Source organism: Calliphora vicina, chromosome 5 (assembly GCF_958450345.1).
Source record: "Calliphora vicina chromosome 5, idCalVici1.1, whole genome shotgun sequence".
In the NCBI taxonomy this organism is placed as follows: domain Eukaryota; kingdom Metazoa; phylum Arthropoda; class Insecta; order Diptera; family Calliphoridae; genus Calliphora; species Calliphora vicina.
Window position 1 is genome coordinate 76,675,042 of NC_088784.1, and position 1,020,423 is coordinate 77,695,464.

Genomic DNA, 1,020,423 nt, shown 5'->3' on the forward strand with positions numbered 1-1,020,423 from the left:
CAGCAATATGAAAAGCCTCAGGAGACTTGTTAGTAGTAATATCAAATATGTATGCCCCCCATTGCATAAATAGCTACAAAATACAAAAAAAAAACGAAAAGAAAAAGCGGCGTGTCCCACCACAAGATCTAGAAGCGCTATCTGAAGCTGTCAGAAAATATGTAGGTGCGGCTGGACTTAGTGTCTGCCTGCGATATGACCAAGGCAGAGTCAAAAGAGGGGAGACCTGTAGATTCTAAGGGGTCTTGTACTGCATTCATCTATATTTACACACGAGAAATGGTTTATTCCTTTAAAAATCATTAAATTCAACCAAATCTTTTACATTCCGAAGTTATTCTAGTTTGAAGGAGTCAGAATTTTTTTTTTTTTTTTTTTAAATCATAATATTCAACGAAATGTTTGTAACATTCCCGAGATATTCCAGTTTTCCCTTTTAAACTCATTCATTTTAATTATATTTATGTATCGCTGTATTGCTAACATAGTGATGGATTTATAATAATGCTAAAATTAAAGCTAAATAAAACCTTAACGATATAATTTCATTAAACCATAATTTTTCTCAAAAAAAGAAATACAAATTGATTAAATAATTATAAAAAAACGAGTCATTCCATGTCTGTATATATTTTTAAAAACTTTTATATTTTAATACTGTTTTAATTTCCAAACTTTTTTATATAAGTAAATTATAATTTATGTATTTTAATACCTAAAGCCAAAAATGTATGTAAATCATTAAAACAAACAAAATAAATAAATTGCAAACAATTTTACAAACCTATTATAAAATACATATAGAAATATATTCCATAAAAATCATTATGAATTTTATAAAAATTTGTTTTTATTTATAAAAAAAGCGTAATGTAAAATTTGAAAAAAACAACATTAACATTTACCACCCCCGCATTATGATCACATAACAACGACAGTGGTAAAAGGTTAACAAACAAATACAATAAAACTATTTACATTAAAATAAAGCAAATCATAATCACTTAAATTACAGTTAAGTTATGTGGACTAATTTTAAAATATTTACAATTTACAGGTTCGCTTTCATAAATGGTTTCAAGTATTTATGGAATGATACATTAACTGGTTCCTTATTGAGTGGACTCTTCTTGGCAGCCTCAAACATTTTCTCATACACATTACCATCCCAGCCACCCAATGCTGAATCTAGAATACGGTCATCTATACCAAAGGCATCCACTAAAGCCACCGCATTGGGACGCAATCGTCGTAGGCAGTTTTGCAAACGTAATTCTAATTGACCCACCTCTTTGTCCGTAAAGTTAATAAACTGTTGTGTGTTAATTATAGAAAAAAAACATGATGTGTAAGTGTTTTGTTTAATATAAATAATAAAACTTTTTAAATATCTTACCCGCAAGAAATCACCAATGCGATTTAAACAAGCATCCACTAAATATAATTCCAAAACTGTTTTCAAAACATCACCCAAGGCCGGTGATACTTGTGTGGCTAGATTTTGCAATTCAAATAATGCGGAGGAGGCTAAGAAGGAGCGGCCATGAAGCTAAATGTATAAGGAATTAAAAAAGAAAATCAATAAATAATTTTAGTATTTTATTTGTGAAAATTTAAAAACTAAAATAGTAAACGATTTTAATGGTGAAGCAAAACACTATCTGTGATTCAATTAATAAATCAGCAGTTTAAAAATTTTTATATAAAAATTTGAACATGAGATTGAATAAAATTTACTTATTTTATCAAATTTGGGAGGAAGACCTTATAAAACTACTTCAAGAAAAGATAATTTAATAGCAAGAGAGTTTAAGAAAATGAAAATTAATAGTTAAATTTGCCACAGGACAAAAGAGGCTGGTATCTTATTTCTAAAAAACCATGCTGCCAAGAACGTACAATTTGTCGAAGAACATTTAAACTTGTCAAGGCAGAAATGGAATACTGTTTTCTATTCGGATGAATCCAAATACAATTTAAGAGGCAGTGATGGGTGAACATTTGTATGGCGGCCGAAGGGATAGAGACTGGACCCCAAGTACAAAAAAAAGACAGTGAAGTTTGGCGGTGAAAAAATTATGGAGGAAATATCATAAAATTCACTATTACTGAAATCTGATACATATTGTTACGAAGTTACACTAACGATTTCAATTTTACGGTCTGTAACGGCTGCTTGCAACATTTATCATATTTATAAACATTTTCATCAGTAGAAACTTCAATTTATAAACAATGTTGAAAACATTAACTATTAAAGCTGCTAAAAGTTCTAGAAATAGAACATTAAGATAATTCATGAAACTATTAGAAGATGACACTGTGTATATACATAGTAGCAGCGGGTAACAGCCATTCAGCGTATTGTAGGCGCTGCTAGACTTAATATCAACTATATTACTAGTGTGTAATATAGGTGAGAGTGACTATTTAAATAAATAAAGAGTTGTTATAATTTTAAACTACTAAACTGCTTTTATTTGCAATTAAAAGATTTAGTTTTATTATTATGTATTTAGGAAATAAACCACCGTTTTTAAAAGGTAAAAACGTAAGAATATCCTTTTTAAACGATGTATCTATACGCTGAGAAAAATATGTTCCAATTACCACAAACACACTTCTAGGATTGTAACAGAGTTACATGTAAAATTGTAGATCGTAAAATACGGACTCAAAATTATACCACGATGGAAGCTTTATCAGATACGGTTGTAAGGGAATGTAGAAACATTTCAAAGGAGACGATTGATTCTTTAATTGGTTCAATGCATCGTCGCTGTAAAGTAGCAATAAAAAACAAGTAAGAGCTATATTCGGCTGTGCCGAATCTTATATACCCTTCACCAATTTATACTTCAAAATACAAATTTTAAATATTTTTAGGTAAACAACATTTTTTTTTCCAAAGTTGTTTTTTTAATTTTTTGGAAAACAAATTTTTCGAATTATTTAAAAGTTTTTAAATTTAAAATTTTTTTTTTTAAATTTTTTGTTTTGTTGAAAAAAAAAAATTCGGGTTAAAAAATATTTTTTCCGATTTTGACCCATTGTAGGTCCAACTTACGTCGTTGCAAAGGTCTTTGAAATATCTATCATTAAATATCCATATTGTCTATATTAATGATTTAGTAATCCAGATATAGTTCAAAAATCGTTGTTGTCCTGGTTTTTTTCTCATATCTCAGCCATTTGTGAACCGATTTTGCTGATTTTAAATAGGAAACTTCTCGAAAGTATGTCTGACAGAATTATTGAAGATTTGGATCCCGCAGACATCTGGGGTCTTCAGAAAATTGATTTCAACAGACAGACGGACATGCGGACAGACGGACATGGCTTAATCGACTCCGATATCTATAAGGATCCAGAATATATATACTTTATAGGGTCGGAAAATTATAATTTGTAAATTACAAACGGAATCTGTTCTGTTCTGTAAATGAGCGATTTTCAAAAACAAATAGCTTAACAATTTATGTTCTACAAATCGCACAATTTTATACATTATAGAACACCAAAATATGTGAATTCGTTAAAAAATTAAATCGTTACTCGAATTCGGTTTAACTATTTGAATTGCAGCAAAATCAAATTTATGCCGTAAGCAACCCATTCAAAGTTCCTGAACTTAGAACTTATAATCTCTGGTTATAGTTTTTCGTAACGATATACTTCCAATTAATATAAAGTTTGTAATATCGTCACGATAATAAATAAACAGAGATTGAGAAATTGGGGACTACTCTGTTTAAATTATGTCAACATATTTTACTTACATCAGCAGCTTGAGTCAATTCAATGCCGCACAAATTGGCTGTAACTTCAGGACCATAACCCTGTCTACGACGTTCTTCCATGCGTTCATAAGCAATACGAACTTTACTAAAATAGTAAAAAAATATTAAATAAAGTATATTCTAAAACATAATTGCACAATATTTTCCAACTTACTTGGCTGCCACAAATTGGAAGGCCTTAACAATCGATTCTAATGAGCCATCGAAATTAATAAATTCTGTTTGGTTAATCGCCTCCTGTATATACTCCACTGTAGGCACCAGTTTAGCACCCTCCAAAGCTTGACCATAAACCTTTACCAAGTAACGGGCTGTTTGCAGCAACATAACAGTGTTTTCACCCTCATAGGTGCACACAGCTGTAGCCATGCCATAAAGTGTAGGAAAATTGGAACAATCCATAAAACCATGCCCACCACAAGACAAGCGGCTTGTCTCAACACCCGCGGCAGCATCAGCACTACAAATAGCCTTTAGACAACAAGACAGGGCATGCATTTCCGGTAAACGTTCCAGTTCACCCTTTTCAATTTCGTGTGAAATTTGATTGTACATATTCCAAATGTTATCGCCATTAGTCTTAAATACAATAGCTTTGGCGATTTGGGGAAATACTTTAAGTTGCTGGGTGGTATGCTCCATAATCTGAGGTTCCGGCAGATTGGGATCGATGGGACTTTGACGGCGTACAGCCGAGTAACGGCAGGCAATGGTGGAGGCCTTAGCTAAGGCCATGGCAGCATCACGTATAAGAACTACACGCACAAACATCATAGTACCATAGGTGAGCACAGAGTTCTTGGGTGCCACATACGTGCCATTGGGCAAAACTTGTTGATTTTTCATTAGCATGTTGTTCAAGGGGACGCGTACATTCTTGAAACCCAAATATCCATTATTAACCGATTTCATGCTTAATTTGGTGCCAATTTCACCAATATCAATGCCCGGCATAGGCATGTGGGTCTCCTCATCACGCACCTGCACAATAAATGGTGCTAGACCTCGAAATTCGCCCTGAGTATGAAGCTGAGCAACAACAACAGCATAATTGGCAGTATGACCCACTAAAGAAACAAAAAATAAGCTAAGATGTTCCAACAGAAATCTAATCATATTTTTATTAATAACTTACAGCCTCCCGGCCACCATTTGTATGAAGTTATTGTAGGAGAATTCAATACAAACTCCTGTGTTTTGGCATCATATTCAGCTCTCGTTTCCAGACCACGCAAAAATGTACCATGACCCAATTCCGTTTGAGCATATGTACCAATTATTGAACAATCCCAGGCTTTACTTAGCCACTCGACCTGTTGTTCTATGGTACCCTGGCCCATTATTGTGGGCACAAACATCACAAAATGTAAACTCATGGGATTGCCTTCTTTTAGTAAAGCCGTACCCAGAGAACCTCCCAAAATAGCACTAAAATTTTAAGTGTTAAATAAGACAAATTAAATTGTGTTTAGTTGGAGTAGCGTAAAATGGTCACATACTTGTAAGTATCAACACTGTCTTCTCCATTGTCGCGCAATTCACGGATTATTTCAGCAATTCTAACAGCCTTGCGAACACTGTGTTCATACAATTGTTTGTGAGACATATACGAAATCGGTAAGTCATCTTTTAGTTCTGGATCGTCAAGAAACCGCTTTTCTATATGATAAAAATTAAGAAATAAAATAAATAAAGGGAGTTAGTAATAGTCGTATTGTTGTTTTTACGGCTATGTTTCTATCCAGAATTAATACATTATTCACATAGAGATTTCGCGAATTCTCGGTGATTTACTACAAAATAATAATTTAAGTTGATAAATTATAATGTGTGTGAAGATAAATTTAAATTTATTTAGCACAGACATAAACCACATATTTTAGCTCAGCCCATTTTGCAGTTAACAGAGCACGGTTAATCACTTAACAGTAGGGTATTCAATTAATCGGGTTTCTGGTTTAATCGGTTAATCGAGCAAATAATTAATCGAGGTTTAGATTTATTCGGTTAATAATCGGTTAATTTAAAATTATTCGATTAACCGAATAATTTCTATTGGGTTAAATACAGATTAGAAAGATATTAACATCTACTATTTATATTTTTTAAATCGCATGATTTGTTGAAAATTTATTTAAGAAATAGTAAAATGTCATAAAATATTCAAAGACGTTTTTCTCGAAACGATTTTTTTTTAATTATGACGTTGTTGCAGCAAATGAGCGATGTGTGAGTTTTTTTTAGGGTTTTAGTGAGATCTTCTGAAATAATATTTTATAAAAAGAATATAATTTAAACGGTTTTTTTTCTTTAGATTTAATAAAACTTTTCTTTGGAAAAAAACTCTCTCGCTGATTGTATATGTTGGAGAAATCAAACGCATGATAAAGAATATTCCTTTTTGGATTGTTTTAGATTTTGATTAATTTAATAGTTTCGTTTAGTTATTTTAAAATGCTAATTTCCAAAACAAAATTTCGTCTATACATGTAAATACAAACAAATTTTCAAAGACATGTAAATTAAATATGTCAGTTGTTATACATACTCACTAATCATGTTTATTGGATGTTCAAAAATATTTAATTTGAAATTTGTATTTGATTTGTATTATTGAAATTTAAAGTGCAAAAAAAAGGAATTTCGGTTAATCGGTTAATCGACACAAATTAATCGGTTTGTTTGTTATTTGAAAATCGGCAATTTTAAATTATTCGAACAGTTAACCGTCCAAAATTAATCGGTTAACCGATTACCGGTTAATCGATTGAATACCCTACTTAACAGTCATAATACTTGAATTATAATAAACAAATTTATATCTAAAATATCTGAAATAATTTCAGAATAAGAAAAAAATGGAAAAAAACTATCCATCTGAAATAATACATGGATATTTGAACCCATCGTAATATCAGGATTCCAATAAATTTGAGTTTTTTGAAAAAATAAATCTGGAGAGGCTTTTTGGCCATTATGGAAAATAGGAAAGGGCTCGGATATGACACTATATAGAAATGGTATCCCACTACCACAGTTCCATTAAGTGACCCTAGGACTATCATTTCTATATAGTGTCATATCCGATCCTTTTTCCTAATTTCCATAGTGGCCATTATTATTTATGCTGGATTATTATTAGACTACCTGACCCAGATCGAGCTCCATTTCTTGATTAAACGCTTATTGGCCAAGCTAAAAGCTTGGCCAATAAGCGAAAATGAGTTTTTATATAAAAAATCGATTTTTGGCCAGAAATATGAGTGATCACAGATCGAGATCCTTTTTTTGATTAAACGCTTATTGGCCAAGTTATTAGCGAGAAATATGAGTGATCACAGATCGAGCTCCATTTCTTGATTAAACGCTTATTGGCCAAGTTATTAGCGAATTTAGATATTTTGACTTTTTATATAAAAAAATAGATTTTTGGCCAGAAATATCAGTGATCACAGATCGAGCTCCTTTTCTTGATTAAACGCTATTGGCCAAGCTAAAAGCGAATTTAGATATTTTGAGTTTTTATATAAAAAATCGATTTTTGGCCAGAAATATGAGTGATCACAGATCGAGCTCCATTTCTTGATTAAACGCTTATTGGCCAAGTTATTAGCGAATTTAGAATGTAGACAACACTGAAATACATACTTTTAATTAGATTTTTAAAGTTTAGGCAATCCCCTTATATAAAAAATGTGTTTGCATCCTCTAAATTAATTTTTTTGTATGACACCGAATGACTAATTTTATTTTCTATGTAATTTTATTTCAATTAATATTTTCTCGTGATCTCGTTTTCGAATTTTAATTAATAATTTTAGTTTTATATTTTAATAAAGCATTTAATAATAAAAGAATTTCACGTTCAAGCGTGTAAAACACAGGTTTATATTGTACAATTTTTCCTTCAGTAAAAACTTAAATTGGATAACTACGAACACTTAAACAAAAAATTAGCCAAATCGGTGTAGCCGTTTTCCGATTTTAGATAAATCGAAAAAAGTGGGCGTGGTAAATTTTTCTTTTCATAACAAAATTGTCTAAATCGGTCCTTCCGTTCGTAACTGATGTAATTACCAACGAACGACATTTGATTTTTATTTATATAGAAGAAGATTGTATTATCTTAGATGACAACTAGATAGGTAACTGAGAGCCAAAAACCTAAGTCTGTTGTCAAAAACTTAATTCATGAGAATGTATTGCATGTATTTTGTTATTGTATCACCCGTATGTGTGAAAAGAGAGTACTTTTTTCCATTGCTATTTCCCTCTCCTTCGGCTCTATGTATATTTCTCTATGAAAATTACTGTCATAGCGATTTGAAAGCGAATAGATGCTATGCGATTCTTATCAACCGTCAACTGCATAATTCATTTATCTGTTTGGTAAGTGATCGCGTTGTTTTGCCAGACGTACTTCTTGAGTTGGAAAATTAGGTCTATTATTAGGAATTCTTCGCCTGGAAAAAAGTTATCTAAACACTTTCTCAATCTTTCTGTTCTTGTTATAGTTTACAAACGAGAGCTTATAAGGATCAACGAAGTCTCATGGCTTTTTTATAGCGACCAAAATGAGAATGTTGTCCAAGTTCAATACAGTTTGGGTTTGCCAATTGGGTAGACAATGAAAATAATTTGGAAACTTAAATATATTGCAGTTACTCTAGTAGGGAATTCTTTATTGATAGTAGGAAAGTCGGATCGTTTGGCAATTGGTAATACCAACTCTCATGATGATAACTAGCTCTGATGTTGTTGACGAGCGGTACCTTATTCCATTACTCCAGTATCTATCGAAATGAACCTATAGATGAGATATGATGAAAGCGCTTCCTACACCATGATCTCTATCTTTATCCCTCCGAACTATGTAAAAATTCCCAGAAGATGAGAGTGAGTAATCGCTAGAAATATTCGCTAAGGTTTACAAGAAAAAGAAAATAATTAAATAGAAATAATAATTCTTTTGGTTCTAATGTAAATTTTAAAGAAGATTTTAAGTTATTTTAAAATGTATGACGTATTCGCACACAAAGTTTCCAAATCAAATAGTAAATGACAGAGATTCAATGTCTCTCTCTATTAGTTCTGAGTTTATTATTCATATTTAAGTGGCTTTCATTAAAAAAAAATAAACAATTTTCATTGTTTTCCTGCTTATTTTGTAGACGCTGTGACGAAATGTTGAAGTTGTTCGATTCAATTGAATCATTCATGATTTAAACATTAAGAGCTAGTTTCTGGGATAGAGATAATCTACATTCTTCGCTTAAACCTAAATTAAACTAAAAATTGTGTTTCTCACTTATTGTTTATATGCTATATAATCTAGGTTTAACTGAGCATCATTGGTGAGTTAAACCTAAGTATAAAATGCCAAAGCACAAACAGATGGAAAATAAAATAAACAATTCAGCACAGCAGCTCTTTGTTTTTATATGCTTTATTAACATCAATATAATTTTTAATATACATTTTATATACTTTTATGTCGCTTTTTCTTTTAGAAAGTTAAAATTTACAAAAAAAGTTATGTAACGCGGTTGCTTTTTCTTATAAATGTATAGTATTGCCATATTTATATGAAAAAATTTGAAGAATAAACATGTGATTTGACTGAAAAGTATGGCAATGGTAACAAAATTAATCCACTAGTGAGAAACACAATCATTGGTTAAATTCCGGCAAAATATGTTTCAGGATTAATATAACAGCGTGTTAAGCTGAGTTTAACTGACAAGTAAGAAACTAGCTCTAAGTGTCATTGTTGTTCATATAGGATTAATATTATTGTACAAGAGATATATACGATATTTACATACTTCCAATCATTTTTGTAGGGTATATAGAATAGAGAAACATAGAGCGGAAACTAGAAAAAAACTCAAACAAAAATATTACTAAAAATTATCACACATACGAGTGTTGTTTTTGTTTTCACATAGTTTTTTCTACTAATACATTCCCACCACTTAGGTTTCTGACAACTGAGTTAAGTCTTTAACAGGAGAGTTTCCGCTCTATGTATATTCTCTATGGTATATAGTATAGTATGATTTTAATTATAATTTTGTTATGAAATTGTGAATTTTATTGTTTGCTTTCTTAATAGAATTGCATGCATTATAGAATAAATTAACTCAGATATGGCCTTGTTTATAAATATTTAAAAAAAAAACATTTATAATGGTTCAGTGAACTTTGTACTATAGTAGATAAATAATGATGGAAAATGCTGATTCATTCATCTACTTTCATAATTTCAAATGAAGCTATACATTTGCAATTAAAACACAGCCATTTGTATTTTTTTCTATTCAGTACTACTAGTGTTTGTTTCGAAATGTGAATTAAAATTTTAAAAATGTTTTATTTGTTTAAACTTTGCACCGTTTTGAAGTGCTACTATTTAAATAAGATTAACTGACCATGATTTAGCCTTATCATTTATATATAGTAAGTATGTATGTATATTAGGTCTGCGTAACGAAAAATTGTCTTGAAAGGGTCTAGTTTTGGATTTCCGGATTTCTTCGCGGCTCTCCTGGAATGTTGTTATAGACATTCTACAGACAAATTATTGTTCTAACCAGATATAAAACATTGTAATTGATGAAAAATAGTTATATGTACGATTTCTGTCTCTGGTTCACATTTTCCTCAATAAATTTTAGATATTACAGAACAAAATTACGCCCATTCAACACAGATTAATTTTTTAAGGGCTGGTCTAATGTACATACTTATGTACTAAGCCACCATAGACTTTTATTATTTGCTATAATAAATATATTTTCAGTAGATTCGTTAGCTATAGTGCAAAACAATTAAGTATTGTTTGCGGGGAGTTTTGATACGATTATCACTGATAATCCACATACAATTATCAATACTTTACATTATAAATACATTTGTATTTGTAGTTACGTGAGGAATTTATTGTAGATAACTTTTTAATTTTATATTGTTTTTTTAATTGTTTAGCTTTTGTATTTTCTGTTGTCGTTCTAGCATCAGCTTATATAGCTCGAAATGACCTTTGTGGTCAGTAAATTTTTATTTCATTACTTAAGTATTTGCATTTATTAGGTAATTTTATAATTTTAATGCATTTTTTTCTTCTTTTATTTGTAACTCATTTATGCTAGTCACTTCTAGCTGACCTTTGTATGATGATGTCTTTAATCGCTAAGTTAATTTGTAGTAAATGCAACATCTTAAATAACCTTTAATTTTAATTAAAAATAAAATAGAGTTCTATATTTGATTATGTCGAATGTTATACAGTGACTAACAATACAATGGAAACTTTTTTGAAAACTATTTTCCGGTTATTTAAATTTTTGTTTTTACTACATATTAACATAGCTATTAAAGATATCATCATTCAAAGGCCAACTAGAAGTGTCTGGCATAAATGAGTTACAAACAAAAGATTAAAAAACAAAACAGTTTTCAAAAAACATGACCATTTACCAATTACAATGGGCTTTATGGTCTCAGAGTGGAAGGGCATATTTCTGAGATAAATTCAGATTTACTAGATTTTCTATTAAAGTTAACAAAAATACATTTATAGAATGCAATTGTATATCATTGCAATGCTGCAATGGAAATTTTCAAACTTTTTTTTACCGTCATTTCAAAATTAATTTTATTTGGAGAATTTATTTCTGTAATTTATTTTGTCGCTAACAATATAGAAATAAAAAGTTATGTCTAACGATTAAAGATATTCTTTAAATAGTTATTAAAAATGTCTAGAGTCAAGATTAGCGAAATTTTTTTTAATAAATACCGAAATGAATAATGGACAAAATTCATTGCAAATTTGCCTCGGGGCTTTAAAAAATTTTGGAAATTAACAAAACCCTGTAAAGACAATAAAATTTCACTAACTGACCTTCATGTGATGTTTTAAAAACTGGAGTTGAAAAGGCAAATTTCTTTAAATAATTTTTCACCTAGGGACACAGATGTCTCAAGATTCATTTATGATCTTAACAACAATATTCTTATTTTTCTTGACATCGCAAAAGCCTTCGATTCTAGTTTTTAAACTTAATACCTTCAATTATCCAACGTACCTGCAAAAAAATATATAGAGTTTTTATATGCTGCCAAGTGATAGACAAATACATGCGGGTCTGCAACAAACGTCGGTATTATAATCTACACTTTAATATGTTTTTATTTCTAATATTACTGTTCAAAGGAAACAAACGCAATAATCAAAAAAATGGAATATAGTTCTAAAATTTCCCTCAAATACTTTGATAAATGGAAAATAATTGTAAAAAACAAGCTATTATATTTATATATAATAGGTTGCTATAACCTAGTGCCCTTTATGCCCTATTCAACGGAAGATCTAAACATAACTTAAAAAACAAGATTCTTATTTACAAAATGTGTATTCAGCCAATTGTGCTTTCATAAAGATTCTAAATCTTATACTAGAAAATTGCAGATAATACAGAATAAAAATCTGAATTTCTGATATTATACTGATTTACAAAGCTTTGATAAATTTAAAAGCAGTTTATGAATAATCGGGGTTGTCATAAAATCCAATCATTGTTGGAATCGGTTTTGAAAACGAAGAAAACGTACATTTGACTTATGAAATCCAATGTAATAAGCAGGGAAACCAGAAATATGCTCTAAAAAAGGGGTTTACGCGCTTTAAATATGCAGTAAAAACTCTAAAATATGCTCTTAAAATTTAAAAAATATGCTCTTAAAAATACAAACTTTTATATAATTTTTAACCAAAAAATATACTTTTATTTAAAAAAAATCAATAGCGGTATTCACAATGTAGAGTACTTGGCCTGGCAATGTAGTAAAAGAGCACAATAAAGTAACATAAATCGATGTCTATTGGATCTGAAAACATTTTTATACATAGAAAATGTTCTTTCGACATCAACTGATGTTATAGGAGCAAATTTAAAAGACAATATTTCTTTAACACTTAGAACGGTTTGAATTAGAACTAAAATTTGATATTTAGATGACGCTATTATTAAAATAGTGCTTGTTTTATATTAAAACAAGTAAGAGAGCTATATTCGGATGTGCCAATCTTATATACCCTTCACCAAATTATTCTTCAAAATAAAAAATTTAAATATTTTTAGCTGAACAAAATTTTTTTTTTCAGTTTTTTAATTTTTTGGAAAAAAAATGTTCGAATTGTTTTTTTTAAATTTTAAAAAAAAAATTTGTTTTAAAAATTTTTTTTTTTTGATGAAAAGCCATATATTTTTCAATTTTGAATTTTAAACAAAGCAAGTAAAAACCTGTAACACAATACCGAAAAATAAGTAAGACAAAATTTGTTTGATAAAGTCAAAATATCCTATTAAACAGTAAAATATGCTCTAAAAACGCAAAAATATGACATAAATATGCTCTTAAAACAAATATATGCAAAAATATGCATTTAAGGGTAAAATATGCAAAAATATGCACTAACAAATCGATGCCAAAATTCTTAAATAGTTCTGAAACGTTTAAATATCTTATACATGTGCTCATTAGACTCACCAGAAAAAACATGCATTTGCATATTTTGGTTTCCCTGGTAATAACAAAGAAAATAATAAATTTGCTAAATAACCTTTGTAATTAAAGAGTTATATGTATTTAGTGTCTGTTTTTAAAATTTCTTATAACATTTGAGGCATCTTCAAAAATACCTATACGTTCCAGAAAACTGGCTTGAAATAATCAAAACGGCTCGAACAAGGCAACCATAATACGAATGAGTCCAACATAAAATTTCGATTAGTAACACCAAGGTGGAGTGGTAGAACGTTCAGTGGCTATGATTCCATAAAATTCATCAAATTCAAATTGTTTACAAGTGTTCTAACAATCAGTGTTAAAAAATACTACTTTTCCTTAATACTGTTATATTAGTAGTTTCTTTATTTAATTATTTAGGTGTTAATTGTTGTAATACTTTTAAGAAAATCTTCAAAATATTGTAAAATAATTAGTATTTTACAAAGGTTTCAATAAAGATATTAATTAAAATTACAAAAAAAAAACTAAATATAAATGTTGATTGCTGGGTAAAAATTTAAATTACTGGTTAATTATGCAAAAATGTCAACTTCCAATACGAATTTTATTTCCTGTGAAAGTGGTTTGAACAATAAGAGCTAGTTTTAGTTTCAAATACATAATAAAAATTCCGCATTATAAGTCAACCAAAAAAATATAATTACCATAACACTAAAACAGTAAATAATAATAAAGATGCTATTATTATTAAAGTAATTATGCCTAAGCTTTTAGTTAAAACAATAGTTTAAATGTTGCACAAACATTAAAATAATTTTATTAAAATCATAAAAAATAGGGTCAAGTATATGAAGCAAATAAAATTTTAAAAATAAATAGAAAAATCACAAAAAAATATTTCGCAATATTAGAAAAAAATTACTAATAACAATTGCATTTTGTAATGCAAAAACCATAGGCTAACTAACAATCGTAGAAATCTACACCCATAACTTACCCAATGATTTGCGCTCTTCGTATTTTTTCTGTCCACCACACCACCACAATGTGAATTCCTCGGTATTGAATGAGGCACTATTGCGCTCTTTTTGCAAGTCGGGATTAACTTTTGTGGTCATTATTATTTTTATTTTATTTTTTTTTTGCACTTTTTCACACTTTTGTTTGTTTTAGAATTAAAAGCTGCTGCCAATCTCTTGCTAGTATGACTGGTAGCAATTACTTAGCTGTACTAACTAAACACAAATATGTTTAAATGTCTAAAATAAATAAAATAAAACAAGTTATTGCAAGCTGCTAGTTGTTTGGCTAAAAACAATCTTAAAACTGAACCAGCTAAGGCAATTATTACTAATATTACTGACAATTATTTATTTTTTTAATATAGACCTTTGACTACTGGTCCCCACAAGTTGTTTTGTTGTTGCTGTTTGTTTTGTTAAATGAAAAATTAGAACATTTTTGTTTGTTATTGATCGAAAAAAAAGTCTTATCAGTATAGTATACTACTTTATTGGAAATACGAAAATTCTTATCATAATTTACGAATAATCAACTGAACACATTTGTTTCGGTGAATGTAAGACATTCGAATTATGTGCGCATATTTGTCTTGTAAAAAATATGAAGTTATTACATAAAAAAAAACTTGTTTAATTAATTTAATAATATTACTACTATCCGATATATTCTTGAATAAGCTTTTTTTAATACACGACAGACTACTACTGGAAGATGTATGATGTTATTTTTTTTGTATAAACAAAGGCGAATGAGGTATGAAAACAGAAAGCTAAAAAAAAACAATTACAGCTGTTTGTAAGGAATTGAAACTGGCAATGCCATTTAAACAGCTGGCAAGATTACAGCGGTTGATTTGTTATCATACAAATAAATGCAAATCAGGGATAACAATTGTGGCCTTTTCAACACTTCAAAAGTACTCAGTTATTCCAAAATTGATTTTAAAAAGATTTGGAGCATAGAGAAATACTCATAAAGCGGTAACTAGAAAAAAATCTAACAAAAAATTTACTCTACAAAATCACCCCCATGGGGCGTTTGGTTTACACATATGTTTTTGACAAGTGGGTTAGGTATTTTACAGGAGAGTTTCCTAACTATGGTATAAATAAAGTTCCGTTATTCTGCCCAAGTTATTTTTTATGTTAAGAAATAAAAATTACGCATGGAGCCGGGGGTAAAGATTGGAAAATAAGATTATTAAATTTAATTCTCATTTTAGTACAATTTGAACAAAAAGTACTTTTGTGGAAATTTTAAAAATCGGCGTTATCATCCCTGATGTAAACAATAATAAAAAAAGAAAATAAACATGGAATATCAGTTTCTTTCATCATCCGATTTAAAAAGTAAAATAAATAATTGTTTGAATATTATACGTAAATATGATTGGCTTATAAATTCCTACGTGTCAGTAAGTTATAAAAATATCCAATTAAGATTCGTTAATATTTTGTTCTTTTAGGATTTCTATGTGGATGATCATTGGTCTAAATTGCCAACATTATGGCGGGATTGTTTTCAAGATTTGCCGCCGGATCATTTAAGTTATTTGTTGGATACCAGCAATGCAGATGTGCAAGATGTTTGCAGAGTATGGCTCTTAAGTTTGCTGGCACTAAAAAAGGCTTTTAAGGAATTGTGTGTTAAACGCCAACAAAACTGTGAGGTAAATTTGAATTAGGTGTTTGTGGAACTCAATTACATCCCTAAATTACTAAAATCTTAAATATCTCCAAAAATAATTATTCGATCCCAAGTGTATTGATACGATTTAAAAGAGTTTGAGATGTAATTATATTTGGAAAACTGTCTGTCTTTATTTCAAACCTCAAAATTATCAAAAATCAGTGTTGATTATTTTTTCTGAGTAGCCGGAATTTGGCTGGGAATATCAAAAAGCTTGGTATGCCAAAAAGCAGGGCTTAATTATTTTAATCTGTATAACTCTATATATAATGTATAAAATGGAGCATAAAGAATTTGTCTACCATTAGTCTTAGAATCTGAAACACTATTAATTGAAAAATAAGTTCTACAAGTTTTGTAATAAATTCCCAAAATTTAAGGCGAAGTGTTTGCCAACAAGTGACCAGAATTGATTTTGAATAAATTGAGAATAAAAATGCAAAAATCAATGAATGATTAGAAACTCATCATAGAAAAACTTCAAAATTAATCTTAATTTCAGCATGTCCTACCTCGTAGTTCCCTACTCGATCATCCCAAACTAAAACATATATTCATTAAAGGTGTCAAACCCAAAAAGCGACATGAGTTGGAATATATGGCGGCCTTGTGTAAAAAGATTTGCACAGAAAATCCAGTAGATTTTGTTATTGACTTTGGTGCCGGTTTAGGTCATTTAGCCAGAGTTTTAGGCTATGCCTACAACATCAAGGTCTGTGGCTTAGAAATGCAAACCAAACTCAATGGAAATGCCTATGATATGGATAGAAATATGGAAAAACTCATAGAGAAATATTTGCCCGCAACAGAAAATGTGCAATATCAAAGTCCAACACATGTAGATCTTTGTCTAACCGCCCAAATGACAAGAGAACAATTTTTGGCTATTATAGAAAAGGCTTTAGGTCTCACAAATGAAGACTATACATTTGGTATAATAGGTTTACATCCCTGTGGCGACTTGGGAGCCATTTTAATGCGTATGTTTTTGCAATGTAAACAAGCAAAATTTTTAAATTTTGTTGGTTGTTGCTATCAAAAATTAAGCACAATTGAAGGACGACTGGGAGCGGAAAAAAAGCCAACACAACAATTTTATGGTTATCCCTTAAGTGAATATTTAAAAACGAGTTCGTGTGATGTGCGTTTAAGTTATGAGGCTAGAGAAATTTCCTGTCATGCCACGGAATTGTACAATGAACGTTTATCTCAAAAAGATTATGACTATTTGAAAGTGCATTCATTTCGGGCAGCTGCTGAAAGAATAATTGTTAAGCATTATCCTTGTTTGAAACATTCGGGTTTGAAAAATGTTAAACATATACCAGATATGAAATTTGAAGAGTGAGTAGAAGTAAATTAAATGATTTCGAAAATTGCTTAGTTTTTACGGTTTTTTTGTTTGTTTTTAGTTATTTTTATAGAGCTGTTAAAGGCTTACCTGTGGAACATCTAACTGAGAATGATTTAAATACTTCAGTAACTTGTAAAGATCTTTTAAATTGGAAAAATATTTTGATTTTTTATACATTGCGTTTATTTTTTGCTCCCTTAATTGAAAGTGTTGTACTGTATGATCGTTTGCTGTATTTACTGGAAAATGGTTAGTATCTTTTACAATTATTTCGTTTATAAATTTAATGTCTTGTTTATTTTACTATAGACTGTGTTGTACAAATAAATCCCATATTTGATCCTAGGCTGTCGCCCAGAAATCATATTACAACAGCTGTGAAGAAAAGCTAAAAATATGTTTGTAACAATTATTGTTAATTGTTTAAAATTGTAATTTATATTGAATGTGTTACTCAGGTTTGTAATTGAGTATATGGAACATTTTTTCAAGAATTTGTGGCAATAAAATAAAGTATGAATTTAAGAAAAAAAAAAACATTTTTTTATTTCAAAATTGTTTATAGCATCAATGTTTGAAGTTTCTTTTTTGCGAAAAATATTATAAAAGGAATTCAGGAATTTCTTTATAAATTGTCCTCTTCAATTTCCAATATTCAGATTCATTGTGATGACCAAATATGTTGCTAATTGAATGATTCCATTATATCAAGGTTGGCTAGAGTTACCGCTAAGCTAGTGTTACCCATAAAATACTTTTTCAGCTCAACTCAACCTTCGGCCACCATTTAAATGTTCTCCCACCACTAGCTCTTAAATTGTTCTAGTGATGACGAAATGATTCGATTTAGGTGAAACATGTATGATTTTTACATTAGCGTGTCATTGGAGATCATGTGTTTATGTAAGTATTTAAATATATGGCTTTTCCATTGAATGATTGCATAGAACCAATGCAGCAAGTTCAAGGAATTAACTAAGTTTTTTTCAATGGTGAAATTTTTCATAATTTCAAATTTAAATAAGTAATAATGACTCACAAAAATTGTATTGTTTCTGAAATTCGACAAATAACTAAAGACAAAGGGACTTTCGATCACTGTAGATGAGTGTTCCGATAGCTCCCTATAAATATATAAATACTAGCTGTCCCGGCAAACGTTGTTCTGCCATAGCTCACACAAAGTTTGAAGACTCCCACAATAATAGTATTCTAGATATGTAATAATAAATTTTTACTTTGTATGGGAGGTGCCATGCCCATTGTTACGATATAGATCAATTGTGAATCTAAACCATTCAGGTACCCACTCAAACACACACAACAAATTTCACCGAAATCAGCCCAGCCGTTAAGGGAGAGTTCAGTTACTAACACACGTACAGAAGAATTATTAATTAATTCTTTATATATAAAGAAGATTACTGCAAAAAGTTACAATTCTAAAAACAAATCTTTAAAAATTTTTAACTTAGGACTTGAACCAATGAAAATAAAAGGTACGGAATAAAATATTTCTTATTTAGCTGGCGAAATATTAGAAGAATCGCAATTAATAATCAAAATATTAACTTAGATTAAAGTGGAGTTGAATGTGATTTTGAAACGGTCGTCGAAAGTGATATTGGGGATGACATTTATAATGATTACATTGAAATAGATGAAGGCCATGATCTTAAAATATATTTATATAAGTGATGTTATTAACCGCGTACGTAAGTGTATCAAAATATTTAATAAATCGAATGATAAACACAAATATTGCAAACTAACGTTTTGTTGCAAGAAAAGCATGGAGTTCGTCTTATACATGATTTTGAATATCGTTGTACATCTTTGTCTAACATGGTAATAAACTTTTTGCGTATTTGTAAATGCGTCAATCATGCACTGCCTGACTTCAAATTAGCCACGTTCACTGACAATGATATCAAACTTTGGACAGATTCCCTTTATTGTGTAATTCCCCAAGACCACTTTATTAAGCAAAGATTCGGTAACGTTGATAGAGCTTGATGTATAATACAATTTGTTATAAATAATTTAGAAATAGTGAATATGTAATTAATTTATGTGCTGTTTTTCTATAGCGAACGAGTGCTTTGAGTGGACGTTTAACATGTATTTTGTTTTTGTTACAATAACAAAACACATGTTAAATTTCCACTCAAAGTACTCGTTCGCTATAGAAAAACAGCACATTACTAAAGAATTAGTTACTCAATTTAAAACCCGAATTAATGAACGACATAAAAAAGTTCTTAATACGTTTATAGTGTACTTGAATTCAGGATCATGTCCAACTAGCTCAAATTTGTTAAAGCATATATCCAAAACGGAAACTAAAGGGTTTGCTAGTTAATTGTTTTGTAGATTGTTCGGGAATTTATCTGATCAGAATATTTCTGATGAAAATTTAATGATGGATTTTGTTTTCGAATGTTTTTTTAACATTATGAATACTTGAATTGTTAACTTTAACGTTATTTTTTGTTTTTCTTTAACAATAAAATATTAAAAACCGACATCAAAACTTTATTCTTTACTTTTTTAAAAAAAAAAATTAAATTATTCGAATAATTCGATTAATTTTAAACGTGTGATCGAATTATTCGAATAAGTTAAAATCTTTTATTCGTTTTATTCGAACAAGAGAAAAATCGAATAATTCGAATACCCTAATATCTAATGATAGATATTTTAAAGTCCATTGAAACGATGTACAGTGGTGGCCAGGAATTTAAGACAAAAATTGTTTGCTAAATTCCATGTAATTGTCAATTATTTTTTCAAATATTTCCACAAATATGTATGCATGAGGACTGTTTTAACACACAAGTGTGTTTTATTCGACTGTGTCAATTCAAATATAACGATTTTAAGGGCTGATTTAAAAGTAGCATAATGCTTTCAAATAACAGTGCTGTAATAGCAAACTGTAACATATCTGTGGGCATTATTAAATAAAAGCTTTCAGTTGATTTGATCGTTAGTTGGCAACACTGTATTCGAATTCGAATATTCAGTTAAAGAACATTGTAGAAAGTACACCACAGATGGCGTATGTATTAGTAAGATCTAGAATATTCGAATTTTGACAGTTAAAGAACAATCTAGAATGCAGATGGCAGTGTTATAAATAGTGGCAGAGGTTGCAGTCGTGAGGGAGTTTATCAGAGACGCTTTTCGAATAAACATCAACTGAGTGCCTTAAAGTGTGTTGTGTTTTTCAAGTAAATTCGTGTACATTATAAAATGTGTCTGTATTTCTGAGAATTTATAAACGTGTATAAAAAACATTGAGTGGCTATTTAATTCTGTGGTTGTTGTACATTTTGAATAAATAAAGAGTTGTTACAATTTTTAAACTACTAAGCGGCTTTTATTTGCAATCAAAAGTATCCGGTTTATTTAAAGGAAATAAACCAAACGTTTTGAAAAGGTTAAAACGTAACAATATTCACCATGAACCAGTGATGTTCAAAAATAAAAATGAAGATGTATTGGTGAGAGAGCTACCCAGCAAACTAATGTCAAACACTTAAAATATTAACAAAATGAAGAAAGTTTAGATTTAGAATGTTTGTCAAATAAAACCAATTTATTAAATGAATGTAATTTAAATATTAAGGAAATGAAAAAAATATACATTGTAAGTCCGAAATTCTCTTAAATTTTGTATTTATTTTTGACTTTGTTTTATTGTGTTCAATTGTAATTGAAACGCGTGTGTTTGCTATGCTTCAAACAAAAACAACCAACAACAAAGCTTAATAATTTTCTGAAAAAAATTGCGATAGTCCGTCACATGTGGTTTCTTCGCATTCTCAGCGATGAATGAACAAAAGTTTTTAAAAGAGCATAACAAATGTGTGTAAATTTTTCAAACAATTGTTGTATGGCGTGAACATCACTGCCATGAACACATAAAATTTTTCTACAACTTCACAGAAAAAAGTTTCAACATAAATAGTATGATTTGATTTCATTGATTTCAATTCATAACATTTATAAATAATTTCTTATGCTGGGTATACACGTTACGATAAGTCGTACGATAAATCGTATAAGTATGAAATTAGTAACGTGTATCATGTTGTCGTACTAACGAAGTATGAAAATCAAAAATTTTTGATTTTTGTGATATTTTTTTTATTTTATTTTTTTTTTTCAAAGGAAATAATACGATTTGTAGTAACGTCTATCACAAAACCGTACTTCTACTCATACTACGATTAGTACGAAAATTAGTATCGTGTATACCCAGCATTAAATATTAAGATTTTTTCATATTTTATGTTTTCAAATTAAATCTAGAAGGCTTGAAAAATATAATTTCATTTTCATTTATATTTTTTTGTTTTTGAAAAATGTTTGAAATTTTCCTTGGAAAATATTTTATTTATTTTTATGATTTTCAGCCACAAAATGAGCAAATATACGCGAAATTGATTAAATTTTTTTAAGGGGATGATATGCTTAATGTTTATGGATATTTTATTATGTTCAATGATATTTTTTAAGTTTCAGATATTGTTGATTCATCTTAAAATATTGGCCAATATATGGCTACTAAACAAATATTTTTACATTAATTCATTAGATAATCCAATTATAATGCAATTTATTATAAAATATTATTAAATTTATGAAAAAAAGCAAAAATTTCCGTCATGAACAATTTTATAATATTTATGAACATGTTCTTAAACTGAATGAAAAAAGTTTGGGAAAAAAAAGTCAAGTTCGATTAATAATATTTATTACAAAATTCATTCCAAATATGAATTTCTTTTTTCTGTGTTGACCAACAATTTTTTTTTAAATAAACATATTTTCTCACATTTATAGCATTATCATTTTATTATTATAAAATATTCGGACCAAATTTCGTATTTTTAGTTCCATTAGTTTCGGTCATATCATGTTATTAACAGCGGATGTTCGCTGAGGTGGGTCAACGTATTTCCACATATCTTTGTCCATATATGTTTTACCGATTTTTCCAAACATTTTTCAGAAACTAGAAACATTAATAATAAATTTCATACCCTCTTAGAGGTCCTTTTATTTTGGCTCTATCGCACTTAAAATTCAGTTGATGAAAAAAATTCAAGTATTTGGCTTAAATTGGTGGCCACCACTGTATATAAAAATATTTTTTACCAAACATTTTTTTTCGCTAATAAATAAATTTTTTTTTTAAAAACTTAAAAAAAAACTTGGAAAGAAATTTAAAAATATTCGACAATTTTTTTTTTAATTTTTGAAAAAAAATTTAATTTTTGAAAATTTTAAATTTGTATTTTAAAGTATAATTTGATGAAGGGTATATACGATTCGGCACAGCCGAATATAGCTCTCTTAATTCTTTTATAACTATTTCTATTGTTACGTTTTACCTTTTAAAAACGGTGGTAATTTTTATTGTAAATAATTGTTACTTAAAAATTTGTGAAAATGTCATTCACTTTGAACAATTTCTAAATTTTTTTGCTGTGTGCTGATTTATGACAAAATTAAGAACATGCATTAATTTTATCTTTCATCTTATTTGCATATTAAAAAATAAAAACAAAGAAATATGTATATTATCTATAAATATCTTTAAATAATAAACATATGAGAAAGCAATGAGATTATGCATACAAAAATATTTATTAAAGAAATAAAAAAACACAATATTTAACTTTTTATAGATATTGCAATATCTAAATACAGGCAGTTGTTGCTGTTCTCTTTTACTTTCACTTTAACATTTTCTAAGATTAATTATAATAACCTTTAGCAGCAGCACCCTTAACAATTGCCTGAACAGCAGCAAAAGCTTCCTGAGCTGTAGGCAAAATCTCTTCGGCTGGTAGAATAAACATGTCTTGGCTATCGGGTGGACCACGCAATTCAAAAGTATAGGCAATGGGTATTTTTTGCACGCCATAAACCCAGTCTATACTGCTGCCACTGGAGGGATAAATAGTTTCAATTTTACTGCCACTGGTATAATGTTGACCGGTCAATTCCTTTATAGCATTCGAGGCCGCTTGACCCAATTCCTTTAAGTCATCGTAATTGTGAGCATGCTCCTTGGTGTAACCATAGGGGAACATAATCATTTGCGAATATGAATGTAAGGATAAATAGGTTTTAATTTGTTCTTTTCCCACATTATCCTCCACAAATTTCATTAGACGTTGTGTTTCCAACTCAGAGCCAGCCGTTGGTCCTGAAAAATCATAACGACTGGGATCACTACTGCTGCCCGTGGAATTCCAGTGATCAGGATAATTACGATTTAGATCAACTCCTCGACTGATACCAAATAATTGACGATTCTTACGCCACATACGATCGTGTTCAAAGGTGAATTTATAACCATCTGGATTAATACTGGGGAATATAATCCAATTGTAGGTTTTGGCCAAACTTTGTACACTCTCATCGTTTGAGGTTAATAGTGAGTTGATTATGAAAGTAGCCGTAGCGGGAGCTATCCATTCTCGAGCATGTATGCCCGCTTCTATGAATATGGCTTTATTAGCGGGATTATGGGAAATTTTAACACCTTTAATGGGAAAGCCTTGTGTACTATTGCCCATATCGAGTAGTGTTACTACGTTGGGATATTTCACCACTAACGATTGCAACCATTCGTAAATTGTTTCCAGATGATAGTAGTGATGCCAATCGAATTTTAAAAGATCTGTGCCAATGGGTAAAACGGAAGCATAGTTTTTGTCGATTTTCTCTTGGAAATTGTAGGTCTGAAAAGAGGGAATTAATTTTAAAATTAAAAAAAAGGTAGGTAGCACTTTAAATCATCTCACCAATATACGATGTTTGACCTGATAGTGCTCAAGTAAATCAGCCAAGTCCGCCACTCTATGGGCAGCAACTAAAATTGACAATTTCTGTCCCACCTCACGAGCATGACCTATAAACGACAAGCTATCACTTTGCTCCTCTAGTTTTTGAAAAAGCTCCACATGCTGTTGTGTTGCCAATTCCACATTATAAATACGATAATGATCGTAACGTGATCGATTCTTAAAGGGTTCCGTACAATGATCCTCATTGCTGCATAAAGCACTAGAACTGCTAACCGTTTTTTGTTCCGACATTTTAATAAACCCTGTAAACCAGAATACTACAGTTAAAATACTAAATATATTCCAAAAATCATTTGCCATTATATATGTACGTACAAATAATACTCCGAATGCTCTTTCTTTTTGTATTTTTTCAAAATTGAGTTAAACAAATATGTTGTTTTTTTAATCCAGCCGGTGAGTTAAAATGAGTTTCTTTTTATCTATGAGTACAATATTAAATGAAATAGAAAAGATCTTAAAAATTTGTATCTTAAATAGAACTTTATTGTTTTTATTTTCAATGATTATTGCTTTTGTTTTCTGCTGGATTGAGTATATGAGGAAGAGTATTTTGTGAATAGAATGTTTATAGGGGATAGAGCTGCACAAAGACTATTACTGAATGTTCTTAGAAGATTTATAAAATTCTTTTGGTTTGATTTTGTGTTGTCTTATTAAAGGCATTTTCACACGGCAATACTCATTATTAATATTTGTCAAAATTGTAATACAATTTCATTATCTAAACTAAAATTTGATTACATTTTCATATAATACAAATGATTTGTTTGATTTACGTTCATAAAATTTGTTAAAACAATTTAATTTTTTTTTTATTTTCTTATAAAATTAATGTGCTGTTTTTCGATAGCGAACGTGTGCTTTGAGTGGAAATTTAACATGTGTTTTGTTATTGTAACAAAAACAAAATACATGTAAAACGTCCACTCAAAGCAATCGTTCGCTATCGAAAAACAGCACATAAAATTTGCAGAAAAATATCAATAGGTGTGTTCGCGTACTTTCCAGTAACTTTATTTTAGAGAGTAAAAATAAATTAAAAAAGTACGCGAACAACAATTTGTAAAAATAAGTTGTATTTTATTATAAATCAATTTAAAACGTTTGTTTTGTGTTATTTTACTTCTTTTCTTTGGAAAACTTGTATATTGTATTTATTTTCAATATTTTTGTTTTGTTTACATTTGCAACAATATGTTCTAAAGATATTTTTTATGTTGATATTTTTTATTGGACAAAAAATGTCCAGTAAAAAATATTGTTACGAAGTTGTACTTGAATTCAAATATAACGATTTTAAGGGCTGATTTAAAAGTAGCATAATGCTTTCAAATAACAGTGCTGTAATAGCAAACTGTAACATATCTGTGGGCATTATTAAATAAAAGCTTTCAGTTGATTTGATCGTAAGTTGGCAACGCTGTATTCGAATTCGAATATTCAGTTAAAGAACATTGTAGAAAGTACACCACAGATGGCGTATGTATTAGTAAGATCTAGAATATTCGAATTTTGACAGTTAAAGAACAATTTAGAGTGCAGATGGCAGTGTTATAAATAGTGGCAGAGGTTGCAGTCGTGAGTGAGTTTATCAGAGACGCTATTTGAATAAACCTCAACTGAGTGCCTTAAAGTGTGCTGTATTTTTCAAGTGAATTCGTATACATTATAAAGTATCTGTATTTCTGAGAAGTTATAAACGTGTATAAAAAAAACATTGAGTGACTATTTAATTCTGTTGTTGTACATTTTAAATAAATAAAGAGTTGTTACAATTTTCAAACTACTAAACGGCTTTTATTTGCAATCAAAAGTATCCGGTTTATTTAAAGGAAATAAACCAAACGTTTTGAAAAGGTTAAAACGTAACAATATCATGTTCTCTATCTACGAACTGTCACTTTTAACACTCTCTTGCTCTCTCATTACAAGTTTTTTAAAGTAAACAAACGGAATCCCGTAACTTCCAGTGATAATTTCTACAAATTATTACAAATTATCAAGTACGCGAACACAACTAATATCAAACAACGAAATAGTTTGAATATTATAGTATAAACAATAAATTAATTTTTCAAAGTAATTTCTGAACAATCTGAAAGGATTTAATAATAATTGTCGTCTGAAAATAACTTAACCGAGACCATATGTTATCGGCGTAAATGTTGTTGTTTTGCTTTTCCTATCCGAAGACTTTGTTTTGATGGGTTTTGCATTATTTTCATTTTGTTTTACCGTTTCTTCTTCCATATGAATGGAAGAATCAAAATACAAACTAAAATAAATTGATAGCGTATGCAAATAATTTTAACCCATAATCAGTTCAAAGACACAATCCAGGCTGTCAAATTGGCACACTACTAAATAGCTCTCATTGTTTAGAAATGTAGCGGAAATGTTATTATTGAAACATGTTTCGAAAATGTCGAATTTTGTGCCAACAAAGCTTTTCTTCTTTAATATGAAAAAATTGCCGCTTATGGTTAGGTGCGGAACCAGAGGGGGGTGAAATAGGAAAATAAAATATTTTTTAAAATTTTTGATGTTTTATATTTCTTTTTAATGGCTCTTATGATTTAAAATTAATGCAGAAAAGATTAAGAATTTTTTTTTCACGGTTTTATGTTATTTTTGGAACCAAGCATTTTGTAAAATTTTTACGTCTAGCAACAAATGGGGCAAGAACGTGCAGCTGGAAATGTTTGCATTAGGTAAAGGAATAATATAAGAACTTATTTCGAAAATATTGTAAATATAGAAATTAAGTTTTTTTCTTTTTGCTTTTCTTAATAAATAGATCTATCAATAGAATCAAAAATAATGACGATCCGTTACATAGTTTTCGATACATTGTTTTACCTAAAAATGGTCTGTTGAAAATTGAAAATCAGCCAACTTTGAATGGCTATATCTTCTGAACCAAAAATCTGATTGTAATAAGAGTAGCATATCGTTGGGCAATTTACTGTAAAATAGGTTTATTCAATATTTTTTAGGGGCACATGAAATTTTGGATTTTTGCAACCTCACTTCTACGAGCGCCACAGTGCGTCGATGCTTTTAACCAATGCAATTGTCTCCTTTGAAATATCTTGTCATTCCCTTATAATCGCATCTGATAAAGCCTCCTTCGTGGTATCATTTTGAGTCCATATTTTAGATCTTTAATTTCCCATAGGTTTTCAGTGGGATTGAAATCTGGCGATATTGCGAGCCACTTTAAAATACGAGGAAAATAAGTCTCAAACTAGGGACTTATTTTCCTCAGCTGTGAATCTGTATTCGATTCCAGTCATAGTACATTTTTATACCCTACACCACCATAGTGTGGAGGGTATTATGCGTTTGTGCAGATGTTTGTAACGCCCAAAAATATTAGTCTAACACCCACCTTAAAGTATACTGATCGACTTAGAATCACTTTCTGAGTCGATTAAACGATGTCCGTTTGTCTGGTTGGCTGGCTGTCTGTCCATGTAAACCTTGTGCGCAGAGTACAGGTCGCAATTTTGAAGATATTTCGATTAAATTTGGTACATATTATTTTTTCGGCTCAATGACGAAGCTTATTGAAACTGGCTGAAATCGGTCCATTATTTCACCTAGCCCCCATACAAATGTCCTTCCGAAATTGGACTTTATCGGTCATAAATGTTTAATTTATAAATGTATCTCCACAAATTACAAAATTGATGTCACCAAATTTTGTTACGATCGGTCCATAATTAGTCATAGCTCCCATATAGACCCGCTTCCGAAAATCACTTTAACGTGCATAAATCGCTTAAAAATGTTGGTATACTCACAAAATTCAACATAATAAACTTTCATATAGACATACATCACACGACCTAATTTCATGGTGATCGGTCCATAATTGGTCATAGCCCCCATATAAGGCCCACTTCCAAAAATCACTCAAAAATATAAATTATTGAAATTTTAAAAGAAATATGGTCGGGATTGACCTACCATACTTTCTTACTTGTTTGATATTAATTGAACCCATACCTTCCCCTGAAAATTGTCACAGACAAACTTAACGTTATTATTTGTGTACTTAGGGTTCAGTCACTTTCCCTTTGGCCGTCTTACAAAGGTTCTCCCATAACTGTCTCTTAAATTGTAGTTGGCTTCGTCCGAAAAGAGAACAGTATTAAATTTCTGTCTCGACCAGTTTAAATGCTCTTCGGCAAATTATATACAGGCAGTACGGTTTTTTTTTTAGAAATGAGTGTTTTTTTCGCAGCCTGATAGCATCCAAGACCAGTTTCTGTTGCCCTCTGACTAACAGTTCTAGAATTAATTACCTATTTCAGATTATTGATAACCTCCCGGGAGTAATTTGGTAGTTTCCTGTCAGACAGTGTAACCCCGATGTTCTAAATCTCTGGTTATTTTTTATCGTGACGATATTCTGACAGTCCTTATACAAAAATTATATTAATTGGAAGTATATCGTTACGAAAAACCATAACCAGAGATCGCGAAAATGGGGATAAATATACTAGCTTAATCGTTTATTTATTATGATTCAATAAATAATGTTTTACTGTTTTTTTCTTTTCTAGATAAATTTAACATTTTGTTTATTTCCTTTAAATTGTTCAAATAAAATGCATTTTTGATACCTATACAGGATTCATATTACCTCTGACTTTAAAATAATACTAAAAATATCAATTATTGTTAATAATTACTATTAATATGGGTTAATTTATGCGAAATTTACTGTTCATTAGAATGACCCTAAAAAGTCGCAGATTGTTCCAAATGAAATTAGTTTTAAAATCAAATAATGCAAATAAGGGAGCTATATTAGGCTATGCCGAATCTTAAATAAACTTCACCAAAATATACTTTAAGCTAAAGATTGAAAATATTTTGTGGTGAAATTGTGTTGCTGAAATAATTTTGTTATTGAAAAAATATGGTTGAAACACAAATTTATCAAAAGTCGTGGCAGTCGTAGTTTATATCTTAACTATTTCTGAGCCGATTTTCTCGATTTGAAATAGAAATCGAAGCGGGACTATATATTGAAGTATTAATGAAGTATGTAAGTTATTTGGGGGCTATGGAAAGTAGATTTCAACATACAGACGGATAGACGGACATTTTATATCGACCCTAAATGCCGCAATATTGGGTCACATTCGTACTTGTTCTTTCGTTTTTATACACTATATAAAGTTCGTTATATTTTCTAAGTAGATTAATATTAGCTGATCATTTTTGTTAGATATTAATGGCTCTATGATGAGTTTTCTTGAGTTTTTTTGCAGGTATATTTTATGATTCATATTTTATTAAGAGTAATATTTCATTCCAAATATAATTCATTTACTTGAGTAAGTAAGAAATCATATCAGAATTATATAATACGTTTTTGTACTAAGTGACTTTTACGATACCGCTTTGGTAATTTATGGCCGCGTCTTCCAAATACGAACGACATATTCCGAGGCATCCACGATCTATCCTGTTCCTTATTTTTGATTTTATAAACTTCGATTATTTCGGTAACGGAGTTTTAGAGGTAACAGTAGTCGAGCTGAAAGAGTATTTTAGGAATAATGGTTGCCTAGCGGTAACGGCCGTCAAACTTGTTTAAAACATTTCAAAGTAGAATGCGCAAGATTGATACACCAATGTATTGGGTATAGTTCCGGTTTGGTTGCTATTTTAAATCTAAAATCAGCCCACAAATGGCTGAGATATGAGTTATAAAACCTCGGGATTTGTTGATATATTTTTCGGCACAGCCGAATATATTACTTTTACATGTTTTTACCTACACTCACCCATCTTTATTATAAAATTTATCAGCTCGTATAAATTATATTTTATCTTATTTATTTAAAATTAAAAAAAAAATGGAGAACAATAAAATCCATTTATCTAAAAATCTCTTACAATATAAAGTTAACAATGGAAATAAATGAGATTAAACATACCACAACATTTATAAAACAAAAAATAAACAACATTTAAATGTTTTAAAATATTGTATTATTATTTAGTTAGTTAGCTAGTTAGTTGGATTATTCATTTGAAATATCCCTTAGCTGCGCCACCCTCAACAATGGCCTGGATGGCAACAAAAGCTTCCTGAGCTGTAGGCAAAATCTCTTCGGCTGGCAGAATAAACATGTCTTGGCTATCGGGTGGACCGCGCAATTCAAAAGTGTAAGCAATGGGTATTTTATGAACAGCATAAGCCCAGTCCATACTACCGCCACTGGAGGGATAAATAGTTTCAATTAAACTGCCACTAGTATAATCACGACCAGACAACGACTTTATGGCACTTGCAGCAGATTGACCCAACTCTTTCAAGTCATCGTAATTGTATGCACGATCCTTGGTGTAACCATAAGGGAACATAATCATTTGCGAATAGGAATGTAAGGCAATATAGGTTTTAATTTGTTCCTTTTTGGCATTTTTCTCGATAAATTTCATTAGACATTGTGTTTCCAACTCAGAACCAGCTGACGGTCCCGAGAAATCATAACGACAGGGGTCACTACTGCTGCCCGTGGAATTCCAGTGATCAGGATAATTACGATTTAAATCAACTCCCCGACAGGTGCCAAATATTTGACGATTCTTACGCCACATACGATCATGTTCGAAAGTGAACTTATAACCATCCGGATTAACACTGGGAAAGATAATCCAATTGTAGTTTTTAGCCAAATTTTGTACAGTTACATCATTAGATGTTAGCAGTGTGTTAATTAGGTAAGTAGCGGCAGCTGGAGCTATCCATTCACGGGCATGTATTCCCGATTCTATGAATATGGCTTTATTAGCGGGATTATGGGAAATTTTAACACCTTTAATGGGAAAGCCTTGTGTACTATTACCCATATCGAGTAGTGTTACTACGTTGGGATATTTCGCCACTAACGATTGCAACCATTCGTAAATGGTTTCCAGATGATAGTAGTGATGCCAATCGAATTTTGAAAGATCTGTGCCGATGGGTAAAACGGAAGCATAGTTTTTGTCGATTTTCTCTTGGAAATTGTAGGTCTGAAAGAAGGAAATTAAACAGAGAAATTTCATATTGTTAAAAAGTTTAAAATAAATAAGTAAAGGTTAAGTTAAAACAGTGATCCAATGAGGTACTATTATGTACCTCATTGGATTGTAACCACTTGATTACAACCCTAGAGATTTCTTTGAGGTCATTGTCGTACTGAAAACTTCAAAATAGGGGAATATTTCCCTCAGCTTATAGATACATAACATTTTTTTTTGATATGAACAGCGGCCCTTCCTTGCATTGAAAAAACAGCCCCACATTATTATATTACCACCGCCAAACTTGAACTTGGGGTACAATCTATTTTACTTTTGTATACCCTTCACCTTCGCGAGAAGGGTATATATAAGTTTGTCATTCCGTTTGTAATTTCCACAATATCATTTTCCGACCGTATAAGGTATATATATTCTGGATCCTTATAGATAGCGGAGTCGATTAAGCCATGTCCGTCCGTCTATCTGTTGAAATCAATTTTCTTAAGACCCCAGATATCTTCGGGATCCAAATCTTCAATAATTCTGTCAGACATGCTTTCGAGAAGTTTCCTATTTAAAATAGCAAATTCGGTCCACCAATGGCTTAGATATGAGGAAAAAACCAGGACAACCTCGATTTTTGACCTATATCTGGATTACTAAGCCATTGATATAGACAATATGGATAGCTAATGATAGATATTTTAAAGACCTTTGCAACGACGTATGTATATAAATTTAAAAAAACTAAACATTATTTTTTAAAATTTAAAAAAAAAAATTTTAAATAATTCAAAAATTTTTTTTAATATTTTAAAATAATTCGAAAAAATAGGTCAAAATTTGTAACTGATTTTTAAACCTATTTTCGTAGCCCGAATATGCTGTGATTTGTCATTCATGCATATTCGAAATCAAATTCGAAAATTAGAAGTTATGTTCGAAAAATTTTTAAAACTCTTTAAATAATCTCTAAATCATGAGGATTCTTAAAAAAATGTTAGCTTGAGGCCAATTTCTTACATTTGCAATCTCAAACTTAAAAATATTTGAAAAAGTTAAAAATGTACATGAATTTAGAAGTATTTTCAATATAGTACAATATCGGAATAGAATACACAGATATGAATAGGCTGGTCAAATGGTTGTGGTTTCGAAAAAGGGCAAATATATACCACACTCGTATTGTAGAATGTCAAAATAACCATACGATTCGATATTATTTTTTTCATATCTGTGAAATATTCAAGGAACTCTAAAAAGAAGGAAATAAAATAATAATAAAAAACATTTGTAATAAAAGTTTTTATTTAAATGCTCTTAAAGAAGTATTTTATCTCTCATTTAATTCAAATTACTTATAACATTATAAAGATTGAGCCGCAAAAAACTTATACTTATATTAAGTTAAATAAAACTTAAACCGTTCAATAAAAAAATTCTCAAAAATACTTGAATTTTTTATTAAAATATTGTTCAAATTCATTAAACATTAAAGTATTGGTATATTACTCGGTATTTATAATTTATCCACCTTTTTGGGCGAGGTGGCCCACTTACGCTTAAAATCAGACATGTTTCTGTGTTCTTTAATTCTGTTTTAAAAGAGCCCAATCCCAATAAGCATTTTTACTGGCATTCAAGTTGAAAATAAGTGTAATTCAAGCCTTGAATTTCAATAGCATACTGCAGTAAAAAGGAAACATAAATTCAAGCCATATGTTTTTTTATTTGAAAAATATTTAATTTTTTCAAATATTTTTCAAGTTTAAAACATTATAACATTTGCATTCAAGTCAAATTCCAACAAAATGTTCAAGTGCTTGAATTTTTTGGGCTTTGTTGTTTATTAGGGTACCTTTCTACAGGCCGAAGTTCTGGATTTGCCTCCCGTGGTACAAAATTGACATTATGGTTTGAGTACCACTCAAGGGATTTTTTCCATAGTGGCATGATGACAAATCGGGCCAGAAGGCTGATTTAATATTTCTGTGTTTATCGTACCTGATGCCACAAATGATTGGTTTCTTTTGCCATAACTGCAAATGGCTTGCCACACAAGAAAATTCTTGGAGAATTTTGTTTGTTTTTTGTCCGGTATTGTTCTAGAACATTACCTCGTCCATCAGCTACACAAAAATCTTGACGCGGAAGTTGTGAAAAGTCTGCCATTACATAAGTTTCATAATCCATCACACAACAGGTGTATTTTTATACCCTTCACCATGAGAGTGGCAAGGGTATATGTATATAAGTTTCTCATTCCATTTGTAATTTCTACATTTTTCATTTGTATATATGTATATTCTGGATCGTTATAGATAGCGAAGTCGATATAGCCATGTCCGTCTTTCCGTCTGTATGTTGAAATTAACTTTCCGTAGCCCCCAAATAGTAATAAACCGGGACGACCTCAATTTTTGGCATATTTTTGACCTATGGCATATTTTTGACCTGGATTACAAAATCATTAATATAGACAATATGAGTATCTAATGATAGATCGTCCATTGCAACGATTTATATAAGGCTATATTAAGACCTACAATGGGTCAAAATCGGGAAAATATTTTTTAACCCTATTTTTTTTTAACCAAGGGAGGGAATGTAAGAAAAGATAAACTCACTGTTTATTGTTGGAGTTTTGTTTAAGGTTTGATATTTTTACAAATAAAGCTTGAGTGTCTGTAATTCTCATTCACTCTATGGCTTGATTTGTATAATATCTTTAGTTTTTCTAAAGCCTTTTGGGAAAAGGTTTCCTGATGATCTGGCCTAAGCAACCAGTGAAATGCGCATAGGAACTAGCTAATCCCCCAACAATAAATGTCAGTGAATTTATCAATAATTGGGAAATTTAGCACAATTCTTACTATGACAAAAAATTTTTTTTCATAAATACTTTTTCCAAAAAATTAAAAAAAACAATTTCGAAAAAAAAACTTAAAAAACAAATTTGAAAAACAATTTAAAAAAAAAAATTAATTTTGTTTACCTAAAATATTTAAAAAAATGTATTTTAAAGTATAATTTGGTGAAGGGTATATAAGATTCGGCACAGCCGAATATAGCCCTCATACTTGTTTTTATAAAATTTGACCTAAATTTGTTTGCTGGTTCTTTTGCTTATAACTTCTTTACCGCATTGCGATCTGGAACTTTCTGAACTTTATACGACTTCAACTCAGCAATAGCTTTGGCTCTGCGCACAAAATAATCAGAGCATTTAATTTTTTAAGTTGCTTTTCTGATTGATGTGTTCGGTGCTCTTCGAAAGAGCTGTTTGACTGTTTTGCCTTACTAATATCTGTTAGACCAGTTTTTCTTCTAGAATCTAGATACTGGGTTTCTTTTAATGTTTAAGTCTTCCTTATACTGTTTAATTGCTTTGGAAACAATGAAACCTTAAAATCTTTTGCTGTTTTTAAGTCCATATTGGATTTTTTTGAAAAGTTTTAAATATTTTTTCACCTACTTTTTTTTGAAAAATTAATGATTTGGAAAAAATAATATCTGACATATTTTAAAAGGCTAACGTGATTAAAAAATAATGATTTGATGGACCAAGTATAATTTTTGGCTGGAATAGTGTGTATAAGTTTTTTTTTACTCACTCTTTATTAGTTTTTTCTAAAATGTTTAACCAATATCTATACCAAAGAACTTCACTTTTGTTTTAATATAAAAAACTTTGTCAAATTAAAAATTTAAATGCAGAATTATTGAATATTTTTGGAATTTTCAAATTACACGGATTCTGAGGAACGTAAAATGAAATCGATCGGAATAAAAATTACGGAACAAAATGAGTGATAGGCCTGATGAACTGATTACTTCTAGGAAATCTGGCTTATAAACTGAGATATAGTGAGAGCTTGTTTATTAGCTTTTACACGTACACATGAATATTATTGTAAGGCGTTATTACAATGAAATCTTGTAATCTGATATACATAATAAATTATTTTTTAGCACTTAAATGAATACACGAGAAAAATTGTAAAGTGTCATTAAAAATAATCAGGGAGCAGCTAATGCATATCAATCTTAACTTAGCTATAGGCCCGTCACCTGTTGCTTGTACATATAGTTTTCACTAACAACGATTTATCGCTGGTTATATTAGTGATGGTCTTTTTCAAATAAAATTTGGATTAGGCTTAGTAATAGCCAGATTACACAGTGCAATTTTGCAAAATTTTAAGATACTACGGCAGCTTATAACATTTATTTATACCCATCATCAAGATGAATCTGTGTATGTTTAAATGTTTTATCAGCACCAAAACCTTATCGTCAAAATGATTTATTAAATAATATCTCTTTTAATTGTAAAATGTTATGTTAACAATTACAAAATTTTTAAATTACATTTCCTATAAATTTAGCACTTTAAATCAACTCACCAATATACGATGTTTGATCTGATAATGCTCGAGCAAATCAGCCAAGTCAGCAACTCTATGGGCAGCAACTAAAATCGTCAATTTCTGTCCCACCTCACGGGCATGACCCATAAACGACATACTATCACTTTGTTGCTCCAGTTTCTTGAACAGATCTACATGTTGTTCTGTGGCCAATTCCACATTATAGACACGATAATGATCGTAACGTGATTGATCCTTAAAGGGTTCCGTACAACGATCTTCTTTGGTACAAAACGCACTAGAGCTGCTTACTGACTTTGACTCCGACATGGTTACGAACACAATGAACCAGAGTACTGGTAAAATATTAAATTTATTCCAACAATCGTTTGCCATTATGTTGATGATACAAGTAATTCTCCGGATAGGCACTCTTTGTTTGTTTGTTTTTTTTATTTTCTCAGTATTTTATTTTAAAAATGAGTTAAACAAATAGTTTTTTTTATCCACTATTACTAGTTTGAGTTGAAATTTATTTCTTTATCTACGAGTAGGTACAATAAAAAAATAAAACTCACATATTAAATAATAGAATTATGTACCTACGATGTGTTTTTGTAGTTCTCTTTATTATCTTTTGGAGTGAGGGTACGTACGAAAAAGTATCGTATGAATAGTGAGTGTTTATAGGGGATAGAAGTGCCCACAAATGAATGTGTTTAGAATATTTGAAAACAAAATATTAATTTATTTAAAAAAAATGTTTGTATCTGTTTTTTGACAACTTGTTGTTAGATTGTTTCACAAACCGAGACCATATGTTATCTGTTTTGTGTTATTGCGGTGGTTATTGTTATTGAGTCTCATAAATGAATTGCTTTCTTTATCAGTTCCTTATACCCAGACTTTGTTTTGATGAGTCTACATTATTTTATTATTTATATTTTACACCGGTTCTTCTATACGAATGGAAGTATCAAAATAGAATAAGAAACTAATTGATTGCGCATGTACAATAATATTAACCTTTAAACGATGTTGTTCATCTTATTGGTTTATTGATTGGATTTTGAAAGAAAAGTGAGCCGTACAAATTATAATGAATCAATCCATTCGAAAGTACTTAGTGTTTTCATACGAATTTGTTCGGTTTACTTTTCTTCCGACTTCATTCCATAAATTGGACCATTTTTTACTGCAACTCGCTGTTAATATTTATATACACAGTGCCATCTTCTAGTAGTTTCATGAATTATCTAACGGACAAAACTAGAATATACTTATAAACAATGTTAATAACAGCGTGTTTTCAAATTTCAGAATTTTTTGATCATGACATTGGGATTTATTGAGATCATAATAGGGAATAAAAATATGAAAAAATTATGTCAATACCTCTTACAGTTTTTCCGTACCTGCGATTTAAATTCAGCGATTTTCAAGAAAAACAAATTTTTTGTCCATATTTTGGCGAATGAGCCCAATTTCCTTACTGTTATAAATTTTAAGTAAAACCTATTCATAATATTATAGTCCTGGTAATTTTTAATATGGTCTGAAATTTTTACTAAAATCGGAAAAAGTTAACCTTAAAATCGTGAAGGTCAAACGTAAAATTTTTCAATATTTGGAATTTCTATTGAAAAGATAGCGAAATGTTATATATTTTGGACCGATTTTAATGAAACTACCACTATTTTATAAAAAAAAGCCTAAAAAAACGTTGGACCAACATTTCACAACTTAAAATACTTCTCTTATTATTTTTTTATTCGAAAAACTGTACTGGTTTTTATCATAATTTAGTATTAAAAAATTCCCGGGATTGAACATAGATATTTTTTTTATTATTTCCCGGGAATTGAAAATGTCCGGGAAATTAGAAACTCCAGTCCGAACAAAGTTTTTTTTTTTTATATATTTTGATTCAAAACAAATTACCAGCTCAAACTGCTTTGCTCATTTTTTAAAATTTTAGTCTCCTCTTTTAGTAACTTTCGTGTTTTAAATGTTTTAAAATGTCAGACAGACGGATATTTTGTTATCTGAATACAACATAAGCTAAAGTCACACTAACAAATTTAGTACCAATCGGTCCTTAATTTATAATAGCTACCCTATAAGGACCGCTCCAGATAATATCATAAATGAGCATTAATATCAGATATAAATATGGGGGATTTCACGTCAAGTGAACCAACTTTTAAAATCGATGTCTTCCGATCGGTATGAAATTTACACCAAGAAATTTAGACCTATTGGATAGTAATTCAGACACAATTTTTCAACAAGATCGGTCCAGAACTCTCTGAGTTAGAGGGGGTCAAAATTTTACATTTTGGCCAAACATGTGATTTTTCTCATCCATGTAACTTATTACCTATTGTTCTTAGCAAAATGTGTTCCAAATAGTTTAGATAGCTATTTCTTCAATCTTTCAAAAAAAATATTAAAAAAAAAAAATTTTTAATATTTTTTTTCCGAAATCAAAAACTTTTTTAACTTTTTTTTCAAAATGGGCCCTTTTTTTCTTAAAATAAAGCTTAGATATTTTCCTTGAAGACCTATTTGGTCGCTTAGTGGGATGAGAGTGGGATATCTTTCAAAATAAATGTTTTGTAACTCAAAACATGCAATTTTTGACTTTTTTTGCAAAATCAAAAACTTTTTTAACTTTTTTTTCAAAATGGGCCCTTTTTTTTCTTAAAATAAAGCTTAGATATTTTCCTATCAGACCTATTTGGTGGCTAAGTGGGATGCGAGTGAGATATCTTTCAAAATAAATGTTTTGTAACTCAAAACATGCAATTTTTCACTTTTTTTTCAAAATCGAACTTTTTTTTCCAAAATGGGGCCTTTTTTTAATTTTTTTGCTCAAAAGAAAGCTTGTGTCTAGTCCTTTAAGATCTATTTGGTCGCTTAGTGGGATGCGAGTGGGATATATAGCAAAATTAATTTTTTGTAACTCAAGATATACAATTTTTTATTTTTTTTTTTGGCAAAATCGAATGGTGAATTTAAATAACAATTGTAATAACTGTCCCTTTATTAGAAGCCGATGCGGTACTTGCTATTCATATCCGATATTCGACCCTTCACCTTCGTGAGAAGGGTATATATAAGTTTGTCATTCCGTTTGTAATTTCCACAATATAATTTTCCGACCCTATAAAGTATATCGCTACCTTAATATAGAAAGGCCCTAACTAACATTTTCATTACTTTAGAGGAGAAGAAAATAACTTAATAAAATTTAAAGTTCTGTAGTTGCAATTTTTTTTTTAACACAGACTTTTATGAAGGTCTTCAACCAATTTAATGTTGTGACATTTAATTTTATTTTATTAATGGTGTATTACGGGATTATCTATCGAAGTATGCAAAAACTGAAATACAAGGAAAAAGACAGGACAACATTTTTTTCCTATTTTTTACTAATGCCCAGTTACTTACAGAGTAAAAATATTTGGTAAGTTTTATCCGTAGATATTGATTTGAAATTAATGTAAGTTACCTTTTAGGTAAATTTATCTACCGTATTATACACCCTAGATATCTATTTGTTGAAATTACGGGCATAAGTCATTAATACAGACAATATGAGTATCTAATCATTAGATTCTAATGATAGATATTACAAAGACCTTTGCAACGACGTATATAAGTAATTTGGATCTACAATGGGTCAAAATCGGAAAATATATTTTAAATATTTTCAGTTTAACAAAATTTATTTTTTTTGGAGTTTTTTAATTTTTGTAAAAAAAATTTTTTTCGAATTGTTTTTTCAATTTTTTTTTTTTAATTTAAAAATTTTTTTTTTGTTTTTTCAATTTTTTTTTTTAATATTTAGCGAAAAAAACTTTTGGTGAAAAAAAAAGTTCGGGTTAAAAAATATTTTTTCCGATTTTGATCCATACATCATAACATAAGGTCTTTGAAATATCTATCATTAGATATACATATTGTCTATATTAATGACTTAGTAATCCAGATATAGGTCAAAAATTGAAGTTGTCCTGGTTTTTTCCGCATATCTCAGCCATTTGTGGACCGATTTTAAATAGCAAACTTCTCGAAAGCATGTCTGACAGAATTATTGAAGATTTGGATCCCAAAAATATCTGTGGTCCTCAGAAAATTGATTTCAACAGACAGACGGACATGGCTTAATCGACTCCGCTATATACATATAAGAATCCAGAATATATACATATACTTTATAGGGTCGGAAATGAAAAATATAGAAATTACAAACGGAATGACAAACTTATACATATATACCCTTCTCACAAAGGTGAAGTGTATAAAAATATTGAAAAAACTAAAAAAATTAAATTTTTAAAAAACAAAATATTTTAAAATTTAAAAAAAATTTAAAAAAACAATTCGAAAAAATTATAAAAACAACTTTGGAAAAAAAAAAAATTTTATTTACCTAAAAATATTTAAAATTTTTATTTTAAAGTATAATTTGGTGAAGGGTATATAAGATTCGGCAAAAACGAATATTGTGCTCTCTTACTTGTTTAAATTACAATCTATCTATCATACAATCTTGTAGCAGTCTAATACTTCATTAATGATTTTTATATCTTGTTTACACAATATTTATGCAAATGCCTTAAGAAAATTTCTCTTAAAATCTTTAAAAATCTTGACCTAACCTATTTTTTTCTAAGAGCAATTAAAAATAATATACATATATCTCTTAAGTTAAAAACACAAAGCTTTTTTCATTTAACTCATAAACATAAAAGTTCTTATCAAATTCAATAAGTCCACAAAAGATAAGCAAATTTAAAAAAACAAATATACTTTTAAATATATATGATCGCTCTAAGAGAGCGTTAACAATTTCAAATTTAGTTATTTTTTAGCAGTAGTTGCAAAAACACCTAAAAACAATTTATAATAAATATTATTTGAAAAGATTTTATAAACGAAAATAAGTATGAGTATTGTACCAAAAACTGTTAATCCTGATTTGCAAAAGGAACGCCAAAATGCTACATTCAATGTGGAGGATTTCGCATTGTGGTGGCATGGAGATGCAGAGCAATTAAAATTTAAACGAGAATTGGGTGAGTGAGAAATGTTTTGAAATCTCTAACAATATTTTATTTGTAAATAAACAAAAGTTTTGCTCAATATTGACTTGAATGTAGATCGTTAAAAGATCATATATTTTAAAAATATAAAATTTAGATACATTTTATAACTGATAACTGTTATCGATATCGAAAGTTATTCTAAAAAATTCTATTGTTGTTATTATAATAATATAACTTTAGATTAAAAACCTAATTTAATTTAACTTAATTTCCATTTTCATTATAAAAAATCCTAAGGGGGATGGGTGTTAAATAAAACGGTTTGATAGAAAACCAAACGATAACATAAACAAATAAAAAAATAAACAAAATTGTCAACTCATTTTAGCAGGGTGCAAATAACAAAGTCCATATAAATGCAAATAATATTTCATTAAACTCTATTCTCTCTTGTCTAGAAACTTACATGCTAAATGATAGAAATGAGGATGCATCTACGGTGCACTACAAGTCACACGAAGATATTTACAACACAGCAGTGGAAGATGCCATTAAAGCTGCCCAGAAATTGCGTAAATTGCAAGAGCAACGAAATCCTGGTGGCAAGGATATATGGCCGTAAGTTAATTATTATGATATACCCATTTTTATACCCTTCACCTTCGTGAGAAGGTCTGTCTGTCTGTCTGTCTGTTGAAATCAATTTTCTGAAGAACCCAGATATCTTCGGGATCCAAATCTACAATAATTCTGTCAGACATGCTTTCGAGAAGTTTCCTATTTAAAATCAGCAAAATCGGTCCACAAATGGCTGAGATATAAGGAAAAAACCAGGACAACCTCGATTTTTGACCTATTTTTGAACAATATCTTGATTACTAAGTCATTAATATAGACAATATGGATATCTAATGATAGATATTTCAAAGACCTTTGCAACGACGTATATAAGACCATAGTAAGTTGGACCTACAATGGGTCAAAATCGGAAAAAAAAATTTTTAACCCGAATATTTTGTTAACAAAAAAAATTTTTTTTTAAAATTTAAAAAAAAAAAAATTTAGATAAAAATTCGAAAAAAAAATTTCCAAAAAATTAAAAAAACTTGGGAAAATCAAATTTTGTTTACCTAAAAATATTTAAACTTTGTATTTTGAAGTATAATTTGGTGAAGGGTATATAAGATTCGGCACAGCCGAATATAGCTCTGTTATTTGTTAATATTAAAATTCCATAACCATTTCTTGTAGTGGCAAATATGGTGCTCCTGAATGCTGGGGATCTATGCCCGCTGGCAATCCTTTCACCGTACAATTTGCCATGTTAGTTGATGCCATACGCAAACAGGGTACGGACGAACAGTTTGAGAAATTTGGCAAAAGGGCAGAAAATTTTGAAATTTGTGCCACTTATGCTCAAACCGAATTGGGTCATGGCACCTTTTTACGTGGCTTACAGACACGCGCCGATTTTGATCGTGATACCGATGAATTTGTTTTGAATACCCCCACATTGACTGCATATAAATGGTGGCCTGGAGGATGTAAGTATGAGAAATTATATCCTATTATTTTTAAACAGGGATTGGAAATATAGGCGAGAGATCGGAAACAACTAGAATCCATTTTAAAAACGGACAGAAAACAGCTATTTTCGGATCTGACATCTTCGATTTTAATGAAAATGCGTGGTAAATTTTTACGGTCCACGATCTTAGATATTTTTTACACCGAATATTGATCATTAACCTTTTGGAACTAAACAATTTTATTCACACAATTTTAAGGACAATATCTTTGGCTTTAAAATGGAGTCAAAAATTATGATGGTCTTTGAGTAGTTTCAAAGTAATGGACAATTATGTGTATGTATATAATTTTAGACAATTTTAACAAATTTGTAAATTTTCAAATCGCGATATTTGAACATCGGAATGAGTTTCCATGAAAAAGTCACTGATATGAGAAACATATTAGATACATTATGTATGTTGTAAATTTCATTAAAATCGGAAATGGTAAATCCGACTGCTATCCTCATTCACATGGATCTTTCCTATATTAAAAATATCTGCTCTATTTACTGACCTATTTCTGGATTACTAAGTCATTAATATAGACAATATGGACAAATTTCCGAACATTATAGTGTAAATAGCAAAGTTTTTTTTGCTTCGAAAATGTCGAATTTTGTACCAACAAAGCGTCATATGCGGGAAGTTTTGCTTTACTTCTTTAATTTGAAAAAAAGTGCCAACTGAAGAACACCCATTGATCACCAAAGCTTATGTTGAATGGGTTTCCTGGGTTTCACCTGAAGTTGTGATTTTTACACGGAAGACAAATATCGTCCAGGCCAGCCAAAAAAGTTTTAAGATTAAGAATTGGAGGCATTACTACGTGAAGATTATTGTAAATCTCAACAAGAGCTTGCAAAATCATTGGGAGCTACTGAAGCAGCAGAATTCATCCAAAAGCAGAGAAATTGGGTACCATACGAATTGAAGCCGAGAGACGATTTTGCATGTCCGAAATGATGCTTGAACGCAATTAATGAAAATAATGTTTGCGATGAAACCCAAAGAGTAAGAGATCGTATGTGAAGCCCGACCAACCAGCCGAATCGACACAAAAGCCAAATATCCATGGCGCTAAGGTAATACTCTGTATTTGGTGGGACCAAAAGTGTCCCATCTATTATGAGCTGTTGAATTATAGCCAGACCATCACAAGGAACCTGTACCGAACGCAACTGATTCGTTTGAAGCGAGCATTGGCCGAATAACGCCCAGAATATGCGGCCAGATATGAAACCTTAGTATTCCACCATGACAACTATTTAGAAAGAATTGGTTGGGAAGTTTTGCCACACCCGCTTTATAGTCCAGACCTTGCCCCGTCCTACTACTATTTTTTCGATCAATGCAGAGCGCTCTCTCTGGGTCTCAAAAGATGAGCAGTTCTTTTGGCGCGTAATACATATGTTGCCAGAAAGATGGGAAAATGTCATAGCTAATAATGTCCAATAGGTTAGGTTCCATGGGTAGCCACACTTCAAGCAGCTGGGTCCATTCAAAACTGATCCCGTTGTGAAACCCAAGGGGTAAACAGCTTGGTATTAATTATACGTCCGTTGTTTCCAGGCTAAACCAACCAGATTCTCTGATGAAAGAGTAGATTCGTCTAAGACTCATCCTTGATAGCTCATCTAAGCATGAAAGGAAGGGTAATCCAAGGATGCGTTCCCTCAGGTTTATCAGAGCCGGACATTGGCAGAATAGGTGTGACACCGTCTCATCTTCTTCTTCATTGTGGCAGCTTCTACAGTAGTCATTATAACGTAGGCCCAATCTCCTAGCATGTGTCCCAATTATACAGCGTCCCGTAATGAAGGAGACAATTAGCCTTATTTGCTCACGACGAAATTCCATAAGTAGATTCGTCCTGCTGGCATCATATACAGGCCAAGTAGACCTCGTTATAACACAGGTAGACTCATTGGTCCACCTGCTTTGTGCAGATTCATAAAGTATCTGCTGAACAGCCATCTTGCATTTAACAAGGGAGATACCAGAAAAGGGGTCGATCTCATCATCATTCATCAACGCACCCCTTTTGGCCAGTTCGTCTGCTATGCAATTACCCTGATTTCCATCATGGCCAGGGACCCATATAAGCGTTATAATGTCACATACTTTTAATAAATTTATATTGTTCAAATGTTCTACCCAATACATTCATCATTGAGTCTCTTCAATAAAGATGCCTCGCTCTTATTATGGAACTATCAGTTAAGTTACACATTCTATTTTAATTCGAGGAGAGAATCATTCCGAAATTAAGGAAAGATTTGGAATACAGTAATCAATATGGTCAGGGGGGATAGGTTGGATCCGACATATGTCGCTTTAAATGTTGATTCCATCTGCCAACAGTACTGAGTCTGATTGCAGTGCATGTTGCCAGTTGTTTCGTCAGAAGATCAACTGATAATATCGCCTCAGTAGGAGTTTTTCGCATAGCTGCCGCAATAAGAAGTGCATTTTAAATAATTTAAAATGCTTGTTTCTATTTGGCGTACTTGGATATCAAATTATTTAAAAATTCGTGTAAAATAATGAATCTAGAAAAATTATAATCTACTAATGGCAGGAAAATATCAAACGCCCAAACATTTCATAGCGATAAATCCAAAAATGTCACAAATCCTGAGATATAAATAGTGCAATAATTTAGACATTTTCTGAAAGAATATGTAACCATTGTAAAAATGTTGGCAAATAATTACGTTTCTCCCTGAGGTTAGATTATCAGGCAGCCATCTAGTAGATGCAGGAAATTAACACCTCACTTGGGTCCATACAGTAGGTCCCTTTGTGTTACCTGAAAATAGAGAAGTAAAGAGGGCCAGATAGTGATGAAAAGAGAAGAGGAAAGTCAGCTAGAGTAAATGTGTAGAAGAAATATAGAGGAAGATGTCAGATGAGGAGAAATAAGGAGATTTGACGGATACTAGGTCTTCTCGAGAAGAAAGCATTTGGAGTGAGTAGCCAATTTCTTTCTTAATAAAGGTGTGGATGTCCTAGAAACCTGATACGTAGATCTCCAAATGCCGCGGCATTAGGATATACTGGAGTGACAGCCGATTTTTTTTTTAGATTTCAAAGAGTGCCGGGTGGAATATTGTGACACTAGGCCTAAAAGTTAAATGCTGAAAATTTGAGCCAAATCGGACATCGATTTCTGGACGATTTTATGTCAATACCACTTACAGTTTTTCCGTACCAGCGATTTAAATTTTGCGATTTTCAAGAAAAACTAATTTTTGTCCATATTTTGGCGAATGAGCCCAATTTCCTTACAGTTATAAATTTTAAATAAACCCTATTCATAATATTATAGTCCTGGTAATTTTAAATTTGGTCTGAAAGTTTTACTAAAATCAGAAAACGTTAACCTTTAAATCGTGAAGGTCAAAGGTCAAATTTTTCAATATTTGTAATTTCAAATGAAAAGATGGCGAAGTGTTATATATTTTGGGCCGATTTTATTATAAACTGTTTTATTTAGTCAATTCAAAATAAAGCAAATTCTAATATATTTCCTCTAATTTATAGTGGGCCATTCTTCCAACTATTGTTTGGTGGTGGCCAATTTATACATCGACAATGATCCCAAAGGTATGGCCATGTTTATGGTTCAATTGCGTGACGAAGACACCCATATGCCTTTGCCGGGCATCGATGTGGGTGATATTGGCAAGAAATTGGGTTTCTTTGGTGTTAATAACGGTTATTTGGGTTTGAAAAACGTGCGCATTCCTCGTACAAATATGCTGATGCGCAATGTTCAAGTTAATCGTGATGGTAGCTACGTTAAAAATCCTGTAACAGTATTGGCCTATTTCTCTATGGTCCTAGTAAGATGTATTATAGCGCGTAATAATGCCTTAGTGTTGTCGATGGCAGCTACCATTGCCACTAGATATTCGGCGGTAAGAAGACAAAGTCCCATTAATAACAAGTAAGTGGAAAAAGTTTGAAAATATTTTGGTTTAATTTTTGAGCATTTTCTTATGTTTAGTGAACCAGAACCCCAAATTATAGATCATGTGACACAACAAATGAAATTATTCCCGGAAATTGCCTCAAGTATTGCTTACAAATTGGCTGCTACGAAATTGTGGTCTTTGTATGATCAAACCTCGGCCGGTATTGAACTTGGTGAATATTCACATTTGCCCGAAATGCATGCTTTAGCCTGTTCCATGAAAGTATTGTGTTCTAGTGATTCGGCTAGTGGTGTAGAACGTTTGCGTTTAGCCTGTGGTGGACATGGTTATTTGACTTCCTCCAATTTGGGTAATTTATATGTGGCTGCTACAGCTGCTTGCACGTATGAGGGCGAAAATACGGTTTTGTTATTGCAAGTGGGTAGATTTTTAATGAAATCTTATCGTCAGGCTTTAGCTGGTGAGCCCTTGTCACCTACGGTGGCATATCTGAGAGATTCATTAAGAAATTCTGATTTTGGTGAATGGTCGGGTTCTTGGCAGAATATGGTTAAAGCTTTGCAATTCACAGCAGCCAAGTAAGTTTACTTTGATTATAAACAAATAATTTGATAACACATTTTTGCATTTTTCCAGTAAAACTCGAATTGCTTTTGAGAATTACTCAGAACGTTTGAAATCGGGAGAAACTGAGGGTGAGGCGGCTAACAATACCGGCCTTGAATATACCCAAGCTGCAGAGGTAACTTATTTGATTTAAGCTATTAAATCTCAAAATTAGTTTATAATTTCTCTTATTCTGCTAGTTACATGGCCGCTCTTTTGTTATTGCCAACTTTTTGGAAGAAGTCACTGGACCCAGTGGCAAATTACGCAATCCAGCTTTTAATAAAGTTTTAGAAGATCTTTTAGAATTGTATTTGTTACACATTACTTTGAAACACATGAATGATATATTGAGAGTAAGTTTTTTGTTTTAAATTCTCTCTTTTCCCTAATTCTATTAAAATCTCAACTTTCTAGTTTATTAAAATCTCCAATGCTGATTTACGCTCTTTGCAAAGCCGCCTGGAGCAGGCCTTAAAATCTTTAAGACCTAATGCAGTGGCCATTTGTGATGGTTTTGATTATCACGACAATAGCTTAAAATCCACCTTGGGCTCCTATGATGGCAACGTTTATGAACGTCTCTTTGAGGCTGCCAAAAAGAGTCCTCTGAATAATGAATCCGTACCAAAGTCTTTCCACACACATTTGAAGCCATTTATGAAATCAAAAATGTAAAGATTACATTGTAGACATTAATATGTTTTTAATTAATTTAAGAAATATTTGGAAAATTTGTGATCAATACGTTTAATTGTTAATTTTGTAAAAATAATGCACTTTATCATTTCAAGTTGAAATTGATAAAAATATAAATTGATATTGGAAAAAAGAAATGAAATGATTTAAAAACGACCGATTTCATTGATTTTACGAATAATATTTTGAACCAATATCATAATATTTCCTAGCAAAATCAAGTCCAGAGGCAAATAGTAAATAATAATTCTAATCGAACCTATTTTGTATGCCCCAATATGTTCTGAAGTATTTTGCATAGAAAATTTTTAGCCCCGGTCTTTATACCCAAAAATCTAAAATAACCCTTTTTTTGGGACTTTGAAAAGTTTTTTAGGAATCTCAATAGTAAACCTTTATATCTTTTCTAATAATCTAAAAATGTATACCCTTCGCCATGAGTGGCAAGGGTATATATAAGTTTATCATTCCGTTTGTAATTTCTACATTTTTCATTTGCGACCCCACAAAGTATATATATTCTGGATCGTTATAGATAGCGAAGTCGTATAGCCATGTCCGTCCGTATGTTGAAATAAACTTTTCTTAGCCCCTAAATAACTTACATACATCAATATGTCCACAAATGGCTGAGATATAAGGAAAAAACCGGGAAAACCTCGATTTTTGGCCTATTTTTGATCTATATCTGGATTACTAAGTCATTAATATAGACAATATTGATATCTAATGATAGATAATTTAAAGTCCATTGCAACGATATAAAGCTATAGTAAGTTGGACCTACAATGGGTCAAAATCGGGAAAAATATTATTTAACCCGAATTTTTTTTTCATCAAAAATTTTTTTGTCATGAATTATTTTTCTAAAAAAAAATTTATAAAAAAATTTAAAAAAAAAAATTTCCAAAAGAAAAAGTTTTAAAAAAATTTAAAAAAACTTTCATAAAAAAAATTTCTAAAAAAAAATTTAAATTTTGTTACCTAAAAATATTTTAAAAAAGTATAATTTGGTGAACGATATCTAAGATTCGGCACAGCCGAAGGGTATATATAAGTTTGTCATTCCGTTTGTAATTTCCACAATATAATTTTCCGATCCTATAAAGTATATATGTATATTCTGGATCCTTATAGATAGCAGAGTCGATTAAGCCATTTCCGTCTCTCTGTCTGTCTGTTGAAATCAACTTTCCGCAGCCCCCAAATAACTTACATACACGATTATTTCAAATCGAGAAAATCGGTTCACAAATGTCTGAGATATAAGGAAAAAACCAGGACAACCTCGATTTTTGACCTATATCTGGATTACTAAGTCATTAATATAGACAATATGGATATCTAATGATAGATATTTCAAATACCTTTGCAACGACAAATATTTTTTAACCTGAATTTTTTTTTTCATCAAAAGTTTTTTTTTCGCTAATATTAAAAAAAAAAATTGAAAAAAAAAATATTTATAAAAAAAAACAATTCGAAAAAATTTTTTTCCAAAAAATTAAAAAAAAACAACTTTATAAAAGCAATTTTTTTTGTTTACCTAAAAATATTTATTTTGAAGTATAATTTGGTGAAGGGTATATACACATCTGCTCAAAATAATAGATACACCAAAATTTATTTTTTAAAAACGAAAAAAAACAAGTAAGAAAGTATGGTCGGTCAAGCCCGACCATATAATACCCTACACCAAGTAAATGAGTAAAAATATTTTTCTTTTAAAATATCAATAATTTATATTTTTGAGTGATTTTTCGAAGGGGCCTTATATGGGAGCTATGATCAATTATGGACCGATCACCATAAAATTAGGTCGTGTGATTTATGTCTATATGAAAGTTATTTATGTTGAATTTTGTGTGTATACCAACATTTTTAAGTGATTTATGCACATTAAAGTGATTTTCGGAAGCGGGTCTATATGGGAGCTATGACTAATTATGGACCGATCGTAACAAAATTTGGTGACATGAATTTTGTATATATAAAACTTATTTGGAGCGAAATTTGTGTAGATACATAGATAAATTAAGCATTTATTACCGATAAAGTCCAATTTCGAGGGGACATTTGTATGGGGGCTAGGTGAAATAATGGACCGATTTCAGCCAGTTTCAATAGGCTTGGTCCTTGGGCCGAAAAAGTAATATGTACCAAATTTGATCGAAATATCTTCAAAATTGCGACCTGTACTCTGCGCACAAGGTTTACATGGACAGCCAGCCAGCCAGCCAGCCAGCCAGCCAGCCAGCCAGCCAGCCAACCAGACGGACGGACGGACGGACGGACATCGTTTAATCGACTCAGAAAGTGATTCTAAGTCGATCGGTATACTTTAAGGTGGGTGTTAGACTAATATTTTTGGGCGTTACAAACATCTGCACAAACGCATAATACCCTCCCCACTATGGTGGTGTAGGGTATAATAATGGTATATTGTAAAATTATAAAAAAAATTCAGTCGATTTTTATTTATAGTTAAAAGGAGAGTAAAAAACAAAAACAAAATATTTCATAATTAATAATAAATATTATAAAGTAAATTAAATTTCTTAAATTTCGAAAAATTTGGTGCTCATAATAATAGGTACATTTTTAAAAATTCTTATTAAACAAAAGCTAATAAATTTTATCTTAAAAAAATTAGTTTATTATTAAAGTAAAGCTAGTATCCAGTATATCCACCTTTGTTTTGTAAAACTTTCTCCACTCTTCTGGGCATACTGGATATCAAGTTCTGACACTTCTCCAATGGAATCTCGTACCATATTTTTTGCGTTTTCTCCCATAAATCGTCTTTATTTTTGAAAACTTCCTTCGAAAGCCTTATCTTTAATTCACTCCACAAGTTTTCTATTGGGTTTAAATCAGGGGATTGGCTGGGCCAGCTTAAAACAGGTACGTTATTCTCCAAGAACCAGTTTTTAACTAATCTTGAACTATGTTTTGGGTCGTTGTCCTGCTGGAATGTCCATATTAATGGCATATTTTCCGATGCATATGGAAGCATTACGTTTTCCAATATGTCTCTATACCCACTAGCATTCATGGTATCTTCTATTCGGAATATCGGACCAACACCATTCCATGAAAAGCAACCCCAAACCGTTATGTTTCCCCCGCCATGTTTTACCGTCCTTTTTGTAAATTTAACGTGGAATTCTTTTCCTTTTGGTCGGCGTACATTTCTTTGGCAGTCGTTTCCAAACAAATTTATTTTTGTTTCGTCGCTCCATAAAATATTTCTCCATTTTTTTTCGCCTTCACACCCGGACCATTGTAAGTGCTCTTTAGCAAATTCTAATCTTGTCTTGATATTTTTTTGGCGCATTAGTGGCACTTTTCTGGCAATTCTTCCCGGCAATTTAGCTTGTAAAAGACGACGACGAACTGTTTGTGGACTGATTTCGTTACATAGCTCCGCAGAAATAGCTTTCGATGATATGAAAGGGTCTTTTTTAACCATAAGGACGATCCGCCTATCTGTTTCTGGACTGGTTTTCTTTGGTCTACCGCGAGTTTCTCTTTTTTGTTTTTTAGACAAAGCATTTTGGACAAAATGTAAAGATCTTCCTATGCTCTTTGCTATTTCCCGTAATGATTTTCCTTGATTTCTCATCGTTTGAACAATTTTTTTCTCATCTTCGGTACAAGATGATTTCGTCCCATTTTCTTCAAAAGAGTCCTATTTTTTATAAAATTGTTGCTAAAATTTAAATTATACTTACTGTTTCACGTAAATAGGAACAAAAAATTGCACAAAAAAAAAATTTTATATAAACAAATTACAAATTACTGATGTGTATCTATTTTTATGAGCAAATAATTTTTTGTAATTCAAATAAATTCGTTTTTAAAAATCAACATGAAAGCAAATAGTTGCCAGATTTTTGACTGACATGACATTGCCAGATAGAAATTTTAATAATATGATGTATTCTTAACGCTTGCGAGGAAATTTTCAATGTTACCGCCATTTAAATTTTTTCCAATTAGGTGTATCTATTATTTTGAGCAGATGTGTAGCTTTCTTACTTGTTCAATATTAATTTTGATTTCTCAAAATCAATTGGTTTTAACTCAAAATTAATTTGCTATTCTGAATTTCAATTAGTATCTTCTCAATTTTAATTTGGATTTCTTATTATACCCTACACCACCATAGTGGTGAGGGTATAATGCGTTTGTGCAGATGTTTGTAACGCCCAAAAAGATTAGTCTAACACCACCTTAAAGTATACCGATCGACTTAGAATCACTTTCTAGTCGATTAAACGATGTCCGTATGGCTGGTCGGCTGGCTGGCTGTCCATGTGCGTACAGGTCGCAGTTTTGAAGATATTTCGATAAAATTTGGTACTTATTATTTTTTCGGCCCAAGGACCAAGCCTATTGAAAATGGCTGAAATCGGTACATTATTTCACCTAGCCCCCATTCAAATGTCCTTCCGAAATTGGACTTTATCGGTCATAAATGTTTAATTTATATATGTATTTCACAAATTCCGCTCCAAATAAGTTTTATATATACACAATTCATGTCACCAAATTTTGTTACGATCGGTCCATAATTAGTCATAGCTCCCATATAGACCCGCTTCCAAAAATCACTTTAACGTGCATAAATCGCTTAAAAATGTTGGTATACACTTAAAATTCAACATAGTTAACTTTCATATAGACATAAATCACACGACCCAATTTCATGATGATCGGTCCATAATTGGTCATAGCTCCCATATAAAGCCCACTTCCGAAAATCACTCAAAAATATAAATTATTGAAATTTTAAAAGAAAAATGCTTTTGCTCTTTTACTTAGTGTGGGGTATTATATTGTCGGGCTTGACCGACCATACTTTCTTACTTGTTTTTATTAGATTTTCCTCAATAATAACTTGCATTTCTGAATTACATTTTGTAATTTCTCAATATTAAAATGGTTTTCTAATCTTCCATTTTTGATTATCTCAATTTCAAATTGAAATAGTGTAGCTTAAAATTTTTCGTTTAGAAAATTCCGAATAGTTTTAAATATTTTACGCTATTCTTGAAATTACAAATGTATTGATATAGGTCAATAAGCTTCTGTACACCATTTGCAATTGTATATCAGAAATTTCCAACTGAATTTCAGAAATGTTCAATTATTTTTTAGAAATTTGTAATTGTAGTTCAGAATTTTGCAAATGTATTTTAGAAATTTTCCATTATATTTCAGAATTTTCCACTTATATTTCAGAGATTTCTAATTGTATTTCAGAAAATTCTAATAGAAATACAAAGGAATATTTCTGAAATACAAAAATAAATTTCTGAAATACAATTGGAAGAAAGTGTTTAAGTATGTATATCGAGGGCCTATATTCAAAACCCTGTTTTCAAAAAACTGTTTTTTTTCGCATATTACTTGAGTTATTAAAATTCGGTAATCTACAATATTTTTAAAAGCAACTACTGAATTTCACATATAATTGGTTTTTAAAATTTTGCATTATTGTGGACTTTATGATAGATAGAGGGTTTTGATTTTCAAAAATATTCAATGTGTATGTACGAAATGATCAGATAGAGGGTTTTGCACTTTAATAAAAATTAATTATATTGATTTCATTTATGCCTTCTGTCAGTTTTTAACGTGATTTATTTAAGATAGCATCTAATAATACAATATTAAACAAAAAATTATAGAAACAATTTTTTTATTTAGCTTTTGTAAATTTTTTGGAATTTTGTTTCAAGAAATTATTTAAAAAAAAATATTTAAAAATAAATTTTTTTGAAAAGATAGAGAGTTTTGCAGTCAAGAAAATTATTTGTGTAAGATAGAGAAATAACAAAAATGCAAATAAAACAGGTAAAAAAACACCTTTGTTATAAAATTCACACCATATATGAGGGCTATTTTACTGAACATTTTACCATCAAAATGTCATTTTCGTGAAAATCAAAGATAGAGGGTTTTGAATATAATCCCTCGATATATAATTTAAAAATTCTTAAATACAAATTGAAAATGGAACATTCTGAAATATAATTGAAAATTTCAATTGGAAATGCTGTCGATCACTTGGTGTGTAAATTAAATTACAAATTTTTTTGTAGGTCGTTCGATTTATACGTACAAGTGCAAAATTTTGAACTTTAAACCCTTTGCGTCACAGTTTTAGAGAGAGTATTTTACTTTTACATGCAACTTAAAAAGTAAACATTAATAATAACTTTTTAAAACTACCTACGAATCAGGCGAGAAATGTTTATTAACAATTTTCTCTCTAAGAGTCAATCGTTTAAACTTTAAAGATTTTACTTTATCTTGTTTTAATTTCTCATATTTGTAGCTAATATAGATTTGCTACCTTTGAAAACCGGTCTTGAATGTTTTCCAAATTCAATTGTTATAAAAATAGCTCTTTTTTAAAGAGATTTTTTTATTGAAAAAAGTTTATTTTTTAAAGAGTTTATTAAGGAATGTTATTCTCTTTATAATACATATGAACATTGTATTTCGTTGTGATAACAAAGTTTTGCATAGTCATACTAGTAAATCGAACAGTGTTTTTGGTTAATCAAAAATTTGTTGAAAATTTCATTGGACTTTGAAACATAGAAAACAAGCCCCTATCTGTGTTGCATTAAATAAAAAAAACATAGAAACAAGCCCCCATAAATTTGGAACAGTTGAATATATTTTATCTATGCTGCAATAACGGCTTAAAAAATTGCTACGATCATATCAGAACCATGTTTATTCTCTGCGTGCACTTTCGATCGGAATAGAAAGAATTCTGTGACATTCGATTATAGAGCCGCATAAAACACTGTGCTAAAAAACACAATAAGCGTGTGTACATTTTAATATTTAGAGATAAACAAACGAAAACATTTACAAAACACACGTATAAAAGCTTTTTCAAAAAATGAGCATTAATTAGTCGACTATTTGAAATCGTGAAGAGAGGAAGTGTTTAAAAAAATATATTCGCAAACAAAAATATTTTAATTTGAAAATATTACAGAAAATAATATTAATAAATCTTCTTTTAATATAAAAATCTTCAAAAAAATGCCCTCACAAATATCGATTGTTCCCAAAACCATAAATCCCGATATTGCCAAAGAACGTCAACAGGCCACGATCAGTAGTGAAGAAATCGCTCAATGGTTTTATGGCGGTTCAGACAAATTAAAAACAAAACGTGAACTTGGTAAATAATTTAAAAAAACATAAACAAATATTATGCACTAAATGCATTTACTTAATAATTATGTATAAAAATATACCTATAATTAGATAATTAGAGTTCAAAGTTTAATCAAATGAAACAAAAAAAATTTGTGAAAAAGATAAAAATGAATAAAAACTAAACCTTTGATATGGTATGGCTGGCATGAGCAAAAACTTATCAATTTTTGGTTGATTTCGTACTGATATTAATAATTGACATACATAATTATTTATTTATTTTTATATAGACTTTATTAGTTAGATATCGTGTGTTGCAGTCGGTAAAGCCCGCTTATCAGATAATGTTTTTCTTGTTGTAAACAACAATTTGAAAAAAAATACAACATTGAAATTTGTATTTCGTTAGGCTATAATGACTATATTCAAATTTACTGTACAGTAAATTTAAATATAGCCATTACATTGCAATGCAATGACAGTTTTTCAACTGCATTAAAAATAGTTTAGATATTTCAGAAAAATTTAACACAATCACCATAATGTATCAGTAAAATATATATAGGGTATTCGACTTATTCGATTTTTCTCTTGTTCGAATAAAACGAATAATTCGAATAAGAGATTTTAACTTGTTCGAATAATTCGATCACGCGTTTAAAATTAATCGAATTATTCGAATAATTAAATTTTTTTTAAAAAGTAAAGGAAAACAAAAAATAACGTTAAAGTTAAAAATTCAAGTACTGATAAAGTTAAAAAAACATTCAAAAACAATGTCCATTATTAAATTTTCATCAGAAATATTTTGATCAGATTCCCTCCCGAAAAATCTAGAAAACAATTGACTAGCAAACATTTTAGTTTCCGTTTTGTAGCTATGCTTTAAAATATTTGAGCCAGTTGGACATGATCCTGAATTCAAATACAATATAAACGTATTAAGAACTTTTTTATGTCGTTCATTAATTCGGGTTTTAAATTGAGTAACTAATTCTTTAGTAAATTAATCATTCACTATTTCTAAATTATTTATAACAAATTGTATTATACATAGAGATGCTAATCGGGACTGGTTTTTGAAAATCCCGGGGTTCAGGATTTGGTAAAGAATCCCGAAATCCCGACCCGGGGTTTCGGGATTTTCGAAAAATCTAAAATCCCGAAAATTATAAGAAAGAAACGTACATAATTATGTCTTTACAATTGAAAGTAAATTTTTTATTTAGCAATTAATTTTTATTAGGCACTAAAAAGCATAAAATACTTGCATAAGTACATTATATAAGAATAAATAATAATAAAGTATGTACATTAGAGTTAATTTCAAAAATTTGATTTGCGGGTATCATAATTTTCCTGAAGGTTTTTGCGTAAATAAAAATAATGGCGTTCTTTTTTTTTGAAAATTTTCACTACTTGTGTTTGCTCAACATTTTTCTGTAGACCAAAAACAATTGAAGATATTGCAAACATGATTTCACCAGTCGATTCTGCATCAAAAATTAATACAATTGATGTTTTTCGAATCCTTAAAAATAGTTCCAAAAACCCACACATCTTATAAAAAAAAATTTTAGTTTTTTGAAAATATTCAAAAAAAAAATGGACGCTTTATTTTTATTTACACAAAAACCTTCAGAAAAATTATGATACTCGAAAAACAAATGAAGTGACCTGGTCACAAACGAACTCTAATGTACATACGGTAAAAAACAGTACCTTATCTTTTAGCCTTTTAGCAATCGAAATATGTATTTTCATTTTGTTCGAGATCATCATCTGAGATAAAATCAGTTTCATTTGGATAGGATTTAAATTGAGTTTTGTTAAACAACTTACAAGAAAAGGGGAAATCCCAAAAACCCCGGGATTTTCAGGAACGGGATTTCCCGTTTAGCATCTCTAATTATACATCAAGCTCTATCAACGTTGCCGAATCTTTGCTTAATAAAGTGGTCTTGGGGAATTACATAATAAAGGGAATCTGTCCTAAGTTTGATATCATTGTCAGTGAACGTGGCAAATTTGAAGTCAGGCAGTGCATGATTGACGCATTTACAAATACGCAAAAAGTTTATTACCATGTTAGACAAAGATGTTCAACGTTGGTCAAAATCATGTATAAGACGAGCAACAAAACGTTAGTTTGCAATATATGTGTTTATCATTCGATTTATGAAATATTTTGCAACACTTACGTACGCGGTTAATAACATCACTTATATACATATGGGGCATTTCATGTCAAGTGAACCAACTTTTGAAATCGATGTCTTCCGATCGGGATGAAATTTGCACCAAGGTTAGCTCTATTGGATAGTAACTCAGACACAATTTTTCAACAACATCGGTCGAGAACTCTCTGAGTTATAGGGGGTAAAATTTTGACAATTTGGTCAAACAGGGGTTTTTTCTTATCCATGTAACTTATTACCTATTGTTCTTAGCAAAATGTGTCCCAAATAGTATAGATAGCTATTTCTTCGATCTTTCGAAAAAAAATATTTAAAAAAAAAAATAAAAAATTTTTAATATTTTTTTTCCGAAATCAAAAACTTTTTTGACTTTTTTTTAAAATGGGTCCTTTTTTTTTTTTTTTTTTTTTTTCTTAAAATAAAGTTTAGATATTTTCCTTGAACACCTACTTGGTCGCTTAGTGGGATGCGAGTGGGATATCTATCAAAATAAATATTTTGTAACTCAAAACATAAAATTTTTGACTTTTTTTGCAAAATCAAAAACTTTGTTGACTTTTTTTTTTCAAAATGGACCCTTTTTTAATCTTTTTTTTAGGTCAAACAAAAGCTTAGATATTATCCTTGAAGACCCTTTTGGTCGCTTAGTGGGATGCGAGTGGGATATCTATCAAAATAAATATTTTTTAACTCATGACTTACAATTTTGGACTTTTTTTTTTGCAAATACGATTTTTTTTCCAAATGGGCCCTTTTTTTAAAATTTTTTTTGTAGACAAAAGAAAGCTTAGGTCCATTCCTTTAATATATTTTTAGTCCCTTAGTGGGATGCGAGTGGGATATCTATCAAAATAAATATTTTGTAACGCAAGCTAACCTTGGTGCAAATTTCATCCCGATCGGAAGACATCGATTTCAAAAGTTGGTTCACTTGACATGAAATGCCCCATATATTTTAAGATCATGGCCTTCATCTATTTCAATGTAATCAATATAAATGTCATCCTTAATATCACTTTCGACGGCCGTTTCAAAATCACATTCTCCATCACATTCAACTCCACTTTATTCTAAGTTAAAATTTTGATTATTAATTGCGATTCTTCTAATATTTCGCCAGCTAAATAACAAATATTTTATTCCGTACCTTTTATTTTCATTGGTTCAAGTCTTAAGTTAAATATTTTGAAATATTTGTTTTTAGAATTGTAACTTCTTGCAGTAATATTTATATATTTATAGAAGGAGCTATCGGAACACTCATCTACAGTGATCGAAAGTCCCTTTGTCTTTAGTTATTTGTCGAATTTCAGAAACAATACACATTTTGTGAGTCATTATTACTTAGTTAAAATTGAAATTATGAAAAATTTTAAGCAATTTTGTAAATTTAAATATATGTATATGAACATTTATTCGTTTTATTCGATTATTCTACATAAAATTGTTCGAATTATTCGTTATTCGAAAATGACCATTTTTAAATTGTTCGAATAATTATTCGTAAGAAATTATTCGATTAAGCGAACGATCATTAGTCGAATGAATACCCTAGTAAAATAGCTGTATGTATTTTACTACACAAAAACGTACGTTTTTATACCCTACTGCACCATAGTGGAGGGTGCTGAACCGAAAATCAACATTTTAAATTAACCGGTTCGCAAAAAACCGAGCTTTCGAAGAAAAACCGGTTTTTCGGTTAACCGGTTTACCAATCTGGTCAGGATCACTTTCTGAGTCGATTTAACGATGTCCGCCCGTCCGTCTGTCCGTCCATGTAAACCTTGTAATCAAACTACAGATCGCAATTTCAAAGATAATTCGACAAAATTTGGTACAAGCTTTTCTATTGTCCCAAGGACGAAGCCTATTGAATTTGGATACAAACGGTCGATTATATAAGTCGAACTCGTCTCGCCAAATTTTGTGATGATCGGTAAACAATTAATAATAGCTGCCATATAGAACCACTTCCGAAAATCACTTTAACTAGCATAAATCTCTTAAAAATATTGGAATTCTAATAAAACTCAACCCAAATAATTCATATATATACAAAAGCTATGTCACTAAATTTTATGACCATCGGCCCACTTCCGAAAATCATTTTAATGAGTATCGATTTTTTAAAAATTTTGGTATTCAAATAAAATTCAACACAAATAGGTTTCATATATACAGAAGTCATGCCACCTAATTTTATTGCGATTGATCCATAATTATATTGGTGTAGGGTATCATATGGTCGCGCTTGACCGACTATACATTCTTAATTGTTTTTAATATAAATGGTTTTCCAATAGGCACTTCCGAACTTTGACGGTTGATAGAAGCTACATCTGTCAAATCGGCTGTAATTAATTCAGTTGGTTCTGCTAAATCGCCATGGACGAATAGCGAATTGAAAAATTGATTTATCAAAATGAACCTAATTTTCATTTAATTTCTGGATGAATTGGTATGTATGTCAACAAACAAAATTGTCAAATTTGGGACAATACCAAACCAATTAACATGAGATCCAAGAGCTTCCAAAGCTTCCTGAAAAAGTCACTAGTTGATATGGATATTGCCCATCTGCGTTCTCGCGCCATATTTCCTTTAAGAACGAAGTTGGGCAGGTCAACATCTTTTGGTCTGAATTGGATGATATTGTGGTTTCAACTTCACGGCGATGTGTGCCACACAACTTATGTCATATTAGATATTCTGCACGAGCGATTTGAGGGCATGGTTATCACAGAAACCAGAAATCTCAATCCATTCCTTTTATGAAAATCATGCACTGTTCACACCTACACAACAACTTTTTTACATGATTACAAGTTATTCCACAATATTATGACCACTGTAATTAAAAAATTCGGGTTAACAAGTATTTTTTCAGATTTTGACCCATTGTAGGTCCAACTTACTATGGTCTTATATACGTCGTTGCAAAGTTCTTTGAAATATCTATCATTAGATATCCATATTGTCTATATTAATGACTTCGTAATCCAGATATATGTCAAAAATCGAGGTTGTCCTGGTTTTTTCCACATATCTCAGCCATTTGTGGACCGATTTTGCTGATTTTAAATAGGGAACTTCTCGAAAGCATGTCTGACAGAATTATTGAAAATTTGGATCCCGAAGATATCTGGGGTCTTCAGAAAATTGATTTGAACAGACAGACAGACGGACATGGCTTAATCGACTCCGATATCTATAAGGATCCAGAATATATATACTTTATAGGGTCGGAAAATTATGTATATTGTGGAAATTACAAACGGAATGACAAACTTACATATACCATTCTCACGAAGGTGAAGGATAAAGAACTCAAAAATGCAAAATTTTCATTAAATAAAAATTTAATATAAACCGGTTAACCGGTTTTTTTGAAGACAAAAACCGAAAATGCTTAACTGGTTTTTTAAAAGACAATAATCAAAACCGGTTTTATCAAAAACACACTTTTTCGGTTAAACCGGAAACCGGTTTTTTAAATTTGCAGGTTTTTAGACACTCTAATATTATGGTTGTCACAATTATTAAAATTTCTGCAGTGACAATAATATGATTGAATGATTTGTAGTCATATCAAAACAAAATGGCTGTGATCATATTAGAAACATGTTTTTTCTCAACGTGCATATAGTTTTTAGTTTACGATTTGCACATCATTTAACAGTTCAAAGGTTAAATGAATTAATTCAACAATTAATGAATTTATTAAATCTTCGTTTTAATCTGGTATATTGTTAAACTTATTGGATGAATCTAATTATAATTCAAAGCCAATCAGTTTAATTCATTCATTCCGTTGGTTACACATCGAAATATTTATCACAAAAGTATATACATGAGGGATTTCATGTCAAGTGAACCAACTTTTGAAATCGATGTCTTCCGATCGGGATGCACCAAGGTTAGCTCTATTGGATAGTAACTCAGACACAATTTTTCAACAACATCGGTCGAGAACTCTCTGAGTTATAGGGGGTAAAATTTTGACAATTTGGTCAAACAGGGGTTTTTTCTTATCCATGTAACTTATTACCTATTGTTCTTAGCAAAATGTGTCCCAAATAGTATAGATAGCTATTTCTTCGATCTTTCGAAAAAAAATATTTAAAAAAAAAAATAAAAAATTTTTAATATTTTTTTTCCGAAATCAAAAACTTTTTTGACTTTTTTTTAAAATGGGTCTTTTTTTTTTTTTTTTCTTAAAATAAAGTTTAGATATTTTCCTTGAACACCTACTTGGTCGCTTAGTGGGATGCGAGTGGGATATCTATCAAAATAAATATTTTGTAACTCAAAACATAAAATTTTTGACTTTTTTTGCAAAATGAAAAACTTTGTTGACTTTTTCATTTTCAAAATGGGCCCTTTTTTAAAATTTTTTTTTTAAGCAAAAGAAAGCTTAGGTCCATTCCTTTTAGATATTTTAGGTCCCTTAGTGGGATACGAGTGGGATATCTATCAAAATAAATATTTTGTAACTCAAGATATACAATTTTTGATTTTTTGGCAAAAAGGAAAAAAGGGCCCATTTGGAAAAAAAATCGTATTTGCAAAAAAAAAAGTCAAAAATTGTAAGTCTTGAGTTAAAAAATATTTATTTTGATAGATATCCCACTCGCATCCCACTAAGCGACCAAAAGGGTCTTCAAGGATAATATCTAAGCTTTTGTTTGACCTAAAAAAAAAGATTAAAAAAGGGTCCATTTTGAAAAAAAGTCAACAAAGTTTTTGATTTTGCAAAAAAAGTCAAAAATTTTATGTTTTAAGTTACAAAATATTTATTTTGATAGATATCCCACTCGCATCCCACTAAGCGACCAAGTAGGTGTTCAAGGAAAATATCTAAACTTTATTTTAAGAAAAAAAAAAAAAAAAAAAAAAAAAAAGGACCCATTTTAAAAAAAAGTCAAAAAAGTTTTTTATTTCGGAAAAAAAATATTAAAAATTTTTTATTTTTTTTTTTCGAAAGATCGAAGAAATAGCTATCTATACTATTTGGGACACATTTTGCTAAGAACAATAGGTAATAAGTTACATGGATAAGAAAAAACCCCTGTTTGACCAAATTGTCAAAATTTTACCCCCTATAACTCAGAGAGTTCTCGACCGATGTTGTTGAAAAATTGTGTCTGAGTTACTATCCAATAGAGCTAACCTTGGTGCAAATTTCATCCCGATCGGAAGACATCGATTTCAAAAGTTGGTTCACTTGACATGAAATGCCCCACATATATTCTGGGTCCCTATGAAATTCTAAGACGATCTAGATATGTCCGTCCATCTGTTTGTCTGTTGAAAACACAATAGGGTCCAAACGAAAGAATAAGGTTGATAAGGTTTGTTTCTCCCACCACCGATAGCAGACGCCGAAAAAGTTCTACCGCGTAAAACAAGAGTCGTTCTGCACAACTAAGATCAGGATGGAGCAACACTCTAAATGCCTTCTGGTCCCGCATAGACTGTGCCGTCCTCAATGGAATTGAAAATGATTCATGATTCCCCTAGCCCCCCCGGAATCTTGTTTGAATCCTGATAAAATTTTGCACAAATTGGTTCTAAGTAATCTGAAATTATACAGTAAAGTATGTCCCTAGACTCCATACAAGGTCCCCCTCAAAAATAGACTTGAACATTCATAACTAATTGACTTATAATAATTAATTTCAAAATGAAAATGGACTTAAACTAGTTTTATATGAACCTAAATTTGACTATCAATTTTTGTGAGGATCGGTCCATAATTGATATTTTATTATGACATATTGATGGTGGGTATATAAGCGAATATATCACTCTTACTTTTTGTGTTTGTTATAGCAGAGAGAATAGAACATGAGTTTTGCATGTTAATAAACAAAAAATTCCGATCTATTTGGAACACGAATAAATTAGTGCATATTTTTAGGTTTATATTTTTGTGTTCATGTAAACCTTGTATATAAAATATACTAGAAAATTACAAGAGATTCGGTAGATAAGAAGTTAGTGATCGTCTATAGAAATCTTTGGTGGCGTAACTACACGTATTTTAAGCAGAGCTTTGAATTAATAAATTCAATTTGAGCTTAATTCACTAAAATGTTAATTCGAAATTAAAAGATTTTAATGATTCAATAAGGAATTAATTCTATAAAGAATGAATTCTCAAAGGAATGAATTCAAGACATTAGAAGTACAACTGAATTAAGCACACCTGTTGCTCACCAAAGCTTGTGGTGAATGTGTTTCATCGGTTTCATGTGCGAGAGAAATGAATGAATGGTTCAGAAGTGGTGATTTTGACACGGAAGACGAAGATATCCCAGGCCAGCCGAAACAGTTTGAAGACCCAGAATTTATTACCCCATGAAGATTGTTATAAAACTCAACAAGAGTTTGCAAAATCATTTCAAAACTTTTGAGAGCAGCAAGATTCATCTAAAACCATGGTAGGCGTTCATATTGTTGAGGTTACGATGATTCAGTTTCTTGATTTTGTATATAAAACATGTTTAAACGCAATAAAAGAAAATAATTTTTGAACCTAATTATTACTTGCGATGAAATATTTATCCATTACGATAACCCGAAGCGTAAGAGATCGTATGTAAAGCTCGACCAACATGTCGAATAGACACCAATGCCAAATATTTATGTCGTTAAGGTAATTCTCTGTAGTTAATAGGAGCAAAAGGGTCATATCTATTATGAGCTGCTGAAATCTGGCCAGACCATCAAATTTCAATCAGACTTTCATAAGAATATTCTTAAGAGACGATCATAAAATATAGTAAGTCTTTGCTCAATAAAACAACTGAAAATATTGATAGTCAATACGATGCGTTAAAGCTGTCTTTACACTTCCTGAGTTGATTGTTTAAAATATATTATATAAGCTTTCAAAATCCACCGAGTTCAAATTCAGCTTTACTCTACACCTGTAAACCATTTCAGTTTTGTACAATTCAGATGGCAATTTGTAACTATATAACAAACTTCTCTTGGTACAAATACAATGATTCAGACAGTTCTTGTTCGAGTTATATCAAGTGCACCTGAATTGTTGAATAATTCTTATCGTAATTAATTTATTTTGCTATTAGTTTTTGCTAATTAATTTCGTTAAGTCATGTTTCCAATACATATATGTATAAGTATATAATTGATACTAAGGGAAGGTCCACACAAAACTGGAAATCATTAATGATTCTAGTAAACGGAACAAGTTTCTTTTCACAAATGATATAATTCGACTTAATCCAATAAGTACCAAAGCCGCAAAATTCAAGCACTTGAACATTTTATTGGAATTTGACTTGAATGCAAATTTAATAAGGTTTGAAAAATATTTGCAAAAATTAAATATTTTCAAACAAAAACAAGTAAGAGAGCTATATTCGGCTGTGCCGAATCTTATATACCCTTCACCAAATTATACTTTAAAATAAATTTTTTTAGGTAAACAAAATTTAATTTTTTTTTAATTGTTTTTCAAAATTTTTTTTTTTCGAAATTGTTTTTTAATTTTTTTTAAAAACTTTTTTCCAAATTTTTTAAAAAAATGTTTTCTTTTTAGTTTTTAAATTTTTGTTTAGAAAAAAAATAGTTTGATGAAAAAAAATTCGGGTTAAAAAATATTTTTCCCGATTTTGACCCATTGTAGGTCCAACTTAATTTACCCTTATCTACATCGTTGCAATGGACTTTGAAATACCTATCATTAGATATCCATATTGTCTATATTAATGACTTAGTAATCCAGATATAGATCAAAAATCGAGGTTGTCCCGGTTTTTTGCTCATGTCTCCGTTATTTTGCTGATTTTAAATAGCAAACTTCTCGAAAGCATGTCTGACAGAATTATTGAAGATTTGGATCCCGAAAATATCTGGGGTCTTCAGAAAATTGATTTCAACAGACAGACAGACGGACATGGCTTAATCGACTCCGCTATCTATAAGGATCCAGAATATATGTATATACTTTATAGGGTCGGAAATGAAAAATGTAGAAATTACAAACGGAATGACAAACTTATATATACCCTTCTCACGAAGGTGAAGGGTATAAACATATGGCTTGTATTAATGTTTCCTTTTTACTGGAGAATGCTATTGAAATGAAGTGTAATACAACTGTAATTCAAGGCTTGAATTACACTTGCATTCAACTTGAATTCCAGTAAAAATGGTTATTGAGAAGTTAGATGACATTAAAATTCAACCAATAAAAATGTGTAAGAACTGCATATACCAGCTGTTGGTCCAAATTTTTATTAGTAACTACACCATTTCCAATTGTATTCCAATTAAAGTTCAGAAATGTCCAATTATATTTCAGAATTTTCCAATTATATTTCAGAAATTTCCAATTATATTTCAGAATTTTCTAATTGAATTTCAGAATATTTCAATTATATTTCAGAATTTTCCATTTATATTTCAGAAATTTCTAATTGTATTTCAGAAATTTGCATTTGTATTTCCGAATTTTTAATTTATACTTAAAAAGTTTCTAATTGTATTTCAGAATTTTCCAATTGTATTTCAGAAATTTCAATTTGTATTTCAGAAAATTGTAATAGCGTTACCAATGCAAATTTCTGAAATACAAATAGAAATTTCTGAAAAACAATTGGAAAATTCTGAAATACAATTAGAAATTTTTTAAGTATAAATTAAAAATTCTGAAATACAAATGGAAATTTCTGAAATACAATTGGAAAATTCTGAAATGCAATTGGAAATTTCTGAAATATAATTACAAATTTCTGAAATATAACTTGAAAATTCTGAAATATAAATGGGAAATTCTAAAATATATGTAATTCGAAATTTCTGAACTTCAATTGGAATATTCTAAAATATAATTGGAATTTTCTGAAATATACATGGAAAATTCTGATATAATTGGAAATTTCTGAACTTCAATTGGAATATTCTGAAATATAATTAGAAAATTCTAAAATACAATTGGAAATGGTGTAGTGATGAATATGGCATCATGAATATTTACCATTTAAAGAAAAATATCAAAAAGTTTTGTATATTTTCTTAATATTCATAAAATAATCTTTATTTAATAATTAAATGTTTGATTAGAGTGTGTTGATTAAAGTAAACAGTTATTTACGATGTTTTTTTTTATAATAAAACCAAATATAAGCCATAAAATTGAATAGTCCGTCCCGGCCGCATCGTCAAATTTCTGTTGAAATAATAAAGCTTAATTAAATCTAAATGATTTGATAAAATTTATTTCTATTATTGTTACTTGTAGATATTGAAAATATGCAATATTTGTCATACAGATAAAATTAATATCAAATCGGCTGGGGTCTTAAATACCCTACAATTTAGAGAAATATTAAAAAAGAGGTTATCATGTTTTATTGCTCATGTTTAAGACATTTATGGAACTATTTTGTATTGTATATATTGATACAAGATATGGATCCGTAATATATCTGGGTCCTTTGGAAAGCTGAAATGTCAACAAAAATACAATACAATGACCCAGAATGTATATTTTTATAGGGTCTCAAAACCAATACAGTCTTGCAGATTTGGGAATTTGACCTTAAAGTTTGAGATTTTTAAATACTTTTGGGGATATTTTAAATTATTTTATTTCATGGAGATAAATTCCTATATAATTAATTTCGGCTCTTCTAATTTTTAATGTAATTATCATCTCTTATAGAACATATTCTCTTCGACGATCTCGAAAAGGGTTATGGACTCAAACATGAATACCTCGATCATGTGGGCGTTTATAATCGTGCTGTTGAACAAGTGACTACCACAGCTAAAAAATTACGTAAACTACAAAAAGAAAGAAATCCTGGAGGAGATGATATCTGGCCGTAAGTTTCCAATTCACTCACAAGAAAATATTTGAATTCTTATTTCTTCTCTTATGTATTTTAGAAAAATGTTATATGGTTTGGCCAGTCATGGTCTATTTCCTGCCAACAGTCCCGTTTCCACACACATTACCATGTTTGTGGATGTCATAAAAGGTCAGGGAACTCCAGAACAAGTAGAGAAATGGGGTAAAGCGGCCGAAAATTGTAATATTATTGGCACCTATGCTCAAACCGAATTGGCACATGGCACCAATGTCAGAGGTATACAAACCCGGGCAGATTATGATCGTAAAACCGAAGAGTTTGTGTTGAATACACCCTGTTTGCAGGCCTACAAATGGTGGCCAGGAGGATGTAAGTATAATAAATTTAACTCAAAACTGTTTGAGTTCTTAGTGTCCTCAATATTCGAATTAATTACTACTTTATGTTGTTTCAGTGGGCCATACTGCCAATCACGCCATGGTTGTAGCTCAACTTTACATTGACGGCCAGCACAAAGGTATACAAATGTTTATTGTTCAACTTCGTGACTTGGAGACCCACATGCCCATGCCCGGCATTGATATTGGTGAGATTGGCAAAAAGGTTGGCATGGCTGCCGTAAATCAAGGTTTTTTGGGTCTAAAAAATGTTTGCATTCCTCGCACGAACATGTTAATGAAAAATGCCAAAGTAATGCCAGATGGTTCATTTCAACAAAGTCCTGCCTCGAAATTGTCCTACATGACCATGGTCTATACTAGATGTTTAATTGTAAATTTGGATACGTCTTATCTATTGGAGGCCGCCACCATAGCTACTCGTTATGCGGCTGTGAGAAGACAAAGTCCCATCAATCCTGAGTAAGTAAAAATTTAATAACATTTGAAGTTCAAAGAGTTGTTAGTTCTTAATGATATTTTATAAACATTTGAAGTTCTAGTTCTTAACATAATGGTTTATAAAAGTATGGTCCTACTGAACATTTTCTATAAAATAATATTATACTAAATATGTTTTATAGAAAAAACTGTAATACTTATATTTTCTACAGAATATAAAGTTATACTGAAGACTTTCTATATAAAATACTGTTAAGCTGAAGATTTTCTATAAAAAAACATTGTTATACTGAAGTTTTTAATAGAAAATACAGATATACTAAAGATTTTCTATAGCAAATACTGTTATACTGAAGATTTTCTATAGGAAATACAGTTATATTAATGATTTTATATACAAAATACTGTTATACGGAAAATTTTCTATAAAAATTACTGTTATGTTGATGATTTTCTATAGAAACAACAGTTATACTAAAGATTTTCTAAAGCAAATACTGTTATACTAATCTTCTATAGATAGTACTGTTATACTGAAGATTTTCTATAGATAATACTGATATACTGAAGATTTTATATAGAAAAAACTGTTATACTGAAGACTTTCTATATAAAATACTGTTATACTAAAGATTATATATGGAAAATACTGTTCGTCTAGACTTTCTATAGATAGTACGGTTATACTAAAGATTTTCTATAGATAATACTGTTCTACTGAAGGTTTTATATAGAAAATACTGTTATACTATATAAAATACTGTTATACTAAAGATTTTATATAAAAAATATTGTTATACTGAAAACTTTCTATAGATAGTACTGTTATACTGACTTTTATATAAAGATTTTATATAGAAAATACTGTTATACTGAAGATTTTCCATAGATAATACAGTTATACTGAAGGTTTTATATAAAAAGTACTGTTATACTAAAGATTTTTTATATAAAAATATTCTGTTATACTGAAGATTTTCTATAGATTTTTATATAGAAAATACTATTGTACTGAAGATTTTATGTATATAATATTGTTATACTGAAAACTTTCTATAGATAGTACTGTTATACTGACGGTTTTCTATATTAAATACTGTTATATAAAGATTTTCTATAGAAAATACTGTTATACTGAAGATTTTCCATAGATAATAATATTATACTGAAGGTTTTATATAGAAAATACTGTTATACTGAAGATTTTCTATATTAAATACTGTTATACTAAAGATTTTATATCTAAAATACTGTTATACTGAAGATTATCTATATAAAATACTGTTATACTAATAATTTTATGTAGAAAATATTGTTATACTGAAGACTTTCTATAGATAGTAATGTTATACTGAAGATTTTCAATTGATAATACTGTTATACTGAAGGTTTTATATAAAAAATACTGTTATATTGAATATTTTCAATATAAAATACTGTTAGACTAAAGATTTTATATAAGAAATATTGTTATACTAAAAACTTTCTATAGAATACTGTTATACTAAAAAATACTGTTAAAATTAAGACATTCTATATAAAATACTGTTATATTGAAGATTGTCTACAGAAAATTCTGTTATACGGAAGATTTTCTATAATATTTACTGATATATTTATACATTTCTATAGAAACAACAGTTATACTGAATACTTTCTATGGAAAATACTGTTATACTGAATATTTTCTTTATCAAACACTTATAAACACTAGATATTCATAGAAAATACTGGTATACTTGAGATTTTCTATAGAAATTAATGTTATATTGAAGATTTTCTAAAAAAAATTCTGTTATACGGAAGATTTCTGCAATATTGATTATTTTCGATAGAAAATACTGTTATACTGAATATTTTCTATGGAAAATTCAGTTATACTGTATATTTTCTTTATCAGATAATGTTGAGCACGAGGTTTTCTATATAAATCACTGTTATACAAGATTTTCGGTTGAAAATAATTTATATCTCAGCCATTTGTGGACCGATTTTCTCGATTTTAAATAGCAACCGAGCCGGAAGAATTCGGAGATATTGATGTATGAATCGTGTATGTGAGTTATTTGGGTGCTTCGGAAGGTTGATTTTAACAGACAGACAGACGGACATTCTCACGAAGGTGAAAGCTATAATAACCAGTGTTTAAAAAACTAGACTACAAGTAGCAGTAGCAACGAAAAAACACAAGTAGTCTAGTTAAAAAATTAATAAAAACTCGGAGTCAATAATTACTACTACTACTGCTACCTTCACATTTTGGTAGCAGTACTAATAAAAGAAAAATTTAAAAGTAGCAGAGTAATTTATTTTCTATTGCTACCTTAAAAAAGAAAAAGTTTTGATGTAGCAGTCATTAGTTTTTTATTAATTCTGCTGCTTTTAAAATTTAGTAGTAATAGAAGTAGCAGTTGAGGTAGTAGAAGAAGTAGCAGTTGAAGTAGCAGCTAAGTAGCAGTTGAGGTAGCAATAAAATAAGTCAAAAATAAAAATCTTCAGTCAAAAAAGTATATTATGTGTTGTTGTTGTGAATGTATATTTGTGTAAGTTGGTCGTGTTGTAAACAAAAGTTCGGCTTTTTTGTTATACACACAGAAAACACGATCTTTCTGTTAGCAACACGAACAACTGAGACTAATAAAATCGAATAATTCTTTCAAACTCTCTCAAAACAAAAACAACACACAGTGTTTAATTCTGTCAATTTTGGTGTTATGACTGAAGATTTTCTTTTTTGACTACTTTTATTGCTACCTTAACTGCTGCATCAACTGCTACTTTACTGCTACCTTAAAAATTAAAACTCGATATAGAGCAGTAGCAATGATTTGTATTTTTATGCTACTACTCCATTTACAATTTATGTTTTATTACTACTGCTCTGTTAAGAGTTTTATATTTTGAAGGTTGTTTTAAAAAAAACAAGAAAACGAAAAAAGACAAATGCTACTGCTACCGCTACATACACTTTTTTGAAGCAGTAGTTGTAGCAACAGTTAAAAATTTGTTAGTTATCGTAGCTTTTTAAACACTGATAATAACACATAATATTGGGACATTAAAAACAGTAAGAAAAAATCGTACATAATATATAAATGTCTCTACAAAATACGTTGAATTTACCTACACCTTTGTGTAGGCGGAGATGGAAGGGTTATTAGTCTAAATGAATTTGTAATTTTGCCCATAAAATACTGAAAATAGTTTAAAAGTATTAAATTTGTCGCGGGAGTACTACGGTGCTTTGGAATATAAAATGGTATCAAGCAAAGTACGGTAGTATCAACTTTTTCATTCCAGCTTTTAAAAAATTTTGTCAAAGAATCGTGCCACTCTATAAAAATATGAATTTCAATCATTTATTAAAAAATATATTCTTATTTCCAGTGACCCTGAACCCCAAATTATGGATCATGTGACGCAACAATTGAAATTATTTCCCGAAATTGCTACCGGTTTGGCATATCACATGTCGGCCGAATACATGTGGGAATTGTACAATCAAACTGTGGAAGAAATCAATAACGGCAAATATACCCGTTTACCCGAAATGCATGCCCTGTCATGTGCCCTCAAAGTCCTGTGTACTACCGATGCCTGTGCAGGTATTGAACGTTTGCGTTTGTCTTGTGGAGGTCATGGTTTTTTGACAGCAGCCAATATTGGCAACATTTATGGCAATGCTGTGGCTGCCTATACATATGAGGGAGAAAACACAGTACTTTTATTGCAGATTGCTAGATTCTTAGTAAAATCCTGGTCGTACTTAACTGAAGGCAAACCCATGCTGCTAAGTGTTGAGTATTTAAGACAAGGCTTACAAACGGACTCCTTCCCCAAGTGGAATAATTCATGGGAATGTATTGTCAATGCTTTGCAATATACTGCAGCACAGTGAGTATTATAAGTGAAATTTTAATAGCTATTAAACCTAGACTAAACATATTTTCTAATATAGTAAAACCCGATTGGCTTTTGAAAGTCTGTCGCGTAAAATGATGGCCGGACAAACACAACCAGAAGCTTTCAATAACAGTGGCATAGCACTTATACAAGCAGCAGAGGTATCTACATAGTTTAACAATCATTATTATTGATTTTAAAATAAAAATATTTTATTTTTATCAGCTCCATGGTCGCCAGTTTGTAGCCGCCACATTTTTACAACAAATTACTGGGCCCAAAACTGCCCATCTTTCAAAGAATGCCAAATCATTTTTAGAAGCTTTATTGGAACTATTTTTAGTACAGACAGCCTTGAAACATATGAACGATATTTTACGCTTCATTAATATCACCGAACAGGATTTGCAATCCTTGCAAGAACGCTTGGAATTGGCTTTACAGAAGATACGACCCAATGCTGTGGCTTTCACCGATGGTTTCGATTTCCCTGATGGTGTTTTGAACTCGGTATTGGGCTCATATGATGGCAATGTCTATGAACGTCTATTTGAATCGGCAAAAATGAGTCCTTTGAATCATAAACCTGTACCTGATTCATTTGAAAAGCATTTAAAACCATTTATGAAATCAAATTTGTAAAAAGCATTTTGTTGTTTGTTAATTATTTATTTGTAAATATAAAATGTACTTTTTTAATAAACAAAATTATATTAAAGATATAATAATGGTTGAATAAAGTGTCTCTGGGTTTTATTCTCTCATAAAACAATTATCAACTGAAATGGGTTTCGTTTATATCGAAAACTTTCGTTCGAATGAGTTTACATTTGTAGAAAACAAAGCATCAATTCAAAAGTATATATATTTTGGAGCCTATAGATAGCGGGGACATTTAGAGATGTCTGTCTGTCCGCGTGTTGTTTAAAATAGATTTTCAGAAGCCTTCATATCTACCTAACAATATTTCAGATAATTTTTAGTATTGAAAATCAGTAATATCGGCCCATAAATGGTCTAGTAACGTTTTCGTTTTAAAAGCGAACTTACATATTTTCATCGAATCGAATTTTATTATCGAGTAAAATTCGTTTTACTATCGAGTGAACAAACCTGTTTCAATATTGTGATTTTCAGAACATCAATTTGGTTTTGAAAATCTCTTCTTTTTGAAATCAGTCGAATCTGAACTATTATTCTGAGACGATTCCTTGTCTCAATCGATCCATAAGCGTTTGAGTTAAATGTTTTTATATCGTATTTAATAAAAATTAATACAAATTTTACCTCTAATAAAGTATATAAATATTTGTGAGTGTAAGTAATAAAAATTACCAATTCGCGATAAATTTCACTTTCAATCTGAAAATTAAATTCGTCGACATCAATTTGTGCAATGAGATCGGTAAACTGGCAGAAAGCGACGGGAAATTGAATACTGCCGGTCGAAATGTCAACGTGTTTCCACAAAACGGACGACTTCAAACATGCATTAAGTTCATCGGATGTCGTTGACCGTGGAATCACTGATAATGTTTGCCAAATATCACCTGCCAACAGAATCAGTTTGCTCTGCTGCATAATGTTGACCATCGCACTGTTCTTGGACATGTTGCACTATTTTCATTGTTCCGTAAAAAACGTTTATGGACTATTACAAACATTTAAAAAAAATTATAGAAATCGGTTCAGGCGTTCATCGATTTTAAATATATCAAAAAGTAGGCGTGGTCATTTTGTTTTTTCTAAAAACTTAAATTGAATTACGACGAACATTAAAAAATTTCTTTACGTAAAAACTTATGACGAACATTTAACAAAAAAAAAAAATTAGGTAAATCATTGCAGCCGCCCCAAGTGATGCGAATACCTACGAACGAAATTTGATTTTTATTTACATATGGTTAATTTCATATCATCGTACGTGGCAATAAGAGTATCTGAAAAATAATTTGGTCTTTATGTTCCATTCAGAGGGTACTATATTTTAAAATAATAAAAAGTTCTTTCGAAATATTGTTGTCCAAAATATTGAGCGAAATAAGGGTATATCGTACGTGACATAAAACGGAACTCATTTTGAGGTACATGTAGAAATATGTTTTCTTTTAATTTCTTACGCTAAACGAAATATTTTTCCTTTACAATCCGTCATATATAAATAAAAACAATCTTTGGATGATTTTATAATAAATAAAATTTAATATCGTACGTGACATACCGTACGAGACAGATTTTTCTCTTATAATAAAACAATATATATTCTGTAAATATATGTATACAAAAACTAAAAAAAATTAATAGAAAATATACATTCGGTTTCAATAAACAATTTGGCAATAACAAAAAAAAACAATCTAATTAGGAGCCTAGTTTTCGCCGTAATTTTAGCCTAAAACACCTAAAACATTAAAAATTTAAATATAATCAGTTTAAACTATTACTTTTGTCTTTAAAATGTTGTAATATGATCTAAATACTTTCACATAGTAACATTTTATTATTTTCTTCTATTCGAATCATATTGAAAAAAAGTTTCAAGGGTTTTTGTTTTTTCAGTCATATATAGATTACAAACATTTAAACAAAATTAGACAAATCGGTTCAGACATTCATCGATTTTAGATATATCAAAGAAGTCAATTTATTTTTCCTAAAAACATAAATTGGATTACTCCGTACATAAACAAGTAAACTTTACCAAATTATACTTTAAACAAAAACTTTTAAATATTTAAAATTTTTTTTTTTTTGGAACAAGAATTTATGACAATAAAATTTTTTGATGAAAAAAAATTCGGGTAAAAAATATTTTCCCGATACATCGTTGCAATGGACTTTGAAATATCTTTCATTAGACAATATGGATGTCTATATTAATGACTTAGTAATCCAGATATAGATAAAAAAATAGGCGAAAAATCGAGGTTGTCCCGGTTTTTCCTTATATCTCACCATTTGTGGGCCGATTTTGTCGATTTTAAAAAGCAATCGAACCGGGTCTATAGCGGATAAATACATATTGATTATATTGTATAAATCATGTACATATGTAAGATATATTATTATATTAAGGGTTACGGAAAGTTGATTTCAACATACAGATGGACATGATAAAGCCATGTCCTTCTTCGCTATCTATAACGATCTAGAATATATATACTTTGTGGGGTCGCAAATGAAAAATGTAGAAATTACAAACGGATTGACAAACTTATATATACCCTTCTCACGAAGCTGAAGGGTAACAAAAATTAGACAAATCGGTCCAGCTGTTCTCCGATTTTATATAAATTAAAAAAGTGGTCGTGGTCAATTTTTCTTTTCATAAGAACCGAAATTGGGTTATGACGAACATTTAAACAAAAAAGGATCTGCCAAATGGATGCAGTCGTTCTCAAGTGATGCGAATGTATACCCTAAATCTTAAAAAATATATTTTTTTAAAATACTATTGTAAAAATATGATTAAATAGTTATTTTGTAGCATCGTGTTATAATTCCAGTCCAAGGTATTTATAGGAAATTCAGGTTTTTAAATTTAAAAACTCTTTGTAGAAAAACGAATTTTCTTATCAGCAAAATTCGAATTATTGCAATTTTTAAGAGAACACAAAGGCAAAAATTATATATTAGAAGAGGTAATTTTTATATATAATTGTTTGGGTATGAGCGATACAAATTTTATTGCGTACTATATCTTGACTATCCATGTTCTTTACTCTCTCATATAAACAGTTTATTGTGTGGCAAAACATTAAAACAACTTAAGTGGAAAATCAATGTTTTTAAATAAAAAACTGTTTCATTTGTAACACAAAAATATAAGGGAAATTATAAAGACATTATAACTTCTGGATAATTACACTAGTTTACAAATCAAACATTTTTGTTTGCTCATGGAATGAAACTTATATTTTCGAGAAGAGCTAGGGACGCTAATTGACCATTTTTTGTTTCCCTTCTATACGTCCAAATTTTGAGATATATGGGTTTTTATTTTTCCCCTGACCTGAGTACTACTAATGCATACTGTAGTGTACCGAATTGTGGTAATTAGGTATTCACATCGTTTTTGGGTACATAACACTCTGGCGAAGCTACTAGATACTTTCAGAGTTGTATTCTTTTGACAAATTCCAAAAAAAATTAACGGGAAAAAAATAAATACTGTTTAAAAGTACATCTTTCCTGTAGATAAACGTTAATAAATCGCTATTAAATACAAAACTCTAAAGTAAAACCTATTTTAAAATGTCTTCTGGAAAGTGTAAAATAAACCCAGACCATTTTTGTTTTATTTGCGGAAAAATTATTCAGTCAAATCAAGGTTTTCCTATAACACAAACACTGCAAAATGCTTATTTACATTAAAAAATTTCGTAAAAGCTTTAGATAAGACAAAACCAGCATTTCAATATTTATGCAGCGTGTTCCCAAGTCTTTCCGAGGCTAAACTAAAAGAAGGCATATTTGTGGGTCGTCAAATAAGAAACATTTTGGTTGATACCAAATTTGAGTGTCTATTAACCGACGTTGAAAATGCAGCATGGAATTCTTTTAAACTTGTTGTTCAAGAATTTTTGGGGAATAAGAAAAGTCAAAATTACAGAGATAATGTTGTGAATTTATTACATAATTTTGAACTGATGGGTGTAAATATATCCCTCAAAATTCACTTTTTACATTCTCATGTGGATTTTTTCCCGGAAAACCTCGGACACATGAGTGACGAACATGGAGAGCGTTTCCATCAAGATTTGAAGATTTTCGAGAGGAATTATCAAGGTTTTTGGGATCAGAATATGCTAGGAGACTACTGTTGCAGTGTCGTGAGGGAGACAAATGAAAATAATTATAAAAATAGAACTAAAACACTTCACTTTTAATTTTTTTGTACTAATTTAATGTAAATTTTTATATGTTTCGTTTTTAAGAAATATCTCAAAAGTTTGACGTCCAGGATTTTTTTAAATATTTTTTCTGAAGTTAGAATACCTAATTACACAAATCCCCATATGTTTCAATTCATGAGCAAAAACCTTGTAAACTAGTGTTATTTAAGATTGAAAAATTTACAGCCCTTTAGTATTATGTAAATTGACTTAAGTGGACATAAGTTGTTATGCGAAATGGCCACAGATTTAATTAATGCATATATAATACAAATGCGATCTTGTTTGTATGTTTGTTTTTGCAATACTACGATCGAGTAGTAGTATTCAGAAAGCTTTTATTGTTTTGCAATAGTAAACAACAATTAAAGAGAGTTTTAAATAAATTGTTTATTTTTTATAAACATCGATTAGTTGTAAATGAGACGTCGTCTCGACAAGTATATTTTTTTGTTTTCCCATTGTGCGTGTGGATCTGTATAAAATTAATAGCAATATATAATATTTATTGAAATTTCTTAGGATTTAATAAAAAAAAGAAAGAAAATAAAACAATTATATTAAATAAAAATGCATAAAATCACTATACCGAAAACAATTAATCCCGACATAGATATAGAACGTAAAAATGCCAGTTTTAATACGGAAGAATTTGCGGCTTGGTTTTATGGCAACAAGAGGACTTTAGAAATGAAGAGATTAATTGGTAAGTGATGCACAAAATTCACTTAATTAAAAAGAGATTTTGCTGCATAATTGTATTTCAGACAAATGTTCAAAAACCTTTGTATTTGTATTATTCACAAAGAAGACATACATATCTACTTAGTAATCCCAATGTTAAAGCATTTTTTTAGTTCTGAATATTTCAAGTTCACTGAACTTAACTTTGATCTTTGCTCATAAAAACGCGCAATAGTGAGAGTGAACTTTAATGAATGGAATCAAGAAGTTTTAGTGGGCAAGTAAGGGAATTTGTTAGCTTAAAATAAGTATGTATTTTCATGATAGCTTTTTGTAGACATTAATAAAATGTATTCACTTTTTACAATTTATAAAAATAGTTTTTTTTTTGTTTGGAATTTCTGCAAAAAATAAACAATAAGCATAAGATCAGAGTGCAATTGCGAAATATTTCATTGAATAAAATGGAATAATATTCTGTTTTGTACAAATACCTCCATAAATATAACATGACAATTTATTATCACACAGAGAAAACAGATTCGTGATAGCAACCGAATTTGTTGCCAATCGAATGATTCGGTTGCACATATAGAATTTTTCGATTCTATCAACAGAAAATCAGTTGATAAAGAAGAATTTCGGTTGAAGCAACCAAACTTTTGTTACCCCTTCTAAAATATTGTAGCCACAATTGTAAAATTCGGTTACTAAGGTAGAATCATTCGATTGGCAACAAATTTGGTTGCTATCATGAATCTGTTTTCTCTGTGCAATAATATAAGGCCTGTTTCACGATGTCGAAAGAAAAATGAGTCCAACAAATTTGTATGAAAACTATTCGAGAGAATTTAAAAAAAACTGAGTGATTTTCATACAAATATGATCGACTCATTTTTATTTCGACATCGTGAAACAGGCCATATTATTTCCAAAATACAATTTTTTTAGACCTTCATTAGGTAATTCAGAGCACTTGAATAAGAGTGCAATAGAAATTATTATAATCGATAAAGTTTTCCTCAATTTTACTAAAATATTTTCACATCCAAATAAAAACATACCTTCACCTGAATCGCACAAGTCCAACGACTTATCCTCCCTATGAAATTTGTATTTATTGCTGACAAATGAGCAATTTGTCAAATCAAATTGATTTGATCTCTTAACCATTTCCATTAAAGTATTTATTATAAATTAGTTCCTTATTAAATTATTCAATGTTTATACAATTCAAATGCATTCAAAATTAACTTACTAAAATGTATTGAATCATTCAATTTGACTTCAATTCAAATCTAATAAAAATTAACTTTATTTATTAGAAAAACACAAGTTGCAAAAAAATATTTCAATTCAATTTTGAATAAGTTGAATAAATTTAATTCCATTCAATAATGAATAAAACCTTTGAAGCTTTTATTAATAATGGTTTTATGGAATGAATTATTATACCATTCACCTTCGTGAGAAGGGTATATATAAGTTTGTCATTCCGTTTGTAATTCCCACAATCGGCTTAATCGACTCCGCTATCTATAAGGATCCAGAATATATGTATATACTTTATACCAATTAGGAATAAAATTTATTTTCCCGATCTTACCCCTTTTTGGTACTTTTTTGTCCACATTGACATGACGCAAATTTTATTGTAATACATTTTAGTATCATAGTGGGATCTCATAATAAGAAATTCCTTAGTCTAGTCAATTTATACAATAGAAAAACAATTTAGTGGCTTTAAAAGATACGTGGGATGTCAAAAAAAGTACCAAAGATTCGAATCTCAAAATAGTACCAAAATCCTATCTGCGCATATTTTAAGTATATAAATACATATGTATGTATTGAATTTTATATTCAAATTTCGAATTTAATATTCAAAATTCCAAAAAATCCCTTCTTAGTGGATCTACATAGGGAGAGGGGAACCTATAGTCCAAATACTTTATGACGTTTGGGCTGGTTGATCTTAAATTAGTCAGACAGTAACGTTACTGTTTAATATACATAAGTAGAACAACTTACCTAGAACAACTCAATGACAGAAGGTCGAATATTTAATTTTTATAGTTTTTATTCTGAAAATATAATTACATAGTAATCCCTAATATAGTCTTTAGAATTTGATTACTAAATGCACTTGCAAACAATGAAATATATTTTATAACTGAAATAAGTCTTATCAGGTCTTTTTTTAGGGGGGACATTAATTAAAAATCAGTATTAAAATAGGCAAATTATCAATGTTTTAATTACCAATTGGTCTATTAATAATTTGTTGAATTTGTTGATTAATTGAATTAATACAAAACAAAATATTTATACAGTGGACATTTAATTAATTCTTATGCATTTTTCTTACGTATGCCAATTGTTTGTTTCACATTAAAAACATCAAATTTAATTTATAAGTAAGCGAGCTATGTATATTCAGCTGTGCCGAATTTTATATACCCTTCACCAAATTATACTTAAAAATAAAAATTTTAAATATTTTTAAGTAAACAAAATTTATTTGTTTTTTTAATTTTTTGGAAAACAAATTTTTTCGAATTGTTTTATTAAATTTAAAATTTTTTTTTTAAATTTAATTTTTTTTTAAATTTAAAATTTTTTTTTTAAATATTTAGCGAAAAAAAGTTTAGAAAAAAAATGTTGACCCATTGTAGGTCCAACTTACTATGGTTTATATACGTCGTTGCAAAAGTCTTTGAAATATCTATCATTAGATATACATATTGTCTATATTAATGATTTAGTAATCCAGATTGTATGTAGGTAATATCTCAGCCATTTGTGGACCGATTTTCTCGATTTTAAATAGCAACTGAGCCGGAAGAATTCTGGAGATATTGATGTAATCGTGTATGTAGTTGGTTGGGGTCTTCGGAAAGTTGATTTCAACATACAGGCAGACAGACAGACGGACATGGCTTAATCGACTCCGCTATCTATAAGGATCCAGAATATATATACTTTATAGGGTCGGAAAATTATATTATGGAAATTACAAACGGAATGTCAAACTTATACAGTGAGGCCTCGATTATTATCCGTGAAAGAAAAATAAAATATTTTTGGAACGATTAAAATGTTTTGGCATCGATTAACCGTAATTACCTATATTATCCGGCATTATACATATCGAGCCCTTTGCTCCAAATTATCGTAAGCGACATTTTTAAAATTTTTGTTTTATTGCAGAAATTAAAATTTTATGGACCGACTGATGTTTTAGCATTCTCAGAATATCAAAATTGTTAATAACATCTTTTTTGGTATTTCAAGGCTTGACAAGGAAACATACGACTTTGCTAAATCTGTGTTCACAACCACAAAAGTTGTATCATACAACTTACAACTACGTTGTGAATTGGACAAATGTTTATATTTTACAGTAAACAAATTTTATCGTAAGCGACACACAGTGGTATAGAAAAAAAGAGGGAAATAAATCTGTAACTTCTACATGGTTAGATTGGTTTGAATGAAATTTCACATGTGCAAAGAAGAAGTGCTGTCGAGTTTTTGTTTTGAACGTGGACCTCATGGGCCCACCAGGGGGGCGACCAAGGGCACTCAAAGTAGGAAACCTCGGGTATGTTAAATTTTTAAACCGATATTATCCTTGGTTTGAGTTCCGATTTCAAAAAAATTATACATGTAGAATCTTCTCATCGAGCACTACAAAAATCCTCGTCGTACCTATCAATTATCTATTATAGCTTAGGAGATATTCGAAAAACACCTATTTTTTATGTAAAATAAAATTTTAGGGCAAAAATTCTGAAATCGCTTATTCGATATCAAAATATAGTAACCGATTATAGGTGGCTCAATATGTTTATTATAACCCCGACACTGGTATGGATATTATAGCCAAAAAACTAAAAATTACCATTTTTGGAATTTTTCAACACTTTGTTGGGAATTGCGGGATAGCTGATAATAAATTTCAAAATTCGTTTTTATTTTTCCATTTTAAATAGAAAAATCTACATAACTGTGAAATTTCATTAAAAACTATTTATAAATAAAAATTTAATATCAATTCGAAAAATTTTTATCTATGCAAAAATTCAATAAAAAAACATTTTTTGTCATATTTTTCTATAAAGTATTCCATGAATTTTTAATTGTCAAAAGTTATCAATATTTTTGAAAAATAGACAAATAGCTTGAACGAAATTATATTATATCGCATCATAACATTTTAAATTCTATGTATAAATTTCAAAATAATCGAAAAAACCTTCTCCTGTAAAATTTGTGTTTTGTCGCTTACGATAATTTGGCGCTAAGGGCTCGATATTTACACGTGTTTAATTTTGAGAAGTGCGGATTGTTAGTGTTAGAAATCGAACAACTTTAAAGACTGCTGATGAACCAAAAGTAGATTTTGTATTTTATGAATGGTTCCGGAAGGAACGATTTAAAGGAACTCCATTTTCTGGATTAACAGTGAATGAAATCCTAAAATATTCCACTCAAAAATAAACAAAAAAGCGACATAGTATTCACAAACTATATGTATTATAAAACTACTCAAAATTGTTACTCCCGACCCGGGGTTTCGGGATTTTCGGGAAATCTAAAATCCCGAAAATTATAAGAAAGAAACGTACATACATAATTATGGTCCTAATTTTGTAAATCACTTCACAAAGCGATATTTATATGGAAAGCAAAAACAAAATTTCAAAAATTTTAAAAATTTGTTTTTGTTTTATATACAAATTCTTAAAAGAACAAACGCACCAAAATTCAAACGTTGATTTGCCTTTCATAATTTGAAAATTTTGTATATAAAACAAAAACAAATTTTTAAAATTTTTGAAATTTTGTTTTTGCTTTCCATATAAATATCACTTTGGTGACGTGATTTACAAAATTAGGGCCTAAAAATCATATTATTGCATCTATGGTTTCGTCTGTCATTCTGGAACGAATGACAGACGAAACATATGCTGCTGCCGAAAAACATCTTTCATATTGGCAAAACCGTTTGCAAATGCTTATAACAAATCTGCAAGTATTTTCCTCTTGTTCCTTCAGAAATAAAGTGATCTATTTCTTTTGCAAGTTGCAAATCTACATTATAACTTGGTTTCGTTATTGCTATTTGGTTTTTTTACATTTATTAATAATATCTTTTAGCCTTTGAGCAATCGAAATATTTTCATTTTGGTCGAGCTCCTCATCTGAGATAAAATCAATTTCGTTGAAGAGGATTTAAGTTGAGTTTTGTTAGATAACTTACAAAAAAGGGTGTAGAATTGATTTTCTAGAGCCCCACTCTAGGAAAACCAAAAATATCGTTTTCCTTTATTAACTATGTTGTAGCAGGAGTTGAGCTTAACAACTTTGCTGAACAGCACTTTGCGATATTCGGGCATGTAGAATGTCAAAATGCATAAAAAAGGCACACAAAAATGACAATTTCCCCTATTTATTAATGAAAAACAGGATTTGGAAAATCCCGGGATTTAAAATTAAAAAATTTTCGGGAACGGGATTCCCCGTTTGGCATCTCTAGTTGTGAACAAAGTGCTAAGAATGTATTAGTATAAAAATCTATGCGAAAACAAAAACATCACTCGTGTGTGTGATTATTTTGAGTAATCACACACACGACCTTCGTGAGAAAGGTATATATAAGTTTGTCATTCCGTTTATAATTTTCCGACCCTATAAAGTATATATTCTGGATCCTTATAGATAGCGTAGTCGATTAAGCCATGTCCGTCCGTCTGTCTGTTGAAATCAATTTTCTGAAGACCCCAGATATATTCAGGATCCAAATCTTTAATAATTCTGTCAGAAATGCTTTCGAGAAGTTTCCTATTTAAATTCAGCAAAATCGGTCCACGAATGGTTGAGATATGAGGAAAAACCAGGACAACCTCGATTTTTGACCTACAGTGAGCCTCAAAAGTGAGTAAACACCAAAAATTATTTGAATTTTTTAAGATAATGAAAATCCTAAAATCTATCCATCAATTCAAATTTAAAAGTTTCGGTTTCTAGGAGATTGAGTTGAAAAATAGATTCGGTTAGGAAAAAAAATATTTAAGTCGGAATATAATGATTTTTATGATCTTAAAACAATCAAAAAATTCACTGTTGTATACTCACTTCTGAGGATGTGTGTATATCTGGATTCTAAGTCATTAATATAGACAATATGGATAGATATTTCAAAGACCTTTGCAACGACGTATATAAGACCATAGTAAGTTGGACCTACAATGAGTCAAAATCGAAAGAAATATTTTTTTACCCAATTTTTTTTCACCAAAAAAAAAAAAAATTACAAAAAACAAAAAAATTTTTTTAAAAATTTAAAAAAAAATTTTAAATTTAAAAAATTTAAAAAAAAAACAATTGGAAAAATTTTTTTTTACAAAAAATGAAAAAAACTACTTTGAAAAAAATAAATTTTGTTTACCTAAAAATATTTAAAATTTGTAATTTGAAGTATAATTTGGTAAAGGGTAAGAAGATTCGGCACAGCCAAATATAGCTCTCATACTTGTTTTTTTTTTTTAGTTTCCGCTCTATATGTATTTCTCTAAGCTTTCAATAGTATTGCTGTGGGATATCTTATCAGTATTTTAAAGTTGACTCAAGTTTTCCCTATTTGCTTTTTTAAATTAGGAATAATTTTTCTTTATATATTAGTTGCTGATTTTTCCTTGGTCCATGTGTCTTGAGTATTAATAATAATATAATGCAAAATTAATCTTTCAGAGGAGGAGCTTTATCAAGATTTAGACGATTCATTGGATCATGAGTTTGCGTCCTATGAAGATATGGCTACCATGGCCGTAAAACACGCCGTGCATGCATCTAAAAAATTACGTGAATTACAGAATCGTCTGAATCCAGGTGGTTCCGAAATTTATCCGTAAGTTCACATTTAATTGAATATAGTATAACTTTTTCATTTTTATTTTATTATTTTCCATTTAGTTTGCTAACGAGTGGTCCGGTGGGCGGGGCATTAATGCCAGCCGGTAATCCTTTGGCGGTGCACATTGTTATGTTTACTCGTGCCTTAAAAGGTCAGGGTACTAAGGAACAATATGAAATGTTTGGTCATCGTGCGGATAATTGTGAAATTCTTGGTACTTATGCTCAAACGGAGTTGGGTCATGGTACTTATTTGCGTGGTTTGGAAACCAGGGCGGATTATGATCACCAAACGCAGGAATTTATATTGAATACACCCACCTTGACTTCATACAAATGGTGGCCGGGCGGATGTAAGTATTTCATAATTAATCTGAATTTATTTAAGAATTTCTTAAAAGTTTTCTGTTTCCTTTGTGAAGTGGGTCATGTTTGTAATTATTGCATTGTTGTGGCTCAATTATATATTGATGGCGTGAGCAAGGGCATTCAAATGTTTGTGCTGCAAGTGCGTGATGAAGACAGCCATATGCCTATGCCGGGGGTACATATTGGTGAGATTGGCAAGAAAATTGGGGTGAATGGCATTAATAATGGATTTTTGGGTTTGAAAAATGTGCGAGTTCCTCGACTGAATATGTTGATGAAAAATCAACAGGTCTTACCAGATGGCAGCTTTGTAAAGAGTTCTGATTCTAAGCTGTCCTATTTTCCCATGGTCTATGTGCGTTGCATGGTCGCTTTGGCTAATGCATTCACATTAGCCCAAGCTGCCACTATTGCTACACGTTATTCGGTGGTGAGACGTCAAAGTCCCATTGAGGAAAAGTAAGTGTGGAGTCTTCCAAATTTGTTTCTCTTTTTAAGTTGTTATATATTCTAGCGAACCGGAACCTAAAATTCTGGAACATTTGACCCAACAAATGAAAGTTTTACCCGAAATAGCTACTGCTGTTGCCTATCGCCTGGCTGCTGGCAGTTTACTAAGACTGTATGAGCAAACCTCCCAGGATATAGCTGAACAGGATTTCTCTCGTTTGCCCGAATTACATGCTTTGGCTTGTATTCTTAAAGTTTCTTGTTCGTATGATTCTGCTTACGGCATTGAACGTATGCGTCAGGGTTGTGGAGGACATGGCTACTTGACTGCCGCTAATATGGGTAATTTATTTACACTTGCCACAGCTGCCTGCACCTACGAGGGAGAAAACACGGTGCTGTACTTACAGGTCGGCAAGATTTTAATAAAATCTTGGTCGGATGTTTTGGCTGGCAAGAAACTGATGCCCACCTTGTCATATTTATCGGAAGGTGCCAATTGGCATAGTTTTCCGAAATGGCTGGGTTCATGGAGTTGTTTAGTGAAAGCTTTGCAATATGCCTGTGTTGGGTGAGTATTCAGATAATGTTTTCAATGTTCAATTTTATAATTAAATTTTCTTTACTTAGAACCACTCGCATTGCTCATAGAAACTATAATGCACGTCTTGGAGAGGGCCTAAGTCAGCCCAACGCTTTTAATAATACAGCATTGGTCATGACGAGAGCAGCAGAATTACATGGTCGTGCTTTTGTGTCCAGTAACTTTCACGAATCAGTCGTCAATGATGAAGCTAAGAATAAACGTTCACCAGAGTTTCAAAAAGTCTTGGAAAATCTCTTGGAATTATATTTACTACATACATTTTTCCGGCATTTAGGAGATATTTTAAGAGTGAGTATTTCAGAGCATGTGCTACCACCCCCTGACTATATTTGACAAATATTTATCTCATCATTTAATGACGTTTGTAGTCAGGACAAAGCTCTGACAATTTTGTCAAAAATATCATTTAATTGAGCATATTTTCTCTCGACAACCATGAAATCTATCATGACAAAAATTTATCAAGTATAGACATGGGGTTATTGTTAGATAATTAAATAACAAATAATCTGTTTTCTATTTAGTTTGTGCCACTTGGCGAAAATGAAATTGATTCGTTACAAGCTCGTTTAGAAAAAGCTTTAAAGACCCTGAGACCCGATGCTGTAGCCCTTGTAGACGGCTTCGATTTTCATGATCGTGTCTTAAGCTCTGCTTTGGGCTCCTACGATGGCCATGTTTATGAACGTTTGTTTGAGGCCGCCCTTAAGCATCCTTTGAATCAGACACCTGTTCCGAAATTTTTCGATTTACACTTAAAACCGTTTATGAGAGAAAATGCTTTGGCTGCCAAGAGCTCGAAGTTGTAATGTTGAGAAATGTGATTTTACATATTTGATTATACTCATTCTTAGAGATAATTATAAGTTATTATATTTTAGATTGTGATGATACTCATTGGTACTTATTTAAGGTATTGTTTATATAATTGTATTGTTTTTTATAATTGTAATAAATTGTGTCAAGTTTACAAAAAAAAATAAAATGTTTGTTTGATATTTGGTGTTAAATACGATTTCTCGAATGGCTATTATTTTACAATTTCGAATTTCATAATCTTCATACTCAAAAATTCGGGATTTTTTCGTTGTGATGGTCTGGTCAGATTTCAGCAGCTCAATTGCTGATTGCGTAACTCCCAAGTTCTTGTTGAGTTTTACAGCAATCTTCATGGAGTAATGCCTCCAATTCTCGGTCTTTAAACTTTTTTGGCTGGCCTGGGCGATCTTTGTTTTTGGTGTCAAAATCACCACTTCTGAACCGCACAAACCATCTTTCGCTCGTTGAAACAAATGGAACACATTCACCATAAGCTTTGGAGAGTAATCGGTGTGCTGTGGCTATCCTGGCCGATCTTTGTCTTCCATGCCATTGTTCGCACAAACCATCTCTCGAATATTAAAACTTCATTAACTTTTTCAAATTAAACAAGTAAAGCGAAACTTCCCTCATATGACTATACGTTGGTACAAATTAAAAATAAAAACCGCGTTCAAAAGAGACTCCATCTATTGAAAATGTAACTAGTCCGATTTTAATAATATTGCCCAAGCCTATAGATTGAGCTCATTTTCCGTAAAATCTGAGAATTTACAAAGTTACACGGTGCTACGATGGAAAAAAACTAGCAAAACGGCCTAGCGTGGGTTATAGGTCTTGCTGAGTACACTACAAATTATCTCTAAAAATTTCAGAAACACCCTCAAATTCAGAAGTTATTCTGAAAAAACGGTTTTCAGTAATGTTCGTCGACTTATCGACCTGTAGCTTAGTCAGTTTTTGTCCGACTTTAAATTGTTTAACGGGTTTGGAAAGAAAACTGATTACGCTTTAAAATGACGTGCATTTTTTGATACATTTTAGAGTTATAAGTATTGTTTTTGTTAAGAATATCTAAAAGAAAAACAAAATTTATCAACTTTTTTGATTTTAGTCGCTTTTCATTGCTTATTTTGATATGAAAGTTTATAAAAATTTATACCAACATATATAGAAAATTTAGTTCTTAACAAACATGGTTTTAATTATTCAAATCGGATGAAAATTCTAAAAGTTATTCTACTTTTAATTAACACCATTTTTAGTATTTTCTCCCCCAGCGCATATAAATAAAAATAAACAAAAAAATATTTGTAAAATTTTGAATTTACAAGGTAAATTTTTTCGAACTTTTTTAAAAAAAAGTTTAATATCTTTTGCAAATATAAACCGATTTTAACAAGTAATATTTCATTTTTTCCCGTATAAAGATGTCTTTAAAACACTGTGCAAAAAAGAATAGGTTTTCATAGAAAAAAATTAAATTAACTATTGTTGAATATGAAAAATTACGAAAAAAATAAAAAATAAAGAGAAACTTTTTATAAAAACTTACGCAATTTTTGATATACATTTTGTGCATACATTTTATGAAAGCTTAATTCTTTGTCTATCCATAAGTGTTTAAAATTTTGAAATAGGTCTAAAAATGTGCGAGTTAGAGATACTAAAAACAGTTTTTTCAAAATATCTCAAAATTTTAAGGGTGTTTCAAAATTTTTGAAAACGATTTTAGTATGTCCTCAAGTTCTGACAAAAAGTCTCATTTTGTAGCAGAGTGTTATTAGCGATTTAAGATATTTGAGTTTTTTATACTATTTCACCAAATAATACTTTAATTAATTTTTTTTTCCATTTTTATACCCTTCACCTTCGTGAGAAGGGTATATATAAGTTTGTCATTCCGTTTGTAATTTCTACATTTTTCATTTCCGACCCTATAAAGTATATATATTCTGGATCCTTATAGATAGAGGAGTCGATTAAGCCATGTCCGTCTGTCTGTCTGTCTGTTGAAATCAATTTTCTGAAGACCCCAGATATCTTCGGGATCCAAATCTTCAATAATTCTGTCAGACATGCTTTCGAGAATTTTGCTATTTAAAATCAGCAAAATCGGTCCACAAATGGCTGAGATATGAGGAAAAAACCAAGACAACCTCGATTTTTGACTTATATCTGGTATACTAAGACATTAATATAGACAATATGGATATCTAATGATAGATATTTCAAAGACATCTGCAACGACGTATATAAGACCATAGTAAGTAGGACCTACAACGGGTCAAAATCGGAAAAAAAATTTTAACCCGAATTTTTTTTCACAAAAAAAAATTTAAAAAACAAAAAAAAAATTTAATAAAAAAAAATAAAATAACAATCGAAAATTTTTTTTTTCCAAAAAATGAAAAAAACAACTGGAAAAAAATTTAATTTTGTTTACCTAAAAATATTTAAAATTTTGAAGTATAATTTGGTGAAGGGTATATAAGATTCGGCACAGCCAAATATAGCAAGCACTCTTTTAAATTTAAAATAAATAATTTTGTTTTGGAATTCATTAGTGAAAAAAAAGATGACAAAAATATTGTTTTTGGTGAAAAAAATGCGAGTTAAAAATATTTTTCCCATTATTTGGGGGCTACGGAAAGTTATTTTCAATATACAGACGGACATGGATATATCGACCCCGCTATTTATAACGATCCAGAATATACCTATTGTGGGGTTGCCACTAATAGTGAAGGGTATAAGCGTTGAATGGAGGAATGGCAATAGGAAAAAAATATGCTTGCTTGTGCTATTTATCTCTTATAATTTCCGAATTATAGGCATTTGAAAATTGTAATTTAAAAATTTTGCCATACTTTGGGCCGCTTTTTTAAAAATATAGGGCATACTTTTAGACCGAATAGACTCTAATTTCTTTTGTTAGTTAGACAACTAAATTACCACCATATAAGAAAATATGGATCCAAAAATAAACGATTTAAAAATTCAAAAAATAGTAGATTTTTTATTAAAGAAACTTTCTCTAAGAACAATTTCTTTGTAAGACCAAAAATTAACTTATCTAAAGTTCGGAATAAATGTGGATCAAATTGATCCTAATGCTTGTAATCCTATTAAAATGTTGATACAAATTTTAGTTTTAGAAACTCAATAAATCAGCCCAATTATGAAAAAAAATTCGCCGGGAGTTTTTCTCTTTTCGTTTTTATACCCTTCAGCTTCGTGAGAAGGGTATATATAAGTTTGTCATTCCGTTTGTAATTTCTACATTTTTCATTTCCGACCCTATAAAGTATATATATTCTGGATCCTTATAGATAGCGGAGTCGATTAAGCCATGTCCGTCTGTCTGTCTGTCTGTCTGTCCGTCTGTCTGTCTGTCTGTCTGTTGAAATCAGTTTTCTGAAGACCCCAGATATCTTCGGGATCCAAATCTTCAATAATTCTGTCAGACATGCTTTCGAGAATTTTGCTATTTAAAATCAGCAAAATCGGTCCACAAATGGCTGAGATATGAGGAAAAAACCAAGACAACCTCGATTTTTGACCTATTTTTTACCTATATCTGGATTACTAAGACATTAATATAGACAATATGGATATCTAATGATAGATATTTCAAAGACATTTGCAACGACGTATATAAGACCATAGAAAGTTGGACCTACAATGGGTCAAAATCGGGAAAAAAATTTTGAACCAGATTTTTTTTTTTTTTAAAAAAAAAATTTTAAAATTTAAAAAAAAAAAATTTTTAAATTTAAAAAAAAAAAAAAAATTTAAATTTAAAAAAAAAAAATTTTAAATTTAAAAAAAAAAATTTAAATAACAAACAAAAAAAAATTTTTTTTTTTTCAAAAAATTTAAAAAACAACTGTAAAAAAAATTAAATTTTGTTTACCTAAAAATATTTAAAATTTTGAAGTATAATTTGGTGAAGGGTATTTAAGATTCGGCACAGCCGAATATAGCACTATTACTTGTTTTAATATAGAAATTGAATAGGATCAAGTTAGAACGGTATATTCGGCTTTGCCGAATCTTAAATACCCTACACCTGCATACATATTTTTTAGGTTGATATATATGGGAGCTATAACCAATTATAGGCCGATCATCAATTAGGTATAGCGAGTTTGGGTATAGCGATATTTATGCTAATTTAAGTGATTTTCGGAAGTGAACTTTATATGGGGGCCGATCCACAAAAAATTTAGTGTTGTGATTTCTTTTAGCACGAAACTTATTTTTGCTGAATTTTGTATGGATACTGCAATTCTGAAGGCATTTATAGATCATAGAACCATATTTCGGGAAGAAATTTGTATGGGGGCTAGGAGAAATCATGAACCGATTCTTACAATTTTCACCAGAGTTAGTCCTTTTATTATAAAAATAACGTGTGTAAAGTTTTATGGTATTATCTGCAATATATTTACACAAATAACCAAAAATATGTGAAAATTGTCAATTTTGTTTTAGGTTGTATCACATTTTGGTTCATTGCTATGGTTCTACTGAACCGATTTTGCTGATTTTCAATACCAAACTGCTTAGGATAATAATAAACATATTTTTTGCAAGTCTACCAATTTTGTTTACGTATTTGGGACGTGAGCGTGTTTTACACAGACGGACAGACAGACGGACATGGCTCAATCGACTTAGAATTTCATAAGGATCAAGATGGGTCTCAGATGAATATTTCTCAATGTTACACACGGAATGACAAACTTATATATACCCTAATTCACCACTTGTGGTGGTGGAGGGTATAAAAATGAGAAAAGGGAAAAAATTCCCTGGGATAATTGGGCTGTGTAATAAAATCTTTATTTATTAACAAAACTCAATGAAATTTTCAACGTTTGTCATTCTAAACAACAAAGTGTAAAAAAAACCTGTCAAAAGGTCAAAGGGATACCCCGAAATTCCTAAAAATTGGAGCGAAAATCGAAAAAATTGTATTTTTTACAATTTTGCCCATAGGGTCCATATTTCCTTGGGGGCTGGGAAAATACTTTGGGGATAAATAGAACATGTGGCCCAAAGTTGAAATTTTGATAGAAAATAGGTAAAATTCCGAAAAGCGTAGGGGCGACATATTAGAAAAATAGGACATGTTTTGTATACCAAAATCTTCTCAGTAAAGATAACTCAAAGAAAGTTTTTTTTGTAATAAAAAAAGAGTTAAGTCATCTTTTCGCCCAAAAAGCACCTATTTTTTGAATTTTTAAATTCAAAATCGTTTTGAATTTTTGGATCCATAATCGATATTGCTCTGAAATCTTTTATAATTTAGTTGTCTAACTAACAAAATAAATTCGATTCCATTCGGTCTAAAATTACGACCTATATTTTAAAAAAGCGGACCAAAAAATAGCAAAGCGGATAAGTCCCATAAACGGACACTTTTTTCAGTCCCAAAAAAATTATTTGGAACTATTTTCTACTCTCAATAGCGGACACCTCTCAAAACCGGACAAATTTGTCAGTCCCTTAGGTGTCCGCATTCCAAAAATATAAAAATCTTTGAAACAAAAAAATGGCACTTGTGTAATGGGTCGATTTAATACCATTTAGGAAACTGACAACGCAACTGAAGTTCGGTTGCCATCCATAATCCACCCATAAAAATTTTACATGTTGAATGTACTCTGTTTTGAGCCCCCATAGCGCCGCTCTTGGAGCATACCGATCGGAATAGAAAATTTGAAATTCCAGATTTATTTCCAAAATAAAAACTTTCTAAAACACAGTGGAACGGTTGGAAGAAGCAAATTCCTTTTCAAGAAGATTGTGTTGAATTATAAACATATTGTGAGATTAAAAAAATAAAGCTAGCATTAATAGTTTCCATAGTTATTTGTGATATTTTTTAGCATGCTATCAAAAACTGTTGCGAATTGTTTTCCCAATTAAGTGAGATTAGTTTAATACATTCATTAGCTAATTAATTAAATAAAACGCTATTGAAGTTATTTTATAGTTTTTTATTATTTTTTTATTCATACATTTTGCTGTTTTTTTTAGAGTTTTTATATGATTTTTTCTGGTTGTGTTTTTTTTTTCTTTATATAATAATCATAATAATTATATTTTATAGCAAATTAAAACCAATTGAATTTTTTTTTCTGGTTCAGTACATTCATATAAACTGTTTTCTTGTTGTTTTTTTGTTTAAAGTATTTTTAATATTTTGTTGGTTGTTGATGATGTTTAATTTTAGTTGTAAAACTAATTTATAATAATTATTATTAATTTTTTTGTTTTTGGAAAATCATACAAAGGTTTTGCTTATGTTTTTTATTTCAATTCTTTTTTTATTTGGGAGCAAAAAATAGAGACCAACAAAAACAAAGTAATAGAAATTAAAAAAAAAATTTTATTATTTATATAAGTAAATACAAATATTTATAAATGAATATAAAATATTGGTTTGATGTTTTTATATTTATTAAAAAAAGAATAGAAAAAAATAAATATAAAAGTTTAATTAAATATTAATTTAAGGTTGTTCTTTTTTTTGTGGAATATAAATTTATATTTAATTAAATTTTCAATTAATTGCTTACAAATGACAGATTTCTTCCTTTTTTTTGCGGTTAATCTCCTACTCTCTCTTTATTGTTATGTCAAATTTGTAGAGAGTTTTAACATTTTAATTTAAACACAAATATAAACTTAAATTTTATTTCTTTTTTGTTATATAAAATTGTTTATTAAGGATTTCTTTTTTCTCTTCTTTTTTAAATATTTTTATTTAGTATGGCTTTTGTTTTAGTGTGTTTTTTTGTTATTATAATATTATTTATTTATTTATATATATATAATTAGGTTTTTATGTTTAATAACAGAACAAAAAACAGTATTTGGCTATGAGAATTTTTAACAAAAAAAAGGGAATTAAAATTATTGTTTAATCTTTTGTAAAAAAAGTAAAAGATGCCATTTGTTGAAACATTAGCTGCCGTGTTTGGTGTGTGGTTTAGTTTGACTGTTTGTTCATTTTATTTTTATTTTTTTTTCAGAAAAAAAGCTGCATTTTTATTATATTTTCCATTTAACAATAATTAGGAAAACAATTTTATAATTAAATCAAGTAAAATGTAAACAAATTAAATTAAAATAGAAGGCATGATTATGTTTTAAGGTTTTGATTATAGGGTGACATAAAATATTGCAACAAAGATTATTTATTTTCATTTATTTATTTAGTTTTGTTTATATTTATACTTTAAGGGATTTATTTTGTATATTTCTAAAGGGCTTTTTGAAATAAATTGCAACAATTTCAATAAAAATTTAAAGAAATATTAAAGAATGTCAATTTTCAATTAATTCTGTTGGTCTTGACGAGGCCTCAATTTCATGTCCGCATATTAATTTATTCATGTGGACAATTCTTGTCCATGTTATGTTCTTGTTCAAACAACGTTATCAGACAAATTCTTCTTCCCACTATGTCTTAAATCAAACGTAATTTTCTCATTTAAAACAACATAATTTTTAAAAATTACAAAGAAAACTATGAACATGAACATCGACACGTTTTCCCCACACCAAAGAACATGAACAAATTTGTGCTATGTTCTGCCGTTTTGTTTTTGTCAAGATGTGGGGGGGGGGGGATAATTTATAGTTTCATAATGAAAATTCTATTAAGTCAAGTTCAATAATACTAGCAAAAGCATGCATAAGTTCCAAATTTGTCTAATCAAATAATAGAAAATGTCACTCCATATTTAGACCCTGATTCAGAAACACTATCAAATAACAATTTTCAAAATAGTTATTTAAAAACTGAGTGAATTTCATACAAACATTTTTGTTAAAAATTGTTTTCCGTTATTTCTGTATCTGACCCTAACCCCTGTTTATAATTGACAAATATTTATCATAACATTTAAGGACGTTTGTTGTCAAGACAAAGTTGTCTGAGCAAAAGCACTAACAATTTGATCATAACAAAGCAATAATACTAATAAGTGGAGAGACCTGATAATTTTTTATCTGGACAACCATTTTGACGTTTATCAGGATGAAAATGTATCAGGTATAGACAGGGGGTTATCCATAGTTGACAATTAGATAACCAATAACCTAAATATGTTGTCAAAAACATAATTCAAGTATTGTCATCGTTGCCTATTGAAAATTGTATTTTTTCAAACCACGACCATTGAAAAGTGTTGGAATTGAAACTTTTTCAACTTCTCTGCTTACTTTTTAACCTGCTCTCATATGCCAAATATCAGCTGGTTGACAATAGCATTAAAATGTCATAGCTAACAGCTGAGTTCGTCCTGCTGATATTTAATAAAATCTCAAAGAAAGTGAGAGGATATCTCAGGTTTTTTTGTATGCCCACAGATTATACCCCTGTGGCGCAGAGCTGTAAATTAATCATTAATTTTTTAATTAATTCGCGAATTATTCACACAAAAAAATTAATTGAATGAAATTGTAATCAATTCAAACGAATTAGGCAGAAATGAATTTCAATTCATTTCCAATTGAAATGAATTTGTCAAAGTGAATTGCAATACATTTCCAGTTCATTTTAAGAATTCATTTGAATTGTAAATGAATTGCAACTCATTTCTGCCTAATTCGTTTGAATTGATTCAAATTGCATTCAATTCTTTTTTGTTGTGAAAAGAAATAATTCATAATTTAGCTAATTCGTAACGAATTAAAATTTAAAAAAGAATGATTCATTTACAGCTCTGTTGTGGTGAGCGGATGTGTTGACAGTATTAATTGAATTGGGTCTTAAAATATAACGTTGCCAATTAAATAAATTCTAGTGTGGCCAATTACAATTTGAAATGGTGTACATCTTGCCAGTTTTCAGTTTTTAAGAAAATAGTTTCCCTACTCAAAATTTCAATATTTCATATTTTTTTCGATTTTCTGATTAATTATGAACAATTCTGAGTAAAAACTAAAATTTCATATTGAAATTGAGAAAATACAAATTAATATTGAGAAAATGCAATTTGAAATTCAGAATAGCCAATTAATATTGAGAAAAAGCGAATTGAAATTAAGATATCCCATTAAATGTTGATAAAAAATTCAGAAAATCTAAATCAATATTCGAAAAATGAAAATTTTGTTGAGAAAATTTGAATTGATATTGAGAAATAATAAATTTCTATTAGGTTTCAAATTCATACTCGTGTATAGAATTTATAAGAAAAAAATTATTTAAAAAATTTTATTTCTCGATTATAATTTTTATTTTCTCAATTTAAAGTTGTTTTTTCCTAGTATTTGTATCGATTTCTCATTTTCAATTTTCTTGATATAAACTTCAAGTTGTATATTTTAGTATTAAGTAGTTGTTTTCTCAATAAATACAAATTGAAATCAAGAAATTCAAGTTAATGTTAAGAAAATATAAATTTAAATTCAGAATAACAAATTAGTATTGAGAAAAAGCGAATTGAATTTATGATATCCAATTAAATATTGATAAAAATTCAGAAATCGAAATTAATATTCAGAAAATGAAAATTTAAATTGAGAAAATACAACATGATGTTGAGAAAATTTAAATTAATACTGAGAAATAATAAATTTCTATTGGATTTTAAATTCATAATGGTAGTATATACTCAATACTGGAATTCAAGTTGAAAGCAAATGTAAGTCAATTATAATCAAGCAATTGAATTAGAGTTGTAATACACTTTATTTCAATAATATTCTCTTTTTTGTTTGAAAAATTTTAAATTTTCTCAATTATTTTTCAAATTTCAAGTTAAATTTAAACAAAATGTTCATGTGCTTGAATTTTTGGTTCTGTTTGGGTATTTTATAAGAAAAAATTAGTTTAAAAATGTCATCGAAAGTTTTAATTTATCGATTACAATTTTTATTTTACTCAATTTCAATTGTTTTCTTTCTTAATATTAACTTGCTAATCTTAATTTCAATTTCTATTTACTTAAGATTAAATTGGATTTCTCATATTCTATTTCATTTTTTCCAATATTAATTTGGATTTCTGAATTTCAACTTTAAAAGGTGTAATACGGGAATAAACCAAAACGCTGGTCACTTTTCCAAAAGCATGTGCTGTTTAAAGCCATGACATACGATATCATTTTAAAACTCACTAATGAGACCGTAACATATTAAAATGCAATCGTCTACAGTGGCCTTTAAAGGACCTTTAGACGAACACATTTTACATACATATGGACAGTAACAATAATAAAATTAACTGCGGTTGAGAACAGTTTTTTTTTTTGGAAATTTTTAAAAAATAAAAAGAATTAAATCTAAATCTTTTATAATTTACTGTTTCAAAAGTGTAGCTTAAAATGTGATCGTCTAAAGTTAGTATAAAACTATAGTTATTTCATTATTTATAACAAAAAAAATTAAATTTTTGAAAATTTTTCAAAATATTAAGTTTTTTTTCTGAATTTATCATATTATGGAAACACTCATTTTATGTTCAGCAATACTAAAGACTTTAAATTTTGTTGTTCATTTTATGTTCAGCAATACTAAAGACTTTAAATTTTTTGGATATTTGAAAAAACCCAAAAACTAGCTACAATTTTGAAATGCATAAACCTTTAAAAACACTGATAACAAACGAAATTTATTCAGTAAACGATTTTCAATAATTTTCAGGTAATAAAACCTTTAAGAGCTAGTTGTTAGTTAAACGTAGCTAAACAAGCTGTTAAGTTAAATATGAGACAAATATAGCCGGGGTTTATAAAATGATTGTTTTTCTCTCTACTGGTTTACAAACTGCCTACTTTGTCTTACTTTTCAGTCAAATTATAAATGAATTCCTCAAATGCTTTCATATAAATATGGCAATACTTTAAATTTTATGAAAGAAAAAGTGAAAACAAAGTGAATAAAATGAATATTACAAATTCATTAGGATTAAGCAAATAAAAACCAATTTTGCTGAATTGTTTATTTTATTTTTTCAGCTGTTTGTGTTCTGAGAGTTCTAAATTAGGTTTAACTTGCAAATGATACTCAGTTAAACCTAGATATTAAGCTAGGTTTAAACAGACAATGTAGATCATCTTTATCCCTAAAACTATATATAGTGACAGAAAAAGTTTCCAAATTTGTCTATAAAATTTCGAAACAAAATTAATATTTAAAAATTATAAGCTGACTTTGTATTTAAACTTTAATATTTTCATTTAAATTGTTGCAATTTATTCCCATTTTTTTTTCTACATAATTTTACTTGGTTTAATATATTTGTTTGTTTGGGTTTTTTTCTTCTAAAAATTTTACAAAATCAATTTAATTCATTTTAGTATTTTTATTTGTTCTTTTGTTTATGTAAGTAATGATATAATTTCTTTTCTTTTTAATTGTTAGTTTTCAAAATGTCTATATAAAGTGTTTTGCATAGAAAAAGGAGGGGTTTAGGAAAAAAGAGGTTCCAAATTTTTTTATATTCATATACTTTTCTTAAGGTTGTTTTTTTTTTTGTTTAAGAACTAATAGTTTTGTTTTTCAATATTTTTCTCAGCTTACAATACTTGTTTTTTTATATCATTTTTATATATATATATCTTTATATATGAATTACACTAAATATTACATTTATTTTTTTTTGTTTATACTTATATAATATATAATTATGTTATATAATTACTTTTTTTTATAATTTTTTCCTTTTTTTGTTTTTATTTTAATATTTAAACTTATAATTGATTTTTTTCGAGTGTGTGTTTAGTAGTTTAGTTTTTTTGTATTATTATTATTATTAATAGACAAAATATATATAAAAAAAGTATAGAATATAATGAAAAATAAATTGTAAATTTAATTATTGTTTACAATTACATACATGTTTAAAATAAAAAATTAGAAAATTTTGAGTTTTAGTTTTTCATAATAGATTTGAGAAATTTTTGTTTTATCAAAGTTTCCTACCCATATTCATAAACTGTTTTTAAATTTATCTAAGTTTTATAAAACAAATTTTGTTTTATAAAACTTTTATAAATTTATTAAAGCTTTTGAATATAGGAATTTTAAAAATAAATTTCTATGGACATTTTTTTTTTAGGATAATAAAATTTGCCATTATGATTAAGTTTAAATTATACAATTTCGTTTGTAATTTGTTTTTGGAAAGCCTAATTAGGTAACTTAATAAATTTCAAGAAAATTTAGTTTTTGAAATGTTTTAATATTCAGAACTTTCAGACAATCCAGCTTTATTCGAGAAATCTTACATCAAGATTATCAAACATTAACACTGATCTGCCAAATAATTTCTATAAACCTTAAGTGAATTTGTGTAACTTAAAAGTCTTGTTTAAATTTGTTGAAACTTCATAAAAGTTGGTCAAAATTATTCACACTTTTGACACATTTAGCAAGATATAAATGTGATCGTGTAAATGTGCTTTTAAAGACTCTTTAGATGAACATATTTTACTGCAATTTGGAGAGCAATAACAACTAAATTATAACCGCTTTTATGAAAATTAAAAATAATGTATATATTTGCATGATAATTATTCATAAAAGTTGACAACTTGCCCCTTTAGACCAACAAGTGTGTTACACAACAGAATATTAAAATGCGATCGTGTAAACGGTCTTTTAGAGGCCGTTTAGACGAACACATTTTACTGCAATTTGGTTGGTAAGAAAATTAATCCAGCTATTACTTATTCTATCTTGAAGTAAAAAAAAACAAATTTTTGTTAATACTGCAAATTTTTGGATGTATTTTCAAATTAAAAAAATTGGCTTTCGAAGTTCTTAAACAGGCCTCTCAGTTACATACACTTAAAACGCTATTTTTCTGGAAAAAGATTTAAGTAGACCCTATTATTTAGTATTACAATGGGTATATATTGCAGATAAATTTAGTACCAAATTAAAGATTTGACCAATAGTATAAAGAGACTTTGGATATATGTCCAATATTTCGGGAGACTTATAAATATTTTAATTCCAATTATATTTTAAAACAAATTGGACAATTTTTCAGTATATATAAACTATCACCCCTATCGGCAATAACATGTGACATTTTGTTCCCATGAAATATCCATTTCCCTCGAAGGGAAAATTGTTACCGAGATATTCCCATGAACTTTTCATTCACAATAGTTAATTTTGTTCGTAGCAGCTGCTTATTGTTTACAAAATTCCATCTAAAAATTTCAGAGCAAGGGAATTTTTTCACGTGAACAAAGTTGATGAACGAAAAAAGGAAAATGGAAAATATTTCATGTGATATATTGATTCGCAATAGGGGTGTATATTCTAAAAAGAGGGCGGAAAAAGTACCAAATCTTTTGCCAGAAAAGAAAACTGCCTTTAGCGAATACTTTTTAGTTTGCAAAACAGTGTAATTCATTAATAATTCCTAAAATAAGTTTTCTAATAACTAAATAAAGTTTAAGAAAAACAAAATCTGTGGACTTTTGTCTAAACAACTTAAGTGAATTTTTCACTTAAAACTGTTGAATTGAATTTTACAAAGCTTACGAAATGATTTAAGAACAAATAATAAAAAAAATATCGATCAAATCAATTCTCTCGTTTTTACGCTCTGCTGAAAAATTTGAAAATTTCACTTAAGTTGTTTTGTTCAAAGGCCACAGAAATATTTTTTGTCGAAATTTTAAATGAAAATTCAAAATATTTATGTGATATGGTCAAGTGAGAAAAGGAATAAAGTTGAATGTAAAAGATATTTATAACGAAAATTTTGATTATTTTTTTATTATAAAGATGTCTTTGTCATATAAAGTTCAGAATATAGTAGACAGTATAAATTTGTTATTCAGTGGCACTTCCTGTCTTTCTTAATTATTTGTTCAAATGTTAAATGTCTTTGTTTAGAGTTCCATAAAAACCCTGTATTATTTTGGTACTAAGACAATACTAATGACAAACTGCTGATTTTGTCTATCTGACATTTGATGAAATGTTTGAGAAATGCTGACGGGTCAGTAGAAAGTGAAAATTATGCTTTTTTTTATATTGCAGCAGTGTCATATTTTTTTATAACACTGAAACATTAGGTCTTTTCAATAACAAAAATGTATTAAAAATTAGTAGAAATTTAAAATTTTTTTTTTTCAAAATCTTGATTTTTTTTTTAATTTCTAATAGTTTTTGTTTAATAAACAAAGCTATTGTTCTAGTAATTTGCATTTTGAATAATTTTCAAAGTTTTTGATACGAATATTACGAATTATTTCAAATTGTTAAAAAATGTTCTTCAAAAATTTTGAATATTTTTTAATAGTTTTAGGTTATTAAACAATTTAATGTACTTATTATTATTAGTACATTAAGTGTGCTAATAATTATTTTTCAAAATTTATATTCGAAATACATAGGCTGACTTCATAAACGCATTTTTCAAAGCAACACTGCCATGCATAGTGTTCATAAACGTAATAGATTTTGTTTTGGCAATGTCGCAAGTTCATTATTGTATGGCAATGCTTTTCCATGCGCAACATCTGTCAAATTTTTGAACTATTTTTATTTATGATTCTTTACTTAACATTTATGCGTTCATGAATGTCACAAAGTATTGCTTTGCCTTGTAATTGCATTATTGCGTTTATGAAGTCAGCCATACTTTCAAATTATCAAAAATTTTCCCTGATTTTCAAACATTATGTTGGATATTTTAGATGCCTAATGATTGTTTACTTTACGCCCATATAAAAACTCTGATATATCTCATAATCCTGTGATATATCTGATTGGTCAAATATTAGCCGGTGATAACCTAAGATTATTTTCATACTGCTGCCAACCTAATGACAGTTGTTCAAATATTTAGGCAGGCCAAAGTTGTCATAATAATTTGGAAAACAACATCAAATACCTAAAATGTCCAACAAAGAGAAAGCCAGAATCTAGGAAAAAATCACAATATTTATTTCAGGTTTTCAATACATAAAATTTTGGAATTTAAATGAAACAATTGCCCAATTCACAATTGGTGTCGTAGTGTCGTATCGTTGTTTGTATCGTTGTTGTTTTTTTATTAATGTTTTGCTTTTGTTTCGTAGAATTAGTTTGAAAAATATTTATGACATACAATGCTACAACACTACGACATCAATTGTGAATTGGGCAAATATTTTGAAAAATCAAATCATTTCTATTAAACCTTTAAAAAATTAATGAAAATATTCCATAACAAAAACTAAATTTTCTTTGCTTTCCATAAAATACATAATTTTTTTCTCTACAAAAATTTTGTTAAATTAATAAATGTTAATAATAATTTATAGATATAAGTGATAATGTTTTAATATTTTCGAAAATATACATATTTATCATGTATGTAAGTAAATAAGTATTTGTATAGAAAAATTATATATAAATGTTTTTTTTTTTTTTTGAGGGGGAGGGAAAGAAAAAAAGAGTTTTACTTCATGTTCATGATGCTGCTAATAAATTTGCTTTACTTTAATTAAATACATAATTAAATTTAATTAATTTGTTTTTGTTTTTTTTTTGTTTAAATCATTGCTGTTTAAAGCAGTGTTTGTTGTAAAAAAGATTTGTGTTTTCATTATTTCAGTTTTTTTTCTGTATAAAGTGTGAGAGTGATGTTGGTTTTCCTTTATTTAAAATCCATTTTCTGTAATTATTTTTGTTATTTTATTATTTTTTTGTTATATTGTTTTTGTTTATTTGTGTTGTTTAGTTTTTTTTTTTATTTTATTTGTATTAAATTCATTTAATAACGTCGTTCTGCATTATCTCAGGCATAAAATTCTCGATTTGTTGCATTTTTCGCATAGGAATTCATAGCAGGTGATCGTTTGGGTTCATCGAGAGCATATGAACCTTCATCCTTTTTTCTCATGCGATAAACAATGAACATGACAACCAAAATGGCGCACAATAGACCAACAACAGCGCCGCCAATAACAGCTATTTAAAAAAATAAATTAAAGAAAAAAATTACATTAATATTAATTAAATAATTATGTGCATACATTGATTGGTATTAAAAAAAAAACGATTATGCCTTAAGCTAGATTGACTACCTCCATCCATTGTTGTATTTATACTGGAATAAACACAATATCTGTGTCGTTGCAGCTAATCAATTAATAATACTATGCTTTAATTTAATAAAATAAATTAATATAGGTTGTGGACCTGGTTGAGTAATTCTTTGTACCTTTAAAATCTGAAGTTTGCGTAAAACAAGTAAATGAGCTATATTCGGCTGTACCGAATCATATATATCCTTCACCAAAGTATACCGATGTGTTCAATCGGTTTCAACGTGCGGGAGATGCAGTTCAGAAATGGATGATTTTGACACGGAAGACAAAGATCGAAGATCAAGAATTGGAGGCATTACTTCATGAAGATTGTTGTAAAAATCAGCAAGAGCTTGTAAAATCATTGAGATCAACTCAAGCAGCAATTTCAAAACGTTCAGCAGGATTCATCCAAAAGCAGGGAAATTGGGTACCATACGAATTGAAGCCGAGAGACCTTGACCATTGTATGTCGGAAATGCTGTTTCAACGCAACGCTACTTGCGATGAAAAATGCACCCATTACGATAACCCGAAATGTAAGATATCGTATGTGAAGCCCGGCCAACCAGTCGAATCGACACCAAAGCCAAATATCCATGCGCTAAGGTAATTCTCTGTATTTGGTGGGACTAAAAGGATAATATCTATTATCAGCTGCTGAAATCTGGCCAGACCATCACAGGAAACCTGTACCGAACACAACTGATTCGTTTGAAGCGAGCATTGGCCGAAGAATGCTCAGAATGTGCGGCCAGACATGAAATATTCCATCATGATAACGCTATGCCACCTATTGAAATACATGTTAAAAACTTTTTAGAAAGAAGTGGTTAGGAAGCTTTGCCTGACTACTATTTATTTCAATCGAAGCAGAACACTCTCTATGGCATAGGCTTCACTTTGGAAGAGAGTATCCGAAATTGGCTTGATTCGTTCTCAGCCTCAAGACATGAGCAGTTCCTTGGGCTCGAAATCCATATGTTGCCAGAAAGATGGAAAAAGGTGATGGATGGACAATACTTTGAATGCATTTATATTGTACAAATGTTTCAATCCATGGTTATTTGGCATAAATGAGGCTGAATTTCATTGATGTAGCGTTGAATTTCGGCCATCAATGTTGTGGACATTGTGCAAATTCTTTGGCCAAATTACCGCATTCGAAATCGAGCAAGACATTTAGTAATTTTACTATAATTTAGCAATCGAAATTATTTTTCGATTCGATCACTAATGCGGTAATTCGACCGTTAATCAGCGAAACAAAAGATTATACGATCAGGAAATGTCAATTTACAAAGTCTTCAAGGTGTTTCAAGTCTTTAAGAATGATTATGCTCGAAATATCAGCATCCACTTGCTGATATTCCAATAGTCCATTCAATGAACTTTCTTCGCTTGTATGTTGTGTCAATTGAACTTTGTAAGCATGGAGAAGCTCCAGGAATTATTGCTCAGGGAGTTGAACCAATATTCTCACGCACTGCTTCAATATTTTTATCTGAAGTGTTAGTTATCAGACGGCCAGTTGGTTTAGCATCACCAATTGATCCAATCTCCCAGAAATGTGCCATTACCATCTTCACTGTTGGCGACATTAAATCAATTTTCCGACCATATTTGGTACGAAGTTTTAGAATTGTAGCCACCAAACTTTCATTATAAAAATATATTTCTCTGTCTTTGCTAATAAAATGTCAGCTGTCAAATTGCTTTTTTTTTGTTTGGCAACTCTTTACTGCACAAATGACAGCAAATTCAAATCTTGTGTGAATTTTGGAACTTTTTTTTGATACAAATTCCAAATTTTTGAGGTATTTTCATAATTACAAAAGCGGGATGAAGAAGTACTCAACCAGATTTATAAACTAAACTAATTCACTTGGATATATTTACAATATTTTGTAGCACAGTTTAATTATAAAAATTTATTTTAGGCAACTGAAGCATAGAAATAAGAAAAATCCAATTAACCGTATAAGTATTTTGATTGAAATGATGTACTTTTACTTGTAATTATCGTTTTGTATTAAACATTAAATTTAAATAAAAACTACAATTAGCACGTTTGCCCACAAAGCTGTCAATAAATACTTCTTAATAAACACTTGATAAGCTGCCCCAAAAAAATTTTACAAAGTATAAGTAAATATTAGAGAAATATTTTAATTTTATCACAATTTCATTTGTAATTGTTTTTAAAATAATTTTTTATTTAAACACTGAGTATGTACTACATATTATGTATCAAACAAAATACTATGTAATACTGATTTCAATCAGCAAACATTTCCAAATGACTCAAACATTTTGAAATCTACGTAGACCGCAAGAAACCACCACAATTAAATATACATATAATAACACTTGGATTTGTTATTTTGAATTATTTTCCTATATGTAGGGGAAGTTTTTATTAAAAGAGGATTGAAGAATTTATTTAAAATTAATTAGAAATTCAAATCTATAGAAATAAAAGAGTAGGATACTTTCTCAGGTAGAAAAGTACTTGTTTGTATTCAAAAGTACTAATATTCGTCCCTAGTCCCAAAATAACTTGAACATTCATAATTGTCAAATTCGTCACTTTTTTCTGTCAATCGGGGCACCCGGCGGATTAACCGAATTCAAGTAAGCTGAATCCAGTGGTACTAGCTGATGCTGTAGCATCTCATGCGGGGCACCCGACGGGTACAGTTTTTTCAACTATCACAGTGTAGTGGTATAGTGATGAAATTGGACGTAAACAAGTTTTATGTGAACCTAAATCTTTCTATCAACTATTGTGAGGATCGGTCCATAATTGACCCCTATATCCAAAACTGGAAACTTTAAATAAAATGTTTGACCTCCAAACGTTTCTAACAATTGATATTTAGATGACACATAACAATTTTAGACCTGGGAAAGCATCGAAAATCAAAATAAGAACATCCCAACAGTCTATAAAAATCTTGTGATCAAAGTACTGGTCACTATTTTAAAGATCATTCTATAAAATTTGGCACTGTCATTAATTATGATCGGTTCATATTTACATCTAGCCATCACAGCAATAATCTCTTGAAATCGACTTTATGAATATTTATCCATTACTTATGTGCATTTTAAAATGCATCCCAAACTCCTCCCACACCTATGAAAGTACTGAGGGGGGCTATGAAACCTTATACAAATAAAATAAAATAATAAAAAACATAAAATAATTTTTTAAATTTAAAATAATTTTACATACCCGCTAAAATGCCTGGTTGAGCAAAGAAGCTCGCCGTTCTATCGTCATCGTTGGCGTTCATGATTAAAACCTCGTTGCCTGTGGTCTGTTCGATTATTTTAGTATCTGGTGGCAAACTGTTGATGCTGTTCGTATCCAAATCGTGTATATTTGTGCCTCCTTGATTATTAATGCCACCAGCTGTTTTTATTTCATTTCATTCCATTTTGATTTTATTTTATTTTATTACATTTGAAATTCATACAACACAGCAAACCGCAAAAAATAGCGAATGATGCCAAACGTAGAGAGAGAGAGAATGAGAGTTTGAAAGAGCAAGAGAAGAAAATATTACGGTAAGTTTGTTTTATTCTTATTTCTTATATTATAAAGACAAATACATACATAGTACATACATATTTTATTACTCATTACAATAATAGAAAACAATAAATATGAAAATATATAATAATAAATGAAGAAAAGAAAAACATAAAAAATAACAAAAAACAACAAGAAATTAATGTTAGTATGAGTGATGATTACTTCTTACGATATTTTAAGAAAATTAAAATTATATTTATAAAGAAATTAAATCAGAAATAAAAATAAATCCAAATAAACAGAGACATAGAGAGAGACAGAGAGTGTGCTGTACTTGTTGTTAATTTTATGGTTATTTTGATATTAAATATTTTTCTTAAATTAAATTTTTATTTACTTTTTGTTAGAAGCACACAACCATAGTTAGAGAGTGAGACGACAATACAGTTTGATTTAAACAATAAAATATAAAGTGAGCTTCAGGGCGCTTGCTAAATTTATGTTTTATTTCAATATAAAATCCTTAAACCATTATAATATTGTAAGATTTTAAATAAACAATGAATTTACATTATAAATGCAAAATATTCACAATTTAATGTGATTTTAAGCCATTAAATTTTCCTTAAATGATAATATTTTGTGATTATATTTAAATGTATATTTGAAATATTCATTTGGCAATTGATATGTATATCATAATTTCAATTGCCAAATTGTATAACTTCTTAAAAAATTGCTTTAAAACCATATTGAATAATTAAGTTTTTCTTCAATTGAAATCTATTACAAAAAGGCTTAAGCCAATTTTTATACCCTTCTCCATGAGTGGCTATTTAAAATCGACAAAATCGGCAATTGGCTGAGATATAAGGAAATAATCAGGACAACCTCGATTTTTGGCCTATTTTTGATCTATATCTGGATTCCTAAGTCATTAATATAGACAATATGGATATTTAATGATAGATATTTCGAAGTCCATTCCAAAGATGTATATAAAGCTATAGTAAGTTGGACCTACAATGGGTCAGATCGGAAAAAATATTTTTTAAACCGAATCTTTTGGATACTCTGTTCTGAATTGAAGCGTATCCCAGAGAGACCGTTCTGCATCAATCGAAACAAATAGTAATCGGACGGGCACGGTCTGGACTATGAAGCAAAACTTCCCAACTGGTTCATTCTAAATACTGTTACGAATTTTGCAGTAGCGATTCGAATTAAACAGTCTGTAACGACTACTTGCAACACTCATCATGTTTATAAATATGTCCATCAGTAGAAGCTTCTACTTATCAACAATTATAGTTATTCGAGTATTCTTGGGGTTGTCATAGAATCCAATCATTGTCGGAATCGGTTTTGAAAACGACGGAAAAAGGACATTGGTCTCGTGAAATTGAAAGTTATTGGTTTTATATTCGATCTAGAATTAAATTCCTTATCGATTAACAAAAAATTACATTGAATTTCATAAGTCAAATGTACCTTTTTTGTCGTTTTCAAAACCGATTCCGACAATTATTGGATTCTATGACAACCCCGTCTAGTTTTATCCGTTAATAACAATCGAAGCTACTCGCATGAAGATGGCACTGTCTATAAATAGTGGCTGCGGTTGCAGTAGTGAGTGAGTTTATTATAGGCGCTGTTAGAGTTAACATCTACAGCATTCTTGTACATTATAAAGTGTAATTTAAAAACACATAGTGACGATTTAAACTTGCTGTTGTTGTACATTTGAATAAATAAAGAGTTGTTACAATTTTAAACTACTAAACTGCTTTTATTTCCAATCAAAAATATCCGGTTTATTTAAAGGAAATAAACCATCTTTTTTAAAAGGTAAAAACGTAACAATACTTTTTAACAGGCGTTGTTATTAAGGAATATTAAGGTTTCATGTCTGGCTTCATAATTTGGATATTTTTCGGGCAATGCTCGCTTCAATCGAATCAGTTGCCTTCGGTACAGGTTCCCTGTGATGGTCCGGTCAGATTTTACCATCTCATAATAGATAAGACCCTTTCACATGCACCAAATATAGAGAATTTGACTTTGGATACAGGATATTTCACTTTGGTGTCGATTCGGCTGTTTGGCCGGGCTTTACATACGATCTCTTACGCTTAGGGTTATTGTATTGGATACATTTTTCATCACAAGTAATAATTCAGTGTAAAAATTATTTTCTTTTATAGCGTTCAATCATCATTTCGGACATACAAAATCGAATTTCAAGGTCTCTCCACCAAAATCAAGGTGCCCAATTTCCGTGATTTTGGATGAATGCTGCTTGAGTAGCTCCCAATGATTTTGCAAGCTCTTGTTGAGTTTTTCAACAATCTTCATGGAGTAATGCCTCCAATTCTTGCTCTTCAAACTTATTTGGATGGCCTGGGCGATCATTGTCTTCCGTGTCAAAATCACGACTTCGCATAAACCATCTCTTGCAAGTTGAAACAAATGGAACACATTCACGATAAGCTTTGGTGAGCAATCGGTTTGCTTTAGCGTTAGATACTTTTTTTTTTTAAATTAAAGAAGTAAAGCAAAACTTCTCGCATATGACGCTTTGATATGTACTCTTTAAAATGTACTATAAGTTATTTAAAACAAAAACAGCGTTCAAAATATTGTAAATCCCGCATTTTTAAATCATACAACCAATAACAACGATGATTTGCAATGTAAACATTCAGTGCATTAGCTATATATCTCATCTTTATAATACATATTTCCATTTAATTCTGATAAAACTTTAAAAGGTTCGCCTTATTTTTTTTTGTTTGGCCAATAAGTTGTCACTATAAATTATCTGTACTTTATACTTTCAAACTGTTTTGTTTATTGTTGTCAATTTAAAAAATAGAAAGAACAAAGAATTATGGTCCAATAAATTGTTTATTGGCTGCAAGAAGAAAAAAAAAATACATAACTATAATCGATTTATACATTTGACATCTGAGTTACTTCATTCAGTCTTTAAAAGTACCAAAATAAAAGTTCAGAGAAAAAAAGGAAGAAACACGAAGGAGACACTAGAAATAAAATCGGTTGTCATATTTTATTATCATTTATATGACAATATTTTCAGGATAGTTTATGTTTATTGCAGTTTTCTTTATGTTTATTAGGGTGGTCCTTATATTGGGCTTTAACGAGCTCTAAATAATAGAACTCCTCCCTATAAAAACGAAAAGTTGAAAATTTTATTTTCAAAGTTTCAAGTTTTGGGTTAAATTACGAATTTTTCCACAAAAAATCCAACTGAAAATAGCTTATGTATTTCATTTCCCTAGATGTTTCAATATAAAAATGTTCTGACATCGTTTACCTATTATAACTTGATACAAATACCTTTGAAAAGCAAAGGAATTAAGCCTATGAATTAATTCATTAACGGAACTGTGCATAGATAAAATTTAAACAATGTCAGAAAAGTCTATGGCCAAATTAAATACAAAAACTATTTTTAATCGGAATTTCTATTCAATTTTAATTTTTAAAATTTGTTAAATTGTTTGTAACCTCCAAACGTTATCCCATTTTGCTCCAATTTTCAGCATACGATTTTTAGACAACGTAGAATAATTTTAGACCTTGGAACAATATGAGGACCATCCTAATATAAACACAAGTTATGTATGTATAAAATAAATAGTATTTATATGTTTTTCTTTTAGTTTTTATAAAAGGAAAAACTTTTTTTTTTGTTAAATATTTTGGGGTTTGTTTATGTTGTATTGTACAAAAAGAAGGAAAAGAAAATATAAATAGAAACAAGAAACTAATATTATTTATGCTGAATGAGCAGATGTCCTTAATGTCCTAACAAGCTTATATTTATCATTCAAAGAAATTGAAGTAAACAGAAAAACTGAATTCATAGTTATGAATGAATATAGTATTGCTATTCACAGGTGATGCAAACTGTTTCAAATTTCTATAGTCAAAATATGACAAAATATACACATCGTTGTCCTCTAGACTGAAAAAGGGTCCATGAAAAGTTTTTATTTATTAATTTCTATATACATATATTCCCTCTCTACTGATATCTGTGATGATTCCGAAGCTATTACACAAAGGTTCGAATGAATTAATTCTTAATTCAATTTTAGAAATCAAAATAAATTTCATATCTTAACCATTCCCTTAAAGAATTCATTGTGAATTAATTCATAGGCTTAATTCCTTTGCACTTTAAATGTTTTGAATTCAATCCTTTGAGAATTCATTCTTTATAGAATTAATTCCTTGTTGAAACATATAAAAAAAACATATTTAATGATTTAACAATTTTATTTTCAATTGATTTTGTAAATGATACAAAACAAAATGAAAACTGAATGAAAAAAATTAAAATTTTCTTAGATTTGAATTAAAAGAATTCAAAGCTTGAATGAATTCTGTTATGAATTAATTCTATATGAATTAATTCAACGATGAAGGAATTCTATTTATATAAAAGACGCTGTGCTGAATCTTATATACCCTTATACATATATTCACCAAATTATACTTCAAAATACAAATTTTTAGGTAAACAAAATTATTTTTTTTCCAAAGTATTTTTTTCCATTTTTTGGGAAAAAATTGTTTTCGAATTGTTATTTTAATTTTTTTTTAAATTTAAAATTTTTTTTTTTTAAATTTTAAAAAAAAAAATTTATTTTTTAATATTTTTTTTTGGTGAAAAAAAATTCGGGTTATACGTCGTTGCAAAGGTCCATATTATCTATATTAATGACTTAGTAATCCCGACATAGGTTAAAAATAGGTAAAAAATTGAGGTTATCCTTGTTTTTTTCCTCATATCTCAGCCATTTGTGGACCGATTTTGCTGATTTTAAATAGGAAACTTCTCGAAAGCATGGCTGACAGAATTATTGAAGATTTGGATCTCGAAGATATCTGGGGTCTTCAGAAAATTGATTTCAACAGACAGACATGGCTTACTCGACTCCGTTATCTATAAGGATCCAGAATATATATACTTTATAGGGTCGGAAAATGATATTGTGGAAATTACAAACGGAATGACAAACTTATATATCCATCTCACGAAGGTGAAGGGTATACAAATACGATGGTGGAACAACATTTCCGCGGCTTTTTGAATCTCCCGGTAGTTGGCTCCTATCAACATTGAACAAGCTGTGTCATTTAGTTTGTGTTTGACAGCCATTAATAGAAGACTACCTCGTGACTTGAGAAGAAATTGGAAAAAAAGTGAATTTTGTCTGCTCATTAAATATTCACCCTTATCGCGAATCAATATTTCCCATGAAATATGTTCACTTTTCCCATTTTTCGTTCATAAACTTTGTTCACGTGAAAAAATTCCCCATGTTGTGAAATTTTTAGATGAAATTTTGTAAACAATAAATAGCTGTTACGAACAAAATCAACTATTGTGAATGAAAAGTTTAGGGGAATATCACGATAGGGGTGATTTTTTTTTTGCGGAAAAAATCATCACTCAAATAAAGGCTAAGCTTGGTAAATACTATGGGAACTCTGCACCATCAATTTCAATGGTAAAAAAGTGGTTTACTGAATTTCGTTGTGGCCGTACAAGCACGGAAGATGCCGAACGTTGTGGACGCTCAGTTGAGGTCTCTACACCCGAAACAATTGAAAAATATCGTAAAGTATTGGCCGATCGGACATTAAAAGTGCGAGAGATTGTGGAAGCTATATGTACCTCTCATGGTTCAGTGAGAAAGCTTTCCGCAAGATGGCTGGCACGTTTGCTCACAGTCGGATGCAAAATTCCATGAATTAGGCTGCGAAATGCTTGATCTTCCTGCCTTTTCTCCAGATTTAGCCACAAGTGACGAGTGATTTCTTGTTTCTAAACCTGAAGTAATGTCTCTGCGGAAAGACATTTGACTCCAACGATGAAATCAGCTCACAAATACCAACTTTGTTGACCTCGACAAGCACGGAAGATGCCGAACGATTAGCCGGATTTAGCCACGACTGATTTCTTGTTTCTAAATCTGAAGAAATGTTTCAGCGAAAACGATGAAATCATCTCACAAACAAATACCTATTTTGATGACCTCGATAAATCTTATATTTTAGAAGGGATAAAAAATTGGAGAAACGTTAAAAAAATGCATAGAGCTCAAAGGAGACTATGTTGAAAAATAAAATAATTTTTTTTATCCAAAAACCTGTGTTTCATTCAAAAAGGCAATGACATTTTGACCCTAGTTGCAAAACACATAAATATTTTGCTAGCAAGTTGGCTAATTTATGTTTAAACATCTTTATTTTATTGTTTTTAAACCTTGTAATCTGGACCTGTGAATACCCCCAATGTTTTTATATATATTTTTGAAAATCCCAAAAAATTTGTTTATTTTTTGTTTTTTTTTGGGGGGGGGGGGTTGGTAGTTAGATGTTTTGCGGATATGTTTTCAGAAGAAACAAAAAATAATACAATCATTTCATAATGACAATAAGAAATGTATTGAAGTGAAGTAGATTTTAAGTAAAATAAATTGCATACTATGTAAGTACTTGAAAACTTTATACATCAAGCCAGTCACTGGAAGACCAGCAATTTTCTCTTCTTTCTTAAAGTAAAGTACTTAAGACAATTATTTATGTTTATAGTACTTTTTCAGTTCATTTAATAGGATTTAAATAATATTAAAGGGAAATATGTAAATGTAAATATTAAACAAATATGTATTCTTAAGAATAAATGAGATAAGATGTCGGGCTGCAGTTTTATTTGTAAAAATCTGCCAATAAAAATCATTTCGATGTATTTTAATGAAAAATTAAAAATATTAAAAAAAAATTTACCTTTGATCCCGGAGGATAAAGGCCAACAATTCTCATAAAACTTTTCAAAATTTCCAAAAATGGATTATTTACCTGGAGAAATCTGTTTTTTTTTTCACCATTTTTCGAATTTAGTGCCGATTTTCCACTTTATTTTAAAAAAATTTAAAAAAATGTTTGCTGAAGAAATACACACAGATTTCTCATGGTTTTTGAATTTCCCGGTTCTTAACTGAAAGGGCGACACTGCTCATGTCAACAGGCATCTGTCACTTGACTCCTGCCAAAATTTGAACATGCTGTTTAGGAAAAAAGTGAATTTCGTCTGCTCATTTAGATTTTTTTTTGTGGAAAAAACCATCACTCAAATAAAGGCTAAGCTTGATAAATACTGTGGGAACTCTGCACCATCAATTTCAATGGTAAAAAAGTGTTTTACTGAATTTCGTTGTGGCCGTACAAGCACGGAAGATGTTGAGGTCTATACACCCGAAAAAATTAAAAAAAAACACGATGTTGGCTGATCTGAGATTGAATGTGCATTGGCAGTGGTTTCAATTTTGAATGATCACTTGGGTATGAGTAAGATGGCTGCCGCGTTTGCTCACAATCGGGTGTACAAAAGGGTACACACATGTGCAGTTTCCATGAGAAAAATCTATTAATTAGGCTATGAAATGTTCCCTTTTCCGCCCTATTCTCCGAATTTTGCACCGATTGACAATTTCTTGTTTCCAAACCTGAATAAATGTCTTGCCGGAAAGTGATTTGACTCCAACGATAAAATCATCTCACAAAAAATACCTATTTTGATGACCTCGACAAATCTTATTTTTTGGAAGGGATAAAAAAAGTTCAAAGTTTACTATGTTGAAAAATAAAATAATTTTTCATTAAAAAAGGGACGAACTTTTAGACCCACCCACAAATCTATATATGTTTCACGTCATGAACAAAAACCTTGTAAGCCCTTCACCATTTAAGGGTAAGGGTATACATTAGACTGGGTCGATTTGTATGAACGATCAAAAAGTAAAAAATCGTATAGCAGAAAAGCAATCTACTTAAAATTCTAAGAAAGTTTCCTCAAGAAACCATAGGTCTAAAATCAAATCCTATCCACCTGCATGTATGTTGAAATCAACTTTCCGAAGCCTCCAAATAATTTACACTCATGATTCATACATCAATATATAAGCTACGGTCCCGGTTAGGTTGCTATTTAAATTCGGGAAAAATTAGCTCACAAATGACTGAGATATTAGCAAACATCCTCGGCTACCTCTATGTTTGAACTATTTTTATACGCTTCACCATGAGTGGCAAGGGTATATATAAGTTTGTCATTCCGTTTGTAATTTCTACATTTTTCATTTGTAACCCTACAAAGTATATTCTGGATCGTTATAGATAGCGAAGTCGATATAGCCATGTCCGTCTGTCCGTCTGTATTTGAAATTAACTTTCCGGAGCCCCAAAACTAACTTAAAAACATGATTGATACATCAATAAATCGGGAATTCTCCGGGCTCGGTTTCTACTAAAAGAAAATCGGCCAGTGATATAAGGATAAAACCGGGACAACCTCGATATTTGGCCTATTTTTGATCTATATCTGGATTACTACGTCATTAATATATAAAATATGGATATCTAAAGATAGATATTTCAAAGTCCATTGCAACGATGTATACAAGTTGGACCTACAATGGGTCAAAATCGGGAAACAATTTTTTAAACCGATTTTTTTTTTTTACCTAAAAAATTTATTTATCATAATTTTTTTTTTCACAAATTTAAAAAAAAATTATTGTTCAAAATTTAAAAAAATTTTTTTTTTCAAAAATTAAAAAAAAAATTGAAAAAAAATTTTAAAGAAAATTATATAATTAAAGTATAAAGTATAATTTGGTGAAGGGTTTATAAGATTCTGGGTTACTAAGTCATTAATATAGACAATATGGATATCTAATGACAGATATTTCAATGATCTCTCCAATGATGTATATAATCAAAGTAATTCGGATCTACAATGGGTCAAAATGGGAAAAAACTTATTTAAACCAAAAAATATTTTCTTAAGTTCACTTTGCCGAATATACAACTTTTACTCCCATGTAACACATTATAAACATGTGTTGTTGGCTCTCACCATTTCTTGTTTAAAGATCAACAAACCATAGCATAATTTAAGGCTGTATAAATAATAATTATATGTATGGATGTGTATTAGTGTGGCACTTTGCGATATTCACGAACATTTAGATATTATTTTGTTTGGTATCAAATTATAATGGGTTATCGATGTCTGAAATTTTTTTTATTTAAATATCTAACAATAACTAATTTTAAATTATTTTTTTCAAAATTATATTTTTAGTTTTTGTTTAAATGTTCAAACTCTAAACGTTATCCGATTTTGTTAAAATTTTTAGCATTCGATTTTAAGATAATGGAAAACAATTTTAGACCTTCGAGGCATTGAAAATTTAAAACCCACCCTAATGCGTATGTATCCATATATGGACTATGTGTAAATCACTTTGGTTTGTTTTTAATTACAACATTTAATTATTTGCAGCATCAAGTAATTATCTTTAAGTATTTAGCAAACAACAATGACCAGCTCAGAGATACACACACACACACAAACTAAATATTAGATATCATTAATTAGATCAGGTTTAAATGCACATAAACCCCAAAACAAAGTATTGAAACAAGTAAGTAACTAAAATGCATGCACGCACATGATTAGTAAATATTTGCCAGTACAAGTTGTTTGAATATTCCGTTGACATTAACAATTTTTAACTAATGGAATCTAGATACAGTTTGAATAAATGTATGTAGATATGCTTAGAGTTATATTGCTTTAAATCAATATTATACTCATATTTGTATTTAACAAATACTATCAGCACCATCATCATTAACACAAGTACATAATATGTGGATATGTTTCTTTAGAACAAAGAGAATTCATTAGGATATATGTACATAGTTTATAAGAGGCTCTTAAGGCTTAAGGAATAATTTATTTAAGTTGTGAACAGGCTGATAGTTGGACATAAATGATTATGAGGGAAGTATAATTTATATTTGATAGTTTTTTTTCAAAGGATTTAAGTATGAAACATAAAACGGTTCTGTAATTTAATTTAATTTCTTTAATAATATTTAAACTTTAAATTAGTGATTAAAAAAATAAAACTTTATTTTAAATATTGCTTAAAATAAATCTTTAAACTGTTTCATTTTTCATTTAAGCGAGTCATATTATGAATTCTGACTTGCACTTGCCTGATTTGCTTTGCACAAAGCAAGCAGCCACACGGGTTTCAGTTTGCTGGCTCGCGTTTGCAATTACCACGATTGCTGACAAATCAACATTCAGTATGCACAATTATTTAACAAACAGCGATGTTGCTGTACTATAAAGGATTGGCCTAGTTTTTTTTTTCTTTCTTTCTTGTACACCACTACGGTATTTTCTATCTTTTATTTATATTTATATGCCATGAACTGGTGAAACTTAAACATGGAGATTAATACCATAAAAAAAACTCACTGTTGGGGGAAAAAAGCTACGTTAACGGCAGAGCTGTAAATGAATCATTCTTTTTTGATTTTAATTCATTATGAATTAGCTAAATTTTGAATTAATTCATTGAATTGGAAAAATGAATTGAATGAAATTTGAATCAATTCAAACGAATTAGGCAGAAATGAATTTCAATTCATTTTCAATTCAAATGAATTTGTAAAAATGAGTTGCAATTCATTTACAATTCATTTGAATTGAATTGATTTTGAATTAATTCAAATGAATTAGAAAAAAGAATTAGCAATTCAAATGAATGATTCAAAAATGAGTTGCAATCAATCAAATTCAAGAGCAGATCTCTAGGGGGAATGAAAGATTTCTCCTACCAAAATGAAAATATCCAGTACAAAAATTGAAAAGCCTTGTCCTGTATACGCGCCTGATCAATGAAAACATGGTGTTTGGAGTTTATTTCTTCAAGAAGAACTGATTTTTATTTTGAAATACACTGAACGACAAAACATATTTAATATTCAAGAAGCAATTAATAATTTTTGAAATTTTGTGACCCACGACCACCCAACAACAAACTTTTTGCTAATATTTATATTATATTTATTTCAAAAAAATAAAACTATCTTCCAAAAATAATCAAAAATCAGGAAAAATAACAATGTATGTAGTTCAAAACACAATTGAGTTTCATAAATAAGGCTAATTAGATTTAATTAGAATGCATCATTCACCTTAAACAACAATAGCTTTTCAAAATTATCATCTGAAAGAAATCCACGTTTAGGGATGTTTAGAATAGAGGCGTACGAAAATAATCTTTCAACACCAGCTGACGATGGTAACGGCGCATTATATTTAAAGGAAGACTTTTTAACCGTCGATTAATTATACTGCATACTTAATGACATTGAAGAATCTGCTAAATATGCTGCGAATTTCGCGTCGGAGTTGGAAATGAATTGCTAATTTTTTTTCTAATTCGTTTGAATTAATTCAAAATCAATTCAATTCAAATGAATTGTAAATGAATTGAATTAATTCAAAATCAATTCAATTCATTTGAATTGGAAACGAATTGCAATTCATTTTTACCAAATTCATTTGAATTAATTCAAAATCAATTCAATTCATTTGAATTGAAAACGAATTGCAATTCATTTTTACCAAATTCATTTGAATTGACTCAAATTTCATTCAATTCATTTTTTTGTGTGAATGATTCGCGAATTAATTCAAAAATGATTGATTCATTTACAGCTCTGGTTAACGGAAACCACTAGAACCAATAAAACCCCACTGTATACATTTTAAAATATAACACTTAACAATTTATTATGTATAATACTAGGGTGGTACTTATTTTGAACTTCCTCGATATTACTAAGGTATAAATAGCTAAATCGGATAACGTTTAATTTGAAGATTCACGTTTTGGGTCAAAGTACATACGAATATTAAACCAGTAAGAGTGCTATATTCGGCTGTGCCGAATCTTATACACCCTTCACCAAATTATACTTAATAATATTTTTATTTAAACAAAATTAAATTTTTTTTAATTGTTTTTTTTTTAAATTTTTTTTTCCAAATTTTTTTTAAAAAAAGTTTTTTCCTATTTTTTTTCTAAATTTTTTTAATTTTTAAAAAAAAAAATTTTCGAAAAAGAATTTATGAAAAAAAAAATTTTTTTGATGAAAAAAAATTCGGGTTAAAAAATATTTTTCCCGATTTTGACCCATTGTAGGTCCAACTTACTATATACATCAAGCCTTATATACATCGTTGCAATGGACTTTGAAATATCTATCATTAGATATCCATATTGTCTATACTAATCCAGATATTGATCAAAAATAGGGGAAAAAATTGAGGTTGTCCCGATATCTCAGCCATTTGTTGGCCGATTTTGTTTATTTTATTTAGCAACCGAGAGGGAAGAATTCCCGATATACTGATGTATGAATCATGTATGTAAGTTATTGGGGGCTTCGGAAAGTTTATTTCAACATACAGACGAACGGACATGGATTAACGACTTCGCTATCTATAACGATCCAGAATATATATACTTTGTGTATTCGCAAATGAAAAATGTAGAAATTACAAACGGAATGACAAACTTATATATATCCTTGCCACTCATGGCGAAGGGTATAAAAAAAACCATTAAAAAAGGTTTTGTATTTCATTTAGCTGTAGATAATTTAACTTTAAAATATTACTTGATAACAACGAAAATCATAAAATTATATAAATATTGGAGACTCGCACCAACAGCGATTGTACATTGTAGGCAAACAGTGAAGACAATAACCACAGATCGCAATTTAAAACCATAGGCTAAAATGAAATATCTCAAATCCCAAATTTTATATTTTTAAAATTCATTTTCAACGAAATTTCAATAAATTAAAAAAAAATGTTTCGATTCTAATAAATGCTAAATGAGGATTAAAAAATGCAAATTTTAACGATTGTATATGAATCTATAAGAGAGTAATCATTCAACATCACCCATCCCAAACGCCAAAAGGTAGAGAGACAGAGAAATTCGAATTTTTAATAAAATAATGTTTTTCTATAAATTGACATAAATATATGAATATTTTATTATGACCTCTCATTACGATACTAAAATTTGTTGAAATAAAATTTGTATTATATCAAATGGGGTAAAAACGAAATTATCAAGCCAAGTTTGATAACAAGGTGTTATTTGAACCTCGAGTGTGAAGGTGTACAATGTACATAAATCCAATTCAAATCAAATCACTCATATTTTACACCAACAATCAATTTTTAATATAAACAAGTAAGAGAGCTATATTCAGCTGTGCCGAATATTATATACCCTTCACTTTTTTAAATTATTGTTTCCACATTTTTAATTAATTTTTTTTTTTTAATTTAAATTTTTTTTTTTGAAAAAGAATTTATGACAATCATTTTTTTTTTGATGAAAAAAAAATGACTATATCTATCATTGAAGGCTATCTACTGGGTATATGACTTAAAAATGCGAGATTTTTTAAAATTTTTAGCGTTCATTTTGAAACATTTGTACAATCAAAATTTATTCAAAGTATTGGCCATCGTTAGCTATGACCCTTTCCCATCTTTTCCGGCAACACATATGGATTCGGAGGCAAAAGAACTGCTCTTCTTTTGAGGCCAAGAATATCGGATACTCAGTTCCAAAGAGAAGCGTATCCCAGATACAGCATTCTGCAAAGATCGAAACAAATAGTAGTCGGATCGGGCACGGTCTGGTCTATAAAGCAGGCGAGGCTATAAAACGGGTGAGGCAAAACTTCGGATACTCTGTTTCCAAAGTGAAGCGTATCCCAGAGAGAGCGTTCTGCATCGATCGAAAAAATATTAGTAAGACGGAGCACGGTCTATAAAGCGGATGAGGCAAAACTTACCAACCATTTCATTCTAAATACTTTTTGCCGAGAATATTCTGGGAGTTTTTCGGACAATGATCGCTTAAATCGAATCAGTAGAGGTTCCGTAGATGTTCCCTGTGATGGCCTTCAGCTGCTTAGAACACATAGGACCCTTTTACTATCACCAAAATACCGAGAATTACTTTAGAGCCATGTATATTTGGCTTTGGTATCGATTCGGCTGGTCGTACGATCTCGTATGATTCGGGTTATTGTAATGTATGTATTTTTCATCACAAATAATAACTTGGTGCAAAAATGATTTTCTTTTATAGTGTTCAAGCATCAATTCGGGACATGCAAAATCGTCTTTCAAAGTCTCTCGGCTTCAATTCGTATGGTAACAAATTTCCCTGGTTTTGGATGCTCGCAAACATTTTGAAATTGCTGCTTGAGTAGCTTCCAATGATTTTGCAAGCTCTTGTTGAGTTTTACAACAATCTTCATGGAGTAATTCCTCCAATTCTTGGTTTTCAAACTTTTTTGGCTGACCTGGGCGATCCTCGTCTTTTGAATCCAATGGAACACATATACCATAAGCTTTGGTGAGCAATCAGAGCGCTTCAGCAGAATTTTGTTTGATATTAAAGAAGTGTTGGTATCAAATTCCACATTTTCGAAGCAAAAAAAACTTTGTTGTTTACAATATTGAATAACTAAGCGAGAATAAATGACAGATATGTACCTTTCAAAATGATATATAAGTTATTAAAAACAAAAAACCGCGTTCAAAAGATACGCCATCTATTGTAAATCCCAAATTTTTAAGTCATCACAAAAAATGTCCGCAAAATAGAGTAACAGGGAAATTGGTACTTTTTCTCCTTATGGCAGATTTTTAATATTTTCTTTTATTAAACTTATCGATATAAAAGTTAGCTGATGTGCATCAGAATGAAGTTAGAATCAAATACAGGGAGAACTAATGCTACTTTTTGAATATTCTAATGGTATTTTTAGAATTTTTTATAATAATGGACCTAGGATGGTTCGGAGTTAATGAGCATACAAAGGTGGTAATTATTGGTACTTTTTTTTCTTTATTCTTCTTTGCAGTCTAAAAAGGAAGATCAGATCAATGGGTGCTTCGAAGTTTTTATTTGACATCATAACGGTTTTTAGATTTGTCATTAGAAAATCCTTGGCAAATATTTTTACACTTTTGATGGCTTCTTTTCTCTCTAGGAATCTTGATAACTCTCTGGGAAACATATTAAATTATCCAAGAGATCTATGGATTTTCATCGATCAGCGATTCTTCAGCCTTTTTATGGGCTCAAAATAAACTTTCTATGCCATCAAAAATATCCACAGATGGTCACTAATCCCTTATACATACGCCGAAAATCAAATAGTCCAAAACAAGAGCCAGTCTAATATTTATATATGCAGGTATACATACATGATAGAGAGTTTCTTTTAAGCCATAGACGAAGATTATTTTTAAATTAAAAAGGGGAATAATATATTGTCGCTCTGATGGACTTATGAAACATTATATTTATTTATACATGTATATGAAAACATTAACTTTATTAGCTATTTAAGGTATTTATAGACGGCAATACTGAGTATTAACACTTTTCAAATTTAAAATATTATTGAAATCATTCGGTATTTCAAGAAATCGTTTCGAAAAAACATTAATTACGATAGTATTACAAATATTTTATAATATTTTTCTGCAAACTTTATTTTTATTTTATTGACATTTTTGTTTTCCTTAAGCTGGCCACCGTGTGTGATTTGTTCGCCTTATTTGTGTTTGAAAATTTTCAATTACTTGTGATTTTGTTCGCGCACAGCCCCATTAACAAGTAACAAGACGTCGACCACGAACAAATCATACTCACAAATCAACCGTGTGTGGCCAGCTTTATTTGTATTTATAAATACATACCCGATACATATGAAAATAAAAAGTTTTTGAATTGTTTTAAACAAATTTAATACAAATTTTGTTTAGACGAAGAAATTGTATTATGATACTTGAGTTATTGACCTTTAGAATTATTAAAAAAATAATTAAATTCAAAAGTTTAACATTTTTTAATCATTTTAAATGCTAGAGCATTATTTGTTAGTTACCATTGCTTTTAGTTGTTTAAATTTTGAATGTTTCTCAAAACTAACATAATATAATTTGCATAGCTGCATGGCATCAATTCCACACAATTTTTAATGCATATTTTCAGGCGCACATTTCAATGTTAACTAAACACATTCACTCATACAGAAGGTTGCTACTACGTTAAATGTTTGTTGTTGCCTTTCCAGGCCGCTTATTTATGGTGGCTAAACTGTAATCACAGTTTAAATCTCCTAAATTGCTAAGCACAGCATATTTAGTTGAACAAAAAAAAAATAGCTTTCACAGACACAAAACCAATAATGATGCAACTAAACTCACAAAAAAAGGTTTTTTTTTTGGCATTTAAGCAAAATTCTAGTTGAACTACTGACCAAACTCATGATGGAGGTAATGTTAGAACTAGGAAGTCTATGGTAAATGATATAAAAACTATTTTCATTTTCCAATTGTAAGACATTGCACCGTGGTGCTGGAACTCTAACAAAATGGTAATAAATAAGTATTGTGGGTGCGATTTGAACAAATTCTTAACGAAAGTTACTCAGTGGTTAAACATTTTTAATAAATACTAGTTCTTCAAGTTTCTCCAAAACACATACACCTGCCTGTTCTTATTTATTTGCAAACAAAATATCTAAATTTGTACTGCATACCTTTGGGAGCCTTTTTATTACAGTTGACTGGACTCAAAAAAAAATCCGAATTTTAAATTTCCAATCGAATACAAAAAAAATCAGCCAAATCGCTCCAGCCGTTCCCATGTGATGACATTACATACATGGACCATTTCATTTTTATATATATAGATAGAAGATGTATCTGTTGCGATTGGAATAGTAGTTGTAGTTGTGAATGGACTAAATTATTAATGAAAGTTGCTCAGTGATTTAAAAAAAAAATATTTTGGAAAGAAATCGGTGGCTCGTTTACAAATTTGTTTTTTTTAATTTTTTGGAAAAACAATTTTTTCGAATTGTTTTTTAAAATATTTCTTTTTTAAATTAAAAAAATTTTTTTTCTTTTTTCTTAATATTTTGCGAAAAAAAACATCGGAAAGTTGATTTCAACCGACAGACGAAGATGGCATAATCGACTCTGCTATCTATAAGGATCCAGAATATTTATACTAGGGTGGCCCTTAATAAACGAAAGTTGGATTTTGGCCATTCTCACCCTCCAGTTTGGGGAACATTAGTAAAAAATCATCCTGAAAAAATTTTAAGTAAATCGGTTGGGGATAAGACGTGCCGCAAGCCCTCTGAAGTTTTGATATGCATTTACAAGGGGAAAAAATGCATTTTTTTTCAGTTTTTGTAAAAATTTTGCCATTAAAAAATTACTTTTGCAATTTAATTTAAAAGAATCGAAATGTGTACGCAATTGTCCTTCTAATGAGACATAAAAACAGAAATTGGTCAAAAAATGTTAAAGTTATTAAAAATTCGCCAGGTCATTAACGTGTCTCAGGCAACTAGAATAAGGTAGGAACACAATTAACATATTTTGATAAATATTAAAATTAAAGCTCATTTTTACTTAAAATAAGTCCATATTTACTTGTATATGAGTTTTTGTCTTCGTAGGATGCCGCTAACCTATTCTTAAGTATGAACAAAAAAATAAATTTTTTTTAACGGCAGTTTCAAAACTCCATTTTCAAATTTTTAAAAATTTTGTTAAACAAATTTCAGAATTATTTGATCATCTCATTGGGATTTATTAAGAATATAATAGGGAATAAAAATGTGAAAAAATTATGAAAATATCTCGTATAGTTTTTCCGTACCTGCGATTTAAATTTTGAAATTTTCGAGAAAAACCAATTATTTGGCAATTTTTAGGCGAATGAGCTCTATTTCCTTACTCTTATGAATTTTAAGCAAAACTTATATATTATAGTCCAGATAATTCTAAATATACTCTGGAACTTTTAATAAAATCGGAAAACGATAACCCTTAAATCGTGAAGGTCAAAGGTCAAATATTTCAATATTTGGAATAGTAGGGTATAAAAATACGGTTACATGATTGAGTTATCTCTTTCCAAATTTTGTCTAGATCGGACCCACTATGGATTAGAGAACACACTTATATTACATTCTTTGTTTAAATTGAATTCAATCTTGTATGTACTCGTATATTTTCCAAACACAAAGAAGATTAATTTCAAATTTTGTTTTGCCATCAAGATTTGTTGTTACGCCTCAGATTACAATTATGCTTATTGTGAAATCTCCTAATATAAGCAACAAATTACCACAGAGTTTATTTAGTATGTAAAATCTATAATAACTGAAATTGGTTTATTTATCGTTTTGTTTTTTGATTTTAAAACAAACTAGAATTGTTTTTAACTCAATGTATTTAGATTTAAGCCGGATTAAACATAAACATCCATATTCATAATATAAACAAATTTTGTTTTATAAACCTTTTAAAAATTTAAAATTTTATTATGAATAAGTCCCAACTAAAATTTTGATAATTGAATTTTGTATTTAATTTTTTAGTTTTCATATTACAAATGCGGTTTTATTTGAAATGTTTAAATGGTTTTGTTCAAAAATAATTTTTATTTTGGTACATAAAATAATTCTCAAGGAGAAAATTACTCAAAATAATAAGGGTTTTCCAATAAAGATTTCTGAACTTTGACAGTTGACAGCGACTTCCGAACTGTGACAGGTTCAAATTATAAAATTGTTTTATCAAAGTTCCCACTAAGAAATTCTTCTGAGATTTTCTTAGAGTTATGGAGTAAAATCCGTTATCGATTTTGTCTATCAAAAACCAGTTCGAATAGCCGGTTTTTTGAATAATTCGAAAACTGATATGACAACTCTAATATCTAGCCTTTAATAGCTTAAGAAATCTTGACTTTTTTTTTGGAAATTCTTAACAAAACTAAGAAAAAATCTTCAAAATTTCGTTCTCCTAATCATTCTCAATAACTGCAGTCAATAACCACTTAAAAACAAGCTGTTGTTTTCCCAAATTCTTTTTATATTCAAATCAAATGAAAACCTTTTTTCTCTCTCGCAATTTTGTTTACGACTTAAAATAACTTAAAAGAATTCGAGTGAACAGAAGGGAGAACAACTGGCATAACAATTTTTAAACAACGACAAAAACTGACAAAGAAACAAGACAAGAAAACAACATGACAAAAAAAAAAAATAAACACTGAACTGATTAACTTTTGCTGAAGCAAGATTCAACACAAGGATTTTCATTAGGAAACAATTTTATGGCGGCGTACCTCATGATGTGCAGAAAATTAAGGGGAGTGACTGGCTGACAAAAAAACAAAAGTGCTATATATGACTGTGCTGAATTTTAGATACCCTTCACAACAGTAGTGACGATCCTGGTATACCCACCATCAATATGTGAAAATAAAATTATTGTCTGATAAAAAAAAAGTGCCGCTGAAGCACACCAATTGCTCACCAAAGCTTATGGTAAATGTGTTTCATCGGTTTCAATGTGAGAGAGGTGTTTTGTGCTGTTCAGAAGACAAAGATTGCCCAGGTCAGCCAAAAAAGTTTGAAGACCAAGAATTGGAGGCTTTACTCCATGAAGAATGTAGTCAAATTCAGCAAGGACTTGCAAAATCGTTGGAAGATACTCAAGCATCAATTTCAAATCGTTTGCGAGCAGCAGGATTCATCCAAAAGCCGAGAGATCTTGTAATACGATTTTGCATGATCGAAATGATACTTGAAAGTTATAAAAGAAAATTACACTGTGTATAATTTTTTGAGTCATGGAAATATATATACAGACACCACTACGTGATAAAAGACCCTTGTCTCCTAGTTTTGCCCAAAGTCATGCCCTTTTTTTATGGGCCCCCAAAGATTTGGGGTCCTGGTGTCATTTTTGCAAAACAGTGATCATTTTCTCAGTCACATATCTTGCAAACAGTTCCGAATTTTGATTTACTCTCTGAGGAAATGTTGTAGTCCTTGTCATAAAGAACAAAAATTGTGAACTTATAAAATCAAAAAAACTTATCCTCAAGATCAAAATCGCAAAAATCTATTTTTTTTTACCTTTTTTCCCCTATTTAGGGCCATAGGTAGCATACCGTTCAAAATTCAAGGAAACAATCAACTACAAAAATGTAGCTAAGATCTCAATAAACAACTTTCTAGAACATATGAACTTCTTAGGAATGATTCTTAATACCGTTTAGGTAGGTCAATATAAGTTAGTGAGAAAAAATAATTCCTTTATTAAATTATTATAAACTAAAGCATACTTTTAGGCAGCTTTAAAAAAAATGTATTTCTAAATTTAAATTTTTAAGTTTTTTGCGATTTTGATCTTGAAGATGAAGTTTTTTTGGTTTTATATTTTCACAATTTTTGTTCTTTATGACAAGGGTTACAATTTTGCCTGACAGAGTAAAATTCCGAACTTTTTGCAAGATACGAGCCAGAGAAAATAATCACTTTTTTGCAAAAAATTACACCGACGACCCAAATCCATAAAAAGAGTGCATGACTTTGGGCAAAACTGGGAGACAAGAGTCTTTTTTTTGGTATTTTATCACGTACTGGTGTCCGTATATGGTTATATTTCCATGACTTAAAAAATTAAACACTGGGTAATAAACAAAAGCAGTAGATTTTTTTGTTTATTTTCAGTTATTTGGACCGATATTACACATTTTAAGTAACAAAATTCTCAAAGTTATATCTGATGCATTAATAACATAATATGTTAATGTTAGTATCATAATAATACAATTATATTCTTCATGTTTATATGAATATGATAGAAATTACCAACGAAATGACAAACTTATTTATAACCTTGCTTCACATGGTGAAGGCTATAATAAGGCGAAGTGAAAAGAAGTAACTGGGTATAAAGAAAGTCATGAATGCATGCAATGTTACATAAAATATTCTTCATGATGAAATGGCAGTAACGGATGACAATGAATATGATATCGACGTCATCATAAAAGTCATTGAGTGGCAGATTTTTTATTTTTTTTTCATTCTTTCCTGTTTTGTTATGTTTTACCAAGAATATCCTTGAAATTAACATACTATAATTTCAAAGACTCGCGAATACATTATGTATATGAGAACGTAAATATGCAACTATAGAGAAATTCCAACTAAGTATGTAACTTTAAGTTAAATTTTGTAAAGGAATTATTCAAAACAAGCTAGGGTAAATTGAATAAATTATAATGTATGTAACAAACAGCCCAAGGAGAATAAGGGCATATTTTTTAAAACAGATTCATACATATCATTTAAACTTTTTGGATTTTCAATGCTCCCAAGTTCTTAAAAACAAATGCTGGAAATTTGAGCAAAATCGGTTAACGATTACAATATAATCAAGTAAGAGAGCTATATTCGGTTGTGCCGAATCTTATATACCCCTCACCAAATTATACTTTAAAATAAAAATTGTAAATATTTTTTGGTAAACAAAATTTAATTTTTTTCCAGTTGTTTTTTTCAAAATTGTTTTTTAAATTTTTTTTTAATTTCTAAATTTTTTAAATTTAAAATGTTTTTTTTAAAAATTTAATTTTTTTTTTTTAATATTTTGTGAAAAAAAATAATTTTTGGTGAAAATTTTTTTTTTATATTTAGGAAAAAATTTTTTTTCACTAAATATTAAAAAAAAAAAATTTTTTTTCACCCGAATTTTTTTATTCGGGTTAAAAAATATTTTTTCCGATTTTTACCCATAATAGGTCCAACTTAATATTGTCTTATATACGTCGTTGCACAGGTCTTTCTATCTATCATGGTTTGTCCTGGGTTTTTCCTTATATCTCCGCCATTTGTGGACCGATTTTCTCGATTTTAAATAGCAACCGAGCCGGAAGAATTTCGGAGATATTGATGTAAGAATCCTGTATGTAAGTTATTTAGGGGCTTCGGAAAGTTGATTTCAACACAAAGACGGACAGAACGACATGGCTATATCGACTCCGCTATCTATAACGATCCCGAATATATATACTTTGTGGGGTCGCAAATGAAAAATGTAGAAATTACAAATGGAATGACAAACTTATATATACACAGAGAAAACAGATTCGTAATGGCAACCGAATTTGTTGTCAATCGAATGATTCGAATGCACACATTCAATTTTTCTGTTTTAGCAACTGAAAATCAGTTAATAAGGAAGAATTTCGGTTGAAACAACCAACCTTTTGTTACCAGTTTAAAATTTTATAGCCACAACTGTAAAATTCGGTCACCAAGGCAGAATCATTCGATTGGCAACAAATTCGGTTGTTACTACGAATCTGTTTACTCTGAGTACCCTTGCAACTCATTGTGAAGGGTATAAAAATCGATTATTTAGAGCAAATTAAGAGATTATTAACTCTAGACTGGATTACTTGGGAATTAAAAAGTAAGCAATTGACTTAATTTTGCTTTCCAAAGAATTACTCAGAAAATCACTTAATAGTTCCTTTAAATTAGTAAAGATTATTTGCTATTTCGTTTAAGTGAGAGCTTAGTTAACCACACCCATCATCACCATCATTATGCACAAATTCTTCTCTATAATTTTAAATTCCGTTGCAACAACAGCATTCTTACTTAATTATATTTTTCCGACAATTTCTATTAGTAATAAAATGACTTGTAAATATATAAGTAATATAAAAATAAGCATTTTTTTCATGGTATTTTGTTAAGCAAAATTCAATGAAATTTTGCACAATTTACTTTGGAACTCCTAGAAGTATGCTGTGTCATATTTAGTGCGTAAAATATATAAATGTTTTCTTGTAAGTTTCTTGTGTTAAATGTGCCATGAATAACAAAGAAGAGCAAACAAAAATTATTTAAAATCTAGCAGAGTAAATTCACTGTAAACAAAAATTAAAAAAAAAATAAAACTAAATCTTTTAGGCCTTAAAATAGACAAAAAACTTTAAATGCTTACAAAAAAAAAAAAAAAATCAGGCGACATATTTTTAATAAGTTATGCCAATTAAATTTGCCTAAAAATAGGCTAATATAAAATTAGTTAGCATTAGTTCAATTTATAGTAATAATTTGTAGAAATAATTTAAATGTTTATGAATTCATAACTTTAATTTAATTTAAATTATTTATTTATTGTTTTTTTTTTATTTTTTAAATAAAATAACTAAATGTTTATTATATTAAATAACTGCTTCTCCTCATTAAGTAGTTTATTTGTTTGCTTGTTTGTTTGTTTGTTATCCAAACATTAAAAACACTTTATGCTAATGTGTATTATTGGTTAAACATCTAAAAATATGCAATTAAATTTGCAAAATGTCCATTATTTGTCGGCAAAACTAAATATTGCAAATTCAATTAGTTGTATAAATACATGTGTGTGTATTTTTGTGGGTTTTATACTTTATATTAGGTAAATATTATTAAATATTATTATTATATTGTTTAAAATAAACAATATGAGGAGAGCAAATAGAAAAAATAACACAAACAAAATATTTCTAAATGAATATTAAAATTCATTAAAATGCCATTTAAATTAAAAATCATTTAAGTTTTTATTATGCCAGATGCAAATATGTGGGTAAAACCGCAATATTATGGGCATTCATTCATAAGAGTTTGTTTATAGTTTTGAACAAAAATTTATTTCATATAAAAAAAATAAAAATTTAAACTACTTTTTAAGAGAGTTTCAAAACAGTTTATTCAAATAGTAGTCGTACGGAACAAGGTCCGGACTATAAAGCGGGTGAGGCACAACATCCCAACCACATTATTCTAAATACTTTTGAACAGGTATTGCAACATGTGGCCGAGCGTTGCACAGTGGCGAAATTTGAGTTTTTTTGTTGCAAAAATCATAACTTTTGAACCAAATAAAATAATCCAAAAGGCATATGATTGATAACACAAAGGAACAAAATTGACATTTTGGTTTGGTGCCGCGGAAAATGTTTTTGATAAAACATGTATGGGACATTTCATAGTCAATACTATCTTTAGTTGTTTTTGAGCTGCTCTTGTTTTTAAGATATCGCGGTTTTAATTTTTTTGGTTATTCTGTATTTTTTCTCTTTTTGTTTGATTATTTCATAAATGGAGACTAAAATTAAAAACGCATTTTTGTACTGGTATTCTACACAAAATTATCTTTTCTTTGACATCAATTTTGTTTATCTAAGTTTCAGGATATATTGGTGATATTGATGTTGAAAATTCACCTTTTTCAGTTTCATCCTTATAAAGGGAAAAGGGTTCAACATTTTTTCACTATATATAATAAAAACATATCAATAAACTAATTTATATAAAAATATTGAAAATTCGCTGAAAATATACTAAACTATTTGGCGAATAACTCAAAGTTTTACGATATTTTTTATATGTATTTCGTATTAAAACAATTATACAAATGTTCGTAACTTGAATGTTTTACACTTTTTTTTTTGATAAATATAATTCCTCTTGTTATATTATTCCATTATGGCTAGTAAGATGAGATGCTGTGTTAAAGATCCTAATATGTTTTGTTACTTTTGTGACGAATATATATTAAAAGATCAGCGAAAATCAATTACATACACTGTTCTCCAATTGTATTTTGCTTACTTTGGTATTCAAATTCGTAACTTAGACAATTCCTGGATATATAATGAAGAAATACATCATTTTTTTTCTATAAAATACTAGTATTTTTAATACAAATTTTAAGATATTTTCACCAAAAACGCTGTAAATCAGGTAAATACAAAATTGTTTTTTAGGATGTAAAATTTCGTGATATTATCTAAATATTTCATTAAATTTTTAACTAATTTTTCATTTTAATTAAAAACTATGTTCTCTATAATGCCTTGAATGTGCAGTGCTAAATTTGTATTTAAAATTTTCATAACGTAAAATTTTATTAAGGATAATGGTGAAAAAGTCAAATTTCAACATTCCTTAAAGATCAAACAAATATGCCAAAACATCCATTAGAATTATTGTACTCAAAAGAAGCATATGTTTATGTAGACCAGTCTCATGCTAAAAAAATTTCACATTCTTAGCTGCATTACCCAAAATTTTTAAGAAAAACGCAAAAAAAATAGGATATTCAATGAAAATATAAAAAACGCGATATTTCGAAAACTCGAGCTGACTGGAAAAAAACAAGTATGACATGAGGGTTCATCAACTTGTACAAAACTTAGTTCAAATCTCGGGCACCAAAATCTCTGTTCCGCAGTGTAATTGATCAACCTATGAAATCAGTACTTATTTGGAAAGTGTTTCGCCTTTTAGGTGATGACTACTTATGGGTTAGCAAAGTTAAAAGGTATATCTAATGGGTTGTCACGGTTATATATCACAAATAGCCTAAAAATTCAAGAAAACTAATTTTTCGAACCATGTCTTTTTTCAAAATTTTACCTCTAGGAAAAGGGCACGACGGGCAGCTGGAAATTTTTGCATTGGATAAAGGAATAATCAAAGAACTTGTTTTGAAAATATGGCAAATGTGGAAATTTATAGTTTTTTTTTTTATTTCCTATTAAAGTTGAGAAATATTGAAAAAATTAATAGTTGGTAAATATCGATTTACCTGGACAAATACAATGCAAACAGTACAATTTTCATTTTTATTCTTTTCTTAATAAATAGATCTATCAATAGAATTAAAAATAATGCCGATCCGTTACATAGTTTTTGAGATTCTGTATCTGAAAGTGGACCAAATTTCCTAAAAATTATCTGTTTTTTTGAACACTGAAAATCAGTCAACTTTGAAGGGCTATATCTTCTGAACCAAAAATCGGATTATAATCAGAGTAGCATATTTTAAATCGTTGGACAGTTTTCTGTAAAATATGTTTATTCAATATTTTTTATGGGCACATGAAATTTTTGATTTTTGCAACCTCTATTCTGGGCGTTTTTTGGCCAATACTCGCTCAATTGCGTTCGGTACAGGTTTCCTGTGATGATCTGGCCAGATTTCAGCAGCTCATAATGGATAGGATCCTTTTGGTCCCACCAAATACAGAGTATTATCTCAGCGCCATGGATATTTGACTTTGGTTTCGATTCGGCAAGTTAGCCGGGCTTCACATACGATCTCTTACGCTTCGGGTTATCGTAATGGATCCTTTTTTCATCGCAAGTAATGATTAGGTACAATTTCTTTTATAGCGTTCAAGCAGCATTTCAAGGTCTCTCGGCTTCAAATTCGTATGGTACCCAATTTCCCTGCGTTTGAAAGAAATTAGAAATCGCAAACGTTTTGAAATTGCTGCTTGAGTTGCTCCCAATGATTTAGCAAGATCTTGTTGAGTTTTACAACAATCTTCATGGAGTAATGCTTCCAATTCTTGGTCTTCAAACTTTTTCGGCTGGCCTGAGCGATCTTTGTGCTCCGTGTCAAAATCACCACTTCTGAACCACAAAAACCATCTATCGCATGTTGAAGCGGATGGAACACATTCACCATAACCTATGGTGAGCATTCGGTATACTTCAGCGGCACTTTTTTTCAAATTAAAGAACTAAAGATAAACTTCCCGCATATGACGATTCGTTAGTACAAAATTCGACATTTTCGTAGCAAAAAAAAAACTTTGCTGTTGACATTATAATGTTCAATAACCAAGTGAAAATAAATGACAGATATGTACCCTTCAAAATGACATATAAGCTTTTAAAAACGAAAACCGCGTTCAAATGATATGCCATCTATTGTAAATCCCGCCTTTTTAAGTTATGCGGTCAATAATTTTAAAGGAAAACTTAAATTATCTAAAAGTTGATCAATTTGCGGCAACAGATCGCTTCTCAGTCCTATTCAAACATGGCCAATTTTGAAGAAAAATTTCAAATTTAATTAAACATTTCTAGTAATATCTTAATTCAAAATCTCTTCGTATAATTAATGATTTTTTAGTATTGTTTTTGGAGAACCCAAATGGAGTGCAAAAAGTAAAAAAAATATTGATGGAAACCTAACAATAAAATGATGGTAATTAAAAATTTTAAAATACTATTTCAAAAATATAATTTTCGTAATATTATGTTTGTTTTAATGCAAGTAGCCTTAACAGCTGTTTAAAACGTTTTAATTTTAATAAAAAACTCAGTTAAAATACACATTACCCTTAAAAAAATTGCTTTAATTCTTAAGTAGTAATGATTAGTGAAAAAATATATTAAAAATAAAGCATTTAATTAGAAAATTATACAAATATTAGGATATAAACAGTGAGAACACAACCCTTAACCTCGAAATTAAAAACAATGGCAAATAGAACATAAACAAAAACAAACATTGAATTTAGAGTAGTAGAACAAATATGAAATAGAACAATGAAGAGAAAAACCAAACTAAAAACTCCATTTTAGTTTGTTTTGCTGTTTTCGTTGTTGTTGCTGTTGTTAAACACATGTAAAACAGCACACTCAATAAACAATGAACGCCCATACACACACAAAAGTACTCTTACTAAATAAGCACATGTATGTTTGTTTGTTTATTAAATAATAAAAACAACAATAAAAAAAGAGATAATGAAAGAAAATAACATGTTGAGAGAATATGAGCGTATGTAAATAACTGTAACTATAACAATAACAATGGATTGAGATGTGAAAAGTTTGTAAAAAAAAGTAGTAACAACAAATAAACATGGAGGAATGAATGAATACGAACAGAAAATGGTCGAGCAAAATTAATGAATGAATGAATGATTGAAGACTGTATGAATATGATTCAATGAAGGATAGATAGAATTATGATAATGATGAAAACATTCTGTGATACATTATGAGTATGTAAATATTTGTGAATAGACAAATACCAGTGAGTGAGTGTAAAGATTGTGATGGGTTTTTGATGTTTAAAAATCTTAAAAATTACATTTTGTGTATGTAAAGTGTAATTTATTAATATTGTTCAGCAAAGGTGAGATAATATAAAGGGCCCATTTACTATATTCGCATGAAGACAGGGATAGATACATTATATAGTTATACAAAAAGGTGGTTTTGGGTCCAAAATATGTGATCAGTGTGATGCTTTTAGTATTTCGAGGGTGTCCAAAAAGTGTAGTTTAAAATAATTATTTAAAAATTATAAAATAATAATAAAATTTGGGGCGTGGGATACAAAAATAAATTCTTAAAAATGGTGTCTATAAAATAAAATTTGTTTTTAAAACTACCAAATAAAATAATTTAAAGCTAATATAATACAAATTAAGAGCCAATAAATTATATAAATTAAACAAATAAAATTAACTACTACAAATCATGCCAATTACTGAAGGAAAACAAATAGAAATCAATAATTAAAAACAGAATTTGAAATATAAAATTTTAGAATTAAAAGTGGAATTAAACTCGGGAAACTTTAGCCTGATCTATCTATAACTATTTCTCTGTATTTTCATTTTTATAAATGAAAAACTGAGTTTAAAGATTTATTTCCTATAGAATACCTCTCTGAAGATTAAAAAGTGCAATATTCTTGAAGGACTTAGTTTTGAAGTGGCATATTTTTTAATCTAATTCAGATATTGACTTGAATTTTTTTTGTAACACCAAAAATTAACTAATCTACACAAAAAAAAAATTTGTTCGGAATAAATGTGGATCAAATTGTTGTTAATATTTGAAATCCTATTCAAATTTTAATAAAAACTCATTGGAATTTTTAAGGTTTTTTAAATTTGTGTGAAGAAACTTGTCAAAATTTCAAAGGGAATCTCGCAATTCCAAAAAATTGGAGCGAAAATCCCAAAAATGGTATTTTTTGCAATTTCGCCCATAAGGTTCACATTTCCTTCGGAGCTGGGAAAATGCTTTGGGGATAAATAGGAAAAACATGAAGGTTTCCAAAGCTGATCTCCGTTTTCTGATACCGGCTTTGGAATATTAGAAAAAGTGGCCCAAATTTTGATAAAAAAATAGGTTAAATCCCGAAGGTCGTAGGGGCGACATATGCGATAAATAGGACATGTTTTTTATACCAAAATCTTCTCCGTAAAGATAGCTTACAGAAAAACATAAAATTGTTATATGTTCTTAAAGAAATTTTTTTTTTTAATAAAAAAGAGTTAAACCTTTTCGCCCAAAAAACCGAAAAAAAATTTACTATTTTTTGAATTTTTATATTAAAAATCATTTATTTTTGGATTCGTAATTGATATTACTCTGAAATCTTTTGTAACTAACAAAGAAATCGAGTCTATTCAGTTCAAAATTACGCCCTATATTTAAAAAAAACGGATCAAGGTATGGCAAAATTTTTAAATTTAAATTTTCAAAAATTGCCTATAACTCGGAAATTGTAAAGGATAGCACACGTAAGCATATTTTTTAAGACCTAGCCGAGAGCTTTTCAAAAATATCGGATGGGGCAAAAAATTGAACGTGTTTACATGTCGAAGGAACCCTACTTTGAGCCCCCATAACGCCGCCCCTGGAGAATTTGTAGGGCCCTTTATAATAACTTAAACTCGAATACTCCTTGGCTACACCCACTTCAAATTTTATCCCAATCGGACCAGCCATTTAGAAATGCCAGATTTATTTCCAAAAAATGTTTGATTCTGCCCCACTGTGGAATGGCAAAATCTTAACCTTTTCAAATTCTGTTTTCAATTACACTACGAACAAAACAATACAAGGAAACGAAAGCAAATAAGAATAGAAATAATAACAAAACAAGCGGCCAAGCAAAATAAAATTAAATAAAAAGAGCCAAAGAAATTAAAAAAAACAGAGACAGATAAAGAAAGAGATAGAGAGACAGTAAAAAAAATATAACTGAAATACACTGACGTCGTTTCTCGGTAGTAGACGAAGAAGATGATGATGACGATCCAGTGCTAGATTCATCGGTAATATCGGTATAAATTTCAGTGCCATCTTCGGAATGTGTTTTGTGTACATCATCAACGTCATCATGATCATCATCCTCGTTGTCATCATCATCACCATCATCATCATCGTGATCAATTGGTTGATTGTGATCGAAATGCTCCTCTTCTTCGAAATCATCACTGTCACCATCATGGGTATTGGAGTGATCATGGTCGGTTTTAGGAGGAGTGGCTGAATTGAAGATGCCATGATCATATTTAGTGATATCAGGTAATTCATCACCCGTATCTTCATCTACATCGCCGGTATGATCGTCGTCGTCATTGTCGTTGCCACGATCAATGAGACCGCCATCACCGCTGCCAGCTAAAATGCCACCCTCCTCTTCCTCCTCAATATTGAAATCTTCATCATCGTGATGGTGAATAGGGGGTGGTGGTGGCACAATTTTGCCATGATTTTCTTGCTGATTGTTGTTTTTGTCTGGGAAATAGGGAACAATATGGGAGGTGGTGTTTTGGTGGTGTTGTATAGAAGGTGTATGTTGTTGGAATGTGTGATTGTTGTTGTTGTGAGGGGCAATAGTTGTTGTAGTGGTAGTGATAGTGTCGTTTTGTGTGGTAGGAAATGAAATAGAGGAATTGAATTGTTTTTTATGATTATTTGTTTCTAAAATGATATTTTGTTTTTTTTTTAAATGATTGTTTTGAATTTGATTGAGATGATGAAAATAATATGTAATATAAAAAAAAACGTTAAATTAAAATCAAATAATAAAAAATTCTTTTATAAAATAAGTTGAACCAAAACAAAAAAAAGAAGAAAACCCAAAAATACTTAAATTTATAAAATAAAATTTGGGTGTTTTAGAGCAACAAACCAAATTGTAGTATGGCTTATTTGACAGATAGAGAGATATAGAGATAAAGAGTTAATAATAGAGACACATGAGAAATGATTAAAAATGTTTTACCGATTGTATTAAGGCCAGTGTTACCACTTGTTGCCGAACTACCACCGGAACTGATGAAGCCTGTATTCCCTTGATTATTATTATTATTGATGCCGCTATTTGATGATGTTTGATGGATATTGTTTTGATTTTGATTATTTCTACTTGTGGTTATGAAATCGTTGTCATCAATATTCTTATTTATATTTGATTTACCCGTTTGGTGTTTATGCGTATTGTGACGATAATCACTGTCAGAGTCCTCGTCATCGGGACCAAAGCCGGAACCAGAAAAATCGTGATCTTTTTCTAAATCATCGTGTATCTACAAAGGAAAAAAAGAGAAAATAAAAATTAGTTTAAGTAAAGGACAAAAAGGATTTCTGTTGTTGTTGTTATTAACCTAAATTTTTATTAAGCCATTAGTAGTTAGCAACCACATGGTTGCACTGGCAACATTTGCTAGTGTTAATTGCCTCATAAATCTAAAGGCCATAAAAGCAACCCATTCATTTGCTGCCAGCCCGTCAGCCAAACCCACCAACCAACTTGCATATGTACATTCTCATTTTGTTTAGAGCCACCAACCAAACCTTCTCCCAAAACACAAAATCATACTAGAATTTCTTATTTTATGGGCAACTGGATGCAGGGATATAGACAGTGTTTAAATTTTTTGTAATACCTATGCATTAGGGTGGCACTTATTTTGCAATTTTGGGATTTTCGATGACCAAAAGGTCTAAATCATATACTGAAAATTTGAGGAAAATTGGATAACCTTTAGATGTTGGATATTTTATTTGAAGTTTCGGGTTTTAAGCAGAGACCGAAAATAGATGTGAAACAGTAGATGCCGTATCTTTTGAATGCGGGTTTTGTTTATAATAACTTATATGTGATTTTGAAGGATTTATTCTCACTTAGTTATTGAACACAGTAGTGCAGAATCAAATTTTTTTTGGAAATAAATCTGGCAAAAACAAAATTTTTTGATATTTTCTATTGAATTTTGAGTTTTGAATTTGATTATTTTGACAATTGAATATACAATTTTCGTTATTGGTTGAATTTCAAATACAAAAATTATTGAATAGATAATTTTCGTAATTTAAACACAAAAAATAACAAAAATGTGTTTTCAATTACGAAAATTATCTATTCAATAATTTTTGTATTTGAAATTCAACCAAAAACGAAAATTGTATATTCAATTGTCAAAATAATTAAATTCAAAACTCAAAATTCAATAGCTAGTATCAAAAAATTTAGTTTTTGAGCAAATGAATACTTGATTTAATTATGAAATAATTGAAACCAGTTCAATATGTGACAAATATTTGAATTGAAACGGTTTAAGAAATAGTTTTTTCTGTGTAAACACGTGACTGTTTTTGTTTCCCATAATATTTCAAAGTTTTTTTTTAAACGTTTTTGGAAAGCGCTCAGCTAAGTCATGCTAGCATGTGCTATTTATCTTTCGAGTTATAGGCATTTCAAAATTTAAATTTTAAAATTTTGCCATACCTTGGTCCGCTTTTTAAAATATAGGTCGTACTTTTGGCCCGAATGAACACGAATTTTTTTGTTAGTTAGACAACTAAATTACCAATAATATACAAAAGATTTCAGAGCAATATCAACTATGGATCCAAAAATAAACGATTTTTAATTAAAAACAAGTAAAAAAGTATGGTCGGTCAAGCCCGACCATATAATACCCTACACTAAGTAAAAAGCAAAAACATTTTTCTTTTAAAATTTCAATAATTTATATTTTTGAGTGATTTTCGGAAGTGGGCCTTATATGGGAGATATGACCAATTATGGACCGATTACCATGAAATTAGGTCGTGTGATTTATGTCTATATTAAAGTTAACTATGTTGAATTTTGTGTGTATACCAACATTTTTAAGCGATTTATGCACGTTAAAGTGATGACTATTTATGGACCGATCGTAACAAAATTTGGTGACATGAATTTTGAATATATAAAACTTATTTGGAGCCAAATTTGTGGAGATACATATATAAATTAAACATTTATGACCGATAAAGTCCGATTTCGGAAGGACATTTGTGTGGGGGCTAGGTGAAATAATGGACCGATTTAAGCCAGTTTCAATAGGCTTCCTCCTTGGACCGAAAAAATAATATACACCAAATTTGATCGAAATATCTTCAAAATTGCGATACTCTGTACTCTGCGCACAAGGTTTACATGGACAGACAGCCGACCATCCAGCCAGCCAGCCAGACGGACGGACATCGTTTAATCGACTCAGAAAGTGATTCTAAGTCGATCGGTATACTTTAAGGTGGGTGTTAGAGTAATATTTTTGGGCGTTACAAACATCTGCACAAACGCGTTTTACCTTCCCAACTATGGTGGTGTAGGGTATAAATAGTAGATTTTTGCTGTTTTTTAGGCGAAAAAGTTTTTGACCTATTTTTTTCATCAAAATTTTAACTTTGGGTCACAAGTTCCAAAATCCCAAAACTGGGATCAGAAAACGGAAAGCAGCTTTGGAAACCTTGGTGTGTTCTCTATTTATCCCCACAGTATTTTCCCAGCCCAGAATAAAATGTGGACCCTGAGGGCAAAATTGTAAAAAATTAAATTTTTGGGATTTTCGCTCCAATTTTTAGGAATTTCGGGGTATCCCTTTGACCTTTTGACAATTTTTTTATACCTTGTTATTTAGAATGACAAATATAAAAAACGTTCAAAATTTCATTGAATTTTATAATAAAGTTTCTAAAACTAAAATTTGTATTAAAATTTTAATAGGATTGCAAATATTAGGAACAATTTGATCCACATTTATTCGTAACAAATTTTTTTTTGGGTAGATAAGTTGAAAATTCAAGTCAATATCTTAATTACATTAAAAAATATTTTTTTTCCATTACCCCACTTGGGGGCATTTGGCTTCCACAAAGCATCTCCATCTTATACGAATTGTTGAAGTAGTGGTTTTTTTCGCGTATTTCCTCATGTAGATTGCACTGTCCTTCCTAATTATTGGAGTATCGTGCGTCTTTTGTACGGTGTTGGCATTAAATCGATTGTTATTGTTTGTATCAGTTTAAACGGATGTTGTTCCGGCTAAGTAGATGATAGCGGGTCTTCGGATACATGTATGATGTTGCCATAGGGATTTAATCGATTGTTATTATTGCCTTGTGTCAGTTTCGTTAATCGTTAATCAACGACAGATGGCAGCACCATTATCTTAGCTGGATCAACAACCGATTAACATTAAAAAATATGCCACTTTAAAACTCCGTACTTCAAAAATATTGCACTTCTGGTTTCAACGTGCGGTTCAGAAGTTGTGATTTTGATACGGAAAACAAAGACCGCCCAGGCCAGCCAAAAAAGTTTGAAGACCAAAAATCGGAGGCATAAATCCATGAAGATTGTTGTCAAACTCAACAAGAATCATTGAAGCTACTCCAGCAGCAATTTCAAAACATATGCGAGCATCCAAAAGCAGGGACATTTGGGTAGCATACGAATTGAAGCCGAGAGACCTTTAAAGACGATTTCTTAAGTCCGAAATTATGCTTGAACGCTATAAATGTATCCGAAATTGGCTTGATTCGTACTTGGACTCAAAAGATGAGCAGTTCTTTTGGCTCAGAATTCATATGATGGGAAAAGTTAATAGCTAACAATGGCCAATACTTTGAATAAATTTATGTTGTACAAATAATTCAAAGTAGAAGCAACAAAGTTGAAAAAATCCCCTTATTTTTAAGTCATACACTCAATAATCAGTCAAGTAGTTTGGAAATATTTCGATTTTGATTATTTAAGGATTTACTTTAGATCAGAACGGTTACTTGTTAATCATTAATTCTCAGAACAAAAGTAGTAAGCCTCGTATTTTACTAATTAATATATTATCCTAGCACTTGACTATAATTTCCCTAGAAACCACTGTAACTAACAATTCATTGCCATTAGCAGCAGCAGTAGTTTCAACACCTTCTCTAGCCAAACCAAGCATTTCAAAACCATTTGTGTACTCATTTGTGGAATAAAAAGAAAAAAACTAAAGCAACACTGCAGTGAACAACAATTAGGCAACGTTGCTAAACATGATTTTAATGGCTTAAAACAAATGTTGCACTGACATTTGACTTGATGGCCAGAGAAGGAGTAAAATCCAACAAAAAAAAAACAATACTTTATAAGGCAAAATATTTTAAAAGGTATTAGTATTTTTCTGATAAAAAAATAGCTGAAATTCAGCTAGTTATTCCTACAAAAGCTTAATGTATAGGTCTACAGGAGCGTCTTTAGATTAAGTATTTGAAAGGGGGAAAAGTGTTTTTTAGCTGTTTCCACCCAATTTTCTTTGGCATCTAAAATATGTGTTTAAAAAATTAAATTTGATTTTTTCTCCTCTTTTAGGACCCGCACCTGTTGCCTTAACTAAACTAATCTAGAGCATACATTAAGGGTTGGCATACTGAATTGAAAAAGAAAACAAAATAAGCCATGAAGTAAAGTTTTGCTACCTTGATATTGAAACAATTGAAACATTGTTGTAAATCAATTGAAAAAATGAACCACTACTAAAAAAGAGTTTTGAGAGAGCAAATGAATTCATTCGTGCGTGGTTTGGTGTTAAAATGGCGTGAAACGAATATCCATTATACACTTTTAGGCGTATTTTTTATACTTAGAGCAGCATTGTACATATTTTTTGTTAGTTTAAATATCTTAAACAAAAGCACGTGCTATTTAAAAAGCAGCTTAAGTAGAGATTATTTTAAAATCGTTTTTAAGTTTTTATCAGGAAAAAAAAATCTTAAAAAAAGTAAGTGTACTACAAAAAGCAATCGTGAGTAGTAGGTTCCTTGTATGTATATTACACCAAAATGCCTATATTACTGCTTTTATTTTACCATAAAGGCAAAATAATGGCCTTTTCAATGTTTTTTTTTTGTTCAGCTGAAACATTTCTATAGAGTTGAGTTTTATTGTTTCGAAGTTTTCAAGCCTCGAAATTATGTTGTGTTGTTTTTGTTCGCCATGTTTTTTTTTGTTTTTTAATTTTTACTCTAAAATATTATTGTTTGTTGTTGTTGTTTCTTCTTCTGTTTGTTTTTCTATAACAATCGAGGTTAAGGCAACAACAATTGTTCTCATTTTTATTGTTCATTGTATGTATGCAGGGTTTTGTGTTGTTGTTTTATTATTGCAAAGAACAAAACACTACACTCGCACACAAGAAAAACCGCCTAAAAGTATGCAGCATATGTGTATTGTTTATATGAAATTTAAAACTCTAGGTTTATTTTCTATTTTATTGTTAAGTGTAATGCGTACTTTTCTTCATAATGATGCTATTTTTTTTCTCTCATTAATTGTATAGAAATTTGCCAGTTATTGATTCCTATTCTTTTGTTTTTTTTATATTGGTTTTCATGAAGTGCTTCAGGGCTGTTTAATGTCGAGCCATTTGTTTTGGTAAATTTTGAAAAATCTTTGTTCTTTTTTATTGTTTTACTAAAGCTTGAGGGGGTTTTCAAATCATAATTAAATTACAATAGAATTAATTGGGTCAATAAGAAAAAAGTTGTAAGAAAAATTATTGAAAATTTAAATAAAAGACTTTAAACATACATACAACTTCCGAACTACTAGGACGAAGTGAATAACAATTGTAGGAAAAGGTTAGAAATGTTTCCAATATAAGCCTGAATATCTATGGCGCTAAGGTAATTTTCTGTATTTTGTGGGAGCAAAAGGATCCCATCTATTATGAGCTTCTGAAATCTGAGCAGACCATCACAGGCCCATAGTATGCGGCCAGACATGAAACCGTAATATTCCATGACAACGCTCGGCCACAGGTTGCAATATCTGTTAAGAAGTATTTAAATTGAAGTGGTTGAGAAGTTTTACTTCACCCGCTTTATAGTCCAGACCGTGTCCAGTCCGACTACTATTTTTTTCGATCGATGCAGAACGCTTTTTTCAGAACAGATTATCGGAAATTGGCTTGATTCGTTCTTGGTATCAAAAGATGATCAATCGTAGGAATTTAAATAGTTAAATTTTAGCTTCAATCGTAGGTCTTTATAAAGATTAATTTTAGCTTCAATCGTAGGTATTTATATAGTTAAATTTTAGCTTCAATCGTAGGTCTTTATAAAAATCAATTTCAGCTTGAATCGTAGAGGTTTGTAATGATCAATTTTAGCTTGTATCGTAGGTCTTTATAAAGATCAAATTTAGCTTCAATCGTAGGTCTTTATAAAGATTAATTTTAGCTTCAATCGTAGGTCTTTATAAAGTTCATGTTTAGATTCAATCATAGGTCTTTAGAAAGATCAATTTTAGCTTCAATCGTAGGTCTTTATAAAGATCAATTTTAGCTTCAATCGTACTTCTTTATAATGATAAATATTAGCTTCAATCGTAGGTCTTTATAAAGATCAATTTTAGCATCAATCGTAGGTCTTTATAAAGTTCAATTTTAGCTTCAATCATAGGTCTTTATAAAAATCAATTTTAGCTTCAATCGTGGGTCTTTATAAAAACTAATTTTAGCTTCAATCGTAGGTCTTTATAAAGATCAATTTTAGCTTTTGTCGTAGGTCTTTATAAAGATAAATTTAAGCTTCAATCGTAGGTCTTTATAAAGATAAATTTTGGCTTGAATCAGAGGTCTTTATAACGATCAATTTTAGTTTCAATCGTAGGTCTTTATAAAGATCAATTTTAGCTTCAATCATAGTTCTTTATAAAAATACATTTTAGCTTGAATCATAGGTCTTTATAACGATCAATTTTAGCTTCAATCGTAGGTTTTTATAAAGTTCATGTTTAGATTCAATCATAGGTCTTTATAAAGATCAATTTTAGCTTCAATCGTAGGTCTTTATAAAGATAAATTTTAGCTTGAATCATAGGTCTTTATAACGATCAATTTTAGCTTCAATCGTAGGTCTTCCTAAAGATCAATTTTAGCTTCAATCGTACAAAATGCTACAAATTTTAAAAAATCCTGCATTATTAAGTCAAATTAAAAAACTAACTGCGACATTTCAACCTTTAGTTTCGTTCAAGCAATTGGGAAAATTTGTTTAAAATGTAAAATAGGACCTTGTTATCCTTTAGTCTGGCTAATCAATTTTGAGTCCTAAAACAACAATTTTCAAAATGGTAACATCAAATAAATCAAATTACATTTTTAAGCGAAATACTAAAATCACGTTACTTTTTTTTATTAAAGTCCTTGGAGATGTCCTACGAACAAACAATGAAACTTTTGCTTTAGCAATTACAGAGAAATAAAGCAAATAATAGACTTTTTCAACACTTTTTTTCTTGTTACACTTAACAGTGTAGTCATGGCATTTTTAAGCCTCCAATAGACACACACACATTGCTACACATTTTGACTCTTTTTGAAAAAATCCTTGCAACATGTCATTATAATATGCTACACGAGTAGTTTTTGTGTTGAATTAACAAACAAAGCAAGTTAGTGGATGTGTGTAGCGTTTGTGTGTGTTTGTCAGTAATATTTGTTTAAAATTCTTAGTCGTGTTTGTTACTTTTTGAACTTGAGTTTGAGTTTCTATTTAAAACTTTTAATGAGCTCTTGCTACTCAAATATTGTGCGAAAACAAAACTTATTTATTAGATACATACATATATATTTTCCACCAACCCTTATTTATGGGATTTTTAAGTTACAAACATTTGTTGGCATAAAACAAATGAAGAAAGAGTTAAACGAAAAGTTTTGGTTGTTTTAAAGATTTTTCGTTAATGCGAAAAATAAATTTAAATAAATTCAAAGCAGTTTCAAATATAGATAGAGATAATGTTTATATATATAATATAAAGCATGATTTTAGGAGTTTTTAAAGGATTTGAATAATGCAAATCAAATAAGGGGATCAATGGGAAATAAAAGCTTCCTACGTACCTTATTGGAAAGCTTAAAATACGTAAAGAATTTATTAAAAATTTCACATATTAACACATATTTTTGAAGGTCGAGATTATTTCCCCTATACAATTTTGTATGCTCCTGTACTTGCAAAAAATAGAATGTTTCTACAAAAGTTGTGATTTTTTTTTGTTGTTATTTCCGAAACTCAATCACCTAAACCAACCTTGCAAATACCACAAGAAAAATATAATATAAATACCAAAGAATTGGACAACAAGAAAAAAACAAACACAAACTCATAATATGTTGAGGTTTTCTGATGTTGTTCCAATGTTAATAGAATATAAGCAGGTTGTGTTTTTATTTTTGGTTTGTTGCTGATGTTGGGTTGCCTTGCAAAAAATCAATAAACACAAAAACCGCACCCAATTTCAGCATGACCATGATAAATATTTATTTATTTATTATCTCTTCTTTTACGTTTTAAATCATGTTTAATGTTTTAGTAGATATTGATTGTTGTAGTTGTTTTTAGTTATTGGTTTAAATTAAATCAGATTTATTTTTAAATACCCCTAAAAGTATGCCACACATTGCGTGTGTGGTTAAGGATTTATTAAATGTGAAGTTATTTCTCTCATTTCTATATTACTTATTACCTATTTGGTGAATTTAACCAATGGATTTAGAAATTTCAATAATTAATGTAAATAGTGCTGTAACGAGATATATGCTTAATCTGTAAATGATAACACTGTGCTACATTAAAAGTAATTAAAATAATTACTACATTTGATACATGCCATGAGTTTTTTTTTCTAGTGATTTCATGTACTTAAGGCACCCTAAAGCAGTTATTTATAGGAAATTTATTAATAAAAATTTCTTAAAATTTCTCACTAAAATGATTAAAGTTTCTACTGAAGTCTAATTTAATAATTTATTTGCCTATTTGCATAAAATTCAATTTTTATTTATTTTTTTTTTATGGAAATCTGTAATATTTATTTTAATTTAACATTCCATAAAACCACAACAAATGAAAACAAATAATAAACAATTTAAATAATATAATAAACTACCATTAAATGCATTTAATATTAGTTTAAACAATGTTATTTAATATTCAATAAAATAATTTAAATATTTATAAGCAATTTAATAGTAGTATTATTATTGCTGTAAATTGAAACTAGGATTAAACCAAATTAACAATTTGTAAAGGGTATATTCGCATAATAAGGTTTAAGAGTAATTTAAGCCTAAAAATAGACTAATAAAATGAATGTGGATTTTTTGATGAAGAAAAAAAAGAAAGGAATTAAAAATGAGGGATTTTTTTATTATTTTTATTTAGCGTTGATTATGAAAAGAATAAAAGTATTGGCTGGCTATGACCTTTTCCAATCTTGATGAACCAAAAGAACTTCTAATATTTTGAGGCCAAGAATGAATCAAACCAATATCAAATACTCTGTTCCAAAATCAAGCATATCCCAGAGTGAGCGTTGTGCATCGATCAAAACAAATAGTAGTCAGACGGGGCAAGGTCTGGACTATAAAGCGGGTAAGGCAAAATTTAGCAACCACATCATGTTAAATACGGCTGCCTTTTTTGGCCGCATATTCTGGGCATTTTTCGGCAAATGCTCACTTCAAAAGGTTCCACGTGATGAACTGGTCAGACGTCAGCAGGTCATAATAGATAGGACCATTTTGGTTCCACCAAATACAGAGAACTAAGTTAACGCCATATATATTTGGCATAGGTCTTTAAAAAGTTCATGTTTAGATTCAATCATAGGTCTTTATAAAGATAAATTTTAGCTTCAATCACAGGCCTTTATAAAGATCAATTTTTGCTTTAATCGCAGGCTTTTATAAAGACAAATTTTTGCTTCAATCGTAGTTCAATTTTAGCTCCAATCGTAGGTCTTTATAATAATCAATTTTTGCTTCAATCGCAGGCCTTTATAAAGATCAATTTTAGCTTCAATCGTAGGTCGATATAAAGATTAATTTTAGCATCAATCGTAAGTTTTTACAAAGATAAGTTTTAGCTTCACAGGCCTTTATAAAGATCAATTTCATAGGTCTTTATAGAGATAAATTTTAGCTTCAATCGTAGGTCTTTATAAAGATCAATTTTAGTTTCAATCGTAGGTCTTTATAAAGATCAATTTTAGCTCCAATCGTAGGTCTTTATAAAGATCAATTTTAGCTTTAATCGTAGGTCTTCATAAAGATCAATTTTAGCTTCAATCGTAGGTCGATATAAAGATTAATTTTAGCATCAATCGTAAGTATTTACAAAGATAAGTTTTAGCTTCACAGGCCTTTATAAAGATCAATTTTATAGGTCTTTATAGAGATCAATTTTAGCTTCAATCGTAGGTCTTTATAAAGATCAATTTTAGCTTCAATCGTTGGTCTTTATAAAGATCAATTTTAGCTTCAATCGTAGGTCTTTACAAAGATTAATTTTAGCATCAATCGTAGGTCTTTACAAAGATAAGTTTTATCTTCAATTGCAGGCCTTTATAAAGATCAATTTTAGCTTCAATCGTAGGTCTTTATAAAGATCAATTTTAGCTTCAATCGTAGGTCTTTACAAAGATTAATTTTAGCATCAATCGTAGGTCTTTACAAAGATTAATTTTAGCATCAATCGTAGGTCTTTACAAAGATAAGTTTTAGCTTCGCAGGCCTTTATAAAGATCAATTTCATAGGTCTTTATAAAGATACATTTTAGCTTCAATCTCAGGCCTTTGTAAAGATCTATTTTGGCATCAATCGTAGGTCTTCATAAAGATAAATTTTTGCTTCAATCGCAGGCATTTATAAAGATAATTTTTTGCTTCAATGGAAGGTCTTTATAAAGATCAATTTTTGCTTCAATCGAAGGACTTTATATCGTTCTATTCTAGCTTCAATCACTGGTATTTATAAAAAAAATGTTAGCTTTAATTATAGGACTTTTTAAAGATCAATTTTAGCTTCAATCGTAAGTCTTTATAAAGATTAATTTTGGCATCAATCGTAGGTCTTTGTAAATATAAGTTTTAGCATCAATCGTAGGTCTTTATAAAGCTCCAGTTTAGCTTCAATCTTAGGCCGTTATAAAGCTCAATTTTAGCTTCAATCGTAGGTCTTTATAAAGTTCAAGTTTAGCTTTAATTATAGGATTTTTTAAAGATGAATTTTAGCTTCAATCGTAAGTCTTTATAAAGTTCAAGTTTAGCTTTAATTATAGGACTTTTTAAAGATGAATTTTAGCTTCAATCGTAAGTCTTTATAAAGATTAATTTTGGCATCAATCGTAGGTCTTTATAAAGATAAGTTTTAGCATCAATCGTAGGTCTTTATATAGCTCCAGTTTAGCTTCAATCTTAGGCCGTTATAAAGCTCAATTTTAGCTTCAATCGTAGGTCTTTATAAAGTTCAAGTTTAGCTTTAATTATAGGACTTTTTAAAGATCAATTTTAGCTTCAATAGTAAGCCTTTATAAAGATACAGTTTTGCTTCAATCTTAGGCCGTTATAAAGTTAAATTTTAGCTTCAATAGTAGGTCTTTATAAAGTTCAAGTTTAGCTTCAATCATAGGGCTTTATAAAAATTAATTTTAGCTTCAATCGCAGGCCTTTATAAATATCAATTTTAGCATCGATCTTAGATCTTTATAAAGATAAATTTTAGCTTCAATCGCTGGCCTTTATAAAGATAAATTTTAGCTTTAATTGTATCTCTTTATTCAGTTAAATTTTATGTTCAATCGTAGGTCTTTATATAGTTCTATTTTAGCTTCACCTTAGGTATTTATAATGATAAATTTTAGATTTAATCGCAGGATTAAATTTAGATCAATTTCAGCTTCAATCGTAGCTAGACCATCCAAGTTTAATTAACTCAGAATTTCATTAGAATATATCAATATTTATCTACTTAATTTATGACAAATTTCTATGAATCTCTATATACTCATTCCTCTATTACTGCTGATGCGTCGTTGTATTAAAAATAAAAATAATCATTTCAATATTTCAACCGCAATTAATAGAAAATCAAACTGAAAAACAACATTAATGATAAATAACAAAATCAATTCTTTAGTTTTTTACTGATTTCTTTTTCTATTTTCTGCACTTTATAAAATATTTACAAAACATTTCTGTGAACATTTCTGAAAAAAAAATTATGATGATGATGGTGATGTTGGCTCAGTAGTTGTTGCTGTTAAAGAAACATTATACACAAACAAGTGAAAAACCTCAATATTCCAATAATTGTTGAATTTTATGCAGGAAATAAAATATAATGCTTGCCACAAAAAATATAGTTTGAAATATTTAAATGATGGCAAGACTCTCTGAGGATTTTGTATATTATATTATATTTTTTTGCATAAAAGTAGAAAAATATTATGAAAATATAAATACAAATATATAAACAAGAGCTTGCAATTAATAAAAAAAAGTGTTCGTTTTATACAGTTTGCTAGCTGAGGGTTTATATTAAGAGCCGTTCAATAAATTTTAGTTTTTTTTTCTGTTGAATATTCGCTTAAAATACTTAACAACGATTGAGATTTTATGAAATCATTACTATGGTTAAAAGTTGCATTTTATATGTATTTTAAATATAATTAAGAGGTCATGTTTTTTTTTTCATTGGAATTATTGAAATTATGTTATAATAATCCAAATATAATGATGATGAAATAATTAAAAATCTTAACAATAAGTTTTTAATGCAAATTTCTCATGAAATCACAACGTATGATTGCTGTTAATTGAAATAATATTAATCATACGCCATCATTTAAAAAAATAATTAATGAAGCTATTACATACTTTATTTCTGCGAGTATTTATTCTATAGAAATTTGTAGGTTTTTAACAAAGCACTGTATGAATTTTATGTTAGCGAAACATTTTCACCAGAAATTAACTTATCAATAGATTTTTTACAGAAATTTTGAGTTACTGATACATTTTCTATTGAAGTTGTATGTTATCAATAAATTTGCCACAGAAATTTTATGTTATTGAGAAATTTTCTATAGATATTTTGTGTGTATGACTTAAAAATGTAGAATTTACAATAGATGACGTATCTTTTGAACGCGGTTTTTGTTTTTAATAACTTATATGTTATTTTGAAGGGTACATATCTGTCATTATTGAACATTATAGTGTAAAAAGCTAAGTTTTTTTTTGCTTCGAAAATTTCGAATTTTGTACCAACAAAGCGTCATATGCGGGAAGTTTTGCTTTACTTTTTTAATTTGTTGAATGTGTTCCATCGCGTTCGACATGCGAGAGATGGTTCGTTCGGTTCAGAAGTTTGTGATTTTGATACGGAAGACCAAGAATTGTAGGCATTACTCCATGAAAATTGTTGTCAAACTCAACAAGAGCTTGCAAAATCATTGGGAGCTTCTCACCAAAACGTTTGCAAGCAAGAGGATTCATCCAAAAGCAGGGAAATTGTGTACCATACGAATTGAAGCTGAGAGACCTTGAAAGACAATTTTGCATGTTGCTTGAACGTTATAAAAAATAATAATTTTTGCACCGAATCATTACTAGCGATAAAAAATGGATCCATTACGATAACTTGAAGCGTAAGAGATCGTTCGTGAAGCCCAGCCAACCAGCCGAATTGAGCAAAATATCCATGGCGCTAAGGTAATGCTATGTATTTGATGGGACAAAGAAGGTGCTATGAACTGCTGAAATCTGGCCAAACCATCACAGGGAACCTGAACTGATTCGTTTGATGCACGCTTTGGCCGAAAACGCCCAGAATATGCGGCCAGTCATGAAACCGCAATATTCCATCATGACAACACTCGACCACATGATGCAACACCAGTTAAAAAGTATTTAGAATGAAGTGGTTGGGAAGATTTGTCTTCCTCGCTTTATAGTCCAGACCTTGCTCCGTCCGACTACTATTTGTTTCGAACGAAGCAGAACGCTCTCTCTGGAATACGTTTCACCTTGGAATAGAGTATCCGATGTTGGCTTGATTCGTTCTTGGCCTCAAAAGATGAGCAGTTATTTTCGCTCAGACATATGGATGTTGCCAGAAAGATGGCAAATCAAAATCCAGCATTTTTAAGCCACACACCCAATAGGTTTTCTATACATTTATTATAGAAATTTTACTAATTTTCCTAAAAACATGAATGTTTGCACGATTTAAGAAACTTTTGTTTATCAATTATTTATTTTTGCTGAAAATTCTATTAAATGAATTAAATACCCCCCCCTGTACAACGTATGAGTGATATGAATTAATTACATGCAAGTCATTATTAATAATACGTCTGTGTATTACTATTGTATTTAGCTGTTAAATGATTAATATTAAGATAACGAGTAAATTAGTCGCATTAATAAATAATAGCAAAAACTAAAATCTACATACAAGTTTCTGGGGACTAAGTGTACATTACAATAACAAAAATACAATTTCATTAACCTAATTAAAATATTCTCACGTGTTTTGGAATGTAGTTTTTTTTAGAATATTAATTTGTATGACAAAACACAATAAAATAAAAAAGGTATCATGAAGAAAAAACTACAACGAGGGGTGTTTGGTAAACAATTTTATAAAATAACAAAGTTTTATTTATTGAAAAGCAAAGCAATGAAGTAAAAAACACTTTAGTGACGTTAGATAAGGCATCAAGATTTCCATTCTCTTGGATTCATAAAACAACTCTCGTATACATTTACATTAAAAACAAATTAAAAACTGTTACAAATTCAGTTTTTGCAGTGTGGAAATTTATATGAATTCCATTTTGTACTACATATTTTATTAAAAAAAAATCTACGCAATTTTGTGCACATAAAACCAACATACATCCATAAATATTTTTATAAAGATATACTTTATTTAATATTAAATCATTTTATCAACGTTTCACAGACTACTAGTCAAAGGGTCCTGGTTTTATATTTTTTTGCCACACACAAGAGTATTCTGAAAAACGTTCAAATACACACAAAAGTAATTCACCGCACTGCCTCCTTGTGGTATGCTATGCAAATTTATTTTGCAACGAGACATTTTTTTGTTATTGTTGTTGTTGTTGCTGGTGTTGTAAATAATAAAGGAAACTACATATATGTATGCAAGGAAGAGAGAGAGATATACCGGGGATTGTAAAGGAAAACCCATAAACTAGAACGTGCTTTAAAAAAAATTATAAAAAAAAACAAAATAGTTGCTATAATTTACTGGCTTTTATATGTATTTAACTTTTTTCACCAACTTAATTTTACATGTTAAAATGTTTTTTGTATAAGCTGTTTTTGCCAGCCAAAGTTAACAAACATTTTGTTTTTTTGCAGGGCACTTTATTATTGTGGTAAAACGAAGGCGAAAAAAAACATATCTTTCGAATTCATTCGAAATTGGTAAACAGAAAACTGATTTTAATTGCATATTAAATTTTTAAATTATTCGTTTTGTTTACTGTTAGTAATTGAAAGTACTGCAGAATAAGGTTTTAGTAAATAATACAAGTAGATTTTATTTAAGTTAAAATATACAATAAACATTTCCATTGAAAATTGATATTTTAACCCTCTAACCGGTCAATTTTATTTCGAGGTAAAAAAATATACCAGGTAATAGTTTGAATAAAAAAAAAATATGTAGGAATAAAAAAAAACAAAAGACAAGTGCACGTTCACATTTATCACAATAAGTAAATTTTTTGTCTCTTTACACATATTTACCGTTATAACGGGAGAAATAAGCAAATAAAGCAGCATTACATACATTTAACATACCCCGCCTGAAGGCAGCTTTGCCGGTTAGAGGGTTAAATTTTTGTTGAACTTCCATAAGGAATAATTATTTAATAATTTCAAAGAATACATCAATATTTTATATCATTAGCAGCGTTTCAATATGTATTTTCATAAGCAGTGGGACAAATATTTTTTAAGGATAAATAATTTAGAAAGAAAATGAAAAAGAAACACCCACAATCCAAAGAAATTGAAAAATTTTCTATTGAAATTCTGTTATCGACAATTATTTTAAAAATTTTTTGTTATCGAATATTTTTAAGAAAAAATTTCTGTAGAAATTTATTTTCAATAGTAATTTTATGTTATCGGAAAATTTTCTATAGAAATTTTATGTTATCGAAATTTTTTCTATGTTATCGAAAACTTTTCTATAGAAAATCTGTTATCGAAATTTTTTTTAATAGATATTTTATGTTATCGAAAAATTTTCTATTGAAATTTTATGTTATCGAAAATTTTTCTATAGAAATGTAATGCTATTAATAAATTTTTTATAAGAATTTTTTGTTATTGAAAAATTTTCTATAGAAATTTTATGTTATCGATTATTTTCCGATAGAAATTTTATGTTATCTAAACATTTTATACAAAAATTCTGTTATAGAACAATTTTCCATAGAAATTTTTTATTATCAAAAATTATTTTAATAGAAATTTTAAGTTTTCGATTATTTTCCGATAGAAATTTTATGTTATCGAAAAATTTTTTATAGTAATTTTATGTTATCGAAATTTTTTCGATAGAAGTTTTATGTTATCAAAAAATTTTCTATAAAAATTTTGTTATCGAAAAATGTTCAATAGTTATGTTATGTCATCGAAACATTTTCTATAGAAATTTTATGTTATCGAAATTTTTTTATGTTATCGAAAACTTTTGCATAGAAAATCTGTTATCGAAAAAAATTTTTAATAGAAATTTTATGTTAACGAAAAATTTTCTATTGAAATTTTATGTTATCGAAAATTTTTCTATAGAAATGTAATGCTATTAATAATTTTTTTATAAGAATTTTTTGTTATCGAAAAATTTTCTATAGAAACTTTATGTTATCGATTATTTTCGATAGAAATTTTATACAAAAAATTCTGTTATAGAACAATTTTCCATAGAAAAATTATTTTAATAGAAATTTTAAGTTATCGAAAATTTTTAAATATAAATTTTATGTTATCGAAAAATTTTCTATAGTAATTTTATGTTATCGAAATTTTTTCGATAGAAGTTTTATGTTATCGATAAATTTTCTATAAAAATTTTGTTATCGAAAAATGTTCAATAGTTATTTTATGTCATCGGAACATTTTCTATAGAAATTTTAAGTTATCGAAATTTTTCTATGTTATCGAAAACTTTTGTATAGAAAATCTGTTATCGAACAAATTTTTTAATAGAAATTTTATGTTAACGAAAAATTTCCTATTGAAATTTTATGTTATCGAAAATTTTTCTATAGAAATGTAATGCTATTAATAAATTTTTTATAAGAATTTTTTGTTATCGAAAAATTTTCTATAGAAACTTTATGTTATCGATTATTTTCGATAGAAATTTTATACAAAAAATTCTGTTATAGAACAATTTTCAATAGAAATTTTTTGTTATCAAAAATTATTTTAATAGAAATTTTAAGTTATCGAAAATTTTCTATAGAAATTTTATGTTATTGAAATTTTTCTAAGAAATTTTATGTTATCGAAAAATTTTCTACAAAATTTTAAGTTATCGAAACATTTTCTATAGAAATTTATGTTTTCGACATTTTTTCTATAGAAATGTAATGTTATTAATAAATTCTCTATAGACATTTTTTGTTATCGAAAATTTTCAATAGTAATTTTATGTCGAAAAATTATCTATAGAAATGTTTTGTTAACGAAATTTTTTTTTAATACAAATTTTGTTATCGAAAAACTTTCAATACTAATTTTATGTTATCGAAAAATTTTCTTTAGACATTTTTTTGTTATCGAAAAATTTTCTATATAAATTTTATACTATCGAATTTTTTCCTATAGAAATTTTGTTGTCGAAAAATTTTCTATAAATATTCTGTATTTGATATTTTCTAAGAAATTTATTGTTATCGAAAATTTTTTTAACAGAAAATTTATGTTGTCGACAAATTTTCTACAGAAATTTTAAGTTATCGAATTTTTTTTCTATAGAAATTTTATGTTATCGAAATTGTTCCTATAGAATGGTAGTGTTATTAAAAAATTTTCTGTAGAAATTTTATGTTATCGAAAATTTCTAAATAGAAATTTTGTTTTTGAAAAATTTTCTATAGAAATTTTATGTTATCGATATTTGTTCTATAGAAATTTTATGTTGTTTGAAAAATTTTCTATAGAAATTTTGTTATCGAAAAATTTTCTAAAGACAATTCTTGTTATCGGAAATTTTTTTAATAGAAATTATATGATATCGAAAAATTTTATGTTATCAAAATTTTTTATATTGAATAATTTTTTATAGAAATTTATGTTATCGATAAATTTTCTATGGAAAGTTTGTGATCGATAAATTTTCTTATAAATATTTTATGATAAATACTTTATGATACCGAAAAATTAAACTATAATGTTATCGATAAATTGTCCAAAACTTTAATTTTATCGATAAATTTCCTATAGAAATTTTATGTTATCGGTAAATTCTTTATATAAATTTTATTTTATTGATAAATACTCTATATTCATTCTTTTTTTACTAAATAAATAAATAAAAAAAAATAAATTCTATACACAGAAAAAAAAAATTCATAATTGGAATGAATTTTGTAATAAATATTATTAATCGAACTTGACTTTTTTTTCCCAAACTTTTTTCATTCAAAATAAGAACATGTTCATAAATATTATAAAATTGTTCATGACGGAAATTTTTGCTTGTTTTGCATAAATTTAATAATATTTTATAACAAATTGCATTACAATTCAATTTTCTGATGAATTAATTCAAAACTATTTGCATAATAGCCATATATAGCCAAAATTTTAAGATGAAAATCAACAATATCTAAAACTTAAAAAATATCAATATACATAATAAAATATCCATAAACATTAAGCATATCATCCCCTTAAAAAAAATGTAATCAATTTCGCGCATTATTGCTCATTTTGTAGCTGAAAATCATAAAAAATTTTCCAAGGAAAATTTCAAAAATTGTTCAACATAAAAATATAAATGAAATTGATATTTTATTTTTCAAGCCTTCTAGATTTAATTTGAAAACATAAAATATGAAAAAATCTTAATATTTAAGAAATTATTTATAAATGTTATGAATTGAAATTAATGAAATCAAATCATAATATTTATGTTGAAACTTTTTTCTGTGTAGAAATTTTTTGTTATCGATAAATTTTCTATAGTATGTTCTATGTTAGAAAATTAATTCTTTATTCTCTTCAAAAAAAAAAATCGAAAATTGATGTATTATATTTCAATTATAACTAAGAATGAAACAAATTTAAGGAATAATTTAATTTCCGCTAAAACTGTTTTTATTTGGCTGCTTTAGGCCCCATTTCCTGCAAACTAAGTATGTGTAAGTGTATATAAAAAAACTAAAAGAGTGTGTGTGTTAGTATAAATTATTTTTGGCAAATTCTCAATTTTTTACCATTTAGCACACAAATGTTGCAATTTTTCTACTTAAGAATAACAAAAAAAATAAAAACCAGCAAATTTCATTTAACTTATGTAGACATTTGTTATTAACAGACATAATTTTATTTAACCAAAAAAATATAACTTTGAATATAAAACATTGTTGTTTGTTTTATTTGTTGGTTGGTGTTGATTATAGAAAAAAGAAAAAACAAAAGAAAAACAAACAAAAAGGAAAGAAAATTCAGCTCTGCGAATTTTTTGGAGAAAAACCAAAGTGAAACACATGATTTTCTACAATCATTTATTAAAACTTTTGGCTTTTCTTGCGGGTTTTTTTTGTACGTTTGCTGTTTTGCCACTCATTTTATATTATTGTTGTTGTTGTTGGTTTCATCAGCATTTTATAATAATCATAAAAAAAAACTTATTTATTTTTTGCTTGCCCATAAATTTATGTTAAATTTATGACAAGAAAACGAGAAATAAAATAAAGTTAGTTTTTATTTGAACAAATGTCACAAAAATCTCAACCAACAAAAACACTCGAAAAAACAGAATATGTATTTGAAAGGAAGGCTGTGATAAAAAAAAACAAGGGAAATGTTAACGCATGAAAATGTGCAAAAAAAAAGAGTGGTAAGAGAAAAAATTAAGCCCTATAACAAAACAAAAAAAGATCCAAATAGAACAAAGTGTACATAAATTTGTTAAATAAAGTACGTGCTTGTATAAGTAATTTTATATTTTTTTGCTTTTAACAGCAACAAAAATAAGCCACATACGTGGCAGTAAAACAACAAAACTTTTTCGCGTTGTGTTGTGTGAAAACAATTTAAATTTTTATTCTTGAACACTCGTATAGAGATTTTAATCAAAATGCTGAAACCAGGAAATTGTATACTTCTCTTCGAAAAATATGGAAAACTAACAGCCAAAAATCGATCTACATTTTGGCAACATGATCTCTGACAGGTGGCACCAAACACATGGCAATCAATGTATGAATACAATTTTTGGAATTTCAGGCGATTTAGCTCTAAGTGACTGCTCTTCATAATCTTGCGAATTTATACATTTATATATACATTTCTTCGACTATTATCTCAAGGTTGAGATTTTCACTTGCTTTTCTTTTATTCTATCGGTAAACTTTCTATAGAAAATTTATGTTATCGACAAATTTTCTATAGACAATTTATGTTATCGACAAATTTTCTATAGACAATTTATGTTATCGACAAATTTTCTATAGAAAATTTATGTTATCGATAAATTTTCTATAGAAAATTTATGTTATCGACAAATTTTCTATAGAAAATTTATGTTATCGACAAATTTTCTATAGAAAATTTATGTTATCGACAAATTTTCTATAGAAAATTTATGTTATCGACAAATTTTCTATAGAAAATTTATGTTATCGACAAATTTTCTATAGAAAATTTATGTTATCGATAAATTTTCTATAGAAAATTTATGTTATCGATAAATTTTCTATAGAAAATTTATGTTATCGATAAATTTTCTATAGAAAATTTATGTTATCGATAAATTTTCTATAGAAAATTTATGTTATCGATAAATTTTCTATAGAAAATTTATGTTATCGATAAATTTTCTATAGAAAATTTATGTTATCGACAAATTTTCTATAGAATTTTTATGTTATCGACAAATTTTCTATAGAAAATTTATGTTATCGACAAATTTTCTATAGAAACTTTATGTTATCGACTAATTTTCTATAGAAAATTTATGTTATCGACAAATTTTCTATAGAAAATTTATAACAATTTGTCGATAACATAAATTTTCTATTCAAAATAATGTTGCCCTAAAACCCCGAACATATGCTACATGTTTCACCCTAAATGTTATCAACGGGTTAGAAAGGCAGCACAGCTGTCGTTGATGTTTTTGAAGTTCATTTTTTATTAAAAGTGTTAAAATGAAAGCAAAAATATAGTTCTGGAATATTTAGAATCTACATAAAAGAAAATTGCATAAATGGCAATGATTTTTGTTCGTTTTGTTCTTTGAAGAAAATGCTTAAAAAAAACAAAGTAAACTAACTTATTATACTGTGATTCAGCTTTTCAATTCCATATTCAAGAACAAACTTTATGAATTGGTATCTTATTTTTTTAAAAAAAAAACTTTTTTTTGGAGGTGGCCATAGAAAAAGACATACTAATGTCTATAAATAAAATAAAGGTAAAAGAGCCTAAAAGAGATGGTAAAACAGCTGCTGCAATGATTTTCCTATTTTATTTTAAGATTTTTTCCTTTAACCGTGTTTTTTTCGTTTAGCAGATACCAACCAATTAATATCATATTCAGTTTTTGTTTAAGGAATTCTGTATTTTATGTTTATGATGATGATTAGTGAGTGCGATTTAAGAGAAGTGTGCTGTCTTTTATTTATGCTTATGAGGGCAATATTTTTTTTATTTGCTGTCATCTTTATGGTTTCAATTTATTCGTTTGTTTTTATATCTTCAGGTGTTGTGTCATTGGTTATTTGTAGATGACTGTGGGGTAATAAAATGTATTTAAATACACCTTTTTATATACAAATATAAATGCTATAAATACTTATGTGTGTAACAGGAAGTGCTCACTATCATTTATAGACTCACATTTATACAAATTATAAATCATATATATTTTTTTGTCTCTTTCCAACATTCTGGGACATATGTTTGAAAAAAAATATTAATAAATTATTTTAGCCTGTAGTTTAATTTATTATACAAAAACCCAAAAGAGGAAAACAAGCATTAAATGCAGACATTTCAGCCCAGTTTCCTTTAAAATATAATAGTTTGTACATGTGTATTAAATAGAGCGTATGAGTGTTATTTAATTATACGGAAATGTGTAATTAATATAACTCATACGCCACCATGCAGATAACTGTATTATTATACTCATGCACGAGCAAAGCATTAAATAATATGTGTATTTTTTTATATTATTATTATTACTGGTGTGAAACAATTAAAAACTGATTTAGAGATAAATTTATGCAATACACCATTATAGCTACATTTCCTGCAAACACAATTTCATACAATTACTCATATAACACATACAAATTTAACAACTATAATCATTGTGAGTGCCGCAATAGAGTTGGCCATTTAATTTTATGGGCCATGATTTTAGAGTCTAAAGTTTAACATAATTTTAGGGATAATTAAATAAAATACATACATAATTTATGAACTGAAAAACAAAATAATCAAAATATATATTAAAAATTACAGTTATTTTTGTGAAAAGTCAGCCAATAATTTAAAGTTTTTCTAATAGCGGATTTGAAAATTAGTTTATTGTTATGAAAGTAGTTTTTCCTGCTGAAAACTATAAATTAGATAGTTTTATTTATTCAAATTTTACTTTCATTGCGTAAACTATTCGCACTTAAGTAAATCATAAAATCTGCTACTGGGAACATCTTGACATTATGCAAAGGCTTAAGTGAAATGGTACAGTTTAATTCAGTTGGTAGGGTCACTCATTTCAGAAGGAAACACTATGAGCGCAAAACTATTTCTGTCTGTTGATGCATCTCACATATATTAGTGTTTGTTTTGCTTTCATACTATTTTTTTAACTAACAAATTCTCTTCCAATACAATTTCAACAACAGGTTTATGTTTTTCATTTTTTTAATATCACAATTTCCTCTCTATGTCTTCTTCTATAGTTGTGATTCTAAAGTCAACATATTGTTACTTCCTTCCTAATGTTTTCCAACATATATATACGAATTCTATGTTTTTGAATAACAAAAATAAAAATAAAACAGAATTTAAAAAATTGTTTTCTCATCAAAAAAAAAAAAACAACAAATATCATCTACAAAAATATTTCATTATACAAATGAACAAAACAGAAACTTAATTAAAAACTTTATATTAGACTTTTTTTTCTCTCTGCGAAATCTAGAAAAAACAAGCAAACAAACAAACAGACAGACAAACAGGAAATGAAATTGTATTTTAGATAAATTTGATGAGTTTTTTGTTTAATTGTGGTTCCAAAGAAACTTTAGGTAGATATGCATTCAGTTAATTTCTTTAAGTGGGAAAAAAGGTATTGAAATGAAAATAAAAAAAAAATAATTGAAAATGAATAACATAGAAAATGCAATAAAGCGGCCGGGAAGAATCTTTAAGCTTTTCGCGAAGGTATGAACTCTAATAAATACTTGGATGTGAATCTCTTTATTTTCGGTTTGTTATGTTGGACGTAAGCGGGTTTTAAACAGGTCTGTACTCTTAACTCTTTGCGGTTTAGTGGTCACTAGTAGGGTGGTTAGTAAACTAACCACCTCCTCCACAAAAACCATTGGAATGGGGTGGTTTTTTATTTATTTTTTCTTACTTTTTATAATAAACTAACCTTGATTAAAGTAAAAATGAAATTGTTTTGATGCTAAAGGCCTGAAAGAGTTAAAGGCCTTGTCATAACCCTTGACTATCTGCCATCACCAAATACACTTCATTTGAAAGTTCCAAATTTAAAACAAAATATTTATTTCCACACAAACAAAAACGTATCATCACATCATGTTATTTTTATAGCAAAATATATAGTTTCAACTTTATTTATTTCATTATTTTGTTTCAACTTCTATTTGAAATACAAACAACTTTGCTTGTTTAAGTATTTGTCATGCGAATGAAAACTGTTAGATCATACTTATATCCAAGTATTTTCATAGTAATTTTAAAACTATTGACATGTAACATATGTAACAGGGAATAGGAAATAATAGATGTTTGTAAGTGACTCAACAACAATATCATCATCGTTAGAAAAACACATTGTCACACTATTATTATTATTAGAGAGACAGCACAAAGAGCTTAAAGTTATGATGATAAATTAATCGAAGATTCTACAGAGAATGGCCAACAGAAAAGCTACAGTAATTCTAGATTGAAAAAACTCTACACATCTATAGTCTTCTGTTCTTTCACTTCTCTTAGTTCATTATAAATGAATTATTTTTGTGCATATTTCCTTTAACAGTGGCCATCATCTGTTGTCATTTTCCAGCATACTTGGTCTTAGTTAATACTGTCTGAGTGCAAATGACATTTTCTTTGTTATTCGCACAGATAATGGTGGGTGGTGGTGATGGCTGACTGGCTGGCTGGTACTGAATACGGACCAACAAATGAACACTTTTCCTTTACAACTAATTGTTTTCATGTTAAAATCAAAGTCAGTATTCAAAAGATGAAAATCAGGCCAGCCAGCCAATACAGAATAAATAAATAAATATCAAGTGTGATTCAAAACAAATAGTTTTGTCTATAAATAAAACGAAAGTATTTGTAGTTACGATATTCAAGTAGAAATGTTTGCAAATGAAATGTATGTTAAATGGGTTTCTTTGTACAAAAATTCATTGTACTCTATACTCAAGGTAAAATCTTATTTAAGAGAATACAGACAATGAAATATTGTTTTGATGTTCTATTTACAGTGTATGACAGTGCAATGGAAACTTTTTATTGGAAACTATATTTCGTAGTTAAAGTTTTCAAAAACATGACCTTTTATCAAATACAAGTGTATTTCTAAGTTATTAATGTTCAAGTATAAACAAAAGTTTCCAACAAAGCGTCATATGCGGGAAGTTTTGCTTTACTTCTTTAATTTGAAAAAAAGTGTACAACGAGTGCTCATCAAAGCTTATGGTTAATGTGTTCCATCAGTTTTAAAGTAGAGAAATGGTTTGTTCGTTTTAGAAGTGGTAATTTTGACACTGAAATCAAAGATCGCCCAGGCCAGCCAAAAAAGATTGAAGACCAAGAATTGGAAGCATTACTCCATGAAGATTCTTGTCGAACTCAATTCATTGGGAGCTACTCAAGAAGCAATTACAAATTTGTAAAAAATACAAATTTCATAAGAATTTTTTGTGGATTTTGACAAATTTAATAAATATTTCGGAAAAGTTTCCATTGAATTGTCAACCACTGTACATTTTCTTGACATATTTTAAGATTGAAATTTTAGCTTTTCTTTATTTATTACAAAAGTTAAGCACATTTAGACTTATTACAATAAAAGTAACAGCGTATAGAAAACAAGTAAGAGAGCTATATTCGGCTGTGCCGAATCTTATATACACTTCACCAAATTATATTTCTAAATAAAAATTTAAAATATTTTTAGGTAAACAACATTTATGTTTTTTCCAATGTTGTTTTTTTAATTTTTTGGAAAAAATTTTTTCGAATTGTTTTTTAAAATAAAATTTTTTTTTTTAAATTTAAAACATTTTTTATTTTAAGTTTTGAATTTTTTTTAATATTTAGCGAAAAAAAAATGTTGGTGAAAAAAAATTCGGGTTAAAAATATTTTTTCCAATTTTGACTCATTGTAGGTCCAACTTACTATTATGGTCTTATATACGGCGTTGCAGAGGTCTTTGAAATATCTATCATTAACTATCTATATTGTCTATATTAATGACTTAGTAATCCAGACATAGGTGAAATTAGGTCAAAAATCGAATTTGTCCTGGTTTTTTGCTTATATATCAGCCATTTGTGGACCGATTTTTTCGATTTTAAATAGCAACCAAGGCCGAAGAATTCCGGAGATATTGATGTATGAATCGTGTATAGTTATTTGGGGGCTTCGGAAAGTTGATTTCAACAGACAGACAGACGGACATGGCTTAATCGTCTCGGCTATCTATAACGATCCAGAATATTAATCGGAAAATTATATTGTGGAAATTACAAACGGAATGACAAACTTATATATATCCATCTCACGAAGGTGAAGGGTATAAAAAGAGGGAAATAAATCTGTAACTGCTAAACGGTTATTTCAGTTTGAATGAAATTTCACACGTGCAAAGAGGAAGCGTTGTCGAGTTTAAGTTATGAAGTTATGAATTTGGACCTCCAGGGGCACGGGCAGGGGTGCCCAAAGTAGGACACCTCGGGTATGTTACATTTTTAAAAAGATCCTATTTCTTTGTTTGTGTTCCGATTTCAAAAAAATTACATACGTAGGATCTCCTTGTCAAGCACTATAAATTATCTCCTATAGCTTGGAAGATGTTCGCATTTGAAAATTAAAGATTCAAAATTTTTAACCACCCTACTCCAGTTTTTTGATAACAGCGGGTCCAAATATTTCCTGGTTTATGTGTGAAATAAAAAAATAATTGTTTAAAAATAATGACTGATTCCAAAGTTATATGCATTTGATTTTTTTTTGTTTTTAAGTTATCTCAGAAAATTTCTAAGAATAAGGAATTTATATTTTCTGAAAAGCTAACTTTACATGAAATATTTTAAATGAAAAAAAAGTTTAAAATTTTTGATTCCGAAGGGACTAGGTCCATCCAAAAAAACCTATTTTTAAAGTAAAATTCTACTTTTGGGCAAAAATTTTCATATCGCATAGTCGATATCAAAACATAGTAAACCATTTTAGATGGTCCAATATGTTGTTAATTATTTAGTAGAGGGTTCCGATAACTATGACCCTGGTGTGGATATTATAAGCAAAAAACTAAAAAAATTTAATTTGAGATTTTTTGCGATTTTTTTTGAGAATTGTGGGATTCCTGATAACAAATTTCAAAATTTGTTTTTATTTTTCTATTTACAATAGAAAAATCTACATAACTTTAAAGTTTCTTAAAAAATATTCATAAATAACAAGTAAGAAAATATGGTCGGTCAAGCCCGACCATATAATACCCTACACTAAGTAAAAGAACAAAAACATTTTTCTTTTAAAATTTCAATATATAATTTATATATTTGAGTGATTTTCGGAAGTGGCCCTTAACATAGTAAACTTTCATATAGACATAAATCACACGACCTAATTTCATGGTGATCGGTCCATAATTGGTCATAGACCCCATTCACCATGAAATTAGGTCGTGTGATTTATGTCTATATGAAAGTTTACTATGTTGAATTTTGTGAGTATACCAACATTTTTAAGCGATTTATGCACGTTAAAGTGATTTTCGGAAGCGGGTCTATATGGGAGCTATGACTAATTATGGACCGATCGTAACACAATTTGGTGACATGAATTTCGTATATATAAAACTTATTTGGAGCGAAATTTGTGGAGATACATATATAAATTAAACATTTATGACCGATAAAGTCCAATTTCGGAAGGACATTTGTATTTGGGCTAGGTGAAATAATGGACCGATTTCAGCCAGTTTCAATATTTTTGGTCCTTGGGCCCAAAAAATAATAATAATACCAAATTTGATCGAAATATCTTCAAAATTGCGACCTGTACTCTGCGCACAAGGTTTACATGGACAGCCAGCTAGCCAGCCGACCAGCCAGACGGACGGACATCGTTTAGTCGACTCAGAAAGTCAGATTCTAAGTCCATCGGTATACTTTAAGGTGGGTGTTAGACTAATATTTTTGGGCGTTACAAACATCTGCACAAACGCATTATAGCCTCCCCACTATGGTGGTGTAGGGTATAATCAATGGATAACATTTAAGTTTCATTTTAGCAAAAAATTGATAATTTGCTAAGGCTCATATCTTGCAAACAGTTCGGAATTTTGATTTACTCTCTGAGGCAAAGTTGTAGCCCTTGTCATAAAGAACATAAATTGTTAACATATAAAATGAAAAAAAAAACTTCATGTTCAAGATCAAAATCGCAAAAAACTTTAAAAAATTCGAAATTAATTTTTTTAAAGCTGTCCAAAACACTTAATTACTTTAGTTTTTACTAATTTATATTGACCTACCTAAACGATGTTAAGAATCATTTCTAGGAAGTTCATATGTTCTAGAAACTTGTTTAGATCTTAGGTACATTTTTGTAGTTGATTGTTTCCTTGAATTATGAACGGTTTGCTACCTATGCACCTGAACAGGGGAAAAAAAGTAAAAAATCTAAGTTTTTAATGTTTTTTGCGAATTTGATCTTGAAGATGACGTTTTTTTGATTTTATATGTTTACAAGGGCTACAACTATGCCTCAGAGGGTATATCAAAATTCCAAACTGTTTGCAAGATATGAGCCTGAGAAAATGATCACTTTTTTGCAAAAAAAACACCGAAGCCCCAAATCTTTGGTCTTTTATCACGTAGTGGTGTCCGTATATGGTTATTTTTTTCTGGTTGCACAGTGTAACTCATTGATAAGAGTAGTTAGGTCTCACAGAAACCGTTAAGCTTCTGAAAAGAACTTTTTTCGGTGCAGATGTATGGAATTTCGTTTTCGGTGACGATTACGGTGTATGCGGAAACGTAGCATTATCAGTTACCACAGAATATACTCATTCAAATGACTAGAAAATAAACACGTATATGAGAAGCAAGTAATTACAAGACTACTTCTAAGTAATGCATTCAATAACTACTAAGATGAATTAGTTATTGAAAAGAAATTTATTGAATAACTGCAAGTAATTACAAAGTTTATGCTGAGTTTCTTGCATATAAAGTATTAGAAAAGTTTTAAGGAAAGAACCACACAAATAACTAGTTCTTTGTCAGTTTTTTTCTTATTAAAATCTAAAGTTTGCACAAAATTTAACAAAATTGAACATTCTTTAAAACATTTTCAAATCCCTTATTCTCAATTCACAATTACTAGCTTCAAGTCGTTAGCCCTTTAAGATGCCCAATCCTAGTAAAATATAGAAAAAAAATAAAAGAAATCTTGTCTTTCAACTGAACAGAAATGTGTCTTTCAAAGCTAAAGTGCAATCCTGGGTGTGTTTTTTCAACTAACAAGCATATTTTACAAATATATTTATACACTTCCATGAATGCAAGTACTTAAAAAAATACATATGGGTACAACCATATAGACTGGTTTATTCATCTTTCAAAGATTTAAGTTAACTAAGGTTAAAGGTTATTATCTGTATAAAACCCAGAATAATTAATTTCAAATAGTTTTAAAGCATTAAGTAGCTATTACCTCCTCTGCACTGTTATTACAAAGTTTGACCTTTTCCAAATAAAGTTATTTTTAATGTCGTTAGAAAATAGTTTTTAACTTTATTTAAGTTTTCCTTTCTTACAAAATTTTATCGCCTTCTAAGATCTTAAAATATTGAATTATAATTGTTCATCAATTTAAAAATGGAAACACCAATATACAGCGTGTGCACTGCAGCATGTTTTGTTTGTTAAAAAAAAATGTTTAACAAACCATAATGTAACATTTTGTAAAACTACAAAAAAAAAAAAATACTTTTAAATGCAAAAAAAAAAAAGAAATAAAGTAAAATTATGGGAAGTAAGAGGAGCCGGAGATAGAGAACAAATAAAACAGCTTGTTAATATCCAGTTGAAAACCACATTATTTCCCTTGTGTAGAAATGTTATGTGTGTCATGTCTGTCTATATATGCACAAGGATGTAAATTGCACATAATCTGTAAGAGTGTTTGCTATTTCCTGTGACTTGGCCAATGATGTCAAATGACGTGTTTTTTTTTGTTGGTTTTTAGCTAACATTAAAAAGAAACATGTTAAACGGGTTGTGAATATTTTATTTGAAAATAATGTTGAAATAAAAAGTAGTTAATGTTATTATTCAAACACAACTTAGTGATTACATAGCATTAATGATTAGTTTAATAGCTAATGTCTACTTAAGGATCTTCCAATAGAGATTTCCGAACTTTGTTAGGGGATAGTGGCCATATTGTTGAAGCTACAGTTTAGTGGTCACTTTACTAACCACCTTTTCCAAAGTCATTAAAACATACTTTATTGATATCTATTGGCATTTTACTAAACAATTACATTTTTTGAAGTCATCGTTTATGTTTTTTTGCAAAATTTTGCAGTCCGGGTGATCTGGTTAGAGCACGAGCGATTTGAGAGCATGGTCCAGCTCACGTGGAGGTGATGTAAACTGTCCACCGAGATTGTTCGATTTGACCACGTTAGGCTTTTTCTTGTGGGATTTTCTTAAGTCTCAGGTCTGTGTGATTAAGCCACATAATACAGCGGTCCTCAAAGCCACCATAGCTCATGCCATCAGTCAAATTTAGCCCGATTTATGAGCCTGAGTCATGGAAAATTGGACATATCGGATGCGTGAAACCCAGCGAAGACTCAACGGACATTTGTACGATGTTATACTCCATACATAAAAGCATCGATAGACCTTTCTAACTCATAAAAAATGTCGATGATATATAAATACACACTTTGCTTTATTTAAATTCAAACATAGAAAGCGCTTAATGAAACAACCTTTACATACTGCCATTACACAAGCATTATTTTGATAAATATAGTTCAGTAATTGTTGTTTATAATCTGTTAGTTAATAAATATATTAAATTTCTTAAATTTTAACTTTTTATAAAGATTTAGCAATAAATTTCAATCTTAAAAAGCACCACAGTTCAGCCTTTAATTAAACATACCCACAAGTATTTTTCACCCCTTGAAAACTAAAGCATACATTAAGGCTTGAGGAAAAATTTCATCAACTTCAACACCAAAGCAATTGCTTTGTAATTTTAGGTTAAAAAGGGTAGCAATAAATATAAACAAAAAACATCAAATAAAATTTCAGAATTTTATTACGTATTTGTTCGCTTTTGTTTCATTATTATTATTTTGGCAATAAATATTAAAAACTTTTGCTATTAATATTTATTTACTTCAAATTAAAAAAAAATATATATATATTGTGGTACAAAAACCAACAAAGAAAAACACAAAGCTGGTTTATTTGATACAAATACTTACATAATATCCCCCCCCCCCCCAAAAAAAAATGTAGCAATAAAAAACTTAAACAAAATTTGATTACATTTGGTACGAGTTTCTATTTTATTTATTTTTTTTATTTTACATAACAAATTTCCTAATGTCCTACATATTTGTCTGCGGAAAAAACAATATTGATGTAACATTTCAAAAAGGGAAATAAAATGAATTTTACACATTGGAGGTTTTATAAAATAAAAAAAAGAATTTGTTTTATATGAATTTATTTTATAACAATATACAGCTATATAGCAGCAGTTTGTGGTGATCATCTGTAGTGGTTTTCCATACAAATTCAAATTGTATCAACAAGGCTGTTTGTTTTGTATTTATTTGATTTAGGCGATTCTAGTTTGTTTTTTTTTTGCACAGAAAGAAATTAGAGTGATCCTTACATTGGATTTTTCAATGCAGCCAAAGTTTAAAATTAATTTTAGGTACCATCGAAAAAGTCCTATAAAAGAATACAGCCTTTAATAACTTGATTTTTTTAATAATAATCTATAATTTGACCACCGTACGTACATCTTAGTAACAAATTATTGGGCAGAAATGAATTTTTGGTTCGATCATATTTCTAATCTGTTTATGCAACGATCGAAAAAAAGTGGTAATAAACCTGATATTTCTAAACTATTGATCCGATTGCAAAATGATGTATAAATACACCGTGGAGGACATATGCTTTAAGAAAATTAAATTGGTGACCATCCTGTTAGCATATAAGATGAGATTCCGGGTGTGAAAGTTGGACACATCGGGTTAGGAGAGCTTGCGAAAGAAATTTGATTCTGAGTCGATCGCTAAGTTGGATGATAGACTGATATTTTTGGGCATAACAAACATCTGGTTGGTATAAATACTAATAATAACACAGGTCAACAGCAAAAAAGGGCATGACTATCCCCTATATAGATTTGATACATCATAGCTACCTAAGCACTGTGGTTCCAAATCAAAATCTAGGTGGACAAAATTATTTGGCGATCTTTTTATATAGAATTGGTATCTCCGATTCCAAAAAAAATCTTTAAAAGATCAATATAAACTAGATATATAAAAATCAATAATACAAAGACATTCCCCAGAAGTTTCTTTAAATGATGTATATAGTCATTGGACGGGCTTCGACGGTCTTTTGTTTTTTGGCAAGCTATATAACATTCTTAGAAAAAAAATATCAGTATATTTGAGAACCAAGTTTAAAGAACTATAACAGGAAAATGGAGAGGCCCATAAATATAAGATATACATTTATTAAGAGCCTATATCAATGTTTATCTATGTTTTGAAGTTTGAATTTCTATATGGTAAAACCATTGAGATATATCTAATTTAGTAAAACAGTAAAATATTAAAAAAAATTAACGAAAATATGATTCAAAATTTGTTGAACTTCTGGCGCTTCTGTCGAGAAAACGAAATGTCCAATTGAAAAACCCATTTGTATTGGAGGAGAGCAGATTGTCAGCTTCCGGAAAAACTTAGTTTTTCCAAATTCTGAAGATACCGATTTTCATAATTTTGTCCACCTAGATTTTGATTTTATAGAATTTTTTTGAAAAAAATTTTTAAGTAAAATTATAAATTTTGTTAGACGTTTCTCCACATAATTAATGATAACTCAAAAATGGTTAGTCCGAATCATTTTCACAATTGGAAATTTTTCATGTGTGTTTTGTTATTGTAACAAAAACCAAACGCATGCAAAATTACCACTCAAAGTACACGCTTGCATATACAATTTTGTGAAAATGAGCGAATTCACTTAATTGTGAATAAATTCAAAAAGAATAAATCGATTTTTATGATCGATATCTCATTTTGTTGCTAGTATATGTGGCTTTGTGATAAAGTAATAAATCTGAACAATTGCTGGCGTTTTAAATTTTTCGTGATTTTTTTAAAACAAAAAAAATCTATTTTCACATAAAAAATATATTATTTGCTTCAATTTGTTATTAGAACTTCGAAACTACTGAGCCAATTGAAACGCAATATATATGTGAAAATTTATACATTGCATGGGAAAAATGTTTTCAAAATTCAATTAATCGAAAGAAAAACATTAACTACTTAATTTTATGTTTATCAAATAAAAAACTAAAATTTTGTGAAAATGAGCGAATTCACTTAATTGTTAAGAAATTCGAAAAGAATCAATCGATATTTATGATCGATATCACATTTTGTTGCTATTATATGTGGATTTGCGATAAAGCAATAAACTTTAAAAATTTCTGACGTTTTCGATTTTTCATGAGTCTTAAAAAAAAAAATTCGCGTTCTTCAAGTAAAAAATATATGTTTTGCTTCAATTTGTTATTATAACTCCGAAACTACTGAGCCGGTTGAAAAGCAATATATAAAAGAAAATTTGTACACAGCATGGGGAAAATGTTTGCAAAATTCAAACAATCGAAAGTACAACATTAACTACTCAATTTTATGTATATCCAACAAAAAACTAAAATTTTGTGAAAATGAGCGAATTCACTTAATTATGAATAAATTCGAAAATAATCCATAGATTTTTTGGATCGATATCTCATTTTGTTGCTATTATATGTCGATTTGGGATAAAGCAATAAACTTGAACAATCTCTGCCGTTTTCGATTTTTCATGATTTTTTTAAAACAAAAAAATTAGCTATTTTCATGTAAAAAATATATTTTTTGCTTCAATTTGTTATTATAACTCCGAAACAACTGAGCCGATTGAAATGCAATATATAAATGGATTAAAGGTTATGTAAATCTCAACTTTTCTATGTTTCTTTGAAATAAATATGATCAAATTCTGAAAAACTAACCTAATGTTTCTTTAGTCTCACTAAATAAAACAAACATTTAAAAAATGATATTTTAAATGAAATAGTTTTTAGTGCCAACCCTAGAGTTTATATTGTGTATTTAGAAGCAGTAATAACACTAAAATCCTTTTAAAACATGCAAAAATACAAAGATATTCATGTGTTTTTGTAGTTTGTTTTACTCGTTTGAAATTGAGTAACCATACCTGCGGTCCTTGGAACTAGTTCCGACAAAAAAATTTACTATCCAACAACGTTTTAGCAAGGCTCTCTCTCAAGTGGCCTCATTAAAATTGAGAAAATTCCCAAAGAATTTTAGAATTTCAAATCTAAATTGAGAAAATTCTATATTAAATACACATATGTAGATCGGAAACTCTCCTGTCAAAGACCTAACTCAGTTTTCAAAAAATCTAAATGAAAACAAAAACAACACTAGAAAAACTATGTGAAAACAAAAACAACACTCGTATGCGTGATTATTTTGATTAATTTTTTAGTTTGAGATTGTTTCTAGTTTCCGCTCTATGTACATTTCTCCATGATATTGAGAATTTATATATTAAAATGAGAAAATTTCTAAAATATTAGGAATATAGAGAAACATAGAGAAAAAACTCAAACAATAAAATTACTCAAAATAATCACGCATACGAGTGTTGTTTTTGTTTTCACATAGTTTTTCTACTAATACATTCTCACTACTTAGGTTTCTGACAACTGAGTTGGGTCTATGACATGAGGGTTTCAGCTCAATGTCTGTTCTCTATGATTAGGAATTTCAAATTGAGAAAAATAAAAATTAAATTGAGAATTTGTTATTATATATACCTTAAGCTATTTGTCGGTCTAGAGCAGCGAAATGCAAACTCACACCACTACAGTTTTTAGATCTTGTAGTTGTATGAGTTGAGAATTATTCTCTGGCAAAAACAAAAACAAATAGCTGAAATAATGAAATAAACAAACATAAAAGCGTAACACAACCTACTTCTATCAATGCTCATGCGAGACTGACTGTTTTTATACAATGTGTGTGCTTGCGTACATGTGAAAATAAAAACAAGAGAGCTCATTTGAGAGCTCACTGCAGCTCGCTGGTCTAGAGTCTAGACATTTTGTTGGCGAAAGGTAATGCAGAGAAAACCAATTGATACTCTTAGCATAACTTAAGATTACCAAAGTAACTAATAATAATAAAGAAGACATTTCCCAGTAGCTTTGTAACTAGTGCGAAGTTGACAATTATCACTTTTAAAACTACAAGGACGTTGTTGACATTTGTGTTCCACATTAACAAATTCGTAGGAAGAGGTGGGAAAGGGAGGAAAGTATAGAGAGATCCATTGCGTATGTGCCTTGCCTTGTTTTCCTGTGTGTATTGTGGTGCATTTATACATTTGTATTGTTGTTTTTTCTTACTCTTTTTTTTGGGGGGGGGGGTAGTTATGGGGTCCTGTTCGTGCTTATTGCATACTATGTGAGCCCTTTCAATAGCGGTTGGTTTATGTTTAACGTATTTTGTGAACATTAAAGCCGAATAAAAACAGAAAAACCACGGACTATTGTCAAAATACTGTGTGGCATGTGTGTATACAAGAGTTTCACCACAATACAATCAATGATAAATGCAAGGACAAATATAGGAACAGGTTTTTGATTTAATAGTGAGTTTCTTTTTTAACTAGTTTAGATGACTTATTTGTCAAATTGATTAACGGCACATTTGAAGCTAACATATTTAGATTTAAAATATATGCATTTTTAAAAGACATTTTCTTAAAAACTAAATATTGACTCAACTAAACAACTTCACCTGATTTTCCAATAGTTTGGTTAAAAAGATTTCTAACAAGAAACAAGTCAAAGTTGCTCAACAAAGCATGCTTTATGAATCAGGCCTTTAAAGTGTAAAATCCAAATAGATTATTAGGGGCGGATTAATATGAAAATTCTTGTTTTTTTCAATTTTGTGAAAATGAGCGAATTCACTTAATTGTGAATAAATTCGAAAAGAATTAATCGATTTTTATGATTGATATCTCATTTTGTTCCTATTTTATGTGGCTTTGTGATAAATTAATAAATCTGAACAATTTCTGCCGTTTTCGATTTTTCATGAGTTTTTTAAAACAAAAAAATTGGCTATTTTCACGTAAAAATTAAGTTTTTTACTTCAATTTGTTATTATAACTCCGAAACTCATGAGCCGATTGAAACCACTATATATGTGAAAATTGGTACATAGCATGGGGAAAATGTTTTTAAAATTCAATCATTCGAAAGATGAACATTAACTACACAATTTTATTTATATCAAACAAAAAACTAAAATTTTGTAAAAATGAGCGAATTCACTTAATTGTGAATAAAATTTAAAAGTATCAACCGATTTTTATGATCGATATCTCATTTTGTTCCTATTACGTGTGGCTTTGTGATAAATTAATAAATCTGAACAATTTCTGCCTTTTTCGATTTTTCATGATTTTTTTAAAAAAAAAAAAAATATATTTTCACGTAAAAATTATATTATTTGCTTCAATTTGTTATTAGAACTCCGAAACTACTGAGCAGATTAAAACGCAATATATATTTGAAAATATGTACATAGCATGGGGAAAATGTTTTTAAAATTCAATCAATCGAAAGAAGAACACTAACTACTCAATTCTATGTATATCAATCAAAAAACAAAAATTTTGTGAAAATGAGCGAATTCGCTTAATTGTGAATAAAATAGAAAAGAAACAATAAATCTTTATGATCCATATCTCATTTTATTCCTATTACATGTGGATTTGCGATAAAGCAATAAACCTGAACAATTTCTGCGATTTTCGATTTTGTATGAGTTTTTTAATATAAAAAAATTGCTATCTTCACGTAAAAAATATGTTTTTTACTTCAATTTGTTATTATAACTCCGAAACGTATGAGCCTATTGAAACGCAATATATAAACGGATTAAAGGTTATGTAAATCTCAACTTTTCTAAGTTTATTTTAATAACATCGGACTAACCCTTTTTGAGTTATCATTAATTACAAATGTGGAGAAACGTCTAACAAAATTTATAATTTTACTTAAAAATTTTTTAAAAAAAAAATTTATCCATAAAATTGAAAAATTTTACCATTTTTGTACTTAGGTGGCCTGATGTATCAAATCTTTATAGTGGTTTGTCAAGCCTTTTTTTACTGTTGACCTGTGTTATCTATCTGAATCACACAATTTGCTGTAAAATGGCATTGATTTGTTGTGGCATATTTTTGCATATTTTACTTTAAAATGCATATTTATATGCATATTATCCCAATTTTATGATTTTTATGAATAAACATATGAGTTTTAGTGTCAATGGGCCGCCATGACCGCTTATGTCTCTAAAAATTGAGAATTTAAACAATTATTAATCTCAAGTTATTAGAATTAATATTATAACCATCGTTTTCTCAGTAGATAATTTTAAAACTTTAGCAATTTAAATGTTAGTATAATTTAAAGATTCATATCTGCTGGGAAGTCTTTTGTGTAATTTTTGGACATTGGGCGATCTATTGTTAATTATTTTATGTTTCTGCACAAAAATATAAGGGCATTTTTTTAAATTATTAGGTTATATTTTGATTTTTTTGATGCATATTTTGAGCGCATATTTTACAATAATAAATGCATGAAAATCCACTCTCTATAGATTATCTATGACAACAAATTTTTATATTTAATATTTAAATATCTATGGGGAAATTAAATACAAAATAAAATTTTAATTGGATTTTTTCAACTTTTAATTTTTTGGAAAATATTGCCTACTTTGACTCAAAACTTGAAATTAAATGTGGAAATTTTTAACTTTATATGATATGATTTTGCTCAGATTTTCAGCATTCAGTCGTTAGATGACGGAAAACAATTTTAGACCTTAAGAGCATCGAAAGTCGAAAAATATTGTATCAAAATAGGGGCCACTCTAATATATATAAAACAAGTAAGAGAGCTATATTCGGCTGTGCCGAATCTTATATACCCTTCACCAAATTATACTTTAAAATAAATTTTTTTAAATATTTTTAGGTAAACAAAATTTAATTGTTTTTCAAAATTTTTTTTTTCGAAATTGTATTTTAATTTTTTTTAAAAAAAGTTTTTTTCAAATTTTTTTTTTTAAATTTTTATAAAATATTTTTTTAAAAATTTATGACAAAAAAAATTTTTTGATGAAAAAAAAATTCGGGTCAAAAAATATTTTTCCCGATTTTGACCCATTGTAGGTCCAACTTATTATAGCCTTATCTACATCGTTGCAATGGACTTTGAAATATCTATCATTAGATATCCATATTGTCTATATTAATGACTTAGTAATCCAGATATAGATTAAAAATAGGTCAAAAATCGAGGTTGTCCCGGTTTTTTGCTCATATCTCCGTTATTTATGGACCGATTTTGCTGATTTTAAATAGCAAACTTCTCGAAAGCATGTCTGACAGAATTATTGAAGATTTGGATCCCGAAGATATTTGGCGGCTTCAGAAAGTTGATTTCAACAGACAGATAAAAATTGCTATAACGACAGAATATATGGGGTCATACATTACAAACGGAATGACAATCTTATATTTACCCTTACGACTCATGATGAAGGGTATACAAATGGTTCCATTTCGGTTATTTACTTTCCTTTTTTGGGCTCCAAACTGGGCCATTTTAATTATCAAGAGAGAATTTCCTGTTTTAATATTTCCTTGTTAGTATGTGTAAATGTACAGGTGTGTGTGTGTGTGTGCTACACATTATTGTGTGCATATTGTATTCTGAAATGTTGAGTTTATTGTGTCACTTGTCCTGCCAGTTTTTCCACCCGTCCCTCCTCCCCTATTCACCTACCACACTTTTCATATTCCTTTGTGGCTTTAGGTACTTTTTCGTACTATTTTTGTTGTTGTTGTTGTTTGCATTAAATTTTGTGGTTGTTTGTATAAATTTTAATGCCGTTTAAGTGACACGAGTGTCAGGTTTATGAATGTTTTTCTATCAACATATTTTGTCACTGCTGTATTTTGTGGGTTGTTTGCATTGTAAAGATTGTGCATGTTTTTTAATTGTTGTGTGTGGATTCCGAAAAAAAATTAGATTTTTTTTGGAATTTTACCTTAATTGCTTAAGGTTTAATGCTATTAAATTGCAGGCCATACAAGCATTAAGTTTGAATTTCAAAATTTATATTTGGAATTTTGAAATATTAATTAATGCATACTCTCCTATACAAACTTTAAAATTTATCAAGGAGTTGTGAAATGAATTTTGTTTTTGATTAAATAATTAAATTTTGTTCTATCATTTGTGTTTTTGCTTTTCTATAATTTGTTTTAATCTGTTTTGTTGAGTTTTTCTAAATCGTTATTGTTTAATTTGATGTTAATATGACGTACAACATGCGTAAACATCTTGACTTTGATGCCACATTTCTAACAAATGCTCTACACAACCATGGAATAGTTTTTTTTTTATATATTTTTTATACTTGTGTTGAACTTAACTCACACACGCCTTCAACTTTAAAAGAATTGAACACAACTATTAGGGGTATCTTTTAGGGGCCAGGAAGAATATAAATAAACATTTTCAAGCGATTACACATTAAACATTTTTCTAATTTTTCCCAACCTCATCACATCAATACCCATCGTTGAATATATTCCTACAAAATTTTGTCCACGGGACATTCAATTATAATATAAGACATTTTTAATGTACCACCCTAATACTCATTGCATTGTAATGTGACGTCAATGGTGTTTTAAGTAATTTAAAATACAAAACTATAATCCTTGAATATATTTCGTACATATATTTAGCTTTAAATTTCATAACATTTATTACAATACATACATATACTATGCAGTAGTAAATATCATGTCCAACATATGTAAAGAACATATAATAAAATTCATTTCAAAACGAAAATGTAACAGAATAAATCATACAAATATACAGAATAGAGAACTTAGAGCAGAGATACAAATACAGTGGGTTGAAATTACATATTAATAATATAATGTTAGCTCAGTGTGCAAACGTGTTAAGTCCGTTTTCACAAAATTTTACAGGAGAAACAAATATTTTTGAAATCTCTTAAGACAGTTTTATTACTTACTAGCTGAGCCGATTCGCTTCGACACACCAATTAGAAGAAAGAAGTACCATTACCTCTCCCTTTGAAATTCCCACTCATTCAAGATAACATGTCCATAATTTCATGTTTATATTGCTTTATTGTAATGTGGATTCAAACTCATTCGAAACGTATCTTTAGATTAAAGAAAAATAAACCCAAAGACTCACATTTTGCATTCTCAATTCGCATCGCCAATGCTTAATTTCATATTTCTAGGTCCATTATTATAGAAAATACAAAAAGTACCATTAAGAGGAAAAAAGGTACCACTAAAGTCACTTTTTGTGAATTCTAATTTCATGATTGTAGGTCCATTATTATAAAATATCCAAAAAGTACTATTAGTTGGAAAAAAGTACCTGTAAGTACCTACATTGTAGATAGGGTTTTTATCCCGGGAATTCCCGATACAAATTTCCCGGGAATTTTGCTAATTTTTCACTACCCGATTCCCGGGATTTTTAGTCGGGAATCTCGGGAATTAAAAACTGACGAAAATACATTGAAAACAAGTTAGAACTCTTTTTTTTCACCAAAAAACAGTGAAAAGTTTTTTACAGCTTTTTGCTTATATCTTGGCAATAATATACCTACTATTATTATTTATTTGGGGTTTATCGTATGAAAAGTTAAAAAGAGAATTCATTATTTATAGAATTTATTTCTATTGAATCATTCTAATTTCTTTAAATTTCTTCTTCAAATCCATAACAAATAGCTTCAAGAATTTATTAAATGATTAATTTTTTTAATTTTCAATTGTAAATGATTTGATTTAACAAAAATTCAATCATTCAAAGTTTGAATAAATTCGGTTATTAATTAACTTTAAAATTAATTTGGAATGAATCTAAAAAATTAAATATTAGGAATGGATTTATTGAATGAAAGGCTTACATTTTTTAATTACGGATTAAGATTTTAGTGAATTAAGCTCAAATTTTATTAATTAATTCGAAACTCTGATATTTAATAATTATAACACTAAGATTTTATATGAAATTTGGCTATAATATTCCTAATTTACAGTATCATTATATATTTCGGGAATGGGCGGTACCCGGGAATCAAAAAAGGTCGGGAAATTAAAAACCCTAATTCTTACTAAGTCTTACTAAGTCAAAATCATGTGTGTCTAATTCAAAAAGTACTATTTAAAGAACGAAAAAGTAGCATTATTTCTCCCTCTTTGGTAATTTAATATCATTAAGCGCTCTATCCTTGATTCTTGCTTTACTCAGAACTAGATTAGCCAACTATTATGTATAAGTAAAAGTAAGTTAAATAATTTAATATAATAAAAAAAGTACCATCAGCAGAAAAAGTACCAATTTAGCTTTTTCCTCTGGAATTTTCAAAGTAATCCATTTCGGCAAAATTTTTTTGTTAAAGATATGACTCAAATCTGTGTTCATGTGCTCAAGAAATGATATGTTTCGAAAAAGTACCAAACTGTTTACCCGGATTTGGTCCAATCTACACCTGAAGTTTGGTATTTAAGTAAATAAATAATACAATTTAAAATATATTTTTATTTATATTGTTTTAAAAGATATGGTGCCAATAAAGTACCAAAACATAGTTTTTACCCATTTTCTCCTCTAAGGTTTCGAATTTTAAAAAAGTACCAAGTACTTGTCTGCTATTTTTTTAAGTAGATATATATGCATTTTAAATGTTTTGGGTATCTGTGTTAGTTTAAAAGATATAAGGTTACCGAATTTAAACGTTTCTACCCCTTAAACTTCCCCTCTTAGTTGATTGACATAGGTAAAGAGGAACCTATAGTCCAAATTTCATGGCTCTACCTTTTGCAGTTTGAGCTGGGCGATGTTGATGAAATTTTGCGAAAATTAATGGAAAATATGTTAAAAAGATCACGTATGTGCGATGCTGAAAATTACCATCACTTACAGGATAAAATTGTTCAAAACTAATCGCAAATTATTCCTCAATAATATAATAATAATCCATTTAAACTATATAGCTCAATCTCAATAGATTTGTAAAATAGGCTAACGTTATACACACATTTTTCAATACAAAAAAAAAACTGTTATACAAAACATTTTCTATTCAGAAAACTATTTTACACAAACATTTCTATATTATATACTGTTATACACAAAACTTTCTATAGACAAAACTGTTATACGCAAATTTAATTCAAACAATACTGATATACCCAAACTTTACTATAGGGAAAACTGTTATACACAAACTTTTCTATAGAAAATACAGATTTACACAACATTTTTTACAGCAAATACTGTTATACATTAAATTTCCAGTGGAGAAATCTGTTATACATAAACTTTTCTATAGAAAATACTGTTATACACAACATTTCCTATAGAAAATAGTGTTATATACAAAATTAATGGTATAATGTTATCTTCTACAGAAAATACTGACATAGGACGGAAACAAATATTTTCGATAAGGCATCGGAATAGAACGCAGGCTCCTTTGTTAGAACGCAGACTCCTTTGTTCAAGAAAAATTGTTGGTTCAATAACACTGTGTGTAATTTTTTGAGTTATGGAAATATAACCATATACGAACACCACTACGTGATAAAAGACCAAAAAAAAAAGACCCATGTCTCCCAGTTTTGCCCAAAGTCAAGCACTTTTTATGTCCCCAAAAAAGCATACTTTTAGGCAGATTTGAAGAAATTTATTTCTGAATTAATTTCGAATTTTTTAAAGTTTTCTGCGACTTTGATCTTGAAGATGAAGTTGTTTTGATTTTATATGTTCACAATTTTTGTTCTTTATGGCAAGGGCTACAATTTTCCTCAGAGAGTAAATCAAAATTCCGAACTGTTTACAAAAGTGAGAAAATTATCACTTTTTTGGAAAAATGACGCCCAAATTTTTGGGGCCTCATAAAAAAAAGTGCATGAGTTTGGGTAAAACTGGGAGACACTGGTCTTTTTTTTTGGTCTTTTATCGCTTAGTGGTGTCTGGTAATCTGTGTAATCTGTGTACTTAAACATTACTACAAGACCAATATTGTAAAAATTAAATATGGGGTAAAAAAGTTATACACAATTAAAATTGAGCGAGTTTACAAAAATGTAAACTTTGAACCTCGATAAAAAAAACAAACTAAAATGAATTTAGAAATTCTGGAGAACGTTTTTAAGGCTTTGGAAAACAAGTATACCAAGTATTAGATATAGAATTTAAAAATTTATTTCTTTCGTTTTGTCTTTATACACACAATTTTAAAGAATTTAGATGGTCCTTCGGTCCCACTGCAATTCGAAAAAAACAAAAAATAAACTCTGCATTATAAAATACATGTTCATTGTTAGTGGTACAACAACATCAGCAACACTGCCATAGCAATTGCTAAAGTTATTGTTATGTTACAATATATTGCCAGAGTTTTTGTTCAACTAAATCCCTAAAGACCTGCAATACAAAATGCATTATAACACAAATAGCAACAGCTACAGCCAGTACTACAACTACCAAATGCAAGTACTTTCTCATCTGTAGATGGTTGGTTGTAAATATATTAAATATAAAATAATATTCATAAAACAAAAACAGATTGAACGTATGTATGAGCAAAAAAGTATGCAACACATTTTTAAAACATGTGACAACAGAGTACATTCATTCATACATAGTTTATGTAAGAGGTTTTCATATGAGTATGTACTTAGGGCAGTAAACAATACAACAAAATACAACATTAAAATTTCTCATAAATATTTTATTTTTATATGTATTAAGAAATGGAATTTTTAATTATTTTACTTAACAATTAACAATAATAATATTTAAAAATGAATTTGTTAACTTACCCCACCACGTCCGGAACCATCAAGGCCTTCATCATCAATGTAAATTTCATCTCTCGGTGATAGACTCGATGATACTGTTGAGGCTGGTGAAGGTTTAGAATTCTAGAAAAAAGAAACAAAAACGAACAAATCGATTTTAATTGTTAACATAGATTTAAATTTTGTATAAACAATAACATATATTAAAACGCCCCAAAGTAGACCTTACTATTTATATGTTAGGTTTTGTTAATATAAAATATAATTAAACGCTGCAAAGTAGACCTTACTATTAGTTTGTTATGTTTTGCAATAAAAGTATGCTTTAGTTTTATTATTTTTAAAATAATAAAACAGCTGGTAATCCTGAAACTAGGCTATAGTTTTTAGCACTGTAACTATACTAAATAGAGATGACTTGGACGCACTTGGATCTCATGTGGATTGCTATCCTCTGAAATTCGTAGCCATTCATCCTGAAACGGACCTCATCGCAGAAGATTTTTTTATGATGAAACAGAGTATCCATTTTGATAAAACAATTTTATCATTTGTACGTCCATGGTGATTTGGCAAAACAAACTGAATAAGACGCTAATTCGACAAATGTAGCTTCAACAATATTAACGCTATCAAATGTTCAAGGTGAGAAGTACCTTTTGGAAGACCCTTTACCTTAAAACCAATAACCAAACTCTACAGTGCATTCATAATTGTCATATTTCCTAAAATTTATTTACAAACTCAATTAATTGAAAAATCTAATTTAATTTTAAAAACAAATTGCTAAAAATACAATTCAAAGAAGAAAATCTATTTTTATAAAATAAATTTTATTATGTATTTCACTCAATATTTGCTTTACCAGAAACTAAACAATGCATTTTTTTTAATATTTCTTTTCATAAATACAAATCCATATTAGTTTGTAATCCAATTATTTTCATTTTTTGCAATTTTAAGTAAATAAAAGATTATTCTTATTTTTTTTAGACATCCTAAAAGTAGGCCATATCTATTGAATTATTGAATGCCACAAAATATTTGTTTCTTAAAAATACTACTACATAAATTGGGTATTTTCATATAGTTGAACAAAAAAAGGCTTAAAGAATTTAATATAAAAAGCCTGAAAGTAGGCAATAAATAGATTTATTTTTTAATTTATAAAAATAGGCAATTTTATGGGTATAAAAGGTACATTGGTATATTTATGTGCACATTAAGGTAAATTTTAATAACTCCTACAACTTTTTCAAGTATTATGGAAAATATTTATTAGTAAACAATAATATTTTCTAATTATACAAGAAATGCATAAACTAAAAATTGAAAATCTTTGTTTAGGATTTAAAACAGTTTAGTATTTTTTTTAATTAAAAACTATACTATATATAAATGGAATATTATGAAAATTGAGATTTTAAGACAATACACTGTTTGTGTAAAAATTTAAATATGTAAATAGATAAGAAAATACTGTTAATTTCCAAAGGATTTTAGTTGTGTAAAATTAAACTGCCTACAATATTGTTACGTTTTAACCTTTTCAAAATGTTGGTTTATTTAATTTAAATAAACCGGATACTTTTGATTGCAAATAAAAGCCGTTTAGTAGTTTGAAAATGGTAACAACTCTTTATTTATTCAAATGTACAACAACAGAATTAAATAGTAACTCAATGTTTTTTATACACGTTTGTAAATTCGCAGAAATAAAGACACAATTTACTTGAAAAACACAACACACTTTAAGGCACTCAGTTGATGTTTATTCGAAAAGCGTCTCTGATAAACTGACTCACGACTGCAAACTCTGCCACTATTTATAACACTGCATTACCTTCTAGAAAGCTTTATTTCTACAATGGTCTTTAACTGAATATTCGAATTCGAATATACACGGTCGCAGCAAACTGCATTGCCAACTTACGATCAATGGTCAACTGAAAGCTTTTATTTAATAATGCCCACAGATATGTTACAGTTTGCTATTACAGCACTGTTATTTGAAAGCATTATAATACTTTTAAATCAGCCCTTAAAATCGTTATATTTGAATTCAAGTACAATTTCGTAACAATATGTTATAAGAAACCTTATCAAAAAAAATATTTAAAAGAGACTTAGTCTATTTCTTTCTAAGCAATCGTTATGCCTTTACAAAATTCTTTAAACTTCGTTTGCTTCAATCAAGCTAATTATTGGCGCTTCATCTCAATCAAACATTATGTATATAATACCAGTTGATAAATGATGATTATGTGAGAAACTTCAATGTGATTTAAACAAATAAAAGATACAGCAGATGGAAAAAGACTAAGCTAAATTAGACTGCAGTCAAATTTGTTAAAATTTACACAGAAAATTGGACTGAATGGATTTTGATAACCCATTTTCCCAATACAATTGTTTTTCTCAAATAAACAATATCCCATCTTTCAGTTTTGTTTTTACCCAACATGTTTTAACAATAAAATTTATAATTCTAGAGGGAATTACATTTAAAATTCACAATTTTTCGTTTTTTTCCGAAGCTGTCTAATGTTTCCTACTGAGTAATCAAGCATTTTCAATTTTATTCATATTAAAAGGAAAAAAAATATTGCATACATTTAGGCTTATTCATAAAATGTATGGCACATAAGCAAATAAATAAAATATGTATGTACAAATAAACAAACAAACAAATAAACAAGCAAACAAGCCTACAAACAAAATGTTTAAACATAAAATACAAACAAAATCAATACATATAAAAAATATACTAAATATGCCCGGCAGTTTTAAATGTAGCAAGTGTCAACTTTACTGATAAGAGAGGTTATTCATAACTCGATGCGAAAGGAAACTCTTTCCTATTACATTGAAAATATTAAGCATACAAACTGGATTTACAAACAGATTATTGTTACTATTTACATTGTAGTGCCCTTTCCATCACTTTTAACCAAAAAATCGCTAGTTCGAAATCTATATTAAGTGGCTGATAACACTCTGTGTAATTTTTTGAGTCATGGAAATATAACCATATAAGGACACCACTTCATATATTGCAAACAGTTCAGAATTTTGATTTGCTCTCTGAGGAAAAATTGTAGCCCTTGTCATAAAGAAAAATTGTGAACATATAAAATCAAAACAAGTATCAAAGTATGGTCGGTCAAGCCCGACCATATAATACCCTACACTAAGTAAATGAGCAAAATCATTTTTCTTTTAAAATTTCAATAATTTATTTTCGTGAATGAATTTCGGAAGAGTGCTATGATGGGAGCTATGACTAATTATGGACCGATCGCCATGAAATTATATCATGTTATTTATGTCTATATGAAAGTTATTCGTGTTTAATTTTATGTGTATACCAAAATTTTTAAGAGATTTATGCTCGTTAAAGTGATTTTCGGAAATGGGCCTTATATGGGAGCTATGACTAATTATGAACCGATCGCCATGAAATTTTGTTGTGTTATTTATGTCTATATTGAAGTTATTTATGTTGAATTTTATGTGTATACCAACATTTTTAGGTGATTTATGCACGTTAAAGTGATTTTCGGAAGCGGGTCTATATGGGAGCTATGACTAATTATGGACCGATCATAATAAAATTTGGTGACATGAATTTCGTATATATAAAACTTATTTGGAGCAAAATTTGTTTAGATACCTATATAAATTAAACATTTATGACCTATCAAGTCCAATTTCGTTAGGACATTTGTATGGGGGCTAGGTGAAATAATGGACCGATTTTTGCCAATTTCAATAGGCTCCGTCCTTAGGCCAAAACAATTATATGTACCAAATTTTATCCAAATATTTTCAAAATTGCGACCTGTACTCTGCGCACAAGGTTTACATGGACAGTCAGACGACCAGCCAGCCATTCAATTTTTTTTCGTGTTGCGTGTAATAAAATCATTGCTATTTAGTTGAGTGTCATTTTAACCCCAACAGCCATTAAGGGTTAATTTCCATTTTTGTGCTGTTATTATAAATACTGGACTTCATGTTATATTTTTCTAAAGTTTCAAAATCAAAATCAGTCCAAAAATATTAACATTTCGCTACCTTGCCATTAGAAATTCCAAATATTGAAAAATTTGACCTTCGACCTTCACGATTTAAGGTTTAACGTTTTCCAATTTTAGTAAAACTTTCATACAATATTTAAAATTACCTGGACTATAATATTCTGAATAGTTTTTACTTAAAATTCATAACAGTAAGGAAATTGATTTCATTCGCCAAAATATGGCCATATAATTTGTTTTTTTAAAATTAAATTTTAAAAGTAATTTTTAAATGGCAAAATTTTTACAAAAACTAAAAAAAAAAAATAAAAACAATTTTCAAACTTTTTTTTATTAAGGGCCCCCTGGTGTACAAGTTAAAAGCTGTACAAAGTTTCCCTAGCCAGAGGTGACTGACTTTGTCTTTAAAGCCTATGTCCTCCTCTACTATTCGTTCATACATCTTTTGGCAATCGGGCCAGTAGTTTAGAAGATTCAGATTTATTAAAACGACCCCACTGGACATAATACCCTTCTCACTATGGTGGTGTAGCCTTCTATTTTGTTTGTAAATTCGATCAAATTACCACCACTCACTAGTTATTTCATCAGTATGATTTCAGAGTATAAAACTCTCGTAATGATCACGTCCATGTTCAGCTGTTAAAGGTACCTTGAAAACCGCAGGGTATTTGTACATACGTTTAAACCGTAAACCGTATGCTTATATTTGTGAGTGAGTTGAAGTGTTTGTGTATGGTTTTATTTGTTTAAAAAATAAACATATTGACATGAAACATTAAATGACACATACAATGTTCACAACATCTCATTTTATACTCTAACGGCATTCACATGTCGTTTCTATATAAAATTTATACATACATTCATAGTAAGCAGCATATTTTTAGGGGTATACACACACGTGCTTTCTATACATATGTAATTGTATTGGAAATTGTGCCTATAACGAGTATAAAATTTATACAATTTCTATAGCCAGCCAGCATTATTTATACTTGTACATGTGTATTTTGTTTTTGTTTTCCTCTATACATACATACATACATACTTACATATGTATGTATAAATTTATATTTATATGTGTCATTTATGGTATTTGCAAATGTAATGAGATTGACAGGATATTAAAAAATATAAAAAAAAAATTAAAGCTACAACTTTTGTTATCAACAGTCTATTATTAAAAATGTATGTCTAAAAGTGGCTGTATACATACATACATATATTAATTTTAATATTTTTATTTCAAAATTGTCGTTTTAAATTCTGGTAATTGTAATTTAAGTTTTTTGTTTTTTTTTCAATAACATAAAATCTAATTATACATTTTTTATTTAATTTTATGCCAGAAATTTCATTACAAACCTTTTGCAATACTAAACCACATCATTTTGTTAATGTTGCCTAAAAGTATGCTTTAATTTTCATAATGCATAAAAAGGTCCTTTAAAACATTAAAAATTAAACAATTTTGAGCCCATAAAACCAACCACTTAACTCAGTCAAGTCACTCACTTACCCCACACCAACTTTGCACTCATATTTAATGTTTTCTTTAAGTTAAAACCTTAAGCTCTTTTTGAGTTTAGGGTAGAAAAACATTTTTCAACTCTAACTATTAACAATTATTTTGTGTGCTTTATTCTTCTAAATGTTGTTTTTTCAACCAACAATTAAGTATAATTATGAAAATTTCTTTAATTTTCTATTTTAAATCCTTAAAATATTATAATTTCTTAAGGGTCAAAGTATTTTTATATGTTGCTTTATCTTTTCTAGCTATTAAGTGACCAAAACGTAAATTCTATACAAATTCTAGATAATTTTTAATTAGTTTAAAGAGAATATTATTTAATCAGCTTATTTTTAACATTCATACGAAATTCTATATGACACGGAGCTGCAAAAAATTTAATAAAATTCTAAACGAATGAATACGTAAACAATTTTTTATTTGTATAATTCACAAGAATTTCCTTTTATTATACCCTACATCCACCATCGTGAGAAGGTTACAATGCATACATTTGTGCTGATTAGGGTTTTTATCTAGGGAATTCCCGGTACAAATCTCCAGGGAATTTGCCAATTTTTCACTACACGATTCTCGGGATTTTTAGTCGGGAATCCCGGGAATTAAAAACTGACGAAAATACATAAAAATCAAGTTAGAACTCTATTTTTTTTCACCAAAAAACAGTAAAAAGTTTTTTTACAGGTTTTTGGCTTATATCGGCAATAATAGACCGCTTATTATTATTTATTTGGGGTTTTTCGTATGAAAATTTAAAAAGTGAATTCATTATTTATAGAATTTATTTCTTATTGAATCATTCTAATTTCTTTAAATTTCTTCTTCAAATCCATAACAAAATAGCTTCAAAAATTTATTAAATTATTAAATTTTTCTTCAATTCAAATCTAGTACAAAAAGGCTTAAGACAATTTTTTCAATTAATTTTGTAAATCATTTGATTTAACAAAAATTTAATAATTCAAAGTTTGAATAAATTCTGTTATTAATAAACTTTAAATTTAATTTAGTTCAAACAAAATTAATTATACCATACTTCCTTACTTGTTTTTTTTCAAATTTGTATTTTCCATTTTTTGGAAAAAAAAATTTTAAAATTTGTTTGTTTTGAATTTAATTGTTATTTTTAAATTTTAATATAATTTTTTTTTGTTTTTTAATGTTTTTTTGGTGAAAAAAAAAAATTCGGGTTAATAAATATTTTTTCCGATTTTGACCCACTGTAGGTCCAACTTACTATGGTCTTATACACGTCATTGCAAAGGTCTTTGAAATATCTATCATTTGAGTTAGTAATCCAGATATAGGTCAAAAATAGGTCAAAAATCGAGGTTGTCCTGGTTTTTTCCTCATATCTCAGCCATTTGCTTTTATTTTGATTATGCTGATTTTAAATAGGAAATTTCTCGAAAGCATGTCGACTCCGCTATCTATAACGATCCAGAATATATATACTTTATAGGGTCGGAAAATTATATTGTAGGAATTACAAATGGAATGACATACTTATATAAACCCTTCTCACGAAGGTGAAGGGTATAAAAATGTTCAGATATTTGGCTTTTGTCAGTAGCTCCCAATGATCTGGCCTGGCGATCGTTGTCAAAATCACCACTACTGAACCGCACAAACCATATCTAACAAGTTGAAACCGATGAAACATATTCACCATAAGCTTTGGTGAACAGTCGTTGTAATTCACCGTCACTTTTTTTAAAATCTTCTCAATTTGGAATGTTGAAAAGGATGAATTGTTGTTGAAATTTCACAAAAAATAGAAATTAAAATATTTCTAAACCACTGTATGCTAAGATATTACACAACTACAACCAATAAACCTCAATATTCATAACTATTATATAGTAAGTATTATAATACAGCAAAAGAATTTACACAGGCAACAAGGAAAAAATTCTAGAAATTTTAGACAAGAAAAGTTTATTAACATTTCAAAAACCTGGCAACAAAAAGGAGTAACATAAGCCGTACAAAGCTGAAAGCTGCAACAACAGTAATAGCAACACAACCACCAACAATTTTTACCACCATAGTCAAATGCCTTTTGTTTAAGAACTCTTTGAACAAAATTGCATCCCAGAAAAAAAACTACTACTACAAAACAAAAAAAAATAAAAAAAATGTAGAAAAAATATAAAACTTTTTTTTTTATAAAACAAAAAACTCTTGGATGGAATAAAGAAAAGATACACACAGTTAAAAAGCTTACGGTTATTCACACCTTCTAGTTTTAGTACGAGTAGTTGCTGTTGTTCTTGTTAACCATGGCAGTAGATCTTTTTACAAGTTTTTTTTGTTTTTGATTTTTTTTCTTTCTACAAGTAAATAAACATTATAAAACTACTGCCAGTACTAATACTAGAACAATAAACACACACATACTAATACTCTTTTTGCAAACCTGCAGACCTGGGAACTAGATAGATCCTTTATTTTGAGAGTAAGAACTAGTTACCCACCAATCTAAAGGATATTCCAATAGGGATTTTTTAACATTAACAGTTGTTAGAAGCCATATTGTTGAAGCTACATTTGTCGAATAAGCTTTCATTTATTCAGTGTTTTTTGCCAAATCACCATGGACGGATATAGAGTTCTACATTACGTGCAAATGATAAAATTGATTTACAACAAGTAAGTGAGCTATATTCGGCTGTGCCGAATCTTATATACCCTTCACCAAATTATACTTCAAAATACAAATTTTAAATATTTTTAGGTAAACAAAATTTTTTTTTTTAATTTTTTTGGAAATTTTTTTTTTTCATTGTTATTTTAAATTTTATTTTTTTTTTTAAATTTTAAGAAAATTTTTTTGTTTTTTAAATTTTTTTGGGTGAAAAAAAAATTCGGATTAAATTTTTTTCCGTTTTTGACCCATTGTAGGTCCAACTTACAATGGTATTATATACGTCGTTGCAAAGGTCTTTGAAATATCTACCATTAGATATCCATATTGTCTACATTAATGACTTAGTAATCCAGATATACGTAGGTCAAAAATCGAGGTTGGGCTGGTTTTTTCCTCATATCTCAGCCATATGTGGACCGATTTTGCTGATTTTAAATAGGAAACTTCTCGAAAGCATGTCTGACAGAATTATTGATGATTTGGATTCCGAAGATATCTAGGGTCTTCAGAAAATTGATTTCAACAGACAGACAGACAAAATACAAATTTTAAATATTTTTAGGTAAACAAAATTTTTTTTCTCATTTTTGGAAACAATTTTTTTCAAATTGTTATTTAAATTTTTTTTTTAAATTTTAAAGAAAAATGTTTTATTTTTGAAATTTTTTTTGGTGAAAAAAAAAAAATTCGGATTAAATTTTTTTTCCGTTTTTGACCCATTGTAGGTCCAACTTACAATGGTATTATATACGTCGTTGCAAAGGTCTTTGAAATATCTATCATTAGATATCCATATTGTCTACATTAATGACTTAGTAATCCAGATATAGGTCGGTCAAAAATAGGTCAAAAATCGAGGTTATCCTGGTTTTTTCCTCATATCCCCAATTTGTGGACCGATTTTGCTGATTTTAAATAGAAAACTTCTCGAAAGCATGTCTGACAGAATTTTTGAAGATTTGGATCCTGGAAATATCTGGAGTCTTCAGAAAATTGATTTCAACAGACAGACGGACATGGCTTAATCGACTCCGCTATCTATAAGGATCCAGAATATATATACTTTATAGGGTCGGAAAATTATATTGTGGAAATTACAAACGATATAACAAACTTATATACATATACCCTTCTCACGAAGGTGAAGGGTATAAAAATAGAGTTCTGTGCTCTTCAGCGATGTCGAATTTGAGACGATACCAATCCACATGATATCCAAGACCGCACAATTCATCCCGAAAAAGTCACTGTTTTGTGTTGGTTTTGGGCTGGCGTCGTCATTGGTCCATATTTCTTTGATAACGATGTTGTCCAGGCCATCACTGTCATAGGTCGATCATTACCAACTTCTTTCGGCCTGAATTTGATGATATGAACACCAACTACATGTGGATGGAACAGGACGACGCTACGGGCCTCACTGCTCATGCCATATTGCATTCTGCACGATCGAGGGCATGGCCATCTCATGTGGAGGTGATGGGAAATGGCCACAGAAGTCGTGCGATTTGATCCCGTGGAGTTTTCTTAAGTCGCAGGTCTATGCGAATAAGTCACAAACCACAGCGGCCCACAGAGGGACGCCTTCATACATTTTTTTCCCAAAACTATAAGGAGTGGTCGTAGAGCGCTGAAATTTGGCACCGAGAATTATATGGACTAAATTAAGAAACAATTAAATTTTATCAAAATCGTCCACGCCCAACGGCCACAATTCAAATTAATTTTTTCGCATAAAATTTTTATATCCTAGCAAAAATCTAGAAATTTGGTACATACATTTCAATAAAATTGGACACGCCCACCGCCCACGAAACTCAGACATAGATAAGAATTTTTTGGATTTTTTTATAATTCGAAAAAAAATTTAAAGTTTTCATCCTGTATAAACCACTGAAAATATAAGTAAATTTTTGTTTAACACCCTTGCATGGACTTTACTTCAATTTTTTAAAAATAAAATAAAAATTTTCTTAAAACTATAAGCGTACATTTCATCCTTAAACATCCCTCTGTGCGGCACTCAAATCCAATATAACCCATTGCCATCGATTAAATTCAGCCTGATTTATGTAAAAAAAAGTCATGGAAAATTGGACATTTCGGAGGACATTTTCACAATGTTATATTTCATACATAAAGGCATATTTTCAAACAATAGAGATAGTAAATCAACAAAACTATTCACTACTACTACACTACTTTAAAGTATACCAGTGTATTCTAAGGTAACTAGTATGCAGCATTAGAGCTACAAAACAAAGTCATCAATTGTAACCTTTAAAACAGCCGGGCAGTTACCGTGTAACGCGTTGTAGTGCTAATGATGGTGGTGGTGTAAACAAAAAAAAGTATGAAAACTAGTAAAACTTTAAACAAAATACCACATTTCCTCAACTGCATTATGTATTTTCTCTCTGTTTTGTTTCTCTTTATGCTGTTTTGTTGTTCGTTACTTCGTTTACTCTTCTTACCTTTTTGCCTTGTTGCTGCTGTTCATGTCTGGGGCTTGTAATAGAAATCTACACAAAAACACAGTTTGTTTTTCTTTTTTTTTTCCAATTTTCTTGTTTGTCGTAATTTTCTCTCTTTTTTAATTTTTTTTGTTAAGTTTATTTTTAGCATTGAATGATAGCAACAATATTTACATACACTCGCACTCACCTACTCAAAAGCCACTATATGGAAAGTAATTATATTTGGAGAATAACCGTACCCGTACTTCTTGCATACAAAACCACCAAACTCAAACATTTCTGTATACAACAACTACCTGTATAGGTGGCATATTAAATGAATTATAATGTTGAGAAATTGATTAGAGATGTAAATTTATATAAAGTTTTCGTTTCACTTCACTTTTCAAATCGATAACGAAATTACTGCAACAGGATTTGCAAAGTTTTCGAAACACCAAGTAAATTTCAGGTTGTAGCTTAAAATTGTGTTATAAAAAATATACTTTTAGGGCAGGCGCGGATCCAGGGCAATGAAAAAATCAAATTACCCGCCTCCAAACCGAAAAGTTTTAATATACAAAAGGAAAACATAAAAATATTAAATAAATTTTGATTTATTTCCCTCCCCAAATGGTTGACCAGGATCCGCCCCTGTTATAGGGTGTTACTACAATTCTGATTATCCTTCCCTAGTCTTTAATTACATCAACTCATTCTCACAATATTTTTCATGTTCATGGTAATTTTCAGCCGTACAGCAATACCATTACACTTGCCACAATACTTACATATACATCGGATATAAATATTTATTTAAATCCGACAGTTTTAACAGTGGCATTAAATCCCACTCAGACAGTATTTTTCAGTAATATCTAGACTGCAATTCTTACGTTTTTAGTTATAAGACTCCTATGGCTTTTTTATAATGCGGAAAGGTCTCTAGATTGCTTTACACATTCCAGGTTATCTAACGTAGAGTCAGTTGCCACTTTTGTGGGTATAAGTAATCTATAGAGTAATCTGTCCCCAAATGTCTGAGAAGTAAACAAAAAACGGTGGCTGATTTTTGACATTTATTTCGATTACTAAATCATGTACATGGACAATTCGTGGACCCCCTGTGGAAGTGTTTGTAAAAATAGCAAATTTGTCAGTATTTTTAATTTTTTCACAATTATTTTTTCTATTATGCATTAAAAACATAACAATCTTATTATACCCTACACCTTCGTGAGAAGGGTATATATAAGTTTGTCATTCCGTTTGTAATTTTCACAATATAATTTTCCGACCCTATAAAGTATATATATTCTGGATCCTTATAGATAACGGAGTCGATTAATCCATGTCCGTTTGTCTGTCTGTTGAAATCAATTTTGTGAAGGCCCCAGTCTTCGGGATCCAAATTTTCAATAATTCTGTCAGACATGCTTTCGAGTAATTTCCTTTTTAAAATCAGCAAAATCGGTCCACAAATGGCTGAGATATGAGGAAAAACCAGGACAACCTCGATTTTTGACCTACTTTTGACTGTCTGTCTGTCCGTCTGTTTGTTGAATTCAATTTTCTGAAGACCCCAGATATCTTGGGTATCCAAATCTTCAATAATTCTGTCAGACATGCCTTCGAGAAATTTCCTTTTTAAAATCAGCAAAATCGGCCCACAAATGGCTGACATATGAGGAAAAAACCAGGACAACCTTGATTTTTGACCTATTTTTGACCAATATCTGGATTAATAAGCCATTAATATAGACAATATGGATATTTAATGATAGATATTTCAAAGACTTTGCAACGACGTAAATAGGACCATAGTAAATTGGACCTACAATGGGTCAAAATCGGAAAAAAATATTTTGTAACCCGAATTATTTTTTCACCAAAAAAAATAATTTTTTTTTTAAAGTTTAAAAAAAAAATTCCAAAATTTAAAAAAAAAAAATTTTAAATTTAAAAATAACAATTCGAAAAAAAAAATTTTTCAAACAATTAAAAAAACAACTGGAAAAATAAAATAAATTTTGTTTAACTAAAAATATTTAAAATTTGTATTTTGAAGTATAATTTGGTGAAGGGTATATAAAATTCGGCACAGCTCTCTTACTTGTTAAATTTCAAAGATTATTATGATACCTTAAACAGATATGATTTTATCAGCATTCAAATCCAAAAAATAACAAGTAAGAAAGTATGGTCGGTCAAGCCCGACCATATAATACCCTACACCAAGTAAATGAGTAAAAATATTTTTCTTTTAAAATATCAATAATTTATATTTTTGAGTGATTTTTCGAAGGGGCCTTATATGGGAGCTACGGCCAATTATGGACCGATCACCATAAAATTAGGTCGTGTGATTTATGTCTATATGAAAGTTATTTATGTTGAATTTTGTGTGTATACCAAAATTTTTAAGCGATTTATGCACGTTAAAGTGATTTTCGGAAGCGGGTCTATATGGGAGCTATGACTAATTATGGACCGATCGTAACAAAATTTGGTGACATGAATTTTGTATATATAAAACTTATTTGGAGCGAAATCTGTGTAGATACATAGATAAATTAAACATTTATTACCGATAAAGTCCAATTTCGAGGGAACATTTCTATGGGGGCTAGGTGAAATAATAAACCGATTTCAGCCAGTTTCAATTGGTCCTTGGGTCGAAAAAGTAATATGTACCAAATTTGATCGAAATATCTTCAAAATTGCGACCTGTACTCTGCGCACAAGGTTTACATGGACAGCCAGTCAGCCAGCCAGCCAGCCAGCCAACCAGACGGACGGACGGACGGACGGACGGACATCGTTTAATCGACTCAGAAAGTGATTCTAAGTCGATCGGTATACTTTAAGGTGGGTGTTAGACTAATATTTTTGGGCGTTACAAACATCTGCACAAACGCATAATACCCTCCCCACTATGGTGGTGTAGGGTATAAAAATATGTATCATAATACAAATTTCTCAAATATGTATTATTTTCACCGCGCTCAATTGTATGCTAACAAAATTGTATGTTTTTTTTTGATTTTATATGTTCTTTGTGACAAGGGCTACAACTTTGCCTCAGAGAGTAAATCAAAATTCCGAACTGTTTGCAAGATATCAGCCTGAGAAAATGATCAGTTTTATGCAAAATTGACACCGATGCTCCAAATCTTTGGGGGCCCATGAAAAAATTTGGGCAAAAATTTCAAAATTGTTTATGAAAATTAAAAAAAATTAGAATTTTTTTAATTTTTTCGAATTTTTTTTTTAATTTTATTTTTAAAAAAAATTATGAATATATAAATATATAAATATTTTTTACAATTTTTGGGCAAAAATTCAAAATTGTTTATGAAAATTTAAATTTTTTTTTTTAATTTTAAAATTTTTTTTAATTTTATTATTGAAAAAAAAAATTTATAAAAAAAAAAATTTTTGGTAAAAAAAAAATTCGGGTTAAAAATTATTTTTCCCGATTTTGATCCATTCTAAGTCCAAACTACTATAACCTTATATACATCGTTGCAATGGACTTTGAAATATCTATCAGTTGATTTCCATATTGTATATATTAATGACTTAGTAATCCAGTTATCCCGGTTTTTTCCTTAGATCTCGGCCATATGTGGGCCGATTTTCTCGATTTTAAATAGCAACCCATCCGGTAGAATTCCCGATATATTGATGTATCAATCATGTTTGTAAGTTATTTGGAGGCTACGGAAAGTTGATTTCAACATACAGACGGACAGACGGATATGGCTATCGCTATCTATAACGATCCAGAAATCCAGAATGTATATACTTTGTGGGGTCGCAAATGAAAAATGTAAAAATTACAAACGGAATGACAAACTTATATATAACCTTGTTACTCAATTTTTGGTAAAAATTTTGACTTTCGTTATTTTTCACGACTAGGAGGATTAAGATAATGCCAAACAACTTTTTACTTATTTTGAAATTTATTGGAAATAAGACGATATTTTTAGAACAAATATATAGACATCCTTTACCACAAATATTTGCGAAAAACAAAATAATCTCAAGGTTTAAAAACGAAACGAGTTACAAGTTTTTCTAACCAAACCCGAGTTTTTTTTTAATTTCCATCCTCTAAGCTTTCGATATTAATTATAAAATTAACGAAATACTTATTTTATTTTCAAATATACAGGCTGCAGTCCCTTACTATTCAAAGTTTATGTGGAGACTATGACGGCTTATGTCATCTCGTTATCTTGCTTTTCTCTGGCAAAGCTATATACTGGTTCTGGCGTTTACACCGGACTGCTCAATGGTTTCATTGGGACACATTTGGTCAATTCATAATGTCCTAATATATCACGACTCGGCAGCTCGGCTTAACCGACTCTTAAGCATTCTTCTGGTTGGTTACGATAACACAATAAACATAGCATACAGAGTAGTATTATTTTAGGACATTTTTTGCTTGAAAAACAATAAAAACCATTGTGAAATATTAGGACATTATGACAATATGACATGATAAGAGACCTTGTGAATTGACCAATTGTATATGATTGTCGCAAATCAGACGTCGAAAACAAAGAATTTGTGAACATTATAGCAAATTTATGATCGAATTGGTAACTGAATCTTCAGTAAAATTCAGCTAGTTGATATATAAGCAAATAATGACTTCTTTTTAAACTGCATGGCATATTTTTTATGTAGTTATCCTTCATGTGGTGGTGTTAAAATGATGTTGATTTTGTTTTACTCATTTTTCTTCCAGTGGTTTTACACCAAAACCAAAAAAACGAAGAAAAAAAAACTAGAGAGAAAATAATTTTGAATTTTTTCGCCATTCAAGGATCTTTTTTTTGCTGCTGTCTAATTTTATTTCTTGATAAAATGCCAAAAACATATTTGTTTGTATTATATAATAAAAGTTAGAATGAATGGAGCTAAAGAAAATTAATATAGAAAAGAGAGGAGAAGAAAAAGTAGATAAACCGAATTATAATGCGGTTTTTCAGGCCACACAAAATGTTGAAAATTTGTTAAGCCTTAAAGATATGCTTTAATTTTTTATTATAGGTAAATCCTTAATATAGGCAATGTTATTTTTAGTTTTAGGCTGTATATAAGCACATAATATACAAACAGAAATGAAAACTAAATATTATTTAAAGCCCTAAAGTAGTGCTATAAATAACGCTGTAAATAAATCTTTTTAAAAAAAAAATTAAATGTACATATAACATATTTTAAATATTTCATTTTTAATTATAACCTCAAACTATATATGTATAATAATATTAACAATTGCGATAATAAACATGCTTTGTATTATTTATTATACAACTTCCAATGAATAATAAATAAAACAATATTGGTCATGTTTTATGTATGCATGTGATGGCGATGATGAAAATTAATGAATACATTTTTTTTTTAAACAATATGTTTACAATGAAAAATATTATAGCAACACGAACAACAGCAGCTCATACTTTATTTGCTTATATTCTTTTTGGGCCTTCAATTTGGTAGCTGTTCCCATTTCTTTTCTTTTTTGCACATTTATCTCATCCTCAATTTGTTTTCTTTAAATGAGTAGTAGATCTCAAACGAATTTTTGAAATTGCTTTTTTATTTATTCTTTTCTACTTTCTTATAAACAATAAAACAAATCTATAGCATACTTTACAGCTTGTTGGTTAGCAAGTATGTATAGAAAATTGTATTGCCTAGTTTAAGGATTTAAGCTAAAAGCTATAGCGTGGAAATTCCTAGACTATCAAACGAAATACTTGCTATATATGTATAAATGATGAACAACGACAACAATGCTTTTCAGTGGTGGGGTGTGATGTTCGAATGCCAGAAATCATGTTGTCATCTTTTGTAACGAGAAATTGAACTGTTTGTGTCACGTTTTCTTTGACTAATAAAAATTTGTTTGTTATTTCTGTTTGTTGTTTTATTTATTTTCTCAAAAGTTTTTATTTATTTTTTTTTTTATTTTATTTAGAGCATAGAATTTTCGTATTGCTTTGGTCTGTGTGTATTTGACAGTTTTCCTTTCGTCTGTTAGTTGGTTGCTTTTTTTTGGAAAAATAAAAACTTGAATAGCTGTGTACCAAATAAAAGGTTAGAAGAAGAAAAAAAAAGAACTTTAAATAGTTCACAAAATGATGCGGACGTGTATTTTCCGAAATATTACTCTAAAATGCATAAAAGTATGCTAAAAGTTTTATTTATATAGAAATATATGTTATTTTTTTGTATGTCAGTCAGTTGATTTAAGGTCTTTTGACGTGCTGTAATTTGAGTTGAAAATATTTATTATATTTCGTTAGAAATTGGGTTGAAAATTTTATTCAAATTGATAGAATTGAGAACAAAGGGGAGCTATATATTAATGTTTGTATGTGTTTTAGCTTTCAGATGTACATATGTCTTCAGATATAAGATGTCTTTAGCAATAGTAAACCCCCATCCGACAGTGTTTTTGAGTCATTACCATATTGCAGGAACTTTATATAAGTCAAAACAGATGGCTTATTCGGCCAGAAGTATTAGGCAAAATTTATTAGACTTTAATATTTTGAACCAGAAAATAAATGTTGTTGAATTTTGACCCCAAGTTTATAAAATTGTTCATTTAAATTTTTTGTTTTTGAAAATCTGTTATTAAATGTTTTAAAGTTCATTCAAAAAAACTTTAAAAAACTAGATTTTTTACCTTTTTTCCCCAGTTTAGGTCCATATGTAGCAAACCGTTTAAAATTCAAGGAAACAATCAACTACAAAAATGTACCTAAGATCTCAATAAACAACTTTCTAGAACATATGAACTTCCTAGGAATGATTCTTCACACAGTTTAGGTAGGTCAGTATAATTTAGTAAGTAAAAACTAAAGGAATTAAGTGTTTTGGGCCATAAACTATTAAATTATTATAAACTAAAGCCTATTTTTAGGCAGCTTTAAACAAATTTAATTCGATTTTGATCTTGAAGATGAAGTTTTTTTTGATTGACAATTTTTGTTTTTCTGAGAAAATTATCACTTTTTTGCAAAAATCACATCGATGCCCCAAATCTTTGGGGCCCATAAAAAAAAGTGCATGACATTGGTCTTTTATCATGTACATGTATTTTCATGACTTAAAAAATTACACACAGTGATATTCTCCTAAAGTTTTATCAAATTCTGCCAATAAATATATAATAAATCGTTACAATTTTATGAAAAATCCCAAATATTCAAACATAGTAGCATTGACCCGCTGTTAAAAGGATTAAAGTTTACCAATTTCAGTAAAGTACTCTTTGAATTAGAATTTATTGTATTAAATCTAAGCAGCAGTATAACATGTTTTTATACCCTACACCACCATAGTGGGAGGGTATAATGCGTTTGTGAAGATGTTTGTAACGCCCAAAAATATTAGTCACCCACCTTAAAGTATACCGATCGACTTAGAATCACTTTCTGAGTCGATTAAACGATGTCCGTCCGTCCGTCTGGTCGGCTGGCTGGCTGTCCATGTAAACCTTGTGCGCAGAGTACAGGTCGCAATTTTGAAGATATTTCGATGAAATTTGGGACATATTATTTTTTCGGCCTATTGAAACTGGCTGAAATCGGTCCATTATTTCACCTAGCCCCCATACAAATGTCCTTCCGAAATTGGAATTTATCGGTCATAAATGTTTATTTTATATATGTATCTCCACATATTCCGCTCCAAATAAGTTTTATATACACAAAATTCATGTCACCAAATTTTGTTACGATCGGTCCATAATTAGTTATAGCTCCCATATATGCCCGCTTCCGAAAATCACTTTAACGTGCATAAATCGCTTAAAAACGTTGGTATACACACAAAATTCAACACAGTTAACTTTAATATAGACATAAATCACACAACCTAATTTCATGGTGATCGGTCCATAATTGGTCATAGCCTCCATATAAGGCCCACTTCCGAAAATCACTCAAAAATATAAATTATTGAAATTTTAAAAGAAAAAGGCTTTTGCTCTTTTAATTAGTGTAGGTTATTATATGGTCGGGCTTGACCGACCATACTTTCTTACTTGTTTTTTGTTGAAATCTTCAAATTTCTTATAATAAACGCAGTAACTTTTTTCGTGAGCCAGTTTAATGTGCTGCATACATATAGGAATTATTTTATCCCTAAAAGCAAACTTTAAAATTTATGAATACATGTAGCAAACATATAAGTATGTACAAGGTTTTTATTTTTATTTTTCTTTATCTTTGTTTTTACTATTTCTCAGAATGACTGCATAATTGTAACAAATATTTTACAAAATACTACCAGCTCATTCTGTGAACATCAAATGTCCTTTCAGTTATACAAATTATATGCATACATACAGTATTGGAAAAAATAATAAAATAATCTAAATAAAATGTTGTAAACTCTTTTGGCAGCCACAGGATATAACATTTTTACTATTATTCTTTAAAAGTTATATCGAAAAAATAAAAGTTTGGCATTGTAATATGTCACCAAAATAATATGCAATTCTTGTATGAAATTAAATTAAGAAAATGTTTGAATCTGATGAAAATCTTGTTTACCTAAAATATACCAAAAATATTCGTATTATAATAAATTTCTTTATTAATCCTTAAGTTGATTAATAAAAACTAGGATCGCCTGGTGGCCGAAATTCGACCACTTTTAAAACGTTTTTTTACCACTTTTATGGAAATAATTTTAAAATATTTTTTTTATATTTAGCCCAATTATGAATAAAAAATTCTGCGGGAGTTTGTTCCCCGGGAGTTTTTTCTCATTGAATTTGAATAGGAAAAATGAGAAAAGGAAATTTTTATTCATAATTGGGCTGATTGTGCACATCTAGAGAAAAAAACCTTTTAAACCATATATGTTTCATCGATATTGGTGGACAGTAACATACTTAAAAGTGTACCACAAAAAAACGTGTGGCCTATTTATATATAAGAAAGAAGATTTTGAAATTTTCGAGTAGTCCCTATAATTTTTTTCTACACTGCTTCTGCATACTTTAACTATCGAAAGAGAATGAAGACAAACATGTACCGAAATACCTACACAAAAATTGTGTAGAATAAAAAAGTACGAGTACTACATATATTGAATACCCTGACTTTGATTATTATTGATGTAGATTTTATAGAACAAGTGCATTTACATTCATATACATACAAATATAAAAGTACAAGAACTTGTACAAATTTCTGTAATGTAGATTACATTGAAAACTATGTATATTAACACAGTTAGATATTCAAACAATATTGAGCAAAACAAAAGGTATTTATTTGAAATTTGAACAACAGAACAACATTTACGAATCGTGGACATTTATTTCCCCAAATTCGCGATCTGTTCGCTGCCTAAAAGTATGCTTTAGTTTATAATAAAAAAACACTTAATTCCTTTAGTTTTTTCTTAATAACTTATATTGACATACCTAAACGGTGTTAAGAATCATTCCTAGGAAATTCATATGTTCTAGAAAGTTGTTTATTGAGATCTTAGGTACATTTCTTTAGTTAATTGCTTCCTTGAATTTTAAACGGTTTGCCTGAACAGGGCAAAAAAGGTAAAACAAATCGATTTTTTTAAAGTTTTTTTGTGATTTTGATCCTTACTATTTTTCCTTCACTGTAGTTATTGTATGTTTTAGACAACATCCCAGTTATACATAAATGATAAATAGATACTGACAAATATACCGGTAAAGCCGATTGTAGGTACCCTTCACAAAAAAAAATATTCTAATTTAAAACTAGTTTTTTTGTATTAAAAAATTTATCTGTTTTTTGATTATATTAGAAAACATTTCTCAGTTGGTTATGTACAGTAAGTAGTAACCGAGATATAAGCAAATATATGTAAAAAAAAATTATGGATTTTATTGATTTGACAAAAATTCTCATGACCCTACACCGACATCATTATATCGACTTCCCTACATATAAAGAAAACAAAAGTTGTGGATGTTTCCAATTCAAAAATTTTGATTCTAGCGTCAATATTTGGAGAGCTGGATCAATAATAATGTCCTTTTTAAAGGCAATTATGATTTTTTAATATTTTTCGCAACAATTTTGCAAAAATGCTTTTTGGAATGTTGATTTCAACAGACTGATGGATAACGTTAAATTGATTCGCCTATAACTCAGAAATGTATGGACCTATATTAATGATTTTCAATATGAAAACTATCGAAAGCATAACCATTAGATTGATGCCACATACAGGTCCTTAAGTAGTCTAAGTTCTTCGGAATATTGATTTCAACAGACAACTGTATAACGTTAAGTAGATTAGCCTATCTTAAGGCTCTAAAAGATATATTTTATATAATAACTATTATAGCAATTACAAACGGAATGACTAACTTATATTTATATATAAACTCATCACCATAGTGAAGGGTATACAAAAAAAAATAATATAAGATGAAATGAATAGACGTATCAATGAATGAATAGATGGATGCATAAAATAATAAAACTTATGTACAATTTATGTATGTAGTTGTAGTTGTTATTGAACTGTTTGTATTTGTGTTCACAGCAACAATTCAAAATATGAACAGAAACTTAGATACAAATACATACTGTAAAACTTTAATGGAGTTTTGAATAACAAATGAAGGTGAATCAATTCGTTGGTACTATAGAGAAAGAAATACTATGTAGTTTATTTTTTGTTTTTCTCCCTTTAACTTTTCCGTTTGATCTAGTGGAAATAATAAACTCAATGTTATTTATAACAACATATTTTAAATTAATTATATACACGTAAATTTACACAAAGATGAAGCATAAGGGAAATCAATTTGATTTAAATATGAAATTTAATAAGAATTTTTAACAATCTTTAAAGTAGTGATGAAAAAAATATTTTTTATATGTATTAAAGGCAAATTTATTAACTAATATAGATAGATTACGTCGAAACCAAACCAAAACTAACTTTCGTAGTAATACGAAAATTACCTGATATTTTTAAAACTATTATCAATTTTCGAAATAATTTAATGCAGTAAATTTTAGAATATGATTCAACGAATCAGTTTAAAGGTATACTTTTAGGAGGAGTTAAATTCAATACATAAATCTATACTTTTCGAATTGCGTTAGTCTGGACTATAAGAAATTTATTGTTTGTCGCAATCATTATAATTAAATGAATTTAAGGCCATTACAGTGGCTTTATTTTAATATATTTATTTAAATTATTTAAGCACACAAATAAGTAGAAGTACCAGCAATATATTTGTTTTAAATTAAAGCAAAAAAAAATAATCTTAAAGCATTGTCTAAAGCGCTGTTACTGGTAAGAAAGAAACTGAAGTATACTTTTGGGGTTTAAATAGTATATAGCATACTTTTGGGGTTTTTCCTTAAAAAAAAATAAAAGGAAAAACAAAACAAAGCCTACTTTTGGGGTTGCCATAAAAAACCTTTAATTTATACCTTAAATACCCACATAAATACTTTTACAACTACAGCAGACCGTTGGGATAAAAATGTAAACAGGCAAAAACAAAAATACAACATTTGTTAAATAAATTTGTTAATTTATTGTTTTATATTGCATATATGTATGGAGCACATATTAATTTGTTGTTTTTACATAATACTAACCAATTTAATTAGAAAACTTTTTCTCTAGCGATTAGTTGATTCTTTTCTAGGGGCACATAAAAATGACGCTGCAAAATTGTATGGAATATAGAGTAATAAGAATAAGTAAGAGTGTTATATTCGGCTTTGTCGAATCTGGAATACCCACCACCAACACATATTTTGCTAATATAGAGGTTATATGGGGGATAGGGTCAATTATAGACCGCAGCTGACAAAAGCTGGTAAAAAGATTTAGGTTCATATTGAACTTAGTTATGTCCAATTTGATCACGATATTAATCATTATAAGACAATTACGGATGGTCAAGTCATTTTCTGAGGGGGCCTTGTATGGGGACTAGGGACAAATGCCGCCCGATTTTCGCCATACTTTACAATATAGTTTCAAAGTACTTGGAACTAATTTGTACAAAATTTGATCAGGATTGCCGTATAATTAACATGTTTATGTCTTGGGGGACATTTGTATGGGGGCTAAGTGAAATGTTGGACCGATATTTCGCATTCACAATACCAAACAAACCTTATCAACAGAGAGTATTTGTGAGAAATGTTAGTCAGCTTATTTCCCTTGACCCCTATTGTGTTTTCAACAGACAGCCTGACGATATAGATTGTCTTAGAATCTTATAGGTCCCCAGATTTTATATAAATACTAATGTGGGGCCTATGATTTGTTACAAACGGAATGACAATATCAATATACTTCCTATCTATTTTGATGGTGCGTGAAAATTCTGTTTAATCATTAGAGTAAAGTATGTATTACAATAAGTATAAACTAATTTATGGTCAAATTTGTGGCTTTAATAAATTTAATACGAAATTTGTTGTATTTATGTTATTATTATTATTGTACTACTTGCTTGATACTGCTTATAATTCCGGAGTGTGGAAAATATCTACAATTTGCATCACAATTATATAGTACATACCTGCAAAGAAAAGATAAGAAACAAATTAGTTTTAATTACAATAAAATACAATAATTGTATTGTAATAGACTGCAACACAATTTTAAGGATAACAAAAATACTTCAATTTGTGGCTCTCCGTAGAATTTTGGCTCTAATTATACCCTTCACTATGAATATTGTTACGAAATAGCACTATCAATTTGAATTTAAACCTTTAACATGAGTTTCCAAATCCAACAGCTTTTATATAAACTGGATACTTGGCAGCACAGTGCTGCCAAAATTAACTGTTAAAGCTGCTAACATAAACATTAAGGCTGTCGAAAGCTCTAGAAATTGAGGCTTCTAGTTTTGTCCCTTTGATAAATCATGAAGCTTCCAGAATATGGCACTGTGTACATTAATAGGTACAGCAAGTTACAGTCAGTTTAGTTTTATCATAGGCGCTGTTAAAGTAAACATCAACTGTATTACCTGTGTATTATTGTACATTATAAAACGGGTTTTTTAAATGTGTAATATAACTGCCTGTTGTACGATGTCAAAAGAAAAATGAGTCGACAAAATTTGTATGAAAAACACTCAGTTTTAAAAATTCTTTCGAATAGTTTTCATACAAATTTGTTCGAATCATTTTTCTTTCGTGAAATTAAGTGTGTGTTAAATAGTTAAATAGTTACTATTTTAATTGTTGTATAAATTTAAATTAATAAAAACGTTGTTCCAAATTTCAAACTACTAACCCTCTAGCCCGCAAACTTTAAAAAGATAAAAAAAAAGTTGTGGAATAATTTTTTTAGGGTTATTATGACTCAATAAACTCAGAACAGCCATCAGAAACTAATTTGCAAATTAAGTTTAGGAACCAGGTGCAAAAAGGTGAAGTGTGCCTCAGGGAATTGTTGCTGGTTTGGGTGTAAAAAAACAATAATTATGATACGATTTTATTGAAAAATTAATAAAATATATTTCGAATAGATCGGGCTACTAAAAGTTAGTAAAACTTTGATTTAAAAAAAAAATACACCCAAAATTTCACGTGCTATAATTGTTACATCACACTATGTGTCCAAAATTGCGCAAAAATTATTTCCAAAGAAACTAGCATCATAAAACTTTGTGTAATGACCCCTGCTGCTAAAATAAGCATTTTTAAAAAATTGGCAATAACCCCCTCCCCCTCTAATCTGATAACCCCCACCCCACCATCTTACCAGACATTTTCATCTTAAAAAAGTTGCCATTAACCCCCTTCCTCAGTTTTCTTATAACCCCACTCCAACTTACCAACAATTAAAAAAAATTTTATTCTTACAGCACTATCTAGAAATAGCATTTCTTCGTTTGTTTGGCGTTTTCTTGGGGCTCCGCTATAAGTAAATTTTGTGTATGTCTTTGACATTCTCGTTATAAAAGTTGCTTAATTGATCTATCCATGCTTCGGGACAAGTAGTTACAAAAAATTGTAGTATGTTTCTAGAAAAAAGAAAATTATTTGCTTCGGTGGAAGTAGTTGCAAACAATTTTAGTATGGAATAAAGCCTGACCTTCCCACAAATAACCACATATGTATCATTTCTTGGGCAAATGCAGGCAACTTAAGTTCTACACTACAGGAGACGAACACCTTTTTCACAACTTCACAAAAAACATGTCTAATAAAAGCACGAAATTTTACACATAATATAAATATTTAGTAAAATATTTTTAGTTTTTTTTAAGTACACACCTCCGGCATTGTAATCCATTTTCGTAAAATCTTAGTTATAAAAATTTTTTTACAAAAAATCACTTTTTCCTTAATGGAATTTTTTTACTTTTTTCAACTTGAAATATTTATTTAAAAAATGTAAACTTTCAAAGCTGTTTATATATAAACTGAGTGGCCAATTGGCATACATTTTTGGCATTTATGTCACTAAAGTCACAGTTAAATTTTTTAAAAAAAAATTAGAATTAGTTTTTGAGATAATTGGTGTGTTGTAATGCAAGCCTTCAGGCACTCTTGCGGGTTAGAGGGTTAAGAATACATATGTTTGTATATGTGTGTTATGATATCTACTATATTGGACTTTTTCGAGTTTAGGTGCACTTGAAATATAATGTGTAACCTCTAAACGTGACAGAGAACAATTTTGGACCTTGGAAGCATCAACATCGACAAAGTCGAAAGTAAGGACCACCCTAGTACACACATGTAAGGTAATAATAATGTGCTTAGTTCATTTAGAATTAGCATTAGTTTATACACATGTACGCATATGTGTATGTATGGATGTGTAATGAATATTAGTGTGGCCCCGTTTGTAGGGAGTGAAAATTAAGGTGTCGATGTTTCCAACTAAAATGATAGTTTCGTTTGATAATTGATTCAAACATTTTGTTCTAGTTTAAGTATTTGATACAGCATTGAAATCCCCTTTCAAAGGCCCAACTAATATTACCAATATGTCATGTGTCTTTTGAGATAAATATGTAAAAAACCTTAAACAAGGACCTATTTATCCTATGATCCAGCTCATCAAATACTAAACTCAGTACAAACATTTTTAGAAACGATATCTTAAAATGAATTCAACTTTTATTTTAGTGGGGAACATTCACGACATTTTTATGAGGGGCCACATTATTATATTTCTGCATTTGTTTCTGTAACAAGTTCTTAAATATAAAACAAGTCCTTTTTCTACAACTTTTAGCTTTCTGTTTTATCTGTAATAATTTACCACTTTTTTGTTTGTTTGTTTGTTGTTATTTATTTTTGTATTTGTTTCAAAAGCTTTAAGTATTAATGAAAATAACAAGCTAAATAAAACACACCCAAAAACCTATTATACACACGTTTAAAGACACAGTCATACACATATGGGCAATTCCACTAGAATCGCTGCCACGACTGAAAAAAAAACCCTTGAAACTTTTTTTCAAGATGATTTGAATAGAAGAAAATAATAATATGTTACTATGTGAAAGTATTTAGATCATATTATATTTTAAAGACAAAAATAATAGCGAAAACTAGGCTCCCAATTAGCGTGTAGTATGAAATGAATTTGATTCTGATTGTTTTTTTGCTATTGTCAAATTGTTTATTGAAACCGAATGTATATTTTCTATTCATTTTTTTAGTTTTTATATACATGTATTTACAGAATAAATATTGTTTTATTATAAGAGAAAAATCTGTCACGTACGGTATGTCACGTACGATATTAAATTTTATTTATTATAAAATCATCCAAAGATTGTTTTTATTTGAATATGACGGATTGTAAAGGAAAAATATTTCGTTTAGTGTAAGAAATTAAAAGAAAACCTAACGCCTCTCACGATTCGAATATTTTCGCATGTATCTACATGTACCTCAAAATGAGTTCCGTTTTATGTCACGTAAGATATACCCTTACTTCGCTCAATATTTTGGACAACAATATTTCGAAAGAACTTTTTATTATTTTAAAATATAGTACCCTCTGAATGGATGATAAAGACCAAATTATTTTTCAGATACTCTTATTTTTGCAAAATCTATTCCACTCTATAGGCGTACAAATGTCACGTACGATGATATGGAATTGCCCATATATGTATGTAAAATTAAAGGAACATAAATATGATCACTACATATACTTATATAAGCAATAATATTACGTATAACCCAGCAAATACAAAGTGTTTTTTAAGTTTAGTATTTACATATGTAAGAACTTTATTATGACTACTAAATACCATTTACATTACTTAGAAGTAGTTAAGTAATGACTTATAAGTTTTACATTGAAATATAGCAAATTTCAGCAGTAAATTTTTACAAAAATTCATGGCTATACTTCTTAGCATACGAAAATATGCCTGTATTACAACTAATTTGAGTTATAATATAATAATGCCTAAGTGTAAGTAATGGAGAGGTAGTATGTAAAAATATGAACAACACTTGTGTTGGAATAATTTCATAATTTCTTTATTTTATTGAATAAACTAATATTCATAAGAATTTAATTTCAAATAATTTTTAATTTGAAAACAACTCCGCATGTTTGATGGGTATACAAGCAAGAGCAGCGGTAACTATTAGTGTTGTATGAGGGTGTATAAGATAATTCAGTATAAGACACGTATTCCCAATATACCAGCAGTAAAAACAAGATGGAGTAGAACCAAAAAAAAATAAAAAAATACCACACTAAACGAAACAAACCAATATGCTTTTAGTTTATTAAAGTTTATTTGTATTTAATGTTAATATTACACAATATGTGTGTGCAATATCCCTACAGAAAAATGAAGTAAAGTGAAAAAGGTCATAAAAGGCTAAAGTGAAATATTGTATAGAAAGTTTTGATCTAGTGTTTGGAGGAAATAAAATGCAGTAGAAAACTTTTCATGCGAATTCATATTCAATATATTAATTTAAAGAGTTTCTTGTCAACTGTGAAACGTATCGGACGTTTGTAAAAAAGCTCAGCAAAATTTTTTAAAATTATTTGAATTTATTTGTCAAAAAAAAATAAATTAAATAAAAATTTTTTCTCAAAAATTAAATTTCAAATTGTTTACCGAAAATTAACATTTGAAACATTTGTTGTATCTGTAATTGATCAACTACTATGGAAAGGGATCCATTACTTTCCCAGTCAGGAGGAAGACCTCCCAATAATTCCAAGAAGTCATTATCAATTGCTAATAAAGGGGCATCAACAATTCATAATTGCGCAATAAATGCAAGTCCACCTGACTCCCAATCAAAAGGACAATCTTCAAAAAAATTAAAAGATGCAGTAAAAAATATAGATGACGTTAAAAATTCCGAGCTTGGAAAGCAGTTTTTCGACGCAGTATTTGCAATGCAGTCAAAAGAAATAAATGATGATTGTCAAGAGCTTTTTGAATCTAGCAACAACAACAATATCAAGATTTTAGAAAATATTACAATCCATAATATACAATTTGAAGAACAAACATGTATGGAACATGAAACTCTTTCAATTTCCTCAATAGAAGATGAATTCAAAATTGTCCAAAACAAAAAACGAAAAATTCAAGGTGACGTAAATATTGATTTGTCAAAATGTAAATTTAAAAACTTAAATAATATAGATGATAATGTTAATCGTATAAATAAGTATTCACTACTAGGTGATTTAAATATTGAGGCCGAAAGGCCAATTAATAACAACATTTCAGAACCTAATGACCAACAAATTAACAATACTTCCCAAACTAAAGTTCCGACCACGAACATATATTGTCCTCCTATTTTTCTAGAGAATGTTAATGTTAAATCTCTGATTGACCAACTAAATTCCAAAAACGTTGAATTTAAGATTAAGAACCAATCTAAAAACAAAAGTAAATTATACTTCAAGGATTCTTCTGCTCATTCAGAAATGATGCTTCTATTAAAGGAAAAGGAAATTCCATCATACACATACACACCTAAGGAATATAAACGTCAGAGTGTAGTTTGTAGAGGTCTTTTTTATAAGACTGATATTTGTGACATTAAATCGGAAATTGATAAAATTGTTCCAGATACGGTTGATTCTGTTTCAAAGTTTTCTACGGAATACTCCCGGAAACAGGGAATCGATACTGGTCTATTTTTGGTAATCCTTAAACCGAATCGGAAAGTTAATGAGTTACTCGGCATAAAGTATATTCTTAATCAGGTAGTATCATGGGAACGACCAAAGTCTAATAAGAAAGTACCACAATGTTGGAGGTGCCAAAAATGGGGTCATTATTCAAGAAATTGTAGTCGTCCATTTTCTTGTGTGAAATGTCATGATAAGCACGCACCTGGTGAATGCTCTATTGTGCCAGAAAGTAATGTTTTACCATACTGTGTGAATTGTAACGAGAATGGTCATACATCCAATTACAGAGGCTGTCCCGCTTACAAGAAATATCTTACTTTTAGGAAGAAATCGTATCAGGAAACTAAGAATAGGAATATATCTGCTGCTGGCAATGTCGCAATGGCACTGAATCCATCTAATAATGTGGTTGCAAATAAATCATTTGCCAGTATGTTCAATGTTTTGAGTGAAGTTTCTACGCAGAACAAACCCGAAAAGCCTCCTTTAATTCAGGAATTTATGAAACTTGCAAAAATGCTATGTGCACCAGACCCCTTGACTTTGGAAGATAAGATTAATAATTTTATGAGGAATTACAAGTCAATGACAAGAGATCAAGCTAGGAAAGAATGCTTGAGTTTAATTAATGAAATTCAAAATGTCTATGGTCCGTAATTTTCTAAATTTAGTAACTTTTAATGTTGGTTCTCTTATCCATATTGGTAGGAAAATTGAACTGAACAGATTATTAAATCAATCTAACATTGAAATTGCTTTTTTACAAGAATTGCATTTGTCTTCGGACACAAATGTATATTTTGATAACTATATTGTTTTGAAGGACAACAGCTCATTAGGTGTTGGTATTGCTCTTAAAAATTCGATCTCTTTTTCAAGGGTTAGTATTCCTAATCTTCAGTTTCCAAATTTATTTGTGGAATTAAATGTTTGTGTAAATGGTAGTGTTAAGAAAATTCTCTGTGGTTCAATATATTTGAAATGCAATTGTAATCGTCAAGTTATATGTGGGGGTCTATCTACGATTTTGAATGTTTCAAACAGTTATGATGGACTGATACTAGGTGGGGACTTAAATGCAAAACACAATTCATGGGGTGATACCAATAACAATTTCAATGGTGAAGTGTTATCGACTTGGCTCCAAGATGAATCCATTTCGGTAGTAAGAATTTGTGATTCATATCCCACTTACCCTGGTGGATCCTCTCATTTGGACCATTTTATAGTGAGCACTAATATTATTGATAGTTCTCAACCGAATTTTGAAACGTCAACACTTCCTACCTTTTCGGATCACATTCCGTTAAAACTTCAAATATCTTTATCAGATTTTAATTATATTTTTAAAGCCCCCGATAATTTTATTTCTTTTAATGACACTAATTGGAACACATTCAAAATTGACTTAAGTAACACATTATTAAATCACTTCCCACCAGTGAATAAAAATTTATCAAATAGGGAAATAGATTGTTTTGTAGATGAATTTAATAACTCCGTAAATTTTATGACAGAAGTCCATTCAAGGAAGGTCGATAATAAGAATCGAAAATACGTTGTATCGAATAAAGTAAAAAACTTGTTGAGAATTAAGTATAACTGGCAAAAGGATTTGAAGAGGATTTTTCAAAGAACCTTGAACAGGAGAAATTCTGAATATCTCCTTATTTCTAAACAAATTGATCTAATTAAAATTATTATAAAAGAGCAAATTGAAATAGAGCAGGTCAATTTGTTTAATGAGAGATTGAAGGAAATTAAACCTGGCCCATGGGCTTATAAGCAAATTTTTCAGATGATCGGAAATAGAAAACGTTCTTGTGTTAAAAAAGTATCAGTAAACGGTGTCGAAATAACACAATTAAATCAGAAAATAGATGTCTTAAAGGATCACTTTACCCGTGTGTATCAAAGTTCCCCACCGAACAGGAATATTTCGGAAATTAATGAAACTATCAATGACAAAATTTCACAAGTCCCAAATAGTGTAAACTTTGATGATGACAGAACGGCATTGAATAATCATTGCAACATAAAATTGACAAATTTGAATGCTATTTTGGAAATCTCCAAATTAGTAAATAATAAAAAGTCGAGCGGTTTGGACAATATATCAAATTATTTAATTAGAAAATTCCCGATTAAGGCCTTAGAGTATCTTACCATACTGTTCAATAATTGCTTAAATAATTGTTATTTTCCAAATGCTTGGAAAATTGCAAAAATTATTCCAATTCCGAAACAGCAGGATAATAACGATATTAACAACTTTAGACCAATTTCATTACTTTCTAATCTGGGAAAGTTATTTGAGAGAGTTATACGAGATAAGATGAATACAGGTTTAAATAGAGAGTATATTCCTCAAAGTCAGTTTGGCTTTAAAAAGGGTAATTCTACGGTACATGCTCTTTTAAAATTCCACACTGATGTAGTACAAAATTTGAGGAAAGGTCAATGCACTGTCGCAGTGTCACTTGACATTGAAAAAGCATTTGATAAGGCATACCAAAATGGCATACTATACAAAATGATTAAAATAGGCTTTGATGCCTCGATAGTCAAACTTTTCCGTAGCTTTTTCGATGACAGGAGATTCTGCGTACAGATTGACAATGTTTCATCTTCTCAGGGTGATGTTTCTTGTGGCGTTCCGCAGGGCTCTGTGTTGGCACCTCATTTGTATAATATATTTATATATGATTTTCCCCATGAATTTGGTAATTCCAAAGGTATACTATATGCCGACGACTCATTACTTTACGCACACAATGAGTCACCTCAAATTGCACTCCAAAATGTTTCTGCACACCTTAAACATGTTGATGAATTTTATTCTCATTGGGGAATAAAAATAAACGCTTCGAAAAGTAATGCAATATGTTTAAGAAATGCTTCCGGAAAGTGTAAATATACTGTTGTGCCGGAGAGCAAGAATTTAAAATTAATATTAAATGGATCTGAAATTTTGTTTAAGGATAACATAAAATACCTCGGAGTAAACTTTAATAAACTTTTAAAATTTAACAAACATGTCGTTTATAATTTGGAGAAGGCTAATCGTGTCAAAGGTGCCTTTTCAAGACTGTTTAATAGTAGGTATTTACCAATTAGGACTAAATTACTTTTATATAAAGTAAGTATAAGACCAATTCTTTTATATGCATTTCCAATATGGTTTAGCATATCAAAGACAATGATGAGGAAAATGGAAATATTTGAACGTCATATTATACGAAAATGTATAGAGAAAAATTTTAAGACTTATAATAGAAGATTTTCTAACAAATTTATTTATGAAGAAGCCAAAATATCTCCAATTCCCTTTTATGCTCTCGATTTGACAAATCGTTTTGTTGACAGACTGTCATGTTTTGAAGGCAGTATAATGCAGGATCTTTTGATAAACGAACAAGGATTTAGTTGGTCAAACACTAATTATCTTTCCACGTTTGGAATTTTACAACAACCATTAAATCATTTTCCTGGTCCAAACTTCTATTCACACACAACTCCCGGTATACACAGGGGTTAAATATTTTATTAATTTTTTATGTTTAGTATAATTTCATTATTTTTTTTTGGTTCTAGTTTTAAGATTTTTTAGTTTTAATTAGTTTTAAAATTTAGCTTTTAAGTTTTTTTAGTATTAAGTTTAATTAAAAGTAGATATAACTCTACTAGGATAGCTAAATGCCGGGAGCAAGCATTGTTTTCTTCAAAATTAACATTTAATTTTACATATAATTAATTTTTCTCAAATATTGATAAGCTAGTCGCATTACCAATTGAATACTCATGTAATTAAAATAATACGTTATAGTTTTAAGTTTTCTTATAATATTTAATGTTTGTAAATCTTGAAATATGAAAAAAGAAGTCTCAATAAAGTTAACTAACTAACTAACTATATTAATTTAAACTGCTATAAAAATATTTTCAAGAATTTTTTTTATTTAAATATTAATGTTTTGAAATTATTGGGTTAAAAATGCGGGATTTACAAAAGATGGGGTATCTTTTGAATGAGATTTTTGTTTTTAATCTATCAATTATTCTCACTTAGTTATTATAGTGTTAATATGTCGAATTTTGTGCCAACAAAACGCCATATGCGGGAAGTTTTGCTTCACTTCTTTAATTAAAAAAAAATTCGCTTATGTGAATGTGTTCTATCAGTTTTAACGTGCGAGAGATGGTTTCTGCGGTTCAGAAGTGCTGATTTTGATACATAGATCGTCCAGGCCAGCCAAAAAAGTTTGAAGACCACGAATTGGAGGCATTACTCCAAGAAGATTGTTGTCAAACTCAATAAGAGCTTGCAAAATCATTGGGAGCTACTCAAGCAGTAATATCAAAATGTTTGCAAGCAGCAGGACTAATCCAAAAGCAAGGAAATCGAGTACCATACGAATTGAAGCTTGAACGCCATAAAAGATAATCATTTTTGCATCGAATCAGTACTTGCGATGAAAAGTGGATCCATTACGATAACCCGAAGCTGAAGAGATCGTATGTGAAGGCCGACCAACCAGCCAAAGCGACACCAAAGCCAAATATCCATGGCGCTAAGGTAATGATCTGCATTTGTAGGTACCGAACGCAACTAATTGGTTTTAAGCGAGCATTGGCCGAAAAAATTCCAGAATATGCTGCCAGAAATGAATCCGTAACATTCCATTATGACACCTCTCGGCCGCATGTTGCAATACCTGTTAAAAGTGGTTGGGAAGTTTTGCCTCATCCGCCTTATAGTCAAGACCTTGCCCCGTCCGACTACTATTTGTTTTCATCGATCCAAAACGCTCTCTCTCTTAATTGGCTTGATTCGTTCTTAGCCTCAAAAGATGAGCAATTCTTTTGGATCGGAATCCATATGTTGCCAATACTGTCAATAAATTTATATTGTACAAAATGTTTCAAAACAAAAGCTAAAAATTTACAAAAAAAATCCTGCATATTTAAGTCATACACCCAATAGAATTTATTAGAAAATAAGTTTCAAAGATGAAATTTATGTTTTCATACCCTACACCACCATTGTGGGGAGGGTATAATGCGTTTGTGCAGATGTTTGTAACGCCCACCTTAAAGTATACCGATCGACTTAGAATCACTTTCTGAGTCGATTAAACGATGTCCGTCCGTCTGGTCGGCTGGCTGGCTGTCCATGTAAACCTTGTGCGCAGAGTATAGGTCGCAATTTTGAAGATATCTCGATGAAATTTGGTACATATTATTTTTTCGGCTCAAGGACCTATTGAGCCGAAACTGGCTGAAATCGGTCCACTATTTCACCTAGCCCCCATACAAATGTCCTCCCGAAATTGGACTTTATCGGTCATAAATGTTTAATTTATAAATGTATCTCCACAAATTCCGCTCCAAATAAGTTTTATATACACAAAATTCATGTCACCAAATTTTGTTACGATCGGTCCATAATTAGTCATAGCTCCCATATAGACCCGCTTCCTAAAATCACTTTAACGTGCATAAATCGCTTAAAAATTTTGGTATACACACAAAATTCAACATAGATAACTTTAATATTGACATAAATCACACGACCTAATTTCATGGTGATCGGTCCATAATTGGTCATAGCCCCCATAAAAGCCCACTTCCGAAAATCACTCAAAAATATAAATTATTGAAATTTTAAAAGAAAAATGTTTTTGCTCTTGTACTAAGTGTAGGGTATTATAAGGTCGGGCTTGACCGACCATACTTCCTTACTTGTTTTAATTGTTTACATATCAATAATAGGTAAATATTGTAAAGTATGGTTATCATAAATTTGTTTAAATGGTGAATAAAACTGCAGATAATTTCAATTATTTACACAATGTCAATAATAAGTAAATGATGTAAACAATGGAAAAACAATGAAATGGAAGTCTTTTATATAAAAATAATTTAAAAAAATAAGACTGAATGATAAAAACAATGATTTTATAAATTGTTTACACAATGTCAACAATAGGTAAATAATGTAAAGTAATGTAATTAAGTTTTAAGCAAAAAACTAAATGTTTAAATTAAGTTATAATAAAGAAACTAGAGCTTTTTTTAATTATTTACATAATGTCAACAATAGGTAATGAATCAAAAGTTTGACTTTTAGGTAAAATGTATGAAAACATAAGACTTAATGATGAAACTACAGAATATCTCAATTGTTTACACAAAGTAAATAATTGGCATATAATGTAAAGTTTGACATTTACAGATAATATTTCAGCTAGCAGTAACAAAAATTAGTTTTAATGATGAAACAAACCACAAATTATTTCAATTATTTATGAAATGTCAACAATAGGTAAATAGTGTAAAGTACAAGTTGTATGTAACATTTCTGAAAAATGTATTTATAATTTACAGTTTAAATTAAGAAACTAAAGGTTTCTTCAATTGTTTACACAATGTCAACAATGGGTAAATAATGTAAAGTATGCCTTTTATGTAGAAATTAACAGCAAATAAGTTTCAATTAAGCAACTAATGATCTTATCAATTGTTTACATAATGTCAACAATAGGTAAATAATGTAAAAAATTATTATCTATGTAATATATTTTTTTTTAAATAGATCGAAATATAAATTTCAATAACAAAATGCTTAATGATGATTTAATTTTTTTTACACAATGTCAACAATGGGTAAATAATGTAAAGTTGTAGCCACTTAGATATGTTTAAGAGCAATTAACCTATTTATATAAAATTTCATAACTTAATATTTATGTGTTCTAAACCAAGAACTGATTAAAGTAATTTCATAATAACCTTTTTAATAAATAATGTGGAAATAATGACATTAATTGTTTGGCCTCAAAAAAAAACTTATTACAACTTTAACTTCTAAATCATCCCTTAAAGCTACGATGTATATATAGTAAATAGTAAAATATGTAAATAATTAGACTGAAATTGACTATTTAGTCCTTTCAATCTAGACATCTTTTGTATATACAAAGAAAAAAATAATTTACATCCTCTTCAAATTTTAACAATAAACTAACTTCGGCAGAAGAAAATTGCAATTCGCCTAAAGATGAATAACAACAACAGAAGCAACAACAAAACGTGTTAAGTTTATGGAGTTTCCTTAGTTTTTTTTATAGCAAAACAGATTTACACAACTCTCCTAAATATTTCGCTTGTATTTTAGGATTTGTGTAAGTGAGCTTTTGTATGTAGTATGTAGAAGTGTAAGTTTGTGTGTTAAAAAGAAATAAAAGTGTCAAGAAGGTAAAGAAAACTGCTACATAAGGCAGCCAGAAAGCAAAAGTTAGTTGACCCAGAAGAATAAAGAAAATATGTATATGTATGTCAGTAGCTATAGAATATTAACCCAACTCTTTATGCCTTTTTTCTTATTTTTTATATTTTTATTAACATTTTTTTCGTTTAAATAAAAGTAAACCATTTCCAATTGTATATCAAAAATTTCTGTAATAAAAGTTTCTGAAATATATTTAAAAATTTCTGTAATACAAAAGGAAATTTGTGAAATATAATTGTAAATTTTCTGAAAAGCATTTGGAAACGGTGTAGAGGACGTAAAAAAGGGAACACACAAAAAGGATTATTATAAATATTTAAGTATTTTGACAATTTGACACATAAGCCACAAAAAGCTGTAACATTGTTTACAGTGACATTAAAAATATTAAACAATATTAATGGTTATATTTGTTGTACATACATACATATTAAATAATTTGAAAATTTATATTTTAAATAAAAAATATGACTAATGTACAACAGTTTTATACATAAATTTAAGTATTATTGTTAAGGTTCCATTGAGAAATACCTAATCATTTTAAATTATACATTTTGCAGTTAATAACTGTAGATGTATATGATTGATTAGTTTTTGGGCAAAATTTAGTAAATACTACTTATGTACTTATTGAAAATACATAGTTTAGTTGCCTACTTATGAGCTTAGTATTGTAGAATATTTGTATTTACATTGCAAGTATTTGCTATTAAATGTACTATAATAGACACGTAAATGGAAAATTATCATTAGTAATTAGACAGTAAGTAGTACAATTATATAATTACATACCTACGTATACATTAGGATTGTTCAAACATAAGGAGTTGGAAATATTTCCAGCAATGTTTAAAATTAAATTTGAGTTTTCATGATAAATCCAAAGATTTTCTCTATTATTTACACAATGTAAAGTATGGCTTTGCAATATCTATCATTAACTGTGTTTCAATGATAAAACTAAACCTCTGTTAAATTATTCACTTTATATTAACAATGTGTAAATAAGTCTGAAAATAAATCAATGATTAAACTAATAATTTTCTCAATAAATGTAAAAACGTTTGGTAAGTAAGATTTTTGAAAAAACAAATTAAGTTTTAATCAAGAAACTAAAGGATTTTTCAATTGTTTACACAATGTCATCAATAGGTAAATAGTGTAAACTACAATTTGTATGTAACAATTTTGAGGAGTATATCACAAATTAAGTTTAAAGCAAGAACTAAAGTTTTTTTCAATTGTTTACACAATGTCAACAATAGGTAAATAGTGTAAAATACAACTTGTATGTAACATTTTTCTAAAATCAATCACATATTAGGTTTCAATCAAGAAACTCAAGGTTTTTTCAATTGTTTACACAATGTAAACAATAGGTAAATAGTGTAAACTACAACTTGTATGTAACAATTTTGAGGAATATATCACAAATTAAGTTTAAATCAAGAAACAAAAGTTTTTTCAATTGTTTACACAATGTCAACAATAGGTAAATAGTGTAAAGTACAATTTGAATGTAACAATTTTGAGGAATATATCACAAATAAAGTTTGAATCAAGAACTAAAGTTTTTTTCAATTGTTTACACAATGTCAACAATAGGTAAATAATGTAAAATATTGCTTTTATGTTAGATTTGTAAATATTTGCAAAAAAACTAGTTTCAGTGATGGAATTTAAATTTTTTCCAATTCTTTACACAATGTCAACAATAGGTAAATAATGTAAAATTTGACTTATATGTATTTTTTATATAAATTTAACAACAATGTGGTTTCAATAATAAAATATAAGATTTTTTTCAGTTGTTTACACCATGTCAACAATTGGTAAAAAATGTAAAGTATTGCTTTTATGTAAGATTTTCGCAGTGTTTGTGAACAAATTGTTATCAATGTTGTAATTTAAGATTTTTTTTTCAATTCTTTACACAATGGCAACAATAGGTAAATAATGTAAAATATGGATTTTATGCATTTTTCATATAAATTTATAATTATAATGTGGTTTCAATAATGAAACATGAGATTTTTTTAGTTGTTTACACAATGTCAACAATGGGTAAATAATGTAAATTATTGCTTTTTTGTATAATTTTTGCAATATTTGTACACAAATTAGTTTTAGTGATGAAATTTTATTTTTTTCCAATTGTTTACACAATGTAAACAATAGGTAAATAATGTAAATTAATGCTTTTATGTATAATTTTTGCAATATTTGTACACAAATTAGTTTCAATGATGTAATTTAAGATTTTTGCAATTCTTTACACAATGTCAACAATAAGTAAATAATGTAAATTAATGCTTTTTTGTAAAATTTTTGCAATATTTGTACACAAATTAGTTTTAGTGCTGAAATTGTATTTTTTTCCAATTGTTTACACAATGTCAACAATAGGTAAATAATGTAAATTAATGCTTTTATGTATAATTTTTGCAATATTTGTACACAAATTAGTTTCAGTGATGGAATTTAAATTTTTTCCAATTCTTTACACAATGTCAACAATAGGTAAATAATGTAAGATATGACTTATATGTATTTTTTATATAAATTTAACACCAATGTAGTGCCAATAATAAAACATACGATCTTTTCAGTTGTTTACACTATGTCAACAATAGGTTAAATATGTAAATTATTGCATTTATGTTAGATTTTTGCAATATTGTGAACAAATTAGTTTCAGTGATGAAATTTAAGATTTGTTTAATTCTTTACACATTGTCAACAATAGGTAAATAATGTAAAATATGGCTTTTATGTTTTTTTTATATAAATTTATCATCAATGTGGATACAATAATGAAACTTACGATTTTTTCTGTTGTTTACACAATACCAACAATAGGTAAATAATGTAAAGTATTGCTTTTATGCAAGATTTTTGCAATATTTGAGAACAAATTAGATTCAATGATGCAATTTAAGATTTTTTATTTTTTACACAATGTTTACAATAGGTAAATAATGTAAAGTATTAAATATTTTCTTAAGATTTAATGAATAAAATATAAATTTTACAATTATTTACACAATTCCAGCAATATGTAAGTAAAGTATTGCTTTTATATAAAGTACTTACAATATTCAAAACTAATAATAAAATATTTTAATTTAAAATTTATGATTTTTATTTATTGTTTACTTTTGAAAGGTAAATAATGTCATAAATCTTGACTTTTTAAGAAATTAGAAAATTGTTTCTTTTAAAACATGTCAACAATTAAGAGGAGTCATGTAAAGAAATGAAAAGTAATACCAAATTGCAAAAAAATATTATTTAATTATTTATCTCTCATCAACAATATGTAGGTAAATGTGAAAGGTTTATTTATCAAAATATTTATTTTAAATTTTGTTATAAATTAAAACTAATTGTTGACAAATAGTTTACTAAGCTTTTTATAAGTTCCCCTTCTACAATTATTTGCTTTATGACATTTTTTTAATGTATTTTTATTATCTTTAATAAAAATGTTTCAGTTTTATTGAAATATCTTTAGTAAAACATGTATGCAGTCTTTATTCAATTTCAGAAATTGTCCCTGGCATACAACAATTTATATGTGTATCGATACAAATAAATTCTTTATAATAATTTACTAAGAGTCATGTTGCTAGGGAAAGATTACATATGTAGCCTTTATTTCACCAGACAAATGTTCATTATTGTAGACAAATCATAGCAAGGTCTACCTAAGGGCGACAGTCTTTTATATTGGCTTTTACTGAAAAAGAATCTTTTAAAAAAACCCAGCCAGTCAGCCAGCCACCTTTATGTTGTAATAATCGGTTTTACAAAAGAATTTTCACCAATAAAATTCATCAAAAATTCACCAAATAACAATATACCAGGCAATAGAGCAAAAAATAAACAAAAAGAAACGTAAAGGAAAACTTAAAAACAACATTAATTTACAGAATTTAAGCGTTCACAGTAAATGCCACTGTAATTGAGGCGGTATTTTTGGGGAAATTGAAAGGTTGGTTAAGTGAAAGAAAACAGCAACAGCATAACAAGCCATCATAACAAACACTGGAAAACTTTTCAAAAGAATCTGAAAAGCAAAATAAAAAAAAGAAATGAAACCAAACTAAGAGTACACAGAACGATAAAAATACACACCCACAAAATCAAGGTGGAAACGGAAACCTTGAAATCCTCAGTATGGGTGGTGTGTTGCGTACAATATGTATGACATTTACGTCTAGAGAACTACATTATTTGTTGTTGTAGTTTATTAGAAACGTGTCTAGAATTTTTGAGGAAAAAATGCCAAAACGAATAAACTGGACATGCCGGGTTTTTTTTCAAGACCACAAGGCCTTATTTCTTCATAACCTACATTGTACAAAAGATGTGTGTAAAGTAATTTAAGAAGTTTTATTCTTCCATTTTTGTTTGCGTGTGGGTTAAAGGTCAGGCCAAGGAAAAATTTGATTCTTGTTTGCACTCAATTGAAATTTAAATTAGATTTATACAGATTGCTGGGCAAAAAACAAAAGAAGAAAAATCTGTGGCATTTTTTTTACAGATTTTAATTACAGTTTGTTAAAAATCTTAATTAAAAACGACTCAGGCATATTATTGTACTTCAATTTCACTCACTCACTATTCGTAATAAAGGTAGATGACATGTTTTTTTTGTAAATTTACTTATTTGAGTTCTAGCACAATATTATTAATTAATTAATTAATTAATGGGTTTCAAATTTACACAGCAAATATATAAAAGTTAATTTTAAACCTTTCTCAAATGTCAAACGTTTGACAAACACATGATCGACTTCTCAATAAAATGGAGAATTTATTATAAAAAGCATTTATGTATATAAAATTTCTCTAAACCTTGGGAATCAATGATAAATCAAATTTGTTACATTATTTACACAATGTCAACAATAATGTCAATAATGTAAAGTTTTTAATAATTTGATCACAAATTTAGTTCCAGTGATAAAAATAGAGGAATTTTTCATTTGATTACACAATGTAAAAAATAGGTAAATAATGTAAAGTAGCGCTTTTATGTAGTATTTTTGTAAAATAGATCACAAATTAAGTTTTAATAATGATAATAACGATTTGTACAATTGTTTACACAATGTCAACAATAGGTAAATAATGTAGAATATGGCTTTTCTGTATTTTTTATATAAATTTATCACAATTTTGGTTTTAATAATGAAACATAAGATTTTTTCAGTTATTTACACAATGTCAACAATAGGTAAATCATGTTAAGTATTGCTTTTATGTAAAATGTTTGCAATATTTGTAAACAAATTAGTTTCAGTGATGTAATTTAAGATTTTTTCAATTCTTTACACAATGTCGACAATAGGTAAATAATGACTTTTATGTATTTTTATGTAAATTTATCACAAATTTAGTTTCAATAATGAAACGTAATGTCAACAATAGGTAAATAATGTAAAGTATTGCTTTTATGTAAATTTTTTGTAATATTTGTGAACAAATTAGTTTCAGTGATGTAATTTATGATTTTTTTCAATTCTATACACAATGCCAACGATAGGTAAATAATGTAGAATATGGTTTTTATATATTTTTTTATATAAATTTAACACAATTTTAGTTTTAATAATGAAACATTAGATTTTTTCAGTTGTTTACACAATGTCAACAATAGGTAAATCATGTAAAGTATTGATTTTATGTACAATATTTGAAAACAAATTAGTTTCAGTGATGTAATTTAAGATTTTTTCAATTCTTTACACTATGTCGACAATAGGTAAATAATGTAAAATAGTACTTTCATGTAATATTGCTATAAAATGTAACAAAAATTAAGTTTTAATACTAATTATAAAGATTTTTGCAATTGTTTACACAATGTCAACAATAGGTAAATCATGTAAAGTATTGCTTTTATGTACAATTTTTGCAATATTTGTAAACAAATTAGTTTCAGTGATGTAATTTAAGATTTTTTAATTCTTTACACAATGTTAACAATAGGTAAATAATGTAAAGTAGGGCTTTTATTTATTTTTTTATATAAATTTGTCACAATTTAAGTTTTGATAATGAAACTTTAGATTTTTTCAGTTGTTTACACAATGTCAACTATTGCAAAATAATGTAAAATATTGCTTCTATGTAAGATTTTTGCAATATTTGTGAACAAAAAGTTGTTTCAATGATGTAATTTTAGTTTTTTTTTAATTGTTTACATAATGTCAACATAGGTAAATAGTGTAAAAAATTGTTTTACGTATTTTTTATATACATATAACACAATTTAAGTTTTAGTACTGAAACATTAGATTTGTTCAATTGTTTACACAATGTCAATAATAGGTAATTAATGTAAAGTATTGCTCTTATGAATGTTTTTGTAATATTTGTGAACAAATTAGTTTTAGTGATGTTATTTAAGATTTTTCAATTCTTTACACAATGTCAACAATAGGCAAATAATGTAAACTATTGCTTTTATGTAAGATTTTTGCAATGTTTGTTAAATGAACTAAATTAAGATTTGTTCAATTGTTTACACAATGTCAACAATAGGTAAATAATGTAAAATATGGATTTTATGTAGTTTTTATATAAATTTATCACAGATTTAGTTTCAATAATGAAACATTAGATTTATTCAATTATTTACACAATGTCAACAATAGGCAAATAATGTAAACTATTGCTTTTATGTAAGATTTTTGCAATGTTTGTGAAAATGTTTGTTAAATGAAGATTTTTTCAATTCTTTACACAATGTCAACAATAGGTAAATAATGTAAAATATGGCTTTTATGTATATTTAACACAAATTTAGTTTAGATAATTCAACATTCATTTGTTTACACAATGTCAACAATAGGTAAATAATGTAAAGTTTTGCTTTTATGTATAATTTTGCCATTGTTTGAAAAAATTAGTTTCAATGATGTAATTTTAGTTTTTTTCAATTGTTTACTTAATGTAAACAATAGGTAAATAATGTAAAATAGGGCTTTTATGTAACTTTGCTGTAAAATTTAACACAAATTATGATTAAATAATAATAATAAAGATTTCTACAATTGTTTACACAATGTCAGTATTAGGTAAATAATGTAAATTATGTTTCTAAGGTAATGCTTTTTATTTGATGGGACCTAAAAGGTCCTATCTATCAATTATGAGCAGCTGAAATCTGACTAGACCATTACAGGGAACCTGTACCGAACACAACACATTCGTTTGAAGCGAGCATTTGCCGAAAAACTCCCAGATTATGCAGCCAGACATGAAATCGTAAAATTCGTCATGATGGAATACCACATGTTGATACTTGTTAAAAACTATTTAGAATGAAGTGGTTGGGAAGTTTTGCCTCACCCTCCTTATAGTCCAGACCTTGCCCAGTCCAACTACTATTTGTTTCGATTGATGCCGAACGCTCTATTTGGGATACACTTCAATTCAGAACAGAAATTGACTTAATTCGTTATTGGCCTCAAAAGATGAGCAGTTCTTTTGGCTCGGCATCAATATGTTGCCAGAAAGATGGGAAAAGGTAATAGCTAACAATTGCCAATACTTTAATTAAATTGATATTGTACTGAACTGGCTAAGAAATTTATTTTAACTCGTTCGATATATCTTTTAAATTCGCAGTTTCGCAAGAGAGAAAGAAGTTAATTTTTTTTCAAAAATAAACTAAAGTTTTATTTTACATTATCAATTTTTTAGCTTCATACTAACATATCGGATCCATACTAATGTAGACAATTACAAACGGAACGAAAAACTTATTTCATCATAATAATATTGAAAAAGTCAAATGTGGAAAAACCATGAAATAATAAATTTCATACTTAATTTATATTAAAAACTTTTTCTACAAGATTTTGTTTATTTTTCTTTTAATAACTTACCAAACTCACTTACTCCTAAATGTATACAATGAAAAATAATTACATTCTCATGCTGAAAACACGCATACATACATATATGTATATTTCCTTAAGTATTACGCACTAAATATAAAAAAAATAGCTGTGGAAATTTGTTAAAATATCTTAAGTCTAGTTAAAGTAGGCAAATGAAACTGTCAATTAAAAAGTTATGAAGAAAAATCTGAGATTTTGAAAGGGAAAAATATAAAAATTTAATCATTTAAATTTACCTTTATAAAATTATCACAAATATTTTCCAAAATTTAGAGCATAACAATTTATGTTAATGCAACTTACGTTGTTTTAATGTATTGCCACAAATAAATACTCATTTAATTTAATATATATGTATGTGTATAAATGCAAGTAAATAATAACAAGTATCAAACCGAAATAAACACCCCCTAGATGTAGGCAACATTTAAATGAAATTTTCTTAAATAAAGTGTGTAAAAAAAAGAAGTATGCAATACAAATAAATGTCAGATATGTATATATGTAAATCAGAGATGGAAAATATTGCACAATTGTACTTTTTAAGAATTTTTCAGCTCAAAATAAAACCATAATTGTTACATTTATGAAAAACCCTCATAGAACTCTAACAACTTCAAAGTATAGTTTAATTTTTTTTATACCCTTCACCATGAGTGGCCACAAAGTATATATGTATATTCTGAATCGTTATAGATAGCGGAGTCGATATAGCCATGTCCGTCTGTCCGTCTGTGTGTTGAAATCTACTTTCTGAAGCCCCCAAATAACTTACATACACGAATGATACATCAATATTTCCGAAATTCTTCCGACTCGGTTGCTATTTAAAATCGAGAAAATCGGTCCACAAATGGCTGAGATATAAGAAAAAACCAGGACAACCTCGATTTTTGACCCATATCTGGATTACTAAATCATTAATATAGACAATATGGATATCTAATGATAGATATTTCAAAGACCTGTGCAACGACGTATATAAGACCATAGTAAGTTGGACCTACAATGGGTTAAAATCGGAAAAAATATATTTTAACCAGAATTTTTTTTTTAACCAAAATTTTTTTTTAACTAAATATTAAAAGAAAAAAAATTAAAAAACTAAAAAAAATTTTAAAATTTAAAAAAAAATTTAAAAAACAATTTCGAAAAAACAACTGGAAAAAAATTAAATTTTGTTTAAATAAGTAGTACTTTCAACCTAACAAAGAGTCTAGAACCTTTTCAAAATCCCTGTTTTCCATGTCCGATCTACCATACATACATATGTAGTCAGTCGTCTGTGTCAGCATGAATGTGTTTGTTGTAACAGCATATGTCTATCATTATGACAAATTAAACAGAAAAATATATAAATATATCACTCAAATAATAAATTAAAAAAGGAAATACATACCTATAATAATATTTTATGCAAATTTAAATAAGGTTTATTGATAAAATATTAATATTTAAAAATATGAAAATATATAAACATTAAATAATACACAACATAATAATGATTTAAAGCCCTATTAATTGTCTCCTAAAAATAGGCAGGCTTTATCTCATTAAAAACATTATTATAAGTATCATAATACCTATTTGAATAGAGATTTTGATAAAATATGTATTTTAATTTAAGGTTTTTAACATGTTTATTTATATTTCAACGCCCTTAATTATAATACAACACAATTTAAGTGAAAAATATTTAAAATAATAAACATGTGTAGGCAGATGTAAAATAAGACATGTATACAAACAATTTGCTAAATTAAAGGAAATTTACTAGATAATCCTGAAAAAAAACAGCAGGCAAACACAATCTTAATGACTTTAGGGTAAAAATTAAATGCTCCATGTATGTAATGTCATCACGTGAGAACGGCTGGAGCGATTTGGATAATTTTTTTTTATTCTGATCGAAATTTTCAGGAGATGGTTTGTAAAGAAAAAAATCAAAAATTCCGGGTAGAACTCGAAAAAAATTTTGTTTGGTCCAGTCAACTGTAATAAAAAAGCTCCCTAAAGTATGCAGTACAAATTTAGATATTTTATTTGCAAATAAATAAGAACAGGAAGGTGAAATTTGAAGAACTAACATTAGTAAATGCTACAAGGGCGAAGCCGGGGCGGTCAACTAGTTTATAATATACTTAAAGGTTTTTTTATTTAATTTATTGAAAACTGAAAAATTACTTAAAAATTTTCCATATTTTTATTATGAAATTCTGGTTTTAGAAACTGTTTAACAATAAAAGTTTTTGCCAAAAGATTTTTTCAACCGCAATATGCTTTTTTCTAAAGTTTCGACATGCTTATATACAGAAATCAACTTATTACCCCTAAAAAAAATAGACAAAACAACAAAAAGAAAAACCTAGCAAAACTACTACACATACCCCATAAAGTATGCAGCATTAAATGAAAAACTCAACCAAACTACTACTACTCATACACCATAAAGTATGCAGCAGCAAATATGTAAATAAAATATTTCCGTTATTTAATGAAATGATGATGACGACGAACGAAGCCAAGCCAAGCCAAGACAAGACATGGCAAGACGGAGACTTAGAAAAAAAAATACTGAAACTGAAGCTTTACTGCAGTTAGAACATTTACATAATTTTATGACATTTCCGATTTGTTTAAATGTTACAAGGAAGTTAAAAAAAAACAACAACACAACACTGCTACACCAAACGGAAACTCAATGAAGCGTTGGTTTAGTTGGAGTGCTGTGGTGGTGGTACACATCAAATATTTGACTGTGAAGGGGAGAGAATTTTTGTTTTAATTATTTCTACTCTAAAGATAAATTTAGAGATTTTTTTTTATTTTTAACAAAGTTAGGTTTTTGTAAATATTAATTAAATGGGTATGTTGAATAAGGTGCAATAACTTAAATTGGCTTATTTTTAATTATGAAATTTACTTTAATACTTCAACTAAAATTATTTTTTTATTATACTCTTCACCGTTTGTAATTATTTCATTTGCGACCCCACAAAATATATCAGCCCAATTATGAATAAAAAATTCCCCGGGAGTTTTTTCCCATTGAATTTGAATGGGCAAAATGAGAAAGGAAAAAACTCCGAGGGAATTTTTATTCATAATTGGGCTGTATATATTCTGGATCGTTAAAAATAGCGAAGACGATCTGCATGTTGAAATCAACTTTCCTTAGCCCCCAAATTATCCGCTATAGACCCGGTTCGTTTACTATTTAAAGTCGAGAAAATCGGTCCACAAATGGCTGAGATATAAGGAAAAAATCAGGACAATCTCGATTTTTGGCCTATTTTTGATCTATATGTATTTGGATTACTAAGTCATTATTATAGACAATATAGATATGTAATGATAGATATTTCAAAGTCCTTTGTAACGACGTATAAAAGGCCATAGTAAGTTGGACCTACAATGGGTCAAAATTGGGAACAATATTTTTTAATTAGAACTTTTTTTTTTTTTTAACAAAAAAATTTTTTGTCACTAATAAATTAAAAAATTTAAATTTAAAAAAAAAATGAAAAAAATAAAAAAAAAAATTTGAAAAAAATAAAACAAAAATTTTAAAAAATGTCGTTTTAAAACTGACGGCATATCACAAGCTGTTTCTTTGGTCCTTTAACAAAAACATAACTATTTATGAGTAATTGTGTAGATTATAAACCAGACATTACTAAACTACTTCTAAGTAATGCAAATGGTATGTCGCTAATAGTACAAATGTTTGTTATTTTTTTGTTGAAACTAGTTAAACAAAGAATTTAGTTTAAGTTTAATTTTTATTGAGAATTTTAACAAATGATTTTGCAAACAATTACTTAAAGGCTCAGCAATCTAATCCAACAATATAAACGTCTTAACAAAAGTTAATCTACCATCTGTTAAAAGTTAATCTAAATCTGTTGAACATTTTCCAGCTAATAAATAAACTTTAAGAGCCAAGAAATGAAGCAAGGAAATTCAATTTCCCAACAACATAAACATAAACATGCTAAATGTGCTGATAAGTAATCTTTTATAAATTTCACTTCCTAAAATTTTATAAATTTTATTTACTTTTTTAAATTAAAAAAAAAAACTATAACAAAAACTAAAAAAAAAAACAAACAGCTTTAGCTTGATATTAAAATGATGCAGCAGCAACCAGCACAAGCAAAAATTTAATAATATACAAGTATTTGAGCATAAAAATATCGTTTTATTCTCACAAAAAAAAAAAGGAAAAAAGAAAAGAAAAGCACAGCATTTAGGTAAATATTTAGAGGAAAAATAATCTCGCTAGAAAAATAAAATGGCATTTTATACATTTTATTTTATATTATTTTGGCTTCAGTTTATATAACAATTTGCCAAGAAAGCATCATGCACACACACACTTGCCATGAACTCTTACACACACTCATACACATTCATACTTCGAATGTGTTACAAAATGCATAAATGTGTGTGTGAGTTTTTAAATGAAACCCAAAATATAAAAAAAAGAAACAGTTTTCTATACATTTGTAAATAATTTAAAATTGTGTCCTAGTTTGTATTTTTTTTTGCTCCTGGTTTTTTTGAAAAGTAATAAACATTTATTTCTATCAAATGTATTTTAAACGTTCATTCCTCACTAACCAACACAAATGAACAAAAACTGTTTAAATTGTAAAACAAAATTCATTGCATACTTTTGGTTATAAATATGATTACAATGTGTTTTTTTTTTGTAGCACAATTTTAAGGCTGAAGTTTAAATTTAATGACTTTTTTGTTCATTGTAATCAATATTGTAATGTTAATGATTCAAAAATATATAGAAATATATACATTAGGGTGGTCCCGTTCGCTTTGAGGAAAAATAAGGTGTTGATGTTTCCGGCTAAAATTAAAATTTAGAAGCCATAACAAACTTTCTAAAAAAGTTTGTTATGGCTTCAGTAGTTGGTGATTTTGTTCATATTTCTTGCAAGGGAAACATATAAAATATTGTTATCATGTGAAAGGTGCTTCAAATTTCATATCTTAACTCTCGAGCAATTCAAAAAATATTTTTTTAAATATTTTTTAAATGATTACATTATAAACATCAAGGGCCAAATTGCCGCATTCGTGATCGAATGAACTATCGTATCGAAAAATAATTTCGATATCGTAATTATAACAAAATGTACTAAATTTCATGCTCGATATCGAATTCCGTAATCTTAAATAAGGAAATTACGATAGATTTTACTCGATAATTCGGTCCCAGATAAATTCACCTAAATGGGGTTTTTCAGTTTTTCTAAATTCAATCTAATTTAATTTGCATATTTTGAAATCTATTTTCTTTCGGATCTGATGTTAACTATATCGATGGTTTAATATAAAAAAGGCGTACCTTTTTTTATAACTTCATTAAAATAAAAAAAAACAATTTTAAATGAGAAATAAAATGTGATGTCTCTTCTTATTAAAAACTAGTTGACCGCCCCGGTAGCATTTACTAATGTTAGTTCTTCAAGTTTCTCCAACCCACATACACCTGCCTGTTCTTATTTATTTGCAAATAAAATATATAAATTTGTACTGCATACTTTAGGGAGCTTTTTTATTACAGTTGAATGGATTCAAAAAAAAAAATTCCGAGTTTTACCCGGAATTTTTGAATTTTTTTTTTCTTTACAAACCATCTCCTAAAAATTTGGAATCGAATAGAAAAAAAAATCAGCTAAATCGCTCCAGCCGTTCTCGCGTGATGCCATTACATACATGCACCATTTCATTTTTATATATATAGATTGCATTAAAACTTGTTTGTGTCTAAAATTGTATGGATTTTATTACGTTTATTCCTTCTCCTGTAAATTAACAAAAAATCGAGTTACGCCTTTTTTATATTACGCCATCGATATAAGCTTAATTTCATAATGTAGGGATACCACTATTTTTTAGATATTTGTGCATTATAGAGCCATATTCCGGAAAGTATGGGTGGCTGCTAGTAGACATTATGGACCAATTCTTACCATTGTCCGCAAAATTGTAGGAATAACGTGTTCAAGTAATTTTCTTAGGGTGACCAGGAATATATGTTGCTCGATTTTTATCATACTTTAAAGTGTAATTTCAGAGTACTTAGAACTAATATGTGAAACATTTTATCAGGATTGCCGCATAATCAATAGTAATACGGGGGGATCATGGACCGATATTGCTCATTTTCAATACCAAACAAACCTTATCAACAGAGAGTATTTGTGGAAAATGTCAGCCAACTGGATTATTTCGTGTTTTCAACAGGCAGATAGATGGACGAACATTGCTATATCGTCTTAGAATTTAACGAGGACCCACAAATATGCTAGGTTCTATCGTCTCCTTTGAAATATTCCTTCGAGGAAGCTTAATCCTTATTTTACGATCTAAATTTCTCATAGGTTTGCTATGGGATTGTGATCTGGCGATGGCCACTGCAAAACACGTAATTAAAACCTAATTTATTATCAAGTAATACTCCAAGATCAAGGAATACCTCAACTTTATCATGTTGATGATCATTAATCGAGTATCTACAGAATACTGGACTTCATGTGTAGAATGTCATTTGTTTTTACTTATTTAATTTAAAAAAAATGCCACTAAAGCACACCGCTTGCTCACCGAAGCTTATGGTGAATGTGTTTCATCGGTTTCAACGTGCGGAAGATGGTTTGTGCGGTTCATGTGATGATTTTGACATGTAAGATAAAGATCGACCAGGCCAGCCAAAAACCGTTTGAAGACCAAGAATTGGAGGCATTACTCCATTAAGATTATTGTCAAACTCAACAAGAGCTTTCAAAATTATTGGGAGCTACTCAGTCAGCAACGTTTAGAAGTATCAGGATGCATCCAAAAGCATGGAAATTGGGTACCACTCGAATTGAAGTCAATAAACCTTGAAAGACGATTTTGCGTGTCCGAAATGATGCTTGAACGCTATAAAAGAAAATAATTTTTGCACAAAATGGATCCATTACAATAACCTGAAGCGTAAAATATCATAATTGAAGCCGAATCGACAGAAAAGCCAAATATCCATGGCGCTAAGCTAAAGGTTGGACCAAAAAGGTCCTATCTATTATGAGCTGCTGAAATCTGACCAGACCATCACAGGGAACCTGTACCGAATGCAAATGATTCGTTTGAAGCGAGCATTGTCGAAAAATGCCCAGAATATGCGGCCAGACATGAAACCTTAATATTCCATTATGACAACGTCGCATGGTGCAATACCTGTTAAAAAGCTATTTAGAATGAAGTGATTGGGAAGTTTTGCCTCACCCACTATGTAGTCCAGACCGTGCCCTGTCCGACTACTATTTGTTTCGATCGATGTAGAACACTCTCTCTGGGATATGCTTCACCTTGGAACAGAGTAGACGATATTGACTTGATTCGTTGTTGGGCTAGGAATCCATATGTTGGCAGGAAGATGGGAAAATGTTATAGCCACCAAAGTCTTTAGTTTGAGTAAATTTATATTGTTCAAATGTTTCCAAATAAAATCCAAAAATTTGAAAAATACCGCATTTTTAAGTCATACACCCAAAATTTATTTAAATTTTTTTTCGTTTTTGAAATATTTATTAAAAACTAGTTGAATGTTAGTTCTTCAAGTTTCTCCAACCCAAATACACCTGTCTGTTCTTATCTAAAGATATCTAAATTTGTACTGCATACTTTAGGGGATTTTGTATTACAGTTGACTGTAATACCGAGTTTTATCTGGAATTTTTGATTTTTTTTCTTTACATCCATCCAACCATCTCCTGAAAATTTCGAATCGAATAAAAAAAACAGCAACTACTCCAGGACAAGACAATATAATAGCAAGAGAGTTTAAGAAATTTCCAAAAATTAATCCCTGGAAGGTTGTCAATAATCTAAAATGAAAATTAGTTATCGAACTGAGACAAATGAGACAGGTCTTGGTTGCTACCGACCCTCAAAAAACATCTTATTTCTTTGAAATCAACCGTAATAATTCAATTTGTCAAAGTACTTACATTCAAACTGGTATAGACAGTAATGGAAAAGTGTTGTTTTTGGATGAATCCAAATAAAATTCAATAGGCAGTGATGGAAAATCTTTTGTAAGACAGTCGAAGGGAAAGAGAATGAACCCAAAGAATATAAAAAACCAAGTCAAGTTTGGCGGTGGCATTAATTTGGTATGGGGCTGTTTCTCAGACAATATTATGGGTCATACTTTGACTGGAATCGGACACAGATCCATTTTAAACGATGTTATGTATCCACACGCTGTGGAAAATATAACCGACTGGTTACAATTCAATGAGGTACGTGTTTTGAAATGGCCTGCCCAATCGCTAGATCTCAATCCCTTAGAAAACCTATGGAACAATTGAGATGACAAAATATTCAAATTTAGTCAAAATCATACCACGAAGGCAGCTTTATTAGATGCGGTTTTAAGGAATGACAAACTATTTCAAAGCACACAACTGATTATTTGAATGGATCCTCGCATTGTCGGTGTGAACTAATAAAACACGGAGTTTCCATTGTTTTGTGCACAGACAGATTCGTAGTAGCAATCGAATTTGTCGCCAACCGAAGACACATAGATTTTTTCGGTTCTACCAACAAAGTCAGTTGATAAAGAAGAACTTCTGTTGAAGCAACCAAACTTTTGTTACTCGTTCTAAAATTCTGTAGCCACAATTGTAAAATTCGATCACTAGGGCAGACTCATTCGATTGGCTACAAATTCGGTTGCTAATATGAATCTGTTTTTTTTGTGTAGTTTTTAGTTTAGTTTTTTTTTCTTATTGTTCTTAGTTTTGACCTATTAATTGAATGTTTGGAAAAGTTTTCATTATATTCCTAGTTATTTTCCAGTTTCATACAAATTTGTTGAAATTGAGAAGATATAAAAACTTTTATATTCTTTTATAGCGCTCAAGCATAATTTCGGACATGTACCATGGATATTTGGATTTGGTGTCGTTTTGGTTGGTTGGCCGGGCTTCATGTACGATCTCTTACGCTTTGGATTATTGTAATGGATCCATTTTTCATCGCAAGTACTGATTCGGTGGAAAAATGATTTTCAATCATCTTTCGGAAATGCAAAATCGTCTTTCAATGTCTCTTGGTATGGTACCTAATTTCCCTGCTTTTGGATGAATCCTGCTCCTCGCAAACATTTTGAAATTGCTGCCTTAGTAGCTCCCAATGGGTTTTGCAAGCTCTTGTTGAGTTTGACAACAATCTTCATGGAGTAATGCCTCCAATTCTTGGTTTTCATAATTTTGTTCAGCTGGCCTGGGCGATCTTTGTCTTCCGTTTCAAAATTCCTACTCTTGAAGCACACAAACCATCTCTCCCACGTTGAAACCGAAGAAACGCATTCAATATAAGCTTTGATGAGCAATGAGTGTACTTCAGCGGCACCTTTTTTAAAATTAAAGAAATAAAGCAAAACTTCCCGCATATGACGATGGCACAAAATTCGATATTTTCAAAGATTCTATAACTAACTGGAAATGACAAACAAAAACCGCGTTCAAAAGATACGCCATCTGCAGTGAAACCCCATTTTACATCCAATACTAAAAGGTTTCCATAAATATTTTGGTAATATTTACATTTATCGTCAAAACAAATTCTTCACAAAAGTCTTTGTTATGTAGTAGAGGAACAAAAAAAAAACTGCCCCTAAATTAAATATTCAGTTTGTTTAAAAAGCTCTTTGACACCATTTTCTTTTCAACAGTGAGAGCAATAGATGAAGAAAACAATTACAAAAGAAATTTTAATTGTCACTGGCAAAACTTTGTCAAAAATTTAGTTGAGGCAATTGAGTGCTATTAATGCTTAACAGTTCGCTGGTCAAACAATTCTAAAAAAAAACAACAATACAAAGACATTTTAACAATCCTTTGCACAAGATTTATTTAAAAGAGAATGATTAAATTTGTTGAATTCAATTGTTGAATATTTAAACGTTTGTCTTTTGACTTTATTTCTTTTTATTAATATGACATTGTCTTTAGCAGCAAACTTTTTCTCTTTATGGACACAATTAAAATGTTTGGAAGCTCTTTAATTGTTACGAAAATTAACAAATAGTCAGAGTTTGTCAAATAGTCAGCCAGTTAGACGACTGCCAGTGAGTTTGATTGGTAGATATTTGTGTGTCATTTAGCTAAAGGGCATTTTGCAACAACTACAATACAAATGGAGAACTAGAACAACGTGCTCAATTGAAACTTGTTCAAACTGAACAAACGACATGATTCTTTTTATATCTCCTACTTTGCTTTTTTTTTCTGTTGCTTCTTCTTAAGTTCTACGTTCTTCTAGTTATATTTCATTTTACTTTCTATATTTTGTAAAGTCATGTCGATTCAATATGGACAAGAGTTGGACAAAAAACAATATAACAAAAGAAAAAAATAGTTTAGAATGACTGAAAGTAGAACATGGAATAAAGAATGAAACAATTAAGCATGAAAGCTAATAAAGCAAAAAAAAAAGAAAATATTAGCATATGGGCTTATTACAAAAATTGTACACAATTTAAAGCCTATTTGTAGGCTGAATATTAAAATGTCTGCAATTTAAAGCCTATATGTAGGCTGCACATTAAAATGTCTGTAATTTAAAGCCTATTTGTAGGCTCAACTTTTAAACTGCTTTCATTTAAATACCTTTAATCAGTCGCCATAATTCATTTAAAGCATTTAAAAAGATAAACAATTTATTATTTAACATAAACACCCAAGCACGCACACTCTGCATTTCAACACATAAACATTTGTGTATTATCTGAAAAACCAACACATTTTCAAACAAAACACCCTAAACACTTTAACACGCTCCTACTCACACACAGAAACAAATACACAAATACTCATACAAAAATCATTCAGTCGTACACATGCATAGCGTATAAATATGTTTTTTTGGAAAATCACTGTACCTTTTAAGGCTGAAAAACAAAGTTTTAAACTTTTCACAAATCTGTATTTTTAATTATTTATTTATAAACGAAAAAGTCCTTATTTTTTTAATCCTTCAACCACATAAATATTGTCTATTTTTTTTGGAATTTTTACACAATTGTATAGTATTTTGATTTATTACTTTATTTTTTTTGTCTAAAAATTTCCTTTTTCTGTTGTATTCAAGTAACACTCACGACGACCTTTTGGTTCAATGATAAGATTCAAACTGACACGAAAACACATTAGGACAACCACTACACATGAATATAGATATATAAAGTTTGTTTATACACATGCTGCAAATACATTGCCATAATACACATTCCTATACATTAGGGTAGCCCCGTTTGTATGGAGGAAAAATTAGGTGACGATGTTAACAACTAAAATGAAAGTTTAGTTTGTTGGAGGAGACCATTTCTCAAAATTTTTATTGGGTATAAATTTGAGAAATCGGGATTTACAATAGATGGCGTATCTTTTGAACTCGATTTTTGTTTTTAATAATTCACATGTCATTTTGAAGGGTACATATCTGTCATTTATTCTCACTTAGTTATTGAACATTATAGTGTAAATAACAAGGTATATTTTTGCTTCGAAAATGTCGAATATTGTGCCATCAAAGCGTCATATGCGGGAAGTTTTGCTTTAATTCACAGAGGAAACAGATTCGTGGTAGCAACCGAATTTGTAGCCAACACATTGCAACACGAAAAAATATAACCATAAACGGACACCAATACGTGATAAAAGACCAACAAAAAAAATTGAATTTTTGAAAGTTTTTTGCGATTTTGACCTTGAAGAAACGTGATAAAAGACCAACAAAAAAATTGAATTTTTGAAAGTTTTTTGCGATTTTGACCTTGAAGAAGTTTGATTTTATATGTTCATAATTTTTGTTCTTTATAACAAGGGCTACAACTTTGCCTCAGAGAGTAAATTAAAATTCCGAACTGTTTGCAAGATATGAACCTGAGAAAATTATCACATTTTTGTATAAATGACACTGAGGGCCCAAATTTTTGGGGACCCATTAAAAAAGTGCATGACTTTGGGCAAAACTGGCAGACACGGGTCTTTTCTTTTGGTCTTTTATAACGAAGGGGTAACAAAAATTTGGTTGCTTCAACAAAAATTCATCTTTATCAACTGATTTTCTGTGGATAGAACCAAAAAATTGTATATGTGCAACCGAATGGCAACAAATTCGGTTGCTATTTCGGTTGATACTTTGCACTTCAAAAAAGTTCCGCTGAAGCACACCGATTATTGACCATGGTGAATGTGGTCCCTAGGTTTCAACTTGCGAGAGAACTTCGGTAGTGAAGTGGTGATTTTGATACGGAAGACAAAGATCGACCAGGCCAGCCAAAAAAGTTTGAAGACCAAGAATTGAAGGCATTACTCCACAAAGATGGTTGTCAAACTCAACAAGAGCTTTCAAAATTATTGGGAGCTACTCAATCAGCAAATTTAAAATTTTGGGAGCAGCTGGATTCACCCAAAAGCAGGGAAATTGGCAAGCATACGTATTGAAGCCGAGATACCTTGTATGACGATTTTGGATGTCCGAAATGATGTTTGAACGCTATAAAAGAAAATCATTTCCCATGCCTATCGATGCCATTATTTATGGAATATAACATCGTGTAAATGTACGCCGTGGATTCGCTGGGTTGCTCCCATCCGAAATGACCAATTTTCCATGATTTTGGCTGATTGATGACCATGCCATCAAATCGCTTGTGCAGAATGTCGACTCGCTGGGTTGGGCGAATTCGAAATATCCAGTTTTCCATGACTTTGGCGCATAAATCAGGCTGAATTTGACCCATGGTATGGTTTATGTTGGCTTTGAGGGCCGCTGTGGTGGGTGAATTATTCTCATAGACCTGCTACTTAAGAAAACCCCACAAGCAAAACTCTAACGGGGTCAAATCGCACAATATCGATGGCCAGTTTACATCACCTCCATGTGAAATGACCATGCCCTCAAATCGCTCGTACAGAATGTCGAATGAGGCAAGTAGCGCCGTCTTGTTGAAACAACATGTCGTTGATGACCATATCATCAAATTCATCAATATATGTTGGTAATCGTAACCAATATTTATAAATTTATCCACTTTTTCTGGAAATCCTCCAACTAAAGATTTTATAGCTGCACCTGTTACCTTTTTGGACGAGGTGATTCACTTATGCTTAAAATTGGACAGGTCCTGGAATACCTTTCCTGTGTTCTCCAATTCCCAATACCTTTCCACAGGCCGAACTTCTGGACAGTAGGATGGATTTTTATTTTAAGAAAAATCCGTTTTTGTATACTCTTTAATATATATTTCTGTGTTTATGGTGCCTGATGTCACAAATGATTGGCTTCTTTTGCCACAACTGCTAATGGCTGGCCACACTAGAAACCGCTTGGGGAATTTTTTTTTGCTTTTTGTCCGGTGTTATTCTTGAACATTACCCCGTCCATCAGCTACATAAAAATCTTGACCCGGAAGTTGTTAAAAGTCTGCCTGTATATAAGTTTCATCATTTATCACACAACAGGTGTATTTTTTATAAAATTTTACCTCAATTTTTTTCGCTCAATCGTTCTTTTGCTTCTAAGTTCTTTAACGCATTGCAATCTGGAACTTTTTGAGCCAGCATTAGCTTTGCTCACAAAAGAGTCAGAGCATTTAACTTTACGACCTGCTTTTCTGATAGAAGTGTTCGGTGCTCTTCGTAAGAGTTGTTCGACTTCTTTTGCCTTACCTTACTTCTTTTTTTCTTACTGATCCAGATTTTCTTTCAATGTTCAAGTCTTCCTTATACTGTTTAATGGCTTTTGAAATAGTGTGACGATGAACCTTCAGATATTTTGCTATTTTTTTTAAAGTCCATATTGGATTTTTCCGGCGACCATAGAAAAGATAATATCTGACATATTTTTAAATGCTAACGTGATTAAAAAAATAATAATTTGTTGTACCAAAGATAGGTTTTGACTGGAAGAGTGTGTTTAAGTTTTTTCTGACTCACTCTTTAATTACTATAAATAATTTCATGTCAAAATTTAAAAAAATAAAAAGTTTGCAAAAAACTACAAAAGTTCGAATATTTTTGGACTTACAAAAACATTTCTAATACATCTTTGAAAGATCCTTGCTAAAAACGTTTTACATGATATCAAAATTCCATGTTTGCTTTAAGAGAAATATGAAAAAAATCATTAAAACCTTAAAAAACGAAATTTTTATCCTTTGATCCAGCTCACTAAATACAGAACTCAGGACAAACATTTTGAGCATCGGTATCTTATAATGAATTAAAGTTAAACCATTATTTTAGTTAGGAACATCCACAACTTTTTTTTTGAGGCCACCCTATTATACATACATACTTCTAGGGAGAGTTTACACAAACATACACACACACAATCCTAGAAAAGAGAGTCTCAATTGTACCAAAACAAAAAGTTTTGTACAAAAAAAAAAGAAAAACATAAAACTTTAATCAAACGTCATAAGATGCTGCAGTGTTACAAAATACAAACTCATGTCAACAACAACAAAATTTAAGCTTCCACCAAAGCAGCAACAACAACAAAAAAATGTCGCAATAATTTAGTTTGATTGTGTTGCCTAACAAATGTGCGCAGCAATGCTTTTATAATTGAGCTTTTTTTACTATTGTTTTAGCATAAAGGGAGAGGATGCGACAGAGAGAGCATAAAGCTAAAATAGAGAGCATACAAAGGATATGGAGAGCAAAATAAGAATTAAAACTTTGAGGTAGGACAATGTGACAGCAGTGTTTATGGTTACCACATAGGTTTAATTGAAAGCTTTAAACTTTGGTAAAAGCTTTTACAAAGGAAGATATTTAAAAGAGTGAAATGCTTCACAGAACAACGTGTTTTCATTGTTGATCAATATTCCAAAAATAACGAAATATTGGCGTTCACAGTTTGTAAATTTCGTACAAGATATGATTTTTATAATGATTTAACTTCGTCGACAAGAAATTGGTTCACAAATCTGTTTAAATTTAAATATGGAAGAAGTACATCAGAGTATTAGTAAAAGTCCCTGAACATCAATTCGGCATTGTTGACAAGAATTGCATATTTGACAAATGAATCCCAGGGAAAAGGGATTCAGGATTCAGGGAGATTGAAAAGCACGTTGAAAAACACATATCAATATCGAAGCAAAAAATGTGAGTATTGCTGAAAGCTAGGACCAATCAATTAGGTGTCATGGTTATGAACGCAAAATTTCAAGAATATCTCTACAGCTCTCTCTGCTACAAAGTTCAGTTGACTGAAGAACTTAAGCCTACTGACCAGGAACAGCGAAGAAAGTTCGTTGAATGAATTATTGACCATCAATAAGTGTCTGCTTATTTTTGAAATGAAATGAAAAATATCCATAAGCTGTTTTTTATAATCTTTTCGAATTCTCAAAAACCTAACCTGATTTTATTTCCGAATATATTAAATTTTAGTGTGTCTTCAATATTTTCTGCAGGATTTTTTCAATCGCTGAAGAAAAAGCTAAACATTAAGTTTCCTGGGTTCAAAGAATAATCTTAAAAACACATAACATTCAGACCGAAGTTTTCATTCAATCTCCACCTCAAACAAATAGATGTTTAAAACAACGCTAAATCAAACTTGATCAACATACTCATACTACCAATCCTGATCCCGAATCACTGATCTCTTTTGGGTGTAAGGACTACAAAATTTGAGAGTAACATTAGAACTGAGCGCAACTGTAGTTCTCAAAGTTCCAGGAGAAATGAGATCCTTTCCTATATTGTCACATCTTCCCACCAAGTCACAAATAGGAGCAGATCAACGGTGTAACCATATGTTTAGACTAGGGTATTCACTCGACTAATGATCGTTCAACAATTTAAAAATGCCCATTTTCGAATAACGAATAATTCGAACAATTTTATGTAGAATAATCGAATAAAACGAATAAATGTTCATATACAGTACGAGACACAAATGTGTAAATAAATTTGGAAATATCTATAATTTGAATTTTTATGCTCAACATTTACCAATCTGACAATATTTTTTACACAACATGAAGATCATGATTAGTGAAGTATAGCAATACAAAAAAATTAATTTCAAGTAATGGCATTTAAATACCAGGATATCAAAAAGTTAAAAACTGAATTACACAATTTTGTCGCATTTTCTTTAAAGTTAAATAAACTTGTTATTATTATTTAGAAAAAGAACAATTTTAATCAATTTCATTAATGACAGTTAGTTAAAACATGTTACTAGTTAACAATTTACAATTCTTTAAGGAATATTGAATATGAAGAAGATTATCACCGAAGTTGCAAATTCTGTTACCGAGCAGCTGAAAAATGGTATCTCCCATCGAAAAATATCCACCAAATTCAATATTTCTTTTAAACTGTTGAGAACATAGCGAATATATTTGGCTTTTCCAGCACCAATTTGTGGACGGAATTCAATTCTATTGTTAAAAGATGGTCTCACTGTATAACGTCTAGTTGCATCAGGAGAAGAAAATAGTCCCCGTGAGGTACAACCAAAACTATCTTCATGCTACCAAATTAAGATTTCAAAACGTGCATCTCTTAGAGAAATCAAAAGATGTGGTTTTTATGCAATAAAGATTGTTAAAAAACCTCGTTTAACTGAAAGACACAAGTCTCTTCGACTAACATTTGTAAATTTTTTTAAGAAATGGACCTTTGATGATTGGGAAAAAGTTATCTGTACAGATGAATCGAAAATTAACCATTTTAGAACTGATGGACCAAAATATGACTACCAAAAACGAAATGCGCCATTAAAAGACCGTGATTTTATGACGACTATGAAATATGGTGGTGGAATATTGCCATTTTGTGGTTGTTTTTCTGCGAAAGGTGTAGGAAAACTCCATAAAATTGGTAGTAATATGAATGCAGAAATGTATATAGACATTATCAAGACAACATATGTGGATAGTCTGAATGATTGGCTTGGACAAATTGAAAACACTGTGATACTACAAGATAACGACAACAAACATAAGTCTAAAAAGACGCTTAATTTTTTAAAAACCGCCAAAATTACATTGCTAGATTGACTCCCACAATCTCAGAATTTAAATCCGATTGAGAATTTGGTGCGAATTCTAAAACGTCGCGTTTATAATTATCAAAATGCATTTAGAAACACAACTCAGCTCTAGGAGCGCTCCCATGATATCTAGGGATCTATAATGCAAGAAGAGTGTCGCAAACTGGTGGAGAGTATGCCCTCCAGAATTCAGGCTGCCATTGACGCGAAAGCAGGTTATTCGAAGTACTAAAAAAGTTACTTTAGTAATCTGCGCCAAAAGTGTGTAAATGGGTTGCAGTTATTTTTTTAGATTACTGGAGTATAATTAAGGAAATATTTTATTTATTTAGTCCTAAAATATCCTTAATAAATATTGTTTAAAAAAACACAAAACGTTTCTTTATAAACATTGCACTTTAAAAATGGTGTCACAAAGTGTAAATATATGACCATCATTTACACATTTTTGTCTTACACTGTATGTTTAAATTGCTTAAAATTTTTCATAATTTCAAATTTAAATAAGTAATAATGACTCACAAATATTGTATTGTTTCTGAAATTCAACAAATAACTAAAGAAAAAGGGACTTTCGATCACTGTAGATGTGTGTTCCGATAGCTCCTTCTATAAATATATAAATATTACTGCAAGAAGTTACAATTCTAAAAACAAATCTTTCAAAATGTTTAACTTAAGACTTGAACCAATGAAAATAAAAGGTACGGAATAAAATATTTGTTATTTAGGTGGCGAAATATTAGAAGAATCGCAAATAATAATCAAAATATTAACTTAGATTAAAGTGGAGTAGAATGTGATTTTGAAACGGTCGTCGAAAGTGATATTGAGGATGACATTTATAATGATTACATTGAAATAGATAAAGGCCATGATCTTAAAATATATGTATATAAGTGATGTTATTAACCGCGTACATAAGTGTTGCAAAATATTTAATAAATCGAATGATAAACACAAATATTGCAAACTAACGTTTTGTTGCAAGAAAAGCATGGAGTTCGTCTTATACATGATTTTGAACATTGTTGAACATCTTTGTCTAACGTGGTAATAAACATTTTGAGTATTTGTAAATGCGTCAATCATGCACTGCCTGACTTCAAATTAGCCACGTTCACTGACAATGATATCAAAATTTGGACAGATTCCCTTTATTGTGCAATTCCCCAAGACCACTTTATTAAGCAAAGATTCGGCAACGTTGATAAAGCTTGATGTATAATACAATTTGTTATAAGTAATTTAGAAATAGTGAATATTTAATTTACTAAAGAATTAGTTACTCAATTTAAAACCCGAATTAATGAACGACATAAAAACGTTATTAGTACGTTTATATTGTATTTGAATTCAGGATCATGACCAACTAGCTCGAATTTTTTAAAGCATAGCTCCAAAACGGATCAGAATATTTCTGTTTAAAATTTAATGATGGACTTTGTTTTCGAATGTTCTTTAACATTATCCATACATGAATTGTTAACTTTAACGTTATTTTTTGTTTTTCTTTAACAATAATATATTAAAAAAACCGACATCAAAACTTCATTCATTACTTTTTTAAAAAAAATTTAAATTATTCGAATAATTCGATTAATTTTAAACGTGTGATTGAATTATTCGAACAAGTTAAAATCTCTTATTCGATTTATTCGTTTTATTCGAACAAGAGAAAGATCGAATAATTCGAATACCCTAATAAGTACCATCTGGTCCAGGTGCTTTTAATGGGTTTAATTAAAATCCGAAGATCCAAAGATACCAGACTTCGATTACTGTTAAAAATTAAAGGTGACCTTATAAAAGGTGGTTGGTGTTGAATTTAAAGCCATGGTGATGGGAAGTGAGTATCTGAGCATAAGTTTTCAGGGGTTATCTGGTGAGTGAGTGTATGTTCCGTCCTGAACCTGGTATATAGTCTTCTGTAGCCAAAAGAAATTTGTAAATTTTATGGGAGTAGTAGTTTTGTCACTACCTAAAATTAGAAAAAAATAAATTTCTCACTCACTCCTTATATGTAAACCAATGTTGCAATACACATATTTTATAACTTCACATTTCAAAAATTTCATATGGAGAAAACCGCCCAAATTATTTTGTAACTAAATGTACATCGAGGTCAAAAACCTTTTATTGCAATTTCAATAACATGTTACAACTTCGTTTATTATTTAAAGGAAAATTAGTTGATTCACAAATTTTGCCTTAACATTTAGTCGAGTCAAAGAAATATATTTTAGTTAGTTTTCTTTCTACTCCAAAGTTTTTCAACACTTTCCAAATTAATATAAAAGAAAGCTTTAGAACTTAAGCCTTATCCTGATATAAACTGAAAATATAAATATGTTGCTATAAATATTTACGGTTTGTTGCTGAAGTTTTAAAAAAGCTTTTACTGGTTGTAAACTATGTGGAAGGTTGAGAAAAGCTGTTTGTTTTTTACTTTTGTACAAGTAGTATACTATACATAAAAAGCTTTTATTATCCTGGTAGCTTTCATTTGATACAAATTTATAGAAACTACTTCACAGATGGCGTTGTTTAATGAAAAATACGTTTAATAAATAGAATTAACATTTTATCACAAACCAAAAAAAAAAATATAATAAATAAGCATATTTTAACCTCTGACCTAAAAGATTGTTCCGTAATTAAAAGCTGTTTGAAATTACAAATTCCAACAATTATATTTAAGCATCGAATTATTAGTAATGCTTCCCCTTGGTTAAAATAATTTACATAGAAAGACTTAAGGGTTTTTCACTGTTCTAGTGATAGGTATCAAAGTTAACCATCTGGAAGGGGGGGAAAAGCTTTTAACAGTAGCTTTTTAAAATGTGAGGTTTTGAATCGGTTAAAAAATAGGAATACAGTACAGTAGTTAACTTTAACAGTTTAATATATGAGGAGCCGCAGAACAAAAGGTACTTTTTCGAATTTTTTACAAATTGATTTTTTTGGTATATTCATAATATTTGGGTTGAAATCATCTAGAAAAAATCAATTTCCCAAAATTTTTAAATTTTCAAAAAAGTACCTTTTTTTCTGCGGCTCCTTATATATTCCCTATTTATAAGGATCAAAAATATATAGACATAGTTTATGAATATTATAGATTGATACTAAGGAAATTGCAAACAAAATGACAAATTTATATGCATATGCGGTGAAGGGTATACAAATCAATTTCTTTAACAATTATTTCTTTTAGCACTCAAGCCCCTAAACTGTATCTTACTGCCCAACTCTCCATAATTACAACCAACATACATTTATTCTAATTGCAAGATAAATGTCCATAAACTGCTATACAAAATTCCATATGTCACCACTCATACCCAATAACTGCTGGAGATGTCTTCTTTTTACTGTATGATTTATTGAGCATGAGTTGTGAAAATATTTACTTGATGCATTTGTTGAAGCTTATGCAGCCCTGATAGCTTGCTGGTAGTAGTAGTAGCCTTTTAAGAAAAAACTTAATTTTTTTTCTATAATTTTGTTTGAAAAATTTTCTTTGAAATGCTGTATTTAGTACCTGTATACTTTTTTGCACAAAATAAATACAATCTATCTACTATACTCTATTCTACTTTACTTTGCTGGTTCATTGCACAAAATATAAAACCAAAATAATGAAAAGTAAAAAAAAAACTGCAAAAAAAAACAGAGCTGATGAGAAAGATAAGTTCATGTGATACAGGGAAAAAAGAAATAGCTACAAAAATCAGAGGTTCCCTAACTATTTAAAGGAATAAACCATTAATTAGTTCGAAGAAAATTAAGATTTCTTTGTCCAAGGAAAGAAATTCAGAGGCTGGAGGGATCTCGGCACTATACATCATCGAAAATGAGACTGATTAAACAATGACTGTAACATGTGGTTTCAACGTGTCAAACAGCCTGTGAAATAATTCGTTTCAGTAATGAGAAGTGGGGATTCACCAATGTATTGAAAGAGGAAATTCAGCCTTCTTTCTGCAAAATTACCATGTAAGCACACCATTTGCTCACCAAAGCTTATAGTGCATGTGTTCCATCGGTTTCATTGTGAGATATGGTTTGTGCGGTTCAGAAGTGGTGATTTTGACACGGAAGACAACGCTATAAAAGAAAATAATTTTTGCACCGAATCATTACTTGCGATGAAAAATGGATCCATCACAATAACCCGAAGCGTAATGTTCGATGTGTTACAAATGGAATAATAAAATCAATATAAAAAGTGAAGTGTTGAATCCATGGTTTGAAGTTGTAGAGGTAAGCTAAGTCCCTAAAAAGTACTAATAAGTCGCCATCATACTGCTTCTAAACTGCATTATTTTATCATTATAAATTATATGAAATAAGCAAGTAAAAAACTGCATAAAAAGCTTTCAGAGATATTGAAACCGAGGATTTTGGAAAGTTTTTTATTTCTCCAGTAAAATTTGTGAAAAGTGACTTGGCTAGTTGGCACACTAAGCTAAGGAATTACGGTTATTTTCTATTAAGGTGAGCGGTACATAAGAGTCGAATTTATTACTCTGGCTAGTTTGTTTTATACCCTCCTTCACCTTCGTGAGAAGGGTATATATAAGTTTGTCATTCATTCCGTTTGTAATTTCTATATTTTTCATTTCCGACCCTATAAAGTATATATATTAAGCCATGTCCGTCTGTTAAAATCAACTTTCCGAAGCCCCCAAATAACTTCCATACACGATTCATACATCAATATCTCCGGAATACTTCCGGTTCCGCCAACAAATGGCTGAGATATAAGGAAAAAACCAGGACAACCTCGATTTTTGACCTATTTTTTACCTATATCTGGATTAATAAGTTTGCAATGAAGTATATAAGACCATGAAGTTGGACCTACAAAGGGCCAAAATCGGAAAAAAAAAATTTTTAACCCGAATTTTTTTTTTCACCAAAAGTTTTTTTTCGCTAATTATTAAAAAAAAATTGAAAAAACAAACACAAAAATTTAAAAAAAAAAATTTTATATTTAAAACAAATTTTAAAAAAAAATCCAAAACATTTTTTTTTCCCAAAAATGAAAAAAACAACTTTGAAAAAAAAAATAAATTTTAATAAAAAAATTTTTTTTATATTTAAAAAATATTTAAAATTTTTATTTTGAAGTATAATTTGGTGAAGGGTATATAAGATTCGCCACAGCCGAATATAGCTCTCTTACTTGTTTATTCTTATTTCTGTCCTTCATTACTGTAATAGATCTTGCAAATACATTTAGTTTGAAAGTATGTCCAAGTCCAAAGAGTGCAAAAAGAGGATAAAATTGTTTGGCTGAAATTTAATTAACAATTTATTTACAACTACTTAGATATTCACTTGGCACAGGCCTGGCTAAAATTCCAATAAGGCTTTAACTAGAGTATCCAAAACCGAAACTGGTTAATCGGTTTTTTCATCTTTGTAAACTCCACCGTTTCGGTTTTTTGACCAACCGGTTTTTGTAAGATGGTTAACCGGTTTTAATGAAATATATTTTTTAAAGCTTGAATGAGCTTTTATGAAAAACTTTGATACCATTTTTAAAAATATTGATTTATTTTATAGAAAAATTGTAGCATTTGACAACATTTCGTTAAAGGTATAAAATAATTGCATAAAGAAATCAAAAATGATAAATTTCCATTAAATAAAATTTTAATATAAACCGGTTAACCGTTGTTTTTGTAAAATTGCCGGTTTTTTGGACACTCTAGCTTTAACCCAAATCGATATTAAATATCACCTATTGATTGCAATGAAAACAAATCTGCCAAATTAATAGCAAAAGTTTTAGACTCTCTTCAGTAGAAAATAAAGTTTATTACTGGTTTAGTTAGATATTGCTCCACAAAGCTTTATGTACATATGTATGTAGGTGTATACATTTGTAAAAATGTCCGTCCTTATAGTCATCATCTATGTATCTAACCAAACAAACCATTCATCTGTCTGTCAGTCATTCCGTCAGTTGGTACAATATATGTATATATGAATGTATGACGGTATGAGTTGATGTTATTTTGACAAATGATTTGTCAAACAATGTGAACTTTATACATTACATTTGTGAAATAGAAAAACCAAACCAAATATTCATTTCTACACTCTCATACACCTGAACATGAAATGTTTTGTAGTAGTACGTGATGATACGGTAAATAACAAAAAAAAAAAGAAAATTATGTACAAATACTGATACAATCACTCTCTCTCTCTCTACGTTATCACAAATACAAACGTACTTACATCCATATGTGTATATTAGGGTGGTTCTTATTTTAAACTTTTTGAATTTTCAAAGCTCCCAAGGACTAAAATTGTTCCATCTAAGAACCAAAGTAACAATATTTCAAAACCTATAAACGTTAACCAATTTTGGTGAAATTTTCTGATCTTAGTTTTAAGATGCCTGAAACACCCTAATGTTCATTCATATGTGCTCATCCTCACACTTTATACCAAACTCCAACTGTTGTTTTGCGGTTCAAATTGTAGAGACTGTAACTGATGGTTTGATAACTTTGTTTTTTTTTTCTCTCTCTTTTTGCTTTGTAATAAGAAATTTAAGAAATATTTAATATTTATGTACATACAATAAATCAAAAAAAAAAAAGTAAAATATAAATAAAATTTCCTCATTTTAAAATTAATTTTCTTGGCCAAATTAAGATTTGTTGAAATATAATTAAATTCATTGCTTTTTGCCTTTTTTTCACATTTAGTTTTATTAATTTTATTTCTGCAGCCCACATAAATTCATTAGAAAACTCTAAACGCCCAGGCAGGCAAGCAAAAATCAACTGAAAATATTAAAGGCAATAACAACAACTGACATTTTATATGACCCTCATCTATATTTTGACGCCTCGAGACAAATAAACAGCGCAAAGGCAGAAAAAATAAATAAAAGCAAACTGAACTGAAGAAAAAAAAATAATAATAAGAATAATAATAAATATAGATGGAAACAAAATGTAATTTACCATAAACGCATAAAATGGCTGGGACTCTTGAGAGGCGTTTGAAAAATGTATCTATTGAATGTTGGGAAGGTATGCCAGCCAAAATAGTCAATAAGATATATCAATAATATCTTTTTAGTTTAATTTTAGTGTCATTATTACTGTTGAAAATAATAATAATGAATATTAAATATCGTCTGAATAATGTGATACTTAAGTACTTAAGGACTGAGATTGAAAAAATCTTCACATACATAAATGTTAATCAAAATTAAACCACTAAACTTACAGTTTTGATTTTTTTATTTAATTGAGATTATTATTACAATTTACAAAAACAAATTATTTTTATAGTTCTAATCACTACTGATGAATTTTTTAACCTTTTCCGGAAACCCTTCCATTAAGGTTTTTATAGTGCTTTCTGTCACTTTGTTCGAACAGGTAGTCCAACTCCGTTTACAATCTACGACACTTTTTGACACCTTTTTGTGCTCTTTAATTCTCTTTTTAACAATATCTCAATATCTCTGCACTGGCCTTAGCTACAGGCATTTTGGAGGGTTTGCCTCTCTTCCTACAAATTGTTCTTGTACCACTCAAGACCTTGCCTACCATAGTATCAGGATGCCAAATCATGCCAAAAATAAGTGAACACATTAAGAAGTCTTATGAATGGAATCATAATTTTTTGTAAACATGCCTTTATGTAAATTTCGGTATTTATAGAGCCCTTTGTAACAAATGTTTGACTTCTGTTGCAGCAACTGCATATTGGGAACTTTTTGGGAAAATTTTCTACTTTTGGGTCCTAAACCTTTCTACAAAATTCCCTCGAAGAGCATCAGAAATATAAAAATATTGACCCGGAAGCTGCGAACTGAACATACGTTTCGTCATCTATTATGCAGCAGGTATATTTTTCGCATACAATTTTATTTCAATGTTTGTGCTTTTTCTTTGGCCTCTAAATTTATAGCAGAGTTCCTGTAAGGAACTTTTTGAGCCTTATATGTTTTTAAACATTGGCTTTAACTTTTCGTACCAAATGGTCCGAGTACTGAGCTAGTTGGGTTAGCTTTCCCACAGGAAGGTTTAAGGTTTTCTATCAACGGACAAGTTCTCCCAATACTGTTTAATAACATTGTAATCAGTTTGACGGTAGACCTTTGATTACACTGTCCAACAGCATTTTTGGAACAGAATATCGACCCTATAATTCTGAAAGGGCATGTTGAGTAGATAATTTTTGTAGAATAAACTTATAGTCCAGCTGGTCTGAATTTTTTTTACAGTGGGTCAAAGTTTTCATTTTTTGATCGAAGGGAGCAGTATACTAACTGAAAAAAATGTTGTAAGTTAATGTCTAAGAGAATTCTTAATGTCAGAGTTATATTGTGGAATTTCATGGGGATCATTTTTGTGGAAGATCTTAACCCTTTAGCTCCTCTCTTTAGGGGTTAATTTGACCCTTTTTTGAGAAAATCAAATAAAGTTTTTTCAAAAAGGACACTTAAGGATTAAAATATTCGAAATATTTTTTGAGTCCAGTCAACTGTAATAAAAAAGCGCCTAAAGTATGCAGTACAAATTTAAATATTTTATTTGCAAATAAATAAGAACAGGCAGGGTTGGAGAAACTTGACGAACTAACATTAGTAAATGGTACCGGGCGAAGCCGGGGCGGTCAACTAGTATTTAATAATTTTAGGAAGCACTTTTTTCTCGTCACTAATTTTAATCAGAATAAGAAAAAATTATCATAATTGACATTAAACATAATAACTGACATATTTTTCCAAATGAACTTGATAAAAAAAAATAATCAAATAATACTTGTGTTAAATGTTTCAAGGAAAAACGTATGTTAAGGTTTTTTCGATCTCAGTCCTTACTTGTGGGGACTTCGAAAAACGATATACGAAATTACAAACATCTAAAAGGATGAATGAAAAAACAAGTAAGAAAGTATAGTCGGTACAACTCCACCACCATATAATACTTTACAATGAGGAAATTATTAAAAACCTTTCCTTTTTAAAATTTCAATAATTTATTTTCGTGAGTGATTTTCGGAAGTGGGCCTTGTAGGAGAGCTATGACCACTTATGGCCCGATCCTTATGAACTTAGGTAGCGTGAGTTTCTTCTATATGTAACTTATTTGTGTTGAATTTTTTATGTATACCGAAATTTTTAAGAGTTTTATGATAGTTGAAGTAATTTTCAGAAGTGGGCCTTATTTGAGGGCAATGGTCAATTATGTATCGATTCGCACAAAATTCGTAGGTGTGATTTGTTAGTATATAAAATTTATTTGTAGATTTGTGTGGATATCTATAAAGAATTTATGTGCGATATAGTCCTACTTCGGGAGGAGGTAAGGGGGCTAGGAGAAATAATGGACATATTTTTACCAGGTTCAATTGTTCTTGTGCCAAATTTTATTCAAATAGCTTTAAAATTGCAACCTGACCTTTGCGCACAAGTTTAAATGGACAGCTAGCCAGCCAGCCAACCAAAAATACAGGCGGACATTATTAAATCTAATCAGAAAGATTCTGAGTTGATCGGTATACTATAAGATGGGTGTCATACTTATATTGTTGGGGGTTACAAACATCAGCATAATAACCTCCCCACTATTGGTGTTGTAGCGTATAAAAACAAAGAAATAATTAAGGTCTTGGGTAATTTTTGAGATACCGTTTTATATAACCGTTTTTGACCTAGTAACCTATTCGTATACATATTACTTATGTTAGGTACTTATCTGTGAAATATTCAAGTCAATAAATTTACCTGAAAAGAGATAAAGTTATAAAGAAATTAGCAATGAGTTTTTTTGATAATCGTAATTTTGTTACACGCAGAGAAAAAATATAATTGGGCATGGTTACTGTAACCATTTAAATAGTGTTACAAGATTTTTAACAATATTATAGTCTATTATCTAGTCACTATTTACATGATTGTGGTAACCATAATATGGTTAATTTATGATTCACATGATCGTATCAACTATATATATAGTTACAGTAAACATATATATGTTTGTGGCAACCATATTTATCATGAATAATTTGATCACAATATGTTGTTCTCAGATTATGATAAGCTTTAAGCCGAGATCAACATAATATGATAAGTCCTTCATCATATGAATGGTTGTCACAAACATATATTTGTATACTGTAACCATATATATGGTTGATACAATCATGTGGTTACCACAATCATGTAAATGGTTACTGTGACTATAATATAGTTAAAAAACTTGTAACAATATTGAAATGGTTACAGTAACCATGCCCAACTATATTTTTTCTCTGCGTGTAGAAACTAATAAATTGTATTTTTGGTTAAATGATTCATGTTATTCTGTATTATTTATTCAAAATTTAATAAATAAAATAAATAATGGTAAACATTCAGCTTGAATGTAGCACGTAAATCCAGTAAGTTATAGCATCTTTTGTAAAATATGTATGACTTAAAAATGCGAATTATTTTTTTTTAAATTTTTAGCTTTAACATGCCCACGGCACTCATCGCAAAATGCCAATAAATGCAAATATAACAGATATTTCTATTTAAAAACTTTGAAAGCTTTTTAAAATAATTTAAGTGCGTTTTTAAGCAACTGTTATATGAGTTTTTGAAATGCAAAATCAAATATATTTGCATTTATTGGCATTTTTGCGATGAGTGCCGTGGGTATGTTTGTGCATTAGAGGGTTAATTTTTCATCATTTGTATAATATAAATTTATTCAAATCTTTCTGGTAACATATGAATTCCGAGCCAAAAGAATTGCCAATCTTTTGGGGCCATGAACGAATAAAGCCAATTTCGGGTACTCTATCCCAATATGAAGTCCCACGGGGCACGGTCTGAACTATAAAGCTGGTGAAGCAAAACTCCATATGACGCTTTTTTGCAACAGAATTCGACACTTTCAAAGCAAAAAAAGTGAGCTAAGTGAGAATAAAAGATACGTTATATATTGCAAATCCTGCATTTTTAAGTCACATACCCAATAACATAGTGTAATTAAAATTAATATTAAGAAAACATAACTTGAAATTGAGAAAATAAAAATTTATGTCGAGAAATTACAAAATTGTACACAGAAAAAATTATATTTCAATTCAAACATTTATCACATTTTGAACTGGTTTCAATTATTTTATAATTGAATCAAGTATTCATGTGCTCAAAACAAAATTTTCTGATATTTTCTATTGAATTTTGAGTTTTGAATTTGATAATTTTGACAATTGAATATACAATATTCGTTATTGGTTGAACTTTAAATACAAAAATTATTGAATAAATTATTTTCGTAATTGAAAACACAAAAAATAACAAAAATGTGTTTTCAATTACGAAAATAATTTATTCAATAATTTTTGTATTTAAAGTTCGACCAGTAACGAAAATTGTATATTCAATTGTCAAAATTATCAAATTCAAAACTCAAAATTCAATAGAAAATATCAGAAAATTTTGTTTTTGAGCACATGAATACTTGATTCAATTATAAAATAATTGAAACCAGTTCAACATGTGATATATATTTGAATTGAAACGGTTTAGGAAATAGTTTTTTCTGTGTATGTTATTATTTAAATAATTTTGTTATGAGTATAGATGCAAGTTTGTTTAAATCTAATAGAACTTTATTATTTCTGCATATTACTTAAGGTTTTCTCAACATCATCATTTTGATATTAATTTTTTGAATATTGATTTTTTTCTCAATATAAAATTGGATTTGTTAATTTTAATTTGTATTTTCTCAATTTTAATTGGGGTTTTCTCAATATTAACTGGCTTCTATTTTCCCAGTATTAATTTGGATATCTTATCATCAATTTGTATTTTCTCAATATTAATTTGGATTTCAACATGAAATGGTGTATTGCATTCGTAGCTTCAATGCTTCAGAGCCAACAAATTCAAAAACCAATTTAGTACAAGAGTTACATTTCATTTCAATTATTTATTCTTGGAATATATCTGGTATTTCATAATGAAAGGATTTCTAGAATATATTCATGTTTAATCAAAGTATTAGTGTAAATAAGAAAATACATTTTATAAATCAAGGTTGAGTAATAAGAAAATTTAAATTGGAATATAAATTAGAAAACAATTAGAAATTAATGTTTGTTAGAGTTCTTCGCGGAATGTTTCCATGGAGTGTTTATACGGAGCTCTAGAGTACCGCAAATCCATTGTATTAGTGTATCAGGAATTTTTTTTATACCCTTCACCTTCGTGAGAAGGGTGTATATAAGTTTATCATTCCGTTTGTAATTTCTACATTTTTCATTTCCAACTAGAGTTGTCAAATATTCGACATATTCTAAAAACCGGTTTTCGAATAATTCGAATAATTCGGTTTTCGGTTTTTTCTATCAAAAACCGGTTCGAATATCAAATTTAAGAATTGAGTGGCTTGTAATTTCTACATTTTTCATTTGCGACCCCACAATGTATATATATTCTGGATCGTTATAGATAGCGAAGTCGATATTGCCATGTCCGTCTGTCTGCCTGTATGTTGAAACCAACTTTCCGTGGCCCCCAAATAACTTACATACGTGATTCATACATCAATATATCGGGAATTCTTCAGGCTCGGTTGCTATTTAAAATCGAAAAAATCGGTCCACAAATGTCTGATATATAATTAAAAAACCAGGACAACCTCGATTTTTTACCTATATCTGGATTACTAAGTCATTAATATAGACAATATGGATATCTTATGATAGATATTTCAAAGACCTGTGCAGCGACGTAAATAAGACTATAGTAAGTTGGACCTACGATGGGTCAAAATTGGAAAAAAATATTTTTTAACCCGAATTTTTTTGTAATAAATTATTTTTCCCCAAAAAAGATTTTTTAAAAATAAAAAATTTAAAAAAAATTTTGAAAAATCTTTTTCAAAAAAAAAATATTTTTAAGTATAATTTGGTGAAGGGTTTATAAGATTCGGCACAGCCGAATAGAGCTATCTTACTTAAAATTCATTTTAAAAAATATTCGATTTTGTCGAATAATTCGAGACAAAAAACCGGTTTTTCGAATAATTCGAAAACCGTCCTTTTGTAAAAACCGGTTTAAAAAAACCGGAAAATTGGAAAAACACGGTTTTTCAAATAATTCGAAAACCGGTTTGACAGCTCTATTTCAAACTCTATAAAGTATATACATATATTCTGGATCTTTATAGATAGCGGAGTCGACTAAGCCATGTCCATCTGTCTGTCTGTTGAAATCAACTTTCCGAAGCCCCCAAATAACTTACACGATTCATACATATATCCAGGACAACCTCGATTTTTGAAATTTTTTTTACCTATATCTGGATTACTAAGTCATTAAGATAGACAATATGGATATCTAATGATAGATATTTCGAAGACCTTTGCAATGACGTATATAAGACCATACATAGTAAGTTGGACCTACAATGGGATAAAATCGGAAAAAATATTTTTTAACCCGAATTCTTTTTTTCACCAAAAGTTTTTTTTCGCTAAATATTAAAAAAAAATTGAAAAAACAAAAAAAAAATTTATATTTAAAATATTTCAAAAAAAACAAGTCGAAATTGAGAAAAAATGAAAAAACAACTTTGAAAAAAAAAATTAATTTTGTTTATCTAAAAAAATTTAAAATTTGTATTTTGAAGTATGATTTGGTGAAGGGTATATAAGATTCGAATATAGCTCTCTTACTTGTTTAATATTAAAGGCGTTCAAACAATATATAAAAATTATTTTAAACTACAACCAATAGGATTCCTTCTTCGTTGAAAAATATAAAAAAAAATATGTATATTTACTAAGGATGTTATTTTGTGTATTTATTTTATCATCATCTTTATCATCTTGAGAAAACATTCACATCTTTAAGTATATAAAATGTTAAAAATTATATATTGTACATACAAACATTTGTATTAACTAGTAACATTATTACAAAATACCCCAGCAACCCTTGGAGCTAGTTTTAGCTAAAAAATAAAACAAACAGCCTTAGTTACCTACCAAGCTACTTACAAGGATTTTAGCTGGCAAATTTAACTAAAGCATGGAAGAAAATCATTTACTAGTGAATGGTGGTCACTTGATGGCATGTAGCAAAATAACTCTGCATTACTTTACAAAGTTAACCAGCACAGCAATCGTAAAAATATTGTTACGAAATTGCAATATCAATTTCCATTTAACGGTCTGTAACGGCTGCTTGCAACATTCTTCCATCGTAAAAAACTAGCAGACTACTCAATGTTATTAACATCTATATATATAAAAATTAAATGGTCTATGTATGTAATGGCATCACGTGAGAACGGCTGGAGCGATTTGGCAGATTTTTTTTATTCGATTCGAAATTAAAAAATTCCGGATAAAACTCGGAATTTTTTTTTTGAGTCCAGTCAACTGTAATAAAAAAGCTCCCTAAAGTATGCAGTAGAAATTTAGATATTTTATTTGCAAATAAATAAGAACAGGCAGGTGTATGTGGGTTGGAGAAACTTGAAGAACTAACATTAGTAAATGCTACCGGGCATTTAAATATGACAACATTAAATGTAAAACAGCTTTAAAACCTCTGGATGATGACTGTAGAAATAAAAAGTCCGGAATTTGCTAGAAGATGGCGCTGTGTATATAAATAGTAACAGCGATTTGCTGAGGAGTCAGTATATCGTAAGCACTGCTTTAGATAACATCCAACGTATTACCAGTGTGTAATACAAGTCTGTAAATTGTTGTGTAAATTTTAATTTTTTAAATTTAAAAGAATTCGCTTTATTTAAAGGAAATAAACCACCTTTTTTAAAAGGTAGAAACTTAACAATATGGAGTCTTATCTAAGAGCAATACATGTAGCTAGTGCAGAGTAGACAATTGTTACCTTTGAAATTGCCGGGTTATTTCTATACATCTAAAAGCATTCAAGTGTATGTGGGTGTGTTGTATTTGCGTAATGTGTAAACTACACAAGATATTTAGTATATAAACAGACAAATTTACATGCGAATGAAAGGGAATTTGAAACATTATTTATTTTCTAGACATAAGCAGTGGCGTGTAATATTTCAGATGGGGATTGTAGTGTATTGTTTTCTTAACGGAACCAAACAGCTAATAGATTTTGTTATGTGTTAAGTATCTAGCAAAAACTTAGTAATGACTTATAATTAATAACTTACTTTTCAATGTCTACTACAATACATACCAACTGCATTACTTAGAAGTAGTCTTATAATGACTTTTTTATTATCTGTTATATAACAGCTTATTTTCTAGGCATTTGCATGAGCAGATTCTATTTTTACTGAGAGACCTAACTATCAATGATTATGACAAGGCATTACTTGTAACTAGTAACTAAGTAAGATATATTTATAAGCGGTTGTGCTAAATAATTGCCTGTAATATATCACCGTGTTAAAATAATGAGTTAAAATACTGTTGCAATGAAGTGTCAAAAGTTAGCATTTTAACTAATTAATGAAAGTTGTACTGCATATAGCAGTTCTCTCCCAAAATATTACAATATTTAAGGAAGATATTCCCAACTTATTACGTTTTTCCTATGACCACCCTCTATCAAAACTAGTTAGCTACGCTTATGCTTGAGTATTTAGATTTAGTTGCGTGTCCCTTCTTAATTATTATTTTAACAGCATTTTTTTTTGGTATACAAAACGAGTCTATGAAAATATAATTAAAAATGAGGAAAACATACTTAAGACTTCACTTATGACAACAAAATCTTTGTATTTATTAAGTGGATGGGTGCGAGGTGTTGAAAATTAACTTGAAATGATAATGAAAAACATTTCAAAACTAATCGCTGATGTAGCACAGTGGTAATGATTGAAAAAATAAACAATGGTAATAAGTATTCATTGGTCCTAAAGAAAAATATTGAAAATAAAAATAGAGAAAGGTTTTGTAATCTTGTCCATAATAAACTGTTAGTAAACACAAAATTCTCAAAAAGAAAGATTTTCACTCAAAGCTATTTTCAAAAAAACAGTATTTTCTAAGATTTTTCTACAAACTGTATTAACTAAGACTTTTTCAAAAAAGTTTTTAAAAACATTTTTCAAAAAAGCTGTAATTTATAAAAACAAAATTAAATTAATATTAAAAGCAGATTTTTGAAATCAAAACATTTTAAAAAAACTCCCAAAATTAACACGATAAAGTAATAAATTTCTGCCGTTTTCGATTTTTCATGATTTTTCTAAAACAAAAAAATTTGATATTTTCACGTAAAAAATATATTTTTGCTTCAATATTTTTGCTTCAACTCGGAAACTAATAAGTCGATTGAAACGCAATATATATGTGAAAATTTGTACATAGCATGCATAGCATTGTACATGAAAGCAGAACATTACCAACTCAATCTTATGTATATCAAACAAAAAACTAAAATTTTGTGAAAAGAAGCGAATTCACTTAATTGTGAATAAATTCGAAAATTATCAATGGATTTTTATGATCGATATCTCATTTTGTTGCTATTATATGTGGATTTCCAATAAAGCAATAAATCTGAAAAATTTCTGCCGTTTTCGATTTTTCATGATTTTTTTAAAACAAAAAAATTTGCTATTTTCACTTTAAAAATATATTTTTTGCTTCAATTTGTTATTATAACTCCGAAACTATTGAGCCGAAATATGCAATATATAGGTGAACATTTGTACATAGCATAGGGAAAATGCTTTCAAAATTCAATCAAACGAAAGAAGAACATTAACTACTCAATTTTGTGTATATCAATCAAAATTTTGTGAAAATGAGCGAATTCACTTAATTGTGAATAAATTCGAAAACAATCAATCGATTTTTATGATCGATATCTCATTTTGTTCCTATATATGTGACTTTGCAATAAAATAATAAACCTGAACAATTTCTGCCGTTTTCGATTTTTCATGATTTTTTTAAAACAAAAAAAATTGCTATTTTCATGTAAAAAATATATTTTTTGCATCAAGTTTTAATTATAACTCCGAAATTCCTGAGCCAATTAAAAAGCAATATATAAGCGAATTAAAGATTATGTAAATTTCAATTCTAAGTTTATTAACTCAATATCGGACAAACCGTTGTTGAGTTATCATTAAAATTTTTTTACAAAAAATCTCTCCATACAATTGAAAAATTTTACCATTTTTGTTCTTAGGTAGCCCTGATGCATCAAATCTATAAATTCGTTATTCTAGCCTTTTTTTGCTTAAATGATGCCTTTATTCTACCTCTTAGGGTAGTCAGGATCAAGATTTCAGATATGTAAGACTGAAGATGTCACATCAGTTTCACGAGTTGACATCATCGCAAACAAATTACCCACATTACGTACAAAATATTCAAGAACAAAAAAAAAAATACAAAAAAAGGATAACATTATAAAAATGATGATTATGACAAGCTAACCAGGATAAATATGAATACGAGTTAAACACACACCCACCCGCATCATAAAATACATCCTTTGTGGAGTTAAAGGAAATAAACGGGCATTAAAAATACACAGAAAATTACGACAAAATAAAATTGTTTAAGAAAATGACAAGAGCAAAAATAACATAGAAAATCGAAAGAATGGAATGAGGAAACAAGACAACATTATTAAGGCATCTTTAGACATGGAAATAACAACAAACAGGACAAATTATTAGAGGGCTACATTTCCGTTTCAAGAGCATTTATGTACTTAACTGTTTTCCTTTACTTTTTTTTTTTGTTTCATTGTTGCTTTCCAGTAATTAGTTGAAATGTAGGGAAAAGCAGGAACAAGGACAACAAACAACAAGTACATGACTCAAACTTCTTTTTAAAATAAATGCTAAGCTTACAAAAAAAAAGGGGTTTCTACAATAAAATGTACTATGTACTGAGATAAAAGGGTAAGGCGAATATTGCTCCTTTAATTCTTTGCAGTTTAGTGGTCACTTTACTAACCACCTTCTCTATAGTCTTTAAAATATAATTTATTAGCATTTTTCTAAACAATTACATTTTTTGAAGTCATCGTTTGTGTGTTTTTTTGCAAAACTTTGCCGTTACAGTGCTCTGGTTAGATAAATATATTAATTTGTAAATAAAAATAAGCACAGAGTGTTTATTACTTTTATCATAATTATTTTTAATGCCAACCGCCTCGGTGGTTAGTAAACTAACCACCCCACTCCACAAAAAACCTTAAAATGCAATGCATTAGAAACCCTTAAGAATCGTTGAATCAAGATCCATAATCTACCAAGCTGATATATTTAATTCATCCTGATACGATTCATATTCATGCTGCCATAAAAGCTAACGTACCTACCCACACTGTGTGTTAAAAAGCTGTCTGTGTCAAATAATATTGAACTACATGCTTGTATTTCACCTCCTTTGTCACACATGTATAAATATCCTTTATTGCTACACTACACTCTGCCTGGCTAAATAAGAACAAAATGTGTGTAAACCCAAATTTGAAAATCAACAGCACACACAAACTACTTTTTTTCTGGCCTAAAAATTGAATTTCTCACTTTGAAATCAAATGGGTTTAAAAAATAAACTACATATTCTCCCAAATTGGCTCAAAGGAACAGAGAAGAACATACAAACAAAAAAAAATAAATAAAATCCAATACATGAGCAACATGAATATTTATTGGAACAAATGGAAAGGCATTTCCGGTTGTGAGCCAGCCGGGTGTGTGTAAATCACTCATATGTCTGTGTATTAGGGTGGCTGTTATTTAGCAATTTTTGTATAAAATTGTTCTTTGTCATCTAAAGACCAAATGCTGGAAATTTAAGCAAAATATTTTAACGTTTATACAATGTCTGTCTGTCTGTCTGTCTGTCTGTCTGTCTGTCTGTCTGTCTGTCTGTCTGTCTGTCTGTCTGTCTGTCTGTCTGTCTGTCTCTCTGACTGTCTGTTAAAATCAACTTTCCAAAGATCCTAAATAATTTACATACATGATTGATACATCAATATATCCTCTATAGTCCAACTCAGATTGCTAGTCAAAATCGAGCCAAAAATGAGGAGCTGCAGAACAAAAGGTACTTTTTCGAATTTTTTTCCAAATTGATTTTTTGGTATTTTTATAATATTTGGGTTGAAATCTTTTAGAAAAAATTCAATTTCCCAAAATTTTTAAATTTTCAAAAAGTACCTTTTGTTCTGCGGCTCCTCAAATGACTGAGATATAAGCAAAAACCCGCGACTAATGGTTATTCTTTATTCATTTATATTTACATGTTCTGTAATCTATGGAATTTGATATAGAAGTAGACTTTGGTTGGTTTTCAATCAAAAATTGATAAAAAAATATAAAAAAAAAATAATAAAAATCTGTGATAGTAACAAATATGTTGGCTTTTTTTGTTAAAATCAACTTTTCTATAATCAAGAACATTTTCAATTCCGAGAAAATAAGTGTCACCAACCAATTAAAAAAAAAACATTCACTACATTGATGTTTGTATACATATGTATGTATGCAAAGTGAGGCAGAATTTGGAAATAAATCTGGCATTTCTAAACGGCTGATACCATCGGGATAAAATTTTACGTGGACGTAGCCAAGTATTTGAGTTTAAGTTAAACAAAATTCAAATCAATATCTCGATTAGATTATAAAATATGCCACATTTAAAACTCAGTGCTTCAAAAATATTGCACTTTTTCATATATTTTTTTTTTAATTTTCTTAATAGTCAATGATTCTGACTTAGTCATATTTTACACTAAAATATGCAAAAGTACAATATTGTTACGAAATTCTACTTGGATTCAAATATAACGATTTTAACGGCTGATTTAAAAGTAGCCTAATGCTTTCAAATAACAGTGCTGTAATAGCAAACTGTAACATATCTGGGGGCATTATTAACATTGAATAAAAGCTTTCAGTTGTCCACTGATCGTAAGTTGGCAACGCTGTTTGCTGCGACCGTATATTCGAATTCGAATATTCAGTTAAAGAACATTGTAGAAAGTACACCACAGATGGTGTATGTATTAGAAACCTCTAGACAGTTAAAGAAAAATCTAGAGTGCAGATGGCAGTGTTATAAATAGTGGCAGAGGTTGCAGTCGTTAGTCTGTTTATCAGAGACGCTATTCAAATAAACATCAACTGAGTGCCTTAAAGTGTGCTGTGTTTTTGAATTCGTGTACATTATAAAGTGTCTTTATTTCTGCTAATTTATAAACGTGTATAAAAACACTGAGTGACTATTTAATTCTGTGGTTGTTGTACATTTTAAATAAATAAAGAGTTGTTACAATTTTCAAACTACTAAACGTCTTTTATTTGCAATCAAAAGTATCCGGTTTATTTAAAGGAAATAAACCAAGCGTTTTGAAAAGGTTAAAACGTAACAATATTTTTGAAGGACTGAGTTTTATTTTTATATATTTTTGAATCTAATTGAAATATTGACTTGAAAATTAACTTATCTAAACATAATAAAAATATTTCGGAGAAAATGTGGATCAAATTGTTCCTAATATTTGCAATCCTATTAAAATTTTGATACAAATTTTAATTTTAGAAACTTTATTTATTAACAAAACTCAATGAAATTTTCAACGTTTTTTAAATTTGTTATTCTAAACAACAAAACAAAATGTCAAAGGGAATTCCGCAATTGCTAAAAATTGGAGCGAAAATCCCCAAAATGGTATTTTTTACAATTTTACCTATAGGATCCACATTTCCCTCGGGTGCTGGGAAAATGCTTTGGTGATAAATAGCGAACACATCAAGGTTAATAAAGCTGCTTTCCGTTTTCTGATCCCAGCTTTGGGATTTTAGAAAATGTGGCCCAAAATTTAAATTTTGATAAAAAATAAGTCAAATTCTGAAGAGCGTAGGGGCGACATATAAGAAAAATAGGATATGTTTTTTATACCAAAATCTTCTTCGTAAAGATAAGTTATAGAAAATCATAAAATTGTTAAATGTTCTTTAAGGAAAGTTTTTTTTAATAAAAAAAGTGCAAAAATCTACTATTTTTTGAATTTTTATATTTAAAATTGTTTGTTTTTGCATCCATAATTGATATTGCTCTGAAATCTTCAGTATATTAATGGTAATTTAGTTATCTAATTAACCAAAAAAAAATCGAGTTCACTCGGAACAAAAGTACGTCATATATTTTTAACAAAGCGGATCAATTTTAAAATTTCAATTTTGAAATGCCTATAACTCGGAAATTATAAGAGATAAATAGCACACGCAACATGTTTTTTCAAGACCTAGGCGAGCACTTTCCAAAAATATATAGATCTTTGAATCGGATTAGAAGCAAAAAATAGCACGTGTTTAAAAATGTTACATGTCGAAGGTACCCTACTTTCAGGCCCCACAGCGCCGCCACTGAAGCAGTTTTAGGGCACATTTTTATACCTTTCACCTTCGTGAGAAGGGTATATATAAGTTTGCCATTCCGTTTCTAATTTCTACATTTTTCATTTCCGACCCTATAAAGTATATATATTCTGGACCCTTATAGATAGCGGAGTCGATTAAGCCATGTCCGTCTGTCTGTCTGTTGAAATCAATTTTCTGATGACCCCAGATATCTTCAGGATCCAAATATTCAATAATTCTGTCAGACATGCTTTCGAGAAATTTCCTATTTAAAATCAGCAAAATCGGTCCACAAATGGCTGAGATATGAGGAAAAAACCAGGACAACCTCTATTTTTAAACTATTTTTGAACTATATCTGAATTACTAAGTCATTAAAATAGACAATATGGATATCTAATGATAGATATTTCAAAGATCTTTGCAATGATGTATATAAAACTATAATAAGTTGGACCTACAATTGCTCAAAATCGGAAAAATATTTTTAACCCAATTTTTTTTTCACCAAAAGTTTTTTTCGCTAAATAATAAAAAAAAAAATGGAAAAACAAAAAAACAATTTTTAAATTTAAACAAAAAAATTTTCAAATTTAAAAAAAAACAATTCCAAAATTTTTTTTCCAAAAAATTAAAAATTAAAAAAAAAATAAAAAAACTTTTACCTGAAAATATTTAAAATTTTTATTTTGAAGTATAATTTTATGAAGGGTATATAAGATTCGGCACAGCCGAATATAGCTCTCTTACTTGTTATAACTTAAACTCGAATACTCCTTGGCTACGCCCACGTCAAATTTTATCCCGATCGGAATTTAGAAATGCCAGATTTATTTCCAACTATTAAGGCATAATTGACTTTCCAATAGATTACTTTTGTTGTGTGAAATAAATACTTTCTAAAGTGCAGTAGCAAAAAAAATATTAAAATAGCTACACCCTAGATTACTAAGCGATACTAAACTGACAATTGACTTCACGATACAATACCTAGGATATATAAAGTAACCAATTGTGTTCTATTTGCATTACTAAGAGCACACATTTGTCAAATAACCCAAAAATATATAAATTAAAGACATTAGTGAACTAGAAAGGTCCATGTATCGTGTTCATTTGACCTCTTTATTAATTTGTTATAGTTTTAATTTTTTTTTCAATTTAATATTAATTAAATATTACACATAAAAACATATTTAAAGTGAACTATAAAAATTATTTTATCAATAATCCTATTGATGAAAATCTCAATAAAATAAAGTAGGATTTTTGTTTGTAATTAACCCATTTAAAGCAGCTAGTAAAATTTTGAATTCATTGGAAATTGAAGAAAAATAGATTTAAAAAGTTTAAAAGAGAAACGTATAGATAATTATAAAATAGGTCTAAGTTGTCCAATAGTACATTAAAAAGTTTGCGAATTGTTTCAAATAAAGGAAAACCTCGGCTCGGAAACCAATTTAAATGATCTCGACATAAACCCATAGCTTTAAAAACATTGTCCAAATTACATTTTTAAATTAAACAAGTAAGAGTGTTATATTCAGCTGTGCCGAGTCTTGTTTACCCACCATCAACATAATTTTCTGATATAGGGGTTATATTATGGACCGATCCACATAAAAGTGATCGGACCTCAATATTTCAGCGAGCTAGCTCCTCTTGTGTAGGCTCTATCATGTTTTCAATAGACAGACAGACGGACGTTCATAGCTAGATTGTCTTAGAACCTTATGAGGACCCAGAATAAATAACACGGTGCTACGAAGGAAAAAAAACTTGGAAAACGACATAGCGTGGGTTATAGGTCTTGCTGAGTACATTACTAATTGTGTCTAAAAATTTCAAAAGCACCCTCAAATTCAGAAGTTATTCTAAAAAAACCGTTTTCATTGATGTTCGTCGACCTATCGACCTGTAGCTTAGTCAGTTTTGTCCGACATTAAATTTTTTTAACTAGTTTGGAAAGAAAACTATTTACGCATTAAAATGTCGAGCAGTTTTTGTTAAGAATATCTAAATTTATCAACTTTATTGATTTTAGTCGCTTTTCATTGCTTATTCTGATATGAAAGCTTATACAAATTTATACCAATATATAAAGAAAAATTAGTTCTTAACAAAATATGGTTCAAATTATTCAAATCGGATGTAAATTGTAAAAGTTATTCAACTTTTCATAAACACCTTTTTAGTATTTAAAAAACAAAAAAACTATTAAAAACAAATAAGAAAGTATGGTCGGTCAAGCCCGACCATATAATACCCTACACTAAGTAAAAGAGCAAAAACATTTTTCTTTTAAAATTTCAATAATTTATATTTTTGAGTGATTTTCGGAAGTGGGCCTTATATGGGGGCTATGACCAATTATGGACCGATCACCATGAAATTAGGTCGTGTGATTTATGTCTATATGAAAGTTTACTATGTTGAATTTTGTGAGTATACCAACATTTTTAAGCGATTTATGCACGTTAAAGTGATTTTCGGAAGCGGGTCTATATGGGAGCTATGACTAATTATGGACCGATCGTAACAAAATTTGGTAACATGAATTTTGTGTATATAAAACTTATTTGGAGCGGAGTTTGTGGAGATACATATATAAATTAAACATTTATGACTGATAAAGTCCAATTTCGGGAGGACATTTGTATGGGGGCTAGGTGAAATAATGGACCGATTTCAGCCAGTTTCAATAGGCTTGGTCCTTGAGCCGAAAAAATAATATGTACCAAATTTCATCGAAATATCTTCAAAATTGCGACCTGTACTCTGCGCACAAGGTTTACATGGACAGCCAGCCAGCCGACCGACCAGACGGACGGACGGACGGACATCGTTTAATCGACTCAGAAAGTGATTCTAAGTCGATCGGTATACTTTAAGGTGGGTGTTAGACTAATATTTTTGGGCGTTACAAACATCAGCATAAACGCATTATACCCTCCCTACTATGGTGGTGTAGGGTATAAAAATATTTGTACAATCTTTAATTTACACGGTAAATTTTTTCGAACTTTTTTCGAAATAGTTCAATAACTTTTGCAAATATAAACCGATTTTAATAATTAATGTCTCATTTTTTGTCTATATAAAATTGTCTTTAAAACACTGTGCAAAACGAAATAGGTTTTCATAGAAAAAAATTAAAATAACTATTGTTGAATTTTAAAAATAACGAAAAAAAATAAAAAGTAAAGCGAAACTTTTTATAAAAACTTACACCATTTTTTGGAATATACATTTTATGCACACATCTTAAGAAAGATTAATTCTTCACCTATCCATAGTAGTTTCAAATTTTGAATTCGGTATAAAAGTGTGTGAGTTAGAGGTACTAAAGTACCACCACCTACCCTAAAACAGGTGGTATTTATTTTTTTAATTTAAAATTACTTATTATCACTCAGTATTGTATGATGGCATCAAAATAATTGTGTTTGACCATCATGTAAATAATTATCAATTTCAATTAAAATAAATCATATTATTTATTGTAAAAAAACAACCCAGTAAAACAAAAGATAAACAAATAGGAGTGATATATTCAGCTGTAGCGAATCTGATATACCCTTCACCAAAGTAAACTAAAGCCAACCAGACGGACGGACGGACATCGTTTAATCGACTCAGAAAGTGATTGTAAGTCGATCGGTATACTTTAAGGTGGGTGTTAGACTAATATTTTTGGGCGTTACAAACATCTGCACAAACGCATAATACCCTCCCCACTATGATGGTGTAGGGTATAAAAATTCCTATTTAAAAGGAAATAGCTATAATGCCAATTAATATTTGAAATTTTTGCTGGGAAACTTGTGCTAATTGTTAATAATTAAGTACATGCTAAATATTTTACTCTTGTTTAATGCAAAAACCATATGAATTAATAACAAAAATTATTTTCATAACTAATAAATAAATTTTAAATATAAAATAAGAAATAAATTATTAATTGATTTCAATTTATTTTACAATGAGATTTACAAATGATTAACATACATTATTTTTATTATTATTATTTTATTCAATAAAAGAGAGCAGTCGTTAAACCAACTGCCCTTTTAAATTTAATATTAAAATAATATATTGTGACCTTAATTTGCCAAAATTGGTAATTTTATTAGTTTAAATAAATTATTCGGAGTTATAATAACAAATTGAAGCAAAAAATATATTTTTTATTTGAAAATATATAATTTTTTTGTTTTTAAAAAATCATGCAAAATCGAAAACGCTAGAAATTGTTCAAATTTATTGCTTTATCACAAAGCCACATGTAATAGGAACAAAATGGGATACCGATCATAAAAATCAATGGATACTTTTCGAATTTATTCACAATTAAGTGAATTCGCTTATTTTCACAAAATTTTCGTTTATTGTTTGATATACATAACAAAGTAGTTAATGTTCTTCTTTCGAATGATTGAATTTTGAAAACATTTTTCCCATGCTATGTACAAATTTTCGCCTATATATTGCGTTTCAAACAGCTCAGTAGTTTCGGAGTTATAATAACAAATTGAAGCAAAAAATAAATTTTTTATTAGAAAATATTAAATTTTTTTTGTTTTTAAAAAATCATGAAAAATCGATAACGGCAGAAATTGTTCAAATTTATTGCTTTATCAAAAAGCCACATGTAGTAGCAACAAAATGAGATATCGATCATAAAAATCGATTGAGGCTTTTCGAATTTATTCACAATTAAGTGAATTCGCTTATTTTCACAAAATGTTATGTGCTTACAAGCGTGTACTTTGTGTGGAAATTTTACATGTGAAAAGCGCTCTTTATTTATTAACAAAACTCAATGAAATTTTCAATGTTTTTTAAATTTGCCATTCTAAATAACAAAGTATAAAAAAAACTTGTCAAAAGGTCAATGGGAATTCCGCAATTCGTTAAAATTGCAGCGAAAATCTTAAAAATGGTATTTTTTTAAATTTTGCCCATAGAGTCCACATTTCGTTCGGCGCTGGGAAAATACTTTAGGAATAAATAGGCAACACATCAGTGTTTCCAAAACTGCTTTCTGTTTTCTGATCTCAGCTTTGGAATTTTAGAACATGTGGCCCAAAGTTGAAATTTTGATAAAAAATAAGTAAAATTCTAAAGGGCGTAGGGGCGACATATTCGAAACATTTTACATATTTTTTATACCAAACTGTTCTGCGTAAAAATAACTTACAGAAAAACTTAAAATTGTTATATGTTCTTAAAGAGTGTTTTTTTTTTATAAAAAAGAACAGCAAAAATCTACTATTTTTTTAATTTTAATATTGAAAATCGTTTATTTGAGGATCCATAATTGGTATTGTTTTGAAATATTTTGTATATTAATGGTAATTTAGTTGTATAACTAACAAAAAAAATCGAGTCCATTCGCTCCAAAAGTATACCCTATATTTTTAAAAATGCGGACCAAGATATTGCAAAATTTTTAAATTTTCAAATTCTTTTAACTCGGAAATTACACTTTCCGATATAAAAATTTTGAAATCGGATGAAAAACAAAAAAATGGTACATGTTTAAAAATGTTCCATGTCGAAGGTTCCCTACTTTCAGCCACCATATTGCCGTCCCTGAAGCATTTGTAAATGCTGAAAATTAAATGAAATTTTTGAAATGAAAGTTGATTTCAACAGATAGACCACGGCTATATTGACTCCGCTATCTATAACGATCCAGAATACATATATACTTTATGGAATAGCAAATATTAAATGTGGAACCTACAAACGGAATGACGAACTTGTATATAAAATTGATTTTTTAGCGGATATATAAATTTCGTTTGTAAAATTCTGCTTCAGAATTTAGTTATTTTTTCTAAACACCTTTCATTTGAATCCTGAGTTAACCATTAAGTTTTTAAGAATTTCCCACAAACTAACAACTAAATGATGCTTTGTAAAAAGTATATAGAGTTTTGTTGGTGGAAATTTCTAAATAAATTTCTATTTTAATAAAGTCACACAAGTTTTAAAATGCTTGCAGTGATTTATTTTTTTATATTCTTTCAGTCTTGAAAATAGTACAAACAAAAAAGAAGATATTTTTTATTATATTTCCCAGCTACATTACAATTGTAAAATGTCTTAATTTTCCTTTATTTTTTTGCCAGCAATTTTTTTGGTGGAAATTGTTACAACTGACACACTCTTAAAATTATAGCTGATTTATTGTATAATTTTTTTTTGGTAATGTCTGCTGAATGGTCGCTCTATAATTTTTCCGTTGCCACCAATGAATGGGTGGGAATGATGATGGTGGTTTGCTGATTGTTGCCGGCATGGGGGGGGGGAGATGTCAGCATGATGGTACATAAAAGCTAATACTAAATGATTTACAATTTCCATTATAAATGAAAAACGCGTTTTATGTTATTAGATGTATATTCTCGTTCTATTCCTTTGTGTAGGTTTTACTATATTATTCCTTTTTTTCACTCTCATATATATATTTTCGTTAGTTTTTCTTTTTACATTTTTGTTTTATGTTCGTAGTATATTTTGGGGAATTGCTGGGTAAATAATGACTTTAACTAAGAAATAGACCAACAACAAAAAAACTGTGAAATAGACATAATGAATATGAAAAGAAAGTTTGACCAAAATTCACTGCTGGAATTCCTAATTCAACAAATGTTTCAAAAAATAAAGAGAGAAAAAAACTAAATTAATAATAAAAAAAAAACGCACTACATAGAAAAATATTTATTGGAAAAGGCAAACAAGAATAATTGCTTAGAATGTTTAAAGGTGCCAGCAGCAAATGGGTGTTACTTTTTCTATTTTATATTACAAATAAAATTGCTTAAAAATTATCAAGTTCATCAATTACGATTAAAGGAGTGGCTGGCTGGCTGCTTGGCTGACCACTCAGCTCAGCTCAAGTAGGGCAACATTTGTTGAAATTTTATTAAATATTTTATTATTGTTTTTTGTTTTCTTGATTTCCACACTGAATTTATGACCTGAAATAATTAAAATTTATATGCCAGCAAGAGTAATCAAAGAAATTGTGGTTTTGTGTAAAGAGAACAAAAGAAATGTAATATAAAATAGTGGTATTGAAAAAGAGCTTCTCATTCAGTGAACCATATGATTTATGTATATAACAGTTGAAAATTAACTTCCAAAGAAGTCTAAAAGAAATAAAAGAAAAATCTAATTGCCAGCAACACATTTTAGCTATTATTCTTATATTTAATCGAAAGAATTTTAAAGTCTTTTTAAACCACTACACAATTTTGATTTATTGTACAAATATGGTCGAAATTTTAAATTCTATGGAAGGTGTTTTTTTAATTTTTAAAAAACTAAAATTTTGTGAAAATGAGCGAATTCACTTAATTGTGCATAAATTCGAAAAGAATCTATCGATTTTTATGATCGATATCTCATTTTGTTCCTATTCTATGTAGCTTTGCGATAAAGTAATAAATCTGAACAATTTCTGCCGCTATCGATTTTTTATGATTTTTTTAAAACAAAAAATTTTATATTTTCACATAAAAAATATATTTTATTCTTAAATTTGTTATTATAACTCCGAAACTACTGAGACGATTGAAACGCAATATATATGTGAAAAATTGTATATAGCATGGGGAAAATGTTTTCAAAATTCAATCAATCGAAAGAAGAACATTAACACTCAATTTTATGTATATCAAACAAAAAACAAAAATTTTGTGAAAATGAGCGAATTCACTTAATTGTGAATACATTCGAAAAGAGTTCATCGATTTTCACGATCGATATCTCGTTTTGTTCCAATTACATGTGGCGTTGCGAAAATGCAATAAATCAGAACAATTTCTGCTATTTTCGATTTTTTAAGATTTTTTTAAAAACAAAAAATTTTTTATTTTCATGTAAAAAATTTACTTTTTGCTTCAATTTGTTATTATAACTCCGAAACTATTGAGCCGATTGAAAAGTAATATATAAAAGAAAGTTTGTACACAGCATGGGGAAAATGTTTTCAAAATTCAATCAATCGAAAGGAGAACATTAACTTGTTAATTTTATGTATGTCAAACAAAAAACTAAAATTTTGTGAAAATGAGCGAATTCACTTAATTGTGAATAAATTCGAAAAGAATCAATTGATTTTTATGATCGATATCTCATTTTGTTCCTATTACATGTAGCTTTGCGATAAAGTAATAAATCTTTAAAATGTTTGCCATTTTCGATTTTTCATGATTTTTTTAAAAAAGAAAAATTTTCTATTTTCACATAACAAATAAATTTTTTGCTTCAATTTGTTATTATAACTCCGAAACTATGAGCCGATTGAAAAGTAATATATAAAAAAAAATTTGTACACAGCATGGGGAAAATGTTTTCAAAATTCAAACAATCGAAAGTAGAACATTAACTACTCAGATTTATGTAAATCAAACAAAAAACTAAAATTTTGTGAAAATGAGCGAATTCACTTAATTGTGAATAAATTCGAAAATAATCAATTGATTTTTATGATCGATATCTCATTTAGTTGCTATTATATGTGGCTTTGCGATAAAGCAATAAATCTGAACAATTTCAGACGTTTTTGATTTTTCATGATTTTTTTAAAACAAAAAAAATTTGTTATTTTCACGTAAAAAATATTTTTTTTTCTTAAATTTGTTATTATAACTCCGAAACTACTGAGACGATTGAAACGCAATATATATGTAAAAAATTGTATATAGCATGGGGAAAATGTTTTCAAAATTCAATCAATCGAAAGGAGAACATTAACTTGTTAATTTTATGTATATCAAACAAAAAACTAAAATTTTGTGAAAATGAGCGAACTCACTTAATTGTGCATAAATTCGAAAAGAATCAATCGATTTTTATGATCGATATCTCATTTTGTTCCTATTACATGTAGCTTTATAATAAAATAATAAATCTTAAACATTTCTGCCGTTTTTGATTTTTCATGATTTTTTTAAAAACGAAATATTTGCTATCTCACATAACAAATAAATTTTTTGCTCCAATTTGTTATTATAACTCCGAAACTATTGAGCCGATTGAAAAGTAATATATAAAAGAAAGTTTGCACACAGCATGGGGAAAATGTTTGTAAAATTCAAACAATCGAAAGTAGAATATTAACTATTCAATTTTATGTAAATCAAACAAAAAACTAAAATTTAGTGAAAATGAGCGAATTCACTTAATTGTGAATAAATTCAAAAAGAATAAATCGATATTTATGGTTGATATTTTATTTTGCTCCTATTTTGTGTGGCTTTGCGACAAAGTAATAAATATGAAAAATTTCTGTGGTCTTCGATTTTTCATTATTTTTTTAAAACAAAAAATTAGCTATTTTCTCATAAAAAATGTATTTTTTTCTTAAATTTGTTATTTTAACTCCGAAACTACTGAGCCGATTGAAAAGTAATATATATGAAAATTTCTATATAGTGCGGGGAAAATGTTTTTAAAATTCAAGCATTCGAAAGTAGAACACTAATTACACAATTGTATGTATATCAAACAAAAAACAAAAATTTTTGTGAAAATGAGCGAATTCACTTAATTGTGAATATATTCGAAAAGAATCAATCGCTTTTTATAAACGATATCTTATTTTGTTCCTATTACATGTGGCTTTGCGATAAGGTAATAAATCTAAACAATATTTGCGTATTCGATTTTTCATTATTTTTTTAAATCAAAAAAATTAGCTATTTTCACATAAAAAATATATTTTTCACTTCAATTTGTTATTATAACTCCGAAACTATTGAGCCGATTAAAATGCAATATATATGTGAAAATTTGTACATAGCATAGGGAAAATGCTTTCAAAATTCAATCAATCGAAAGAAGAACATTAACACTCAATTTTTTGTATATCAAACGAAAAACTAAAATTTTGTGAAAATGAGCGAATTCACTTAATTGTGAATAAATTCGAAAAGAATCAAATGATTTTTATGATCTATATCTCATTTTGTTGCTATTATATGTGGCTTTGCGATAAAGCAATAAATCTGAACAATTTCAGACGTTTTTGATTTTTCATGATTTTTTTAAAACAAAAAAAATTTGTTATTTCCACTTAAAAAAATATATTTTTTTCTTAAATTTGTTATTATAACTCCGAAACTACTGAGACGATTGAAACGCAATATATATATGAAAATTGGTACATAGCATGGGGAAAATGTGTTCAAAATTCAATCAATCGAAAAGAGAACATTAACTAACCTCAATTTTATGTATATCAAACAAAAAACTAAAATTTTGTGAAAATGAGCGAATTGACTTAATTGTGAATATATTCGAAAAGAATCAATCGATTTTTATGAACGATATCTTATTCTGTTCCTATTATATGTGGCTTTGCGATAAAGCAATAAATCTGGACAATTTCAGACGTTTTTAATTTTTCATGATTTTTTTAAAACAAAAATAATTTTCTATTTTCACTTAAAAAATATATTTGTTGCTTTAGTTTGTTATTATAACTCCGAAACTACTGAGCCGATTGAAGAGCAATATATAAACGGAAGCTTATGTAGATATCAACCTTTCTAAATTTATTTTAATAAAATTGGTCTAACCCTTTTTGAGTTATCATTATTTATGTGGAGAAACGTCTAAAAAAAATTATAGTTTTACATAAAAACCTCTCCATAGAACTTAAAATTTGGACCATATTTGTACACCTGGAAGCAGCCTTGTGTTATTCGAATAATCGAGTAAAAATTTTTTTGTATTCGAATGAATAACATTTTTTAATTAAGAATAAAAAAAAAATATTCGATCAATAGCTGTCTGTTAATCACAATTGTCGATTAAACTCAAATAAATTTATTTTCAAGTTAAAATTAAGGAAAAATAGTTTGTATAAACAAAACCTTGGAAGCAAATCTATAGAAACAAGATCAATATCGGAAATTTTATTGTAGTTTTCAATCGTTTTTGGTCAGAGCATTATGAAGCTCATTTAAAAACTAAAACCTTCAATGGTTTTAAATGTTTTTTATTAAATTATTCCAATGATATTCATTATTCGTTCGAATTATCGAAGAAATTTTAAAAATTAATACTTTTTTATTCGATTAAAATAAAACTCGAATAATTGACAACCCTATTAAATACAGAAAACTCTTTACATTAGCATTTTAACCCATTAAATGGTAGTAAAAATGTTTATTGAAATAACAGGAAAAGTTTTAAATGACTTGTGTCCTTTTTAAATTGAACCCAAATTTGAGAACTTAAATATTTCAAATTATGTAATGGAAATTATTTTTTAATCAATTTAAAGAACAGCAAACTCATTATAAAACACTTTAAATTAAACTTAGTTTTGGAAAAAAAAAACTTAACAAAAAATTAATAAATTGTTGGAGAAAAAAATCTTAATAGTTTCCGTTGAAAACAGCACAAAGTTTGCTAACATTTATATATGAAATTAACACCCATCAAAAAAGCAATATAAAAATACATATTTTCATATGTATTATAAAGAACATTCTGTTATAAAAACTTTTTTGTTAGCAATAACAATAACAAAACAAAAGATAAAGTTTCTTTATAAGTCTTCACATATTTTCACTCTTTTTTTTGGGCCAACAAAAATATATGTATATGTATATAAGACAACATTAAACATTAGTATGCTTGTCATTTATCAATGAAAGTTATTAATGATTTTAGGAAATTTTCAACAAAACAACTAAGAAAATGAAAATATATATTTTGTTTTTCCTCTTTAAGGACAGGAGGGGAGGGGGGCGGAGGAGGTTATGAGAAAGATCATAAATGTTAATAACTTAAAAAATGTTTCACAAGATGTTACATATAATCTTTTACTTCCTTTTATTAGTTAGTTTCGCAATATATACATTCATATGTATGAAAGGAATACAGACAGATATTAAGCAAGACAGAGCACAGCAGTCGGAAGCAGACTAAACTAAAGATGAAATATCTTTAATTGTATGTATGAGCATTAGGGTGGGTCAATTTATTTCATATTAAGATAGAATTTCTCAAAATTTATACTCTAATTTAATCACAAACATTTAACAAGAGCTACTGAAATAAGGCATTAATGTGATGGAACTGAATTTCCACGATACATTTTATGTGTCATCAGAACAAATTTCTGGCTCGTTTCATACCTCGGAAAAGCTCTAGCGATGTAGAGGACGAAGCGATGTAGTGGCGAAGGATCTGGCATTAGCGTTCTCAATACGTTTTTTCGGATAAAGTCACCTATTTTAGCTCTTGGCGATCAGGGAGGTAATGATATTCATGAGAGCACTGGCATCTTCGTGGACAGCAAATGCGGTAATTATGTCACTGAAGTCCTACACAACATCTACTTTAGTCATGCAGTATGTGTAAGGAAAAACTGTCAAGGCTAGGTAGTCTATCTGATATTAACCTTGCCTTATATCCAATATATGTCGATCATTAAAAGAGAAATCTTCAGGCACTGCCTGCAGATGGCTGTCAATAGATGGAACATCATGGAAACATGTAGAACCCTGCAGTACTTGGTGACTGTCCCGAACTAATAATAGCTACGTGACTAGTTATATTAACACATGCATTCAATTTTAAAAATCATCACATTCCTTAATACCCGTAATATATAACGTATGTTTGATATTTAATTGACTTGTTAATTAAATGTTAAGTATACGCTATCATTATTGGAGATTTGACTCATATAAAATGTATAGCATACCTCTCGGCTTCAATAAAGCCAGCCATACACAACGTATGATTAATATTTAATACAAAATATTAAACATACGTAAAGTGGATGTCAATAAATTAATTCAATGTAGGATTGAAATCTCTAAATTCAGACTCAAACAAATATTGTGAACATTTCATGGAATTTTTGCAGCAGTAGTAATAGAACTTAAATTAAAAAAAAACTAAAAACTTCTGTCTGACAGTGGGGCAGAATCAAAATTTTTCAAAACGGCTGGTCCGATCGGAATAAAATTCGACGTGGGAGTAGCCTAGGAGTATTCGAGTTTAATATTCAAATGGGCTCTACAAATGCTCCAGTGGCGGCGCTATGGGGGCTCGAAGTAGGATACCTTCGACATGTAAAATGTTTAAACAGGTGCCATATTTTAACGTATCGAAACAAAAAAAAATTGTTTGGAATAAATGTGGATCAAATTGTTCCTAATATTTGCAATCCTTTTTAAATTTTGATACAAATTTTAGTTTCAGAAACTCAAAAAAAGTGTAATATGTAATAAAATCTTTATTTATTTATTAAGAAAACTCAAAGAAATTTTTCACGTTTTTTAAATGTGTAATTCTAAATAACAAAGTGTAAAAAAACAAGTAATAGAGCTATATTCGGTTGTGCCGAATCTTATATACTCTTCACCAAATTATACTTCAAAATAAAAATAAATATTTTTAGGTAAACAAAAAATTTTTTTTTTTGATTTTTTTAATTTTTTGGAAAATTTTTTTTTTTAATTTTTTTTTGTTTTTTAATATTTAACGAAAAAAAACTTTTGGTGAAAAAAAAAAATTCGGGTAAAAAAATATGTTTTCCGATTTTGACCCATTGTAGGTCCAACTTACTATGGTGTTATATACGTCGTTGCTAAGGTCTTCGAAATATCTATCATTAGATATCCATATTGTCTATATTAATGACATAGTAATCCAGATAAATATGAAAAATAGGTCAAAAATCAAGGTTGTCCTGGGTTTTTCCTCATATCTCAGCCATTTGTGGACCGATTTTGCTGATTTTAAATATCAAACTTCTCGAAAGCATTTCTGACAGAATTATTGAAGATTTGGATTACGAAGATATCTGGGGTCTTCAAATTGATTTCAACAGACAGACGGACATACAGACAGACGGACATACAGACAGACGGACATGGATTAATCGACTCCGCTATCTATAAGGATCCAGAATATATATACTTTATAGGGTCGGAAATGAAAAATGTAGAAATTACAAACGGAATGACAAACTTATATATACCCTTCTCACGAAGGTGAAGGGTATAAAAAATATCAAAAGGAACCCCGCAACTCCTAAAAAATTGGAAAGAAAATCTCAAACATTTTTCTTTTTTAATTCTGCCCTTAGGCTCTTCACTTACTTCGGGGCTGGGAAAATACTTTAAGGATAAATAGGGAACACATCAAGGTTTCCAAAGCTGTTTTCTCATCCCACCTTTGGGATTTTAGAATATGTGGCTTAAAGCTGAAATTTTGATAAAAAAATAGTTCAAATTCCGAAGGGTGTATGGGCGAATTATTCGAAAAATAGGACATATTTTTTATACCAAAATGTTCTCCATAAAGATATCTTAAAGAAAAACATAAAATTGTTATATGTTCTTTTTTTAATAAAAAAAAGTGAACAAAAAACAGCAAAAATCTACTATTTTTTGAATTTTTAAATTGAAAATCGTTTATTTTTGAATTCATAATTGATATTGCTCTGACATCGTTTGTATAGTATTGCAAATTTAGTTGTCTAACTAACATTTGAGTCCATTCGGTGCAAAAGTACGCCATATATTTTTAAAAAAGCGGACCAAAGTATGGCAGAATTTTTAAATTTCAATTTTGAAATTATAAGAGATAAATAGCACTAGACAATGTTGTTTCAATATCTAGCCAAGCGCTTTCCAAAAATATAAAAACCTTTGAAATCGTATGTGAAACTTTGAGCAATCATAGCGTCGCACAGTGGGTTGAATCGCATCCAAAGTGATGCTTAACTCAGGCAATAATGTTAGATTTTTTCTATATATTTTTTTTAAAGATTATGCCTTATTAAGTAAACAAAAAATATAAACAATTTTTAATACAAAATTTTATAAAAAAAAATTCACAAAAGATCAAATTTTCAACAAAATCGGTCAAGAACTCTCTGAGTTAGAGGGGTTCCAAGTTTGACACTTTTTTTTTCTCATCCCGAGTAACCTCACTTTGAGGCCTTGACGTTCCAGCGCGTATTAGTGATTTGACTCCAAATTCAAAAATAAACTCAGCTACACCTCTTCTATACCCATGGGTAATTTTATTAAAATCGGACAATACGTTTAGATTTTACAGATTTATTTCCATTTTGTAGCTCGAGTCTTTTAATAAAATCTTAATTTAAAGAAAGGCGCGCAAACATGCGCAAAATTTTTTTTGTTAAAATAAAAGCCTAATGCCAGTAATTTCAACAAATAGATATCTCTCAGTGCTAAGTTACTTATGGAGTAAAAATATTTGGTAATTTTTACCCTTAGATATTGATTTGAAATTAATGTCAAGTTACCTTTTAGGTAACTTTATCTGCTGTTTATTTTATACCGTAGATATCTAATTGTTGAAATTACGAGCATAAATGTTGTACTTTTTTTTATTATATAGTTTAAAAACAAACAACTACAAACATATTTAACAAAACAAAAATTAAAAATACTCTAAATTTGGAACATTTAGAAAAAAAAAATACTTTTCTAAATAAAAGATTATTTTTCATATACACAAATATCTGAAGTTATAAAAAGTTAGCTTTTATATGTTTTAAACAACAAAAATTATTTTAATTGTGTTTAAATTTTTATTACTTTATCTAAAAATACGAAAAACTTATCCACTTTGACAGTATACTGCAGAAAAACTATTCAATTTAGAATGACGATTTTAGCTATTAGTGATGTAGAATTTTGTCTACTTTTACCGGGTACCAAATTTAAAAAATAAATACTAATTCTAAAAAATCAAATAAGCGGCACTTTGACCATGATTCAACCCAACGTGCGTCGCCTATGGAGCATTTGTAGGGTCCATTTTAATAACTTAGACTCGAATACTCAAATTTTATCCCGATCAAACCAGCCGCTTAGAAATGCCAGATTTATTAAAAAAAAAATTGATTCTGCCCCAGCGTTTCTCTATAGTTTAGTTTATAGTCTCCACTATAGTTAGTATAGACTCTATCTCGTCAATAGTCTGGTCATCAGTCTCTTATATAGGCACTTTTATAGTCGGTTCTACAGTCACACTAATACTAATCAGTAATGCCTGTCCAAACTTTGATTTTATTTGGTAAAATTAACTGACAACTTGTTTTGGAGCCGACCTAATAATGTACAAGCAGCAAAGCAACAAAATCTGGTAGATAAAACTTTCTTATAACAAGAAAATTTGTAATAAAGCATTGAGGATAAGGAAACAGCAACACAGCCACAACATCTTAAACCAGAACAGGATTCAAGGTAAAATAACATGTTGATAACACAGGATGATAAAATCCAATATAAAGGTATAAAATACCAAATACTAGGAAGATACTAAAATGGAACAAAATACAAAATTAAGCTGCTATACGTTTTGACTGAGTTTTACAGAAAATCGAATAAAACTAAAAAATCTGTATTAGCAATCGAATATTCAAAATAATAATCATTTTGCTTAGTTTATTTTTTAGATTTTTATTTATGCACTGCATTGTTTGCCTCACCATTTTATTATTTTAATGTGTATGCTTAGATTATTTCCTTCTAAACATAACAACTAATTATATTTATATTTTACTAGTTGTCCCACCCGGCTTCGCCCGGTAGCATTTACTAATGTTGGTTCTTCAAGTTTCTCCAACCCACATACACCTGCCTGTTCTTATTTATTTGCAAAAAAAATATCTAAATTTGTACTGCATACTTTAGGGAGCGTTTTTATTAGTTTACTGGACTCAAAAAAAATTTCCGAATTTTACCCGGAATTTTTTAAAAAAATTACACGGAAAAATTTTCTTATTGTTATTTTAATTTTTTTTTTTAATTTTAAATTTTTTTTTGTTTTTTCAATTTTTTTTGGTGAAAAAAAAAAATTCGGGTTCAAAATCTTTTTTCCGATTTTGACCCATTGTAGGTCCAACTTACTATGGTCTTATATACGTCGTTGGAAATGTCTTCGAAATATCTATCATTAGATATCCATATTGTCTATGTTAATGTCTTAGTAATCAAGATATAGGTAAAAAATTGGTTAAAAATCGAGGTTGTCCTGGTTTTTTCCTCATATCTCAGCCATTTGTGGGCCGATTTTGCTGATTTTAAATAGCAAACTTCTCGAAAGTATGTCTGAGAGAATTATTGAAGATTTGGATCCCGAAGATATCTGGGGTCTTCAGAAAATTGATTTCAACAGACAGACAGACATGGCTTAATCGACTCCGCTATCTATAAGGATCCAGATGTAGAGGATAAAATGTAGAATTTACAAACGGAATGACAAACTTATATATAACCTTGCCACTCATGGTGAAGGGTATAAAAATTAGCCAAATCGCTCTAGCCGTTCTCACGTGATGGCATTACATACATGGACCATTTCATTTTTATATATATATAGATTTTGCTTCTACTTTTTGCACTAAATTTCAAATAACTTTGTTTATATCATCGTTTTTGTGTGTATGCTTAGATTTTTTCGTTCACTGTAAGATTTTCTTTTACATTTTTGTTTTAACACACAAGTGGTTGTGTTTACACTCACATGACCAAAATGAATAAAATAAATGAATTGCTGTTGGCTTGCAAGACCTTTACAAGAATTCTCACTCGTATAATAAGTAAAAACATGTTAAAGTTTCATGGCTTTTTCTTGTTAGCGTTTGATTCTGTATATTGTAGATAAGTATTTTGTTTTTCTTTTATTTTGTATGTCTGTAGAACCTGAGAAAAAAGGTTTTGTGTTGTGATGTCTTGTTAAAAATTAAAAGGAAAAAGGTCGATAAGAAATTTAGCAAAAGGTAAAAGTTAACTTTTGAAAAGCCCTATACTTTGAAGAAACTAAAACTAAAAATTAGCAAACTGATACTTTTTTCCTATAAAAACTACAAGAATTTTCAGAGCTATTAAAATGTTTTGTAACACAAACTGATTTTTAAATTTGTGTTGGGTCTGTAGGGTAACACAGACAAACCCCAAATAAAAATTAAAACATTTTCTATTAAGAAAATGTTTCTTATACCAAGTTTAACGAAATATTTTCTTGTTCGTTTGTGTGTAAATTTTGCTGCCTTTTTGTTGCTTTTGTATTTTACCTTTTTTTATGGCAAAGTTTTGTTTGATTTTCAGATCACATACATAATTACCAGGTTTTAAGTTTGGAAATATAATCTCTTAACAAGAGCAACAATATCAGCATACATACCTGTAAAGAAAGCAAAAAAGGAAAGATAAAATATTAAAAAAAATTATAAAAGTAAATTCATATGTATTTTTATTTTTTTAATGAGAAACGACTATTCAAGTGTAACAAGGAAAATGTTCTACACCTTTTCAAGTTGAAATTGAGAAAATAAAAAAAATTATATTGAACAAAAGCAAACTGATATTAAATTTTTATTAATATGGAGAAAAAAACAAATTAAATATGAGAAAACCAATTTAAAAAAAACAATTTCTCAACACTAATTTGAATTTCTCAATATCAATTTGTTTTTTCTCAATATCATTTCCAAATGGTGTAGTTAAAAAAGCCATTTTGCCCTGTAGCTATAAAATTAAAACATATCCTTAACAATAACATAAGAACTTGGCAATGACATTGTATTATTGACAAACCGCCATTGTAATGACTACTACTTACCCTCTGCATTACAAAGGACTAGGTTAGTAATGGCTTATGTTAACAGGTAATTGAATTAAATAGAAAACAAAGTTTTTAACTTGAGATTGTTATATTTTTTATTGAATTATAAGGGACACAGGATAGCATAACACATTGGACAAAAGACAGGCACAGCTATGCTGGCACATTAGCAATCTTTTGTCGAGATTTTCAACGATTTCTTGAATTTCCTCCTTGGTTGTGGGCTTCTGGACATAGAACTTAGTGTTAGTGTTAGAGTAACTGCATAAAATAAAATCCAATATTGTCAAATTACACGTTCAAGGCCGACATTTTTGATCACCGAAACGATGTCTCATTTAGTTATTGAATTGTTTCACAAGCTGTATGGAATGTGGCACGGTATTGTTGAAATCAACAATATATTGTTAAAATTAATATCATACAATTTAGGCAATGTCTTGATTTCGAGCACCAGTAATAATATACGCTTGACCTGCTCCATCCCAAAATCCCCACTCATCAGTGACTCACAATGTATGCATTTATTTTTCAACAATCGCAATCAGCAATATTAACAAGAAAGAAAGTATGGTCGGTCAAGTCCGACCATATAATACCCTACACTAAGTAAAAGAGCAAAAACATTTTTCTTTTAAAATTTCAATAATTTATATTTTTGAGTGATTTTCGGAAGTGGGCCTTATATGGGAGCTATGACCAATTATGGACCGATCACAATGAAATTAGGTCCTGTGATTTATGTCTACATGGAAGTTTACTATGTTGAATTTTGTGAGTATACCAACATGTTTAAGAGATTTATGCACGTTAGAGTGATTTTCGGAAGCGGGTCTATATGGGAGCTATGACTAATTATGGACCGATCGTAACAAAATTTGGTGACATGAATTTTGTATATATAAAACTTATTTGCAGCGCAATTTGTGGAGATACATTTATAAATTAAACATTTATGACAGATAAAGTCCAATTTCGGAAGGACATTTGTATGGGGGCTAGGTGAAATAATGGAGTGATTTCAGCTAGTTTCAATAGGCTTGGTTCTTGGGCCGAAAAAATAGTATGTACCAAATTTGATCGAAATATCTTCAAAATTGGTTCACATGGACAGCCAGCCAACCAGACGGACGCACGGACATCGTTTAATCGTTTACCGATCGACTTAGAGTGATTCTAAGTCGATCGGTATACTTTAAGGTGGGTGTTAGACTAATATTTTTGGACGTTACAAACGCATAACACCCTCCCCACTATGGTGGTGTAGGGTATAAAAATGTACAAGTATAGCAAGGTGAAAATGTGCTTCATCGCTTAGGGAGAGCTTGCTCCAACTGTGGTAGCCAAACGATCTTTTATGTAGACTAAATTGAGCTCAATTAAAGTTCTTCTTTATCTAATCCAAGTTGAGCTTTATTTACACAAAATTGAGCTTCAATTTTAGGCGTATGCAGTTTTACTTGAGCTTCGATCAAATTCTAACTTGAGCTTCAACTGTATTACTTTCTCCAGTTTAATTTGAACATCGATCGTATGTTTTTTTCTAGCCTAATTTGAGCTTCAATCACAGATTTTTATTCACTCAAAATTGAGCTTCAATCGCAGGTCTTTATTCACTAAAAATTGAGCTTAAATCGCAGGTCTTTTTCTAATCTAAGTTGAGCTACGATCGTTGGTCTTTATGTACACAAAGTTGAGCTTCAATCGTTGGCCTTTATGAGGAAAAAGTTGTGCTTCAATATTAGGCCTTTATGCAGATAAATCTGAGCCTCAATCGTAAATCTTAATTTATTAAATGTTGGGCTTCATCGAGTCTAATTTGACTTTTAATCGTAGACAATCATAGGTTTTTATGTTGAGCTTCGATCGTTGGCCTTTAGGTGGACAAAGATGAGCTGTAATCGTAAAATTTTCTCTAGGCTAATTTGAACATCGATCGTAGGTCTTTCTCTAGCCTAATTAGAGCTTCAATCAAAGGCTTTTATTCTTTATTTATTTATTATTAACGTTCACTCAAAATTGAGCTTCAATCGCAGGTCTTTATTTACACAAAATTGAGCTTCAATCGCGGGTATTTTTCTATTCTAAGTGAATAGCTTAAGCTACGATCGTAGATCTTTATGTTCACAAAGTTGAACTTCAATCGTTGCCCTTTATGAGGACAAAGTTGTGCTTCAATATTAGGCCTTTATGTAGATAAAGCTGAGCCTCAATCGTAAACCTTAATGTATAAAAAGTTGGGCTTCATCGAGTCTAATTTGACCTTTGATCATAGGCCTTTATGTGGACAAAGTTGAGCTGCAATCGTAAGATTTTCTCTAGGCTAATTTGAATATCGATCGTAGGTCTTTCTCTAGCCTAATTTGAGCTTCAATCACAGGTTTTTATTTAACCAAAATTAAGCTTCCATCGCAGATCTTTAGTTACACAAAATTAATCTTCAATCGCAGGTCTTTCTCTAGTCAAAATTGAGCTTCAATCGCTGGTCTTAATGCACACAAAGTTGGAATATAATCGTTCACCTTAATGTCGACAAAGTTGAGCTTCAATAAGGCCTTTAAGTAGGCAAAGCTAAGCCTCAATCGTAAGCCTTTATGAATACAAAGTTAGTTTCCATCAAGTCTAATTTGACCTATTTAGAAGAAATTAAGCTTCAATCATAGGCCTCAAGGTAGTAGAAATTGAGCTTTAATGGTGTGTCAAAATGTAGTAGAAATTAAGCTTCAATCATAGGTCTTAATGTAGTATAAATTGAGCTTCGATCGTAGGTCTTCATGTAGTAGAAATTAAACTTCAATCATAGGCCTTAATGTAATCGAAATTGTGGTTCAATCGTGGGTCGTGGGTCGTGGGTCTTAATGTAGCAGAAATTGAACTTCCATCGTAGTATAAATTGAGTTTCATTTGTACACAGAGAAAACAGATTCGTGATAACAACCGAATTTGTTGCTAATCGAATGATTCTATTTTCGTGACCGAATTTTACAGTTGTGGCTACAATATTTGGGAATGGGTAACTAATGTTTGGTTGCCTCAACTGAAATTCTTCTTTATCAACTGACTTTCTGTTGTTTGAACTGAAAAATGCTGTGTGCAACCGAATCATTCGATTGGCAACAAATTCGGTTGCTATCACGAATCTGTTTTCTCTGTGTAGGCCTTAATGTAGTACAAATTGAGTATTTTTCGTGGATCTTAATGTAGTATAAATTGAGATTCGATCGTAGGTCTCAATATAGTAGAAATTAAACTTCAATCATAGGCATTAATGTAGTAGAAATTGAGCTTCAATCATGGGTCTTAATGTAGTAGAAATTGAGCTTCAATCGTGGGTCTTAATGTAGTAGAAATTGAGCTTCAATCGTGGGTCTTAATGTAGCAGAAATTGAGCTTCAATCTTAAGTGTTAATGTAGTAGAAATTGAGCTTCAATCGTGAGTCTTAATGTAGTAGAAATTGAGCTTCAATAGTGGGTCTTAATGTAGTAGAAATTAAGCTTCAATTGTGGGTCTTAATGTAGTAGAAATTGAGCTTCTATCGTGGGTCTTAATGTAGTAGAAATTGAGCTTCAATCAAAGGCCTTAATGTAGTAGAAATTGAGCATCAATCGTGGGTCTTAATGTAGTATAGATTGAGCTTCAATCGTGGGTCTTAATGTAGTAGAAATTGAGCTTCTATCGTGGGTCTTAATGTAGTAGAAATTAATCTTCCATCAAAAGGTCTTAATGTAGTAGAAATTAATCTTCCATCAAAAGGTCTTAATGTAGTAGAAATTAATCTTCCATCAAAAGGTCTTAATGTAGTAGAAATTAAGCTTAATGTAGTAGAAATTGAGCTTCAATCACGGGTCTTAATGTAGTAGAAATTAAGCTTAAATCGTGGAACTTAATGTAGTAGAAATTAAGCTTAATGTAGTAGAAATTGAGCTTCAATCACGGGTCTTAATGTAGTAGAAATTAAGCTTAAATCGTGGATCTTAATGTAGTAGAAATTTAGCCTGAATCGCAGGTCTGTATGTTGTCCAAATTGATTGTCAATCATGGTTGTTTATAAGTTCTAAATTGAGTTTCCATACCAGCTATTTAGAAGGTCTAAATTGAGTTTCCTTCGCAGCTGTTTTTGAGGTCCAAATTGAGCTTTAGTCATTGGTTTTTAAGGTCCATCAGAGACGTTGGTCTTTATTTGGTAGCATTAATTTTGCCTTCAATTTTTCATATAATAAAATGGCTTTATAAGAAAGATTTATTTGATTTTAGCAAATTCAAAACTTGTGTCAGTTTTGGGTCAAGCTTTATATCAAATTATAATCCAAGACATTACTAAACTAATTCTTAGTAATGCACATGGTAAATAGAAATCAATTATAATCAATTATATCAAAACATTGTAAATATTTGTCTTAGAAATTTAAATCGTACTTTAGAACAATATTTAAAATAAAGAAGTTTAACATATTTATCAAACTATTCAACCACTTTCTTTATCTAACAATCTCTCTTTGCAGCAGTTTGTCACAACATCGTTATTAATAATTAAGAACTGGCAGCAGTTACTTACATTGCCACAGTATAAAACAAAAATAAAACTACTTGCAACAATGTTGATAAAAAAATAAATAAAATAAAATAAAACAGGAAAGCAATACGACGCTTAACATGTTGAAATAGAAAAACTACGCAAAACTTTGTGTACACTCTGAGAAGAAAAAAATGAAATATTTATATGCAACATAATGTTGCATTAAACCAAACATTATCTGTTTTAACTATTTAGCTAATGTTTACACAAAAAAAACAACTAAACTAAGATAAAGATAAAGAAACAACAACTTGCCATAGATAAGCTAAAAGAAACATGCAACGTTAAGGTCCAGCAGAGTTTTACTTTACAGCAAGTGTAAAAGTTGCAAGTTGGCAAACACTTTGTAGAAAATTAATTATTAAAATCTTGTTCTTGCTGCACATACTACATACAACGGCAAGAAATTAAGAAACTAAAACCAACTGGAAGGGCACAGCAAAAAAAAAAGAAAAACAGGCAAACACACTCTTAGAAAAACTTAAATCACAGGAAATGTTGCAACAAATCCAAATTAACATTAACAGCATTTGAACACAGTTGTAAGTTGAAGCAACAACCTACCGAAGAATTGGAAAAAAAAACTAGTGAACTTCTAATGTATCTGTTGTCCATCCATACCCGCAAGTTGAGTAACTTTCACAGTGTTGCAGCAACTACTGCTACTAAGTAAAGGTGCTGAGCTCTATAAAAACAAAAGTTGCAATTACAGTCAATGAGTAGCAAGAAAAATAAATGAATGAACGAAAAGGAAAATGAAAAGAATTAACTGAACTAAAGAAGAAAAAAACAAATTAAAAATGTATAATATGTAGTTTCATAACTTTTACTTTAGGTTTGAAGATGGTCAGAAATTAGAAGGTTTATTATTAACTACTTGGTTTACAACTTGTAAGTATTTTTGGTAGCCAAAGTAAAAGCTAAATGATTAAGGAGCAAAAACTTAATAATTTTCTTTTCTATTGGCTGTATGACTTAAAAATGCAGGATTTCTTAAAGTTGTTAGCTTTTATTTTGAAAATAGCCATTGTTAGATATGACCTTTTCCCAATATATCGATTCAGACACAAAATAATGAATCAAGCCAACATTGAGTACTCTGTTCCAAAGTGAAGCGTATCCCAGAGAGAGCGTTCTGCATTGATCGACACAAATAAGGAGAGAGATCGAAAAAATCTTAACATACATAAATGTTAATAAACAAGAAACCACTAAACCTACAGTTTTGATTTTTTTTATTATTTGTTTAAAATTATTATTACAACTTACAAAAAATATTATTTTTATAGTTCTAATCAATAGTGATGAATTTATGAACCTTTTCCGGAAACCCTTCCATTAAGGTTTTTATAGTACTTTCTGCCACTTTGTTCGAACAGGTAGTCCATCCCCGTTTACCACACTTTTGGACACCTTTTTTGTGCTCTTCAATTCTCTTTTAACAAGAGCCAAATATCTCTCCACTGGCCTTAGTTCCAGACATTTGGGGCGATTTGCCTTTCTTGGTAAAAATATCACATTATTGTTCTTGTACCACTCAAGACCTTACTTAACATAGTGACAGGATGCCAAATCAGGCCAAAAAGAAGTGGACATATTAAGAAGTTTTATTATGAATGGAATCATCCTCTTTTGTAAACATTTCTTGATGTAAATTTTGGTATTAATAGAGCCCTTTAAAACAAATGTTTGGCTTCTTTTCCGGAACTGCATATTGTCACAAAGTATACAGAGATGTCAAATTTGACGTTTCAAAAATTCAAAATCAGATGATAGGGCAGTTCTCTTAAAAAGGGATACCAAATATTTTGTACTACAATATCAGTGGTGTGTTAAAACAAAACGCTATACACAACGCGAATATGGTAGACAAAGTAATGTAATCAAAACAAACAAATAAACAAAACAAAACGATGAAAAGGGCAGTTTATAAAGAAAGAGACAAATAGAAAACGAGATTATTTTCTGTCTCGTGACGCCTCTGTATACTTTGTGATATTGTTTGCTATACCAAGAACTTTTTGGAAAAATTTTCTGCTTTTGGGTCCTAAACTTTTCTATAACATTCCCTCGAGCATCAGCAACACAAAAATATTGATCCGGAAGCTGCGAAAAATCTTCCAGAACAGACTCTTAATCATATTTTTTTTTTATAAAATTTGACTTAAATTTTCGGTGTCTGTATTTCGCCTCTAAATTTTTAGCAGAAACTATCAGAAACTTTTTGAGCCTTCTATGTTTTTAAACCTGAATTGGCTTTAACTTTACGTACCAAATAGTCCGAGTACTGAGCTAACTGGGCTGATTTCCAACCGAATATGTTGAGATCTCTTTTGAAAATCTTTTCTATTTATTAGCTTTAGAAACATCATGTGGACCATTACTTCTACCTGAGCTAGGTTTTCTAGTCTCTAGTTCTCCCGATACTGTTTAATAACATTGGAATCAGTTTGACGGCAGACCTTTGATTGTTTGACCGACTTTTTATAGGACCAAGTTGGGTTTTATTGAATATATTTTATAACTTTAGTCCACACTTTTTTCTCGTCACTCGTTTTAATCAGAATAACATTAAATGAACATAATTGATATTAAACTTAATAACTCACATACTTTTCAAAGGTAACTTAATCCAAAATCAAATAATACTTGGGTTAAAGGTTTTTAGGAAAAACGTGTGTTAAGGTTTTTTCGATCTTACTCCTTAGTAGTCGGACAGGGCAAAGTATTGAGTATGATATGGGTTAGGCAAAACTTCACAACCACTTCATTCTAAATAAGTTTTAATAGGTATTGCAACATGTGGCCGACCTTTGTCATGATTGAATATTAGGGTTTCATGAATGGCGTTTTTCGGCTAATTCTCTCTTCAAACGGATCAGTTGCGTTCGGATGGTCTGTCCAGATTTAAGCAGATCATTATAGATAGGACCCTTTTGCTCCCACCAAATACAGAGACTTACCTTAGAGCCCTGGATATTTGGCTTTGGTGTCGATTCGACTGGTTTGCCGCCCTTCACGTACGATCCATTTTTCATCGCAAATAATGACTCAGTGTAAAAATGATTTTCTTTTTAGCGTCAAGCATCATTTCGAACAAGCAAAATAGTCTTTCAAATTCTTTCGGCTTCAATTCATATGGTACCCAATTCCCATGCTTTTGGATGAATCGTGCTGCTCGCAAACGTTTTGTAATAGCTGCTGGAGTGGTTCCAAATGATTTTGCAAGCTCTTGTTCAGTTTGACAAAAATCTTCTTGAAGATCAATTCTTGGTATTCAAACTTTTTTGGCTGGTCTGAGAGATATTTGTCTTCAGGGTCAAAAATTCTACTTCTTAAACGCACAAACCATCTCTCGCACGTTGAAATCGATGAAACACATTCACAATAAGGTTTGGTGAGCAATCGGTGTGCATCAGCGGCACATTTTTTCAAATTAAAGAATTAACGAAAAACTTCCCGCATATGACGCTTTGTTGGCACAAAATTCAACATTTTTGAAGCAAAAAAAACTTTGTTGTTTGCATTATAATGTTCAATAACTAAGTGAGAATAAATGATAGATATGTACCCTTCAAAATAACTTTTAAATTATTAAAAACAAAAACCGTGTTTAAAAGATACGTCATCTATTGTAAATCCCGCACTTTTAAATATGTTTTAAGTTATTTGAAATGAAACAAGTAAGAGAGCTATATTCGGCTTTGCCGAATCTTAGATATCCTTCACCAAATTATAGTTAAAAATATTTTTTTTTAAATATTTTTAGGTAAACAAAATGAAATTTTTTTATAAAAATTTTTTCTTTCGAAATTGTTTTTTTAATTTTGTTAAAAAAAGTTTTTTCCAATTTTTTTAAATTTTTTTTTTTGGAAAAATAATTTATGACAAAAAATTCGGATTAAAAATTATCTTTCTTGATTTTGGGGCATTGTAGGTTCAACTTACTTTAGCTTTATATACATCGTTGCAATTGACTTTAAAATATCTATCATTAAATATCCATATTGTCTATATTAATGACTTAGTAATCCAGATATAGATCAAAAATAGGCCAAAAATCGAGGTTGTCTCGGTTATTTCCTTATATATCAGCCATTTGTGGGCCGATTTGGTCGATTTCCCGATATATTGGTGTATGAATCATGTGTGTAAGTTCTTTGAGGGCTACGGAAAGTTGATTTCAACATACAGACGGGCATGGCTATATCGACTTCTCTATCAATAACGATCCAGAATATATATACTTTGTGGGGTCGCAAATGAAAAATGTAGAAATTACAAACGGAATGACAAACTTATTTATATATAACCTTGCCACACATGGTGAAGGGTATAAAAAAGTCGAATTTCCTTAGTTTAACATTGATATTTATAAATTGGAATTAATTATCCAGTAAAAATAGTAAAATGATGTACTTTAAACAGCATGTTAAAAAATCACATTGAAAATATAAAAACAGTTGCTAAAATCCACACAGAAAAAATTATATTTCAATTCAAAGATTTATCACATTTTGAACTGGTTTAAATTATTTTATAATTTAATCAAGTATGCATGTGCTCAAAAACAAAATTTTCTGATATTTTCTATTGAATTTTGAGTTTTGAATTTGATAATTTTGACAATTGAATATACATTTTTCGTGATTGGTTGAACTTTAAATACAAACATTGAATAGATAATTTTCGTAATTGAAAACACAAAAAATAACAAAAATGTGTTTTCAATTACAAAAATTATCTATTCAATAATTTTTGTATTTGAAGTATATATTTGATTCAATTATAGAATAATTGAAACCAGTTCAATATGTGACAAATATTTGAATTGAAACGGTTTAAGAAATAGTTTTTTCTGTGCAGGTAGCAGTGGTTTTTTGTTCATATTTCTGCCACTTTTGCTGAATTCGATTTGGTCGAAATTCAATATCATGAGTCTTCTGAAAGTTGATTTCATACGGACATCGATAATCAACATCCCAATATATTTGTAAGTAAATAATAGCTTTTGAAAATGAAGGCTACATGATGAAATTTGTATGAAATTTGGCCTATTTCTCAAACATTTGGTAATCAAGAAAAATGTCTTATATTATTGGCAAACAAAATTAATTATTAAGAAAAATGTATGTTACCCTCATTTTTTCAATGCAACTTCATCATACTTTTCTTGTTTTTCCCATAAAAACTATTAGCAAGAACAAAATGTAAATAAATAAAAACTTTTTTATTTATGTTAAAAATAAAATATCTACTTAAAAATACACATTACTGGTTGGGTTGGGTTGATTGTGATGTGAAATTTTTCACTCGAAATGAAATTGTTACTTACTTTTAGTTGTAGCAAAATAATACAACTTGCAACACAGATAAAACTGTAATTTAGTTAAATGTAAGTAAATTATCAACTGTTGGTTGATTGCAGAGCTGCGCACAAATTAATTTTGTTTCAAATGTCATAAATATATGTATGTAAGAATTAATACTTTTGTATGGATGTAGACTTAAGAAAATGTTTTAATAAAGTTTCATTAAGATCTATTTAAAAAATAGAAATGCCTTTAATCTCATTTCTTAGATATAATACTTTTTGTTTTTTATTTTTAAAAGGGTGTTTCATTAAGTGCTTTCTTATCTATAAATTTAAATAATAAAAAATGTGAGTTTTTTTGTGAAATTTTTCATTTGAATGAAAGGCCTATCGTGACATATGTATGAAATATAACATGGTGCAAATATCAGCCGCGGCATCCGAAATTTGTGATTTTCCATGACTCTGAATTTGACTGATGGCATCGGTTATGTTGGCTTTAAGGGTCGCTGCCATTTGTGGCTTATTGACATAGAATGAAGAAAAGCCCACAAGAAAAATTGTAATGATGTCAAATCGCACGATCTCAGCCAGTTCATATCGCCTCCACGTGAGATGACCATGCCCCAAAATGCTCTTGCAGAATGCCCAATGTGACATGAGCTGTGTGGTACGTGGCGCCGTCCTGTTGAAACCACATGTCGTTGGAGTCCATATCAGCCAATTCAAGTCAACAGAAGTTGGTAATGATCGATCTAAAGCGCTTACTGTTGAAAGCGAAGGCCCCGCTCGGAAAGAAATATGGACTGATGACGCCTCCAGCTAAAAAATTCATACCAAACAATGACTTTTTCGGGATGCATTGGACGCTCTTAGATCTCCTGTGGATTGGTATCGTCCCAAATTGTTAACTGACCCATTCCTCCTGAAGTGGGCCTCATCGTAAAATGTACGAAGTGCCCGGAACGTTGCCCGAACTATTTGAATATTTGTACGTGTTGTTTAGCCCTATATCCGTCCATGGAGATTTAGCAAAACAAACTAAATAAATGACAGCCAAATCGAACATAATTCGGCTCCCTATTGGAAGACCCAGAACTCCCTATTGGAAGACCCTTTTTTTTGTAAACTTAACCCTTTGACTGTTAACATTAAAATAATTAACTGCTTTTATAGAGGATGATTCTGTTTTTAAAATAATTTAATTAATTTAAGTGCTTCAAACAATAAACACAATTAAAACAGTTACAAAAGGTGGCGCTTATTTTGTACTTTTTGGATTTTCGGGGTCTAAAAATAAAATGCAGACGATTTTAGCAAAGTTTGAAGTTTCACAGTGTCTTCAATTGTTTCTCAATAAATTCCTCCGCAATATCTTACGATCTTGCCTCTAACAATAGCCAACAACTAACTTTGGGTGGAGGCAAATCAGCAGCCTATTGAAACGGAAATAAGAAAGCGGAAATGAAGTTGGATAGGTCACACCCTCCGCAAACCAGAGTAGAACCCGCAGGGAAGCAGACAGGTTGGGAGACCAGATCATACTTGGAAGCGACAACTAACAACAGAACTTTCGAAATTACGGATGAAGTGAAACGAAGTCAAGTATCGACTCTCCCTCCCTTTCGTGGTAAATACAAAAAACATTTGAATGTTTTTGCATACTTTTAGGGGCTGGTTGTTTTAAGATAACAAATGTTAATTAAAACTTGTGAAAAAAGAAAATTTTGACAAGGAAGGAGAGGCAGATGCAAGTCTCTTACAATTTTAAAGTGTTTTTCTCAAGATTTGCTAATAATAGTTATTAAAATTGTCAATAGGCTTGGAATGATATTGGAATTCATTTCCCTTTAAGCCTGGTTTGTAAGTGATATTTTGCTATTTCAAATTTGCTTAATATTATATTAAATACATCTTCCTTTCTCTTTGCTAAACAACTTAAAAACTAGATTTTCCTACAATTTCCTTTTATACAATAGAAAGAGAAAAAAAAAAGAAACACAAACAAATAGAAAAATAGCAACATAGAAAATTGATATGATAATGCTATTGTCATGATATATGATCTCAAGATAACAAATTTAATCTTTCTATTACTAAACCCTGACAAGACAAACAAAATAGCAACAAAAAAGCAAAAAAAATAAAAACTTGTCAAAATAAGTTAAGAATATTGTTTTTTCCTTAGATTTCAAAAATAAAAAATTAAAAAGAAAATACAGCAAAATGTACAACACAAACCCACTTATTTTGTCAACAAAGTAGTTGGCAACAAATATTCAACTTTCAACTCAAGCAACAAAAATATCACAAAACTTTATGCAACACAAAAAATCATATACATATACACAAACAACCACAAACAATTTTTGTTGAACTCAGCAAAAGTAAATGATTTGTAGCAATTTGCAACAAGAACAAAATAAAAATGTACAAAACAAAAAAAACTATGAAAATAATAAAATATGTAGAATATACTACATTCTTTAGGAGCAAAAATATACATATTTTTTTTCTGTACAATATAAAACCATAAACTTTACATACTGCTGAAATGCATGGCAGTAAAAATACATGAAATAAAAACCAAAAACTAAAACTATTTTTAAAGTTGCCATCAAAATTCGAATAGTCAAAAATTCAAATGTCTAGTAGGGTGGCACAATTTGTACTACTAAAATCATATGAAGAAAGATCTATTAAAGGAGCGTAGAGCGGCGTAAGAGCTATGTCACCAAAATCCCTTTCATTTCCCAAATAATTACTTCATTTTGGTACTTTTTTTGTCAAACTATGTAACTTTTAACCCTTTAATGCATATTGTTACCAATTGTCTACAATCCAGTTCCACTTAATTTTAGACGAATATGAGCTTGATACTAATTCAGATTCTAATTCCGAAAAATCAAATGGAGTACGAAAATTATCAGCTAAAGAAATTCTAAAGCAAACTAAATCTAAAGGAAATATAATAAATAAAAATCAACTAAATATTTGATACTTCATAGAAAAATAAAAGTAAAAATCATGCATTTAAGAGTTAAATTATTAAACTTCGAAATACATTTTAAATCATATTCATCATCAAATACATATTTGGTACTTTTTGGAAATTCAAACTTTAAAGGGTTAAAACTTGAATCTAGTTTTGGTACTTTTTTATAAAATACTAGACTCTATACATTACCATAGATGTTTAAATACCTTATACTACGGTATTGAAATTTAATTAAACGGGGTAGAACAAGTAAGAAAGTATGGTCGGTCAAGCCCGACCATATAATACCCTAAACTAAGTAAAAGAGCAAAAACATTTTTCTTTTAATATTTAAATAATTTATATTTTTTAGTGATTTTCGGAAGTGGACCTTATATGGGGGCTATGACCAATTATGGACCGATCACTATGAAATTAGGTCGTGTGATTTATGTCTATATGAAAGTTTACTATGTTGAATTTTGTGAGTATACCAAAATTTTTAAGCGATTTATGCACGTTAAAGTGATTTTCGGAAGCGGGTCTATATGGGGAGATATGACTGATTATGGACCGATCGTAACAAAATTTGATGAAATGAATTTTGTATATATAGAACTTATTTGGAGCGGAATTTGTGGAGATACATTTATAAATTAAACATTTATGACCGATAAAGTCCAATTTCGGAAGAACATTTGTATGGGGGCTAGGTGAAATAATGGACCGATTTCAGCCAATAGGCTTGGTCCTTGGGCCGAAAAAATAACATGTACTGAATTTGATCGAAATATCTTCAAAATTGCGACCTGTACTCTGCGCACAAGGTTTACATGGACAGCCAGCCAACCAGACGGACGGGCGGACGGACATCGTTTAATCGACTCAGTCGATCGGTATACTTTAAGGTGGGTGATAGACTAATATTTTTGGGCGTTTCAAACATCTGCACAAACGCATAATACCCTCCCCACTATGGTGGTGTAGGCTATAAAATAAAGTACAAAAAGGGTAAAAATGGGAAAATGCATTTCATTTAAAATGATTCGGTCAATTTGGATACAATTTGTAATATTGATTATTTCAATCACAAAAACTTCAACTTGGCTGTCAATTATGAAATTTAATGAATTTAGCTGTCATCCATTGACTTATAACTATGGAATGTTACACGTAGTGAAAATTTATCATAAAACAAGTAAGAGAGCTATATTTGGCTGTGTCAAATATTATATACCGTTTATTGCGTTGTTTTTCAATTTATTTGTGAAACAAATTTCAAAATTTAATTAAAAATTTTTTGTAATTTATTGCGAAAAAATATTTTATGCCAAAATTTTTTTTTTTAATTTCGTTTTTCAATTTATTTGTGAAACAAATTTCATAACAAAAAATTTTTTACTAACCAATAAACGCCAATGCAAAAGTCTTTGAAATATATATCATTAAATATTCATATTGTCTATATTAATGAATTAGTAATCCAGATATACATAGATAATAAATAGGTAAAAAATCGAGGTTGTCCTGGTTTTTTCCTTATATCTCAACCATTTGTCTTGATTTTAATGGCAACCGAGCCGGGAGAATTCCCGATATATTGATGTATGAATCATGTATTGTAAATTATTTGTGGGCTACGGGAAGTTGATTTAAACATACAGACGGTCAGACGGACATCGCTTTAGCGACTCTGCTATTTATAATTCTGTAATTTCGAAACGGATAGTCTGATTAAAATAAAATTGCTCTTGGATGAGGTATAGTTGAGATTAGGTTTTGAATTTGGACTTTAAAAATCAAAAGGAATGAGGCTCAAGGAGGCACGGAAAATTAAAAATTATGTTCTCGATCCGATTTACGAGAAATTAGTTTCTCGTAAACATATTTCAACAAATGAATTCAGCTACAAAATAACTGCTCATCTTTTGAAGCCAATATGGAATACTCTGTTCCAAAGTGAAGCTTACCCCAGACAGAACGTTCTGCATCGATTAAAACAAATAGTATTCATACTCGGCAAGGTCTGGACTATAAAGCTGGTGATACAAAACTTCCCAACCACTTCCTTCTAAATACTTTTTAATAGGTATTACAACATGTGGCCGAGCGTTGTCATGATGGAATATTACAGTTTCATGTCTGGCCGCATATTCTTGGCATTTTTCGGAAAATGCTCGCTTCAAACAAATCAGTGGCGTTCGCTAGAGGTTCCCTGTGATGGTCTGGCTAGATTTCAGCAGATTATAATAGATAGGACCCATTTGCTCCCACCAAATACAGAGCATAACCTTAGGGCCATGGATATTTTTATTTGGTGTTGATTCTGCTGGTTATCCAGGCGTCACATACAATCACTTACGCTTCAGGTTATCCCAATGGATCCATTTTTCATCGCAAGTAATTATTCGGAGCAAAAATTATTTTCGTTTTAGCGTTCAAGCAACATTTCAGACATACAAAATCGTCTTTCAAGGTCTCTCAGCTTCAATTCGTATGGTACCCCATTTTCCTGCTTTAGGATGAATCCTGCTACTTGTAAACGTTTTGAAATTGCTGCTTCAGTAGCTCCCAATGATTTTGCAAGCTCTTGTTGAGTTTGACAACAATCTCCATGGAGTAATGCCTCCAATTCTTGGTTTTCAAACTTTTTTGGCTGGTCTGGACTATATTTGTCTCTGTCAAAATCACCAGCACAAACCAACTCTCGCACGTTCAAACCGAAGCAATCGGTGTGATTCAGCGGTTAAACTTCTAGCATATGTCGCTTTGTTGGTACAAAATTCGACATTGTACCCTTCAAAATGACATTTAAGTTATTAAAAACAAAAACCGCGTTCAAAAGAAACGCCATCTATTGTAAATCCCGCATTTTAAGTCATGCACAATAATATAGTTCCATTTTCTAAAAATTCGATACTTAACAAGTAAAAGAGCTATATTCGGCTGTGCAGAATCGTATATACCCTTTACCAAATTATACTTAAAAACACAAATTTTAAATATTTTTAGGTAAATAAAATTTATTTTTTTTTCCAAAGTTGTTTTTCTAATTTTTTGGAAAAAAAAATTTTTTCGATTGTTATTTTCAAATTTTTTTTTTAAATTTTAAAAATATTTTTTTTTGTTTTTTAAATTTTTTTTGGTGAAAAAAAAAATTGGTGTTAAAATTTTTTTCTCCGATTTTGACCCATTGTCCAACTTACTATGTATGGTCTTATATACATCGTTGCAAAGGGCTTTGAAATATCTATCATTAGATATCCAAATTGTCTATATTAATGACTTTGTAATCCAGATATAGGTCAAAAATCGAGGTTATCCTGGTTTTTTTCTCATATCTTAGCCATTTGTGGACCGATTTTGCTGATTTTAAATAGGAAACTTCTCGAAAGCATGTCTGACAGAATTATTGAAGATTTGGATCCTGAAGATATCTGGGGTCTTCAGAAAATTGATTTCCACAGACAGATAGACAGAAGGACATGGCTTGACACCGCTATTTATGAGGATCCAGAATATATATACTTTATAGGGTCGGAAAATTATATTGTGGAAATTACAAACGGAATGACAAACTTATATATACCCTTCTCACGAAGGTGAAGGGTATAAAAATTAACTGTAATATTAACATACAATGTTTGGAGAGATAAAAAAGGAAATATATCACTTATTTACTTACTTAGAAGTGGTTTGGTAATACATATGTGTCTCTACATAGTTATGTATGTCATGTTAAAAATTTAATATTATACCAACACATGACTTTTAGTAAATTTATATACATATGTATTTAAATTTCATATACACAACCGTACTGCTTGAATTTGCACAGACTTTTATAACTTTTCTTTAATTTTCCCCTAAAAGTATGTGTGTTTTTTTAAGTAATGTTAGTTTGTTAAAATTTTTGGTTAGAAGTGTAAACAGATATTTTAACCTCAAAAACTTATATCAGCAAACATGAATATAGACTGCAGTTTTAAAAGTAACAATTGCCACTATGTTACTTGTACACTACACTAGTTACCTTAAACTCGTTACCTTACATAAAATTTTGTGAAAATGAGCGAATTCACTTAATTGTGAATAAATTCGAAAAAAAATCCATCGATTTTTATGATTAATATCTCTTTTTGTTCCCATTACATGTGACTTTGTAATAAAATAATAAGACTGAACAATTTCTGCCGTTTTCGATTTTTCATGATTTTTTTTTTTAAAACAAAAAAAATTTGCTATTTTCACGTAAAAAATATATTTTTTGCTTAAATTTTTAATTATAACTACGAAACTACTGAGCCGATTGAAACGCAATATATACGTGAATATTTTTACATAACATGGGGAAAATGTTTTCAAAATTAAATCAATTGAAAGATGAATATTAACTTGTTAATTTTATGTATATCAAACAAAAAACTAAATTTTTTTGAAAATGAGCGAATTCACTTAATTGTGAATAAATTCGAAAAAAATCCATAGATTTTTATGATCGATATCTTATTTTGTTCCAATTAGAAGTGGCTTTGCTATAAATCAATAAACCTGAACAATTTCTGACGTTTTCGATTTTTCATGATTATTTTAAAACAAAAAAAATTGCTATTTTCCCGAAAAAAATATATTTTTTGCTTAAATTTTTTATTATAACTCCGAAACTACTGAGCCGATTGAAACGCAATATATACGTGAAAACTTGTACATAGCATGGGGAAAATGTTTTCAAAATTAAATCAATCGAAAGTAGAACATTAACTACTCAATTTTATATATATCAAATAAAAAACTAAAATTTTGTGAAAATGAGCGAATTCACTTAATTGTGAATAAATTCGAAAATAATCTATAGATATCTATGATCTATATGTAATTTTTTTGCTATTATATGTGGCTTGGCGATAAAGTAATAAACCTGCACATTTTCTGTCGTTTTCGATTTTTCATGAATTTTTTAAAACAAAAAATTAGCTATTTTCACGTAAAAAATATATTTTATGCTTCAATTTCTTATTATAACTAGGAAATTACTGAGCCGATTGAAATGCAATATATAAACGGATTAAAGGTTACGTAAATCTCAACTTTTCTAAGTTAATTTTAATAACATCGGACTAACTATTTAAAAATTAAAAAAAAATCTATCCATAGATATGAAAAATGTAAATTTGCTTATTTTCAATACCAAATGATTTCAGCTAGCCCCCATTCAAATGTCCCCCCGGAGTATGTTTGAGCAGTCATAATTATGCTGATAAAATTTTCATTTCCTGATAAAAAAAGTACTCTGAAATTATACTGTAAAGTATGGCGAAAAGCGAGCAACATTTGTCCTTAGACCCCATGGAAGGTCACCCTCAGAAAATTATTTGAACATTCTTATAATAATTAATATCGTCATGAAATTGGACATAAACAAGTTTTGTATGAACCTAAACTTTTCTGAGCATCGGTCCATAATTGATCCAACTTCCCATATAATCCCTATATCAGAAAAACATTTTATTGTTACATATTGATGTTGGCTACACAGGATTATAACACTCTTACTTGTTATATTTATATTCCTGGCTATACTCACTTCAACTGTAACATCAGAATGTGTGTAAGAGAGAGAGAGAGAAATAGAAAAATAAACTTCAAACTAAAATTTTAAATTAACTTTATGCTAAAACAAAAAGCTGAAAAGGCCAATTGAAACATTGTGATGTACGAGTATTTGCATATTTGTAGTTTCTATTGTATTTATTTATTTTTTGTTTTTTTGTTTTTTTGCCCAAATAACAAAACGTCACTTAAAATTTCCATTTTTACTTACATATTTTTTAAGAATATTAAATATATGATGCCAGAAAAGAATAGAGAACACAAAAATCATAGAATATTGTTTTTCAGACACCCAAAAACAATAGATAAATATTAGAGCAAGCATACACACACACATTGTTTAGCTAAAAGGAAACATGAGGCAACACATGTTGAAGTTTTGCTTTTCAATTGTAAATTTAATAAATCAAAATTCTATAAAATTGAATTTCATGTAAAAGGATGCCAAAATGAATTTAGACAAGAGAGAGAAGTGACTGTGGATATGTGTTTGTTACAATACATATTGAATGGTATGTAGGATTAAATGTGGTTCTTGCAGCAAAACTATATAGCGAAAATATGAGTAAAACTATACACCAGTGGAGTATAAGTAAAAAACATTATTTAAAGCTATTAGCACGCTGTTACAGCATTTTAAAATTTTATAAATAAAACATTTTAAATCGTCTTTTATAAATATGTTAACGATACACAGTGGTTTAAAAACTTTTTGGAGATATTGTTACGAAATTTCTCATGGTTTGAGCTGAGGTGTTTTCGAGTTGATTTACGTTTGTTCAGCTTCCTAGCGCTAAAGGAGGAAAATACGTAGCCCCTCAAAGTTGGTCACCTCGGGTCTCAAATTTTTTAAAAAAATCGCCAAAATCCATTTATGATCCGAATGAGCTGAAATTTTGAATATAAATAGACCTTGAGAAGATCTGAGAAGAATGCGCTTATAAGTGTAGGTTATCTCTATTAGTTGAAGAGATATTCAGGTTTATTGATTTATTTATTTTAATTTTTGCTCGATCTTTTTATGGTTTTTTAAATATGGCGGGGCTACAGAGGGTCGTAAAATATCAGCCATATTAACGATAAAATTCTAAATAAAATAAAAACAACTTGCTAACAGTTATCTCTTCCCTATAAAAAGTTATACGCATCCAAAGTTGGAACTTGTAAAAAGGGCCGTATTTTTTACGTTTTTCCCAATTTTTTTTTCTTTTGTAGAAAAAAAAATTCTTCGGGACTATATAGAATTTTTATATGATCCGGAATGATAACTTTATGCAAAAGCGTGTAAAGAAAAATTTGGCTCACTTAAGCGGACATATCACCCCCAGTCCTGTCCAAACTTGGACAATTTAAAAAAAAAAATTTCGATTTGAGTAAAAAATTCTAAAAAGGCAAAGAACCGATACACGAAAAAGCTCAATATTTGTATAACCCCATATGTTTTTTAAATACCTACTAAGAATATTTACTATCACACGGTAAATAACGTCACAGTAGGCACTTTTCTAAAAAAAACTCAGTTTTTGGAACACATTTTCCCCGTTTTAGGAATTTCAGTATTTGAAAATAAAAAATTTCAAAAATTCTAATGCCATTGATTTAAGGACATTTGAGTCTATATTGGTTCCAAATTTTGTTATGATATCTTTAATTGTTAAAATTTTACATTAATTCAAATTTTATATTTTTATTCGTGGAAAATCACCATATGATATTTTTTTTAGTTTTTAAGGTAAATGAAGTCCCAAAATTTTATAAAATTATTTAATTTTACTAAAATATCAATCTAAAGGTCCTAAGGTTTTCAACAATATCAAATACTTATATAAAAAGCCTTTATTTAGTCCTCAGAAGTTCCACAAACCTTGCCCCCTTTGAAAAATTTGTACGTTTTTCGACCCTACGTAGGCCCGCCATATCTAAAAAAACCATAAAAAGATCGAGCAAAATTAAAAAAAAATAAACCTGAATATATCTTCAACTAAGAGAGATAACCTACACTTGCAAGGGTATTTGTTGTAGATCTCAAGGACTATTTCTATTTAAAATAGAAAAATAAAAACAAATTTTGAAATTTATTATCAGCAATCTCACAATTCCCAAAAAAGTGTTGAAAAATCTCAAAAATGTGAATTCATAGTTTTTTGGCTATAATATCCATACCAAGGTCGGAGTTATCGGATCGCTTTACCAAATAATTAAAAACATATTGGGCCATCGAAAAGCGGTTACTATATTTTGATAACGAATATGCGATTTGAGAATTTTTGCCCTAAAGTTGAATTTTACATAAAAAATTTAAATTTTTTGAATGGACCTGGTCCCCTCGGTATCAACAATTTTCAATTTTTTTTTTTCATTTAAAATATTTGATGAAAAGTTAGCTTTTCATAAAGTATAAATTTCTTATACATCCTCTTAGAAATTTTTAGCTTAAATAACTAACTTAAAAAGAAAAAAGTAAGAAAGTATACAGCAAAAACATTTTTCTTTTAAAATTTCAATAATTTATATTTATTGAGTGATTTTCGGAAGTGGGCCTTATATGGGGTCTATGACCACTTATGGACCGATCACCATGAAATTAGGTCGTGTGATTTATGTCTATATGAAAGTTTACTATGTTGAATTTTGTGAGTATACCAACATTTTTAAGCGATTTATGCACGTTAAAGTGATTTTCGGAAGCGGGTCTATATGGGAGCTATGACTAATTATGGACCGATCGTAACAAAATTTGGTGACATGAATTTTGTATACATAAAACTTATTTGGAGCGTAATTTGTGGAGATACATTTATAAATTAAACATTTATGACCGATAATGTCCAATTTCGGAAGGACATTTGTATGGGGGCTAGGTGAAATAATGGAGCGATTTCAGCCAGTTTCAATAGGCTTGGTCCTTGGGCCGAAAAAATAATATTTACTAAATTTGATCGAAATATCTTCAAAATTGCGACTTGTACTCTGCGCACAAGGTTTACATGGACAGCCAGCCAACCAGACGGACGGACGGACGGACGGACGGACGGACATCGTTTAATCGACTCAGAAAGTGATTCTAAGATCCGTATACTTAAAGGTGGGTGTTAGACTAATATTTTTGAGCGTTACAAACATCTGCACAAACGCATAATACCCTCCCCACTATGGTGGTGTAGGGTATAAAAAAAGGATTTTTTTCCCCAAAAAATTTGCAAAAAATCGCTTTTTTAAATTTTTTAAATTCGAATGCATTTGGACTTAGTCATTATTTTTAAACAATTCCTTTTCTATTTGACACATACATGTGTTGTTACTCCAATAAATTAAAATTGAAGAAAATCGGGAAATATTTGTATCCGCTGTTATCAAAAAACTGGAGTAAGGTGGGTAAAAATGTTGAAAATTTAATTTTCAAAAGCGAATATCTCCTAAGCTATAAGAGATAATTGATAGCTACGACGATGTCTTTTGTAGTGCTCGATGAGGAGATTTTATATGTGTATAGACGAAGAAATAAGATCGTTTTAAAAATGTAACATACCGGAGGTGTCCTACTTTGAGGACCCTGGGTAACGCCCTGGAGGGCCCATGAGATCCATGTTCAAAACATAAACTCGACAACACTTCTTCTCTGCGCACAACACATTTCATTCATGGTGACATCAGCGGAACTTATTTTTTAAAAAATAAAGCTGGAGCTCGCGTTACGTGCAATGGAGATCATTACCGCAACACGATCCCAGAGAAACCGATCTGCTTCGATCGAAACAAATAGAAGTCGGAGTATGTAGTCGGGGAGGCTAAACTTCCCAACCACTTCATTCTAAATAGTTTTTAACAGGTATTGCAACATGTGGCCGAGCGTTGTTATGATCGAATATTACGGTTTCATGTCTGATTGCATATTCTGAGCGTTGTTTTGGGCCAAGGTTCGCTTCAATCGAATCAGCTGCATTCGGTACTGGTTCCCTGTGATAGTCTGGCCAAATTCCAGCAGCTCATAATAGATAGGATCCTTTTGCTCTCACAAAATACAGAGAACTACCTTAACGCCATGGATATTTGGCTTTGGTGTCGATTCGGCTGGTCTCACAAAATACACAGAACTACCTTAACGCCATTGATATTTGGCTTTCGTGTCGATTCGGCTGGTTGACCGGGTCTCTTATTGTAATGGATCTATTTTTCATCACAATTAATGACTCAGTGCAAAACTGATTTTCTTATTTATTTCGGAAATGCAAAATCGCCTTTCAAGGTCTCTTCTCTTCATTTCCTATGGTACCCCATTTCCCAGCTTTTGGATGAAACCTGCTGCTTGCAAACATTTTGAAATTGCTGATTGAGTAGCTCCCCATGATTTTGCAAGTTCTTGTTGAGTTTCACAACAATCTTCATGGAGTAATGCCTCCACTTCTTGGTCTTCAAACTTGTTTGGCTGATCTGGCCGATCTTTGTCACAATTCATTGCCTCAGCGAATCGAAGTCTCATGAAAAAAATTAATCATTCCTTTACCGCTCTGCACAGTATGCGTGTATGTAGTTATTTATAGAAAATTAGTTGACTGTGAACTACTCTCCTTTTGTGTATTACATTTTAACAGGAAATAAAATGTGTAATAAATTTTTGTAAAAGTGAGAGGAGATGCCGAGTTCTTGGAAAGACAGCAAATAGTAAACAAAAAAGGAACATTATGATTTTTGTACCCAGCATAAAGTCAGAAGATGTACAAGTTCTCATTGTAAATATTGCTTTTGTTACACGTTTTTTTTAAATATTTTTGTTTAGGAAGGGGAAGACTTGAGTGGAATGTACTGAACCATGTTGGTTGAGTAGTTGGCCTTTAAACTACTACAACAAGTTAGAAGTATGAAATTTTACAAGCAACTAAAAACTAATCTGCATACAATCTCACTTGCTGTATGATTTTGAGTAGTTCAGCAACAAGATTTGCTGTGTTGTTTTTCATCATCATCATCACCATCACGTCAGCATGATCATCCTGGTGCGGCTCTACAACTATAAGTTGTTGAATTTTTGGGGTTTTGGGTTGCTTGCAAGTAAGTAGGTTTTCCTTTCCTGCTCATCTTGAGTTGGTTGTATATTTTGTTTAAGTTAGTTGCATAATAATGTATGCAACATTTGCAAATATATGTAATTTTATTTATTTATATTTTTATTTTTTTTTGCAATAAGACAAAATTGCAATATTTAGTTGTTTTTGTAGCAGTACATCTAACTAAAGTAGTACAAGTGCAAGTTAAGCAATATTCCAAGTTATTTTGCCAACACACTCTCCTCCTTAACCTCTTTGCCAAAAAATACAACATAAAGAAGAAAAAAAACTTTTTTTTTTAAACTACAACTTTTACCTTCAGATTTATGTTGCCATAGCAAGGGAAGGTCAGGTTAAAATAAAAATATATTTTTTTAAATGAGTTGCAAATTGTAATATTGCTAAAGTTCTGGGAAATATTTAAATAAATACAAAACGTTAAATTAAAGTGCAAAAGTGCTAAGTCCGTTTTCACAAATTTTATAGCAGACCAACTTTATAAAATTTTTTGTTTTAAATAGTTTTTAGGATTTATAGTGATAAACAGAAAACAGTTTAGAAGTTGTGCGATTTATTAGTCCTTTTTTGGGACTTAGTTCATTTCATTAATACCATTAGCTCAGTGAGCAAATGAGCTAAGTGCACTTTTTATGAAACTTGAGATTTCAATACAATACGTTAGAATAAGCAAAAATAATACACAATTTGCTTAAAAAACTTTAGCAATTATTTAGTTTTTTCTCGTTGTTATACTGTGATGTGCAAACGTGCTAAGTCCATTTGTGGTATGCAAAAGTGTTAAGTCAATCAACTACGTTATTTAATATAAGAGCGACAAATTTGTTACAATTATTAGTTTTAAAGAAATACTAGATCATTTTAAAATGTATGTGTCATCATTGTTTGTTGCTGTATTGCCTTTTGAGGTCATCAAGTATTTGTATTTTTATTATAATACTAGTTGACCGCCCGGTAGCTATTTACTAATGTTAGTTCTTCAAGTTTCTCCAACCCACATACACCTGCCTGTTCTTATTTATATCTAAATTTTTACTGCATACTTTAGGGGGCTTTTTTATTACAGTTGACTGGACTCAAAAAATATTTAATTTTTTTTTCTTTTACAAACCATCTCCTGAAAATTTCGAATCGAATAAAAAACAAGTAAGAAAGTATGGTCGGTCAAGCCCGACCATATAATACCCTACACTAAGTAAAAGAGCAAAAACATTTTTCTTTTAAAATTTCAATAATTTATATTCGTGAGTGATTTTCGGAAGGGGGCCTTATATGGGAGCTATGACCAATTATGGACCGATCACCATGAAATTAGGTCGTGTGATTTATGTCTATATTAAAGTTAACTATGTTGAATTTTGTGAGTATACCAACAATTTTAAGCGATTTATGCACGTTAAAGTGATTTTCGGAAGCGGGTCTATATGGGAGCTATGACTAATTATGGACCGATCGTGACAAAATTTGGTGAAATGAATTTTGTATATATAAAACTTATTTGGAGCGCAATTTGTGGAGATACATTTATAAATTAAACATTTATGACCGATAAATTCCAATTTCGGAAGGACATTTGTATGGGGGCTAGGTGAAATAATGGACCGATTTCAGCCAGTTTCAATAGGCTTGGTCCTTGTGCCGAAAAAATAATATGTAGCAAATTTCATCGAAATATCTTCAAAATTGCTACCTTTACTCTGCGCACAAGGTTTACATGGACAGCCAGCCATCCAGCCAGACGGACGGACATCGTTTAATCGACTCAGAAAGTGATTCTAAGTCGATCGGTATACTTTAAGGTGGGTGTTAGACTAATATTTTTGGGCGTTACAAACATCTGCACAAACGCATAATACCCTCCCCACTATGGTGGTGTAGGGTATAAAAATCAGCCAAATCGCTCCAGCCGTTCTCACGTGATGACATTACATACATGAACCATTTCACTTGTATATATATAGAAGATAATATAAAAGGTCTTCCAATAGGATCTTCCGAACAGCTGCCAGTTGATAGCGGCCATATTGTTGAAGCAACATGTCTGTCATTTATTCAGTTTGTTTTGCCAAATCACCAAGGACGGCTATAGCGATCTCTGCGAGTTGTTAAGTTTTCAATAATTAATTTTAAAGTAAAAACCATAAGGTAGACATGTTATACATATATCTGTGGATATAGGATTTTGTATATTTTTCAAAAATATATAAAACTTTTAACTATAAAAAAATTCATGAAATACTTTTTTGAAAAATATGACAAAAAAAAACCATTTCATTGAGTTTTTGCAAAGATATAAATTTTTCAAATTGAAATAAAATTTTTATTTATGAATATTTATACCCTACACCACCATAGTGGGGAGGGTAATATGCGTTTGTGTAGATGTTTGTAACGCCCAAAAATATTAGTCTAACACCCACTTTAAAGTATACCGATCGACTTAGAATCAATTTCTGAGTCGATTAAACGATGTCCTTCCGTCCGTCTAGCTGGCTGTCCATGTAAACCTTGTGCGCAGAGTACAGGTCGCAATTTTGAAGATATTTCGATCAAATTTGATACATATTCTTTTTTCGGCCCAAGGACCAAGCCTATTGAAACTGGCTGAAATCGGTCCATGATTTCACCTAGCCACCATACAAATGTCCTTCCGAAATTGGACTTTATCGGTCATAAATGTTTAATTTATAAATGTATCTCCACAAATTGCGCTCCAAATAAGTTTTATATATACAAAATTCATGTCACCAAATTTTGTTACGGTCGGTTTATAATTAGTCATAGCTCCCATATAGACCCGCTTCCGAAAATCACTTTAACGTGCATAAATCGCTTAAAAATGTTGGTATACTCACAAAATTCAACATAGTAAACTTGCATATAGACATAAATCACACGACCTAATTTCATGGTGATCGGTCCATAATTGGCCATAGCCCCCATATAAGACCCACTTCCGAAAATCACTCAAAAATATAAATTATTGTAATTTTAAAAGAAAAATGTTTTTGCTCTTTTACTTAGTGTAGGGTAAGTCGGGCTTGACCGACCATACTTTCTTTTTTATTTTGAATCAAATTTTACAGTTATGTATATAGACTTTACTATTGAAAATGAAAAACTAAAAACAAATTTTGAAATTTATTAACAGGAATGTGATGTGATGTGAAATGTGATTTTTTAGTTTTTTGGCTATAATATCCATACCAGGGGCGGGGTTAACGGAACCCATTACAAAATAATTAAGAACATATTTGGTCATCTAAAGTGGGTTACTATATTTTAATATCTACTGTGCGATTTGAGAATTTTTGCCCTAATTTTTTTTTTTTTTTTTTTTAAATAGTCGTTTTTTGGATGGACCTGGTCCCCACGGTATCAACAACTTTCGAATTTTTTTTCATTTAAAATATTTTATGTAATATTAGCTTTTTAGAAAATATAAATTTCTTATACATCATCTTAGAAATTTTTTGCGATAACTTAAAAAGAATAAAAGTACTTTTTACCCATAAACTAGCTTTTAAATTTTTTTTTAATAAAACTGCCTATAACTTTGAAGTCGGTCATGATTATTAAACAATTCTTTTTCTGTTTATTATATACAATTATTGTCAGTCCAATAAAATAAAAATGGAGATAGTTGGAAAATATTTGGACCCGCTATTATCAAAAAACAGGAGTAGGATGGGTAAAAATGTTGAAAATTTAATTTTAAAATGAGAATATCTCCTAAGCTATAAGAGATAATTGATAGCTACGACAAGGAGATTCTTTATATGTAATTTTTTGGAAATCGGAACCCAAACGAAGAAATAGGATCTTTTTAAAAATGTAACATACCCGAGGTGTCCTAATTTGGGGACTCCTGGCCGCACAGCTGGTGAAACCATGAAGTTCAAACTCAAAACTTAAACTCGACAACACTTCCTCTCTGTGCACATCCAATTTCATTGAAATCGGACTATGCATCTAGAAGTTACAGATTTATTTCCCTCTATTTTTTTTCTATACCACTGTGCAATGTTATATTCCATACATGATGGCATCGATAGGCTTTTCAAACGAACACACAATTTCGATGACTACTCCGGCATTTAAAAATCAAGTGCTGAAAATTTTAGCTAAACGTTTAGAGGTATGGGCATTTCCACGGTCGCGAACGTGACATTCGTACGCCTTTGAAGTGATAGATTTAAAGAAAACTGAAGATTTTTTTTCACCTTCATGAGAAGGGTATATATAAGTTTGTCATTCTGTTTGTAATTTCTACATTTTTCATTTCCGACCCTATAAAGTACATATATTCTGGATCCTTATATATATCGTAGTCGATTACGCCATGTCCGTCTGTTTGTCTGTCTGTCTGTTGAAATCAATATTCTGAAGACCCCGGATCGGGATCCAAATCTTCAATAATTCTGTCAGACATGCTTTCGAGAAGTTTGCTATTTAAAATCAGCAAAATCGGTCCACAAATGGCTCAGATATGAGGAAATAACCAGGACAACCTCGATTTTTTACCTATTTTTTACCTATATCTGGATTATTAAGTCATTAATATAGACAATATGGATATCTAATGATAGATATTTCAAAGTCCATTGCAACGATGTATATAAAGTAATAGTAAGTTGGACCTACCCATTGTAGAAATATTTTTTAACACGATTTTTTTCCAAATTTTTTTTTTTTTTAAAATTAAAAAAAAAAATTAAATAAAAATTCAAAACAATTTGGAAAAAAAATTTTATAAAAAATTAAAAAAAAAATTACTTGTGTTATTGGAAATTGGAAAACGTTTAGAGGTATGGGTATATGTGCATTTCCACGGTCCCGTACGTGACATTCGACGCCTTTAAAGTGAAAGATTTTAAGAAACTCGTTTTCGACTGTTAATGTTAAAAGCAGCAAATTTGAACATGTGTTAAAGAATTTTTTTTTAATTAAAATGAAATATTGCAGCTTACAATTGAGAGTTGTATTGTTGAAATGTTTGCATTGGTTTTTGTTTTACAACTTTTAGTGCGATTTCTCACGCGACATATTTTTTGTCATGTTCGTAATACCAATCGCGAATGAGAAACACTTTGAATATCAATATAAAATGTTTAGTATATTTATTATTTAGCTCTTGGAGTACTGATAACAAACGATGATTTAGATACCTGAACGCGACATTAGAATATTAACAAATGGAAATTTTACCGTTAAACGAACTTTAATTTTTTTTAAACCAATAACACCTTAGTTATTCGGACCGACAATGGCTAAATTTTGTAGAAAAACTATTTCAATAGACATTATGCAAATTCTGCCACTGTCAAGCAAACATTCTTAAAGTAATTCTATTGAAAGCAATTTGCCCATCAAAAACAATTTATTTAAAAACTTTCTCTGTTAGCTTAGCAGCTGGTGAAATTTGTTACTTTTTTGTTGCCACTACTTTTAAGTTTTTTCGTTAATCCTGCCGCAGAAAGCAAGAAAACAAACAAACGAAAACTAAAATTTTAATTTTCTAAAATAAAAAAACCCTCAACACCACAAATTCTATTTAAAATGTACTTTCCAAACAGACTCAAAAAGAAATGAATTAAATTATTTTACGAACAAAAAAAAAACCACAGTCAAATCCTGTGAATTTGAAAGGGACCCAGCCAGAGATAGAGGATGAAAGGAACCACTCTAACTAGTTTTTTTTAAACAGCCATAGCCAAAACTAAACAAATACTTATGTATGTACCCGTAGTAGTACTAGCAATTTTACTTAGCAATTGCGAAAATTGTCAACAGAAAATGCTTTCCAAGAAAATACACACATTTATAGTTATTATTTTTTGTTTTTATTATAAACAAGTAAAATGCATTTGGCTTAATGCCCGACAAGAAAACTAACAACAACAGCAAAAAAACACATTTAAAAAACCAAAAATATAAACAAATCTTTGGTTTTTTGTTAAAAAAAAGTTTTTTCTTTTTCCATATAAAAGTTATAAAAAGTGTATTCTACAGAAATTAACAAATAAAACAAACAAATAGTTAGTTTAAATAGCAGTTAGAAAGTGGAAAAGGATTTATTCATATGACAGAAAGGGAAAGTAGATAGACTTTGGTACAAGATTTTACTAAAAATCTATTCAAAATTTAAAATAGTTAAGATTTACTTATTACAAATTATTAAAAACTACGAATGACACTATTAACGTGAAACTAATAATTCAAAAATCTGCCCGAACTTCTCTTCATACCGACTAGCAATACTGACAGCTAAATGTATTGCACAATAGGGGGAACAGATGTGCTAAAATTTTGAATTGGGATAGGGGCGGAGTCATAAGGCCCCAATGCCCCAAAAGTGCTTCCTAAAATTATTAAATATTTCCAACAAAACCCAACTTGGTCCTACAAAAAGTTGGCCAAGCATACAAAGGTCTGCCGTTAAACTGATTCCAATGCACAGTGGGGCAGAATCAAAATTTTTTGGAAATAAATCTGGCATTTCTAAATGGTTGGTCTGATCGAGATAAAATTTGATGTGGGCGTAGCCAAGGTGTATTCGAGTTAAAGTTATTAAAATGGGCCCCACAAATGCTCCAGGGGCGGCGCTATTGGGGCTCAAAGTAAGGTACCTTCGACATGTAAAATTTTTAAATACGTGTTTCCCATTTTGTGTCCGATTTCAAAAACTTTTATATTTTTGGAAAACGCTCGGCTAGGTCTTGAAAAAACATGCTTGCGTATGCTATTTATCTCTTATAATTTCCCAATTATAGGCATTTCAAAATTTAAATTTTTAAAATTTTGCCGGAACTTGGTCCGCTTTTTTAAAAATATAGGTCATACTTTTGGCCGAAAGGACTCCAATTGTTTTTGTTAGCTAGACAACTAAATTACAAATAACATACAAAAGATTTTAGAGCAATCTATTAAGGATACAAAAATAAACGATTTTAAATTTAAATATTCAAAAAAGTAGTTGATTTTTGCTGTTTTTTGGTCGAAAAGGTGACATAACTCTTTATTTTTTTAAAAATAAACTTTCTTTAAGAACATATAACAATTTTATATGTTTCTGTAAGGTATCTTTACAGAGAACATTTTGGTATAAAAAAACATGTCCTATTTTTCGAACAAGTCGGCCCTACGCCCTTTGGAAATTGACCTATTTTTTATCAAAATTTCAACTTTGGGCCACATGTTCTAAAATCCCAAAGCTGGGATCAGAAAACGGAAAGCAGCTTTGGAAACCCTGATGTGCTCCCTATTTATCTCCAAAGTATTATCCCAGCCCCAAAGAAAATGTGGACCCTATTGGCAAAATTGTAAAAAATACCATTATTGGGATTCTCTCTAATTTTTAGGAATGGCGGGATTTCCTTTGAACTTTTGAAATTTTTTTTTAAACTTTGTTATTTAAAATGACAAATATAAAAAATGTTGAAAATTTTGTTGAGTTTGGTTAAGAAAAAAGATTTTATTACATATTAAATATTTATTGAGTTTCTAAAACTAAAATTTGTATCAAAATTTTAATAGGATTGCAAATATTAAGAACAATTAGATCCAGATTTATTTCGAACAAATGTTTTTCATTAGATAAGTTAATTTTTGGTCTCACAAAAGAAAAATCAAGTCAATATCTCAATTAGATTCAAAAATATGCCACTTTAAATCTCCGTCCTTCAAAAATATTGCACTTTTTCATAATAAAAAAATTTTATAAATTTTCTTAATATTTTATTCAACAAAAAGTCAATGGTTTTGATATTTTATATTAAAATCACCGTTTAGAAATGTCAGATTTATTTCCAAACAAATTTTGATTCTGCCCCACTGTGCAATGTTATTAAATAGTATCAGGAAAACTTGTCATCTGATTCATGTAGAAAATCTGAATCATGTAGAAGAAATGGTCGTCCACATTTTCAAAAGAGCTACCAACACATACGATATGAAATCATCCCGGTTAGCTCAGTACTCGAACTATTTGGTACGAAAAGTTAAAGCCAATGCAGGTTTAAAACAAGACTCCAAAAGTTCCTGAACTCTGCTAAAAATTTAGAGGCTAAAAATTTAGACAGAGCTCGGAAATTGAAGTCAAATTTTATTCCAAAAATATACCTGCTGCATAATAGATGGCAAAACGTATGTTTTGGGAAATTTCTCGCAGCTTCCGTGTCAATATTATTATTTTGCCGATACTCGAGGGAATGTTGTAGACAAGTTTAGGACCCAAAAGCAGCCAAACATTTGTTACAAAGGGCTCTATAAATACCGAAATTTACATCAATGAATGTTTACAAAAAATGATGCTTCCATTCATAAGACTTCTTAATGTCTTCATTTATTTTTGGCATGATTTGGCATCCTGTCAAACTATGGTAAGCAAGCTCTTGAGTGGTACAAGAACAATAATATGGTATTTGTACCAAGAGAGGCAAATCCTCCAAACTTCCTGGAGCTAAGGTCAGAGGAGAGATATTGGGCTCTTGTTAAAAGAGAATTGAAGAGCACAAAAAAGGTGCCCAAAAGTGTGGTAGATTTAAAAACGGAGATGGACTACCGACCTGTTCGAACAAAGTGACAGAAAGCTCTATAAAAACCTTAATGGAAACGGTTCCGGAAAAGGTTCATAAGTTCATCACTATTGATTGGAACTATAAAAATAATATATTTTTGTAAGTTGTAATAATAATTTCAATCAAATAAAAAAAAATAAAAACTTTAAGTTTAAGGGTTTCATTTTTATTAACATTTATGTATGTTAAGATTTTTTCGATCTCAGTCCTTAATATTTAATACATATAAAACGTTATGTACATTGTCCCAATCAAATAAACATTTGCTAAACATACATAGTGCTTATGTTTATTTCATCAAATAGCAAAATGTGATAGTGATTGGCATTTGATTATTCCGGTAACACTAGAGCTCCTTATTTTGTTCTACATATCGTCAGCTACAAAGCAAAACAACATAAACGAATCTCTGACATAAACAGAATTTTTTCTATTGGGTATATGACTTAAAAATTCATAAAATTTTTAACTTTTATTTTGAAACACTTGTACAATATAAATTTATTAAAAGTATTGGCCATTGTTAGCCATCTTTAGCAACATATGGATTCCGAACCAAAAGAACTGCATATCTTAAGAGGCCAAGAACGAAGCATGCCACTATCGAATACTTCTGTTTCAAAGTGTAAAAAGTATTTGGACGGGGCAAGGTCTTGACTATAAAACGGGTGTGGCAAAACTTCATTATAAATAGTTTTTAACAGGTACTGCATAATGTGACCAAGCATTGTCATGATGGAATATAATGTATCATGTCTGGACGCATATTCTGTACGTTTTTCGGCCAATTCTCCCTTCAAACGAATCATTTCCGTTCGTTATAGGTTCCCTGTGATCTAGCCAGGCCATTTCAGCAGCTCATAATAGATAGGACCCTTTTGGTTACACCAAATAAAAAGCATTACCTTAGTGCTATGGATATTTGCCTATAATGTCGGTTGGTTGGTCGGGCATCACATACGTACGCTTCGGATTATCGTAATGGGTCCATTTTTCATCGCAAGTAATGATTCGATGATCATTTAGATCATTCAAAATCGTCTTTCAAGGTGGATTGACTTCAATTCGTATGGTATCCAATTTCCCTGCTTTTGTTTGGAAATTGCTGCTTGAGTATCTTCATGGAGTAAAGCCATGCTCTAAATTTGTAGCAGAGCTCCTGTCAAGAACTTTTTTAGCCTTGTATTTTTTTAAACCTGCATTAGCTTTAATTTTTCGTACCAAATTGTCCGATTACTGAGCTAATCGGACTGCTTTCCTACCGCATGTGTTGGTAGCTCTTTTGAAAAATCCCTTCTATTTATTAGCTTTATGAACATCATATGCATCATTCCTTTTACCTGAACTAGGTTTTCTATCAACGGACAAATTTTGTTATTAAACAGAATATTGGAATCAGTTTGACGGCAGACCTTTGATAGTTTGGCCAACTTTTTGTAGGACCAAGTTGGATTTTGTTGAAAATAAAAAAGGATAAAAAAAAATAAATCAAATAATACTTGGGTTAAAAGTTTTAAAGAAAAATGTGTGTTAAGGTTTTTTCGATTTCAGTCTTTATAATGTTTAATAAATAAGTGAGAATAAATGACAGATATGTACCCTTCAAAATGACATTATGTTATTAAAATCAAAACCCGCATTCAAAAGACACACTATCTGTTGTAAATCCCGCATTTTCGATTTAAGATTTTACTTTTTTATAGTTTAATTATTCATCATTATCAATCAAACTTTCGGCTAAGATATTTTTTTTGTTTTATTATTTTGCATTTTATGCGACGATATTCATTTGTAGAAAGTTCACTTTAGTTACTTATGTTTATTAGGATGGAACTTATTTGGCACTTTTTGGATTTTCGATGCTCTCTAGGTCTAAAAATTTCCTTAAGGTTTTTTATTTTGCTTCGAAAAAGTTGAGTTTTGTACCAACAAAGCGTCATATGCGGGAAGTTTTACTTTACTTCTTTAGTTTGAAAAAAAGTGACGCTGAAGCACAACAATTGCTCACCAAAGCTAATGCTGAATTCCATGGGTTTCAGTGTATGAGAGATGGTTTGTGCGTTTCAGAAGTGGTATTTCGACACGGAAGACAAAGATCGCCTAGGCCAGCCAAAAACAGTTTGAAGACCAAGAATTGTATGCATTGCTCCATGAAGATTGTTGTCAAACTCAACAAGGGCTTGCAAAATCATTGGGAGGTACTCATAAAGCAATTTCAAAACGTTTGCAAGCAGCAGGATTCATCGAAAATCATTGGTTACCATACGAATTGAAGCTGGGAGACCTTGAACGACGATTCAGTATGTCGAAAATGCTGCATGAACGCTCGGTTTGCACCGAATCATTACTTGCGATAAAAGAAAAATTTAACCATTAGGATAACATGAAGCCTAACCTGAAGCCTATATGAAGCCTGCACAACCAGCCGAATGGACACCAAAGCAAAATATCCATGGCGCTAAAGTAATGCTCTGTATTTGGTTGCAGCAAAAGGGTCCGTTATTATGAACTGCTGCAATCTGACCATATCATCTCAGGGAACCTGTGCCGAACGCAACTGATTCGTTTGAAGCGAGCAACATGTCTGGGTACATGAAATACAAAAACAAGTTTTATTACGAATTTTTGTTCAAGTTGAACGTTAACCGATTTTGTTAAAATGTTCAGTATTTGGTTTTCAGATGACGGAGCATCGAAAATCCAAAATAAATTCTACCCTAATGTTTAATGTAGTACGGATGAATCTTTGTGCATTTCCCAGTAAAAATGCAAATAAATAAAATGAAATATTTTTTAATATCAAGTTAAAATAGTTTTGCCATTATTTGACACGTGATTTTTGGAATTCTGGAAGACAGCAATAGCGCAAAAGAAAAATATTAATAAGAATATTTTTAGAATAAATTCAGTATGTGAAAAGGAGCTATACAAATAAAACTAATAATAAATTGTATTAAATTTGTGTACTTAAGCATTTAGAGAAATGCAATATCACAGAAATGTCATGTCATAGTTTACGGTAGAGCACAGAAGATGACAATCATACATTTCAGGGGCCGAATTTAAGAGGAAATTAAAAAAATACTAAAAAATATATTTCAAGTGTTGTGTTTATTGCAAATACTTATTATGTGTGTTTTTTAAGTCAACTTTAAAACAGGGTTATTTTTTTCAATAATAAATATTAATAAAACAATCAAAGGATTTACAAGCAAATGAAAAAATATTGATCATAACTGACCATTTAATTACGGCCAAAAGAGTCAGCAATAACATGCATATGGTTAAATGAAAAAAAAAAACATATGTGGGTTATTTTATTGTTGACTTTAATCTCTTTGGTCTTTTACTCTGGCAGATTCCATATGCCACATTTGCAATTTTATTTTTAATGTTTTTCCGTAAAAAAAATATGTATATATTTTGTAGTTGTAAACATTAGTTTGTTCTTGTTTAATTAAGAGGGCCCCTCAAAAAAATATTGTAAGTTTACACCATTTTATAATTGTATTTCATCCAAATGTTTGGTATTTGGGTATCGATTTTCCTTCTATAGATGCCTTCTATATCCTCACAGGACTAACATATTGAGTTAAAATGCCAATGTAAGGAGATTGCAAATAAAAAGTGTAACATGTGAAAAGTTTACGGTTAATTTTTATACTTGGGTGATTCAAACGGTCTGCTATTAGGTAGTATTGTCACAAATTCTTGTCGTGCTACAAACAAAAAAAAGTGTTATTTTATGACAAACCAATAAACATAGTTCAAAAAGTCTAATTGGTTTATAACTTTTTTTGTTTGAAACACAACAAAAAATTGTTTAAACTAAAAAAATATTTTAGGACATTATGACAATACGACCTAATAGGAGACCGTTTGAATCCCCCAACTATCTATATATATATGTATATAAAATAGTAACGTTACTGACTGACTGACTGATTCATCATCGCACAGCCCAAACGACTGAAGCTAGAATCGTGAAATTTTAACTGTGGGTTCCTCCCTACCCAAAACGATCCACTAAGAAGGGATTTTTGGAAATTCGAACGTTTATGGGGTAAAACGGGTAAATCCGGTAACCTTATATCTTCAAAACTAATAAAGATACAAAAAAACTTAAAATTGCATGTTACTCGATTTAAAAAATAAGCTGACAGGAGTTTCATACTTTTTCGAAATTCGAACCTTTTAGGGGAGAAAACGGGTAAAAACTGTATTTTGGTACTTTTTTTGGCACCCTATGTATCTTTTAAACCAATAAACGTAGAAACAAATTTTAAATCGTATTCTTTACTTATCAAAAAATAAAAATATAAGTTTGGTACTTTTTGGAAATTCGATCCCTTAAGGGATAAAAATTGTTTTTATTTTTGGTACTTTTTCATAAAATATGTTTTACTATAATTTGATATAGACATACGAATATTTTATTATGAGCTCCCACCACAATACAGAACATTATATGAAGGGGATAAAATTGGGAAAATAACATTTTATTGGTACTTTTTTTAAAACATATTTATTCTTGGGCACATTAACACAGATTTTAATCGTTTGAGACATGTCTGTAGCATAAACATTTTTTGCAAAAATGTAATATTTTTAAATTTCAAACTTCATGGAGGAAAAGGGAAATTGGTACTTTTGTTCTAATTGTAACTTTTTAATATTTTAAATTATTTCACTTATCCACATTAAAAGTAACTGATATATATCTAAGTGAAGTTAGTGTTAGAAATAGGGGATTGTATTTATGTAGGTACCAAAATGTGAGAACTGAACTATAGGTACTTTTTTATTCTTCTAATGGTACTTTTTGAATTTTCTATAACAATGGACTTAGAAACATGAAATTAAGCATATATGGTCCTAAGTGAGTTAGAATTCTAGGGGGAGACTTTATGGTACTTTTTCTTTATTCGAATGGTACTTTTTGTAATTTCTTCACCAATGAACCTTATATGAACCCGGAATCCACAAATGCCAGCTTTTTGGTACCTTTTCTATATTCTAATGGTACTTTTTGAATTTTCTATAATAATGGACCTAGAAATATGAAATTAAGCACGTATGCTAAGTAAGTGACAATTCTAGGGGGAGACTTTTTGGTACTTTTTATTTATTCGAATGGTACTTTTTGTAATTTTTTTCACCAATAAACCTAGAAACATGAAATTAAACATATATGGTCCTAAGTGAGTTTGGATTCTAGGGGTAGACTTTTTAACACTTTTTCATTAATCTAATGATACTTTTTGAAATTTCTATAACAATGGACTTAGAATCATGATTTCTTCAAAAACCTTAAAATTTCAAATTCACAAAAGGTGACTTTAGTGCAGTGGTGTTCAAAAATAAAAATGAAGATGTATTGGTGAGAGAGCTACCCAGCAAACATAATATCAAAAACTTAAAATAATAACAAAATGAAGAAAATTTAGATTTAGAATTTTTGTCAAATAAAAGCAATTTATTAAATGAATATAATTTAAATTTTAAGGAAATGAAAGAATATACATTATACGACCGAAATACTCTCAAATTTTTTATTTATTTTTAACTTTGTTTTTTTTGTGTTCAATTCTAATTGAAACGCGTGCGAGTGTTTGCTATGCTTCATCCAAAAACCAACCAACAACAATGCTTATTGAATTTCTCAAAAAATGAGACGTTTATTATGCTCTTTAAAAGAGCGTAACAAATGTGTTTAAATTTTTTAAACAATTGTTGTATGGGATGAACATCACTGCTTTAGTGGTAACGTTCTTTTGCATTTTCTATAATAATGGGGGACTTAATAGTTCTATTTCTATAGACCTTTCTTCTAATTGGGGTGGCGAAGAGCACCCCACAGCTAGTCAGATATATTTCTAATATTAATTATGAGTTTTTCATTATCTATTCAAAATATCCCTAAAAATAAGCAAATTGCTAAGTATTCCTTCAATTTTCTAGTTCAAAATGTCCCTTTTTTATTTAAAATATTTTATTTAAAATCACTAATTTAATTTTAGTTTTAAAATTTATAAAATTTTCCAAAGGCCATCCTAATGTACCTCAATATGTTTGTATCGTTTTGTTGCGGCCAGCCAACCCAAAAAGTATGCCACAGTAATTTTATTTTATTTACGTTTACAATTTTTTTACCAACAAACAAACAAAAACAAAATGTAATTTTGTTGGCATTTGCTGTGTGTGTGTGTAAGTATTTTGTTGGGCCATTTTAATGAGCTTAAACAAAGTCATGACCCTGTAGTTCCCCAGCAGTTAAGCAATTGGGCAATGTATTCCTTATATACAGTAATTGGTCACTAATGTCTGATCACTTGGCTGACACCACTTTATATATTTTGGCACATTTGACACGTATGTAGTGCAGAGAGAAGTCAGTTGGTTACTTTATACATCCCATGTAATCTAGATTGAAGTTAATTGTCACTGAACTGTCTCTAAGTAATCTAGAGTGTAGTCACTTTAAACATTTATTAGTATTGCACTTTTTTGTGACCCTTATAGACAGTAATTGTCACTAATGTCTTATCATTTGGCTGACTTCAATATATATTTTGGGTCATTTGACACGAATTTGCTCTTTTTAGTACAGAGAGAAGACACTTGGTTACTTTATATATCCCAGGTAATCAAGCCTGAAGTCAATTGTCACTCAAGTGGCTCTAGGTAACCTAAAGTGTAGTCACTTTAAATGTTTATTTCGTACTGCTCTTTACAACTTGTGTTGATGTAATTCTCATCCAATTTATTTTCTTTTTGCTTATCTATACTGAAATCTCAAGTAATCCAGCGTAAAGTCAATTTTTTCTTAAGTGTCTCTAATTAACCTAAAGTGTAGTCACTTTAAACCTTTATTTTGTACTGCTCTTAAGAAAGTAGTTATTTTACCCACTAGAAGTAATCTATTGGAGAGTTGTCAGAGGAAGGTTCTTTTACAAGCAATCGGTTATTGGACTGTCTATGAGGTGTCTTTTTAACCGACTATTGACCTCAAATAGTCAGCTAAAAAGACACCTCATAGACAGTCCAATAACCGATTGCTTTTAAACAAACCTTACATGTTAAAATAACTAGTTATGTAGCTGATCAAGTACCCAGTTAGGTAGCTAGTAAGATAACTGACTCTATGTAACGGGTATGTGAATCAAATGCGTTGACTACTTTGGACCAGCTATCGGACAGTCTCAATCTAAAAGAGTCAATTAATCCCTTATTTAATACTTGTACGTATCGAAATAACTAGTCACGTAGCTAGTTATGTAACTATAGTTGTCACCTTAAATGATAAGTGAAACCAATAGTTCGGGACGGTTTCCTAGAACTGCTGGTAGATAATTTCACCACTGCTAACATCTTCAGCGATATCACGAGTTACTTTAACAAGTGGCTGTCATTGAAAATGGCAATTGACTCCATTGGGGTCAGTAATATCACCAGTGCGATATAACATGTAACTTTAACAAGTGACAGTCATTGAAGGTGCCAATAGACCCCCTTGGGACAGTGATTTCGCCAGTTCTAAGTAATGTTGTAGTGGTTAAAGTGCTTGCCTACAAAACCAAGCACCCTAGGTTCGATCCCTGGCAGATGACGAAATATTTTCATCATGGTTTTCGAGTTTTTAAAATTAACCCCCCTTTAAGCAATCCATCCAAGAAGACCCCTGACCCCCCTACCCCTGGAAAAGAGGATAACATCATGATAAAGGTCAGGCAGCTCGCCACCACCCCCTGGGAAAAAAGGTAGGAATCAAAGAATTAAATTATCAAGGTTCCGCACCACTACACCAAATACACAGAGGGCGTTGTTTCTAGGCAACGACAGATGGCAGCAGCATTATCCTAGACCAGCTACAGCAGACCAATCATCTACTTAGTTGGAACAACAACCGATTAACGAAACTGACAGAAGGCAAAAATAACAATAGGCTGGATCTTATGGCAACATCCTGGACCCGCTAGAGCAGACCAATCACCTACTTAGCAGGAACAACAACCGTTTAACGAAACTGATACAAAAATAACAACAGTCTGGTTCTAATGGTAACATCGTACATGAGTGCAATCTTACATGGGAAATATGCGAAAAAACAACTGCAAACAAATCGTATAAGATGGAAGATGCTTTGTGGAAGCCAAATGCTCCCAAGAGGTTTAATGGAGAAAAAAAAAGTAATCAATGAATTCAATGGTCACTAGATAACTTCTCATAGCTATGGAGACACAGCTATCACCAGTCCTAAGACATCAACGAATTCAAAGGACACAGCATTGAATTCAACGGACACAGCATTGATTTAAGGGTCCATTGCCTCATGCTGAACTAGCGGGTACACATTTTGCAAGTGTCAATGTAAACCCAATACTAAGTTATTTGGCTGACTGCAATTTAAATATTTTTGTCCATTTGAAGCATTGTTGTGTCCTTGGTAATGCTAAGGACAATTGGTTAATTTACACTTAAAGTAAACTATCACGTTAGTATGCCTAAAGAATTTACAAAGTAATCAGTTTGAATATTGTAAAGTCAAGTGACATTTCTCTTTAGTGATAAAAAGTGCCAATTTAATCATTCCTACGCCAACTTCGAGATAAAGTGTAAAACCGAACTATCCTAGCTAGAAAATCTATCTGACATCAGCCTAGTTTAGGTTCCTGCGCCTAGACACTGGCAATTAGCTCAACAAAAACTTGGTAATGACTTGCATTCACTCAATAACTTACTTTTCAATGTGTATTACATACCGTCTGCATTACTTGGAAGCAGTCGTATGCTGACTTATTTACTTATTATGACTAAAAAATGAGGGATTTTTTTAAATTTTTTAGCTTTTATTTTGAAACATTTGTACAATAAAAAGTATTGGCTATTGTTAGCTATAACCTTTTCCCATCTTTCTGGCAACATATGGATTCCGAGCCAAAAGAACTGCTCATCTTTTGAGGCCAATCACGAATCAAGCCAATGTGGAATAATCTGTTTCAAAGTGTATCTCAGAGAGCGCATTCTGGCAGCGATCGAAACAAATAGTAGTCGGAAGGGGCAAGGTGAGGACTATATAGGGGTGAGGCAAAACTTTTCAACTACTTCATTCTAAATTGTTTTAACCAGGTATTGCATAATGTGGCCGATCGTTGTCATGATTGAATATTACAGTTTCATGTCTAGTCGCAAATTCTAGGCGTTTTCCAAATGTTCTCTTCAAACGAATTTGTGTTCGGTGCAGGTTCCTTGTCTGTCCAGATTTTAGTAGCTCATAATAAATTTGGTGTCGATTTGTCTGCTTGACCGGGCTTCATATTCGATCTATTATGCTTCGGGCTATCTAATGGATCCATTTTTCATCACAAGAAATTATTCGGTGCAAAAATGATTTTCTTCAAGCATAATTTCGGACATACAAAATTGTATTTCAAGGTCTCTCGGCTTTAATTCGTATGGTACCCAATTTCCCTGATTTTGGATGAATCCTGCTGCTCGCATAAGTTTTGAAATTGATGCTTGATTATTGCCCAATGTTTTTGCAAGCTCTTGCTGAGTTTTACAACGATCTTCATGAAGAAATGCCTCCGATTCTTGGTCTACCAACTTTTTTAGCTGGCCTGGGCGATGTTTGTCTTCCGAGTCAAAATCACCACTTCAGAATCGCACATTGAAACCACTGGAACACATTCACCATAAGCTTTGGCGAGGAATCGGTGTGCGTCAGCGGCACTTTTTTTCAAATTAAAGAAATGACGCTTTGTTGGCACAAAATTCAACTTTTTCGAAGCAAAAAAAAAACCTTTGTTTACACTACAATGTTCAATAACTAAGTGAGAACTAATGACAAATGTCTGGGTCTTCATTTTCTAAGTTATGGATTTATGAATGGACATATACTGGACGATCTGAATTATCGTGAACCAGACCACCTGTTAGCGATAGTTTGGATCTAGTATTTCTTACACTAGGATACAGTCTTGATCTAGTTTCACCGATTATCATCGATCGCATCTGCTCGATTGCTTGTAAACAGCGAACTAACACTTAAAACAAGCAAACCGAATCGGATACTAACTCAGAGGAACCAATCAGAAGCTGGTTCTGTAATGGTTCCCTTACAATTTTAATAATATGGGGCATTTCATGTCAAGTGAACCAACTTTTGAAATCGATGTCTTCCGATCGGGATGAAATTTGCACCAAGGTTAGCTCTATTGGATAGTAACTCAGACACAATTTTTCAACAACATCGGTCGAGAACTCTCTGAGTTATAGGGGGTAAAATTTTGACAATTTGGTCAAACAGGGGTTTGTTCTTATCCATGTAACTTATTACCTATTGTTCTTAGCAAAATGTGTCCCAAATAGTATAGATAGCTATTTCTTCGATCTTTCGAAAAAAAATATTTAAAAAAAAAAATAAAAAATTTTTAATATTTTTTTTCCGAAATCAAAAACTTTTTTGACTTTTTTTTAAAATACGCCCCTTTTTTTTTTTTTTTTTTTCTTAAAATAAAGTTTAGATATTTTCCTTGAACACCTACTTGGTCGCTTAGTGGGATGCGAGTGGGATATCTATCAAAATAAATATTTTGTAACTCAAAACATAAAATTTTTGACTTTTTTTGCAAAATCAAAAACTTTGTTGACTTTTTTTTTTCAAAATGGACCCTTTTTTAATCTTTTTTTTTAGGTCAAACAAAAGCTTAGATATTATCCTTGAAGACCCTTTTGGTCGCTTAGTGGGATGCGAGTGGGATATCTATCAAAATAAATATTTTTTAACTCAAGACTTACAATTTTTGACTTTTTTTTTTGCAAATACGATTTTTTTTCCAAATGGGCCCTTTTTTTAAAATTTTTTTTGTAGTCAAAAGAAAGCTTAGGTCCATTCCTTTAAGATATTTTTAGTCCCTTAGTGGGATGCGAGTAGGATATCTATCAAAATAAATATTTTGTAACGCAAGACATACAATTTTTTAATTTTTTTTTGCAAAATCAAAATTTTTTTCCAATATGGGCCCTTTTTTAATTTTTTTTTTTTGCTCAAAAGAAAGCCTAGGTCCATTCCTTTAAGATATTTTTAGTCCCTTAGTGGGATGCGAGTGGGATATCTATCAAAATAAATGTTTTAACACAAAAATTGTATGTCTTGAGTTACAAAACATTTATTTTGATATATATCCCACTCGCATCCCACTAAGCGATCAAAACCATCTTAAAGGAATAGGCCTAAGCTTTCTTTATAGCAAAAAAAAAAATTACAAAAAGGGCCCATTTTAAAAAAAAGTCAAAAAAGTTTTTGATTTCGCCAAAAAATCAAAAATTGTATATCTTGAGTTACAAAATATTTATTTTGATAGATATCCCACTCGTATCCCACTAAGGGACCTAAAATATCTTAAAGGAATGGACCTAAGCTTTCTTTTGACTAAAAAAAAATTTTTAAAAAAGGGCCCATTTTGAAAAAAAATTCGAATTTGCAAAAAAAAGTCAATAATTGAATGTCTTGAGTTACAACATTTTTATTTTAATAGATATCCTACTCACATCTTCCTTAGTGACAAAATAGGTCTTAAAGGAAAAGACCTAAGCTTTCTTTTGAGCAAAAAAAAATTTTTAAAAAAAAGTCCCATATTGGAAAAAAATTTCGATTTTGGAAAAAAAATTAAAAAATTGTTACAAAATATTTATTTTGATAGATATCCCACTCGCATCCCACTAAGGGACTAAAAATATCTTAAAGGAATGGAGCTAGGCTTTCTTTTGAGCAAAAAAAAAAAATTAAAAAAGGGCCCATATTGGAAAAAATTTTGATTTTGCAAAAAAAAATTAAAAAATTGTATGTCTTGCGTTACAAAATATTTATTTTGATAGATATCCTACTCGCATCCCACTAAGGGACTAAAAATATCTTAAAGGAATGGACCTAAGCTTTCTTTTGACTAAAAAAAAAATTTTAAAAAAAGGGCCCATTTGGAAAAAAAATCGTATTTGCAAAAAAAAAGTCAAAAATTGTAAGTCTTGAGTTAAAAAATATTTATTTTGATAGATATCCCACTCGCATCCCACTAAGCGACCAAAAGGGTCTTCAAGGATAATATCTAAGCTTTTGTTTGACCTAAAAAAAAAGATTAAAAAAGGGTCCATTTTGAAAAAAAAAAGTCAACAAAGTTTTTGATTTTGCAAAAAAAGTCAAAAATTTTATGTTTTGAGTTACAAAATATTTATTTTGATAGATATCCCACTCGCATCCCACTAAGCGACCAAGTAGGTGTTCAAGGAAAATATCTAAACTTTATTTTAAGAAAAAAAAAAAAAAAAAAAAAGGCGTATTTTAAAAAAAAGCCAAAAAAGTTTTTGATTTCGGAAAAAAAATATTAAAAATTTTTTATTTTTTTTTTAAATATTTTTTTTCGAAAGATCGAAGAAATAGCTATCTATACTATTTGGGACACATTTTGCTAAGAACAATAGGTAATAAGTTACATGGATAAGAAAAAACCCCTGTTTGACCAAATTGTCAAAATTTTACCCCCTATAACTCAGAGAGTTCTCGACCGATGTTGTTGAAAAATTGTGTCTGAGTTACTATCCAATAGAGCTAACCTTGGTGCAAATTTCATCCCGATCGGAAGACATCGATTTCAAAAGTTGGTTCACTTGACATGAAATCCCCCATATACCAAACTATACACAGAGAAAACAGATTCGTGATAGCAACCGAATTTGTTGCCAATCGAATGATTCTACCTTAGTAACCGAATTTTACAGTTGTGGCTAAAAAATTTTAGAAGGGCTAACTAAAGTTTGGCTGCATAAACCGAAATTCTTCTTATCAACTAACTTTCTGTTGGCAGAACCGAAAAATTCTTCTACATGTTTTATTTTTTTGGACATCACCCTAATGTACATGAGCCGCTGTGAATTATTGGCAATAACCATTTCTTTTGGTCGATGTACTCGTTTTTATGATGAATAATTACTTTCATATTTATTGAAATTCCTTTTACATTTTGATGATTTTATCGTTAAGCTTGTGGGTTTTAAGGTTTTTAACTTTATTGATAGAGATTTTCAGGGAAATTTGCCAGTGTAAAATACCAAAAAAAACTCAGTTTTACTGATCGTACTAGTATGCTATAATTCTGAGAATGACGAGTTAATAAAAATAACTTCCAAAGGCTTATTTCTACATTTGAAATGATGAAAATGTGGTACACAGGATGTTGATTTTTTTTTTATTCCAGGGTTTTAAAATCTCTCTCATTGAAGGATAAATAAGAAACTACGAGTATCTCTGGAAATTTAAGGCAAACTAGTCAGAATAATAAATGTAATAAACAAAATTGAATTATTAGATTAGCATACTTTCTAGAGCTTTATAACTGAGTTCATTACACGAGTACAGTTTGATATACCTTAGCCAAGTAGTTTACATGATAATAACAAAGATATATTGATTATTTCAACCTTTAACAAAACCATAACTGATGATGAACTCAATTACCTCACGCAGTCTCCAACATTTTCAAAGAAAATCAAAGAAAAACATTAATGAAATAATAATATAAAAGATTTCATTCGTTACAATATTAACAAGAGATTGTGGCCTATTTATAAATATGACTCGCTTGTCTTTCCCTCTCAAGTAAATAATTTTATTTTAAGCAACACACTTGTTTCCACCCACCATTTTCCTTAATCTGTAGTATGGTTGTCTGAAGTAACCAGACTTTTAACTGAACACGAACAAGATGCTGAGAAACAGAAAATAAAAAACAGAATGAAAAAACAAGAATTTGCTAAAGAGTTTCTGTGTTCAAGCTTATTGACAATCAATGCAGTTTTATTTTCTTTAGCGAAAGCTGAATGGATTTTTCATGTCCAAAAATTAATGGACAGAAATGATGCAATACACATCTTTCTTTATAGGTAAATTGGTTTTTATTATTTTTTCAATTAAGACTGCCCATAAAAAGCGAAGGTAAATGGTGTTGCACTTCGAAAGGCACCTGTTTGAAGAGTTTAGTAGATCAAGAGAATAATTATAACAATTGTAAGCAAGAACAAATTGCAATTGATCATTTATCAAGTATCTGAAGTGATCAAAAAAAGGATCTTCTTATGTGCTCCCAATAAATATGTATATCACGCCACGTTAAAGTGTATAATGTATTCAAAAGTGTATAATGTATTCAAACTAACTCTCACCCCTCATCGCGAATCAAAATTGCATATGAAATATGTTTCTTTTTCCAATTATTTGTTCATCTGCTTTGTTCAAGTGAAAAAATTTCCCATGTTGTGAAACTTTTGGATGGAATTTTGTAAACTGTTACGAACAAACTCAACAATTGTGAATGAAAAGTTCATGGGAATATCACGATAGGGAAATGGATATTTCATGGGAACATAAATTTCACATGTTATTGCCGATAGGGGTGTCTGTGTCAGTTCCGTTTACTCTAAATTTCTACAAATGATCATCGACTTTGTATAATTCTCTCAGATGTATACACGAAATACTGGCTATTAACATTAAAATATTATAGAGGAAAATATATAAATAATGCAAACGTCGACAGAGTACAAAAATTTAAATATCTCGGGGTCACAATTAATGAAAAATGGGACAGTTCAAAGGAAATACGATGCTGAATTGAAATAGCGAGAGATGCATTTTTCAAATACCAGAAAGTACTCTGCAGTCATGACATCAATATTGAGACGAAGTTGCGCTTCATTAAAACACATATATGGTCACTTCTTCTATATGCTTCAGAGGTATGGACAATAAAAGCCGTAGATGTAAGGAAACTGGAAGCTTTTAAAATGTGGATTTATCGCCGTATCCTAAAAATTCCCTGGACACACCTAATTCAACTGTTCTTATAAGGATAAAACGAGAAAGAGAACTTATACAAACAATAAAGAGAAGAAAAACATCATACTTGGGTCATATCATGAGAAACCCGAAATATAAACATCTTCAATCCATAATTCGAGGTAATATTGAAGGAAGACTCTACAGAGGAAGAAAAGAAACAACATGGCTTGATAACATACACATGCAGACTGGTATCCGAGATGTGGGAAATCTTTTGAGCAAAAATATTTAAAATTATTATAAAATACAATAAAAAAAATGATCTAATTGTAAAGGTCGCTAACATTCGGAAAACGAATATGCAAATAAAGAAGAAGAGAGGAAAATACACGAATCAAGCCAAATATTATAGAGAAGTAGAAGTATCACACTTGTGATCCTATTTTAACACCTAGCCTTATTCCGACATGAAGACGTGTTAAGCTGGGCCTTAATTTGCACTTTTTGTACCCTTCATTAAAACATATGGCTGGTATATTGATTTTGTAATTCCGTTTGTAACATTTCGAAATATTGGTCGTAGAACCAAAAAGCATATATATTCTGGATCCTCATAAGATTCTAAGGCGATCTAGCTATGTCTGTTTTCTGGCTGAAAATATCCAGAAATACTCTCTGTTGATAAGTTTTGTTAATTGGTATTGAAAATGGGCAATATCGGTCCATGATTTCAACTAGCTCCCCCCGGAAAAGTCATAAATATGTGAATTATGAGGCAATCATGACAAAATTTTGCACAAGTTACTTCTAAGTACTATGAAATTATACTGTAAAATATGGAAAAATTGGACAAAAATTTTCCCAAGTCCGCATACAAGAAAATGACTTGAATATTTATAATTGTCTTATAATAAGAAATATCGTGATGAAATTGGACATAAACAAGCTTTATATTGGGTGTATGACTTTAAAATAAGGGATTTAGAGTAGATGACGTATATTTTAAACACGGTTTTTGTTTTTAATAACTTATATGTCATTTTTAAGGGTTATTTATTCTCACTTAGTTATTGAACATTATAGTGTAAACAACAATGTTTTTTTTGCTTTGAAAATGTCGAATTTTGTACCAACATAGCGTCATATGTGGGAAGTGTGGCTTTAATTCTTTAATTTGAAAATAAGTAACGCTATTGTTCACCGAAGCTTATGGTGAATGTGTTTCATCGATTTCAACGTGCGAGAGATGATTTGTGCATTTCAGAAGTGGTAATTTTGACACGGAACACAAAGATTGACCAAAACATTTTAAGATTAACAATTGAAGGCATTACTCCATGAAAATTGTTGTCAAATTCAACAAGAGCTTGCAAAATCATTGATAGCTACTCAAGCAGTTTCAAAACGTTTGCGAGCACCAGGATTTATCCAAAAGCAGGGAAATTCTGTACCATACGAATTAAAGCCGAGAGACATTGAAAAATTATTTTGAATGTTCGAAGTGATGCATGAACGCTACACAGAGAAAACAGATTCGTGATAGCAACCGAATTTGTTGCTAATCGAATGAATCCACCTTAGTGATCGAATTTTACAGTTGTGGTAACAAAACATTAGAAGAATGAACAAAAGTTTGGTTGCTTCAACCGGAATTCTTCTTTATCAACTGACTTTCTGTTGATGGAACCGAAAAATTCTATGAGTGCAACCGAATCATTTGATTGGCAACAAATTGGGTTGCTATTACGAATCTGTTTTCTCTGTATACAAAAGAAAATCATCATGAAACCGTAATATTCCATCATGGAAACGATAGGTAGCTGTTGCAATACCTGTTAAAAACTATTTATAATGAAGTGGTTGGGAAGTTTCGAGTCTTTTAGTCCAGGTCTTGTCCCGTCCTACTACAATTTGTTTCGATCGATGCATAACGCTCTATCTGGGATACGCTTCACTTTAGAACAGAGTATCCGAAATTGACTTGATTTGTTCTTGGCCTCAAAAGATGAGCAGTTCTTTTGGCTCGCAAACCATATGGGTAATTCCACGAGAATGACAACCACGACTGAAAAACTTTTTTCAAGATGATCAGAATAGGAGAAAACACTAAAATTGTACTATGTGAAGGTATTTAGAGCTTATTACAACATTTTAAGAGCAAAAATAATAGTTTAAACTGACTATATTTAATTTGTTAATTTAATTAGTATGATTAAGGCTAAGAGTGTAGCGAAAATTAACATGTAGTATGAAATTAATTGTACTCTGATTGTTTTTTTGCTATTATCACCTTGTTTTTTGTAACCAAATACATATATATTGTTTTACTATAAGAGAAAAATCTGTTGCGTACGATATGTCACGTACGATATTAAATTTTATTTATTATAAAAATCATCCAAAGATTGGATTTTAGAGGAAAAATGTTCGGTTTAGTGTAAGAAATTAATAGAAAAAATAACGACTCTCGCGATTCATAAATTTTATCATATTTTTATATGTACCGCAAAATTACTTCCGTTTTATGTCACGTGCGATATACCCTAATTTCGCTCGATATTTTGGACATTAATGTTTACTATTTTTTTACCTCTGAATGGAACATAAGGACCAAATTATTTTTCAGATACTCTTATTTTTGCGAAATCCATTCCACTCCATATTCGTACAAGTGTCACGTACGATGACATGGAATTGTCAATATAATGGTGGGTATACATGATTCTGCACAGCCGAATATAATACTTTTGTTTGTATTTTTTGTTTTAAATATTGCTACTTTGACCCAAAACCCGAATTTTCAAATAAAAAAGATGATGTAGAATAATTGTAGACCAATTTTTTTGCAAAATAATGTATATACAAGTACTTGTATATCTGATAAAACACTATTCGCCCACTTCTAAATAATGCAATCGTTAGGTAGTAGTCATTGAAAAATTATGTTATTAAGTAATTGCAAGTTTTTGCTACTTTAAAATTAAATTCTTCAAAAATAACTCGATACAGTATTTATATTTATGTGAGTTTATATTTTTTTGTTGTTCAATATTAAGCATTATAGCAATAACGAGCATAATAATAGCTTGTTTACCTGATACCATTTATGTGGGTAAGTTTGACATAAATACAGCAGATTCCCAGCAAAAAAAAAATCTGCCAAAGGATCAAAAACCTTTAGGTTGTCCTATGCGGGTAGAGCTCAAGAGTTAAGTTATTTTTAAGAAAGATATTATTTTTGCCTTGAAGTGATGAAAATGTGAGACGCTAAGAAGTACTTCTTAATTTTCTTTTTTAATGGGTTTCATTTTAACATACAGGCATTTGAAAGTGTATTGTAGCAATCATATATATGATAGCAGTAATTATGTACATGTTTGTGACAATCATTTGTATGATGAAGGATTTACCATACTATATTGTTCTCGACTTATGGATATCATAATCAAGAACAAACTATTATGATATAATAATTCACAATGAACATCATTGTCATAAACATATATTTATTCACTACATTCATATATATGATTGCGACAATCATGATAATCTTAACTTTATCATATTATGTTTACCGCAATCATGGACATAATTACAGTCACCATAATATTGTTAAAAAAAACTGAAGAATTGCAACGATGTAGTTATGTTATTTTTAAGAAAATAAATGTTTGCCTTGAAGTGATAAAAATGTGATACGCTAAGAAGTACTTCTTAATTTTCCTATTTTTTGCTGGGTTTCATTTTAACATACACGCTTTGTTAAGTGTAAACTTTAATGTATTTAAATTTTTAAAACACCAATATTATTTAATTAATATGTATTAACAACAGACAAGAGCATTAAATAACATAAATATGTATATAAAACCGAAATACCAAGGTTTATAGATTAAATACACATATTATGTATTTTTTTACTCCCAACTTTGTATACATTTTAATATGTTTGTACTATATAATAGACGGTAATAAATTTATAATTATAATAAACTTTATTATAAATGTTTAATAATAATTAAAAACCGAGCGATAAAACCTTGTTTAACAAATTTTAACGGATTTTTAATATGTTTATACGAGGATAGCAATGAAAATTGCAGTCAGATTAAAGAATAAAATTCATTGAGAAATTATAAACATAAGTTGATAAATATAAGTTACTATATCGAGTTATATTGTAAAAATTCGAAGTAGAGATTTTAAAATTAATAAAAAAACACATAAAAATATATTTGTCAATATCCTAAAAATTAAACGTACTATCACCGGTAAATTTTTAATTAAGTATTTGAGAAATTTTCCAAATTTTTTTCAGGAAATTTCCAAAGAAATTTTAAAATTTTCTCGGTTTTAATAAATGCTAAATGAGGATTAAGAAGAGAGCTATATTCGGCTGTGCCGAATCTTATATACCCTTCACCTAATTATATTTAAAAATAATTTTTTTTTTTGAATACTTTTATTTAAACAAAATTCAAATTTTTTTTTAAAAAATTGTGTTTTAAAAAGTTTTTTGAAATTTTTTTTGGAATTTTTTTTTTTAATTTTTTTTTAGATTTTAAAGAAAAATTTTTGGAATAAAATTTATGACAAAAAAAATGTTTGATGAAAAAAAAATTCGGGTTAAAAAATATTTTTCCCTATTTTGACCCATTGTAGGTCCATCTTACTATAGCCTTATATACATCGTTGCAATGGACTGAAATATCTATCATTAGATATCCATATTGTCTATAGTAATGACTTAGTAATCCAGATATATGTAGATCAAAAATAGGGCAAAAATCTAGGTTTTCCTGCTTTTTTATCTCAGCCATTTGTGGGCCGATTTTGTCGATTTTAAATGACAACGGAGCCAGAAGAATTCCCGATATATTGATATATGAAGCTTGTATGTAAGTAATTTGGGGGCTACGGAAAGTTGATTTCAACATACAGTCGGACAGATGGACATGGCTATATCGACTTCGCTATCTATAACAATCCAGAATATATATACTTTGTGGGGTCGCAAATGAAAAATGTAGAAATTAAAACCGGAATGACAAACTATGAGTGGTAAGTGTATAAACACGCAAATTTTGGGTAGGGATATATATAAAATTGACTGAAAAAATTTTTTTTTAACGAAATTTCAAAATACATATTAAATGAGAATTACAGTGCAAAATTTAAACGTTTGTACCTATTATTACCTACTTATTAGAAAATAGGCTACGAAATGTGTTTTTAAGAAATAATTTCAAACAGGTCCGTCCCCATTTTAAGCCATAATAGTATCAAATCAAAATTTCGGTTTAAAAAAAAATTAGAAAATATAAAATCTGGTTAATCGATGTGAGAATTATAAAACCTAATTTTGCAAAATTTTTTTTTTTTTAAAAAATATTGCTATTTTTACACAAAACGCGAAACTTGAGATTTAAACCAATACCAAATGCCTAGTTTCGATTGAAATCTCTGTTCTGTATTTAGACAAATTAAAAATATTTCAACTGCTTTTCCGAAGAAGTATAACGCAACTTTCGACAATGGGCCGATTTCGGGAAAAGTAACAATTTTTTTAAGAAAGTCTGGAGTCATAAAATAGTTTTCCAAATGATAGAGTGATTAATCTCTTAAAACTTTAAAAGCATATAAAATTTTATGAAAATGAACGAATTCACTTAATTGTGAATAAATTCGAAAAGAATCCATCGATTTTTATGATCGATATTTTGTTGCTAAAACATGTGGTTTTGCGATAAAGCAATAAACCTGAACAATTTATGCAGTTTTCGATTTTTCATGATTTTCTTAAAACAAAAAAATTTCCTATTTTCACATAAAAAATATATTTTTTGCTTAAATTTGTTTTTATAACTCCGAAACTACTGAGCCGATTGAAACGCAATATATATGTAAAAATGTGTACATATCAGGGGAAAATGTTTTTAAAATTCAATCATTCGAAAGTAGACCATTAACTACTCAATTTTATGTATATCAAACAAAAAAGGAAAATGTTGTGAAAATGAGCGAATTCACTTAATTGTGAATAAATTCGATAAGAATCAAACAACTTTTATGATTTATATCTCATTTTGTTGCTATTATATGTGGCTTTGCGATAAAGCTATAAACCTGTACAATTTCTACTGTTTTGGATTTTTCATGATTTTTTTTAAAACAAAAAAATTTGCTATTTTCACATAAAAAATATATTTTTTACTTTAATTTGTTATTATAACTCCGAAACTACTGAGCCAATTAAAACGCAATATATAAACGGATTAAAGGTAAATCTCAGCTTTTCTAAGTTTACTTTAATAATATCGGATTAACCGTTATAGTGTTATAATTCATTATGTGGAGAAACGTCTAAAAAAATACACAATTTAACTTAATTTTTTTAAAAAAAAAAAACTCTCCATAGAATTTAAAATTTGGACCATATTTGTACTACTGGAATCACTATACATCAAAATAGGTTTAAAAAGCCTCTAAAATTTTTTCGATTTTGTTGTTGCCCTGTGTTATTTATTGACAATAAAATATTTTTCTAATATAGGGTTTATATGGGGGGCCCTATCGTGTCTTCAACAGACAGATAGACTGGCGAAAAGATAGACGCATATAGCTAGATTCTTTTAGAATCTTATGATGACCCAGAATATATAAAAGGACGTAACCACACATAAATTCAAAATCAAGTATTTGACTGTTTATGGTTCTATTTATCAAAGTACATGCTGACGACCCCTGCGATCAAAAATGATAACTTTATTAAAGAAATTCAAAAGCAAAAAAAATTACCAAGAATATTTTTTGATTTTATAACGTTTTTTGCTTCTCCTCCTGTAAAAAAAAAAACTAAAAGTTTTTTTTTGCATTTAAGGTGACGATATATACTAATGTGGACAAATATTTTAATGTGTTACAAACGGAATAATAAAATCAATATACCCTCATCTTATTTGATGGAGGGTATAAAAATATGGCCGCTATCAACTGACAAAATTCCGAAATCCTTATTGGAAGACCCTTTAGAATCACAAATGTTTATTTGAATTTGTTAACAAGTGCTGTTAACACACACACATACGTGCCAATGGCAAATGTCAAAAGTTGAGTACAATTTTCACAGCATCAATAGAACACAAATAAACATAGTGTGAGTGTTTGACTGACTGTCTGACTTACATATTTAATCAGATTTGTTTACTTTTCCAGACTGTTGCTCATCTTTTTTTTAAAACTGTTTCAATAGCTAGTTAAACATTAATTTGAGAAACAAAATATCTATAATAGGCCTTAATTATGCCTAGAATTGTTTTCTATTCGACAAACCGGGAAAAAAGCTTTACCATCACTAAGCGCTAGAGAAATTACTAGTGAAAGGTGGTGTAAAGGGTAGCAGTTGCCTGTTAAAACAAGTAAGGAAGTATGGTCGGTCAAGCCAGACCATATAATACCCTACAGTAAGTAAAAGAGCAAAAACATTTTTCTTTTAAAATTTCAATAATTTATATTTTTGAGTGATTTTCGGAACTGGGCCTTATATGGGAGCTATTACCACTTATGGACCGATCACCATGAAATTAGGTCGTGTGATTTATGTCTATATGAAAGTTATTTATGTTGAATTTTGTGGGTATACCAACATTTTTAAGAGATTTATGCACGTTAAAGTGATTTTCGGAAGCGTTTCTATATGGGAGCTATAACTAATTATGGACCGATCGTAACAAAATTTGGTGACATGAATTTTGTGTATATAAAACTTATTTGGAGCGGAATTTGTGGAGATACATATATAAATTAAACATTTATGATCGATAAAGTCCAATTTCGGTAGGATATTTGTATGGGAGCTAGGTGAAATAATGGACCGATTTCAGCCAGTTTCAATAGACTTGGTCCTCTGCGCACAAGCTTTACATGGACAGCCTGCCAGCCAGCCAGCCGACCAGACGGACGGACATCGTCCGTCCGATCTAAGTCGATCGGTATACTTTAAGGTGGGTGTTAGACTAATATGTTTGGGCGTTACAAACATCTGCACAAACGCATTATACCCTCCCCACTATGGTGGTGTAGGGTATAAATACTGCGAGAGAGTAGCTAAGTAGCTGCTAAAACTGCAGGGTATTCTTTAAAGATGTCAGCATAATATATTTCTTGTTTATCATGTACCATAACAACTGATTTTTCCTTATTTTTTTATTTGTTTTTTAAAATAATACTTTTCTTGAGTGTAACAACTTCAAATAAAAAGTTATGGCACGATTTATGTTATGCAGTAGTTTAAATAATATAAAACTAAAGAACACTTGTGATTTTTTGATTTATATGATTGATTTTGTTTTGCCAAAATGTACGTGAAATAACTTATTTGAAACGTCTTGGAAATAAGTAGTAAATTTCATTTTTTTCAAAAGCACATGCTTAGAAATTCTGTTATTATACCTCTTACCATTAGTGTAAATAAAATTGCCAATTCGTTTTTCGCCAATTTGTAATTTTTACAATATTTATTGGGAATTCTAAACAATCTGGATCTTTATATTTGGTATATGACTTAAAGATAAGGGATTTACAAAATGCATTTCTGATATTAAAGAAACATAGCCAAATAAGCTAATATTCTGTTGAAGTTTTTTTAAAATTAATTTTTAAATACTTGTTTTACTTACAAAAGAAAATATTCCAAAACAAAATTGTTTCACTTTAAGCAAAACTTACCTGCAAAGAAAAAGAAAATAATATTACTTAGTAGAGTTTAACAATATACTGGTTTTTTAGCTTAAAAATAAATAAAATTAAAAAATTTATTTAAAATTTCAATGAAGAAATTAAATCCTTGAAAAAAGTACCAAAAAAATCCCAAAAATTTAATAAAATATTTTACTCTGCCTAAAACTAGGTTTTAGTTATTTTGCTCTAGTCATCCCTAAACTATGCTCTACAATTTTAAAATTGTAAATACATAGACAATAGCAATTTGGTGTTTAATTCTAGATGAGTTTCTTTATGTTGAACATTTCAATTATTAATATTTTTTTTTTGGCACATTTAGCATTTCATTTTTACTCAAACTAGTTTGATTTGCAATTGTTATGCAGTAATAGATTTTTTGATTTATATATGCTTCCATTGTTCATTGCATTTCAATTACAATTTCAATGTGTTTATACTGCAACAATTCTACGATTCAGGTAATAATTCAATGGAATTATTTTTGTAAATGTTTTAGATGGATTTTTGCGGTTGCCAGCCAAGTGATTTGGATATTTTGAAAACTTTTATAGAAAACTTAACTTAAAAAATTGCAAAAATTCATAAATTTATTTTCTTTAAACATAAAATTTAATTTTTAAAACGTTTGAAAGAAATTTGACTTAAAAATGCGGAATTTTGAAGACTACATATCTGTCAATTATTCTCACTTAGTTACAATGTGTATAAAAAGTCATGGAAATATAACCATATACGGACCCACTACGTGATAAAAGACCAAAAAATAAAACCCTTGTCTCCCAGATTTGCCCAAAGTTATGCACTTTTTTTGGGGCCTAGCTGTCATTTTTGCAAAAAGTGATCATTTTCTAGGGCTCATATAAAAGTTGTAGCCCTTGTCATAAAGAACAAAAATTGTGAACATATAAAATCAAAAAAACTTCATCTTCAAGATGAAAATCGCAAAAAAACTTTAAAAAAATTGGAAATAAATTTAGAAATTCATTTTTTTAAAGCTGCCTAAAAGTATGCTTTAGTTTTTAATAATTCAATTTAATTTTCTTCATTTTCTTACTAACTTATACCTAAACGGTGTTAAGAATCATTCCTAGACAGTTCATATGTTCCAGAAAGTTGTTTACTGAGATCTTAGGTTAATTTTTGTAGTTGATTGTTCCCCTGAATTTTGAACGCTTTGCTACCTATGGACCTGAATAGGAGAAAAAGGTTTTTTTTGCGATTTTGATCTTGAAAATTAAGTTTTTTTGATTTTATATGTTCACAATTTTTGTTCTTTATGACAAGGACTACAACTTTGCCTCAGATAGTAAATCAAAATTCCGAACTGTTTGCAAGATATGAGTAGAAGATTATTTTAACCAGCCGAATCGACACCAAAGCCAAATAACCATGGTAAGGTAATTCTCTATATTTGGTGGGAGCAAAAGGGTTTTATCTATTATGAGCTTTTGAAATTTTATAGGGAACCTGTACCTAACACAACTGAGTCGTTTGAAGCGAGCATAGGCCGCAAAATGCCCAGAATATAAAATAGTAGTTTTTTAATGATTTTTTTTTTCAAAAGAAAATGTATCAAATTTTAATGTATTTTAAACAATGTCAGGCGGCTTTTATTGATTTTTGTAGAAAAAGTATAACAATTTCGGTTTTCCCAAAAAAGTAGTAAAAAAGTACTTTTTAAAAAAAGTAGTATTTTAATGAATTAACACAAATTTCTTATTAAAATTAACTTGTTATCATTGTAAATATTAAACTTTTTTGCATAAGTAGGGAAAATACTACTTTTTGTAAAAAAAGTACTATTGTCTTAAAGTTTATTTCAGGTAGCTTTTAAAGTTTTTTATAGAAAAATTCTAATAAATTCGGGTTTAAAAAAGAAGTAGTAAAAAAGTACTTTTTAAAAAAAATTAGTATTTCAATGAATTAACATAAAATGTTTATTAAAATTAACCTATTATCATGATAAATATTAAACTTTTTTTTATAAGTACAATAATTTTTGTAAAAAAAGTACTTTTGCCTTAAAATTTTATTTTTAAAAAAAAAATTATAAAAAATTCGGTTTTCAAAAAAAGTAGTAAAAAAGTACTTTTTTAAAAAAATTAGTATTTCAATTAATTAACATAAATTTCTTATTAAAATAAAAACTTTTTCGAAAAATACTACTATTTTTAAAAAATAGTACTAATGCCTTAAACAATTATTTCATGCTGCTTTTACAGTTTTTTTGGTAGAAAAAAGATGAAAAATTCGGTTTTCAAAAATAGTAGTAAAAAAGTACTTTTTCAAAAAATTAGTATTTCAATGAATTAACAAAAATTTCTTATTAAAATTAACTTGTTATCATGGTAAATAAAAGCTATTTTCGAAAAATACTACTAATTTTAAAAAATAGTACTATTGCCTTAAAAGTTTAAAACAGCCAATTTTTTGTAGAAAAATAATAAAAAAATCGGTTTTCAAAAAAGTACTTTTTTAAAAAATTAGCATTTCAATGAATTAACATTAATTTCTTATTAAAATTAACTTATCATGGTCAATAAAAACTTTTTCGGAAAATACTACTATTTTAAAAAAAAGTACTATGCCTTAAATAATTATTTCAGGCTGCTTTTACAGTTTTTTGTAAAAAAAGATAAAAAATTCGGTTTTCAAAAAAAGTAGTAAAAAAGTACTTTTCAAAAAAATCTGTATTTCAATGAATTAACATAAATTTCTTATTAATATTAAATTGTTATCATGGTAATTATTAAACTTTATTGTATAACAACAATACTTTTACGGAAAATACTACTTTTTGTAAAAACAAGTACTATTATGAAAAAGTCGGTTTTCAAAAATAGTAGTAAAAAAGTACATTTTAAAAAATTATATTAAAAATAAATTACTTATTAAAATTAACTTGTTTTCATTGTAAATAATAATTTTTCGTAAAATACTACTATTTTTTTAAAAAAAAAAAAATATTTCAGGCTGCTTTTACAGTTTTTTTGGTGGAAAAATGATGAAAAATTCGGTTTTTAAAAATGTAGTAAAAAAGTACTTTTTAAAAAATTAGTATTTCAATGAATTAACGTACTATGAATACTACTATTTTTGTAAATGTACTATAGCCTTTAAAAAAATATTTCAGGTTGCTTTTACAGTTTTTTTTGTGGAAAAATTATGAAAAATACGTTTTTCAAAAAAAAGTAGTAAAAAAGTACTTTTTTAAAAAAGTAGTATTTTAATGAATTACTGTAAATTTCTTTTAAAATAACCCTGTTTTGTATAAATACAATACTTTTTTTCGGAAAATACTATTTTTTGTGAAAAAAGTACTATTGCCTTAAAAGTTTATTATGAAATTAATGTAAGAGAAATAAAATGTTGTTATTTTATAGCAAGTTTTCTTTAAATAAAATTGAATTTGTTATAAATAGTGCAGCTATTGTTTTTGTTGCCTTTTCATATTTATTAGTCCATCAAAGACTCAATTTATTTTGGTTGACTGGCTGGCTTTTTGAACAGCACTTAAAATGTCCATTAAGTTTTACAATAAATATATATATACTTTGCAGGATCCTACAACATGCAGCCATATTTAGTTATTAAAAACTAAGGAATTTAATAAATAATAAAAAATATGAATTTCCTTGAAATCAAATAATGAAAATAAAAATTGTTTACACAAATTTACTAGTAAATTTATTATGTTTTAAAAACGACATTTAATTAAATTAACAATTGATTTTACACAAAAATTGTATTGTTAAACATTACTAGGAATTAGGGAGGGAAATGCATAAATAATTTAAAATTTTATTCTAAAATGGACAAATAAGAATTATTCAAATTTGCCATAATTATAACAACATTTATGCATAAATTAATAAATCATTACAAAGTTTTACTAATTGCTGGTGATTTTAAAGTTAATAATATTTAAATTTCAGTAATAAATGGAATATTCAAAAACTACTATTGAACTGTATGGTGGCTGTTTGAAATCTTTAAAGAAACCATAACAACCTTTACGCGATCTTAAGATATTTGATGACATAAATATAATACGTATGTACATAATACAAAACACCAGGACATCTGGAGCATAAAAAAGGATTCAATAGATATTTTCCTTAATTTCTGGTTGTTTTTTTTATTTCTTTGTTTGTTTGTTATTATTCGCTTTTCTTGGTATGCGTTTGATATCAATACATATAAAATTTCATAAATCAACATTATGACAATGTTTACTGATATGGAAAGCAAAAAAATGAAAAGGAAAATGGAAAATAAGGATAAAAAAACTATATATACACATAAATATGAGCTCAAGAATATAGACTACAGGACAAAATGAAAAAAAAGGAGACATGAAATGGAAATTTTTTTTCTGCTCCCTGTTTTGAAACCAAAAGTAAACACCAGGGATACAAATATTAAAGTAAAACTGAATACACAGACAGATACATAAACTCACGCATTCACACTTATACTCACACACACACACATCATATTCATTTCTTCCTTTGCTTTGTTGTGAAAGTTTCCTTTTTTACAATATTTAAACATAAAGGAAATATACACCGTTGTATGTATGTATGTATATATCAATAAATATGAAAGTGTGAGAAGCATAAAAACACAACAAAAATGTAATTTCATGGAATATGAATTTAAAAAGGAAAAACTAAGATATATGCATAAAATAGAATTAAATAATAAATATTATAATTATGGCTAAAATATATAACAAATAAAGAAAGACTAACAAAATAGCAGGTTTTTCCTTATTTTTCTTAAAAAGTACTTTTTAAAAAAATAGTACTTTTTGCAAATATTTGTTTTTTATTCAAAGTTTGATTTAAATTTTGTTACTTTTAATAAATTAAATTATGAAATCTACATTAACAAAAAGTTACTAAAAAGTACTTTATTGAAAAATTATTAATTAAATACTTTCTTAAAGTTTTCAAAAATCAAATCTAATGAATATTTAATATATTTCGCTCTATTTACAGCTTAGTGCAGAAAAATAATAAAAAACATGATTTAAAAAAAAAATAGTAAAAAAGTACTTTTTTAAAAATAGCATTTTTATGAACTAAACTCAATTTCTGTGCATCTTGCTGAATGAAATTTTAATTCACAATTTAATTTTGGAAAAGTTACAAAGATATAGTATTATTTTAAATATTGTAACAACAATTTTTCGCATAATTTTCTCACAAAAGTTTGGGTTTTAAATAAAATCAACTTGAAATTATTATTAAATTTTTACTGTAAATTTAGCAAAATAAATTTTTCTACTTTTTGTAAAAAAGGGATTAAATTAAAATAGTGCCTTTGTAAGCAATTCCTGTAGTGACAATTATTTTAAAACACATTAGTTCAATGTGAAAAAAACGACTATCACATAACATGTCCAATTAAAACAAAAAGCTGAAAATTTACCAATGAAATTTAAACAAATTTGTTAAAAATAGTAGTTAATTTTAATACAATTTAATGACCAAATATGTATATAAAAAATTGGAGTTTTTAGCTATAAAAATATATCAAAAGTTGTTTTAATAAGATAATCTCTCAAACATTTACTATTGCCTTCCTTGGTGATGCCTAAATGTAGGCAATGCTTTTTATAAGCTTGACTTTATGCTTGAATGTATCCTATTCAATGTTTTCTTTAAAGTTTTAGTAACTTTTCCTTAAAGAAAAACTTAATAACTTCAAATTGTAAAGAAAAATAAATAATAAAACAAATTATCAAAACAAAATATGCAAAAAAGAAAGGCATAGAAGAAAAACTAACAATATCCATAAAAGTACTTTTTTTTCATGGTGGCCTCAGCAAAAAATAACAGCAAATAAGTTAACAAAAAATTATAGGAAATTCAGCTCTTTGTAAAATAATAAATATTTATACAAAATACTCAAGAGTTTAAAATGAACGCCACAAAAAAATAAACTACATAAATATGGATGTTTGCTTATTAAGTAAAGAAAAATCCCAAACAAGTAAAGAAAAAAAATCCCCCAAAAAAAAACACAATAAATTAACCAACTAAAAGGAAGTAATGAATGTGAAAATATGAAAGACTTAATTAAAGTTGGGTCAGGTAGATTTTATATTTAATCCGCACTTTCATTAAGACAGGGGAAATGGGAAAAAAGAAAACACTTTTGAATTTCAAAAATCCAAAATCCAAATAACAATTCTAGTAACTAGAGAATTATCCACAAATGACTATCTTAAATAAAATCTTAAAATTACATTTAATTATTTATTAATATAAATATGTAATTCACTTAAAGAAACAACCTATTTAAAAAAAAACAGTTGCCTTTAACAGTTTTATTAAGAACTATATAAAGGAAATTAAAAGGAAATGAATTCTTTTAGCTTTTCCTAAGATAGGCAATGAATTGTTTATACATAAAAGTAAACTAAAAATAAATCGAAAGAACCTTTCCCTTACTGCAATAAAAGTTTAAAAATAATTATTTATATTGAGTTAGATAATTAGGCCTCTTACTTTGTATTCAGACTTTTTCTATTTTTAGTGAGAAAAAGGATTGAATTAAATTCATAGTATTCGATGTTAAGATGCTTAAAGCTCAGGCATACAGAGGAGATTCTTAACCTTGACTAAAAACAGTAAAAACAGATTGTTATTTATTAAACTATTTACATCGGCATTAAACTAAGTATAACTTAATGATTGTCTATCCCCGCAAGGTTATCCTTAGGAGAGGATAACGGGAGTAACGACCAGCAGACCCTAGACCCTAGAGAGGATACTGCCCTTAATTAGGGATCCATCCACAAGGATACCCTTTAGAGATGCGTAGTCGGAAGAGTGATGATTTCGTGGATCCCTAGTCAAAACAAGAAGAAAATCCAGACGTGACGGTATCCAAATTGGATGGTCACCTGGTCACCGTCTGTTTCCAGATTAGGAGCGGCTGAAACAATACTTGGCGGATAGGTTAAAAACGCAAACCCCCAGAATCAAAAATATGGATAACAGAAATCCAATGTTACCCAGTACCGCCCAGTAGTGGGCGTGAAAACTGTCTCTCAGTCGACGAGATCATACTACTATAACTCGATAGTTACAGCTACAAGCAACAAAATCAATAAGGAGCATTGGAACATTGAGAATCCTTTTCGAAGAAACTCCAGAGTTGCAAGGTTACCACCCACAATGCCAAACGTTTCATCAGGGTCAGTTCTTGGTTGCTCCAATAGTGTAGACGATAGTACGCAGGACTATCAATATGAGGTTGCGGGTTCGATTCCCGCCAGAGACTCTGGGTGTATCTGCAGATGAGCAAAACGCCTCGAAATTTGTTTTTGAAAAAACAAACAAAACAAAAAAGTCGGCCACAGCCAAAAGAAAACATAAGTGAGATTGATAGTGTACCAGAAAACCCCAGTTTAAATTATTAAACCAATACATGGAAAGCAGAGAAACGCAGGAAAAAAAAACTCGAAAGAGAAAGGAGAGGAAAGTTGCAGTGATCATTTCCGCTAAAGGAGAAGCATCCTATGCCGATATATTGAAGATCATTAAATCGAATCCAAATCTGAAAGACCTACTAGAATGCGTGTCTCGTATAAGGAGAACACTAAAAGGAGATAATTTCCGCTTAAAGAGAAGCATCCTATGCCGATTTGTTGAAGATCATTAAATCAAACCCAAATCTGAAAGCCCTAGGAAAATGCATGTCTCTTATAAAAAGAACTCTAAAAGGAGATAGGCGTTTCCGAAATAAAGGAATTGGACATCAAGAGTCTCAGAAAGTGGCACTCAGACTCAGAGCTGAGTCGAAAAGCTCTCGAAAAAGGGAAAGTCAAAATCAGATGGGTGGTATGGCAACTAAGGGAAAAACTACTGTTAAAGAAATGCTTCGGATGGTTGAAGAATGCGTGTCTCGTATAAGAAGAACACTGAAAGGAGATATCCTGTTGGAAATTCAGAACTATAATATGAGAAAAAAATTTAAAAAAAAACAGAACATTTGGAAAAATTGGTGAGGCAGCAGGCAAACATTAGAAACCACAGGCAGGACACAATAATTGAATGTAGAGATATTGATGATATTACCACAAAATCCGCTCTTAATAACCAGCTAGAGGTTTCCGAAATAAAGGAATCGGATATAAAGAGTATCAGAAGTGTTTATGGTGGCACTCAGTTTGTAAATATTAGATTATTAGATTAGCAGAGCTCTGTCGAAAAGCTTTCGAAACCGGGAAAGTCAGAATCGGTTGGGTGGTATTCCGACTAAGGGAAAAGCTACAGCTAAAGAATTGCTTCAGATGCTTGGAATTTGGGCAAATTTCCAAATCGAATTGCAGAGTTAGTGGACATATAGCAAGGGACTGCACTTGGAAACTAGAATGTATGTTCTGTAACCAAGAGGAAAACGTGGATACAGACCACGCAGAAGATGTCCTGTTTTTTAAACAGGCACTTAACAGAAAGCGAATAAGCGATTAGTACAACTAAATCTCAACTATTGTCAGGCGAAACAGGATCTACTCTCGCATATTATCTACGAAACTCGTGTTGATGTTGCCATTATTAGTGAGCAGTATAGAGACATGAACAATACTCTATGGGTGAAGAACTCAACTGGTAAAGTGGTTATTTGGGCATGCGCAAACAGAGCAATAGAGGAGATATCTGAAAGAACAGAAGACGGATTCATAACCGCTAAAATTAGAGGCATACATATCTACAAATGCTATGATGATCCAAGCACAACAATTGTGCAGTTCGAGCAGAGAGGCTCGGATCATCACAATCCCAAAATTATATCAGGTGACTTCAACGCGTGGGCTGTTGAACGGGGAAGCCGAAATACTAACACTATATTGATTCTACTCGAGACTTTTTCCGGTCGAAACCTAGTACTGCCAAATAATGGTAATACACCAACATTCAGTGCGAGAGGAAGGAGATCTGCCATTCATGAGTAGTTGCTTGGCAAGAGATATGGAACAATACACCCGCAGTGATCACCCAACTATTATATTATCAATTACTAACATAGATTGCACCAATTTCCACAGAGAGAGATTTAACAAGGAAGCATTCATTCAGGATTTCGTTATCAATTCGGATCTAAATGGTACAGTTTCGGAGACGACAAAGCAGGTTTCAACAAAACTTAAAAGAGCATGTGATACTGCAATGACAAAATAATCATCCGCCGAACTACTGGTGGAATTCGGAAATCAGGAATATCCGGGCGGGGTGAGAGAGTCAGAACGAACGAACCCAACGATTTAGAAACCGACCAGAATTCGACGAAATGTGTCGTGAATACCAATATGGAAGAGGTGAATAATAAATAATCGCATAATAATTAATCATTATTAGGCTACAGCTATATTGCTAGGTATTAGCAAGTCATTATCGAGTTTTTGCTGGAATGCTAAACATTTAGAGCTAAGACAAGATTTTATTTCCCTATTTTTATGACAGGATTTTCCAATCTAACACAAGAAGAGCCGTATTATGGCTAGAATGTTATTAAAAACAAAAACATTGAATGAAATACAGTAGTGGCAGCAGCTAAAGTACGTGATTTGGATATCGCGACTACTTTCGGCTCCTTTTTAAGCATATGCTTACAGAAGGTATAGATGTACATGAAAGTACGCCCCTAAATGTATACTACAAATATATGTAGTTGAAACAATTTTTATATCAATGTTAATAAATACGAATGTATTTATGTCTAATGCTACGTGCTATGGATATGTTTTTTTTGCGATTTTATCCAGTCTATAGTGAATGTTATCAACGTTGGCTGCCATGCTACCACTAAGATGCCAAAGGGCATTTTTCACTATTAAATATTAGTACAAAATACAGAATCAAAACGAAAAGAAGGAAACTACATTGGAAAACATAAAAAAAAATATATATATATTTTTAAAATGCCACACAAAATGCAACATTTTGTTGTTTGTACAAAAACAAATACAAATGCATAGCTCAACAGTACGTGCATTGGGTGAGATAAAAAAATAAATCCTTTGAAACAAAAGTCGAAGTCGAAGTCGAAATCTCTTTTTACTAAACCGAAGTAATTTCAGTAGATAAAATGTATTTCTTTCTTTTTTTTTCCCCGAACTGTTTCAGAAACAAATAAAATATCAGCTACTACTTGCAATTTTCTGGGTCAACAAACTCCCAGCCATGTGTGGAGTTTTTGAATGGAAAGCGGAAAAACAAAAGCAAAAAAAAAACACAGAAAAGAACACATCAAGAAGAGCAAATAATGATTCCTGTGGGAATGATGATAAACATTGTTTTTGTTCTAGTCTTTGTTGGAGAGATAGCATTTTTTATGCACCATTCATTTGTTCATTCATAGAAATCTACCATATTCGCCATTGTGCAAATAAACAGAAGATGAAAAGATTTACAATTTGCATTTTTTTACTTAAATAACTATCTTCTTGGGTTGGATTTTATATTTCGATTGAAATAGGGTTTTAAAATTTTAAATTATATTTAGACAATGTTAGTACTAAATAAATCATATCCAGTATGTTCCCTGTTTATACTATGTCTTGACATCGCTTATTTTATATCATGTACCAATGCATAGCTTGATATAAATCTGTCTGTCAGTCTGTCTTGATTGAAACATATCACGATTTATGTTTTTATTTTCATTATTTCATTAAGTTGTACAAATATACGATCTGAATCTATAAATATGACCGATATTTAGTTTTGCAAAATTAAAATATAATTTATATTACAGATGCATATAAAAAATGGAATTACTGCCTAATTACTCCTATTATATTGATTGTAGCGATTGAAATATTTAAAGTAAACCAACTTTTAAACTTTTAATACACATATCCATGCAAATGGAGTTTTCTGTATTTAGAAAAACAAACTGCATATAATAACTACTCGTACAACTAACCAAATACTAATCGATACATTTGCCACAAACAAAATATCTAATTCACAAACTGCAATCACCCTTTAATTACAATAGAGTATTACTGCAGAGCTTAGAGTTCGTGGTATTTAAAACTCACGCTCACCTATATATAAAATTACACTCTCATCTACACTTCATAATATTTATAAAATTTTAAATTGGTTTTACAAAAATATAGAAATTAATATTATTACAATTACTCAAAATGCACACATTCAGTTCAAGATAAAAGCCAAATACCAAACAAACACACTTAGTTACTGGTACCGAAACACTGCCCAAAACCAACACTTAGTAAAACTGCAATACAGGAAAATATTGACATAACCATGGCATGCCATTGGTGCGGTGGTTACGATACGTGTAATTGTAAATATAAACCACAAACATACACTCATTTGGAAACACATATGGTTATTAATATTAAAAATACTGCAAATGTAATATACATCAGGACTTCTATAACATTAGTTAATCAATAGGCTAGACATAGACTAGACATAGACTAGACATAGACTAGACATAGACTAGACATAGACTAGACATAGACTAGACATAGACTAGACATAGACTAGACATAGACTAGACATAGACTAGACATAGACTAGACATAGACTAGACATAGACTAGACATAGACTAGACATAGACTAGACATAGACTAGACATAGACTAGACATAGACTAGACATAGACTAGACATAGACTAGACATAGACTAGACATAGACTAGACATAGACTAGACATAGACTAGACATAGACTAGACATAGACTAGACATAGACTAGACATAGACTAGACATAGACTAGACATAGACTAGACATAGACTAGACATAGACTAGACATAGACTAGACATAGACTAGACATAGACTAGACATAGACTAGACATAGACTAGACATAGACTAGACATAGACTAGACATAGACTAGACATAGACTAGACATAGACTAGACATAGACTAGACATAGACTAGACATAGACTAGACATAGACTAGACATAGACTAGACATAGACTAGACATAGACTAGACATAGACTAGACATAGACTAGACATAGACTAGACATAGACTAGACATAGACTAGACATAGACTAGACATAGACTAGACATAGACTAGACATAGACTAGACATAGACTAGACATAGACTAGACATAGACTAGACATAGACTAGACATAGACTAGACATAGACTAGACATAGACTAGACATAGACTAGACATAGACTAGACATAGACTAGACATAGACTAGACATAGACTAGACATAGACTAGACATAGACTAGACATAGACTAGACATAGACTAGACATAGACTAGACATAGACTAGACATAGACTAGACATAGACTAGACATAGACTAGACATAGACTAGACATAGACTAGACATAGACTAGACATAGACTAGACATAGACTAGACATAGACTAGACATAGACTAGACATAGACTAGACATAGACTAGACATAGACTAGACATAGACTAGACATAGACTAGACATAGACTAGACATAGACTAGACATAGACTAGACATAGACTAGACATAGACTAGACATAGACTAGACATAGACTAGACATAGACTAGACATAGACTAGACATAGACTAGACATAGACTAGACATAGACTAGACATAGACTAGACATAGACTAGACATAGACTAGACATAGACTAGACATAGACTAGACATAGACTAGACATAGACTAGACATAGACTAGACATAGACTAGACATAGACTAGACATAGACTAGACATAGACTAGACATAGACTAGACATAGACTAGACATAGACTAGACATAGACTAGACATAGACTAGACATAGACTAGACATAGACTAGACATAGACTAGACATAGACTAGACATAGACTAGACATAGACTAGACATAGACTAGACATAGACTAGACATAGACTAGACATAGACTAGACATAGACTAGACATAGACTAGACATAGACTAGACATAGACTAGACATAGACTAGACATAGACTAGACATAGACTAGACATAGACTAGACATAGACTAGACATAGACTAGACATAGACTAGACATAGACTAGACATAGACTAGACATAGACTAGACATAGACTAGACATAGACTAGACATAGACTAGACATAGACTAGACATAGACTAGACATAGACTAGACATAGACTAGACATAGACTAGACATAGACTAGACATAGACTAGACATAGACTAGACATAGACTAGACATAGACTAGACATAGACTAGACATAGACTAGACATAGACTAGACATAGACTAGACATAGACTAGACATAGACTAGACATAGACTAGACATAGACTAGACATAGACTAGACATAGACTAGACATAGACTAGACATAGACTAGACATAGACTAGACATAGACTAGACATAGACTAGACATAGACTAGACATAGACTAGACATAGACTAGACATAGACTAGACATAGACTAGACATAGACTAGACATAGACTAGACATAGACTAGACATAGACTAGACATAGACTAGACATAGACTAGACATAGACTAGACATAGACTAGACATAGACTAGACATAGACTAGACATAGACTAGACATAGACTAGACATAGACTAGACATAGACTAGACATAGACTAGACATAGACTAGACATAGACTAGACATAGACATAGACTAGACATAGACATAGACTAGACATAGACATAGACTAAATATAGTGCAAAATATTTATATTTATTTCTTTTTTTAACTACAATTTAAAATGTTTCTATATTTATGTGTATAGTACAGTTTTTGCTAGGTTACAGTTCCTTTTCCCACATACAAAATAAATATTTTGTAGCATACATAGAGGCGTCACAAAAAAAAAAATGGAAAAAAAACATTCTATAACAACATTTTATTGGCCAACTAAACGTATCATTTCTTTTGGCGCCTAAAAACTATTTTTACCTCATATTACTCTAGCACACCAACATCAGGATTGGTGTAAAATTGAAACTATTTTTGTAATATATTTTGTCAAAAAAGTGGAAAAAGAAAGTTTTGTTTTTTTTCTATATTTTTTGCCACTCTAAACATTCACGTATGTGAAGGCACTTACACGTACATGTGAGTTGTCAGACGACGACAGCAAAGTTTTGTTTGACAAAACTTTAGGTGTATAAAACTATGTCAAGTTAAGGAAAAATGTTGTGTTCTTTTTTGATAGAAGATTATTTTTTATTATATGTTTTGTTTTACACAATATATAACCCTTTTGGAGAGGGGTTGTTTTTCTGGAAAACTATAGAAGTAGCAGCTTCGTGATGCCGAAAAATATGCTTTAGTTTTTATATATAATAAATATTTGTGGTCATGTTGTTGTTTGTAATTTTAGCTATTAGGATTAGTGGCGTCAGCATAGTTTTAGGTTTTGTTTTGCTGTTGTTGCTGGTCACCAGTAAGTAACATGACCCTCATTTAGATGATTGATGATTGCTGCTGTGTTTTGTCTATAACCACATAAAATTACATAATTATGCTGACATTTTCAAAATGTTAAATAAACTAAAAACACAACAACTACTCTAACTACTACTGCTAATATAAAGTATTGTGTTGTATTGTAATTGTAATTGAGAAAATGGCTATGCGAGCATGATTGTGCGTGCTTGCGTGTGTTTATGTTCCTGATTTGTTTATGTCGTTGTTTGTCATCATCAGCCATTGTAAACAATCAATACTTGAGTAGATTAGTGTGTGTATGTGCGTTTTTATGTACATTAGGGTGGTGCGGTTTGTTTGGTATTTTGCAAATAAGTAAACTTTAGTTTGAGTTGGAAAGGTTGTTAATATTTGTTGGGTGAGCCAGCCCTAATGTACACATGTGGTCAACATTAAGTGTAGAGTTAATATTGTATTCTTAATACAGTTTTGAGGTTTTATAATTGCAGAACAATGAAAACATGACTATGCTTTTAAAATTTGAAGTATTAATAATGCGATAAAAAGAAAAAAGTCTATAGTTATCAGGGCCTCGTGGTTGCGCTTTATTTTCCAATTAAACAAATCGCAAATCTTACAAATGTAGAATTTTGTTCCGGCCAAATCAAACAAAACTCTTTTAATGAAATCGTGTGCTATGGCAATTCGCCATCGAGACCATACGAAATGATGTTATATTATCATTTGTTTGCCAGAACATTGGAAATACATGGCTCATTTTCCAACCAGAAAATAAAAGCTCTCACAGGTCATACAAGTGATATTTTGAGCTGCTTAATCAGAATGTTAAAAACACTTACCATAGCAGTATTTCATTTATAAATACTTCATATAGCAAGCAACTTACCTGGAAATAAAAAAAGAAAAGAATAATTAAAAACTCGTTAAATGTATACAAATGTGATTAACATTTAAATATCAATGATATTGTATTAATTTTCAATTATAAAGCTTATTTTTTGCATTAGGATGGCCCTTATATACGATTGATCCCACTGCACAATGGAGCAGAATCAAAATTTTTTGAAATTAAATCTGGCATTTCTAAACCGCTGCACAGTGGTATGAGAATAAAAAAGAGGAAAATAAATCTGTAACTTCTAAACCCTTACGCCGATTTGAATGAAATTTCACATGCGCAAAGAGGAAGTGTAGTCGAGTTTAAGTTTTGAATTTGAACCTCATGACCCCACCCGGAGCGGGATCAGGGGTTCCCAAAGTAGGACACCTCGGGTATGTTAAATTTTTAATGTGATCCTATTTCTTCGTTTGTGTTTCGATTTAATAAAATTACACGTACAGAATCTCCTCGTCGAGCACTACATGAAACTACATACACTACATAAAAAAGCTATCAATTATCTCTTATAGCTTAGGAGATATTCGCATTTAATTTTCAACATTTTTACCCACCCTACACAAGTTTTTTGGTGACCGCGGTTCCAAATATTCTCCGATATTATCCATTTTTCTTTTATAGGATTAACAATAGATCTATATATCAAATAAAGAAAGAAGTGTTTAAAAATCATGACTGAGTCCATAGTTACATGCATTTGAATATAAAAAATTAAAAAAGGTGATTTTTCGCAATTTTTTTGGGAAAAAAGTACTTTTATTCTTTTTAAGTTATCTAAAAATTTTCTAAGAGGATGTATAATGAATTTGTACTTTATGAAAAGCTAACTTTACGCCAAATATTTTAAATGAAAAAAACATTTATAATTTTTGATAGCGACGGGATCAGGTCCATTCAAAAAATGCCTATTTTTTATGTAAAATTCAACTTTAGGGCCAAAATTCTCAAATCGCATACTCGATATCAAAATGTAGTAACCTATTTTAGATGGCCCAATATGTTCTTAATCATTTTGAAAAGGGTTCCGATAACCCCTTCCGTGGTATGGATATTATAGTCAAAAAACGAAAAAATCCCATTTTTGGGATTTTTCAAGATTTTTTTGGGAATTGCGGGATTGCTGATTACAAATTTCAAAATTTGTTTTCATTTTTCCATTTTCAATAAAAAGATCTATATAAGTGTAAAATTTCATTGCAAAATATTCATAAATAAAAATTTTATTTCAATTTAAAAAATTTGTATCTATGCCAAAACTCATTAAAAAGCATTTTTTGTCATATTTTTCAAAAAAGTATTCCATGAATTTGTTCATTGTCAAAAGCTATATACATTATTGGAAAGTAGACAAAATCTTCTATCCATTGATATATAACATGTCTACATTATGTTTTTTACGTGGCAAATTAATTAGGGAAAACCTAACAACTCGCTGAGAATTTACCTAGCACTGTTATTTACATTCATAAATATGGTGTTATGTAAGCAACATGCTTTTTTATGAATTTCTATGTTAGGTAAATTATCTGCGAGTTGTTAAGTTTTCCCTAATTTATTTGACACGTTGAAAATTTCATTGAGTTTTGTTAATAAATAAAGATTTTATTACATATTACATATTTATTGAGTTTCTAAAACTAAAATTTGTATCAAAATTGCAAATATTAGGAACAATTTGATCCACTTGTATTCCGTGCTAATTTTTTTTGTTTAGATAAGTTAATTTTTGATCTTACAAAAAAAATTTCAAGTCAATATCTCAATTAGATTCATAAATATGCCACTTTTTAAAACTCCCTCCTTAAAGAAAGTATGCACATTCATACCAAAAAATTTTTATAAATTTTCGAATCCATTCGGTCCAAAAGTACGGCCTATATTTTTGAAAAAGCGGCAAAATTTTTAAATTTCGATTTTCAAATGCCTATAACTTGAAAATTTTAAGAGATAAATTCCACACGTTAGCATGTTTTTTCAAGAGCTTTCCAAAAATGAAATCGGATAGGAAACAAAAAAATGGCACGTGTTTAAGTTTTACATGTTGAATGTACCCTACTTTGAGCATCTGTAGGGTTAATTTTAATAACTTAAGCTCGAATACTCCTTGTCTACGCCGATGTCAAATTTTATCCCGATCTCACCATCCGTTTAGAAATGCCAGATTTATTTCCAAAAAATGTTGATTCTTCCCCATTGTGCACTGTGTGATGGAGAACAATTTTAAATCTTGGGAGCATAGAAAATCGAAAAAGTGCAAAATAAGAGCCAGCCTAGTGATATTTGAAACAAATATGAATTGAAATCTGACCTTCACTCTTATCTCCATCTAATATTGTACAAACTAATACAACAAAACATTGCTTAAAACATTTCATTTAATTTTCATTTCATTTAATCATACATTTATGGCTTAATAGTTAAACAATTTGTTTGCTCTTTCTCTTCTATTTAAATATTTAGTTTAGTATAGCATACATTTATGGGCATATTAGTTATAATCAATTGTATAGCATATTGTATGGCTTAAATTAAATTCTCTCAAAATGTTGGTGAAAATTAAATTATTATTTGTTTTCCTTAAAATTCTTTAACATATTAATTTAAATTTTATACCATAGTTGAAATAATTATTATAATTTTATAGAACTTTGTAATGTATTTGAAACATTTGCTGTTTTAGACACATGAATACACAAAAATATCTAGAGATATTTACTTAAACATACAGACAAACGAAAATAATTGCTAACCCACAAATATTTTGAAATAAAAACAATTAAAAATATTTCATTAAAATCTCACAAGATGTAGGCGTAAAAGATATTTATTTTAAGGGTGAATGGAGGTAAGAGGAAGTGTAACATCACAAGAATAAATATATAATTGAAAATTACTTAAATTAAATTCTGATTGTGCTGTTATGAGGGCAATCTGGCAAGAAATATTTATATATAGGGACGATACGAAAAATTTTGATTAACAAAAATGTCTTTGTGGAATTCGTTGATATAAATAATCGATTATTTGCGGCCCCTGGGATTTATAAGTTCCTACCAGTGATCTATATACAATAACCTTTTCAGCCTAACCCTCTGAAAACATTTTTCTTCAAAGTCTACAGCCCTGTGTATTTGTTTAATTTCCACAATGTTAACAGGCGATCAAATTAACTGAAGCCTATTATTAATTTGCAAAACGTTAGGCTTCTTTACTATAACTTCAATAAATTTCATTGATATTTAAATTTATTTATATTTAATATTTATAATTTGTAATAGTGTATCAATTTAATAATAATTTCCAAATAGTGTTTAAACTTCTTAATACTTAATTAATATAAGAACAGCATGTGAAAATTCTTAGAAATCATAGAAAATTAATGTGTATTAATGTAATAATACATATTTATAATTAATATTCTAATTTCTATAGAATTATTTATTAAGTTTCCTCCCATACCTTGTATTATAAATTCTTAGCAAGTTGTAGTCAAGTGCTATATTAAGATTACATTAATACAAAGCATACTTTTAGGGCTCTCTTAATACATAGTAAGCAAATAAATAGCTAGCATACTTTTAAGGTATGTATAAGGAGAAAACTTAATAAATTAGGAATATTTTCCAGCAACAGCAAAAAGTAATTTGTTAACATTTTCAAAATAAATAGGAGACAAAACTAATCGTTGCTAGTAAGAGGATATAATGTAGACTTCTTAATACAAATCTTATTAAATCAAACATAATTTACACATCTATAGTTATGGCAAATATGATAAATATTTGATGAAGAAAACAAATCACAGTTTTATTATACCCTTCACCTTCGTCAGACGGTAGTATATATAAGTTTGTCATTCCGTTTGTAATTTCCACAATATAATTTTCTGACCCTATAAAGTATATATATTCTGGATCCTTATAGATAGCGGAGTCGATTAAGCCATGTCTGTCTATATTTCTGTCTGTCTGTTGAAATCAATTTTCTGAAGACCCCAGATATCTTCGGGATCCAAATCTTCAATAATTCTGTCAGACATGCTTTCGAGAAGTTTCCTATTTAAAATCAGCAAAATCGGTCCACTAATGGCTGAGATATGAGGAAAAAACCAGGACAACCTCGATTTTTGACCTATTTTTGGATATTTAATGATAGATATTTCAATTACCTTTACAGCGACGCATATAAGACCATAGTAAGTTGGACCTACAATGGGTCAAAATCGGAAAAAATAGTTTTTAACCCGATTTTTTTCACCAACAAAAAATTAAAAACAAAAATTTTTTTTTAATATTTAAAAAAAAAAATTTAAATAATTCGAAAAAAAAATTAAAAAAAAATAAATTTTGTTTATTTAAAAATATTTAAAATTTGTATTTTGAAGTATAATTTGGTGAAGGGTATATACGATTCGGCACAGCCGAATATAGCTCTCTTACTTGTTTGATTTGTTAATGTTTGCTTTTGCAATATTCTTGTAAGAGCGATTAGGCTTTTGTGAGTAAATATCTGTTCACAGCCAGCAAAATCGCTTAATACATGACTGAATTATGAGCAACGAATTAGGTTCTCATAAAAATGTTAAATTTGTTGTTTAAAGAAAAGTTGTAGAAGAATTTCGTAATCAAAATCAGTGGAATTTTTAAGAAATTTTTTCTTCAAATGAAAATTCCCATCAAAAACCTGGTAATGACAAGTCATTACTGATTAATGTTACTGTATTGTCTAATACAAGCCACTTATATTACTTAGAAAGGCCCATACCTTCGAGTTTAGATAGAATCTTGTTCAGGTTGATGATGTTGTGTACTCATAGAATCAACTTTCTGTGTACATATTACTTTCATGGGCCAAGTAGAATGGTTTGTTCCTTAATCCGACGAATACCGAAAAGGTACTGGTTGTAAGAAAATATAAAATTCCTGACTTCAGGCCTCCTAAATTGGATGGAATTAATCTGGAATTTTCGACAGAAGCAAAATATATTGGTGTAGTTTTAGATTCTAGACAGAGATATCAATGAGTCATACAGACTCCCGCACCAATGCAGCGTCTTTCAGGCAGAGATCTTAGTGATCTGGAAAGCCACGAACTTGATAAGGGCACACGCTACAACGGGGTCTGAAGTGACAATTTATATTGATAGTAACACGACAATTAGGACATCGAGCTATAGAAGCATTATTAGAACTACAGAATCAGGTTGTGTTGGATACTAGGGCACTGTACAAAATAGCTCATAAATAAGATAGGGTTCAGATCTGGATTATAGTAAATAGCAATGACCGAGTGGTAAAATCCCACGTATGTAACTTTTGTAGGTTAATCTTCGAAATATACCGTGACTCTACAAATAAATCCTGGAACAGTAGGAAGGATTACAGAGAGTCAAAGGCTATCTGACCCATAGAGGATGCAAAAGCAACCAAAAATACTAATTGGTTTGGATAAGAGAAGTCTCAGATCATTAGTAGGCGTTATAACTGGTCACTGCTCCATTGAAGCCTTCATCGGTAAATGCAATAGTAGAACACAGAACTTTTGTAGGATGTGGTAGAAAGAATAGAACACATTTTGTGTATTTGTCCTAGATTGCAGGGTCTCATGGCTAGGAAATAGATTCCAAGATGAACTTGCTAGATATGATATGGTCAAGCTTCTAGGATTTATCAGAGGAAGAGGCTAGCTATTTCGAATGACAGTCCCCCGGGCTATACTTATTTTCGTTCCTTTGGACCCGGATTTCATTTTATTTTTGTCTCATTAGGACTATGCTGAAGGGTATCATAATGGATCTTCGACTGGAAGTGTATTTTTTGGTAGACACGTCTTCTAATCATAGGAAAGCTTTGAGAAAAAAAAGATAGGGTCACAAACGTCATAATCAAAACACACCTCATTCTCTCAGGTTATCTCCCAGTGACTAGCTTGTCTTAAGATCACTGAGGCGATGAGGTCTACTCTTCAAACCAGTCTGGAGACTATGCTGCAAATATTCTCCTTTGATATATGCGCTAGAAACACTTCTGCTAATTCGGATCCAAGACTCAAAAAGTCAGGCGGACTGAAGCATGACCATACTGAACATGGCTCCAGAAGAATGAACCGCAAACGCTGTAATTCGGCAACATAGGATCTCACTCTACTCTAACGCTTCACTCTACTCTAACGCTTCAAGAAATGTTACTGGTTTTAGTGTTTTTCTGTTGATCTTGATATTTGGTTATCTCTCAGACTGCACGTTTTGCAAGCGGAAATTGTTCGCCATAGTTTCGACTGAGCAACGTGGAAAGTCTTGTAGCAATCAAAGCTTGTAGGAAACCTTTGAGAAAAGAAAGGGTCACTAAACGTATATTGTACACAGCGGTTAAAATCAAAACACACTTCATTCTAAATACAATGTGAAGTGACTAGTCTGTCTCTGAGGTCTACTTCTCAAATCAGTCTGGAGACGACGCTGAACATACTTCCCTTCCCTAGATATATTCGTTAGCAACACTTCTGTTAAGTCGGATCTAAGACTCAAAAATTCAAGAGGACTGAAGCATAACCGTACTGAACATGGCACCAGAAGAATATACCGCAAACGCTGAAATTCGGCAACATGAGATCTCACTCTACTCCAATGCTTCAAGGAAGAAACAGGTAACTTGTTCGAGTATTTTCTGTTAATCTTGACCTTCAGTTATATCTCAAACTGCAAGTCGAAATTGTTCGCCATAGTTTCTAATGCGAACAGGAAATCAATCTATAGTTGACGACCATGGATATCGACGACGTTGAAAGTCTTGCAGCAATCAAGGCTCTCAGTTCCCACGTGCTGAAGTTGAAATATCTAATGGATTGTAGACATTCCCTAACCCAGCATGGACACCATTATGTACATGAGGCCATCAGTGGGTTCTTGATCGGGTTCGTTCTTGATCGAATCTGTGACATAAAGTCACATTTACATGCGCTTTTGTTTGACATACCGAACATGATAGATGAATGGATATTCAAAGACTCGGCACACCGGAGGTCTTCAATTGGAACTTGTAGGATAACCAGTATGCTTTAGCCCTCTCTGACAAGAGGAAGGACTATGACTCTTTTGGCTCTAAGTGGGGGGTTGGTCAGACTTTTTATTTGTATAGTTTATCCACGTAATAACTAATACAGAAGTTAGAAGAGGATGAAGAGCTGCAAGAACTGGTGCAACACCGATCTACTAGACCTCAGACTTCCCAATCTTGACAGGCTAAGATATCATGATCTGGGCTGTATCAGGGCAGTGTCGCTGACGGATCTAATTAGCTACGTGAAGAACACTAGAAAGTTCTCTCGCGATCCACACTTGCGTTCATTCTAAGCAGGGTGATTTTATTTGATTTCTCCGTTTCAATTAAGAGAAATGGGCCTAAAGGCTTCCGAGTGTAATTGATAAATGGAAGCGACCCTAACCACCACAGAGTTCCAAAGAATTCCGACAACACTTGACTTCTTTGTCTACTAATTACTTTTAAAATAAACCGTAGTTTGCAGGACCATGTTTATTTTTACTTTGTCTCACATTCCGACATTATTTTTATTTCGCTCAATCACCAATTGATTCCTTTTCTGGCACAAAAACCGTCATCTAGTACATTTAACGATAAGTAAATTTATGTGCTTTTTTGTATTCTTTCGACTTTAAATGCCTATATTTTGATTGACAATTCAATACTGAGAAATCCACCAACATTTTTGTTTTCCCCAAGAAACCAACTAAATTTCTTTACACAGAATTTTGGAAAAATCATGATAATGATCTTTAGAAAATGTTTGCGTTTATTTCACAAAGGATATGTGTGTATTTGACTGTCTACAAGTACTTCTACCTTGTGACATGTCACTGCAAAACATGCAATCCCACAACTGACCCATCTTCTATTGTTTTATGTTGTATGGCTGACTTTAGCAGCTGGAACAAAAATAATCACATACCTATGTGTTTGTATGAAGTTTTGTTAGGAAGATCCCAGCAGTTGTAGGAGACTATCCCGAACTAGTGATTTTAATACGTTACATAACTAGCTACGTGACTAGTTATTTTGATCCTATTTGATTACCAGGAGAACGTCGGATATCTGGTCCAAAGTAGTCATCGTATTGGATTCATATACTGGTTACATAGTGGCAGTTACCTTACTAGCTACCTATCTGGTTACTTGATCAGTTACATAACTAGTTATTTTAACATGCATGAATGCAAATTTATCTCTAATAGTCAGTTAAAAAGAAATGTCCTAGACAGTCCAATAACTGATTCCTTGGAAACAAACCATCCTCTTACATCTATCCAATAGATTACTTTTGATAGGTAAAATAATTACTTTCTAAAATGCTTTACAAAATAAACGATTAAAGTGACTTCACTTTAGGTTACTTAGAGACTCTAAAGTGACAATTGACTTCACGCTGGATTACATTAGATTTCAGTTTACATAAGCAAAAAGAAAATAAACTGTATGAGAATTACATAACGATGCCTTAATATAAAAAGGCCCTAACTGGTGTTTTTTTTTTGTAAGTCCAGATTTTTGTTTATTTCGTTAAATGGTCCGATCATATATCACAATTAGCCAAACAAATCTGGACTTAAAAAACAAAAGTAACAGTATAAATGCGGGAATTTTGTGTGTAGAAAAACTATGAATAAATCAGTTTGGAGAGTTTGTAATTTTTTGCCTCTTTTTTTTAATTCTCAGTATTTCAAATATTTGCACCAGCCAAATTGTTTGTGCCTAGAATTCCATAGAACAGAGAATATGACTATAGGGCTGACTCATCAACCTAACAGATTGTAGCGGCTCTATTTCTCCCATTTAACTATAAAACAGAGTTAACCCAAAAGAGACATGCTTTAAATGAGAATGTATTGATTTAAAAACAAGTAAGAGAGCTAATTCGGCTGTGCGGAATCTTATATACTCTTCACCAAATTATACTTCAAAATACAAATTTTAAATATTTTTAGGAAAACAAAATAATTTTTTTTTCAAACTAGTTTTATTCATTTTTTGAAAAAAAAAATTTATTGAATTATTTTAAATTTTTTCTTTAAATTTTAAATTTTAAAAACAAATTTTTGGTTTTTTAAATTTTTTTTGGTGAAAAAAAAATCGGGTTAAAAAATATTTTTATACGTCTTTGCAAAGGTCTTTGAAATATCTATCATTAGATATCCATATTGTCTATATTTTTGACATAGTAATCCAGATATATGTCAAAAAGAGGTAAAAAATTGAGGTTGTACTGGTTTTTTCCTCATATCTCTGCCATTTGTGGACCGATTTTGCTGATTTTAAATAGGAAACTTCTCGAAAGCATGTCTGACAGAATTATTGAAGATTTGGATCCCGAATATATCTGGGGTCTTCAGAAAACTGATTTCAACAGACAGACAGACGGACATGGTTTAATCGACTTCGCTATCTATAAAGATCCAGAATATATATATATGTACTTTATAGGGTCGGGAATTTATATTGTAGAAATTACAAACGGAATGACAAACTTATATATAACCTTCACACGAAGGTCAAGGTATAAAAAAAATTGAAATGAAAATTTAAAGCAGTCTTTTTATACCCTTCACCTTCGTGAGAAGGGTATATATAAGTTTGCCTTATAAATAGCGGAGTCGACTAAGCCATGTCCGTCTGTCTGTATATCCGTCTGTTTGTTGAAATCAATTTTCTGAAGACCCCAGATATCTTCGGGATCCAAATCTTTAATAATTCTATTATTATATTTAAAATCAGCAAAATCGCTGAGATATGAGTAAAAAACAATGACAACCTCGATTTTTGACCTATACTGAGTCATTAAAATATACAATATAGATATCTAATGATAGATATTTTAAAGACGTTTGCAACGACTTTTGGACCTACAATGGGTTAAAACCGGAAAACATATTTTTTAAATCGAATTTTTTTCACAAAAAAAAAATTTAAAAAACAAAAAATTTTTTTTTTTTTAAATTTAAAAAAAATTAAATTTAAAAAACAAAAAAATTTTAAAATTAAAAAAAAAAAAAATTAAAAATTCGAAAAAAACAGCTTTGGAAATAAAAATAATTTTTGTTTACCTAAAAATATTTAAAATTTATATTTTGAAGTATAATTTGGTGAAGGGTATATAAGATTCGGCACAGCCGAATATAGCTGTCTTACTTGTTTATAAAGCGATGAAAATCTGCTTAGTTGCATGCTATCGTACAGATCCGCCTTATGAATTTCATAGAAAAATATCGGAACTTTTCATTTTAATTAGTTTTTAACTCTTTTTTGAGAGCTTTAAAGCCGATTAAAGTTCGTGCTCCCTGTCTGTGTTTAGTGGTCATTGTTCTAAACTTTGCATGTAGGCGTGGATATGTTTGTGTTTTACAAAAGTTTTTCAGGTGTAACATTTTTACTAAAACCTTAAGTCACAAAATACCCCATGTAGGTTTTATAAAATGAACTATAAATACTCAGATACACACCTATAGTATGTTGTATCCATTTCCAAATACAATTGCTCCTATATTACGGTGACCCTTATTTTAAACTATTTGGATATTCGATGCTCCAAAATCCTATAATTGGCAAAATTGGAAAACGCTTAGAGGTTGCACAGGAGCCTGAATATATATACGACCCAGCAAAAAATGGTGCTTCCTCGGAAGCAGGTTTGTAAGCCACTTCGCATGAAAGATTACATGATTTTTATGTGGGATTCCTCGCGTAGAGGCTCTGCATAAGGAATCCAAAATAAGCATATTTCACAGCTTAAAATTAACCTGATTTCATCGAATTATATATGTGCAAACAATTGTGCACATAGATTTTAGAGCTGCTGAGAAGCAATAAAATCTTACAGACCCAGTGATTGCCTAAAAAGAAGCACTGATTTTTTTTAAGTTCTTCACCACCTATACGAATTGCTTAATGTATGCCTTCCAAAATCATTTTTGTAAGGCAATAATTTTAGAATGCAATTAATGCAGCAGTAGAAGATGCAGTAATCATATTTATTGCTTCCAAATCCAGAATATTTTTTGCTGGGGAATGTGGATATAAAAACTCGTATCTATATATATAAAAATTAAATGGTCCGTGTATGTAATGGCATCATGTGAGAACGGCTGGAGCGATTTGGCTGATTTTTTATTCGATTCGAAATTCAAAAATTCGTGGTAAAAATCGGATTTTTTTTTTGGAGTCCAGTCAACTGTAATAAAAAAAGCTCCCTAAAGATGCAGTACAAATTTAGATATTTTATTTGCAAATAAATAAGAACAGGCAGGTGTATGTGGCTTGGAGAAACTTGAAGAACTAACATTAGTAAATGCCACCGGGCGAAGCCAGGGCGGTCAACAAGTTTTAAATAAAATGTGCAACCTCTAAACGTTATCCAATATTGCTCTTATTTTCAGCATTTAATTTTTAGATGATGAAGAACAATTCTATGGATTTTTGACAAAACGACTTAAGTGTAATTTTAAAATTATCAGGGGAACGCAAAACTGTTGAATTGATCGATAATTATTTTATTATTTGACCTGAAAGAATTTCGAGAGCTATGTATAATTCATTGAGACAAATAATAAAGTTCTTCAAGAACAAATAATAAAATAATTATCAATCAATTCAACATTTCTGCTTTACTAAATTTACACTTAAGTTGCTTTGTCAAAAGTCCACAGAATTTATAACTTATGATCGTAGAATAACCAAAAACTTCACAATAAGAACCACCCTAATACCCAAACTCTATATAAAACATTCACCACAAATAAAATAAAAAAAAATTTGGAATAATAAAAAAAAAATAAAGAACAATTTTAAACATGACCCAGGTACGAAATAGTCATGATGCTGTAAGTCCAACCAACTTACAACTGACTGCTGAGTTATAATAGTGGGAAAAAAGCTATTCCATACATATTATCTTTACAAATACCACATAGATAAAGTCAAATACATTCACTCCATTCGCATACAAACACAGATTTTCATATCCCGTTTAGATTATAAGGGAATGCTGAAAAACAAGTATAAAAATTGCACAATCATGTACGCTCTCTGGCACACACATTTGTACTTTTAACATAAAGAGCAGCAGCATTTTAAATGAATGCTCATTGTTGGCAACAGATGCTACCAGATGACTCTTGTATGGTTTATTTAAAATCGTTGTATTGTGGTTTTTCCTCTTTTTTTTCTTTTTTCTTTTTGGGTGGAGGAGTGGGCTTTTCTCCACCCTGTTTTAACACTCTCCCGTAGTTTTCGTTTATATCTTTTGACGCTGTATCATTTGATAATGGCAAATTTAATACAATTGTCAGTTGTAGTTGTGTATATAATCGTGCTGATGAGCAGGAGGATGATGATGATAATGGTAATGAAGTACAAATGTAGGTGGTTGTTAGTGGTGGTGGCAGGCAAATGTGGCTTCGATGAAATTGTACACTCAAAGAAATTTGTAGCTTTTATTAGCATGAATGGCAAGTAAACATACAGTGGTTAATAATATAATAGAAACATTTCCAAATATTCAATTACTAGGTCAAAGGAAAAAAAAAAATTCCATATTTTAGTGACCCTTGAATTTTTGTTCACAGCGCACAGTGGAATGAGAAAAAAAAAGATGGAAATAAATCTGTAACTTCTAAACCCTTAGTCCAATTAGAATGAAATTTCACATGCGCAAAGAGGAAGTGTTGTCGAGTTTAACTTTTGAATTTCGACCTCAGGACCCCACCACGAGCGGGACCAGGGGTCCCTAAAGTAAGACACCTCGGCTATGTTCAATTTTAAAAATTATCCTATTTCTTCGTTTGTGTTCCGATTTCAAAAATCTTCTCATCGAGCACTACATAAAACCTCGTCGTAGCTATCAATTATCTTTTATAGCTTCGGAGATATTCGCATTTGAAAATTAAATTTTCAACATTTTTACCCACCCTACTCCAGTTTTTTGATGACCGCGAGTCCAAATATTTCCCGATTTTATCCACTTTTTTTTATAGGATTAACAACAGATGTATATATCAAATAATGAACGAATTGGTTAAAAATCATGACTGAGTCCAAAGTTACATGCATTTGAATTAAAAAGGCTATTTTTCACTATTTTTTGGGGAAAAAAGTACTTTTAATCTTTTTAAGTTATCTAAAAAATTTCTAAAAGGATGTATAATGAATTTGTACTTTTTGAAAATCTAACCTTACATCAAATATTTTAAATGAAAAAAAAAATTATAATTTTTGATACCGAGGGGACCAAAAAAATTTTTTATGTAAAATTCAACTTTACAGCAAAAATTCTCAAATCGCATAGTTGATATCAAATTATCATAATCTATTTTAGATGGCCCAATATGTTTTTAATTATTTTGTAAAGGGTTCCGATAACCCCGCCCCTAGTATGGATATTATAGTTAAAAAACAAAAAAAATCACATTTTTGAAATTTTTAAATACTTTTTTGGGAATTGCGGGATTCCTGATTACAAATTTCAAAATTTGTTTTCATTTTTCCATTTTCAATAAAAAAATCTATATAAGTGTAAAATTTCATTATAAAATATTCATAAATAAAAATTTTATTTCAATTTGAAAAAATTTTATTTATGCCAAAACTCATTAAAAAGCATTTTTTGTCATATTTTTCACAAAAGTATTCCATGAATTTGTTCATTTTCAAAAGTTATATACATTATTGGAAAGTAGATAAAATCCTCTATCCAATGATATATAAGATGTCTACCTTATGTTTTTTACGTGACAAATTAATTAGGGAAAACTTGACACGGAAGACACCGAATCATTACTTGCGATATAAAATGGATCCATTACGATAACCCGAAGCGTAAGAGATCGTATATGAAGCCCGAAGCCGAATCGACACCAAAGCCAAATATCCATGGGGCTAAAGTAATTCTCTGTATTTGGTGGGAGCAAAATGGTCCTATCTGTTATGAGCTGCTGAAATCTGACCAGATCACAGGGAACCTATAGCGATGCGGCCAGATATGAAACCGTAAAATCAATTCATGACAATGCTAGGCCACATGTTGCAATACATGTTAAAAAGTATTTAGAATAAAGTGGTTGAGAAGCTTTGCCTCACCCGTTTTATAGTCCAGACCTTGACCTGTTCGACTACTATTTAATTCGATCGAAGAAGAATGCTCTCTCTGGGATACGCTTAACTTTGGAACAGAGTATTCGATATTGGCTTGATTCATTTTTGGCCTCAAAAGATGAGCAGTTCTTTTGGCTTGGAATCCATATGTAAACAGAAAGAACTGCTAATTTTTTGAGGCCAAGAACGCATCAAGCCAATATCGGATACTTTGTTCCACAGTGCACAGTGGTTTAGAAGAAAACACATTTTTTATTTTTTTTTTGGAAATAATTCGGTATCTTGGGAACTATTGGAGATATTGCTAGGAAATTTCACATAGTTTGAGCTGAGGTGTTTTCGAGTTGATTTACGTTTCCTAGCGATAATGGGGGCCAGTGCGTAGCTCCTCAAAGTTGGTCAAAGTCGGGTCTAAAATTTTTTTAAAAAAATCTCCAAAAATCCATTTATGATCCGAATGAGCTTAAATTTTAAATATAAATAGTACTTGTGTTGGCTATCTCCATTAGTTGAAGAGATATTCAGGTTTATTGATTTATTCATTTTAATTTTGCTCGATCTTTTTATGGTTTTTTAGATATGGCGGACCTATGGAGGCTCGAAATTTATTTTTAAGATTTCAGCTATATTGACAATAAAATTCTAAATAAAATAAAAACAACTTGCTAACAGTTATCTCTTCCCTATAAAAAGTTATACGCATCCAAAGTTGGAACTTGTAAAATGGACTGTATTTTTTAAGTTTTTTCCCAAAAAAGCGCATATATTTTTTCTTTTTTAGAAACAAATTTTCTTCGGGACTATATAGAATTTTTATATGATTCGGAAAGATAACATAATGCAAAAGCGAGTAAAGAAAAATTTGACTCACTTAAGCGGACCTAGCACCCCCCCAGACCTATCCAAACTTGGGAAATTTAAAAAAAAAAAATTCGGTTCAAAGCCCTGATCTAAGAAGAAGCTTTATATTTGTATAATCCTATATATTTCTTAAATATTTACAAAGTCTTTTTACTATCACATGGTAAATAACGTGACAGTAGACACTTTTCTAAAAAAACTTAGTTTTTGGAACACATTTTCCCCGTTTTAGGAATTTCGTTATTTGAAATTAAAAAATGTCTAAAATTCGAATGCCATTGATTTAAGGACATCTTAGTCTACATTGGTTAAAAATTTTGTTATGATATCTTTAACTGTTAAAATTTTACATTATTTCAAATTGTATATTTTTATTCGTTGAAAATCACCATATTATTTTTTTTTAGTTTTTAAGTTAAATGAAGTCCCAAAACTTTATAATGGTCTTATATACATCGTTGCAAAGGTCATTGAAATATCTATCATAAGATATCCATATTGTCTATATTAATGACTTAGTCCAGATATAATTCAAAAATAGGTCAAAAATCGAGATTGTCCTGGTTTTTTCCTTATATCTCAGTCATTTGTGGACCGATTTTCTCGATTTTAAATAGCGACCGAGCCGGAAGAATTTCGGAGATATTGATGCATGAATCGTGTATGTAAGTTATTTGGGGGCTTCAGAAAGTTGATTTCAACACACAGACGGACAGACGGACATGGCTATATCGATTCCGCTATCTATAACGATCCAGAATATATATACTTTATGGGGAAATTACAAATGGAATGACAAACTTATATGTATATACCCTTGCACTCATGGTGAAGGGTATAAAAATTACCCAAATAACGGTGCCTAATAATTCAAATTACGAAGGTGGGTCAAAAAAATTAGTGCATTTTTGAATGAAACACTGGTTTTGGGATAAAAAATTATTTTATTTTTTCATATAGTCGGCTTTATGGTATGCCTTCCAAAAAGTATGATTTATCGAGGTCAATTCTCTTTCCGCCGAGACATTTCTTTAAGTTTCGAAAAAAGAAATAGTCACTTGGGGCTAAATCCGGGGAAGAGGGAGCATTTCGTAGACTAATCCAGTGATTTTTGCCATGATTGTTAAAACCGCGGCAGCTATCTTGCAGAAAGATTTCTCACACCCAGATGATCATTCATAATTGAAACCACTGAGATATGAGAGATGCCTATGGCTTTCACAATCTCTCGCACTTTCAATATCCTATCGAGAATTGTTTCGGGTGTAGAGACATCAACAGGGTATCCAGAACGTTCGGGCATCTACCGTGCTTGTACGGAAATTCAGAAAACCACATTTTTACCATTTAAATTGATGGTGCTGAGTTCCCATAGTATTTATCAAGCTTAGCACAGGTTTGAGTGATGCTGATGCTGACAAAATTCACTTCTTTCCAATTTCCCCTCAAGTCACGAGGTAGTTTGCTTCATTGGCTGTCGAACACGAACTAAATGACGCAGCTTGTTCAAATTTTGATTGGATTCAACCGAAAGATGCCTGTTTAAAGGAGCAGTGTTCTCCTATCAGTTAAAAGCCGGGTAATTCAGTTACCATTACTGTTTATCCGTTTCGTATCGGTAGCCAACTTTGTGTTTTAGTCTTCTTTCCCGCATAGTTTTGATTAAACTAGAATGCTTAAAAACGCTGAAATTCACTATGTAGCTTAGAAATATATCTTTATAAACTTTGATTTCAGTTACAAACATCTATCAATTTTTTGTTGAGAGGCCACCCTAATATCGTGTTTGTATATTGAATGCTAGCTAGTGACTGTAGCATATAATTTACGACTTATTGAGTAAATTTTAAAATTGCACTTGTTCATTGTCGACATTAACTGCAACTGATTGTATAGAAGGTTTATTTCACCAAAGCTCTCTTGTTTCACCAACTTTTATACTTATTTTTTTTTTCCTCCCCACAAATACTGTTTCAATGGCCAGAGCATAGTGTGTTTGATTTTGACTTTCGATGGTCAACGGAAATGACTAGAAAATTTGATTAAAACATTAATGATTTTGCCACGGTTTACCATCACCACCACCCACCATTATTGGGAGAGACTTTGCTTTGTAGTGTTTTTGGTAGATGCTCCTAAAAGTATGCTATGTAATTATTTAAAGCTAAATGTGAAAATATGGTGAAGATAAATTAACTATTATACTAAAATAGCTAATTTATTGTAATAAATTACATAATCTAATTAAACTATTAAATGATTTTTAAATATCCTAAGAGAAAGAGAACTATCAACTAGTCACGTGACTAGTTAAATAGTGATAGGGACGGTATCCACACCATTTCAATTTAAAATTGATAAATTACTAAATTGATATTGATAAAATCTCAATTTAGCAATTTGAAATCAAGAAATCCGAATTAATATTGATAAATAATAATTTAAATTAAAGTAGGAGAGCTACAAGTAAGAGAGCTATATTCGGCTGTGCCGAATCTTATATACCCTTCACCAAATTATATTTCAAAATAAAAATTTTAAATATTTATAGGTAAACGAAATTATTTTTTTTTTCCAAAGTTGTTTTTTTAATTTTTTGGAAATTTTTTTTTTGAATTGTTTTTTTAAAATTTAAAAATTTTTTTTTTTTGTTTTTTAAATTTTTTTTTTAAAAAAATTAGCAAAAAAAAAAACTTTTGGTAAAAAAAAATATTCGGGTTAAAAAATATTTTTTCCGAATTTTAAATATTTTTAAGTAGATAAACAAAATAATTTTTTTTTTCAGTTATTTTAAAATTTTGGAAAAAAAATTTTCGAATTATTTTTTAAAAATTAAAAAAAAAAAAATTTTTGTTTTTTCAATTTTTTTTTTATATTTAGCGAAAAAAAAACTGAATTGTTTTTTAAAAATTTAAAAATTTTTTTTTAAAAAAAATTAGCAAAAAAAAAAACTTTTGGTGGAAAAAATATTCGGGTTAAAAAATTTTTTTCTGAATTTTAAATATTTTTATGTAGATAAACAAAAAAAATTTTTTTTCAAAGTTTTTTTAAAAGTTTGAAAAAAAAATTTTCGAATTATTTTTTATAAATTTTCAAAAATTAAGAAAATTTTGTTTTGTATTTTCAATTTTTTTTATATTTAGCGAAAAAAAAAACTTTTGGTGGAAAAAAATATTCGGGTTTAAAAAACATTTTTTCCGATTTTGACCCATTATAGGTCCAACTTACTATGGTTTTATATACGTCGTTGCAAAGGTCTTTGAAATATCTATCATTAGATATCATCCATATTGTCTATATTAATGACTTAGTCCAGATATAATTCAAAAATAGGTCAAAAATCGAGATTGTCCTGGTTTTTTCCTTATATCTCAGCCATTTGTGGACCGATTTTCTCGATTTTAAATAGCAACCGAACCGGAAGAATTCCGGAGATATTGATGTATGAATCGAGTATGTAAGTTATTTGAGGGCTTCGGGAAGTTGATTTCAACAGACAGACGGACATGGCTTAATCGACTCCCTATCTATGATCCAGAATAGGGTCGGAAAATTATATTGTAAAAATTACAAACGGAATGACAAACTTATATATAACCTTCTCACGAAGGTGAAAGGTATAAATAAAAAGCAAATTAATATTGTTACGATTTTGCTTTAGCTATTTGATTTTAAAGGTCAGTAACGACTGCCTGCAAAATTCATCATGTTTATAAACATGTCCATCAGTAAAAGCCTCTACTTATCAACAATGTTGATAGCATGCAGTGATTAGTATTGTTTCTAAGTATAGCAACTCTAAATGTTTAAGCTCTAGAATTCGAGTATTCTAGTTTTGTCCCTTAAGATTATTGTAGAGATAGAGCTTTCAAGAAGCATCTAGATGGTAATGCTGCGTATATAAATTGGTAGTGAGAACATCAACCAGTCAGTCTAATTTGAAGCATGAAGACACATTAATTGCCTTAAAGTGTGCTGTATAAGTTGTGAGTTAGTTTATCATAGGCGCTGTTAGAGTTAACATCAACTGCATTATTGTACATTTTATACTACTAAACTGCCTTTATTTGCAATCTAAAGTATCCGGTTTATTTAAAAGAAATTAACCACCCTTTTTAAAAGGTAAAAACCTAACAATATGGAGAAAAAAACAAACTGAAATTGAGAACTCAATTAAGTTTTTATTTTATAAATATCAATTATCATTTTCTGAATATTAATTTCGATTGCTCATTTTTAATTTGTTTTTATCACAATATTAAACATGTTTATTCCCCTAGTTGATGATATAAATTTGAAAAAAAATGAAAAACTTTATTTTAAACCACTAAAAATCTATACAATAGGGAGTTTCATATTAAACAATACATAGCTAAATACATAAATGTATTATATAAATTGTTCTCTATCATTTAATTTAAGTTTTAATAAAAACTGCTGCACACAACAAGTGCAATAAGGAGAAAAACAATCATGTATGTAGAAATAAGTAAAGAAAAAAACTATAAAGCAATATTATAATTTACAACCATGGCAACCATGTAACCAGATGCAAACTGTAATGAGAGTGAAAATACAAAATTACACATACACATGAAAACACATTAGGATGGTCCCTATTTTCAATTAATGTAAAATTTTAACGGTTATAGACATCACAAACAAAGTTTAGAACTAATGTAGATCAAAATGTCCTTAAATCAATGGCATTATAATTTTTGACATTTCTTGTTTTCAAATACCGAAATTCCTAAAACTGAGTTCTTTTAGAAAAGTGCCTACTGTGACGCTATTTACCTTGTGATAGTAAACAAAACTGTGTAAGTGTTTAAACAACATATAGGGTTATACAAATATGGAGCTTTTTCGAGTATAGGTCCTTTTATTTTTTAGAATTTTTTATTCAAACCAAATTTTTTTTTTTAAATTGTCAAAGTTTGGAAGTCATAAATAAATTCTCTTTCCGGTTCATATAAAAATTGTGTATAGTCCCGAAGAAATTTTTTTTCTACAAATGAAAAAATATAGGGACTTCTTTGGGAAGAAACGTAAAAAATGGGGCCAAATTTGGATGTAACTTTTTATAGCGACAAAATAAATGTTAGCAAGTTGGTTTTATTATACCCTTCACCTTCATGAGAAGGGTATATACAAGTTTGTCATTCCGTTTGTAATTTCCGCAATATAATTTTCCGACCCTATAAAGTATATATATTCTGGATCCTCATTGATAACGGAGTCGATTAAGCAATGTCCGTCTGTCTGTCCATCTGTCTGTTGAAATCAACTTTCCGAAGCCCCCAAATTCTTCCGGTTTCTATTTAAAATAGAAAAAATCGGTCCACAAATGGCTGAGATATAAAGACATAATTTTTTCCTTATATCTCAGCCATTTGTGGACCGATGTTTTCATAGTAAGTTTGACCAACGATGGGTCCAAATCGGAAAAAATATTTTTTAACCCGAATTTTTTTTTCACCGAAAGTTTTTTTTTTGCTAAAAATTTTAAAATTTAAAAAATTTTTAAAAAAACAATTCGAAAATTTTTTTCCCAAAAAATGAAAAAAATTAGTTTGGAAAAAAAATAAATTTAGTTTACCTAAAAATTAATTTTAAATTTAAAATTTTTATTTTGAAGTATAATTTGGTGAAGGGTATATAAATTTCGGCTCAGCCGAATATAGCTCCCTACTTGTTTTATTTAGAATTTTATCACCAATATAGCTGATATTTGAAAAAAAAAATGCGACCCTCCGTAGGCCTGCCATATCTAGAAATCCTAAAATATATCGATCAAATTTAAAAAAAAAAATAAATCCAAATATCTCTTCAATTAATAGAGACAACCTATTTTTTGTAGATCTTCTCAAGGAGTATTTATATTTTAAATTTCAGCTCATTCGAATCATAAATGGATTTTTGACGTTTTTTTTTTAAAAAAATTTGACAACCAAGGTGACCAACTTTGAGAGGCCACGAACTGGGCCCCCTAAACACTAGGAAGTTGAACAACTGTAAATCAACTCGAAAACACCTCAGCTCTAACCATGTGAAATAATATCTCCAACAGTTCCTGAGATGCCGACTTGTTTCCAAAAAAAAAAAAACTTCTCTAAGCCACTGTGCACATTGGGGTAGATCAACATTGTTATACCCTTCACCATGAGTGGCAATCGTATATATAAGTTTGTCATTCCGTTTGTAATTTCTACAAAGTATATATATTCTGGATCGTTATAGATAGCGGAGTCGATATAGCCATGTCCGTCTGTCCATCTGTGTGTTGAAATCAACTTTCCGAAGCCACCAAATAACTTACATATACGATTCATAAATCAATATATCCGAAATTCTTCCGGCTTGGTTACTATTTAAAATCGAGAAAATCAGTCCACAAATGGCTGAGATATGAGGAAAAAACCAGGTCAACCTCGATTTTTAACTTTTTCACCTATATCTGGATTACTAAGTCATTAATATAGACAATATGGATATCTAATGATAGATATTTCAAAGACCTTTGCAATGAAGTATATAAGACCATATTTTTTAACCCGAATTTTTTTACCAAACATTTTTTTTTTTATATTAAAAAAATAATTTAAAAAACAATTTCGAAAAAAACAACTTTGCAAAAAAAATTTAATTTTGTTTATATTAAAATATTTAAAATTTTTATTTTAAAGTATAATTTGCATGTTTGGAAATAAATCTGGAATTTTTAAACGGCTGTCCGATCGGAATAAAATTTGACGTGGGAGTATATCAATCAGATTCAAAAATATGCCACTTTAAAACTCCGTCCTTCAAAAATATTGCACTTTTTATATATTTTTTGAAGACCTAGCCGAGCGCTTTCCAAAAATTAAAAAAAATCTTTGAAAGCGGATGGGAAACAAATGGCACGTGTTTAAAAATTTTCCTTGTCGAAGGTACCCTACTTTGAGCTCTTATAGCGCCGCCCTGGAACATTTGTAGGACGCATTTTAATAACTTAAACTTGAATACTCCTTGGCTAAGTCCACATCATTGGACCTGCCTTTTAGAAACGACAGATTTATTCCAAAATACTAAAATATACGAGGTTGGGTCAATAAGTCTGCGACTTTTTGAATTTCCCGGCTCTTAACTGCTCCTGTCAACAGGTATCTATCAATGGACTCCAGTTAAACTTTGAACAAGCTGCGTCATTTAGTTTATGTTTGACAGCAATTAATAGCATTATTTTTTGCAATTTCAATGGTAAAAAAGTGGTTTACTAAATTTCGTTGTGATCGTGCACGAACGGAAAATGTCGATCATTCTGGACGCGCAATTGAGATCTCTACACCCGATACAATTGGAAAAAATGTGTTGGTCGATTGGAGATTGAAAGTGCGAGAGATTGTAGATGGCTGCGTTTGCTCACAATCGGTTTCACAAAAGTGTACACACATGTGCGGTTACTATGGCAAAAATCAATGAATTAGGCTACGAAATGCTCCCTATTCTCCAGATTTAGCGCCGAGTAACTATTTGTTGTTTCCAAACCTGAACAAATGTCTCTGCAGAAAGAGATTTGACTACAACGATGAAATCATATATCAAACAAATACCTGGATTAAATTTTTTGTTGGAAAATATTGCTCTTGTGAACCAAATCTCAAAACTTCGAACAAAATATGCAACCTCTAAACGTTATCCGATTATTGCTGAAAATCCCAAAAGTTCAAAATAAGGGCCACCTTAATATAAATATAATATATACTGTGTATATGAGTGTGTGTATGTATATTTAAACAAGTTTAATGGAAAAAAATAAGCAAAAACGTACAAATAAACAAATGAACGTGCTAAAATGTTCAATATAAGCACAACAGCAAACACCACATATACAAACAATATGCTAAATACGGTACCCAGTAGTCCATGGAACTAGTTTTCCATTTCCTTGGGTCACTAAAAACCATCACTAGTTACACAATAACCTACTTGCAGGTCTTAAAACCGGCCAAAGAGAAACAGTCGAACAGGTGCATTGTTTCTTCATTTAATAGCCAAATTTTTAAAATTTGAGTCAAAACCCATAACCATAGAGAAATACACATAGAGCACAAACTACCAAAATTACTACACAGAGAAAACAGATTCGTGATAGCAACCGAATTTGTTGCCAATCGAATGATTCGGTTGCACACATACCATTTTTCGGTTCTAACAACAGAAAGTCAGTTGAGGCAACCAATATTTAGTTACCCATTCCAAAATATTGTAGCCACAACTGTAAAATTCGGTCACTAAGATCATTCGATTAGCAACAAATTCGATTGCTACCACGAAAGTGTTTTCTCTATGTAGAAATAATAATCACACATACGAGTGTTATTTCATATAGTTTTTATTTTACTAATATATTCTCAGCCCTTACGTTTTTGACAACTGAGTTAGGTCTGTGAAAGTAGAATTTCCGATCTATGGGTATTTATTAATGCGGAAAACTTGCATTTTCCTTTCGTTTTTCCTGGTAGACTTAATTTTTGTGGGAATTTTTAATCACCCCTATCGGCAATAACATGTGAAATTTTGTTCCCATGAAATATTCATTTCCCTCGAAGGGAAAATTGCTATCGGGAATATCATGATGAACTTTACATTCACAATAGTTGATTTTGTTCGTAACAGCTGTTTATTGTTTACAAAATTCCATCTAAAAATTTCACAACAAGGGGAATTTTTTTCACGTGAACAAAGTTGATGAACGAAAAAAGGAAAAGGGAAAATATTTCATGTGAAATGTTGATTTGCGATAGGGGTGAATGTGTCTCAAATTTATCAGAGTTAGAGCCAGTTTTTGACTTCGTATTTAAATATGAAATATATTTAAGTTCTATTTAAATACGAAAATGAGTTTCTCAGTGCTTTTTTAAATGATACTTAAATGGCCAACGTTGGCCATTTAAATTCTATTTAAGTTTCATAAACTACCATATGTTTTTGACAGCTGACTTTTGTTGTTTAGTTTTTTTTTTCGACTCTATTGTAGTGAAAAAAAACCAAACAGCAGCGCGCTGCAGCGTTTTGCTAAAAAAAAGCGTCTTGCAAAAACTACAATTCCGATGCGGGGCAATTGGAGCTTCTTTTGTGCATTTTCCTACCAATAGCTGTTTTAAGCAAAACTATCGATAATTTTTTGATATTTAGTTGTGCTGCCATACTTTTATCTTATTTAAATATGACAAATTATGTAGCACTGAAAAACTCAAACTGTATTTAAATACAACTTAATTTTAAGTAAAAATTAAGTAAATACGTATTTAAATAACAAGTCAAAAACTGGGCATTAGGCTATTATAACAAGTATTAGTATGTCTCTATTTGTATGATAAAAGAAAATACTAAACTGAAACCCATACAAAATTAACATCCAAAGAAGAGAAAGTAAATTTCCTATTTAAAAGCTTAACGTGAAAATCCTGCAATTTTTTTTTGAATTCACCCTATTGTTTATGTATGTATCATTGCTTGGTATTTTGTTGTTGTTATGTTTTATGCTTACGTTTTTGTTAGCATATATTTAGGGGCTAATTAAAATGTTGCGTTGGTTTTTAATACTAAAAAATATTTAAACAAAAACACTCTCACACACACACAGTACATTGAGACTGGGGAAAAAAAAGAGAAAGCATTAGTGATAGTAAGAGCAAAAGTATGTTTTAAAAACTGTTGAGTTTATATGCAAAATTTAGATGACGACGAACGTGTTCGTTCACCACATTAAATACTTTAATTAGCATTCTTAGTTTTTGTTTTGGTTTAAATGAATCATAGACGACATACATACGTATGTATGTATGTAATTTAAGGAGGTCCTAATTTTTGTCCTATTGATGTAAATACTTATAGATTTTCTCGATCACTGCCTTTTAGTGAAATAACAAGTTACAATTTTAAAACATCATAGATATAATCTTTTGAAATTAATTTTAAAATTATTTATTTTTGAAGGATATGAGTTCTACCTTTTAAATATAAAAGGATCTGTTAAAAAGTCGAAAGTCATGTTTTCACAAAAATATGTATAACTCAATAATTTTTTAATAAAAAATAATTTTTTTTTAAATATTTTTATTAAAACAAAATTAATTTTTTTTTAAATTGATTTTAAATTTTTTAAAATTAATTTTAAATTTTTTAATTTTTTTTTTTTTTTTTGGAAAAAGAATTTAGGACAAAAAAAAATTTTAATGAAAAAAAAATCGGGTTAAAAAATATTTTTTCCGATTTCTTCTATACATACATCGTTGTAATGGAATTTGAAATATCTATCATTAGAAGATATCCATAGAGTGTCCCTTAGAATTAAATTTTTTGAAATGTTGGAACGGTACCCGCTGAAAACTTTCGTAATGAACTAAAATACCACCAAAAAATTGTTAGCTTGTTCTAAGAAGGCCGACTTTCGATTTAATTTTGAGGTGCATTTACAATGGGAAAAAATGCATATTTTTCAGTTTTTTTTTAATTTTTGCCATAAAATAATTACTTTAGCAATTTAATTTAAAAGAATCGAAATGTGTACGTAATTGTCGTTCTAATAAGATATAAAAGACAAAAATTGGTTAAAAAATGTTAAAGTTATTAAAAAATCGCCAGGCCATTTTACGTGTCTCAGGCCACTAGAACAAGAAATGTAGGAAAAAAATTAACATATTTTGAGAAATATTAAAACAAAAGTTTATTCTTACTTAAAATATATCCATATTTACTTGCATATGAGTTTTTAACTTCATAGGATACAGTTAACCTATTCGAAGGTATAAAAAAATATTTTTTTTAACGGAGTTTCAAAACTCCAATTTCAAAGTTTTAAAAATTTTGTTAAACAAATTGCAGAATTTTTTGATCATCACATGGGGATTTATTGACAATATAATAGGGAATAAAAATATGAAAAAATTATGAAAATATCTCTTATAGTTTTTCCGTACGTGCGATTTAAATTTTGAGATTTTCGAGAAAAACCAATTATTTGGCAATTTTCCTTACTGTTATAAATTTCAACTAAAACCTTTTCAGAATATTATAATCCAGATAATTCAAAATATACTCTGAAAGCTTTACTAAAATTGGAAAACCTTACACCTTAAATCGTGAAGGTCAAAGGTGAAATTGTTCAATATTTTGAATTTCTAATTTAAAGAGCGAAATGTTGTATATTTTTGGGCCGATTTTGATGAAACTTAACAAAAATATAAGACAAAGCCTAGTATTTACAAAAACAGTAGACAAATTAAAATTAACCCTATACAGAACTTGGGCTTAAAATGAACCAAAACTTCTAAAACCATAACAAATTATGATTTTAAATTGCAAAAGTAATTTTTTAATGGCAAAATTTTTACAAAAACTAAAAAAAATAATTTTTTCCCCTTGTAAATGCATCTCAAAACTTCAGAGGGCTTGCGGCAAGTCTTAATCTCAACCGATTTACCTAAAATTTTTTCAGGATGATTTTTTTACTAATGTTCACCAAACTGGGGGGTGAGAATGGCCAAAATCCAACTTTCGTTTATTAAGGGCCACCCTAATGTATATAAGAAATGGGGAAAAATATTTTTTAACCCGATTTTTTTTCCATTAAATTTTTTTTTGTCATAAATTCTTTTTCCAAAAATTAAAAAAAGTTTTAAAAAAATTTTTTTTTTTTTCAAATTGTTTTTTTCCAAAAGGTTGTCCCGGTTTTTCCTAAAATCTCAGCCATTTGTGTGCCGATTTTGTCGATTTTAAATAGCAACCGAGTCGGAAGAATTCCCGATATATTGTTGTCTGAATCATGTATGTAAGTTATTTGGGGGCTACGGAAAGTTGATTTCAACATACAGACGGACATTGCTATATCGACTTCGCTATCTATAACGATCCATAATATACTTCGTGGGGTCGCAAATGAAAAATGTAGAAATTACAAACGGAATGATGAATTTATAGATACCCTTGCCACTCATGGCGAAGGGTATAAAAAAAATTCAAAAGTCGACTTTTTAAAAATCTAAAAAATCGCATTAAAGAAGTCAAGAATTTAGTCTCCTTACTAATTTTGCGAAGAGTATGCAACATAATTTGAGGAATTTAACTATTATTGATACAAATATTTATTGAATGTTCAGCCTTTTTATTACAATCGATCATAGTGCAATGTGTAAAAACTATGACAACTAAATATTAAAATAATTTTTTATAAATGTTCAAAAATTACCATTTTTATAATAATTAACTTTTTGAAATTATATTAAAACAGCTAAAAAAAAACAATGCCAAAGTTTAATAATTACAATTTTATAAAATGTATATAGAAAACATGTTTAATTCTTGCTGGTTTTATTTTTTTGTTCAGCGTTTTGTTTTTTTCGATTACTTTTGCAAACAATGGCAATTTAGTACGTGACAAAATGGGAATTTTTTATGTTGCAACCAAAAAAATTAAATAAAATACTAAAATAAAACAGTTATTTAACAATGTTTGTTATTCCACAAAGGAGTATACATACATATAAATACATATGTGTGTTTGTAAAACCATAAAACACATACATAAATACTGCAAAAAACCCCAGCAGTTCTGAGTTGATTACTAAAGAAGTAAAAATAGAAGTTTAGATGGCAATTTTCACCATTTGGTTGAGTCCAATTTAAAAATTGGATCACTGCACAATTGGTTATAATCGGTTTTCTTCAGCTGCACTTTTTTTAAAATTAAAGAAATAAAGCAAAACTTCCCGCATATGACGCTTTGTAGGCACAAAATTCGACATTTTCGAAGCAAAAAAAAACTTTGTTGTTACTAAGTGAGAATAATGACAGATATGTACTCTTCAAAATTTCATATAAATTATTTTAAAAACAAGTAAGAGAGCTACATATATTCGGCTGTGCCGGATCTTAAATACCCTTCACCAAATTATGCTTCAAAATACAAATTTTAAATATTTTTAGGTAAACAAAATTTATTTTTTTTTCTAAAGTTGTTTTTTTTTTCATTTTTGGGGAAACATTTTTTTGTCGAATTGTTGATTTTTAAATTTTAAATTTTTTCGAAAAAAATTTTTTTTTTCAATTTTTTTTTAGATTTTTTTTTTTTGGTGAAAAAAAAATTCGGGATTAAAAATATTTTTTCCGATTTTGCAAAGGTCTTTGAAATATCTATCATTAGATATCCATATTGTCTATATTAATGGCTTAGTAATCCAGACATAGGTCAAAAATCAAGGTTATCCTGGTTTTTTCCTCATATCTCAGCCATTTGAGGACCGATTTTGCTGATTTTAAATAGGAAACTTCTCGAAAGCATGTCTGACAGAATTATTGCAGATTTGGATCCCGAAGATATCTGGGGTCTTCAGAAAATTGATTTCAACAGACAGACGGACATGGCTTAATCGACTCCGCTATCTACAAGGTGGCGCAAAAGTAAACTTCCGATGTTTTTTGGCTGTAACTAAAAAAAAAATTAAAAACTTTGATTCTTCTTGTGGATTATTTTTATTTGGTCTTTTAAATTCTTTTACATCAAGTCGAGCATATGATGTCATGTAAATGGCCGCCGCCACAGTTGATTGTCATTTCAGCCCTTTTTATGGCATTTTCCATCACTTTGGTCAAATCTTCCGGCGATAGATCCTCACATTCTTGACGGATATTGTCTTTAAGAGCTGCAAGAGTCTGAGGCTTGTTGACATAAACTCGCGACTTCAAAAAGCCCCACAAAAAGAAGTCTGGAGCGGTGAAATCAGGCGATCTTGCTGGCCAGTGCAAATCGCCAAAACGGGAGATTAGGCGCCCGGGAAATGCATCCTTCAGCATATGGGTAGTGACACGTGCAGTCACGTGCAATCCCAATTCATCAAGTTGCGGCAAAAAGAACTCGTTGATCATTGCTCTGTAGCGCTCATCATTCACAGTAACCGTTGACTCCTCCGGCGAAAACAGCACACCATACAGTGACTTTGAGCGGGTGTAATGGCTCTTCGTGGGTTACATGCGGATTTTCAGTGCCCCAGAAGCGTAAATTTGGCTTATTTACGTACCAGCTAAGATGGAAATGGGCCTCATCACTCATGATTATTTTTGATGAAAAATCATCTTCCTCTTGGTGGTGATTAAGGATGGCTTGAGCGTATGTTAGACGCGATTGGCGGTCAGCAGCTAACAGCTGATGCACCGTCTGGAATTTGTACGGAAACATCTTCAAATCTTGTACCAAAATTCGCTGTAAAGACCGTCGACTGATACCCATTTGCGTGGCACGTCGTCTGGTCGATGTCGACGGCGCTTCCATGACATCCTCGGCTACAGCAGCAATATTAACTGCAGAAAGGCTACTCCGGGGTCTGCCACGCCTGGCAGCATCTCGTGTTGTGCCAGTCTCTTCGAGGCGAGCGGCTAAACGTCGCAGTGTTTCACCAGTAGGCGTTGGACGGGCAGGAAATTATTGGTCAATTAAATAGTCAGCAATATTCCGCGTTCTGGAGCAGTGTAGCGTAACATTGTTTATTAACGTGTATTTCGCATGTGTTTACTACACAAATGTCAAAACAGAACTGACATTAAAGGCCAATCGCAAAATTTATAGCATTTTCTGATAGGAGGATTACTTTTGCGCCACCTGTTATAGGGTCGAAAAATTATATTGTGGAAATTACAAACGGAATGACAAACTTATATATGTATAACCCTCTCACGAAGGTGAAGGGTATAAAAACCCGCTTTCAAAAGATACGCCATCCATTGTAAATCCAGAATTTTTAAGTCATATACTCAATATTTAAGGACTAACTACTTTACTCACCACTAGTATTATGAGGCCAAGGAAATTTTCATAATGACTTTAAAAAACAATTCGGAATAATAGTTTAGAGACTAGTTATTTTACATACCCCTAGTAATCTAAAGTCGAGCCATCGTATTTGATTAACACTTAGTAGAAAGGAGTGAAGTCGACTTTGAATAATTTGATGTTAATTTAATAGCTAGTCGCAGTTAGGTAGCATTGACTTCTATGGACCAGCTATCAAATAGACCTCTTGTAATCTATGTAGTGTCCCTAAATGATAGGTAAAATCATTAGTTCTGGACACTCATCCAGAACTGTTGGGATCTCAATGCATGTATGAAAGTGTATGCACGTGACGTATACATGAATGTGTAAGGTGGTAGTGGTTTGTTGCACAATGTGCTAAAACGTATTAATGTGCAAGTGTTACCGCAAAAATTCATTTTCAACATATTGTATGTAGATCTGTAGTTCGTCTGTCCGTCCGTCCGTCCGTCTGTCTGTCTGTCCGTCCCTCCATCGTTTTGGTCTATTTTTAGTTATAAACATTTTGTTGCTGTTGCTTTATTTTAAATTAAATATTGGCGAAATAATTTTATTTAAAAACAAACTGAAATTACATTAAATATTTGCTAAATGCTTACATTTGAAAATTAAACAATAAGCAGCATTATTTGTTAAACAAAAATTATTTTACTACTCAAAAACTATTCAAAAATTTGATAAAGTGTATAATAATAGTACTCGTAGCAAAATTAAATTATTTGAAAAACTACATTTCAACACTAATAAAAACTAATTTTGTTAAAAAGTATTGTGTTTTTTTACTATTTCAAGGAGTGTGGATCGATTTAGTAAGAACCAGAGACCGAAAATAACGGGTTCAATTTCATTTGAATGGTAAATTCTCATTCGCAGCCATTTAAAAATAATTTTTTGTGATATATCACTGAGAGAATGATTTATTCGAGAAAATTTTAGGTTTGGGGTTGAGAGAAACACAAACATTATGACAATATGACCAAATAGTAGACCGTGTGAATACCCCAATTGTTATTAAATAACATCTTCAGCTATGAGGCTCATTTCTGACTGAACGGGTATGGAAACAAGCTGAATTGTCGATTTTGAACAGATCACAATTCTCATGAGACTCAATTACATCCCGAAAAAATTACTGTTCGAAGACGCCATCGTTCATTTGTCTTTAAATGCGAAACCGGTGTGCCAAAATCACCGTGAATGGCGAACTCTACAGTCAAATAATTCGGGATTTTTTCATTCCTCATGTTATTGCAAATCATTTTGGGAAGAAATGGTTCCAAAAATTGTTTAATGCGATCTTGAAACTAAGGATTTATCCTAAAAATTGGAAAATTTCTCAAATAATAATGATACCAAAACCGGGTAAAGATTTAACCCTACCATCTTCTTATAGACATATTAGCCTACTCCCTTGTTTGTTGAAGCTATTCGAGAAAATATCCCAAGAAAATATCATACCTTTTTTGAATGACGGAAATATTATCCCAGTTCAGCAATTCGGTTTTCCTGAACATCATAACAGCATTGAACAGGTCAATCATTTAATTGAAGAGATTAGAAAATCAGATATTCATCAAAATTAAGCCTTGATTCATCCTGTATTAGACCGTTTTAAAACCAATTTCAACGTATGGAATTCAATTATGAGGAATGTCTAGCAACATCATACACAGTGAAACCAATCTATAATTATTAGGAAAATTACACGGACTTGGAAATGTCATTGGTAAAGGAATCTATTTTATAACTTCAAAGCCATTTCAACCCACTGGCAAGACTTCGTGTGCAGAGCCAAACCCGATCAAATCTCCGTAGAGCAGATCTACCACCCCGATGAGTGTCATTTGTCCATTAGAGAGCAACTAGTTTTAATTTTATTTATAAATATTGAAATTACACTTTTTATGACCTTGTGAACAAAATTATTATTTTAAATTAACAACGAACTTACCACTAAAAACATAAAGGATTTGATTAAACCATTTTATTAATGTTTAAAAGACATACCTGAAAGTAAAAAGAATTTTATATATTAAGAAACAGCTCAAAATTTTAAAAAAAAAAGTAAGAGAGTTATATTCGGCTGTACCCTTCACCAAATTATAGTTCAAAATACAAATTTTATATATTTTTAGGTAAATAAATGTTTAAAAATTTTGTCTAAAAAAATTTATTAGTAAAAAAAAAATTATGACAAAAATTTTGTTGGAAAAAAAATTCGGGTTAAAAAATATTTTTCCAGATTTTAACCCACTGTAGGTCCAACTTACTATAGCCTTATATACATCGTTGCAATGGACTTTGAAATATCTATCATTAAATATCCATATTGTCTACATTAATGACTTAGTAATCCAGATATACATAGATAAAAAATAGGCCAAAAATCGAGGTTGCCCCGATTTTTCCTTATATCTCAGACATTTGTGATGCGATTTTCTCGATTTTAAATAGCAACCGAGACGGGAGAATTCCCGAGTTATTGATGTATCAATCATGTTTGTAAGTTATTTGGGGGGTACGGAAGGGGTACTATTTTGATGATGGGTATTAAACTTACAATAGTTTCATACATAAATGACAACTAGATAGGTAGCTGAGAACAAAAAACCTAATTCATGAGAATGTTTAGCCCATGATACAATAATTGTAGAAGGTAGAATCACTAGGGAGAGTTTTCAATATTTAGCCCTATAAAGTCAAATTTTGATTTTGATTTTTTTCATATTTTTTTTATATTTTCTTTTGTTTGACGTTACAAGAATTGTATAATTGAGAATTTATTTTCTACTGAGTGTACCTTATATTGTTGTGTCATGGTTTAGCCTGTATTTTGTTATGGTATCACACATATGTGTGTAAAGAGAGCAATTTTGTTTAATTTTTTTCATTGATATTTCTCCCTCCTTCCGTTACAAGTATTTATTGAATGGTTTCATATTTCTAATCTTCATATTACTAATCAATAGAGACTCTATATAATTTCAACTATTTTCATGAAATTTATAGTTTTTGATATTTCCTACCATTTAACAATATTTTTATAATTTTTATAAAATTTTAAAGTTTTTTTATAGAAATTTCTTGCAAAAAAAAAACTTTTTCCAATCAAATCCATCATCACTCATATTTTTGATTATTATTTCAAATAAATGTATGGGAAAAAAACAACATTCTGTCACTGGCACATGTGTGTCTTTATTATTTGAAATTTTTTTTATATCGTAAATTGCATGTGCTCTTTCCCTCTTTCGCTCCCTAAACTCTAAAAAGCATTTTGAGGGCTGTAAAATACAAAATATGTAGTTATGGCACCCTGGCATTTTGTTGTTCAAACAAAAGAAAATGAAAAATAAATAACTTAAATAGAATAAAGTAATTGGAAATAAAGAAAAAAAAATAAAAATTCATTTATGTAGACTACATTCATACATAGAAAGGGAATATAGGGAATACTTAGGAAAACTAAAAAAAATTCACAGTCGACACTGTAGTCGAGGCAATACTAGACGTTATAGTCGAATTTATAGTCAGCGCTAAAGTTGGCTCTACAGTCGATTATATAGTCTATACTATTATCGTCTCTATAGTCAAGAATAGACTACACTATAATCGATAATAGTAGAGACTAAAGTCGCCTCAATACTAAACAGTAGATGACACTATAATAGACGAGACTATAGTAATCGCTATAGTCAGCAATATACGACACCATAGTCAACCTTATAGTCGTCTCTACTATAGTCAACAATAGACGACACTATAGGCGACAAAAAACGAGACTATAGTCGCCTTTATCAGCAATATACGACACTATAGTCGACGTTATAGCAGACTCTATAATCGAAGCAATAGTAAACGATATTGTCGATAATATAGTCGTATAGACGAGACTATATTCGTCTATATAGCATTCTCTATAGTCAATTACGTCAATAGACGAGACTATATTCGTCTATATAGCATTCTCTATAGTCAATTACAAATGACGCTATAGTCGAATGGGACCATAGCCATCACTACAATTGACTATAGAAAGAATAGATGACAATAGACAAGACAAGTCAGCAATACCGTCGAAAATAGTCGAAAATAGTCAAAAATATTCGACCTTATAGTCGACACAATAGTCGTTGCTATAGTCAACACTATACGACCAAATAATGTACCATATAGTTGTATCTATAGTCGACGCTATAGTAGAATCTATAGTAGACGCTATAGTAGAATCTATAGTCGTCGCTATAGTCAACAATATACAACGCTATAGTCGTGGCTATAATCAACAATACGGTCGACAATAGTCAGAAAGACAGTAGACAATATTCAAGAATATTCCACCTTATAGTCGACACAATAGTTGTTGCTATAGTCAACAATAGACGCTGTAGTCGAAAAACTATGGACGATAATATACAAGACTATAGTCGTCTCTTTAGTCAACAATAGATGACAATATACGAAATAGACGACGCTGTTGATGACAACATAGTCTTCTCTATATTCGGTTGAATATTTGAATTATTGTCGACAATATAGTCGCCTCTATAGTCGACAATAGACGAAGCTATATTCGTCGTATCTATAGTCAAAAATAGAAGAGACTATAGTCGTCGCTATAGACAACAATAGATTAGACTATTTCGACTCTATAGTCAACAATAGACGAGCCTATAGTAGCCTCTAATTCGATAATATAGTCGTCGCTATAAGCTGCAATATTCGTTGCTATAGTCTACGCTATAGACAATACTATAGTCTCTATATTGGATAATATAGTCGTATCTATAGGCAACAATAGAAGAGACTATAGTAGCCTCTAATTCGATAATATAGTCGTCGCTATAAGCTGCAATATTCGTTGCTATAGTCTACGCTATAGACAATACTATAGTCTCTATATTGGATAATATAGTCGTATCTATAGGCAACAATAGAAGAGACTATAGTCATCTCCATAGACAACAAAAGATTAGACAATGTCGACTCTACTATAGTCAACAATATAGCGGGCTATAGTAGCTTCTATAGTCGATACTATAGTCGTCGCTATAGACGACACTATAGTCGTCTAAATTTTTTATCTTTATAATCAACAGTAGACGAAGCTATGGTCGAAACTATAGTCATTTAAATATTCGATATTTATAGTCAACAACAGACAATACCTATAGTCGACAGTAGTCACCAATAGTCGACAATATATATTCGTCTATATAGTCAACAATATACGAGATTATAATCATTTCTATAGTCAACAATAGACGAGAATACAGTATCCTCTATTGTAAATAATAGACGATACTATGGTCGTGTCTATAGTCATCAAATGACTTGACTATAGTCGTTTCTATAGTCAAAAATAATCGAGACTGCTGACGTCAATATACAACACTATAGTTATTTCTATACTCGATACTGTAGTCGTCTCTATAGCCAACAACAGAAGAGACTATAGTCATTAATATATGAGACTATAGTCGTCTCTATAAACAACAATAGATTAGACTATGTCGACTCTATAGTCAACAATTGACGAGACTATAGTCGCCTCTGTAGGCTGCACTATAGTCGTCTAAATATTCGATCTTTTTAGTCAACAATAGACAATAACAGTAGTCAACAATAGTCGACACTATATTCGTCAATATAGTCAACAATATACGAGATTATAGTCATTTCTATAGTCAACAATAGACGAGAATATAGTCTTTTTTATTGTAAATAATAGATGATATTATGGTCTTGTCTATAATCATAAAATGACGTGACTATAGTCGTTTCTATAGTCAAAAATATTCGAGACTCTTGACGTCAATAGACAAGACTATAGTTATTTCAATACTCGATATTATAGTCGTCTCCATAGTCCACAATAGAAGCGACTATAGTTATTAATATATGAGACTACAGTCGTCTCTATAGACAACAAAAGATTAGACTCTATAGTCAATAATAGACGAGACTATAGTCGTCGCAATAGGCTACGCTATAGTTGACTAAATATTCGACCTTTATAGTCAGCAATAGACAGTAACTATGGTCGACAGTAGTCAACAATAGTCTACACTATATTCGTCTATATAGTCAACAATATACAAGATTATAGTCATCTCTATAGTCAACATTAGATGAGAATACCAGTCTCCTCTATTGTAAATAATAGACGATGGTCGTGTCTATAGTCAACAAATGATGTGATTATAGTCGTTTCTATAGTCAAAAATAATCGAGGCTATTGACGACAATAGACAAGACTGTAATTGTCTCTATACAGTCAACAATAGAATACACCTTAGTCGACCTTATACAGGACTTAAGTCGTATACAGTCAAAATAGATGAGATTGACACTAGTAATGCTATAGCATAGTTTGTAGTCGACGCTATGCTATTTAGCTATTTCTATAGCCACAAATTTATTTACTAAATCTTCAGATATTTCCATAGCAGTAAATCATTGCTATAGCTATTTATATAGCTATCGAAATATTTAAATAATTATTAGCTTTTTCTATAGCTAGAAATAGAGCCAGTTTAAATTTACAAAATCCTTCATGTTCAAAACGAAGATATACTTAAAATCATTGCCAAACCATCCTTACAAAACTAGGAACTTAAAAAAATCACTCCTTTCCTATCTCACAGAAATAACTAGTTACATGTAAGGATTAAATAATCAATTGATCGTTAGAACTTACGTTCGGCATAAAACTAAAATCGATTTGATTACCACGGAACTGGTGACATTCTTACTTCGTTTAAAGCTATAGCCAACTACAAGAGGAGCTGCATATAATTGTGAAAAACAGCATAATCATCAACGGGATTAATACAGCTTAAACCTAAAAGAAATATTCTTATATTTTGATTGATATTCATTGAAACGGAAGTTTTGAAACATTAAAACTTTCCTAGTCAACTTGCATAGCAGCACCCACTACCAACAACTACAGCTGCTGCTGTTGTTACTCATATTCAAACAGCTCATACATTCATGTAAACTCTAGTGCATCCGCACAAACATGTGTTGAATTCTTTTTCAATAATAATTCAAAATGCATAACGACGAGTAGTAACCTCATACTACATGGTTTACTCGTAACAATGAATATTCTTTCCCATATAAATTCTCACACACATCCTCTTACGCATCCAGTTGTATAAAAATTATGACAGTTTTTATTTGCTAACTAGTCTTTTCATATGGCTCTGCTCGACATCTCAATCTGTTGACAATGTTTGTGGGTTTTTTCTTTTTTTTTGTTTCATATCGCTCTATTTCCATTTGTGTGAATGTTTTAGTTGCTTGTGATTGTCAGTCAGAGTTTTATATGATTTTAATGTAATTTTTGGATTCTGAAAATATTTCAATCAAAGTCATCAACTTTATATTGTCACAAATGGCTACAAACTATAAATTTCCCAATGGAATTTTACTTTGATGTGATATAGCATTAGAAATAGCTAAAGGATTCTAGAGCTATAGAAAAAAGCTTGCTGTTTATTGAAGTTTCCTTTAACTATGTATATAAATAGTTATAATAATATTATAGCTGAGGATTTTGTAAAGAAATTTGTTGGTAAGGAAATAGCTAAATACTATAGTGTCGACTATAGTCATTGACTTGACTATAGTCTCGTCTATTTTGATTATACAGACAACTATAGTTAACTATAGAGAGGGCTTTAGAATATAGTCTACTATAGTGACGTCCATTATCGACTATAGAGTAAACTATAGCGACGACAATGGCCCTAGTCGACTATAAAAGTCGTCGACTATAGCGTCTAGTTAGACTATTTGCTGACTATTCATGATAGTCGATACTTTAGTACTATGGAAGCGACTATAGTGTTGACTATAGAGTCGACATAGCGTCGTTTATTGTTGACTATAGCGACGACAATATTATAGAATATAGAGGCGACTATATTGTCGGCAACAGAGTCGTATATTGCTGACTATAGAGTCGACTATAGTCTCGTCAATTGGTAACTATAGCTACGACTATAGTGTCGACTATAGCATCGTCTATTGTTGACTATAGAATCTACTGTAGCGTCGTTTATTGTTGACTATTTTTTCGACCATAGCACTATTTTACTACTATTGTCTTCTATTGTTGACTATAGTGTTAGCATTTTAAGCCATTAAATATATAAAAATGATTGCTGGAGTATCTCCTTGTTTTGAACATGATTTCAATCATTTTTAAAATTTAATAATTCTGAAATTAAATTTACTTTAATTTAGAAAATTAAAAATTCGGAATTTACAATAGATGGCGTATTTTTTGAACGCGGTTTTCGGAATTTTGATTTATTCTCTGAGGCAAAGTTGTAGCTCTTGTCATAAAGAACAAAAATTGTGAACATATGAAATCAAGAAAAATTCATCTTCAAGATCAAAATTCAAAAAAAAACTTTAAAAAATTCGTTTTTTTACATTTTTCCCCTGTTCATGCCCATAGGCAGCAAAACCGTTCAAAATTCAAGGAAACAATCAACTACAAAAATGTACCTAAGATCTCAATAAATAACTTTATAGAACATATGAACTTCCTAGGAATGAGTCTTAACAACGTTTAGGTAGGTCAATATAAGTTAGTAAGAAAAAACTAAAGAAATTAAGTGTTTTGGGCCATAAACTAAAGCATACTTTTAGGCAGCTTAAAAAAAATTTAATTCGCAGTTTTTAAAGTTTTTTGCGATTTTGATCTTGAAGATGAAGTTTTTTTGATTTTATATGTTCACAATTTTTGTTCTTTATGACAAGGGCTACAACTTTGCCTCAGAGTAAATCAAAATTGCCTCAAAGAGTAAATTAAAATTCCGAATTGTTTGCAAGATATGAGCCAGAGAAAATTATCACTTTTTTGCAAAAATTACATCGAGGCCTCAAATCTTTGGGGGCCCATAAAAAAAGTGCATGACTTTGGGCAAAACTGGGAGAGACGCGGGCATTTTATTTTGGTCTTTTATCACGTAGTGCTGTCCGTTTATGGTTATATTTCCATATATGCCAACAAAGCCTCATATGCGGGAAGTTTTGCTTTACTTCTTTAATTTTAAAAAAAGTGCCGATGAAGCACAGCTGTATGGTGAGGACAGAGTTCGCCCAGGCCAGCCAAAAAAGTTTGAAGACCAAGAATTGGAGGCATTATTCCATTAAGAATGTTGTAAAACTCAACAAGAGCTGGAAAAATTATTGGGAGCTACTCAAGCCGCAATTTCAAAACGTTTGCGAGGAAATTGGGTACAATATTGCGAATTGCAGCCGAGAGACCTTGAAATACGATTTTGTATGTCCGAAATGATGTTTAAACGCTATAAGAGAAAATCATTTTAGCACCGAATCATTACTTGCGATGAAAATTAGATCCATTACGATAACCCGAAGCGTAAGAGATCGTTTGTGAAGATCGGTCAACCAGCCGAATCGACTAAAAAGCCAAATATCCAAGGCGCTAAGATAATTCTCTATATTTGGTGGTAGCAAAATAGTCCTATCTATTATGAGCTGTTGAAATCTGAAAAGACCATTACAGGGAACATGTACCGAAAGCATTTGATTCGTTTGATGACAGCATTTGCCGAAAAACGCCCAGAATATGCGGCCAGACATGAAATTGTAAGATTCCATAATTGCAACAATACTTCTTAAAAACTATTTAGAATGAAGTGGTTGGGAATATTTGCCTCACCCACTTTATACTACAGACTGTGCCGCGTCCGACTACTATTTGTTTCGATCGCTGCAGAACTTTCTCTCTCTGGAATACGCTTCACTTCATAACAGAATATCCGAAATTGGCTTGATTCGTTAATGGTCTTAAACGATGAATAGTTCTTTTGACTCGGATTCCATATGTTGCCAAGAAAATGGGAAAACAATGGCTAATAATAAATTTATATTGTACAAATATTTCAAAATAATAGCTAAAATTTTAAAAATTTACGCATTTTAATTCATACACCAATACAATTGTTTAAACATTTTTTATTCTGAAATGTATTTGTATAATTCTATTATGTCTTTGACTTTTTGTAATTATGAAATTTATTTATCCCAGAAATGGTAACTTAAAATTCCCAGATTTTTAATAAACATGCAACAAGTTTAATTTTACAACCAAGTGGTTGAATTATATTTTTAATCAAATAATAATTTAATGTAAAATTTAATCAACTTAAGCAAATTAAATATGTTGTTTATTTAGTTATTAAAATGTATGTAGATGTAGATGTGTGGATTTGTATTTGTATTTTAGATACTCATACACAAAATAAACTTTTAAGCTGGATGGCGCAAGTACAGCACGTACTTAAAAATGTGTATGAAACAAATAATCACAACAAAAATAATGCTCTGGCACTAAACTAAATTAAACATTAATTACAGAGAACAGCATACAAAAAAACAAAAAATAAAGAGACACACACAAATAGAAAGAGAGAAAGGACACCAAAAAAAAAACCAGAGAAAAAAGCAACAAGGCAAATGAATTGACTTTAGTTACATTTGCATATTAAAGCTACTAAAGCCAACAACGGTCATATACATACTAAGTATGTGTATATGTTATTAGGGTGGTCCTTATTTGGGACTTTTTGAATATTCGAGGCTCCCAACGTTATTATTAGCAGCAAATGCTGAAAATTTCAGCAAAATCGAATAACATGTAGAGGTTCCATATTTCATTTAAAGTTTTGAATTATTGAAAAAGTTCAATTAAAGATAGTGTTTGTATTTAATTTACCCATAGATGTTTAAGTATAAAAAATTTAAAATAAGGACCACCTTAAGGTTTATACTACACCTCGTACAGTTACATTTATAGGATTATAAATACTAACACACACTCACTGACTCACACACATAAAATATAATCACATATTGTACATTCATTCATTCACAATACATCCTCGCTCATACATTTATTCATTTATGGCAACCAAATAACAGAACAAAATAAAAAATACACTCGCATAAAAATACAAGGATGCTGTTTCCTTAATGCCATTAGGTGCGTCTGAATGTAAGGGTAACGACTATTAGTGAGGCCCCAAAACAGAATTACAATAGTTACAACTCTATCAAGCATGAATACTGAAAAGTATTTAATTCATGACCTAAGTATAAATATTTTTGAGACAAATCCAACAGATATTAAAAATTTCTAACTTTTTATTTTTTTAAAATTTCGTTTATTTGAAACCAAAACAGCAAATGTGAGAAAAATCTAAATTAACTAAATTTTAAATATTTTTTTGTGCCACCCCAATGTGCATCAAATATTAAAAAAAATATAATACTAAAATAATACATAATTTATTTAAATGTGAATGTATGTTTGTGTTCATACTCATACACTTAATTTGTAAAATTTTAATCATGTTAGCAGAATGTTCATCTCGTATGCATGAGAACACATTAGGGTGGCCCTTAAACTGGACTTTTTCTATAGAAAAAATGTCTCTTTACTAGAGACTTTTTCTATAGAAAAATTGTCTCTTTAAAAGAGACTTTTTCTATAGAAAAATTGTCTCTTTAAAAGAGACTTTTTCTATAGAAAAATTGTCTCTTTAAAAGAGACTTTTTCTATAGAAAAATTGTCTCTTTAAAAGAGACTTTTTCTATAGAAAAATTGTCTCTTTAAAAGAGACTTTTTCTATAGAAAAATTGTCTCTTTAAAAGAGACTTTTTCCATAGAAAAATTGTCTCTTTAAAAGAGACTTTTTCCATAGGAAAAGTGTCTCCTTATAAGAGACTTTTTCTATAGAAAAAGTGTCTCCTTATAAGAGACTTTTTCTATAGAAGTGTCTCCTTATAAGAGACTTTTTCTATAGAAGTGACTTTTTCTATAGAAGTGTCTCCTTATAAGAGACTTTTTCTATAGAAAAAGTGTCTCCTTATAAGAGACTATAGAAAAAGTTCTATAGAAAAAGTGTCTCATTATAAGAGACGTTTTCTATAGAAAGAGTGTCTCCTTACAATAGACTTTTTCTATAGAAAAAGCGTCTCCTTATAAGAGACTTTTTCTATAGAAAAAGTGTCTCCTTATAAGAGACTATAGAAAAAGTTCTATAGAAAAAGTATCTCCTTATAAGAGACTTTTTCTATAGAAAAACTGTCTCTTTCGTAGAGACTTTTTCTATAGAAAAACTGTCTCTTTCGTAGAGACTTTTTCTATAGAAAAACTGTCTCTTTCGTAGAGACTTTTTCTATAGAAAAACTGTCTCTTTCGTAGAGACTTTTTCTATAGAAAAACTGTCTCTTTACTAGAGACATTTTCTATAGAAAAACTGTCTCTTTTCTAGAGACATTTTCTATGGAAAAACTGACTCTTTACTACAGACATTTTCTATGGAAAAATTGTCTCTTTACTAGAGACATTTTCTATGGAAAAACTGTCTCTTTACTAGAGACATTTTCTATGGAAAAACTGTCTCTTTACTAGAGACTTTTTCTATAGAAAAACTGTCTCTTTACTAGAGACATTTTCTATAGAAAAACTGTCTCTTTACTAGACATTTTCTATAGAAAAACTGTCTCTTTACTAGAGACAGTTTTTCTATAGAAAAATGTCTCTACCAAAGAGACAGTTTTTCTATAGAAAAATGTCTCTACCAAAGAGACAGTTTTTCTATAGAAAAATGTCTCTACCAAAGAGACAGTTTTTCTATAGAAAAATGTCTCTACCAAAGAGACAGTTTTTCTGTAGAAAAATGCTCTACTAAAGAGACACTTTTTCTAGAGAAAAAGTCCTCTACTAAAGAGAAAATATTTCTATAGAAAAAGTCTCTTTTAAAGAGACAATTTTTCCATAGAAAATGTCTCTAGTAAAGAGACAGTTTTTCCATAGAAAAAGAGACAGTTTTTCCATAGAAAAACTGTCTCTTTGGTAGAGACATTTTTCTATAGAAAAACTGTCTCTTTGGTAGAGACATTTTTCTATAGAAAAACTGTCTCTTTGGTAGAGACATTTTTCTATAGAAAAACTGTCTCTTTGGTAGAGACATTTTTCTATAGAAAAACTGTCTCTTTGGTAGAGACATTTTTCTATAGAAAAACTGTCTCTTTGGTAGAGACATTTTTCTATAGAAAAACTGTCTCTTTGGTAGAGACATTTTTCTATAGAAAAACTGTCTCTTTGGTAGAGATATTTTTCTATAGAAAAACTGTCTCTTTGGTAGGGACATTTTTCTATAGAAAAACTGTCTCTTTGGTAGAGACATTTTTCTATAGAAAAACTGTCTCTTTGGTAGAGACATTTTTCTATAGAAAAACTGTCTCTTTGGTAGAGACATTTTTCTATAGAAAAACTGTCTCTTTGGTAGAGACATTTTTCTATAGAAAAACTGTCTCTTTGGTAGAGACATTTTTCTGTCTCTTTGGTAGAGACATTTTTCTATAGAAAAACTGTCTCTTTGGTAGAGACATTTTTCTATAGAAAAACTGTCTTTAGTAGAGAGTTTTTCTATAGAAAAATTGTCTCTTTAGTATAGAGTTTTTCTATAACAAAATTGTCTCTTTAGTAGAGAGTTTTTCTATAGCAAAATTGTCTCTTTAGTAGAGAGTTTTTCTATAGAAAAAATTGTTCCTTTAGTAGAGTTTTTCTATTGAAAAAGTGTCTCTTTAGTAGATAGTTTTTCTATAGAAAAAGTGTCTCTTTAGTAGATAGTTTTTCTATAGAAAAAGTGTCTCTTTACTAGAGACTTTTTGTATAGAAAAAGTGTCTCCATATAAGGGACTTTTTCTATAGAAAAAGGGTCTCCTTATATCCTTATGAGAGACTTTTTCTATAGAAAAACTATCTCCTTATGAGAGACTTTTTCTATAGAAAAACTCTCTCCTTATGAGAGACTTTTTCTATAGAAAAACTCTCTCCTTATGAGAGACTTTTTCTATAGAGACTTTTTCTATAGTCTGTAGATAAAGTTTCTCCTTTACTGAGAATCTTTTTCTAGAAAAAGTGTCTCCTTTACAAAAACATTTTCTCTAGAAATACTGTCTCCTTGGCTGAGACGTTTTCTATACAAAATGTGTCTCATTTGCTAAAGCTGTAGTTTTTTTTTTGCACACAATCTAGGAGCTGTCTACTGTGCATATTTGAGAATTATGTTGCTGTTAAATGTATGTGTGCAAGGGGTGTGTGAGAGTTAAACAAAAATATGGCAAATTGTAACTCTATGCTCTGCAGAGCTCTGTTAGTACAAATATGTACAACATTAGAAAGGAGAAAAAAAAAACAAATAATATTTATTAAAGCCTAAAAGTATGCCACTAGGAACATTTTAGAGAGACAGTTCGTTTTTCATAATAATTAATTCATTAAAGCCATTTGATGTCAAGTTGTAAACACTAGCATAACTCCCATATTTTCTGAAATTGAAAATGGTAATTTTTGCCACCAAAAAACTTTTAGCTAAAAAACAAAAAGTTAAATAACTTAAACTTAATTGAGATGTTTAAGCTGGCCACACTGTAGATTACTAGGGGTTAGTAAAGCGACAGTTGACTCTATACTCGTTTATTTGAAATAGTTAAAGAAGAATTACGTATGATACAGAAAAGATAAAGAGGATTAAGCCAAGGAATTCAAGTGAAAAGTACTTGAAAATCTAATATTTAATTTTTCAAATGAATGGGTGTAGGATGTTTAGAAACGACACAACATTGTTTAATTTTTTAATCTCAAATTATATTAAATTTTCCTACTAGCATTAAAATATAGCTGTCTCTCTGTGTCTTTTGTTTGGTATAAAAATTCATATTTAAAGAATTAAAATAATAAATACTGAATAATCCAAAGTTTGTGCAGTTAAAGAGGACACTAAATTAAATAAACTTATTAAATAAATTTTAATTCCTAACTATTGCATGCAACAATTTTAGCAATTATTTAATAGTTTTGTCATACAAAACACACAAACATAAAAAAGTTTTGTGTTAATTTTAATTATTTATTAAGAAATTTACTAGTAGGATTTAAAAAAGTGTGACTTGCAGCCATTAGCATTAACTATAGGTCTTAATTGAAAATATTCTCAGTTAAAAATTCAATCAAACTTAATTTTATGGTTTAATAAAACTTATAGTTCGTTATGGGCGAACAAGCAAGGAAGATGCCGAACTTTCTGGATGCCCAGTTAAGGTCTCTACACCCGAAACAATTGAACAAATTCACGATATCGTGTTGGCCGATCGGAGATTGAAAATCCGGGAGATTGTTGAAGCCATAGGCAGCTCACAAAGATCAGTGGTATAAATTTTGAACTATCACTTGGGTATGAGCAAGCTTTCCCAAGATCGACCACAAACTTGTACAAATATAGACAGATTTCAAGGTGCAAGTGGGAAATTTCAGTTCGATTGATCCCACTGTGCTTTGTTTAGACTTTTGGGATTTCCTTGGTATTCAAAATATTTAGCCAGTGATTACAATACTCTTTTTTTTAGCATGTCACTTCTATTGTGTTTTGGTAATTGTGGTTTTTTAGCTAAAGTATTTTTATATACAAATTGTTATTGTTATTTCGCTTAGTTTTTCTTTTATTTTTGTTTTTTTGCACATAGTTTTTATTTTCAGTTTAATTTTTATTTATACGAGTGTGTAATTTATATTTATTTGTGGTTGTTGCCTGAAATTGTTTACAAAATGTTTACAAATAGAATAATGGGAAAAAATACATTCAAAATACAAATACAATATATCGCGCTCATTTGCAACTAGAGGGTCATAACTCCAAAGGTGAATAATTTAAGTGAATTTTATTATCCTTTAAATTGAGTAAAAATATTGTTATGTTTCTGAATTTTTAGCAATAAAATATATTGCTCTTTAACAGCGAAAATAGCGTAAATTTTAGTTAAAATAAAAACCCAAATTTTAAGTTATAACGTTTTTATCGCAACTGATTTATTTACATCCAACAAACAGTATGTGGTCTGAGGCTTTTTCTAATAACACAATACATATTTGTAAAATAGTTGCAATATAATAAATATATAAGCGTTTTTTTTTATTTTAGTTTTTAAATATACAAAGAATTTCAGCATTATCAAAAAAAATCCTACTCTTTCATGTTTTAAAATACATAAAATGTTGCATATTTAAAGGCTTATAATAACCCAAAAATTTAACATCAAATAAAAAACCAAAGTATACTTTTTATAAATACAAAACTGTTGCCTACTTAAAGGCTTTCAACACTATACTAACAAAGGAGAACAGGAAATCTGTAATAATATGAAATTCCATTAAAAAGGCTTGAAAAACAAAATAATCGGAAATAAGAGCCAATCAATTAGATTGTGTAAAATAAAATAGAAACTTTAAGTCTTCCAACGAAATAGTTAGATTTTGGTAAAATGTATTTTTGTATTTTTTATAGAAATTTCTAAAAATTTAAATAAAGCAAAAATTTTGTTATAAATACTCCTGTTGAATAGGTATAAATCAATTAAAAATATTTTTGCCATACTCAATATTCTAAAAAAATAAAATTATATTCACTTACATTAGGGTGGTGCTTAAATTGGACTTTTTAGGTTTCAGCTACTTGCCAGATCTCATCTCAAAAGTGTTTCCTCTTTGTTAGAGACTTTTTCTCTAGAAAATTGTGTTTTTGTAGGAGAATTTTTCTACAGAAAAAGTGTCTCTTTCAAGGAGACTTATTCTATAGAAAAAGTGTCTCTTTCATGGAGATTTTTTCTATAAAAAAATTGTCTCTTTCATGGAGACTTTTTGTATAGAAAAAGTGTCCCTTTCATGGAAACTTTTTCTATAGAAAAAGTATATCTTTCATGGATACTTTTTCTGTAGAAAAAGCATATCTTTCATGGATACTTTTTCTATAGAAAAAGTGTCTCTTTCATGGAGACTTTTTCTATAGAAAAAGTATATCTTTCATGGATACTTTTTCTATAGAAAAAGTGCCTCTTTCATGGAGACTTTTTCTATAGAAAAAGTGTCTCTTTCATGGAGACTTTTTCTATAGAAAAAGTATCTCTTTCATGGAGACTTTTTCTATAGAAAAAGTATCTCTTTCATGGAGACTTTTTCTATAGAAAAAGTATCTCTTTCATGGAGACTTTTTCTATAGAAAAAGTATCTCTTTCATGGAGACTTTTTCTATAGAAAAAGTGTCTCTTTCATGGAGACTTTTTCTATAGAAAAAGTGTCTCTTTCATTGAGACTTTTTCTATAGAAAAAGTGTCTCTTTCATGGAGACTTTTTCTATAGAAAAAGTGTCTCTTTCATTGAGACTTTTTCTATAGAAAAAGTGTCTCTTTCATTGAGACTTTTTCTATAGAAAAAGTGTCTCTTTCATTGAGACTTTTTCTATAGAAAAAGTGTCTCTTTCATGGAGATTTTTTCTGTAGAAAAAGTGTCTCTTTCATGGAGATTTTTTCTGCAGAAAAAGTGTCTCTTTCATGGTGACTTTTTCTGTAGAAAAAGTGTCTCTTTCATGGAGACTTTTTCTATAGAAAAAGTGTCTCTTTCATGAAGACTTTTTCTATAGAAAAAGTGTCTCTTTCATGGAGACTTTTTCTATAGAAAAAGTGTCTCTTTCATGGAGACTTTTTCTATAGAAAAAGTGTCTTTTTCATGGAGACTTTCTCTATAGAAAAAGTGTCTCTTTCATGGAGACTTTTTCTATAGAAAAAGTATCTCTTTCATGGAGACTTTTTCTATAGAAAAAGTATCTCTTTCATGGAGACTTTTTCTATAGAAAACGCATCTCCTTTGTTAACACTTTGTCTACAGACTCTATAAAAATATTTATCTTTTTCTATAGAAAAAGAACCGTCCTAATGAACACTCAATCGATATTTTTCTAGTTTAATCTAAAAGCTTAAGTGCATACTATATTAAACTAAAAACAAATGATTTAAAATAATAAAGAGAAAAACTATCTAAACCTACATATGTGATAAATATCAGCAACAAAAAAAAATACACACCAGCATCCACAGCAACTAGACAAAAACCAAATTATAAATAAATATTTGTAAATTTTATGCAAATTCCTATAACTAACTTAGCAAGAAAACAATAATACTACATCTATTAAAATATTGCAATTAGGTTGCGCAAAATCGGATCAGTATTGGGGAAAAAGTATCTCTGTTAGAGACATTTTATATATAGGAAAAGTGTCTCTATTAGAGACATTTTATCTAGAGAAAAAGTATCTCTATCAGAGTGACTTTTTCTATAGAAAAAGTGTCTCGGTTAGAGGCATTTTATTTATAGAAAAAGAGCCCCTACTAGTGTGAATTTACCTATAGAAAAGGTGTATCTGCTAAAGATACTTTGTCTATAGAAAAAGTGTCTGTGCTAGAGTGACTTTATCTATAGAAAATGTATCTATGCTGGAGAGACTTTATCTATAGAAAAAGTGTCTCTGCTAGAGAGACTTTATCTATAGAAAAAGTGCCCCTACTAGAGTTACTTTACCTATAAAAAAAAGTGTATCTGCTAAAGATACTTTGTCTATAGAAAAAGTGTCTGTGCTAGAGTGACTTTATCTATAGCAAAAATGTCTCTTATAGAAACTTTACCTATAGAAAAAGTGTCTCTGCTAGAGAGACTTTCAATAGAAAAAGTGTATCTGCTAAAGAGACTTTATCTGTTAGTGTCTCTGTTAGAGACAGAAAAAGTATACCCTTTATTTGAGACTTTTTCTAAATTTTATTTACTGTCAGTGCCCCCAACACAATCACAGTAAAGGTTTATTACTTATCTGCAATAGTGTTTGTGGTCATATGTATATTTTATTTTGTTGTTGCGGTAGAGCATGAATGAATAAATAAAATTGCAACAATAAAGAGTAACAATCACTAATACAACTAGAATTAATCTCACAAAGGAAGGGACAGTAGCTTACAATGGGATACGTTTACTACATATACAAATTTTTCTTAAAGAAAAAAAATTTTTTCTAACTAGCAAAGCAGTCTCATGAAAAGAAAAACATAAATATTTAACTTAATAAAAAAAACCCACTTTTTGCCCGCCACTGTACGTACACTTTAGGCAAAATCACTTGCTTTTTCTTTTTTTTTTTTGTACATATTAGAAAAAAAGTTATTTGTTCTAATTTTTTGTTGCTATTGCTTTGTTAGCTGTGGTGGTACTAGCCAGGAGGAGTGTAAATGTGATTGTATTTGTATGTGTATATGGATTTGTGAGAGTATATTTGTTTGCATACGTTTGTTGTGTGATTATATACACATTTTTATCTTGGCAAATAAATATTTGCATAAATTTATATTCAGATATTTACAAAAATAAAAAAACAAAAACATATTTCCTTTCAACATTGTTCAGATGCAAATTATATCTCTTTTTGTTTTTGGTATTAGTTACAAAGTAAATAATTAAAATTGATAGATTTTTAAGAATTATAAACAATAAGCATAATAAATATTCCAGGAAAATGAAGCCTTAAAATAGGCTATGGATTTCAGAAACTATATAAACAAACACCACAACAAAATTCAATACAAAATATTTAATTAAAACCTGCAATAAATTAAAATCTTTTAAAATTTTCTCTCAATATCGATTATGTTTTTATTACATTTTTGCAAGCTCTCAAACTAGTTACATAATTAAGTGTAATTTTGCTGTAATAAATAACATACAAAAAGGTTTTTCTTTAAATCTAGACTAAACTCTTAAAATTAAATATAAAACTGAAAGAGACCAAAAAATTTTAGCCAAAATTAATTGTATTCCTTTGTTTTCTAAAAATGTTTAACAGCCAGCTGTCATTTAAAACAATAGTTAGTCAATGCTCCAATGGTGATGCTGATGATGGCATTAGTTGGAAAGAATTTAAAAAACTAACAATGGTGTTTCATTGTTAATAGGAGGACAATAGCTGCTAAAGGACAATATCTACCGCCAATCGTCACATTTATATAAAAAGGCATTTTGTAGAAATAAGTTCTACTAGAGAGGAAACACTATTTCAATGGAAAAAGTCTTTCTAGAGGAGACACTTTTTCTATAGAAAATTCTGTTTAAAGACGTGGCTTTTGTATGGAAAAAGTCTGTCTAAAGACGTGAATTTTTCTATAGAAAAAGTCTGTCCAAAGACGTGACTTTTTCTATGGAAAAAGTCTGTCTAAAGATGTGACTTTTTCTATGGAAAAAGTCTGTCTAAAGATGTGACTTTTTCTATGAAAAAGTCTGTCTAAAGTCGTGACTTTTTCTATGGAAAAAGTCTGTCTAAAGACGTGACATTTTCTATAGAAAAAGTCTGTCCAATGACGTGACATTTTCTATAGAAAAAGTCTGTCCAAAGACGTGACTTTTTCTATAGAAAAATTCTGTTTAAAGACGTGACTTTTTCTATAGAAAAAGTCTGTTTAAAGACGTGACTTTTTCTATAGAATAAGTCTGTTTAAAGACGTGACTTTTTCTATAGAAAAAGTCTGTTTAAAGACGTGACTTTTTCTATAGAAAAAGTCTGTTTAAAGACGTGACTTTTTCTATAGAAAAAGTCTGTTTAAAGACGTGACTTTTTCTATAGAAAAAGTCTGTTTAAAGACGTGACTTTTTCTATAGAAAAAGTCTGTTTAAAGACGTGACTTTTTCTATAGAAAAAGTCTGTTTAAAGACGTGACTTTTTCTATAGAAAAAGTCTGTTTAAAGACGTGACTTTTTCTATAGAAAAAGTCTGTTTAAAGACGTGACTTTTTCTATAGAAAAAGTCTGTTTAAAGACGTGACTTTTTCTATAGAAAAAGTCTGTCCAAAGACATGAATTTTTCTATAGAAAAAGTCTGTCCAAAGACATGAATTTTTCTATAGAAAAAGTCTGTCCAAAGACGTGAATTTTTCTATGGAAAAAGTCTGTCTAAAGACGTGAATTTTTCTATAGAAAAAGTCTGTCTAAAGACGTGACTTTTTCTATAGAAAAAGTCTGTCCAAAGACGTGAATTTTTCTATAGAAAAAGTCTGTCCAAAGACGTGAATTTTTCTATAGAAAAAGTCTGTCCAAAGACGTGAATTTTTCTATAGAAAAAGTCTGTCCAAAGACGTGAATTTTTCTTTAGAAAAAGTCTGTCCAAAGACGTGAATTTTTCTATAGAAAAAGTCTGTCCAAAGACGTGAATTTTTCTATAGAAAAAGTCTGTCCAAAGACGTGAATTTTTCTATAGAAAAAGTCTGTCCAAAGACGTGAATCTTTCTATAGAAAAAGTCTGTCCAAAGACGTGAATTTTTCTATAGAAAAAGTCTGTCCAAAGACGTGAATTTTTCTATAGAAAAAGTCTGTCCAAAGACGTGAATTTTTCTATAGAAAAAGTCTGTCCAAAGACGTGAATTTTTCTATAGAAAAAGTCTGTCCAAAGACGTGAATTTTTCTATAGAAAAAGTCTGTCCAAAGACGTGAATTTTTCTATAGAAAAAGTCTGTCCAAAGACGTGAATTTTTCTATAGAAAAAGTCTGTCCAAAGACGTGAATTTTTCTATAGAAAAAGTCTGTCCAAAGACGTGAATTTTTCTATAGAAAAAGTCTGTCCAAAGACGTGAATTTTTCTATAGAAAAAGTCTGTCCAAAGACGTGAATTTTTCTATAGAAAAAGTCTGTCCAAAGACGTGAATTTTTCTATAGAAAAAGTCTGTCCAAAGACGTGAATTTTTCTATAGAAAAAGTCTGTCCAAAGACGTGAATTTTTCTATAGAAAAAGTCTGTCCAAAGACGTGAATTTTTCTATAGAAAAAGTCTGTCCAAAGACGTGAATTTTTCTATAGAAAAAGTCTGTCCAAAGACGTGAATTTTTCTATAGAAAAAGTCTGTCCAAAGACGTGAATTTTTCTATAGAAAAAGTCTGTCCAAAGATGTGAATTTTTCTATAGAAAAAGTCTGTCCAAAGACGTGAATTTTTCTATAGAAAAAGTCTGTCCAAAGACGTGAATTTTTCTATAGAAAAAGTCTGTCCAAAGACGTGAATTTTTCTATAGAAAAAGTCTGTCCAAAGACGTGAATTTTTCTATAGAAAAAGTCTGTCCAAAGACGTGAATTTTTCTATAGAAAAAGTCTGTCCAAAGACGTGAATTTTTCTAAAGAAAAAGTCTGTCCAAAGACGTGAATTTTTCTATAGAAAAAGTCTGTCCAAAGACGTGAATTTTTCTATAGAAAAAGTCTGTCCAAAGACGTGAATTTTTCTATAGAAAAAGTCTGTCCAAAGACGTGAATTTTTCTATAGGAAAAGTCTGTCCAAAGACGTGACTTTTTCTATGGAAAAAGTCTGTCTAAAGACGTGACTTTTTCTATGGAAAAATTCTGTCTAAAGACGTGACTTTTTCTATGGAAAAAGTCTGTCCAAAGACGTGACTTTTCTGTGGAAAAATTATGTCTAAAGACGATACCTTTTCTATGGAAAAAGTCTCCCTCACGGAGACGCTTTTTGTAAGGACTATAAGTAAAGTCTCAGCCTAAGAGACACATTTTCTCTGGAAATACCCTCACCCACAGTCTATTGCTATAGAAATCTTAAAAAGTCTGCCAGCATCAATAAATGTGTTTATTTGCTGGTTTTGTTCACCACATTTGTGTTTAAATCAAAGAAATCTTTAAAAAAGTTTTTTATTTTTTTTTTGAAAACAAGAAACGAAAACAAAAAAATTACATTTAATACTGCTTCTGTGTGTCTGTTGGCCAAATGATAAGAAAAATAAATTAAATGAAGACAAAAAAAAGCAGCGAAATATAAAATAAGAGAAAATAAAAACGAAAATTTTTCAATTTGAGTGGAAAAAAGCCAGCGTCACTGAGACAAACGAAAAAGTAATTTAAATTTTCATTGAAACTGGAGCAATAAAAGAAAAGAAAACATTTAAATTCGTATTTATAGGCAACTGTTTAAATTTAAAGAGTAAACATATGTTTATTGAAGTTTTTCTTTGTGGTTAGAAGTGCTAATTGATCTTAAATTAGTTTTGGTATTTTTGCTCATTCGCCACTTTCCAAAATGTAATTATGTTGTGTAATAAATTTTCTCGTTTTATGTCACCAAACGAAATGACTGTGGCTAAAACTAATTGCGGCAAAGACCGTGTCATAATTGTCTTCCGTTCGCTAATTTCAAAACTGTGCGCCAAAAGATGATATTAAAACAAAAAACAAAAAAAGAACGGGAACGGGAATGTATAAAACAGAAAGTACTAAAGAAGAAACAGAAATTATTATTTTCATATCCGTTTTCCGTTTTAATAATTAGAGTGCGCTGCTTGACAAATTACACTGGCATGCGGACATAAATATATTTACATGTTTTTTTAGTGTAGATGTTTAATAATGCGGTTATGTGTTTAAATTCTACGAATATTTTTCCAACTGGTCACATATTCCTTACTTACACAAGAAAACCATTAAACGAGTTCAAGCTAAAGATTTTATAAATTCCCTTGTTAAATGTAGGACTTCACTACTGTTTTTCGTCTGTTAACTGAAAAATATAAAGTTAAGAGTGAATGCGAGCTTGTGTTCTAATATGATTTAAGTGTTTGCGTGTTCCATATACATGCGTTATCTCATCTCTTCAGTTACATTATCAGACTCTTCATAAATTGAAGAGTCAAACATTTAAATATGTATAAGCGAGTGTTCACAATTTACCCACCATTTAAGAGTTTGAGTGAGAGTGTTATTGCATTAAATTATGAAAAATTTCAGGACTTCAATTGATATAAAATTCATTGTTTATTGATGTTTGACTTTATAGATTTTATATTCTTGTTATATTTTTTTTTTTCATTTTAGTTCCCCATTGACCCAATATCCTGCCTATGAATATTTTTGTCTCTCTCCACTCATCCGTCAGTCATAATTGCTTGTGATGTGATAAAAAACTTTATTTTTTTTAATTTTTATTTAGATTTCAGTTCATCGAAATGTTTGATGATGGTTAAAAGCTTTCGTGTGGAAATGTTGTGACCATCACAAAGTGATTTGCTGTTAAATGTGTTAATTTCATTATAAAGTTGAAAATTTTCGCCCAAAAATATATTTGTCAGTCAGTTTTGTTTGATGTGTGACACTGTGATGGGGCACAATAATTGTATTAATTTTATGGAATTCATTTAAACCAAAAATAGATGTAAAATTTTAAACTATATAAGAGATACTTATTCCACAGAAAAACTGCCTCTTTATTACTATAGGACTTTTTCTATAGAGAAACTGTCTATTTAAGAGATACTTTTTCTATAGAAAAACTGTCTCTTTACTAGAGACTTTTTCTATCGAAAAACTGTCTCTTTACTAGAGACTTTAACTTTAGAAATACTGTCTCTTAACAGAGACTTTTTCTATAGAAAAACTGTCTCTTTAAAGAGAGACTTTTTCTATAGAAAAACTGTCTCTTTAAATAGAGACTTTTTCTATAGAAAAACTGTCTCTTTAAAGAGAGACTTTTTCTATAGAAAAACTGTCTTTTTTTATAGAAAAACTGTCTCTTTAAGAGAGGCATTTTCTATAGAAAAACTGTCTCTTTAAGCGAGGCTTTTTCTATAGAAAAACTGTCTCTTTAAGAGAGACTTTTTCTATAGAAAAACTGTCTCTTTAAGAGAGACTTTTTCTATAGAAAAACTGTATCTTTAAGAGAGACTTTTTCTATAGAAAAACTGTCTCTTTAAGAGAGACTTTTTCTATAGAAAAACTGTCTCTTTAAGAGAGACTTTTTCTATAGAAAAACTGTCTCTTTAAGAGAGACTTTTTCTATAGAAAAACTGTCTCTTTAAGAGAGACTTTTTCTATAGAAAAACTGTCTCTTTAAGAGAGACTTTTTCTATAGAAAAACTGTCTCTTTAAGAGAGACTTTTTCTATAGAAAAACTGTCTCTTTAAGAGAGACTTTTTCTATAGAAAAACTGTCTCTTTAAGAGAGACTTTTTCTATAGAAAAACTGTCTCTTTAAGAGAGACTTTTTCTATAGAAAAACTGTCTCTTTAAGAGAGACTTTTTCTATAGAAAAACTGTCTCTTTAAGAGAGACTTTTTCTATAGAAAAACTGTCTCTTTACTAGAGACTTTTTCTATAGAAAAACTGTCTCTTTAAGAGAGACTTTTTCTTTTTAAAGAGAGACTTTTTCTATAGAAAATCTATATCCTTAAGATAGACAACTTTATAGAAAAACTGTCTCCTTTAAGAAAGACTTCAACTGCTTTTCTTACATTTAAAAGTTTTATCTGAAATCTAAAACAGAATGTCCTAAGTATTTTTAATTTATTGTTAAAACATTTTCCTTCTATTTACCTTGGTATATTTTTTAAATATGTTAATTGAAAGGGCTTATTCTTTATATTTAAGCTTAATTTATACCTGAAGTTTAAACCCCTATCATAAATTACGTTAAAATATCTCTGCATTTCCACCAGTATTATTATGTCTCATTAAAGTTCTCTGTTCTAGTTAAAACCTTAAGTTTTTAACTACTTTTTATTCTGCATTATTTTTTTTTTTTCTTCTTTATTTTTGACTTTATCTGTTTAAGAGTTGTTATACTTTTCATCTGATCCCATGTATTCAAACTACTTATATATTTTGTTCTATTTAACTGAAAATAAACACAGGGATACTGAGCAAAGGTGAACAAAAAAAAAGTACATTTCAGACAGTTTCATTTAAAAATATTCCCGAAGCTGCTGCTGGTTGTTTTTTTCTTACTCTTTTACCTTCATTCATTTATTTCAGTTTTTATGCATACTTATCCTTTAGTTAAACTTTAGTTTACTTACACGTTATATAAAAACATAGAGAACAGCACAGGTGGGTGGGTTGTTGCAAGTTGGACTAAAAACAACAAAAATAACGAACCAAACGATAACAAAATATTTACCTGAAAAGAAACCAAAAAAAGGAGAGAGTATAAGAAAAAATCAAATTAAAGTTTTACTCTTGTTGTTAGCAGCAACTGCTGCTACTGCAGGTTGCTCTCTAAACTATAGTATTGAATAAAAAGAAAACATTTTACAGTTTTTTTATCAGTTAAATATTCAAAAAAATACATATACATACGTATATGTATATATGCTCTGTGTAAATCTCCATACTGCCACCAGCCCACAAAGAATATTAAACAACTTAAAAACAACTAAAAGAAAAACGCAAAACATGCACTTAAAGGCAATAACCAAAAAAAATATACAATCAAAAAAAGAGAATCCAAAAAAACGATTGCCTACTTTAAGGCCGTTAGAATTGTTACAAACCAAAACAACAAAAAACCCTGTTACAAAAAACGGAAGGTCTATGAATGAGAATGAATGCTGCTGGTGAGCTCGTCGTACAACTGCTATAAACTAAACTGAAAAAAAAAGTAAAACAAAATACAAATATATTGTAAAATCCTTTTTACAAATATGGCGTAAAGCCAACTATTTTATTATCTATAGATAGTTTTACCCACACAGACACATGTTTCTTTCTACATACATACATTTGTATATGTATGTATTAAACTACAACAACAAAATACCATTATATGTGTTTGAATATGTAACTATTTGCTTTAAGTTTTATACTTAAACAAAAACCAACAAAAAATTAGTTTTAAAAAGGGAAAATTCGATAAAAAAAAATACAAAAAATAATGGATTTTTATCATAATTTGTTTGTGTTAAAGTAGGGTACAGATGTGATTAAATAGATCTAAGGTTATGTTGGGCTCAGTTGGTTGTTATCTTTTTGTATTTGAAAATTAAATTTTTCAATGTAGTATTGAAATTTGTCCACCTTCCTGTTTAGCTTAGAACATTACAAAGTTTATGGTTCTAGCTTCTTATATGAATACCCTAAAAGGTATGGATGTAAAACTATCTAAATTATAAACAATAAATGGAATTTTGTCCAACAAGGACAACGGTTACAAATTCCCATCTATGGCCACAAAAACTGCATATTTTTTCAACCTTTTTATTGAACAATCTCAAACAAATTTAAGAATTCATCTTTAGGGTTTTATTTTTATTCTCGTTTGAGAATACACATTTTCCATAGTGAATTTTTCCATAGAAAAACTGTATCTTGAAGAGAGAATTTTTCTACAGAAAAACTGCCTCTAGAAGAAAGAATTTTTCTACAGAAAAACTGTCTCCGGAAGAGAGACCCTTTCTATAGAAAAACTGTCTCCTTAAGAGAGACTTTACATAGAGTGAGACCATACATAGACTTGGAGAGACTTTTTCTATGGAAAAACTGTCTCCTTAAGAGAGACTTTTTCTATAGAAAAACTGTATCCTTAAGAGAGACTTTTTCTATAGAAAAACTGTCTCCTTAAGAGAGACTTTTTCTATAGAAAAACTGTCTCCTTAAGAGAGACTTTTTCTATAGAAAAACTGTCTCCTTAAGAGAGACTTTTTCTATAGAAAAACTGTCTCCTTAAGAGAGACTTTTTCTATAGAAAAACTGTCTCCTTAAGAGAGACTTTTTCTATAGAAAAACTGTCTCCTTAAGAGAGACTTTTTCTATAGAAAAACTGTCTCCTTAAGAGAGACTTTTTCTATAGAAAACTGTCTCCTTAAGAGAGACTTTTTCTATAGAAAAACTGTCTCCTTAAGAGAGACTTTTTCTATAGAAAAACTGTCTCCTTAAGAGAGACTTTTTCTATAGAAAAACTGTCTCCTTAAGAGAGACTTTTTCTATAGAAAAACTGTCTCCTTAAGACAGACTTTTTCTATAGAAAAACTGTCTCCTTAAGACAGACTTTTTCTATAGAAAAACTGTCTCTGTAAGAGAGAATTTTTCTATAGAAAAACTGTCTCTGTAAGAGAGAATTTTTCTATAGAAAAACTGTCTCTGTAAGAGAGAATTTTTCTATAGAAAAACTGTCTCTGTAAGAGAGAATTTTTCTATAGAAAAACTGTCTCTGTAAGAGAGAATTTTTCTATAGAAAAACTGTCTCTGTAAGAGAGAATTTTTCTATAGAAAAACTGTCTCTGTAAGAGAGAATTTTTCTATAGAAAAACTGTCTCTGTAAGAGAGAATTTTTCTATAGAAAAACTGTCTCTGTAAGAGAGAATTTTTCTATAGAAAAACTGTCTCTGTAAGAGAGAATTTTTCTATAGAAAAACTGTCTCTTTAAGAGAAAATTTTTCTATAGAAAAACTGTCTCTTTAAGAGAGAATTTTTCTATAGAAAAACTGACTCTTAAAGAGAAAATTTTTCTATAGAAAAACTGACTCTTAAAGAGAAAATTTTTCTATAGAAAACCTGCTCTTAAAGAGAGAATTTTTCTATAGAAAACCTGCTCTTAAAGAGAGAATTTTTCTATAGAAACCCTGCTCTTAAAGAGAGAATTTTTCTATAGAAAACCTGCTCTTAAAGATCTTAGGATTTTTTTCATAAAAACTCTGCCTCCATTGGAGAGGCTTTTTCTATTGAAACCTATAAAGAGACTGTCTCTTTTAGGTAGCGTTTTTCTATAAAAAAAAATATCTTACAAGTCTTTTTAAAGTTTAAACAATTTTACAACATTTTAAATTCTATGTAACACTATATACTTTACTTTATTGGCCAAATGTTATAGCAAATTCGTTAAAGCCGTTTATATCATGCTCACAATCCTCTCAGTTACAAGCAATCAGTGGCAGGGTACAAAGAAAAAGCAAAACTAAATAAAACTACTAAGCGCCTGATAACATACTTTTTATTTTGATACAACAACAAAAAAAAATAGGAAACAGCATAGAAAGCGCAGATAGATATGCAGTACATTTGCACAAACCTATTAACAGTAGAGTAAACACCATGGGCTGGTTTTGGTGAGTTAGAAATTACAAATTTTATGTTTAATTTTTATTATTTCAATTCTCGCAATCGTTAGTAAATTCAGGAAATTGCTCAATTTTGTTTCGAATACTAAACAGTGTGTAAAGTTTTAAAATCATTTATTTTGCTCCATTGTGCATTAGTTTCCAATATTGTGTTGTGGAAGCACAAAAGCTGTAGTAGTTTTTCACATATTTTCTTGCATCAAATAGTTATAAGCAAAACTAAACAGCTTAAATGTAAAACCAATGTAATGTTTACAATTTCTTTTTTTCTCACTCTCTATACATTTATTTTGCAATTGCTTCCTTCACACATGTTTGTTCATTTAAAATGGAAAAAAAAATGAGAAAAACTTTTTGTAAAAATCCAAGCAAGAGTTTTTTTTTGCGGCTGTCATGAATCGTAAATACCTTTCCTGGCAGTAGAGACTGTATGTCTATATATCTGTTGTTATATTATGGATTCATTAGAGAGAACTGACGTTTCCATTATGGAACAGGAATTCGTTTAGTAGGTAACTGCTTTGGATTGGCTGGCGCAGCTCTATTTTCCTAGAATTTAATGATGGCTTTTGACTGCTTTCTCACGTATATCTGGAACGATATTTCTGCTTAAGTCTCGATCTTTTGGGGAATATTGGCATAATATAGTTGTTTGTCAAATATTTGTCAATTCATAGCATCGAGTTGGTCACTTGTCTTCCTGAGAACTGACCCTAAAGTAGCATTCAAATTGCAAATCTCGGTTTTTGTCATGACATTGCAAAGTTCTTGCTGGGTTATTTTTAAGCTAGTGTACTAGAGTACTGTTTGCTGGGTTTCTTTGGCAACTATAATTTTATTTAAAAAAAAAAACTTTTCAACCCTATGATGATGATTATGATGTATTTTATTTGTATTTAGAATAAAAATAAATTGAAATCACTACCATGATGATTTATTTAAATACAGACAAATATTTTTTTTTTGCTTTTTCTCTTATTGACAAGTAGAGATTTTTGTGGCAAAGGAAATGGGGAAAAAAATGTACAAAAAAAAACTGAAAATAAATCAATAATTTTATATTGCAGAAGAAAAAAAATGGAAACAAATTAAAGATATATTGAAAATGTCTAGTTTATGAAATGAAATCTATTTAAACAAGTAAGAGAGCTATATTCGGCTGTGCCGATTCTTATTTACCCTTCACCAAATTATACTTCGAAATAAAAATTTTAAATATTTTTAGGTAAACTAAATTTTTTTTCTTCCATAGTTTTCATTTCCGACCCTATAAAGTATATATATTCTGGATCCTTATAGATAGCGGAGTCGATTAAGCCATGTCCGTCTGTCTGTCTGTTGAAATCAATTTTCTGAAGACCCCAGATATCTTCGGGATCCAAATCTTCAATAATTCTGTCAGACATGCTTTCGAGAAGTTTGCTATTTAAAATCAGCAAAACCGGTCCATAAATAACGGAGATATGACTAAAAAACCGGGACAACCTCGATTTTTGACCTATTTTTGATCTATATCTGGATTACTAAGTCATTAATATAGACAATATGGATATCTAATGATAGATATTTCGAAGTCCATTGCAACGATATAGATTAGGCTATAGTAAGTTGGACCTACAATGGGTCAAAATCGGAAAAAATATTTTTCATCAAAAAATTTTTATTGTCTTACATTTTTTCCAAAAAAAAAAAAATTAAAAAAAAAAATTTTTTAAAAATTTTGAAAAAAAAATTTTTTAAAAAAATTAAAAAACAATTTAAAAAAAAAAATTTGAAAAACAATTCAAAAAAAATTAAATTTCGTTGACCTAAAAATATTTAAAAAAATTTATTTTAAAGTATAATTTGGTGAAGGGTATATAAGATTCGGCACAGCCGAATATAGCTCTCATCATGATTTTTAATTTTTTGGAAAAAAAAATTTCGAATTGTTCAGGTTCAACTTATTATGATCTTATATAAGTCGTTGCAAAGGTCTATCATTCATTCTATCTATCATTAGATATCCATATTGTCTATATTAATGACTCAGTAATCCAGATATAGATCAAAAATAGGGCAAAATTCGAGGTTGTCCTGGTTTTTTCCTTATATCTCAGCAATTTGTGGACCGATTTTCTCGATTTTAAATAACAACCGACCCGGAAGATTCCGGAGATATTGATGTATGAATCGTGTATGTAAGTTATTTGGGGGCTTCGGAAAGTTGATTTCAACAGACAGACAGATGGACGGACATGGCTTAATCCACTCCACTATCTATTAGGATCCAGAATATACGTATATACTTTATAGGGTCGGAAAATTATATTGTGGAAATTACGAAGGTGAAGAGTATAAAATAGTAAATAATAGGTGTATGACTTAAAAATGCGGGACTTTTTCTAAAGTTTAGCTTTTATTTTGATACATTTGTACAATATTAATTTATTCAAAGTATTGGCCATTGTCAGCTATGACCTTTTCCCATCTTTCTGGCAACATATGGATTGCGAGCCAATAGAACTGCTTATCTTTTGAGGCCAAGAACGAATCAAGCCAATTTCGGATACTCTGTTCCAAAGTGAACCGTATCCCAGAGAGGGCGTTCTACATCGATCGAAACAAATAGTAGTCGGACGGGCCAAGGTCTGGACTATAAAGCCGGTGAGGCAAAACTTCCCAACCACTTCATTCTAAATACTTTTTAACAGATATTGCAACATGTAGCAGAATCGAAATTTTTTGGAAATAAATCTAGCATTTCTAAACGCCTGGTCCGATCAGGACCTTGGCGTAGCCAAGGAGTATTCGAGTTTAAGTTATTAAAATGGGCCCTACATATGCTCCAGGGGCGACGCTATGGGGGCTCAATGTAAGGTACCTTCGACATGTAAAATTTTTAAAAACGTGCCATTTCTTTGTTCTCATCCGATTTCAAAGAATTTTATATTTTTGGAAAGCGCTCGGCTAGGTCGTGTGCTATTTATCTCTTATAATTTCCTAGTTATAGGCATTTCAAAATTGAAATTTTAAAATTTTGCCATATCTTGGTCCGCATTTTTAAAAATATAGGGCGCACTTTTGGACCGCCCTATATTTTAGTTAGACAACTAAATTACCAACAACATACAAAAGATTTCAGAGCAATATCAATTACGAATCCAAAAATAACCATTTTCAATTTAAAAATTCAAAAAATAGTATATTTTTGCTGTTATTTGGAAACAAAAAGGTGACTTAACTCTTTTTTGATTAAAAAAAAAAACTTTCTTTAAGACCATATAACAATTTTATGTTTTTCTGTAAGTTATCTTTACGTAGAATATTTTGATATAAAAAATATGTTCCATTCTTCAAATATGTCGCCCCTACGTCCTTCGGAAATTGACCTATGTTTTTTATCAAAATTTCAACATTGGGCCACATGTTCTAAAATCCCAAAGCTGGGATCAGAAAACCGAAAGCAGCTTTGGAAACCTTGATATGTTCCTTATTTATCCCCAAAGCATTTTCCCAGCCCCTAAGGAAATGTGAATCATATGGGCAAAATTGTAAAAAATATAATTTTTGGGAATTTCGCTTTAATTTTTAGGAATTGCGGGATTCCCTTTGACCTTTTGACAAGTTTTTTTACAATTTGTTATTTAGAATAACAAATTTAAAAAACGTTGAAATTTTCATTTAGTTTTGTTAATAAATTACGATTTTATTACATATTACATATTTATTGAGTTTCTAAAACTAAAATTTGTATCAAAATTTTAATAGGATTGCAAATATTAGGACCAATTTGATCCACATTTATTTCGAACTTATTTTTTTGTTTAGATAAGTTAATTTTTGGTCCTACAAAAAAAATTCAAATCATTATCTCAATTAGATTCAAAAATATACCACTTTTTTGACAACAATCTTCGTGAACTTCAAACTTTTTTGGCTGGCCTGGGCGATATTTCTCTTCCGCGTCAAAAATCACCACTTCTGAACCTAACAAACCATCTCTCGGACGTTGAAACCGATGCTACATATTCACCATAAGCTTAAGTGAGCAATCGATGTGCTTCAGCGTCACTTTTTTTATACCCTACACCACCATAGTGGGGAGGGTATAATGCGTTTGTGGAGATGTTTGTAACGACCAAAAATATTGGTCTAACACCCACCTTAAAGTATACCAATCGACTTAGAATCACTTTATGCTGGCTGTCCATGTAAACCTTTTGCGCAGAGTACAGGTCGCAATTTTGAAGATATTTCGATCAAATTTGGTAGGTATAATTTTTTCGGCCCAAGGACGAAGCCTATTGAAACTGGCTGAAATCGGTCCATAATTTCACCTAGCCCCCATACAAATGTCCTCTCGAAATTGGACTTTATCGGTCATAAATGTTTAATTTATATATGTATCTACACAAATTTCACTCCAAATACGTCGCATATATACAAAATTCGTGTCACCAAATTTTGTTACGATCGGTCCGTAATTAGTCATAGCTCCCATATAGACCCGCTTCCGAAAATCAGTTAAACGTGCATAAATCTCCTAAAAATGTTGGTATATACAAAAAATTCAACATAAATAACTTTCATTAAGACATAAATCACACTACCTAATTTCATGGTGATCGGTCCATAATTGGTCATAGCCCCCATATAAGGCCCAGTTCCGAAAATCACTCAAAAATATAAATTATTGAAATTTTAAAAGAAAAATGTTTTTGCTCTTTAACTTAGTGTAGGGTATTATATGGTCGGGCTGATCGACCATACTTTCTTACTTGTTTTAAATTAAAGAAGTAAAGCAAAACTTCCCGCATATGACGCTTTGTTGGCACAAAATTCGACATTTTCGAAGCAAACAATATGTTGTTGTTTACACTATAAATGTTCAAGAACTAAGTAAGAATAAATGACAGATATGTACCCTTTAAAATGACATATAAGTTGTTAAAGACCAAAACCTCGTTCAAAAGATACGCCACCTAATACAAATCCCTCATTTTTTAGTTGAGTTTTCCATCGAAAAACTTTAAATATTTGTATAATTTTAAAATTTAATTGTTAACAGTCATATATTGTCTGCCTAGTTTATCTTCATTTACCAACATTTTCCTTATAATTATATAATTTCTAAGAATTTGTGCTAGGGATCCATCAGTGCCATTGCAAAATTTTCTCTTGTTTTTTGTCTACAACATGTATGATAGAAATTCATATTTTGCTTACATTGTATGTACTTTAAACAAGTAAAGAAAAGTTTCATCTTTTATAATAAACAATCCATCACTTAGAGTGAAACAATTTATTATCTTTGCCTTCAATCTTGTCTCCAAATGGGAGTGTGTGCAGGCAGCAACACTTTATCTTTATATCAATACATACCCTAAATATAGTATTTACTGTGTGAAATCGATAAATATTACAATAGCAAACAATAGCACATACTAAACAACACAAGAAGCTTCTTCTTTACCACATTCATACATTATTAGGGTGGCTCTTACTTAGCACTCTAGGAGGATTTTCGATGCTCCCAGGATCTAAACCCAAATGCTTAAAATTTTAGTAAAATCGGATAGAAGTTGGACATTCTAGTTGTAGATAGAAGAGTAGATATGCCCATCCATCCGCCTGTCTGTTGAAATCAACTTTCCGTAGCCTCCAAATCACTTACATGCATTATTGATACATCAATATATCCGCTAAAGTCCAATTTAGAATCAAGAAAATCGGCCAACAAATGTCTGAGATATTAGATAAAAAACTTCAGGTTTTTTAACGAAATAATTTTAACAACTTTAAGACCAAAATCAAAATTTCCTCGAAATCCTCAAATTTCAAATAGGTCTCCACGCTAACCCACAATAACTACAACCGTTAAAATTTACATTTTTAATTCTCGTTAAGCATTTATTAGAAATGAAAATAATTTTTTAATTTTTGGAAATTTTGTTACAAAAAAAATTTCTAAATGTAAAATTTGCAATATCTTGGAAGGATAAAAAGAGCCGCCCTACTACATATGTTGCTAAAGTACATACAGAATAATACAAATTGTATAGACATTCATCTTACATCAATTTATTCACTTCATCGTTCATTCACTCACTCGTTCATTCATTCATACATAAATAAATAAACACCCAGCCACCACCCAAGATACAAGATGGAAACATTTTCTTTGAAATTCATTTAGTAAATTTGGTAGAAACTAATGTATTGCCATTACCACCCACCAGTATCAATACATTATTATGCTACACTAACTACAACAATACGAGAAACATCAGTGAGAAGTACAGCAGCAATAATATTTAGAACAACATATTAACTTCATCTTTCTTTGCTGCCTAAAAGTATGTGGGTAAAAAACTATTGTCTTAAATTAAACACAAACAAATACTAACAAACACCCCAGTAGTTCTGGCTAAATAGGCCCTGACTAATGATTTCACTTATCGTTGGGGTCACCACTAATTATTTATGTGACTAGATATTTTTAATATTACAAAAACTAAACTCCGGAGTATATCACTCTTAGTAAAAATAGACTCTCTAGTAGATAACTATTTTCTAAAGTTTACAACAAAAAAATGTAAACTAGCTACACTCTAGATTACTAAGAGACACTAAAGTGACAATTGACTTCACCTTAGATTATCTGGGATGTATAAAGTAACCAATTGAATTCTATTTGAGTTACAAAGATCCAGTAGTCTATTTCTGGTGAGAAATATTTGGCTAAAACAGAAAAAGTTTAAACTGACCACACTCTAGATTACTAAGAGACACTAAAGTGACAATTGACTTCACCTTAGATTACCTGGGATGTATAAAGTAACCAATTGACTTCCATTTAAAATACAAAGATCGCATTGATCACAAATGATCAAATGAAAAACAAGTAAGAAAGTATGGTCGGTCAAGCCCGACCATATAATACCCTACACCAAGTAAATGAGTAAAAATATTTTTCTTTTAAAATATCAATAATTTATATTTTTGAGTGATTTTTGGAAGTGGGCCTTATATGGGAGCTATGACCAATTATGGACCGATCACCACAAAATTAGGTCGTGTGATTTATGTCTATATTAAAGTTAACTATGTTGAATTTTGTGTGTATACCAACATTTTTAAGCGATTTATGCACTTTAAAGTGATTTTCGGAAGCGGGTCTATATGGGAGCTATGACTAATTATGGACCGATCGTAACAAAATTTGGTGACATGAATTTTGTATATATAAAACTTATTTGGAGCGAAATTTGTGTAGATACATAGATAAATTAAACATTTATGACCGATAAAGTCCAATTTCGAGGGGACATTTGTATGGGGGCTAGGTGAAATAATGGACCGATTTCAGCCAGTTTCAATAGGCTTGGTCCTTGGGCCGAAAAAGTAATATGTACCAAATTTGATCGAAATATCTTCAAAATTGCGATCTGTACTCTGCGCACAAGGTTTACATGGACAGCCAGCCAGCCAGCCAGCCAGCCAACCAGACGGACGGACGGACGGACGGACGGACGGACGGACATCGTTTAATCGACTCAGAAAGTGATTCTAAGTCGATCGGTATACTTTAAGGTGGGTGTTAGACTAATATTTTTGGGCGTTACAAACATCTGCACAAACGCATAATACCCTCCCCACTATGGTGGTGTAGGGTATAATAATAAATTGGAATCAGCCAAGTAATTAGACATTGGAGTAAATTACTGTCCAAAAGGGACAGTCTAAACTTGTTGTTTAACCTTCAAGTTTGATAATTACACTGACTTTTTTAGAAAGTATTTTTACTAATGTCTACAGTTCTTTGACTTGACTTCAATTTATATATTTTTTTGCCATTTTACTCTTATGTGTTCTCTGTAAGACACACAGCAGTTAAGTGGCTACTTTAGACACCCCAGGTAATCTATTGTAGAGTCAATTGTTATCAAAAATTACTGTCTAAAATGGATAAATTACTACTGTTAAAAATATTGAATATCTTTCAGTTTTGAAAGATATCCTTTTTAAAAAAATATTTCAAAGTCCGTTGCAACGATGTAGTATATAAGGCTAAAGTAAGTTGGACTTTTAATGGGTCAAAATCGGAAAAAATATTTTTTAACCCGATTTTTTGTTTTCATAATTTTTTTTTTTTTGGAATAAATTCATTTTCCAAAAAAAAAAAAAATTTAAAAATCTTTATTAAAAAAAATTAAAAAAAAATTTTTAAAACTATTTCAAAAAAAATTTTAATTCTGTTTAAATAAAAATATTTAAAATTTCTTTTTTGTTTTCATAAAATTTTTTTTTTGGAATAAATTCTTTTCAAAAAAAAAAAAAAAATTTTAAAATCTTTATTAAAAAAAAATTTTGAAAACTATTTCAAAAAAAAATTTAATTTTGTTTAAATAAAAATATTTAAAATTTTTTTTTGTTTTCATAAAAATTTTTTTTTTGATGAAAAAAAAAAAAAATTTAAAAATCTTTATTAAAAAAAATTTGAAAACTATTTCAAAAAAAATTTTAATTTTGTTTAAATAAAAATATTTAAAATTTTTAAGTATAATTTGGTGAAGCTCTCTAAAGCACCGAAAACGAAATTCCATACATTTGCACCGAAAAAGGTTCTTTTCAGAAATCGGCAACGAAAATTGGGAACGAAACGGCACCGATCAGTACCGAAAAACCTGTCATTTGGGGCCGGAACGAAAACAACTTCAAGTAGGTTGTTTTCGGTGATGTAGGAACGAAATTATTTGAATTATTTTTTTATTTCAAATTTAAAGAAAATCAAAATGAATAAAAGAAATAAATTTTCTTTATTGGAAAAGGAAAAAATAATAGATTTTGTGAAAAATTATGAAATCCTATTTAATGTGCGACATCCAAAATTAAAAAATAATTTCGTTTCTCTTTTATGCCGAAACGCATCCAACTGAAATGAAAACAATTCAGAAACAAGACGAACACCAACGTTTTACAGTTTCAGTTTTCGTTATCGGCTACGGTTACGGTGTATACGGAAAACCAGCTTTACTTGTTTACCAACAAATCGTCATATGCCGGAAGTTTTGCTTTACTTCTTTAATTTGAAACAAAAGCTCCGTTGAAGCACACCGATTGCTCACCAAAGCTTATGGTGAATGTGTTTCATCGATGTCAAAGTGCGAGAAATGGTTTGTGCGGTTTAGAAGTGATTATTTTGAGATGAAAGACAAACATCGATCAGGCCAGCCAAAAAAGTTTGAAGAACAAGAATTGGAGGCATTACTTCATGAAGATTGTTGTAAAACTCAACAAGAGCTTTTAAAATTATTGGGAGCTACACAAGCAGCAATTTCAAAATATTTACGAGCAAAGGATTCATCCCAAACCAGGGGAATTTGGTACCATACGAATTGAAGCCCAAAGGCCTTGACACACGATTATGCATGTCCGAAATTATGCTTGAACGCTATAAAAGAAAATGGTTTTTGCACCGAATCACCGACAATATCCTGAAGCGTAAGAGATCGTATGTGAAGCCCGGCCAACCAGCCGAATCGACACCAAAGCCAAATATCCATGGTGCTAAGGTAATGCTCTGAATTTGGTGGGAGCAAAAGGATCTTATATATTATGAGCTCCGAAAATCTGGCCAGACCATCACAGGTAACCTGTACCGAACGCAACTGATTTGTTCGAAGCAAGTGTTGGCCGAAAAAGCCAATAATATGCGGCCAGGCATGAAACTGTAGTATTCCATAATGACAAAGCTAGGCGACATGTTGCAATACCTGTTAAAAACTATTTAGAAAGAAGTGGTTGGGAAGTTATGCTCACACTTATAGTCCAAGCCTTGCCCCGCTTGACTATTTTTTGTTTCGATCGATGTCGAACGCTCTCTCTTTGACACGCTTCACTTCAGAACAGAGTATCCGATATAGGCTTGATTCGTTATTGGCCTCAAAAGATGAGCTGTTCTTTTGGCTCGGTATCCATATGTTGCCAGAAATATGGGAAAAGGTCATAGCTAACAATTGCCAATACAAATAAATTTATATTGTACTAATGTTTCAATATAAAAATAATTTAAAAAAAAAATCCCGCATTTTTAAGTCAGCCCAATAGCAAGTTACAAAATGCCGATGATTAGATGATAGCATGATACAGAATGACTGCAGCAAGCAATAACTTGCCACATATTGACTAAACAAGCTATAAATGCTAAATATTGACCATACGATGTTAAAGCCTGCTAAAGATTGACTATTTTAAGATATAGCATGTTAAGGATGGGCTGTATGAAGCTTTAGCATGCAAACGATTTACTATATCAGGGTGTCACATACCAAAAATCGTCTGTAGCAAACTATTTCATGCTAAAAATGGAATATAGCAAGCTATAGCATCTTAAATTTTGACTATAGCAAGCTATAGCATCTTGAACATTGTCTATAGCATGCTATAGCATCTTAAAGATTGACTATAACTAGCTACATTGACTATAGCTAAATATAGCATCTTATACATTGACTATAGCTAGCAATATCATCTTAAAGATTGACTATAGTAAGCTATGCCATTTTTAAGATTTACTATAGCAAGCTATAACATCTTGAACATTGTCTATAGCATGCTATAGCATCTTAAATATTGACTATAACTAGCTACATTGACTATAGCTAAATATAGCATCTTGATCATTGTCTATAGCATGCTATAGCATATTAAAGATTGACTATTACTATCTACATTGACTATAGCTAAATATAGCATCTTAAATATTTACTATATCTAGTTATAGCATCTTAAAGATATAGCAAGCTATAGCATCTTAAACATTGACTATAGCATGCCATAGCATCTTAAAGATTGACTATAGTATGCTATGGCATTTTTAAGATTTACTATAGCTAGCTATAGCATCTTAAATATCGACTATAACTAGCTATAGCATCTTATACATTGACTATAGCTAAATATAGCACCTTATACATTGATTATATCTAGCTATAGCATCTTAAACATTTACTATAGCATATTAAATATATACTATAGCTGGCTATAGCATCTTAAAAATTTACTATATCTAGCTATAGCATCTTAAAGATTGACTAGCTATAGCATCCTATACATTGACTATATATCAAGCTATAGCATCTTAAATATTGACTATAGCCAGCTATAGCATTTAAAGATTTACTATAACTAGCTATAGCATCTTAGAGGTTGTCTAAAGCTAGCTATAGCATCTTAAAAATTAACTATAGCTAGCTAGAACTATATCCAACTAAAGCATACTAAAAATTAACTATAGAAATAATCTAACAAAGTCTCGATTTCTAACTTCATTGATAAATTCTTCAATAAACTTGCCACTTTTGGCATAAAAAGACTATTGTTTAGTTATAAAATAAATAAGTTATGAATATCATTAAACACTTTTAGAAATTGCATCTTTCTAATAACAAATTTAGTACAATTTTTAATACTTTTAACAACCTTTTTTGTTTAGTTGTTTTAGTTCAGAAATTCAATTGTCTAACCCCCAGCACTAATCTAGGAATTTCAAATCATATCAATCTAAACATCACCAGCATCATTAATATAATGGCACAGTGGGACTAACTGGAAAATTTTTTTTATAGTAAAGCTCTTGAATATTGTAAAAAAAAGGAAGACAATTTGTTTAAATGGAAAGATGTTTGCATCTTTCAAAGAAGGCTAAAAAATATAGGCAAAATATTAACTATTGTATGTTTTCAAGTTAAAGCAAGCTAAATATTGTTCATAGCATGATTAATAGTAACTATAGCAGAGTCTCTGGCGGGAATCGAACCCGTAACCTTCAGATTAATACTTCAGCATATTATCTTCTGGTCTATCGGGGCACTATTGACTGTAGCATCCAATTTCTGCCGAATTTGATTTAGATTTTATAAAATCAACACACATTCATAGAAAACTACAAAATTATGATGGTTTATAGAGCAAACCAAATAAATATTGTCTATCAAATTAAAGCATGTTAAATATTGTTCTAAGCATGCTTAATATTGGCTATAGCCAGCTATATTGACCATAGAAATTCTAGCAAGCTGAATGTTGACTATAGCTAGCTATTATAGCTTGCAAATTATTGTAAACAGCATGCAATTGAATATAGCTAACTATAGCAAGTCGGTTATTGTCTATAGCAAAATATATCATTCTAATTATTTATTATAGTGAACCATAGCATGCTTAAGTTTTAATATATCATGATAGTTGTATACTATAGCCAGTTATAGCATGCAAAATATTGAGCTATAACTAGCATTTCCTTTAAATATTACTTCGTACCACTGTCTATGTTATATATTGTATGTATATGTCTGACAATGATGTTTCGTAATCAAAATATAATATTGTTAATGTTCATCATTACAAATCATTGACCAGATTTAAGTGTTCATACATTCACACAGATGATATGTACGATTACAACTAAAGAGAAGTTTGGTTCTTTCACCCTGCGAAAGATGAGACTCTAAACATAAATACACAATATTAAGAAGGGTTGGTAAAGGATGACTGGGGCTGGACTAAAATAGTATAAGATAAATTTTCTCAACTTAAAATAATGATTTTGATAATTTTCGATAATAAAGTCAGGGTGAGTGAGTTAGAGTGTGTGTGTGTTTTTAAGGGCAAATGTTCTTTATAAATATTTCATCTTAAAGATACAGACATGTTTTGTGTGCTAAAACTCAAAACCACTTGAATTTTATACTTAAAGTATATTTGATTTCCAGTTTAGTTATATTTAGTGGAAGTTTTTGTAAGTCATTTCTGGGCTAAAGCTATGATCTCTTAAGCGGGGGGTGGTCATTATTTTTAGTTAAGTGTTCAGTTAGTGTTAAGGAGTCGTAGGGTTGGCCTGGCTTCTGATTTAAATTTACTGAGTTTTTGATTGTTAATGTGGCGTGCAAACATCAATGGATTTTGCTTTGTTTTTGTTTAATGTTTTAGAAACTATTTTGGCCTAAATGTAGGTATTAAATTTGAAATTATTTGCTAAATCTTATATTTATAGAAGAACTAAGACTATAGTCAGCTATAGTATGTATAACAAGAGCATAATAAGCTAAAGCATGTCTAAAATTTAATATTTCAAACTATGGCATGATTTTAACTGAATATATTAGGCTATAGCATGCTAAATATTACCTATAACAAGATATAGCACACTATAGAAGGACTTTATCCAACCACTTTATTCTAAAGATTGATTTCAGCAAGCTTTATTAAGCAAATGATTGACTATAATAAGCAATTATTTGATTACTATTGAATATAGCAAGTTATAGCAAGCTAAATATTCTCTATAGCAAGCTATAACATGCTAAGGATGTAAAATAGCTAGCGAAAAAAATGCTGATGTTTGTCTATAGTTATACATAGTTCTAACATGAGAGCAAATCTTAAACTTTGCCAAAGATTATCTCAAGCAAGCTAAAACATAGTCAATAAGCCATTTTGATGGAATTCAAGCGGAAAACAAGTGTAATTCCAGCCTTGAATCCAGTGTGAAGCTGTGGAATTATAGTTTTATTATAATTTATATCAATAGCATTATCCAGTAAAAAGGAAACATAAAATCAAGCCACGTGTTTTTTGTTTCAGAAATATTTAAATATTTAAACTAGCATTCAAGTCTAATTCCAAGAAAATTTTCAAGTGCTTGAATTTTTTCGTCTATAGCAAGCTAAAACATAGCCAATAATCATTTTTGCTGGAATTCAAGTTGAAAACAAGTGTAATTCCAGTCTTGAATCCAGTGTCAAGCTGTGGAATTATAGTTTTATTATAATTTATATCAATAGCATTTTGCAGTAAAGAGGAAACATAAAATCAAGCCACATATTTTTTGTTTAAAAAATATTTAAACTTGCATTCCAGTCTAATTCCATGAAAATGTTCAAAAGCTTGAATTTTTAGGTCTGCAGTGCTTACTGGGTAATAATGTTTGACTATATCAATTCACAGCCTGCTAAGTAATCACTATCAAGCTACAGCATGTTTAGGATTGGCTGTAGGAAGCTATAGCTTACAAATGATTTACTATAGCTGGGTGTGGACTTACTAAAATACGACTATATCCAGGTAAATAGCTGAAGATTGACTATTTCAAGGTATGGCATTAAGATTGACTACAGCTACCTATAAAATGCTATATTAAGCTAAAGCATGCTAAACATTGACTATATGAAGTCATAAAATGCTAAAGATGGACATATCATGTAACAACATGCAGGTGAATGAATATAACAAGTTATAGCATAATCGAGATTGACTGTAATAAGGTAAGCTTGACTACAGCAAGCTATGACATGCTAAAGATTGACTATAGCAAGTTATTCCTTGCCAACCATTGACTATTGGAACTCATAACATGTTAAAGATGACTAAAACAAGTTACAGCACATTTTGATTGACTACAGTAAGCTATAACATGCTAAAGGCTGACTATAGCATACTAATGATTTGCTATAGCAAACTATTGCATGCCAAACACTGCCAGTAGCGCGATGTTTCGTACTAGGGATTGATTATATCCAACTATAGTATTTTTAAGATTATCTAAAGCTAGTTACAGAAAGCTAAATACTAAATTTAAATAGCATGTTAAAAACACGCTGGACAATATATTTAGCAAGCTTCAGTGCTAAAATTATGCTATAGGCCAACTAAAGCAAGTTAATACATGCTAAATATTGAATATAGAAAGCTAAAGCATTTCAATGATTTACTATAGCAGGCTGTAGCATACTAAAGGCTGACTATAGCTATTACATGCTTAGGATTGACTATAACATTCTATTGCATGCTAAAGAACGACTATATTAAACTACAACATGGCAAATCTTGACTATACATGCTAAATATTGAATATAGCAAGTTGTAGCATCTTAAAGGTTGACTATAGCCAGCTATTACAAACTGAGGATTGACTATAACATTATATTGCATGATAAAGAACGACTATATGAAACTACAACATAGCAAATATTGTCTATAACAAGCAATAGCATCTTAGAGATTAACTTAACTAGACATAGTCCTTTATATCAAACAAAATCATGGTAAATATTGCCAATAGAAAGCTATAGGTAGGTATTGTTTGATAAATGCTGACTATAGCACATTAACGATTGACAACAGAAAGCTATAGCATGTTAAATAGCAACTATATGAAACAATAACATGGGAAATGTTGACTATAACAAACTATAGCATCTTAAAGATTAACAGAAGCTAGCTATATCATGGTGAAGCACGAATCCTGGTAAAAAATGTGGAGGGGGGAAATAAAGTAAAATTTATATAAAATTTTTCGTTTTTTATATTAAAACTTTTCGGTTCTTTCCTGGATCATGGTAAAGGGCTATATCAAACTAAATCATGGTAAATATTGCTAATACAAAACTATAGCAAGCTACTGTTTGATAAATACTGACTATATCATATTAATGATTGACTATAGAAAGCTATAGCATGCTAAATATCAACTACTATCTATAGCATTCCTAAAATATCCTACAGCTACAGCTTAAATTTCATAAATTTATGCAATTAAATTTTAAAACAAAATGTTTCAGGCCTTGGGAAACTCCAGTTGTAAATTTCATTATAAAAGAGCCAACTAAAATATACTAAAGTTTTTTGTTTTGTTTTCTTTTTTTTTCGCAGGAAATTCCATTAAATGTATGCCAACTGAAATGTGTCATGTGCCAACAAAACAAGAGGTCATAAACTACATTCTAGAGCAAAAAACAAAAAAAAAATCAATACCAAACGGAAACCCCCATAAAACAGGGAAAACCTACAAAACCTACAAATTATTAAAAAGGAAAACAAATTTAATAAAAATAAAATAAAATTCTTTAATAAATTATTTACAATAAATTTCTAAAAAATGAAAAACTACCAATTAAACATGTAATTATAACTGAATATTTATTGTAACAAAATATTTGTTTAAAAAAAAAATAAAATAAAACTAATCATTAAAATTCTTTTATAATAAACTTTGCCATAGTTTAGTTTAAAACAAAATTAAATATTGTACATACATACAATATATAAAGTAAATTTGCATTTTACATGTCTAAATTGCATTTTAGTTGCAATATTTTCTTTTTTTATACCCTTCACCTTCGTGAGAAGGGTATATATAAGTTTGTCATTCCGTTTGTAATTTCTACATTTTTCATTTCCGACCCTATAAAGTATATATATTCTGGATCCTTATAGATAGCGGAGTCGATTAAGCCATGTCCGTCTGTCTGTCTGTCTGTCTGTCTGTCTGTCTGTCTGTCTGTCTGTCTGTCTGTCTGTCTGTCTGTCCGTCTGTCTGTCTGTCTGTCTGTTGAAATCAGTTTTCTGAAGACCCCAGATATCTTCGGGATCCAAATCTTCAATAATTCTGTCAGACATGCTTTCGAGAATTTTGCTATTTAAAATCAGCAAAATCGGTCCACAAATGGCTGAGATATGAGGAAAAAACCAAGACAACCTCGATTTTTTACCTATTTTTTACCTGTATCTGGATTACTAAGACATTAATATAGACAATATGGATATCTAATGATAGATATTTTAAAGACATTTGCAACGACGTATATAAGTAAGTTGGACCTACAATGGGTCAAAATCGGGAAACAAATTTTGAACCCGAATTTTTTTTTAAAAAAAAAAAAATTGAAAAAACAAAAAAAAAATTTTTTAAATTTAAAAAAAAAAAATTTTTTAAATTAAAAAAAAAAAAATTTTAAAATTAAAAAAAAAAAAATTTTAAAATTTTAAATAACAATCGAAAAATTTTGTTTTACAAAAAATTCAAAAAACAACTGCAAAAAAAATTAAATTTTGTTTACCTAAAAATATTTAAAATTTTGAAGTATAATTTGGTGAAGGGTATATAAGATTCGGCACAGCCGAATATAGCACTCTTACTTGTTTATTTTGCTTTTGTTGCAAGTGATGTTTGATTTCATGTTAAATACTTTATTATGCCACCATGATTGCTACTTTCCCTCGACTCCTTCCTCCTGGCCTATGGCTGTATGGAGCACTAAAACTTTTAGATTACAAATTTTCTTAAAGAGAATTTTACAATTTCTGTTTTAGTTTTAGTTTCATGCTCGTTCAACGACTTCAACTGCAAGTCTTCTATATATTTTTGTAAGGCTGCAGTGTGTGCGTGTGATTTTTAAAAGTTATAACGTCTTTCAGCGCATCTAGCGACAAGTTGAGTACGAAGGACCAACAAGAAATTCAAGGCAAATAAGTTTTAGAAAATAAGAAGTTTTATTTGGAAATATGAATTTCATGACATGAACTTGAAGCATAAACAAACTTGATTTTCTATTATTCTTGAAGAGAATAATACAGAGATTTCATGAAATCTTTAAAATGTTCTAAATTTTCTTTCATCAGCTATAGATTTCAATAGTTTTCTAGAGAATTATATAGAAAAGTTTAGCAGGCTGGTGATTTGTATGAGATATTTGTAAAGTTAATATCTATCACAGACTTTTTAGAAAAAAATTGACTATAACAAAACTATAGTATGCTTGACAAGAGACTATAGTAATTCATAACATGCTTAAAATAAGCTATAGCTTGTTAATGATTTACTATAGTAGGCTCTAGTATGCTAAAACTTGACTATAGCTAACAATTTCATTCTATAGGACTATAACAAACTACAACTTGTTAAAGATTGACTATAGCAAGCTATAGTATCTTAAGATTGAATATAAAATGCTTAAGAAGCTCTATATAAAACTACAACAAGCTACAGATGAACTACACAAAGCTATAGCATGCTACAGTTTTACTATAGCAAGCTACGTCAAGCTTATGATTTACTGTAGTTGACTGTAGCAAGCTAAAGGTTGAATAGAGCAAGCTATTGCAATCTAAAGTACTATAACAAACTACAGCATGCTACATATTAACTATAGCAATTGACATTTACAACTAAGTAAAGCTATACTATAGCAAACTAAACAACATGCTACAGATTTACTACAACAAGCTATATCATGCTACAACTTGACTATAGCAAGCTATGATATGATTACTATAGCAGGCTGTAGCATACTGAAAGTTGAAAACAATCTTTAGCATTGTACAAATTGATAATAACAAATTATAGAATGCTAAAAATGAACTATAAAAGCTATTTCATGCTACTGATTGTCTACAATATGCTAACGATTAGCCAAAGCATGATAAATATTGTCAATGAAAAGTTAAACGGGGACAATATAAAACTACAACATGAACAAATTGGCTATATCATGCTAAAGCTTGACTTTAGAAGATTTCAGCATGTTCAAAGCTAGCCTCTATATTCTAAAGAAGTATGTCAAACTACAACTTGCTAAAGATTAACTACAAAATGTCAAAGAAGGTCTATACAAAATAACATGTTACAGACCTGCTATAGAAAGCTATTGATTATAGCTGGTTGTTGTACGCTAAACATGCTAAAAATTTACTATAAATAGCTATAGAATCTATAAAATGTTTAAAAATACGGTATTTATAACAGATGGCGTATCTTTTGCACTCAGTTTTTGATTTTAATAACTTTTATGTCATTTTAAAGGGTACATGTCTGGCATTTATTCTCACTTAGTTTTTGAACATTATAGTTTAAACAACAAAGTTTTTTTTTGCTTCAAAATCAACCAATTTTGTACCAACAAAGCGTCATACGCAGGAAGTTTTGCTTTACTACTTTAATTTTAAAAAAAGTGCCGCTGAACACACCGATTGTTGACCAAAGATTATGGTGAATGTGTTTCAATGCGCGAGAGATGGTTTGTGGGAGAGATGGTTCGCATAGGCCAGCCAAAGACCAAGAATTGGAGACATTACTCCATGAAGATTTTTTTTAAAACTCAACAAGAGCTTGCAAAATTATTGGGAGCTACTTAAGCAGCAATTTCAAAACTTTTTCGAGCAGCAGAATTCATCCAAAGGCAGAGAAATTGGGTACCATACGAATTGAAGATGATAGACCTTGAAAGACGAGTTTGCACGTCAGAAATAATGCATGAACGCTATAAAAAAAGTATTTTTTTCCACCGAATCATTACTTGCGATGAAAAATGGATCCATTACGATAACTCGAAGCATAAGAGATCGTATGTGAAGCTCGGCCAAACAGCCGAATCGATTACTAAAATTCGACCAGACCATCACAGGGAACATGTACCGAATGCAGCTATTTGAAGCGAGAATTGACCGAAAAACGCCCAGAATATACAGCCAGACATGAAACCGTAATGTTCCATCATGACATCGCTCGGCCACATATTACAATACCTGTTAAAAAGTATTTAGAATGAAGTGTTTGGGAAGTTTTGCCTCACCCGCCTTATAGTCCAGACCTTGACCCATCCGAATACTATTTGTTTCGATCGATGCAGAACGCTCTCTCTGGTATACTCTGATTTGAGTTAATTTCCATTTTTGCACTGTTATTGTAAATTTTAGACCTTAAGGTATGCTCTTCGCAAGTTTCATTAAAATCGGCCCACAAATTTATAATATTTCACTATATTTCATTTAGAAATTCCAAACGGTTAAGGGTTAACGTTGTCCGATTTTAGTAAAACTCTCAGAGAGTATTTTTAATTATCTGACTTTTAATATTCTGTATAGGTTTTACTTAAAATTCATAACAGTAAGGAAATTGGAATCATTCGCTAAAATATGGCCAAAAAAATTGTTTTTGCCGAAAATTGCAAAATTTAAATCGCAGGTACGGAAAAACTATAGGAGGTATTGTCATAATTTCTTCATGTTTTTATTCCCTATTATGTTCTCAATAAATCATAATGTGATGATTAAATAATTCTGAAATTTGTTTAACAAAAATTTTTAAAAATTTTAAAATGGAGATTTAAAACTGCCGTTAAAATTAAAATTAAATTTTTTTGGTCATACCTGCGAATAAGTTAGCGGTATGCTATGAAGACAAAAACTCATACACAAGAAAATATGGATATATTTTAAGTAAAAATAAGCTTTTATTTTAATATATCTCAAAATATCTTAATTTTGTTCCTACATTTCTTGTTCTAGTGACCTGACAATTTTTTAATAACTTTTTTGACCAATTTTTGTCTTTTATATCTTAATGGAACGACAATTACGTACACATTTCGATTCTATTAAATTAAATTGCAAAAGTAATTATTTAATGGCAACATTTTTAAAAAACTGAAAAAAAATTGCATTTTCCCACATGTAAATGCACATCAAAACTTCAGCGTCGTTGCGGCATCAGTTAACGTTATCCTATCATCATAATATTTTACACAACGTATTTCTACAATACATAGAACTATTCTGTCAAAATTCGCACTCTAATGGCTAATATCTTGAAGAAATTTATATTGTTCAAATGTTTCAAAAACAAGTAGCTGAGAGAGCTATATTCGGCTGTGCCGAATCTTATATACCTTTCACCACATTATACTTTATAATACAAATTTTTAATATTTTTTTCAAAATTTAAAAAAAAAAATTTTTTATTTAAAAATTTTAAATTTATTAGTGAAAAAAAATGTATGACAAAAAAATTTTTTTGGTAAAAAAAAAAATTCGGGTTAAAAAATATTTTTTTCCCGATTTTGACCCATTTTAGGTCCAACTTACTATGGTCTTATATATACATCGTGGCAATGGACTTTGAAATATCTATCACTAGATATCCATATTGCCTATACTAATGACTTAGTAATCCAGATATAGGTAAAATCAAGTAAGAAAGAAAACAAGCTATTTTCGACTGTGCCGAATCTTATATACCCACCCTTCACCAAATTATACTTCAAAATACAAATTTTAAATATTTTTAGGTAAACAAATTTTTTTTGTTTCCAAAGTTGTTTTTTTAATTTTTTGGAAAATTTTTTTTTTTTCAAATTGTTATTTAAATTTTAAAATTTTTTTTTTAAATTAAAAATTTTTTTTTTTAAATTTGAAATAAAATTTTTTGGTTTTTTATTTTTTTTTTCGTGAAAAAAAAATTCGGGTTAAAATTTTTTTTTCCGATTTTGACCCATTATAGGTCCAACTTACTATGGTCTTATATACGTCGAGGTCTTTGAAATATCTATCATTAGATATCCATATTGTCTATATTAATGACTTAGTAATCCAAATCAAAAATAGGTTAAAAATCGAGGATGTCCTGCTTTTTTCGACATATCTCAGCCATTTGTGGACCGATTTTGCTGATTTTAAATAGGAAAATTCTCGAAAGCATGTATGACAGAATTATTGAAGATTTGGATCCCGAAGATATCTGGGGTCTTCAGAAAATTGATTTCAACAGACAGACAGACGGACATGGCTTAATCGACTCCGCTATCTATAAGGATCCAGAATATATATACTTTATAGGATCAGAAAATTATATTGTGGAAATTAGAAACGGAAAGACAAACTTATATATACCCTTCTCACGAAAGTGAAGGGTATACAAATAGACCAAAAATCGAGGTTGTCCCAGTTTTTTCCTCATATCTCAGCCATTTGTGAGCCGATTTTGTCGATTTTAAATAGCAACTGAGCCGGAAGAATTCCCGATATATTGTTTTATCAATCATGTTTGTAAGTTATTTGGGGGTTACGAAAAGTTGATTTCAACATACAGATGGACAGACGGACAGTCGACTTCACTATCTATAACGATTCTGAATATACATATATACTTTGGGGGGTCGCAAATGAAAAATGTAGAAATTACAAATTTATGTATAATACAAATAATGGGGATTTTTTAATCCCCATTATTTGTATTAGTTACATTTTAAAAATTTTGTTTAATTCTTAATAAAATAAGCTATTTTGCTAATAAATTGCTTTTTCAGTGACAAGATTCGATTACTTTTTCGGAGCACTGTATTATTTATTTAATTAAATAATTTTACTTTTCCTCAAGCTCATTACGTTGCTTTCAATGCTAATCAATTGTGTTGTCTCTAAACTCGAGGTACGACATTATTTGTTCCCCCTTATTTTAAAAAAATCCAGCTTAATGCGAAACATTAAGGTAAAATAATTGGGTGAAAGCTAAAAAAAAAAATGTAAGAAAACAACAGTATAAAGTAATTTCGATAAAGCTTAAAATGGCTGCACACATTTTGTCGTCTTTTTCTAGTCATTATCCCACACAACACAGGAAAACAGGAAAACATTGGCAAGAACTGTGGGACAGATTAAAACAAAACATTACATTACAAAAGTGCTTCCAAAGAAGCTAAAAAAGAAGTACGATCTAATACTATGCATGAACCGTAATATGGCTACAGGAAACAAATTTGAAATTTAATTTCAACTATAGCAGACTAAAAGGAATTTGCCAAGCAAAACAATAGATGTAAGTCTCGTGCAACTACATATGGATCAAATTCGAAAAAAGAGCCACATCCATTCCATCAGTTGCTGGTTTCTCACAACTTTTTAGTTAAAAAGATCATGCTGTTTACATTATTTAAGTAATTTAAAACCTTATCTTTGCAGTTTTCTATGAAATTGAAGTGTCTAATTCCTGTGTGCTGTGCCACTGTCTCTCTTTATGCTCATTAGCGTTTTGCCACTAAGTATTTAAGTGAGCTCCTGTTTTAAGTATAAAATAAACCATAAAACTTGAATTACTAAACACCAAAGCGCACACACACGTTTCAAAAACGAAACAGATAATCTAGATACTAAAAAAAATCTAGAAGCGAAAAAGAGGGATACAATAAATACCAACATTAAACAACAATACAGAGGAGTCAGCAAACCAGTAAAATGGCAAGAAAAGATAAACATACAAACATCTATACATATAATATTGAATTTCGATTAGAATATTTTTGAGAACAGATACAAAAAAAAAAAAAAAACACATTATCAACCAAAAACAGCACAACAGCAACTATAGCAACAGTAACATGAAAATTCTTAATATTTCCTACTCGCAATTTTCACACCTTCCCAAAGTGTACAAGGAAAATGAAAAAAGAAAAACATTGAAAACAAATTTAAACAATTTTCTGCCAACAGCTAGAAAAATAAAAAGAAATGGCAACTATTTAGTGTGACAGCAAATAGGGTTGGCAAACAGGTGAGAAAAAGATAAAATTCAAATTGATGCTGATTCGTTTTACTTTTGCAATAGTGTTGCCTTAACATCCAATACATATAAATACCAAGCATTAGGGGGCTCAGAAAGATAGGTGGTTATTGAATCAATTTCAGATTAAAATTTTGTTCATACTTGATATCCTGCAGCTTGCTCTCTAGCCGCAGCAGGGTGAATTTTCTGAGAACTGAACACCTATGAATTTATAACCCTTACTTAAGCACTATTGAGAATGATATCTTATGAAGTACACTTTCATTTTGGTTATGAAAAAAAACCACGTTATTTAGCCGCCAACAAACGCGCTCATCCTAATGTATTTAAATAAGATTTTGTGTAAATTATAAGTCTAATTATTATTTTAGTTAAAGCTAATTTTTTTAATAAAGTATTTAAACAATCAATAATTAAAATGATTGAAATATCCAGAAAAATTGTAAAGGTGTATAAGAAATGCGAAAGGCAAAACAAGGTATGAATTATAGATACAAATTAAATAAATATTAATCATACGTCACCAAACGTTTACGCCTGAAAATAACGATAGATATTTAAATTGCAAATCACACAGTACGTATGAGTGTTATTAATTAAATAAATATTAAGCATACGTCACCACAATAGACGTCACACAGTGGTATGAGAAAAAAAAAAAGAGGGAGATAAATCTGTAACTTCTAAAGCCTTAGTCCGATTTGAACGAAATTTCACGTGCGCAAAGGGGAAGTGTTGTTGAGTTTAAGTTTTGAACGTGGACTTCATGAGCTGGGCCAGAGCTGGGCCAGAGGTCCCTAAAGTAGGACACCTCGAGTATGTTAAATTTCCTATTTCTTCGTTTGAGTTTTCAAAATTCTTAGCGAGTTGTTAAATTTTCCCTAATTAATTTGCCACATAAAAAACATAAGGTGGACATGTTATATATCAATGGATAGAGGATTTTGTCTACTTTCCAATAATGTATATAACTTTTGACAATTAAACAATTCATGGAATACTTTACATGGAATTATGACAAAAAATGCTTTTTATTGAATTTTGCATAGATACAAATTTTTCAAATTGAAATAAAATTTTTATTTATGAATATTTTTTAATGAAATATTACACTTATATTTTTTTATTGAAAATGGAAAAATAAAAATAAATTTTGAAATTTGTAATCAGGAATCCCGCAATTCCCAAAAAAGTATTGAAAAATTCCAAAAATGGGATATTTTCGTTTTTTGGCTATAATATCCATACCAGGGGCGGGGTTATCGGAACCCTTTACAAAATAATTAAGAACATATTGGGCCATCTAAAATGGCTTACTATATTTTGATATCGACTATGCGATTTGAGAATTTTTGCCCTAAATTTGAATTTTATAGAAAAAAATAGACGTTTTTTAAATGGACCTGGTCCCCTCGGTATCAAACATTATACAGTTTTTTTCATTTAGAATATTTGATGTAAAGTTAGCTTTTCAATAAGTACAAATTCATTATACATCCTTTTAGAAATTTTTTAGATAAGTTAAAAAGAATAAAAGTACTTTTTTCTCAAAAAAAATAGCGAAAAATCGCCTTTTTCAATTTTTGCAATGTAACTTTGGACCTAGTTATGATTTTTAAACCATTCAATCTTTATTTGATATATAGATATAGAAAATGGAGAAAATCGGGAAATATTTGGAACCGCGGTCATCAAAAAACTGGAGTAGGGTGGGTAAAAATGTTGAAAATTTAAATTTCAAATGCGAATATCTCCTAAGCTATAAGAGATAATTGATAGCTACGATGATAGGATAATTTTTAAAATTGACTATACCCGAGGTGTCCTACTTTGGGGACTTCTGGCCCAGCTCCTGGTAAGCTCATGACGTCCAGATTCAAAACTTAAACTCGACAACACTTCCCCTTTTGCGGGTGTGAAATTTTATTCAATCCAATCTAACCATATAGAAGTTACAGATTTGTTTCCCTCTTTTTTTCTATACCAATGTGTGTCGCTTACGATAAAATTAGTTTACTGTGAAATATAAACATTGACTTACGATAAAATCTTACCCCCTATATTTTTGATGTTATTAACAATTTTGATATTCTGAGAACCCTAAAACATCAGTCGGTCCATAAAATTTTAATTTCTGCAATAAAACAAAAATTTTAAAAATGTCGCTTATGGGCTCGATATATAAATACCAAGTATTAGGGGGCTCAGAACCAATTTCAGATTAAAAAGTTGTTCATATTTGCACGCAGAGAAAAAATAAATGCAGTTGATTGCTGTAACCATTTCAAAATTTTTACAATTTTTAAAACCTTATTATGGTCACTGTAATTATGTATATGATTGTACATATGTATGTTATTTGGGGACTACGGAAAGTTGATTTCAACATACAGACGGACGGACTTGACTATATCGACTTCGCTATCTATAACGATCCAGAATATATATACTTTGTGTAGAAATTACAAACGAAGTGAAAAACTTACATACACCATTGTCACCCATGATGAAGGGTGGTATAAAAGGTATAAATAATTTTTGGTTAAAATCAAAACCATCTTGAAGAGACATTCTAATATTTTTCGCATTGAAATAGGTCTAGGTTTCGCTGAAATTGGCATTTGAATTGATGGCCTCTAAAAAACCACTTTTGTTTTTACCGCTGGCGAACCTTGATTTTTTGCAATTATCTTAAAAACGAAAAATTTAACAAAATCAATCTTAGCCTTAATTATAGGGCCACCTAAGAATTATAAGTCAAGTCTATTGTCGAAATAAAATTGTTTAATTTTGAAATTTGTTTCACTTGAAATGGGTTCGTTTTTTTTTACCTTTGACCTTCACGATTTAAGGGTTAACGTTTTCCGATTTTAGTAAAAGTTTCAGAGTATATTTAGAATTATCTGGACTATAATATTCTGAATAAGTTTTGCTTAAAATTCATAAGAGTAAGGAAATAGAGCCCATTCGCCAAAAAATTTCCAAATAATTGGTTTTTCTCGAAAATTTCAAAATTTAAATCACAGGTACGGAAAAACTATAAGAGATATTTTCATAACTTTTTCACATTTTTATTCCCTATTATATTCTTAATAAATCCCAATGAGATGATCAAAAAAATTTGAAATTTGTTTAACAAAATTTTTAAAAATTTGAAAATGGAGTTTTGAAACTGCCGTTAAAAAATTTTTATTTTTTTGTTCATACCTAAGAATAGATTAACGGTATCCTACGAAGACAAAAACTCATATACAAGTAAATATGGGCATATTTTAAGTAAAAATGAGCTTTTATTTTAATATTTATCAAAATATATTAATTTTGTTCCTACCTTTCTTGTTCTAGTTGCCTGAGACACGTTATTGGCCTGGCGAATTTTTAATAACTTTAACATTTTTTGACCAATTTCTGTTGTTTATGTCTCATTAGAACGACAATTACGTACACATTTCGATTCTTTTAAATTAAATTGCAAAAGTAATTCTTTAATGGCAAAATTTTTACAAAAACTGAAAAAAATGCCTTTTTTCTCCTTGTAAATGCATCTCAAAACTTCAGAGGGCTTGCGGCTTAACCCCAACCGATTTACCTCAAATTTTTTCAGGATGATTTTTTTACTAATGTTCACCAAACTGGGGGGTGAGAATGGCCAAAATCCAACTTTCGTTAATTAAGGGCCACCCTAATATACATATATAGTATGTCTTTAGGCGGTAAAATGTATTAGGCATTTAATAAATTCTCTCCAATTGCAGATTTTAAATTTAGCGCATTTTCCGGTTAATTACTCTACATGTTGATTTATTGAAGAAAATTATTTGCCTAAACGTTTTTAAAATTTTCATTTCCAAAGTTTGGTATATATATTTCCAAGAAGATATAAGGAGAAATGAAATCAATGGCGTTTTCTTTTCTGACATAAATGTTGCCTTCATTCTGCCTTTTAACCTTTTTTGGGTTCTTTTCTTTAAACAAATGTAGTTTTGTAAGCTTATAACGTCTTCTTTTCAAATAATGTTGCCCGATAATATGCTTCATGTTTTATCCTCAATTTTATCAAAGTATTAAAAAGGCAGCTAGTTCTTGTTATCGTTTTTAAGTTTATTTTGTGTTAAATGAAATAGTGATGGTATTTTTTGATTAGAATATTTTGAAGCTACATAAAAGAAAATTGCATAAATGGCAATGATTTTTATTATTTTGCGATTGTTAACCTTTTATAAATGGTACAAAATACGTTGGCAACATTTTGTGACGGAAAAGAAAACGCCAGAAGACATTCACTCGATTCTTATTATGCTGAACCCACATGATGAACATGAGGACTTTCGCATGGCGAGAAAAATCAAGACTCAAAGACTAAGTAAGTAGTCATATTAGATACTTACCATAACCAAAGTTAATAAACGTTGTATGCATTTCATATTTCAGATATTTGATTGTACATACCTGCAAGAAAAAACAGAAAGATAAAAATGTGATTAATTTAAAATTATAAATAACAGAAGTTTAAAAAAGGTTTCCGATTTAAATAAGTTTAATAAGTTTGACATTTGGGCAATGTTCAGGATGTATAATTTGGAAAGCATCATTCGATTTTAACGACCTTTGCAACACCATAGTAAGTCGGACCCACAATGGTTCAAAATCGGGAAAAAAATTTTTTAATTATCTTTGAATTTTTTATCACCAATAAATTAAAAAAAAAAAATTTTGAAAACTTAATCTTTTTTTCTACAAATATTTTTAATTTTTAAAGTTTAATTTGGTGATTTGTATATAAGAATCGACACAGCTTACTTGTTTTCAACTAAAACTTTATTTCGCCAATTTTTCTTTTTTCAAAATTTCGTTTTTACCAAACATTTTATATTCTACTAAAATTTTATTTAAATTTGTTTTCTTTAACAATTTTGAGACAAATTTTGAATGTTTATATATTTTTATTATGCGAAAATAACACGCAGGTGTTGGTTGTCACTGGGCTAAAAATATAGAAAGAAATAAGAGCTTGGAATACATATTTCTGATGGTTTTTAATACGAGTATAAAATACAATTTAACAAATCTACATGAGCTTACCCAGCGGTTCTGGGGTGACGGTCGCTGAACTCACAACAAAAACGGTGCAAGAATATGAAAATTTAATAAACAATTTTTTAACTTACGTAAAATAAATAGTGGCTAAAGTAAAGGGTGATTCATTTAAAGAAATCCCTGATATTTAGTTTTTAAAGATATATTCATTCAAATGTTGGCCGAGATTACGCTGTAGATGGTCCATTCGGAAGGTCCAATTTTCAATCATACTTTCCAGCATTGCTACCGGAATCTCGCGAATAACGCGAGTAATGGTGGCCATTAAGTCTTGAATTTTAGCTGATTTATTAACATAACACCATCGAAATCCAGAGATGTGATATCACACGTTCTAGACGGCCAATTGACAGGTCTGGAACGCGAAATAAGCAGCCCAAATCCCACTCTCATCCCACTAAGCGACAAAATAGGTCTTAAAGGATAAGACCTAAGCTTTCTTCTGAGCAAAAAAAAATTAAAAATGGAAAAAAAAATCGATTTTGCAAAAAACATAAAAAAATTGTATGTCTTGCGTTACAAAATATTTATTTTGATAGATATCCCACTCGCATCCCACTAAGCGACAAAAAATATCTTAAAGGAATGGACCTATGCTTTCTTTTGAGCAAAAAAAAATAAAAAAGAGCCCATATTGGAAAAAAATTTCGAATTGGCAAAAAAATCTAAAAAATTGTATTTCTTGAGTTATAAAATATTTATTTTGATAGATAGCCCACTAGCATCCCACTAAGGGACTAACAATATCTTAAAGGAATTGACCTAAGCTTTCTTTTGACTAAAAAAAAAAATTATAAAAAAGGGCCCATTTAAAAAATTGGAATTTGCAAAAACAAAGTCAAGAATTGTAAGTTTTGAGTTAAAAAAAATATTTATTTTGATAGATATCCTACTCGCATTCTACTAAGCGACCTAAAGCGTCTTCAAGGAAAATATCTAAGCTTTTGTTTGAGCTAAAAGAAAAAAGAAGGGTCCATTTTGAAAAAAGTCAACAAAGTTTTGATTTTGCGAAAAAAGTCAAAAATTTTATGTTTTGAATTACAAAATATTTATTTTGGTAGATATCCCACTCGCATCCCACTAAGCGAACAAATAGGTGTTCAAGGAAAATATCTAAGCTTTATTTTAAGAAAAAAAAGGCCCATTTTAAAAAAAAAGTAAAAAAGTTTTTGATTTCGGAAAAAAAATATTAAAAAATTTTTATTTTTTTTTTAATATTTTTTTTCGAAAGATTGAATAAAGAGCTATCTAAACTATTTGGGACACATTTTGCTAAAAACAATAGGTAATAAGTTACATGGATAAGAAAAAACACCTGCTTGACCAAAATGTCAAACTTTGACCCCCTCTAACTCGGAGAGTTCTCGACCGATCTTGTTGAAAAATTGTGTCTGAGTTACTATCCAATAGAACTAACCTTGGTGCATCCCGATCGGAAGTCATCGATTTCAAAAGTTGGTTCACATGACATGAAATTCCCCATATATATAAGAAAACTGACTACACTTTAGATAACTTAGCGACAATTGACTCTACCCTAGATTACCTGAGATGGGTAAAGTAACCAATTGGTTTTAATTTGTTTTGCATTACCTGACAATTAAGTGTATACAAATTTAAGTCAGTTAATAGATTTTTGGTTATTATTCGAACTTTTTATTTTATATAATTTGTAAGTAAATTTTAATTAGGTTTAAGTTAATTTTTATTATAATTTATTTGTAATAATTCAAAGAATATCACTGAATACTAAAATTTTAGACAATTTAAGTTAGTTATTAAGTAGACATTAGAGAAAAATAAGACATAAAAGTAAGACATTGTCGCCATCACAATTGAAGGGTACCTAGTTACAACTGTAATAAGTGTAAAAGTGTGTATTACATGTGTTAAACTAATACAGATTCCAAACACGTGCCTGTAAATGTAGATACCTTAACTAAAAGGGGACCATATTAACAATAACAGGCAGTTGTTTCTTCCTCAAACAAATCTATACAATTATGTATATAATTCTCTTATTTTAAAGTATATTAGATGAGTACATTTTACATATTAAAACATCAGCAACAAAATAGTTTTAAGCTTCTTTATTTATCTTATATATGCTGTCAAGTCTATAAGAAAACAAAGAAGTTTATTGGTCCCACTGTAACTTAAAGAAGTCTCTGCAGAGACAGTTATTAAGCCAGCTAGAAATACACAATGTTACATAAGTCTTAAAATGTAGGTACGAATGTATTAGCAAAGGTTTTAAATGTGTTGTACGAATAATCGTTAGTTAGCTCACATCTTCATTAATGTCATTGCATGAGTGTAAATGTAATGTAAATATGTGTAATTACGTATTTATGTTTACAAGTGTAAGACCTGGGTCTGTGTTTGTGTTTACAACATATGAAATGAGTTTTTCTTGACAGACTTTCCACCTTAATAATTAATGTATGTAACATTAGGTAGGCCCTAATTTTGCGCTTTTTATATTGCTCCCAAATTCAGAAATTTATATCCTTCGGGGCAGTATCGGTCTAGGTGAAATAATACCAAGTAAACCTTATTATTTTGTCGTTGAAAAAATGATAACCTTTGAACCAAATGAGATAATAACAAGTAAGAGAGCTATATTCGTAAGAGAGCTATTTTTGTTAAAATGTTTGTTACAATAACAAAACACATTAAAATTTACACTCAAATTACACGCTTGTACGCACATACAATTTTCTGAAAATAAGCGAATTCACTTAATTATGAATAAATTCGAAAATAATCCATCGATTTTTATGATCGATATCTCATTTTGTTCCTATTACATGTGGCTATGCGATAAAGCAATAAATCTAAACAATTTCTGCCGTTTTCGATTTTTCATGATTTTTTTTAAAACAAAAAAATTTTAATTTTCATGTAAAAAATATATTTTTTTGCTTGAATTTGTTATTAGAACTACGAAACTACTGAGCCGATTGAAACGCAATATATATGTGAAAATTTGTACATAGCATGGGGAAAATGTTTTTAATATACAATCAATCGAAAGAAGAACATTAACTTGTTAATTTTATGTATATCAAACAAAAAAATAAAATTTTGTGAAACTGAGCAAATTCACTTAATTGTGAATAAATTCGAAAAAAACCAATCGATTTTTATGATCAATATCTTATTTTGTTGCTATTATATGTGGCTTTGCGAGAAACAATTTCTGACGTTTTCGATTTTTCATGATTTTTTTTTAAGCAAAAAAATTGGATATTTTTACATAAAAAATATATTTTTTGCTTCAATATGTTATTATAACTCCGAAACTACTGAGCAGATTGAAAAGCAATATATATGTAAAATTTGTACATAGCATGGGGAAAATGTTTTCAAAATTCAATCAATCGAAAGAAGAACATTAACTTGTTTTTTATGTATATCAAACAAAAAACTAATATTTTGAGAAACTGAGCAAATTCACTTAATTGCGAATAAATTCGAAAATAATCCATCGATTTTTATGATCAATATCTCATTTTGTTGCCATTATATGTGGCTTTGCGAGAAAACAATAAATCTGAACAATTTCTGCAGTTTTCGATTTTTCATGATTTTTTTAAAATAAAAAAGTTGGATATTTTTACATAAAAAATATATTTTTTGCTTGAATTTTTTATTATAACTCCGAAACTACTGAGCCGATTGAAACGCAATATATATGTGAAAATTTGTACATAGCATGGGGAAAATGCTTTCAATATTCAATCAATCGAAAGAAGAACATTAACTTGTTTTTTATGTATATCAAACAAAAAACTAATATTTTGAGAAACTGAGCGAATTCACTTAATTGCGAATAAATTCGAAAATAATCCATCGTTTATTACATGTGGCTATGCGATAAAACAATAAATCTAAATAAATCTGCCGTTTTCGATTTTTCATGATTTTTTTAAAACAAAAAAAAATTGGATATTTTTACATAAAAAATATATTTTTTGCTTCAATTTGTTATATAACTCCGAAACTACTGAGCCGATTAAAAAGCAATATATATGTAAACATTTGTGCATAGCATGGGGAAAATGTTTTCAAAATTCAATCAATCGAAAGAAGAACATTAACTTGTTAATTTTATGTATATCAAACAAAAAAATAAAATTTTGGGAAACTGAGCGAATTCACTTAATTTTAAATAAATTCGAAAAGAATCAATCGATTTTTATGATCGATATCTCGTTTTGTTGCTATTATATGTGGCTTTGCGAGAAAGCAATAAATCTGAACAATTTCTTACGTTTTCGATTTTTTATGATTTTTTTAAAAAAAAAAAATTAGCTATTTTCACGTAAAAAATATATTTTTTTTTGCTTGAATTTGTTATTATTTGTACATAGCATGGGGAAAATGTTTTCAATATTCAATCAATCGAAAGAAGAACATGAACTTGTTAATTTTATGTATATCAAACAAAAAACTAAAATTTTGTGAAACTGAGCGAATTCACTTAATTGTGAATAAATTCGAACAGAATCAGTCGATTTTTATGGTCGATATCTCATTTTGTTGCTATTATATGTGGCTTTGCAAGAAATCAATAAATCTGAAAAATTTCGCACGTTTTCGATTTTTTATGATTTTTTTAAAACAAAAAAATGCTATTTTCATGTAAAAAATATATTTTTCTGCTTGAATTTGCTATGGGGGGGGGAAATGTTTTCAAAATTCAATCAATTGAAAGTAGCACATTAACTATTCAATTTTATGTAAATCAAACAAAAAACTAAAATTTTGTGAAACTGAGCGAATTCACTTAATTGTGAATAAATTCCAAAAAAAAACCAATCGATTTGTATGATCGATATCTCATTTTGTTCCTATTACATGCGGCTTTGCGATTAAGTAATAAATCTAAACAAATTCTGCCTTTTTCGATTTTTCATGATTTTTTTAAAACAAACAAATTTTTTATTTTCACCTAAAAAATATATTTTTTGCTTCAATTTATTATATAACTCCGAAATTGCTGAGCCGATTAAAACGCAATATATAAATGGATTAAAGGTTATGTAAATTTAAACTTTTCTAAGTTAATTTTAATAACATCAAACTAACCATTTTTGAGTTATCATAAATTATGTGTAGAAAAGTCTAAAAAAAATCACAATTATTTTTACAAAAAAAATTAAAAAAAAAAACTTCTCCATAGAATATAAAATTTGGACCACATTTGTACTACTAGAACCACAATACATCAAAATTGTGTATTGGTTTAAAAAGCCTCTAAAACTTTTTCGATTTTGTTGCCCCATGAAATGAGTCCTTGAAAAGGTTTCTACTCTTTTAGATGCCTAGTTATGGTTGAAATTTGGGGAACAATCCATTCTATGGGTAGGAAAATAAAATATTTTTTACAATTTTTGATTTTTTATGTTTTTTTTAAAGGCTTTTATTATACCAGAATAGATAAAAATTTTTTTTTTAATTTATTTTTTAATTTATTTTTAAATTTTTTTGTAAAATATTCCAGAAAAAATGTAAAATTTTTTTTTAATTTATTTTTAAATTTTTTTAAATATTGCTTACAATCCGTAAAAGAAGGTATATATAATGAGTTATATGTCATAAATTGCCCAAAAATGCATGAAAACACATTTTTGTAATCATGTCTTTTTACAAAATTTCACCTCTAGCTAAAAATGGGCAAGGACCGGCTGCTGGAAATTTTTGCATTAGGTAAAGGAATAATCAATGAACTTATTTTGAAAATATGGCAAATATAGAAATTGATAGTTTATTTTAATTTCCCTCAAGTTGAGAAATATTGAAAAAATGGATAGTTGGTAAATATCGATTTACCTGGACAAACACAAAGCAAATAGTACAATTTTCTTTTTTATTCTTTTCTCAATAAATAGATCTATCAACAGAATCAAAAATAATGGCGATCCGTTATATAGTTTTCGAGATATTGTATCTGAAAGCGGACAAAATTAAATAAAAATGTTGTGTTTTTTTTTAAACACTGAAAATCAGTCAACTTTGAATGGCTATATCTTCTGAACCAAAAATCTGATTGTAATAATAGTAGCATATTTTAAATCGATAATTTCCTGTGAAATAGCTTTATTCAATATTTTTTACGGCCACATAAAATTTTTGATTTTTACAACTTCACTTGTTCTACGGGCGCAACTGTTATCCGAAGAGAACACCAATTTTCATAAAACATTATTATCATTCTCACATGTTATTGATAGATAGTATATCCATGCATGGTGATTTGGCAAGACAAACTGAATAAATGCCAGCCATTTCGACAAATGTAGCTTCAATAATATGAACGCTATCAACTGTCAAAATTGGAAGACCCTTTATTTATTTGCAACGTATAAATGATGTTATAGAAATTTGTCTGCCACAGGTTTATTTATAATTTTAAAACGAAAATTCCTTTTAATATAACCTTTCTTAACAAATAATTTTTTTGTTAAAAAATCCCAATTTTTCATTTATTAATTCATAATAAAAACACAACACTATGTATTTTTAAAATAAGTTTACATTTCTTTCACACCTTGCTTTATTTCAAAAATAAAAATTTGTAGAATTTTGTTTTTTTTTTAATTAAAAAACAGTTTGCTTACAATAATATTAAAATGTAGGTACTGACAAAGAATTTATTAAATTAAATTGTATTCATAAAATAACAGCCACACAGCGTATGAGCATTATTTTCATTTAAAATTCTCATAAATAAAACACACTCATACGCCACCAAGCTTTAGACAGGGAGGGGGGATTGAATTGTATTTAATTTAGATCTATTTTGAGATTAAATTTTACATTGCAATAAATTCTTTTGAAATTTATTTTTTGTTACTTTGCTTGGTTGCTTAATAAATATGTTTCAACACAAAAAAAGAAACACTTTGCTTTTTGCCATTAATTTCAGGTAGAGGAACATACAAACAAACAGCCACCCCCTACATCTGCCTTTAGAAATTGTTTAAATAATCATACATGTGTGTGCTTGCTTGCAGGTATAGCTTTAGATTGTTTCTGATTTTAATAAGCTTTTCAAACCACTACACAATTTTAATGTATTGTGGTTCCAGTAGTACAAATTTGATCTCAATTTTAAATTCTATGGAGTTTTTTTTAAAAGAAATTTTAAGTAAAATTATAAATTTGTTTAGATGTTTCTCCAAATAATTAATGATAACTCAAAAAGTTTTTGTGCGATGTTATTAAAATTAACATAAAAAGTTTAGATTTACACAACCTTTAATCCGCGTTTCAATCGATTCAGTTGTTTCGGAGTTATTATAACAAATTGAAGCAAAAAATATATTTTTTATGTGAAAATAGAACATTTTTTGTTTTAAAAAAATCATGAAAAATCGAAAACGACAAACATTATTCAGATTTATTACTGTATCGCAAAGCCACATATAATAGGAAAAAAATGAGATATCGATCATAAAAATCCATTGATTCCTTTTGAATTTATTCACAATTAAGTGAATTCGCTCAATTTCACAAAATTTTAACTTTTTGTATGATATACATAAAATTAACAAGTTATTGTTCGTCTTTCGATTGATTGAATTTTAAAAACATTTTCCCCATGCTATGTACAAATGTTCATATATATATTGCGTTTCAATCGGCTCAGTAGTTTCAGATTTATAATAGCAAATTGAAGCAAAAAATATATTTTACAAAAAAAATATAAAAAAATTTTGTTTTAAAAAAATCATTAAAAATCGAAAATGGCATAAATTTTTTAGATTTATTACATTATCGCAAAGCCACATGTAATAGGAGCAAAATCAGATATCGATCATAAAAATCGATTGGTTTTTTTCGAATTTATTCACAATTAAGTGAATTCGCTCAATTTCACAAAATTTTAACTTTTTGTTTGATATACATAAAATTGAGTAGTTAATGTTCTACTTTCGATTGATTGCATTTTAAAAACATTTTCCTCATGCTATGTACAAATTTTCACATATACATACATATATTGCGCTTCAATCGGCTCAGTAGTTTCGGAGTTATAATAACAAATTGAAGCAAAACATATATTTTTTATGTGAAAATAGCTAATTTTTTTGTTTAAAAAAAATCATGAAAAATCGAAAACGGCAAATATTGTTCAGATTTATTACTTTATCGCAAAGCCACATGTAATAGGAACAAAATCAGATATCGATCATAAAAATCGATTGATTCTTTTCGAATTTATTCACAATTAAGTGAATTCGCTCAATTTCACAAAATTTTAGATTTTTGTTTGATATACATAAAATTAACAAGTTAATGTTCTTCTTTCGATTGATTGAATTTTGAAAACATTTTCCCTATGCTATGTACAGATCACCTATATATTGGGTTTCAATTGGCTCTGTAGTTTCGGAGTTATAATAGCAAATTGAAGCAAAAAATATATTTTTTACATGAAAATAGCAAACTTTTTTGGTATAAAAAAATCATGAAAAATCGAAAATGACAAAAAAATTTCAGATTTATTGCTTTATCACAAAGCCACATATAATAGCAACAAAATGAGATATTGCATAAAAATTTATTGATTTTTTTCGAATTTATTTAAAATTAATTGAATTCGCTCATTTACTTGTAGCTTCTTGAAACAAGAATCCCAGTATGTGTGACTTGCTTAAAAGTTCGCAACAAAATTCCTCTTGTTAGAAACAATTGAAATTCTATTATTATCATTAATTAAAATATAAAATCACTTTTAATTCATAGATATATTTCCGCATAGTTTTTAAAATAAATATAATTTGTATAGTTTATTTTTCTCCATTTTTCTGTTTACAATGAATGCATTTTTTTTGTATTGAATGGCGTCAGTGCACAAATTACATTATTTATTGTATAATTTATTTGCAACATACTGAAAATATTGATTTAATGCGTAAATTTTTATTGTCCCACGAATTAATTGATACTTTAGACAATGCAAAAATGATAGAAAGAAAGAAAAATAAAAGCGGCAAAAATATATTTTAAAAAGTAAGAAATTACAAATGAATGTGGAATGTTGTCATACAATTTATGAGTTGTTGATTTCTTCTCAGACTTGTAATAAAAAAATTCCATTTAAAAATATATATTTCAATATAAAAATAAATGTGGTTGATTAAAATCACTAAACAATTGTAAACGAGGGTAGCAAATGTAAGAGGGATATATTTGATACATTCTTTTGATGAAATCATGAACCGATATTGGCCATTTTCAATACCAAACAAACCTAATCAACAGAGAGTATTTGTGGAAAATTTCTGTTAGCTAGCTCCTTTCGTTTGGGCCCTATCGTGTTTTAAACTGACATACAAACGGACGGATATAGCTACATCGTCTTAGAATCTTATGAGGAGCCAGACAGACGGACGGACATAGCTAGATCATTTTAGCTTAATTTTCTCAATATTTGGTTGTAGTCTTTCGTAACGATTAATCAACAGAGAGTATTTGTGGAAAATTTCAGCCAGGGCAAGCTGTTTTAAACAGACAGACAAACGGACGGACATAGCTACATCGTCTTAGAATCTTATGAGGACCCAGACAAACGGACGGGCATAGCTAGATCATTTTAGCTTCATTTTCTCAATATCTGGTTATTGTTTTTCGTAATGATTAATCAACAGAGAGTATTTGTGGAAAATTTCTGTCAGCTCCTTTCGTTTGGGCCCTATCGTGTTTTAAACTGACATACAAACGGACGGATATAGCTACATCGTCTTAGTATCTTATGAGGACCCAGACAGACAGAAGGACGGACATAGCTAGATCATTTCAGCTTCATTATCTCAATCTCTGGTTATTGTTTTTCGTAACGATTAATCAACAGAGAGTATTTGTGGACAATTTCAGTTAGCTAGCTATTTTCGTTTGGGCTCTATCGTGTTTTAAAGAGACATACATACATCGTCTTATGAGAACCCAGACAGACAGATAGACGGACGGACATATTTAGATCATTTTAGCTTCATTTTCTCAATCTCTTTAAATTTTCAGTTCAAATTAAGTTTACTTGAAAATTATTTTGAAAATTAATAGAAGCCTCGTATTTTGTTGGTGGAAAAATATCTGTCGACTCGCCAGCAATTAACAATTTAGACTACATTGTTATTCACAAAATATGAAATTATTTCATATTAAAACCAAACACAATTGAAGCCGTTCGGTTTCTTTGTAATGTTTTAAAGCAAAAAAAAACATAAATAATAATTGAAAAACTTTGAGTATGTGTGAAACTTTAGAACACTCACATACAAACCTATATATTAATTAATTGTTTTTCAAAATTTTTTTTATAAATTTATGATTTTCTTTTTTAGTGTCTAGAAGTACATACAAATGTATAAATGAATGATCATGGCCAGGCACAATTGGCCGTGTCAGTGAGTATTTATTGGTTGTACAAATCAATTAAAAAAATACATATATGAGGCATTTCATGTCAAGTGAACCAACCAACTTTTGAAATCGATGTCTTCCGATCGGGATGAAATTTGCACCAAGGTAGTGGATAGTAATTCAGATACAATTTTTCAACAAGATCAGTCGAGAACTCTCTAAGTTAGAGGGGTCCATTTTGAAAAAAAATTTCAGCAAAGTTTTTGATTTAAAAAAAAAACTCAAAATTTGTATGTTTTGAGTTACAAAACATTTATTTTGATAGATACCAAACTCGCATCCCACTAAGCGATCAAATAGGTCTTCAAGGGAAATATCTAAGCATTATTTTAAAAAAAGATCAAAAAAGTTTTTGATTTCGGAAAAAAAATATTAAACATTTTTTTATTTTTTTTTAAATAAATTTTTCGAAAGATTGAAGAAAGAGCTATCTAAACTATTTGGGACATATTTTTCTAAGAACAATAAGTAATAAGTTACATGGATGAGAAAAATTACATGTTTGGCCAAAATGTCAAATTTTGACCCCCTCTAACTCCGACAGTTCTTGACCGATCTTGTTGAAAAATTGTGTCTGAATTACCAATAGAACGATTTCAAAAGTTGGTTCACTTGCCATAAAATGCCCCATATATTTATTCTTCCTTTTACATGGGTTTAATTATTCATGCTATTGAAATATTTTTGATGTTGTAAATATGAAAAAGCTTTTTGTTTGCTAAAATATATTGTATATACATAAGGTTGTGCCTTAGATTGGACTATTCCAATTTTCGTTGCTACCAATGTCTAAAATTGTACTCCGTCATCTAAAAATTAAATGCTGAACATTTTAGCAAAATCGTATATTCGGGCAACATATTGAAATATTGGTTGTCGAACCAAAAAGTATATACATTCTGGGTCTTCATAAGCTTCTAAGACGATCTAGCTATGTTTATCCGTCTGTCTGTCTCTCTGTTGAAAACACGATAGGTCCCTAACGAAAGAATAACATTTTCCTCAAATAACTTACTTACGTATTTAACTAGCAGAGAAAAAATACAAATCGTTTTACAGAGCTTATTTTGAAGTTAACAGTGCACTGTTAGGCATTTAACAGCACACAGTGGGGCAGAATCGAATTTTTTTGGAAATAAATGCGGCATTTCTAAACGGCTGGTCCGAGCGGGATAAAATTTGAATTGTTGGCTACGCCCAACTTATAAAAATTTTTTAGTATAAAAAAGTGCAATTTTTTTGAAGGACGGAGTTTTAAAGTGGCATATTTTTTGAATATAATTGAGATATTGCCTTGAAATTTTTTTGTAAGACCAAAAATTAACTTATCTAAACAAAAAAAATATAGCTCGGAATGAATGTGGATCAAATTGTTCCTAATATTTGCAATCCTATTAAAATTTTGATATAAATTTTAGTTTTAGAAACTCAATGAATATGTAATATATAATAAAATCTTTATTTATTAACGAAACTCAATGAAATTTTCAGCGGTTTTTAAGTTTGTCATTCTCAATAACAAGGTGTATAAAAACTTGTCAAAAGGTCAAAGGGAATCCCGCAATTCCTAAAAAATGGAGCAAAAATTCCAAAAATGGTATTTTTTACATTTTTGCCTATAGGGTCCACATTTCCTTCGGGGCTGGGAAACACTTTAAGGATGAATAGGGAACACATCAGGGTTTTCAAAACTGCTTTCCGTTTTCTGATCCCTGCTTTGGGATTTTAGAACATGTGGCCCAAAGTTGAAATTTCGATAAAAAAAAAATAGGTCAATTTCTAAAGGACGTAGAGCCGACATGTTCGAAAAATATGATATGTTTTTATACCAAAATGTTCTCCGTAAAGAATCTTTATAGAAAAACATAAAATTGTTATACGTTCTTAAATAAAGTTGTTTTTTAATAAAAAAAAGAGTTAAGTCACCTTTTTGTCCAAAAAACAGCAAAAATATACTATTTTTTGAATTTTTAAATTGAAAATCGGTTATTTTTGGATTCGTAATTGATATTGCTCTGAAATCTTTTGTATGTTATTGGTAATTTAGTTGTCTAACTAACAAAAATAATTCGAGTCCATTCGGTCCAAAAGTGCGCCCTATATTTTTAAAAAAGCGAACCAAGGTATGCCAAAATTTTAAAATTTCAATTTTGAAATGCCTATAACTAGGAAATTATAAGAGATAAATAGCACACGTAAGTTTTTTCAAGACCTAGCCGAGCACTTTCCAAAAATTCTTTGAAATCGGATTGGAAACAAAAAAATGGCACCTGTTTAAAAATTTTTTATGTTTCTTTTTAAAGGCTTTTATGATTTAAAATTATTACAGAAAAAATTAAAAAAAAAATTTTTTTTTTGAAAAAAAAAAAATTTGGTTGGTTTTTCACGGTCATATGTCATTTTGGAAACCATGTATTTTTTCAAAATTTTACCTCTAGCAAAAAATGGGGCAAGAACGGGCAGCTGGAAATATTTGCATTAGTTAAAAGAGTAATCAAAGAACTTATTTTGAAAAAATGGCAAATATAGAAATTGATAGTTTTTTTTTATTTTCCATCAAAGTTGAGAAATATTGAAAAAATGGATAGTTGGTAAATATCGATATACCTGGATAAATACAAAGCAAATACTACAATTTTTGTTTATTCTTTTCTTAATAAATATATCTATCAAAAGAATCAAAACTAATGACGATCAGTTACATAATTTTCGATATATTGTATCTGAAAGCGGAACAAATTACCTAAAAATTGTCTGTTTTTTTGAAAACTTTTTTTTAAATTTAAAAAATTTTTTCCAAAAAATGAAAAAAACTACTTTGGAAAAAAAACAAAAATTTTGTTTACCTAAAAATATTTAAAATTTTTATTTTAAAGTATAATTTGGTGAAAACTATATAAGATTCGTCACAGCCGAATATAATTATTTTACTTGCTACAAATCATTAAATTCAAAATGTATAAATTCATGTTTAAAATGTTTGTGATAAATTTATGTAATAAACAAATCAATTTTTAAACAAAAATGCCAAAGCTTTGTGTGGCATTTTTTGCCAAATATTTGCCTTAATTAAATATAAAAATTGAATTTGAATTCTTTATTATGAGGGAATTTAATAAAAAAAAAAACATTACTATTTTGATTGTTAGTTATTTCTAGTTAAATGAAAGAAAAATGCTTTTGAATAAAATATGAAAAAAACAAATAGTTTAAAATTTAATAAACAAAAAATATTGTACTCCTGTGATACCATTTATATAAAACATTTTGTCTGTTTTTAACATTTTTGAATAGTTGTCTGTCTGTTTATCGTGTTTATCATTTCATAAAAAAAAGTTTACACTGCAAAAAAATATTCACCCCTACTGGCAACAACTTGTGCAATTTTGTTCTCATGAACTTTTCATTCACAATAGTTAATTTTGTTCGTAACAGCTGTTTATTGTTTACAAAATTCCATTTAAATATTTCGCAATATGAGGATTTTTTTCCCGTAAACAAAGTTAAAGGAAACATCTTTCATGTGAAATATTAATTCAAGATAAGGGTGATTAAATAAATATTTTTGAATTTATTTAAGAAGATCCAGAAAAAGAAAATTATTGAGGCTCATAGGTTTTCCAAAAAGGTTTCCCTAGTTTTATCACTCACTCAGTCACTCTAACACAATGTTTTTCAAATATTCACTTCAATTTTATTTAATATACATGTCTTATTTCTCTCACTGTTGCATTGCCCGAGTTAATATGTTGGTTTAAAACCAAATACAAAGTAGCAAAAAAGCAAAAGAGAAACATATTTACTGAACAGCACGCGACAATAGAGACAAATAAATCTATTTTTATGGCACTTTAAGTTACAACAACTGTCTGTAACAATTGCCAAAAGGGCATGTGACATATATGGACTTTGGGTAACAACAACAACAAAAACAACCACATCAGCCATAACAACAACAACAAAAGACAACAATGTATTCAACACAAAAAAAAAATAACATAAAACATACAAAAATAGAAACAAAATGAAATAATACTTGCAACTGCAACAACAATCAAGTTAAAATAAAAATAAAAAAACAAAAAAAAACACTTCAAGGCATCTACTACAAACACATGCAAAATTTATGAATACAAAAACACAAACACACCTCTACCTCCACCCATACTTGTACAGAAAATAGCCCAGCAGTTCTGGTTGACTGACCCAGACTACTGATGTAACCTATCATGTAGGACCTCCCTAAATACCGATTTAACTAAGTGACCACTTAATTTAACCTGATGGTGTCCTAGAGGAAAGTCAATTAATTGATTTTTAATATATTACAAAGACTTAAGTCAATTGTCACTTTATTGTCTCTTAGTAATCTAGAGTGTAGTCATTAGAAACTTTTTTCCATGCTGATCTTTAGAATGTAGTTATTTTACCACCAAGTAATCCGGAGGGTGGTAATTGAGGTAAAATAACTAAATTCTAAAGATCAGCATGGAAAAAAGTTTCTAATGACTACACTCTAGATTACTAAGAGACAATAAAGTGACAATTGACTTCAGGCTGGATTACCTGAAATGTATTGAAAGTAACATAGCAAATACTGCACAGTGGGGGCAGAATCAACATTTTTTGGAAATAAATCTGGCATTTCTAAACGGTTCATCCCATCCTTATAAAATTTGACATGGGCGTTGACAAGGAGAAGTCGAGTTTAAGTTATTAAAATGGGCCCTAGAAATAATCCAGGGGCGGCGCTATGGCGGCTCAAAGTAGGGTACCTTCGACATGTAAAATTTATAAAAACACGTGCAATATTTTTGTTTCCCATCCGATTTCAAAGATTTTTATAGTTTTGAAAAGCGCTCAGCTCGGTCTTTTAAAAACCTATCTCTTATAATTTCCGAGTTATAGGCATTTCAAAATTGAAATTTTAAAATTTTGTCATACCTTGGTCCGATTTTTTAAAAATATAGTTTGAACTTTTGTAACGAATGAACTCGATTTTTTTTTTGTTGGTTAGACAACTAAATTACGAATGACATACAAAAGATTTCAGAACAATATCAATTATGAATCCAAAAATAAACGATTTTCAATTTAAGTATTCAAAAAATAATTGATTTTTGCTGTTTTTTGGGGCGAAAAGGTGACTTAACTCTATTTATACCCTACACCACCATAGTGAGGAGGGTATAATGCATTTGTGCAGATGATTGTAACGCCCAAATATATTGGTCTAACACCCACCTTAAAGTATACCGATCGACTTAGAATCACTTTCGACTAAACGATGTCCGTCTGTCCGTCTGTCCATGTAAACCTTGTGCGCAAAGTACAGGTCTCAATTTTGAAGATATTTAGACAAAATTTGGTACATATAGTTTTTTCGGCCAAAGAATCAAGCCTATTGAAACTGACTGAAATCAGTCCATTATTTCACCTAGCCCCCATACAAATGTCCTTCCGAAATTGGATTTTATCGGTCATAAATGTTTAATTTATATAAGTATCTCCACAAATTTCGCTCCAAATAACTTTTATATATTCGAAATTCATGTCACCAAATTTTGTTACGATCGGTCCATAATTAGTCATAGCTCCCATATAGACCCGCTTCCAAAAATCACTTTAAAGTCCTTAAATCCCACAAATTTCGCTCCAAATAAGTTTTATATATTCGAAATTCGTGTCACCAAATTTTGTTACGATCGGTCCATAATTAGTCATAGCTCCAATATAGACCCGCTTCCAAAAATCACTTTAAAGTGCATAAATCTCTTAAAAATATTGTTATACACACAAAATTCACCATAAATAACTTTCATATAGACATAAATCACATGACCTAATTGCATGGTGATCGGTCCATAATTGGTCATAGCTCCCATATAAGGCCCACTTCCGAAAATCATTCACGAATATAAATTATTGTCATTTTAAAAGAAAAATGTTTTTGCTCATTTACTTGGTGTAGGGTATTATATGGTCGGGCTTGACCAACCAAAGCTGAGAACAAAAAAACGGAAAGCAGCTTTGGAAACCCTGATGTGTTCCCTATTTATCCCTAAAGTATTTTCCCAGCCCCGAAGGAAATGTGGATCCCATGCACAAAATTGTAAAAATACCAGTTTTGGGATTTTTGCTTCAATATTTAGGAATTACGAGATTCCCTTTGACCCTTTGAAAAGGTTTTTTACATTTTGTTATTTAGAATAATAATTTTAAAAAACGTTGAAAATTTCATTGAGTTTTGTTAATAAATAAAGATTTTATTACATATTACATATTTATTGAGTTGCTAAAACTAAAATTTGTATCAAAATTTGAATAGGATTTTAAATATTAGGAACAATTTGATTCACATTAATTCCGAGTTATATTTTTTTGTTTAGATAAGTTAATTTTTGTTCTAACAAAAAAAATCAAGGCAATATCTCAATTATATTCAAAAATGTGCCACTTTAAAACTCCATCCTTCAGAAATATTGCACTTTTTCATACCAAAAAAATTGATTTAAAAATCACTAGTTCGGGACAGTCACCCAGAATTGATGGATAGTTGCAAGGCTGCAATGTTATACACAAATATGTATTCTGGTATTATGGCAAAACACATACATTTGGGTGGTACTAGTTTTGGACTTTAAGGATATCACAGGTCAACAGCAAAAAAAGGCTTCTCTAACCACTATATAGATTTGATGCATCATGGTTACCGCCGATATTAGTCCGATATTATTGAAGTAAAGTTAGAAATGTTGAAATTTACATAACCTTTAATCTGTTTATATATTTCTTTTTAATCAGCTCAGTAGTTTCGGAGTTATAATAACAAATTAAAGCAAAAAATATATTTTTTATGTGAAAATAAAAAATTTTTGTGTTTTAAAAAACTCATGAAAAATCGAAAAGGGCAGAAATTGTTCAGATTTATTACTTTATCGCAAAGCCCCATATAATAGCAACAAAATTTGATAACGAAGATAAAAATCGATTGATTCTTTTTGAATTTATTCACAATTAAGTGAATTCGCTCATTTTCACAAAATTTTAGTTTTTTGTTTGATATACCTAAAATTAACAAGTTAATGTTCTTTTTTCGATTGATTGAATGTTGAGAACATTTTCCCCATGCTATGTACAAATTTCTACATATATATTGCGTTTTAATCGGCTCAGTAGTTTCGGAGTTATAATAACAAATTGAAGCAAAAAATATATTTTTTATGCAAAAATATCCAATTTTTGTGTTTTAAAAAAATCATGAAAAATCGAAAACTGCAGAAATTGTTTAGACTTATTGCTTTATCGCAAAGCCACATGTAATAGGAACAAAAATAGATATCGATCATAAAAATCGATGGATTATTTTCGAATTTATTCACAATTAAGTGAATTCGCTTATTTTCAGAAAATTGTATGTGCGTACAAGCGTGTACTTTGAGTGTAAATTTTAAATGTGTTTTGTTATTGTAACAAAAATTTTAACAAAATTAATTCGCGAATCATTCACACAAAAAAAAATTAATTGAATGAAATTTGAGTCAATTCAAATGAATTTGTCAAAGTGAATTGCAATTGTAACATCTTAAATCAAAAAAGTTCAAAATAAGTCCCAACCTAATATACAATACTGGTGTAAACTTGATATTTTTTTGCGTTTAAGAGAGTTTTATGAAAAAGGAAAACACAAACACTGCAACACAATAAGGTAAACACATTCATTCACACTTGCACATAAGCTCCTTTACAAAGTGAGCGAAAACTTGTGTGTGAATGTGTGTGTGTATTTGCATGAGTACATGAGTGGGTGAGTGAAAACATGTGTAGGTGTATTAGGGTAACTCAATTGTGTGAAAACAATAAAAAATAAAGAGAAACCAAACTAAAATGAAAGTTTAGAATGTTGAATATTAGACAACATTGACAATTTTAAAATATATTCATTTGTCTTTCTATTAGGTTGGATAACCACCCTAGTGTTTGGGTATGAGTGCATGACCTTAGGTTATATTGCATACTTCAGAGCGACTAACAAAATATTCTCTTTTACTTTGGCATGTGTTTGGTTAAGTTGCTTGATGGTTGAATAATAAATGGTCGTCATACATATTTATATTTATTTATTTAAATTTTCTATGTTTGTAAAGCATATATTAGGGAGGCAGCACGTAAAATTAGGTGCTTAGGGTGGCATACATACCAGGTGAGTTATTTGAATTTAAAACATATTATTTATTTTAAAAACTCCCACCAAATTCAGAGACAACCTTAGCGCATCCATGGCGCTTGACTTTGGATTCGATTCGGCCCGGCTTCAAATACGTTCTCTTACGCTTCGGGTTATCGTAATGGATCCCTTTTTAATCGCAAATAATGATTCGGTGCCAAAATTATTTTCTTTTGTATTGTTCAAGCATTATTTTGAACAAGCGTTTTGAAATTAATACTTGGTTAAGCTCCCAATGAGTTTTCCAACTCTTGTTGAGTTGTACAACAATCTCCAATTCTTGGTCTTCAAACTTTTTTGGCTGCCCTAGGCGATCTATGTCTTCCATCAAAACCACAATTCTGAACCGCAGAAAACATGTCTTGAATGTTGAAACCGATGGAAAACATTCATCAAAAGCATTCGTGAACAATCTGTTTACTTCAGCGGCACTGTTTTTCAAATTAAAGAAGTAAAGCAATTCGTTGATACAAAATTTTAAATTTTCGAAGCAAAAAAAAACTTCGTTGTTTAATAACTAAGTGAGAATAAATTTTGGTGAAAAAAAAAATTGTAAAAAACAATTCGGCAGTGCCGAATCTTATATACCCTTCACCAAATTATACTTAAAAATTATTTTTTTATTATTTCCACATTGTTTTTTAATTTTATTAAAAACAGTTTTTTCCAATTTTTTTAAAATTTTTTTTAATTTTTAAAAAATTTGTTTTGGAAAAATATTTATGACAAAAAAATTATTTGACGAAAAAAAAATTCGGGTTAAAAAATATTTTTTCCGATTTTGACCCATTGTAGGTCCAACTTACTATAGCCATTTCTGTGCCGATTTTGTCGATTTTAAATAGCAACCGAGCCGGAAGAATTCCCGGTTCATGCATGATTGATGCATGAATCATGTATGTAAGTTATTTGGGTCTTCGGAAAGTTGATTTCAACATACAGACGGACATGGATTTATCGACGATCCAGAATATATATACTATGTGGGGTCGCAAATGAAAAATGTAGAAATTACAAACGGAATGACAAAATTATATATACCCTTGCCACTCATGGCGAAGGGTATAATAAAACTGCCAACAAAAAGTTAGATAAAGCTGGTTCGTGTCGTTCTCATTTAAATTAAAAAAAATATATTTTATATAATTTTTTTTATCTTTATATCCTTCACTATGAGTAGCAAGGGTATATGTCCGTTTGTATATTGAAAACAACTTTCCGAAGGCCAAAAGTAACTTATGATTGATTGATGGTATGTTGAAATCAACTTTCCGAAGGCCCAAAATAACTTATATACATGATTCATCGTCAATATACCAGAAATGCTTCCGGCTCGGTTGCTTTTTAAAATCGACAAAATCGGCACATAAATGGCTGAGATATTATGAAAAAACCGGGAAAACCTCGATTTTTGGCCTATTTTTGATCTATATCTGTATAACTATGGATATAGACAATATGGATATCTAATGTTAGATATTTCAAAGGCCATTGAAACGATGTATATAAGGCTATAGTAAGTTGAAACTACAATGGGTCAAAATCGGGAAAAATATATTTTAACCGAATTTTTTTTCAAAAATTCTTTTTCCAAGAAAATTTTTTTTTTACATTTAAAAAAAAATTCCAAAAAACTTTTTTTAAAAAAATTAAGCAATTTGGAAAAAAAATTTAAAAACTATTTAAAAAAATGTTAATTTTGTTTAAATTAAAATATTTAAAAAAAAAATTGCAAAAAACTTTATTTAAAAAAATTAAAAAACAATTTGGAAAAAATTTTGTTTAAATTAAAATATTTCAAAGAAAATATTTTTTAGTATAATTTGGTGAAGGGTATATAAGATTCGGCACAGCCGAATATAGCTCTATTACTTGTTGATGTTCGTTTTGTGTAAAAAGCCGATTAATGTTCGTTAATTAATCTAGAATGTAGTTTACAGTTCTTTTTATAAAGTTCAATTTCGAAAGTATGTAGTTATTTTACCTAACAGTAGTAATATATTATATCGACTAGTTACTATACGCATCCCAGGTAATGTATCATAGAGTCAGTTGTCACTGCCTAAGTTAATTTTATTGTTAATATAATTACATCAGTTTCCCAAAATCATTTAACATTTTTAGGACCTTTGTAAAGATATAATAAATCAACTGGATACTTTACACGTCCCTGGTAATCTATTGAAACGTTAAATTCAACTTCAATGTCCCTAAATAAGCTATTGTGTAGTCAGTTCAATGTTTTTTTATATAATACTTTAGGCAATAGTCATCTTTATACATCTGGAGTTCAATTTGTTATATGTCTCTTTAAAATGAAGTAAAGTGGAATTTCGACAACTTTTGTTTTGTCGTGTTCAACATGTGTACGCAATTGCAAACATAACAATCGATGATGGCCTACAGTAACAGAAAACAGTGTTATTGTTTTTATTAAAACTACTGCTACACCACACTGCTCTCTATTATTATTATTGTATTAATATTATGAAAACATTATGTGAACACATACGCGCCCTTTTGTATGCAACAAATATTGTTACTCTATAAACGGATGTTACAGTTTCTATTTTATCGTAACTATCAACATGAATGAGAAACAGTTATATATAAATGTGTTAGTATGCGTCTGTGTGTCTAACAGAGTGTATTAGTGAGAGTAACAAAATGCTGTTTTGCTAGAAAATAATTATGAATCGTAAACTTAGTATGGAAATTGAACGCATGATGCATGTATGCCCATGAATATGTATTTAAAACTGACCACTATGACAGTGTGCCCCCAGCTCCCTGCTGGTTTGTGTAAGAAAATGCAGTATGTCTGATACAGACACAAATACGTATCTATAAATATATAGGATTGTATGTTTCGCCTTTAGGAGCAAATGATTGTTAAAAATCGTCAAAGCAAATAAATATTTTAACGGAAAAATGTGTCTCAGGAAGACACTTTTCCATAGAAAATGTGTCTCAGGAAGACACTTTTCCATAGAAAATGAAGACACTTTTCCATAGAAAATGTGTCTCAGGAAGACACTTTTCCATAGAAAATGTGTCTCAGGAAGACACTTTTCCATAGAAAATGTGTCTCAGGAAGACACTTTTCCATAGAAAATGTGTCTCAGGAAGACACTTTTCCATAGAAAATGTGTCTCAGGAAGACACTTTTCCATAGAAAATGTGTCTCAGGAAGACACTTTTCCATAGAAAATGTGTCTCAGGAAGACACTTTTCCATAGAAAATGTGTCTCAGGAAGACACTTTTCCATAGAAAATGTGTCTCAGGAAGACACTTTTCCATAGAAAATGTGTCTCAGGAAGACACTTTTCCATAGAAAATGTGTCTCAGGAAGACACTTTTCCATAGAAAATGTGTCTCAGGAAGACACTTTTCCATAGAAAATGTGTCTCAGGAAGACACTTTTCCATAGAAAATGTGTCTCAGGAAGACACTTTTCCATAGAAAATGTGTCTCAGGAAGACACTTTTCCATAGAAAATGTGTCTCAGGAAGACACTTTTCCATAGAAAATGTGTCTCAGGAAGACACTTTTCCATAGAAAATGTGTCTCAGGAAGACACTTTTCCATAGAAAATGTGTCTCAAGAAGACACTTTTCCATAGAAAATGTGTCTCAAGAAGACACTTTTCTATAGAAAATGTGTCTCAAGAAGACACTTTTCTATAGAAAATGTGTCTCAAGAAGACACTTTTCTATAGAAAATGTGTCTCAAGAAGACACTTTTCTATAGAAAATGTGTCTCAAGAAGACACTTTTCTATAGAAAATGTGTCTCAAGAAGACACTTTTCTATAGAAAATGTGTCTCAAGAAGACACTTTTCTATAGAAAATGTGTCTCAAGAAGACACTTTTCTATAGAAAATGTGTCTCAAGAAGACACTTTTCTATAGAAATGTGTCTCTGGTAGACTATTTTCTACAGAAATGTATCTCTGGTAGACACTGTCACAAACACCAATCCCAAAACACATGTATTTATTCTACAGTGTTACTCAAAATCAAAAGGAAAAAAAATAACCAAAAATAAGCTTTAATACCAAAGGAACACTCGTCATAGTTATAGTTTAATAACAACAAATAACATTGATAAGCCTTAAAAATATAAAACTATAAAGTAATTTTGTTTCTTTTTTTGTTCTCAAAAAATACAAAATCACATTGAGAATAAATATTTTGTTCTATATAGAACTTTTTGCCCACCAACATCAACATGAATGTAAATATTTGTTAGTTGTAGTGGATTTTTATCCCGCTCTCCACCGACCGTACAACTATTATTATAAATTTTTATGAGAGAACATGCAAGAAAATAAAAAAAAAAACAAGTATATAAATAATAAAAAAACTATATAAACTGCAATAAAATGCATAAAATTTCAAGTATCACAAAAGCCTGTAACAGAACAACGAACGAATGAAATATAAAAAAAAAATGAAGAATAAAAATAAACTGAAATAAGGTCAACAATCGTAAATGTTTTTTAACACATACATATAACAGAATTACACATACACACACACACTAAAATAGTATAAGAAGAGCAACAAAAACAAAATAAAAAAAAATCCAAAAAAGTTTTGCATAAAAGTTAATCTTAAGAATGTTAAACAACGGAAAATGGGAAACAAAAATGACAAGTTTTTACGGAGAAAAGGAAAAACTCTGAATATGCATGGCATACTTTAAGGCGATGAAAATTTAAATAAACCATTGTATACTTTAAGAAGTTTAGTGCTTGTTATTAATGGAATTTAAGAGAGTGGAGAGTGTACAAGAGACACAAAATACGCAAAAATAAATATTTTTGCAAGGAATTTAACAATCACCACAGCTGTTCTAGAAGAAGAGGAATCAAAATATGTAGAGCTCTTACAAGTAGTAAGATTTATTGGAGTTTTTTTTTGGATATTTTTAAAATTGTTAGCTGTAAGTAATTAAGAAAACTAATAAAGACACATTCGTTTACCTTTCGGTTATAGATTAAAATTTTAACAAATTTGTGGTAAATACCTGCAATGAAAAGAGAAAGAAAATTCAATTAATTTAGATAAACTATATAAAAATATTTAACGTTTAAGTTTTAATTTTTTTTTTTTTGGAAAGTTGACCAAAAAATGGTATAACTAATGACATTCCTAAAATTAGATTTATACAAATTGCAACATTAAAATCTCATCATTGATGTTGCTCCCTATTTATACACATTCAGTACAAATATATGCATCGAAAAGACTCTTTTCTATAGAAATCGGTTTCTGTAAGATACTTTTCGGTAGAAATTTGGTTTTGGAAGATTTTTTCTATAGAAATCTGTTTCTGGAAGACACTTTTCTACAGAAATATGTCTCAAGAAGACATTTTCTACAGAAATATGTCTCAAGAAGACATTTTTTATAGAAATATGTCTCAAGACATTTTTCTATAGAAAATTGTCTCAAGAAGACATTTTTCTATAGAAATATGTCTCAAGAAGACATTTTTCTATAGAAATATGTCTCAAGAAGACATTTTTCTATAGAAATATGTCTCAAGAAGACACTTTTCTATAGAAATATGTCTCAAGAAGACACTTTTCTATAGAAATATGTCTCAAGAAGACACTTTTCTATAGAAATATGTCTCAAGAAGACACTTTTCTATAGAAATATGTCTCAAGAAGACATTTTTCTATAGAAATATGTCTCAAGAAGACATTTTTCTATAGAAATATGTCTCAAGAAGACATTTTTCTATAGAAATATGTCTCAAGAAGACATTTTTCTATAGAAATATGTCTCAAGAAGACATTTTTCTATAGAAATATGTCTCAAGAAGACATTTTTCTATAGAAATATGTCTCAAGAAGACATTTTTCTATAGAAATATGTCTCAAGAAGACATTTTTCTATAGAAATATGTCTCAAGAAGACATTTTTCTATAGAAATATGTCTCAAGAAGACATTTTTCTATAGAAATATGTCTCAAGAAGACATTTTTCTATAGAAATATGTCTCAAGAAGACATTTTTCTATAGAAATATGTCTCAAGAAGACATTTTTCTATAGAAATATGTCTCAAGAAGACATTTTTCTATAGAAATATGTCTCAAGAAGACATCTTTCTATAGAAATATGTCTCAAGAAGACATTTTTCTATAGAAATATGTCTCAAGAAGACACTTTTCTATAGAAATATGTCTCAAGAAGACACTTTTCTATAGAAATATGTCTCAAGAAGACACTTTTCTATAGAAATATGTCTCGAGAAGACACTTTTCTATAGAAATATGTCTCAAGAAGACACTTTTCTATAGAAATATGTATCAAGAAGACACTTTTCTATAGAAATATGTCTCAAGAAGACACTTTTCTATAGAAATATGCCTCAAGAAGACACTTTTCTATAGAAATATGTCTCAAGAAGACACTTTTCTATAGAAATATGTCTCAAGAAGACACTTTTCTATAGAAATATGTCTCAAGAAGACACTTTTCTATAGAAATATGTCTCAAGAAGACACTTTTCTATAGAAATATGTCTCAAGAAGACACTTTTCTATAGAAATATGTCTCAAGAAGACACTTTTCTATAGAAATATGTCTCAAGAAGACACTTTTCTATAGAAATATGTCTCAAGAAGACACTTTTCTATAGAAATATGTCTCAAGAAGACACTTTTCTATAGAAATATGTCTCAAGAAGACACTTTTCTATAGAAATATGTCTCAAGAAGACACTTTTCTATAGAAATATGTCTCAAGAAGACACTTTTCTATAGAAATATGTCTCAAGAAGACACTTTTCTATAGAAATATGTCTCAAGAAGACACTTTTCTATAGAAATATGTCTCAAGAAGACACTTTTCTATAGAAATATGTCTCAAGAAGACACTTTTCTATAGAAATATGTCTCAAGAAGACACTTTTCTATAGAAATATGTCTCAAGAAGACACTTTTCTATAAAAATCTGTTTCTGAAAGACACTTTTCTTAATAGTAAATGCTGTCAACTATTAGAACTTTTTTAAGCCTTTTTTAAGTAATTTTGTATCACTTTCAAAATATGTACAAATTATGACGTTTTCAAACACTTTCTCAAACTTTTTAAAAGTTTAAATCGTAAATCACCAAACAATGTTTTAAGTGTAACATTTATTATTGAATGTGTTATTATAAAAACAATAATAAAACACCATAACACACAGCCGTGTCAGTTATATTGACAGCTTGGTAGCAAAATTCCTTAAAAAACTTAAAAGGAAGCTGTGTCGAATCTTAAATACCCTTCACCTTAGAAAATTGCAAAAGAAAACAACAAAAAAATAATTTTATAGAAAATACATTTGCTGAATGTATTTTCTAAAAACAATTTTACAAAAAATCGGGAGAGTCGTGATTTCATTTATTATATCTCAGCCGATTTTGTTGATTTTGAATACCAAAATTATCGAATGTATATCTGAAATATTGATACACAATTTGTATGCTTCAGTTAGCTGGAACCTTTCGAAAGTTGATTTCAACTAACATACGAACATCGTTTTATCAATTTCCTTTTACTTTAAAGGATATATGACTAACTGTGCCCATGAGTGGTACAGTTAGTCAAGAGTGTTATAGAAAATCGCATGAAACTCTGCTTTAACAACAATTTAACGGTGCCACAACAATGTCAGCCTAAAAATTCTATATAAAATACACTTAATAAATTCCTTGAGGGCAGTCTGCTGCCATTCAATGATGGCAAATAAACCAACCCTTTTCGTGTCTTTTACTTTCCCACCCAAAGGAAGACAGTAAAAGTAAAAGAAAAACTCATCAGAAGCAGCTTCATCATAACTGGCTACTAACTGCTATGTGGCGCTAAATGTTTGTGTGGCAAGTAAGTGAAAAAAAATGTCACAAAACTTTTTGTTGCTGTTGCTTTGAAACTCATATACACACACACACTAAACCTAACAGACATGACATTGTCATTTAGTCATTCAGTCATTCATTGTTCATGTTTATGACTTTTGATGATGATAATGCGTTTTCCTTTTGCTCCTCTGTCCCGGTTTCTTGGCTTTCGTTCCCTCTTAATTTTCCTGTCACTTTCTGCTTCGTCGTCATTGTAGTGAAAAATTACTCTCAAGTGGTATAACATCATATTATTATGGCTCATATACTATAAACTTTACCTTCAAGTAAAACTAACTATTATAAATAATTTCTTATTTCTTTTTTCATATTTTTTTTTTTATCCTTCTTCTTCGAATAATAAAGAAAAGAAGACCACAAATATATAGAATGAGGCACAACCAACAATGTCAAACATGCTAAGAAGCTGTTTGGTGGAGTAAAGAATGAAAATATTATTAAGACTTAAATGTGGTAAGTTGTGTTGTGCCAGTCAGTCATTTATTCATTCATTCATAATCACTGACCATGAAAACTTAGACATTTGGCTTGTAAGTTGAAGAAACAATGTGCATACAATTTCAAAGAAAAATTGTAAAATTATAAAAGTGCGAGTGAAATGAAATCAAGGAGAATGTTGCCCTGGCTGTGGAAAATACTTTTCGCTAGAAATGTATTTGTGGAAGACATTTTTCTATAGAAATGTGTCTCAAGAAGACACTTTTCTATAGAAATGTGTCTCAAGAAGACACTTTTCTATAGAAATGTGTCTCAAGAAGACACTTTTCTATAGAAATGTGTCTCCAGGAAGACTTTTTTCTATAGAAATGTGACACTTTTTCTATATAAAAATGTGTCGCCAGGAAGACACTTTTTCTATATAGAAAATTGTGTCGCCAGGAAGACACTTTTTCTATATAGAAAATTGTGTCGCCAGGAAGACACTTTTTCTATATAGAAAATTGTGTCGCCAGGAAGACACTTTTTCTATATAGAAAATTGTGTCGCCAGGAAGACACTTTTTCTATATAGAAAATTGTGTCGCCAGGAAGACACTTTTTCTATATAGAAAATTGTGTCGCCAGGAAGACACTTTTTCTATATAGAAAATTGTGTCGCCAGGAAGACACTTTTTCTATATAGAAAATTGTGTCGCCAGGAAGACACTTTTTCTATATAGAAAATTGTGTCGCCAGGAAGACACTTTTTCTATATAGAAAATTGTGTCGCCAGGAAGACACTTTTTCTATATAGAAAATTGTGTCGCCAGGAAGACACTTTTTCTATATAGAAAATTGTGTCGCCAGGAAGACACTTTTTCTATATAGAAAATTGTGTCGCCAGGAAGACACTTTTTCTATATAGAAAATTGTGTCGCCAGGAAGACACTTTTTCTATATAGAAAATTGTGTCGCCAGGAAGACACTTTTTCTATATAGAAAATTGTGTCGCCAGGAAGACACTTTTTCTATATAGAAAATTGTGTCGCCAGGAAGAAAAAAGTGTCTTCCTGGCGACACAGAAAAATATGTCTCAAGAAGAAATTTTTCTATAGAAATATGTTTCAAGAAGACACTTTTCTATAGAAATATGTCTCAAGAAGCACTTTTCTATAGAAATATGTCTCAAGAAGACACTTTTCTATAGAAATATGTCTCAAGAAGACACTTTTCTATAGAAATATGACTCAAGAAGACACTTTTCTATAGAAATATGTCTCAAGAAGACACTTTTCTATAGAAATATGTCTCAAGAAGACACTTTTCTATAGAAATATGTCTCAAGAAGCACTTTTCTATAGAAATATGTCTCAAGAAGACACTTTTCTATAGAAATATGTCTCAAGAAGACACTTTTCTATAGAAATATGTCTCAAGAAGACACTTTTCTATAGAAATATGACTCAAGAAGACACTTTTCTATAGAAATATGTCTCAAGAAGACACTTTTCTATAGAAATATGTCTCAAGAAGACACTTTTCTATAGAAATATGTCTCAAGAAGACACTTTTCTATAGAAATATGACTCAAGAAGACACTTTTCTATAGAAATATGTCTCAAGAAGACACTTTTCTATAGAAATATGTCTCAAGAAGACACTTTTCTATAGAAATATGTCTCAAGAAGCACTTTTCTATAGAAATATGTCTCAAGAAGACACTTTTCTATAGAAATATGTCTCAAGAAGACACTTTTCTATAGAAATATGTCTCAAGAAGACACTTTTCTATAGAAATATGACTCAAGAAGACACTTTTCTATAGAAATATGTCTCAAGAAGACACTTTTCTATAGAAATATGTCTCAAGAAGACACTTTTCTATAGAAATATGTCTCAAGAAGACACTTTTCTATAGAAATATGACTCAAGAAGACACTTTTCTATAGAAATATATCTCAAGAAGACACTTTTCTATAGAAATATGTCTCAAGAAGCACTTTTCTATAGAAATATGTCTCAAGAAGACATTTTTCTATAGAAATATGTCTCAAGAAGATACTTTTCTATAGAAATATGTCTGAAGAAGACACTTTTCTATAGAAATATGTCTCAAGAAGACACTTTTCTATAGAAATATGTCTCAAGAAGACACTTTTCTATAGAAATATGTCTCAAGAAGACACTTTTCTATAGAAATATGTCTCAAGAAGACACTTTTCTATAGAAATATGTCTCAAGAAGCACTTTTCTATAGAAATATGTCTCAAGAAGACACTTTTCTATAGAAATATGTCTGAAGAAGACACTTTTCTATAGAAATATGACTCAAGAAGACACTTTTCTATAGAAATATGTCTCAAGAAGACATTTTTCTATAGAAATATGTCTCAAGAAGACATTTTTCTATAGAAATATGTCTCAAGAAGACATTTTTCTATAGAAATATGTCTCAAGAAGACATTTTTCTATAGAAATATGTCTCAAGAAGACATTTTTCTATAGAAATATGTCTCAAGAAGACATTTTTCTATAGAAATATGTCTCAAGAAGACATTTTTCTATAGAAATATGTCTCAAGAAGACATTTTTCTATAGAAATATGTCTCAAGAAGACATTTTTCTATAGAAATATGTCTCAAGAAGACATTTTTCTATAGAAATATGTCTCAAGAAGACATTTTTCTATAGAAATATGTCTCAAGAAGACATTTTTCTATAGAAATATGTCTCAAGAAGACATTTTTCTATAGAAATATGTCTCAAGAAGACATTTTTCTATAGAAATATGTCTCAAGAAGACATTTTTCTATAGAAATATGTCTCAAGAAGACATTTTTCTATAGAAATATGTCTCAAGAAGACATTTTTCTATAGAAATATGTCTCAAGAAGACATTTTTCTATAGAAATGTGTCTCAAGAAGACATTTTTCTATAGAAATATGTCTCAAGAAGACATTTTTCTATAGAAATATGTCTCAAGAAGACATTTTTCTATAGAAATATGTCTCAAGAAGACATTTTTCTATAGAAATATGTCTCAAGAAGACATTTTTCTATAGAAATATGTCTCAAGAAGACATTTTTCTATAGAAATATGTCTCAAGAAGACATTTTTCTATAGAAATATGTCTCAAGAAGACATTTTTCTATAGAAATATGTCTCAAGAAGACATTTTTCTATAGAAATATGTCTCAAGAAGACATTTTTCTATAGAAATATGTCTCAAGAAGACATTTTTCTATAGAAATATGTCTCAAGAAGACATTTTTCTATAGAAATATGTCTCAAGAAGACATTTTTCTATAGAAATGTGTCTCAAGAAGACATTTTTCTATAGAAATATGTCTCAAGAAGACATTTTTCTATAGAAATATGTCTCAAGAAGACATTTTTCTATAGAAATATGTCTCAAGAAGACATTTTTCTATAGAAATATGTCTCAAGAAGACATTTTTCTATTGAAATATGTCTCAAGAAGACATTTTTCTATAGAAATATGTCTCAAGAAGACATTTTTCTATAGAAATATGTCTCAAGAAGACACTTTTCTATAGAAATATGTCTCAAGAAGACACTTTTCTATAGAAATATGTCTCAAGAAGACACTTTTCTATAGAAATATGTCTCAAGAAGCACTTTTCTATAGAAATATGTCTCAAGAAGACACTTTTCTATAGAAATATGTCTGAAGAAGACACTTTTCTATAGAAATATGACTCAAGAAGACACTTTTCTATAGAAATATGTCTCAAGAAGACATTTTTCTATAGAAATATGTCTCAAGAAGACATTTTTCTATAGAAATATGTCTCAAGAAGACATTTTTCTATAGAAATATGTCTCAAGAAGACATTTTTCTATAGAAATATGTCTCAAGAAGACATTTTTCTATAGAAATATGTCTCAAGAAGACATTTTTCTATAGAAATATGTCTCAAGAAGACATTTTTCTATAGAAATATGTCTCAAGAAGACATTTTTCTATAGAAATATGTCTCAAGAAGACATTTTTCTATAGAAATATGTCTCAAGAAGACATTTTTCTATAGAAATATGTCTCAAGAAGACATTTTTCTATAGAAATATGTCTCAAGAAGACATTTTTCTATAGAAATATGTCTCAAGAAGACATTTTTCTATAGAAATATGTCTCAAGAAGACATTTTTCTATAGAAATATGTCTCAAGAAGACATTTTTCTATAGAAATATGTCTCAAGAAGACATTTTTCTATAGAAATATGTCTCAAGAAGACATTTTTCTATAGAAATATGTCTCAAGAAGACATTTTTCTATAGAAATATGTCTCAAGAAGACATTTTTCTATAGAAATATGTCTCAAGAAGACATTTTTCTATAGAAATATGTCTCAAGAAGACATTTTTCTATAGAAATGTGTCTCAAGAAGACATTTTTCTATAGAAATATGTCTCAAGAAGACATTTTTCTATAGAAATATGTCTCAAGAAGACATTTTTCTATAGAAATATGTCTCAAGAAGACATTTTTCTATAGAAATATGTCTCAAGAAGACATTTTTCTATAGAAATATGTCTCAAGAAGACATTTTTCTATAGAAATATGTCTCAAGAAGACATTTTTCTATAGAAATATGTCTCAAGAAGACATTTTTCTATAGAAATATGTCTCAAGAAGACATTTTTCTATAGAAATATGTCTCAAGAAGACATTTTTCTATAGAAATATGTCTCAAGAAGACATTTTTCTATAGAAATATGTCTCAAGAAGACATTTTTCTATAGAAATATGTCTCAAGAAGACATTTTTCTATAGAAATATGTCTCAAGAAGACATTTTTCTATAGAAATATGTCTCAAGAAGACATTTTTCTATAGAAATATGTCTCAAGAAGACATTTTTCTATAGAAATATGTCTCAAGAAGACATTTTTCTATAGAAATATGTCTCAAGAAGACATTTTTCTATAGAAATATGTCTCAAGAAGACATTTTTCTATAGAAATATGTCTCAAGAAGACATTTTTCTATAGAAATATGTCTCAAGAAGACATTTTTCTATAGAAATATGTCTCAAGAAGACATTTTTCTATAGAAATATGTCTCAAGAAGACATTTTTCTATAGAAATATGTCTCAAGAAGACATTTTTCTATAGAAATATGTCTCAAGAAGACATTTTTCTATAGAAATATGTCTCAAGAAGACATTTTTCTATAGAAATATGTCTCAAGAAGACATTTTTCTATAGAAATATGTCTCAAGAAGACATTTTTCTATAGAAATATGTCTCAAGAAGACATTTTTCTATAGAAATATGTCTCAAGAAGACATTTTTCTATAGAAATATGTCTCAAGAAGACATTTTTCTATAGAAATATGTCTCAAGAAGACATTTTTCTATAGAAATATGTCTCAAGAAGACATTTTTCTATAGAAATATGTCTCAAGAAGACATTTTTCTATAGAAATATGTCTCAAGAAGACATTTTTCTATAGAAATATGTCTCAAGAAGACATTTTTCTATAGAAATATGTCTCAAGAAGACATTTTTCTATAGAAATATGTCTCAAGAAGACATTTTTCTATAGAAATATGTCTCAAGAAGACATTTTTCTATAGAAATATGTCTCAAGAAGACATTTTTCTATAGAAATATGTCTCAAGAAGACATTTTTCTATAGAAATATGTCTCAAGAAGACATTTTTCTATAGAAATATGTCTCAAGAAGACATTTTTCTATAGAAATATGTCTCAAGAAGACATTTTTCTATAGAAATATGTCTCAAGAAGACATTTTTCTATAGAAATATGTCTCAAGAAGACATTTTTCTATAGAAATATGTCTCAAGAAGACATTTTTCTATAGAAATATGTCTCAAGAAGACATTTTTCTATAGAAATATGTCTCAAGAAGACATTTTTCTATAGAAATATGTCTCAAGAAGACATTTTTCTATAGAAATATGTCTCAAGAAGACATTTTTCTATAGAAATATGTCTCAAGAAGACATTTTTCTATAGAAATATGTCTCAAGAAGACATTTTTCTATAGAAATATGTCTCAAGAAGACATTTTTCTATAGAAATATGTCTCAAGAAGACATTTTTCTATAGAAATATGTCTCAAGAAGACATTTTTCTATAGAAATATGTCTCAAGAAGACATTTTTCTATAGAAATGTGTCTCAGGAAAACACTTTTGTGGATAAATATGTCTCACGAAGACACTTTTAGCATTGCAAATATCTTGTAAACCCATGAATTTCCCTTAGCTAAACTTCCCCGCCTAATCAGTGGCAAACAAATATTGTATATCTAACAACCACATTAAATTTTCTTAACGGACACATAGAGACGACAAAAAACAACCAGCTCCAAACATCCCCCAGCCCTTCATCCTTATAAACACCTTTCCCCAGTGCACACTAATTTTCTGCTTTAGTGCTAAAGGAAATGAGAGTGAAAATCTTCACAAGCAAAAAAAATAACGAATTTATTTTTTTTATTCTTCTTGTCGTTTTTGGCATTTTATACTTAACTTTACAACACAAACGCTTGTTTCAAACAACATCTTTGCATTAAAAAAAAAAATTGAAAAACACAAAAACGTAACACAGAAGGGTTAATGAGTGGCAAATGAGTTTAACGCTAATGTACCTTAAATAATGAGGTTTTTCCCCAAACACGTTACACATTTTTAGTTCTTGTTTCAGTTTTTAAGTATTTGAGTGAACACAACCAAAAAAATAAAACAGAGAAACACGAAAATAATATGAAAATTATGTTTTTCAAAATGCAATTTACAATGTTACAAAATAAATAGATTTAATACATGCAATTCACATGTAGTGCTCATACAAAGAGGTTAGCTTTAAATATTCAGTGATTTAATGTGAATAATTTTGGCTGGAAATTGAGGAAAACACAAAAAAGCCACATCAACAACATGTAACTAAATACTACAGGAGGTATTTGTTTGTAACATGGCTTATAAATAGTAAAAAAGGTTCATGTTCGAAACCTAGCTGCCAAAATATGCTAAATCTACGAATGTAGTTTATTAAAATTTTAGAATAATCAACTCAAGTTAGAGTTTAGTTACTTTTGTTATTAGTTTCTAAAAAATTTGTTTATTTTGGTAATTCGTGTGCCTTTTTTCAGCTTAAACTTGAATTCTTAGAGTTTAAACTAAGTTTAACCTACCTTGATTTGAGTTTAGGGAATTGTATGCATTTTAAACATTATGCTTACAAAACAACTATTATTTCCTCATTTCTTTAGAAAATAAAAATTTAGATGAGTTTAAGCTTCGTTTAACGAGTTTTCTGTGCTTGTTTGAGTTAAAACTAGGTTTTACTAAACTTATTTAAAGGTTTGTTATTCCAAGTTTTATTTTTTTATTAATTTTAATACATAATAAACATAATTGCATGATTTCTTAATATCATAGTTTAAGAACAAAATAATTTAATCTTACTAGGTTTTTTCTATGAATTTATCAGTAACATTAAAGTTGTAAATTTTGCACATTAAGCCCCATTTTTACGACGTCTAGTTATAGCTTAACTTTAAGTTTTACTGTCTGTCAAAAAAATTCTGGTATGAAAATTGTTAGTATAGCTTTAGGTTAAAAAATAACTGGACATTTTGAAAAATCGAAATCTTACTAAAACATAATTTAAACTTAGTTTATCTGTACTGAAATCGAGTTTAACTAATTTCCTTGTTAGTTTATAAAATAGTATGATATTCTTGTAATTTCTGTGGTTTAATTTTAGTTTAAACTTTAATTCTCACAGCTTAAACAAAGTTTAACCCAGCTTGGTTAACGTTTATAAATTTATATGAATTTGAATATTTAAAATTACCCAAAAGAAATATAATTTTCTGTGTTCCTTCAAAAATAATAATAAAGTTCAGTTTGCATTGTTTTTTTGGTTTAATAGTAGACTTGAACAAAGATTATTCCATGATGTGTTATTCCAACAATTTAAACTTAGCTTATCTATAGTTTAATCCAATTTAATTTCCTTTGTTATTATGATTTTATATTTTGGTTATTTTATTTAGCTAAAACTTGAATTCTCACAGTTTAAACTAAGTTTAACCAAGCTTTATTTGAGGTTATGAAATTGTATGAATTTTAAACATAAAACAAATAATATTGCGTGTTAAAACATGGATTTGTCATGCTAGATTTACACATACATTATTTCATGATAAATTATTTCTCAAATATTGCCTTAGAGTTGTTTAAACTTAGTTTATCTATAGTTTAAGCAAGTTTAATTTCTTTCATTATTAGTTTAAAATTTAATTAGATATTCTTGTAACTTTGCTGCTTTTATTTTAGCTTAAACTTGAATTATCACAGTTTAAACTAAGTTTAAAAAAGCTTAATTTAAGTTTATGAAATTATATGACCATTAATGTTTAAAATTATTAAAAAAATATAATTTCAGAAATTCCTTCAAAAATAATAATTTTCAAGAGTTTAAGCTTCGCTTAACATCGAGTTTTCATTATTTTCATCAAAAATAATATTTTGTAAGTGTTTAATCTTCATTTAATGTTGATTATCATTCTAAAGAACTATAATTTTAGCCTTTCCTTCAAAAATTATAATTTTGAAGAGCTTAAGCTTCGCTTAACTACGAGTTTTAATTTTTTTCTACAAAAATAATATTTTACAAGAGTTTAAGCTTCATTTAACTACGAGTAATCATTGATTACTTGCGTTAAAACTAGGTTTTACCAAAGATTATTTCATAAGTTATTACAAAAATACTTTAATAAAAATATTTACTCTAAATTTATCCAAATTTTATGTCAGTTTAAGTACTTTCAATAATAGTGAATAATTAGATTTGATATTCTTGTAATTTTGCTGCTTTTGGTTAAGCTTAAACCTGAATTCTCACAGTTTAAACTGAGCTTAACTAAGCTAGCTTTAAGTTTATGAAATTATAACAACTTTAATGTTTAAAATTACCTTAAATAAATAACATTGTCACAATGTTTTTTAGGTTAAACAAAGTTTATTTACCGATAAGTTATTCCAATAGTTTAAACTTAGCTTATCTATAGTTTAATCAAGTTTAATAACTTTTGTTATTAGCTAATAATAAAACTTTAAATTCTTGTAATTTGTTTGCTCTTATTTCAGCTTAAACCTTAATTTTCACAGTTTAAACTTAGTTTAACAAAGCTTGGCTTAATCATAAGAATTTTATGTTTAAACTGTTCCAAATGAAACATTATTTTTTACTTCCTCCAAAAACAATAATTTAGATGAGTTTAAGCTTCGTCTAGCTAGCAGTTTTAGTTATCAAATTTAACCATGGTTTATCTTTATTTCAAAACAGTTTAATTACTTCTGTTTTTCGTTTATAATAAAATTTTATATTCTTGTAATTTGTATGCTTTTCGTTTAGCTTAAACTTGAATTCTCACAATTTAAACTGAGATTAACGAAACTTGATTTAAATTTATGAAATTATTTGACTATTAATGTTTAAAATGATTCAAAAGAAATATAATTTCCAACTTTCCTTCAAAAATATAATTTAGATGAGTTTAAGCTTCGTTTAACCAGGATTGTTTGCTCATTGTTATCGTTTATAAAGTTATATGATTTCCAATGTTTAAAATTAAATATAGTTTCCTACTTTCCTTCTAAAATAATAATTTCTTTATGTTTAAGCTCCGTTTAACTAGGACTTTTCACTGTTTGTAGTTGTTTAGCTAAGATTATCTTAAAAGTGTTGAAACAGAATAATTCAAACTTAGTTTAACTATAGTTTAAGCAAGTTTAATTACTTTGGTCATAAGTTTATAATAAAATGTTATATTCCTGTATTACATCTGATTTTATTTTAGTTTAAACTTCAATTCTTTCAGCTTAAACTAAGCTTGTTTAAAGTTTATGAAATTCTATGAATTTTAATATTTAAAATGACCTAAATTATTCATTTGACTTAATGTTTGCCTATTTTATCAATGAGGTAAACCTGTCTCGTTAAATCGTTAAGTTTAAAGTTGTAATAAAACTTATTTAGCAAAAATGGAAAACAAAACCTGGACAATTTACTATTGCAGTTTGCACACAGAACAATCATAAAACTATTTATATAATAACGTATATGTGGAGCAAAACAAAAAAAAATACGAAAAAATAGCCAACATATTAGTTTTGCTTGGCTAAACAAAAATCCAATGAATTTGACTTGTTAAAATTAAAAAAAAAAACACAAACAAAAACAAAAACTATAACAACAGGAAAACAGCAGGGTAGAGAGGGTTTGTACATACCTACAGCATGTATAAACCACAATATAACATGCAAATAAAAATACTCAGCAAAAACACAAAATCAGGAATCATGTAAAACCCTAATTACAAGCACAACATACACACAAACAAACAAATACCACAATATAAAAAAAACCTTTAACCAAAACCAAACGGAAGGCAAATTATAAGCCTAAAAACATGCACTATTAATTTTGCGCGCACTTCTTAGTGCTGAGTGCATTTAGGCGTGGGCCTTAATATAACTGAGGATTTTTTAAAACATTACTTTATTCCATAGTGTTAAGTTTTTTCTTTATATTAAATCAATTTACCCTGTTTTACACAATTAATTACATGCGTTTTTGTATTTATTTTTTTATATTAATTTATCGTTTAATGTCAATAATTTACAATATTGTGTGTTTTTTTTTCAAGAATTTATGGAATTTTATTGCAATTTTGTGGTTTTAAATCATAAAATAATATATACGAATTGACATTTATTTAAAATTTAAACATTTTATCATAAACTAAATGGTATTTAATTATTGTTTTATTTCATATTTTATTTTAAATTTGTTCATTTAAAATTATCTAAATTTTTTTTTTAAATTTCTATTCTATTGCGAATTCATTGAAAGCAAATTGAAATATATACATTACGATTTAATAATACTAATAATGTAACAAATAATTTCAAATAAAAATCACTGAAAATAATGCTGTCAATGAAAGTTTAATAACCTTTATTCAAGCTAAATAGTCTAATGGTAATATTTATTAATTATTGTTATTAGTTTAAAATAAAATGTTATATTCTGGCAATTAATCTGCTTTTATTTTAGTTTAAACTTGAATTCTCACAGCTTAAGCTAAGTTTAACCCAGCTTGATTTAAGTTTATGCAATTATATGAATTCCAATGTTTAAAATTACCCAAAATAAAAATAATTTCATTCTTTCCTTCAAAAATATTAATTTAACTATCAATTTAACCTTAGTTTATCTATATTTTAATGCAGTTTAATTATTTTTGTTATTGGTTTATAAAACAACTTTATATTCTTGTAATATGCCTACTTAAATTTTAGCTTAAACTTGTAATTTCACAGTTTAAACTTAGATTAACTAAACTTGATTTAAGTTTATGAAATTATATCACTAATAATGATTAAAATGATTTCAAAGAAAAATAATTTTCTACTTTCCTTCAAAGATAATAATTTCGATGAGTTTAAGCTTCGTTTAACCAGGATTTTTGATTTTCGAATTTAACCATGGATTATCTCTATTGCAAAACATTTTAATTTCTTTTGTTCTTTCGTTTATAATACAATTTTATATTTTTGTAATTTGTCTGCTTTTCTTTTAGCTTAAACTTGAATTCTCATAGTTTAAACTAAGATTAACGAAACTTGATTTAGGTTTATGAAATTATATGACTATTAATGCCTAAAGTGATTAAAAAGAAATATAATTTCCTCTTTTCCTTCACAAATAATAAATTAACTATCAGGTTTTTGTTGTGCTAAAAATAAAAATGTTGAAATAGAAGCACTTAACCATGGTTTATCTATATTTTAATTTAGTTTAATTATTTTTGTTATTGGTTTATAATACAACTTTATATTCTTGTAATATGCCTACTTAAATTTAAGCTTAAACTTGCAATTTTACAGTTTAAACTTAGATTAACTAAGCCTTGATTTAATTTTATAAAATTGTGTGAATTTTAATAATTAAAATGACACAAAAGAAATATAATTTCCTGCTATCCAACAAAAATAATAATTTAGATGAGTTTAAGCTACGTTTAACCAGGTGTTTTCATTTTCGAATTTAACCACGGATTATCTCTATTGCAAAACATTTTAATTTCTTTTGTTCATTCGTTTATAATACAATTTTTCTTTTAGCTTAAACTTGAATTCACACAGTTTAAACTAAGATTAACGAAACTTTATTTAGGTTTATGAAATTATATGACTTTTAATGTTTAAAATTATTCAAATGAAATATAATTTCCTACTTTCCTTCACAAATAATAATTTAACTATCAGTTTTTTGTTGTGTTAAAAATAAAAAATGTAGAAATAGAAGGATTTAACCATGGTTTATTTATATTTTAATGAAGTTTAATTATTTTTGTTATTGGTTTATAATACAACTTTATATTCTTGTAATATGCCTACTTAAATTTAAGCTTAAACTTGCAATTTTACAGTTTAAACTTAGATTAACTAAGCTTGATTTAATTTTATAACATTGTATGAATTTTAATAACACAAAAGAAATATAATTTCCTACTTTCCATTAAAAATAATAATTTAGATGAGTTTAAGCTTCGCTTAACCAGGATTTTTGATTTTCGAATTTAACCATGGATTATATCTATTGCAAAACATTTTATTTTCTTTTGTTCTTTCGTTTATAATACAATTTTATATTTTTGTAATTTGTCTGCTTTTCTTTTAGCTTAAACTTGAATTCTCATAGTTTAAACTAAGATTAACGAAACTTGATTTAGGTTTATGAAATTATATGACTATTAATGCCTAAAGTGATTAAAAGGAAATATAATTTTCTCCTTTCCTTCACAAATAATAATTTAACTATCAGTTTTTTGTTGTGTTAAAAATAAAAATGTTGAAATAGAAGCACTTAAACCATGGTTAAGTATATATTTTAATTTAGTTTAATTATTTTTGTTATTGGTTTATAATACAACTTTATATTCTTGTAATATGCCTACTTAAATTTGAGCTTAAACTTGTAATTTCACAGTTTAAACTGAGATTAACTAATTTTGATTTAATTTTTTTTACATTGTATGAATTTTAATAATTAAAATGACACAAAAGAAATATAATTTCCTACTTTCCATCAAAAATAATAATTTAGATGAGTTTAAGCTTTGTTTAACCAGTAGTTTAACCATTGTTTATCTCTATTTCAATACAGTTTAATTACTTCTGTTATTCGTTTATAATACAATTTTATATTCTTGTAATTTTTATGCTTTGCTTTTAGCTTAAACTTGAATTCTCATAGTTTAAACTAAGATTAACGAAACTTGATTTAAGTTTATGAATTTTAATGTTTAAAATCACCGAAAAGAAATATAAATTGCGCCTTTCCCTTAAAAATATATGTTAGATGAGTTTAAGCTTCCATTTACTGCAAGTTTACGTTGTTTGATTGCATTGAAGTTAAGTTTTACGAAGCTACTCTTAAACAAAGATTATTTCAGGGTAAAATATTACATAATTATTGAAGCAGATTAATTTAAACTTAGTTTATTTATATTCTAATGCAGTTTAGTTATATATAAATTAAGTTTATATTAAAATAAAAATATCTTTTAAGTTTTCTGCTTTTATTTTAGCTTAACCATTAATTATTACAGTTTAAACTAAGTTTAAGCAAGCTTGATTTAAGTTTAATCTATTGTATGATTTTTAAATAATAAACGATACTAAAACAAATGTAATTCCCTTCTTTTTTTTAAATTACAAATTTTGATAAGTTTAAACTTCGTTTAACTACAAGTTTAGTTTAGCTTATTTGTGTTAAGACAAGGTTTAAACATGCTACACTTACACAGAGATTACTTTATGATTTGTTTATTCCAAAAACTTTAGTACTGAAAAGTTTAAACTAAGTTTAACTATATTTTAATGCAGTTTAGTTATTGTTGTTTTAAGTTTATAATTAAATTTTAAATTCTTGTGATTTTCCATAGTTTGTTTTAGTTTAAACTTGACTTTTAACAGTTTAAACTAAGTTTAAACCAACTCATTTAAAGCTTAGGAATATGTGTGCTTATTAAACATTAAACAAATATAATTTATTATCTGGAGCTAAATTTAAACTTTGTTTAATTAAGGTTTTAACCTTCCTTAAATCAATTAAACCTTAGTTTAACCACATTTGTATTTAGATAGTTATAATATGCTCTTGAATTCTTCTAAAATTTTGGTTTATTTGTGTTCATACATTGAAATTATTTTTATTATTTTAAGATCTATATTTTGTGGTAGAAAATATTAGATTTTCTTAATTGTAAAGATGTCACTCTAACTACCTCTGTTCTCTTATATATAGTGAAGAAATGTTCATTATATTAGTTTTTTTTACATTGAGATGACATTTCCAATAACTTTATGTCTAATAAAGGCTGTTTAATGTCTTTAAGCCCCAACACCTTGATTGCAAATCCTGCTCCATCAAATAACAGACAACATTTTTCTTCGATTTATTTAATTTTAAGCAAAACCTGATTTCAGTACATCATTTCTCTTTACCATATCTGAAGACTGTAAGGGGCTGGCAATGGGGCACGTATGTAAATGTTGTAACTTCCAACCAATATATAATTTATTGTTGCCAATTTGCTGCTACTTTAAGTAAAGAATGACACGCAAATTGCTTTTATCGATCGTCACAACTAAAAACAGAATAATAACAAAAAAATACCAAAGAAGAAAGAGAAAAAAAATGAGGAACTACAAACCATCCAACAATCATCAAAAAGAAAAACCCATGAATAAGTACAAAATGAGTGGTTGAGGTACTTGAACGTTTGAATTTTTCATTACTGGTGTTTTTTTTTTTTGTTCTCAACCGTTTTGAGGAAATGTTAAATAGACAAAAAAGCAAAAGAAAAAAGAAATGAAATTTGTGTAACAAATTCTGCATATTGATTTTGTTAGTTCTTTCGATTTTCTTTTCAACACTTGCAATAATATTTGTGTATTCACTGACACACTCTCACAACATTTACGGACACATGAAAGTCGCAAGAAATTGCGAGAGAGGAAGTGTAGGAAAGAAAACAAATTGAGGGAAATTCCAGCAGAAGTTTGACAAAAATTGTCAATAAAATGACAACATAAAATATGCTATGCTACCGCCAGACAAAAGTTCGTTAACATGGGAATTTTATTTAACGCTTCGTCTTAAGACCACAGTGGAATCAAGTCAATGATTGTTGTTAACGTTTTCACAGAAACAATCAGACATGTTGACGTGTTAAAGAAGAAAAAGGTTTTAACGAGAAAATTATGAAGAAATTCAAAGACTGTTAAAATGATCAAAATGTCTTATAGATTAGCAGATTCAAGCGAAAAGCAAACTTTTTGTTACTTGACAAGGTTAAACTTTGTTTTAGCTCACTCAAACACACTAAAGTTTTAGTTAAACGAAGCTTAAATATATCTAAATTTTGTAATTTTTCTCTAATTATTATTTAAAACTCATACAATTACCTAAACTTAATAAAGCTGGCTTAAACTAAGTTTAAACTGTAAGATTAAGCTAAACTAAATGCACAAAAATTGCAAGATTTATAAATTTGACTATAAACTAAACACGAACCTAATTAAACTACTTAAATAGATAGATAAACCAAGTTTAACTACTGCTGTAATAAAATGTTTTTAACAACAGATAATTACATAATATTTTGTTTAAATAATAAGAAGCCAAGTTTAAGCTTCAACATGTAATAAGACAGAAAGAAAAATAGTTAAACTACATTAAAACATAGACAAACTAAAATATTTAAATAAAAAACTTAGTTTAAACTAAGTTTAAGCTAAACTAATAGCAGGAACTGTTCTACTGCATACAATTGTTTTATAAACCAACAACAAAAATAATTAATCTGTAATAAATCATAGTTAAACTAAGTTTAAATTCAGCTGTATTCGTATTTTAAAACAATGAAACATAAAATTATGTATGTTTACGATTGGTTTCAATTTTAAACCTAATACCAAAAGTTAAACTCAAAATCTACATAGTTAAACTAAGTTTAAACGGTAAAAAAATAAGTTTAAGCCAAAATCAAAGTTAAATAATAAAAAAACTTAACGATTTTCTTCAAAACTGAAAACAAAAATCACTTAACTACAATTTAATTTCTAGTTAAACTAAGTTTAGCAATAGAAAATGTTTTTCACTTGTACAGGAGCCACAGAATCCTTATACAGAAGCCGTAAAATAAATTTAATGATAAATATTATAAATCCATAAATCAAGTCTCCCTTTCCTTTAATTTTTCACATTTAATTAATTGTAAAATGCCAAAAAAAAAAGGAAACAAAGAAAAACTTCCCATTCAATCATTATTATAAATTTACATTTAATAGCAGGTTTTTCCCAGTAATTAAGTGCTGGGAGTAGGCAGGGGTTTTCCACTGAATAATTTTAAGATTGATGTGAAAGAAGTTATTTATTTATTTATCTATTGACTAATTTATTTATATTTTTGTTTAATGTGGATCAATTTATTTCAAAATTTGATTAAGGGATTTAAAAATGTTCACTAATTACAGCCGACATTCATTAAATGATGAGGGTTTATGCTTTTTACAATAATATACAAATTTGCATTTATAAGGAATATCCATTAGTAAATTTGTAATGTAGGGGAGAAGTGGTTCAATAAAAAAATAACGTTTTGCTTTAACTTGGCAAACGATTTTAAAATCATTTTAAACTGTAATAAACAATATTTCCTATAAAATCGTAGACAGGATTAAAAACTTAACCAAAAAGATAAAAGCAAAACCGCTCAAAATGCACATAGTTAAATAAGAAAACAATGAATGGTATTGGTTTAATCCCAGTTTAATATATGCAACTAATATACATCCTTATTAATAAATTAAGCCTGGTTAAACATAGATTAAACTGCAGCTAATGTAAATGCTTAAACTTAAATTAAGCTTGGTTAAACTGCAAAAAAATTTAGTTTATAAAATGTCCCAAAAAACCGTGTATAGAAATTAAAAAATAATTCAAAGATAAAAGCAATACAAATTAATTTAAAAAACAAAGAGTTAAACTAAGCTTAATCCCTTATAATATATATTTTTACACAAAAAATCATTGAATTATATTTATTTTAGTTCGTTTTAAAATTTGCAGCTAATGTAAATGCTTAAACTTAAATTAAGCTTGGTTAAACTAAGTTTAAACTGCAAAAAATTAAGTTTAAGTAAAATTTCCTAAAAAATCATGGATATAAATAAAAACCTCATCCAAAAATAAAAGCAAAAATAAATAAACTAAAAAAATAGTCAGTTAAACTAAGCTTAATCCCTCACAATATACATTGTTACCCAAAAAATTATTTTATTATCTTTATTTTAGGTCGGTTAAACATTTGCATTTAATGTAAATGCTTAAACTTAAATTAAAGTTGGTTAAACTAAGTTTAAACAAAAACAATAAAAGTTCAAGTAAAATTTCCAAAAGAATCACAAACAGAATTAAAAACATAACCCAAAGATAAATGAAAAAATAAATAAACTAACTAAACAATGAGTTAAAGTAAGCTTAATCCCTCATAATATACATTGTTACCGAAATAATCACTGAATTATATTTATTTTTGTACGGCTTAAAATTTGCAGCTAATGTAAATGCTTAAACTTGAATAAATCTTAGTTAAACTAAGCTTTCCAAAAACTCATGGATAGAAATAAAAATTCAACCTAAATATAATAGCAAAAATAAATAATCTAAAAAAACAGTGAGTTAAACTAAGCTTAATCCCTCATAATATACATTGTTACCGAAATAATCATTGAATTATGTTTATTTTTGCACGGCTTAAAATTTGCAGCTAATGTAAGTGCTTAAACTTGAATTAAGCTTGTTTAAACTAAGTTTAAACTGCAAAAAATTATGTTTAAGTAAAATTTTCTAAAGAATCATGGATATAAATAAAAATTCAACCTGAATATAATAGCAAAAATAAATAATCTAAAAAAACAGTGAGTTAAACTAAGCTTAATCCCTCACAATATACATTGTTACCCAAAAAATCATTGAATTATATATATTTTAGCTCGGTTTAAATTTTTTAGCTAATGTAAATGCTTAAACTTGAATTAAGCTTGGTTAAACTAAGTTTAAACTGCAAAAAATTATGTTTAAGTAAAATTTTCTAAAGAATCATGGATATAAATAAAAATTCAACCTGAATATAATAGCAAAAATAAATAATCTAAAAAAACAGTGAGTTAAACTAAGCTTAATCCCTCATGATATACATTGTTACCCAAAAAATCATTGAATTATATTTATTTTAGATCGGTTTAAAATTGTTAGCTAATAAAAATGCTTAAACTTAAATTAAGCCAGGTTAAACTAAGTTTAAACTGCAAAAAATTAAGTTTAAGTAAAATTTCCTAAGGAATCATGGATAGTAATAAAAATTTTACCCAAAAATAAAAGCAAAAATTAATAAACTAAAAAAACAATGAGTTAAACTAAGCTTAAACTCCAATAACGTATATTGTTAGCCAAAAAATAATTGAATTATATTTATTTTAACTCGGTTTTCAATCTACTACTAATATAAATGCTTAAACTGTATTTAAGCCTAGTTAAACTAAGCTTAAACTGCAAAAAACTAAGTTTAAGTAATATAACCTAAAAAACCACAGAAATAATAAAAAAATTAAACATAAGCTGAGAGAAAAATATAAATAAACAACAATGACAAAAGTTAAACTATGCTTAATCGCTTATGATATACTTTGTTAAATTAAAAACCTTTGAATGATATCTGTTTTACCTCGGTTTTCAATTTTCAACTAATTTAAATGCTTAAACTGAAATTAAGCCTGGTTAAACTAAGCTTAAACTGCAAAAAACTAAGTTTAAGCAATATAACCTAATAAATAATAGAATTAATAAAAAAACTTAACCATAAACTGAGAAAAAATAAATAAACAACAATGACAAAAGTTAAACTAAGCTTAATCGCTCATGATTGTACTTTGTTAAACTAAAAAACTTTGAGTGATATTTGTTTTAGCTTGGATTACAAATTTCTGCTAATATAAATGCTTAAACTTAAATTAAGCCTGGTTAAACTAAGCTTAAACTACAAAATTCCAAGTTTAATTAAAATTTCTTAAAGAATCATAAACAGAATTAAAAATATAACCCAAATATAAATTCAAAAATAAATAAACTAAACAAATAAAGAGTTAAACTAAGCTTAATGACTGATAATTTACTAAGTTGAACTAAAGAAATTATTGAGTAATATTTGTTTCAGCTGTTTGTGTCTTCAGAATTCTCACACTACCTGCAGTTCTTTTGAACAAAATCCTTAAGTTTCTCAACATCTATTGATTAATTTATGACTTTTTTTAATATTTTCTTTAATTTTTGTTTATATTTATAAGTTATTTTCTTTAAGGTTTCGTTAATAGTTAAACCTAAAAACTGTCTTGTTAGTTTCTACACTGGCAATTTAAGTTTGTCTCTATTACCAGTTCTTTTAGAATTTAGTTCTCAAGTATATTTAACCTTGATGCCAAAGTTTAGTTTATGTCTTCTCTATTAAACAACTAAATTTCATTTGAAAACTGTTTCATATACATAACATAAACAAAAGAAACAATACTACTTATTAAATGAAATACCTCTCTGTTGTAAGACTTCATTCACTGTGTGTTTGAAGATTTAATTGTGAACATGTATAGATGTCCTTTTGTATGTTTAATAAAGGACATTCATGTAGTTTAGTGTATTATTATTGTACAAGTTTTGTATTGTAACATTTTCTTGGTTTTGTTCGATTGGTCTTAGTGAAGTTCCGTTTTCACCCTCCATATACATATGGATGGATGTACAAATATTTTAAATGATTGCCCCCTTGCTGTATTGTTTTTATTTATTTAAGCTGAAATCGTTAGTATTTGTAATCCCCAAAAACATGCTACAATTCAACATCTTCGTAATTTACATGCATGAGAAATAAATACGTACTAACTAACACATAATCGCCATACACTTAAAACAGGAAACAAAAATAAACTAAGAGGATTATGCTAAAGTCCTTTTTGCCATGGTGTCTCAACATATTCTCACACTTAAATAAATCAACATACATACATATGCATGTATGTATGTAAGTGTCTAGTTGAATGTACAAATGTTTTCTTTCCAATGACGGAATCCGCAAACACACTCATACCTACTTAGGCACAAACAAGTGGAAATAGAAATCTTAATGTGAATGCAGACACTTACACATGAATAGACCAACTTACAACTTAGTGAAAATATTATTGATTTCTAAGGACATTATGCATTACGCACTTTTTTTAGCTAGTTAATCAAACAGACCACTTCTACAACTATGAAAATAAAACAAAAACGAAACTATTTGTTTTTGTAAAATATAGAAAAAATTAAAAACACAAAATGCCTACTAGAACACAATTTTTTAAACCAAAACTTTAGTTTTGTTTAACTAATTTAACTATAATTTAAACTAGTTTAAATATTTGTTTATTTACTTTGTTTCTAATTTTTTATTCTCTATAAAACTAATTGTAAATCTATACTTAATCTTTGTTATTCCAAGCTTAAGCTGAGTTTAACTAAGCTTAATTAAAGTTTAAGTCTTTATATTAGTTGAAAAATTTTTACTGAGCTATAACAAATATTTTTCAATCACTTTCAGAATAAAAAAATTTATTATGAATCTTTAAGCTTGGTTTAACTTTTTGTTAATATAGTTTATTTATTTTTACTTCTAGTTTGTGTTTAAGTTTTTTATTATTTTAATAATAATATATAAAATTTTACTTAAACTTAATTTTTAGGAGTTTAAGCTTAGTTTAACCAGGCTTAACTTTAGTTTAAGTATCAATATTATTGGCAAATTTCCAACTAGTAAAAAACATATATCATTCAATGATTTTAACAATAAAAGTTTTCAATAAGAAAGTTTAAGCTTAGCTTAACTTGTTGTTAATAAAGTTTATTTATTTTTACTTCTAGTTTGTGCTTCGGTTTTCTTTCCCTTTAATAATTATCTATGAACTTTTACTTAAACTTAGATTTTTGTAGTTTAAGCTTGGTTTAAACTGACTTAATTTTAGTTTAAGGCTCTATATTAGTTGCAAATTTTAAGCTGGGCTAAAACATGTATCAATCAATTATTTTTAGTGTACAAAATTTTCCTTATGAGCGTTTAAGCTTGGTTTAACTTTTCGTTAATAAAGTTTATTTATTTTTACTCCCAGTTTGTGCTAAAGTTTTTTATTCTTTTATTAATTTTCTATGAACTTTTACTTAAACTTAAGTTTTCCTAGTTTAAGCTTAGTTTAACCAGGCTTAATTTTAGTTTAAGTATCTATATCAGTTGCAAATTTTAAACATGGTAAAAACATATGAATGCTATCAATGATTTTCAGAATAAAAATTTTTATTATGAATTTTTAAACTTAGTTTAACTTGTTGTTAATAAAGTTTATTTATTTTTGCTACTAGCTTGTGCCTAAGCTTTTTATATTGTAACAGATTCTTTACGAAATTTTACTTAAACTTAATTTTTTGCAGTTTAAGCTTAGTTTAACTAGGCTTAATTTAAGTTTAGGAATTTATTTTAGTTGCACATTTTAATTTGAGCAAAAACAAATAATATTCAGTTGTTATCAGAATAAAAGTTTTTATCATGAAAGTTTAAGCTTAGTTTAACTTTTCGTTAATAAAGTTTATTTATTTTTGCTTCCAGCTTGTGCCTAAGCTTTTTATTTTAAAACTGATTCTTTAGGAAAATTAACTTAAACTTAATTTTTTGCAGTTTAAGCTTAGTTTAACTAGGCTTAATTTAAGTTTAGGAATTTATTTTAGTTGCACATTTTAATTTGAGCAAAAACAAATAATATTCAGTTGTTATCAGAATAAAAGTTTTTATCATGAAAGTTTAAGCTTAGTTTAACTTTTCGTTAATAAAGTTTATTTATTTTTGCTTCCAGCTTCTGCCTAAGCTTTTTATTTTAAAACTGATTCTTTAGGAAAATTAACTTAAACTTAATTTTTTGCAGTTTAAGCTTGGTTTAACTAGGCTTAATTTAAGTTTAGTTATTTATTTAAGTTGCACATTTTAATTTGAGCAAAAACAAATAACATTCACTCATTTTCAGAATAAAAGTTTTTATCATGAAAGTTTAAGCTTAGTTTAACTTTTCGTTAATAAAGTTAATTTATTTTTACTACTATCTTGTACCTAAGCTTTTTATTTTAAAACTGATTCTTTAGGAAATTTAACTTAAACTTAATTTTGTGCAGTTTAAGCTTGGTTTAACCAGGCTTAATTTAAGTTTAAGACTCTATATTAGTTGCAAATTTTAAGCTAGGCTAAAACATATAGCATTCAATGATTTTTAGTGTAAAAATTTACAATATGAGCGTTTAAGCTTAGTTTATCTATCCATTAAAGTAGTTTATTTATATTTGTTATTTTAATGGATTTTGCTGTTATTTTGTGATTAACTTTTGTCTATTTGATTAAGTTATATCTTTTACCAGAAAAATCTTGACCTAATCTTGAGTTTAATTGCCAAAGTAACCTATAATTAATCATATTAAACTGATTTTGAATAGTCAACAAAATATAAAGCTTTTACAAAATCATAAATTTGATCCCTTTAACAAAACTTTTAAGAGTTTCTTTGAAAATATTACAGTTTAATTAATTATTCATTTGAAACTTTTATTCAATATCCCTTTAACAGCAGGTGAGTTGCCTCTTGTCAGGAAAAAGTAACAACAAAATAACGAACTCAAGCAAGTTCAATACGTTTCCTTAAAACAATAAAAAAGATTCTGGCAAAAAAAAAACAAAGCAAAATCATAAATTATCAAATGTCAACGCAAGGACATTAATGGTCTAATTTGTTATTTTAATATGTTTCCGATGACGATGACAAAGACAGAGATAAACAAAAAGGACCAAAAACTTGCAAATCAATAAATAACCCCAGCAAAAGCAGTAAAGGACCCACAGAGAGAAAATCATCAACAACGAAAGTCCATAATAATAATTTTTTGAATAGTAAATGAGAAAAAGACAAGATAAAATGACAGAGCAAAATTGGTGGCATGATTAAATATTATTGCAATATATGTGTTGCACATACCCATCAAGCCACAGAAAATGTTACAAGGGGAAAATCTTAACAATGTTGCAATTTGATGGTGTCATGTTTTGAACTTAAATTTCGATTTCACTCTTACTTACATTCTCTTAACATCCACCCACATGAATCCTTTTAAATGAACAGAATCAAATTCCGCACAATACAAAATACAGTTTACAATAGATGTATGGGACACACACATAATATTCGTATACGAGATGATAGTTTAGAAATAATGGATTCGAAATTGTGCTTTTTTTGTTGTTGTTACTTTACAGCTATTAGGTTGATAAAATAGTTATTTCGAGGGGACATTCATTTTGAAAGTTTAATTCATTTTACTTCCATTTTGTATTTAAATATTTAATTCCTTTAGGGATTCTTTTTGTCTAGTTGCTTAAACATTAGTTTCTGTAGTTTAAACTCAGCTTAACCAGGCTCAATTTGAGTTAAGGTATATTTAATAGTTTTTATCTTTAAAAGGGACTTAAATAAATATCGTTTAATGATAATGAAATATAAAACTTACCAGATTGCATAAATCCTAGTAATTAATATTTCAATAGAGTTTAACTCAAATTTAACTTAAGTTTAGCTGCTTTTGCAGTAATCTTATGTCTAAATTTGTAATGCTTTTAGGGATTCTTGTTGTCTAATTGCCTAAGCTTTGATTTTTGCAGTTTAAACTTAGTTTAACCAAGGTTAATTCGAGTTTAGTCATATTTTATAGTTTAAAACTTTAATCTGAGTTTAAATAAATATGATTCAGTGGAAATTCTTATTCAGCTAAGTTTAAACATTGGTATAATGAAGTTTTTTATGTAAGTTTACTTGGTTTAGCTCTCAATTTCTATATATTTATATGTTCTATTCCTTTAGCCATCCTTTCTTCTAGTTTTAGACTTTGATTTTAGCATTTAAACTTAGCTGAACCATTCTAAATTCGAGTTTAGGTATATTACATAGTTTTTAACTTTAAACTTAAACCAATTTAAATAGAGTTTAACTCTTGTTTATTTAATTTAAGTTTAATTTGTTCAGTTTTCATTAAAAATGTTAAAAAGTTTGAGAACTTAAACATTATTTTAGTATTTTGGTTTAGGCTTTGATTTTCACAGTTTAAACTTAACTTAACCAGCCCTTTAAATAAATAGTTCCTCCTTTTCTTCAAAAATAATAATTCACATCAGTTTAAGCTGCATTTAACTAAGAGTTTTCATTACTAGTTTGCATTAAAACTATGCTAGACTTAAACAAAGAATTGTTCAGGGTAAGTTATTCTAAAAATTTTGAAACTGAAGAATTTAAACTAAGTTTATCTCTATTCTAAACAAATTTTGTAACTTTTGCTATTTGTTGATAATAGCACTTTATATTCTAGCAATTTGTCTGCATTTATTTTAGCTTAAACTTGAATTTAAAGAGTTTAAACTAAGTTTAAAGGCTTGTTTAAAGTTTATGAAATTATATGAATTTCAATGTTTAAAATGACCAAAAAGAAATATAATTTACTCACTTCCTTCAAAATTAATAATTTAGATGAGTGAAAGCAAAACTAGAATCAAACAGATAATATTTCATCACATTAAAAATGTTGAAACAGAACAATTTAACCATGGTTTAGCTACATGTTAATGCAGTTTAATTAATTTTGTTATTGGTTTATAATAAACTTGTTTATTGTGGTAAAATCCCTACTAAAATTTTAGCTTAAACTTATATTTACTTAGTTTAAACTTAGATTAACTAAGCTTGATTTACTTTTATAAAATTGCATAAATATTAATGTTTAAAATGACACAAAAGAAATATAATTTTTTACTGTCCTTCAAAAATTAAAATTTCGATGAGTTTAACCTTGATTGGAGTTTTCGTTTTTGAATTTATCCATGGTTTATCTCTATTGCAAAACAGTTAAATTACTTTTGTTGTTAGTTTATAAAAACATTTTATATTCTTGTAATTTGTCTGCATATCTTTTAGCTTAAACTTGAATTCTTACAGTTTAAACTAAGATTAACCAAGCTTAATTTAAGTTTAAACAAGTAAGAGTGCTATATTCGGCTATGCCGAATCTTATATACCCTTCACCTTTGTTGTGGATGCATTATTATTTTTTATAATTAGTATATAGGTATGTATGTACATTGCCCACTTTCAGCGTACAGCATCCTAAATTTATCAAGAACACAAAAAACAACAACAACGCCAAACGAAACAAAACACCAAAAGAAAAAACAAAATACGCAAGGCAATGAAACCAACACACATCCAAACATACGTTTAATTGTATAAAAAACAACAACAACGCCAAAAGAAACAAAATACGCAAAGCATGCACATTCAAACATACGATTTGTTGATTTTTTGTAAAAAAAAACCAACACACAACCAAACAAAAGTTTAGTTGTATAAAAAACAACAACAACGCCAAAAGAAACAAAACACAAAAAAAACAAAATACGCAAAGCATGCTCATTCAAACAGACGATTTGTTGATTTTTTGTAAAAAAAACCAACACACAACCAAACAAAAGTTTAGTTGTATAAAAAACAACAACAACGCCAAAAGAAACAAAACACAAAAAAACAAAATACGCAAAGCTTGCCCATCCAACCATACGTTTTGTTGTTTTTTTGTCAAAGCATGCAATACATTGTGTTTTTTGATGAAATTTTCAGAGGTTGTCTCGGATTTTTGCTCATATCTCCGTTATTTATGGACGGATTTTGCTGATTTTAAATAGCAAAATTCTCGAAAGTATGTCTGACAGAATTGTTGAAGATTTGGATCCCGGAGATATCTGGGGCCTTCAGAAAATTGATTTCAACAGACAGACAGACAGACAGACAGACGGACAGACAGACGGACATGGCTTAATCGACTCCGCTATCTATAAGGATCCAGAATATATATACTTTATAGGGTCGGAAATGAAAAATGTAGAAATTACAAACGGAATGACAAACTTATATATACCCTTCTCACGAAGCTGAAGGGTATAAAAACTATATGAATATAAATGTTTAATTTAATATTGCATGAATATGAAACATAACTTCCTCCTTAAAACTTAAAAACTAATAATTCACAGGAGTTTAAGTTTCGTTTAACTAGGAGTTTTCATTGTTTGTTTGCATTAACACTAGGTTTTATCATGATAGACATAGGTTTTTTATTAAAAGTTATTCCAAAAATGTTGAATCAGAAAAATTTAAACTTAGTTTATCTATATTTTAATGCAGTTTAATTACTTTTGTTATTAGTTTACAATAAAATGTTATATTCTAGTAATTTATCAGCTTTGATTTTAGCTTAAACTTGAATTCTCACAGTTTAAACTAAGATTAAGTAAACTTGATCTAAATCTATGAAATTATATGAATTTTTATGTTAAAATTAACCAAAAGAAACATGATTTTCTCCCTTCATTCAAAAATAATAAATAAATAGCTCCATAATAAGGTAAGTTTTCAATGTTTAATCTAAGTTTAGTTATTGAGTTTAAGGAAGTTTAAATATATATGCTTTTAGCGTTTTGGATTAATTTTATTATTTTTACTAAAGAATTAATAAACAATAAAGTTTGGAGTTAATTAAGCTTTGATTTTTGCAGTCTAAACTTGGCTTAACCAGGCTCAATTCGAGTTTAAACTACGTTTTATTATAGGTTTAAGCAAGTTTAAATATAATTGCTTTTAACGTTTAAGTTTTATTTCACAATCTAAAAAAATCATTTTTTTTTCAAAAACTTTTTTACAATTTAAACTAGGTTTAAGTAAAAAAACATGAGTTTAAGTAAAGGTAATACTTCAAAACTTTAAACTAAACAAAAACTAAAAATATTTCAATAATTTTAGGATTTAAACTAAGTTTAATTATTAATTAAAGAAAGTTTAATTACTTTAGCTTTTGGGGTTTAGTTATATTTTACTACTTTAACGATTCACTTTGTTTTTATTACTTAAACTTATTATTTCGCAGTTTAAACTAAGCTTAACTAAAACTTAAAAAAACAGGAGTTTAAGTACAGATAATACTTTAAAACTCTAAGCTAAACAAAAACTAAAAATAATTTAAAAATTTTAGAGTTTAAATTAAGTTTAATTATTAAGTTATCTTTTAGTACTTCAACGATTCAATTTCTTTTTATTACTTAAACTTATTATTTCTCAGTTTAAACTAAGCTTAACTAAAACTTAAAAAAACAGGAGTTTATGTAAAGATAATACTTCAAAACTTTAAGCTAAACAAAAATTAAAAATATTTTAATAATTTTAGGGTTTAAACTAAGTTTAATTATTAATTAAAGAAAGCTTAACTACTTTTGCCTTTGGAGTTTAATTTATCTTTTACTACTTTAACGATTCAATTTGTTTTTATTACTTAAACTTATTATTTCTCAGTTTAAACTAAGCTTAACTAAAACTTCAAAAAAACAGGAGTTTAAGAAAAGATAATACTTAAAAACTTTAAACTAAACAAAAACTAAAAATATTTTAATAATTTTAGGGTTTAAACTAAGTTTAATTATTAATTAAAGAAAGTTTAATTACTTCAGCTATTGGATTTTAAGTTATCTTTTACTACTTTAACCACTCAATTTGTTTTTATTACTTAAACTTATTATTTTACAGTTTAAACTAAGCTTAACTAAAACTTAAAAAAAACAGGAGTTTAAGAAAAGATAATACTTTAAAACTCTAAGCTAAACAAAAACTAAAAATAATTTAATAATTTTAGAGTTTAAACTAAGTAAGTTTAATTTTTAATTAAAGAATGTTTAATTACTTCAGCTCTTGGTGTTTAAGTTATCTTTAACGATTCAATTTGTTTTTATTACTTAAACTTATTATTTCTCAGTTTAAACTAAGTTTAACTAAAACTTAACAACTTAAGCTAATTTCTGTGTAAATATTAAGGAAAAGTTTGTTGCCCCTGATGCTCAATAACATTATAGAGATGTGGCACAATAAGTCTTTATGCTTGTTGTTGGCTATCTTGTCACTTGATTCACTCATTCTTTTAGAATGTGTCAAATCATGTTTTGTTTATGTGTTTTTTGTTTTTGTTCTTATGAATGTTGCAGCTAGCTACACTGTGTGTATTAAGTCCTTTTTTTAGATGGCGTCTGTAGGTTTGTGCATGCAACTAACCAATGACCACTGACCGTATATAACAAGTTGGGAAAATTTATATGCATATTCAGGGTATCACTTCTTTCATTTAACCAAATAGACACAAACATTGCTACAGTTTTTCGTGTCAGAAGTGCTGCTGGTTGTTTGTATTTTTTTTTTGTTATTGTGTGTCGTTTTTAACCTGCTACATCTAAACAAGACACCTACCCCCACCCTCCCTAGAACAACATCCTTCTTTTATTTTGAGTCTCATTTTAAAAATATTGTCATGTCTCACAATTTACACAATTGACCTTAACTCTTCCATGTCCTGCCCTGCCCTGCCATACCGCACAGCACCGTAACTTAGCACAATACTTTCTTCAGGCTTTTGTTGCCATTGTTAGGATGCGTTGCTGCTGGTAGCTGCTGCTATCGTTGCAAGTTTAGTCGTATGTTTGCGTAGCAGTCATTTGTCATTGTCTTGTTTGGGGTGGTGGTTATTTTTCCTGTGTGTCTGTCTGTCTTGTCTGTTTTTAACTTGTCGTAGCTGCTGTTGCTCTTCTTGTTGCTGTTCGTTCATGTTGCAGCTACTGCTGTTGTTTCTGCTTTTTTTTGTTACTGATTTAATGCACATTTAAATAGCGTGACACAATGCCAACGTTCAACGATAAAGCACCGAGAAATAGACAATTTATAATTAGTGAAAAATGTTTGAGTAAAAAAAAATACTAAGGCTAAAATTGGCCTAAGGGGGGAAGAGATAAATAAAAAGGGAGAGGGTGGACAACATAGAGCAAAAAATAGCTCAATATTTTATGTCACTCTAGCAAAAAGTTGCAAAAAAACACAGGGTAAGAGATGGGAAAAATGTTTAAATACCAGAGTTTAAACTAAGTTTATCTCTATTCTAAACCAGTTTTATAGCTTTTGTTATTCGTTTATAATAAAATTGTATATTCTAGCTATTTATGTGATTTTGTTTCAGCTTAAACTTGAATTTCCATAGTTTAAACTATGATTAAGAAAGCTTTATTTCAGTTTATGAAATGATATGAATGTTTTAAATTGCACAGAAGCAATAACTTTCAAAGTAATAATTTATATGAGTTTAAACTTCGTTTAACTAGGAGTTTAATTAACATGAGTTTAAGCTTCGTTTAATTGGATGTTTTAATTTTTTGTTGGCTTTAAAACTAGGTTTTATCATGCTAGACTTAAACAAAGTTTTTTTATGATAAGTTATTCCAAAAATGTTGAAACTGAATAATTTAAACTTAGTTTAAATCTATTCTAAACCAGTTTAATATCTTTTGTTATTAGTTTACAATAAAATGTTTTACTCTAATAATTTTGCTGCTTTTATTTTAGCTTAACCTTGAATTCTCACAGTTTAAACTAAGTTTAACCAAGCCTGATTTGAGTTTATGAAATTATATGAATTTTAATGTTTTAATTTAACTAAAATAAATCTATTTTCATAGAAAATTTAGAAGAGTTTAAGCTTCGTTTAACAACTCCTCCAAAAATAATAATTAACATGCGTTTAAGTTTTTATTGTTTGATGGCTTTAAAACTAGGTTTTATCGTGCTAGACTTAAACAAAGGTTTTTTGATGATTTGTTATTCCAAAAATGTTTTAAATTAAATATATTTTAATAATTATATTGAAACATAAGAAATCTATTTTCATACTTTCCTTAAAAAATAATAATTAACATGAGTTTAAGCTTCGTTTAATTAGGAGTTTTAATTGTTTGTTGGCTTTAAACTAGGTTTTGCTATGCTATACTTAAACAAAGATTATTTTGTGATAAATTACTCCAAAAATTTTAAAAAAGAAAAATTTAAACTTAGTTTATCTCCTTTCTAAACCAGTTTTATAACTTTTTTTATTAGTTTACAATAAAATATTATATTCTAGTAATTTTACTGATTTTATTTTAGCTTAAACTTGAATTCTCGCAGTTTAAACTAAGTTTAACCAAGCTTGAATTGAGTTTATGAAATTATATGAACTTTAAGGTTTAAAATGAATCAAAAGAAATTTAATTTTCTTATTTTCCTTCAAAAATAATAATAGAAAATTTAGAAGAGTTTAAGCTTTGTTTAACTACTCTTCAATTAAGCTTCATTTAGTTAGGATTTTTCATTATTTGTTGGTATTAAAACTAGATTATACCATGGTATTCCAAAAATTTTGAAACAAAATATTTTAAAATGAGATTATCTCTATTCTAAACCAGTTTAATAACTTTTAGTTATTAGTTTACAATAAAATATTATATTATATTCTAGTTATTTTACTGCTTTTATTTTAGCTTAAACTTGAATTCTCACAGTTTAAACTATGGTTAACCATGCCTGATTTGTGTTTATGAAATTATATGAATTTTATTGTGTCAAATGAACCAAAAGAAATCTAATTTTCTACTTTCCTTCAAAAATAATAATTTCGATGAGTTTAAGCTTCGTTTAACTAAGCGTTTCCGTTATTGAAACTAGAAAAATTTATTATTTATTATTATTAGTTTAGATATTAGTCTATAATAATCTTGTATTTTCTTGCAATTTATCTGCTTTTATTTAAGCTTAAACTTGAATTCTCACAGTTTAATCTAAGGTTAACTACGCTTGATTTGAGTTTATGAAATTATAGGAATTTTAATGAAACAGAAAAATTTAAACTCAAATCAGTTTAATTATGTTTGTGTTTAGTTTACAATAAAATATTATATTCTAGTAATTTGTCTATTTTAGTTAATGCTTAAACTTGTATTCTTATATTTTAAACAGAGATTAACCATGATACAAAAAGTATCTAAACTTTATTTATATTTTAAAGCAGTTTATTATTTTACAATAAAATTGTATATTCTAGCAATTTTCCTGATTTTATTTTAGCTTAAACTTGAATTCCCACAGTTGAAACTAAGTTTAACCAAGCTTGATTTGAGTTTAAGTAATTAAATGAATTTTAATGTTTAAATTGAACCAAAAGAAATCTAATTTCCTATTTTCCTTAAAAAATAATAACTTAAATGAGTTTAAGCTTCGTTTAACTAAGAGTTTTCCTTAGTTTTTTACTATTTTTAATAAAACCAAAACTGAATGGAATACAAGCTCCTTAAAAATGCAGAATCTTAAATTTTTCAAACCCTATAGTTAATCTTCTAACACTGAAATGGATAAATTGATAAAAAAAAATGGAGTCCGACAGCTATTTGCAAACAAATTTCAAATACATTGTGAAACTTTTTCAAATGGCTAATGATTTTATACAAATTGAAGCTCGATTTCCCGACTAGGGCTGATGGTCACAAAATTTCCAGACTCTATCTGTATACACCTTTCGCCTGCAGTTTCCATTGCAATCCCACTACATAATTCATTATTAACTGTTTGTAATAAACACACCCAAAACTTCACAGTGCTTTTTTTTATTTGTTTGTTAAATGAAACAAAGAGTCCTTTAAAAATAAACAACATTTTAACGTAGACGAAGACAAATTAAACAGAAAACCAAACATATTTTTTTTCCATAAAATAATACAGCATACAGACACAGTGTCCAGTCGTGTAACAAAATAACGATTGATTTTGTTTTTATTCATTATCCTTGAGCTATAAATAATCAAAATGTAAGTGTAGTTGTTAAATGAACACAATACAACGCACAGTACCCAGTAGTTTTATTAGAGACTGCCAATTGATTGTCCCACAGATTAGTTTTGGTGGGCAAAATACTATTTTCTAAACAGTAATACTTCACTTTAGATTACCTGGGATGTATAAAGTATCCAAGCACACTTACTGTCAATTGACCCTCCAATAGATTATTTCTAATGGGCAAAATAATTATATTCAAATAAGGTGAAAGTGACTACACTCTAGATTACTTAGAGACATTAAAGTGACAATTGACTTCAATTTGTATTACCTGGGATGTATAAAGTAGCCATTTGACTTATTTAGGTCTGTTATTGTAAGAGTTGTCTACAATTCAAGCACACTTACTGGCTACTGACTCTCCAATAGATTACTTCTGAGGGGCAAAATAACTATAGTCAAAACTGTAGTACAACAGAGTTGAAAGTGACTAAACTCTAGATTACTTAGAGATATTAAAGTGACAACTGACTTCACTTTAGATTACCTGGGATGTATAAAGTAACCAATCGTCTTATTTAAGTCTGTTATTGCAAGATTTGACTCCAATTCAAGCACACTTTCTGGCAATTTACTTCTGATAGAAAAAATAACTATATTCTAAACTGTAGTTCAAAAAAGATGAAAGTGACTACACTCTAGATTACTTTGAGACACTAATGAGACAATTGACTGCACTTTAGATTACCTGAGATGTACAAAGTAGCCAATTGACTAATTTAAGTTAAGACTCTTCAATAGATTACTTCTAATGGTTAAAATAACTATATTCAAAAAAGGTGAAATTGACTACACTCTAGATTACTTAGAGACACTAAAGTGACTCTCCAACAGATTACTTCGGATGGGCAAAATAACTATATTCAAAACAATAGTACAAAATAGTAGAAAGTGATTACAGACACTAAAGTGACAATTGACTTCACTTTAGATTACCTGGGATGTATAAAGTAAGCAATGGCCCACAAATCTATAAATTGCAATCAGCCAAGTAATTAAACATTAGGGATACATTAAGTACTAGTAAAACTGCTGGGAAATATGTTTGCATAAGAATACTTGTACTGTTATATGCTCGACCAATGACATTTATGATAAATTATCCAGTTTACACTTTATTTTTTACATCAATAAAATATTAATTGATTTTAATTTTTCTATTTTATTTTCATGATGTTTTCATTTTTTTTTTTAGTTTGTTTTTAAAACCAATTGCATTTAAAAGTCAATAGCAAAATGTTTATTTATTATTTTTACAAGGAAATTTGATTTAATGCCACACAGAGTGAATTTTAAATACACATAAATAATTGTAATTGCGAAAGACAACACAACACAATTAGAATTTAATGAAAATTTATTTAAATGATATATTTAAATGGTAAATGATAAAAATACACAAATATTTACTATTGGTATTATTAAAAAAAACAGGCTTTATTACAGATTTAAATAATTTAAAAGTTACTAAAAGTTTGAGGTTATATTGAAAAATTATATCTTAAAAGATTTGTAGAATTTTTATCTGCTTGGAAAGCTTAAGCTGTTAACTTTAATTAAAGAAAATCTAAATTTAATTTATAAGAGAATTAAATAAAGTTTTTAAGTTTTCAAATATAAGAAAGCAGCTTATGAAATAGTGAAATTTAAGTCAGTGGTAGGCAGGAAGGGAACATTGAAATAACATTTTCTAGACTTATTCCTCTGTTGTAATTTTAGCTGATTGATGATGATAAATTTTTATTACTTACTGCATAATTTTTATGAACTTTGTTGATATTCCTTCGTTGCCCCTGGTGGCTGTGAATGCCTACCACTGGTTTAACTGTTAGAGTAGCTTTTTGAGTAGTTTGGGATATTTTTTTATATTAGACATTCAGCTACCAAACAAAAATATCTTTATAAAATAATTCAATTTATATTTGTTTAAAAATCCCTTAAATTTCCCTAACAATCGCCTTCTAAAACATCCTCAATTTCTCATTTAATTTACTTTCTAAGTTTTTTTTTTAAAAAAAATAATATTATTTTCCTTCATACACAAAAACGAAAATAAAATTTATTTGTTTGTTTTACTCATCTATGTAGTATTTTAATTTATTTTGTATTGTTTTAAATGGGGATTTGTGTTGTGCAACATTTATTTCGTATTTCATTTTATTTGGAACAAAATGGAAACATACAAATGAAATGAATTCTAGTTTATTTTTTTTATTGTATTGTAGTAAATCGCAATAACAACAACAACAACAAAGTATTTGCCATATTATGTTGTCACTGTAACCTATTTCTCTTACTAGTTTTTTTTTTTTTTTTGTATTGTTCTTTGTTGCATGAAAGCTTTTTTCTGGTCTCAACAGTTGCAACATGTTCACAAAGAAATCAAGTGTGAATAGATGTTTGTGCGGCAATGAGAAATTGTAGCGAGGATTTTAAAGCAATATAAGCGATTTTATCTAATAAAGGATCTAATAATTGACCCCTAAAAGTAGGCAACAAGTACTTAACTCAACCAACCAGATACCAGCTACAAAAAAGAGGTTCTTAGTTGTTGATTCATTCTCAGAAAACTCACGTATAAGTTACATAGAGACAGTCCACTAACCGCTTTCTTGTAAACAACACATTCTACAGTGGGACAAATCTTCCATATACCCAGCTGTTAACTCTCTAATGCTTAAGCATGCCTCAAGGCACTCATCGAAAAATGCCAATAAATGCTCCTACGAGGAGGTTTTGTGCTCGATGAGAAGATTCTATATTTGTAATCGGAAAACAGAAGAAGTAATAAGATCGTTTTAAAAATGTAACATACCCGAGGTGTCCTACTTTGAGGACCCTTGGTCGCGCCCCTGGTGGGCACATGAGGGCCACGTTCAAAACTTAAACTCGACAACACTTCTTCTTTGCGCATGTTAAATTTCATTTAAACCAATTTAACCATTTAGAAGTTATAGATTTATTTCCCTCGTTTTTAGAAAATGTCGCTTACGATAATTTCGCGCTAAGGGCTCGATATGCTTAGACTTGAAATAATCCTTAACTAAATGAAAATTGTATTGATGACCAACAATTTTTCTTACCGAGAATTGACAGTAAGGAGTGCATCGTTTTCTTAATATCTGCTGCCAGTTCATGGATGTCCAATGAAAATAGAGTCGAAATATTTTACAAAAAAATTTAATGTTTTAAAGTGACTACACTTTACATTATTTAGAGACACTAAAGTGACAATTGACTTCATGTTAGATTACCTGGGAGGTATAAAGTAGAAACAAACTTGAATTTTTACAACAAATTGGCTGATTTCAATTAAGGATATTTTAGTGAAATATCTCCTTTTTCCTTGTTATTAGGGTTTGCACAAGACCTTCATTTATAATTTCGCTTATTGGTTTGGTTAGATTTTCTTTATTTCCCACATCAGTTTTAAGGATTTTAAAAGACCTAAGTTATACTAATCTATAGTTTTGCCCTAAAAAAAACGCCAAATTATCCTTTTATGTCTGTGCACAAGTTAAAACATTTATTTTTTTTTAAAAAAAAAAGCAACACAATACCTTTCAACTATTTTTGGTATTTATTTTCTTCATTTACAACAATCGCGTTAGTTTAGAAAAAAACAACTTATTTAGTTTGTTTTTTTTTTTGTTTAAATAATATTTGAACAAAAGCTATGGTACAATGACTTATTTTCTATGTTTTTGTCCTTTCTCTCTCTCTCTATGTTTCGCCTGCCCTCCATCCATCCATGCTTTTTACACTTCTTCATTACAATGTTCTAATTCCGATTTTGTAAAATAGTTGTAGTTATAGTGGTTTTATACTCAAGTGTATTTACATGTGCATAAAACTATAAATGTATAAATGTCTGTATAATAGGCTGGAACTTATTTTGCACTTTTTGGATTTTCCATTCGAAAATTTCAAATTTTGTACCAACAAAGCGTCATATGCAGGAAGTTTTGCTTTACGCAACTGATTCGTTTGAAACGAGCATATCGGTAATATTTCATATTAAAAAATTTAATATGTTGGAGATAATCGAAAATCAAAAAAGTGAAAAATCAGGTCCACCCAAATGTACCTAAATATGTACGAATAATTGTATGTCTGTTCATATGTCTGTTATATAAGTGTTTATGGCTATATTTTTCTGTACATTTTCAATGATTTTATTTAATACTCTGTGCCTCGTACTCGTATAAACATAGTTTTTGTACATTGGATTTTTTGAAAATTATAATAGGCTGTGTACATAGAACAAACGACAACAACAACAACAAAACGAGTCCTTGTAATGTGAAAATTGGTTACAATAAACGATCAAAACAAAACAATTCTAAATAAACAACAACAACTACTACAACTATAACTACAACTATAGCTTCACTACTACTGAGTACATTTTACTGTTATATTACAATTACCCTGCTGCGCCTAAAAGTATGCTAAATACATACATTTTTCATTGTTATTAAATCAATGATAAGAATAGTATTTAAAATTGGCAAAAAAAAAATGGAACGCTAAATAAAAACACGGGTAAACAGGATTTGTTACAACATTTAGAGCAAAATGGCTTTTTATAATTTTAATTAAAAGTCGCTATTGTATGTTATAATTATGTAAATGTAAAAAAGACAAAACCAGATTATTTTGTTTTAAAATTGCTAAAATTATTGTTACTACATTACCGTATTTAGTGTATTAGTTTTGTAGATTTATCAAAATGATACATACCTGCAAAGAAAAAAAGGAAAAATAAATATTAAAATTAATATGAAATTTAAAACAATTAAAAATAGTAAAATTTCAAAAATATCGCAAATTTTATTGCGAGTTCCCTTTATACTAAACCTTCCACAAGATGAAAGTAAAAAATACGTGTAGAAACGGGAAAATATATTTCACTCAAGAGTATTATACCAATTTTTATCAAAATTTAAATATTAGCTCCTTCAGTCAAGCAAAAATTAACTATTAGGTTGTTATTTGGAAGTCGAAAGCAAAGGAGATAGGTCAAACTCCGGATAATCAGTTTGGTACTTTTTTAAAAAAATAATTTTCTAGAGCCAAAGAAAGGTTGTCACATAAACATTCGCCAAAATGGATTATTCTGTAAATTCTAAGAGGTACGAATCAAGCATAGATGGCTAAAGTGGTACTTTATCTGTGCTAAGGTAACAAAAAATTTAGTCCTTATGGTACTTTTTTATTTCTTCTAATGGAACTATTAAAATGCTTTATGATGAGTTAAAAAACTTGAAATTAAACACATTTCATTCTAAATATGTGTGAAGTCACAAAAGATAGACTATAATAACGAACTTAGAAACGTGATATTAATCACATGTGGTTCTGAGTGAGTGGGAATCTACAAAAGTAAACTCTATGGTACTTTTTATACCCTTTACCTTCGTGAGAAGGGTATACATAGAAGTATAAGTTTGTCATTCAATATAATTTTCCGACCCTATAAAGTATATGGGGGATTTCATGTCAAGTGAACCAACTTTTGAAATCGATGTCTTCCGATCGGGATGAAATTTGCACCAAGGTTAGCTCTATTGGATAGTAACTCAGACACAATTTTTCAACAACATCGGTCGAGAACTCTCTGAGTTATAGGGGGTAAAATTTTGACAATTTGGTCAAACAGGGGTTTTTTCTTATCCATGTAACTTATTACCTATTGTTCTTAGCAAAATGTGTTCCAAATAGTATAGATAGCTATTTCTTCGATCTTTCGAAAAAAAATATTTAAAAAAAAAAAATAAAAAATTTTTAATATTTTTTTTCCGAAATCAAAAACTTTTTTGACTTTTTTTTAAAATACGCTATTTTTTTTTATTTTTTTTTTTTCTTAAAATAAAGTTTAGATATTTTCCTTGAACACCTACTTGGTCGCTTAGTGGGATGCGAGTGGGATATCTATCAAAATAAATATTTTGTAACTCAAAACATAAATTTTTTGACTTTTTTTGCAAAATCAAAAACTTTGTTGACTTTTTTTTTCAAAATGGACCCTTTTTTAATCTTTTTTTTTAGGTCAAACAAAAGCTTAGATATTATCCTTGAAGACCCTTTTGGTCGCTTAGTGGGATGCGAGTAGGATATCTATCAAAATAAATATTTTTTAACTCAAGACTTACAATTTTTGACTTTTTTTTTTGCAAATACGATTTTTTTTCCAAATGGGCCCTTTTTTTAAAATTTTTTTTGTAGTCAAAAGAAAGCTTAGGTCCATTCCTTTAAGATATTTTTAGTCCCTTAGTGGGATGCGAGTAGGATATCTATCAAAATAAATATTTTGTAACGCAAGACATACAATTTTTTAATTTTTTTTTGCAAAATCAAAATTTTTTTCCAATATGGGCCCTTTTTTAATTTTTTTTTTTGCTCAAAAGAAAGCCTAGGTCCATTCCTTTAAGATATTTTTAGTCCCTTAGTGGGATGCGAGTGGGATATCTATCAAAATAAATATTTTGTAACGCAAGACATACAATTTTTTAATTTTTTTTTGCAAAATCGAAATTTTTTTCCAATATGGGACTTTTTTTTTTAAATTTTTTTTGCTCAAAAGAAAGCTTAGGTCTTTTCCTTTAAGACCTATTTTGTCACTTAGGAAGATGTGAGTAGGATATCTATTAAAATAAAAATGTTGTAACTCAAGACATTCAATTATTGACTTTTTTTTTGCAAATTCGAATTTTTTTTCAAAATGGGCCCTTTTTTAAAAATTTTTTTTTAGTCAAAAGAAAGCTTAGGTCCATTCCTTTAAGATATTTTAGGTCCCTTAGTGGGATACGAGTGGGATATCTATCAAAATAAATATTTTGTAACTCAAGATATACAATTTTTGATTTTTTGGCAAAATCAAAAACTTTTTTGACTTTTTTTTAAAATGGGCCCTTTTTGTAATTTTTTTTTTTGCTATAAAGAAAGCTTAGGCCTATTCCTTTAAGATGGTTTTGATCGCTTAGTGGGATGCGAGTGGGATATATATCAAAATAAATGTTTTGTAACTCAAGACATACAATTTTTGTGTTAAAACATTTATTTTGATAGATATCCCACTCGCATCCCACTAAGGGACTAAAAATATCTTAAAGGAATGGACCTAGGCTTTCTTTTGAGCAAAAAAAAAAAATTAAAAAAGGGCCCATATTGGAAAAAAATTTTGATTTTGCAAAAAAAAATTAAAAAATTGTATGTCTTGCGTTACAAAATATTTATTTTGATAGATATCCTACTCGCATCCCACTAAGGGACTAAAAATATCTTAAAGGAATGGACCTAAGCTTTCTTTTGACTACAAAAAAAATTTTAAAAAAAGGGCCCATTTGGAAAAAAAATCGTATTTGCAAAAAAAAAAGTCAAAAATTGTAAGTCTTGAGTTAAAAAATATTTATTTTGATAGATATCCCACTCGCATCCCACTAAGCGACCAAAAGGGTCTTCAAGGATAATATCTAAGCTTTTGTTTGACCTAAAAAAAAAGATTAAAAAAGGGTCCATTTTGAAAAAAAAAGTCAACAAAGTTTTTGATTTTGCAAAAAAAGTCAAAAATTTTATGTTTTGAGTTACAAAATATTTATTTTGATAGATATCCCACTCGCATCCCACTAAGCGACCAAGTAGGTGTTCAAGGAAAATATCTAAACTTTATTTTAAGAAAAAAAAAAAATAAAAAAAATAGCGTATTTTAAAAAAAAGTCAAAAAAGTTTTTGATTTCGGAAAAAAAATATTAAAAATTTTTTATTTTTTTTTTTAAATATTTTTTTTCGAAAGATCGAAGAAATAGCTATCTATACTATTTGGAACACATTTTGCTAAGAACAATAGGTAATAAGTTACATGGATAAGAAAAAACCCCTGTTTGACCAAATTGTCAAAATTTTACCCCCTATAACTCAGAGAGTTCTCGACCGATGTTGTTGAAAAATTGTGTCTGAGTTACTATCCAATAGAGCTAACCTTGGTGCAAATTTCATCCCGATCGGAAGACATCGATTTCAAAAGTTGGTTCACTTGACATGAAATCCCCCATATATATTCTGGATGCTTATAGAGTCGATTAAGCCATGTCCGTCTGTATGTTGAAATCAACAAACTTACATACACGATTCATACATCAATATATCGGGAATTCTTCCGGCTCGGTTACTATTTAAAATCGACAAAATCGGCCCACAAATGGCTGAGATATAAGGAAAAAATCGGGACAACCTCGATTTTTGGCCTATTTTTGATCTATATCTGGATTACTAAGTCATTAATATAGACAATATGGATATCTAATGATAGACATTTCAAAGTCCATTGCAACGATGTGTATAAGGCTATAGTAAATTGGACCTACAATGGTTCATAATTGGGAAAAATATTTTTTAACCCGAATTTTTTTTTCACCAAAAAATTTTTTTTAAAAAGTTTTTTTCCAATTTTTTTTTAATTTTTTCAAAAATTCTTTTTCCAAGAAAAACTTTTTTAAAATTTAAAAAAAAAAAATCAAAAAATTAGAAAAAAAATAGTAAGAGAGCTATATTCGGATATGCCGAATCTTATATACCCTTCTATACAAATACAAATTTTAAATATTTTTAGATAAAAAAAAAATTTTTTTTTTAAATTTTTTGGAAAAAAAATTTTCGAATTGTTATTTTAAAATTTTTTTTTTTTAAATTTGAAAATTTTTTTTTGGGTTTTTTAATTATATTTTTTTGGTGGAAAAAAAATTCTGGTTAAAAAATATTTTTTCAGATTTTGACCCATTGTAGGTCCAACTTACTATGGTCTTATATACGTCGTCGCAAAGGTCTTTGAAATATCTATCATTAGATATCCATATTGTCTATATTAATGACTTAGTAATCCAGATATAGGTCAAAAATCGAGGTTGTCCTGGTTTTTTCTTAAATATCAGACATTTGTGGACCGATTATGCTGATTTTAAATAGGAAACTTCTAGAAAGCATGTCTGACAGAATTATTGAAGATTTGGATCCCGAAGATATCTGGGGTCTTCAGAAAATTTATTTTAACAGACAGACAGACGGACATGGCTTAATCAACTCCGCTATCTATAAGGATCCAGAATATATATACTTTATAGGGTCGGAAAATTATATTGTAGAAATTACAAACGGAATGACAAACTTATATATACCCTTATCACGAAGGTGAAGGGAAAATTGGAAAAAAAACTTTGGAAAAAAAATTTAAAAATATTTAAAAAATTTTAATTTTGTTTAAATAAAAATATTTTAAAGTATAATTTGGTGAAGGGTATATAAGATTCGGCACAGCCGAATATAGCTCTTTTACTTGTTGTCTATGTAAAAATGCTAAAAAATCGAGACAGTTGTAGTTGTGGTTTTTTGATCATATCTCAGCTATTTATGTATTGATTTGTCTGATTTTCAATACTATAATTCTCGAGCGTATATCTGACATACTAGTCGTAATTGTTTGATCATATCTTAGTCATATATGGAGTGATTTTGCTGATTTTCAATACTCAAATTCTCGAAAGTATATCTAACATATTGATGCATGATTTAGGTCCCTCAACTAACTAGAGCCAGAGAAAATTTCATTTAAACGAACTCACGATCAAATGAAGATCGTTATATCAACTTCTTTATTTAAAAGGATCCATAATACATATACTTCTTTAAAGGGCATTTAGAAATTTCACAGGAAAATAACACATAAAAACCCTTATTTCACTCAAGCCAAAGAGTAGTATGTTCAAATAACAACTGAAATTTAAATTGAAAATGACAGGCTAAATATAAAATAAAACAAACATGAAACAAGAATTACGAACAAGTAACAATTCAGTCAGTATGCAAGTTTAATAAAGAATTTATGAAGGTCTAAACTAAAAATAATACTAGAAAACAAGAATGGAAAATGTTTTTTTTTTTTTAAAAGAGTCCAATGATGATGATGTGATGGCTGGTTTGGCTGCTGATGAACTCAAACTGATAAAAAAAAAATTATTATTAATGAATGTTACAGTTTGCTGGCGGCACTTGAAAGTTGCTTCTTTCTACTTCAGTTCAGTTATGAAAAATTAAGGCAGCAAAATACAAGTTTTTTTTTTTAATAGAAGAAAAAGTTGTTTAAAATTAAGATAAATTGCAAATAATTAATACAAATTTTGAAGGATAAATTTACATTACTTAGAAAAAGGGTTGAAATGACAATTGACTCTACAATAGACTACTTTTGGTAGGTAAAATACCTACTATCTAAAGTGCAGTATAAAACAAGTAAGAAAGTATGGTCGGTCAAGTCCGAACATATAAAACCCTACACTAAGTAAAAGAGCAAAAACATTTTTCTTTTTAAATTTCAATAATTTATATTTTTGAGTGATTTTCGGAAGTGGGCCTTATATGGGGGCTATGACCAATTATGGACCGATCGCCATGAAATTAGGTGAATTTTGAATTTTGTGTGTATACCAACATTTTTAAGAGATTTATGCATGTTAAAGTGATTTTCGGAAGCGGGTCTATATGGGAGCTATGACTAATTATGGACCGATCGTAACAAAATTTGGTGACATGAATTTTGTATATATAAAACTTATTTGGAGCGTAATTTGTGGAGATACATTTATAAATTAAACATTTATGAGCGATAAAGTCCAATTTCGGAAGGACATTCGTATGAGGGCTAGGTGAAATAATGGACCGATTTCAGCCAGTTTCAATAGGCTTGGTCCTTGAGCCGAAAAAATAGTATGTACCAAATTTGATCGAAATATCTTCAAAATTGCTACCTGTACTCTGCGCATGGACATCCAGCCAGCCAGACGGACGGACATCGTCTAATCGACTCAGAAAGTGATTCTAAGTCGATCGTTATACTTTAAGGTGGGTGTTAGACTAATATTTTTGGGCGTTAAAAACATCTGCACAAACGCATTATACCTATACCTATACTATGGTGGTGTAGGGTATAAAAAGTTTAAAGTGGCTACACTCTAGATTACTTAGAGTCACTAAAGTGGCAATTGATTGACTTTGCTAGATTATATAGGATTCCGTTATGGGCAAATAAGGCTAATTGTTTCTACCATTACAGGAGACTGTCTGCTTGGAAAACATGCTAGGAGAATGGGTTTAGGGCGCTAAGGTAATTCCCTGTATTTGGTGGGTCCAATAGAGTCCTATCTATTATGAGCTGCTGAAGTCTGGCCAGACCATCACAGTATTGGCCGAAAAACACCCAGAATATCATGAAAACATTTCTCAAAATTAAATCTACATTTCCCTAAATTTTGTAAAATAAAACTTTTATTATTTAATAGATAAAGTAATTAAACTTTTTTAACATACGATGAAAATATATTTGCATATTTTTTAGCAAACTCTGACAGTTTGCAAACTTCTTTCTGTTTTAAAACATTTCATTTATTTTTTAGAAAAAATTCCGTTACAACTTTAAGGTTTAAATTTATTTGTGCATTGACCCCTGCTACAAAATGCAAAAAGTAATTAAGTTATTTAGAAAAACATTTCATTTAAATTTAATAAAAATTTGTACATTTTTTTTTAAAGGCTTAGAAGAAAAAAACAATAATTTTAGACTGTGTCTATTAAATTTCATAAACACACTTTTAAATATTTAATAAATTTTATTTAATAATTTAATTTTAAATTTCTAGTGTGTAATTTTTTTTTTTGTTTTCTTTTTTTCTGTGCGCAGCAGCAGATTTACAATACAAGTAATTTGCATAAATTTCATTAGGAGAAAAATAGCAAAAAAAAAATAGTTAAATTGTTTAAATTTCAATGAGTTATTGTTATGCATATTATATGTATGTATAAACATTTTTTTATTTAAGTATATAAATATGTATATTTGTAGTAGATGTGTATTAGGGTGGCACTTATTTTAAGGTTTTGGTATTTTAGCTATTTGCGGTTGAGTGGTCACTTTACTAACCACCTTTTCTATAGTCTCTAAAAACATAGTTTAATGGCGTCTATTGCCATTTTGCCAAACAATTATATTTTTTGAAGTCGCCGTTTATAATTTTTTTCAAAACTTTGATGGCTGGATGCTCTGGTTAGTTATTTTTAATGCCAACCGCCACGGTGGTTAGTAAACTAACCACTTCACTCCTCAAAAAACCTTGGAATGAGGTAGTTTTTTCATGTTTTGATTTACTTTTTCTTACTTTTTATAATAAACTAAGAACTAAAGTAAAAATGCAATTGTTTTGAATCATCATAATATTAATAGGCAAGTCGATTTCATTAGACCCCTTTTACTCTCACATTATACATTTAATTTGGGCAAGAAATATACCATTTTAAGGGGATTTATTCACAGAAGTGCAGAATATATATTTTATTGAAATCGGTTCAGTTTTTTTAGGAGTTATAAGCGTTTAAAGATGTTACTAACACATATGCAAAAACGTGTACATGTGAACCTTAAGCTAAAAAGTAAGCAAAGCATTGCGTGTTTGTTCAATTTGTTGTTGAAACAATTAAACAGTATTGATTTCGCTCTGTTTTAAGTGAGAGTTGTTATAGAAAACAAAGAAGACGAATTAAGTAATTTAAATTCGCTTTAATAAATATATTTTGAATGTGTTTTTTTTATTTTCTAACTCCCATATGCATAAACAATTTTTAAATTTATCAAAGGTTTATAAAACAAAATTTGTTTTATAAACCTTTGACAAATTTAAAAAACTGTTTATGCATATGGGGGTAAATATGTAATTGTAGATAAGTAAATAGTTATTTTATAATTGTGACGATTTTCAACGGTTTACCACTGCATGAAGTTTAATGAAAAATGGGACGGGTCGGAAAAAATGGTGAGTCGCCTCCCATACAAAGTAAATAGTTATTTCTAAATATTTTTTTAAAAATATAATTGCAAGATTCTTCAAACTTAGTCTAAATGGCTCTTTTAAAAATGTTCATAGTTTCGCTGATATTGTTCGGGATTGGAATAGTGGGCGTGGCACACCCTATACAAAGTATATAATTAATTTCGAATATCTGTAGAACTATAATTGTAAAAGTGTTTAAACTTTTAGCGAATTAATTTCTTATTACTGTGCGGAGTTTAGCTGAATATAGACGGAATTAGATTAGTGGGCATAGCACCCAAAATGGGAGAGGTCGGAAAAGGATGTGAGTCACCACCTCCCATACAAAGTAATAATTGCAAGGTTCTTCAAACTTTGTCCGCATAGCTCTCTTACCATTTTACACAGAATGGCTGAAAATGGTCGGGATTGCATTAGTGGTTATGGCGCAAAGTAAATAATTAATTTTGAATATCTGGTGAACTATAATTCTAAAAGAATTTAAACTCTGTATCAATCAATTTATTACCATTCTAAGGAGGTTAGCTACAGGGATCAGGAATTTATTCCTGATCCCTGTTCGAAGTTTAGCTAACAATGATCGGCTTAGTAGTAATGACCCCTCCCTTATAAAGGAAAGTTAAAGTAAAGCTTGATATTTGCATAAAAGGTTTAAAAATGGGTGGGATCAGAGGAGTGGAGTGGTATCTCCCATACAAAATTATTTAGTTATTTTCGACTATCAAGTGAACTGTAATTGAGAGATTCTCAAATTTTGTATGTGTTATTTTCGTATTTCCATTCATATTTTTTTAATTTTACTAGGGTAGGGGTAGCGAAGTGCACCGGGTTATGCTAGTTTAAACTTATACACAAAAAAGCGTGGCTGAAAGAGTTAAATTATCCCATTATCTAGAATTGTTCCAAATACTGAAAATTTGAGCAAAATCGGATAACGTTTAGAGATTGCAGATTTTAGTTGAAATTTCGAGTTTTTATAGTTCAAAATATCTTTCGTACGAAATTCCAAAAAAACTTAAATCGTAGACCCACATTAATATACATATGTATATTATGGATCCTCTTAAGATTCTAATACTTTTTAGTTATGTCCGTCTGTCTGTCTGTTAACAACATGTTAACAACGAAAGGAGACAGGTAGCTGGTTGAAATTTTCCACAACTACTCTCTGTTGATGAGATTTATATGGTATTGAAAAAGACAATACATGATTTCACCTACCCTCCATTTTTTTTTTAAATTTCAAAAATAAAAAATTTAAATTTAAAAAAAAATTATAAAATTTAAAAAATTTAAAATAACAATTCGATAAAAAAAAAATTTCCAAAAAATTAAAAAAAAATTATTTTGAAAAATTTTGTTTAACTAAAAATATTTAAAATTTGTATTTTAAAGTATAATTTGGTGAAGGGTATATACGATTCGGCACAGCTCACATCTCAATATAGCTCTCTTACTTGTTTATTCTCACTTAGTTATTGAACATTATCGAGTAAAAAACAGAGTTTTTTTTGCTTCGAAAAAGTCGAATTTTGTGCCAACAAAGCGTCATATGCGGGAAGTTTTGCTTTATTTCTTTAATTTGAAAAAAGAAGTGCCGGTGAAGCTCACCGATTGCTCACCAAAGCTTAGGGTGAATGTGTTTCATTGGTTTCAACGTGCGAGAGATGGTTTGTTTGTTTCAAAAGTGGTGATTTTGACAAAGATCATCCAGACCAGCCAAAAAAGTTTGAAGATCAAGAATTGTTGGCATTACTCCATGAAGATTGTTGTAAAACTCAACAAGAGCTAGCAAAATCGTTGGGAGCTACTCAAGCAGAATTTCAAAACGTTTGCGAACAGCTGGATTCCATGTGTTCCATCGGTTTCAGAATGCGAGAGACGGTTTGTGCGTTTCAAAAGTGGTAATTTTGACAAATATTGCCCAGACAAGCGAAAAAAGCTTAAAGTCCAAGAATTGGAGGCATTACTCCATGAAGATTGTTGTCAAACTCAACAACAGTTTGCAAAATCATTGGCAGCTACTCAATCAGCAATTTCAAAACGTTTGTGAGCAGCAGGATTCATCTAAAAACAGGGAAACTGGGTACCATACAAATTGAAGCCAAGAGACCTTGAAATACGATCTTGCCGATGCTAGAATTTTATAAAAGGAAATCATTTTTACACCGAATCATTACGATGAAAAATGTATCCATTACGATAACCCGAAGCGTAAGAGATCGTATGTGAAGCCCGGCCAACCAGCCGAATCGACACCAAAGCAAAATATCAATGGCGCTAAGGTAATTCTCTGTATTTGATGAGAACAAGAGGGTCCTATCTATTATGTGCTGCTGAAAGCTGGCCAGATTAACACGGGGAACATGTGCCGAACGCAACTGATTCGTTTGAAGCGATCATTGGCCCAAAAACGTCCTGAATATGCGGCAAGACATGACACCGTAATATTCCATCATGACAACACTAGGCCACATGAGACAATACCTGTTAAAAAGAATTTAGAATGAAGAGGTTGGGAAGTTTTACCTCATCCGCCTTATAGTCCAGACCTTGCCTCGTTCGACTACTATTTGTTTCGATCGATGCAGAAGACTCTCTCTGGGATACGTTTCAGTTTGTAGCAGAGTATCCAATATTGGCTCAATTAGTTCTTGGCTTTAAAAGAAGATCAGTTCTTTTGGCTCGGAATCCATATGTTGTTAGAAAGAATGGCCAATACTCTGAATAAATTTATAATGAACAAATTTTTCAAAATAAAAGTTAAAACTTTTAAAAATATCCATAATTTTTTAAGTATGAACCTAAATCTTTTGCCCAACTTTTGTGAGGATCAATCCACAATTTAAAAATATTTTATAGTCAAATATTGATGATGGCCATCCTAATATATTAAAATGCTTTTTTATTATTATTTCTTTTTTTTTTGTTATTTTGTTACAAATTACTAAATGACTGACTAAATGGATGAATGAATGTCAAACAAAAAAAAAAAACTCAAATAAAACTGAACAAATGACTGACTGAGTAAATGAAAGAGTAAAAATAATAATAAAAAAAAAATGACAAACAAAAAATAAATCCAATAAAAAACTAAATTTTAGTCAATTAATGAATGATGGTCATTGGGTTTTGTGAAGAGCCTGAATGAACTTCATTTCATAGCCTCGTTACATACAATTCCAATCTTTTAATATAAAATATTTTGGAGGATGGGGAGGGAGGTGTGTAATAATAATTTTAGAAGCAAATTATACATTTCCAGCTTATAAGTTCGTTTTCTTAAAGGCGAATAATTGTGAAAAAGCTAATACATCAACAATGTTTCAGTGTTTGATGAGGATTTTGCTATGAAGGTATCATTGGTCCATACTTCTTCGAAAATGAGGCTGGTCAAGCAGTGATATCAGAGTTCCTTCTGCCTAAATTGGATTGTGGTGGGTAAAAAAATAACTATTTTCTAAAGTGTAGAACAAAAAAAGTTGAAAGTGACTACACTTTAGATTACTTAGAGACACTAAAGTGACAATTGACTTCACTTTAGATTACCAATGACATAAAAGGTAGCCAATTGTGTTCTCTTTGCATTAAAAACAGTAAATGTGTGTCTTAAAATGAGACAAAAATATATTAATTAAAGTCAGCCAAGTAATTAGTTATTTGTGAAAACTACTAACTACTACATTGACTACTTAGGTAGTCATTATGGAACAGCTGACTTAAAATATCCATTTAAAGGTAGATTGTTAAAATAATCATTGTATTTTATGTCATTTTTAGCTAATGCTAGTTTTAGCTGACATTAAATTTTCTATTTTATTTCTATTGCTTGTGTTTATTATTATTGTAAGTTTTTTTTACTTTCTCCGTCTTTTCATTTTCCGTTTAACTTAGTTAAATAGAGCTTTTAAGCTTCATAATCGTATGGTTTACAATCCAATTAAGCTGAGCACATAATTATAATTAAAACTTAATTGTAAAATCTTAAGCACAATAAGAAAATAAGAAAATAATGTATCATTATTATTTTATTTTATATTTAAGTATATGGTACATGTGCATGTTAAAATGTGTATGGCAGTGATATTTAATCCTTGTTAAAGAACTTTTTTTTTGCTGCAGTTCCTTAACAAGGATTAAATATCACTAACATACAATGGATGAATTAAAATTTTAATAATAAAATTTTAAACAAAATTAACTAAACAGCAAAAAATTAGGTAATGATTTGCTATTACATTTCAATGAATACTACCTACCGCCTGCATTACCTACAACTACACAAATAATGACTTATGTATTAGCTGGCAAATAAGTGCTTATTTTAAGGAAACTTACAAAAGCTCTAAATACTTATACAAATAATCTTAACATGACTTAAAAATTCTAAATTTTTCTTAAAATTTTTAGTTTTTCTTTTGAAACATTTGTACATCATTAATATATTCAAAGTATTGGCCATTGTTAGCTATTACTTTTTCCCATCTTTCTGGCAACATATGGATTCCGGAATCAAGCAAATTTCGGAGACTCTGTTCCACATGAAGCGTATCCCAGAGAGAGCGTTCTACATCGATCGAAACAAATAGTAGCCGGACTGTGCAAGATCTGAACTATAAGGCGGGTGAGGCAAAACTTCCCAATCACTACTTTCTAAATACTTTTTAAGAGGTCAGCGAACATTGTCATGATAGCTTATTACGGTTTCATGTCCGGCCTCATATCTGGGCGTTTTTCGGCCAATGCTCGCTTAAAACGAATATGTTGCGTTCGGTAAAGGTTCCCTGTGACTGGTCAGATTTCCGCAGCTGATAATAGATATGAATCTTTTGCTCCCACCAAATACAGAGCATTACTTTAGAGAAATGAATATTTAGGTTTTTGTGTCGATTCGGCTGGTTGGTCGGGCTTCATATACGATCTCTTACGCTTCGAGTTATCGTAATGGATCCATTTTTCATCCCAAGTAATGATTCGGTGAAAAAATGATTTTATTTTGTATCGTTCAAGCAGCATTTCGGACATGCAAACTCGTCTTTGAAGGTCTCTCGACTTCAATTCGTATGGTACCCAATTTCCCTTCTTTTGGAAGAATCCTGCTGTGAAAGTTTTGCAATTGCTGCTTGAGTAGCTTCCAAAGATTTGTCAAGCTCTTGTTGAGTTTGACAACAATCTTCATGGAATAATGCCTCAAATTCTTGGTCTTTAAACTTGTTTGGCTGGCCTAATCGATCTTTGTCTTTCGTGTCAAAATTACCACATCTGAACCGAACCAAACCCCCTCTCGCACGATGAAACCGATGAAGCACATTCACCATAAGCTTTGGTAAGCAATCGGTGTGCTTCAGCGGCACTTTTATTCAATTTAAAGAAGTAAAGCAAAACTTCCCGCATATGACGCTTTGTTGCTACAAAATTCGACATTTTCGAAGCAAAAATAACTTTATTGTTTACACTACAATGTTCAATAACTAAATGAGAAGAAATGACAGATATGTACCCCTCATCTATTGTAAATCCTGCATTTTTAAGTCATACACCCAACAATTATTAAACCATAAATAATAAAATTGTATAAAAGTAAAGACAAAACTAAACTGTCTTCTTACTGAGTGTAGCCTGCTCTCAATAATACAATTATTTTGTATTTGAAATGAAAAATTACTAATAATTCCAGTGATAATCCGCAAATAAGACATACAGTAAATGAAATAATTAATTTCTTAAATCTTCCATGAAAAATAATAAATATTTACCCACATTATTCTTAATCAATTTTGAAATTTATCACAGGTTTATGAAATAAATATTTAAATACAAAATTTGTTTTATAAACCATAAAACTCAATTTATAAATTGATTATGAATACGACCTTTAATATTAAAGAATTATTTAAAGAATATAGCAAATACCACAATTTAAGTATTTAATTTAAAAAGTTAAATAAAAGGTATTCCCAAATTCAGATAATATATGAATATACAGCCTTTAAAATAGTAAATTAAAAAACAAAACAGTTTGACAGCTGACAGTTTTGGGTTAAAGGAGCAAACGAGAGAATTCCCGTTGGCATTGTTGAACTATAAGTGTTATCAGAATAATGAAAGTTTGTATTTTTGTATATTGCTTTAACTTCATGAACTGTGAAGAGAGTAATTGGAAGATTTCGAAATTTCGAACGGAATATGGCAGGAATGTTTATTGAACTTTCTCAACTGAAGAAAGTAATTGAAATATTAAGGAAGATTGGATCAATTGGTGTTGCTGAACACACTTGTAGTTCAAAACCATGTCGTTCAAATATTAAGTGAAAGCTCAGGAACATCAAATCAAGCTCTCTCCACTGACTAAGGATCTAGGTGTCCATGATTACAAAGTTCAATTGACATAAGAATAACACATTTTCATAGCTGAACAATATTTCAGAAATAATAACAATTCGGCGGCCACATCTCGAAAATTTCGTACCAAATATGGTCGGAATATTGATTTAATTTCGTCAACTGTGCAGAGACTACTTGAAAAATTCAAGGAGATTGGATCAATTGCAAATGCTAAACATACTGGTCATACAAAACCAAGCCAAGTGCTGGAGAGTGTTGGTGAAAGTTAAGAAACATCAAATCGGCATTGTAGCCGGGAAATGCTCTCTCTACTCACTGAAGATCCCATGCTTACAAAGTTCTATTGACACAAGAACAACTAGTTTTCTATCATGAACAATATTTCAAAAGTACAGATGGTTCAGCGGCCCCAGTTGGAAAATTTCATACTCAATAGGGTTGGAATATTAATATAACTTCGTCAACTATAAAGAGAGTTGCTAAACACACTGGTCATCCGAAAAACAAGACGATCAAATGTCTACATCGAAGCTTGAGAGTGTTTGTGAAAGTCCTGGAACTGTAATTCGTCAAGGTGGATACAAATTTCTAGAAGCATCTACACACTTAAGATCTGACTCTCCATGCTTACAAAGTTCAATTGACACAAGAACAATGCATTTTCAGTGCTGAACAATGTTTAAAAAAGAGTGGAAGTTTTGAGGACACAATTCGAAAATTTGGTTGGAATATTGATTGAACTTCCTCAACTGAGGAAAGTAATTGAATTTTATTAAGGGAGATTGGATCAATTGGTGTTGCTAACCACACCGTCTAATGTCAATATCGAAGCAGTGCATGAGAATGTTGGTGAAACTCAAGGAACATCAACGAGGAATAGAGATTAAATTTCCACATCAATATGTGTTGCTAAACAAGCCAATCAAATTTCAATACCGAAGCCTTGCGTGAGTCCAGGAACATGAATTCCGCATGGATAATACACATTTCTAAATGCTTTCCACATCGTCTACTCACTGAATATCTGCATCTCCATGCTTACAAAATTCAATTGACACAACAACGCATTTTCAGTGCTGAACAATGTTTAAAAAATAGTTGAAGTTTTGAGTTGGAATATTGAATGAACTTCCTCAACTGAGGAGAGTAATTGAAATATTAATGTGTGTGAAGATAAATTCGTATTTAACTAGTAGAGACACAAACCACATTTTGTAACAGAGCTTATTTTGCAGTTAACAGTGCACTGTTATGCATTTAACATAGATAGTATTTAAGAGGTAGTATATTTAGGAGGCTAATACAGGAGAATGGAACCAAGTCCATGACCAAAACTATATTGAAGTGGTACTCCATGAGGTCTGTAATAATGAAATATCTAAAATATTTATAGAATTACCAAATTTGGATGTCTGTTTCGAAAACAAATTCTTTAGAGGATCATTGGTAAAAATGGCCATTTTTGGAATGGTACACGTAACTCACTATATAGGTTTGGTAGTCCAAGGGGTGCCTAATGATGCACTAGTAGTGGGATAGCTGAACTAATTTTGGGATTTGAGAAAATTGACTTTCAAAAAAATATGAGTTTTGAAAAAATTCTTTAGAGGATCATTGGTAAAAATGGCCATTTTTGGAATGGTACACGTAACACACTATATACGTTTGGTAGTCCAAGGGGTGCCTAATGATGCACTAGTAGTGGGATAGCTGAACTAATTTTGGGATTTGAGAAAATTGACTTTCAAAAAAATATTTTTGAAAAAATTCTTTAGAGGATCATTGGTAAAAATGGCCATTTTTGGAATGGTACACGTAACACACTATATATGTTTGGTAGTCCAAGAGGTCTCTAATGATGCACTAGTAGTGGGATAGCTGAACTAATTTTGGGATTTGAGAAAATTGACTTTCAAAAAAATATGAGTTTTGAAAAAATTCTTTAGAGGATCATTGGTAAAAATGGCCATTTTTGGAATGGTACACGTAACACACTATATATGTTTGGTAGTCCAAGAGGTCTCTAATGATGCACTAGTAGTGGGATAGCTGAACTAATTTTGGGATTTGAGAAAATTGACTTTCAAAAAAATATGAGTTTTGAAAAAATTCTTTAGAGGATCATTGGTAAAAATGGCCATTTTTGGAATGGTACACGTAACACACTATATATGTTTGGTAGTCCAAGAGGTCTCTAATGATGCACTAGTAGTGGGATAGCTGAACTAATTTTGGGATTTGAGAAAATTGACTTTCAAAAAAATATGAGTTTTGAAAAAATTCTTTAGAGGATCATTGGTAAAAATGGCCATTTTTGGAATGGTACACGTAACACACTATATACGTTTGGTAGTCCAAGAGGTCTCTAATGATGCACTAGTAGTGGGATAGCTGAACTAATTTTGGGATTTGAGAAAATTGACTTTCAAAAAAATATGATTTTTGAAAAAATTCTTTAGAGGATCATTAGTAAAAATGACCATTTTTGGAATGGTACACGTAACACACTATATACGTTTGGTAGTCCAAGGGGTCTCTAATGATGCACAAGTAGTGGGATAGCTGAACTAATTTTGGGATTTGAGAAAATTGACTTTCAAAAAAATATTATTTTTGAAAAAATTCTTTAGAGGATCATTAGTAAAAATTACCATTTTTGGAATGGTACACGTAACACACTATATACGTTTGGTAGTCCAAGGGGTGCCTAATGATGCACTAGTAGTGGGATAGCTGAACTAATTTTGGGATTTGAGAAAATTGACTTTCAAAAAAATATTATTTTTGAAAAAATTCTTTAGAGGATCATTGGTAAAAATGGCCATTTTTGGAATGGTACACGTAACACACTATATACGTTTGGTAGTCCAAGAGGTCTCTAATGATGCACTAGTAGTGGGATAGCTGAACTAATTTTGGGATTTGAGAAAATTGACTTTCAAAAAAATATGAGTTTTTAAAAAATTCTTTAGAGGATCATTGGTAAAAATGGCCATTTTTGGAATGGTACACGTAATACACTATATACGTTTGGTAGTCCAAGGGGTTCCTAATTATGCACTATTAGTGGGATAGCTGAACTAATTTTGGGATTTGAGAAAATTGACTTTCAAAAAAATATGATTTTGAAAAATTCTTTGGAGGATCGTAAGTAAAAATGGCCATTTTTGGAATGGTACACGTAACACACTACATAGGTTTGGTAGTCCAAGGGGTGCCTAATGATGCACTATTAGTGGGATAGCTGAACTAATTTTGGGATTTGAGAAAATTGACTTTCAAAAAAATATTATTTTTGAAAAAATTCTTTAGAGGATCATTGGTAAAAATGGCCATTTTTGGAATGGTACACGTAACACACTATATATGTTTGGTAGTCCAAGAGGTCTCTAATGATGCACTAGTAGTGGGATAGCTGAACTAATTTTGTGATTTGAGAAAATTGACTTTCAAAAAAATATTATTTTTGAAAAAATTCTTTAGAGGATCATTGGTAAAAATGGCCATTTTTGGAATGGTACGCGTAACACACTATATACGTTTGGTAGTCCAAGGGGTGCCTAATGATGCACTAGTAGTGGGATAGCTGAACTAATTTTGGGATTTGAGAAAATTGACTTTCAAAAAAATATGAGTTTTGAAAAAATTCTTTAGAGGATCATTGGTAAAAATGGCCATTTTTGGAATGGTACACGTAACACACTATATATGTTTGGTAGTCCAAGAGGTCTCTAATGATGCACTAGTAGTGGGATAGCTGAACTAATTTTGGGATTTGAGAAAATTGACTTTCAAAAAAATATGAGTTTTGAAAAAATTCTTTAGAGGATCATTGGTAAAAATGGCCATTTTTGGAATGGTACACGTAACACACTATATATGTTTGGTAGTCTAAGAGGTCTCTAATGATGCACTAGTAGTGGGATAGCTGAACTAATTTTGGGATTTGAGAAAATTGACTTTCAAAAAAATATGAGTTTTGAAAAAATTCTTTAGAGGATCATTGGTAAAAATGGCCATTTTTGGAATGGTACACGTAACACACTATATACGTTTGGTAGTCCAAGGGGTGCCTAATGATGCACTAGTAGTGGGATAGCTGAACTAATTTTGGGATTTGAGAAAATTGACTTTCAAAAAAATATGAGTTTTGAAAAAATTCTTTAGAGGATCATTGGTAAAAATGGCCATTTTTGGAATGGTACACGTAACACACTATATATGTTTGGTAGTCCAAGAGGTCTCTAATGATGCACTAGTAGTGGGATAGCTGAACTAATTTTGGGATTTGAGAAAATTGACTTTCAAAAAAATATTATTTTTGAAAAAATTCTTTAGAGGATCATTGGTAAAAATGGCCATTTTTGGAATGGTACACGTAACACACTATATACGTTTGGTAGTCCAATAGGTCTCTAATGATGCACTAGTAGTGGGATAGCTGAACTAATTTTGGGATTTGAGAAAATTGACTTTCAAAAAAATATTATTTTTGAAAAAATTCTTTAGAGGATCATTCTTAAAAATGGCCATTTTTGGAATGGTACACGTAACACACTATATATGTTTGGTAGTCCAAGAGGTCTCTAATGAAGAATTTTTTCAAAAATAATATTTTTTTGAAAGTCAATTTTCTCAAATCCCAAAATTAGTTCAGCTATCCCACTACTAGTGCATCATTAGAGACCCCTTGGACTACCAAACGTATATAGTGTGTTACGTGTACCATTCCAAAAATGGCCATTTTTACCAATGATCCTCTAAAGAATTTCTTCAAAATCATATTTTTTTGAAAGTCAATTTTCTCAAATCCCAAAATTAGTTCAGCTATCCCACTACTAGTGCATCATTAGAGACCTCTTGGACTACCAAACATATATAGTGTGTTACGTGTACCATTCCAAAAATGGCCATTTTTACTTACGATCCTCCAAAGAATTTTTCAAAATCATATTTTTTTGAAAGTCAATTTTCTCAAATCCCAAAATTAGTTCAGCTATCCCACTAATAGTGTATCATTAGAGACCTCTTGGACTACCAAACATATATAGTGTGTTACGTGTACCATTCCAAAAACGTATATAGTGTGTTACGTGTACCATTCCAAAAATGGCCATTTTTACCAATGATCCTCTAAAGAATTTTTTCAAAAATAATATTTATTTGAAAGTCAATTTTCTCAAATCCCAAAATTAGTTCAGCTATCCCACTACTAGTGCATCATTAGGCACCCCTTGGACTACCAAACGTATATAGTGTGTTACGTGTACCATTCCAAAAATGGCCATTTTTACCAATGATCCTCTAAAGAATTTTTTCAAAAATAATATTTTTTTGAAAGTCAATTTTCTCAAATCACAAAATTAGTTCAGCTATCCCACTACTAGTGCATCATTAGAGACCTCTTGGACTACCAAACATATATAGTGTGTTACGTGTACCATTCCAAAAATGGCCATTTTTACCAATGATCCTCTAAAGAATTTTTTCAAAAATAATATTTTTTTGAAAGTCAATTTTCTCAAATCCCAAAATTAGTTCAGCTATCCCACTACTAGTGCATCATTAGGCACCCCTTGGACTACCAAACGTATATAGTGTATTACGTGTACCATTCCAAAAATGGCCATTTTTACTAATGATCCTCCAAAGAATTTTTCAAAATCATATTTTTTGAAAGTCAATTTTCTCAAATCCCAAAATTAGTTCAGCTATCCCACTACTAGTGCATCATTAGAGACCTCTTGGACTACCAAACGTATATAGTGTGTTACGTGTACCATTCCAAAAATGGCCATTTTTACCAATGATCCTCTAAAGAATTTTTTCAAAACTCATATTTTTTTGAAAGTCAATTTTCTCAAATCCCAAAATTAGTTCAGCTATCCCACTACTAGTGCATCATTAGAGACCTCTTGGACTACCAAACGTATATAGTGTGTTACGTGTACCATTCCAAAAATGGCCATTTTTACCAATGATCCTCTAAAGAATTTTTTCAAAGCTCATATTTTTTTGAAAGTCAATTTTTTCAAATCACAAAATTAGTTCAGCTATCCCACTAATAGTGCATCATTAGGCACCCCTTGGACTACCAAACGTATATAGTGTGTTACGTGTACCATTCCAAAAATGGCCATTTTTACTTACGATCCTCCAAAGAATTTTTCAAAATCATATTTTTCTGAAAGTCAATTTTCTCAAATCCCAAAATTAGTTCAGCTATCCCACTAATAGTGCATCATTAGGCACCCCTTGGACTACCAAACGTATATTGTGTGTTACGTGTACCATTCCAAAAATTGCCATTTTTACTAATGATCCTCTAAAGAATTTTTTCAAAAATCATATTTTTTTGAAAGTCAATTTTCTCAAATCCCAAAATTAGTTCAGCTATCCCACTAATAGTGCATCATTAGGCACCCCTTGGACTACCAAACCTATATAGTGTGTTACGTGTACCATTCCAAAAATGGCCATTTTTACCAATGATCCTCTAAAGAATTTGTTTTCGAAACAGACATCCAAATTTGGTAATTCTATAAATATTTTAGATATTTCATTATTACAGACCTCATGGAGTACCACTTCAATATAGTTTTGGTCATGGACTTGGTTCCATTCTCCTGTATTAGCCTCCTAAATATACTACCTCTTAAATACTATCTATGTTAAATGCATAACAGTGCACTGTTAACTGCAAAATAAGCTCTGTTACAAAATGTGGTTTGTGTCTCTACTAGTTAAATACGAATTTATCTTCACACACATGAAATATTAAGGGAGATTGGATCAATTGGTGTTGCTAAACACATTTGTAATCCATAACCATGACGTTCAAATGTCAATATCGAAGCAGTGCATGAGAGTGTTGGTGAAACTCCAGGAATATTGATTAAATTTCCTCAATTGTGAAGAGAGTAATTGAAAAATTCCGGGAGATTGGATCAATTTGTGTTGCAAAAACAAGCCGATCAAATTTCAATATCCAAGCCGTGAGTGAGTCCAGGAACATGAATTCCGCATGGATAATACACATTTCTAAATGCTTTCTACAGCGTCTACTCACTGAAGCTCTTCATCTCAATGCTTACAAAATTCAATTGACACAACAACGCATTTTCAGTGCTGAACAATGTTTAAAAAATAGTGGAAGTTTTGAGTTGGAATATTGAATGAACTTCCTCAACTGAGGAGAGTAATTGAAATATTAAGGGAGATTGGATCAATTGGTGTTGCTAAACACATTTGTAATCCATAACCATGACGTTCAAATGTCAATATCGAAGCAGTGCATGAGAGTGTTGGTGAAACTCCAGGAATATTGATTAAATTTCCTCAATTGTGAAGAGAGTAATTGAAAAATTCTTGGAGATTGGATCAATTTGTGTTGCAAAAATAAGCCATTGGAATTTGAATATCCAAGTGAGTGAGTCCAGAAACATGAATTCCGCATTGTGAATATAATTTGAGAGTGTTGGTGAAACTCCAGGAACATCAACAAGGAATATTGATTAAATTTCCTCAATTGTGAAGAGATTAACTGAAAAATTCCGGGAGTTTGAATCAATTTGTGTAGACATACTGGTTGTCCAAAAATAAGCCATTCTAATTTCAATATCGAAGCCTTGCGTGAGTTCTGGGACATGAATTCCGCATCGTGGATACAAATATCTAAAAGCTTTCTACAGCGTCTACTCACTGAAGATCTGCGCATCCATGCTTTCAAAGTTCAAATGACTCAAGAACTGAAGACCAATGATCATGGAGAGAGTTTGTGAATGTGTTATTAAACAGCTGAATTTTCTAGCAAAATCATTGTAAGCGATTTTCATCAACAAAGTTGTCGCATTTATGGTTCAGAGAATTCAAACAAATGCATCCACAATGTGTCGCTGTTTGGTACGGATTTTTGGCTGGAGACATGATTAAATCTTACATCTTCAAAAATGAGACGGATCCAGCAGTGACTAACTTTGTTTCTGATATGTACGGATGTGGACGATATGTGGTTTTCACTTTGATGACTTTGTTAATTGTCAGCGTCTACTCACTGAAAATCTGCGCATTCACGTTTTCAAAGTTCAAATTACTCAAGAACTGAAGAATAATGATCATGGAGAGAGTTCGTTGAATGTGTTATTAAACCGATGATTTTTCTAGCAAAACCTTTTTACCCCATTTTCATCGTCATAGTTGCCTCATTTGGGATTCAGGGAACCCACATGTATTGTTGAAAAACAACGTGTCATTTTTTGGTGAGGATTTTGGACTGGAGGCATCATTGGAACATACTTCTTCGAAAATGAGGTTGCTCAAGCACTGACTGTTACTTGTGTTCGATATTTTTACATGATAACAGAGTCCTTTTTGCTTTATTTGGATGATATTGTTGTGGACAACAATGTTGGTGCCACATACTATGAGATATTTCGTGGCCCTGTACTCTTTAATTTCGGAGATCATAATTGGTCCCCTAGATCGTGCAATATAACATCTTTGGGTTTATTTCTATGGGAATATTTGAAGTCAAAGGTGTATGCAATAAGCCTACAATCACCCAGAGTTGAAGGAGGAAATTCAACTATGTTTTAGCGAAAATTTCTACATGTGTATAAGCCAGCAAATACCTATTCTGTGAACTTTTCTTATTAAGTTCCAATTTTTGGGGTAATATTCCAATAAATTGCAACAATATTTTTTAAACTCATCTTTTTTCAAATACAAAACAGAAATAACCTTTCAATATACACTTACATGTGACTTTACTCACAGCTTACATAAGTAAACATTACTCCATTACTCCAGCAACTTGCAACACAATATTGCCATGACACTAAATTAAAGCTAAACTAGTGGCAGATGATCTGAGACACGTGTCAGTGTCAGTGGTTTAAGCAGTAAATAGAGTCATGCCTCAATAATCCTGTTATAGCATATAAATACTACTTATAAGTAACGCTCTTATACTCACTCCTTCTCTTCCATTCTCCTAAATCTTGAAGCAACTATTACTTATGACAACGACTAGGATACGTTTATAGCAGTAAAATACTGTCGTTTAAATTCGTCATTCAAAAATCATTTATCGCTTTAATTTTAACTAAATCATCCTTAACAAAATGATAATTTATTTATTATACCTCTACTGGCAAACACAATGAGTTAAATGCTAAAATACAGAGAGAGAGAGGGAGACACTTATTACAAGGGGAACCACAAGAGGCAAAGGACCACAGATGAAAAGAGACAGGCAACTAATCATTTAATAGCAAAAAAAACAGGAGGAAAAACACACACATATTGAGGTTAAAGGATAAAAACAAAAACCTCATTTACTTGTGAAATAAAGGACAAAAAAAAGTAATGAAAACAAGTAAGAGAGCTATAGTCGGTCATGGTGAATATTGCCAAATAGGTTGAATAAAAAAAATTTTATTTTTTTGAAAAAAGTATATATTTGGCATTAATAGTAAAAAAGGAATACAAAATGTCACGAGGGCTGATTGCAGAATACTTAGCCAAGCATAGAGAGAAAGCTAGCTTCTTACCTATCGATTACCAGGACATCTTGACACTGTTTCATTATGTGGCATTGATAGCGTGTAGGTGTAAAGTAAATTGTTAAATCATTGTAAATAAAGATCCTGAATATTAATAGCTATATAGTTTATAACAATGGTAGGCACAGGGAGAACACCGCACATGGATTTCAATTTGTAATCCGACCAGCTATTGATTGTACATTTTGCTGATTATTTTAAAATTTATATGATCTTCGTTGTTATTCGTATTGTTTACAGATCAAGCGATCAAGTTCGTCCCTGGTTAACTCTGTGTGGCAATCACTGATTTGTGGTGTCTGTAATAAATATATAAATTCCAAACTAAATGAAGAATTTATAAAATGATGAAGGGTATGAAAAGGAAACATAATGCAGTTGCATATTTTACAGACGACAGTTAATCAGGTCAACTAGGTAAGAAAGAGCTTTAAAGGAATTCATTTTTAATAATTTGTGAGTAACTTAAATCTTGAAAGAGATTGTTAAGCAAATACACCGCATAAACATAAATGAAAAGGTTATAAATCACAAGTTCAAGGAAGACAATTCTGATCAACCAAATTAGAGAGTACAGGACCAGGAAATTGACCATGTCATCCACAACGATATCATTGAAATGCTTCCAGCCCGTAAAAGTGACACAATGTGGATGCATTTGTTTTTCGACAATCAAATGTGGATTCTCTGAATTCCAAATGAGGTAATTTTGACAATTAACAAAGTCATCAAGGTGAAAATCACTTATCATCCACAGTATATGTTATTTAGTCAGAATGAAAGTTAGTCAATGCTGGACCCGTCTCATTTTTGAAGAAGTATGATTTAATGATGCCTCCAGCCCAAAATCCGCTCCAAACAGTGACTCATCGTGGATGCATTTGTTTTGCCCCAATCACATTTGAATTCTCTGAACCCCAAATTCGTCAACTTTGACGATGAAAATCACTTAAAATGATTTTGCTAGAAAAATCAGCTGTTTAATAAGACATTCAACGAACTCTCTCCATGATCATTGGTCTTCAGTCCTTCAGGCATTTGAACTTTGAAAGCATGAATGCTTAAATCTTCAGTGAGTATATGCCGTAGAAAGTTTTTAGAAATTTGAATACACGACGGGGAATTCATATTCCTGGACTCACACAAGCCTTCGACGACTACCAGTATATTTAGCAACACAAACTGATCCAATCTCCCTGAATTTTTCAATTACTCTCTTCACAGTGGAGGAAATTTAATCAATATTCCAATCATATTTGGTACGCAATTTTCGAGATGTGGCTGCCGAATTTTCATTATTTTTGAAATATTGTTCAGCAATGAAAATGAGTTGTTCTTATGTCAATTTGACTTTGTAATCATGGACACGCAGGAATTTGGTGAGTAGAGAGGCCTTTTTTGCAATTCCTGATTACGAACACTCTTTGATATTCCAGGAGTTTCACGAACACTCTCACGCACTGCTTCGATATTTACATTTGAACGGCCTGGTTTTGGACTTCAAGTGTGTTTAGCAACATCAATTGATCCAATCTCCCTTAATATTGCAATTACTCTCTTCAATTGAGGAAGTTCAATCAACATTCCGACCATATTTTGTACGAAATTGTCGAATAGTATCCACCAATATCCTCTCTTCACAGTTGATTTTCATTATTTTAGAAATATTGTTCAGCAACGAAAATACGTTGTCCTTGTTTCAATTGAACTTTGTAATCATGGAATCGCAGATCTTTAGTGAGTAGAGAAGGCCTTTTTTGCAATTCACTCTTTGATATTCCTGGAGTTCCACCAACACTCTCACGCACAGTTACGATATTGATATTTGAACGGCATGGTTTTGTACTACAAGTCTGTTTAGCATAGGGTTGCCAGACGGCCTGGAATGGCCTGGATTGTCCAGTTTTTTTGTGACTTGTCCAGTTTCCAGCTAAAACACAATTTGTCCAGTTATAAAATAATTTCTTTCATTTTGCAAAATATTTTTTTTATTAATTATATTTTTTATTAATTAATATTTTGTACAGAAAAAATTTGTACAGTTATACAATTGTGACTGCAAATGTATAGTCAGTTGTATTTTTTCCTTACAGTGATTAGTACCTAGCGAGCAACCGACCGATTAATATATCCTTGGTCAGCAGTAAAGAGGTAAAAATACCTCTTCAAAACGCTTGTCGAAAAGTCACATGGTAATTTGTTATAATGATGATGAAGAAAATATGGATGAAGGTGTGTGTGTCAGAGGCATATTTTTATTTTTTTAATTTTGAAATTTAAGTTTGGTTGGTGGAGTTAAAAACTCTCAAATTGCCAGATTATCCCACGTTGATTTTTGTTTCCAGTCGAACCTGGATCATTAAATCTTGTATTAAAAAGTTAGGTTATGAAAACCCAAAATCAATTGCATGTGGACAATGCAAACTTCGAAGCAACTGTAACGCGGTACAGTTAGATGACGCCAAACATTATCCAATGCGAAAAACTCTCGAAGGCAGCGAAAAAGGGACGGCAAGATTGCCCTTAAGCGATAATGGCAATGACGCGCGCTCTTTCTCCACCCAGAGCTGAGTTACGACTGTATTTGTATTTTATGTATAACGTAATGTATGAATTTAGCCCTAGAAAATGATTACTTTACTATTATAAAACTGTACAGTGAGTAATCTTTTGAATTGCCTTAAAAATCGGTTAAAATATGGAAGAAAAGTTGTATCTATTTTAAAAAAGATTTCATCTCTCGAAACAAAACCTTTACAATTAGAAACAAATCAATTTTTAAAAAATGATATTGCGTACTTAGAGCAATGATATGGTTTCGGAGACGAATCACTTTACAACAAAATTAATTTTTAAATTTAAAACAATCCATTTTATCGTGGTATAACTTATCAAAGCTTCCAAAGTTTTAGAAATCTTCTTCTATATAAATAAAAATCAAATGTCGTTCGTTGGTAATTGCATCAGTTGAGAACGGCCGAACCGATTTTGAAAATTTTTTTTTAAATGCTGGTCACAGTCCAACTTAGGTTTTTACAGAATGAAAAATTGACCACGCCCACCTTTACGCCCATTTTTATCGATTTATCTAAAATCGGAAAACGGCTACACTGATTTGGCTAATTTTTTGTTCAAATGTTCGTAGTTATCCAATTTAAGTTTTTACTGAAGGAAAAATTTACCACGCCCACTTTTTCGATTTATCTAAAACCGGAAAACGGCTGCACCTATTTGTCTAATTTGTTTTTAAATGTTCGCAATAGTCCACAAAAGATTTTTACGATCTGTGATCACTCAAATTTCTGAGCAAAAATCGATCTTTTATATAAAAACTCAAAATATCTAAATTCGCTAATAACTTGGCCAATAAGCATTTAATTAAGAAAAGGAGCTCGATCTGTGATCACTCATATTTCTGACCAAAAATTGATTTTTTATATAAAAACTCAAAATATCTGACTTGGTCAATAAGCGTTTAATCAAGAAAAGAAGATCGATCGAAGAGCGCTTAATCGAGAAAACGAGCTCGATCTGTTATCACTCATATTTCTGACCAAAAATCGATTTTTAATTTAAAAATTCAAAGTATCTAAATTTGCTAATAACTTGGCCAATAAGCGTTTAATCAAGAAAATGAGCTCGATCTGTGATCACTTATATTTCTAACCAAAAATAGATTTTTAGTTTAAAAACTCAAAATATCTAAATTCGCTAATAACTTGACCAATAAGCGTTTAATCGAGAAAACGAACTCAATCTGTGATCACTCATAATTCTGGCCAGAAATCGATTTTTCATATAAAAACTCAAAATATCTAAATTCTCTAATAACTTGGCCAATAAGCGTTTAATCAAGAAAAGGAGCTCGATCTGTGATCACTTATATTTCTAACCAAAAATCGATTTTTAATTTAAAAACTGAAAATATCTAAATTCGCTAATAACTTAGCCAATAAGCGTTTAATCGAGAAAAAGAGCAATTTTAACAAATTTTGAAATTTTCAAATCGCGATATTTTTGAAGTGCAAAGGGTTTCCGATGATTGATTTTATTAATCCTTTGGAACTATAATATGTGTGGTAATTTTGATTAAAATCGAAGATGACAAATCCAAAAATAGCAGTTTTCTGTCCACTATTGATATTGAATCAAAATTTTAAAATTTGGATTACAATAAAACTAGAAATATATTCTATAAAAAAGTACACTTTTCTTTTATGATATGCGTCTTACGTTATTTTGAATTAATGTTTTCTAAAACCAAAATAACGTATCACCAATATAAATTTGTATGACAAAAATAAAATCTTAAATAAAAAAGGAGTTTTTAAAGATACTTATTTATATTAAAAAAATGTACTTATTAAATTTTCATAAAGATTGCCTAAAAAAATTCTATTGCACTTGATGATATTTTAGTTTCAATTTTGGTTATAACTTGGATATTTTTGATAGTAAAAGTTTAAAATTTTGTACACATATGTAATATGATGTAGTAAATCGTAATCAATAATAAAATCAACTTCGAATTTTTTGATGATACGCTGTTTTGCATTTTAGGTGACGATATGTATGTAGGACTGAATTTAACATTTCTTTATTTTTTATTTATTTTTTTTTAATAAAAAACTTAACTTAAATTTAACTTTTTTGAACTATAAGTGCATTTTTAAATTGTCCAGTTATTTTTTAAAAATCCAGGTAAATTTTTCTTATGGTCCAGTTATTTGACTTTTGTTATCTGGCAACCCTAGTTTAGCAACTCCAATTGATCCAATCTGTCTTAATATTTCCATTACTCTCTTCAGTTAAGGAAGCTCAATCAATATTCCTACAATATTTTGTACAAAATTTTCGAATAGTGTCCGCCAAACTTCCATTATTCAGTCCATGTGTCAATTTAGCTTTGTAATCATGAACACGAAGATATTTAGTGAGTAGACACTATCGAATGCTTCTAGAAATTTGTATCCACTATGTCGAATTGATGTTCCAGGACTTTCAGAAACACTATTACCCCCGGCTTCGATATGGACATTTCAATTACATTTGACGAAGTTAGCTCAATATTCCAACCCTTTTTAGTACAAAATCATCCAAATGTGGTTGCTAAACTATCATTACTTCAATATTGACATTTAACGTCATCAGTAATTGATACAGAATTTTGCAATGACTCTCTTTACAATTGATCTTTAGAGAGTAGATTAGGCTTTTTTGCAATTCCTGACCACGAAGCCTCTTGGATATTCCTTGACTTTAAACAACACTCTCACGGACTGCTTCGATATTGACATTTGAACGGCATGGTTTTGGACTACAAGTGTTTAGCAACACCAATTGATCCAATCTTCCTTAATATTTCCATTACTATCTTCAGTTAAGGAAGTTCAATCAATATTCCAACCATATTTTGTAAGAAATTGTCGAATAGTGTCAGCCAAACTTCCATTATTCAGCACTGAAAATGTGATATTCTTGTGTCAATTGAATTTTTTAATCAATGCAGATATTCAGTGAGTAGACAATGTAGAAAACCTTTTTGTATCCACGATGCCAAATTGATGTTCCTGGACTTTCACCAATACTCTCACCCCGGCCTCGATATGGACATTTCAATTACTCTCTTTACAATTGACGAAGTTAAATCTAAATATTCCATCCCCGTTTAGTAAGAAATTTTTCAAATGTGGCCGATAAACTATCATTACTTTTGAAATATTGTTCAGTTATCTTCAGTGTGCCCATGACAATTAATTTTCCAGGACTTTCACCAATATTCTCACGCTTCGATATAAACATTTGAACGGCTTGTTTTTGGACGACCAGTGTGTTTAGCAACTCTCTTTACAGTTGACGAAGTAAAATCAATATTCCAACTCTATTGTGTACAACATTTTACAACTGAGGAGCACTAAACTATCTTTACTTTTGAAATAATTTCATGATTGTTCTTCTGTCAATAGAACTTTGTAAGCATGGGATCTTCAGTGAGTAGAGAGAGCTTCCTTTTTTGTTGGTGAAAGGCCAGGAATTGCCTTTCACCAACACTCTCACCCACGGTTGTTAGGCAACCAGTGTGTTTAGCATCAGTAGTTGATCCAATCTCCTAGAATTTTTCAATTACACTCTTCACTTGATGTTCCTGGACTTTCAGCAACACTCTACCCCACGGCTACGACATTGACATTTGAGCGGTTTGTTGTTAGGCTGCCACTGTGTTTAGCATCAGTAATTCCAATCCAATCTCCCAGAATATTTCAATTACTCGCTTCACATTTGACGAAGTTAAAGCAATATTTCGTTCATATATGAAACATTGTTCAACAATGCTAAATTTTTAATACCTCTAAACTGTCAGTTGTCAAACTGTTTATTTTGTTGGTAGGCAAAACTTTACTGCACATTTGGAGGAAAATATTGCAAGAGGTTTGGAATATCCATCCTTAACAAGTTAGTTATTCCACAAATAGCTTCCACAATATTCATGGATTCTTATAGATATCAGAGTCTGTGGAACTCAACTTTCTGAAGCCCATAAATAACTTGCTAAAAAAAATGATCCATCAATATATCGGGTGTGGTTCCAATTAAGTTGCTATTGAAAATCGCTCCATAAATGTGGGAGGATTTTTTTTTATTATAAAAATTGTTTCACCAACAAAATCAATAGATCCGTAGGAATTTTAAGGATGACGGCTTATTGAAATATAACTGTGACTTCAGAAAACCCATTAAGAAGTTTTGCACGATTTTATTTGCCAATTCAGGTCAAACAGATCATGCTGAATGTCCAACAGATCATGCAGAATGTCCATTTTGGAGTTCGTTGTGTAACTCGTGCTGTAACGAGAACCACATATCGTTGATATTTAAATCGCTAAATAGTTTGCTTAGGAGGGAACTTTATAAATATTCAGCAAGTGGTTATAATAGGCCACCTGAGTTCGTTGTGTAACTTGTACTGTGATCAGAACCACATGACGTTGATATTTACATCTTTAAATTGTTTGTCTAGGAGGGAACTTTATGAATATTCAGCAAGTGGTTATCATAAGCCACCTAAGTTCTGTATCATTTAACGGCCATTAGTCCAACAAATTCTATACCATAACCAATGGCAAATGAATGTCGCTTTCTGTCACAGTTACCTCCAAGGATAACCTGTTCATTTCCCGGATGTCCTCACGTCCTGGAACCCCTATTAAATCGACAAAATTGAATTTAAATTTCCATGAAAAAATCTAGCAATCATTTGCTGCTTAGTAAATTGTTGAACTAACTTTAAAATAATATTGTGATTAGAATAGCAGCATGTTACTCCTTTAAATCCCCATCTACGTTTGTAAAATAATTTATGTATATGATGATGGCAGTTACTTGTTCCTCAGATTGCAAATGTTCTGTGGCCGGCAACTAGGGGTTGTGTAAATCTAAAAACAAAACTTTTTGCTCTCAATTTTTTATTTTTTTTTTGCATGTTTTAAAGTTTATTTTTAAAATTCACTAACTAACTTGTTAGTTTATTGTTTTAAATCTAATTTTTATGTTCAAATTACTTCATGTGAGTGTGTGTTTTCTATTTTTTTTTCGTTCTACCCTACATTTTACTATAATTTTTTTTTTTTAGTCAACAACCTTTTCCATTTTTATACGAGTTTTATTTCATGTATTTTATTATTTTTTTTTGCTGTTCACACTGACCTACAAAACCAATTATGACATTATTAGCAGCCAGCAAGTAGCTGCTTGAGTGTGTGACATTTGAAAACAAAATTATAGCTGTGTTTAAAAACTTCTATAAATCCCTGTGTAATGCTGCTCTTTAAACAAACACAACTGTTGCCTGTTATAAGAAAGCATGTGTTTTAGGCACGTGATCATTGGCTGGCCAGTTGGATGGTTGTAGGTTGGACAGGAAGGGGGGAGGGAGGTTTGGTTTTTAATACGAGTCTGTGTATACATCATCACCATCTTCTCTAAGTACGTTTTATGACATTTCTTTTTTATGTTTGTCAGTCGTCAACCTTTGTCATAAATAAGTCGCACAAAGAGTTGGCATTTTTGTGTTTTCCATGAAACTAAAAAAAAACACAGCATTTCTTCTTACTCTAGCTTAGCAAACGTGTCATTTCAAAGACTTGAAAAAAAGTCGAAAAAAAACTGTTGAAGACTCCACCGTGTATATAAAAACATGACAAAGTATGTTGTATATCCGGTTGCTTTTTATTTTCTTTTACTTTTTTGAGAAAGTAAAAGTGTTGTTTACATGTCTGTCAGTCATAATTTATATTTTTGGAGGAAATAGAAATCTTTGTTGGTTGAGTAATTTTATATGTTTTGAACAAAATTTTGGGCAACTTTAAAAAGAATATAAAATTTTATTAAACAAGTAAGAGAGCTATATTCGGCTGTGCAGAATCTTATATACCCTTCACCAAGTTATACTTCAAAATACAAATTTTAAATATTTTTAGGTAAACTAAATTTTTTTTTTTCAAAATTGTTTTTTTCATTTTTTGGAAAAAAAAAATTTTCGAATTGTTATTTTAAAATTCAGTTTTCTTAAATTTTAAAATTTTTTTTTTTAAATTTTAAATTTTCTTTTTTGTTTTTAAATTTTTTTTTCTTGCTGAAAAAAAAATTCGGGTTAAAAAATAATTTTTCCTATTTTGACCCATTGTAGGTCCAACTTACTATGGTCTTATATACGTCGTTGCAAATTTCTTTGAAACATCTATCATTAGATATCCATATTGTCTATATTAATGACTTAGTAATCCAGATATAGATCAAATACCGAGGTTGTCCTGGTTTTTTCCTCATATCTCAGCCATTTGTGGACCGATTTTGATGATTTTAAATAGGAAACTTCTCGAAAGTATGTCTGACAGAATTATTGAAGATTTGTATCCCGAATATATGTGGGGTCTTCAGAAAATTGATTTCAACAGACAGACAGACGGACATGGCTTAATCGACTCCGCTATCTATAAGGATCCAGAATATATATACAAACTTACAAAGGTGAAGGGTATAAAAATAAAGGGAATAGCAAGTTAATGGGGGCTATTCCTGTTCTCACTTTCACCATTCACCGTATTTTTGGAAGCATAATTAGAACAATATTACGTATTTTCCTCAGATTTTCTAATTATAAATGTTTACATGTGATTTTTTAAACTTAATTATATAATTTTCGAAACTTTATTTAAATAAATATTGTTGTAATTATGCTTTTAAAAATAGGGTGAATGGTGAAACTGAGAACAGGAATAGCCATGATTACTTAAATTAAAGAACGTTTTAGTACAAATAATTTCAAACCCAAAAATACCTCAGCTTAAAATGCTTTGTAGAGACTACTATATACCGTTTACATTACCTAGAAGTAGTTGAATAATTACAAACCCAGAAATAGCTGTAATACTGATATATCATTACATATTAACAGGCATTGTAAAGATTCTATAAGCAGCTAAGCCACAACATTACAGGCTTTTATTTTAAAAATGCGGGATTAACAACTGATGAAGTATTGTTTGAAATCGGTTTTGGTTTTTAATAACTTTTATGTAATTTTGAAGGGAACACATCTCTCATTTGAACATTATAGTGTAAACAACTACGTTTTTTTTTTTGCTTCGAAAATGTAGAATTTTGTGCCAACAAAGCGTCATATGCGGGAAGTTTTGCTTTACTTCTTTAATTTGAAAAATAGAGCCGCTGAGGCACAGCGATTGCTCTCCAAAGCTTATAGAGAATGTGTTTCATCGGTTTCAGCGACATATGGTTTCTTAGGTCAAGAAGTGGTGATTTTGACACGGAAGTCATAGATCGCCCAGGCCAGCCAGGCTTTACTCCATGAAGATTGTTGTCAAACTCAACAAGAGTTTGCAAAATCATTGGGAGCTACTCAAGCATCAATTTAAAAACGTTTGCGAGCGGCAGGATTCATCGAAAATCAAGGAAATTGGGTACCTTACGAATTGAAGCCGAGAGATCTTGAAAGACGATTTTGTATGTCCGAAATGATGCTTGAAGGATATAAAAGAAAATCATTTTTGCACCGAATCATTCACCCCTATCGTGAAAAACATGTGAAATTTATGTTTCAATGAAATATCCATTTCCCTCGAAGGGAAAATTGCCATCGTGATATTCCCATAAACTTTTCATTCACAATAGTTGAATTTGTTCGTAACAGCTATTTATTGTTTACAAAATGTTTCACGTGAAAAAATTCCCCATGTTGTGAACTTTTTCGATGGAATTTTGTAAACAATAAACAGCTGTTACAAACAAATTCAACTATTGTGAATGCAAAGTTCAAGGGAATATCATGATAGCAATTTTCCCTTCGGGGGAATGGATATTTCACGGGAGATCGTATGCGAAGCCCGGCCAACCAACCGAATCGACACCAAAGACAAATATCCAAAGCGCTAAGGTAATTCTCTGTATTTGGTGAGAGCAAAAGGGTCATATCTATTATGAGCTGCTGAAATCCAGAACGGACCATCACAGAGAACCTGTATCGAACACAACTGATTCGTTTGAAACGAGCATTTGCCGAAAAAATTGAAACCATAATATTCCATCATGACAATGCTCGGCCAAATGTTGCAACGTCTGTCAAAAAGTATTTCGAATGAAGTGATTGGTAAGTTTTGCGTTACCCGCTTTATAGTCCCGACCGTGCACCGTGCCCTGACTACTATTTGTTTCGATCGATGAAGAACGGTTTCTCTGGGATACGCTTCAGTTTTTTTTTAAAACAAACACAAACTGCGAAGCGTTTTGCTTGTCTGCAGATACACCCAGAGTCTCTGACGGGAATCGAACTCGCAACCCTCAGATTAATAGTCCAGCACACTATCGACTGGTCTATCGGGGCACTTTGAAACAGAGTATGCGATAGTGGCTTGAATCGTTCTTGACCTCAAAATATGAACAGTTCTTTTGGGTCGGAATCCATATCTTGCCAGAAAGATGGGAAAAGATCACCGTCTACGGCGAACGTTATACTATGGAGGATTTGGAGGACATGTGGTTCTAGCAGGTCAACGCTACGTGCCACACACCGAACGTTGCAATAGACACTCTGCTTGAATGATTTCAGGGCATGGTTATATCTCTCGTAGTTGACTTGATCTTGACTCAAGATCGTGCAATTTAACCGCGCTGAAATTTAGCTTGTCGGGTTTTCTGAAGTAGTAAGCCTATACCAATAAGACTTAATCCAAGGATGCTCTCAAAGCCATCATAACCCACTACATCGCTAAAATTTTCAACCAGATCTATGCAATAGAGTTATTTAAGTTTGGAACATAAGGATCCATGCCACCACTATGCAGCAGAGTCATTGAAATTTGGAACTCTCGGATCCAGCCATGCTAACATTGGATAAATGCTAATATTAAAAGTCTAAGGTGTTTATATATTGAATGAGATTTACCAGGCAGCAATGCTTTCCCAAAAAGTTTATTTATGTTGTAGATCATGGGACGGCGGCATCATTGGTCCACACTTCTAGGACAACAACGTTGGTTTGTCGTTCACCGTCAACCTCGAGCTCCACAAATCACTTGAAACTAATTTGTATTACATGGACATTTGGTTCCAGGACGAAACTACGTGTCACACAGCAAACGCCACAATTGACCATGCCCATTTGGGACAGCACACTTCTAGGTCAACGACGATGGTGAGGCCATCACCGTCCACGGCGAGCGCTAAAAATCACTAAAAACTAATTTATTGTACACCGAATCGAACAGTTTGTAGGACATTTGTATCTAGCGAACGCCTCTATTGACCATGCCCTCAACTCCTTTGGGGCACGGATATGCATCTTGGTGAGCTCCACACTTTGGTGTTCTGCTTCGAGAGGAAATATGGTCGAAACCAGGGCTCCTGAGGTGCACGGACCTCTTTCCTGGTGAGAATTTATTTTTTTTAAATCGTTAAGATCGTTGGTTAAAGTACTGATTTTTGAGCTAATGGCAGACTTCGGAACACCAATTGCATCTTCTAAGTGCTATTGCTGAGTACAACAGAGCCATTGAAAGTAGCAGATAGGAACTAGCGCTGTGCTCAGGAAATGTATTGGGGTAGTAGCATTCGTGATGTACTGGTCGTTGGGCATGGTTCTCGGTCGAGGTCTGAAGAGTGTATTATAGTACGCACACTCTGACTTTTATCGGCCGGGAACTTTTGAAGTCAGAGCCCATACATCGGACTGGTTTACCAGGCCGGATGTTGCTGCTCTGATAATTATCCTGGGCTTGTTAGTTGATTAGCTAGCTATGGATGGCAGGGATTAGATAGCCCGAGCTCTCGAGCAAGGGGTTTGTTCATTGATCGGTGCAATCCTTGTACAAGAATTTGCCAATTGAGTGTTCTTTGCAAGGCTCTCAATGTCGGTGAAAGACGCATTGCCCGTGTGGTCTAGACATATGCGGCAGGTGCCCACGACCATGCCCTCAAATCATTTATGGAGAAGATTTGAAGTCATGGTTATCTCTCGCGTAGGTGATTTGATCTTAATTCCACCAAGATCATGCGCTCTTGGATCCAAGCCATCATGCGAAACTGCGGCGGACATTTCAACAAGCCATATTTCAAATAAACAAAGAATTTCATTAATACCTCACTCATAGCCCTTTACTAGTTATTTTTTCGTCATCATTCAAACCACTGTTCTCTAGTTTATCTCATCTATTTCATTTGAAAAGCCTTTATTGGTTTTTTGCTGCCACAAAAATACTTCATTAAGATTTAAACGCAATTATAGACACATCAAACCACCACTATTTTCATTTTCATCATCATAATCATCAGCTGCACCCTCATCAATGCCATCACTTTAAAGTCAATCAAACACCCTGTATATACATACATCTAATATCCTGTAAATTGGGGAGTGTGTTGTTGTTTTCACCCTGCAGTTTGAAGGCTAAGTCTGCTTTTACACAGGGCAAGTTTACTTGAAGCAAGTCTCTTCTATTCCCTTTTAAACTTGCTCGTCTATTTACACACAGCAAGTCTGTGTTCAATTTTATATGTCAAAACCTAATAGACGCCATAGTGAAAATGAGAAAACAAAAGAGAATTTAAGAGACTTGCCAGTACAAGCAAGTGTGTACCCCTCTTCTTTCTTCTTGCCTCTCTCTCCTATAAACTCAAGACTTGCGCAAGAAAACTTGCCCTGTGTAAAAGCAGACTAAGGAATAAAATGCGCAGGTTAAATTCTCCTAGAGTCCTGGCTGACTGTCCTGAACACCCTTCATAGATTGCTAAAAAAAACTGCCTGATAGCTGGTCCAAAATATTCATTATAATTCGCATATCAGTTAAATACGTAATTATGGTAACTAATAGTTATCTAATTGGCTACAAAGAGACAGTCTAGTAGCCTGTTCGCTGTAGCTATCTCATTTTTAGTTCCATAGAGACAGTTCAATGCCCGGATTCTTGTAAACAACCCATCCTTCGACTATTATTTACTTACCCGACTACTTTGAGACACTAAAGTGGCAATTAGATTCACGCTAGATTACTTAGGATATATAAAGTAACCAATTGATATCTATTTGCGTTATCAAGACCATATAGCTGGCAATTGATTGCTGATTGGTAAAATTACTACTCTCAAAGAGTAGTGCAAAAAGTTGTTTAAAGTGTCGACATTCTAGATTACTTAGAGATACTAAAGTGACACTTGACTTCATGCTACATTACTAGGATATATAAAGTAACCAATTGCCTTCACTTTGCATTACCAAGAGCACCCAACAATATAAAAATTGGAATCAGCCAAGTATTTAGCTCTTAATGAACATAACTGACTCCTTTTAGAACTGATGGGTAGTGAAGGTTGAAATGTAACCATTACATTTCCCAATACCGAAGTTCCACGGGCTAGAGGGTTCCTGTTTATCCCTTTTTACACACATTGTACCTGATTTGTGTAGCTGTCTGTGTTTGACTTGAAATTTTCTCTGTTTTTTTTTTGTTTGAACACAAACGTTGCTGAAAACCTTTTTCATTTAAAGTTTCCAAATAAAAATCTTTAGAGTCCCATTCTGGCAACATTTACGTTAAGTTGAGTAGTTGTTTTTCTTTTATTTTGATACAAGCCATATAGTTGCAGCCAAAAGTGAAGGACGACAGCATTGAGAGAAGAGAGAAAAAAAATTAATCAGCGGAAAATATATACATTTTGTTCACATTTCACAAAGCCAAAAAGAAAAATTACTGAGAGAAAAAAAACTGTTGATTTTTTAATACAAAACGTCAAGCAAAAAAAAAGGGGAGAAAAACAAAGATTGAAAAAAAAACCGAAAGCCATGGATAAAGGTTGAAAACTTTTGAATTTATACACAAAGGAAACAACCGACTACCAAATACGCAGCAGGATGTTGTTTGACTGAGGCAAAAAAAGGAACAGCCCCTCCTTCCTAACCCATACACACATCCAGCTACACATATTAAAACTCACATACATTAAATTTAGCGCTGGGTGCTTACAAACATTCCCGCCTTTTTAAATTCATAAATTTATAAGAAAAAAATCCTTAATAAATTTGAAAATAAAAGGAAGTTGATTTTTTTAAACTCTTACTGCCCTACTGTGCCAACGATTAATAAGGAACTTTTTTTTAAGCCTTCTTCCAGGAAACATTAAGTTGAAAAATTATTTTGATGAGAAACGTCGATTTTCTTTGACCAAAAGCAGCAACTATTGCGGTTGAATTATTCTTTAATCTTATAAAATACTTGATTTACTCTATTAAAAAGCAGAGAAAAGCAGCTGTAGATGGAATGAAGCATAAAACAAACATAATATAATTGAATCGAAGCTTAAGCATAGATATAGAACAGTGATCGGCACTCATAGCCACCAGGTGCCGAACATGAGCAAACATGAGAACATAAGAATAGTTAAATGAGAAACACAAATCACCATCAGTTTACAGTTGGGAAATAAAGCATGTTTCATATTCTCTATAAGCCGACCACTGTTGTAGAATATAAAAGCTTTTAATAAGAAATCTAAGAATAAACTAAGGAGTGCGCCATAGAAATCTAACAGAAAAGAAGTCGGTCCCACGACAATTGGATCTTCGCTCCAGAATGACACGAGTCTTAATCGGCCAAAGATTGTCAACTCAGCGACAGCTGTATTATCCAATTTTTTCCCCATGAAAAAACTTTCGGAAATAGTGAAACAATTGAATAAAATATGACTGGAGTAAGTGACTTAGTAATCGAAATATTGGTAAAAAAAATCGAGGTAGTCATGGTATTTTGCTTCAATCTGAGCCATTTTTGTGCTGATTTTGCCACTTTTAAATAGCAACTAGGGCTATATAGACTCCGCTGTCTCGCATGCTCACCCATCAAACAGTGCCCTGTCAATGCAGCTACAAAAATGATCGTAGACGATCATTAGACCCTCATATAGAGGCCATATAATTCTCTATGTCACCATCTAGTTCTAGCAGACCCCTAATGTTTCCCTTGTATATAAAGGGTCTTCCAATAGGGACTTCCGAACTTTGACAGTTGATAGCTCCCATATTGTTGATGCTACATTTGTTGAATTGGCTCTCATTTATTCAGTGTGTTTTGCCAAATCTCCATAGACGGATAATCCGATCAACAACACGTGCGAATGATACTACAAATTGGGATTTTATCAAATTGGGTGATCTGTTTTACGATGAGTCTGGATAAATGAGTAAGTCAAAAAACAAAATTTTCCAATTTAGGAAGATATCAATCCACATGAGATACAAGAACGTCCAATGCATCCCGAAAAAGTCATTGTTTGGATGTGGATTTTGGGCTGACGGCGTCATCGGTCCATATTTCATAGAGAACGGGTATGGCCAGGCCATCGCTAAAATTTTCAACCAGATCTATGCAATAGAGTTTTTAAGTTTGGAGCTTTTGGATCCATGCCACAACCATACAGCAAAGTCATTGAAATTTGGAGCTCTCGGATCCAGCCATGCGATGCAGCGAAAACATTAATATCAAAATAAGTGTTCGTTAGTGCTAACATTGGATAAATGCTAATATTAAAAGGCTAAAATGTTTGTATATTGAATGAGATTTACCAGACAGCAATGCTTTCGCAAAGTTCATTTAGATGTTGCAGATCTTGCGGCGGCGAAATCATTGGTCTACACTTCTATGCCAACAACGTTGGTTAGTCCATCACCGTCAACCGTGAGCTCCACAAATCACTTGAAACTAATTTATTTGGCTACCAATTGAACAGTATGGTCATTTGGTTCTAGGACGACACTACGTGTCAAACAGCGAACGCAGCAATTGGGCGAAGGTGTCTGCATTCTGAATTTGGAATACGAATGTTATTTCGACTCCCAAATGGATGTAGTATTCTTCAGGGCAAGGTATCGGTCATTAGGAGAGCGACCGACACCTTGGGCTCAGATATTACAGGATATCTGGTAGGAATATTCGTATATACAGTGACAGTAAAGCTGCAATCAAATCCCTGATAGATGTTTATACAACATCAAGTATAGTCCAGGAATGTCGGGCATCCTTAAATGAGATGGCAAGACATGCAACAGTTGTACTCACTTGGGTACGTAAACACAGGCATAATGAAGGCAATTGAATTGCTGATAACTTGGCGAAAAGAGCAGAATCGATGTCGGAAGATGAGATAGAATTCCTATGTGATATTCCGCTGTCGACATGTAAACAATGGATAAATATTGGATACTACGAACTTGCCCAAACAAGGTGGGGTAATGAATCCACTTGTGCTATTACGAGGATGATATGGCCTGCGTTGAACTATCTACATCGCTTACGTCTTTGTAATATGCTGGCAATGATCACCGGGCATTGCACTTTCGTTACCCATGCCGCAAGACTTGAGCTGCATCTCTATGATTTCTGCAGGAGTTGTAAAACAGAGGAGGAGGAAGAGACCATTTAACACTTATTTTGCAATTATCAGGCACTGGATGATCTGCGTGCCAGGTTTTTAGGGGAACGCTTCTTTAGCAACCTCTCCGAATTATCTGAGAAGGAATTAAGGTGTATAGATGCCTTTATTAGGAAAAGCAGGTGGTTACTAAGACCAGATAGGGTCCCTATCTGTAGCATGATGATCTGCGGTCTGGTCTTTGGTGATCTCACAGATATTTTTATGTATAAGCAAGCTTTACAACATAAATATTTAGGAATATAAGAAATTTATTTCGGCAAGTTAAATTCGCAAATTTAAAAGCATGTTTTGTTTTCATACAAAAATTAAATTCCTTCGAATTCTGTCATTCTGTTTACAAACTTAAAAGCTCATAATCTCTGGAGGATTTAGCAGCATCAAAAACAAACTAATTCGTTACCAAAAAATAAAAAAAAATTATTAAGAAGTAAAACTTTATCTTACCATTCCCCTGCCCCATAAACTGCCAAACTTAATAAAAATTTGCATAAATAATTTTGCAAACTTTAAAATTTCCACCAAATTTTGCACAAAAGCTTTTGTGAAAACATGCTTACACACTGTGATGGCTTAGTAAGAATACTTGTACTTATTTGAATAGAATTTAATTTCGCAAAATAAAATGATTAAATATTTTATCATTAATACTAGTGTACTTAGTTTGCTGTGCTGTTTCCATTTTTGCCCAATACATTATTAACGAGGTGTTAAAAATTGCATACAACCAACACGAAACCCAAACACAATCTCAACTTACAACATTTACCTATCGTCAAAAACTTTGCCCCCTAACTCCCCAAATAAAAAGGTATGCGTTACTCTTAAATATCACAAGATATTTTCCACAGATACTGGCAATCACTTGCACCTCCCAACATCAATCTGCAAAAGAGTAAACGTGAATATTTTAAAACTTTGAAGACGGGCTTGTATCAGGGGTGCTGCTGCTATTCATATGTGTGATTACAATTCATAGAAGTAAGAAAAAATGAACAGCTGGCTGGCTGGCTGGCTGACTAACTGAATGACTGATGATGAGTGTACCAAACATTTTGCGAATCATTGTAGTGCAAAGTGTTTTCATGGTTCCATACAACTCGTACGAATATCTACTGTACGTGGTTTTCGCAATAACAATGTAGCACACAGAAAAAAAAATAAAGAACAACAGAAAACTCCATCAACTCACATTCAGTGTTCATTCTTAATACTCGTGCCTAGACTATGGAAAATGTAAATTTGTTTGAACTTTTGCCTGTACAACAATGTTAAAGTGCTTATGTGGCAGGAAGTAGTACCTTAGGCTCCTATAGTTAGAAAAGCATAATAAGCTTTTAATATAGTCGAAATATGGCAGAAGCTTCTTTGGTTTTGATTAGTTTTAAATACATTTTGCTAAAACCTAAAAGCTTTTTGTTAAAAACTAAGCTTAAATGTTTTAATTTAGTTCCTTAACATTAAGCTTAAAAGCTCCTTTTAAATATTGCTAAAAATTAAGCTTAAAAGCTTTTATTTAAATCCTTAAAATTAAGCTTAAAGTTAAGCTTAAAATATCCATTTAAATATTGCTAAAAAAACGAAGCTTAAAGCTTTTATTTAGTTCCTTAAAATGAAGCTTAAAAGCTCCCTTTAAAGCTGCTATTTGGTTCCTTAAAATTAAGCTTGAAAGCTCCCTTTACATATTGCTAAAACCTAATCTTTAAAATTAAGCTTAAAAGCTCCTTTTAAATATTGCTAAAAATTAAGCTTAAACGCTTTTACTTAAATTCTTAATCTAAGCTTAAAAACTTTTATTTAGTTCCTTAAAATTAAGCTTAAAAGCTCCCTTAAAGCTTCTAAAAACTAAGCTTGAAAGCTTTTATTTGGTTCCTTAATATATTCCTTAAAATTAAGCTTGAAAGCTCCCTTTATATAGTCCTTTAAAATATTTATTTAAATTAAGCTTAAAAGCTCGTTTTAAATATTGCTAATAACTAAGCTTAAATGGTTTTATTTAGTTCCTTAAAAGAAGCTTAAAAGCTCCCTTTAAATATGGCTAAAAATTAAGCTGAAAAGCTTTTATTTAGTTACTTAAAATCAAGCTTAAAAGCTCCTTTTAAATATGATTGAAAAGCTTTTATTTAGCTCCTTAAAATTAAGCTTAAAATCTCTCTTTAAATATTGCTAAAAACTAAGCTTTAAAGCTTTTATTAAGTTCCTTAAAACGAAGCTTAAAAGCTCCCTTTAAATATGACTGAAATGCTTTTATTTAACTCCTTAAAATATTCCTTAAAACGAATCTTAAAAGCTCCCTTTAAATATTGCTAAAACCTAAGCTTTAAAGCTTTTATTAAGTTCCTTAAAAAGCTCCCTTTAAATATATCTGAAAGGCTTTTAATTAGTTCCTTAAAATATTCCTTAAAATGAAGCTTAAAAGCTCCCTTCACATATTGTTAAAAATTAAGCTTAAAAGCTTTTATTTAGTTCCTTACAACAAAGCTTAAACGCTGCCTTTAAATATATCTGAAAGGCTTTTATTTAGTTCCTTAAAATATACCTTAAAATTAAGCTTAAAATATAACTAAACATTAAGCTTAAAAGCGTTTATTTAATTCCTTAAAATAAAGCTTAAAAGCTCCCTTTAAATATTTCTAATAACTAAGCTTAATACCTTTTAAATATTGCTAAAAATTAAGCTTAAAAGCTTTTATGTAGTTCCTTAAAACATTCCTTAAAATTAAGCTTAAAAGCTTATTCTTTATACATTTGTAACTTCATTTTAGAATAAGCTATTTACAAGATAACTTTTGATTTCAATACAATGGAGATTTTATGAATCAAGACTTAAAAAACTAGCTTTTAGAAATAGCATATAACTTAAGTTTTTTTTTAAAAAAAAGCTCTTTCAGTAAAAATTTACTAAAAACTTTTAAAAACCTTAAAATTCAAAATAAATGTTGTGAAAACGGAACAAGAGTTTTGAACCTATATATTCGAAATTCTTATTTTTTTTTTGTTAAATCTTTTTAAAGCTTTTGGCCCTTTCATCAGACAAAAGGTTTACTCTCTTTGTCTCTTGCTACTCGTTAATATATTTTGTTGTATGTGTACCTCGTACAATGTAATTTTTTTTTCTTCTTTATTTCTTTCTTCTTTTATTCCCTCTCAAATTGTTGTTTACATTTGGATTTCCTGTGGAAAAGAACCAAAAAAATGTTGCGATGAATTTTTGTTTATTTGCAACAGCAACATCAGCAGCGCCAATAGCAGCAACAACAACACGTAACGTTTTGGTTTAACTGTTGTTACTGCCACAATTTTGTTGTATGAAGCATGTGTATGTAGTTGCAGTAGCTGTTGTTTTTTTTTTTTGGCAAATTTTATTCACATTTATTTCGTCAATATAAAATGAAAACAGTAGCGGTAGAGAGAAAAGGGTACAATTTTATAATTTCCAGAATATTTATATCCAAATTAAAAAAAATCTATAAATTCACAAAAAAAAATCGCCAAAACCGTTAATTTCATAAAAATTTTCATAAAGACATGATTAACAAAAAAATCGCTAATATTACAAAAATCACTAATTTCAAAAGCGTTAAAATAATTTGTTAAAAAAACGTATATCATGGATAATTTTACAGAAATCGCCAAAACGGCTCATTTTTTAAAAAAACTGCCAATTTCATAGAAATTCTCAAATTTTACAATAAATTTAATTATACAAAATAAAATCAATAATATCACAAAAAAATCACCAAATTAAAAAAATCGCTAAAACCGCTAGTATAATAAAAATTGCCCAGTTTACCAAATATTAAATATTTATACAATAAACACATATAATAAGCCAAATTTAAAAAAAAAACTACAAATTCACCGAAAAATCGCTATCTTAAAAAATCGCCAAAACCGATAATGATTAACAAAAAAATTGCTAATATTACTAAAATCACTAATTTCAAAAGCGCTTAAATAACTTGTTGAAAAAACGCATATCATAGATAATTTGACAAAAATCGCCAAAACCGCTTATTTTTAAAAAACTGCTAATTTCATATAAAATTCACAAATTTTACAAGAAATTTAATTATACAAAATACAATCGATAATTTCACAAAAAATCACCAAATTAAAAAAATAGCTAAAAACGCTAGTTTAATAAAAATTGGCCAAATATTAAAAAGTTATACAATACAATAACACATAAATACATATAATAAGCCAAATTTAAAAAAAAAATTATAAATTCACCAAAAAATCGCTATCTAAAAAAATCGCCAAAACCGATAATTTCATAAAAATTTAAAAAAAAATCACTAAATGCAAATTAAAACATGGTTAACAAAAAAATCGCTAATATTACAGAAACCACCAATTTAAAAAGCGCCAATTCAACAAAAAAAATAAAATGTTAAAAAACGCATATCGTAGATAATTGACAAAAATCGCTAACTTTTCATATAAAATTCACAAATTTTGCAACAAATTTAATTAAACAAAATAAAATCGATAATTTCACAAAAAATCATCAAATTACAAAAATTGCTAAAACCGCTAGTATAATAAAAATTGGCCAGTTTATCTTAAAAAAATCGCCAAAACCGTTAATTCATAAAAATTGGAAATTTTAAAAAAAAATCACTAAATGCTAAAAACACATGATTAACCAAAAAAAACCCAAATTTTACAAAAATCAATTATTAAAAAAGGTTATTTACTAAATAAAAAAACGAATATCATCGCTAACTTCAAAAATCCCCAAAACCGCAAATTTCATAAAAATTCGAAGATTTTACAAAAAATCACGTAATAATGTGATAGAAAACATGATAATAAAAATAAAATTGCTATTAACACCAAAAACAGTAATTCAAAAAAACGCTAATTTAAAAAAATACTTGTTTTAGCAACGAAAAATTATTCTTTTAACAAGTAAAAATTAGATAAATTTGTAAAGGAGCTCTTATTTTTACCAATAAAAAAATGTAAAAGTTTTTCCAAAAATCGCACAAAAAAAAATAACTTTTCAAAAAATCGCTATTTTAACAATTTAAAAAAAAATACCAATTTGTCAAAAAACAAGTAAGAAAATTTATTTTCTTTTCCAAAATTGTTTTTTTAATTTTTTGGGAAAATTTTTTTTTCGAATTTTTAGTTTTAAAAAATAATTTTTTAGCTTTTTAAATTTTTCGAAATTTAAAATTTTTTTTTTAATTTAAAAAAAAAATTTTTTAAATTTTATAATTTTTTTTTAAATTTTATAATTTTTCTCTTTAAATTTAAAAAAAAATTTTTTGGGGAAAAAGTTTATAAAACTTAAAAAAAAAATTTTAAAAACGGAAATTTTTTTTTAAATTAAAAAATAATTAAAGCATTTTAGTTCTTAAATTTTTTTCTTTATATTTTATTAATTTCTTTTTAAATTTTTCGAATTTTAAATTTTTTTTTTTTTTGTGAAAATAGTTGGACCTACAGTAGGTCAAAATCGAAAAAAAATATTTTTTAACCCGAATTTTTTTTTTTTCACCAAAAAAAAAATTTAAAAACCAAAACAATTTTTTTTTAAATTTAAAAAAAAAATTTTAAAATTTAAGATAAATTTTAAAAACTATAAAATTTTTTTTTAAATTTTAACAAAAAAAAAATTAAGTATTTTAGTTTTTAAAATTTTTCGATTTTTTTTTTAAATTTAAAAAAAAAATTTTAGTTTTTAAAATTTTATGAATTTTTTTTAAATTTAAAAAAAAAATTGTTTTGTTTTTTAATTTTTTATTTTTTTGGTGAAAAAAAAATTCGTGTTAAAAAATATTTTTTCCGATTTTGACCCATTGAAGGTCCAACTTACTATGGTCTTATATACGTCGTTGCAAAGGTCTTTGAAATATCTATCATTAGATATCCTATTGTTTATATTAATGACTTAGTAATCCAGATATATGTAGGTCAAAAATCGAGGTTCTCCTGGTTTTTTCCTCATATCTCAGCCATTTGTAGATCGATTTTGCTGATTTTAAATAGGAAACTTTCCGAAAGCATGTCTGACAGAATTATTAAAGATTTGGATCCCGAAGATATCTGGGGTCTTCAGAAAATTGATTTCAACAAACAGACGGACAGACAGACACGCGGACAAATCTAATATTTGTATGAATCAAATCTAATATTTGGCCTAATCCAAGACTTATAGTAAATCTTTTAAAATTTAAGACTTAGCTCTTTAATAAGATGATTCCTAACTTAGATTTCCCATTTCCTCTCCCCCCTTTAAAACGCCACTGTTCCAAACAAATATTCCTTGTTTCAGTCATTCATTCATTCGTTTGGTATTTGTTTTTCCAACTACTCACGGGATTTAAAATATTCTCTGTGGGTAGATGATTATTATTGTATGAGCCATATTTGGCAGGGTATGTAAAAGTATGTATGTAGTCACGTTCCTACAAATCCACACATTAACATACAAACCCATGCAAACAACATGAAAAACGATTTACCGGGAATTTTCGAAAATTCAAAAAATAAAGTGAAAAAAAAAGTGGAAGTGAAATATTCACAGGTTTTATAGCTAAATTTCGTTTTTGTTTCATTTTGTGAAAGTTTAGTTGTATGAGAATGTTGAACAACTAAAAAAAAAAAAAAAAACTCATATAAATTTCAAATTACTTAAGCGTCAATGGATTTTAATTTTTAGTTATAAAATGCAAATATTGTGTTTCTTTTTTTTTCTGATTAATTTTATATATGGTTGGTTGGTTGGTTATTTTTGAGGGAGGCAGAAAGAACTTTTTCCCAAAACTGCTCATATAAGACCAATTTTGTTGAGAAATTTCTTGTAATAAAAATAAAATAAAAAATATTATTACAACTTCCTTTTGCCATTAACCATGACCATTTAAGCAACATCAGCGTAAAGAAAACAACGTTTATTTTTTTTTAACAGGTTGTCGTTTAATTTTTGTGATTTAAATGTCTGTTTTTAAGTCCCATGGACTTATTGTCCATGTTTGTGGTGAGTTGGGTTTTTGCGCTAAAGGGCTTTTTAATTTAACTTTTCTACTTACAGGCACACATACATGCACACACAGAAAAGTAAACACAATCACACGTTTACATCTTCTTCTTAGCAACTCCATTTTGGGTTGACAAATTGCTTATTAGGCTGGCCCTTAGTTGTGACTTTTTCAATACTCTCAACAACTAAAATTCTTCTCCGTCCACTAAAAACTAAATGGACGACTGTTTTATCGCCAAATTCGGTTCAACGATGAGGCTCGTTCGTTAATAAACAAAGTTGGCAAATATGGAGTGAGAACACTATACAAGATTTAGAGATTCCATTACTTCTAGAAAAAAGCACCGTTTGGTGAGATTTATATGCTGGAGGCATCATCGGACCTTATTTCTTCAAAAATTAAGCCGGAGCTTGCTTTACGATTAATGGAGAACATTATCGCACCATGATCAATGATTTTTTGTTTGAAAATATGGATGATATTGTTGCGGACGAGATGTAGTTTCAACAGGATGGCTTTACATGCCGCAACCATCGATTTATTGAAATCATTATTTGGCGATAAATTGATTTCGAGAAATGGACCTGTCGATTGGCCTCCAAGGTCAAGCCATTTAACACCTTGTTATTGCTGATAAACCGGCCGAAATTGTTCGTGTTCTTCGTGGCCCAAAATTTGTCTTCCAGAATGCGCTTCCTCAAGCAGCGATGGTCACATGCCCGAAATCATTTCCAAATATTAATGCCACACAGAGAAAGAAGATTCGTAGTAGCAACCGAAATTGTAGCCAATCGAATGATTCTGACTTAGTGACCGAATTTTACAGTTGTAGCTACTAAATTTTAGAAGGAGTAACAAAGGTTTGGTTGCTACAACCGAACCTTCTTTATCAACTGATTTTCTTACAACCGAAAATTTCATTCGATTGGCAACAAATTCGGTTGCTACTACGTATCTGTTGTCTCTGTGCATGTATTGATCTTTCTAATTATGGATGTAGGACTTAAAAATGATGTATTTACAATAGAGGGTGTATCTTTTGCACCCGTCTTTTGTATTTCATAACTTTTGTGTAGTTTTGAAGGGTACATATCTGTCATTTAATCTCACTTAGTTATTTAACATTATAATGTAAACAACAGAGTTTGTTTTGCTTCGAAAATGTCGAATTTTGTACCAACATGGCGTCATATGCGGGAAGTTTTGCTATAATTAGAAAAGAAATGCCACCAAAGCTCAACGATTACTCTCCAAAGCTTATGATGAATGTGTTCCTTCGGTTTCAACGTGCAAGAGATGGTTTGTTCGGTTCAGAAGTTTGTGATTTTGACACAGAAGACAAAGATCGCTTAGGCCAGCCAAAAACCGCCGAATACCAATAATTGCAAGCATTACTCCAAGAAGATTGTTGTAAAACTCAACAAGAGATTGCAAAATCATTGGTAGCTACTCAAGCAGCAATTTCAAAACGTTTGCGGGAAGCAGGATTCATCCTAAAGCACGGAAAATGGGTACCATACGAATTGAAGACGAAAGACGATTTTGCATGACTGAAATCATGCTTGAACGCTATAAAAGAAAATAATTTTCGCACCTAATCATTACTTGCGATGAAAAATGGATCCATTACGATAACCTGAAGTGTAAGAGATTGTATGTGAAGCCCAGCCAATCAGCCGATTGCAAAGCCAAATAATCATGGCGTTAAGGAAATGCTCTGTATTTGGTGGAAGTCAAAGGGGTGGTATCTATTATGAGCTACTGAAATCTGACCATACCATCACACGGAACCTGTACCGAACGCCAATGATTCGTTAAAGGCGAGCATTGGCCGAAAAATGCCCAGAATATTTGGCCAGACATGAAACCGTAACATTACATCATGACAATGCTAGGCTACATGTTGGAATATCTGTCAAAAACTATTTAGAAAGAAGTGCTTGGGAAATTTTGACTCACCCGCTTTATAGTACAAACATTGCCCCGTCCGATTACTATTTTGTTTCGATCGATGCAGAATGCACTCTCTGGGATACGATTCACTTTGAAACAGAGTATCCGAAATTGGCTTGGTTCGTTCTCGACCTCAAAAGATGAGCAGTTCGTTTGGCTCGGAATCCATATGTTGCCAGAAAGGTGAGAAAAGGTCATAGCCAACAATGGCCAATAATTTCAATAATTTTATATTTATTTTTAAGTCATACATCCAAAAATTTGACCCAAAACACGAAACTTTAAATAAAATGAGCAATCTCTAATTTTTATCAAATTTCCACCAGCATGAAAAATTGCAAAAGTGCAAAATAAGGGCCACCCAATTGCCCATACAACTAATGAGTAATTTACAGTCGGTAGCTAAGATTACTGTTTCGAACATGTTGTAACTCTTGCGATTTCAAACTCACTAAAATGTTAATAATCAGGACAAGAATGAATTAGGGTGACACTTATTTATGACACATACTCTTAAGCAATTTGGATAACAGATTGCTTTAAAATTATAGAGGAGTGTCTTTACTTTCAGATAATTAAACAAGTAACCTAAGCATTTGGATACAGTAAAAGTTGATTATTTCAGCTGTGAAAAACCTTTAAGAGCTGAGAAACAGTTTTGATAAACATTTATTTTTTTGTAACGGTTGAAAGCTTTAAAGCATTGATGCCCATTTCATTGCTCACTTGTGCAAGCTAACCACACACACAAATTCTTATTCTCTTTTAGTCGTCACTGAGACAGCGACGAATGCACATGCTAAGTAGGTGGGGTGTATTGCTATTTTTTTCCTGACCACTGAAAGAAATATTTGGATCTTTTTTTTAGTTCCCTAAACTTTTCTTTCAGTGAAGTTCACTTTTGCTCACCCATACAACTGTAGTTTTAACTTTGGGCATCCCTGTTTTAAAGAAACATTATCATTATCACTAATCCACGTTGCCATTGAACAATCTGATCCCCTGATTTTATAAACCAAGACTTTTATGAAATTTTTATGAAGAATACTAGTAAAATCTAGCATTTAATTCCAAATGTAGCTAAAGGAAAAGTCCCTTTTAATATCAAATTCCCAGTTATTTCCCAGAAAAATAAATGTAATTAGTACCACTCTAATAACCACTACACCATGTTTGTTGTACGTCCATCCGTCCGTCTGTGTGCCCATCAGTACCCGTGTATATATTTATATTTATGTACGTTAAACACTAGGCAGGCAAGTCATGTAAGAAGAAGAGTGAGCAGTTCATGTTTTTGCCATATTAAACATACTAACAAAAAAAAACAAAAGCAACAACTACAGAATTATACACACATATCAGCGATGGAAAATTAAGTACTATTGCTCATTTCACAGCAATTTCTGTAGTTAGATTTATAAGCAGAAGTGCAAAAAATGCAAACTTTTTGCATTTTTCTCCTGGGATAAAATGTTGCATTTTTTCTGCCCTCTTTATTGAAAATGGCGTATATGTGAGAAGGGTGTTTGCTTTGTATGACATTTTGTTATAGTTTTAAGCCATTGAAATAACAAATAAAATCATTTCAGTTCACATTATCCATCCCTGACGTAGACCCACTTACACTCCCCAAAAAAAAACGAAAACAAAAACAAAGTCTAAAAAAACTCTCCAAGTACTTATGTTCGTTTAATGACGAAGTATAGATTTTCATACAAGTACTCCTCATCTCAGAGTTTATATACAAGTTTGTATATGTATGTATGGATGGATGGAATGTATGTTTTTTTTTGCAAAAGAAAACAAAAACAACAACATGAATATATGTTGTTGTGGAGGTATGTTGTGTTTTGTGTCACAATATTTACACGATGCCAATGGTCATTAAACTTTGAGGTGACTTAATGGTGAAAAAATGTTGAGGAGTGAGTAACAAATTATTAAAAAATTACAAAATATAAATTAAAATTCACAAAATAACACACACAGTAGAGTAAACAGAGTAAAGAAAATTAATTGTTAAGAAGAGAAAGATGAAGAAAAAATTTATAAAATTAAAGACAAAAAAGGGAAAAATTATAGTAATTAATACTTTAAATAAGAGAAAATAAATTATGGCTGAAGGAGAAAAAGAGCTGAGAAAGAATTAAGAAGAAGAATTTTAATAAGGCGGTTAATTAAAAATTTTTATGAGGACATGTCTTTGATATTGAATGACAAGTCTCATTGACATGTATTAAGTATTTTATAGATTTCCTAAGCTATTAATTATTTATGTGCATTGTTGGAACTTTAATTAGGGGAGGATTTTTTTGGTGCTTTTAAACATTTTTCAGACTTACTTACCATTTATATAATAATATATGTATTTGCTTTAAAATTATTACATGAACATACCTGCAATGAAATAAAAAATAGATTTTAGTAAATTTTCAATAAATTAGAATTTTGAATTATTTGCAAAAATACTTGAATTTTCTCTAAAATCTTTGTTTCATAGGGTGTGCTACTAAGATTTTTCCACAGAAAAATTAAATTTGTAAATAAAATCTTTATTTTACAGGGTGTGCTACCAAAATTTCTATGAAATAAAGCATATTTTTGAGAAAGCATTTATTTTATAGGGTGTGCTACTAAAATTTCATGGCAAATATATAAAAATTTAAAATAATATCATTAGTTTTCAGGGTGTGCTAGCAACATTTCTGTGAAATTAAGTATATTTTTAAGATTTTAGGTTTTTTATAGGTTGTGCTACTAAGATTTATTTGAAAAAATACCTAAATTCTCTCTAAAATCATTCTTTTACCAGGTGTGCTACCAAAATTTCTTTAAACTAAAGCTTATTTATGAGAAATCTTTTGTTTTATAGGGTGTGCTACTAATATTTCATTAAAATAAAATACATTTTTAAGAAATTGTTTGTTTCATAGGGTATGCTACTAAGATTTATTTACAAAAATACTTAATTTTTCTCTAAAATCTTTGTTTCACAAGGTGTGCTACTAAAATTTCTTTAAAATAAAGCATATTTTTTAGAAATATTTTATTTTATAGGGTGTGCTACTAATATTTCTTTAAAATAAAATACATTTTTAAGAAATTGTTTACTGCATAGGGTGTGCTACTAGATTTATTTGCAAAAATACTTGAATTTTCTCTAAAATCTTTGTTTCACAAGGTGTGCTACCAAAATTTCTTTAAATTAAAACATATTTTGGAGAAATCTTTTGTTTTAGAGGGTGTGCTACTAATATTTCTTTAAAATGAAATACATTTTTAAGAAATTGTTTGTTTCATAGGGTGTGCTACTAAGATTTATTTACAAAAAGACTAAATTTTTCTTTAAAATCTTTGTTTCACAAGGTGTGCTAGCAAAATTTCTTTAAATTTAAGCATATTTTTGAGAAATCTTTTGTTTTATAAGGTGTGCTACTAAAATTTCATGGCAAATATATAAAAATTTAAAATAATATCATTATTTTTCATGGTGTGCTAGAAATATTTCTTTGAAATTAAGTATACTTTTAAGATTTTATGTGTTTCATAGGGTGTGCTACTAAGATTTAATTGCAAAAAGACTTAATTTGTATCTAAAATCTATATTTCACGAGGTTTGCTACCAAAAGTTCTTTAAATTAAAGCTTATTTTTGAGAAATTTTTCGTTTCATAGGGTGTGCTGCTAATATTTCTTTAAAATAAAATAAATTTTTAAGTGATTGTTTGTTTCATAGGGTGTGCTACTAAATTTTATTAGCAAAAATACAACATTTTTCTCTAAAATCTTGTTTTACAAGGTGTGCTACCAATTTTTTTTTTAATTTAATACATATTTGTGAGAAATCTTTTATTTTAAGGGGTGTGCTACTAATATTTCTTTAAAATAAAATACATTTTCAAGAAATCTTTAATTTCATAGGGTGTGCTACTAAGATTTATTTGCAAAAATACTTGATTTTTGAGAAATCTTTTATTTCATAGGGTGTGCTAGTAATATTTCTTTAAAATAAAATAAATTTTGAAGAAATTGTTTGTTTCATAGGGTGTGCTACTAAGATTTAGTTGCAAAAACGCTTAAATTTTCTGTAAAAATTTTTGATTAACAAAATTTCTTTAAATTAAAGCTTATTTATGAGAAATCTTTTGTTTTATAGGGTGTGCTACTAATATTTCTTTAAAATAAAATACATTTTTAAGAAATTGTTTGTTTCATAGGGTGTGCTACTAAGATTTATTAGCAAAAATACTTGAATTTTCTCCAAAATCTTTGTTTCACAAGGTGTGCTACCAAAATTTCTATAAATTAAAGCTTATTTATGAGAAATCTTTTATTTTATGGGGTGTGCTACTAATATTTCTTTAAAATAAAATACATTTTTAAGAAATCTTTAATTTCATAGGGTGTGCTACTAAGATTTATTTACAAAAATACTTAATTTCTCTCCAAAATCTTTGTTTCACAAGGTGTGCTACAAAAATTTCATTAAATTAAAACATATTTTTGATAAATCTTTCATTTCATAGGGTGTGCTACTAATATTTCTTTAAAATAAAATAAATTTTTAAGAATTTATTTGTTTTATAGGGGGTGCTACTAAGATTTAGTTGCAAAAACGCTTAAATTTTCTGTAAAAATTTTCGTTTAACAAGGTGTGCTACCAAAATTTCTTTAAATTAAAGCTTATTTATGAGAAATCTTTTGTTTTATAGGGTGTGCTACTTATATTTCATTAAAATAAAATACATTTTTAAGAAATTGTTTGTTTCATAGGGTATGCTACTAAGATTTATTTACAAAAATACTTAATTTTTCTCTAAAATCTTTGTTTTACAAGGTATGTTACCAAAATTTCTTAAAATAAAGCTTATTTTTGAGAAATCTTTTGTTTTATAGGGTGTGCTACTAAGATTTCTTAAAAATAAAATACATTTTTAAGAAATCTTTAATTTCATAGGGTGTGCTACTAAGATTTATTTGCAAAAATACTTGAATTTTCTCTAAAATCTTTGTTTCACAAGGTGTGCTACCAAAATTTCTATAAATTAAAGCTTATTTATGAGAAATCTTTTATTTTATGGGGTGTGCTACTAATATTTCTTTAAAATAAAATACATTTTTAAGAAATCTTTAATTTCATAGGGTGTGCTACTAAGATTTATTTGCAAAAATACTTGAATTTTCTCCAAAATCTTTGTTTCACAAGGTGTGCTACCAAAATTTCTTTAAATTAAAACATATTTTTGAGAAATCTTTTGTTTTAGAGGGTGTGCTACTAATATTTCTTTAAAATAAAATAAATTTTTAAGAATTTATTTGTTTTATAGGGTGTGCTACTAAGATTTAGTTGCAAAAACGCTTAAATTTTCTGTAAAAATTTTTGTTTAACAAGGTGTGCTACCAAAATTTCTTTAATTTAAAGCCTATTTTTGAGAAATCTTTTATTTTATAGGGTGTGCTACTAATATTTTTTTAAAATAAACTAGATTTTTAAGAAATTGTTTGTTCTATAGGGTGTGCTACTAAGATTTTTCCCCAGAAAAATTTAATTGGTAAATAAAATCTTTGTTTCACAAGGTGTCCTACCAAAATTTCTATAAAAAAAACATTGTAAAGAAAAGTTTTATTTTATAGGGTGTGCTACTAATATTTCTTTAAAATAAACTAGATTTTTAAGAAATTGTTTGTTTCGTAGGGTGTGCTACTAAGATTTTTTTGCAAAATAGCAAAATTTATCAATAAAATCTTTGTTTTACAGGGTGTGCTACCAAAATTTCTATAAAAAACTATATTTTAAAGAATAGTTTTATTTTATAGGGTGTGCTACCAAGATTTCCTTGCAATAATAAGAAAATTATTTATAAAATATTAATTTTACAGGGTGTGCTACCAAATTTTCATTAAAATAAATTGTATAAAGCACAAACTATTTGATTTGTAGGGTGTGCTACTAAGATTTCTTTAACAGAATCTGCGTAATAAAATATTTTCCTTAAACAATAATTAAAAATTTTAATTTTATTTAAATAACGAACAAAGATTTAAGTTTCTATCTCTATTTCAAACCGCTTTCTTTGTGCCTTTAATAAGCTTTGTTAAACAAAATTATGGAATTTTTAAATATTTCATTAAAAAACCATTGAACTTTTTTTTGTTTGCAAACAACTGCAGTTTTAGGTAAAAAACATTATTTTAAATATTTATACAACAAAAATCGCAATCTCACAATAATTGTGTTTGCGTGTCATTTATTTATTTATTAGTGTAATTTTTCTCTTTGTCAAGCTGACACTTAGAGCCACAATTTTAAATCACTTTCTTATCAGTAAAAAAAACCAATTTAAAAGTTTAATGTACCTGCTATGTAATCATGCCACAGTATTAAAGGTCACTAAGATTTTTCTCAGAAATTTTATACATAATTTAAATGCGTTTCAATTGAATTCAATTATTTGAGATTTTTAAAACACATGACAAATTGCCGTTAAATGCCTTAAATATTAATGTTAATAAACTTTTAATTGTTTTTCAAAAATTCTTTATCAAGTCATCATTTAGAAAACAATTTTCAAATGTCATAGATTATCTCACATTTAGATGCAGACTGGGAAAATACAGTGTGTGTCATTTATTAGAACTTTGTTTTAATTGCTTTGTATATTTATTAATTTAAAATTTTCTAAACATAGTCTGCTCTGTGACAATCAGCCGCCAATCATTATTGGCTGCATTTAAAAAAAAAACAAACGCCCCCAATTTCCGTTAAATCTTGTTTTATGACTGTTAATTTTCAAGCCACACAAAAAAAAACTGAAAATCTATTAAGGCGCAAAAAAATTAACAAATTGTGCGGTATTTATCACTAGATAATTGTGCCACTTTTGTAAATACACATGTATGTATGGACTTGTACAAGTATCTGGTTAAATAAATGAATGTTTGAGGTTGAGTGCATGTGTTACAAATAGATGTCTGTCTGCAATAGACAAGTCAAAAAGACGAATATCAATGATTTACAAAACACAGATCATGGTTTCTGGTAGATATTTAAGTATGAAATACTGGCATATTACACTTTAAAATTACTAAAACTTCTAAATATATAAACCATTTATTTTATAAAGAGATTTTACAGGGTGTGCTACCAATAATTTTTAAAATTGATATTAAAAAAATTAATATCTTTAAGAAAAATTACTTTTTCCAAAAAAATGTTCATGTTATAGGGTGTGCTACTTAGATTTTCTAGCCAAATTTTAAATATTATATAAACAATCTTTATTTTACTTGGTGTGCTACTAAATATTGCTTCTGCTTCTAAAGAAAACTTTTTTCCTTAGGGTGTGCTATTAAGATTTCTGGGCTAAATATTAAAAATTATTAAGAAAATCATCTTATTAAATTTAAATCAACCTGTAGCAAGAGGATTTCTTTCCTAGAAATTTAAGATACTTTAAAAAAAAACGGTAGCACACCCTATAAAAGTAAATGAAACTGTTAAATTTTCATTTCACTTATTTAATAAAAAGGTTGATTATTATTTGACATTAGTTTTACAGGGTGTGCTACTTATAGTTTTCCTAATTTTAGTGAAAAATATTGGAAAAATATTTTTTAAGAAAAAATTAAATAAATTTAGACATTTCAATGAGAATGTTTAATTAATTAAGTGTTCGGCTAAGATTTTTAAGTAACATCTCGTAAGTAAATCAGGTGTGTTCGTAAATGCAGTAAATTTGTGCATCATGATGACACGACCTGCAAACTTTTGCAACATATAACTTAATGATGCATTGGTTGCACAAATTTGCGGCATCACTGCCAACAATTTGCATTAAGAAACGTTTGACGTAAAGCAATAATCGCAAATATGCTTTTTCGAACGCTAAACTTTTAATTTGCTGCAGTGATGCAATCATACTGAATTTACGAACACACCCATCATCAACTGAAATTTCCAAATAGGTTATTTTTAAGAAATATTTTTATTTTATAGGGTGTGCTACTAACTTTCTCGGCAAAAATAAGAAAAATAAAAAAAAAAATATTTTACAAGGTGTGAGAGTATTTTGGAGGGTGTGCTACTAAGATTTATATGCAAAAATAGGAAAATTATTCGTAAAACCTTTGTTTTACAAGGTGTGCTACCAAAATTTTGATGAAATTCAGTATATTTTGAAGAATCTGTTTGTTTTATAGGGTGTGCTACTAAGATTTCTCGGCAGAAATAAGAAAATTATTAATAAAAACTTTATTTTACAATGTGTGCTACCCAAAATTTCTGAAAAAGAAAGTATATTTTGAACAAATATTTTATTTTGCCGGGTGTGCTACTAAGATTTCTCGGCAGAAATATGAAAATTATTAATAAAAACTTGATTTTGTTGGAGTAGTACCAAAATTTCTGTAAAATAATCTTTATTTTGAAGAAACTTAGTGTTTTACAGGGTGTGCTATCAAGAATTCTCTGCAAAAATAAGAAAATTATTCATAAAGTCTTTGATTTACAAGGTGTGCTACCAAAATTTTTATGAAATTAAGTATATTTTGAATAATGTTTTTGTTTTACAGGGTGTGCTACTAAGATTTCTCTGCAAAGCTAAGAAAACTATTAATAAAAACTGTATTTTACAAGGTGTGCTACCAAAATTTCTTAAAAATAAAGCATATGTTCAACAAATATTTTGTTTTACAGGGTGTGCTAGTGAGATTTCTCCGCATAAATAAGAAAATTATTAATAAGAACATGATTTTACAAAGTGCAGCACCAAAATTACTGAAAAATAATATTAATTTTTATGAAACTTAGTGTCTTAGAGAGTGTGCTACCAAGATTTTTCTGCAAAAATAAGAAACTTATTCATAAAGTCTTTGATTTACAAGGTGTGCTACAAATTTTTTTATGAAATTAAGTATATTTTGAATAATGTTTTTGTTTTACAGGGTGTGCTACTAAGATTTCTCGGCAAAACTAAGAAAACTATTAATAAAAACTTTATTTTACAAGGTGTGCTACAAAAATTTTCTAAAAATAGTATTTATTTTCAAGAAACTTAGTGTCTTACAGGGTGTGCTACTAACATTTCTCGGCAGAAATAATAAAATTATTACTAAAAACTTAATTTTACAAGATGTAGTGCTAAAATTTCTGAAAAATAATGTTTATTTTCAAGAAACTTAGTGTCTTACAGGGTGTGCTACAAAGATTTCTCTGAAAAAATAAGAAAAATATTCATAAAATCTTTGTTCTACAAGGTGTGCTACCAACATTTTTATGAAATTAAGTACATATTGAACAAATATTTTGTTCTACAGGGTGTGCTACAAAGATTTCTGGGCAGAAATAAGAAAATTATTAATAAAAACTTTATTTTACAAGGTGTGCTACCAAAATTTCTTCAAAATAATTTTTATTTTAAAGAAACTTAATGTTTCACAAGGTGTGCTACCAAGATTTCTCTGCAAAAATAAGAAAATTATTCATAAAGTCTTTGATTTACATGGTGTGCTACCAAAATTTGTATGAAATTATGTATATTTTGAAGAAACTTTTTGTTTTACAGGGTGTGCTAGAGAGTTTTCTTGACAAAAATAAGAAAACTATTTATAAAAACTGAATTTTATAAGGTGTGCTACAAAACTATCTTTAAAATATAGTATATTTGAAAGAAAGGTCTTCTTTTACAGGGTGTGCTACTAAGATTTCTAGCAAATATATGGAAATTAAAAAAAAAACTTTAGTTAACAAGGTGTGCTACTAAAATTTCTTGAAAATAATATATACGGTCAACAAATATTTTATACTGACAATTCTGGATAAAAATTAAAAAAACTATTAATAAAATCATAATTTGCTAAGGTGTGCTATCTAAGTTTCTTAAAAATAAAGTATATTTTAAAGAAAAATTTTGTTTTAAAGGGTGTGCTACTAAGATTTTAGAAAATTATTTAAAAAATCTTTAGATTTCAAAGCAAGCCACCAAAAATTGCTTAAAATGTAAAATAAATTTCGAAGAAATTTATCGTTTAATAGAAAATTATTCATAAAAGCTACCAAAATGTTTTAAAATGAGAGTATATTTTAAGGAAAAGTGTTGTTTTACAGGCTGTGCTACTAAGACTTCTCTAAATTATTTACAAAATCTTTAGTTTTCAAGGTGTGCTACCAAAATTTCTTAAAAATAAAGTATATTTCTATGAAATTTTTCATTTTATAGGGCGTGCTTCTACTATCTTATAGCTGTTATTTTTTTATTTTAAACATTTTTATATAATTACTATCTGTATCAACTATATTTGTTTCTTTCCAAAGAAAAACGTGTTCATTTTATTGTATAATAATATGAGTATGTAGAACAACAAAGAATTTATTTGATTACAACAGTATTTATTTCAACACGTTTAAATTTTATTTGTACCTCAAAACAATTCAGCTTTTATACTTTTTATATGAATCTTGTTTTTTTTATCTATTTATTATATAAGTTATAGTTCAATTTTAAATGATGATTATATACATAATGACAAATAAACTGAATTTCTAATGAGTTTTAAATGAGTCATAGTTAACTTCAAGCTGTCGTGTGAATTGATATTTTGCTTTGTTGTGCATTTTATAAATTAAACAAAAATCAAATTAAAAAATACATATAAGTTTATGTATCTAATATGGTAAGGGTTAAACAAATTGTGACTTGACAACAACTAGGAAATGGTCAGCTTATTTTATATTTTGATATTTTTTTATAAAAACGTTATTAAATGGTGTCCTAAAAAAAGTATGTATATTTTGAAAGAAGATTTTGTTTTAGAGGGTGTGCTACTAAGATTTCTCTGTCAAAATATGAATGTTATAAACAAAATCTTTGTTTTACAAAGTGTGCTACCAAATTTTCATTCCAATAAGGCATATTTTGAAGAAATTTTTTTATTTTTAAAATGTGTAAAATTTGCCTGCAAATATCAGAAAATTATTAATAAATTCTTGGTTTTAGAGGGTGTGCTACTAAAAATGCTCTGCAGAAAAAAGAAAATTATGAACAAAATCTTCGTTTTACAAGGTGTGCTACCAAACTATAATTAAAAAAGTTTTATTTTGAAGAAAAGTTTTATTCTATAGGGTGTGCTACTGTGATTTCTCTGTTAAAATAAGAAAATTATTAATAAAATATTTATTTTACAAGGTGTGCTACCATAATTTCTTAAAATTAAGTATATTTTGAAAGAAAGTTTTATTTTATAGGGTGTGCTACTAAGATTTCTCTGTAAAAACAAGAAAATTATGAATAAAATCTTTATTTCACAAGGCGTGCTACTAAAATTTTCCAATAAAGCATATTTTGAAGAAGGTTTTTACTTTTTAGAGTGTTCTACTAAAAATTTTCTGCAAATATCAGAAAATTATTAATAAATTCTTTGTTTCAGAGGGTGTGCTACTAAAATTTCTTTGCAGAAATAAGAGAATTATGAAAAAAATCTTCCTTATTTTTAAAATGTGTAAAATTTGCCTGCAAATATCAGAAAATTATTAATAAATTCTTGGTTTTAGAGGGTGTGCTACTAAAAATGCTCTGCAGAAAAAAGAAAATTATGAACAAAATCTTCGTTTTACAAGGTGTGCTACCAAAATTTAATTGAGAAAAGTTTTATTTTGTAGGGTGTGCTATTACGATTTCATTGCTTATATAAGAAAATTATTAATAAAATATTTATTTTACAAGGTGTGCTACCAAAATTTCATAAAAATGAAGTATATTTTTCAAGAAAGTTTTGTTTTATAGGGTGTGCTACTAATATTTCTCTGCAGAAATAAGAAAATTATGGAAAATATCTTCGTATTACAATGTGTGCTACAAAAATTTAAATGAGAAAAGTTTTTTTTTAAAGATTTTTTTATTTTATAGGGTGTGCTAATATTTCTCTGCAGAAATAAGAAAATTATGGAAAATATCTTCGTATTACAAGGTGTGCTACAAAAATTTAAATGAGAAAAGTTTTTTTTTAAAGATTTTTTTATTATAATTTCTCTGCTTAAATAAGACAATTATTAATGAAATGTTTAAATTTGTTACTTTTTAGAGTGTGTTACTAAAAATATTCTGCAAATATCTGAAAATTATTAATAAATTATTTGTTTAAGAGGGTGTGCTACCAAAATATATATCGAATAAAGATTATTTTGAAGACATTTTTTATTTTTTAAAATGTGTTACTATAAATTGTCTCCAAATGTAATGAAATTATTAATAAATTCTTTGTTTTAGAGGGTGTGCTACCTCTTCAAATAAAGCTTATTTTGAAGAAATTTTATATTTTATTGGGTGTGCTACTAATATTTCTCTGCAGAAATAAGAAAATTATGGAAAAAATCTTCGTATTACAAGGTGTGCTACCAAAATTTAAGTCAAAAAGGCTGTTTTTTTTAAGAAAAGTTTTATTTTATAGGGTGTGCTACTACGATTTTTCTGCTTCAATAAGAAAATTATTAAAAAAAAATCTTTATTTTACATGTTGTGCTACTTTGATATTTTGAAAGAAAGTGTTGTTTTAAGATTTCTCTGCAGAAATAAGAAAATTATTAATAAAATCCTTGTTTTACAGGGTGTGTACCACAAATTTTTAAAATTAAATATATGATGAAGAAAAGTTATGTTTTATAGGGTGTGCTAGCAGGATTTCATAGCAAAATATTTAAAATTTTGTACAAAATCTTTAGTTTGCAAGGTGTGCTACCAATTGTTTTTTAAGTTAAAGTTTATTTTTAATATTGTTTTTGTTTTATAGGGTGTGTTGCCAGGATTTCTTAACAGAATTGTTAAAATTGTGTACAAAATCTTTAGTTTACAAGGTGTGCTACCAAAAATTTTTTAAAATTAAACTTTATTTTTAAGAAAAGCTTTGTTTTATAGGGTGTGCTACCAAGATTTCTTAACAAAATTCTGGAAAATTAAAGAAACTCTTTGTGTGCTACCAAAATTTTTTTTAAACAAAGTTTATTTTTAAGATAGTTTTTGTTGTATAGGGTGTGCTAGCAGGATTTCTTAGCAGAATTGTTAAAATTGTCTACAAAATCTTTAGTTTTCAAGGTGTGCTACCAAAATTTTTTAAATTAAAGTTTATTTTTAATATTGTTTTTGTTATATAGGGTGTGCTAGCAGGATTTCTTAGTAGAATTGTTAAAATTGTGTACAAAATCTTTAATTTACAAGGTGAGCTACCAAGTTTTTTTTAAATTAAAGTTTATTTTTAAGATTGTTTTTGTTTAATAGGGTGTGCTACCAAGATTTCTTAGTAAAATTCTGCAAAATTTTAATAAAATTTTTAGTGCAGAAGGTTTGCTACAAAACTTCATTTTAAATGAAATGTACTTTAAAGAAAATACTTATTTATTGGTTGTCCTGCAGAGATTTTATATGAAAATTGTGTACAAAATCATTAATATACAAGGTGTGCTACCAAAAATGTTTCAAAATAAAATATATTTTCAAGAAAAGCTTTGTTTTATAGGGTGTGCTACCAAGATTTCTTAGCAAAACAATGAAAATTGTGAATAAAATATTTAGTTTACAAGGTGTGCTACCTAAATTTCTCTCAAATAAAGTATATTTTTTGAAATGCTTCGTATTTACAGGGTGTGCTACCAAGATTTCTTAGCGAAATATGGAAAATTGTAAATAAAATCTGTAGTTTACAAAATGAGCTACCAAAATTTCGTTAAATAATGTTAATTTTTTTTGCATTTATAGGGTATGCTTCCAAGATTTTTTAATAAAAATCAGCAAAATTTTAATAAAATCTTTAATTTACAAGGTATGCTACAAAAATTTCTTTCAAACAAAGTTTATTTTTAAGCAATATTTTATTTTATAGGTTGTGCTACTAATATTCATATGCATTTCCTTAAATTACGTATTTTATATATTTGTTTCTTAAAGTAAAACGTCAGTCTTATTGTTTTAAGTTCATTAAACCTTCAATGCTGCCGATGATGATGATGGTATTGAAAGCAAGCTAAAAAAAAATCTTTTCTTTTTGGCTCAAGAAATTTTACAATGTGTTTTTCTTTTTTTTTGTTCTGCTTTTCATTTATTGCACGTACGTATTATTGATTTTAATTTTGAGAAAATATTAAAACGGAAACAACAAACAAAACGAACAAACTTTTTCTCAATAAAGTTTGTATATAAAAAAAAGAAAAAAAAACAATAAAGAAGAAGAAAAGTTATGTACTATAACTACAAGTACATACAATTTACAAACATACAACATTTTTCATAGACCGTTAATCATAAAAAAGAATAAAAAAAATTATTAAATAAAGAATAGCAACTAAAACAATTTACATACGAGTAAGCAAAAATAAGTATTTAAACAAGAAAAAAAACACAACAACAATAATAATAATTGTTGTTTTAAATATGAAACTTTAGCCAAATGCAAATCATATAAATACACAAACAAACACACATATTGGTTTTTCATTTATTTGTTTTTGTTGTTATCATTGTTATTATTGCTATTTTTGCAGATTATTTTTGTTTTTCTTTTCTTTTTGCATACAAACGTAAATCATACGATTGATTTCTTGTTTTGTTGCCGTTATTATTGTGAGCAAGACTAGGGCAGAAAGAGAGATAGAGAAAGAGGACAGGCAAAGAGAGTTGGATGATTTTCAGGGATACCAAATCATTGCATTTCATCAATACAAAATAGGAGATTAAGAAAACTCTTTAAAAATGCAATAACTTTTAAACTATAATCTTACTACATTTGTTATATTGCTAGACAAGGAGTTGGACTAACATATTATTATCTTAAAAACTATCTAAATCAAATAAAGAACTTTCCAGTATTAAGCAAATTTAAGAACTTAAATATTAAAACCAAAAAAAAAACTGTTAAAGAAAATTAATTAGAGTTAGAAAAATATTTCAACAAAAGATTTACCAGCCTAATAAATATTTTTGTACTATTTTTGTATAACTATATGCAGAAATTCCTGTTAAAAAATGCATTATTTAGCACATCAAAAAATAAACAAAACTGACCAAGTTAAATAACAAAAAAAAAACTATTTGTGAATAAATACGATTTCAATATTTATTTGATTCGGTTTTCAATAAAAAAAAAAATATAAAACAACAATAGTATTACTAACAACTGAATATATATTTAATTAAAAATTATCATTGATTTAGAAACACTATTGTTTTATTGGAAAATACTGTAATTAATATGCTTAACAAAATGTGGTTTTAATTATTTTATAGATTAATTAGAATTTATGTATATTATAATTCATATTCATAAACAGTTTTTAAATTTATTAAATTAATAAAGAAACTTAATAAAAAAATAATAATGAATTTTATAACACTTTGTTTAAATATTTATTTAAATAAACAAAGCTACAGTGCGTAAAATATTACAATATTACCTCATTATTATATTGTTTGGGGTTGTTTGCTCTTATAAAAGATATTTAGATCAAATACGCATTTTTTGTTCAATGATTAAACAATTTTTTTGATGGAAAAAATTTTACAAACTAAATTTTTTCATTTCAATCAAAATTTTTTTTAAGCAATTTTTTTATTTTTTAAAGTGTGCTATTAAAATTTTTCTGCAAATACCAGAAAATTATTAATAAATTCTATGTTTTAGAGGGTGTGCTACTAAAATTTCTCTGCAGAAATAAGAAAATTATGTTAAAAATCTTCGTTTTACAAGATGTGTCACCAAAATTTAATTGTGAAAATTTTATTTTGAAGAAAAGTTTTATTTTATAGGATGTGCTACTACAATTTCTCAGCTTAAATAAGAAAATTATTAATAGAAGAAATATGTTACTAAAAATATTCTGCTAATATCATAAAATTATTAATAATTTCTTTGTTTTAGAGGGTGTGCTACCAAAATGTATCTCAAATAAAGCTTATTTTGAAGAAATTTTATATTTTATTGGGTGTGCTACTAAGATTTCACTGCAGAAATAAGAAAATTATATAAAAAAAAATCTTTTTACAAGGTGTCCTACCAAAATTTAATTGAGAAAAGTTAAGTTTGAAGAAAAGTTTGAAAAATTTCATTCCAATAAAGAATTTTTTGAAGAAATTTTTTATTTTTTAAAGTTTACTTTTAAAATTTGTCTGCAGATATGAAAAAATTATTAATAAATTCTTTGTTTTAGAGGGTGTGCTACCAAAATGTATCTCAAATAAAGAAAAATTTAATATTTTATTGGGTGTGCTAATAATATTTCTCTGCAGAAATAAGAAAATTATGGGAAAAATCTTCGTATTACAAGGTGTGCTACCAAAATTTCATTGAGAAAAGTTTAGTTTTGAAGAAAAGTTTTATTTTATAGGGTGTGCTACCAGGATTTCTTAGCAAAAATGTTAAAATTGTGTACAAAATCTTTAATTTACAAGGTGTGCTGCCGAAATTTCTTTAAAATAAAGTTAATTTTTATGATTGTTTTTGTTTTAAAGGGTGTGCTACCAGGATTTCTTATCAAAATTGATAAAATTGTGTACAAAATCTTTAGTTTACAAGGTGTGCTACCAAAATTTGTTTAAATTACAGTTTATTTTTAAGGTTGTTTTTGTTTTAAAGGGTGTGCTAGCAAGATTTCTTAATAAAATTCTGCAAAATTTTAAGAAAATCTTAAATTTACAAGATGTGCCACCAAATCCTTATTTCCATTTTTTTAGGAGAAAATCAAATTGATGAAAAATAGGTTAAAAAATCGAGAGTATTTGTGAAAAATTTCAGCCAGCTAGACAGACGAATGGACATAGCTAGATCGTCTTAGAATCTTATGAGGACCCAGAATATACATATATATACTAATGTAGATCTCCGACAAATATTTTGGTGTCTTACAAACGGAATAACGAAATCAATATACCCTCCATCTTTTTTGAATAAATTTTGCGTTAAAAATATTTTAATATTATTCATAGTTTACAAAAAAAAAAAAAAACAACAACTAATAACTATGACTCTAACCTGGGAAAGTACAAAGTCAAGAGTATGAATGAAATTGTAAAACAATTACTAATACATGCTTTAACTTTAATACAGACATCGAACTAGCCAGTAGTTTTAATAGTGGCATTGGTTTGCTTTTAGACTGAATTCTGTTTATAAAATCTAGTTGACATATATGAAGTATTTCACATAAAAATACAAGTCAATTGGTTACTTTATACATCCCTAGTAATCTAAAGTGAAGTCAATTGTCACTTTAGTGTCTCTTAGTAATCTAGAGAGTTTTCATATTCAGTTTTTTTGTTTTGTACGATAACTACATATATATAACCGGTAACTTTGGACCCGCTATCAGACATTCTCTATCAGTAATCTAAGTACGATCAACTAACTTAAGCCTAGGACACCCAGTTGTGTTACCACGATGACGCTATATTATGGGAAACTCAGAACTGCTGGGTAGCTACATACACTCTCTAGCTGTTTCATTCATAGGCAACAGTTTTGTTGTTATTGTTATTTTACTTGTAGTTTATTTTATTTAATTTAATATTAACTTCATAATTACGGAAATAACCATAAATTAAGAAATTAACAGAAACAAAAAAAATAACAAAATAACAAAACAACAATAACACACATTTAATGTTAAAAGGTAAAGCGGATATTAGAAATATTTGTGCATAAATTATGATTCTAAACGAATGTGTACGAAACAATTGTACGTTAAAGAATGTGCGTTACAGTGGGGCAGGAGTAAAAGAAATAAAGTGGAATTGTGGGAAGTACTGAAATTTCAGTAACCCACCGCGGAGGACGACCACGGTCGACAATGCATAGAATGGACAATTTAATAATCCAGCAGGCAAAGAAAGATTCGTTTAAAACTTCGCCAAAGATTAAATCAGGTATTCAATTACCAATTTCTACTCGAACAATCCGTAGGCAACTCGTCGAAGCATCCCTACATTCACGCCGCCCAGCAAAATAACCTCTTATATCTAAACGTAATCAAAAAATACGTTTGAAGTTTGCTAAAGACCATTTAAATTATTCAAAAAACAAATGGAGGACTGTCTTATTTAGCGACGGATCCAAATTTAATATCATTGGCAGTGTTATGTAAGACGACCAGTAAACAAGCGGCTTCAAGCTCGATACTGCAAAAAGTCGGTGAAATATGTAGGAGGCAACGTAATGGTATGGAGTTGTTTTTCTGGTTGGTCCATTGCACAGAATTAACGGAATAATGGATTGATCTAAATATAGCGACATCTTGGAAAGGGTAATGTTTCCAGAGGATAATATGCGGCTGCAATGGGTTTTTCAGCATGATAACGACCCAAGCTCTCTTCAGAAGCTGTTAAATCGTTGTTAGCACATGAAAGAGTTTTGCAAATTGAATAGCCACAACAATCACCAGATCTCCACCACATTGAGAACCTTTGGGAAATCGCAAATCAAAGAATCTATAGCTAACATTGCTCTCATTCAGATATTATGATCAAAGATTGGTAGATGCTTGGAACGCAATTTCAGGAAATTTTATTGTCAAATTTATAGCTTCATTGCCTTGCCGATGTCAGACCATCATTGAAAATAAACGATTCGCCACGAAATATTTAATTTTATAGACATAAATGTTTTTAATCTGTCATTTATTCTCATTTAGTTATTGAATTTTGTACAGCCCAATTATGTATAAAAAATTCCCCGGGAGTTTGTTCCCCGGGAGTTTTGGGAAAAGGAAAAATCTCCCGGGGAATTTTTATTCATAATTGGGCTGATAGTGTAAACAATGTTTTCTTTTGCTTCGAAAATGTCAAATTTTGTGCGGGAAGTTTTGCTTTACTGCTTTAATTTGAAAAACGTGCCTCTGAACCACTCCGATTGCTCACCAAAGCTTATGGTGAATCGGTTTCGGTGATGGTTTGTGCGGTTTAGATTTTGACGCGGAAGACAAATATCGCCCAGGCCAGATTGGAGGCATTACTCCATGAAGATTGTTGTAAAACTCAACAAGAGCTTGCATAATTCAAATGCAGGAAGTTTGGGTACCATACGAATTGAAGCCGAAGGACCTTGAGATACGATTTTGAATGTCCGAAATGATGCTTGAACGCTATAAAAGAAAATCATTTTTGCACCGAATCATTACTTGCGATGGAAAATAGATCCATTTCGATAACCCGAAGCGTAAGATATCGTATGTGAAGCCCGGCCAACCAGCCGAATAGACTCCAATGCCAAATATCCATGGTGCTAGGAAAATGCTCTGTATTTGGTGGGAGCAAATGTCCTAACTATTATGAGCTGCTGAAATCTGAACACAACTAATTCGTTTAAAGCGAGCATTGGCCGAAAACCGCTAAGAATATGCGTCCACACATGAAACCTGCATATTCCATCATGACAACGATCGGCTACATGTTGCAATACCTGTTAAGACGTATTTAGAATGAAGTGGTTGGGAAGTTTTGCCTCATCCGCCTTATAGTATAGACTTTGCCTCGTCCAACAACTATTTGTTTCGGTCGATGTAGAGCGATCGCTCTTGGATACGCTTCACTCCAGAACAGAGTATTCGAAATTCGCTTAATTCGTTCTTGGCCTAAAGCTAAAAATTTAAAAAAATTCCGAACTATAAATTAAGTCATACACCCAATACGCCTGGTGGGTCAAATAACAACTTTCTAAAGTTCAGTGCATTAAAGTGACTAACCGCTAGATTACCACAAAACTACTGGGGGATTACTGGGGGATCCCAACGAAATTTGGCCTCCAAATCCCAAATGATAACCGGCTAGGTAAGAGCAAAAATACGTTTTTATGGTGTGAGACCTTACAAATGGCAACAGACGTATTTTTACTCATTATTCTTTACAAAATTTCACCAATTATTGTAGAAGTTGTATATAAACGACGTTGACCAAGCCAATACCTTTAAGGAAGAGCGCTATATGTCGCTAATTTCCAACTTTTGGCCTTAATTGCATGATATGGACACCAGTTTTTCTTTGGAGCACTCCTTAAATTAGTTAAGTCTTGAAGTCTAAATGTTTACCCATGTCAGTTGAAGCTCAACTTCTAAAGCTCCACTGTGCTTGAACACAACCTTAATCAAATAATATCGAAAACTCCACACTGTACAATCGAACAGCCAACCAGCCATTGGCTAAAAATGTTCGTTCGGTTGGTTGATAGTTTGATGGCTAAACAACAGCAGCAGCCCAAAAGAGAAATGTTGAAACGAAAATTGAAGAAAAAAAACCATACAGTTAATTATACAAAACAATACTTTTTTCCATGGATCGGGTTTTTCCCCATTTTCCAAATAAACAACGAGGCATCAAACAGAATTTGTTTATTAACTGGTTAAAAAAAACCCAAACCACGCACACAGAATATTCTGGCAGTAGAGATTTTTAATTGATGGCATTTTGATGAGAAATTCCAGCGCATTTTTAATTTTGTATTGGTCTATCTTTCATTTACTCCCAATTTATTAATTCTATTAGTTTTTGGGATTTCTCTTGCCTCTTCTGTCTTATCATATGTGATAAATGTTTTAATTTTTGTTTTTCGTTTTTTTTTTCAAGATAAATTCTTCTATTTTGAGATTACCTTTGATGTGGGTTCATTGTTTATGTTTCATGGTTTTTTTTTTTGGAAATTTCGGATGTGTTTTTTGTTTCCAACTCCCTGGAAAACTAATATTTATTTTGTGTTTAGTTTTAATGGGGCAATTTGGTGGCTGGTAAAATAAATAAACACCTCTTACTCTATATTTACACTATAAACTATAAAAATAATCTGAAACAAATATTTCAAACGCCTACAACAAATAGTCTTGAGTTAAATACCAAAATGAAGGCTGTAAACAAATTTTATCGGTTTGAGGCATGATTTACATCATTAACAGTTTGTAGAGAGACAGTTGTTAAGAATTGTTTAATTATAGAAGTTTATAACTAAATTCCGACCGATACACTTCTGTACTCGCAACCTGGCTACATCACTTATAGTTTACTTTATTTGTCTCGATCATAGACTTATTGGGAATACCGAATCTGTTTGAAGTTTCTGCACTTAATTCTTATCATTCTATGATACAGATCTCCTCTCTCCCTCTTTCTTCGCACATCTTCCTCTTAACTTTTTCAATCTTCCCCTTCTTTCTTTTTTCTTTTCTATATGTCCCTCTTTTTCTGACTTTCAACTTTCAGGTAACACAAATATAACAATATAGCTTTGGACCCACGTGAGCTGCTCTTCTTTTCTTAACTTCGCGGCTGCCTGCAAACCTTACCTATGATACAGATTTCGTATAATATAAAGAGTGTTTCGCGAATGGGTTCTATTGATTTTTTACCATTTTATTGCGGTGTAACCGCGGATGGAAAGGCTAATTTCTAATGCGTTTATTGGCGTCTCTATGAATGTCGTTCAAAGCTGTCATATACTAGCGGCGATCAAATGGATCCTGCACATACCACTATATGATCTGTTTGTATTTTCGTAGGTCCTGTCTGACATACCTCTGGGGAGACTCCAACTGTGTGATGTCGAAGTTTGGATGACTCCTCTGGTGACATCCCAAACGGAAGTGTTGCGTGAACATGACGTTATGTTCCTTGACCGGTAGAGCCTTAGTTTCCTCGTGAACTGTTGCGTCAACATGACGTTATGATCCCCTCTGGGGAGACTCCAACTGTGTTATGTCGAAATTTGGATCACTTCTTCGATGACATCCCAAACGGAACAGTTTCGTCAACATGACGTTATGATCCTTGACCGGTAGAACCTTAGTATCCTCGTGAAGGTGGTATTCGGAGGTAACTTGAAGGCTGCCTGTGACGGTCCTTAAGGTCCTTAAGCTTTGGATATTTCTCCATTGACTATCACTCAATTGGATGACTCCTCCGGTGACATCCCAAACGCAACTGTTGCGTCAACATGACGGTATGATCCTTGACCGGTAGAACCTTAGTTTCCTCGTGAAGGTGATGTTCGGTAATAACTTAAAGGCTGCCTGTGACTTTCCTTAAGGTCCTTAAGCTTTGGATATTTCTCCATTGAGTATCACTCAACGAAGGCGACTACACTGGGCAGTATAGTTGGCCACTGAACGACCAATCGTCTTGTAGGTAACTAGCTAGGTTTCTTTGTCCATACCCCAAGTACTGCCTTGAAGACCTTGTTCGTATTTGCTGTGCTGAGGAGTTAAGAAGGCTATCAAAAGTGACACCCAAGATTTTCGGGTTGTTCACCATGATGCCTAAGTTGAGTTTTATCTCCTTCATCCAGGTGGTGAAGAGTGTTACTGATGACTTCGTTGGTGATAACTGCCGGTTACGTGCAGTGAAGAAATTTTGGATTTTATTGAGATAACTATTTACAATACCGCAAAGCTCATCAACGTTGTGACCTGTTACCAATAACGTTCAGTTGTCCGCATAGGTGATTACCTCCACACCCTGTGGGAGCACTGGGAGTTTAGAGGTAGAATTTAAACAGGAGCGGCGAAAGGACCCCTCCCTGAGGGACTCTTTGTTTAACTCTACGGAGTTTTGAACATTTGCGCCTAACTCCACGAACGAATGCCTGCCACTCAGCTAGTTCTCTAACCATCTCTTCGTGTTGTTGGGCATTGTGGACTGCAGGATGTAATGGATAAGTGTGGCATGGATAACAGTGTCGAAGGTATTCGACAGGTCTAGTACCACTAGGACAGTCCGTTCACAAGGCCCCTGCAGATTTAAGAATTGAATGACTATGGAGTATAATGCTGTAGTGTTTCTGTGCATTTTACGGAATACATGCTGGTGACGAGCTGGTGGGAGTTGATGGGTCAGCTGGGGGAGGAGAATATTGTACGATTGTCCCTCGCTCGCGACATTTCCAGGTTTTAATAACGGGCTAAACTCGCCCCATTTCCCAGGCATTGGGTATTATTACTGTGGATCTTACGGAATCCATGCTGGTGACGAGCTGCTGAAAGAGGAGAAGAGCTTCGAGTGTCTTCGTTGCGATATTTCAAGGTTTTAATAACGGGATCACTCGACCCATTTTCCAGGCATTGGGTATTATTACGCTCCTTATTGACAGGTTAAAAACCGTTGTCAGGTACTAGACTGGTAGGGACTCGCCAAGGTCTTTTATCATTAGCATGGAAATTCCGTCAGGTCCTATTGCCTTTAAAGGCTTAGCTGTAAATGTGATCAGAGACAGTTGTGGAGGAAAAAAATAGGTTTGATATCCCACTAAATTTGGATGATTGCAATATCAAGACATACATTTTATTATAACCACCTCTGTAGTACCTGAAATTTGTAATATTGGTAGAGTTATAACAATTCAAAAGATTAAATATCCAAAGGATACGTCAGATTTTAGGCCAATAGTATTCTCGAAAGCTTTGCAAGTTATTTTAAGGCAGCAGATAAATGGTGGATTATTTAGATACGTCAAGGAGGATAAACGATATTCAATCCGGATTTAGGAAAGGGTATAACACTAATGCAGTGTTATTTGATATTACTGAGACCGTTACAATAAATTTGGGTAATGGGATGTGAGTGCTTTGATATTTCCTGATTTTCGGAAAGCATCAGGCACAGATCCAGAGGGGTGAAAAAAGAAGAAATTTCCCCCCAAAACCGGAAAGTTGTAATATTAAAAAGGAGAAAAAGATGTTACTTCGATTAAGCCAAGTCCGTCTGTCTGTCCGTCTGTTGAAATCAATTTTCTGAAGACTCCAGATATCTTCGGGATCCAAATCTTCTATAATTCTGTCAAATATGCTTTCGAAAAGTTTCCTATTTAAAATCAGCAAAATCGATCCACAAATGGCTAAGATATGAGGAAAAAACCAGGACAACCTTGATTTTTTACCTATTTTGGACTTATATCTGGATTACTAAGAGATTAATATAGATAATATGGATATCTAATGATAGATATTTCAATCATTTCAGATAATACCATAATAAGTTGGACCTAAAATGGGTCAAAATCGGAAAAAATATTTTTTAACCCGAATTTTTTTTTCACCAAAAATAAATTAAAAAAAACAAAAAAAAATTAAATTTAAAAAAAAAATTTTTTAAATTTAAAACAAAATTAATATTTAAACAAGTAAGAGTGCTATATTCGGCTATGCCGAATCTTATATACCCTTCACCTTTGTTGTGGATGCATTATTATTTTTTATAATTAGTATATATGTACCTATGTACATTGCCCACTTTCAGCGTACAGCATCCTAAATTTATCAAGAAAACAAAAAACAACAACAACGCCAAACGAAACAAAACACCAAAAGAAAAAACAAAAACAAAATACGCAAGACAATGAAACCAACACACATCCAAACATACGTTTAATTGTTTAAAAAACAACAACAACGACAAAAGAAACAAAATACGCAAAGCATGCACATTCAAACATACGATTTGTTGTTTTTTTGTCAAAAAAACCAACACACAACCAAACTAAACTTTAGTTGTATAAAAAACAACAACAACGCCAAAAGAAACAAAACACAAAAAAAAACAAAATACACAAAGCTTGCACATCCAAGCATACGTTTTGTTGTTTTTTTGTCAAAGCATGCAATAGGGTGAATGCACCAGTAGTCGGCAGTTTAACTTTTTTTCAGTTTTTAAAGTGATACCATTATGAGTGCGAACATGGTATTGGGATGTAAATGGGTTATTTTTGTTTAGTAATTTGTATAGTTTTAGACTCAATTAATTCTTTTCAAGCTGTTTTTATTAAATTTGAGCAATTTACGTTTTTTTGAAAAAACACGATTTGTACCCGAAGTCGGCACCCTTGATCCTAATGTCGGCAATTTGTGACCCAATTGTCGGCATAGCATTTTTTATTAAGAAAAGAATAAAATCTTAAAAGAATTCAAGTTATTTTTTATTTAAAATATCAGCCATTTAAATAAATACTAATAAAAAACATAAATTAGTGCATTTGAGGTGAAACCACTGTGGGCAAATATCATATCCTACGTTTTTAGACCATCATCCTCAGGATCTGTGTCCAAATCCTCTTCACATGTGCCCCTAACTCGTTTTATCTTCCTTTTTTAATTTGTTTTGGTTTATTTTATTTTTCTATTATGGTCACTGTAATTGTATATGTTTGCGGTAACCATTTATGTTTATTTTATGTTTAAGTTACCATTCACATCATTGTAGCAATCATATATACATATGATTGTAGTAAATATTTATGTGTTTGTGGCAACCATGTTTATGACAACATATTGTGTTGTTCTAGGATTATGGTTATCATATCCTGAGATCAACATATTATGATAAATCATTATCATGAAAATGATTGCCATAAATATATATTTATTTACAATCATGTTAATAGTAACGTAAATATATTATGGTTACCGCAATCATATACAATATCCCAGTGACCATATTATTAAAAAACTTTGAAAAAATTTGAAATGTACAACTACAACTTGTTGGGATTGGACTTGAACAGTTAAAAGGCTGAAACCAAGTATTTGAATAATTATTTGATAAAGTTGGAGATGAGTAGTGAACAGGTTTCAACGTTTCATTGTGATTTTCTGCAGCTAAAGTTGGCGATACTACCATATTTTCAACTTTTCCTTGTTAATTATGAACGTGCCTGCCTCTATGGTAAGATTACTCACAATTTCAATAGTTTGATAATTTATTTTTAAGTTATTGTTCTCTTCGATAATGTCATCGGAATCAATTCTACGCTCATATTAGGAGCTAGTCGGTTGACTATTTCAAAAGCTAGATCCAAATCCGTTTCTTTTCTCATTTTCAGGCCGATCACCTACTAATAACTCCAACTGATTTAGTAAAGAGCCTGTTTATTAAGGTACCTTACATGATTATTTTAGAGAGAACAGTTTAAAAACCCCTTTATACCATTTCTTTCCGGGTAGATCATATACAAATGGTGTGGTTTGCTGCTCTTCCTTCACGATTGATTGAACCGTGTTAAGTTAATCCTCACTTTCTTTGGAATTAGATAACACTGTTTGCGGCCCCATTCTCATAGGACCTTCGGAACCGTATAATTTGTCCTATATTTTTGAACGCGGAACTCCATATTGTTTACTGGCACCTAATACAGAAATCGGGCCTTCTCTCGCATAGAAAATATTTTAAGGCTTTTTCAGGATATTGGTGCATGGGTTTTTTTTTCTGGAGTGTCCATATTTGGAATTCTAAGATGTTAGAATTAATAATACCTACTGAATCTCTAAATATTACTCTGTTTAACGATCTCCAGTCAAATAAAAAGCTGCTGCCGAGTTCAGGATGCTTGGTCTCCTATACTCGGCAGTTCTTAAAATGCTCAATTAAAACTGTGCCGACTATTGGGTAAACTCATTTCAAAGTCATTTTCTCCAAATCTATTGTCAAGAGAGATGAGTAATAAACAAATTTGTAGAATTTGAGCTTAATACAAAAAATTAGCAATTTTCCTGAAGTCGGCATCACTATGCCGACTATTGAAAATCATAGAAATTTTTGTTCCTAATGACGGCATCAATTAAAATAACCAAAAAAAATATATTTTGTGAAAACTTTCATATTGTAGGTAATATTTAAACAAAGTTTTATCTGTTAACACCACTCTGGTAAAAATATTACTTAAATTGATATGGTTACTAACTTGTTTTAGTTGGTCTTGCCACTAAAAAATTTCTTAAAAAACAGGCACTTCCGCACCAGTTGAAAGATGGTCACTTAATGAGGACAAAAATAGATGAAAATACTCATCTCACCCAAATTTAAACATTACATAAAGATAAATGAGTGTATGTTTAATTAAAGTTAAATCTTACTTTTGTATAAAATTATCGTTATTCTTATTTATTAAGCTTTTAAGTAAAAAATGCCGACTACTGGGTCATGCCGACTATAGGAGCGTTTACCCTACATTGTGTTTTTTGATGAAATTTTCAGAGGTTGTCTCGGATTTTTACTCATATCTCCGTTATTTATGGACGGATTTTGCTGATTTTAAATAGCAAAATTCTCGAAAGTATGTCTGACAGAATTGTTGAAGATTTGGATCCCGAAGATATCTGGGGTCTTCAGAAAATTGATTTCAACAGACAGACAGACGGACAGACAGACAGACAGACAGACAGACAGACAGACAGACAGACAGACAGACAGACAGACAGACAGACAGACAGACAGACAGACAGACAGACAGACAGACAGACAGACAGACAGACAGACAGACAGACAGACAGACAGACAGACAGACAGACAGACAGACAGACAGACAGACAGACAGACAGACAGACAGACAGACAGACAGACAGACAGACAGACAGACAGACAGACAGACAGACAGACAGACAGACAGACAGACAGACAGACAGACAGACAGACAGACAGACAGACAGACAGACAGACAGACAGACAGACAGACAGACAGACAGACAGACAGACAGACAGACAGACAGACAGACAGACAGACAGACAGACAGACAGACAGACAGACAGACAGACAGACAGACAGACAGACAGACAGACAGACAGACAGACAGACAGACAGACAGACAGACAGACAGACAGACAGACAGACAGACAGACAGACGGACATGGCTTAATCGACTCCGCTATCTATAAGGATCCAGAATATATATACTTTATAGGGTCGGAAATGAAAAATGTAGAAATTACAAACGGAATGACAAACTTATATATACCCTTCTCACGAAGCTGAAGGGTATAATAACAATTTGAAAAAAAATGTTTGCAAAAAAATTAAAAAAACAACTTAGGAAAAAAAATTTTTGTTTTCCTAAAAATATTTAAAATTTTTATTTTTAATTATAATTTGGTGAAGGGTATATAAGATTCGGCACAGCCGAATATAGCTCTCTTACTTGTATTGTACTAATTTCGTTTATAAAAATTTTGAAAGCAAAAAACTTGGTATTTATTACAAAGTCATAAGAAAATGTTTTTCTTTTTTCTCAAAATTACTCTACCTAACCCAACTAATCACACACTACATGTATACTTAATTAATTAATGACAGAATTCATTGAAATATCCCTACTTTACACAATTAAAAACCAGCAATAATTGATTTCTGTGAAAAAACAATAATAACCAAAAACCCTCTATTCTTACCCCCATGACAACAAAATGACTTTAGTGTTTTACTTTACTCTCTTGTTATCGGTTAAATCAACATGTTTGGTTAATGAAAATAACCTTGAAAATGTAAACAAAAAGACAACAACAATAACAACTATAACAAATAAATACTATATTACATTAAAACACTAAACAACAAGACAATAATAACATCAAGTTAATTACAACAATGAAGAAGAACAAAAAACACTTATACTAAATAAATGAATTTTGAACTCTAGTATAAACAAAAAGAGCAGGGAAATATCAAACGAAAACCGGGTAAAGAGAAGAAAAGTGTATAATAAACAAGAAACCCCTTTTGAGAAGAAGTTTAATAAAGCAAAAAGAAAAATAACAAAAGAAGAGCCGCCATATTGAGACAACTTGAACAACAACAACAACCACTACAACAACATAGTGCACTCGTAATACAATAGCAATGTTAAAGAGGGAAGAGTGGGAAGATGGAGATGGGAAGAGAACTAAAGCAAATTAAACATAATGATGATGTGAGGGCCAGAGACAAGATCAAGATGAAAATGATATAAATAAATAATAAAGTAAAATAACAATAAAGTGTTAAGAAATAATATAAACAAAGTGTAATTAGAGAAACAATATGTATTTTTGAGAAGCAGAGAAGGAAAGTTATATAAAATGTTGTGTATTTGCCGCCACCAAATAAACTAAAGAAGTAAAAACATACATATCCACGCTTTTAACCAAAAATAATACGTCATTCTATAATATTTAAATGACTTTTCATGCCAATCTCCAAACTCTGACTGGACACTCACGCACAACTCAAATGAGAAGAAACTGTAGACAGAAATGCGCAAAAAAAAAGAAATAAAGAAATTATGTAGATAAACACAACAAATTGTTTGTTTTACTCATCAGTTTTTAAGAAAACACACAACAAATGAGGCGAGTAATAATAAAAATATGATACATACTTGGAGCCATAAATCCATTATTATTATTATTTCAATAACAAGAAGATAATATGGTTGAATAAATAAAATTTAAATCCAAGAAATAAAACAATATTTAAAAGACAAGACATCAGCATTGTTATTTTATACTCGACGTCATTTCATCCACCAACGTCTTTAATAAAAATAATAAAGATGAAGGCAGAGCTGTGGACATCAGTATTGCCAGAATCATCATATCCTTTAAAACAGTGGTCGGCGCTCATAGCCACCAAGGGCCAAACAAGATCTTTTATTCACCTCGGAGTATAAATAAATGCTGGTTCACACACGTCAAGTTTACTTGAGCAAGTCATGAGGGTACAGAAGAGAGAGGAAGAAAAATAAGATAATCTTTCCAATCTCCTCTCCTTCTATAAACTCAAGACTTGACCAAGTAAACTTGACGTGTGTAAACCAGCACTAACAAGCACCTCTTTAGGAAATTGGCCAAACACCTCCAAAATCTTGAGTTACGGGTACAAAATCTGTAAGGTCTCGATATCGAATCATATGAACCGTAATGGGAGAGCTATTTGGTGGCTTATGGTCTTAATACTACCGATAAATTGCAAATGCAGTCCTTAAATTTACTGTAACAAGTTAAATTCACGAATGAAGTACAAGGTGGCGCAAAAGTAATCCTCCTATCAGAAAATGCTATAAATTTTGCGATTGGCCCCTAATGTCAGTTCTGTTTTGACATTTGTGTAGTAAACACATGCGAAATACACGTTAATAAACAATGTTACGCTACACTGCTCCAGAACGCGGAATATTGCTGACTATTTATTTGACCAATAATCGGTCGGTGACTTTGGCACAACGTGAATTTCGTCGCAGATGTCCTGGACGTCCAACGCCTACGTAAATAAGCAAAATTAACGCTTCTGGGGCACTGAAAATCCGCGTGTAACCCACGAAGAGCCATTACACCCGCTCAAAGTCACTGTATGGTGTGCTGTTTTCGCTGGAGGAGTCATCGGACCTTTTTTCTTCGAAGACGTCGCGGGCCAAACGGTTACTGTGAATGGTGAGCGCTACAGATCAATCATCAACGAGTTCTTTTTGCCGCAACTTGATGAATTGGGATTGGAAAACATGTGGTTCCAACAGGACGGTGCAACGGCACCCACTGCACGTGCCACAACCGATATGCTGAAGGATGCATTTCCCGGCCGCCTAATCTCCCGTTTTGGCGATTTGCACTGGCCAGCAAGATAGCCTGATTTGACCGCTCCAGACTTCTTTTTGTGGGGCTTTTTGAAGTCGCAGGTTTATGTCAACAAGCCTCAGACTCTTGCAGCTCTTAAAGAAAATATCCGTCAAGAATGTGAGGACCTATCGCTGGAAGTTTTGGCCAAAGGAAAATGCTATAAAAAGGGCTCAAATGACAATCAACTGAGGCGGCGGCCATTTACATGACATCATATTCTCGACTTGATGTAAAAAAAATTAAAAGACCAAATAAAAATAATCCACAAGAAGAATCAAAGTTTTTAATTTTTTTTTTTAATTACAGCCAAAAAACATCGGAAGTTTACTTTTGCGCCACCTTTTATAAGATCAGTTCAGTGAGATTTCCCAATCACGAAGTTTAGGCTTAGTTTCGTCGCAACATTACCAAAAGCGATCGGATGGTATCTAAGAAACACAATATCCTACCCCCTTGAAAGCGTAATAAATTGCAGAGCCCAAATATGGCTTCCTAATTTGAATCCGAGTTTGTTTGCCACTGGGGAAACAAACTCGGATTCAAATTAGGAAACTTTCTTTTCCCTAGAATAGTTATAAGTAAATGTTCTTGTAACAAAGATTCGTCGAGCACTCTGTTGACCAATGCCACGATCTAAATTCATACGATAATAAGACTCTGAGCAAAGTCTGACTTCTGACAACACAGGAATTCTTACACCCATTAACGTTCTCCTCAAACATTCCCTAGAATGCCTGAACGATTGAAGGATATTTCACAGATTCCACAAGTAAAGTTGAGCCTGTTTGGATCCCTCTGTGAACCATACCTGCTTCGACTCCTCATGCCAACAAGTTTAATTTGTTGCTGTTCGGCATAAGACGCTCAAAGCTCCTAAACAATACCGAGACCGGTAGACTATAGTCTTGTACTCTGATGCATGTACCTCACCAAGTCAACGACTTGAATTCCTGCAATCTCATATATCCTAATTGCAGTATGCTAGCCACATCCTTTACCAAGACGTATAAAGGTGAAATGAGCAAAATATCGCCCATGGCAAATGTAGAACAGGTTCGTATAGCCCCAGTGATGGATATAGAAATGAGGCGATAAGCTTTATTCAGTGATCCCCTGTTCTTTTGCAGATGAACGCAACATTTGCCTTTCATATTCATTCAGTTATAGACCAATCATGTCGGAGATTGGAGCAATGAGGCAAAACCTGAATGATTTCCTTAATCGGGACTTTGTGATAATCTCTGAATGTGTAAATATTGTGAATCAGAATACATTGTGATGTCCGCTTTTCTAAACACATTTTTCAAGTGTCAAAAGAAGTATTCAAGTGTGTCGATTTTCTGAAACGAGGAGATCACTCCATCTGATCTTCTCACTTTTTGCACCAGCTGTATATATCCGACAGAAAATGGAATACAAATTCCTGTCTATTTTGGAGCTTCTCGACCGCGTACAGCAGAGGTCGAAGGTGATTATTGGCAATGTGGGCTGCGTTTCACTGTTCTAACGATACTACAATGAAATGTCTTTTGATGAAATTATGAAACTTGTTCCTGATTCCTGTTTTTCATTCCTTTGTGGTAAATGTGGCTAGGGAACCGCACAACACACTACAGGGTGTTGTAATGAGTTGTGCACAGCCGTACTGTCCGTATGTGGAACAAACTTCCCGCTAAAGTCTTTCCTGTAATTTTCAATGTAGTAAAGTTCCCTCCCATAATCTATTTTCCTAGTTCCAACTCAATGCTTTGAATGAGTGGGGTTCATCCCCTGAGTGCTGGTCCAAGAAGAAAAAAATTGGAAATTAGTTCTCGAACTGCTAGCCATAGTTCTAAAAATCCGTACTGCAGGTCGATACAGATGGAATACTGTTCTCTTCCAAATAAAATTTAAGAGGCGTGATGGGAGAACATTTGTAAGACCGTCGATGGTCAAGAGACTGGACCCTAAGTACAAAACTAAGGAAGTCAAGATAGCGGTGACAATATCTGGATGTGGAGGTTTTTTTCAGGGCTAGACATGGGTCCATTTCATATCATAAAATATATTATGACTAGAATCAGATAAAGATGCATTTTAAATGATGTTATACATAAATATATCCATATGCTTAGGAAAATCTGTCCCAAGCTTGGAGATTCCAGCATGACAATGATCCCAAACACACCACTAGGGTTGTAAACGATGAGGTTACATACGTGTTTTGAAGTTACCAGCTCTCAATCCCATAGAAAACCTATGGAAACTGTTGATCCCAAAATACGGTCTCAAAAATATACCATGAAGAGGCTTTAGCAGATGCTTTTATGAGGGAATGCCAAAATATTAATACATCGTCTATGTGGTAATAAAAAACAAGGGATATGCAACAAAATACTGGGCCACTAAAAGGGCCAGACTATTTTTGTAAAATTTAAACCTAAGTTTCCATGGTCATTAATCAAATACATATTTTTGGATTTTGACTTAAGCTGGCCACACACGGAATGATATGTTCGCCTTATTTGTGATTGAAAATTTTTAATTACTTCTGGTTTTGTTCGCGCACAGCCCCATTAACAAGTAAGACGTCGAACACGAACAAATTGCACTCACAAATCATCCGTGTGTGGCCAGTTTTAGATATTAATAGTATATTAGAAATAGTTTCCATTGCTTTTTCACACTGTTGTTGTATTTTATATCGTTCAATCGTTTGGGTCATAGCACTAGATTATAGCACGTTATATTAAATGTTTAATTAAAGTTTTTCCTGTTTACAAAAAATATGGCAGCACCAAATGACCATAAACAAAAATCGAAAAACAAACGATTAAAAAAATCAACCTACAACTTGCAAAAAAAAAAAACAAGGCACATAACGACAACAAACAGTGAATGGGGCAAATGAGAATAATAATGAAAACAACAAAAAACAGACTTTCAATGAGTTGAAAAAGTTTGGCGAACGAAGAAAATAAAAATAACAGCACAACAACAGCAAACATCATTTAATAAAATATACACACAATGAAGTTTACACATAAAAAGACAAACCATATATACAAACATGTACATATGTACATCTGTAAATGCAGCAGCACATGTAGCGAAAAACATTTTTACACCAACCATACAAACAACCTACACACTCGCTCACACACATTGAATGGAGTATACAAACATTTGAGAGTAACAAACAGAGAACAAAAAAATAAAACAACAACATAAATATGAAATATGGCAACATGGCAGACAATGTTGATTATTGACATTACTTTAGTGCTGCCACCCCAACATGAAGACACTCATACACAACAACAAACAACTTCACTCATTTAAACAAGAAAATAAACTCAACTGTAGGTATCTCAAAACAATGAGGAACAGAAAGAACAAAACTCATAAACAAAATCCACTGAGAATGAACATTACTCTTTGGTAAAGTTTGTACTCCAATGTAAAGAGAAAACCTCCAACAATGTTCTAGACAACACATTATTACAATGTAAATGAAATTTTAAAAAAGAAGAAAAAAATTGTTTTCATACAATGAAATAAATTGTTGTAAAGCATGTACAGAGAAATCATCAGGGCTGTCAGATGTTGCGATTTCTCGCCAAACGTTGAAATGAAAATTTGGGTTTAGCGACACTAATTTTTGTAAAAATAAAAAAAAACTGATTACAATTTCTTCTTTATTTGCCAAATTTAATCTGTTTTAAATCCGATTGCTCACCGAAGCTTATGGTGAATGTGTTTCATCGGTTTTAACGTGCGAGAAATGGTTTGTTTGGTTCAGAAGTGGTTATTTTGACACAGAAGACAAAGCCTACCCAGCACAGCCATAAAAAGAGCCATTACTCCATGAAGATTGTTGTCAAACTCAATAAGAGCTTGCCAAATCATTGGGAGCTACTCACGCAGCAATTTCAAAGCGTTTGCGAACAGCAGGATTCATCCAAAAGCAGGGAAATTGGGTACCATACGAATTGAAGCCGAGAGATCTTGAAAGACGATTTGCATGTCCGAAATAATGCTTGAACTCATTAAAAGAAAATCATTTTTGCACCGAAACACTACTTACGATGAAAAATGGATCCATTAAAAATAATCTGAAGCGTTAGAGATCGTATGTAAAGCTCGGCCAATCTGCCGAATCGATACCAAAGCCAAATATCCATAGCGCTAAGGTAATGCTATGTATTTGGTGGCACCAAAAGGGTCCTATTTACAAGCTGGGACAGAAGTAATTACCCTATTGAAAACTCCAACAACTTTTGCAAGTGGCGCCAAATGTAAATTCATTTTGATATTTGTGAAGTAAACAAATGCAGAATACAATTCGACAAGTCATGAAACGGTTTACTCCGCAAGAACGCGAAATAATAGTTTCCATTTCTTTGCGCAACAATTCGTCGATTGTGTGAATTTCGTCGCAGATTTCCTGGCACTGCGTCGTTTGGCCACTCGCCTTGAAGAAACTGGAACAATACAAGATCTTCCCAAGGCTGGCCGACCACCGAGGAATCCGAGTTCTGTTCAGAATATCGCTGCTGTTGCTCAAGATGTCGGAGAGGAGCCCGGAACATCGATCAGACGACGTGCCACGCAATTGGGCATTAGCCGACGGTCCCTACGCATAATTTTGGTGAAAGTGCATCAGCTGTTGACCGCCAAACGCGTCTATCCATCCTGAATCTCAACGAAAAGGTGTATGATTTCTCATCGAAAATTATCATGAGCCTCATCTCATTTCCATCCTAGCGGTTACGTGAAGAAACAAAATAATCGTTTCAGGGGCACCGAAAATCACCCACGAAGAGCCTTTACACCCGTTCAAAGTTACTGCTTGGTGTGCTGTATACGCTAGGCTGCTTGGTGTGCTGGGAACGCCATGGGCAACACGCCGATTGTGGACGGCGCGCGCTACAGTTTCATGATTACCGAATTTTTTTCTTCCTCAATTCAATGAAGAGGACGGCGCATACTGCTCGAGCCACAACCGATATTCTGAAGGAAGCATGATTACTTTTGCCCCACCTTGTCTTATGAGCTGCTGAAATCTGACCAGACCATCATTGGGAACCCGCGTTAGAGATCGTATTGCAATACCTGTTAAAAAGTATTTAGATGTAGTTGGGAAGTTTTACCTCAACCGCCTATTTGTTTCCATCGATGCTCTCTCTCTGGGATACTTCAGAGCAGAGTATCGGAAATCGGCAGAAAGATGGGAAAAAGTCATAGCTAACAGTGACCAATACTTTCAATAAATTTATATTCCTGACATTAACACAAACTATTATCCATTTCTTATTTAATTGTTAATATTTGTTTGAAAACTATATTTCACTGCAGTTACCTATAAACAGCGTCTATCAAAACCATATATTTTTTTCCCAAAACACCTCCACATTTTAAACTGGTTTTCTTCTACACTTTTTATACCTATACCAAATTGAATGAGTATTTAAAATTTTCAACAACCATCATCAATCTACTAATATCGTTAAGTCAATTTTAGTTGTTGGCCATATCATTTTTCATTTAATGTTCTTAACATACATACGTATGCTTGCACACATAAAAACTCAAAACTTATTAGATTTTCTTTTATTCCATTGAATCGTGTGTGAGTGTATGTTTTTCTTTTATGCTTTCATTTTCCCTCCTGTCAGTTTTTCGTGCTCGCAAAACATCTGTTTCAACTTGGAAATTAATAGCCGTTCGTTTGTATGTGTGTGTTTGAGTTGTTGTTTTTAATTTTCCTTTTCAGTATCATAAAATCCAATTTAAAACTCTCTTACATCCCCTTTCACACCCTCATCATCATCAGCACTCTCACTCTCATCATGCCAGGCATAATATTAATGGAAATGTTACAAAGAGTTTTTCAAAAATTGTGAATTACAACTTTTTCAAACACCCAACACTATATGCAGACATGTTTGTTTTTCGTGCAAAATTTACTATTAACCCGCAAGCCAACCAGCCAGCCAACCAGACAGTCAGCCAGAAAGCAAGCAAGCAAAGTGGTTAAGTGTGTTGCCATATCAAAGTGAATAAAGCGGTCAACTTTATTGAAATATTTACAGTCTATAATGTTAAAATTAGTCTTGAGTTTTTAAACTAGCTGAAATATCAATTCAAAACTTTTTCCTGCACTATCCAATCTGGCTGAAACATTTACACATTGCCACAAAGTCCTGGAAACATAATAACTATGATCATGCCAACATTTCGGGTGTCATTAATATGGATCTTCCTGTTGATTACACTACACCTAAATACCTTTTCACATTCAGTTTTTACGACAAATATACCGGATAGACTATGAAAACCTCCTTCAATTTCCAGAGAATATAATCGAAATATTGACTGACAAATCAAAATCACATGAAAGGGTAAGAACGAGTAGAGGGGCGCTTCGATGTCGCATACCCATTCCGGATATACACATATGTCATTTCGTTATGTTCTGCTCGCTCATGAAAGTGTTATTCTCCATATCCACAAGCCTATTGATTTAGGAGTGGCCTAGGTTAAAAACTTAATTCCGTCAATATAATTTCTATGTGATTTTCAATTTGTATTCCTAAGATATTCCAAGTCTCAAGCTCTGAATGTCCAGTTAAGTGTTGGTGTATTTAGCAAAATCTCCTTTGTATTTGCATGGTTTGGGTTTCCCCATAGATTTTCAATCGTTCTACCGACTGTAGAGTTTTGTCAGTTTCTGACATGCTCACTTATTTCCCATTCTTTAAGCTCGTTCTTTAACTTTGGGAAGGGTTTCCCTTTTTATAGGGTGATCTCATAATGTTTATCAGCCTATTCGTTTCCTTTAATGCTGTGATTATCTGGGACTTCGCGAGATATTCGCAATTTGAGTAAGAATTTATTTTATTCTTACATTGAAGAGGTTGTACGCGGTATCCATTCGGTCCACTTGAATTTGAGACTGTCCCTCAGGCTACCGGATTGTGGTAGCGTAATTCAAGCCCAATCGATGTCTATAGTATTAGCCGAGGAATAAATTTAGTATCAAGAGATATGGGGCAGGGATATTCACAAAAAAAAAATGTGTTTATACCTCCGAAAAGTGTCTAGGAATGGCGGGTGTCTCTGAGGTACTCATTGGTTATATTTGTATGAGTTCCTGAACATGAAAACATTGTTGGAGACTGCAGGACTGACGTAGTTTTGAATATAGGATTTAAATGAGTTGATCCGTCTAACGATAGGTAAACAACCAATTTCACATAGTTTATCTCATTGCAAAGGAAATATGGGTGAAATACAAAATTTTAATACATACGAGAATAATTTACCAGGCTGTTGCAATGTCGAGGAGACTACTGATCATCTTTTATGTCATTGTCCGCCATTTTTCATTGTATCACGAGGATGGCTGGTGGAATACGTTACGGATCCAAGTGATCTACGTTTCAGAAGGCTAATTGATAATCTAGCCTATTTCATTAGTGTATTTACATGGTTGCCGCTCTATGATGTCAAGGTTAGAGAAGCAGAGGAGAATACTGAGCATCTACTATGTAATTGCCCGGCATTTGGAGTCTTCACACGAAGAATGTTTCATCAACAAAAACTTATTGTTAAGACGAGAGACAAGTCTTTGGGCTTGGATCATGCTTAGAGAGACAAGGGTTCATTAGATCAAGAACTGATCAAGATGGAGTGATCTATGCTTCAGGCGGCTAGTATATCCCTTTATATGACCGTCTCTCTAAGGATGACTTGGGTAGAGAAGATGAGACTACTGAACAGACAAGAGAGAAAAGTCTTGTAAATTGGATTATCCTTAGAGAGACAAGGGTTCATTAGATCAATAGCTTATCAAGCTGGAGAGAGATGACTTGGTTGGAGTCCACACCTTCATTAGATCAACATGGTGGCTGGAGAGTGACAGTCGTTCCCACGACAGTTATATCTTCGCTACGTAAAACCCCTTCTCACTCCACCGAAGAGTGTAAACTTAGCAATAACTATATCCACCGGAGGTTTTTTTTCCCCAAAGAGGAATTTCGAGAGCAGAAGAGCTGTTGTAACGGAGTAACGATGACCTACGATTTGGACGCAAGTGTGCCACGCTTCAGGCGGCAACCAATTAAACCTACCTATATTGTAACAGTTTGTATATATTTCGATTTTGGATATTTCAACCTTTAGTATTTGGTAAACTTTAAATATTTCGTATATAACGCACTCCTTACATCCTTCAAACGATATGTTTTCTAGCGCAGTTCCACCACTCCTCAATTCACAAAACACCGAAACCAGTAGAATATCTCTCTATTTAAAACTACTTTAGTCTATACGCTACGTTCATTTACTATTAAGAGCATTCCAATTTATTTTAGTAAAATCTTCTTATCGGTTTGATAATTAATTAAATCCCAAATGGATTGCAACAAAAGTCCTTTGATAAACTTTTTATTAAATTTCTGATAAAAATTCTTCAATATACTCGAACTTGATCTATTTTTTATTAGAATTATCGCCTTTATCTCCTTCAAAATAGATCGTAGTGTTTCTAATTCTCCAGCTACGTATTGTATATCTCGATTGCAAGCGTTCTAGATATCGAATTGTGAATTTTCGTTTATTCGATACATTAAATCTCGTCCCATATTGGAGCTGCCTGGCTTTAAAGAAAACGATTTTGTAAAATTATTGGCATTACTCTAATGTCGTTGCTGTAACAGTTCCACTGATATTAAGACTGGAGAAAAAACGTTGGCCGAGTAAAACTAAAATTGTTCCGAAGTTTAGTTCAAATTCACGTGGTAACGATCAGTATTTCTTTAATCTCAATTGCTCACTTTATGTCAATAATCACTCATTCTTTTAAATATTAGAATTCCACAATCTCCGTATCGTGTATCCATAACTACGATAAAATTAATGGAATACATAACACTGTGATTTAATATTAACACTTATAACTATCTACAATTATTGGAAAGATAAGATAAAAGTAGTCGTCATTAAAATGGGTGTTTATGGTTGTAGGTCAATAATCTTTTACTGCTTGTAAGTAATTGTTATAATCAATCAATTTAGGTTTAAACAATTTAGAAACATTAACGTTTGAACAAGCGTCCAATGGCTTGCAAACCAAAGTAATTACGATAAATATTAAGATAAAAGGAAAACGAGGAATAATTTTTCAAATACATTATTTATACAAGCACATAATATAGCCACAGATAACGTGGGAATAGTGGTAGTATGTTGTTAATGTTTAGAAGATATGAAACATAAAAAAATATCTAGTTTTTTAAGTTGAGACAGATATTGGCAGTTGGATATGAGAGTTGTGAGAAATGTCTGTGATAAAGACTGTGTTCCTAACCAATTAGGTTATTATGATTTTAAATAAAAGTCTTCGAAATATCCTTAACTGGAGATCTTGGATATTCAGCCTTAATAAAATCGATTCAGAATCCCACCCTCTTTATCTTTAGTTTTTCGTTTTAATCCTTAGACTTATCACTTGTTAAACAAACCAAAAAATAAACGTCTAACCAGCATTCCATTTGATTAGTTTCATTAGAAATTTCTTTTGCGTAGTTTAATCTCTTGTGTGCCGCCCTCACAACTCAACCTAGTTTGCAATATACTTAAAACAAATCTCTAAATCAACATTTAGACTTTTTCCATTTCACTTCCATACAAAATCGATTAGTGTCATTCAAGTCGTCACAATCTTGTGACAGACTTAAAAGTAAACCTACACAGCATAGAAAAGAAAAGAAAATGAGAAAAATAACACAAGTTTCGATAAACTAATACAATTTGAAACATCAATAATGCAAACACATCATATTTGGTTTATACTTTCCACAAATACCAGTTACAACAGCAGTAACTGCAGCAGCAGCAACAACAAGAATGACACCAGCAATAGGAAAACTTTAATACTTTTCCGAAAAAAGTCTCTATGACGGTCTGACCAAATACCGGACACAAAGCCGAACAGACAGTGTTGCAGAGACAGACACAGGCCATAATTTTTGTTTGTCTGCAGCATATAAATTTTGCAAATATAAACATTCACTCGCACTACTCATACGTACGAGCACTTCAACTTGGCAATGTCTCCATCCGTATTTTCCATTCATGTCAACGAATCAGTAGAATGAGGAGAAACAAAACAAATAAATGCATATACTTAATATGAAAGTGTGTAAGTACAAGATATGTACGAGGGTTTGTCCGGATGTGCTAAGGAGTGAAATATTTTTAAATGTCAAAGAACCTAAACAATGCTGAGGACTTCAGGCTTTATTTTGATCAAAGATCGATCAAACCGGGACAATAGTTTACCATGTTGTTGCCCCTTCCAAGTTTACGATCCACGTCTGATGATCTTGATAATAAGTTCGATCATACCCACCTTATTATAATATCATGGCTGAATCGTTTAGCTCCCGAACGCATCTTCATACGCCTCAACATGATATCAAGGACTTCATTTAATTTATTTATCTTTCTACGAAAGCTTAGGACGACCTTTGACTCTTCTTCTGTCGGAAGGAGTGAAATATTTTTAAATTTCAAAGAACCTAAACTATTTTGAGCCATCCAAGCTTTCTTTTTATCAAAGATCGTTCAAAAAGGGACAAAAGGTTACCATATTGTTTCCCTTTCCAAGTTTACAATCCACGTCTGATGATCTTGATAAGCCAACAACTCCTTACAACAAGGTCGATCATATTCACCTTATTATAATATCATGGCTGAATCGTTTAGCTTCCGAACGCTTCTTAATACCTCTCTATTAGCCAACTAGTTTAGGTTATATGATATCATCGTTAAGTTCCAAAAGATTAGGACGATCATTGACTCTTCTTTTGTCGAAAGACAAATGAAATCTTAGGAAGATCACTGATTTTTTCTTTGTCGGAGAAATTGTTAATTCGAGTAATCATTCGTTTTAAAATAGTTCTTGAAAGCTTTATCAATCCTTGTTAGATAGAATGAATGAATTTAGTTACGAATCTCCCAATTACGATTTCAGACTTTAGTAAATTGTTTTTCTGCCACAATTTATATGTTTAAATTTCTAAAACTCTTCTTTGGAATATCGAGAAGACAACTTCCTTTCCTTTCTTTTCCATTCTGCAATTACTGAAGTAGCTAAATAGTTTTCTCATGATGATTAAATCTTAAAGGCTCTTAAATATTCTAAATATTCGATTAAGACGTCAGCCACAGTATAATCTTTTGGAATATTCAACGTTATCGCGGTTGGCGTATGCGTTTAACGCATTCGACAGTTTCGTATTAGATTAAGGATTAAATGCAACCTGTTTCTTTAATCTAGAACGCCAACCACTATAAGGGTTACTGTGTGCATTTCTAAATGATAATGATTCCTCCTGTTTTGTCTAGAAGGACAATCCATAATATTGCGAAGAAGAATCATGAATGACCAAATAATTAAAACGATTGGCCTTGGAACGCCAATTCCATTAGGAAACAGAGGTATTTCGGGTCAAGGAACACAACGCCATGATCACAACAATGTTACTTCTGGGATGTCATTGAAAGAGCCACAACTTCTTATCCTAAAAATCTCAGGACAGATCATCAAATTTACGAAGTATGTATATGATCAGCTCAATCTAGGATGATCTGGCCTGTTTTGTCTAGGAAGACAATCCATACTATTGCGAAGAAGAATCAAGTATGACCAACGAATTAAAACGATTGGCATTGTCCTTGCAACCCCAATTTCATCAGGAAACAGAGGTATTTCGGGTCAAGGAACACAACAAAATTACTTTTGGGATGTCACCGGAGAAGCCATAACAACTTCTCCTCCTAAAAATGTTAGGACAGCTCAATCTAGGATGATCCCACCTGTTTTGTCTAGAAAGACAATCCATACTATTGCCAAGAAGAATCAATTATGACCAAAGAATTAAAATGATTGGCATTGTCCTTGGAACCCCAATTTCAGCAAGAAGTATCGCATCAAGAACAAGAGTAGTTTTGGCAGAACTGAGTTATAGATGTAGCAAATGCGACAATTCCTATCGGTTTCGCATAGACCCTTCTATTCCTAACGATCATGGTTTTCACGATATCCTTGTCGATCCTGCAGATTACAACACATCCATTTCATTTTGATCCCACAAAATTTAGCACTTATTCTAAGAGTTCACCCAGATCCCTAGGCAATATTAGCCAGATTTGTATGAAATAATCAGAGCAATCCAAAACAATTTGGAGTTGAATTGAGAACTCTTCTCCATGATTTAGCAAAGAAATCAAGTAAATTTAAAATAAATTGGGTTACAGGTCATGATTACATCCGGGAAAATGAAATCGCTAATAAATGCGCAACTAACGCGTCCTCCTTGGATGTAACTATTGCGCAAAGATAAATTCATGAATAGGTGATGATATAGACGGAACTCAGATGGTTTAATATCACCACTTGTACAATATCCAGAATGCTCTGGCCCTCTCTGGCAAATAAAAAGACCAAGACTCTCATGACTCTTGATAGGAATTAGATCAGGCTTCTTACGGGTATAATTACTGACACTGTATGATTGGATATATGTCGAATTACTGTGATGTTATAACTATTGTATAATTCGTTTAGATGAGGAAGAGGAAGTATCGGTACAACACCTCCTATGTGGCTGCCCCGATTTAGTAGAGCGAAAATAATAAGCTTGGTACAGGTCTCTTTCATGATCTGGACTGTCTCAGAAGTGTATCACTGACGAATCTGATCAAATTTGTCAGAAATACTGGTTGGTTCTCAAGGAGACTACAGGATTCACAAAGTCGTCCGGATTAGGTAGGGCGATTATTATTTGTTCGTGTGTAACTCACAGTATACGTAAACATTTCGAAGGAGAGCACGGTCGGTCACACGGACAAGGACTGTAATCTCTAATTTGCGATCCACCCATGTATTTAGGGCAGGCCAGCCTGATTTGGCAATTTATCTTCCTCAAAAATTATCTATTAGTTTCTTCGCATGACCCTCGTATAAATATTGTCTCTCTTTCAATACATTCTCACACTCTTTTAAAGTAAATGTAGACCAGACAGTAAAATGAAATAAAATCAAAGCACATACCAAGCCAAAGTAAAGTAATTGATGCCGGTTTATGATATTGCCAAATTAGACATAAGAACAATAATAACAACAACAACATCAGCAATAGCAGTAGCAGCAGCAATAATAAATACTACAACAGCAAAGAAAAAAAAAACAAAATGAGACAACTAAATATAACAAACTGCAATATCATCCAAATGGTTGTCGACATATAATGGACAACTTTTATGCTACAACGATTTCTTTGGGGTCATTAAGTGTCCAACACTTAAAAACAAAAGTCCAAAGAATAGAAAGACAACAATTTGGATGTTCTTTGTGTCGTTTTTTTAGGGTTCTTTTTTGGGTCTTATGCTGTTATTAAATGTAGTTGTGTAATAAAAAAACATAAAAACAAAATTGTAACACATGTTGTTATCATCAATATTTTGCCAGGCTGTTGTGTAGTTGCCATTGTTGTAGTGTTTGCGGTTGTTGAAAATACAATACAACACAATTTTTATAAAAAAAACTTGACCAACTCTTTATTCTAGTATTCGTATGTATTCCTTTTTTGTTTACCAGCAGCAGTGTTAAAGTTTGCCTTAATATTATTTTCCATTAAATCTAACTTTCTCTCTTTTTTTCTATCATGTTTTTGTACGGCTGCATTCTTAAAAGTCTATTTAATGACTATGCTTTAATATGGTAGATAGGATACTCATTTGGTAGGAACACAAGGTAAATATTGAAGCAAGATGATTGGGAGAAGTGCACGTATCACCAGCAAATATCGAGATGATAAGACTATCGCACAGATCGTTGGTTCGAGATCAACATATCTCTAAATTCGGGGTCTGATATATATGACTCCATTAGTCTATGCGTGCTTCGTAGCAATGCATTTGATATTGTGTTTTTTTAAATTTTAGTTAACGTATTTATTGTACACGTAAATACGCCACTCCCATTGGAGCTTCTAGCAACAATGTTTGATAATATATGTATATTAAACGAAAATAATTCTATAGTGTTTGAATAAAACTTCTAAATCTTATCCTATCTTGGTCAAGATGTCTGAGTTGTATCCATGAGAACCCCTTGGTTCTAAACTCTACTTCCAACGATCTTCTCCAGGTTATTCTTGGACGATCACGATTCCTACGTCCCTGAGGATTTCACTGTAAACATGAATTGGCTATATCCGTGTTGTCCTTTCTTAGGGTGTGACCAATCTACTGCCATTTTCTTCGACGGATTTCTGTTTCTATTGTTATTGAGTTGCACCTTTGGAGCAGATCTTGGTTACTTATACGTCGCGGCCAGAACATTTTTAGGATCCGCCTTAAACATTTGTTCACAAATACTTGTAGTCTCTAAGAGATTGAGTTTGTAACCTTCCAGGTTTCACCGCCGTATAGCAAGTGTTTCTTTTGATATATGGGAAGACTGCCATAACTCTGCAAAGAGAAGCGTATGTATGGCGAGCTTTATTAATTCGGCTTTTACCTAGATAACTAAACTCAGTGACTTTCTCAATGGTATCACCATTAGCAGATACTGGAGAGTTGTTGTTGGTCGAAATTCCCATATATGTTGTCTTACGTAAGTTAATCCTTACCCCAACTTTGAGGCAATTTTCATATAATTTCTTCATCTTATTCTGAATGCCAACAAGTGACTGTGGAATGTTGTCCGTAGTCCAAGCTTCATATGTTAAACGCAATATGTAGTGAACCAGTTCTGGGGTGTATTTGAACAGATCTGATTTGATATTGTGTATTAGCTATTTGTCGAACTTTTGAGCGATATCCAAATAGCTAGCAGAGAAGTAATTTTTATTTTCAAAAGATTTTTTTATCTCTTCAGTTAATCGATTACCTGCCTCAATGTTGTTAAGAACATGCTCTGATATACAATAATTTGTTGTCACTCTCTTCTAAGCTTTCTCTTTTCAAGAAGTAATCGTTCAATTTGCACTAATTACTTGAAATTATTGACTCATTAGTTCATCTCAATCTCACACAGAATATTTGGATTTGTAGGGATATAGGCGAATATTACTTATGTCATACTTGTCCAACGCTTGAGCGATATCCATACACCTAGCAGAGCTTTTTCTTACGAATTTCTTATCTCTTCAGTTAATCGATTGTCTGGCTGAATGGTACCATTTTCACGGACAGCATCAGATCTACTTCTAAGTTTGCTGCTGTTCAATTGAAAATCTGCATCATTGGATTTGGGAGAATTTGGACGTTTGAGTGATTCAGAGCCGAAGTAAATTATGACTCAACCTCACACTGAATATTTGGATTTGTAGCGATATAGGCGAATATTACTGGAGAATGGAATCAAATCCTACCTCCTACTTATATCAAACTTGTCGCACGCCTAAGCGGTATCCAAAAAGCTAGCAGAGCACTAATTTTTTTAACTGCAAACGATTTTCTTATCTCTTCAGTTATTCGATTGTCCGACTCAATGATTCCATTATGTTCACAGACAGCATCAGATCTACTTCTAAGCTTTGGAAATCTGGATTTGGGCGAATTTGGACCTTTGAATGATTCAGAGCCGAAGTAAGTAATGACTCAACCTCAATCTTATGGCTACTGATAGATTTCCTGTATTTAAACTAATTTATTGTCTAAGACGGAAGATTTGGTGTGTGTTAGTTAGTTCCATTACCTCCATCCTAGGAGTACTTGTTCTGTTTCAGCTTACTTTCACCAAGAGTATCGATCAATATTAATAACCTGTTTATACAACCACAGTTTTCTGTGTTGTCCGCTTCTTAACATAAAAACGATTGCTCTGACATCCACATATTCTCCTAATTAACACTCCAGTTAAAAATGATGCTTCCTGCCTGAAGAAATTTTGCGATTTACATTTGGCTAGAAAAGAGCGTTTCATAAATTCTTCCTAAAATCACTCATTGGCAAGAGATTTGATGCTATTGATGAAAGTAAACATCAGAAAACTTTACACAAAATGAGTTATGTTTGAAAGTTCTTCTCAGCCTGCCCTCATACACAATGTGGTTACGGCTATGTCAAATGGATTAATAGCTTTTATTTTGTTTTTCTTATAAACTCATTACAGTGTTCCCAAAAAAAAAAAGAATTCGTTGCATGGTTTGTTGGTTAGAGTATGAAGTTTAGTGTTAAGATTCATTTAAAACACCCACTCAATATATTTAGTTAGTTTGTATTTATAGCTTGTGGCATTTAACTGCCCACAATTTTTCTTTTATCCGTATTTCTTTGGCTCAATAACTCATTTTCTTTTGTATTTAAGTACTTACTCATTTCATTCTATGCTCCATGTTTTCTTTGCGCCTCTCTGTTTCTCTTGCTTTATTATTTACTCCTTTTTGTTTGAGTTGTTTATAGTTATTTTTGTTGCTCTTACAAATATTGTTTTTCTTTTGCATTACAATGTAGATTTTGGTTTTGTGCGTTTTCCTGTTTTCTAATGAAAAATCAGCTTAAACGAATTGAAACTTGGTAGCAAATTAGCCATAATTTACTGTTGGTTCAGTGGTTGAGCACATTCTGTAAGCTGGTTCAAAGTGGTTGCATTTAAATGAAGTTTCCAAATATCTGTCCATAGTTTAATAATAACTGATAAACTTTGTATAGTCTATTGTATAAATCAGCATTTGAGACCCGATCATCATTACAGTTATACAAGGCCAAATCAACCATTCAATGAATTAAACTTTGAACCAATATTTACTACTGTAGAGGGTTTTTAATTAAGAATATATTCAAATAGAGTAATTGGCAGATTTCCAAATACTCTAACAATCTTAGTAGATGAAATATATAGAGGAAGTAGTTTACATTATGTAGGAATCATTAAATTTTAATGATTTTAATGTTGGATTTTATTATGATGGATAAGAGTTTCGGATGAAGCTCTTATATCCGAAGCTCTTATATATTTTTATGACTAAAATTCAAATAATTTAATGATCTTATAGGTATTTCTTTTAAGTTTCCTTCAAAGACGATCAATTGAAAACAAAAATTATTTCTGATCTGCATCTCGCCATTGCCTCTTCAAAACTCTCTGATCGATCTGACCGAATCGAAACGGGTTTTAGTGGTTGTTGTTGTAGCAGCATAAACAATTTTTCAATATTCAATCAGGTTGTCCTGTGGGTTCTGCATGTGGTTCAAGTCCAAGAAATTGTGCTACTTCAACAGGATGAGTCTATAAATCCATAGGACGTAGTGAAGTAGGGTTGGCTGAACAGTTGAATGTGTGGAGGGTGTCATGAGGGCATAAGTTAAGGACGGCACGGTCTATGCGGGACCAAAAGGCATTAATGCTATTGCTCCATCCTGATCTAAGTTGTGCCAGAACGACTCTTGGTTTACGCGGCAGAATCTTCTCGGCGTCTGCTATCGGTGGTGGGCGACCTCCAAGTACGACATTCATACATTATCCTGCTACCGCGAAATTGATGGCGTCCCTGTGAATGTCGTTCAAAGCTGTCATATACGAACGGCGATCAAATGGACCCTGCACATACCTCTGTATGCTCTCCTCGTGTTTCCGTAGGTCCTGTCTGACACGCCTCGGGGGATACTCCAACTGTATATTTTAGTGGTGACGGTATTTGCTGTTATTTCGGTTTCGATTAGCGGTAACGGTAATTGAAATCTGACTTAAATTTTAATTATAATAACTTAAAATAAGCTTTTGGTTACGAGATGTTATTAAGCTCTCATTAGGATCTTAATACAGTATCCATAATTCTAAGCTGTTAGAATTCAATAACAATTTCCTTATGTAGCTAGATCGATTTGAATATTACAGTTATCTTAAATTCCATTACAACGGCATATTATTTGAATTTGACATTGATACGTTGCTAGGATTAAGCCACCTACAAACATTTTATTACTTTTTAATTTTATGTAAAATTCTAACACTTAAACTATCAGGCTATTCCCCTTTCCTTCCTCATAAAAATTCTCATAGATGACTATCAATAGTGTATTGAATATATATTGTAGTTAATACTTCTTGGTATTTTGTTGCTTCAAACCATCTATCCATCCATCCATCGTTTAATTGTTGTTCTGTATTTATTTATTATTCATTATGTTTGATTTTTTAATATGCAATGTGCGTAAAATTCCATTAATATTTTTTTTATTATATTTCTCTCTCTCTCTTCCTCTCTCTCTCAACTAACTTTAAACGTCCAGTGTAGGAAGATAAAAGAAGTAGATAGAAGAAAATTACAAAAGTTTTGTTGCACTTAATGTCTGCCGTTGTTGTCTTGATGGTGTGTGGTTTTGCATGCATTTGTTGTTTGAGCGTGCTGTGTCCACAGACAGCACATTTTGGTTCCATCCGTTTTTAAATGTCGTTGGTTCTATCTGTTCCTTCGTCCGTCCGTCCGACCATCCGTTTCACACACCATCTAACCGCGTTTACTATGCACTACGTTTCTGTTTTTGTTTATGCTTTTGTGTTCGTGTCAAGATGTTATCAATTTTGTTATTGTACTCGAAGTGTGGCTCTCTCTCTCTGTCTTTCACTCTATTTTGCTAACACCTTTTCTCAATAGGTGTATGTGTGAAAGTGTTACGATTATGTTGTGTATTGCAGTTACAATAGTGTCATCAACATTTCGGTTTTGTCGTAGTCAATTGTTTCCTTCTTTTGCTGCATCTCTTCCGATGGTCATTACATTTAATGTATTTTGCTTTTTTTTCTACATTCTTTGTTGATTTCAGTGGAATAAACAAAAGAACGTAAATATTCGCACGCACAAGACTATGAGTTTAATCTGAAAAGTTATTTGCAAAATCAAATGTTTTTGCTCTTTTCAGAGATTGAAAAAATTATGGGATTCTTATTGATCCACATACACTTATCTTTAATTTCGTTTTACAGCCTTTCTCATAATAGGTCAATACTACAGGCGAATGGTCAAACGATATATCAAATGATATTTCCGTATACTTATATTGAGTTTCGATTTAGGTTAGGTTTCATGGGCGGCCACTCGTCAAGCAGCTAAATTGGGTCCATTCAAAACTGGGTACATTGTGATACCCAAGGGGTAAACAGCAGGGTATTTGTAATACTTCCATTGTTTCCGAGTTAAACCAACCAGATTCCCTGATGAAGGAGTAGATTCGTCTAAGATTCATCCTTGATAGCTCATCCAAGCATTTTAAGAATCGGGATCCGAGGATGCGTTCCCTCAGGTTTGTCAGAGCCGGGTAATGGCAGAAAAGGTAAGACACAGTCTCCTCCTCATCTTCACTATGGCAACTTCTACAGTAGTCGTTGTATCGTAGAACCAGATTTTCGGCATGTGTTCCAATTATACAGTGTCCTGTAATTAAAGAGACAATTATGCTTATTTGCTCACGAAGGAATTCCATAAGTATTTTCGTCCTGCTGGCGTCATATACATGCCAGGTCGACCTCGTTGTAGCACAGGAATGTTCATTGGACCACATTTAATATAGGATTTACATTTCTAGATATGGTAAAGTCTAGATCTTTCCTAGGATCCGTATCCGCTTTAAAAAGTTAATATGACTTGATATTTGTCTGTGTGTTCCCGTGCTACGATAATCCGAATATTATGATGTTAAACTGTTTTACAGGACTGACTATCCTAAATCCTTTTGGTAAATGCTTTTTAAAAGAGTTCGCTTGTGAACTTGTTGAATATAGTTGAGATGGCTAACAGCTTAATAATAACAATTTTAGGAAGTCAATCGCATGATTATCCGCAAACAAATGTATTTTCCCTTAACTAGTTCCGTGTCTGCGTGTTCCCTTGCTGCGTTAATCCAAAATATTTTGTTGTTAAACTGTTTCAGAGGACTGACTATCCTAAATCCTTTTGATAAATAATAAACATTTTTGGATGTCAATCGCATGATTACCTGTAAACAAATGAATGTTCCCTTGCTGCGGTAATCAGAAAATTGTGTTATTGAATTGAGTCAGCGGATTGACTGTCTGTATTCAAACAGTAACATTATCTATGAGATCATGTAGCTGTCATTCCAGTTGATTCTACGTGGTACCTTTTGATTAATTCTTTTGGAAAGACTGGAGACAGTTGAGATTGTGTTGAAATTTTACAGCGGATTGAATGTCTGTATTCAAACAGTAACATTATCTATGAGATCCTGTAGCTGTCATTCCAATTGGTACCTGTACCTGGTACCTTTCGATAAATTCTTTTTGTAAGACTTTTTGGAGACAGTTGAGATGGCTAACATCTTAATAGTTAGTAAACATTTTTAGAAGTCAACCGCATGATCAGCTGCTCATGACTGAGTGTTCCCTTGCTGCGGAAGATTGTGTTGTTGAACTTTTTCAGTGGGATCGTGCAGTTGGTGATTTCAACAAGCTTTCTGTTTGTAATCCTGCCGTGAATAGAAGAAGATAGAATGGGCAACATTCAGGACGTCAATTCGTTTTGGTATACTAATAAATCCATTATTTTTTAAAAGACCAAAAAGTGAACTTATTGAAGTTAGTGAACAAAATTTGGAAAAACCACCGCATGATCACCTGCTCATGATTGAATGTTCCCTTACTGCTGTTCCCAACAGATTGTGTTGTTGAACGGTTTCAGTGAATTGACTATCCGTATTCAAATCATAACATTTCTATAAGACTCTGTAGCAATAATTTGTACCTTCTGGTCCATCAAATTCGAAAAGCTTTCTGTTTGTAAACCTGAAAGCCAATACATGTTCCTATAAGGAGCATAGGGCCGTAACTAGTTCGTTCCATTCGGATCTGTAGTATGCAATGGTTTGCGTTCCCCTCCAGCTTTAACGAACTCTCGTCAATTCCACCTCAATCTGCCGCTTCCATGTATGAGCAGGTCGTCATCTACGCCTGCTTCCTTGGGGATTCCTTTCGAATCATTATCACCTTTACGAAGTGTGTGAACTATCCACTTCCATTTTCGTTTAAATATTTCTGTTTGTATTGGAACTTGTTAAGTTGTTTTCCAAAGACCGTAACTTTCTTCACGGCATCGTGCAGTTGTCATTCCAGGTGTTACACTGCTACAAAAGTCAAAAGATCGAATGGACATCTTTCAGGACGTCTAAGTGAACTTAAGGGAGATATTTGACTAGCATAATTGAAGAAGACCACACTGAAGCAGTGTAATTGACCAATCGCAATTTGTCTCTATCCTTCTTATGTCAAGAGCTGCTGGAGTTTGAGAACCTTGTTTCTACTTCCCAATTTGTTCGTGATTACAATTGCAGAAACTGTTTAGAATAGATTCCTGGTTAAATGTTCAAGGTTGGTTAATGATAAATAAGGTCATGATGCCAGTTTAATGTGAGTTAGATGTATTATTCCTGTCTTAAACTTAAATAGAAAAATGTATTATGAAATAATACTATAACTGCTTCCTATAAATTTCACAATTGTTATCAATTACAACAAAGCTAGGATAGTCAAGATCAATATTTGTTGAACTCAAATTTCTTTCATTCCTTGCAAATCCTTCCCTCCTAACCTCGTATGTACGACGAGTAGTGCGACAGAGTAAAGAGAACGAACTTGGTTAGCAATTTACTCATCCTCTGTATTGAACTGATAACGTTATTGAATTGTGTTTAAGGTTTTTTGTTTTTGTTTTTTTGCTTTCAACGTTGTCGGCGGCATTGTCAATAATAAACTTTTATTGTTAGTGTTTTTTATTGTTTCTGTTTGCTGTCAATGTTGCAAACGATGGGTTTTATTAACGGTTTTTCCCATTTCTTTTATCTCATTTAAACTATAATTAAAATTTAATTAAGCAATAATTGATGAATATTACACAGATAGGAATGCACAGCTTTGTGTGAAACACACAACGTTGAGTTTAGAGTAAATATTAATGTACGTTTTCTTTTCAGTTTAATTGAATGGAGAGCTTGTGCTGGGTTTTAAGAACTTTGTACAGCCCCGACCAATATAGTTATGGTCAGTAGTTTTATATTAAGGATTTGCTGATACTGTCATAGCCTCTTCAGCATTCAATGACCATTCGCGCTTAGTTTAAAAGCCTCATTCTAGAACATGGCTGATCTGATCTAGATTCGTAATTCCGGATATTATCCCCACCGTGTACTTGGGATGAATGCGTGGGATACTGATGGAGAAATAGATGATACCTTAGTGCTGTTGGATTCATGTTCCGAAAACACTGAGCTTTATCTCCAAAGTGATAAACAACAAGAGAGGACGGCCAGATGGAACCAAATCCATCTAAACGAACAGCAGGTACACTTTGAATTCGTCATTGCACTAGGCTGAATCAAATCAACTTTGAGCTTTAATTTTTCTGACAACGAACTGTATCAGGGCTAATAGGGTGATATTTTGTAAAGGAACTGTGCCCAATCTTAAAGTTTTCTTAGTTTCGAGTTTTAAATTTTCAAAGTTTTTGGGAACTGTTTCCGAACTGCAATTCACATTTGAAGTTTATTTGATAATAACTTTTATGAATAGTTAAAAATAATGGAAAATAATTTAGCTGAATTGTTGAGAAAGCTTTTATTCTCAAACTAGAGGGTCGTCCAATAGAGACTTTCGAACTTTGACTGTTGGTAGCGACCATATTGTTGAAGCTACATCTGAAGAATTCACTGTCATTTAGTCAGTTTGTTTTGCCAAAGAACCATCTGAGAAGAGGACCATTTCTGTATAAAATGAAACAAAATTTATGGATTTTTGGACGATACCCATACACATGAGATCCAAGAGCGTCCAATGCATCCCGAAAAAGTCACTATTTAGAAGAATTGATTGTCATTTATTCAGTTTGTTTTGCCAAAGAACCATCTGAGACGAGGCCAATTTCTGGATAAAATGAAACAAAAGTTATGGATTTTTTGACGAACCCATACACATGAGATCCAAGAGCGTCCAATGCATCCCAAAAAAGTCACTATTTAGTGTGGGTTTTGGGAGACGGAGAGCAACGTTGGCCAGGCCATCATTGTTATATAACGGCAAGCGCTATAGGTCGATGAATACCAAGATCTTTTGGCCTGAATTGGATGATATTGTTACGAGTTCATTCATCATGTCTATAAACATGTCCATCAGGAGAATCTTTTACTTATCAACAATGTTGATAGCACGCAGTTATTAGCATTGTTTGTAAGTATGGCAACACTAAACGTTTAAGCTGCTAAAAGCTCCAGAATTCGATTAATCTAGTTTTGTCCGTTAACAACTTTCATGAATCTGCTCGAAGGGAGATGGCGCTATGTATAAATAATGGATTAGGCTGCAGTAGTTTAGTTAGTTTATCATAGGCTCTGTTAGGGTTAACATCAACTGCATTATTGTACGAGCAATTTGAGGACACTGCAATCTTACGTGGATGTGATGTCAACTCGCGCGACTTGACCCCTTGTGGGGTTTTCTTAAGTCTCAGGTCTATGCGAATGAGCCACAAATCACAGCGGCCCTCAAACCCATAACCCATGACATCGGTAAAATTCATTCTTATTGATTGGCCAGAGTCATGGAAAATTTAAGATTTAGGACGCCAACCACCCAGCGAAGCAGCGGTGAATTAATAATGGGAGTGATAGGCCTTCCAATAGAATTAAAAAGGTCGATCACTCACACTTTGTTTTATTTAAATTGAAAGGTTTCATATCGTCCCTTTATTTTTAATTAATAAAAAATTTTATTTCAAATCATTTTCAATTTCAGATCAAACCTCCGTATCTTAGCTGGTTATGAACAAAATGTTGGTTGGGGAAACCAGTCGGTAGTAATTGAGTATTAGGGAGGCAAAAACTCGAATAAAAAAAAAGGAAAACAGAAAAATAGAAATGAAAACAAAAACAAAAACAAACTTACCTCATCTATAGCACTAGCAGTTACTATTAATAATCCAAATAGTACAGCAGTCCATAGCCATTTGTTAAGGCCATAAAAGGATGATGATGTTGATGATAATGATGATGGCAACGATGACGATGATATACCGTTATGGTATTGCATTTGACAGCGTTGTGGACGATGACACTTGGTCATCATTTTAGTAGTAGTTGTGTTGTTGGTTTTTGCTGCTGCTGAAGAAACTGACGACGACGACGATGTAGAAGTGGCAGTTGTGGTTGACAACATGTTTATTTCTTTCGTATAATAATAGTAATTTTGTATAATTTTTTTTTGTTTATATATATTCCAGATATATAGACAATATAATAATACTAACTTTATAATATATTGTTTTGCTATATATTTATAATATAAATGATCTCAAATGTAGTTAAAATAAATTGCCAATGTTGAAATTTTTTTTGTATTACAGAGAGAAAAACACTTTTCGTTAAATGATTTTTAAACGATTTTAATTATTATTATCATCTGTATTTTCTATTTCATTTATTTCTCGTATTATCTTCGTTTGTTACTTTTTTTCTCACGTAATTTTTAGCTGAAATTAAAAAAGATTAAAATGATTGGATATTAGAAATATTTATGGTATTTTTTTGTTTGTTTTTTGTTTTTTTCTATAAGAATTTTTTATAGAATTTTAAGCTCATGTTAAGAATTTTAATTTGTAATATTGTCTATATTTGAACATACATTAAGCTTTTGTTAAAAAAATAAAAATGGTATAGGTACATTTATGAGTTTTTTTTTAAATAATTTCAAAATTATATTTACTGATGATGTAGTTATTACACAGTGCTACAAAACTAAGACTAAAAATTATACTAAATTACTGAATTTGAGTGTATGACTTAAAAAAAAAGTTTGAAGAGCAAGAATTGGAGGCATTTCTCCATGAAGATTGTTGTCCAACTCAACAAGAGCTTGCAAAATCATTGGGAGCTACTCAAGAAGCAATGTCAAAACGATTGCGAGTAACAGGTTTCATCCAAAAGCAGGGAAATTGGGTACCAAAAGAATTGAAGCCCAGAGACCTTGTAAGACGATTTTGCAAAAAAGGTATATATAAGTTTGTCATTCCGTTTGTAATTTCCGCAATATAATTTTCGGACCCTATGAAGTACATATATTCTGGATCCTTATAGATAGCGGAGTCGATTAAGTCCTGTCCGTCTGTCTGTCTGTTGAAATCAATTTTCTGAAGACCCCAGTTATCTTCGGTATCCAAATCTTTAATAATTCTGTCAGGCATGATTTCGAGAAGTTTGCTATTTAAAATTAGCAAAATCGGTCCACAAATTGCTGAGATATGAGGAAAAAACCAGGACAACCTTGATTTTTTACCTATTTTTGACCTATATCTAGATTACTAAGTCATTAATATACATAATATGGATATCTAATGATAGATATTTCAAAGACCTTTGCAATGACGATTTTTTACCTATTTTTGACCTATATCTAGATTACTAAGTCATTAATATACATAATATGGATATCTAATGATAGATATTTCAAAGACCTTTGTAATGACGTATATAATGGGTCAAATCGGAAAAATATTTTTTAACCCGATTTTTTTCACCAAAAGTTTTTTTCGCTAAATGTTAAAAAAATTGAAAAAAACAAAAAAAAAATTTTTAAATTTAAAAAAAAATTTAAATTTAAAAAATAATTTCAAAAAAAAATTCGAAAAATTTATTTTTCCAGGAAATATTTAAAATTTTTATTTCGAAGTATAATTTGGTGAAGGGTATATAAGATTCGGCTCAGCCAAATATACCTCTCTTACTTGTTAATACTCATTAAGTTTTTATTATAATCGTACATTTTTTTTGGAAATCTCGTTTAAAAACAATTTTAAAAATGTAAAATTTGGGTTTTGAGATGATATCCATGAAATTTTATGATTTTTTATTGGCTTCAAATTATAATTTGTTTTCGATGTCTGAAAAGATTTATGTTTTATAGTTAAACAGCTATGAATAATAAAATACAAAAGCGATTTTTAATTGGAACATTTAATTTTTTACATTTTTTGAAAATAGTAAAAAATGATTTTTAAATAAAATATTTTTAATTTTTCTTTTTTTTTAATATTTCCACTTTGACCCAAACTTGGAATTTTAAATAAAATGTTAAACAATTTTACTCAAATTTTCAGCATTTGATTTTTGACTATTGAAACTCGATAAAGCTTAAAATTCAGGCCTCTCACGCTAATATACATATATTTTAAACATTAGTTCCTAAATTTGTTAATGCTTTAATTTTAATCCTTTTAAAAACTCCCAAAAATATCATCACTTTCTTTATTTACAATTTAAACTCGATATGGCAACTCTTTGAATACACCACACTCTTTAATTTAACTCAATACTAAAACAAAAACAAATACAATGAGTATTTAACAGCCATACTAAACGAACTTTGCATTTACAAATTCTAATTGAATGTTTTTGTTGTTGTTGCTTTCATTATAATAATGACAAAGTAAAAAAATAAATAAAGAAAACAACAAAACACACACATCCACACATTAAACTAGACACTAAAATATAAAGAGAACAAGCAAGAACAACAAAACAATACAGAAAAGATGAGTTTAAAAAAAATGGTTAATAATGATTATAAATGTTGTTGTTGTTATTTTATTTGGTATATACGAGTGTACAAAACGAGTTAAGGAAACAAAAACAACATAAAGCAGCATAGAAAACAAACAAAATAACAACAAGAACAACAACACTAAACATACTAAAATTAAAGCAAATTAAATGGTGGAATAAAAATCAATGTCGGCAATAAATTAAAATATTGCTAAATTAACATTTTGTGTTCAAAAATCACATTTTATTAATAATAATTAAGGCAAATATTATGCTAAAGAATTTCTATACAGAGATAGTGCATGCATTTGCAGCTATAACTTTTCTGATTTTGTTATTTATAAATATAAAAATACCTACCTTTTTTTAATAAAGAACTGCCAAGTAGTTAGTAGTTGTGGTTTTGCTACTTTTAGTTATACACAATTTTATTTCTTTAATTTCGTTTAATACAATTTAGATATTTACTTTTTTATTATTATCATCGAATTATTCTAGTTGCGGCAAAATTATTATTACGACGAACAAATGAAATTATTTATTTTGTCGGCACACAACGCGTCAAGTTAATTTTTATTTTTTGGTACGTAAAACGAAAGTTGTAAAATAAGAGCTGGACTTGTTTGTTTTTGCTGTGTTTTTAAACTATTTTAAAAAAAAATACACTTTTTTATAAAAAAAAATGAACACGACCGGTATTTTTACCCAATTTTTTCTTTTATTTATTTTTCAAAATAACAAAAACACTGACTGTATGTAATTTTTTTTGTAATTTGCTTTTTTGTCTCGTGTTTACATCGATTTTGAGAAAAGGGTACAGCCGATTAAGACATACATACACACACAGTAACAATTTATGCGTGCGAGTTTATTTTTTTCCAATTTTCCTCTTCTTTTATTTTTCTATACACATAAAAAAACAACACATACTTTTTATTTAATTTACGCTCAACACATACACTTTCGTACGCACTTTTTTGTATTGGAACTCTTTAAAAAAAAACACCACTTCACTCGCTATTTTTTATTTATTTATTTTTCCAACTTAACTTCTTTTTTCTTTTGTATACGAAAGATGAGTTGTAATTTTTAAATCAAATGTAATTTTTATTGAATTGACTGACTGACAATCAGACAGACAAATAAATAAAATGAATTAAATAAAACACACAACTTTTTTTAAGCCGTCACTACTAGTTGGTGGTATAGACAGAGATTTTGTGTGGGTATAATTCCGCTGTATGTATTTATGATGTTAGTTATACACACTGTTGTTGTTGTTTTTTTCTTTTTTTATTATTTCCTTTTTGTGTATAATTTGTTTCTTTTTTTTCTTATTTCACACCGACAACGTTCGACGTTCTTCCGTTAAACGTTAACTGACGATCCGTTCGACTCAACTTGTTCGCAAGCACTCATCTTATTTGCCGTAAATTCTGTTTTGTATTCTATTTGGGGGTTCTTGTGTTTTGTTGTTGTTGTTTTGCATTGTCTTCTTTGTTTACATGTTTCATCGTAATGTTTTGTGTCTGTTTCTCCAGTAGTAACTCATTTTGCCTGTATTGTGTGGATACTGGAATTATGAGTGAAAGAGAGAATAATAAGTTACTCTTTTTAATTTTTAAAAGAGTAAGTTTTATTTGGGACTGGGTGGCCAGATTGCTTTTATTGTCATCTTTAATTATTCTAAAATTAATTTAATTTCGAATTTCACCTCCTAGCGTATTCAATCAAAGAACCGTAGTAATAAAAAACCGTAAGCACCATTGCCTACTTTTAGGGTGACAAATTTGCATATGTATTAAAATTATTCCTTGAAAATTTTGACATAACGTAGTGTGTGGTGAATTTTTAAAAATTCTCCACGATTTTTATTCACCAAACACTTCATTTTCCACACGAGTGACCAAACAAATTTTTGAGCGGCCAGGGGGAAGGAATTTTTCTCCCAGCCGTGGGTCGTCTGTCTGTGATCAGTCGTGTGGTGACTAAAAATCGTGGTGAATAAGATTTGTGGTGATTTTTAAAAAATTCACCACGATTTTAGTGTGGTGAATAAAATTCATGGTGAATTTCTAGAATCTAAGTTTATTCACCACAATTTTTAGTGTGGTGAATAAAATTCTATTTCACCAAACTTGTTTCGTTCACCACACGAGCGACCAAACAAATTTTTTAGCCGCCAGTGGAAATTTTTAGCCGCCTGGGTGAATTTTTCCACCGGCCGTTGTCCGACACGAGTGGTCAGTCAGTTTGTCCGCTCGTGTGGTGACTTAAAATCGTTGTGTATAAGATTCGTTGTGAATTTCTAAAAATTCAACAATATTTTCTATTCACCACACTAAAAATCGTGGTGAATAAGATCCGTGGTGAATTTCTAAAAGTTCACCACTATTTTATATTCACCATACTAAAAACCGTGGTGATTGTTTTAAAATTCACCACAATTTTTTTCCACCTCACGAACGATACAAATTTTTGAGCGGGATTTATTTTTTAATTCGTTTTGTCATCACTAAAACAGTTTTTTTTGTCATCAATAATTTATTCAAGCCAGAGATGGAAAAGTTGATATGATACCACTTTTTTGGTTATTTTTTTACATTAGTTTTTTATTTTACTTACCAATTGGGACCGGAGAAACGCGACGCAAACCGAATGTATTTGCCATACATTTGTATTGATTTTCATTTAATTGGTTCCAAGATTTATTTATTTTAGCTGAAAAAATTTATTTTTCAATAAAGAAAAATATAAAATATTTAATATGAAATAAAAACGACGCAACTTCGAAACGATCCCGGTCGTTATAGTATTTTTCGTACGATATAGGCATATAAATTTGTTTATATTATTATTTTTATTTTCAACAAAAATTTTTTTTCACATTTCTCTACAATTTTATTTTTGTCACCAATTATTTTTACCAAATTTAGTTTTTTTTCTTTTATAAATTGGTAGTTATTCGAACGAACTGAAAATAGTCAGTCACTCGCTGTATATATATAATACATATTTATTTCTCTCAGTGTTCTCCTATTGTTAAGTTAAATTGGGAACGATAACAATAGAGATCATAATTTCAAATATCATCCCTAATGTTTTTGTAAACAAACAAAAAACAAACACACTACCAACAAAATAAACTATATTTTACACCCAGTAAATTGTTTATAAATTATTATTATTGTTGTATTTGAAATATAAATAAAAACAAATATATAAGAATGGATTTAAATGAAAAAGTTGAACAATTGGTGCAAATAACAACGGCTCTAAAAAATGAAGTAAACGAATTGAAAGGCAATGATTTAAACACAAAACTTGATGAATTGCAATGGGAAAAGGAGGCATTGAAAAATGATATTATTGATTTGAGGCGTAAGGAAAACATTTTTAAATCACTTACAACTAATGCATATTAATACTAGTTTATTTATTTTTTTTAATCAAGATTCCTTAATGCAACAGAATGCAAAAATTCTGTCTTTGGTAAGGAACCAAAATGATAAATTGGTCGAAAGCATAGAATCGGATAAGTTGGTACCCCATATTATGTTCAGTAAGAAAATTTCAGAGCATGTAAAAAAGTTTCCTATTAAATCTATAAAAGATTTAGATGCATTAGAAAAATCTATTAATGACAGCAATCTTAATGAACTGGTAAGCTTTTGTAGTAATTTCCTAGATGATTTTGTAAAACAATATTACTTTTTGTAGGTGGCCGCTGTTCAACAGTTGCTAACACCTCATGGTATTGTAAAAAATATGATTGCTGTTATGTCCACCGAGTGCATTGTCAGTTGCAATGTCGATGGTCATCACTATAAGCGGCGTTTGTTAAATTATACCAAATTCATGGATTTACTTTTCCGTAAGTTGATTGCTGTTTTTTAATAATTTACTTACAAGTTTTAGTGTTTTGATTTGTTTTATCATTGTTAGGAGCTGCATATTATGATGGCTATAGCCAAAAAACATTTTTAGATGAGGTTCGTCGGGGCTTGAAAATGGTAAAAAATCGCCATAACAAAAACGTATTCCGCAATAAGCAGGTGCAGCGCCAGGAGGTAGAACAAGCCGAATATGAAGAAGAACAAGAAGAAGAAGAGGTGACTCAATTTGAGGAAATTGATGAACAGGAATTTATAAAAGAGGAAATATTATGTGATTGAAAATCTTTTTTGTATAAATTTATTAGTATTTTTGTTTTAAGTTTCATAATTTTTAATAAAGAACACTAGATTTTTTTTATCGAAGGAAGGGTTTTTGAATGGTCTTAACAAATTTTAAGTTATTCAAAAATTCATTTAAAGTCTCTCGGGTTCAATGCGTATGGTACCCAATTTCCCTGCTTTTGGGGGGAATATTATATATTTCATGTCTGGCCGCATATTATGGGCGTTTTTCGACAAAAGCTCGCAGCAAACGAATCAGTAGCGTTCGGTACAGGTTCCCTGTGATGTTCTGGTCAGATTTCAGCAGCTCATAATAGAAAGGAACTTTTCGCTCCCACCAAATACAGAAAATTAACTTAGCGACATGGATGTCGATTTGGCTGGTTGGCCAGACTTCACATACGATCTCTTAGGCTTCGAGTTATTCAGCCCAATTATGAATACAAATTCCCCGGCAGTTTTTCTCCTTTTCTCATTTTTCCTATTCAAATTCAATGGGAAAAAACTCCCGGGGAACAAACTCCCGCGGAATTTTTTATTCATAATTGGGTTGATTGTAAATAATGAATCGGTGCAAAAAACATTTCCCGCAATGACGCTTTGTTGGCACAAACTTCGACATTTTCGAAGCAAAAGAAAACTTTGTTTACACTAACTAGGTGAGAATAAATGACAGATATTTACCCTTCAAAATGACATATGTATTCGCCATCATTTTATATATCAATTTCTAAATTATATGTATATAAATTGCGAATTATTGAACGTTTTTAAAAGAATTCTGTAATCTTAGATTGTATTTTTTTAAAGAAGATTTTACAATAAATGATTCTATTTTTCCGAAGCCACATCGTCCAAAATATCACCATCACTCAAGATTCCATGACAAATAAGTTCGTCATCAAAGTGGACTTTAGAACAAATTTGAAAAAAAACCTGCAAGTGAATAGGACTGTTTTGGCTTACATCCGTTTTTGGCCTATAAGCGGAATGACAGGACAAACATTAACGATATTCATAAAGATTGTCAAAAAAGAAACAAAAATCACAATCAACTGATGATCAGTAACAAAAATTTCATATTTTCGTTTTGCCAATTACAATATTATTTTTTGTAACTAAATTATATTTTTTTCGTTAAACGTCGTAATTGTTACTTAAAAAACTATTTTTTTGTACAAATATTTACATTAATTTACATTAGTTACATTCAGTAACTAAAAACTAATACGAATTATTACAAATTGTTTATAATTTTGTCCGTTTTTGCAGAAAATATATAAAAAATTTTAACAATTCGCAATAGTTTTTTGTTTTTAAACAGACCTCGTCTGTTCAATAATTGAAATAAAGTGTAATTCAACACAAATTCAATTGCTTGACTATAATACAAGGCTTGAATTACACTTGCTTTCAACTTGAATTCCAGTAAAAATATAAAATAAATTCATAATTAACCAACTAATCAAAATATATTTCTTCCGTTTTCACAAGAATACTTTGTTCGCCATCATTTTGCTCCTGTTGTTCCCTTTCTTGTTCCTCTCGTAATAATTGTTTTTGTCTAGCCCTACAATTGTTTTTATGACAACGATTTTTAACCACTCTTAGGGAACGTCTTAAGTCGTCTAAAAACATTTTGGAAGTATAATTGTCATCTTTTCGACTGGCCACTGGAAATATTTATATAAATTAATTTGAATTTACAACATTTTATTACAAAAATACTTACAAAATAAAACATCTATAGTTTTGGGAAAATTTAATAATCTTGTTTTACTGTGATGTCCATCCACATTCGATTCCATGATTATACTATCGGACAAAACATTAACGACATTTTTCATAAGACCCTGAGGTGACAGCAGGCTTTGGATTATACTGACCTGCAATTAAAAATAATGATCAGCAATAAACTATTTTTAAATTAAAAAAACTTTTTAAAATAAAATTTTGTATGGAAATTTTGCTGTAAAACATTTAGGGTATTCATTTAAAAAAAAAAATGGAAAATTACACTCTGATTTTTTTACACTTTTAAAAAACAAGAAAAAAATCAAAAAAAATTTGTATTTTTTTTTGTGGAATTTTGTTCGTTTTTTTATGTAAAAGTGTAGAAAAAATCATAGTGTAATTTTTCATTTTTTTGAAATTATTTAAATTTAAAGTTTTTTATGAATATACGAAAGTATGTATAGAGCAAAAGTTCGAATGAATTAATTTTTAAATCTGATTAAATTGTATTAGATTTGAATTAACAAAAATAGTACCATTCAATGAATGAAGGAATTTTTCGAAAACGAAAATGTTCATAATTAATTGTGTGCTAAATATGTACATTGTAATTCGAAACGATTTCCGTTCGAATCGAATTAGGGTAAAATTAATTCCAAAGATAGGTATTATTATTTTTTTGTAACTGAATATCTCTAAAAAATAATAGATCCATATAAATGATGACCACTTACAATATGAGTTTTATTTTCTTCATTGATCTCCAATTCGAATTTTTTCAAATCGTCAACATTCTCCAAAGGAAATCGTCTCGAGAACTCAGATATTTTCTTGCCATAGTAAACGAGTGGTACTGCTGACCGTTCCGCTTCAATATTTTCATCCAGCATGCCAGTTTGTTTTGACAATAAACTTATAATCAGTTCATTCTGTTGCATTAATATTTCTATACCATAGAGAAAAATTGAACAAAACCATTTTTAAAACAAATATGTCAGTTACCTTTTAAATCTTTAACTTCTTTACGCAAATTTCTAGTTTCATTTTTTAATTTTTCAATTCTTTCATTTACACTGCTCATAATTTTTGTTTATTTTCGCTTATTGGCCACTTGTATGTATACTAAAACTAGTTCTGTTTTCTTTCTGCTTGTCAGCATGAAATGTCTCACAGTGGGGAATACATTATATGACAGCAGATAATAGGCCTTTATACATGTAAGTACAAAAGAGATAGAATACAATTGGTCAGCAGGTGGTTTAAGCTAGATTTGTCATCTCTATTAGTTATCGATATGTGTTAACTATACACTGCAAAAAAGGATGTTTAAGAAATTATGCTTGTATGAAGAAACATATAAATGATATTTGCTGCCCGATTTCATTGTAATTTTATTAAAATTAATATAAAAATCATTGACATTCAAAGCAATAGACATAATTCACGTGTAAGTATAGTAATTTAAGCAATTTATATACAAAATTCAAACAAATGGACCAACTGCATAGACCCATGTGAGCTATGATACATCGAAATTAGTTTAATGGGATTTCAAAAGTTCTTTGAGTAAATTTAAATTACTAATAATTGTTATTATTCAGTAATAATAATTATTATTATTTAAACGAAATGTATTGTTGGGGGGACAAGCTAATTTCTTTCAGTATATTGATAAACAGTAACGAGCGATAACGATAGAGATTACAGCTCAAAAAAAAAAACATCTATTTTTGTAAACAAACCAAATTGCCACCACTAACGAAGGAAAATGTAAACACCAGAGAATCGATGCCTTAATAAATGACATTTCTTGCAATAAATACATCATATATGTATTAAGGTTTTTATAATAAAACGCAAAAAAACTTGATTAAATTCCAAAAAAATAATAGTTATTTGCTCAATTAAACAAATATAATGGATTTAAATGCAACGGTTGAACAGTTGGTGAAAATAACGTCAGCCCTTAAGAATGAAGTCAACGAACTAAAAGGAAATGATTTAAATTGCAGACTAGATGAACTGGAAGAGGAAAAGGAGGCATTAAAAGATGATATTATTGATTTGAGGCGTAAGTAAAATTTGATTCACATTAATTAAATTAATTTCAAAATTGTTATTTCTTATTTTAGACTCCTTAATGCAACAGAATGAGAAGATTTTATCGTTAATTAGAAAGCAAAATGATAAATTAGTAGAGACCATTGAAGCGGATAAACTAGCTCCTCAATTGGTATTTAGTAGGAAAATTTCGGGATATTCACAATTATTTCCCATTAAATCTCTAAAGGAATTGGATGAATTGGAGCAATTAATAAATGATAACAATGTTAATGAACTAGTAAGTTGTTTTCAAATCATATTTTTGGGAACACATCTAATAATAAATTTACTATTTCAGGTGGCCGTTGTCCATCAATTGCTAGAACCTCATGGCATTATCAAGAATATTGTTTCCATTCTGTCTATCGGGTGCATTATGGAATGTAATGTTGATGGTCATCACAACAAGAGACGTTTATTAAATAGCCAGAAATTTATGGATTTACTTTATCGTAAGCTTGTTTGTTGGTTGGGGTTACTTTTAAAAGTTTCTACATTCTACTTTGTATTATTTGTTTACAGAAGCTGCCCATTATGATGGCTATAGTCATAAAATGTTTTTGGAGCAAGTTCGTCGTGGTTTTAAAATGGTAAAAAATCGCTATAATAAAAATTTATGTCGTCACCGTCAGATGGAGCGCCAACGTCAGGAACAAGTTCAAATTGAAATGCATGAAATAGAAGATATAATAGACATAATGCCCGAAGAGTTTATAAAAACAGAAACTATTATTTGATTGAATTAGTTATTTTTTTTTTAGAAATAAGTTCTATTTTTAAGTAATAAGTTATTTTTTAAAGAAGAAAATAAAATTTTAGTTATTGAATTTAGTTTGTAACATTTTCCTGGAGAGTTACTTCCTAATTCGAAAGGACATCTTTTTATGAATAAAAATTCCACGGGAGTTTTTCCCCTTTTATCATTTTTCCTATTCAAATTCAATGGAAAAAAACTTTCGGGGAACAAACTCCAGCGGAATTTTTTATTCATATTGATGAATGTGTTTAGCACACATTTTCGGATTGAGTTACGCAGTAACCGACCTGAAGTTATTTAAAATTACTTACAAAATAACTTACTTTTTTGGAATAGTACCTCAAAACAATCATGAAACAATGCTAATTAATAGATTTCAAAATCATAAATTAATTGGGGGATTCAAACGGTCTGCTATTAGGTCATAATATATTATGATAGTTCAAACAAATATTTATAAAATACCCATATTTAAAATGCTAATCATTTATTTCAGTATATATGTATATTTTCAGTAATATAACCTTAAATTGTATTTACAAGCTATTTGTACAAATAATATTTACACAAAAAATTATGAATGCAATTCATATTAAACTATTCAAAATCATCTTCTTCCGTTTTTATTATATATTCTTCAACCGTTTGCTGCAACTCTGCCTGTTCCTGTTGCAGTCTCAATTTTTGTCTAGCCTGACAATTGTTTTTATGTATACGATTTTTAACCATACGCAGTGCACGTCTTAAATCATTTAGAAACATTTGCGATGTATAGTCCTCATTATCTTTACGGCTGGACACTGTAGGGAAATTAAGTTAACTTCTTTTAAATTTCATATTTATAAAATACTTACTAAATAGAATATCAATAGTTTTAGGAAAATTCAATAATCTTTTCTTATTGTGATAGCCATCCACATTGACAGCCATGATTAAATTTTCCGACAACACATTTGAGATACTTTTCGAAAGTCCTTTGGGCGATAGCAAGGCTTGGATAATATTGATCTATAGGAAAATGTTAAAAAAAATAAAGATCAGTATTATTCAGATCAGAATTCATTCTTTTTAGAATCACTTCCTTATTGGATTAAACTACAACCAATCTGAATGATGAACAAATATTTTCATTCAATTTGTATTAGAATCATTCATAGGTTGAATGAATTTTAATATGAATTAATCCATTATGATTTGATTCACAATAAGTGAAACACATTCAAGTGAAAGTCTTTGAATGAAGCTAATGTTATGTTGGGAATGGTTTTATTAGATTTAACGATATTTTAGAGGTAACGGTAGCTGAGCGGAAATGTTATTTTGAGGACTAACGGTAGTCAAACTTCAAAAATAACTTAAATTTATAAAAAACTTGTCAAAATATCCCCCATTTAATCCCCAATTCTATCTTAAATTTATAACAAATAACATTTCTTTGGAAGACACTAAAAAAATAACATTATGATCGTACTTACGACATGATTTTCATTTTCCTCATTTATCTCCCCTTCAAACTTTTGCAAATCTTCAAAATTTTCCAAAGGAAAACGTCTCGAGTACTCGGATATTTTCTTGCCATAGAATACGTGCGGTAATGTACGGTCCGCTTCTATGGTTTCATCCAGTATACCCGTTTGTTTCGATAATAAACTTATTATCAACTCATTTTGTTGCAGCAAAGTCTCTGAAATACCAAACATTAATTAGTAAATTCTATTTATCACTTTTGTTTAGTTAATAAATAAATGAAGTACATACCTTTCAAATCTTTAACTTCTTTTCGCAAATCTTTAGTTTCCCTTTTTAATTTTTCAATTCTATCATTTACACTACACATTGTAAATTATTTTTGTACGTATTTTGTTTTTATTTTTTTTCACTTTGTGTATTTTGCTTTGTCACTGCTTCTTTGCACATGAAAACGTGTTGTGTGGTTGCTTACGCATCAGCCAAATGTCTCATAATGTAGAATACATTATTTGACAACTACTACTAGGTATAGTCATGTAAGGAGAAAAGAGATGGAAGGCGATAAGTCTTCTATTTCTTTGTCATCTTTAGAAGTTATCGTTCGATAACTGTTTACAATTTTTGAACTTCGATAGCTTATAGAAGAATATCCACTAGAAGCGAATATATGAAAATAAAATATTAAATATGTTTCAAAAATTTAACTTGTAAATAACATAATGGACATAGGGTAGAACTAGAGGCACAATTCCCAAATTTTATGGCTGACACAACAACAAAATACATTGATTTTCATGTATTTTGTTGGTGCAATACTTAGGTTTTTTGTCTCTCAGTAACGCTTCTATGTATATTTTATTCTATAATTATGGTGTTTTTGGTTATTAAAAAAATACATACTACATACATACTTATCTTAAATGTTTCCCAACTGCAAAAGGTCCCAATTTGATTAGACATTTTTGTTAGAGAATTTAATTTCGGCAACATTTCCTTATTTGACTCCACAACCTTTACCAAGGGATTCCCCTCAAAATTATATTTTCTTAATAAACCATAAAGTAATTTTTATTGTTTATATTTATATTTATACAGCCTGTGGTGCCTTTTCTATATGAGAAAAAAATCTTTTCTTATCAGTTTTTGTTTGTGGATTTTTTTCTTATTGCGGTATTTTACCCTCTACGAATGGTTCTGTTATTAAATCATTCGAATGCCTATTGTAGATTTGTATAAAAGCTGGATGTTAGCTCATATTAAGACACAGTTTCGTTTTACAATTCAGAAGCTTAAGTAAAAAATACAATTAATAATATCAACATGAAATTCGCTGCTATTTTTGGAGTAATTTTGGCTTTGTTTGCCTTCATTGGCGGTTTTACAACAGCAACAGCATCCCGTGATGCCCGCCCTGTACAACCCAGATTTAATCCACCTCCACCAAAACGTGAACGTCCAATTATCTATGATGCTCCTATTAGAAGACCAGGACCAAAAACTATGTACGCCTAAGATAATAATGTAGAATAAATAAAATAAATTGAAAATATTGAAACATTTTTGTTTTTTTAACTAATTACTAGCAAGTACAAGTAAAATTTACGGGTTTCCATTAAGTTTATTATCACAACTCAGTAATATAAGCCCGAAAAAGATAAAATAACGTTATTTATGAGTACAAAAATAATCAGAAATTATCAAAGAAATTTCGAAAATGGGAGCACTTTTATATTAGCTTCTCAATATGTTGCTATACATATTGATTGAAATAATTTTGTGATGCGATTTGCGGTAGATGTGTAATTCATAGCAATTGAGTTTTGAATCTAGTTTTGAAACGTTTTTAAATTATAGACAAAAATTCTAGTGTATTTCTGGTGTCATTGTCAATGAACACGTCAATAGTTCGGTTTTTTAATAGGTATAGGAATAGAGTATCAAAATCTCTTAAATATTAAATAAGACGTATTGCATTTATTACTTTGTGAATTCATTTTTAATAAATTAAATTTTACTTCAATTCAAATCTACTACAAATTAGATTTGAATATTATTTCAAATATTTTGTAAATGATAGAAAAGCATTATTACAATTTGTCTAAGATTTGTAAATTAACAATTTTTTGTTTTTCTCACACAGGCCTTTAAGGCCTTATTCATAATACATTTTTAAATTTATTACAGGTTTATAAATCGAATTTTGTATGGAAATTTTGTTTTATAAACCTTTTATAAAATTGAAAATTGATTATAAATAAGGGGGTAAGCCTTTTTGTAATAGGTTTGAATTTATGAAAAAATTAATCATTCAATACATTTTTAATGCTATTTTGTAAAGGATTAGAATTCAAGACAATTTTAATGATTCAATAAGGAATTTATTCTATACAGAGTGAATTCTGAAAGGAATGAATTCAATACATTTGAAGTACAATAGAATTAAGCCTATGAATTAATTAATGGAATGGTTAAGATGTACACAGCCCAATTATGAATAAAAATTTCCCGGGAGTTTTTCCCTTTTCCCATTTTTCTATTCAAATTCAATGGGGAAAAAACTTCCGGGTAACAAACTCCCGCGCAATTTTTTATTCATAATTGGGCTGACAATTTAATTTTAAATGTTGAATTAATAACTTTTGCATACAATAAATAGTTTTGGCCGCTATAAGGGAATTTATTTGCTAATAAAATTATGAAAGTATAAATGTAGAAATTTTTCTGTTACGGCTGATAAATGTTAATTATTTAAATCTTAATTCATCTTTGTCAACCGATTTTCTGTTGCTAGCATCGTAAAAATCTTTGCACTTAATTGAAATTTTTATTGCCAACAAATCACAACTAATCTGTTTTATTTGTGTGGAAATAACACTGTAGTTTTACGAAATCTTATAAAGAAATTTACCCTTGTACTTCAAACTAATAGATAGTAAAATTCTAGATTTTTTGCATATATGTAATTAAAAGAACACACAAATTATTAAAATAAAAGATGTATTAATGATCTTGATTTATGACGAATTTAGGAAAAATGTATATAAACATCGCCACATTAATTCCTATTTGAAAGGATTAGTGAATGAAATTAATGTACCAATATACTTACAATAGTTTAATTATTGAAGATTTTCTGGCGGAAAAAGTTTTTAACATTTAAAGACCAAATTTTGATACCCACTTACTTCTCTATCTAATAGTACGCCAATCTAGTTTACCAATTTGTGATTGACTTCCATAAGGTTAACCGAACACCAAATACTGTCAACTGCATAAACAATTATTTATATAAAAAATGTATTTAAAAGCATTTAATTACAGTTTAAAATAAGCAATCAAATATTTATTGCATTTATTACAACATATGACCAGCACAAAGCTTGTCTAAGAATTTACAGAAATCTTTTAGTACATTTTAGTCAGATTTTTTCCACTCTAGCTGCTCATCTCGACTAGTTGTGCGACAGAATGTTGAACATTTATTGCTGCCACAAGTTTCACACGGATACCAACATCCGGGACACTTTGCGATTAAGCAGTCGCATGCATCAATTTCTCCTTGTTTTTTGCTTGTCAACCATTCGAAACTCTCATCCTTTACATCTTTGGTACTCTTACCGGGTGGTCGTCCTCTTCGTTTAGTTTCTTTCTTTTTGGAATTGTTCATATTTTTGAGTATAAATTATTAAATTTTGCAGCACGGCCAAAGCACACAGTTGAAGAATTTTGTAATTAAAAAAAACGTTAAGAATTTGTTTGTTTACAAATTCACTATGCAGAGTTGCATTCGTTTAAAATAAGCCGTTATGTAAGGGTTGCCAATTCGAAATGAAAAAATTGTCATAATGGCAAAATTATGGGAAATACATACATAAATATTTTTCGAAAGGAATTTATATAAATTTTAACTAGAAAATATTAATATTTTTCATGAATTCGGCTTATTTTTAACTCAATTACTTATTCAGTAGTCATTTGTATTATCTTTTTTCTGATATTACAAATGACTTTGTTTTAATGATTCTGTTTTTTTTTTTAAAGAAAAATTATTATGCGAAACCGGAAAACTCTTTCCGGCTGGCCAAAGTCCGCCAAATTCAGAAAAAAAATATTTATAAATTAAATTGATATCAACACATTTGATTGATATTGAATAAATATTTTAGGTGGAGAAATTGGTCTCGAAATTTGGTCTTTAATGAAAACATACTACAGTTGGTATGTTAATTTGATTCATTATTACCCTTTCTGATTCCATTTAGACATGAAGATTAGAGAATTCAAAAACCGGAAACCAACACCAACCGAATACCAATATGTCAAAATTTTAAATGTTCAAAGAATTTAATTTGAAAATGATAAAATTCTTTTAATAAAGTTGAAAACAAAATTTCTTTCGTGACGAATTGAATGTGAGTTATTTTTTTTACTTTAAGAATAACTGGCAAGCTGTTAAAGCTATATGCCGGGATATTCCACTGTTAGCCGGTCTTAACGTATAAGAGGGTACTATGAAATTTTGATTTCAAGTAATAACGGTGCTTATTCAGTAATGAATTTTGTATGGTCCTCCACCAGATTTTTCATAAAAATGTTTTCCACCTGAATTTCTTCAATTGAGTTTTGAATGGTCCTTCAGCAGGTTCCTCTTCACAAAACACTTATTTATATTAACTATGTCTTCTCATAACCTCAAATCGAGGTTATAATAAAACGAACACAATTGGCCTGACCGTCCTTAAGTTCTTCAAAACAGATTTGTTCTACCACTGGTGCTAACATTTTATAAAAACATGGGGTAAGGAGTTCCTAAAAAGAGTACGGTAGCCCTTCGGCTTGTAAAATTACAAATGCAACACTGTTCATTTCTGAAATCACTTTGGGAAATTTATTAACGGTTATTAGCAAAAAAAAATAAATAACAGTAACAAATATTTTATATAAAACGTAATACTTTATTTAAATATTAAGGACAATAAAAAAAAACCCATAAAAATGTATAACTTAAATTAAAGAACTTTGTGACCACTGATGCACCTCTGTCGGCAGGGCCTGATAACGTTGTACGGCCTGATTTATCTGGCTATAGGTCAATGCCAACTTGTGCATTTCAAACTCCTTTTGAACTTTGCAAGTTGTAGACGTCAGTGGTAGCAGCAATTCTACATTGCGTAAATGTTCGAAAGCTTTTAAGACTACTGATCTTTCTACGCCCTGCATTGTCGTCGACACTTTGGCAAATTTTGTAAATCTTGAGAAAATTATTTCGAAATTAAAAGCATCTCTATCATAAATTTCCGAATGATGTTTTATGGCTATAATTAAACATAATTCTAAAACGGATAGGCCACACAAAAGTTCAACCTTATCATCGGACTCGTAAGATGCTGTAAGTTGAGCTATTTGTTCTGGCGTTATTTGATTTTCTATATTGGCATCTGGCTTTATTTTGGCCACTAAACGAAAGATAAATGTTTTAAGCAGCGATTCGCTTACATCAAAATCAAACATGGCTTGCAGAGATTTGTTGACTGTGGCATGTTTTAGTAAACTTTGCACATATTTATTCCAAGATTCACTGATCTTTTTGTTGAATTTATATTTGGCTGGATTAAAGTGATTGCGATGAAAAGTCATTTCCTGGGAATTAAAATTCTTTAGGGTGGCCACTCTTTCAGCTTGTTCCTTAAGATCTTTATCACTGGGTATCGTTAAAAGATCGACAAACAGTTTCATATATGCATCAAATTGTTCAGCATTTGGAAATAAAAACACTTGACGATGTGAAAATCTTGATTTAACACGTTTCTCCAACAATTCTATAACATCCAAGCGACAAGTAACACCCAACACACAAATTGGAGCTTGAGCACTTTGTGAGACATCAAAAAGATTGTACAGCAATGTTTGATTGTGGTGGGCACAAAACAAATCAAATTCTTCCAGAATAAAAACAACACTTTTGGACTTTCTGTTGCCTGCCTTAAGACAAGCCAATAAAAAGGCTAAATTTTCTGCAAAAGAACCAAAAACTTTGCCGTCTGTAGCATTTTCCAATTGCATTTGTACGGTGGCCGATTTCAAAGCCAATCTATCATCAGTATGAAGATTACCATCTAAATGAACAATTAAGGTATTCGAAATGAAATCTTTATTTTTCATTAAATCGCCTAAAACAGCATTAATGAGCTAAAATTATAATTAAATCTTTAAAAATTATACAATCTAAAATATTTAACCATTCATTACTTACAGTAGTTTTGCCTGATCCTCGCGGTCCTATTAAAAGCAAGGAGTTGGATTCCCCCATTTCGGCTGTGCGCTGCAACAATTGTCTGATATTTTCTCGTTCATTTTCATGCCCACGAAAAGTTGTATAGTCTTTCTGTAATCGTTCTTTAAGAAACTTACGTATTTTTAACAATTCTTCACTATGATCCGGCATTGTATTTTATTATTTTAATTGAAAATTTATGTTTTTTTATATTAAGATGAATGCTTTTTTGTTTTGTTTACATCAATATTGTTTAGAATGAACAGCTGCACTTTAAACAAACCCGCCAAATATAGTGATGACATTCTAAACAATAACAGTTATCGATTAAAACCATACGAGTTGCCAATAACATTTTATAACAAGTAAGACAGCTATATTCGGCTGTGCCGAACTTTATAACCCTTCACATGAGCATACTTTAAGATAAATATAGAAAATATTTTGTTTAGTGAAAACTAATTATATTATTGAAAAATATATGGGTAAAAAATGTTGTTTATTTTGGGTGAAAAAAAACTCGTTTAAAAAATATTTTTTCCGATTTTGACCAATTTTCGGTCCGAATTACTACGTCGTTGGCAAGGTCATTGTATTCGTTGTATCATTATATTCTCATTGGCTAAATTAATGATTTAATAATCCAGATATACATATATAAAAAATAGGTAAAAACCCAGCCATATGTAGTCCGATTTTCCCGATTTTTTAAATAGCAACCTAAGATGGACTATTTCGGATATATTAATGTATCAATCAAGTATGTGAGTTATTTGTGGACTTCGAAAAGTTGATTTCAACATACAACTATAATGATCCAGAATATGGTCGACTTTTTTGGTCGGAAAAAAGTCAAACTACCCAAAATTGTCGGAAGTCGACTAAAAGAGTCGACAAACATCGACTTTTGTTGTAGTATTTTATAAAATTCTCAGCAATAATAGAAAAATCGATTTTTTGGTTTCCACTTCAGAACCCTTATAACGTAATCTATTTCGATTATTCGAAAGAACACAAATGGGCATCCGTAGTAGATAATTAATAAAAAATGTCGTAAAGTCGAATTTATTTTATGCAAATGTCAAAAAGACAATTTATTTTTGCAAATATTGAACCCCACTCGGAACCTAAAATACGGTCATTACTAAAACCACAGAGGTTCGTGGTCCTTCGTTGTTTAATTTTGTTTATACAAATTTATTTCTTTCTTCCAAAGATTTTCATCCTCACTTTTTCCTATCCTCCTCTCTTCTATCTTTTTCATTCTCTCACCACAATTTCTCTTCTCCACCCTCCACATTTTTTTCCACAGTAACTCACTCACTATCACTGACAGATAATGTGAATGTGGGGATGTAGCTCAGTGGTAGAGCGCTCGCTTTGCATGTGAGAGGCCCCGGGTTCAATCCCCGGCATCTCCAATTAATTTTTTTAATGACAAAAGGGTTATTATTTTTAATAAAAATAATAATTTTTTAATTGTTAATTTAATTAACAATTACATAATTCGTTTTTAAAGCTAGAAGTCAATTTTATCACATATTTTATTTATTGTAATATATTTTTTAAAAATTTTGATAGAAAGAACAAAATGTTTTCTTGGCCGATATACAAGTACATTAATCAATCAACACTTAATATTATTAACAAACTTGATTCAGAATTCCGATGCACCGGACGAAATCGTTTTACCACTATTGGAAAAGGATAAACAAATTTAATATAAAATGGCTGTTTGTTTGTAATTTCCAAAATAATTTACGAACATGAATGTTTTTGATTATTCAAAATATCAGGGTTGGTCTCCATTAGTCGCTCTTCTCTTTTTTTTTGTTTTTTTCCATAGAAATATTATTTAAAAATAAAAAGAATACGGGACTTCTTAACAAGTACTAATGTAGTAGTTGGCAACGCTGGCTAAACAAATTGTATTTTTTTATACGTTTGACAGGGAATACAAATATGGGGATGTAGCTCAGTGGTAGAGCGCTCGCTTTGCATGTGAGAGGCCCCGGGTTCAATCCCCGGCATCTCCAATTAAATTTTTTTAATCATTTACATTTTATTATTTATTTACAAAAATATTTAGTTATATAAATAGAGCTAATTAGTAAACATTTTATTTACATTGGTAGGATCAACAATATTAGATAGAATATGTCTCCAAATAAATGGACCAGAATAAACGAAACCCAGATTTTGGGTTCTAGTAATATTTTTTAGATCACATTCAAAATTTAACTTCTAATAAAAAACTTCTACAACTGTGAGTATGTACTAAGAACAAATAAAAAATTGAGTGAACTTTTTTCCGACTCTTGGTGAATGGACTTAAAAATTATCCTTTTATTATTTAAAGTAATAATTTATAGTAACTTGATTGACATTGATAGCTTTTAATTAAATTTTGGCAAAAATTGTTTAATGGGGATGTAGCTCAGTGGTAGAGCGCTCGCTTTGCATGTGAGAGGCCCCGGGTTCAATCCCCGGCATCTCCAAAATTCTTTTTACATTGTTTTAACTTAGATCGGAGCAGTTTTATTCGTTTTTTTTTTGGGAAATTTATAACCGAAGAAGAAGGAAATTGTGAAAATTATTTATTTGAATACTTGCTTCTTGGTGTTCAAATTTTGTTAAGGATTTGGTTAATGTAAGTTTGCAGGATCAAAATATAGGGGATGTAGCTCAGTGGTAGAGCGCTCGCTTTGCATGTGAGAGGCCCCGGGTTCAATCCCCGGCATCTCCAAGAATTATTTTTCCATTCTTTACATTTTTTTTTTGAAGAAGTTTTATTTATTTTATGATAAAATAAATTTATTTAACTAATTAGGAAAGAATCTGTGCTATTAATCTTGATATTAAATAAAAAATATGGGAAAGGTATAAAACTAAAATTTGGCAGGATCCAAAAAAAGGGGATGTAGCTCAGTGGTAGAGCGCTCGCTTTGCATGTGAGAGGCCCCGGGTTCAATCCCCGGCATCTCCAAATAATTTTTTTTAGAAATTACATTTTGAATTCAGTAAGTTCATTCGACTCACGTTTAAAAATATGAAATAATTTTACAAGATATGTTAATTTTGTCCTTGCCCATGCTATTTGAATAATTACAACACAAAAACATGACTTTTATAATGTCGGAACCAATTTTTGGAAACGCTCTCACTATTGAGTTGGTTGTCCTTGTTTACTTAGATATTTAGTCAAACTAAAAACTGGCGGATATAAAAATAAATTTTAGTCTCAATAAAATTAACTATAACGTTTTGGAAAAAAACCTCTTTTATATCCGAAATTTTGCATATCTCCAATTCAAAAGCCTGCCTTTATAGAACATTTTTCTTTAAAGGTTTTGCACGATATTTCAACTACATATTAACAACCGGGTTTTAAAAACTCCGTTATTAGATTTTTTGCAGAAAAGTTAAATATACAAAAATTTGTGTTAACATGATGAAACTGTATTTTAGCAACTAATAATTTATGGGGATGTAGCTCAGTGGTAGAGCGCTCGCTTTGCATGTGAGAGGCCCCGGGTTCAATCCCCGGCATCTCCAATCGAATTTTTTTGATCGGTAACTATGTATTCCAAACAATTAAATTGCGAATTTCGACGGTCCCCCCCCCTCTAGAATTGCTAAATATATCTGGAAAATACTAGCATGTTGTTAGTTTAACTGGTGGTGCAGAGGCACTGACGTTTAGAGATTTATATGCCTCTTTTAGCTTGTGCCAAAATGTTGCCATTAAGTATTTATTTTTTCATTTTAATTGAAAAAAAAAAAAACATAATGTCAACGCAATTATCATTTTAGCGAGATTAAAATTGGTTAAAAACGGCCGTTAATGTGCCACAGACCACTAGAAAGCGAAATGTAGGAAAAGCATATTTGTACTTTAAATATACATTTCGTATTTCTTATACGAGTTTTTGTCTTCGTTAACGAAGACTGGCAGGTATGGCCAGAAAAGTTTGATTTTAAGTCTTTAACAGCAGTATCAAAACTCGAATTAAAAAAAATTCTTAAACAAATTTTAGAATTTTTACATATCTGAGGAAAGGAAAATAAAAAAAAAATATGTCAATACCTATCATAGTTTAGCCGCACCTGCGATTTGAATTCAGTGGTCACAAATAAACAATAAATTCTTTTAAAGAACTGTGTGTAAACTAAAATCTGTGTAATTAATGTACATCTATAAATATGTATAATTCATTTTATGGAGTAGTAAATGATTTTGTTTTAAATCAATTGCTTATTTATTATTGCTTAATTTTCCTGTTTTATTGCATTATTATCTATATTATCTATACATTTCGCAAATATAATTTGCAACAAATGTTGTGTATATTGGCAACACTATTGTTAACCACACAATCGATAACAATATCAGCTAACAAAGTTGCCAACTTATTTATATACAGCAATAGCCAATCGTCATCAACAGGGGATGTAGCTCAGTGGTAGAGCGCTCGCTTTGCATGTGAGAGGCCCCGGGTTCAATCCCCGGCATCTCCAATTAGATTTTTTTACATTTTTATTTTTTTTTTAATTTTATTAAAAGTTCATTGAACTCTTTATTTTTTCCATAAATTGGCACAGTTATATTTCTTTCATTTATTTTTATATGCAAAACACATAAGCAAGCTCGCTGTTGATTTCACTCATTCATATTGTAGTTGTGTTGTTAACAAAATGCACTTTGTATTTTTGACTTTTTTTTTTATTATGAGGGGCTTTTGCCAAAAATAAATGACCACTTAAAAGGTGCAGTCTTTTTTATGGCATCATGTGAACAATACCACCAACCACAAATAATCATTTAATATTGTCAATAAATAAAAAGAAAAAAAGGTATATTTTTCTGGTTAATCTATGTCACTTTTAATACGTAAAATCTCCTTTTTGTGATTCTTTTTATTTGCACAATAAGGTACATAATAAACAAACCAAAAAGGCCCGTAAGTTTTTGATGTCAAAAATGTTAACTGACATGTAGGTATTGCAGCAGTATTGTTGTTTGTTATTGTTGTATGTTTGTAGTTTTGTTTACATTTCACTTGTTGCCATTTTGTTTGTTTTTCTTCTTCTTCTGCTTTTACGACAACTGCTGTCTTGAATGGTTGACAAATAAAGATATTTCAGATGAATGTATGGAAATTTAAATAATTTTTAATTTACACAATTAACATGATTCATTTTTTTTATACAAAACATATGTTAATTTGTTCATTAATAAATTTAGCTTGAACAAAAAAAAAAGTTTGAAATCCGCTAAAACCTTTTTAAATTAGTGAAAAATCTGGGTAAGAGTTATGCTGTTGACAGAATTGTGACGCCAGTTTATTTAACCATCTGAATACGTATACGTTGTTAGTTAAAATATTTATTAGTTTTTGTTTTCGCTTAATTAATAACATTCATTACTCAGCAAAAATAGTCCAAGTTTTAAAATTTTGAAGGCAGTGTTGGCGGAACTTCTTTAGCTAAAAATTTAAACAATTTTCAAAATTCATATACAAAAATGCTAAAATGCTTATTTTGTATAGACATTTTAATAAATTTTGGAGAGTTTTAATTAAGAGATCTTCACGATCTGGAATGTCACGGAGTTCATAAAAAAGCACACGTCACTGAGCTGGGGCTGAATTACCGCATTCGATATAGAGTAAAACTGATCGTAATTTTCTTATTTGAGATTATGGCATTCGATATCGAGTAGGAAATTTAGTACATTTTATTAAAATTCCGATTTCGAAATACTTTTTCGATAAGATAGCTCATTCGATCATGAATGAGGTAATTCGGCCTCTGGTGTTGCTCATTGTAAATTGCGTAGCATACTAGGTTTTATCAGGGGAATAGGTTGGCTATTTAAAGGATATTCTACGAAACTTTAACCATTTTTACCCTCTTTACGGAGATTTTTCCTTCTTTCCACTCTCTGCATATTTGACACTGCATTACCGATCACGGCTTTACCAAACGTGAAGCTAACTACTGATAGGTGAAATTGATTACTGTCATTACTTTGACTAGTACGCAGCATCATCCGATGGTCACCTATACCTGTTTAAATGGTGCTAAAAATGAGCTTTGAACTTTTGAATCTTTTTCGGCTTTTATTCGGTGTTTTCGCTTTAAAATATTTTTACCCTATAAGGAAATATTTATTAAAACGTAGAGTCAAATTTAAGTGGCCATATTTGCTAAAGATGTTGTTAAAAATATCGTATTTCATTAACTTTTTTTATGTAAAGTTTATTTACGTAAAAGTCCAGAGAACACTTCTCCAAAGAAAGAAATGAAATTAAAAAAAAATTAACGAACGAACGAAAAAAACAAATCTTGGGGAATTCCAATTTCACATTCAAATGTGATTTTATGAATATTTAAATTTTATTTAAAATATTTTTGTTATATGTATTTTTATATGTGGCTCTTTGTAATTTTTTGTATTATTTAATGAATTTTTAATGATGTTTTGTTTTGTTAACAAAACAAGAAAAAAAAAATATTTGGATATTTTTGTTTTATGTAAGAAAACAAAGAAGAAAAAAACAATAATATTCGTAACCAGAGTCCAGTTTTTTTATTTTGTATCCAAATTTTATTTCAAGAGGAATTTTGTGGATTTATGGAACTTTGATAATGCCGACTTAATATGTGTATAATTGATTCTATTTGTTTATTTTTATTTATATTGTGTTGTTAAATAAAATTTGTCAAAATCGTTAAAAACAAAACCAGTTAGGTTTAAAATATACAAGTTATTTTTTGCTTCTTCAAATCTGTCGCGATCGTTTGGCGACGAACAACACTTTCTTTAAAAGGAAATTAAAGAAGGAATATTTTGAAATATTTGTTTTTAAAATAGTGTAGATTTTAAGATGAATAGCGTATAAATGCGTAATTAATTGCTTTTATTTATTAGTAAGATTTAAATTTACGTAGATTGGAGATCTTAAGCTCTAGAAATTATAAATATTAATGAAACCAATTGAAGTTGAAACGTGTTATGGTGTATTTATTACTACTGTTCGCTAGATGATTTAATTAGTAGCCGTTTTAAAATTGCCTGTTTGTAGGGATTATGACAATAAATAAATTTAACATTTATATGAATTTTATAGTTGAATAAAAGCACTTTCGATGTATTGGATTATGTAAAGTTTATGATATTGTCGTGAATTTGCCTGAGATATTTGAGAGATCATTCTAGTAATACCTACACAAACATATGATCGTGTAAATGGTGTTCCAATAGGGACCATGCAAAGTTTTATATAAATCCGATTGAATCTCAACATTACCCAAATTCCACATTAATGTATTAAGCAGTAAGATCGTTCTAGGAAAATTATATGGTATTCTAATAAGGACTCGCCTATACCTCTAATATAACCATACTAAGTTTTATTAAAAGTGTCCGTTATGAAATTACAGACTTATTTGAATTCTTTTAATTTCCGCATTGTGTAGCCTTAAATCCCAGGAGCGTAACATCCATTCGACGGGTCCATATTTCGAGAAAATAAGTTTGAAGACCAAGAAATGAAGGCATTACTCCATGAAGATTGTTGTCAAACAAGAGTTTGAAAAATAATTGGGAGATACTTAAGCAGCAATTTCAAAACTATTGCGAGCAGCGGGATTCATCCAAAAATAGGGAAATTGGATATCATACGATTGAAGCCGAGAGACCTTGAAATTTTGCATGTCCGAAATGACGCTTGAACGCTATAAAACAAAATCATTTTTGCACCGAATCATTACTTGCGATGAAAAATGGATCCATTACGATAACCCGAAGCATAAAATATCGTATATGAGGACCGCTAACCAGCCGAATCGAAACCAAAGCATAATATCCATGGCGCTAAGGTATTGCTCTGTTTTTGGGGGGAGCAAAATCTATTATATGCTGCTGAAATCTGGTCAGATCATCACAGGGAACCTGTACCGAACTCAACTGATTCGTTTGAAGCGAGCATTTGCCGAAATACGGCCAGACATGAAACCGTAATATTCCATCATAACAACTCTCGGGCACATGTTGCAATACCTTTTAAAAACTATTTAGAATGAAGTGGTTGGGAAGTTTTACCTCACCTGCCTTATAGTCCAGACCTTGCCCTGTCCGACTACGATTTGTTTCCATCGATGCAGAACGCTCTCTCTGGAATACGCTTCACTTTGGAACAAAGTATCCGATTGATTCGTTCTTGGCCTCAAAAGATGAGCAGTTCTTTTGGCTCGGCATCCATTTGGGAATGCCGATGGGAAAAGCTAACTATGACCAATACTAACAATGATGACCCAAGGGAAATAGACTGAACCCCAGGTACACAAATAATACAGTCAAGTTTGATGTGGGCCTGTTCTTCAGTGCAAGCTTTCATATCATAGAAAATACCATGACTCGAATCATATACAGATCGATGTTAAACGATATGTATCCATACGCTGAGGAAAACAAGAACATAGAGATTCCAGCACGACAATGACCTCGAATACTCATCTGGTGCAGGTGTTTTGAAGCGATCAATCCAATCTATAGATCTTAATCTCATATAAAACATAACATGTTTGCACACTCAGCTAATACGACATCAAAATTTTACCACGAATGAAGTTTTATCAGATGCGGTTATAAAGGAATGGCAAATTATTTCAAAGGAGACGATGGAATCTTTAATTGGTTTAATGCATCGTCGCTGTGAAGCAGTAATAAACAAGTAAGAAAGTATGGTCGGTCCTGAAGTTTCCATTGAATTGCCAACCACTCTATAATAAATGTATATTAATTAGAAATAACTCTCTGTTATAACATTATCAGGAAAACTTGAAATCGATTACAATCTCATCTATAATAATTATTATAATTAAATATTGATATTTTATTCATTTCATATGTAAATAACACCGGTAACATCATTCAATCGTCGCAATAATTCATTGAAAATTATTCTGAAAAAACATGTCTACACCAGCAACAACAACATCGCTCTGTCTAATGCACATTTCACTTTACATCACTTCTATCTACTAGGCCGACAACAAAAACAACAAAAATTCCACATAGTATTGACAGCACAACAACAACTACCACATGAATAGCTAACAAAAAAGTCTAGAAAACTTGACTTTGAACTGCGGACAAATAAAAAAAAACAACAACAAATAAATAAATAAATTTTAAAAATGTACAATTTGTTTTGTAGACATCGCATATTTTTTGTTGCAATTTCTATGTACAACAAGTATGACTAGTTTTGAGTAGAAAAAATGTCGATAAAACTGAAAAATATATCTGAAAAATTAATTTTTCTAAATTAACTTTCGCTCTCCTAAATCTCTCTTTGTGTGTGTCTCTCTCTCATGGTTGTCATCACTACGGCAAACTCAATTAAATCGTAGCTTAAACTTAAGCCACTAGTTATGGTTAGTGAAGGGAAGATTATAGTGGCCGCTACAGGCGATAACTATCAAATATTTAGTTAAATTTAAAAAAGGACCATTCAAAGTTGTTTAATAAAAAAAATCCTTTTTCCATTTAACGTAAATTTAAAATTTTTAGCAGATTTTAATTATTAAATACTTAAAAAAGATTATTTGAAAAGTGGTTATTGACTATTTCGATTGAAGCTAAAATTGAACTATAGAAAGACCTAGGAATGAAGCTTAAATTGAACTATATAAAGTCCTAGGTTTAAAGCTTAAATTGAACCAAATGGTTTTCAATAAGAGCGCTACAAAAGTTTTTTTTAAATAAAACTGACGATGAACCCAATTTTCCACGGTTTTCAAGCATAAATCGGCCGATACTGCTGCAATTTCAAGTTCGATATTCGTACGAAGTTCATCAATCGTCGATGGCTTGTTGGCATAGACCATAGACTTGACGTAGCCCCATAGGAAATAGTCTAACGGCGTCAAATCGCACGACCGATACGGCCAATCAACTGGACCATTTCGTGAGATAACACGTTCTCCAAACTTGGTTTCCAATAAATTGATTGTGACATTCGCTGTGTGGCTTGTGGCGCCGTCCTGTTGGAACCACGTGTCCTCCAAGTCCATATCATTCAATTGGGGCCATTGAACGGTAGCGATTCCCATTCACAGTAACGTGCCGGTCTTGATCATCACGACCCAATGACGCCGCCGGTCCATAAACCGGATCAAACCGTAATTTTTTCGGGATGCAATGATGACTCATGAAGTACGTGTGGATTGCTGGATTGCTTATTGACGAAGCCATTCAGCCAGAAATGAGCCTCATCGCTGAAGATGATTTTTCGATGAAAATCCGAATCCCACTGACTCCGAATTTCGGTAGTAAATTTTAATAATTTCGACTCGTTGTTGTCTCGTATATCTTTCCATCATGAAATGGCAAACCTTACTGAAGAGAAATGTCAAAAGAGCGGCAAAAAATATGGCGTCTTTTTCTGTCCCTATCGGTCTATTTTTGTAGCGTCCCTGTTGAAAAACCTTTTATATAAATACCTACGATTAAAGCTTTAATTTAACTACATAAAGATCTACGATTGAAGCTTTAACTGAACTACATAAAGACCTACGATTGAAGCTTAAAATTAATTATATAAAATGAACAAATTTTGTATTAAAACAAAACGAAATATTATTAGAAAAAACGCCTGTCGCTTGTATTGTGGTCAAACAAGTACGAGCTTATAAACAAAACAAAATACTAAGAGAACAACAGAGAGTGAGTACACAGGGGATTAGCAAGTGAGCCATCTTCATAGTGGCGAGCACAGAAGATTGGCTTAAAAACAGGCCTGTTACTAAAACTCAACACTAAACTAAACAAGTGTGTTTGTGAGGGGAAGAAGAGGATCGCAAATTTGTGTGTGTCGGAGAATAGTCGAGACTATAAATAAAAGTTTAAAATAACGCGAAGATTCATAATGAATTGAGTCTTCTTCATTAAAAGTTGACAGGCTACACACAGTAAACAAAAAATAAATTTTTAATTAAAAGAATTTAAAAGCAAATTAAATGGAATATAAATTATAATTTTACAAAAAAAGTTTGGATTAAATTGCAAGTAAAACAAAGTTTAAAAATACTTGATTCAGTAAATTTAGTGAAGTGAAAAATTCGATCGTGACTAAATAGAGGTGATTGATAGCGAAACAATTTGTATGGTTTTTTTTTAGCGAAATTAACCAAGTGAGAAATTATTGAAAATAACAGCAACAAATTAAAAAAAATAATCACTTATTACAACAAATTATAACGATTATTAGTTTTTATTTAACTAACGGAACTAATTTAATAAACAAAAAAAGATTAAAAATAAATAAAATTTTGATAAAAATCTTTACAAGACAACAAATACTTACAATTAAAATTGTTTATATTTATTTATTTTTTTTTGAACAAACGTTGTTATTTTATCTTTTCGTAAAAAGAAAAACACAAAAAGAAAGTTAATTGTTGTAGTTTTTTTTCGAATATTAACAAAACTAAAAGCATCTTTTATTGTACGTAAAAAGCTTAAAAAAAACAGCAACAAAATAAAACAAATTTAAAAACCAAACAAACCCCACGAAAAAAGAAAAAAAAGTTCATTCCATCACTATGGCTCGTCTTCTGCAATTTAATGTAGCGAAAGTTTTATTAGCATGTTGTATATTCCTAAGTGTTCACACCAACATGCAGTCCACGAACGCCTCTTCCATACCAATTTGGGAATTTTTAACACGTAATGAAAAGGTGAGTACAAAATATTGAGATATTTCTTTTATTATCATCTTATTTTTATTGTGTTATTAGTTGTAAGAGTTTAAACTTTTTGTACTTTTTGGCGTTGCCTCTTTTGTTTTTTTTTTTTGTTTAACAAAATGATAAATTGTTTTTAATTTTTGTTTGTAAGCATCTTGAAAATATTTTGTATTTTTTAAACTTGTTTTTTACATAAACAAAACCACAGAGAAAAATAAATTCCAGTTATAATTTCGTCGCCGACTGGTTGGTTGATTGTACACATGTTATGTATTTATTTAATTTTTTTATTTTTTAAATTTAACGTAAAATATGTTTTCCCCAAATGATGGTTAAAATTCCTAAAGAAATATATCCAGGATTTTATAGCTTAATGCTTTTTCAGGTTTTTTTAATTTTAAAAAAACATTAGATACTTGGGGTCCAGTCTCTTTCCCTTCGACCGTCTTACGTTCTTCCATCATTCGGAAGTTCTTCCATCACTGCCTCTAAAATTGTAATATTTGGATTCACATGAAAAGAGAACAGTATTAAATTTGTATTTTTTGTATTAAATCTGTCACGATCAGTTTAAATGTTCTTTGACAAATTGTCGCGATATTAAACAAGACCAGCTTTCTAGAAATTATTTCCAATTTTAGATTATTGACAACCTTCCGGGGAGTTATTTTTGGAAATTTCTTATTCCTTCCAAAAATTAAGATTTGTCGAGGTATTTGTTTGTAAGATGATTTCATCGTTGGAGTCAAATCTCTTTCCGCCGAGCCTCTGGACTAAATCCGGAGAATAGGGCGAATGAGGGAGCAATTGGCCTAATTCATGGATTTGTATCTTGGAAACTGCACATGTGAGCAACCTTGTATTGTCCTGCAGCAAAAGAATATTTTTTCCTGTCCAAATTTTTTTTCAATCCTCATTAAATCGACCTAATAAGTTGATATAATATTCGCCATACAATGTGAGCAACCTTGTATTGTCCTGCAGCAAAAGAATATTTTTTCCTGTCCAAATGCGATCGTTTTTTTTCAATCCTCATTAAATCGACCTAATAAGTTGGTATAATATTCGCCATTGATCGGTTTACCCTTTTAAAGGTACTCAATGTGGCTTATAAAGCGTGCATGCCGAAAAACGGTCTCAATAACTTTTTTGACTGACACACCCACTTTGACCTTTTTTGGCACCGATTCATCTCGAGAAACCCACTGCTTTGACTGTTGTTTGGTCTCTGCTGTGTTTTTGTTGATCTATGTTTCGTCCAGGGTTACGAACTCATCTATATTGCGGTTGAACAACGACAATGACTCCTGCGAAGTTGTCACATGATTGGATTTTTTATCGATTGTGTGCAAACGAGGCACCCATCTTGCGAAAAGCTTTCTAATACCCAAGTGATCATTCAAAATTGAAACCACTGAACCATGTGATATGCCTATGGCTTTCACAACGGCCTCAACAACGTTCGGCACCTTCTGTGATTGTACCGCCACAACGAAATTCATTAGACCACTTTTTTACCATTGAAATTGATGGTGCAGAGTTCCCATAGTATTTATCAAGCTTAATAATGCTTAATGAGCAAACGAAATTCACCTTTTTCCATTTTCTCCTCAAGTTTCGCTGTAGTCTGCTGTTAATGGCTATAAAACTCAATCTAAATGACGCTGCTTATTTAAATTTTGACAGGAGTCAATTGAGAGATGATTGTTGACAGGAGCAGTGTTGCCCTTTCAGTTAAGAGGCGGGAAATTCAAAAAGTCACGTACTTAAATACGCTAAAATTTACTAGATTTTCATAGTAAATTAGAATTTATGTTAGAAATATACAGTATTTGTATTAGGTAAAAGGTCATGTTATTTTGAAAACTAAAATGATGGAATATTGTTTTCAAAGAAAAGTTTTCATTGAATTGTCACTTACTGTATAATGTAAAAGCCTATTCAATGACGTAAAACACTATTTAAATTTATAAAATTTCAAAAATAGAATGGAACACTGTGTTCTTCAATTTGTTATTTTACCTATCATTGGGATCACCACTAGTTACAGAATTATTTTAGCATTTGTGAGTCTTAGGCGGAAATCAATTGAACCTCCATCAATTTCAAATTCTGAATTACAAAACGACACTTAGTGACAATTAACTTTCAATAGACTATTGAAAGAATTAAATTCTATATTCCCTCTATTTCTTAAAGACACTAAAGTGACATTTGACATCACAATAGATTATCAGGGATGTATAAAGTAACCTATTTGGAAAATCCCATAAAATTTAATACCCACAACATATACAAGGTTCTAGAAATAAAATTCTATATTAACAAAAACAAAATATACAAATTCTCTATAAATTCAAAGCCAAAATGACATGACAAAACACATAAAACGTAACTCGATTTGATTGACCTTTAAACGAAAAATATAAAACATACAAATGTACAATAAAGTTATTAACAATATCATTATGCGTTTTAACATAATTCTCTATAAATAAATAGACAAAAAGCTAAAAAGAATATTATTTTAAATAAAATAAAAATCACAAATTTGCAACATAATGATGAGCAAACGATTGCTGAGAATTGTTAAAAAATAAAATGCAAATTAGTAAATAATACTTGATAAGCCGGTAATATTGAATTGAATAAAAAAATAGAAATGAAAAAAAATAAAAAATCAAACATTATTTATGAATGTCTAACAAGTTTTTACAGTTCATTTTTAAGTTTAAACAAAATCATGCTGCTGCTTTTAATTGTGTGTGAAATCCTAGAAGAATTCGAATTTAAACTATAACAATACCTATCTATATATTATGAAAATAATAGAGAAAACAAATTAAAACAAAAAATTCACCTTCATCTAATATATAAATATAAGTAAATATTTATTTTTATATCCCCAACATTTTAAGAAACAACCTTCTTAAAACACTACTCTCAACCAAATCAAGGCTTTTATTTTAAATTTTGAACAATATTGATAAAACGATAGCTACATAAATATGATTGTTGTTGTTTATACTTCAAATTTCAATTTGTTTAAAATTCTTTTCATTATTTAAACAATAACTTATAATATACTTTTTTTGAATATTCATATGAGTATATATAAAAAATATATAACAACAAATATGCAAATTTCCTTTTTGAAGAAAGAAATTCTAACAATTAATAATGACCGCTGGCGCCAATTTAGATTTAATTTTAACTTGTAAATTCGTCTATAGCTTTTAAAGCGTGAATATTTCTGCCAATATCAATCACTTAGTCATTTGAGCTAATTTTTTTTGCTTTTTGTTTGTTTGTTTTGGTTTTATTGTTGTTCAGCAATTATTTTATTTATTTAATTAACAATTTCAGTTATTTATTTTATTTAACAATTTATGTTATATTTATTTAACATTGTTTCAATTTTTGTTAAAACGAACCAAACAAAATTCTACTTATTTTATTTAAACAATGAATGTCAAGGTTTTTTTGCAATAAATACAAACATTTCATTAAGCTTTATTAAATCTAATAGAATTTAATGTATTTTTCTAAAACTTCTAAACGATTTTCATTAAAAAAAAAAACATGTTACAGAATGAAATTTTCAACAAGTTTTTTCACAAGAACTGTCTTACCGATATTATTACTGTTTTTCCTCCACACACTGTTTTGCCTTCACAACAAAAACATGCCACTACTTTTTTTTACAGGATATGTAAATGTAAACAAAACCATATATTAGGTTTACGTACATAAATACATCCCACTGTGGACTTTATTTTGAAACATTTTTATTACAATATAAATTTATTCAAAGTATTGGCCATTGTTAGCTATGACTGTTTCCCATATTTCTGGCAACTTATGGATTCCGCGCCAAAAGAAGGGGCTAAGAACAAATCAAGCCAATATCGGATAGTCTGTTCCAAAGTGAAGCGTACCCCAGAGAGAGCGTTCTGCATCGATCGAAACAATTAGTAGTCGAACAAGACAAGGTCTGGACTATAATGCGGGTGAGGCAAAACTTCCCTACCACTTCATTCTAAATACTTTTTAACGGGTATTGCACCATGTGGCCGAGCGTCGTCATGATTGAATATTAAGGTTTCATATCTGGCCGCATATTCTGGGCATTTTTCGGCCAATGCTCGCTTCAAACGAATCAGTTGCATTCGGTACAGGTTCCCTGTGATGGTCTGGTCAGATTTCAGCAGCTTATAATAGAGAGAACGCTTTTGCTCCCACCAAATACAGAGAATTACTTTAGCGCCTTGGATAATTGTCTTTGGTGTCGATTCGACTGGGTGGCTGGGCTTCACATTCTATCTCTTATGCTTCGGATTATTGTAATGGATCCATTTTTCATCGCAAGTAATGAAACGGTGGAAAAATTATTTTCTTTTATAGCGATCAAGCAACGTTTCGGACAAGCAAAATCGTTTTTATCTCGTCATTAATTCATATGGTACCCAATTTCCCTGTTTTTGGATGAATCCTGATGCTCGCAAACATTTTGAAATTGGTAATTGAGTAGCTCCCAATGATTTTGCAAGCTCTTATTGAGCTAACAATCTTCATGGAGTAATTCCTCCAATTCTTGGTCTTGCTGTCCAGGGCGAATTTTGGTTTAGCTGGCCTGGGCGCATGTTGTCTTCCTGAACCGCACAAATCGCACATTGAAACCGATGAAACACATTCACCATAAGTTTTGGTGAGCAATGGGTGTGCTTCAGCTTCACTATTTTTCAAATTAAAGAAGTGGAGCAAAACTTCGCGCATAAGATGTTTTGTTGGCACAAAATACGACATTTTCGAACCAAAAAAAACTGTTGTTTACACTATAATGTTCAATAAGTCCCCTTTTATAATGCAGAAATTGAAAGGCAGACATTTTTCTCATTCTCTTTTGAACTAACCTAAACCTGTTACCTCTTCAACCCCTCGCCAACAAACTTCGTCTGTCTGCCTTTCAATTTCTGTATTGTAAAAGGGGACTAACTAAGTGAGAATAAATGACGGCATTACTCGCATGTTTGGTAATGCCGTAGTCGGCAATGCAGTAACCCAAAATATTTTACAAAACGTCAAGATTCAGTTAATTTCCTGAATTTTAGAAGTTACATAATTATTTATTATTATTTTTTCCAGTTCCCGCACTGTGCATCGTATGTTTTTATTATATTTAATTTTTACTACTTTTTTGACATAAACTTATTCAAATTGTATATAAAACCAGCTTTTCATCAAAGAAACTATACATTTTAAAATTTTACAAAGTGGCCGTGGCTAAAATTTAAGATAAATGTGACTTTTACTGCTTAGTTTGTTCTAAATTTTATAATTTCTTGAGATTTGTATAATTTTTGTAAAACCTAAATCCTAATACTAAAATACAAATCCATTACGCTTGTTTTTTGCCCTTCTGGGTTAAGATTTAAAAATACCCAATTGAGCGTTATATTATAAATTTGCTTAATGTAATTAATACTTTAAAATATCTTATAATTTTGTTCAAATGGTTTGTTTTTAATCCAACTACTTAATGCAATAAGCCAAATTGTGCTGATCCAATATAATTTAAAACATTATAATCACACAATACAAGGAAATCGTGTTGGTACTAAAAATTTGTTTATATTTTATTGTTCCGACTAAAACCTGTAAATAAAACAAATAGTGGAACAAAACATTTGTTGAATGCAATTTTTCAATAATTTAGAAAGCAAAGTTTTATTTTAAATCAAATTGCTTTATATTTTATTTGTTTCATTGACAATACTCAATATTTATTAATACACGAGTTTATTGTATTAAAAAAAACCATAGAATTATTTAAAATCCAGAAATTTTACTTTTTATGCAAGTTTCATAAAAATTTTATAATAAAAAAAAATTTAACAAGTTTTTTTAAAAAACACACACTCATGCAAAATTCTGTCATTGAATTAAAACACAAAAATAATAATTAATTTTTTTAATACAATACATTTTAGACATTTTTTTATACTTTGATAAAAATAGAAATTTAAATTTAATAAAAGTCATGTTAAGCTCTATCAATTTATGTTTTTGCATTTATTGCTTTTTTTTAATAACTATTAAACTGTAATTACAAGTTTTAGTTAATTCACTATGCGGATATAAATTATTATATCCTAAAATAGTTAGTTATATAAATATAAAAACAAATAATTATTTATAAATATTACACAGAGCTGTGTTGCGAAAACCAAAACAAACTAAGTTAAATTATGCGATTTGCATACAACAAACGTTTTTATTTATCGTCGACTGTAGGTCTGTACTTATTTGTGAATGTGTTTATGTGGAAAAAGATTAAAAACAAAAACAAATTTTTATTGTTTGTTTCATGATAAAACAATTTTGTGTAATGTTTAATAGTTGTAGATGATTTTTTTTTCATTATTTTGTAAATATAACGGAAATAATGAATAATGAAATTCTGCACTATTTGTGCGAAGATTTTAAAATATTTAAAACAGCTGGTGTTGAGAAAACATACCTAGCTAGATGTTTGGACATGAGATACTTAAAATTAAATCTTAATAAAAGCAATCTAGATCTTCATTATCATTTCTTCTATAGGCGAATGAATGGTTGGCAAATATTTGCGGTAATGCAGTACTAGACGCGTTGCCAATGATTTGTTTAGGTTTGCCACATTAAACCATGTTCGTTTGATCGAACAGTAAACGTTTTGTTTATATTTTTCTATCAATATTTAAACAATCAAGTGATCCTTGTCAAATTATCAAAATTTTGTTTATTATTTAACCCTATTTTAATATTTTTCCTTATTTACTGTTAAATGTCTTAAATTTTTGTGTTTTCCAACAAACTCTGACTATTTTTTGCCACTCTTGGTATTATTTACAAGTACTACAAGTATCTCTAAAAGGAAATTAAACAAAGTCTGATAAAAATAAGCAAAAAAATATAAAAAAACTATGATAATTTGTACTTAACAAACTGTAGCAAATAAATCTGCACTTAATTTACAGATTTGAAACAACGAAGCAAATCAAAGCAAACAAACAAATATTTAAACAAATGAATCTACAAACAAAAAAAAAAACTCTAAAAAGAAACAGCTATCAAATTAGCAGAGCATAACAATTGATTAAATAGAGGGCGTTTTTTATAGAGGCGGATAACTTTAAATTGAAATAAAATAGAGAAAAACGTTTTTAATATTCATCCAATTGGATTTATTAATTAGATAATTTTATGGCATTAATGTTTTTATATGATTTCGGGCATGCGGCTAGCGTCTACATGACGTAACCTGGTTCCAATTTTCACACACCCTTCGCAGAAAATAGGGCTGTATTTCGGCAATAAAGCGTCGAATATTCGCTTCCAAGTGGTCGAATCAAAGAGAAAACAATCGAATGGCTTCAAATCACATGAACGAGGGAGGTGGTGATTTATCAGGTCCATTTCTTGAAATTATCTTTCCCTCAGTAAATTTATTGTATCGCACGCTGTGTGCAATTTTTATCACCCCAACTTTCAAAATTGGGCTTTATATATTAATTTTAAAGACAAATTACCTAGTAAATTTGCAAACGATCTGGGGAAAAATTAAACAATTTAAAGTTACACAAATATTTTGTGGTCAACAATAAGTGTACTGTTATTAACATATTATTAATCATTTTAAATTTAATAAAAAAAACCCCAACACATAAGATTTAATGTTGTAAAAATACACTACCGGTCAATAACCTGTTACTTTGCTTTAAGTCATCATAACAAACATTACACCAAATACTTGTTAAGCGGCCTAGTTTCAAAAGTTTTCAAAATGTATACGATGATTTAGTCAAATTTCTTTATCATTGAGTAGCTGTCATTTGCACTTAACATTTTGTACAATGTAATTTAAGTGCAAATTAAGGCCTTGCTGTATCACATTCATAATCAAAATATCGCATAGAAAGTATCAAAAATCGTAAAAAACAATTAAGCTTTTATTTGTTGAAAGAAACAAAAAAATAACAATAAATGAAACCAAATAAAAAAATATAACAGCGCTATTGACCCAATGTTGCTGACACTCTCTCAAATGACAAAGACAAACCAACAAAACAAAAAACTATATAATTATAACCTGTCTTACGTAAATAAAATAAATAAATATTGGTTAACATAATCATCGTTAACGGTTGCATTTAAAACCTGATATGTCACCCCAGTTATTTTTTTTTCTTTGACGACCCAGTGTTGGCCAAAAAAAAACAAATAAAAATTTAACAATAAAATAAGGGGCTTTTTCATTTTTTTTAACAGTTTCTTTTATTGAAAACTATTTAAAAATCACAAAACATTTTAAGAGCTAAAATTCAATACATTCATACATTATTTTATTTAAGGAAATTTATTTTAATCTATTTTTAATTTTAAATTCAGAACAAATATTCTTTTAAACATTAAAATGTTTGAAATAAACTATTTTTACATTTATTACTTTTGGAAATCATGTCAGTAATCTCACAACTGCAGTTATAAAACTTTTAAGGATCATTTAAATGCACTTACAACTTGGTAATCTCTTTCAAAAGTACATATAATGTGGTAACTCTTACAAAATGCTGGTTATTTACCGTGATTTCTCTTTCTGCACTGCCATGCCATTATCTAATCTCACTCTTATTTCAAGGGTAAAACTGTGCTCTTTGTTATTATTAACATATTGATAACGGTAGATAATAGTAATGTCAATTTAATGCTTTTTTGCAAGGCAACAAATTTTTTACTTCAAAAATAACAACTATATCGAGTTTTGCTTCAAAAAGGAGGATATTTTAAACTTTTTTCTAAAAAAACAAACATGAATTAACACTAAATGAGGCCATTCGTGGGATAAATAGTTTAAATATATTGCAGAATGATTTAAGAACGATTTCAATGATATTAAACAATTTTAAAGATATAAATTTACCTATTCTTGTAACTGTTAATCGAATTATAAAGATTACAATTTATTATTGAAACTATAAAAAAACTGTCCATAATAAAAACATAAAATAATCATGTAAAATTAAATTTTTGTAGCTATATTTCGGTTTAATCGGCACAGAGACGATATTTTTCAGAAAATTTTTCACTAAATATAATTTGGCAGCCCTACTTCTTGTATTTAATATTTAGAAATAGAAAGAATCAAGGCTTTTCTTTACTTGTTAACCTTAAACATTTAAACAAACATGGTTTTGCATAAATAAAACTGAAACAAATATAAATAAGAAATGAATCCTTGGTTTGCAATTAGTAGTATAGACATGTGACTTTGTTTTTGGCATATTTTAATGCATTTATTTTAAATTTTAACACTATTGGTAGCAGAATTTGTAGAATACAAAAATAAAAAAAAAAATTATTTTATTGGTAGCAAATTTACAGCCTGTTCCACGATGTCGAAAGAAAAATTTAAAATTCTTTCAAATAGTTTTCATACAAATTTGTTCGAATCATTTTTCTTTCGACATCGTGAAACAGGCCTTTAATGTAAAATTGGTTTAAATTTAAGAGCTTTTTAAGGCAAACTGGGTGACAGAAAGAAAACTGAAGTCATCGTGAGTGAATTTAATTTGAAATATATTTCAAGCGCTAGATTGACACACTTCACTTAGGAGGCTTAAGTTTTGAAATATAAGACTTTCATCTTCCCAACCAATAACCCACAAATGTCTGAGATATAAGGAAAAACAAGTAAGAGAGCTATATTCGGCTGTGCCGAATCTTATATACCCTTCACAAAATTATACTTAAAAAACAAAAATTTAAATATTTTTAAGTGAAAAACATTTTTGTTTTCAGTTTTTTTAATTTTTTGAAAAAAAATTTTTAAAATTTTTTTTTAAATTAAAATTTTTTTTTTTTAAATTTAAATTTTTTTTTTTTGTTTTTATACCCTTCACCTTCCTGAGAAGGGTATATATAAGTTTGTCATTCCGTTTGTAATTTCTACATTTTTCATTTCCGACCCTATAAAGTATATATATTCTGGATCCTTATAGATAGCGGAATCGATTAAGCCGTCTGTCTGTCTGTTGAAATCAGTTTTCTGAAGACCCCAGATATCTTCGGGATCCAAATCTTCAATAATTCTGTCAGACATGCTTTCGAGAATTTTGCTATTTAAAATCAGCAAAATCGGTCCACAAATGGCTGAGATATGAGGAAAAAACCAAGACAACCTCGATTTTTGACCTATTTTTTTACCTATATCTGGATTACTAAGACATTAATATAGACAATATGGATACATTTGCAACGACGTATATAAGACCATAGTAAGTTGGACCTACAATGGGTCAAAATCGGGAAAAAAATTTTGAACCCGATTTTTTTTTTTTTTTAAAAATTGAAAAAACAAAAAAAAAATTTTAAATTTAAAAAAAAAAAATTTTAAAATTTAAAAAAAAAAAAATTTTTTAAATTTAAAAAAAAAAATTTTAAATTTAAAAAAAAAAATTTTAAATAACAATCGAAAAATTTTTTTTTCCAAAAAATTCAAAAAACAACTGGAAAAAAAATTAAATTTTGTTTACCTAAAAATATTTAAAATTTTGAAGTATAATTTGGTGAAGGGTATATAAGATTCGGCACAGCCGAATATAGCACTCTTACTTGTTTAATTTTTTTTTGTTGAAAACAAAATCGGGTTAAAAAATATTTTTTCGATTTTGACCCATTGTAGGTCCAACTTACTATGGTCTTATATACATACGTCGTTGCAAAGGTCTTTGAAATATATATCATTAGATATCCATATTGTCTATATTAATGACTTAGTAATCCAGATATAGGTCAAAAATAGGTAAAAAATCGAGATTGTCCTGGTTTTTTCCTCATATCTCAGCCATTTGTGGACCGATTTTGCTGATTTTAAATAGCAAACTTCTCGAAAGCATGTCTGACAGAATTATTGAAGATTTGGATCCCGAAGATTTCAGGGGTCTTCAGAAAATTGATTTCAACAGACAGACGGACAGACAGACGGACATGGCTTAATCGACTCTGCTATCTATAAGGATCCAGAATATATATACTTTATAGGGTCGGAAATAAAAAATGTAGAAATTACAAACGGAATGACAAACTTATATATACCCTTCTCACGAAAGTGAAGGGTATAACAAGGCAACCTCGATTTTTGATCTATATCTGGATTACTAAGTCATTAATATAGACAATATGGATATCTAATAGATATTGCAAAGACCTTTCAATCAACGTACATATATAACGCCATAGTAAGTCGAACTTAGAATGGATCAAAATCGGGAATAATATTTTTTAACCCTAATGTTTTTTTCACCAAAATTTTTCTTTCACTAATATAATATGTAAATTTAAAAAAAAATTATTAAAAATTTAAAAAAAAAATTAAAAAGTAAATTTGAAATGGCAAACAAATTGTTTTGCCATACAATTTTTTTCCACTAATAAATTAAAAATAAAAGTTTTTTAAACAAAAATGGTAAAAAAAAAAATATTTTTTTTTATAAATTTAATTGATTCTTTGGAAAGTTTCCATTGTATTGACAACCATTATAAAATCACACTAACCACACTAAAAAAAAAGAATTAACGTAACGTAACGTAATATTAATGGCACAGTGAATATAATTCCTGCCAATCCTCTTAAACATTGCGGAGAAAAACTAAAGTTCTAGCTAACAATAAAATATTTGTAGTACCAAAACAAATTTAATTAATTTATTTAAACATCGTTGTTTAATTGTATTATTTTCTCTTTATTCCAAGTTCATTCACATTTCCGAATTTGTTTAATTATCACAATATTCTTTTATGATTTCCACTGTAAAAATTAAATGATTTAATTATTTCCATATAAATTATTGAGTAAAATACTTCAATGGTGTGAGTACCAACTTACTATTTATTTGATCATTCAAGCGATTAAAACTCGTAAATAATTATGATGATGAATCAGTGACACATTCAGACAGACAGCCAGTCAGCCATCTCTATACAATCCACAATATTGTCTGCCGTAATCTTTATAGTTATATCTTGTTTTATTTAAATTTTAAAACATGATGTTTATTTATTAATTTTTTTGCTCATACACTTTGCATATAAGAAAAATTAATTAAAGTGAAATATTATTTAAGAAGCAAAAACAAAACACCTTATTTACTGATTTTAATTTTTTCCAGTTTTGTTTTTATGATTTGTTGATTCATAAAGTTAATTATTATTGTTATTTACAAAAAAATAAATAAATAATATTTATTTTTTAAAAAATCGGTATTCTTTTTAAATGTTTTTTATATGACAATATAAAAAAGAATTTCTGTGACTTTTTCTGGGTGGAATAATGTCAAGGATTGTTAAGGGTTTTAGATTTAATGGTTTTTAAGGTGTGTAATTTTTTTAAAATTAAATTAGTTTTACAATGACATTCGCTGAACGTGTTAAAACATTTTATGTTTTATCACAAAACACATGCAATACATACCGTGTGACAGTGAGCAGAATGTGTCTGTCTTCGAAACTGTATTTTATAAGCAGTGTTGTCTACTAAGCGCGTATCGTATTAGATTTAGCGGCTATAAACATACTAATTTACTATTATTATTATTTAGAGCTTTTTTGAATAAAACTCCTTAAAATATGGTCTAAATATAATTGTTGTCGTTAAATTGCTAAGACGAGGCTTCAGCTGTGAAATCCAGTGGCAAAAGACTGCCAGGAAATGGAATCTTACATTTCACGAACGCTACTGAGAAAATTGTAGATAATTCGAAAAACACGTCTCCGATAGAGTAAAATAGTGTTGATTAGTAATTGTTTGATTACAAATAAATTTACTTTATCTCGTTCTTAAAACACCGGCCATCACCTGTATATACGAGTACTTTTTATTTATTTATTTTATTTTTTGTTATTTACTTAAATACTTATCGATTACTAAATATTTGTTGTGCATATTTTTAATAAAAAATTGTCACGTATTCAGTAAATTCAAACATTATTTTTTTTTTGGTATTTCAGTTATTACCAATTGTTTTTTTGTAGGCAAATTTTGCACCTTTTTGATTACTATTTTATTTTGCGTTTAAGACTTTCGATTAAAACAAATAAAATTCATAAATTTTAACAGAAATAAACCGTTGCATTTTATAGCTATTGTATAGTTCAGTGTATTGTTGGGCTAATGGTTACTGTTTGTATTACTAGACCTTGTTTGTCACAAAAAAATTACTCGACCTAGATCAAATTTTTTAGGAATTAAATTTAAATTAATTTATTGGATTTTTTTTCAATGTATACTGCTGGCACATGTCCGTTTAATAGGTAGGTTTGGTAATGTCTTTGTGATAACTGTAGTATTTACTGTTATGGAAACGGTCTTTCATTATGGTGGTCAAAGATGAAATGTTTGAATATTTGGGATTTTTCAATAAAATACTGTGAAATTAATTAATATCTCAATTCATTTGAATTTTAAAAATGACGTAAGATCTGGACGATAGATCTTTTAGGTCGGGCTGGAATAGAGTATCCATTACCATAGTCCTAAACCCAGAAAGAACAGGGTAAAGACACAGTTTTCTACTCGTCTTCGTCACGTCAACTTCTATAGAAGTAATTGGAATAGGAATATTCATTCTCCTAGTATGGGCACCAATTAAATAGTGTCTTGTCAACACAGATATCATGATCAGTTGCCGATCCCGTGAGAGCACTACTAAACCCAGAAAGAACAGGGTAAAGACACAGTTTTCTACTCGTCTTCGTCACGTCAACTTCTATAGAAGTCATTGGAATAGGAATATTCATTCTCCTAGTATGGGCACCAATTAAATAGTGTCCTGTCAACACAGCTATCATGATCCGTTGCCGATCCCGTGAGAGCACTAGCTATGGTAGTCATATACAGCCTTCAATAACAATTATACTATCTGGTCTGAATAGATTCAAAAAAGTTCACGCTGTACAAGGAACTTACAACATGAAAGCGGATCCAATCAAATACTTGATCTAGTCATCTTGTAAACAAATGTTCCCCCATCACTGCCTCTTAATTTGTATTTGGAGTCATTTAAATAGAGAACAAAATTCCATTTCTGGCTCGACCAGTTTAATTGCTGTTTGACAAATTGTATACGAGCAGAAATAAGGACTTTTTTCGCGGGCTCTCTGTACGATAACTAATTTTCATGGGAGTAATTTCAGAATTTCTTAAACTTTCTTGCCATTAAATTGTGTTGTTTTGGAGAAGTTTTACGAGATCTTCCTCCAAAATGTTGAGTTTTTACGGACCTGTCTTACGTTTTTTTGATATATGTCATTTTGAAGGGTACATATCTGTCATTTATTCTCACTTAGTTATTGAACATTATAGTGTCAACAACAAAGTTTTTTTTGCTTCGAAAATGTCGAATTTTGTAACAACAAAGCGTCATATGCGGGAAGTTTTGCTTTACTTCTTTAATTTAAACAAGTAAAAGAGGTATATTCCGCTGTGCCGAATCTTATATACCCTTCACCATATTATACTTCAAAATAAAAATTTTAAATATTTTTAGGTAAACAAAAATTTTTTTTTAATATTTAGCGAAAAAAAAGAATTCGGTTTAAACAAGATTGTTTCCGATTTTGACCCATTGTAGGTCCAACTTACTATGGTCTTAAATACGCCGTTGCAAAGGTTTTTGAAATATCTATCATTAGATATCCATATTGTCTATATTAATGACTTAGTAATCCAGATATTGGTTAAAAATAGGTCAAAATCGAGGTTGTCCTGGTTTTTTCTTTATATCTCCGCCATTTGTAGACCGATTTTCTCGATTTTAAATAGCAACCGAGCCGGAAGAATTCCGGAGATATTGATGTATGAATCATGTATGTAAGTTATTTGGGGGCTTCGGAAAGTTGATTTCAACAGACAGACGGACATGGCTTAATCGACTCCGCTATCTATAAGGATCCAGAATATATATACTTTATAAGGTCGGAAAATTATATTGTGGAAATTACAAACGGAATGGCTAACTTATACATATATACCCTTCTCATTACGTGCCGCTGAAGCACACCATAGCTTATAGTGAATGTGTTCCATCGGTTTCAACGTGAGAGAGGAGGTTTGTGCGGTTCAAGGGTGGTGATTTTGACACGGAAGACAAAGATCGCCTAGGTCATCCAAACAAGTTTGAAGACCAAGAATTCGAGGATTAGAGATTACTCCATGAAAATAGTTGTAAAACTCAACAAGATATTGCAACGTCATTAGGAGCTACTCAATTTCAAAATATTTGTAATTGTAATTTGTAATAATCCAAAAGAAGAGAAATTGGGTACCATACGAATTGAAGCTGAAAGACCTTGAAAGAATATAATTTTTGGACCGAATCGTTACTTGCGATGTAAAATAGATCCATTTCGATAATGCGAAGCGTAAGAGATCGTAAGTGAAGCCCGGCCAACCAGCCGAATCGACACCAAAGCCAAATTCCCATGGAGCTAAGGTAATGTTCTGTATTTGGTGGGAGCAAAAAGGATCCTATTTTTTATGAGCTGCTAATTGGATGCATTACTCCAAGAAGATTGTGGTAAAACTCAACAAGAACTTGCAAAATCATGGGGAGCTACTCAAGCAACAATTTCGAAACGTTTGCGAGCAGCAGGATTTATTCAAAAGCAGGGAAATTGGGTACCATACGAATTGAAGGCAAGATACCATGACAAACAATTTTGCATGTCCCAAAATTATGCTTAAACGCTATAAAAGAAAATCATTTTTGCACCGAATCATTACTTGCGATGAAAAATGGATCCATTACAATAACCCGAAGCGTAAAAGATCGTATGTGAAGTCTGGCCAACCAGCCGAATCGACATTAAAGCCAAATATCCATAGCGCTAAGGTAATATATTATGAGCTGCTGAAATCTGACCAAACAATCACAGGGAACCTGTAACGAATGCAACTGATTCGTTTGAAGCGAGCATTGGCCAGACATGAAAAAGTAATATTCCATCATGACAACGATCGACCACACGTAAATACCTGTTAAAAATAAAGTGTCTTAGAATAAAGTGGTTGGGAAGTTTTGCCTCATCCGCTTTATAGTCCAGACCGTTCCCCGTCCAACTACTATTTGTTTCGATCGATGCAGAATGCTCTCTCCAAAACTGTTTTGATTCGTTCTTGGCCTCAAAAGATGAGCAGTTATTTTGGCTCGGACTCCATATATATTGAATAAATTTATATTGTACAAATGTTTCAAAATAAAAGCTAAAAATTTTAAAAAAATCCGGCAGTTTTAAGTCATATACCCAATACTGTCACTCATTGTATGATATGTAAATGAAAAGTTCGTGACATATTTCCAAAATGTTCATTAAAATGTCTTAAAAATAAGGAAAAATATAATATAAATTTTGCCTTTTTATAGAATTTATATCCGCAAATAAAATTTATAGCTACATATGAATTTACTTACATATATCACAAAAATAAATAAAAAAATACCCATTCAATAAAATGTTTTTCTACTCATAATGATATTGGTTGGCCCAGACACGTATTCATACAAAATTCTGCAATACGTTTTTTTCAGTATAATTTAACGAGTACGATTGATAAATGGATTCTTAAATACGTATGTGTTTACTTCAAACAAGTAGTAGATAATGCAATAAATTTGTACAAAAACACCAACCAACAAGCGATTAATACAAATTGTTGGAAAAACACACACAGACGATAATAAAATTTCCAAAAAAAAAGCAGTAGCACCTAAATATGCACTATTTATGGTTCAGTAGCTTTCCAAGCCCCAATTGTCTTGACTTGACTTACGTAGACAATCATTTCAACGCATTTCGTATACTATAGAGTTGTTCTTTTTAAATATGCTAGAGCGTTAACGTTACTCCACCACCAAACACATCATGCCATTATACTCTAACATGACTTTCAATTCAAATTTGTATGCTGTACTGTACACTGGCAGCAGAGCGTGTTATTTGCGTAGATTGTGGCTTTGTACACCATTTCCAAAACGTTTGAGGGGGCGGATGAGTATTTTGCAATGTTGTAAACAAAAAACCATTTAAATCCCAAATAGTAAATGGTGTACAAGATTTCTATATCATCGGAGTCATCAAAATCCCCCCAAAAAAGTAAAAATATTGCACAAAAAGAATACAAACATAATAAAAAAACAAGTAAGAGACCTATATTCGGCTGTGCCGAATCTTATATACCCTTCACCAGATTACACTTTAAAATACAAATTTTAAATATTTTTAGATAAACAAACATTTTTTTTACAGTTTTTTTTTCAATTTTTGGAAAACAAATTTTCGAATTGTTATTTTAAATTAATTTTTTTTTTGTTTTTTAAAAATTTACAAATTTTTTTTTTGGTTTTTTAAATTTTTTTTTATGAAAACTAAAAAATTCGGGTTGAATTTTTTTTGCGATTGTATATCCAACTTTCTATGGTCTTATATACGTCGTTGCAAAGATCTTTGAAATATCTATCATTAGATATCCATATTGTCTATATTAATGACTTAGTAATCCAGATATAGGTCAAAAATCGAGGTGTCCTGGTTTTTTCCACATATCTCAGCCATTTGTGGACCGATTTCGCTGATTTTACATAGGAATCTTCTTCGGAAAATTATATTGTGGAAATTACAAACGGAATGACAAGCCGATTTTCTTGATTTTAAATAGCTTGGACTATTGAGGATATATTGACGTATGATTCATGTGTGTAAGTTATTTTGGGGGCTTCGGAAAGTTGATTTTAACAGACAGAATTTGACAGACAGACAAATATATATATACTTTAAGAGAAATGAAATATATAAAAATTACAAACGGAATAACAAACTTAGATATGTATTATCTTACAACTTATGGTGAAGGGTATTAAAATAGGTTTTTTTTGTCTTAAAAATATTAAAGAGTTTTGCAAAATACCAAAAAAAAAAAATAATGATGACACATTTCTTTAGCAGACGTAATTTTTTGAATGTTTTTATTTAGCGTCTTGTTTATTTTTTCGGGGTATTTTCTAAAAGCAAAAACACACATGAAGCTGGAATATTAAATTAGCTTATTTTGAAACTATGACGTTTATAACAACACAAAATTAACATAATTATACATAAACATTTATAACAAAATCTTAGATATGTATAAACAAAACAGTTTTGTTAATTTTTCATAATCACATGTTATTTAATCAAATGTCTAGAGATGGCTTCAAAATAAAAAAATCCATATAAAATTCTCAACTGTAAAACAGGTGATTAAATTAAATATTTAACAGCTATAATTAAAAGAAAAGTTTGGCGTAATATTTCCTCCATAAATGTTTTATATTATATGATAATTCCCCGGGAATATTGTCAGTTTTATAGCCACATCAAATTTATCTCATAAATTTTAACTTAATAACCTAATACGATAATATAAAATTATTTGCAATAATTTGAAATTCCCGCCATTAATTTAAAACAAAAACAAGCCATAAATATTAATTTACATTGTTTGAGAATGAATTAAGTTGTTTTTATTTTTAATTCAAACTTAAGTTGATAATGTTTTTCTCATGAAATTTAAATTATTTTAAAATGTAAAGTGTTTTACAACAAGTTAGAGAAAGTGATTTACAAAATAACACCCTTAATGTTTAATCCAATAATTGTTTAATAATTATTCCATGTCTAGCAAATGATTTGAAATATATTTTAATGCAATTATTTTCCCTTTTTCCATTTCAGATGTCTTATTTGTATTCCACATTTGCCCAATTAGTGAGTGTGCACTGTAAAGCTACCACAGCCACATCTAACATACCAGTTAATCAATGTAAACGTGATCTATTGAGTTATGGTTATGAAAAACTACAAACCTTTAACGATGCCCAATTGGATGCCTTTGATCCTTATCAAAGGGGCGCCAGTCAATTAAGTAAGTTAATATAAATTGTTGGCCAGCCTTGAAAATTAATTTTCGCAGAAACACTTTGTTCTTTCTTTCTACGAAGTCTTTATTTATTACAAATTTTATATATTTTTAAAAAGAAGACATAATTTCCTACATTTTAATATATAAAACATCTAACTTATAAGTTCCTCTAGCCAAATTAATGGATTCAAAATCATCCACATACAGGAAATCTGTTGAATCTTGTCGTTTTGTAAAATAATTTGGGTTACTGCATTACCGACTACGGCATTACCAAACATGCAAGAATAGTACAAGATGAAGCGATGTAGGTATTTTGATGCCATTAATGAGACAAGTGGAAATGATTTGATAAATCAAAAAATAAATGGAAGACTTTTTGATAAGACAAAAATGTTTTCAGTTGAAATGAAAATTTTGTACTATGCGATAAAATATTTATTTTTTTAAAGTTTTTAAATGAAATTTTGCAGTTATTTAGAAATTTTAGCTGAGAGTGATATACAGCAAAAATACTTACAAAAACTTATAAAAAATCCCAATTTTTTTTTTAATTTTATTTTGAAGCCTTTGTACAATATAAATTAATTCAAAGTATTGGCTATTGTTAGCTATGACCTTTTCCCATAGATATAGATTTCCAGAGAGAACGTTCAGCATCGATCGAAAAAATAAAGTAGTCGGACGGGGCAAGGTCTGGACTATAAGGCGTGTGAGGCAAAATTTCACAACCATTTCATTCTAAATAGTTTTTAACATGAATTGCAAAATGTGGTCAAGCGATGTCATGATGGAATATTACGGTTTCATGTCTTCAAACGAATCAGTTGCATTCGGTACAGGGAACCTGTACTGCACAGTGGGGGATCTGAAAAAAAAGTGGAAATAAATCTTTAACTTCTAAACGAATAGCCCGATTTTAATAAAATTTCCCATGGCTATAGAGGAGGTGTCGATAAGTTTAAGTTTTGAATTTGGGCTTAAACAACCAAGGGGGCCGAGTCACAATGCCCCAAATTGGGGCACCTCGGGTATATCAAAAATTAAAAATGATGCCAAATTTTTGTTTGCGATCCGATTTGAAAGATTTTTATATATATAGAATGTACTAGACGAGATCTACAAAAAACATTGCTTTAGCCATATATTATCTCTTATAGTTTACGAGTTATTCGCATTTGAAAAGTAAAATTTTATTTTTTTTGCCTACCTTGGTCTGCCATTTTGCTAATAACGGATCCAATTCTTTCCCGATTTTCTTGAAGTATCTTTTTTTGATACTTAAGAAAGAATTGTTAAAAAATATCTACTGAGTCAAAAGTTATGTGCATTCAAACTTAAAAAAAATAAAAAAGTCGTTTTTTCGCCATTTTTTTCGAAAAAAGTACCTACATTAATTTTAAATTATACAGAAAATGAGAAAAAAATAAATAATGTGTTTATATTTTTCTGAAAGATAACATTTCGGGAAATATTATAAAAGCAAAATAATATCAAAATTCGTATTATTGCGTGGTCCAGAGCCTTCCGAAGTAGACCTATTTTTTATGTAAATTTCAACTTTAGACAACATATTCTAAAATCGCATAGCTGCTTTCAAAAAATTAAGACCAGTTTTGTATGTCCTGTTCTTCAATATCATGCAAAGGGATTTCATAGCCCCGAGCTTGGTACCTTCAATAGATCCAAAAATCAAAAAAAATCCCAATTTTGGGATTTTTGGAAAGTTTTTTGGGAATTATAAATATCTTTTTCACTTTTGGATTTGCATCGAACGTTTCTATATAAGTGTAAAATTTCATTAAAAACGATTCATAAACAAAACTTTTATTGCATTTTAAAATTTAAAATTTTCCAAAAAAAATCAGCTATAATTTTTTATTCGCATATTTTTAAAAAAAGTCTTCAATAATTTTTTTAATTCTTAAAAATTTTGTACATTTTTGAAAAGAGGACATAATTTCCTACACGCTGATATATAATATGTATATCTTTTCTTTTCCGCTAGTCAAATTTATGAACCCTTTTGCTCCTAACATTACCTTAGCGCCATGGATATTTGGCTTTGGTGTCAATTCGGCTGGTTGACCGGACTTCACGTACGATCTCTTACGCTTCAGGTTATCGTAATCGATCCATTTTCAGCGCAAGTGATGTTTCGGTGCAAAAATTATTTTCTTTTATAACGTTCAAGCATCATTTCAAAATCGTCTTTCAAGGTCTCTCGGATTCAATTCGTATGGTACCCTATTTCCCAGCTTTTAAATAAATCCAGCTGCTCGCAAACATTTTGAAATTGCTGCTAGAGTAGCTTCCAATGATTTTGCAAGTTCTTGTTGAATTTGACAACAATCTTCATCGAGTAATGCCTTCAATTCTGGTCTTCCATGTCAAATTCACAACTTCTGAACCGAACAAACCGTAACTCGAACGTTGAAACCGATGGAACGCATTCACCTTAAGCTTTGGTGAGCAATCGTTAAGCTTCAGCGTCACTTTTCTTCAAATTAAAGAGGTAAAGCAAAACTTCCTGCATATGCATATGAATTGGCACAAAATTCAACACTTTCGATTTTGAAAATTTGATTCAGTATCGATTTATAAGCAATTATTTTTCTTTTTAACTTATGAATTTGTTGCTAGTATGTACTAAGGAGTTAAGACAACGAATTAATTCATTATTAATTCTTTAATGTAATGGTTAAGGGATACAATTTAATTTGATTTTGAAAATTTAATTAAGAATTGTTTCCAACTTTTGAATACAATTGGGGGATTCAAACGGTCTCCTTTTTTAGTTTAAACAAATTTTTGTTGGGTTTCAAACAAAAGAGTTATAAACTAATAAGACTTTTTGAACTATGTTTATTGGTTTGTCATAAAATAACCCTTTTTTTGTTTGCAGCACAACGAGAATTTGTTTAAACTAAAAAAAAATTTTACGACATTATGACAATACGACATAATAGCAGACCGTTTGAATCCCTCAAATGTATTTCAACTACTTTTATCCATCCATTTTTGACACATATTAGACACCAAAATGGCACTAAATTTAAAAAATTTTAAATCCCATCGTGTTCCTTTTCAATCCCATAGATTTGAAAAGGAAGCTAAAAAAAATACAAATTTCATAAGAATTTGTTATTATATTGGAAAAGATTCCATTCCTGGTCAATGTATATTAGAAATTTTGGACACATTTTTTTTTAACCAACTTTTCGATTGTTTTTCTAATTTTTAAATCTTTTCCATTTATTTTCCAGTTTGGACCTCCATTATGAGAGATCATCCCAGCTCGACTTTGGTAACAACACGTAAACCCTTGCCCACACCACCGGCAACCTCAATTGTCATCATGACCCACCAGCAGCAGCCTAGTGCCACAAAAACTAAATTTATCGATAGCACAACATCCTCCCATCAATATCCAAAAAATCCGATGTTTGACAGCAGTGAACATAAACATCATTATGCCATGGATATGGACATAGCATATGGACAACCCAGCATGGCCCACAATCCCCAGATTGATGTGTTTGATGTGAGTGCCCATAAAACATATTTGACTGGACCCTCGGTGGTGCGTGTTAAACCTGATGGTTCTCCCGTCGAAGAAGATCAACACAGGCCATTGGCTAAAGATGACGATTTGGAATCATATGGCTCAGTGACATTTGGCCGCAACGATGACATTAAAGTAAATACAAATGCAAATCAACAGAAACATCGCAAAATTGCCACCATTAATGCTTTGAAACAGCAATATCTGGCAAATTTGGCCAGACAACAGCAGGAGTTATTGCCACCTTACGAGGATGCCAGACGTCGACGTCGCCGTCATCAACCCATTGCCTACCACCATTACAGCAATATTCGTGTGTAATTAATTAACAAATGAATTGTCTGCTTTTTTGAAGAAGTGAAATATGTCTGAGAGATTTAACTAAATAATTAACCCCTGAAACTTAGTTAAATTATCAAATACATATGTATGTACATATGATTTGGATAAAATAATATGTTTTCTACTCTTTAGCTTTATTTGTAAATTATTGTAAGTTTTAGTTTTAAATTTATTTATATGTTTGGCTTAATTTGTATATTTTTACGAGTGCATGAGTTATTTTGTTTGGCTGTGTATTTGAATGTCTGTGAATGATTTGAATCTACTAGTAATTAATTTTAAAAACATTTTAATTTGTAATTTTCTTAGTTATAATTTAAACGTTTTATTTACATCATATTTTCTTTTTTTATTTTGCAAACTCATGGAATTATTTACATACATTTTTGTTTTAATTTTTTCTATTTAATTATTTTATTATATAAAAAAAAACATTTTTGCATATTATTGAAACAAAAAAAAAAACATTTAATTAACTTTTATTTATTGTGTGCTTTAATTTAAGATTTTATTATTGTATTTACCCCTAAATACGAGTATGTATAGTTAAGTTTGTAAAGAGTTTTTTACGAATGAAATAAATCACTTGAAAAATATATATTTTATAAGAGTTTGTATTTTCCCAGCAAAAATTTGGAGAATTTTTGTAATGACAACTAATTATTTCATGCATTCTTTTGTAAGGAGTGGTGGTTACCCAGCACATTATTTTATTTACTAGAATAAGTACTTATTTTTATACAGGCTGGTAATGAACTTTTGCATTTAGCACAGCTATCTAGTGTGTTTGACTGGAAAACGGGAGGTTAGTGGTTCGCCACCTGTCAAAGCCATTAATTTTTTTGTTCATATCATATTCATTTATATGTTGATGTTAAAACTATTGTTAACTTCCAATAAAATAACTCGTACATGGAGCAGTGAGTTAGCAGCTTGACTATCAAACACAAGCAAATAATGTGACTGTTCGATTCCCACACAAGGCAATATTTTTTGTGTTTTTTTTTTAAGCTACATATTCTTGTTGTGAATTTACTACTTATTTCTCAACTGATTGTAAGTACATTTGTAAGCTTGACCCCTGAATTTTTTAAAAATCTCGAACAACGGTAATTAGTGATTCAGTCAAATAATAAGTAGTTATCGCTTTGCTCCAATTATACTTGCTGGCTTACTAGGTAAGTAAAGTTTTTGCTGGGTTGTAGTTCTGTCTATAACTTTTCTATTTATATAGTATACTAGCTGACCCGGTTCTAGGTTCATTATTATAGAAAATTCAAAAAAGTACCATTAGAATAAAGAAAAAGTACCAAAATGCTTAATTTCATGTTTCTAAGTCCATTATTATAGAAAATTAAAAAAAGTATAAGTGTAAATGAAGTATCCGCTTTAATTTTCACTCACTTAGGACAATATACGCTTAATTTCATATTTCTAGGTCCATTACTATAGAAAATTCAAAAAGTACCATTAGAATATATAAAAAGTACCAAAAAAACCCACACTTGTGCATTCCCACTCACTCCGGTCCATATATGCTTTATTTCATGTTTCTAGATTCATTGGTGAAGAAATTACAAAAAGTACCATACGAATAAATAAAAAGTACCAAAAAGTCTCCCCCTAGAATTCTCACTCACTTAGGACCATATATGCTTAATTTCATGTTTCTAAGTCCATTGTTATAAAAAATTCAAAAAGTACCATTAGAAAATTAAAAAGTACCTATAGTTCAGTTCTCACATTTTGGTATCTAAATATAATCCTCTATTTCTATCAACTTCACTCAGATACATATCAGCTAACTTTAATGTCGATAAGTGAAATAATTTAAAATATTAAAAAAGTACAATTAGGAGAAAAGTACCAATTTCCCTTTTCCTCCTTGAACAGTTTGAAATTTAAAAATATTCCATTTTGCAAAAATTGTTTATGCTACAGACATGTATCAAATGATTAAAATCTGTGTTAATGTGCCCAAGAATAAATATGTTTTAAAAAAGTACCAAACTGTTTATCCGAATTTGGCCCAATATACACCTTGGCACTCGAGTTCCAAATAACAACCTGTTAGTTAATTTTTCTATGAATCCAGGAACCAATGTTAAAAAAAAAGTTATCAAAATTGACTTAATAATTGGCAATAAAATTGATTTTCCCGATTTTATCCCCTTTTTTGTATCTTTTTTATCCCCATTGCGGTGGTAAAATTTTATTCAAGTAAATTCCTATATGGTGGTGGGAGCTCTTAATAAAATATTCGTATGTCTATGTCAAATTATAGAAAAACATATTTTATGAAAAAGTACCAAAAATAAATACAATTTTTATCCCTTAAGGGTTCGAATTTCCAAAAAGTACCAAACTTATATTTTTTGTTTTTTGATAAGTAAAGAATACGATTTTGTTTCTATGTTTATTGGTTTAAAATATAATAGGCTGCCAAAAAAGTACCAAAATACAGTTTTTACCCGTTTTCTCCCCTAAAAGGTTCGAATTTCTAAAAAGTACGAAACACCTGTCAGCTTATTTGTTAAATGGAGTAACATGCACTTTTAAGTTTTTTTGTATCTTTATTAGTTTTGAAGATATAAGGTTACCGAATTTACCCTTTTTTACACCTTAAACGTTCAAATTTCCAAAAATCCCTTCTTAGTGGATCGTTGTGGGGAGGGAGGAACCCAAAGTTAAAATTTCATGATTCTAGCTTCAGTCGTTTGGGCTGTGCGATGATGAATCTGTCAGTCATTCAGTCAGTCAGTAACGTTACTCTTTTATATATATAGATTGGAATTCAAGATTTTTAACGTTTTTATACCCTCTACCACCAAAATTGATGAATTAGGCTTTCAACACATAGTATACTACAGCAAGCTACATTGCTACACAACTACAAAGGCCGTTGGCAGCAATCGTCGCTCTGTAGCTAACTTATTATAATGAAAGCGATAACAAAATCGTAACCAGCTGACATTGACGTTTGTCATTTCGATACATTTTGTTCATTGTCACCTACGAAAATAGAAATTAGCAAGAGACCAATACCATTCCCCATGCCAAAGTTCTGGGCAGTTGGGCGGATTTACCTTCCGTGGTACAAAATTGACATTATTGTTTCGATACTACTCATGTGTGGAAGCACTCTGTTCTGTTTTAAGAAAGGTGAAAGGGTCCTACATATACTGTTTAATCATTTTGGAAACAGTGTGACGAGGAATCTTCAGGTCTTTTGATATTTTTTTGAAAGTTCACATTGATTTTTTTTTTAAATTTTAAACGAAATCACAGTTGAAAATTACTCTTTATTTTTTTATATTGTTAATAACTTCGTAAATACTGGAAAATGATCTCAATCTGTGTTCACTCATATTTTATATCAAAAACCGATTTTTAGTATAAAACACTTAAATATCTTGTAGATAAATCCGGGTAAACAGTTTGGTACATTTTATACCCTTCACCTTCGTGAGAAGGGTTTATATAAGTTTGTCATTCCGTAATTTCTACATTTTCCATTTCCGACCCTATAAAGTATATATATTCTGGATCCTTATAGATAGCATAGTCGATTAAGCCATGTACGTTTGTCTGTCGGTCTGTCTGTTGAAATCAACTTTCCGAAGCCCCCAAATAACTTACATATACGATTCATACATCAATATCTCCGGAATTCTTCAGACTCAGTTGATATTTAAAATCGAGAAAATCGGTCCACAAATGGCTGAGAACCTGGACAACCTCGATTTTTGACCTATATCTGGATTACTAAGTCATTAATATAGACAATATGGATATGTAATGACAAATATTTCAAAGATATTGCAACGACGTATATAAGACCATAGTTGGGCCTACAATGGATAAAAATCTGAAAAAATAGCCCGATTTTTTTTTTCACCAACAAATTTTTTTCGCTAAATATTACAAAAAAAAACAAAAAAAAATTTTAAAATTTAAAAAATACAAAATTTTAAATTCAAAAAAAAAAAACTTTTAAAAAACAATTCAAAAAAAAAACGACTGGAAAAAAATTTATTTTGTTTACCTAAAAATATTTAAAATTTTTATTTTGAAGTATAATTTGGTGAAGGCTATATAAGATTCGGCACAGCCGAATATAGCACTCTTACTTGTTCGACATTATAAAAGTTTATAGATTATTTGTTATTGTTTGATCACTTGGCTGACTCCAATTTATATATTTTGGGTTATTTAACACGTCTGTGCCCTTTGTAGAGCAGTGAGAAGTCAATTGGTTACTTTATACATCCCAGGAATATAGCGTGAAGACAATTATCACTTAAATGTCTCTAAGTAATCTAAAGTATAGTTACTGTAAACGTTTATTTTGTACTGTACTTTAGGAAGCAGTTGATTTACCCAACAGAAGTAATCTATTGGAGAGTTGTCGGCTGAAGGTTTATTAATAAGGAATCGGTTGTTGGACTGTCTATAAGATGTCTCTTTAACTGACTAGTTGAGGTCAATTAGTACCCGTACATGTTAAAATAACTAATTATTTAGCTGATAAAGTAACCAGTTAGGTATCTAGTAAGGTAATTGACTCTACGTAACCGGAATGTGAATCCAATGCGTTGTCTACTTCGGTCTCATTGTAATCCATAAGGGTCAATTGACCCCCCACTTAGGACATGGACGTATTAAAATAACTAGTCACGTAACTAGTTGTCATCCTAAATGATGGGTAAAAATCACTAGTTCGGAACAGTCTCCTAGAACTGCAGAGTACATATTCAATAGTCATATGTACTCGTATATATACATGTATTATGCATCATCTTAACAACAATTATTTTTTTGTATATAAATTATACAATAATTATAAATTATACCAGCAAAAAAGGCCTGACATTATTTTTTTCTTATTGCTTTTTTTAAATAAATTACAATTTAGTACAGTCAGAAAATCGAATTTGAAATTGCGTTTGAAAATTTTAATTGAGCGTTAGGTTTTTTTTTTTTTTGCAATAATGAAATTGAATATTAATTATATACATAAGTGAAATGAAATATAATTAAATTATTTAATTGAACAAAAAATTAAATATTTTTGAAAATAATAAAGAAATATATGAAAATTTCATTAATACTTATTTAAATTAATTGTTAACGTTAATTGCATGACGTTATCGATAAAGTTTTTCGCAAGCTTAGTGTGCAAACAAGCTAAGTCCCTGAAATAAAGATAAATAATAACAGTTTAGATGAATTGGTGTGGCGTCTTGTAAGTCCTTACTTGGGACCTATGTCAATTAACTCTGTAAAATATGTCAGATATTATCTTCTCTAGATCATTAATTTTCAACTGTTATTTCGATTTGGCATCATGCCACTATGGAAAGGAGGCCCTTGAGGCAAATTATCCAATTATCCAGAACTTCGGCCTGCGGAAAAGTATTGGGCTCTTGTAAAAAATAATTAAAAAACACAGGACATGTCCGATTTTAAGCGTAAGTGGACCACCTCGTCCAAAAATGTAACGGAAGCAACTATAAAATATTTAATGGGAGAATTTCCGGAAAAACAACATAAATTTATAAATACTCTTTGAGACTTAGCTCGTTTGCATACCACAAAATGGACTTAGTACTTTTGTATACCACAGTAAACATCGAAATAAAACGAAATAACGTTTTTTTTCTTATCAAACAGTATAATCTAACTTATTCTAAAGTTATGTTTTATAATCCCAATATTCATAAAAACTGGACTTAGAACGTTTAAACCCTAAGCTAAAGTTTTGTTTATAAAAATATGTTTTTAAGGCAAATATCATGAGCGATTTTTGGAATTTTCGAGAGAATTTTAAAAATTGGTTTTTCGAATATCGTATAACTGGATTTTTGCTGTCAAAACTTGTACAAACATAAATTTGTTTATTTTCAAAAATATATGACCGAGTAAATAATCAGCTTAAAATGTTTAAATGTTGAATTTGAAAATAAATTGCCAAACGATAAAAAAACAAATCTCACTGTGTTAATTATTGAATATTTGCTTTTTTATATACATTTTAAATCTCTAAATTAATTAAGTAATTAATGGTATTTTTCGCAAACAAAAACTAAAACAAATTACAAATTTTATTCTGTAAGGCATCAAAAAGGACAAGGTCAGATTTTGTTCAACATCATCTTTTTAATTATATATGTATTTGGATATTTATAAAATGATTAGACTTGTTACCAAAATAATCCAAATTAGCGTTACCATTATTTGTAACCGTTTTTAATTGTAACACGTATTGGATTAAAGAGTTCGTCCGAACTATATAAATAGTTAAGGTAGAATTTTCCATTTGTATTTCAGAAACTTCTAATTGTATTTCAGAAATTTCTAATTGTATTTCTCACTAAGTTTTATCTGGAAATTCAAACTACACCATTTCCAATTGTATTTCAGAATTTTCCATTTATTTTCCAGAAATTTTTATTTGAATTCCAGATTTTTCTATTTGTATTTCAGAAAATTCCATTGGTATTCTGAAATTCAATTAGAAAATTAGGAAATATAATTGGAAATTTCTGAAATTCTGTTAGAATATTCGAATTTCTGAAATTAAATTGGACATTTCTGAAATACAACTGGAAATTATGTAGTTTGAATTTCCACATATAACTTAGTCGAAACACTTTAATCATTAAATAAATGGATAAACATTATTGAATTTTGACGGAATATTTGAAAAATTGTACTTAAATTTAGTTTTAAAAAATTTACCGGGAATTCTCGTTATTGAACAGACTTATTTAATATTTCCCTTGAATCGAACAAGGTAGGGAAATTAGGAACCCTAGTAATTTTTCAGCCCAAGGAAACTGGCTAAAATTGGTCCACTATTTCACCTATCCCCCATACAAATGTACTCCCGAAATTGGACTTTATCGGTCTATACATTTAAATTATATAGGTATCTACATTTATATTCGCTATAAATAAGTTTTATATATACGGAATTCATGTCACCAAATTTTATTATTATCGGTCCATAATTGGTCATAGCTCCCATATAAACCCATTTCCGAAAATCACCCACGAATATAAATTATTGAAATTTTAAAAGAAAAATGTTTTTGCTTATTTACTTAGTGTAGGGTATTATATGGTCGGGTTTGACCGACCATACTTTCTTACTTGTTTTAATTATTTTTTGTTAAATCTTATTACTTGATGTATAAATGATATTAGCTACACTACTGTTAACTATTTTCAATTATAGAAAAGCATCATCATATATTAAAGTTATTTGTTGCGAAAACAAATGATAAGAAATTGAGATAATGCAGTGTATTTTTGTTTTCATAATAACGGAACAGTTTTATTTTTGAAATTTCACTCTATGAGGTAATGCAGTAAATACAATAATGCAGTAAAGTGTGTTGGCATGCACACAGTGCTGCCACAACTCTGCAGTTGTCACATACCAATACAAATTAAAATTTAAAATTGTTTATTTAAATTAATAAAAATTAAGTTCTATATCATTTAAGGTATTTATAGACGGCAATACTGAGTATTAATATTTGTCAAAAACTCAAGTATCATAATACAATTTCATCGTCTAAACAAAATTTGTATTAGATTTTCAAAAAATACAAACGATTTTTTTGATTTACGGTCGGTATTCAAAATTTGTTTAAAACAATTCAAACAATTTTCATATGTATCGGGTATGTATTTATAAAAACAAATAAGGCAAATAAAAATGTCAAGAAAATATAAAATAAAAATAAAATTTTCAGAAAAATATCAATCAACAAAGAAATATTGTAATTGTAATACTATCGTGTAAACAATAAATGTTTTTTCGAAGCGATTTTTTGAAATACCGACTGATTTTAATAATACTTTAAATTTGAAAAGTGTTAATACTCAGTATTGCCGTCTATAAATACCTTTAGCAATTATGTACTATTAAAATTTTCTCAATACTTAAAATATTAAGAGGTATTTTGGGAACTTTCCCAATTTTCAGATTGGGAATTCAATCAGATAAATCATAAACTGAAAATGCACTAAAAAAGCAACATTGCAAATATTCTTTTGTTGTAGAAGGATTCTACGGATTTATTATTTATATAAAATTAACAGGTTATTTACAATTATTTGTAAATTGTGTTAATATATGAAAACAATTATGTATGTAGATATTTTATGTACAATTAGACTTGCCACCTTTTGAAATTTCCAAAACGGGACACCACTAAATGATCAGAGAACGATGGAAAAAAACATGGAAAATGACCTAGCGTGGGTTATAGGACTTGCTGAGTACACTACAAATTGTGTCAAAAAATTTCAGAAACACCTTCAAATTCAGAAGTTATTCTGAAAAAACCGTTTACAGTGATGTTTTTCAACTTATCGATCTGTAACTCAGTCAGTTTTTGTTCAATTTTTATTTTTTTTTAACGTGTTGGGAAAAAAATCATATTACGCTTCAAAATGACATGCATTTATTGATACATTTGTAAGTTATAAGTATTGTTTTTGTTACGAACTTTTTTGATTTGAGTCGCTTTTCATTGCTTATTTTGATATGAAAGCTTATAAAAATTTATATCAATGTATAAAGAAAAGTTCTTAATAAAACTCTAAAACTGGTCTGTCCCGTCGAAAACGGGACGGTTGGCAAGTCTATGTACAATACTTACATTTTGTGATATTTTATGCTGATTATAAAACTCCTGCAATTCAGCGCCATTATTTTGCCACAATACATTATTGAAATAGTTTAAAACATTTTTTGAACTTCACTTATACTTAAACATTGTTTAATTTTATTTATTGTTTAGTATTTATTATTTTAGGATGCACACTTTTGTAATTAAATTATATGAATGTTTATTTCTATTTGTAATAGATTAGCACAATATGTATTTTAAATAAAAAACAATCATTAGTCAGCTGTTCTTGTTTACTACCCATCAGAGATGGGATTTGTAGCACAATTGTGCAATTTTTGCCACTTCGCATTTGATGAAATTCAAACCCAAGGCGAATTCATGCAAGGTGGTGTCAGTTCTACAAAAACAACGATTGGTCTTAACAAATGTCCAAAAATCGAAAGGAAAAATATAACAAATAAGTATTTAAACTTAATATAGTGTACTTAATTGAATAGTGAGGGCTTTAATTATTTATGTAAACAATAAATATTTTGTTAATAAGCTTAGAATATGTAGATATTTAAATATAAAAACAAGCTTTGACAGTTATTAGAACCAAAAAGCGAAAAAATATCAACTGTTTGACTGTCTCCACCTTGTATAAATTCGCCTTGTTCAAATCATTACTCCACCTCAGAACACATTTAAAAAGGTGACTGCGATGAAACAGCTGATTATTTTTTTATTCAGTTTGAACTGTCAATTCACTTGTGGTTGTTGTCGCAAATAATACAACAAACCCAAAAGCAAAAACAACAACAGGCAACTTTGACAGTTCACTTACCTTTTAACAAAAACACAGTACCTGTTGTTTTTGTATTTGTTGTAGTGATGCAGTCACCTTTCTAAGTGACTCCACCTTATATGAATTCGCCTTTCTATCAAATTTGAAAGTTGGGGTCTAAACAGCTGATAATCAGCTAGGCTAACGAGTACACCAAGGTGCATTTAATAAGGTGCCATCGGCAGCACAGCTGATTATAGAAATAACTCGCACAAATGTCAAACTACATATATAAAAAATATTCGCCCGTACGTCCGTATGTCAAACTCTATATATAAAAAATAAGTGAATTCGCCTGTATTTATTTCAATTCGCCACTGCTGTCACCTTGTTAAATACGCCTTGGAGTACACCTTTTATAAATACCTTGAACAAAACAAACAAGGCGAATTCATATAAGGTGACCTCATCCCTACAACAAGTACAACAATACAAAAACAACATACATTTTGTTTTTGCTTTCTTGCCCAATCTGTCAAAAAAACAGCTGTGTATAAAGCAAGGCGAATTTAATAATAAACTGGAATTTAACAACAAACCAGTGAAAGATTTATATTTATTTTTATTTATTGTTTTATTTCTTGTGGAGAATGGTAATATTATAGATGAAGAGTTCAAACGCGTGGTGAACAAAAGAAATTTAATACTGGAAGCCAAAAAGTGTTTGTGGCGAGAGATTTACTCGGCAAATTTCACTCCACTTCTTCCGACTTAGTTCATCTTTAGGTACGCGGAACAAAGTTCCACTTCCCTTTGGATATTTAAATTTACAATAAGTTCACACACGCATATTTTAAAATTGATTTTATTATTATTAATATCACTTTTTAAACTTTATGCTTTTTCTCACTTTTTAAATTTTTTGGCGCGCACTAGAAAGTAAACAACAAGCCAACAATTTTGACAGTTTGGGCAAAACAGCTGATGATCAGCTGGGCTAATGAGGTCACCTTATATGAATTCGCCTTGAAAACAAACTTCATGTAAAAGACTACACTGTTGCCAGATTTGACGATTTTTCTAAATGGATTTTTAAGAAATTGTGGGATGAATGCCCAATGCTATGTAAATTTTAAATAAATTATCCATATTATATAAAAACAATTAAGTGTGCTATATTCAGCTGTACCGAATTTTAAATACCCTTCACTAAAGAAAAAACAAATTTGATGGAAAAAAATTGTGAAAAATGGAGGTATCGCTACTTTTTTGGTAAGAAAAATTTTGGCCGAAAAATAAAAATTTTGAAAAAAATTGTAATATAAATTTTTATAAAAAAAATTGAAATTATCTCAACTATATGTGGATTTTAGACAAACGGACATGGCTATATAGACTCTATAACGATCCAGAATATAGTGCACACATATTATTGTCAAGACAAATTTGCCTGAGCTGAAGCGTTAACAATTTTGTCATTACCAATTGTCTAAATATTTACCATGGCAATTAATAATACTAATAAATGGATACAAGACTTGATAATTTTGTATCTTGAAAACATATTTTGGATTTATTAATTGTTCAAAAATTGTGTTGATGATTTTGAAATTTTTTTTCTCAAAATTTTAATTTTGTTTATTGATTTCATATGGCATCACTGCACTACAGTGAAAAACACAACAGAAAAAGTTCAACAAAACAGTTGATAAAATCAATTCGCAGCGAACGGTTGTACAACAAATACAAAGTTAAAAAAAGCTTTAATAAAAAATCAAACGCAATAAATAGTTGTTATTTATTATTGAAACTGTCTAAACAAATTTGTGCTTAATAACAGAAAGATAAAAAAAGAAATTTTTTAGTAAATCTTAAATTGTTTTATGGAAAATAAGACTTAAAAGTGTGAGTAGACATTTAAAATCCACGAAGAACCAAGCAATACCTAATACATTTATTTTTTTGTGTATAAATAATATTTATAAAGAAAAAAGCCGGTTCGTACATATATACAATAAGAAATACATATTGTTTGTATATAAATATATATACAGTATATATTTATTATTTAAGTATATAGATATGTATTACATTCAATAAGAAAAAATTATATATGCACTTATTATACAGATATTTGTAAAGTGAAAAGCAAACAATTTGTTTGAAGATAAAACATTAAGTTGTTATAAATTAAAGCTTAATATGGACCTTATAATTGATTGTTACAACAACTATGCGTTAATTTATTATTTAAACTGAATATTTATTAAAAATATTCCATTCTCTGTTTGAGCGCCCTTTTATGGCCAGCCCTTTCATGAGAAAACCACGTGTTAATTTTTAATTTTCTAGAAATTTCATAAACATTTTTAAAACTACTAAAAAACTAACTACATATATGTATATTTTAATAGTTCTCCATGGTTTCATTATATTGTTATTGTAATGTTCGTTTTTGATATTTCTGGTTAGGCACGTATACCACCACGTTGTTTTTTTTCTTGGATTATTATTTATTTTTCTTTTCAATATTTCTCTACCTTCTCTTACGCACACACATAATCATCCGTACTCTCTGTCCCTTTCTCTATGTTTACACTTTTTCCCTATCAGCTGTTTGCCGGCTGGAGTAGATGCTCCCTCAATTGTATACAAAACCCAAAGAATAACAAATAACCCAAGAGTGTACGGTCGAATATAAGATAAAATAAAATATATTTTAAATTGTAGAACTGCGCAATTTTTTTTTTTAATTTAAAGTTGTAAATTCTCCCAAAAGTTGAGAAGTTTAAAAATAATTTATTGTACTACGTTGAAAATTATGATATAACAGATTCAAAATCGATGTTCAGTTTCCTGCCATAGGTACGTATAGTGGGCACAAAATGTGGAATAACATGTCTCATTTATCTGGTTTTAAATAAATACATAGTTATGTATATATTTCATATTTATGTACTTAAAAAAAAAGAAAATCTTTGTATACTATTTTCTTAAACCAGTCAAATATTGTTGACCATAAAGCGCTTTTTTAATATAATTTAGGCGGGCAAAATATTTAAAATTAACAAATATCGAATAAGTTCTTTTTGGCATCGAAATTAAAAAAAAAAATTGGGGTATTCAAACGGTCTGATAAATAAATAAAATTATTTGTTGTTGTTTTTTAAACAAGATTTAATGGAATATAAATATTGAGACAAAACGGCTGGCAGATGTAATTAAACACCGTTTGAAGTTAAAGGTTCGAAAGAATTCTTAATTGAATATTCAAAATCAAATATTTTCTCTTCAAGCATTCCCAAAGAATAACACTATTCCAGTAATGTATCTGCCGTGTGTGGCCAGCTTAAGTCTGTTGTCAAAAACCTAACTCTTGCAACAACAAAATACATGCTAGTCAATCTATTTCGTTGATGTATCAAACATATGATTTGTTGTATTTTTGTTTCACAAATCGGAGTGTCTCGTCTCTATGTATAATTTCTATGACAAAATAGCTTAATACAATTTATTGAATGATAAATACCATAGATTAATACACATAGATCGGAAACTCTACAAAAACCTAAGTGGTGAGAATGTATTAGTAAAAAATATGTGAATACAAAAACAACACTCGTACGTGTGATTATTTTGAGTAATTTTTTGTTTCAGTTTTTTTTCTTGTTTCCACTCTATGTTTCACAAAAAGAAGTCCGGAGCAGTCACATTAGGCGAACGTGGAGGCCAATCAACATCACCATTTCAAAATTTCACGTAACTTTCTCATCGTCACAGTAATCGATGATTGATTTTGATAAAATGTTTTAACGATTAAAACACGTTGGTTTATCGAATATTATTCCATTATAAATTTGCCACGTGTCTACTTCACGGCTACTAAAAACACCCTGTACTTCGGGCTCTTTCACTTCGGCCGTCATACAAATGTTCTGCCATCATTGCCACTTAAATTGTATTTGGATTCATCCGAAAATACAACACCATTACCTTTCAGTATCCACCAGTTTAAATGTTCTTTGCCACATTGTATAGTCGTAGGCTCACTGGGCGATAGCAACCAATACTAGATTTTTGATTATTTATAACATCCCGGGGAGTAATTTTGTGGAATTTATTAAGGTCTCTTGCTATTAAATTATCTTGTCTTACTCCCAAACGTTGAGTTTTTAAAAATTTGTTTATAATTTTTGAAAGTGCTGATCTAGTATCAAAAATGTGGCTTATATGAAGTACAACATTGTCTAAAATGAACAACATCCATCCAACGACACGACAATGTAAAATTTATTGGATTTTCACCAAAATTTTAACTATTTCAGGTTAGTTATTTGTGGGGTTTAATTCTTATAATTTTCCTTCACCTTCTCGAAGGTAAGACGAATATAGTCTGATATTTTCTGGGTGCTTAACAAATTTGAAGTACTGTTATCCATTTTATAATATGGGAGTGTATTAACAAACATATATCAACATTTTAGGGGCCCATAACTTTTTAAATTAAGGGAGAGTCTGCGAATATTTATTTAAAACCGCTTTATTTGTCAACACTTTATATAAAATCAATGTTGTTGGATTTTGCACCAACATACTACAGAAAAGAGTGTTTGTCATACTCCATCATCGCTGACAACTTGTTTTTCTGTTTGCTAGCTTTTTAATACCATCCAGCATAGCCTATTTGTGGCATGTAGCAAAACATGTACATATACAAGATACATACAGTTTGTAAGTAGATATTTTTATGCACATCCATCCATAATCTTTGCTCAAGTACCACAACGAGTCAAGCAACCAACCAACATGTTTCTTTAACTGCAAAATTTCTATGTGGAAACAAATAATAGTTTCCATCACATCGAAATGCATACTCAACATAAAAAGTTGGAAAAAATTTGTTGGTACGTTCGTCTGTATGAAAGCGTTTCTGTGTGTGTATGTGTGTAGGTGCCCCTGTTAATGTAGAAAATAGCAAATGCAGAAAAGTTTATTGACTTTTTGACCTCTAAAACCACTTTAAAGAATACAACAAAAAAAAATCATGCATACACTCGTTGTATAATGTAATGCTGTTGTTGTATGTTGCCTTGCGCTATTGCAATCAAGTTTTACAGTAAAATTTCATGAAAAACGAATCAAATAACGATTTAAGAAATTAAATATACATATACCTATGTTTTTAAACGATTTTTTTGTTTATTACATATTTAGAATATGTTAATTTATGTTTAACTACTTTAAAGATTTCCAGTTGTGTATATTTTTACTTGTTTTGCAATTGGCCAAAGATGTCAGCAGTTTGGCAAAATATCGAGAATTTTTATAACCACAATTTTAATGCCAATTGAGGATTAATAATATAAAAGTCCAAACATAAATTGTAATGAATCTGTTTGTAGGACTCTCTTATAATAGCAGACAATCGAAATGTGGAGCATTTTTTAATAACCAAATTTTTAGTGAAATATACATAAGGCGGAAACTCTCATGTCAAAGACCTAACTCAGTTGTCAAAAACCTAAGTGGTGAGAATGTATTAGTAAAAAAAAAAACAATGTATAAACAAAAACAACAGTCGTATGTGTAACATTTTTAATTTTTTTTTAATTTTTTGTTTGAGTTTTTTTTCTAGTTTTCCCTCTATGTATATTTTCTCTATGGACCTAACTCAGTTGTCAAAAACATATATTTTGTTAATTTATTAGTAAAAAAAACTATGTGAAAACAAAAACAACACTCGTATGTGTGATTAATTTTAGTAATTTTTTTGTTTGAGTATTTTCTAGTTTCAAAAAAGCTATTTTATCACATTTTTGTACGTATCTTCTCATATCTAATCTGCATTTCATAGAGAGCTTAACATTAATTAATTAAATTTAAGCCTAATTCACTAAAATCTTAATTCAGAATTAAAAAATATTAAGAATTCATTGCCTAAAACCATTTACAAATGACTAAAACTCACAAAGCAACTTTAGTTCGGTTGCCATCCATAATCGACCCATAATTATTTGGATTCATTAAGAGGATTTTATTCGAATAGAATTCATTCATTGTTAAATTAGTTCATAATGGAATTAAGTCCTAATAAAATTCATTAATGTGCTGTTTTTCTATAGCCAACGAGCGCTTTGAGTGGAAGTTTTACATGTATTTTGTTTTTGTTACAATAAGAAAACACATGTTAAATTTCCACTCAAAATACTCGTTCGCTATAGAAAAACAGCACATAAATTTTCGAACGATTAAATTGTTAATTTAAATCAAATCAAAATTAAAATATTTTTTCTTCATTCAATTTTGTTTTCCTTTTAATCATTTACAAAATGAATTGAAAACTAGTAATAGAGCTATGTATATTCGACTGTTCCAAATCTTATATATGTACCCTTCTCAAAAGTATACTTTAATTTGAATATTGAAAACAATTTCTTGGTGAAACAAAATTTTTATTAAAAAATAGTTGGTAAAATTTTTTTTTTTTTTAATTTTGAATATTGAATACAATTTTTGGGTGAAACAAAATTTTTATTAAAAAAATAGTTGGTAAAATTTTTTTTTGGTGAATCGAATTTTAGGCGAAAAATTTAAAAAAAATTTATTTTCTTGAAAAAAATATTTGTTCCTATTTTGGTCCGAATTCATTAAACTGATTGTCAAACTTTTTTATATGCAGCTCAACCATTTGGTAGAAAATACATATATACAATTTGTCTTCATTCTATTTGTAATGGATTTGAATTTTAGACAAATTTAATCAATACATTTTTTTAATGGATTTGAATTAAAGAAAAATTTTAAGATTCAGTAAGAAATTAATTCTTTAATGAATGAATTCTCAAAGGATTGAATTCAATTCGTTTGAAGAACTATGGAATTAAGACAACAAATTAATTCATGCTGAATGCATTAATGGAGTGGTAAAGAGCTAAAATTTAATTTGATTCTGAAAATTTAATTAAGAATTAATTCTTTCGAATTTTTGATATGAGCTCTTCTTGAAATTATTTTCCAAAATTTGTTATTCTTATTATTTTCAAATCTATTGTTTTCGATAAGGTTTTTTAAATTGCTAATAATAACTTCAAAACTCTTCCAATTCCATGCATGCACTTTAGTATTTATATTTTATGTACTTGTGTTGTTATTAAACAAATTCAAATTATTTGTCCTTTAATGGAATTTTTCCGTTGATATAATTGTTTTAATATTTTATCGATAAAATAATTGGTCATGTGTTTAATATAAAATATTTTCATTATACAATGTGTATCTATGTTTGTGTATATGAATAAAGTATATAACAAACACCTGTAATAGATAAGATTTAAAAGAAATAAAAAAAAAAAAAAAAAAAAAACAACCTCTACCCTAAATGTACTAATAATAAAATGTAAACCCTAGAGCTTTTTTTCTTACCTCCCTCCCCCTTTTGTTTTGTTTTAAATTTATCTTAGTTACTCCCAGTAGAATTTTTTTTAGTACATTTTATCGACTAAATTGTTTATAGCGACTACTATATAGTACATTTGTATAAGTGGATGGATGTAATTTGTAATAATACCCCTACTTTTGTAATCGTCCTACACACTCGTTGATAATAATACCCAACTAATCAGTTTGTTTGTTATTTTTTATATTTACATTTTTTATGTATGTATGTTATTTATTTTTTATTATTAATATTTTATAGTTTTTTATATATTTTTACTCTTATGTACTCTCATTTATGTATACCATTAATTTACAGCAATAATTTTACTCTCATCTAAATTTATATGAATACAGTTTAGTGAATATTTCTAGCATGATTGAATATATTGTTATAGGGATGACCTTTGGTTAGTTTTCAAACACTTGATCTCTAAAAATTAGAGGACGACAGCAGAAGTTCGAAAAAATGTTTAATTCAATTTTCAAAATCAAATTAATTTTTTTTCTCTTAAGCATTCAATTAAATAATTCTTTATTTATATTGTTATATTTTTACATTTTAATAAAAAGGGTGGTTTATTTCCTTTAAATAAACCCTATACTTTCGATTGCAAATAAAAGCAGTTTAGTAGTTTAAAAAATGTAACAACTATTTATTTATTCAAATTAACACAACAATTTGTGCTCGACTGCAACCGCTGCCACTATTTATACACATCTTCCTTCCAGTAGCTTCATGTAAGTTTTATTTACATAATGATCAACTCAAAGCATTTATTCAATGTTGTATGTTCCACAGCTATGTTAATAATGTCCACAGTTATGTTAACTGCTGGCCGGTAAACAACATTGTCCACAATTAGAAGTGTCCAGAAATAGAAATGTTGAGCAACATGATGTAACTGAAATATTTTTAAGAATCATACGGGAAATATTTTGTTCAAAAATGATTGAAATTTTTTTATGATTTGCAGCTACAAAATGAGAAAATATGCGCGAAATTTACTGCATTTTTTTAAGAGAATTACACATCTGCTCAAAATAATAGATACACCAAAATTTATTTTTTAAAAACGAAAAAAAATAATGGTATATTGTAAAATTATAAAAAAAATTCAGTCGATTTTTATTTATAGTTAAAAGGAGAGTAAAAAACAAAAACAAAATATTTCATAATTAATAATAAATATTATAAAGTAAATTAAATTTCTTAAATTTCGAAAAATTTGGTGCTCATAATAATAGATATATTTTTAAAAATTCTTATTAAACAAAAGCTAATAAATTTTATCTTAAAAAAATTAGTTTATTATTAAGTTAAGCTAGTATCCAGTATATCCACCTTTGTTTTGTAAAACTTTCTCCACTCTTCTGGGCATACTGGATATCAAGTTCTGACACTTCTCCAATGGAATCTCGTACCATATTTTTTGCGTTTTCTCCCATAAATCGTCTTTATTTTTGAAAACTTCCTTCGAAAGCCTTATCTTTAATTCACTCTACAAGTTTTCTATTGGGTTTTAATCAGGGGATTGGCTGGGCCAGCTTAAAACAGGTACGTTATTCTCCAAGAACCAGTTTTTAACTAATCTTGAACTATGTTTTGGGTCGTTGTCCTGCTGGAATGTCCATATTAATGGCATATTTTCCGATGCATATGGAAGCATTACGTTTTCCAATATGTCTCTATACCCACTAGCATTCATGGTATCTTCTATTCGGAATATCGGACCAACACCATTCCATGAAAAGCAACCCCAAACCATTATGTTTCCCCCGCCATGTTTTACCGTCTTTTTTGTAAATTTAACGTGGAATTCTTTTCCTTTTGGTCGGCGTACATTTCTTTGGCAGTCGTTTCCAAACAAATTTATTTTTGTTTCGTCGCTCCATAAAATATTTCTCCATTTTTGTTCGCCTTCACACCCGGACCATTGTAAGTGCTCTTCAGCAAATTCTAATCTTGTCTTGATATTTTTTTGGCGCATTAGTGGCACTTTTCTGGCAATTCTTCCCGGCAATTTAGCTTGTAAAAGACGACGACGAACTGTTTGTGGACTGATTTCGTTACATAGCTCCGCAGAAATAGCTTTCGATGATATGAAAGGGTCTTTTTTAACCATAAGGACGATCAGCCTATCTGTTTCTGGACTGGTTTTCTTTGGTCTACCGCGAGTTTCTCTTTTTTGTTTTTTAGATAAAGCATTTTGGACAAAATGTAAAGATCTTCCTATGCTCTTTGCTATTTCCCGTAATGATTTTCCTTGATTTCTCATCGTTTGAACAATTTTTTTCTCATCTTCGGTACAATGATGATTTCGTCCCATTTTCTTCAAAAGAGTCCTATTTTTTATAAAATTGTTTCCTGTTTCACGTAAATAGGAACAAAAAATTGCACAAAAAAAAATTGTATATAAACAAATTACAAATTACTGATGTGTATCTATTTTTATGAGCAAATAATTTTTTGTAATTCAAATAAATTCGTTTTTAAAAATCAACATGAAAGCAAATAGTTGCCAGATTTTTGACTGACATGACATTGCCAGATAGAAATTTTAATAATATGATGTATTCTTAACGCTTGCGAGGAAATTTTCAATGTTACCGCCATTTAAATTTTTTCCAATTAGGTGTATCTATTATTTTGAGCAGATGTGTATATGCTTTTATGTTAATGGATGTTTAATGATATTTTTTACGTTTCAGATTTTGTTAATTCATCTTGAAAGATTTGATTATACAAACTAGTGAATGGTACGAAAAGCTAATAATCGATTTTCGACTTTTCGATCAACCATTTGCATTACGATTTTTACAGTCGATTAATCGAACCCAATAATCGATTTTTTAATAATCGACCTGCATTTTTGGAAACTATAGCAAATGACTCATATACGCTATAACTACGGATTAAAATCATATTTTGGAAGAGTATTATAACTCATTTATGTTGAGGTGCTCATTTTATAAACTGTAACGGCAAACATTTGACAACAATTTTATGGAAAAAATTTCGTAGCACTTTTTATAAAAATTTCTTAAGGTTGAAAAAATTTCCCATTAAAAAATGAGGTCCTCCGTGAATATTTTCCGATGTCAGCTGAAGATTAATATATTGCAAATTTTAATGTCAATTCTAAAAATTCTATTTCGATTAATCGTTATCAAAAATCGATTTCAGCATAAAAATCGGAGTATATAATCGATCACGAAATAAACGTTTTTAGACCCTGAAAATCGACCATAATCGTAATCGATTTACCATTCACTAATACAAACATTTTTGAACTAAATCAGTCGGTAATTCAACTATTAAAAGTTTGGGAAAAAAGCCATGTTCGATTAATAATAGTTATTAAAAAATTCATTCCAATTATGAATTTCTATTTTTTGTGTATTCAAGCGTGTAGAATTAATTTTTTTGAAAATCAATTCTTTATAGAATTAATTCCTTATTGAATCATTCAAGTTTTCTTTAACTGAAATCCATTACAAAATAGCTTAATACAATTTAATGATTAATTAAATTTTTTCCATTCAAACTTATTACAATAAAGCTTAAGACAACCCTTCAAATGTTGAATGAATTTTATTATGAATTAATTCAACAATGATTGGATTCTATTGAAGTAAAATCCTTTGAATGATGAATTTCTTATATTGGGAGTGGTTAAATGGAATTAATAGCTGAATTAAGATTTTAGTGAGTTAAGCTTAAATTGAATTAATAAATTCGAAGCTCTGGTCGAAAAATATTGGGCTGTGCCGAATCTTATATACCCTTCACAAAAGTAGAATTTATGATAATGACGAAAAACTATTTTTTGGTGAAAAGAATTGTTTTGTAAAAAAATTTCGATTAAAAAAAATTCAGGTTAAATTATAATTTTTCCGATTATGACCCATTGTCGGTCCGAATTTCTATGGATTATATACGTTGTTGAAAAAGTATTTGAAAAATCTACCATTATATATTTTTCCGAATTTAAATAGGAATCGAACCGGGACTAGAGCATTTATATTGATGTTTCAATTTATGTAAGTTATTTGAGGATTTCGGAAAGTTAATTTCAACAGACAGACATAAAAGAAAACAAAAAGTTGGCCAGTTGGAATTCCTTATTAGTTTAGATTATAAAAAAAATCAGTTTTTAGCGCTGCTACAAATTTCAACCGCTGTGTGTAGGGGCAAGGAGGGCGGTAAAACGACTACCACAGTATATGAATATAAAAGTCAAAACAAAATGAGGACAAATGTTGATGATTCTCTCTCTATTAAGTATTGTTGTGTTTTTTTTTTTTGTTTGTTATTTTCTTTTTTTTTATTATTATTATTGTTTTGTTTTGCTTCGTAATACTTTCTTAATTTGTACTCGGTTCTATTGCTGCTATGTAAAACTTGTCGTTTGCCGTTCATTTTGTGGTCTGTGGCGGATTCTTGCCGGTAAATTTGTGCTGAGATCTAAATATTCAAAACGTATTCATTATAGATACATTGGTCAAACAATAAACAACAAAACTAGAGTAAAAAACAACTAAAACTAAACTAAAAAAAAAACTTTGAAAACAACGTGTATTTTCATAAAAAATTGCGTAAGTTGTTTTTTTTTATATTTGTTATAAAGAATGCCATAAAATTTAAATATTTTTTAGTTTTGTATGTATGTATAAATTATTACGCATTTAAACAATAAACAAATAGTTATTAAAAATACATGAATTTTAAATATCAGCTACATAAATAATTGAGAATTTGAAATATTACCTTAAAATCATGTGTTATTTATTTCGTTTACGTACCTACATACATATTTAATTAAACGCAAATAAATAAATAAATTTGCCTTTCAATTGCGTTTTTAGAATAGAAAATTTGTTGATAACAAAATAATAAAAAATAAAAAAATGTAGCATCAAATGGTCTACATAAGTGTGTGTACCAAATACCAAATGTTTATAAAATATGTAGGTTTAGAAAATTAGAAAATTGTTCTACTTAAGTTACGATTTCTTTAAAATTTTAATAACATGTAACTTTAGCTTGAAATTATTAAAATCAATTCAATATTATTTGCTATTACATATTAATTTCATTAGTTTTTAATACGCTGTTTTTTTTGTAGTAACAATTAGCAGGTAAACTAAATTTTATTAAAACTTTTTTTTAAGCCAAAAACATTTGCTGAAAATTTGTAAAAATAATTAGCACTCGTACTCGTGTGAATTAATGTACTCAAATTTTGTATTTGTTTCGATTAGAAAAATCAGTTTATTATTACCCAATTTTGTTTACTTTTTTTGTTTTGGTTTCTTATCAATACTTATTATTTCAATGACATATAAGCCGCCGGCTATTTGATAAGAAATTAGTGGAACCCCTTGTGCAGAGTATATTGAAAAAGACAAGAGTAATGAAGTGCCATTAAAAACATGTTTTATTTTTCTAATCTACAGTATAATAGAATATTGTACCGTATTCGCTTAATACGAACTTTATTAACACTACCATAGATTACAAATAACTTCTCCACATATTCAAATTATCCAAAGTACCACTTGCAGTGAGTGACAATAAATAAATCAAACATCATAAAAGATACTCAGCCCTATCGGCAATAACATGTGAAATTTTGTTCCCATGAAATATCCATTTCCCTCGAAGGGAAAATTGCTATCGGGAATATCACTATTGACTTTACATTCACAATAGTTGATTTTGTTCGTAGCAGCTGTTTATTGTTTACAAAATTCCATCTAAAAATTTCACAACAAGGGGAATTTTTTCACGTGAACAAAGTTGATGAACGAAAAAAGGAAAAGGGAAAATATTTCATGTGAAATATTGATTCGCGATAGGGGTGACTATGAATATATTCGAATCCGATCCATTTTAAACGATGTTATGCCCTTAGTTTGAAGATTAGCACGACAATTTGCTTGCAACTCAATAAGATCTCAATCTCATAAGAAACGGTGGTAAAAGAAAAAACTAGTTGAGATATAGGTTTTCAGGACACATTATGAATTACGTTATGTTTTGTCATAATACTTTAAAAAACTATTTGGAAAATCTGGCCTTTAGTTATTTCAATATCTTAACAAAAGAAAAGTACTAATATTTGTATATTTATTTTTTTGATCATTTTTCTATTTGCATCGGTAACAATTTGTTATATTTTACCTCAGGTGGAAATGAAAGGATGAGAAGTGGATTTTTTTTGAAGGAAATAAATCCATTATCTATAAGATAATAGATAAAATCCGGTCTGTTTCGCTACCAGTATCGTAATGAAATAAAAAGTTTACAGTAAAAAAAAAAATATATGTAAAATGAGAGAGCTATTCGAACAAAGTATGAAATAACTGTTTACTTTGTATGGGAGGTGACTCAACCCCTGTACCGATCCGTCTCACTTTTGGTTAAACTTCATGCACTGATAAGAAATTGATTTGTATTAAGTTTGAAGACTGTCACATTTATAGTTCTGCAGGTATTCGAAAATAACCAAAATGTATGGTGCCACGCCCATTTTTCCAATTCCGCCCATTTTCAGCCAAAAAGCGGACAATGGTACCGAAGTAAATTTGTTTTGCGGCTTTCACAATAATAGATCACCAGATATTCCATAATTAATATTTAATTTTTATGGGAAGAGCCACGCCCACTTTAAAAATAAAAAGTATCCTATTGTTCCAGATATGAAGGAATATACGGTACAAATTTCAAGCGGATCGGAATATAGACGAGAGTTTGTAGATTATTTTAAAATAATAACTAATAGGTAATTGCGTAATTCGATTGCATTCGCCAGTGCCGAATCTTATATACCCTTCACCAAATTATACTTCAAAATACAAATTTTAAATATTTTTAGGTAAACAAAATTTAAAAAAAAAAATTTTTCAAAATTGTTTTTGAAAATTTAAAAAAAAAATCCAAATTTTTTTAAAAAAAAAAAAAATAAAAATCCAAAATAGTTTTTTTTTAATTTTTCAAAAAAAAAAATTTGTAAAACTTATTAGTGAAAAAAAATTATGACAAAAAATTTAGTTTGGTAAAAAAAATTCCGGTTAAAAAATATTTTTCCCGATTTTGACCCATTGTAGGTCCAAATTACTATAGCCTTATATACATTTTTGCAATGGACTTTGAAATATCTATCATTAGATATCCATATTGCCTATATTAATGACTTAGTAATCCAGATATACAGATCCAGATATACATATGTATATAAAAAAAATAGGCAAAAAATCGAAAATCGATTTTAAATAGCAACAGAACCGGAAGATTCCCGATATATTGATGTATCAATCATGTTTGTCGACATGGCTATATCGACTTCGCTATCTATAACGATCCAGAATTTATATACTTTATGGGGTCGCAAATGAAAAATGTAGAAATTACAAACGGAATGACAAACTTATAGATACCCTTGCCACTCATGGTGAAGGGTATAAAATTTGCGAACATCGGTATATTAAATCACATTTTTGCCACATACGTTAAATGGGCCAGAAAGTTTGTGTACAAATTAAACCTAAATTTCCATAGTAAATAATTGATAATTACTGTTGAAAAATGATTTTTGTTGATAAGGTTCGGTATGACCTTCAATAGTTTTTGTTATATTTGAATGCTTAACAGTAAGAAAAAATGGAGGGAAGTCCAAAGTGATTGAAATATTGTTACCGTTAAAATAACTTTACTTTTTAACTGTTTCAAATAAGTCTTCTTTAAAAGTAACAACAAATTGTAATAAAACAGCTGCGTAATAAAATACGATTAGTATTAAAATTTTTCTTAATTTTTCCATTTCATCTTTCTTAAAAAGTGTGTGCCAAAGATCTTTGAAATACAAACATTCTATTTCATCATTTAATTTATTAATATTTCACCCAAAGAATAACATTTCACCAAACAATGACGTAGAAATTTACTATTGGTTAATTTTTTTTTTTTTTTGTTTAAATGTTTATTTTCATTATCAAAAACACTTCAATGACAAATTAGCCGGCTAATCACAATAATACGTACATACATAATTATGTAGAACAATATGATAAGCGAGCAGGTGGAATACCTTTTTAAATAGTTTAAGATAAAATAACAAACACAAATATTTGTTTAAATTTAATTAATTTAAGCAAAAAAATGTAAACGGAAGATTATTAATCATATTTACATATTTTTTTTTTTAAATTTTTACAGATAACAATAGTTGAACTAATTGAGCAATTAAAACAAGACATTATCTAAAATTGTGTGGCGTGCCTGTAGAAATTTCAAATTCTATTTGACAAAACATTTTTCCATAAAAATCAAAAACTACAAACACAACTATCCTGTCAGGACTATTGTGGATAATTGAAGACAGCGCAATTTTAAAATAAAAACATTTATCATCATTTGTTTAAAACAATTATCAAACTGCATACGCAAATTGCGTCATGTCCGCAACTTCGACTAGTACTACACCACATCATCATACCGCAAATCCTAAACTACAACAACAGAGACAATCAGCATCATCCTACAATCAGCAGCAACAGCAACAACATCCCGACATAACAAAAGAAGAATTCGAACGGATATCGGAGGCTCTTAAAAAGGAAGAATTTCGTAAATTATTCCTTGATTATATAGAAGAGATCCAAGATCCGGAGAATCGTAAACGCTATGAAGAGGAAATCAAACAAATTGAAGCTGAACGTGGTGTTGATGTAGTTTTCATACATCCACAACCGGGTTTCGTCATTAAAACATCTCAGGATGGCAACCAGAAATGTTTCATCAACTGTGCCAAGAGTGAACATGTAGCAAAGCCTACAAATGAAATATGTTCGGATCCTAAGACGGGCTCACGTGGCCTGAGTTGGTCCATACCAATGGCTCAGGCACCGCCGCGTGATGATCTGGATAATAATAAGAAACGTTGTCGGGTATACGATGTTGTCTTCCATCCGGATGCCTTGTATTTGGCCGAACGTAATACATCATTTCATAAGTGCCTTGTAGATACAGCGCTGGATGCTGTTGAGAGAGAATATAAGGTGGGTAAAAATATTCTATATTGTTCTTAAAATTAATCAGACATCAATAATTTATTTGTAGGACTTTAATAATGTTTTAATATATTCAAATTTCTAAAATTACATTTCTTAATTGTCCACCCTTTATAGGTCAACTTAGATCGCGTTAACATCAAATTTCCCAAACTAGAATTCAAGGGTATTGCTCGACCAACTGTGATACGTAAATTGGCTAAAGATCCACCAGCCGAATGCGAAGAACCGCATCCCCTTGAAAATATTTATCCAGCTAAACCGTCGGACAATGCTGGCATACCCAAAGTGCTGCCGATGAAAACGATCGACTGTAGTACATCAACAAATAAATCATCTGATTATAGCACCCCAAAGTACACATTAAAACATCGCCATGATGTTGATCTCACTGAATACACACATGAATTAGATGCTAAATTACATGTCTCCACACCGCGTGAACTTGTTGTAGACATTGAATTGCCCCTATTAAATTCAAGCAACGAATGCCAATTGGATGTTACTGAGAAGGCAGTGTTCTTGTTAAGTGAACGTGCCGGCGCTAAATATCGCTTGAATATAGATTTACCGTTTAAGGTGAACGATAAGGAGGGTTCGGCTAAATTTGATGTAGACACGAGACGTTTGGTTATAACGCTGCCCGTGATACGAGCGAGTGTAGAAAAGCAAAGGCAAATGCATGAGAGCCTGCTACACTTGAGTCGTGAAGATAGTGGTGTCGAGAGTGATATGCGCGATGAATTGTTATCGAGTAATAGTGAATCGCCCGTAGAGGAAATCAGTTCAACAAATATGGAACATACATTGAACAAGGCTAGTGAAGAAATTTCCCTGAAACAAGAAGAAGAGGGTAAGTGTTAAAATATTCCATTGTAAAATTAAATCTTTAGGCAATGTCTAACTAGAATATTTTCATTTGAAATAATTTAGCAGCGGCAGAACAACATTTTCTACAATCAAATATTGATTACCAATTACCTGCCAAATTCGATTGTAATGTTTTGGACAATACCATGTCCTGGGTATTGCATGTACGCAACGTGCAGGAGGATTCACTGCAAATAAAACGTAGTGATAATATGCTACATTTGAAATTCATATCCCTCGGCAGTGGTTATTATCCCACACATTATTCATTTTATATACAGCTGTCCCCCGAGGATAAAGAGGCTAAAATCTTAGATGCCGATGCGGAAGCATGGGAAAATAATGTCGTTTTAAATCTACACTTGAATACAAATGTCGAGCGTTTGTCTAGCTATCTAGCTGGTTTAGATAGTGATCAATTACAGGAGTATGTAATACAGGAAAAGTTTAAGGTGGCTCATAAGTCCAGACAAAGGCAAAAGGAACAGTCTTTGGACATTTCAATAGAACGTTCGGAATGTGAAAAAACCGTGGAAATTGAAATAAAATCACGACCTGTCGAAATGTCTACTTGTAATGCCAATACTACAGAGGATGAAGAGGAATGTAATGTTGTGGGCCAGGGTGGTGAAGCTTCCTCAAATCAGCAGAATCAAAAGAAAGTTAATAAAAAACAAAAACGTAAAAATAAAAAACGTCGTTCCCTGTCCGAGTCCGCTTGTGACGATATAAAAGCATATCAACAGCAGCAACAACAACAACAGCAACAACAGCTGCAACAAAATTTAATAACCACTCCAGTGTCCGAAGCTAACGAAACCGAACACGATGAAAATGCTGATGATGCCGATGACGATGAAGAGGATTCTTCACCCGAACGCACCGAGAAATCTAACAAATCTCTACATGCCACTTCACTGTCTATGAATGTACCCTTAGCTAATAGCTGTAATAATAATAATTCCAACAACTCGATTATTGCTCAGCAACGCAAACAGCGAAGCTTCTCGGAATCTCGTGACAGCGCTATAAGCTTTAGCGCCGGTAGTTCATCGTACAAAGGTATTCTCAAGCATTACAGTCGTTACGAGCCGAGACCTTCAATATCTGATTCCTGCGATTCCATTGATGAATACTCATCATCAGCCTACTCGACTTCAGTCGATGGCATGACCAGTGCTTTCAATTCATTGCGTTTTTCACAATCGTTTAGTGATATACCGGAGGAGAATGTCGTTGGTCTGTCAGAAAGTTGCAAGAAGACGGTACGTTTCAGTGAGGTCATCAAGAAGCAGGTGTTTAGGTAAGTGATTGTAGATTTTTACTATAACAAAATGTTTTTATTGCAAAACAAACAAAAAAATTATTTTTTCATAAAAAAATTTAGCTGGAAAATGTTTTTTGTGTGAAGAATTTTTTGGGTGAAAAAAGTACATACTTTAGTGACATTTTTGTTATAACCTTCACCATATCCTTCTGTCTGTTGAAATCAAAAAGTCCCACAATGACTTACAAACATGATTGATACATCAATATGTCGGGTATTGACCTGTTTCGGTTGCTATTAAAAATCTAGAAAATGGCACAAAAAAATAGAACCATTTTTTTAAAAGTAAAATTTTTAATAAAGTACATTTTATAAGAAACAACCAATTTGAAGAATGTACAATTTTTAAAAATATATCATTTTAAGAAAGTACTATTTTAGAAAAAGTATCTTTTTGAAAAAAGTACCAATTTCAGAAAAGTACCATTTTAAAAAGTATAAGACGAAACCAATTTGTTGAAAGTAAAATTTTTAAGAAATTATGTACCATTTTTAAGAAAGTATCATTTCAAGAAAGTACAATTCCGTTTTTAATTTTTAGAAATTTACTTTAAAAAATACTCAAAATTGTATGTGTTTTTGGCATATTTAAAATTAATTTTTTGATTTGTTTTAAAATAAATCACTTAATTTTAAATTGATTTAAACAACGAACAAATTATGTTTAAATCTTTACAGATTAGACTCCAGCATCTTGGGACAACGTAAAAAGAATCAAAAACGTCGTGATCGCAAACAACGAGCTCTGCAGCGACGTCTCAGCGAAGGAGATTCGGCTGATTATGAAGACAATAAGGTAAATTGCCATTTTAATATGTATAATAAATTGTTATTTGAATAAATTAAAGGCCAGCTGAAAGAAAAATTTAATTTAAAATGTGTTAAACAGAAATTTGACTTATGTTCATTTGTTTTCATCTAAATTAACCAGTTGTTTTAAATTACCAAGAAAATTGTAAATGTATCGTACAATTGTATGAAAATAATGGGATCCATCACTAACGATACACAAACTTACGTAGTGACGCAGTATCAAATGACAGATTTAACTTTTTTTTTGCGTAAATTTTTTTTATTGCTACTTTTTGTTATTGTTTATGATTGAAAATTGTGTATGTTTATTTATTTTTTTCTTAAACAAAAATATGCAAATAAACAAAACAAGGAAATTATGGCACTATGCCAACATACTATGCTCTGCTAAACTAAACAGCCGGCCAGCTTAACAACCAACTGCCAATGGCAATTGAGGATGGTATTATTATTTTTTATTTTGTAATTATAATATACATATTGGCTTTGTTTTCAAATGTACTCTACATAGTATCTTTTTTTGTTTATTATTTATATTTCTTTTTGGTTAATTTGTTTGTTATTCATGATATATTTTTTTTGTTATTTTCATTCGTTATTATTTAATCGATTACAGCATTTAATTGCTGTAGGTTAGGTACACGATTATTTTATGTAAATGCTATAAATAGTTCTTGCTGTATTCTTTTTTGAATTCGAACACAATTTTATAGCTAAGAAAGGTGGTTTTAAATAATATGTATGTAACAGAAATAATCAACTAAGTCTAAAAGAAAGCAATGTACTCAGTACAACCCAGAAACTATAAGGAACAAATATATATACAGGCCTGTCACAGAATTCCATTCCGATCGAAAGTGGAATTAATTCCGTTGTTTGCTTCTTCAGAAATACTAAAACGAAAATTTCTTTCGGAAAGAAACCACTTTCAAGTTTCAAAGTGGAATTGATATTTCTTTGTAATTATTTGTTTTTCTAAAATTTTTAATCAGTTTCTGTAGCAAAAACTTCACTTTTGCTTTAATATAAAAAACACTGTTAAAAATAAAATCAGAAATACAGAATTAATTATTATTTTTGGAATTAATAAATTGTACGGAATCTGAAGAACATAAAACGAAATCAATCGGAATTGTAACTACGGAATTAAAACCATTCCGAACAAAATATGTGACAGGCCTGATAGTTACTGATTGTCTATTAATTTGGAATTCTGGATTTCAATTTGTTTTTTCTCACTTTCAATTAGAAAAGTAGTAGTGAGCTACTAGTTCTCTTCAAAAATATTATTCTTCTAATGAACAGCTTCTAATTAATTAATTCAATTTTAGCTTAATTCACTAAATTTTTAAATCTATATTTTTAATGCTATTCCGAAAATCGAATTTTTCAGCTTCATTCAAAGGCTTTTACTTAAATAGAATTCATTCATCGCTAAATTAATTGATAATAGAATTAATAAATAACATAAAGTGTTTGTTAATTCAAATCTAATACAAATTGTATTAAAATAATTTTTCTTCGTTCAATTTGTTTCTGGAAATAAATTGGAAAAAATTGGTTTAAAAGATTGAATTCTTAAATGAATGGATTCAATACATTTGGAGAGTTAAGTAATTAAGACAACGAATTATTTCAAGCTGAATGTTTTAATGGAATGGTTAAGAGAATATATTAAATTTGATTTTGAAAATTGAATTAAGAATTAATTCCTTCGTACTTTTAATCTGAAGTACTTTTATTCATAGAGATTTCTGAGAACTAGTTAGTAAAAACTTCTTGGAACCTGTTTTTTCATAAAGTGTAATTTTATAATAAAGTACAATTTTTAATTCGTACCATATTCAATAAAGTATTATTTTGATAAGGTTCAAATATTAAAGTCCCAGTTTTAAAAAAGTACTATTTTTATACCCTTCACCTTTGTGAGAAGTGATATATAAGTTTGTCATTCCGTTTGTAATTTCCACAATATAATTTTCCGACCCTATAAAGTCTATATATGTCCGTCTGTCTGTTGAAATTCACTTTCCGAAGCCCCAAACTAACGTACATACACGATTCATACATCAATATCTCCGGAATTCTTCCGGCTTGGTTGCTATTTAAAATCGGTCTACAAATGGCTCAGATATAAGGAAAAACCCAGGACAACCTCGATTTTTGACCTACATATATCTGGATTACTAAGAGCTAGTTTCTTACTTGTCAGTTAAACTCAGCTTAACACGCTGTTATATTAATCCTGAAACATATTTTGCCGGAATTTAACCAATGATTGTGTTTCTCACTAGTGGATTAATTTTGTTAGCATTGCCATACTTTTCAGTCAAATCACATGTTTATTCTTCAAATTTTTTCATATAAATATGGCAATACTATACATTTTATAAGAAAAAGCAACCGCGTTACATAACTTTTTTTGTAAATTTTAACTTTCTAAAAGAAAAAGCGACATAAAAGTATATAAAATGTATATTAAAAATTATATTGATGTTAATAAAGCAAATAAAAACAAAGAGCTGCTGTGCTGAATTGTTTATTTTATTTATTATTATTTTATACTCACCAATTATGATCAGTTAAACCTAGATTATATAGCATATAAACAATAAGTGAGAAACACAATTTTTAGTTTAATTTAGGTTTAAGCGAAGAATGTAGATTATCTCTATCCCAGAAACTAGCTCTAAGTCATTAATATAGACAATATGGATATCTAATGATAGATATTTCAAAGACCTTTGCAACAACGTATATAAAACCATAGTAAGTTGGACCTACAATGAGTCAAAATCGGAAAAAATATTTTTTAATCCGAATTATTTTTTCACCAAAAGTTTTTTTTTCGCTAAATATTAAGGCCCTAATTTTGTAAATCACGTCACAAAGTGATATTTATATGGAAAGCAAAAACAAAATTTAAAAAATTTGAAAAATTGGTTTTTGTTTTATATACAAATTCATAACAGAACAAACGCACCAAAATTCAAGCGTTGGTTTGCATTTCATAATTTGAAAAATTTGTATATAAAACAAAAACAAATTTTTTAAATTTTGTTTGTGCTTTCCATATAAATATCACTTTGGTGGCGTGATTTTACAAAATTTAAAAACAAAAAAAAATTTTAAATTTAAAAGAAATTTTTTTATTAAAATTAAAAAAAAAACAATTCGAAAAACTTTTTTTACAAAAAATTATAAAAAAAAATTTTGTTTACCTAAAAATATTTAAAATTTTTATTTTGAAGTATAATTTGGTGAAGGGTATATAAGATTCGGCACAGTCGACTATAGCTCTCTTACTTGTTTAATATAGTACAGTTTTTAATAAAGTACCATTTTTTAAAATGTACCAGTTTTATTTTTAAAAAGTACCATTTTTGATAAAATTACCATTTTCAATTTTTAAAAAAGTACAATTTTTTAAAAAAGTACAGTTTTTAATAAAGTACCATTTTTATCTTCACCATGACTGGCAAAAAACAATTTTTATAAATTTAAAAAAAAAGAAAAACACAATTTTGAAAAAAAATTAAATTTTGTTTATCTAAAAATATTTAAAATTTTTATTTTAAAGTATAATTTGGTGCATATTATATAAGATAGCTAGCTCTCTTACTTGTTTAAAATAGTACCATTATATAAAATAAGTACAATTTTTGATTAACTAACATTTTTAATAAAGTACTATTTTTATAAATTTTCATTTTTAAAAAGTACAATTTTTGAAAATACCATTTTTAATAAAGTATCAATTTTAATAAAATTTTTCCAAAGGTATATTTTTTTTCAAGATTTTCCCTTTATTTTTTAAAATCCTAACATTTCAAAGTTTATAAAACGTCTATTTTCTTTTATTCTTTTTAGCCCATGGCACCACTACCAACCACTTCACCAAGTGCTCAATATCTCAAATCGAAAAATAACCAACAAAATGTGGCCAACAATTGCAAAAATGTCAACTCCAATAAACATAAAACAACTGATAAAAAATCGAATAAATTACGTGCCAGATTGGAATCAGAATCTTCATCAGATGTGGATAATCATAAAAATTCAATGATGTTTGAAATGGACATGTAACCACCACAACAACTACAACATTCTCATATAAATATAATAATAAAAGAAACAAAAATTAAATGAAATCAAAACAGATTTAAAAATCTTCAATCATACATACCCACCACACCATTAAAATCATCACAACAATTACCACAAACAAACAAAAAACGCATATTTTTTCATAAACCATATAGAAACATAATAAACAACATTTAATTGTTTTAGATGATAAAATATGTATTAATTAAATGTAATTTTTAATTGTTATAGTAGTAGGGTAATATGTAGTTTTCTAGTAACATTCGAAATTTCGAATAATTAAATATTGCCTTAAAAAAACATACATACATTTTAAAACTCATGAAAATGAATATTATAAATTCAATACAAGCATGCTTATTATTATTATTATCATCATCATTATTATATTATTATTACTATCCATATAAATTGGCCTTAAGTTGAACAAATTTTATAAAGATTTTTTTAACCCAAAATTATATTATAATATTATTAATTTCTCGTTATGAAATACATATTTGTGAATTTACAATAAATTCTAAAAATTAAAATACACAAAAAGACTTATATATTTTAAATTGTTATGTTACTGCTTTGGAAAAATTATAAATTTAAATTTTGTTAACTTTTTATTTCTTTTGTTTTAATTATAAATATTTTTATTTTAAATTGTATGTAAAAAAAAACACTTTGTATTGCATTAATAATTGAAGAATTTGAAATCAATCTTGCATGCTGTGTAATATTAAGTTACTGCCTCTCCTTTTATAATTATATATATAAAAATATGTTTATGTAATATGTATTTAGAATTTAGTTTGCCACCACAAATATATGTATTTGGCTTTACATTGAGCTAAACATTTATATTATAAAACTATTTTCATTCATTTATTATTTACTATATTTCCTTATGTTTTATTTTTATATAACACATTCATGTCATAAAAAATTAACACATTTTGGAATTATTTCCTTATATAATTGTGCATGTTATTATACAGCAAGAGAACTTTTTTTTCTTATTAATAAGTTACTACACATACATTGTATATGATTTTCTTTTATTATTGTCAAATAAATACAAAAAAAAATTATAAAAAAATTAAAGATATGTATTTGTTTTGCATTATGCACTTTGTCCAATGTTTTTTATCCCTTCCAAAAAATAAGATTTGTCGAGTTCATCAAAATAGGTATTTTTTTGTGAGATGATTTCATCTTTGGAGTCAAATCTCTTTCCACCCAAACAATTCTTCACGATTGGAAACAAGAAATAGTCACTCGGCGCTAAATCCGGAGAATAGAGCGGAAGAGGGAGCATTTTGTAGCCTAATTTATGAATTTTTGCCATGAAACTGCGCATGTGTGTATCCGAAGTTATCATTCAAAATTGAAACCACTGAGCCATGTGAGATGCCTATGGCTTCCACAATCTCTCGCACTTTCAATCTCCGATTGGCCAACATCATATCTTTTTTTCAATTGTTTCGGGTGTAGAGACCTCGACTGGGCGTCTAGATTGTTCGACATCTTCCGTGCTTTTACGGACACAACGAAATTCAGTAAACCACTTTTTATACCATTCACCTTCGTGAGAAGGGTATATATAAGTTTGACATTCCGTTTGTAATTTCCACAATACTATTTTCCGACCCTATAAATATGTATATATTCTGGATCCTTATAGATAGCGGAGTCGATTAAGCCATGCCCATCTGTCTGTTGAAATCTGATGAAACTTTCCGAAGTCCCTAAATTACTTACATACACGATTCATACATCATATCTCCGGAATTCTTCCGGCTCGGTTGCTATTTAAAATCGAGAAAACCAGGACAAACTCGATTTTTTATCAAAAAGGGAAAATGATTTTTTAACCCGATTTTTTTTTCACCAAAAGTTTTTTTTCGCTAAATATGAAAAAACAAAAAAATTTTTTCAAAATTTAAAAAAAAAATTTAAAAATTAAAAAAAAAATTAAATTTAAAAAAACAGTTTGAAAATTTTTTTTTCCAAAAAATTAAAAAAAAACTGGAAAAAAAAATAATTTTGTTTACCTAAACATATTTAAAATTTTTATTTTGAAGTATAATTTGGTGAAGGGTATATAATGGGTCGATTATGGATGGCAACCGAACTTCAGTTGCGTTGTCAGTTGCCTAAATGGTATTACATATGGCATCTGGCAGCATTGTTTTTTGTTGTTAAATTGGTGATTGCCCTCTGGCAACGCAATTGAAGTTCGGTTGCCATCCATAATCGACACATAAGATTCGGCATAGCCGAATATAGCTCCCTTACTTGTTTACCATTGAAATTGATGGTGCCGTGGGAACTCTATCAAGCTTAACCTTTATTTAAGTGATGGATTTTTTGCCGCAAAAAATAATGCATAATGAGCATACGAAATTGACTTTTTTTCCAATTTCCATCATGTCACGAGGTAGTCTGTTTTCAATGGCTGTCAAACACAAAAGCAGCTTGTTCAAATTTTGACAGGAGTTCATAAAGTCGAGAACTTTTTGACCCACCCTTTTATAAGGAGTTAAATACTTCGAGATTTAAATTTTTGTACATTATTTTAATTGATTCGAGACGAATGGAGTGATGGGTAGATTTTTAATAGTGGCCGAGAGCTTAAACTGACAAAGATTGATGGTTAATAACAGACAGAAAACGTCTCTGGAGACATCCTTTTAGTAGTAACTTATTGGGTACGTTAGAATTTAAGATGCACAAAGCTTTAATAACTAAAAAAAATAATTGTTGGTTTTGAGTCAGAATGATCCAAATTTTAAGTTAGCGAACAACATCTCGCAATTAAAGAGTGAAAGGAATATGTATTTTTTTGTGTCTCTCTGGATGCTCTGATAAAAAGATCACGTACATTAACTTATCTCAGTTTCAAGCACATTATTAGGAGATTGAAAGATTACTGACGCAGCAGTTTGTATATAATATAGTACATATTCGATGAAATCATTAGGTCGATTTAGTGTAGTGGTATAGAAATTGACCACAAAAATTTTATTGAAATTAATCGTGTAATATATTGAATGCATACATTGTTATCTACTTAATTTTTTAACTACATTTTATGTAATATCTAATACTTATTATTTAATTTGTACATTATCATTACTGCAATACTTTTCAATAACAAATTCTTTAATTCATGCACTAATTTTTAAAAATATACACCATATTTTATATTACTAAACATAAATTGAATTAAAATCTTGCCTCCACTAAATTCCTAAAATGCATAATCTGCTGCAAATCCCGACGTTTAACTTCCAATACATACAATACGGGACAATCCAGAGAACCACATTTTAGATCTCCCACCCGACCACAGCAGGCCTGACATATGTGTTGTGTGGAAAGATAAGAACGTTCAATTTTAGAAATTTTCGATTGTAATACAATCATGGAACGCGTTGAATTCTGACTACATTCCATACAAATACCCTGTTTCGTTTGGCGGCCGCAATCAACAATACAATTTGTGGTGGAGAAAAATTGGGAAATGGTACTTTTCTTAGATTTGGAATTGGGACAGGAAATAATCTCATTGGCAGTGGAGAGAGCAGGTGTTAGCAGAATTTTACGCGGTAAATTGGCAAACCTTAAAGAAAAGAAAATACAATTTAAAATTATACTAAAACATTAAAGGGCATGCAAATGAAAACTTACCACTCATTGACATCAGCTCCAATTAGCAAAAGACAACGATTTAAAGGCGGTATTATGGCTTTCGTTATATAATAAACGGCATTGATTTTTAGGCCCTCATCGGCCAATACATCATGTGGATGACGCACCATACGTATTAAAGGCACACCCGGTGGTCCATTTGTTATAATAAATGGCACTCGTTCACCGCGGCGAGGTATGCGGCGTGGATCAGTTTGTATCCATTTTCTAAAAAAATTTCAAATAATTTATTGTTGTTGATTTTGAGGGAGAGAAACTTTTTTCTTACCTAGTTAACTCTAAGGCGGGTACACACGCCGTTGGTCGATAACCATTGATACCTCTAAACTCCTTAGCAAATATTAAATCTTGTAGATTTGCCCGACCAGATAATAGTTTGGTAAATTGTCTACAAACATAATGTTTCACTTGACTGACATCGGCAGTTTCGAAAAGAATACGCAATACTTTTTCTAACATCTAAAAAATAGAAATAGATTATGGTAAAGTTATGTATTCATCAAAGTAAAATTTGAATAAAATATCATGTAGAAGTAGGAGTGATAACTGGTCAATTGGAGCCTTCATTGGTAAATGGGAAATTTTAATCTTTGTTGTCAAATCTCTTTCCCCCGTGGCACTTCTTCAGGTTTGGTAACAAGAAATAGTCACTCGGGGTTAAATCCGGAGAATAGGGAGGAAGAGGGAGTATTTTGTAGCCTAATTCATGGATTTTTGCCATGGAAACTGCACATTTGTGTACCCTCACCGGAAAACCCGGCAGCCATCTTACGGAAAGCTTTCTTATACCTAAGCCTATGGCTTCCACAATCTCTCGCACTTTCAATCTCCGTTCGGCCAACACCATTGTGATATTTTTGAATTGCTTCGGTTGTAGAGATAGGGCATCCAGAACGTTCGTTCCGTGCTTGTAATTTTTAATCATTGAAATTGATGGTACAGAGTTCCCGTGCTTGTAATTTTTAATCATTGAAATTGATGGTACAGAGTTCCCGTAGTAATTATCAAGCTTAGCCTTTATTTGAGTATGCAGACGAAACTCACCTTTTTCCAATTTCTCCTCAATTCACGAGGTATAATGCTATCAATGGCTGTTAAACTCAAACTACATGACGCAGCTTGTTCAAATTTTGACAAGAGTCAACTGACAGATGCCTGAATTTAACACTCTTCTACCCACCGGATCAAAGTTGGCATAATTCGAAATATTGGAGCTTAAGAGCAATGCAATTTATTGTTGGGGGATTTTGAACTATGAATTCTATTATGCGAAACAGGAATTCCAAATTATTTGCATCATTCCCTACTTTTTATAGTAAGGAGTTTAATAAGTGATAACCTAATTTCATATTATAGTAGATTAATGTTGAGATGCCATGGAAGTTTGCGGGGTCAAAATAAAAGAAATTGTTTTTGAATGGATCTCTTTATATGGATTTTGTATTGTGGATAACAGGCAACAGAAGCATATTCTGAATTTTATCTCACAAGTGACGTGAATAATCATTAAATTCTTTTCCCATCGCTTGATGAAACCTAATACTCCTATGGCGTTATAAATAGTCTGCGAAATGCTTTATTAAAATATTTAAGAATTCCGACCAATAAATGTCGAATGCTTCGTAGCTTACTAGTAAAAAGCCACATTCGAATAAGCACTCACTCGTTTACAAATGCGAGAATTAGTCTTCTGGAAAACATGAGTAATTTATTTCGGTGATAAATTTGACAAATTTTTCTTTTTTAATTTCCGGGAAAGTTTTTCCGGTATGAACTTCAACCTAATAACCTCCTAAAAAATAATAACTTTCTAAGCAGTCTGCCCTTAAATTATGAATAATGTGCCAAATAAACTAATTCAAAACTATAAACATACCTTAGCTACAACAGGACAGCCATCTCTTCTAACAGTTTCAATACCCTTGGCTTCATAAACGGGTTCCTTCTGATCTGCAGTCTCATACATATAACCAACATAACGTTTTTTGGTCTATAAAACAATAAAAATATTCCATCATCAGCATTGTACGCAGTAAAATTGTTGCTAAAATATGTATACCTGTAATATGCAAGGCTGATAGACTTTCTCTAGTTTCAATTTAACCGGATGAGGATTTTGTTTTGTTACAGCCTCAGCAATTTCCTCGCCAATACGAAATGCTTCGTCACGATTGCGTCCTGGAACTAAAACAAACATTGAATCCGTATCACCATAGACCACTTTAACATTCCACTTGTCATTGGTTTCCACCATTTTAATGGCACGCTCTAGAGTCTCACGACCCTTGGAAACTACAGTATCACCCACTTCAACAGCCGGCATACGACCACTAAAGTTGGCCGCCGTATAACCATATGTAACATTGGCCATAAGTTTTAAGCCCAGCTGGCGAGAATGCAAGATTCGCTGTAAGGCTGAATTAGATTTGTGCAGTTTCATGGATTGTTTAACCATTTGGCGGGTATCCAGAATTTCCGTTAGCATACGTGGTAAAATACCCTCACGTACCGAAGATTTGACAAAGACCACGCCACAGGGTGATATGGTAATGAGATCACGATCAACCAATTTACGTAGCATAGCAGGAGAGACGCGTAGTTGAGAGGCACCAAACTCAAATGGTATTGATCTAGTATTTAAACAATATAATAATACATTTTGCTTTACATTTTATAAATACTTACTGTCCCAAATGTTCTACTCTTCCCAGACAGGTTGAGAAACAATAGTTGTATGCTATTATCATACTCGGATATAAACTTTGAAAATCCAATACTATCAAAGGATCAGCATAAAAACGTGACTGAGGTTCCATAATTAGGGCCAAATATTCGGGCGCCCTCATATGTGCTCTCTGCTGGACGCTGGGCGATAAAGGTACTAAATTTTTAGGTTTAGCAATTCTGAATAATATATGGTTTAATTAATATATAACTTTCAATTGTTTCGTGAACATTTCCATTACCTTAACATCATACTTTCCACCCGAAATTGCGATCCTCGGGAGAGAACTTCATAAAATTGTATACCTATTAATTTTGCCATTTCACTTGTTCTTCCTATTAAATCTAACTGATCTAATAGTGCTAATGTGCCCCGTACTCTCTCCAAATAATACTCAATAACAATCCAGCGAGAACAGGGAGATGAGAACCATTCAGTTAAGGTTCGATAATTATGCCACGGGCAACGTTTGTGCATAATGTGATACATGACATTTTCAAAAGTGTAGGAGGTCAAGGCAATTTCAGAACGTAACAAACGCCAGACATCTAGTAATATACGTCCACAAAGTTTCATCTAGTTTGTAGTGGGAAATATTAATTAAATACTTGATTTTCTTAGGAAAATGTGTTTTAGAATTTTAAACTAAGCATTTGGGAATTGTGTGTCGATTTTTCAGAAATTACAGTTTTTTATTTGTGTGAAATTTTGAGTTAACACGTGATCAGTCTCTTTTTGGTCACAGAGTCGGTTGTCGAAATGAAGAAAACATACGCAATAATTGAGAATAACAATTTGAATAAAACTACATTCTAATTTTATTCACTTACCTCCACATCCAAGTCCGTAAATGACTCACGATCTTCGTCAACAAATTCTCTCATTTTCTGCGTTGGAACTCTAGACAACAGCGGTGCTATATTCAAACACAAATACTTGGCACGCTCGATAACAAAACCCCACGAAGACATTTCTATTTCATAGCCCGCATAAATATCAGGATCCCAACGTGAGCACAAACCCAATAGAGCCTCTAAAGCCTCAACTTCTGTTTGGACTACGGTAACCTCAATGTCTTTATCAATGCCATGAATGCGACCCTCCTTGGCCACAATGTCACGAGAATCGTGTACCATTATATAGCCACAAGCTTTGCGGGGTAGTTTTTTCTCAATATCCATATGATCGTTGGGTATACTATTTTCTATGGCGTAGAATAAGCAACGAATCTCGTCTAGTTCTGGATTGGGAAATAAATCATCTCGTGTGGCCACAAATACTTCCAAAGTGACAATCGTAAGATAGTTGAACTTGAAGTTAAGAGGAAATTAAATGTTAATTCTAAAGAAGAAAACAAAGAGTAAGTTCGTAAATGCAGTAACAGAACATCACTGCCACAGTGATATACAAATAAGATGCATTTACGAATGTTTGTAAAATATACCTCTACATCTGCCTTGGCCTGTTGTAAATTCTCTAAAGCCACTTTAAAACCGAAAGAATTGTTTATGGTAGAATTCTCTGATAAACCACTAATAGTTACATCAGTTTCCTTTAAGTGACGCATGAAAGATGAACGCTCCAACTCAGCTAAGGCAGTTTGACTGGTCACACTTGTTTCACTACCCTGAGTATTAGGCACAATACTCTCTTGACTGTCTTTACTCTCTTTAACATTAGCTAGCTCTTGTGAGCTTTCTTTGGAAGCAGATTGAGTTTCCTTTTCAAAAGCTTCTTTAAGTTGTTTATTCAGTGAAACACGTCTCAAAACTCTACAATTGTTACGTTTTCTTAAGGAAATATCACGTTTTAAGGGGATTTTTTCTAAATGTCTGCTTACAGGAGTAAAACTTTGTTTAAGCTCTTCCTTCATGTTCCGCTCATATGCCACAGGTGTTCCTGGTGTTAGAGGCGTTAGCGTAAGGCTTCTTGAAGAACAATCTAAACTATTATCAGCATCCTCACTGTCAGCATCTCCATCACCAGCATTCAACATCATAGTTACTTTTTGTCGACGAATCTTAATTGGACTGTCTTCTTCAGGGTTTTTCGTTTTTAATTCCTCCAGTTCGTCTTCTTTATTTTTTAACAACTCTCTAGCCTTTAACCATAACTTAACTTCTTGCCTAGTGGGAGCTTGCATTTTGGGTGTAATGGTTACGGATTTCTGATTGGCAAAATATTCTCGTATCCGCTGTGAGTTACGATATTTATTCAACATTTCTATGCCACCGAGTTTCATCAGTTTTTCACGTCTCCAAGCCGTTAAACCCTTAGCATCTGAACCCAAAATACTTTGAAATTCTTCTACATCATTCAGTTTATTACCAGGTATCTGAAGTATAGTAAAACCCAGCTCCTTATGTTTGGTTATATCATCCGGATTACTGTAGAAAGGCCGTTGAAATTCATATTCTGGTAATTGAAATTTACGGCAACCTTTTATGACTTCTTCCCGGCTGGGAGGCAAATCTAGCGGGGTTAAAATTAGTTTTGATTCTGCTGTTTTGGGCGAATGGTTACTCGAAGAAGATAGTGCAATAATGCTCTCAGATTGCAAAGAATTTGACCTAGAGGGAGTTTTTGATTTATGTAATTCAGCATTGGTTAAGAATATAGGACTGGAATTCTGGGAAAATAATACTGGACTTTGTAAACATATTGATTTACCAGAGAACCGTTTAAATGTTTGGTGTTTATCATTTTGTAATGGCGGCGTTTCTGTAATTTCTTCATCAGAACTTTCTTTGGTTTGAGAGTTAGAAAAAATATCGAATGATGGAGTTTTTGTTATATTTTCAGTGGTCAGTTCATTGCTGGTGGAGTTCTGTTCAAATTGTAAATGTAGTTTTAATGCATTTTGTAAATTTTCCAAATTTTGTGAAATTGGTGGAATATTATTTGTTGGATTTTTTTGAAATTCTATTTTGTTTTGAGAAATTTCATTATTTTCTTCAATTGGGGAAGCTTCAAATGAAGTTGCCCTTGCTAAACTTTCATTGGCTGTTATATGATTTGTAGCAGACACAGCTTTTGCAGTTTCTGTTTGGAATTCTAACTTTAAAGTACATTTAGAATTATCTACTTTGCTTGAAACTGTATCATTTGTTTCTGTTTCTGTTTCCATTTTATCTTTTGATTTATCCTGAGGATTTAGAATCTGTATGCAGTTTTCTTCTAATTGCAAATTAATTTTTAGGTCATCTTTTAATGTTTCTAATTTTTCGATATTTTTTTCTTTATTCGAATTTTCGAAATTGTTTCCTCCACTTTTAATTTCATTTTGTCTCTTTTTGTATCCTTCCGTTTGTGGTAGTTTTCTTAATTTCACTTTACATTTTTTCAATTTTAAATGATTTGTAACTTCTTTAGAGTTCGATGTAGTTACTTCAGTATTTTCTATAACATTATCAAATTTGGATGAATTAACCGTTGATGTAGTATTGGAGCTTGAATTAGTTTTAGTTATCTTTCTACGTTTTGCCGAACTAGAGACTATAAAACTACGCCTTAGTCTTTTTAAATTTGGTGTTTTTCGTAAATTATTCATGGGCAATTCAGCTTCATTATCAGAATCTATAATTTCTTCTTCGGATGTAATTTCTTCCAAGTTTTCGGAGTTGTTTACAGAAGTTTCAATAATTGTACTTGCAGTTTCTTTTGAATTTTCTTGTAATACCACTTTCAAGTCCGGCTTTTCAATGGTTTTAGAATTTTGTATTTCTTTTCTAGACGTTTTCAAATGTCTTTCATTATATGTTGTTAGCTTTTTAACTTGTAAATTATTTGGTAGTTCAACATCATTGTTTTCAATTCCAGCAGTTTGAACATTTATTTCTTTTCTCCTAGACGGTTTTAGCTTTTTTAAATTTTCTTGTTTTTTATTACTACTTATTGTTGCAGCTTCAACCATTTCCTTTTTCTTTTGTGCTTCATTTGAATCTTCATCGAGTTCATTTATTTCGTTATCTTTATTATCAAAACTGTATACTTTAAGCAATTTTTCATTTGTTCTGCGTGGTGTTAAGGCACATGTGACATGGGTTTTATCTAAATTAACCAATCTTTTTGAACGTCTTCGGCTGGAGCTGCAAAATAGTTTGAGAAGTTTAGAATAGAAGATTAGACACATCAAAATATTTGTCGTAGACCCACATTAGTATACATATATATTCTGGGTCCTCATAAGATTCTAAGACGAACTAGCAATGTCCGTCCGCCTGTCTCTTTAAAACACGATAGGACCCAAACGAAAAATTTAAGCCAACTAAATTTTTGACAAATACTCTTTGTTGATAAGGTATTAAAAATGGACAATAGGTTCATGATTTCACCTAGCCCCCACACAAATGTTTCCCGGAATACTGGGTTTTGAATTAGCCCCTTGATATTCTATTTATTTATTGTATGTATCTTCAATTTCTTAAAAAACTAACAATAAGTATTTTATATCTTAAATATAATAAATATTATTTAAGTCCAGTCTGTACCAGGAAAAAACAGCTTGGGTACAATCCGAAGAGAACAATTTTTCGGCTCTCATCGGTGTACGAAGACTTATTGGCTAACACTAGCTAAATAATACAATCCGAAGAGATAAATCATTCAGCTCTAGGTCGGCTAACGACTAATTATGAGAAAATAACAGCTATGGGTTTAATGGTTTAATGCGGCTAATGCTCGCTTCAAACGAGCTTTCAAACGAGCTTTAGCCGCTTTAAACCATTAAACCCATAGCTGTTATTTTCTCATAATTAGTCGTTAGTCTGGCCAGATTTCAGCAGCACATAATAGATAGTACCCTTTTGGTCCCACCAAATACAGAACATTACATTAGCGCCATTGATATTTGGCTTACGTCGATTCGATTGGTTGGACGGGCTTTCCATACGATCCGTTACGGTTCAGGTTATCGTAATGGATCCATTTTCCATCGTAAGTAATGATTCGGTGTAAAAATGATTTGCTTTTATAGCACTCTTACTAGTTCAGTTTTATTATATTATTTATAAGTTTGTAATTCCGTTTTTAATTTCCATAATATAATTTTCCGACCCTATAAAGTATATATATTCTGGATCCTTATAGATAGCGTAGTCGATTAATTCATGTCCGTCTGTCTGTCTGTTGAAATCAACTTTCCGAAGCCCCCAAATAACTTACATACACGATACATTAATATCTCCGGAATTCTTTCGGCTCGTTTGCTATTTAAAATCGAGAAAACCAGGACAACATCGATTTTTGACCTATATCTGGATTACTATGTCATTAATATAGACTATATGGATATCTAGTAAGTTGGACCTGCAATTGGTCAAAAACGGAAAAAATATTTTTTAACCCGATTTTTTTTCACCAAAAGTTTTTTTTCGCAGTTTAAAAAAAAAAAGAAAATCGGTTCACAAATGTCTAAGATATAAGGAATAAACCAGGACAACCTCGATTTTTGACATATATCTGGATTACTAAGTCATTAATACAGACAATATGGATATCTAATGATAGATATTTCAAAGACCTTTGCAACGACGTATATAAGACCAATAAGTTGGACCTACAATGGGTCAAAATCGATTTTTTTTCACCAAAAGTTTTTTTTCGCAGTTTAAAAAAAAAAGAAAATCGGTTCACAAATGTCTAAGATATAAGGAATAAACCAGGACAACCTCGATTTTTGACATATATCTGGATTACTAAGTCATTAATACAGACAATATGGATATCTAATGATAGATATTTCAAAGACCTTTGCAACGACGTATATAAGACCAATAAGTTGGACCTACAATGGGTCAAAATCGGAAAAAATATTTTTTAACCCGAATTTTTTTTTCTCCAAAAGTTTTTTTTTTCGCTAAATATTAAAAAAAAAATTGAAAAATAAAAGTTTTAAATTTAAAAAAAAAATAATTTTTTAAAATTTAAAAATTTAAATTTTAAAAAATCCATTCGAAATTTTTTTTTTACATAAAATTAAAAAAAACAAATTTGAAAAAAAATGTTGTTAACCTAAAAATATTTTAATTTTTATTTTGAAGTATAATTTGGTGAAGGGTATATAAGATTCGGCACAGCCGAATATAGCTCTTTTATTTGTTTTTGTTTTGCTTTTAAACTAATTATAACAAAAATTGTTTTAAGCATAGATTTGAATTGAAGAAAACTTGAATCATTAAATAAATTTTATTAAGCTAATTTGTAATGGATTTGAATTAAGGAATATTTAAATGATTAATTTAAACAAATATATCCAAAAACTTTACCTGGTACTTGCAGTCACCGGAATAACATGATCTTCTACATCAGTATCAACCGATATACTTTTACGACGTATATCGGATAAAGCCAGTTTTTTACGTAAAGAGAATATTGGTCTGCAAAAAATAAAAAATAGACAAATAAACTATGTATTCTTCAAAATAATTGAAAAAACATACAAACTGTTTCGATCCCCTGTAGAATGTTTCAGTGGAGTAGTGTCATCTGAATTGTTAACTGATGAGGCTGTAAAAAAAATTTAAATATGAAAGCTTTGTATATTCTTAACAATCATATGTACCCACTTTTACCCGTTGAACGATTAATAGAAACTAGAGGCAAAGAAGCATATTTATGACCAGTTTTAGGCGTTCGGGGAGAACGACAGGGAGAACCCATTGTTAAACGTCTATTTTTGGGAGTAGTGGGCGTGCTTGGCGAAGTTTTTGCTACCACAGTTTTTGCAGCTTTTGTGGGAGTTCTTAACAGATCATCGGCTCCATCTACTTGAGGTACATCTTCTAGATGTGATTTATGATTTGGCGAAGGAGGTTCTCTTTGTGACTGTGTTAGTTTTAGTATCAAATCATCTAAGTTTTCTAAAGCTATAGAAAAGTCATGTATATTATCATCATTTTCTTGATCTTCTTCAGAATCTGTATCTGCGGGGGGTTTATGCATAGCAGCGGCAGTGGTTTCTTTATCCAATTCTTGGGGTGATATAGCAACTTGTAAAAAAATATATTATTGATGTTTTATTTAATGTATGTCTAATGAAACTATTTTTCTAACTTACAATTTTTGTGAGTTTGTGACAAAGGTGCTAAACTGCTATCCAAATCAATTTTATCTTCGTTGCTTTCCTCCAATTGTTGCAAAATATCTAATAATTCCATGTCCTCTTCGCGCACTTTATACATGATTTTGAAATTAATATATTTATATCAAACATATTTTTAATAATTAATCATTTTTCTTTTACTTACATGTTACATTCATGGGCACATGTTGCGGCTCCGCTTGTTGATTTTGTCCTTGTGTTAAACTCAATACTAATTCTTCATCTACTATAGTATCTTCAAGAAAAACACTCTCATCTTCCGGCACGGTTTGCGTTTCTGGCTCTTTTGTCTCATTTGAGTTTATCATGAGACTTTGTTCAAAGATACTAGTATTGCTTAAATGATTGGGTACAACGGAGGCATTAATTAAATTATCATTTTGTGTACATTCTTCTGGATATACGGAATTTTGTAAAATTTTCGTTAAATTAAATGTACGTTTCTGCTGTTTGTTTAAACTTATATTGCTGGGATTGAGTGTAATATTTGAAATATTGCTTGAATTAAGAGTTTGATTAGATATTTGTGTTGACTCCAGCATTGTGGTTTCCATTGCTAATAGTTTACTTAATAAGGCAGTACGGTAGAATATTTCACTTTCCGTGGGCTGTACATCGGGTCGTTCTTGGGTAGATGGTATTTCAAGTGGGGGTATCTGTAAAATATTTGGTATAATAATAAATTAGCTTTCATTTGTTATAATATAACGTTACTGACTGATTTAATATCGCACAACCCAAAAGCGATGATTTGATATTTATTTGTTTTTAAATACATGGTTGCGAATGAGTAATACTAATTTGTTATAACAAGTATACTCACAAAGGTTGGTTACCGATTTGAATCGGTTAAAATGTTTAAGTTAGTTCGGACTAGAATGACTGATTATTTACAAATAATATCAAAAAATCTTGAAAATATAATTGAATTTTTTGTTTTTTAAATAATCATAACTATAAGAAAACGAAATGATTATTTTTAATTTAAAATGATTTATAAAATAACGGTAATGGTTTGTTTTTAGAGGTAACCGTAGTTCTGATCATATCGGCGTACGCATTTCAACGCTAACGGTAATAGTATCGGTATTTTAGAGGTAACGGTAGTCGATCTGAAATATTATTTTAGGAATAACTACAGCTTCAGACGTTAATTCTTTATTTGCCCCAAAAAAAAACGTCTGTACCAATTTTGGTATGAATATTCACGATACTAACACAAGTATAAATAATTCATATCATCCAGAGGATTAAATAATTTTGTACATCTTTTACACTATTTTTCTTTATTTTCTTCTCCAAAAACACTTACCGCATTTAACTTCTCTTCATCGTCTTCCATTGTTTTAGCTAGTTTTTGCCTCCTCAAACGTTCATCATTCCAAATCGATTCAATGCCGGGATTTGTATGTGTTGTATTCGTTTTAGCAATTAGTTGAAAACGATTTAGAATAAAATTTGAACCAATATCAACTTCTAGCGAGCTGCAGGATAATTTCTTAACTACGTTAAAATCCAAAATTTGTGATTCCTGGAGATTTTTGAAAGGAATCTCTTCGGCGGCGCTACAACGACGAAATTTTACAATTTCCAAGGGAACGTGTAAAAAACTCATGCCATACAAATTAAAATCAATCATGAATTGTAAAATATAGGGCACATGTGCTTCATGAGGATGAAAGTTTTTATTTAAAATCGCACCGTTTTGTAAAAGATTTGCGGCTCGTCGCACAAATCGTGGATTAAACATGTAGATTTTAAGGAATTGATGTTCAGAGCGATGGTATCCATAAAATGGTCTGCAATAATGTAAGATTAGGAAATACAAGTTATTAAATACCAACAATTAAATTCAATAATACTTACATTCCTTTAACCAATTGTACTTTAAAAACATGCTGAGACGAAGAACTTCCTTGGCTAAGAGAAATATTGATGGCCTTATCTAAATTAATTGCAATTTGATAAATGGCCTTATTTAAGGATTCAAAATCCTTTTGATCGTATGGTATATAAAAGTAAGGAAATACACCATGAACATGCATGCAGGTTTTTTGGCCCTGAGCATTGGAACCAAATATGCGTATAACTGGTACCTTTTAATAAATGAAACATTTAAAAATATTTAACAGGCTTGCAGCTTTAGTTATATTAGTCCAGACTTACCCTTTTAATTTCTTTGCCTCGAAATTCTGAATAACATGCATCTAATCCTGGCACCGGCTTTTCCATATAAAAATCTGCTATAACTACACGCAAGGAAAATATTCCTTCTGCACTAGACATTTTATTGCTTTCGATTTCGTTCAAATTATTACATGGTATTAAAAAAAACTAACACAATAAACGCTTATTGTGAAATAAATATAATTATCTAAATGTTGTAAATGACATTGCGCCATAAAACAAAAATAACAAAAAAAACATTGAACATATCAGCTGTTGAATGTAAACAAAACAACACATTAGAGATGAGAAATTTTCGATAACATTGAAATGATAAATAAACGAGGGTTGTTACAATTTCTTATGAGCAAAACAATGTAAACATAGCTTTTTTAATACATTTCATACATTCATAAGTTATTTTAGCTGTTTTGGGAAAAAAATGTATTGTTACGTTTTTACCTTTTAAAAACGGTTGTTTAATTCCCTTAAAATTTTGTAACAACTCTTTGTTTATTTAAATTTACACAACATTTTAAATAGTCACTCTCTTTTAATACACAGACTTATGTTACGCACTTTAAAAACACACTGGTAATGTAGAAGAATACAATGGTAATACAGTTAATGTTTATTCTAACCACAGATTATGAAATTCAACTAAACTGACTGCAACCTGCTACCACTATTTATATACACAGTACCATCTTCAAGCTGTTTCATGAATTATCTTAACGGACAAAACAAGAATATTCTATTTCTAGAGTTTCAATGTTTCACACTCTACCTCTTCAACCCCTCGCCGTCAAACTTCTTATGTCTATCTTTCAATTTCTACATTGTAAAAGGGGACTTAATGTTGCAAAAAAGGTAACAAATCAAGATCCCGGTCGCAGGGTCTTCAAAATCAGGGGTGTATCGAACAAAAACATGGAGAAAAAAGGCACCATGATGTCTTATGAAGACATATACTTCCTATCCGGTATTCCGTTATTAGTAGCTTTAACTATGATCTGTGTGAACTCACTTGTATGATTACCAGAATGATATGTCATCGACTAAACCGAGGGTGGACAACATATCTCCCTGTAAATTGCAAATTTAGCCCTATAATGACTTCTGTAGAAGCTGTGAGAATGGAGAGGAGGATGAGACCATTATTCATAATCTTTGTCTCTGCCCGGCATTAGGAGATCTACGCATTAGGTTTGCATCAACGCCTTTATAAGGAATAGCAATTGGCTACTCACGCCAAACACGGTAATCTCCTTGGGGTGCCTAGCATTCATCAAATGACTGGAGTCTACTAATATGCATCATACTCCTCGTCTGACCACTTCTTCTATATTTCTTCAACATCTTTACTCTATCTGACTTTACTCTTCTCTTCTCACCCCTATCTGGCCTTCTCTATTGCTCCATTTTCAGGTAACACAAAGAGACTTACTGTATGGACCCAAGTGAGCTGTTCTTTCCTGCCCCGATTAGACAGACGGCTGCCTGATAACATAACCTAACTTAACAAAAACACTTTTTCTGTATATCAAAATTTTCATAATTTTCATAAGTCAATAAACTGTACTATATTATATATCATATGAAAGGTATTTTGAAGCACTATTTAATAATAACCAGAGAATTTATTAAATATAGGAGAAATTTAGTATTATAAATAATTACCTTAAAATCCCATAACTCATAAACTAAGAGAATAGGAAAAAATTTCACATTTTATGATTATAATTAAAAGATTTATCAACACACCAACAAAATATTATAATGCATGCTGTTGTCATGATCTTGCTTTATGTCGAACATTTTCTCTCAAATAATTTTAAAATATACAGGCCTGTCACAGAATTACATTCCGATCGAAAGTGGAGTTAATTCTGTATTTTGCTTCTTCAGAAGAAGTATAACGAAAATTTCTTTCGGAATGAAACCACTTTCAGTTTCAAAGTGAAATTTATATTTTTTGTTTTTATATTAATTCTGTTTAATAAAAAATATTTTTAATTAATTAAATTTTACTTAAAAAAATAATCTACTTACCTCTTTAACACTTTTGCAATAATCACACAGATACAAAATATTGTTAGGATTTATTTTTTATATTTTTTTTATTGATTTTCTTTCATTTTTCTTAACATTTCAATAGATTTCAAATGTTTTATGAATTTGTAATTTGAATAATTTGTTAATTTGAAATTCATATTAAAATGCTTAATTATATTTAATTTGTTTTTTTTTGTTATTATTATAAACTTTAGGAAAGTAAAAAATTATTTTGTTTTTAAGAGTTATTAATGAAATAAAGAATGTGAAAAAAAATGTTAAAGAAGATGATATTAAATTAATTAAAATGATTAACATATACATAAATAGATTATTTAAGTCAAGTTTTGTTTGGAAAATATTGTTAGAGTATTATTTTATTATAGCTTAAACACTTATTAAACAGGTTTTGAATAAAATTCGCGAATTTTATTTGATCTCTTGTAAGTTTTACAGTGTTTAAGTATGCAGTAGTTTGTTTGAAAATAAGTTTTTATTTAATTATTAGTTTTGTTTCGAATTTTTAATTTATAATGCTTTAATTTTTTGGGTTTTAAGTAGTGCTTAATTAATTTTTTTTATATTCTTTCTCTTGCTTAGAAAATTTGTAAGAATTACATACTATCAATTTAAATTATTAATAAATTTTACAAAGTGCACATTTTTTTTTGGTTTGTTTATTTGTTAATATATGTTTTTTTTATTATGTTAAATCTGGTGTGAAATTTATTGTTGTTTTTTTCATAATAAAAATTATTAATGATTTTCTTATTTGGATTGTTATGCCTTTATTCATAATTGAAAATAAACTCCGAACAACCAGTGTCTTTTTGCACACTTGTTCAGAATTTATTTATTTTGTTATCAATATGGCTGTTAATTTATTAGGCGTCTTAATAGAGTTATGTTCTGATAGAATCTGAAATTTATTTGATGTATGTGGTTTTAAGATGATTTGTTTTTAATCATAATGGGCTTTTTATTAAAAAAGGAGTGAGTTCTCTTTCTCATGGTCATACTGATAACATTATATATCGATCTTGATTCCATTTGAATAACCTGATCATTGATTATTACTGTTCAGACAACTGCTATTAAAATTATACTGAACGGGTACTACAAATTCCAGTTTTTTAGCTTATCTCGTTTTTTTATCGATTTTAAATAGCAATATAAGTAGGAATATTGCAGATATATTGCTGTATCAATCATGAATGTAAGATATTTGAGGTCTTCGACTCTCTTATCTATAACGAACTTATGTTGAAGGGTATAAAAAAGTTTAAAGACGTCTGAGTGTTTTAAAAGATTTCCCTTTGTTTTCTAAATCAGCTAATGTAAATATACATCCTGAACGTGTATCTAGTATTCTACACTGAAAAGATCTCAAATCTTTAAACATGGATAATTCGATGAAAATATACTAAAATATATTCAAATATTTAGAAAGTTGCCGCGCTATTATTTCATATAATTTCTAGTTTCAATACATTTGTTAATGCCTAAAACATCACTCCAGTTTTCAAGTTATTATTTTATTTAGGTTGTCTTGTAAAATATTGTTCATAAATATTAAAATAAATATAAAAATTAGTAATTTCTTTTATAAAATTCATCCACTGTTTCTGTAACACGGCGGTCTAAGATGTGCAACTTAATTGCAAACTTAAACATATATGTTACAGAAAGCTGTACTAAATCTGATTTTGTGGTTTCTTTATTAATATTAAATTGTTTCCTTTTGGTTTTTTTTTAAATATAAATTATGTATTTTGTTTTAAAAATAGTTATGTAGAAGTCACTTTATAACACATTCATATAATGAGAAATATTTTGTTGTTAACTAAATGTTATAGTAAAAAGAAAATATTTTTACTAAATATTAAATTTTTTTTGTAAGAAAACGAATATCTTTTATTAAAAGGTCTAAGTCAAAGTAAAAAAATTATATGCTTTTTTATATTAAATGTTACAATTACTTTGAGTTTCAAAAGAGTAAAATGTTAATTTGTTTTTAATTATTATTAATTAAATCTGTGAGAAAATTTAATAATGCTAATTTGTATGTCTTGTCGTTCACTTACCATTTTTCATGTTTTTTAAGTTATTTCATTAGGAGGAAAAATAGTACGTAAACGAACAGACCAAATTGCTTGTAATAATCTTATTTTCAAAACTTTTCACCAATACTAAAGATATTTAAATTGCACTACAGCGTCAATATAATATTGCTGAATATTTATCGTACTGATCTTGATAAACTCAATAGACTTACTTTGATGCATCTGACCACAATGAGTTTTATATCATGTTCGATGACTTAGAAAAAGTGAGCTAATTTTTGTAATGCTTTGAAAATTTAAATCTTTTTGAATTTGTATAAATTTGAAGCTGATACGAAATATCATTGAATAGTTTTCAGTGAAATCTCAGTCATTTCTTAAAAGATGCCAAAAAGTAAAAATATCAGATTGAGCAACATGCCATGTATTTTCATCGAAAACATAGACTACATAGCTTAAAATGTGCCAAGAGCTACGACTTATTTAATTTTAGCTTAATTCCATTAAATCTTAATTCAGAATTAAAAAATATCAGCAATTAAAAAATAACAGCCCAATAAAACATATTCATTAGTTTTATTCAAGTTTTCATTTAAATTGAATTCATTCATTGCTGTATTAATTCATAATAAATATCATTCATCCTTTGAAAATATACTCAGCCTGTCTATACTGATCCTACATCCCCCCAAATGTAATGTGATATTATAGATAGGTATATAAGGATTATAGACCTATAAGCCTTGCCTCCTTCCTACTTAAGACTTTGATCGCTTTTATCCTCTTCTCAACAAGCCTATACGAAGGGTGAATCTGTTTAGACGGCTTCACTTGTATTGAATTTTGGAAATACAAAATGTGGCTTTCCTTGACATTGAGGTCAAGCTTTGGTGGAACTCGGTTTGGACCGACCGACTGTTGGTTTTATAAAGAGTTTGCTATTGAATTGTGGAACTTGGTTATAAATAGCCTGCTAACGAAAATGGACTCATAATGCTTCTCATAATGCTTCTTAGAACGACACGTATCTAGACATCATATCTCAGAGAATGGATTCCGCATTGAGAACTGTCCTGGAAAAACGGAACCGGTATTGTTCTCAAATACATGATTTAAAAATTTCTTATTCCACTCCTAAATGGATAAGAGATTATTCTGTCATGACGGTACTATAAGTTTATATCAATAGGTATAAGATGGGGTATTAGTTCTGGTAACGTTAATTGTCTATTTGTGGCGGTTGTTAAACCTATAGCTATGTACGGGGTCATTGTCTGGTGGCATCCACTGGATAGGGTCATAAATCGCCCAACCCTTCATATGAAGGGAACTATGGGGACAACACCTACCAAGGCGTTCTTTAACATGCTGGGTTGGTTGCCAGTTGCTCTTCTGGCCAAGCAACTTGCAACATGTAGAAATTTGGAATCAACATAGGATGTTAGAAATCCTTCCTATCTCCGCTAATAATATCGATTACTGTATACTTAATCTCGATTTCGAAAGGAAATATGGTTCTTTCATATCTGACTGTCTGTACTCTCTTCCTAGGTGGGACCAGTTTGAGTATCTTCACTAACGATCCCAAAAGGGGAACATCTTAATTGAGGTGTTCGGAATCATGATTCTTCAGAGAGTATCAGCTATCAAAAGGGCTGTAAATTTATACCGACAGACTGGCTGCTATTAAATTAAATAAAACGAATACGTACTGTAGGAGGTCCGTTTTTTTCAGGATATGACCTGTGAACAGCTTCTTCTTCATATCTCCCTCCTCCAACTCGCTCGTATTTGGCCTTTAATAAATTTCGTTAATTCCACTGCTTTTCGTTTTACAGAATATGTTCTACATAATTAAATATGCCAGCATTAGCGAGTACAATTAGTCGCATTTTTCGAAAAGTTTTGTAAATAAGATCGTACATGTGTTTTTTTATTCTTCTTTTTTTCTCCTTTTGTTTTTGTCTCTTTATGAACTATAATTATTATTATTATTTTTTATTAGGCAAATATTGGAGTTATTTATTTATTTAGTTTTATTTAATTAATTTATCATTTGTTTCATTTCATTATTTTCTTTCTAATGTATGTATATGTAATTCTGTAAAATGTTATAATGCATTAGTTCGTTTATTGCTGATAGTTTTTGTTTTATAACGTATTAGAATTATATTTCTTTATGGATTTTTTTCTTTATTTTAAAGTAAATTACTGCAATGTTTTTGTTTGTATTAAGCTTTTTTTATTTTTGTTTTTATTTAATAAACATTTGTTTTGTATATTTTCTTTTAGGAAATTATTACAAAGACTTTAACAAACTTAATAATATATAAAAAATGAAAAAAATTAAATTAAAAAAAATATGGATTAAACAAAATAAATATGTATAGGTTTTTTATAAAAACACAATCAAATAAAAATTGAAGAAACGTAAATTCCAGTTAAAAAATATGTATGTATGTAAGTGTGAGTTTGTATAATAAAAATTAAATTAAAAAGTTTAAGAGAAACCGAAATTTAAATATGCAGTAGTTTATTAGTTAATAAATTAAAGAGTTATTTTCTGTGTTTTTTTGTTTTTAATTAACGAGGATGGAGATTTGTAAAATTCTTGTATTTGTTTCGTTTTTTTGTTTTGTTTTTGTATTTAACTTTAAATATTCTTTAAATATAAATTTTTTTAAGATTTTCTTTCTTGTTTTTTCCCTTAGCAAAAAATTTACAATTAAAAATATATAAATATTAGTTAAGTATATTAATTAAAGGGAAAAAAGGATAGAGACTGATGGAAAGAGGGTTTATTGAAAGGCAGAGCTGGAGTTGTTGTTTAGGGGAAAAGGAGTGGTGGTGGTGTGACGTGAAGTGAATTATTTAACGTTGTGATTTAGGTTTCATTCAAGTGAACAGGGAGGGATGAGGGATTATATGAAGGGAGACACAAATGTACGTTTTTAGACGTCAACAACCATTTTTTTGTGAATATCTGTGTTACCGACCACCGAACAAAATTCATCGAATGAAATTTTACCATCTTCATCTTTGTCGGCAAAACAAATTGTTTTATCTACGATTTGTTGTAATTGTGTATCTTTAAGATTATTGCCTACCATCATTTTTAACACCTAAAAAGAAAAAAAGTAATGAAACATAAAATAAATTATTTAAAATATTTGTAGAAATTTGTAATCAATTCATTAAGATATAAAACAAGTTCTCTCAGCCTCAATTCCATTCAGCCTCAAATGGTACAAAATTTCCCTGCTTTTGGATGAATTCTGCTGCTTGCAAACGTTTTGAAATTGCTGATTGAGTAGCTCCCAATGATTTTGAAAGCTCTTGTTGAGTTTTAAAACAATCTTCATGGAGTAATGCCCCCAATTTTTGATTTTCAAACTTTTTTTGGCTGCGCTGGGCGATCTTTGCGAGACTATCTATATATATAAAAATTAAATGGTCCATGTATGTAATGTCATCACGTGAGAACGGCTGGAGCGATTTGGCTGATTTTTTTTTTATTCGATTCGAAATTTTGAGGAGATGGTTTGTAAACTGTAATAAAAAAGCTCCCTAAAGTATGCAGTACAAATTTACATATTTTATTTGCAAATAAATAAGAACAGGCTGGTGTGCGTGGGTTGGAGAAACTTGAAGAACTAACATTAGTAAATGCTACCGGGCGAAGCCGGGGCGATCAACTAGTAGTGGATATATTTATGGAAACGGGGGTAGTATTTTCATTAACTAAAAAATAAAATTGTCGACCCTTTTAGTGACTCAGTAATTTTTGGATATAATGCATCACAGCGATTATGTTTTGAACTAATTAAAGAGACAACATGTCTAAGATTAACGTGGGTACATCCCTTGACGGATTAACCTCACGGTGGTCCTAGTACTGTATAGAATCAATGCGTCTATCACCGCCATTTAGTGATTTGCAAGCAACACACAATTGACTACACAGATAAATGTACAAACTCCTTGCTCGAGAGCTCGGACTATCTAATCCCTGCCATCATAGCTAGTTATCAACCAGCTCACTTGGGTCCATTAAATTGGTACCTTTGTGTTACCCTAAGGATCATGCTCAGGGCCTCAAGAGGTCCTTCACATGTCAGAACTGGGTTCAATGCCGAACCAACCTGACCCATTAGAGGGTTAAGAATGGCCAAACACATATGAAAATGGCCAGCTTAAAGAAAATTTAATTTAGTATGAAATCTTCCAACAATTCAAAAATCTATCTTCCCCTATTATGAACGATCCTATTAACGTCTGTTATCTCCGTCAAAAGTATATAAGTGTTTCCTGTAAGTATATGCGATAGAATTGAATAAATCATTGCCCTCTAAATATTCTAATAAATTTGTAATATTCGGCTTAAGTCTACTATTGCGTTGTCTGGTTTGTGCATTTGCATATAAATACGTTCTAATTTGACAAATATGTCGTACGTTTTTACGTTCATATGACGCAATTATGTTCCTACAGCAAGCCTAATTAATTATTTCTGAAAATAAAACCTTTTGACGAACATTGAGATGTAGTACAATAAAAACTTACTTGGAATAGTTCACCATTTGATATGTAGCCATCATTATCCATATCATAAATACGAAATGCAAAACGTAGTTTTGATAGTTTATCACCTTTAACACTAAATTGTGATACACCTTGTATGAATTCCTTAAAGTCTACTTCGCCATTACCATCCGCATCGAAAATATCAATGACACGCTGCACTAGAGGATTCTGTTGCAATTCTGGCAATGACATAAACTCATCAACACTCAAGGCACCAGAATTATCTAAATCGAGTTTACGAAAACGTTTACCCAATCGACGTATCTCATCGGCATCGACTAGAAACAAGAAAAAACAATTTATTTAAATTTAATATTTTGTGATTTTTGTCCAACTTTATGATTTTAACATATAAAATTAATTTATTTAAATAATATAATAAACAAAGATAAATTGAATACAAAAACAAATTTTGTTGGCCAATAATTAAAAATATTATTCATCTTATACATATTTGTTATCTTAAGCAAATGTAGCATTAATGAAAACAATTGTCAAAACTCTTTGACAACTTGCAAAATAAAAAAAAATCTAAATTTGTTGAACTGAGTAATCTTTGAACAACAATCACTGAATGTGCTAGACAAAATATACAATATAGTAGACAAAATAGCTTAGGGTATATATATGTGGGATAGACAATATGATATTTTTCAAATTACTTATACACTGCATATCTATTGAATAGGGACATATTAAAAAAAAATTTCAATTTTTTAACATTTTTAAAAGATTTTGAATTTGCTCACACTTGTTTCAGATAAATACTTTCGGTAACATTTATCTACATTAACATCATTTGTCGTAGGTCTAAATTTCAGACTGTTTCTACATATCAAGTTGGAAATTGAGCTCAAATTTATATAATTCAATCCTTATTCGATATGGCTCAAAATTAGTGTCTGCAGTAATAATAATAATAGAAATAAAACAATAATAAAAAATGATTTTACAGAAAGGCCAGAAACAGTTGCATTTCAGAAAAGACTTGTTAACAGCATAAAATATGTTACATAAATTTGGTATTTGGCTTGGCTTTCTGCTTATTGTAGGGTGGAATAATTCGTACATTAACTTTATTTAACTGAAAAATCACAAATAATATTAGATAAAATCCTTTATGAAATGTTTGTTTGTTGTATGAATTCCTCTTCATATCATGAATATAGAATGTTACTGAATCTTTCTATTTCAAATACCAAACAAATACTATACTTAATTAGTAGACAATTTTTTTGCCTAAATATATTCATATAAAAACAAATAATACAAGAATAAAGAAAAATATCATAAAGAGACAATAAATAATATTTCTACAGTAAAAGAAAATCAAAACCAATGCCAAGGTACAATATACTTAAGCATATCTAATACATTTACATACAGTGGTTAACAATACAATAGGACAAAATCAAAAAAAAAAATTTACGAAATTTTAATTTTTTTTATTTTATTAATATACACATTTATTTTACTTATATTATCAAAAATATTATGAGATGAAAATTGAAACTAATTTTTGTAAAAAAAATTTTTTTGGTGAAAAACATAAATTGGATATAATAATTGGGTAAAATAAATTTTTTGTGAAAATAAATTCGGGTTAAAAAATATTTTTCACAATTTTGACCCTTGTCAGTCTGAATTACTAAAACTGTTTGATTTTTAGTATACAAATTTATACTCGTTTTTATATTGATACGAAGGTGTGTCAATAAGTTCGCGATTTTTTTAATTTCCCGGCTCTTAACTGACAGGGTAACACTGCTCCTGTCAACAGGCATCTGTCAGTTGACTCCTGTCAACTTAGTTTGTGTATGACAGACATTGTTATGAGACTACCTTCGTCTGATCACTTAGCATTATTTTTTGCGGAAGAAACTCAAATAAATGCAAAGCTTGATAAATACTATGGTAACTCTGCACCATCAATTTCAATGGTAAACAAGTAAGAGAGCTATATTCGGCTGTGCCGAATCGTATATACCCTTCACCAAATTATACTTCAAAATAAAAATTTTAAATATTTTTAGGTAAACAAAATTAATTTTTTGGAAAAAAAATTTTCGAATTGTTTTTTTTAATATTTAGCGAAAAAAAACTTTTGGTGAAAAAAAATTCCGGTTAAAAAATATTTTTTTCGAGTTTGACCCATTGTAGACTCAACTTACTATGGTCTTATATACGTCGTTGCAAAGGTCTTTGAAATATCTATCATTAGATATACATATTGTCTATATTAATGAATTAGTAATCCAATCGAGGTTGTCCGAGGTATACCCTTCTCACAATAGTGAAAGGTATAAAAAGTGGTTTACTGAATTTCGTTGAGGCCGTACAAGCACAGAAGATGGATACCCAGTTGAAGTCTCTAAGCCCGCAACAATTGAAAAAATCACGATATGAAATTTTTTAGAGCAAAAAAATACTTTTTTCCCAAAAAATTAACAAAACCATTATTTTTAAACAACTCTATTTTTATTTGACACATTCATTTGTTTTTAGTCCCACAAAGGAAAAATGGAGAAAATCATAAAGTATTTGGACTTGCTGTTATCAAAAAACTGGAGAAGAGGGTGGGTAAAAATTTTGAAAATTTAATTTTTAAATGCAAATATCTCCTAAGCTATAAGAGACACATACGACGAGGTTTTTTGAACCACAAACGAAGATATAGCATCGTTTTAAAAATTTAACATACAGGTGTCCTACTTTGGGAAATCCTGTCCTCTGGTGGGCCCATTAGGTCCAAATTCAAAACTTAAACTCGACAGCACTTCCTCTTTGCGCATTAAGTTTATAAGTTAAATTTATTTATTTCCCTTTTTTGCTATACCACTGCGCAATGTTATTAACATTGTTTATAAGTATGACAACATTAACTGTTAAAGCTGCTAACATTAACATTGAAGCTGTTAAAAACTCTAGAAATATAAATAAAATATTCTAGTTTTGTCCGTTAAGATAATTCACGAAACTACTAGAACATGGCCGTCAGTCAATTTATCATATTGTATTCTTGAATATTTTAAAGTGTGTATTAAAAGAGAGTGACCATTTAAATGTGTTGTGTAAATTTAAATAAATAAAGATTTGTTATTTGCAATTAAAACAATACGGTTTACTTAAAGTAAATAGACCACAGTATTTAAAATATAAAAACGTAACAATATATGTATATTTGAGAATAGGTCATCTTTTTGAAAACTGAAATTGCGAAATATAGTTTTCAATTAAAGTTTCCATTATATTGTCACTCACTGTATGTATATTTTTTTTTATACACTATACATGATCTTACTACATACATACTCACTTAAACTATTTATTCTACAAACTAAAGAACATAGGCATATAATTTAAAATATTTTAAATATTTCAATGGTTCGCTGTTTACAAATAAATGCACAAATGTCAAAAACTTGTTACAAGAAAGAGCAAACATATGAAATAAGAATTTACAAACGTTTAAAAATGACGGCGACTTTATGTTATAAAATGTATAGCGCCACTTTTACGTCTATTTGAAATATATTAATGTTAAATACATTTGAATATCTTCTTTATATATATAATTCTTCTGTACGTGTGTTAGTAACTGAACTCCTCCTTAACGGCTGGGCCGATTTCGATGAAATTTGTTGTGTGTGTTTGAGTGGGTTCCTGGATGGTTTAGATTCACAATTGACCTATATAGGAACAATGGGCATGGCACATCCCATACAAAGTAAAAATTTATTATTGTATATCTGGAGTACTATTATAGTGGGGGTCTTCATACTTTGTGTGGCAGAACAACGTTTGCCGGGACAGCTAGTTACATATAAATATATGAATATGTAAAAAGAAAGGCAATGAAATAATATGGTTTTATTATTAACACGTTTGTGATTTATTTTGAAATTGTCATAAGACCAAATTATAATAACAAGAGTGTTATTTTCGGCTCCGCCAAATCTTTTATACATTTTGTATAACAACATGTATCTAGTTATATTACTAAAAAATATCAGAGGTAAATTTCCTTTACTATCTAATTCATGCACTGACTACGACATAAGTTTGATCCAAAACTTATGTCGTAGTCAGTGTTGCCAAAACTAAATTAGGATAAAGTGCTAGATTTTTTTGGGAAAAAAGTGCTAGAAATAATAAAAAAGGGCTAAAGAAATTTAATATTTTTTAATTTTTCCCAAAAATAAATTTTTTGAACTAATATTCAAAAATTCATTCTTAAAACTTCTGAAACCACGAATTATGAATATTTATTAGTTCCACAACTAATTCTATAAGGCATTCTTATAGTCAGTACTTGTTCTAGGTTGGCTTTGACTTTCTTAGAAATCATTCGAGAATTAGTTCGCATAGTGTATTCTAACTTATTTAAAGCAAATAAATAAATTGTTTTAACTTTGACCGACTTGGATGTACAAAAAAAAATTTATAAGTAAAGAGTGTCTCAGTAAGAATGCACTTTTGCTATTTAAAATCGAGAAAATCGGCCCACAAATGAAAAAAACAAAAAAAAAAATTCAAATTTAAAAAAAAAATCAAATTTAAAAAAAATTTAAATTAAAATAAAAATTATATTATATTTTCGTTCTTTTTTTAAATTTAATAATCTGAAAAATATGCAAGAATTTTTATTTTCTTTGCATACTTGTTTATAATTGTAAATTTATTTAAGCATAAAAAATTATATTAAAATACTTACAGTTGGAGCACATCTCCATTGGCAGAGAGGTTTCATTTCCCTGTAAATAAAAAAAATAGAATATATTTAAAAAATTGTTCAACCTATATTTTAATACATTATCTTAATTAATTAATTTTGATTAATATTATAAAGACTTAAATACTATAGTATAACTATAACTGTAACAAGAAAGAGCGACATATCCTTATAATATACTCTTCATCTTAGTTACTTTAACAGAAACGTTTTTTGGTGAAATTCGCATTGCTTGAAAAAAATTTGGTGAAACTTTGTTAAAAAATAAATTTCATTTTTAACAAATATTTTTATTTCATAAAAAGGAAATCGAGTTTAAGGTCTTTGAAATACATTTAATTTGAATGCCCTTCATTATGAGTGGTGAGGGTATATAGTATATTCTCTCTTTGCGGTCACCTCTGTAAAGCGGACACGTCAAATAAATAATCCTGATTTTTTCAGTCCCAAAAAAGTCGGGATTATTTACTATTCCCATAAGCGGATAAATTTGTCAATCCCTTAGGTGTCCGCTTATGAGAGAGTGCACTGTATATAAGTTTGTCATTTCGATTGTAATTTCATTTCATTTTGTATTTGCGACCCCATAAAGACTATTTAGCCATGACCGCCTGTATGTTGAAATCAACTTTCCGAATCCACCAAATAATTTACATACATGATTGAGATACATCAATATATCCGCTATAGTCTCGGTTAGGTTGCTATTTGAATTCGAATCTTATTACCTGACTTTTTGACTTATTTTTATACTCTTCACCACGAGTGGTAAGGATTATTATTTAAAATCAAGAAAATAGTCCCACAAATGGCTGAGGTATAATAAAAAAATCCGAAAATACTTTGATTTTTTTTTACAAATTTTCACACAAATTTGTTTCCCCCAAAATTTAATTTACCACAAATTGTTTTTAATATTTTTCTTAAAGTATACTTTGGAGAAGGGTATATAAGATTCAGCACAACCAAATCCTGCACTCTTGTTGTATTTATACCTGAATTACAATATACAGTCGCGAACAAGATAATAGCAGTACCACGAAATTTTGAAATATTTTTTTACTTTTTTCACAGTGTACTGTATTTGACATACAAAAGATAGTGGACGTCGAATATATTAACTACAGCCTGAACTTCCAAATAAAACCGTTTAGACCCGCCAGTTCACAAAATATTGCGATATTTGCTTGTAAACCAGTCGGCATTCAGCGTATTCCAAACAAGTACCACTATGTATTTTTGTTAATAGTGGCTTTTTCCTTGGACTTCTTTCTGTGAAGTTTGCATTTAGAAATCATCTCCTTACTGTCATATTAATAACTTCTAAATTTCATTTGGTTTTTATTAGCTTGACAGATTAAATGGATTGCATTTGATGATTCTGACGATATTTCGATCGTCCTGAGGTGCAGTTTTCCGTTTGCAGTTCCTATTTTCTATTTTTTTCTTTCTATTCAATAGCGTTTGATATAAAGTTGAATATATGGAAAAGATTTTCCTTATTTTTTTAACTTTAAAATTAATTTTCGCTAAGCAATGGTGCTATGTATTGCGCAACCCACTAAAACAGGAATTATATAAAAAAGAACTTTATTTAACATTAAAAATACAATAAATTCAGCATATTTAACCAAATTTTACTTTAATCTTAAAAAATATTTGACTTCTTTAAAGAAAAAAAAAAAAGAAAAAAATGAATTCAATAATCCGGCACTGCTATTTCAATGTTAATAAAAATTGTCATATATAACAGCCTTTATTTCCGAAATTATCATTATTTTTACAAAAAGAATATCTCACAAAAAATGTACAGGCTTGACCGATTATGGGTATAAACTAAATTTTAAGTTTAAAATTTTTAAAGACGTTGTACGCCGTTTCAAAAAAAATTCTTAGTGGTACTGCTATTTTCTTGTTCATAACTGTAGATATCAAACCATAGACTTTTCAAAGACCTTTCTTGAAATTCGGATCGACAATGGGTGAAAATCGGAAAAAATATATTTTTAACCGTATTTTTTCACCAATTAAGATTCGGCGCAGCCAAATATAGAACTCTTACTTGTTTTAAAATATTTCTTATTTGAATAAATTCTAATAAGAATGAAAATAAGTTATCAAGAATTAAACACTTCAACTATACCATTTTAAATTGTATTTCAAAGTTTGCAACTATATCAGAAATTTCCAGTGTAGGAAGACAAACGGAGCTACTAAGCATAATGAAAATATTTGAGCAACTAACTAGGTATTTATTCAATAAGGGAAAGTTAACAGATCGCTTTAATTTTCTTAAATACAAAGATAAATTTAACCATCTGAATTTGAATGGTTCAGCCATAATTACGAATTTTATTTGCTTTTACATATTCCCATAATCAAGAATGTTTCGATGATAATAAGATTTTTGTCTTCGGTAGAATGTATGCCCCATACAGCAAAATATTTTCAACTCAACAGTTATCGATTGTTTCTCTAGAGAAAAAAATTGGAATAACAAAATATTTAAGATTTTGTTAAATTCTATTTTATCTTAGATTAGCTAAAATAAGTTATTGAAAGGCTGTATTTGTTAAATATGTACACATAGAGGTATTTTATGTTTCAGAACTTTTAAAACGTTATCATAAAACATTTCAGCTGTTAAAACAATATTTATCACAAATGTTTATGAACAAAATAATACTCCCTTAAAAAACAAGTGAAAAAAAGGGAATATTAAAAAACAAGCATGACCAAACATACTAACTAGTACTTGTATAGCATCATTCATAGCAAAAAAGAAAATTCATTCATTCATTCAATAAAACATTTGGGTAGTTTTACAGTGAATATAAAATTAAAAGAAACGACCTCCTTCGCTTGTTCTATACGTACATAGTACATACTTGTATACTCATATGTATGTCTGTACATATATTTATGTACGTACATATATGTATGTATAAGTATGCTAATAAATGTTGATATTGTTATTATTGAAGTGGGAGGGCGGCGCAGGCAGAGTTGAATAAAAGAAAGAGTATAAACAAATAAGTTTATCTAGTATATTTATTTTAGCTGCTGCAGCAACACACTTTGATGATATTACAAGAATACAAAATTTTGTGATTATGAAGAAAAATACTCTAACAAGAAAATAAATTTTAATTCGTATATTTTAATGAAAATTAGACATCACATAGTTTAGTGGTCTCCAAGGTAAAAATAAAAGCGAATTAAAATGTCAGTCACAGCCGTTTATGTTATACCCTATAGGTAATTTTTTACTTAAAAGCTTCGAAAAAAGAAGATTTATCCCAGATATGCCGAAGGCTTGAGCTTGATCATTTTAAAAGTTCTTTTATATTATTTTGGAAGCAAATGAGAAATAAAAAACAGTGCAATTATTGTTTTTTAAAAATTTATTGAAAAAAGTGTTTTTTTAAGTCGTCCTATATATAGGGCATTGGAGTCACAACAAAAAAAAAATCAATAATGAAACATTCATGCATATAACAATCAAGCTACTCTTCATAAATATAAATTCCAAAAAAATATAGTATTTATTCACTTGTAAATGTACAAAATGTTACTTTCCGTACAAACGAGATATGTCCATAATGACTGAATATGGGCATTATGAAAATATCACAAATTAAAAATTCAATAACTCAAAAATAGTAGCAAAAAATAATGCGATCACACAATCTCCCATGAGGTATTGGTGAGTACTAAGTATGTGAACAAAAAAAAACAAGTAAACAAGAACTTCATGTAGTACAGTCGGCATATCTGGGTTAATAAATTTATCTTAAAAAAATTTTTTGAAAAAAATGTTGGTGACAAATTTTATTTTGGTGGAAAAAAAAATGTGGATGAAACAAATTTATTGGTGAAACGAATTAGGGTTTCCCGATTTTGACTTATTATCGGTGCTAATTTCGTTATATACAACGTTGGAAAGATCTTTTAAATTTCTATCATTTGATATCCACATTGTCAATGTAACTTAGTAAAGTCGTGGTTTTTGGTTTATATCTCAGCAATTTATGGACTGATTTCCTTAAAGTCGCAATTTAACGGGGATTAAAGCGGATAAATTAATGTATCAATCATGTATGTACGTTGTTTCGAAAGTTGATAGCAACATGAAAACGGACAGACGGGCATGGCTTATCGACTCCGCTATCTATAACGATCCAGACTAGATATAGTCATTTTCACACAAAGGTCCAGAGTGACCAAAAATAAAAATGTTCATAAAAAAATTTATATTTTTAAAATTTTTATTAAAAAAATATTAATTTTGGTTTAAAAAATTTTTTAAATCAAAATTTAGTGGATTTAACTAAAAAAAAGTAGTGCATAGTGCATCAACCTAAAAAATTTTATTTTCAAAGTGTGTCATGTTCGGGATAGTAAGTGTTTCTGGCTTAAAACCAAAACCAAGATAAACATTTCAATGGGAGAACTCTCAATTGATAGCTACATTATTCCATTTAAATTTTAAACAAATTCTTTAATAAATAATGTTCCAATTTAATAATTATTTAATTTTCCTTGAGGTAGTCGATAACGAGTTCTATTGTTGTCACGTTCGGGATACCTAATTTATTGATAATATATTGGAAACAACTAATAGACAAAACCAATCTTTGCACAATAAACATATATTTTTTCACTTGGCACGTTGGGACATATACTTTTTGCGGTATCAAATGAAAAATTACAAACTTTATACTATAAGGGAATAAAAAGTTCTGAACAGGAATGAAACAAACAACATTGTAAAATTCTTTGCAAGTAATTGCATATTACTGGACATCAAAATAAATAACTTATAACTTTTATTATTGGTTACATATTTTTTACATATTTTCGAAAAATAGTTTGTTTTAAAAACACTTATCTTTAAAGTAACAAATTTTATTATATCCATGAATATTTAATTTAAATATAAGGAAAATAAACCTTATCAGATGAGCGAAAGAGTTTAAAAGTGTACATTAATCATATGCATAACTAAAGTTATTTTGTAAGGACAGGTCTAATGTCATACATACATACAGAAAAAAGTCATGGACATGAAATGAATGGAAAAAAATGTGTTCCAATTTAAAGGATTTTAACAAAATATCATGGTTTCTAAACTTGTTTTGTTAGTAGCTATTTTAAACTAAAATAATTCAATGCCTCTAGGTAGGGTACAAAGACAAAAAAATATGTAGTCATAAACACATAAAATATGCTAATTCAAAAATAGGCCATAAAAAGGTTAAGACATAAGATGGCTCAGCTAATTGCTATTTGGGTAGGCTATAAGACAGGCTAAAAGGCCAAGAATGTCTAGCTCAATTTGGCTGATAAAACTCAATTCGTTTGGGGATATGAAAAAATAATGCAAAAATAGTCGTCATCGTCGCATATACTGTGGCAATATAGAGTTTTATTCTTTTTTTGGTTCATGCGTAGGGGGAGGAAAAAAAGAAGACTGAAATTGTTGGCAGCACCATTATACAGGTGGCAATAGTGGTTGTATTTTTTAATTTATATTATTTTTCGTGGCCCAAATTTTTTGTAGCCAACAAATTCCTATACGTAACGAATCATATGGGAACAAATTACCAATAACAATATAAATTAACACAATCTAAAAAAAAATGAAATTTTCACAAAAATTATTTACCATTTTGTTTTGTTTTTAAGTACTGTTGCGTTTATAAAGAAATTTGTAGAAAAAAAAAATAACCAGATATATTTTTGGCTTTTTTCTCTTTTTTAAATTATTTTCACAAAATATACGCAAAAATCTGCGCTAAATTTCAACACCACTGAAAGAGAACACTTTTTTTACTTTTGCTTTACTTCTTAATTTTCTATATTTCACTTTTTTTACACTTTAATTATAGCTATTTAATATAAAAAATATATATTATTTAAATGAATATAGCAACTGCAAAAGTTGCCCGTTATTAAGGAATTGAATTTTGTATTTATATAGAATTTATATTCGAATTGGATTTTTTCTTTTTTGGTAATGCACAAAATTTCCTTCTTTTTGGTATGTCTTTTTTTATTCCGTTGTTCGATATACACAAAAATGGCGATAAGAATTCAGAGTCGCTAATAAATACAACGGCGTCACTTTTATTGGCATATTTTTCATTGACACAATGTCACTTGCATTCACAATACTCATTTAGCTTATTGTGATTGAAATATTCTGCAGAATTTATTGCCAACACACATCAGTGATGATAGCTAAATTTATTGATACTAGGGTTCGGGAAAAATTTCCCAGGAACATTTATTTAGAAATCATCGGGGAATTTCTTTATAAGTTTCCTTTTTAAACTCCCAGTATTATTTCCTCACAGATAAAATACATTCGTTGTGGTATGTTGCCAATCGAAGGAAGAATTCATATTTTCTGTAAAAATATAGAAGTACACTTCCACTCGGAGACCCATAGGATTCATTGTGATACCCTTTAAAAATATAACCCGGTGTGAACTTGATGTGAAGAAAAGAAACGATAATGATAAAATGATAAACATAAAGATAAATAAAGTTAAAACTAGGATTCACGGAGTCCAGTTACCTAAAAATAGCCAGCCTCTTCCCCTGATGAAGATAATATCAGCAATATCCCCCAATTCATCAAGGAATCTTTCCCTAGCCATTTTTGTCTGAGACCCTGTAGTCTAGGACAATTACACAGAATATGTTCCATTGTTTCTAGTTCCTCAATATCCTCTCACAACTTACTACAGAAGTCCTGTGTGACCATATCCCATTTACCAATGAAGGCTCCAATTGAGAAGTGCCTGGTTATCACTCCTATTAAATATCTGAGACTTTTACTATCCAACTTAATTAGTATTCTGGTTGCCTTTGCTTCCAACTCCTACTACACCAGGATTGGTTCTTAAAGTCCCGGAATTTTTAGAAGAACCTATCTATATTTGTTTTATAAATCTTTAGTAAATTTAAAAACAGATTATGAATAAGGTCTGTAGACTTAAAAGTCCAAGAACTCCAAAAAATATATTAAAATACAAACTGTTGTCACGATCTTGAATTATACTACCTCTCATGTGTAAATGCAGAATTAATTTAGAGTTTTCAAAACAATTTTTTAAGCGGATTGGAAATTATTGTTGTTACTGACCCAAAGGAGTGACAAAAAATTTTATTGTCTAAGTATGTCGATAGACAAAAATATATAAAATTTAAAATAAATAATTTTATTATACACCCTATTTTAGTAGAGAAAAAATTATTTTAAAAATCAATAAATTTCAAAAGAAACTCGCAGAATTGGCATCACATGTTAACATTTCTTTGTGGATTTTTTGCAAATAAAGAAGAAGCATTTGACTGATTATTCGTAAAGAATTTTTTGTTAAACAACAACGATTTTTTGCACTAAATTTAAGCATAAAAAAACTCAACTATAGACTTCATTTTTAATTAATATTAATAACAAGTGATAAAGACAATAATTTTGCTAATCAATTAATAATTTAAGAACAAAGCAAATGGCTTCACCAAGTTCCCAAATGACCGACAATGGCAATACAACACAAACACCTACGCAGACAAACAACACCTTGATGAGCTATGGCGGTGTCACCAGTTCTTCGACCACAATATTTACCACCACTATGCCAGAAATTGATATGCAAGAGGAAGTAAAACCTTTAAAAAAGACTTTTAATTTGGAGGAAATTGAAAAATTGCCCTATGAGATTCATCGATATTCTTCATTTTCAACTAATTATGTGCCAGAGTAAGTGCATCAAAAGCTGCTTAAAAATCGGTGCTAAAAAAACATGAAAAAAAGGAATTTTTTTTGTGTAATTTGCATAACTTTAGCGTTTTTTTTTCTCTTTTGTAGAATAAATTTTGTGCAGCCTTGATTTACAGCTATTCTGTAAGCAAGGTTGCCAATATAGCCATTTTCCGGCTAGATCTTGCGATTTTATTTTCATTTAGCCATAAAAAAATGGCTAGATTTAATCTAGCCGGAAGATTTAGCCATTTTATTTTGTCCTATCCTTTTTTATTTTAAACTTTTCTTGGTATAAATCAAGATCAGCGAAACAGCTTGCATTTTTATAATTTCTTTGGTGTTGATAGCTCTCATAATTAGAAGCACAAAAACGTTAATATTTTTGCCTGCTCTCTCTTAGTTTAAGAGTTATATTAATTTAAAGTCAATACATATAATAGTACATTTCTCATATATTTGGAAAACAAACTGATCGTTATGGGTATCATTGAATAGTGCTTCACAATACCTTTAATATGATATATAATATGGTACAGTTTATTAATATTGTGAACCAAAAATTCCTTTTTGATGACAGTACTTCAGAAAATTTTGATATACAGAAAAAGTGATTTTAGCGAAGCCGGTGTTCGATACGCCCCAGAGTTAAAAGTCCCTTCACCCGGCCGAAGGCCCGCAATACAGTAAATGTGAATATTAACAGAAAAAAAATTATGATAATATAAACTGTTACGGGGATCTTGATTTGTTCCCCTTTCTTGAAATTTTTTAAAAAATATATCAATATTTTTAATCAAATGACAAAGAAATAGTCTTTTTTAAAAAATTCTTACGTAGTGGATTTGATGAGAACAGACTGCGTAATTGTACCAAAGCAAACACAGCAGTCATATTCAAAAATCAATTTTGCATTTATTTAATGGATCCGATTTTGTTTATAAGTGCCCAGAAATTTGTTTAATTTATCAATTTATATTGATATTACAATTTTTTAATCTGCTAAGAAATGTAATATTTTATATACATACTAGTGAAGTCGATCTCACTAAATAAAAAGACAATATTTATGAATTTGTATTCAGTCATTTTGGGTTTTAGCCATTTCTAGCCATTTTTAATTCTAAATCCAGCCATTTTCTGAGCTGAAGAGTTGGCAACCTTGTCTGTATGTCTGTCTGTCTGCTGCTGCTTCTGTTTGATTTCTTGTCTTGTATTTAAAAAAAAAACAAGTATGCAAAGTATTTAATAAAATATAACAAACATATAAGCAAAAAAGAGAGAAGCAAAGCAAAAAGTTATAAAAATAAACAACAACGACAGAACTTAGTACACAATTATTGTTTTTTATTATTATTTTTTTTATTGTTTATGTTTATCATAGATTAATGAAAAGGGGGTTTCACTTAATAATTATTTTGTTAACACCCATTCGTATGAAAATATTAATATTCGAAATTATTGTCTATAATTTGTTGTATATTTAAATTCAGGAATTACTTTTTTGGTAATTTGTTGTAAAATTAATAACGTTCGTCTGTACGATTGAAAATCAAGATCTAAATCAGGGACAGAAAATAAAGATTATTCTTTAAATTTCAAAAAAAAGAATAAAATAAAATAAAAATTCAACCACTAGAACTTGGAATTTGACTGTAATGCAATTAGACAAAACGGGAAAAGTAGTCCTAATTATTTTTATATTTATGTATATATATTTTTCTCTATAGAAATATACTAGTAGACTGTCCTACTGATCAGTCATCTCGCTGGTCAGCATTTAATAATAATCCACCTCAATACTTAACATTGAAACTACGAAGACCTGCCATTGTTCGTAAAATAAAATTTGGTAAATTTGAGAAATCGCATGTTTGCAATATTAAGAAGTTTCGCATCTATGGCGGTTTGGATGAAGAGCGTGTGGTTTTATTACTAGAAGGGTAAGCATCAATTAAGTAATATAATTCAAATGATTTTCTTTTAATTATTTTCTTTACTGCTATAGGGGTTTACGTAACGATCATATACCAGAAACATTTAGTTTGCGTAGTGATATTACTAACAATTTACCCATAATGTATTTGAAAATTGTTCCACTATTATCTTGGGGTCCCACATTTAACTATAGCATTTGGTACATTGAACTATTGGGACAAGATGATCCCATGTACACTAGTGTTTGTTTAAGGGATTATAATAAGGTATAAAAGTTTTGTAATTATTTACATTATGTGTTGTTTTTTAATAATGTATATTTGACAGTTGCGAGAAGTTGAAATTATACGTTTATGTTTAAAACATTTTCGTCAGCAAGGTTATGAAACAGCTTTCAAAGCTTTACAAGAACAAACCAATGTGCGACTAGAACATCCACTGATTACAGAGCTGCACGAATGCTTGGTAATTAATGGAGATTTTGATAAGGCTGAACAATTTATCACTGATTGCGTTGATGAGGGTTTAATGGATGATTATTTAAATCGTCAGGATTATAAACATGCTTGGCGTTTACAGCATGCCCAAGGAAATAGTCAGCCAGGTAATTGTAAACACTTTTCTGTTTGTACAATATTTACCCCTATATTCATAAAAAAAATTAAAATTTAAACGTTTTAAAGCAAAATTTCCATACAAAATTTGATATTAAAATATATGTTTTTAATTTATATGTATGTAATTTTAGGAAATCGAGGTGGCCATCAATTGGTTATGGATTCCCAAAAACGTCTTATTTACTTGTATGGCGGTTGGAATGGCTTCCAAGATCTAAGTGATTTATGGGTTTTCGATATACGCAACAACTGTTGGTCTCAGCTCTTCGAAAATACTGAACAATATAACGGACCCACACCAAGATCTTGCCATAAAATGGTTTTCGATCCTGTCAGCAAAAATATTTTCATGCTGGGTCGTTATCTGGACAATTCCATACGTACAACCGAATACATCAAAAGTGATTTCTTTTTGTACGATACAAGAGCCCGCACTTGGTTGCAAATTTGTGATGACACTAGCCAAGTGGGTGGACCGCAACTGATGTACGACCATCAAATGTGTATTGATGTCGATAAGCGTACAATTTATGTGTTTGGTGGTAAAATATTAACGCCACGCAGTGTTAGCGCTTCAACATCAAGTGAACCGGAGTATTCGGGGCTATTTTCTTATCATATTGCTACCAATACTTGGAGTCAGATTTTAGTTGATTGTCATCATCCAACTGCATCACAGCCTGAAGTCTTGTCCATAAAATCGCGCATCACTCATTGTATGGTATTTCATAATGTAAGTAAAATAAGTAAAGTTTTACAGGAAAAAAACAAATTATCCTAAAAATTAAAATAAACTGCCAACATTTTTTTTACCTAAATTAATACTAACAGTTTTCATACAAAAATTATTTAAACAGACATTATTACTTTCGGTTAACAAATAACCAGACTTTTACAATTCTTTTTATTAATTTATTTTTCTTTTTAGAGCAAATTTAAATTCGAATTTTCGAACATCATAAAAAGCTTATTCTGAAACTACTTTGATAATATGTACTTTAAAATACATAAACATTTTGTTTTTTTTTTAATTTTAAAACTAAAATATTTTTTTAAGAACTCTCATGATTATAGATTATTTTAACAACTTTAAAAAATGTTCGAACATAAGTTCGAATTTGATTCGGAATTTCGAACATAAAAATTAATTTTCACCAGGTGTCCGCATTAATGTCAAATATCCGTTTAAAATCTTTTTTAAATTACCATAAAATACTTTTACATTAATAAATTACTTCACCTCACTCCATACAATTTTTTGAAAAACAAAAACAATTTATTCGAAAAGTGTCTCAAAAAGTGATGAAGTCATTTACAAAATAACTACTTTATTTGTATGTGTGTATTTTTTTCAATAAAATTCTTTTATTTATAGAAAAAACGTAAGCTTTACATTTATGGTGGCCAACGTGGCAAGGAAGACATACACGATTTCATTACCTACGATGTGGATAATCAGACATTGGAATTTTTAAATAGAAATCCTAATGGTGGTCAAACTGCGGGAACTGTTACTACTACATCAGTGGGTGGTTCCAATGGAAACCTCACAGCAAATACAGATAGAAAACATGAACCATCACCAGTAGCTCTAAGGGCCACAATTGATTGTGAACGTAATGAAATCTATATATTTTCAGTAAGTTTATTCTTCTTACTTGTCCAATCGTTTTCCATAATGAAAAATAATTAATAAATTCGTTACACGGCAGTAAATTTCTTTATTAGCACTATTACTTATTTTCATTTATTTATTTTAGAGTTTAAGCAAAATAAAAGACCGCAGAGATGTTCCCAATACACCAGATGCCTCAAATTCATTTTGGGTTTATTCATTGGATTCTCATAGCTGGTCTCGAATTTATTCGTGCCGTTACAATTATACCAACTCGACGGCAACTGATGATGAAAACAATAAAGACAATATGTTAGAGCCTTGTCCCCGCTATGCCCATCAATTGGTTTATGATGATATTGCTAAGCTTCACTATCTATTTGGGGGTAATCCGGGTAGATCAACAACGCCACAATTACGTTTGGATGATTTTTGGATTTTAGAATTGGAAAAGTAAGAATCAAATACAAATTGCTATAAATATGTATTAATAATGTTTGTAATTTATTATTAATTTATTATTAATACAGACCTAAACGTGATGAAATTTTAAGACATTGTCGTTTTTTGTTGCGTAAATTACACTATGAGGAAATGGCCAAATCGGATCCCTATAAAGCCATGCAATATTTACGTCAGCACATAGCCGAGGTCATTGATCATAACAATAAAGAACAATTACAAAATGTTAGTAATATAAACTATATTTTATTTTAAACAAAGTAATTTTAAAATGTTTGTTTAATAGTTTCATAGATTAGCATCGCTGCTGTTTAAAATTGATGATGATGTGGAAATTGAACAGGCTGCTATGGAAAGAATACCTATAGGTGCTGGGAAAACTTTAGCCGAATCTAGTTCTGATATTACTTCATCTTCGGCCAATGAAGAAGGTATGATTTAATTATCTTTCATAATATTAATTTATTACATCATTGTAAAATGTTTAGATGTTTATAAAAAATGTGCAGATGCTGGCAGTGATCACACTCAACCGATTGAAGATTTGTCTTTGGAATCCTGTGAAAGTTGCACAACATCTTCGGGAGTTTCCGAAGCTGACTCTTCCTATACAGCTTATCGCAAATCGGGTGGCAAACGTTCACGTAATGATTATATTTATGATTTACGTTCACGTCGCTCTTTTCTATTTAATAAACTTGTTCAATTGATGCCTACGAATATGGTACAACCGGAACGTAATCTTAGTGATTTTGCTACAATGTAAATTCATAATTTTATTATCTTTTTAACAGCTAGCTAGCTGCTTTATCCTCTTTATAATACTTGAAAAGACTTTAATATGTAATTTTTAAATACTGATAATTGTGTACACCTTATTTTTGTTTGTGTTGGCGGCATTGTTTAGACATTTTCATATATAAATTTTTTTATTTCCTATATTAAGGCCCCATTTTTACGATGTCTGGCTATATGTAAACTTGAAGTTATACTGTCTGTTAAATTTATTTGTATTATGAAAATTGTCAGTTTAACTTTCGGTTAACAAATAATTAGACATTGTGAAAATGGGGGTAAAAGTTATTAGTCATGATTTTTTAATTCATAATTTTTACAGCTTTTTATTTTTCAGTTTTACTTTATTAAATAAAAAAAATGTATTTTAAGTTTTAGTATCAGTATGAATTTGTGTGATATTTAACGAAATGGAAATGAAATTGGCAAACATCATTTGTATCATTGTTATGACTTTGTCTATTTCTATGTTTACTTTTTTTGTATTTGAAAATTAGTTAAAATTTAATTAAAAATTCAAAAATGTCCAACATTGTTAATTAACTTTAAGTAGAATATTTATGTAATAAAAAAACATGTTTTTCATATTTTAGTATAAATTTGTTGTCATTTATTTGTGCTGCAAACTACTCTCAGATCAAGGGGTATTCAAAAAGGTGGTATGTATCTGGATTATTGTTACAAATATACAGAAAATATATTTCGAAATAAATAATCACTTTGTTGTCACTTTATTGAATTCCCCTTGACTCAGAAAGGATCCGCACCTGCTGCCACCTTGTTAAAATCATGGTTTTGTAGTTGATTTGTCTGTCTGTTGAAATCAACTTCATCAATACATATGTCGGATATAGTCCGACATTTCACCAACATTTTTTTAAACAAATTTTTTTCACCAACATTTTTTTTACCAAATATTGCTTTCAATATTTATCTAAAAGTATACTTTCATGAAGGGTATATACAAGATTCGGAATAGTCGAATATAGTCGCCTTTTTTATTTTCATTGTTATTACTTGAAAATTTGTTTAACATTTTTTTTTGCTAAAAAATGTTATTAGTGACAAAAAATGTATTAGAAAATAATTTTATGGTCAAAAAATCGTTTTAAAAATATTTTTACTGATTTTGACCCATTGTAGGTCCGAGTTACTATTGTGTTATATACACATCTGCTTAAAATAATAGATACACCTAATTGGAAAAAATTTAAATGGCGGTAACATTGAAAATTTCCTCGCAAGCGTTAAGAATACATCATATTATTAAAATTTCTATCTGGCAATGTCACGTCAGTCAAAAATCTGGCAACTATTTGCTTTCATGTTGATTTTTAAAAACGAATTTATTTGAATTACAAAAAATTATTTGCTCATAAAAATAGATACACATCAGTAATTTGTAATTTGTTTATATACAATTTTTTTTTTGTGCAATTTTTTGTTCCTATTTACGTGAAACAGTAAGTATAATTTAAATTTTAGCAACAATTTTATAAAAAATAGGACTCTTTTGAAGAAAATGGGACGAAATCATCATTGTACCGAAGATGAGAAAAAAATTGTTCAAACGATGAGAAATCAAGGAAAATCATTACGGGAAATAGCAAAGAGCATAGGAAGATCTTTACATTTTGTCCAAAATGCTTTATCTAAAAAACAAAAAAGAGAAACTCGCGGTAGACCAAAGAAAACCAGTCCAGAAACAGATAGGCGGATCGTCCTTATGGTTAAAAAAGACCCTTTCATATCATCGAAAGCTATTTCTGCGGAGCTATGTAACGAAATCAGTCCACAAACAGTTCGTCGTCGTCTTTTACAAGCTAAATTGCCGGGAAGAATTGCCAGAAAAGTGCCACTAATGCGCCAAAAAAATATCAAGACAAGATTAGAATTTGCTAAAGAGCACTTACAATGGTCCGGGTGTGAAGGCGAAAAAAAATGGAGAAATATTTTATGGAGCGACGAAACAAAAATAAATTTGTTTGGAAACGACTGCCAAAGAAATGTACGCCGACCAAAAGGAAAAGAATTCCACGTTAAATTTACAAAAAAGACGGTAAAACATGGCGGGGGAAACATAATGGTTTGGGGTTGCTTTTCATGGAATGGTGTTGGTCCGATATTCCGAATAGAAGATACCATGAATGCTAGTGGGTATAGAGACATATTGGAAAACGTAATGCTTCCATATGCATCGGAAAATATGCCATTAATATGGACATTCCAGCAGGACAACGACCCAAAACATAGTTCAAGATTAGTTAAAAACTGGTTCTTGGAGAATAACGTACCTGTTTTAAGCTGGCCCAGCCAATCCCATGGTTTAAACCCAATAGAAAACTTGTGGAGTGAATTAAAGATAAGGCTTTCGAAGGAAGTTTTCAAAAATAAAGACGATTTATGGGAGAAAACGCAAAAAATATGGTACGAGATTCCATTGGAGAAGTGTCAGAACTTGATATCCAGTATGCCCAGAAGAGTGGAGAAAGTTTTACAAAACAAAGGTGGATATACTGGATACTAGCTTTACTTTAATAATAAACTATTTTTTTTAAGATAAAATTTATTAGCTTTTGTTTAATAAGAATTTTTAAAAATGTATCTATTATTATGAGCACCAAATTTTTCGAAATTTAAGAAATTTAATTTACTTTATAATATTTATTATTAATTATGAAATATTTTGTTTTTGTTTTTTACTCTCCTTTTAACTATAAATAAAAATCGACTGAATTTTTTTTATAATTTTACAATATACCATTATTTTTTTTCGTTTTTAAAAAATAAATTTTGGTGTATCTATTATTTTGAGCAGATGTGTACGTCGGTGGAAAGGTCTTTGAAATTTCTATAGTGTATATATTATTGACTTAGTAATCCAGATATATGTAGATCAAAAATAGGAGAATATCAACTCCCCTATCTATAACGATCAAGAATATATATCCTTTATGGCGTGGCAAATGAAAAATGGAGAAATTACAAACGGAATCCCTTACTTATTTATATACCATTGCCACCCATTGTGTCGTTTTCCGTGCCCTGACATTTTGCAAGTAATCATGTTATCATTTCTGCATGAATGAAATCTTGTCAGACGAAGAAGAAGAATATATAAACGGGAGTGCATTTCTCTCAAAAAAATCATAATTTTATGATAATTGTGTTAAAAAAGTAATTATTTAATAATAAAACAATAATAAAGTGCACACCCAGCGATAATTACATAAAGTTTTAGCATAATAAAGCTATTTAAATTTCGATAAAGCCAGTTATAAGATCACTAAAAAAATCCAGACGAAAACATTAGTATTCCCAATTACATTTATTGTAACTACTACTCCCTCGCAATTGTATACCCAGTTCATATACATAAAATGATTGTGGGTGTTTTCTGTAAATGTAATTAAAAAAAAGAAAACGGAAACAGCAAGTGTTGCAACATAGTTAGTTGTAGTGAAGAATTTTATGGTTTTAATAGTTTTGTGTAAAAGGGCATGAATGTGTTTCGCCAGCAGTGTTGTTGAAGCGCATAAAAAGCTATTTATAGCAAACGCGGGTGGTGGCAATATCAACAGTGGCAGCGGTAGCAGTGCAGCAGCCAATGAGAAGCGGGACTCCTTGAGTGGCATTAAAGGTATACGCAACGATAAGCGTGGAAGTTTAAGTGGCAGTGGTGGCAGCAATAGTAATAGTCTGAAAAATTCTAAAATGTCTCGTAGCAAAACACGTATACAAACGGAAGTCTGCGGAGATTGTGGAGCTACAGGTAATTATTATAAGCAAACACCTATTTCATTAATAAATATGTATGTACACATTTTTACACAGATCCCTCGTGGGCCTCTATAAATCGCGGCATTTTATTATGCTCCGACTGTTGCTCAGTACATCGCAGCTTGGGTAGACACATATCCATAGTGAAATCTTTACGTCAGGGTACATGGGAACCTTCTGTATTGAATTTTGTCAATTCTTTAAATGCTCACGGTGCCAACAGTGTATGGGAACATCATTTACTAGATGGAACTACTTCATCGGGTCCTAAGGGCATACCGCGTATACGCAAACCCTCCCCAAAAGACCCTTTACATCCCAACAAATCAGACTTCATCAATGCCAAACATGTACAATTGGCTTTTGTCTTAAAGCCTAATTTCCAAGATACTGACGATGACATCACTGGTGCTAATTTAGAACATGAATTAAGCAAACAACTACATGCCAGTGTACGTACCAGTAACTTAGAGACATCTTTACGTCTGTTGGTGCAAGGTGCTGATCCAAATTTCTTCCATGAGGAGAAACGTTCGACACCTTTACATGTGGCTGCTAAATTTGGACAGGCTTCACAAATTGAACTGTTAATTGTTTATGGAGCCGATATAAATGCCATTGATGGCAATGGCTTAACACCGCTTGAGGTTGCCAAAGCCAATAATCATACGTTAATTGCTGAACGTTTATTAGATGGCATGTATGAGGTCAGCGATCGTATTATAATGTTTTTGGGTGGCAAGAAACCAGACCATACGGTAAGTTAATTAACTACTATACTCTAACAATGAGTCATGTGTATGTATTTTACATTTTAAAATAATTGCAAATCAAATATGCCTAATCACTGAGTGTAAAGATTGGCGTAAATATTTTTTTGGAATTAATAGTGTTTTGTTGCTGTTATTGCAAATTCTTTTAAAATGTATAAACCTTTAGAATAAATTACGCCAATAGTTATGATAACAATTTCATTTTTAAGTAAATAAATTAAAGAGAACAAGTTCTTTCAAAATCAATATAATATTTAAATAGTCGTTAGTAGCAAATTGGTCTAAAATTCAAATAAAATTGGTACTAAATTGCACCAAATTGGTCAATATTTTCGATTACATTTCAATTGAATTTTATTTTTAATTTAATAAATAAACATTTAAATTGAAAATCATAATATTTAAATAGACTGGCCGCCATCTAATTATACCCGACTCAAATACCGCTGAAATAAGTGAACAATTGAAAATAGCTCGAGGGCGTTTACAATTAGTGCCCAATAAAATGTTCGAAGAGCTTGTAATGGATCTATACGATGAAGTTGATCGTAGAGAAAATGAGGCCAGTAAGTAGAAATCACTACTAAAGAATTAAGAAAAATATAACAAATAACACTAAATATTTCAATAACTTTCAGTATGGGCTACATCCACCATGAATGGTGAAAATGTTGCAGTGCCATTTTTACCAGCAAATCCATTTTTAAGTGCCACACGTAATCAGGTATGGAAAACAATCACTATTTTTCTTTGTAAATAAAAAAATGCAATTGCAAGCAAATTAATTTAATTTTCATGCACAATTGCTGTGAAATTTTCAAATACAAATTGATTCATTTAATTTAGGGTCGTCAAAAGCTGGCACGTTTTACTCGTGCTGAATTTAATGGCTTGCTAACGGATGTTTTAATTGATGCACGTCGACGTCAAAATATGGCGAACTTACGTCCTCTAGATGGCCCGCACACATCGTCGTCATCATCTGCCATGGCTAATAATAACAATAACGCTTCTGGTTTTTATAATATTAATAATTTAACAACATCTGGTATGGCTGGCAACAGTGATTATCATGATCCAAATCTATCGGATGATGAACCAATTTATGATCCAGTAGCTGATGATGATTATGAACCAATGCCGCCTATAGCACAGCAGGTAAATTTAATGCGTCAAAAGATCTTAAAACTCAATAACAGTTTTGGTTAATAACAACACATTGTAGTAAATTTATAATCAATCGTAACTATTATACTCTTTCAACTGCTAACTGCAATTCATACATATGTATGTCTAATTATGGTATAAACTATAATATTTTATATTTAAAGCTCAACAATTTTTAACATTTTAATGAATCTAGTAATTTATAGTTTAAGAATGTTTTTTTTTTGAAAAAAAATCTGAGCTGTGTGCTTTGTTTTTTGCTTTTAATGTTATATGAAACATTTTTATAGTTTTAGTTCATTTTTAGATAAAACCTTTACATACTTTCAATTGGATTTAGTAAAACAAAACAAAAAAAATGATAGCAATTTAAAAATATATTTATTATAATCATAATCACAACACATGCATATTTACACACCCACAAGAGTGCAATGTTACAACTGACTTTGTGTGCACAGACTTGAACATGAATTAATAGTGATTTAGTGACACTGAACGCGGCATTCCGTAATGGTCGAATCGTCTAAAAGAATTTGCTTAGCGGTCAATAAAAAATCTTCAGTATGGCGTTGTTATTTAAAAATTGTTTATGCAATTTGTCGCTATAAAAAAGATCTCAAACTCACCAGAGATTAATTTAAGTTTTACTTGTTTTTTTTTTTTTTACGGACTCTATAATAATGATTAATTTATGTGTGTGTGAATTGAAAAAAACCCCTCATCACAATCGATTGGTTCTCAAATGGGTAGTGGATGATAGACGTATAAAGGTTCGTTGGAAATTCAGGTTTTAACTAAAGAATTACTATAATTTTTAGATGGATATGAATGGAAATCATTGAATAATATTACCTTTTGCAATTAAAAATTGTGTAATATTGTACTTTCATAATAAATTAAATTGTTCAAAATTCACAACAAATTACAAACGGAATGACAAACTTATATATATCCTAACCACTCATGGTGAAATTTTTTAAGCTAAACAAGTTTTTATCATACAAATTTATTGGTGAACAATGTTTTGTATAAAAAATATTTTTTTCGTTGAAAATATTTAATCGCCTTGGAAAGGTCTTTGAAATACCACTCATTTGATATTGTTTATTCACCGTTTTTTATTGGGTGTATGGCGTATCTTTTGAACGCGGTTTTTGTTTTGTTACGTCATTTTAAAGGGTACATATCTGCCATTTATTTACACTTAGTTATTCAACATTATAGTGTAAACAACAATTTTTTTTTGTTCGAATATGTATTTCGAATTTTCCTATGCGGGAAGTTTTGCTTTACTTCTGTAATTTGAAAAAAAGTGTCGCTGAAGAACTCGGATTGCTCACCAAAGCTTATAGTGAATGTCTTCCATTGTTTTCAACGTGCGACAGATGGTTTGTTCGATTCAGAAGTGGTGATTTTGACACGGAAGACAAAGATCGTCCAGGCCAGCCTAAATAGTATGAAGAATAATAACACTGTCCAACAAATTGAGAATTTTTGATTGGAACAGAATAGCGATTCTATAATTCTGAAATTTGGTCTGAATTTTTTTTTACAGTGGGACAAAGTTTTAATTTTTTGATACTATCTGAAAAATTTTTGTAAGTTAATGTCTGAAAGAATTCTTATTGTCAGAGTTATATTGTGGAATTTTATCGGGATCATTTTTGTGGAAGATCTTAACCCTCTAGCTCCTCTCTTTAGCGGTCAATTTGTCCATTTTTTCGAGAAAATTAAAAAAAGGTCCTTTCAAAAAGGACATTTAAGGATCAAAATATTCTACGAAAATTTTTGCCGGAAAATTTCAGTGGGGGTCACTAAAGATACAAATAAAGCTCTTTACGCTTTGTCTCACATTTTTTAAAAAAAAAATATCCAAAAATTTAAGTAGATCCGAATGATCTGAAATTTAAAATATAAATAGTCCTTACGAAGATATACAAAAAACATGCATACATATGTAAGTTATCTCTTTTAATTCAAGAGATATTTAGGTTTTTTTTAATTCTGTTCGATCATTTTTTGATTTTTTAGATATGAAGAGTCGAATTTTTTTTTAAATATCAGCTATTCGATCAAAAATTAAAACTTTTTTTAAAAAAAATGTAAAAAATTCAGACCAGCTGGACAATAAGTTTATTCTACAAAAAATGATCTACTCAACATGCCATTTCAGAATTATAGGGTCGCTATTCTGTTCCAAAAATGCTGTTGGACTGTGTAATTAGTGAAGATTGCTGTTAAACTCAACAATAATTTGCAAAATCATTGTTATATACTCAAGCAACAATTACTAAACGTTTTCGAGCAGCACGATTCATCCAAAAACTGGAAAATTGAAGCCGAGAGACCTTGAAAGGTAATGCCCAGAATATGCGGCCAGATATGAAACCGTAATATTCCAGTTATTGGGAAATTATTCCTCACTCGCTTTATAGTTCAGATCGTGCCCGTCAGACTACTATTTGTTTCGATCTAAGCAGAACGCTCTCTCTCTGGGATACTCTTCATTTTGGAACAGAGTATCCGATATTGGCTTGATTCGTTCATGGTCTCATAAGATGGACAGTTCTTATGGCTCGGAAACCATATACATATTGCTAGAATAAATTTATGTGGTACAACTGTTTTAAAATAAAAGCTAAAAATTGTAAAAAAATCCCACAATAATAAATTGCTGATTTATTAATTGGTAATTTATCACAGATAGCTTTTCGCTTCAATTTAATATTACTTTTTAATAGAAATCCTAGTAAATTAGAAGTTATCAGGTCATGTTTTTGAAAACTGAAATTACGGAATATAGTTTTCAAAAAAGTTTCCATTGTATTATCACTAGTGGTCGGATTTATATGCAAATGTATGTTTTTTCTCGAACGTCCAAATACAATGTAGACTAACTATCTATCCGAATTGCACATTTTGCTGCAAAATGGCATCGATTTGTTAGTGCATATTTTGTTATATTTTACTTCAAAATGCATATTATGCAAATTTTTAATAAAAATATAATTTTTTGTTGTTAATTTTGTTGAAAAATGTTTCAACTAAATTTTTTTTGTCGAATTTGTTATAGAAATAGCTGTAAATTTTATCGACTAACTTCTTTCGACATCCAGAAACTGGCATTAATTTCTTCATTTCTCTATCAGTAATTGAAAATTATCATTTCAAAACATTTTTCTTCAAAAAAGTTTAGTTTTTTTAAGTATCAAAAATTCATTAAATGTGTCGAAAACATTCATATTTGTTTTCATTGCAAATTCGATTTATAAGAAATTTCGTTATCGAAAGATTTAGTAACTTCACCTACACAGTAACTGCTCCTGACAGTCATTTCCAAGCTGTTCTACTAGACTGTCGTAAACTAGTGATTTTGGATAACTTAGAGACAAATGCACTACACAATTAAAGTTTAAAGTCCCTACACTATAGATTACATAGATACACTTAAGTGACAATTGTCTTTATGCTAGATTACATGGGATGTATAAAGTAACCAATTGACTTCTCTCTGCATTACAAATAGCACATCAAATGACCCAAAATATATGAATTGGAGTCAGCCAAGTGATGAGACATTATTAACAATTTCCGTCTGCAAGGGATACATTTACTAATTGCTTAATTGCTGGGTTATTACGAGATAAAAATTAAGGTTGGGTGCTACTTTACAGCATGATCAAAATATTGATGATTTTAAAAGGAAAGTCACAATATAAAAGCTCTATGGCTTTAAACAAGTATTCATACCAAGATATTACATCTAATATAGATATTTATTTTTTTTCAGAAGAAAAGTTATTTTAAAAATAGTTTTAGAACTTTAATTGTTTAATTCCTGGTATAATTTAAAGAGTTCTAACTGCTGGCAACAGTGTTGTGTATTTTTTGGACATTTCGAATTCCATACTTAATTATTTTATGTTTCTGCACAAAAATATAAGTGCATATTTTTTAAATTTTTAGGTCATATTTTGATTTTTTTGAAGCATATTTTAGGCGCATATTTTCCAATAATATAAATTCATAATTATCACCAAATTATCACCAAATGCCTGATGCTAGAGGCATATAATTTGGACTCAAGGTTACCCTCTTTCCATATAGAAACAATAAGAATGGACTTTTGGAAATTTTATATCTTTTAAATTAATATACATAGATACAAAAAAAAAAATAATTTTTGTATTCATCCATTTAACAAAGAGCAGAGACTGGTGCGTGGTACGTTTTTATACCCTTCACCTTCGTGAGAAGGGTATATATAAGTTTGTCATTCCGTTTGTAATTTCTACATTTTTCATTTCCGACCCTATAAAGTATATACATATATTCTGGATCCTTATAGATAGCGGAGTCGATTAAGCCATGTCCGTCTGTCTGTCCGTCTGTCTGTCTGTTGAAATCAATTTTCTGAAGACCCCAGATATCTTCGGGATCCAAATCTTCAATAATTCTGTCAGACATGCTTTCGAGAAGTTTGCTATTTAAAATCAGCAAAATCGGTCCATAAATAACGGAGATATGAGCAAAAAACCGGGACAACCTCGATTTTTGACCTATTTTTGATCTATATCTGGATTACTAAGTCATTAATATAGACAATATGGATATCTAATGATAGATATTTCAAAGTCCATTGCAACGATGTAGATAAGGCTATAGTAAGTTGGACCTACAATGGGTCAAAATCAAAATTTTAAAAAAAATTTTTTTTAAAAAATTTGGAAAAAAAATTTTAAAAAAAAATTAAAAAAAAAAAAATTTGAAAAACAATTAAAAAAAATAAAATGTTGTTTACCTAAAAATATTTAAACAAATTTATTTTAAAGTATAATTTGGTGAAGGGTATATAAGATTCGGCACAGCCGAATATAGCTCTCTTACTTGTTAAAACTCGAGTTTATCTAGTAGTTAAACGTTTTGCGCTTTAAACAAGTCAAGAGTGTGTGAAAATGTTGAAATATCACAGTCATTTGTAACGTTGTAATCTGTTATAACTATTTCTAGAATTTATAATTGAAATCATACAATACATTAATATAATTATAACTAGAGATGTGTAGTGAAACATTTTTTTATAAAAATAAAATTAAAACTTTTCTATTTCTTAATATGATATGTATTTTAACTGAAATTCTTTTTGATAATGTAATAAATATAGAATAGTAGTTGTAAGTCAATTAACAATAAAAAGCTTTTACACCTACAGAAAGAATAAAAAAAAACACAAATTTATTTAAATAGTAATTACCACTTTTAGTTAAACTAGTATTATATATTTTTATTTATTTTTTTATTTTTATAATTTTTTTTATTATTATTATTTTTGTTTCTATTTGTTGTTTTATTTTAAGGCTATTGTACATCAATCAGCCAAACCACACGATGAAATGACAAATTATGAAATGCAGACTTTACGTAAACAAATCAATGATTACGTTACCGAAATCAATCAATTAAAGAATGTTGTACAAAAGTTATCCAGTGAAAATACCGAATTGAAATCAAAATTTTCCACCGCTCAACAGCCATCGAAATCAGCATCAAATAACAGTGTTTATGATGAACCATTGTGAGGAATTTTATTATTTGTTTTCTTTGTTTGCATTTAATTTATATTTTGTTTTATTTTTTTCATTTTTATTTTTATTTTGCAATATTGTCAATTTTAACTTAAGGCGTATTGAAAACACTGAAAATGATCATGAACCCCATTCTTTGCCTGAAGGCTTAAACACAAGTTTAGGTACGAACAACAGCAATACAGGTCAAACTCAGGGGACGGGGGCAGCATCAGCATCGTCCTCTTCATCGGCTACGAACTCACAACAATCGACCATTAAACGACCAGCCAGTATGTATGAACGACGTCTTCAGCCCAGTCTAACGAAAACAAATGCAGACACACGTAATACCACCTCTATGTATCAAATGGCCGCGGACAAATCATTTACCGAGGAAGTTAATCAAAAGACAGACATTGTAACGCATCGCCTTAAGGAGTTGATACATTCAATGCAGGATCCCAACAATCGCGAAACCTTAGTACCCTGTGCTGAACGCATACGAGCCGCTGTCTTGGAATTAATCAATGTTTTTACTACACCGGTTAGTGCAGCAGATACACTTTTATTACTTTAACATTTTCATATATTTTTACTAATTAATTTCTTACTACTTTCAGAATAACTGCAATGAAACTATACGGGAAACGTTAATGCAATTAACGCGTAATAACATTTTAATACAACATAGTTGTGAAAATTTACGCAATTCATTCGATACGAATGATAAAGCCGCCATTGAGAAATATACAAAAGATGTACGTGAATGTGCGTATTATATTGCCAGTGCCACAAAAACTTTAGTTTTACAATTGGAATGAGTTGTATGTATGTAATATATAGTATAGTATAACACTAGTACATACTATAGCTATTTACAACAAATTTCTTAACAACAATCCCATTATAATTTTTTTTAGCATTTAATAATACATAAATTTTAACATTTATTTTAAAATTGATTACGTTTTTCGTCAATCTGTATTAATAATCAGTTTTTTTAAATGTTTTAAAGAATATCGAAATATAAAAATCGAAAAGTAAAAAAAGAAACCGAAAAAAGCATTAACATGTTCTTCCAACAATAACAATTTTAATATGCCTTAAATAAATGAAATAATTTATATAAAATTATAAAAAAGGAAGTTTGTTTAATATTAAAAAAGAAGGCATGTATTTAATTGGAGTTCTACAGGAACTAAACAATTTTTTAGAATTTTCATGGACCTCAACATTGCCATTTGAACACGAATTTTGTTTTTTATAATTTATCAGGCCTGTCACACATTTTATTCAGAATGGTTTAATTCCGTAGTTTTTATACCGATCGATTTCGTTTTAGGTTCTTCATATTCCGTGTAACATATTAATTAAAAAAATATTTAACAGTTCTGTTTCTGATTATAATTCTACGTTTTTAATATTAAAACAAAAGTGAAGTTTTTGGTACAGAAATTGATTAACATTTTTAGAAAAACAAATAAATACAAAGAAATATTAATTCCACTTTGGAAGTGGTTTCATTCCGAAAGAAGCAAAATGCGGAATTAATTCCATTTTCGATCCGAATGGAATTTTGTAACAGACCTGTATATGTCATTTTCAAGGGCACATATTTATCATTTATTCTCACTTAGTTATTGAACATTATAGTTTAAACAAAGAAGTTTTTTTGCTTCGAAAATGTCGAATTTGTGCCAACGAATCATCATATGCGGGAAGTTTTGCTTTACTTCTTTAATTTGAAAAAAGTGCCGCTGAAGCACAGCGATTGCTCACCAAAGCTTATGTTGAATGTGTTCCATCAGTTTCAACGTTCGAGAGGTGGTTTGTGCCTTTCAGGAGTGGTGATTTTGACACGGAAGAAAAAGATCGCCCAGGTCAGCCAAAAAAGTTTGAAGAACAAGAATTGGAGACATTCACCCTTATCGTGGTTGGCGTAAACGTCTTACGCCAACGACTGTTTCGTATTAGATTAAAGATAAAATGCAAACTGTGTCTTTAATCTAGTACGAAACTGTCGTAGGGGTATGACGTTTACGCCAACCACGATAAGGGTGATTACTGCATGAAGATTGTTGTAAAACTCAAAAAGATTGGGAGCTACTCAAGCAGCAATTTCAAAACGTTAGCGAGCAGCAGATTTCATCCAAAAGCAGAATAATTGGGTACCTTGCGAATTGAAGCCGAGAGACCTTGAAAGACTATTGTTATGCATGTTTTAAATGATGCTTGAACGCTAAAAAAAATAATTTTTGCACTGAATCATTATTTGCGATGAAAAATGGATTCATTACAATAACCAAGAATGTAAGAGATGGTATGTGAAGCCAACCAGCCAAATCCACGCCAAAGCCAAATAACCATGGAGCTAAGGTAATTGTGGAAGCAAAAGGGTCCTGTCTATTTTGAGCTGCTGAAAGCTGAATATGCGTCCAGACATGAAACCGTAATATTCCACCATGACAACGCTCGGCCACATGTTGCAATACCTGTTAAAAAGTATTTAAAATGAAGTGGTTGGGAAGTTTTGTCTCACCCGTTTTATAGTCCAGACCATGCCCCGTCCGCGTACTATTTGTTTTGATCGATCGAGAGCGTTCTGCTCTCTGGGATACGCTTCACTTTGGAACAGAGTATCTGCAATTGGCTTGATTCGTTCTTGGCCTTAATAGATAACAATGGCCAATTCAAAATAAATGCTAAAAATTTAAAAAAATCCCTCATTTTTAAGTCAAACACCCAATACATTACAAATAAATTCAAACTCAAGAAAATTTTTAATTTCGAAATTGGATTGAATTGAAATTGAATTTAATTTCGAATTTTCGAACATAGGATGTGTGAGAATGTCGAGGAGATTGAAACTACTGACCATTTCCTTGCCGAAGTCTACAACGACAGGAATAAATGAGGGATATATAAGCAAAGTCAGCAAACTCCTTTTTTCGTGAATTTATCTAATGCAATCTATGAAATTAGTCAATTGAACAGTTACCTTTGCTCTCATTATTGTCATTTTCCAAAATGGCATTACAGATGGCAACTGGAAGCTATAATTTTCTGATGCCAAATTGGTAACCAGAAATTTGTGTTTGCCTTCTGACAACTCAACTGAAGTTCGATTGCCATCTATAAGTTTTGAAAAACGTTTTGTTTTTAATTTCAAAAAGGCTGAATTAATGCAAAGTGAAATATTTTTAACTACCTATTTGATTGTATATATGTCGATCGGAAACTCTACAGTCAATGACCTAACTCAGTTGTCAAAAGTGGTGAGGTGAGAATTATAAAAAATTCCCGGGAGTTTTTTCCCTTTTCTTTTTTTTAACGTAGAATTTGAAAAGGAAAAAATGAGAAAAGGGATTTTTTTTCATAATTGGGCTGTTAGTAAAAAACTATCAGTCCAATAATGAATCCCTTCTCCCATTTTCAACATTGAATTTGAATAAGAATAATGGGAAAAGGGAAAGAAAAAAATCGATGTCATTGTACAGCAAAATGTGTAATTCCGATATTTATAATCACCCTTATCGTGGTTGGCTGACGTCTTACGCCTACGACAGTTTAGTACTAGATTAAAGTTTGCATTTTATCTTTAATCTAGTACGAAACTGTCGTAGGCGTAGTGAATATTTGGACCTTCGAAAATAAAACAAGAATTTACATATAAATCCGCCTCCTACCTATTAAAAAACTCCTAGCGATTTTTTTTTATAATTGAGCTTTTAGGAAAAAAGCTATCAGTCCATTTATGAATCCCTTCTCCCATTTTCAACATTGAATTTGAATAGGAATAATTAGAATAGGGAAACAAAGCAAATCGATGTCATCGTACAGCAAAATGTGTAATTCGGATAGATAATTAGCCTTTATGCTATTTGGATATTCGAGAAGAAACATGCATTTGTACATAAATCCGCCTCCTACCTATTATCAATTAATTAAATGAAACACCATAGATTTTAACTAAAAATATCTGTTAGCAGATATAGGATTTTATTTTTATTTATTCGAATATTTGTTCTTTAGTTTTTTTTTAAATTTATTAAAGAACTATTTATTTATGTTGTTTATTAGCTTGTCTTTAATATCGTCTTAAACATTGTATCTGTTATTATATATTGTATGTATACGAGGGTTACAGTTATATACTAAATTTTAATACGATTGAGTATATTATATATATGTATTTATGTTATGTTATTTATGTATGTATATAAGTGAAATTTCTCTAATAATAAATCAAAAAAAAAATTAAAAAAAATATTTAATAATTCAGTGCTAAAAATTCTTTTCAAAATGTGCATTGCAAATATTTAAAATAATTTTTTTTTTCTTTATAACAATCATTGTTGTTACATCATTCTTCATCATTCATTCCTACAGTTGATGTTTTAATATTTTGTATAAATAATTTTGTTGTATTTAAAGCTTTTCTTTTAAAACTAAGATGTATTTTTTTTGTTAGGTTTTTAGTTTTTAATATCATTTTAATTAGCAAATAGTTTGCATGGAATTAGCAGTATTATTTGAAAAGTATGTTTGCATTTACATAATCGCAAATAGTCTTGAGGAAATTAGGAACTTTTTTCTATAGTTGACTTTGGAAAATTAGTCCAAATTTAACCTTATAATATATAAATGTTAAATTAATGGTTAAAAAAACAATTGTGCCCAGAACGTTCATATAAAGGGCCTCATCGCTGAATATGATTTTCTGAAGAAAATTAGGGTAAGTTTCCAACTGCTTAATAGCCCATTCAGCGGACTGACGTAGTTGTATATGGTCATGCGTGGTGATTTGACAGATTAGCTTCAACAATATGATTGCTATCAAGTGACAAAGTTCGGAAGTCCTTATTGGAAGACCCTTTAATATGTATTTAAAGGAAAAATGATTAAACAATTTTCAGATTTTAAATAAAATTTAAATTAAAATTTTTAAATTCCATTTTGTAAATTTAAAATACAAAAATACTAAAAATGTATGCTGAAATTCTATGCAAAACTATAGCTTTTAGTTTAGTTTATAAATTTATAATTTCTCTAAATTATATTAGTGTTAGTATTTATAATAAAAAAGGCATAGTTATTTTTTTTTTTCAAGTTATAAATAAATTCTGGTTTTCTATAACAATAATTATAAATTAAAACAAATAAAAAACAACAAAAGAAAGTACATTAACAACCACAGTGACAGACATTTATATATGTATATTCGAAATAAAATTATTAAAGAAATGCTATTTTAAAATTTAAATTCATTCAATTTGCGCGTTTTTTTTTTGGTTTGTTAATTTTGAGTTTATAAATTCTATATTTTCATTTGTCATATTTTTTGTTTTATGTTCATTTTAGTTTATACGAGGAGTAGTAGTATCGGTTAATTAAGTGTTAATGGAATTAAATTTTATTTTACACATTTATTCGAATTAAATCTATTCATCATCAGCTTCGGTGATAGTGGAGTTTTTAATCGAAGTCTCCTTTTTCATGAGTAGTTGGTTATAATGCTGGAAATAAATATAAATATATAATAGTTAAATTTTGGTTTTAAACAAATATGCTGTAAAATTGATTGAATGTAAAATATCGAATCATAGAGGACGAAATAGGCTTTAAGAAATATAAGGTGTCAAAGTCGACTAGCTCTGGTTAGGAATAATTTGAATTTTAATGCTCTATTCATGGACATTTGAAAATGTTTTCTTTCAAATCGAATTACACAATAACCCCTCCTGATTTCAATGAAAAAAAACTTTGTTATAAAACAAATGGAAAGGTAAAGAATTCCAAGTATCAGTTTAAATTCTGAAACTTTAGTTTTTTGCCTTGACTTTATTTTGTTTTTCGTAAATATCTTTGATAATTGTTTTCGCCAGCAATTCCTAGTTTTCCTCAATATATATTAATGCAGTATACCATGTGTTGCAGTATACTTCCACTTGTCATTAAGTTCTAAATTAAACATAAAGAGTCGTAAATACTTCTTTTCGGCTAGATATCCATCTATCTTTCAAGTGTGTACTTCGCTATCCTACATCTTTCTACTTGGTAAGAATCCACCCTTCAAGCACTCTGCTCAGAGTGTTTAAACATCTCTTCCAATTTATTCTGCGTTTAGCTTTCAGCTAAACAATAATGGTTTTCCAAATATTTTTCTAAAAACACCCTCTTAAAAAAGAGATAAAAGTTGTTGCGTATGCAGACGATGTGGTGATACTTGTATCAGGATTGTTTCCGTATGTGATGATAGTATGTCCATGATTTTAGGGTTTCTCAACAATTTGGGCACGGAAAGTGGTCTTGTGGCAAATCCAAGCAAAATAGATCAAAGACAAAAACCAGGGGATTACTGCGTAACTCAATCCGAAAACGAAAGTGTTAGAAAATGTGTGCAAAATACATTGTAATTCGAAAAGATTTCCTTTCGAATCGAATTAGGGAGTAACCCCCCAGGATTCCGGGCTTCAGACTTCCGCGGTGGAAATCTGCGAAATCCCCCTTTCAAATAATGCGAAATATCTAGGTATTATCCGGGACTCTAAACTATCATGGAAACTGAATATTCAACACAGGGTTAAGAGGGCAACGTCGGCCTTACACCTGTCGTAAGATGTTTGGTAAAAAATGGGGACTTAGTCCCACCATAGTTAAATGGATGTATACGGATATAGTACGTCCAATTCTTACTAGAAAAAACTATGTCGGGGACCAACTCTATAGAGTCCAGAGATCAGCTTGCATTGGCAAACTAAGAAGGATATTGTTACGAAGTTGCATTAACGATTTGAATTTAACTGTCTGTAACGGCTGCTTGCAACATTCAGCATGTTTATAAACATTTCCATCAGTAAAAACTTCCACTTATGAACATTAACATTAGCTGTTAAAAGCTCTAGATAAAGGTAAAAATGTAACAATATATACAGACGGTTCTGAAATGAGCTTTGGTGTTGCTTCTGGTTCTGATGTTTTCTGTGACGAACTTGGGATAGCGAGACAGACGAATTAGCGAATAAAATTGATCATAATTTTCTTATTTGAGATTATGGCATTCGATATCGAGCAAGAAATTTTGTACATTTTATCATAATTTCGATATCGAAATTATTTTTCGATACGATAGCTCATTCGATCACGAATGCGATAATTTGGCGCCTGCTTTGGATATCTCCAATGCTCAACTTAGATACATGTAGGGTGGCCAAGTTAATGAGGTTCTCTTTAACGAAAAACGAACTATGGAACTGATAATTCGTAATAGAAGGGATATATCAAGGTTGCTGAAAGTATTAAAGAGGTATTTGATGATAAGCAAGCATGAAACTGCCCCTTAACGACCATTGTCGTAGCTGTAAGGATAGTGTAAAGGAGGAAACGAAGGTGAAAAACTTCTCTGCGAATGCCCAGCCTTGAGTGTTAAAAGGCACAGTTTTCTGGACAGCTATATATTAACCAATATTGGTGAGATGTCTGGGATTATTTTAAGCTTACCTCGGGATTTTGTATGCGTATTATTCTATGCTGTATTTTGGGAGCCAATTGACAACTGGCCTGTTCTAAATCATCTAAGGAAGCACGACGTAACATCTAAATAAAAAAAAAACAAATATTTGTAAATATTGCAAAAATAAATGAAATGTCCTCTTACTTTTGAGCAATTCGTGTTGGATAGATCTATTGATTTGGCTTGATGGCCGGCCGATAATTTGCGTATGGGCGAGGGGCCATCCAATTCTAAATTATCTAACATTTGGACCATACTGTGACGGCGGGACAGTGTGACCAAGGACTGTCGATGCTTAGTGTGATGGCCACCTTTGCCGGTACGTAGATTGATTGCTTTAAAATGATTTTGTACTGTTAAACCAAGTTCAGGGCAGGAGTCATCATCCATCTAAGAATAATAAACAAATAATTACATCATATTTACTAACAATTGCATTTCAAAACCTACCAATACTTTAGCATCCTTAAACATAGTGAAGCCATCACAGCCATTATAAATATAACTTTTAATACAGATTTTATATGTCTGTTGCATATTTAAATACTCATCGCCCACTTGCACCAATTGAGAATCGATTCTTTGACCGGGCGGTTTAGTGGGATCAAAGGCAAATATAACGCCAGATACCTAATATTAAAGTTAACAATTATATATGTAAATATTTTTCTATTAGCAAATAAAATCTTACCTGAGGAAATCTTCCTTCAAGTTTTGGATAACTCGATACCGAATTCTCTAAAGCTTCATACAAGCATTTGCCCGTTACTTCTATTAGTATTAATGGATCTCTCATCGGTATTATATTCACCAAATCTTTCATGGTAAATGGACCCGGTGGATGTATTTGATCTGATCTAAATGTACCCGAATTAATTATAACAACATCGGCACCCGTAGCAGCCAGCACTACATCACACACCCAATCACCCAGATTCGTTTCTTGTGTACGAATGGCCGAAAAACGACCATCCAGTTCTACACCAAAGTTTCCCAAAACCTCAGTCATTTTAGCCTCTATTACCTCGGAATATTTAGCCAATTCAGTTTTCAGTTCAACATCTTCCTCATATTTCGCTGTAACATCTACGGCTTGGACATCAATTTTAATACGACCATTCTCATCTCGATCCTTGCCGATAACGATTTTCGAAAATTGTCGAAAATCTGTACCCGATTTTATGATATTTATACCATTCACCACTTTAATTTCGTAAACATGATCGTGACCACCCAAAATGAGATCAATGCCGGGACAATTTTCCGCTAAATTTACATCGTTCGGCGTACGCATGTGAGTGAGAGCGATAATTAATTCACAGCCTTCGTTTCTTAATTCAGTGGATAATTTGTTGCCTGCTTCTACATAATCTATGTATGTGACTTCTTTAGGATCTATGGTTGGTAAGGTTTCAAGCCATTCACGTTCCACTAGACCGATGAGACCAATTGAGATTTGATTATGAAATATAAAATGTGAGATCTTGCCACCACCGAGTGGTCGACCCGTTTCATTGTCCACGACATTCGACATGAGCCACGGGAAGGGGGTCTTTTTTATTAGCTCCACTAATACGTCGAGACCATGATCTGGAAAAGAGGAATAAAATTCATTTATTTTTATTTAATTAAATTTGTTAAAAGTGCCCTTATTATAGGGAAATGTTGATGTAGATGTTTTGAAAATAGTTAAGAGCAAATGGCTGAAAAATAATGGTTAATAAATATAGAATTTCTTAAGTTCTGGTCACACATTTACATTTACACAAATTTAAAAACAGCTGATCTTTATGAAACTTTGTAAAAGGTTTTTAGATTAATTATTTAAGATCTCATTGCTCTTTGAAGGAAATGAAGGGGCTCACTATTATATTTACGTAACAAAAGATGTGCTGATGTAGCTAGATGCCTATATGACGAGACGTGGAAAATTATTAATGAAAGGAAGAAACTTAAACCAGCACAAAAGGAAGAAACTTAAACCAGCACAAAGGCAACACCTTTGAGGAGGGGCTAATCGTGTAGTAAAGTGCAAACCGCATAACGTGTGCAGAACTTATTTGTCATATAATAAAATACATCTGGATGTCAGAGAGCAGCCCTGACGAGCTTAAAGAACACATTCGATTGTAGTTCCGATAGAACAGTAAAACGCAGCTCACATTGCGTCGGTATCCAGTTGGATACCCTACTGTCACCAATAATCAATTTCGCCCTCTCCTGTACGCGGTCGAGAAGCTCCAAAATCGACTTTGAAAACATGGGAGTTGTATTCCATTTTCGGTTCGTAATCCGAGACACTTGAATGCTTCTTTCGACACTTGAAAAATGTATTAAGACCAACGGACATCACATTGTATTTTCAAGACCAAAACATCAAGAACGTCCGATTTCACAATATTTACACCATCCATAAATACAGATGAAGCAACATAGTCTGTCGTTCATTTTTGTGTCAACATTAGGGTTTTTAATTTCCCGACGTTTTTTGATTCCCGGGAATCGGGAAATTTTTTTCTACATTCCCGGGTACCCGGCTATTCCCGAAATATATAATGATACTGTAATTTAGGAATATTATAGCCAAATTTCATATAAAAACTTAGTGTTATAATTATTAAATATCAGAGCTTCGAATTAATAAAATTTGAGCTTTATTCACTAAAATCTTAATCCGTAATTAAAATATGTCAGCATTTTCATTACATAAATCCATTCCTAATATTTAATTTTTTAAATTCATTCCAAAGCCTTTGTTTAAACTGAATTAATTTTAAAGTTAATTAATAACAGAATATATTCAAACTTTGAATGATTAAATTTTTGTTAAATCAAATCATTTACAAAATTAATTGAAAAAATTGACTTAAACCTTTTTTTACTAGATTTTAATTGAAGAACAATTTAATCATTTAATAAATTCTTGAAGCTATTTTGTTATGGATTTGAAGAAGAAATTTAAATAAATTAGAATGATTCAATAAGAAATAAATTCTATAAATAACGAATTCTCATTTTAAATGTTCATACGAAAAACCCCAAATAAATAATAATAATAAGCGGTCTATTATTGCCAAGATATATGCAAAAAACTGTAAAAAAAACTTTTCACTGTTTTTTGGTGAAAAAAACAGAGTTCAATCTTGTTTTCTATGTAATTCCGTTAGTTTTTAATTCCCGGGATTCCCGACTAAAAATACCGGGAATCGGGTATTGAAAAATTGGCAAAATTCCGGGGAAATTTGTACCGGGAATTCCCGGGATAAAAACCCTAGTCAACATACAACACTGAGTCTTGCGAGCGTTGAAATCGACCCTATTCGCATTACCCCATTCAGAGATTGTCACAAGGTCCGGATTAAGGGAATCATTCATGTTTTGCCTCATTGCTTGGTTTATAACTGAATAAATATGAATGGCAAATGTTGCTGTCATCTGCAAAAGAAATTTGACGTAGAAGGTCCTTTATAAAAACAAGTAAGAGAGCTATATTCGGCTGTGCCGAATCTTATATACCCTTCACCAAATTATACTTCAAAATACAAATTTTAAATATTTTTAGGTAAACAAAATTTTTTTTTTCCAGTTGTTTTTTTAATTTTTTGGAAAATTTTTTTTTTCGAATTGTTTTTTTTAATTTTTATTTTTTCAATATAAAAATATTTATCGAAAAAAAACTTGGTGAATAAAAATTCGGGTTTAAAAATATTTTTTTCGATTTTGACCCATTTTAGGTCCAACATATCTTATACGTTGTTGCAAAGGTCTTTTAAATATCTGTCATTATATATCCTTATTGTCCATATTAATGACTTAGTCAAAAATCGAGGTTGTCTTGGTTTTTTCCTTATATCTCAGCCATTTGTGGACCGATTTTCTCCATTTTAAATAGAACCGAGCCGGAAGAATTCCGGAGATATTGATGCATGAATCGTGTATGTAAGTTATTTGGGGGCTTCGGATATATGATTTCAACGCCGCTATCTATAAGGATCCAGAATATACTTTATAGGTTCGGAAAATTATATTGTAGAAATTACAAACGGAATGACAAACTTATATATGTATACCCTTCTCTCGAAGGTGAAGGGTATAATAAGAAATATATATATTTTATAGGGTCGAAAAATTATATTGTGGAAATTACAAACGGAATGACAAACTAATATATACCCTTCTAAAGAAAGTGAACTTTATAAATATATCGATGGACAGATTAGAATGGAGGAAGTTTGTTGAGTACCTAGCTTCTTATAGGAACGAAGGTAATATATATGTATATTTAAGATTTCTATAGCTTGGAGCAGTTGGTCCCTAAATAAAAATTTAATATTTCATATGTAATTTTATTTAACTCACCAAAATCATGATTACCAAAAACCGCACAATGTGTACCAACCGCATTCAGTACCGGCACCATTTGTTCACCCTGGGTAAAAGTACTTACTGCCAATAAACGAAAAATCACATTTAAAATTTGTATTTCCAACTCTTTTAGTCTAAATTAAAAATGAAATTGTACTTACACATGCTGGGCGAAAAGATATCACCACTAAACAGTACCAAAGGATCCTCATCTTGAAATGTTTTAATGGCTGTACAAAATCGAGCCGCACCACCAATGGGTTCCACTTCTGTGGTCACATCTACATTATACACATCGTTGTAATGTAAAATACACAAGGGTTTATCATTCTTATCCGACATTTTCAAAAGTATTTTCGATTTTTCCAATTGCGTTATAACCGAAGTGGAACGATGATAGCCGGCAGTAAAATTATCTTTACGACCACGAGCCCGAGGACTTTGGGGCTGGCTGAGAGAGTGGCGTGTATGCGGTATAAGATCCTGATTTGATAACGATTTTGTATCGTAGGCGGATTCTTGTTTACGGTAAGATGCGTGTGCGATGTAATACGTTTCTTCCAAATCAAAACTGGGGGTAAAATTTGGATTTGTGTTATGTATTTGTGAGACAGCTCGTTTGCCAGCTTCGCGCACTTCAATGGAGGCCTATGAAATAGAAGAGAGGGTTTATTAAATATTTATGTACTATGTATTACAATGTTCATTTTGATCTTTATGCGATTTACTAAGCTTTTTACAACATCGACAACATTGACATCGATCTAGTCTAGAACAAAAATTATAATAAAAATAAGGAACAAGCTAAAGAAATGTTGGCAAATTTTCAATTAAATAAAATATGTAATTAAAAATTTTGAAAAACATACTAATTTTAAGGAATTTATTTTCGAGAAATAAAAAAAAATAATTCAAGTGAGTCAAAAAATCCAATTTCAACTACAAGTACATATAAAGAAAATGTGATTGTGATTTTTATTTATTGAAAAATTACAGTAATTTTTAAAAGTGCAACTCTTGAATACACATCTAACATAAACATAGAATGACAATTAATTAGATGCGAAACTTTTTTTTAACAAAATTTTCAAACACATCTAATTCAAAGTGAACTTTTCTATTTCTTTGTACTCAAAGGTTCGGAAGAATTAATTCTGAATTTAATTTTTAATATCAAATTAAATGTATTCTTTTAATCATTCCATTAAAGCATTCACCAGGAATTAATTCTTTGTCTTAAATCCTGAATACTTCAAAAGTATTGAATTCATTCCTTTGAGAATTAATTCTCTATAGAATAACCTTCTTAATGAATCATTAAATTTTCTGTAATTCAAAGTAATTTTTTTCAATTAATTTTGTAATTGTTTAAAAACAAAACCAAAACATATTGAATTGAGAAACAATATTTTAATTAAATTTGGATTAGATTTGAATCGAAGATTCGAGAGATTAAATTCTTAATTCCATTTTCGAAATAAAAATAATTTTGATCTCTTAACCATTTCGTTAATGAATTCATTATGAATTAATTCAAAGGCTAAATTCCGTTGTATTTCAAATTTATTGAATTTATTCCTTTGAGAATTTATTCTCTATTAGAATTACTTCCTTATTGAATCATTTAAGTTTTCTGTAATTCAAAGCCATTAAAAATGTATTGAATGATTGAATTTTTCAATTCAAATCTATTACAAAAGGGCTTAATTGGTTTATTCAAATAATTTTGTAAATGATTAAAAACAAAACGAAAACAAATTGAATTAAGAAACAATATTTAAATTTAATTTGATTTGATTAATTCTTAATTTCATTTTCGAAATCATAATAAATATTATCTCTTAACCATTTTGTTTATGAATTCATTATGAATTAATTCATTGACTTAATTCCTTTGTACTTCTTTGAATTCATTCCTTATAAAAATAATTCTTCATTTTAATTCTTCAAATTTTCTTGAATTCAAATCCATTACTAAATAACTTTACAAGATTTGAATTAACAAAAACTGAATCATTCTAAGTTTCAGTTATGAATGAATTCTATTTAAATAAAAGCCTTTGAATAGAGCTAAAGAATAAGATGTTGGGAATGGATTGAATTACGATTTTAGTGCAATAATTAACAACATTTTAATCATTCAAACGTTGAATGAATTCCGTTACAAATTAATTCCATTATGAATTGATGAATGAATTCTTTTCAAATAAAACCATGTTAAAAATTCTGAAATTTTTTATTTCTGAATTAAGATATTAGTGAATTAAGCTCAAATTGATTAAAATAATTCGAAGCTCTGGAATTAAAAATAGATGAGGAATTTCAAATTTAAAAAAAGTATAAAAATTAGAATAGTGACCTTTCGAATACAGATAATTATACAAATATTTAAGTGGTTTTGATATTTAAACAAAACTTTAACAAAATAAATATTCAAATTGTTTAACATTAAAGGTTCTGTATTTAAATTTTACACGTTTTTTAACCATTTGCTGGAAGCTTAACTCTTAATAACCCCCTGTCTATACCTAATAAATTTTTATCATGATAAACGTCAAAATGGTTGTCAAAATAAAATATTATCTGGTATAGTCTCCATTTATTAGTATTATTGCTTCGTTATGACAAAATTGTTAGTGCTTTTGCTTAGACAACTTTGTCTTGACAACAAACTTCATTAATTGTTATGATACATATTTGTCAAGTATAGACAGGGAGTAATATGTTATTGCAAAATTGGTACTGAATGAAACAGTTGTTAAAAGGTTTTGAATTTTAAATAAATATTTCTAAATATAATTCAAAATGTTGCTTTGAAATTATTACAGTATTATCCATATTTACAATTTTAGTTAAAACTGAGATAAAAACAATAAATTAAATTGGAATTTTGAATTTTGAATTCGAAAATGATTTTTTCACATATAAAATTCAATTTGGATTAACAGATCATAAACCTAACCCAATTTTCTAGCAAACATTCTGAAATATTTTGTTACATTAAACAAATTAAACACAAAACATGTATTCTACGATCACTTTACTAAGTACACACAAATAATAAATACAAATCAAAATTAAAACCAATTTTTAAATAATTACAACATTTAGATTGAATTTTTTGAATACTTAATTAACAATAAACAACAATCACAGAACAGAAAACAATAAAAACAAAAATTAAAAGAAAAATTAATTTAGTTTTTGAACCTGTTTTAACCATCCAACCACATTACGTAGTCCTTTTGTGACTTCTGTTGCTTCATTTAGAGCCGTCGAACTGTGTTCAACGATATCACCCAATTTTGTTCTCAATTGTCCCGATTGTGATGAAATATCGGCCATGATTAAACTGCTATATATGAATTTGGTCAATGGAAAATTTGTTTTGTTGATATACATATTATGTATTTATATTTTTTGTTTTGTAATTGAAAGAAAATTAATAAATTATAGAAAATTTTGTTAAATGGAAACTGAATACAAAAGGCAACATAAATTAAAATTTAACTGGTTAGATGCAAAATAATATAATAAACCAAAGGATTTGCTATTGAACTAAAATGGTAACTTTAAATTTAAAATTATAATTTGGGGATATTAGATCAGTAGTAATGGGTAGGTAGTAAGATTGAAATTTATTTTAAAATAAAAAAAAATAAGGAACATTTTTACCAAGTTTAAGAGTTTGATTCAGAACCACAATTTCAACATTATTGTACAAAAAACCACTCAAAAATAAATTGTTTTTTGGTGTTTTTCTGAATTAGGCTATAAGTAGTTTAAATAATTTATTTTGCATTTTTCCTTTGAATTGGATGAATTAAATTAGGCATCGATTTATATAATTAAGTACAATTAACAGGCATTGTTTTGGTGTTATTTTTCTTATTCCTACGTTTAATCAAAGCTATCAAAAACTCAAATTGCTGAAATAGAATTATTCAGTGTGAAGTGTGATAAAAATAAAAATTGCTGTAAGAAAAACATGATAATTTGAATTGGTACTTAAAAATCAAGTTGAATTTCCTATATATTTGCATTATCATTAGTTAGACATTTAATTTATTCTGGAAAATCATCGAAAATATCATGATATAAATGTATATCTTTCACCAATGAAAAAAACGTTGACAAATCAATAAACATTCATTGGTTCTAGGGTTGTTAATTGGGAAATTCTCGGGAAATTTCTGGAATTTCTTTATATGTTTTCTTTACAGATAAAACAGATTCTTTGTGAATTGTTGCCAATCGAATGATTCGATTATATCTATAGATTTGTTGGATACTAGCAACAGAAAATCATTTGCTATAGAATAACTACGATTTAAATAACCGAATTTTTGTTAGCCCAACTAAATTTTTCCAGTCAAAACTAATGAAAAATTTGGTCATTTGACTGGATCATTTGATTAGCAAAAAAATCGTTTATCACAATCAAAACTATTTTCTTTAAGTGACAAAAACAGATATTTTTTATTTAAACCAGAAGTTCGACTTGATACAAATAGAAACTTAAATTCTTAAAGAAATTTTTAAGATGCTTAACGTTATATATAGAGAAAATAATAACAATAATAGTCATAGAGAAAATATACATAGAGCGGAAACTAGAAAAATACTCAAGCAAAAAAATTACTTAAACAATTTGCTCTACAAGTGTTGTTTTTCACATAGTTTCTTTTTACTTATACATTCTCACCACTTAGGTTTTTGATAACTGAGTTAGGTCTTTGACAGAAGAGTTTCCGATCTATGTGTATTAATCTATGAATAAAGTTTTAAATTTGTTTATATACATTCTGAATTGAAAAAAACAAAAATAATAACGTATTTTTTTAGATTTAATTTAGTCAGAACTCTTAAATCTTTCAAAAAAACGTTTGGCTTAATTTAGTTTAGTTTGGAAATTGTGTATACAATGTGCACTTCCACTCGGAGACCTTGGGGTTCATTGTGATTCCTTTCAATAGATATACACAGTGAGGAGAAATTATGAATAAAAGAATAGTCCAAAACTGCCTGGTAAAAAGAAAAAGAAAGAAAGATTTCGTTACGGATTTGGAATCGCTGTAGACGTCCATTAAATTGCCACTACTACTGTATCTACATCCCCACACACTCTACAGAAATCCTGTGTGCCATTATCCCATTCACCCTTGAAGGCTCCAATTGAGCAATGACCGGTTATCACTCCTACTAGAATCCTGAGATTATACCTATTAAACTCTATCAGTGTTCTGGTTGCGTTGGCATTCAGTTTTGACAACAATGCCCTGGACACTTTGCAATTCGTCCTACTGCTCCAGAATTGATTTGTATAGTCATGGTTCCATAGTATCATGATCTAGATCAGAACCATGTCTAGCCAGTTCATCTGCTACCTCATGTCCCTGTATGTTGCAGTGCCCTGGTACCCAACACAATCTTACTGAGTAGTGTACCAATAACTCCTCGAGAGCTCTCCTACAGTCCTCCACTAGTCTGGAGTGAATTACATGACATTCCAGAGCCTTTAGTGCCGCTTTCCAGAACGCGAAGATCTCTGCCTGGAAGACGCTGCGCTCGTTAGAGAGTCTATATGAGCGCTTGATATTATTGTCGACCAAATAAACTCCGGCCCCTGTACCAGAGTACATCTTGGTACATTCTCTCTCTTCATTCCCGTTAATTTTGAAATTTTCGAATTTTTTTTTATACAAAATTATTTTATTTTTCAACATAGTTTCCTTTGAACTACGTTTTTTTATCCCTTCAAAAAATTAGATTTCTCGAGGGCATCATAATATGTATGTATTTTTTTGTGATTCAAGAATTTTTATTATGGAAACTGCATATGTGTATAACCCTTGTGCACCCGATTGTTAGCAAAACGCAAGTTTTCTCATATCCAAGTTATCATTCAAAATTTAAACCAATCTGAGATGCCCCAATCTCTCGCACTTTCAATCTTCGATCGTCCAACACCATATCGTTATTTTTTCAATTGTTTCGGGTATAGAGACAGACCGATCGGCTACTTCCGTGCTTGCACGGCCACAACGAAATTCAGTAAACCACATTTTTACCCTTGAAATTGATGGTGCAGAGTTCCCATAGTATTTATTAAGCTAAGCCTTTATTTGAGTGATGGTATTTTTCCGCAAAAAAAAAAGTTTAATGAGCAGACGAAATTCACTTTTTTCCTATTTCTCCTCAAGTCACGAGGTAGTTTGCTATCAATGGCTGTCAAACACAAACTAAATAACGTAGCTTGTACAAATTTTGAAAGGAGTCAACTGACAGATGCCTGTTGACTGGAACAGTGTTGTTCCAAAAGTTGCGGACTTATTGACCCACCTTCGTACTTTTATTAAAACGTTCTGCCTAATTAAATTTGGAAAAATGCGAAATTTTGATTTTAAGAATTATCTAATTCTCGGGAATGAACAGATTTTTACATACATGATTAATACATCAATATCTCCTTAATTCTTCCGGCTATGTTGCTATTTAAAAATCGAGAAAATCGGTCCACAAATGTCTGAGATATAAGGAAAAATACAGGACAACTTCGATTTTTGGCCTATATCTGGATTGGTAAGTCATTAATATAGACAATATGGATATCTAATGATAAATATTTCAAAGATCTTTGCAACGGCGTATATAAAACCATAGTAAGTTGGACCAACAATGGGTCAAAATCGGAAAAAATATTTTTTAAACCGAATTGAAAAACAATTTCCAGAAAATGAAAAAAAAACAACTTTGGAAAACAAAATAATTTTTGTTTACCTAAAAGCATTTAAAATTTTTATTTTGAAGTATAATTTGGTGAAGGGTATATAAGATTCGGCACAGAAGAATATAGCTCTCTTACTTGTTGATAACTATGATTATTGATTGTAACAATTCAAAGACTCCTGAAGATGAAAGTGATTACAGAGTTTAAAAAATTAACGTTATGCATTACGATTTAACTACGAATGGATCTAACCAGTTATATTTTAATTTACAGCAAACTTATCACTATTTAAATAAATAGTTTCTCAAATCATATTTGTTTTACGGTAATTAATAAGATAAATGTAAATAAAAATGTATTGTAGCTGACAATTAACAACTTAAATTAATAAATGTGCTATATTCGTTTTAGATAATGATGAAACTTAGGATCATCTTCTAATTTTGTTAATCGGAAAGACAAATACTCGGAATTTGAATTGAATAAAAAACTGGAATTACACAAAATGAATGCTTTTCAGTTTGTTTCTATTTTCAGAATTTATTATGTTCTTAAATGTTTGTTAAAATTACTTACAATTTTTTTTCGATTCTGAACTATTAATTGAATATTTGGAAAAGTTTCCATTGTGTTATCAACCAATGTATATGAATCAATATAACTGAATATAGCACATATTTGGAAAATCAATACTTAGTATTAGAAGCAAATTTTTTTATGATTTGAGAGATTATATTAGTTCAACAGACTTACATCAACAAGTTTCTCATTTTTAAATTATGTATTATAAAATATTAAATTTTAAAATAGTTTAGCAACAATATTTAAAAATATATCATATTTTTTTATAATTAAAAACACAAGAAACACTTTCTTTAAAGGTTTTCTTTTTCTAAAAATAAAAATAGTAATGTAAATATATTTTTAAAAATATAGGATTTAAAATAAAAAATTACACACAAAAAACCTTGACATTGGTTAAATATGTAGTCTACACACTGACATTGAATTTTGATTGTTTTTGTTCATTGATAGAGTGAATTTTTCTTTAAAAGAAAATCGCACCCGCATTTCAGTGTATTTTAAAAGATTATTTTTCAAATTCATTGTAAAACATTGAAAAGAGCAAAAACCTTTAACAAATTGTTACAATAATATACGAATGTATTAAGTAATTTATTAACGCCAGCCAATAACAATAAATTAACGATAACAAATGTTTATTTTTAAATAAAAATACGCGTATTTTTTTCCTTTAAACAATTATAACCGATAACCCCTTATATGTAGGTTTTTATTTTGTATTTTGTGTAATAATAACAATAATACGAGAATTAAAGAATTGTAATTTTTAAACGCAATCGATGAATTTCAACGATTTGCTGAATGTTTGTGGCTTAATATTGATATTTTTTTTCGTTTTATCTGATAAGTATTTCACATTAATAATGATCAACCACACTCGACCGAATTTAAATAAAAATGTTTTTAGATTATTTCTAACATTTTATATGAATTCACTTTGTGTATTCACTTCGTCAAAAAAATCAAAACAATAACAACGAAATGTCTGAAACATTATTTATGTAAATGAGAATTTTGTCATTGTACAAAACAACAGCAACAACAACAACAACACATTTTTGGCATCAACAAATTAAATGCTAAAATGCAATAAAATTTGTTTATAAAGGGTGTTTTTTTTAAGCCCGTTAGATTTTACGAAAGGGTTAACTGTCAAACAAACTGTTATATTGCGCTCACTTTTTGACATTTATGATATACTCTGGCAAATCATTGCCTTGGTCTCCACATAACAATTTTTATTGCTAAGCTCAAGCAAAAACAGCACAGCGATTGCCTATTGCTTTAGGTGGAGAAAACGGTTGTCACAAATACAAAATTTTCAACCCGAGAAGTTGTATGAAAAACTTTGTGTTTTTACTTTTGGTATTTAAATAATTTAAATGTGTATGCATTAGAGTGCTCCAAAAAAATAAAATTGCGAATTTTGACCGTCCCCCCCTCTAGAATTGTTCTATGTATTGTAGAAACACATTGTGTAAAATATTAGGATGATAGGATAACGTTAACTGGTGGCGCAACGACGCTGAAGTTTTGAGGTGCATTTACAAGGGGAAAATATGCAATTTTTTCAGTTTTTGTAAAAATTTTGCCATTAAGTAATGACTTTTACAATTTAATTTAAAAGAATCAAAATGTACACGTAATTGTCGTTATAATAAGATATAAAAGACAAAAATTGGTGAAAAAATGTTAAAGTTATTAAAAAATCGCCAGGCCATTAACGTGTCTCAGGCCACTAGAACAAGAAATTTATGAACAAAATTAACATATTTTGAGAAATATTAAAATAAAAGCTTATTTTTACTTAAAATATATCCATATTTACTTGTATATGAGTTTTTGTCCTCGTAGGATACCGTTAACCTATTCGCAGGTATGACCAAAAAAATTAAATTTTTTTAACGGCAGTTTCAAAACTCTAATTTCAAATTTTTAAAAATTTTGTTAAACAAATTTCAGAATTTTTTGATCATCACATGGGGATTTATTGACAACATAATAGGGAATAAAAATGTGAAAAAAGTATGTCTATACCTCCTATAGTTTTTCCGTACCTGCGATATAAATTTTGCGATTTTCGAGAAAAACTAATTTTTTGGCCATATTTTGGGGAATGACCAGAATTTCCTTACTGTAATGATTTTTAAGTAAAAGCTATTCAGAATAATATAGTCCAGGTAATTTTAAATATAGTCTGAAAGTTTTACTAAAATCGGAAAACTTTAACCCTTAAATCGTGAATGTCAAAGGTCAATTTTTTCAATATTTGGAATTTCTCATGGAAAGATAGCGAAATATTATATATTTTTGGGCCGATTTTGATGAAACTTACGAAAAATATAAAATGAAGTCTAGTATTCACAATAACAGTACAAAAATGGAAATTAACCCTTAATAGCACTTGGGGTCCAAATGACCCTCAACTTTTAAAATCACGAAAAACACATTCATTTTGACCCCAAGTACTCTTAAGGGTTAATTTCCATTTTTGTACTGTTATTGTGAATACTAGACTTCATTTTATATTTTTCTTAAGTTTCATCAAAATCGGCCCAAAAATATATAATATTTCGCTATCTTTCCATGAGAAATTCCAAATATTGAAAAAATTGACCTTTGACCTTCACGATTTAAGGGTTAAAGTTTTCCGATTTTAGTAAAACTTTCAGACTATATTTAAAATTACCTGGACTATATTATTCTGAATAGCTTTTACATAAAAATCGTTGCAGTAAGGAAATTCTGGTCATTCCCCAAAATATGGCCAAAAAATTAGTTTTTCTCGAAAATCGCAAAATTTATATCGCAGGTACGGAAAAACTATAGGAGGTATAGACATACTTTTTTCACATTTTTATTCCCTATTATGTTGTCAATAAATCCCCATGTGATGATCAAAAAATTCTGAAATTTGTTTAACAAAATTTTTAAAAATTTGAAATTAGAGTTTTGAAACTGCCGTTAAAAAAATTTAATTTTTTTGGTCATACCTGCGAATAGGTTAACGGTATCCTACGAGGACAAAAACTCATATACAAGTAAATATGGATATATTTTAAGTAAAAATAAGCTTTTATTTTAATATTTCTCAAAATATGTTAATTTTGTTCATAAATTTCTTGTTCTAGTGGCCTGAGACACGTTAATGGCCTGGCGATTTTTTAATAACTTTAACATTTTTTCACCAATTTTTGTCTTTTATATCTTATTAGAACGACAATTATATGTACATTTCAATTATTTTAAATTAAATTGTAAAAGTCATTATTTAATGGCAAAATTTTTACAAAAACTGAAAAAATTGCATATTTTCCCCTTGTAAATGCACCTCAAAACTTCAGCGTCGTTGCGCCACCAGTTAACGTTATCCTATCATCCTAATATTTTACACAACGTGTTTCTACAATACATAGAACAATTCTAGAGGGGGGGACGGCCTGTACCTAGAAAGTTTTTTTCGTCCATACAATCTTGGAGCACTCTAGTATGCATTAATCACACCGAATCATATAATGAAGACATTTTGCATTAATGACAGCTTAATGCTTAGCAGTAATTGCCTAACCCGACAATGGTGACCTATATGTGCCGATTTACACCATGATTTGTACGACGTCGTTTTTTCTTAATTCTCGTTTGAAGTTGCTTTTACTCCACCTCTCTTATCAACAAACTCAAAAAATCAAGAGAATTAAGAAAAAAAAACGTCGTAAAAATCCGGGGGTCGATTCTGATTCTGTGAAACGGTGAAATGAAAAGTTTTTCATAGAGTCTCTGATTCTCGTTTAGTGAAAAAATTATAAATAAATTCAAATGTTTTCATATGAAAAGAACAAGTTGAACAAAAACAAGTAAGAGAGCTATCTTACATAAACTTCACCAAATTATACTTCAAAATAAAAATTTTAAATTTATTTTTTTTTGGAATTTTTTAAATTTAAATTTTATTTTTTTTTAATATTTAGAGAAAAAAAATTTTGGTGAAAAAAAAAAAAATTCGGGTTAAAATTTTTTACGATTTTGACCCATTGTAGGTCCAACTTACTATGGTGTTATATACGTCGTTGCAAAGGTCTTTGAAATATCTATCATTAGATATCCATATTGTCTATTAGTAATCCAAAAATCAGCCATTTGTGGACCGATTTTCTCGATTTTAAATAGCAACTGAGCCGGAGGATATTCCGGAGATATTGATGTATGAATCGTGTATGTAAGTTTTTTGGGGGCTTCGGAAAGTTGATTTCAACAGACAGACGGACAGACATACAGGCGGACATGGCTTAATCGACTCGGCTATCTATAAGGAACCAGAATATATAGATATACTTTATAGGGTCGGAAAATTATATTGTGGAAATTACGGATTGACAAACTTATATATACCCCTCTCACGAAGGTGAAGTGTATAAAAATTTAAAGACCGGGAATTGCAATTTGTGTAATTGTGAAATGATAATATGAAAGTTCTTATGAAAACGAAAAGTTTTTTTTTTCATTTCACCGTTTCACAGAACCAGAATCGATCAAATTTATTCTCCGTTATTGCTTTTAAAAAATTTCATGAATTTTAAAATTGATGCATTAAACACATTCAAGACAACAGGCTACACGACTACACGAACACAAATTCTGCTGGTTACAGTTGTAGTCGTGTGGCAGCTACTGAATTATTTTAAAGACGACAGCTACAAAGTAAACAGCTGATTAATAATTCAGTGGTGCCACTTTAATAAAAAATAACCGTACAAAATTCCAAAGTAATTAAGACTGAAACAATTATTTTGAGTAAAAATATATATATGGTTATAATTAATTATGTACCTGTTATTAATTTATTTCAATATGGTTATCAGAAACTTCTCTTAATTAAGTAAAAAAATATATTTTTTTAAGCACTAATTTGATTTACATTTGTTTATTATATTAGCAACACTATTTCTGTTTTGTAGCTGACAAAAATAGAAATTAGCCTAATTCGGCTACATCGGCATGAGTAGTCGTGTGGCCGTGTAGCTGTGCTGTCGTTAAAATAATCGTCTCCATATAAACGTGTGCATTTTATTTTTGACAGATTGAAGTTGGTAGCCTGCTGTCTTGAATGTGTTTAATGCATGAAGGAAAATATCTTAAATTGATTAATAATCTTTGTTTTATTGTCAAAAAAATTAAATTTAAAAAAAAGTTAACTATTTGTGCATTAGACCGGGGTCACCATTTATGAATGTAAAATTTGGTCTACACATCGCAATTGCGGTCTACACATCGCAAATTTTATGGAAGCAAATCCAAATTGAAAATTGCGGCTATAAATATTGCTATGTGGAGATCTAGGATTATGAATAGATTAAGACTTGAACAACATTACCAAATTATTAAAATTTACTTTGAAAATCAGTTGTCCAGATGTGGTTTCAACTGGATGTGCCACACGTTGACCTTATCATTGATTTATTGCAATTAAAATTTGGCGAAAACTTAATTTCGAGAAATGGGCCTCCAAGGTCATGTAATTTGACACCTCTCGATTATTCCCTGTGGAGCCACGTGAAGTCACGATATATTAAGCTGATAAACATTATTCGTGTTATTCGAGACATTCGGCCAGCAATGCTCGAAAAAGTGGCCCAAAAGCACTTCGTCAAAAACAGATTTTAGTTACTATTTGAAAATGCCCGAAATCATTTTCAAATAGTAACCCCCTGTCTATACTTGACAAATAATTATCATAACAATTAATGACATTTGTTGTCAAGACAAAATTGTCTTAGCAAAAGCACTAACAATTTTGTCATAACGAAGCAATAATACTAATAAATGGAGACTATACCTGATAATTTTTTATCTTGACAACCATTTTGATGTTTATCATGACTTTGATTAAAATTAACATTTTTATGTTATTTTTTACAATTTCAAGTTCTATCGGGCTAAGAAATACACCCTTTTTTTAAATGAAGAAAATAAAATATACGACTATATTAGATGAGAGCAATAGATTATGTACTTAAACAAATTTAAATTTTATAATAGAAATATTGTTTTTACTCATACAACAATAAAATAAACATTATTGTTATTGTATTATTCAACAAATGCTAATAAAAAATATACCTATTAAAGCAATAATTGTCTGGTGTTAAAAGTAGCACCAAATAATTAGTTCGAGTTTTTGTTATGCTAACACTGTGCTGCTAAATAAAGAGAGTAGGAAAAGCAGAGGTTCAAAATTCGAAACTAGTTGATCGACCCACTGTTGTCAAGTTAATACATGTTAAAAAATTTAATTTGAAATTTTCGATGTTTTTATGTAGATATAAACTTAATATATTTTCTCGAGTGTATTTTCATTTAACCTAATTTTCTAACAAATAATTAACAATATTCTCTCATTTTACATGAATATGAGAAATAAATAAAATATCAATCTCATCTGTATATAGATTGTACAGATGTACATACATATATACAATATATTTATGTATACAGTGTGATAAGTTATACTGAATACTGAAATACATCAAGTATAGAGTTAATAATTTCCCAGAATTTTTCAATTCCCCGGGAAATATTTAAAAAATCTGTCCAATCTCTGCATTTATACCCTTTCGTTTTTAATTTCTACATTAATATTCATAAAGTATTTAAATGTCAATCTGTCTGTTGAAATAAATTTTCCGAAGTCGCCAAATAACTTTTATACATGACTGATACATCAATATATCCGCTAAAGTCCAACTTAGGTTGCTAACTAATATCGTGAAAGTGTGCCCACATATGGCTGAGCAAACAGATATAGACATAGCTATAGGGGAGAAGATATAACCATGTCTGTCTGTCCGTCTGTATGTTGATACATGATTCATACATCAATATATCCGCTATAGGCCCGGTTCGGTTGCTATTTAAAATCGGCCCATAAATGGATTAGATATAAGAAAAAAACCTCGATAACATGGATTTTTTACCTATTTTTGATGTATATCTGGATTACTAAGTCTATGGTTATCCAATGATAGATATTTCAAAGATCTTTGCAACGACTTATGTATATAACGCCATAGACGTCGGACCTACAATGGGTCAAATTTAATAAAAATATTTTTTCACCAAAAAAAAATTTTTGTTTTCATTCCATTTTTTTTCTAATAAATTTAAAAAAAATTTTGAAATTTTTTTTTTTTTTTTAAAAAAATTTGTAATGAATATTAAAGAAAAAAAATATTTTTTACCTAAAAATATTTAAAATATAATTTCTAAGTATGTATATAATATAGCTCAACAAACATTTTATTCATCAAAATTTCCGCCGAATGTCCAAAATCTAGTGACTGAAACTATTACCACAAATTTCAAATTAATAAAAAAACAATTAAGAGTGCTATATTCGATTGTGCCGAATCTTATATACCCTTCACCAAATTATACTTCAAAATAAAAATTTTAAATATTTTTAGGTAAACAAAATTTATATTTTTTTCAAAGTTGTTTTTTTCATTTTTCAGAAAAAATTTTTTTTTTGTTTTTTTTTTAAATTTTTTTTGGTTTTTTTAAATTTTTGTTTTTAATATTTAGCGAAAAAAAACTTTTGGTGAAAAAAATTCAGGTTAAAAAAATATTTTTTCCGATTTTGACCCATTGTAGGTCCAACTTACTATGGTCTTATATACGTCGTTGCAAAGGTCTTTGAAATATCTATTATTAGATATCCATATTGTTTATATTAATAACTTAATAATCCAGATATATGTATGTCAAAAATAGATAAAAAATCGAGGTAGTCCTGGTTTTTTTCCTTATATCACAGCCATTTGTGACCGATTTTCTCGATTTTAAATAGCAAATGAGCCGGAAGAATTCTGGAGATATTGATGTATGAATCGTGTATGTAAGTTATTTTGGGGCTTCGGAATGTTGATTTCAACAGACAGACAGACGGACATGGCTTAATCGACTCCGCTATCTATAAGAATCCTGAATATATTACTTTATATTGTGGAAATTACAAACATTTATATAAAGCAAAAATTTATTGCATCTGTATAAATAATTACACAGTTAATTTAATATATTAAATTTACAAAACGATGGTCACATGTTTACAATGCGGAACTAAAAAATGTTTGAGATAATAATGCCAAACGATTCCTCTATCACAAATATGTTGTTAGGCATCATTATCTTATCTTGGAAAAAACAATTGTTAGTTACGAGGCTTCAATGTATAATCATCAATATGTAATAAGTAGTATTTATTAAAACATAGAAGATTTTATGAATAAAATACCATATAATCTTATTATTATGTTATTTTAGCTTGCTGAAGAAATTAAATGTAATTAATTCTATCAATAGAAGAGGATTTAAACTATTAGAATATTGTTTGTACTTCATCACATCGGGTGCAGACAATCGAAAATAAAAATTAATATTAAACTTTGGATTAGATTCAATGCCAGTCAAAGAGTATCTAAATGGTATGAATTTCCAGCCATCTAGGTCAACAGCTAATAAGAACCCTGAAGAACCAGTTACATAACTGGCTCTCTTTCCCATGGGTATATTTTATTTTAGTCACACTGTTTGTAAAATAATTTTCAAAAATAATAAATATGTACATTTTAAAAAATGTTTAACATTGAGCCGATGATCATGACTAAAATTCACACACTATGGTCAAGGTTGTTTATTATTTGGCTTAAAATTTGGGAAATGTTGAAAAATTGTAATATTTAAGTTACAACATGTGAGAAAGGACAGTAAGGGCATATGTTATAATTAGGGTTCCTAATCGATAAAAATTACACCGGATTTTATTATAAGCATTCTTCTTAAAATCACAGTATTATTTTTGCACAGATAAAACAGATTCGTTGTGATTTGTTAACAATCGAATGATACGATTATATCCATAGATTTTGTCGATATTAGCAACCTCAACTAAAGTCGAACGGTGCACGGTTTGGACTACAAAGCGGGTGAGTTAAAACTACCCAACCACTGCATTCTAAATAGTTTTTAACAGGTATTGCAACATGCGTTGTCATGATGGAATACTACGGTCGTCTCAAAAGATCAGCAGTTCTTTTGGCTCGGAATCTATATATTGCCAGAAAGATAAAAGGTCATAGCTTACAATGACCAATACTTTGAATAAATTTATATTGTGAAAATATTTCAAATTAAAAGCTAACAAGTAAAAGAGCTATATTAGGCTGTACTGAATCTTATATACACTTCACCAAATTATACTTCAAAATAAAAATTGTAATTATTTTTAGGTAAACTAAATTTTTTCTCCAGTTTTTTTAATATTTTTTTAAAATTTTTTTTTCTAATATTTAGCGAAAAAAAAAATTCGGGTTAAAATTTTCTGTTTTTTCAATTTTTTTTTAATATTTCGGGTTAAAAAAAATTTTGACCCATTGTAGGTCCAACTTATTATCGTCTTATATACGTCGTTGCAAAGGTCTTTGAAATATCTATCACTAGATATCCATATTGTCTATATTAATGACTTAGTAATCCAGATATAGGTCAAAAATCGAGGTTGTTCTGGTTTTTTCCATATATCTCAGCCAATTGTGAACCGATTTTCTCGATTTTAAAGAGCAACCGAGCCGGAAGAATTCCGGAGATATTGCTGTATGCATCATGTAAGTTATTTGGGGGCTTCGGAAAGAGACAGACGAACATGGCTTAATCGACTCCGCTATCTATAAGGATCCAGAATATATATACTTTATAGAGTCGGAAAATTATATTGTGGAAATTACAAACTTATATATACCCTTCTCACGAAGGTGAAGGGTATAAAAATAGTGCCGCTGATGCATACCGATTGCTATCCGAAGCTTATGGCTAATGTGTTTCATCGGTTTCAACGTGCGTTTCAGATGTAATTTTGACACGGAAGACAAAGATCGCCCAGGCCAGTCAAAAAGGTTTGAAGACCTAGAAGATTGCTGTCAAATTCAACAAGAGCTTGCAAAATCATTGGGAGCTATGAGTAAATTTGATAAAGAAGGGCTATATATTATATGAGCAAAATACTCGAAAATCAAATTTTAAGAGATGTTATTTTTTAAATTGCAATGTGAAGCATTGGAGGCAACTACAACTAAAAAATTGAACCACAAAATAACACAAAAAACAACAATTTCGAGCAAAGGTATTCTCAACAGAAAATAGTTATTGCAACTATTGTAAAGTAAACCACAAAATGGATAAGAGGTGCTTCCAAAAAACAAAATGCCAACAATGCGGCAAAATGCGTAACAAACTTTTACATATCAATGTTTTAAAATTAACAGGAACAGCAGCCAATAATACTGTTAATTCCATGAGTACACATTCAACAGCGAATGTGTTACCTTCTACGAATATGGCGAATATGTAGTTCTAAGAGCTTTAATAGACCATTGTTCTCAGGTAACAGTTGTTTTTTTAATTTTATGGAAAAAAATTGTTTTGTTTTTTTTTAAATTTAAATTTTTGTTTTTAATTTTAAAAATTTGTTGGTTTTTCGTTTTTTTTAAAAATATTCAGCGAAAAAAAAATCGGGTTAAAATTTTTTTCCGATTTTGACACATTGTAGGTCCAATTTATATACGTCGTTGCAAAGGTCTTTGAAATATCTATCATTAGATATCCATATTGTCTATATAAATGATTTAGTAATTCAGATATAGTTCAAAAATCGAGGTTTTCCTGGTTTTTTCTTATATCTCAGCTATTTGTGGACCGATTTTAAATAGCAACCGAGCCGTAAGAATTCCGGAGATATTGATGTATGAATCGTGTATGTAAGTTATTTGGGGGCTTCGGAAAGTTGACCTTAATCGACTCCGCTATCTATAAGGATCCAGAATATATATACTTTATAGGATCAGACAATTATATTGTGGAAATTACAAACGGAATGACAAACTTATATATACCCTTCTTACGAAGGTGAAGGGTATAAAAATTTAAAAAAATCCCGCATTTTCCAGTCATACACCCAATATTTCCCGGAAATGGAAAAAGTCCGGGAAATTAAGAACCCTATTCACAATGCAGTGCAATAATTCATGTGAACATGAGGAATAATAATATAAATAATAGAAGGAAAATACATTATGTTAGAATGTATTTATTTGCTACACTAATTAACACTGTGCTACAAGTATAAACATTTAATTTAATACTAGTAACTAAGAGTAGTTTGCACAGTTTCTTTATTTATTGCATACAATGTATTACAATTTTCAATTACATATACGTATAAGAGTGTTCATCATCGATTTCAATTAAATTGTAGTAATAATAAAAGACTTATTTATAATAAAATCTAATCAATAGTTCAAATGAGGTTTTATTTATAAACAAACCAATACATACCACTTATATAGACAATTAGTATGTGTGTGTACACAAGTATGGCTACTAGTTGCTAGTTAATTACACCGTTGCCCTTGCAAATTAACCAAATCTGCAACACCTACACGATCCTGTTTCCATGAGTACAATAATTAACTTATTCATATATAGCAAAGATTTAAATACGAGAAGAAAACCTAAATTTATAAATACGCCACAAAATTTCACATGATATTGTATATTTTCACTAAAACTTCAGGACACTAATAAAATAAATTTAAAAGATGATAATACGTTTCATCTTGTGATAAACTACTAAGAATTTGCTGACTTATTAAATTGATTATAGCTTAAATTAACTTAATAAAATCTACAATGAATATGTATGCTCAAATTTCAATGTCTACTTAATTTAATTTTCGAAATTTCAATTGAAAATGGTGTTTAGTGCGAAAAGTGGTCGGTAGCCTTTGATTGTGTGTAGTTATTTTTTTTTATTATTATTAGTTTATTCACTTTATTCACTCTCCATTCAGTTAGTTCTTCATTCATTCATTTATAAAACTCATTTTAAATAATATTGTATGCAAGCAATGTGAATTGCCAAGTAAACAATAAATAAACAAAATAACTAAATAAATAATAATAGTATTACGAGTATTAAGAAAGGAATAAATGAATGACAATGCAATGGACACTAAATGAATTTATACATTAGGGTCAATCATATTTATGTATACTATACATATATGGGAAATTATTTAAGTGCAAAGAAATTATTCAATAAAGTGTTATTTAAATAAGTTTTTATTTGTGTACTCAATATGCTGCACAAGTAAAAATTTTGAAGGGTACATATCTGTCATTATACCCTTCACCTTAGTGAGAAGGGTATATATAAGTTTGTTATTCCGTTTGTAATTTCCACAATATAATTTTCCGACCCTATAAAGTATATATATTCTGAATCCTTATAGATAGCGGAGTCGATTAAGCCATGTCCGTCTGTCTGTCTGTTGAAATCAATTTTCTGAAGACCCCAGATATCTTCGAGATCCAAATCTTCAATAATTCTGTCAGACATGTTTTCGCGAAGTTTCCTATTTAAAACAAGTAAGAAAGTATGGTCGGTCAAGCCCGACCATATAATACCCTACACTAATTAAAAGAGCAAAAACATTTTTCTTTTAAAATTTCAATAATTTATATATTTGAGTGATTTTCGGAAGTGGGCCTTATATGGGGGCTATGACCAATTATGGACCGATCACCATGAAATTAGGTCGTGTGATTTGTGTCTATATGAAAGTTTACTATGTTGAATTTTGTGAGTATACCAACATTTTTAAGCGATTTATGCACGTTAAAGTGATTTTCGGAAGCGGGTCTATATGGGAGCTATGACTAATTATGGGACCGATCATAACATAATTTGGTGACATGAATTTTGTATATATAAAACTTATTTGGAGCGCAATTTGTGGAGATACATATATAAATTAAACATTTATGACCGATAAAGTCCAATTTCGGAAGGACATTTGTATGGGGGCTAGGTGAAATAATGGACCGATTTCAGCCAGTTTCAATAGGCTTGGTCCTTGGGCCGAAAAAATAATGTGTACCAAATTTTATCGAAATATCTTCAAAATTGCGACCTGTACTCTGCGCACAAAGTTTACATGGACAGCCAGCCAGCCGACCAGACGGACGGACGGACGGACGGACTCAGAAAGTGATTCTTAAGGTGGGTGTTAGACTAATATTTTTGGGTGTTACAAACATCTGCACAAACGCATAATATCCTCCCCACTATGGTGGTGTAGGGTATAATTAGCAATGAGATATGAAGAAAAAACCAGGACAACCTCGATTTTTTACCTATTTTTGACCTATATCTGGATTACTAAGTCATTATACCCTACACCACCATAGTGGGGAGAGTATTATGCGTTTGTGCAGATGTTTGTAACGCCCAAAAATATTAATCTAACACCCACCTTAAAGTATACCGATCGTCTTAGAATCACTTTCTGGGTCGATTAAGCGATGTCCGTCCGTCCGTCTGGTTGGCTGGCTGGCTGGCTGTCCATGTAAACCTTGTGCGCAGAGTACAGGTCGCAATTTTGAAGATATTTCGATCAAATTTGGTACATATTATTTTTTCGGCTCAAGGACCAAGCCTATTGAAACCGGCTGAAATCGGTCCACTATTTCACCTAGCCCCCATACGAATGTCCTCCCGAAATTGGACTTTATCGGTCATAAATGTTTAATTTATATATGTATGTATCTCCACAAATTCCGCTCCAAATAACTTTTATATAAACAAAATTCATGTCACCAAATTTTGTTACGATCTGTCCATAATTAGTCATAGCTCCCATATAGACCCGCTTCCGAAAATCACTTTAAGTGCATAAATCGCTTAAAAATGTTGGTAAACACACAAAATTCAACATAGTTAACTTTAATATAGACATAAATCACACGACTTAATTTCATGGTGATCGGTCCATAATTGGTCATAGCCCCCATATAAGGCCCACTTCCGAAAATCACTCAAAAATATAAATTATTGAAATTTTAAAAGAAAATTTTTTTTGCTCTATTACTTAGTGTAGGGTATTATATGGTCGGGCTTGACCGACCATACTTCCTTACTTGTTAACATAGATGGATATCTAATGATAAATATATAAGACCATAGTAAGTTGGGCCTATAATGAGTCAAAATCGGAAAAAATATTTTTTAAACTAATTTTTTTTCTTTAAAAAAAAATTTTAAAAACAAATTTTTTTTTTAAATTTAAAAAAAAAAAATTAAATTTAATAAAAAAAAAATTTTAAATTTAAAAAATAACAATTCGAAATTTTTTTTTACAAAAAATGAAAAAAACAACTGGAAAAAAAAATAAATTTTGTTTACCTAAAAATATTTAAAATTTTTATTTTGAAGTATAATTTGGTGAAGGGTATATAAGGTTCAAAGAATGGTGCAAAGACGGGAAATTTTTGCATTAGGTAAAGGAATAATCAAGGAACTTATTTTGAAAATATGGCAAATATAGAAATTTATAGTTTTTTTATTTTCCATCAAAGTTGAGAAATATTGAAAAAATGGATAGTTGGTAAATATCGATTTACCTGGACAAATACAAAGCAAACAGTACACTTTTATTTTATTCTTTTCTTTATAAATAGATCTATCAACATAATCAAAAAGAACGAATGAAAATCGGTCAACTTTGAAAGGCCATATCTTCTGAACCAAATCGTTGGACAGTTTCCTGGAAAATAGGTTTATTAAATATTTTTAGGGTCACATGAAATTGAATAGCAACCGAACCAGGACTATACGCATATATTGATGTAACAATCATGTATTTAAGTTAAATGGGGGCTTCGGAGAGTTGATTTCAACAGACAGACGGACATGGCTATAACGATCAAGAAAATATACATTTTCTTACGTGTTTTAAACTGCAACTGATCAACAAATACCTATCTATATATTTCCAAATATTACAAACAAAAGCATTAAAAAACTAAACTTGTGTAAATAATATCATCATCATCATCACGTGCAAGCGAGGCAAGGGAAACCAATATAAAGTATCAGTTTAACAGAAACTTGTTCGAAAGCAATTTAATAAAATTAAATTAAATCTAATTGCTTTAAATAAAATGTTTGTATGTACGTAATAATTACAATATCATCACGTTTTTAATTAATTCAGTTAGAAACACATTTTTACTTATGTCATTTGCACATATTGATGCACATACATATTGACATTTGATGAAACAGGAACGAGTTAGTTATTTATTAAACAATATTTTAATTCAATTTGTTAATAAATAAACGTGTAATTGTATTAAAAATGTTTTGACATGTCATGTGTGGACGTTGTTAAATAGACATAGAGCGGAAACTGGCCTGTCAAAAACGTAAGTAGTGAGAATGTTTTAGTGAAAAAATAAAATTATAAACAGAAAAAACATATTCGCATGTGTGATTTGTTTATAATTTGTTTGTTTGTTTTAGATTTTTTTTTAAGTTTCCGCTTTATGTTTTTCAATGGTTAGTATCATAATTAAGTTAATTAAATGTGATTCAGATACATACATAATAATTATATCCCAGCAGTACTGGGTCCGAACTAGTGTTATAACCTATCATTTAAGGTCACATGTTAGTGTCTTAGGCAAAAATCCAAAACAAAACAAGTAAGAAAGTATGGTCGGTCAAGCCCGACCATATAATACCCTACACTAAGTAAAAGAGCAAAAAAAAATTTTCTTTTAAATTTTCAATAATTTATATTTTTGAGTGATTTTCGTAAGTGGGGTTATATGGGGGCTATGACCAATTATGGACCGATCACCATGAAATTTATGTCTATATTAAAGTTAACTATGTTGAATTTTGTGTGTTTACCAACATTTTTAAGCGATTTATGCACGTTAAAGTGATTTTCGGAAGAGGGTCTATATGGGAGCTATGACTAATTATGGACCGATCGTAACAAAATTTGGTGACATGAATTTTGTGTATATAAAACTTATTTGGAGCGGAATTTGTGGAGATACATATATAAATTAAACATTTATGACCGATAAAGTCCAATTTCGGGAGGACATTTGTATGGGGGCTAGGTGAAATAGTGGACCGATTTCAGCCAGTTTCAATAGGCTTGGTCCTTGGTCCGACTCAGAAAGTGATTCTAAGTCGATCGGTATACTTTAAGGTGGGTGTTAGACTAATATTTTTGGGCGTTACAAACATCTGCACAAACGCATAATACCCTCCCCACTATGGTGGTGTAGGGTATAAAAAGATTAAATTCCGAATTACAAAAGGACACTTAATGATAATAGACTCTTCAATAGATTACTTCTGGTTTATAAAGAGCCGTATAAAAAGATATTGAAAGTGACTACACTTTAGATTAATTAGAGACACTAAAGTGACAATTGATTTCACGTTAGATTATCTAAGATATATTGGGTACTATAAAAATACATATATGGATTTCAAGCCAAAAGAACTGCTCATCTTTTGTGGCCAAGAACGAATCAAACCAATATTGGATACTTTTTTCAAAGTGAAGCGTATCCCAGAGAGAGCGTTCTGTATTGATCGAAACAAATAGTAGTCGGATGGTGCACGTATATTCTGGATTCTTATAGATAGCGGACAACCTCGATTTTTGACCAATATCTGGATTCCTAAGTCATTAATATAGACAATATGGATATCTAATGATAAATATTTCAAAGACCTTTGCAACAAAGTATATAAGTTGGACCAACAATGGGTCAAAATCAGAAACAAAAATTTTAAATTTAAAAAAATTAAAAAAAAAAAATTTTAAATTTAAAAAAAAAAATTTTAAGAAAACAAAACTTTTTTTCTAAAAAATGAAAAAAAAAACAATTTTGGAAAAAAAATTGTTTCCCTAAAAAAATTTAAAATTTTATTTTGAAGAATAATTTGGTGAAGGGTATATAAGATTCGACACAGCCGAATGTAGCTCTCTTACTTGTTATATATAAGTTTATCATTCCGTTTGTAATTTCCACAATATAATTTTCCGACCCTACAAAGTATATATATTCTGGATCCTTATAGATAGCGGAGTCGATTAAGCTGTCAGACATGCTTTCGAGAAGTTTCCTATTTAAAATCATCAAAATCGGTCCACAAATGGCTGAGATATGAGGAAAAAACCAGGACAACCTCGATTTTTGACCTATATCTGGATTACGAAGTCATTAATATAGACCATATGGATATATAATGATAGATATTTGAAAGACCTTTGAAACGACGTATATAACACCATAGTAAGTTTGACCTACAATAGGTCTAAATCCGAAAAAATATTTTTTAACCCGAATTCACCAAAAAAAAAAAATTAAAAAACCAAATTTTTGTTTTAAAAATTTAAAAAAAAAATTTAAAATTTAAAAAAATAAACAATTTTAAAATTTAAAATAATTCGAAAAAAATTTTTTTACAAAAAATGAAAAAAAAAAATTTGGAAAAAAAAGAAATTTTGTTTACTTAAAAATATTTAAAATTTTTATTTTGAAGTATAATAAGGGTGAGGGGAATATAGCTCTCTTACTTGTTTATTTTTTAAATTAAAGGAATAAATCAAAACTTCCCGTATATAACGATTCGTTGGTATAAAACTAATTGAGAATAAATGACGGATATGTCATTTTGTGTCTGTAAAATTTTAGTTGGGGTAACAAAAATTCGGTTAATTAAATCGTAAGTCTTCTGTGTCAACTGAGAAACAATTTTGTACGGTTGATTGATTAGCTAGCTGACTTTCTTGTATGATTTATCTTAAAAAATTGTAAATATTAAATTTCTCGTTTCCCTAAATAAATTGTGCTCAATTTGTTTGTTCAAAATTTTATTTCCGTTTAATTTGTGAGCAAATAAACAAAATAGACCCCACACCAGCCCACAATGATACAAAAATAACATTGTTAATGTTTATTGTGTGTATTGTTAAATATTTATAGAAACTAAAAGAAATAAATTGTTAAATCAAAGTTGTAAACATTGGCAAATATTTATTTATAAAGAGGAGGGACTGGTACCATAATTTAACTGTCACGTTGAAACACAGATAAACAAACATTCATTCACTCATTTATTCAGATACAAATGTTTTAAGGACATTATTTAAGTGACTGTATTGTAGGTTGGTTGGTGGAGTGGTGCTAGTGCATTTTATACGATGACATGGATGATGGCCAAGAGTACTTATGTACTCAGATACTACACCCTTAAGTTTTGATGTTTAAGGTTGGTTAAACAATAAAACCTTGACGTCATGTAATAAACTAAATAATTTATGGCATTTTTTACGAAATAATGATAGATGTGTTGTGAATTTATGTATGTATTTTTATTTAGTCTTATTTCGTTAAACAAATTAGTCTTTTGTCGTAAAATTATAGACGACAAGATATGAGAATGAAGAACTTGTGTAGACATTAGGGTTTCTAATTTGCAAACATTTTATTTCGGGAAATTTTCTGGAATTTCTTTATACGATTTCTTTTTAATGTTTTAGTCTTATTTCTTAACAGATAATACAGTTTCGTTGTGATTTATTGCCAATCGAATGATTCGATTATATTCATAGATTTTTTTCAATACTGAGTATCTTACGAATGTCCAACAAAGATACAAAGGGACATAGAATTTGAAAGAAGGTAATTTTGTACTAATTAAAGATGAAAATACTCATCCAGCTAGTTGGCCGCTGGCGAGAGTTGCAGAAAAGTATCCATTAGTATGTACAGATACGAATGATGAGAATTCGTCACCGGTAAAAAGCCACTATACGAAGATGAAGGAGTCAGAGAAGAAGAATTCATATTAGTTACAAATGATGCCGATGGTATTGATGTTAATGAAACCAGTTAAGACGCTATCAATTAACAAAACCAATCTATTGGCAAACACGGCGCTTTATCTCGACAAGGTTGGACAACTAAACACTATAAATTCGAAGTGGAATATTGTAGTATACTACGACTTATCCCTGCATTACCAAGAGCTTGAAAGGATGGGCAAACTGATGGTGAAAATAAGAGAAGAGTGTCAAAAATTAAGTTTATTTAAGGATTCCTGTAAAATGGTGATGACAGTGATGGAGAGGATATATAAACGTTAGCAAACCCCGGATGAAAAGAGCACCATTTGAGTTTGTGGGTTCTATTTACAATGTCCTTTTTGGAATGATAGACGCAGACGATCGAGAGCAGATGGAGGAAAATATGAAAAATATTTTCAGTAATCAAGAAGGTTTGAATAAATTAATGTCCTACAAACATTCAATAAGACAACATAGGTAGAATTGGTAGAATCCATAAGGAAATCCATTATGGATGAAATAAGGGAAGAAATGGGTTTGATGATGCAGAATTTCCTGCATCAATTAAAACTAATTCATTGGGAAAGTGCTCCAAGAGAGTCATCAAGTGCTCCAAGAGAGCCATCAAGTGCTCCAAGAGAGCGGGAAAGTGCTCCAAGAGAGCAGAAGGAAATATATTATGAAGAAGCCGGCATAACGAAGAAGTTGACGGCGAGAATAGAATTGTAGTTAATCTACCTATTAAAAAGGGTTAAAAAATTAAATCGGAGACTCCAGAAAACAGGCTCTAGCAAGAATTCTTTCACTGGAAAGGAAACTAGGAGCAAATCCAAAGTTGAAGAAAGAAAGAGAAGGTAAATATTATTTACCGCACCAAGCAGTTCTTAGAGAAGATGTTGAGAAAATGTTACAAGTTAAAGTTGACCAAAACAGCAACATATTTTATGGAGAGAAAGCAAGAATGAGATAATTAAAGAATATAAATTAACCACGGTAACATATGGAACTGCCTCTGCATCGTCCTCGGCTATATTTTCATAAAATATGTTGATATTTCTCGATACATTTAACTACAATTCTATTGTAGCCGTCTACTTCGGTGGTTTCAATGGAGAGGTCTAAACTTAGTTTAGAGATCGTAACTGCTACTAAAACTTTTCTAGGATTCTCCTTTTTATGTATGACACCAGATAAAATCCATCCAAAGATTGTGAGCCAAAATACCATCTTTTTTATATATGCCATCTTCAGTTATGTTGGTTATGATATCCATTACAATCACGATATCAATTCGATCTGATTTATTTAATGATGGATCTGCTAATCCATTCGTTAATATGGAATTTAAACGAATGGTCATGTTGTGCTCCAGTCAGTTGTGGTAATATCAGCGCATCTGTTTCGCTTAAAAATCGAGGTTTCATTGTTAATCTGGTTACTGTAACCAGTTACAAGATTTTTAACAATATTATAGTCACAGTAACTATTTACATGATTGTGGTAACCATAATATGGTTAATTTATGATTCACATGATTGTATCAACCATATATATGGTTACAGTAAACAAATATATGTGTGTGGCAACCATATTTATGATGAATAATTTTATCATAATATGTTGTTCTCAGATGATGATAAGCCTTAAGCCGAAAGCAACATAATATAATAAGTCCTTCATCATATGAATGGTTGTCACAAACATATATTTGTTTATTGTAACCATATATATGGTTGATATAATCATGTGAATCGTAAACTAACCATATTATGGTTAACACAATCATGTAAATGGTTACTGTGACTATAATATTGTTAAAAAACTTGTAATAATATTGAAATGGTTACAGTAACCATGTCCAACTATATTTTTTCTCTGCGTGTAGTATTTCGGTACTGCACTTAATTCCCGGAAGCGCCAATGCTTCCTCTTACACTGTTGTTACCTGGGAACAATGGTCTATTAAAGCTCTTAGAACTACATATTCGCCATGCAAAGACTGCACTTTCACTTGGGCCGTAGAAAGTAACACATTCGCTGTTGAATGTGTACTCATGGAATTAAATGGAATTAACAGTATTATTGGCTGCTGTTCCTGTTAATTTTAAAACTTGATATGTAAAAGTTTGTTATACATTTTGACGCATTGTTGGCATTTCGTTTTGTGGAAGCATCTCTCTTATCCATCTTGTGGTTTAGGCAGATGTTAAACATTTTTCCTCCACGCACCCAGGAATTCCGATTATGCCATGAATTTTGTACATTCTAGGATTTTATGGCCGCTTACTTTACAATAGTTGCAATAACTATTTTCTGTTGAGAATACCTTTGCTCGAAATTGTTGTTTTTTGTGGTTATTTTGTGCTTGAATTTTTTAGTTATGCAATTTAATAAATTGCATAACGTCTCTTAAAATTTGAATTTCTTTTGATTTTCGAGTATTTTGCTAGTATAATATGAGCCCTTCTTTATCAAGTTTTCTTATAATTATTCTTGCGAGTATTGGGTCATCATTCTGCTTTTGGATGAATCCTGCTGCTCAAAAACATTTTGAAATTGCTGACTGAGTAGCTCCCAATGATTTTGCAAGCTCTTGAATTTAACAACAATCTTCTTGGGGTAATGTCCCGATTCTTGGTCTTCCAACCTTTTTGACTGGTCTGGGCGATCTTTGTCTTCAGTGTCAAAATTACATCTGAAACTCTCGCATGTTGAAACCGATGAAACACGTTAACCATAAGCTTCGGTGAGCAATCGGTATGCTTCAGCGGCCCTATTTTTCAAATTAAAGATGTAAAGCAAAACTTCCCACATATGACGCTTTATTGGCACGAAAGTTTCGTCCCCTTAATAAAACAATAGTGTATAATTTGTCTGTCATTTCGAAATAATTGAGTTTAAAATTTTTGTGTTAGTAGACATCTAGAACAAAAGTAATATTTCAATCGATCTTTTGACCCACTTTGTGGAAGTAGAATTTCACCAATTCTACTAGTTTCGAAGCAGAAAAGAAAATTTGTTGTTTAAAGTATAAAGTTCAGTAACTAAGTCAGAATAAATGACTGATACGTACCCTTCAAAATGACATATAAGTTATTAGTAACAAAAACCACGTTCAAATCATACATAAATCCCTAATTTTCAGGGACTTATGGAAAAAGTCAGCGAATTTAGAAACCCTTGTCTAGTATGTCTACTACATGTGCATTAGGGAGATTACACCTAAAAGGATTTCTAAGTACTCACTTAATAAATCGATGAACTTTTGATAAAAGAGCTTTCCCTGAGATTTAAGTTTTTTCTTCATCGTTTATTTATTTGCACTGCTGCTTCTAAGAAGCGCCAGCAACATTATCTTTTATAATATTGTCTTCTCTAAAGGTCTTTGGGTGGATTTTATGACAAAGTCTCTTAAGTTGTTTTCTGTTAACTTCTTTTGACAACAGGTTGAGTGACAAACTCTTATATTGTTGCGATTCAATCCGGTATCGATCGTCCATCAAAAACTTTGGCAACTGGGGTTTTTATAACCAAAAGTTTGTGTAAATTTTTTTAAGAATTTAAATATTTTAATATTTGTTTAATATAAATTAAACTAGACAAAAATTTCATATTTGCAAAAATTGTAAATAGTTGTAGCCCTACTACCCATGTTTTATGCATGAGTTTGAATAATAATTTAAAATTTTCATTTTCTAAGAATAGCATGAATAGAAACTTATTTTACACACATACTATACACAATATTAGCAATTTGCAATGAAAAGAAATTATTCAAAATTAAAGGATACATTGTGAATTGTAATGTTAACAAAAAATGTAAAGTCAGTAAATCCTTTTCTAACCCCCTTATTGACTTGCAAACATGCATAAATTTAAGGACATTTGGTTGTGAATAAATAAATAAATAATATTTATAAAAGAGAATTTATTTATGTAATAATATCATGTTATATATGGATATTTTCAATGTTATAATAAATATATTGAATAATTAACAATATTTAATTTTTATATAAAAAGTAAATTCATATTAGGCTTGCAAGATCAAGTTTTGTTGGTTAAACTTGGCTTAATATACTGTTAAGATATATTTAATGAGTTGACAGTTCTAAGATTGTTGGAACAACCAAGTAAGTGTCTTAAATACATTTATCTATGTAAATACTAGGGTATTCGAATTATTAGATTTTTCTCTTGTTCGAATAAAACGAATAAGAGATTTTAACTTGTTCGAATAATTCGATCACACGTTTAAAATTAATCGAATTATTCGAATAATTTAATTTTTTTAAAAAAAAGTAAAGTATGAAGTTTTACTGTTAAAGAAAAACAAAAAATAACGTTAAAGTTAACAATTCAAGTATTGATTATGTTAAAAAACATTCGAAAACAAAGGCCATCATTAAATTTTCAACAGAAATATTCTGATCAGATTAACTCCCGAACAATCTACAAAATAATTTACTAGCAAACTCTGTAGTTTATATTTTACAGCTATGCTTTAAAAAATTTGAGCTAGTTGGACATGATCCTGAATTCAAATACAATATAAACGTATTAAGAACTTTTTTATATCGTTCATTATTTCGGGTTTTAAATTGAGTAACTAATTCTTTAGTAAATTAATTATTCACTATTTCTAAATTATTTATAAAAAATTGTATTATACATCAAGCACTATCAACGTTGCCGAATCTTTGCTTAACAAAGTGGTCTGGGGAATTACATAATAAAGGGAATCTGTCCAAAGTTTGATATCATTGTCAGTGAACGTGGTTAATTTGAAGTCAGGAAGTGCATGATTGACGCATTTACAAATACGCAAAAAGTTTATTACCATGTTAGACAAAGATGTTCAACGATGTTCAAAATCATGTATAAGACGAACTCCAATATTTGTGTTTATCATTCGATTTATTAAATATTTTGCAACACTTACGTTTCATCTATTTCAATGTAATCATTATAAATGTCATCCTCAATATCACTTTCGACGACCGTTTCAAAATCACATTCTCCATCACATTCAACTCCACTTTAATCTAAGTTAATATTTTGATTATTAATTGCGATTCTTCTAATATTTCGCCAGCTAAATAACCAATATTTTATTCCGTACCTTTTATTTTCATTGGTTCAAGTTCAAAGTTAAAAGTTTTGAAATATTTGTATTTAGAATTGTAACCTCTTGCAGTAATATTTATATATTTATAGAAGTAGCTATCGGAACACTCATCTACAGTGATCGCAAGTCCCTTTGTCGTTATTCGAAAATGGCCATTCTTAAATTGATCGAATAATTATTCGTTAGAAATTATTCGATTAATCGAACGATCATTAGTCGAATGAATACCCTAGTAAATACTCCAGCTATATTAGCTTTAATGTGTTAATATACAGAAATACAAAAACACTTTTAGCTCTCCTGTAATAACTCTCACTTTTATAACATTTATTCCTGCGAACATTTTTACTTTCATTTCAGACAATTGCAGTGATGTCAAATTATAACACTGGTATGAATTTATTCAATTATTTAAAGTTCATTTAAGAGAAATTTATCATTAACATAACCGCTATTTTTAACACAAATTTAGTTGAGTTTGTTTACTCTTAGAAATATTATGTAAAAATACGATAAAGGACCCTTTAGGGGTTTCTATGTCAATAAATATAGAAAATTCATAAAGTACCATTAGAGGAATGAACAAGTACCATTTGTTGTCTCTTTATGCTACCTTAAACATATTAGCTAACTTTTAGCTTTTATTTTGAAACATTTGTACAATATAAATTCATTCAAAGTATTGGTCACTGTTAGCTATGACCTTTTCCCATCTTTCTGGCAACATAAGGATTCCGAGACAAAAGAACTGCTCATCTCTTGAGGCCATGAACAAATCAAGTCAATATCGGATACTTTGTTCCAAAGTGAAACGTATCCCAGAGATAGCGTTCTGTATCTATCGAAACAATTAGTAGTCGGCTTTTGTGAAACACTTCATTTTAAATACTTTTTAACAGGTATTGCTAGATGTGACCGATAGTTGTCACAGTGGAATATTACGGTTTCATGTCTGGCCGCATAGTCTGGTTAGATTTCATCAGCTCATAATAGATAGGACCCTTTCGGTCCTACCAAATACAGAGCATTACCTTAGCGCCATGGATATTTGGCTTTGGTGTTGATTCGGCTGGTTGGCCGAGCTTCACATACGATCTCTTACGCTTCGGATATCTTTATGGATCAATTTTTCATCACAAGTGATTCGGTGCGAAAATTATTTTCTTTTATAGCATTGAAGCATAATTTCGGAAATGCAATATCGTCTTTCAAGGTCTCTCGGCTTCAATTCGTATGGTACCCAATTTCCTTGCTGTTGGATGAATCCTGCTGTTCGTAAACGTTTTGAAATTGCTGCTTGATGAGCTCGCAATAATTTTGTAAGCTCTTGTTGAGTTTGACAATAACCTTCATGTAGTAATGCCTCCAATTCTTGGTCTTCAAACCTTTTTGGCTGGCCTGAACCGAACAAACCATCTCTCGCACAATTCACCATAAGCTTCGGTGAGCAATCGGTTATGCTTCAGCGGCACTCGTTTTCATATTAAAGAAGTAAAGCAAAACTTCCCGCAAATGACGCTATATTGGTACAAAATTCGACATTTTCGAAGCAAAAAAAAACTAAGTCTGCTTTTACACAGGGCAAGTTTTCTTGCGCAAGTCTAGAGTTTATAGGAGAGAGAGGCAAGAAGAAGAAGCAAGTGCACCCCTCACACTTGCTTGTAAGTTTCTTCAATTCTCTTTTGTTTTCTCATTTTCACTATGGCGTCTATTAGGTTTTGACATATAAAATTGAACACAGACTTGCTGTGTGTAAACAGACGAGCAAGTTTAAAAGGGAATCGAAGAGAGAATTTAAGTAAGAATAAATGATGCAATCTATTGCAAATTCCGTATTTTTAAGTATACGCTCATTAAAAATGTACCATAGGAGAAAAAGTATTAATGGTACTTCTCTTTTGAAGGCTCGTCAAAGTTTGAAATATCAAAATCTCCCTTTTGACGAATTTTTTGTATCTCAAAGGTTTCAAGTCTGTATTTATTTTCTCATTAAAAACATATGTTTAAAAAAAGTACCAAACTCTTTACCCCGATATGGCCCAATCTGACTTTTCATACTCGAAACAACAAACTGTTAGTTAATTTTTGTATGTCTGGAGGAACCAATGTTTAAAATTATATCAAAATTGGATTTATAATTTCGAATAAAATGTATTTTCTTGTTATTTTCCCTTCTTGGTACTTTTTTCTTTACAAATTTTATTCAAATAAATTTTAATATCACATTTATATGTCAATTTATAGAAAAACATTTTTTATGCAAAAAGTACCAAAAAGTTTAAGGTTTGAATTTCCAAAAAGTACCAAATTTACATATGTAAATAAAAAATACAATATAAAATTTATTAATATTTTTATTGGTTTATAAAATGTACCAAAACCTAGTTTTTACCCGTTTTCTCCCCTAAAGTGTTCAAATTTAAAAAAAAGTACCAAACCGTCTAATAATATTTTAAATATTTTTGGTATCTTTATTAGTTTAGAAGATATAAGGTTTTTGTTTGAAAAATATTAAATTTTTCAAATATTTTTCAAGTTTAAAACATAATTACATTTGCATTCAAGTCAAATGTTCATGTGCTTGAATTTTTGGGGCTTTGGTGCCCTGAAGGAAACCTGGGGACAAGTGTCTCCAAGTCACCAGTTTTGTCGACTATTTTGGTGACTTTTTAGCGACATTGTCAACGAAGACAACTCTTCCATCTGTTATGAATTCATACCATTTCGTTTTTTAATTTGTTTAATACAACGTCAAATGTTAACAAAATATGCAGTTTCATTATTTACATCTACTTCAGAAAAGTACCAAAAGTGTAGATTAGAATTACTAAAATGTACTAGTGAATAAGTACCTAGTCAATAGTAATATCGTCAGTAGTAGACTTCCAATGACACGCACATGTTAAATGTCTATAGTAAATAGCATTGTCTGGGGTAAAATAAGTCACTAGTACTGGTGACTGTGTCAATAGTAAGTCAGTATAGTTTCACTATTGACACTTCCTGCAGGGTGCTTATTGGGTACATTTATTTTCAAATACACATATAGTTTAAGATTAATAAAAATCTCAGTATTACTCGTAGTATTTCCTTAGTTAACTTTATCTCCACTTTCTGAGAATTTAAATTTTCCAAAAATTAGAAATTCAAAACTTCTTATCCTCCAAAAAAAATAACAATGTTAATTTCATTTCAATTCATTGAAAAACAACCCGACCTAATGTGTGGTCTAGTTAACAGGAAAAATAATCAGCAGGTAAATTGTTGGTGCCGCACGTTTGACAAATCAGCCGTAAATAATTAATAACCTAACAGAAAATAAGGACACAACTTTATCTTATATTCCTTAACACATACACAACTTGCATTAAGTGAAAATATTCATTCCCACCTTCAGGATACATTCAATTTATAGCTGAACGTTGTCGCATAACAACATTTAACTCAATCGAGTCCGCACTAAATCCACCAACAAGTTATGTACAATATAGAAGAGAAATAACAGCAAGGAATAAGCAAAAAAATAAAGTAAAAAAAGAAGGATTACAAAAGGACAAAATGGGAATTCTAAATAATAAACGGCTTTAATAACAGGAAAATACTCGTACTACTTATTACTTTCTACTCCTCTATAAGTGTGCAAGTGTCTATTGAAGGGGTGAAAAATAAAAATTACAAATTATTTCAAATGAAAATAAAACAAGTAAGAGACCTATATTCGGCTGTGACGAATCTTATATACATACCTTTCACCAAATTATACTTCTTAAAACTAATTTTAAATATTTTTAGGTAAACAAAATTTTTTTTTTAAAATTTAAAATTTTTTTTTTGTTTTTTCTATTAATTTTTTTTTTTAATATTTAGCAAAAAAAACTTTGGTGAAAAAAAAATTCGGGTTAATAAATATTTTTTCCGATTTTGACCCATTGTAGGTCCAACTTACTATGTGGTCTTATATACATCATTGCAAAGGTCTTTGAAATATCTATCATTAGATATCCATTTTGTCTATATTAATGACTTAGTAATTAAGATATAGGTAAAAAAACAGGTCAAAACTCGAGGTTGTCCTGGTTTTTTCCTTATATCTGAGCCATTTGTGGACCGATTTTCTCGATTTTAAATAGCAACCGAGCCTGAAGAATTCCGGAGATATTGATGTATGAAATGTATGTAAGTTATTTGGGGGCTTCGGAAAGTTGATTTCAACAGACAGACGGACATGGCTTAATCGACTCTACTATCTATAAGGATCCAGAATATATATACTTTATAGGGTCGGAAAATTATATTGTGGAAATTACAAACGGAATGACCAAATTATATATAACCTTCTCACGACGGTGAAGGATATAAAAATGTACATTGTGGGTCATAAATGTACCATAATTTTGTTTAGTATTTATTTTAGACCAAGATTTCATTCATGGAATTGACCGGATGCACCATTTCCCAAAACCTTTCGTCGGTTAATAATTCGATATATTGTGAATGATTGGAGATATCTTAACGAAATTTTACGTAGTACGAGCTGAATTGTTTCTGTTGTCGACTTGTATTTACATGTCCTTTTATTGGGTGTATGACTTAAAAGTGCGGGATTTACATAGATTGCGTATATTTTTAATAACTTATATGTCATTTTGAATGGCACATGTCCGTCATTTATTCTCACTTAGTTCTTCAACATTATAGTGTAAACAACAAAGTATTTTTATGCTTCGAAAATATCAAATTTTGAACCAACAAAGCGTCATATGCAAGAAATTTTACTTTACTTATTTAATTTGTGCCGCTGAAGCACAACGATTGCTCACCAAAGCTTATGGTGAATGTGATCCAAAGACAAAGATCGCCCAGGCCAGCCAAAAACGTTTGAAGACCTCCATAAAGATTGTTGTCAAGCTCACAAGAACTTGCAGAATTATTGGGACGTTTGCAAGCAGCAGGATTCATCCAAAAGCAGGGAAATTGGGTACCATACGAATTGAAAATGATTGACCTTGAAAGACGATTTTATATCTCTGAAATGCTGCTTGAACACTATAAAAGAAAATCATTACTTGGAATGAAAAATGTATCCATTACGACAACCCGAAGCGCAAGAGATCGTATATGAAGCCCGGCCAACCAGCCGAATCTAAACAGTAAAACTAAATATCCATGACGCTAAGGTAATGATCTGTATTTGGTGGGAGCAAAAGGGTCCTATCTATTATAAGCTGCTGAAATCTGGGCAGACCACAACAGGGAACATGTACCGAATGCAACTGATTCGTTTGAAACGAGCATTGGCCGAAAAAGCCCAGAATATGAAGCCAGACATGAAACCGCAATACTCTATCATGACAACACTCGATCACATGTTGCAATACCTGGGCGGTTACTGCAGTACTGAAAATGTTCGAAAATGTGTGCTAAATACATTGTAATTCTAAAAGATTTCCTTTCGAATCGTAGTAGGGAGTAACTCCCCTGTTAAAAAGTAGATAGAATGAAGTGGTTTGAAAGTTTTGCCTCATCAGCTTTATAGTCAAGACCGTGTACCGTCCGTCTACGATTTGTTTCGATCGATGCAGAACGATCTCTCTGGGATACGCTTCACCTTAGAACAGAGTATCCGAAATTGGCTTGATTCGTTCTTCGTCTCAAAAGCTGAGCAGTTTTTTTGGCTCGGAATCCATTTTTGTCAGAAAGATGGGAAAAGGTAATAGCTAACAATGGCCAATACTTTGAATAAATCTATATTGTACAAATGTTTCAAAATAAAATCTAAAAATATTGTAAAAGTTCCGCATAAATCATACATCCAATAGTTTCCAAAAAAATATCCCTTGTATTGACACTAAATATATTTCTCTTCCCATAAGATACAATAGTTGCATCAAAATGTACTATATAAGTAGATCATAGTGATCTGGTGCATAGAGAAACATAGAGCGGAAACTAGAAAAAAAACTCAAATTATTCAAAATAATTTTTTTGTTTTCACATAGTTTTTTCTACTAAGGAGTGAGATCGAAAAATTCTTAACATACATATATGTTTATAAAAAAGAAACCACTAAACTTACAGCTTTAATTTTTTTTTTATTTGATTGAAATTATTATTACAATTTACAAAAAAAATTATTTTTATAGTTTTAATCACTAGTGATGAAATTTTGAACCTTTTTCGGAAACCCTTCCATTAACGTTTTTATAGTGCTTTCTGTCACTTTGCTCGAACATGTAGTCCATCTCCGTTTAAAATCTACCACACTTTTGGACACCTTTTTTGTACTCTTCAATTCTCTTTTAACAAGAGCCCAATATCTCTCCACTGGCCTTAGCTCCGGGCAGTTTGGAGGATTTGCCTCTCTTGGTACAAATACCACATTATTGTTCTTGTACCACTCAAGGGCTTGTTTGCCATAGTGACAGGATGCCAAGTCAGGCCAAAAATAAGTGGACACATTATGAAGTCTTATGAATGGAAGCAGCCTTTTTTGTAAACATTCCTTGATGTAAATTTCGGTATTTATAGAGCCCGTTGTAACAAATGAGTGGCTTCTTTTGCCGCAACTGCATATTGCTTGCCATACCAAGAACTTTCTGGGAAATTTTGTCTGCTTTTGGGTCCTAAACTTTTCTTCAACATTCCCTCGAGCATCAGCAACATAAAATTTTTGACCTGGAAGTTGCGAAAAATCTGCCAGAACATACGTTTCGTCATCCATTATGCAGCAAGAATATTTTTTTATAAAACTTGACTTCAATTTCCGTGCTCTGTTTTTGGCCTCTAAATTTTTAGTAGCGTTCCTGTCAGGAACTTTTTGAGCCTTGTATGTTTTTAAACCTGCATTAGCTTTAACTTTTCGTACCAAATAGTCCGAGCACTGAGCTAACCGGGCTGCTTTCCTACCGGATGTGTTGGGAGCTCTTTTGAAAATGCGTTCTATTTTTTTGGCTTTAGAAACATCATGTGGACCATTCCTTCTACCTGAACCAGGTTTTCTATCAACTGACAAGTTCTCCCGGTACTGTTTAATAACATTGGAAACAGTTTGACGGCAGACCTTTGTATGCTTGGCCAACTTTTTGTAAGACCAAGTTGGGTTTTGTTGAAAATATTTAATAATTTCAGTACGCACTTTTTTCTGGTCACTCATTTTAATCAGATTAACAAAAAAATTAATATAATTGACATTACACATAATAACTGACATGTTTTTCAAAGGTAACTTGATCAAAAAAAAATTCAAATAATACTTGGGTTAAAAAATGTAATGAAAAACGTGTGTTAAGAATTTTTCGATCTCACTCCTTAATACATTCTCACCACTTAGGTTTCAGACAACTGAGTTAGGTCTTTGACAGGAGAGTTTCTGCTCTATGTCTATTCTCTATGATCTGGTGCTCCACAAAACATTAGAAATTTACAAACTACGATATTTTAGTACCTTCGACTATTTTCAACAGGTATTTACTTATTTATATAAACATTTTTTGGAATATTTTTATTTAAAACACTAAACCATAGAGAAACATAGAGCGGAAACTAGAAAAAAACTCAAACAAAAAAAAAAAATTACTCAAAATAATCACACATACGAGTGTTGTTTTTGTATTCACATAGTTTTTTCTACTAATACATTCTCACCACTTAGGTTTCTGACAAATGAGTTAGGTCTTTGACAGCAGAGTTTCCGCTCTATGTCTATTCTCTATTCACTAAACTTTGAACTAAAAAAAGTTTAAACGATTATCCTTGATTTACCAAATAAGTCTATTTCAATGACAAAGTACTTGACATGTTTGAATTGTACCAAAAAAATAAGAAAGTACCAATTAAAGTAACAATTTGCTCATGCCCAGCCATCTAGAGTGGAGTATAGGCAGCAATGTCCTTGAAAATATAAGCAGTAGGTTAAATGCAAACCATTACTGCTGCTACACTCTCTTATTTGTTGCTGTTGTTGGTGTTGTTTCTGCTGTCAAAAGAAGATGATGATAAGACAACAGGACAAGTGCGAATTCGTGTAAAAAAATGTTGAACTCAAAATGGAAATTATCAATTACAGTTTGTTGTTGGGTAGTGAGGAGGGGGGGTGGGGGTTTATAAAAAGGGAAAACTTCAAATGAAAAAATAACATAAAATATTCTTATAAAAAGTAAAGAAATATAGAAAAGAACATAAAACGGAATTTAATTTTATTACAAAACAATCAAGCATGTACTTACCTCCACTTAAACGCAACAATGTTGTTGGGGACAATTTGGAAATATTTAATTGTATTTGAATTGTGAAAACAGGATATTTATGATTTTCTATGAATAAAAGGAAAATCAATCAATTAAATAAATGGATAACACAAAAACTGCATATATTAAAGGATTTTAAAAAAGGTTATACACACAAATATATAATTTAATTAACAATAATTAATATATTTCAGAAACACACTTCTTTTGCTCACATAATCTATATATTATTTATATTATTATCCTTTAGTTATTACAAAAGGATGTTTTACATATACATATATTTATTTTTCTTCTTTTCCTTTTTTTTTTGTTAAATACATATAAAGTATACCAACAAATTCATATATAGTGAATGCCAAACAGAAAAATATATCCAACAAATTCGCATAAACTCAAGCCAAATAAACCTGGCTGGCTGGCTGACTTTACAAAATTTTCACCGCATACCCTCTCAAATTAGCACCTTATTTCTGTGTCTTTCTTTCTTTGGGTTTTCTATTCTAGAATATAAAAGTGCGTTTGTGTCTCTAACCGTGTTTAAGTGTAAGAGATATTCGTACCGCAAGGTTTTTAAGGAATATTTTTAGCCGCTTTTAAATTCCCCAGAACATCTAAACGGTTTGAATGTTAAAACAGAACTAAATAAATATTTTCTGTAAAATTGAGTTGTTACGACGAGTTGTTGTTTGTAGTCAGGGATGAAATGAAAATGAGATTTTTTTTAGTGTTTGGGGTACTAAAAGCAAAGGGTACTTTGCTGGTGGTACTAAAGATGCTGGTGCAGTACTTTTAAGTACTGATAAGAACTTTCTGCTAGTAAAACTAAAATTGTTTACTTCTGGTAGAATTTTTAAAGGAAGTCGTACTCAAATCTTTTATTAAGTTTAAAAAATTTATATATTTTAAGCCAGAAATTAATAAAGTTAAGAAACAAACAAGTAAGAGTATAATATAATACGAATGGGCAAATGACTTAAAAATGCCATTTATTCTCACTTAATTACACTGCCCAACAGCATTTTTGGAACAGACTAGCGACCCTATAATTCTGAAAGGGCATGTTGAGTATATCATTTTTGTAGAATCAACTAATAGTCCTGGTTGGTCTGAATATTTTTTTACAGTGGGTCAAAGTTTTAATTTTTTGATCGAAGGTAGCATTATACTAACTGAAAAAAAAAGTTGTAAGTTAATATCTGAGAGAATTCTTATTGTCAGAGTTATATTGTGGAATTTTATGGGGATCATTTTTGTGGAAGATCTCCTCTCTTTAGGGGTCAATTTGACTCCTTTTTCGAGAAAACCGAAAAAGTCCTTTCAAAAAGGACATTTAAGGATTAAAATATTCTACGAAATTTTTTACATAAGTTGTAAATAAAGCCATTTACGCTTAATTAGCAAAATTACACGCCATATCGGGTCCAATCCAAATATGATCCGAATGAGTTGAAATTAAAAATATAAATAGTCTTTAAGGAGATCTACAAAAAATATGCATACATATGTAAGTTATCTCTTTTAGTTCAAGAGATATTTAGATTTATTTATTTAGTTTTTTTAATTCTGCTCCATCTTTTTTTGGTTTTTTAGATATGGCGGGCCTACGGAGGTTCGATTTTTTTTTTTAAAATATCATCTATATTTGCAATAAAATTTCGAATACAATAAAAGTAACATGCTGACAGTTATCTCATCCTTATAAAAAGTTACACGCATCTAAAGTTGGAACATGAAAAAATGGCAGGAATTTGAAAACATATGCAGAAGCTTATGGTGAATTTGAACTATCGGTTTCAAAGTCCGAGAGATGGTTTGTGCGGTTCAGAAGTGGAGATTTTGACACGGAAGACAAAGATCGCCCATACCAGCGAAATATGTTTAAGAAAACATCTTAACATTTGTGGAACTCTGTCGAAAATTTTTGGTTCTAGAATGAGAAACTAAGATCGCCCAGGCCGGCCAAGAATTGGAGGCATTACTCCAATTCACAGGGAACCTGTACCGAACACAACAGATTCGTTTGAAGCGAGCTTTGAACGAAAAAAGCCTAGAATATGCGACCAGACATGAAACCGTAATATTCCACTATGACAACGATCGGCCACATCTAGCAATACCTTTTAAAACTGTGTTTAGAATGAAGTGGTTGGGGAAAACTCCATTAAGATTATAGTCTAACTCAACCAGAACTAGCATTGAGAGATACTCAAGCAGCAATTTCAAAATGTTTTCCAGCAGCAGGATTCATCCAAAAGCATAGAAATTGGGTGCCATACGAATTGAAGATGAGAGACCTTGAAAAACGAATTTTCATGTCCGAACGGTATAAAAGAAAATCATTTGAGCACCGTATCATCATAACCCGAAGCGTAAGAGATTGTCAGTCCAATTATGAATAAAAATTCCCCGGGAATTTTTTGAATTGATCGAAATCTGTGCCAGAACATCACAGGGTACCTGTACCGAACACAACTCATTCGTTTGCGGAACTGTTATACTCCATCATGACAACACTCGGCAACATGTTGCAATACCTGTTAAAAACTATTTAAAATGAGGTTGTTGGGGAGTTTTTGGGGGTTCCATCGGTTTCAACGTGTGATAGTGTTTTTTTCGGTTCAGAAGTGGAGATTTTGACACGGAAGACAAAATCGCCCAGGTCAGCCTAAAAAGTTTGAAGATCAAGAATTGTAGGCATTATTATATGAAAATTGTTGTCTTGCAAAATTATTGGGAGCTACTCAAGCAGAAATTTCAAAATTTTTTCGAGCAGTAGGGACATTGGGTACCATAAGAATTGAAGCCGAGAGACTTTTAAAAGCGATTTTGCATGTCCAAAATAATGCTTGAACGATATAAAAGAAAATCATTTTTGCACCGAATCATTACTTGTGAAATGGATCCATTACGATAACCCGAAGTTTAAGAGATCGTATGTGAAGATCGGCTAACTGGCCGAATCGACAACAAAGCCAAATATCCATGGTAATTCTCAAAAAGGTGTTTCTATTATAAACAGCTGAAATCTAACCAGACCATCACAGGAACCTGTACCGAACACAACTTATCCGTCTGAAGTGATCATTGGCCGAAAAACGACCAGATTATCCGGCCAGACATGAAACTGTAATATTCCATCATGACAACGCTCGGCCACATGTTGCAATATCTGTTAAAAAGTATTTTGAATGAAATGGATGGGAAGTTTTACCTCACCCGCTTTATAGTCCAGAACTTGCACCGTCCGAATACTATTTATTGCGATCGATGCAGAACACTCTCTCTGTGATACTTTTCACTTTGAAACAGAGCATCCGATATTGGCTTGATTCGTTGATGCAGTTATATTGGCTCGGAATCCATATGTTGCCAGAAAGATGAAAACAATTATATTTTCATCTTTCTGACAACATATGGATTCCGAGCCAATGGCCAATACTTTGAATTTGAAAATTATATTGTACAAATGATTCAAAATAAAATCTAACAATTTAAAAAAACCCTTAAAAAACCTTCGTGAGAAGGGTATATATAAGTTTGTCATTCCGTTTGTAATTTCCACAATATCATTTTCGACCCTATAAAGTATATATATTCTGGAACCTTATAGATAGCGGAGTCGATTAAGCCATGTCCATCTGTCTGTCTGTTGAAATCAATTTTCTGAAGAACCCAGATATCTTCGGGATCCAAATCTTTAATAATTCTGTCAGACATGCTTTCGAGAAGTTTCCTATTTAAAATCAGCAAAATCGGTCCACAAATGTGAAAAAACCAGGACAACCTCGATTTTTGACCTACATATATCTGGATTACTAAGTCATTAATAAAGACAATATGGATATCTAATGATACACATTTCAGAGACCTTTGCAACGACGTATATAAGGCCATAGTAAGTTGGACCTACAAAGGGTCAAAAAAATAAATTTTGTTTACCTAAAAATATTTAAAATTTGTATTTTGAAGTACAATTTGGTGAAGTGTATATAATATTCGGCACAGCCGAATATAGCTCTCTTACTTGTTAATCCTAAATTAATAAATTGATATAAACGTGCACCCTAATTCAAGCAATTGTAGAAAATAGTGATTTTTTAAAAAAAATTATCTTTAAATAACAAAAATTTCGCAATTTCAAAATAATTGTTTTTATTATTCATTAAAAACAGAACAAATCTGTTTAATTTCAAAAATTATTACGATTCCTTAAACGGACATTTATTTATGAGCTTACAAATCCAACAAAATACTTATGTCCGTAATTTCAACAAATAGATATCTATCAGTGCTTAGTTTATGGAGTAAATATGTATATTTGGTAATTTTAACCCATAGGATATTGATTTGAAATTTATGTGACTTACCTTTTTAGTGTATTTTGTACCGTAGATATCTATTTGTTGAAATTACGGTCATTAATTCAACTACCGTACCTAGCCTTTCTCTATGTTTCATTCAATAAACAAACTTGTGTTATCTAGAATTAATATTTTTGTTTGCCGTGCCTGCACTTTTTATATGGAAACTCATAATGGGTGTGGATGGAAATCGTAACAGAAGTCACTAAAAATATTTATAGATGACCAAGTTCAGTTTGCATATTTTGTAGCAAAATATTCCAAAAAATTCGAAAATGAAGATTTTGTGATTTTTCTGAACATTTTTGACTTTGAGAATTATGAAACGTGTCAGCAATTTTATTGAGTAAGATGTAAAAATATTATGAGCACCCCTAGATAACTTAACGCTTACAACAATGTCCAGCCCAGTTATGAATTAAAATACTCGCGGATGTTACTATTGAAGAGATTCGAGCCGAAACAATCGAAAATGTTCTGAAAATTGGGTTGATGGGATGATGTACTGCAGAGCCAGTCTGGTAGTCATATTATTGATATTGTGTTCCATTCTTAAGGTCTTCCAGAAAATGTTTAAAAGTGATTTTCAAAATGCGGGATTTTTTAAATGTTTTAGCCATAGAGAATAGACATAGAGCGGAAACTCTCCTGTCAAAGACCTAACTCAGTTGTCAGAAACCTAAGTGGTGAGAATGTATTAGTAGAAAAAACTATGTGGAAACATAAACAACACTCGTATGTGTGATTATTTTGAGTAAATTTTTTGTTTGAGTTTTTTTCTAGTTTCCGCTCTATGTTCTCTATGGTTTTATCTTTTATTTTGAAACATTTGTACAATATAAATTTATTCAAAGTATTGGCCATTGTTAGCTATGACCTTTTCCCATCTTTCTGACAACATATGGATTTCGAGGCAAAAGAACTGCTCATCCTTTGAGGCCAAGAACGAATCTACCCCATATCGAATACTCTGTTTGAATTGCAGCGTATCCCAGAGTGAGCGGTCTGCATCGACTATAAGGCGGGTGAGGCAAAACTTCCCAGCCACTTCTTTCTAAATAGTTTTTAACAGGTATTGCAACATGTGACCGAGCGTTGTCATGATTTAATATTACGGTTTCATATCTGGCTGTTTTTCGGCAAATTCTCACTTCAAACGAATCTATTACTTTCGGTACAGGTTCCCTGTGAGGCTCTGGCTAGATTTCGGTAGCTCATAATAGATAGGACCCTTTTGCCAACCACCAAATACAGAGCATTACCTTAGCGCCATGGATATTTGGTTTTGGTATCGATTCGGCTGGTTGGCCGGGCTTCACGTACGATCTTTTACGCTTCGGGTTATCGTAATGCATCCATTTTTCATCGCCAGTAATCATTCGGTGAAAAATTATTTTCTTTTAGTGTTCAAGCATCATTTCTTCCAAATTCTCTCGGCTTCAATTCGTATGGTACCCAATTTCCCAGCTTTGGATGAATCCTGCTGCTCGCAAACGTTTTGAAATTGCTGCTTGAGTAGCTCCCAATGATTTTGCAAGCTCTTGTTGAGTTTTACAACAATCTTCATGGAGTAATGCCTCCAATTCTTGCCGTTCAAACTTTTTTGGCCGGCCTGGGCGATCTTATTTTCTCATTCTAGAACCAGAAAGTTTAGACAGAGTTCCACAAATGTTCAGATGCTTTCTTAGTTTTGCATCTGAACATTTGTAAATTTTTAGGAAAATAAAATCTAATAAGAATAAAAGTACCTTTGTCCTATTTAAAGTACCAAATATGTAACACTTCCATGACATTTACTGCTGTCAGTCTGAAAGAGTATGTGCGTGCCATCACCAACTAGTGAGGTAGGTATCAATATCGTACCAGTCATATCATACTAAAGTCTACTACATGCGCACTATAACCCCCATCATAAAATCATGACCATTTTTTTTTTCGTTTCGTTTTTTAATTCACAGTGTGGTTTTTGCGTGCAAAATGAAAATGCTATTTTGACAGTAAATTGAAATAGTAGCAGAAAAGAGAATATAAATAAAAGAACTTAAATTCACACATTATGTATGATAATTTACCCCAGTTTGTTGGTCACAGTCAAGTGTAGCCAAACAATGAGTGTTTCTACTTTAACAATATCTAAATAAAACTTAATGATTTTAAAATTTTGGTTTAAAAAAAAATCCCCAAAAAAAAAAGTCGTGTCTCTTAAATAAAAGATGATTTCATCATACCATTTATTATAATATGAAGGTACTTTAGTTGTTTAATGCATTCATATTAATTTATTATAATCCTTTTATTAAATGAATTTAACAAAAAAGAATTAAATTAAATCATACTTAGGGGAGTATTTAACAGCAGACATTTTTGTGGAGATTCGAAAAAAGAAAAAAATACCTCCTTTAGTTCATTCGTTCTTTTAGGTCCTTTGCTTATTAGGAATCGACAGCATCATTTTTAATCAACCCATTTTTCTTACTCACTGTACTAACTTTTAAAAATAACACAAATTAATTGAATAAAGTTTTGTTTGAAGTTGTGTCCACATGACCTAGTTTTATTAGAAAAAACTCACCGGAAACTCCTCAAGCTCTGAAATATTGTACAAATAACTTTGATGATCTTAAAAGACTTCAAAATAAAATTAGAAGCTAATTATCAATTAAATACCACGCCCAATTTAATGAGGTTCAAAATGCTAAATTCATCTCTACATTTTATAAATTACCGGTACTACCAAACACTTATTGTTAATGTTATGTTAATATCCACTGTTACGCCCACTTTCAGGTGAATAGGTAATACTTAGTAGTAGCCCTCTTGCTACCACTTTCGTTTAATGCGTAATATGTTAAATGTCAAAGGTTACAGTTTGAGATTACACAGAAAAAAACACAATCTAAATTTAAGGTTATTATTTTGCCGAAATCATACTTAAACAAGTAAGAAAGTATGGTCGGTCAAGCCCGACCATATAATACCCTACACCAAGTAAATGAGCAAAAAAATTTTTCTTTTAAAATTTCAATCTATATACATGTACCGAATGAACTCAAAAACGGCTGGACCGATTTTAATGAAATTTTTAGCGGATCTTCAGAATAGCCTGGCGGGTAACACTGTATTGAATTTGATCCCGCTTCCCAAGTACGAAGTTCCTTCAAATTTATTTCACAGGAAATTAAGCTACAGAAGCCGAACGCTATCAACGAACATGCGTGTGCATTTGCTGCAATATCCTTCTGCCGAAACTTTCTCAAAGCAATTGTCGGACATCGGAAATGGTAAATTTCCAATTGATCCCTCCACAAATGAGATTTCATTCCCGGACTTCTGCCAAATGGAAATGAATATTCAAGAAGTTGTCGACAAAGTATTCCCAAGTCTTACAACCAACAACAACAATTCGGATTGGCTGTTGGAACATGCAATTTTGGCACCAACAAATTATGATGTTAACAAGCTCAATAAGCAAATACAATTGAAACTGCCTGGTGAAACAATAAAATACAAATAGATTGACACAGTAATGAACGAAGAACAAGCCGTCGATTATCCTACTGAATTTTTGAATTCATTGGAACCAGCCGGAATGCCACCATATGTATTAACACTTTGTCCGACACTGTATATTAAAATCGAGATGCACTATAAAACAGATGTTTTCTAAGGGCCAGCAACGCGGACCGGACCGGGTTCAGCTAGTAATTTATATTTTTGAGTGATTTTCCGAAGTGGGCCTTATATGGGGTCTATGACCAATTATGGACCGATCACCATGAAATTAGGTCGTGTGATTTATGTCTATATGAAAGTTTACTATGTTGAATTTTGTGAGTATACCAACATTTTTAAGCGATTTATGCACGTTAAAGTGATTTTCGGAAACGGGTCTATATGGGAGCTATGACTAATTATGGACCGATCGTAACAAAATTTGGTCACATGAATTTTGTATATATAAAACTTATTTGGAGCGCAATTTGTGGAGATACATTTATAAATTAATCATTTATGACCGATAAAGTCCAATTTCGGAAGGACGTTTGTATGGGGGCTAGGAGAAATAATGGACCGATTTCAGCCATTTTCAATAGGCTTGGTCCTTGGGCCGAAAAAATAATATGTACCAAATTTGATCGAAATATCTTCAAAATTGCGACATGTACTCTGCGCACAAAGTTTACATGAATCAGACCAACGGACGGACATCGTTTAATCGACTCAGAAAGTGATTCTAATTCGATCGGTATACCTTAAGGTGGATGTTAGACTAATATTTTTGGGCGTTACAAACATCTGCACAAACGCATTATACCCTCCCCACTATGGTGGTGTAGGGTATAAAAATTACTTAAAATAATTATGCATATGATGATTTTGTTTTCTCATATTTTTATACCCTTCGCCCTCTTCTGCTCTTCAATTCTATTTTAACAAGATCCCAATATCTCTCCATATTGTTTGCCATGTCAAGAACTTTTTGGGAAAATTTTCTGCTTTTGGGTCCTAAACTTTTATACAACAAGCATCAGAAACATAAAAATATTGACCCGGAAGCTGTGAAAAATTTTCCAGCATATACGTTTCGTCATCCATTATATTTTTTTGTATAAAATTTGATTTCAATTTCCGTGCTCTGTCTTTGGCCTCTAAATTTTTAGCAGAGATTTTTGTCAGGAACTTTTTGAACCTTGCATGCTTTTAAACCTTCATTGGATTTTACTTTTCGTACCAAATAGTCCAAATACTGAGCTAACGGGACTGTTTTCCTAATGGATGTGTTGGGAGCTCTTTTGAAAATGTGGACTATTCCTTCTACCTGAACCAGGTTTTCTATTAACGGACAAGTTCTCCCGATACTGTTTAATACGATTGGAATCAGTTTGACGTTTGACCTTTGATTGTATGGCAAACTTTTTGTAGGACCAAGTTGGGTTTTGTTGAAAATATTTAATAATTTTAGTACACACTATTTTCTGGTCACTCATTTTAATCAGATTAACAACAAATAAACGTAATTGATATTATACATAATAACTGACACGATTTACAAAGGTAACTTGATCAAAAAAAAAAGTCAAGTAATACTTGGGTTAAAAGTTTTAATGAAAAACGTGTGTTAAGGTTTTTTCGATATCAGTCCTTAGTCTGCTTTAAACTCTATGCAATTGGTTCAACGTTTCTCCAATTTGTTTATCCTTTCCAAAAAAAAAATAAGATTTGTTAAGGTCATCCAAATTGGTATGTTTTTTGAGATGATTTCATCGTTGGAGTCAAATTTCTTTCCGCTTAGACATTTCCGAGGAATAGAACGGAAGAGAGAACATTTCGTAGCCTAATTCATGGATATTTGCCAAGGAATCTGCACATGTGTGTACCCTTTTGTGCACCCGATTGTGAGCAAACGCGACAGACATCTTGTGGAAAGCTTTCTCATACCCAAGAGATCATTCTAAATTGAAACCACTGAGACATGTGAGATGCCTTTGACTTCCACAGTCTCTAGCACTTTCAATCGGTCAACACCATATCGTGATTTTTTTTCAATTGTTTCGGTTGTAGAAACCTCAACTGGGCATCCACAACATTCGGCAACAACGAAATTCAGTAAATTACTTTTTTACCATTGAAATTGATGGTGCAGAGTTCTCATAGTATTAATCAAACTTAGCATTTATTGGAGTGATGATTTTTTTCCGCAAAAAAACTAATGCTTAATGAGCACACGAAATTTGTCAAACTTTATACTAAAATAACATGGCTTAAGATTGAGCATGCATAAAATTAAAATTCACTTTTTTTCCAATTTCTCCTCAAGTGACGAGATAGTCTGTTATCAATGGATGTCAAACACAAACCAAATGACGCAGTCTGTTCAAATGTTGACAGCAGTAAACTGACAGATGCCTGTTGACAGGAGCAGTTTTGGACTTTCAGTTAAGATACGGGAAATTCAAAAAGTCGCAGACGTATTGACCCTTGCATATTAATTATTAGAGAATAAAGCAGTTTTATTTTTTAGCTCGAGAGGCAATAACAACATTTTCAAACCATTATGAAATATTAGGACATTATGACATGATATGAGACCTTGTAATTTGACCATATATAGTATCACCAGGGCAACCAAAAATATGCAATATAGAGTTAGTTATTTATCCGTTTCAGAAAATTTTAATTTTGGTATCGATTTGTTAGTGCATATGCATTTTTGCATATTTAGCTTTTTATAGCATATTTTACTAATAACGGGATATTTTGGTTGCATTGCAATTTTTATACCCTTCACCTTCGTGAGAAGTTTGTCATTCCATTTGTAATTTCCACAATATAATTTTCCGACCCTATAAAGTATATATATTCTGGATCCTTATAGATAGCGGAGTCGATTAAGCCATGCCCGTCTGTCTGTCCGTCTGTTGAAATCAATTTTCTGAAGACCCCAGATATCTTCGGGATCCAAATCTTAAATAATTCTATCAGACATGCTTTCGAGAAATTTCCTATTTAAAATCAACATAATCGGTCCACAAATGGCAGAGATATGAGGAGAAAACCAGGACAGCCTCGATTTTTGACCTATATCTGGATTACTAAGTCATTAATATAGACAATATGGATATCTAATGATAGATATATCAAAGACCTTTGCAGCGACGTATATAAGACCATAGTAAGTTGGACCTACAATGGGTCAAAATAAAAAAAATATTTTTTAACTCGAATTTTTTTTCACTCAAAAAAAAATTTTAAAAACAAAAATTTTTTTTAAAATTTAAAACAAAAAGTTTCAAAATAACAATTGGGAAAATTTTTTTCCAAAAAATTAAAAAAAAAAATTTTGGAAGAAAAAAATAAATTTTGTTTATAATTTGGTGAAGGGTATATAAGATTCGACACAGCCGAATATAGCTCTCTTACTTGATTTTTCTATAAATGAGGGATGTTTTAAAATTTTTAGCTTTTATTTTGAAACATTTGTACAATATATTATCGCACAACCAGTTCAAAAGTGACACAACTCAAAACTAAAATTTTTCAGAAAAATATACAGATACCAATTGAAACATAATGAAAGGCATAATTGTTAACAACAGTTATAAACCCGAAAAATTAATTTTAAGTTGAGTAAAGTGACCTTTCCCATCATTCTGGCAACATATGGATTACGAACCAGATTTTCAGTATCTCATAATAGATAGAACACTTTTTTTTGGTCCCACCAAATAGAGATTTCTCATAAATGTCTGAGAAATAATCAAAAGACCATGACTACCTCAATTTTTTTGGAAATATTTATGATTTTTATCTCGAATAAAAAAAACTATAAAAATATGAAACTTTTAAAAACTTTCAGAACTTTGAACTTTAAAAAATAATAGAACATTGTTAAGGTCAATTTGGTGGGCTTTTATCATACATATGTATGAATTTAGAATAAACTTCATACATATAGTATTATTATGTGTATCATTTCAAAATCGTTCATACTTAATAAAAACACACACTTATTTCTATTTATGTTGTTTAATGATTTCTAAAACTTGCGAAAAAATGTCTATATTTTTATGAAAATATTTTCGTTCATCGTAGCGTAGGCGGCATAATTAGATACAACATCATATATATGTATTTGTTATTTTATATACATAGTACATTTATGTATATGTAGATACATATTTTATAAATTTTTTGATAGAAAAACATTCGACAAGTGCGCCATTTAAAACTTGTCACACTTTAATAATAATAAAGTAAAAACTTATACTCTGTCACAAAAATGAAACAAACCATATACGTTTTTGTCTGGTTATTCGATTATATTTCAATATGTACTATTAAGGACTGAGATCGAAAAAACCTTAACACAAGTTTTTCATTAAAACTTTTAACCCAAGTATTATTTGATTTTTTTTTTTATCAAGTTAGCTTTGTAAAGCATGTCAGTTATTATGTTTAATGTCAATTATGTTCATTTGTTGCTAATCTGATTAAAATGAGAGACGAGAAAAAAAATGCGTACTAAAATTATTAAATATTTTCAACAAAACCCAACTTGATCCTACAAAAAGTTGGCCAAACAATCAAAGGTCTGCCGTTAAACTGTTTCCAATGTTATTAAACAGTATCGGGAGAACTTGTCCGTTGATAGAAAACCTGGTTCAGGTAGAAGGAATGGTCCACATGATGTTTCTAAAGCCAATAAATAGAAAGCATTTTCACAAGAGCTCCCAATACATCCGGTAGGAAAGCAGTCCGGTTAGCTCAGTACTTTGACTATTTGGTACAAAAATTTAAAGTCAATGCAGGTTTAAAAACATACAAGGCTCAAAAAGTTTCTGACTGGAATTCTGCTTAAAATTTAGAGGCTAAAGACAGAACACGGAGACTGAAGTCAAATTTTATACAAACAAGTAAGAGAGCTATATTCGGCTGTGCCGAATCTTATATACCCTTCACCAAATTATAAATTTTTTTTAAAATTTTCGAATTGTTTTTTTATTTTTTAATTTTTTTTTTTTTAAATTTTAATATTTTTTTTAAATTAAAAAAAAATTTTTGTTTTTTAAATTTTGTTTTGGTGAAAAAAAATACGGGTTAAAAAATATTTTTTCCGATTTTGAACCATTGTAGGTCCAACTTATATACGTCGTTGCAAAGGTCTTTGAAATATCTATCATTAGATATCCATATTGTCTATATTAATGACTTAGTAATCCAGATATAGGTCAAAAATCGTGGTTGTCCTGGTGTTTTCCTCATATCTCCGCCATTTGTGGACCGATTTTGCTGATTTTAAATAAGAAACTTCTCGAAAGCATGTCTGACAGAATTATTGAAGATTTGGATCCCGAAGATATCTGGGGTCTTCAGAAAATTGATTTCAACAGACAGACAGACGGACATGGCTTAATCGACTCCGCTATCAATAATCATCCATAATATATATACTTTATAGGGTCGGAAAATTGCTTTTCAGAAGTTTCCTATTTAAAATCATCATCGGTCAATCGGTCCACAAATGGCTGAGATATGAGGAAAAAACCAGGACAATCTCGATTTTTGACCTACAGTGGTTGACAAAACAATAAAAACTTTTCCAAATATTTCATTAGTGGCCTAAAATCTGAAATAATTTTTTAAAAAATTTTAACATTTTTGTAGTATTTTATTTGAATACTTTTATTAACTTAATTTAACAAAAAACAAAGGACATAATTAATTAATTAAATTCTAATAATGAGAAAACAAAATTAAAAGATTTCTTTATTACGGCTTTGGCAAAACAATGGAAACTTAGGTATTATTTTAACAAATATGGTCTAAACTTTGCAAATACTCAATATTTTGTTGGGTATCCCTTATTTTTTATAACTGCTACACATCGACGATGCATTAAACCAATTATAGAGTCAATGGTCTCCTTTGAAATATTTTGCCATTCCCTTATAACCGCCTCCGATAAATCTTCCTTCCTGGTGTAGTTTTGGGTCCTTATTTTACGTTGGATTGTAACCACTCGGTTACAGCCCTAGAGGTGTGTTTCGGGTCGTTGTCGTGTTGGAATCTCCAAACTAGGAGCATATTTTCCTCAGTGTATGGATACATAACATCGTTTAATATGGTTCTGTATCCTATACCTGTCATGGTCTCTTTTATAATATGAATTGGGCCCATACCTTGCCCTGAAAAACATCCCCATACCATAATATTGCAACCGCCAAACTTTACAGTCTTATTTGTGTACTTTGGATCTAATCTTTTTCCCTTTGGTCGTCTTACAAATGTTCTCCCATCACTGCCTCTTAAATAGTATTTGGATTCGTCGGAAAAGAGGACAGTATTACATTTCTGTATCGACCAGTTTAAATGATCCCTGGCAAATTGTAGACGAGCAGAACGGTTCTTTTTAGAAATGAGTGGGTTTTTCACAGGATGATAGCAACCAAGACCAGCCTCATTTGCCCTGCGACTAACTGTTCTGGTAATTATTTCTAATTTTAGGCTATTAACAACCTCTCGAGGAGTTATTTTTGGGAATTTCTTCAACTCTCTCGCTATTAAATTATCTTGTCTAGGAGTAGTCTTACGAGGTCTTCCACCTAAATGTTGAGTTTTTACAGAACCGGTCTCACGAAATTTCCTTATAATTTTTGAAACTGCTGATTTATTTATTGAATATTTGTCACAGATACTTTTTTGTTTTAAACCAAGTCTTCACAAATCTTAACTTTAGCCAGTTTCGTTAACTTTGAAAAAAAGCAATTATGCGAAAATTGTGAAAAATTATTTTCGTTTTACACTTCTTTCTTGCAGACGTTTAAAAGTTTCCATTGTTTTGTCAATAGCGAAATAGTGAATATTTTTAATTTTGCTTCCTTTTTTCAGAATATAATTAATTATGTTGTTTGTTTTTCGGTTAATTTATATAAATAAAACTATACAAGTAAAATAATAAAAAAAACATTTTTATTTAAAAAAATATTTTAATTTTGGGCTACATATGGAATATTTGGAAAAGTTTCCATTGTTTTGTCAACCACTGTATGTATGTTAAGATTTGTTCGATCTCAGTCCTTAAGTGGATTCGAGATCGTAAGTGAAGCCTAGCCAACCAGCCGAATCGACACCAAGGCCAAATATCCATAGAGCTATGTATATCTGTCTGTAAGATCATTACATGAAATTCTCGTGTGCTCTCCTGAAAAGTTGTTAAAAACACATAATCATTTTTGTAGGCGCAGCGACGGTATAGTGAAGATTGAAGGGTATGATGAAGGGTATAAAAGCGAAGTCAATTTGAATTAGATGAAAGTTTAAGCCACCTTTTAAACATGTATCTCTGAACATGTGTTAAACCAAAAAATGTCAAGTCATGCTATGTTTTCAAACATTAAATTGAAATAAGCGCTTTCCCCGGTATGTCAGGACTTTGATATCGGTGAAAGAACTTAATAAGACCAGAGCAGGCATATGAGCACATATCTGCAATTTATTCAATTCGACGATCTGCGACATTTAGAGTAATATGTGGTAAAGGAAACCATCAAGAACATATCTTAATCTTTCAAATAAAACCAACTTAGATTTGCCAACCCTTTACCCTATACATACTTACAGCTTAGTACCAATTGAAATTCCCAACTAGAGGTAATACAAAATTTTGTGCTACAAATTACTTTTTGCTTTATTCTTTAACACTATTCTTTCAGCAGAACAACGAACTAAAAAACAAAAACGAATAACTGATAATCGCTTAACAAGTAAGTGATTAGTAGGGCAACCATTCCACCAATGTACCTGTATATAGTTACTTTCTCGGATTACAAAGAATTTAAAAACACATACAATAGTATGTGTTTTGAGCAAGAAGATTTACGTGGTTAAGTGAGAATACCTCTTAATTTTGTTTAACACAGTGGGACAGAAGATAAGTTGATACAATAGCAGTGTGTACTTTTTACACCATTAAAAGTATCAGGTTTTTTATTTCTCACTCACCAATTGGAATTAAAAACGATTTAGAAGAATCAACAAGTTTTTTTTTTTGTTTTGTAAGTATTTCTAACTTTTTAATCATAATATTTTTAACACTTTGTTTTAACAGTTTTAATTTACTAATTTGAAATTGACTCATACCATTTTGGTAATAACGACTTTAGAAATTCTATGTTCTCATAAAATACATATTTAGTTGGGTGACATTGAAAAAATAGTAACAAATAGTTTTGCTTTGTAGTGTTTCCGCATAAACATCCATTCAAACAAACATAAATCCATAAAATATTTGAACAAAAGCACTTTTTATACCCTTCACCTTCGTGAGAAGGGTATTTAAGATTATCATTCCGTTTGTAATTTCCACAATATAATTTTTCGACCCTATAAAGTATATATATTCTGGATCCTTATAGATAGCGGTGTCGATTAAGCCATGTCCGTCTGTCTGTCTGTCCGTCTGTCACTCTGTTGAAATCAATTTTCTGAAGACCCCAGATATCTTCGGGATCCAAATCTTCAATAATTCTGTCATACATGCTTTCGAGAAGTTTGCTATTTAAAATCAGCAAAATCGGTCCATAAATAACGGAGCAAATATGAGCAAAAAACCGGGACAACCTCGATTTTTGTCCTATTTTTGATCTATATCTGGATTACTAAGTCATTAATATAGACAATATGGATATCTAATGATAGATATTTCAAAGTCCATTGCAACGATGTAGATAAGGCTATATATAGTAAGTTGGACCTACAATGGGTCAAAATCGGGAAAAATATTTTTTAACCCGAATTTTTTTTTCATCAAAAAATTTTTTTGTCATACATTTCTTTTTCCAAAAAAAAAAATTTTTAAAAAATTTGTCAAAAAAAACTTTTTTTAAAAAAATTAAAAAACAATTTCAAAAAAAAAAAAATTTGAAAAACAATTAAAAAAAAATAAATTTTGTTTACCTAAAAATATTAAAAATTTGTATTTTGAAGTATAATTTCGTGAAGGGTATATAAGATTCGGCACAGACGAATATAGTTCTCTTACTTGTTTTTTCTATAGTTGACATAATATGCTGTCTGCCAAAGTGGGTGCTGTCAATCATAAAGATTTTAAATTTGCATAATTTTAAGCAAAACTGATTATAGGTATGTATTATTAGTATTAGGTATTATTCAGATTTTTGCAAATGACCTTCGCTTTTAGACAATATTCTGTAGTTATAATATTGAAGTAAAAAAATCTCTTAATTTAAGACAATATTCCGAGTAGGTCATGAACTGAGCAAAAAGATGTCCTTGAGACAAACTCATTTTATGGTATCTATATTTAGCATACCCTCTTTCTTCCGTTTAGTGTACTGCCTCGTAAAACTATTCCAAGACAAGATAATTAAATAGCAAAAGAGTTTAATAAATTCACAAAAATTAGGTTATCAGGTTTGGCGATGGAAATATTATGTTGCGTGCAAGATATGGGTCCAGTTCATATCATAAAATATGCTATGAATGGAATCGGATACACATCCATTTTAAAAAAATTGTAAATATCCAAACTCTGATCGAAATATGCCTCTAGTTTGGAGATTCCAGCACGACAATAATACCAAACACTCTTTTTGGGTTGTAACCGATGAGCTACATGTTTTGAATTGGCCTGATCAATCGCTAGATCTCAATCTAGAAAACCCATGGGAAATTGTAGATCGCAAATACGGGGAAGGAAGCATTAACAGATGCGGTTATAAGGGAATGGCAAAATATTTCAAACGAGATGATTGAATCTTTAATTAATACACCGTAGCTCCAACAAAGATCCAACAAAATACTGAGTCACTAAAAGGGTCAAATTGGTTTTAATTTTTTGATTTCAGATATGTGATTTGTGAAAATTTGGCTTAAATTTTTAATTTACATCAAAAATAGGTTTAATTTCTCTGGCTCAGTGAAATGCGCATAGGAACTAGCTTATCCCCCAACAATAAATTTCAGTGAATTTATCAAATTAAAAAATTGGGAATTTAGCATAAAACAATTTTACTAAACAACAATTTTTAAATTTTTTACCATTTCAAATATTCCATATAAAGAGTGAGCCTGAAAAAACTTATACACACTATTCCAGCCACAACTTATACTTCATCCAACAAATTATTATTTGTTTAATAACGTTAGCTTTTAAAAATATGTCAGATATTCAGCCCCCATATTTTATTCATGATTGGACTGAATATCTTTTCTAAATCATTAATCATTAAACTGTTATTTCGGTCAAAATGGGCAAAGAAAAAAAGAACGTGAAAAAATAGTTGAAACTTTTCAAAAAAAGTAAATATGGACTTTCAAAAAATAACAAAAGGTCAGAAGGTTCATTGTCACACTGTTTCAAAGTCCTTTAAACAGTATAAGGAAGACTTGAACATTGAAGGAAAACCTGAATCAGGAAGAAAAAAAGGTCTAACAGATATTGGTAAGGCAAAATAATTTGAACGACTCTTTCGAAGAGCACCAACACTTCTATCAGAAAAGCAGCTCGTAAAGTTAAATGCACTGATTTTTTTTGTGCGCAGAGCCAAAACCAATGCCATGGAAAAAAGGTCCTTGAGTAGTATTCAAACAATAATGTCAATTTTGTACCACGGAAGGCAAATTTACTGTGGAAAGGTATTCGGCTCTTGTAAAAAAAGAATTAACAGGACACAGGAAAGGTATCCGATTTAAGTCATAGTATATTTTATGATATGAATGAATGAATTGGACCAATAACTTGCACTGAAAAAGAGCCCCACACCATAATATTGTCACAGCCAAACTTTAAAGGTACGAAATCCAAGAAAAGTACCTTATTAAGCAAAAAATAAAAAAGACGGTTATTATTCGCCAATCAACACCTCCGTCGGGAAAATTGGAAAAATGTACTGTGGTCGCATGAAACCAAAATTAATCTATTTGGGTCTGATAGTGTGGAGGTTCCATACTGATTTTGGGTTGTTTCTCGTCATCTCGTACCATTTGCCGTAGATGAAATGCCTCTTGTCTGGGAGTTTATACATATGGTTTCAAGAGAACAACTTGTCCTAAATTGGCACTCCCAGTCTCCAGACTGAAACCCCATTAGGTATTTGTGAGGGATTCTTAAAAAATAGGCAATATAAGAGTAAAAACAAAGACGATATGTGACAAAAAGTCTAGGAAGTGTGGTATTCTATACCCACGGAAATCTGGATCCTTATAGATTGAGCCATGTCCGTCTGTATGCCTGTATGTCTGTCCGTCTGTCTGAAATCAACTTTCCGAAGCCCCCATATAACTTATATACACGATTCATACATCAATATCTCCGGAATTCCTCCGGCTCGGTTGCTATTTAAAATCGATCCACAAATGGCTGAGATATAAGGAAAAAACCAGGACAACCTCGATTACTAAGTCATTAATATAGACAATATGGATATCTAATGATAGATATTTCAAAGACCTTTGCAACGATGTATATAAGACCATACATAGTAAGTTGGATCTACAATGGGTCAAAATCGGAAAAAATATTTTTTAACCCGAATTTTTTTTCGCTATATATTAAAAAAAACAAAATTAAATAAAAAAAACAAAAAAAAAATTTAAATTTAAAAAACAAAATTTTTAAAATTAAAAAAAAACAATTCGAAAATTTTTTTCCAAAAAATGAAAAAACCAACTTTGGAAACAAAAATTAAATATTTAAAATTTTTAATTTGAAGTATAATTTGATGAAGCGTATATAAGACTCGGCACAGCCGAATATAGCTCTCTTACTTGTTTAGAATTTAAATATTTTGTTGTAAATTCATATATAAGTATATATATTGAAATAAATTTGAACAGATTTTTCCCTCATTCAGCATTTCAATACATACGTTTGAGTGGTATTCCTCCAAAATTTTGTCCTATGGGACGCTCTAATGTTTTATATCTAGGTATGTAGACTTTGGTTTTTAAAGAATTCCATTCATATTCATTTAACTAATAAGTTTAATTTAATTAATTTTAATAATTAAAAATTTTACTTATTTGTGCTTTAATTGCTACAATACCGGCACATTTTTCAATTAATCCCAACTACCGGAAAATAAAAAAGCTGGCAAAATTATGAGAATGGGGAAAATTTTGTCCAAAAATACTGATGCAAATGCTTTCAAATTACTTGACCTAAATTTTGTTTTTTAAATTAATAAATTAAAATTAAAAAATAAATAATAAAAAATAAAATTGATTTTCTTACTGTGTACGTAAATATTTCAAAGCCACTGTTTTCTTATTTTTTTTGTTAATATAAAATTAAGTTTTTTCGAGGAGTAGTGATGAGTGTGTAAATAAAGTGTAGAGACAACAATTTTTATTTTACAACAACTACAAACACTTTTTTTGTTTGCTTTTTATTGATTGAAATAATGCAAAAAAATATAAAAAAAAACTGAATACACTTTTTCGGGCTTCTTACTTCAATTGTTTTATTATTTAACTAAAATAATACAAGTAATTAAACTTTCACTTGATTCAATAAAACCGACCACACAATTATTAATTTTTTAACTATTTCAAGCCCACAATACATATTTGTATTGCTTTACCTTACAAACAACCAAAACAAATGGGAAATAAAAATTTATGAATCATTTAATTATTTTTTTTTTATTTATTATTACAACTTCACTTGCCTTTTTTAATTTCTGCACTTTGTTTTACTAATTTTTCAGATTTTCTAAAGGTTTTTATGTGAATTTTATATTAGTATATATGTATTTCACAAGAACTTTCTGTCATTAAAATATTTTTATGTTTGAAGCAAGAACAATAAGAATAATAATAAAAATCACTCGAGATTTAATGTCTGCCGCTATTTTAATGTTTTCGAACAGATGAAAAACGCACGTATATATTCACCGTAGTATAGTTGTGGAATAACTAAAATTAATTTTTGTTGAGGCATTTGTTATTTTTCTTTTTGTTTTCTCTGCTTTTGTTTCTTCTGCTTTTTGCAAAGTCAACGTGTGGTTGTTGTTACAGCAAACACAATTATACGGAAAATCCATATAAAAAAAACAAGTTGTTTAAAATTGAGAGCGAGAGAGAGAAAATGTAAATAATGTACAGGGCTGGAAAATTTAGTAATATGATACTTTTTGTCAAAGGAAAATATCTCGGAATTCCAACACTATTTGTCCTATTTGCACTTTAGGACAAATTGTTTTACATTAAGTTATGTGATTTAACTAATAATAATAATTCAGCTAGAGAATCAAACACTGTTTAAAATAGGATAATATTTTGACCATATGTTAATAATTAAATTCAGGATGAAATTACAGGATAACAGCAAATATCGTTACCGGTACCAAACTTTTCCATGACAATTGGATCTCAGTTCTGGAACGACCCGAATCATATTCGACCAAAGATTGTCAACTCAGCGACAACTGTACAAACCCAAAGTTTTTTCCCCAGGAAAGAACAATCGGCCACAGTCGAGCTGTTATTACAACAATAACCGCTACTGAAATAATCCCAATTAACCGTTTTGTATTGATAGCCTACCTTGATTTTTACTGGACATTCAAATACTAGTTTCTAACCGGGAAAAATTTCCAGTTAAAATATAACTTGTAAAGAAATATGAATTGGTTTTCCCATATTCTATTTATCAATAATGGTGAGTTAAATTATGATATTTACAATAGATTTTGGACAATGAAGATTATTGATAACGCCATTCGCAGGCTAGAAAATACATTCCAATTTGTCAATTGTTTAAATAACATTTTCAATGTACTATTTTTTTGAATTACTGCAGAGTAAAATTGAACTCAACTCAATTTTAATTAACAAATTAAAAGTTCGAAATAATTTTTAGTAATTAACATCTCAATTTGTCATCCCTGATGTAGTATAAGAGATAATTTTAGTACAACAAAAGAGCGTCAATGAAAAACTCAAAATGTTCGTACCAAAATTATATAGACAAAAGTACCTAGTGATGGGCACTGTCTGAGCTAGATAGCCATTGATTTCTTATAGGAAATCTTGAGCTAGCTAGCTATTGATTTCTTATAGGAAATCTTAAGCTAGCTAGCCATTGATTTTGTATAGAAAATCTTCAGCTAGCTATTGATTTCTTATAGGAAATCTTGAGCTAGCTAGCTAGCCATTGATTTCGTATAGGAAATCTTAAGCTAGCTAGCTAGCCAATGATTTCGTATAGGAAATCTTAAGCTAGCTAGCTAGCCATTGATTTCGATTAGGAAATCTTGAGCTAGCTAGCTAGCCATTGATTTCGTATAGGAAATCTTGAGCTAGCTAGCCAGCCATTGATTTCTTATAGGAAATCTTGAGAGAGCTAGCTAGCCATTGATTTCTTATAGGAAATCTTGAGCTAGCTAGTCATTGATTTCTTATAGGAAATCTTGGAGATAGCTAAATAGAGATTAATTTCTTATAAGACTTTTATAAAATTGCATAATGCTATTATTAAGCCCACATATAATTAATGCAGACTTCTCTACTACGTTGTGTTTTTTATTGAGTACAAAAATTAATAACTTTTTAAAGTAGAAGGTTGTTATTGTTGTCAAAACTTGACCATTTTCAGCCATATTTTTGCTCACACACACCCATAACTGTAATTGTACAATATTAATATGCATAATAATTATATTTATTATTGATTATAACATAATACATATTCATGGGAATGTCTACATATTCACAACTACGCAAAACACATAGACGCATATTTTAAAAAGAAATGTAAAAATAGTATTACAAATATTAAAGTAAACAACTTACTGCGTTGATATTATATTGCGCATTTGTCTAACAGCCGTTACTAAACGCGGCTCACAGCCAGCACTTAGTGAAAGATAGTTTTCGGGTGATGCTTTTAGCAACGTCAATATTTGGGTAAGAGATGTGTTGAGGGTTAAACCAAGTTCATCGACAACACTCGCCAGATATTCAATGTCAACAGACAATTGTTTTGAGGCCGAACTTGTAAGGGATTTGATTTGCAGAATTTGTGATTGATACAAAACACAGCAATGAGCCACTACTAGTGATAGTAAAATATCAGCACTAGGTATGGGTTGGGAATATTTGATGTGACACATTTCTAAAGCCTGCTTGAGAAGCGTTGAAGGTGACAGCAATAAGGGTTCCAAATGTTGTGGCAATGTTAGCAAATACTGACCAATTTGTGTAATGCTTTCTTGCGGAGCGAAACTAAAGGCTGGCATATCCTGAACATGCCCCTGCGACAATTCAGTGGGCGGTTGTATTTCCGAGAGATGTGAGTCCAAAGGTTGCAATAGTATATTGAGTGTTATATCATGAGTTTCAACAAAATGAGTTTTCAAAGCATCGTATATATGGGCAAATATGCCCACTGAAGTACTGTTTGCATCTTGATTCGTTTCTAAACGTTTTTGTTGAAATTCTGCGATTGAGTTTAAAATACGTTGCTGTTCTGCTACCTCAAATGTTTGATACACATTTATATTTAACAATTGATTTTCCTTTAATTTATGCTCCAATGTTGTCATGCGTTCCTGTAAAGTTTTCTCAAATTTTTGTAATTTTTGCTGGAAATCAGCCAGACATTCCAACAGGGCCAGCGTGTATTGCAACATGGACCAATTACTGTCACTGTTGGTGTTATTTGCTGAATTTCCCAGATTAAGAGAAAGTTGTCTTTGTGTTTTGGAGAATTGTTCCATTAAACGTTTAAATATGCCACCCAATAAATTGATTAGCTTGCAGAGGGCCAAATCACTGGTAATATTCGAACATCTGTTAAGTGATTCGTGTAGCCAACTGAAAAGTTTGCTTGTAATATCCTTCAAATGACGCACTGCATCACTGGCATGTGGCTGGGTGGTCAAAACACGATCAACCTGAGTAGATAATTGTGTCTCCTCGAGGCGTGGATATTGTTGTATGAATTTATGGAAATACTCGTAAATGGAAATACCCAATTGTTGTTTCAAGTCTTTGGTTAAATTAATCGAAGACTGCTCCATGTGGGCATTCAGTTGCAGTACAAAATTATGATTAGCCTGAGCAAATTGTTGCAGTAAATCCAAACGTTCATTGCAGGTTTTTAGTAATTGTAAGATGTGATTATCACGCGACGGCTGTAGAGCTGGCAAGAGTTCAGTGAGCAAAACAAATGGTTGTTGTTGGGCCTCTTCATCATCGAATACCTGAGAACACCATTTCACTTGACGTTGACAGTTTTCCACCAATTGATCATAGAACAGCGTAAGAAAATGCTGTTGTTGTCCTGACGCTTCGGAAGCTTGCAATTCCAAGGTTTGTTTCCATTGCTGCTGCAATGTAGTTTTCTGCACAGCTCGGTAGTATTGTAACAGCTGTGGTTTTCTTTGAATTGCCGTAAATATGCCAACATAACGTTGAGCTTGCTCTATACTGCCTTCAGCAAAGCTTTGTACAACATTTGGTGAGGCTAATGCTTCGAGACGATTTTTGAAGTCTTCAACTTGAGATTGTCGATCAGAATGGCCGGGCAATTGCTCTTGCGCTTGTAGACTCTTTTGTAAAGCTGATATTTTGTCGCAGACACTCTGAAAGAATGAATATTAAAAATTTGTATATTATATATCAATGATTGCTGAATCTTTTATACTCTTCACCAAAGTATACCTTTGAGACAAAGAATGAAACCAAGTTTTGAAAAAAGAAATTGCTAAAAAAAAATTTGGGTGAAAAATTTACAAAATTTTTTCACCAAAAAAGAAATTATTTTTTTTTGAAGAAACAAAAATTTGGTTAAAAAAATTCCGGTTAAAAAAATATTTTTCCCGATTTTGACCCATGTATGGCTATCTATCATTATAAACCCATTTGTGTATGTTAATGACTTAGTAATGGAGATATATATCAAAAATAAGTCGAAAAACACATTTATGGGCCGATTTTGCCGAATTTAAATAGCAATAAAACCAAAGCGGAAAAACTGATGTATTAAACATATACATATGCAAGTTATTTTGAAGCTTTGGAAAGTTGATATCAAACGACAGAACGACACATCTATATATGACGATCCGATAAAATAAATAATTTAAGCAATATGCACTCTGAAATGAAGCTTTATTGCAAATAACCACTATGTACATTTGAAAAATGCTGACATTAAACGTATTGATTTTCTTATATGCACTATTAACTTTAACAAATTCTTACCTTCAAATCGTTCCTCTCAAAACTATCCTCCAGTTCTGCTATCAAATTACCCCAACCATCTGATTCTTGTAACGATTCCTTTGCCGTCTGCAGCTTCGTTTGCATGGTATTCAATCGCTCCAGAGTAGCCATACATTCACCAGTCTCCTCTTGTACAGCGGCTACTTCTTGACGCATTATCAACATACGCTGCTGCAACTCCTTGACATCGTTGTGAAGATTTTTAGCATCTTTAACCACTCTCGGCATACTGGCCACCAGCTGTTGGCTACTCTCTTCAATGGCATAGTTTACTTGCTGTACGTACAATTGTAATTTGGATACATAGTTGTTAATAAATTCCACAGCTACTTCCGAATCGCCGGTAGCATTCGATTTTGTCTCTTCGCCGAATTTTTTGAAATTATTATTTATCCAATCGACCGGATCGAATTTGTCTTCGGATAAAGCAGAAATATCCATTATGTTTATTTTAAAGAAGGAAAATTAAAACATTTAAATGAAAACTCTGCAAAACTAAATTGATGATGTTGACGGTTTGTTTTTATTTTTTTTTGTTCTTCTTCTAAGTACACAGACGTCATCAACAGCTGGCTGAAGCAGTGTTGCATTAACAGAAAGTACTGAAAAAAAGTTGTCAATACTGTTAAAAAGTTGTTAAATCCTAGACATCAACCGGTTGTTGCCTTGGCTAAGTTGAGAACTTCGAATTGACAATAGTATTGCCATTTTAACTTCATTGAAACTAATTGGAATTTAGCCAAGATTCGAAAAAATTAATTCTTAATTCCATTTTCGAAATCAAAATAAATTTTCCATTCCGTTCATGAATTAATTCATATGTAAGGAATCAATTTCTTTGAGAATTCATTCTTTATAGAATAATACTATATTGTATCATTAAAATTTTCTTTTTTTTAAATTCATTTTGTAAATGTTTCAAATCTTAACAAAAACAAAATGAAGAAAAAATATTTTAATTCAACTTGTATTAGATCTGAATTAACTAAAATTGTGTAAATGGCAAAACTTAATGAAGAAACAAAACTTAATGATGAAAAAATATTTTATTTCAATTTGTATTAGATGTGAATTAACAAAAATTAATTGAATTCTGTTTAAATAAAAGCCTTTGAATGAAGCTTCATGTTGGGAATGGAATTACTGAATGGATGGCTGACATTTTTTAATTCCGAATTAAGATTTTTGTGAATTATTTTATTAATTAAATTAATTAATTCGAATTTTGGAATTAGTTTTCTAAATTCAAGCACAGTCGAATATTGCTGGATATATTCCTAACATTTTTGAATAACTTTTCAAATCAACACTTTAATTTTTAAGTTTGTTTATTGGATAAAAACTATTAATTTTTTTTTTAAATCACAATTCTTTTAAGGTTACAAATTTCTCAGATTTTTTACAAGTTGACGAGTAACATAGATCATCTGAGGCTATTTTTGATGTTGTTGTATGTTTTGGTTCAAATTTAACACAATGACTCAGTTTGCGGGTAAAATTTAAACAAATAGATTCCTAGAAATGAAAAATGTTTATTAACAATTTCGAAAACGAAAAAGAATGAGATGTATTTATTATTTTTATTTAGTAAATTGTTTAAACTTTAATTTTGATACTTTTAAATTCATTTATATCACATTTATGTCTAAATTCTTTTAAATTATTAGCTGTTTATCGCTTTACTTTAATAAATACCTGTAAGGATTTTGATGGTTTATTGACTTTAGTTTTATATTTTCCAAACAAATCTCGTATAAACTCAGATGGTTTTGCAATCTGAAGCTAAAAAAAGAAAAACAATATAACGAAGAAGTACAATAAAATTTCGTCTATTAAGTCTTAATTCATAATGAATTCATTAAAGGAATGATTAGGAAATAAAATTTATTTTGATTTCGAAAATGGAACTAAGAATTAATTCTTTCGAATCTTTGATTATAAACGATTTATGTATATTCATTCAATAACTCACCCTCGGTATAGGATATGAAGTTGGTCGCTCTGCTTGATTGCGATATTCATCTTGTAGTAAAGAAACTTTGCATACATCATTCTCCCACATACCCTTTTGCACTTGACCCGTCTGCACATGATAAAAAGTTCCTTCACCCGACTTCAAGCCTCTAGTAAAATAACCCTCATAACGATTACCGTTTGCTGCAATAAATTAAACTGTAATTCCACTACTTCATTTGCTTATAAATTTCACTCTATCACCATAAAACATTACACCTAGACCATGATAAGCATCAGCTTGCCATTCGCCCATATAAATATCAGCATTTTTATACCACTCTATACCCAAACCATGACGTCGATTTTTTTTCCACCAGCCATAATACACACCATCCTCATAGAATTGTTTACCCTCGCCCGATTTCATGTCATCACACCATTCTCCCATGTATATACGCTGCATGGTGCCATCTTTCAAGCGACGTCTCATCATACCGTTACCATGACGTTTACCGTTGCACCATTGACCATCATAAATTAAATGGTCCTTCGTCTCTTTGACACCGAAATGATGATGTCGTGAATTTAACCAATAGCCATGATATGTTCCCCCGCCCGGATAATAGAACGTTTGTCGCCATCCAGTACTTTCAGCTTTAGTATGATTCTTCAGTTCAAACGAACGATAGCAATGATTATTCATAACTAACCGTTAATTTTTTTTGGATTTTTGTAGGTGGTTAAAAAATTTTTCAAATGAGAAATGTATAAGTGACAAATGTTGTTTTAGTTTTCTTTTTATATTGAAATAGAATATTACAGGGTCGTTACTTTTTGGGGGAGGAAATTATAATCATATTTATACCCTACAAACATCATCGTGGGGAGAGTATATTGAGTTAGTGATGATGTTTGTAACGTTATTATTTGCAGGGTGATACTGGATTTTGCTAGAATATGGCGCTGTATATACATATATGTAAATAGTAACAGCTATTTTCTGCTTGACTTAACAGCAAGCTGTATTACCAGTGTGTTTTTAAAGTGCGTAATATAAGAGTGTGTATTAAAAAAGAGTGACTATTTAAATTGTTGTTGTGTAAATTTGAGTAAATAAAGAGTTGTTAAAATTTTTAAACTAATTGGAGCTTTTATTTGCAATTTAAAGGTATATCCTATATATGGACAAAAAACAAAAACATTTTCGTTGAAAAACATTTTAGGTCTACAGCCCTCCATTTTGTACCCCTTCGCCAAAGTGATGTACGATAACCTCGAACAAAAATTCTTAATTTTAAATGAAAAATGTTTTTGCTCATATACATGGTGTAGGGTATTATAGGGTCGGTATTGACCCACTATACTTTCTCACTTCTTTTATTTAAAGAAAGTCTGTTTGTTTATTGTGTTTTCTTTTTTTTTATAACTACGTTTGTGAACGTCCTCCTTTCCATCACATGCATGTTTGCACTGATAAAATATGACAGCTACATATTGTCACCAGTCACGAAAGCGTTTACAGTGTTACATTTACTTTCCTTTAAGGAATCTAATTGTAAGTAGGTTTTCTAAAGGGTATTGCAATAAGTTATACCAATTACAAATTAAGAGTATTACATCAGCTAGTGTACATTAAATATCGAAAATTGATAGCTTGTTGCGAAAGTTTTATTCCAATGACTTCTGTATTAACAGATAAAAATTGTTAAGTTTTTACCTTTTAAAAAAGGTTGGTTTATTTCCTTTAAACAAAAAGCCGATTCTTATAAATTCCATATATAAATGCCAAGTAGTTTTAAAATTGTAACAACTCTTTATTTATTCAAATTTACACAACAGTTCACAGATTTTACTTATCATTTAGGGTGAGAAATAGTTACATAACTAGCTACGTAACTAGTTATTTTAATTGGATTCACATACAGGTTACATATAGTCCGTCATCTTATTAGCTACTTAACTGGTTATTTGAACAGTTAAATAACTAGTTATTTCAACATGTATGGATGCTAATTGACCTCAAATAATCAGTTAGAAAGACATTTCATAGACAGTCCAATAGCCGTTTGCTTGTCAACAAAACTTCCTCCGACAACTCTATAATAGATTACTTGTGGTGGGTAAAATAACTACTCTTTAAAGTGCAGTATAAAATGAACGTTTTAAGTGACTACACTCTAGATTACTTAGAGACAATTGATTTCACGCTAGGTTACAAAGGATGTCAGTATACTTAAGCAAAAAGAAAATAAATTACTCAGAAAAACGTGGAGTACAAAATAAACATATAAATTGGCTACATTCTAGAATTGACATCTCTGCACTAAAATGAGCACATACGTGTCAAGTCAGCCACATGGTCAGAAATTAGGGACAATTACTGTCTATAAGGGAAACATTGACAACTTTTTTCACTGCTGGGTTTAAATACGCACACTTAAAAAAACACACTGTGCTTACGATAAACTAACTGTTAAAGATGAAAACTTATAAAGAAATTCACGCAATTTCCCGAAAATTTCTCGGAATTTAAAAAAAACACTCGGGAAAAATTTACAAGAATACAATTGTAATACAGTTGATGTTCTGGCTGCGTGGTGTAGTGCTTAAAGTGCTTGCCTACAAAACCAAACATCCTAGGATTGATCCCTGCCAGAGGACGAAAAATGTATATCATGGTTTTCGAGGTTTTAAAAAAATTAATTCCCCTCTAAACAATCTATTCGGACCAGCACTTCCCTGGAAAAGAGGATAACACCATGGCAAAGATCAGGAAGCCCACCACCTCCTGGAAAAATAAATTAGGAATCAAAGATTAGCAAGGAAAGATTAATGAAACTGATACAAGGCAAAAATAACAATAGACTGGATCTAATGGCAAACATCGTACATGGAAACGCACGATACTCCAATAACTAGGACAGTGCAATCTTACATGGGAAATACGCGAAAACAACTGCAACAAATCGTATAAGCTGAAGATGCTTTATGGAAGCCAAATACTCCCAAGAGTTGAAATGGAGGAAAAAAACAATTGATGTTAACTCTTAACAGCGACTAAGATATATACCACTCTCACAATTTTCTTTTACTATTTATTTACGCAGCGTCATCATCTAGAAGTCTCGTGAATAATATAGCGTACAAATCTCGAATGTTCTATTTCCACAATGATCATCTAGAGCTTTTAAAGATGCTTCATAGTTAATGTTGTCATACTTATAAACAATGTTAATAACATTGTGTTATCAACATTGTTGATAAATAGAAGATTCTACCAATACAAATGTTGATAAACATAATGAATGTTGCAAGCAGCCATTACAGACCGTTAAATCCAAATTGATAAAGGAGCTAACTTTTTATATATTCTAAATTTCTCGGCTGAGTTTATAAACTGTTTAACTAATCTCTGCTCATATTATTATACCCTTCACCTTCGTGAGAGTCGATTAAGCCATGTCCGTCTGTCTGTCTTCTGAAAACAATTTTCTGAAGACCGCAGATATCTTCGGGATCCAAATTTTTAATAATTCTGTCAGACATGCTTTCGAGAATTTTCCTATTTAAAATCACCAAAATCGTTCCACAAATAGCTGAGATATGAGGAAAAAACCTGGACAATCTCGATTTTTGACCTATATCTGGATTACTAAGTCATTAATATAGACAATATGGATATCTAATGATAGATATTTCAAAGATCTTTGCAACGACGTATATAAGACAATAGTAGTTGGAGCTACAATGGGTCAATTTCTTTTAACCCGATTTTTTTTTCACTAAAAAAAAATTTTAAAAACTAATTTTTTTAAAATTTAAAAAAAAAATTTTAAATTAGAAAATTTAAAAAAAAAAATTTTAAATAACAATTCGAAAATTTTTTTTTCCAAAAAATCAAAAAAACAACTTTGGAAAAAAAAATTTTTGTTTACCTCAAAATATTTAAAATTTTTATTTTGAAGTTAATTTGGTGAATGGTATATAAGATTCGGCACAGCTGAATATAGCTCTCTTACTTGTTTTTAAATCCTCTTGCTAAAATATGGTCACTTCAATCGTTATCAATACATTTTAAATGGGTACTTTTTCAAACACACAAACTTATTTATTTACATTTTATATAGTATGCATACATAATTATTAGTATAATCAATATTTACAAATTCATATTAAAAGATCACAGACTATTTACCACATCAAACATGAGGATGCAAATAAAATTCGGTTTAGTTTTATATTTGCTCTATAATTTTGTAAATGCAATACAATCTTTGGATTTAAATGAAGCAAGTATTTAGTTAATGCGATTAATATTCTACTAATTTCTATATAAACATTTTTTTTAAAATAGAATTCCGATGAAATAGAAATTTTTAAACATTTATTTGTAAAACTGAATAAAATCTTAGATGGAAATGAGTTGGTGCTAAAAGATTTAAGGGGTATAGAAAGAAGGTGAGTTGTATCAAAAGTGCATTTAAAAATTTTGTAAAAAAATTTCTTTCAACCAGAATTCAACAATTGGAAAATAAGTTTAATAAAATTCCTGCTACATCAACAATCTCTGAGTTCAATGAGAAAGAAAATCTTATAACATGCAATAGCCTAACAACAACCTCCAATTCAGAAAGCCCTGATAATTATTGTTTCGGTGACAATTGGCAGATCATTCAAAGACGTACAGATGGTGCGGAAAATTTCAATCGTGATTGGAATGATTACAAACATGGTTTTGGCAATAAATCAAATGAATTCTTTGCCGGTCTAGAAACATTACATCGCCTAACAACCGATAAACTCCATGAATTGTTGGTGGTACTGCAAGATTATGACAATTCTAAGCGTTATGCGCGATATGATCAATTTGAAATTGGCAGTGAAAATGAGCAGTATGTTTTAAAATCGTTGGGTGTATACATTGGGAATGCGGGTGATTCTCTAACTTATCACAATGGTTCAAAATTCTCTACCAAGGATCGTGACAATGATCAACATCAAGATTTTAACTGTGCCGAAAAGTTTCAAAGTGGTTGGTGGTTTAGGGCGTGCCATGAAAGGTGGGTGAAAATTAGAGATATTATTGTTAATGTTAATAACAAATTATTTAATTGTTTAAATTAAATTTTATAGTAATCTGAATGGCTGCTATAGTGATGCTAATTTGAGGAATCCTAAAAGTGCGGTGGCTTGTGGCATTCACTGGAAAACGTTTCGTGGCCAGTGGTATTCTTTGAAATTTGTGGAGATTATGATAAGGCCCAAAGTGGAATTATAAAAAAATATTTAATACTTAGCCCAGCATTGATGTGTAAAGAATTAATTCTTAATAAAATTGTATATCTCTTGATGAATTCATTACGATTTAATTCATTGGCTTAATTCCTTAGAACTTCAAACTTCATTCCTTTGAGAATTCATTATTTATAGAATTAATTCCTTACTGAATCATTGAAGTTTTCTTTAATTCAAATCAATTAAAAAATAGCTTCATAAATTATGAAATGATTCAATTATTCTTCAATTTAAATCAACTATTTTAAGTAAGAGTGTTTTATTTTATTCAGCTGCCGCGAATCTTGTATACCCACTAGTGAATGGTAAATCGATTACGATTATGGTCGAAAATCGATTATTTACTCCGATTTTCATGCTGAAATCGATTTTTGATAACGATTAATCGAAATAGAAATAAAATTCCGGAATTTTTAGTATTGTCTACGTTTTTTGCTTTCATCAAAATTTGCAATATATTAATCTTCAGCTGACATCGGAAAATATTCACGGAGGACCTCATTTTTTAATGCGAAATTTTTTCAACCTTAAAAAATTTTTATAAAAGAAGCTACGAAATGTTTTCCATAAAATTGTTGTCAAATGTTTGCGTTACGGTTTATAAAATGAGCACCTCAACATAAAGGAGTTATAATACTCTTCCAAAATATGATTTTAATCCGTAATTATAGCGTATATGGGTCATATGCATTAGTTCTCACAAATGCAGTTCGATTATTAAAAAATCAATTATTGGGTTCGATTAATCGACTGTAAAAATCGAAATGAAAATGGTTGATCGAAAAGTCGAAAATCGATTATTAGCTTTTCATACCATTCACTAATACCCACTATCAAAGTTATATGGAGGGTCAATTATGGGTCTAGGTGAAATCCAGGACCTATATTGCCCATTTTCAATACCAAATAATCCTTACGAACAGACAGTATATTTGGAAAGTTTCAGCCTTTCGTTTGGGCCCTATCTTGTTTTCAACAGACAGACGATCGAACATATCTAGATCGTCTTAGAATTTCATAAGGACCCAGAATATATACAGCCAAATCATGAATAAAAAAATCCACGGAATGGATTTATAATTCTGAATTAAGCTTTAGTAAATAAATTTATTCAAAGCTCCGCTTCTGAGCAAATATCCTAAAAAGCGAATATAAAAATATATGTATTTTTTAGCAATATTGTTTTCTTTTCTATTATAGAGAAGGGTATGTAAGATTCGCCGTTGCCGAATATATTTCATTGAAATGTTTCTGTGTACCAACCATTAAGCGAATCTTCAACATTTTTAGGAAAGTCCGCAATCGTTATCAGTTAATGTTATTTGGTAAACAATTAAATGTTGTTACGAGTCCCGAAAAGGCACCATAACGAATTAGTTGCCGACCAGCTCACACGCATGTATCTTACTCACGGTGCGAGAACCTCCCTTCGTTATGGCCCAAAGAACTGTCACAATAAATTATCAATCATTCTGTCTAAATATTAACATCAAATGGAACACCTATGAAGTGGAGTTAGATGTTTACTCCATTTTGCCCTTTCCCTTCCATAATCTCCCATACCTTCATATTTACGGGGATCCCTTTTTTTTTCCTCAAACCACACCACTTACCTTTAATAAACCACTCTGCTAACTAAGATTATTCCTGCATTTTAAGTGAATAACTTAATCATAACATGTTTCTTTTATTATATCGATTTGCTTAACGAATAAAAGGTGAACTAATATTATTAACTCTATTAAAAAAAATAACTATAAATCGAACTTTAATATATATTTATATAACAAAACAAATGCTTAACAATAATTCTTAAACTAATTAATTCCTGCCTCAACAAATACCGAAACTAGAACAATTAAATTTTCAAAAATCACAACAAAACAAATCCCTTTATATATTAGTTTCCTCATCAACTTATGCCCCAGCAATTTGTTAGGGGATTTACTTTTACCTAACCTAATATCAGCCTAAGAGAGCTCACTTAAACGATTTTCTTTCTGGCTTATTTATGCCTGATTTAAAATTTTTCTACCGGATTTGATGAGAACACTAAAACTGGGATAATAACTAAATTTTATGGAATAAAAAAAAAGTCAGGTATTCATCGAAGAGCTAGGGTGCCTAATGACTAATTATAACAACAAACAAAAAACACTAAAACTAACAAACTTAAACTAACGACGTTAATCGGGATTTTTAAAATGTATTTAAAAATGATCTGAGATAGATTAATATTGTTTTCTTAACTCTAATCACTTCCCTGTTTATAATGGGTTTTCCTTTGGTGATGTAATACCTCATATAATTAGAATTTGTTGTGCTGTTGTTGCGTTTTGTAACTTCTCCCAAAAAAAATGTTGTAGTCCCCTTTTTATTCTGGCCCTGCTCCAGTTATGGGGGACTAAGAGTTTTAATTGTCTGGTTGAATAGTGCAGGGATTTCTTCAATTTCCTGTTGCAGAATCTAACCTGCTATAAGTAATAAAATTAATCAGCACTCATCTATCAAATAGGCTAAGACAATTTATCTTACCTTTACTTATTTGGCAAGTTTATTTTCAATTCACAGTTTATTTGAAATTCACTATTTAGATGTTTTCCTTTTTTCTTATTGTTTAATTTAAATTTCTATTCTTTTTTTTTCAAATATTTAATTTATTAAAAAAAATTGTAGGTATACACAGGGACTGTTGGTTATCTTCTATCTCTTTAAGATGGCCGAGCAAAAACTTATATTTATACCCTATATGTTCCAAGAATTTATATTCCAATTGGGCCTATTATATTTATGCTCCTTTAAATCATATATTCATCGTATTCTCACATCGCTTACCCAACCATCCTTTTCTAATTTTCCCACAATTTGTTTATAAACATTGAATAGCCTTATTCGAATTTAACGAACTATCAACATTTATATTCATTCATAAAATTCTACCTACACATTTCTCTCACACTGTGTCTGAGTACTTTCATTATATCACATCTGGTAACCCTTTTTACTACTACAGATGTTTGCGGCGAATTCATTACATGTGAGAACTTGATACAAAACATTAATTAATGACAACAAAGAAGCAGACAGAAAGAACATAAGCTGAGGGTAAGTATTTATTAAAATATATTATAATTAATAGTTATTAAATTTTCTTTTCTTTTCAGGAATGCTGGTAAAACTGTATCGTTTCAACCTAATTGGATTATCTTTACTAATTTGTTTCTTTTCTTCTTTTTTTTCAGGTATTTGAGTTTGGGAAAGGTTGTGGCTTAACTCCACCACATGACTTTTAGACCATTCCCAGGTTGGTGTTTCCACTGCGAGCTGACCACTCGCATACTCTCCTGGTGGAACCCTTATCAAATAGGCCACTGAGCCAATAAATATCTGTAGATAGAAACTAACATCAAACCAAAACAAAAAAAATACTAACATTAGAATTAAGCCAAAAATTTTCCTCATAATAGGGTACGGCCACGATCAAGGCAGTCAGAACTGCTGGCCAACTGGGATAGTACCACCCACGCAAAATTTTTCTTTAATCCCCATAGGCGTAATGTCAAGTGGATTTTGCTAAAGGGCACTGCAACAAAACTCCGGGCTTAGCAAGCCAACGTAGATAAGAACGGTGTGCAAGTGCCATACGAAATGCTCAGTCAACGTGGGGAACTCCCACACCCTGAGTCTCATCAGCCGGGCCTACATTTATAAATTTTCATACAAATAAATCTAATGTTCGCTGTAGACATACTAATTGATTGTTATTTTCATTATTTTATTTTCAGATTCGGTATTGATTGGCTGGTTTTAATAATAATTATGGTTTACTTTCAATAGGTATATGCTGAACAACAGATTCTATTTGTTTTAGGGAAGTCTTTGAGGTTATAAAATTTACAATCATGAAGTTACTTGGTGTTTTGTTTTTCCATTTATAGATTTCAATTGCATTGTGCCTTTCTTGAAGCCCAAACAAATTAATACTGGTCTTTATTGCACGAAGTTCTCAACTCTATGGTAAGTAAATATACATATGAACATACATACATGAACGTGAAACATAATTTTAGAAACTATATATAAAAATTTGGACACATTGTTACATTTATTAGGACGAAACGAAAACACTTATAAAAAAAAAGAATTGTATAAATAATCGAAATAAATTGTTTCCTAAGTCCTATTATTGCACGTTGTTTATCACAGATTTTATCACAGCTTCTAAAACTATATTATTGCACATTTAAACTTTAATATCTTTTACGTGAAATACCCCTATCGGTTTTCCACTCATAGATTCCAATTCATACATATTATTACCAACAGGTTTTAATATTCGGCATTTTATAAACTTTTTGCAAAACTTAGCATTTATATTTTTCTTAAAGTCACTCAATACAGTGTTCCGTCTATAAACTTCTTGGCCTGGTAGGAATTTTACAATTCTAGCTCTTTGGTTATATCTTCTAGCAGATTTCTCATAGGCTTCATGCATGTTTTTCTTAATGTTTTCTCGGATAATTTCAAGTTTTTCATTCCTATCAAAATTCATAATTTCATGATCGTTCAGTGACGAAAGTTTTCGTGCTAATTTGTAGTCCGCACCACTCGAGAACATGTGAAATCCAAATAGCGAAAAGAATGGGGACACGCCAGTAGCAGAATGAATGGATGTTCTTAAGGCACATTCAATTTCGGATAAATATAGATCCCAATCTCTATGATCATCATCAAGATATTGCCTAATTGCTGCCAATACGGATTGATTCACCCTTTCTGAGGCATTAGATTGAGGTGAATAAAAGGCTGTTCTTATATGATTAATTTTATATGTTTCTATCATATTTTTAAATGATTTTGCTACAAACTGGGCCCCATTATCACTATGGATAACTTCTGGAACTCCGAATTTATGAAAAATCTCGGTTACCAGAAACTGTATAACGTTACTTGTGGTTGCTTCTTTCATAGCTTTTAAAAAAATAAATTTTGAAAAATGATCTACTACAATAAATATAAAACAATTTCCATTTTTCGACCTAGGATACTTTCCGAGAAAATCTATGTAAAGTTTTTGGAATGGTCTTTCTGTTACAACTTCCTCACCAATTCCTGGCATTAAATTGCGATTTGAAGGCTTAGTTTCCTTACAAATTTGACATTTTGAAACATAAGTTTTTATCTGACTAGTCATCTTTGGCCAGTAGAAATACCTTTTCACTCTTTCTAAAGTTTTCGCGATACCTCCATGAGCTACGTTATTTGGTGCATGAGCTTTTTCTACAATAGGTATTGTTATGTTCTCCGGAATCCACAATTTCCATTGGTATTCATCACCAAGTTCCTGATTGTATTTAGTTCTCTTGAAAACCATGCCATCAATGACCTTGAGATCAGGCAATTTTTCCTTATTCTCTGTAATTTCAGTAATAAGATTTTGGTATGCTTCACTTTCGAATTCCGTAGTCTCAAAATCTAGCATTTCATCCTTACTTATCTCATTAACTACCATTTCACGCGGTGCCCTAGACAACATGTCAGCTACAACGTTATCCGATCCCTTTCGGTGTTTTATATCGAAGTCATAAGCCTGTAATTGTAAAGACCATCTTGCCAATCGTCCACTTAGGTCTTTTAATGTCATAAGCCATTTTAAGCTGGCGTGATCTGTTATGACAGTAAATGGCATCATTTCCACGTATGGTCTGAATTTTCGAATAGCTAACACTGCGGCCAAACACTCTTTCTCTGTAACGCTGTAATTCTTTTGACAAGAATTCAGCTTCTGAGAGTAAAACGCAATTGGATGCTCTTCCTCTTTTTCGTTTAGCTGAAATAATACAGCACCTACACCATAATCAGATGCGTCGCATTGGACGAAAAATCTTTTTGAAAAGTTTGGATGCCTTAGAACCGGAGCTGAAGTCAAAGCTCTTTTTAGTTTTTCAAAAGCATCTGCCGCCTCTGGAGTCATAACAAATTTTTTTGATTTTCTTAATGTGTCAGTCAAAGGGGCTGAAATAGTAGCAAAGTCGCGTATAAAACGCCTATACCACCCAGCGGTACCTAGAAAACTTCTGACCTCTCTTGTGGTCTTGGGTAATTTTATGTTTCTGATCGCTTCTACCTTTCCTGGGTCAGTTCTTAACATACCGCCACCTACAATGAAACCTAGATACTTCAGTTCTTGAAAACAAAATTGAGATTTATTTAGCCCAATAGTGAGATTCGCTTCTTTGAGACACTTCGCAACTTCATATAATAATCTCAAATGTTCCTCAAACGTACTCGATATAACCAAAAGATCATCTAAATATATGAATACGTTGTCCTTTAAACTTTGGGGTATCACCTTGTCCATTAACCTGCAAAGTCGCTGAGCAGCATTACATAAACCGAATGGCATTACTCTGAATTGATATAATGGACGGCCAGCTACGGTAAAGGCTGTATATTGTTTACTTTGCTCATCGAGTTTAATTTGCCAGAAGGCATACTTGAGATCCACGCTGCTTATAAAATAGGTTTCATCTATCCTACTCAGAATTCCATCTATATTTTGTAATGGGTAGGCATCCTTTATTGTGAGTTTATTTAACTTTCTAGCGTCTAAACATAAACGATTCTTTCCGGGCTTTCTCACTACTGTCGTTCTATTACTCCACGGACTATCGCTCAATTCAATAACATTAAGTTTTAACATATTATCGATTTCAGCATACGTGATCTCTTGGACAGCTGGAGATATTGGATAGTAGCGATCCTTAACTGGAACAGCATCATCCACTAATTTTATACTATGCTCTTCCATTGATGTCAGTCCCAGTCCCTTTTCCTCAAAAGTATTAAAAAGATTTACTACTTTATCTAACTTCTCTTGCTGTTCAGCTGTCAGATCATGTGGTTTCATCCTATATTCCATACTAGAATCACTAAAATCTTTTTGTAATTTACTAATATCTAGCTCATCTATTCCTACAATCTCAGGAGCCAATCCAAATGCTCTCCAAAAATCTATTCCTAAGTACAAGCTTTGTTCCAATTCTGGACAAAGATACAATAACATTTCGTGTTGTTGCTCTTTGTACATTATGAATATTTTTACTTTTCCTATTATACTATGTTGTTGACCGCTGGCAGTTTTCACATTGGTCAACAAAGGGTATACTTGAATGTTATTTTCCTCTACAAACTCTCGACAACCTTTTCCTAAAATACTAACTGAGGCCCCTGAATCTATCAATCCTTTTCGCAATGCACCTTCTATGCTTACTTCTACAAAAACTCTGGGATCATTCATATTTCTATTTGCCCGTTTTACAGAATCTACTACAAATCTCCTGGTTCGTTTACGCTCCTTAAATTTCCGGCGAAGTTTCAATATTCGTTCAGAAACCATTTTCGGTCCAAAAATTCTAGCCCTAACTCTGTCATAATTTTGTTGTCTAATTTCTAAAGGGAGATAATGTCGTTTTTGAGGTATATATTTACTATCATTCGCATTAATTATATTCTGTGCTACTATGTTGCCTTCTAGTTTGTATTCATTTAGGTTCTTTGTGCTGCAGGGTTCTCCCTGTGACGAAGGTCCCCTGATGTTCCCACGCCGCTCTTCATGTTTTTTTGCTGACAAAATGGGCATTTTGGCGTTGTAACATTAGGTTTTCCGCATTTATAACAAAATAGAGCTCGTTGCTCAACTGGACATTCCATAAATACATGACCAGAAACTTTACAATTCCAGCAAATTACTGGTTGCTTTTGTTGTTGTTGTTGTCCAAATTGCAATGCATCTACGTCAATTATTTCAGGACGAGTTATGACATCATTATCTTCGGCATCATCATAATATATTTCATTTACTTGCCTAGACATTCGTGTAGTTGGCATAGGATTTCTAAATTCTTTTCTAGGGAAATTTCTTTCCGCTTCGTTGCACTCAATGCGTAACTGCTCTACTGAAGAAACTGATATAGGGTAAACTATTCTTGCAACATTTAGATTAAGGTTTCTTTTAAAAATTTTGATCATATCATATTCTGGTATAGGCTGTGTCAATTTTGACCTCAGCTTATTCATCACATGAAAATAATCATCGATCGATTCAGAATTTTCCTGTTTTCTTTCGACTAAATCTCTCATAACTTCAAAATTAGACCTTGGTTTTTGATATTGTGATAACAAGGCTAAGCGAAGAACTGGCCATTCTGTCATACCATGCATTCCTATGAAAGACCAATACCAATCCTTTACCGAATCTGAAACTAGTAAATGAAAATCTCGAACAACTTCTCTCTCGGGGATATTATAATGTGCCCTCAAATGTTCCAATCTAAATATAAAATCATCAATAGTGATAGATTTGTTATCAAAAACAATACCTAATTTATCAATCCTAATTTGTCTAAAATCAAATATCTCTTGATTTCCAGGTCCAGCATTATTCTCCTTTCTCGACGGACAATTTGCAGGATGATTAGCAGGGAATTGGAAATTAAAACCAGGAAGATTGGGTGTACGAGTTGAATAACGATCAGGTATGTACATATTTGTGTTTTCTGCATTGAAGTTTGCATTCAAATTACTATTGTTATTGTAGGCATCAACATTATGAACATTTCCTACATTGCGAATGCGGTTGTTGTTGTTGGGAAAATTATTGGGAGTACTTCCCGTTTGATTTGAGGCAACCACACGGGACAGATTCTCTACAGCCTTGGCTAAATCACCGATGTTCTTTTTAATATCTACCATCTCGTCCTGCACCATTTTGCGGACTTTATCTTCTAGAGATCTTTGTACCATCATGGCTTCATCTACCACCAAGTTTCTGACACCTGGTGCTAACCCCTCATCATTGCCTTCACAACTAACTACCGGATTTGACACTACTGCTTCCCCCGGGGCTCCTGCTATTATCGTCCCAGAAAGGTCAGTAATCTGGGACACAACATTGCTCCCATTGGAATTTGGATTACCTGATATATTCATTCTGTACGTTCTTCTTTGTTTAGGTTCTGTATGGATTGTGGATCTATTCAAATCAAAATCTGGATTTCTATTTCGTTTTCTATTTTTTTGTATTGCGATTGATGTACTTGCTTCTATTTCACTTTGCCTATTGTATTTTCTAGTTTGATTTCTAGTATTAACATTCATACCTTTAACATCTAATCATACACAAAATTTACTAGACTATTCACTAACGCTAAAAAATATAAACAAATATTGTATAGGATTTTAAAAAATAACGATATGTATGTATACGAAAAACTAACAAACAAAATTCAAACAATTTTGCAAAAGCAATAATTTAAAAAATAATTTTCTAACGATTTTAAACAAAAAAAAAAAACTTTAAACAAAATAAACTATACGTTATAATAAAAAAATTGTATACCTAATCCTATATAATAATAATTTCCAATTATTTGGAGAATAAATTATATTTCATAAATTTCTACAAAATTCAATATTTTCTTTTTCTTTCAGAATTTTAAATTGTGAGTGGTTATTGTTGGCAGTGGTGTGTATATATAATTTATATGCTCTTCTCTTAGGTGTTCCCAATCAAAATTACTAAAAATAAACTATGAACGTTAAAGTTTGTACATTGACAAGTCTTAATGAATAGACTTTCAAAGGATCACAATGAAATTATTCTGATACTTCTACTTCAGGATATTTATCCTGAGGAGCTATCAGATTCAGTTCATTGTGATGACAAACTAAAACAAAAAAAATAACTTTTGTTAAAAAAAAACATTTAGTGGTAATTTGTACGAATAAAGTTGACTTTAATCTGCAACTATTATGAACTTTATTTACCACTCTGAAAATTAGTCAATTACCTATATACCGTAGAAACTAATCTCATCATTCAAGTACAACAAACTTTTGGATTTTACATTTCACCAAAATGGCTACTTAAATGATTGAGATAATTTTCTATCGAGATTTTTGGTAATATTTCACTGGCTATTGTCATTTCAAAACTATTGGTCTATTGCTATGTGTTTTGATGTCACTACACACTATTCTTTCTACATAAACATTTTGCTTTAAATTGGGCGCCATACTGTTACGAGTCCCGAAAAGGCACCATAACGAATTAGTTGCCGACCAGCTCACACGCATGTATCTTACTCACGGTGCGAGAACCTCCCTTCGTTATGGCCCAAAGAACTGTCACAATAAATTATCAATCATTCTGTCTAAATATTAACATCAAATGGAACACCTATGAAGTGGAGTTAGATGTTTACTCCATTTTGCCCTTTCCCTTCCATAATCTCCCATACCTTCATATTTACGGGGATCCCTTTTTTTTTCCTCAAACCACACCACTTACCTTTAATAAACCACTCTGCTAACTAAGATTATTCCTGCATTTTAAGTGAATAACTTAATCATAACATGTTTCTTTTATTATATCGATTTGCTTAACGAATAAAAGGTGAACTAATATTATTAACTCTATTAAAAAAAATAACTATAAATCGAACTTTAATATATATTTATATAACAAAACAAATGCTTAACAATAATTCTTAAACTAATTAATTCCTGCCTCAACAAATACCGAAACTAGAACAATTAAATTTTCAAAAATCACAACAAAACAAATCCCTTTATATATTAGTTTCCTCATCAACTTATGCCCCAGCAATTTGTTAGGGGATTTACTTTTACCTAACCTAATATCAGCCTAAGAGAGCTCACTTAAACGATTTTCTTTCTGGCTTATTTATGCCTGATTTAAAATTTTTCTACCGGATTTGATGAGAACACTAAAACTGGGATAATAACTAAATTTTATGGAATAAAAAAAAAGTCAGGTATTCATCGAAGAGCTAGGGTGCCTAATGACTAATTATAACAACAAACAAAAAACACTAAAACTAACAAACTTAAACTAACGACGTTAATCGGGATTTTTAAAATGTATTTAAAAATGATCTGAGATAGATTAATATTGTTTTCTTAACTCTAATCACTTCCCTGTTTATAATGGGTTTTCCTTTGGTGATGTAATACCTCATATAATTAGAATTTGTTGTGCTGTTGTTGCGTTTTGTAACTTCTCCCAAAAAAAATGTTGTAGTCCCCTTTTTATTCTGGCCCTGCTCCAGTTATGGGGGACTAAGAGTTTTAATTGTCTGGTTGAATAGTGCAGGGATTTCTTCAATTTCCTGTTGCAGAATCTAACCTGCTATAAGTAATAAAATTAATCAGCACTCATCTATCAAATAGGCTAAGACAATTTATCTTACCTTTACTTATTTGGCAAGTTTATTTTCAATTCACAGTTTATTTGAAATTCACTATTTAGATGTTTTCCTTTTTTCTTATTGTTTAATTTAAATTTCTATTCTTTTTTTTTCAAATATTTAATTTATTAAAAAAAATTGTAGGTATACACAGGGACTGTTGGTTATCTTCTATCTCTTTAAGATGGCCGAGCAAAAACTTATATTTATACCCTATATGTTCCAAGAATTTATATTCCAATTGGGCCTATTATATTTATGCTCCTTTAAATCATATATTCATCGTATTCTCACATCGCTTACCCAACCATCCTTTTCTAATTTTCCCACAATTTGTTTATAAACATTGAATAGCCTTATTCGAATTTAACGAACTATCAACATTTATATTCATTCATAAAATTCTACCTACACATTTCTCTCACACTGTGTCTGAGTACTTTCATTATATCACATCTGGTAACCCTTTTTACTACTACAGATGTTTGCGGCGAATTCATTACATGTGAGAACTTGATACAAAACATTAATTAATGACAACAAAGAAGCAGACAGAAAGAACATAAGCTGAGGGTAAGTATTTATTAAAATATATTATAATTAATAGTTATTAAATTTTCTTTTCTTTTCAGGAATGCTGGTAAAACTGTATCGTTTCAACCTAATTGGATTATCTTTACTAATTTGTTTCTTTTCTTCTTTTTTTTCAGGTATTTGAGTTTGGGAAAGGTTGTGGCTTAACTCCACCACATGACTTTTAGACCATTCCCAGGTTGGTGTTTCCACTGCGAGCTGACCACTCGCATACTCTCCTGGTGGAACCCTTATCAAATAGGCCACTGAGCCAATAAATATCTGTAGATAGAAACTAACATCAAACCAAAACAAAAAAAATACTAACATTAGAATTAAGCCAAAAATTTTCCTCATAATAGGGTACGGCCACGATCAAGGCAGTCAGAACTGCTGGCCAACTGGGATAGTACCACCCACGCAAAATTTTTCTTTAATCCCCATAGGCGTAATGTCAAGTGGATTTTGCTAAAGGGCACTGCAACAATGTATGGATTTTCTTAAAGAAATAATCAATAATTACAAATTTAAAGAATACACAGCATTTGAACGATCTCATTGTTTATTTAACATGAATTTTAATTTTAAAAAGTGTTTAACTATATTTCTATTCTATAATTCCTTAATAATTATTGTAAAATCTCTAGATGAAAATGATGTAAGTTAAATATAATTATCTTAAATATTTTATATACATAATTAATACGTTTTCTACATTTCATACATTTCCTAATTAATTAATAGAACTCTGATGAGTTGGAAATTTATAAACATTTGTTTGCCAAATTGAATAAAGTCATAGATGGAATTGATTTAGTGCAACAAAATATGGAATCATTGGAAAAAAGGTAATAATCAGTCATCGATTTGAAAAGGAACAAGTAATAGGGTTATGCTGAATCTTATATACCCACCATTTTCATGTGTGAAAATTGCATGATATTATCTGCAATATAATTGAAGAACTAGCAAACTATTTTCTATTTTCAATTTTAATCGCATGAGAATGTTTATTTATCTATTATTAATTCTTTTAATTCTAGAATGAATAATTTTGAAATTAAATTGGATCAATCTGCTATTACGATAACGTCCACCCAGAGTACAATAACCACCACCCAGGCTAACAAAGAAAGCCTTGTCGAAGAGCCAAATTTTTCACCGGAATCTTCCGATCTTTATTGTTTTAATGAAAATTGGAGACTAGTTCAACAACATGCGGATGGCTCGAAAAAGATTTATCGTGATTGGAAAGATGTTGAAGCAGCCGTTGGTAATAAATCAAATGTATTCTTAGCGCGCCTTGAAAAACTGTATCGTTTAGCGTCTTTAAAACCTGAGGATATTTTGGTGAAAACAAAGAATTACGATAATGCTAGACGTAATATTCCAAAAATTAGCATTGAAGATGAAGTATATAACGATGTATACGATTTAAATGAGTATTAAACAGAATGTTTTCCAAAGTGTGCCAGGTATCTAAATATATCCAAAACACTTGGTAGAATTCAACGGATTGCAGGTTTTAAGATATTTTTTAGTTTGTGGTTTCATTAAATATTTAATAAATTTCGTGGGATTGAATGAAAACGTAAATAATACCTTAACACATTGACTACCACGTCGGACACATATGTGTGACACTGCACTATGCGGTTTACGCCACGTCGGACACATATGTCCGACACGACTTTTATTCTCTCTAGCCATGTCAGACAATAGTGCTAGATTTTAAGAATTTTTTCGATGTTGTCTGGAAGTTTCTCATCAAAACTGTAATCTTCACATTCTTCATCACTTTCAGAACTTGTACTGAGTATTTTTTCTAACTCAGTATCCCATAAAAAATTCCAAAGAAAATCCTGTGGCCCCCAGCATCTTATTTGCTGAAAGTGCCTTGGCAGTCAATGTGTTAAGGAACATTTTATGGTATCAATTTATATATTTCACATATTTACCTCTTCATTATGATCTATTATTAAAATAATAATGTATTTTAAAGTTCCTTGATTAAAGGATATTGTTTAAATATATTATTATGATGGTTTTTTATTCATAATTTAATCTATCTTTAAGCACAAATTGGATTTTTCTTATAAGAAAACTAAACTGTGAATATTCAAAACATTTCCCCGCTACATTGTTTACAAAATCGCTAGATTTGCTGGAAAAATCGCTAAATGACTAACACTGTACTAAAACAACTCTTAAAATGACGTTTAAGAAAACAACAACAACAATGCAAAACATATGTCTGTGTTTATAAAAAGTGTAGACGTCAAATGCGTCAAAACAATGAAATAGTAGTTTCTGTAATTAAATTCCAATAAGTCATACACGAAGTTAAACTTCTCACTAGTTTTTATTATTTATTAATTGTTAACTATAAAAAAACATATATACTATTTGTTAAATTTAATAGAAATTAAGAAAAATGTCTTCTGAATATTATATAAATGGTACCAGGGAAGAATCCAATGTTAAAGAGTTTGAAAATTTAGGTAAGCAATATTGATATTTACTTGATAAAAGCAATTTCCCATGTGTTTAATTTCTAATTGAATTGTTTTATTTAAAGATGCTTCTATCCAGGAACTTATTATGGCTGCTGTAGAGGCTCGCAAGAATGCCTACTGTCCTTATAGTAATTTTGCCGTAGGTGCTGCTTTACGCACGGCTGATGGCAGTATTTATACAGGGTGCAACATAGAAAATGGAGCGTATACGGCTGGTATATGTGCCGAGCGAACAGCTGCTGCAAAGGCAATAAGGTAAATAATGAAGAAATTAAAGAAATTGTGGAAAAACTCCAATTTGTACTTTAAGTAACCTGATTAGAAGGGGACTACCCACATTATAGTTATTAATTTTTGTAAATACTCCAAATGCAACTGACACCGCTTCAAAACTTTTCACAAAAAAACATATTTTCGCAAGAAATGTGATAAACTTCTTACATTTACAGTGAGTAACAATACAATAGAAACTATATTCTATCTTTTCAATTTTCAAAGCCAAAGATTATTTCAAATTGACTAGATTTTCTATGCAAATATAGTAAAGTAAAATTCAACGGATTCCGTACAAAATTAGCTTTTGATCTATTAGTTAAATATTTGAAAACTATTCAATTGTATTGTCACTGACTCTATATTCATTTCAACATTTTTCTATCAGCTACACTGTAGAATAAAATTCCAGAGCATTTCATAGCCTCTATTACTTATAAGCTAACCTACATATGTATGCCACAAAACAAATTATATTAATCTGTTTTTTTCTCTCCCTAATTCCAGCGAAGGCAAACGTGATTTTGTCGCCTGTGCTGTCGTTGCTCAACAAGAGGGTGCCTTTACCACACCATGTGGCGTATGTCGCCAGTTTTTAGCTGAATTTGCTGCCAAAAAAGATTTTGCCCTTTATGCCACCCGACCTTTGAGTCCACCCTTTCGTGTTTTATGCACCACAATATTGGAATTGTTACCAAAAAATTTTACTCTAACACAGTAAAATTCTAATATCAAAACAACAAACAAAATACACCAATAGACAATGATAAACGTGTATTTATTTACATACATATATAAATTTTATGTGGAACATTTTATTAAAATTTTTCTAAAAACATTTTATTGATATTATTGTATTTATTGCAGAATTATGTGAAAACTGAAAGTCGTTATTAAACAATACCTTAAAGAACTTAAATTTTGTCGTTTAGCAAACAAACAATTAGTTAAAATTATCAAAAACAAATTTAAGCTTATTTAAGTTATTTTATGTTTACGAGTCACAGTTTAAATATTTTTTTTTTAGACAAATTTATGTTATTCTAGTACTAACAATTGAAGAATAATAATTGTTTGAATGTAAAAGTGTTTAATTTAAAAACGTTTTATTTTTTTTAAAGTGTAACTATTGTGTAGAATAATAAAATTATTATAAACCAAATATTATTCTTTGTGTATTTTCATGAAATATCAATCTAAAAAAAAATTCTAACAGATATTGGTAAAGCAAAAGAAGTCAAACAACTCTTTCGAAGAGCACCGAATACTTATCAGAAAAGCAGCTCGTAAAATTAAATGCTCTGATTATTTTGAGCGCAGAGCCAAAGTTAATGCAGAAAAGCAGCTCGTCGATTAAATGCTCTGATTATTTTGTGCGCCGAAAAGAACGAGCGAAAAAATTGAGGTAAAATTGTATAAAACAAGTAGCAGAGCTATACTGAGCTGTGCCGAATCTTATACATCCATCACCAAATTATACTTTAAAATAAAAATTTTAAATATTTATAGGTAAACAAAATTTAATTGTGAAAAGAACTTGGGCTCTTGTAAAAACAGAATTAAAGAACACAGTAAAGGTATTCCAGGACATGTCCGATTTTTAATTTCTTTAAATTCAATGACATTTTTAAACTTTAACATCTATTTTTTATATAAAAAGTTTTGAAACCGACTCACAGCAAAAATTGAATTTATTACCCTCCTCTAAATAAAAGCAACCAGTGAAATGCGCATAGGTACTAGCTTATCCCCCAACAATAAATTTCAGTGAATTTATCAAATTAAAAAAATTGAGAATTTAGCATAAAACAATTTTACTAAAATTATATTTGTTTTATATTTTCCAATATATTTTTGGTCAGTGATAGATCATTAAAAAAATTATTTTTGTTTGAAAATATTTGTATTCGGTTGCTATTTAAAATCAAGAAAATCTATATCTGGGTCGCTAAGACATGTAATGATAGGTATTCCAAAGAGCTTTCCAATGACATAGATATATAACGCTATAGTAATTCGGACCTACAATGGGTAATAATCGGGAAAAATATTTTTTAATCTGAGTTTTTTTTACCAACAAATTTTTTCACAAATAAAATTTTTTTCTCCAAAAAAAAAAAAATTAAATACTACTGAATTAAAAATTAAATAGTTTTGAGCTTATTATGAAAAAACTTTGCTTCTTAAAAGGACTTTTTGTTTGTATTATAGAAAAAGAAATTAAAACATAGCAGTTATAAATTTATCCCCCAAGCCCGATAATTACCTACCTTTTATACATATTCTGACAAAATACGATTTAAAGAAAACAAATTTTGCTTCATTTTATGTTTTTTTATTATCAATTTATTTATTTCATCCAATGCAACATTCAAATTTACTTTATTATTTATTTTTTTATTCTTTTTTATTTATTTTTTTTAATATTTTTTTCATTTTAATTCATACTACAACGCCATTTTGACTAAATATGAAAGTTTATTTAGGTTTCCTTTGGTTTTTTGTTTAGCTATTCTCAATTATTTGTGTTGTTATTGTTGTAATTAAATCCAATGTTGTATATTTTGTTGTTTTAGCTCCTTTCAAGACATTTTGTGTTTGTTGGTTTGTATATATGTATGTAGGTATGTATGTGTTTGTTGGTTTGTGTTTTATGTTTGTCACTCTCTGTGAGTTTGTAACGGTAAATCTTGTAGGGATTGTTTTGTTATTGTTTGTCAATTTATTTTGTATATCGCTAAATGTTTTTGTTGGATTCGTTTATTTATTTATTGATTTGACTTGTTTCAAGATTACATGAGAATAATAACAAAAAGACATTTAATTAATTAAATTTTATTATGTTTTGTTTCCTTTATATAATTATATGTTTATGATATATTTTAACTACATAATTTTTGTTGTTGGTTTTGTTTTAATAAAGACATTTAAAATGAATGACAGACATAAAGTAAGAAAGAAAAAGCCATAGTAAAATTAAGAAAATAGAAAATGGAAAATAAGGGTAATTAGAAACATTTGTTAATTTGTTTTTGGTTTTTTATTTTTTTTATAATACATAATAATAAAATGGTTTCTTTTTAACATTTGACAAGACTGTGGATAGAGAACAAGCTGAGTCTGAAGAAAATGCACTAGATTTTTTGTTGGACAATTTTTTTAATAACCTTTTTTTTTGTCGTCTGTTGGTATATTTTCGTTTCTTTTTCTTTTTTTTTATTTAAATTTGTATTTAATAAGATTCATTTGTTTTTAAAAAAAGCAGTAAAAAAGGTGTATAAAGTAAAAATTTTTGTTTACTATTTTTTTTAATAAAATAACAAAAAAAAAGATTTTTTGTTTTTCTGTATTGAAACAATCTAAATAAAGATTTGTTAATAAAATTTCATTACATACTTTTTTTTGGTTTTTTGTATAATTTATCAATAAAATATAAATATAATATGATATATTTTGGTAATAATACATATATAACAACATTTTCAAACTTTAAGTTACAGTGTGGCTGAAAATTATAGCTGGTTTGTGGAAAATTTTTTAGTAATGTTGAAGATTATTTGTTTTTATTTATGACTAGAAGAATACTGAATGAATAACACTGTAAAACAGAGAAAAATTACAGCATAAGTGACGTAGGTGGTAGGCCTATTTGAGGACTTTGAAAATTATCCCAAAATTTGAAGTTATCAGAGATTTTTAAGTGATCAAATTTTGTAATTCTCTATATAAAAATCCAGAATTGTTAATACTGCATTACAGTGACAAAATTTCTGGCAAAGTGATTAAATTTAAGTGCTATGGCTGGTTGAGTAATTGAGTCGTTTATTTCAAAAACCAGCCAAGCAACAAAACATCCAAAATTGAGTTATTGGGCGATAGCTGTTTTGTAAAGGTAAATGCAAACAAAATTATATACTGCCTCCTATTAGGGTGTAGCAAAGCCGAGAAATCCGTGATTAGTGTAGAAAGAAGTCAATATATGAAGAGTTTTATGTGAATAATTTTCAATGGCCTACAACGGAAGCAGAATGCACTGTAAAACGAGTGTATGATGACGAATAGTTAGAAAAAAATAACAATTTTGTAAAAGTAATTTATAGGTTGCTTGGAAGTTTTCTTGTTTTGATTTACTCAAAATTAATTATTTGTTTCTTGACTGGTTTTTGAAATAAAAGATTCAATTCAGCCACCATTTTTTAAAATGCACCTAAAATTCGATGTTTTTGTCAAAAAACTTTTCTTTGTTTTCATATCGATTTAAAAAAGGATATACAAAGAAAATCCTTTCATGAAATATATACATTTGTTTTAGGCCTCCTACTCGAGAAACATTTCCCGGGAATTTTTTATAAGTTTTCATCTTAAAGCTCCAGCTTTACTTTTGCATAGATAAAACAGATTCGATGTGATTTATTGCCAATCGAATGATTCAATTATATCCACCGATTTTTAAAATTCTGGCCTGAGAAAGTCAGTTGACATAGAAGAATTACGATTGAAATAACCAAAATTTCGATGCCTCAGCCTCAACTGAAACCATATGCTGGGCATAAGTTGAGGACGGCACGGTCTATGCGGAACCAAAAGGCATTAAACCTGTTGCTCCATCCTGATCTTAGTTGTGCCAGAACGACACCTGTTTTACGAGGAGTAAAACAGGATTGGTGAGCGACCTCCAAGTATCCTGCTACCGTTGAATTGATAACGTCTCTGTCAATGTCGTTCAAATATACGAGCTGCGATTAAAAGGATCTTGCAAATACCTCTATATGCTCTCCTAGTATTTGCATAGGTCCTATCTGACGTGCCTCAGGTGAGACTCCAGCTGTGTGATGTCGAAGTTTGCATGACTCCTCTGGTGACATCCCAGAAGGTACTGTTGCGTCAAAATGACGTTGTGTTCCTTGAGCGGTAGAACCTTTGTTTCCTGTGACGGTCATTTAGGCTGCCTGTGACGGTCATTTAGGCTGCGTTTTTAAAGCTTTAGATATTTCTCCACTGAGTGTCACTCAACGAAGGCGACCACACTTGAACACCATAGTTGACCACTGACCCACCAATCGTCTTGTAACTAATTAGGTTTCTTTGTCCATACCCCAAGTACTGCTGGCTAGTGCCTTGAGACCCTTGTTTCTATTTCGCAGTTTATGCGTGATTATAATGACGTATGCTGAAGAGGTAAAAAGGCTATCAAAAGTGAACCCAAGAATTTCGAAGACGAAGAAATCATTGGTGTTGGCTGATTTCATGATTAGACACGGCATTAATTTTCATATGGAACAAAAAGTTATGTTTTTCGGATATGAAAACAGAACTCAAGTAAGAAAGCTAGTTATTGTCAGAAACTACCACCACAGTCAGAAACTTTAGTATGGGCACGAATGGAGGGAGATTGTAAGGACAACAGTTTGTGGATGGTAGAATCAGCAGAAATTAAAAAGTGATCTTATAACAGCAAAAGCACTCGTTATATTGTGTCGTGCAAATTCGTGTGCTCCGATTGAAAGTGCGCATATTAGGTATGAGATTACTTATGTCTGCTGAATAGCATTGATATGATAATATCTGTAAAATAAGGATACGCTGTCAACACTCCGACAATGTTCTAAAGTATCGATAAACCGGGTAACAGGTACATCACCTATAAGGTCAACCGCATTTCTTGAACTCGGTCCAGCAGCTCCGTCCCATATGTGGGAATTATATTCCATTTTTGGACGAATGAAGCTAGTTTGTATACGAAGAAGATCGGAAGGGGAGAAATATGACCGACACAGTCTCAAGAAACCGAAGCACCTAAGTTTCCTTCGCAACATTGAATATATGACAATTCCAACGGACGTCATATTGCATTCTCGTACCTGGAATCAAAAGGATATCTGAAACTCCAACAGTTTCGTTACCTATACTAAGAATTAATTGTGGTGAAATCTCAAGACGTTTGTGTGTAAATATAGGCATCACTGAGTTTTGAGTGCGTTGAAATTAACTCGGTTCAGTTCAACCCATCTGGAGATTGTTGTATGATCACGATTTATCTAGTCATCCATATTCATTTCTGAGAGTTTAAGCTCAGAAAGAGCTGAGTGACAGATATTACTGTCATCCGTGAAAGAATACATTGGGTTTGAAGTGATTGTTAGTGAATCATTTATGAAAATTAATAGGCAAGGGAAGGAGCAAGAACAAAACCCTGGGGGACTGCAGAGCTCAATATGATTTTTTTGGAGCAAACTCCATCTATTACTATTCTTATAGTAAGTCCACGAAGGAAACTATAAATAAAACGACAAAATTCTACCCCGACACCGAAGGAGATCAATTTCGAAACTAGTCAATCATGCCACACCCCTTACTCTCTCTCTCTCCCATGCGGTGTATTGATGGACACCACTGTTCTGAATTGCAAATTGCAAAACCAATCATGTTTGAATTTTAAATAAAGGTTTGTTAGGCCTTCTTATTCTAGGCAATTTTGAATGTGTATGACATTGTTTAGAAGGAGAAGCAAAGTCCTTCTAGAACATATTCTTCAATAATGCAGAGTGTAATGAATATTACATCTTTTACAATGCTAAAGTGCTTTAGCATTTTTTTCCACTGGGATGATTCACTTTTCTTAATTGATTGAATAGTTAAATTGAACTAGGTCTTTTTTGATAATTAATACAATTTTATTAACCAAGTTCATTGGGCCAAATATGGCTTACAAACTACTCACTACTCTTTCATGAAATATACAACTCAATATTTAGCAATGGAGCTGGTTTCCTTTAGAATAATAATATAAATTTTATTAGAAAGAGACAACATATAGGAATAATTCCCAAACCAAATATGTTTGAATGGTAAATAAAGGTTTGTTAGGCCTTCTTTTTCTAGGCAATTTTGAATGTGTATGGCATTGTTTACAAGTAGAAGCAATGTCCTTCTAGAACAGCTTCTGCGAGAATGTAGAATAGAATAAGTAGTGCATATTTTAGAATGTATAAATGTGTCTTTTAGAATAGCTTAAAAGTGAAGCATTCGAATTTTTTTCCGCTGGAATGATTCACTTTGCTTGAGTGAATAGTTAAATTAAACTAGGTCTTTCATGAACTATACAACTGTATATTTAACAATCGGGCTGGTTTCCTTCAGAATAATAACATAAATTTTATTAGAAAGAGACAACATATAGGAAAAATTTCCAAAACAAATATGTTTGAATGGCAATTTTGAATGTGTATGACATTGTTTAGAAGTAGAAGCAAAGTTCTTCTAGAACTTCTGAGAATGCAGAGTGTAAGAGTATCGTATCTTTTAGAAGGTTTAAATATGTCTTTTAGAATGGCTTACAAGTGAAGCCCCAGTTGTTTTCTCCAGTGGAAAAATACTGCGATGATTCACTTTGCTTAATTGAGTGAATAGTTAAATTGAACTAGGTCTTTCATGAACTATACAACTCTACATTTAACAATCGAGCTGGTTTCTTTCAGAATAATAACATTAATCTTATTAGAAACGAGACAATATATAGTAATAATTGCAAAACCAATCATATTTGAATTGTAGACCTTATTTTTCAATACAATTTTGAATGTGTAAGACAATGTTTAGAAGGAGAAGCAAAGTTCTTCTAGAATTGCGTCTAGGAGAATGCGGACTGTAATGAGTATTGCAGTTAGAATGTGTAAATATGGCTTTTAGAATGCATTAAAAGTGAAGCCTTTGGGTGTATCACTTTGCTGAATTGAGTTAAGAGTTGAATTGAACTAGGTATTTCAAATAATGTACATTTCATAATTATGAACTAAATTTGTATATTGTGTTCTTCTAACATTAATATTTTTCTTGTTTAGTTTGAAATTTTTATATTCCTTAGCAGAAATTGAACATTACTTTAAACTATGTATGTTTGCCATAATTTAAGCCACTACTGTAGTATATATAAAGTTACTGATTAAATACATAATTCGAATATGATTTTAATTATATACTTCTTTCTTTCTTTCTTTTTTTGTTTTGTTTTTCTTCTGGGTTATATTATGTATACATATATTTCAGTTAATCTTCTTTTATTATTAATATTTTTGAAACAATTTATTTTATTATTATGTTTTAATTTAATTTCTGCAAATACATGACATACACTGACAATAATAATAATAATTTAATTTAATTATAATAATCATAATAATTATAATAATGTTTTTTTGTTTTTTGTTATATGACAATTTTTACTATTAACTTGTTTGTTGTTTATTTAAATTTAGCTTAATTGTATAGTATGGTTTTTTTTGTTAAATTATTTTAATTAATTTGTCATTATTAATATTATTTTTTATTAAATATATATAGTATATTTATTTATTTATATATATATTAAATATTGTTTTAGTATTATTTAATAATTTGTAAATATGTATAATTGTTTTTTTGGTTTTTATAAATTATTATTTAATTTCTTTAGTTTTTAATTTAATTTGTGTTTGTGTGTGTATATAAGTGGTTTTTGGTTTTAATTCTTTTATTTTTTTTTTTAAATAAAAACCGAAAAATGTATTGTTTTTTATTTCCATGATTAATTTTTCTTGTTACTAAATATTTTTTTTGCTTTTATTCTGTTAGGTAAGTAAACAAATGTTGGTAGATAGATAATTTAACAATTACAATTAGCATTGGGTGTGCCTTGAGGTTGATCGGTCAGTCTTTGGCCCTTTTGGCCGCCACCTACTAACGTTGGATCTGCATCTAAGCTTTCGGACATTTTATCGCAAATAATATCAACCAAACGTTCAAAAACAGCCTATAATAAATAAATTAATTGTATCTAAGTAATATTCTTTTTATTAACTATCTAATAAACCTACCTTAACATTCACATTCTCTTTGGCCGATGTTTCAAAGAACTCCACACCCAATTGATCGGCCAATTGACGACCACGTTCAAATGAAATGACACGCTGATCTTCCATGTCGCATTTATTGCCCACCAATATAACTTGTGCGTTATCCCATGAATACGTTTTGATTTGAGTTACCCTAAGAATTTTTTTTTATTATTTTCTCGTTTTATTTGATCATATTTTCAGTTTTGTTACTCACCAATCTTGCACAGAATTGAAACTGTCTTCGTTCGTGACATCATACATTAAAATGAAACCCATGGCACCGCGATAATAGGCTGTTGTTATTGTTCTATAACGTTCTTGGCCAGCAGTGTCCTGTTAAGTAGAGAAATTAAAGATTATGTTGTCAAAAAACTCATAATAAATATGTTTGTATATTACGGTGGCACTAAAACAAAGTTGTGGATGTTCCCAAATAAAAGTTTAATTCATTCTAAGATGCCGTTTCTCAAAATTTTTATTGAGGCTTCAGTGGTGGGTTGGATTTAATTATTATTTTAGTTTTTTCACATTTCTCTTAAAGGAAAAACTTGAAGTATTTTTACTATGTGAAAGATCATTGAACTTAAAAATGCGAGATTTACAATAGATGGCGTATCTTCTGAACGCGGTTATAAAAACTTATGTATATGTCATTTTGAAGGGTACATATCTGTCATTTACTTTTTTAATTAAACAAGTAAGAGAGCTATATTCGGCTGTGCCGAATCTTATATACCCTTCAACAAATTATAGTTCAAAATACAAATTTTAAATATTTTTAAGTAAACAACATTTATTTTTTTCTTCCAAAGTATTTTTTTTATTTTTTGGAAAAAAAATTTTCAAATTGTTTTTTTTAAATTTAAAATTTTTTTTTAATATTTAGCGAAAAAAAATTTTAATGAAAAAAAAATTCGGTTTAAAATTTTTTTTTTTGATTTTGACCCATTGTTGGTCCAACTTATATACGTCATTGCAAAGGTCTATCACAAGATATCCATATTGTCTATATTAATGACTTAGTAATCCTGATATAGGTCAAAAATCGAGGTTGTCCTGGTTTTTTCCTCATATCTCAGTCATTTGTGGACCGATTTCGCTGATTTTAAATAGGAAACTTCTCGAAAGCATGTCTGATATCCGGGGTCTTCAGAAAATTGATTTCAACAGACAGACGGACATGGCTTAATCGACTCCGCTATATATAAGGATCCCGAATATACAGTGGTTGACAAAACAATGGAAACTTATCCAAATATTCCATATGTAGCCCAAAATTTTAAATATTTTTTTAAAATAAAATTTTTTTTTTAGTATTTTACTTGTATAGTTTTATTTATATAAATTAACTGAAAAACAAACAACATAATTAATTATATTCTGAAAAAAGGGAACAAAATTAAAAATATTCACTATTTCGCTACTGACAAAACAATGAAAACTTTTAAACTTCTGCATGAAAGAAGTGTAAAACGAAAATAATATTTAAAAGAACGATGTAAAAAGCATCCTGTTTACAGTTATTTTATTTTTAAATTCTTGTAATTTTTCACAATTTCTTTTTCTATGTTTTTCGCATAATTGTTTTTTTTCAAAGTTAACGAAAATGGCTAAAGTTAAGATTGGTGAAGACTTAAAAAATAAAATAATTAAGGATTTTAAAGCTGGTTTAAAACAAAAAAGTGTCTGTGATAAATATTCAATAAATAAATCAGCAGTTTCAAAAATTATAAAGAAATTTCGTGAGACCGGTTCTGTAAAAACTCAACATTTAGGTGGAAGACATCGTAAGACTACTCCTAGACAAGATAATTTAATAGCGAGAGAGTTGAAGAAATTCCAAAAATAACTACTCGAGAGGTTGTTAATAGCCTAAAATTAGAAATAAGTACCCGAACAGTTAGTCGCAGGCCAAATGAGCCTGGTCTTGGTTGCTATCGTCCTGTGAAAAAACCACTCATTTCTAAAAAGAACCGTTTTGCTCGTCTACAATTTGCCAGGGATCATTTAAACTGGTCGATACAGAAATGGAATACTGTCCTCTTTTCCGACGAATCCAAATACAATTTAAGAGGCAGTGATGGGAGAACATTTGTAAGACGACCAAAGGGAAAAAGATTAAATTCAAAGTACACAAATAAGACTGTAAAGTTTGGCGGTGGCAATATTATGGTATGGGGATGTTTTTCAGGGCAAGTTATGGTCCCAATTCATATTATAAAAGATACCATGACAGGTATAAGATACAGAACCATATTAAACGATGTTATGTATCCATACGCTGAGGAAAATATGCCCCTAGTTTGGAGATTCCAACACGACAACGATAGAAAAAACACCTCTAGGGTTGTAACCGAGTGGTTACAATCCAACGAGGTACGTGTTTTGTAGTGGCCTGCCCAATCGCCAGATCTCAATCCCATAGAAAATCTATGGGAAATTGTAGATCGTAAAAAAAGGACCCAAAATTACACCAGGAAGGAAGATTTATCGGAGGCGGTTATAAGGGAATGGCAAAATATTTCCAAGGAGACCATTGACTCTTTAATTGGTTCAATGCATCGTCGATGTGTAGCAGTTATAAAAAATAAGGGATACCCAACAAAATATTGAGTTATTGCAAAGTTTAGACCATATTTGTTAAAATAATTCCCATGGTTTCCGTTGTTTTGTCAATACCGTAATAAATAAAGAAATCTTTTAATTTTGTTTTCTCATTTTTAGAATTTAATTAATTATGTCCTTTGCTTTTTGTTAAATTAAGTTAATAAAAGTATACAAATAAAATACTACAAAAATGTTAAAATTTTTTAAAAAATTATTTCAGATTTTAGGCCTCTAATGAAATTATTGGAAAAGTTTCCATTGTTTTGTCAACCACTGTATATACTTTATAGGGTCGGAAAATTATATTGTGGAAATTACAAACGGAAGGGTATAATAAATAATAAATCCAAATAAAAATTAAATTTTTATTAAAATTAAAAAAAAAAATAGAAAATTAATTACATATGGCGATCTTAATAGAAGTGACCTGTCCCATTTCAAAACACGCACCTCATTGGACGTATATAAGACCATAGTAAGCTGGACCTATAATGGGTCAAAATCGGGAATAATATTTTTTAACTCGAATTTTTTGTTTTCACCAAATTTTTTTTAAAATTTAAAAAAAATTAAATTTAAAAAAAAAAATTTAAAAATTTAAAATAACAATTCGAAAAACTATTTTTCCCAAAAAATTAAGAAATAAAAAACTTTGGAAAAAACAATAAATTTTGTTTACCTAAAAATATTTAAAATTTGTATTTTGAAGTATAATTTGGTGAAGGATATATAAGATTCGGCCCAGCCGAATATAGCTCTGTTAATTGTTGAATATTTATTTATTGAATATTTAGGGAAGTTTCCAGTATAATGTCAACAACTGTTTATGTGTTTACAAAGAAAATTATAAAACTGTTTCATAATAATAAATCGTGTATAAACTTAGCGAGATATAAGGTCTTTAGCGCCGAATATTTTTTTCACACAAAATCAAAATTTTGAAGCAATACCAGTAATTTATCCAACAGGAATTAGAGCTCACACTAGGCCTAGTTTCTAGCTAGTCAAGTTTAGCTAGCTATAGTCTAATATGTGAATTAGAAATGGTAACATTTCCATGTTGTCTAATTAAAAAGACATTTATCATATAACTATTTACAAAACATATAAAAAACACTTTTTAATTAAAATCTTTGCTGAATTTAATAACATTTGAGGAACACCCACAACTTGTTATTATTCTAGCTCAATACTCCCCAGTTAAAAACAAATATATGCACTCGTATAAATAAACATAGAAATATATTCATTCCATCAACCACAATGACGGCATGAACAAAAAAGCCCTGAACAATTTTATAGACACGAATGGATTCTATTGAATTTGCTAAATAAAAAAAAAATAATAAAAAAAACTGTAACATTCAATTTATATGCAGGTTTCAGTTTATGGTGTTAATAAATGTTAAACAACAAAACAAACAATATAGACAACAAAATAAAATAAGCAAACACCTTCGTTACCCCAACCCCACTCGACCCATTGACCCACAAAAAAATAAAAAAAAAATAAAACCAGAACAGATACCTATAGATGATAGAAAGGCAGACAGCAGTCTAGTGTGAATAATGATGATGTTGCTGATGATGACACTTACCCATATTTGTAGTTTCACGCGTTTGTCATGACGAAAGACTGTTTTCACTTTGAAATCGATGCCAACCGTTGACACAAAGGCAGATGTGAAACTGTCATCGGCATAGCGGAACAGAAAACTCGTTTTACCCACACTCGAATTACCGATTATCAGCAATTTGAACATGTAATCGAAATTCTGATCGGCAGCATCTTTTTGCCATTTTGGATCACCAGCATTGGCCATCTGGAAAAACAAAGAATGAAATAGTTAAAGATTTTATTTAAATGTTTACAAAAGAAAATACATGTTCTTTATATATTTATTTCTATTTAAAAAGAACTAAAATTTACTACAGTTTCTTGTATTTTAATGTTGCCCTAATTTTTGTAGCATGAAAATAAATGTTTTGTTATATCAAGCATGTATACAGCGCCGGTTAAAAATATAGTCTAGAATTATGTGCTGTTTTTCTATAGCGAACGAGTACTTTGAGTGGAAATTTAACATGTGTTTTGTTATTGTAACAGAAACAAAATACATGTAAAACGTCCACTCAAGGCACTCGTTCGCTATAGAAAAACAGCACATAAGTGCCGGTTTACACCATGATTTTTACGACATCGTTTTTTCTTAATTCTCTTTTGAAGTTGCTTTTACTCCACCCCTCTTATCCACAAACTCAAAAAATCAAAAGAGAATTAAGAAAAAACGACGTCTTAAAAATCATGGTGTAAACCGGCACTAAGAACATTCTTTAATAATACCCAGCAAAATCTTGCATTACCATGTAATGGATTAAATTCCTAACATGACCGATCCTTACGAAAGTTGGTAGAAAGATTTAGGTTCATATAGAACTTGTTAATGTCCAATTTCATCACGATATTAATTATTATAAGACAATTATGAATGTTCAAGTAATTTTCAAAGGGGGACCTTGGGTCAACTAGTGAAAAATGTTGCCAGATTTCCCCCATACTTTACAGTATAATTTCAGAGTACTTAGATCTAAATTGTGCAAAATTTTATCAGGAATGCCGCATAATTAACATATTTATGACTGCTCAAGCAGTATTCCGGGGGGACATATGTATGGGGGCTAGGTGAAATCATGGATACCAAACAAACCTTATCAACAGAGAGTTAGCTTCTTTCGTTAGGGCCCTATCGTGTTTTCAACAGACAGACAGACGAACGGACATAGCTAGATCGTCTTAGAATCTTATTAGGACCCAGAATAAAAGCGGTACATCTATACTATTTAAACATTGTTATTATAAATTATTTTGCCTCGATGCACTGTGTGTGCTATTTTTGCAAACTCCGTTGTCTGTTTAACATTTCTGCTTTTTTGGTACTTGTGTGTCATTATTGAAACTTTGTTTTTATCGCATTAAAATGTTTGAAAAAAAAGCGCTGTAACTTTATATTTAGTGTCAACTTAAACATTTTATAAAATTCAATTAAAAATTGTGTTTTTATTTTCAATGTTATAAATAAGTTTTAATTAAAATTTAATTATAGCCAGCTATAGCATCTTTAATATTGTATAGAGAAATGAAAAGGTATAATATCAAAGCATTGAATTAATTCTATTTGAGCTTAATTCACTAGAATATTAATTCGGAAAGCCATTCTGAACAAAACCAATTGTTTGGTTTCATTCAAAGGATCTTCCGTCATAGGATCTTTCAACTTAGGTTTTTAAGGAAAAAAAATGACCACGCCCAATTTTTTTGATTTATCTAAAATCGGAAAACGTCTGCACCTATGTATATGGCTAATTTTTTTGTTAAATGTTCGTAGTAGTCCAATTTATGTTATTACTGAAAGAAAAATTTACCACGCCCACTTTTTTCAATTTATCTAAAATCGCAGAATGCCTGGATCGATTTGGGTAATTCTCTTTGCAAATAAAAAGCAGTTTAGTAGTTTAAAAATTGTAACAACTCTTTATTTATTCAAATGTACAATGACAGAATTAAATGGTCGCTCAGTGTTTTTATACACGTTTATAAATTCGAGAAATACAGACACACTTTATAATGTACACAAATTCACTGGAAAATACAGCACACTTTAAGGCACTCAGTTGATGTTTATTTACACACCGTCTATCATGAACTAACTAACTAACGACTGCAACTATTTATACACACGCCATCTCTCGTGAACATTCTACAACGATCTTAACGGACAATATTCGAATTCTAGAGCTTTCGAAGTTAATATTAGCAGTTTAACAGTCAGTGTTGCCATACTTACAAACAATGCCAATCAACCGCATGCTATCAACATTGTTGATAAGTAGAAGCTTCTACTGATGGAAATGTTTATAACAACGATGTAGAATGTAGCTGACAAACCGTTAAATTCAAATCATTTGCCATTCATGAAACCCGTCCGACTTGTGTTCATTTAACCGTATATCTGGAAAATAGTCAAAGAGTGTACTTTACTGTGGAGAAATTATTATATTAGTTGATCGACCACCATCTACAGCATTGACTAGATTTTTTGCCGGAATGATGAATTTTACTTTTACACAGTCCAATTCAAGAAACGATGAGTGTTTCTATTTGCATTTGCTTTTGGTCAACGTTTGTGGTCATTCCAGGATTTGCGAACTATTAATTGCGAATTGTGTGACACGTATAGCGAAGAGTGTCAACGCTTGTGATTGTTAGAGAATGACACTCATTGGGAATACACATCAAATACCAGAGCTGTAAATGAATCACTCATTTTTGAATTAATTCGCGAATCATTCACACAAAAAAATGAATTGAATGAAATTTGAGTCAATTCAAATGAATTTCGTAAAAATGAATTGCAATTCGTTTCCAATTCAAATGAATTGAATTGATTTTGAATTAATTCAAATGAATTTGGTAAAAATGAATTGCAATTCGTTTCCTATTCAAATGAATTGAATTGATTTTGAATTAATTCAATTCATTTACAATTCATTTGAATTGAATTGATTTGGAATTAATTCAAACGAATTAGAAAAAAAATTAGCAATTCATTTCCAACTCCGACGCGAAATTCGCAGCATATTTAGCAGATTCTTCAATGTCATTAAGTATGCAGTATAATTAATCGACGGTTAAAAAGTCTTCTTTTAAATATAATGCGCCGTTACCATCGTCAGCTGGTGTTGAAAGATTATTTTCGTACGCCTCTATTCTAAACATCCCTAAACGTGGATTTCTTTCAGATGATAATTTTGAAAAGCTATTGTTGTTTAAGGTGAATGATGCATTCTAATTAAATCTAATTAGCCTTATTTATGAAACTCAATTGTGTTTTGAACTACATACATTGTTATTTTTCCTGATTTTTGATTATTTTTGGAAGATAGTTTTATTTTTTTGAAATAAATATAATATAAATATTAGCAAAAAGTTTGTTGTTGGGTGGTCGTGGGTCACAAAATTTCAAAAATTATTAATTGCTTCTTGAATATTAAATGTCGTTCAGTGTATTTCAAAATAAAAATCAGTTCTTCTTGAAGAAATAAACTCCAAACACCATGTTTTCGTATACAGGACAAGGCTTTTCAATTTTTGTACTGGATATTTTCATTTTGGTAGGAGAAATCTTTCATTCCCCCTAGAGATCTGCTCTTGAATTTGATTGATTGCAACTCATTTTTGAATCATTCATTTGAATTGCTAATTCTTTTTTCTAATTCATTTGAATTAATTCAAAATCAATTCAATTCAAATGAATTGTAAATGAATTGCAACTCATTTTTACAAATTCATTTGAATTGAAAATGAATTGAAATTCATTTCTGCCTAATTCGTTTGAATTGATTCAAATTTCATTCAATTCATTTTTCCAATTCAATGAATTAATTCAAAATTTAGCTAATTCATAATGAATTAAAATCAAAAAAGAATGATTCATTTACAGCTCTGTCAAATACGAACATTGTTTTCGATAATTATATCAACATGCTTCCAATCCAAACCGACTGATTTGTGGAGCAAATACAAAGATGCTATGTGTGCTGATATTTTGCATTAGATGCGTATTAGAACATCAAATCCAAATTATTAACGAGGCTTTGGTATTAATTGAGGATATTTGCTTAATGATGTCGATGCACGATGCATTTAATCAAGAAAACAATAGCGGAGTTCACTATTAAGAGCGAATGGTCTTGCATCATTGCAAATGCAAAATTTTACCGTAATCCAATAACAAAATACACACAAAAACCTATAAAATTTTGCATTTGCAATGATGCAAGACCATTCGCACTTAATAGTGAACTCCGCTATGACTTGAGGGAATCGGTTGTGAAAGTTGGAACTGGAGGAATTTTTTCGGAAAAACTTTTTGATTTTGGCAACGATATGCTCGCAGAATGATATTGCATTTTCACTGCAGCTATGTTGTTGGAAGGCGGTGGAATTGCTCATTCAGCACTCAAGTTGCCATTGAATATACAAATCAATGAAAATCCAACATGTAAGATTTTGCAGCAAAGCAATCTGACTTTCAATGGCTCATAAAAACTCTGTCATTTTAGATAATATGTTGCAAAATTTACAAAATTTCTGAAAGATGAATTTTTGATAAGCTTTTAAAAAGTTGGCCGAATTTGGTGGGGTTTAAACAATCAGAAGCCTGTTAATGAAGAATTTTGAGTTTAATTTGTCAATTTCATGTTGCGATTTTTTGCTTGCAAAATAGCGAAGTTTGGTTGGATGACCAAAAAAAAAAGAGGGGAAGAATGCTGCTGAATATCTCAGTTAGATGGGAATTTCCCGCCCTATTGTCTCCACCTTTTTAAATCTGAAAAATTTTACCTCAGCTTTGAAATCAGCAATCTTGAATACCCCTGTATATCGATTTTCATCCTTGTAGTTTAGGCTACAAAAATGGGTGAAATTACCTATAGTGCATTGTAGGTCGTTTCGTCTCCGCTAAATATAAAATATACTTTTCCAGCAATATCAACAGTTAATCTATTTCGTTTTTTGAATGGATGGAACTTTAAGTCATTTGTTAAATGCAGCAGTTCAAACGTTTTTAATAAATACCCACATAAATTCCCCAAAAAAAAAAATAGAATCCCATATTTAAAAATTAGCTATGTATTGCAAACATTTCAAACAGCTTTAAAAGGACATGATTTTTCGCTTAGATTTCAGTTAAGAAAAAAGATTACGTTTCTGAAAAGTAACTTTTTCATTTTATATGAAAAATTGTTTAAATCCTTTTAGAAATATGTATTTAAATACTTTCTTAATAAGTCTTGAATAAAATTGCGTCAGCAAATTGAGTTTTTGCATGGCAGACTGACTTTTTGCCAACCCGCTTCATTTGTATCTATTTATTTATATTTTTTATACAAAAATTTTATGTATGTGTGCACCGGAAATGACTAAGTGGCATTCAGGAGTATTTCTACCAAATAAGGACAAGAACAACAACAACAATAACCAAAAACACGCATAAGTGTTTCCGTTATAAGTGGATGCACTTAGTTACAAGTAAATGCTCGCACATAATTACAAACATAAACAAAAACATTTACAAAACTCACTGACACGTACAAAAACAAGAGTATCTTCTGCCTTTTTAACTTTGTTTCTTTTTGTTTTCTTACAAATTCAACAGAACAACAGAGAGCGAGTGAAAAAACAACTGTTGTTAAGTGTACAGAAATAAGGGGAATGAAGAAAGAAAATGGAGAAGAGAAATAACATGTTTCATTTTATTATTGTATTTTTTTCTCTTTGCATTTTAATGCATGATGATGCAATATTATTTACACAAACAATGAAAACGACAACAACAAAACTGTGTAATAATAAATAACGGGAGATGAATGTAAATACATGTAAGTGTGTGTTAGTGTAATAAACAACAAAATTTATGCAAGTATGACTTCATAAAATTCAAAATGGAGTGCGAGGGTCTGGCTCTATATATTCTTTTGTTTAGTTACACAAATATTTACAAGTTGTTCCGTACTTGAATAGGAATAGAAAGAAGAATATGTATTTTGTCCTCAAGAAATTAGACCACAAAAGCAGAAGAAAATGAAAGAAAAGTTTTGCATAAACCATAGAGAAACTAAATTTAATTAATATTTTCGTCATGACATCAACTGAAGGATATTTACATAGACGTTTAGTTGGCTGGACTGTCGACTTAAATTTTTAAGATGGTTCTCTTTTGTAAAGAAGTTTTATTTGTTTTAAGGAAATATATAAACATACGAATATGTACATATATGTATGTAAATATGTGATGCTTAATGGGTTTTAGACTTTAAATTCAACCACTATAATTAACTACTTACATACTACATACTCGTACTAATGTATGTACTTGTCATGATATAATCAGATAAAATTTATTTTATTCACTTCGCTTTTTGAGCTTGAGAAATGAGATAAGAATTACATATACACACAGAAAAAGGAATGGTTGGAAAACGATTACAATTACGAAAATATAGTACAGGTATTTGAAATTCTTTATTAATTATCGGAAATATACATATAACTCCAATAAATATTCTTCAATTACAGCAGTTAAAGCATTCCTACTGTTTATTAGTTACTGCAATCGCACTCACTATTTATTAGGGTATTCAATCGATTAACCGTTAACCGATTAATTTTGGACGGTTAACTGTTCGAATAATTTAAAAATTGCCGATTTTCAAATAACAAATAAACAGAAAATTTGTTTGTATTTATTTTTACCTTTCAATTCAAATACAAATTTCAAATTAAAATTTTTTGAACATTCAATAAACATGATAAGTGAGTATGTATAACAACTGACATATTTAATTTACATGTCTTTGTTTGTATTTAAATGTATAGACGAAACTTTTTTTTGAAATGAGTCTTTTATCATAACTAAACGAAACAATTACACAGAAAAAATTATATTTCAATTCAAAACATTTATCCCATATTGAACTGGTTTCAATTATTTCATAATTAAATCAATTCATTTGCTCAAAAACAAAATTTCTTGATATTTTCTATTGAATTTTGAGTTTTGAATTTGATTATTTTGGCAATTGAATATACAATTTTCGTTATTGGTTGAATTTCAAATACAAAAATTATTGAATAGATAATTTTCGTAATTGAAACACAAAAAACAACAAAAATGTGTTTTCAATTACGAAAATTATCTATTCAATAATTTTTGTATTTGAAATTCAACCAATAACGAAAATTGTATATTCAATTGTCAAAATAAAAAAATTCAATAGAAAATATCAAGAAATTTTGTTTTTGAGCAAATGAATACTTGATTTAATTATGTAATAATTGAAACCAGTTCAATATGTGACAAATATTTGAATTGAAACGGTTTAAGAAATAGTTTTTTCTGTGTAAACGTCTTTGAATGCTTTATGACATTTTACTCTTTCTTAAATAAATTTTAAACAAATCATGCGATTACAGTAATATAAATAATAGATGTTAATATCTTTCTAATCTCTATTTTATGTTTACAACAAAAAAAACACTCTCACACACAACAAAAATTGACTTTTATGAAAACTGTTAAAACTATATGAAAGATTATAGAACGGCGCATATTTTGTATTACTCAGTTCAAAAAACATGGATTTTGAGTTATGACGTTGTTGCAGGAAATAGGCGATACGTTTACAAAAATGATCTCAAATACGTTATTTGCTGTTTTTTTTTATGGTTTTGTACACAAAATTCGTTGTTGTATTTTCAATTTAAAATTAAAATAGAAATTATTCAGTTAATCGAATAATTTTAAATTAACCGATTATTAACCGAATAAATCTAAATCTCGATTAATTATTTGCTAGATTAACCGATTAATTGAATATCCTACTATTTATACACACTGCCATCTTCATCGAGTAGCCTTGATTGTTCTTAACGGACAAACCTAGTATATTCGAATTCTAAAGCTTTCGATGTTAATGTTAGCAGCTTAAACATTTAGTGTTGCCATACTTAAAAGCAATGCTAATCAAGCACATTCTACTGATGGACATGTTTATAAACATGATGAATGTTGCAGGCAGTCGTTGCAGACCATTAAATTCAAACGCTATTGCAAATTCGTAACAATATTTTTCTGATATAGGGGTTATATGCGACGGAGGGTCAATTATGGACCGATCCTCATAAAAGTTAGTTGAAAGATTTAGGTTTATATAAAACTTCTTTATGTATTTCATTACGATATTAATTATTATAAGACAATTATGAATTTTCAAGAAATTTTCTGAAGGGGACCTTGCATGTTGACCGATTTTCGCCATACTTTACAGTATTCAGTAATCTCTGAGTACTTAGAACTAATTTGTACAAAATGATATCAGGATAAATTGTATTTTAATTCAAATATAAAGACTTCTAACGGCTGGTTTCAAATTGCATCATGTTTCTCAACATTTCTGGAGACCTCTAATTGTGGACAATGTTGTTTACCGGTTGATTAACAGCAGTTTACATGACATTATTAACATAGCTGTGGAACAAACAACATTGTATAAAAGCTTTGAGTTTATCATTGTAGAAATAGAACTTTCATGAAGCTACTGGAAGGAAGATGGCGCTGTGTATAAATAGTGGCAGCGCACACTGGTCGATCCCATAGAATTTAGAAACACTCTTAAATTATAATTGCAAAAAAATTTAAAAATTTTGGCAAAAATGCAATCGTATAAAAACAAGAGTTCAAAATACATATTCTGATTGGCTTGCTTAAAAGCAGTCGATTTTGTTAAACTCACATGAGCGGGCGGGCCTAGCCCAGATTTAGTTTGCAATTTTTTCCATAAAAATTAGTAAGAATTCTTATTGATTTTTTATTTTTTATCAATTTTAAAAAAATTATAGTTTCACTTGTATGGGGAGTGGGTGTGGCAGTTGTCCAATTACGCCCATTTTTGGAAAAAATGTGTGTAATATCCTTATTATATATTGTACCAACAATTATAAATGTACTATTATTTATTACCGAGATATGGAATTTTGATTAACCAGAATGTCATAACCTCACACTGCGCGTTGGGGTGAATTTGGGTGCTAAGGTATGGTAGGGGGTGGGTATGAGTCATCAACTACTCCCATTATATCATTAAATAGTTCTGACATATTTATAAAGCCGTGGCCGAAATTTCAAACCTACACTGGAAGTATTTTTGGCCGCCGACTCCATATAGCACCGACCACTGTACAGGGGTTGTAGTAGTTAGATGATCATAGGCGATGTTAGAGTTAACATCAACTGCAATGCTCTTGTACATTATAAACTGTGTAATATAAGTGTGTGTATTAAAACACTATTGCTGTGTACATTTGAATAAATAAATAGTTGTTCCAATTTCAAACTACTAAACTGCTTTTATTTGTAATAAAAAGTATCCGGTTTATTTAAAGGAAATAAACCACCAAACGGTAATAACGTAACAATAATAATGTTTTTATTATAACAAAAATCACATGCTTTTAGTTTATACACGTTTATTTAAAACTATACAAAAATAAAAACTCAAATGGAAAACAACTATGCATAATCAATATTTTTTTAATTAAAACTGTAAATATGAAATGAAAAATATTCATAAATATTCCAGGCCACAGGATGGATACTGGCACATAAACTGTCCCCAAGCAATTGAAGGTTAAAACAAACCAACACTGAGGGAAAAAGATGCAGTAAATAGGCCATCCTAAAGGCCTTATTTAGCAGACACAAGGACACGACGTGACATTGGAAGCCAAGGCTTTGCATACTCGATTCTGTTAGAGGACTTCTAAAGAAGGCATATTAGAAGGTCTTCCGTTGAAGGCTTGTAAGAAACTTATATCAAAAGGCCGGCAAATGAAACTCTAATTGAAGGTCTGCTGAAGCAAACCTTTAAAGAGGATTATTAGAATACGTTCAATGAATTCCGCATAAAAATGGACTGTATATACAAAAAACTAATTTAACTAACTTCAGAACATAAAATTTTACAAAATACTATATTTTTTAGAAGAGTTTTTACATTCTTCTGGTTTCATGTAAAGGCTTATAATAAGGAGAGCAACATAAATTTTGTTATAGAGAGTTAACAGATGAGAGTAAATGCAAAACCAATCATGTTCGAATTTTTGAATAAAAGTTTGTTAGACCTGATTTTGCAATGCAATTTTGCATGCAAAATGTAGAGTCGAATGTGTATCGGATCTTATAGAATGTGTAAACTGATATTTAAGAAGGCCTTCAAAGTGAAACCCTAGTAAATTTTCCCGCTGGAAAAAATCTACGTGGACCACAACATCCACATAAAACTTTATCTATAGATACACACACAAACACTAATTTACCACTACAACCATAACTAATCATTCCGGTTAAAAACGTTATTTTGTAAAATCTACAGTGGGGTGTCAAGTTGAAAAATTTGTGAATAAAAATTTAGAACATTGAAAATACTCCAGTTGTTTTAAACACATTCTTATTTTTAAGGGACTTCCAATTGGGATTTCCGAACTTTGGAGATGTTAGCGGTCATATTGTTGATGCTACATCTGTCAAATTGCCTGTCATTTATTCAGTTTGTTTTGACAAATAGCGTTCAACAACACGTGGAAATGATAAAATTATTTTATCAAAATGGGTGTTCTTTTCGGGCAACGTTCCGTTAATTTTGAGGCCCATTTCTGGATTAAGGGATACGTCAATAAACAAAATTGTCGAATTTGGGAAGATACCAATCCACATGAGATCCAAGAACGTCCAATGTTTCCGGAAAAAAGTCACTGTTTGGTGTAGATTTTGCTTTGGTGGCGTCATTGTTCCATATTTCTTTGGTCAGGCCATCACCGTCAACGAAGAGCACTATAGGACGATGATTACCAACTTCTTTTGGCCTGAATTGGATGATATGGACACCAATGACATGTGTTTTCAGCATGCAGTACAGCTCAAGCCACATTGAACATTCTGCACGATGGATTTGAGGGCATGGCCATCTCAGTTGGAAGAGATGTAAACTGGCCATCGAGATCGTTCGATTTGACCCCGTTAGACTTTTTTGTGTGGGGTTTTTTTATGCTGCAGGTTTATGCGAATAAGCTACACTCCACAGCTGACCTCAAAGCCAACATAACCCTTGCGATCGGTCAAATTCAGCCACATTTATTCACCACAGTCATTTAAATTTATCATGCCCACTGTACAGAGTCAATCTATCTTTTATTGTATTGTAAATTGCTTCCGTTTGTAATAGTTCTCCAATGAAATGAGAAGGAGGAGGAGTAGGAGGTTCAGCATTATGTAAAACGAAGTATATTTGTATGTAAAACATTGATGTCCTTGAAAAACTATAGCAATTGTATGTATCTACTCTAAGAGTACGACGTGGTGATAAAAATAGAATAACCTCCAGTCATTAACGCATGAATACTTTTTTCACACACACACACACACTTCCACTCACTCCCAGTTACCCAGAGTTAACGGTTGGAAAAGTGATGTGAAGTCAAGAGAAGCAAACAAACTCTGGCAAGCAGGATAGATACAAAGATAGAATGGATGCCATTTGTTTATATGTATAAGCATCATGGTTTTTAAACAGGATAATAAAAAATACTAACACACTAACGCTCAAAGCCATATATACATACATTTAAACCAATACAAACATTTGTGGTCTCAACCACATGATGCCAAGGATGAAAATTGTAATTTATGCAATTTGTACTGATATCGATATTAAATGTACCAATATTTTTTGTTAAAGTACTTGTTAAAGATCTGGCGACTGGAAATTGCACTATCATTTTGAATTTAACGGTTTTAATGTCAGGTTTCAACATCCAACATCTTTTGTATATATTGTCATAAGTGGAGAGACATCTACTTATCAACACAATGCTGCCTACATTAATTGTTAGTGCTGCTAACATTAAACATTGAAGCTGCTAAATGTCCTAAGAATAGAACATTGTAGTTTCGTCCGTTAGATAATTCCTGAAACTTCTAGAAGATGGCAATGAGTAAGTTGCAGTCAGTCTGTTTATTGAAGGCGCAGCACATTGTCAGATTTCATTGTTTTTGTTGTAGACTTTTGTTTATGAATTTCAGAAAGTCCACAAAGTCTGGGAGCCGTTTCTGCTGATTTTCGGAAGTGGGCTTCATGTGGGAGCAATGACCAATTATGGACCGATCGTTATAAAATTTGGTGAAATGACTTCTGCATTATTTGTATTAAATTTTATTGTAATACCAACATTTTTAAGAGATTTATGCTACTTAAATTGGTTTTGCGGAAGTGGGCTATGACTAATTATGGACCGATCGTCACGAGATCGGCTTATATAAAACGTATTTGTGATGAATTTGGTTTGGATATCTATATGACTAAGATATTTATGAGAGTTTGACTATTTTCAAATATGGCAATAGTATGGGGCCTAGGATAAGCAATGAACCGATTCTAACCAAATGCAATAAGCTTCGTCCTTGGGGCTATATAAAAGCTTGTACAAAATTTTGTCGAATTATATTTAAAATTGCGACCTGTAGTTTGATTACAAGGTTTACATGGGCGGACGGACATCGCTAAATACACTCAGAATGTGATCCTGAGCTGATTGGTATACTCTAAGGGTGATGTTGGGACAATATTTTTTCACATTATAAACATCAGCAAACATAACCCACTATGCCCTCCTCACTATAGTGGTGTATGGTATAAATATTAAAATTTTTATTTTAACATTTGTATGGGAGGTAGGCGTAATACTTCCACGCCCACCAAAAATCATTGTATTATCTTGTATTTTTCAAATTCAGACTTTAGTCCCTCTAGATTACACAAATTTGACACTGTGCGCTGTTAGATTTAACATCAACTGTATTAACTACCAGTGTATCTTTAAAGTGTGTAATATAAGTGTGTGTATTAAAAGAGTGTGACTATTTAAATTTGTTGTGTAAATTTAAATAAATAAAGAGTTGTTACAAATTTTAAACTACTGATCACTTTTATTTGCAATTTAAAAGAACCCGGTTTATATAAAGGAAATAAACCACAATTTTTAAATAGTAAAAACGTAACAATATGAATTATCCAATTCCTTTGAACTGTGAAACAGCCTCACCCCCATAATATTGTCAGCGCAAAACTTGATTGTCTTATTTGAGATTTTGGGGTCAAATGACTTGACCTTCGGCTGCCTTACAAATGTTCTCCCATCTTTCTTTACTGTCTCCTCTTCTAGTTTAAATGTTCTTTGGCAAATTGTATACGAGTAGAAATTTTTTTTAGAAATAATATAATAGTTTTATTTCGCGGCGCTATAACAACCAAGGACAGCTTTATTTGATCTGCGGCTAACAGTTCGAGATAATCTGCTGGGGAGTAGTTTTTAATGCCGGGGAGTAAATTCTGCACCATCAATTTCAATGGTAAAAAATTGGTTTACTGAATTTCGTTGTGGCCGTACAAGCACGGAAGATGCTGAACGTTCTGGACGCCCAGTCCTGGTCTATACACCACGGTATGCCGTCGGAGATTGAAAGTGCGACAGATTGTGAAATCCATAGGCATCTCACATGGCTCACTGGTTTCAATTTTGAATGATCACTTGGGTATGAGAAAGCTTTCCGCAAGATGGCCGCCGTGTTTGAGATAATCCATGAATTAGGCTACGAAGCGCTCTTTTCCGCAATATTATCCGGATTATGACAGCCACATCAATGGCATTATGTATGGAATATAACATCGTACAAATCGGAGTTTCGCAGGGTGGCGCTTATTCGAAATATTAATTTTCAATGACTCTGGCGCATAAATCAACTGAATGATGTTGGCTTTGACGTAAGCTGAGGTTTGGGGCTTATTCGCATAGACCTGCGACTTAAGAAAACCCCACAAGAAAAAGTCTAACGAGATCAAATCGCACTATGGTGGCCAGTTCAAATCACCTCCACCTAAGATGACCATGCCCTCAAATCGTTCACGAAGAACGTCCAATGCGGCATGAACTGGGTGGCACGTGGCGCTGTCCTGTTGAAACCACTTATTTTTGGTGTCCATATCATCCAAATTAGGCCAAAAGAACATGGTAATCATCGGCCTATAGCGGTCGCTGTTGACAGTGATGGCTAGCCCAAAATTTAGATCAAACAGTGAATTTTGCAGATGAATTTTAGTATCGTCCCAAATTCGACAATTTAGTTTGTTGACGTTCCCATTCATTCAGAAATAGACCTCATTGTTGAAGATTTTTTGATAAAAATTTGCGGAGTTTTAATCAAATAAACAATTTTATCATTTGCAAATTTTGTTGAACGCTATAACCGTCCATGGTGATTTGGCAAAACAAATTGAATAAATGACAGCTAATGGACAGATGAAGCTTTAACAATATGGCCGTTATCAACTATCAAAGTTCGGAAAAAACCTTCAAAACCACATTATTTTAAAGTTTAATGCTTGACGACGCTGAAATTTGCTATAGTTGAATAGAAAACCTAGTCAATTTGAATTTCTTAGAAATAAAATTATAGGGAGAATCCATATCAAAACGGACAGAAAACTGCTATTTTCGGATTTGACATCTTCGATTTTAATGGAATTTACCAAAGGGTTCCTCAAATCTAAGACTATTTCATCGGAGAACCTTTTCATTTCAAAAAAATCGCGATTTGAAAATTTAAAAATTTGTTAAAATTATATACACATACATAATTGCCCATAACTTCGAAGCCACTCAAAGTCCAACATATTTTTTGATTCCATTTTAAAGGCAAAGAAAGATATTGTCCTTAAAATGGTGTGAAGTATATATTTCAATGTAAAAAATATCAAAGATCGCGGTGTTAAAAATTCAAAATGAAAATGATATGAGGGAACATAAACTCTTTATTATATTTGTGCAAAAATATTTCGATGCAGACTCGATTAGTTCAGGAGTTATAAAGAAAAACGTTATTAAAAGTACGTTTTTTCATATAAATTCATATACAAATTTGAGCACCTATGTTTTACCAAATAAATTTAAATATACTTCGAAATTTGACTTTTAACCTTTTGGAAGTAAACAATTTTATTCACACCATTTTAAGGACAATATATTTTCCTTTAAATTGGAATCAAACATTATGTTGAACTTTGAGTAGCTTCGAAGTTATGTGCAATTATGTGTATAAAATTTTAGACAATTTTAACAAATTTTTCAATTTTCAAATCGCGATATTTTTACATCGGAATGAGTTTCCATTGAAAAAGTCACTGATATGAGAAACATATTGGATATATTATGTATGTGGTAAATTTCATTAAAATCGGAGATGGTAAATCCGACTGCTGTCCGCTTTGACATGGATCTTCCTTATAGTTTTTGAAAATTTAAATTATGGAATATAATTTCCCAAAAAAGTTTCCATTGTATTGCCAACTATTGTATGTACTATTTCCATTACAAATCCGAAGATGTTGCAAATGAAACAAGTTTGAAAATTGTACCAAATATCCTGAAAAAAATGTATTTGATAAAAGGTCATGTTTTTGAAACATAAATTACCGAATATAGTTTTCAAAAAAAGTTTCCATTGTATTGTCACTCAATGATGTAAAACAGTTTTTAAAATAGTACCAAATGTCCTTAAATAAAAAGTACTATTATAGGAATATATGCATATTCATCTCTGACAACTACTTCTTGTAAATACAAATAAATAAATATATATTGTATGTATGTGTGTATTCTTTATTGTATTTAAGTATTAAAGTTAACAAGAATTTATGTCATGAATTTATAAGTTCTAGATTACGATAAAATGTTATATATGTATAAGTATACGTATGTATGTATGTATGTATGTATGTCTGTCTGAATTTAATATTAAGTAAAACATGTTGCAGCCTTGGCACTACTATAAGCTTTTGTCCTCGTTACACATGCATTCCCTCAAACACCCACATTCGCATATTTAATGATCCGATATGAATGTAGAGCAGCAACAGGTTGCCAGGCATCTGAATGTTTTCTTGCCTGCTTGCCACACACCCATTAAAAGTTGCAATATTCATTGTAAATACTTTAGTTTGTATTAAAACAAATGACTTATAAATGTGCATTTTATATTAGATCTTGCAATGTCTAAAGAGCATGACTACTCTACATTGATAATAAGGTATTTTAAGTTTTTTGCATTCAATTGTTCTAAATAATGAAAACAAATATGTATATTTTTATCAAACAATTTTACAAATCTATATAAATAAAAATAAAAATCAAATGTCTTTCGTTGGTAATTGCATCAGTTGAGTACAGCTGGACCGATTTGGACAATTTTTATACCCTTCGTAAGAAGGGTATATATAAGTTTGTCATTCCGTTTGTAATTTCCACAATATAATTTTCCGACCCTATAAAGTATATATGTATATTCTGGATCCTTATAGATAGCGGAGTCGATTAAGCCATGTCCGTCTGTCTGTTGAAATCAATTTTCTGAAGACCCCAGATATCTTCGGGATCCAAATCTTCAATAATTCAGTCAGACATGCTTTCGAGAAGTTTTCTATTTAAAATCAGCAAAATCGTTCCACAAATGGCTCAGATATGAGGAAAAAACCAGGACAACCTCGATTTTTTACCTATTTTTGATTTATATCTGGATTACTAAGTCATTAATATAGACAATATGGATATCAAATTATAGATATTTCAAAGACCTTTGCAACGACGCATATAAGATCATAGTAAGTTGGACCTACAATGGGTCAAAATCGGAAAAATATTTTTTAACCCGAATTTTAAATTTAAAAAAAAAAATTTTTAAATAATTGGAAAAAAAATTTTACAAAAAATTTAAAAAAAAATAAATTTTGTTTACTTAAAAATATTTAAAATTTGTATTTTGAAGTATAATTTGGTGAAGGGTATTTAAGATTCGGCACAGCCGAATATAGCTATCTTACTTGTTTCTATTAGTTTTTCTTAGTTTAGAGAACGCAGAAATGGTAAAAGTTGTATAAATTTCTACAGACAAATCAAAGATATATATTTTATATCCCCAAAATAAAGTTCAATTCATTAATTATATGTATATTAGAAATGCCATAAATCTGATACTAGAACGAAAATCAATTGAAAATTTGATACGTTACGGTTATCCAAAGTTACTGTCAACGTAAACAGAAATCTTAGGGAAAGAACGTCACAGACCACGTCTATTAGCTCCAAAATTTTAAAACTACCTGTGGCCAGTATTACATGCAAATGCTTCTGATAAAACATTGCAAAGAGTACTAAGGAGCAGAGCTGTAAATGAATCATTCTTTTTTGATTTTAATTCATTATGAATTAGCTAAATTTTGAATTAATTCATTGAATTGAAAAAATGAATTGATTGAAATTTGAATCAATTCAAACGAATTAGGCAGAAATGAGTTGCAATTCATTTCTAATTCATTTGAATTAATTTTGAATTAATTCAAATGAATTAGAAAAAAGTATTAGCCATTCATTTACAGTTCATTTGAATTGAATTGATTTTGAATTAATTCAATTGAATTAGAAAAAAATTTTGCAATTCAAATCAATGACCAAATTTCTAGGGGGAATGAAAAATTTCTCCTACCAAAATGAAAATATCCAGTACAAAAATTGAAAAGCTTTGTCCTGTATCCGCTCCTGATCAATGAAAACATGGTGTTTGGAGTTTGTTTCTTCAAGAAGAACTGATTTTTATTTTGAAATACGCTGAACGACAAAACACATTTAATATTCAAGAAGCAATTAATAATTTTTAAAATTTTGTGACCCACGACCACTCAACGACAAACTTTTTGCTAATATTTATGTAATATTTATTTCAAAAAAATAAAACTATCTTCCACAAATAATCAAAAATCAGGAAAAATAAAAATGTATGTAATGCTTGATGTCTTTTACATAAAAATTACAATTCAAATTTCAATCAATTCAAATGGGTTGGAAATGAATTCAATTCAAATGAATTGCTAATTATTTTTTCTAATTCATATGAATTAATTCAATTCAAATGAATTGGAAACGAATTGCAATTCATTTTTACCAAATTCATTTGAATTGATTAAAATTTCATTCAATTAATTTTTTTGTGTGAATGATTCGCGAATTAATTCAAAAATGAATGATTCATTTACAGCTCTGCTAAGGAGGAATAATTTGCACGGTGGAGCGCCAAGGAAAAAAATCATATTGTTACGAAATTGCATTATCACTTTGAATTTAACGGTCTGTAAAGAATGCTTACAACATTCATCATGTTTATAAACATTGTTTATAAGTATGAAAACTTTATTATGAAAACTGATAGAGCTCAAGTTGATCATTGTGGAATAGAACATTCTAGTTTTGTCCGTTAGATAATTCATGAAACTACTAGAAGATGGCAATGTGTATATAAATAGTAACAACGATTTTTGTAAGTTGGCTTTATATGGAAGCTAAGACTAATTATGGACTGATCATCATAAAATTAGGTGACACGACTTCCGTATATATATTAAACAATTATGACGGATTAAGGCTTATTTCGGGAGACTAGGGGACAGACAGACGGACGGACATCGTTTAATCGACTCAGAAAGTGATCCTGCTTCGATCGGTATACTTTAAGGTGGGTGGGTTGGGCTAATATTTGTGGGCGTTACAAACATCAGCTCAAACGTATAATACCCTCCCAACTAGGTTACGAATTATTATGTATTTGTTAGCGAATGGCCTGAAATATATTCCTACAAGTACTAGAGGCATGTACTACTGTGTTTGGTTTAATCAATCATTAGACATTTCCCCTATCACACAGATAATGAAAGTGTTATGAATTATCTTTCAATCCGTTTTTCCTTGTTCCTTTTTCTATATTAGAAGCATCATTGACCTCTTTGTCAGTGACGACTTAGTCTCATCTGATGTAAATGTGGAAAACAATCAGAATCTTGCTAAAAATATGTATAATGTATTAATGTATATATTATCTAGGACTTTTAAAATACATATATGTATGTATATCCCTCCCAAAGGCACTTTCAGTTGCAGTGTGTTATTTTTTTTTTATTATTATTTTGTTTTATAACTTTTATGAAATGTATTTATTTTATTTTTAAGGTTTAACTTTTTATTTTGTTTAACTTGTGCTGTTGGCTGAGTTTGTTTGTGTAACCTTGTGCTAAATATTATTTTTTTTTTTTAAATATAAATGTCAATGATAAAAAATATTTTATCACATACGTACATAGATGGATTCATAGATACTAGTATGTATTTATAATAACTTTTTTTAATGGAATTTTAAACTAAAGGTGAAGCTTTAAGCCATTATCCCCCACAGAAGTTTTCACAAAAGCATATATTGTATTAAAGAAATTAAATTTTTATACACAATTTTATGGCATAAATTATTGTATTGAATTGCAAGATTCTAAACATCTTGGTAGATTTCTAACAAACTTAATTAGGAGTGTTTTTGAAAAAGTAGTAAAAAAGTACTATTTTCAAAAAAAGTAATAAACATTAAAAATTTTGTAAATTTCATATTTGTAATCTTGTTTATATATAAAATGAGGATGAAAATTAACTTTTTTAACCAAATCTCCAAAAATATGAATTTTTAAAAAAGTAGTAAAAAGGTAGTTTTTTAGAAAATGTTAAAATTTTGTTTTAATACATATTTTTGTATTTAAAATTACTTATAACATATTAAATACAAACATTTTTAAAACAGTTGTATCAAAATCTCCAAAAATATGGGTTTTTTTTTAAAAAAGTACCAAATAAGTACTTTTTAAAAAAGTCGAAAATTTCCTATTTTTACCAAGTTTTATCATTTATTTACATAAAATGAGATTAAAAATTTTAATTTTTATAATTTTGTACTTTCTCAATCTTAAAAATATTAAATTTTTTAGTAGTTTTTTTCCACAAAAAATATTAAAATTCATGATTTCTTATTATATTTTGTACAAATTCGATATCTAAGTATAAATAAAAAAACTGAAGAACTTTCCCAAAATGTAAAAAATAGTAAAATAATTAGTAAATTAAATTTTGCTACTTTTTTTTATAATAATTTAAAAAAGTACCAAATTTAAGTTTGTGTTACAATCTACTAAAAAATTAAGCTAGTTTTTTGAAAATTTTTAAAAGCAATAAAAAAGAACCCAAAAATTACTTTTCTGAAATGTACATTTTTAATATTACAAATATGTTGACTTCTAAAAGCTCTAAACTATAAAGACTATTGAAAACTACGAATTTAAATTTTGTAAAAGAAGTACCTATTAGAAAAATCTAATAAAATTCAAGATTATGTTTTTAAGAGATTTTTTAATTATGATTTTAAGAGAAAAAAGTATAAAAAATCTGAAATTTTGGTTTTTGACACAAAATTGGTACTTTTTGGTTCTGGCCAAAATAAAATTAGTACCCAAAAAGTACTTTTCAGAAATGTACATTTTTAATTAACACAAATATAAAATATAAAGATTATTCAAATGTACTAAATTAAAATTTGGTACTTTTTTGTAAAAAACGGACAGACAAGCAACAAGTAAGAGAGCTATATTCGGCTGTGTCGAATCTTATATACCCTTCACCAAATTATACTTTAAAATAAAAATTTTAAATATTTTAGGTAAACAAAATTTATTTTTTTCAAAGTTGTTTTTTTTTTAATTTTTGGAAAAAAAAATTTTTAAATTGTTTTTTTTTAAATTTCTAAAATTTTTTTTTGTTTTTATTTAATATTTAACGAAAAAAAACTTTTGATGAAAAAAAAATTCGGGTTAAAAAATATTTTTTCCGATTTTGACCCATTGTAGGACCAACTTACTCTGGTCTTATATACATCGTTGCAAAGGTTTGTCTATATTAATGACTTAGTAATCCAGATATAGGTAAAAAATCGAGGTTGTCCTGGTTTTTTCCTTATATCTCAGCCATTTGTTGGCCAATTTTAAATAGCCGGAAGAATTGCGGAGATATTGATGTATAAATCGTGTATGTAAGTTATTTGGGGGCTTCGGAAAGTTGATTTCAACAGACAGACAGACGGACATGGCTTATTCGACTGCGCTATCTATAAGGATCCAGAATATATACATATACTTTATAGGGTCGGAAAATTATATTGTGAAAATTACAAACGGAATGACAAACTTATATATACCCTTCTCACGAAGGTAAAGGGTATAAAAAATACTTTTCTAGAAATTTTTATTTTTTTTTTAATAAAGAAAATGTTAAGAAAATGTACCTAAATAATGTTTCGTACTTTTGTTTGAAAAATGTACAAAATTGGAAGAAAATATTTTTTAGAAATCTAATAGTATTAGAATATGTTTTAAAATAATGTTTAATACTTTATTTTACAAAAAGTACTAAATGAAAAAAGTACTTTTCTAGAAATTTATATTTTCTTAAATATTTTTCTTATAGCGCTCTAAACGCTGAGAAAAAGTAACTATGTTTAGTACTTTTTTTTAAAAAAGGTACTAATTGAAAAATATTATTTTTTTTAAATTTGTAGCATTATAATAAAATTTAAAATAATTTTAAGTACTTTATTTAAACAAAAGCTTAAAATGTAAGAAAATTGTTTTTAAGAAAGGTACTAAATGTACTTATATTTTCTTAAATATTTTTCCTACAGAAAAAGTACCAAAATAATGTTTAGTACAAAAGTTACTAAATGAAAAACATTACTTTTCTATAAAGTTTTATATTTTCTTAAATAAATTACTGTTCTTTTGTAGTTTTAAATGAAGTTTTAAAATAATTTAAAGTACTTTTTTAAAGGACTCAAAAATACTAAAATAAATATTTAGTACATTTTTGTAGACACTTTTCTTATGCACTAAATAGAAAAATCTGCATTTCTAGAAATTTCTCTTTTTTTAAATATTTTTCTTATAGGACTCTTAAGCTAAGAAAAATTAACTCAATAATGTTTAGTACTTTTTTTAAAAAAAATGGTACTAAATGGAAAAAATTTGTTTTCTAGAAATTTTTACATTTTCTTAAATAAATTTCTTATGGACTCTTCTGGTATTAGATTCAGTTTTAAAATAATTTAAGGAACTTTTTTAACAAAAGGGACGAAATGGGAAAAATACTTTTCTAAAAATTTTTATTTTATTAACAAATTTCTTATAGGGCTCTTAAATTCTTAAAAAAAAATACCTTCATAATGTTCCGTACATTTTTTTCAAAAGGTACTGAATAAAAAACATTATTTTTCTATAAAGTTTTATATTTTCTTAAATAAATTACACTTCTATTTAATAATAATTCATCATAATTAATTTAGGTACTTCTTTGGGTCCATTTAGTACTTTTCTAGAAATTTCTATTTTTTAAACATTTTTCTTATTATTTCTCTTTTGGTTTTAGTTTTAAACTAATTTAAGGTACTTTTTTAACCAAAGGGACTAAATAGGAAAAATAATTTTCTACAAATTTTTATTTTATTAACACTTTTTCTTATAGTACCTAAATAGTGTTTTTAAAAGGTACTAAATGAAAAACATTAGTTTTCTATAAAGTTTTATATTTTCTTAAATACATTTCTCTTCTAGTGTTAAATTAAGTTTTAAAATAATAATTTTTAAAGGACTCTAAAATAAATATTTAGTACATTTTTTTAACAAAAGTTACTAAATGGAAAAACCTATTTTTCTAGAAATTTCCATTTTCTTAAGTATTTTTCTTATAGGACTCTTAAGCTAAGAAAAAGTACCTAAATGAAGTTACTAGTAAAGTACTATTTATTAAAAAATGGTACTAAATGGAAAAAAATTAGTCTTCTAGAAATGTTTATATTTTTATACCCATCACCTTCGTGAGAAGCCATGTCCGTCTGTCTGTCTGTCCGACTGTCTGTCTGTTGAAATAAATTTTCTGAAGACCCCAGATATCTTCGGGATCCAAATCTTCAATAATTGTGTCAGACATGCTTTCGAGAAGCAAAATCGGTTCAAAAATGGCTGAGATATGAGGAAAAAACCAGGAAAAAATAAGACCATAGTAAGTTGAACCTACAATGGGTCAAAATCAGAAAATATTTTTTTTTTCACCAAAAAAAAGATTGAATAAACAAAAATATTTTTTTTTTAAATTTAAATGACAATTCCAAAAAATGAAAAAAACAACTTTGGAAAAAAAATATTTTGTATTTTGAATTTTGAACAGAGACCAAAAATAACTGTTATTAATTTTTTTGAGACTGAAAAAGTTAGGCATAAATCAATGAATAATTTTTACGTTTTCCATTGTAGAATAAGCAAGGTACAATTATTAGAAAGTATGTTCTCAATTATACATTCCCCATAACGTCAAACAAAAGAAAATTAAAAAATATAAAAAGGAAATGCCAAAAAAAATAATTGAATTAAAATTTTTATTACAAAAATTTACTAACAATTGAAGAAAAACTATATTTTTTTTAATAAGTGTTTATAATTTCAGTTAAAACGTAACAAATTTAAAAAATATCGCGGTAACAAATTAAAAAAAGTTAAGTGATTAAATACATAGTTTGACGTTTTAGGGTTGAACATTGGAAACTCTCTCTAATAATTATACCTGGTAACTGATTGTACCATGTACGTTTTCAAATAAAAGTTATTCATAATAAATATTTTTTTTGTTGCTCATAACTTTTATTTTCGATTTATATTTTATTTTAGAGTTATTCTAAAGAATATATTTTTTTCGTTGCTCATAACTCAAAAGAAGTTTCTTTCGTCACCTTGATTGCATTTTATTAGTACATACATTGTATTTAACCTTTAAAGTCGCAAACAATAAGCTTGGTATGAGATTGATGGTTTTTATTGTGTGTTATTTAATTATGAAGAATTTTGTTTCACAATCAATGTGTTAGCAAACGCATTGTCCGCAAAGTTGCACCTTTTCTCAGTCAACAAAATACGCAAAGCAGGAAATGCTCTTTCAACAGAAAGGCGTTTAGCCGGCAGAGCATAGACAATATTAACCAATTTATTTAAAAATTGCAAAAGTATCCTTTTTCTCTTCCTAATATTGCAACAAATCGGCTTCTACGTCCAGTCTCATAGGTTTAAAGCTCTCTATTTCAGCTATAGCTGCTAATAACTCTAGCGATGTATTGCCTTTGTCATCTTCTGAAGATAAATCCATTTCAAGTTCTCTAATTGATGTTCCGAACAACGATGACGTATTTAGATTCGTCGATTAGTCAATCACACATAAGCGTAGCTAGACTATTATTCTGGGGTGGGCAAGTGCCCTTCCCAAATAGTAAAAATAAAAAATTTTTTTATAAAAAAAATAATTTTTTATTAAAACAAAACTAAAATATCACAAAAATTCAGTTTGCTATCATAACTACTTCATTTTCGATATTTAAAACTGCTAATTTATTTTTGAGTTGAAAAAATTTATTTATATCTAAACTCTCTATATTTAAAAATGGAATATTGTACACATATGTATACATATATATACGCTTTTGTACAAATATTATTATAAATAAAGAATTTAATTGAAAAAAACTACTAAATTTGAAAATCTTTCCTGAAATTGCACTTTGTAACCATTGTTTTATTCTACGCGTAGCTGAGAAACTTCTTTCGCAACTAGCAGAACTAATAGTAAGGCTTATTGCCACTTGTAAAAGTATGTAAATAAAATAAAAATCTTCAAGAATTACTGACTTACAATTTTCAATATCTACAACTCCATATAGTTGTGCAAAGGCTGTTTATTTTATACTGTACAACTCCATATAGTTGTGCAAAGGCTTTTTATTTTATACTGTTTAATTTGAAGAGCTTCGCTTAGGCTTTTTAAATCATTATTATTTTCTGGTTTCGAAAAGTGAATGCAAAAAGCCTCTATGCTAACAATGTTTGCGCTGATGTTATTTGTGAACACGAATCCACAATAACTAAGTTTATCCTGTCGGACAAACAATGAACCAAAATGGCTTGCAGATTTGACTCCTTTATTTTAGCTTGTAAACCGTTTTTAAAACCATACATAACATGTGCTCCGTTGTACGATTGGCATTGGAATATTTTTTAACTTTTTGAGTTCCAAAACCCCCATAGTTAATGTTCTAAGACACTGGAACAATCTACAAATCCAAACAAATCTTTCTGCGACTTTCCAAATTTTTATCTGGGGTGGTCAGATGCGAGTCTGTGGTGGTTTTGACCACCCCAGCACCCCCCTATCTACGCCAATGCAATCAGAAAATCGGATATTGGTTGAAGTGGAGATACTTCAGGTGAAGTTAAATCGAAAATAAAAGTTATGAGTAACGAAAAAAAATATTTATTATAAATAACTCTTATTAGGCAACGTAAAAAAATATAAATCGAAAATAAAAGTTATGAGTAACGTAAAATAATATTTATTATGAATAACTCTTATAAGGCAACGTAAAAACATAAAACTTAAAAATAAAAGTTATGAGCAACGAAAAAAAATATTTGTTATGAATAACACTTATTGAAAAGCAAAACTTATTTTCTTTGAGAATAACTATTATTTAAAGAAACAAAAATTTTTTTCTACAATATAACAGTTATGGCTAAATTTTTTTTGATATTTCTTATAACAGTTATGTCTCTGATTTTGAATTATAATTTGGTGAAGGGTATATAAGATTCGGCACGGCCGAATATAGCACTCTTACTTGTTTTTCTATAAAGTTTTATACATAATTTCTTCAAAATTACTCTTCTATTGTAGTTTTTTTTATTAAAAAATGGTACTAAATAAAAAAAATTGTTTTCCAGAATTTTTTATATTTTCTTAAACAAATTTCTTATGGGACTTTTCTAGCACTAGTACAATTTTAAGTACTTTTTTTTAACAAAATGTACTAAATGAAAAAGTACTTTTCTAGAAATTTTTATATTTGTTATTAGTATATCTACTCTGTATTATATTTTCATGTAAAACAAATTTATTTTGTTAAATATTTTATGACTTTGCTTTGCTGTTCTATACTTTATTCGTCTAAACATATCTCGCCATTCTCTAGCATTCCATTTTAATTCACTCAATTCGTATACATATGTCTGTGATTACAATAAGGTAATATAAATAATTAATGATAAAACAACTTTTTCTCTCTTATCCTTAAACAAAAAATACTTGTATTAATGGTTTTTTCACTGTTTCCCATTGTATGCCAAAGCAAATGTCAATCACAACATTTAACACACAATATTACACCACTTAGAATCAAACAAATCTATAGTATCCCAGCAGTTCTGGCCAAGTAAACAGAACTAGTGATTTGTAATATTAGTTACTTTTCCAGGTAATCTGAAGTGAATTGTCACTTTTGAGTCTCTAAGTAATCTAGAGTGTAATCACTTACATTTTTTTTAAACTGACATTTTAAAAAATAGTTACTGTTGCTACCAGAAGTAGTATATAGGAGAGTCAATTGTCACTGAGTGTCCTTTTGTAACTTAGAGTTTAGTCTTTGTAATTTAAGAAGGATCAAATGACTTTCCCCTAGGACACGCAAATGCTAGACAAATTCACTACTTCTGCAAACTCAGCCAGCACTGCTGGGATATTATAACCTTTCCAGTCATGTCATGTATCAGACACAGATTTTAAGTTAAATAAATGTTTGTGTATATGAACAGTGTTTACTGCACAGGAAATTGAGAGAAAGAGGAAATAACATGAATATGTAGTAAAGAATTAAGAGGTTTTCAAAGGATTTAAGCCAATTTATCTAGCCAACACACACATGCACAATTTTTATATAAATCCAAGTGTTGTATAATTTGTATAACCTCAAAAGGATATTGAGTGTAAAGTAAACCTTTTAAATTAAACTTATTAACAAAACTACCGACACACTCACTTACTCGTAGCAAACATGTTTATTTGAGTATATTCGACAAGACTTTACAGGAAATATACCCAACCTAGATGATTTCATACATCCTAAGTTATTTTAATTTAAAAATTGAATACGTGATTTTTAAAAGGTTATTTTGTTGCTTGTTTAAGATGGTTTAACACGCAGTGAGCAGCATTACATGAATAAGAAATGGAGTTTTTTTTGTTTAAATTTTAAAACAATAAAATTGAATCTTAAATTTTATATAAGGATAAGATATATGCATTAAAAATTAAAGAAATTTTCCGCCATTAATTTTGTGTGGGTAGTTTTTTGCAATATTAATTCATTCAGAATAATTTGAATGAGAATCGATATTGCATTTTTCAAAACATGTTCTACATCATTTCCAATAGTATTTCAGAAGTTTCTATTTCAATTTTCATTTTAGTATTTTAATTTGTACTTCAGAATTTTCCAAATGCATTTCACAATTGTTCAATTGTATTGGGGATTTTTTTTTTCAAATTTTTAGCTTTTATTTTTAAATATTAGTACAATATAAATTCATTCATAGTTCAAAGTCATTATGGATTCCGAACCAAAAGAACAGCTCATCTTTTTAGGCCAAGAACCAATCAAGCCAATTTCGGATACTCTGTTCCAAAGTGATGCGTATCCCAGAGATTGCGTTCTGCATCGATCGAAACAAATATTAGTCGGACGAGGCACGGTCTGGACTATAAACTCTTTAACAGGTATTGCAACATGAGGCCGAGCATTGCCATGATAGAATATTACGATTTCATGTCTTGCCACAAATTCAAACGGATCAGTTGCGTTCGGTGCAGGTTCCCTGTGATAGTCTGGCCAGATCTTAGCAGCTATTAATAGATAAGACCCTTTTGCTCCCACCAAATAAAGAGCATTACATTAGCGCCATAGATATTTGGCTTTGGTGTCGATTCGACTGGTTGACTGGTCTCCACATACGATCTCTTAGGCCGAAGCTCACAATGAGCGTCAGAGCGATGAGCGTCAAAAAATTAAAATATATGTAATACTACCGCTTAGCCGCTCAGAAATTCCGCTTATTGCGTGGTCACTTTAGTAGTATTTCATATGTTTTAATTTTTTGATGCTCATCGCTCTGACACTCGCCGCTTAGCCGCTCATTGCGTGGCTTGGGCCTTATGCTTCGGGTTATTCGGGTTTGTCATAGAATCCAATCATTGTCGTAAGCGGCTTTGAAAACGATTAGACAAAAAATTCCATTGGATTTCATAAAACAAATGTAGCATTTTTGTCGTTTTCAAAACCGATTCCGACAATGATTGGATTCTATGACAACCCCGATAGTAATGAATTAATTTTTCATCGCATGTAATGATGCAAAGTTCAAATGCGGTGCAAAAATAATTTTCTAGAAAGACGGCTTATAGTCGAAACGTAGGGAATTTCGGTGACCTTTGGTTTCTCTCAGGCACTTGTACAGTTTTCCAGAGGTCTACCATCGGTACAGCCCCGATATGAATCCGATGAACAGTCTTGCTCCAATCAATGCTCTTAACATCAACGTAATTAGGTCTAAATGTTTTCATTCACTGGCCAAACTTAGACTACAAGAGTTAAAATGGCGTCCAGGTCATGATGGCATCACTAGAAACTGTTTAGATGAGAAATAGGTACAATAAATTTTATGTGACTGCCCCGTTTTACAAGAGCGTAGACTAATACATCTTGGTATAGATCTGGACTATCTCGAAGCTGTATTGCTGACAAATCTGATGAAATTTGTTGTTGTAGCAGCTTCAATAATTTTACAATATTTAATCTGGGGGTTCTGCAAGATCAAGTCCAAGGAATTGTGCTACTTCTGCTGGGTGGGCCCATAAATCTAATGGACGTAGTGAAGTAGGGCTGGCTGGACAGTTGAAAATGTGGAGGGTATCATGGGGACCCTGACCACATGCACGGTCTATGCGGGACCAGAAGGCATTAAGCCTGTTGCTCCATCCTGATCTTAGTTGTGCCAGAACGACTCTTGTTTTACGCGGTAGAACTTTTTCGGCGTCTGCTATCGGTGGTGGGCGACCTCCAAGTACGACATTCATACGGTATTGATGGCGTCTCTATGTATGTCGTTCAAAGCTGTCAAATACGAGCTGCGATCAAATGGATCCTGCACATACCTCTGTATGCTCTCCTCGTATTTTCTAAGGTCCTGTCTGACATGCCTAGGTAGCTGCAGGTTATGTGCAGTGAAGAAATTGTGGATTTCGTTGAGATAACCATTTACCAAACCGCAAAGCTCTTCAACGTTGTGACCTGTCGCCAAGATGGTGCAGTCGTCCATATAGGTGATAACCTCCACACCCTGTGGGGGCACTGGGAGTTTAGATAGGTAGAAGTTAAACAGAAGTGGCGACAGGACCCCGCCCTAAGGGACTCCTTGTGTAACTCTACGGGGTTTTTAGCATTTGTCTCTAAACTCCACAAACGACTGCCTGCCACTCAGATAATTCACTATCCATCTCTTCGCGTTGTTGGGCATTGTGGACTGCAGGATTTCCTGGAAGAGTGTGGCGTGACTGACAGTGTCGAATGCTTTCGACAGGCAAGTGGTACTAGGATAGTCCGTTCACAAGGCCTCTGCTGATTTAAGCCCTGTGAGATCTGAGCTACTATGTCGGTTAATGCTGTGGTGGTGCTATGCATCTTACGGAATCCATGCTGGTAGTTGACGGGTCAGCTGGGGGAGGAGAAGAGCTTCGAGTGTCGTCAGTAGTACTGGTTAGTCCTCACGGGGACCACAGGAGTCGCAAAGTCGTCCGGATTAGGGAAGACAATTATTCTTTCTTCATGTATAATTCACATCATATGGGAAAATTTCTAATAGTATCATAATAGGCCACAAGACCACCGTGTGAACCTAACCCACTTTTCACTTGCAAAATTGATACAAAATTGCATAAATTCAAAATTATCGTATTCTGATGGAACAACAAAAGTGCACTATTTTGGAGAGAAAGATATTAGTATCTACTATTTAAATCAGGTTTTATTTCAGAAATCGCATGATTTGTTGAAAATTTATTTAAGAAAAATTAAAATGTTATAAAACATTCAAAGTCGTTTTTCTCGAAAAATCGGCCCAGAAATGGCTGATATATAAGGAAAAAACGGGTAAACCTCGATTTTTGATCGATATCTGAATTACTAAGTCATTAATATAGACAATATTATCCATAATGATAGATATTTTAAAGTCCATTGCAACGATGTAGTAGATTTTCTCAAGGACTATTTATATTTAAAATTTCAGCTCATTCGGATCATAAATGGATTTTTGGCGATTTTTTTAAAAAATTAAGACCCGAGGTGACCAAATTTGAGGGGCCACGTACTGGCCCCCATTATCCCTAGGAAGCTGAACAACTGCAAATCAACTCGAAAACACCTCAGCTCCAATCAAGTGAAATTTCGTAATAATATCTCTAATAGTTCCCGAGATACCGAATTATTGCCAAAAAAATACGTTTCTGAACCACTGTGCGATGTATATAAGGCTACAGTAAGTTGGACCTACAATGGGTCAAAATCGGGAAAAAATATTTTTTAACCCGAATTTTTTTTTTCATCAAACATTGTTTTTTGTCATAAATTATTTTTCCAAAAAAAAAAATTTGGAAAAAACTTTTTTAAAAAAAATAAAAAACCATTTCGAAAAGAAAAAATTTAAGAAAAATTTAAAAAAACTTTTTTATAAAAAATTTCGAAAACAAAAAAATTTAAATTTTGTTTAGCTAAAAATATAGTTTTTAAAAAAAAAATATTTTTAATTTGGTGATTTGGCACAGCCGAATGTTTTCTTATATCATATACCCAACGATCCACTTTTTGGGGTCTTGAGGCTCTGCCAACCCTTGATGTTTAAAGACTAAACATTAACACAACTACACTTCCTTTAGAAGTTACAGATTTATTTCCACTTTTTTTTAGATCCCCTACTGCGTGACGTTTGGATATCATGATGCATTATTCTAAGATTTAATATTTTTTATGACATAATATTTGCATTTTCCCCTTCATTATTTTTTTTATATTTTATTATGTAACTTTTCTTAAATAAACTAAAACAACATAATCTTGTTTTGAAATTGTTCATTAAAAAACAAAAATTCAATGGGGAGCGTATACGTAATATGGAATTTTTCTTGATATTCATGTATCTAGAGCACTCATACGTCAAGTAGTCACTATGACTACAAAAGATTTGAGAAAAAATTTGTCTTTTTAATCATTCTTTTATATTTTTTGAAAAAAAAAACAATTACGAATAAGAAGACAATTTTTAATATCAACAACCAAAAATTTCATATACGATTTAGGTTTTTTTTTGAAGATTTCTGTTTAATATTTCTTTTTGTGGGAAAACCATATTGTATTTACATACATATGTATATGTAAATTGTATTGTATACATAAAATACACAATAAAAAGGTTTGTGTGATTGTTAGAAAACAAAACATACCCAGCAGTTAAGCAAGTAGTCAATGTATCCTTTCTAGGCAGTAATTGTCACTAATCTCGAATCATTTGGCTAAATACCGAGTGCAGAGAGAAGTCAATTGGTTACCTTATACATCATAGGTAATCTAGCTTCAAGTCAATTGTCATTTAAGTGTCTCCCAGTAACCTATAGTGTAGTCACTTTAAACGTTTATTTTGTACTGTACTTTAGAAAGTAGTTATTTTTCCCACCAGAAGTAATTTTTTGGAGAGTTGTCGGAGGAAGGTTTGTTTACAAGCAATCGGTTATTGGATGGTGTATGAGATGTCCCGTATATGTTAAAGTAACTAGTTATGTAGCTGATCTAAATGATAAGCAAAATCACTAGTTCGGGATCCTAGAGTTGCTGGGATATTCCCTTATACTAATATTTATCTATGTACTTTTGTATGTACAGTGTATTTGTATATATAAATACAACACATTACCATTTGTCTAAATCTATAAACTTTTTTGTGTGGGTGGTTTTTTATGGATACCAGTATTTATCAAATTATTTTCTGTTCATCTAGTGATAGACAAATTCATATAAAAACAGCAACAAAAGAAATGTTAAAAAAGCCCCATAATTGTGTTTGTAAAACAACAATATATTTTATCGCAAATTGACAAGCAAACCTTTATTCTTTCGATTATTCAAATCAGAGTAGAAAAAAAAGTCAAATAAAATATATTCTGTCAATGTCAAATAATAAGTCTGTTCAGTAACTAAAAATATTTACGAATTATTACAAATTGTTACTGGAAAAGCGTTTATGTACTCAAAAAACTAGCAAGAAACATGTTCTAGTTTAGTTAAGTTCTAGTTCTAGTTCAGTTCTAGTTCAGTTCTAGTTCAGTTCTAGTTCAGTTCTAGTTCAGTTCTAGTTCAGTTCTAGTTCAGTTCTAGTTCAGTTCTAGTTCAGTTCTAGTTCAGTTCTAGTTCAGTTCTAGTTCAGTTCTAGTTCAGTTCTAGTTCAGTTCTAGTTCAGTTCTAGTTCAGTTCTAGTTCAGTTCTAGTTCAGTTCTAGTTCAGTTCTAGTTCAGTTCTAGTTCAGTTCTAGTTCAGTTCTAGTTCAGTTCTAGTTCAGTTCTAGTTCAGTTCTAGTTCAGTTCTAGTTCAGTTCTAGTTCAGTTCTAGTTCAGTTCTAGTTCAGTTCTAGTTCAGTTCTAGTTCAGTTCTAGTTCAGTTCTAGTTCAGTTCTAGTTCAGTTCTAGTTCAGTTCTAGTTCAGTTCTAGTTCAGTTCTAGTTCAGTTCTAGTTCAGTTCTAGTTCAGTTCTAGTTCAGTTCTAGTTCAGTTCTAGTTCAGTTCTAGTTCAGTTCTAGTTCAGTTCTAGTTCGGTTCTAGTTCAGTTCTAGTTCGGTTCTAGTTCAGTTCTAGTTCAGTTCTAGTTCAGTTCTAGTTCAGTTCTAGTTCAGTTCTAGTTCAGTTCTAGTTCAGTTCTAGTTCAGTTCTAGTTCAGTTCTAGTTCAGTTCTAGTTCAGTTCTAGTTCAGTTCTAGTTCAGTTCTAGTTCAGTTCTAGTTCAGTTCTAGTTCAGTTCTAGTTCAGTTCTAGTTCAGTTCTAGTTCAGTTCTAGTTCAGTTCTAGTTCAGTTCTAGTTCAGTTCTAGTTCAGTTCTAGTTCAGTTCTAGTTCAGTTCTAGTTCAGTTCTAGTTCAGTTCTAGTTCAGTTCTAGTTCAGTTCTAGTTCAGTTCTAGTTCAGTTCTAGTTCAGTTCTAGTTCAGTTCTAGTTCAGTTCTAGTTCAGTTCTAGTTCAGTTCTAGTTCAGTTCTAGTTCAGTTCTAGTTCAGTTCTAGTTCAGTTCTAGTTCAGTTCTAGTTCAGTTCTAGTTCAGTTCTAGTTCAGTTCTAGTTCAGTTCTAGTTCAGTTCTAGTTCAGTTCTAGTTCAGTTCTAGTTCAGTTCTAGTTCAGTTCTAGTTCAGTTCTAGTTCAGTTCTAGTTCAGTTCTAGTTCAGTTCTAGTTCAGTTCTAGTTCAGTTCTAGTTCAGTTCTAGTTCAGTTCTAGTTCAGTTCTAGTTCAGTTCTAGTTCAGTTCTAGTTCAGTTCTAGTTCAGTTCTAGTTCAGTTCTAGTTCAGTTCTAGTTCAGTTCTAGTTCAGTTCTAGTTCAGTTCTAGTTCAGTTCTAGTTCAGTTCTAGTTCAGTTCTAGTTCAGTTCTAGTTCAGTTCTAGTTCAGTTCTAGTTCAGTTCTAGTTCAGTTCTAGTTCAGTTCTAGTTCAGTTCTAGTTCAGTTCTAGTTCAGTTCTAGTTCAGTTCTAGTTCAGTTCTAGTTCAGTTCTAGTTCAGTTCTAGTTCAGTTCTAGTTCAGTTCTAGTTCAGTTCTAGTTCAGTTCTAGTTCAGTTCTAGTTCAGTTCTAGTTCAGTTCTAGTTCAGTTCTAGTTCAGTTCTAGTTCAGTTCTAGTTCAGTTCTAGTTCAGTTCTAGTTCAGTTCTAGTTCAGTTCTAGTTCAGTTCTAGTTCAGTTCTAGTTCAGTTCTAGTTCAGTTCTAGTTCAGTTCTAGTTCAGTTCTAGTTCAGTTCTAGTTCAGTTCTAGTTCAGTTCTAGTTCAGTTCTAGTTCAGTTCTAGTTCAGTTCTAGTTCAGTTCTAGTTCAGTTCTAGTTCAGTTCTAGTTCAGTTCTAGTTCAGTTCTAGTTCAGTTCTAGTTCAGTTCTAGTTCAGTTCTAGTTCAGTTCTAGTTCAGTTCTAGTTCAGTTCTAGTTCAGTTCTAATATCATTTCGATATCCTTGGTGGGGTAAATTAATACCTTTTAGGCATATAAATAAAAAACTTCTCCTCTTGGAGATATATCTAGAAAAAGTACAAAATGATGATACAAATTTGGACAGTATTTCGGTATTGATGGTACCTTTTGTATTCCCTTCACCATGAGTGTTAAGTTTGTCATTCCGTTTGTAATTTCCACATTTTTCATTTCCGACTCCATAAAATTATTTATATTATTGAGTCGAAATTAAGATTTTAGTGAATTAAGCTTAAATAGAACTGACAAAAATTTCTCTAATAAATTTAAGTATGATTATAGCACGTATTTAAAATGTAATCGCAAAGTTAAAATTAGGTCGCTCATTTCAAACACATTAAGGTCAAAGGGTATTATCTATGTTTATCCTAAATAATGAAAAACAAACAGAATGAAAGAAATAGAGTTTTGTAAATGAAAGCAACCCTTATTATGATGACATCCACACAAAGAAATACATCATTAATGAGGAGAGTCCATATCAAAGTCAAATTAACATTATCAGTTATAATTACATTTGTAGAAATGAGAATGGCGGTGTGTCTGTGAATGTATGTTTATACAGTGAGTGACAATACAAAGGACATTGAAAAAAAAAACATAAGTATTCAGTAATTTAATGTGCTGTTTTTCTATAGCGAACGAGTGCTTTGAGTGGACGTTTTACATGTATTTTGTTTTTGTAACAATAACAATATTTGAAACCAATTTATGTTTTGTTGGTGCGAAATTGGAAAAATTATCGGGCAAATGGATTAAGCCAGTTGCAATAGCAAATTTTCCATTTCCTATCGTCATCGGCCGATGGATCATTTTGTATTTGCACTGGCACATTTGTGATTGTTTGTACGTGTCACCACAAATGACATGATTTTAAACATGACTTCATTTCATCTGCTGGTGATAAACGGGGAATCATAGACAATGTATGATGGAAATCACAATATAATAACGTGACAGCTATTCCAGACGATGCAAGTGCTAATGCAATATTAATCTGTGATCTTATAGTCGCCAATAGCAAGGAAATCAAAAATGTTTTCCCAGAATGAATTTTTGGTATCTTGATATTTATTTATCCTACACTCAGCGACTTCAGGTTTCAACCAAACATCACATAAACATGTAAGAGAGCTATATTCGGCTGTGCCGAATCTTATATACTCTTCACCAAATTATACTTCAAAATACTAATTTTAAATATTTTTAGGTAAACAAAATTTATTTTTTCCAAAGTTGTTTTTTTAATTTTTTGTAAAAAAAATTTTTTCGAATTGTTATTTTAAATTTTTTAAATTTTGAAAAAAAATTTTTTTTTTTTAAATTTTAAAAAAAATGACTGACTTCATAAACGCATTTTGCAAAGCAACACTGCAATTAATAGTGTTCATAAACGCAATAGATTTTGTTTTGGCAATGTCGCAAGTTCATTATTGTACGGCAATGCTTGTCCATGCGCAGCATCTGTCAAATTTGTGAACTGTTTTTATTTATGATTCTTTACAAAACATTTATGCGTTCATGAATGTCACAAAGTATTGCTTTGCATTACTGCGTTTATGAAGTCGGGCAATTTTTTGGTTTTAAATTTTTTTTTTTGGTTAAAAAAAAATTTCGGTTTAAAATATATTTCTTCCGATTTTGACCCATTGTGGGTCAAACTTACTATGGTCTTATATAGTACGTCGTTGCAAAGGTCTTTGAAATATCTATCATTAGATATCCATAGTAATCCAGATATAGGTAAAAAATAGGTCAAAAATCGAGGTTGTCCTGGTTTTTTCCTAATATCTCAGCCATTTATGGACAGATTTTGCTGATTTTAAATAGGAAACTTCTCGAAAGCATACCTGACAGAATTATTGAAGATTTGGATCCCGAAGATATCTCGGGTCTTCAGAAAATTGATTTCAACAGACAGGCAGACGGACATGGCTTAATCGACTCCGCTATCTATAAGGATCCAGAATATATATACTTTATAGGGTCGGAAGGTAAAGGGTATGAAAATAAAAATTTCATATGAATTTTTTTGGGATTTTGAACCATAGAGAAACGACAAGAGCGGAAACTAGGAGAAAACTACGAGTGTTGTTTTTGTTTTCACATTGTTTCATTTACGAATACATTCTCACCACTTAGGTTTTTGACAACTGAGTTAGTCATTGACAATAAAGTTTCCGCTCTATGTATATTTCTCTAGGTTTTGAACTATTAATTAAATATTTGGAAAAGTTTCCATTGTATTGTCAACCACTGTATGTTTGCATATGTAAATATTTTGTATTTGTATGAATAAATATGAGATAGAAAATAAATTGTAATTAAATCAACATCACTAATGTTGCCATTAAAACAAACACTGTATTTCACTCTTATCTCTCTTGTGCCATTTTAAATATAATTCAATAGAAATAGCAAATAGAAGACTAATGTTTGTCAATGGGTTTAAACAGTTTCCAATACGCTTATAATTCCAAAAAGAATTGAGATCTAAAAAATTAAATGAAAATATTTATAGAAAATTCGCCCTAATTTTCTTATAAATTTATTATGTTTTCATGAAAAAGGGATCCTGGAAAGTGTATTATAATATTTTGAAATAATTCAAATAAAAAACTAACAATATGTTTGCTAAATATCTAATGTTCTGTACACAACATAGAGCAAATCAAAAAAATCAATAACTTTATCCTACATTTAAATGGAAACTTGTGCTTGTGAAGGGTTTTTTATTATTCCATTTTAGAATGCTAAAAAAACATGTAAAATTATTTTACTTTTTATTTGTTTCTTTATTTACATATGTGTGTATATATGGACGAGTTATGTACCCATATATCTTATCATTTGATTTGCCCACGTCATTAAAGTAATTCGAAGAAATCTGTCAAAAACAATTGTCAATCTTTTTTTATTTTTTCTTAGAAGATTTATTAAAAGATGTTCTCAAATTTATGTACATACATATATGTGACAATCAAATATTTTTCAGATATAGAGGTTTGTATTAGATTTGAATTAACAAAATTTCATTCAATCATTCAAAGGATAATGAATGAATTCTGTTATGAATTAATTTAACGATGAATGTATTCTATTTAAATAAAATACTTTCAATGATGCTAAAGAATTAATTGTTGGCAATGGATTTATGGAATGAATGGTTGACATTTGTTTAATTCCGAATTAAGATTTTAGTGAACTAAGCTTAAATTGAATTAATTAATTCGATGCTCTGCTTTCAGTTGTGTTCTAGTTTTGTCACCATCATAAAGTTCAGAAAACTGAGATAAATATTAATATGTATACGACTTTTGTTATCAATTATATCTACATTGAAAGGTCTTTCCGAGACTTTTTGAATTTCCCGGCTCTTAACTGAAACACTGCTCCTGTCGACAGGCATCTGTCAGTTGACTCCTGTCAAAATTTGAACATCGGAGTCATTTAGTTTGTGTTTGACAGCCATTGATAGCAGACTACCGCGTGACCTGAGGAGAAATTGAGAAAAAGTGAATTTCGTCTGCTCATTAAGCATTTTTTTTTGCGAAAAAAAACCATCACTCAAACCAATGCTAAGCTTGATAACTACTATGGGAATTCTGCACCATCACCGTACAAACACGGAAGATTCCGAACGTTCTGAACGAACAGTTGAGGTCTCTGCACCCGAAACAATTGAAAAAATCACGACATGATGCTGGCCGATCGGAGATTGAAAGTACAAGAGAAAAAGAAACCATAGGTATCTCACATAGCTCAGTGAATTCAATGTTTAATGATCACTTGGGTATGAGAAAGCTTTCCGTAAGATGGCTGCCGCTGTTTGCTCACAATCGGGTGAACAAAAGGTTACACACATGTGCAGTTTCCATAAATTAGAATACGAAACGCTCACTCCTCCGAACTATTCTCCGGATTTAGTCCCGAGTGACTATTTCTTGTTTCAAAACCTGAAACATACTTTGATTACCTCGTCCAATTTTTTTTTTGGAAGGGATACAAAAATTGGAGAAAAGTGCAGAGATCTTAAAGGAGACTATGTTGAAAAATATTGAGTGTATCGCCCAGGCCAGCCAAAACGTTTGAAGACCACGAATTTGAAACATTACTCAATGAAGATTGTTGTAAAACTCAACAAGAATTTGCAAAATCATTGGGAGCTACTCCAGCAACAATTTCAAAACGTTTGCAGGATTCATCCTAAAGCAGGGAAATTGGGTACCATATGAATTGAAACCGAGCGACCTTGAAAAACGATATTGCATGTCCGAAATTATGCTTGACCGCTATAAAATAAAATCAATTTTGCACCAAATCTTTACTTGAAATGAAAAATGTATCCATTACGATAACCTGAAGCTTAAGTGATCGACCAAACAGCCGAATCGACACAAAAGCCAATTATCCCTGACGCTAAGGCAATTCTCTGTATTTGGTGGGATCAAAAGGGTCCTATCTATAAAATCTGACCCGACCATCACAGGGATGATTTGTTTGAATCGTGCATTCGCCGATAAACGATCAGAATATGCGGCCGGACATGAAACCGTAATATTCCATCATGACAACGCTCGGCCACATGTTGCAATACCTATTAAAAAGTATTTAGAATGAAGTGGTTGGGAAATTTTGCCTTACCCGCTTTGTAGTGCAGACCTTGTCCCCTTCGACTACTATTTGTTTTGATCGATGCAAAACTGTCTCTCTGGGATACTCTTCACTTTGGAACAGAGATCAGAAATTGGCTTTTGGCCCGGAATCCATATGTTGCCAGAAAGATGGGAAAATATCATAGCTAACAATGGCCAATGCTTTAAATAAATTTATATTGTACAAATGTTTTAAAATAAAAGCTAAAACTTTTAAAAAATGTCGACATTTTTAAGTCAAACACCCAATAGAGTAATTTTTTATCTAAAAACTGTGTTTCATTATAAAAAGCACGGACTTTTTGGCCCACCCTTGTTTATTTCCAATTTATTTTAATTCAATGAATTCGATTTTGATTTGTTATATTTATTTAAATTTTCATTATGAAATTTTTTTTTACAAAATCCCGAATCCCATACGTACTAATGTTTGGCATTGCCAGTATTTTTAAAATTTCTTCTTTAAAAATAGTATTTTGTTAATATGTATATTTATTGCACTTACCATTTGTGTAGATTTGTTTTAAAACTTCCTTTTAAAGTTGTAGAAAAATATGGATTGTATTTTATGTATTTGTACTAGTTTGTACAAATTGTATGTAAATAATTAAGAAATTTGGCAACGTTGTTGTTCCACTTTTTATCCTCTTCCTCTTTTGTTAAATGTGAATTCCTTTTTTATATTTTTTTTGTTGTTTCTTTCAATAAACAACAATAAATAGAACAATTATTAAAGTGGACACAATTAATCCATATATACACCTGATTGGTTTTTATTTTTATTATTCTACTTTTTTTTCGTTTTTTTATTTATTTATTTATTTTTAATTTTATTTTATTAGGCACGCACTAGAAAATAAAAAAGCAGACGAACATTCATACATACATACATATATTTTGCTTAGTAAATTTAGAAAGGTGTTGTTGTTGTTCTTTTTTTGTTTTCCTTTTGGTTTTTCTTTTTTTTAATAAATATGGCGACGAACGGAAAAATTCAGCAATAAATTTAACAAGACACTTATTTTTTGGATTTTTTTGGTTTTAAATTGTTAGAAGTTGTTAGTACTCGTATTTAAGTCAGTTAAAATGTTTATGTGTGTTTATTTTTTATTTTTTAATTCTTAATGATGTTAAAGGAAGGACTCTTGTAGCCAATTTCCTTTTTTTCCAATAATTGTCTTAATATTAAGTGATTTTTTGATGTTGTGTGGTTGTTGCTTGCTTGTTGTACAACTACTGCGCTGGTATGTGATACTATTGCTGCTGCTGCTGCGTCTAATTCAGTTCCAGTGGCTGTTGGCTGCTGATGATGTTGCAAATAATACGCAGAAAATCGTTGGTGGGGTACATACAACTACAATAACAACAAGTTTGGCAACAAAAAAATGCCCTTTCAAGTAGAACAATAATGATTATGTTCAGAGGTTCAATATAATGTAATCAATTTAAGTGATTTTTAATGTTTTAACGAGTATGATGTTGGATATGATTTTTTTACTTTTACTAACCGATTTTTGCAACACAAAACGAAATTCGTGTAGGACCTTTTTATAGAAATAATATTTTTGACGAATTTTTCATTTGTGTTACAAAAACTTCTCCCAAAATACAAAATGTATTTCAATACAAACTCTAAGCCCCATTTTCTCAATCTCTGGTTATTTTTTATCGTGACGACATACTGACAGTTCTCATACAAAAATTATATTAATTGGAAGTATATCGTTACGAAAACCGATAACCATAGGTTGAGAAAATGGGGGCATGTGTGTATACGGCTTTAATGTAGCTAAATAATGCCAAATATGGATCTAAAGTCGCTATATTTGGATAAAATGTTTATAATAATATCACAGTTACGAGGGTGGGTCAATAAGTCCGTGACTTTTTGAATTTCCCGCACTTAAATGAAAGGGCAACACTGCTACCATCAACAGGCATCTGTCAGCTGACTTCTGTCAAAATTAGAACAAGTTTCGTCGTTTAGTTTGTGTTTTTGACAGCCATTGATAGCAGACTACCTCGTAACTTGAGGAAAAAATGGAATAAAGTGAATTTCGTCTGCTCATTAAGCATTATTTTTTGTGGAAAAAATCCAAGGCTAACCTTGATAAATACTATGGGAACTCTTCACCATAAATTTCAATGGTAAAAAAGTGGTTTACTGAATTTCATTGTGGCCGTACAAGCACGGAAGATTGCGAATGTTCTAGACGCCCAGTTGAGGTCCCTACACCCGAAACAATTGAAAAAATCACGATGTAGTGTTGGCCGATCGGAGATTGAAAGTGCTCAGTGGTTTCAATTTTGAATGATCACTTGGATATGAGAAAGCTTCCCGCAAGATGGCTGCCGCGTTTGCTCACAATCGGGTGCACACATGTGCAGTTTCAATGGCTAAAATCCATGAATTGGCTACAAATTGTTCGGCGGAAAGAGATTTGATGACCACGACAAATCTTATTTTTTGGAAGGCATAAACAAATTGGAGAAACGTAGGAAAAAGTGTATAGAGCTCAAAGGAGACTATGTTGAAAAATAAAATTTTTATCCAAAAACATGTGTTTCATGCAAAATGTCACGGACTAATTGACTCCGCGAAAAAAAAAATCTTAGAGACCTCAATTGGGCGTCCATAACGATCGTCATCTTCCGTGTTTGTAAGGACACAAAGAAAATCAGTAAACCATTTTTTACCATTTTAAATTGATGGTGCAGAGTTCCCATAGCTATGTTTATTGTCCTGTCGTAACCAACCAGCAGAGACCTGCGCCGAACGCCTAAAACCCTGATAAGCCGAGACGCTTATCATGAAAACTGTTGTAAAACTCAACAAGATCTTGCAAAATTATTGGGAGCTACTCAAGCAGCAATTTTAAAACGAATTGAAGCCGAGAGACCTTGAAGGACGATTTTGCATATCCGAAATGATGTTTGAACGCTATAAAAGAATATAATTTTTGCAACGAATTATTAAATGCGATGAAAAATGGATCCATTACGACATACGATCTCTTTTATGTGATGCCCGGCCAACCAGACGATTTCAAACCAAAGTGAAATATTCATGGCATTATGGTAATTTTCTGTATTTGGTGGGAGCAAAAGGGTGCTATATATTATGAGCAGATGAAATCTGACAGGACCATCATAGGGAACCTGTACCGAATGCAACAAATTCGTTTGAAGCGAGCATTTTCCGAAAAACGACCAGACATGAAACCATAATATTCCATTATGGCAACGATCGGCCACATGTTTCAATACCTGTTAAAAACTATTTAGAATGAAGTGGTTGTGAAATTTTGCCTCACCAAACCATGCACCGTCCGACTACTATTTGTTCCGATCGATGCATAACGGTCTCTTTGGGATACGCTTCACTTTGGAACCGAGTATTCTATATTGGCTTGATTCGTTCTTGATCTCAAAAGATGAGCAATTCATTTGGCTCGGCATCCATATTTTGCCAGAATGAAGGAAATATGTCATAGCTAACAATGGCCAATCCAATGTTTCAAAATAAAAGTCATACACTCAATATAACAATTTTAAATACAATTTTATATGTAAATATTTATAAAAAATAACCAGCCATTGTATTTGAAGTCAAAGATTCGAAATACATAATTCTTAATTCAATTTTCAAAACCAAAATATTATTTTATTCTTATTAAGATTTCATTATGAATTAATTCCATGGCATAATTCCCAAGTACTTCAAATGTATTGAATTCATTCCACTTGAGAATTAATTCTTTATTGAATTATTCAAGTTTTATTGAAATCAAATCCAGCCAGACAATTTATTTCAATTCATTTTGTAAATGATTAAAAACAAAATAAAAACACAACTGAATGAAGAACATAATTTTTATTAGATTTGAATTAACAAAAATTTAATTATTCAAAGGTTGAATGAATTTTATTTTGAATTTATTCAACAATGAATGAATTCTATTGAAATAAAAGATTTTTAATGAAGCTAAAGAATTTGTTTTTGAAATGAATTTCTAAAACTTTTAATTCAGAATTACGATTTTAGTGAATTAAGTTTAATTCAGAATTAATTAATTTGAAGAGTTATTTGAAGTACATATTTTTAATTGTATTAAAATTAATGAACATTTTAATATACGAATTGTCTCAATATGTATCAAATTAATAATTTGTAAAAGAAATTGTCATAATATGATTGATAGTATTTGCAATTTAAACCATAAAAATTAACTACCATCAACAATTCTCAAATCAAATCAGACGGAGAGTGTGAGTAATTCTTTAATAATTCCTAAACGAATTTTTTGTATGACAACTGGCACAGCTGAAAAAGAATCTGTTGTGTTGCTGCTCTTTTGCTGCTGCTAAATATTCTGCCTCTGCTGTGAGTATTTGTTGTTACTGTTACTTTTCACACATATACACACATAAATCGATAACTAACGCAATGAAAATGAAAAAAATCCTAAAAGAAATTGTATCTATTACGTTTTATTGTGATTATTGAATGAAAATTAATTGCGATAATAAATTTTTATGTTTTTTATTAAGAAAAATGTAATACTTTATTTTAGTTTAATTTAAAAATGTTATTCTGGAGTAAATATTTAGTTATAATTATGACAGCTGTGTGCGTTTAGTTTAATTTTTTTCGATAGAAAATTGTTGAAAAATTAAAAAAAAAATTAAAGCATACGTTTACGGTTATTTAAATAATATTTGTTTAATTTTTAAGCCTTTTTTATTGTTATTTATTTGATTAAACTTTTTTGAATTTTTTTTAATTGATTTTAATTTGTATGATGTTTAATAATTTTTTTTTTATTGAAATCGTGTAACTACGATTCTACTTGATTTTTCACTTTATGCCAGGATACTAACGAAAAATTAAGAGCACAAGATTATAAATTATTATTTGTCGTTTCGTCCACTCTATACTGTGTACTGTTCTTCTTCTTTTTACTTTACACCTACTGTAAAAAAGTAATACAAACACTATATTTTTCCAGCGTTTCGTCGTGTCTTTTATTTTCTCACAACAAATGTATACTATTGGATTTTTTTTCGAATCTGATTTGCCTCTTCCCACTCTATTCTTGGCTTTCTTTATGACATTTCATTTTATTCTGCTGTGTGTAAGAATTTTAATTTTGATTGTATTCAATACTTTATGGCACACAGATGTTCGGAGAGTGTAAATAAAAATCAATAGGAGTTTATTTTTTTTGATACGAACATATATTTTTTAGTTTATCGACAATGCGCATGTTTTTAAAATAACTGTCATTGGTGGCAGGTACTATTAGTGGAGTACATTTCTGAGATTAACGGTAAATGTAACAACCCTGTTATTGCATGCAATGAAATACAACTCTGTAATGGATTTATAAACAAGAGTATTGTTGCCACCCTAAAATTAAAAGAAAATTCACCGCCTCAAAGTAAATATTAAACGAAACGGTCTTTATTGAGGATTTCATTTGTTTAAAAAAAATTGTATGAGTAAAAATTTTTCCAAATGTTTGTTGTTATCGAAACAAATGGAAAAATCGAAATTAAAATGGTTGGTGGTCTGTTTCAACTCAGTGGCAATGCAACTTATCAACCTGGCAGATATGTATAAAATGCAATCCTTCGGTACCGTCCGAAATCCAGTCGGAAGCCCTATTTCCGCAGCGACGATGTCAGGTCGTTGTGAATCAAATGCTACTGATATCCAGGTTAGTTCTGTGGAGACACCGGGCCGAGCTATTCTGCGGGCTACTGGAGATCAAACATCTGCAGGAAGATATTGGGAAAACCTAAAGGAAGATGCGAATTTATTAGTAGCGAGGTTGCAATAGCCTGAGTTGTGTGCCCAGTGCCAATTGTGAGCAAAGGAACTGCGACCATATTTCAGGTACCCAGTGATGAAACTGCAAACAAGTATTGGGGTTCCCTAGCTGTGACTAGTGCCCAACAGGGCAATGAGAAACCCACCAGGCATGTGGCACCAGTCAGAAGGGCTTTTTTGAGATGAAGTGACGCCGAGAAATTCATTGACCGGCTAGGTAGCCTGCCGAGTGCCTTTCTTCCGATGATTTATCATCGCTAAATTGATCTCCATAAGTTAGGGAGGGCTTCTTATACTAGAGCGAAAGTCATTAGGCCTATTAGTATATCATCCTTCCTCTTGAAGACCATGGAAAGAATAATGGAACTGAACTTACGTCCATTGACTAATCCAACCCGACTTTCTATGTCTCAGCATGCCTACATGAAGGGCAGATCCCTTGAGATGGCTCTACAGTCACTAGTCGAGCACAAGTAATATGCTTTGTTGACCTTTCTGAATATTTATGGGGTATTTAACAAGGTGACGCCAGAGACAATTCTTTCGGCTTTGGGCTGACTGGATGTAGATCAGTCTATCTTCTTCATCAGGTAGACTTCTGACCAATAGTCATTATTTCCTTAATATACTGTTCATGGAATTAGACTCCATGAAAACTGTTGCATATACTGATGATGTTGCAGTGACTGTTTCTGGAAAACATCTTGACACATTATTACAATCTATCCCGACTTTCTATGTCTCAGCATGCCTATATGAAGGGCAGATCTGATGAGACTCACTTGTATTGTGACCAATAGAGTCATTATTTCTTCTATGGGACTGATACTATTTTCAGATTTATCGCCACTCCTGTTAAATATTGCCATTAATCAACTGCTCATGGAATTAGATTCCATGAAGTGCAAAAGTGTCACGTATGCTGTTTCTGGAAAACATCTTGGGAAGTACTTGGGTATCATTCTAAATCCAAGCTATCCTGGAGTCTAAATATCCAAGCGAGAGGTAGCTATTGCTATTTATGCCTGTAAAAGAGCCATTGGGAAAACCTGGGAATTAACCCTAGAAATACGAAATGGCTATTTGGGAGCATGGAAGTCTGGTTGTACTGGCCATGAGTCCGTTTTTTTTTAACAAAAAAATTGTCATACATTTTTTTCACTAATAAATTTGAATTATTAATTTTTTTTAAATTATTTTTTTTTTTAAAAATTTAAAAAATAATTTCGAAAAATAATTTTTTTTTAAAAAAAATTTTCAAAAACAATTCTGAAAAAAAAAATTAATACCTAAAAATATTTAAAATTTGTATTTTAAAGTATAATTTGGTGAAGGGTATATAAGATTCGGCACAGCCGAATATATCTTTCACTTGTTTTTAACTAAAACATCCCCATCACTTAGGTTTTTTACAATTGAGTTAGGTCTTTGACGGGGAGTTTCCAATCTATATTATATAAGTGAGTGATATGTAAGTCTATGGTTCATGATTTATATGAACATTTTTGAATAAATTACATAGACATTTCATTAACAAAATACCAAGCTTAATAATAAGAATTGTTTGGGAATTTGAACTATTAATTGAATATTGGAAAAGTTTCCATTGTATTGTTTATCATTGTATATTTTTTTTTCTAACAATAGTAATAAAAAAAGTTATAATTTGTACTACTAAAAAAAAATATAATACTTGGCAACACCTTTTCCACATACCAATTCCACACAAAACGTTCATCACTAACAAAACAAGCATTTGTTTACCTATGTTTCAATTCCACCGTAATCCACACTGCCGTAGCAACTTTTCTATACTTTGTAAATTTTGTTTAGAAAACAAAATAAAACGTTTACGCGATTTATTTTATTTATTAAATTTACTTACCAACAACTTAAAATGGCATCAGCTCTAGAACAATATATTAATCACACAGTATCGATTATAACAGCAGATGGACGCAATTTCATTGGAACACTTAAGGGATTCGATCAAACCATCAATGTGATTCTGGATGAATCTCATGAACGAGTCTTTTCACCAACAGCCGGCATTGAACAAATCGTATTGGGTTTGCATATAATACGTGGAGACAACATAGCAGTGATAGGACAAATTGATGAGACCATCGATTCAAGGCTAGACTTTCCCAATATAAGAGGTGAACCCTTGGGACCAGTGGTACATTGAATCTATATGTATATCAAAAAAGTAATTGTTAAGTTTGAAAACAAAAAAATAAACATTTATTTTTAAAGATGGAAACGAATTTTGATTTTAGTTTGTGTTGTTTTATTTTATTATTAATCATCTTGGCCACAGTTAAAAGATATTTCATGGCAATCTAAATTATCTAAATTTACCACGGCTACACTTTGTGTTGTGGCAAAACTGGGCACACATACCAAACGAGTTTTCTGGCCATTGGAACCCTCATGCAGTGAAGAAGAAAATTCTTTGCAGTTGCCGGCAAAATAAACATGAGGACATTCTTTCATAACAAATGGATCCGAATGAATGTAGGGATAACAGGCCAAGGTATCAGGAGCAGTAGGTGCTATATGGCCCCACTTAAGTGTAAAACGTAATGCATTCAAGGGTTTTTCTATAGCAGTGCAACGTATTAAATCCTTAACATTTTGCCCAGCAGTACCCACAATCAAAGCCTCGTCTACAGCACAGGCATAGGGATTCGAAACACTTTGAAAGTTTTCATGTTTGCTAGCCGTGGGAAACATACAACTGTGAAAAGGCTGTTGAGGCAACATAAAATTTGCGGGATCATAAGGTCCGGGCATAACGTCTATGGCTAACGAGCTTGACCAAGCAGTAAACCAGGCATCTAAGGCCTTCATGGCATCTATGGTATCTTTGGAGTCTGTACATTTTGTTTGCAGCGAATGCTGGCGTTTTTCTTCACAACTTCTTACCGAATTGCCAGCAATAATTAAACGTAAATTCGTAGATTTCTCGCCACATTGCAAATTTCCTCTTAGCCAGTGCTGAAAAAGATTCAATGAGTCCACATAATTATGTGAATTTACCCAGTCAAGACCAGATACTAAAATCAAAAGACGATCACCGGTTTCCATCTTTTTTAGCGGCTTTTGCAGGCCACTTTCATAGAATATTAATTCTTGGACATCGAATCGTCCATCTTCTTCAATCAGACCCATGGCAGCGCAAACAATGCCCGTAGCCAATTCTTCACTTCTCACCTTGCCATGTAAACGTACACGCTGCAACTCATCTTCCAATATTATTTTATCCTCCGGGTCAGAGTAATTTTCTCGCGGCGGCTGAGGTGCCAACTGATTTTCTTCCGAGATCTCTTTCAGTATGCTGGGTTTATGTGTCTGATGTTTGTAGATCGTACCAATTATGATGCACTCCTCCTCAGTATCTTCACGCAAATCACATAGTTTCTTAATGGGCACCGCTGTGCCCCAGTGATCAATGGCTCGCTTTTGTATTAGACTGGTCATTTCAGCCAAGCGATGGGCATATAGATGGGAAAATTGTTTTTGATAGTCGAAAGATTTGATTAAAAACTTTTGTGAATAACTTTCATATTGATGTGTGGACATTTTGCTTAATTTTTGTTTGTTTTATGTTTTAAATTGTTTGTGATATTAGCAAATAATTTGCAATGTTTTGTTTAATAATTTAGCCGCCAAACTAGAGATGGTATTATAGTGATAACAAAACAGATGGGTTAATGATGAGAGGTAATATGTAGAAAAACAGAGATGTTTGATTACAATAACAGGCATGTTAATTTTTTTAGTAACAACAACTAATACCGTTATAACACATAAATTTATCATTTTATTAATCGGTCGGAATGGGATTTTAAAAACATATTTTAAGGCCTCATCTTGTAGGGAAGCTATAAAATCTGATGGATGGAAGACAGTAGAATCTGTTCGGTCACAATTTCCTTTATCCTGAGGTATTATATCATCTATTGTTGTGTGGTCTGAACGAGTGTCATGACTTATTTTCTATGCTGGAATCCATCAACACTTTAATGTTCCAATTCATGGCATCGATTCTTTTGGTAAAATATGTGCACCCATGTTAATGTTATCATCACAATGAGGTAGCTTGACCGAAGTATATTTGTACATCCATAGCATCAACCAGCACCGGTTAATTTGGCTACAAACCCCTGATAAAGGGCGATGTATATTAACTAATATTGGAGTCAAAACTGGCTATACCCTTATCGTAGGAGTTTATCTAAGAGTGGGTAAGTTCCAAAAGATATCTAGGTATTTGTTGAAATTGCGGGCATGAATTCGTTTTTTATTAGTTTCCGCTCTATGAGCATTTCTCTATTGACGAGACACTCCGATTTGTATGACCATAAAGAACTTATGTACCAAGTTTTAATAAATTTGGAACTTTATGTATTTACAATGCCTTGTTGAAAAATTTTGTTTGAACTATTTAAAATGTATTTATTTAATAAGCGAAAAACAAACGTTATTATAAAACTCTATTAAATTTTCGATTTATTTTGTGTCGAATTATTGCCCAAGGCTAATTTCAAACTAAGCCAGGCTAGTTTCTCGGCCTTTAAGTAATTTTCATCATCAAATTGACATAAAAATTTGGGAAAAGCATCTGAATCTGTTTCAGCCTTCATAAAATTCCATTTTGGTATATTTGAAATAGATGAAGCCAGGAAGTTGTTGTCCTTACAAGATGACCCAGCATCAGTTTCAACCTTGCCATTTAAATGTGGAAAATTACCCTCCAAATAATTACCATAGGAAATGCCATTATCTGCTAAACATAAGCCTTTAAAATCAGAAAGTATAACCACATCAGCTTCCTCATAGTCCTGGTTTTTAGTTGGGGACGATGTTGATGAAGTAGTTGCCAATTCTTTAATAAAAATTGTATCTTTGGAAGCAGAGTCCTCAACAACTTGGGAGCTGTTAGTGGGATTTGTCGGCAAGGATGTATAAATTTTATTATTATTATTAGTTTTTTGCAAAGCTGGAAACAAATTGCTCTTTTCATCAATTTCACTTTCATCTGAAGTATCGTTTTTATGATTTCCGCTAAATTTAAATAAAGCTTTTGTCAGTTTCTTTTGAGCCGTTGTGGTATTATTGTTAAGTCGTGGTGTTAAATTTTTAATTTTCACTAAATTTGAACAACCTGCACCAAACAATACATCGGAATATAAAGTGCCCGGTCTACAGGCAGATGTTGGCTCACTCTCATTAACCAACTGGTTTGATTCATGTATTTTCACTTTACTATTTGGAAATTTCAACCAATTGGGTGATTTTTTGCGTAAGTTTTTGTGTTTTTTATTTGAGAACGTGTTAAATGGTGTAATGGATTTTTCTGATCGTTTCCAACTACCCGACTTTACTTTTGTTGGTATTACGGGCTTGTTTATAGAGTTAGGTTGGCTACTAAAATTCATTCCCTTTTTAGTCGAAGTTTGTGGTAGTTGATCCTGTATGTCTTCGACGTTAAGACAACTTTTCATATGAGATTTTTTGGATTTATTAGATTTTCTATTCGTTTTGTAATGAGACACACTAGTTCTTGTTTGATTTCGCTGCGGCTTTTCGCTTGCTTGTTGTTGGTTTGAATTTTTTCTAAAAAAAATCCGTTGAAAATATTATTGCGATAATTTACATTTTTTAATGCTTACAGAGAGTCAAGAAAATCTTTTACCATTTTGGTAAGAAACATTTATTTTGATAATTAAAAGAAGAAAAAAGCAAATATGAATTGTATAAATTTCAATTTATGTTGCGATAGTTTTTTTTTTATTTTGATTAAATTAGATTGTAAATGAAAACTACACCATTTCTAATTTTATTTCAGAAATAAACTAAAGATTTATTCAAATAATTGTTTGTGACAAATAATAAAGTTCTTCAGGGTCAAATAACAAAATAATTATAGATCAATTCAATAGTTTTTACGCTGTCCTGAACAATTTGAAAATTCCACTTAAGATGTTTTGTAAAAAAAAACACAGATTTATTTTTTCGTTTTGTAAATCAAACTTTTATTTGTCTAAATACTGTTAAATTATTTAATTTTTGTCATCTGGGTATTAAGCAGTTGTTTAAAAAATGACTCTTGAAATCGATTGAAAACTATTTAAGCCTTTCATTACATACTGGAATATTTTAGTTTTTTATTATAAAGAAAAAAATTGCAACCCTATTATATTTGATACTTTTTCCACATTTTCAAAATTTCTTTAGCAAACGTTGTCAAATTTTATATTTTTTTAAACATACATCATGATACGTTTATTAACAAATAATCTCAGACAAAAATGGCCAAAAATATCTACACGGTAAATGAAAACTAAAGAAAATTCTTCAAGAATTAAATATAACATTGTCTATTCATCTTCAGTTTAACACTACAAAATAGAAAATTTAATGCCAAAACTCCCGTAGTAATTGGTGGAGGTTTGGAGAAACCTCAAGGCGGTTTAAAGGAAGAAAAATATTTTTGTAATCAAAATAACGACCTAATTGCAAAACTGCGCGAACAGGGTACAACATTAAAATGTGAAAATTGTATAAGTGATTGGAAGGAATTTGAAAAAGTGTTGAGAGCAAGTGATGATCGCACAGCATTAAGGGAAACATGTGCTCTTAATAAACATAAAAATTGTCTAGAGGAAGCGTTCTTCTTAAATGAGGTCAGTATTACTAATTTTGTATTAATACCTAGTTATAAACAGTAATTTGATTTGATTTCATTTAACATTTTTCTTAAATTCTTGGCAGCAAAATGAGTGTTACACAAAACTTTGTAAAGAAATTAAAACTATCCAGGAAACAAATATAGAACAATCACCAAATATACAAAAACTAAAAAAATTCGAAAGTGAAGATGAAATCGATTCGAATATGTAAATATGAAGACGTTAAAATTCAAAATTTAAAGAAAGTAATTGCATTTATTATCTTATATATTTTAATTCATTTTTAACTATATTTTTGATAATATTCCTGAAATATATTAAAGTTTATTGGGGGTTTCTATATAATTTAATTTTCGAAATCAAAGTTTTTTAGGAAATATTTTAAATTTTGATTTCGAAATAAATTTTATAGCAATATGACTCAATTTAGCACTTAAAAAATTTTAGTTTTATTGATAAAATATAATTTCTAATCGTTTACATCATCCTAGCCATAATCGGTTCCAATTATACTACATATATCTAATTTTTTCTGACCAAAGAGTCGATTTCGACTTTTCGACATTTCCAGCAAAAAGTCGATTGTTTGAACAATTGACATACAACAAATAAACGTAAGTGAATTTTATATCTAGCATTTGGATATTGTATGGTACCCTTAAGGTTTTACAAATCCCCACTACCAAAGTATACCCCACTACCATACACCAATAGAAGTACTTGGCAATCTTACACTAGTCACAGATATAAAAATAAACAAATGATTAAAGAAAAACAAAATTCACAATAGTGCGCAGTTGAACTATTCAAGCGAATGCAATTTAACAAAACTTTGTGAAATTTATTTATCAAAAGTTTAAACAAAAATATAAAAACAAAACAAGTGTTAACATTATTTCCAGTATGTTATTAACAGCAAGACGTATAACACAACGTTTGTATCCACAACAAATACAGTGAGTATTAAAGTGTAAATAAACATAAATTATTAGAAATCGAAAAAAAATCTATATTTTTCATTGAAAATATCAAGATTACATAAGAATTGTCCTACTTTTGCACTTAACTGATCGTACAATAACAAATTTGTTTATTTTAAAGACTTTCGAAAATGTCTCAAATTGGTGAATTGGGCAGTGGTGCCGGTAAAGGCGGCGGTGGTGGTGGCAGCATCCGTGAAGCTGGCGGCAGTTTTGGTAAAATGGAAGCCGCTCGCGAGGAAGAATTCTTTTATAAACAACAAAAAGAACAATTGAAGAATCTCAAAACCAAAACAGACACCACAAAACCAAATGAAGCTGCCAAAAAGTGAACAGAAAATGAGAGAATAATGTGGAATTTTATGCCAACCATGGGCTTTAAAAGACTGTTATTATCGGCATTAAAAATTTAGAATTTTAAGTTAAACAAAATAAAACAAAATTATTAAAAAAATTTAATTTCTTAAGTTTTTGGATTTAATTGGCAAAAAGTTTAGAAAACCTATAAGAGACATAGTGGGAAACACGTTTTTAGAATTACTTTAAGATGTAGATTAAGGCCCGAATAAACGGTTCTTTTCAATTTCTTCTCTTAACACATCTAGTTCGATGAGTTAATAGGAAATCTATTAGGCTTTGTCAGGGGGATAGACTGGCTATTTTAGGTAGCGGGACTCAGAGAATCCCAGTCTATAATTATTTCCTGTATTTTTTCTTTGGACTGGGTTCTTCACTTAATTCTCTTTATATCACCTGTCTTCTTTTTCTCTTCAATTTCATTTCTTCATCTAGTTCGCACCTAGTTATATTTCTAAAGGGTATCATAATGGATCCTATGGGTCTCCGAGTGGAAGTGTACTTCTTATAGTGCACAACCCTTCAAATCTATCTTTACCAAATAAACCAAACGATATTCTAACGTCATCGCAACGATATCATCTAAATGATATAAACTATCGTATGCGGCACTTTACAATTTGTATACCCTTCACCTTCGAGAGAAGGGATTATGTATATAAGTTTTCATTCCGTTTGTAATTTCCACAATATAATTTTCCGACGCTATAAAGTATATATTAGGGAATGGTAAATCGATTACGATTATGGTCGAAAATCGATATTCAGGGTCTAAAAACGATTTTTTCGTGATCAATTATATACTCCGATTTTTATGCTGAAATCGATTTTTTCAAACTTAAGAAATTTGTAAAAAAGTGCTACGAAATTCCATAAAATTGTCAAATGTTTGCCGTTACGGTTTATAAAATGAGCACCTCAATTAGAGTATCCAAAACCGAAAACCGGTTAACCGGTTTTTTCATCTTTGTAAACTACACCGGTTTCGTTTTTTTTGTAAAAAAAAAAAAACAAAATTCCGGGTAAACTCGGATTTTTTGAGTCCAGTCAACTTTAATAAAAATGCTCCCAAAGTATGTAGTATAAAGGAGTTATAATAACTCCTTTATATTGAGGTTAGAGTGTCCAAAAAACCGGCAAATTTCAAAAACCGGTTTCCGGTTTAACCGAAAAAGTGTGTTTTTGAAAAAACATAAAGGAGTTATAATACTCTTCCAAAATATGATTTTAATCCGTTATTATAGCGTATATGGGTCATTTGCTATAGTTCCCAAAAATGCAGATCGATTATTAAAATATCGATTGGGTTCGATTAATCGACTGTAAAAATCGAAATGAAAATGGTTGATCGAAAAGTCGAAAATCGATTATTAGCTTTTATATATATTCTAGATCCTTATAGATAGCGGAGTCGATTAAGTAATGTCTGTCTGTCTGTTGAAATCAACTTTCCGAAGCCCCCAAAAAACTTACATACGCGATTCATACATCAATATCTCCGGAATTCTTCCGAGAAAATCGGTACCATAAAAGGCTGAGATATAAGGAAAAAACCAGGACAACCTCGATTTTTGACATATTTTTTACCTATATCTGGATTACTAATGGATGATAGAGCAACTGGAATGGACAATCATTATAATGGAGACAGAATTCTCCATAATCTTTTGTTCGAGGCATTTTCATGATCTTCGAAGATGCCAAACACTTTTGCAGGCACTTTACTGAATGTGGACTGAGCCAACTTTCGCAATCATATGATAGGCTGAACTGAACTGAACATTTCAATTTTAATATTTAATTTCAAATTGTATGAGATCAATGGATCTATTATGAATGACAACCGAATTAAAGTTGCGAAGGCTGATAAGCGTTTGAAATTTATTGCGATTACGAGAATTTGCCCCCAGAATTTTATGGTTGCCCTCTGACAACGCAACTGCAGTTCTGTTGCCATCATAATCGACCCACACAACTTCTTGTAAATATTTCTTTAGTATTAAACATTTATGTAGTTCAGAAATATTGTAGAAATAATTATTTTATGTGTAGGGCTTACATAGTTCTCATACATACTGCTTATTTAGTGCAATTTCTAATATAAATATGTTTTTGTATTCTCAGCCAAAATAGATACTTATTGATATTCAAATAATACTTCTCAAATACATATTTTTCCCCAATAATGCTCTCCTCTCCCAATCAGGTGACAAACCAGAGCGCTATAAAACCTGGCCACATGTAGAGCACATTGTTTATTTATTTTTCATATTCCTACAACATTTCTTATCAAAACCAACATGTTGTAACGACATCAAAAAATTTATAGAATACTTGTGATAAGATATTTTCTTTCTCTTTTAATTGTATAAAGATTGTTTTAGAGAACTAAATAAACATAAAATCGAGCACAAATTAACAGCAACAAACCGGTCTCAACCGCACTAAATTTGTACTTAAAATAGAAAATCGAAATTATGATCATACCGACAGTTCGAAGCAGACTGTCGATGAGTAAACAACAGAGAAATCTTTAGTGATTTCTTTTAAACAAATTCAATATAAACTACAAATTTAAAAACATGGCTAAAAGCTTAACAAATCCTCTAAAAAGTGCTTTGAGGAGTCACATGAAGAAAGAAGTTCTTAAATCTATTACACCCGAATCGAGAGCCAGACAATCAAAGGCCATAGCCGAAAAGGTACAGACAATTCATAGGTTATCTATGAATATTTTGTTTGGTCAACAAAAAATAACGAAAAATTTGTGTCGAAAATGATCTACATATGTATGTATTTGAATCTCTTTTAAAGGTTTTACAAACAGAGGCATTTCGTTCGGCTCAGCGTGTTAGTATTTATTTGAGTACTTCAATGGAGGTGGACACCAGTGAATTGTTAAGTGAATGTTTTCGTTTGGAGAAGCATGTCTTTGTGCCCACATACGAGGGCAATCAAATGGAAATGGTGCGTTTAAAAGATTTGCAGGATTATGAGACATTGCCCTTGACCAAGTGGCATATTAAGCAGCCGAATGTTAAGGATGGTAGGGAAAATGCTCTGACAAATGGTAAGTTTATTTATAAAAAATACAATATTACAAATTACATGTTGATTAAATACAAATTAATAATTAGATTAATTAATCTAAAAATAAATCTAATCTATCGTTAAGTCAATTTGCTGTTTTTAGGTTCTAGTTTATAATTTGTAGTATTGCCATACATAGCCATAACTTAGAACAAAACAGTTGTATACCCTACCAAATATTCCATTAATAGGTCAAAATACAAGATAAATATTGAAAACAATTTTAGTTGAAAAATAAAATTTTGTTGACTATAGAAAAAAATCTGTGAATCCGAAATTTTATGTTACTAATCTTTTACCTCTTAAAGTTTGGTAATTTAAAAGTTGAAAATTAAAAAATATACTTTGAAACTACTTTGATCTGTTCTAACAGTTTCTAAGACCCTTTCACATTAGACAATTTAGTTGCCCAAGTTCATTTCATTTTCAAAAAAAAAAAAAGAATGAAGTCTGGTTAGATTTCAGCAGCTCATAATAGATAGGACCCTTTTGATCCCACCAAATACAGAACAAATGGGTCCTATCTATTATGAGCTGCAGATTCGGTTGATTGGCCTGGCTTCACGTACGATTTCTTACGCTTCGGGTTATCGTAAACAAAATTTCGGACATGCAAGACCGTCTTTCATGGTCTGTCGGCTTCAATTCGAAATTGAAACAAAAAAAATTTTTTACTCTACAATGTTCAATAACTAAAGGCAATTATTTGACGAAAAAGACGTAACCGCTTAATAGTTTTTTTTATTGATCTTACAAAATACTTGTAAGAGTAACAAACGTCAAGAAAATGTGTTTACGCTTTTTTGAGTAAATATTTGGCATGTGTGACCGTACCTTAACCCTCTAGGTATATAACCAGGTTATTTATTGTTTGAATAAAAAAAAAAAAATACGTTGGAATAAAAAAAAAAACAAAAGACAAGAGCACGTTCATATTTATCACAATAAGTAAATTGTTTATCTCTTTACACATATTTACCGTTATAATGGGTGAAATAAGCAAATAAAGCTGCATTACATACATTCAACATATCCCGCCTAAGTGCAGCCTTGTCGGTTAGAGGGTTAAGTGAGAATAAATGACATATAAGTTATTAAAAACAAAAACTGCGTTCAAAATATACGCAATCCCGCATTTTTAAGTCATGCACCTAATAGTTTAATTCAATTTGTATTAGAATTGAATTAACACAAATTGAATCATTCAAAGGTTGAATGAATTCTTTTATAAATTAATTCCATTCTGAATTAATTCCACGATGTATGAACTCTATTTAAATAAACGACATTTGAATGAAGCCAAAGATTATCAGCGGGAGTTTTTTAAATTTTCCCATTTTTCCTATTCAAATTCAGAGTTAAAAATGAAATAACTCCCGAGGATGTTGAAATCAACTTTCCGTAACCCCCAAATAACTTACATATATACGAGATTCATACATCAATATATCCGCTATGGACCAGGTTCGATTGCTATATAAAGTCGGGAAAATCGGCCCACAAATGGCTGATATATAAGGAAAAACTGGGACAACCTCGATTTTTTACCTATTTTTTATCTATATCTGGATTACTAAATCATGTATATAGCAATATGGATATTTAATGATAGATGTTTCAAAGAGTATAAGTAAGTCGGACATACAATGAGTGAAAATCTGGAAAAATATTTTATAACCCGAGCTTTTTTCACAAAACTATTTTTTTTTGCCTTACAATTTTTTTGACGAATAAATTTTAAAAAAATTTTCACTAAAAATTTAAATAATTTTTTTCACTAATTAATTTAAAAAAAAATTACTAATAAGTTTAAAAATATGTTCACTAATTAATATAAATTATTTCTTTTAAAAAAAATTAATTTTTTTTTAAAAATTTAATCAAAAAATTTTGACTGAAATTTTTTCACAATAAATTTAAAAAAAAAAATTATTTTCAAAATTAAAAAAAAAATATAAATTTTTATTTTAAAGTATAATTAGTAGGGTATTCAATTAGTCGGTTAACCGATTAATTTTGGACGGTTAACTGTTCGAATAATTTAAAATTGCCGATTTTCAAATAACAAATAAACCGATTAATTTGTTTCGATTAACCGAAATTACAGAATTAGCCACTACACTGTTGATTAAGATTTCAACCATAGAGAAATATACATAGAGACGAGACACTCCAATTTGTCAAACAAAAATACAACACATCATATGTTTGATACAACAACAAAATACATTGACTAGCATGTATTTTGTTGTTGCAAGAGTTAGGTTTTTGACAACAGACTTAGGTTTTTTTTTGTCAGAAACCTAAGTCTGTTGTCAAAAACCTATCTCTGGCAACAACAAAATACATGCTAGTAATGTTTTTTGTTTTTGTATCAGACATATGATTTGTTGTATTTTTGATTGACAAATTGGAGTGTCTCGTCTCTATGTATAATTCTCTATGTAAAATACATTAACCCTTTCACGACCATAAGACTTTTTAGATAAAAGTAATCATTTTCTGTATTTAATGTGAATCAGTTATATTTTGAAATACAAACAAATTTAATCGGATTTACTAGAATTTTGGCCGTAAAGTGGAAATTTCCATTCCACATACTCATGTTTATGGACTACATATCAATGTCAAAGGGTTAATAAAACAAAAATAAGCTGTTCATATTTTAAAAAGCTTTAAATATGAACAGCTTAGTTCATAATTTAGAGTACCCTATGAAAGTAAAAAGTGTTCATATTATCGCGAGTGCACTGTACATATTTTTTCGAACATCCAAGAAAAATGTTTAGTGAGAATATTTAATATACATGTATTTAAAACTTTGTTTGCAGTTACATGAACTGAACTTAACGAAACTATCAAAAGTATTCAATATCTAAAACAATCCAAAAAGGACACCAATGACTTAAAAAACTGAGATATTGAATATCCTTATCATGCTTTCGATTTTTCCAACATCTACAATCGAGAAAGTTTTTTCCAAGTCAAGTTTTATTAAATCTAAAGAAAAAAAATCGTTTAAAAGGAAAACATTTAATTATATTCTCAGTTAACCGATTAAACCAGAAAGCCGGTTAATTGAATACCCTAATAATTAGGTGAAGTGTATATAAGATTCGCACTGGCGAATGTAGCTCTCTTACTTTTTTCATTCAATTTTATATATATTGTATTTAATAAAGCTAATTTGTAATTGATTTAAATTGAAGAAATTATAATTTGTAGTAGATTTGAATTATATAGGTCCAATTCCAAATATTTTTGAAGTAATAAATTACTGATTTAACGATACACTGGTTATGAATTTTTTATTGAAACTCATACTTTAAAAACTACTTACTTTTTCTTTATTTCCTATTTTTCCATACAGGACATGGCATTGATTTATTTCTAATACCCGGTGTGGCATTTACCTTAAGCGGTGGTCGCATGGGTCATGGCATGGGCTACTATGATAAATATTTAAAAAGACACATGACCACTTATCCAAATAATAAAACAACTTTGATGGCTCTAGCATTCCGGGAACAGATTGTCGATGAAGAATCATTACCCTTAGATGCACATGATGTTAGATTGCATACAATAATAACTGAATGAAAATTGAAAAAATAAAAAACAATTAGCACATTGTATAAATAATAAAAAAAATTTAATGCAATGAGGAAATTTGAAATAAAAACCCAGACATACGCAAAATGCACTCTATGCGCGATTTAGATGATAAGAAGAATTAATAGAAAAAAAACTAAACAAAACATTTACATTGTAAAAAGATAATTTTAAATAAAATATTGTACGTATACGATGATTTTTTGTTATTATTATTTCAAAGATTTTACAGACACATGTGCGAACAGAAATAAGTCAAGGTCAGCTTAGAATATAGACAAAACAAACTGTATTGTAATTTAATTTGACAAAAAAAAATGATAATCTTTTTTTAAGCTTAACAAATAAACGAGTTGTAGTATTTTAACGCATATAGGGGCGAGAACGCATGCCACGCCCACGAATTCGGCCGGTGAAATGATTAGTCGAATAATGAGGTCCATCGCCGGGCCCCACAGAAAAGTGTGAATCTGGATTGGAGCGATAGTGGGGGGAACCACCCTCATTCCAGGTGGAGGGTGAGTTTGTGCGTAAAATTTTCGTTTTGCGATAGGCTGCTACAGCGGAAATGCGCGAGCCACGATTACGTCCTACACGAGAACCACGCATTAAAGGTGGTATTTTGTTGTAACCCGTGGGTCCAGTAGGTTGGGCACCACATGTCTCTAAAGCCAAAAAGTCATCGACATGCAGAGAGGGTGGCCTAGAGGTATTGGGTGGCCGCGAACGGAATAGATCTCCGCGTGATGGAGGAGGTCGAGGAAAACCTCTACCTCTCATGGAAGTTACATAGATTTTCTTCTCAGGTCTACCAGTAGAGGGCTCTACTTCAACGCGTCTGGTGCGGAAACAGGGGGCAGTTGGTGTACGTTCGCGATTCGATTGGGGTGAGGCGGACAAATGCAATACTCTCTTGCAGTCCGAAGACAAATTACACTCCGGCGTCAAGCAAGTCTTTGCCAACTCCGTCAAATCACAGCTGATTCTTTCGTACTGAGTTTCAAAGTCCTCCGCCGTTAATGACTCAATATTTAGAATATTCAACCAGTGATGGGCCACCATGTGTCCATCATCGGTTTGTGGATCATAAGTGGTAAATATCGGTCGGGCATCGTATTGTGTTACAATGCTTTCAGTTTGTGGTAGATGAGGCTCTGAGGCCAACACATCATCCTCGGTATTTGTAGCACCATTAACAGTGGCCATTAAATCCTTTAATTGTTGTATGTCATTTAATAGAGTATCATTGATGTCTTCCTTATTGCGTTCCAAAATTAAGGAAATCGCTTCAATTAAATTAGATTTGGGTTCTTCTGTTTTCAAACCAATTATTTGAGCTAATTCCAGTCCGGATAGTTTCAATGATCTGGCCGGCAAGGAGGAATATTGCGGTGTCAAGTCTTCTATTTGTGTTAGGGAACGTAATAATAAAACCAAAGACTCAATATTGGAATTATAGGAACCAGCCTCATTTACAGTGGTAATTTTTTGTATCCAAGCCTGGAATTCGGAAGATTTTTGTTTCAATATCAGCGACAAGTGATAGAAAGTAATGCTGTAAATGGAAATAGAAACAAATTTTATATTTTCTATAAACAAAAAGTAGTAATTGTTAGATTAAACTTACTCATGCTCTGTTAGAATCACCAAATTTCTAACACCCATGGCCGATACCTCTGAAGTGACTTCCACCTGCATTAAATTGGTGAAAATAGCTTCCACAATTTTGGGTATCAATTCTTTGTGGGGCAGCGCAGTGGCCAAGTTCAGCAAAGGATTACTGTTGTTATTACTAGCGATGATAGCAGGGGATGAAGCTATAAATGAAATTTCCGAATCCAAAAAACTTTCCAATATGCGATGCACTGAAATTTGACATTTTATGCCCACCTCCGTAGAGGTTTTCATTGTTAGCAAACCATTTAGGAAATCCCATAATTTCCCAGACAGTATGGAAAGTGTGGATATCTTCAAAGCGGGATAAGCATTGAGACGGGCAAAAAATTGCAGCAAACGTGCCAGATGTGCTGTAGGCTGTTGTCCAGCTGACGACCATTCACTGGTCATTAGATCACTTAAAGTTTTCGAAATAAGTAGCGTCATGTTGGGAGCCAAATCTGCTAGCTGAAGACAGACACGTGTTAGTAAATCACTTAGTTGGGGGAATGATGAGGGAGCCATGCCCTCAATGAGGCGAGCAATTTGAGCTCCCTGTGGATGTAAATGGGCCGACCAGATTTTACGTTCTCTTATCAAGTGCTGAGCCTGGCCTTTAAGTGTTTCGCTATTGCCAGAGGGATCCACAACAGGCAGATGTAGTGGTAGGGGAAGTGGTAAAAGCTCAGCCAAGACTAGAAGACCTGTGAGTAATTAAATTAATGTCAGTTAATAATATTGTCATTTTGTGAACTGCAGAAGGATTTATTAAGTTGTTGAAAATGAAAACTTAAGGAAAAATTTAGAGTTTTTATTTTCTTGGTTAAAAATTTCCATTAAAAATCATTAAGGTGAATTTTTCGAAACATATTTTCTCTGCGATCTGATCATAAAAAGCTTTCTATTGGTATTAAACACTATATAATTTCATTGGGTTATAGAACAAACCTTTTAGTTTAACCAATAAATAAATACTTAAAAAAGTAAATAAATTTCCCCCACTCACCTGGTATAAATGTTGAGGGACCATCGATATTTTTCAAAATCTCCCTTATCATCTGTGTCCACAGCGATTTGTGCAGCAACTCCTCGTCCTGTTCATTGGGCTGCGTATAGGCCAACAATGTCTGTACAATTTCGTATTTAGCCTTGGCAACTTCTGAGGCCGCCGGACTAGTTGCCGGAAAGAAGTGCATCAAATAGTAGGTGCGCATTAAATGATCAATTGCTGTCAAATCTTTAAATTCCACATCTCTACATTGTATGGCAAATGATAACATTTCGCGCATTACCTGCAATGTGGGCAAAATTATCTGGCAACAGTGAATACCCTGTATGGTCATTAAGGCCGGTGTATGGAGACCGGGCTGTTCGAAGTATGCACATAGTTTTTCCAGAATGTGCACTAAGGTCTGCATACCATCGGCTGAATAGAATTGCAAGGCCACATAACGATGTTTTAGTTCTTCGGTATCGGCCGATTTGTATACTTTGGTGGCTGGTCCTATAGCCAAATGTCGCAGAATTCTTAGGCCCATTATAAGATCACCGGGGAAGGTGGTGATGTATTCCAAAGATCGTTGAATAACTTCCACTAGTGGTGTAATATCATCGTACGAAAAGATATTTGCAGTTTCTAAGGGCTTCAGATAGACAAACAGTTCCTGCAGCACGGCCGACACGGAAGGTTCAAAGGTTTCATGATTTTTGGCCAACTCTAGAATACGCTTACCAAACTCTATCAAATAATCTAAATTTTCACTGTAGCGTACACAACAGTCCACCAGGTCGACGGCATAACTTAAGACGGGACTTTTATACTTGGCACCGGGCGAAGTCAATTGACGTTGAGCCTGCAAACGTTGCTCCTGCTTAATAAGATCCATAAAGACTTGTATTTGTTTATTCAAACCCAATACCTCAACCGTATATTGGCGACCGCTGGCATTACATGTTTGCGAATACAAAGCATGCAAATGTGTGGCCAATTCTACGGAATCATACGAATCATTAATGGTAGAGAGAAATACAATTGCATCTAAATGATAGCGGGTTTGTATTTTATATGCCAATTCAATGGCCAATTTTTCCAACTCTTTATTATGCAGGACTTTCTTTACATCAGCATTTTTATCCGTAGAAGCCATTTCAATGTCTTGCTGTGCTGGCTCTGGAGTTGTTTGTTCTTTAGTTTCGGGGTCTTTTGTTTTAGTTTCTTCAGTTTTCGCAGGTGACTTTGTAGGGGTTTCAGGCGATGTTTCATTAGATACTTCTTCGTTTGGTGAGATTTCTACAGACTTTGGAAGTTTTGCTAGGAGGGAAAAAAAAATAAAAAAATATTGTAAGAATTACTTTTCCAATGTACAAAAATTGAAGTAAAAATTACTTTTCGAATGTATTTAAATTTAAGTTAAACTTGATCTTGAGTAAAAACAGCTTAAATAAATGCTCCGTTCAATTGCTACACCATTTCCAATTGAATTTTAAAAATTTCAAATTGAATTTCAGAAATATTTATTTAAATTACCTTCAACAATCTCCTCCTCTACTTCTTTTCGCACTTCGTCTATGCCCAACAGCATTGCTACCAGCATTTGTGTCACCTCAAAACAGTCATCGGTTAAATAATCAATACCCACGCTGCATTGCAACAGGGAACGCAATACATCCAAGCTGGTTACCACCAACGAAGAAGGCACCGCACTGGCATTGCTAATAATTAGCAATAATGATTCCGCCAAAGCATGTTGTACAAAATATGACCTAAATGTGTTGGCACAGGTTTTTTGAGCAGCAGCATCAACGGATATTTCAAATTTCTTTGAAACGGGCAAAAATCTTTTAGGTTGTTGATAGGAAAGACAATTTTCCTGCAAAGCATCCAAAAGTTGTTGCAAGCAAGCCTCCAACATTTGATAAGGTTCCAGAGACTGCGCTTCATAGTTGGTGATAACAAAGAGTTGTGTACAAGTTTCACGCAACGTCGAAAGGGACTCATTAAGATGCAACTTTTTAACAATGGATTGCAGAAAATACTTGGTGCGTGTTAGTTTCGAAGATTGCAACAAGTCCAAGATAAGTTGATAGCCATTGATGACAGGTGATAGGAAGTGTTGAAGGGCGGGTTTGCAATCCAATAAAGAGTAAATAGTTTTGAGTAGCATCAATTTAATGGATAAAGCCATGTAGTTTTGATGGTAAAGCTCTAAAACCACCTTAAATGGATCGAATTTTTCATTATTTATTAAATGATTGAATATTTCCGCACTGGGTGCTAAAAGTTCCATCAACCTAGCTCCTGTCTTAATGTGTCTGATTTTAAAAGCGGGCTGTGGTTGGCAACAAGCAGCCTCAAAGTCCAATGCTATAATGCATATCTTTGATATAAGTTTCAAATGTGGTGGATGTTCTAAAACACTGTTCAAAATATGCTGCCTTCTTTTAAAGTTTTGGTTAATGTACGATAAATGATTTATCAGTTGTTCACATATAAAAACAAAACTTTCCTTTTCTTCTGTGGTAGTGGCAGCATCTTTGAAGGCTGTAACATCTTCACATTTCGATTGTAACTCGAACTTCTTGAGTAAGGCTTTTAAGATATCAACGTCTTTCTGGTATTGCTGTTGTGAGCTGGGCGTGAATTTCTGCACAGGCTGGGTATAAGCATCAAATGCAATGATTGCAGGTTTAGCTTTAAGGGCCAACGACTGCAGTTCCTGTTCAAACTCATCGGCATTTGTAGTAGGTTCTTCGTTGGTATTGGAATCATTGTCTTGGTCATCGCCCATTATTTCATCATCACTTAAGATGGGTTCATACTGTTCTACCGGTGTTCCAGGATTGTCATCGTCTTCAATGACACAGGGCTCTGGTGCATCGGCCGTATTGTTCGAAGCTGCTAAAGACTCAGATGACCTGCGATAACTTCTGGTTTTTACAGTTTTATAATGATTATTAGACTCTTCATCAGTGTAGTCCGGAGATCTAGGTCTAACAGGTGAATCTATAGAGGCTGGTGGTGTTCTGGGCCATTTAGGTGGTTCTTCTACATCAGAACGGGAGCGTTCAGAACGTTTTCGTCTAGAATGACGAGCATACACCGGACTTCTGGACCAATCTCTTAAGGGCTTCTCTCTATCTCTTTCACGCTCTCGTTCTCTATTTCTAACATATTCATTGCTTTCCGAATGACAACGGTTACGAGAGGAGGGTGATCTTTCAGAGGATCTGGATGATTTTCTTAATCTCCTCTCTCTTTCATCACCAGAATCTCGTCTATAATGACCATCTGGTCCACGCACACGTAAAGCATCATATTCCAATTCTTCGTGTTCATGTACATGAGCACTTAAATCTGCGGTCAATGGTTCTTTCCACTCTTCTTTTAGTTCATCTTCCGGCATACTAGAGTTTCGTATAGTCTCGCCACTAATATTGGGTATTTCGTCAATTTCTTCCGGTTCACAGGGGGCCGGTGGTGGGCTGGCTATATTTTCCGTCAGGGAATTAGTCAATACACCATATACTGCCAAAGTAATGGTACTATACCAGCCTCTCAACACCAAACCATCTGTAGGTATCTTCTCCTGCGTGCACTCCAAATGTATACAATCGTTTTGATTATACTGTAGCTGTCCCAAATTCTCAAAAGCCGATGCACCCGGCATGCCCAAATCATTAACAAAAAATTCTATTTCGAACTTGGAAGGATTTGTGGCACCCAAACGTACGCCACCTGGAAAGTCTGCTTGTACACGGGCGCCCAAGGGTATAATACGTACTTGTGTAATAAACACAGGTTTGGGGAATTGCACTAGGTCCAAATTTATGTCCTACAATAAGAATCAGGAAAAAAATTAACATCAAAATCACTTTTGAGACTCCCCAAAATAGAAGTAAATATTTACCGCGTCAGATTCATGGGAAAATGTATCAAAGAATAACAGTTCGCTGACATCTTCAGTTTCTGCCATTGTGGTTGCTTTTTCCAGTGCCAATAGTTTAATTTTTAATATTATTTTAATAATTTCAATACAAATAATATATTTTAAGCAATTTTTATTAAAAAGAATTCACGCAGGCAAAAAAACTTTTCACCGTTCGGCGAAGAAGAAGAAAATGGTAATTTACAAAATGTAAAACAGAAAAAAGAAAAGAAAACAAACTTTCTGTGACACATATGAAAGCTGCGTGTTGTGAAAATTAAGACGAAATATAAAACGTCAACGTGCATTAAGTGCTGCCAGATCGAAATTAATACTTTGAAGACATTTGTTATGAAAATTTTCGAATAAAAAAAATTATTTATCAATTCAAGGAGTATTAATTCGACCTGTTTCAACCTTTACTCTTCTAAAAATATAAATTTTCAAATGTATTGCATTGAAGTGATATTGTGAAATTTTGTTTTTGGTTTTGTGTTATTTGTTGCAACAAACATAAACAAATGTAAAAGATATCAATGTGGCAACCTGTTCCGTTCTTTTGTTTGCTACTGACATTTTTACTACACAACTGCACAGCTCTGGGAATTTTTTTAAAGTGAAATTACAACAATTGTATTTTTAAGATAACAATTGGAAAAAAAAAGGAAAATGTCTTCATTGACACGAGAAAATATTCCACATCTATGTCGAGCTTGTCTAAGGAATCTAGTGAAAACTCAAGACCAACCATTACTAAATGGAGAGCAAAAGCAGCCAGCTTTCTATCATATTGATCGTACACAAAATCTCAACAAATGGATGTCAATTATAAACCCTTTGGAAGACGTGACACGTCTTAGCAATGTTGTGCGACATCAAAAATATCCAGAATATGTGTGTCGTTCGTGCTATGAAAATTACAAACATGTAAATGATTTCAAAGAAATGGTAGTACATTCCTTTAGTGTTTTGACAAAATTGCTGTCAGTTGCTGAAGAGACAAAGAGACCGCTGCAGCCACAGGTGTCGGAAACGGTGACACAAAGTGAATTGGTTATCAAATCAGAACCCATAGACGATGACGACGAGGATGATGAGTATATGGAAAACGATTGGGATATGGATGATGCTATTGGTAGCAATGAACTAGATTTGGAATTGGATGATATAAAATTGGAGAATGATATAAAATTGGTAAATAATTGGGATTTTATTTCATTATACTTATTTACATATGTAGGAAGAGAGTGAACTTCACAAACCGTCATCATTAAATCATAGATTAAGCCCCTTTTTGAAAATAACATACAAAAATCCACTTATCATTTGAAAATTTGAAGGAGAAAGCCCCATTCGTCGAATATCTTTTTGTTACAGTTTTACCAGAATTGTTATAAAATTATGGGTAAAAATCAAGAACGTGACAACAGCTTGTATTTTGAAAATTTGTTTAGTATTGAAAGCTTATGCATTTTGAAATATACAAATTAAAAAGAAATTGTCTGCTCTCTTATGGTTTCGCAGAAAAAAGTTTCTGTTTAAAATTTGTTGAAACGAAAGGTGGAGTTTTTTTAAATAATTCGCGAATCAATCACAATAACAAATTATGAATTAATTCTTTTCACTCAAAAAAATTAAATGCATGAAATTTGAGTCAATTCAAATGAATTTGATAAAAATACATTTCCAGTTCAAATGAATTTGTCAAATAAATTCCAATTCGTTTCCAATTCAAATGAATTTGTAGAATGAATGATTTTAACAATCATTTTTTTGTTTATATAATCTCACATTGATCAGTCGCAGATCCAGGACAAGGCTTTTCAATTTTTGTACTGAATATTTTCATTTTGGTAGGAGAAATTTCCATTTATCATTTCCCATAGATCTGCTCTCGAATTTGATTGATTGCAACTCATTTTTGATTTCATTAATTTGAATTGCAATTCATCGTTCTAATTCATTTGAATAAATTCAAAATAAATTCAATTCAAACGAATTGGAAATAAATTGCAATTGACTTCAACAAATTCATTTGAATTGGTAACGAATTGCAATTCATTTTAAAGATATATTTGAATTGAAAACTAATTGCAAATCATTTTTACAAATAATCAAGCTGGATTTTTTAGTGAAATAACGGCAAATTTAAATTATAATTTTTAGTATTTCACTTATCGAATATTTTTAATAACTCTTCACTCAATCTCAATTGCAGGAAACTACAGAATTTGTTGAACCTCTAATGGAACCATCATCCTCCTCGCCTGCCTTGGACACTGAAGAAGGACAACCGAAAGCGATAAAGGCCTACAAATGTCCAATATGTAAAAGTAGTTACATACACAGGTACACCTACGTAGCACACATCCGTCAAATGCACTTGGGCATTGAACATGCCTTCGAGTGTGACATCTGTCACAAAACCTATACGAAATTCTGTAATCTCTATCGTCATATGCGCAAAGATCACAATCAGTCATTGCGTCAATATAAATGTGAATATAGCAATTGCAATCGCAGCTTCCGTCAATTGACCACACGTCGCAAACACTATGAGAAATTTCATAATCATGATCCGCTACCCAATCATGTAGAAAGAATATCACAAGAGTGTCTAAAGCAAGAAGAATTACAAAATTCACAACATTCCTTTCTAGAGCCATCCTCATCATCGAGCACCGCAACGCATATAGAAATTAGTATGCAATTGAAAGCCTCTCCTTCGACAAATAAACGTTCATACATATGTCCGATTTGTGCCTGCAGCTTTGAAACATCGTACGATTTAAAAGTTCACATGAACAATGATCACAAAGATGACTTGAAATTTCGTTGTCACATTTGTGGTAAGCATAAGATTTCGCAGCTGAAATTGGACGAGCATATTGCTACGGTCCATGAAAATCCTAAAGTAACTTGTAATATCTGTAAGAAAATTTTAAAATCGAAAAGTCATCTGAGGCAGCATATACTTTCGGTGCACAATGGTGTTAAACCGTTTAGCTGCGAATACTGTCCAGCCACTTTTGCGGCCAAAAACACCTTAAAGGTGCATACGCGCCTGCATACGGGCGAGAAACCTTTTAAGTGTGCCATATGTGATCGTCGTTTTACACAATTGACGCCCATGAAAAAACACATGATAACACACGAAAAAGGACATCGCAATGCAATTGATTAGAATTAGATGTTGTACAACAACTAACTGTGTATTAAAATTATTATTATTATTATTTTTTGGTTTATTTGAAACAGATTTTGCTTCATAATATTTTTAATTATAATTTACTGTTTCTTAATTATAATGTATCTCCTAAGTTTAGTTGTAAAGCTTTTAAATAAGTTAAATAAATTATCCTAAAACATAAACATTCCATATAATTAACTTTTTTAATTCTTAGTGAAAAATATAAAGTGGTTGACAATACAATGGAAACTTTTCCAAATATTTTACTAAAGGGTGGGACAAAATTCTTAAGAAACTTTTATTTCATTAAGCTCTTCCTATCTTTAAATCGAGGAAATCGGCACACAAATGGCTGAGATACCTCGATTTTTTTACCTATTTCTTATCTATGTATATCTGGATTATTAAGTCATTAATATAGACAATATGGATATCTAATGATAGATATTTCAAAGTCATTTTCAACGACGACATAGTAAGAGGACCTATAATGGGTCAAAATCGGAAAAAAAATTTTAACCCAAATTTTTTTATCATAACATTTTTTTCACTAAAAAATTTAAAAAAGTAAAAAAAAAATTAAATCAATGGCATTACAATTTTTTTTATCCAAATTTCCCCTTAAGTGAGGCAAAATTTACTTTACACGCATTTAATTAAGCTTTCTTTCCGGATAATTTAAAAAATTGTAGATAGTTCCGAAGAATATTTTTCTCTACAAAAGAAAAAAACGTAAAAAGTACGTCTCTTTTTACATGTTCCAACTTTGGATGCGAGTAACTTTTTATAGGGGGAGATAACTGTTAGGAACCAATTAAGATGATTTAAAAAAAATGTCGATCCTTAAAAATCTAAAAAAGATCGAAAAAAATTTAAAAAAAAGTAAGAGCTATCAGACCTGTCACAGAATTACATTATCGAAAGTGGAATTAATTCCGTATTTTGCTTCTTCCGAAAAAGTAAAACGAAAATTTCTTTCGGAATGAAACCACTTTCAGTTTTCAAAGTGGAATTGATATTTCTTTGTAATTATTTGATTTTCTAAAATTTTTAATCAATTTCTGTACCAAAAGCTTCCCTTTTGTTTTAATATAAAAACGCTTTCTAATTTAAATCAGAAATATAGAATTATTAAATATTTTTGGAATTAATAAATTACACGGAATCTGAAGAACCTAAAACGAAATCGATCGGAATAAAAACTACGGAATTGAAACCATTCCGAACAAAATGTGTGACAGGCCTGTATATTCGGCTGTGCCGAATCTTATATACCCACACAGAATTCCATTCCGATCAAAAGTGGAATTAATTCCGTAATTTGCTTCTTCACAAAACGAAAATTTCTTTCGGAATGAAACCACTATCAGTTTTCAAAGTGGAATTGATATTTGTTTGTGTTTATTTGATTTTCTTAAAATTTTAATCAATTTCAATTTATATACATCGTTTTAATGGACTTGGAAATATATATCATTAGATATCTATACTGTCTATATTTATGACTTAGTAATCCAAATATAGATCAAAATCAGGGTTGTCCCGGTTTCTCAGCCATTTGTCGGCCGATTTTATGGATGTATGTATCATTAAATAAATAAACCTATTTTTTGTATAACTTCTCAAAGACTATTTATATTTTAAACTTCAGGTCATTCGGATCATAAATGGGTTTTTGGCGATTTTTTAAAAAAATTGAGACCCGAGGTGACCAACTTTGATGGGCCACGCACTGCCCCTCAACACCCCTAGGAAGAAGAACAATCAACTCGAAAACACCTCAACTCCAACCATGTGAAATTTCGTAACAATACCTCCAATATTTATTTGGAGAACTTGACAACAAGGATGGTAAAGTTGTTACAATTGTACTTTTTTTTGGTACAATTTAAACTTGAAAAGTACAATAGTACAGCAATGACTTATCTTTATATATGTATATAATTGTTCTGTACGTGTGTTAGTAACTAAACTCCTCCTTAAATTTGTTGTGTGTGTTTGAATGGTTTAGATTCAGAATTGACCAATATAGGAACAATGGGCATGGCACCTCCCATACAAAGTAAAAATTTATTATTGCATATGTGGAGTACTATTATAGTGGGAGTCTTCAAACTTTGTATGAGCTATGGCAGAACAACGTTTGCCGGGACAGCTAGTTTGGTATAAATTTAAAATGTATTAATTTATTTATCAATTTAAAATTCGAATATGAATATGGAGGATAAACTTTATCCTCTTATGAATGTTAAAATTGGAAATTAAATCTTTAATAATCAATTCCCATCTTCATATAGCTTTCTACCATTAAATTAATATCCTGTTAATGAAATTCTGCTATCAATAATAATTCCATTTGAACTGGCAACTCTGCTTGCCAAACATTTTAGTTCTACACGGTCTCCTCGAAAAACGTTCGTTTTAAATTCGTCGTTATTATTGTCCTTTATTAATAGAAAATTATAAGTGTTAAGTGTTAAAAAATATTAAACGTCTTCGTTTAATTAAATAAAATATGTATGTAGCTATTTAAAATTACAAGAAATCATTGCGTTAATAAAGTTTTTGTTAAAATAAATCAGTGAAAAAAAACCAAATTGTAATATGTGTTTTGCATGATTTTGCATGTGTGTCGCGTTGTGTTGTTGTTGTGTGTTACTGTTTTTGCTACTATAGAAAAAACATGAACGAGAAAGTAAGAGCAAAATCAAAACGAATAAAAACAGTGCAAGAGAAAAGTGAACTTAATTTAGTAAATTAAGAGTTTATGGTCTTTTACAAAAACAAATAAACAGTAATCGGTTCGGTTATTTAATTTTTAATTAATAATGAAATAAATAAATATGTAAAGCAATGTAAATTGTATTTCAGGTGAGTTTAGAAATAATAATTTGTATTCATTGAATTGATTTTAATTTGTAAACAAGTGATTTTTGTATAGGTACCTACTACCTATTAGGTACATAGATAGTTACGTAATAAAAATAAATATTTTTTTTTTGCCGAACGTAGGGATCGCCTTTTTACATTTGTCTTTATATATTTGCCATTTACAGTCGGATCTTAAAGTATGATATATCAATGTTTTTGTCTCGGGAAGACCAATGTTTTGATCTAAGGGCCATTGACCTCAAGTATCCCATTCTATCTATGGTATCTTTTATAATATGAATTGGGCCAATACCTTGCCCTGAAAAATATCCCCATACCATAATATTGTCACCGCCAAACTTTACAGTCTTAAGGTACGGTCACACACAGCTAATATTTGACGTTTATCGTCAAATATTTCATTGCCTGAATCTGACCACAAATAAAATTTAGATCAAACAACAAAACAGATGATTTTAGTCAAACAAAATTATTTGTCGGCAAACAAAATATTTTCTTAATGTGAACAAAGTGTGACCACTAGCTACATAAATACCTAAAAAATATATAATTTGATCTTGCAAATATTTTTAAGGTTAAAGCACTTATTTCGAATTGTAAAGTAATCATTTTATTAGAGATTTATTGAATTTTGTTATCATATATTGAATTTAATTTTTCACTTTTTGTTTGACCAAACTGCTGCGAAAAAGAATCAGTAAATATATTTGCCGTGTGGTCACACTATATCAAACACTTTCATAAAATAATTGTTTGATCAAATAGAAAAAAACAGAAAATTATTTGCTCAGCATGGCGGAAAAATAAGAGGAGATTATTTAAATATTTTTCGTACTAAATTAAAGACACAAATTCACTATTTTTTTTTTAAACATAAATACATATTCAATATTTCTTGAATATTTGTTATTTAAATTATTTTCACTAAATAATTGCATCAATAAATGAAGTCTTCTTCTTCACATAAAAGTCATTCAGCCTAGGATGACATACTGGGAGAAAAACTAATTGAAGACATGAAGTCTATGTTGCGATTTTTGCAATTTTATGCGATTTATATTTTTATACGTTTAACATAGTCTGATGTTTGATTATTTTTTATTTATACATGGAGATTGTCTATTTTCAAAATTTAAAATTGCTCATATGTACATATGGAATATTAACTGAAATTTTATACAGATTGAATTTAAAATCAAAGAAAATTTTACATAAATAGTATGAATTGATTGTAATTAAAAAATAATTCTTAAACAGTATGATCTGTTTAATTTTTTTTTTTACTGCAGAAGAAGAATATGTCTAATAGCATTTTTCAATTTTCTGATTTTAGTATCATACAAAAATTTTTATTATAAATTTTTAGATAATGCGATTGAATTGGAATTAATTAAAAATTTATGTAAAAAAGGTAAACATTTCCATAAAATTTAACAATATTTGTGAACATGTTCTTATTCTGAATGAAAAAAGTTTGGAAAAAGTCGTGTTCGATTAATAATATGTATTAAAAAACCAATAAGCATTTTTACTGGAATTCAAGTTGATAGCAAGTGTAATTCAAGCCTTGAGTTATAGTCAAGCAATTGAATTACAGTTGTATTACACTTTATTTCAATAGCATTCTCCAGTAAAAAGGAAACATAAATTCAAGCCATATGTTTTTTGTTTGAAAAATATTTAATATTTCAAATATTTTTCAAGTATAAAACATGATTACATTTCTATTCAATTTCAATTATGAATTGTGATAGTAATATAATTTAATAAATAAACATTTAATAATTATATTATTAAATTGTTCAAGCTTGTGTTCTTTTCGCGATTTGTTTTCATTATTTAGCGATTTTTAATTTAAGATATAGCAACACTACTTTTGCGATAACACATGATGCAACAGCTGTTATTTGACACTGTTTGATCTTGCAAATGAATTGCAAGATCAAATAAAAAAATACCCAAAATGCAGGAAAATATTTGCTGTTTAGTGGTCACACATTGGTCACATTACAAGAATGTTTTCATATTGGCAAATAAATTTGTTTGACCAAATTCAGCTGTTTTCTTGTTTGCAGTGCAAAAATATATTGTGTTCAAACTAGAAACATAAAATATTTGACGCTTAAATAAAAGTACTGAAATTTCATAATTCTTTCAAATGTAAAGCAAAATCTGGTAATATTTTACTTTCTAGAAATGTCTTTTTTATTGATGAAAGAAATTAAAGTTGTTTTGCAGCTTTATTTGATAATTATTTAGAACAAATATTACCATAAATGTGACCACAAGTCAAATATATTTTCCCCTTTGTGTGTTTGATAGTATTTCGGTGTAGTTTGATTAAACAAATATGGCAAATAAATGTGTACAGTGTGAACACAAAATCAACCCATGAATTATTTGATGTAGTTTTGATCAAACACATGAAACATCTTGTGTCAAATAATTTGCGTAGTCTGACCCTACCTTTATTTGTGTTCTTTGGATGTAATCTTTTTCCCTTTGGTCGTCTTACAAATGTTCTCCCATCACTGCCTCTTAAATTGTATTTGGATTCGTCGGAAAAGAGGACAGTATTCCATTTCTGTATCGACCAGTTTAAATGATCCCTGGCAAATTGTAGACGATCAGAACGGTTCTTTTTAGAAATGAGTGGTTTTTTCACAGGACGATAGCAACCAAGACCAGCCTCATTTGCCCTGCGACTAACTGTTCGGGTACTTATTTCTAATTTTAGGCTATTAACAACCTCTCGAGGAGTTATTTTTGGGAATTTCTTGAACTCTCTCGCTATTAAATTATCTTGTCTAGAAGTAGTCTTACGAGGTCTTCCACCTAAATGCTGAGTTTTTACAGAACCGGTCTCACGAAATTTCTTTATAATTTTTGAAACTGCTGATTTATTTATTGAATATTTATCACAGATACTTTTTTGTTTTAAACCAGCTTTAAAATCGTTAATTATTTTATTTTTTAAGTCTGCACAAATCTTAACTTTAGCCATTTTCGTTAACTTTGAAAAAAAGCAATTATGCGAAAAACTTAAAAATAAAATAATATAAAATAACTGTAAACAGGATGCTTTTTACATCGTTCTTTTAAATATTATTTTCGTTTTACAAGTCTTTCTTGCTGAAGTTTAAAAGTTTCCATTGTTTTGTCAGTAGCGAAATAGTGAATATTTTTAATTTTGTTCCCTTTTTTCAGAATATAATTAATTATGTTGTTTGTTTTGCAGTTAAGTTATATAAATAAAACTATGCCTAGGTATTAAAATACTAAAAAAAAAAAATTTATTTAAAAAAATGTAGTTTTAATCATCAGTTTCAAAATTTATATTAAAATTTCGTGAAACAGATACTGTCAAAACCGGTAGTTATCAGTAATCAAAAATTGGAAATTAGTTAGCGGCTGGGCAAATGATTGCTAGTAGTGCACACCCATTCATCCAGAAATGGGCTTCACCGTAAAATGCCAGAACAGAACACCTATTTTATCATTTGCACGTGTTGTTGAACGTTTTATCAAACTGAATAAATGACAGCCAATTCCACAGATGTAGCTTCAATAATATGGTCGCTATCAACTGTCAAAAGTGGCTATTAAAAGACCTGTTCTATATACAAAACCTGTTTCTCCTTAAAAATTTCATATTGAATAAAATTTGTGCAAAATTTTAAATTGAATAAAAACTAAAAACAAGTAAGAAAGTATGATCGGTCAAGCCCGACCATATAATACCCTACACCAAGTAAATGAGTAAAAATATTTTTCTTTTAAAATATCAATAATTTATATTCGTGAGTGATTTTCGGAAGTGGGCCTTATATGGGAGCTATGACCAATTATGGACCGATCACCATAAAATTAGGTCGTGTGATTTATGTCTATATGAAAGTTATTTATGTTGAATTTTGTGTATATACCAACATTTTTAAGTGATTTAAGCACGTTGAAGTGATTTTCGGAAGCGGGTCTATATGGGAGCTATGACTAATTGTGGACCGATCGGACGGACATCGTTTAATCGACTCAGAAAGTGATTCTAAGTCGATCGGTATACTTTAAGGTGGGGGTTAGACCAATATTTTTGGGCGTTACACACATCTGCACAAACGCATAATACCCTCCCCACTATGGTGGTGTAGGGTATAAAAACTCCCTAATAAGTTTTTAGATATTTTGAATTTCTTTGAAAGGGTTTTATATAATTATATAGTTTTATTTTTTAGGTTCATAAAATTTAGCATATATTTGTTTTTAATAAAATTTCTAGTCCGGAAACAATTCAGCAAATTAGTGTTAAAATTCTACGGTTATAACGTCTTTCACCACAGTACCCAGACCAAGTGCTGATAATAAAATTCCAACCAAACCTTTATCGTTAACATTAACGCCCAAAGAAGCCAATAAATTGCCAAGCAGACCAACAGGTCGCTCTTTTTCAATAGTAACTGAACCCTTAGGGGATTTACTTTCAGCTGTGAAATATACCTGTTAGGGGAAACAATATTTTTACAATTGTGTACTTAATTTAAAAAATAAAATCTTACCAAGAAAGTATCACGCTTTTTACCAATTTTAGCCAATCTCTCTACAACATCCGTGGTGGAAAGTGGCTCAAATGTTGTCTTGACAATTTCCAAATTTTTGCCCTTAATGTAGTTGCGGCATCTGGCCAGTTCTTTGGGAGCATTACCTTCTGTAGAAACAAAACGGATTTTATCATCAACCACCAGAATCACACATGTACTGGATTTTTGCACCAACACCACATCATTGATATCCTTGACTGAAATAATTCAAAATTAATTACGAAATATGTTTAAATTTGTATACTACAAAAGCTATATACTATATCTGGTATCGTAATTGTAGCCGTAGTCATTTGCACTAACAGCCATAATAATGGCAATAATGGTGATAAATTTCAAAAATTCCATGTTTTTTACGGATGTTTTCTGATGGTTAAAAGAAAGTTTAAAGGAAAACTATACAATAATTTGGTTGATTATTAAAGCTATTTATAGTCAAGAGAAGTCTGAAATTTTCAAAGCAAAGTAATCAAGTAAAATTTAGGCACGTTTTTAATTAACGATTTTTTTTAAATCACGTTTTGTTTTAATTTTATGGCTTTAAATAATTAAAGGTAAATACTGATAAATTAAAATAAATATTATTATTTAAGGAGTTGTAAATTATAATAAACACAGAAAAAACTAAAAAGTAAATTCGATTACGAAAATCGCGTTTTCAATTACTATTTTTTATTGAATTAAATTACCATTGTTTATTGAAAAATAGAAAATAACACGTGTAATATAATGCAATACTTTAATATTTGATTATGATTATCGATTAATATTTTAATCAAAAATTGCAAATACTTGATTGAATAGGAACATTTTAAATCATTGGGTATTTTTATTCCGACTATCAATACGTTAGCAACTAGTCCAGGAGGCCATTTATTTTTCGTCCGATTCTAAAATTTATTTGATAAAATAATTTTTTGGGAAACATAACATTTGTTTAATATAATAAATTTTCCAGGATTAAAGCCACACTAATAGGCCTTGAAAATCGATTACCGACCAAATTTTCACACTACGCCAAAGTCTTCGAAGCCATGTCGGAGTTTGGTATAATTACAAAGTCGATACGATTATGCAGAAACAAAATGAATAGTTAAAATTGGAAAAAAAAACTCTCAGAACCATTTAATACCAAACGAGGATTCAGACAAGATGATAGACTTTTGTGTGACCTTTTTAACATACTGTTGGAAAAAGTATTGAGCGATGTTGCGATTTAACAATTTAAAAATTACCATTTTCGAATAACGAATAATTCGAATAATTTTATGTAGAATAATCGAATAAAACGAATAAATGTACATATTGTTACGTTTTAAACTTTTCAAAATGCTGGTTTATTTCCTTTAAATAAACCGGATACTTCTGATTGCAAGCCAGAAAAAAAGCCGTTTAGTAGTTTAAAAATTGTAACAACTCTTTATTTATTCAAAATGTACAACAACTACAGAATTAAATAGCCACTCAATGTTTTTTATTCACGTTGCAAATTCGCAGAAATACAGACACAATTTATAATGTACACGAATTTACTTGAAAAAAAACACAACACTTTAAGGCACTCAGTTGATGTTTATTCGAAAAGCGTCTCTGATAAACTCACTCACGACTGCAACCTCTGCCACTATTTATAACACTGTCATCTGCACTCTAGATTTTTCTTTAACTGTCAAAATTCGAATATTCTAGATCTTACTAATACATACGCCATCTGTGGTGTACTTTCTACAATGTTCTTTAACTGAATATTCGAATTCGAATACAGCGTTGCCAACTTACGATCAAATCAACTGAAAGCTTTTATTTAATAATGACCACAGATATGTTACAGTTTGCTATTAAATACTTTTAAATCAGCCGTTAAAATCGTTATATTTGAATTCAAGTACAATTTCGTAACAATATATATTTAAATTCATTAAATTGCTTAAAATTTTTCATAATTCCAAATTTAAATAAGTAATAATGACTTACAAAAATCGTATTGTTTCTGAAATTCCACAAATAACTAAAGATAAAGGGAGTCTTTCGATCACTGTAGATGAGTGGTCCGATAGCTCCTTCTATAAATATATATTGTTACGAAATTGTACTTGAATTCAAATATAACGATTTTAACGGCTGATTTAAAAGTAGCCTAATGCTTTCAAATAACAGTGCTGTAATAGTAAATCTGTGGGCATTATTAACATTGAATAAAAGCATTCAATTGACCATTGATCGTAAGTTGACAACGCTGTTTGCTGCGACCGTATATTCGAATTCGAATATGCAGTTAAAGAACATTGTAGAAAGTACACCACAGATGGCGTATGTATTAGAAAGCTCTAGACAGTTAAAGAGCAATCTAGAGTGCAGATGGCAGTGTTATAAATAGTGGCAGAGGTTGCAGTCGTTAGTGAGTTTATCAGAGACGCTTTTCGAATAAACATCAACTGAGTGTCTTAAAGTGTGATGTATTTTTCAAGTGAATTCGTATACATTATAAAGTGTGTCTGTATTAGGTACAAATTATTTTTTGACAATAAAATATTTTCTGATATAGAGGTTATATTATTATGGACTGGTCCTCACAAGAGTTGGTAGACAGATTAATTTTCATATACAACTTGTTTATTAAATTTTAGCACTATATTAATTATTATAAGACAATTATGAATGTTAAAGTCATTTTCTGAAGGGGACCATGTATTGGCACTAGGGACAAATGTAGCCCGGTTTCCGAAATAAATAAATATGAAAAACTTTATATATATTTTAATTCAATGCATTAGTTTTTGCTTGTTTATATTTCTACTTAGTGTATTAACGAAATAAATAGTTTTTATTGTTGAACTTGATGTTTTTTGGCATTTAATTAAAATCCCGAAGTCCCGAAAAATCCCGGGATCCCGAAAAATCCCGGGGTCACGAAAAATCCTGGGATCCCGGGATTTACATTTCTAAAATCCCGAATCCCGGGATTTGTAAAACCCAGTCCCGTTTGGCATCCCTAGTCTGTATTTCTGCGAATTTATAAACGTGTATAAAAAACATTGAGTGACTATTTAATTCTGTTGTTGTACATTTTAAATAAATAAAGAGTTGTTACAATTTTCAAACTACTAAACGGCTTTAATTGCAATCAAAAGTATCCGGTTTATTTAAAGGAAATAAACCAACGTTTTGAAAAGGTTAAAACGTAACAATATGTATAAATATTACTGCAAGAAGTTACAATTCTAAAAACAAGTATTTCAAAATGTTTAATTTAGGACTTGAACCAACGGAATAAAATATTTGTTATTTAGTAAAAAAAAGGCTGAATAATTTTAGAATTGATTTCGAAACAGAAATTTTAGGATCTGACGGGGCGGCCGTGTGTGAATCGCAATTATTAATCAATATATTAACTTAGATTATAGTGGTGTTGAAAGTGATGGTGTATGTGATTTTGAAACGGTCGTCGGAAGCGATATTGAGGATGACATTTTATAATGATTACCTTGAAATAGATGAATGCCATGATCTTAAAATATATATATAAGTGATGTTTGTGTAATTCCGTAAGACCACTTGATTAAGCAAAGATATGGCAACGTTGATAGAGCTTGAGGGTATAATACAATTCGTTATAAATAATTTAGAAAAAGTGAATGATTCATTTCCTAAAGAATTAGTAACTAATTTTAAAATTCGAATTCATGAACGATATAAAAAAGTTCTTAATGCATTTAAATTGTACTTGAACATGATACTGAAATGTCCAACTAGCATAGCTCCAAAACGGAAACTAAAACGTGTGCTAGTCAATTGTTTTGCAGATTGTTGGGAAGGGAATCTGATTTCTGAAGGACTTTGTTAAAAATGTTAAAAACCCACATCAAAACCTCATTCTTTACTTTTTAAAAAAAATCTAAATCAATCGAATAATTCGATTAATTTTAAACGTGTGATCGAATTATTATAACAAGTTAAAATCTCTTATTCGAATTATTCGTTTTATTCGAACAAGAGAAAAATCGAATAATTTGAATACCCTAGTATTTACACCAGAAACTATATGATTCTCGCATATGCAGGCTACATCTATGTTATTGGTCGAACATTGCGAGAGGTTACTGCAGTATTTACAAGAAAGCGAAAGTAATTAGCGAAAGTGGGTCTGGCAGTGAATGAAGATAAGACAAAGTTAATGGTTTCGACAAGCAGATAATCCATGAGACTGGGCCAATATGTGAATTTTGGTGAGGTAATGGAAGAATTTATATACCTCGGTAACGCCATACATGTTTGGAGATAAAGCGAAGAATAATACTAGCAAATTCTTTGGACTTAGCAAGCAATTTAGAAACGGAGACCTTTCTCGAAAGACAAAATTCAAGCTCTACAAAATGCTATTATATAGTGCAGAAGCATGGGCACTTGAACAGGCAGATGAAGCTGTCATTGGGGTCTTTAATAGGAAAATATTCCGAAAGATATATGGACCTGTCTGCGATCATGGAGAATATCGGCAACGTATGAACCATGAAGTATATGATGACGTGAACATTGTGAAACGTATCAAACTCAAACAGCGTAAAATTCTTTTTTTCTTGGACCAGCACTCAGGGGATGACCCCTAATCATGCAAAGCATTGTGTTGGAACTAGAAAAATAGGTTTGGGAGCGAGAATAGAGGGAGTAGTGTTTGTGGACAGTTGATTTAAATTTTTCTATATTGAAAGTGACAGGAAAGACTTCAGGAGGAAGATTATTCCACATACGGACAGTACGGCTAATTTTTTCCTATAATGTGTTGTGCGATCCAATGTCTAGTCGACAACGAATTGATGTGCCCTTACCGAAGCGCGTTTATTGCGTAAAAAACTACGGGTTTCGGGAACAAGTTCCCTAATTTCAGCAGATCACATACCATTGTAGTATCGGTAGAACACAAGCCACATGGCGACGATGTTCCAGTGAGTCAATAGAGCTGGATACCCTACTGTCACCGATATGCATCTCGGTCCTCTCATGTACGCGGTCAAGTAACTCCAAAATAGATTTCAAAGCACTGACCCACACATGAGAGTTGTATTCCATTTTAGGTGGGATATAAGTGGTGTAAATAGTAAGGAGATCAGAAGGAGTGAAGTATTTCTTACAACGTTTTAGAAAACCAAGGCACTTGAATGCTTCTTTCGATAATCGAAAAATGTGTTTTGTCCAGCGGACATCGCACTGAATACTCATGTCTAGAACATCAAGAGCTTCCTTAATATTTACACCACCCATAAAAACAGATGGAGAAACATGATATGTTGCGCGTTTGTGTGTTAACAACCCCATTCAGAGATTGTCACAAGATCTTGGTTATGCGTATCATTCATGTTTTGCCTCATTGCCTCAATCTTCGACAGGCTTGGTCTATAATTGAATGCATATGAATGGCAAATGTTGCTGTCATCTGCAAAAGAGTAGATAGGTTAGGTTAGGTTCCATGGGTACCCACTCTTCAAGCAGCTCACTTGGGTCCATTAAGAAAACTGATCCCATTGTGATACCCAAGGGGTAAACGTCTGTGTATTAATTATACGTCCATCGTTTCCAGGCTAAACCAACCAGATTCTCTGATGAAAGAGTAGTTTCGTCTAAGACTCAATCCTGATAGCTCATCTATATGATAAGAATGGTAATCCAAGAGTAGATAGTGTAAGTAAGAAATAGAGTAGGAGAAAGGACGGAGCCTTGCGGTGCCCCTGAATTGATCTTGAGCTCGTTTGATGAAATTCCATCTATAACTACTCGTATAGTGTGAGCTCTGAGAAAGCTCGATATAAATCGAGAGAAGTTATTACCGACACCAAAAGCAATATTTTTTGCTAAAAGCGCACCATGTCATACTCTATCAAACGCTTTAGAAATATCTAGAGCCTGCACTTTACTTTCGTCTGAACGGCTAGCAAGTCTCCCGTAGAGCGTCCTCTACGAAAGTCATACTGCCGGTCGCTGAGTAAATTGTTGGACTCTAAATATTTCACAAGATGGTAGTTAACCAGACTCTCTATAACTTTGGGCTATATTTTCAGGGTTGTAAGCCTCTCCATTTTTAGGAATTGGCGTTACATTAGCAACCTTCCAAAATACAGGAAATTTGCCGACACGGAAAAGGTTAGCTAATGGACGAGCTAGCATCGAAGCCCAGGCCCAGAAGACTTATTTATGTTGAGATCCGCTAAAACCCTTTTAACTGCGCGAGCACGAAAGAATATATCCGGCTTAGTATCTGATAATGCGTAAAATTATAAGGTCAGTGTATATTATTAAAATAAAACTCAGTCGCAAAGTAAGTCTGGGTTAATTAACAACTCGCACGTCATTGTCATTATTTTTTTAAGGGCAATCGGGCTCGTTTTCGTTTGTTTGTCTTCGACAATTTTTAATATCGCTATGGGACATGTGTGATTTAAAGCTTTCGAGCATTGTTGGTCTCCAAGGCATCAATTGTTACTGGCTTATCAGCATAAACCAGTGACTTCACGTGGCCCCAACGGAAATAATCGAGAGGTGTTAAATCGCAAGACCTTGGAGGCCAATTGATAGGTAAATTTATCGAAATTAAGTTATCGTCAAATTTTGATTTCAATAAATCGATGGTTGCGGTCGCTTATGGCACGTATCGCCATTCTGTTGAAACCGGATCAATATCATCCATATTATCAAACAAAAAATCATTGAACATGGTGCGATCTCCATTGACCGTAACGCGATCATTGACATGATGATTTGCCAGAGTATACTGATCATAAATGTCAAAAGGTTAGCGCAGAAAGTTCGTTGGACAGTTATCCTTACTTACGTAAGTTCTACTTGGCTTAAAAACACTCTGTATATATAGAATGTGATATCCTAAAATCAGAAGAAAACTATCTGACAGCAAATCCGGACGGAAGTTATCTATTTTCGATTAAGAAGCAGAAAGTCTCTTTGTCATTGACAGGCTTATACAATAATATTTAATTTATTGTGATCTATACCTGACAGCAGTTTTTTTTACATTCTTCGATACATTACTCTTCTTCAAGAATTTTTATTATTTTATTATTTCCCAATAACTATTTAGTTATTTATTTAATTTTTTGTCAATAAAATCGTTAATTATTAAATCAATCCATTAATGTTGGTATGTGCAGCTAATAAACAGATTTTTAAGGGAGCAGTCAGACAGTCAGTCACATATCACGATCTAAACAATGGTTGTTGGATGATGCATTATTTAATCAAGTCTTTGCACACAAACGTGTGCCTACTGCAAAGTACATATTTTATAATGGGTACTAGTAACCGGTACTTGTTTGTAAATCAGTTTTGAAAATAATATTAAAAAAATACTAATATTGTTATTTACGCCTTTTGAATATTTTAAAAATTATTATTTAAGGTGTATGTGACATTGTTTAACTCTTTGGGGGAAATTAGATATTTTAATAAGTTCAATGGATAATTATACTCTTCGCCATGAGTGGCAAGGGTATATATAAGTTTGTCATTCCGTTTGTAATTTCTACATTTTTCATTTGCGACCCCACAAAGTATATATGTAGATATAGCCATGTCCGTCTGTCCGTCTGTATGTTGAAATCGACTTTCCGTAGCCCCCAAATAACTGACATGATTCATGCATCAATATATATCGGGAATTCTTCCGGCTCGGTTGCTATTTAAAATCTACAAAATCGGTCCACAAATGGCTGAGATATAAGGAAAAAACCGGGACAACCTCGATTTTTGCCCTATTTTTTATCTATATCTGGATTACTAAGTCATTAACATAGACAATATGGATATCTAATGATAGATATTTCAAAGTCCACTGCAACGATGTATATAAGGTATATAGTAAGTTGGACCTACAATAGGTCAAAATCGGGAAAAATATTTTTTAACTCGAATTTTTTTTCACCAAAAAATTATTTTTTCCATAAATTCTATTTCCAAAATTTTTTTTTTTAAAAATTAAAAAAAAAATTTTAAATTAAAAAAAAAATTTTAAAAAATTTGGAAAAACGTTTTTAAAAAAAAATTTAAAAACAATTCGAAAAAAAATTTTTAAAAATTTATTTAAAAAAATTTTAATTTTGTTTAAATAACTGCTCAAACAGTATTCCGTGAGTAAGAGAGCTATATTCGGCTGTGCCGAATCTTATATACCCTTCACCAAATTGTACTTTAAAATATTTTTTTATACCCTTCACCTTCGTGAGAAGGGTATATATAAGTTTGTCATTCCGTTTGTAATTTCTACATATTTCATTTCCGACCCTATAAAGTATATATATTCTTCCTTATAGATAGCGGAGTCGATTAAGCCATGTCCGTCTGTCTGTCTGTTGAAATCAATTTTCTGAAGACCTCAGATATCTTCGGGATCCAAATCTTCAATAATTCTGTCAGACATGCTTTCGAGAAGTTTGCTATTTAAAATCAGCAAAATCGGTCCATAAATAACGGAGATATGAGCAGAAAACCGGAACAACCTCTATTTTTGATCTATATCTGGATTACTAAGTCATTAATATAGACAATATGGATATCTAATGATAGATATTTCAAAGTGCATTGCAACGATGTATATAAGGCTATAGTAAGTTGGACCTACAATGGGTCAAAATCGGGAAAAATATTTTTTAACCCGAATTTTTTTTTCATCAAAAATTTTTTTTGTCATAAATTTTTTTTCCAAAAAAAAAAAAATAAAAACTAAAAAAAAAATTGGAAAAAACTTTTTTTTTAAAAAATTAAAAAACAATTTAAAAAAAATTTTGAAAAACAATTAAAAACAATTAAATTTTGTTTGCCTAAAAATATTTAAAAAAATTTATTTTAAAGTATAATTTGGTGAAGGGTATATAAGATTCGGCACAGCCGAATATAGCTCTCTTACTTGTTTTTAATATTTTTATTTAAACAAAATTAAAATTTTTTAAAATTTTTTTTTCGAATTGTTTTTAATTTTTTTTTTAAAGTTTTTCCAAATTTTTTTAATTTTAATTTTTTAAAAAAAAATTTAAATTTTTAATATTTTAAAGCATATCTGGCTTGTTATTGAAAATGGGCAATATTGGTCCATGATATCACTTAGCCCCCATACAAATGTCCCCACGGCATAAATATGTTGATTATCCGAAAATCCTGATAAAATATTGCACAAATTAGTTCTAAGTACTCTGAAATTATACTGTAAAGTAGGTAAAATTCGAGCAACATTTGTCCCTAGTCCCCCCTCAGAAAATGAGTTCAACATTCATAATTGTCTCATAATAATTAAAATCGTGATAACCTAATATGAACCTAAACCAACTTTTGTGAGAATCTGTCCATAATTGACTTTATTCTTTAACAAGCACAATTAATAGAATAGAAAATGTTGCACTCTTCTAGACTAAAGAAAATAGTTTATCATTGTCCCTAAAATATCATGCCAGATCGATTGGAATTTTCATAAATTTTATTAATAATTTCAATCAGACCGAAATTGCCGTTATTCTCAAAATGACGTATCCAAAGTTATCCAAAATTTCGATTACGCAAAAATACCGATTTACCGAAAACTAACGGTAACATAAAACGTAACGGTAACCTTGTAATTCATTTTACAAAATTTTGTGAAATATTAATTATTTTAAACTTAACCCCCCAAAGGGTTAAGTTTTCAACAATATATCAACTGATTTAACATTAATGCAATTAGTTGATACACAAGAAAACTATTTAAATTATTATTATGAGCGTTTTTTTCAACGAGGGAGGAAGATCTAAATGCATACAAATAGTTGACAAGTACGTTGTATAAAAAAAAAATGTTAATGTTAAATTTATACAAAAATATACGCAGATACGAATAGATTTTTATGAATGAATGATTAGCTATGCAAGAACACACCTCAATTTTCAGATGCAGGTGTTAAGATTAACAATAACATCAACCAGTCAACCGACTGACAGACGACAGGCAGTTAAAAGATTACGACGGAATCTGTACGTAATAAGAAAATGTAAACTGTTGAATTACATAGATACTTGGAAAAATGCATACTAAAAGTGTTAGTAATAGAATTTAATAAGCGTGTAATAATGAAGGAGTCAAATAGTTAAGTGTTTGTATTAATTATATTAAGATAGAGTTGTTTTGCACCTCAATATATTCATTCATTAGTAGGTGTCGTTAATTTCCCTTTTGTGGTGTTGTAATAATCCACAGAAAATAAGAACTATAAAGTTTATTTACAAAAGATAACCCACCAATTTGGTATTATTCATATTTATTGTGCAGCTTATATACACTTTGTATGCATTACAATTCTCAATTAGTTTATGTGAATTTAAATATATAACCATAAGAAATAGAAATGTGAAAATTCTCTCGACACAGACCTAACTTAACCGTCTGACCCGCAAGAGAGCCTCCAGACATGCATTACAAAACACCAATTATCTCAAAAAGTAATTACAATTTTTATACCCTTCATCTTCGTGAGAAGGGTATATATAAGTTTGTCATTCCGTTTGTAATTTCCTTAATATAACTTTCCCACCCTATAAAGTATATATATTCTGGATTCTTATAGATAGTGGAGTCGATTAAGCCATGTCCGTCTGTCTGTCTGTTGAAATCAACTTTCCGAAGCCCCCAAGTAACTTACATACACGGTTCATACATCAATATCTCGGGAATTCTTCAGGCTCGGATTTTTGACCTATATCTGGATTACTAAGTCATTAATATAGACAATATGTATATCTAATGTACATATTTCAAAGACCTTTCCAACGACGTATGTAAGACCAAAGTAAGTTGGACCTACAATGGGTCAAAATCAGAAAAAATATTTTTTAACCCCAATTTTTTTTTCACCAAAAGTTTTTGTTTTGCAATTATTAAAAAAAAAATTTAAATTTAAAAAAAAAAAAATTTTAAATTTTAAAAAAACAATTCGAAAATTTTTTTTCCAAAAAATTAAAAAAACAATTTGGAAAAAAAAATTTTTGTTTACCTAAAAATATTTAAAATTTTTATTTTGAAGTATAATTTGGTGAAGGGTATATAAGATTAGGCTCAGCCGAATATAGCTTTCTTACTTGTTTTTTTTGTAATTTAACTGTTTATACCCTACACCACCATAGTGGGGAGGGTATTATGCGTTTGTGCAGATGTTTGTAACCGATCGACTTAGAATCACTTTCTGAGTCGATTAAGCGATGTCCGTCCGTCCGTCCGTCCGTCCGTCTGGTCGGCTGGCTGGCTGTCCATGTAAACCTTGTGCGCAGAGTAAAGGTCGCAATTTTGAAGATATTTCGATGAAATTTGATACATATTATTTTTTCGGGTCAAGGACCAAGCCTATTGAAACTGGCTGAAATCGGTCCATTATTTCACCTAGCCCCCATACAAATGTCCTCCCGAAATTGGACTTTATCGGTCATAAATGTTTAATTTATACATATATGTATCTCCACAAATTCCGCTCCAAATAAGTTTTATATACACAAAATTCATGTCACCAAATTTTGTTACGATCGGTCCATAATTAGTCATAGCTCCCATATAGACCCGCTTCCGAAAATCACTTTAACGTGCATAAATCGCTTAAAAATGTTGGTAAACACACAAAATTCAACATAGTCAACTTTAATATAGACATAAATCACACGACCTAATTTCATGGTGATCGGTCTATAATTGGTCATAGCCCCCATATAAGGCCCACTTCCGAAAATCACTCAAAAATATAAATTAATGAAATTTTATGGTCGGGCTTGACCGACCATACTTTCTAACTTGTTTTGTTTTGTCAGCTGTTTTGTAAATTATGCCATAATTTTAGCACGTGAAATTTGTGTAATTTTTTTTTTTTAATTAAAGTTTTTTAAATCAAAATTTACTGTTTTTTACACATAAACTGGTAACAATGCCCTGAGGCACTCTTCACCTTTTTGCACCTGGTTCCTAAACTTAATTTGCAAATGAGTTTCTGATGGCTGTTCTGAGTTTATTGGGTCATAATTACCCTAAAAAAATTATTATACAACTTTTTTTAGCTTTTTAAAGTTTACGGGTTAGAGGGTTAACAATAAATTAACCCTTTCCCTGTCCTGTACATCACATATGATTCACAGCAAGTTTCTTTCATACGTCCGTGCATCACATATGATTCACAAATTATACTATTTTTTAATTAACAAAAAAAAAACTTTGGACGTACGTATGGGGACAGGCTGAGGGTTAATATATTTGTGTTAATTGACACTTGTGATGAAAATTCAGTTCTTAATCGAGAATCCAGAAGATGCGTGATAGACTGAAAAAAATGGGAAATATGTCTGTGATCTAATGTTATACAATGACCGAAGTTACTACTGAGACTGAAAAGAAATATATTTATTGCCAGCTCAACACGTTTTACGATTCATTGGGATACGAAATGACATTGTTGAACAATCTAAAAATTTCTGTGGTCTTGTCATCGGTGGTACATTATTCGAGCATGGTATCGGTTGCGGTTTCGGCAGGGACAACCATTTAGTGGTACCAAAAATGCGTCTTTGTACAGCTGCTATCCAGACTCCAATACTAGCAGACCAGAATACAGGCAAATCCCGGTATAACGAACGATATGTTGTCAGGCCCATTCGTAAAATCGAAAAATTCGTTATATCGAGATTTATTTTTTGAATAAGTTTTAGGCGGTGTGACATAAGCTTGACTTGGGGCATTACCAAGGATTAATAAATCCTTCATTAAAAGGGATTTCGGTTTTAAAATTGATCCTACCATTAAAAATATCCATTATTTCAATGAAGAAAGTCAACAACAACACTTTTTTACGAAAAGATCGACGTGTATTTGCCCTTCAAAGAAAAGAAATCTTCTTTATTCCACATTCATTAGAGTAAACCAAAATTGTTAGTCTATATTTCGATAACTTTCTTTCTGGAGCATTAGTTTCTCTAGAGTGAACAAACATTTTACGTTGTATCATTTTCCAAAAGATATCAGTTTTATTCGCTTTGAGAATAACATCTTTAAAAAGTCTTACACCGTATTTTTTTGAATACAGATAACACTTGCATGAAATGAAATCCACTATTATAAAGCAATTGTTTTAACTGGAATGTGTTCTTATCTCTGGTCGACTAATTATCAATTAAGTTCCTTTTATACAAGGGTATACACTGATGTGTATAGATCGATTGATTATTTGAGCCATTCTTGATTGCTTGATATAATTGTCAATGTTGAAAATTTTATCGTTCGTTTGATTTTGATTTATTTTTCTCAACATTCATTATATCGAGTACAAAATTATTGAAACGTTCGTTATATAAGGTAGTTAATGTTAAAAATATAGTTGTACGTTTTATCGGATTTTCGTTAAAGTGAGATTCGTTACACCGGGATTTGCCTGTACTATCATCTAAATTCGATTTGGTGGAAATAAAGATCTCCCTGGGAAGCAGAATTTTAAAACTCAGATTGCAAATATTCCTCACTCCAACAATTCGAATTCCAAATATTCTCTACTGGATAATAAGCTCAATTTTAAGGTATTACATAAAATTCAAAAAACTCTTTGTTCCGCCTCTTGGTGTATATAATAATGGACGTGGAAAATATATGCTTTAAATGAGAAAACTCGGTTTAGAAGAGAGTGCGTAAGTAAAGGCGCTGATATAGCCCAATATTTGCTATTAATAAAGCAGCAGTTCGGAAGGATAAACGTAGATTGTGACTGCAGAATCCTACACAAGTTTAGGTTCCATGGGCAGCCATTCGTCAAGCAGCTCACTTGGGTCCATTTAAAACTGATCCCATTGTGATACCCAAGAAGTAAACAGCAGGGTATTTATAATACGTCAGTTGTCTCCAAGGTGAAGCAACCAGATGCAATGTTGAATCTAAGACGAATCCACTCCTGCATCTGCTTAGCACATCTAAACACGATAGGAATGGAGTTCCGAGGATACGTTCCCTCAAGTTTGTCAGAGCCGGGCATTGGCAAAATAGCTGGGACACAGTCTCATCCTCTTCTTCATTTCGACAGCTTCTACAGTAATCGTTGTACCGTAGGTCCAGTCTTCTAGCATGTGTTCAATTATACAGAGTCCTGTAATAAAGAAAACAATTAGCCTTACAAGATTACTAAGAAACTAGTGAAAAAAATATTGGCCAAATGCTCGCCACGGCTTCGGTGGCATACCGATGGTCCATATTTTCAATGATTCTGATACATAATTGAGGTTCAATGTTGTTAATGTGCTGAATTATCTCATCCTTTAGCTCTTGACTTAGTGACGCACACTTTTTCCTTTAAATATCCCCAAAGAAAGATGTCCAACGGTGTCAAATCACATAATCGTGGCGGCCAATTAACATCGCCATGAAGTGATATAACACAGCCATTGAATTTCTCACGCAAAAGAGCAATTCAATTCTTTCTCAGTACAGATTGGGCTAAGACAAGGATGCATTTTATCTCCCATCTTGGTTTTAATCGTTATGTCTAAGGTTTTGAAAGAACGATATACCCAGAAGAGGTATTAAATGGAAGATTCCCGCCGAATAAAATTTTCATCGAAAATTTATCAAATTCGCTCAGGAGGCGTGGCATTAACATTGTTAAACTACTGACAAAAGACTATTTAAAGGAATGCCATAATTGGAGAAGCATATGCGATTTTTCTGATATTGCTCAAGGATCAAGGACCAACTTGAGCCCAAAATATGCTAAGTACAAGCTGGTTTTCGCAGTGAGCCACTCGAAAGGTTCAATTAAGGGAAATTATTGTAACGTCATCTAGTTTACACAATAAAAACTACCCGACAGATTAGGGTAAGACGAGGTTGTATTTTATCTCCCATATTGTTTTTAATCGGGACGTGTAAGGTTTCGAATGGACGATTATTAGTATTAAACGGAAGACTGTATTATCTCGGGCCACATCTCAAATCAGTTTTTTTAATTTCTGAGTCTACTGGTCTTCTTGAACATACCCGAAACCCAAGATACTTAGAGCAGCTCATTTAATTCTTTCAAATTACCCTGGCCACGAAGTGGTTAACAAATTCTGATATTTAGGAAGTTTGTTAGTGAACTAGATTTGTAAAGATAGAAAGCCACGAAGTGTTTAACAAATTCTCATATTTCAGAAGTTCGTTAAATAACTAGATTTGTAAAGATAGTACTTAAACTTTATCTTTAAATTTAAATAAAATAAAGTGTGTGTGAGATATCGACATATTTTATTCGTTGCAAGGCCTATCGATGCCATTATATATGGAAGATAAAATCGTGCAAATGTCCGCCGCAGTTTCTCTGGATGCCGCTTATCCAAAATGTCCAATTTTCCAAGACTCTAGCGCATAATTCAGACTAAATTTGAACGATGGCATGGGATATGTTGTCTTTAAGGACCGTTGTGGTTTGTGGCTTATTCCAAAAGTACTGCGACTTAAGCAAACCCTACAAGAAAACGATTTACGGTGTCAAATCTCGGTGGCCAGATAACATCACTTCCCCGTGACATGACCATGCCCTCAAATCGCTCGTGCAGAATGTTCAATGTTGCATGAGCTGTTGATGTCCATATTATCCAAATCAGGCCTAAAAAGTAGGTAATCATCGACCTATAGCACTCGCCACTGACTGTGATGGCCTGGACAACGTCTTACTCAAAGATATATTTACCGATAATGCCGCCAGCCCAAAATCCCTACCAAACAGTGACTTTTTCGGAATGTATTAGATGCTTTTTCGTAATCATATGGATTGGTATAGTCCCAAATCCGACAATTTGGTTTTTTGATTTACACATTCATCCAGAAAAGGGCATCATCGCTGAAGATGATTTTTTAATGAAAATTAGGGTCAGATAATTTTACCATTTGCACGTATTGTTGAACGCTTATCCGTCCATAGTGATATGGCAAATGAAACTGAATAAATGACAGCCAATTCGACAGATGTAGCTTCAACAATATGGCCGCTATCAACTGTCACAGTTCGGAAGTCCCTATTGGAAGACCCATGTTGATAATTTTGGCATTTTCGCAAATAAAACAATGTCGAGATTTGTACAAAAATTAAATTTCAGATGCGCACAAGTAATTCTAGGAAAGGACGGTAAAACTTTGTAAGTGCCTTAAAAGTGTTGTTAATCTCTGCTTTTGACAGCCAAGAACCACTGTAAATTAAGAATTAAGCAACATTAATTCCATTAGCGGTCTGTGCTAAAAATAAATGACAAATAAAAACTTCTTTCTGGCAAACAACTGTCATATCAAATATTCACAAATATTATTTTTTTGCGGAAATAATCTTGACAATGTGCAAAATAAAAAAAGCATGTCTTAAGAATTTCACATATTTGTACCTACCTACATTATTTCATTAGTTCTTTAGTATTGACTTAAAGTCAGTGCAAACATGCGTAAATTTGTCTCATTTAAATGAAGAATAAATTTCATTGTTTGCTTCTTCATTTCAATTCACATCTCACATTCAAATTTTGCATTTGGAAAATGTGTTAAATTCATACGTAAATATACATCCACCATTCAGTATTCAGTTTATAAATATGTGATAATAAAAATTTATTAACAAAATATTTGAGTTTGTCATAATTCTCGTAAATATTTATTAATAGCCTGTCTCCATACCAGAATTTTTGTGGTTAAAAGAAGGTATTTTAAGAATTTATTTTTAAGTGTTGACTTTAAATAAATTTATTGGGTATTTAGTGTAAGTTGAGGCGATTTATTTTTTGACATGAAAGCAGGTAAATTATGTTTAATAATAATAAATTATGTATTTTGTTAAGGAAATTTAAATATAAGAATTATAATTATAAGAGAAGAGTGATAGTTTGTTCTTTAATAAAAAAAACTTTTTTAATATCTTTTTATAATTTCATGATTTCATGGGTATTTTACTTTCTTTTAAAGAATACTATCACTTTAACATTCATTTGCATTTCCAAAACCAAAAAAACCTTTAAAAGTACATTTACCTATCACTATCAACATTAACTAAAAAACATACTCATTTTTGTTTAAATAGTTGTTTAAATTATTTAAACTAAAAGAAAACAAAACAAAAGTTCAAGCAAAAAACAAAAATAATTGACAAATTATGTGTCATTTGCCATAAAGATGACAAGTTCAAGTTTAAACTACGATAATACAAATTACCGCCAAGTTTAAACTACGACAATATAAACATAAAGAAACAACAAGAGCAGAAACTAGAAAAAAATCTCAAAACAAAATTTTACACAAAATAATCACACATTCGAGTGTTGTTTTTATTTTCACATACTAGTTTTATTTACTAATACATTTTCAGCACTTAGGTTATGATAACTGAGTTAGGTCTTTGACAGGAGAGATTCCGTTCCATGTATATTCTCTATGAATATAAATATACAAACAAATAAATACGAGTACATAATAATAATAAAAGTTTAACGATATGAAAACAACAGCAAAAAAATAATACTTAATTGCTTAAATACCTTAAATAAACGATGACAGAGTCTGAAATAAAAACAAAGGTTCCTGAACCTTAAATTCAAACAAATAAATATACATATTTGTTTTTTTTTGTGTTTGTTATATTGTAGAAACAAATAATGAAAATTTCGTTTTCTTGCAAAGTTAAAGTAAAATTTTTAATAGGGTTCATGGACTTCACCTTTCTATTGCCGTTTGATACCCAAGGGTGCTATTTTATTTCTGCTAGATAAAAATATTTTGTTAAATGTTGAATAATTGGACATTTATTACAGAAAAGTTATGGTCACATTGGGTAAATGTTTGCATTATTACGAGATAATAGACAAACATTTATTTGTTCAGACAATACATTTGTAACAGCAAGCTATTCACAGTAGCCAGCAAAACATATTAGCTCAGAAATACAAAATTGCATAAATTTGCAATACAAATACGCGAAGATTGTGAATTGGGCTATTGTGAGTTTGAATACCACTCAAGGGCCTTTTTTCCATAGTGGCATGATGCCAAATCGTTCCAGAAATATGAAGGTAGTCTGTGCTCTTTTAAGAAAGGTAAAAGACATTGACGTAAAGTCATTGACGATTTTATCATGTCTTCCTCACACTGTAAATTAGGATTTGTGTGGATATGACTGCTGATATACATATTTCCTATATTTTAGCCAATTTGTCTTAAAATACAAAGAGTCCTTAGGAATTCTTGGGATGTTGGGTCTCTCACAATAATTAATAATTAAAGGAGAGTGGTCAGAAGATAGATCATAGGATATTTCTGTGGATATTGCATCAGGATTTTTTCTAGGATCAGTTGGCCAATAAGTTAGGTGTTCAGGAGACACGAAATCTAAGCAATTGTTGCGATCAACTAGAGCTTTATACAGCTGTCTACCTCTGGGATTCACCAATATATATTGTTACGAAATTGTACTTGAATTCAAATATAACGTTTTTAACGGCTGATTTAAAAGTAGCATAATGCTTTCAAATAACAGTGCTGTAAAACCGTAACATATCTGTGGGCATTATTAAATAAAAGCTTTCAGTTGATTTGATCGTAAGTTGGCAACGCTGTATTCGATTTCGAATATTCAGTTAAAGAACATTGTAGAAAGTACACCACAGATGGCATATGTATTAGAAACCTCTAGACAGTTAAATAGAAATCTAGAGTGCAGATGGCAGTGTTATAAATAGTAGCAGAGGTTGCAGTCGTTAGTGAGTTTATCAGAGACGCTTTTCGAATAAACATCATCTAAGTGCCTTAAAGAGTGTTGTGTTATTCAAGTAAATTCGGCTTTTATATGCAATCAAAAGTATCCGGTTTATTTAAAGGAAATAAACCAAACGTTTTGAAAAGGTTAAAACGTAACAATATGTTTGTCATTGTAGTCTCCACATGCCAGAAACCGATCTCCTAGTGTTATAAAGAATTCTTCAAATTTCTCCTTGGTCATCGAAAAACGTGGTGGGCAATATATAGAGCTCAGACTTAATTCTCCAGCTGGGTATTCAAGGCGAATAGAAGTTGCATATAATCCTTTGAAAAAGAAAGGGCATAGTGTCTCTATTGGTTTCTAATTATGATACCGGTACCGCCATATACCTTACCATCCGAATGGTTTATGTAATAAAATGAGTATCCTGATATATTAAAGTTATATCTATTTGTAAGATGTGTCTCCGAAATTATCATCACATCGATGCTTTTATCTATATATATAAAAATGAAATGGACCATGTATGTAATGGCATCACGTGAGAACGGTGGAGCGATTTGGTTGATTTTTTTTACTCGATTCGAAATTTTCAGGAGATGGTTTGTAAAGAATAAAAATTCAAAAATTCCGGGTAATACTCTGAATTTTTTATTTTTTGAGTCCAGTCAACTGTAATAAAAAGCTCCCTAAAGTATGCAGTACAAATTTTGATATTTTATTTGCAAATAAATAAGAACAGGCAGGTGTATGTGGGTTGGAGAAACTTGAAGAACTAACATTAGTAAATGCTAAACAGAAAAAAATGACAACAGTTCTTAAATAATTAAAAAAAATTGTAAACACTTGGTTAACTTTTGTAACAATTTTTATAATTACACAGAAAAAAAAAATTCATAATTGGAATGAATTTTGTAATAAATATTATTAATCGAACTTGACTTTTTTTTCCCAAACTTATTTCATTCAAAATAAGAACATGTTCATAAATATTATAAAATTTTACATGACGGAAATTTTTGCTTTTTTTACTTAATTTTTTTAATAAATTGCATTATAATTGTATTATATAATGAATTAGTGCAAGAATATTTGCATAATAGCCATATATTGGCCAATATTTTAAGATAAAAAGGAGAATATCTGAAACTTAAAAATTATCATTAAACATAATAAAACATTCATAAATATAAAAGCATTTCATCCTCTTAAATCAATTTAATCATTTTGGCGCTTTTTATATCATTTTGTAGCTGAAAATCATAAAAAAACTAAAAATTTTCCATGAAAAATTTCAAACATTTTTGAACAACATAAAAATAAAAATGAAATTGAAATTATATTTTTCAAGCCTTCTAGATTTTATTTCAAAACATAAAATATTAAAAAAATCATACTATTTAAGAAATTATTTATAAATGTTATGAATTGAAATCAATGAATTCGAATCATAATATTTATGTTGAAACTTTTTTCTGTGTAATTTATTTGTAAATTGTTATATTAACAATTTTTATTATTTTCTTATCAAGAAATGATAAATGAATAATTCATTTAAATAAATTAAAAAATGTCAAAAAGACAAATTAATTTGTACATTTAAAAATAAAAATCTATAAATAAAATATGAATTGTTATTAATGGAAATTTTCGCGAATTCTTAAAAGAAAATATACAAGGTATGTTTATGAAATAAGTTGTTGTAACTTTTAATCGAATAACATTGGACGAAAAATCATTTAAAGAGATATTCTTTCCACAGGGTTCACGTACAAATCTGAAAGAGCATACAATGGTCCTTCGCAAGAAATATAGCAAATACGAATAAAATGCAAGAATCCATACAACATCATTAAGAATTATACAGCGACCATATGTGTCGTTCCTCCAATGCATTCTCCTCTCTAACCGAATTCAAAGTCATACCCGATGTATAATCCATGTTCGATTATATCCACGATTGTGCGACATAAGTAATAGAACTCAGCCAATAAGATTGGGTTGAAATATCAAGAAAAACTCCCTTTTCAATGTAATTTTCAAGATTAAAACTAGTTTATTAATAAAGAACCACTTAAGTAAACCCCTTTCTTAGTATAGAAAGGTCAATAAAATAGTAATAATTTATTTTAAATCCATTAGCGGAAAGAAAAATTAACTGTTAACAACTAAATTTGTTAATATGATTTATCTTAATATTTAAATATAATAGTTGATTGTTAACCAATTAATTCAATAAGACAATCTTGTAGTTAAAAAATATTGTTGAGTGTTAACAACTTTAAGTAACAATTTTACTTTTTATATTTACAAAATCGATTGTTGGTGCCTTTTTAATTAAAAAATTAATTGTGTTGACGAATTAGGTAATTAATATGACAATTGATTGTCGTAATTTTTTCTGTGTACCGGGCGAAGCCGGGTCGGTCAACTAGTTTAACATAAAATGGGAAATTTCCGATTTGTGCTGAAAAAATTAATTTTCTTGTTAATAGAATTTGAATCATTTGGTTCTGTGCTCACAGAAGCTCTTGTATTGTGTTTTGCATGGATGACATGAAGATAGGAAATATTCTCAGTAAGTGCTTGCATAAGGTTTTCCAACCCTCCCATATTTTGGGGGACACTGGGCTTTTGATAACTCGTTCTTAAAATACTGGCGTATTAGCTGGCTTGATTATTTTGCTGTGATATTGGATTAGCCGCATTTATTTTTTCATTTGTATTTGTAAATGTTGGTTCAACTATTTCACCTCTCATCAGCTTTTGCCTCTCTCATAATTTTTTTAGTAACTCCTTGTAGGTTGGACATCCCGAAGTTACCACATTTCCTACTGAGACCATTCTTAACTATATCGCATTGTGACGAAGAGTGCAGGACTCCGCATGCAATACATACTGTGCGTAGGGTACAATAATTTCGTGTAAGTCCAAATTCCTGACAATTACTACACTGAACTGGACGATTACGCTTAAGAGGTTCCTCTATATTTACTTTACGATTCAACAAATATTTTAGAGAGTATATAGGGCGAGTTTCATTTCTCTTTAATTTGCCATCATCAGGCTCTAACTCAATCCTTAAGATTGGCTGAGGAATCTTGATTGGGTTCTTTTGCCACAACTGCAAATGGCTTGCCACACAAGAAAGTTCCTGGGGTAATTTTATTTGGTTTCTGTCCGGTGTTATTCTTGAACATTACCTTGTCAGCCATCAGCCACATAAAAATCCTGGCTCGGAAGTTGTGAAAAGTTTGGCAGTTCATAAGTTTCATCATCAATCACAAAATAGGTGTATTTTTTTTATAAAATTTGTAAATTTTTTTGCTCGTTCTTTTGCTTCCAAGTTCTTTACCGCACTGCGATCTGGGACTTTCTGAACTTTATACGACTTCAACCCAGAATTAGCTGCGCACAAAAGAATCAAAGCATTTAACTTTACCAGCTGATTTTATCATAGAAGTGTTCTATTTATTTTGCCTTACCAATATCTGTATTTTTCTGACCCAGAGTTTCTTTCAATGCTCATGTCTTACTCATACTGTTTAATGGCTTTTGAATCTTTTCAAATCTTTAGCAATTTTTTGAAAGTCCATATTGGATTTTTTTGAAAAGTTTTAATTATTTTTTTTACGTACTTTTTTTTCGATTAGAAAATATAATATCTGACATATTTTTAAGAGCTAACGTTGGACCAAGGATAAGTTTTGACTGGAATAGTGTGAATAAGTTTTTTTGACTCACTATTTAATCTACATATATACCTATATAAAAGGGTAGCGTTACTGAGTGGCTAACTGATTCAACTTCGTTCTTCGTTTAGACTATACGTTCCCCTATCTGGATCTACTTAGAAGGGATTTTTGGAAATTCGAAGGTTTAGGACATACAAATTTATAAATAAACTTATGTAGGTCAAAACAAAATCTCATTCAAATTCATTAGCCCATAATATCTAAAATACTTGTCCATATTCGATCAAGAAGGAGGGACACTGCAGACCTGATCTGGAGACAACAATGGAGAAGCCAGGCAAATAGAGTATATAAGTTGACTTTTCAAGCTGGTTCTTCAGATTATAAAGAGCTTTAATAATAATTTACTCAAATTTCCCGGCAAGATTAGTTTACAAAACTGTATAGAGTATAATCAATCCTATCCTATTCTAGCAAACATTCGATAAATTATTGAATTCATATCGGCCATTTTGGATCATCTGTGAATGTAAATTTTGAGCAAATGTCTCCCATTTTTGTAATTGTTTTGAATTTCTTTTGTTTTCAATTCCTATTTAAAATTTTTCAAACTTTTAAAACGTGACACGTGTGTGTTGTTTCTGTTTCACATAGGTTTTGGACAACTGTGTTAGGTCTATGACAGCAGAGTTTCCGATCTATGTATATTTAGCTATAATTATATACATACATATGCATGTACGTATGTATATAAATGTCTTTATTTTGAAAACAATAGCAATCAAACTAGTCAATTAATTGATAATGGACAGGTAATTAATAAACTTAAAGTGATTTTATTGTTTAAACATTATTTCCTTTACAAATTACAAACCATTTTGAGACGGTGAATAGAGATTTATATAAATTTTATAAGTGAATAAAAAAAATGATTACTCAAGTTTTAAATTGAATTAGAGATGAAATTAATTGGCGTGTGTTATTGAAGAAGGGTAGATTGAAAAGTATTTATAACCATCTTACAATTGAAAACTAAATTTGATTGTAATCGGTTTGGAAACTTTATTCTACTTGAAAGAAATGCTTAGTTATTTGACGACTACGGGTCTGAATTTGTGTGGCTCCAATTGAAAAAAATAAAACAATATATTTGCCGAAAGTAAACAGTTTTGTTTAGGAAAACATTCCTCATTCCTGTGTTAATGAATAGATTAGAATAGATTCATTTGATTTTTCAGAATTTTTCAATTTATTTTCTCAACACAATCCATAATTTCCTTCTTCTTATTTTTAAATTACTCACAGTTTACAAAGTTCAAACTAGAAACCAAAAACATCGAAGCGGATTAACGTTAGATTAGATTAACTAATCCGATTATTAATTGGCAGTTGATCTTTAAGTTAAAAACCCGCCCTAAATGTAAGCGAGATCTTAAGAGAGCGAAACGGAATTCATGGAGGTCGTATTGTTAATTTGTTGATAGCATCAATGAGTTTTCCAGGTTTCGGCGAATTTTATCCAAAGACCCTAAAGTCATAGGTTATATTCAAAGAGAGGACAGCTCTTGGATGGAATTCAGCTGGGAAACACTATCTTTGCTTATGGAAACACACAATCCTGGTTGTGTAGGGACGGAAAGTAAGGATGACAACCAGGAGGTCATTGTGCCTGAGTGTATTAGTCATAACTCTAGGCAAATTGAGAAAATAGTTACTAGGAATAAATGAGTTTGTGCGGTTACCACTTTTGATCCTTATAAATCACTGGGTCTGGAGGGTGTATTTCCGGATATGATACGTGACATCCCGGAAATGGCACTATTTGTTTTGGAGGATATCTTTAAGAGTTGGAGGGAGGTTAAGATAGTTGTCATTCCTAAGGCCGGCAAGGCCAGCCACTCGAAACCAAATGATATTAGACCTATTATCCTATCGTCTTTTCTCTTGAAGACACTAGAACGACTCATAGATCTACATCTAAGGAGCAATATACTCACCTCATTAGCAAGGCTCAGCATGTCTATCTTAAGGGTAAATCTGTTGAGAGTGCACTTCATGAGGTGCTGTGATGTACAGAGCACAGTTTGAAGCATAGGGAATATACTTTAGCTGCGTTTTTAGATATAGAAGGAACCTTTAATAACATAAAGATAGAAGCTATTATGGCTTCGTTAGTGTAACTTCGTGTTAACGATTTCCTGGTGAGTTGGATTGTTTCAATGCTGGGTGGTCGGATTATCAACTCAACCCTAGGGGACGATAAGATCAGAAGACGAGTTACCAGAGGCACACCGCAAATTATAATTCTTTCTTGTCTTGTGTGGTTACTGGCGGTAAACTCTCTCCGCTATCGGTGTCATCATATAGGAAGCACTTGGTGATCTCTCGTCCTGGACAAAAACTAACGGGTTGGGTGTAAACCCATAGAAAACATAATTGGCGATCTTTATCAGGATAAGACTCATTTTATTAGGGGTAACCAAGTATTTAGGGACCTTCCTTGATAGCAACTTGTCATGGAAAATAAATAGGCTATTTGAGTCCTTGTCAAGATCGCGAGCTTTAACTTCGGTGTCTTACCCCCACTAGAGTTTCCCAGTAGGGATGAATGGGATGGATCCGATCAACTGTTTGATGGGGGTGCAGATTTTACTGATGGATCCAAGAAGGACTCTGGTACAGGGGCCGACAGCGATATTAAACGTTCATATAGACTCTCTGACGAGTGCAGCGTCTTCCAGGCTAATATCTTTGCGATCTGGAAAGCCACAGATTTGATAAAAGCACACGTCACAGAGAGGTCTGTAGTGACTTTTTATGTGGAAAGTCAGGCGGGACTTAAGGCTTTGAAATGTCATTTAATACATTCTAGCTTAGTAAGAGACTGCAGGAGTTATTGGTACTCTACTCAATCAGATTAGGGACCATGGTACCAGGGAACGGGGAGTAAGTCCTTTGATTTGTCACTACTACAGGATAATATTTGAAAGATTCCGTGACTCCACGAACCAATCCTGGAATAGTTGGACGGATTGTCAAGTGTCTAAGGCCTTTTAGCCAAAACTGGATTCAAACCAAAACTGTAGTCTCAGAATTCTAGTAGGAGTGATAAGCGGTCACTGCTCAATTGGGGCCTTCATAGCACACATGATTTTTGTAGGGTGTGCAGATTTAAATGGCTAAGGTAACATATTTATAGATGAACTTGGGAGTATTGCCGACTATAAATTGAGTAACAGACTAAACTTTATCAGGGGAATAGGTTGGCTATTTAAAGGATATTCTACAGTGAATTCAAATCCGTAACAAATTTTTCCTCTTTCCTCTATCGTTCTTGTTCTTTCTTTTCTGCATGTCCTCCTTTTTCAGGAAAGGAATACTTTTTCTTTTTATCGGGAATCACAATGGACCTTATGGTCTCCGAGTGGAAGAATTTGTTATAAACTGGATATATTAACACATTATTAAGGATATTTTGAACAAGACAGCACAACAATTTGGTTGCCTTGCAATGACATAACAATGTGTTTGAGTTGGCATAGCAATGGACAACAACATGTTTGAGTCGTCACAACACAATATCCATGCCAGATCATAGCATTTTCGTAAAACAGACAATACAACAATCTTGAGCTCTTTAAAAAACTTATGAACTTATCCTCGTATATAAGTTGTTGCTTGAAATTCACAGCTGAAATAAAGTACATGCTTACATTTGTTTATAAAATGCAATCTTTATTTTTCCAAACAAACAAATTTCTAAATGGGTTCAAATGGGCCAAACAAAAAAAGTAACATTTTTATTATTACAATATTTTATTTTAACAGGGGCATAATATGTTTGTTCATTTGGCTGATTGTCTATCTGTTGGAAAGAGTTTGTGTGTCTTATATGTCTACATCTAAATGAATAATTTGCTTATAATAGACCTGAAATTATTGTTATGACAGATGCTTTTAAGGAAAATATGAAATTAAATAGTATTTCATATTATAAACAAGTGATCTTAAATTATTTTTTTTTAAATTTAAATTTAAATGCATTTTTTTATGGGTTCAAACAAATTACTTACTTCAGAAAAGTAATGAAAAAAAAATACTTGTAATTTTATTAAATTAGCAGATGTATGATGTGGAAAACAATAGTATTAAAGCTTTTGTTTAAAGGTAATTTTTTTTATTGAAATGTTGTAATATTTTCAATGTTTTAATGGATTTATCTATGAGCTAATTATTGTTAATGTTATGAGATTTAATGTAATCTTGTTAGGCTGAAGTGGATAAAAATAGAAAAATCTTTAATATAAAATGATAGGTTTAAATTGTATTATAATGACTCCTTACTATTACACATTGGTATTCTCACTCATTATTTTCTTTTACAAATTGGGACTTTAATAAGCCATTACAATGATATCTCATTACCAGCTTCCGAAAGTTGTAAAAATTGAAAACGGAATCTCATGTTCTGGACTCTAACTAAAAGAATAATATATACGAAAGATATGGTGGCGGCATGGTGTAGTGGCTAAAGTGCTTGCCTACAAAACCAAGCACCCCAGGTTCGATCCCTGCCAGAGGACGAAAAATTTAAACCAAGTTTTTTTTTAAAAATTAACCTCCCTCTAAACAATCCATCCAAGAATCCCACTGACCACTCCTCCACCTGGAAAAGAGGATAAAATCATGGAAAAGGTCAGGCAGCCCGCCTCCCTCTGGGAGAAAAAGGTAGGAATCAAAGATCAGCAAGGTTCTCCCACCACTACACCAAATACACAGAGGGCGTTGTTTCTAGGCAACGACAGATGGCAGCACCATTATCCTAGACCAGCTACAGCAGACCAATCATCTACTTAGCTGGATCAACAACCGATTAACGGAACTGACACAAGGCAATAATAACAATCGATTGAATCCTTATGCCAACTTCATACATGTATCCGAAGACCCGCAGACTAATCATCTACTTAGCTGGAACAACAACTCCAATATTTAGGAAGGACAGTGCAATCTACATGGGAATTACGTGAAAAACAACTACTTCAACAATTCGTATAAGATGGAGATGCTTTGTGAAAGCCAAATGCCCCCAAGTGGGGTAATGGAGAAAAAAAATACGGAAGACAAAAAAAGTTTGAATACCACCAATTGGAGGCATTACTCCATGAAGATTGTTGTCAAACTCAACAAGAACTTTCAAAATCATTGGGAGCTACTCAATCTGCAATTTCAAAACGTTAGCGAGCAGCAGCATTCATCCAAAAGCAGGGAAATTGTCTACAATGCTAATTGAAGCATAGAGACCTTGAAAGACGATTTTACATGTCCGAAATGATGTTTGAAGGCTATAAAAGAAAACAATTTTTCCACCGAATCATTACTTGAGATGAAAAATGGATCCATTACGATAACCCGAAGCGTAAGAGATCGTATGTGAAGCCCGACCAACTAGCCGAATTTATACCAAAGCCAAATATTCATGACGATAAGGTCTTATCTATTAACAGCTGCTGATATCTGACTAGACCATCACAGGGAACCTGAAACGAATGCAACTGATTCGTTTGAAACGAGCAGTGGTCGATAAATGCTCAGAATATGCGGCCAGACTTGAAACCGTAATATTCCATAATGACAAAGCTCAGCCACATGTAGCAATTCCTTGTCAAAATTGGAGAAACGTTGGAAAAAGTACATAAGGCTCAAAGGAGACTATGACTATCATTCAAAAAGGCACAGACTTTTTGACCCACCCTCGTGTTACTGCTTCACGGTGCCAATGCATTGAGCCAATTAAAGATTTAATCGTCTCCATTGAAAATTTTTTATATAAACGTTTTTTATAACCGCATCTAATAAAGCTTCCCTTGAGGTATAATTTTGAGTCCGTATTTTGCGAACTGGATTTTCCTATATCTTTGCTATGCGATTGGGCAGGCCACTTTAAAACCAGTAACTCATTGGATTGTAAACACTCGGTTACAATTCGATTCGAAATTATCAGGAGATGGTTTGCAAAGTTTTTACCGGAATTTTTTAATTTTTTTTTGAGTTCAGTCAATTATAATAAAAAAGCTCCCTAAAGTATGCAGTACAAATTTAGATATTTTATTTGCAAATAAATAAGAATAGGCAGGAGTATGCGGGTTGGAGAAACTTGAAGAACTAACATTAGTAAATGCTACCGGGCGAAGACGGGGCGGTCAACTAGTTTAATATAATTTTTGAGCAGCAGCAAAATATTTATGAACTTTTTATTCTGTATGGTCATATGTCTGGGGCCTTGTAGAGATCATGAATAGATTTAAATAATTACCACCATATCAGATTGAATTAAAACCTTTTAGCTCTCTTTAGCCTTATTTTTAACAATTTTTTAACAATTAGTCATAACTAATTGTTTACACCATCTGCTGTAATTTACAATAAAAATACTAATAATGTGACTAATAATAACTGGGTCAAGTTTAATGTAAAAAATTACAAACTATTTAAAAACTTCTTATCACATTCACTTCAGAATATGAAAGATAAATTTCAAGATTATAACAAATTTGTTTTGTTCATGGTTGAGAGATAATATTTAGACACATAAATCATAATTGTCATTTTGGGTTCAGCTATTGATCTAGGAAATAAATTATTTTGTACAACTGGAACATCTGTGACCACTAAAGTCACTCCACAATTAATGAGAAATAATGAAATAACCTTCAAGCTTTATAAATTAGACTTTATTATTCTTAAAACCTTTTTTTTAACGAATTTCAATAATTCTAAACAATACAAAATCATAAAGCTTAAATCCTCCTCTTTTTTTTGTGAACAAAAAAAACTTCTTAATGACCAAGAAAAATTTTTAAGATTTCTATGAAATTTGAAAATAAAGCAAAATAAAAAAACCACAATGATATTAGGAGTGAGTAAGTCACACATGTAGGTAGGTGAGAAGTGTACAAAAAAAAAAAAACAGAAAAACGAATTAAAAATAATTATACACACTCGTACTTTGTCTAGGGATGAGATAATCTGGCTGAGGAGAAGTTGCCAAAATTCTAATGACATAATTCATAATGAGCTTCCTGAACTTAACCTTCGCTTTACCAATACCCACCCGGGTGACCACATCGATTTTATTGGTTTAATATTTTTTTTAATTTTGTTTCGATTTAAATGAAACTTGTACCCATTGAACAAATTCTAGAGTTCTATAGAATTTAATAGAACCATTTTAAACTTTTTATAAGGTTTTTAAAATTTTTTAAAATTTCGTTCGTCGCATATATTTATAGAAGTGTAGTGTCACCCGGGTGGGAATTGGTAAACCATGTACATAAAAAACCTTTGGTAAAGCGAAGGTTAAACAAAATTTAACATAAAACTTACATTTATTTAACACTCCCCAATAAATTTCGTGAACAATTAATTATGAAATGATACTTAATGCTAAATATTTTATACGGGAATATAACGAAAAGAGATGATTGGGCCGCGAAGAGTGTTTTTGGTGGGACGCGTTCTCAATATACACTAACTGCTCAAAGACGTGCATGGGCTCTGGAATTTTCTCTAATTAACTGGACGTTTTAATGTCTCTTAGACTGACCTTGCACCGTTTTACAAAGATAGGTCTATGCCATTTACTTATACAATATCGAAACTTCGACTATTAATATCTACGTCGATAGCCTTGTGTCAATCAATCCAACGTAATTAAGTCGAAAATCTTCTCGACTGTCTTCTTTCAACGGCCCAACTAAGAACAACTACATGTCGATTATGGGCCCTTTGAGAGCATTTGGGTCGTCATTGGGCTTAACTCTTGCGCAAATTGATATTCACACTCGAATTTGATAAATAAATAGGCTTTGGAAAAGATGAAACTGAGCTGGTCTAATATCGGAACTCAGGTGTATCTAATATCCAGAACATTCTAGATATTTTATAATATTCATAATGCACTGGCCCTCTTCGGCAATGAGAAGTATCAAGACTCTCTTGGCTGTTAGGTTATGTAGTCCAGTCGTCTTAAAGAGAAATAACTTTATTGTGGTGTATATCTCTTAAATCCACGAATAAGGGCTTCTTGTTTTATTGAGCATTGGCGACTGCAGATCTTTTTGAAAGAGAGTGGCGTGGGTTAGTTGAAGCTATCATTGTTAAGTTTGCGAATCAATCTCTGCTTCAATGCTAAAGTTCAGAAAATTATCGATCAAGTCGAGTAAAAATTGTTTCCGCCGCTATTGTATGACATGGAGCTGTATCAACATTGAATGCTTTACATTTCTGGCCTAATTTTTATATCGCCATTGTATCCAAGGGAAAATTACCTTGCACTATAAAAAATACACTGTAAACGAAACTCATTATCTTTATGAAGAAGTACAAAATTAATGATTTGCGATCCATCGTAATATCCTTGTATAAATCTTGCCGATAGAGCCAAATAACTTGGTATCGTAATGGATAAAAAGGGCAACAATAGCCTCTGTCAGCTGACTCCTGTCAAAATTTGAACTAGCTGCGTTATTTAGTTTTTGTTTGACAGACATTAATATCAGACTACAGCGTGTCTTGAGGAGAGAATGGAAAAAAGTGAATTTCGAGGAACTCTGTACCATCGATTTAAATGGTAAAAAAGAGGTTTGCTGAATTTCATTGTGACCGTACAAGCACGGAAGATTCTTCTGGACGTACTGTTGAGGTTGGCTGATCTCACATGGCTCAGTGGTTTCAATTTTGAGTGAAAAGCTTTCCGGAAGATGGGTGCAGCATTTGCTCAAAATCGGGTGCATACACAAGTGTGTTTTATTCGACTGTGTCAATTCATACATTTTCACTACGAACACATAAAATTTGTCTACAACTTAACAAAAAAAAGTTTTTTTTAAATAAACATATTTTCTCACATTTATATCATTATATTTTTATTATTATAAAATGTTCTGACCAAATTTCGTATTTTTAGTTCCATTAGTTTCGGTCATATCATGTTATTAACAGCGGATGTTCGCTGAGGTGGGTCAACGTATTTCCACATATCTTTGTCTATATATGTTTTACCGATTTTTCCAAACATTTTTCAGAATCTAGAAACATTAATAATAAATTTCATACCCTTAGAGGTCCTTTTATTTTGGCTCTATCGCACTTAAAATTCAGTTGATGAAAAAAATTCAAGTATTTGTCTTAAATTGGTGGCCACCACTGTATGTGTAGTTTTCATGGCAAAAATCCATGAATTAAACTACAAATTGCTCCCTCATCCGGATTTAGACCCGAGTGACTATTTCGTGTTTCCAAATCTGAAGAAATCGCTCGGCGGAAAGAGGTGTGACTACATCGATGAAATCATCTCTCAAATATATTTTTTGATGACCTCGTCAAATTTTATTTTTTTGAAGGGATAAAGAAATTAGAGAAACGTTGGACAATATGTGTAGAGCTCCAAGGAGACTATGTTTTTTCATCCAAAGATCTGTGTTTCATTCAAAAATTCACGGACTTATTGAACAGCCCTCGTAAGTTTAAGGTTAGTATTGTAAAATTAGAGTTGCTTCCTAAGATCCCTCACTGGATCTACACTGCAATAGTTTATAAAATTTTTGTGTATGGAGTCATCATTTGGCGACCTTCTTTGGACAATAAACAATCCATCCAAGAAGCCCCCTGACCACCCGCTGAAAAATAGGATAACATTATGGCAAAGGTCAGACAGCCCGCCAACCCTTGGAAAAAAGGTGGGAATCAAAGACTAGCAAGGTTCTCCACCACTACACCAAATACAAAGAGGGCGTGGTTTCTAGGCAACGAAAGATGGCAGCCCCATTATTCTAGATCAGCTACAGCAGACCAATCATCTACTTAGCTGATACAACAATCGATTAACGAAACTGATACAAGGCAAACAATAGGCTGGATCTTATGGCAACATCGTACATGTATCTACTTAACTGGAACAACAACAGTTTAACGAAACTGATACAAAATAACAATAGACTGGATCTAATGACAACATCGTACATGGAGACACACGATACTCCAATAACTAGGATAGTGCAATCTTATATGGGAATTACGCAAAAACAACAGCAACAAATCCTATAAGATGGAGATGCTTTGTGGAAGCCAAATGCTCCCAAGAGGGGTAATGGTATAATATTGAAGGAATTGCTCTCAAATGGCACTTTCTTGGCAGAGGAAATCACGTATAGAGATTAGATCCTTTCCATGGTATCTTAAATTGCAAAGAATACAGTTGATGAATAACTTAATACTCAATAAGTGGTTTAAAATATAATAAATATTGCTCCGGCAGGTGAAGTTTTTGCTGATGTTATTGCATTGTTATTTCAACGAATTATGTTTGGGTTGATTGAAGATTTGTAATTTTCAATTTCCATGGCAACTGGTAACCCTTAGCTACAATTATTTATAAATATTTCCTTTTCCTACTTTGATATTAAAGTCGATTTTCAAATTTATTTATTCATTTTACTTCAATCTGTTCAAACAAAAATATAATCAGACAATTTAATTTTGCAAAAATCTATTAGAATCACTAAAAAAAACATGGTTATCTTACAAGTCAAACGGGGAGATGAAAATCTTTTTCTATACGAGACAAGTGTTAATGAAAATACCACCAACATTATCAAAGATATAACGGCCATCTATAATGGTCGTTTGAAAATCGAACGGATTTGCATGGAAATGGAGGAGTTGGCTTCGCATGGCACTCTCTTGCCACCGGAAATCATGGGTCTTACCGATGAACAGGTAGAGGAACTGAAATTAAAAGATGTATGGGGTGAGAAGTGTATACCATCTGGTGGATTTATATTCAACAAAGATCCTATTGGACGTCGCAATGGTAGACAGCCTAAAGAAAACATGCAGCAGGTATTACGAAATGCCATAACAGATGCCAAGGCTTTGATTGATAAAAAATTGGTGGTGGCTAAAAAACCACTCACTCTTAAGATTGTGGCAGAAGCTTTAAATCTTCTTAAGGGCTCCGTTACAATTGTCTATCCTATGCAATTGCCGCCACATGATATAATACGCATGGAATTTAATAACACCGAAGATTTGACGGGTACCCAAGCTTCGAAGGAGGTAATTGAGCCATCTAAGGCTCAACTATGGTTTGCAGGCCGTTTAATAATGTACGATAAAAAGTTGTCGCAATTTATTGGCAACAATGACAAGACCAAAGTTGTGGTTAAATTAAATACTCTGGGAGAGGGTATTCCATCGCGTGAACCTGTTATTACCGAAGACATTCGCAAACGTATGATGGCCGATGCTTATAGGCGTCAGGAGGAGCTGAAGAAATTGGAAATTGATGAGGACGATAATTATTTGAATTCTTCCTGGGCTGATAGTGGCAGTTTTAAGAGACAAGCTCATGGTTTGGATAATGTGCACTTTCGCATGGGTTTATAGATAATAATTTGTAGTATTTTAATAATAATTAAAACAAGAAATTTGTTTTAATAAACTGGAGATTTTATTCTTTTGATTATGAAATTTGAGGGCATATTTTTAGACCTTGAAATATTTGTTTAATCTAACTCTTTTAAGTTTTCTTCAAAGACTATTTAAGCGAAAAATTATCTTAGGTTTTTTTCTTCTGACATTGAAAACAAGCACAATGCTGTTTAATAAAACAAAAGTTCATTTTAACTAAAATAATTAATATTTTCCCAGTTTAATTACAATGCACAACGTAAATGGAAAAGGTCGTTTAACACCACCGCAAAATATTGTGATGGGAAATTGTACATGGCTACCAAGTCGCCGTCGTCGTCATCGTCATAGTCAGTCACATTTAAGCCGCAAAACTTAGAGACACAACTGCTCAATACACGCCACAAACTGCTAAACCGCATACATTTGCTACTCCATATTCATAAGGTGGATAGATAGTGTTATACTACTCGTACTATCGCGGGAGAATTAGATAGAGTGATGGTTGGGTGAGTACGTGATTAGAAAGGTGATAATAATTAGCTGGCAGAAGTAAAGAAAAATAAAACTGAATATATTGACCGAACTAGGGGCATCGTCAGAGTGAAGAACATGGTTTACCCATGATCTAACTTTTAGAACTCCTGTTGTGTGTTAAGGTTCTGACGTCGAAGCTGTAGCCTGTTGTTGAGCTGATCCCAATCTTAGTTTCTCCAAAGTTGACTGTAAGATATATATTTCTGATCTCACTAAGACAAAGAGCAGTATCTTGCGGATGATGAATGCGATATTTTCACAGTAAATTTTCAATCCAGATCTCGGTTTCTTTCAATCTGACTTTAAGTAAATTAGCTCTATTTTATTTCATAGTGTTGTGAATGATGAATGTGATCTTTAAGGGTAAACCTATTACAACTCTGTATAGTGTGGACTGTGTAGATACTTAGTTTGTAACTTTTCCAAACTGTCAAGCTTCTTCAAACTTTGACGAACTGTCTGGTTCATAGAATAATAAGATAGATATTAGAAGCTCAATGTGGTTAGGCTGATTCTAACTGTCAATCTTGGACTCATAGTTCGACTGAACTATCTCAGATAGCCAAAATATAGCTAAGAGTATCATTATTCATAGTGGATAACTTAAAATTTGAATATTAGAGCTTATTTTATGCGATAAATAAGGTCCTTATATAGCTGCAGTAGGCTGTTCGCAATATCAGTTTCTTCTAACCTGACTGTAGTATATTAGACCTTAAGATAAACTAATTATTCTTAGTTTATCTTGAGGTCTAATATACTACAGTCAGGTTAGAAGAAACTAATATTGCGAACAGCCTACTGCAGCTATATAAGGACCTTATTTATCGCATAAAATAAGCTCTAAGAAAAACGATATTTCACCACCATTGATTCTTTTGCGGTCGTTTTAGGAGACAATATCGATGTCTAATACATTTTTATTTTATCGCATAACGATGTATACTTTGGAGTCGAGGTTGAACAATAATATCTTTCAAATCAATATCTACGGAATGTAATCGAAAATATAAGCGATCATTGTATTTCATCTAGTGCATTCCAAGAGTTATGCATTCATTGTGTCGGTTCCCGTTAAAAGCGATTATACAACCAATAATTATTTCGAGTAATGTCTGAGAATTTGAATAAATTATCATGTAGTTGAACTACAATATCAATCAAACAAAAACTCCGGAATGTAATAAAAAATCTAAGCGATCCCACACTTAACTTCATCTAGAGCTGTTCCTGAGGTGATACTGGCAAGAGTTAAGCATTAATTGTGTTGACATTTGATATAGTCGGTTCGCGCTAAATGCGTTCCTTTGACCATTGATTATTTTGCTGTCGTTTCACTGAAAGATGTGGAGTATTGCAAATATGTAGGTTGTAGATCCTAAACCGCAGCGAATGCGATTCTAATTTGTCGCATACGTCATGCAATGTCCATGATTTTGGATGGAAGGTCATGTTGTTGAACTACAAGATATTTAAAATCTAGATTTGAGGATTTTAAATGAAAATGTCTTATCACCATTTCTGTAGAATTTGGCCATAAACTGTCTGCTCAGGAAACTGGATCTCACGGATTATCGGACTGATCATTCAGAATTGAACAACACGAAGTTAGTGGAGGATCCTTCTCTAATACGACCAGCCCCTCCTTCTATACGGATGGCTCTAAAAAGGGTATCGAGTTTGCGTAAATTTCTACATCCAAGAATTTGGGTAAAGGATATTGTTTTGGATTCCAAAAGGGTGTAGAATTTTTCAGCGACAAATTGGCTCAGATATAACAAGATATTGGGCAGGGATATTCGAGTTTGCGGAAGTGTCTACATTAAAGAATTTGGGTAAAGGATATTGTTTTGGATTTCAAAAGGATGTAGAATTTTTAAGCGACAAATTGGCTCAGATATAACAAGATATTAGGCAGGGTCATTCGTATATATACTGATAGTCAAGCTGCAATAAAGTATCTGATAGGTATTTACACGACATCGAATATGGTCCAGGAATGTCGGGCATCCTTCTCTTTTTTGGCAATGCAAAGATACCAACTATATGGACCCAAGTGAGATATACGTCAAGACGGCTGCATGTTAACTCGACCTAAATGAACATGTATGAGATGATTGTTGATGTAGCACCATAAATAATTTTACAATATTTAATCAGGGATTTCTGCATATTATTTAAGTCCAAGGAAGTGTGCTACTTCGATTGGATGACCCCATAAATCGACAAGACGTAGTGAAGTATGGTTGGCTGGACAGTTGAATATGTGGAGGATGTCATGAGGACCCTGACCACATGCTGGCCATAAGTTAAGGACGGCACGGTCTTAGTTATGCCAGAACGACTCTTGTTTTACGCCCTCTGCTATCGGTGGTAGGCGACCTCAATTACGACATTCATATGGTATTCTGCTACCGCGGAATTGATGTCGTCTCTATGAATGGCAATAAAATAGATCCTGCATATACCTCTATGTTCGCTCCTCGTATTTGCATAGGTACTGTCTGACATCCCGAGGCATGTCAGATAGGACTCCTACTGTGTGATGTCGAAGTTTGGATGACTCCTCCGGTGACATCCCAGAAGGAAGTGTTGCGTCAACATGACGTTGTGTTTCTTGATCGGTAGAACCTTAGTTTCCTCGTGAAGGTGGTGTTCGGAGGTAATTTGAAGGCAGCCTGTGACGGACCTTAAAGCTGCATTTTGACAGCTTTGAATATTTCTCCACTGAGTATTATTCAAAGAGGCGACCACACTGGAGCAGCACTGACCGACCAATCGCCTTGTAGGTAGCTAGTCTATCAAAAGTGACATTCAAGATTTTCGGGTGGTTCTCTGTCAGAATTTGTAAGCCTTCGACCACGATGCCTGTGTTGAGTTTTACCTCCTTCGTCTAGGTGGTAAAGAGTGTAGCCGATGACTTGGTGTATTGCCGATGATAACTGCATGTTACGTGCATTGTGTATTTCATTGAGATAACCATTTACCATACCGCAAAGCTCATCAATGTTGTGACATGTTGCCAATATAGTGCAGTCGTTCCCATAGTAGATTACCTCCACATCCTATGGGGGCACTGGGAGTTTAGAGAGGTAGGAGTAAAACAGGAGCGGCGACAGGACCCCACCCTGAGGGACTCCTTGTATAACTCTACGGGGTTTTGAGCATTTGTCCCTAAACTCCACTATGCTTCTCTTTGTGTTGGTGGACATTGTGGACTGAAGGATGTCCTGAAATAGTGCCACTAGGACTGTCCGTCTACAAAGGCTCCTGCTGATATAAGCCCTATGCGATCAGAGTGCGGATAATGCTGTGGCGCTGTGTATCTTACGGAATCCATGCTGGTGACGATCTGCTGGTAGTTGACGAGTCAGCTGGGGGAGGAGAAGAACTTCGAGTGTCTACGCTACAGGCGACAGGAGGAAAATCGGCCTGAACGATTGTCCGCTAGCAAGATCTGCGCACACATTGTGAAGATATTTGATATAAGATATTGCTTCGATGTAACAATGGTTATAATTGTAACTGAGTTGACAGCCATAATAAAATTCCAAAATTTCTTTAATTCGATGTATAAAAAAGTTTGTGAAAAATGAAGTTGAGAAAAAACACTCTGTAGGTTTCAGCAGGTCTATACATTTATATTGTATATCAGATGTCTTTATTGGTGAAGAGTTAGCATATTAACTCAACTTGATAACTTTACCATTCTGTAACAAATTAGCGTTACCACTATCTTTTAACCATTTCGAATCGCTGGCTAATCTTGCGTTTAAGTAATAATTAAAAACATGATGTTTAAAAGGACAAAAACTTTTAAATAAGAATTTTATATGAAAATTTCTTATTTCCTTTCTAGAAAAAAGCGCCTTAGGTTGCGAGAAAAAAACAATTTTTCTTGAATAGTAAATATAGATTCACTTGCAAAATCTTCACTTGTGTGACTTGACCATCACTCGTCCATCTCTAGCATTTAAAAAACAATGAAAATGAGAAAATGTATGTCTACCACAGCAGATGCGCAACATTGCCTCAGACAATTGCAGGTTTTCTTTTAGCATTTTTTCTTAGTGTTTTTTTTTTGCTTTTCTTACAATTTTCTAACAAATACAGGTATGTATGTTTATAAAAATGAAAAATAAAATAATCACAAACAAACAAACAAGAAAAAACTAAAAGAAAACTTTATGTATGAGTAGATTTTTACAATGTTAATGTTTGGTTTTAAATTTGTTGTTTACTGCTGCCAACCACTGACTCGTATTCGTACCACCACCACAACTAATTTGTCGTGAGAATTGTGCAACCAACCTTGAAGGTTAGGGTCAATTTTCTACAATATATGGCCAAAAGACTAAATAACAACAACAGATCTTACCTTAAGAAGACGAAAAAAGTAAATATTTAACTAAGAGACATTTTCAATTTTGTAACAAAGAAAAAGGAAGTTCAAACATCTTGAATAGTATTTAAATGGAAAAAAAGTAACGTTTTTTTTTGCTGTTTCTTGTAGGCGAATAAATTTTGGTTGTGGTATAAAACAATTTCGCTTTCTTTTTGGTTTGTATTATAATAAAATTTAGTTTTCGGCATAATTAATGAGTTGTTATTTTGTTGTGTGTGGTTAATGACAAGTTTTTTGACCCTTTCTGTAATTCATGTTATAATTTATTTTAAAATATTTAATACAATTAATTATTTCATAGTTACTGAATGTTTTTTAATATTTTCCACACTTGTTAGCATTTTAGGTGTGTATGGTTTTTTATGGTTTTTTATCATTAATAAATTCTTTTAGGGCCCTACATCTAAGAACTGTTTAAATAGTGTTACAATTACTTTTGTCTTATCACCATTACAGCAACTGTAAATTCCTTTCATCATCAATAAATACTAATTTTTTTTTAGCCTTTTACTCCGTTTGTATCCTGTGTGTAGTTATAAAGTCTTCCATTTTTAAATTCAAGACAAATCATCTAAATTTTGCCCGAATGTGGGCTAGAGGGTAGAGAACCAACACAGAACATGAACCGCTTCTAGTTTTATCACTTTAACATAGAATTTTGACCATCATCCAAAAGCAGGGAAATTGGTTACCATACGAATTGAAGGAGAGAGACATTGAAAGATGATGTTGCATGTACGAAATGATGACTGAACGCTATAAAAGAAAACCATTTTTGCACCGCATCATTACTTGCGATAAAAAAATGGATCCATTACAATAACCCGAAGCATAAGAGATCGTATATGAAGCCCGGCCAACCAGACGAATCAAGACCAAAGCCAAATACCCAAGGTAATGCTCTGTATTTGGTGGGGGCTAAAGGATTCTATCTATTATAAGCTTTTGAAATCTGTATTTCTGGTCACAGGGAACCTGTACCGAACGCAACTGATTTGTTTGAAGCGAGCATTGGCCGAAAAATGCCCACAATATGAGCCCAGACATGTAACCATAATATTCCATTATGACAACGCTCGGGAACATGTTGCAATACCTGTCAAAATTATTAAGAATGAAGTGGTTGGGAAGTATTGTCTCATCCGCTTTTTAGTCCAGACCGTGTCCCGCCCGACTACAATTTGTTTTTTTTTTCTTGGACCAGCACTCAGGGGATGACCCCTACTCATGCAAAGCATTGTGTTGGAACTAGGAAAATTGGTTATGGGAGGGAGGATAGAGGGAGTAGTGTTTGTGGACATTTGATTTGAATTTTCATATATTGAAAGTGACAGGAAATACTTCAGGAGGCTAAATACGGAGAGTACGGCTAAATAACGAATTTTCCCTGAACGTGTGTTGTGCGACAACGAATTGATGTGCCCTTGCCGAAGAGCGTGTGTTGCGTAAAAATCTACGGGTTTCGGGAACGAGTTCCCTAATTACAGCAGAGCACATACCATTGTAGTATCGGTAGAACAGTGAAACACAATTCACATTGCGACGATGTTCCAGTGAGTCAATAGAGCTGGATACCCTACTGTCACCGATAAGCATCTTCGCCCTCTCCTGTACGCGGTCGAGTAACTCCAAAAAAAAAGACTTCGAAGCACCGGCCCACACATGAGAGTTGTATTCCATTTTTGGTCGGATATAAGTGGTGTAAATAGTAAGGAGATCAGATGGAGTGAAGTATTTCTTACAACGTTTTAGAAAACCAAGGCACTTGAATGCTTCTTTCGACACTCGAAAAATGTGTTTTGTCCAGCGGACATCGCACTGAATACTCATGCCTAGAATATCAAGAGCTTCTGATTCCTTAATATTTACACCACCCATAAAAACAGATGGAGCAACATGATCTGTTGTGCGTTTGTGGGTTAACATACAACATTGAGTCTTGCGTGCATCAAAATCGACTCTATTCGCACAACCCCATTCAGAGATTGTCACAAGATCTTGGTTGAGTGTATCATTCATATTTTGCCTCATTGCGCCAATCTCCGACAGGCTTGGTCTATAATTGAATGCATATGAATGGCAAATGTTGCTGTCATCTGCAAAAGAGTAGATAGGGTTGGAAGTTTGACGTAGAAGGTCGTTTATAAAGATAAGAAATATAGTAGGAGAAAGGACGGAGCCTTGCGGTACCCCTGAATCGATCTTGAACTCGTTTGATGAAATTCCATCTATAACAACTCGTATAGTGCGATCTCTGAGAAAGCTCGATATAAATCGATAGAAGTTATTACCGACACCAAAAGCAATAAGTTTTGCTAAAAGCGCACCATGCCATACTCTATCAAACGCTTTAGAAATATGTAGAGCCACCACTTTACTTTCTCCAAAACGGTGTATGGAACGACCCCATTTTTCCGATAGGAAGGCTAGCAAGTCTCCCGTAGGGCGTCCTCTACGAAAGCCATACTGCCGGTCGCTGAGTAAATTGTTGGACTCTAAATATTTCACAAGATGGTAGTTAACCATACTCAACATAACTTTGGAAAGTGTAGAACAAATTGCTATTGGGCGATAATTTTCAGGGTTGTTAGCCTCTTCCTTTTTAGGAATTGGCGTTACATTAGCAACCTTCCAACATACTGGAAATTTGTCGGCACGTTATAAAGTGCTGAAAAGGTTAGCTAATGGACGAGCTAGCGTCGAAGAACACTGCTTCAAGACCAGTGCTGGTATACCATCAGGCCCAGGAGACTTATTTATGTTGAGATCCGCTAAAACCCTTAAAAATATTGTACAAAAGTTTCAAAATAAAAGCTAACAAGTTTAAACAAAAAATCACGCATCTTTAAGTCATACACCTAATAATTAAGATAAATTTTCCTCAGGATAGTCTTTCAACTGTAAAATATACGTATGAACCCAGTCCTCTCTATGGAATTTCTCAAATAATTCTTTTCAGATTCTATGAAGTATAGATTAGGTGTCTCATTCAAGATTGATATCAGCGACGAATAAGGAAAGAGGAAATATGATTCTCCATTAATTCTGAAGTTTTAATATATAGAATCTTACAATAGCAACAGGTGTTGCCAATATTTTGGGAAGTATAAAGTAGATGAATTTCCCAGTTCATTCTTATGATGTGTAACTGTTGCAAATATTACTTGCTCACTTTACGAGGATACCTGACTTCCAACTCATCGGTTCAATCTGGCCGATAACTTGGTAATTTATTATTTGAAAAGAATTAGAAGATTTCTTTAAATATCAAGCACTTAGGTTAGGTTGCATGGTCAGCCAATCTTCAAGCAGCTCACTTATGTCCATTCAAAACTGATCCTATTGTGATATCAAGCACTTGGTTTACTCAGCAAGTGTTCTTTCGATTTTCTGTCCCGATCTGGAGAAAATTATTTTTCTGGGAATTCTACAAAAGGTACAGATATATGTGTTACCAGTGCTATTCGCACATAGCCAACTATTTCGGTAAGTTTAGCTTTAAACTAAAGTATCCAAAACCGAAACCGAAACCCGGTCAACCGGTTTTTCCATCTTTGTAAACTCCACAGGTTTCGGTTTTTTTAACTTTTCGGTTTTTTGACAAACCGGTTTTTGTAAAACGGTAACCGGTTTTAATGAAATATATTTTCTAAAGCTCATTCAAACATATTTATGAAAAACTTTGATACCATTTTTAAAAATATTGATTTATTTTATAGAAAATTGTAGCATTTGACAACATATCGTAAAAGATATAAAATAATTGCATAAAGAATTCAAAAATACTAAATTTAAATTAAATAAAAATTTAATATAAACCGGTTAATCGGTTTTTTTGAAGACAAAAACCGAAACCGCTTAACCGGTTTTTTAAAAGACTATAATCGAAACCGGTTTGTTTAAAAACACACTTTTTCGGTTAAACCGGAAACCGGTTTTTTAAATTTGCCGGTTTTTTGGACACTCTACTTCAAACTATAGTTCATGGAATTCTTGGCAAAGGGACATTTGGAAAGAGTTAAAAGCTGGATCCAAAGATCAAATTTGGTCACCTGCTCTTTAGAAAAGAACATATCTGGAAATGCTAAAAAAGATACAAAGAATCGACTAGATATGTGATACCATTGCTACTCGTACAGAGGTGAATATCACGGTAAATTTAGCTTCAAACTAAATTTTATGGAACTGTTGATGAAGGAGACTGTCGTTTGCAAGATTAAAGGCAAGATGGCAATTACAAATAATTAGAAACTGATCAAGTCTTGGTTTACTTTGCAAGCGTTCTTTCGATATGTCTCCAGATCTGGACAGAAAATGTTCAATCTGGGAATGCTACAAAAGGTACAGTGCTCTGGAAGTGATAATCTCCTACTCTTGAAGAAGGAGATTATCACTTCCAGAATAAAGTCAAAGGTACGTTTGGAAAGAGTTGAAAGCTGACTCTAAAGATCAAGAGATGGGTGTACACTGAAAATGTTCTTCCGATTTCTCTGTATGGAGTTAACATTTGATCACCTGCTCTGCAGAAAAGAACCTATTTGGAGATGCTAAAAAAGATACAAAGAATCGACTAGATATGTGATACCAATGCTATTCGTACAGAGCTAAATTTCACGGTAAATTGAGCTTCATACTAAATTTTATAGAACTCTTGAGGAAGGAGACTATCGTTTGCAAGATTAAGGGCCAGAGGACGATTGTTTATTTTAACTTCTGTAAGAAATTAAGTTTGCCTGCTTTTGAGAATATGAGATATTTGGTTAAGTTGAACTTGAAACTAAATTTCATGGAACTCTTGATAAAAGAAACTGTCACTTGCAAGACTAAAGGTAAAGCTGGCCATGCGCTGGAGTTTGGAGTTGAAAATTGGTGGACTGTTCTGGAGAAAGTGGTTTATCGGGGAATCCAGTACCATTCGTACAAAAGCCTCGGATGAGACAAGCTGTGAATCTACGTTTACTGGAATTAGTACGGAAGGAGCTGGCGAATCATCTTGGACGTTGGAACAGTTTGGAAACACCTGCGTCCTTTATAAGATTTTTGGTACCTAAGGTAGGGAATGCATGAATTAACTTCTCCTATATTCATACGTGTGGCTACTGAAGCTTTAGACTTGGTGGTGGATCATAGGATGAGACAAGCTGTGAATCTACATTTACTGGAATTAGTACGGAAGGAGCTGGCGAATCGTCTTGGACTTTGGAACAGTTCGGAAACACCTACGTTCTTTGTAAGATTTTGCGTACCGAAGGTAGGGAATGCATGAATTAACTTCTCCTATATTCATACGTGTGGCTACTGAAGCTTTAGACTTGAGGGTGGATCATAGCGATCCACCAATTTGTCTACGTTATGCTTCCCAATAGATTGGAAACACCTGTGGCCACTGTAAGATTATTGATACTGAAGCTTCAGACAATATGGAGGATCATAACTTTCCTGTTTTTAGGCGATGCTGATTGTATTCCGGGATGCTTTCAAAATTATATTCGTGGTGTAATAAGTATCATTAACTTTTAGATAGATGGCGTGTACGATCTTGTGGGTCATGGAAAAAACACCAATGGTATCAATATCTCCTAATCAAGAAGACTGTCCAATCACAATGGTATTTTTTTCAAAAAGACTAGGCTATACCTTCCGGGTTCCCGTAGATTTGGAATGCGAGGACATACTTTTACTCTGTTGTAGACTTAAATTTTGGTTTGGGATTGAAGAGTTGATGACTATGGAATAAATCGCCCATATTGTTTATATGACAGCCCTAGGTGTAGGACTGAAGAATTGGGAAATATGAAAGCTGTTGCCAAGGAAATTTTCTGGATTGGTCCAAAATTGGAGCACAACATTTTTGTAAAAGAAACGTATCTGCTTTGATTTTGAGAAAATCATTTCTGAGCACAAAGGTACTATTCCAGGAGGACATTATATGGGGCTGGTTTAAGTCATGAATCTCTTCTCACCAGTTCCAATAGTGTGTGTCTTTGTATCAACACATAACTCCTGGTAGAATTATCTTCAGAATCGCAACCTGCACAGAGAAAACAGATTCGTGAAAGCAACCGAATTTGTTGCCAATCGAATGATTCTACGATAGTGACCGAATTTTATAGTTGTGGCTGCAAAAATTTGGAAAGGGTAACAAAAATTTGGTTGCTTAAACCGAAATTCTTCTTTATCAACTGACTTTCTGTTGATAAAACCGAAAAATTCTATGTGTGCAACCGCATGATTCGATTGGCAACAAATTCGGTTGCTATCACGAATCTGTTTTCTCTGTGTGTATTTATCATAATTTTGATGGAGACGTTTGTCAGTTCTACTTAAAGGAATGTCATACTATTTTTGGGTTTCACAAATATCAGCTTCATAATGTTAACATCCACACATTTTGCAGACTCACTCCTGAATCTATTTTAGAATAGTATTTTCGTAATAAAATCTTTTAAAGAAAGAAATTTTGATTTCTATATTCTAACTTCTTTTGATATTGAATCTCTATGATCTAAACAATCTGAAATTGACAGTGAACTTTATAGAATTTACATTTCCCTTTCAGATTTTGTACTGATAACCTCAAATGAGGCTATTTAAATTCTTTCAGGAGACTTCTTCCTGCATGACTCCAATGCGGGCAATTGTAGATCACATATTGAGATCTCACATTTTGCACTTTCGGAATAATATGGTGCAACTTTTGCGAGATGCACAAGGATACATGAGAGCATGTGCTCTATAATTGCCTGGCATTAGGATATGGGTAGTTGGCTTCATATGAGACATAGACCTGTTATGGTGAAGGTAACAGCTGATTATAATTACAGACTTTAAAAACTTAATCTAATTCAGAAGTTGGTTACTTTAGCGTTTAAATAACTAAATGCGATAAACTGTTTTAATTTTAGGGGAAATATCAAGTCTAATAAACCCACTAACACTTTAAATTCTACATAATTCTTGCTGTTAAAAGATGCGTGTATTCTTGATTCATGTATAAATAATTCTCCCACAATTAAATTCTTTTCTTTGTTCAATCTTCTTCACCTTCACCTTCAGTATCTTAACCTTTTCCTATTGTGTGTACGATGTGTACAATTTGTGGCAGAACAAAATATAATGTATCTTTTAGAACGTTTTTACACATCAGTTAAATGGAAATTTTGTACGAGCATTTAGATGTTTCGTAATAAATCTTTTAACCTGCTACAAGTTGAAGGGAGTATTATACAATGTCTACAACAATTAACCGACAAAATGTAAGAAAAATTAAAAAGAATTTGTGAGAAAATAAGTGAAATTTTAACGGTAGATAAAGAGAAATGTATTATAATTTATTTGGGGAAAAATTAAATAATGTTGGATTATGAAAACATTTCCGTTTAGAAATAATTTAAGGGGTTGATTCAAATAGGTTTTAAACAGTGTTAATTGTATGATTTTAAAGCACGCCCATTAACCTTAGAACATTTTATTGTGGACTTTATGTAAATGAGAATATGTTTAGTGAAACTATTGAAATTTTTGGTTAAATTGTTTACGAATTAGTGAATAATATCTTAGTAACTGTCTACTAAATATCTATGTCAACAATACTGGACAATTTTTAAGTTATTTTCCAATTATTCGGGAGATATGAAACCAATAATTTCAATATTTTGATTAAAAAATTCAGTTATTTTATTTGTTTTTATTTTTAGTGAGGCTCTACGCACTGCGACCAAAGGATCTTTTGTGCAGCCTTAGATTTATTTCATCCTAATAGATTTAGGCTACATATAAAGCCAAGTATTCTATTTGGTGCGAGATCAATTACGTCCCCCGGGTCCATTAAGGCCCTTCCGAGCCATTTAGTTCTGCATATTGCCAGCATTGGGCAGTCGCATAGAAGTCCGCAGAATCTGCACTGTTCATTCTCAACGTTACCTATCATAAATTAGTGATACTTCAAACCACAGTGTCCGGTGAATAATCCAGTAAGTATCCTCAAGTCACCCTTTACGAGCGAAAGCAACGATTGGAATCTACGTCTGGATAGGGTGATGAATCGTTTGGACTGTATTAGTCCTGGTAGATTACCCCAAAAACGGGCAAATTCCGACTCAACCCAAGAACAAATACGTTCCATAGTGTATCCACGTGGGAGGCCAAAGAACGGTTCAGGACCTATAAACGAGCGCGTTCATTGCCAGCGTGACCTTCAGGGCCAGGTACCCAGCACAGTGTAAGTTCATTGTGTGCGCCGAGTTCATTCAAGGATGTCCAGCAGTCCATAACAACACCAGATCTTACTTCACATGATGATAATGCTCTAAGAGCAGCCTGACTATCAGACATAACGAATATTCTATTATTCCTTAGCCTCCTTCTTATGCACTCGTTGGAGCATATAAGAATGGCTTAAATCTCCGCCTGAAATATTGATGGGAATGTTTTCATTGGGATACCCCTTTGAAAATTGGGACCATAGATACCAGCCCCAGTGTCACCATTAACCTGTTTGGAACCATCAGTAAACCATACTTGATCGGCATTATTTTGCCGATTTAACACCAGAGTTGGTGACGTGTAGTCCGATATTGCAATACTAGGATCATTTTCAAAGAATGCGCATATGCCCGACTAGATCTCCCGGCATTAAACGGGATATTCCCGGTAATCTGGATGCACTTCTATAGGCCTCCTCCATTACCAATAAATGTAAGGGTGGGATGTGCAGGATTGCACCCAGAGCATGAGTGGGACAGGTCCTCATGGACCCGGTAATAGAGACACAGATGAGGCGATATACCTTGTCAAGAAAAGCTCTTGCAGTCACCTGTTCTATCTTTTTCCACCATGCCAATGCAGCATATGTAATTATTGGCCTAATTACCGTAATAAAAGACCAGTAAATCATCTTCGGTTTTAACCCCCACGTTCTACCAAAAAGACGCTGGCAGGGATAAATGATAGTGTTGGATAAATGAGAATTCCAAGTGAGAGTCCTATCAAGTGTAACCCCAAGATATTTTACCTCCTTAGAAAACCCTATAGATGAGCCATTCAATGAGCCATTTTATCGAGCGTCCGCTCTAGATCCGCCATTTTCTGCTTAAGGAAAAAACGGAGACACCTCATGTAGGGTGCGGCTCTACACCGCGCATGAACGGTCATTGGATACCGGAGAGGCTTAGGCATTATCAACAGATTAGCTGTGTTGCGCAATCCGTACCCTGCAGCAGACGCTGCTTGCCTCCAAAAATGTCAGTTACATAAAGACCCAATGCCTTACTATTTTCGAACTATTGTTGTTGTAACAGTTCCACTGTTGCCGAGATTTATTTCCTGTCAAAAACATTTCGGTTAATACAACTGTTGCTGAGTTAACAAACTTTGCCTGAGGAAGACTCAGATCGTTCCGGAGCGTAAGTCAAATTCTCAAAAATAAGCAACCTTTTGTAATTCGGAAAAAGTTTTTCTTTATTCGCTACCATTTATAAACTGCAATTAAGAATATGTGTGACTTATCATATTTGAGCAGTAAGTCCTTCAATTCTTATTCCAATAAAAACAATAATAATTTGCCCTTAAAAATTTGATTCAAGTTATACTAGAGGGAGTGCCAATCATACTTAATTGCCCAGCCAGCTATGAAATGTTAACATTTCTTGTTAATTCTTTATGTAAATATTAATTGTATGTAGTTAAAATAATAAATAAAAATATTTACCTAAATTCTTTGTTATCACAACCTTGACTTAATATAGTTAACAACAAAATATTTATGTACTTACACTAAAAATAAAACTATGAATGACATTCCCTTCAATCAGCAAACAAACCTCCCTCGTTTTTTTTTCTTTCTTGTAAAGTCATAAAGTTTAAATATTTTATGGCTGTAAATAATCATAAATAGACACAATGTAATGAGTACACCAACAAAATGGTTAATAATTAAAAATCATTTAATTATGACTTCTTTAAATATGCATTAAATCATAAAATGGACAAAAAAAAATACTTATCAACTAATTGCACCAACAATAAAAATTTACAAGTACGAATAATATGAAACAAAAAAAGAAAAGGAGAAGAATTACAAACGACTACAATGATTATCACTATTCAAATATTGACTTTATTAAATGATGCGCCAAGTACAATATGATGATTTTACACAGAGTGTAAAAAAGAATGAACGAACTCATAAAAAAACCAGGCCTTGAAAATAACAAAATCATTCGAAATGAAATGTAATAATAGTATGACTTCCAGAAGTTTTCATGTTAATTTTTATTACATACTAACTAAAACTCGGTGTGATTCGGTATCTTCGCTAGTTCTCATGATATTTAGAAGTAACTGTTTACCTTGTATGGGAGGTGATTCACCCTCTGTACCGATCTCTACCATTTTTAGGTTAAACTTCACTCACAATTATAGTTCTCGAGATATTGGAAAATAACTATTTACTTTGTATGATAGTTGCCATGTCCACTAATAAAATCCCGCCCATCTTCAGATAAATTGTACGGGAGGTACTACGCCCACTAATACAATACCGCCAATTTTCAGCCCAACTATGTACAATAGGGTGGCCCCGTTTGTATGGAGAAAAAATAAGGTATCGATGTTCCCGCCTAAAATGAAAATTTGATTCATTCTAAGACTACGTTTTGAAATTTTTTCGTCCTGGGGTCAATATTTGGCGAGCTGGATCAAAGGATAAAAAGGTCCTTTTTTGAGGTTTTTTACATTTTTTCCATATTTCTTCCAAAGGAAGTATATGTAAATTTGGTATCATATGAAAGGTCTTTGAGAGACGCATTGAATTAGTTAAAAGAAATTTAAAAAAAAAAAATTTAATTAAAAAATTTTAAAAATTTTCGACAAAATTTTAGTTTTTTTTAATTTTTTCATAGAATTTATTCAAATACATAGATGAAATTTCTTGATCATAAACATCATGTAATTTCACCGAAATGGTTTTTCTCGTTTTTTAAAATTCAATCCAGTTCAATGTTTATTCAAATTTGTTTAAACCTAATTTCATCCCTATCTGTTAAGCAGTTTTTCACATGTTACTTAAATCCACAACTATAGTTCTCCAGATATTTGAAAAAACTATTGTAATAAAACACGTCCGTTGACTTTCGCATTCAATTTTATATTCTTGCATCATGTTACAATTTGGTACTTATCAACTATGATATTCGTTAACAATCCAGAAAAAACATATAAACAATATAAACCGTTATCCCAAATTCCTATAATACCGTAACCATAAAACACCCTATACAAATATGTACATTACTACACTATTCACTTTGTATGGGAGGGTCCACAGCCCCTGTTTCGATCCGTCCTATTTTAGGTTAAACTTAATGCATTGATAAAAAAATAAATTCGCATAAAGTGTGAAGACTGTCACACTCTGCAGATATTATTGGTATAGATGTTGCCACTCCCATTTTTCCAATTCCGCCCAAGAAGCGCACAATGGTACCGAAGTAAATTCCGCGAAGTTTTGTTTATTTCACAAAAATAGTTCACCAGATATTTCATAATAACTATTTACATCTTAATGGAATGCTTACGTGTACAATATATGGGAATATCAGGAAAGTAGCAAAGAAGTTAAGAAGAAGAATTAAAATTAATCGAAATGGGCCTTATTGACATCTATGGACGCTCATTCTTACCGGTGATTATTCTCTAGAGCACACAGTGGTAGAAATATATATATTTCCTTCTTATCAATCTAATACATATAACGCTTATCTAAAGGGTCTTCCAAACTTTGACTGCTGATAGCGGCCATTTTGTTTGAAGCTCCATCTGATGAATTGATTGTCATTTATTCAGATTGTTTTGTCAAATCATCATGGAACGACACGTGCAAATGATAAAATTATTTTGTCTAACTGAGTGTTCTGTTCGCTCATTTTAAGGTGAGGCAAAAAACAAAATGGTCGAATTTAGGACGATAACAATCCACATTAGACCCAAGAGCGTCCAATGCATCCCGAAAAAGTCGCTGTTTTTTGTGGCGTCTTCGGTCCATATTTCTTTGAGAGCGACGTGGGACATGCTACCCCGGTAAGCGCTATAGGTCGAGGATTACCATTTTCTTTTGGACTGAATTGAATGATATGGTCATGTGGCGCTAAGTGTCACATTGGACATTATGCAAATAGTGATGTGAAGGCATGGTCATCTCACGTGAAGGTGATTTGAACTGGCCACCGAGATCATGCGATTTGAACTCAGTTAGCCACAAACCACAGCGGCCCTCAAAGTCAACATAACTCATGCTAATGGTTCATGCGGCAGAGTCATGGAAAATTTTACATTTTGGATGCGTGCGAAACCGCGACAGACGATTACTTGATGTTATATTGCATACTTATGTAAATAGTTTCATCGATAAGACTTTCATTCGAATAACAAATTTTGATGATATCTCACATACACATTGTTTTATTTAAATTTAAAAATAGGAATCGGTTAACGAAAGATCTTTTATTATAACCATCTATTGATAAAGATTTCTGTTTCTTATTCGATAATTTTAAGGAACTTCGTTGACATTCGTGTTGTTTACAGTTAAGTAAGCGATCATGTTCACTCCTTGGTGGCTATGACGATCACTGCTTTAGAACATTTTTTTTTTAAAAAACAAACACAATCACGAAGCCTTTTGCTTGTCTGCTGATAAACCCAGAGTCTCTGGTGGGAATCGAACCCTCAACCCTCAGATTGATAGTCCAGCTCACTATCCTCTAATCTATTGGGGCACCCAAAACAAAGATTAATGCCAATTTTCACTTTACTATCTTTCATTGTGGGACTTTATTGAGATCAATATATTCATACATATATGGTGATTCATTAAGAGTTTTTTTTTTTAATTTTAAATAAAACACTTAAAATTGAACTGGATGTTGGAATATTTACTATGAACCGTAAGAATAATCTCTGACATATACTTTTTCAAGATTATTTCATTCAAATGTTACCGCGACTGTGATCCATTCGGTATATGGCGTATTACACGAGTAATTTTGGCTTCTAATTTCTAATTTCGCATACCTGATATGTCAACTGGCCGATTAGATTGTGTGCACTGGATTATTTTCGATCATTTCGTCGCTACGACTTGGAAGCTAACATTACTCGGGTAAGTCGTGATGTACTGGTAGTAATGCTGGAAAGAGTGAACGAAAATTGAACCTTCCGAATGGACCACCTAAAGAGTAGCCACGGTCAACATTTACTTTTCAGAGTATTTAAATCTGCGACCCTAATATTCTAGACCTTAATAAACTTTTATCACTTATTGGACTAAATGTTGGACATTGTTTTCTAAAATTTGTGTCTCTTCCTTATATGCCCTATAAATCACAGTGATTTTAACCTCCATAAGATGCCTTTGTCGGTTAAGCTTATTATGTGACTATTCTCTGAGTTATGTTCAGAATTCTCGATAGGATAACAATATTAAATTTGACCCATAGTGTACGACAGGTTAACATTTTCGTTTTGTATGAACACATGATGGCTAGGGACCGATATAATTTCCACTTATATCGAGTAGTCATTTATTTTCACCTTATATTTTAGATCTATAATTGTAACTTCCCCCGCCTTAAAAACCTTATTGTGGTTAGGAATGCTAAGGGATTTTCAGTTCGATCGGAAATATAGAGTCAATGAAAAATTACAAAACCTTAATCTGGTTTTTTCTAATAGCGGATCCAAACCTTTCTCCTTTCACTTTCCGTCTTTTCATGTGTTAACTAATATAAATAGGGATTTCGAAACTCCAAAATAACTTATGGATACATATTTGATATTAGTTTATCGGATATATGAACAAAAAACCACGATTACCTCAATTATTCTCACAAAATATAAAATTTGAAAGCTCTTAAATAAATTGTAGACCTAAATAAAGCATAAATCTGTCAGAAATATTTTCTCCATCCATATCGGTCTATAAATGGATGAGATACAAAGTAAACCCCGATTTGTTCTGGAAGAGTTCAAACAGTGAATGTATTATAAAGTTATTCCGGCAAAGGCATGTTCTTGCTGAAACGCCCAACCTTCTGGTATTACATAAAATCCAGCTGGATCTCACAAGGAGAAAAATACCTAAACTAAGGGAAAAATCTATAAAGCTGTTAAAGGAAGCGAAGTTTCTAGTTGTGGACTCCTAAGGTGAAGGAAAGAGTTAGATAGGTGGTTGCTGCTATGAATTCCTTTCAGGCATTAATAGATAAAGCGTTAGGACTTGAACCAAGATTAATAATTTAGGCCAATATAGGCAATTGAATCACTTGTATGGTGGCTGATAATGGACGTACATATGAGCCTATAATTTATTTGCTGAAAAGGTGAAAAGTATAGTGACTTTGAGTGTTACGGGAGCTCGAAGGTCAACAGTTACCGAGACAATGTGTAGAATACTTATTCTGTTTTTTTTTTGCTAATATCGTATCCAAAACTTTCCCAATTTTTATACCCTTTGCCATGAGTGGCAAGGGTATATATAAGTTTGTCATTCCGTTTGTAATTTCTAGATTTTTCATTTGCGACCCGACAAAGTATATATATTCTGGATCGTTATAGATAGCGAAGTCGATATAGCCATGTCCGTCTGTATGTTGAAATCAACTTTTCATAGCCACCAAATAACTTAATTACATGATTCATACTTCAATATATCGGGAATTCTTCCGGCTCGGTTGCTATTTAAAATCGACAAAATCGGCCCATAAATGGCTGAGATATAAGGAAAAAACCGGGACAATCTCGATTTTTGCCCTATTTTTGATCTATATCTGGATTACTAAGTCATTAATATAGACAATATGGATATCTAATGATAGATATTTCAAAGTCCATTGCAACGATGTATATAAGGCTATAGTAAGTTGGGCATACAATGGGTCAAAATCGGGAAAAATATTTTTTTAACCCGATTTTTTTTCCCAAAATTAAAAATTAAAAAAATTTTAAAAAAATTAAAAAAGAATTTTGTTTAATTAAATTTTTGTTTAAATAAAAATATTTAAAAAAAAATATTTTTAAGTATAATTTGGTGAAGGGTATATAAGATTAGGCACAGCCGAATATAGGTCTCTTACTTGTTTTGGAATTGAACCGAAAAACTGGGTCTATTTAATAAACCGGCTTTTGCTTATAACTAGGGCATGACACGGTGTTGCTTTACTTAGGCCTATACTTTATCGGAGAGTTTTCAAAACTCACTTTTTATACCCTTCACCATGAGTGGCAAGGGTATATATGTATAAGTTTGTTATTCCTATTCCGTTTGTAATTTCCACATTTTTCATTTGCGATCCCATAAAGTATATATATTCTGGATCGTTATAGATAGCGGAATCGATATAGCCATGTGCGTCTGTGTATTGAAATCAACTTTCCGAAGCCCCCAAATAACTTACATATACGATTCATACATCAATATCCCCGAAATTCTTCCGGCTCGGTCGCTATTTAAAATCGAGAAAATCGGTCCACAAATGGCTGAGATATAAGGAAAAAACTAGGACTACCTCGATTTTTGACCTATTTTGACCTATATCTGGATTACTAAGTCATTAATAAAGACAGTATCGATATCTAATGATAGATATTTCAAAGACCTTTGCAACGACGTATATAAGACCATAGTAAGTTAGACATACAATGGATCAAAATCGGAAAAAAATATTTTTTAACCCGAATTTTTTTTTCATCAAAAATTTTTTTTTTGTCATAAATTCTTTTTCCAAAAAAATTAATTAAAGAAATTTAAAAAAAAAATTTTTGAAAAACTTTTTTTAAAAAAAATTAAAAAACAATTTAGAAAAAAAAAATTTTTTAAAAATTTTAAAACATTAAAAAAAAATTTTGATTTTGTTTAAATAAAAATATTTAAAAAAAATATATTTTTAAGTATAATTAGGTGAAGGGTATATAAGATTCGGCACAGCCGAATATAGCTCTCTTACTTTTTGTGTGCTTAAATTTCTTTCTCACGATCATCCAATTAAGGTTCGAAAATTCCTTTTAAAATATCTGAAAACTGATGCCAAATACAAATGTATATCTGTGGGTTATTTAGGAGTTTCAGATAATATTTCTAAATATTAAAACTACTGGAGAATTAATACATTCAATTATTTATTATATGCAAAGTGTATACTCCCTAAGTACCCTAGGTTCGAGAACAAACAAAATAATAAATTTAAACATGTTCTTTTGGACTCAAGGTCATGCTAATATTTTTGTTTTACTTTGTCTGATACTTCTTCTAATGCTGCTGCTAAGTCAATGTATATTTCTTTGTTTGAACAAAAATTTCTATGTTTTTGTCAAAAATACACAATAAATAAAAAAATATAAAAATAAAAAGAACAACAAAACATCATGAACAAATTCTTATAATCATCATATTCATAAAATTGTATAAATTTACACGCTCATAGCATAGAGAATAGACATAGAGCGGAAACTCTGCTGTCAAAGACCTAACTCAGTTGTCAGAAACCTAAGTGGTAAGAATGTATTGGTAGAAAAATCTATGTAAAAACAAAAACAACACTCGTATGTGTAATTATTTTGAGTAATTTGTTGGTTTGAGTTTTTTTTTTTGAGTTTCCGCTCTATGTTTCTCTATGGCTTTCATACATTCAAGAAAATATGTAGTTTGTTTTAGTATTTAAAGGTTTTTATGATTTATTTTATGCTTCTTTGATTTCTATTGAATATTGACCGACCAAGCGACCCATCGAACCAACCAACCAACGACCGACCATGGCTAAAAGAACTGATGATGAGTCTTTGTTCCAACTCAAAATGTGTCAGATTTTTATTGTAGTCGTAAGTGTATTAGAGTTTTTTGTATTTGCTTGTGAAAAATTTCATTAGAACTTTATTTGTATTCTATTCCATTATTTCATTATTTCGTTGTTCGTACTACGTATGTTTGTTTTAAAAGGTCGTTCATTTATCAATTTTCAATGAAACGTCTCAATAAAGGAAGTTGACAAAGGTAAATATTTATTTGGCAAGATGGTGTTAATAAGGAGTGCCAAGGGCCAGGCAATGGTTAGAAATGCATAGATATTAATTAGTTAATTCCTTAAAGCAAGGCTGTTGTTATACAAATTTATAAAGGTATTTTTATGGCCTTCACAGTGGATGGTATAAGTCGATTTAGAGAGATCCGTCTAGTTATGTCAAATAGAATAGAAATAGGGATTCTAAAGCTTCCAAATAAACTACAGATACAGATACATATGTATGTGTCATCACCCAGCAGTTCTAGGAGACTGTCACAAACCAGTGATTTCAATTATCATTTAGAGTGACAGCTAATTACATTACTAGCTAAGTGCAGGGGCTAAGTGCTCTCCTGTAATGACAGAAGAGTGTAAAGTCAATGGCTTGTCCTAGCCAACCTTGGATTTCAGATGAAACGTACTTTCAAGGGACCCCCTTAATTTGACATTCTCACCTAGATACAGCCATTAATCAAGTTGTTTTCACATTTCTAAATTGATTTAAATACTTTAAGAGACTTTTAAATAATCAAATATTTAATACATCCTAAAAACAACACCTACAATCCCATCAAATCAAAAGTAATTAACACAAAACTTTATTACATTTTAAATAAATTGTAAAACTTTAGTTGTTTGTCTAGATTTCTTATTACAACTTAACATTAATCTCAAAATGATTCATGTAGCTAAAGTTTATTGAAGTTCATTTGAAATGTTTATGAGCAACTAAAACACCAGACACTTTAATGTTTTAATGTTCTACTTAGTACAATCAAATAATTATGTTTTAAGTTTTTTTTTCTAAGAAAACATTAAAATCGATTTAATGCCGCCTGTTTTACACAGATTTTGGGTACCAGGTTTTCATTTGTATCGAAAGCAGCAACACAAAATTGGGAAGCCCACCTTCAAATTTAGTTTTAATGTTTTAGAAAAAAATATTCTATTTAGTTTTTTTTTTTATTTTATGGATTTTATTAGATGTGCTTGTCATTAAACTAATTTGACTTTTACATCAATTTGGTAGAGGATTTCAAACAACATTCCATTCACATTCTATGAATCATGAAAATGAATTTAGAATTTCATTTTGTATTCGAATTTAAGATGTTTGTTTTTTATGTTTATGATTCTGTTGTTGTTTTGGTTCTGTAGAATAGTTTTCTTTTTTTTATTTTCTTTGTGTAGCTGTATCTGAAAATCAAATCTAATGAACAAAATAGTTTTAATGTCAGCTTTAAAAGCCCACACTTGTCCAATATTATATTATGAAGACTAACAAGAACAACAACAAAATATTAGACAACATTATATGAAAACATTTAAAATTTGAGAATTCTCTTGGGGGGAATGTATGCCCAGGAAAAGAGTTCAGTTCTAGTTCAGTTCTAGTTCAGTTCTAGTTCAGTTCTAGTTCAGTTCTAGTTCAGTTCTAGTTCAGTTCTAGTTCAGTTCTAGTTCAGTTCTAGTTCAGTTCTAGTTCAGTTCTAGTTCAGTTCTAGTTCAGTTCTAGTTCAGTTCTAGTTCAGTTCTAGTTCAGTTCTAGTTCAGTTCTAGTTCAGTTCTAGTTCAGTTCTAGTTCAGTTCTAGTTCAGTTCTAGTTCAGTTCTAGTTCAGTTCTAGTTCAGTTCTAGTTCAGTTCTAGTTCAGTTCTAGTTCAGTTCTAGTTCAGTTCTAGTTCAGTTCTAGTTCAGTTCTAGTTCAGTTCTAGTTCAGTTCTAGTTCAGTTCTAGTTCAGTTCGAGTTCAGTTCGAGTTCAGTTCTAGTTCAGTTCTAGTTCAGTTCTAGTTCAGTTCTAGTGCAGTTCTAGTTCAGTTCTAGTTCAGTTCTAGTTCAGTTCTAGTTCAGTTCTAGTTCAGTTCTAGTTCAGTTCTAGTTCAGTTCTAGTTCAGTTCTAGTTCAGTTCTAGTTCAGTTCTAGTTCAGTTCTAGTTCAGTTCTAGTTCAGTTCTAGTTCAGTTCTAGTTCAGTTCTAGTTCAGTTCTAGTTCAGTTCTAGTTCAGTTCTAGTTCAGTTCTAGTTCAGTTCTAGTTCAGTTCTAGTTCAGTTCTAGTTCAGTTCTAGTTCAGTTCTAGTTCAGTTCTAGTTCAGTTCTAGTTCAGTTCTAGTTCAGTTCTAGTTCAGTTCTAGTTCAGTTCTAGTTCAGTTCTAGTTCAGTTCTAGTTCAGTTCTAGTTCAGTTCTAGTTCAGTTCTAGTTCAGTTCTAGTTCAGTTCTAGTTCAGTTCTAGTTCAGTTCTAGTTCAGTTCTAGTTCAGTTCTAGTTCAGTTCTAGTTCAGTTCTAGTTCAGTTCTAGTTCAGTTCTAGTTCAGTTCTAGTTCAGTTCTAGTTCAGTTCTAGTTCAGTTCTAGTTCAGTTCTAGTTCAGTTCTAGTTCAGTTCTAGTTCAGTTCTAGTTCAGTTCTAGTTCAGTTCTAGTTCAGTTCTAGTTCAGTTCTAGTTCAGTTCTAGTTCAGTTCTAGTTCAGTTCTAGTTCAGTTCTAGTTCAGTTCTAGTTCAGTTCTAGTTCAGTTCTAGTTCAGTTCTAGTTCAGTTCTAGTTCAGTTCTAGTTCAGTTCTAGTTCAGTTCTAGTTCAGTTCTAGTTCAGTTCTGGTTCTCTGCCGAAACTGGATGGGAAAATTGCGGACAATGTTGACCCAAACACTTCTGCTGCTGGGTCTATTCTGTGGCGATTATGAGTAAATATATTTTAGGGAAAATAGCTCCGGATGATTCTATTTCAGGTCTTCACTGGTGGTTCATTGGAACACTGGCAAAGAGGGAGATTACTTTTACCGAAGTGAAAATTTACCGATTTTTTGAATTTCTTCTATAAAGGAAAGGGCAATTTAATTTTTGCTCTGACTAACATTCGGCGCGCTCAGATGCAAAATCTAATAATGATCTCTGGTCAATGATTTTCCAAGATCCCATATAGTGAATGCAGAAGTTTTCATAGTGAACGGGAGGAGGTAACATTGAGACACCTTCTCCACCACTGTCCCGTCACGGAATCTCTTTGCATGATCTGGCGAATCTGTCGGAGGGTGAATTTCGGGAAGGTGAAAGCCATCGTTAGGCTAGGAGGAGACACTGGTTCATCAACTACTCCTCTGATTTAAAAAAATTGTGTAAATTAAGCTAACACTTCCCAAAACACTTTACTTGGGTAACCTTCCACTTTAAACTACTCCGCCGCATAATTCAAAGTGCACCATAGAATAAGAGCCAGCACAAAGTTTTTTAAAAAAAATAAAAACTATTCAATATTATAAATGCTTTATCTACCGTAGCAGCTTAATTGTTTGCTACAAAATGTTTCATCTACTCTGAACTTCTTACGAGAACTCAAAATTCAACATTTATTCTCAAATTTTCCATATTAATTTTACATTATAAGTTATTGTTGTTGCTGTAGATCACCTAAGCATCTTTTCTCTTCCTCCATTATATTCTTTTATCTTTCTAATCCTCGATATTTTTTTTAAATCAATTTAAATGTTTGTTGCTTCGCTTTATATTTTCTAAATCTTTAGATGTTTAGCCGTTCTTCTATTGTGTGGCATTAGACAAGACATTATTTTCTTTTTTAATTTATGTTGCATTATGCATCACAAATATTTTACTGTATATTATAGAAAGAATCTCTTTTTTTACGTAGACTTTTCTGGATTCATTTGTTGAATGAAAAATGTGAAGTGAAGAAAAAAACACAAAGACCCTGGTGATAATAAAAGTAATGGTAGGTGGATTTAATGTATAGTTAGTTGTAGAAATATGAATGAAAAGTAGTGAATAATGTTTAATAATATTAATTTCCTGTTTATGAGTTCTATCATTACTGAGAACTATAATGTACAAGCAGGTCATTTACTGGACTGTAGACAAGTTGTTATTGGCTATGGTAGTGAGATTAAAGGAAGTTTAGAAAATGAATTAAGGGATTCTGAAAAAAATTCTTGATATTCGATACAAAATTATAGAGCTAAATATTATAGCCACGCCGGTTCCAATATTTACCCGTTTCAATCAATTTGTGGACCAGCCATATCGTGATGCAAAGTCTGGTTGGACTGATATAAGGGTAATTATCAAATATTCTGAGAATGCAAAAAAAATATAAAAAATCATAGGGGGGGAAATGATTCTACGAAGAATTCTAAGCAACTTTGCCCTAGAAATCATACGTCTAAAACGGATTTTGACTTTGCGGCCCCATGGATATACAAATGATATGAAATAATTTTTCCAATGAAGTTCTAACAATATCCAGTCGTCATACATCAGGTTATAGTACTCTGAAATGATCAGTAGCTCATTCCAGGTTTTCCACCCCAATTCCTACCAAAGAGCCTATGACAGACATAAAGTTTTCTTATGACCATTTTAGGGTTTTGTGCAAAATAATCCCAAGTATTTAAACTCCTTAGAGAACTTTAAAATCGGATAGGAAACAAAAAACTGCACGTGTTTAAAAATTTTACATGTCGAAAGTACCCTAATTTGAGCCCCCATAGCGCCGCCCCTGGATCATTTTTATATCTTAAAATCGAATCCCGATCGGACCAGCCGTTTAGAAATGACAGATTTATTTCCAAAAATGTTTGATTCTGCCCCACTGTGCAGTGGTTGACGATAGTCTGCTGGAGACTGACATGACTTTCCGCACATATGGTTACGTCGATGAGTAGGTTAAATCTGTGAATGGATTAGACGATGTAATGATATCGTAAAAGATGCAGCAGACTTTGAGCTGTTCAAAGTTGGTTTGATAAGTCTCTAAATGGCACAAGGATTGACAGCTCTATTTAATCTCACTATTTGAAGGATAGATTCAAAGTCTGCTGCATCCTTTACGATATCATTACATCGTCTAATCCATTCACAGATGTAACCTACTCATCGGCGTAACCATATGTGCGGAAAGTCATGTCAGTCTCCAGCAGACTATGGTCAACCACTGCACAGTGGGGCAGAATCAAAAATTTTTGGAAATAAATCTGTCATTTCTAAACGGCTGGTCCGATCGGGATAAAATTTGACGTGGCCATAGCCAAGAAGTATTCGAGTTTAAGATTTAAAAATGCTCCAGGGGCGTCGATATGGGGCTCAAATTAGGGTACCTTCGACATGTAAAATTTTTAAACACGTGCAGTTTTTTTGTTTCCTATCCGATATTTTTGGAAAGCACTCATGCTTGCGTGTGCAAGCATGTTCAAGACCTAGCACAGCACTTTCCAAAAATATAAAAATCCTTGAAATCGGATGGGAAACAAAAAAAATGGCACATTTTATGAACGCTTGTCTAATTTAGACTGTTTAAATTAAATTTTTTGGAAATAAATCTGGCATTTCTAAAAAGCTGGTCCGATCGGGATAAAATTTGACGTGACCGTAGCCAAGGAGTATTCGAGTTTAATTTATTAAAATGGATCCTACAAATGCTCCAGGAGCGGCGCTATGGGGGCTCAATGTAGAGTACCTTCGACATGCAAAATTTACAATGTAAAATTTACATGTCGAAGGTACTCCTTGGCTACGGTCACGTCAAATTTTATCCCGATCGGACCAGCTGTTTATAAATGCAATATTTATTTCCAAAAAATTTAATTTAAACAGTCTAAATTAGACAAGCGTTCATAAAATAGGTTCCTCCATGACGATACAGTCAGCCAGACTCCTAATTGTATTTGCACTTCCCCAAACAATATGGTGCACATTGACGTCACAGCATAATAATCATTCAAGGTTGTTAACAATAAAATACCTGTCAATAAAATACCATATCGACATCTAATCCTTGAAGGTCTCCTTGAAAGAATTGGTAAATAGGCCAATCTTTATTACAAGGAGGGTCTTAGTGTTTCTGAATTCTATATTAGCTTACCTTAGTCGTTATGGAGTTCATTAATATTCCCTGTATTAATAAAAAGTTCCTGAATAAAACATACATCCTAGAAGTCTGTCATTTAAAAGACAGCTATACGAATCTCTTCTTCTTGGCTTGTGGAATCACCGGATTACTTTAATCCCTTGTTAGGAGTATCGGGTTTGGAGCATGCATATTTAACATCAAGCTATATTGGAAGTATAATTTTCTTTTGGGAATATTGACGGAGAAGGGATTATTGGCATGCAGAATCACCGGAATGTTGTATTTTATTTTTAGATTTGAAGTATGAAGGTTTATAATCAGTTAATATTGAAAGTTTTAGTTGCTCTTTGTCCGATTATGCTTCTCCTTTTCCATTTGCCTTTTAGATGTGTCGTTCGTAGACCCTTTATTTTGATAGTTGTCGATTTTATATGACAAGTTCCATAGCATATGTGATACCGTTTCCTTTATGGGTTTGTATGCTGAGTTTGGGTCAATTGCAATGGTCAATTCATTTATATTATTTTTGCTGACCATATTAAAAACCTTTTAGTGCTCTACCGATAGACCTAGACTTAAACGTGCAGAATTCACAATTTCTTTTCTTAAACTTTAAAATCTCTATCTCAAGATTATTGTTTGTATGAGCTTAAATTTTTCGTCGGACCATACATCCGATAGGAATTCAAGTTGAATGACACCAATCTGTACTATGTCGTTGTGGGAAGGCTGGAAATGAGGCTTAATCTTTGTAGTGCATTCTCTTATTGTATTTGTACCTGTACCCTCTTCCATATATTTCTTGGAATCTTCATATTACATATGTAGCTCCAAACGGACCTCCTTCATAGGTTTAAGGCATGACATTTAACGTGGCTCCTCGATATTCATGACTTGCTCCACATAAAGTTCAAGGATTTTTCGCGCAGCACCACAAAGTTTTGGTAGTTATGCCATTTCCTCGTTGACATCGGTGTTTACGAAAGTCAACTGTTGACTGCTAGGCATTGACTTCAGTAATGGGTCATCTTCATCCGTTGGGACAGTTACCTCAGTTGAGTTATTAAACGAATCCACCAACACTAGGGTATCGTCTATTTCAAGTGAAGTTGAGATCAGGAGATCTTAACTCAGGTTCCGTGATTTTGAATTAATTAATTTTATTTCAGTTTCCATCTGAAAGGAATAATAACACTGTCCAACAAATTAAGACTTTTTGATTGGAACAGAATAGCGACTATAGGGACTTTTTTGAACGATCAAATTGACACCTAAGGAGAGGAGCTAGATCGTTAAGATCTTCCACAAAAATTATCCCAATAAAATTCCACAATGTAACACTGACAATAAGAATTCTCTCAGACATTAACTTACACCATTTTTTTCATTTAGTATAACGCTCCCTTCGATCAAAAAAAATTAAACTTTGACCAACTGTTAAAAAAAACTCAAGCCAGCTGGACTATAAGATTATTTTACAAAAATGATTTACTCAATATAGGGTCGATATTCTGTTCCAAAAATGCTGTTGGACAGTGTTGTTAATAGAAAACATTTGAATCATTGTTAACCAAACCCTCACAACAATGGATTTGCTTCGTATTCTAGTGTTACGATGTGTGTACACTAGGGTGGCCCTTATTAAACGAAACTTGGATTTTTGTCATTCTCACCCCCTAGTTTGGTGAACATTAGTAAAAAAATCATCCTGAAAAAATTTTAGGTAAATCGGTTGGGGTTAAGACGTGCCGCAAGCCCTCTGAAGTTTTGAGATACATTTATAAGGGGGAAAAATACATTTTTTTTCAGTTTTTGTAAAAATTTTGCCATTAAAAAAATACCTTTGCAATTTAATTTAAAAGAATTGAAATGTATACGTAATTGTCATTCTAATGAGACATAAAAAACAGAAATTGGTCAAAAAATGTTAAAGTTATTAAAAATTCGCCATGCCATTAACGTGTCTCAGGCAAATAGAACAAGAAATGTAGGAACAAAATTAACATATTTTGATAAATATTAAAATAGAAGCTCATTTTTACTTAAAATATATCCATATTTACTTGTATGTGAGTTTTTGTCTTCGTAGGATACCGTTAACCTATTCGCAGGTTTTTAACGGCAGTTTCAAAACTCCATTTTCAAATTTTTAAAAATTTTGTTAAACGATTTTCAGAATTTTTTGATCATCTCATTGGAGTTTATTGAGAATATAATAGGGAATAAAAATGTGAAAAAAATTATGAAAATATCTCTTATAGTTTTTCCGTACCTTCGATTTAAATTTTAAAATTTTCGAAAAAAAACCAATTACTTGGTAATTTTTTGGCGAATGAGCTCTATTTCCTTACTTTTATGAATTTTAAGTAAAACGTATTCAGAATATTATAGTATAGATAATTCTAAATATACTCTGAAAGTTTTACTAAAATTGGAAAACGTTAAACCTTAAATCGTGAAGGTCAAAGGTAAAATTTTTCAATATTTGGAATTCATAAAATTCAGTAGGCTCATTATAATAACTTTTTAACATATTACTTGGTAATACATTTATCATTTTCCGAAATGACAATTTTTCTTGGTTTTAATTGAATTTATTGTCATATTATCTTTAACCAACTTAAAAAGGTAGCAAAATCGCTAATGATTGGTCTTCATTTAAAAGTGATTATTTTTCAAAAACCCTAAAATTTAACAATTGCAAATTTGATAAAAAACAAATACCCGCAATAAGTATTTTAGCAGGTAGCTGGTGAAATTATCCTTTATTATTGACTTTCCTTCCAAAATATTTACCCAAAAAACCAAAAGTGATTAACGTGACTAATGCCAAAGACAATATAAATTTCCGTTTAAAATTGAGTATTAAAATAAACACAAAAGCATAGTCAATAGAGGATTAAAGCAGCAACAAAAACTAAATAAAATTTTCCCATGTCTATCAAATATAAAATAAAGGTATACTGGTAGTTAAACAATAAAATCAGACATTGGCAATCATAAAATTACAAACATGGGCACTTACGTATTGTACTTGGAAGAGTACTTAATAAACACTTGCACAATAATTACACAATATTGTTGGTGTTACGAGTATTTTGGATAATGATCATTAACGCTCATAATTTTTTACACACAGGATAGGTAAATCATTATTGATGTCATTACAACAGAGAGTATACTTATTGTTTGGTACAATTCCAACCCTAAGAGAGCTGTAATGTACCAAATATGTAAGTTCTCAGAGAACATTGTTCTTCCTTTGACATTTTTCTTTACAATAACTACCGTATTAAGATGTTTTAACCATAGAGAATAGACATAGAGCGGAAACTCTCCTGTCAAAGACCTAACTCAGATGTCAAAAACCTAAGTGGTGAGAATGTATTAGTAGAAAAAACTATGTGAAAACAAAAACAACACTCGTATGTGTGATTAATTTGAGTAATATTTTTGTATGAGTTTTTTTCAAGTTTCCGCTTTATGTTTCTCTATGGTTTTAACTCCCTGGTTTCTCTCGGTGGTATGATCGTGAGAATCTCATTATAAGAACAGATTTGAGATCCATGCCATCATAATTCTGAGTTGACCTTTTCCCTAATTCCAATCTGGGTCTTTAAAGTATATTCATCATATTAGATTGCAAGTTGCAAATCACATTAGGAACAGATTGCATGATTGAAATCAATGATATTTAAAATATGAAATACTAGTTGACTCGGCTGAACTTGGCCTATCCAATCTACCATTAGTTCTCCCTTTTTGATGCCTTAATACCATTAAGCCCCTTATACTGGATTATTTATTTACTCAGAAGCATATCAGCCAACTATTATGTACATAATTTAATATTTTAAAAAAATACCATTAGAAGAAAAAGTACTAATGTTTTTTTATCCTCCTGAGCTTCCTTCAAGTTTGAATTTACAAAGTAATTTTCTGATTTTAGTTTCAGTATTATAGAAAATTCAAAAAGTACCATTTGAAAAACGAAAAAGTACCATTAGTTCTCCCTTTTTGGTACCTTAATACTACTAAGCCCTCTATCCATGATTCTTTGTTTACTCAGAAGCATATTAGCCAACTATTATGTATATAAGTTAAATTATTTAATATTTTAAAAAAGTACCATTAGTAGAAAAAGTACCAATTATCCTTTTTCCCCCTTAAACATCCGTCAAGTTTGAAATTTAACAATATTCTATTTTGGCAAATATTTTTGCGAGAAAAATATGTCTCAAACGGCTCAACTTTGTGTTCATGTGCTCAAGAAAAAATATGTTTTAAAATAGTACCAAACGATTTACCCGAAATTGGCCCAATTTACAGCTTTGCACTAGAGTTACAAATAATAACAGGTTAATTAATTTTTGTATGATAAAATGTTTACAATTTTATCAAGATTGGCTTAACAATTTGTAATAAAATGTATTTTCCCGTTTTTAACCCTAAAATCTTCGAGTTTCCAAAAAGTACCAAATTTATATTTGGTATTTTTTCATAAGTAAATAATACGATTTAAAATTTATTTATTTATATTTTTATTGGTATGAAAGACACAAGTTTAGCACCAAATCTGAGTTTTGATCTGTTTTCTCCCCTAAAGGGGTCGAATTTCAAAAAACTACCGAACAGTTGTCCGCTAATTTTTTAGGTACGCAAAGATGTATAATAAATTAGGTTTGTATGTGTATTACTTTAGAAGATAAACACAGCCTCAAAAGTGAGTAAACAATCGCGAATTTTTTGATTTTTGTAGGATCATGAAAATCATTATAGCCCGACTTAAATCTTTTTTTTCACAACCGAATCTATTATTCAACTCAATCTACAACAAACCTAAACATTAAAATGTTAATCGATGAATAAATTTTAGGATTTTCATTATCTTAAAAAAAATCAAATAATTTTTACCGAAATTACCGCCTAAACCTTCGGATTTCCAAAAACCCCATCTTAGTGAATCTACATATATATAGAGAGGAACCTACAGTCCAAATTTCATGTCTCTACCTTTAGGCTGTTGGGCTGGGTAATGCTGAATCCGAAATGTACATTTCTCTAAAATTCTTGGTACGATTTTGTAACACATCCCTGTATTATGCAGTTTTTTTTTAACAATTTGTATTTCGTAAATAAAGAAAGGTATTTTCTAGTTAAATACCTGACACAAACATTTACAGTTGCATTAGCAACAGCCTGATAAAAGAAAATTTGTCTGGACAACCGTAACGACAGTAAATAATTCAATATTTTTTACCTGTCATGCCTGAGATAGTGACGTAATGTACACAAGGTGCAAGCACAGACAGTTTGCTAAGGTTACTATATAAACAAATAGTATTTATTAAAATTTGTAACAAATTTCTTTAAAAAAAAAAACTAAAAAATTACCAAAGAATGTCATTCAATATTTGTTATCGTTGCTGTGAGCCAAACAATTATGAGTAGTGGTTTCATTTATTTATTTTTCTTACACAACCTACTAATTTAGTGTATGTTTGGAGGACCAGTGCTGCCTAAAACTTAATTAGGAAATGTAGATATGTATTTGGTCAGAAATATGAGAGATCACAGATCTCAATCTAAGTTGAACTATAGCGGATATATTTGTATCAATCACGTACATATGTAAATTATTTAATAGCTTCGGGAAGTTTATTACAACACACAGTGGTGCAGAATCGAAATTTTTTGGAAATAAATCTGTCATTTCTAAACGGCTGGTCCGATCGGTATAAAATTTAGCCAAGGAGTATTCGAGTTTAAGTTATTAAAATGGGCCCTACAAATAATCCAGGGGCGGCGCTATGGGGTCTCAAAGTAGGGTACCTTCGACATGTAAAATTTTTAAACACGTGCCATTTTTTTGTTTCCCATCCGATTTCAAAGAATTTTATATTTTTTGGAAAGCGATCGGCCACATCTTGAAATTTTAAAATTTTGCCATACCTTGGTCCGCTTTTTTAAAAATATAGGGCGCACTTTTGGACCGAATGGACTCGAATTTTTTTTTGTTAGTTAGACAACTAAATTACCAACAACATACAAAAGATTTCAGAGCAATATCAATTACGAATCCAAAAATAACAGATTTTCAATTTAAAAATTCAAAAAATAGTATATTTTTGCTGTTTTTTGCACAAAAAGACATAACTCTTTTTTTTATTAAAAAACAACTTTCTTTAAGAACATATAACAATTTTATGTTTTTTTTTTAAAGTTTCTTTACGGAGAACATTTTGGTATAAAAAACATGTCCTATTTTTCGAACATGTCGTCCCTACGCCCTTTGGAAATTGACCTATTTTTTATCAAAATTTCAACTTTGGGCCACATGTTCTAAAATCCCAAAGCTGGGATCAGTAAACGGAAAGCAGTTTTGGATACCTTGATGTGTTCCCTATTTATCCCCAAAGCATTTTCCCAGCCACGAAGGAAATGTGGACCCTATAGGCAAAATTATAAAAAAAATACCATTTTTTGGATTTTCGCTCCAATTTTTAGGAATTGCGGGATTCCCTTTGACCTTTTTACAAGTTTTTTTTACTTTGTTATTTAAGGTTTGTTTATTTTGGGTTTTTTGAAAAAACTTTTTTCATATGAAAAATCTATTTTTTTTCAGATATGAGTGATCACAGATCGAGGTGCTTTTCTCGATTAAATGCTTATTTACAAAGATATTAATGATTTTAGATTTTTGAAGATTTTCATATGAAAAATGGTTTTTTGGTACGAAATATGAGTGATCACAGACCGAGGTCCTTTTCTCGATTAAACGCTTATTTACAAAGATATTAAGTATTTTAGATTTTTAAAGTTTTTTCATATGAAAAATCGATTTCTGGTCAGAAGTATGAGTGATCACAGATCGAGGTAATTTTCTCGATTCATATGAAAAACCAATGTTTGGTACGAAATATAAGTGATCACAGATCGAGGTCCTTTTCTCGATTAAACGCTTATTTACAAAGATATTAAGGATTTTAGATTTTTAATGATTTGCATATGAAAAATCGATTTTTGCTCAGAAATATGAGTGATCACAGATCGAGGTCCTTTTCTCGATTAAACGCATATTTACAAAGATATTAAGGATTTTAGATTTTTGAAGATTTTCATATGAAAAATCGATTTTTGATAGGAAATATGAGTGATCACAGATCAATGCCCTTTTCTCGATTAAACGCTTATTTACAGGGATATTAAGGATTTTAGAATTTTGAAGATTTTCATATGAAAAATCGATGTTTGGTTAGAAATATGAGTGATCACAGATCGAGGTAATTTTCTCAATTAAACGCTTATTTACAAAGATATTAAGGATTTTAGATTTTTGAAGATTTTCATATGAAAAATCGATTTTTGCTCAGAAATATGAGTGATCACATATCAAGGTCCTTTTCTCGATTAAACGCTTATTTACAAAGATATTAAGGATTTTAGATTTTCATAGTTTTTCATGTGAAAAATCGATTTTTGATTGGAAATATCAGTGATCACAGATCGAGGATCCTTTCTCTATTAAGCACTTATTAACAAAGTTACTAAGGATTTCATACTCATTATTATTTGTCATGGATTTCTGAAAAACGTTTCTGTTTGAGAATTAATAATAAATTAAAATATAATTATTGTTTACTCTTTTAATGCGACACGCGCCTAAAATAGTTATTTATTGTTCTGGTGTTGAATCAGGGTTAGATAAGATTACGTTGTTTAGCTGCCCTCTATTGGGCCTTTATCTTTTAATGAATTTTTTTTTTAATTAATATCCGCAATCCAATTATAATAAGAGATTATTTGTTTTGTTTTAGGCTGTGTTGTTAATTCAATTCAGATACGCAGAATTGATAAGCAGTCAATGAGGGGGGCTCATTTAGTGATTATTAGTTAATTTTCTATTAATATTTTTATGGCCTAAAGAAAAATGAACAATATTTTAAGACAAAAATGTATTTTTCTATTGAAAAACTTGCCCTGGTCAAAACAGACCTTCTTTAAACTAAAAACCAAAATTTTAACTCACATTTCAAAACATACCGCCATTACACACTTGCATTTCAGTTCAAATTAAACTGGAATAAACGGGCACATACATGAATATTCAAAATACACGTTCTCGTTCGTACTTGTCCTGGTACTTGTCCTTTTAATGAAATGCAACAAGTAAAAGATGTAAGAAAATATTCAACAACTAAAGGTCGATTTGTGGCCATTTAATAAAAGCAATCATTATCACGATAATGAAATTCTACATGCATAAAATATTAAAACGAAGCTGAGAAAAAAAAACTCAAAGACAGAGTTTGAAAGGAAGTAACTGAATGACTATAGTGAAGTACAGGACGAGGAGCATATTGAAAACGTTTGGCTACATTTAGATCGAAAATACTGAGACCGAGCTGAATTATAACAGTCGAGCAGTCATTATTTAGATCGAGTAAGATCGGTTAATATTAACCTGTGCTTTATCGCTGCCTTTTTATAGCCTTGAATAACATTTCATACTTTTAATACTCTGTAAAAACTGAAACAAAATTAAACCCTTATTGTAAACTGACTAACTGACGAATTGCTTAGGCCAACCGGTGTAGTCAAGTGTAAGGAAGCCAGTGAGCTGACAAACCAAACACTTGTTGCCATTAAAAATTATTGGTACAGACAACAAAAACAAAATTCAAACTTGGTTTTTTTTAAAAAAAAAAAAGAAAAAGGATACGACCAAAAATAACTCAAATGATTTTGAGTTACAAACAAAATTCCTTTTAAACAACAGCCCCCTGACTGATCAACAACAGCGATCGGTGTTGGCTGATGATCAGTCAGTCAGACATCAGAATGTACAACTATAAAAAATGCAGTTAAGTGTTAGTGAGAATGTGTGTTTGTGTATGTGTGTGTGTGTTAATTTCAGTGAGTATTAAGTATTGATGACAGTCTTCATTCAATATGTTGCATTAACTGAATTTTGATAGTTTTATTTCAGCATGTTCTTCTTTCCTTTTGTTGCATTTTCCATTATTTTTTATTGAAGGATATTTAAAAGAGTTTATTCATAAGATGAAACTTAATTTGTTTTTATAGAGGCTATTGATTTGTTAAGAGTTAAGAAATATCTTGAGTTCCGATCTACCAAATTAAATTTCGGTTCGGATAATTGAAACTCCCACACTATTTATTTATTATTTGAATTTAACGGTCTGTAACGGCTGCTTGCCACATTCTTCATATTTATAAACATTGCCAGTGCTCGTAACTTCTACTTATCAACAATGTTAATAACACGCTGTTATTAACATTATTTGTAAGTATAACAACATTAACTGTTAAAGCAGCTAAAATCTCTAGAAATTGAGCATTCTAGTTTTGTCCGTTAGATAGATAATTCATGGAACTACTAGAAGATGGCACTGTGTATATAAATAGTAACAGCAGGTTGCAGGAAGTCAATGTATTGTAGGCGCTGTTAGACTTAAAATCAACTATATTCTCGTACATTATAACGTATGTTTTTAAAGTCTGTGTATTAAAAGAGAGTGTCTATTTAAACTGTTGTATAAATTTAAATAAATAAAGAGTTGTTACAATTTTAAACTACTTAACTACTTAAATAAACCACCGTTTTTGAAAGGAAAACAAACGTAACAATATATTCCAGCTTTTGGACGAATCCTCCTGCTCGCAAACGTTTTGAAATTGCTGCGTGAGTAGCTCCCAATGATTTAGCTTGGTATGGTATGGTATTCAGGCAGCCGTCCAAAATCTTAAGTTCGTTCAGCTCACTTGGGTCCAATAAACGTTCCCTTTGTGATACCTGAAAGGAGAATGGAAACAGAAAGGATGAAAAAGGGAAATAGAAGTTAAAGAAAAGGGAAATCTATAGTTTGAGTCATAGTGAAGTTAACAAGAGTAGAGTGTAGAGAAAGAGAGGAGAAGGAGGTGAGGAGTTAAGAATTCAAAGAATTGGAAAAAACGCAGACCATCATGGGATGGTTGCTGGGTCTCTCTATGGTTGCGTGACCGGTCTTATCAACCATCCGCTTTCCCTGATAAAGGCGTCTATACACCTTAGTTCCTTTACAGATAACCCGGAAAGGGTACTGAAGAATCTCTCACCTAAGAGCCTAGCACGTAGATCACCCAGTGCCGGGCAGTTACAAAAGAAGTGTACGATGGTTTCTTCCTCTTCCGCGTTCTGACAACTTCTACAGAAGTCATGATGAGGTAACCCAAGTCTTGCGGCATGATTACCGAAAGTGCAGTGTTCGGTGATCACCAAGTTGCTCAGACGTATTCGTTGTAATCGAAGTAGATACGAAGTGCGTTTACAGTCCAACGCAGGCCATATCATCCTCGTAATACTCGTCATGTATCAATTCCTTGCTGGTTGATAACGGGATTCCACAGAGGAAGTCTATTTCGTCGTCCGACATCAAGGCTCCTCTTCCCGCCAAGTAATCGGCAATACAATTGCCCTCATTGTCCCTGTGTCCCACGTACCCATGTGAGTACAACTGTCGAATGTCTCGCCATCTCATTTAAGGATGTCCGGCATTCCTGGACCATATTCGATGTTGTATAAACACCTACCACGGATTTAATTGCGGATTTACTGTCAGTATATATACGGATATCTCTACCAGATACACTGTAATATCTGAGCCAGTTTGCCGCTCTTCTAATGGCCGATATTTTGGCCTGAAGAATGCTGCATCCATTTGGGAGCCTAAAGGATATTCTTATTCCGAATTCAGGAATGTATATGCCCCCGCCCACTCTATCCCCCTTTTTGGACCCATCCGTATAGATCGATTGCCTCATTTCATCGACAGAGAGACCATCAACAAGCTCCATACTGGATGGGATTGATAAACCGAAATTCCTCAGGAAGAAGGGTTTGGGGGTACAGTAATCAATAAGATCAGGAAGATTTGGTAAGTTTCCTATTATGCAAGCATGTCCATAGGACCTAAAATTCCATGCGTTGCAGGCGTTGAGCCTAAGGGTCGTGTTTAGTGCCAGTTTCCTGGAATCCAATTGAGTAGAGTAAAAAAAAAATGATTTAGCTTGCTCTTGTTGAGTTTTACAACAATCTTAATGTAATAATGCTTTCAATTCTTGGCCTTCAAACTTGATGGCACCAACAAAATTTGGGAAATAAATTTTTGGAAAAAAAAATAGGTGAACAAATCGGGATATATCTCAGCCATTTGTGGACCGATTTTCTCGATTTTAAATAGCAACCTCAGTTGGATTATATTAATGTATCAATAATGTAGGTAGGTTCAAAACGTTGATTTCAACATATAGACGGAAATGGCTATATCGGTCTTGCAATAGGGACTTCCGAACTTTGACAGTTAATAGCGGTCATAGTATTGAAGCTACATCTGTCAAATTGGTTGTCATTTATTCAGTTTGTTTTTGCCAAATCACCATAACGTTCGAAAACAAGTGCAACTGCAAAAATTGTTTCATCAAAATGGGTATTCTGTTTGGGAAACGTCCGCGCCATTTCTGGATGAAAGGGTACATCAACAAACAAAATTGTCGAATTTCTATATTCTGGATGAGCGATTTGAGGGTATGGTCGTCTCACGTGTAGGTGATGATCCTTCTAGATCGTGCGATTTGACCCCATTAGACTTTTTCTTATGGGGGTTTCTTAAGTCGCAGGTCTATGCGGCCCTCAAAGCCAACATAATTCATGCCATCGTTCAAATTCAGCCTGATTTATGCGCCAGAATCATGGAATATTTCATTGGAAGAAGCCTCGGAGGACATTTGCACATCGTGCAAATACAAAATTTCGATATCTCACACAAATTTTTAATTAAAATTAAAGATGGTAAGCGCTTGATGAAATACCTAATAATATGTATAAAAAATTAATTTATTGCACCTGTCCTTAATGAAAAGATCATTTGACGGTACTGCTTTATTTGTATGACCAGGTTGATGATGATGATGAACCAGTTCGCCTTGTGCTTAGCTGGTATATTGGTAAATACAAATTCGAAGACATTAATTCTTGGAATTGTTTTGTTAAATAGTGATTGATAAATGGATTAATACGACGTGTCGGTGGTTCTTAAGTACACACACGGACATTCAATAATGTAAAATCCCCATGCACACGCACAATAAACAAATGCCAACAAACAAACTAGAGCCCACCAAACTCCGTTTAACCATAGAGAGTCTTTCCTTGGCCCTTCCTTTTCTTACTTATTAGCCTTTCGTATGTTCAGCCAGCGGTAAGTGAAGTGAAGTTTAAATTTGAAGTTAAGTCATTTTTATTTAGTTTTATTTTTATGCATTGAATTGTTGTTATTGTTTTTTTTTATTGCTGCCCCAGAGTAGTTCAACATAATCCTGGTTCTTTGTAGCAACTTCTTTTTTTCTTGTATTTTCTTAGTTTATGTGGTGCATAATGCATAATTATAGACAAAGTCCGCATTATAGCCTTTAATTCAATGTTGTTGTGTTGTGTTCTTTTTGATAGAATACAAATCTAAAATCTACAAAAAGGTTATAAATAAAATTCCTAGATTTGTTAATGTTGTTGAAAATAGGGATATTTTTTGTTCTGTTTTGTTTTAGAGACTTTTATATTACAGAATGATCGTAAATTCCATTTAAATATGTATGTTGGCTTCAAATGAAGCGTTAACAGGCCTTTAAACGTTATTTTTGTTTTGCTTTATAATGTTGGTATTATCAAATGGTTTATAATAGTTTTCTTTGTTGTAGTTGTTGTTGGTGTTAAGATCATAAAAAACAGAAGACTGAAATAGAGGCGTTAAAATTCAAGATCCTGTTTACTATTAATGGGTGAGAGAATGAAAGAGAAAAATGTCAACTAAACAATCTTTATGATAAATTGTATTTATGATTTCATTATGCGAGATTTGATGCCAGTTGAAAAGAAAATATTTTAGAATTTGGTGGTTGCTATTAAAGTAATTAAGTTGTATTTATGATATCACAGGTCATTATCAAATGACAGCTCAATAGGAATGGAAAATGTTTGAAAAAATTCTGGAAAACTATTAAATGATCCAGAGGAGAAAATACTTTAATATGAGAAATTAATTAATTTAAAGATTTCAAAAACGAAATGGGATTGATTGCCAGAAATAGAGTTTGAATATAAATTATATTATATTTGGTTTTTAAACACCCAAAACATTATGCCTGCTATTAATGAGGAACTTAATTTATGGGCTAAAAGTGAGAAAACAGAAACAAGCAGGAGAGGCGTAATATGCCGAAACTCGTAGGTGTGAAGCTAAAATTAGCAGGCGAGGGAAAATACTTGGGTATTTTTCTATACTGTGAATTATTTTGGAGAAAGAAGCCCAGAAAAGACCCTAAGAAGGGCTCTACTCCTGCAGAAATTAAATAAGATAGAACTGGAGATCTATTATGGTAAATTGGTTTACACATCGGTTGTCAGGTCTATACTTAATTGCAATGTCTGCAGTGAGTGTTTGAGGTTAAACAATATGACTTAAAGAATAAAATTGAAAATGGAGTGGCTTATCTGCCTTAGCGAAGCCAATGCTGATCATGCGATGTACCTTAGATACGACATTATTCTTCCGGGTGTCACATCACATGAAGAAGTAGTTCCATCAATATCACGGATCTGCAAGAGATTGTATTATAAATGTCTTTTGGCTTCTTGTACATCTTCGAATAACTGAATACATATAGACTCACTACATGAAACGTGGTTACCAAATGGTTTCCAAGTAGTTTAGCCAGCTCTTCTGGATAAACATAAACTGAACGATCTATCTAAGTGTATCAGACTGTGTGACCTCGTTGGATACCTCAATGCAACAGGTTGGATCTCGTATGGTTTTTATGTTGGACTAGTGGCCCTACGATAACTCCACCAGCTCCACCCTGGGACTACTTCAGCATTTCATCAGGGCGGGTAGTTTGATTTCCGTATCATTCGGAGGTTCGGAATTGCTGAGTACCTCTCCTTTATTATTTTATTAATGAGTTCTTCACACAATTTCCATACATTTACAGAATGTAGCAGTACTTTCACAATAATTTTGGGTGTTAAGGTTACACCTAGATTGTTTTGCAAAATTTATCTCTGTTCTAGTCACACACTCGAAAAGTATATGCTTTGCGACTTCCGCTGTTGCTCCCCATGAGTCACAGCTGCTTATCTCCTTCAGTTTAAATCTTTGTAGATATTTATTAAAACTGCTTTGGTGGGTCATCACTTGAGTTAAGAAATATCCCAGGTTTCCTTTCAATCTAGGATTTTATATTTGGGATCAGGTTATATGTCCATCTTCCATTCTGTTCCAACGTTCTTGCCATTAGCTTTAATATGTTGTCTCTGGAGCTTTTCCTCATTTCTGAAAATTTCCACGTCCGCTTTGCTGGACTAGTATTGTCCCAATTTATGAGTCTGGTTTGAATTTTTATTTCCTCTCTAATAAGTGTATGGGAAGTAGATTTGCAAGCACTAATGCCGCACTTGTGGATACTGTACGGTACGCAGATGTGATGCGGAGAGCACTAACTCTCTGTGGTTACTGTAATTCCTTTATGTTATACTGCAATTCCAAAGTTTTGGTAAATGTTGGGGCAGTATATAGAATTTGGAAGTGTTCTACTTTGTTTAAACATTTTAAGTTATAAGGATGTAAACTTCAGAAGACGATTTTTCATCTCTACCATCAAATTTCTCCTTCAAGAGTCGCATTGCTTTGGTTTAATCAAATGGAGTTGCAGTTTATAATGGCTGGTGTTACTCAAGACGCAACGAAATTTCACACAATTGCGGCATCAATAGAGATCAACATCCTTGAGAAAGTGCAAGACATCATAATCGACCCTCCTGCTGCTAACATGTATGAAACCTTGATAGCAAAACTCATCAGTTCATTTTCCGACTCCGAAGATGAGCGTCTCAAGAAACTATTGACAGAAGTCGAATTATCGGACGGGAAATCATCAGATTAGTTAAGTCAAATGCCTTCTTTAGCTCAAGGTAAAGTATCGGAAGATATTTTAAAACAATTCTGGATGGTATGGTAGCCTACCAAATGAAAAAAATTGTATCTGTCAGTGAAGAGCGCTTAGAAAAACTGGCCACCAGGCAGATAAAATTTGCGCCTTTTGGCGATCGCTGCCGGATAGACTTATTGTTTGTTCCAGAAAGAGACGACTGGGCTTGAATAGACTGTTTGAAGTATGTGAAGTATTTACAGATGGAAATTGGAACATGAGCTGGTTTCTTCATAGAGAAGACTCATAATCGGATGTAATATAGACTTCCTGATTGCAGCGTATCTCAGATCTTGAAGGACAGTAAAGACTTAAGTGGAATATTGTCGAAATTGGATATTTTAGCAACCAGAATGCTTTTAGGGTTGGACAGGTGAAGCCTGATAAACTTTGTAGTTGTGATAATGAGTCAATAAAGACTAGGATTAGTAAATGAAATAATGGCACTGCGAAATGTTGTAGGATGTTGATAATATTGAAACTATTTAACATATAATTTGTCATTACACAAGGCTACAATAATTTAGGAATGAATGGCTGTACAACGATTATACGATAAACTAGAAGACATACTGGTTATAGACGGGAGATAGATTATGTTTCGTTAGGGGAATCAGGAGGGTTAATGATGGAAGAGTATGAATTAGGAGAGCTCTTGTTTCCAGCGTCTTATTTCCTACTGGCATTGTCTTTTAACTTCTGACACCGGCTATCCGACATCACATTACTCCTAATGCCCTAATTATTGTCAGTGAGATTGGTGTTCCCCCGGAAATATTAACAGTTAAAAGCCAAAAGTCATTGACTTTTAAAGAGCCATCGGTGAACCTCAACTGATCGACATTAGCATGCCTCTTAGCCTGATACATTTCAGGCATAAGGAGTTTAAAAATACAACACCAAAGTTGGAGTTTCTTTAAGTTTTATTTATTAAATAAACATATATTTAAGACCCTTAAACGATCTTTCTAATAACAGTCAAGCTATCATGAATAACTCCAAATCGTTCGATTACATCGATCTCTAAAGATTGCTGAGTATTCCCTGATAGCAGTTTTATTGGTGGTTTCGCGATCAGAGGAGAGAAAACCAAAGCCATAGAAATACTAATAGGCTTTATAATGTTGGATTCCATGTAAGTGGTGGTTGTATGTCTACGTTCAAAAGAAGATAAGGCATAAGACTTCTTAAAGAATCCGAATAGAAGTTATCTCGAGCTTATTTAGTGGACCCCTTCAAAAAAATTTGAAAAAACTCTGGTTGAGCGCAAACTAACTCCTGATGTTATTTTCAAAGCGGATGAAAATGGTCTCTATTTGAAAATATTAGTACGTAGAACGTTAGTTCACGCTAGAAACACTTGTGTTCCAGGATGAAAGTAATCGAAGGTTAGAATAACAATTTCAGTTTGGGCTAGTGCATCTAAAACAAAGAAAATTAAACATCTTCCTCTTGGAAAAGTCAAAGATACTCCGTTCGTTTCGTAACAAAGTGTTGGGTGTAAATTATGTAAATTAAGAACCAAAATGCAGTTTATAGAAACCCTCGACAATAGCGTACCTTATCTTGGACCATTAAATGACATGTCCGCTTCAACATTAGTTCAGCTTAACACCAGCGCTCCAGCTGAAATAGAGACCGCTATTAAAAAACTAAAAAAACAACAAATATTTAAATGCTGCCCAGGTAAAGAATTATCGTGGAATCTCACTTCTTTCTATACCATCCAAAATACTTACAAGAATCCTTCTAAATAGAATAAATAATACAATAAAATCGAACAGGCTGTCTTCCGGTCGAACAAGTCGCCACATCAACACACTAGGAATTATCGCTGGACAAGTAGAAGAATGGCAAAGTAATCTGTATCTCACTTTTATAGATTATACTACCGCATTTGACAGCATATTCCGTTGCAAAATATGGGATCTCTTAATGAACTCTGGTATTCCACATAAGCTAATTAACCTAATTAGAGCTCAATATGAAAACTTTCATTGCAGAGTCTTGCATAGCAACCGTCTCTCAGAACCATTTCTTCTGAAATCGGGTGTAAGACAGGGATGCCTACACAGAGAAAACAGATTCATTGTGGTAACCGAATTTGTCGCCAATCGAATTTAGTCAGTTGTATGTACTATCTCAGTAATCAGATGCAACTACTGAATATTTTCGGTAGACACAACTGACTTTTGAGGAAAATAATTCGGCAGGCATAACTGAATATGCCAGTGGTTGTAATTAATATATATTTTTTTTGGTATTTCCTTATGCACACTAAAATACACATTCTTCTATATTTTTTTACGCTTTATTTTATAATTAATTTTAAAAAATATAATAAAAATTAACGGTAACAGAAAAAACATTACAATTTGCATGGAAAATTGCATTTTAGAATTTTGTCTAATTTTCAGTCATCTCTGTATTTTGACCAAATATTGTCCTTAATAGTTCGTTCTATAAAGATGTAACAAATCGTTGATGCCTGACGAAAATGGTTTGGAAATTGTGTCAATAACTACCTGGTTTCATGCCTCTTTCTTATTACTTAGCCATTCTGCAAAATAATAATTCATTAATGTTGGCCTTCTTTACTAATCTTGAGAAGATTTACGTACATACGTATGTATGAATGATCTTAATTTCTCTTCTAATTCATGAGAATCTTCTTTTATATTTTTAATAATATTAATAATACAAACAATTTTTGGATTTTTGTTAATATTTTAATTTAATTTTTATATTTTTTGTTTCTAAATGTCAAAACATATTCAACAACTATTGCCACAATTACTAATAGGTTTAGAATATGGATTCATTATTATATATCTTTTACAATAACCGAATTAGATACATTTTCACAATCAATTATTGGTTATTATAACAAAGAACGTATAATATTATACAAATATTTTGATATTACAGAATTATTGATTGTAATCCTTATTTTAATGGTTATGAAAACTAATTGAATTCAGTTGTGTAATCCGACCAAGTCAGAATTTCTTTTGTGAAGTCCCATATTGATTATGCCGATTATATTTACTATTGTGAGAACCTATTTTCCATTATAATTATGCTTTTACAGTTATACGAGTAGAAAATCCATTGAATTAAAAAATATTTAGTAATTACAAATATTATACAGTTCCTTGTATTAAATTTTAATAATGTCAACCGATTTCCAACCAATCTGTTTTCTGTGTGTACTGTCTCTGCTACTCTTTCTGATTGTTATAGACAATGTTCTTGAAAATACGGTTGCAACTAATCGACGCAGTATTCAATGGAACTTAACCGGCCATCTCGAGGATTCAGATTACGCTGACGACATATGTTTTCTGTCCACTAAGCATTCGGACATTCAATCGAAACTTGATGATTTGGTTGTCCACACAGCAAATGTTTGTCTTAGAATTAACACAGGGAAAACAAAGGCGATGAAAATAAGAACCTCAAACAACAACCCATTTGTTATTGGTCAGGAGCAGATTGAGTTTGTTGACAAATTCTGCTATCTGGGAAGCATGTTTTCATCAACAGATAGTGCATGATCAGACATTGAACATAGGATTGGTAAGGCAAACAGTGCTTCCTTCCAATTGCGGAATATTTGGAAATCAACCATTATCTCAGTCAATACTAAAATGAACATATTCAAGTCGAACGTTCTATTAGTCTTGCTTTATAGCTGCGAAACGTTGCTGACGACAATGCCACAGAACTGTAAACTACAAGGTTTTACAAACCGCTGCTTGCGTTACATTTTGAAAATCTGGTGGCCAAACGTCATAACCAACGACGAACTATATAGAAAATGTAACATTCAGCCAATCCAAATTATCATCAAACGAAGAAAGTGGAAATGGATTAGGTAGGATCCAGATGAAATAACCGCCAAGCCCTAGATTGGAATCCACAAGGCAATAGGAGAGGTCGGCCAAAGACCACATGGAAGAGAAGCTTGATTAAAGACATAGAAACAGCGGAAAAAGCTGGAATGAAGTAAAAGTACTTGCGAATGATCGAATATCCTGGAGAAATTTTGTAGAGGCCCTATGCTCCACAGGGAATTAAGAGGACAGAAGAAGACACCGGCTATCCGACATCACATTACTACTAATGCCCTAATTATTGCCAGTGAGATTTGATGTAAATCTTCCCACGGAAATATTGACAGTTAGGAACCAAGAGTCATTGACTTTTAAAAAGCCATCGATGAACCTCGACTGATCGACATTAGCATGCCTCCTAGCCTGATTCTTTTACAATACAAAAGTCGATAGTTATAGTCTATTTACGTTTTATTTATTAAATAGAGATATATTGAAGACACTCCTAAAACACTCGCAAAACAATTATATCCAGACATCAATAATGACTCTAAATCGTTCGATCTCGCCGATCTCTAAATAATGGTCACCTAATGGGAAAGAAATAGAAATACTAAAAGGCTTTATAATGATGAATTCCATGGAAGTGATGGTTATCTGTCTATATTCAAAAAAAGATACCAATAAGACTGCTTAAAGAATTGGGATAGAAGTCCAAAACATGAAAATTATACATTATACGTTACGTAGAGGGTTGAAATGTAACAAATGTAACCAAACGGCACCACTGATCTAGAACAAATGGAATTAAACCTCTTCTTGGGAATGTAAAAGAAACTCCGTTCGTTTCGTAACAAAGTGTTGCGTGTAATTTATGTAAATTAAGAATCGAAATCCCTTGCAATGAAGGCTCTATTAATCCTTGATAATGGTCCAAGTCATCTTCCCAAAGAACAATTAGTAAAAACTACAAATGATAGATAAATATGGTTGGTAGTCAACCTCCTAATGTCACGCCGCTTAAGACTCATTTAAAAAAGCAATCTCGTTAAGTACACATAACGAATTTTTCGATTTAACGAATGGGCCTGCCAAACATATCGTTCGTTACCGGAATTTTCCTCTACATACTTTACATTCCAACGAAAGGTCGATCAAATAAGATTCGAAAATCAATGACGACAAAATGCGAGCAACCACACAAAGTAAATCAATTAAAATAACAAACAACAGCAAACAAATACAATAGAAATAAAATATATGAATGAAACAGAAGAGAGAGATAGAGAAAACATAAACAAATAAAAAGAAATTCCCAAATAAAATACAACAAAATCAAGAGATAAGAGCAACAAACAACACAAAATGTTACTCATGCAGACAGACAGACAAACAACAACAATTTTAATGGAATTCCAATTGTATCAATAATCATTCACTCGCTCACTATCACTACAATGTACTGCACTCTAAACTGTGTAAAACTAATGAATGAGTAGTGAGCAAAGGTGATCGTGTCAGGCCAACAACAGCACCACTCCCAAATTTTGGACAAGAGTCATATGTTAACATTAAAAAATGAATTTAAAAAAATGTTTAAATATGCACACAGCTATAGAGCAGTTTTAGTAATGATAAGTGATTATTAAAACATAATGGACCGTGGAGTTCAGGGAAAAAACAAATGTAACATTTTCAAATCAAGAAAGATAACATGTTTTACAAACACTAGATAATTATTTTTGCAGCATTGTGTTTCAACTTTATAAATCTTTTAGCCAATTTTGTTTACCTATCTAATCCCAATATTTATTACCATTTCTATTTGAAGCAGTTTCACTGTGCAATGAAATATTAAACACCGCTAATGCAAAATGCAAGTGTTTCACGGTGTTTATTTTATAATAAATATTGTTGTTATTGTTGCTTAAACACCACAAAAGAAAATAACAAAAAAACAAAGGAAAAAATATGAAATCTAAACACAAAAAGAAAACAGCAAAAGAAACAAGTGTAAAAAGTTAAATGAAGTTACCATCCATCTATTTTTACACACACACACACTCTACCTCTACCAAATAATGTCAGATGACGCATTAAAAACGCTGAACACACACTGTTTACTCGTCGTACAGTGAATGAAGAAGTATGAACAACAGTTGAAAAAAATAAACACAAAAAAACACAATCCCAAAGATATAATGGAAAAGGGAATTGAAAAAGATACGTTTCTTGCAATAAATTAATAAAGAGAACTCAAAAGAGCAAATTGATCTTTTGAGAAGAGTAAGAATTTGTATTTATGCTCTTTAAAACATGGAGAAATAAACATTTATTGTTATTCCCAATATGAAGTATAAAAATATCCTAAATTCCCTTGAAATCTAGAGGAAATAAAAGAAATTTAAAATGAATGATCGTGTAAAAATTTTGTGTTTAATTCAGTGGTTGGCACACATAATCACCATGTTCTGTTTTTGCTGATCACTGGTTTATGTGTTAACTATGATGATCTTATAGACAAACGTCATTTAACAATGTTTTTCAAACATTATTTCTATTGGGATCATGACAATGACAAATATGTCTCAATTTCATGAAAAGTCTCAGGATGCTGTAATCGTATTAAGATCGATTTGACACTACTTTAACAAAATGTGTCTTAGATACAAAAATCAACAATATTGAATACAAACAACAAGTGAAAACTGCCTGTGAAGGAGCTTCCTTGTCAGAGACAGTTGATCACCATACTGCTGTGGAGTTCAGCGACCTCAAGAAGAATCCTCTCACGATCATGTCCACATTTTTTTTTTTTTAAATTTGTTGCCAAAATGATTTTGATAAGCTCGTTAAACAAAGAAGATATCAGTCGTATGAAATGCGATAAATTTCAGAACAACAGTGCTGACCCAAGTTCACAGATATAATAAGATTTTTAGGATATGTGCTAAGCAAAACCGGAATATGTACGTAAAAAATTATTAACATTTTTCCAAAAATGCTTTATGGTCGCAAAATTTTAATGTTCAATGTCAAAATATTTCAAATGACTTGAACTTAGACCAAGAACCTGTATCATTTTGTAATTTAACAAGAACCCGGGACATTTTATTCAGGATTAATTAAACATGTTCAGGTATTAGGAGTATTGAATCATGCAATTCACAATGTAGGTTGCGTTTCGTATCTTTTCTGATGATACCCAGCTTTCGGATAGCATGAGTCCCTTCGATCGTATCCAATGTAAACCTTTCCGGTGATCACTTATCTTTTGCGAAGTACAAAAACAACCCCCACCTGATCCGTTGCCGTAGCGAAACTATCCGCATATTTCGTTTTAACTAATAATGGCTTCCGAAGTCATTGCGTTATTAGTTATTTTGGATATTACATGTAACTAGATATTTTAGTTATATGTATTTGTAAGGCTTATCAGTAAGTCCAATTTAAAATTTCTTAAATTAAATGAATTTTGATTTCATTA

The 1,020,423-nt window shown here is 30.3% G+C and overlaps 35 protein-coding genes, 1 long non-coding RNA gene and 7 other non-coding genes across 51 annotated transcripts; 27 read left to right on the forward strand and 16 right to left on the reverse strand.

Annotated features, from left to right (window-relative positions):
• Nucleotides 1-825: 825 nt before the first annotated feature.
• On the reverse strand, nt 826-15,038 carry ACOX1 (acyl-CoA oxidase 1). Its single transcript, XM_065514324.1, has 7 exons — nt 14,335-15,038; nt 5,300-5,459; nt 4,936-5,228; nt 3,955-4,867; nt 3,780-3,885; nt 1,397-1,549; nt 826-1,312 (listed from the first exon to the last, which is right to left on the reverse strand). The coding sequence occupies exons 1-7, from the start codon at nt 14,453-14,455 to the stop codon at nt 1,052-1,054; spliced, it is 2,007 nt and encodes a 668-aa protein (XP_065370396.1). The 5' UTR covers nt 14,456-15,038; the 3' UTR covers nt 826-1,051.
• A 622-nt stretch (nt 15,039-15,660) lies between these two features.
• On the forward strand, nt 15,661-17,915 carry LOC135961073 (methyltransferase-like protein 25B). Its single transcript, XM_065512543.1, has 5 exons — nt 15,661-15,774; nt 15,826-16,029; nt 16,552-17,393; nt 17,462-17,652; nt 17,713-17,915. Exons 1-5 carry the CDS (start codon nt 15,673-15,675, stop codon nt 17,793-17,795), a joined length of 1,422 nt encoding a protein of 473 aa, XP_065368615.1. The 5' UTR covers nt 15,661-15,672; the 3' UTR covers nt 17,796-17,915.
• Nucleotides 17,916-23,042: 5,127 nt separating this feature from the next.
• Nucleotides 23,043-24,590, reverse strand: LOC135961674 (zinc carboxypeptidase-like). Its single transcript, XM_065513213.1, has 2 exons — nt 24,228-24,590; nt 23,043-24,164 (listed from the first exon to the last, which is right to left on the reverse strand). The coding sequence occupies exons 1-2, from the start codon at nt 24,588-24,590 to the stop codon at nt 23,172-23,174; spliced, it is 1,356 nt and encodes a 451-aa protein (XP_065369285.1). The 3' UTR covers nt 23,043-23,171.
• Nucleotides 24,591-30,132: 5,542 nt separating this feature from the next.
• On the reverse strand, nt 30,133-36,185 carry LOC135960700 (zinc carboxypeptidase-like). The gene is made up of 2 exons (XM_065512061.1): nt 35,732-36,185; nt 30,133-31,334 (listed from the first exon to the last, which is right to left on the reverse strand). Exons 1-2 carry the CDS (start codon nt 36,089-36,091, stop codon nt 30,342-30,344), a joined length of 1,353 nt encoding a protein of 450 aa, XP_065368133.1. The 5' UTR covers nt 36,092-36,185; the 3' UTR covers nt 30,133-30,341.
• A 4,372-nt stretch (nt 36,186-40,557) lies between these two features.
• Nucleotides 40,558-47,708, forward strand: LOC135961888 (probable peroxisomal acyl-coenzyme A oxidase 1). The gene is made up of 8 exons (XM_065513527.1): nt 40,558-40,779; nt 41,208-41,367; nt 42,001-42,293; nt 45,867-46,272; nt 46,333-46,839; nt 46,898-47,003; nt 47,068-47,223; nt 47,285-47,708. Exons 1-8 carry the CDS (start codon nt 40,650-40,652, stop codon nt 47,543-47,545), a joined length of 2,019 nt encoding a protein of 672 aa, XP_065369599.1. The 5' UTR covers nt 40,558-40,649; the 3' UTR covers nt 47,546-47,708.
• A 6,810-nt stretch (nt 47,709-54,518) lies between these two features.
• Nucleotides 54,519-72,288, forward strand: Acox57D-d (acyl-Coenzyme A oxidase at 57D distal). Its single transcript, XM_065513437.1, has 7 exons — nt 54,519-54,779; nt 66,656-66,818; nt 66,883-67,175; nt 67,261-67,666; nt 71,033-71,539; nt 71,604-71,709; nt 71,774-72,288. Exons 1-7 carry the CDS (start codon nt 54,638-54,640, stop codon nt 72,188-72,190), a joined length of 2,034 nt encoding a protein of 677 aa, XP_065369509.1. The 5' UTR covers nt 54,519-54,637; the 3' UTR covers nt 72,191-72,288.
• Nucleotides 72,289-76,953: 4,665 nt separating this feature from the next.
• LOC135961670 (probable peroxisomal acyl-coenzyme A oxidase 1) lies at nt 76,954-86,456 on the forward strand. Its single transcript, XM_065513208.1, has 7 exons — nt 76,954-77,149; nt 83,884-84,040; nt 84,106-84,398; nt 84,468-84,873; nt 84,929-85,435; nt 85,495-85,759; nt 85,996-86,456. The coding sequence occupies exons 1-7, from the start codon at nt 77,014-77,016 to the stop codon at nt 86,278-86,280; spliced, it is 2,049 nt and encodes a 682-aa protein (XP_065369280.1). The 5' UTR covers nt 76,954-77,013; the 3' UTR covers nt 86,281-86,456.
• Nucleotides 86,457-101,721: 15,265 nt separating this feature from the next.
• On the reverse strand, nt 101,722-611,767 carry Sdc (Syndecan). The gene is made up of 7 exons (XM_065514507.1): nt 610,748-611,767; nt 607,737-608,319; nt 180,586-180,687; nt 136,626-136,929; nt 135,611-136,135; nt 105,593-105,772; nt 101,722-102,235 (listed from the first exon to the last, which is right to left on the reverse strand). Exons 2-7 carry the CDS (start codon nt 608,004-608,006, stop codon nt 102,063-102,065), a joined length of 1,554 nt encoding a protein of 517 aa, XP_065370579.1. The 5' UTR covers nt 608,007-608,319; nt 610,748-611,767; the 3' UTR covers nt 101,722-102,062.
• Nucleotides 611,768-613,589: 1,822 nt separating this feature from the next.
• Nucleotides 613,590-614,646, forward strand: LOC135961107 (uncharacterized). Its single transcript, XM_065512598.1, has 4 exons — nt 613,590-613,768; nt 613,842-614,050; nt 614,108-614,261; nt 614,333-614,646. The coding sequence occupies exons 1-4, from the start codon at nt 613,615-613,617 to the stop codon at nt 614,560-614,562; spliced, it is 747 nt and encodes a 248-aa protein (XP_065368670.1). The 5' UTR covers nt 613,590-613,614; the 3' UTR covers nt 614,563-614,646.
• Nucleotides 614,647-615,696: 1,050 nt separating this feature from the next.
• Nucleotides 615,697-617,404, reverse strand: LOC135961976 (uncharacterized). Its single transcript, XM_065513636.1, has 4 exons — nt 617,302-617,404; nt 617,034-617,245; nt 616,298-616,451; nt 615,697-616,238 (listed from the first exon to the last, which is right to left on the reverse strand). The coding sequence occupies exons 1-4, from the start codon at nt 617,378-617,380 to the stop codon at nt 616,027-616,029; spliced, it is 657 nt and encodes a 218-aa protein (XP_065369708.1). The 5' UTR covers nt 617,381-617,404; the 3' UTR covers nt 615,697-616,026.
• A 725-nt stretch (nt 617,405-618,129) lies between these two features.
• LOC135960942 (uncharacterized) lies at nt 618,130-619,229 on the forward strand. Its single transcript, XM_065512367.1, has 4 exons — nt 618,130-618,370; nt 618,432-618,640; nt 618,701-618,854; nt 618,925-619,229. The coding sequence occupies exons 1-4, from the start codon at nt 618,217-618,219 to the stop codon at nt 619,137-619,139; spliced, it is 732 nt and encodes a 243-aa protein (XP_065368439.1). The 5' UTR covers nt 618,130-618,216; the 3' UTR covers nt 619,140-619,229.
• Nucleotides 619,230-619,682: 453 nt separating this feature from the next.
• Nucleotides 619,683-621,098, reverse strand: LOC135961631 (uncharacterized). The gene is made up of 4 exons (XM_065513158.1): nt 620,918-621,098; nt 620,635-620,843; nt 620,014-620,167; nt 619,683-619,959 (listed from the first exon to the last, which is right to left on the reverse strand). The coding sequence occupies exons 1-4, from the start codon at nt 620,994-620,996 to the stop codon at nt 619,757-619,759; spliced, it is 645 nt and encodes a 214-aa protein (XP_065369230.1). The 5' UTR covers nt 620,997-621,098; the 3' UTR covers nt 619,683-619,756.
• Nucleotides 621,099-625,563: 4,465 nt separating this feature from the next.
• On the reverse strand, nt 625,564-627,117 carry Orc4 (origin recognition complex subunit 4). The gene is made up of 2 exons (XM_065511504.1): nt 626,883-627,117; nt 625,564-626,818 (listed from the first exon to the last, which is right to left on the reverse strand). The coding sequence occupies exons 1-2, from the start codon at nt 627,072-627,074 to the stop codon at nt 625,634-625,636; spliced, it is 1,377 nt and encodes a 458-aa protein (XP_065367576.1). The 5' UTR covers nt 627,075-627,117; the 3' UTR covers nt 625,564-625,633.
• A 1,135-nt stretch (nt 627,118-628,252) lies between these two features.
• TRNAA-UGC (transfer RNA alanine (anticodon UGC)) lies at nt 628,253-628,324 on the forward strand. The gene has a single exon. It is a non-coding gene; the product is annotated as a tRNA-Ala (tRNA).
• Nucleotides 628,325-628,867: 543 nt separating this feature from the next.
• TRNAA-UGC (transfer RNA alanine (anticodon UGC)) lies at nt 628,868-628,939 on the forward strand. The gene has a single exon. It is a non-coding gene; the product is annotated as a tRNA-Ala (tRNA).
• A 390-nt stretch (nt 628,940-629,329) lies between these two features.
• TRNAA-UGC (transfer RNA alanine (anticodon UGC)) lies at nt 629,330-629,401 on the forward strand. Its single transcript has one exon. It is a non-coding gene; the product is annotated as a tRNA-Ala (tRNA).
• Nucleotides 629,402-629,577: 176 nt separating this feature from the next.
• Nucleotides 629,578-629,649, forward strand: TRNAA-UGC (transfer RNA alanine (anticodon UGC)). The gene has a single exon. It is a non-coding gene; the product is annotated as a tRNA-Ala (tRNA).
• A 168-nt stretch (nt 629,650-629,817) lies between these two features.
• Nucleotides 629,818-629,889, forward strand: TRNAA-UGC (transfer RNA alanine (anticodon UGC)). Its single transcript has one exon. It is a non-coding gene; the product is annotated as a tRNA-Ala (tRNA).
• A 497-nt stretch (nt 629,890-630,386) lies between these two features.
• On the forward strand, nt 630,387-630,458 carry TRNAA-UGC (transfer RNA alanine (anticodon UGC)). Its single transcript has one exon. It is a non-coding gene; the product is annotated as a tRNA-Ala (tRNA).
• Nucleotides 630,459-631,349: 891 nt separating this feature from the next.
• Nucleotides 631,350-631,421, forward strand: TRNAA-UGC (transfer RNA alanine (anticodon UGC)). Its single transcript has one exon. It is a non-coding gene; the product is annotated as a tRNA-Ala (tRNA).
• A 6,556-nt stretch (nt 631,422-637,977) lies between these two features.
• Reg-5 (Rhythmically expressed gene 5) lies at nt 637,978-662,159 on the forward strand. Its single transcript, XM_065513285.1, has 4 exons — nt 637,978-638,053; nt 638,446-638,651; nt 657,468-657,657; nt 660,921-662,159. The coding sequence occupies exons 2-4, from the start codon at nt 638,517-638,519 to the stop codon at nt 661,538-661,540; spliced, it is 945 nt and encodes a 314-aa protein (XP_065369357.1). The 5' UTR covers nt 637,978-638,053; nt 638,446-638,516; the 3' UTR covers nt 661,541-662,159.
• Nucleotides 662,160-672,693: 10,534 nt separating this feature from the next.
• Nucleotides 672,694-695,693, forward strand: Nop17l (Nop17 like). Of its 5 annotated transcripts, none has more exons than XM_065512576.1 (6): nt 672,694-672,880; nt 686,631-687,472; nt 687,602-688,337; nt 688,418-689,657; nt 690,360-690,477; nt 694,365-695,693. In XM_065512576.1, exons 2-6 carry the CDS (start codon nt 686,870-686,872, stop codon nt 694,578-694,580), a joined length of 2,913 nt encoding a protein of 970 aa, XP_065368648.1. In that variant the 5' UTR covers nt 672,694-672,880; nt 686,631-686,869; the 3' UTR covers nt 694,581-695,693. The 5 variants fall into 5 exon arrangements, with proteins under 5 accessions (XP_065368648.1, XP_065368650.1, XP_065368649.1 ...); XM_065512578.1 differs by lacking the exon at nt 672,694-672,880 and adding an exon at nt 672,889-672,972; XM_065512577.1 differs by lacking the exon at nt 672,694-672,880 and adding an exon at nt 673,675-673,840.
• Nucleotides 695,694-697,577: 1,884 nt separating this feature from the next.
• Nucleotides 697,578-710,451, reverse strand: DNApol-zeta (DNA polymerase zeta catalytic subunit). Its single transcript, XM_065512396.1, has 17 exons — nt 710,297-710,451; nt 709,997-710,226; nt 709,443-709,929; nt 708,276-708,786; nt 708,086-708,199; nt 707,595-708,017; nt 707,469-707,535; nt 707,295-707,405; nt 702,473-705,116; nt 701,859-702,338; nt 701,270-701,604; nt 700,989-701,207; nt 700,363-700,933; nt 700,180-700,293; nt 698,572-698,762; nt 698,283-698,510; nt 697,578-698,214 (listed from the first exon to the last, which is right to left on the reverse strand). Exons 1-17 carry the CDS (start codon nt 710,414-710,416, stop codon nt 697,818-697,820), a joined length of 7,242 nt encoding a protein of 2,413 aa, XP_065368468.1. The 5' UTR covers nt 710,417-710,451; the 3' UTR covers nt 697,578-697,817.
• Nucleotides 710,452-716,633: 6,182 nt separating this feature from the next.
• Nucleotides 716,634-729,834, reverse strand: CanB2 (Calcineurin B2). The gene is made up of 4 exons (XM_065512165.1): nt 729,399-729,834; nt 723,713-723,752; nt 718,978-719,276; nt 716,634-717,536 (listed from the first exon to the last, which is right to left on the reverse strand). Exons 1-4 carry the CDS (start codon nt 729,399-729,401, stop codon nt 717,366-717,368), a joined length of 513 nt encoding a protein of 170 aa, XP_065368237.1. The 5' UTR covers nt 729,402-729,834; the 3' UTR covers nt 716,634-717,365.
• A 1,275-nt stretch (nt 729,835-731,109) lies between these two features.
• On the forward strand, nt 731,110-737,530 carry muskelin. The gene is made up of 10 exons (XM_065512060.1): nt 731,110-731,504; nt 733,235-733,447; nt 733,513-733,708; nt 733,770-734,046; nt 734,191-734,792; nt 735,435-735,698; nt 735,820-736,127; nt 736,205-736,361; nt 736,423-736,567; nt 736,625-737,530. Exons 1-10 carry the CDS (start codon nt 731,254-731,256, stop codon nt 736,900-736,902), a joined length of 2,691 nt encoding a protein of 896 aa, XP_065368132.1. The 5' UTR covers nt 731,110-731,253; the 3' UTR covers nt 736,903-737,530.
• A 2,508-nt stretch (nt 737,531-740,038) lies between these two features.
• Git (ARF GTPase-activating protein GIT1) lies at nt 740,039-749,362 on the forward strand. Its single transcript, XM_065511658.1, has 8 exons — nt 740,039-740,703; nt 740,766-741,469; nt 741,894-742,050; nt 742,123-742,208; nt 742,331-742,642; nt 748,012-748,229; nt 748,336-748,765; nt 748,842-749,362. Exons 1-8 carry the CDS (start codon nt 740,436-740,438, stop codon nt 749,040-749,042), a joined length of 2,376 nt encoding a protein of 791 aa, XP_065367730.1. The 5' UTR covers nt 740,039-740,435; the 3' UTR covers nt 749,043-749,362.
• Nucleotides 749,363-752,184: 2,822 nt separating this feature from the next.
• Nucleotides 752,185-799,648, reverse strand: LOC135961872 (protein 5NUC). Of its 4 annotated transcripts, none has more exons than XM_065513509.1 (9): nt 799,538-799,648; nt 763,310-763,451; nt 760,261-760,747; nt 760,094-760,180; nt 756,426-757,324; nt 756,185-756,364; nt 755,879-756,124; nt 755,722-755,817; nt 752,185-753,737 (listed from the first exon to the last, which is right to left on the reverse strand). In XM_065513509.1, the coding sequence occupies exons 2-9, from the start codon at nt 763,442-763,444 to the stop codon at nt 753,663-753,665; spliced, it is 2,205 nt and encodes a 734-aa protein (XP_065369581.1). In that variant the 5' UTR covers nt 763,445-763,451; nt 799,538-799,648; the 3' UTR covers nt 752,185-753,662. The 4 variants fall into 4 exon arrangements, with proteins under 4 accessions (XP_065369581.1, XP_065369580.1, XP_065369579.1 ...); XM_065513508.1 differs by having other exon boundaries at nt 763,310-763,454; nt 799,538-799,632; XM_065513507.1 differs by lacking the exon at nt 799,538-799,648 and adding an exon at nt 767,583-767,722.
• Nucleotides 799,649-822,090: 22,442 nt separating this feature from the next.
• On the reverse strand, nt 822,091-825,194 carry Cog7 (conserved oligomeric Golgi complex subunit 7). Its single transcript, XM_065511394.1, has 2 exons — nt 824,653-825,194; nt 822,091-824,030 (listed from the first exon to the last, which is right to left on the reverse strand). Exons 1-2 carry the CDS (start codon nt 825,112-825,114, stop codon nt 822,234-822,236), a joined length of 2,259 nt encoding a protein of 752 aa, XP_065367466.1. The 5' UTR covers nt 825,115-825,194; the 3' UTR covers nt 822,091-822,233.
• A 789-nt stretch (nt 825,195-825,983) lies between these two features.
• Nucleotides 825,984-827,411, reverse strand: LOC135960167 (MORN repeat-containing protein 3-like). The gene is made up of 4 exons (XM_065511395.1): nt 826,891-827,411; nt 826,646-826,830; nt 826,369-826,455; nt 825,984-826,188 (listed from the first exon to the last, which is right to left on the reverse strand). Exons 1-4 carry the CDS (start codon nt 827,330-827,332, stop codon nt 826,036-826,038), a joined length of 867 nt encoding a protein of 288 aa, XP_065367467.1. The 5' UTR covers nt 827,333-827,411; the 3' UTR covers nt 825,984-826,035.
• A 3,502-nt stretch (nt 827,412-830,913) lies between these two features.
• LOC135961397 (fibrinogen-like protein 1) lies at nt 830,914-831,983 on the forward strand. Its single transcript, XM_065512896.1, has 4 exons — nt 830,914-830,922; nt 830,984-831,087; nt 831,144-831,689; nt 831,763-831,983. The coding sequence occupies exons 1-4, from the start codon at nt 830,914-830,916 to the stop codon at nt 831,905-831,907; spliced, it is 804 nt and encodes a 267-aa protein (XP_065368968.1). The 3' UTR covers nt 831,908-831,983.
• Nucleotides 831,984-834,993: 3,010 nt separating this feature from the next.
• LOC135960917 (uncharacterized) lies at nt 834,994-841,239 on the forward strand. 2 transcript variants are annotated; one of them, XR_010576592.1, is made up of 5 exons: nt 834,994-835,029; nt 835,089-835,941; nt 840,357-840,461; nt 840,524-840,855; nt 840,939-841,239. It is a non-coding gene; the product is annotated as an uncharacterized LOC135960917 (long non-coding RNA). The 2 variants fall into 2 exon arrangements; XR_010576591.1 differs by having other exon boundaries at nt 840,524-841,239.
• A 2,492-nt stretch (nt 841,240-843,731) lies between these two features.
• LOC135961898 (uncharacterized) lies at nt 843,732-845,374 on the forward strand. The gene is made up of 3 exons (XM_065513537.1): nt 843,732-843,767; nt 843,827-844,615; nt 844,811-845,374. Exons 2-3 carry the CDS (start codon nt 844,596-844,598, stop codon nt 845,214-845,216), a joined length of 426 nt encoding a protein of 141 aa, XP_065369609.1. The 5' UTR covers nt 843,732-843,767; nt 843,827-844,595; the 3' UTR covers nt 845,217-845,374.
• Nucleotides 845,375-846,036: 662 nt separating this feature from the next.
• On the forward strand, nt 846,037-847,718 carry LOC135960323 (cytidine deaminase-like). The gene is made up of 3 exons (XM_065511589.1): nt 846,037-846,268; nt 846,346-846,538; nt 847,064-847,718. Exons 1-3 carry the CDS (start codon nt 846,202-846,204, stop codon nt 847,275-847,277), a joined length of 474 nt encoding a protein of 157 aa, XP_065367661.1. The 5' UTR covers nt 846,037-846,201; the 3' UTR covers nt 847,278-847,718.
• Nucleotides 847,719-855,167: 7,449 nt separating this feature from the next.
• On the reverse strand, nt 855,168-903,592 carry Rab3 (RAS oncogene family member Rab3). Its single transcript, XM_065511842.1, has 6 exons — nt 903,154-903,592; nt 898,963-899,306; nt 859,635-859,859; nt 855,644-855,762; nt 855,409-855,580; nt 855,168-855,344 (listed from the first exon to the last, which is right to left on the reverse strand). Exons 2-6 carry the CDS (start codon nt 898,963-898,965, stop codon nt 855,198-855,200), a joined length of 666 nt encoding a protein of 221 aa, XP_065367914.1. The 5' UTR covers nt 898,966-899,306; nt 903,154-903,592; the 3' UTR covers nt 855,168-855,197.
• Nucleotides 903,593-906,132: 2,540 nt separating this feature from the next.
• Nucleotides 906,133-906,557, forward strand: LOC135961762 (U6 snRNA-associated Sm-like protein LSm8). The gene has a single exon (XM_065513340.1). It carries the CDS (start codon nt 906,188-906,190, stop codon nt 906,476-906,478), a length of 291 nt encoding a protein of 96 aa, XP_065369412.1. The 5' UTR covers nt 906,133-906,187; the 3' UTR covers nt 906,479-906,557.
• On the reverse strand, nt 906,558-907,930 carry PolD2 (DNA polymerase delta subunit 2). Its single transcript, XM_065513339.1, has one exon. The coding sequence runs from the start codon at nt 907,873-907,875 to the stop codon at nt 906,592-906,594; it is 1,284 nt and encodes a 427-aa protein (XP_065369411.1). The 5' UTR covers nt 907,876-907,930; the 3' UTR covers nt 906,558-906,591.
• An 862-nt stretch (nt 907,931-908,792) lies between these two features.
• LOC135961398 (uncharacterized) lies at nt 908,793-910,078 on the reverse strand. Its single transcript, XM_065512897.1, has 2 exons — nt 909,969-910,078; nt 908,793-909,912 (listed from the first exon to the last, which is right to left on the reverse strand). Exons 1-2 carry the CDS (start codon nt 910,007-910,009, stop codon nt 908,793-908,795), a joined length of 1,161 nt encoding a protein of 386 aa, XP_065368969.1. The 5' UTR covers nt 910,010-910,078.
• Nucleotides 910,079-910,522: 444 nt separating this feature from the next.
• On the forward strand, nt 910,523-911,338 carry LOC135962445 (uncharacterized). The gene is made up of 3 exons (XM_065514372.1): nt 910,523-910,628; nt 910,691-910,982; nt 911,071-911,338. The coding sequence occupies exons 1-3, from the start codon at nt 910,573-910,575 to the stop codon at nt 911,197-911,199; spliced, it is 477 nt and encodes a 158-aa protein (XP_065370444.1). The 5' UTR covers nt 910,523-910,572; the 3' UTR covers nt 911,200-911,338.
• Nucleotides 911,339-911,784: 446 nt separating this feature from the next.
• On the forward strand, nt 911,785-912,427 carry LOC135960649 (ATPase inhibitor A, mitochondrial). Its single transcript, XM_065511990.1, has 2 exons — nt 911,785-911,944; nt 912,090-912,427. The coding sequence occupies exons 1-2, from the start codon at nt 911,892-911,894 to the stop codon at nt 912,298-912,300; spliced, it is 264 nt and encodes an 87-aa protein (XP_065368062.1). The 5' UTR covers nt 911,785-911,891; the 3' UTR covers nt 912,301-912,427.
• Nucleotides 912,428-914,799: 2,372 nt separating this feature from the next.
• Mthfs (methenyltetrahydrofolate synthetase) lies at nt 914,800-919,226 on the forward strand. Its single transcript, XM_065514414.1, has 3 exons — nt 914,800-915,027; nt 915,140-915,395; nt 918,786-919,226. The coding sequence occupies exons 1-3, from the start codon at nt 914,908-914,910 to the stop codon at nt 919,013-919,015; spliced, it is 606 nt and encodes a 201-aa protein (XP_065370486.1). The 5' UTR covers nt 914,800-914,907; the 3' UTR covers nt 919,016-919,226.
• Nucleotides 919,219-925,774, reverse strand: vir (VIR_N domain-containing protein). Its single transcript, XM_065514413.1, has 5 exons — nt 925,591-925,774; nt 923,211-925,515; nt 921,690-922,994; nt 920,655-921,387; nt 919,219-920,582 (listed from the first exon to the last, which is right to left on the reverse strand). The coding sequence occupies exons 1-5, from the start codon at nt 925,654-925,656 to the stop codon at nt 919,391-919,393; spliced, it is 5,601 nt and encodes a 1,866-aa protein (XP_065370485.1). The 5' UTR covers nt 925,657-925,774; the 3' UTR covers nt 919,219-919,390.
• Nucleotides 925,775-926,206: 432 nt separating this feature from the next.
• On the forward strand, nt 926,207-928,992 carry LOC135960107 (telomere zinc finger-associated protein-like). The gene is made up of 2 exons (XM_065511319.1): nt 926,207-926,802; nt 927,827-928,992. The coding sequence occupies exons 1-2, from the start codon at nt 926,278-926,280 to the stop codon at nt 928,790-928,792; spliced, it is 1,491 nt and encodes a 496-aa protein (XP_065367391.1). The 5' UTR covers nt 926,207-926,277; the 3' UTR covers nt 928,793-928,992.
• A 40,219-nt stretch (nt 928,993-969,211) lies between these two features.
• On the forward strand, nt 969,212-970,264 carry LOC135962238 (cilia- and flagella-associated protein 298). Its single transcript, XM_065514056.1, has one exon. The coding sequence runs from the start codon at nt 969,305-969,307 to the stop codon at nt 970,178-970,180; it is 876 nt and encodes a 291-aa protein (XP_065370128.1). The 5' UTR covers nt 969,212-969,304; the 3' UTR covers nt 970,181-970,264.
• Nucleotides 970,265-1,020,423: the final 50,159 nt, after the last annotated feature.

Coding starts and splice junctions, on each gene's coding strand:
- ACOX1 (XM_065514324.1), bottom strand. CDS start 14,455: ATGACCACAAAAGTTAATCCCGACTTGCAAAAAGAGCGCAATAGTGCC. Junction 5,229..5,299: donor GACAGTGTTGATACTTACAA/GTATGTGACCAT, acceptor TTAAAATTTTAG/TGCTATTTTGGGAGGTTCTC. Junction 1,313..1,396: donor GCATTGGTGATTTCTTGCGG/GTAAGATATTTA, acceptor AACACACAACAG/TTTATTAACTTTACGGACAA.
- LOC135961073 (XM_065512543.1), top strand. CDS start 15,673: ATGGAATATCAGTTTCTTTCATCATCCGATTTAAAAAGTAAAATAAAT. Junction 17,394..17,461: donor CCAGATATGAAATTTGAAGA/GTGAGTAGAAGT, acceptor GTTTGTTTTTAG/TTATTTTTATAGAGCTGTTA. Junction 17,653..17,712: donor GCTGTATTTACTGGAAAATG/GTTAGTATCTTT, acceptor ATTTTACTATAG/ACTGTGTTGTACAAATAAAT.
- LOC135961674 (XM_065513213.1), bottom strand. CDS start 24,590: ATGGCAAATGATTTTTGGAATATATTTAGTATTTTAACTGTAGTATTC. Junction 24,165..24,227: donor AGGTCAAACATCGTATATTG/GTGAGATGATTT, acceptor CCCTCTTTTCAG/ACCTACAATTTCCAAGAGAA.
- LOC135960700 (XM_065512061.1), bottom strand. CDS start 36,091: ATGGCAAACGATTGTTGGAATAAATTTAATATTTTACCAGTACTCTGG. Junction 31,335..35,731: donor AGATCAAACATCGTATATTG/GTGAGTTGATTT, acceptor TCCTTCTTTCAG/ACCTACAATTTCCAAGAGAA.
- LOC135961888 (XM_065513527.1), top strand. CDS start 40,650: ATGAGTATTGTACCAAAAACTGTTAATCCTGATTTGCAAAAGGAACGC. Junction 46,273..46,332: donor CAAAGTCCCATTAATAACAA/GTAAGTGGAAAA, acceptor TCTTATGTTTAG/TGAACCAGAACCCCAAATTA. Junction 47,224..47,284: donor ACATGAATGATATATTGAGA/GTAAGTTTTTTG, acceptor TCAACTTTCTAG/TTTATTAAAATCTCCAATGC.
- Acox57D-d (XM_065513437.1), top strand. CDS start 54,638: ATGCCCTCACAAATATCGATTGTTCCCAAAACCATAAATCCCGATATT. Junction 54,780..66,655: donor AAAAACAAAACGTGAACTTG/GTAAATAATTTA, acceptor CATCTCTTATAG/AACATATTCTCTTCGACGAT. Junction 67,176..67,260: donor CAAATGGTGGCCAGGAGGAT/GTAAGTATAATA, acceptor ATGTTGTTTCAG/TGGGCCATACTGCCAATCAC.
- LOC135961670 (XM_065513208.1), top strand. CDS start 77,014: ATGCATAAAATCACTATACCGAAAACAATTAATCCCGACATAGATATA. Junction 84,041..84,105: donor GGTGGTTCCGAAATTTATCC/GTAAGTTCACAT, acceptor TTTTCCATTTAG/TTTGCTAACGAGTGGTCCGG. Junction 85,760..85,995: donor ATTTAGGAGATATTTTAAGA/GTGAGTATTTCA, acceptor TTTTCTATTTAG/TTTGTGCCACTTGGCGAAAA.
- Sdc (XM_065514507.1), bottom strand. CDS start 608,006: ATGTTGTCAACCACAACTGCCACTTCTACATCGTCGTCGTCGTCAGTT. Junction 136,930..180,585: donor ATGGTTCCGGACGTGGTGGG/GTAAGTTAACAA, acceptor TTTCCTTTGTAG/ATACACGATGATTTAGAAAA. Junction 105,773..135,610: donor GTCTACTACCGAGAAACGAC/GTCAGTGTATTT, acceptor AAATAAAAACAG/CTGGTGGCATTAATAATCAA.
- LOC135961107 (XM_065512598.1), top strand. CDS start 613,615: ATGGATTTAAATGAAAAAGTTGAACAATTGGTGCAAATAACAACGGCT. Junction 614,051..614,107: donor ACAGCAATCTTAATGAACTG/GTAAGCTTTTGT, acceptor TACTTTTTGTAG/GTGGCCGCTGTTCAACAGTT. Junction 614,262..614,332: donor ATTCATGGATTTACTTTTCC/GTAAGTTGATTG, acceptor TATCATTGTTAG/GAGCTGCATATTATGATGGC.
- LOC135961976 (XM_065513636.1), bottom strand. CDS start 617,380: ATGAGCAGTGTAAATGAAAGAATTGAAAAATTAAAAAATGAAACTAGA. Junction 617,246..617,301: donor AGAAGTTAAAGATTTAAAAG/GTAACTGACATA, acceptor TCTATGGTATAG/AAATATTAATGCAACAGAAT. Junction 616,239..616,297: donor AACTATAGATGTTTTATTTT/GTAAGTATTTTT, acceptor AAATATTTCCAG/TGGCCAGTCGAAAAGATGAC.
- LOC135960942 (XM_065512367.1), top strand. CDS start 618,217: ATGGATTTAAATGCAACGGTTGAACAGTTGGTGAAAATAACGTCAGCC. Junction 618,641..618,700: donor ATAACAATGTTAATGAACTA/GTAAGTTGTTTT, acceptor TTACTATTTCAG/GTGGCCGTTGTCCATCAATT. Junction 618,855..618,924: donor ATTTATGGATTTACTTTATC/GTAAGCTTGTTT, acceptor ATTTGTTTACAG/AAGCTGCCCATTATGATGGC.
- LOC135961631 (XM_065513158.1), bottom strand. CDS start 620,996: ATGTGTAGTGTAAATGATAGAATTGAAAAATTAAAAAGGGAAACTAAA. Junction 620,168..620,634: donor AGGAAAATGAAAATCATGTC/GTAAGTACGATC, acceptor ATTTTCCTATAG/ATCAATATTATCCAAGCCTT. Junction 619,960..620,013: donor AACTATTGATATTCTATTTA/GTAAGTATTTTA, acceptor ATTTCCCTACAG/TGTCCAGCCGTAAAGATAAT.
- Orc4 (XM_065511504.1), bottom strand. CDS start 627,074: ATGCCGGATCATAGTGAAGAATTGTTAAAAATACGTAAGTTTCTTAAA. Junction 626,819..626,882: donor GAGGATCAGGCAAAACTACT/GTAAGTAATGAA, acceptor TTATAATTTTAG/CTCATTAATGCTGTTTTAGG.
- Reg-5 (XM_065513285.1), top strand. CDS start 638,517: ATGGCTCGTCTTCTGCAATTTAATGTAGCGAAAGTTTTATTAGCATGT. Junction 638,652..657,467: donor TTTTAACACGTAATGAAAAG/GTGAGTACAAAA, acceptor TTTCCATTTCAG/ATGTCTTATTTGTATTCCAC. Junction 657,658..660,920: donor AAGGGGCGCCAGTCAATTAA/GTAAGTTAATAT, acceptor TTTATTTTCCAG/TTTGGACCTCCATTATGAGA.
- Nop17l (XM_065512576.1), top strand. CDS start 686,870: ATGTCCGCAACTTCGACTAGTACTACACCACATCATCATACCGCAAAT. Junction 688,338..688,417: donor CCTGAAACAAGAAGAAGAGG/GTAAGTGTTAAA, acceptor GAAATAATTTAG/CAGCGGCAGAACAACATTTT. Junction 690,478..694,364: donor CTGATTATGAAGACAATAAG/GTAAATTGCCAT, acceptor TATTCTTTTTAG/CCCATGGCACCACTACCAAC.
- DNApol-zeta (XM_065512396.1), bottom strand. CDS start 710,416: ATGTCTAGTGCAGAAGGAATATTTTCCTTGCGTGTAGTTATAGCAGAT. Junction 708,787..709,442: donor ATGAAGAGAAGTTAAATGCG/GTAAGTGTTTTT, acceptor AATATTTTACAG/ATACCCCCACTTGAAATACC. Junction 707,406..707,468: donor ACAGGGGATCGAAACAGTTT/GTATGTTTTTTC, acceptor TATTTTTTGCAG/ACCAATATTCTCTTTACGTA.
- CanB2 (XM_065512165.1), bottom strand. Junction 719,277..723,712: donor AATGGAGATGTGCTCCAACT/GTAAGTATTTTA, acceptor TCTTGTTTCTAG/TCGATGCCGATGAGATACGT. Junction 717,537..718,977: donor CAAATGGTGAACTATTCCAA/GTAAGTTTTTAT, acceptor TTTTCTTTTTAG/GTGTTAAAAATGATGGTAGG.
- muskelin (XM_065512060.1), top strand. CDS start 731,254: ATGGCTTCACCAAGTTCCCAAATGACCGACAATGGCAATACAACACAA. Junction 733,448..733,512: donor GTGGTTTTATTACTAGAAGG/GTAAGCATCAAT, acceptor TTACTGCTATAG/GGGTTTACGTAACGATCATA. Junction 736,568..736,624: donor ATCTTCGGCCAATGAAGAAG/GTATGATTTAAT, acceptor TAAAATGTTTAG/ATGTTTATAAAAAATGTGCA.
- Git (XM_065511658.1), top strand. CDS start 740,436: ATGTGTTTCGCCAGCAGTGTTGTTGAAGCGCATAAAAAGCTATTTATA. Junction 742,051..742,122: donor TCGTAGAGAAAATGAGGCCA/GTAAGTAGAAAT, acceptor AATAACTTTCAG/TATGGGCTACATCCACCATG. Junction 742,209..742,330: donor TAAGTGCCACACGTAATCAG/GTATGGAAAACA, acceptor CATTTAATTTAG/GGTCGTCAAAAGCTGGCACG.
- LOC135961872 (XM_065513506.1), bottom strand. Junction 755,818..755,878: donor CCAACACGAATTGCTCAAAA/GTAAGAGGACAT, acceptor TTTTTTATTTAG/ATGTTACGTCGTGCTTCCTT. Junction 753,738..755,721: donor TACGCATACAAAATCCCGAG/GTAAGCTTAAAA, acceptor ATTTATTTCCAG/CATTATAACCAACTACTCAT.
- Cog7 (XM_065511394.1), bottom strand. CDS start 825,114: ATGGATATTTCTGCTTTATCCGAAGACAAATTCGATCCGGTCGATTGG. Junction 824,031..824,652: donor TTGAGAGGAACGATTTGAAG/GTAAGAATTTGT, acceptor TCATTCTTTCAG/AGTGTCTGCGACAAAATATC.
- LOC135960167 (XM_065511395.1), bottom strand. CDS start 827,332: ATGAATAATCATTGCTATCGTTCGTTTGAACTGAAGAATCATACTAAA. Junction 826,456..826,645: donor CTTCATATCCTATACCGAGG/GTGAGTTATTGA, acceptor TTCTTTTTTTAG/CTTCAGATTGCAAAACCATC. Junction 826,189..826,368: donor AACCATCAAAATCCTTACAG/GTATTTATTAAA, acceptor TTTCATTTCTAG/GAATCTATTTGTTTAAATTT.
- LOC135961397 (XM_065512896.1), top strand. Junction 831,088..831,143: donor TTAAGGGGTATAGAAAGAAG/GTGAGTTGTATC, acceptor TCTTTCAACCAG/AATTCAACAATTGGAAAATA. Junction 831,690..831,762: donor TTTAGGGCGTGCCATGAAAG/GTGGGTGAAAAT, acceptor TAAATTTTATAG/TAATCTGAATGGCTGCTATA.
- LOC135961898 (XM_065513537.1), top strand. CDS start 844,596: ATGGAATCATTGGAAAAAAG. Junction 844,616..844,810: donor ATGGAATCATTGGAAAAAAG/GTAATAATCAGT, acceptor TTTTAATTCTAG/AATGAATAATTTTGAAATTA.
- LOC135960323 (XM_065511589.1), top strand. CDS start 846,202: ATGTCTTCTGAATATTATATAAATGGTACCAGGGAAGAATCCAATGTT. Junction 846,269..846,345: donor TAAAGAGTTTGAAAATTTAG/GTAAGCAATATT, acceptor TTTTATTTAAAG/ATGCTTCTATCCAGGAACTT. Junction 846,539..847,063: donor GCTGCTGCAAAGGCAATAAG/GTAAATAATGAA, acceptor CCCTAATTCCAG/CGAAGGCAAACGTGATTTTG.
- Rab3 (XM_065511842.1), bottom strand. Junction 855,581..855,643: donor TTCAATTCTGTGCAAGATTG/GTGAGTAACAAA, acceptor AAAAATTCTTAG/GGTAACTCAAATCAAAACGT. Junction 855,345..855,408: donor AAGAGAATGTGAATGTTAAG/GTAGGTTTATTA, acceptor TATTTATTATAG/GCTGTTTTTGAACGTTTGGT.
- LOC135961762 (XM_065513340.1), top strand. CDS start 906,188: ATGGCATCAGCTCTAGAACAATATATTAATCACACAGTATCGATTATA.
- PolD2 (XM_065513339.1), bottom strand. CDS start 907,875: ATGTCCACACATCAATATGAAAGTTATTCACAAAAGTTTTTAATCAAA.
- LOC135961398 (XM_065512897.1), bottom strand. CDS start 910,009: ATGTTTCTTACCAAAATGGTAAAAGATTTTCTTGACTCTCT. Junction 909,913..909,968: donor AAAGATTTTCTTGACTCTCT/GTAAGCATTAAA, acceptor GATTTTTTTTAG/AAAAAATTCAAACCAACAAC.
- LOC135962445 (XM_065514372.1), top strand. CDS start 910,573: ATGATACGTTTATTAACAAATAATCTCAGACAAAAATGGCCAAAAATA. Junction 910,629..910,690: donor TGGCCAAAAATATCTACACG/GTAAATGAAAAC, acceptor ATTCATCTTCAG/TTTAACACTACAAAATAGAA. Junction 910,983..911,070: donor AAGCGTTCTTCTTAAATGAG/GTCAGTATTACT, acceptor AATTCTTGGCAG/CAAAATGAGTGTTACACAAA.
- LOC135960649 (XM_065511990.1), top strand. CDS start 911,892: ATGTTATTAACAGCAAGACGTATAACACAACGTTTGTATCCACAACAA. Junction 911,945..912,089: donor TTGTATCCACAACAAATACA/GTGAGTATTAAA, acceptor TTTATTTTAAAG/ACTTTCGAAAATGTCTCAAA.
- Mthfs (XM_065514414.1), top strand. CDS start 914,908: ATGGCTAAAAGCTTAACAAATCCTCTAAAAAGTGCTTTGAGGAGTCAC. Junction 915,028..915,139: donor CAAAGGCCATAGCCGAAAAG/GTACAGACAATT, acceptor TCTCTTTTAAAG/GTTTTACAAACAGAGGCATT. Junction 915,396..918,785: donor GGAAAATGCTCTGACAAATG/GTAAGTTTATTT, acceptor TTTTCCATACAG/GACATGGCATTGATTTATTT.
- vir (XM_065514413.1), bottom strand. CDS start 925,656: ATGGCAGAAACTGAAGATGTCAGCGAACTGTTATTCTTTGATACATTT. Junction 925,516..925,590: donor TTTCCCATGAATCTGACGCG/GTAAATATTTAC, acceptor TTCTTATTGTAG/GACATAAATTTGGACCTAGT. Junction 920,583..920,654: donor GTGATTCTAACAGAGCATGA/GTAAGTTTAATC, acceptor TTCCATTTACAG/CATTACTTTCTATCACTTGT.
- LOC135960107 (XM_065511319.1), top strand. CDS start 926,278: ATGTCTTCATTGACACGAGAAAATATTCCACATCTATGTCGAGCTTGT. Junction 926,803..927,826: donor TGGAGAATGATATAAAATTG/GTAAATAATTGG, acceptor TCTCAATTGCAG/GAAACTACAGAATTTGTTGA.
- LOC135962238 (XM_065514056.1), top strand. CDS start 969,305: ATGGTTATCTTACAAGTCAAACGGGGAGATGAAAATCTTTTTCTATAC.